This window comes from Colius striatus, chromosome 14 (assembly GCF_028858725.1).
Source record: "Colius striatus isolate bColStr4 chromosome 14, bColStr4.1.hap1, whole genome shotgun sequence".
Lineage (NCBI taxonomy): Eukaryota > Metazoa > Chordata > Aves > Coliiformes > Coliidae > Colius > Colius striatus.
This window is the reverse complement of record NC_084772.1, coordinates 21364918-22426444: the sequence shown is the minus strand read 5'-3', so window position 1 is coordinate 22426444 and position 1061527 is coordinate 21364918. Positions and strand designations below refer to the sequence as shown.

At 51.7% G+C, this 1061527-nt stretch overlaps 40 protein-coding genes, 4 long non-coding RNA genes and 1 other non-coding gene across 99 annotated transcripts; 17 read left to right on the top strand and 28 right to left on the bottom strand.

The window, feature by feature from the left end:
• Positions 1–222734: 222734 nt before the first annotated feature.
• LOC133626718 (uncharacterized) lies at positions 222735–432082 on the bottom strand. The gene is made up of 5 exons (XR_009819741.1): positions 431953–432082; positions 413266–413361; positions 328165–328361; positions 309947–310096; positions 222735–222816 (listed from the first exon to the last, which is right to left on the bottom strand). It is a non-coding gene; the product is annotated as an uncharacterized LOC133626718 (long non-coding RNA).
• A 79-nt stretch (positions 432083–432161) lies between these two features.
• On the top strand, positions 432162–437960 carry PSMD7 (proteasome 26S subunit, non-ATPase 7). Its single transcript, XM_062007543.1, has 7 exons — positions 432162–432289; positions 433109–433200; positions 434330–434422; positions 435132–435229; positions 435529–435609; positions 436871–436962; positions 437478–437960. The coding sequence occupies exons 1-7, from the start codon at positions 432216–432218 to the stop codon at positions 437914–437916; spliced, it is 969 nt and encodes a 322-aa protein (XP_061863527.1). The 5' UTR covers positions 432162–432215; the 3' UTR covers positions 437917–437960.
• Positions 437961–438753: 793 nt separating this feature from the next.
• Positions 438754–475445, bottom strand: WWP2 (WW domain containing E3 ubiquitin protein ligase 2). Of its 7 annotated transcripts, none has more exons than XM_062007883.1 (24): positions 475407–475445; positions 473601–473684; positions 472874–473021; positions 472464–472582; positions 466038–466175; positions 465431–465527; positions 460142–460353; positions 457700–457889; positions 453105–453194; positions 451302–451476; positions 448287–448341; positions 446089–446170; positions 445415–445543; positions 445092–445170; positions 444905–444976; positions 444745–444833; positions 443621–443780; positions 442632–442765; positions 442383–442523; positions 441694–441814; positions 441410–441514; positions 440821–440917; positions 439935–440007; positions 438754–439698 (listed from the first exon to the last, which is right to left on the bottom strand). In XM_062007883.1, exons 2-24 carry the CDS (start codon positions 473668–473670, stop codon positions 439599–439601), a joined length of 2676 nt encoding a protein of 891 aa, XP_061863867.1. In that variant the 5' UTR covers positions 473671–473684; positions 475407–475445; the 3' UTR covers positions 438754–439598. The 7 variants fall into 7 exon arrangements, with proteins under 7 accessions (XP_061863867.1, XP_061863868.1, XP_061863866.1 ...); XM_062007884.1 differs by lacking the exon at positions 475407–475445 and adding an exon at positions 475015–475031; XM_062007882.1 differs by lacking the exon at positions 475407–475445 and adding an exon at positions 474851–474977.
• NOB1 (NIN1 (RPN12) binding protein 1 homolog) lies at positions 475386–479134 on the top strand. The gene is made up of 9 exons (XM_062007890.1): positions 475386–475563; positions 475638–475770; positions 476131–476264; positions 476335–476406; positions 476486–476623; positions 476697–476909; positions 477218–477315; positions 478236–478380; positions 478538–479134. The coding sequence occupies exons 1-9, from the start codon at positions 475501–475503 to the stop codon at positions 478805–478807; spliced, it is 1266 nt and encodes a 421-aa protein (XP_061863874.1). The 5' UTR covers positions 475386–475500; the 3' UTR covers positions 478808–479134.
• Positions 479135–479901: 767 nt separating this feature from the next.
• On the bottom strand, positions 479902–541837 carry NFAT5 (nuclear factor of activated T cells 5). Of its 6 annotated transcripts, XM_062007111.1 has the most exons (15): positions 513546–513606; positions 512798–512885; positions 508707–508768; positions 507704–508262; positions 502868–503060; positions 499517–499707; positions 498855–499027; positions 494990–495124; positions 494765–494817; positions 493629–493761; positions 493035–493112; positions 491307–491455; positions 488393–490823; positions 487559–487805; positions 479902–486713 (listed from the first exon to the last, which is right to left on the bottom strand). In XM_062007111.1, the coding sequence occupies exons 4-14, from the start codon at positions 508231–508233 to the stop codon at positions 487567–487569; spliced, it is 4305 nt and encodes a 1434-aa protein (XP_061863095.1). In that variant the 5' UTR covers positions 508234–508262; positions 508707–508768; positions 512798–512885; positions 513546–513606; the 3' UTR covers positions 479902–486713; positions 487559–487566. The 6 variants fall into 6 exon arrangements, with proteins under 6 accessions (XP_061863095.1, XP_061863092.1, XP_061863089.1 ...); XM_062007108.1 differs by lacking the exons at positions 508707–508768; positions 512798–512885; positions 513546–513606 and adding exons at positions 520331–520456; positions 541469–541837 and having other exon boundaries at positions 491307–491452; XM_062007105.1 differs by lacking the exons at positions 508707–508768; positions 512798–512885; positions 513546–513606 and adding exons at positions 520331–520456; positions 541469–541836.
• A 175-nt stretch (positions 541838–542012) lies between these two features.
• Positions 542013–549635, top strand: LOC133626758 (uncharacterized). Its single transcript, XM_062007807.1, has 2 exons — positions 542013–542292; positions 548355–549635. The coding sequence occupies exons 1-2, from the start codon at positions 542172–542174 to the stop codon at positions 548972–548974; spliced, it is 741 nt and encodes a 246-aa protein (XP_061863791.1). The 5' UTR covers positions 542013–542171; the 3' UTR covers positions 548975–549635.
• Positions 549636–549644: 9 nt separating this feature from the next.
• On the top strand, positions 549645–555503 carry LOC133626760 (uncharacterized). Of its 2 annotated transcripts, none has more exons than XR_009819758.1 (3): positions 549645–552166; positions 553741–553909; positions 555220–555503. It is a non-coding gene; the product is annotated as an uncharacterized LOC133626760 (long non-coding RNA). The 2 variants fall into 2 exon arrangements; XR_009819757.1 differs by lacking the exon at positions 555220–555503 and adding an exon at positions 554618–555122.
• On the bottom strand, positions 552233–563990 carry LOC104549985 (cytochrome b5). Its single transcript, XM_062007810.1, has 5 exons — positions 563759–563990; positions 556163–556291; positions 555614–555640; positions 553753–553784; positions 552233–552865 (listed from the first exon to the last, which is right to left on the bottom strand). The coding sequence occupies exons 1-5, from the start codon at positions 563909–563911 to the stop codon at positions 552775–552777; spliced, it is 432 nt and encodes a 143-aa protein (XP_061863794.1). The 5' UTR covers positions 563912–563990; the 3' UTR covers positions 552233–552774.
• A 1429-nt stretch (positions 563991–565419) lies between these two features.
• On the bottom strand, positions 565420–569860 carry LOC133626759 (uncharacterized). The gene is made up of 2 exons (XR_009819756.1): positions 569660–569860; positions 565420–565627 (listed from the first exon to the last, which is right to left on the bottom strand). It is a non-coding gene; the product is annotated as an uncharacterized LOC133626759 (long non-coding RNA).
• Positions 569339–577584, top strand: TERF2 (telomeric repeat binding factor 2). Of its 4 annotated transcripts, none has more exons than XM_062007806.1 (10): positions 569339–569631; positions 570402–570497; positions 571024–571154; positions 571407–571493; positions 572029–572175; positions 572565–572944; positions 573257–573640; positions 575467–575555; positions 576208–576260; positions 576699–577584. In XM_062007806.1, exons 2-10 carry the CDS (start codon positions 570446–570448, stop codon positions 576855–576857), a joined length of 1482 nt encoding a protein of 493 aa, XP_061863790.1. In that variant the 5' UTR covers positions 569339–569631; positions 570402–570445; the 3' UTR covers positions 576858–577584. The 4 variants fall into 4 exon arrangements, with proteins under 4 accessions (XP_061863790.1, XP_061863789.1, XP_061863787.1 ...); XM_062007805.1 differs by lacking the exon at positions 569339–569631 and adding an exon at positions 570122–570303 and having other exon boundaries at positions 573413–573640; XM_062007803.1 differs by lacking the exon at positions 569339–569631 and adding an exon at positions 570122–570303.
• An 84-nt stretch (positions 577585–577668) lies between these two features.
• On the top strand, positions 577669–580757 carry TMED6 (transmembrane p24 trafficking protein 6). Its single transcript, XM_062007808.1, has 4 exons — positions 577669–578607; positions 579615–579741; positions 579909–580054; positions 580214–580757. Exons 1-4 carry the CDS (start codon positions 578410–578412, stop codon positions 580436–580438), a joined length of 696 nt encoding a protein of 231 aa, XP_061863792.1. The 5' UTR covers positions 577669–578409; the 3' UTR covers positions 580439–580757.
• Positions 580758–580914: 157 nt separating this feature from the next.
• On the bottom strand, positions 580915–582025 carry NIP7 (nucleolar pre-rRNA processing protein NIP7). The gene is made up of 5 exons (XM_062007594.1): positions 581931–582025; positions 581766–581852; positions 581521–581659; positions 581301–581441; positions 580915–581209 (listed from the first exon to the last, which is right to left on the bottom strand). Exons 1-5 carry the CDS (start codon positions 581984–581986, stop codon positions 581090–581092), a joined length of 543 nt encoding a protein of 180 aa, XP_061863578.1. The 5' UTR covers positions 581987–582025; the 3' UTR covers positions 580915–581089.
• A 48-nt stretch (positions 582026–582073) lies between these two features.
• On the top strand, positions 582074–585910 carry COG8 (component of oligomeric golgi complex 8). 2 transcript variants are annotated; one of them, XM_062007156.1, is made up of 6 exons: positions 582074–582393; positions 582587–582794; positions 582900–583718; positions 584254–584422; positions 584581–584788; positions 585652–585910. In XM_062007156.1, exons 1-6 carry the CDS (start codon positions 582074–582076, stop codon positions 585779–585781), a joined length of 1854 nt encoding a protein of 617 aa, XP_061863140.1. In that variant the 3' UTR covers positions 585782–585910. The 2 variants fall into 2 exon arrangements, with proteins under 2 accessions (XP_061863140.1, XP_061863138.1); XM_062007154.1 differs by lacking the exon at positions 585652–585910 and having other exon boundaries at positions 584581–584956.
• A 369-nt stretch (positions 585911–586279) lies between these two features.
• On the bottom strand, positions 586280–589484 carry VPS4A (vacuolar protein sorting 4 homolog A). Its single transcript, XM_062007158.1, has 11 exons — positions 589405–589484; positions 589015–589126; positions 588791–588938; positions 588648–588709; positions 588221–588340; positions 587932–588088; positions 587477–587625; positions 587316–587397; positions 587018–587237; positions 586777–586917; positions 586280–586667 (listed from the first exon to the last, which is right to left on the bottom strand). Exons 1-11 carry the CDS (start codon positions 589423–589425, stop codon positions 586566–586568), a joined length of 1314 nt encoding a protein of 437 aa, XP_061863142.1. The 5' UTR covers positions 589426–589484; the 3' UTR covers positions 586280–586565.
• A 939-nt stretch (positions 589485–590423) lies between these two features.
• Positions 590424–597890, bottom strand: SNTB2 (syntrophin beta 2). The gene is made up of 7 exons (XM_062007157.1): positions 597442–597890; positions 593432–593642; positions 593134–593344; positions 592322–592464; positions 591908–592104; positions 591627–591808; positions 590424–591477 (listed from the first exon to the last, which is right to left on the bottom strand). Exons 1-7 carry the CDS (start codon positions 597866–597868, stop codon positions 591385–591387), a joined length of 1464 nt encoding a protein of 487 aa, XP_061863141.1. The 5' UTR covers positions 597869–597890; the 3' UTR covers positions 590424–591384.
• A 492-nt stretch (positions 597891–598382) lies between these two features.
• Positions 598383–604684, bottom strand: UTP4 (UTP4 small subunit processome component). Its single transcript, XM_062007478.1, has 16 exons — positions 604499–604684; positions 603518–603709; positions 603347–603431; positions 603010–603099; positions 602690–602898; positions 602407–602578; positions 602218–602309; positions 601823–601919; positions 600987–601051; positions 600753–600875; positions 600459–600618; positions 600099–600205; positions 599865–599960; positions 599471–599656; positions 599236–599346; positions 598383–598570 (listed from the first exon to the last, which is right to left on the bottom strand). The coding sequence occupies exons 1-16, from the start codon at positions 604655–604657 to the stop codon at positions 598454–598456; spliced, it is 2061 nt and encodes a 686-aa protein (XP_061863462.1). The 5' UTR covers positions 604658–604684; the 3' UTR covers positions 598383–598453.
• A 115-nt stretch (positions 604685–604799) lies between these two features.
• On the top strand, positions 604800–606142 carry CHTF8 (chromosome transmission fidelity factor 8). Of its 2 annotated transcripts, none has more exons than XM_062007614.1 (4): positions 604800–604883; positions 605209–605240; positions 605363–605434; positions 605520–606142. In XM_062007614.1, exons 1-4 carry the CDS (start codon positions 604823–604825, stop codon positions 605730–605732), a joined length of 378 nt encoding a protein of 125 aa, XP_061863598.1. In that variant the 5' UTR covers positions 604800–604822; the 3' UTR covers positions 605733–606142. The 2 variants fall into 2 exon arrangements, with proteins under 2 accessions (XP_061863598.1, XP_061863599.1); XM_062007615.1 differs by having other exon boundaries at positions 605317–605434.
• An 830-nt stretch (positions 606143–606972) lies between these two features.
• HAS3 (hyaluronan synthase 3) lies at positions 606973–609223 on the bottom strand. Its single transcript, XM_062007226.1, has 3 exons — positions 608595–609223; positions 607988–608089; positions 606973–607896 (listed from the first exon to the last, which is right to left on the bottom strand). The coding sequence occupies exons 1-3, from the start codon at positions 609213–609215 to the stop codon at positions 606973–606975; spliced, it is 1647 nt and encodes a 548-aa protein (XP_061863210.1). The 5' UTR covers positions 609216–609223.
• A 3031-nt stretch (positions 609224–612254) lies between these two features.
• Positions 612255–637097, bottom strand: TANGO6 (transport and golgi organization 6 homolog). 6 transcript variants are annotated; one of them, XM_062007221.1, is made up of 16 exons: positions 636337–637097; positions 635972–636088; positions 634271–634421; positions 633449–633573; positions 632183–632345; positions 631583–631665; positions 628080–628192; positions 626561–626737; positions 625371–625497; positions 624728–624907; positions 621553–621687; positions 620196–620681; positions 619934–619991; positions 614674–614825; positions 613225–613338; positions 612255–612629 (listed from the first exon to the last, which is right to left on the bottom strand). In XM_062007221.1, the coding sequence occupies exons 1-16, from the start codon at positions 637063–637065 to the stop codon at positions 612453–612455; spliced, it is 3087 nt and encodes a 1028-aa protein (XP_061863205.1). In that variant the 5' UTR covers positions 637066–637097; the 3' UTR covers positions 612255–612452. The 6 variants fall into 6 exon arrangements, 4 of the variants coding, with proteins under 4 accessions (XP_061863205.1, XP_061863206.1, XP_061863208.1 ...); XM_062007222.1 differs by lacking the exon at positions 626561–626737 and adding an exon at positions 617001–617144; XR_009819719.1 differs by lacking the exon at positions 614674–614825 and adding an exon at positions 617001–617144 and having other exon boundaries at positions 612539–612629.
• Positions 637098–638135: 1038 nt separating this feature from the next.
• LOC133626664 (cadherin-1-like) lies at positions 638136–646441 on the bottom strand. Its single transcript, XM_062007103.1, has 16 exons — positions 646318–646441; positions 646066–646180; positions 643156–643382; positions 642927–643058; positions 642697–642852; positions 642483–642627; positions 642182–642354; positions 641736–641864; positions 641435–641620; positions 641120–641364; positions 640892–641034; positions 640555–640779; positions 640203–640424; positions 639986–640116; positions 639241–639384; positions 638136–639113 (listed from the first exon to the last, which is right to left on the bottom strand). Exons 1-16 carry the CDS (start codon positions 646372–646374, stop codon positions 638901–638903), a joined length of 2643 nt encoding a protein of 880 aa, XP_061863087.1. The 5' UTR covers positions 646375–646441; the 3' UTR covers positions 638136–638900.
• A 328-nt stretch (positions 646442–646769) lies between these two features.
• On the bottom strand, positions 646770–653305 carry LOC104560539 (B-cadherin). The gene is made up of 15 exons (XM_062007104.1): positions 653109–653305; positions 651161–651339; positions 650982–651092; positions 650693–650848; positions 649877–650021; positions 649581–649756; positions 649349–649477; positions 649082–649267; positions 648763–649007; positions 648539–648681; positions 648118–648342; positions 647807–648025; positions 647586–647716; positions 647355–647498; positions 646770–647227 (listed from the first exon to the last, which is right to left on the bottom strand). The coding sequence occupies exons 1-15, from the start codon at positions 653251–653253 to the stop codon at positions 647015–647017; spliced, it is 2547 nt and encodes an 848-aa protein (XP_061863088.1). The 5' UTR covers positions 653254–653305; the 3' UTR covers positions 646770–647014.
• Positions 653306–654132: 827 nt separating this feature from the next.
• On the top strand, positions 654133–656948 carry LOC133626699 (cadherin-1-like). Its single transcript, XM_062007362.1, has 9 exons — positions 654133–654183; positions 654279–654410; positions 654486–654641; positions 654709–654853; positions 654938–655113; positions 655190–655279; positions 656248–656390; positions 656520–656655; positions 656814–656948. The coding sequence occupies exons 1-9, from the start codon at positions 654142–654144 to the stop codon at positions 656901–656903; spliced, it is 1110 nt and encodes a 369-aa protein (XP_061863346.1). The 5' UTR covers positions 654133–654141; the 3' UTR covers positions 656904–656948.
• Positions 656949–657174: 226 nt separating this feature from the next.
• On the bottom strand, positions 657175–667590 carry GAS8 (growth arrest specific 8). Of its 4 annotated transcripts, none has more exons than XM_062007361.1 (11): positions 667578–667590; positions 663368–663460; positions 662181–662378; positions 661831–662037; positions 661429–661483; positions 660462–660667; positions 660033–660200; positions 659630–659716; positions 658646–658855; positions 657660–657725; positions 657175–657406 (listed from the first exon to the last, which is right to left on the bottom strand). In XM_062007361.1, the coding sequence occupies exons 2-11, from the start codon at positions 663380–663382 to the stop codon at positions 657257–657259; spliced, it is 1362 nt and encodes a 453-aa protein (XP_061863345.1). In that variant the 5' UTR covers positions 663383–663460; positions 667578–667590; the 3' UTR covers positions 657175–657256. The 4 variants fall into 4 exon arrangements, with proteins under 4 accessions (XP_061863345.1, XP_061863342.1, XP_061863343.1 ...); XM_062007358.1 differs by lacking the exon at positions 667578–667590 and adding an exon at positions 663660–663714; XM_062007359.1 differs by lacking the exons at positions 658646–658855; positions 667578–667590 and adding an exon at positions 663660–663714.
• Positions 664114–667569, top strand: DBNDD1 (dysbindin domain containing 1). 5 transcript variants are annotated; one of them, XM_062007364.1, is made up of 5 exons: positions 664128–664196; positions 665151–665263; positions 666190–666351; positions 666899–667039; positions 667112–667569. In XM_062007364.1, exons 2-5 carry the CDS (start codon positions 665215–665217, stop codon positions 667270–667272), a joined length of 513 nt encoding a protein of 170 aa, XP_061863348.1. In that variant the 5' UTR covers positions 664128–664196; positions 665151–665214; the 3' UTR covers positions 667273–667569. The 5 variants fall into 5 exon arrangements, with proteins under 5 accessions (XP_061863352.1, XP_061863351.1, XP_061863348.1 ...); XM_062007365.1 differs by having other exon boundaries at positions 664134–664196; positions 665147–665263; positions 666205–666351; XM_062007363.1 differs by having other exon boundaries at positions 664134–664196; positions 665147–665263.
• Positions 667591–668291: 701 nt separating the features above from the next.
• Positions 668292–671432, bottom strand: DEF8 (differentially expressed in FDCP 8 homolog). Its single transcript, XM_062007159.1, has 11 exons — positions 671248–671432; positions 671055–671137; positions 670759–670908; positions 670535–670676; positions 670284–670448; positions 669610–669737; positions 669239–669352; positions 669004–669084; positions 668775–668915; positions 668574–668683; positions 668292–668484 (listed from the first exon to the last, which is right to left on the bottom strand). Exons 1-11 carry the CDS (start codon positions 671351–671353, stop codon positions 668382–668384), a joined length of 1323 nt encoding a protein of 440 aa, XP_061863143.1. The 5' UTR covers positions 671354–671432; the 3' UTR covers positions 668292–668381.
• A 1033-nt stretch (positions 671433–672465) lies between these two features.
• Positions 672466–677062, bottom strand: TUBB3 (tubulin beta 3 class III). Its single transcript, XM_062007247.1, has 5 exons — positions 676049–677062; positions 675026–675248; positions 674609–674717; positions 674021–674131; positions 672466–673746 (listed from the first exon to the last, which is right to left on the bottom strand). Exons 1-5 carry the CDS (start codon positions 676987–676989, stop codon positions 672671–672673), a joined length of 2460 nt encoding a protein of 819 aa, XP_061863231.1. The 5' UTR covers positions 676990–677062; the 3' UTR covers positions 672466–672670.
• A 2038-nt stretch (positions 677063–679100) lies between these two features.
• On the bottom strand, positions 679101–694792 carry TCF25 (transcription factor 25). Of its 4 annotated transcripts, XM_062007600.1 has the most exons (18): positions 694571–694792; positions 693303–693449; positions 692597–692671; positions 690416–690540; positions 688940–689005; positions 687918–688000; positions 687467–687597; positions 685299–685398; positions 684835–684928; positions 683950–684042; positions 683247–683352; positions 682762–682921; positions 681913–682000; positions 681194–681352; positions 680531–680621; positions 680160–680239; positions 679614–679686; positions 679101–679413 (listed from the first exon to the last, which is right to left on the bottom strand). In XM_062007600.1, exons 1-18 carry the CDS (start codon positions 694757–694759, stop codon positions 679252–679254), a joined length of 2022 nt encoding a protein of 673 aa, XP_061863584.1. In that variant the 5' UTR covers positions 694760–694792; the 3' UTR covers positions 679101–679251. The 4 variants fall into 4 exon arrangements, with proteins under 4 accessions (XP_061863584.1, XP_061863583.1, XP_061863581.1 ...); XM_062007599.1 differs by having other exon boundaries at positions 680160–680621; XM_062007597.1 differs by having other exon boundaries at positions 679278–679686; positions 680160–680621.
• A 545-nt stretch (positions 694793–695337) lies between these two features.
• SPIRE2 (spire type actin nucleation factor 2) lies at positions 695338–702145 on the bottom strand. 2 transcript variants are annotated; one of them, XM_062007383.1, is made up of 15 exons: positions 701914–702145; positions 699348–699385; positions 698719–699078; positions 698343–698423; positions 698103–698267; positions 697926–698012; positions 697666–697789; positions 697407–697576; positions 697150–697300; positions 696902–697035; positions 696518–696652; positions 696380–696447; positions 696261–696288; positions 695983–696098; positions 695338–695905 (listed from the first exon to the last, which is right to left on the bottom strand). In XM_062007383.1, exons 1-15 carry the CDS (start codon positions 702131–702133, stop codon positions 695698–695700), a joined length of 2085 nt encoding a protein of 694 aa, XP_061863367.1. In that variant the 5' UTR covers positions 702134–702145; the 3' UTR covers positions 695338–695697. The 2 variants fall into 2 exon arrangements, with proteins under 2 accessions (XP_061863367.1, XP_061863368.1); XM_062007384.1 differs by having other exon boundaries at positions 696380–696652; positions 697407–697492; positions 701914–701980.
• A 4411-nt stretch (positions 702146–706556) lies between these two features.
• Positions 706557–741251, top strand: FANCA (FA complementation group A). Of its 2 annotated transcripts, none has more exons than XM_062007588.1 (43): positions 706557–706603; positions 707382–707491; positions 708127–708199; positions 708640–708782; positions 709300–709395; positions 711408–711481; positions 712518–712630; positions 713237–713319; positions 713746–713779; positions 716154–716220; positions 716813–716925; positions 717842–717918; positions 718378–718519; positions 719073–719206; positions 720162–720272; positions 721197–721292; positions 721389–721448; positions 722851–722939; positions 723345–723405; positions 723503–723552; positions 724655–724731; positions 726466–726570; positions 727133–727275; positions 727750–727820; positions 729218–729317; positions 730097–730296; positions 730451–730547; positions 730763–730939; positions 731910–731983; positions 732407–732535; positions 733013–733079; positions 733301–733467; positions 734051–734156; positions 734448–734507; positions 734904–735008; positions 735452–735564; positions 736323–736464; positions 738269–738331; positions 739376–739505; positions 739836–739902; positions 740279–740414; positions 740695–740787; positions 741144–741251. In XM_062007588.1, the coding sequence occupies exons 1-43, from the start codon at positions 706564–706566 to the stop codon at positions 741249–741251; spliced, it is 4296 nt and encodes a 1431-aa protein (XP_061863572.1). In that variant the 5' UTR covers positions 706557–706563. The 2 variants fall into 2 exon arrangements, with proteins under 2 accessions (XP_061863572.1, XP_061863573.1); XM_062007589.1 differs by having other exon boundaries at positions 706564–706603; positions 707385–707491.
• Positions 741252–741304: 53 nt separating this feature from the next.
• On the bottom strand, positions 741305–748218 carry ZNF276 (zinc finger protein 276). The gene is made up of 11 exons (XM_062007699.1): positions 748029–748218; positions 747264–747573; positions 747124–747176; positions 746212–746700; positions 745034–745112; positions 743939–744019; positions 743593–743703; positions 743445–743520; positions 742940–743057; positions 742547–742646; positions 741305–742105 (listed from the first exon to the last, which is right to left on the bottom strand). The coding sequence occupies exons 1-11, from the start codon at positions 748216–748218 to the stop codon at positions 741820–741822; spliced, it is 1893 nt and encodes a 630-aa protein (XP_061863683.1). The 3' UTR covers positions 741305–741819.
• A 121-nt stretch (positions 748219–748339) lies between these two features.
• VPS9D1 (VPS9 domain containing 1) lies at positions 748340–753591 on the top strand. 10 transcript variants are annotated; one of them, XM_062007685.1, is made up of 16 exons: positions 748340–748462; positions 748572–748644; positions 749095–749187; positions 749271–749433; positions 749528–749639; positions 749759–749821; positions 750078–750130; positions 750206–750293; positions 750725–750810; positions 750894–751366; positions 751475–751604; positions 751672–751865; positions 751954–752035; positions 752138–752242; positions 752738–752855; positions 753512–753591. In XM_062007685.1, exons 1-15 carry the CDS (start codon positions 748349–748351, stop codon positions 752811–752813), a joined length of 1905 nt encoding a protein of 634 aa, XP_061863669.1. In that variant the 5' UTR covers positions 748340–748348; the 3' UTR covers positions 752814–752855; positions 753512–753591. The 10 variants fall into 10 exon arrangements, with proteins under 10 accessions (XP_061863669.1, XP_061863667.1, XP_061863666.1 ...); XM_062007683.1 differs by having other exon boundaries at positions 752135–752242; XM_062007682.1 differs by having other exon boundaries at positions 750063–750130.
• On the top strand, positions 753092–754249 carry SPATA2L (spermatogenesis associated 2 like). Its single transcript, XM_062007246.1, has one exon. It carries the CDS (start codon positions 753092–753094, stop codon positions 754247–754249), a length of 1158 nt encoding a protein of 385 aa, XP_061863230.1.
• A 417-nt stretch (positions 754250–754666) lies between these two features.
• Positions 754667–758457, bottom strand: CDK10 (cyclin dependent kinase 10). 2 transcript variants are annotated; one of them, XM_062007696.1, is made up of 13 exons: positions 758323–758457; positions 757552–757624; positions 757279–757350; positions 757058–757160; positions 756864–756945; positions 756453–756520; positions 756124–756176; positions 755949–756018; positions 755792–755851; positions 755569–755692; positions 755353–755492; positions 755196–755248; positions 754667–755119 (listed from the first exon to the last, which is right to left on the bottom strand). In XM_062007696.1, exons 1-13 carry the CDS (start codon positions 758419–758421, stop codon positions 755022–755024), a joined length of 1095 nt encoding a protein of 364 aa, XP_061863680.1. In that variant the 5' UTR covers positions 758422–758457; the 3' UTR covers positions 754667–755021. The 2 variants fall into 2 exon arrangements, with proteins under 2 accessions (XP_061863680.1, XP_061863681.1); XM_062007697.1 differs by lacking the exon at positions 757552–757624 and having other exon boundaries at positions 758323–758412.
• Positions 758458–758672: 215 nt separating this feature from the next.
• On the top strand, positions 758673–763876 carry CHMP1A (charged multivesicular body protein 1A). The gene is made up of 7 exons (XM_062007328.1): positions 758673–758717; positions 758931–758950; positions 759811–759888; positions 760694–760840; positions 760966–761094; positions 761493–761680; positions 762309–763876. Exons 1-7 carry the CDS (start codon positions 758711–758713, stop codon positions 762328–762330), a joined length of 591 nt encoding a protein of 196 aa, XP_061863312.1. The 5' UTR covers positions 758673–758710; the 3' UTR covers positions 762331–763876.
• A 604-nt stretch (positions 763877–764480) lies between these two features.
• DPEP1 (dipeptidase 1) lies at positions 764481–768329 on the bottom strand. The gene is made up of 11 exons (XM_062007489.1): positions 768284–768329; positions 767705–767878; positions 766452–766584; positions 766201–766333; positions 765934–766084; positions 765785–765854; positions 765428–765604; positions 765269–765353; positions 765112–765187; positions 764851–764986; positions 764481–764731 (listed from the first exon to the last, which is right to left on the bottom strand). The coding sequence occupies exons 2-11, from the start codon at positions 767815–767817 to the stop codon at positions 764558–764560; spliced, it is 1248 nt and encodes a 415-aa protein (XP_061863473.1). The 5' UTR covers positions 767818–767878; positions 768284–768329; the 3' UTR covers positions 764481–764557.
• Positions 768330–769138: 809 nt separating this feature from the next.
• Positions 769139–772032, top strand: LOC133626717 (sulfotransferase 2B1-like). Its single transcript, XM_062007542.1, is given in 7 exon segments — positions 769139–769320; positions 770251–770459; positions 770595–770721; positions 770799–770893; positions 770973–771000; positions 771003–771152; positions 771244–772032. Coding segments are annotated over 7 exon segments (864 nt in total). The 5' UTR covers positions 769139–769181; the 3' UTR covers positions 771360–772032.
• A 1444-nt stretch (positions 772033–773476) lies between these two features.
• Positions 773477–780037, bottom strand: CPNE7 (copine 7). 2 transcript variants are annotated; one of them, XM_062007181.1, is made up of 15 exons: positions 779816–780037; positions 777876–778058; positions 777730–777804; positions 776849–776923; positions 776691–776774; positions 776517–776606; positions 776252–776350; positions 775771–775857; positions 775615–775674; positions 775357–775490; positions 775171–775225; positions 775001–775052; positions 774800–774933; positions 774459–774695; positions 773477–773911 (listed from the first exon to the last, which is right to left on the bottom strand). In XM_062007181.1, exons 1-15 carry the CDS (start codon positions 780035–780037, stop codon positions 773774–773776), a joined length of 1725 nt encoding a protein of 574 aa, XP_061863165.1. In that variant the 3' UTR covers positions 773477–773773. The 2 variants fall into 2 exon arrangements, with proteins under 2 accessions (XP_061863165.1, XP_061863166.1); XM_062007182.1 differs by having other exon boundaries at positions 774459–774554; positions 779816–779919.
• A 2722-nt stretch (positions 780038–782759) lies between these two features.
• On the bottom strand, positions 782760–787855 carry RPL13 (ribosomal protein L13). Its single transcript, XM_062007700.1, has 6 exons — positions 787770–787855; positions 787319–787434; positions 786827–786968; positions 784887–785060; positions 783922–783978; positions 782760–782959 (listed from the first exon to the last, which is right to left on the bottom strand). The coding sequence occupies exons 2-6, from the start codon at positions 787420–787422 to the stop codon at positions 782801–782803; spliced, it is 636 nt and encodes a 211-aa protein (XP_061863684.1). The 5' UTR covers positions 787423–787434; positions 787770–787855; the 3' UTR covers positions 782760–782800.
• On the bottom strand, positions 787105–787185 carry LOC133626790 (small nucleolar RNA MBII-202). Its single transcript, XR_009819767.1, has one exon. It is a non-coding gene; the product is annotated as a small nucleolar RNA MBII-202 (small nucleolar RNA).
• A 1111-nt stretch (positions 787856–788966) lies between the features above and the next one.
• Positions 788967–821414, bottom strand: SPG7 (SPG7 matrix AAA peptidase subunit, paraplegin). Of its 2 annotated transcripts, none has more exons than XM_062007900.1 (17): positions 821085–821414; positions 819045–819147; positions 817668–817757; positions 813000–813250; positions 811493–811632; positions 808870–808972; positions 807301–807426; positions 806832–806994; positions 805935–806108; positions 800084–800208; positions 798798–798900; positions 797678–797788; positions 794269–794384; positions 793055–793211; positions 792371–792534; positions 791351–791428; positions 788967–789705 (listed from the first exon to the last, which is right to left on the bottom strand). In XM_062007900.1, exons 1-17 carry the CDS (start codon positions 821220–821222, stop codon positions 789496–789498), a joined length of 2352 nt encoding a protein of 783 aa, XP_061863884.1. In that variant the 5' UTR covers positions 821223–821414; the 3' UTR covers positions 788967–789495. The 2 variants fall into 2 exon arrangements, with proteins under 2 accessions (XP_061863884.1, XP_061863885.1); XM_062007901.1 differs by lacking the exon at positions 821085–821414 and adding an exon at positions 820393–821034.
• A 4967-nt stretch (positions 821415–826381) lies between these two features.
• Positions 826382–829144, bottom strand: LOC133626786 (uncharacterized). Its single transcript, XR_009819763.1, has 2 exons — positions 829097–829144; positions 826382–828738 (listed from the first exon to the last, which is right to left on the bottom strand). It is a non-coding gene; the product is annotated as an uncharacterized LOC133626786 (long non-coding RNA).
• Positions 829145–829454: 310 nt separating this feature from the next.
• ANKRD11 (ankyrin repeat domain containing 11) lies at positions 829455–974053 on the top strand. Of its 4 annotated transcripts, none has more exons than XM_062007811.1 (13): positions 829455–829679; positions 854767–854846; positions 938601–938745; positions 946984–947122; positions 959451–959621; positions 960522–960725; positions 962426–962568; positions 963012–963159; positions 963697–970424; positions 971433–971531; positions 971634–971777; positions 972579–972671; positions 973367–974053. In XM_062007811.1, the coding sequence occupies exons 3-13, from the start codon at positions 938659–938661 to the stop codon at positions 973550–973552; spliced, it is 8142 nt and encodes a 2713-aa protein (XP_061863795.1). In that variant the 5' UTR covers positions 829455–829679; positions 854767–854846; positions 938601–938658; the 3' UTR covers positions 973553–974053. The 4 variants fall into 4 exon arrangements, with proteins under 4 accessions (XP_061863795.1, XP_061863796.1, XP_061863798.1 ...); XM_062007812.1 differs by lacking the exon at positions 829455–829679 and adding an exon at positions 836731–836891; XM_062007814.1 differs by lacking the exon at positions 829455–829679 and adding an exon at positions 845742–845764.
• Positions 974054–978263: 4210 nt separating this feature from the next.
• Positions 978264–980279, top strand: SLC22A31 (solute carrier family 22 member 31). The gene is made up of 7 exons (XM_062007443.1): positions 978264–978418; positions 978544–978712; positions 978990–979129; positions 979222–979330; positions 979413–979627; positions 979741–979852; positions 979948–980279. The coding sequence occupies exons 1-7, from the start codon at positions 978349–978351 to the stop codon at positions 980186–980188; spliced, it is 1056 nt and encodes a 351-aa protein (XP_061863427.1). The 5' UTR covers positions 978264–978348; the 3' UTR covers positions 980189–980279.
• A 758-nt stretch (positions 980280–981037) lies between these two features.
• CDH15 (cadherin 15) lies at positions 981038–986538 on the bottom strand. The gene is made up of 14 exons (XM_062007604.1): positions 986488–986538; positions 984863–985015; positions 984553–984708; positions 984327–984471; positions 984079–984239; positions 983774–983902; positions 983481–983666; positions 983157–983410; positions 982876–983018; positions 982560–982796; positions 982233–982472; positions 981707–981843; positions 981474–981629; positions 981038–981378 (listed from the first exon to the last, which is right to left on the bottom strand). The coding sequence occupies exons 1-14, from the start codon at positions 986536–986538 to the stop codon at positions 981181–981183; spliced, it is 2346 nt and encodes a 781-aa protein (XP_061863588.1). The 3' UTR covers positions 981038–981180.
• A 3935-nt stretch (positions 986539–990473) lies between these two features.
• Positions 990474–1050908, bottom strand: ACSF3 (acyl-CoA synthetase family member 3). 6 transcript variants are annotated; one of them, XM_062007605.1, is made up of 10 exons: positions 1050880–1050908; positions 1045806–1046537; positions 1043841–1043996; positions 1034296–1034450; positions 1033692–1033837; positions 1027887–1027999; positions 1015293–1015419; positions 993519–993653; positions 992603–992714; positions 990474–990752 (listed from the first exon to the last, which is right to left on the bottom strand). In XM_062007605.1, the coding sequence occupies exons 2-10, from the start codon at positions 1046505–1046507 to the stop codon at positions 990635–990637; spliced, it is 1764 nt and encodes a 587-aa protein (XP_061863589.1). In that variant the 5' UTR covers positions 1046508–1046537; positions 1050880–1050908; the 3' UTR covers positions 990474–990634. The 6 variants fall into 6 exon arrangements, with proteins under 6 accessions (XP_061863589.1, XP_061863590.1, XP_061863592.1 ...); XM_062007606.1 differs by lacking the exon at positions 1050880–1050908 and adding an exon at positions 1050409–1050451; XM_062007608.1 differs by lacking the exon at positions 1050880–1050908 and adding an exon at positions 1048224–1048444.
• Positions 1050909–1061527: the final 10619 nt, after the last annotated feature.

Sequence of the window (1061527 nt, the reverse complement as noted above, 5' to 3'; positions counted from 1 at the left end):
ATTTTTGGAAATACCTCAACAGTCCTGCAAAGCAATGAGTCTACCTCCAAACACCTGGAATGTCACTACAGACTCAGGAGACCCTTACATGGACTTTTGGGGTGCTGCTGGCCGATCACATAATTTTTTGTATCCCAAACTGCACTGAATTTTCTTTTCCAGTGAAAAGAGAATCAGAGCTGGTGGGTCACCAGACACCTGTACCACAAAGCTTGCCTATTGAGACACTAATGTTAAACACCTTTCACAAAGCTCCATCAGTTCCTACTCTTGCTAGTATGGTCAAGGAGTAGGAATTGCTGAGATAAACTTATTACAGATTCATTATCTGCACCCTGTACAGCAAAAGCATTTAGGCATTTTGGACTCACAGGCTCTCATCAGTTCTCAGGGTTCATCACACACTGGCACATAAGCAATCACACGCTAACAGAAAACACTACAAAGCTAAAACAAATTAAAAGCCAAAGCAAATGAGAGCAATGTCCTGAACTCTGTATTTCAGGTGCAGATTGACCACAAACTGGGATGAAAAAGAGTGCAAAGGAGATCAACTCATCTTTAGAGAGTGATGCACCTGAGGAGGCCCCAGATGCACTGCCTGTTGCAGACACCATCGCTGGACAGACCTGCTGGAAACAACTCCAGCTTAGTTTATGCAGCCAACTTCATCACAGCACCCAGACATGGCAGAGGGAAGATGGGACACAGCGCAACCGCTGAGTGCATACACAGATTACACACCCTTCCCTCCCCCACTACCTCTGGGAAAGTATAGTTTACCTCCTGAAGCAACCTGAAATCTAAAACTCACAACAGCATTCGCCTGCCCTCAGATATCAAATGTAGTACTGAATTCACAGAGAAAAAAACAACTTCCCTTCATTCTTCATAACCTCAACTGGATGAGTGAGTGTGCTGCACTTTTTGAGACTTCCTGAAAATACCCAGGCTGGGGAAAACCCTCTTCCAGGAGACGCTTCACCAGCCTTCTGGGTTTTTTTAGCTAGTTTTGTTAGTTGGTTCATTTTTCCCTAGCTAAAATTCATCTCATTTGCAGTGCCGTGTAGCCACCACCACCCCTGTAACAACCTGCATTCTGCCTGCCAGGAACATTCACACGGCAGGTTCAAGTCAGAGTCTTCTGACACAGTCAAACTGGAACTTCCTGCTGAAAGTGACAGCAAGTGACACCTCCTCACTGGCTAAAATGAAGAGAGCTCCCTCTCTGCCCTTGGACTCCTTTCATTGTTCATATTCCCCCCTTTTCCATGCCCACCCACTCACAGTCAGTGACCGCCTGTGCTTCTGCGGGTGCAGCAGGCAGCACCTGTGCTGCCAAATCCACAACACGAGTCCTGGGGCAAAGACCACAGGCCTTTTGAAAAGCCATGGCTGGGGAAGTTGCAACTTATTGTATTACTGTTCAGAAATTTCAGCTTGAGTGCAGCTACAGATAGAACCTTGATTGCATCAGCAGTGCATAAATTGATGTTTGCTGGAGTCTGCAGAGGCCCTGGAAGAGTAACTCTAAAGTGAGTGTGTTGTGCCTCTCAAGAGGCCAAGTCCCACAGTGGTCTCCAACTGTTAAAGCTGGCATTTTCCTGCCAGTCCTTGTTCAGAAGTAGCTAGGAGGAGGCTCACACATTGTAAACGGTTTAATAAAGATCCCTTCCTGTATTTTCTAATCAAATGGTTAACAAAGACGGCCAGCACTCAATCAGAAGAGGAAATTGTGTTTCTGTCTTTGGAGACACATTAAAGATGAGTCTGAAAAAAAGAGTCCTGAGTGGATGCTGAAGAACGAATCCAAAATGGCAAAACAGCCATTTTTGAAGAAGTTAACTACAGAATCAGCAAGAAGCTCTCTGTAAGCATGTCTGTCCACATTTAGTGCTCAAGATAATGCCAAGACCTAGACATTTAGGAGGCATAATAGAATAAGGGAGCATCATCAGCATGCTAAGTTTTAGGCTTCTCGGTATTTTACATGGACACTCACAGGACCACATGAACAGTTTTTTATTTAAAAAAAAGTCCTATAAGTCTGCAACCATTTTTGAAACACACCAAGTTCCACAGAACACGGCTATTGACAGTCTGTGGGTGCATGGGAGTGTTGCCATGGCTCTGTGCAAAGGCCTGCAAAGGTTAAGTGCTTCCTCCCTACTCTGAGGCAGGCAGTAAGGAATATTAGCCCTCTTGGGCAATACTTGCTGATGCAGCCGTGCTCTGCAGACGTATTCTTATGCAATTCTTTGCTTTCCAGTAGCCATGTGACTGACTATGGCAAGAATTACTCAACGTGCAGTTCCTGTCTGAAATGTCCTATCCAGAGTATTCAAAACAAGTTTCAAACAAACCACCCATCTGGAGCTTCTGCATTTAGGTAGATACTATTTTTATTTTCCAAGTGGCAAAGCTGAGGTAGGGGTTTTTTTAAGAACAGAAGGGAAGATGCTGCAAAGATGGAGGCACTGAATGTCCTCAGGGGCTGTCTGAAGCTAGGAAGAACCGTTAAAATAATTGTACACAACAGAGGCTGTACATTGGGTATCACCCCCCCAAACCATTAGTGCTTTTTGCCAGGCACACATTCACTTTGCCATAGAAACTATTCTGCTGCCTCATTATTCAAGTTCAAACACTGCTCTGCAGTTATTTCAGATTTCCTCACTAACACACCAGGCTCCGTACCCCAAACCAAAGCAGAAGTTCCTTTCTATACTGTGGTTACAAGGGAGTTAAAGTTCAGGTTTCTAATTGCTCTCTTGAGGCCTTATTACTTGTTGATTAGGTCCTTTTGGGAACAGCATCAAACCTATAATAATAAACACTCATTTCACTGGAAAGTTTGTAGCTGCTGTAGCAGCCCCCCGGCCCTTCCGCCTCTGGGACCAGCACAGGTATAAACCAAGCAGAAAAGGTGTTTGTAACTTCTCCAAGAGGCTTTCTGGGCCAGATGTGCCTGATCTACGGGCTGTGTAGCAGTTGGGGTAAGAGCTTTGTCTCCACCTTTGGCAAAGGCACTCGCTTCTGCATGTGCTCCTCTCCTCCCTCCAAGCCTATGCAGCAGAGCTGCTCAGTGGGGTCTGGCTCGGGAGCACGTGCGGGGCCTGGGCCTGTCTGTGCAAAGGCATCTGTCAGGATTCCTTCAGAATGGTTGCTATTTTCCTAAACGCTGGCAGTTTTGGGAGCAGCAGCCAGTCAGAAGTTAGATGGCCAGCAGCAGATGGGCAGCACACTGCTGTTAGTTTTGCTGAGGTTGCTCCTACTGACACCCGCAGCGCTTGATCTCCATGTTACGTTATGACATCTAAGCAGCATGGGTGGCCTGAAGATGCTGCCTGGCACCTGTGTGCTTCATGCTTCTGCAGAACAACCTGAAGTATTGGGATGCTGAATGTTTGCAGGTATTGCTGTAGTTTCCAGGCTCTCACCCCCCGTGCAGCAGCCTCCTCCCACAGGCACCCATGGCTCCCGCCAGCCCCACGGGAGCTGTGGTGGGTGCCTGGGGCTGGCTCTGCCCCAGGGATGCCGTGTCCCACGGGAGCACATGGAGCTCATGAGACGCAGCCCTCAGGGACCAAACTGCCACAGAAGAGGGCATGCTGGCAAGCAGCAGTGACAGGATAACCACGAGATGCCTATTGCCCAGCTGATCATCCCAGCCCCAGTCCTAATCAGTACTCAACATTCTTAATTACCAAACCCATCCAGTTGTCCTAACAAGAACAGTCTGAGGTGTAATTTTCAGTCTAGGTCCTTTCATGGTATTTGGGGCAGCATCGTTTTCACAGGCTAGATTTCAGAAGGGATGAGGATGGGAAAACAGCATGGTCTTGTGCTGAGTCTCTGATCTTTGCGAGTCTCTGAAGGAGGGCACCAGGTCTCCTTGAAGCCCCTCTGTAATGAATTAGCCTGACGTAAAAGTAGGTGTTTATCTCAAGTTGTTGCCTCAAATAGCCAGCTACCTGTTGGAAGAAAGGCCTGATCGATGCAAACTGAGGCAGCCATGCATGAGCTGTTACACAGTGGTTAGTATTGATCAGAGCTAACGGCTGCCGATAGGAATGTGGAGCGGACTGACAGGCGGAGAAGAGGGAAGGAGGAAACGGCCTTCGCTGGTGGCAGATGGACGGAGGAAAGCCGATAAAAAGTCAATTCCACTTAACTGAATGGCTGCTAACTAAATATTTTGGGGCCAGAGCTTTCCCAGATAGCAGGTGGAGCATCTCTGCTCCGGAACTGAGACATCAAGTGAGCGTGGCATCAGTGGCTGAGATAAGAGACGCTTGTGACAGCTGACAGAGAAGGAGAGCCTGATGAGCCCACGTGCCAGCCCTTCATGCCATCTCTGCACATCAGCCCTGCACACTGTCCCTGCATGTCCAGCCCTGCACACCCAGCTCTGCCATGGTGTCTGCCACTGCCACCAGCAGCTCTTCCTGATGGGAAATGGGAATGGCTGGTGAGGACTAGAAAACTCCTGAAGCAAACATTGCCAGTATTTAAATTTCTACTTTCCAGAGAGAAAGCAATGATTTGATTTCAGCCCCTCTCACCTGAGAGGGGCATGGCATGAGAAGTCATCCTCTCACCAGGATGAGATATCTCCTGGCAGACTGCAAGAAGAAAGGCAGACACACAATGCTGCCAATCATCCTGGAGTAAAAGGGTTGCATCCATTTCGGATGTAGCAAATGAATCCATTCCTGTCCTCTGAGCACCAGCAGTGCTGAATCAGGCTCACCACGTGGATCCTTAGTGAGCTCAGTATCAGCCTGATGGAATGCAGCTCTGATGGCATCATGGGAGACTACAGCTCAGAGAAAGAAAAGCCGAGTCATGTATGTCTGGCACACACTTCACAGAGAAGAAAGCTGAAGCTTTGCAGTTCGGTTTGTGGAAAATTATATAGATGATACAGCTGGTAGAAAGTATGGAGATGTTTTTATGAGATTAAATGAATTAGAGAAATGTGTAGAGGTTCAGCCTGTGATGAAGCTGATGGAGAGACTACAGGAACCTGAACTTTAACAGGAAAGGAAAAGACCAGAGGTGGTGAACTGGAAGCTTGACTTTTTAGGAAGGATGGATGGAGAAAGTACAAGGGACCCAAAGGGTTAAAATGGACAAATCAGAACACTGAGAAGGACTGTTATTTTATGTGAGCCACATTTTATATGGACTGAAACCTGTAGGACAACAAAAAAAGTGGCTGTGGTAATTATGGCAAGAGATGATGGTGCCTTTGAGAAGAGACAGTACTATTTAAACAGAAAATGACCAACTAATTCAGGAACTGTGAAGGGTAAGCAGAAAACAGGAATTCTGATTTGGTCACTAAAAAACTTAATGGAAAAGTAAAAAAAATCTAAGGAATGCACCTTGCTTCTCATATCGACTGGTTTGTTACGAGCAATGCGAAGTCAGGGACAGCACACAAAGATGCAACTAAATTCACGGGTAATACAGCGAGAACAAGCCAGACTAATGTTTGGCGTTTTTGCACTGTATTCATAGCTTGCTGCTTATATTTCAGAGCAAAGAGGGTTTTATATAGAACAAACATTACACTGTTTCCCATCTTACTTTCACAGGATTTAATTTTGCTTTTCAATGTCAATGGGTTCCATGAGGGGCCCTGGCAGTCACAGGCATCACCAGTTACCAATTATTTGTCACTGTAACTTAAAAAAGAGGCCTAACCAGGGACCTGATTATCAAAATACTGTCAGCAGCTGGACACTTCATAGGAGTGCTTTTGTATTTGCATATGTTGATGTTTTAGGTATTTATAAACCAAAGCTCTTGTCCTCATTTCTGCTCCTGGCTGACTTACGTGACTGGAGGTATTTGGTTTTGATTCGGCTTTTACCAGCTGAACTGCCTGGGCCACAAACATGAACGGTGCACAAGTACAGTCAGCAATCCTACAGTTTCTGTGTGCATGCTTTTGAAAGATAATGCTTTGAAACCTTACACTTAGTTGTACACGAATTTACATAGAAGTTGAATTTGAGATTTAGGCTACTTTCTGACAGCGAACCTTTGATTACACAGCGAAGGCATCAGCACAGCTAGAAAGCTGTCTGCTGTACACACGTGCTACTTGCCGGACAATCAGTACGGTGATTTAGTGAAGAAAGCAGTTCTATATTTCAATGTATTTTTCTGCTAAATGCTATGCAATTCAAAACTGGATTGAAATCCACATGTTAAGGCTCAGCCTATTTAATTCTGCTTTCTTACCAGGCTGCATCCCTACACTGTGTTATATTGTTATGTTTTAAAGCTGGCACAGTACAGGAAAAACTAATGAAATCTATTAGACTTACAGTACAAAAGAGGAGAGATTTCTAAGAAATACTGCACAAAAAAGCACAGATTAAAAAAATGGACGCAGCAGAGAACAGCAACTATGTGCCACAAAAAGATAAATACAAAAAGCTCAGCTCTCTCTTATAAGACACCCACAGCCTCCATCTGTCATCTCAACCCTTCCTCTCCCAACTGTTCTTAAATTAAATGAATGCTTCTAATGGGAGATTTTCTCATGAAAGCTTATGAGAATTCATCCAAAGACAAATTAAAACAATGCAGTGTAATCATGCAATTCACCTCTCTAACAGGTTGCCTGGCTTCGCTGTTCACATTTACAAAAGGAAAAAAAGCAACAATAAGACACTCAAAGAAAAAACAACTAAAGAGCAAACCTTGCGCTGACTGAAGCCGACATAGATGCAGGTCACTCTCTACACCCATTCTTACAGTTGTATAGCTCACAATAAAGGTTATTTCAGTCTATGTAAGAAACTACCATATGCGTCTGATCTAATGATTTTGTTCTTTGCAGGCCTTGCAGTTTGAACGTGTCCAAAGGCATCGACAATGCTAAAGCAGTATATTCTCTTTTCCTTCATGTAAATAACACTAGTTTGGGATAAAGTCTAAAGTGGTTTAAAAATATTTTTTCCTACTTATCATTTTATTTGCTTGAATAATATGTCCAGACTTTCCATTTTCACTGTTGATTCTGGTCAGCTTAGTTTTGAGGTTCAGTGACATAATTGTTTGGGTCAAATGCATTTAATTCCTATAACCCGTAGCCTAGATAGATGTATCAGAAAAATCATAATGAAACATTCTATTAAAACCAGGTCTAAAGTAGGACACTGAAAAGGAAACAGATCTTAAATTCGGTCACAATCACCTGCCAGTGCCTTCATAATAACGGGCCTTTGTTTCCTCTATATTTCACTGTTTTGCCCGATGAATTCACAGCAGGTAGTCTGATAGGAAATGGGTTGTTTCCTTAGCTAATAGTCCCACTGAATTTAGATCTAGCAGAACAAAGGAACTTACAAGGAGACAAGCCACCCCAGAGAAGTTGCCAGCGCCAGGGACAGACGAAGGCTGATGGACGCACGGCTGAGGTGTTGCTCCTCGGTGGCCATCAGGCCCATGGCTGAGGCTATGAGCCAGTCCATGGCCGTGGCTGTGCGCTGGTCCTCTGTCAGGGCAGAGCTCGGGAGCAGCCTCAACTGCTGAGGAGAGCCGGAGGGCTGGGATGGCCGCAGCAGCTGGGCCGTACCATTGGTTCTGTCTCCAGTCACCTCTGGTTTAGGCCTTGCTGCTGCAGCTGCTTTGTTCCCTCTTCTTTCTCTGGGTCTCGGCACCTGACTGCAGTACTTGCCAACACTACCCGTCCCATTAGTTGCCTCTCTGTTCTCTTTCATCTATCTGTTGTGCTCCCTCCTTGTTCTCCCACTCTGCATGATTTCTGCACTCACGCTCTTCATTACCAAAGTCCCTCAAACTGTTTGAGTTCACAGTGGAAGGTAACCGATATCCTCCCCAGATCCCCTGGTCTCTGTTATTTCCTCATGTGCTCTTTCACAGTTTCTTTTACTGGAGTCCCTCACTGTTGTACTTAACCACCGTGAGTGACAGAAATCCAATGCTGACCACTTCATTATCTGCCGACCTTGTCCCCCTGGCCTCCTGCCCCTCCATCTCTCTTGGGCAGTTCGCCCTGCGTCGCAAGTCCTTGTTAAAGGTCAGGACCCCAAACCATCAGAATTGGTCATGTTGTTTTACTGTATCACCAGAGAAATCAGGCCTGTCGGATCTCATTAAAGCCCTATTTATGGGTGGAATGCCACTCCTGGAGCAGGATGAGCTGCTACCTTTGAAACGCAATCTTCACCAGATCCGATCAGCATCGCACAGGGATTATAGCCCACCAGTCAATCTCTCATAATCGCTCCCACCCTTATTGGCATGGCTGCTACTGTCCCTGCATGAGAAAGGAAATCCTCTTAAACAAATACTCTGGGCAGGAGCAGGACTCCACTTCCCCGTGAAGAGGCCCAAGGCCCAGTCGCTCAGAGGGCAGGTGGCCACCCCGGCTCGGGCCAGGGCGCTGGGAGCTCTGCAGCGCTCCTCACGGGGATGCTGACCACAGAGACGCCACACACTTAGTACTGGGCAAATGATGGAAGAGCGTTAACTGCTCCTCTCAACACGCCTCTGAAACGCCCAGGGAACTGTCACCGCCGCGCTGGAGCGGGAAGTGACGCGGCTTCCTGAGTACAGCCTCGCAGACACGCCGCACCGCTGCACGCACAGTACACGAACCTCTAAATCCCGACTCTGTCTGGCCTCTTCTCTGCTGTGACTATTAGAATGGAGTGAACCTTTGCCTTTAGGCTTATACCACAGTTTTAAGACACAGTCCCGATAATGCTGGCATCACACTAAGGAATTTCCAGAGAATGGTGCCAGGTGAGTCAGATGGTAAATAACATTGTACTTTACACATCTAAATAACATCGTACTTCACACCTCTACTGAGCATTTGAAGGAGAGCTTCGGTGTGGCTGTGTGTTGAACTGGTAATTTCCCCAGTGCACAATGCAGAAAACGATGCAAACCCATTATGTGGATTCTCAAGACAAAGAGAAATCTCAGCTGCCTAAATGAGAATAAGTCAAAAAGTAAACACAGAACCACAGGAATAACACTGAGAACCAAATCAGATCCAGAAAGAAGCAAAGGGATCTCTGTACAACATGAGAGAGTATGGGGAAGGCAGCATATTAAATTCACAAATCGTAGATGTTTCACCTAAATGAGGGATTTGTAATGATTGCTGTTCTGCCATGTGAGCTCCAAACTCTGCACTGTAGGCTCACGTCATGGTTTTTCTGTAACACACTTATAATATTTTAGCATTCTTTGCCTGAAACATTACACCTTGTCAGCTGATGTTCCTCCTGCCCAGAAACAGTTGAGAGGTTCAGCTCATGTGCAAAGGAAGATGCTGTTTCTCTTAAGGCCAACAGAACACAGACGGAAAGGGAGTGTCATTTGAGGAAAGTGGGGCTAAATCTCACTGGACTGAGGAACCAAGCCTGGAGGCAAGGTTTGGATGAGTTTTTATACTACGTTCTTGGGGGTTTTGTTATTAAATGTAATGCCTAGAAAGAGGATAAACGTAGATGTTGTATGGTATAGTAGGCTGGGAAAGGCACAGCTCTGTGCTGTCCATGGAACTACTGAAAAATCTTCCTTAAAAAAAAAAAAAAAAACGAGAAATCCTCAACTAGATGGAAAAAAGAGAAAGTCTTCAGATTTTCAGCCCTAAAACCAAAGCATGTGGACTCAATACAATTTATCAGGGTGGCAAGAGAAGGCAATAACTGCAGAGGAACAGGAGTTATTCACAAGCAGATTTACCAGGAGCCCGAAAACCTGACAATGTCCAGGTTACAAGGGAATACCATGCCTGCTTCACCCAATTCTGAACCAGAGAGGTGCTTTTACACTGAAGCGAGTGTAAAAGAGGGACATGACATATATGAGAGATGCAATAGCAAACAGCCTTATCTAAACCAAGCATACATCTTACTCCAGACTCTCAGGCAGGTTCTGGGAACTGAGAGAACAAGTTTAGCACATCTGTGAAAAAGCCAGAAGATCTGCTTTTTGGATAGGTCACTAATTCTGATATTTTTGCATCCATTTGGGTCAGCAGGGTCATAAAATACGACCTTTCCATTTTGCAAAGTTTCTTCTAAGTCATTCTCCTAAGAGCTTCTTTAATCTGTTCTTAACCAGGAACAGTGGGACTGTCTCAGTTGGCCTCCTTTTAAATTTTCATGCACGTTTACAGGCACTTACTGAAAAGGGGTAAGATTTCCTATAGCAAAAGGAGAGCTAAATTAGGCTAAAGCATATTTTAATTTAATTTAATAACATTTTTGCTAATACTGAAAATATATTATACCTTGTATTGTTTAACATTTCAGTATTTGCTTAGTTAGCAAAGCCTCAGGAGAACAAGTTACTCCTAATGATGGTGAGGACGTTTCCTTTGGAGGCTGCAGAAGAGGTAACTCTAGCCTAGGAGAAGCACAGCACGGGCTGTTCACTGCAGCTCCCTTTCTCCCCGTGGCTGCAGTGAATTTGCTGCTCGACTGCAACACTGAAACTATCTGTCAAGTCCAAAGCAGAAAGAGAGTTTGAAAGGCAAACATGATCTGTGATCAATATCCTAACAAATCCAAAGGAAGCCTCAGCTCCCGAAGGGTTAATCCGGAGAAGAAAAGGCATCCGCCTGTTTAGTGGGCTAATGTGTTTATTGACAGGGAGGTCTTTAAGTCCTCAACAGGGAAAAGCTTAGATAAGTGACTGGAAGTTCAAGTCAGACAGCGTGGTTTGGGTGGAAAGAGGGTATGTTATCCAGCTGGTTTACTTCTCAGACTGCTGGGGGGTCGTCCTTGGGGTGTCCTCCTGCAGGGTCTGCGCCTGCCTGGAGCACAATGGAGCCCACCCTGGATGGAGCAGGGATGTTCCCAGGACAGGGAGCACTGGGACTGTGCAGCACCGACACACCACAGGCACCTGGTCCCAGTGAAAGGATGGTGGTCTAGAACCCATCCAGCGTGTACCAGCGCCTCTCAGCACGTTCTGATGGAGCCTGACACTACAGGGTGCTGTACCCGTCCATCAGCCTGCTGCCCTGAAACCCCGACGCTTGTGCTGACTGGAGTAGGGGTGTTCTGTAACGTGCAGCCGAGTCACTGCTGAGAGCACATCTCGGGCCTGTGCCTCGGCTTCACAGCCTGGAGCTCACTCTCTACCAGCACGTCCACAGGCACTGGGCCAGCTGCTGAGAGCCCAGTAGCCACTCCTGCCCAGGACTGTGCTGAGGAACTGCATCAGCCCACCTTAACCCCCCCCACATCCACCCACTGCGGCCACGGTCAATGCCAGGGTCAGGGGTCGGGTGTCCCCCTGCTAATAGAGTGTAAGCCAACATTGTCCTCAAATTGCTGGGGTAAAGAGACAATGCCCACCTCCTGCTGATGGCCATACCCCGGGGGAGGGGGTATCGGCTTTATTGGAAAGCTGCCGGTCTGGGAGGTGATGGAAGCGGCTGATAGCAGCGACTGGGGGTTTGATTGCTGCTGGAGAGCTGCCCAGAAGCCCTCTGAAAGGCAGCGAATCGACCGGCCTCACCCAGCTGCCCATCCACAGCAGGCCTCCTCCTCCCTTGATGGCTCTCCCCAGCTCTGGGTGGCTCAGCCCTGGGGGCCAGCGGGAGCCCGTGGGCTCGTGGCCAGCTCTGGGCTGCCTTCCCAGCCTCATCAGAACCTGCCAGCCTCCCACCACGGCGGCTACACCCTCCACACCAGCATGAGCATCCCCCAGGCACACCATGCCAGAGGTGCTGTCTGCCACGGCACCACTGCAACTACTTAAAAACCAAGAGAAGTTATAAAACCAGGAGGTGAGAGACGTTGCCAGAGCTTGGGGTAACAGCAACATCAGAGCTTTGCTACATGTGCAGGTTTTGATGTATTCCAGGCTATAGCATGCACCTAATTTAGGACATGACTGAAAGGAAGAGGCAGTAGATGTCTCTGCTCTGTTAATCACGAACTCCCGTGATTGCAGGTACTGTAGCTGCTACTACAAAGATGTAATGATGGTATATTCCTAACAGATTTCTAAGACCTGGTGTCTTCAGAAAGTATTGCAACTGAACTAGATATATCGCATTGCTACACCAGTTAGGAGATTATAAGAAGATAAATTAAATTAATGGTCCATCTAGCCAATATCCTGTCATCAGCAGCGACCAGGAACAGAGCCCCGTAGGCAAGAGCATGAAATCAGCGAGTGGACAGTGATGCTTCCCCAGAAGCCACCAACAACTTGTGATTAAAGGAGTTTCTGAACTACAGTCGTGTTCCTCATTTTAGTAGTGTCCTCAATGGATTTTTCTCCCACAGAGCTGTTCAGATGCTTTTTGAACCCACAGACTGCCAGCCTTGCTAAAGAGGAGCTGCGCAACAGAATTCCATCTTGTGTGAAGAAATTACTTCATTTCTGCTGGTTTTTAACTTTCTGACTACAGTTTTCATTTGGTGACCCCTCATTCTTGCACTGCGACAGGCAGCCGCCAACACTCCTTCTGTACTTTGTCCACGAAATCACAATTTCATGACAGACACTGCATCTCGTGCCAGTCGTCTCTCCAGACTGGTGGCTCCCAGCCTTGCCCTGTCCAGAAGCTGTTCCCCACTTTTGTCACCTTTCTTGCACTTTTCAGACCTTTTTCCTATTGTTTTACACCTTTTCTTTTGAGACAGGACCAGAACTGCACAGATCATGGGATTCCACAGCTTTAGGTTTGGTCACTGGAAATCAGCAATGATTCCAGGGAAAATACAGAAACCACATCAACATACAACATCTGTAAACAGCTCTTCCACAAACCGAGGCTGAGCTGGCAGCGGGAAGCTTTGAGCTGGGACCCAGCCACAGGCTGAGCAATGCCTGTGTCATCTTGGGGAGAGAGAGGGCAGCAGGAGAGGATCGGCACAAGGACACCCAGATGTACTATGGCCACTGGTAAACCAGTTTCTCAGCACGACAATGTTTCCAACAGTCAGAGCTCGGCCTGCTACAGTTTTCCAATGGCTGTGCTGGGCACAAGAAACCTGTAACCAGTTCAGTCTGTGAACAGGGCTCTAAGGGCACCTGCCAGAGCAGGGGCTGGGGGCTGTGGTGCTGTGCTGCCAAAGTGCATGACATGGAGCCTGCAGGAGTGTTTCCCATGTGCAAAACCCAGGCTGGGGGGAGGTGTGGTCTGAGCAGTGAGAACTGCAGACAGGCCTCCTGAGCAGTAGGAGTGAGTTTAGTTTGGAGACTTAGTTGCTCAAGATCCAGATTCTTCATCCTGTTCGGGGGTTGAGATGTTTGATTGATCGGGCTATCGGAGGAGATGCTGCGATGGGTTCCTGCTGCTCAGGCTTCTCCTCGCCTCCATTTGCATATTCAAGGATGCCTGGCTGTCAGAGATGGTGACAGTTGTGGGGGTTTTTTAGCTTTATCAAGGGGGATTATTTTTAACCCAAATTATTTTGCATTGTAAATGTTTAAATCCACATCAAATCCAGATTAATGCATAAAATAGTCCAAGAGGGTATTTACTGGAGAAAAAAAATAACAATAAATCAAATTACTATGGCTAGCTCCCATCTGAAGTGTTTTAAAAAGGGAAAAGTCTGAGATTTTGGCTAAAATACCACTTGAAGGAGAAGATTCAAATAAACCTCCCTGCAAAACGGCTGAAGTTTACATACAAACTGGAACCCTCAGTACTTTTTCACAACATGACTGGAATTAATAATGCAGATAAATCCTAAATAAATCAGGATTAGTGTTAACTACGTCTTGAGGTTTAATACGCTCTACGAAAATGAAAGGGGGCCGTCGGGGGAGGAAGGAGCTTTGCCTTAAACCTCGCCGGCGAGCGAGCAGAGCGGTGCCCGGGAGGAGGGCAGGAGCCCCAAGGACCAGCCGAGCAGGGCAATCAAAGCGCCTCTAATCACGGCCGCTCCGGGGATGTGTTCAAAGCATCTCGTCTGGCCACAGGCTGCCTGAGGTCACAAGCGAAGCGCAGTCGCGGGGCAGGGGGAGGGGTGTTTCGGATTTTTGGACAGCCTGGCTGTTTGGATCTGTTTTCAGGAGGTCAGCTGGATTGCAGTATTTTACCATCTTATCAGCAAAAAGATTAAATTTCCCTTCGTGGTTAAAGAGCTCGGCCCCACTCTGAAGGAAAATATAAATAAAGCTGCCAGCACAGTCGCCCTCAGTAAAACCTGCCGCAGCGTGCCGGCGCTGCACAGCCCAGAGGCCCCAGCACCCGCCTCGCCCACAGCCTCCTGCACGGCGTTCAACCCTCCACTCCAGCCCTGGAGAAGGGTTAGAGCTGAGAGTGACCAAGGCAGGGACCGCTGGGTTTGTCGCCTGCCAAGGCACATGTCGCTGCCACCAGTGTCCCTGCGGCTCTTGGGGCTTTTGTGAGCGAGGACGGCCCCTGCCCTCTCCTCCTGCCTGTGCTGGATGAAGCCAGGGCTGATGGAACAACTCTCCCTCTCAGATACCAAAGTGGATTTAATTTTTTTTAAAAGAGGATTAGAGAGATGCTTCTTGTGTTCAGTTCATCCCCTGGACATTCACTCTGCCCCTCTCCATTCCTGCTCTCTCCTCATGTCTGCGTAAGGACACTGCCTGCTCCGTGCTGCTCCGTGCTACTCCGTGCTGCTCTGTGCTGCTCTGTGCTGCTCTGCCTTTCTCAGGTGTGAGATTGGGCTGAAAAGTCTCAGAAATTTGTGGCATTTTAAGAAATCACATCTCCCATCTGTTTCCTGTTCCTTTTTCAGCACTTCCCCAGCACTCACCCCAGCTCCAAGGCTCATGGAGATGAGGGCTGGATTCTCATCTGCCTTGAGCTGTGGTAACGACTGACATAATGGCGATAAATGCATCTGAATAATCACACATCCCACACAGCCTCTGACACCCTGGTCACTGCACAGGCCTGTGTGGCCAGAGCACCAAACACTGGGGTCCTAAGAGAGCCACAGCCGAGCTTCCAGGGTGCCCACTCACAAAGAAACTTGCAAATGTGAAGTTTGTGTGTGGTGTTTTTGATTTCTGAGTGAACCTTTGCAGGTGATGAGGCGAGGCTGGGTTTAAGTGCTGCGTCCTCCCTGCTGCCAGCAGACAGTGCGCCAAGTGCGTGAGGTCGTGGTGAGGTTTCTGAGCAGGTATGGAGCTACCTGTCTCCCTATGGCAAGGATCTACACAAAGAAAGACGACTGTGCCAGCAAAAATCCTGTGCCCAACAATGCTCCCAAGTCTGGGAAATATCCCAGCTCTCTCCATAAAGCAGCCAGTTTGCTAACTTTGAGGATAACTTCTTGTTTTGGATTTTAAGTGGAATATTTACATGTGATTAAACATTGACCAGTAAGCAAACAGAGAAGGTTCTCAGAAAATTTTAAATACTTAAAAGCTGGAAAGAAACCTCTTTGATATTGCACCTAGCAGAGCACCAGTGGCCAGTTGTCCTGTTGTTAATGTTAGTAGTTAGGGTTCTTCAACACAAGATCTACTGTGAGATCGAATATGTGTCTCCAGCCTCTTCAAGAACAAGCCTGCAGACCTGAAATGGTCCTGCTGGGCTGGTGACACCTCCTGGCACGTCCCTGTGGGACAGTCAGCACATTTTCCTCAGTGGCATTGCAAACTTCTTAAAAAGTTAAAGGAAATAAAAACCAAGTTAGTCTTTTTCTGGAGGGGAAACTTCAGCACAGGTCTAGGAAGGTGAGGCGCACAAGGGTAAGAAATCCTAGGATATCTTTGATTGCTCTTTGTCCTGGTTTAACCCCTGCTGACATTTTACAAGAAATAAGAACATTGCCTTCACCCACAGGTGAACAGCCACCCACAGTGAGCATGAGGCCACCCACAAGCTTCACATGACCTTCAGATTGGTTCAAATGGAACAAACCTAAAGGATGCTCCAGCAGCTGGAGAGCCTGTTGTGGCCTCAAGGGAGGATGAGCCGTTTTCAGGGCTCTCAACAGCTCCAGATGATCCTTCCTGCAGGTACACAGAACCATTATGTAGTGTGGAGAACCTCTGGTTCCACACCTTACCGAGCCACTATGCATCCCTCCATTCAGCTGATATCGACATTCAAGCAAATTCATGGAGGCACCACACTGTGTCAGATCAAACCAGCCACTTTACTCATTGCTCACTTCCAAGAAAACAAGTACGAGAGCTGTGGGACCTGGGGCAGGACTGCAGCAGCACTGACTGCTCACCAAGAAGGGCTGGTCCTGCCCACAGCCTCTGCCCTTTCCTATGGCACAGCAGAGCTGAGCTGCCCCGTGCAGCCTGGGCAGCTGATGCCAGGTCTAGCTGCAGTTCCAGGGCCCTGTTCTAGGCTGGCTTTGCTAGTTGCAGAAAAATGCTTCTGGAGGTTTTCCCAGGATTCTCACTGTAAATGTTCAGAAACCGTGGGATATTAATAGAGAATAGAGGCTATTTTATTTACACTGTGATGTTTAAGTGTTTAGGGTTTTGCTTTCAGCCATTTCCAGTACCAGAAGGAGGAAAACAAAAAGAAAAGGGTGAGTGGGAGGTCACGGAGAAATGGGTGTAACGTGTGCTACATCTACTGCCCTGACCTGGCAACATGGTGTTAGACCCTCATCCTAGTGGGCAAAACTAAATTAAATGCACCAGGTGCCTAAGCACAAACAGCCAAGCCTGGGGGAAAAACTTCCGTATAGCACCACCTGTGTGTGTCTGAAAGGGGCACGTTTCCCAGTCCTAAAGACACCGGCGTGGAAAGGGGCTGGAACCCAGCACCTGGCAACTCTCTGTGGAACGTGGCCAACATTTCAGAACAACACTTGGTGCCCTAAAAGATGCAATTTTTTATTCATGAGGAAGTTTGTCCATCTTTGCTAAAAGAGGATATGAAAGCAGCTGCAAAAAAAAGGAATCAAAGTATAACAAATTAAATAAGGAAACATCTGTGACAATTAGTATAAGGCAACGCTCACATGTCTGAACAACTTGCAAGAGAAGTCAGATGCATAGAGCACCACCAGCAAAACGCTCACAAGCAAAACAGGTTTCTGAAGTTCACCTTTGATACAATAATTTCTAATAATTGATTATTATGTACAATAATTAACCGTTACTAAACAGAGAGGGTAAAAATGTCAATAACTGTGGAATTAAACATTCCCGGTGCACATTTGTAATCAATCTGGTTGATGTAAATACATAACCACGGTCACAGAACAGTAAAGGTGTATTTAGCATCTGTTAAATACAAAGATTTTAATATTAACAAGTCTGAACACTTGTATTTAAGAATTTTAAAGGTTTCACCTGGAAAATCTTCACAGGCTTCTGGCTAATCCTTCAAGGAACGGGAAAGTCCTCCAGAAGACTTGGGAGGAAGTTTGGTTGTTGGTTTTTAAAAAGTACACGGGATTGACCCACACATGGAATAAAAGGACAACACTTGACATGTGTCAGCAAAGAGATGAAGGATGGAAATATGCTTCACACTAATGTCACTGCACTGGAAGTGACGACTTTCTTTCCATTTTCTGAGCAATGGTCACTGTGAAGACTCTTAGATTGTCAAATCTAACTTAGAACAATGTTGTAAACTTGTGTCAAGCCTCACTTTCCCAAAGGACACGTCTCAGAAGAGCTTCCAGCCCTCCACTGAGAAACAGAGAAGCCAACACTTTGTCTGACACGCGAGGAAGTAAGTGGAGGTCTGACCAAAAAAATGCCAAGGAGGACAAGACAAAAAGCAATGGCTTACTTGGGTATTAAAGCAACTGCAGATGAAGAGCTGTGTGCATCACCTCAGGGCTCAGAAGGTTAGGAAATGACAGTACTCTTAAAAATACTTTGATTTGCAGGGAATCATAATGCTCATTCAAACAAACAAGTAACGTCATTGGTACTGAACACTGCAAGGTGGAGGAGGTAAACCCGTGCAGAACCTGCAGGAAGAAGCCAAAGAGCTTGTGAAAAGGGGAGATTTGCTGGCAGCTGAACTGAAAGCCACTGGAGGAATCACTGAATGCAGCTCAAAAACGAGACAACCCAAACTTGCTGACAGAGTCAACTAGGACTTGCTGACATTATGAGCTAATTTAATGAGAAGCTAACTGCTCTGAGAAAGGACTGTGGGAAGAAGGAAAATAGTGTGCCCATGTATTGTGCCAGTTAAAACTCACAATAAAATTAGTGACAGTGACTCAGCCCGTCCATTGCACATGTGAGACAAGTCTCTGTACTGCAGAGCAACTCCTGATAAGTATCTCAAGAAATGTACATTCTGGGAACCAGGAATGGTGAGGGCTGTGAGGGACACTGACATGCACAGAGATGTGTAAAGCTGTGAGTCAGGGAGGCTTGAGGATCTGATACTGGAAAATGCTTTTAGGCCATCTCCAAAGAATGTTGGGGTTTTTTTTAGGTACAAATGATAATGGAGGCCTAATTGTAGTTAAGGGGAAGCCAGGCAACAAGGATCATAATTCAGTTAGATTTTTAAATAGCACAAAATGAACCCTAACAAATGAACAGTAATTGTGCTCGATTTCAGCCAGGCAAATCGGGAATGAGACAAACATTGGCCAATGAAGCAATAAAAGTTTTCAAAGCAAAATGACAATACACCTTGCTCAGCAACATGATTAATTTTGATGTTCGTGGGGTTTATGTCTATGCTTAACATCTTTCCTGAATGGATATGGAGTTTTAATGCAGGTGTCTGTGCTTCAATGAATTGGGGCATCTGCCTTAGACTGGATAACCACGAGATTCAACAGAAAAACAAATGGAGAAGGAAAGAGAAGCTGATTTGTCCACAGTCAGAAAACAGGCTATGGGAACAGTAACATTTGAACATTACAATTTTACACATAACATATTAAGATGTCATGCACAGGTTGTCTGACTGGCCAAAGAACAAGTATCAGCAGGACAGGATCTCCCTTGCGCAGCCGCCGTTGCCCCTCTCAGCCCCTCTGTGCAGGTTAACAGCGCAGACACTGCGGGGACACCCTCTGCCCCTCTGTGCTGCATCTCCCCTGCCTCCAGCCATCAGTGCTGCTGCTGGCCTTCCCAAAGAAGGTGTCTCAAATCATCCTTCCTGACGGCCACCAATGAACCTGCCATGTATGAACTGAGTTTTACCCAGGTGCAGGACTAGAGCTTGTCAAATTTTTTGCGACAGGTTCCATGTGCAGATACAGGATCGACTTCAAGCACCCACTTACCCATGCAACTGCCAGAAACTGATCTTATTTCTTCTTCAAATCACTACTGCAGTTTTGGTGAGAGTACTTCTCTCTACCTCAAAGAACACCACCAAATCACACAGCATTATGACCCGCCTGCTATGCTCTGTTAGCAAACCCAAGAACATGTTTTCTGTGACACAAAGGTACTGAGCTCATGAAGCCACTGTCTCCTGAACCAGCAGACAACGCTGGTTCTGGTGGCAGGACCAGGCTCAGCACCCTGTGGGCAGCAGGACATGCCTGTGCCTGTGCACTGGCACTCAGCACCAGGCTGCAGTTTGGGAAGTTGGCTTTTGTGAGTCATATGAGCAATTTGTTCTTTTGTTGCACAGCATGTCAAAACATTCAACATTTTAAAAAACCCTGTCCTAACTCTGTAGATGGATGTCATGGTGCTTTTCAGAGAAAGGGAAAGAATATGGTTTGCATAGCTGTCTCTGCAAACGACAGGAGATTTATTATACCTGGTCTGACTAAACTAGTGACTGCTCTTCACCTGTCGAGCTGGCTTCCCGAAATCTCTCTCAGGACATGAACACTGTTTTGTGACAGTCTATGAGCTTTCCTAGGTGTCACACCTTATGGGAGAGTGGGTGTAATAAAAAAGAAGAGCCCATTTCCTGGGAGCACTTAGTAAAGTCTCTGGTAATGTAATCTCGAGTCTGAAGACCATGCAGGAGACATGCTTGGATAGGAATTGGTCTCAGTTCTCTTCCAAGTACTTGGAAAAAAAATGACTCATTGGAAAAGGGTATCGTGTCTAGAAAAAGTAAAATTAATTACATTTCAATAACATTTTGGGTTTCTGCATGTCTGTATTGAACTCCATCTTCCTTAGTTGTTCCCCGAGGATTGTGCAGCTTAGCATTGCTGTTTGTATGCAGTCTCTAAAAAGCAACTCTGTTTATACCAATCAATTTGTGGTCAAAAAAACTGCAGAAAACTGAGTGAGCTCATTTTCCCAATCTGATATAATTAAAACTTTTTGCATGTAGCAGAAGCAGCTATATTTGAGGTTGCTGCTTAATTTGACTGAGCAGCCACTGCTGAATGTTTCAGAAGCACACGCCAGAGGAACTGACAGCAGTCATAGAATAACTCATAGAATAACATAACTCATAGAATAACATTATGTTCTTTGCCACCAGAAGTAGTTCAAACAGTAAGTTGCTCTGAACACCTGCATTTCCAGATTTGTTCCAGTTTTTCCCCTGTAGCAGTGATGTTTAATTGTGTGTCCACAGAACAAGCAGCTTTGTACAATGCAGAAGATGCATTAATCCTGCAATGGCTTAAACTTTTAGTCAGACTTCCAGCTTTGCCATCTCTTATTTGTCTATTTTCTAGTCAGTACATACATCAGACTATGTTTTTAAGTTAAAAAGCCTCCAAAGACAACCAACCAAAGTTCAGCCATACATGTAGCAGTGCATCAGGTTATGTGTTATTGTGTTACGAAGATCAGTACAATCTGCCTCACCTTTGACTTTATATCTAGTCTATTTGAAAGACACTGACAGAAGCAAGTTCTTGCAAAGCACGTGGTCAAAATCAGTGTAATAGAGTCTTCCCCACACCTTCTCTTATGGGTTTTTCAGCTCTCAACCAAATAATGATTCATCTTTCTTCTCTTTCTCCTCTGTAAAGAATTGCTGCTCTTACTTCCATGTTGTTATACACACACCTCACCACCGCTCCTGCCCCCAGGTCTGTACTAGGGTAATAGAGTTCCTCATCAGAAGAGAGGACTGAAAATTTAAGCACAGTTTCTCATGGTTTCCCAAGGTAGATCATGAGGATGAAATCTTCATCTTCCTCACATCCTTTTTTTCCTATTGTCACTTTTATTTGGCCATACACTAGACAGTAATGTCTATGGAATAAGTGTCATGCTTTCTCATGAGCTTGGTGGCAAGCACTGTGACACCCATATCCTGAGTCAGATGCCATAAAAGTAGGATGTAGTAAATAATAACAACAATAATAATGATAATACAATAAAGCTCCTCAACTGAGGTCTCTATCATTGCAAAACATAACTTACAAGTGAATGACAAAGTGCACAATGAGGTTACGAGTAACAGTGAGAGGCACAGTATTCTCACTTAGGTTTGACAAGCAAAAATAACCCAGAGGTCAGTTTCAGGGAAAACCCCACTGATAATTCAGTAATAATCTACTATTACCCAATATATGCTATCTCTAAGGCTTCTGCCCTAAAAATCACACCCATACGTGTGTATGTATCCACGTGTCTCACAGGAAGCACACACGGAAAGCCAAGGCAATGCTTGATGTTGGCTTTGTTTTGGAGCAGTGAAATGAATGCCAGTGTTCTTGGCACCTGATTAACCTGTGCAACTTCAGTAAAAGAGACAACACTGAACAACAAAACAAGGAGTTATCTCCCCCTGCCCCACATCATCTGGCTGCATTCTCCATATGGCCAGAAGGAAAAGCCATCTCCCATTTGCCCACCAAACCACATATTTAATCCATGTGCTTATGTCAAACTTAATTACAGCACATTTGGCATAAAATAACAATCCACATCCTTGGAGAGGGGAACTTAAGTAGTTAATATGTGTGATTGAATGAAAGTGCTTTGCTGAATGTTTATGAGAAACCCAAGAGGAGTGAAATGTGGTGACATTTTAACTGTTTAAGGACCAGCTCTCCTGTCCTGCACTGAAGTCCCACATTCTTCACGGCACCTGCACGCTGCTGGCTGCTCTGACAGAGCCTTGCACCACGAGAAGGGCTCTGGTACGCAAGCCTGGCCAAGCCTTGCTCTGCCATGGGTCGGGGTTGAGTCCAAGTGGTTTTCTGACTGGGAGATTGATGACACACAGCCCAAGACCTCCACCAAAAAGCTGCCATCCCAGAGCAGGGAAAGGCTGTCCCACCATCAGCCACACGACTTCTCCAGGTTGCTTTGCAGCTCCAAAAGGCAGCAATCTGTGCTCTGGGGTTCAGACCAGCGGGGACACTGCAGGCTCATGTCCCATCAGGCAAACGTGAATTTCACAGATGCTCCTGCACTGAGCTTCAAAGCTGTGTTAAAGCTGAGCTGTTCTACTTACAGGGGATCAAAGCCTGATTTAATGTTTTTGTTGTCTTTTTTCCCCACTCCAATGTCCAGTGAGTGGTTTTCCTTCACAACAGGCATTGGTCAACTGTTGTTTCCTGTGACTATAGATGGAAATGCAGACGGTGTTACTGGAGAGGGGCTCCTGGTGCCTTTAGGCCCTGCGACTCTGTGCTTCCCTGGAGAGTTCTGTCAGACTGTCCTGCAATAACCCACTTAGGAATGCTGCTCTGAGAGATGAGTCTTCCTGCCCTTTTCTCTCATTCCATGCCTTAAAAATACCTGGGCACCTCTCTCCTCATGCCAGTTTGTATTAACCACAGATCTCCAACATGGACATTTCTTCTCTCTATTCCACACCCAGAGTCTCTCAAGAAGCACACTTAGAACCTGACAAATGGGTCGGGATCAGGCACAGATTTACTAGGGGAAGACAAGGACAGAGTAAAGAAGATGTAGAGATGTTTCAAGTCCCACATGGGAATCAGTTGCATTGGCAGAAAGGCAAGCTTTAGGATGAAAAGCCTGGCATCAAAATGCAAAGATGGAGCTATGATCTCTGGCTCACAACAACCCCACACCACCGACCACAGCCTGGGAACACTGAGGCAGCACCACTGTCCCCAGGAGCCCCCAGCGTGGGTGCCACCGGGAGCAGAGCCTGGGCTGGGCTGTCCTCTTGGCCAGCCCTGCTCAGTGTTTGTGTTCTCCACCTTTACATTTACACAGACATGTCTGCTGCCACTGGATATTAAACTGGCATCTGTACTCCTGATAGGAGCGTGTTTTATTTATTTACAGAACTCCTTAGGTGTGCACAGGGAAAATTCTGATACTCTGAAAAATACTTCATGAAAGTAGTAAAAAGTGGAACGGGTGTCCAAAGAGGCTGCAGAGATTTGTAATGCCTGACTGGAGAAGGCCCTCAGCAACTTGATTTCTGTCGGCCTTGCTTTCAGCGGGGGTTTGGACAAGGTGACCTCCAAAGGTCCCTTCTCACCTAAATTACACCACGATAACCAGGAAGGCTCGAGATGCAGAGGTCACTGCAGTCAGCACCAGAGATCACAGAACGTGGAGTAAAGTTTCTGTGTAAGAAATGGTTTCTGTAGATAGTGCAGGGAAAGAATAAAAAGTGTTCAGCAATGACCTTGATACGAGGAGCAGGAACAAAGAGGAAATAGCTGAATGTGGCAAGGAGGTTATGAGCCCTGGTAATGGCCTGCTCCTGCTCTCATACAATGGGAATGGAAAATCTCCTATTAACTTCAGTGACACTAGACCAGGCTCTAAAAGAGCAGACACTAAAGTGGATGACAGTGTCAGAAAAGAGAGGAGGAAAGAAGGAAAAATTTAAGTTTCCCTTTCATCATGCTGAGTGTGAGTTAACTGCTGAAATTCTATTGTTACCTGTTTCAAAAATGAAAATAAATAGTTTGCAACAAATACGGGGAGTGACTGCTGCTGGAGCTAATTGGCTCTGTATCTTTAAAACGATGGCATGACTTTCTTGATGCCAGAGATTAATTCCTGACGATTTATCGGAGTTAGTGTGAGTCCTTCACCCTGCCCTGGATATAATAAAGGTGACAATAGCCTAAGAACCATCAGATCAGGTGCAAAATCCTAAGGAACGCACGCCACACAACTATTTACCCCGGGCACCACGTGGTGGGTTTTACATCACCATCACTACGCTTCCTCTGCTAGTAAAGTATTAGTTTGCACACAATATATAGAGATATATACATATACACACACACATAAATATGGAGGACAGACGGGTCACGGAGCCTTTGATAGGCAAATCTATATGAAACAACCTTATCTTTCAGCACATGCTGTTGAAGAGATTGCAGAGTTTCTAAAAAGCCATGACTCTAGCTAGAGTGGCTGAAACACTGCCCAGACTAAAACATAAGACTGTATTTTTTGGTAGGGGGAAGGTTAGAAGAAGAAAATACCAAGATTCATGCAGCAAAGACATTTTGTAGCCTGGGGTTATTGCTTGCTGCTATCACTTGTTCTGCTTGGGGTGGTGTTTTGGGTTATTTATGCCTCATGAAGAAGCAGTGGCCTTTTCTTTTTGATCCACGGGACATGGTCCCTCATGCCAATACAAGGCTGAAAGGCAAATATCCTTGTGTCAAGATGTAATAGTGCCTGAGCACTACAAAGCTGAGAGCAGCTATTATCCTCCATCACTGGCCTATCACCAGTACCAGCAAGACTATAATGAGGAGGGTACTCAGACACAGCCTCAGCTCCCGCCCAGGTTTGGTCCTGGCCCTGCAGTCTGCTGTGGCTGCCCCGGGATAGGGGCTGCTGGGCCAGTGCTGGGGCTGTGGAGCGTGCCCCCTGCTCATACCCAGAGCTATGACGGGTTGCAGACAGAAAATGGACTGTCCTGGTATCTGGCGGCCCCGCGCAGTGACGTCCGGGCGCCTGCCAAGTGTGTGCCCTCTTCCCCTCGGGGCTGGAGCAAGTTCCCCTTCCCACGTCTGCTGCAGAGCCCTGTCTGCTCGGAGGAACCCAGGATTCCAGGCAGAGCTTTCCCATGCCATCGTCCCTCAGAATAGCTCTGCTCTCCGTATTTTTAGCACGGCTGTAATGGGCCAATATGTTTGATTTTCCACTGTTTCCACCCTAGCTCAGGTCCCACTCGGCCGTCTCCCCGCGTTTCTGCTGGTGGTGGCAGGGACAGGGGATGCGGGTGGAGGAGCCTTGGAGATGGTAGCTCTGGCAGCAAGAGCTGCTTTGCATACTTGGAGTTGTACAAAGCTGATTTTCTGAGGGAGAGAAAGACGGAGAAAGGGGTTTCTGTAAGTAGCGGAGACAATGAGAACAAGGCAGGCACTATGCCAAGCACGGGATGGCTGCCAAAACACATATCATTAGCTTGGACCAGCTATAAGCAAGGAAATGAGAAACATATGTTGGAGAGCAAGGTTAGGAGCGAGGGACTATGGGTCAGTGACAGTCGTCCGAAAACTTTTCCCTTGTTCTTCAGCTGTGGCCCGGTGGTGTCAGATGTCATTCTGACAGCCTTCATTTCTCATGACGGCCGCGCTTATTTTGGCCTGCTTATTTTTTGTTGTGGGCTTTTTTTTCCCTCTCTCCTAATGGGAGCTATTGCGAGGAAGAAGAGAACAGACAAGAAAGCCTTTGCCATTTCTTTTTCCACAGTTATGGGAAAATAACCTTGTTTTCTGTGATGTTCTCTGAAATCCTCACCCTTCATGAAATAACGGTGTCTCGGGACTGGGATTCTGCCTGGCCCAGCTGAAAACAAAAGGGTGGGTAGCTTATTCCTAAGTAGTTCTTGCTGTTCTTTCTTAAATATAATTAGATGCACCTCATTACCTCAAACTAAAGGCCTTTTGTGTTTCTTCAGGGCTGTGTTTCCTGAAACCCACGGCATGCCATGGCTTGCAGCATCCACTCTCATTTTATCACACTAACAGTGTATTTTTAACATTTTTACCCTGTATCCAATGTGCTTGCAGATTATTTAATGTTTCTCCAAAGGCTACACCCAGATGACACGTTACTCACTGACGTTTAATGAAGTGTTTAAAGTTCCTGCTCCCTTTCCCAGTACCATTATGCCTCTCCTTCCTTTGATGGAGCTTTCACCAGATAGCACCTCAAAGATATTGCTACTTCCCTCCCAAGGCTGATATACTCCCTGACAGAGAAGAGTCTAATAGGGATCTTAGGCAGCATCCCAAGAGACACTTGTTTGACTACTGTTCTGCAGCAGGCTACCTCTGAACATGGTAAGTCCCTCCACTTCATCAGTGCAGTGCTGAGGGATGAGCACCTTGTAAAATCTCAGATAGCCTCAGGTCTGAAATGCAGAAAAGGTTCATTTTGCTTTTGGGCTGGGAAATGACTGCGGAGCAGAAAGAAATGTGAGCATGCAAGGACAAAGATCAGATATGAAAAGCCAAGCACCATTCCTCATGGAAGACCCTTGCACCCATGGAGGATGCAAGACAAAAGGTGGAAGCAGTGGCTCCTGAGTCTGGAGGCCTTGTGTGCGCCCCTGCACGCCTGGCAAGGGTGTGTGACGGGTGCCAGAGAGGGCAACAGCGTGTGAAAACTCCTGATGGTTGGCTGGGTCACAGGGCATAGAGTCTGGAGCTGCTGAGACCTCAGAGGTGGTTTTTGTAGGCTTTCTCTCACCAGCTGGTTGGGTTTTGGTTCGGTTTATTTTGGTTTGCTTTTTTTTTAGAGCCCAAAGACTGGTGGATGGCACAAACCCTCAGGTGTAAGAGCTTCATCAGGCTGCCTCAGGGACAGACAGTGACACACTGCTCTCTGGACACCGCTGCACAGAAAAGTCTGGAGAAAAGCACAATCTAATATATCACACTTAAAAAGAAATTATTTCCTTCTAATGCCTTTTAACCACTTTCCTGCCCTGAAGGCTGCTCCAAGAGCCCTCCCAGGCTGCAGAGAGCCTGCCCGCAGCCTGGTCGCCCCAGCCAGGCTCTTGGGCCAAACCTCAGTATCAAGTTTTGAGGGAAATGTGTGAGGCCCAAGATCAGGTTTGAAACAAAAAGAGAGATGAAGCAAAGGTTGTACATGGATTGACTGCAGGTAGAGACCAAGGTCAGATGAGAAATGATAAGGACAGGGAGGAAGAGAGGCTCAGGCCATTACAGCACTGGACTCATCACCTGTGCAGGCTCCTGCCAGGGAAGAGGGATTTCAGACAAGTCATTTCTAAGCACTTTAACTGACCAAAACATTGAGGAAGGGACTGGCACAGCATTACAGGTGTTGACACTCATTTGGTCTCAGGCAGCAAGTTAAAATGCTTGGAAACCCTATTTCTCTGTCCCCATTTCTGGAGCCTGGGCTGAGCAGAGGCAGCCACAGCCCCTACAAACCCTGCAGTCTTCCCTCAGAAATCTCTCTCTGGAAGACACCTGCAACGTAATTTTTGATGAGTCTGGTGTTTCAGCATACTCTCAGTAAATCTGGTATCTCTGATTCTTAAAATACCATTAGATAAATTTGCTGGCAATTCCTTTTTCAACCCAAAAGGGAAGGAGACACGTGGACCGTCCATTGCTGACACCACCTGCCTTTCACACAGCCCTGACTTGCAACACAAGGCGAGCTAAGATGAAACACAACGTTTAACTAGAAACCTGTAACCCACTGTACTTCAGCTCAGTGCCCAACCAAATTCACCACACAGACCCCAGTATCTAGATGGACCTGTTTTAGCAGAGGGGTTGGAATAGGTGATCTTCAGAGGTCCCTTCCAACCCCTACCATTCTGTGATTCTGTGATCTTCCAGTCGCCACAGCCCCAGTGACAGCGAGTGCTCGCTCATGGTTACACACAACGCTCCTGGTTGCTTGGGGTTTTGATTTTTTGGCTGAGATAAAATATATAAATGAGTTGCCCCATATAAATGAGACATAAAGAAGAGAATACAACTGATATAGAGGCCTCAAAGCAATATATGCCATAAAACCTGAAGTGATACTCAAGACTATTGAGAAGATGTGTACCCTTGGTTTCGGTAGCTACGTTCAGCCAAGAGAGAAGCTGGTGTAAGAGCCCAGGTTCTTCACAAAAGAAAGTAACTCTAGCACATTTTCAGGAGTCCTTGGGAAAAGAAGATATTAACCTCCATGATAATGTCAAGTTAATTTCAAAGTTGATAATACATGTTAGTTCAAACTGCTCAGTTTTGGAGGACTGTTCAGTGTGGAGCACGTTTCACCTCCTATTTTATCCCCTCCAGGAATGCACTTTGTGGCAAGCATTGGGCATTTAAAGATTTTCTTCTCTAAACTTAAAATCACATTAATATGTTTAATGCAGATTTACAAAGCAGTTGGGCACACAGATCCAATAATAAGGGTCTGCCAACAATTTTGAGCAGGAAATTAGGAGGTTCTAGATAACCATTAATTACATTTAAAGGCAATGACTTCAGTCTAACTTCTTCCCAAACCCGTAACTGCTATTAAGATGTAATTCCATTCCCTCTGCTGCTAAGGCTCCAGCTGTTTCCACCACCCCTTTATTTTTGGAGATGCAAGGGAAGGCTTTGTTTGGCTGTGGTTTTTTCAAACCTTGGTCATCCCACTTGTGGTTTACAGTGTGGCTGCAGAAACAGTCGTATCAGCACAACTGCAGAGAGGGCAAAGCACAGGCTGGGAGTGGGAACTGCAAGTCTGGGCAGGGTGGAAGTGGTCATGCCAAACTTCAGCCTCGATATGTGAGGCTGTTCCACAGGGAAGGGATGAGCCATACAGGCTCGTGTGGCTACCAGTATCCAGACATGACTCGAGGGTCATTGTCTTCTATAAAGAGAGCTTCCTCAGAGATTCACCAGTCTCTGGTTACCTGCTCCCCAGTAGAAGGTTGGTGAGATCTTTTCTCCTGGTGCTTTTAGAGCCTCTGTCCCTTGTGTGTGGGGTCTGCTGACCTCTCATCCCGCTTGTAGAGAGCCACAAAGGGCCAGCAAGTGAACAAGGCTGAGTAAATCAAGTGGAAACCAGTCAGTGATGGGAGGCACAAAATCCACAGAGCTCTCACCTTCCTTTCCCTGTCTGAATTACAGTGATGTTAATGCAAGACAATATCTCAAAACAGATACTGCTTGATTAAAATTATAGACTCCAGGTAGAAAACATCTGAGCAGAACTGAGAATGTGGACTAAGGAGACTAAGTGAAACTGTGCAGCATTAATTACAGTCTCAATCGCATATTTCCATTTTTCACTCTGCTCTAAGAGTTACAAAGAACTCAAGCAGCTTCAGCAAGGCAAGTCCTTGAGCAACTTGATCTATTTGTAATTGCTTTGAGCAGGGGCTTGGCCCAGGTGGTCTCCAGAGGTCTCTTCCAGCATAAATTATGCTATGATGCCCTGATATTATTTTCTGACTTTACACCACATGCCCCCTTAGCAAAACAAATCAACTGATCCAAAAAGCCTGTGTTGTAGTGTGTGATCAGGTGACATCATTTAACACAAACCTATGGGATACAAACCACTGCGAAGCTGCACTGGGTACACGTGTGTCTGTGCATGCACTTGTACAATGCTTTGGTACCTAGCCATAGTGAGATCATATAAAGATACACTCCCTGTGTGTTCAGGGGTATTTATCAGGTTATAAAGGGCTACACACACTAAGAAAAAAAGGAAATGTCAGATTGAAAACCAAGCTGATTGGATATTAAAGAAGATTTCTGATGTAGGTCCTGTAGCCACTTAAAGACTGCAAGAACAGGGAGGTATAAACAGACCAAGAAATACAGCTATTGAAAGACAGAATATTTGCATTCAGCTTAAAGCAGAAGCAGTCAAGGTGCCGTCTAATTTTTCTACATCCCTGTAAAGTCTCTCTGAAAAACTTCAGGTCTATGTCAGCATTCCTTTTAATTTCACCTTTTTTGAAGGATTTAGCAGGTATTTTCTGTCCTGCACTTGGCTACTGCCCTGGCTGTGCCAGAGGACCTGCCTGCTTCCCTCTGCCCCTGGGGCTGCCTGTGTTTCTGGTCACAGGCCATACACCAACTCCAGTTATAAAACACCATACAGGCTTTTAAAAAGGAAGTTATGCTCCAGCCTGTAGAAATGACTATTCCTGCACCCATTGGAGCTTCCTCTGAACTGTTTCCAGTGCATGCATTTGCCTTTGGATAAAAATGCGGTTCTGAAGCAGATACACTCATTACAATTTCCTAAGAGGAGACATAAACGAAAGGGCGGCCTGATCATTTCCTCCTGACTGGGGATCCAGCTCCACTCTGCAGCACCACAGCCTAAAGCTTTGTGAAATTTTATTCTTGTTGAGCACAAAGAAGACTAAAGAGGTGTCAGGGAAGAGGTGCCCTGCAACAACAGGCATCTCACACAGAAGACTACAACAGGGCAGCATTAACAGGGCGCAGGATGGCGTCTCTCAGTCCTTCCCTGACCCTGACAGTGGGAGATCAGGATACCAGATGGAGAAATCTGATTATGATCACAATTAAATCCAATTTGAGATTTAAAAAATTAAGTAATTAACAGATTTACAAACTCGTCACAAAACAGTTACAAGCAGTAGGATCTTCCTTGTTCTTTTTTCCCTATTCAGTAGTTTTACAGAAAGTTTTGCAGTGCAGCATCAGGCCCTAGAGGAAAAACCACCTCAGTGGTTTAATTCTCCTCGCAGGCGAGCTCCAGCAGAAGCTGTTATTGTGAAAAATAACTATCACTACCTTGAAAAATTGATAACTTTGAGATTTCTGACAACTTAGTTTCTCCAAGGAAAACTGTGTCTTGATATTTATACAAAAGGGTTATTAAATAAGAGAGGGGACAAGAGAAGAACACGCTGTGTTATTTCAGGACTGGGCAGAGAGAACAGATGCAGCTGTAGCAGACGCAATGCTCAAACTCAGGCTGGTTTCTGATCGGTGCACCAGGCTCTGGAAACCCCTGGCTGGATACCTGGGCAGTGGCTGAGTGGGCTCCAACTGAATGAGGTGACAACCTGAATTCCAGTGACACTTCATGCCAGCAGACACAAACACAGGTTTAAAATGTGCAATGTATAGTTTTGGGGGGGCTTTACTTGAAATAGCAGCACTGCTGTGGGCACTCAGACGCTGCACACAGACCCCTCTGCCTCCACTGTTATGGTGCTTTTCTGCAATACCAGGAAAAGCTCAGCCAGTGGTTACGAGGAAAACTAACTCTGGGAAGCAACAAACATTTCCAGTTCCCTTTATTGGGATTTAATTGATAAAGGGAAAAGCTGAACCCAAGTAAAACATAACCTTGCTGTATAACCACCAAAGAAACTGCCACAGCCCGGAGACCACAATTCGATGTCGTTTGGCACTTCACTAGGTTATACAAAGAAATGAAATTAAGATAATTTATTTTGTCTCTCCTTCAGGCTGTCCCACGAGTAACTACAAAACGGTGCAGAAAGGTGCATTAAAAATTAAGCTATAAAGACTGGTTTAGAGAAACTCATGTTCCTTCTTGCCTAACAGCATAAGCCACTCTCCGATTTAAAAACAAAGATGTCTCCCATGACTTTGAAAACAATCATGTCCTTCATAAACAAAACAGCTACAAAGCTGAGAAATCTTAAAGGAGTCTCTTCATGAAGAGAACATATTAATAAAAGCCATACCTGATATAGAAGGAGTACCTTTGTGGGTAGATGAGAATATTGAGCCCAACACGAGCAATAAATGCGGTAAGTTCTCTCTCAAAATTCATCAAGTTTCTAATAAAGGCATTGAAACTTAAAAAAAAACCCTAAATCATTATTAGCACAGTAATTTTTTTCATAAAGCAGCTACTTAATTTGTGTTCAGAGGTATTTAATTTATCTGTCGCCACACTTCAAAAATACTGTCATCTGAACGCTTTGTTTCTGTCCTGTTCGATTAAGTGAGAGTTCAGAGTGAGCTGGTAACTCCAGAGAATGTATAGATACTCTCGAAAGTGGAAACTATTTTCATGCTTGTAAGTAATTCTGTGGGAGTGAATGCATTTGCAGCTTCCAGGCCAGGCAGGATGACCTTTCCAGAACTTGTAAAATCAAATCAAATAAAAATAGATTCAGACTTTCTTAAAATGAAAGTGCTTGAAAAAGCAGCCTACGAACTGAAACACTGGAAGGAAACAGAACATGCACCAGCAAATACACTTACAAATGAAATTTTAAGCTAAGAATGTCAGCATTTATGTTTCTGTCTCTCTCTCACTCTCTGCCATTTCTATATGATTCTTATCTGAGCTCTGTCAGCCCCTAAACTGACATTTTCCCATCCTGATCATTCCCAGGATAGCGAAGAAGGCTGACGCAAACAGCAGATGATCCTACAGAGAAACGTCAAGGACAGTTTGGAGTCCTAATCCCTGACCTGCCTGCCCTTTCCTAACTAGCTATTGACATTGAACTTAAAAGCTGCAATGCTGAGACGAGATAATGAATTCTGTTTGCTTTTAGTGTGCAAGAGGAAGAGGGTGAGATAGGGGAGGAGGAAGGGCTCTAGATGTAAAGGCTCTGTTATGGTGCCATTCTAACTTCAATCTCCTAATATCTGAAACTTGTTTAAGTAAAGTAACTGGAGCAATAACTGCTGTTTCTGCCCTGGAGTGCAGAGGGTGGGGAAGGACAATATGGGCTAAAAGAGCATCAGCAACTATTGACAGCTGGAAGGTACCTGCCAGGAGAGCTCAGCCTGGCCTGCTCCCAAGAGCAGAAGTGTGTGCAGACTCCTTGTGCCAAGTCCAGACTTCTTCCTTGGCGTTCTTCTGGCGCTGCTTCTTGCTGTATCTCACTGCATGGAAACATCCAGCTACGCTCCCTTTAACCAAACAGGCTGCGTTAGCCCGGATCGGCGAGTTCCTGAGCTGCAGTGTGTGAGCTGTGACTGCTCACTGACAGGCATCTGCAGCCCCAGGTCATGCCTGCATCTCACAGACAGACAGTATCCTGGCATTTTGCTCCAGGCCACTACTGACCTCCCACTCGGGCACAGAAGCGTCCCCAGAGCTCGGGTCTGAGCACCCGCGTACACGCCAGCACAGAGACGGGTCCTGCCTCGCTCAGCTACTGCTCTGCTGACACTCCAGTGGAGGGGAAGAGGTGAACTACTCATCTGGCCTTCAACTAAGACTCCAAAGTCTCTTTTTACTCTGTTTCTATGACCAAGTGCTGTGTCCTGTAGCTCTGAACGATGTTGTTTATGTCTTTGTATTTTTAAGCAATTTTTTAAAGCGAATTTGGTTTGGGAAAACTTCGGGGAGGGTACTCACTGTGCTTAAAATTCACAGACACTTCTGACCCAACATCACTCCCAAAAAACTCCATTACATTCTGAAGTGGAAAATGATTAAGTTTTACTATCACGATCCCAGGAACATTCAACTTTGAACGCCTGCCATCCACATTTTTAGAACGTTGAGTCAGAGAACCTGTAAATCCTAATGTAACTCACAAGACTTATTACTTCTAAATAGCATTTGCTGGTTGCTCTTCTATTGTATATTGATATTTTTACTGAGTTTTAAATTAAGAGCTCATTAGTCACATCCTGAGGATAAGGGCTCCTGCTTCTGGAAGGTCAGCTGTTTTGTTATTTTGTCCTTTTTAGCACTGAATATTTGCAATTATGTGTACTAATCCGAGTACACAAAGATGCTGAGTGACAACACCACTATTACCGCTCCTGTTATCACAAATATGAGCAAAAATACCTTTCTAAAGCAGTGTTAAAATGCTGAGAATGCCATGAAGATGGAGCTCTTTGGATATTGCTAGGGTTAAGCACAGAAAACAGTCATACCAGTTCTGGGATGATTCAGTAAGAGTGAAAAGCTGCACCAAATTGTGTAGCCTTGTGTGAATTTCTTTACTTCCTTTTAAGGCACACAGGAAATGCAGTAGAAAAAACATACTAAACACTATTTCTTCCTGCATATTTGAGACATTTTGGTAAGTAAATATCACCAGAATGGAAAAGGAAATCAGAACAAAAGATGAGAGCTGGAGAAATCAACGTATTTTTGGCTGTAATTCTTGCAGGATTAGTTTGCCAGTTTAAAACAATTATTATCACTGTTAACTATCAATACTGAAGTTTTTCAGCTACTTCTACTAATCACTACTATGGGAAAGGCTGATTTTCATCTCACCTTACTCTGAGACTGTCTCACACTGTCATACAATGTCAGCAACTGTGTATGAAAAGCCAGCTCTTGCAATAGGACCTGACTGCAGGATAAGATGAATATTAAGTTAAAAACTCTTGCATTCTACTAATGGTATCTGTGTAGGAATAGACTGGCTATGCGTTAGCTTCCACGTAGCAGAGGGATTAACTATAAAGGGTTATCTCCTCATCTACAAAGGCATAACCTATACGAAAACTTGACACAAATTCTGAGATGCAGCATTTTATCAGCTCTGCAACTGACCCTCCTGGATGAGGAAAACTCAAAGTCAAGCTGACAAGTGGGTCTGAAATGGTTATTTGTCAATTTCCTTCACTCATTGATGTGTCTACCCATTCTTTGCAAAACAGAGCAAAACAAAACAAAAAACAATCCAGCTGCTGAAACAGAGCTTTTTCTCTCATCTCTTCCCAGACATGCTAATCAGCATAATTCATGGGAAGAAGGGAGGAAAATGAACATACTCGCATGGATATTTCATCAAGATTCTGGAGAGCCTCATAAAGCAGCCTCTTTTAGAAACCATAAAATGAAACAAGACATATTTCTGGGGTTGTCAGCAGGTAGATCCACTGGTTTTGTGGTAAGTAATCTCTTTGGGAGGAAGTCTTTGCTCTGATGTCTGTGTTGGATGTTCTGTGGCTCCCCCCAGCCGCACCAGCTCAGGTCTGTTCACTGGAAGAGGAGGCGGTGATGATATTGCTTCTAACAACCAGACTGAAGTATAGCCTGAGGCTATCTTCCAAAGCCCCCTCCAAACAGCCTCTAATTAATTTTAATCCTGCCACTCCAATGAGTCCCAAGAGTGCAGCAACCAAAACAAAAAAAACCCTTCATCAAGTCATTCAGAAAAGCTTTGACGGCGTTGCTTCAAGATTTTAGGGCTCCAAGCAGAAAGTACTACAGAAAGCTTTTAAATGTGGTTTTCCTTCAGTTTCTTTTCTGTCCTCCAAACTGTAAAAAGCCTATTTCTGATGAACAGCAGAGTTCCTATTCCTCTCCAGGCCCCACAAGTTCACTCTACAAGGTGGGTGGCAGGTCTCAGAGAACCCCACCACAGCCTGGGCTGAGCGTGGCAGACCTGTCCCTGCTGGTGTTCTCCTGCAGCCCTCCTGCAGCAGCCAGAGCACAGCATTGCAAGGTGGGAAACAAGCAAAGTACAACCAAACACCTTTCTGACACTGCACATCCCAAATCACCACCCAACTCTGCAGTGCCACCGCTGGCTTTAACACCAGTGACCCATCTGCACGTGGCAGGAAGAGCTGCTCTCTGAGCTCAGAACCACTCTGCTGACACTGCCATATTCTTTTGTATGACAGCAGGAACACTCCTGCTGGTTTTGTGTAGCAGGAGCGCTGATATAATCGCTCACGTGGCCAGGCGAATATGAACTGTTGGGAAAGCTCTCAGATTGAGCAGTGAGAACACCCTGTGTGGTGTGCTCCTCTGCATTCACCTGCCCACCAAACTTCACGCAATTTGATTCTGCCAGAAGAAACTCACAGAAGTAAAATCTCTAAATTGCTAGAGAAGATCTCCCAACCTGACTTTGAGATTTGCATGTGCATAAGGATATTAGTGATGGAAAATGTTTACAGACAGATGGAGGTGTTCATGAGCAGGGAAGCTCAGCAAGACAAGTGCCAGCAATTACACTGTGATTTGAGTAGGTGGCAGGTATTTCCTTGTGAATCACCTTCACAAAAAATGGATTCCTCCGTTGGCCCATTCCGTTTCAGGTGCCTCAGGGAAGGATTTAAGCTTTGGAGGTTTATTGGGAAAAGGACTTTGGCTGGAGATGTTTGTGTGAGGAGATACAGACACTTAAACTGGTCCATTCATGATGTATTAGAGAAAAGAAGATGAAAGTGGACTGGATTAGTGATGCAGGCACGCTCACCCACTCCCATCCCGTCATAAAGGTTAGGAAGTAAGGGCCACACAGGGTCTTTTCCCCACACTTCCAGTGTTTTCATTCGGCATACAGGACAGACATACATATTTTTTCCTCACTGCTCAATGCATGGCCCCCTGTATTTACTTTATACAATTCAAATACTGCCCTGACACCCAAGTTACTAAATTCTTTGTAAGCTTTTCTCCGAAACCCCTGTGATACAAGGTGCTATTATTACCTCTATTTTACTGACTGCAGAGCTGAGATCTATAGTGATTAAAGGAAATGTATCTTCTAACTGTGGATGCCTAATTAAGGGAGGTCTACAAACTGTTCTCTGAGAACTCTCCTTATGTGTCCAAAATGGTATTCGGTAGCAGTTGTGAGTACAAATTCAGACCCCTGCATCTCAAATGAACCATGAAGAAATTGAAGAATACCCAATTAGTAACAGTCTGTGAAAAGTTAGGTTGAAGTGAATTAACTAGCATCACAAAGGAAAAAAGGTGGCAATGGAAGGGAAAACAATCCGTTTTCCAAGGCAGCATTCAACCATCTTAACCATCAAATAATCCTTTCTTCTCCTTTTCTTAGGCTGATTCGCTACTTCCAACTTCTGGAGCAGACAAAAGAAGGGTCCTGCAGCCAGAAACGTCCTCCACCACAGCCCCTGGGCCTCCCTCCTCCCCTCTTGCTGGCCCCAGCAGGGGTCACTCGGAGCCCAGGAACGACAGACTGCCCTGCACCGCTGAGACGGGGCAACCCCTGGATCCCGCCAGCATCACCATCCAGTGGCACCACACAATGCCCATAGCACCTGGCATGTCTATTATCCTGTACTTCAGATACTGCCTTTGTCCCCAGCATGTGCCACACAGTGCTGCTGGCCTGGTTTTGGTCAGCACCATCTACCTCCATCTACACGCCGAGACAGATGGTGCTCACTCAAGCCTCCTCCTGCTTCCATCAGCCTCTGTTCCTGGAAGAAGGTGGTGCTGTGCACATCATCTCATTGTTTCCATACAGAGATAGTAAGAGTCTAAATACAGATGATCTTACCTTATCTCCTCTTAGCTAGTGAGGATCCTCCCTCTCCCTTACAAAGTGTCAGTCAGGGACAGACCCCATATGCTGTCCGGATCCCGTGTTCTATTGGAACAGGAGGCTCCTCCTCACTAGGACAGGATAAGAAGTGCCAAACACTGTAGCTTCCACCATGGAGCAAAGATGTCAAACAGGAAACACCAAAACCATGGAAGTTCTCACACATCACACATCTCTAGGGCAAATGCCTAAGTGGTACAGTGTGCAACAGCTCAGAGCAGAAACTGAGGGACAAGCTCAGTATCTGGTTGAAGTGTGCCCATGGCAAATGAAGCCTCGTGGGCAGCTGTTCAGACCTAAGCCCATCCTCCTGAACACGAGAGAAATGCAGGATTTGGAACGTTCTTTAAAGCTTACAATGTGGGTAAATGTCCACAGAAACTGCAACAGATAAACACCTACTGCAAAATCCACCCTCTGCCAAATGTAAATGTAAAATGGAATCTGGGATGGAGATTTCTGGAGGAAGGTTGGTAGGATTCCTCAATATAAACAAAGGAACACAACCCTAACTACTGTTTTTTTAAAAAGAACCAACAGCTTGATTGGTGAGGAAAAAAAGAAAGCCTGTAGCAGACATGAAGAACTGCCAGTCCAAGTGGCTTATGCCTGACGAAGGCAGAAGCACCTGAAAATGGGTTTTTATAATGGGAAGTGTAACTACCAAGGGTTTGTGCTGTGAAAGACTAGCACAGAATGTGTCAGAGTATGTCCACAGGACAGGAATACTGGGCAGACCTCAGTGGCAGCAGATGACTTGTCAGGTGATGCTAAAAGGCTGAGAAGCTCTGTGTCCTGACCTGGAGTCCCCAGCCCTGAGGGCAGCAAAGACTCTTCAGAGTCTCCTGGAAACGAGCAGGTACACACCACAAGCTGTTTCTGACAGCAGGGCAAGGCTAAAAAGCTCTACTATGTCACTGGCTTATAAATGTTTCCTTCAAGTTTTTCTAACGAATGCACTATGGAATATTCTAGATTTATACCAACAGGATTCTGCTGTTTAAAGAAATCCTCTCTGCTTCCAAGATCTACATATTCCATTCCACTAAATCCCTTGAGGTCTTTTTAGTATTTGCATGCTACCTCCTTGCAAACAATCCTGTAGTATCTGGAACTCTCCAAAGTGCCCGTGCCAGATGCAGTGATTCATTGCCCGGCTTTAATAATGGGCAAGAAAAGAGGCTTTCGAGTTCTGTAACCCATAACAACTTTGAAAAGAACAAAGGACCCTCTCCAAAGTCACTGAAGTTAATAGAGCTCTTTTCACTAAAGCCTAACCTGAGTCTGTTGAACGACTAAATATAAGCTCCCTGCCATCTCACTTGAGATATTCTCTAGCTGTGGCGACAGCGGCTGTTCTTTTTCTGCATACCACCGTAATGAAACAAAATCGTGGAAGGTTAAACAAAGACACTGATGGTCTATAGAGGTGATTGGAACCAATGAAATGGAACTAGTATCCTCTGAACTGCCTGCTCTCCCCAACACAGCCAGCAGCATACCCAGTCTACCAGAATGATTTTTCAGTCCTGCTCCTGCTTGAACGGCAAGCATTAATCTGTATCAAACAGATCATTCACACACATTAAGGAGACCCTTTTCTCTCCTTTTCTGAAGAACGCATTTCTCTGCCTCTGAGAGCCATCTCCTCCAGAAGACCACACAGAACCCACCTTCCCAGGCAGCACGCTGAAAGGCACAGACAAAAGCATCAAGAGAAAACCAGCGAAGGACTGTCATTTGAACCTGGCATTTGGGTCTCTTGGGATCAAACAGCAGCTCACTGTCTTTTAAACCCTACTCTTTTTAAAGGCAGATGTATAGAGAGGGTAATAGGCTGATTAGCCATAAAGGGCTGAAGGAGGGAACTCCCTTAACACAAGAATGCAGACTGGTTTATCTTTCACGAGACACATTTAATTTAGTGGCATTTCAGTCATTCATTTTGTTTAAATACATTTTAACTATCTTATATATCCACATGGAAAAAAACTCATCAACTCTAAGAACTCATTCCAGAAAGTCTCATAGTTTATGGATTTAAACAAAAGACTCTCATGGCAACACCCAGCTTGTGACAATTTGTTTCAGGCTTTTCCTCTCCTTGTAGAGCCCACTGCTCTTTGTGAACCTGATTTTCCAAGGATCTAATTGGGAAATGAGATTGCCTGCCTGGCAGTTCCCACCTCACTCCAAGTTTGGCCAATTTCAGACAGAATGAAAGGACAGAACAATTCTCAAAGACATTTTGTGTTACTGCATATGGTGAGCACTTGCTTGCTAACTTGGAGGAACTGGTGTTCCCCAGACAGAAGGCCCAGCTGCTGCCCAGCCCGTGCAGCCGCGCTGGCAGAGCCGTGAGGACAGGCCTCAGCTGCATCAACCCCAACACATCGTCCCTCGCACAGCAAAATGCCAGAGAGATGGAAAGAGCTGGAGGTACTGCCATGAGACAGACAGAGGGAGGCACGGCCTCCATGGAAAACTAAGCCTTGTAGGTTTGCTTGCCACAGAGCAATTCGCTGCACTGCAGAATATTGCATTTCAGAAACGTGCAGTCTTGGGTTAGAAGAATCTTCTAATGGAAACACCAAAGAGAAACATCAAGTGTGCAATAAAACCTGTGATCAGTTTCCTCAGCATACTGTGGAAGCGTTACGAGGTGCTGGGTTTCTGTGGCAAACGTTCTGCTGGTGCTTCCCTGCTTGTCAGTGTGAGATCACCAACTCAGGATGGGAGCACGTAAGGATTACTGGGAATTAGAAAGAGGCTTAAATGACTCTTGACATGAGCTGACATCAGCCCGCGGCATGCAACGGCAGAAAAGCCAAGCCCACTGCTTCCTTAGGAAAGGGAACGACTGCCCAGACCCCAGCGCAGCATCCCCTGCACGCCAATGGCAGGGGAGGGGGCTCGGGATTCAGGAGGAAGCACACCTGCACCTCTACACTGCTCTTTTGTATTTCAATTTTCTTTGGCCAGTGGGGATGATTTTATAGCATCACAGCAGAACATTATCTTTTATACTTTGACAAAATGAAACTGAGTCCTTGGGATTTTTTCACCCATTGCTCTCTTGGCTACTTCACTGCAGTACTATTTCATTACTTATTGATTTTTCAACATGCTGTCTGCATCACTGTAATTTACACAAGTTCTGATAGCCCTCAGCGATTCTTAACACCTCAGGGTGAGATCATGGAGTTCACTTGAGATACCAAAGGTAGGCAACAAGTTCTTCAGAAAAGACGACAAACTTGATAGTCAAGGAGGAAATCTGAGCAGCTGGAGGCATATCGTTCCCAAAAGTATCTGGATGCTTTTCTTAGCCAAATTGAATTAGAGCAAATTTGTACCCCAGAAATTACTCTCACGTACAGCTAAATAAGGGACCACAAAGCGTATGGCTAAAGCCCAAGAAATTAATAATGCATGTCCCCTACATGGCAGTTGAACTAATGCTATTTCTGTTGTAACTGGAGATAACCACTGGTCTACAGATGGGCTTGTTATTAGAGAATGCAGCTCCGTCATGAACAAGGGCAGTGAGCTACAAAGAGCTTCTCTTACACTGAGGTAAGCAACCGTTTGTTCTTCAAGCACTCCTCCCCATTTCTGTCATGTTCCATAACTCCGAGGCAGTCATCACCTGTGGCAAGGCTGGTGTTTGCCTTAACCTGGAAGGACGGACAGAGCTGATGGCTCTGATGTGATGCGGTGTTGTATGTGTCCACCTCTCAGGGCTATGTATGCCTGACCAATGCCTTTCAGTCCCAGCATTTTTATGTGCAGGTGGATTTCCCAGTAATTTCACTGATTTTCAGTTTGGAGACGCTGTAAGGGAGCTCTTTACAGAAGTTCAGCAGTATCTGAAACAGCAGATAAAAACCCACATAACCCTGCACACCTTTAACAGACCTTCTGCGGGCTTAAAGATAAAAGGATTTCTTCCACAATCAGAGGCTGTCATAAAAATCTGAGGCTCTTACTGCAGTGTGCATATGAGGGTTTGGCTGCTTCATGACACGGTTGTATCTCTTTGGGGAGGAGGCTGCAGTGCTATTCTGTGTTTGTGCTTTCTCTTGGTGTTCTTGAGTTTTAAACAAAAACTCCTCTATTTACATAATAGTAATGCTTTTTTGGCTGCCACCCTGAGCTGGGCTCTTTTAAATGGGCCTTTACATGAGATCCACGTGGGTCAGGCTGGGATCGGCCTCCCACCTCGGGGCCACAGACCAGGTCCATGATGTCCATCAGGCCCTACTGGGGTAGGAGGAGGTTTTCTGCTTTGGGAAAATCCCAGTGATTAAGAAGTACTTCAGTTTGCTGCAAATCCAATGACTAAATTATGCTTCGAGCCAATTTAGATTTTTCAAAATATTGAAATTCTGAGCAGAAATGCCCCATTTGTAGGAGCTACAGTCATCACAACTATTTACAGTGATTTATTGAATAGCTCAGGAAATCATTACACAAATCCCACTTTTATATCGAGAATATCAGCGTTTCGTAAAGCTCAGCTCCTGTCTCCAGAAGAGATTTAATTTTGATGGAAATATTTTTAAGTTATAAATAATCTGTTTCTCTGTGATTTGTCCTAGTGCTTAATTAGCCATCTCGTTACAAAACTCCACTGTCTTTGGCAAAGTACTTTACAAACTTCAGCCTTCATCTGTTGGAAGTTTGATGCATCCTTCCCTGCTTGGTTAAAAGTTCTCTGATATCCTAACTGTAAAACTTATTAATACTCTCAATTTTTGACTTTGAACATTCCTGCATTTCTCCTCAGAACCCAAAACTAAAAGAAATTGGAAAAAAAGGCCAAAGTAGGAAAAAAGAAAAAACAATCAGTGGTGGTCTCTCTTTTGTGTCAAGGAGAATGATTAAAAACACCCAAACAGAATCACAGAATCTTAAGGGTTTGGAGTATAAACCTGAATATCAACTACTTGATTCTTCAGTGACTGAAATAGATCTCAAGGGTCTCTCTGACACCCTTGCACAGGTGAGATGGGGAGGACTGGTCTGCTGCCTGACGGCTTTCTCTGAAGCTCCGATGTGCTTCTTGGAAGCCCTTTACAGATGCCTCTTAACTAAGGGGCTCAAGGATGATCACAATACAAAGCAATTCAGGGTCAGGAAACCAGACCATTAAATTAAAGGTGGAAAACCCTTTTCCAAGTAATGTCAAAGCGTTAATGGAGGTAAATACAAACTTTAGAAACTCTGGAGCAGAAAGCTCTCCAGTTCCTCCTGTGGCCAAAGTGGCCTTGTTTTGCACATGCATTTCTGGTTTTATTTGCTATTTTAAATCAAACTAGTACCTTAAGCCATTGCTTATTTACACAATGCTGGACCTGCAAATGAGGCCAAGTTAGTGATATTAATATTTACTGGCCCACAACAATATGTTTTATCCTGTAACTTTAAAGGAAAACACAAATGACCTTATCAGACCTGTAACTGCATCACTTCCTGACTTTGCTCACACACTACATTAAAAGCTTCTTCGGTGTCACAGACATGCACTTGTGCACACACGTGTGCATGCACACTCAGACTTATTTACAGGTCTGGTTGCATGAAACTGTTCATCAACGTTGTGTGAATAATGCCAGGAAAAGATACTCTTCAAAAAATCAATACGTTGAAAGTGCTGTTTTAGGGTTGCAGTAGTCGCTGGTTGTGTTTCTGAGTTATTCCTATTGACCTGAGTTCAAAAACAAGGTATTGATTTATAAAGTACCTTCAGTAAATAAATGCACATTCTTTCTGCTCACCCTAATAACCTGTAGCATGCAGAGAGGGCTTCCAGCTTGGCTCGGGCACGTGCTGCTCACCGTGCCAGGAGCCTTCCAACAGCTGCAGACTTCGGTCAGAAAGGGTAACGGAGGTAACACTATGAAAGCAACGGGACTGACTGGGCTGTGAGCAGACATTAGAACAGGGGGCAGGAAATGAGAGGGTGATGACTCTTTTTTAAAGGAAGTCCTGCAAATTACTAGGTTTGCTGTGTACTTGCCAGTGACATACAGGAAAACCAGGGCTAGCTTTATCTGATGGTGTGCACAGAGATTTGTCCCCACTTAAGAACAGTTAAGATGTACTTCTAACTTTCATGACAAAAGCATCCTTCTCTGCTTGAAGGATAAAGTCCATACTAATTTGTAGAGATGTGTTTTAAAAACCCAATACATCCAGCAGGTTTAAAGTAATGCTGCTACATCTAAACTGGCATGAGTTTACAGGCAGGATGAGCTGAGGGAGCGGGCAGCACCGTGCAGCTGGAGCACACCACGGCCACAGCCTGACCACCTCCCACCAGCGACTGCTGCTGCCACGCGGCCCCTCAACGCTGAGCCCCTGCTCCTGCAGCCTCACATCAGGCTTCTAAAGTCTGCTACAGCTGCTCTCTCTATTCTAGGACTGCCATCACAAGCATGGCTGTCACCAACACTGCTATTTCATCAGGTACCAAGATTCAGAGAGAAAACTATCCCGATTTCACTTTAACTCCCAGTGTCACATGAAACCAGCCCTATGGGAAGTGAGACAAATAGAAATGTTAACCAAAAAAAATCCAAAGAAAAAGCCTGTGTGAAAACCACTCATGCAAGGTGGCCATGCCTGTCTCTGTAGTCCAGGCTTTAAGTCTCTCATGGTATTTACTGTCCACAGAGTCAAAATAAACATCTCACTTGCTCGGGATGAGAATCTGGCTACATTGTGATTGTAAATTACTATTACCCTCGTACTTGAGTGATGAAATGCCTTTCCTCCGTAGGAGTTTTCAGGTTGGGTACCATCTCACTCAAGCATCCCAGGGGATGGCCAACAGCAGGCTGCAGGGAAAACAGACCAGAACTGGCAACTCTGAGAGGAGACCTGGAAAGGGAGTTTATATCAAAGGTAGGTCTTTTGAGTTAAAAGAAAATATTTCTGCTGTTGCTGTTTTCCAAATCCTGCATTTATCCTGAGAGGGTCTTTTCTTCTGATGGTAAGATCAAGAATAAGGTGGGATGCCTCCACAAGACCAAGTTTCCATTGTCAGCAAACTAACAATGTGACAACCATAAAGAAGATGGTTGTTAGAATATGAGAAACAGAATTACCAACAAAACTTGAGCTGGATGCTTTGCTCTGCCTTGCTGTTATTGAGAGAGCAAGTTCTTTAGCAAGTACAAAAATTCATCTGGATTTTCATACATTCAGAAAGATTATGAACGATGAAAGGAGATGGCTGCGTTAGTAAGCACAGCTTGGCAAGATGTCCCGCACTCTGTATGAAAAATAAACGTCCCAGGTATTGCTATTGTTTATGAGAATCTATCAATTCAGCCCACCTATCAAATTAGTCAGGGAAAGACAAATGCTCCCAAGATTAATAAAATTTTTCAGACAATAACATTTTTAGATGTCCTGCACATTCATTTGAATGACTATGAATGTGAAGTGGCTGATCTATCCCTATTTTTACTGTTGTAAACCATCTGGACAACAAACATTACATGTATTTCCATGATACTGCTATAACTTAAGTTCATTTCATAGTTTGATTTCATACTACTTTGTTTTGCTACAAAGGTCATATACGAGCAAGGATAAGTCCTCTAAGATCTGTTATTCAGAAACACTAAGCTGATGTTAGTTTAATTGATTCTGTGGAAGCAGCGATGCTTGTACCTCCTGAGAATTCAGGCTTTCCACAAACTGGCAAACTTTCCAGTGGCTAAAGTAAATATTCTCATCTCCTTACATAAGAGGATACAGGAACATCACACAGTTATATCAGTACACCTCTTTAATGATGCAGTTTAGTTTATACTGCATCCTCAAGATCCAAATGGTCACACTTTGCAAAGCACAAGCCACAAACAGAAATCAAAAACATGGCCCCAACTGTTTCCTTTCTTGGGTGCAAGAAACCAACAGACCCCAGTGTCCATCAACACCCAACACAGTGCCCACAGGGGCTCTGCTCCAATGCAGCACAGTGGTGCTGGACCTTGGGACCGAGACGTCCCCTGCCCATGGGAGGCAGAGAACAGAGTGCTGGTTTCCCTAGTAGGTTTGCTGTGAGTTTTGCTGATAATAACTTTATGGTTTTGCCTGTGCTGGCAGTCAGATGAGAAGAGTCTGTAGCCTTTGGAGGGATCGATCCGATCGATCCCAGAGGCTCCATGTCATTTCCAGGGCATTTGCTAAAGAAGCTACTTATGTCCCTTTTTCATTTTCACCAGCTCATTACCAGCTGCTGCTGCTCCCTGCATTTCAGCAGCACCTGCAGGAATGAAGCCACCCACTCCTGTCCTTCTGATCCTGGTTTAGGTACCTCTTCCACAATTAAACACCGCTGAGCAGAGCTGCAGGCTAACGTGGAACGCTAGAGTCAGTGCCCACCTCTCCCCTCCATGGGCACAGACAGCACACACACCCCACACACAGACAGCACACACACACACAGCACACAGACTCCACACACAGACAGCACACACACACACAGCACACAGACTCCACACACAGACAGCACACACACACACAGCACACAGACTCCATACACAGACAGCACACACACTCCACACACACACTCCACACACAGACAGCACACACAGACACTCCTTTTTCTTTTTCTATTTTTCGTTAAAGGGCAGCCCAGCACCAGCCTAAGCAACTGATCCCCTGGCTTAACTTTTAAATTAAGACCATTGTAAATTTGGGAACTTGAGAAGAGACGGAGAGGACACCCATAATCCTTTGCAAATGTCAAGTGGCTCTCGATATTGGTTACTTTTCAAAGGTAGCTAGGCTACAGCGTGCTGCAGTAATGAAAAAGCCCTGCCAGGCCCACTCCATAGGGCTTCAGTCAATATACATAATATTATTGGGCTTTGAAAGGATTAAAGATTGTTTCTTTTGCGTCCTTGTAATATGGTGATCTATGGCGCTTAAAACTCTGGCTGTGGCTTCTCCTCCAGGGAGGATGCTGGGACCGTGGGATGCCCCGTCCCCGCTCCCCCGCGCCTGTCCCCTCGGCACGCCGCCCAGAGCCTGGGCCCTTCCTGACCAAGGCATTTCGCCCTTCTCCACACCTAGAGATGGAAGGGAAATTGAGCATTTTAAAAAGGAAAAGCTTACACAACACTGAAGGTCTCCAGTTACCAACAGGACCTGAGGGCAGACTGAAAAGTACTGAAATACCTGGAAAGCCACCATTTTTCTCAACATACTACTCAAAAAAGTGCATAGACGTGTGTTTTGACTGCAAGAATTCAATTCCTCACAAACACCCATTAAATATGGGAAATCTTAACAATTAGCAGTTATTTGAACCTCCCGGGGCTTGTCTGAGCCGTGACGGCAGCTCTGCCAGAGGAGGCCAGGCAGGAGGAGAGCCCAACGCCGTCGCACTCCTCTTTGAGTCTGGTGCTTCTGAAGGGATCTCCTGAAAAAGGCACATGCAACCCTTGAGCTAAGGGGTCTCAGACAGAGGACCTCACAGCTGAACTACAGGCAAACACTTGTTTTTTAATCTTTTCACATTTGTATTTTCTTGTTCTGAAATGTAATTACTATGATTTCATTGAACTTGGTGAACTTTCCTTCTCAACAACCTTGTACATATTATGGCAAGATTCCTCCTGACTCTCCTTTTGATGACGCCAGATGTGAAAAGCATTGGCAAGCCTCTGCTCTGCTCAGTTATATTCAAGAGAATCAGAGAACTTGAGACTCCCACCTAGGAGACAGCAGGGTTTGGCACCCTGGATGTTGGCAGAGACCAGCACTCCCTGCACTCCCTCGGGTCTGCAGTGAAGCTCCCATGACTTAATGGCAAAGAATGGGGCTTCTGACACCTGAGCTCATCCACTTTATTAGATGTGGATGGATCCCTCACCACTGAATCTTTACTGAACTAATCAATTCTGAAACAAAGTAGTTAAAAAAAAGTAGTGGTTTTCCCTTACTGTTCTTAGTAACTATGATCTTCAACAAATGAAGTGGAGAATCTTCACCAAGCAGACGAGTAAGCAGCATCTTAAGCTCACACCAGTGAAACACGGCTGGGAAAAAGTCTGATTTACTTTGGAAGCAGAAATGAGAATATGTGCAGTATCATGGCACTATAACACAAGGCAACACAGATGTCCTGGGCCTGTAAAATGCCCAGCAAGGTCTTCCACTTGCTGTCTCTGACTGTGCTTATCCCAGTGGGACTCCACGGGCAGTTTCACACTGAAAATTACCCAGATGAGTAACTTTCCATTTCAGTACAAGACAGAAAAACGGGGAAGAGGAACCAAAGGAAATGTTGGAAGCTTTTTAATACAGTACCTTAAAAACCTAAATCTCAGGAAAAAAATTAACTGAAACCATAACGAAAGTGCTGCTGCAGATTTCAGACCATCAACCCTAACTACAGCTAGGGAAAAACCACTTTAAGGGCTGATCCAATGTCCTTTGAATTAAAAGGAAAACCATGCAGCCACGTCAGTGAATGAAGCCTTTGATTTCAGATTTATTTCAAAAAGAAAAATGTTCTGTATTAAAACAGCAATAAATAATACAGAGCCTTTACAGACTGGACTACACGTTATTTCAGGTGCTGAAAACAGCTTTCCAGAGGCCAGGTGGGATAACCATGTGAGTGACTTCCCACCAGCGTCCTGCTGTCACTGAGGCCAAGCTCCAGCACAGCCCATTTAGCTGTTTTGGCAGGTTGTGAGTTGAGTTGCAGTCCTGAGTTCGCTGACACTCTGGCCCTTGTTTATGGGAATGTAATGACCATAAATGTCCAGTTTAAGAAGTATTTTGGTAATTCTGCCATGTCAATGGAATTAAAGTAGTGCTCACAGAAAAATGCAGTTTTGCTTTATTATAAAGCAAATTCCTTTCAGAAGTTCTGGATAAAAGAATTAGTAAGACATGAGGATCCAAAACCTGAGACAGCCTGAGTTCTTAAGCATTCACTTTAATTTTCCAGGACATCATGTGGAATAACCAAAGAGTTCCAAATGTCTCTGGTTTGTCTGACGCTTCTGGGGATGGGCAAAAAGACAGCGATGACAGAACAGCTTAGCAGCTGATTTCCTTTATGAGACACCCAGAGATACCACAAACTTTCCTAACATCCTGGAAGTATTTTATAAATGTCACAAAAATCCTGGTCAGGCTTCAAAGGGTCTGTAAAACTCAACTGTATAGCTGTACTGCAGAAACCTGCAGGGGAGGAATCACACACAAAATGTGGGGAAAAAGAAGAAAGACAACCAAGAGAGCAGAACGAGACCAGTCCAGAGAGTGGAGACATGGACATTGCAGTGAGATAATGGGAGAAAAAAAGGGAATAAGGACGGAAAAGCTTTGTATGTAATGACCAGGAGATCCTTTCTCAGATAAACTCTTTATGGATTCCTCACTGTTGTTTTCTTCATCTGTGATCACAGAAGTCTCAGACTTGCATGGTGCTGCTTGTCTGGCACCGTATAGAAACAAGACCTAACCCTGCACTTGCCTGCAGGTATTACACCTACCTCTACGGGTAAAAGGTTCTTAAACACATTTTTTAAAGACTGCAACACAAATAGCCCAAATCCATCAAAGCAAGTGAATAAAAACAATAAAAAAATCAAAAGATTCCAGACTGGCAGGGTGATAAATTAGAGGTTAAACACCCAACAGTTGTTCACATATCACTTTGGGGATTTGGCTTTCCTTTCAATGGTAATCTTAATTTGAATTTTCAGGCCAACAGTTGTATTTCTTGAGAAATCTATACCATTCTCCTAGCAGCTTCCTTTAAATAACTGATGGATCTTCACAATCTAAATTCCAATTTAAAAGATTTGTCTGTAAGAAAATCCCAATCTCAATAAGAGGTAATGCAGCTGAAGCTCTTCAAGCCAAGCTGATGGCAATAAAGAAGCAGTGAGTTTCTATTAGGTAGAATAAGTTAACAGATTCCTAGTAATCCTTCCTATTACCACTAAGCACCTGAATACAGATGCCACATTGTAAGTGAAGATGGATTGCTAATTTCTGGAAAAGGAAGATCCCCTGCCCACCTCGCGCTGAAGGAGGGAGCGTGGAGGGGAGTTAGACCTTTGCCAAGAAAAGGTTTCACACTGCAGAAGTGCACGGGATGCTGCGGAATGGAAAAGTGATCCATCACATGTATTTAAAGTTGAATTTGCTGATATTTTATGGTATTGGATTTTATTTCTATTAACATTTTATGCTGAAATTACAGAATGATTCGTGAGTACTGAATTTTTGATTGCTTTTATACTTACTGGGACACTATTAATGTTGATTTACGTTAATAGCACTGTAAGAAGATATTAACAATGAAATTTCCAAAAGCACTTAGCATCCCATAATTGGAGTTAAATGACAAAAAAAATGAGGGGATAATAAAGTATAGAGAGAGACAGAATTTTTGACAATACTCCCTCTAAACTGTATTTTTCAGGAAGAATCCATGCTGGACAATTTTATAAAATAATAAAGTCACCCATCAAGAAAGAGAACACCTTCTGGACTAAGCCATGCGCTGGCAAACTGAGATGTAGGGCAAGCACCACCTCCCTCAGGCGCTGCACACAAACCCAGGACCTCAGAGGAAAGACAGGGGTTTTACATCTTCACACCAGATGGGTGCTGACCAAGTCTCCAGAGCAGACTGAAAAATCTCTGGACTGAAATCCAGGAAGGACCAGTGGGAGCCTGACAGAGGAATGACATGAAACAGGACAGAAATTACCAAGGTTTCACCTTTGTGGCTGACAGAATGAACTTTCTCAAGAGAAGGATATAAAAGGAGCTGTGGGACAGGGAGCATCAGAACTGAGGTGTGCTTCTCTCTGATCCAACACTTCCCTTTGCCTGTTCCTGTGCAGCAGCCGTGCCACAAACTGTACCTGTCACAGGGTGAGAGCTCTGCACATGGACAGAGCTGCAGAGATCTATACCAAGCTACACCACTACCAGCTCTAGCCAAGAAAAATTACTGGACAGCAACTTAAAAGAGCTGTTCCTGAGGGAGAAGAAATGAAAAAGTAAAAAAGCTCTGTAAGTTCTCTCCCACTTGATACTCCTGCATTACGGAGCAACAAAACCTCACAGCACCTGTCTGCCTTCAACACCTTGTCCCCTTCTGACATCACCTCTTGTTAGTCACTGGGCAGCATCGTGCTCCAGCTGACCAAGGCACTCCACAGAGTACAATCAGGATGGACGCCTTCAATTTTGCTACACAAAATCCCTCTTAAAACTGAGTAGTTTCTGTACTTGGTTTCAATCACGTGCACGTCTCAGGACATTCAGTAAACTCATTCTGAAAAATAATGGTGTGGTGAAAGCTGCCAATCTGCCTCAAGGAACCCCAGGAAGGGGTTGTTTGTACACTCATGTTGGGGCTGTGCAAAGGGCTGTGTCCTTGGCAACACCAAGGAGGTGCTGTGGAAAGTGTCTCACTCCATGGAAGATGCCAGAGGTCCCAAACACAGGATTCTCCTCTCACAGAACATTTGCCATTTTCCTTGATCTCAAATCAGGCTAAAGCAAATTTTATTTTTTTCAAAGAGAATTTCCTACAAATTCTACTTTGACATCCCTCACATATTGTTTTTAAACCTTCCCATTAAAAAAGCATCAAAGTGCTTTTTCTTAAAAAGTATTGCAACGTACTTCACTGTTCCCAACACATGCAGTTAAAGTGCTCATTTAGTCACTCAAAGAACACACAGGGCAGTATGACAAATTCTGCAAAAACCTGGAATGAAAAAGTAAACTGGAAACAAAAAATCTTAACATAAACAACATAAAGGACACACACTTTGCTTCGAGTGCATCTGGGGGAAAGATGCAAAGAAGCGTTTGTATGGATGTGTTTATCAGGTTTGTTTGAATGACGCTTTTGTGGGGATGAGAAGAAAGAAGATATGCCAAAACATTTTAAGCCAGTTTTAATCAAGATGATAACTGAAAATCTTACTCTGGAGGAAAGTCATTTTTGCCATGTTACTCTGACCAGGAAGGAAAACTGTCAGAATTCTGTTAAAAAGCGTAATGTTGTGGTTCACTAAAATGTGGAAAAGTCGTATCAGAAGCCAATGTACGCAGTAAGGAATGAAAAGTCTTGGCTGTACTTAGGAAAACAAACATCTAGCAACAGCCATCTCACCAAAGGGATGACACTCCCTGCCTGTGATTCAGAAAGGACAAAGGCCAAGGAAAGCTGAAATATGACCAAATCCAGCTCTGAGAGCGACAGACTTACTGATTTTAAGGTCAGAGGGAATGCTCTGACCTCACAGTTGATGATTTAATCCCCAAATTTAGATATGAAGCTGCTGTTACAGTTTTTTAACATCCTATGTATAATGAAAAGTATAAATATTAATGTAAAAACCTCAGCTGAACAGGAATAGGCGAGATAGTTGGTGAGTTGGCCGATTACCACATCTCCCACCAACACACAGCTTGTCTCCAGCCTGAATGTGCCTAGCTGTAGGTTACAGCCATCAGCACGAGGAGGTATCAGCTGGGGAACAAGTGCTTTTGTCTGACTGCAAACAATAAACGTACTGGTCACTAAATGCAAGATTTGTTATTACACAAAAGCCAAGAGAATTTTTCTTTTGAAAGATTAGACACTATTTCCTTTCACTGCAAGAACAAGTTTCACAGAGCTGTATTTTGGCTACAGCTACCTTCACCTAGTTAAAAACAAACAAACAAACCCCCAAACCAAAAGCCTTTTATCAGCAGGAACCACATTTGCTTACACAGAAGATCTGTCAGCAGACCAGGGTAAATAGATCAAATGGAGCTGACATGCTACTAAATTTAATATGCATCCTCATGTCTTTAAAATTCCTATCTACCCATGCATTTAAAAGGGAGGTTTTTGGACTTCTTAAGTAATTACATTTCAATAACAAGCAGGAGTATAAACGCATGGAAACTCAACAACAAAAACTCTGACTGATACATAAATTAAACGCTGGCTGATGGACAGATAACTGAGATGAATTGTTAAATTGGCATATGACTGGGAGAAAACAACAGATCAAACACGTGTGTAGTGTCCCAGCTGAGCGGGCTGCAGACACACACCTGAATTCCCAGCTTAGCAGATGCAGCACACGGTGAGCTATGGACCAGAGCGGTATGCAAAACTGTCCCTCATCCCATTCCTCTCCGGGGTGTTCTCCCACAGCCTGTTTCCAACCTGCTCCTGCAGCGCTGCAGAAAATACCACCTGCAGCCTGAGGGGCCAACACCAAGCACACTGTCCCAGGAGAGCAGAGCAGAGCTGCTCCCGGGGCACCACAAAACTACTATTTCTGGAGCAGAAGCCTCAGAAAAAGGTGGATTGTATGTGGAGGAGCTTCTGGGAACAGCAGAGAGGAGGCAGCCATGCCCCTGAGAGCAAACACTGATCTCTGTGACACTGAATCCCCCAATGGGTCCAGTACCTCACTCACCTCTAAACACTGCAGCACTGGGTAGCACCTGCAACATCTCAAGTGGAAAAATGTAATTTTATTAAGGCTCTTCTAGCTTCACTTTCAGCATCTGCACTGCAGCAGAGCATACAAAGGAAGGTTATGAAGAATTTCTCATTATGGCCATGGGCACAGGATTCATAACCTCCCTCAGCCAACCTCCGTTTGCTTCCCTCTATTAATAAAGCATGTGCTTGTTCCACCTGCCTCCTCGACCCCTTGCCACGCTGCCCACAGGTGCCCCAGCCCTGGGCTGCCCACCACATCACCCCCCTCATGCTTCATGGACAGGAAACTCCTTCTGCTTTGCCTTCTCTAAATTCTTATTTCATGAGCACCTTCGTTTGCAAACCTGCTCTTGGAGGCCCAGAGCTGTAATTAATCCATGTCACAGGAAAGATGTAGTGTCGGTAGAATTTATGACTGGCTCTGAGCTGCTGTGATGAGCAGGGGCACCCCAGCCCCTTGTGATATAAATGGCTCTGCTAATTGGATTGCAGGAGCTAATCAGAAGCCAGAGAGAGAATGAAGGCGCTCAGCCTCCCGCTGCTGGTGTGGGCTGATAAAGCCGGCAGCTGTGCTCAGAAGCAGCGCGGGCATGGCCGCCCGGCACAGAGCCTCGCCCCGATGGCCATCGCAGGGCCCGCAGCCCCTCACCCCGATGGCCATTGCAGGGTCCATGGCCCCTCACCCCGATGCTTATCAACAGGGCCTGCAGCCCCTCACCACGATGGCTACCGCAGGGCCTGTGGCTGCAGCACAGGCTGGCCACACAGGCAGAGGAAGGCAGGACTGCAGTCAGCCCTGGAGGGTTTCCCCACCGACCATGGGCAGAGGCACGTGGTGGGGCAGAGCGGGTATCCATCGGTGCTGGGGGAAGCCCACAGGGCCCTGGCAAGCTGTACCTGGCCGTAAGCTGCCAGAGAAGCATCCTGAGCGGTTGCTCTGTCCCACGGGCAGCCTCGGGCCGGGTACAGCGATGGCGCCGCTGCAGCCGCCTGGCTTGTCCAGTGGAGCAGACACTCCCAGCCCCTCAGCAGCCGTTAAGGTCTCCATTGCTGACCTCAAGCATTAGAAACGGGGCTGAATACTCAGTGATCCCAATGCCATGTCTCTCAATACCTTTGTATGTGCCTTTCTTCAGAAGGATGGAAAACCAGAGAGGTGGAAGAAATGCAACAAGGACACTCCTTCCATAGGCGTGGGGTTGGCTACACCAGGAGCAAACTGGGCGAGTGTCACCTGCCATGTGCTCCACACACACCACATGAGCTCTCAGACAGTGCACAGGCTGGTGGGAGATGGCTCCTGGTGATGGGGTCAGGACGTTCTTGAGATGGCTCCGACACCAACCTTTACAGAAGCTCCAAGCTCTGTGATCAACCCCACGCTCTGGCCAGGGTGGACCTGCTCACGGGGAGATGGGAAAATCCCTGGCAGAAGTCTAGCCTGAGTGTGCACCCACGCGTGCACACCCTGGGCCAGGGCAGGTCCCTGCTGGACCATGGGGATTGCTTTGCAATTCAAGACTCTTCCACATTCAAATAGCATTTCTGCCTTCTCCAAGTCCTTCTTATTGCCCTTTATTTTCCCCCCTGCCTCTCTTTTCTTGCAAATACACGAATTTGAGAGTAAATCCTGAAAATGATGACTAAAACCAGTAATCCCTCCTTACAGAAATACTTTTCCACCTTCTTAAATCTTTTTGGAGACGCAAGGGAAAATAACCCTTGTATTTATGCAAATTTCCAAGTGGCGTGTGATGATGGAAACAAAACAGTGCTGGACTGCAGCCAAGGCATGGCACCGACGGGGCCTCTCAGCTGCTCGCCTCCCGATTCTTCGGGGGAAGCAGCTGTAGAGAAATGAAAATACAGAAGCCCTGGCGCACACCACCCGCCGCCGCCCGCGCACGCATTCCAGCACCCGTCACCTCGGAGGCGGCAGGACGCGGGCTCTGGCCAGGCGCTGCCTGCAGACGCTGCCCGAAGCACCCTGTCGTCCCCCACAAGCCTCCCTTGTCCCGCTCTTCCCGATTCCCCTTTCAGGAATTTACAAACATTTTCCACGGATCAATATCTGTATTGATTATTCATTGTGAGCGAGTCGTGTGTCTTTGGTGATCCAACCTGGCAGAGTGAGCAGCCAAAGGCTGCTGCAGTTACGGGGGGGGAAAAAAGGAAAAGAAAAATCCACAGAAGGCGAGAGGGACCCAGATCTTGCTGGGTTTGTCACTGCCAGCAACGGAGATGGATGGAGAGGAAGGAAGGAAGGGAGGAAGGAAGGAAGGAAGAAAATGGGCACAACGTGGAAAGGAACGAAGAGACGAGGGAGCTGAGGAGAGAAAGCAAGAGCAGGAAAAACAAAGTCACCGCTGGAGAACTGGTGCTGGGGCACGCCAGCAGCCTGGAGAGATTCCCAGCCTTGCGCTCGCCGTTCTGCACACAGATGCGGTGGACTTATTGCTTCGGGAGCAAAAACTGACTCACGGTTTTGGTATCTGCTACGTAAGAGCTTTGGGGGGATTCCTTGGCTGGCTGACAGAAAGGGAAGAAAGCAGCAGCAGTGAGGTTAAACGCGATCCCTTCCTCCTGCCTTCCTGGGAATACGCGTCGCCCGGGCTGGCTGGAGCAGCTCGCTGCTCACTTATGATATGCAAAAGGAGAATAATTAAAAGCGCCAGCATCACTTGCAAAGTGAGTAAACACAAAGCCTTTCAAAACATGCTCTTCAGCTAATGAGAAGCTGTAATTTCTTATACTTAAAGGCAAAAAAGACACTGATGAGACTCAGTGGAGTGTGTGTGCATGCGCGCCTGCGTGTGTGTGCATGTGTTTGTAGATATGAGAGAATCAGTTAATTGTTGATGATGTTTAGAAAAGGGATTATGAGAAAAGACACTGAAATGATGACAGGGAACATCTTGGATCAGAGCCAAAGAAATAAAATAATCAAGGACAATCAAGCCTGCAGCTCCGGAGAAAGCGCCGACTGTTCCGCCGGGGACTTGGAAGGAATTTCCCCGTGCTGCTGAGCTGCAGCTGGAATACGTGCTTGGCACCAGGAGGGAGAACTGCAAGGAGCAGTTTGCTTGGAGCATGTAACAACAGAAGAGAGAACTATGGAGCTGTGCTATAATTCAGAGGTTAAACAGCTTTGTCTGCTTATGCGTCAGATGGAGACTTGTTTTTGCCCATATCTGACCTGCTTTCTGAAAACGCAACTTCTGAAATCCCCTGAATGGAAGCAGAAGCTGAGGATTCTCCACACGCCTCTCCAGAACTGCTGTGACATTACGAAAACAAAGAAAAGGGACCCTGAGGGATTAAGTTCTCCTGTGGCTGCAGGACCTGATGGACCTGACCATGGGAACTGGCTCTGCAATCGACTCCTTCCCTAATTCTGGAAATTGGAACCCCCTTACTCGGGGTGGGAGGTTTGCAGCTCACTGCCTCCAAGCACGTAGGAAAGGTGACAGTCCCCGGGAATGCCAGGAGCCAGCTTTCCTTCCCACCTGGGCATCCGACTGCTGTCCTGAACCAACGGATTTGAATAAATGTTGGCTTTCTCTTGGGCTGAGGTTGGGTGGGGAGAGAGGATAGAGGGAAATTTAAACCACCTCGTGACCGCTCTGTTGTAAGTGAGCTACAAAAATGCCATCTCTTTGTTTTGGATGTTAAACTCCGTTGTTACTTCATTGTTGCTGAATTTTGGCACGTTAGACTCTGGGCTTCTCCAGCAGCAGAAACACATGGTCTATTAAAGTGGGAATCTTTGGGGATGCGGAGGCAGAGAGACGAGCCAATCATACATGGCTTTTCCCCATTTCATGTTTTTTTTCAGCACTTGCAGAAAGCTTTTCGGATGGTATGTATGTGTGTGTGCTCCAGGGAGGGCGGGAGGCAGAGAGGGGGTGCGCACGAGGGGGAGCGAGCGCATGGCAGGAGCAGGCACGGTGTTGGGGTATGTCTGCCATGGACGCGGCGCGGTCCCTGCTCCAGGCAGACACCCCTTCCCCGGCGCGGGGGCTCTGCCGAGCCTGCTCAGACCTGAGCTGAATGTTAAATGCAGAGGACTAGATTAGCATACTAACCAAGTCGTGTCAACCCCCGGCAATCAGCAAATGGCCCTCTCCTTGCTGCAGCAGGCGCGGCAGAGCCTGCCAGACGCTTAGCCTTGTCCTTTGTCAGATCGCTTTTTATGTTTGTATTTAGCTTTTGTTTTCCAATCAGACCCTAGAAATTCATTAACAAGAATGAAAGGCAGAGATGCAAAAACCTATAATGAAAATAAATGATCTATTGAAACGGTGCTCAGGCTGAAAGGAGGGGTCTCATGTCACTGGGACCAGAAGAGAAGAAAACCCTGCAGCCTGGAAAATGCCTGGACACATGCGTGTCCTCTCCCGTGCCAGGGCTCCAAGGAGACAGTTACTACAAAGCTGGTGATCTGTGTAAGCAGGTTGTAGCATTGTCTTTACAGAGTCTCAAAGAAATGCCAGCAACTGGCTAAAAAAGAGAAGCCTTCATTGTTCCTGCTCTAGCTGCTGCTAGTATCGTAATCACTGCTACTGCTGACAGAAGGGCTTTAGGTAGGAAAAAGTTTCTGTGCCTGTAAACATCAACTTTTGAATCACTGGAGTCCATTCACACCCTTGCTCCTGCCATGAAGCAGCAGCAGTGGTCCTGCAGGTGCAGGGCGAGAGCAGCCCCTGAAGGGAGGGCATGTGGCAGCGTGTGCCACGGGTGCAGCACGGCTGCCCCGGGGATGCCAGCCCTGGCACAGAGGGCTCTTCCCACAGCTTTGGCTCCTCTGCCATTTCCTAAACAAATTATTTCACAAATGTTCATGTCCTCTAAACTGTCATATGGTTGTGGAGAATAAAAAGATTCAATCCAAGCATGGCCTTGCTATCAGGATCTATCAAATAAGGGAAAATTGGAAGTAATCTCTGCTGTGTGATTTTTAAATGGTGCATTTGAGCTTTAAATATCACAGAGGCACAGCTTACATGTTTGCCAACAGGATTTTTAGGCAAATATAAATGTGGAGAGAAGGAATATGTGAATAGTCCACAGCTCCTTATGCAGCCTGCGTGTGCAAGTCCGTGGGGTCTGACCCAGGGACACAGCCTGCCTCCGCAGCCAAGGCTGCTTGCTCTGCCTGCTCCTCACTTCCAAGGGCAAGGGCCCAAATACACCATCCCTGAAAGCGCATCAATGTCACAGGAACTTTCTGAGCTCTGTGTAATTTATACTTTTGGGAAGCAGAGATGTGAGCAGGGAAAAAGGAAGATTTGTTTCAGTACCCTTTGTCATTTTGTCCTTTGCTCTCACCGTCTGGGTGACATGGGCTCTCAGGCTCTGTGTATCTAGTGAGGTTCTCCACTAATTACAGCTGATTCACACCAGCTAGGAATCTGCAGCTTGGATGTTTTAAAGACAGACAATTTAAAGATTTTATCTGTTGAAGACACTGGAAGAAAATCCTTGTGCATTTCAAAACCTGCCATGTGTCCATGTCTTCCACTAAGGAAACCAACAAGGGAATCAGCTACTGTTTAAGGAAACCTCTCTAATTTGTCCACAGTAAGGACAAACTGGAGTACACAGTGTAGTTTCATCCACTCTCACAAGCAGATAAACAAACTGAAACCCTGAAGAAACTTCAAAATTTATCCTAGATCATAACCAGTCCCCGTCCTGAAACTTTTAACTGTGAACACTGCAAACAATGGTGAAATGTTCGCTGCTCGCTGGGGATTCCTGCTGACCACAGCTGGGCTATTTGTTATGTGGGACCAGAGAGTTTTGGAGCCACTGAAATAAAAACATATTTTCACAGTAGCTTCTGAAAGTGCCTTGTACCAGTTAAAAAAAGAGAATAATGTTGGGGAATCACACAAAACTCTCTATCATGTATGCCAGCATGTCACCCAAGTGATGAGCTACAAACACAGTGTCACGCTTTTTCAGTATTGAAATAAAAATAGAAGAAAGTTACTAAGAATACATTACAATATACCAGGAGATCAAGACACACTGAAACTGAAGAATAAACCTGGGAAATCTTAGCGAACAGAAAGGCTGTACTTTGGGGAGGAATCTCTTGAGATGTTCATCAGTAGGTAAGGATATTTCTCACCCGCTCAATGAACAGAACAAACTTTAGACAGTACCTGTCAGCCCAGGAAATGAACCAAGATTTTCCAGCCTTTCCTTGCTGTCAGCACAACCTGCAATCCAGATCATGTACTCCACTGCCTGATTGCAAAATAAACCCGTCTCCCTTCAGGTGAAAGGTGCAGAGCAAATGTTGTTTGCCCTCTGACATGGAAGCAGGAATTTATCTGGGCCCCAAAAGGAACCAGCGCGGCTCCTGCATACCCTCTGTGTGCCCTGGGAGCTCCTCATCTGCAGCCACAGCCAGTGTCTGAGCGCAGTTGGGCTGGTGCCATGGCAGCAATGCCGAGGGTTTGGAGTGCAGAATCATCAGGCACTTCAGTGGGCAGATGTAGTGCCCTGGAAAACAACAATATTCCAACCAAGCTTTTCCTCTGATCTTTGAAGTTGGGCCCCGTTAATCCCTGCTTGTTCCAGTAGAAAGTGTTAAAAAGAAATCCCAGTGATACGAAAGGATGTGACTCACCAGCTTCAGAAAATGAGAGTGCTGGGTGTTATTAACAAATGCCCCCTTATACTCTGAAATACAGCATTGGTCCTACTTCCCCCATTTTCTTCACACTTACTGAAGAACAGTTAGCCAATAAACAGGTAATTACAGTAATATCCTATCATAAAATCTGTGACAACTATAGCAGCAATATGAACAACGGCATTTTCCTCACTGCACGGGGCTGAAATCACGGCCTTGAGTTTAACAACCAAGTCTAGATGCAAAGGGAAAACTGACACATGGAGAAGAAAGTTCCTTTTTACAAGGGGAGGTGACGGAGCCGTATTCTACTGACACTGCTTGGTCCTCACAGAACTGAAATTGTTGACTTTCCTTCCTGCAGCTGGTGAAGGATTTGGGTCTCTCCTGGGGGCAAGTGAACCTCACAGTATGTTGCCCTTTGGTAAAATAAAATTCTGCCTGCTTGTACCAGCTATACAACTTTTAAAAGTTACAATTCTGCTAAACAAAAGGCAGTTCTCACATGGACATTTAAAAGTGTTATTCTCCTCTTAGGGCTTTCTGTTTGCCAAACTTTAGTCTCACTGTTCAGTGCTTATATAGCTCAGAAATATTTCTTAGTAGCAGCAATTTCTACTGCATTGTTATCCTGAAATATGGCACAGTTTTGCTTAAACTGAACACTTGGAAAGAAAACCACAGATTGAAAAATGAAAGTTTCTACCAAGAGAGCTAAAAACCAGTGCATAGAGTGAATATGGACACGCACCCTGGATTCTTGCAGCTACACAATTTCCACACATTTGTCTTATGAATAAAATAAACATAATAATATTGTGATTATCAGTAAAAATACAGGCACAGCTACCTGCTTGCTTAGTGTGGTTTGTGCATACCTATGCCTGAGAACTAAACAGCTTCTCGCTATGTGTACTCTCTCTTCAATAGAATTAAACCAGCAGTTTAAATTAACTGAGATGCTCAAGCCAATCATCCACAAAGTTATCCCCCTGTATTCTGTTTCACTCATATACCAGCTTGAGTTGGTTCCATTTTCTCATGGTCCCATCTTCCCACTCCATGGCCAATCTGATGAGTTTGTGAGGTTGGGGCATTCCCTCAGTGTGTTGCTACTTTTTCTGGCACAATCATTAACAAAAACAGTAAACTGACTGGTCCCAACATGGATTCCATTTGTAGATGCTGGTTGTTTTTAAAGACTACTTAGAATTAACAATACAGAAAAATCAGTCAAGACAAAATAGTGGGGAAAAGTCACAACCAAGGGCATGTATCAGCTCTCCAAAACATTGCAAAATTTCTCCATTTTAGTCTCCTTTTCCTTCCCTTCTCTTCCACCTGTCTCACTTTCTGCTTGCTTTTCTGTTCTTTCTGTGTTCAATGCATCTTTCCTTCTCACTCTCAGATCAAAGTCAAGAATGGTGACCTCAGGGAAGGTGGGATTTCAGTGTTCATACTCTTCACCCTGAATCCATTCCTTGGATTCAGCTACCAATATCAGAAAAACATTATGTCCCCCCCAAGAATACCATGGCCTGAACACCAAGAATACAAAGTTTCCTGATCAAGTGGGAAAAGTAGATGTTTTACTCAGGATTCTCTGAGATATTAAGAGAGAAAAAACAAAAAAAAAGATTGTCTTTGCAATCACAGAATTTCCCGAGGTTTCCATTTAATTTATAAGTCTGATGATTCTCAAGAAGTTGAAGTGTGCTCTCATGTTGTAAACAAAATACTTCAGATAAAAACGTATGAAGAAAGCAAAAGGAAAAGCTTCCTTAAAGGATAAGAAACCCTCAAAAGCAAATACAGGAAAAGATCCAACTCCAAACTTACACTTCTCAGTTTTCCACCTAGACAGAGCATGCTGATGAGTATTTTCTGAAGGCTACCACTAATCCTTCTATTCCCACTGGTACTACACAGAGTTAGTTTGATATTATGGAATATCCTACATACTATGAATGACTTTATAATAACTCAATATACAGATATATTAAAACTCGGTACTTCACAGTGACTCCGTGAATTCCAGTTGCACAAAAGTACTTCTGAATGAAATTACTGCATTTGGACAACAGGTCCTTCCTCAGCACCAGATCTAATGGTGGAGAGATTAGTAGGCAGAGAAGGGGTATTTTGTTCCTGTGTTCAAGATGTTTATCCTGCCAACACATCTTTTACTATAGTTTTGGGAAACTAAATATCTAAGAATTGAAACAGACCATCCAAATATTATTTACTTTCAACAATTCATGTGCAAAATGAAACAGATCAGGGTCTCTCTACTTTCTCATCTTTCCTCATGCCTGTTCTATGACAGAAATTCAAGGGACAGTTTTCTTGCTAAGAAGATTATGCCAAGGGCACTAATCATTTGGCCTGTTCTTTAATGACAGAAACTAACAGTTAAGGTCAACATAAATAATTAAATAAGAGTCTTGATGGTTTCTCACCAGCCCACATGGAACCATAGTCTGACAAGGTATCAGCCTGAAAACATCCATTAAAATAATAATAATCTTGTATGTTCAGAAAACACTTCTTCGTTACCTTACAGCATTGAAAATAAGACGAGCCAACTTTACCGACCAGCAACTCAGGTGCTAAGGCTTCATGCAGATGGCACATAAAAAACCTCCAGAGCCATTAAAAAAAAAAGAGCAAACACACACTGCTGCTCACCAGAATGGCAGAGGATAAACGACACAAAGAACTGTAAAATCTTTGCCTGAAAACAGCATGGTTATACTACATGTAATCACATCTCTTTTAATCCATGTTATTTACATTAGAAATCCCAGGAGGGCTACCAACACAGAAATCACTTCTACAAGGCTTAAGGAAATTAGGTCATAGAAGTTCTCCCTACCTCAGTGTGGAAGTGTGGAGATGTCACACGATTCAGGGCCAACGAGGGGAGGAGGGGAGATGGTTCCTATCCGGACTGGAAGGAGTTGGTACAAACTCTCCAGGTGAATGCCTGCAAATGAAAGAACAGGAAATATAAAAAGAATCCAGAAGTATTTGGAATAAAGCAGTAAAAGAACAAAAAGTTTGTTTACAGCATGGAGTTGTTAATATTTTTTATCTGTGTTCAGCTCCAATTCAGTCAACATTTCTAACCATTCCACCTCTCCTGCGACTGCACGCTGACCCGTAGCATCTTATTGTGACAGGTACATTTTGTGTTGCTCATGGCAGGCAGCTGCACTTCTCAGTGCACCTTCCAGCTTCCTGCCTTAATATAGGAAAGACTCTATCGGTTACATTGAGGAGGCCTTGCCAATGGAAAGCCTGCTAGTTTATCTGTCCCATGGACTCTGACTCATCCATCAGCAAAGACAGAAGTTCTGTGATCTTATTTTTCTGTTTTAACCACTGCTGCTCAGTACCGTTTCTCACATGACAAGTAGATGCCAAAGAAAGGAACACAAACATAGTGGAGAGTTAGGAGAAACAGCTGGATTGATGGGAAGCACCCTGCTTTGCAAAGGAAAGCACCACTGCTTGGCACACACACAGATGTCTGAACAGGAGGTGTGGTACAGCCAGTGTCAGGAGGCCTCCAGGATGGGAACTCTTCCATCCTGACGGTGGTTCTGGCTGCAGTCACACCTCTGCAGCTATCAGGAGCTCATGAATAGCAATTACAGAAGCCTAGTGCAATACTGTTTGCCTCTTCCCAGTGTGTTACTCTTCTATCTACCTTCTACCATTTTAATACATTTTACTATTTGCCTTCTTGGTAAGAGTTTTGTTTGACGATTCGAGTATCAGCCTTGGTCTCGGATGGCATCTGACGGACAGAGCACACAGCACACTAGTGTGGGCTTGGGAGAGAAACCCTGGGCAGCTGAGGATCACTGCAGCTGAGCCTGCAACCTGCCAGTCTGCAGGCCTGGGTCACGGCAGAGCTGTGATGATAACGATTCCTCCTCCTCACCCTGACTTTGGCAGTGAGTGGTGCACAAGGACACAACTGTGGGACACAAACGTGTGCGAGACGCAACAGATGAGAAGCTAAAATAGCACAGGCTTAAAGCCTGGTTCAAACACAAAGAGCAGAAAAAGGAAGCTATCTGAAAGCAAAAAGGCACCTTCTGAGAATGGAAGTTGTTTTCAAACAACGCAAATAGAAAAGGACATAAATCTAGCACACTAAATGCAAATCTATGACAAGGCAAGCCAAAACAGGTCCTGAAGAACAATTGTAAGCATTATGAGAGCTAATAAAAACTTTTCACACACAAAAGCAGGAAGCCTGTCAGTCACCTAGTGCTGCTGATGGATGATCACGGCGTAAAGGGAGGAATTAAGAAAGATAAGGACACAGCAGAAAATGAAATTAATTCTTTGCACTGCAGTTCACTATGGGGGAGGTCAGGGAGGTTCATACACCAGAGCAACAATTCACCAGGGGCAGGCAACGCTCCCTCAAGAGTTTTAAAAGAGCTCAAATATGAAACTGCTGAACTTTCTTTCTTCCTTTTTATCAGAGGATTGGAAAGTGACAAATCTTTACAACAGGCTTTAGGAGTTATAGACCAGAAAGTCAGATTTCCAGAACAGGCCAAATGGTAGAAAACTGTCAGACCAATCTGAATTAGCCGAGATGAGTAAACATGGTGTCTTGGGGAGGAGTCTCAAAGCCAAGAGAAGAGTTTATACGTATAGATCCGAGTAATCTGATGAAGGAAACAGCCCCACTAATACGGGAGATTTCGGCTGATACAGTGGAATCAGATTTTCTAAAAGCTTCTCTGGAACATCCCTCACTAAAGGTTCTTAAGGAAACTAAACTGTCATGGAGTAAGGAGGATTAATCTTCCTGTGAATTCTCGATAAAAAGATAGGGAAAAAAGGGTACAAACACAACGTTAGCAAGAGAGGGAAGCAGCTGCTTCAGCATACTCATAAATAACCTGGAAAGAGCAGATAGTGAAGTGACACACAGATAATGAAGTTAACACACAGAGTTTTTCAGAAAAGTCAAGCTCAAAACTAACTGAGGAGAGTTCCTGAAAAACCTCATGGAGTTCAGTGACTGGGAGACAAAAGGCAAGTGTGTGTGCCTAGTTGAAGAGGATCCTGGTTTTAACCACACTTTTAAAATCCATCTTGTTTCAAGGTAGATGTTTGTTTCCCTTATAAACAAGTTGGCTTGGGGAACACCTTCACACCAGTGCCATTTGGAGTAGTGGGAGAGGAAAGGTGCAGACCTAAGTCTGTTTTTTGTTTTGTTTTCCATTACAGAACAGCATCCCTCATCCTTGGGGAATCCTTAGAGAAAGAGCAAAGCAACACAAAGCTACAGATTCTCATTTTGGCCATAGAACAGGATTAATTAGTTAGACTTCAGCAGATATTGTCAAAGAATCAGAACCATAGAATGGTTTAGGTTGGAAAAGGTCTTTAAGATTTTGAGGACAGATTTCCCCAGTCTCTGCAGTGGCCTGCTGCTGCCACCGGGTCAGTTGCAGCAGAATAGGTAACTCCATCCTCTGACAGGCGAAGTGAAGGAAGAAAGCTCTGCCATGGATGGGAGAAATCCTCCTGGTTTGGGGGGAGAAATCCCCCTGGTTTTGGGGGAATGGGGAGGAAACACCTTCCACCTTGAGGAATGAGCCTCCAAATTGCAAACTACAAGAAATCCCTTTCATCACTCTGGGCTGGTCTCAAGTGGGAAAGGGTGGCCAAAGTTGCTCTCCTCCTGCCTAGGAGGGTGCTGGAGAAAGGCCCAGTGTGTGGAGGTTGAAGTGGCTTGCTGCACTGTTCCCAGTGCTCCCCTGGCAGGCAGAGGCCATGTGCTGTGGCTCTGCAGTGCAAGGCAAGGGGAGGGAGAGGCTGCACCCTGTCCAGCACCAAGACCCAGGAGCTGTGCTCATGGCTGAAACTGTGGGGCAATGGGCTGTGGCACTGTCCTGCACCCCGTGAGCAGTCCCCACGGGGGGTGGGGGGCAGGAAGAGAGAATTTGCTCTGACCCACAAAACTATCTTCTTCCAGAAAGACAGCTCTGGTGGAACGGAGGCTTGTCCCTCAGCCTGGCCTTGTCTGTTCCTCTCTGGTGCTCAGGACTGACACGGGAATCCCTTTTGCCTGGCTGCGACTGATATGGAGCTTTCTCCCTCAGCAGCTGACTTTATTTTACAGCAGCTGAGTTACTGTATGGCAAAGAAAGAGCATCTGACAATGCCTGCACTAAATTAAACCGGAGAGCCTCTGTCCAGCACGGGAACAAAGCGCGTGTGGGAGCGCGGGGAGCCGGTGCGGTTGCCCAGACGCCCGCGTGTGCGGGGCAGCAATGCGGGCAGCTCCCTGCCGCTGCTGCGGCTGCGGGATACGGCTCGGAAGGGCCCCCATGCCCGTTTTGTCCTGCTGCATGCCCACATACCGAGGCTGCTTGTTTGCGTCTGATCACAATTAGCACCGTGCTTAATTCCTCGTGCCCCGCACTAATTCAGGAGGATGGGCATTTCACACCCTGCCAAGAATTACAGCCGGCTGGTGCCGAGGCGGGGGCATGCCTACCCTTTCATTAAGCTTCTGTTTCAAAAGAGAGGGCACAAAGAGTTTCCTTTTTTTGTCAGAAATACTCATGGAGGTGCTGAAGGGTGCAGAGGCCGCAGAGTTTGGCCTAGAGGACGCCTGTGTGTGTGCATGAGCGGCGAGGCAAGGAAACAGTGCCACATTCCCTGATCTGTCACAGCACATTCAGAAAAACCTGCTGCAAATGCAGAGCCGCATCAGTGCTTCAAAGTGGGTGCAGGGCATTGTGCAGGCCCTGCAGGAACGGAGCAGGGGGCACATCCCCTCCCACCCCACCCCGCAAACAAGGCGCAGAGGTACAAGCCAGAACAAAGCACACGGCTGATCCCACCATCCCACCCTGCTTTACGTCTCTGGACAGCTACAACTAAAGCAGGTATTCTCAGGGCAGGGTTTGCCCAGATTGTACTTGTCAGAGCACATGTAACATCATCCTGAAAACCTGAGATGAAATTAAGAAAAAACAACGGGTTCTGTTAATACTCTGTATGGGATGGCCTCTGCCATCCAGCAGTCGCTCCTGCCCCTGGGCTGCTCCCCACGCAGAGGAGCAGCAGCTGGGAGGAGAGAGGGTCCTCCAGTGACCTGCTTGGCCCTCTGTGCCCAGGGGGGGCTGTGGATACCCCTGCAGATCCAGCCATGCTGGGTGAGGAAATCTTGCCCCTCACTATCTTCCTGCCTCCAGTTGTCATTGGAACTTTGCTCCTTGTGTGAGCTGGGGATGCTGTGATGGAGGCCCAAACGCCATCCACAAATTCTGTCCGTCATGCCAGTGACATTCCAAATGTTCTTGGGTGGTGATTCCCAAGTACATCTGACAGGCTCAGCAGCTTGGCTTTGGAAAGACACTGAGGTCTCCTAAAACTGACCTGTCTCAGGATCCATTGCCACTGTAACCTGCATGTACAGCCTACTGTAAAACCTGAGTAATTCATCATGATGACATGGAGGATGTTGTGAATTACTGGATTTGGCAGGTTAGCAGTGTGAGAGCAAACCCTTCAAAAGACAGAATAATGCATCACAGAATACAATTTAACTTATTTTCTTAGTTGAAGGTTGATTTCTATCTGTGCTAATTCACGACAAATTATGAACTATATTACATAACTGGCAAAACACCAAGAATCCTACAGTAATCCTAGAGGGGGGTTGTTTTGTTCTGTTTTTTTTACACTCCAATGCTTAGGTAAGGAGGCACAGACATGGCTGGATCTGTGTCCCCACATAACCACCACACAGACACAGACATGCCATCGGTTTCTGGGCACAGCCTCATTCCATGCAGCAAACGAAGGCATTTTATTGAGTGCTGGGGTTGCTTTGTGAGGAACTGTGCAAGGGGCACAGGTCCTGTGTGTGATGGCCGGGCACCTTCAGTTACCATCACACTGGAGTCATCAAATGGCTGTCTCTGATCAGGGGGGATTCCTCCAGGTTGCATCCTGCTCTGCTTCCTGACAGTACTCTGATGGCTTGGAAGGAGGTCAGACTGATAGCAACTGACGGCTGAAGAGAGAGGGACGTGGTCAGCACTTCAGGGAGAGAAGCCACCAGCACAGCGATGCAGCAGGACATCTAATTAGTAAGTTTTAAATCCTGGTTTTTATCCCACAGCTAATGGGGCTTGAGCTAAAGAGAGCAGGCTGGTTGTGCATTGGTCCTCCAGAACTGGACATTTGATCTGTAATGGTTTGTCAATGATTACATCTGTTCCTGTGTTATTGCTTAACATGGCTACGTTTGTACAATATTGAAAATCAATCAAAATGCACAAAAACTCCCTGTTTTCCCACCCCCCTTAAAAGTGAAATAATCTTGTCAGGATTCTGGCACTGCTGTTTTACATCACCTGGCCTGCATTCTCCTGCTGTGCTCCAGGACAGTGTGGGTCATCTGCCCGAGCGCCGGCCGGGCCGCCCGCTTCAGCCACTGCTGCTTTGAGCGGGTCCTAGGTGCTGTCACCTCTAGTTCCACAGGTGCTTTGGCTGACAAGCAGCAAAGCAAATCAAGGAGGGAAAGCAACTTTCCCTCAGTTACATGGGAAGCCAGTGGCAGGAGGAGCCAGTGCTCCTGGCCAGGATGACGCATCCCACAGTGCCCCTACGTCCTTCTGCGCAGCTTGGCACCACCAAAGCAAGCACACACGCTCACACTTACAAAGCAGCACCAACACCACTGCTTTCTTCTGGTTCCTGGTGTATACAACAAACCGAACAGCATAACAACCACCTATTTACTCTCAACTCCAGATTAGGATTGGGATATAGATGCTACATGAGGTAATGAGCACTATGAGATGAGAACAGGGGAGCTACTTAAAGAGATTAAGGGATTCACTGCAGTGTAATTGAAACGACCAACAGCCTCATCGTGGCCATTAATAGCTGACGGAAAAGGAGCCCAACCTGCTGCAGCATTGAGCAGTGAAGCCAGCCAGAGGTGACAGTGTCGAGAGGATGGTACAAGGGGATGAAAGGCAGGACACTCAGTTACAGGCAGTTCCGCAGCACTGGCTCTCACTGACCCTAGGGAGCCCACCCTCGCCAGGTTTTGGGTATGGAGATACAAAATGACTGCTTAGTTCTGGTTTGATGATTGACCATAAGAGGTGGAGCCTGAGAAAAGCGATTAATACTACATGGAAACATTTATATTGCCAAAACAAAATACATTTTTGGTTTGATAAGAACATGTTGTTTGACACCAGTAAAACATCAGCCTCTGATGGATCTTTAAGTCTCCTTTTCCAAGGAAACCTTTCTAAACACAACAGAGACAACGCTTTCATTTTTCTAATGTTTCTAAACTATCTCCACCTTTTTTTTTTAGCCTGCTCTCAGTTTAATGCTGCTTTGCAAACCTTTAAAACCCGTGTTTCTGGCAGTCAGTCACTTCCATGTCTGTCCGAGGTGACTGTGAGACACGGCCAGGCAGGGAGAGCCAACCTGCTTCCCACACACGTGTTGAGGAGAACCCTCTCCTCCCGTGAAGTTCTGCTAACAGCAGTACAACCTGCCATAGGCACTTTGTCTACAAACACCATGCACAGGGAGGTTTCCCGAGGTGCACGTGAGGAAATGCCATCCGTCCCTGGGGACAGAGGACGTGGCCGTGCCGCAGCCCGGGGACAGGGAGCACCAACGCACGCACGACTCGGAGCTCACAGCATTCTGCCACGTTACCCCGCTGATAGAGCTGGCTCCACGGTTTGGAACTCTTCAGGAATTAAAGCCTCACATAAACATATCATTTAACTTTATTGCAGCATAATAATGATTTTTAAATAACTTTGTAATATGTTCTATAATCTTTTTTTAAAGTGCTTATTATGGTTCTGTCAGAGTTTCATTCACTCTGGAACAGGCCAGTCAAAGCAACAGATATGAAGGTAAACACAACTGAGAAGGTACAGAGTGCTAAGTGGCCCCTTTCCCAGGTTTATAACTTGCTTTTCCAAACTGCCAGCTGCTCTGTAGACAAGTCATACTAATTGTGGGACAATTTGTGTATTCTTAAACGTAAATATTTTTCAGTTAAAGCAATGCATAAATTATTTATTCATTTGTATTTGCATTTAAATAGTTGAAAAGTGTCCAAATTAACTGCTTTGAAAACTGTTCCAAAATTTCCCCCTAGGCTGTGACCTTGTGGCCAAGTTTAATCTCAAAGCAAATTGAAAGAAGGGTTTATAACTAAAACATCAAATGGCTCTGAGTGTGCTTTGCTTCAGAGAATCAACTTATTCTTCTGCAAACCAAATCTAGTGTTGACAACTCCACATTTTGTTGGAGAGGTTTTGTCTCATGCTGCTCAGTTGCTTCCTGCTTGCAGACCCACCAAATAACATCAGGAGCTCAGCTTTCAGTTTAAAGAACTTTTCTAACACTGCTGTGGTGAAGAGCACCGAGTCTGGGAAACCAGAAGACCAGTGAAAACAGGATCTATGTTAGCTTTAACAGTCTATCTGTAATTGTGCCAATCTGAGATTTAGGCAGCTCAACTCATGACCATGACAGCATTTTTCTTTCACATCACCTCTAACCTTGCACATACCTACAACCATTTCTGCACCCAAAGCCAGAGCCTGGCACAAGGCTCCACATCGATGCCTGGCCTGGCCACTGAACTCAAAAGCCAAAGAGCATTTTGTTATGGTTCCTGAGGTAAGTTCAGCTGCATGGAAATGGCTCTTCCTTCTTCCTTTGTAATAAATCTGGTTTCTGCAGACGTACAGAAGATTAATTCATTATGCTTTCCCTTGCATGGAAAACTGCTGAGAGGGAAGGGAGGAAGCACAAGCACCACTCAAAGATCTCAGCTGGCAGTAAAATGTCAGGAACCAGCAAGGAAGGTGGTTTCCTGACAACGTGTGTCCTGATACCAGTCTTCCCAACATGCCCCCAGGATGAGGGGGAGCGCCTGTGCTCATGACTATACTCCTTTCAGGAAAAGAGGAAAACAGAAAGGAAAGTGAACTGTTAACTGTACAGAAAAGGACAAAAGTCAGGAGACTTCAGCTGGCGAACCTTTGCTGGAATAGATGCATAACTAAAGGGGCAGCCAAGAGGTTTGTTTTATTTAGTATTTACTTAAAAATAATAGAGAAATTCAGTTTGAGCAAGTCAAGAGAGCAGGATGTACTTGAGTTTGGGGTCCCTAATACAGCAACCAACTCAACACCTTACCTATGAGCATCTGCTCTTTGAGGGGCTCTTGAAGCCTGCAGACCTTCAGGATGTCAAATGTCCCAGGGTTTTGGCTCTACACTAGTTTGAATTCTAAAACTGGCATGCTATAAAAAAACCTCACATGTTCTTGCTAGACCTCTGGGCAGAGGTGTCAGCCCACCAAGCCCTGGGTGTGTATCTGGCTGCGCAGACTGCTCGTGCCCGCCCGTGCCGCACCGTTGAAGGTGGTGGGTTTGGCACAGGAGGAGCTGCTGCTGCGGGGGGCTGTGCCGTCGCTGCGCTGCAATACATGAACCACCTCGCTTTGCACATTATAATAGATCAGTAAATGTGCTGCTGAAAGAGGGGTGAAAAGGAGCTGTCATGCTGTGCACAGTATAATTGCTATTTCTTTTATATGATTATAAGAGTGTGTGATTCTTCAATAAAACCTTAGACAAAACATCTTAGGTCCTTCCCCTCCCCAAATACTCACACACCAATTCATATAAAACAAAACCAATTTACTAACAAATGCAAAAACATTAAAACAGAGATCTAAAAAGCACATTAGGCATTTCAGCTACCTGTAAATACCAGTTTAAAAACTGAGGATAGAAAAAAATATTAAATGCCAATCAAGAATACATGGACTGACTGGTAATTCCTGAAGGCTGGCAGGAAGCAAGCAGGCAGAAGTACCCGGCAATCCCAATGGACAGCACTTGGGGACAGCATTAAAAGACTATCAAAGCCTCTCTTGCTCCTACGGCTGCTTCTCATTGCAAGGTCTCAGGGTTAGAGCCATCCGCAAGCTGGAATCTCTGCTCCCATCTCTGCTCCCGGCTTAGGGGAAGCATGTACTTGAAGCATGGAAAATAAAGAGATTTTCTCAGGGAACGGCTCAGAGATAGGGCAGAGGGGAGCAGCACTCTGCAATAAAGAGACCTTAAACTCCTCCCGGAGGAGTCTGCAGTGCATGCACATCTTCAGAGGTTACCTCACCTTCCCTGCACTCCTCCCCAAGGGCCCTGCTAAACTGACTGACGCTGCCTACCTGTTTTTCTCCCCTTCCCTTTGAAGTCATTTATTGCTCTCATTTTAATACTCCCCGGTTCTTGTGTTTTTCCCACCCCTGACTTCAGCTCCCTGCACAGCCGCGTGCCGGCCGACACTGCCCGTGTCCTTCCAGCAGCAGCAGCAGCGAGGGCATCGCAGCACAAACGCAGGCACCAGTGGCCCAGCCTATGCCGTCAGTCCCTCTCTGCCTGATGCAGGGCGTATATATCTTCTGTAAATAACCCTCCGTTTTCACATGGATTATTTAGACTTTCTGATGAAACTGCAGAAATGTCAATGCGGCGCCGGAGCGCCCAATCAGGCGGCGGCTGCCTGACCCCTGCCCTCCGCCTCTCCAGCACGACTGCTATTATCTTCAAGGGGAAAAACCCTCCTTGTCTCTCGTTATACCTTTTTTTATGATCTAGGATTCTGTTAATAATGACTCCATGTTACATAAAACAGATACATTAATGTCACCAAGTCCCAAAAGTACTGAATCAAGCTGACTCCTTCAGAAAGGAAGAAAGTAATAGATACAAGCAAGGGACAGCCTTAACAAGAGTGCAGATCCTAAGGATGGGGAGAGCTCCACCAGACCACTTTCTCCCTCCTATTTGAAAGGGGGTATTTAAAGGGCCGCGCAGCTAGAGAAGATCAGAGTGGTGGCAAGACGACTGTGAACACACCATCAAAGTGAGCAAATCAAACCTGTGATTTTAGGCATGCGCAGCCCGTCATGCTCGCGGGCTTGGCTCCCGGTTGCTAATGGGGAAAGGAGATGGAGAGGCTCGGCAGCCCAGCAGCCCGGCCTCACCTTGCATCTCCAGAACAAAAGTGCTGTCTGGGACCAACAGCTTTGGAGAAATACACGGCCTGGACTCAGTTTGGAGGAAAAAGTACTCAACCCTTTGACACACGCATACAGACGAGGTTATTTTTATTCCTCCACAGCTGGAGCAGATGTTACAGTTAAAAGCAACACCCAGTGACTGTTAGTGCTAGATAAATACTGAAATGGAATAAAACCTCTAATCAGAGGTATGAAGATATATAGTGGCAAAGCTACTAATATCTGAAAGCTTCAGAAAAGCAAACCCACAATAGTCTGGCCAAGCCATCTGCTACGAAATACAATGCAGAAGAGAGTGCTGTGGTCAGAAACACTAGTGGTACTCACGAAGATACACAGTACACATCTGGGCATGGAAAAACTGAGGATTATGTCCAAGGAACATGAAAATGGGTTGATAAATTTGTAAGTAGTCCCAAAGAACACAATGAAAGAAAAATTACATTAAACACTAAGTCATTTTTCCTGAATCTTGTGGGTTTGGTTTTTTTTCAACAGCTACAGACATCTCACCTTGATGAAGCTGGGAAAGGATAAAATCTTAAGGCCAAGAAGAGGCATATAAATAGATGCAGCATCTTTTATACACCGGCGCACACTGGCACGTAAGGCTGAAGTTATCCCGGCAAAAACCCAAGGAGAAAATGAGGGGCCCTATGGAGCAACGACTTGGTGCTTCAGAAAAGTGAAATCAGGGCAGGAAAACCATCATGAGCCACGAGGAATGCAGCTTCCAGAAAAACCTTAATTAATGGTAAAGGTCTGAGCAACAGACTTTTGTCTCTTCCTTTCACCTGGCACAGTGAGTCTGGGGACCCAGCGTGCTGCTCCTGTTGGAAGGAGTTCCCAGGGTGAGCTGATAACCCAGTGACACCAGTAACATGCAAAGCATGAGACTGTTGAGTAAGGGAGAGGAAAAAAGGAGGAACTAGAAGGTTACTCCTTAGGAAACCTCAAGACATCAACTGTTACTGGTCTGTATTGTAACAGAAAATACCTCTCACAACAGACAAGAGCTTGTGCAACAGCCTTGTACCACTGCTCAAGTGCCATTTAGACTCATCTGTACAAACAAATCCAAATTCAACTCCCCTGACAGAGATCCTCCAGAGAATTATATCTATTAAAATTTGTATTTTGCAATTACTTCCGTTTACTTTGCTTCTTTTCTAGGTTTTATGCTAAATTACACGGATGGAGGATCAAGCTTCACTTTAAAAAGCTATTTTTTCTGGGTTGTGCCACTATTAGAACAAATTTTAAATCATGTGATACAATCATCATCATTTTGATTGATAGGTTCACTTTAGACCAGCCTGTGCGTGTTTAATAGAGCAAAATCTGACTTAATCTACTAATTTCTAATTTAACATAAATAAAGTACATGACACATTAGCCATTTTTCTTAATTCACTGCTGTAAGATGCTCAAACAGGGACGAGGTTTGCGTTTACACAGTATACAGTAATGCAGCAGCTACCACCAATTCCTTCCCTTTGTTTGGGTGAAGAAGTTAATGTCTCTGTGTCTCTGTTCCTGATTCCTAAAATGGACATGCCAATTTTGATCTCAGAAGTGGCAGGAGGATTAATTTGTGAACAACCAAAAGTACAGTGTAAGTGCTAGGTGCAATTATTTTAAGTGCTAAATATCTCGCGACGATGGCGGACAGGAGAAAGGCAGCAATGAGACTGCAACTCGAGGGGGTTTCATTATTGTATAGACAATGCGAGCCCTCAAAGCATGCCAGGCATTTTCCAGATCAGAAGCAAATGTGATCCCTACTCTGAGAGCTCCTAATCTAAAAAGTCAAAGATGAAAAGAGGGAAAGGAACTCGGGATACAAAGGAATCCATGTAGTGACAGGTCCCAGCTTGTTATTTTAATTAAAAATATGCTAAATCCTTCTTTTTGCCTCTTTCAGCCCTCTCATCCAAGCTCTAAGCTTCAATTCCAATGTCCGCATAACCTTCCCTAATCATTCAAGGCTCCCCACCACATAAAGAGCTCTTTGGAGCCAGGGTCAGTATGGGAACGGGGAATGCAGCGGAGTGCAACAGTGGAAGGACAACAGATCCTGAAGACTGAAAATCCAATGGGTTCAGCCCAGATGCCTTTCCAGAGAGCCATGTATGTCCTACAAACAGAAGCTTTTGAGTTCGGATGCTTCTCACAACTTACAGGGGGTAAATTGAAGAAAAAGCCACAATACTGGATCGCCCTCCACCTGCACCCGCAGGTGGGTACGGCTTGGGAGTGCATCTGCTGCACTGAACAGTCTTCCCTCTCAGGGCAGCCTGGCACGTCCTCAGAGGCACCATCAAATCCTCTGAGTCAAATACATAAAAATGCTACTTCATCAACGATTAGAGAGCAAGCCAGCAGTGTTGGCTTCCGAGAGGGGGCAGAGATGCCACCTGTCCCTGTCCTGCTACCCTGCGGTCCTTCCTGCTGGCTTGTCCCCACACCTGAGGCAAACGTCTCCCGACACAGGTGACTGTGCTCTGCTCCCCGCCTGCCCCCGCAGCCCGGGGGATATTCCTTCAGATGTCTAACACGCGCTGAACACAACTGAGGTTTAGAGAGAGACAGAAATCAATAGCGCAGCTTCCCCCAGTCACGCTGAGGGATTAGCTGTCCCAAGGAAAAGCACAGACGGCTGAATAGGGGAATCATGACTCCGAATAACGCTGGAGGTTTATGAAGCTGAAAAGCAGCCTCTGGCCTTGATAACCTCCAGCTGGCCTGGCAGGAAAGCAGGCTGTGGAAACACGCACTCGTAGCATCCTCAGCTTCTGCATCAGTGGGGGCAGGAGCTGGGCTCGAGGCACGGCTGGGGCATGCTGGGGAGCACAGCCAGGCAGCAGGCTGGGACCTGCTGGGACCACGCTGTCACGCTCAGCACTGCACAGACAGTGGGGCTTCCAGGCCTCTGTTGCAGCTGGGTAACATATTTTAGCTCTGGAGCTTGAAAGGGAGCAAATAGCCAGGAAAGGCAAGCAGCATGGGTGAGATGCAGAGGCAAGGAGCTGAGTTCTTCAAGTGTGAATCAGGTTCGTCACAGTGTGAAAGGAGAGGGAGAAGACATGGAAAACTGCTGAGCTCTTACCATTGCCAAAGGAGGTTCCACAAACCTCTAATAATGAGTGATAGGGGATCCTGTGTCACTGTTAATAAGTACCTCTGTGTTAAGAAATCCAAATCCTCGTTGATCTGGGAGCCCTGCAGGAAGCATCTATTTTTGATGGGTAGAGACAAGGTTAAGACAAGAACTCGAATGGCAAAGTCGTTTTAGCTTAGCTAACATCACATAATTTTCTGTGGTTTTATGAGTTGAGGACTTGCTGCTTCCTACTGGTCTTGATTTTGTTGTTTTTGTGGCTGTGCTAGGACTCCAAAAGCTGTAGGCATGAGTTCGTCTTTAAACTGTCACAGGTGAGAAAATAGGGACTGCATTGGAGAGTAAGGGGGAAGCGATGTTCAGAAAGCCTTCAGGGTTTAGTGAGGTGTCAATAACGCGTTTGCATAGTTTGAGAGACGTCTTTAATGACTTCTGAAGATTCCAACATTTCTGAAACATATAGCCCAGCATAAGGCTTCTGGGAACACTGAGTGAATAAATGTTCTCAAACTCCCTCCTAGAGCCCACACAATCACGGAGTCACAGTTTGCTTCACTGCCCAGGAAGCGGCATTGATTGTCCGTGGGACCTGCGATGTCATTCTGTGAAAGCAGATGAGTTCTTTACAGCCTGAATTTCACCCACAGTGAGAGATGAGCAATGATAAAACAGAGGTGTAGTAGAAGAGACAAGGTCCAAGTAATATGCAGAAAAATGCCTCAAGGTAATTTTTGGTCACGAGACTCTACAAAGGACCACTTTCTATGTAGCTTTTTTCTCAAGTGAATCAACATGGGGGGGAAAGGTGTCAATACTTCTCAATGCAGCAGCTGAACAGTTACAGCACAACAGATTAGCAAGATGCCCTTGTATACATATCTTCCTCAAAATCAGCCCCATTTATGACCTGAACACCTCTATTACTTAATTTTCCCCAACTAGTCGTATTCATCTCTCCTGATGTCCAACAACTAAAACTAAAGACACTCACACAAATTCCCTCTGTATTTCAGGATGGTCTCTGGTCCACTAGATACTACAATTTATTTAACATAACTGAAGTTTAAACCCATGACCTAGAACAGACCTGTACCCTGCTGCCTGGTCACGCAGGACTGTCACAGAATGACCCCTGAACTTCAGCTCAAAGCTTCAGAGCTGCTTCAGACTTGCTTCATTTTCGGAAAATCTGGTAATTCTGAATGTGCCAATCAATTATTTGCAGAAAAGGATGTAAAGGTAGACATGCTGGAAGTGGATCAGGAACATGTCTGCCCTGTGACTAGGAAGGTGATCCATGCTGGGGCAGTGGTCAGATCTGTACAGTTGAACACACGTGACCATTGTGTGTAAGGCGGATGGCTGATCCACAGCACCCTGCTCTTTTGCCCCAGAATCTGTGGCAGAAGCTGTGTTATCTGCCCATCCTCATCCTGCAGGCCTTTGGCTCTTGCAGTGGCTAGTGGGGTGGCACAATAGGAAAATGGTGCTCTAACCTGGCTGCTGCTGAGCCCTGAGCCGCCTGCCCAGGGCTGCGAGAGGGACGGCCTCTCCCTCCAGTGTCTCGGCCAGAGGTGAGAGCGGCCACGGCGTGCTGCTGGGGGCTGAGCTCAGTCTCTGGCGCAGGGAGCACGTCCCTCCCTCCTGAGACCATCAATCTGCCCCCTCCCCACCCCCACCGCTCCTTCTCCCTCATCAACCTAAAATAGGAGCGCATGTGCTCGCCCCCAGTGCTTCTGCTCCCAGAAACCACCCCGTCCCCTCCCTGCAGCGCTGCTTATCTAAGGCAGCATGTCACTGCAATTTTATGGTCAACATTACAGGCTCAAGCCCTCCGTTGAGCCGATGGCCCCGCGCCGCATCCGTTAGGAGAGCAGCCAGGCTTCCCGCGAGGAGCTGCTCCTGCGCCGCGCTGCCTGACCCCCTCCGCCGGCAGCTGCCATAAATCTGCCGTACCTGATGGGAGATGGGCTTTTTAGGATCTCTCAGGGTGCTTTGAGGTAGCACTTCTATGAACTCCGTGCCACAATAAATAATGCTACCTGCAATATGTCTTTGGGAACGTGTCAGCAGCGGCTGTCCTGCCATGAATTTTTATTCTTTCGCCGTCTGGAAGATAGATTCCAGATACAGCATTTCCCCGCACTTAGTGTCAAATCTCTTTACCCCTTTGCCCCGGCAGAATGACAGGGACCACAAATAAAATAAAATAATAAAAAAGAAGCATAGGAAAAATGGCCTGAGAGCAGAGGGAAAGCACTAAACTCACCTCCCTGCAGCTGAGCAGCTTCAGAGATGACAACAGTGACTACAGGCAGGGGCGATTTGGAATAGGAGGAAGGTAATTTTTGTACACTGCCACCAAGACTTCTGCAGGAGGATTTCACAGAAAGGAGCATAAAAATTGTTATGAAAAGCATAATGCACGTAGATCTGGAAGCCAAGGGAATGTGGGTATGTGTGCCATCCCAAACTGCTGTGCCACAAATGGGGAAACAAAGCACTGACCCCAACAAAGGAAGGGTTTTTAATGAAAGCACCTTTCTCTCTATGGAGAAAAAGGTCATGCAGAAAGACTAATGAAATGGTCTAAATATTTGCAAATCTTGTACTGCAGATCTGATATCAAGGTTAGAGTGCAAAAGGATGAATGCTGTAACAATTGCCAACAGGAATCCCATGAAAAAAGAAATTGCAATTGGCATGAGAACCGTGTCAGGTTCATTTGGATTCCTGATAAACAGCAGGCAGGGCAGCCAGGGGTCAGCAGCGGGGCCAGGGGTGTCAGAGAGCTCGGTCAAGGAGCCGGACACACACAGGCAGAGCACACCTTCAGCAGCTCTCTGCAGAGGACACAAAATGGGAGGAGCAGCTGTCACACCAGAGGGTTGTGCTGCCACTGGGAGGGACCTCAAAGGGGCTAACAGGAATCTCAGAATGCAACAAAGAGAAGAGCCCAGTCCTGCATCTGTCTGGGTAAGAGCAACCACGGGCACCAGTACACGCCAGGGGCTGACCTGCAGAGAAGGACCTGGACTTCCTGGGGTCACCAGGCTGACCACGAGCCGGCAATGTGCCCTCATGGCAAAGGCAGCCAGCAGCCTGGGCTGCACTGGGAGGATCGTGGCCAGCAGGCAGAGGGAGGTGATCCCTGCTGAGGCCACATCTGGAGTACTGGGCCCAATTCTGGGCTCCCAGTGCAAGTCAGACATGCACTTTCTGGCAGGATGAGGCAATCTCCAGAGGCGCCTTCCAGCCTCAGTCACTCTGTGACCTTAATGAGGAATCAAGGCTTTCTTTCTGGTTACCTTATATAAGCAATTGAGTAAACTACCCCTAGGTCTCCAAAACAGTTTTAAAACCCCAGGCAGGTAAAATATCATTAGTTGTACAGTTCAACTGAGAGTATGAGGAATAGCTGCTCAAACAACACTGTAACAACTGGAAAAACTCTATAAAAGAGAGAAACTGTTCCAACTAGTCAGGAGTTCACAGTGCACCATTCTTTTCCACCCTGTTTTGCTCTTCTAGCTCTGTGCCTTGCACAAAAACAAACTGATGACTCTTTTCCACTTCTGAATCTGGGCTGCAGTGCAATCTTAATTTGAAAACATTGTTTTACATTCTCTGATGAAATCACCAAGTTTCTCATCCCTTAGGTCTGACAAGCACCCCAATACTGTCACATTAATGTGCACATGGCAGTGGCAATGTACAGTATGTCAAAGCCCTTTGTGATCTACCATTCAGCCACCATGGTCCAGTCTTCCACTGAAGTCAGGATACATCGATGCCACATGAAACAGCCCCTTCAGCACAACTGCCTCCCCAGTAACAGTAAGAATGATGACACTGCAGGTAGAATACAGCTACCCAGGTGCTTCAACATCTGTCCTCTTCTTATCTCCACCTTTGAAATGGAACTTCAAACACTGGAATTGGGACTTTGGTACTGAGCAACAGTTGTACAAAACAAGCCACCTAAGATGTTCAGCAACTGTTTTTGCCACACAGGAAAGTTAAAGTGGAGGAGATTTACAAGGTCATTGACAAATGCAGATATTGATCGAGTATTAAAGTGTCTTGTGATTAATACAGCCTTCGAAGCAATTAGTGCAGAAGATCTCTTATATCTCACCATGTTTAAATAATGTATCTGTGAACACACAGGCCTTCTGTCAATCACTCTGGCTGAGGCCAAACATCATATCACCTGATAACTCATTTGGAAAGTGGGCTTCCTGCCTGCTGAATACCTTTCAAAAACAACAACCCTTCCCTAATTGCCTCGGGTGACCTATATTTAGAGCCTTGCAGTTCACTGGGTGGGTGGAGAGGAAGAAGACAGCTAGAAAAAAATGCTAAAGCATACTATCCATACAATGGAAATAAAACCCCAGGAGAAAATCAGAGGCACTGAACAGAACTGGCCGAGGGACACAGAGAAGGGTGCTTGCTCAGCCCAGACACACAATTCCCATGCCTGGTCCAGCCACACAAGCTCTCTCCCATTCAAGGCTGGGGAAGAGTCCAGACGTTTTTCAATAGAGTAGTCGATGTAAAAAACTGTGAGTTATGGAACTGCAATTTGTTTTTTAATTCAAAGAAACACGTAAGCCAGGATGGACGCAATTTCTCCCAGGTCTCCCAGGTTTTTATTAGGGAAAGAGCTGTTCCACCAATGGTTTTCAAGCTGTATCTGCATCCCAGATCCCTGAAATCTATGACTAGAATTTCTATGATTAGAATAATAGAAAATAGGGCTGGAAAGGAGCTCAGAAAGTCACTAAATTGATCTTCCTACCCACAGGCAGAATCAATTACACCTAAGCATCCAAGTATCCTGCCATCCTGGATTGAAAGGATGGGTCATGTTAATCTAATAGCAAACTGGTCGTAAGCTCTTGATCAATTTGCAGTCATCTGCATCCTCACTAATTTTCCCACTCCCTGGGACTCATGACCAAGAGGCTCATAACAAAGTCTAATTGCTTTTGAGGTACAGGAGTGCAGGAGTAAGAACAACTTAAATCCTAAAAGAAAAAAAATAGGCACCAAAATGAGAAAATGTTCAAGAGAAAGTAGCTAATGGAAAAAAAACAGAAGGTTGAAAAAGTATCTGCACTGCGTAGGAGGTACAGAACCATCAAGGGAAGGAGGGCAGAGACAAGGAATATGCACAATCAAACTCAAAAAAGCTTATATTTTGGAAACATTATTGCCCATTTATTTCCCTTTTTTGCAGCTATTTAAGGAATACTTTTTTCCTCGTTATTACAGAGTGGAGCATATTACCTAGATAAAAAATACACACGAGAGCCTGCTGAGAGAAAGATGATAAAAAGACCTAAAAAAGTCACTCTGCTCTTCCATATGTGCTCAGTGCCATTACAAACCCACAGCATAAGGAAGCTCATATTCCTCATGTCAAAGGCTCGGGCTCTGTGTGGGGCTCTACATTCTCTATTTAGATAAACTCTTGGTGCCCCTCTCTGTTAGACCTTGAAGTGACTTCTGCAGAGGGAGAAACCTCAGCTAACGCTGACGACTCCCAGGCTAAGGCTGGCAGTCTCAGTATCCCTGTCTCAGCTCTTGGTCACCAACAGAATGGCCTAAATCTAGCCAGAAAAGAGGTCACTGTCAGCTATGGGAAGATGGGGCTGTCAGCAGATCCTGGAATCATATGGGAGGCTTTCTGGAGCACAACAGCCTTTGTCAGGCACCAAGATCTGGGAGGGAAATGTTCTGCAGCAAGTGCACTTCAGCCAAATAAGCAGCTTTGCACCTTCTGGGTGCTTTCTGGGAGTCGTGACGCACCAGATACTCATCTAATGTCATCTTAATCTCTTACCTACTATTTTCTTTAAACAATTGTAATCACAGGGTCTCTCTGAAGCACACTTGGAGATCGTTACACATTTACTGCTTATTGGGTAAATAAGGCTCTGGGAAATGGTTTCCTTCAAACTCATTCATTTCTGAACTGCTATTTGATTCCAGTTTAGAAAAAGAGCTGAACTGCAACCCCACCATCCATCTCAATCTCTCTTACACTTTCCTCTAAGAGAGACTAAGGACTGGTGCAAACCTGAGACATATTCAGGTATTCTGCAGCCATGGCACGCTCTTGCTTACTGGCCAGCAGAGCTGCCAGCAGAGCTGCTGGCCAGAATGTTACTGGTTTAGAGGAGAGGTGGGACCGCAACCCCAATGTACCTCTGGAGGAGACACAGCCCTCGCCTTCCACTGACCAGTTTGACTTTTAGGCTTTAAAATATGCAACATACGGAAGTTGATCATTTGATACATAATAAAATCAGAGCAATTCCTAAACTAATTTAGAGGAGGTAAAAAGAAGGGAAAATCCTTCTTCCTGGATGACAGTGGAAGAGATCTAAACGTGGGGCTTGCAGCTTTTTCTTTAGACAAAGCACTAGAAATATTCTCCTGCCTTCAGTGTTAATCTCACTTTCTTTTTTTCTTGCACCTGCTAATGTTCCATAACTCTTAAGTCCCTCTTCCTGTCCCTCTTACAAGTTTATTTATTATGACTATTTTACCAGCTATTGGCTCAACATACTCCACTCAAATATCCATCATTTAGTTCTCTGGGTAAATCGTATTTAATCAGCACAGGAGAGAAAATAGCATAATTATAGATGCCGGATGCCATTACACTCAGAAGAAATTAAACCCTGTCTTAAGCTGTCCAGTGGTGCCTCTGATGAAAACAAGCAGGCTGCACTGCAAGGGAGGTTACTGAGAGGTTAGTGGCCAAATAGGGCCCAGTGTACTTTCTGGGACCTCTAAACCCAAGGAACAGCAAGTGGTGGAGAGGCAGAGGGAGAGAAGGAGAGCAGTGACCACCAATACACAGAGACCCCCAGAATTTCTCAGGGTGAAGCAGTAAATGCTCCTTTTTTCTGATAATACGACGAGTCAAACTCCTACACTCACCATAGTGCAGAAATACAAGGTTGCTACACAGAGATGTGGTGGTTGTAAACAAATCCTGTCCACAAAAATCCCTCTCTGAAGAGTAAGGACAAAGATGATGTATGTTTCATCTCTGACCTCAGGATGAGGCTTGTGTTAGCAGATGGAGAACTCTTCAGAGGAGGAGCTAGGGTTGCTTGGGTACTCCCTCTTAGCACTGCAGCACTGAGCTTTATTTCAGACTGCAAATAAATGGTTGAACACCAAACTGGAGGGAGGAGAGGACGCTCCCACAAATCACCACCCAGAGGTAGTGTCTGTTCCACTTTGTGACCGGTATAGTACTTCTGTGCAGTGGGGGTTGTTTTAAGGTAAATGCTATTTTAGTAATACCAACGGACAAATTCTTTACTGATTGAAGTCCAAAAAGTTATTACAGTAACAGACATGCAAACAGATTCCTAAAGCTGCCTGGAAGAAGGAGTGGGGCAGTCTTATCCATCTAGCACTGAGCCACTTCAAACCTGACATTACCCTCATATAAAGGAAGAATCCTGACTTACCCAGGTTACAGCATAGAAGGCTATAGGAGACATTTCACCCCAAACACCTCTTATTCATCACTTGACATCCGTGCTCAGAAACGACTACCCGGGCTCTGACAGAACAATGGCCAGAAAGGCTGAGTGTTGTATTTTATTTATTATTTATTTTTTGCTAATAATACATCTGAGGTTTAGATAAGTAACTAAGAGGAAGGAGAGCTCCTTCCAGTCCATCCTGCTGCCGACAATTAAGAAACCTCAAAGTAATTTTTGAAAATGTCAGCGTCTCATTTAGCAAACGGATAAATAATGAATGAAGCATAATCACTGTCCTGTGCTGGTGGTACAGCTTCGCGGTGTCATTAGTAAACTAACGGTATAATATCTTCGTGTCACAGTTTAATTATATCTTGTAATTAGTTTCAGCAATGGATTGCACCGAGTCAGGCCCCCTGAGCTAAACAAAAGGTAATAGAACTTTCAGAGTCTTCGCATAAATCAATTATGAAAGTGTCCTGTGTTATTTGAGGCTTGTTTGCTGTAATTTTATGCACAAAGAAGAAATGATCCCTGCTGCCTATGGAGGGCGATTCACCTTACCAATTGCCTGCCTAAATGAGTCTGAGTGCTGCCGGAGCAGGAGCCCACCCTGCGCCGTCCATCCATCCATCCATCCGTTCATCCGTCCATCACACAGGCTCCTCAAGAGGGTAGGGAGCACGGCTGCTGGGTGAGCAAGCCGTGTGGGACATGGACAAAGCCTTCCTTTGCCTGGCTCTGACCACCACGAATCCAGGAACGCTGCCTGCAGACACTGCAAGGCCGTACTAGGATTCTTCTGTTGTTGATGATGTGTTACAGGCAACATGAAGTTTGGCATTTTACAGATTGTTCATGAAATCCTCTGTGCCAAAGCTGCATGTTGGTGCGTTTCTGTTTGCAGTCCCCAGAGGACCACCCTACCATCCAAACAACACCTACACCTTCCTTCTCCCTCTTCTTCATCCACAGAGTGAAAAAAATCAGCATCAGCGCATCAAAACAAGTCACCAGCACTGGCTCCTCGCCCAGTGACTACCCTCATACAAACACACTTGGGTTAGCTCTCTCTCCTGCTTCAATTTTTATATTACTCATCTGCTGCCACAGGAATGATTCAAGCAGAAGAGGGCCATGTCAGAAACAGACCTGTGCAGGCTGCAGGGTCCACTGAGGTTATGCAATTGTAATTGCAGCAGATCAAAATCTCTGCTGCCATCCTGCAGGCTGCTACTAAGCTCCGGATATTCTACAGAAGACACTCTAAGAGCTCTTTATCCCATACCAGCAGCGTGGGCATATATAAACTACAGATATAAACCCCCCTGTACCTGTTAAGTGGCTGTGAATGATCTCCACTGTCCCAGCCTATAACTTCTCACATAGTTTCAGGGAAAAAAAGAGTTGCATTACTGGAATTAAGTGCATAAAGTAATGTTTCACAGTTCAGGCTTCATAGCTGTATTTTATTCACATATTTTTTCCACAGTGTCCTGAAGACTACTCCATATTCTGTTACCATTCCCCTGCGTCCGGAGCCACACGCGTGGCTCGCACTGCCCTGGCGTCCAAGCGCCTTTTCGTGTTCCTCCTCTGCCCCCACTGCTTGGTGTTGGAAGCTGCCTATGTTATGTGGGATGGAGGAGGGAAAAAAAAAAAGTATCAAAATCAAACCTCTCAGTGTGTCTAATTTTGGCCTACCGAGATCTCCAAAGGCAAAAAAGGCTCAAAGCAGAAGCTAAGGGCTGTCCGCAGGTCACCCAATCTGAGTCTGAGTGTCTGGGATCCCTACTGCGGGCAGCAGAGGAAAAGTGTGGAGAAGAGTCTGAAAGGTGCCAAGACATGTAATCGTCTCAGTTCTGATCAAGCTGCAAAACACACTGGGGTCCTGGTTCAAAGCCCTCATCAAGTCTGCCTTGAAAGTGAATCTAGTGGCATGCTGGCCTTTCTGTTTATACAACAACTTACAGGTTTAAATGAAAAGCTGCTTGATAAAGCAGCCTGAATCCTCCTATTGTGAGCCCTTCAGCAAATTTAACAAAAGAAAAAGCACTGACTAGAAAAAAAGGGAAAAAAAAGTCCACTCCTCGAGCGGTGCTGCAATCCGGCTGGTTGCCATGGCGACATGATGACTTGTTCACATGGCAACATACCTTAGGTCCACTATTAAAATGATGAGAGTAAACTGGGTTGCACTAAGTATAGTATCCTGTCTGCTGCACCAGCCTTTCTCTGCAACAGGAGCTGGGACAGACACCAGCCTACAGGAGAAAGGGAGAGGAGAACAAGCTGCAGGCAGCCGTTTTGGTGGGCAGTGGAAAAATAAGGGGGATGAACAGAGTTCTGGGTATCTGAGATGAATGACAGCTACAGAGACGATAAACTGAATATCGCTTTGATATAAAATCTGCCTTTCTAAGCTAAAGGCTGCTCCATACATCAGTAACATGCTCCAGAAGGCACTGAACTTCTTTAGGAAGTGACCTCTAGTGAGCACTGGCAAAAAGTAAGTGGGGAAAGGGGGGGTAAATCACTGGGAACCCTATCAACACGAAGCTAATTGTGCTAAAAAGAAAACTTCAGAAATAGCTGCTACAGCAGCGAAATGCAGTCATGTATTTTGTCATTTACATTAAAATCCTAAACAAATAGCAAGTGGTAAATTGTTCAACATCTATTTAGTCAGAATGAACAAAAGATTGCAAAAAATACACCCTCATTGCAATGTTATTGGTGTGTTTTCTGCAATTCCTTTAATTTTAACAGATCTAAACACCTCCCTCTGATAGCACAGAGAATTGTGATACTGCCGGGGAACTCATCATCCACTTGCCCCTCATTTAGATGAAGGACGGGATGAATCTCCTTGGTTTATGAAGCATGTACATTATACAACAGACACAAAAAAGTCTCTAAAAATATAAAACGTGAGAAAAAACACCTTTAATACAGATTCTATTTTAACTGTGCCAGTTTCCTTCCATCACTTTCCATGGAAGGCAGCAGCATAGTATCTTTCTTGCTCACTGACTTTAGTACAGATTTGTAGCTTACAATCTTACTTTGATAATGTAATGATTTGGAGTACCAAACTTGAACCTGAAGGCACCAAGTCCAATCTGCTACTGCTTACATCTATCACTGAATGGTTAAACAGACCCCGTGATGGCATGGAGCCCATAACACACAAAAACAGTCATTTTTCCTCTTTGGTCATAGCTATAGTCTCAACATGTTACCCTGCATTTGTTTGCAACTCTTTCCTACCTTCTCGAGATCTCTAAGATTTGCAGATGGCTTCTGGGCAGCTCCTGCATCCCTCACTCTCAAGCACTGCCTGCAGCAGCTATGTGCTGCCAGGCTGAACGAGGACGGCAGTAAGGCTGAGCACAGCCTTGCTGCTGTGCTGCTCTGTGCTTGATAGATGGCTTTGGAGGCCATGCTGCAAGCTCCTAGCACAGAGGGCGTGAAGGCCCCACAATTTTAGCCAATGCCACAGCAGAGGAGGATTCCTTTCATCTCTATTACTGATGAAACAATGGCTTTGTCCCACTCCCCAGAGCGCAAAGTACGGTAAACTATACGTGGGAAAAACAGAAAAGAAACCTTCTGGTGTCTATCAAGCTATCATGACAGCTGCACTCATGTATCCTCCCGAGGACCAAAATAACTACAAAGTGCATGAAATCATTAAGCACATGAAAATCCCAAAGGTAGGTTTGGGCTAAACCTCATGATTTCCCAACCAAAAGGCATCAAAGAATAAACCCTCATAGTTCATTTGCTGTTTCCCTTTGCTCTGCTCATACCTGTACCAGTGAAGTTTCCCTGAGCTCAGTAAGCACAAACCATGAACTCTGAGAAGGCCCTTTCTGCACAGAGAGCAGCTCCCTGCCCATCCTGTACTGCAAGGCAGTGGTGAGCGGTCACGGGGTGGACAGGCAGGAGGGAGGATGGCAGCAGCTGGAAAGCCCCAGCTGGAACAAAAAGCCTCTCAGATATATCTGTGGGTCCACACAGCCACATCTGCACATTCACAGTCAAATAGCTTTTCCAAACAACAAAGGGAAACTGTCATTTTGAGGCAAAGTAAACATCCTATTTTGCATGCATCCATACGCCAGTCCTTGCAGGAACACAGGTGCTGGTTTGGCAGGAATCTGGGAATTTAGCCTCACGTGGTGGAGATGAGGTCCCATTTTCACTCATAATACTATCGAGTTAGTAAACTGACACTTCATGTGACCTTAGAATTTTTTGGTGTGATGCAATGCTTTAATCAGACCTGCAGTCTGACATCTGGTACAGAAAGCTGTAAAGCAGAAACTAGGGCTACATCTGACCAGCAAAATCTAAAAGCAAAGAATAGGCTCCATATTTCTATTTGTAAAGGCTGATACTTAACTGCAGAAAAGACATCTAAAGTATTTTTGCAATTGGTAGAGTTCATAGGCTTTCAAAGTGGGCACCGAAAGGCTCTTCCAAAGATTCTTCTCCTCTGGCCTTCTCCTGCTCCATCCCTGGCATATTCAGAAATGTTTTCCTGCTTTCCACTTTCAGCACACACCTCCCTGATCCCTCCTTTAAAACAGTTGCTTCTACAAATTGCAATACTTGTACTATTTAAAAAAGATAATCAATCTCTTTAAAGAGCACAGAAACAGAATCAAGTTCACTGAGACCTAAACTTTTAATGATAAATCTAATTTTAGAAATAAGATTTATCTGAAGGGTAAATCAGGAAGAAATTTCAGCCACTTGTAAGAACTTCATTAATGGAAAAAGAACCGGAAGGTTCACCAGTGAGACAACAGGTGTTTAAACAATTCCTTCTACCTACGCTCTCACGTCGACTTTATTTTCAAGTTTCACTCAATGATGGAGTTGTTTCTTAGCTCCTTGTGTGCTTAGCCATTTAATTAAAGCAATCCATATTGAATTCATGTCCAGATGCCTTGACCAGCAGAGCCAGATCCTCATTGGCATGCCAGCTGCTCAAAGAAGAGCACAGCCCCTTGCATACTAATCAGAGGAGAAGGCAGTGATTCATCAGCCTACGATACTGCTTCAGCATCTACAAGCACTTATGACATGTAATTGCTGGTGCATAAGCAAGCCAGGCCACATTAAAAAGCCTACAGATAGTCAGAGATAAAAATTAATGACTTTTGCTTTGTGTAATCCTGCGTGCATTGGGGGGGGCAGCAGGGGGGCAGGGAGAGACTGGGATTAATGGACAAATGTAAGTAGGCACAAAGGAACAAAGAGTTTCTTGGCCCTGTTTACATATTGAACAATAATAATAAAAGAAAAGTGACAACTTATGGGAAAGGCAAGTGTGAATTTTCGGCACGAGTGAGTTGGAAGACTGCTTGCAGTTCATTACGGATGCAGAATTTCCATACTCATTATTCTGAAACAAACCTCCTTAGAAGGCCCTTCTGGGACCAATGGCAGCAGTTTTTATTATTCATCTTTTGCTAGTGTTGAGGATGTCATTAGAAGAGCTGCACAGAGCTCTTGCTGCATGGCATACAGGAAGAGAGGACTATAACTATCTTGGGAGGAATAGCTTATATTTCATGAGGCCAGAGCAACCAAAGAGCTGGGGTCATAGTGGGCCACAGTTGTAAAATCAAGAAAGAAGAGGGAGGTAAATCAAGGACAGCAGACAAAGACATTATGTTATGCACCCACGACAGCAGCTTCTGTAGATCAAGTTCCCATCAAAATATTCGCACATCAACATTGTCGTTTGAACCTGCCTCTTCCTGCCAGAAATCTCCTTTCCTCCCCAGAGAGGAATTCACCCTCCTTGGAACTATTTGGAAGAAAAATGCAACTTTTCTATTTTTATTTTTTCTTTTACATTTGCTTTCTCTTCTGCTTTCTGAAGTCTTGGTGAGATGCATTTATCAAGGAGAAGAGCGAGCTGTCTTTCTACTCAGAGGTAACAAAAGGAAGGAACAGAAATGATGCATGCGTGATAGTATACATAATCGGAAACTTGGTCTCACCTAACGCCTACCTCCAGCACACCAGGCACAATAACCTACTTCAGCAGCTTCCAGGGGTAGAGGTCTATTGATTTCAGTAGAAATCTGCCCACGTACAATAGCAGAGATCTGGTAGCAGACTTTCCTTCTGTCGTGAAAATTGCCAATTACGCGTACAGCTGCGTGCTCTCCAGCACGGAGGCCGGTACCTCTGGTTTCATTTCTAAAGGCAAACGCTAGCTCCAGTTTGGACTCTGATTTCAGTCCACTTCAGCCACTACACTCATCCAAGAAAGGCAATTTATTACTTGTTGAATGGAAGTTTCTACTTTGTAGATGGGAAGAGTTATTTTAGTAACTATTGATTTATCCTAATTGTATCTATCTTAGTACTAAGGAAAACTGCCATTGCCATGACAATAGTGATTAAAAAATAAACAAAATGTCTTAAAATGAACAATATGCTTGACTAAAGAATACTCTTTTTCCTTAGACAGTAGGCAACAAACCTTTCCTACAGAGGTCAAATATGATCACTGCACGGCTCAGAGGTAACAGGACAAAGCTGGAACCTGGAGCGACATCTAACCAAGACATGGCACAACTGCCTCTTGGCACTTTCAGGTTCTGGAAACAGCACTTTCCACGATGCCCTTTCAGCAGAATGACATGAGAAGTACCTGGTTGTGCCAGCAAAAGCACCTGGCACTGATGCCAAGAGCAACTGCGACACCACGCAGGAGGGGCAGAATCTAACAGCAGTCTTTCAGACAGTCTTTTCCCCTGCTGTCAAATAGTTCTCTGCCTCAGAGAAAACAGGACACACAAGTTTCTGAGTCTCACACAAACCAGGGAGTAGAGCAAAGATCTCAGCTCTCCTTTTTCCAGGTGCCTGCCCATCACATGACTGACACAGCTATACCAACACACCACAGACACGTGCCAGAATCTGCAGGTGAATGCCAGGCTGGGCACTATACAGACACTGTCCTTTATGCAGCACAATTCAGCCCACATTCAATTTGATCCCATCTCCTAACTGGCAACATTTATAAAGATAGTCTGGAGGACTACTTAGCCTTCCCATCCTTTCACAGCCCTGAGGAGTAGAGGGTAAAGCGCCAGGACTCACGAAAACAGAAAATCATTGATATCGGCAGGCAGCTGAGCAGAAGCTCAGAGCTATCAGTTGTGTTTAAGGTCTACTGCTGTGTTACAACCTTTCGTTCTGCAAACCTTGCTCTTTATTTATCGGTTACACCAGTTAATTTCATCTGTTTTGCAGAAGTATTTACTGAGGGTAGGTGAGGAAGCAGAAGCTGCATCTGCAGTCACCATACGATTTATTTACAACTGGGGCTTTGTGGTGCAGCCAGATAAAAGAGGATTAAATTACACTTTGTAGATTAAGAGTCTGAACACTATAAAACTCATAAGCCTTTGTATGCTAAGCAAGAACTTTGACTCCCATAGGAGCTTGCAACAGAGGTTCTGCATACACACAGAAGATGATTTTTCTGATATTTCAGTGTATCTTTCACAAACAGATATTATCAAACTGTTTTGGAAACATTTTATCAGCACAAAAAAGTTAAACTGAATCATGATGTCCAGTACATTTTCATCTCAGTTTCTCCACACAAACATTCACATAGACTTTCCTACTGTAACAGTACCATCACCATATACATTATCTGTACATCCATTCCACTGCTCCCTTCCCACTGGAAGAATACCGTCACAGATCTTTGCTTACTGGGAACACACAGAAACACAACACACAAATCCCCTTTTCCCGCCCCACCTCTTCTCCTTCCCTTGTCTTCTCATCCATAATTTACAAAATGCACCCCAAAAAAAAGTCCTTTCAAGAGAATTTTTTCTTATGTTCAGCTAGTATTCTGCTTAAAACAAGGACCAACAGCACTGGAGTTAAAGAAAGCAAAAGAAGCTTTGAGTCTTTACAAGACCATAACAAAAAATCTACATATGGACCAGCTACAGAGTGGAATGAGAAAATGTTTCAGTTTAATGTACACATACAACCATCCTCTGCAACAGAAGACAGAATGAGCTGGTAACCAGTTTCATGCAGAGATCATAGAATCATTTCAGCTGGAAGAGAACTTTAAGATCATCGAGTCCAGCCTTTGTCCTAGCTGTTTGAGCCTAGCCACTGTAATTGTTCAGTAATATCTGTTCCTTGAATTAAAATTACAAAATGAATGTTTCCCAAGTAAAACTGCTCAAGAAAGCTGGAATTTTATGTTATGGCTCAGACATTTTAAGACAGCTTCCATTATTGTTATTGATGGGGAAGGCAAAATGAGTTCAGAGCAGGTGTTTACAACCTCTGACACGATAATGGTGAAGGAACTAGTTCAGGTGTATCTAAATTCACTTGCAAGGCTGGCTGCTGACGTGGCTGCCCTGCATGCAGTCGTAGGTCAAGCCCCAGTGTCTGTGCCCAGTTCTGCTGGGAAAGGAGCACATAGCCCCTCCAAGGCCCAGCTCAAACCTACCAGTGAACTGGCCTTACCTTTCCTCCTCAGCACCAGCAGCCCCTCATGGCCAGTCCATGCCTGGCAGCCAGCCCTGCGGGTGTTGTGGCACTACAGGCCTGCCAGCAGCACGGTGTCCTGTGTGCTCCGGGCCCTCCCCTCTGCCGTGGCATAAACGCAGCCGCCATCACTGGGGCCTCTCCCTCACCCCAGCCCAGCACTAGGGCTGAATCAGCCACCCACCTGCTCATGCTGAAATATGACAGGTTTCGTATATTTCGCTGCATAATCCACTAGAAAGCAACCGTTGCCAGAGAAGTGCTGGGAGAAATGTCTCCCCGACACAAGCCAGCTCCAACTAAGGAAGGAAGCTTGAGGGGCAATATTAAACGCTAAGTGTCCAGGAATAGCTAAGAAGGGCATGTTAAACAGTAATCGCTGGGTAACTGTCTCAGACAGACAAAAAGAGAGGGGTGAAAAAACCTGAAGTAGCTATCTTTAAAGAGAACAAGCAGATCTGAGTAATCCAATTTAGGGGAGATAAGAGTCTGCTGGTAGTACTGTCCTTTAACTGGACAAACGCCTTCGTTCAAGTGTCAACCCCAATCCCGGGGAGGTCAGCGCACGGGGCCTGCAGCCTAATGTACTCCTGAATTGGCTGAGTGGATTTCCGAACAAACACGCTGGTCCAACAGAATTGATTTTCAGCAGGCCGTATGGGTCCCTAACGTAATTATCCTGCAGTGAGTCAGTTCACAGCAGCCCCTGCATTTAAAAGCTGCTGGTCAGCCGAGAGGAGAGGTTACCGCCGCTGCCTCAGCCTCTCCGCCAAGTACAGCTTCGCTTTTAATTGTTTAAACAGCGGTGGAATTTCTTTTGCTCTTTCTCAACAGAGAATCATTATATCCCCGTTTAAAGAGGTCTGGAGGGACCTCAGAAGAAACTTCCCCTTCAAGCTTTGTGTGCTAATGAAAAAAATCAAGTCGTAGCTGTCTAATAGGCGAATTCAATTTATAACAAGCAAATACAATCATCTCGACACCAGCGCAACACCACAGTAAAACTTGCCTGGCTTCTGCTGTACAAAGGCTCCTGTGAAACGCAGCTGGCACCAGGCCGCTGTCCCCGTCACCCGCCGGCAGCCACAGCCCGGGTGGGCACAGCCAGCTCAGGTGCTGGCCTCACCCACTTGTCTCCAGAACCTCTTCTCCAGCCCAAGCAGCTCCCCGGAAACGCGGGGCGGGGAGGAAGAGCCAGGCAGGCTGCTGCGCTCGACCACACAGGCCTCAGGAGCGGCTGGGCCCAGCACACCGCTGGGCGAGGCAGAGAGCACGCCGCGCTTCCTACACAACACACAACTCACTTCCAGGCACTTGAATCCACAGGTTAATTCCTTAATTAAATTCCTATCGTGCCTTTCTTGGAACCAAATCATATCTACCATTTGATACAGAAGAGCCATGGTTCTCCATGACAAAGTAACAGAGATTCGTATGCCAACCAGACACAGCAAGATCACTTTTACAGTGTTTCCTCCAATTTGCATGTTTCTGTTTTTCAGTGAAGTTTTGCGCTAACTCTGAAAGCCAGGAGGCAACCCCAGAAGGTCTGTAGCTCCGAGATATGCACCAAAAAACCCCTGTCCATGCCCTAATACTGGGCCTTGCCAATAAGAATGATGTTAAGTAGCACTGCATACTCTTAGGAAATTTGCCCGTTCCCTGTTTCGTCACAGTAGCTTTGGTTATTTATAGAAGTGGATGTGTCACCATCAGACAAAAAGCATAATGGTTGCTATGCTTGTTTTGTCATGGCATCTCTTGCAGCATCACCCAGCTCAGTTTTGTCCCAGCAACCTAAAATTTCCCACTCTGGGGAAACCACGAGCACCACAGGCCAAATCACAGCCACAGTGACTGAGGATGCCTTTGCATTTAGGCGCAGATGAGAAAATTCTGTACTTGCTTTATAACCACCACTAAACAGACTTTCTGGAGTTGCTGACAACCTGCCCTGGCATCCCTGTGCTGGATGAGGACTGCAGAACCGCCACGCTGGGCCACCTGAAAGCCAGGCTCCGAAAACCAGTTGTGGACAGAAAGCTCAGGAACAGAGGCGCCTGCATGGAGACTTCCACAGCTAGGTATTTCATTTGGCCACTGTGTTCAATACCTTCCAGCGAATCTCTTCTCTATGTATTTGTGTAATCTATTTTGAACTCATTTATTCTTTTGTCCTCCACAATATGCTGTGCCATAACTTCTGTGTGTTATTTATGTGCTTTGAGAAAAGGTAACGACTTTTCTTTGTTTCAAACTTTCCTCATTTGGTGAATACTCCTTACTTCTTGTAATTATCCCCTAATATTTTTACCCATGCCCCTCACAATTTACAAGCTGCTACAGCATTTCTCCATCACATTTGTTATCACAGATGACGAATTCTAGCCTTTTTAGTCCCTCTGCTTGAGGAAGATACCCCGTACCTGTAAACAGTTGTACTAGCTGATCAACACAGTTCCTTATTTTGACATTTTCAAGTAAGGCCGGGCATCCCGATTACCCTTCCCAGGCTGCAATGCTTAGAACCTGCTCCTCATATCTCCACTGAAGGGTGACAAAAAATGTTACACAACCCCAGCTTTTCACAAAGCCCCTATTTCATCTGTGGTGCCAAAAACGTCTTGGCAAACTAAAGCTCCACCCAGTCAAAGCTGCCTGATTGATTTCGTATTGAGAGAATTAGCACAGATGCAAGCTGTTTTGGAGCTCACCAGCCCAAAGCTGCAGCTGAGCAGACAGCAACCGTTCCTAGACAGAGCATCCACCTGAATAATGGACTCACTGCAATACAGTTTTGTGCTGGTTACATCTATGTTTCCTCCAGTCAGTCAGATGCTGCTTTAACTGTACTCTGCTTTCCCTGCTGCAGTTGCAGAAAGCCATCTGTCAGATTCTCAGCCTTATTTCCCTTTTCCTGTCTTTCTCCAAAGTAGGAGCAAATGGGGCCAGATTCCAGCTGTATTTTTCATCCTCCAATTAGCAGGCTCCAATTCATCACTCTGAGTATCTCCTGGCATCAGTGCTGAGATTCCCTCCTCACGCCTGGTAAATCGGTCTTCATTTAAAACCCTCTCTCTTAGCCCTAAATGGAAATCAATTCTGCAAGTTTAGCAAATAGTTAATTACTCCACAAAGAGGATTGATTGGCCTTTGATCACCAGAAAGCTCTGTAGTGCTATTAGTCTCTTTCATCTGTGATTAAACCACAGAGAAAAAGAAACAAAAACTAAATTAGGCTTCTCCTGTTATCCTACAAATATTTAATGACGGGATAATCTCCTAAAGGTGCGATCAGGGGATATACATTCCACCAGGAAACATCTCCAGCTCAACCTTGAACCCAAATTCTCTCCCTGCAAAGAGCCTGGCAACGAACTTTAGAGAGGAACGGAGCTGAGCTCAAAGGGATGCTTTGTAGTACACACTTCTTCTTGGCCTTTTCTTCTTTCCTCTTCTTATGTACGTTTTAATGCAGATAAAGATTTTCCCAACGGAGTCCTGACATGAATAATAATAATAATAAAGGCTTTCTTTAAATTCGGTTTTGGCTCTGCTGCCTTTCTCAGCAGGACAAGACTGTGTCCCGTTGATTTGCAGCATTGTACAGAGCTGTTTCCCCAAATGATGGGATCCTCCCACTTCAGACAAATTTCAAATATCGTAGTCCCCCACTGCTAACACACTCTAAAATTCAGCCCCAAAGTAAAGCATAAAGCTTTGTACACAGCCACCTATCCACGGTGCAGCAGAAGCCACGACAGGAAGGTCAGAGGATGCAGAGCAAGGATCGAATTGCATTTCTCACGTTCCAGGCAAATTTCAGGTCTAGGAATCTTCCCTTTGTGACATTAAGGCAAACCTCATTAGAGCGTGGCCGCAGATCCCACGTGGCCAGCACAGCCCGCCTGTGCTCCTCGCCATTACTCACTGGAGCAGCAGCCACAGTTATGGTTATCAGATGCATTACAAACCTCTCCAGAGGGCTGGGCTGCCAGGGCTAGGGCCCATGTTGTTAGGTGCTTTATCAACACATAGGCAGGAGTTGCTCCTTCCCCAACACCCCAGAATTTCAGAAGTGCAGAAACACATCTGCCCTTCTCTAGCAAATTTTCATCAGCTCCAAATGGTGCTGTTCCCAGAGGCAGTGAGGAAGCTGGAACCTGGCAGCGGGCAAAGAGAGCTGCCTGAATTTCTGCAGCCTTTGCCTCTGTGGCTGGAGAGGGCAACGACCACAGCACCTGGCACCTGCCAGCGGGGATGCAAGTCCTGCCAAAGTCAGAGCACGGTGCCAGATCAGCGATGGCTGTGAAGAGTCCATGGCAAACCAACCCTTTCTGCCACCAAGCATGGCCTGCAGAGACCCAGTTCTGCAGGCCCACAGGAAAGAAATGTATACGGACACATATCCAGGAGCGGGTTAGACCTCAGGAGGTGTATCTTGGCAGGTTAAAGGTGACCTGATTGGATCCAAGGCTGGGAAGCAGGGAGTGGTGCTGGCAAGGCTGAACTTCAGGAAGTTTCACAACTTGCTTCAAAAACTGAGAAAGTTGTCGTTAACTTTTTTTAGCACTAAAATGTCATAATATTCCTCATGCAAGAGAAAAGAGGAGCCTCCTGACATGTTTTCAACTCTCGAATGGCAAAGAGTCCTTGAGGGGCCATGCCACGCATCAGGCAACAGCAGGCGTTAATTAGCCGAGATTTTCTATTGAATTGTTGTGTGTGTGTGTGTGTGTGTTTTTCTTTCCCTGGGTGTCTCATTTGCAGAATGTTCAATCATCCCCTCTCTCTTTCTGATTCTGCAGTCGTGTGTACTTCTGTGCGACTGTCGAGTCCTGACACCTGTCAAACAGTGCCACAGTAAATTGGACGTGTCAGCCCCAGTGTGCTGGTGCCAAGGTGTGAATTAGATAGAGTCTCTCACCGCTGTTCTTCTGACCTCCTTACTCCATTACTAGGACATCCCGAGACACACCAAGCCTCAGGGTATCAAAAAACCAAGCACAACGAAAAGAACCCCACGAACCCACTGCAACCATCGCTGGGTGCTTAAGGATTTAAAGCAACACTATATGAAGGGCCGAGTTTAAATAAACAGAATTTGTAAACATGCTGATTGCAGCTGCAAAACTGCTAGAAAACGAGCTTCACGTGTCTGTTCCCTGCCATACCAGGAGGCTTGGGGAAGCCAGGAAGGAAAGGGAAAGAGAGTAGTTAGTGGTGCTTTCAGATGAAAAGACGCATAAGTCATTCTGCACAAAGTATTTGTTTACATCGTGCCCATCACTGCGGATGTGATTACCAGGAAACTCTGCAAACAAAAAAACCCCAAACAATGCCGGTGCCTGCAATCACCCCGACGCCAGTTCCCTACCTTGCACCGAGCTGGGGGGGGGGGGTGTTTTGTTTTTTTTTAAAACAACAGCTCCCAGAACAAAAGGCTGATTTGTGCAGCAGGCAGTTCTGGGGACCACCTATTGCACAGGGCTGTAGACACATATGGTGCAGCACAATAACAAATAAGAACAACAATAAAGAAAGCTGCACCCACTTTGCTCAGTACGGTGTTCTCAAAGTTACACAGTAAGGAGCAATTATCCCAAAGTGGCAATTTTATTTGAAAATAACATTTAAATTAAAATGGGCATTTCAGGGCCTCCTGCTGAAGAGTGACATGGGCTGTTCAGGGGCCCACTGTCACTTTGTCAGCTGTCACACGCTGCCTTCTGCTAAATGGGCGCAGTTTGCCTTTACCCTTTATCCTGACTTTAAAATGCCGCATGCATTTTATGAAGACCAACTAAGTGGGATTGCATCTCTGACAGCTGTTCTAGCTTGGATTCTGTGAAAGTGCTTTGCATACATCTATCTTTTTTGCTAACAATTTGGATAGATGACAAAAGCTGCGGGGAGAGGGCCAGGGATGGAACAAAGAGCTTTCAGGCTCCCCAGTCACCTGTTAGCATCCAGCTCTGGGTAACACCCACTAGAGCCGGTGTTTCATGAGAAGTCAGCTCAGTGGCTTTGGTTACATGAATTTTAGGTCTTACACAGTAGGTAGGTGTACCTCCTGCAAAACCTCACCTTGGTCAAGTGTCCTTGTAGAGCTGGGAGAAGGAGAGATGGTATTCTTGTCTTGGGCACCAAGAACTACTGACCATCACACGACTGGGATGCAGGACTCCACTGGATTCCTTTACATTTGGTAAATCCTGAGTGCTCCTTAGACTCTGGTGTTTTCCTCATTTCCCCCTCTTTTTAACCAACACATTTGATTAAAAATTGCCATCTAACAAAACCTTTCCTTCAATCAATACGTAGCCATGCTGAACCTTTAATGCTGTAAGTTACCAGGTTAACAGCTCTCACAGCAACCCTCTCAAGTTCAGTGTTCCACATAACCTAAAATGCTTTTAACGTTTCAGATAGTCACCAATGCTCCTACGTACACAAACGGAGCTTCAGCATACACTGACACACTCAACAGCAGACCTGTGTTTCCTCTAGTCTCCCTTTCACTGCTGCTACAGTAGGAACCCTTTTGTTTGTCCTTCCCATCCCTTACCAGGTTCACCTCCAGGTGGGCTTTGGCTCTTCTAACCCTACACTTTCATGCTTGGATGGCATCTCTGTAGTCCTCCTGGGTCTCCCTGATCTCTGAAACTAACACAGCTCTCCTGAACTCCTCTTCTCTGTAGGATCATATCCCATGGGATTAGAAAAAAAAATGTTGTGATGAAACTGACAGTTCCTACTGGTAAGGCATAAATTCTACATCATGGCAATACTGTCTGAATTGATTCACTAGAATCACTAGATCCATAGACCGAGGACTTTGTAATTAAAATCACTAAATATCTGAATACAGAAGTACTTTTAAAATAAAACCTTGTTTATAAAAAATAATCCCACCAGTTCAAATAGCTGACTGCTTTGACAAGAGCACCACAATATGACGTACACAGTTACTATCACTTAGTATTTGATTACAACAGTGCTGGCAAACAAGAGAATCCAGGTCCCTATGTGCCATCATCTGCCAAAAAGTCACAACAAACAGCAGAACAAAGTGAAAGTCCAAGTGCATATGAGAGAAGAACTGCTTTTCTACAGGGCTTAGCAGAAGCCTTGGAGTAGCTGCCTGTCCCTGTCCCTTTCCAAGTGGCAGTGGTCTGTTTTCTGCAGCTCCAGCAAATGGTGGTCACCAAAACCTTTCTGTTTATTTCTGGAGATTCAAGAAGAAGGTGGTTTCCCACTAAGAAGGGCAGGATCTTGGGTCAAAAGTTTTCCTGCTCTGTTAGTCTCTCTGTGCCTTGATTCTCTTTAGCATGGATGTATCTTCATGCTACATTATGCTACAAAGATTTTCAGAGCGGTGAGATTTTCACATCAATGGTAACGAGGAACACTTCGATACTTAGAGGACATGGAACATGTGCAGGAGATCTACTGATGGGAAGTAAATTCTAATTTCTTCCTGCTTTTATTGCTGATTAAAGTCAAGAAATGTCTGTAGTTTGCTCCATTCTGTGTGGTGAGGTCTCTCATAATCACTGACAATAGTTTAAGGTATTATCTGATCTATGAAAGCAGATGTATTTAAAAGGAGGTAAAAGTCTTAAACCCAACATATTAAACATGAAAGGGGTGTCTGGGTTTACTTGTTCAAAGTAAGGGATTTGCTCCCAGGAGTGACACATCTATTACTAATTAAACAATTAATTTATTATGCAGCACTTGCAGAAAACAACATATTTGAAGTCTGAAAATGTCTGCTAAAGAATGGAAAATAATTTGGATACAAATAATTATCTTCAGGATTTTTCTTTACCCTGGAATATGCCTAACACAAAACGTTTTCCCAGAGCTAAGCAACAGCCACTGTGTCACTGGTAATGCACAGGCAGAGCAGAGCAAGAACAAGGAGTCATTTTCCTAACCATGCCCATTTCTGAGCCATGTTAGAGCTCAAGTAGAAGGAGAGACAGGCAGACATTTATCTACAGCTCTAGATCGTTAGTGTGCAGGACCAGCCTTAACGTAAGAGATTCTCTCTCAGAAAGTCGTGAAACAAACTGCCACTTGGCTCCCCAAGTTCTCTGAACTGGGCAGGAAGGAGAGCTCCTCCATCCTTTCCCAGTGACCAGACACCGAGACAGAAATCTTTGGCACATGAACGTTAGAGGAGGAACTGTCCAGATTTTAACCAAATGCTGCAGAGCTCATTGTAATGAACACAATGGGCAAGTTTATTTCGTATACAATCAACAGCTGTGCTAAGAGCTAGAAGTCCAATTATTTCCTCAAAATAACGCGTGTAGCATTGTTGAATCTAATCTTCTGAGGCAGGTTATGCAACTGGCATATGCCCCAGGCACAGCAGTCCTTAGCACCTCCCCACAGCTCCCCGTCCAGCTTCAGGGCCGATGAGAGCTTGTCTGTTGAGGTTTCCTCTGCCAAATCCCCCAAATGCTGGAATTTGGTCAGTTTTGCTTTTCTCCAAGATCCAAAATTCCTTGCAAGAAAACCCAGTGAACTTTATATGTATACCTATATGTTACTGAACAGGAGAAAATGGGTATTCTCAACTTTGTTACTTTTGTGCAAAGGTCTATCACTCTATATAAAGATATCATCCAAAATGGCATGCAATATCTTGTATATCACATCAAGAACTCCACTTAGCTAGAGCAGAGGCCTTAATCTGCCCTAAAAAGTCTCTTTTGCAACTAGCTTTCTCAAATATTCTAACACTGAAGTCCTTATCTCAGACATCACCTTTTACTCAAGCTTTCCTCTGTCACAGTCAGATTTTTGTCTGTGTTTGTCTCGCTTTCTCCTCTAAAGAGGAGGGCACCTCTAAAAATCTTCTATTAAATATCTTCATTGTTAAAATACTTGTCTAGACACTCTTTGTTTGTCACATACAAAATGGAAACATCCTTTCTCCAGTCTTAACATCCTCATAGTCCTCTGAGAGCTGAGACAAAGATAATCTTCCAAGTTTATCACTGTGACATTGCAACTGTCTACAGGTGCTTCTGTTTTTAGTGCATACATAATGTATTTATTTCCCTCCTTTATAGCTCCTTATGATCTGTTCTCTATTACTTGTCTTTCCTTATCTAGAGGCTAGTTCTGCCTTTGGACTTTTCCATCACCCTCTGCTACATTTTGTTAAGTGTCCAGGATTTACCCTGTGCAGCATTTATAACTGGGTCTTCTCTAATAGTGCATAAAAGAACACATTATTTGGACGTGTATGAAAGCTCTCCTTTTCCACGTTGGCTGCCGTTATGCTGGTTGTGCATGGAGACCACTGCTGACCATGCTGTCGGGTATCACCTCTCAATTTGTGTGTGTATCACCTCTCAATTTCTGGAAGATTTATCACTTATCTCAGACTCTACAAGAAAACCCCTCAGGCAAAGACTGGTTTTATCTTATTTGCATGGCACCAAGTGCAAAGAAGAGCCCTACTCAGGGGCAGGGATCTAACTGCTAGAGTAGGAAGGAACAAATTATTAATGAGAGCAGTCCTACAGCTCCCTTCCTTATGGACCCCTGTGCTCAGCTGCCCTGGCACATCTGCCTCTGAGAAACCGATACACAAGTGTAGGTACAGCTGGTGGTCCCTTGGCACGTGAGACAGGATCGTGCAGCTTCCCCAGCTCAAGCCAACGCTTCGGGCTGCCCGGTCTCCAAGAGCTCCCCTCAGCTGCGGGCACTGGGAACAACGTGTCTGGATAGCACGAGTCTACAACGGCAGAGACGTTTCACCCAGTTTGTAAAGATTTGGTGTATGTTTTATGAGAAATCAAACTCAGGGTATGACGATGGCCAAAGGCAGCAGCCCCCGGGAGGGGACGGGCTGTTTCACACAGAGGCAAAGCCCTCGGTGCGGCTGTGTCACAGGAGGCAGCTTCGCACTCCTGGATGGGCTTAGATAAAAGATCGGGAACTGGGATCATTGTGTTCATTATGAGAAAAGTACTGCTTGAAATAAAGTCCCAAATATGTTTTGTAGCTGCCTTAGATATCACCATTATTAGCAGCCTTAAGAGGTGCAAGAAATTTCTATAACTGCAGATGTAACAAAGGCCCCGAGTACTTGGGGAGAACAGTAGAAAAATCAAGCCCCTTTTTTTTAAGACACGTTTTAAAGGTATACATTTCTCGTGATTTAAATTTACCACCAAACCTCCCAGCTTCTCCCCCAGTGTACCAATTCAGAGCTACTTAGAAGGAAAAAAAAAAAAAAGAGAGAAAAAGGAAAATCATTAAACAACCCCCCAAAAAGAGGGCTCAATGAGGTCTCATTTCGTCGTAATGAGCTCCAATTTAACATGATCATTATTTCTGACATTAAAGGCCTGTGAATAGTGTCACATGCCCAGAAGCTATTTTTTTTTACCCTCTAATGCCAGAAATAACAAGCTGCAGTTAAGGGACAGTGAATCAGGGTCTGTAAAATTACATTAAAATAGGAATTTCACTACTGATAGAATGACTCTTATCTAGGCAGCCTGTTCTGAAGGAGGTTTCTGAAGCATATGGTTATTGCACATGGGGCTGGTACCTGCCATACTTTGCACAGCAACAGACTGTTTCTGCAAAAAAAAGAAGAACTCCAGCTGAAGTTGTCCCTCCTGCCTTGCTGTGCCACACTGTATGTGCAGAACAACCATCTCAGGTGAGCCCAATGGCCCATCCAGCTTACAACCTCTCTGAGGGCAGGCAGTCACGGATGCTTGGGAGAATAATTGTAAGAAAAAAAGCAGCACCAGGTGATCCCTTTTTTGCTAATAAGCACCTACTTTCCTGCAACCCGAAAGTGATGGATTCCCAATATGCAGTGAACACTTTATCAAGCTGTGAATTTATCAGGACCACACAATTCAAATCCAAAAGCCTGAAAGAGCTCCCAAACTCCTGATTTTGTTGACCTCTACTGCATCTGTTAAATTTTACCACATAATTGTTGAAACAAGTGACAAGAACTTGAAGAAGCAACAGAGAAGTGGCCATCCTGTGACTATACACAATGGTGTGAAAATATTCCTGTACTGGGCTGTCTGTCTTCCGCAATAGTTTCTCATATTTCCAGCAACTCGTCTCTCAGACCTTCTATTTGCTTATTTTATCATGAGTTTATGCTAAATTGAAAAAAAGAAAATGTGCTTTTCCGTTCTCTTTAAATATGATTCTCATATTCTATTTTTTCCTCCCAAAACTGGTTTTGGAGACTCTAATGCATCCTGTCATTGGATCCCCTCACACTCACAAGCTTATCCATGTCTTTAAAGTACTGCAATAGGCTTGTGATGATTAACTACCATTTACAACAGCTGTGCTGATCCTTCTCCATCACGTCAAACTATTTCTGTGTCGATGAATTCCATTTGTGAGATCCCTGTTTTTCCGCAACAGAAATCGAGTTTACTGCTCTCAAATTCCTTACGTCACCCGAGAGCCTTCCTGAGGAACTGCAACCACGATCAATTCCTCCAGTGCTGGGCCAATTTAAACTACAGGTTACACAATACAGTAATTTGGCTATTTTGAATTTGAGTTCATTAACTCTTGGCATCTTGTCCTGACAATTTGCTGCAGTTGTTTTTATTGATTTGTTTTAAAACCTTCTCCTGACATTTTAATTTGAGACAGTTTTTCATACCTATTCCTACTAAAAATAACAGTTTCTGATGTGGTAATGTCTGCAAGCTCTTCCACAGCACACTGCACCGCAGAGATCACAGTTAGCTCCTCTGCTATCACTTTATTTTTGATAACTGCTCATTTTATAGCTCAGTCTTCAGTCATCTAGCACTCCTTCAGACTTCCTGGCAACCTCTGTAATGCTGATGCATTTGTGTGAGTCTTTAGTGTTACCTTCAATGTTTTCAGCAATTTGTTCCTCTAACATGTTGTTTTGGGTAGGACACGAAGATACTCGGGTTGTTATGATTTTATGTTTAATTGTCAAAGCTTTTTTCCCCTATTCTTCAACTACATCTCTCACTTTTCTAACCATTTCCTTTACTCTGATTTGCTGTGTTTCAATCTCCACCATCCCACTTAAAGCATTTTAACCTTCTGCATGCTTTCTTTTTTAAACAAAAGATAAAAGAAACCGGCTCATCTTCATGTTTTCAAAGTTAGACTTCACTGCAGTCAGTTTGTCACGGCTCTTTCCTAACAAAAATGCTGTGCAATAGTTACCACCCATGCTTGCAGGGCAAGAAAATGAAAATCATCAGAAATGGTCTCCCCTCTCTGGGGTTCTCTCTGAGATGTTGTGTCAAATGAAAGACATTTAGAGCCTCTAAAAAACGTAGCCTCAGTGATCGCCTGTTTCACAGCTTTTACGTATGCAGTCACCTCCTTCACATCACAGGTCTAGAACTCAACTGCAGCTACTTTGGCACGAATTGCCACCCACAGGGACTCTCCTTAACTGTGCTTACTGAGAGCTACACTTTTCAGTTAATTAATTCTACTATTTCATCCATGTACAGCTTTACTCTTTATCAGCATGCCTCACTCCATCATTCCTACTTAATTTATACCCTTGGAAAAAACCCATGTGTTTACTGATTATCTTCCTCCTATGCAGATTCTGCGATGTGTTCAGACAATGGTTTGAAGGCAGTCCTGCAGAACACTCGCCTCTGTGTTCAGGTGTCCAGCAGGCGTGGAATTACTTTATGACTTCCTTTAAAAGGAGTTGGGAAAGATTCTGCAGACTACATCTCATCTCCTTGGAGCCCTTTTAAATCTGGGTTATATGGGGTGAGAAACGACAGCACTTTTGGCTGTTGGTCTTGTTGGGGGTAACAATGCCACCTGCCAAGAGTCACTTCCAGCAGCACAAGCTTAACCTTCACCTGCTGGTGCCAGGAGCTCCTGGGTGAATCGATAAGGTCCTCACGGAGAAGCCCTGTGGTCAGCGGTGAAGTGAGGGATGAACCAGTGTGGCAGTCCAAAGGAATCTGTTCTCCAAGGAACAGACATGGCCTCAGAAAACATGGGTTGCCTAAGTGTAGGAATTATTTCCTTCTAAAGGGGGTGAGAGGCCTCAGGCTGGAGCACAGCCCCAGGGACTGAGGGGATGAGAGATGCCAGTGCCAGAGGAGCACTTCAAGCACATGCTACGAGGTCAGGGTTGGAAGAACGTTTCTCTCAGACATTCACTACCTTGACAAAACACTGCAAATTTTAAAGCCCTTTTAGCTTTTTGTTTTAAGAAGGTTATTGGTTTGCTACAGGTAACCTCCCACTTTTTGCCATCTAATGCTCTGCAAGCTGATTTCATAGACTCTGAAACACATCTTGCTAAAGGTGCCAAGGGGCTGGTAGTTTAGGTAGGTGTCTGGATAAGCTGTATTGCACTGAAGCAGTCAGTATGATTTAAAGGGAAGCACAAGTACAGATGCAGTTTGGGAAGATTTGATCAATTTTACTTCCTTACATCAAACATACACAATGCTAAATTTTCACACACAAAAGTATAGATCCAAACATTAAGGCATGGTTCCAGAGCTGGACAAAGACTCCAGCAGATCACAGCTGTCATCTCACTCTCTGTGTGAAATATTTAGTGTTACAAGAAGACACAGGGGTTTTTTAGAAGACAGACATATGCATCCTCAGAAAACACACCTGCTCACATGCACCACACAGAAACCAGCTGTGTTCAGTCGTATTAAGTTCACTGCATGATCTCTAGTACATTAAGGCCTTGCTTATGTAAACTGGAGATGAACAGATTATTTCAGGGGGTATTTTTGTCTGACACACATGCAGGTAAGGTGACCTCTAACCAAAACAAAGCCATTCTCAAATGAATGACTGACCCCAGCTCTCTTTCACGTGCTTTTGCATGAGCACATGCACCCAAGCACACGTATGTGGACAGTGACTCTTTTTGTGCGAGTCAGCGTCAGGTCTGGACGTGAAGGTGCTTAATTTTGAACGGGTATTTCAGCATGTACAAGTCAGACACAGAGTGAGAAGAGGCAGAAGGAAATGCAGGTTGATGTGTACCTGAAACTTGGGCTAAGTGTAAGGCTGAAGGAGCTTTCAAGGAAAAAGGACCCAATTTGTATCTTCATCGATAATTGGTTTGTTTGTGTGGAGTGAGCAGGCGGCTCAGGCGGAAAAGGCAGTGGGAGAAGTGATGGAGTGAAACAGCAAGGGCTGCGATTCCCTGCCTGATGAGTCGGAGAGAAATTGTTAGTAACTGAGGTAGGTCCCAGAGGGGTTCATTAAGTGACTGGCCCTTCACAGTACCCTGCCACATCTGACCTGGAAACATTAACATGAGGCCAGTGCTACAAGACACAAGCATGAGTGTGTGGGGAAAGCAAGGAGCACATTCCGGTGAGGAGCGCGCTGCCAGCACCCACCTGCACGCAGGGAGTGTGTGTGAGAGCTCCTGTGACACTCTGCCTGTACCTGTCCTGCCTCTCCAAATACCCCCTTTCCAAGCGGTTGTTGGCAAACCTGTCCCTGCTGCTCTGGGAGGAACCTGGCCCTTAGAATGGCACCACACAGCTGAGACCCCGGAACTCAGACAGGACATAAACCATGGAAGAACAACAGCAGAGCACCAAGGTAAGGCACAACAACGATGGAAAAAGGCACAGGCATCAGAAAATTATCTTCTGCAAGAGAGAACACATATTTACCAGCAAACTAGGTGACTGCTGGGACCAAGATGGGTAGGTAAAACCAAAATAAAGAATCAAGGGAGGCTTAGTGAAATGCCCCTTTTGTTGTCACTTAAAATCTGAGTATTTAAAAAACATCTCCGGCAGGTTTCATGGAGGAATCTGGAGGTTTGAAAGAGAGCCAAAAAGGGTCACATCAGCCATCTAACAGTTACCCAGAAAAAAATGGTTCAAGTCTGTGTCGGTGATCTCAGTTTGTGATGAGCAGCATTTGCACTGTTTGGTGGGAGAAGTGGCAGTGAGAAGAGCATCAGGAGGATCCAACATACCTGCCTCAATCACAGGTCATGTCACACATGAGGAGGGAACAAAGAGACATCCCCAGAGCACTCAGTTTAACCTACATTAATGAAATGATTCCTGCAAGTAAGACTGAGTCACCTTTCCAAAATTATGTTCACATCCTCCTTATGCATGTGACTATCTCAATCCCTCTAAAATCTGAGTCTTTTCACATCCTTTATGTGCCTCCACTGGAATATAATGACAGGATTTTATGCATTACCATTCAATCAAAAAACATTTTAAAAGGCTTAGCAGAAACTTAACAGACAAAAGTTAAAAAACCCCAACCAAACCAAACCCAGATAAAGATACTCAAAGCCTGAGTGGCTAAAGAAAAGTATACTGGCAATATAGTACAGTTAGGAGCAAACTATTCCAGGGAAGAGATGAAGCAAAAAGATATGGAATATAGTTTAAAAGCTGCAGAGGAGAATTCTCTCATGCGAAAAATTACAAGACTGTGCAGGAGGGACAGCACTGGCACCCAGATACTCAGCAGACCTCTGAAAGCTAAAGGGCTGAGAATATAGGAGCTAACCAAATGATGTAAGAGGGAAGGGAAGCAGTGACTTATGTCAGGAGACTGTAGAACGGAGTCAGCAACATTAAAAAGTGAACAGAAATAAGGCACAGAAATTGCATGAAGGAAACAAAGCTGAGTATGCAGTCCCAAAGTTTTGGGAACTTGTGAACAAATATTAAACCATTGACCTTTGTCTTGCTGTAGCTTTTTCAAATTTTCTCTTCAGAGCTACTTCTGCATTTGCACAAAACCTGAACAACAGAGACTTCTGCATCCAGCAAGAGGAGTCCAGGGCCAGCGAGACTGCCAGTCCCAAAAACATCACTGGAGAACGACTGAGCTGGAGAACTCTGCACTGCTTTATTGTTTACTTACTGGTTCATATCATCACCTTCATATGGGAAGATTTTTACTTCAGTGGGGTGTTTCAAGTGTGTTTTGGGTTTTTTTTCAGGAATAAGAAAAAACCCCAGTAGCCCTACATTAGATTTTTCCACGAGTCCATGGATAAATGGCCCCAACCTGCACAAACTGAAATCAATACGAGTAACATTCGCCCTTGTCTGTAAACACAGAGGTCCTGGCAACAACACACCTTGTAACTCTTGTTTTGTCAATAGGCAGAACCACCTATTCTGGTCTCAGACCAATAATCCTCTACTTTGAGCAAGTGTCAGGTCTAATAATATTTTCTGGAATTAACTTGCTTTTACATTGCAAAAATCAGACAGCAGTAACCTCTGCTTCAGGAGAATGCTCCTCACAAGCAGCTCTTGTACTGGGTGTATGGCCCCCATCTGCTCCGAGCTGCTCTACACCAGCAGACGATTTGCTAAGAGATACAGATCAGGAGGAGCAGGACTTGGTAATCATGTATTAGTGTTTTTTAAAATAAAAACTGACTCCAAGTTTTTTAGTCAATTAAACGCATCCGGCACATCATGTATGTGATGTAATGACAGCTCGAGACTAGAAATGCTTTTGATGCATTATTAACCATAAAAAAGGCATTAAATACCAAGCCTGAATGCCATAGGGATGCATATTTCAATAGAAATTATTTTTCAATATATGCTTAAAGTTTATTTTGGTAAACAGATGACTGTGGGCTGTCACAGATGGAGACAGATTTATGTTTAGTTGGAGTCTTTGTAAAACCAAGGGAAATAGCTGGACTTGTTGAACATACAGAAGGAACATAATTCTTTCTCTCAGCTAAGAGAAGTTTGAGTGGTAGCTTGGAAGCTACCCCAGTTTGGAATATTAATTTCAAGGTGACAGGTGGGAATATCACCAAGTAAATAAAATACATTACAAAAAGAAAGAAAGAAGAAAGAAATCTCCAAGCAGGAAACAACATGAAATTTCACCACCTGATCCAAAAGTGTTCCAACCACGCGTTCATGTTCTGAATCTGAAAACAGAAGCCAGGCCAAAGTTCAAAGTACAGTAAGTGAAACTAATCCTGTTGCTCGAACATCCAATAATCCCTGGCAGAAACTTGCAGTTTTTCTTCCAGCATTGTATTACCAACATTAGAGTCACCTATCACTGCTTTAAAAAACTCCAACAAACCCAATCCAACACCCTTCCATCCCTCACGTCCCCAAAGAGACAATCCACAGCAGATGCCTGGCAGTAAACTTCTGCTCGTGGTTCATGTGGATTCTTGACTGATTTGCAGACCCTAAGCAGCTAAAGAAACAACCTGATGGAGGAACCCCACGCTGTCCCTCTGCTGTCGTGCATCACCCTTTCCTGACTGTCCAACGTGCATTTCAGATGAAACGTCCAGGCTGAAGCCTCTGATATCGTCCATTTTAGGAGAATGTGAAACTTTCACCATATCACTATTAGAACTTTCTTGCTAATATTCAAATTACCTCCTCTGCTTCCCTATATATACACGTATATAAAAATGCTTATGTATTATCATAACCAATTTAGTTTGCTGTTGGGGTTCAGTCCTCACAAACTTTAGTCTATTGATTCTGCAGGAACATTATGAAAGTGAGGTCTACAGGATCAACTCCTTTATGTTTAGATCTTCAAACATTTGTAGGCTGTTATCAAGCGTTCTTGCAGTCATCTCTTTGCCAAGCTACACATATTTAGCTCTTTTAATCTTTTCTCATAAATCAATCCACTCAGCCTCTTAATCCTTTTTGTTGCTCTTCTCTAATCTCCTCCTAGTTTGTCAATACCTTTCAGTACTGCTGTGTCCAGAACAGAACTTGATACCTCAAGGTGCCACAGCACCACATGAGTGCAAGGAGCCTGATGCTCCAAGCTCTTGGGTGGGAGGATGCTCCAAAACCGTTTGGTTTTGCTGGTGTCTCACATGGCAAGCTTCTAGCGTGGGATTCCCACGCTGCAATCTGCTGCCTGGCTCCAAGGGACATTTTGCCCTGAGCGATTCCCTATTCCAGACAGCAGTTTCCACATCTGTGTACTCTGCACTTCTCGAGCTGTGCTACTGCATGAGGACGCACCATTGTGTCTGGTATAGCAACCAGTAGCTGGCAAGGCTGCCTGCCTGCTCCTTTGATACTGTTCTACTGCACCCAGCATCCAATTCACACCAAACAAGCCTCAATGGGCTAAATCATCTAAGTGACTTTCACCCTACCTTTTCACACTTTCTCTTGTCTAAATTCAAAAGAAACAAAAGTAATATTTCATCATTTCAGTACCCACCCTACTGTCACTGGAAAGGTATGGGAGAGACTTCCAGAACAAATTCTTCTACTGTGAAGCAGTTTTCTCCTTAACAATAAGCTGACTTCATTGCTTTGTAGCCATAGTAGAAATGGGGCTATTTCTCACCACACTCAAACAAGGGTGCCTCCACTTTCATTTCTCACCTGTGGAAGTGGCAGCCACTCCCAAACACTGATTTTTTTCAATGCGAACCCTGACTGTGTATTTAGATGTGAAGTGCTCCTGACCTGCCCCACGACAGTCGAGGCTGCCCTGTTCTGCAGGACACATCCACGGTGCAGTGTGTGCTCTGAGGGACACATCTCCCCACATGCAAACCACTGAGAAACACAATCTGTGTTGGATCCATGAGGAGAGCCCCTTCTAAATGCTAATGATTATTTTAGGCCTGCAAGGCCTTTACCTGTTGTACAGACATGGTGAGAAGGCAGCTCTGATCTGGGAGTGTGTAAACTGCTGGGTGTTTTCCCTATGCACTCACCACTTCCCCCCCCTTTTTTTTTTGATCAGAAATGCCTCTTCACCATTTCACTACCAAAGAACGTTGCAAAAAAAGAAAAAAAAAAGAAAAATACAGGTTAAGTTGCCTTTAATCTTTAATTCATATATGAGAACATATTGCACATGGTAAAGTATAAAGGAAGATCCGAAGTCAGCGGGTTATGCAGACTCTGCCAGACCTTCACTTTCAAAGAGACACAGCCTGGGGAATTACACAAATGGCCTTCCATTGCCCTCTTAGTTTCTTTTTATGGCAAAATGCTTTGCTTTTATCAATTCCTCCCCTTTCTATGAGTCCCAGAGGCTTAGGCAAAACAAAAGGCAGATGCACAAAATGCACCCTTCTCCTCTGAATGGAGTGGGAGACTCACTCCGCAGGAAAGCAAGGGGCGGATGGAAAATGCTCTCGTGGAAAGTAAAAGCCCGTAAGCACGGACAATCTTTCTGCCTGGGTGAAAGAATCTGGCCTCACCAAAAAAAAAAAGGGAAAAAAAGGGGTTGCTCTTTTCAAGCTGCCGTAGGCACTGCTGCATTAAACTGTGTCAGGCTGGAACAGGGGAGGAACAGGAGTCTATTGTTGGAGATAGCCATCAAAATCAGAAGAAAACGTCAAAAAAAAGGAGAGCAAACGAATCTGCAGCCAGATCCTTACAGGAAACTGCGTTTACAGCAGGGTTCAAACCAGGCCCAGCACAGGATGGGGAGTCACCTCAGCAGCAGCCACTGAACGATGGCAGGAGGAGCGAGGAGCCCGAGTGCATTGCCTGTCAGCGAGGGCAAGGAGCCCCAGCCCCACAGCAGCCTTGGCCTGGCAGAACACAGGCCAGCACTGAGCACCCGGGAACACCAACCACCACACACAGCGTCCAGGCAGCGGGAAGGGGGCTGTGGGGCAAACCCACACTGACTCCGTTCCCTCTGCTGAAGTAACCACTGGCCAGCACACAGCTGTCGTGATGGAGTGTGCAGTGCAGCAGGATGCTGCGAGGAGATTCAAGAGCTTTGGCCAAAATACTTCCTGTCTGAAAACAGAATCTTTCCATTTGACAGATCTTATAAAAATTACCACTTGAGGGGGAAAAAAAGCACAAAAATAAAAAAGGAAGTCTTAACACATAAACAAAACTTTGAATGCTTTCTAGAGAAAGAATTTCATGTTTAAGTTCCAAAAGTATTTTTTTGCTTTCCCTCCTTTCAGTAGAAAACATTACAGTCTAAATTAAACATGTTAACTGGTTTTCCAACTAAGGACGATTTCATTTATAGTGAAATAACATTTGCTTTGTGTCAACCTGAAACAAAGACAATTTTTAACAGCTATGTTCACCTCAGAAACTCTAATGCTGAATATCCTCCTTGCAATTCAACTTCAAGATTCTTAGACTGATTTTAAAAATTGAGACCAAGCGGAACGTTGAGGGAAGGGCAGAAATCCTTTGGCTATATTTCTGGTACATTAATAGTTTGGCTTGGTTGGGGGATTTTATTTGGATTTGAAGAAATCACTGACTGCTTTTAGACTGAGAACCGAAGGAAAGAAAATAGGCAGGATTTTTCATACCTAAAATATATATTTAAAAATAAAATGGTTCTGTTTTGCTAGTCTGGATTAGCAGAGGTGAGCCACTCGGCTTTCTTCAAAGTTACGTTGGGTTACTTCTCAGAACAGCAGCAACCGAGGACACAGAAAGCACACAACTGACGTTAGCCAGCAGCTCAGTCTGGAAACTCTATTTTTGTTCACTCTGCCACGTTTTAAATAGCACACTAAGTCAGATTTTCTTTGTACTGAAAAAAAGCCAACCAACCAAACCTAGAAATTACTGAATTACCAAACAGCAGCACCAAACAAAATCACAGCAGTGACAAAGCTCACACGAGCGGCGAATCCAGCGCCGGGGGCACATGCCGTGCGGCCCCTGGCCCTACACCCTGGTTTTCCACAGACTGTGATGATTCTGGTGAAAACTTCAGCAGTATCATTAACTCCAGGGTATTTCTGTGGAAGCCTCAAAATAGACTATCAAGAAGGCCCTGTGTCACACTCTACATTAGGAGTGTTTTTCTCCACGAGGGAAATAGCAACAGCAAATGGTCTCTCGTGGGTCGGAGCAGAGGCCAGCAGAGCCCGTGTCTTGTCAGCTAACAAATAAGTTGTCATTTCTCCCCATGAGTTTCCCTATCTTTGTTACACAGCTTTCACAAACACCCCTCTGTTCCAGAGCATCGGGAAAATGTTGCTGTGAGAATGTCCTGGCCCCGTTTGCTCGGCACCCGTGGACGCAGCCCATGGCGCTGGGGCCTTGTGGAGCTGAGGCCGGCCGAGCTGCTCACGCCCCTCTGCAGAGACGATGGCACAGGGCTGGCCGGGGATGAGGACACCTCTGAGGGGTGACACGGCCCCGGTGCCCACACTGAGTGGGAGCATCAGCATCAGCAGCCCCTTACCAGAGGGCACAATTAAACCCTTTATGAGCATCTCCTGCCCCCACTGCAGTGCCCGATGTCAGCAAGTGGGAAGAGAGGCCGCTATCGTTATACCAATTTCATGGGAAGTTCCTTTAGAATCAAACAAAATGCAACTGTTGCAAAATGAAATCAAGTAAGGTTTTAGGAATGCCCATTTTTTTTATTGCTAGATGCTCTTACTCATATAATTTTTGACAGCAGAGAATGAAAAATCTGTAATTGGCAGAGAAAGACATACAAACTGATTAAGAAACAACCAAAATTCTCTTGCCTGCCACCTTTCAATCTTAACATGTCACTGACTCACACACAAAGACCTGAATAAAGATTAAATCTATAATAATTTACTCAAAATCAGATGCTTACACAGTATGACTGAAGTGCTACCTACATGCTAATTCAGCTTCAAACAACTAAAACCACAGCGTTAGCTCTTGGTAACAACTAACATGTTGAGTTTTCTGCAAGGAAGAATGTTTAAACACTGGATTAAATTTGCACACAAAACCTGCAAGCCTTGTTGGTAGAAGTTCATATACAACACATCAATCTATTGTGTAGACTCAGTCTAAATTGGAAATGTTCTCAGCTGACATTAACTGTCATGTTAGACTGTCACTCCTTGAAAGCCTTTTTTACCAATACGTAGTGCTTGCCATCCTGGAGTAGCAAGCCTGGTTACCATCTACAAGGAGGATGCCTGAAGCAAAGAGACACACTTGGCATCCTCCCTGCAAGTCAGGTTTACATTTTGGTTTCTGCTTTTCACAAACATAACCCATGGCTGTAGGTCAACACAGAATCTTCCCTTTAAAATCTATACTCTGGACTTGGTCTGTTTGCAAGTTACACAGGTGAGAAATATAATGGAGCAATTCATCACACTTCTGGTCTAACACTTATCATTCAGGGCCTGGTACGGGAGAGCAGTTGAACAAACGTTTAAGCACGTGCTGAACTTTGTACACATACCTAAAGTCTTCTCGGTCAGTCCAAAGGCAAGCACATACTTAAGTTCCTTCTTGAACATGAACAGGGCCCTAAGTCAAAAGTACCTGAGAATTAGTGGGAACTCAGGACAAGTACCACTTTTTGCATTTTCAGAGCCCTGGCATGACTGTTTGGCTGCACTCCTACCATTTCCTTCAAATAACTCAGAAACACAAGCAAATACAAAAGTGAGCTTTCTAACAAGCCATGTCTAGAAGACAAAGCTGGAAAAAACTCCCACCAAACCAACACACCAGAGCCCAAATCCTGTCCCCACCTTTAAGTGGTAAACATTCCAGGATAAGGAACAGGCAGCAAATGCCATGGTCCCCAGCAGCTCTCCTCAGCATCACCAGGACACTGAGCATATTCAGCCCTGGGCAGTATCTGCCTGTGCTCACTCTCTCAGTACTTTATTTCTGTTTGTTTGGGACAACAGAATGTAACTTAAGCCACAAAGAAAAGGCCAGGCCAGATTCATCACAGTAACATTTCTACGTTGCCATTTTGCTTAGAAGCATCTTTCTGACACAAACTCAGCCCAGCAAACTGTTAAGAACCAGCCAGCACATATACATATCACTAATTTATCAAATAAAACAGTGATGTAAACAATTTTCATTTGAAAAAGTATTTGTGGTAACCAGGTAAGATTGAACAGAGCAGAGAACAGCTTCTCCCCAGAACGTAAGGGCAGAGCACCAATGAAATTGGAAAGCATCACTCACACCGTGGCCTGTTCCTGAAGCCAGCTTTGTGTTTTGACATGCTTTATTTTACAAAAGATTTTAATCTACTGCTTGTGTTTACAAACATAAGATATTGTCAGTTTTCACAGTGTAAGATGCTGCCTCTATCTTTAAACGTTCCCATTTCCAAAAGCCTGGAGGACTGATAGTTTAAACAATGTGTGTATTCTAGACAACATTTCTTTACAAGTGTTCCCTCTTCCACTGTGCTCCCATTAAAAAGTGTAAAATGTTCCATGCTAATAAGAATCAACAGGGAAAACAAAATCCAAGCACAAGTGCTTAAATAAATTATCATCTTTGTAACTCTGCCATAAATCCCCCAGTTGAGATACAGTGATTTAGCATTTGCTGCACTGGCACAAATCCAAATGCCTTGGGTTTCTTAATGGATAAAATATTGCCTTTTCACCTTTCTGACCTTACTTCAGCTTCGGTCTGAGGTGACATGAATCTCCTGGTCTCTGCACAGCCCCTGATGGACAGTAGCAGTCAAAATGCAGGAGCGTTTCTGACGTTCTGCAGCCCCTGAGTGCAGGGGCTGGCTGGGCACAGGAGTGAGCTGCCTCCTGCCAGCATCTGCTCCCTGCTGAAGAACACTTGCACGCATTTTCTCACCCAGTGAGCAAAGCTGCAGCTCCCAGAACAGGAAAATACAAAAGATGCAAGCAAATCCCCTGCAGTCTCTAAGGAGAACACCCTAAATCCAGAATGAAGAAAACCAAAACATTCCTCCCCTAAAAAAACAACCAAAATACAGTGTTTGTTTTCTCTTGTTGGAAGAAGCACCTGCTACTCATTTGCAAGAGAAAGGTGCATCCACTGGAAGGAACACTTACAGAGGTATTCCTATTCAAAATGTCAACTTTTGCCTTATTCAGAGTTAATGCCATGAGGGAAGAGATAGAGGGGTGAAGGAGCAAGGGAGGAGAAGCTCCCAGGAGAAAGTCTGCATTGCTTCAGCTAACAAACCAGATCAGCATCACCTCTTCAGTCTTGCTTCTGTGGCAGAATCCTAAAAATCACATAAGGGTCTGGACTTTGTTTTATTGCATATTATCCTACAGTCATTAAATACTGAAAAGTGCCTTGTCCAGGATAACACTTCCCTGCAAGAGTTTACTGAGTTGCTTTTCAAGAATACTGCTCCAGATACACAAAACCTTTGTCCACTCCACTCGCCGCTCTGCCTCCAACATTTTAAATACCACCTGGCTTTTCAAAAGGTGATTCCAAGGCCATTTAATTGAAGAAGTCAATTCCTCAGCTAAACCATTTTTATTAGAACATTTAAGGAGTAAATCCTGTAGTGCTTACATTTATCTGGTTTATCTAGCTTCCACGGGCTCAGGGAAATTTCATTTTAGGGGCTGGGGTGACTTCTCTCCCAGCTAAAATGGCAAGCCTCAATGTCTTTACAAACCATACAACTGACTCGAGACCCCACATGCCAGGCATTCTTCAGTTTCTATTTTCCAAGAGCATCTGGAACTCCAAATTAACTAAACCTACATTTGTCCTGAGCATAACATTAGGTATGTGCTGCATGGCTTCTGAATGCACAAGTACCAGTTGGCTGTCGCTGCAGTGCCCATCAATCCTGGGCAACCTGTTTTGGGGGTACAAGCGAGCATGTGACAAATCATACACCCTTCCTGCAAGCTGCCTGCTTCAGTTCATCACACTTCAGCCTCTGCTCTGCATATGTGTGTCGGGGGAGGCCACTGCTAACCTCTACACATGACTAATGCACAGCAGCTTGCCTTGAACACTTGTGTTCTGGGTATACGTTAGAAGCCTGTGGGTACATCACACACTAAAAATACTTTTAAGGAATAAACATTCTGAACAAAATGTGTTATTACACCAAGATGGAGAATTAGCACAGAACCTTTCAGGCTCAGCACTGTGGGGCTGAACAGACAGAATCCCCACGGAAGCCAAAGCGCAGGACCACCGAAGCAGTCGCGAAGGGAACACAAATGCAACTATTAAAGACGTTCTTTTGTGTTGTCTCCTCTCCATCATAACCTCATCCACAAATAACACACCCTTTCTCACATCTCCCTTACTCTCCTATTTCTGGTTATATGCTGAGCAACATGGTGCTGGAACAACATACAAGGACACACGTGCTTGGGGCACTGCTCAATGTGACCACACCGGTTTTGCTTGCCCTTGCTCTACCCATGGCACTTTCTGCATGGTGCCCCACGGAGACATTGCACTTCCCCATGGGAAGATGGGAGCTCCATTCTCCTCTGTGCTTAGCTTTGCCAACACGACCCGATGGGCACCAGCAGCAGCCGACACGTGCTGAGGGCGAAGCGAGCCCGGGGCTGCGGTGAGAGGCGTGATGAACGCTGTTGGCTAGAAGCACCTAATTTGAGGGTGTGAAAGGCTGGTTGTGCAGAGGCAGGGAAGGGTGGCTGCAGCTGGAGGTGCAGAGCTGGGCAGGGAGGCTGAGGGACACCCATGGGCCAGTGGCCATCCCGCAGGGACGGGCTTTGTCCCCCGCGGCCGACGGACACCCGCTGCCTCTGCCCGCCGCCCCCCCGCCGCTGACCCAGGGTCGGAGGCACACATGCTGGCCTTGAACTCTCCGTCTGTCTCTCTGCTGTCTCCCTGCCATATTAATTACCATTCCCCTCTGCCAGGGCCAGAAAACAACCTTCAGTGCATTAGTGCTAATTAAGAAGAGTGAGCTTCCTATTCTGGCTGCTTAAATCACACTCCTCTACTCATTCAGAGCAGAAAGGAGTGCTGACAATCTTATTAAAAGCAGAAGGAAACACCTCGGTCATGCTTTGAGCTGGCAAACGAGGCCAGCCAGCTCCTGTCCTTCTGCAGGGAGAGCAAAGCTGCAAGTGTCAGCGGAGGGACAGAAGGAGAGGGTGAGAAAAATGACACATTTCCTGGGACTTGGAGATCTGTAACTCGGGGAGAGATGGGAAGTGCATCCCATTTATGAACATTTATATTGGAAAGAACAACCAACATTGCTGTACTGAAAACACAGCCCTGTTTCACAGTGACAGTGTCACCCTGCATTAAAATGTGTACCCAGGGCGGCCTCGGACCATGGCTTTCCTCTCTTTGGAAAATATTGCTGCTGATTCTCTGATTCAGTGTCAGAGCAAGATTTTTATTTGCTTGAGCCATGTAAACAGATAACAAAAGCCCTTAACAAGGTACCATCGCTCCCCACTGAGCTGCAGCCTGCAAAGGAAAGTCTTCCACTGGGACATTGTGCCAGTTACCCCCCTCATGCCCTTCAACTGATACAAACTCACTTGTGCATTTTTCAGTCCAACACACAAAGACTGTTTCCTCTCTTTAAAAGTGATCTTCTTGGTTAATGTGCTCGACAGTTTCAATTAGAGTGTAATAACAGACAGGATTAAATTGTAATGGGGCGGGGGGAAATCATGAAGATAAGAGTACAATACTGCAGAAAAAATGATTTTTAATATATTAAATATCACCCTTCAGAATACTACTAGCTATCCATTTGGATGTACAAGATCCAACGGAACACAGAAATTCTTTTAAACCATCCAGGCTTGAAGACTAGAAACTATCATGGCTTCATGCAGCCAGAATGAGAGAAGCCTGATCGAGTCCTCCTGGAAGAGCTACAGTCCTGTGCTGTCTCTTTCAAAAAACATTCTTGATCAACCAAAATTCCCATGATTTTGTCTTCCTTTACTGTCAGAAAACACAGAGAGATCCAGCAGAATGCTGTGTCTTACTCTTCTCTAGTGGCTAGTCTGTAAAGTGGCTGCTCATCAGCTACTTCTATGATGCATGCAGCTAGTGCAGCAGCAGCAGCCTGGGCTGTGAAGCAAAAGGTTCCTGGTCTGGTAGAACATGTATTACAGAATTCCTGCATTTGTTTATGTTTATAAAAAGCTATCCTTGTTGCATATGCATTAAGATACCATCTCGTACTATCTCATGACATTGCTTTCCCATAGGACCCAAATCCTCCTTGTTGCACAGGACCGACTGTAAGAGAGGTGTTGCAGTGGCTGCCTTCCCTTTCCACGCAAGGATACGATTAGCACTAGGGCTGTGCCTACAGCCTCTGTAGTTCTAGCCCATATTGTCAGCAGCCCTGAACAGCAGGTCTGGAGAGCAGTCAGTGACATCCACACTATTACTTTTCAAGGAACAACGGTTTCTGTGAGATATGTGATTACCCCTACTTCGAGTACATATTATACTAGGCTGGAAGAGACCTTGAGAGTGATCAGGAGCTTCAGTGACTTCAGCAATATCTGAGCCTTCAGGATTTGGTTTATAGGCCTCTGGGAATGGTAGATGTGTGTTAATCACATGCTATTATTTTAATTCTTCTTGCTGAATAACTTTCAGAACCGGCAGAAGGTAACGTCCTGCCTGAAACGGGTGCAGGTTAAGGAGCAAGTGATGACACTCCCAGTCAGACTCGTTCTGCCCAGAGCACGCGTGGGAGCCAGCACCCAGTGCGAGGCTGACTTCTCCTTGCACCAGAGGCCTAAATCACATTAAATCATCCACAGAAGCATTAAATAGTTTCCTGACATTACATTTCTATGTAAGCAGTTAAAGCTGTTGCCATAGGAACATTAACAAATATAGTCATGTGTATAATGGACTGGGGGAAAAAGGAAAGAAGATGCCCTACGCTACAGACCAGGTTCAGCCTCTCTAGGGCACCATGCTCGTCTGAGCACCGAGGCAGAGTGTGCCCAAGGCCCAGGGTGGGCTCCAGACCCAGGCCCCGAGCAGAGCAGGCTCCAGGAGCACCTGTGCAGACCATCACCCAGTTCCTGCAGCAGCCATCTGCGAGGCAATGCCGGACCCAGAGTGATGGCCCATGGCCCGAGCTGCCCTGCTGCTGCTGACAGACTCTGCAGACGGAGGACGAGCTCGGGAAAGAGGCTGTGTTTGAACCCCGATAGCCCGGGCCCTCCTTCCCCTTATTGCTCCAGCTTTACAAAAATAGAAAGAACACATGTTCCCATTAGTCAGTTGCTAGAGGGAAGCTGTGGGGTATGTGCTGACAGTCTGAATGCTGAGATCTCATTTGAATACTATTTGCATATTCCAGGTAGACAAAGTGCAACTGTATTGAAAAGGCATGTGCACAAGGATGTACAAAGTGAGACAGCAGTCTGATGACACTTACCAGAAATCAAGCCTTTTTCCCAGCATGTTTCCTAACACGCTTGCTAGGGCCCCTCACGGCTACTAATGCCCAGCCTGGCTAGTTTCAGGGAGGCTCTTAATTAAACTTCCGCTTGCCAAGAACGGTTTGTATTTGCAGGAGTGAGGACACAGCTGTCCTCATGGGAACATTAGACAGAGGGCTTTTCCCTCTGGATAATACCATTTGCTAGCCCCAGCAAGCAGGAGACATTTCAAGGTAATCCGAATGCAATAAACGTTTTTCACTGCTGTTGACTAAGCTGAAATTCTGCACGTTATTTTCAGGCATTCAGTTAGGACTAATGAGTGTCTCAAGCTTATCGTAGGTCTGAATGTGAGCCATCCCTCCTCACTGACATCCTCTTGATCTTTAAAAGCTCAGTGATCTTTGGCTTGAGCATAACCCCTGGGAGTCCAGAGGTTAAGTTTTGGGGATGCAGTCAGTGTCTGAGCGAGGCAGGACAGAGCCGCACTGGGGTTACGTCAAGGCACTGCTGGGGAGCAATAAAGCCCTGCTCAGACAGGTGCCTGTGTTGTTTATGAACCAATTCACACGACAGGGAAGGTGTTGCATCAGGAAGAGGATCTCTCACCAGTGCTTCACCAAACCTTTGCAACTCTATCAATACCAACGGTCAACAGACATCGACTATCTACATGCTGGAAAATACCATGTATTGCATTTCTGTCAACCTGTTGGTCCACTACGAATTTGGAACACAAGACAACAAGAAATTTATCCTATAATCAGCATATGAACAGTGTTGCATACATGAGGGCAAAAATGAGGTCAGGTGGCTGCGCATCTCACAGCATGTTAAAAACATTTGCAACCCTCCTAGAGATGTTTTAGATACTATTACTGAAATTATACCCTGAACTATACAGCGTAAGTACACCACAGTACAGAAGGATACATCCAACTGAATGGAAATGCTCATGACCTGGCAATTTCTATTTAGAATTAACTTTCAAAGGGGGTTTTTTATCAGAATTTGTCACAAGTTGTGTTTCTACAAGTCACAGTAACTAACACGTGATGGCCCTGGCTTTAAGTCTGGGTTTTTAATAAGTGGTTTGCCAACTACAACAAAGCCAGGAAAGGATGCACACACTGGCACACAAAAATCAACCGGCACACAGGAAGCAAAACAGTTGGGAAGATTCTTCAAGCAAAGAGAAAAGTAAACCTTTGTAATTTTGTAAGAGACCTTAGGGCTCTGAGATGAAGCTTATGAATGTCTGGTTTGGAATTACAGCATTGTCAGCCAGAGATCAATTTACCCCCAAGGAACAGGGGTGGGGATATTTGCACTGGAAAAACAGCTGATTAATTGCAGCACAAGTAAGAATGTTGGATACTGCCACGTTATTAGGGAAGTGCAATGGGCTAGGTGGACGTTTGACCCTATAGGGTTTGCGCTGCCTATCCTCCCAGTAAGGAGGAGCTTCCTCCCTCTGTGGCTTTGTTCTACATCCATTCTCAAAGACAATATTTGACATTTCTCTCAGTCTAAAGATTCTCTCCCGTGTGAGTTTCAGTGAACACCATCCTTCCTCTGCTGTTCCATGACCCAGTGGGAGCTCTGAGGAGAGCCGGTGCAGAAGTTGGGGCAGGCTGTGCTTTCAGTACACTGATTACAATAGATATAGGATAATATTTTGAACAAGTTCACAGGGAATAATTAAACATTGCTCTGGGCTCTTGGAGTGACTTTTACAACATCGTGTAATGAGTTATCACATTGTGACCTTTACATCTAACTCACCTTCTGCAATTTGCTGAAAAAACTTTGAACACCATATAAGCAAAAATCACCCGATGAGCAGTAGGAGGGAAGCCTGGGTTACCCTGCCAGGCACTGCAGACGAATGCAAACATCAGGTATCTGAACAGGAAGCAACTGAACTACTTCCTAGTGTTGGATTTAATAGCAAATTACCAAAGAGACACTACACATTACTACAATCTGCACATCAAACCAGGCAGAAAGCAACCTGCAATTATACAATTAGATTGATACACAAGCTTCCCGCTAGTGTTTATTTCTGCTGCCAATCATGCTGCTTACTGGAAAACAAGGGCTCTTAGCAGTGTCGTGCCTCACACTTGCTCCCGCACGCTCTTCTATTTTCGGGGCTTTTCCGGCTCACATTTCGTTCTTTTAACATCCTGATTAATCTGTCTTTAAGATGACACCTTGCCCAGGTACTTTTTGGCTGTGCTCAAATCCATCTTTATGCGTGGTGCATAGTCTGTCCCAGCAGCAGCTAGCTGCATGGAACACGAGAACAAGGAAGAGACAAATAGATGTTTATTATTAACTGATGGAGGCAGCTGATTGAAACCTAACAAAACCCTTGATCTCAAATGAAAATTGCTAAATGAAAATCGCTTAACTATGCTGTGGCCTGACAAAACTATGAAAGGTGAAGGCAACCAGAAGTCTTTGTATTTGAGCTTGGTCTCCCCATAACATAGTGCCTCTAAGTGACTAAATGTTGAGCACATCTCAAATACTTCAGATAAGTGTACCAGCTCAGGTTCCATGCATGTGTGACCTGTCAGGTCCCCGTGATAATTTATTTCCCCCCCCCATCTTTCCCCACACCCGTTCAAACGGTTCCACTTTCTGTGTCTCTTGAGCACCGTCCACTTACACATCCCTATTACAGTCTAAATGCTGGGAGCTGTACGCCTTTCCGTGAAGTACACCTGGGCATCAAATTGATAAAATAAGTCTGTACAGCAGATGCTATTTATCCAGGACAGCTAGTCAGCAGAGCTCACATACACAACATGCATTGATCTGCCCATGTACAGAGTAATCTTGAAGAGCTGTTGTATCACATTGCATCTGTATGAGAAAGAAGTCTCTCATACCCATCCAGTCCCTCGGAACAGAGGCAGGAAACAAGGGTGTAAACCCAGTCATAAGAACAGCATCTGAAATGGGGAAGGCAGAGCTGCAGCACCTGAGGACAGACCTGGCTGGGTGCAGCCCCGCTCGGGCCGGTGGCGCAGCCGAGGGCTAACGGAGATGGTGGCTGTGGGCTGCCTCAGCCAGACACACACCCCCCAGAGCCATCCTGCACACAGCTCGTACACACACCCCAACCAAATTCTCCTGTCTTAAATGATTTTTAGATGTCTGGATTTCATTTAGCTTTTCTATTAAATCTTAGGACAGAGTCCTCCCTTTCCCAAGGAAAGCTGAGAGATGTCTCTCAAAAATATTCGCAGCATTTAGCAGCTCAAATCTCAGTGACTCACGCACACATTTTCTGGAGCCCACGTTTCATGCTGGTGGTAAATGATTCAGATATGTGGAGGCACAACAGCTTCGACACAGAGTGGTGTCTGTGAGAAGTCATGTGGCATCGCCCTGGCAGCCCAGGCTGTGAGCACACGAGGGACGAAGCAAAGCCTGAGGTACAAAATCTGTAACTCATCTACTTGCTTGGGCAGCTGATGCCATGGCTGTGAGATTCAGTTTGCCCTGATTTACTCCTTCCCTTCTCATGGGGTCAAGCTTCCTAACTCTTCCTTCTTGCACACTTTAAGCCTGAAGGTTATCTCACTGTGCTGTGGGATCACTGGCTACTGCATCTGCTCACGTCTTAACAGACCTACTATTAGCAAACTGGAAGGTTCTTCTGCTCCCTTTCCCCCAAGGAACTTTTACAGAGGAACTGATCTTTTTTTCATACATGTGGCAGGATTCCCATTTTTGACCATTTTTTATGATGAATAAAACATTTTGAATTGTCACACAGCACTGGCTTTTGGAAAGCACATTCATGGATTTCATTGAAACAGTCAAAAAGAGAATACGAGTGCCCAGTTTCCCTTACTTGGAAGGGCTAATCCACCTAAGAAAAGCCAAGTATCTGCCCACAGCGATGCACACACGTGGCGTTCTACCCATGGCAGGACCAGAGTTCCAATGACACAACTGCAGCTCGATTCAGTATTTTTGGGTTGTGTCACACAAGGCACTTCGGAATTTTTCTCTGTGTTTGAGTTTGAGAGCTTTTCTCCAAAATAAAGAGAACTGTTGGAATGCACCATGTCACCATTTCAGCACCAAAAATATTGTCTGGTTGTCATTGTACAAGGGTTTAAGAAACAAGCAAATTCAGACCCAACCCTACAGGCAATGCTTTGCAACACTTTATAGTAGAGATGCTAATTTGCAACAACACCTAACTTACTGACTCAGGAAACACTTCAATAAACAAACTGGATTAGAGCAATATCCAGAGTCCCTCAGCTTGGAGCACCTGCACAATTAACGTTCACTTTTCATTCTTGCTTTCCCAGAAACGTCACAAAGCTGGAGGTGAAACACAAAACACGTCTCTCACCCTGTGAAACACCACCAATGAAACCATCCAAACAACATCCTTCTCTTTTTTGGTATCACTGGTGAGACTGAGAGTCCAAACGGTCCCTCAGGACTATTACCACAATGATCCCTAGAGAGCACATTAAGCATTTCTTGCGCTCTGCATCTTGGCAGTTCTTTCACAATGCAACACACCGTTTGGATTTACAAAGGAAGCTGCATTATCTACCAGTTGGTAGTAAAACAAACCCTTTTTCCTCAGGGGTCGGGAGGTCAGCACGACCTCCATCTAAATTTTCCAAGTATTCAGGGATTCAGCTGTGCCTTTTGCTTGTCAAAATAAATGCAGGATTAAAGCTGAGTGCAGCGTGCTGGATGTGCGTAACGCCGTGCTCAGCCCAACGCCGGCGGCCCGCGCGCGGGGAGCCACCAGCACGGCCGCAGCCGCCTGCCCAGAGCCCTGCCCAGCCCGGCACAGCCGCGCGCTTCCAGTCACAGCTCCTGCAGCTCCAAATGGCATTGCATGCTCTCACCGGGCACAGAAACAGTTCTGTATTTAAGCGACGTTTAGTAGGCTGCAAACGAATGGATCAAATTGTCCTCTTCCATTTTTAGCATAATCTAAGTAGAAAGCACTTACCATCAGTGCACAAAGAGCTCAGCCATGCTGGAGAAGAACAGCACAGCAATAAGAGCAAAGGTAGAAAATGGAGGATACAGATTATAAAATTCAGTCACATTTTAAAATTTTCTGCTACAATAATTCACTTTATGTAGAATTAATGTGGCTGATTGAACGTTTGTGCTGTAATTTACTTATAATTAACATTTTATGGTGAACAGATTTCACCATCTCCTTCATGCTGTGAACTCCAAGCCATAGGTCAAAAATAGAGATGAAACAGATAAGCACAAAATATTCTCACTGAAATATTAATGAGATTTTAATTTACTACTTTAAAAATACATCTTTCATCAATGCCTGTATATCAAATCATTATTTTCATTTTTTTACATTGTATTAAAAATATAATGAACTTTCCTAACTGGTTGAAAGACCCTGAAATGTCTATTGTGGAGAGACAGCTCAGGGGAACAAAAAGGCCCAAACAGGCACAGCTATCAAAAATCTCACGCAGTGCCTGGATGAGACTCAGCTGAGACTGAACAGAACACCGTCACCCTTAACGGGCGAGGACTGTGGCTCTGCAGCCTCGCAGACGCCGTGGCCCAGCATAGAAGCCGTCCTTCCCGGGAGATGCTGGTTGGAAGCCTGAGGTCACAGTGTAAAGAACCTGAACTGCCACAAACTCCTCAATGCGTTTCACCAGAAGCTGTTGCATTCACTGTTGAGTTAGAGTGTATGCAAGGTGTTGCTTTGATCAGGAATCCTTGTCTTTTAAGCTAGTTCTGGCCAAATTTGAAACCCAGGGCTTTGCCATTAAGAAAGACAGCATGAGTCAGAGGAAAAATACATTTATTCATGGTCTAGGAAGAAAGTCAGAAGAAACCTTGTATAAGATCTCAAATCCACTCACAACATGTATTTAAAACTGTCTTCCCTATTACCTAAAGATGACAGACCACATCTGAATAAATTATCGAGTCATCTGCAATTCATGCAGTTTCCTATATTCCAACGCGCTATCAAACAGGCAACCGAGGACATTCCCGGAACGGGCTGGTGACAGAGAATGAAGATATGGGATGACAATGAAAAAGTCAGCAGAAAATCATAAGTCAATGGAACTATTTTATGCTCTTTACTTCCTAGCCTGCACCAGTCCATTCAAAAGGCTCATTAGAATTTCAAATGAAAAGCTGAATAATATAAGCATTATAAATCTGTTACAAACAAACCCAAAACGCATCAAGAAAAATACACATGGAATTTTCCTTCTTAAATTGCACTGGCTTTTCCTACAGGTTTGTTTGCTGGGAATCAGTAACTCTTTCTTTTAAGGGAAGGCAGTCCTTCCTTTTCCTTTTTAATCTACTTTGCTTACTTAAATTGAAGCCCGGTGCCTGCCTGTCTCCTCAGTCCCTCTACAGCTTGAAGAACGGAACCCAGACACCTTTCAGGTTTCTCTAGACAGCCACAGGCGCTTGGCTTGGCTTTTTTTTTTCTTCTTTAGCGATATTACAAGTGAAAAAAAAAAAAGTTATTTACCAGTGGGAGAACTCTCCAGAGAAGCCTGAGCTTACTGTGGCACCCCAGCACAGGATGACTCCCAATAGGAAGCTAAATTCTTATCTGCAGAAATTGAGATCTCCTGGTTAGAAAGGCAATGGGAAGGTGATTGCTGATGGGTCTCAGTATCTCCACCCTCCCAGGACATGATGGCAGCACGTGGGTCTCTTGCCACAGCTGTTCTGTAAGACCAGGGGACTTGTTCATACAAATCTCTCTGCTGATGATCAGAACTACTCATTAGAAGTCCTTTAAAAAGAGAAGAAACCCTTAATGTTTCCTTTGAAGTGAAGTAACTCTGGCCATTTTTAGTAGTAACAGAAGAAAAAAAACGTAACATACAAACTGCCACCAGAGTCTGAGTGGGGTGAATGTATTTTACTGAGAAGCAAGAGAAAAACCCAAAGCTACGAGGAAATACATCAGACTATATCATCTGGTAAGACTGACATAGCATTTTCATTGGGTTTTGGTTTTTAACGTTTTTCTTTGTCAGAATGAAGAACCAAAAACCAAAACAACCCCCAAACATGTCAGGAAAAAACCCCAAAACACAGTAACAGAATGCTGAACCAAGGATTTCACAACAAAACGTTGCAGCATTCCACCCCAGAAATCCCAGGCAAAGTTCTGGGCTTCTCAGGTAGTGCCAGACAACGGGACTGTGCACGCTGAGCCAGAACACCACATTCTGCTTCGGGAAGCCACAGGGGTGGTGGCAGCAAGAGGAACAGACAGCTGTGGGTTGAGATGTCCACCTGAGCCCACAGAGCACGGAGCTGCTCTACAAGGAGGCCAAGGGGTGTCAGTGATGAAGCAGGACAGCACAGCAGCCTTAAGGCTGGAGAAAGAGCTGCTGAAGCAAAGTCAATCAGTTGCTTAAATAATATAAAGATTTCAGTGTGGTCTTCACCCCCTCAGTCTCTTCCCTAGTGCTGAAGTGCCACTGAGGCTATACGAACTCATCTTTAAATGAAGTATTAATGACAGGCAGCTGTTCTGACAGATGTTATCTCTGTACTTTCTCATTCTCAGGACCTCTGTTACCATTTTCTAACACATAAGATTTTTTTCCCAGAACACCAGCTAGGCTTCCACTCAAACACTGGGCTAAACCTTGAGAGACTGACTTCCACAGGCATCGGCTTGACGAAAACCTTTATGCAAAATCTGAATGGGAACCTTACATTTTAACCACCAAATCCCAGAAACGTTATTTCCTAAGCACCAAGCTCACCTAGAAGAGATGTTAATTATGGGTGAAACCCCGGGGATCCCCAGTCAAAAGGGCCAGTCAAACCCTTCACTGAGAGACTCAGACATGACACAGCACATCTCCTGCCCAGCCAGCGGGTCCCATCCTCAGACGGGCTGTACGGGACTCCTGCTCTCGGCTCAGCTGGGGAAGGCAGCCTATATATGTACTAAAATAGCTTTCTGCATCCTAAGGAAACAGAAATGAAATAGACAAATAAACAAACACTTCAAAGATAACAATGAAATCTCACCAGTTGCAGCACGTGTCCACTCAGTCTTTTTTTTCCCCTAAGTATCTTTCCTCAGTAAAACCCATCAAATATCAGAGTGAATTAGTAACAATTTTTTTTAGCAGCATCGAGGAATTAAAGCAAGACAGAAAGGAAAAGCACACCAGAGAGAAAAGGAGGGAGAGAAAGAGAGAGGTTAAGCTCAAAGGCAGAGGGAGCGAAATGGACCAGATTATACAAAATTAAAAAGCAAATACGCGCAGACAATTTGTGCCGAGTGATTGCAAGCAATTACAGTCCGGCTTTTCTGGAGGGAAAATTGGGGGGGGGGGGTATTTCAGCTTAAAAGGAGACTTTATTCATTCCTGATCAGCTTCTCCTACTATTCTCTCTTTTATTCTTGTATATCAATTTAAAAAAAAAGAAAAAATCCCGGTTCAGATGTTCCATGTGTAGCCCTGGGAATCCCACCCCTGGGCAGACAGGCAGCGCCGCAGCTCCCCATCCGCTCCCTCTGCAGCCCTGAAAAGCAATTTGCTCATAAAGGATAAAAAAAAGAGGGGGGGAAGGAAGGAAAGAAAGAAAAGGAGGGCAAAAAAGGAAAACCACAACAAGGGCACACATTTCTCTTAGAGGAGAGCTTCAATTTTACTGTAATTCTCTGAAGAAGAGCTGCTTTGATCTGCAGAATTATTATTATGCTTCAAATGCCTGGCTGCTCGTGTCACAGCTGTGCGTTGGCACGAGCACACCAACAGGGACCAGAGGCCAACCTGGGCCTTGCCCCGGCCCTGGGCTCCTCTCCCTTGGGTCTCTGAACTTTATTTCAGAGTCCTTGAAGCAACCACCCAGTATCGGGCTCTGCTGGGGCTGGGCTCCTCGCTTGTGGAGCGGCTGCACAGCTCTTGCTCAAACCCCTTGGCTGGGGAGAGAGCAGGAGATTAAAACACAGACATTGTCTCCCTGGAAGGATCAGGAGAGAGGGTTTAGAGCAATATATTTCCTTGCATTTTGGCCTTGCTCAATCATCAGCTGAAGCAACGGGCAGAAGGCTTTAAGGCCTGTAATATGTCTTGTCTTACATCACAACCTGGTATTGTTGTGTTGCTTTTTAAAAAAAACATTACAACTAAATCATCTCCAGTCTTTGAAGAGCATCTCCCTGCCCCTGCACCCGAGGCTGGACACAGTTTGCTGACAGCAGACAGAAAGAACCGGCCCCAGAGCACCCATCAGGCAGGAGGCCAGCGAAACGCACACTGGGACCTTCTGTTCCGCTGCCCCACGTTAGAAGGAATTCCAGCTCCTTCACCTGTGTTGTGGAAGTTCAGGGAGCTCCAGTTCTTCCAACAAAATGTTAATGTGGTTCCATGAAAATGAAACAAGCCCCACTAATCCAGTAGAAATTATTATTATTGTTTAAAAATCCATATTTAATGATGAAGTCTTTCAAATTCCTCACTATAAAGGTCTGTATTTGGTGAGGAGGAAGGGGCTTTGACGACCCTGAGACTGACCTGGAGAAGCCTGTAACTCTGTGAGCCCTCAGGAGGACAGGGCTGACAGACCAACCCAGCACAGCCTGGACAATGAGAAGTGAAACTAAGGCAGATGCAGCTTTCAAACTTCAGTGGCACCCACTCAGCTGCACAAAGTTCTTGAAGGACACAAAAGCAAGTTAAACAAAAAATACCTTCTCATGCATCCGCGTGTCAGCTATTTAAATTCAGCTCTAAGGACAATGCAGCCTCAAAGCAAGGGCAGTATCCCAGAAATTTAGTATTTTCTCTTGACAACTAATGTATAAGAACCTTTAGCCAAAACCTCTGACACCTAACAGGATGTTTTCTATGCCAGCGAGCAAGTCCTGAGTATCACTGTCATCAGAGAGACTGGGTGTGCAGGCAGTCGCACTGGAGAAAGTGCACCCTCATCCTTCTCCATCCAGTTAACTCCAAAGGCCTCAAACTTCTGCTCTGTGATGAGTTGGCATTTGTGTTTGAAGAAGGAAGACATTTTTTTTCTTCAAATGTAACATTTCTCATCCATGGAGCACAAGTTGGAGGTGTGGGACAGACCAGTGTTCAGCCACTGCCCATCAAGCATTGTTGCAGGTCACTAAAGTCAGAATGAGGACCTTGAGATTTTACAGCTTTCCAGTGTATAAAGCAAGCTACACCTAGGAAGTTTTCAAGAGATATATGATCTTACAATCTTCCTATTTTTATACAAAAAAAATAATACTTTGGGTAAGTAAAGGTTTCTAAAATCGTATTTGTACAATTCTTCCCTGTCTGCACAGGGTGAGAGCCCCGTACGTACCTGGCAGTCTGCCTCAGCGTGGAGAACTCTGAAAAATGGTACCAATAATTCCTTAAAAAGTCTCTAACATCTTCCTGAAGATAGTTTGCCTGTAAAATATGTAGGACTCACAAAATACACCGAGGCGTGCTGTAACAAACAATTTACTGGCGTTAGACTGGGATGAGCCACATAAGTCACACGGGGCTTCGCTACTCGTATCGCCGTCACCTCAAACTCATCCATAACTCCTTTACTCTATTGCATCCTGGCATGAACTGTGCATTCATCTCAGCTATAAACATACACAATTTTTCAGTCAAAAGAGTAAACGGCAAATAGCTGGATTTCACTCATTTTGTGTTCTCCAGGTAGTAAAACAGACGCATATTTAATGTACACACCAAAAAGTGCAGCGCCAGGAAGCAGAGACTCATATTTCCCACTTAGTTTACAGTCAGCTGTATTTTATGGCTGTGTTGGTAAAACCATATATGCATACATATAAATATAGATAAATATCTGTAAAGTCAGAATCTGCACACACGAAAGAGAGGACTGGAAAAACGCAAGACAAAGCACATGATAAAAATAATCCCAATTTCTCTCTCCAATTATGAACTCTTGACTGAAATTACTACTTAGAAATGAGATCTTGAGGTTATACAGTGTCCTCTCATACTGATCCTAGAGGTTGCTATCGGAGCTGTTGCTCTTTTGCTTTATAATTTCGCTAATTGGTCATTAAGAAGTCTGTAATTCTAATTCTGCCTTTGCTGGCAACACACCGTGGGTCAGCACGTAAATTAATCTACCTCTACACCTCAGTTTCTCCAACTGCAATACAGGGAAATGCATATCCATCACTAGGTCCTGTAGGAGTTAATCTGTTAATGTTTGTATCAATCAAGTTGTCAAGTGCTATTTAAGTGCTTATTAATACTCATACAATAATTCTCTCCTTCAGGGCTCCGTAGGTTTGCAAATGCCACTTTCCTCACACACGTGAGGTTCTTCTGGGGCAAGCGAGATGTCCTGGATGATGAGCTGAACACACACACCTCTTTGGAAGTGGCTTCAGAACACCAAGTGCCCTGAAGTGGGGCAGCCCAAGCGTTCCCCATGTTCTGCTCCTGTGCTGCAGAACACTTTGCCCTTTTTCTTTCACCCCAACACCCGGCAGCTGCACTGTGCACTGGATCAGGGAACTGACGTAGCTTAAACATGTATTTGTATCTTATGCCCAAATATCACGACACACATAACCTCACATGAGCATCTTTGCCATGAGTCAAGCATTAGGCAAGAGTCTTTGCCTCCCTTCAGTCTGTTCTTCCTGCGTATGCCCTCTGTTTTTTGCCTGAAAATCATTCAGCATAAACTCTGAGGTCTGTCTGTACAGAGCATCATTTGCTCTGACCATTCCAGAGCAAAACGTTGTTTATTCAGAAAGCCTGGCTGTGAAATCTCTTGGGAGAGAGGTCCCACTCTGTGGCACATATGGTCTACTGAGCTTCTGCATGTGGGCAGGAGGAGGGACCAACCCTTAATACACATCTATGAGACCCTCAGGAGCCCAGTGGTTGCCCTCATAGTCACACTGCAACACCAGAACTCATAACACCATCAAACATTTACTGGAAACCTCAGACCCAGAGCCTGCACAGTCACACTGTGCACATGCCATCAGCCTGAAGCTTGCAGAGTCCTGCAGTTATTGCACACAAGTTGTACTGCTGCCCAACACAGATGCAAGAGCTTTTACATTAAAGTTATGCTTTTAGGTTAAACTCCTCAACTTGTGTCCACAACACGTTGCTGTCATAAAAGCACAGTGTATCAGCTCTTACCTAAGGAGGTCGTGCTCTTTATGTATACAACTCTTGTCTATACAGGAGGCGTGCAGCATGCAAGGCACGTGTCAGCTGGGATTCCTGGAGCCTGCATGCACTGGGAGCTTCTTCAGAAAATATAGTAGCTACTCGTCTAGTCCTCTCACAAAATGAATTCTCTCTACTGGCACCAGTGAAGCTAAATACAACTTATAAAATATTGAGCAGATCTTCATATGGAATGCAACTAAAAAAGTGACACTTTAATTATCATCTTTATGGTCCAGAAATATCCCATGAATATGAGCAGCAGATAATTCACGATACTGTTTCAAACACTGCAGAATCGGGAGATGCTGGTGCATCATCTATTCCAGGAGTGCAAATATTAGTGCTATGTAACTATGTATGCAGTCTGTAGTTATTTATCAGTTGTTTATGCATGCACTTATTTATTACTTTATTTAATTTATAAATGTTTATCTTGCAGAGCGTGAGATGATCAATTCAGAAGGAAAAATAGGGAGGCAGAGCCTGACCCTCCTGCCTCACTCAGCTGAGCGCTCCCTCCCTCGCGCAGGGCGCCAGCCTGGGCCTCCCCCCGCAGTCGCCTGGGAGCTGCTGTCCAGAGAGTCAAGACCTTGCAAAGAGAGGAGTTTTAGCAAACCAGTTCTTCCATGTGATTTCCTCCACACTGGTCTTGAGCAAACCAGTTCTTCCAACCTCTAGAGATCAGTTTAACAAGCCTTTCCCGCAGCTGATCCTTGGGAAGTCAGTGAGATGCTATGTCAGCAGGTTATGTAACTTCCAAATTATTTTTGTCTTTTAAGCGAGCTGTGCTATGTGCAAACCTGCAAAGCTCTCTGTAAATCACATCATAAATAAATAAATGGCTCTGCATAATTACTTGTTAAATTGCTCATTTTCCCACTGTTCCAGCACCGAGTGTCAGCCACCTAAACTCAAAGTCCATCAGTTTCGAAGCAAGACATTTAGCAGGATTTTTTTAGCCCAGATATCTTTGCCTTCTTACTCTTTTAAGTAAAACTGTTTTTCTTTACATGTATATATTTTAATGTTTTCTCAATGCACCAAGCATGACAGAGGCAAATGGTGTTAATTAAACACATGGCTGGATGTGCTGACAATATTTATTACTGACATTTCACTCTCTTGCTATCTATCCTTCAAGTACCTCTTGCCATGTGCTACGGAGGTAAAATAGCAGAAGAAACGACACAAAATATTCTGCTGGATCCAAACATATGTCTGAGCAACTAGATATGGAAAGTAGCATGGTAAGCTGCTCTAGAATATGGGTGATGTGCTGAGAGGCACCTGTTAAGGCAGCAGAGAGGCTGTTTCATCCCTTGTGTTATACTTCATTTTCCAAAGACTCCTACCATTTGTAGGATGGTTTGTGTGTCAAAAGACACAACTTCAGGGCAAAACCACAGAGAGGTTGGCCCTGGCTGGCCACAGAAGGGCACACGTGCAAGTCCTCCTCTGAGCCTGGCAGCACAGATCGAGCCACGGCTCAGAAACCTTCTCCATCATTTGCTTTCCTTTTCTAAAGACTAAGTACACATTTTAAATAGCGTCCTGACTACATGTGAAATCGACATTTGTAATAATTTTGATCTCCTTTTCATCCTTTTGAAGGGTCTCGACCTGAACCAGCCCTTGGTTTGAGTCTGAGATTTCTGCCTCCAGCTTTCTAAAATTATTTGAGTTATTGCTCCTGTGCTAGAAGCTCTGCCAGCTCAGTGTTTGTTCCTCACTTTCAAGGGTATTTTATTTATTTTCTTCACTTTTAGCTACTGAAATTGGCAAGAACAAATTTATATAATGAGCCTTAATAACAGTTTCTCCCATAAAGTTACCTATTTATCTCCTATTGTAGCACTTTAGAAAGCACGAAAATGATGGAAAAATATAGGTGTAGTGAAAAATCTCTGTGACTGATAGTGAATAATTTAAAGTAGTCTTTATCCATAGAGGTGATGCTTGGAACCCACCCATTCAGCACAAACCTTTCCCAGTCACTCAGACTCCTCCTTTCATAACACTCACAGTAGTATCCTCTCCTTGCAGACAAATAAACCCTTGTTTATCTAAACCTTTTAATCCAAATCTGTTCTATCTCTCGGTTTGTATTGCTTACCCAATAGCTACCACCTTTATCTGAATGTTTTCTGGATCATTCTGGATAAGCCAGGCTGCTGCAGGAGCCCACGCACAACACGCTGCCAGCCACGCTTCAGAAAAGCTCTTACCCACAGGAAAAAAAGGGTTTAAAGTTACTAGCAGCAAAGATCTTTCTGTCGGTGTTTCCCTCATAGACATTATTTAGGCAAATTAGCGAGAGCAGAAGAGCAGACTCGGGTCGGGAGGTTTCTTCTAACCAGCAGGAATGACACTGTATTGAGACCTACCCTTAATTCAGCACCCTGTGCTATCAGCATCAGTACTCGCCCCTTCCCCTCCTGTGCAAGCACAAAATGGGATACAACACTTCAAGCACAGCCAGACCCACCCTCAAATCAGGCTCCTTGGGAAACAGCTAGAGATTGATTTTGTGCTATGTGCAGCACCAGGTACACTCTCAACACCAACAAACGTGATGTCAGCATTTTGTTCTTAATTATTTATCCATTTTTAATGGCGGCAAGAACAGAAATCACAGGTGCTTTCTTTGCTCAGAAGACCTTGATGCAGAGAAGGATGAAAACCACCCTTTATTTCCCCCCGGTTCATTATTTACAGAACCATCTGCATGCAGTTGCAGAGTCCAGTTGAGTCCTGTCTATATCCCCGTTTCCCTCCAGCACTAATTAGTAATGCAATCCCACAAAGAGTGAAGTTGCCCGAAACCTCCCCTCACTCACAATGATTTATGTTCAATTTGTACAAATGGAGAAAATGGGATTTCAAATTTCAATGCCATTTCTGCAATGAGGTGATTAAAAGAGAGAGAGGTATTGCGTTCTACTGTATAGAATATTGATCCCAGTGCTATTTTCCTTAGCAATAACCATTAGCTCAGTATTATTTGCAAACCTCTAATGTGAACTTGGAGATGTAATTTACATTTGTGCTTTACTTATTTGCTTTAACAAAACAACACAAAAGCTTTGGGTCTTTCAATCTATCCTTATTGTCAATAAAATTAGCAGTTCATAAAAAAATTAATGTATATGCAAAACCATCACTTCCTTGTAAACTACACAGAGACTGTAAATGTTGCTCAGAACAAAAGGGAGATAAACTATTAAAAGGCTCTGGCCATTTAACAAATTGAATACCAGACGAATTAAGATAGTTCCCTTTTGTCCCCTCCTTTAATTTCTGGGCCCCTGGGAGCTCGCAAAACTTTCCAAAGTACGGGTGGTTTCCCCCAAGGAGCGCGGCGTTGACAGGGGGTGCCTGACGGGGACGTTATGGGCACGGGAAGCGTTTGCTGCTGCTCCCAGCCGTGCCCTGGCCGCTGCCAGCGCGGGGACTCGCCCACTGCGGGCAGCACAGAGGGCACACAGGGGCTGGAGCACGCAGCCCTGCCCTCACACGCGTCTGGGCAGCGAGAGCAGCGCAATGGCGGGATAAAGGAGGCCGGCGCCCCGCTCGGGAGGCCGATTGCCAGCCCCCGGCCCTGCCATAAGCCAGGGCAGTTCCTCCCGCTGCTCCCCGCTAAAACCTCAGCTGCCTCTGCTGCCTGGCAAGGTTTAGAAGATGAGAACAAGGAAAGAAGAGGGAGAAAAGGGGGGAAAAAAGAAAAAGCTAATGACCCATAATTGCCATGATAGTGGAATAGGGCCCAGGCAGCTGTTTTACATTCCCGGTATGTATAGTATGCAAATATCTACAAAGGGCCGACACAGTTTCTCTATTGTGGATCCTGAGGGTAACCAAATTAGCCTTTGGCAACCATGGTAATTGGGAGGTGCTGTTCCCATTAGGAGTCCTGCAAATTATGAAGAAAAATGGACCAAAGGCTTTGTCACAAATAATAACACCGAGAAGAAAAGAGCAGGCGGCCGTCTTTGCTTTGCTTTGCTTTCTTTTTTTATTTCTACATTGTGTTGTTAATATCTCTCTGTTTAGTAATAAGAAAACAGTCCTCGGTGCCCCGCTGGACCCTCCTGGGCTTTCCGGAGCGATATTAAGTTCTGGGGAATACTAAACATGGGACAGCAACATCAGTTGCTAATTCACCAAGCAGAAGCCTCACAACCAGACACCATATTCATCTAGACAATGCTGCCTCTCCTCTACGCTGGTTTTAGTTGCATGAATCAGAACTAGGAAGAAAAAAACCCGCTTAGCTAGTCCTCCTGTTTGCATAGGACAAAACAGGACAAAGCGCCAGCGAAGTTTTTTCTCCTGGACTTTGATTCACGCAGCTAAACACAGATTTGTTCTGTGAATCACCCAACTTTGCTACACAAGAGGCTACATTTTCCACTAACGATTTGAATTTGTCTTTCCCTCTTCCCATCTTCTTTGATCATCCCATACTTCTCAATTCCATCATGCAAGATCCTGTTTGATTGTTACAATCTGCTAAAAAATTCACAACTGCCAACTTTTTTGAGGGGAGCTTTCAGTTGTGACGCCACAAGTCAATGCCAAAAACATTAAAGGCTTTTGTCTTTAACTCCCCCTAAGTGCAGAGCTCACTCTCTCCATGAACTCTCCTGGCTGAGATCACGGGTGAGCCTGCGACACCTTGTGATATGGAGGTGAGCTCAGACCCACATGTAGTGTCAGTCAGGGTCAGGTAACTCCCCAGCCACCGTCCTTGGAACATCACTGCAAAACCCAAGGTTTTTTGAAAAACAACAAAAAAACCACCCCAAACAAACAGACAAAAACCCCACCCTCATACTGAGACTGAAAATTAGGAAACAGTTTCATTTGCTTTTGTATTTCCTCCTGTAACCTTTACAATGATATACCAAGAGAAAGAGGGAAAGAGAGAGAGAATCTTTTTCGGCATCTGTGATCAGGACAAAACTTAAACATGCCATCACAAGGGCTTAACGGTGCAGCCCACAAACAGCTTATGACCACTGCTTCCCAAGTGGTAATTTCAGGTGAGACTCTTGCTTTATCTCACTTTAACATCATGTTTTAGGAAAGGACAGCAACTACAGAGCGAAAGAGTGACATAAATTTCTGATTTACAACCCAAGGGTTCAGAATAAACAGAAGCAGAGATGGGAAGAAAAATCTAATTGTTTGACTACAATGGAAAAAAATATAGAAGTAAAAATAGCTGAAGTAGGATTGGTGGTAAAGGAAGCCCTCCATGGTACAGTAGGTCTTTTATAGACTGACCAAAGCAACGCATTCCTCTCCTTCCTAGATACTGAGTCAAAGGACAAAGCTAAACAAAGCACAAAGGTAAGCAAGCAGCATTATTTTCAGATTTATTTGAATTTTAGACAATAGCATTTATCAGTGGAGAAGTTGACACTGTATAGTGCATACAGGCACGATGACCACAAAGGCAGGCAACCGAATCCCAATCGGGCCTTAAGTATCTGACCTGAGGCTGTGAAGGGCCTTTGTCTGCCACAAAAGTGAACATTTCCCAGAACTAAACTTGTCATTTTTTCAAAACATAAACCTGAGTCAAGGCATGCATCTCTTAAAGGGATGAGCTGTGAATACCCTCCTCTTCAATAACAGTCTAATTGTGATATACACAAAGGAGACTGACAGGGGGCATCTCCCCCAACACCCCATTCCCACGTCTGGATACGAGGTGATCTCTGACTGCTCTGGGTGACCCTGCAGCATGGCACATCTGTGCTGTGGACCCTGACCTGGCTTTTTATGAAACAGATACTGACTTACTTGACACTAGCAAAATTAATACACTTTTAATACCAAAAACAATACTTTGGACACCTGAAGAATTTGTGAGGGAGGAAATTAAGTGCCTATGAGATTAACAGATGATTTTAAAGACATAGTTTAGACTGAATTAACAATTTCTGCCTAAGTCTCACTTTAAGAATCCTGAATGTCTTTATGTGCATGGAAACTGCCCCGATGAGGGCTGCAGCATCCTCATCTCCACACTGTCCATTGTGGGCAGCTGTTCAGAGGTGTGCTCCCACTATGGCCCATCCACACACATTTCCTTCCTGTGGAAACTGGGATGTGAAGAGAGGGCTGGTGTGGGCTGAGCTGGCTCTGCCGCTGCAGTGGAGAACATGACACACACATTGAACCAGGGAACTGGAAGTCCTGATTCAGTAAGGTGGAAGAAAGCTTTATGGTCCCAACCTTGTTTCTAATGAACGGCAATATTAAAGGACTTAGTATGTGTACATAAAGCACTCTAATGCCATGCCAACATGACAAAGTTCCCAAATCACCGGAAAATATCTCCTAGTATGGGAAGTTCAGAAATCTACCACAGGAAAAGTTCTTCTTGCATTGGTACTAGTTAACGTAAAAGATTTTTCTGATGGCGAGGGATGCCTTGTTCTCTGCAACAGACCTAGTCCGATTGGTTTTGCTCAGCTGCTCCAGGCTGGCAGTGTAAAACAGTGACTTCACAGTGACTGCAAGTGTCAGGAGAGCATCCAAGCCTTTCAGTATGCATAAGATTTAGACAAAAACGACGTCAGGAACCCACAGTCATTGTGACGGCTGTAACACCTGAACTGGTGAGCTTTATGAAAAAAACTTACAGATTATAAACCAAGTCTCACAACGAACAGTCATGCTTTAGTTTTTCCTGCTCAGACTAACTCTTCATCTTAAAACCACTCTAGCAAAAGCCTTAACCCCAGATCTTTATTTTTTCATGCTTTCCCCTCAGGGCCTCTTTAAATAGCCGGCAGAAGAGTCACTTCCCCCTCGGTGCAGTTGGCACGCCTGCAAGTGTACTTAAAGTTTGCGTCTGATCAAGTTATGTGTATTGGATCTGAAACCAGTTAGTCAATTCTTTCAGGTCCCTAAGTGGCGATTTGTGGTAATGTCTACATCAATACTAACAGAGCGGTTTGCTAGCTGGTTTACGTAAAGCAAATGTCTGAAGGATGGAGGGGCTGCCTCCAAGGGTTCTCTCAGTTAATGGAGATGTGGCTAGAAAAAGAAACACACAGATACAGAAGTGGTGCTGCTGTTAAAAGGATCATCCTTCCCAAAGCACAGTGCCCAGAGGAGCCATCGGGCAGGCTTTGCCCAGGCACATGCACCCGCTGTCTGCTGCACAGGCTTCTGCCACCTAGTCCTACCCGCTCTGCCTGCCAGCCTGACTTGGCTCCCTCAGCCTTATCACCAAGAACTTACAACTCTAAGGGGTTTACACTCATGGTCTCAATCCACACACTAACCAGAAAATAAAAGCAACATCCCTCTAGATGTTTCCCCTTGTTGCTGCCCTTATTCCCAGGTGTAGCTGGATACTTGTGGCTGCCCACAGAGGAGATTGCAGCATGAACTTGCAGTCACAGAATAGTAGGGGTTGGAAGGGACATCTAAAGATCATCTAGTCCAGCCTCCCTGCTAAAGCAGGTCTGCCTAGATCAATAACCCAGAGCCCTCCAAGGGCCTCTGTGAGCTGCCTTGGGGCAGAAAGTACTCATGTAAGGGAAGACACCCCTCAGATTCCACCACAGCTCGAAGACCTGAACGTAACTGATACGACTCAGTAACTCCTGGTACCAAAATCATGGTGAGAAATGAATAAAGTTCCTATGTGGTTTGTGAACACACATATATGTGTACACTATGCCCACAGGAAAGCGAGTAACACCAAAACCTGTCCATGGCTGGGAAATGGATACCAATGGAATAAAGGATGTACAGGCAGAGGGAAGCTGGGGGAAGGGAGACCATGCCTGGTTTGTCCTCATCAGCCCCACAGATGGCACACGTGTGCAGGGATGAAGTTGTACCCCACAGAACACACAGAGCAGGAGAGTGGGTGGGACAGGAGCAATCCATATGGGCGAGAGGCATGTGAAGGCGCAAGCAAACAGGAGAGGAATCACAAGCTGAAGACACACACGTGGGCAATGCACATGAGCACGTGCTACAGCATGTAGGTCTGTTGCTTTGATTTAGGACAACAGTCCTCCCCTGTAAAAATACATCAAAGAACTAGAATGACAACCCTTGAAGAAGTGGAGGTGCCACTACTGCATCATTTGCCTCCAGCATAGCCAAGAATCTCAGAGATTTTGGGGATTAGTCTGTTATTTGGGCTTATCATCCCACATTTTCTAGAGTCATAGACAGGGATTATCCCCTGGCACAGCCTTTCCTGGGGAAGATCAGTTGCATCCTGACCTTATCGACAATGGAAAGGTGTCCACAAAGGGTGACTCAGGCTCTGCCCCCGATGCTGCACAGGAAAAAGATGGACTCTGGGGACTTGCTCCCCTTGGGCACGTCGTTGCTTTTGCTCATGCTTCAAACAGAGTTTAAAAATCCACTCCTCACACACCAGCTATGTGCTGATTTACACTTGAAGGCATTTAAATATACTGCCTGAAGTGTAAAATCTGTGAACTGTCAGCAAACTTCAACTTTGCAAAATTTGTTGCTATTTATATTATACTAAAGTGCTATATGTACACCAAGAGATGGCTTTGACAGAACAGATTCCCTCTCAGACAAAAAAATGGAATAAATGATTTCTCAAGGTCTCCTTCAGCCCTGTTTTCCATGACTATACAGAGAAAAAGAGCAGAGCACAAACCCTATGGGCAGGTTCTTCCCCAGACAGGTACTCCCAGCACTGCTGTTCCAGGGCAGCCTCCCCTTGGGAAGCTGGTGTGTGCAGACAGCTGGAGCACACACACCCCTCCTCTGCTTGAGCACTGCAACGAGCTCATGGACTGCAAGTTTTCAAGCTGCTGCCAGTAATGATGCTTTTTCAGACCCTTATTCATTCCATCTATGACTAAATGATTTCAAATGAACAATAAAAAGCAGCAGCAGCAAAAAAAAATAAACCAAACCCAAAACAACAACCCCAAACTTGAGTTGCCAAACTGCAGCAGGGAAAACATTTCCAAATCTGTCGGATCTCTGCAGCCTCAGTCCTTCCACAGGAAGCAAAGGGGGGTTTGCAGCATCTTTCAAGGGATTTTTCAACCTACAAGTTCATTTTCTCTCACTAACAGAGAGATTCTGCCCAACAACTGCAGGCAGGAGGATGAGTTATTTTATGGGGGAAAGAAGGTTAGAACAAATATTTATTTATTAGAATAATTCTCCTTCAACAAGGCAGATTTTTTGTTTGTTTATAATTTGATTCTTCATTTTAAATCTTCAGTATATCTATTGTAAGAACATTGATAATGTCCCTTTCCAACAGACTGCTGCTGTTGCTTTCAGCTTTCCTGCAGCCTCGCACTGAGGGGTGCTCTGTGGGGCGAGCCCGGGGGGCTGGGGGTGGGTCTCACACCTCACACGCGCCAGGGAGGAAAAGCCTCTTCCACCAACACTTCACTGACCTCGTTTCTTTTGAAACTCCCATTGATTTCAGTGGGAGAGCAAGTCAGATCTAATAAGAGAAGACTATGAGGAAGGATCATAGAAGAAAAAGGGGAGAGAAGGAAAGCAATGTTTATTCAAGAGAAGGCAGTGAGAGTATTTGTTTATGGTAAATACATTCTAAAACCATCAGTAGTTTTTTGCAGGCATTGGAACATGTAGTATGCATTATGTTTGTTATTGCTTTTGGGGTTTGCTTTTATTTTTATATTCATTTTTGTTGTTCTTTTTAGATCAGATAGCAAATGATTGGCAGGAATCCTGTAAATCTGAAAGAATGCTCATTTATTTTCCACATTTTTCTCTTATATTTTCGGAGATTAGTGCATGTAATATTTTAATGCTCTTGCATAAATATGCATGAGAGTGAGAGCTCTTATATTTATACACTTGCAGCGTGTATGATAGTGATATCCACGTGATTAGATACGAGGACATGTGGTAAAATGCATTTAACATGCAAGCTTGTTCGGGTGCAAGGCTGCAGAGTGAGCTTCATAGCAGCCAGATTTCACAGCCAAGTCTCAGACAGCACAGCCAGGAAAGAGAGAAGGTCTGTACCTTCTCTCAGCTATTAATGTCTTTGAGAAATAACATTAAGATTTAAGACTTTTTAGAATCAAAAAATATTATTTTAAAATGTCTCAAACCCAAAACACTTTCAACTCAAATTTCACGTTTTTATCTGAGTTGGATTGCTGGCAGGTAGTACATAAACGTACACTATGGGACAAAAGCCTACTTTATACAACACTAAATATATGTTAAAAGAAGAGAAACCATTGAACTATAATATTGAAAATATGTGCAGTCAAATCTAAAGACCCATCTCACTCGTCATCCCCAGGAAGGCTCTGCAGACTCTATTTCTGCTGATGACACACACACACAGCTTAAGTGAGACAGAAGATGGAAGCGAAAGTGGGGGACATGGGATATTCTGAAACAACACAGAGAGATGTAGTTACTACAGAAAATAATATCTATTTATTTAGTCAAGCCCAGAGTCCATCATTACGAAACACTGATATAACTTAAGGACTCGATGGGTCCAGGAAACATCCATCTGCCTGTCCCTGGCCAAAGGGGTGAGCTGTGCAGTGGATCCTCACTGGCATCAAACAGACCTGCAGGACACAGCCACACAACGAAAAGCTCTTTCATTCCCGATCCAAGAGAAGCACCCACAAGTATTGCACTGCAAGTGCAGGCTCTGAATGCTTCCTAAGCTTTCTGGCTTGAATCCTTGAAAACGTGTGTGGTCTCAGGCAGAGACAAAGGCAATTTTTCCCATTTGCTCATGACTGCAGTTCAAGTGTAAGCGTTTGTGAGCCAAGGGGCCAAGCCCACAGCAGCGTGCCTTGCCACTCCAGCTGCCCCCAGAGGCGTCCCAGAGCCAGATTTCCCCCCAGCCCTGGGGACATCAGCCTTACGGGTGCCACACACCATCCTACCTCCTCATCCCTTCTTGCAGAAGGATATATTAGCTTTCCTAATTCAGGCCTTCTCTCCACTCAAAAGCATGGGCAGGATTTATTTCAAGAGATGAAATGAACGATGATTATCCTGAAGAGGAACAACAAAGCATGCTACACACAAAAGCTAAAGGAAACATGCTACCCAACAGAACAGATTAGTACTTGAGATAAACACGAGAGTGGACTCGTCAAGTTTTGGAGGGTTTTTTTGGTTGTTTTTTTTCTTTTTATGGGTATAGGCAGCTGTACATGGGCCATTTCTCAGTGAAATCCTTGGGGTTTGCTACCGACACGTTTACATCTCTTTACAACAGTGAGCTTTTACCAGGGTCATGATGCTATGCTTAAAGAAAAGTGATGGGCATGCTTCAGAAATGGGAAGGAATGTCATGTCCTCATGGTAATTACTGCCTGGGACCAAATATTTTAACAAATCAGCAGCTCAGATCCAGGCTGATGGGTGAACTTCAGTCCCTTCCAGCCACTACTCAATACCTGGGCAAGAATCGAGTCAAAACAGCACATCTGACATGCTTTGACAAACAGCAGTGTGCAGGATCAAAGTAAAAACTGTGCTGAGAGGGCCTCGAGGGCCTCTCTCTGTCCTTCTGCCTGAAGAAACGGCGTTGGAGGCAATGAACAAACACACAAGTTCATTCCCACGGATTGGGGAAGGGAAAAGCTCGCTCGTTTACCCACTCTGTGGTTACAATCACTTCTGTCTCCCAAATATCCCATTAGAAAAGAGAGGGGAAAAGGCAAAAGCGCTCTTCAGGTAAATCTGGGGATGGGTTGAAACGTAACCCGACAAAAAACAAAAAGGAATAATTTTGGCTATGGAGATTTTAAGGGCTCTTCTTCATGACGTCCTTCCCATCTCTGGAATGAGGACTCTCCAATCCCCGATAACATTGCTCTCTTTTCACTACAGACGTGGACACTGGGGCAGCTGGGAAGAGGAGAGCACCCGCCTCACCTGCACCAGGTCAGACCCGTAAGTCTCAGCACAATTCAAAACAGTCTTTGAGCAAGAAAAACACGCTTTTGGTTTTTTTCATAGTGTGATTAAGTCTGTCTGGGAGCAAGTACACAGGCCGTGTCCTTCCCCAGAAGCAGCCCCACAGCGAAGGCGTTCATTGTGAAAAAAGGCAGCCATGATATGAAAAATAAATAAATGAAATCAAGATGGAAATGCACCATTAAACAGCAGAACAGGGGACCTGGGCCAAACGAAGACAAAGCAATGCACTTAACCCACCTGGAGAGCACAACAAGCTGTCCAGCCCCGCTGGCCACACACCTGGGGACTGCAGCGGGAGGAGAATCCGCGCGGGCGCGTGGCTGGGAGCGGCTGCACCAAGGCTCCGAGGCTTCCCACGCCCGTCACGCCGTGCAGAGCGGCTGCCGGAGCGCGCTGGGGAGGGGGATGAAATGGGAGGTGGTGGGGGGAAAAAAATCTGCCTGGCTGTGGTGGGTGGCTCTGAAATGTATTTGTTTATTTTTTAGCTATATACATCGAATGAAAAACCCTCCGTTTATTCCTTTTGGGTCATATGAGGGAGCCACTGGCAAAGATAATATATGAAGCAAAGAATGAGAGGGAGAAAGAGGGAGGGAGGGGAGGGAAGGAGGGAGGAAGGGAGAGAGAAGCAAAAGGCTTTCTATTATTCGGGACACTGGTGATGCACACTGAGGCAGTTGGAAGATTAAATTAAGTATTATATCTGCTGACCCCATTGCCATGGTTACCGGACAGCGGAAAATATTAATCAAGCCAAGTCTTTTCAGCTGAACATACCAGAAAAAAATGCTAAATATAAATATATATGTACATATTCGTTGCACTGCCATGCTAATGTGGAATGCCAGCAACCAAACCACCTGATATCATCAAGATAAACAAATTTAAAATACCCTTGGTGCACGAGAGGGCTGACGTCAGTGTGGCGAGCGCGGCGCGGGAGCCAGGGCTGCAGTGCTCCCCCTGCCTCTAAAAACGGGACTGGAATGAGCAACAGGGACATCTTGCTGGGTGCATGAGCTCAGGGGTATTTAGGGCTCTCTTCCCATAAGGGACTGAGGCACCATCTCCCAGGCAGGGACGGCAGAAGGCTCAGAAGCCCTGAAGGGTGATGCAGATGAGGTGCCAGTCTGTGAGGCAGCTCTCCTGCACGACCCCGCTGCAGACCTGCGACGCCACGTCCACACCACACACCTCCCATGGGAAATTAAAACAATCCCCACCAACTTCATCTTCACCTTCAAACGAGAATTAGTGCTCCGAGGAAGCCCAGCTGAAGCCTTGAGCTGTACCTCAGGAAGCATTCTTTGTCTGTACGTTCTGTATACGTGACCTGCAGGTCTCTGCCTTCCTGTACGTGTGCTGTAACCCTGTTTGCTGGGTTTGTACACAACACACTCACACTGAAAGACAATATTCAAGTATCTAAGGCAATAGAAAACAAACATTGGTAAGCTGGAAAGAGAACATGACCGTGTTATTACAGAGTGCATCCTTGTGCCTACTAAACATCCGAGCCAGTCTGCATCTGCAGCCCTCACCCACCACCAGAGCCCAGGTCTTGCCTGGGATGGGGCTGAGCCAGGAGATTTGCAAAGGACTTTGTAAGCTTTCAGAAAGGGAAAACGCAACCAACACAAACCTGTGTCAGTAATAATTACAATGCTGACATTAAACTTATATCGCTTTCTTAAACTCAAACCCAGAAATGGGAATAATGACACAAATTAATCTGTCCTTTTCCATGCAGGAAACCAGTGGCTCCCTAAAAAGGAAACCTAACCCCTCATTCTCTGCTTTAACCACATATTAAAATAGACGTCCATACGAAGAGTGTTTCCTCCCAGTCAGCATGCCCACTTTTCCTTTGTTGCCTGTCTTTCTTTTATAGGCAAGTTTCACACATCTGCTGCTGACTTGTGTTATTTCCCTCCAGTATTCAAAATATGCAGAATACTAAGGAGACAAATGGCACATCCTTTGCTGTGACCTATCCATATATTGAGGTGCTAGAGACATCAGAACAAACAATTAACGGAGTAAGTCACCAGACTCAATGAAAAAGCCAAGCATTTTGAAGGAATCTGAGATGGAAGCAATTAATAAACATCCTTTATAACAGCTTATGGAGCAGTATATAGGGTAGATCAAACAATGCAACATTGGGGTGTCTGATGCAGCAGTGCAAGTCTGCTGCTTACAACAGCAAAACTGTGCGTCTTGAATCTACCAACGCTTTTGGGTATGCCAACAATTCAAAACACCTCCCAAGAGTGGTCTGACAAGCAACTGCTGGAGCCTTGTTTGTCCCTCTTGGTATCATACCTTGGTATCACACCCTGGCGCGGGCAGGGCCACACGGGACAGGAACACAAACACCCACTGCCACGGCCACAGGCCTCACCCAGAAACGCCGAATGTCCAGGGTGAGCCCGAGCCCTCCCGGCCAGCCCCACATCGTCTCCTGCGAGCGGTCCCAAAACGCAGCAGATTGAGATCACCAATACAAATATGCACATGAAATATTTTATAGATTACACAAAACAAATGTTCTGGTTCATTTACAGTTCTGCAAAAACAGAGCCAAATTCACTGAAGGCATAAACATCTATTTCATTTTTAAAATGTTAATGAAGAATGAGACTGTTATTTGTTCTTGGTCTATTTTGTGATTTTAGCCAATAGTTCCAGTGATAATTATCAACTGTTTATATTTAGATAAAAGCAGTCCATATGGCAATAGCAGAACAATCTGATGTTTAGATCCTCAGCTACATGTTTTCTATAAATAATATGATTGAATAACTGTAACAAATTATTTCATCAGTCTAAAAGCAGATACCAATATATAACAACTAAGAAAGCCATTTACTCGTTATCTGCAAATAATAAATACCTTCCCAGGCACATTTAACACTTAGGAAAAGATAAAAATATAAAAATTGAGAGATTAACCCATAAATGTTACATGAACACATCTTAAAATTTACTTCTTAATTTGCCATCAGTGCACACCAAGTATCAGATGGGCTCTCGGGATAATTCAGGTCTGGATTAATTTTGCACACAGAAATGTTCACTCTTATTTGATACATTTGCACCTGCATCTTACCCAAAGATCACCCCTGTTCCAACCGTCCTACCAATCTCACAGACTCCAAAACTTACACAGGCTCCTCCCTGAAAGAGACCTCAGAGCTCAATCTGGGGACCCTCCTCAGCTTTGGAAGCGTTTACAACGCTCGAGCTAACGCCATTCCCAACACTACGGCGATGTCGCACGCACGAGAGAGAAAGGCTCTCAGCAAAGCCTGCCCAGGATTTTCGGTGTCGGTGCCCTTGATCAGGATTTCCAGGTTGCACGGCCCTGTTCCTGACACAAAGGAGGAAGCCCCAGGCAGCATGGGCAGCACTGTGCCTGCCTGGCCACCCTTCCCCGCGGGGAAAATGATTGCGGCACAATGGCCGGCACGGACAGCTTAGGGCAGCTGTGTCATATAAATTGTCAGCAATGACCATAAGCACTCAGAGAAACAATTTAATTCCTCACTCCCGCCATCATGGGCTGATATATTCTTTCAAGGTCATTACCCAAGGCTAGGAGGGTCGCATGATTAACGAGTGACATGTCCAATGAGGGCGGCTGTGCCTGAGCAGGCCTTATATTAATTAGACAGAAGCGCTGAAAAATAAACGGTGCCTGGCAAGGAGGGGCCAAACTCAAACCTCTGTGGCTGCTGCACCTCCCCAAACCCCCAAATCACCATCCTCCTTCCCCTCGATGGCAAACCACCGCCGCATTACAGGAATTCTCAAGTCAGAGACACAAAGGATGCTTTTTTCCTGGTTTAAGTGACTTGGGCTCTTGCCCCAAGTTTCCCTTGAGTCTTTGTTTTATGCTTTTCTTCTTCCTTGCCATAATTCATTGACTTATACCGCATGGAAGCGCAAGAGACTACTATTCACAATTAATTGTGCATCTCAAGAGCAAATTAAAACAAAAAAAAAGGCTTACAGGTTTGTGCCAGGCACTTGGACAGACCCAGAGCAAACACGAGGACAGAACGCTGGCTCATCACCAAAACCTTTAGTAATCTCATCCCATCTTTCCCCTCTCCTCGAAAAGAAACATCCTTCATATTCAACTTGCAGAACTGTTGTTTTTCTGGAAGCTAAAAGCCAGTCTTTGCCCCAGGAGCCAGGCAGGCAGTCCTGGCCACGTCTCTTGCTTCTCCACAAAGCAAAATAAATATAATCTCATTGATGACACTTGGTTGATTTTCAGGTACTGTAATCAGAGAGGAGATTCCCTGTGACCAGCCAGCAGAACAGGCTGTCGCCTTTAAATAGCAAAGACAACCAAAAAAAGCCCCAGTGCCTGAAACTAGGACTGCTGCTGCTGCTAACAATGCTAGTGAGATGATTCAGGTATCACAAAGCACTTTTTCAGGCCATCAGCAGACAATACCCAGCCATCTCTCTGCCACTGCCTCTCTAAAGGGATAGAGAGGGAATAACTGGGCATGGCTGTTTTAGCAGATGCTGGAAGTGGCACTGTGCAGCTTTAGAGTGTTCTGAGCACTGAGCCTGTGCAAGTGTGGGTCTGAGGCACCATTTCATAATTTTGTTCAGTTACTTTTCCTGCACCTATGATGTTCAGCATTAACAGTGACTTTCAGGTGGATGCACCTTGGTGTAGCTCTCACCATTGCAGCTGGAGCAACCCAAGAGCTTTCTCCTATCCCATGTCTTCACATCTGTGGCACAAAGCCCACGAGATGCTCTGCGTCTGTCTGCTGTTGAGGTTGGGTTGGTTTTGGTTGGTTGGGGTTTTGGCTTTGGGTTTTTTTTTTCCAAATAAAAAAACCAGCTGGGCATGGAGAGAGCCCAGATCAGCCCCATCTGCCTGTGCTACCGTGTTCTTTTGGAATGTCATCTCGTCCTCCACTCTGTGGTCAGATGCTGGTGCCTCCTTCCAGTCACAAGTACCCAAGTGCGGCTGAGCCCCCACCCCATGGGGCTCTGGTGAAGCAGCATGCCATCCAGAGTCCAAGAAGAGTGCACTACAGTACTATGCCACCTCACTTATTGGCACTTAACAGGTTTTCTAACAAAGGGGAAAAACCCCAATTTGAACATTCATCACACTTCTCTGGGGTTTTTAGACATTCCATAAAGACAGATAAATATTATGCCCTATTATAGAAGTAGAAATAGCCAACTGAAGATTAACTGACTTGCAAGGATAAGCAAATAACAATCAATGCTAGCCACAATAAATTAAGGCCACACAGCTAAGCAGCTACATAAACTTTATATTTAAGAAATAAAGGCCCCTGTGACGGCTGCAGCTGTGACCTAACCACTCTTCCATGATGCCCCTCCAAGGAAGCACTGTAAATAGTACAGCTGCCCACACAGCCTGCAATCCTCCCAATGCCATTTCTTCAGTTCCCTGCCACATTTTATAATCCTGCTTATTCTCACAGCAAACCAGATGAATTTCTGCCATTTTGCTTCCCTGGTGGTGTGTCTGCCAGCTCCTTTCCCATCTACCATTTCACAGGGTTTCATTGCTCCCCAACCATGTGCTTGTACTTTTGCATGTTTACAGTGCTGCTGCCTCTGCCTCTCTTGTTTGCGAGCAATAACTGGGCTCCCGAGGACCCGCGAGAAGGTCAGACTTTCTAAAGCAGTAATCCACCCTCTGATTAATGCACCCACGACACACAGCACTGTACACACTAGTCTCGATTGATCTGGGGATATCAAGCCTGCTGTGCCATACTGAACTGATTTGATGCTATTAAACCAAGAGAGATGCACTGTCAGCAAAGATGTGGCTCAGGACTATCTATACTTATTATTTGCAGAATATGTCTTTGGGCACTACCTCAGCCTCAGATTTCCCCACAAAAAAAGAAAGGAAATCAGTGTACTCACTTGAGACTACAGCACATTAAACTGTGCTTGGTTTATTTGTTCAAACAGGGAGAAGGATAACTGATTAATTTTCGCTCTGTTCAGGTGCTGCTAACAGGTCTCTGATGTTTATGAGTTAGTATAAGAGTACTTTAAATGAAGACAATGTACTCAGGATCTGCCTGAACAAGAAAGACCTAATTTTCCAAGGTTCTCAGCACTCACAGCTTCAAATGACCTAAACAAAGTCACCTCAACTTTTTTGCAAAATTATATTCAAGTGTTCTTGATATTCAACTGTTTGTCAGCCCACAATACTGCGATGCCTTCCAGCTGCTCGGGTAAAGCACTACAAACCACAGCATCCTGCACTTTACCTCACTACATTTACAAGACAGCATCTTCTTCTCACTCACAGACAAATTTCTGATGGTGCAAGCCCCTCATCTGCCTCACAGCACAGCTCTGGCCCACAGACAGCACGTGGCTGAAGTGGCTGCCCATGCTGGAAGAGGTTTGAGTCCCTCTGCCACCCTCTTATCCCATACTGGAGCTGCTGCCCCACACATGCCTGTGGTGAGATCTTCACCCAGCAGCCTACTCATCCTGACCCTGAAGCAGAAGCCTCTTGTTGGCTCCCCTCATCTTGCTGGCAGGTTCTTGTAGCTGAGCTGGAAGCTTGCCTGGGGTGGGAGAGCAGCCAGCATCATGCTACAGACACAGGTGAAGGTGCTCTGAACTAATCACTGGGAGTTAACAATCCACATTAACCCTCTGTTATCTGACTTGCTATTTTTTTCAGAACCCCCATTTTTTGCTTTCAATTCACTATGACAAAACCTAATCATACAGAAGAGCAAAAGTTAAACCTGAGCAGCAGCTTTTCTAAGCTGTCCCTGGCATAATTACACTCATTACCTTCCCTTTTTTCTCACTACACAGGAAGGACAGCAGAAAAAGAACCCAAAGCTTTTTGCCCTAACGGCAAACTTTTCGTCCATGACCTGCTGCTTATAATCTACCACAAACACTTCCAAGGTGATTTTTAAACTCCCATGGAATGTCTGTTGGACACTGACACAGAAAAGTACCGAAACGTGGAGCATGGAATTGGACCAAACAGCTGAACAGTAGTGGCTGGGGTGTTAGACAGACTTGCACGTCATTTAGCTTTGAATCCAAAGTTTAAACTTATTTTCTAACAACATAATTAAGGCTCATTTTCTTCCTTCTGGAAAAAAGAAACAGCAACAGGAAATGTAGAAATTTATCCCAAAGGAAGGTTTGTGGAAGCGAGGAGCAGGTTACAGCGGCTCCAGTAATCTGTTCTCACCAACAAAGAAGCCTGTGCTGTCGCTGTGCTTATATTCAGCCATGCTGGGTCTCTACACTGACATCAGCCCGGGCTGTCTGCAGGCCAGAGGGAGTATTTTCCAGGTTGCTTCCTCGCAATGCTCATGCTGTCAATCCATACACAACACAGCTAAGTGAGAGTCTCTCTAGCTTCCCAGACTACCCGGAAACATCGTTTACCCTTGGCCCAGAGCAGTTGCCCCATCTAGGGCATGATCATACAGCCCAGCCCTAGCATCTGCAAACGGGCTACACATCCAAAAGCAGGCAGATGAACAGCTCTATCATTTTAGGAAGACACATGACATTAGAAGATGTGGGAGAGTAAAGAGCAGCTTAGTTCTTTGGGCACCTCTGAAACAAGAGGAGGAACAAAGCTGAAAAGCAGCTGGTATTATTGTAAGCAAATATCATTGAGACAGTGTAATACCAGGAGAGATCAACATATGTACATAAGCATGTACACAGGGACTGGAGGGAGGTGGGAAGGAGGGAGATATATCCAGAGAGCTAAATATGAGTACTTCGAGCAAGCCTGTGTGAAAGCAAAGCAGTACCTCCATCTCCAGAACCGTGCGTGCTGTCCCTGTGTGTACCAGGCTATGCACAGACAGATCTCGGGAAAAGGTCTGTTTGAACTGCAAAAAACTACTACTGTGTTGTGATAAATAACTAGCTATACAACCTGTCATGCATAACAATTATACAGGATATCTATCAGGAACAAATCATAACCCAATAAACACATTCTATTGCAGAAACAGAAACTGTGACTGTTTCCCACTCTCCCCCTTCCTTCACTGCTGCGGCCTCTGGCTCCACACTGCTGTTCATCACCTAAGGCAAAGGCTCTCTCTCCCTTTCCCTCTCTGTTTCTTTCAAACTCCAAACCACAAGGCAGCACACGAGCAACGCCACAGGTCACGATATCAAAAGCAGGAGCTGTTACAGGTGTCCTCGATAACATGGGCAATAAAAGGCAGCGGCAGCAGAATCGCTGACCTTGTTTGATGCCACACAGGAAAGGAGACGCAGGCACTGCCACAAGGAGCCAGATGCCTCACGCCCACAGGATGGGCTTTTCTGCTTCTGACGCTGCAAAAGGCACTTCAGCCCCTCACACGTGGAAAGAAATGACGTGGCTGCTAATGACACGAAACTTGGCTCAGTGAGACACTTCTTGCAATGCTGACGGCCACCAAACCCCACTCATGACCCACCCTCCCCCGTGAAAGCAGAGCAGGTGCTGCAGGACGGCCGCCTGGACACCAGCCCTGCCGCAGGGCAGCAGCTCCAGCCCGGGGTACACGTCCCAAGGGGTGCACACACCCAGCAGTACGCACACACACCTACGCTCCACGTGGCAACCAAGATCCCTCTGCACACATCAACAGCAGTGAAAATCCACATTGCTGCCTGGGCACGGCAGCTGCCCCTGCTTCAGCAGGTAACCACCACAGGAAGGCACACTCCAGCCCTTCACTATGGTAGTTTTCTCTTCCCCGAGAGTGACCACTAGGAATTTTCTTTAAAACATACTTAGATTTTCCTTGAAGTCATTTTGGTTTGCCCAGAAACATCAAAACTTTTCCATCAGCTCATTTTGCAGCCCCTTATCTCTGTGGTTACTGTCCCTGTGCAAGTATGTATCCTGAAGGAACGCGACATTAGCCCTAAACCTTTGCTGATGATACGGGGGTTTATGACTTGGAGCTGGTAATACTGTTGATGCTTTTTCTATTCTGAAGTTACTGCATTTTTGGCCCTTCCTAGGATGATTGTTCTTCATGTCCATTAATTGCACAGCTTTGGAAAACTAGTGGGATGAATTGGGGTTAAATCCCCCTCGTTTTAGGTAGGAGTGTGTGTGAATAATGAGGGGGTAAAAAAGAGACTCCTGTCAAAGGGATCAGTTTCAGACAGTTGGACAAACCTCTGGTGACCATCACACAGGACTTTTACTTATGGCAGGCTGTTAGGGGAAGTCTTGGTGACACTTCTTACCTCTTGCCTTTCTCCTAATTAAAGACTTCCATCATTGCTTTATTTTCTGGACAATTTCTACCATCCTCAGGGAGGCCGCATTTCCAAGGATACTTCATTTTTCCCTCTCTGCCACCCAACCCTTAGGCAAGGCTGCAATGCAAGGTCTTCTGCGTTAGCACTGCTTCTGTCCTGCTGAAAATCGCTGTCAGATCCAGCCCTGTTCCTTCAGAATTTCTCTCCTCAAGCACTGAGATCAGAGTTATGGTGAAGGCAGAGCAGTTGGCACTACCCGCATTTCTCCATCCCCCAAGCACCATGTGCCCTGCGTGAGGGTGCACAGACGTGACCCACGGCCGCGATGCAGAGCCTGTAGCTGCTGTGCAGCCGCAGCCCACGCTGCAGGCAGGCAGAGCTCACCCACGCACGGAGCACTTCCACGCACACACACCATATTTCTCTATCTGAATGCATCAGAATCAGTTTGGATTAATTTATGAGGTGCGTTCTCTGCAAAGCTTTGCCAGAAAAGGTGGGATCGCCCTTTGAATCGGTGGCTTTGCAGCACCATCGTTATCACCACCAGCAATATTCTGCGGTGTGACACGAAGCAAAGGCCAACGTGAATTAGCGATGCCAGAAAAGAAAGATTCCTCCCATCTCGTTCCAGTCCTTCCCTCCCTGTAACATCCAGTTCCTGTACATTTAGGAAGGGTGGAAATATCACAGGGCACTGCCAGGTAGGCAGTTCACGTGAAAAGCTGACTCTCATGCTATTTTTAACGTCTCCCCCATGTATTAGAGGACTATTTACATTATATCTATTTAAGTGCGTGTGAATTTATGTGTTAATGCCTGGCTCACATACAGAATAAAAAATACACAGCACAGTTAGTCAAATACATGTAAATACAGACAGAACCCTATTTATTTGGCAGACCACATAAAGGCTAAGAAATGAAAAATGCACTCACGCCCTCTGACACCCTGGCCGAGTGTACGCACGAGAACTCTCGTGGTAGGGAATGAAGACTGGCTTCTGGCTCCCTCTCTCCCTCTCCCTTTTCTGTTAAGAAGATACTTTGAGCGCAGGGATTGCTCACAATCTGGCTGTGTGATCCACATGCAGGACTTGTAATATGCCTGCTATTTCCCTCTCTCTCCCTCTCCCCCCCGCTCCAAACCTCCCCCCACCCGATCTCTCTTGTTCTCATGTTCAGTGGTTATTTTAGCTTAATGTGGTGACATCACAGCTCTCTTAGTGAGATAAAGCCCTCGCCGTGAATACAGAATACAGCTCCACTGATCACTTCCAAATGATGGGATTTAGCAAGGTCTGATATTTAGTGCTCATTCCTGCAGCAGAAGATGCTGTGTGGTGGTGCAGCTCAGGGCAGGGTTCAGCGTGGGCTCGCTCAGCCCTGCTGCAGTGCGTGGGTGACGGCGCAGTGGCTTCCTCTGTAAACTGGGAGTGAGACTGGGGAGAGACACTTCTAGTAAGTCCACTCATTTTTGAATAGCAGAGGAGAATGGCTAGACACCTGTCTGCTGCAACCACTTGAATTTGGTGGGGTTTGTATGCAAAGACAGGAAGGAGACAGTCCTTAGCTGAGGAGAGAGATGGAGCGATGGAGGACATCTCATTTTTCAGCATCAGAGAGGAGCCAAAACCCCGCTTTGTATTAAAATGAGAATACCCTGTGAATTTCTGAGGCTGCCCAAGAACGTCTCTGCGGCTTTTCATTTATCTGTATTTCCTCTGCTCTTTCGTATCAGATTTACAATAGCCTGAACAGTTTTCATGATGTTTGTTTGTTTGTTTTCTTCTAAAATGGGAAACAAAGAAATAGCACATGATATTATAAAACTTAACAGCGGACCAGATAAGAAATGCAGGAGGAGAATAATGCAGTCAAATAAGCTTTCCATTATTAACTACTGTGCCCTGAGGTCTACGGGCATAGTCCCAAAACCTAAATTACCTTAAATCATGAGCTTACCAATAAAGACAGCTTGGGACAGCAGAAGGGGTCTGTGATTTCAAGGGGTCTGTAGACCACATATATATGATTAACATTTCTGTGCTAAGGTTTATTGCTTCATTATAATATTTTCCATCATAAATGAATAGGTAAAACACCTGGCTATTAAATATAAACCTATCCCTCAGGATGATCAGATTATCACTTGAATTTAAAATCTTTCTGAATTTTTAATAATGCATAACAAATAAGACTATTTATGCACTTCCTTCGCTCTGCTCGCAGGGCCCACGATTACCTACAGCCTCCTCTCCTGAAACGCACGGTCTGCAGGAGGGTAGGCTGGCTGCTTCCCTCCTCTGCTCTTTCTCCTCCTGGCCCTGCCCAAGATCCCTGTGTTTTTGTGCGCTGGGGATGAGGGAGCCCGGCCCCACGCCAGGGACCACCAGGCCCCATCCACTCCGTTTCGGAGTGAGGGGTAATTAGCACAGCACGGGAGTCGTCAGCCACGGCGGCGCGGAGGAAGCAGCTGAGGAATCAGGGGCAGGCTGATGGGAAAGTCAAGTGGAGGCCTGGCTGTCTGAAACCTCTTCAATAGATCTGTAGTCTGGACTTGAACCCTGCCCTCTCACCTCGGGGTCCCGTATTTCTTCTCCTTGCCCCCTCCCTTGCGCCTCCCTCCCGCATCTCCGCCGGCCGTGAGGCGTGGGCTGGCGGCAAAGGGCCCCGAGTGACCCCCGGCCCCTCGCCAGCCGGGGGAGCAGAGCCGTAAGGGAGAGGCGAGGAGGGGGGAAAGGGTCCTCGACTTCCTCACAGGTAATTAAAGGGACTGTTTTCAAGGTTGCATGGGCAAAAGACAATTCGGCCTAATGAAGCATCGATCGGCCAGCACGAGGGTAGACAGGAGCTGACATTCACTCCAAGGTACCTCCAGCCGATGGAAAACACCGCGCCAGGAATCATCCTCCCTGCTCGTCACTGCTGGTGACCTGCCTGGGGAAGGGTCGTCGGCTTCCCGCAGCCACTCCTTCCGTACCTATGCAAACTTGTATGCTGAGCACTAGCCAACTATTCATTAGAGAGGCAAATTATTTTTGTGGTGGGGATTTTTGTTTGTTTGTTTTTCCTTTTTGGGATAAATGTTCTTCGTCGATCACATTATACCCCCGCCAATCAGCACTGACGGTGCTGAGTGCATGAGGTCAGTTATGGAGATGCAGGAAATTACTGGGGATTGGCAGAGACGTTTTTGTCAATTTGTAAGCAAAACCCTCCGTTATTGCCAGGTTTTCATCTTTTCATCACTGTCAGCCTGTGCCAGCACAAGGTATCTAAAAGCAAAACCGTCTGAGAGGCTGCTGCAAAATTAACAGTGGAAGATTAAAAATATTTTCACGTAAAATAGAAACAGGAAACAGGTACTTACATCCAAAAAAATTAAGCCAGTTAAGCTCCCTGGAAGTGCCGGCATATAAAGCTCACCGCTTACCCTAACCAGGCATCTGCTCTCCCGCTCGGAAGCCGAGCAGCTCGACAGCATCACGCTCCCTGGGCTCTCCAACCTGCCCTCGCCTCACCCAGCCCCTTTCTTCTGTCCCAAATGTTTGCATTTGTAGGACGTCTGAATGGTAATAAAAGGGCCAGGAAATGATAGTTGTGCCAAGTAAATTGGGGTGAATGCTGGGGGAGGGGAGGCCGGATCGATTGTGAAACAACTTGCGCATTATCTAGGAAGGATTTGCTCCCAGTCTTGCGCTGCTCCGTCTTACAAGAGGCCCCGCGCTCAACAATAGCGTGTCCCCTCGGAGCAGGAAACACAAAGGGAATTTGCTCTGATTCAATCCACACAGTGAGGCCCCTCTGGGGCTAAAGAGGGTCACTTTTACCCTGGCTAAAAATAAAGAAAAAGGATTTTTCCCCCTCACACACACGTACGCATGCACGCGCACACGATCCCGCTGCAGAAAGCAACCCGCCTCCACTCGACGAGATGCTCAAAAATCACGAGCCTCCTCTCTCATTTTTTTTTCCATTCAGGCTTTAGAATTTATCAGAATTTACTTGGAAAAAAAAAAAATCTAAATAAGTAGAATGTGATCAAAGAACAGCGAAACGGCCTCTTCCTCTTGTTCCATTACCCGGTATAACAAGTGCCTTTGCTAGGGGACTGCTGCAACGGTGGCCCCTAACAACAAAGGAGGTGACACCGTTAGGGCACAGAACTGTAAACTGTATTTTAAAAGACACATGAGGGCCTAGATATCAGGGTTGTGCTGTACTCAGATTTGTTTCCTAATACTTTGCCTTTTTTGTTCAAAAGAGCAGTTAGTGTTCTGCTTCTAATCCTAAATTCTTTCATGGAGAACAGGTCAGCAAAGAAAGGCAGTGATTGTGTGCAACACCTGCTGAAAGGGAAAAAACACCAAAGTTCTTCCTAAAAATTGCTAAAATGTAGCTCAGCAGATTCTATCTGCATTAATTTGGCTGAACAACAAGATACTGCTGGGGACAAACTCTGAATAAAGTGGTCCCGGGTTCCCCGAATTGGTGCAGCTCAGCCTAAACAATGGCTGCTTCCTATTCACCTTAACCCAGGCTTTTCAAAAGAACATCCCCAGAAACACAAAGCATCAGCGGGAAATGGCAATTTTATGAATCCTAATCAATCAAAGGGCTTATTAACTCAATGTGAAGCCAGATTAAAATCTTTAATTATAAATCGTGCTAAAAGGAAAAACAAAATGTACTTATGGTACATTGAAAATTCCGGATATTAACATAGTTGCCATTATCTCTCTCAATATTAAATTTCCCCTCCCTGCCCTGCAACATGCTCACCTTTTTCTGTTCCGAAAGAACAGAACGGTAAAGCAAAGTCATTTTTCTCCTTCCCAGGCTTATGAAAATGTATTCTTTCTGCCCAGAGCCCGGGGTTTGCCGGGGAGCGGCGTGGGGGTGCAGGGAGCCCCCTTCTCGCCGTGCAGGCGGAGGCGGGGGGGAGCGGTTGTTTATTAAGTGGGCCGAGTTACAGATTATTTTTTTGGGGCCACAATCAAATGTGAAGCATTTCTGCTAATGAAAACGGCATGCGTGTCTGTGCAAGCGTGGGTGATTGGCAGGGCTGCAGATTGCTAGCCACGGGAAGGGCCCTCGCCGCACGCGCCGGCGTGAGAGGGGTAGGGGTGCTTTTTTATAAGGCAGACATTTGGGAAATGACCACGGCAAATGTAATCACAGTTGGATGGGAGGGTGGGGGCGGGGGTGAGGGAGAGCAGAGAATGAGATTCACATGTTTTATTTATTTGTTCAAAGTCACGGTCATCCCATTGTGTGTCCCTCTCCGTGCCTGTCATCTCCGGCCCCCCCTCCGGCCCACCTCCTGCCCCAGCCCCATTGTCAGCACCCCAGGCAGAATGCAGCTTGCGCTTGTCAGCAAACACACCTAACTTCTCCGAAGCACAGCAGCTGGCCAGGAAAAGGGCTTATTTTCTTTTTGGAATATTAGCATTGTCAAAACCGGCTCTAACTATGTTGTTAAGAGACTCATTTCCCGCGCAGTCGCCGCGCTGCCTCTGCAGCAGGTTCTGCCCCACGTCCCTGGCCTCACACACTTTGCCTGCCAAGGTACACTGCCTTGCATTTGCAATTAAAGATTTTGCTGCTGATGTTCACAAAATTACATTTTCTAAGGAGAGCAAAATTTCCTTTGGAAAAGATACCACAAAACACGCTCAAGTTGTGACTCTAGGTTACTTCATTTTCTACACAGAATTCCTCTTCTTTCTACTCCTTTTCTCTCAATGCAGCTTTTCCCTGGGATTAATTTCTTCAGCACTCCTAAAACGAAGAGCACCCTTACTGAACTGGGATTTTTCGGATTTGCTATGAGTTTTGTGACTACCATTAAAAGCCTGAAATGTGTTTCCCTTCTGTAGAACTTCAGGAAAACACGGCTGGCCAATTTGGAACAGAATTTTAACTTTTAAAAAGGGAAGCTTAATTTTGTATTTCACAAACAACTGGTTGGCTCCCAAATGCTCACAAAAGTGAATTTCACATCTGAGAGAAGGGAATCACCTTCTCTGCTCTCTGACTGCCGCCTGACAGTTCTGTGCTGTTCTGAATTTGCAGGGCTGCCCACGGGCACCAGAGATTCCCTCTGCAGAGCCGCCCTGGCGTGGGCAGGGGCTGGCTGGCCTGGGCTCAGCACGGCCCTCGGCTGCGGGCAGGGGCAGGAATTCCTAACACTGCTCTGCAAAACAGGAACAATATCTGTCTGTAAATCGTGCCCAGCAACAGAGAAATGCAAGACCTTGTGAACATGGAAAAGAGAATTTAAAGAATATAATCGGTCTGGTTGTGAATCCTTCTGTGCTGATTGTGTGTGTGTCAGATTCGGGGGTGAGGGGTATCCCACAGATACACCCCTGCACATACACTTCACCTATCTGTCCTTGAACTGAATATTTATGCAATGTACTGTATAGACAGAATATAGAGTGCCAGCTTTTATTCTGCAGATAAACACTACATCTGCCCCTTGGTTGAAAACAGCAACGTACCAACGTTTATAGAACTCCTTAAAAACCTTAACTGCCGTGTCACTGCGATATTCCTTTGAAGATGATCATTAGACCTAATAAACAGGACACTGGCGGCACAGATCTCGTCCCCTTCAGCTCTTACAACTGCCTTTCAGTAAATTCAGAAAAGATCCTTTGTGCCTGACTCGGTTTTCATTTCATTGCTTTTAAATTTGTTCAGCTTGACTTTTGACACTTTAGAGGCTTAGCCCTTTTTAAGTACGATAATATAATAAATATTTGTGTTGCCAAAGAAAAAGTGAATCTGTTGTTAGTGTTATATAAAGCAGGATCTCTTTTTCATTCGTTTGTTATAAATAATTCACACAACTATGTGCATTCTATAAACAAAATCTTTAGGAAACTGATACTATCAAACATTTTTGAGACAACACTCAGAAACATATACATATGCACAAAGTATTTACTACAGTGGGTTTGAAACCGTAAACAAAAAAATTGTTAATGAAAGCAGAAAAATAAAGAGATTTTATGTAAATAGTTACGTTAATACAAAGTGTTTTCAGACTTATTTTAAACAAATTAGTCATCTGAATGACAAAAAGCCTTGACAAACTACAAACACCTATCAAAAATCATATTATTTGGCTCATTTTCCCTTGCAATTTCCATCTTTAGCTTGCCTTAGAAAAAGAAGATAGATCCAGAAACTCCCCTGCAAGGCCAGTCAAATGAATTTTCCTTTACTCAGATGTGAGAAGGTGTTTTCACGTTTTTCTTCTATAAAACATTTTAAGAAATTTGTTTTAAAAACATTTAAAAATGAAACAAGATAAATGTATTTTAATCCCAAACTCTTTTTTCTAAAACATTTGTGTGCAGCAAGTTTGATTCGATTAGGAATAAAATTGTATTTTCAAGTAACAATTTACCATGCATAAAATATCTTCTTGTTTTCCACCAGAAAACACCTTGAAACGGTTCAGCAATGAAACGATATGTTTCAGATGAATATGAAAAGCACTGTGCAGGCACTACCTAAAGCTGCACATCTGTGTTTCTTGTACTTTTCACTATCAATCTAATTTTAGGATGTGAAGTATTCCTATTTTGTTGCTGCTAATGAAATGAGATTTTCCTGCATTATTACAAATTACAGGTTGGGGGAAAAAACAAACCTTTATGAATCAACTCAAACCACAACGCTTCAAACAAACTAGTTTTGCTATTTTAAACGCTCCTTTCAACGTTTTGGGCTTCCTTGCTGTTCGGCTTTGCAGTCTCGCAGTGACCGCACGAATTCCATTATTCCCAACAACAACAAAACCCCATTTCCACTAACAGATGCTCCTACACGCAGTGGTGGGGTCGGAGATAAAAAGGCGCCGCAGCGTAAATAGTTCCAAATCATTTAATCTGGATTAATCTCGCTCTGCGTTTGCCCCATAAACCTGCCTTTTCGGGAGGGCGGTAGGCAAGAGGCGGCAGCCTCGGGCTCTCCAGATGCCCAATTAGACTCGGCTCCGGGCCCCGGTTCAGCCTCGGTCTCTCCGTTGGGACAAAACCATTTATCTTTCTCATTCCCTGGGCGGGTGGCGGGAGGGGCGGGGGGAGGCCTCGTGTCGCCTGTTGTCAGCGGGCATTGATCAGCCCTTCCTGGCTGGTGGCGGGGTGAGGGCAGCTCCCCCAGGAGCCCTTCGGGGCTGGGCCATGTCGGGGAAGCCGTATTGAGTCATGATCCGAGCAACTGCTCATTGAGGGAAACGGGTATTGGCGTCCCCATCAGCCGGAGACACCCTGGGTAACGCTTAAACAAGTCCACTCTGTTAATGGCAGGCCACCGGGGACGCGTTTAGCTTCTCTGCTGACCATTAGACCCTTTGATGGAGTGGACAATGAACTTGAGGGGACAGGCTGGCCAGCGCTCCCTGTGCCGAGGCGCCTGGGCCTGCCCGCAGCTCTGCGCCAGGCCGGCAGCAAAGCGCCGCAGCCGCAGCCAAGGAAGGGCAACGGGAGCATCTTCCTGAGAGCAGCTCAGCCCACGAGCCCAGCTCAGGACCAGCAAGGGAAATTCTGTAACTTTCAGCTTTTGCTTTGCTTGCTCCCTCCCGACTGCCTTTTCTGCCACCTGGGCGTTGTGGAACCTATTTCTTAACCACCTTCTATGAGGAAAAAGAAATTGGTGTTCCTCCAGAAAGATGGGGATTTACGTAATGAACTATGCCTTGGTTACAACACTTTGAAGGCAGTTTCTAAGATCAGTTTATTTCATGCCACTTTCTTAAAAACAAAAATAATCAAAATGAGGAAAGAGTAAAATCAACTGCCCTTCTCCAACCAGAGAACAATTCTTAGAGGGGGATAAATCAAGTATCGATCCTGTGCTCATCAATCAAAAATAAAAAATTCATAGGAAATTCAACCTCAGCTGTTTCCAGAGAAAATGTTGATAATTGCATTTTTATTATTTAAAGAAATTATGTTTAGATTTGGTTACATATGAGCTTACTAGTATTTCTTAAGTTTCTGCCAGTAAAAAGGGCCCTGGGTTTGACAGAGCAAATTTACCAGCATTTGGAAGCTTTTATCCCAATTTTAACACCTTATCTCTTTTCCTCTAGAGAATTAACCCATATTGCATTAACACAGAAAATGATATAGAATTTTAAACAGTCCACACAACTGGAAAACTGACAGGTCATTAAAAAGCTCTACTGGAAAGAAACTTCATCCTAAAAATCATGGGGTTAATATAGAATATACGAGCACGTATATACATTTATTTATTTACATACATACATGTGCTCCTAGACACAGCAATTTTGCTAAAGCTAAATTTGTCTAAAATTCATATGAAAATATAGGGTTTATTCTAAATGAAATGCTTCATAAATAAGAAACACTAAAACCATCGATATTTTCTTTTACCCTAACAGTCATAAAGCAACACAGCTGAAGAACACGCAAGTATAATCCAGATTATTCAGATATGATTTGTATTTTCAGTCAAATCTTAAAAGCTTTTAACAAAAGAAACATTGTTTTTGTCACTAATGCATTTCCTAATCTCTACAACTTGCTCAAATTTAAAGATGTTTTTTTTTAAAGCCATTTCAAAAGACAACAGTCTTGTGTCACATTTCTGACTAACTTAGTTATTGCTGCATTCACACGAATCCAAAAACAAAAGCATTTTTTCCTGCCCCCCGTGGGACGGTGTTTGCTAAATGATTTCCGTGTTGATTCAGACTGAGCCCGTCTCACCCCTGCAATCTGAGAGCTGCCCTCTCAGAAACACGGGTGACAGTATTTCTGGATTATTTTATTTTACCAAATCCCTCATTGTGATTAAGATGATACATAAAATCCAGCAGAATGCCGGCGATTCTTTTTCCCTGCAGGATCTGTTACTTTAAGGTAATACGAATAGTCCGGTATTCTCCACGAGTGCATGCTCTCAGGGCACGAGGGCACGCAGACTCTAGATGAGTAATAATTTAGTGTATCAGAAGGTGAAAAGAAAAAGCAGAGGGAAGGAAAAATAGAAGAGAGTCCTATTTTTGCAGCCAGCCTTCCCTACCAATCCAACGTGAGGACTCCTGTTCCTGGCGGCTCAACGCCGCGTTCTTCCCTGGGCCTGCGGCTGCAGAAACCCAGAGTCAAAGGGGAGCCGGCACCATTGCTGGGAGCCTCACCTATGGCTCCTCTTTGTGCGCCGCTTCTCTCACATCTTCTCTCCCTGCATTTCCATTTCAAGCAACTGCACAGGGATAGCAGCATGGATCAATTTCAACATCGAATATTTAGTAATACAATCTATGTATATTTTATATAAATATGTTCATTTAGTTGGAGCTGAACACAGCCTCTCTAAATGAGAAACACAAGCTCTCCGTGTCTGCCTCAAAGACAGTCCCCTCGCCCCTCGGTTCACAAAGTTACCCCAAAGCTCTTGTGAGAATTTCTGACTATGCATTATTCACACAGCTCATTCCTGCCTTCACAAAGTACTTCTTGACCTGACACTGAAAGGTGTTTCAATGCATGAAATCATTGCTTTTGGACAGCTGGTAACAGGGAGCAGTGTCCTGCTCCTCCGCCTGGTCCAACACTGTGCAGAGTCTCCCTGAGCTCACGGAGCACTCGTTAGCAGAGATGTCTGGAAAAATTGCAGAAGAAAGTCTGAACCCAGCACTCATTGCCAATCATGAGTTTTGTAAGCAGATTTTGTGTAATTATGGAAATGTCTGGGGCCGAATCATCCCCTTTGGGGGCACACACACATCATGCCTTTGGAAAAGCACCTGTGTTCCTGCTGCCTGCCCGGCACTCAGCACAACAGGGCCCCGGGCTCAGAGCAGAGTTCGAACCTGCTGGGTAACACTAACTGCAATATTCACACGCTTTCAGAGCTTAGTGACCATGGATATCGGCCTCAAAGGGTCTGAAACACTGCAGAGGCAAAATCATATTGTGCATCTGAATATACATCAGCCCTAAACGATCTCCATTAGACCTACCACAAAACGATGAAGATAAAATTCACAAATTTAACCTGACATAACTGAACTTTCACCTTTGAATCTACACAGAAATTGTATTACAACAATCATTTAGGTCTCCCCGTGACAGTCATTTTATATATTATACAATATCTACAACCTTGGCAAAGGAGATATTATGAAAAAAAGCAGGAATTTAAAAAAAATCTGCAACCACTCCATTTAGAAAGAGTACAGAGGAAAAATGGTTTAAAATACATAATAAACCCCTAAAAGCTGCATCAGTGTGATCACCATCTTTATGTCCACCTGACTATTATGCATCTGCCAGAGGAAACCCCTTCCTCGCACACTGCAAAGCTACTCGGCATGTCCAGAGGCAGGACTCACAAGAAAGGAGCCTGAAAGGATAAAACCTGTGATGATGGCAAAGGGTCAAAACTTCCCGAGCTGCCACCCAGCAGGCAGATCCCAAGAGGAGCTCGCAGCACGCACGGTTCAGCACTCAGCAATCACTCTCCGGCCAGTTCTGCTCTGTGCACCAGTCCCACAGACATTATCACCTGTATATTGCATCTGATGTGAATCTCACTGTGATTCTGTATCAAATCTGGACTTTCCACAATTGCTAATGCCTCAAAAGCATTCTTTCCCCTCCCCCTTCCCTATTTTTTCACGTGGTCTCTAAAATCACATTTAACCAGCTCCTTTGCTTTTCATTGCAATTTTCCTTAAAGACACTAAACTTGTGTGTTCCTTTCTCATTTAAACTTTTGTAAATCTTCTGCATGGTCCCCTATTACCATTTTTGCCAGACCCTTTCATGTTGGCCAGCACAGTCACTGCAAGACCTCTACTGATTCCCTCCCAGACAGCCAACTGGACACAGCCATGTTTGACCAATGGTCCTGAAGTTGTCCCCAAGAGCTACTGTAAACAGACACAAACACACACACACAGAGCTTCGAAAGCTTTGGGAACATGGAGTCAGAAATGGAGTTCTGCAGATTCCCCTTGGGAAAAACATGAATAGTTAACCCTTTATCTGCTCAGTGAGGAAGTAATGAACTGGGCACCATGCACACTCGTACTGGGGGTGACAGACTGGCCACCCAGGAGAGTGATCACCGCAGCCCAAGCAGCAGTGTGACATTTATCTTACAAGCATGTTCAAATACAGTATGTTTTGCTTGGTTGATTGATTTTAGCATTCAAACACACCTTCCACTATTTCAACCCAGAGATATTCAATATCCCCACTTCAAAATACATCAGATGTAAAACTTCCAAACTTATCATCCAAAACTAGAATCTTTTTGCAATCAAGATAAATATCTGTAATCTCCCCTCCATTGACAGGGAGCCCGGTGGGGCTCATTGTCCTGAATAATCTCTCCTATATTCACCACGGATGCTGGGCCTGGAGCTCACCAGAGCGCCCTGCTAGGTCAAGATTTCATGTTGTTCAATTATTGTGGGTTGTTCCCCCCCAAGAACGACAGAGTCCCTTTTGCAGCTGAGTAAGGACCAGCTCTCTCCCTGCAACTACGAGCAACAGAGATTCTCAGATTCTCAACCATATTTTCTGTTTTCCTTAGCTTGGTCACCATCTAGGTACTGAAACATTTAAATCACTGCTACAAGAAAAGCAAACAGCCAAGCAAACAAACAGTGTGGATGGCTAGAAAAAGTGATTCCGTGTGGGACTGTGCTTTGGATATACATTTATAAGAAACCAACTTCGAATCGTTGCAGCAGACGCAGTCCCAGGGAAAGCTCTATGCAGGCAACAGGGAGTTAAGTAAATAAATTTTTTCTTTTCTTTGTCGATGTGTTTAGTTCTCTTCCTGCCAAGACTCATTTCACTCTGCTATCTTGTGAGAGACACATATGGTGCAGTGAAATTGCCATCCAAGAAAGCATGTCCCAGCCTGTTGAGACATCATCAAATAAGATTAAAGCAAAGTAAAAATAAAAAGATAGAACGATTTTTTTCCTTTTTCTGTACAGAGAACATCTGATGAAAGTCACTGAGGTACTTGAATGCTTCTAAAGGCTTTGCAACCATTTCTTTACCTTGCCTGGTTAAGAAAAAGGCAGAAATAACAAGCTAATACCTCCTTTCTCTTCTTCAAGTTAGTTGAAAAATGTATTTCGTAATAAATCTGATGTCTATGAATAAAATACAACGTTGCCTTCTGTGCTTCTGTCGAAAGCAGCACTTAAATGCACAGAAATACCACTGTTTCCCTGTGCTGGTTGCCTCTCCCGCCAGCTTCTCTGACTTTTGCATGCACAAAACCTTTTGGGGCCAGGACAAAATAATGTGTACTAATCTAGTCCACAAAAAGGTCCAAGTTACCTCCCCAACAGCAACTTCAGGTGTCTCTGGCTCCCGACTGCTACACCAAAAATTAGAATTCATCGCCTGAGAAAGTCCAGGCTGCAGTTCTGAAATCAGTGTCACACTGCTGCCTGTTCTCCTTACCCACGCAAAGGCCTCGGGGCACTGGGTAGGATGAGGATGACTTCACAGGTCCTTTCCTTGTGAGGTCTCTTCAGCCTTTTCCACATTTGAAAAAAGCATACTGCATAAAGAAATCCCAGCTGATGGCCACTTGCTCCTGCACGAGGCACTTGTGACAAGATGTAGGACCAGAGTGGAACTGCTGGGATGCTTTATGCTGTTGTATCAACAGGAATCACTGAGAAGCAACTTGCCAGCTACTATTTACTGCTCTGAAAGCAGACTCTAGAAGTATTTCAGAATTATTGTACCCCTACCACCAGGAAAGCACCAGCGAACACAACACATACAGTATGTGCTATACTTAAATAAACAGAAGTCTGCTCAAGGCCAAAAAGAAATCACAAGGGATAGGAGGAAGCAAAAAATCAAATTAGTGTTGTTGATCATGAGGGGGAGCTTCTTAACCACACAAAATCATCTGCAAAATGGGGTTCAACTTCAGAGACAGCAATACATCTCGTGTATTTCTTTGCTAACATCTGCAGTTAGAGACTGCATTTCCAGAGCTTGTTTCCAATGCAGAGCCTTAACTGGACTGCAGGAAAGCAACAATGCATCAGTAGCAGAGATTATCCCTGGCCTTAATAAGCTGTTGTTGGCTTTCATAACAACTGCAGCCTAGGACGAGTCACACCGAGCTCAAAGACAATCCTACCAATAGCCTGGAGCAAGGATTATAGAAACAAGAATCCAAGGAGGGGGGTGGGAGGGAGCAAAAATCCCAAGAAACAGGGGCTAATGTAAAATCGTTTACATATTAACCTTCTTCCCTTCTGACAGTGGTCAAGTTCTGATTCAAAATACAAATTATCTCCAATTACTTCAAAAGAGGCAGTCACAGAGCTGTCACTTAACCTTCACCATCTGTTTGGCTCAAAAGAAAGCTGTACAGCCTGCCACTTTGACCTCATCTTTCTCTTTCCACACTGGACAGGCACCAAAAGAAGAGAAGATGGCTTATTGTTCTCCAGAGAAAACCTGGGTCCTTGGGGAGCTGGGGGTGAGGGTGCTGGGAGAGGAGGGCAGAGCTTCAGGAGGTGACTTAATTTAACTCTTCGAGAGGAGGGGGAGGATTTGTTTAGGGAGGATGAGTCTGCAAACCTTTCTCAATCCCTCTGCCAGCCATCTCAGAAAGGAGGTTCATTTAAAAGTGGAGCCTCTGCAAAGAGCAGTCACTGGCTAAACAACAAGAGCGAGTGAAAAAAAGCAGAAGCTGATTCACAAAGGAAAATTTTTGTAAATCTAGTAGCCAGATGTACATAGAAAAACATCAGCTATTTGAGATATTTGAGATATCAAAGGGAAAAGAAATCCTGGAAATGAAACAGCTTTCTAGGAAAGACATTGGCACAAAATGATTGGGGGGGGGGAGAAACCAACCAAACAACAAACCTGACAAAAACTCCCTAACAAGCCAAGCAACTGAAAACTCAAACACCAGAACACAAGAAGGTGCACACTGTGGGAAAGCACAACCTAAAGTTATAAATACAACCTCAGTGTCAGATAAATTAGACTTCACCACTACTTTCAGCTGCACAGGTTAGTGTGAGGCTTCTCCCAAACTGCCCCTTAGCCACTGCATATTCCAGCCCGTCTCCACGTCAAGACCGGGACTTTATGGCTCAGCCTCACCCTGGAGAAGTGGCAGCAGTGAAGGAGAAGCACCAATCACCCTGGCCACCAGTGGAGAACAAGCAGGGTGTCAGGGGATCAGGGTGCAAAATCACAATCTGCAAGTGCAGAGCATTGGGAATTAAAAAGTGTTTGAGAAAAGAGATTGCAGAGGGGCTGGAGGGCACAGTAATAGGGTGCAAATTTCTGAATGGCTCACGGTTTATGGGCAGTTTCTAATGCTTCTGCCGAGAAACATTACAGCATTTCCATTGGCTCTGATCTTTACTTTTAGTTTTATTACTCACTGCATAACAGGTTTCTTCAAGAGAGAAAGAAAGAAAGCAGATCCCTCTGTAAACAGGAGCAACTCCAACTCTTGAACATTCCACATAGCTGTGGTTTAGCATGAGGATAATTTCATACGTGAAAGCAACTCCAAGACATCTCTGCAGTCATGCACACTACATGACACTTTTGGCATCATTTGTCAGGTTAAGGCAAACCCCTGTCCTTGTCACACAGTATTTAACCCAATAAATGCACACCACAATACAGAGCAGGATGACAAGACCTACAAACTTTCCATTTCCATAGCAGAGGGGAACAAGTCAGTTACATAGAGCTACAGCACTAATAGCAGCATCTAGAACTGAGCCTTTTGGTCAGTGGGAGAAAGGAAAGCCTGCTGCAAAAGGTGCTGAATCAAATCACAATCTCAAGCAAACATCCCTTTACTGCCCAGAACCGAAATTCCTTTGCTACCTTTTTAAAAATTGCAAACAGATTATTGAACTCAATTTGCAGTTTAGAGGGGGCAAAAAGCCTCCCTGTGCCCCTGCACTGGAATAGCCTGACAGCAGCTGCAGCCACACTGAAATGTTTAATTTTACTTAAAACATTCTCTCAGGCCTGTGTATTATTTGAAGTATAATGTACAGAATTATCTAATGAATTCCCAAATCAAATACTCTCATTTTGCTGCAGGCCATTTCCCGAGAACAAACTAAAAGCACACAGGCTTCTTTCTGTGCCTGACTGTTGAATTTAAACAGATGTCCAGTGGACATCAGCTTCTTCCAGATTAGCTCTTCCATGCACTCCTCTGTTTCTCTGGCCAGTGCAAACCCCCTTAAATTAAAACCAAACAGAGAATCAAGATAACAAAAAAAAAATGGCAAGACTACCATGCACAAAAAGCTCTGGGTGAATTCTGGCTGTCCCCTTGCTGTGGTAAGGGACATGGTGACAGTGAGAAAGGCGTCTACAACAGCATCTGGCTCTGATTAGGTAACAAGCTGTAGCATCTGCAAACTTGTCAGTTCTCAGCCCACAACAAAGTCCAGCCAGCAGATCTGTGTTTAAAATGGGAACTAGCTGTTACATTTTATAAGACTAACATTATCTGTTTCCATTGCAGGGTGCCTTTTTATTAAACACTGCCTATAAGAAGAGAAATTAAATGTGCTTCTTACATTTTACTTTTCATCTCAAGGAAAAAAACCTATTTAGTTTTGAGTTTGTCAGAAACCTTTTTATGTGTCTTTCCTCTGTGAAAGGATTGTAAGAGAACAGTAGAGACTTCACAGCCCATGGTCAGCAGTCCCTGGGAACCTTGGGTGCTCTCGTAACATTTCTCTGCTTTTCATTCTAAACAAGGAAAATGAAATCCAACTTCCATGCAGCGAATCCATGAGTGGTGAGACATCCAACCTGCAGCTACACTCCCCTGGGGTGCACAGCAGGGACACAGGCCCTGCTCAGGGCTGGGCTGATGGCTGAGCAGTGAGTGCAGCAGCAAGTCAGCTGCTCAGCACCTCAGGGAAAACTCACTCATCTCCCAAGTTTTTCCTTCAGTAAGGAAAAGAAAGCTTCACTATCTTTTCTTCCTTTTTCTCCTTTGGTAAGTTGGAATTGGTCTTTTCCTCTTCTCCGTATTACCAAATGGCAGCTAGAGTCCTCCATGCCTCTTCCATTACCTCAAATGTATTTATACTTCTCTTTTGAAAAATGAAAAGAGAACACTCTGTGTGCCCTGTATAAGACCAAAGTACAACATAACTGAGGAAGAACTGAAGAATTATTAAACTTGAAAAGTTAAATTTCTGTCCAACCTCACAGTTGTTTTTTGAACCTCTAAGAGAAACCACCTCCAAGCACCTCCATAAAATAAGCTCCTCTGAAAGTAAGCATTAGTCAAATGGGTAGTAGAGCCAGAGATGGCACAGATCCACCAATGCAGCTTTGGGAAACTGTCAGAAATTCCCATCATTTACAAATTTCTCAGTCTGAGCAGTTTGCTTCTGACAATACTAAGCCTGGTGCCCTACTCTGCCAGGGGAGTAAGACCATAAACTTCAAACATGGCTTCAAGGTGGGTGGTACTTAACACAGCACGCACAAAAATACATGAATGGACAGAAAAAAACCCCATCAGAGTCCCTTTGCAAGGGCTGGGCAGATTTTGCCATTCTTCCCAATTCCGGGATACTGTTGAACTCCAAAACAAGGACTTTAGCCTAAAAATGTGTGTGTGTGTGTGTGTGTGTGTGTGTGTTACAAGAACTTGGGGGGGGTAGTGTTGGCTTTCTTTTTTAAACCTTGTTAAAAAAATGTGGCCTATTTATTAGTTGTGAAATACAAACCGTGTTATCAACAATCTTAAGGAAATGGATTGATGTTAAGTGATACTTCAGAATCTGCCCCGTAGCAAAGCTACTGCACCATTACAGGAAGATAAGCAGAAAATCCTTCCTGCAAATAAAGGAGACCTCCCTGATATTCTGTAAACCACACAGCTGATTTTTAAAAGCCACTGACATAACTTATGGGTCTGGAACGTTTCTGCTACACAGCAGCACGCAGTACCTCCCATAAAATGAGACTTATTTAAAAAGAACAATTCCTAATTAAGATAATTATCCTGAAATGTTGTTACATAAGCTGCAACTCGTACTGTTTTTATTAATAATACAAATGAATCTCCCGATTGCAGGAGCCTGAATGGATGCCATGCTCTGCCATGGGAAAAGCTGTTTGTCTGTTTTTGAAGATAAGCCTTTTCTAAACTTAATAAATCAAAGCAGAGAAGAGACTCGCTTGTGACCGTAAGGGACAGAGATCTGTTTCCATTTGGGAAGTATAAACTGCATGGAAAATATTTCCTCATGGAAATACCAGGCTTTTGGGCAACTGGGAAGCAGAATGGCAAGTCTCTGCCCCACCAGGCCCTGTGTCCCCAGCCCTGCAGCTGCAAACAGCACCTCGGCTCATGAGGCAAGCAGCCTGGGGAAAAAACAACCCTCCAAACTTAAACCCCACTTTGCAACAGTCAATACAATCCCTCACTTGCAAAAGTAGCAATTTTTTCCTGCTTCTGAAAAATTATGTGATATAGAAAGTGATTCTGGGTTTCTTTGAGCAGCGTTTGCTGCTCAGCAATCACTGAAGTGACGGCGTGATGGGAACTGGGGCGTGCTGGGGAAGTAGCACCGGGAAACGTATCTGTGAGAGCGTCGAGGCCACACTCCACAGCACCGCTGCTTCGGGACACCACCCCGCATCGTGTCCCCCCACATCATGGCACCTCCGTGCCACAAAGAGGCCTTTTCGCTCTTCAGAAGTTGTAAGGAATCTTACAGTTTGTGTTTTTTGTCATCTTTCTGTTTTCAGAGCTTTGAAACCACGGCCAGCCCTTCGGCCAGCCCTTGCCATGCCACCCCGAGCTGCAGCCTGTCACAGGCCATCTCCTTCCGACACTTCTCGTGGCCCCTTCTGTGACCATACAGGAGGCCAACAGGTAAATCTGAGTCATTTAATGTTGTTACCCACACGGTTTCTGCTGTCGTGCTTCTCTAATCAAAACAGATCAGGGGCTCTCAAAGGCTTAAGCTCTCTCAATGTTACAGCTTTTTCACAAACTGCTGCTATTGCCATTATACAACTGATAGCGCCAGCGTTCCCCTAAAACCGTTCCAGGTCCTCAGCAAACGGCTGTGCACTTTAAAAGCAACGTGGTTTCTCCATTATTGTGATTTACTGTCATTTGCATTGCAGTAGTGCCCAGAGGCCCCTGCCAGGGTCCCTTCACGCTGGGTGCTGCACGGCATGCAGACACACACTGATCTAAAAAACTGAGATTCAGCCTGAAAGGCTCCAGACCCATTCTCTCGAGCTATTTGCTCACTCAATGCGTTCGTAATTTTTATTATTCTAAGGAGTGTTTCCTAATCTGCAATAATCTTCTTCCCCAGTGATACAGATTTAGAAGTTTCCAGCACCTCAACTTCCACTTCAGGTGCAACCCTACAATTAACACAGCAACAGGCTCTGAGGTCATCCAGCAAGAAGAACTGTGGCCAGGTTCTACCCAGTCCTCTGGATCAAGGACATGCAAGGGAACTAAAAGTCTCAAGATGATATCAACTGGAATGCACCAAACAAATTAATCAGGCAGTGAAGACCTGATTTTATGTGATCCTCTCTCCTTTAGCTGAAAAAGAAAGCCCAAAGCAGCTTCTCTGAGAAAAAAATCCATCAGAAATACAGTAAACAAAACAGCAGTCTGGCTGTGGATGCACACTGTCAGTATGGAAACAAAGGGAAGGTGCAGAGATTGCATGTATCGCCCTCGAAGGCGCGAGTGGAAATAGCCTCTCCTATCTCTAAAAGCAGCTGGGGATGATTCGCAGTAGATTTTTCTCCAATAAAATTCCCCCACGTTTCTTTGCTTGGAAAATTCAGTTTATAGGTCAGTTAACAAGTATTAAAACTGCAAGAGAACATGAAAAGCACCACCTTTCCCTTTTGATCCTTTTCCCTTTTGGATGAAAGTTTTGAAGTTGGGAATATAAAACCCCCTGAATTTTTGTTATGCTTTATGCCTCCACGAAGGTATTAAACCAGAAGTTTGAGGGCTGCAGAAATACCCCTTAACTAGCCGGGAATGAAAGCAAGCTGGCCTGCGCCGGGGCACCTGCTCGCCAGGCGCGCTGCGCCCTGCTCCCCAAATGGAACACCTCATTTACAAACCAAAGCTGTCCAGAACATTACCTGCCCCTCTCCATGGCTGCAAATGGTTTCCATCAACCTGCGCTGAACTGCACTCTGGTCCCTCCAGATTTACAGCATCGGCTATAAGAGTCGTTGCAGGAGGAAAGGGAATAGCAGCAATGTTTAAAAGCCATTAAGGAAACAGAGGGTCCCCACTGAGCATGGTCAGTGCCTTGGGTGTCCATTCGTTAAGGCAGCTTCCCGCCGCGCACGCGACATAACCCACCACCACGCACTGAATTGGCTTGGCTTAAAGGTTTTAAAGGCCCCGTTCTCTGGCAGGATGCATCGGTTTTGAAATCTATCAAAGGAATCTCAAAACAAATTACATGGTAAATTATTATCTGTGTTCTGGCCTCCTCTCTACACCCCACTGTTCAGCATGAATGACGATGGGCAAGCCGCCTGTGAAAGCCTGCAAGATAAGCAGATTACAGAATGTCAGGTGCCTCGGGCGACTAAATTTCACAGCCAAACTTCGCTGGCCGAATCCGTTCATCTCACTAATATGGGTCACAGGCTATTTCAATTAATGCACCTCTAATGACTAACATTTGTTCCTTAATGTGAAAGGAATAAATACAGAGATCCGCAAAGCAACAATATCAAGCAAAATGCTCTCCCCCTCGCTTCTCATCAGTATGACTGCATTTACTTTCTCCAACCAACTAGCAGAGGTTGGAAAATAGGCTTGCAAGGAATATAGAATTTCTTTCAAAAAGCAACCTTTTATGTAGCTTTCCTATCATTACCAATGCATTTCTGGCAGCTTTCACTGTCCTCTAGATTCCAGTGTACTGAATAACAAGACCTGATATGAAAACAGAACGTGGAAAACAAATTAGCATTTTGAAAATAAAAAGCACGGCTTTTAATCCTATTAAGATCGTGGCTCTTTTTTTTGCCCCTAAGTTCTCTGAAAGATATACTGATGTTTCCATTAACATAAATGCTGAAATCAGCATTTCCTTTGAAAGAAGTTGTTAATATTTGGAAATGGTAGGATTTCCAATCCTCGATTTGATTGTTATTCTGTGCTACCCTGCAAGTGCCAAGGTCATGGGGAGATTCACCTGCACACTGAGCTAAATGAATGCACTCGGCCACAATACATGTATAATTTAACATTCTCCTCTCAAGTACCACCATGCATTCCTAAAAATATTTTATTACAATAACAAATTGGTTTCAAAATCATGCATTATGTATTCTGAAATTAGGTCTGCCAATGAAACCTGTATATACAAACACACAAGCAACCATGCAGGACAGCGTGAACCCAGGAATTATAGGTTCTAGAAGGGCTGAAAGGAACAATTAATTCTTCCTGTAACTCCAAAAAGTCCTTTGTTATTACTTTAATCTGCATAGTTAAAAAGAACAAAACAATCAATTGCTGTGAAATGTATTTAGAAATCAAATAGCATGTCTTTTTCTAGATGTCTTTATAGAAAGAAAATGTTTAGCTGCAGAGTGCACAGTATATTAAAACATACATGTGGGAGTTCATTTCCCAAGGGTAGGCTTGGGAAAAAGAATACAAAGCTGCTCAAATATTTAAAAGAGTATTAGTTACATTTCAAAACTTTACCATTAAAACATTTTTAATGCTTTTTTCTGCAGATCAAGCTCCTCCAAATATTTAAGGTGAATTTATCAAAAAAATCCTGCTAAATTTGTGCTAACTAAACCTCGTCCTTTGCCATTTCTTTTCCAGTCAGTTGGCCAAAGAGTTAAAAATTTCATAATATTGCTGAATTTTCAGTAGCAAATGCTGCACTGTTAATGCACTTTCATGATAGATGACTGTTTCTGATTTGCAAGTTTCATTTTAAGTTAAATATACATTGATAAAGCACCCTTTTACAACTCAGATATTCCTTTTTTCTCATGCAAAATAAGCATGTTTCTTGGTCAACTGACATTTTGTTAAAATGGACTTGAGGTAGCTATTTATGAATAATTAAGATTAAAATGTTTCTGTGATTCCCTCAATGCTTTTTTATTTTAAAACATTTATATCATGTCAAAATGGACTTATTCTTCCAAAGGTAACTTTCCATTAAAATAATGGAGAAAATGACATTTCTAATTTTGATAATAGCCCTGAGTTTTTAACTACAGTCAAAGCCTTCTCCCGCAGCAGCTCGGCATTTTTTAGGATTGATACCATTATGGGAATTCTTCGTAATGCTGTTAAAATGCCTGATTTAAAGTATTTAAAACATGACAAATAAGATCAACTAAATGTCCATTTTAAAACAGCAGTCTTGGCTAAAGCTTTATTTTGGGCTTTGTCTTTCAGGCTGTTAAAACTATTTGCTTTTTTGTTATTTGTGGCAAGAAAAAGAGGCCGGCAGGTATTCCTGTTCATCAGACTTCGTTCAGTTCTAAACTTTAGGAAATGCTCTCATGAATGGCTTGCAAATGTATGTTCAATCTGGACATTTGTTCTTTCCATTTTATCCCCAAAAGCAAAAATGCAAAATATTCCAAAAGACTGTTTAGCAACAGGAAAGTCAGATTAGACTGAAGATTGCGTTTCTAACATATTTGAATGTAGTAGATATTGCATAAAACTAGAACGTTTGCTCTCTCCTTCCTGAGCACGAGTGCAAATGTTGCACTCAGAAACTGTTTCTCTGTAATTTCGTTTAGATGTTCTGATATGACTAGACATACAGCTCCTTCAGTAGCAAAATTATGAGAAATAATTATCTCTAATCTAATCAGTGGTATCTGAAAATGGTAAACGTTAGCAGCTTAAATTGTGATTTCTTAAAAAGCCTTTTGTATCACTGTTTAGACTGACACATTGAGGCTTTGCATTTAAAGCAATAATTAAGAAATTGTTGACAGAAATTAACTGTCACTGACAATTTTAAACAATTGTAAATGTTCTTCCCCCTTTCTTTCCCGAGGCTGAGACTGACAAAAAGGGAAAGCTAAACTACCATTAGAGAGGGGAGCACGAGTTTCTGGAATGGTTTTTTTTGCAGTAAAGAGATGTGATTCATATGAGTAATAAGCAAACCCCATGCTATGGATTTTTAAATGCCCTGGCTTGTAATCCAGAGGTTAAATGATTAAACCCATTCCTGCACTTTTCGGTTTAGCTGCAGATATGTTTCCTTGAATTTAGCTGTGGGCGATTTTAAGCTGCATGGGAACGGCTCTTTTATTTGTTATTAAAGTCTGTTGCTATCTTTCAGAACTGTTTGTTACACACATCTGAACACACACACGTATTATAAAAATATACCGAAGTAAATACAAGACCATAAAAACTAGACAAAAATCACTCAGTGTTCATTTCCACGTGGCAATCTACATAACGAAAATCATAAACGGGAACACATCCAATCATTAAATACAGCCATTAATGCTCTTGTACAAATTTCAACTCTCTTGTACAATTCAAGCAAAATATTTTTCCCAAATATTTCAGGTAATCCTTAAAGAAAAGGCTCCTGAGGAGCAGAGGCTGCAGAGCAGAGCTGGGGGTGCCAGGATGGCCCCAGTGCATGCCTTCTGAGGGAGTGCAGGCGGGGAGGGACGGGGCAGGCGTCTCAGCAGCCACAGAGCTCTGCTTTGGAGACACTTTGGTAAGAATATATCTACACACAAAAATATATATACACGTGAGGAGGCTGAAAAACACGTAGGACATCACAGGTATTGCAAAGCTTTCCTTCTGGATCACTGATTATTCCTCATGAAAACAGCAGTGGTGTCTGGACAGGAATGTCGTAACACCATTGCGCCGGTCACTGCAACTATCTTGCTGGTTTGAATTCAGTAATTTAGGTTAAAAGACTACAGCTACTGTAGCAGCTTGCAGACCCTCTGTACAGGTTTCTGGCTGGGAAGAAAAAGATTTGAAAGCCAAAATGGAAGAAGGTTTCTACATATTTTCACCATTCAGGATCCTGCAACTGGCTGGTGAGCTGCACGGCACTGAAAAACACGCGGGCTCCTAACAGGATTAAAGGCAGAAAATACAAATCAAAAGCACACTGGTGTTTTTCAGAACAGTTTTGTTCTGTTCACGAAATAACTCCACCCAGGGTGATTTAATGCTGTACACACAAAGAGTGTGTCCGGGCAGCTGCTGGCGGGGGAGGCAAGGCATGGAGACTGGGCAGGAGCGTCCCCCTGCTCTGTGTCCTGGAGTGACACAGGGTCCGACAGGCGTGGGAATCGGTTGTGAGTGTGGACATTACTTTCAGGGTTGGATACATTTCCTGCTTTCTGTAAAATGCAGATATATTAATTAATTATTCCTTTGGGGTGTTGGAATTAAACTGACCGATAGTCACAGTTTTAATGGGAAAGTTACAAACCCTGAGGACTTTGTGTTACCGTCATTATTGCAAACTCAGTCCCACGGAAGTTTATTCTGGGCAGAGACTCTCCATGTTGCCTTATTTCACAACACCAGTTTACATAACACAGTGTTTCCTAACTACCCTAAAACCTATGACTATTTTTCTGCTACATAATGTCACCGGGCAGAGAGTGAGACCTGTCCTTACTGCATCTAGGAAGACAAATCCATTTCTCCTGAAACAAACCTACAATAATACATCTACAAATAAGCTGCTGAATCATTTCAGGATGGAATCTTGCAGAAAACACCACACAGCCAACAGCACGAGCACAGGCGTCCTACACACTCCAACAAGAGTCTTCAACACCTCCGTGTAACCCACATGGAATTAGATGAAGATGCCCGCCAAGGAAGAATGCCCAACAGAACCCTGAATCAGCCTCTGTCATAGCTCAGCTGTGCCCTGGACCATGCCCAGGAGCCAGGACCACACCATGTCTGCAGCCACGGGCAGGGTCTGGGCATCACGGCCCGGAGGGAAGCCCAGGGAAAGGCTGCACAGGTCAGCATGCTTAGGATGGAAGCTTCTCTGGAAGTTTTCCTTCAGCTTCTCTTGGTAGCAGTTATCTCCCAAGCTGAGTCCAGAACAGTTTAGGTTTGGGGATGTTAAGAGTAGTAGGCAGGCACAATTGTACCCACAGGGTTAAATAGCCAAGTACCTCACCAGAAATAACATGAATAGTACTTCATTGGCAGAGCTCTAAAATAAAATGAAAAAAAGCAAATCCCTTCATTTGATCCCAATCCTTCTGTAGCAGTATGTAAAAGTCAATAAATAAGAAAAAATCTAAAGCATGTTCTCAAGAAATAAGAAAGATAAGTGTGACAACTTGCTGCCTGAAGAAGCTGGAGGAAGATGCTGTCCATAAGACGACTCATCCTACCTTCAAAGCACCGTTTTTAACTTCCCTGAAAAGTAAATAATGCATTTTTCCTCTCCCTCTCATTTCTGCCTTAGCTTCCCCCTGCCCTGCCACTGGAAAACAATCTTTTGTTTGAATCTTCATAGATCATCTGTAATTTTTATTCACAGCTATATGATTTCTGTAAGATTTCTTCCCACAAATGTTATTCCTCCAGCAAACAAAACAGGAGAGTGAGATTTATTGTTTGTTTACTAACAGTAATGAGCAAGCAGAAAGGTTTCTTGCTATACAACATTTTTACACAAAGTTTACACAATGACATTTGGGAAAAACTAAACCTAGAAGCAGATGGAGTCCCTTCCAGTCAAACTGAAGGAGATGCAGAAATTATCTGCCACTTGACTTGGGTTTATCTCCAGATCACGTCTGGAAACTTCTTTCACAGGATGTGAGGAAAGTTTGCTCCCCTCTTTCCATTTCAGCATCACTAGCTCTCGTGTTTGATGTGTCCTGGGTGAAATGTCAGGCAATTATGGTGCTGTACTTGATTACCCTCTTGCTTCCCTCAATGGGTTTTAAAAACAGATGTATCCCCTCTTCTCCTGCCCTGCCCCTGGGTGAGCAGATCGCCTTGGGCCCAGGGGAGGGAGGGCAGCCCCAGCTGCGTCCTTGCTCCCCAGGAGCCTCTGTGGCTACCCTGAAGTACAGCCCCTCTGAACACCACTGCATGTGCTTTGGATGGCAATTTAGCATGATTCTGCTACACATCCTCAATAGGGCCCACACCAAATTACTTTCCCTTTACCGTTTCTACATTTATTGTGGCTGATTCATTACATGGCAGAGAGTCTATAGGAACGAGACATTTTTCAGCATAACAGGTTTACAGTAAAATTAGATTCTAGTTTTATAAATCCCTAGGATAAAACCCCCATACATCCCATATTTGTAGAAAGAGGCACATTGCCCACAGCGTTCTGCTTTATAAGGAATAGCTACTCCTTGGGTTTCCCTTTTCTTAAGCTGCACCATTAAAGAGCTCTTTTTCTGTCAAACTATTGGCATGGGATTGCCAGTACACCTTTCGTTATCCTCTTCAGTGTATTTATTTAGCCCCTTGAGGTCCTTTCCTCTTCTGAAAAGGAGGGGTTAGGGTTTAAGAGACTTGATAGATGTTATTGCTACCGTCCAGGAGAAACTATGGGCTAGCAGACAGATGGTCCTACAAGTTGTGATTTCCATCATCTCTGAGCCTGGAACCCAGATATCCCCTTTCCTGTAGACAAGACATAGGACAGTATAGCTGGAGAAGGAGGAAAGCACAAATCTAGCCTGAACAGAGTATTTTTAGATTGAATGAAATACACCACCCACAAAGTCAGAGAGAGTAAGACCTTGGGAAACCATGAGACTTCTTTCTTCCTTTCCCAGTTTTAAAGAAAAACACTGTTTTCTCCCGGCCTTGTTAAAAAACAGTTCCCATTTAAGCACTGACAGGCAGGACTCTGTAATCTGTACATACAATTTAATCCTTTACAGAATCGGCAGAACCCACATCAATCAAGCCTTCATCAACTTGTAAAAACAATATTTTGATTCAATCAGATTCAAAGCCCCAAAATTTCCAGCTAATTAATGCAGGGTCACTCAGAGGCTGCGAAGCAATGGCTAGCTGAGTGGTCAAATATTTACCCCTCAACACAGTAGACATTAGGACAACCAAAGGACCTGAAGAATGGGCAGGAATAGATAATGTGACTCTCTCTGCAGCAGGTTTCATTCACTGGAAGTATTTGGATAAAGAATTATTACAAAAGGGAGGAAAAAAATACAGCAACTGAAGCCCCTGCCGTACGCAGCATTCTCACATCCTGCTCAAGGGCTGTTAAATGGTCAGTGACCCAGGCAACATCCTTCTCATTTCTTGTTTTTTAACATGCATGTCTCCAGACAGTTGAGTTGTTTTGGTTATTGTCCTCCCTTATAACATTCACAATAAATTACATTATAAGAATGTAGACAGCAAAAAAATTACTGAAGAGTCCAAACCACTAAGATCTCCTGGCCTGCTTTGTGTTCCTAGAAATGAGTGTTAAATCCAGCTTTTTCCTTGAAATATTCTTAACATATAAGCCCAGCATTCAGCATATTCTATGCACGGAGGAAATTTTCACAGCGTGGAGTGGGAGCCTTTGTGTACTGCAGACACGCGTCTGCCGAGCCCAGCGTCTCGAGGTGATGCTCTGGAGCTCATTTGATGCAGCTTTAAACTCTGCCTTCTGATAAAATATTTTTGGTTTCTGTATGTTCCACTCCAAAAATCTCACTGATTCTTTTAAAATGCAACCATAACTTGCTAATGTAACACACACGATCATACATGTATGTGTGCACATGGAGCCTGTATGCAGCCGAGTGCATTCTTTGACCTTGTGTGTATGTGTAAAGACAAACAATATACACTGACTGTGAGCATGTGTGTGTGTGACAGAAGGGGAAAGACTGAATGTCAGAGAAAAATAGGAATGCATTTGGAGTGCTGGTCTCCATGACATCTGGTCACTAAAAAGCCAGAGATATTTTCACGTTTCTTGGCAGAGGGGGATTCTGGAAGCGCAGCACCCACTCACGCCCATTTATCCTTTGCTAATGGCAGCTTCATCGAAAATACTTTCTGTCCTAGACCATATCATATCTCTCTAGGACACAACTACTACAACAGATATTGCACAAACATACAAGGAAATGACTTGCTGCAAAAAAAACAACCCAAAAACCCCAATGAAGCAGTTTTCTCTTTTCCTCTTGTGTTACTGTGCTTTTTTCAGACCTATACATTTCTGCATTTGCACTGCAGAGCTACACAAGGGACAGAAATGGAGCATGCTTTGCTTTATGTTGCTATGACTTTTGTTTCTGTGTTCAAATTCATCATACTGCAAGATGTACTCTGGATAGGTAGACTTTAGATTAATGATTACACTGTTAAGATTTGCTCTTCCTTACACAAGTAGGTCTTCAAGAAGTTTAAGAGAAACCATTGAATAATTCACTCATTTTACATTGCATGTGTTGTGACACAGCTTGAGAAGGAATCATATGCTCAGAGGAATTTTTTAAAAACCATATTGTAGAACCCATGGTGCTGATGATATTTGCTGGAACAACCATCAGTGCCTCCTTACACCAAAATGGGTTTTTAGACGGATGCCCTCTCCCAGACTACTGTAACAGTAGCAATAATGTATTAATAATGAAGAAAGTAGTAGTAGTAATGATGTAGTAGTAATAATGAAGAAATGCCACCTGAAAAAAACATACTTCAAGAAAACATCACTAATTTTTTCCTAACCTTACTCTTGTTTGTATGGGACAGACCAGACAAGCCAGGGCTGAAGGGGTTGTTACCTGTTTTCAGCTGTATGTCTTCCAACGAAGAGACAAAAATTTTCACATCTACTTAAGGTCAGGTATAAAAACCTGGATTAAAGCATCTCCTCTTTAACTCACATCATAAACAATACATTGCTTTCCCAGACTGCTGTGGTTTCCTTGTCTTTTGCACTTCACCACATGCAGCAAAGGTGGTTCAGCTGATTTTGAGACAGTTTCCCATTCTGACTCCAGGCACTAGTACAGCCCTGAAGTGTGTGGGCTCCTAAAATTATTCAGACCTTAAGAATCGCACTCACATATGTCATTTTTGCACTGGGTTGGCCTTTTCATCAGAGAGGTCATTCTGACACATACAAAGAACAAGAAATAGAGCCACCTGCTCCATCCGAGGGACGGGGGCTGCGTGTGTGCTGGGGGAATTATAAAAGAACATGGAACTGAACTCACAGCTGCAAAACTGCTCTACCCCCAGTTCCCCTCCGCATTCCGGTTACTACAGGCTGAACTTTTCGGATTGAAGCAACATCCTTTTTTCTCAAGAAAGAACAAACACCCTGTGGAATATCTCCCCTGCCCAGCACCTGCACTGACTGATCCTGGCAGGCTGCAGGGTCACTCGCAAGCCCTGAGGCTTCTGGCTCTCCTCTCTGCTTTACAAGGTACATGGCAGACAGGAATTTTCAGAGGAGATGCCACAACTCCACATACAGCTGTTGACAGAAGAGAAGAACCTTCTTTTCATATGGCCATCTTTATAATTTACATGGTACAGGTTTCCACTGAGTCAGGCACATGAACAGGAAAACTACAAACTATTTTCCAAATCTCTGTTTGCCACCAAGGACAGGTAAGAAACTAGCCAAAACCCTCTAAAGAAACTCCACACAACAGTAGAGACATCAGAGACAGAAACGGTAACTATTTTATCTGCTGCTATCCACAACACACACCCACTCCCAAAGCTGTCCAGGTCACCAGAGAAGCCCTGGACACGATGCATTACCATGCACAGGACAACTTTGAAACAGCTTATAGAATGTCTGGAATATTGTATATATTTTTCTTTTATCGCTCTCCTCTTTGGATTTCACTTACTTGCCTTTTTGCTATCAGACCGAGGGTGATAAATTGAAGATGAAAAAGTGTGTATTTCTCCGTGTCTTTTAAAAAGCACTTCAATAAATATTAGCCATGCAGCCAGGTGTGTCCTGCATTTGAATAGGTGCAAAGCAGCAGGGATGCCACTGCAAAGGAACATCTGCCCTGCAGCTTAGTGCCAGCACAGTCAATATACTAAACAATGATTTATATTAGCAAATTTTCATGTTGAAATTAATAGCTTCTTTTGAAAGTGTTACTGTTTCAGTTTCCCCTTAATCTGGCATCTAATCCATAATTGTTTGTAAATATGCACATTTGAGGAGTTATTCTCAGATGCATCCAAAGACTGATCTTTCCCTTGGTAGCGCTCCTTCAGTGATTCTGCAAAACCACCTGAACTGCTCCATGGGGCAGTGCATTGGGATGAGGCTGTTTTTAAGCTTTAAACTAAAACAGAAAGGCAAACTCTAACAATAAATCACAGATAAGTGTACTGAGTGTACTGGATATTAACAGAATTATTACTTCACAAACAGAAGCTTTCTCTTCTAACATTTTGCCAGTAGTATTTCAATGCAGCAGGGTAACAAAAATTAAGGAAGCCTGAAACTGCTGATGGTGAAGTATCTTCCCAGGAGGAAAAGCTTCTTACATCGTATTTCAATGCAGAGTGTGGCCCTAATATCAAACTCTCCCTACATTTTCTTTGCCACAGCTTCTCCAGAAGAGCACAGCAACTGAATAATCTCTCATTGTGGTGTCTCTGATCTGTATTGGCTCCTGATATTCCCTGCCACACTGTACAACAGCCTATGTCCCAGCTCAGCCACCAGAACTGTCCCTCAGCTCTGCATCTCTCCACTTGCTCCGTTTTCTTCCCCACAGTCCTGTAGGTCATCCTGCCTTGCATTTGGACACAAAGACATTACATTGACATTACTGAAGGCTCACACTGAAAACATCACACTGACACACTGCCCTACTTCCCCTAGTCACAAGATGTGTCACCTTACACTTTTAGCTGTGGTCAATACTTCTATCGCCTTGCCTTGCGCCACTGCTACCAGAGCTGCCACCTCGCCCTCTAAGCTTGTCCTTGTACATCCCCACACAGCTTATGTCTCCACTCATTGCATCTCTCGCATCATCCTGCCTCCACAATCAGCATTTCACTTCATCTTTACTCCCAGTGACATCCATCATAGGTTTAGCATCAGAAATTCTTCTGGAAATTAATTTTTGTCTCCCTGTCTAAAAGAACTGGGGTTTTTTTTCTTCCTCCCACCAGAACTAAAGAGCTTAAGCAGAATGGCAAGACAGGCACATGCCAAGACCAAGTAACTGTCAGTGCTGTGTCGGCTAGCTCGTTTTTCTTTTTATGACCCTCGCTATATATCTAAAACCAGACTGTAAGCTCTCTGAAGTAGGGCTTGGCTTTTCTATATGCTCCAGTGAAACAAATTACATAATAAAAATAACTGATGTTTGAAATGTAATTGGTCACTAGGATTTGCAAATCAGTAAGATAAAACTAGAACAGCTCTGTAAATCAGTAGGTGATGAATTGGCCCAGAGTAAAATAAGGCGAGCAGTGCCCGTCAGTCTGTCACACCGAGCGTGTATTTACAGTTCACAGGCACTCTGCCGCCTCACTAGAATTTGCAGATTTCTGATTCTAATCTCCACGAGCAAGAGACTCTGCGTGGAACAACAGACGGATGAGCAGCACAGGGTGTCTAGGAAGTGATCACAGCCCTGCCTGTAGATTAACATTTGATTTCTCTATTGTATGGTCATCTGTGACTGAAAGAATCGATATGTAAAATTAATTCCCAGTTCTCAATGTCACATCTTCGGTTGCAGCTACAAAAATTAATTTGTTGTTCAAAGCAAATAAGAAACAAGCAAAATGCTACCAGTGCCATGACTAACATTTGAAAATGACTCAAGTAACTGCAGTAAAATAACTCGCCGAAAATAGCAAAAGCACCCAATAAACTCTTCATTAAATGCAAAGTTTAAAGATTTCGTGGTTTAACAGGGGGCTCTTTCACCTTTGGTCACAGGCTGCTGCTCACTCCGTAAGGTAAAGCGACTGGACCCAAAGGGCCCCCTTGGCTTTGGGGATGCAGGGCAGTCAGCAAGGATACACCAGCCCTGCCTTTTGTCCCTTCCATCCACAGCGGTCAGGTCTGACACCCTGAGTGCAGCACTGAACGCAGAAGTGGCCCATCTATAACTTGGCTCCTTCAGGCTGCTCAGTTACCTCTTCAGCAGCCTCTGAACCCGGTCTCTCAATCGCTGCTAGTCCGTGTGGCCACAAAATGTTTCGCTATTGAGAAATATGACGTTTTTCATTAAATGCATGGTGATACTGCTTATAGTGGTCTAGGAAAAACTCTCTCATGGTCAGAGAGTCCAAAACTCCTGTCCCATAACACGTGGGGCAATAGCACAAGCTGAGAACAAAGCCTCTACCAGGTCAGACAAGCACACCATTAGCCAGAGGGACCATCTGGCAGACCCCCCCTCCACCACAACAGCTATTGAGGAGGCCTGTGCTCATCAAACTGAGAAATCAGAATATTCTGGTTGTTTCTGCCTATATTTTGGAGGCTCACTAAGACAACACGAATTCCGTTTGATTTTGGGAATGGGAGCAGAGAGAAAGCACCTGAAATGCTGCTCATCTCTCTGGCCACAGCTGCATCCACCCACAGTGACAGACAGACTTCTTGCCGTGCCTTGATTCTCCAGTAAACAAGCTTTGGTTTCATAATAGTTAACTCCCACTGCAAAGCACTCTAAGATCTAGAGAAGATTATTGTGAAGAATTGCATTAGACAGTAGTTGAGAGCAGTTTAAAATCTTGCTTCCAAGTGTTCCCTTTCCTCATTTTTTTCCTGTGGTATTGGGCAAATTACTTCACATATTTCTCGCTGTCTTCTGCATCTCTTCTTAGTAATGATGATAAGAGTCTGTATCTAAATTTAAACATCTATGAAGAATTTTCACAACCTCCTTGCAAATGCTCTAAAAGAGGGCAGAGGGTCACTACTTTCAGTGATGATTTGGAGTGGCTTTTTAATTTCCAAAACATTTGATTGTTACTCTTGTCCTACTGAAATGATTTTTTGCTGTGTCTGCCCAGAGCTCGTTCAGCAGAATCTCGTGGCATTGCCTGAGAGTGGTTTTGTAGGACAGTAAATGGTGGTGTCACAGGTCAGGGCTCTTGAACATGCTGATGACGCTTAAATTCAGAGCTGGTTATTTATCGGACAGTTACCTTAAGCTTTAAGTAACAGAGGGGCAGTTTTACCATGGAATCCAACTTTGCTGTCTTGGACAGAGCAGTATTGCTGTTGCACTCAAACAGAGGCTTCAAACTGTTTGGTTGACATTTGTCTGACTGAACTCTCCTTCAGCTTTTCAATACAGGCCTTGAACAAACATACACAGAACTCTTCTCAGGTCAGTTTTCAGAGAGAGCAGCAAAACCCTTTACACTAATTATTCTAACACAACTTAAAGCTAACCAACAAATGCAACCAAACCATTCTTTGTCCTCATTCAACAACAAGAGGCCCCCTGCTCCTCTTTGCTCTTTATGAATAGAAATGAATAGAAAGTGTTTTATTTTCCTCTAGAAATCCATCAATCTATGCTGAGGAAGGCAGAGAGACAGATCTCTAATACCATCTGCTATCAAACTCAAGGCCATCAGAACCTTGAAAGCAGCACGAGAGTGAGACACAGACTTGCTCTGACTCGCAGCCTGCAGACACCCAGCGGGCATGTGGCACAGCCCAGCTTGCAGGTTCTTCCAGAACTTGCAGGATGTAGGTTGCTGTGTGCTGGAACTGCTCACAAAGGCAATGTAGTGATGAAATCAACACTCCACAGTGCTTTCAGCAGTACTAGTGTACAGCCCATGGTCCTCCATGAAGCTCAAAAGAAACTGTTCTCTCTTTGCGTCACATCTACTGGTACAAAGTGAGCCACAAACCCATACAGGTTAAGACACAATGTGTTAACCAAAACCTCATCCTCAACCATCAAGGTTCCTATCTCATCATCTTGAAATGGGCTTAGGAAGTACAGATTTGTATAGTGGGGAGGAGAAGAAACAGTGAGGGTACAACACGGAGATGGCTTTAGCCCCTGAGCGCAGCGCTGCGAGTGGCGCAGTGGGGCTGCTGTCACAGGGCAGTGCTGCCTCTGCCTCTCCTGCTCAGCCCCACTCCCAACCATACTCATCTATATCAGAAACAACTTTGGTTCTATTACTCATTTCATGTTCTTCTGTCTATACCTGAGGCTTGGAAAAAGAAGTATTTTCTCCAGCAAGCTGTCGACCCAACTGCCAGAGACCCCAAACTCTAATCCTATCTACATTACTGCCTACTGTGCAAAGAAAAGCAAGCCCGTTCCCGAGATGCTTATTTACCTAATAGACTATAAAAGGTATCGAGGGACTTATTCCATTCAATTGGGTCAATCTTACGTATGTAAATATGTATTTAAATTTGGGTAAATATGTACAGTATTTAGAGCACGTGGAGGATGATTCTTCTGTGGAATGGGGGACCTCTTTCAAAGGTTTACAGTACTCCAGGTAAATTAAACTCCTTTACACACCAATAATGAAAGCTGAAATCTGCTGGAAAAGAGATGCCCTCTTTTGTTAACTGATGTGAGTAAACATTGCTGAGCTTTGCAGCATTCTAATTGCAGCTATTAATTACGTGTATTTCAATAAGGTTAACTTAGTGGATTTGATATAATATTGAATTTTAAGGGTAGAAATAAACATTCTGTTTCACACGGGAAAGGAGAATATATATATGTATGTTTGCCTACCTGCCAACTACAGAAAAAAGCATCACACACACGTGCATGTGTTTATCTTCCCTGCCCTTAAAATGCAAATATTCCCTAAAAACAAAATTGTTGGTAACATTTTTCTGTTCATCCACTGGAAAAAAATAAAAGCTTGGTACCTTCAGCCTTCTAGCTAGAACACTTCAGAGGAGAGTAAGTCTGTTGATACCGAATTACTATTCCCACTGCTCTACACCCCTGAATTTGCTGTGCAACTAGGCTACACAGACCTCTGTTAAAGAAATAGTTTTGTTAAAGAGTTCTCCAAGTAACAACATCAGACTGCTTGATACATACTTGTTAGAACTCTTAGCACAACGGTTCTGAAATAAATATATCTTTGAGGTACTTATGTCAGTACTCATTTTTGTAGGAGAAGCTCTTCCACCATCCAATGGCTTATTAAGGAATAATGGAGGGTGGGAAGGGGACCTATCAGAAATCAGTATATTTCAAGGCTTAGAGTGAAGAGGTTTTCATCCATGGCAAAAGCTCTGGAGGTTTCATTTAACAGAAAATTCCTCTCTCTAGTCTGAGTTCACACCTCGCATAGTCAGTATCAAAGTGCTACGCAATCAGAAACACATTAGACTACGCTTATTTATATTACACTCTAAACAGCAAGTCTAAATAATTTAGGATTTCTACAGCTTGAAGGGAAAAAACCCCAGTTCCAATTTTTCAAGTCTGAAAGCGTGTGCTGCTGGGCCTCTTAGGGACGTCAGCCTCCCCCGGATGAATGACACCGCCTGCATAAGAAAACACAAGCCCTTCGATCGCCTGATACTCAAACTTACTCTGGGAGCACGCAAGCAAGAGAGGAAGGGGAAACAGTTTGTCTCCTGGCTCAGCTTTCCTGAGTGAAAGGACAAAAAGTGCAGGGGAGGGCAGGAGCCGTGTGCGTGGGCAGAGCTGGCGGCAGCCGGGCCAAGCGCTGCTCGGAGCTCTGCAGGCTGCTCTCGCCAGCCCTTCGTGGCAGTGCATTGATGAACACGGGAGTGCCACTTCCTAATCCTCTGCTCTAAGCAGAGAGCGCGATGTGCCCGCAACGTCCACTCCTCAGAGCTTCTGGGTGCGCAGTATGTCGGGTACGCTATAATGTGTATGTTAATGTTTACATACAGTGTGCCATTCAGTGAGGAAAGGAGGCAGTTAACAGCATGCAAAAATCAAGTGGCATGTTTATATTTTATTAAACGTAAACAGTGCTGATATAGTTCTAAATATAATAATTAGGAAACAGAATAGACTGTTTCAGTTGAGGCAAAATATATCAATTTCTGTCTTCAAATAGGCTTGTGAAAAGTAACACTTGAACCTGGGTTTCCAAATGCCCAAATCAAACAACTACACGCAGCCTCCCCGTTAGTGTTCAACTGGCAGTTGATGTGAGGCAACACAGGGAAGGAGAGATTGTCTGTATGAATCACAGAATTGACCTAACAACTGAAAACGTCCAAAAGTATGAATAACTCTATCATCATTACCTTTTTTCCCCTTAACATAACAATGCTGAGCATACTGATCACAGCAAATCCTGGTAAGGCTTGCAACTTTTTCCTAGGTTCTCATGCAAATTCTGGCTTACTCCAAAGCAAACTGAGAAACACTCCAGGAGAAACCCACTGTCTATCTGGCATCTACTGTTGAAGATTTCGGAGGTTCAGATGATACCTGGAGGAGCAGCTGAAGTTTCCTATAACACATATTGGTTCCTTTCCCTCTGAGGTGATTATTCTTGACAAGTTTCTGCAAGAGCCAGTATACTGGAGTATGTTTGGGTCTAGGTCCAGCTCTCGTAACGGGACCCCATGTTTACTCAGCTCATGTAAGCAATACTGTGAATTCCTTTCATAGGGTTGTGCTGTGTCCATGTGGAGGGAATGTGGGCTGCCTAATATTAGTATCATAAAAAAATTCAGCTTTTGCAGTCAGTCCCAACACCTTCAGCTGACTGCTGTTTTCCATTAAAACCTTCCCTTAGATCAAGTTATACAGTGAAATTCAGCTTTCTGCTGCCTCCATTTTCAACAGATTATAATGAACAACATCTCACGTTTGCATAATACCTTTAGTAGTGTGTCAGAAAAGAATAAAGTACTCTAACAAAAGCCTGGTTAGAGTAGAAGACAGAAATCAAGCAAAAAAAAAAACCCTCATGAACTAGTATTGAATTTCAACATTCTGCTTGCTTATCATATGGTATAAATAATTCACACTCGAAAATCTTATTTTCAGAAATGTTTACTGACACAGCAAAAACCCATGTGAGAGGTTACTGACATGGCATGCCAATTCACCACCTAAAAAGACTGGAGTGATCACCAAAAACCACGAGAAAAGAAATAATCTAAGGCAAGCATCAGCTAAGAAAATACATTGCCCAGAATAAATTAGCTGGAAATTAACAGCTCGGGTACCAGAGCCTCCTCCATTCAGATCTGTCCAATGGCACACTTCTGTACTGCAGACGACTTCTACTGCTACTTCCAGTCTTTGATCTAGCTTATATTTTGATTTCAAAGATATGAAGAAGAAATTACTAAGAAGAATCTACCAGGATACAAAACCAATTTTTTTCCAGGTCTTTTTACTTATTCTATTGCAATGAGCTTTGTGGTTTGAAAGCCTCAAACAATCCAACACACGGGAGGAGCACTGAGCGAAGGCAGGGCGCTGAGGATGGGTGTTAAGTTGTGGTAGCACAACACAGGCAGCCACAACATCCAGAAGACTGTACGTACAGTGCTGCACAGGCACAGAGAGACAACCGAGACACGGCCGACCCGGAGCCCGGCAGCACCGGGCAGGCACCCCCGGGCTCTCCTGCTGCATCCCCCCTCACCGACACACTTTAGGAACCATTCCGCCTTTTAAAGTGAAAATAGCATCAAGTGAAAAGGTTTGTTACTCAAGACAAAAAGCGGTTCAGAGAGGGGCATAAAAGCTACGCCAAATTTTAAATGCAATTATCTTAGATTAGAATATTTGGCTTGAAAGATCTGGAGGGTATTGTTTTTGATAAGACAGAGCCCCTTGACAAGGCCTGTCACCACTCCAGGTCTCTCTGTTGTCAGAGATGAAAGGACATCACAAAGAATTAACTTCAGCTTTTAAACATTTTGAAAATGTCAAAGAGGTCATAGCTGATCTGTTTCCTTATACAGCATATTCACTTGATGAAATTTATGGTAACAATGTGTTTTTACTTTTCATTCAAATTGGTCTAAAATCCTGGTAATTGATCACAGACTAATGAGAGCTGACACAGGACCGGCGCGATTGGCCGAGCTTTGTATCAATCACAGCTGCTGCCGGGCCACGCTGTGCATATTAGACTTTCTAATGGCACTAATTGGTAACTACAGCAAAAACCTGCTAAATCTCCTAGTGTAGTTTCCAGAACCATTTATTTGGTTTCCAGTTACACTAAAGCCAATTTAAGCCCTTTTATACCTAACACCTTCCTACATATAGGACCTATTGTTCATGCCTTCTCACAAGCCGTCTAAACAGTTCCTAAAATATTCGGTGAGATGACTCTAAATTAAAAATGGGTCCAATCTGTGAAATAGCAGAAGTAAAAGCAGAAGCTAAATATTTGTATTGACCTTTTAGGAGCACTAGCCAAGTCAGTAAAATGTCTTAAAGGCACCTTATGATGCCTATAGAGGTTACATTTTTTAATCTCATTTAAAATAAAATGTGACCACGTTTGCTAGAAAGTGATTTTCTATTTCCAGAACATATTAGCACCTCTAAATATGAAAGTTACCAGTTTAAACAAGTTGAAATGCTGTTGTATCATTGTAATGCTTCCCCCATCCCTTCCATATGATTTGGAGAGAAAGGTCAAGCCTGCTGTCACTTCCCTCTAACTGATGCTCAGAGGCCGTGTGCACCAAGCATGATACATTTAAAAGAAACCAAGCAATCGGCCATTTTCTGCATCAACTGTATTAATCATAAACCCTCCATCTTGAGCTAAAACAAGAGACTAGGTGCAGAGGAATAAAGACAGAAAGTTTTCTCTCTGCTCAAAACTGACAAATTCTTTTCCATTTTGGACGTGTTCCTTACACTGTACAGAAGGGTAATAATGTTAACTGTAATTTGTAAGATAAACTGTCAAGGATTCAGGCATTTAGCTACAGATTAAACCATACAACCGAAACCTGCGTTCATGATAAACAACGGGATGACATCTGTAGGAAAAGCAGATGCAGGGAACACCAATGCAGAGATATGGACTGGGAATGCTGCTGCACACCTCATGTTTTCCTACACCCTTACACGTCTTTATTTTACACAAACGTACAAACACATTTTACATCAACTTCTTAACCACAACAAGACACATATACACGTTACACACACACGTGTTTATATACAGCGAGAGAAAGAATACCTGAGACGAGACCGTAAGGGAGAGACACTGGCACTAAGCAATCTCAACTATTTTGTATTTCAAGCCATAATAATAAAAAGAACACGACAGAAAGACAGAGGTAAAGTTTAGAACAAGCAAATGATAAGGTTTAGAACAAACAGACCTAATTATGCTGTTTGTTCTCCAACCTGAGATAAAAATAATCCTTAGCATATTAACAAGACTGCTCAGCAATACTTCATATATTCCACTAAGCAATTTGTATTTGCTTAATGGAACTAGCTAAGGAGAAACAACTATCACCCATGTTTCTCTCTCATTTAAAATGGAGGGTACATGAGGGAAAACCTACTTTAATAAAGCTACAGTCTGCATTCACAATTATGTGCTAGAAAAAGAAATAATTTACCGTACAATTACTTAAATATATTTCTTTAAAATATTTGGCAAGCTGAATAAGGTCACATCATCTGCACAGGCATGGCTCGCTAAATCTTTATTAAGCTACTTATCGTCAGAAGGAACGACAACTGCAGTGCTGGCTTGGGCTTTCTGAGCCAGAAAAGGAACAATTCCCAGCCAGATCCAAAGCTGCCACCCAAGGTGATTGCTCTCAAGTCTTTCCCTTCCAACCATCTCACTTGTATTTTAAAATGTTGCACTTATGTGAGCCACTGTTATGTCACAGGTAAATTTGTTCCCAATTCAATTAGTCCTTGGCATCAGTAACACTTAAGCTTACAATTACACACAAGTAGCATCTCAATGCTTTGCCAAACACAGACATTTTATCACTTTGGTCACCCTGTTAACCAACAAGTTCCCCACACAAATTACAAAGTAATCTCCACATTTCCCATTCTCACCTTTAACTGATACGCGAATGCAGACCTGAGCAGCAACACAACCCAGCAGCATGGCAAAGATGTGTTATAAGGTTTTCAATGAACCCAAATCAGATTGTGCCAACACACTGGCCCTCTTCAACAACAGCCTGTCCAAAATGAGAGGAAAATGCAGAAATGAAATTTATCTTAAAGATGCTGATATGTCTTTAATTGAAAGTTAACATAGAAAAGCCTTAATTTGCCAATTTACATGTACCGAGACCTTAGAGGCAACACAACAATCCCCCCCATCCCCAAATGCATTAGTGATGGATCAGTAGAAGGTACAGAGGCTGCCCAACCTTTTGCACTCAACTCTCTAGGCAGGTTTTGTACTAAGCAAAAGATAAATAAACCTTCCTTTGCTTTACTGGTCATTGCCTACTCAGAGCTTACTTGGACTGTGAAGTTACCCTGAAAGTCCATGTCCATGAAAGAAGAGAAACGAGGAGCCATTTTCCAAGGCAGTCTCATAGAGTGAGGAACTCATCACAAATCTTAACAGACATCTTTTTAAGCAATCCTTCCAAAATTTCTACCAGACTCTCAAGAGCAAAGAGCAAAACTCAATGCATATTGAAAAAGCCAAGCCCTCTGCAAGAAGCAGCAAGGTCTCCTTAGCTTGCTCACTTTTTTCTCAGGCTAAAACACATTGCACTGACATTGCAAGCATTTTGACACAGCAGCTTCTAGGAAAGGAAGGGGGAAGCCCTTGAAGAACATAATTTTCTTATCCAGTGATATTTAAATTGCAATAATACACCTTTTCTGTTTTCCCTCTTAGGATAAAAAGTCAGGCAAATAATGTAAAGGCATTTCACATACTGCAGGTGAACACTCAAGTCCCTGTTTCCTAATTTAGAGGGTTTGAGGTCAAATGGTTTTATATTATATTTATATAATCATTTTGATTCAGTGAGGGAATAAATTAAAACAAACTGTGAGGTACATCTTGACTATATGTCTCATTTTGCTCCTTGTTCAAAATTTGGATACAATGCAAGGAAACATAACACTCATCCAGTGGAATTCTCATGGATCTAAGGCAGTCTCAGTGTCAAACATGCAAAGCAGAGTCTCTGAAATAACACTTTAAGCAAGGCAAAACAGGAAAGAAAAAATCTAGTTCATCAACAATTAATGAAAGGAACTGAAAACTATCCGGAGTTTCTATCATTCGTGTCAGTATGTTGCTTAATCTTGTTGTAGTCAGGGTTGGAACAGATTTGGCATTAAAGCCAGAAAGAATGAGATTGCTCCCTAAAGGAAACATGGCACTGGTCCTTCTCCTTGGCTCTTCTTACATTTGCTCCTCTGTATTTGATATCAAAAGAGAAAGGGGGATCCAGGTCCCTTTTGCAGTTGTACACAAAAGCACACATGCAAAAACGTCTAGTTAAATGACAAACTCCTTTGGATAGAGACTGTGTGCTTTTGGAATGCAAATGCATGCAAATACTGTGCAGGAAGGACAGCAAGGGGCCAGTCCCTGTTGGTAACCCTTGGTTTAGGAGCTATCGATACAATCAAAAACCAGCAGCAAAATACCAGAGGGACAGCCAACCATTTAAACATAGAGAGTCTGCTTCTAATTACGTTTCTATCATCGCCTTTTCCCTCACAAACAGAGATCCTCCCTTTCTCTTCTTAGAACATAAGTTATGTCCAGGTAACTGAAGTCTCATTTAAAAGATGATTTTAATCAACTGCTGTGCTATATTGAGAGGAATTTGATTAAAGCATTCTAACCTACTCTACATCAGCAACCTTCATAATCGATTTTCACCTCTTCAAGTTTTCCGGATGTTCCAACTCCCAGAAATTTGATGCTCCAGCACTAGAAATCTCAACTGCTCTAAGCCTGACATGGAATTTATTACTATCAACACCATCCTTCCTTGTTTACAGCATGTAACACCCAAAGGGCTATAACGGAATCTGGTCCACAAGGCAGCGAACGTTACACAAAGCCACAGGGCAGGTTATCTGCTACTATACAGCACTATTGCTTCACTGGCATCAATGGAGTTGTTTGTACCAGTTTAGTAGCAAAGAGTCTCTCCCAGAACAATAATATGATAATGATTGTGCTCATAGAGCTCTGTCCATGTGAATTCTTACATATGTTTCAACACATCAGAGCTTCTGAAACTTCCGAGTTAGTAACATGGAGTGGTGACATCCCCTCGTGTCCAATAACATGCAGACACCTCCAAGACCAACGATCAATATTTTAGGGAACACAATAGTGTACTGTTGTACAGTCAATATCATTTGCTGAAGCACCGAAGTATTCCCCAGAAATCTCTGACCAGCACTGAACTAGCAGAATCTTGCTTCTTTTCAAGATCTGAGCAGATTACAACATAAGGTGGTACACTGCTGCTAGTACATCAATCATGCCAGAAGATTAAAGCACCGAGAGTCTCTTCCTTAAAATGAAACCCTGCATTCCCTTACTCAACGGGAGCAACTCGGACAGCAAAGGCTTTGCTTTCAAAAAGCAGAATATGTTTTGTAGACTTAAATAAATATTACCACAGCACAGTGAATCCAGAAACACTCAGTTATTCGGAATTAGTGCTAATTGCCTTTGGAGACAAAGACTTTAAAGATTAAAAAGAGGCAGGCAAGTGGATGTCGCTCCCAGACATGCTGTGAGTGCTCTAAAGCCCGTATTATTTTCCATATGCCTTGTAGTTGTATTTCCTTCCGCAGCTGTAACCGAGATTCAAAGTTGACTTTAGCTCTCTGACTTTTTTCTTTTCCACATACTTTATTTTGGCATCAGACTGGAATGGATTCTTGGAGAGACACAAACACAAATAAAATCTCGTAATTCCCCAAAACCAAAATGTACAAGATGTTTAAGTCCCTCTTCTTGGGTGTCAGCTCCCAGAGAACATCTTCCTGTGAACAGACCAGTATCCCCTTTGAGCATACTGCACTTGTAACTGGGTTTGCTCTCTCAAAAAAGAGACATTAGACATTAAAATGACTTGTCAGAAAAGCATATTGTGTTTTTAAAGTGCAACATATTTTTTTCCTAATTCAAAACAGCAAATGTTAAACTTAAAGACTCTTCCTAGTGCATGTTAGTGACAGGCAAAGCTCCCAGAGGGGTGACTGCCTTCAAAGACAGGTAAATGAGGGCCCATATAAAACAGCCAAGTATTGATGTTGTAGTAAAATTCAAGAAAAACACATTGGCAGACAAGTAAATTTGTCACTAATAATTTAATGTAATTTCCCTAAAATGGAGGTAATAGGTACTCAGGGAATACACCTCCAGGGTTTACATCAAATGTGCATGTGGAAAATTGTGAAATAATATTTTTTTTAAATGTAGATGCTTTGGCTGACATGTTAGTTTATGATGAAAATCGCTCTGCTGAAATGATAAAGGGGAGGGGAAAAGATAAGCTTCCAAACATACACAACTTGTACCTTCTAAAACCATCCCCAAACTGACAACTCTGATACCAAGAGTGCTGAATGCTGGGATCGTTTCTTTGTGCTTTAGTTTCCCCTTTAAAATGATGGACGGCAATTACCAAATAGTAATGAACCAATCATGTTGCAAACGCTATTCCCTGTGTCATTTTGAGTTATAGAATCTAATATCAAGCTCATTTAAAATATTCCAAACTTGCATATTTTTTTCTGCAGTGAAGTGACAGCTCAAATTGTGTTTAGTTGCAATCACATGACCATGAGCAAACCAAGTATAAAAATTTCATTTTCTCTAAGCGTTAATGCAATATTTTTAGCTCAACTCTTACAATGGTTCACTTTGCACCACACAGGATGGTGCTGGATGCTGCTCAAGTACCATTATCAATTATAATGTGCTTTCTATAAATTTTAACTAGTTGTACATGACTCATGTAGTTAAGATTCAGAGAAAGAAAAAACCAGAAAGAAACCCCTCTACTTCTTCAAACAGATAGGGCTACTTTCAGCTGTAAAATGAAATTTCACTGTTCAGGCTCTAATGTGATAAAGGCCTGCATTTTTTTCCAGGGCAGTAAGAAAATAGGGAAGAAAAAGAAAGATAACATATAAAAGGAGAAATGCAGCCACAAGCTCAGATACTTGAACCAAGGAAGAAAAGGAATGCAGAAGAAGAAGTATGAATTGGTATGAAAACCAAAAGTATAGAATCTCTACCATATCAAATAAGATAAACAGTCCACAGTAAAGAATGTGTTCTCTGCAAATACTGCGGTCTGATACTCCACTTGGGTGCGTGCACATACATTTCCCCACTGCTGGGGAAAAGCCTGATCCATTGCTGCAGCCAGGCATAAAAGACATCTCTGGCTATAAATGTCTCTCAGGTTTTCTTCCCAGCTTGCTGTTTCTTAGCAGCAACGTGTTGTACATTCATGCTCACCGCTCTAAGTTCATATCTTTGTTGCACATGTGTACACAATCCAAGATGTTACTCTGGATATACACTCATGGCAGAGAGAATTCTTCATGAAACCTCCCCTGTACTGGTCTATCTGTATCTAGAACATTATGCAAAGAGAAGACTGCAAAAGACTATGCTGTTAATTGCCAACCCACAGCATCAACGGACACCCAATCCTATACGCTGGGACACAGGCATCTCCCACTGAATCCAGTACTTGGATGCTCACTAGAGAAATTCAACAACTCGTCGCAAGAGGACTCACGATGTACTGCACACCTGGCAGTGTAGCACAGTACACTCTGAACCTCAAAGGAGTACAAAAACAATGGGCTTAGAGTTACAAAGTCACCTCTCACTTTGTACTGAAGTTTCTCTGCAGTGTTTCCAAAGGTATTAAAGCAAGGCTGACTTTGAAAAGCCACCTATGTTTCTCCCCATTGCATGGTGAGGCCTGAGCAGCTTGTCACATTGATAAGGGATTTCACATTGCACAGGCTGTTTTGGGGAAAGCATGCTGCCAGTAATCAAAAATAATCAATACATCTGGTATCAACTCAGTGGTTTATCACTGTATATATAATGGGCATGATCCACAGTCATTGCAAATACAAGGGATTTCCAAAGTCCACCTTCTACGGGCTTTGATAGAAAATGAAAGAACATCACTTATATCTGCAGCTACTTGGTAATGTTTGGGTCTTATTTGCTGCCTTCTGAAACACTGATTAATTAGAAACCTCCTAACTAAACAGAGTGGTATTTGCCTACAGATATGTTTCTTACCTGTGTTTTAACAGACAGCATCACAAGTAAAATCAGTGTCATGAAAAATCAACGTTTATTTAGATCTTTCTATCCCATTTGCTAATGGCTCTGATGTTAGTTGCATTCATATGTGCATGTGTTTCCTAGTACACAAGGCACTAACCAGGGCACCTATTCAAACACAGAACACCCACAAATAACCAAACATCCAGAAAAAGATCTGCAGAGTTTTCTCCATTCCTATCTACCTTTGTAGCATCAGACCAACGAACAGGACATAGAAAGGTATTACCAGCACCTTTGCCAAGGCAGGTAAGCTAGATACCCAGATTCAGGGATTTTTCTTCTTATATGAGAAAACGTCTCTTTAAAATTGCATTACTGGCATTTATGATTCATTCTGCAAATAGTGAGACTTCCACATATAAATCTGAAATTCATTTAAGATATTTTGAGTTTAATAAGAATAAAGGCACCCCATTTTTCAAAGCAATAAAGAAAGATGCACCTGCCACATGCCTGACCACTGAACAGCCTGGGAAGATACTAACCCAGTAAAGGTAAAACCCAGAGAAAAATACAAATTGATATAAAAAAAGAGATAGCTCATCTATCACTTCTTACTGAAAGATGAACATAATAAGATGACTTTAAAACAATAAAAAAACCTGTCATTTTTTTCTCCTCCATATTGGGAGAATCTCTGAAACAGTAATAGAGGAGAGATTTTGTGGACTATAATAGGCATCAAGGTGTGCAGCTGAAGGTAAATTAGCCCTACCAAGGCTATGTTAGCCAACAACCTTTGTCTAGCCAGAAAGGGAAATTTAACTGTTTTGTAAGCTTTCACAAAATAGTTTAATTCCATTTTTCCAGGCACACTTTAAGTAGTCTTAAATCTGACCTGTACTCTTGCACCTTTCACCTGCCAATCTGCACTGCTGCTCCAGCCTCTCTTTTAAGAAAACACCTTGAGCACATGTCTCACACTGACACCCTTCCCAGGGCACAGAATCTCTCTTCTGCCATTCCCCCTATACTGTTAGGGCCAGACAAGCACTGTAAAAGCCAGAGTAAGTCAGTTCCCTTCCTCAGGGAGACTAAACAAGGTACACACACCGTGATGCTGCAACTCCTTAACTACTAAAAGGCAAAGCTATCAAGAAATTATAAGATATAATTTTAAGTAATCCATTTGCAAATGATGAGCGTTTTACTAACCATACTTTAGAATCTAAATTTCATCACTTAGTCAGCAAAGCATTGAGGTAATTTAGGTTAATATGAACCTTGCAGAATATTGCATTTCTGTCTCTGGCTATTCCCTAGCTTTCTATAATTTACTGTGTATAAATCATTCCCAGAAATGAAACTTGTATAACGGTGGCATTGTGATACCAACTGACAACAGTCAGGAAATTGGAAGCTCAGGCTGAGGCTCCATCCTTCGTTTACACCACTGTTTACATGGGGAAAGCACAGACACCAAGTTAAGGACAGTAAAAGGCTCAACTTTTAATTTCCTGGACGTTATCATATTAAATAGGAGCATTGCTGTTATTTAAAATTGCTCTGTGGGCTGCAAAGGAGAGTTAAGAAAAAGCAAATAATACTATTTTTCTTGAGTAACAGGAGCTGAATAGTGCAAGTCATTTGTCCCAAGAGAAAAACAGGAAAAAACCCAACACAACAAACCTCAAAGGAAGCAAAGCAACTGGGGGTACGCTGGTTTTCTGGAACTGCACTGGATGATATCAGATAACGTCAAACAGTAACTGCAACCAGTCAGAAACAAAGCTATGCACCAGGTTACTTGTGCACAGACATTCACAGACTTTAATACTCAGACCCTGCTCTTCCTGTAGTCAGGAGTCTGCTAAAACCAGAGTGAAGCAGCAGCAGTTTTCTGCAGATCCAGATGAAGTTCCCTGAGGACAAGTACAAATCCAGCTTTCTGGTAACCTGGTATACATTCTCATGCCAGCTCTGTCAGCAGACACGTGTTACTGGTGTCCCAGTTGAGGTAGTTGTGATCCAAGTTGCACCTGAGTAGTACCAGACTGCAACATAAAAATCCCACAAGTGGATTTTGTCATTAAATGTAAACAGCAACTCATTTGGCAGATGTTTTGCAAATTGATGTGGAAAAAGTTCACAACTACTACTGCATTTTATTTATCATGTACTTTTGAAGCTGAAGGATAACGACCTGGGTGAGCAGGACAGGTTCCGAAGCTTGTGTAAGCACTGCTGCTACTCCATCACTGTGCATCCATCGATCCTGTACCAAGTGGCTGAGGACCCAGAGAACAGACCAAACCCTCTGAGCCCTAATCACACAGCCACCAGTCACAACCATCCACAGCAACTCCACAGCTTTTAGTCAGTGTGCCAGCATTTGCAAAACCTTCTACACCATCAGTCTGTACTTAAAGATCATTCTTGGTGGTGGCTGGCATATCAAACAATTCCCAGAAATCATCCCCTGAACCTAAAGCTCCTGTGTGTATCCTTCGGATTGCCGTAACGTTGTAGCTATAATATCTATACCACACGGAGTCCAGCATCTGCATTTGGAACACTGTTCAGACAAGTGATGGCCTATGATTGTGGGAACAGCACATTGAACAGCTCCATTTCAACTTGTTTTTTAAAATACAGCAGCTAAAAACTGTGAAAATGTTACAGACAGTGATTGGATCTTCCTGACACTACAGACTTGCCATGACCCAGTAGGCTCCCATGCTCTCATAAGTCAAAAAAAACCCCAGAAATATTGCTGTCTGCTTGGTATTTCATCCCCAGCTGACACTCTGTGTGTCTCGTAAGAGTATACACAAAAAAAGTCATTGATGCCCAGCAACTTATAGTGTTGTGATCTGGAACAGAGCTAAAAGCACTCACAAGAAAATGCAATTAATAGAAGTTCTATTTTGAAACTTTGAACAGTTATTATTCACTATTTCAATACCCAAGTCTTACAGGAGAGTGAATGACACTCATTTTCACACAAAAATGCTACAAAAATTGATTCTGGGAAAGGAATAAAAGATTTTAAAGGGAAAATTTTGCATTTGATTACTTCATTTAAGAAGTTAAATAAAAAAAGTAGAAAAAAAAGAAGAAAGCCCTAACAAAAGGAGAAGAAAGCCCTAACAGTTTTTCATAGACCTCATAGCAACTGCAGCAGATGAAATGGGAGTTCAGAAGTGCCAGCACAGGGAGAACAGTTCAGGCATGCCCCGATTTATTTCCCTCTTCTGCACAGAAGTGCTGACATACATCTCGAAGCACATTTTGACGTATGAATGTATACTACACCATTTACTCCATAGGTAATTGAACAGTTTCCACTGGAAGACACTTCTCAGGTCCTGTTGAAAGAATACTTTTAGTAACGGATGACACCTGAATAATTAGTTATTCCTCACCACTGTGCCAGTCTTTGATTCAGGAGTTAGTGTCTGTTCTTCCTCCAAACACTAGCTGGTATTTTTCAGAGCTCATCTTTGTTATAAAGTTGGATTTCTGGATCCTAAAGCTTAAATTTCATCTTTCAAAGGCCAAGAACATTTCACGTCCTAAATCACAGCCTGTAGTTTCTACATTGAATCAACTTTTAGAAATGCCACTGCTTTGTGGTCTGAATGCTGAGGGACTCGAGATTCATTGAGGCTGAAGGCTGCTGTTATAAATCTGTCAATAAGGCCCCAATTCCTAAATAATTTCTAATATCCTAGTCAATAATAAAAATCAATGCAATAATAAAGTATTTCATCAATAATATAATCAACACCTAAGCGTTTAGCTAGATGTCCAAGGATCCTAAATAGGCATTGCCTATGAAGAAGTCCCAGAAATTAATAGGTTTACATATGTCATTGCAAATTTAGCAGGACCAACTGGTTCATCAGTTAAAACATCATCATTGTGGGCCACTTAATGAAGATACCTTATTCAGGTCTCTGCCCACTGCTCCAATTTCAAGGTGTGAAATCTGATCTTTTCCTCACACTGGTGACCTAAGATGCAGTTACTTAGTGAAGCAGCGTTAAAGCCTCTAAAATAATGCACAAAGGTGTATCTTAATGAAGACAGTTACCAAACTCTCAAAAAACTGACTGGTAAAAGCAAGAGAACCCTATTGAATGGTCTCATGGAAATACAGGACTCTGTAACTTCACAGCAAAGACACTCCAACTTCATCCAGTGCACAACCTTGCACTCCCTACACTGAGATCTCTCCCACTATTTACACTTGCCAGCAGCTGAGAAAACTGTGGTGCAGACAAATCTAAGTGTCAGGTAGGCACAGGCTAGTACATGCTCATTAAACAGACAGTGAGGATGCCATAATCCTGTGGCAATACAAGCTCTTCAGTGTGGCTCTAACCTTGCCACACTACCTTAGCTAAATGAGGAGCTGATCAGGAAGTTTTGTATCAAGAAACTTTAGCAAAAAACTGCCATCCCAGTTTGCCATGTGGTCCTGGATACTGTATTTTATTCTTTATCATCAGCAAGGGGCTTACTTAAAGATTCACCGTGGAAAGAAATAGAGTGTTACACTGGGTGGAGGGGGGAAGTAGTTACTCTGGTTACACTATCATCTTGTCATCATCACTGAAAAAAAATCACAGGCAGATATAGGAGAAATATACGTCATTCCTTGCCTTGCACGTCCAGAGAAGAGACAGGGGCAGCAAGGATGAGAAAAGATAACAGGCAAACGTGCAGGAGTACTTGACATAATATATGCTGAGAGCACTGATCACTTCAGGACTACAGAGAGTTAAAATCTAACAGCATCCACACTGTAAAACAAAGCTGGGCACAGTTATAATGCCACACAGCACACTTACAGAAAGTCCTTTCATCAGTCTCTGCAAGAGCTCACTAGCAATCTCCTGAAACACGAATTGCTGGAGACTGTATTCCAGCCTTCCTCCAACAATTGATTGCAGGTGAGATATTGAAAATTTCCCTCTGGAGTTAGAACAACAACTCATTGGAACACATGAGGCCATTTACCTCTAACTCTGGTGATTCAGACATTTCCCTACTGATACGTTTCAATCTCTTCCGGGTGAGGACACATTGAGAAAACAACTGAGTAATACTCACCCCCCACCCCACGAGAAAGAAACAACCAACGAAACCGGGTCTGCAGCCCTCTGGGAAAATTAACTCTAGGCCACCTTTACAAGTTTGGCACTGATGTTTTGAAACAGCAAGCCAAGCCCCCACGTACAGGGATGTGAGCAGTGTGGCATGTTAGGTACTGTCACTTAGCCTGTAAGCCCAGCTAAATACCTATGGCCAGGATTTCAGACGTACCCTTTACTTCACAGCCTGCTGCAGATGGTTAAGTCACATAAGACACTCATCTCTCCTTCCAGCTGTACTGGGAACAGAAACACTCTGCTTAGGTATATGGAATGGAATCTGGCTGCTTGGCACATGGCATAACTATGTCTGAGCTATTCTGTAGATCACTGTAACATCCCATGCCACCACTCCCTTCCTTAACATAGGGAACAAAAGTTTCCTTTTCATTCACAAGGAGGAAGGTGCCATCAAAACCTTCAAGGCCCACTTTCCAAACTCCCCTGCTCTTTAGCTGAGAGTTGGTAATTGCCTAAAAAAAAAAAAGCAGCCAGAAGCGTCACTTGTGGAAAGTGCCACCTGTGAGGACAATGTGGGAAGGAAAGAGAGACCAAGGCAGAAGCCGATAACGGGGTGATGGAAGAGTCACTGAGAATGGACCAGCTTATTCTAATCCTTGCATTGCACCACCTAATGAGCAGAAGACTCACAAGACAGATATTTATATATATGTATATAATGACCCTTAAAGTTGTATTTGCACAGATGTGTGAGATTTGATCTAACTGCTGATCTGGATGATTGCCCTTTCACTGGCTACTTCCATATGGGATAAGGCTAAAGGGACATTAGGTCTCCACGATGCATTTCTCTCCCTCTCAATGCACATGACCAATGCTACCATTACTCATGCAGAGTTTGTTCAACACAAAGCGCTCCCTTGTTTTTAACTGGACCTGACACAGCTTCCCGTTGCCCTCAGTACACACGCTGGGTTCTGACATGAAACCATGGCACCTTTCCTGGTGACATTCTCCAGGTAGCTGCTGTACAAGCAGAGACTGCTTGTGCTTTTTTACCTACACCCAACTCTTAATCAATGCTCTACACGCTTCCAGGAAGCTGACATTAAGTAACAGTTTCATCAATGTGCTACTATGACCCAAATCAATTAGAAACAGAAGTATAATTTCTGACTGACCAAGATGAAAAATATGGGGACAAGGATGCAGGAGCTTATTTCAAATGAAGAATGTATATTAGTCCACTAACACAGTCAATCCCCCCATGCACACTCCCAACACATTACTGTTTCTACCAAGGTAATTATAAATGGCATTTCAAGTAGCATAGTTGTATTTAGTTTCTGGCTTTGCACTAAGCAGCATGCTGTAAAAAGTAATTGGCTTCTATATTCAGCAAGAGAGCAAAGATAAACCATAGAGTAGGACTGGAAAACCTCAACATCTGGTCACAGCAATAACTTAACAAAGAGAGAATTTTAATTGACTGATTTCCTACTGTCATTCCAAATATCAACAGAAGAGAGATGTCATCAAACCTCTTTCAGTCCTTTGACATCCAAGCATTAACTTAGCAGATCAATTTACCATGAGGTTGTTAAAGAGAGAAGGTCTGTCCTAGGATGTTCAGTAAAAACGGGAGGAAGAGCATGGGAAAAGGGCTTTGTGAGCCTCCATTAATGATTTCTGAAGCTTGGAAATGACAACTCTGTCGGGACAATCTGCAACATTTTGAGGCAAATGTTGTAAACAAAGGGGCTGCAGGATTCAGCACCAGCTTGAAAATTACATGTAAATACAGCAGAAAAGCAAAGCCAACCCCATATCAGCTACACAGTGCAAAACCAGTGACAAGTGTCTTTCAAATGACAAATCTGAAAAGCACTGGGCTACACCAGGATGCCTGGAGCTCGTACATCAAACATTCATCTACGGAGTTCCTTTTTCTGAAATACCATATAAAATTATTTTTAAACACCCTGAACCACAGAAATTACAGCAACAAAATAACCTCTGCGATTTTTGCTTTCAATTCACTAATCATTTCTTCAAGAAACTTTGGCTACTTTTCCCAGTTAGGGAGCAGCTTAACTCTGAAAGGAATAATTGTTTTCTGACATAACAGAAAAGCAGCTAACTGCCAGTATTTTCCTCCTGAACTTCCCAGAAGTTTCTATCCACAGAAGTTCTATAAACACAGATAAGATCTTCAAAAATATTTATTGGTAGAATGAGACACACTACATGTAGGTAGACAAAAAGAAGCAACATCATGAGAAAGGCTGAGCAAGTAACAGCTTCTGACGTTCCTTTGTCCTGCAGCACTGGGACAAGGATACGTGAACAGTTTCCATCATTGCTAGATGTTGTATCTACACAGGTGTGCTCACCTTTGGTGCATCCAAGCAGAAATATGGATCACTTCTAGTAAGAGTATGAAAAGCAGCTTAGAAAACAAGTAAGCGTCCTGCTAGCCGTCTGAGATTTGCAATGCTGAGATTGCTGAGTTTCCAACAAGAGCAGAGCAGTTTGTCTAACTCTTGCCATTAGTTCCTATGTTGTAGTTTTAGCAGCCTTTCAGCATTTTAATGATAAAATACCCAAGTAAAATAGCACTACATTTGGTATAAGAGGCTATTGACTCTAGAGTCTGAATGAGATCCTAGAAGGACCCTCAAGCACATGGGCATGGAGAAGGTTTCTCCTCTCAGGCTCAGAACTATCAAATCAGCGATGTATCATCCTGTATATCTTTCAGTGCCTGTTTTACAATAAGCAGCCGTCTGTGATTTGCTAAGAGATGTAGCTGCCCATTTTAGGAAGCACAACTGCCACTCTGTTGTTAACATTTCTAGAAACTTCCCCCTTTGCAATTTATTTCAGGGCTATCTGCTCTATCCCAATATTTCAGAGTTTTCTGTATTTATGGCTCGTTTTAAAAGACATGAGAAATTAAGGAAGAACTAACTGTGCCAACTGTTACGATATTGTCATCCACCTAATATTTGACAAAGTAACTCATGTAATATTCTCTGCATCAAGCCTGTATTTCTACTTTAGCTATTACAGTTACAAAGGAAAAGCCTTTAAAACATCCAGACTTGAAATTCAAGGCATTCAGTGAGAGGGAATTCACGAGATCTAAAGCTACAGTGTTTTCACATGTGACTACACACATTGCTAAGAAAGTACATTTTGTGTTTATGTACACTGCACACAGAAAGTTCCCCATTTTCCTAGATGTCAGCCTTTTTACATTATATAACTATGGATTTCATTCACTCCCTTGGCTAAAACATAAGACTAGATTGTCCTGTTCTATTATTAATTTACCCTAATATTTTTGGGCCTTTTTTTAAGGCTCCTCTGGCTGTAGCTCTGCATTTTGTCACCAAAACTTACAGTTCTCCTTTTATTTATTTATCTCAAGGCATAACTTCACATTATCCAACATTAAAATGTACATTAATGATAAAAGATGACCTTAATGAGTTTGTCATTAAAATGGACCTGCACCCATCATTACCTACACAATATGAATTTTCTTATTATCTGCAAATTTGCACAAGTGTTTCATACCTTTATGATTAATGTGTTAACCCTTATGTGATTCAAACTAGACCATGAATGAGTTCTTTTTCTTTCTAGCTAGATGTGCTTTCTACACCTTCCGTCAATTTTAGAGACAAAGAATTCGTTCCAAAATTAAGATTTGAGAGTTTATTAAGGAAAGTAATCCTAACTGAGGAATGATGAAATAAAGACAAGATCAAAAACCGTGATCCTATCAAAATCAATGGCAAAATTTCTATCCACTGCATTAAGGTCACAGAACCACTCCAGAACTCATTCACTTCATTTCTTTCAATTCTTGTCAATGTCACTGGCAAAGCCTAAAGGACAGTGCTTCTGACCCTGCGGATGCACTGCCCATCCTGCTCGGGACCAGCCAGGGGATGGCAGGCAGGCCAGTCACTCGCAGGCAGTGCTAAAATCTGCTCAGATGGCACCCTGAGTGTTAATGGGATTTCCAATTCTTTAAGTATTTTCTTTTTTTCACCCCGTCAATAACAACAACAACAAATCCCTTCTCACTCAGGACTCTGTACAAGCCACATCCAAGTGTGAAAGTGCAGCTCCTTCTGCCTGCATTCGTCCTTCAAATCGATTTCTGCATTTTAATGAAAAAAAAATCCCTCCCCATGTCCCTTTTTGGATGAAAGTTTTGCTCTGTTATGAAAGGAGAGTTCTGGTCTGCCCAATAAGGGTACATTTCAGAGCAAAATGCTAGGACAATGAGCATAAGATGTTTCTGATGTACTATGAATCTGTGAAAACAAGATCACAAAGGAAACTCTTCTGCAACTGTAAATTAACAGACACCACCTTTTTACTCCACACAAGAGAAACGTTAATTTTCTCCTATTGTCTATGGGAAAAATAACCATTTTTAATGAAATAATATAAATGTTGAGGATTATTCTTGTACACTTGTACAGTGCAGAGACTGTAAGAATATGCACACTCTGGGTACTGCTCACTGACACCAAACCACGCTTTCCAGAAATTATTTATATAATGTAGGTTCTTTTTATAGGGCTCTATATGTACGTATATCAAAGAGCACATCCACCTACAAGTGCTCTCCTTATGTATAAAAGGACTGCTAAAAAAAAAAAAAAGCTGTTTTTTCTTTCTGACAAACGGGCATGAAATAACAGGCTGACATCTGCCTCTGCAGGTCATTCCAGTCAGGCTGCTGCATGTCAGAATTCAAACTGCTCCATCCATCAATGGCAGACCAAAAATTAACGTAGCTTGGAAACTCTGCAGCAAGACAGTAACAGCCCAATTTAAAGTCTGACCTTTGGAGAACGATGGGGTAAGATGGAAAAATTATTTCATGCCTGTACCAAAGCCAACACCACAGTTCAGAGGGATTTTCAGTTAATTTTTTTATATATAAAGTTTACTAGCATACAGCGGTTTAACTGTTATGTCAGATAAGAGAACTGTTACAAAGGCTTTTAACTCATAAGGCATTATCAGTCACTTTCAGAGGTGCACTTTCATGGCATTTAGAGTTTTGATTTGTATGAATTACTGATTAATGTTATTTAAAAGAATAACGTATCAAGGTTGTAAGTAGCACTTTTTCCTTAGTAATTGACTCATTGAGAGAAAACCCGCGTTCCTCACCCGGAAAGATCTGACTGGAATAGGCTGCAGTTTTTGTCAAACGTTGCATTTCTAGTCCAATTAAACAAACAGGATAATCTATTGAAAATGCTATCTCAAAATTCAAATACTAAACTATTCTGCAAAGGAGCTGATCCCAGAAGTGATTTAATGATCAGACACACACACATTAGCAATGTACACCAGCGCAAATCATAGAGGTGCCTTTAGCCTTCTAGACTCTATACCCGCAGATAACAGTGATTAGTCCACTTGTTAAACCATCTACCTACACACTGGTTAATTGCTCCATAAGCTAATTTAAGTGGAAGCTTAATAATACATAATTTAAACTTTCATCTCCTGTTGTAAACAGCAGAAATAACATAGTTTAAAACCTCAAGTAGTTCAATTGAACTGATTAAAACTCAAATCTGACTAAATCACTAAGACTGCCAGATCAGATTTTAAATGAAGGCCCAAAACTTCAGAAAGTAATTTATTTTCCACAAGCCTTTCTCTGGAGGTCATCTAAAAAGCTCACTTAGTATTTTCTTCCCTTACAAAGTATTTTTTTCTGATGCTCCGAAACATTTTCCTTTATTAAACAGCTCATAATCTCCACAATAAAAACAGACACTAAGTAATCTGGAAGATGTTATTCAATAATGAGAATAGATGGCTTCAGCGTAAGAGTTGCCAGAACAATAACACATGGATATTTACTATTTCATTTTTATTTTACAAGGACAGCAAACATGCTCCTGGTGCACTGGGCACCTTTTCAAATACACAGGTCTGCTTTCCCTGGCATGCATGTGAACATTCAATATAATCAGCCGATTTCACAACAGGCCACTAATTTGTAGTGTTTCTGAAAAGTCTATAGAATTAGATGCTTTGGGCAACAAAAACATTCCCTTCATACTTTTTTTGTTATCACAGAATTGAATCATAGAATCATTTTGGCTGGAAGAGACCTTTAAGATCATCGAGTCCAGCCTTTGTCCCAGCCCTATCAACCACTAGACATTTCCCCGAGTAAAACATCCACCTCCATGCTGGCTCCACCACCTCCCTGCGCAGCCTGACACTTTATACTTTTTATTGCATGACTTCTGAGCCACTGCAACAGCAAGGTGGTCTCACACAACTGATGTCACTGCTTTCTGAAAATCAGACAACTGACAAAAAGGAAAACAGAAAAACTAATTTAGAGCTAAATATTCTGCAATGGTAAAATCGAAGCAGTGATGGAGAAAGCTCCTTTTGTCACAGTACAGTGATACAGAGAGGATCAGCAAAATTCAGAGTTCTTGGGAGACAACCACAACCCAGATTCTATTGTTTACAAAGGAATGAGTGTGGTTGGGAGCGATGGGAAAGACAGAACTTTCATCTTGTTTATCAGGACTGTGAAAATGCAAATTTTGAAATCTGCACAGTAATCTACCAATAAACCATGGGCAGAATCTATCCAGAACCGGCTGTCAGACTGACAAGGTCAAAACTTATTGGTCTGAGTAATCTCCACATGGGTATTTTTGGTTGGGAGCCAGTAAGGATCAGCTTCCCAGTGTTTGCGAAGGACTGCTGATAAAACTGGTGGATGACTGGGAAGCTGGGGAATGGTCAGAGCTGTGAGGAAACAACCATCTTACTCAGCCTGTTTTGAACTCCTGCTATCCTCTAAATAGGAAAAAGGCAAATATTACAGCTTTTTAAATATTCTAATACAAAACAACAGGAATAAAGAGAGTAGTATTTCAGAACCACAGAGGCAAGACAACTGAGAAAAGGATCTCCATGTAATGCACTGGAAAACTGTATAGGAAAGATTTCATGTCCATATCTGGTGTTGATATAGGAATACTGCTCAGAGTTTTGGTGCCTTGTATGAAAAAACTATTGGAAAACCACTGAAAGAAGAGCCAAACCACATTCAATGTATCCAAAAAATAAAAAGGTAAAAGTGTACTTCCGTGTGCAGCAAAGTGGCCACTAAAAATCTCTCCTCAAAAAATCTAGAACATGAGCCAACACCCAGAAGTTGAAGTTGAAGTTGAAACAATTGAAACAAAAAGGTACATGTTTTAACATGGGACTAAGTAGTAAGGAAATGATAGATTCTTCCTGCCTTGAAATACCAAGAGAAGTTGAAGCAGTCCCCTATACAGTCTATTTAAACACAAGTTTATAGGCTTAATACAGAATTAACTAGACTAATTTTAATGGCATATGTTATACAGGATGTCAGATTGGATGATTTAACACTCCCTTCTGGCCTTAAAATCTATAATCAATGAAACAATCCATTAGTTGCACTTTATAGAGTTTCTTACACATTCTTGTGAAGTATCTGGGGTAGCCCAGTGCCAAAGACAAGCTAGCAGGCTGCTGATTCTCAGCTTGACGTAGTAGGGAACTGCAATACTTGCACTCTAATTATCACTGAGGGAATATATTAAGTTGCAGAGTTGACTCATATGACCAAATATGCACATTGGTGCATTCTACTAAGAAATCTTAAGAGTTGAGGTTATCCTAGAGCACCTGGACCAGGATAAGCAATTATTTTCCACAGTTTATCTTCAGCTGCAAATTTCTGGTTTAAGCTAAAAAAAAAAAAATCAGAGTGCAAGAGTTTTAACAATTAGCAGTGACTGTTTAGGTCTAAAAAAACCCTTTTATTTTAATGAACATGATTTTTTTCACTAGTAGTAACCATATGTAGTTCTTTACAGTGCCCTAGTATTTTACTCTTCAAATAAAACATTTAATTATTACACACCAGAGAAACTGTGCCATTATCTCATTATTTCCATTAAACTAATGGAAATTATTTACTCTTTGTTTTCCATGGAATTAATGCACTTGGTACACACAATGAATTATTTTTAACTAGTCCCAAGACTTAACAGTTCACAATCAGCTCACAGCTTTCTTGCCAATGAGTTAAAACTTAATAAATTGCAGTTATTTTAAGGGGGGGGGGGGGGAAGTCTTCCTCCATTAACATTAATCATTACACTAAAGGACATTATGTGGAATTTCCTCCAGTTATTTTCAAGTAATCAAAGCCACAGTCACTGTTGTTTTACAAGAAACTCTCAAAACTGACTAATCTGTACTAAGTAGAACTACTCTGAAAAAAATAAGCTTTTACTTTTGCCTGCTGCACTCTGTTGCAATGGGGTCATGCATGAGAAGAGTGTTTAACTGGGAGAGTCAGAAGAACACATCACTTGCAAGACTTACTTCATTTTGCTTATAGAGCTGCTTGGATGGTGACAAAGAGGCCACTGGCAAATCAGAACTGCAAGTTTTATTCTTCTTCTCTTCCGTGTTTCCAAAGGACAGATGACAGCTGCTGAACAGCTTCTCCACTGCTGCCCAAGCTGTAGCAGCTCTTAACACTGTCGTGCTCGCGGCTGCTGGGAGCATTTCTAGAGACACTACAGGATAACCTGCAGTACCATGATTTGTGCTTTTGGAAAGTCCCATCTAAATTAACTAAGAGAAGCAACACTGGTTCCTGAACAAGCGAAAATCAGAAACTCACTCTAACATCAACGTTTCTTTGTTTCAGGGCAAAGCAGAACGTTAACCTATTACACCAATATGGTACATGGAACTAAGTGCAACCTTCAGAAAATGTTATTTCCAGACACCAAAACCAACTCATTTATTTTAAAGGAGAGCATCACAGCCACTACCCACAGCCTTTCCCTAGCTTTCATCTGACCCTTGCATTGCACTGCAGGAATGGCACAGGTCGATAGCTCACTGTTGGTGTTTCAGCTGAGAGACAGTACTAGTACCTTTTCCAATTTTCTTTAAATTTGGGAATATTCAGAACAGTTTTGTTGAGCATTTTGCCAAATGTTAGAGTTTCAAACATCCTCCTTTACTTCAAAGGGTTACTTTGGGCTTTTCACTGGCCTTTAGCTTTCTCTTCATGGGACACATTCTGAAATACTGCTGCTCTGTGTTCCTGCTCCTCACCAGGTTCTTTTCACTCTTCATATATGTCTCTTGTTTCAAGTTTGTTTCTCTCTGTGAAATACTTGTACTATGCAACAAATCTTTGTGAAGGCAAATGGAACCATCTTACATTGTTTGCTTATCAGTGGCCATTTTATTATGTGTTCTTTTTGAGAAGTTAGCTATTAACAGTATTTGCTACCATACAAAGAAGACCAGGGGGTATTTGAATAACTGGTGATTTAGGAGTTGCTGCCTTTAGGAGGCCAAACTGATGTTGCACAAGTATTACATGGCATTAACACTTGCCAGGATGCAATCTTGAACAGTCAGAACATTTATTTACTTTCCCTCTTTCAGTATTCCTTCTGTGTGTGTGTGCTACAAATATAATAAAGGATGTATTTTTGCTGTTTCCAAAGTTAATATGCTCATGAACTCTGGAAAGGAGATACCAAAGATAAAGGAATGGCTGTGAAGAGACTTTTTGAGATAACCTCCCCCTTCCCCAGCAGCAATCCATACCTACCCACCACTGTTCCCATCTGCCTTATCACGGGCAATTTGCAACTGTAAGCGTCTCTGACAGGCATTTACAAACACATTGCATTTATTTACAAAAGAACATTTCCTAATGCAATTAACAAATTAACATGTTATAAATATTATGACTGCAGATATTAGAAGTGATCCTAAATTCACAGATATGTAAAACACAAAAGGCCTGGAAGCAACCTCCAGAGCTGCATGACTCCAGTGTGCCTCAACACCTCTGGGTACTCTGTCCCTAAAGGGACTCCCATTTTCAAACAGATGTTGTTTGCCCTATCTGAATTATTTCAACTCTCACCCATTAACTGATGTCTGTAATATCAATGCTCTGTATAAGAGAAAGTCCATTCTGAAGCAACAAATGGAAAATTAGCTATGGCATACAACAATAAGGAAATAAAACCATATATGAAGTAACCTAAATTTATATTCATCTTTAATAATGCTGATGCTGAGAGTCAGCAGTACTGGCACCACAGATGTGATTCCTTTTTTTTTTTAAATTGGAAGCTTGGAAATTGGGTGGGGAAAATGAAGATTAGGGAAGAGAAGCTATTTTCCACTACATAGCAAACAAGAGATTTCCAACACTGCATTATGGCAAAAAACAGTGACATCACAAAGCAACTCCAGAGGTGGAAAGGACAGAAAACGTGCAAAGATATACAAGAACAGAAGGAGAAAGAGGTGATAGTCATCTCTACACAGTTACTTCATTTCTGGGATACTAATTAAGATCACAAGAGTGTCTTGCTTTGGATCAGTGGGAGCAGTTTCGTGTCAGAAGTGAAGAGGTGAGCAGAGTGATCAGATCTTGTTTTGAGTACAATTGTCAGGCTGGTAACATCCTGAGTGGAGGTGGGGAAGCTGCATTAACGGGTGGAAAGGCACAAAACTCCATTTCTGACACCAAAACTTAGGCATGCCTCTAACTCTTCCCAGTTCTCCTAGTCTCACACTCCATTTCAGTTTGTAAAAGAGCGACTGGCCTGCTCTGGTGAATCTGCAAATTCTTTTACTAACACCCAGTAGCCAATACAATTACACTAAAATGACTCAGAACACAATTGCATTGCTGTTTGGAAAATAACATTAGAACAAGGGTACATGCTCAGGTTAAGAGAGCCAAGAGTGTGCCAAGAGGCAGCCTGGCTTCCCTGAGAACAGACCTTTCGGCATCTACAACCAGCTCCCACCAGCAACAGTTCAGAATCTGCTCTACTGTACCAGACCCTTCCACTGCACTGCAGATGGCATTAGAGAACTGTTGCAGTTCCAATCACGTGTGCATGCAGAGACAACCACAGAGAATGGGACGTTACACATATTGCCCATGTAGAGGGAACATTTTTTTCAGCTGCTACATTTAATACCTGTGTGCAATGGCCATGTTTGTGCATGGCTGCATGTCTGTTCAGAATGTGTGGAGCAGCCATGCACGATGCACACAACGTGCAAACTGGATTTATGCACGTTGAAATATTTCAGTATTTGATTCTTCTTCTTGACACAGAGCAGGGCTTCCACTGAAAGCTCATTTAATAAAAATAATGCAATGCAAATGAACCTGAATCAGAAAAATTAGATTGATGGAAGTAGCTTGGTCGCTGTAATTACACAAGGTGTATTATTTCCTAAATTCTCTTTGCATTAAATATATACCATACATTTATCAAACATAATTAGCAGTTTAGGTGACAAGGATTTGATTTTTCTCCCGCAATAAAAATCCCCCTTACGCTACATGTAAAATGTAGTATGAACATTTTCTTACTATCACTGTTTACTCCAAGAAACACTTCATGAGATCAAAGAATCAGAGAGGCAATGCCATTTGGGACTCACAGCGCAGAGGATGAGCAAGATGGCTAGGTCAGCCTTCTGTGGATTTCATGTGCATAAAACAAAATCAAATCAGTCAAAGCTTTTAAGGTTGTTAGTCAAATAAATCGTATTTGAAAGCAAAATAATTGATGATACCCCAGCACAGCTTTATTTCTCTTATAATCAGCATTTCATTTTTATCAAAACAAATTGATGAACAAACAGCAGTAGAAGCACAAGTTACACACGAAGCTGAGGAGAAGTTTCATGTGGTCAGTAGGCATTGTACTGAACGAAATGGGTTTTCATAAAAGACAAAGTCCATTCCAACAAAATGTAGCACTGCCTTTCTTTGCTTGTCTTTGCCTTTTGCTAGTTTCTGTCTGTCTAAACCAAATCTAAAGAACAGCCTGGAGAATCTATTTTATACAAAAAAACCCCATCAGGTGAGACTACACGGAGCTGGAGCAGAAGACTAAAATTAGTGCACTGTGCTCAGATCTCTGCTGATACTCTTCAGACTCTCTTTCTGATTGACAGTCTTGAACTTGAGTTTTCCCTCTTCCATGTCCAGTAAATATTATTGCAAGTGATTTTAAGTCACCCTTGTGTTTTATCATAGAGGTTGCTCCCTTTTTTGCCCAAGACTGTAACACCCAATATTTTGACGTACACAGTCAAAATTATTCCGAAGACGAGTTAAACATTTGAGGCGTAAAACCAAACACAGCCTGTTTAGAAAACGTAGTGAACACAACCAAAGTTGTGATGACTGACTGAAAATGTCCTGTTTATTGTATAATGTGCAAAAGCAGCAGCTTAGGATCATCCTTCAGAAAAGAGGCAAAATGTTTGAGATGGGATGTATGCTTATGCATTTGTACAAATATTTACAAAAGTATTAACTTACTGAACAAACTACATCTCTCAGGACTGATTAAAGCATGTAATAATTGCAGTGTACCTCACACCTTCTGTGGAACCCCTATGGCACCCAGCAGCAAAAACAACACTCCAGTGTTTGCAGTGCACACAGTTGTTCTTGCTGTAAAGCTGTCTATTCCTTTCTGCCTCTTCCCCCACTGTCCGTTTACAGACTCAAGCTGCAAGTGCACTGCTGCAAAAACAACTGTTTTACCTTTAAATAAAAAAAAACCCAACAAACCCTACCCATCTCTCTATTAGTCCTTTGATTTCATTTAATCTCTGCAATATGCTACAGGGCACCTTCAGTGTCTCTGTCATACATATTCAAGCCTGGATGTTCAAACTTGTTTCACTTACTGAAAATAAACTCAGCTAGAAATGTATTTGCTTGTTTTTAAAGACATTTCAAAAAGCACCTTAATGGAAGGTTAGCCAGTTGTAAGGAGCTTGAGATTTTATCAAGTCATTTACTCCAGGGTGGTTTATATCATGTTGCATTAATTGAGAAGGGACAAGAAAAAACATTGCTTGCTAATTAACATCTAATATATATATATATATATATATTTTTACACACACACACACACACTACAAATGCCTCACATCATTCCTAACAAAATGCAATTTGCTTCCAACAGATGCCATCAACCAACAGGACAGGAGACAGTTTCGTTTATGCTGAATTTTCATCTATGTTTCATGAACACACAAGTGCTATTTTTCACAAGGTTTTAGAGCAAAATACTGCACACATGAGCTACAAAAGCTGCCTGCTTCCACGGGAACGTAACTGCCCACATCCTCTGCCTTCAGGAAGATTTAAGGGCTAGCCCCAGATAGCTAATATTTACAGGTCGTGATGCAAGGTACTAAACACAAGGACATTAAAAGCTATTAGACATGTTTAAGAAATTTCATTAGTACACACAATTATGAAACTGAAATTCTCATTGAAATTAAATGCAATGACATCAGCCACCCTGACCTTCTCACAACGAAATGAGAACATTTCCAACTCAGCTAAGATAATGAAGGGTTTTCGTCCCTCAATAGCTGAATGTCTCTTTGGGAGTTTAGACACATGGGGGTTTTGTTTTGGTTTTGGGTGGTGTGGGGTTTTTTTTGGCTTTTTTTAAATAGTTTGACAGAAAATAACTATCAAAATAATGGCAGAAAGCACTTTCAGGTTTTCTCTTAAAATCCCCACGGGATTATACGGGGACCTCAAGTCAAAAACCTTCACTTTAGAACAATAAATAAATAAACCCGCTAAAGCCTTCCCAAGGCTGGCCAACTGTAGCATAAGTAATGCAAGAGGCTGAGAGATGCCAGATAAATTTGATTACTATAAAAGATGGGAATATGTTTCTTTCCTCAGAGAATTCACAAAAAGGGGTCAAAAACAAAGCAGCACTGGAAGTGAACAACTTCATTTCGCCAGCAACTCAAGGCGAAAATACAATACAATTTCACGGGAACATTTTATCACATTGGTGCAGACACCTCCTAATCTTCTATTTCTGAAAAGGGAAAATAGGAGAGATAGAGTCCAAGCAAAATGGTACTCTTCTTTCTCTTCTGGAAAAGTCATTCTGATTAGTATATCAATTTAGTAAAGAGTTCAAGAACTGTTTTCTTCTTCCACCTGCTACCAGTGTCATCATATCTCTCACGCATTTCATTAGGAAAAAAAGAGTAATCTTACACTTGATGTTATTCTTCCAGATTACCAGATCACTTATATCAAACTCATTCAGAGAGCATCATTAGGAGAAATGACCTACCATGCTTTCCTTGTTAAAGAAAAGTTAAATCTTGACTCAATGTTAATTGTTACAGCCCTGAGTAATGTTTAGACATAGAGATCCCCTGTGCACTGTTCACCAGCTAAAACATAGTCCTGATTTCACATTGCCACATTTTCCTCTGTAAATAGACGAGCTCTCGCCAGCTGCTATTACAACAGCACTAGTATTTTGCTAACCTCTCTGGAATTACTTTTTCCTTCACGTGTCCCAGGGTTGCACTTGGCTTTTTCACTAACACATCATGTTGGTGGCACAGTCAGCTAACACACCCTCACCCCTAGCAAACGCGATGCTTTCAGCTAACACCAAAAGCTATTCCTTTTGGAATTTATTAGATTTCAACTCATTTTCATTATTGCTTCAAAGTCATCCAGCTCTTCCTATTTAACATCCCAAACTTTCACTCAATTAACAACAATTGTGTCTTCAGCCCAATTTCAGCAATCCCTGGGTGATTTTTTTATAGGAAGAGTCCCAAATAAGTATTGAAAAGGTTGTTCTTTGAGAAACAAGTCTGATAAATTCCTTTTTCTGCACAGAAAAACTTTTAGTTGCACTTCTTACAAACAATCTTCTGCTTTTGAAAATAATCTTTTCCATGGTGTCACTGTGTCAGTGGCTCTACAGGGCTCAAGAGAGGACAGGCTTGCAGCACTTTCACTAATATTTTTTAGTATTAAAGGAAGAACTGAAACGTTTCTGAGACAAGTCAATCTTTGGCAAGTTCATTTTTAACCTTTTCCCATTAAGTTCCCTGTCTTTAATTCTTCCCTTCACGTTGCCACAGTATTCTTCTCTTATACTAAGGAAAATCAGCCTGTACAGAACACACAGCCCTCGGTGACAGTCCTTGCAAAAATTTTGGGGGGACACTACTAACTTAAAGCCCATTAACCCTTTCAGTACTGAAGAAGTTCTGACCAAGCCTGCGCTGTCCTTAGGCCCACCCTGACACTCAGCCAGTTCTTCTCTTTTCACTAAGGAATCTTTGACTATTTACTTTTTTTTCCTGTAATGACAACTTTTAATTTGAAAATCAATGTAAGGATTTCGGGTTTGTCATAAGCAGCTCTGAAGCTCTAAATGACAGCGAGATAAAGCAATCTGTTGTCTATCACAGAAGATCAAAAATTTTCCCTTTAAGTAGAATTTTTCCATGCTAGAAATTTAAGTCACAATTCCTAGTGCTTTTCTATTAGGTTTTAAGAGATGAATATTCACACAAATTTGGTCACTACCAGTTCAGGAGCATTAAATGCTTTGCAATAACCAAGCAGAACCTTGCTTAGTGTCAAAAACGTTAAGTTAAAAAAAAAGGTTAATGATCTGTTTGGTTCATGCTGTTGCTCCTTATTTTATCACAGTCTACTGTATAATTGCCCTACAACTATCATTTTACCCCTTCTTTGTTATTTCCACTGTATTTTCCAAAATAATCCACTCCAAGTAAAGCAAAGTCTAATTAAGTATCTGTAATAACACATAAAAAAGTTATCTACACTAAATCAACATAAAGGTAACACCTTCATTTTCATTGTTCAAGGCCGAAAGACAATTCTAATCTGGACTGAAGAAGGGTTTCTTTGTAAGAACAAAACATGGATTAGTATGCTAACAAATATGTGAAACAATCAATACTTCTTAAAAGAGTAATTGCCCTCTACAGATTTCAAAACATTTTAAAACAAAGAGTAAGACCAAGACACAAAGTGACTTGACCCAAGGAAAACAAATGTGTCTGATGCTGTTTTTTCCTCACTGCATAAGCAGAGACAGCTTCACTGAGAGGCTGAAAGCTGACTACAGCAGGCAACTGCCCACCCTGGCCATCACGCCATGGGCTATGCACAGGGGCTCTGGGTACAAGAACTCATTGTCAGGTGATGACTGAAGGAGTTTGAGAAGAGGCAGGTCCAAGGAGAAGCACGTTATAAGAACAAAAAGGTCCTAAACTGCTCCAAGGGAGGAAGGAGGGGAAAGAGCTGTAGAGACTGAAGATACCAGGGACGGGAAGCACATCAGCTTTTACTCCCCTCATTGCTAAGCTATGTGCAGTGGCCACTTCACCGTGACTGCTTACTCTGAGCTGAGCAGACACTACAATGAAGCACTTGCAGAGAAGCAGCAGTCAGAAGGTGAGGGCAGGTACCAGACCACAACCAAACCTACAGCAACTAAAAATATTTAAAACGAATTATGAAGCAAGATTTAGGAAGGTGCACTCAAAGTTCTCCAGACACTATTTTCTCTTAAGAATCCTGATGCACAACATACAAATTACTCTTTCCAGTATTGTTTTCAATATTCATGTAAAAAATCCTGACCACTAGCCATTTAAAAACACAACAAACTGGTAAGAGTCTTGGAGACACATATGCAAAAACTCTATGCAAAAAGGGTGCAGTAACTTGCTTCCTGCACTTGACAGATCACTTCTGATACATCTGTAAAACCAAGATGCAAAAATCTTTGTGCTGCAGTGACATAATTAGTTGATTTTTGTTTTTTACACCAAGGGGTTATTGAAAAAACAGTTGAAACCTGCAGAAGGATGCTCCTGCATAGAACAGGAACTGATGGGCAGCTCTTTGGCTGACTGAACGAACAAAAGGCTCCTGTGGATTTTAATTACACTGATCCACTTACGAATCATAAACGATACAGAAACCCTTTTGCATCTTTGAGATTTTCAAGATTTCAGGAAGGTGGGGAGTGTTTTCATCCAACAAAATGTTATTCATCATGATTTTAAGAACACAGCTACATTTGATACCTGTTTGACATGGATGTCCTATTAGAGCCATTTTTTTAGATTGTCTCTCCTAGGCAAGCTTTGTGAAAGAGGTGTAGCAGGTTTTTCACACCCTTTCATAATTATCTGAAATTTTGCATAGGAAAGATGACAACAAACAAGGGCAAGCAGTAGGGCAGTAAAGCCACTACAGAAAGGACCCTGAAACTGACACATCTAGGTTATACTTTCTCATTGTTTTAAAGAATTCTATTGTAGTCTTAAAATTTAGACAAAATTAGTCAATTAATGTAGTTTCTACTGTACCATAAATCGTAACAAAGCATATACAGATGTACTTGGGAGGTAAGATTAACATAGGTCTAAAAAACAAAGCAGCTAATGTTTGCAGAAGAAAAAGCCCAGGCAGCATTTGTTCCTCTGACTCTAGGAAGTCAAGAGAAAACATTTCTTCAGGCTAAGAAACTCCAAGCTTTCTCTTTCTGAATATACAAATACCTTTATCAGCCACAACGCTCTCCTATCTAGACACATTTCTTACTGTGTCCTGACATGACACACACACAATTCTGTATGTATCACGTGGGTGTAGTTACCTGTGCACACATTCCTTGAACAAACGTCCAAAACTACGCTTTCGGAACGATACAGACATATCAAACTCAAACGCTAGGAAACACAACCATTTAACTAACCAGCTTAATGTTACTTTGAACCCTTGTATGTATGCTTCAATGGAAACAATCTCATTTTTCCCCACAGGCACTATATGTCATTAAGTCCAGGAAAAAAAAAAGAGGCTGAGATGGGTAACTGGAGAAGGCTCTGTCACTATCACTGCCCAAGAGCTCCTACTCTGTTATCAACCACGCAAATATGTGGCAGAGAACTTGAACTCCTGATTCCTTGATGGATATCACTCTTACCTCCAACTCTAGTTCTTAAACCCACTATACCTCTCAAACAAAGTGCCTGACTAAACTCCTAGTCTTGGAGCTGGTCATTCAGCTTTTAAAATTCCCCCTTTAGGAAATTTCAGTGCAGCCTCAGCACCATCATCATATCCACACGTCCTACTGGGAACTAACGCTGCACAGGCTCCAACAAAAAACCCTACAAAACTTCCTCGGGATATTTATTGATGCAGCATCTTAAAAGACTTTTTGAACAGTTTTTTTCCTGTGAAAGTGTTGTGTCTTTCACAGAAAAGGATGAGTTTAAAAAATTGAAAGCTGGCATATCTGAAATAGTTGGCATATAGTTGGCATATCTGAAATGGCCCCTTGGAGCAGTGATTCCAGACTGCGCTGGTCATCTGTGCAGGAGACAGGAGTTTCTAGCTTCACACATCATTTAAAACTTGCTACAGAGATTCCACAAACCTGTCTATATTAGCACAAAGCAAAGAGGAGCCTTCTTTCCCACCTCAAATCCAATTCGTGTGACTTTGGCCAAAATTCAACAGTACAAGGAGACAACCATAGCACTACTGACAGAGAAGCAAAGCAAACTTGGTGTTGAATACTGAAGAAAAAATTCTCATATTCACATAAATAACACTGCACATTGCATCTGAATACATCAAAACAAAATCACACCATCTACATCACCAGCAAACTTACTGCAGAAGTAATACACCATACCGAGCAACCAGCTAATGCACACAGTTGTTTCAATACTTTTAAACAGATTTGCATTTATATCATATTTGCTGAAATTACTCTCCCAGGACAGTGTAAGAGCCTGGAACAAAGCTTCTCCTTGAGAACACACAGAGTCACGCAGAGATCACCTACATATTCTGTGGCCATTAACACAGGCAACACTGCTGCAACTGTCCCAGAAAAAATTATGAAGATTATGATTATTGCTGAAGTTATTATTGTTGGCGTGGTCCTTAAATGCTCAGATATAGAGCTGTGTTCTGAAAATATGTAATTCACCAACCTAAACTCACACTGTGGCCACAATTCACACATCTTCAGACTGCACTAGACAAAGCTGAAAACCAGACAGCTTTCACAAAAAACCCTCCTCATTAGAATAACTAAACACTTGCACTTGAAACTCAGCTTGGAAATGCAAAAGGAAGAGGTTTTCCTACCATGTATGAAGGACGTCTGGACTGCAGGATGTCACACACGATGCTCGCTTCCTGGCCGTTAATTCAGTAATTCCACTTCTCATTCAGCATAAATCCAGAGAGTAGCTAGCAAAAATAAATGAAAACACACATTTAGTTGGGCTTGGATGTGAACCAAGCAGAAATTTTTCTTGTCCATTCAACTGACAAAAAAAAAGTCTCCTGTGATCTTCCTTTCTAATGTAAAAGTAAAGGTATGGGAAAGGTTATGGGAGAGGTTCCAACACCTGGTTCCACGCTAGCATGCACTGTGTCATGCTGATACTGGCATCTCAAATGCACACAGTATCAGAATTTTGGGGCAGCAATAATGTTGGCTGTCCAGTGTGATCCCATTGTCACCTGCTGTGCGGGGAAGGTGACCTTGTTACAAAGCAATCTGACACACAGGACAGCAGATCTGGCTGGAGAAGCAGCACCATAGTCATAGCAGGCAGGCTGAAGGAACATGAGGGGCTGACTTCAGCCTTGCAGACTCAAGTTTCCTCGCCCTTCATGTGACCAGCCAAAATCAGCTCAGACTGTGGGCACAAAATGGGTTTGTGCTGACTGTATTTCTTGAGTTGACACTCAAAAGTCACTGGGGGCATGGCCATACAAGGTGCTGGTCTTCCAACACTTATAAAAGCCAAACCAGCCCAAGCTACCTCCAGAATCTATGTTTCTGCATGGAAAAAAACAATGGAAAGCTACCAAATAGACCCCTTCTTTCTACTCTGTAAGACATTGATACAGAGCTTGAAAAACTCCAACCAGATTGTAACGAAAGCTGCAGATGGAAGAACACTTTTGAGGAAAGCACCAGTTAATGTTGTCAGAAAAAGGCCCAAGAGTCAATCATTAAAATCCATATGAAAAAGAAGCTAAATATAGATTATATGACTCTCCTCCTTTCTTGTGTCAAAACAATATTTTAATTTTATTTTTAAATCTGACAATCAGGGCAAAACTAATCACTGAAAAAAGTGTTTTACCTTTCAAATACCTGTCATATGTTATAATTGCCCATGTCAAACAGACAGAATAAGGGTACATGGGCATTTTTCACATTCCCCAGATTTCTGGGCTCATAAATTAAATTACACAGGTATTAATAAGAATTGAAACATCCAGTCAGTAAATTTCTTTTCCCTGGAAAGGACTTTGCAGAGGAAAAGAAGCTTCACACAGCAAGCAGATAGTTTAGATTTCATTTTAAAAAGTTAAGAACAGATTGCAGGGTTTGCAAGATAAGATGGTCTAAAACAGCTACTGCAATTTTAAACAGTCCAAACATTGCCTGTCACCTCCAAGCATTCAACTACATTAGATAACAATCTCAATTAATATCTGACATTATTTCTAACAGTGAAAAGGGACATCATTTGCAACTGACACAATAGCATGCTGTGCCAGTGAGGAGCTCCCTGTGCTGCAACTAGACGACTAGAACTTCCCTGCTCCTCTGTCCTTAGCTGTAAAAAACATTCTTATTCTCTGATGCTTCCTGTACTGGAAGAGAGAAAAATACAGCAGGAGAGGGAGAACAGTTAGAGAGAAGCATTTCTGCTGGGCAGGTACCAACACAGGAACCTGCACACAACAAACCAAAACCCAACAGGATAAAGCATCGGTCTGAACAGATCAGGCACAGAGAGTGGAAGTGAAAATCTGATCCCCTAAAGGGGCAGAGGGAAAAGGAGACAGGAAAAAACCATGGAAGGCAAGACTAGAGGGTCAAGGAGTAGTCTCTGTGGAGCAAAATGCAGGATCCAGGAAGCAATGGGAAATGCATCAAGAGGTAAGTAGAAAATATAGGCCAATGATTTTGAGAAAGATACACCTGGATTAGAAAACCAAGTGAATGTGATGGAGGGTAAGCACGCTCTAGTTCCATGTAGTGGGAACACCTGACTTCAGCACAGCTTAGCAGCACCTACAGCCATACCCAGTGCAACCAGCAGTGCCCCAGGCAATGTCACCCTCCAGCTGCGTGCCTGGAGAGGAGGATACTTTCAGGAATGCAAACTGCTGTTCAATTCTCCACTCATTAATGACTATTAAAATGAATATTGATCAAGAGCTTTTCTCTGCATCGACAGCCACATCACTGTAATAACACAGAAAATACCTTAAAAAATAACTTCTTAGCTACAATGAGGAAAACCACTAGATAATGCTCCATGCTATTAACACTCATAGTTAAACAAAGAAATATACAACACTGCCCCAAGTTCATTATCTATTTGCTGGCTCTACAGCAAAAAGAGTGTTACTGCTACGGAACTGCTCTTCAAAAGTGTTCAGTAACTGCTCAGATGAGAGTGATATACCCTTCTCAGTCAACACCAAAATGTTTCTGTAAGCATCATAACCCTGACAAAATTTAAGTAAATTAAAGGACAAGGTGCAACCATAACTTGAATATTCCTATTATTTTTAACAAGCCAGAACACATGTAAGTTATCAAAATGTGGTGTGTCAGACGAATCAAATGGAAAGGTTATAAAACCTAAGACCATGAGTGACAGCTGGTGCAGAGCTTCCCAAATGACTTGTTCGGGTGCAATGAAACAACCAGCCACACGATGAAAGATTTTACTAAACAGGAAACAAAGGCTAATGGTTATCTAGCTACAGTCATGCAGCAAGTGTGTAAATCTGCTTGTCTGCATTCACAGTGGTTTCTTGAAAAGACCAGTCGCTGACATTACAGTATCACTAGCTGGAAACTTAAAGGGAACTTCCCTATACTGACCAATACTGCATCATTAAAAGAGGTAAGAGTCAGAAATACGTAAGACAACCATTTCTTTAGACTTCTCTGTCAGAGACCCCGCAGGTTCTCCTACATCAAAAAGGTAAAGGCTCCAGTACCATCGCCACTCTGCCTCACGAAAGCACCTCCCCAAAACCACTACAGTATTGGCAATCCACAGAGAGGTCTGTGACCCCAGGCTTCCAGGACCCCTGCTTTGCCCTTCTCCCTCCACCACTGCTTCACTGATGGTATTCACATGCAGACAGCACAGACAGGATTTGGTGTTAACAGATAAACACTAAGAAACCAGTGGACATCCACTACAATGGCACGGCTGTGACAAGAATTCTGCAGCTCCCTGTGTTATTTCTGCCACAGTATTTCCCTCGTAACCTTGAGTTGCAAATGCTTACCTCAACCTAGCAAGCAAGCATGTCAACAAGACCATGCAGGAAAGATCTATAGCTCTAAACTGTTCCACCTTCATTGTGAACTTCAAGTCACAAATCAATAAAATATTGAGTCATAAACAATGAGCCAAAAATATTCTTTAACTAAGCCACTCTCATTCAGAATTGTGAATCATGGAGCCTCCACATTTTCCAACGTAAGTTCAGGAAATAAAAATCTCATTAAAGCTTTAGCCAAAATTTCTAATTCATCAAAGGACCATGTTCTGAATACCAATGACTATCATGAAAAAGAAGCAGTTTTTTCTTGTCTGCATGTCTGTAAAATATCTCTTAGGTTACAAAACTATATCTGATGACACTGAAAAGTCTTTCAGGAACAAAGACAGACAACTAAAACAACCACCAGATCTCTTTAATTCCATGCAAAAGTGTCAACAGCAAAATCACTGCATCTCCTCCATGGCAGAATATTAAATGGTTCATTAATACCCATTTTCCCTTCTTCTCTTTTCAGAGGCTACTAAAATTGTTTCTGTTTGATTTTACATGAGTGAAACTCCTCCCAAATGAAACAGGTACAAGTATCTTGAAAGAACATTCAAGTGTACATCATTCAAGACCTTGGCAGTCCCTATCTCTGTGAAACAACAATAGCATCCCACTAATAACAATGACTTGCTTAACTATTCATTTTTGTAAATAATGGAACTGAAAATTATCTAGTGATGGATTTACACTTTTACAATGCATCTCAGGGATGGAAATGAATAGGGACGAAGAAATTATGTATATTACAATGGGTGACACACAGAACTTAAGATTCTAGCTAGCTCCACAGAAGAACACAAGCTGGAAAATGTGGCACTACAATTTTAGCATTTTACCTTTGTCTAATACTACTGTGAGACATCCTATATGTGTTATTTGTATTATAGCAGCACTTAGAAACTCCAATTAAAATCCAAACACCATTATATTAGGCAGAAATAGTATGAAAATTACAATAGGTGTCATACCCATTTTAATTCCAAACAACCACAATAAATTACCTATTTCTCAGATATGCCTTCTTTCATATTGTAGTTAACCACAGAATTTAACATTTCAGTTCCTATATTCAGAGGGAGCATTAAAAGGATTGCCTAGGCAGTCTTTTCAGCCTTTTTGTATTTGAAAACCACATTAACATTTCCAGTGGAGTGAAAGCCTACTGACAGGAGGTTTGCTTTCCTTCACCACCTTTCCTGAGAAGCTGGCCCCTGGCACCACAAGACCTTGTGGACAATGAGCCAAAAAAAGCCTGCTGCCCTGAGGTGTAAGACTGCACTTTTACAGAAAATCCATGCATTTGGATTTGCCTCTTATTGCTCCTCCTTTTTAGCAAATTCCTGCTTTAAATTTAGCCTGAGAACTGGCATACTGAACGTACCAACTTACTCTAGCAAAGGCTATCATTCTACTCTTAATATATTTACACACAGAACAACTTTAGCCAGAGAACTAGTTAGAAAGTTAATCTGACATAGAGATGCACGTCCAGCCAGTTGGATAATCCAGTAACAACTTGTTTTGACTTCAAGAAAGGAACACCACAAATCAGTAGATAGTAGATAATATCAGGATAGTATAATACTAGTATTACTGAAAAGAAAGAATACTTGGAGGCAGGAAACTGAGAAAGGTGGCAGCTTTTGTGGTAACAACAGAAACACTACGTTTCTATACAAAAAAAGTTAATAGAGATTACTTTATGTTTAACAAATGGCAAGTGTTTACAACTGTGACTATTAGTTAGTTCTCTAGTAGGGACTTTATTATAAACAGTATTTCAAACCCAAGACTTTAGGAGACAATGTATAAATATTTTAAGTGGTAAAACATAGGTGTTGGCTTTTTTTGTACTGTGTCCAGAAAATTTGCACAAACACATCAAATTCTCCACCTAGGGACTTGACTTTATTGTTAAGTTTGCATTTAAAACAAATGTACATGACCTATTTTGGGGCTAATATAACTAAAAGGAACCTATTTGTTGTTTATTATTTATAGAAGATTCACTTCAGATTAGGCCTTTTGCAGACGTGTGTATTTGTGTGGCATCATAAAGCACGTCCAGATATCCCCCAGCACTAAAACAGACGAGGAAATGACAAGTTAGGATGTATCACAGTACACACAGTATTTTCTAAAAGCTAAGATTAAAAGCTGTTTTTTCCCTCTTCAGAAAGGCCACATGAAAGAGCTAGCACCATGGCTAATGCATTGACCTTCTGAGTCTGATAATGACAAGTTCAAGTTCCTAGAGTTGGATAAGATGTGGGACTAAAGTAAGTGCACTCAAGCAATGAGTTCTCCTGCTCACAAAACTAGCCCTACAGAAAGAAGAAAACAGTTTAATTTTATACATAAAAAAACCCAAAGAGATTTTCTAGACCATCAGGAAGCCTCAAAAGGATTTTCTTCAGAAAAAGGCACTGGTGGTTTCTTTCACTTTTTAATAGCAAACTTGACATTACTTCATGTGAGTAAATGATGTCAAATTTACGAAAAACAGGTATGTAAAATTGCTGCTTGTGTCTAAAATTTCACATTTTCAGCTTTTTTCATGTAAACAGAGGAGGAGTAAAATGTATTCAAATTGTATTTGCCATACAAGAGATACAACACCTCTTTAAAAACCCTGCCTTCCAAACTTCCAGGAAATCAGAAATGCATTTTTATGTAACAAGCAGACGAAGTCAACTCCTCTGGAAATCTAGCATCTGCCTTTTGTTTTCAAACAAAGACAACAAAGTCCCTCTTTCCTATCATCAGCCAAGAAAAAACACGGCTGACCTAAAGCTTTATTCCTGCCAGTCATTAGTTCTGTACAGTTCTGCAGGTTTCAGTGTCTGGAGCTCTTCAGAGGCAGAATAAAGCTGGCATGAGTGAGGCAAAGAGAAGCAAGCTGCTGCCACCAAACCAGGCAGCCACGGCAATCGGTCAGACAGATAAGGCAAATAGAGTTTGGTGAGGGAAAAAACTAATAAGCTGTTTTTTTCCTAAATTCCCAGTACCAATAATACATACTAAAATGTACAACTAGTAAACACATGGAGTTTTAGCATGCTGCATATTTTTAAATCTTTACATTTCAAACTACACAGAGATATTCCATCCTTTACATGTTTAAGCTATATCAGACAAATAATAAAGGCTAAGAAACACCAGGACTCAAGCTGGTGTAAACTAACACGTGCATCATCAGTTTTTAATCACCAGATCAGTGAAAGACTCCTGACAAGACAGACTATGATCACAAAGGGAACAATACCGGTTTCAAAAAAAGACAGTCTTTTAACTTTGACTTTTGACAATATTTCTAATTTCCTCCCTCTCACCCCCATTCAAGCTCATCTCACAAACAATAATTTATTTAGAAAGAGAAATTAATCTTAAGCCTTTCCAAAGTCTTGAGTTATTCCACTCCAGTAAATTTTCAGACAGAAATTTTTGCTTTTCCTAAGAACACACAGTGATATTAAATACAAAAACCCACACGTTAAAGAACAGTAACATTTCTAAAACAAAAGCTCAAGTTGAAGTTAAGAAATTGCCATAATTAAACTTGCCCAGAAAGACAGATTAAGGTCAAATACATCTATTAATTTTGGGTAGCCACTCTAAACTACCTTAGATTCGATTTTTTTTTCTTTAAGTACAGCATTTCAGAGCATTTAATACATTCCTAGAATGGTTTTTACTAGTTCCCATTGCGGCTGTAATTTTTCATCACCTCTGCAAACTGAACACCACACATCAAAGCTGAGCACCCAGACTGCGGAGTGGGCAGTTATCGGTGTCCGTGCAAGGGCTGAGTTAAGTGACTTGACCAGCACCACATCAGCAGTTTCTTACAGCAGCAGGAAAAAAAATCCTGTTTTTTAAAGAGGTGTTTATCTGCTTTGCTCATGGAGCCCACACTTCTTCCCGTGTGCTATAATAATTCCAGCTTCTCCTGCTCACCTAGCAGCAGCTCTCCCCTACTGTACACTCCATCACAGAACTGAACCACCCCTAGGACTTTTTCTGTGAACAAGTTGGGTGTAAATGCTTTAGACTGACATTAATCAAGTTCTCCCTGAGGTTAGGGAGGGCAGGACTGAGTGGGCCCTACAAGCAGCAGCCCCCAGCTCTCCCACAGCTTCCAGTCAGCCTCAGGGTGTGCTCTTCTGTGGCCCTATGACCTATGTCTCGTCTCACCTTCCTCCTGAGGGCTCTCAAGAATCTAGGCTGAGCCTCAGTCAGAAGAGCCAAAGCCCACAGTGGCGCAGAGTAAAGCTCTGCTTGTACGTGTGCCTTCCGCGGAGGCCACGGCGGGGCCACGGGAAAACGGAGGGAGAAAACTGGCCTCGCTTAGGGAGGTCTCACTGAACTTATGTTAAGGGACCTGAAATAAACAATGAATGGCACCAGTTCCTGGCAGAGGTGCTGAGCAAAGGGCCCTTTCGTAGCCCACGGCTTGCCACGAGGCCACAGCCACTGCCCACAGCCCTGGCGAGGGGAGATGGGGCAGAGGCTGGTGCGGCCACGGCCTCGCCTGCGGATTTCAGCGTGTGGGAAATGGCACTCTGCTGAAAGAAAAGATGCCTTCACACTTTGTAACACGTTTTCTTGGGGTTTTGTTACATCCCTCACTACTTCTAATTATCAAAGAGACTTTCTTTCTAAACAAAGGCTGCTGCTTCTTCATCCAAGAGCGATGTTAAGATGCTAAATGAGGTATACGATCACAGCGCCTTGCCAAACAAAAGGATAAGTCAAACACAGGCACTTGTGATTTCTCTGCTGGATCAAGGAGAGAAAAAGGAGTTAGAGAAGAAAGCGTAGATTTCAAACAAATGTTTCCATAATCAACAGTTACTGCAAGCAAGGTTCAGAAAATTACAGGGAAAAAAAATCTTTTCCTGTAAATATCCCTTATTGTTTTCTTTATTGTTTAAGGTGAAATATCCCTTTTTTGGTTATCAGTCTCAACATTTTCTTAGCTTAGAAAAAGGAAAAGAAACAGCTAACCTCAATTTTGGTTTTTTTCTTTTAATTTGACACAAACTATTAGTAGTTCCTCTGAATATGCTAGAGCCTGTGATGGGAATTCTGTATTTAGGCAAGTTCTAGACTGTGATTTACACAGAGGCCAGAGAATCATTTGTGCTAATAAGAAAAAAAAATTCCAAGGCAATATGTTATCTTTTAACATTCCTAATTATTCATTAGGGGACACAGAGTCCTTGAAAAGCTTATTGTTTTCTCATCAAATTTTGATAATTTGGGAAGAATTTGTGCATAACATTAAATAAACAGACACTTAGATCCTATGCGACCTGCTCTACGTGAATCTGCTTCTGCAGGGGAGCTGGACAAATGATCTCTACAGGTCCCTCCCAACCCTGCCATTCATTGATTCGATGTTTAAAATACACATAGTACCAATTTTTAGAAAAGCAGTTCCTTCCCATATCCAGCACTGCCTTCTTCTCAGCTTTTGTTTCCACCGAACTAACACACCTTTCCCAGCACACAGTCCATTCTGAGTTTCTGAATCCTCAGCAACCCTGACAGAGGGAAGATGAGAGAATTTTGCTAATTCAGTATCTTCCTGTTCTTCCCTGTAATTTCCAAGGCGATGTTTGCCACATATCATAACATTTTTCTTTCTGCCCTTCTTTATTTATATGCCCCGCTCATTGTGACATAGCACTTCTTTGGAAGATATTTACTGTTGGAGTACAAAAAGCCTCTGATGTTTAGTGATTACAACTTCAGTTTACAAATTAGCATCTGCAGTACAGGAAATTTAAGCCATGCTAGTTGAACATGGTTAAAGTTGAATGATTTCAGCTGGATAACAGGGAAAAGATGCAAATATATTATGCATCCTTTTTATTTATTATGTTCCCTTCCGATGGAATAAGGTTACACTTATGAATTCCTCTTATCCTTTTATATAGTGATGTCAGACCAAGTCACTGTATCATAGTAAGTTCCGTGCAGTTGCACAATATGGAAATGTCATGTTTTGCTTAGACACGATTTCCACAGTCTGTTTAAGAGGATGCTGAAGTACATTTATTTTAATCAGGTTCTCATTTGCAGTTACAACAAAAATCCTAAGTATCAGAAGGCTTGAGAGAGTGTCTTAATTTAAGTGTAGTAAAATCCAGGTGGTGATCTCCAAATACCACACTAAACTTGCATGTTGACTTTCCACAACCACACAAAAGTCAAATAATTGCAGAGGGGTAAAAAAAAAAGGTAGTTTTTTAAACACTCGTCCAGAGAATAAGCAATTTTTAGGAACAGCTGCTGAATTGCACAAGTGAATCACGTTTAAAAGGCAATGTCTGAACCTACATCGCTTTCTTAAAGTAACTTTTAATGAAAATTATTTCTTCCTACCCTGAAAGGCGGCTTTAACCCCTCTATGAGCTGCTATCCTTCTGTACAAACTAGTTCAGCAGAGTTTTACTGCCAGGGGATATCAGGTCAGAGATGGCTCTGTTGTCAGATTAGTCACCGAGTACCTCAATTGCCTTTGGCACATCAGTTAACCTTTCTGTATTAATGCTTTCCAGACGGTACAACAGTAGCTCTTCATGGGAGGGAGGAGCTTAGCGTATCAATTAATGAAAATAACTATTCAAATGCTCCTCTTTAATTCCAAGGTCTGTCTGCTCTACAGGATAATACTGAGAAACTCAAAACCACTCTGCACATTAAATACAAATTAACTATTTCTATGTAAGCAGGTGCTATTTCAGAGCAGACTTCTAGCATACAAACTTTAATGACTTCACAAATTATGAAGACTGGGGCTTACAGTTTTCTTGCAACTCGTGAATAAGAACAAAAAGAGAAGCAGCAGTCTTTGTCTTCAACTGACAACCTGTATGTTTTAGAATACTTCTGTAAGTTTTAATGAGCTAAATGATTAAAAAATATAAGTATTGTGAAAATTCTCTTGATGTGAAACCGTACATACCTAAAACAAACTTTTACTGCCTAGATATAAAACGCTGGAAAACGGAGTTTCTGAGGGAAATACTGACAGAGCATGAGCTAGGCTGGAGCCTGCTAACGGGTGCTGCTATAATACACTCTATTCCAGAATAATTTTTCTTTTTATTATTTCATTAAGTTGTATCTCACTAAAGTTCCTCCTAGGATCTCTCTACAGCACCAAATTTTTCATTGAGAAAACTATAAATCATAGGCCTAAATTACAATTTAATTATAAACGCCTTCTCTTCTAATGCTGCCTGGGACCTTTTACCCTCCTACATAATTCTAAAAAATGACCCCTGTCATAATTTCCTTCACTAGAATAATATGCAGAGATCTAATCCTGAATCCTGCTGTCTTATAATTTAATATAAGAGGTAATTATTATTCAAAAGATAATGTTGCAGATATTGAAAATATTCTGAAGTTTAAGTCTAAAAAAACCCTCGGCTTGGTACGTAAAAGCCTCTTATTTGACTCTTGCATAAAAGGAAATAAATAAAAAGGTTTTAAGACTTAATGCAAAATGCCAGAAGTGCTATTGTAGCTGGAATTTGTCTACTGCATTTTCTATAACCTTTGAACTACAGAGAAAACACACTCACGCACGGAGCAAAACCAGGAAGACACCAGATCATTTATTATTGATTTCTGCTTTTTGCCATAGGTTAGACATTGCTAACCTACATTTCAGATTGCTATTGCCTACCTGAAAAACATGTTTTAGATGGCTCCACGTTCCTGAACGCGAGGAAGGATACATATAAACCAAAGCCAAAAAAAGAAGAAAAGCACAGAGCCAAAAAGACCCATCTCCATTACACCTTTCACATCCCAAGTTTGATCTTAAATTTATCACACAGACACTGCCATGTTTATCCAAAACATTCCTTTAAGGGAGAAGTTAAATAGAATTAAAACTTTACAGAATTAGTCCATTTTTTCTAAGTCAGGAAAGCAAGGAATAACACCATTACATCAATTCATCTTGCACAAGAGACAGTGAATTTAATCTCGTACCAAGAACACGGCTATTATTGCCTGTCTCTATTCACTTTACAAAGAAAGACTTTGACCTTAAATCCCTCTTTTTCTAAAACTGGGATTTCATCAATTAAAACTCGGCTTCTCTTAGTTAACTCTTACGATATGCAAGAATATCTCCAAAGAAACAAACTGGTAGCACGGATGGAGAAGCTTAGGATGAACATGAGGAGAGAGAATGACAGAATTCCTGACAGCCGGATAAAATTCGCTAAACAACTGGAATGTTTTTTCTGTTTCAGATTCAGGGAGCATGTCCCATTTTTTTTCAACTAAATGAGAGATCAAATGAGCTTCATTGCTTCTAACCATATACAGCTCCATCAGAAGGAACAAATAAAATACCATAACTGACAGATTCAACATCCTGAAGAGGTAGAGGCCAATGAGGTTATCAGAAAATGGGGTTCACGAGAGGTAATTATAGCCCATGCTCACCCTTCTTAGGCGAGGCAGAACATCACTATACAGCTCCATAAAAATCAAACTATATAGTGCAGAGGCACCAGTTTACTACCCTCTTTGTTTTTGCTTTGGGAGCAGTTCATTTAAGATGTAATAAATTGAAGTTTTTTTCCTGTCCTTCCATAAATCCGGGGACAGTGCAAATGAGGTGTTCCTCATTATGAACAGAAGAAAAGGGGCTCCCTAGATAGTGACATGAACTAGCAGCATTAAAGCTCTCATTAAAAGGAACCCTGTTCTTTTCTGTAATAAGGAATATTACTTAATAACACTTGAAGCATGGTTCACTTCATATTGCTGAAGTGAGCTTTTGTGGGGCAGTGAAGAGGAAAAAAGGGAAAGTCCATGGTACCACAAACATCATAAAAAAAAAGAGATAAAATTTTTCCTGTAACAAATTAATAGTAAGAAAGAAAGTGTCATTGGCTGCTTCTGTCTAACTCAACTGCTTCATGCTGCAGAGATTTAAGGATCTCAGGGGATGCGTGAAAGACTTCAGACTACACTTTCTAAATGAACAAACCAAACCAGACTAGATGGGCACAGGTGGACTGGGCAAGCTTCACAACTTTGAAGGAATTGTATTCTTAGCAAATCAGAAAGCGTTACTGCAACGGGAACACGCAGCACCAAAAAGGACGGTGCAGGGATAATCTTACATTTCCATCTCCCACCAAAAAACCCTCTCTCTGGGTTTGGACAGTCAATACAACCTGAAGTTCATCTCTTCTGACTAGTCCTCAGAGAGATAACGCAGTTACAGGGTATCCCCGAGTGTGACTGCCCTTTCCCATGCACAGCCACAAACTGCACACACCAACAAGCCTTGTACACATCAGACCTGGAGCACACCAGGGCAGAGGAACACTGTGCCGCGCTGGCATCCTGCCTCACATGACAGTCACACGCTTCTGAAGAGAAGGAATGTTTTGGTGGTCCTCTGCATCTTCATTCCACACCCTGCCAATTTGTTTCAGAACCTACAAGATGACTATACCTATACTGGGGCTCCTGGTTGGAGCCAGTGCTCAGCAGGAAGATTTTGTGGGGCTTTGGTCTGAACTGCTGCAGACCCTCCTGACTGACCTCAGGATTCGTTAAGGAAAAAACCTCTACAGAAGAGGTGAAGTTCAGAAAATAATGTGAATATGCAGAAGCAACAACTGGACATCTTAACCAGGCTTTTTAACTGCCTTTTACAGTGCTAGTGAAACCAGGCACTCATGCCCCTATTCATAAAAGCAGAACAAGGAGGATTAATTGAACAGGTATTAAAGCTGTTGAGAGTACTTTTGTTACCAGTCAATCACCTCGTCAAAGCCTTGATTAACCTGAATAAGAGCTTTGCCCGAGTCAGAAGTGAAAAGCCAAGTTTACATGAGTATTACATTTACATTACGTGTACATCATGTTTACTTTAGAAATTATATTTTTAAAGGGCCATGGAAATAAGTAGGAAAAACACACAGATGGTGTTTCTGACAAAACCGCTCCTCTGGCTGTCCCTGCTTGCCAGGGCTCTGCAGCGGCGTGCGGAGCGGCCAGGCTGCTGCACCACACCTGACTGCTTAGCAGTCACTTCTGAAACTCTGTTTCACTTTGCTTTTGTTGTTTGTCTCTACTGTACAGGCAAGACATGCTAATAAAACTCTGCAAAGTATCCAGACATGAGTTCTTTACAAGGCAAACTCGTTTCATGCAAATAAATTTCCTTATTTATGATGTTGGCTGCTTTTTTCCCCCTTTTTTCCACCAAATCCACTTTATTAATCTTTTGTAGTTTTAGACACTTTAGAGTCATTTCCGTTCTCAAAGCAGAAAGATGGCATAAGATTTGAAGCTATCACCAGGGCAGTTGGCCAAGAAGCTACTCATAGTTAATACATTACAGTTTTTGTGCAGATCACAAACTTTCCATAGGAACATCTTGTAGCTGTCCCTGCAGAATCCCATTTGGTTCCTCCCAAGCCATCATCACCCTTGCCAGATTATTTTGAGCTGTACTCTTATCCTTGACTGTACTCAACAGCTCAGCTTTCTGTTGTCTGCAAGCTCAGTAAGGATATTTCCCACTCTGCAATTGAGCTCTTTAATGAGCAAATGCTGCAGTGACCCAGCATCAGGGCAGACCTCTGCCAAACCTCATTTTATATCTCCTCCTATTTTGACATTCATAAGTATGCCCTAAATACGATTCTTCAGCCAGTTCTACACTTACACTCACCTAAACCCCATTTCTTTAGCCCACTTATGAAGAAATCACGTGCCAGAAACTCCCTAAATTCAAGATAGATGACATCTATTGCTTCTTCCCTGTCCACAGCTGTTACTCTGTTGTAGGAACTGTTGGGTTGATTACACAGTTCTCTTTCTGAAATCCATGTATGTTAATCTATGGTCATCCTCAAAGTGCTTGCCAATAGCTGTATTATAACATTTTCACAGAGACTGGAGTTTAGCTGACTAGTCTAACCCCTGACTAAACTCCTGTTTAAACCAGGACAATACACTGTCTTCCAGTATTTCACCTTTTCTGCTCAGCTTTTCAAAGGCAGCCGCTACTAGTTCTGAGTTTATTTTGGCTCTGCACGTTCTTTTACTGAGCCTTGAAGACCATGGTTCTGACAGCAGCTACCTTACACACTTTAACCTGTTTCTTCTTTGTTCAGGACTAAGATCTCCTCCATTTGGCAACAGCATCAATTCTGATACAGCTGCTGTCCTAGAGACAACCTTTAATACAGCAGGATATAAACACATTTGGCTGTCAGAATTACCATTTGCTCCCCACTGAACAGAGATACTACACTGTTCTTTACTTTCCTATTCCCGCTATTGTTCTTGGTATTGTTATTTTTGCTGCTTTGATGCACCTTGCTAGCTGCTTATTTTAAGATTTGGCCTCTCCAATTTTATCACAACATGCTTCTGCTGTATTTTTGTACTTGTTCTCTGCAAAGTGTTTTCCTATACCTTGCATCCATCCTCCGCACTAGGAATAGTTTGCACTTTATGCCAACATTCCATTTAGGCAACTACTTGGACTTCAGGTCTGCATAATTCCCAACAACTGCCACATTAGGTGTCTGAGATAGTCACTGTCACTGATTATTCATAGCTTTTAATTGCACACAACTCAAAAACCTACTACCCTCTTGCCTATGATGTCCCAAGTAATTACGTCTCAGCCTTCTGCGTTCCTTTGACGTACTCATTCTGCAAACACGGTAGCACACACTGCAGCAAGAATGTAGTCTGACACTGTTAGTGCATGGGGGACTAACAATATTGTCTCTTTTCTCCTGTCTGTAACTAGAGGCCACAACAAAAGAGAGGAGAGAAAAAGCAAGCAAAAGCTTGTATTCTTTGCTGATGGTAGTGTGCTCCTTTATTCATGGGTCCAAGAACATCCATCCTTCCAATTCTGCAAAAATACTTTTGCAGAGGGAACCCAGCCCCAGCACATTTTCTCTCACATTTAATAGGCCACTTTAAGAGCACGTTTACTTAGTCCTCATCAAACACGGATAATTGACAGTTTCCCACCCCTAGCATCCCCACTCTGAGAAGGCGGTTTCCCCAGGAGCCGCCTTGTACAACCTCAAACACTTTATTACTGGTCAATTTGGGTTTCCTGCCCACTGTAAGTGGCAGTGCTGAGGGTCTCTAACTCTCTCTTGTCTCGCTAATCAATATAAGCAGTCACTTCCACCACATTTCCCTGCTACTCAGCAAGAAGGACGATAGAGAGTGCCACTGGTTCTAAATAACTGTACGGCTTTAGCCTTCCATCAGAAAGTAAGTTACACTTCAGAAGAAGAAGGAGGAGGCTTTTTCTTTGGGAGTTCTGGGCTTCTTTTGAGATTTTCCCTATTTTCATGCTTTCCAGAGAGAGCAAAGGCACACAGCTGGTCTGATGCCATTGCTGAGAGCTGCCTCCTCAGCTGAGGCCAGCCCGTCCCCCCACACGTGCAACATCCCTGTCAGCAGCACACGTGGCACCGCGCTCGCTGGAGAGAGCAACAGAACAGTCCCATAAAGTGCCAACCACGGCTTTACGGTCACTGTATTATGGGTATGAGAAAGTCAGGATTAAACAATTATTGCCTCGAACTCACACAGTAAAATTTGTTTATGAGGTAAATTTTAACAAGAAACAAACAGTTAGTGTTGTTTATAAGCAAACTCAAGCTGTAAAAACCAGAGAATGCTTTGTAAATACCAGTCCATGGGCCAGATGAAGTCCTGGAGGGAAGCTCCCTGCTGTTTGCAGCTGGCTGTCACACACACAACGTGACCAGCTCCAGCGGCCAGGTGAAATCAAAGCCAGCACTTTTGCCCAAGGATGGCAGAGTGGCAAAATCTCCACTTGTTTGTAAAGATACTTCCTCTCACATGTCATCCACTGCATGGAACCTCCTTGTAGCACCCACACAAAAAATGGCCACGACTACTACAAATACAAATCTGTTACCTAACAGAAATGATGTCAAACAGACTAGGCTAAACACAATACTGGCGTACAGCAGGTCATCTTGATCTAAACAATCCCTAAATTCAATTCACAGTGGTTTCCCCCGCTGTCTTGGCAGGAAATACCCATACTCTTACTCAGTACTGAAACTTATCTTCTAATAAAATGAATTCCTTAGGTGGAGCTCCAGGAAGGTCTGAGACTTTGTGGTCTCTCTACGGTGCAGTACGATGGCACCATCAGGATGAACACTAGGGTGGAAACACGGAGCACGGACCCAAAGCTCGCTCCACTGGGAGCGTGGTGTGAGGCAGCATTTGCCCTTCCCAGTCCTCAGGGCTGAATAATCCCGGGATGCTGCAAGTGTTGATTGGGCTCTACTGGCTAAAGTATGCGGAGACTAAAGACCAGCTCCTGAAAAACCACTGTTAAGAGACTGATGTGTACTAGTGGGCCCAGGCTCGAAGACCAGGGATGTGGATGTAGGGTCAAATGAGCCCCCAGCCAGCACAGTACCTGCTGCTCCTGCAGCTGGGGCTGTGGGGACAGCCCTCCTTGTGCCTTTATGATCACTGAAGCATGCAAACTAGTTGAGAGCATCAATGAATGATATTATTGTCATTAAAACCCTACGTACCATCACTTGGCACACAGTGAGGAAGGAAAAACACCTCAGCTGATCCAGCTTTACTAATCCAGAACAACAAAGAAACAAAAAACCTGCAGCAAAAAACGTAACGTTGTGCTTTTTACTGCACATACACAGACAAAAAACCCAACCTTTAAAAGTGAATATATGCCTACTGCAAAGTATTGAGGTGAAAAGGGAGGTCTTATCATCCCTGCTCCCCCAGGATCTCTTAGAGTGTGTGTGTTTCTGTGGTGGTTGGCTTGTGGTTTCGTTGTTCACTACAGTTTCCCAGAGCCCTATATTTTACTGAAACATAAGTACAGGCCCACCAATTTGCTGACAAGCTGATCTATTGGCTCTAGGACACTGAGGGGAATTATGCTCCTGCCGCCCTGATGCTCTCCTTTGTTTAGAAAAAGAAGAGAGAAAGAGAGAGAGTGAAAAAAAAATCCTCAATCGTTTAGTACAAGTCATTTTACATGCTGGGATAATGAAGTATAAAAATGCCTTCAAAGGACTGATTTCCTACTTTTAACTCACTACCAGCCGAGCTCTTTGTGAGGCCCTCTGGAACATGCATTCCCAGCCCCACTCAAACAAAAGAGCTGCGAATTCATTAAACTATTTAATTATGCCTTTTTATTTTTCTCCATTAGCAAGCCCTGCCAGTACAAAGTAAATAAAGCCACCATGGTCTTTCCCCAGCAGACACACTGACTGTTTTTATTCTTTATTCAGTTTACAACATAAAGGGCTATTTTTCCCCCTCCTCCTATTCTTGGCTAGTTTCCTAATACAAGCCCTACAAACAGAAGCATCCAACTGTACATGCAACGCATGGAAGTGGAGAGCAGCAGCAGCACTCAGCATTGCAAGCACATACCCTAGACAGCTTTCAAAGTACCAGCAGCCAACGGCAGCCAAACAGCACTTTACAGCCAGGCGCGGAAAAGATATTAGCTTTTTTTTTTATACTCTAGTAAATTTGCTTTTTACATCTATTTCTTTTCAGAAGGGCTTGTTATTGAGCTTACTGTCCACAAATTCCATTGATCTCAGGCTGTGACTCAATCCATATGCTCACGCTTTGACACCAGCACAGCAAGCAAGCGATACAAATCCTGTTCAGGCTACAAACTTATTGATTTTATAGATTTCCCCCAAAGTTGTGATAATGATATATCATTGTTAAATTTGGTAGAACAAACTGCTTTCCCAATCTGTCAATGCGAGCATGAAAACCAATTCACAGCCTTGTTTAGAAGGCTTTCCCTTCAGAAGAATAACTACTGCTAGCGGAAGCAGATCACCAATACCCAGCCGCTGGCACGGGTTTGATGGATGTTACCTCTCCAGTTGCCCTTTCCTGACCTGTGGCGTGCTGGGTTCCCAGACTCGCCTCCTGGTTATAAGAACCACCCTTATTTTTCAGAAGTATTTTTCAAATTCATTATTTAAAACTTGCAGTATATGTAAACCATAATAATGGCTTTTAAACATATTTCCTTTAAATATTTCAGATGCATTAAGACAACATGAAAATTATTGATTTTAGCAGTAACATTTTTTGCTTGTTCCATTCCTGTGCTCACAGAAACAGCAGAGCTGCGCTTTTCCCTTCCATGAGAGGGAGACAGAATACTGCTTTGAAGAGGAGTGGCCTCACTTTCTGCCCCATCGGCTTCTCAACCCAACAACGGTGGGAACAAGAAGACAACCAGCTTCCACCCTGAAACACACTTGGGTGTTTTCCCCATGTCTTCCTACTGCCAAAGTAGAAACTTGATCCAACACTCCTCTCCCAATCAGTGAAGGAGGGTTCCATTCCAGAGGTATTAGGAAGAAGAAACTCAAGCTGTTTCTCAGGTTATGAGAAGGTGACATAAGAAGTTCATCAGTCCTTATCACAGGACAAAAAGGCAGCCGCCAAAAACACGCCTGCACGGTGCACAAGATGTACGAAAACTGTAAACAGCTGTTGTGTTTTTAACAAACCATGAAATAGCTCTAACAAAATGGTCTGCTGGAACGACAGTGTGTGTGCTTTCATTCACACATTCTCCTTAAACTCTCAAGCAATTATTAGGACTCCAAAAAGAGACTTAAAATCCATGAGCAAAAAGCTTTACAAAGGAGCTGAAACCAAACGAGAGGCAAGAATTAATGTCAGAAAACAAAATCAGGAAACCCATGGGAAAAAATAATCTCTCCTCAACACTTTCCCATCACAGTCTTTCTGTTATAATACCATCTTCACCCAACATACATCTCCTTAGCCCTGGAAAAGCAGCTTAACTCATCTGACATCATGCCACGAGGTCACCACACAGTAAGAGCTTTGCTACGTTCTACCCAGGTCTTGCTGTTGATGTCTCCCCATGTATGGCAATCCACCCCTAAGCATTTATCCATGTTCCTGGCACAACAGCTCAGAGAGACACAAACAGTGCCTTTCCTTTCACTTTTGATTTAATTCAAGGTGATAGATGATGAACTTTTTTACCTATTGTGGCTTTTTTCAGCTGGCTGAATGCCCCCTCCAAATATGTCTTTCTGAAAAGTCTTCCTGAACTTCAAGGCACTTCACATTTCAGTGCCTGTCTGCAGGATCCCTTGTCTATCTTCCAACTATGACAAGGAACAACAACTCTAATACACTTCTCATTCATCTAAGGTATTTTCATTGTTTTTCCTCACTGAAACAGAAATGTCAGGCTAAGGGAGAGGTGATGGAACATCCCAATGTCAATGTTTTATCATGGCACTGCTGAGGAGCTGTGCTTCGTGCTTCTCTTTCAGCACGTAGGCTGGAAGGAGTCTCACATCATGTCTTCACAAAAATAAACTGTTTGCTGGACAGAGGAAGCACTATTGATAACATACGAAGCATTCAACTATTTTTTGTCTGAATAAAGTCACTCACCTAACAAAGACAAGTGTTATAACTAATCTCCCTTCTGTGATGGGAGAGCTGAGACATGGTGAAAGCATGGGACCTGCTAAAGGCCTCACGTGGAGCCAGCGATAAGGTAGAGCCCAGCAATGAAGATCCTCATGCCCAATGTCTATTATATCCATATCCACTCTGGATAGCATCAGCTTCCATCTTCTTTAGGCAAAGGCATTCAAAAAGGGCACGTCCTTACCAAGTGCTGCAGGATGGACTGTTGGTCATTTGAGACACTTCAGAGGAAGTGCAAGCACTTTAATGCAAACTACTTTACTCGGTTATGCTCTCTTCCTCACCACCTTTCTGTTCAAGCTCTGCACCATCACTGTGACCCTCATCTTCCCTCTATTCCTTGTTTACTAAACAAATGACTTCAGCTCAGTCTGAGCAGTAGTAAAGGCATCACATGCTGCTCTGCTTGGTTTCTGATTACCTTTCATACCACTTGATATATAATTTATATCACTCCACAATAGGAAAAAATCTATTCTTGGTGTCCTATGGAATTCCTACTCAGGGTAATAGAGCACGTGTGAGGATTAACAGCCTCGTGGTTCTAGATGATTAGAGAAACGTTGTCATTAGGAAAAATAAATAGGCAAGTCTGGATGCATAATCAGAATGTAAAGACATCCAGAGTACAAGTACTTACAAAAATCATCTTCATTCTTTCCTTGCCATCCACCTTCCCCCCATATTGGACAGTTCACAGAATCTCAGCCTTCAATTAACATGTCCTGAAAAATAAGTCTTTTCTTTCTTGCGTCCCACTCTCTCACCTTCTTCCCCCTCCAAAAAGAGAGAGGGGAAAATAAAGGGGGGGGGAAAAAAAGCCCTTCCTGATAATTGCACTGGTCCAAATGTGCTGGGGCTTTCATACAGAATGATGGCTTCCCTTGTCTCCTGCATTTGTTCGTCTCCTTTGGGAGGAGCAATTTACAGAAAGCATTATCGATTTTTGCCATAATAGGTACAGAGATGCCTCACTGTCCCTGCTCAGCCAGCTCACTCTCTGCATCACAACTGTCAGGCCAGTTTGTGAAGCCCGTCATTATTTTTTTTCAAGTAAATCCATCACGGGAGTGGGGGAAAAGTGATGAAAATAAAATGATTTTCACCTTGCCATAGAAAGAACGGGCATGTTCCCTAAGAGCAACGAGCACAACCGCTGGCAGCCAAGGGAGCGGAAGGAAATTCAAAGCAAATAAAAGCTGGCTGGGGGGGGAAGGAACGGGAGGAGGGAGGGTGAGGGGGCATGGCAGTAGCTAATTTACTTTGAAGACATTCTGGAATGTTCCTGTTACAGTCGCTATTTACAACTCTTCCAGTTGTGCTCCGTGTTCTCAGTCGCCCGGAAGCGCCGAAAGCCGTGCTTTATGCAGGTATTTTCTTTGGCTTTCGGAGTGTTGAGGAGATTGTGGGGTTTGTGATGCAATTATTAAATATTATTGGTCTGTGGGATGAAATCTGCCTTTAAAGCTCCCTCTGAATGCAGACCACCCACCCGCCACCGCGGTACCGACCGCGCTCCGCTCCTTTGTGCGCAGAACCACTGGGGGGTTTCTCCCACTCCCTGTTCACCAGGGGCAGGCTGAGGCCACTAAACTCATTCTGTCACTCATCAGCATGTGAATGTTGAGGGATACTTACTTCAAATATTTCTGAAACTAAAAAAGCCTTTTAGAAATCAGATCTAAAAACAAACAGTTCCCCCCTGCCCCTCGGTTGTGTTACTGACTCCCCGACAAGTCCTTTGGTATTCATCCCTCCTCCTTGATTAGTTTTTGCTCTCCCCTTCATGTTGGTCACTTATCCCACACGCTGAAGGTCACAGTCTCTAGTACCCTATTCCAGCGGCCCTGGCTTGTTCTTTATTCCTGAAGACAGCCTTGTTTTGGGCTCAGAAGGTTTTATCCAAGACTTGGCTCTGGATCCAATTCCCAGATCCTCAGTTCATTAGCCATGAAAAGTGATAGCTGCTTAAGATTTTTATGAGACATTGTTCCAAAAGCGGTCCGCAGAAACTGCACAATTACCCAGCACGTTGTACAAAGCCCTGGCTGCCTTTGGCACTGACACAAGGAGCTTGATAGCAATCAAACAGCTTAATGAAAAGCAGCAAGTTTGCTCTTGGTAAGGAGCAAGGAATCTGTGAAGTTTGTTTCCAAGTGGTGCTTTCTGTAAATTTAAATCATCGTACCCCTACTTCAGGAGGGCTGGCACTAAAGGGTACACAGCTTGTCTTTCTGACCCTTTCACCCACGCACTTGCAAACATCCAGCATTTAAATCTCATCTGTCTTGCCCTCTGGACTTTCAAGCAGATCTGGATATTAATGGTGAAGCTGGCCATTCGTTGCCATTAGGCCAGGCAAACTGTGAGCAAGGCAGCTGTACAGAAACAGCAGAGGATTTCTTTCAGTCAGGGTGCACCGAAACCACAATAACCAGTCCCACGTCCAAGTAATTACAAGGACGTGATGCAGGCCAACAAAATGTAAGAGGTTTTGAAGTTAAGTGGATACTCTACTGAGCGGTGGATTAAGACTAAACGCAGCCAAATCCAGTCCAGCAAAAGTGCCTTTGACAACTCCGGGGCTCCTCCAGCTGCCACCCAGCCGACACAGACACCCCCTGCCCTCCCTGCCTGCTCCTGCCCAGCCTCTGCCCATTCCCTCACTCAACACCTGACCAGAATGAATCAGAGTCCCTCCAAGATCAGGTCCCAGGTCTTTAAATCCTGCCTTTATCCATCCTTCCAGCCACATCTCAGTCCATGCTGTGCCTAAGCACTGCAGCACATCCTGGAACAGAAGGATGACCATGCTCTTGGTGCAGCTGAGCACAGGGGCTCTGCTGCCCTGACTCCCCAGGGACATTCCCAGGGCCTCAGCAGATCTCACCACCCTGCCTGGGCTGCCTCAGAGGAAATCTCTCTGCCCTGAGAGACCGTGCACACAGAGAATGAGCACAGCACTAAAACTCTCACCACAGGAGTTATTGCGCAGCCCCAACGGCCCCGTGTCACCTGCTGGCTTGGGGGACGGACACCCACAGTCACTGCACCAACAGCATTCCCTGCTCTGCACATGTTTCTGATCTGTGCCTCATCAGATGCATTCACATACACAGCTCTAATATTAAAAGAAAACTACACATAAAGCAACTGGCCAGGTCTTTCCAGGGATGTGCATGTTAACATGAGATAGCATTGCTGCTGACAGCAACAGACAGCACAGGAACATTTTCAAAGGGGCAGCAGCAGGCGTGACACGGGCCCAGTGGCGTTGGGCTCGTAGCCCTCAGCCCCCCGCTGTCCCTCGGTCCCTGCCGCCGTCACCCACCCAGCACAGCTGGTGCAGGAGCTTCTCCTGTGCCTGAAGCAGCTACAGGAAATCAAAGACATCCTCGGTTTCTCACTAGAAAGCAAAAATTAAACTTCATAATATAGATCAAGCATACCAAGAAATTGTAGCTGGTTTATTAATGCAGAGAGCAGCTATTACTGATATTTATCGAATCCGCGCTGCTGTGCAAACAGGCCCAGTTTCAATAGCAGGGTAATTCTGTCAATGAATTACCATCCTAAGGGAAAAATTAGTTTAAATTAGTTTAGTTTGCTCTTTTGCTCTAACAAGTATGTTCCAGATTGTAATTGTTTTTAAATCTCTTCTTTGGTATGTATGCACTAAGCATTGTGTCAGAGCAGGTGGCTACCTTATGTCTCTCTCATTTAGCCAATATTGCGCTCCACTTAATTCATACATATGTTCAGACACATGCATACACACCCCAAACAGATGTATGCACAGAAACAGACACATACGTGGCTGCTGTTTAATAGAACAAGTACAGTGAAAACATTAGGACTGGGAAAATCTGGACAACAGCCTGCAGAAAAATAACTTTTGTGTAACACTTTAATTTTAAGCTATATTAAATTAATCATGATCACAAAAGGAGCATGTGCTGAAACCAGCCACGTCCCAGTGTCTGACACCCCGACACTTACATCTTGGAACAAAAGGGGTTTCCTGTGTGTACAGAGCATCTCCCTTCACGTTTGGAAAATGCTGATTACATCAAGAGTGGCTTCACTCTGAAAAATCACTACAGAAACGGCAACTTCTTACTCAAAGATCCTGTCCCCATGTGCAAACAGGGTCAAGTATGTTGACTTTAGTGACAAAACAGCTATTTACCGCTTCTTAGCGATTCCAGGTCAATATAGATAATAGTGAGTGTGACTGTTGTACTACTTCACACCAAATACTGCAGAGTTTACTGAGCTTTAAATCAGTTTTAACCAGTGTAAATGCAAAGGAAAACAAAGGGAAGAGTCCGATTCAAGGGACGCGTTTATGCACGAGAATTGCCACGGATCTCACCAAGGCCACCTGTCTGCACTGATGCAAACTTCTGATAGAGACACACTGAAACGGGTTTGAATCAGTCAAGTACAACATGCTGCACCCTGACAGTGCTCACAGGAACACTGGCTAAAGCACGCTTTCCTCAAAGCCTTGCAGTTGTCTGATGAGACCGACTCGCAGCCCTGAAGCACCACGCTACGCAGGCTCTCCAGCAAAGCCCCACACTTCTCCCCTTCATTTGCTAAGGGTTACTTTTGCTATGGCCAGACAGCATTTGTTGGGATCTCCCATCACTTTCTCATTTTCCTTTGCAAAATATAACAGAAGAGGCAGCAGAATTCGCTCCCTGCAAGTCCTTCTGCACTCCTGGGGTCTGTCAGAAACGGGAATGCAGTTGCTGGTCAGATCTCAATTTTAACAGCTTTGTTTATTTTCATGTTTGTTAAAGACTGACAACACCATGCTACAGTTCTCACCTACATCAAGCACAACGTTAAACAAACGTTATCTAATGAGAAATTAGGATAGCTGCTCATCTAAGAAGAGTGAAATAAACTGGGAATGTAATTTGAATGGCTGTGTACACGTGTACGTAAGGGGAGTGATGCATCCTCAGATAAAACCCATGGATGGAATTTCCTTGGCTTTGATGGTCCACAGAGTAAAAGTTGGAAGAACGAAGCATCTTTATATTTTGGGTGGAATTAAAATAGGAAGGGAGTATCTAAGAAAGTGGGTTATTTGTGGAAAAACATACCCTGGCTCAAACGCTAGAGTAGAAATGAAGTCTGCTGTTCTTTCTTTGTGTTCAGCCTCTGGCTGTCCAGCTGGTAACCAGATCATGTGGAACACAGGCCTCTGAAAGGTGGAAAAAGATCTGCAATATGAAGCACTGCTGTTTTACTGCTAATTCAATAGGAAAAAAACCCTATAAAATATTAAAGAAAGTATTTAAAAATATATTAAACACAATTTGTACCATAATAGCTTAACCTGACATCAAAATGCAGCTTACAGCTTGTTTGTCCCGAGTTTCATAGTGTGGATAACAGAATAACAGGCAGAATGTTCCATACAGCCCCCAGCGTTTGACAAAATAGGATTTGGGCTTCGTTAAAACAAATTCCAGGTGGAAAATTGGGCATGCTGATAAAAGCAGTGCAGGAAAGAGTGTTAGCTCTGATAGGGTAGGATGGGTATTGAATTCACTCTTAACATTACAAGATTTAATTAAAGAGGTTGACCTTAGGACCCCAAACAGTGACAAGCTAAGATAGCCATTCCTGCTACAATGTGGTGTTACAAAAGTTAATTCTTTTTAATATGACTCAAACTGGAATGAATATAGAATATCCTAATTCAGAGGAGAAGCACGGAGTACATTCTGCACCTCGCTGCCAAGGTAAAACAAAGAACATACATATAACACACAAACATTCGTGTATCTGAACACAGACCAGCCACCCAACGAGGATTATTTTTTATTTATGAGTCAGAAGGGTTTTGTGCAATTTCCTGTGGCCATAAATATCATCATCTCTTTGATGTCCCTTCTTAATCAGAAGAAGGAACCAAAAGGACAGCAGAGGGGCTTGGGAACACCCTTGGATCTGAGTGTGTGGTGGTCCGTAGTTGGGTGCTAACGCCTCCCAGCCAGCGGTTCCACTCGCAACCACTGCAGAAATATTATCCTTGAAACTCAATAAAGGCATAAATAGATATTTTGAAGTCAAGTTCTTCTCCAGTTAGTGTTTCGGCCTGAATTTGTTGTCCATATACTGATGGCTGTGTGCAAAGTCAGTACCTGTTGTCCATTACCTGCCCTGCACCCGACACTGCCTGCCACATTTGTCATGTAAACTAACAAGAAGCTGCACAAAGAAAGTCAACCCTAAATTAAAGATGAAACATTCCTTAAGTAAGATTTATGGAGAGGAAGTGACCTGTGTGGGGGGGGAAAGCCATGGATGACAGTAGGACATCACTGTCAGTGGCTGACCCTTATCAATAAGGTAAAAATATGCTGAAAACTCTGGAAATCGTTGAACTTAGAACATCTGCAAATGTTAATGTGTAAAAAACTGCATTATTTTCCCCCTTTGATAGCTTCCTCTTTCCCCAAAACAGACCCCAGTCAAAATCCACAAAAAGGATTTTTGAACAAAAACACAGCGAGCCTAAAAAACCATCTGGCCAATCAAATTTACAACAATAGAAACAGTGCAATAAACCTTCACTTCTGAAGAATAAAGATGTATTTTTAAAGGCTTTATATACAGCAATTAAATTAAGGTACAGTTCTAAAGTAAAACTCACTTCAGCTGCAAGACTGAATAAAGACAAGCAGCAAAGCAAAGTCAGCTCAACAGCACACTGCTGTCATCATTAAAAAACCCTCCACTAATCCTTGAAAAGATCCAAATGAACAACCCTATAGGTACATTCAGCACAATTTCTTGCTGTGGGATGGTCCACACTGCTGCACTGAAACTATCCTGAATTGCCAGCCTCACTCTGATGGGCCACCTTAAAACCTGTGGGCTTGAGGTTGAGCTCAGGAATAAAGCATCGTCATATAAGCTTAATAGTGTGACCAGATCTCTCCTGTGATCACTACAGTATAAGACAAATACTACCAAAGCTGTATTTCTCTGCTCTCTCTAAATTACTGTAGCAAATAAGAAGGAAACATACAAATGGCTGTGCTGGGTCTGACCAAATGTCCACTTAGTCCTGTGTTCAGCATCCAAGAGTCATCAAAAGCAGGTACCCAGGGAGGAGTGTGAGAGCAGAGCAGGCATATAGCGATACTTCCCTCAAACACTCTCCCAGGCTCTGACAGCTTGCTGCTCAGGGACCTCCCGAGCAGAAGGGATATGCCTGTGTTTAATATCTCTTAATGGATTTCTCATTCCATGCTCTTGTCCAGTCTCCCCTTCCACCTATGTAAACTTATAGTATCCATCATCCTTGAGGGGTGCAGAAAGGAAACTTTCATCATACTTTTACATTCCCCTTCATTTGCAGCACAGCTGAACAGCTTGTTGCTTTAAAAGAGCAGAGCATGTCTCCTGGATGATGACTAATCAATGCTACATCTCTAAATGCCAACAAATCCTACACCCAGACTCCCATTTTCATTTTGGTGAGGATCACTCATTTGCAGCACACTGTCGTTCCTGATGTGACTGTCTTTTGCAGTCTCACTTTCCAAGGGCTTCTTCTCTGTTTAGTGAATTTTGTGCATAGTTTAACACTTTATGACTTTTCCAGTGCCTTTCTTCAGGAAGCCTGTGTGATGTCAGCCAGAATTCCTGTTTAACTCTATGATTTCCCTCTTTTGCTGTCAGAGAAATACTGGAAACTTGGGGTTGTTTTTGAGAAGCTAGATAAATAACAACCAGGGAGGTGCTGACAGTGTCTTCATGTGATAAAGGGATTCCTACCAAAAAAAGGAAAACAAACCCAGTCTACCATCTGTCCCAATTGCAGCTGGGCCCTTGGATCCAGGTTGGACTCTCCCTCATAGCAGGACGTAGGTTTCTCTATTAGCATCACATCTGTGTGTGCAGCTCCTTTACAGATCCTAACAAATGCCTTAGCCTAGGTGCCTTATTTCACTTTCTATGTCCAAATCCTCTGTGCTTACACTTATTTACTTAATTTTAAAGTCGTGGTTTCTTGTTGTGTTTTTAGGGCTCTGTTTTAGCACAGCTCCTGCAGAGACCCCTTCCCTTCTGCACAGGTACCAGCTGAGACCCCCTGCTTCATTTGCTCCCGCTAAGCGAGATCCCACGACAGCCACTGCTGCATCATACTTGACAAATGAAGTGCTCTTCAGCACTATAGTTTTTTTGGCTAAAGAATCCATAGCAATTCCTGTTATTTTCCTTATCTAACAATGAACAGAACCAAAGATCTGACTATTCAAAGAATACAACTAAGAATAGTTTAAAAACCCCCAAATCTTGCAGTCCATAGAGGCTGAAGGTCCATCTTTCAGAACTAGAAAGCAACTCTTCTGCTCCATCTCCAGTACTTTCTACCCAAGCCCATCGTTTGCTATGGCATGTTTCTGTCTCATGTTTATATTGTGGCACCATCATCAAGTTCTCTACCAAAGGAAGAAATGACAGCAACTGCCTTAAAGAACTAGCAAGTTAAATGTCAAGCTGTAGAAGTGGATAAAATTAGTAAGTGGAGCTGGATAGGTGACAGGGGAGAGCATGAACTAACCATAACTGGATATGAACAACCCACAGCTCGCCGAGTGCTCTGTCATTACCAGGCTGCAGTCTTTAGCAGGCAGAGATTATTTTTTAAGGAGATGTGAAAGAAGGGAGGGCAGTGGCTGTGGGGACTTTGAGTGCTTTTCTCACTCTTCACTGACAGGATGAGAGAAAGTGCAAAAATCCTCATCAGGAAAGGGAGAGATGAGAATAAAGGACAAAGCCATGCCAGAGGAGCGAGCTTGGGCAAAACTGCAAGGGGACTGAAATAAAGTCAAGAGATTTTGTTGGACGCAGTGGAGCCAACAAATGGCCTTAAACAGGGGCGTGATGTAGCCAGAGCAGTGAAATCATCTCATTGCACATATCTGCAGTAGATCTAAGAGGAGTGAGGCTGCCGGAGTGAAGTCTGTGGGAGCAGGGCCAGGGTGATCATTGCCAAGGCAGAGGCAGGGCTCAGGGAGCAGACAGCAGATCCTGGGTGAGACAAAGTTTACAGCCTTGACACAGATCAGAGCAGGATGGCATATCCAAGTTCAGCTGGGCATTTGAAATGGAGCCTGTGGGTATCGTGAGAGCAGAAACAACAAAATAACACTGACAGTGCATGAAGCTCCATTTGGTATAAAATTACCACCTCTGCTTTGTCAGGCACACAGCACCTCCCCAGCCCTTGCACACCAATCACCTGCCACCTTCCATTTGTTCCCAAGTCTAAACATACAGACGTGTCCTGTCCATCCAGAGAGACCTCGATCACTCGGGTGTCTGCAGGCACATGGCTATCAACACTTAGCTGAGGTTCAGGCATACATTTTCTGTGTGGATTTGGGATGTCTTTCCTGGCTCAGACACACAAGTTTTGGCACCAAGATGACTCAGAAAAAAATCCTCCCTAGCAGCTGAATTCCGAGATGCAACTCCCACTAGAAATGATGTTAAATGATGTAACCTCACAGTTCCATTGGATTTGCAGGAGATTCGACACCATACATTTGGCCTTCTCTTTCTCCCATCACTCCTTTCTTCTGCTACTGTATGGCTGCCCACACAGGATTTTCTGAGCAATACAGACAATAGGTTTGAGAGGATTATCAGACTAAGTGAAAATGTCTACAAACCCCAAATTCCTCCGTGGAACCCAAATGACACAGCATATCAGTCCACTTTTTGTAAAAGCCTGATCTGTCTGCCTTAGGGCATTATAGATTCTCCTGGCCTCATCTGAGACAAGTACAAAATACACGTCTGACTTCTCCTGCTTTCAAATTAACCGACAGATGCAAAGAGAAGGATTCAGGGTTGCTCTAACCGACATAGCTGCTGTTTCATCTCCTGCTAGGTTTTACTCCTGCTCTTTGAACAGATGGGATGGGGTTAAGATCAGGCTGTTTCCTGTTGCCTATGTATCTGATGCTCAAACCCCTGATGTCAGAGGGTATAAACTTCTATTTAATGCTACTTCGAAACAGATTTTTTCCCCCAGAAACAACAGATATCTGCTGAGACCCTGCCTTGGGTAACAAAGATCACAAGTTTCCACTCTTGGCTCCCCCAGTGCTCCTCTTTCTCTTGGTCCTGGATGGGCTTCCAAACTCACAGCCTCCACCATGGCAGGACAGCTGCCATCACTGTGATATGGCCATCTCATTCAAAGGAACCTGACAAAGCACAAGCCACTGTCTTGAGCTGCTGTTCATTTATATTTAAATCATCTTTTCATCCAGTGACCCCACCAGCACGTGCCTCACTGCTATCCAGTGACCGCACCAGCACGTGCCTCACTGCTATCCAGTGACCGCACCAGCACGTGCCTCGCTGCCATCCAGTGACCCCACCAGCACGTGCCTCACTGCCATCCAGTGACCGCACCAGCACGTGCCTCACTGCTATCCAGTGACCGCACCAGCACGTGCCTCACTGCTATCCAGTGACCCCACCAGCACGTGCCTCACTGCTATCCAGTGACCGCACCAGCACGTGCCTCACTGCTATCCAGTGACCCCACCAGCACGTGCCTCACTGCCATCCAGTGACCGCACCAGCACGTGCCTCACTGCCATCCAGTGACCCCACCAGCACGTGCCTCACTGCCATCCCGTGACCCCACCAGCACGTGCCTCGCTGCCATCCAGTGACCCCACCAGCACGTGCCTCACTGCCATCCAGTGACCGCACCAGCACGTGCCTCACTGCCATCCAGTGACCCCACCAGCACGTGCCTCGCTGCCATCCAGTGACTGCACCAGCACGTGCCTCGCTGCTATCCACGGACAGCTGCTGCTGTTTTGTGCCACATAGACTTGCCTCTATGTGCTCTGCCACAGAAGAACTGAAAATATGCAGGAACTTCATGAAAATGCTCATGTTGGCCTTCCATCAAGATGATGGAGGAAGAGGAGTCTTCCACTACTATTCCATGTGATAAAGAGCAGTGGATGCTGCTGTTACCTCGGAATCATCCACCTTTGCAGCAGCAAAGCCCAGGCAACGGGCAGGCAAACACTTTGTGGTTACAGATACTTACACAACATCTTCAGAAAGTAACCAGGGGAAAAAAAAAGCAAGCAGCACTGTGGCCTTTTCAGCCTTTGGAGACTTTGGTACAAGAAGCCAGAAAGAACTTTGTGCTCTCAGAAGAGCCTTGCAGCAGGTCTGAGGGCCACAGGGATCGTGACCTGACCTCACACTGCAAACTGACCCAAGGAGAAGGCAAGCTTGCCATCAGCACCACCAGATCTTCCTTCTTCAAAAGGACAGAAAGCCAAACCAAGACACGATGCCCCAGATAAGGCCCCAGGGAAGAGGAGAAGCGTGGCTCACACCCAAGAGCCAACCTACCCCTCCACCACCTCCATCGAGCAAAATCCACCTCTCGCTATAGATGTCGCTGCGGCCCCATCCAGAGCACCTGCACACCCACGGCTGCCTGATGGGAGCAAGGAGAGCATGAAGACTTGAAAATTAATGATGTCAGCCTGTCTTCATATATCAAGCTAATTTGAAAGGGCTTTAATTTTCTTAAAGGATAAAAAAAGGTTTCTTTGCTAGATTAAACTTGCAATTGTCATTCATATATTGTTTATAAGGTACTCATCTCCTCACTCTGTATTTTTTTGTTTTTGATTTTGTATACTAGTTAGCAGTGAAGACTTGTCTGCGTGTATCAGAAGGAATAAAGAGAGAAATGTCCTTAACTGTCAGTTTTAATAAGAGGAGTCAACATGCCTCTATTCAGGTTAAATATTGCCCTGTCACATTTCAATAGAGTCAACAGATTTTTTAAAGAAAAGTCAAAAGCACTGTGTTTGCAAAAAATAATAATAAAAAACCCTACCCCCCACCTCCTTGTCACAGAGTGTCAAAGCCCCTTCTTTACTTGGGGGGGCGTGAAGGCAGGACAGAAAATTCTTTTGTAAAATGTGAAAAATTACTACTCATAATTGGCACTGACATGAAAAAGGTTGGGTTTTTTTGTTAGAAAAACAAAGAAAATCTCTAATTTAATAATCACCTGCAAAGTGTTATTGTGATGGGAACAAAAAACACACAATCAAAGTCATCTCTTTTAAGTAACTATAGTGTTTTTAAGCAATCACTGCACTTTACTGCAGCTCATACACATAAACCGATGATGTGCAAAGTATAACAAGATGCTCCAAATTCCTCAAGTAAAGTTTCTCAAATAACAAGTGACAAGCTACACAGGAGAGGAGCAAGAAAGAACCTGTCAGTTAAAAAGCAAACACCAAAGTGAAGCACAAGGAGGAGATTCCACGGCAACTGATACCATCAAAATCTGCTAAAGTTGACTTAATCTACTGGGCAGAGTCTGATCTTACAGCCTGGTAAGGGAGACCTTCCTGACCTTCACACAGGGCTCATCCTGCCTGCTCGAGTTCTACAGGGAAAGAGGAGACACAAAGCAGATGTCTCAGAATAAAACACAATTTAAGAGCTCTTAATTTACTTCTAGTGACAGCATTCAAAGACTAAGATCGTTACTTGGGATTACTTGTGCTTTGCTTTACTTTGCTGAGGAGAAACACTGTTCAGAAGTTAGTTCTTGGTCTGTGCTACCTCAGTTCACAACCACAGTAATAAAGAAGGGAACACAGACCTCAGGAACTCATTCAAAGCTCCAGAAGTGGACAAGAGGACGATGAAAACAGAGTCACTTCTCAAGAGAGTAGTGTGAACCAATTCATAACCCAACAACTGCTTCTGTCCTCGCAGCCATCCTCAGTCCCTGCAGAGGGATGGATGGATGGATAGCTGCCGTTCCAAGCAGCCTCTGGAGCCCCACTCCACGCTGTCCCTGGGAGCCCCTGCTGCCAAGGCTGGCCCGCAACAGACAGCTGCTTGGATGAACTATGGGAGTCTCATAAACCCTCAAGTGAGGTGTGAGCCTTTGTTTTCATGGGGTAATCACCAGGGGTGACATCGTGTCCTGCATTTGGGGAACATGCAGTATTACAGAAGCACCAACATCTGTAAAACTGGTTTCATGCAAAGTTCCCAAAGCCAAGCTCACACAGGTCAGCGATGCCAAAAAAAGCTCCTCAGTTCAGGTAAGCCAGATCCCCAAATCCAGGTGGTTCCCGAGATTCTGTTTTACAAGCCATCTGCCAGATGCTTACGTTTCATTTCAGACACTAATTTTCATGAAACAGCCCTAAGATTTATCCAGTGAAACCAAACCCTGCTGTGTGCAAAGCCAGGACAGCCTGAGCGGAAAAGCAGAGCGTCGGTGCTGCGTTCCCCCCGTCCCCTGCGAAGGCTCGCGGCGGCCAGCCCTGCTGGGGATGGCTTTTCCATCCTGCCCAGCGCCCGCTGCCTTTGGTGCCTGCCCAAAGCTCCCTGCTGATTGTGCCCCGTGCTGGCTGCCAAGGATGGTCCTGCAGGAACAGAGCCGCAGCCCTGGTCCTGCTGCTGGCCCACGAGCCTCAGCCCTGCACCCAGGCAGCCAGCCCCGGTATGCAGGAAGAGGATTACCTGACGTTACATTTTCTTGCTTTACAACAAGCAATTTATGAAGAAATCAAAACCAGAGTGACTTTGTCTTGAAACAGGGAGTTCTTTGCTCCTGTTTCTTCGTATTTATCTTTCAGATAGCTTGTGGGCTTTAACAGCTATAACAAGTGCTTTCACTCTGCGCTGGCTGCAACACTGTGCACTGAAATAGGAAAGGAAGCAAACCTTTGCATGGGAAGACTGATACTAAACCACACCACGACGTGCTGGAGGTCTGGATTGGAATTCAAGAAGTGATATTGTCTCATATCATTAATTTTTTCCCGTCTTTTTTCCTTTTGCACAGGTCTCCAACACAACCCCCTGTGCACACAGCCGAGGCCTCGGCAACGTCCTTCTCTGGGGCAGAGTAAACGCTCATCAGGTCAACAGTATGCTCAAACACTCCCTGTTTATTTCTCCTCTCCATCAAGCTCTTAGTATAAGAAGCTTTCAGCTTTGTGTTTAGTGTAAGTGAAGTAAATTCGGAGGGAATGGCAGTGGCCTCATCGCTCCCCCCCACGCTCTAACGTCTCACGGCGCTTCCCATTCCTGCAGGATGCACTGTCACCACTGAAACCACAACCTGATGTCACACGAAGGTAATTTCCCTTGGCATTTCACTTGTAACTGCAGCCTTCCATATGCATACTTTTCTGAGGCAGACGTCGCTAGTGTGACCTCATACAAACAGACAACAAATTTCATAAATGAATCTTGGTAAGACAGGGTTCATTAATCTGTAAGAGACTCCCGTTGGATGCCAACCCAAAGGGCATACCACTGACATTCTGTGATGCATTCCGACGTACAAAAGTAGTTCCAAATTTGCAGTCATTATCCAAATAAGCCTCTTGATAAGTCAAAACCCCTAATTATATACTTAGCTTGTGGAAAAAAAATGCAAAGGAATTTCACCAAATCCTCACCTTCCCAGGTAATGCACATTTAATTGCACAGCTCCGTGTAAAGTGGTGTTTAATCAGAGTTTCCACTCTCTTTGCTCAGTATACACAGGCATTACAACCAATCTAGCAAAGCCCACAATGACAACGGCAGGATCCAACAAATATTTCACACTTTGTTCAGATAAATCTTGCAAAACTCCTTCTTTGCCAATTAAAAGACGACATCACGCTTACCACACAGAGAGGGTCCCCCAAGTCCTTCCACGTCTCACCACGCTTGTTCGGGGATCTTTTGTTGGGTTAGTTTGTCTGGTTTGGGTTTTGGGGGGTTTGTTACACTTTGTTTGTTGTTGGCTTTTTGACTTGAGCAATTTGTATCTTTCTCACCCTGACACATAGAGGGAGCTTTGTGGAATTCACATAGAGATGAGCTCTCCACATTTGGGGGTATTTTTTTCAGCCCTACAATTTTTTTAAACACACAGAAAGCTGTCCCAAATCAATCTTAATATTTATTAGAACTCCTGTTGAGAGATGCATATCTGAGCATGCCCACACACTGTGTTTACAAGCAAAGGCATATGCATAAGCAACTTCCTAATTTGCACCTGCAGCCATAACCTTTTGGCATGCAGGTGAATACTTCCATTCTTTCCCTTGGGGCACTTACCACAGTCCCAGGAAAATCTGGACCTGTATATCTAAGAAGCTCCACTGTCTAGCCAAGCTCGAAACCCTTTTTCTGCCCGTGGCAGCACTCTTCTCATTAAGTATGGCCATTTTTCCTTTCTTCTCCCTACGTATACAGTGTTTTCAACTTTGGAACGCTGTCTTTGACTGTAGCAGAACTCCAACACACTTCAGCAGGTACAGAACTCTTTGGAGATTACTGCCCAGCACACCCTGGATTAAATCTCACAATTAGGAACTCAATTTGCATTCTCAAAGTGAAATTCATTGTTGTAACTGCAACAGCAGTTGACATAGTAGAATAAGCTATTGTTGAAGTATTTCCAGCAAAAGGTCATTTACTTAAAGCCTTCAATTTTTCTTGACAACCTCTCAGGAACGAATAGCACAGTTGCTCTGTGCCCAAATAAGTCTTACTGACCACCCTGCTTACTTCCATCTGGGCTATTATCACCCATCACAGACCTCCCTGGCTGTAAAATGCACTTTGGGGTATTTGACACTTCAACATGCACAAGCCTGAGAAGATTTCAGTGTCACCAGCTGAGGATCAGGGCAGAGCAGTCCTGCTGGGGCTCCTGTGTGATGCTGACTACCAGCCCACACATGCAGCACGGCTCCCATCAGTGCCAGAGCATCATCGTGCTTGACTCAATGGTCCTGAAGGTCCTTTCCAACCTATGTGGTGGAAAACCGAAACGTTGCTTCCCAAAAGCAGGGATTCTGCCAGGCTGAGGAGTTATTGTGAATGACACCTTTTCAACATGACTCATCTCTGCTTAAATTTATGCTGTAACCCCTGTTTGAGGAATTCTCCCTGCACACATCCCTGTATCCCATCTCTGGCTGGAAGAGATTCCCAACAATGTCTCATAGCAGACTCATCCTAAGACATCCTGCCTTCAGAGTGTGTGTGTGCCATTTCATTATACCAGCCCTGCTGCTGTTGTTACACAGTCTAATAAACTTTAGGAGTGTAGAGTTACTCGAGTGAACATTATGTTAGTCTTAACATTATCCAGGGGTAGGATTGTCATATTCATAAATTATTCTCTCATTGAACAGAGAAAGAGAGGGGAACCTCCTAGTTATGATTTTACTATAAATACCTCTAGTGGAGAAGATGCAGGCTCAACAGAATTCAGCTCTTCAATTGCTCCCACGAATCACCTATCATTCTTCCCCCTGCCCTCTTTAATCACACAGTATGGCCACGGAGCAGAGGGGAAAGCGTGGCTCCCACCCAGCACACGCAGTAACTCCTGTCTGTTCTGTGGGGCTTTGTCATGCAAAAACCATAATGTCTTATTGATGAGCTGATATTAAGCTATTTTTGGTATCAGAACACAGGAACTCCTTTTCAGAGGCTCTTCTATGCAATGTTGTCCAAGAAAAATCTGAGAGAAGAAACAAGGTGTGTAACGTGAGGCTGCTGCAAGTACACTGGCTAACTGCACAGAGCGCTCAGACTGTTTAAACTCCTGCAAAAGCAAGAGAACACATGCAGGGTACTTGTCTTCAGTCCCAGCCAAAACTTCTATCTCAGCAAGAGGGTTTTTTAACATTTGTGAAGTGATATAAACTGCATTTTACACACATTTTAAGCCTCCCATTTAAAGGTTGCTTGTTTGGTTTTTGGTGGCAAACAGGTGATGTGTTTGTGGATACTGTTGTGATTCACACAACTCATGTTTGTATTTACTGTAGCTGCTGAGTATCTTTAGTGCTGTTACTAGGTGAGCAAGTAATCAGCTCAATGTCTTTTGGCCCTGGAACATAAAGTGTTAGTGTAATGAGTATTCTCACCCACCCCTTCCCCCCACACACAAGAAAACCTGGCTGTTTGCTGAAGATATATTCAGTTGTTTGTTCTTTGCAGGTAAGAAGATTTCCTCCAGAAGCCTTGATGCTTTGCACATCACAAAACGACAGGGAACAACTCAGCACCTGCCCCGCTGCAGGGTCAGGAGCATCCCCTGCTTTGGGGCACACTCCTCCCATGGCAGGTAAAAGGGGGCATCAAAGACCAACACATTGCAGGTCTAAGAGAGGTCACCTGCTCTAGCCAGACCTTCTGTTCAAGCTGGACTTTTCACTACGATCCCATTGGTTTAAAATCATGGCCCAGTAACTCCCTGGGGCACGTTCAGGTGAATTTGGTTGCAACCTACAGACTGTTCTGAACCTCTCTGTCAGCCCACCCAGAAGCCCAAGAAAACCCCCAGAGCACACAACAGCACATGCTGGTGTTACTCCTGCAGTGCACTAAGCCACACTTGTCTATCTGACAGCCTCCTGTTGCACCTTGGGGTGGCTCTACACCTGAATTAGAATTGGAGAGATTTATACTCACACATCTAATAAGATCCAACAACCATCACACACGTGTGCAAGTCAGAAACTAGAGAAAAGGCTTAACAACAAAACACAGCCAGACCTCGCTGGTAGGAGCCACTTCCTCATATAAAATTCGGGGATGGGGTGGTCGCAGGAGACAGAAAACTCCCCGATGACTCCAGGAAACTCCATAATCCACCCAACTAATCCAGTTTTAATTATATCAATAAGCAGACAGGGGACCAGACTATTTTTTCAGGATAGAATGTAATGTATGAATAATTTTTCATGCTATTTCTATTCTGCTTTTAAAGAACACCTAGAAGTTATCAGTGTGAGCAAATCTACGAGGAAAAAAAAATGTAATAATGTAGCATCACCATATAATAAGGTTTTGATGTTTGTGTCCCCCGTGAGAACAGCGAGAACAGCGCCCAGGCCGTGCTGTGGCTCCGCGCAGCAGCACCGAATCGCTCAGCGCACGGGAAGAGGCGAAAAAAAGGTGTTTGTTCCTTAGTTCCTTGCTTGAAAGTAAAAGTGTATCCTGAATTGCAAAGCATTTCCCACCAGAGAGCATGAAAATGGTAAAGGAGGGAAAGAAGTGCTGCTCACAGGTATAAGCACATCTAAGAGATAAGAAAGGATTTTCAGCAGAGCAGAGCACGAGCAGCCTTGCCACACGAGGGAACCCATCAGGCTGAGACAGCCTGTGCTGCACAGTCATATAAACAAAGAAGCCTACTTTATGTGAAATTCAAGGCAAGACAGCAGCATCACAGTTCTTAAAAATTCCTGTTAAGGCCAAATTTTCCTTTTAACAAAATATTAAGGGGATGGGGAAGATTCAAATCAAACCCAGCGACGTCAGCAAGCCCTCCGCTGACTTTATCAACCGTTTTACATCTTGTTGCATCCTATTCATCATTCCTCACACCTATATATAATCTTCAAGTCTCAACTATCTGATACAGAGAAATTGCTTTCACACAGACCCATGAAGCAGTCATTTCTCTTCTGCAATTACATAATAAATGTGACTGGTGCAAAGGCTGGAAAAGAATTTCTTGAGACAAAAGCAGGGTGCTCTGCAATGGCAGCTCTGGGTCCCTGACACTCCACGAGGCGACATGAAACACGGCTCATTTAGTTCTCAGCATCTCTGAGAGAAGTCCAAACGTTTTCACACACGCTGGCTCCTTGCAGAACAATGCTGGTCAAACACTCACACAGCAGTGCAGGAGATGCCACCAACCAGCAGAAACCAAACCTTGGCTGCTTCCTGTACCACTCAAGCTACGTGGTGTAGAAGCTTCTTTCAGGTGTATGGTTTTGACAGCAAGACAGACACAGTAGTCACTCTGTGTGGTGTCACCCAGGGACCAGCTCAGCCCTCAGCCCCAGCAACCTGCCCCAGTCAGACTGGCAGCATCACAACCCCAAACTTGAGTTGTTTGATTTTCCCCCAAGAACCTTCTTCTGACTTTAGCTCTTGGAAATTGTTGTCTCTTCCAAATCATTTTTAAGCCCATTTTTGTAGCCTGAAATAACAGCTTTCCTAGAGAAGGCTGTGGCCTGATGGCAAACAAAGTGTTTAGCAGATTCTGATTTGCAAAGACTCTTAAGATTCCTTTCTAAAGCAAAGCTTGGAAAAACTGTTATAGCAACACTGAACTACCTTATTACTCCTTATTTGTTGTCATTTCTGGAACAAAATATTTCTAGTCTTTACTTTAAATACACAGTAGCTCTAGACAAAAATAACACTGAACTTCAAGACGTGAAAATCTCAACACAACTGGAGGGATACATAGCTGTTCAATGCATATTCTCCTCTTTCAGGGCTTTGTTACAATTTGGAAAGACAAAAACTCCATAGGAGCTCTGTTTACACAGTCCCTCGTAGAACTTTGGTTTTCCATGTGCAAATGGTAAAGATGAAAAGAGCTACAGAGAGAGATGGTGAGCTGGAAACAAATTCCTACATTCACTTTCCTTTTTCAGGACTATCTCTTAGTTTCTATCCCAGGGCTGGTCTGTATGTAAAGCACAGAGTGCTGGCTGCTTCAGAAGTCACAAAAGCATAACCCCATTTGGGTCTAACTTGTGTTTCCAGGGATGGACATGGCAGGATGTTTAAGTTAAATGCTATCTTATTTTTAGAAGTCTGAAGAAATTCACAAAACTAAAGCAGTTTAACAACAGTGTAACTGATGTGTCCGAGGGAGGTGTGTCATTGCAAATAAATGCTAATTCATTTCCTACCACATCTTGGTTATTAACCCTGTTTCACAAAACCCATTTGTGTTCATTTGCAAATAAGGAAGGTAAAATAGATGGTGCTCTATAAAATGTCTTTTGTTTATTGTCTCACTGTCCCCTCTCACCAGGCTGTTGCTCCACCTGCAATATCTCTGCCACGAAGACTTAAAGCAACTCAAACCCTACTGAACCCTCAGCTATGATACACCCTAAGTAGTAACACCAGCTTTGCTGCTTCTCCCCAGAGAAGAGGCAGATGCACGGTTCCTCTGCAGCCTGCCCTGACTGAGGTGGTGGCACCAGCTGAGGTCCAACACCTCCACTGGAGTCAATTCTTTACACTCTTGAGACAAGCACAGATGCAAATCCTCCCACTCATGATCTGCCAAGAGGAAATCAGCAGCAGAATCACTAACTTATTACAGCAGAGCATCCCAAAGGCAGAGCACAAGCTTTCCTTCTGCCTTTCAGCATGTGGCATTGTTATTTTTGTCTTGCTCCCATGGCCTTTTAAAACCAGATCTGGCTGTGGTGATGAAAAGTGCTGCCAAAATTGGTCTTCCCATTGCAGACCAAAACCTGAGCCAGCTACTGCACAATCTGTGAACTCATTTCTTTTCACCCCTGATACTCCAAATAGGAAAACAAATAAAGATCAGGACTGAACAGTTTGTCTGGGACAGTAACAAAGGGCAGTGTGTCAGCTATTTACATTTTATCTTATTCCATTTCCACACCAAACACAATATTTCCAAACCATGCTCGGTCCTGCTGTACCTCCAGTGTCTCTGCTGCTGCTCTGGAGGGGTTGTACTGGGTGATCTTTCAAGGTCCCTTCTAACTCTTAAGATTCTGTGATTCCTTTCCCTTGGAGCAGGACAGATTTACCTCTGGATTTACAAACTGATCCCCTTGCTCAGCTCAGGAAAATCAGACCTTCTGCAGTGCAATTATTTGTCTGGAGGCAAGCAGCACTCCCATTCCTGCACAGCCACGAGTTCAACAGAACTCAGCCTACCAAAAAAGAAGAGGAAAGAAATAAGCATTCCTACCAAGGACATCCTTACCCAGCTCTGGATCTTCAAGAGAAAAAGTAGAAATCTACGAGTACAACTGAGGCTTCTTTATTGCTGTCAAGAGTCAGGAAGGAGGCTTTTTGGGCTGGAATATCATCAATCTAAAGAGCACATTAGAACAAAAGCTTTCTGCAGCAAAGGGCAGTGTTTACTTTTCCAATTTGAGAGCATGTTTGAGACAATCTCCCCTTTCAAGTTAACACTTGTTTGCACCACAGAAAGGTGTTTTTAAGGACACTGAAACCAGGCTGCCTTTTTCTCCACTCTATTAGACACTGGGGCATCGCTGGGGCAGGTGCCTAACCAACATCCCAGCTACAGGCAGGAGGAGCTGAGGCACACAACAAACCATAGAATCACAGAAGTGTTGAGATTGGAAAAGTCCTTTAAGATCCTCAATTCTAACCATAAAGTATAAAAGCAACTCTTTAGTGCAAAGCTCCTGCAGCCCGGTGCTGCCCGCACCCTACACCCACCTGGTTCACACCAAGTTCACCCTTTGTCTTTTTTGACCAAGATAAGAGACACTCCAGTGTCCCCAGTTCCACCCACCCCCAGGACCAGCTGCGGCCAGGCAATTCCCACCCTGCCAGGGACTCTCCTTAGAGACACTTGAATCTGAACTCACTGGAGATGGGGCCACTGCTTTAGCTACCTGGGCTGACTCCGTGCTAAGCCCCTATTGTGTTCAGGCAGCAGAGGAGAAAAATAGGGATATTAACCTCTAACACTGATGAAAATAATAGCCACAATAAAACAGGGATGAAAACCACAGTGGCAGTAATTATTCTGCTCTCATTTACCCAGGAGGAAGCAGAGCCTGCAGGAATCTCTGACGTCCCTTTGGCCGGTGTGGTGCCGTGCCGCAGGTGCCAGGGCGCAGCGAGACGGGGCCAGTGGCTCCTGGCCATGAGAGGGACCCTGCTGCTCGAGGACACTGCCTCTGGCACGGGCACAGCACCCTCTGATCCCTCTGGCAGGAGCCTACTGTGGAAAACAGAGCGGGCAGTATGTCAAACCACCCAAACCAACCGGCCAAGCGCACTAAATTCTTGCTTTTGTGTCTGGCTCTTAAATTCCTACAGACCTGACTTAACAGACAGGAGAGGGCCATAAAAGCAAACCTGTGAAACAAAACCAGACCTTCAGGGATCTCTCTTACACACACAGCAGGGATGCCAAAACCACTTTCATTTGCTCAGGTTGCATTGCTGGGTGTGTGTATGTGGGCACACAGAGAGTACTCACATCTGGCTGATGTGCAAGGGTATCAAACACCCGGGCTAAACCCTGCAAGTGCAAGGATGGCTGTTGGTAAATGGGCTTTGTGTGGCAGGGCAACAATCAATGCTATTCAAAAAGCAACTGTTTCTTCCCCTCCTCTATTTTTTTTTTGAGATACTCCATGTCTGTAATTAATTTGACACATATAGCATAATTCCCTTCCACGAGTTATCTTAGTTCTTCTCTGGTTTAAATGTCACTCTCCTTTGAAATCTTCTCATTCAAAAATCAAGTTGGATCTAATAAAAAATTCAAAGGTGCATCTAATAATAATGAAATCACAGCAGCAAAAAAACATGCACCTGCATTTATGCCAAAGAACAAGGGATATAAGAGACAAAAATGTAGGGAAAAAAGAAATTAGAGGGAAAATCATGATATTGCTGAAGTGCTGCTCTCACACTAAGACCAGGGGGATTGGGATAAGGCTAAAGTTAATTGCATTTCCAGATGACAAACCTCTCACCTCTGAACTGAATGGCTCTTTATAAAAGCTATCAGTAATAAACTGTAAATCTCAGCTATGATTGCAAATAAAGGTCATCCCTTTCATGCTGCCACTTTCCTGGGCCTTATTATATTCCTGTCTGAACCTTTCTTACTTCTTAAGGTGTGCTGGCTGCCCATAGAAGCAATCAGTAAGGCTTTTTTATTTTGAAGGATCCAGGCGATCAGATTTACATTCTGGCACCGCACTGATCCAGAATGGAAAAATCACTGAATTCTGACAAGAAGACAGAACCCTGCTAGCAGAATTAATCTTCATCTTATATTAATGCAAAGAAAGGCAATCCCTTCCCTCCACTCCTGAAATTTCTATTTTCTTCCTCACCAGTACAAACAGGCATCTCCAGCTTTCTTTCAGCCAAATGCCAAGACTATTGTGCTATTCCTCGGGGGCTGCAGGGGATGAAGTGACCAGGCACCCTGTCCCCACTTCAGATCACACAGCCTCCCCGTGACAAGGCTCCACGACAGCAGGCACTGCTCTGGTGTCCTGGGCAGGTACAGGTCCTCAAAGCCTTTGCCCAAATGGCCAATAGCCAGTGTCCCCCAGTACCACCAGCCTGGACTGACACAGAGCTGCCCCAGGCAGTGTGCAGGACTCTGTACAAACTGGGAGTTGAACACAGCAGGAGAACAAAAGCCTGAACCCACCACCCCATCCGGCCTCCTAAAGGCAGTTCAGCACTTGGGGATGCAGACTACAAGACCCCGACAAGCTGCCAGTGCAGCTTCTCAACTGCTAACAAAGGACCCCGTCAAGACCCCACAAGCCAGAGGTGTGGGTCTGACAGGAAGCAGCAGCCAGCATTAGGATGGGTGGTCAGTCCCCTGCCTCCCACCTTTACCTCTCATTGACTCACAGACCTGCTGTAATTCAGATGAGCAGGATGCTCTCTGGGTTATCTTACCAGGCTCTGCAGGGGGAGTGTGAGATGCTGGGATCTGACTGTCTATTCAGAAAGAAAATTCTCTATGAGAGAAAAGATTTGCATCAGCTGAAATGCTTCTGATTGATTTTTGTTTCTCTGCAGAATATTTCATATTTGTGAGTACCAAGATTTGACACAAAGAAGCCGCCCCTCTAACCTGATGCTGTGAGAAAACAGACTGCTCACTGCAAAGGCTTTAACCCAAGTAAACAAAACATTCCATGAAAAGCCTAATGAATCTGGGGGAAGTCCACGTTCACTGCTGGATCCTCAGTTTACCATGCAACACTTGCTCTTCAGGAAGGCCTTTGCAATGGGTTGGTGCTGCCAGGTCCAAACACGAGGTAATGGCAGAGGGGAGGGAAGGCAGCGTGTGGAATGGTGAGAGCTATCTTCAGTGCCATGAAGCACAGTGGGTCTGGGATTTTAGTTGCCCCAGACTGATGCTGTGGGTGTGAAGGTGCTGTGGGTCCTGCAGGACACAGGGTAAAATCTCCACCAAAACCACGAGGACAGCCCAGTAGCCCCAAGAAACATATTGAAGCCCACATTGTTCTCATCATACCTGTCCTTCTCAGCACAAGCTAAAACAGAACCAAAACTCAACAGCATCTGTCCAGTAAAGTATCTGAGGTACTACCAGCCTTAAAGACACATTTGCCAGGTCTGTTGAGCGAGAGCAGAGCCTGGAGATGGCTGTGTCACAGCCCTGTGCAGCAGGTTACGGCTGCCCACGGGCTCACAGGGACTCGAGAGCCTCTGAACTGCCCCGTTTCTGGTGCAGGGCTGAGGGATGCCCACACTCACTCTGGCTGCCAGGGCCAGGCCTACAGCATCTCCAAGAGGGGCAGAAGATCTGGCTTCACCAGATGGGGTGAGTTCTCCTTAAAGGCTGAGACTGGCAGATTTGTTAACTGAAGAGGCATAGTGAAACACAAACCCTGCAGATTTATAAGGTGATCTGGGACTAGGGGAATCGAGACAAATTTAACTTCACAAAATGTTTGTGTTTGCAGCATAGGCAAACGGGAAGTTTAAGGAGAGCAGCAGCCTGATAAGTCTGTTGTACCCTTTAAGTGAGGAGAAAAAGATCCAGATAGGCTCCAACTGCATAGCCACAGAAGTGACTGGTGTAAGGAACAAATAGACTTGTCTATGGGACGGGATAATTGTCTTCCACATCTTTAGACTCTTGGAAAATGTGACAATGGCATATCTGAATGAGGCTTCTGACAAGTCCCAGATGCAGCCAGGTTTCTTTTAGTGTAGCTTTTAATTTAAACTGCTCGTTTTGAAAGTGATACACTGATAGCTCTAGTTAGAGGCAGGAAGTAAGCACTTTCCTACAGCCCTTCAACAATGTCCCTCACTCACAAATTACATTAGTCCCAAATACATCATTCCTCCAGCCCTGCCAACATACCACACTCTTCATCCACTCCATTCCTCAAGTACAGCCTTGGGAAGACTGTAAAGAGAGACTTGTGGCCGAAGGAGTGCTGCAGGGTACACTGATTTGCCGCATGCTTTGCTTCCTCAGCCACTGCACTTAACACGTAAACTTAGCAAATACTTCTAATAGTCTCTGAACAGCTGTGGAAAGGAGTTTTACAGAGCTGAGTAAACATCATCATTCTGCCTTAGAGGAGTAACCAATTGGCTGATGATGAAATTGAAGTGCCATGTTCAAAATAGCTGTTTTCAGACACACTACTCAAAACCAAGACACTGCAAATCTGAAAAGTATCTGAGTATTTCTCAGGTACTTTGCCTGGAGAAGCACACTCAAGTATTCATCCTGGCTCATGCTCCCTCTGAGCCCACAGAGCCAAGGCTGTGTGGAGATCTGCAAGCAAATTGCCCCAAGACACAGCCATATCCTGGCACCAGTGCCATGCCTGCTCAGTGGGTTGTGGTCCAACCCCTTGCTGGTCTTCCCCTTATCTCTGCAGGCCCAGAGCACAATCAACCACATTTCACCTCCTATGTCTTCTCACAGCTAGGACGTCACGTCTTGTTCCACACTTCCTTCCCCCTCGACCTTCTGTTTAGATGCCCAGAACAATCAAGCAAACCTTGTGACAATAATTCTAGGCATTAATTGTAGCACATGATGATTAACAGCCTTCCTTGTGTCAGAGCATCCCTACTTCAGGCGTGCTCAGCAGATACAACCCTCGCAAACGTCACCTGTGTTGCATGGGATGCATTTGTTAGTGTCTGTATCTGTGACATTTAGCAATCACACAGGTACTTGTTCATCCCTGAGCAACAAGAGATACATTTTAGGTATTGCCATATTGATACATGTGAAGGATTACAGTTTAATGGGAGTTTTTAAGAGTAAGTGGACTGATAAAGGAGAGAACTACTCCCCACGCATCCTCTGGACCAGTCTTTGCACATGCCAATTGACTCTGCCGTGTACTCCCGCTTCCTTTCCCACTTTACAAGGGCGTGCACTCCGTGCCAAGGGTTGCCTGCTGGAAGCATCCATGGGCAGAGGGTCAGGCAGCAGTGGGCTGAGATCAGGCCTCCAGGCTCAGGGGAGTGTTCAGCACAAGCATGCGAGGGTTTGTTTCTGTTTTGCACTGTACAGAGTTGCCTGAGGTTCTTCTACCGAGGACAACTGAACAAGCACCTGGGCAAATAGGCTTTCAAACCTGACTTTGCAATGAAATGTGACTGTCTCTGTTATGTCTAAGGCCAAATGCTTTTGACATGGAGGAGAATTAATTTGAGGTCTTACTGTACGAGCCACAGCCTGAGAGGCTTCTCCTGCCAATCTCTGTCTTTCTGCAAGTTTTCATTTCAGGGATTAGCATGGCTCCCAGTTAACACATCAGCTGCAGGATCGAGAACCAAGTCTTTTTGGTGACAGGCTGGTATAGCTCAGTGATCATCACATGGTGCAAAGAGTCTGGGTATAATACAGTTTAGCTGTGAGAGTCATGTCCAAGAGTCCCTTAATGAGAAGAACACAATGTTTTATCCTAGGCTGTATCAAAGGTTGCAGTAATGTGCCAAAGAATAAAGAGCCTGCATATGGCAAGATGGGGTTTGACTCCAGCAGCAGTCTCAGAGAAGGGTCCTGCCTGCCTATCCATCTCGCTCCCTCTCCTCAGGAGAGCCTCACCTGGATGAGGACCAGAGGCAGGAGGAGGAGGTCCAGCGAGAGCAGCACGCCCGGCTCTGCTCTTCCCATGGCACTGACACACAAACCGCCACTCCTACTGCTAAAAATGCCATGCTGGACTGAAGGGATCGGTGGGACGAGCAGCTCAGCACAGCGGGAGCCCCTGAGGACACTGGCCAAGTGGGAGCAGGGCAGATGTCCCTGCCCCAGGGTCTGCAGGGGCCGTCCTGGAGGAGCACCAGGAGCTGGGGAGGCACAGGCTGTCACCTCCCGTCAGTCAGCCACAGGCAAAGGGCAGCTCTGACACAGCGTGCTGGCTGGACACACATCACACACGCCTGCAACCCCATTTCCATGGGAGTGAACAGATTCACCTTTAAAAATGACTGCAGCCCACACACACAGAGCCTGTAAAGTCACAATAATTGCTCCAAATAGAATAAAAGTTATATTGTATGTATAACATACAGGAGTTACTGAACCTGCTTGATTCATAGGATCACAAAGAATTATTTTTAAATCTTGGCTGTAATAAGTGTATTTCAAGGCAGCAGCATCCAACTAAAATGCTGAAATGTAATCAGTCACCAGAATATTTTTTTTAAAGCTTAAAAATACTTCCTTTCTTGAAAATGGGCACTAAAGCCCCAGGCAACGTAACCACCGAGGTTTTATTATAAAATACATTTCAAAATAATGGCTGAAAGTCTTAGGAGCACAGAAGATGAAAAAGAAGAAGTAAACAAGCCTTTTTCTGCCACTAAATGATAAATTAAAAGCAGTATTTTGCTGTTCTGCTTCATTTTTTAATCACGCTGCATTCACACTGCTGTGGCCACGGCTGTGCAGGTATTCCCATTAAACAGCACCTATGACTGGAGGCTCACAGCCCCGAGGCAGCTCTCACCTGTGCCAGCCAAAACACAGCCACGGCAAAACCTCCCCCCAGATCAAAATTTTGATTCCATTTGAGGGACAAGCACTGCCTGCTCGGCACCAGAGGCTGGGCTGCACACACACCCCGCACACGGCCCTCGCGGAACCGGAGGGATTCCACAACGTCGTCTTTCGGGATTTTAAAAATCATAGTGAAGATGCTGTGGGTGCTGCTGTTGCCATCAGATAAAAGGCTGTCTTAATCCTGCTACTCTGTCTTGCCTGGGTGCAGATTCCACCTCAACATATCTGTGGAGAAACGCTAGAACAAATAAACAGGTGCTGGCCTGTGAAAAGGGAGATTTGCAGATGGGAAAGGGAAACAGTACCAGCTTTGTGGTCTTTGGCTCAGTGTTTTTTCCTAATTAATATGCAATTTACTGTCACATCTATAATACAGAGATATCAATAAAAACACCTGCAGTTGTTAATCCCCTTTTTAAGACAAAATTTCCAGTTTGCATTTCCTGTGTTTGCCTCCTAAAAGAGTCAGAAAACGTGGTTCAGATAATACATGCAGCATGATTCAAAGCCTGCAGAGCTTTGATACCCCTGCTGTATTACAGAAGACATTTAAAGAGAAAAACCATCCTATTTCCCACCCTCCAAAGGGCTGTGCTCTGAAAGCCCACAGTGAGTGTTGCTGGGCAGTGAGACGGGGCAGGCTGGTACCTGAGCTCACGCCTCGCTCTCTCACCATGAGGCTCACTGGCACCAATATCACAAACAGGACCAGAGCAGCACTGGTGAGAGCCAACAGCACTTCCACCCTCCAGCAGTCAGGGAGATGAGAAGACCCCGTTTTCTTGCCTATCCCAACCCATCACATGGCTCCCAGTGAAACCAGTTTCCTATGGCCCATCCCGCTTCCTTCTGGGAACAGTCCAGCAGCAGCCACGAGCTACGCTGGCAGTGCCACGGCTCAGGTGTAACTGAATTGGATGCATTCCTGTTACTAACGTGTGCTAAGGTGCAGTAAAACACACTTGGATCATCGCAGGTCTGTCTGCACCGACGTGTCTAAATCCTGTTTGTCACCAACCAACCATAAGGAAGTAGCTGATGCATTAACTGGTGTTCTAAAACATCTCTGTTTCATGTAATTGATGCATAAAGAGTTTGTTCTTTTTCATGATACTTGTTCACATAAGAAATCGTATCTTTAACCAGCAGCCAAATTCAGCCCAACCTTACCACAATCACAAAGTGCCCTTTCACCCTGACCTCCCCCAGAAGAAATCAGCAATATTAAATCAACAGAATAATGTGAGGTGGAAAAGCAAAAGACAACCGTGGACAAAACAAAAGGGAAAGTTTTATTAATGCTAAATACACTTTCCCTTTTGGGTTTACACTACTGTTCCCATAACTGTTTCCAGATGGTTCAGTTACCATCCAGCAGAGAATGAAACAGCAGCTTGCTGCCTCTTTTAGACTAAGGGGGCAAAATCCTGGGCATAAACCTGATTTATGGGTTTGATAAGCGAAAAATAAAGGCAAAGGCACACTGAGAAGAGCAGGCAGAAATTACTGGGGTTTTTTGAAAAGAAAAGCTGGCAGATGAAGAGTTAAGCACAACCTTCTTCCTTTTAACACAGCCTTCTGTAGTAGCTAATGAAGGTAATGAAATATGACATGTAGTTTGGCCCTTGACCACAGAGTGCACCTCCCTCCCCTCTGCCTGGCGAACAAAGCCAAAACAGATGTAGCTGCTGGGGTCGGGTTTGGGGTTGAGGGCTGTGAGGCAGCGCAGGGCAGCAGGCGTGTTCCCAGGGCACGGGCCCTGGCACCCAGCCGGGCAGTGCCAGCGGCACCCAGAGCCACGCAGGCCCCAGACCCAAGTCCTTAAAACCCTGTTCCTTCCATTTAGGTAAAGATGAATATATGTTTCACGTGCCCGAGTAGTTCATCTGCTGTTAACCTACGTGGACTTTAACAAGAAGGAAGAGTCCTGCTGGGGCGGGGCAGAGGTCCCGCATGAGCATTACTGCCCTTACAGGCCAGGGAAGGAGCCACTGCAAGCACGGCACTCAGCACTTCATTAGCAACAAGCCCAAGATGGAAAAAGCTTTCTTAAACTCTTACATGAAAAAAAAAAGTTTTCAGATTCACAACACAGTACAGAATTTATTAACCTTCAAGTTATTTCCAAAGCTCCTCACACAGCCCTTGCTATCAGGGCAAAGGACTCCACCACACTCTGGTCTGATATAGCTGCCAGACTGACAACCTTGAGCAGGGATCATGTGAAAGCGTGCCATGAGATCCCACACAGATACTTCATAACACTTGATTCGCCAACACAGAAAGCTCCATCCCAGCTGCTGGTTAACACTGAACAGGCAGATAACGACCCAATGGCAGCAGCTCCATCCCTCCCTTGGTTGAGCAGCAGCAGCATCGGGGGTGTCTCATTTCTCAGGGCAGAGGTCACCCATCCATCTCCCCCAAAGAGTTGGGTTTGTGGGGACAGAGGGGTGCAGGCAGCCCTGGGAAGAGGAGCTCCAGGGTGGGATTCCTTTCCCCCGTCGGGACCTCAACTCATTGGTAAGTCTGATCTAATCAGCTCATGGTCCCGTTGCTGGTGCTGGAGAGAGAACAGCATGGCGCAGGGCAGCTAAGGCAGGCCAGACAAACAGCTCTCCAGAGGCAAGCAGGCAGCTCCCCAACCTGTCCTAGCTGGTCTCTGAAAGGGGTCATTGTCAACCCTGGCTCTACAGAGAGCCCTGATGGCTCGCTCCAACATCTGCATCTACCTCTGAGGGCACCCAGGTGCCACCCCAAGTGACATCTCCATCCTGCCATGATGGCCCTCTGCTGCAGGAAGGACCACTGACTCCCCCCACTCACTCATACCACCAAAGATTCCAGAAAAATCTCAAAATCTGGAGTAAGCCTGGAAACAAAGAGGGTCTCTCGACTCTGTTAAGCCTATAGATGCAGCAAATGAGCAAAAAGTGTCCCCAAGCTGCTGGAAGCCATTTGGCCAAGCTGTCAACTGCACCACCCTCCTGGGGTCCACACGTGCTCCACAGGACCCTCTGGCTCTTGGGGCTGTCTTCCAAGCACCATGGATGCTTTTTGTAAGACTACTGCCTGTAAAATGCTACTTTATCTGGTATCTCACAAGCAAACTTTGAAGGTGTCTTCACAATTGCTCACTGAGGACCAACACATCTCAAAGGGCACACGGTGAGTTGAGGAGGAAAAGATGGGCTGTGCATTCAGCGCCTTGGTCAGGAGCTAACAGACAGAGCTGGGAATGGGGAGGGGGGACATGGGGTGTCACCTCCACCTCTAGCACCTGACCTCTGCACTTGCATCAGCCACGAGGCTTCTAAACCAAGAGCTGTGACCAGATGAGGGAGAGCGAGCTGGGGCTGCACATGCCAGTTCCAGTACTTCCAGAAGCATTCGGTGTGTTGCTTCAATTTACACTCTTAACGACCAAGGTGTGTATAAAGCTTTAGACCCTTAAATGCGTGAGCTGTGCTGCCCGTGCCGCTGTGGCCAGACCCGCCGCACGGCCACGGTGCGATATCGGCCCCTCTCCCCCGGACCAGACCTTCGGCAAAGTTCAGCACAACAGAAAAGGGGGGCAGGGCCCTTGGAAATTGATAGCCTGTTTCAAGCGTTATTTATCATTCCCAGCACAGACACTGACATGTGCCTTTTGAAAGGGGATACTGTACCTTTAACCTTGACTCTGAGCGCGCTGGTAATTTGGGATGCGAGCCCGGGTTCAAGCGGGGTGACCTTTCGGGGGGAGGGGCGGCACGGCGTTTATTTATGAGGCAGCTGGAAATTTTTGACATCACATGCTAGTGCCATTATTCACATGTTACATGACACGAGATCGGCCCTTTCTAATGCAACAACATCACATCAAAAAATCTGATTTTCTGCTCTGCCAGCAGGCTCGTCCTCTGTAGCTCCCCAAAAGGTAACCTGGTCGGTTAACGGCGGCAGGAAAACCACCGAAAAAGCACACGGCTTTCACGGAACATGGGAAAACAGGTCCTGGACCCGGAGCAAAAGCAGGGATGCTTCAGGGCTGGAAAGACACGGCCTTTCAAGTGCAAAAGCACAGTCAGCGAGGGGAATCGCCCTGCCTGCCCCCGCGGGATGCAGTGCTGGGGGTACCCACCACTCGTCCCCAGCCCCCTGGCTGCGCTATAGCAGGGCATATGCCCACATTCAGTCTGAAAAAGGGAGCTTTCCATGCAAAAAAAAACCCCACACCACAACAAAGTCTAGGTTTACTCTGACTCTTCTATCTGGAAATAATATTTTTCTGTGCACAAACTTAAAAACTTGAGTGCCAGGGCTGTGCTGTAGATTCACACCAGAGGCACACGTGCAGCCCCAGCCGCAGCTCTGCACGTGCCCACACGATGCACAGGGCTGGTTCATACACTCAGCATCTCTCATTTCCATAGAATTTAAAATATCAGCTAATGCACTTAAAGATAATGAAATGTATTTCACAATAAGGCACCACAAAGCAGATACATTAAATTACTCATCAGCTAATTCCACAGAGATAAAATAGTTTATATGTTTAACTTCTCTATACAGCCTCAGTTGAGGGTAGGCAAGAGAGGAACCTCACGGTGGTTGATTTATGTCTGGAAAAGCATTTCTAAGATTGCTACAGTTTCTTTGCAGAAATGCAGCAGGGTGATGAGGCTGATACCAAAATAACACTACAAGCAAATAAAATGGGCTAATTCTATCAATATTTTTATCAATTTAAGCAATGTTTTCTAAATATGTTGCCAAAACCACAGGTAAAGAAACAAACAAAACCAATGTTTTAGGAATGAGTAGCTTTCTCTTAGGGGTCCAAAGGATGTTTCTTCTATTCTTACGGCAGAATTTCAGGTGTATTATTTACTTCAAGGCAGTCAAACCCATCAAAGCACTTCTATATTCAGGCTTTCACTCTGGTAGCCAACACAGGACCAAGCCCCTGGGCTGGCTGCAGGTGATGCTGAAGACTGGCAAGTTGTAATTGCCAGTGGCCTCCAAGTCACATCACCAGATCACCAGGGGAGCCCACGCAGACTGGGGAAGCCCAGCCAGGAAGACACAGGCAGCCAAACCCCAGGCTGGGCTTCCCCAGCCCACACAGGCTTTTTGGAGTGGGACACAAATACAAAGAGCAAAGTTGCTGTTGTGGCAGGAGAAGGACAAGGGGAATCACATCATCTCCAATTGTAATGCCCATGTTTCATGTCCCACTCCAGATCTCCTTCCCTTCATGTCAGCTGCCTGAAACTCCTTCCTGCTGCCCCTCACCACAGCAATGGTCACAGCACACCAACACTCCTGAGCACCACGTCATCCCCACTGACACACTCCACTCCCTCAGCATTATTTCTGTTTCAGGATCATTATAATCACATCAGAAAGACACCAACATCTGCACCTCACCCTTCACTGGCTAAGGAGCTCACCCTGCCTTTTTGCAAAGCCATCCCTCCCTGGCACCGCAGGCAGGATGACAGGTAATCGCCAACCAAATCACCAGCCTTCGCAGGTTACAGCAGCCAGGTTTATAAGCCAAAGCTCAGAGAGAAACACATTCAGGAAAACTCTCCTCCAGGAGCAGGAAGATCCTAAGGCTGTGTTACATTTACAGATTTACATAGGGTTTGAAGCAAGTCCCAAGACTTGCAGAGCACAGAGGGGGAATTATTCCCTGCTTATTAGAAGAATGAAAAGACCCAACATTGATTCTGTCCTTCATCACCACACAAAAAACCCCTCAACTACTGAGAGGATGACGGTATGGATTATCACAGCACCGTAAATCAAAGTGAATGTATTTATTAGGGTGACTCTCTTTGTTGTACATCTGTGCTGGTTGTTGGCCCATACCGTTATTATTTTAATTTATGGCTTGCTTTTTCAACTCTTTCCTCCCCCTCACAAGACTGGAGCCTGTCCACAAGTTTTACTCACGCCAGTTAAAATCAGCATAATGAAATGTCAGGGCTGGATCCCATCGCTGGGCAAGGCCATCAGGGCGGCCGTGGGACACGGCTGCAGGGTCCTGCCAAGCCTGGCACCGCAGGGCAGGGATTGACACACGGGGCCCTGAGCCACCTACAAATCCAGCAGCACACAGGCAGGGAGCCTTCCTTAGCTGTTTAACAGGTCTAGCTATAATTAAGTGCAATGATTATAAGCAATTTGCAATCCCACCTCATGCCTCACTGTTACAATCACAGCCTCACTATCAGTATGGCATATCTGGGGAAGTGGCGTCACATGAGGCTGCTGTGATATGAGAAGAGGGGAGTGCATAGAAGAGTTCAGCTCAACCCTCCATCTGCCCCAGTTTAATTTAAACCAGACTTGACAGTCTTATTTGTGGCAGCTAATGACAGCACCCACTCCCAGGAATTGCCAGGCACAGAGACACAGCTCTAGGTGTGCAGAGTCATGACTCAGGTGCTTGGAAAGCAATGACACTTTCTTCCCCTAAAAACACCCAATTTGGGCTTTTCTGGTTTCTGAACTTTTGGGGTTATTTGTTTTAACCCTCTCTGAAACCATGAAGCTTTTGGTGTGGGTGTTTTTCTTCTTTAAAGGTTTACTGGAGAATCCCAGGACAGACTGAGCCAGTGTCCAGCTGTGCAAGCCATGGCAGCACAGCAAGAATGACCCTACAACTGTCACATACCAGGCAGATCTGCATACGAGTCTTATTTAATAACCCAGCTGTGCAGCACATTGTATTAAGCACAGACACAAAATGTTTGCCACAACACCTGTATTTTAGTGCAGTACTACCCTAAACAAGGAGATGATCTCTTTGGAGCTGAGGCCATGACCATTCACAACTCTGCTGAGAAATACCAGCCATGAGCACAGCTCTGGGAACAGCCTGGTCTCTCACCCCAGAGGCAGCAACTGGCACTCCAAGATCACTTATGTTCCCCCTATGATACTAAGGTCAGCAGCTGGACTTGATGATCTTAAAGCTCTTTCCAACTGAAATCATTCTATGATTCTAATGTCAGGGGAGCAAACAACGATGCCTCTGCATCACAACCATGCGACGGCTGCTCACCTGTGAAATCACAGCTGGCTTCCAGATAGTGAGCGTTCACTCTGTGATGAGCATCCTTCTCCAACACTGGACAGGACAGCACTTGCATTTGCTCCTTCCTCCACAGCATTTTTCAGCCCTCATTTCTCTATCTCCTCTCCCAGCAAAGTCCTGGCACATCCAATCTTCACACCCTCCAGCTCCAGCTCTGCCTCTTCTGCCCTTACCAGCTCCTCCTTGCCTCCTCTGCTATCACTGTCCAGCTTCACTCCTGCCTCCTCCTGCCCATTTACTGTTTTCTTTCCCTTCTCCCTGACTCTGCTTTATCAGGAACAGTAAGATCAGAGGAAAGTGTCCCAGCTCTATGCTGAAGCTCAGACAAAGGGCTGCTCTGCAGCAGTGACAGGGCAGCTCTGCTTGGCCACTGCCCTTTGGAGGTGGAGGCTAGACTCGGACAGGCTTTAAAATCCAGCTGAGCTAGAGACAGTTTTCTACGAGATGGCAGGAGAGATGACCTGATATCAGACAGGAGTGCCCAGCTACAGGACAGAGCACAACCAGGGGGAGTCTGAGGAACGGCAAGATGTGACACATGGGAAGATGCAACTTCTATCAGCTTTAGACTGGCAAGATGCAAGAGCAGCACTACTGTTCAGGAAATGAGCTAAGGAATCTGGAGCGAGACAGTGCAATGAGAAACATCTGCTCAGCTCCCAGTCCTGCTTAAAGAGTCAACAAAAATAGTTGATTCTGCCAAGGCTATTACTAAATGTGTTGGGAATATCCTTACAGAAATCAGTATAACAGGCTTTTCAAAAATAACAATGGGATCACGCCTACACCATCACCCATCCTGAGCCACTTAAGATCCCACTTCCATGACATCACCTCTGATCAGGCCTCCTTGTCTCCTCAGTCCTTCCCTGGGGAGCAATAACCCCTTTCCATCACACCAGTGTTGCCACCACATTTCCATAACACTCCACAGGTACCTGTTCAGTCTATTAATGAGAATTCACAGTCCTCCTGGTCTGTATTCACCTTCTAACACTCAAGGGCAATTAAAGAGTCCCTTTCTTTTTGGCTGCCTGGTGCCTCTTATTTAGCATAACACCAAAATGTTGAGGCCAGAGTTAAGTACCCATCCATTTTCCCTCTTCATCAAACATATATGAAGCAGGTCAGTGTTATTAGGAGAGGCCAGCTGAGGCACATGCTAAGATTAAGCATGTTCTATACAAGCAGACAGGGACACACAGGCAGTTGTGAGAGCAGAGCTCACAAGCTCCTGGCTCTGCCCAGGCTTCAGTCTAACATCTCCAAGTTATAAACTGGAGATTGTTCCAATGTGAGCTGGAAGATTTCCCCATCCCTGTGCTCAACAGGTACATCAGGCACAGACTGAGTAACAACAGGCCTGTGTGTGAACACAGAAAGAGCATCTTGGAGGGCGGGAGGATTTTCTCAACACAGCAGATCCAAAAGTGAAAGAGCCTTGCAGAGAAGGAAGTTCCACTTCTAGTACTGGGTTTATTTTGTGTCTTTGGTTATTTTCCTGGGTTTTTCTCTGGAATCAAGAGGAGAGAGGCGAGGTTTGCGTGTGATTTGCTCCTGTGGCCGCCGGCAGCAGCCGTGCCTGCACCGCACTGCTCTCCTCGGGCTGCTAATCCACTCGGGTGCTCCACGGCAGAGCCTTGAGTTTTCACGGATTTATGCCCTACACTGCACACAGCTCCGTCTGTTTCACGGTTATTGTTCTCACCAAGGCTAGTTCATCATTTAAATTATTAACAGCAAAATTACACCGAGATCTCCTACAATAGGTGGCTTTAAAATACAAAGGCTTGTGCTGTAGTGTATTGATGCACGTTGTCTGGAACGGGTGAAACCGGGAGAAATTCAGATTTAAGGGTCATTGCTTCATTTCAGTGCTGGCTGGAGGCTTTTTGGTATAACAGAAGGAAAAGCTGCTTTAGATGGTGACCTGCAGATGGTCACTCATGTCCAAGTACCTCCACATAACCCATAGCCTGAAGCTGCCCAACTGATGTGCCACACACCAGAGCAGGCAGCATCTCCAATGCTTCTTGGACTGGCCCCAGCATCAGCCCCATGCTCCAAGTCAGAGCAAGTGTCCAAGAGACCCTGGAGCAGCAGAAATCTGCCATGAACCTCAGTGGGACAGAGCCTCTACACCCAAGACACCGATTCTTCCACCAAACAGAAGGATATCTACAGGGTACAGACCTGGTATCTACACACTGGTCTTAAGTCAAACCCCTGCTGAGAAAAAACACAGTGACCCCAGTGGGTGGAGGAGGAAAAGCAGGACAGAAGCATCAGGAAACTTCTGGGTTCTAGCTCATTGATTTCTTCTCTGGCATCTTCTCACCAGCAAGACAAAACAGCATCCCACCAGCCTGTTAAACCTCTACTGCTGCCTTTATCCAGGAAACGAGAATCAAGTGCACAATTGCATGAAATCTCAGTAAACCACCAAATCCCAAGCAAGTTCATCTCTCTCCTTTGACTATGTTTTTTAAATGTGGCACATGAGAAAGGGTGATTGTGACAATTCCATTCCAAAACCCAACAAACCCCATCTGCTGCCTGCCACGCTGACCTCCAGCAGTTTGGCCTGGCCAACAGCTACTGCAGTCTGAGGCGACTCCAAACCCATCTCAGACTTAACAACATTCATTCATAACAGACTAGACAGTGCCCATGTTCAGACCAGGCATATGGTTTGAATACAGGGAATTTGTTTTTCCCATACAGGACATTACATATTTATCCTGAAACAAAAGCTTGGTTTTATTCCCCCCTCCCCACTTGGAGGGTAATTGACAGATGGATCCGATTCAGAAAGTAATCAATGCATTCAAATAGTTTCTACCCAGGCTGCTTTGCTGGTCTGCAACTATTTCATAACACAAAGTTCTCTGGACATTTTTTTTACATTAAAGTTCATGCAGCTTTTCACAGGAGATCTTATTTTTAAAAGCTCCAGCCTTCTGAAGCAACAGTTTCTCTACAATCAAGTAAAAATCCAACATAGCTTTCACTGTACTAGTAATGAAAGTCTTATGTGCAAAGGCAAGTTCCTTTCAAGTAAAAATAAAGTGTATTTTCCTTACATCATATATCCAAAACTCTAATACTCTGTTGGTCAGTGTGCTGGTTAGAGGCAGGTTTTCATAGCCACCAGGTGCGAGTGATAGCCGAGCACACAAGCTTCATTCTTGAGAGTAACAATGAAAAGAGTACTAGGAATAAAAAATAAGCTTCCTACTTGCACAGTGGGGAGGAAGAGACAACATAGTAGTTTTGGGGTGACTTGGCATTGGTAGTTGCCAAGGTATGCTCTTTCACTATTACAAGGATCAAGAAACCTCAAGTCACAGCTGCCATCGACTCCAGCAGACAAATGTACGAAAGCCTCCTGAAGACATAAACTGCTTGTAAAGCAGCACTTCCAACACTGCAGACTGGGAGGCCCACAGACAGCCTGGCTAAGAGCAGAAGGCTTTAGCAAAACCTTTACTGCTGAAATCACTTACATGACACAAGATCATTTCCTTACAGACACATGGAATTAAAGTCTCTTTTTGATTCCTATAGCTTCAGAGAAGCTTAACCAGATAAGCACAATTGAAACCACAAACATACCTTGCTCCTGTTCGAGCAGCTCCTTCTCTCGGCCAGACCACTGCCATTTGTACTAAGCAGCCCCACCTTCCCTACCCTATCCCATACACCACCTTTGTTAAATTGCCTGATGCACTCCTCCTGTGTAGTATCTAGCAATTACCCAGCAACTAGTTATGCATCATATCATCACCTGGCAGAGGAGCTTGGGCTGGGCTCCTATCCTCACCCCAGGAGGTGAGATGCTATGAGGCCTCCTAGAAGCAGCAGCAATAAGATTAGAGGGGTCCCTGCACCCCAGGGGTGCAAAATCCCCCATGGGCTCCTTCATGCATTGGGCTCAAACTCAGAAGTGCATCAAAGAAGCTTAAAGCACGATTCTTCTTTGCTTCCTGAAAAACAGTTAGCTATTCTTGTCTTTGCAGCTTCTCTCTTTCCTCATAGTTCATAATTAGATATCTTACATCACTGGCCAACCCTCAGCTCTCAGAACATCTAGCAGAGAGTGGGCTGCTGACTGTGTCACTAAGCTGCAGCTGAGTAAAACGCTCTTCCTCCTCGAGTCTGTGAAAGTCCTAATGATGCTTCCAGTTGGAAATAGATAGGTTTTCTCCTCATAATGAATCATCTCACAGAAAACTTGCAGCAAAGGATTGATCACTGCACTGAGCTTGGAAGGCATGTTTGCAGATCACCTAGTCCAACCCCCCTGTTCAAGCAAGGTCACCTAAAGCAGGGGGTTCACAGCCACGTCCAGCTGTAAATCTCTAAGGATGGAGGCTCCACAATCTCTCTGGGCAGCCTATGCCAGTGTCAGACCACACTCGCAGAGAAAGGGGGTTTTTCTTGTGTTACAGCGGGGATTTCAGGTTGTGGCCACTGCTGCTCATTCAAGGGCTCACCAAGAAGATCTGTGTAAGCAGATCTCACAGGTGTGCTCCCCAGTCTGGTCATGTTTAGTGTTAATTGTGAGCAGCTGAATTTGAACAAATCATTGTTAATGCTACAGGGGTGCAGAGCCTGTTTTTCACACACATCTTCTTTCCCAAACGTGTGGTTATTGTATGGAAAAGGTTCTGGAGACGTTGGTAAGCTGTCACACCGATGCTGACTGGGCATGGCCAGGAGGGCTACGAGGAGCAACAGGAACTCACCATGAAAACCATGTTGAAGTTTATCTGTATTTGTTCTCAGCACATCAATTATTTGTTCCTGTAATCACAGGGGTGACAGTTAGTGATAACTAGTTCATCCAGTTTGATCTAGTTAATGTCCCCCATACTCCCCACGACTCTAAGCTGCCAACAAAAGCCGTGCAGGCGGTGCGGAGGGGAAGGCGCTGGAACGGGCTGCCACATCCCCCTCCCTGCTGCCTGGCGGGGCTCTGGCAGCGGCAGCGCGCACAGGATCACAACAGAAAGCATTAGACGTGCTCTGGAAACCCTTTGCCCAGCTGCTCATTACGACTGCATTAGTCTGTAAACTCAAGCGCAAAACGCCTAGTTCAAGTTGCTCTTTCTTGATGTACTTGAAAGGTCCTGTGAATTTATGGCAGGATAATGCGGAGCACAGCACCTATTTATGAGTTGATCATTTGTACAAAACCCCCCTCAAAGCACCGAAGGTTACCATTCGACCAAGAGCTGCACTTAGCTGCTCAGAGGGCAAGAAAGCCAAGTATATGAAAGTTAAAAGCATTAATAAAAGTGTGACTTATAAATTACTTCATCTTTGTCACCCTTTTTGAAATGGGGTGAGAGAGGCCAGGGTAAATTTATTTTTTAAGTGCTTTCTGAGACCTGCAAGGGTCAGCCCTGAAATGCTGTACTCTATAAATCATTCCATGCGTATCTGATAGATGCAAGTGCATCATAACATTAACAAATATTGATTTGTTTATCATTTGCAACTGTTTACAGCAGAACAGCTGATTTTATAACATTTGCAGGGAGAGGAAACTTTAATCTGTGAGTGTGCAGAAGAGATGCTGCCTCGGCTGCAGGAGAAAGGAGCAACCACGGTTGTTCTGTCACCCAGACGCTGGCTTGGTGTGCATGTTACAGTCCTGTTATGAAACCAGTTACTTCACAAAACGACTAAAATGTCCAGGCACTCACGAAACAACGTGTATGGCTGCGAAGCACCACGTGCACACCCTGCCTCCGGGCACTCGGCTGAACCATGGCCAGGGAGCCACAGGCAGAGCCTGCAGCAGGAGAATCAAGGATGGGTGATCATCCCCGTCTCAGGGCAGCCTCCCTGGCCCAGCACAGCTCTAGTTTCCTGTGCCACGTGGAGCCCAGCGTCGGGGACAGGTCTAGAGCCCCTCCCCGCAGCCCTCCCCACCACCACAGGCGTGTCTGCACCTCAAGTGCCAAGGCCCTGTGGCCATCACACGGTCTGGAATCAAACAGGAGACGGCTTGGAGCTGTACACACACACCTACGCCCACAGCTCCCTGGGTACGTGACTCTCAGTCAGGAGTGCCCAAGGGCCATCTCTAGGCACTTGGCATAACGCTGCCCTGTGCTTCCCACACGTCTGATGAAGCTACTGAAATCGGTCATTTCGCAGAATGACTGAAGGCAGAACTCAAGCCGTGGGGCGTTTGATTTAAAAGCCCCTGAAGATGTAACAAGTACATGCATTTTGCAGTACCTCTGGCCTGCTAACACTGATCAGGGCCACCAACAGGTTCCTGGCCACAATCAGTGACACGGGAGTAAGAATCAGCCCCTGGAGCATCATCACAGCCACCAGCCCACCACCAATCACCCAAGCCCAGGAACCGCCCTCACGTCCCTGCACTCTGCAGGGTTACAGACCTGCCAAAACACAGCAACATCAACTGTCCCATGTCCCCCTCAGTTTAACGTTATACAGCAGGTTGTAAACGCAGGGAAGACACCTGGAGCAACAGGAGCAGGTTTGACTAGAACTACAATAAAAATCTCATTAACCTAATGAGGGAGACAAACTATCTGGCAAATCTCTTCCTGATGCTTTAAATCATTAGATATTAGGGTAAAAAACAAACTCTTCATTAAGCAACTACAGTAAAAACTGGGTTGTTTTCTTCCCCACCTTCTTTTTTTAAACAGCATAACTCCTTGCTTTTATTTATTTTTGGAACTTGACAGGCTTGATAACCAATTTCTATGCAGAACCACCCACCATTCACATCTCAGAAAGCTAATGAAGGATAATAAAATTGCCCCAGGAGACACGTATATGGAGACACGCAGAAACTTTCCAGGAGAATACTAACTGTGATTTCTTCAGGTGAGAAAGTAAAATTACAGAAGATAAATGAAAACAAAATCAAATAAACACCACCCATCAGTAGCGAAACAGTTTGCAAAGGACAGGCACCTGCTCTGCTGTGCTGCAGTCAGCATCAGCTTCTACCATGGGCTACAAAGCACTTCTCAGCTTTCCACGTCAGAAAAAAGATGGGGAGTGATAATACCAGATTAAATGGTACCGTACCAAACCGCCTGTGACATGCAGGGAAGTAGCAATAACCATTCAGACAAAGGGCACGAATGCAGCAGCTCTCCTCTCGAGGGCTCCCCAAGTGCTTTCTGGGGGCTGCATTCCCACTGATACAGATATCTTTTTGTCTGGCCGAGTATCACACCCTGGTATTTTCCATCACAAAATGCTGGAGAGTGGGACTCTCAAACAGAAGGGTTTGAGAACAATGTTGTCCTCTCAGAAGGACTCCCGGAGGCATGCACACAGCCACATTCAGCAAAGCCTTAGGTACCTCCACATCAAGTATGTGGTTATTTCCCTGAGAGAAGGTTGTGCTGTCTTTGCAGTGGTACCTATTTGCAAAATCCAGGTGTTTTAGGCATCTGTTCTTCAAGCTTAGTGGAACTGAGCCCTCAAAGAGGAAACTATTCTTAGAGCATAACCAGCTAAATCAAGACCTTCTGAAACCCAAAGCAAAATCTGCCAATGCAGAAACAGCAACAACTCCCCTGCCCAGCTCTCGGCCCCAGTGAGAGCATCCATTGGCATCGAGCAGCAGAACCTAATCCTGGTTTACATCTGAGCAGCAAAGTTAGACCATGTTGCACCTGGGAGTGAAGTCCCACACCTCTCACGCAGTGCCCTGTCTGCCTGTGAGAAGCCTCGATTCTTCTCAAGGACAACGGCAGCACAAGCCCCAAGACAACCCATCCCATTTCAGGCAGGAGATTTCGGCTGCGCTGCCTTGCAACTGGCCATGGGCACCCTCGGGATTTGCACAGGGTGATTTACAGGCAGCACACTCAAAACCACGGGGTTCCAGGCTGGAAAGTGATAATGCCAGAATTGGCTTAATATCCCGGAATTACGGCACCATCGCTTGGCGTGTGTTTGAGCAGAAAAGCTGCTCCTCACTTAAACCCTTTGCTTCCCAGGAACCATCTGTACCTGCTGTAAGCTCAAGGCAGTTCCTGCTCGTTTTAAAGCTTCTCCTTCCCAACCCACACGAGACACGGTCACCATAAAAACACGTTTACCAAATGGCCACACGTGGAGCAGGCAGCAGGAAGCGACAGCTCTGCATCCCAGCTGAACCCCAGGCAAGGCTGAGCTTCGCTTTTCCATCAGAGGCAAAGGAATTACCAACAGCCCAGCAGGTGCTGGTCAAGGGGTCTGGAGCTGGCACCAGCTCCAGCCTGAGCCAGACCTGGGCTGATGGAGCTGTGCTTGGCCGGGCAGGGCTCAGCCCACAGCCACAGCACCGCCGCCATGCTTAGAGCATCGCTCCAACACAGGAGAGAGAACTCAGCAAGACCCTCTCTTACCAATTACAGGTCGTCAATATTGACTATCTGAGGGATTTCCATGCTCAGGAAGCAAATTAGAAACTCAATACCTGAACTATTCCTAAATGCAGTTATCAACTTCAGAGTTTTATCTCATAAAACCAATTCAGCTTAGAGTTTAATTCTATTAAATTAGGGCTTAGAAATAAGATTTGCTCTGAGAATGAATGCATCATTAGTTTTAAAATGCAATATAGTGAAACCCAAAATGTGCAGCATTACAGTTTGAAGAATAAATGAGTAGAGATGGCACCCAAATGTACTTCTCCCTAAATATATTTACCAGCCTTGGAAAAATCCATCAGCTCATTAGGACGGCAAGTCTTTCGGTGTGCGGGACGTCCCCCTTCTTTAGGGAACGATAATCCTCTTGTGTCTCTCCTTGGCACAAGTTTTTCCTTTGTTCTTAAAACCTTCTTATTTCAGCAGCTGACAGAGAAAAAAGAACCAGCATCCTCTTTCTTAATAAAAATGCCACAATGAGATCCTGTCGGGCTTGTGCCAGGCATGTCAAAGGAGCAGGGACTAATACTGGAAACCTCAAGAACTCCCCGTTTTGTGCAAGTTACAGTATATGGAAGAGTCATGTAGGGCTGTTTTTTTCAATCAGGCTTCCAATACATGAAAAGCACCCTTCCATGGGGTGCACGTAATCTCTGAATAGGGCCCTTAGTTTCCTGTGGTATTGTATTAAAACTGATCTTTGATACAATAATGCAGGGATAGAACATGCTCAGAAGAGGACAAGGTAGCCCAACGGTGTCTGTCCCCTTGCATTACGAACCGCTGCGTGCTCTTTCATGCTGTACTGGCCGAGCCGACGCGAGTCCAAGGCACACCTGCACTATCAGGATTATGTGATTCAAAGTTAGGGGAAAAATAGCAGGGAAAAGGCAAACGCCACACCAGAGTCCCTGGAAATCTTAAGCAGAAGGAAGATATTCTGGTGGCATGTGTTTCACCGTTGTTTTTCACTGCAGATGTGGGGTTTCAGAGTGGTCTGGTGAAAGCAGCACGCTGCCCTTCAGGCCTGGCCACGTATTTTGCATTTAAAAAGCTCCTTTTTCAAACGCACACGACACTGCCTGTCTCCAAACAGCACTGCAGAGTAAGTTGGCAAACTGCATGCTGCTGCTATACCAAGATAAAATAATTGGTAGCCCATTGTCTCTCGCACCAAAAGACTAGGTTAAAGCTGTTAAAGATGCATTATAATTGTGTTCATTTACTGGTTTTTACTCAAGTAGACTGTAAGAGTTTTGTTCCTGGTAGAAGCACAAAAATAAACCCAATTCAAATGATCTAATTAGAATTTTTGGTAGCAGAAGAGTCATATGGAACAACACACTCGACTCCATAGAGCTTAAAATACTTACCAGTGAGTGTTTTAATGTAACAATTTGTTTGAAAATGCATGCAAAGCTGTGCAAGTAAAGAGAAAAGGATGAAATTGTATCTGTCCATCTCATTAGTTCCGCAGCAGCTCTGTGGGGTGTTCCCACACCACGGCCCCCCCTCAATCAGCGTCTGATTTTACAGTGCTGAGCCAAGTCTCACGTTCAAAAACTAGTCAGAGAAGTACAACGTGGTCAGATGTTTGTGTTTTGCCACATGGTTTTCCTCTTCCTTAATTTTTAAGTTATATTTAGATCAAACTAGTCCTTGTGTTTTACATGAACAAAAGTCTCAACCTTTCCCTTTCACATTGCACCTTCAAAAGCAGCAGCAAGGCGTCCTGTGTGCCAGGCAATGCACTACAAACATTTTACAGCTTTGCTCCAGTTCATGTCTGCTTTTACTTGGTTTTCATTGAGTAGAACGACTTTATCTGTTTGGAACAGCGAAAAGGAGCAGCTCAGCCGAGATGCTGCAGGGCTGCTGACACTTGGAACACTATTTCCAGTCCTATTTTACATACACTTTCAGAATTTATCCTATGAAAAATAAAAATCAGTTACAAGATGGGCTTATTGGTGTCTCTGGCAATGCACATGACCTACTTTCAGTCATAAGGCACAGGAAAACTGCACTGCTACTGGCAGCAAAGTTAAAGGAAGAGTCACCACCGATACCTGTGCAAACGCCCGGGGAGGAAAACCCAACCTGGAGCAGCGTGTTGGGGAGAGAGAGACTGTGTGAGCCCTGCTCAACGTGCTGTGCCAGGCTGCACGGGGCACTGGGCAGCTGCACCCAGCTCCCCCAGCCAGCACACTCCCAGGAAAAGTCCTGCCATCATCCTTACTCCTGACTACTGCTAACGTGCAGAAGAATAGCTGGGAAGCAAAAGGGTTTAATAGTTGTAGCCAAAGAGTGACTATTACCTGACACATCTCTCAGTGATGCACGTCACAAAAACCCAGGATGAGGGAAACGCAAACTGGGGGGGGACACAATCCCAACATTTTCCACAACTGATTCTTTGAAAACTGATGCCAATGAATCAAGGCACTACCTAAGAACACAGATTAAAAGAAAACTAACAAAAGGAGCTGTTAAGGTTATGATAAACAAGCACATTGGTGGCTAAAGCAACCTCATCGATACTTTGTGTTTCGCGTGGCTCCTTCTGCCTATAAACAAATTGTAAAAGATGGCAACAGCTAATTTAAAAAATAAAAGGCAAAGTGTTGCAGCAGAGTCTAAATTGAGTCTGACAGTCAAGGTCACATAACTTTTCACTTGTATTTAAAGACATTGCCTTGATTACTGAAAAATATTGGAAGATGTCTACGCAGAGCCGTGGCGCCGGGACAGGCAGCCTGTGAGGCTGCACCGACGGCTCCTTGTCCTGGCTCTAAAGGGAAAAACCACAACCATTTCTTTAATTGCCAAAGGTTGTGTGATTATCAAATCACAGGAAACCATCAGAAATCATGGAGATAATTTTTTGAATGATGCTTTCAGTGTAAGCAGCATGTCCCAACCAGTCCTGTTACGCTGAAATAAAGTCAAATGAGTTCTGGAAACGTGAAAGAGACTCGTGCTTTAGCTCACATCGATGTGAGAGCTTTCATCGCCCCTTTGATTTATTTTAATCGTGTTTATATTGTTCTAGTCCTTTTGCTGCAAACTTTGAGAAAAAAAGAAAGTCTTAAATCTAGTTGTAAAATTCATTATCTGTAAGGAAAATGAGTCGAGCCTGCAATATGTTTCTAGCACGGAAGGATCAGACGAAGTGTACAAGATCTCACATCTAATGCAACCGTCCTCGTGGGCCCATTAGAGTCTTTATAGGTGGATCTCACTTAGAGCTTTGTTTAAAAGAAAAAAATACAGATTCTGAAGAGAACTGGAGCTTATTTGATGTTCAGCCTCTATTGTGTCCCAGGCAGACCTGAATGAAAGCTTAGAATTAAACAGCCTTTGAATATAGTTTTCATGGTGATCGTTGCAAGTGATATGAAATAACACAAGTGGGCTCACACTTCCAGGCTCTCTGAGCCAGCTGCCACACCTGCCCTCATTCACACACCTTCAAAGTTCACGAAATTATGATATAATTTTGTCACAGAATTTTTATAAATTAAAGGCAATATTCAGGCATTTTCTTTTATCTGCAAAAAATCCTTTCTGGGACCTGCAGCTTTCCTTGTTTCCCCCTTACTGCAGCAGACAAGCACCTTCAAATATCCACACCTGCCCTGGGCTTTGAGAAATCACTTCCACGCTCATTAATACATACTTAATTAGGAAACAAATATAAAGTCACCAATGTTTTAATTGTACACAGGCAACACCAGCACAGGAAGAGCTGCTGAAAGCCACGGCCAGCCCGGCAACCCCCAGGAGCGAGGGGGAGGCTGCAGGGACACCCGCCTGAGGCAGGAGGGGGAAAGGCTGGTTTCCCCCAACCACAAATGAGAAACCAAAGTATAAAGAGACAAAAAAAGGTTGTTCAAGCACAGAGGTAACCTGAAGTGGACTTAGGAGTTGATAGTAGTTGGTACAGGGCTGTGGGTTGGATTCAGTGTGAAGGAAGGACTTCACGGTTTCCCATGCTCTGCCAGCCAGGAGGGGCACAAGAAGCTGGAAGGGAGCGTGGCCAAAGGGATATTCCACACCATGAAACACTGTGCCCAGTATATAAACTGGGGGTGGTTTGCTGCTGGGACATTGCTCAGCAGGTGGGGAGCAACTGCACTGGGCAGCATTTGCCTTTCTTGGGATTTATTTCTCTTTGTTATTGTTATTTTCCTCTTCATTACAATCACTACTAGTACATTTTATTTAATTTCAATTATTAAACTGTTCTTTTCTCAACTCACAAGTTCTACCTTTAACTTGTATTCTCCTCCCATCCCACTGTGAGGGGAACACGCAAGCGCCTGTGCGGGGCTCAGCTGCTGGCTGGGTTAAACCATCACCTGTCTTCGGAACCCACGTTACCCTTTCCTGGGGTTTCTGCAATCCCTTAGATACAACTTTCTCCAGATAAAATTTGTACCTTATATAAATTATCAACGTGGTCTTACTTTTAAAAGTCACCCTGATGTTAAGCCACAACAGTAGTATGATACTGGTGATACTGTTACCCTTGCTCCTAGTCTGGGAGGCTCGGGACGCAAACATCCCGCACACACCGTAGCTGCACGTTTTCCTCCATCAAGCTGCCGCCTCATCATTTTTCTTGTCACTTGAGTGGCATCCTTTGAGGAGGTGCATTTAGCGGGGTTTGTAGCTGTATTTAGGCAGCGCTTTTTGGCATTTGAAAAGATTATTTTAAATCGGGATCACGAAGAAACCACTCAGGTGGAATAACGTGTCGTGCCGGGCTCATTATCCCAAACACACTGCACAGCCTTGCTATTTTAACTCTGTAGTTTTTTACCAAGGTACGTCGACTCATTCTCACTTGGTGGCATTTCCACATTAAAGTAAAGCTAATTGCAACCAGTTTCAGAAGATAAATCCACTGCAGACAGGGTAAGCAGCTTTGGAGCAGACTGAGGCACAGGCAATGAAGATGTGGAAGTGTGGAAGGGGAGGGAAGGCGAGTCATCCCGACCCACTGCCCCAGCCTGTCCCACTGTGCAGAGGGACCCCAGGAGGCAGAAGGGTTCTGGGTAGGAGCCGTGGCTTGCTCAGGGGTCTCTGGCCCTCCAGCCAGGCCCTGGCTCCCCAGGCTTTGGGCAGGGCCATGCTAGGACTGTGCCTGGTCCCTCCTGGACAGTGTTGCCATTGCCCTGCATCCTCTGTGAGCTCTGCGCTGGCTGCAGGCTGTCGCCTTGCATGCTCACCTACTCCCCCTCAGAGGGAAGGGCTACAGTCCTCCCTGCTGCTGCAGCTCCCCTTCATTCATTCCCCGTTAGGTCAGGGAATGCCTGAAATCCCACAGAACTATTGCAGCAGGTGAGGTGAAGCCACTTCGCCTGCTATGGCGGCTGATGCGTTCTTAAATGGCCACTGTCACACCTGTGTGTACGCTCTGACACTCGTCACAGGAGGCCACATCCCCACGGAAGGCAGCAAAACCGAGCACAGGAGCAGCCTGAAACGCAGGAGCAGTGGGCAGGGGGCTCGGTGGGCTTGGGGAGCCGCCTGCAGCCAGCCCGCGTGGCCACCAGAGCCGGCTGCTCGCTGCCTCCTTCCCAGGGAGGCAAGATGCATAAAGAGGAGGGAAAGAGGGAGGGAGCAGGGTTAGAAAAAGGAGAAATCATAAATTAAAACAAAAACACAAAAAGCTCTGCCAAAATGGGGTTTTTTCCCTATGCAAAGCAGTGGTGGGAAAAGCATCCAGCCTTACTCTGTTTCTCCATCTAATGACACAGAAAAAAAGTCTTTTTCTGCAAATAATTCAAGTAAACAATCTCCAGAAAGCATGAACAACAATACCAAATTTCTTGAAATTAGCCAAGCTCACAGAATCAGCAGGCTATTACTGCTGCTTGGAGGCTGCATCTCCAAAACCATAGATGAGGCAATTTGGGGCTGGGGGGCGGGGGGAGGGTTAGAGAGAGAAAAGGGCAGAAAAAACAGCAGCTCCTTTCTCCATTATCATTTACCTGGAATTCAGTTGACTCTAAATTTCATTTCGAAGGGAAAAAACCCTATGGCAAACTCACCTTGGCTAAATATCCTTTAACTGTGCTCTAAAAAAGATCTGATCCACTTTAACTTGCTAAACACTTTGTCACTGTTTTATATGCACCACTTCCAAAGAAGGGAAAAATAAAGGAGAGATTTTTAGGTCAAATGATTAAGGAGAAAAGGGATTTAAACCAACAATTTTTTTTAAGTTCTAATTGTTTGCTTATTGACACCAATTTACATGGAGCCACTTAGTGAATAAAGGTTTTCACAGTACATGGCACTTCTTTATGTCAGTTTTTAGCCATCATGTCACAGCCTGGCTTGAAAAGAAGAAATGCTGAAAACTCGTAGGCCAGAAATGAACAGCCTATTAAGATCTGAAAAGCTGTCATCCCCACTGAAAAGACTTGCGTCAGCCACTGAGGATATATTTTAAACCGCCTGTCCGCAAGAAAACTTTAATAATGCAGCCTTGCTCTAATGTCTTGTGAGAGGAGAGGCAATTTTACTTCTTCTATTAACCCAACGTGATTACAATGGCTTATTTCATGGAATATTAAGTTCAAATTCTGCTCCCTGGGAGGACAATAAAAAAAAGAGTGTGCTTATGACATTGCCCGAAATAGCCACAAGGACCGCAACTCCTTGGTGCCTTTAATGCATCCAAGCAGTAATCCACCTTAATTTGCTAATGGTTAAGTAAATTAGCAACAAAATAATAAACCACAAAAAGGTATCAACACAGGAGTGAAATGCTGTCCTCTAAAAAATATTAAACCCACAAAACGATGTTCTCACGGGGATTGCAGTGGCCTCTCAGCCCGTCCCTCCCCCAGCCACCCCCCCGACCGTGCAGGCGCAGAATAAACTCCTTGTGTCGGACGGGCTTTGGCCATGAGGCAATCATGAGCAAAGCGGTTTGTGCTGAGACCACAGCTGGGACGGCTTTGTGCAAATGGAACCGTTAATAACTGCCTGGGAGCGACAAACACTTTCCAAACTACCTGAACTGTCCCTCTGCAGACACCGGGAAAATGGTTTCCTCAAAGAGGCGGCACCCGGCCGGGGTCACCGGCGCCTGGCCCTGCGCCCGCAGCCGCACCAAAACGTGCCACCGACGTGTCCCCCAGCCCTGGGACCCCGCACACCTGCCCAGCACACTCCAGGCAGAGGGGGCTGTGAAAGTGTTGGGCTTAAACACCTTTTGCAAGTCAAGTCAGGTGTGTCCCTTCTGCAGGAAACCCCTGGAAAACCCAGCGCTGGGGCAGGAACACGCGTCCCCGGGCGGCTGCTCTGCCAGGAGCTCCTGTCCTCCAGCTGCCCCAGGGGGAACCAGGAGGGATGCTCCTTTCCAGACCTGGCGGGCATAAACCTGCCCTCTTCTTCAACATGCATGTGTAGGCTTGATCCTGTGCTTAAAAACCAGAATGGGGTCACTGGCACTAGCAACTTCAGCCTTGATGGAGCACAAGAACGAAAGCCAGCACAGAGGCTGCCTGGGCATCTGCTCTGCCCTCCCGGCCAGGGGCAGACACGCATTAACCACATCTCACTTCGCTGCTCCGCTTGGCACAAGGCTGCAGCCGAGCTGCTCGTCCTGCCGGGCAAGGAGGGGAAGGTGCTGGATGGCCAACGGCCGCCCGAGACCCCGGCACTGCGCGTGGGCAGAAGAGACCCAGCACAAACCACACGTTCTGCTTCAAACTGGTGCAGGATGCAGAGGAAAACTCCATCGCCTGCTCCCGCTCCCTGGCACTGCCCTTCTACTGCTTTTTTCTTGTCATTTTTTCTAACATGGAAACAGAAATAATTTTTTTCATTAAAAAAACAAGTATGCAAATAGCCAGTGAGATCCTCCACAGCCACCACGCAGCCCTTCCACCTAGTTCAGCAACTCCAAAGCAAAAAGACGAACTTAAATAAATACATTTAAAATCGCCTGCTGTGTAATAGTAAAGAGACTCCATAAAACTAGAACAATATTTATTTCTCCTTTTCGCAACAGCTCCCTGTTTTATTAGGCCCGTGTTCCACAGCGATCTGATAAGAAGGAGCGAGGCTAAATGGCAAATGGCAAACATCCCAAATCGCAACCTGATGTATTTCCACAGCCCTGACCTTCAGATAAAAATCGTGCAGAAATCTGCAAACCTACCAAATATGCAGCACCACATGCTCCCGGCATTTTCAGACGCAACAGTCGGGGGCAAAAAAAAGCAGAAAAGAAATAAGGGCGTCGTTATTTACAGCCCTTGGCCTTCCCCGCCCGGAGAATTTAAGGATTATGCTCCTACACAGCACGTCCGAGGGTGCTTATAGCCGGACACGGAGCCTTCTCACATCCGCAGAGGGCACGGTGGGCTTGCAGCTGCCTGTCTGTGGCTATCAGGGAAGCACATTATATATAAAGGATATATCCCACTGCCATATTATATGTGTATTTAGGAAAATACTTCAAACGGCAAAAAACCCACATTTTGCACTGTGAAATTAGCTAAAATTATGACAACTGTAAGAAAAAAATTATACGGGCAAAATTTGGGTCTGGTGGAAGAACTCTTTGATGTCTGGATTCCAATTTAACCCCGACTGAGTTCTAAGAATCAAATGAACAAAGTATATCATACACCCCAAGTCTGCTTGTCAGTGCCAGTCGTCATTTGTATTTTATTCTTTCCAGCCACACGTACTCACGAGAGCCTGCTCTGACATTTCCTCCCTCCTCGCTGGCTACGGCTACTTGCCAAACACATTTGCAGCACAGTCCAACTCGGTATTTATTTATTCATTAAAACACACGCATTAGTATCAATAAATATGTATAACAACATTTTCCTCCCGTTGCCGTGCAGCTCCCTGCCACGGCCCTGTCTCTGGGTGGGTGCTGCGTGGTGAACGTACAGAAATATGGGCACATCTAACGCCTGAAAAATATTTGCAGTCGGAAGCCTGTGCCATAAACACTGCACTGCACCCACATCAAAACGCACCGCGCAGGGCACGGCCCTGCATTTGCTAAATAAGGCCGCAGGTGAATAATAAGCCCCTGCTTAAATGCAGATGACTGTTCCCAGCATTAGTGCGGCGAGGTGCTGGCCATCGATGGCAGCCAAAGGGAACATCGCCTTTATTTTATACCGAGGCGTCAGCATGAAGTCTCCATGAACTGTACGTACCGCAGCCTGAATAAACAGCATCATCCCTGGGTTCTACAGATAACAATCACTTTTTCTCCAGGTTCTGAAGCACTTTATCCCATAAACCTGAACCGAGCGCCGGGATTTTTGAAGCAGTTGTAAAACATTAATAATATATCTCGGTTGTTTAAAGAATATTTCCAAATAACATGAAATATTTAGTCCGTTCCCCCCGTCCCCACCCTCAACACTACCACCACCATAAAAAGATAAGATTTATCATGAAATGTTTGAGGGGTAATCAGCCATTTTTGGCCAATATATTTTAATATTTATATACCTGACATAGCTGAATATAAATGATACATCACGATTTTCCATAGTGCATGGAATTTATACAATTAACTGAGGGATCCAATGGCTTGAGGGCACACAAGGTGCAAACCACGTTACAGTGGTTTGCTGATGATTGTTATAAATCTTATAAACCATAAAGACATTAAGGTGCATTTTGTTTACACCAGTTATTTTCAAATATTATAGACAACAATATTATTTGTCATTAAAAGAGTTACACTTTCCCAGTGCATTTGTGTCCTGAGCTACATTTATATAACTACTTAAAAAATACAGCTTGCCAAATACATGCCTGAGACAGGCAGTAAAACGTGGCCATTTCCAAGTTACTTCTGAAGATTAGGGTTTTTCATTCTAAAATCAAGCAAACATTTAAACACTGGAATGCCTCATTTATTAAAGAAAAAAACAAAAGCCCCAGTTGGGCTGAGAAATCCCCTTTGTGCAGCCCTCCCTGCGCCCCAGAGCCAGCCGTGTGAGCTCTCCCAGCACAGCGCATCCCTCCCTGGCTCCCCGGCCGCGCAGGAGGTGCAGCCCCGCTCCCCCGAGGACGCTGCCCCCGCACCGCCTCTGACACCCAGCCTGCAGATACCACACCACGGACGTGGAAAACCTTAAGCCACAATTTCAAGAGAGAAAAAAGCATTTACAAACGCGCAGCCCTGGATTTTACACCACCAATATGTCTTTTTTTCCTGGAAAGAGCTGCATCCCTCGTCTCCCTGTTCCTATTCTGCACAGATGGATAGATGCAGGAGTGCGAGCGTATATACTTACAAATAAAAAGTCCCCCAAATGTTCCCAAATGGTTATAATGTCCTAGTATTGTTTCAATTATTTTCATTTGGGTTTGCATGGTTTCTGAAGGGCCGCAGCCCCAGCACGTGAAATCTGACCCGCACGCGGTCCTGAGCGCGCTGGCAGCGCGGGGCTGTCCAGCCCTTCGCAGAGGGACCCGAGCGCTGCAGCTGCTTATCAAATCAGTTTTATGTTTCTGAAATGAGTTCCTGCTGCTGAGCCTGAATTCATAGACAGGCAGGGGGAAAAAAAATAGATGGCTATAGCCCAAAACAAAACCTCTGCAAACCCAGGCAGGGCACCGTCCCTTTGTGCACGTACAGAGACAGATGGGTGTGTTTGTTTTACACCTCTGGAACACGACACGCCTGTTACACGTATGTGTGTGCACCGTACAGCGATTCCCTGCAAAAGCAGCCCAGGTCGCACCGCCATGGACCCCGCTGTAGTTTTGTTTGCTTTACCAGAAGTGAGCGAGTACTTTCCCTTTTTGCTGTCCTTCCTGCAGCACTGGCAGTCGGGTTTCTGGCCGAATGGAAGAGGCACACGCCGCTTGCCAAATGCAATCCCGGTTTTCCTCGCATTCACATTTTTTTCCCTCCAGCTAACTCACTGGAGAACTAAAAAAGAGCCAGCATGATTTTCCTGTTTACTGCCCTTCTCCAACGTGAACGCAGCACCAGCCCCGTGGGTTACCCAGGGTTTGCCTTTCCCGGTAGGACCCACTGGCCTGCTCCGTGGTTTGTTCCTAACACCCGTCCGACACAGACGCAGGGAACAGGAACGTGGAAATGCACCGAACTGTCTGTTGACTTCAGGCATCGCAAGTGTTTTGTTGCAAATTCAAAGGTGCTAAAATCTCATCAATGAGTGGGAAACACTGCTAAACACAAGCTCTGCTAACTTTATTTTTAATGATGACTTTAAAAAACAAACCCGGGGATCAGCGAGGTGAATGTAAAAACTGTTAATCTTAAATTTCTACAAACCCGAGTGTCAGGGCGAGCGTGTATGGTGCATCAAGCATAACAAGATGAAAACGAGGAGGTGTGGGTGGGGAGGGGGTCCGAGACACTTGCTTTTCTTGAATCCCTCTGAATACATTTCACAATTCATCAGTTTTTGTCTTTCCTGCCACGAGTGAGGACAATCAGACCAGACACCCATTAGATTTTTCAGGCAATTTTTTTTCTCTCTTGTTCATGACATGTTGGCAGGGAGGATGGCAATTCTGAAATCTTACCAAATGAGAAAAATGTCAGAAACTGAACTGACAGCCAGTGGTTACTATGGTGATAGGTGATATTGGAAAAAAATAAAATAAGACTCGGTTAATTCAAAAGGAATCAAGTTCAGTATTTTTAAGCCAGTTGATATAGATGAAAACTTAATCCCGACACTGGGGTGTTATCTTGTTTTAGCTAACAGCCAAAGAAACCATTTGCTCGATTAGATAATTAACGAGATATAACCAAACACACAACGAAAACTGTGGTTAAACCAAAACTTAAAAAGAAAATACGAATGGTGTGTTTATAACAAAGAAACAGCTCTGTTAGGGAAAACGGGTCAGGAGAAACCTCTGCCTGCCGAAGCGACCCAGAATTTCCTCTCCATAATCACAATTACCTACACGGGTCCAGTTTTCTCCCATCAGTTTTGAGAGAGAAAGAGTAGTTTCATTCAGTGACAAAGACAAATCAGCTGGAAGGGAAGGAAAGCTGCTGACTGATGGCTTCAATGGAGAGACGGCGGCGCATGCAAGTTCCACAGGAACCTGAATATCTCCGTATTTGTGTTTATGTATTTTATGGGCTTCTTAAAAATTCCCAGGGGAGCTATTTATGGGGCCGGAATAACGCGAGATCTGGAGTTCTCATGCTATTTCCATCGAGGAATTGAAACACTGAAATACCATGAGAACATCGGATCTCCTGTTATTTCGGCTGCACTAATGGTTCCCTCAGGTATTAACAAAGCCCGTGAAAAACAAACACAAATATTTGAGGCAGAAATAGAAATGCTGGGATACCCACCGCCCCAAAACACACCCGGTACACCGTGCTCACACGCACCCTGCCTCGCCTGACCGCACATCTGAGAGGAAAATGACACGGATAACCAGACACGTCCACAATTAACCGTCTATGGAAATCATCTGGTAGCCACCTCTTTGAGTTTGTTTCCCAACAACCCTCGAGGATTCTCCCAACACGAACGCGCGTCGGGCTTTTCGGGATGCTGCACGAAACGTCACTTTCGAATGCAAGGGGGAAAAAACAGTCCCGTGTCCGGCAGGGCCTGCGCTCGCGGGGTGCAACGGGGGGCGGCGGCGGCCGGGCCCATGGCGCTAGGGCCGCGGCGCCACGGCGCGGGGCGGGCCCGGCCCCGCCCGACACAAGCGGCGGGTGCGGACCGGGGCGGGCCCGCGCCGCGCTGCGGCGGCCGGCACCGCCCCCTGGCGGGCATGGCGGGCATGGCGGGCATCGCGGGGCCGCACGGCGGGGAAAGGGCCCGATCCCGCGCGCGCCGCTCCGGCGGGGGAAGCGAGCAAAAGCGAAACCGGCCCTGAGAGCGATCGCCCGAAGCACCGCACGCCGTGTGCGGCCCCACGCGCCGCCCTCGTGCCCGGCCGCAACCTCCCCGTGCGGCCGCCGGAGCCAGCGACGGGCCCCGGGGCAGTGCCCCGAGCCGGGGCAGCACCGAGCCGGGGCAGCACCGAGCCGCCGGCACAGGCGGTGCCGTGGGGCCTGCGAGGCGCCCCTCCCGGTGCCCCGCGTGCTGCGGCAGGAGCTGCCCCGTGTCAGCGGGTCCAGTGGCCACAAGAGGCTTAACGGCGTGGAAGGCAGCGAGCCAGGGACGGAACAGAAACCGGCTTCTGTAATTATCCCTCAGGACATTTAGTGTGTATCTCACGGCCCCGGCACACCCAGCACACCCCGTACTCAGTGATCAGGATTCGTGTGCACCGAATCTGCTTTCTCCTCAAAAACAGACCAAAAAAGTGGTGGCCTATAAACAAAAATTGCCTCTGAAATAGTTTAAACCTAGATCCACGATGCCAAACTTTGGCTGCTCGTCACAAGGAACACAGACGCTGCCTCCTGTTGCCATCCCCAGCACCGGCACAGAAGTGTGCGACGCACTCCCAGGACGGCCGAAGCCAAACGCTCTCGGGTCAGGCAGCACTGAGGATGCGTTTCTGTCCCTATGGGTAAGTTTGCTGGAGTGAGGATTTTAATGAGACTCCTGCTTTTCCAGCGCAAGCAGGACTGCTACTGGGATGCCTTTTCATCCCAGGTAGACAAAACATCTCCCCTAGGATCAGTGATGGCCCCTACGTTCGACTGCATATTAAACTGCTTCAGGAAGAACATCCAAACAAGTTCCTTATATGCTTGCATGAAAAAACTCTTGTCTAAACAACAGAATTATACCAAAAGTTTAAAATTGCCATTTAAAAATAATTGTAATTGTGAAAAAAGGCTCTTGGTGATAAGGGAATGAGAAGGTAAATAAACCGAACCCAAAAGATACAGCAAACCTCATTTCAAGATAAAAAACAGTATAAATAACTGGTTTGGACTGTTTAATGCTGTAATTATAAATGATACTTTCATGAAAAATGGAGACTGTTTAAAATTGAAGCCTACAGGAAAAAAAAATGAGGTAAGTATGGCAGCCCTGTAAAACTCTTCAGGAATCTCTCTTCTGTCTAACTTAGAATATTGTAAATTCAGTGAAATCCTGAATCCTAGCAAGGAGGTTTTTCTTCCAAGCATCACACCAGGAAATCTGTAAGATGGCCACATGCAAATACACACTGAAATGGAATCTATTTTTTTCAGTAACAACCCAAAGTGCCCTTTTTTTCACTGTGGTCTCCAGGATCCTTTTATTGGACACGGAGGCGGAGATCACAGCAGATAGCTGCTGTTAACTGATAACACAAGACAATTAAGAATAACACACTTCACTCTTGGCCCCTTTTTGCTCTTAAAATGTTGATAATGAATTAAATTGTGATAACATTTCCACTGGTATATGGCATTATTGTTTCTTCCTTAGTATTTTTAAGCGAAAGCCAGATGGTGCCTTTTTGACACAGAACAAAATGCAACTGTGAATTCTGGAGCGAGCGGAGTCCCCACAATCTGTTACTTTCGTGTGTACACACAGATCTGTCCTGGTGCAAAGCGACGCTGTCGTCTGCTCAGGCAAAGAGAAAGTCATCCTGCCCCAAGGAGCTGACACAGGGACTTCACCCGAGACGGAACGAAAGGTCAGAGGAAAAGTGGGAGATAATAAGGAAAGAATAAAAACATCATTAGAAACATGTAATCACATAAACCAACTGCCCACACAAAGTAATGGCTCCAAATTGTTTTCATATATGCTTGAAGCAAAAATGCAAACCTCGACTGACCCATCACAGCCTGCCTGACACCTCAGCCCTGCTATCACGCCATGCTATGTAATTCAAGAACCTTTATTTCACCACACACACCTTCAAATACAGGGCTTTTCTGTAATTGTGTCAGACCACACATATTCACTCATTCAGAATAAATCTGTATGAACTACCTCCAGCATTTTTAAGGCAACGCCGCCTGTGAGGTCTGCTGATAGCTCAGAGAAACACAAGACTGCTTTCCCATCTCATTCCCATAATGGACGAGCTGCGGAGCAAAGGAACACTCTGGACACTGTTCTGTTTGTCACACAGGAATGGAAACTCTTTGATACTTCCACATTAGCCTTTCCAAACAGAGCTGTTTTCCTGGTCTGCTTGTGTGCATCAGGGACTCTGATGGTCACAGAAGGCTTTTTTTTTGTTTTAATGGAAAAAAGCACATGTAAATAACCCCTAATGATTGGGTCAATGGTCTAGAGGTTAAAGCAGGGCTTCCCATTGCTTTTTCATAACCCTCTGCTTTGGAATTCCACACGAGCATTTCAAACAGAGCAACCCAGACGCTAGCAGGAGCCCAAGGAGCCCTGTGGCACTTGGTGTCCATCCCCACCAGAGCTGAGCCAACAGACAGCGAGGACCTTCCATCAAGATCCATCTGGTTCCTTCTGTGTTATCTACAGGTGTTGTTAAATGCTATCTCCAGAAATGCCACACTTTGGGGTCCAGTTCTTATCCCATTTCAATGCATATGACTTCAATGCAGTGAATCCTGATTTACAGCAGTAAATGAGAAAAAACAGGGTTCTCAGTGGAGGAACCTTTCACCACCCCCCTGGTGCTACCAGCTGTTAACTCGATCAGTTCTCCTCTTTTCATTTTTGTTCAGGCACACTCTAGTGCCCAACACTGAGTTCAGTGGGATTCCTGCGTGAGGAGCCGGGCTCGGCCGCAGGCGCAGCGACTGATGTGCAGAGGTTCAGCAGAGGCCTGGCCGCAGCCGCCCTTCCCGGGGAGCGGGTCCCTGTGCCAAGGTCGCCCATAACCATTGCAAGCTGTCCCGAGTTCGGGGTGCTGCCGAGGTTCTCTCTGCTCTGCCCCCGTTCCGAGGGCCCTGGGCACAGAGGTACGGCAGGGATGTGTCAGTGAAGGACAAGGTACTATTTTCACTGTCAAGGATGTTTTGAAAAGTTGTTTAAACAAAGTAAAACACCAAACTATGAAGGTTATACAGAAACACGATCACTGAACTTTACATTTAGGAAGAATTAAGCTTTTAAAGAGTTTTTTTCCCCTGAAAAAGCCTTTAATGGTAGTTATCCAGGTGGCCCCTGGATTTATTGTTGGATTTCGCTTTGACTGCTACGGAGTTCCCAAGGGGACTATCACGTCAATAATTTCTAAGGCAACATTTTATTCCAGGTAACTGAAATTCCTTAGAAGATGAGAGCTCCGGCTTGGAGATCTCAGATCCCATTTGAAATCACTCATCCTGACTAGGGAAGAGTGTAAAAAATAAAGCATTGTAGAGGCTCCTGCTTCCATCTCTCTCTGTATCATCTACCCATAGATATTTATAAACATTCTTTATGTAACAGTTCAGAACTTCATTCCCCTCAAAGCTATTAAAACTATATACTTAATTACATTCATAAAGGAGTTTCCCGGGACAGAGTCAAAACCTACCACTAATTCCACACGTATTATATACTGACACACTTCACAGGTCTGAGGATTTAGTAATACGGGCCATGCACTGTGTTCACTCTGTGCATGGAACTCCCATCACAGTCAATCAACAGCCTTTATTTATAAAGTCTGGGGTTTTATGAAGAAGACTGTAATGACTATTTTTGGTCAAGATTAAAAGAAAAAGAAAAGACACAAAGGTCTGCTGGTCTCCAGCATGTGCAGCATATATGGCTAGCAGGAAAAGTAGAGTGGGACTTCTATCTAGACTAAACAAATTTCAGCATAAAGTGATAAATGAATCGAGGAACTTGCACTCTCTGATCCTAAATTATATTAAGTCCCTGATTTTATGAAGCCAGAAAAAGGTCATTGCGTGATACTTATAAACTATAGTAAATAACCGAAATTTATGCAGTAGGATGATTTTAATCGTTAGTGTTCTTAAAACCCTGGAAATCGATGCAACTTGTAACAAATCAGCAAAGTTAAATGGAAAATATAATTGTTCCTTTTAAGACCTATTATGTTTAATATCTGTTGGCCATATTTGTTCCACAGGTCACGTATAAAAATAAATTTACTATATTTCTTGCATTTGATTAACAGAAAGAGCCTAATGATACGTGTCCGAATTCCCAGAGTGGCTGTCTCTGCCCCGGTGTCTATCTGGGCTTTCTTGCACAAACTGAAAACCATCTGTCAGAAATACATAATCGCTCTTAAACCCACCCCACCCATCCCTCCTGCTCCCCAAAAAGGACGCATGTCAAGCACGGCCTGCTCCTCAAGTATTCCTTGCAAGTCGCTAAGTGGATATAAAAGAACACAGACCTAAAACAATCTGCAAATAACTGTAACACAAGCCCTGAAAAATGCCTTTGGAGAACCGCGTCCAGCGCCCGAGCCACCGCCAGCGCCGCGCCTGGGCACGGCCGCGCGGGAGGACACTGCTCCTCACTGGTTTATTTTGCCAATGTGAAAGATTCCTACAAATCTTATTTAAATCAAGTTTCCTTTTGAATATTCTCTTATAATTGGACAAGTGTTGAGCTGCACCGGGCTGTCACAGCTGTTACAATACATGAACCACACTTACAGTAACAGCTTTCGTTCCACATTTTTGTGGAGTAGTTTCCATAGCACTGTGATCAGGGTTTGCATATTTTTATACCACTTGCATATTGAAAACAAACTCTGATGTTTAGATTGCTTTCTCCAAGTGCATCTGGTACTTAAATTTCCTGAAAAAAAACAGGAAATAGGCAACTCTGATTTCAGACCAAACAGTCAGGGCGTAACACCTTGGGTTACTCTTCATAAAGTTATTTTTGGCCTTCCTTTCCCTTAAAAGTGTAACCTAATAGTTACACTGGGATGAGAGAGCTTGGAAATAGGCATTTATCTTATTGTCATCCTCCTAATTAAAGATGAGGGCAAACTTTTCCGTGCACAACAACATCCAAGAGTCGGGTGTTCCGCACGCAATGGCGCTGCTTTGCCCCAGTGCCTGCGCCCTACTCAATGCCCTGCCCAGACAAAAGCAGCGTCTGTGCGGTGTGTCCAGCGCCGGGCACCTGCGTCCCGGGGGGCTGCGAGGGGCCTGGGGAGCAGCCCCAGCCCGGCCCCTCGGCTCTGGGCATCCCGAGCCCTGGCCGGGCAGAGGACAGGCCCTGTTGTGCATCCTAGATGAAAGAGTCGCTTTTTCTGAGAAAAAGAACCGCAATTTGATACATTAGTGACCGCAGCCGGCCGATGAGCGCAGGCGCCCCTCGGCACGGGGGCCAAGCCGTGCTGCCCCCCACCCCCAGCTGCAGGGGAGCCGCCCGCCGGGCGTCGAGGCTGCCCAGCCCCTGCCCACGCAGCGCTGCTCCCTCACACACCTCCCGCCACAGCAGCGGAATTAGCAAAATACAGCACTGCTTTTCACTTTAAATTTTAATCAGAAACAGAGACATCTTCTCTCTCTTTCTTCTGCTGTTCCTCCCTCTCCTCTAAGAACAGAAGGCTGCTGGTGAAAGGAATGAAAATCTGGAAAGAATTTGGGGTGGACTGGCCAACCCCCTTTCATTTCCTTCAGATGTTTACAATCCAGCACCTTTCTGAAGACAAAGATGGGAAAAAAGCTATTTTTTCTTTTGACTGAAGGGTGAGACAGGGGGGTATTAAAAACTGATCAATGTAATTTTTTTCACAGAAGTATTTGCACATCTGTGAAATAATGTAATTTATGAAAAAAATCTTTTTCTGTGACATTCATGATTATAGCCTGATCTGGAGAATTATTCAAATATAAAATTAAATACTCAAAAACTAGCTGTGCTGTGGATGACTGAGCTTTTACCAGCTGTGCATCACACTTCTGTAATTCTATTAAAAGTATCTAAGTGAGGCTTTCCAAGTATGTCTGAGTCTCTTTTAAAAGGAATGTTACATTTCTAAATGGCTTCATGAGCAGTTGCTTTTTGGCTTTTTTCTTGATTATCATCCCAGTTGTTGGATATGTTTTATCTGACTGTACAACAACAAAAAGAAGAGGAATGCATACCCATGGCAAGCGCTCTATAAATTATATTGTGTTTTATTATCACAGGGCTTAAGGAAAAAAATTGGCTCTTAGGAAAGGTTAAAAACCTTTAAAGTGAATTCTTCTGTTTGGTTAAAAGTACTTTTGATTTAATATGATCCATCTGCAATCTGTACCTGGGCTCACCCCCCAGGACGGGCAGTGCTCCAGGGGACCGGGGCTTTTGCTGCCCAAAGAGAAGAAGTTTGGGTCTCCCGTAAGGCAGCCTCGGTGCTAATCTCCCTCTCAGCAAGAAGTCAGCGCTGCTCTCTACCCAGGCAGCAATTCTCAGGTTTTTAAACAATGAAGGGGGGGACGTGTGTGCTCCCAGGTGCTGGTTCCCACCCCAGCGCTGCACCCGCAGGACTGGGCCCGGGCTCTGCTCCCTGGGGCGAGGGCAGCCTGCTCTGCACGGCCCCGCTGGCAGGGCTGCACTGCCACACAGCTCCTTCTCACAGGCTCAGCCTCCAAAGAAAAGTTCAATCCTATTTTCTAAGCTTAAACATCACGTTTGGTGCGGATCCTCTGCAGCTCTGTTTATATCTCCAGGTTACAGATAGCGTAATCTTGAAATTAGGTGTTCCTCCCCATGCCACAAGCCAGTATTTTGACTAAAAGGGAAATACGATCCTAAAACGCACCCAAATGCCATGGTATAAACTAGCCATTAATAGGAGAGCACCAGCAAAAGGCCACATTAGTAAAAGACAGGGGCTGCAGTTGTAGTTTAGCAAAGAGAGAGGCAAAATAAGGGATAAGATATTGTTTCTGCTGCCTAAGACAGACGGACTTTAATAACACTTAACAGAATGATGCACATTAACGATCTCAGAAAGCACTTCTTATGCCTCATCCATCATGCGGAGGAGAAAATGAAGCCTTCGACAGCATTAGGAATTATTCTAGATCTTGTCAGTAATTCGCAGCTTCTCGGTAGTATCGTAACACAAATTTGTGTGTATGAGACACTGACCATTAATCTAAGGGCTTTTTTTCCCTCGCCGCAGCGTGCTGAGAATGTATCAATTGTTTCATGGAGAAATTTCACAGATGAAACCTTACTAAATAAAACAGGGCAGAGGAAAGAGATATAGACAGAAACATAAACAACTGGAACTCGGAGACAAATTATTATCTTTAAAACAAGAAAACCACAGTAAAATCTCCATATGTGTGTTTTCTGAATGGGCAGCAGCAAGCCTGCTTCTCTGGAAACGGTCAGAAGCCCTGCCTGTAAAGTTGTGCTGTGCTTACAAACACAGATTTCATTTTCTGGGAGGCTTTTTCCTCTCCTTTTTTTTTTTTCCTTTTTCCAGAGTATAGGGGGAAAAAAAAAAAAAAGATAAGGCTCCCGATTTCTGCTCCCCAGAGAGTGGTGTGTTTTTACAAAGAGTAGCAAAACAAATTTCAACACAAAATGCCACCCGACTAAATAAACAATAGCTTTTGGCAACCTCGTCCTCAGCGCAGTGTGCCGTTCATCGCGTGGTAGCTGTTTCCACTGGAATCTGTACTACAAAGGAAAAGGTCCATAAATATTTGTACAGCAAACTCCCCAGAAAAAAAAAGCCTCTCTGAGAACACTCCAGATTCGTTTCTATACATGCAATGTAAAGATGAAAGCTAATGAGTTATATGAAGTTTATGATGAATTAAAAGTGCTCGGCTCCCAAGGCCGCGCGCCAGCAGCCGCGTGTTGACACGGACCCCAGCGACTGCTCTGCCACAAAACCCTTGTCAGACAGAATGAGGCGAATTCGCCTCTGGATGTGGAGGAGCTGAATTGTCTCAGGGACAAAAAAATAAAAGGGAGAGAATTTGATCAAATACTAATCAGGCAGCAATAATCAGCCTGGCAGTATCCTAAAACATACCCTACTTTATCTCCATTGAAATAGTGACACACATCCAAAAAGTCCTCAAAGAAACTTGAGCTCAGGTAATATATTGTGATTGCAGCAGATATGCAGGATTAAAATCAGTCTTGATCTTCAAACAGAATAAGAATGCATAGTTCTGTTTACTGCACATATATTTGTATATAAAAGATATGACAAATACTGTAGGTTATTTAGGAACCCACATTCCTTGATTTTGAATTTTCATGGCCCAAGTACTGGGAAAATGACTCGACAGTCACAGGTAACACACGCAAATTACAGATTAAACCCATTAAAATTATAAACACTCATAGAGACTGTTAAACCCCCTGACAAAACCTGAAAATCAGAAATCCAATACCCAAGCATCAATAGGGCCTTTATCGGCTGGACAGATGTTTAAACTGCATGACGCTCGTGTCGGGAGTGAGACGGAACAGTTGAAAATCAAGGTTTGCATTAAATAACGAGGCACTGATGTCAGATCAGATCATCCCTATGAACTGTTTTAATCTGTCTTTTGTCAGTAATTTACTTTCTCCTGCTACGGTGTAATTTTGTTGTTTGTTCGTTTTTGATAGTATTTAAAACACCAAATAAGAACGTATGCAGATGAGAGCGAGTGCTCCCAGTCCCGCAGCGTGCTGGCAAACAGCTCGGAGCCCGGCTGCGGCCAGGGGGGCTGCAGGGAGCCGGGGCCACCGCTTCCCACCAAAAAGGTAAATAATGCTTGCAAAGAAAATACTGTCTGCAAGCTCTAATTTTTGTCTTGTTTGATTAAATTGCAGAGGGAAACACTGGGGGAATGGACACCTCACCCATAGCAACTAAATAAATCCCCACAAAGGGGCACTTGGGTAGCAAAGGGAAAAATTGTTTGCGTTCCTGATGTTGGGTCTGACCTGGAAAGGATAACAAAAGAATCTGACATGAATATGTATTTTGATGGGGAGTGGTAAACATACCAAATAAAAGAGAGGGGATTATTTTAAAATAGTTTCTCCTTAACTCTCAATATGTTTAATGTGACGATATGAAAAACCATATATAAAGCAGAAACATATTCAGCCCCTACAAAATTCTTTACAGAGCAGTAAAAAGGCAGACGGATTTCAGCAAAAGAAAACAAACAAACAGCAGAAATCCTGTAAAGCTCCAGCATCTCCCCCTGAGCCCGCCTGCTCTCCAGCGCCGAGATAAAGACCCAATCTGCTCATCAAACACCTCCGGGCTCGGCCATCTAATAGGAACAAATTGGCAATGACTGCCCAAGCAAGTAACACAGGCCCACTGATTTGTAGATTGATACTGATGCCTAATGATCCCCTTGGGCAGATCAATAGCAACAATCCTCATCCCTGCCTTTCTTCTTTATTGGCACGGCGGCGCGGGGAAGCCGCGCACAGGCGTCGTGCTGCAGGTGCAGGGGCACCCGGCGCAGGTGCTGGCAGGCGACGCCGGGGCGCGATGCACCCACAGTGCCTCCGAAACAGCGGCCGACACGTCACTTTGTCCTAAGAGGTATGATGCTGCCAGAGCTTTCCCTCCACCTGAATACTGACAGTAGCTCTGGGTGTGTATGATCCTTGTGCACAGGGCCCGAGCTGGGAGCAGGAGCTGCTCCCGCGGCGCCCTGGTCTGCATTGCACATGGCCAGCGTGCACCCCAGGCTGGCCCATGGCTCTGCCTTGGGCGAGGGAAAGCTCAGAAACGCAGCGAGTGAGATGAAAAAACAACATTTACAAATCAGGATGTCTGAGAACTGAAGGCAAGTGTGGCGTTTAGGTGGCAGAGAAACGAGGGAGGTGGTGACACCGGGCATTGTTTCGAGAGCAGGGCACACAGACGGGTGGGTTTATCCTGCCTGCGGCTGTAATAGGGCTACACTGCACTCCTCTTGATGCTCCTGCCATTCCCCTCCTCTCCTCTCAGTTGTCTTGTTGTCTCTTAGAGCACTACTGTATGATCAATCAGGCCGATTCAGTGCAGGATTTTTATTCAGTTAACCGCGAGTCACTTTCATCCGCTTCCTCCAGCCCCACCCCTTGCAAGAATTAGGGATTTTTGGTTTATTTATTAATCTAGTGAACGGAGCTATCCCATTAGTATATCCTTTTAAAGTCCCTGGTCATACCTAAGAAAAACTGAGAGGGCCACTTTGCATTTATTTGTCTTTTCTCCAGTGAATTGACATTAGTGACGCTCTGCAGACAGGCAAGAGGTCACTTCCACATCGGGGTGCTGGCAGGCATCAGCGGCAGTGCCCAACCCCTGTGGCAATTGCTCTCCCTAGAATAACCACAGATAAACGTGACATTTTATCAGATACACCCAAACGAGCAGGTAGGGGTAAAAAATGATCAGAAAGTTTGTGTCTGCTGCACATAAGATAAGAAGCTTGCCATTGATTTGCATGTGGCATCCCCTGCGCTGCCTCCCCGGGCAGCCCCTCCGTGCCCACGCCGAGGGGCTGCTGAAGGCACAGCGAGGAGCCGTGAGCACAGGCACAGTTCTTACATCCCATTCAGACCCACAGCTGCCTGCCCGACATCTGCTTTGTTCAGCATCCACTGTGGCACTTTTATTCTTTCTGGCTGTTTGATGAAGATGTGGATAAAGCAATAGGCAAAGGGTAAAAGTAAATTTCATTGAGTGTAAATTTCTAAACCATCCCTCTGACAAAAGGGGTTCCTCTAATAACAAAAACTGCCTTTCCCATCTTTTCACCCACCTCATCGGGTGCTCGCAATAAAAATGGGACTGTGTGAAAAGTCTTTGTAACTCGACCCCTGCCCTTCCCAAATGAACCATTCTCCGGGCCCCGCACGCAGCCGGCGATTTTAAGCACAGAAAGTTCTGGGGGTGCGGGGGGTGCGCGGCCCTCCGGCGGCCGGCTCGCCATTGAAATTCCGCGCTAATGAGAAGTATAATCACCGCAATCATCATCATCGCCATCATCTCCGCCGCGAAGGGGAGACGCGTTCGGTACCCTCTGACATCAATCAGCGGCGCGGGGGAAAACCCCCCGCCCCCCGCGCCACACACCCCCTTCCCGCCCCAGGCCGCCGCCGTTAATTCCCCGCGTGATGCTGCCGGCCGCGCGCTCATCCCGGCCCTCGCACCTCCGCCGGCAAACCAGCGGGGCCGGCGCGGGGCCGGCGCGGGGCCGGGTCCCGCTGCGCAGAGCCCCGCGCGTGCGGGCTGCGGGGCGGGGGCGCGGCTGCACGTGCCGGCGCGGCCCGGCCGCTCATTTGCATATTCACATGGGCGCGCGCCCCGCCTCCCCGCCCCGCGCGCGCCGCCCCGCGCCTCGCCCCGCGCAGCCCCGCGCAGCCCGGCACGACCCCGCGCAGCCCGCCTCACCTCCGCGGACGGCTCCCGCGCTCCGACCGAGTCCCCCAGGTTCCGACAGAAATTTTTGAGAACCATCCTTCAGGGGGGTTTAGTTCTCCCGGTCTCGCTCGCTCGCTCTCTCTTCCTCCTCCTCCTCCTCCTCCTCTTTCCGTGTTGTGACTGGGTTTATAAAAAAAATAAAAAAGACAACTCCATGTTAGGCTCGCAGTCAGGGCATGGTGAAGTCTAGGGCTACAGGGGGAGGGAGGAGAGGAGGGGAGGGTCACAGCTTCATGCCTTACAAAAGGCAACCAAAAGCCTGCATATTTTTTAATACCTTACACAAATGCTGGTGCACACCCGTGGAACACACAGCCCGGTACAACACACACCCGTGGAACACACACCCCAGTACAACACACACCCGTGGAACACACACGCACACCCCGGTACAACACACACCGGCATACAACACACACCCGTGGAACGCACACCCCGGTACAACACACACCCGTGGAACACACACCCCAGTACAACACACACCCGTGGAACACACACGCACACCCCGGTACAACACACACCGGCATACAACACACACCCGTGGAACGCACACCCCGGTACAACACACACCCGTGGAACACACACCCCAGTACAACACACACCCGTGGAACACACGCACACCCCGGTACAACACACACCGGCATACAACACACACCCGTGGAACGCACACCCCGGTACAACACACACCCGTGGAACACACAGCCCAGTACAACACACACCCGTGGAACACACACGGACACCCCGGTACAACACACACCGGCATACAACACACACCCGTGGAACGCACACCCCGGTACAACACACACCCGTGGAACACACACGCACACCCCGGTACAACACACACCCGTGGAACGCACACCCCAGTACAACGCACCCCCATGCAATGTACAGGGACACCCATGGAGCACACAGGGCCCCAGACCTGGCCCTCATTACATCTTCACCAAAACTGGCAAGGTTCAGCCAATGGCACAAAGAAACACAACGACATCCTGAGTTTAACGCGTGACCTCAGCCCCAAGGGCCCGTGGGTCCCGGCAGGCGTGGGGCCCAGGGCTCACAGAGCGAGCAGCTGGACTTGCCAGAGTCGCTGTCACAGCGGAGGTTCAGGTCCAGGCTCAGCCTTAACCACAGTTACTGACTTAAGCTGTTTTTGTCACAACTTGAGTTGTGTTTGAGGTGCATTTTTGCTCAAATTAATCACACAATTTCATAGCTCTGGGGACAGTAGGGAAAAGGGGAAAAAAGAAACAGTTGGAATGGTGTTGCAAACGTCCCAGAAGTGGCATCACCAGGTTTGGGGACCAAGTCCCCAGGAGCACAGGCCCACTGTTCTGAAAAGTCCCAGCTCTTGTGAGCAGGCGCAGCGCAGCCAAGCAGCCAACGGCTGGCACGGGCTGCCCGAGCAGGGGGAGCTGCCGGAGCAGGGGAGCAGCCCTCGCCCCGAACACGCCCTCGGCCTCCGCATCTCATCCACTTTTTAACAGCCTCCCATTAAATGTTTGCACAAATACATGGTGTGTGCACGTGGCCCTTCTTTACAAACGTGTCATTACCGCGTGTGATTAAGGGCTTCATTGCTTCCCGGTACAAGGTCTCAGATCAGCTTGCTGACTGATGGCTGAATTCCACCGTACACCTCACAACATGATTTTAGTGAGAGGATCGGGAGGGAAAAAAAATGCGTTCTATGAAACATTTCTTTGCATGTGGAATATTGAGGAAGGCTCGGATTTATTTTTGCAATTGGCAAAAGCAAATTTGCCTCTAAGCTGAACTGCCGCGAGTCGTGTTTCATCCCAGAGCACATTTTTATGGGGAAGTTATAAAGCCCTGAAATACGCGTTGTCTGTCAGAAACGCTGGGATGCTCCATCACCCGTTAGAGCAGCGCGGGCTGCGCTGCTGGGGCCACGCGAGAGCAGGCGCGGGGCTGTACAGTAAAGACGCGCGCGTTTGGTCGCGGAGGGGCTGCGGCACTGGCGAGGCAGACAATGGAGCTGGAGGCGAGGAAGGAGGTAAAGGGGGGTCTGCCCGTGCCCCCCCGGCCAGGTTGCGCGGGGAGCGGGCGAAAGCAGGTCACTCCTTATCAAGTGGTTAAGCAAACGCCAAAACAAAGAGTGGCTCTTTATTTTGACGAGCTCTTGGCAGACACGCTTTCCTATAAAAAATAATTCCCCTGCCTTTGTTTCTCCCCTTGTCCTCCAAAGGCAGCAGGAAGAGCAGCCTTTTGTGCTCCCACCTGCTCTCCAAAGGGAGAAAGGTGATTTTTAAGACTCTGACCACTGAGCGCCAGTGACTCGTCCTCCCCACAAAACAGGGTAAAAACAAAGGCGGAAGAAAATCTTTGACAAGACTCAAAGGGTCCCTGAAATAAAGAAGAAAGAAAAAACCATCCGAAACATTAGGCAGAGCAACGTTATATTTCAGTATTATCATATGAATTAAATGTGCTCCGTGAAGCGGCCGCTCCCACGGGTCACATATTAGCCCATTTTTTTCCTTTTTTTTTTTTATTTAATAGAGGTCATCCAGGCTGAAAAGCAGAACCCAAATGAAAAGCATCTTCAATGTGGTTATAACATGAGCTGGACGAGGTCAGGCAGTGTCTTGTATGGCCTCATAAAAAATACATAACCAGACAGCCTAATAGTATTTCTTTGCATTCATTTTTGGATGGGAGCTGGCGGGTGGGGGAGGGGGCTGACGGAGACAGGGACATATAAAACCCCACATGTACATTTCCATAATGTGCAGCTTTTCATACATTTCAGTTCAGAAAAAAAAATGAACGCTCGTTTTAAAATATCCTTCAGCGAGCTGGCTGTAAAGGAACGAGCCTGAACACAATGGCTGGGCCCCGAAAATAGAGGTAGGGTTTGAGCATCGCCCGTCTCGCACAGGCACGCGCACGTGAGCGTTTCATTTTGGACGCTCGAGCTACAGTCATGCTTAATTGGGAGTGCAACCATGTTGGGCTTGCTTTCATTAAAAATTTCTAATGCACTTTGTTACTTGTCCATACACAAACACAGCCTGATTAATTTGAATTATTTCTCTTCTGAAAAGAAATAGAGATGAAACCCCCAGTACCAAGGTTTCTGCTTTAATTTGCTCTCGCAGGGGAGGGGTTTACCCGCCACGCGGGATTTATGCAGGTTGCAAAGATGCACTGGGTGGGAGAGAGGGCAAGAGAAAGGCAAGGCATAAAAGGGGGCGGAGGGGTGGTAAATAAAAATAAACAGTGCTAAAAATGCCAGGCGCTAAGAGAATGTCTAAATATCACCTCCCTTCCCCCTCTCCCCAAATATAGCCTGGAGACGGGTGACCCTGCTGGGGAGCGGAGCCGCAGAGGTGACCCGATGCTAACCAGCCTGTTAGAACTAATAAGGTGTGCTCCTAAGCCAGGGGCTGACACTGGGGCATTGTGGAAATAACTCTCCTTGTTATTGCCCATCCTCAGCTTGAAATTTACTGCTCCTTTGCATTATTAAAGAGACAGCTTGCGTGCACTATGGGGGAGAGGCGCTGGGCAGGAGAAATAACTGCGCACGCTTCTTTTAATGTTATGTTTGTGCTCTCCGTAGTCTTTATATTAAGATCCCAAGCATTAAAGCATGCTGGGTTAATAGGTTGTTATTTATTATTTGAACTGTTTTCAAAAATAAAATCTGGTTTCCAATATTTTTTTCTTTCCCCTATGGCAAATGGTCAGGAAACAGGGAACCTGTGAAGCATCAGGGAGATGCCCAGGAAACAGGGAACCTGTGAAGCATCAGGGAGATGCCCAGGAAACAGGGAACCTGTGAAGCATCAGGGAGATGCCCAGGAAACAGGGAACCTGTGAAGCATCAGGGAGATGCCCAGGAAACAGGGAACCTGTGAGGCATCGGGGAGATGCCCAGGAAACAGGGAACCTGTGAGGCATCGGGGAGATGGTCAGGCTGCAGCCAGTGTTGAGCCTGTGCCCCAGGGTGGATAACAGGGATGACAAAACAGACACAAAAAGGACCCACTGCCATGAGGGTCCATTCTCACAAAGGCAACATGAACGGGTGTCAAAACGTAGAGTTGTTCTGCAGCCCCAGGCTCTTGTTAGCTTTTAGAGCAGTTGTGGAGAAAGGCAGAACCCAGAGAGATGTGGGTGGAAAAAAAAATGGTGCTTGTGTCTCTCTCTGCTCCCACAAACTCATGTTCCTGTTCCTCCAACATGCCCCTTCCCACAGGAGCACAACACAACAAAAAATGCAAGTAGCACACAACAAAAAGCAAGTAACTGGGAGCAGGCTGGGCCAGCACAGCAGCACCAACACGGACATTTGCACATGACAGAACAGATTTTATAGAAGCTGAGCCGCTCTTTAAGATGATTTTGCCATCCCTGAGTCAGTTTCTATGGGCAGGCATTTTAAACCTAGTCTTTGTAGGGCTGGAGAGTCTGTACCCCACACGCTCCCGGGGCAGAGCCCTGCAGCCGCTGCTTCCAGGGCAGTACCTACAGCTATCAGGACTCAAGTATTAGTAATTTTCTGCAGCAAAGTCAATGACTGCACATTGGAGACATCATTGGGAATGGTGATCAATGATGAATAAAACCCTTAAGGGTTTATGATAAATTTACCCTCAAGTAAATCCATTACACAGGCTATGGTGGACTGGCAGAACCTAGGGCAGCTTTGCATGGGACTGAGCCAAGAGGGCTGGTTGGTTCCTTGGTGGTTCATTGTCAGGGATTCCATGAAATCAGCTACCAGAGGGATCTGAGAGAATTCTTTAGAGAAACATGAGAGCCACAGCAATACTTCAGCTGTCCAAGCCAACTGTTTTTTCCTGTGTGTTCAGAGACAACCCATTCTTCTAAAAGGTTAATGTGGTCAGCTGCTGGGAAGACCCGAGATGACAGCAGGAATCAATGCATAGTAATGTGATGAAATACGTGTAACTGCCATCATATACTGAAAGAGTATATCACATCAGTCCCGCACCTTTGGGCACCAAAGAGCAGCTCCAGAGGCAGATGTAATGTTAAATGAGAACAGAACACCTCGATGGACCAAACGGTCCCTGGACGTGTGCTGGAGATGAGTCAGAGGGTGTCTTTGGCAGGGGTACATTGAGTGCTGCTTGTCACAAGAGGTATCACTAACCATCCAGGCACTGAAAGTGCTTCATGTGTGCATAGGACAGTCAGGCTGGAATCACAGTCTAAACAACATCTGAACATGTTTGAAACTTCTGTTTCACACCACTCTATCCTGGCCACAAAACTAGCACGAGGGAATGTTGAGCATCAGTGTACAAAGTGGGTTTAAACAGCGTGTCACCATACATTTGTGATAACAAATTACACAGAAAAAGCATTGCATCAGAGCCAAGGGATAGCTGCCAGTTTAGACAAGGCAGGGAAATCCAGATTTTTTATAGTACCAAATATAAACAAAGAATTAAAGTTGATAATGGGACAAAGAAGCAAACCAGAAGCCTCACTGAGCCCTCCCCGGTATTCCCTTTCTGGCAACGTGATTCTGTGAATCATCTAAAGCAGCCAAACTAGTCCTTATTGGCATCTGAACTTTACAGGTATTTGTAACTCCTCTGTGCCCACAGTATAAAGTTACTTCTATCAAAACACTCAGATATATGGTTGGATGTATTTGACCACTTTTGCATATACAGATTTTAACTCATATCCCTTCTGTGGGTAATAACAGCAGCAGCAGGAGCGATGCTTTGTCATTCCATTGAAGGACCTGAACGGTTCAGGGTGAACTAAGGGTGTGGCGACTCAGAGGACGGTGCTTAAGCAGCTCTGTGCTCAGCCTTCAGGTGGTAAAGCTTAAGTAAGGAGAATATTAGAACCGTGACAACACTCTACTGGATTTAAAAACGCAATTTTCAAAACTGATTGCCAAACTCTGATCTCAGTGGCATGCCCAGGTTGTCTTCAGCTTTACCAGCTGATCCCGTAAAAAGTATTATTCCTCCTTATAAAGCCCAGCAAAGTTAGGCATCCAGAGACGAGCAGTTTGATTGGAGGGTTTCTAATCCCCCACAGCTCTCACGGTAACACTCAACCTGCTCCAGAAATGACAGCAAAACCATTACAAAAACAACAGCCACAATTCTTCCTTAGGGAACTGGACTGGATCGGGTCCATATCTCCCCACATAAAGCACAGCAGTGTTTACCTGCCTCACATTTCGTTCTGTACCTCTTTAAACTGTTTAAAGGATTCTCTTGCCATTTTGTCTTTTCTAGATATCACATTTCATTGATCTATACCCTGTTTCTCTGCCTTTCTGATACCTTAACACGCCTCCGAACTGTTGGCTGTGTCCGTGTTGCCCGTGTAGCTTTTGTACCAGAGGCAGAAGGGGCTGGTTGTCACCCATGATTGAATTCTGCTCAGGTTATGAGCACATTCAGAATAAGCACGTTCTCATCTCTCAATACATAATTCCATGGATGTGCCCATCTGCAGATCACCTTCAAGCAAATCACTACTCTGAAACATGAAGCAGTGAGCCCATAACAGACCCCTCTGATGCTCATCTGCAGCTGGCAGCTGCTGATGGATGAGTCAGCAGCATAGAGCCACGGTGAAGACCAGGAAGGCTTAGGGAACTCCCAAGCTTACTCATTCACTCACAGGTGGAAAGTGGCCCAAACAGGAGATGCCACCTCTGTAAGGATGGAGGAGGGTGAAGGTAAGAAGCCATATTCCACCACTCCCATCGAAGTGAGGCTGCTGGCTCAGAGACAAGACATCAACACAGGGTGTTCAGATTAAATGAATAAAAGACTGAAGATCTATCAAGGCTGAGAAAGGCAATGGCTGGAGATGAGCACCTCTCACCCAGGAAAGAAGGGAAGGAAGAGAAGACAAGAGCGGCATGAAGCAGCTGTGGTGGTATAACAGCCTCAGCAGTTTGCATCGCTCAGAGCTGCCACACACAGAGCACGAGGAGCAAACACGCCTGTAGCTACTCTGCACCTCTGCAGTAACACTGGCACTGCCCTCCTCCTGTTCTCCAGGCAAAAAAGCAACTGACAAAGAGCTAAAACTTCTTAAAAAGTGTCCTGTAACTAACACTTCCATGCCAAATGCACAGGTCCATTTTAAGGCATTCATTTGGGAATCAGACCATCAGATCGCTTTGTGCAGAACAGGTCTTGGCTGCCACATTTCCTAAGCAGCATCAGTCTCACATATTAAAAAAACAGCTCACAAAGCTTTTAGCATCCAAAATCCAATAACTAAATACATGAAGCCTCTGCATGTGTCCTATTAAAAGTTACAAAGTGAACTTGGCACTGTTAGAGAAGCCCACGGTGAAGATGCTGGGCTTGCTCCAGCCTCTGGGCACTCCCCCAGCTGCCTCCTGAGCTGGGGATGGGTTGCTTAATATTTGTGTAGAATGAGGATGGTCATTCACCTCTCCCATGACTCATCTGTTATAGCCATTTAAATTGAAATTCCACAAGACAAGGAGACAAATTTTAGCTCTTCTCAACCCAGGGAGTTTTGGCACACTTTCCAATAAGTTAAAATCGCAGGTTAAACAAGTTCAGGTGTCTGTACAGCAAACCACTGATCTTGCCTGTGCTCTCTCAATGCTTTTAGACTGCTAAGAATGAGAATGTGGCATATCAAGACTACACTGCAGCCACAGAAATGTAAAGTTTTCAATCATCTAGATGCTGCCAAAGCCATCTATGCAGAAAAATACACACCAGCAGCAGTTCAGATCTGGCAATCATGGAAATGTCACCTCCTCTTCACTTGCAACCAGAGGTACTCTGGTACATTATTGTAGAAAATGAAGAGGAGGAAAGTAGAGACCACAACTGGGATTTCAGCTCCACAGAAAACTGAACTGAAAGTGAGAGCTGCAGAGGAGTCCAAACGTAGCTATGCCAGAGAGACACTATGGCACATGAGTCTGGGAGCTGAAAGCCAGGAAGCCTCAGGCTACTGAAGCATCTGCAGAGCATGGTTAGGGAGAATCATCTTGCTTACAAGAGACTCCTACACGAGCAACTGGCTCTCTGTGTAGAACAGAGAATGTCCTGGAGAAGCAGCCAGGTTTCAGCCAAAGGACACATGAAGAAGCCTACGGATCGTTGAACAAACAGCCGAATCGCCAGTGGTTACAAGCCAGAGTGAGATGGAGGAAGACGTTTCATTTATCGCAGTGATGAGCCCTGCTCCTTTTTAGGCCTTTTCAGGGAAGATTATTTCACAGTCTGAAAGACTTTGTTGTTAGGGACAAATGAACAATATTCAGATTTTCGCTGAGGACCATGCTGTAACCCCGAGCTGCCGTAAGCAGGAAAATCTGGCTTCTGAACATTAAAGGAAGCAAAAAATCTCAGTCCCCAGAAGTGGTCAGCTCTGTGCACAACAGGGGCATCACTTTATTGTGGTTGTTGCTTAAAAACCTTAGGATCATAGTATTGCAATTTAAGAACTAAGACATGGAGTAAGTGTGCTCATCTTTCAAAGTCGCTTTAAGAGTAAAATATTTTACATCATTTAGATACTTGTGTTGTTATTCTGTTTTCATAAAGGATTTAGATGTAGCTCTGGCCTGTAAAGGCTGCAGAGTAATTCTGACTGGATTTCCTTAGCGAGTTGGGGGCTATGTTAATAAAAACAAAGGCAGGGGCTTAAAACACACAGGGTTGTAACTCCCCAGATGACCTTAATGTGGAATAAGGACGTTTTTATTTTTATTTACTTTAGTGGGTCCTAAAGTTAGGACCAAGAGACCGCTCCCAGTAGTGGAAATTCTTGGAGGCACCTTGTGTTGCCACACAGAACCGACTCATTCATAAATTTTACTGCTTAATGTAATTCTATAGACTACAGTTAAGGAGCCAGTGGTTTAGTTTACAGTATTTTGGAGAAGTTAAACTAACCCAAAAAAGCCAATTATTCCAGACAGAGTGATCCATCAGCAGAACTGTACTGCAGGAGGAGGTGTAACTTTCCTGTGTAAACAAGTCTCGAACAGCTCAAGTCCTCCTGAAACTCAATGGCACTTGTGTTCATAAGTCACTTGGATGCTTTTGAAAACACATGGATCCATTTTGTTATTTCAAGTTCTGACGCCGTTGAAAGATACAGAGAAATAAAAAATGGCAAAAAAATCTGATGACTACTTGTGCATCCTGTGCTTTGAACCACCCTGCAGCTGGTTCCCTTCTGCTCTGTTTCTACTGCTGAGCCTGGTGCTGCCACCCAGAAGCACCAGGCAAAGCAGGATGGAACTGCTCAGCAGGAGGTGGCTTACTTTCGAGCATCTTGTGGTGTTAGGTCCCAACTCAAATTACATCACAATAAGGGTCAACCAAAACCCCATCACTTCCAACTGAAACCCCAATGGGGAGGGTAATGCCACCAGACACAACTGCTCCCATGTCTGTCCTCGTGCCAGTCAGTGACCAGTGAGAGCTGGACTGTTCAGTACGTGAAGTGCAGAGCCACGCAATTCAACTTCCTTCATTTTGCCTACAGCTCCCCCGCCTCCCACTGCTTGCCCACTGACTTGATCTACAGCAAGCAGGGAATAAACATAAAATCTCTCAAAGGGGAATAAAGAAGGGCATTTTAAGAACAGATAGTTAATTAAGCATTATCTGCAAGTCCTGTGCTTACATCTTTAAACACAAAGCAAAAAAACCATTCCCTTTAAACAGCAGCTTACTTGTACAGCTGCTAGTTGACAAGTCTCATGCACTCCTAAACAGATGTTCTTACAAACTAGATGATTATTCCTGGAACTGTAAATACAGAAGGGTGTTGGCACCATGACTTTAAAGAAAAATACAAAACATGCACACAGCACATACATTCTACTGCACAGTTTATGTTTAAGCTTGAAAGTCGGGGCACATGGTGAAGTCAGTTTTTATACAAAGACATGGAAATGTACACAAAGAGAAATATTCTCAAAAATAACGACAAGCTAAATCTAGTAAAACTCCAGTGTGTCTCAAAAAGCTTTCTGTACAATTGCATGAAGCAGTAATAATCTTGCAGGCCATTTGAAACTCAGCTACCCTTTCTAGATGTAATAGCATAGCTTCCATCACAGAGCCCAACCTTAGCAAGCTTCTTCTGCCTGCTGGATGGACTGAAGGAACAAACAGAAGATGACCTTATAATAAAAGACATTCTGTTTAAAAATTGTGTAAATAATTAATAAACAGATGTATGTAGTTCTTTACACTTCATCTCAAATAGGACAGCGCTTGCTTTCCATGGGTTTCATTTCTTAAACGCCCAGGGAGACGAGCAGGCTGCTGGCTCAGGGTTCCCTATCAATGGCAAATGGTTTATGTTCATTAAATTGAAGTAGAATTAACACAGCTCAGCTGCACTTTGGTGAACTCCTGCTTCCATAAAACTGAGAGTGTAAGGAGCTCAAACGAGTGCCCAGCAATGCCCAGCAATGCCCAGCAACGCATCCCCCTTCATGCTGTCGGCACTATCTAAATACCGCATCCGTGACTTCGATTTGGAAGTTGGCGATCTGCTGGCTCTGGCTAATTAGAACTGAGAGCTTAAGAGATGCTTTTCCTTCAGAAGCACTAAAAACCTCAGTTGCTGTTGAGCAAAACTAAGTATTTTGCCAGGCGAGCTGAACTCCTCTCTCACTCATAACCCGTCTGCAGTTCTGGCTCCACCATGACCACCACTGTATTTACTCCCTGCAACGCCCCAGGAAGGAGTTATTCCAAACGTTCCCATTGCTGTACTTGATCTCGTCAGCTGGAGTGCCTCTGCAGCAGCCAGAGATGGCTGCACTCTCACAGAATCTCAGAAACTTAATTACTCAAATTGAAATTATTCTCTTCACATTTTTCTAGTTCTGCATGTCACTGTTCAACTCAGATTTAATGATTCTGTCTCTGAGATAATTCATCTGAATTGGTGCGAGACACAATTTCCATTTTAAAATATTAGATACCTGTTACTCAAGATTCCAAATGCTCCCCTCTGTCCAGACTGTCCAAGATAGTTCTCATACAAATGTTTTAGGGGACCAGGGAATACAAACGTTGCAGCTCCCACTGCATCTGAACAGAAACAATCCCGAGACTGTAACTCAGTTAATTCACACACTATCAGGATAAGGAACGGGTGCACCTCTGGCAAACTAGCAAACACACAGAGCAACCACAGGTATTATTCTGGAAGCAGCTAAAGACCAATTTGCTTTATTATTTCTCTCAATTCATGGTTAAACCATTAGCTAAAATAAGCTAAAATGGTAAACCAAATATGAGCTTTATTATCTTTGACAAACGTTGTCTGTAATTAATTTGTTATGGAAAGCAGAAAAGATTATCAAGGGCCAAACTTCATTTTACCCATTAAAGAACAGCTCACCATGGTGTCAGCAACAGCAATACTGAAGGTTCTCACCAGCATTTACTTTTTCCATTTTGACAACCTACAGAAAAGAAACAAACTCCTGGGTGTGCACTGCTGATCTTTTCCTAAAGGTAATACCAGGCTGTAAGAGTCATTCGTGCTGAGACCAGCTAGTTATCACCTCTCATTTTATTAAACACACCCCGTGATTCAGCAGAAGGCTATTCCCACCAGCCAAAATACCCAAAAACTAATTAATAGCTTCCTTTGCTGGTTTTATATCCTCCCTTTCTGCTCTGCATTTGTGATAGGCCGTTTGGAAAGGAGAATGGGTTCTTACTGAAGGCACTGAAAGGAAAGGATATATGGTTTTAGCACCAAATAATTGACATCTGGAAATCTGAAGCCAGGGCTTGAGGAACTTTCACCTTGTATTTAACCTGCTTATGCAGATCACAGTTCCAAAGTACATGTAGGTGGTATTTCCTAAAGCTACAAAAAGCATTGAAAACTGATCATAAGACAGGATTTCTGAGAAAAGCAAACAAAAGCACAGAAGAAACAGATTAAATAGTAAAAAGACAATTGGACAATGAAGAAAGGTCATTGTTGAATAAAGGAAGTTCACTTCAGCTAAAAGGTGCCTTGGTTTATTAGCAATATAAAATCAGCAATTACAACAGAAAACCAAGACGACAAACGGAAACAAGGGCAATAGGAAACAAAAATTAGAAGCTGTGGGCAGCAGAAGATGGGTGAGGGAAACTAAAGACAGCAGAAAAATGTTTACAGAGCGAGGGATAGAGAGTTTTAAAGTGTAATAGAAAACATAAATCTCGGCAGTCCTGTGAGACTACAGTGAGATGAAGATGGCGAAGCACAAAACATGAAGTAGAACATGCAGAAGCCTTCACAGTTCTTATTGCAAAAGAAGGAGTTTGACAAAATTACCAAGGAGGAATTACAAAGCAGTGAACTGAGTGATGTTAAGGAACAGCTTGGAGCAGGCATGTTCTCCGAAGCCAGCAGCCTCCTGGGACACCAGCACTGCTGATGTCCATCCTCAGCAGGTCTCTGGGCACAGCCAGAATCGAGACCTCATCTCAGTTCCTGCCAGCATTCCAAAGCAGATGCACGTAACAGGACAGCAAGGTGAGGGGGTTCATAACATTCAGGTTAGACTAGGAAAGATAACACTGGATTTGGCTCATTTTAGAAACTGGGAGAGTATGTGCATACTGGTGAGGATTGGTTGGTTTTGTGCAAAACAGAGGCTGCAGAAGGGGAACCCTGGTGTGGAAACTGGGGAAGATGCAAAGGCAAGTGGAGAGAGAACCAGTCCCACAGGGGAAGAGCACAGACCCTGTGTCTGCAGGACTGAGACTGGGCCCTGCCCTGGGCAACAGCTTAGGAACCCTGAGGCTAATAATAATTATTGAAGAAACATCACTGCTGATAAAGATGACACAGAAACGCATCCTTTACCTTGGGAAAACAAAGATCTGGTGTCAGATAGCTCAAATGAGAGTCCAAGGACACGTTTCTTAGCACGAGGGTGATTAATCTCTATGAAATCTTAGAGAAGAAGAGGCTGATTCTCCATGTGACATTCTTAATCCCACATTCAGCACCTTTCTTGAGCAGAAGTCTCAGTCAAACCCTGGGGTTTTTACTAGACAAATCATTAGCTAAAAACCCCTCAATTGATAGAGAGGAAGAACAGCCCGAGAGCCCCCTGGCCTTCGGTTCTATGGGGCAAAAAAAAGGATGATGCCAAAAATACCCTCAGAGCAGCCTCAACAACTGCTACACTGATAACAGACTCTCTTGCACTTGAGGTATTTCTTTTCCTTGCACTTGCCCAACAGTGAAGTACCACTGGGAAAGCTGCAGGCTCTGGGGTGTTTACCTGCTGGGGGCAGAGGGACAGTGTCTTGGCCAGGCCAGTGCTTGGCACAGGGCAGTTTTTGCACCTACTGCACCTTAAAACACTGAGACCGAGAGCACAGAGATATGGATTAATTTTCATCCTTATCAGCTCTGTAAGAAACAGAAAGAGAGACTTGCTAAGGAGCTCCTTGCTCACAGACATCTCATGGGTTGAGTGAGGACAGACTATTAATGTACGCTGAAATATCTCTTTTTAAATGAGGGAAAAAAAGGTGGGGGGCTTTAAAAACAGATTTTAGTGTCCCAATGAAAGCATGACAGCACCAATTTATAATTTTCTGCTGTCCAGTCCCCTCACTGTTTCTCCCTGGCTGTGCCTCTCTCCTCTCCCCCCACTGCCAGCCTCCATTTCCAGATAACTTCTCCTCACGCTGGCTCCAGCCTCATGTGAAATGGTGGCAGCGGAGGGAAGAGAGGAAGAAAGGGAGGAAGAAAGGCGCTGTGATTGGGAGGGCAGGGGAAAGAGAAAGATTGAGAGAGACAGAGAGAATGTCAAAGCTCAAGTCTGGCATTTGCCTATTTAAATTCAATCATGCAGCCCTCGCAGAGCTGGAAATGGATGGCCTGCGTTATGAATTTCTGATCAGACGGCTGATAGGTTATGAGCGGGGACGTAATCCCATTGAGAAAGCCTTTTTTCCCCAGCAAGGGCAAGCAATAACTGCCCTTCAGAGATGGCTCTTTGCTTTGCCCTTTTTATAATTTTTTCCTTTTCTTAAAAAAAAAGAACAAGCAGCCCAACAAGCGTTTTTGCTGCTGCCTGGGATGTGCCTCAGCACAGCACACATGTGCTCAAAATACACTGCCATCTTTTTTCTTTTTTAAACCTAATTAGAATTCTCTCCTTCTCTCAGCTCATTTTGTACCAACACTAGTGATCTAAAAGGAAAGTGAAAGGAACGAACACACGCATGGAGACTGGTGTTTTTAATGTCCTTCAGGGTTTCTAACGTTTTGGAGTTTGCCTTTTTAACACCATGTGTTTACATAAAAGCATACAGAAAAGTGTTTTCCTTCCAATGGAAAGAACCACTGGCATACAGCAGGGGCAAGCCAGAAATTATTTTAAAAGCTGATGTTTTCTTGCTTCTGCCCACATGATATCATTCAGTGTTGCTTCGTGTTACAGTGACTTGATCAAAACAGCTGAGGACACTGAAAATTTGCAGTAACCAAATTCACCAGTGAGGGAAAGCACATACACATAGAGCAGCATCTTGGCAGTGTATGCCAGCACCAGGGTCTTGAAGAGCCCTCCTAACTTTTGCAGTCTTACACAGTAGAAAACAAGGAGTTTGCCGTTTAAAGTTCAGGACATACGTGTTGCAACAGCACCCATCCCAGTGTGCAAGCACTGCGAACAGTCACAGGGGACAAGGACGTCATCCCAGAACTGTTCTAACAGGGAGGATGCCTGATGTGAATGGAGCTTCTGTAAATGAAAGGGGAAAAACTAGCTGTAGGTGTGGGACAGAGAGAGCAGCACACAGAAGCATCTCAGTGTTGGTGGTAAGCAGGAACTTGCTCTTGGAGCTGCATCTCCAACATATTTGAAACAGCAAGGAATGTCAGTGAAATACTTTGCACATGTGAGTGCTATCAGAGACCATGGCTGTCCTCACCAGCAGGTATCGCTCATGGCACAGGAACCTTACAGGTGTGGATATTGTTTAATTGCAACGGGAGCACAGGAAAGGTTTAAAACATAAAGCTAAGTCCTCTTCCAGCCATGAAGAGCTCACAGACACTACATCATACACTATCATAGAACGATAGAAGGGTAGGGGTCGGAAGGGACCTTTAGAGATCATCCAGTCCAACCTCTCTGCAGAAGCAGGTCAGAACAGTGGAATTTGGATTATTCAATTCAAATCATATGTATCAGCATGGATGTTCTTGTTAGCCACAAAATAAAACATCTAACATTTCCAATCGCATTGCACCAACACCTCGTGGTGATGAGTTCCGAGGGCCGAAAGCACGTGATGTGAAAACAGCATTGTTTAAATTTGCCACCTTTCAGTGCCTCTGCCTACATTCTTGCATTGGGAAAAACAAAAAGGAAGGGGTGGGAACAAATAACTTATTTGCCTTCTTCATCTCTTTTTATGTCATATATGGAGTAAAATATTTGCTTTAACCGAGGCAGTAGAGTTTTGCCAATTATCCAGCATATCATGCAATTTCTTCAATTAAAGTTTCTTAAAAACTCTTATCTTGCATCACCAGATCTTAAACCCAAGTGCTGATATTCTCCTGCAGTGCACAGGTTGATCCATTCCCAATGTTCCAGAAAGACTTTTTTTTCCCCATGATCTGTGTTCTAATCAAACATGGGAGTTCCTAAGCTGGTGTCTACAACTGCTCTCACCTGGATGTGCAACACCTGCTTTACATATTTAATTGGTAAATCAAAAAGAGAGGCTGGCTAAAGCAGCAAAGCTGCAATAAGAAAGTGTCTTTGTGCAAAAAGCTTGTAGCAATTTCTTTAACTTATCATTAGATTTAAACTCATTTTTCCTAGTTTTCAGTTCTACAGTTAATAACTTTTATATAGCAATCCCATAATTACATTAACAAAGAAGTAAGTTTCCCCCATTCCTCACAGCGTTGCCAGTGTCAGAGCATTAGTGGTACTTTACCCAGTGAAACCGCAAATGAAGCCAACTCATCTTCCACTGATAGGGCGTGAATTTGTAATTCAGGCGGGTTTGAAGTTTTCAGTGGTTTTTTAACTATTATCAAGCTTCTGCTTTTCCCAGTGTAACAGTAAAACCCACACAGGAGTCATTTTCACATTCTAATCACCACACAGCCCTTTTTATTTGTTTCCTGAAATACGGCAAAGACGGGAAGTCAGTTCCAGCGAGGGACAACCGAGACATTCGGCTCCAGACACCGGCGGCGTCAGTGACACCCCGAGCACCAGCCAAAGGCCACAGCCAGGGATGCACATGGGCTTCTCCAGAGGAGCATTTTTTTCTCTAAGCATGTCCTTCTTAGCCAGTACATTCCCTCAATGCTCAGTCACATCCATCACACGTTATCCTCAAACTCACATGCTACGGAACATGTCAGTGGAAGCATCACCTCCACCAGCACATTCAGTCCCAGCCAACCAAGTGAAAGCCATTAGTGCAGAAGAGCTCGTAGGACACCAACTTCAGTCCTGTCTATGCACACACCTCAACACACCCATGCCAACACCTTCAGTCACACACACAGCTACAAAAATGGGTCAATAAACTAGGGAACAAAGAGGCAAAGGAAGCGTTTGTGAGTATCCACCCTGGCTCCAGTGCCCTGGACTCAGCATCCACCAGAGGAGAGGGACAACAGACTCAGGATAAAATGAACAGGATCTCAATAATAACTTTAACAGTCAAAAACATATCTTTGGAATATTAGATTTATGCAGTGGTAAGGAACCATCAAAAATGTTCAATTTCAGAAACATAAAGGCTTAGTGAGCTAGTGAAGCACAACAGAAACACTCAGTGATAAAGGACATCACAGCCCTTTATAAACTGAACCGGTGGTTTCCCAAATTTAATATGCATGAACAGTGCATGTGAGTCCTCTTAAATCCAAGTACCAAACCCTGCCTGTTTAATAAATCTCACCAGTACTCCACTATTAGACAGGGGATTAAAACTAATCTATCAATCCCAAAACCAAGCACAGAGTGGATTAAAATGCAAAACACATGAGAGTATGAAGATGCTTAATGCTAAATAACAAACATTTCAATCACAGAAATCATTTTTATCTTCTTGTTTATGCTAAGTAGATACTATTAGGCTTAATATCTGTATTAACACAAGTGGAGGAAGAAACAGTTTTAAGGAGACCTAAATACTTGAATGCTACTGTATTGCTGCAAGCAGAAGCTCTCACGTGGAAAGTGAGTACACTGTGGCGTTTAAAATCATTGTTTGCTCTCTGAGCCCAGCTCAATGGTGCTTGACCTTTTTCTCTTTTTTTAAACCCAAAGCAAGGCACCCATAAGGTCTTGAGAAAGACAGAACTTAAGCCTGTGTTTTGCATCATAATATCTGAATATCACATTACCCCAACTCTGGTGTTGTCACAAATGTTCCTCTCGCACCCTGCTGTTCAGTGCAGCTTGTCAGTGAACTGCTGTTAGGGGTGGGTTTTTTGAAGAGTAAATGAGAGAGAACTCATCCTGCACAGAGATGTGGAGAGAAGACTGGAACTGCATTTGGCAATACAAAATGGGAATCACTAAACATGACTCACCACAGCTCCCAGTTCACCCAGTAATTCACTCTATCACTGTCACTCCAAATTCACAGCAGTGGGATGATCTCCCTTTCTGGCACTGCACACTAGCAGCATGAAGTTATACATCTATGTCTGCATTTGTGGCGATAAGGATTTGGGAGTGCTGCACCCAGTTGTGGTAGGAGGAGGCAGTCTGTGTGCTCCTCCTGACTTTCTGAGTGGGAAGTGCTCAGGGTTTGCCTGAATTCACCCGAGAGCACCCAAACCCCTCAGAACTGGACCTTACCGCTCAGTATCTGAGCACAAACAACCCACTGAATCAACGAGCAACCATTTGATTTGATATTAAATAATATCTACCAGGGATCTGTTTGAGGTCACCATCACCCTCATTCCACTCATAGGCATATCAGGTTGGGAACTGATGTCTGCAGATGTGAAAGCTGGAGCATTAACCCAGTGGTATTATCACCAGCAGAATGTATAATGAGGTGTGTGAGGGTGGATAATGTCACAGGAGTTCTCCAGCTGGAGAGGGAGATTTGGTGACAGGAAAAAAAAATGAAGAAGAAAAGCCACCCCCCACCCTCACCTCCACAACACTGACTTACAGTGATGGTTATTTGTCCGTGGGGTCTGTCTCGCTGCTGGCTCGGCAAGAGGCGATGGTGCTATTGCAGCTGAAAAAGGCAGCAAAGTTGCACTATTCTTGTCTCTCTTTGCCTTGGCAGCTAAACATGTTGTCTGAACTGTCGGCATTCACTAGTTCCTGAGTCCTTCCACAGCTCTCTACATCCTTAATGGGAAGCTGGAAATAAAGAGAGAAACATACTATGTTTGCTGAGGGTTAAGACAGTTAAGTAACAGATTTACACTGTCCTAATCTCTTAATTTTAGCAGAAGTCACAAATCCAAGACAAGAAAAAGGGAAAGGAGCAGCAATTTGATTCAAATTTCTACATGAACTGGAAGCCTCAGTATTTTACTGCACAATAAAGTACCAAACACCAAAGAGCAAGCACACCCTCTCAGCTCATCTGTTTGACAGTTACATTGCATGTCTGACTACAGCTCAATCTTTGCCTGTCGTTACCCTCCATACTGCCCGTGTCTGCATCACCATAACACACAGCATAAGCAGGCCAGCTGGGAGTGTTGACAAGCTCACAGAACACAGCGTGACTCTAATTTCACAAATGAAGGCAGGCACCCAAGCAGCTCTCAGCTGCCTCCCTCTTCCCTCAGGAAAGTGCTGCACCTCACACCTCGTGAGCAAGGCTGCGCTGTGTCCTCCCTGTGCCCCACCAGATACACTCCAAGCCTTTACTCTGCCCCTTTTTCCCTGGTTGTGGTGAGCATCACTCCCCAGCTGTGGTCACTGGGTATCACACAATGCCCAAAGTGGTTCCATTCTGTTATTTAGAGGAATTTTCATTTTCCCCACTTAATATAACACTCAATGCCAAAGGTGGCAAGAAGGAAGTAGGAACACAGGATCATTACAAGTAAACAGCTCACAGTCGTTAGCAAAAGCAGAACGGAATAAATTAATGGCGCTCTCATCAGTAATGGTGGAAGCACTCATTAAAGTGCCATTCAGAGAGAGGAAACACCTTTGGCAGTGGTAAAATACCTGAAAAGTCTGTGGCAGTGCAGGGATCAAAGGAGAAACTTGTGGGCAGAAGGGGGGAAAAAAAAAAAAACAACTGTAAAAGGCTTCAAGTTGCAGAAACTATTTGAACCTGCACAGCAGCTCTGTATCAGCTGGAATTACCTAAAGCTCCATTCAGCTTCTCTCAGTCATTTCCCCGTGGTAAACAAGCAGTAGCTGCTGTTGTTACTTGCCCTTTCAATGCCTTTCCTCAGAAGAAAACCCTTGTGACTGGTGAGCTGAACAGAACAGTTGGAAGGGACCTACAACCATCATCTAGTCCAAGCTACCTGGCACAACTCGAATGATGAGAGCAACGTGCCTGTGTGCAAGCCAGGTCCAGCACTGAGACTTCAGCTTACTCTGAGGGAGAAAAATATCCGTGGCCTAAGTACTCGTGTCTTCTACACAGCCATACACCTCTCAGTCTCCAGCTTTACTCCCCATGCTTGTGGTGTCACAGGAGGCCAGGCAGGCACGGCCCAGCCTTTGCCACCACCTCATGTAGGGACCAGCTGCATCATCTGTGTCACTTGGGTACCAGCGGCACTAAGACATCTCTGGGTGGAAAGCGTCTGTCCCTCTCCCCAGCCAGGCTGCCCCAGAACAAAGGGGCTAACGGGACCCTGCGCAGTCGTTGGGCAGATCAGAGCGGCTGGAAGTGTGGAGAGGTTTTATAAGATTAATTCTTATCTCTCTGGGCAGTGGGTCAAGTCAGAACCGTCATTCAACGAACTCTATGGATAATCTCCCTTTATTACTTTCAATCAAACTAAGTGTCTGCAATCTGCAGTGTGGTTACTAATTTGTTGAAAGAAATTACTTGTAGAGCTTGATTATATAATAGACAAAATATAAAATAGTCTGGGGAAGCATCCATTAAGTTTTTCCATCTCGCATTGCACAGCAAAGCTTCCTCAGCCTCGCTGCCTTAGCAGCTGTTCAGTGGGTGACAAGTCACAGAAAGCAGTGGACATTATGCTTGTCCACTTCCTAATTAAAATAAGAGAAAAAATAAATGGGATTAGGGTTGTATTTGGTATCAAATGTAAAAATGTGCTGTTTGTGAATATTTAACAAACGCATTTGGTGAGAAATCAAATTTCCAGCGTGTTCTGGTTAATGGAATTCTGCTGCAGCCCCTGGACAAAACAATGTAAAGCTGCCTGGATCGTGGAAATCATTCTCCTCCAGTGATGGATAATATAGCATGAGGTTTTGCTTGGTTTGATTAATTTCAGAATATTGCAGAGAAGCTGCATAATCCCTCAGATAGCACAGAAAAGAGGGAAGACATGATGAAGGAGGATAAAGGCGCGCAGTAATGAAGCGCAGGCTGCTGCGGGTCTTATCGAAGAGCTCACGAACTCGTGGCTTTTTGGCAAGTGGCAACCACAATAAGGAGCAGCACCAGAACACACTTTTGCTTATGGAATGATGTTATGAGCTGAGATGGGGTATTTTGAAAGCAAAAACCTGCTAAACAATTCCCCAGCTATGAGCAGAGACAGAAGAGGAATAAAAAATGCACGTTTCCTTTTCTCTGTGCGCAACAGCCATTATTTATACAAGCACTGAATATGGAAAAGGCTCTGACAAATTTACAGTGGTGTTTGGATGGATGAGGATGACGAATGATGGATGAGGGAGGCAGAGGATTCCCTTATTAAAGCATCAAATCTTTCCCTAAATATCAAACAGACATCTTAGCCTCAATTGCTTAACTCACACTGAAAATTACACAAACCAGTGGAGTCAGATCTCGTTTCTGTATGAAAACTGGACATTTCTCTTCCGTCACACACACTGAATGCCCACTCCATGGCTGAGCACTGGGCTCATCTGGGCTTTGGAGATATTTGAAATAAAGAGAGAGAGAGAAATGCTGACAACACACACACACACAAACACACACAGAGAACTTGAGAACAAACTAGGCAATCAGTGTAATTACAAGTGTGCCGTGTGGGGCAGCGCTGGGAAGCACCACAGCCCCTGACCTGGAGGGAGTGAGAAATACACCTGAGCATTGCACCACACTTTCCCCAGCAAAACCCCAAAATGCTCAGTAGATAATGTACCTGCTGCTTTCTCTCCAAAGCCCTGTTTGCTCTCGATTAGGTTTCACACATGCACTGACTTTACCTTCAGACCACCAAGCTGTTTGTAGGTTACACTCCTCAAGCTGCTCCTGTGTTTTCTTCTTAGCTACAGAGCTACACATGCAAACCCTCTAGATGAAAAGCCCACAGACAGCACAGGTTCTGCACTTCTGGGTTCAGCATCCCAGGAAATGGAATCCACATGACAAAACATCCCCTTAACTGCCTTTTTATTAAAGCTTGTCAGAAAGCATTTTCTTTCCTTTTCTGTGTTGGGAAAACCCCCCAGCCTAGTCCATTGACAAAGATAATGGTCTGGCCCAGCTTAATCAAAGGGAAAAAATCTGCTTTCAAAAATTAAATTGTTGTTTTTCATGTTAAAGGTCAAAGATTTTCAATCATGACAGATACTTGGGTGGAAAACTCCATTTCCTCACACCACCACTTTTAGCTGGGAACGAGTGAAACTTTTTTTCCCCAAACATCTCTCACACCCTCAGCTCCATGGGATGCTGCCAGCCTCCCCCACGGCCCTTACAGGCAACGCCACTGTCAGCACACCAACACACACAGCAGGAAGAAGAACAGGCATCAATGGCAATGTGAAACTTTTAGATAGGTCTTCACATTAGAAATCACTCATCAGTCTCCTGGGAAATGTGTGCTCTTACAATCATCTCCCTTTCTGAGACTGGGGTACTTCCAGGCTGGTACAGTTACATGGTGCTTCTGTCTACCTGCCCAGACATTCTACGTGCTCCTGTACACCTGCCACACACCCAGAAAGGTAAAGGACTGAGAGCAAATATACACAGCAGCAGGAAGATGGATGGCACGTGACTACACAGAAGGATGATGGACCCTTATCTAAAAAGCAGCTTAGAGAGGTCAGGAGAATCACCTGTAAGAAGATCTCAATTTGGCTTTGCTTTTGTTGCAAGTGCTCCCTGCCCACAAGATGAACCTCACAAAATAAACCCCTGCACCACATCATCTCCCACGCACACTCACACAGCACAAACCCCACCTTGGATTTTACCTCCTCCTTGTGTTACAGACTGAGGGAAAACAGATGTCTGGGCCACGCCAGTGACCAGAAGGGCTGTTGTGCCCCAGCAGCCCTGAATGGCACTTGCATGCCTTTGCAGAGATGTTCCCCCAAGATGGCACATGCCCCCTTAAATAAAGGCACCATCCCAAGACCCTATCACCTTTTCTTGAGCAAGGTTTGGCAGAATTGACACACAGCCTCCACTGAAGCTTACAAGTGCAGCTCCTGCCTGAATGCAGAGAAATGCATTCTTGTCCTCCCGGATAACAACGTTTGGTAAATAAGAGGTTGCATGTATCTAAAGAATCAAAGATGAGCCTGCTGCTTTACCTGTGAGCAGTGCTGTAACCAGCAAGCAGCCTATCATCTTTTACCATAAGGAGCTGCAAAACCAGCAATCAAGGCACAGCTGTCCTTTTGGTGGTATCTGCCCAAAGACTCCATGTACAGAGATTTCTCCTCATGACAGGGAAAATGGACCTGACTGTGGCTGGCCAGGTTAGCACTGATGCACCCAGCAAACCACAACACACACAGTAAAGCACTGAAGCAAGAGGAAAGGAAACACTGAGCAACAATGCAAAAGGCTGGAGAAGCCCTGAAGCAGCAAGCAGAAGGGAGCAATTTTAGTTCTATTCCTAGGATGTACAGTAATTTTCTTGTCTGCTAATAAACGTGCTAAACTACATGAAAGCCACAGAAAGATCACTTCAGGACCACGTGTGGGATCCCTGTGTCTGCAGGAAGGCACAACAGATCAAGCACTGGCTGTTTTGCTAAGGAGATGCAGGGGGAGGAAGATTGGATGGGACAGACAAGGATCAAGAGATCCAAATGATGGCAAAAGCAGCACAGCCTGCCCAGACCTTCAGCGCACGGCTGAGGGAGGAGCTGGCCGGGGGTACCAGCACAGACCCAGCAGCAGCTGACACGGGATAACAGGGGTCTCCAGACTCCTGTCCAGTAAATTCAACTTTATTTATTTATTTTACTTTTTAGAAGTGGTGAGATCAGTTGCTGTGATCTGCTAAAGCTGAGGAGTTTAGTCTTCATTCAAACAGAAAGTCTGCAAGGCCAGAGAGTGAAAATCACAGGCTGATGTCACCTTTAAGGGCTGAGGGAAAAAAACCCTCTTGGGCTTATTGAGCTGCCCTAAAGAAAGGAGCAAGCTTCAACAAGAGCTTTTCAAGACAGCAAAACTCTCGAGTGCAGTTCCATGTTTTGTTCTGCATATGCTCCAAGAACACTGAGGAGTAATCCAGCCCAAGCGTCACCGCTCCGCCACAGACGCGCATCCGAAGGGGTTTCCAAATGTAGGAAAACAAGTCTATAATTACATAATTAAGCAGATGCACTGCAATTTTTCTTTTATGTTACTCTTTATATTTTTAAAAGGCAACAGGACAGAGCTGTGCTAAAAAGCAATAAAGCATGGGTAATTTAATACTAAATTACATCCATATTGAAAAGTTTACATGAAGTTGAGAGCAGACAGAGGTCAGGTTTTCAACAGGACTGTCTTTAATTGTGGCCATCAGTTTTAGCAATCCAGATCTCTGGATCAAAGACAACTATAATGCATTTCCTCAACACTGAGCAGTGAAAGCAGACAGTAAGCATGGCACTATCTTGCACCAATAGGTCATAAAAATTATTATCAGAGGGGGAATAGGTTTTGCTGCTTAACACACCCCTCCCTGCACGGACACACTGGGCATTTCCCATGGTCACCTCATCCAGCAACAAGGAACATTAATTAAAAATGTTACTGTTAGTTTTCCAATGCAAAGGGGTTTTCTTGTCCCCTAATAAATGTGCCATCTTTGTGTAGGTCTTTCATTTTTTCACTTGCTTTCAATCATACTCTTAGCCCAGTGAAACAATTCCTCCCTCCTTAGGGAAGGGGGGGAGTTCAGACACTGTTTTTTCCTTCTAATGTTGGGGGGGGAATAAAAGAGAAGGGGGGGGAAAAAAAAAAATCAAATGAGGAGTAAATTATCAGCAAATCAGATAAAAACAAGTTTCCTGGATCTGCAGATCCATTGTACAAATGAAGCAATTTCATCTCTGCTTGCTCTGGGGGGTGGGATTTTAAGTGGCCAAGGGGGACTGGAAAGGGATGCTAGCAGACGAAGCATCACAACATTTGCATGCATAGACCACTCAAATCTGCACCAGGAGACTACTTGTGAGAATCCATCTTTTTTCACTTAACAAGATACCAAATATAAAACACATTTGCCTCTTATTAAGCCTCTCATGTAAGTGGTTCCAGGTCCACCATTTTTAGAGGGGGGGAGAGGGGAGCCTGGATGCTCTCTCGGGAATTCCTCGGGAGTGACTGGAGATGAGGTACAGGCTGGGAGCCTTTATTACTTTTTTACCTTTTTTTTTCCCCTCCTTCTCTCTAAAAGCACAGAAGGAATAACATTTTAAATCATTAGCATTTACTTTAAGTAGCGCTTTCTTCAACTAAGCTTCCCTTGCCGGCCCTCACCCTGTCAGCCCTGCACCCCGTGCTCAGGCACAGCAGCTGCCCTCATGGAATCGCATTCTGCTCTTCTGAATGCAGAAGGTGCTTTTTTAAAATCTCTGGCCTCCAAACCGAGGCAGCTGTGAAAGAAACTGTAATCTTGTTTTAATTTAAAGTGCACTGAGAACAGGGTTCTTGTGCTTATTAGCACACAGACCTGCAAAGCATATAGCCTCTTAAAGTTCCTTTAGTGCCATTGGAGTGGTTTCTGCTTTGGTTTAAAACCCAAACAACACAACATCACCAGTCTCTGTTAAAAACAAGGATTCTTAGCAACCTAAATTCAGTTTGCAGTCCTGTGTCACAAATTCAGTAGCGTTTTCATCACTTCTGTGCTTGTTAAATATTAGATGCAATATTAAAATATTGAAGAGAGAAAAGGAAACTGGTGGCAACCGCTTGAATTTACAACAGACAAAGAGAGAGGTGGAGGGGAGTCATGAAAGAAGTCAGGGAACCTGCTGGTTCAAGCACGTTAAAGAAAATACTTGTGAAACACCCTTCATTTGGTGTTCCAAAAGGAAGGAAAAACAAGTTGCTCCTTTACCTGGAAATTAGGTGTTAATGAGACCTCTTCAGAAATAAAAGTCATGTGATTTTTCCCTGCTAAGCAGAACATCTGCTTTGCCTTTCAGTGTGCCCAAAAACTGCTTTGTCTTGGATATCTAGTATTTCTAGGAAAATGCACCACTTTTCTGGAACAGAGCAAGCATCATCTTTCATTCCCACATAAAGAGAGAGGCACCAGAAATTCTTTAGAAAACAGAGAAAGGGATGGAAAATAGAGCATCTGTCAGAGGAGAAGAAAAAAAATCACCTCTGCTACACTTGGCACTAAAAACTTCTGGGCATTTCCAAAGCATCTTTCACAAGTCAGACAGTTGCCACATTTCCCCTCAATCTCCTAGAGACCCTGATTTGCCAGCTATAGCACATGTCCAACAACTCCTTTTGTGGTGTAATAAGTTCAACAAGAAAGTTCACTTCCTTGGAGCAGCTGTGCAGAAAGGTTAAACACCGGGCCCAGCAGTGGTTTGTCACAGCTCAGGAGGTGAGAGGTGTCTCTAATCGGATGCACACAGCTCAGAGCTGGAGGCACATCATCACTCGAAGGTCTCCTTTGGGGTGAGAGACCTCGCAGGGTTCCGTGGTGGCACCAGCCAGCTCCAGCCACAGGGCAGCTGCTGCACAGCCACAGGCTCATACCCCAGCAGAGACACACAACATCTATTGGCCATTACTTGCAGCAGCAGACCCAGGCTAGGCAGGGATCTTATCTCTCCCCCACCTCAGAAAATCATTCACCACCCAACACTTGAGTGCCTTGAGCACCCTGCAGCCAGAGACACCCACTTCTGGACTCACCTCTCAAGGACACTCTCTACCATCTCCTTACACTACCAGTCGCCCTTCAACAGTTGTTCCTGGGCAGCCACCGAGAGAGAAGAGGGGACAAAGACATCTTCAACCTTCCCAGCAGCAGAGAGCTACTCCAGCCCCAGCTGAAGAGGTTGCTGCTGCAACGTGGCAGAGGCACCTGACCTCCCCGGAGCTCCCAACAAAGCGCCGGGTCCCTCCCTTGAGTGCACCAGGTCACATCAATTAAGACACGTGAAGACAATCAGTAATCACAGTGGAACACTTCACACCTGCTTCTTGTATTAACAGCATCTTGTATCTCTCCCACCAGCCTGAAGGCGGAGTTGGGCGTGGATTCATTTGTTAGAAGGGGTTTTTTGTGAAGGTCCTGGGCTGCAAGCTTTGGAGAAGCTGCCAGTAAAGCACCATTTCCCTGGAGCACTCCCCCCACACACACACTAACTGAGGAAGCCATGCTGCTAGTGTTGACTCCTAACCAAGTCTTCAGCTGCATTGTTCTTTTCTGGAGGAGTAACTCTTTTCATCTCTTCAGTGGGTCTCAGCATTGCAGCAAAGGTTCCCAAACACCGTATTTCACCTCCAACTTTCTCCTTTCAGTATCACAGTAATATCATTACATTTGTAAATATGACACCAACACTGGGATTGGCTGCAGCCAATAGAGGTATTAACTAACAGATGAAAACGCAGACTCCAAACAGCCAGGTTTCCTTCCAGCTCTCTCCCAGTGCCATCTTAGTGCTTTAGAAGCTGTTTTGGTGACTTATGTGCTTGTAAGAGGGTTTGGGGCAGGAGGAGCATTGACCTGTGTGGAAGGTACAGTGCTGAGAACTTAATCCTTCGTACCTCAGTCACCTAATCCATAAAACAGGGATAATAATGCTCACTAATCTCAGAAGGCTTTAATTGATTATTTGTTAAGATCATCAAGAACTTACCAGGAGAGCTTTAAAGACCTGCAGAGATATTAATTATTTTATCATTATCGTGACTGAAAAATTCTGTGCCTTTCCTCCTCCTCCTTTGTGCTGCTCAGACCCAGAAGGTTTCAAGAACTTTCTGTGTTCTTGCTTCATCACACAGCACGTGACACCCCGAGGCCACATCTCAGCTGAAGCCTTGTGGTGTTGTTATAATAAATAAGGATAATTTTAGTAGTGAATTCCTCAGACCAAGGATTTTGTCCTTCTGATTATCTCATTGTTATACAGAAAAAAAATGAACACAATATGGCAAAATCCAGTGCTGTGGCTAATGAGGACGAGTGAGGAAGTTCCATACTAAAATGAATTTGGCAAGGGGAAGGCAAAAACATTCCTAATGGGGGAACTTTACGTGTAGCTTTGCATTGTCAGATCTCAGAGCACTGCAGTGGAGCACCAGCCCCTTTCCCACACAGGGAAATAGCAATCCTGCAAAGTCAAGTGGCAGAGATCCAACCAAGTCCCCAAGTCAATCTTAATGAGGCATTACTATAAAAAACTAAGGCTGTTTATCACTGCTAACACAATGATAATTGCATGTTTATTAATGTAATATATATAATCATATTAAAACCATATGTTTGTCTGCACATGGATTCATAGATTTTTTTCCTTACATCACTTGACCCAAACTTCAGTGTAACCACACCACAGTAATTTTCATCCTTTAAGCTCAAAGGCTTGTTAAAGCACCGACCAGGAAAGTTGCCTGACCAAGTTACAGACAGCCTGAGACACAGAGTTCACCAGCTCCTTTGGTTTACTGCTCTTGCTAACCTGTCTGTGCCCTATTCCCCATCTCAATATTGGTGATTAAAAGCTGAGCCTACTGCCATTTGCAACAGCTTTCTCCATGCAGACAGACACACACACACACACAGAGGGAAGAGTTTCATGTCAACTTACACAAAAGAAGAAAGGGCTGAGTTCTCTGTAGTGCTTTAGGCAGCTACTTGTGCTCCAAATTTTCTGCGTTTTTAGACCCAAAGATTAAGCAAAGCCACCAAAGCCCACCTAGAGTGAGACTCTTCTGATGCTCTGGGGTGAAGACCTTTGCATGGCTCTGGCAATATTTGGTCACACCTGAAAGCTTAGCTTGTCTCATACCAGTAAGGAAAGGTATTTCATAGCTGATGTATTACCATGTCCTAAATGACTTCAACTCACATTTAATCTTTTCACCTCAGAGATCCAAACTGCTAAGAGCAATGGGCAGTGTGAGCTGAGGCGGGCAGGAGCAGCCGTGCCCATTACCGCCGCTCGCACGGACACCCAGCCCCGGCTCGGTTTATTATGGCCTCAGGACACCGAGCCAGAATTGGTCTAACAGGAAGGGGAAAGTTATTGAGCCACAAGCTTTCTCTCAGATGGTTTTCTCTTCAGAAGTTTACTTTACCTCCCAAATTAAATTTTTTAGTAATATTCAATATAGTTTAAGAAAGCCCTAAACTGGAGCTGGAGCAGCGTGTCCCCAGTTATTTATTACCTGCGTCGGGGTCTGAACAAATCTGATTTTGTTGTCAATAGAAAAAGCACATATGGTTTTGGTTGTCAAAATTATGATAAAATTCACTGTATCCTAAAAAATGATTGAAAAGTTTGCAGATGGTTTCTGGGCAAACCAGGGAGGGGGAGGATTGAATTTCAACAAAAGACGTGCCAAATTTTTTTCTCTTCTTACTGTTCACCCTGGTTCCACATCCACCTTCTTTCTTATTAGATACTAGAGTAAAGCAGGTATTCAGCCCAGAACTCATATGTTTCTCTTTAGCTCTTGGCATTCCATCACACTTTGTCGTGTTCACATTATGTTATACCCAGGTTCATTCACAGATAAACATGAAGTGACATCATGAGCCTCAAGTCACAAACAGCAAAAAAACAATTAAGAGAAACCTAAAGACTGTCACATTTGCACCCCAAAAATGTCCTGTCTGAGGAACGTTGGGCTTCCTCGTATTCTGGAGCTTTGCAGTCAATTTAAACTTTGCCTTTTTTCTTTCTCCTGAAACCCACATTCTGTTCTTCTCAGTTCTTTTATTTCCCATGGGCAAAAAAGTGGGGAGAGGGCCAGGAACTGCCAGCCCAGATCAGAGATTATCTTATTTCTTGTTTGAGTTGATAACCCCCTTCTCCTCAGCACTGTTCATAGTCACAGTAATCACTTCTGTGGGCTTTGCTGTAGCTGTTGGCTGTGCTTTTGTAAATTCTGTAAAACAAAAGCCCTGTGCGAGCTCTGCTTCCTGCGTTTCATCTCCGAACGTCCTTACAAAGAGTTTCACCTGTCACTTGGTGAAACACATTCTCCTTTAACTTTGTCTTTCTGGAGAAAAATATTTATTTAAGTTTCTGCCAGTATGTGAGCTCTGCAGCAACAGTGCCCTGCTGCAGTGACAGTGCCCTGGAAGCAGCAACAGTGCCCTGGAAGCAGCAACAGTGCCTCAGTACAGCAGCAGCCGGGTGGGCTGCCAGCTGGGACAGATCCCCAGACATTGATGAGAGCGGGGGCCTGGAAGCTGCAGGCTGGAGCCTCGCAGCCCACCAAGACCCCAGGGAGTTTGAATTAACCACTGCACACAGAGACCGACATACTTTGCTGAAATAACTTGTAGGAAGCACCTCTCACCTTCTCCTGCTTTCCATTAATTTGGTAACAGACTTCAACCTGTCAGAGAGGTTTTCCTCTCCGTGACACTCGGGGTAGTTGATGATCTGCTACATCACCACCTCTAACAGTTGCTCATACTTTGGCGTCCACATGTGCGTGTAGGTCCACGCTCCATGTGAGATCAGCATGGGCTGGAAGAACAGGAACCTGGGCAGGAGGTTCTGCTTCCCCAGGAGGGGGTGGAGGGACAACATCCTCTCTGCATTTGAACAAGAGGCAAGCTCTGAACTCTGTCCCTACTCTTTCATTGTAGCCATGCTAATGACAGATAACACAAAATACTGAGAACTTATTCAACCTGCCAGAATATCCCCACTTCTGCCAAAGCTGTCAGTGGCTTTTGGCAGCTGTCGTCCTGCCTGCCCAGGGATTTCCACGGAGCAACCAGCCAGCCTGGAGCAGGCAGATCACTGCTGAGGGGAGAACATCTGGAAGGTGTCATTGGAGTGTTAGTAGCTCGCCCTGTCTGTGAGCTATGCCCAAACATGTCGATAAGTTCCCCAACGTGGAATTCATTTTTTATAACAGGATACATGTGGAAGTTCACGTTTCAGCAGTGGCCAGAAGTGGCTCTTTTCTTCTTCAAAAAGATTTGTGACCTCTTCTCCAGGCTACTGTAATATGATTTATTTGGGTCTCCTTTCACAGAGCACTCACAGGCCACAGTATTGCAGAATGCAAGAGCACAGGCTTTCGGTTCTGAGTTAATGAGAGTTATGCTCCGTGACCTGCACCATCTGCCCGTGAGCCAGCGAGCACAGCGTGTGCCTGCCGTGGCACAGAGCTGCTCTGCACCAGGGCTCTCCGTCCTGCACCCACGGCAGCGTGGGCTGGGCTGGGCAAGGACAGCAAAACTCCAGGCTGCAGAGCCAGTGTCGGAGCAGGACACAATGGAGGGATGTTTCCCACCCCATGGCTACAGCAGCCGTCTCTGGGTGTTTTCTGTGCTCCGTACACGTGCTGGCAGCAAAGGAAAATGGGATGTGGCCTGGTACGGGCGAGAAAGCACAGAAAGGCAAGAGCAGAACAGTGGCTGTGCCTCCTCCCTACAGCTGCTTCCATCCTAGAGGAGACAGAAGAGTGCCTGGGACATGGAGGTTTGCAGCCCAACTCAAACACGTCTGGAAGACTTTAGATGCCTCTCGGGAACAGCTGTCCTGCAGCAGTGATACACCTTCTGTAGGCAATTACTTGATAGTGCAAAGGAAAAACATTGCCAGGTTTTTGCAGTGCAAAACCCCGAACTGACCGAGGAGCAAGATGCTCTCCATAGCTATGCCTGTTTCCAGTAGAGAAATGTAACCTCGTTGTATTTTATCTAAAGCTACATTCTTATGCAGGGTCTCCTCAAGCACCTGTTTAAAGAATCAGTTTCTCTACCGGGATAACCCTAGAGAAACTCAGCAGCCAGCTCTTCAGCAGCAACTCAATAAACATCCTTGCAGAATACCACACATCACACACATCTCAAAATACCATCCCTACAAAGAGGTACCCTTTACTGAGGCTCTCAGAGGCACCTGTTCAAAAGGAACCACGAGCACACTACCTCCATCTCGGACAGACTGCAACGTGCTTTTCCGCCTTGCCTGAACTGCCACCCTCTGTCTGAGGCACTGAGAGGCAGGATCAGCACTCTGCGGTAGTACAAATCCTTGATACGATACTTAAACCTCTAACCCACCAGTTCAGAGGGAAGAATTCCACCCAATAAACCTTCCTGACATGCAATAAAATAACACATTTATTTACTTGCTTGAACCCACCAATGTGCTGTTCATTCCAGTGATTGATAGAATTGGGTTATAATAAGCATACTTTATTATTGAAAAATTTAATTTAAGGTTTAAACATAAAACAAATGGTATTTTCAAATCTATTTTAATGAAGACTATCAAAACCATTCCATTGCCATAAGGGAAAAATTCTGTCTCCATATCTGTTATGTATATATGCATAAAATCTTCAACCTACAAGTATAAGTCGCCTGTCCTTCTATCAATCCATCATTCTGAAAATAGAATACAGAAAGCCTTATTTTTTCACTTAATTTTCATTAGATTCTTGAGGGAATTAAAGTAACACAATAATGGGCAAATTCTGCCACTACAAATCCAAATGACAGCAATGAATCTGCTCACGAGTGGAATTTGGCCAAAACTCCAGCTAGGAGTGCCAGATACAGAGCAGATACCCACACAAGTATCCTTAGAGCTCAAGTTTGCCGGGTGGATAAGTAGTGTCTTTTGAATTCACAGAGGAACCCGAATGCCTTCCCTGTGCCACAGCGGGTAAGGGGCTGGCGGCTTGTGCAGCGGCACCGAGCACAAACAAGGCCCTTTGCCTCTTGGGGCACATCCCACGCCTGGCACTGTCCATCGCACCTGCACTCCCACCCACGTTGCTAAGGAGGTTTTCCTTGTGCAGGGCAATGCAGGACTCGCAGTGTGCCTCCAAGAAGGCTGTGGGACACCCAGCCTTGAGACATGCGGTGCTGTACTGCTTGGTGCTCACAGGGATGGACTCGGCACAGCTATTGTCACCTGGGGCTTCCCTGCATAGATGTGGGCTGGGTGTCCCTGCAAGCACCCTGCTGGAAAGCACAATCCAGCAGTGTGCTGGACCGCCTCTGGTTCCAGCAGGACTGGGGAGAGTCACCAGGCTGGGGGCATTTTCTGTGCATGTTGTGCCCACCTATACACTTGGAAAAATTATTTTGGAGGATATACTGAAAAAAAGAACTTGAGGAAGCTTTTCCCTGGCAGTTGTCAGTGACCTCCCCACAGTCATCTTTAAAATAAAACATTCCCTTTCCCTCTCTTCTCTTTCCCCAAGGCTGGCAGGAGCAGAAGGCTGCAGGCAGCTGCTGTGGGACAGAGGCTTTAGGAAACAGGCTCCCAACTCCATCCCCTCTGTTGAGTGGCTGGAAAATGCCTCTACTGTGATGGTGACAGTGGCATCACCACCCGAGCTGAAAGACTCCCCTGCAGATCCCCAGCCACTGCCACATCTGCTGTTAAGTCCTTGCTGAGAAGAAACAGAGTGCTCAGCAAAGCAGACCCTGGACAGCCAAACCCCACCTGCCCATCAGCTGACAGGGCTGGCCCCACCCTCCTCAAACCCCTTCTGTATTCTTGTCCCATGCTGTTTGGTTGTGGACATAGGAGAAGCATTTTTTAAAACCTGAATGCATTTAAAAATGCAAGTTGGGGGTTCCTGCTTGTTCTGATGGCGTGTGGAAGGGAAGCTCTGGCCATGTGCCGCAGCTCAGAGGGGAGGCACAACAGAACCCCAGTAAGGGCACTGGGAATGGTCTCAGTCACACTTTCCTTCCATTTTTTTTAACTCACCTCAAACCACAGCAGTACATTGACAGTGCAAAGTGTTGGCTGGATTCCTGTTTGATAATTTCTAAGCGATCATCCATATTGTAATTTGGTTTGCACACTGCCCTGAGAAGTCAACAGATTTGTTTCTCCAGCAGGTCAGACCCTTCCTACATCCTGCCTCTTTGCAGAGAAGAAATTTATCTTTTGAAATGACTTATTCTTTCCCTGGATGTTCCTTTGATCCAGGTCTATTGTTTCAGAGTAAAGAAAATGTATTCCTTTAACAGGTTTATGCCTTCAATGGAATTTGTGTAAGTAGGTTCCACTGCACAAACACAAAAAGCCCTAATACATGCAGGCTGGGTCTACATCACGCCGTCAGATGTCAAGTTTGATGACTGATGGTACTTACACAGATTTACACAACAAAAAGTACATTAAAAGGACGTTAAGATTGTGAGTCAATGTCACAAAAGCATGGAAATTCACATTTCAGGATTTAAACACCCAATATTGACATGGAATGCTGAATACTAAAATGGTTTCCCATTAGAGTTAAGGCGCTGAATAATTTTTAATCTAGACTATTAATTTCCTGGAATTTGTTGTTCTCTCTGCCTCTTATGGCTTTCACAATTTTAATTAAGTTTTTGTTGTGTATGTGTCCTTGTCTTGTAATTTCTAAGTTGCTCCTTCTGTGTCTGGTATAATTACATAATATATGCAGCATGTATGATAGCTTAATTGGAAATGTTAACCACCATATGTACAGAAATCATAAAAAGCTTCATGAAACTTTGAGGGTAAATGTTTCTACAGATTTACTGAGGTTTATAAATGGTTGTTTCCAGTATTATTCTCTAATAAAAACAATTATGCCTTACGCCAGCCCAACTTGGAGTAGAATTATGAATAACAATACGAAGAATTAGTACTTACAGAATCCTTATCACCATGGCGTTATTGGTTTCAGATGGAAAAACAGATTTAGGGGTTAAGGGACTTGCCAAAGGGCTGACTTTGAGTCAGTGTAGAGGGAAAAAGCCTAAAAAAGCCATGCTTAGCAAACATGCATCTCGAACCAGGCTCAGGCAACAATATTAAACTCCCTCTCTTTGATCATTTGACCCCCTCCCCCACGTGTCTGGCATTATTCTCACAAAACCCTTTTGGATCCAAACCTTTCAGACATTGAATTGCTCTTAGGTGGTGAGCACTAAAATAACTGGGAATTGAAGGTGCTTAGAGACGTGCAGAGCCAGAACGAGGGGAAGGTAAAAATAGTGCACTCAATTGTGTCTTGACAATTTTTTTGTAATGCTAAAAAAAAAATGATTGCCAAGTTTACACCTCTCGTGGCAGGCCCTGCCCTGGGGTGAGTCCTCCCAGGACATTTGATAAGCCTTCTGAGCTGAAGTGTGCAGCAAAACCCAGAGCATGCTGTAACTTTAACTAGCAGCCTCACAGCCTTGCTGCAAGAGAAGCAGAAATGTGCAAGTTAAACCAGTGGATAAAAAAAACCTCCACTGAAATGAGTATTTGCTACGCTCTCAGAAGGGGCTGGGACAGCTGATGAGGAAAGGAGAGGAACCCAGGAGGAAGGCAAAGTGCAATGAGATAAAGCAGGAGCCGCTATTTTGAATGCCATTTACGTCTGCTAATTCCATTTCTATCTCTACAGAAGTGAGGCTCCATCTTACAGCACAGTGCAGCCATTTTAAATTCACCAAGGACAAACCAAACAGAAAATAATACTGTTCCTCAAATAAGCCACAGCACTTGCTGGAGCGCTGACGGGAGCTGAGCAACGGCTAACGGACCAGTGCGGCCAGTGTAAATGTAACAAGTCACATTTGCTTCCCATCCCAAGTCTACTCTGTAATTCCAGCACCAAAGGAATCACCTTTCTCCAGATGTGCTCCCACACTGCCATTTTGGTGTTCAATGGGTACTAAAACACACCAGCTCTGTACAGACACACTATCTGCAAAACACGACTACTTCCTGGCTTCCATTTTTGCTGAGTTTGCTTTCCTGCCTGTAGTGGCTTCACTTGGGATGAGCAAGAGCAATCCCTCCCATTCCCCTCTGTGAGCCAGCACCTGGGATGCTGCCACCCCATCAGCAACAGCAACCCCAGGCTGTGGCATCAGAGAGGGAATGGGACAGCAGCAGGCAAAAGAGAACAAACCACAGAGGAAATGCTGTAGTGGTTGACAGTGGAGCACCAAAGACAGAGACAATGTGCAGAAGCACTAAATACACCTTGGTGAGAAACATTCCTGGAATGGAGCAGACAGCAGAGGCTCTGCTGGGACACACAGAAGGGAACCTGCACACGGCCACCACCCCCTGCTACGGCAACAGCAGGAGGCGCCCGGCAAAGGGCATCGCTGGCACCGGGCCCCTCCGGATGGTGGGTCAGGAATGGCTGGGGGATTTTTCCCTGGCTGAGGAAAAGTGTGTGTGCTTATTTATCTGCTCCCTGTGTAGATATAACCAATGGACAGGTCTGATGTGCTCTGGTAAGAGTGTCAGGTTCTGAGAGTGGCAGGGAGTGCATCAGAGATAAGGTCTGTTCCTGAAACAATGGGCTTTTGTGACAATATTTCATGTCCCCAGATCAAAGTCTGCTGTTCCTCTTCAGTCACTTCTAAAATAGGGTTCTGAGAAACAAGAGGAAGACAATTTCTACTGAGGGGGGGGGTTGTCTAAGGGGTGTTTCAGGTGGTTTAGCCTTTTTCTCCCCACCAGAAAGCAAAGAGAACATAAGTTACTAAAAGAGGAGTTTTCTCACTATGGCCAAAATCCCACACATTTGAAATCTGGACACAAGATAATCTGAAACATGAAGGAAAAAAGAGCTGAACAGTCCACAGAGTCACCCCACCACACAACACTGCTGATCTGCAGGTTCTCAGGAGCCCTCTGCCCCGAGCGGCTCCTGCAGCTGAGCCCTTTCCTGCTGGTTGAAGAGGCTGAGATTTGGGTTTATATTGAGAAACAGGTTTCAGCCTCTGTTCTGAATAAAGACAACACTACTGAACAGTGGCAAGCACTCTCAGCAAAACACTAATATCGATAGCTTCAAAAAAGCTGTGTTTCAGCAGATAAATTGTTATGAAAGAACACAATTGCAAGCATCTCCTCGCTAGTCCAGCCCTGAGCCAGGGCTCCTTCTCCCACACCACCTCCTTGCACCAGTCAGGCCAACACTGATTCCTCCTCCCCAGCAAGGTTGAGCAGGGCACTTTATTCTTTCCAGGTGTCCTGCACTGGTTTATTTATGGTCTCTCTTTTTTAGTGCAAGAAATCCTAGCTTTTAGCCAGCTGTAAAGGATTGGCAAGATGCATTTGTAAGGGGAAAAATATTAGTGATGCTTTTTTCTTCACAACCTTTGCCCACCTTATTAGATGGGGAATTTTCCAGTGGACTTAAATAAACTCCACAGCAGCCTCAGCATCTACCCCGTGAGTAGTGATGTACACAGGCAGAAACCAGCTGAAACAAGGCCACACCTGATAAACCTGGGCTCTGGCCTTAGGAAAAACTTCCTGTGAGGAAGGAAAGGAAGACAGACCAGTATTTCTGTTCTCAAGGGCTTTGGCAAAATCTCAGCAACTCCCCCTAAAAAGCCCAGCAGCCACCATTCCTCTCACAGCCACCTTCTCCCATTGCAAAGCTGGTGTGGCGGTGGCAGGAGCGGAGAGGAGGGGTCCCCAGCAGTGCCCATCATGCAGCATCAGATCAACACAAAATGACATTGACCAGCTACTGCTTCTGCACTGGAGCCCCTTAACCCTCGACTGGGATGCATCTCCCTTGTTTGAAAACGTCAATGGCACATTCAGAAAGGAATAGTTGTGCGTCACTGTCAGTCTTCTACCTGTAAATTCACACACACAAGCAGGGTGTCATTTTTTTTCCTGGAAAAACAAACTCAGGGCACAGGGAATGTGTTGCAGCAGCTTTGTAAAGCCCAGAACCCCTGTGGGATAAAACCTGATGAAGTTCACCATCATCAGATGCAGCCCATGGGGTCTGTCCTCATGGCAGAGCTCCTGCCCGGAGCCTGTCCTGCAGCATACTGGGCTCTCTGTCATCAGAAAAGTGACGTGGGAAATGTACCAAGAGCTCAGCTTTGAGACAGAAAAGCATGAAGGCCCCAGAAAAGTTGTTACCTGAAAGAAAATTAATCCTGGGTTTATCAAAATGAAGTGTCATGTACCTTTATGCATATGCGAGAGAGACCCTACCCTGCCTGGTTAATGGCAGGTTATTCCTTTTCTTGTGCTGTCAGCGATTGTTACTGATTGTTAATAGCATTAATATTTCTATCACTTAATTTATTTTATTAATCCCATTCAGGTTTACCATTACCAGCATATGAACTGTAAATAGCAATAATAATGCCATCAAGGTTAATATCAGTGATGCTGAAGGGTATTATGTAAAACACGGCGTGTGAGTGGCAGCGAGACAGGCGCCTATAAAGCCTCGGCTGCGATAGCGGGGGGTGGGTTAAACAAAGGTCTCGCACAGATTTACAGAATTGCGTTATCTTCTGGAAGAGGTGAAGATTTAATACCAAAAGCCTCCTTTAAATTTCCTGTAATGTTCCTTTCTATCCCCCGACTGTAAAAATATAGCCAGAGAACACGCTTAAGAAACAGCATTTTTATCTTAAATTATTAAAAGTCTAATAGTGGCTTCAGTTTTCTTCTAAAAGCAAAGGCAATGGAAACAGACAATTTGTCAACTTCTAGATCACAATATGTAGGTGTTAGGGTGACTGCAAGCAGTGCAAGGAAAAAGTCTGTGTAAGAGACCACGGCGCAAACAAAATTATGGATGTCCCCCTGAAAGCCCGATGCCAGGGTGGGAAGGGAGAGGTGGCCAAACAGGGGGATTCACACCCCCAGTCCCATGCAGCCAGCACAGACTCCCCTTGCTCAGTTCTGCAGATATTCCAGCTGTTGGGACACAGCTGCCATCAGTACCCTGTGGGGCCATGGAGCTCTGGGGCAGGGACAGCCCGCAGCCCCGTCCGGGCAGGGACAGCGGGACACGGTCATCAGGCTGCTTTCATATATTGGTGCTGGCTCTGGGAGCCTCATGGGGCAGCATCACCACATGGCAAGCCTTGCCAGCAGGTACTGGGCACCCCTGGCACTGCACATCACAACCCCAGGGGAGCCCTGTGCCACTGGGTGTTGGTGGATGCACTGTGGCTGGCTGAGAAAAGCAGGGATTCCACCATCAGAAAGCACGCTGTGTTACTTGTTCCTTCAGAAATGAAAAGAAATCAGCTAGCTAAAAGGTTTACCAGCAAATAAAAGGCCAAAACACCTTTATGCAAACTCTTGTTCTCTCAACTGGAAGCCTCTGGGCACAGTGGGGAGATGCAGGTCCTACGTGGTCATCACGGTCACAGACGGGTAACCCCAGTAACAGAGCGACAGGGCAGGGACAGCCAGAGGGGAAGCACCCAGGGACAGCCCTGCCACACACCCTGCAACCTCAGGAAATATTTGCCAACACTGCTTTGGAAATAAGGGGGTGGAAAAGCTTCAAGAACAAGAATTGAAATCCCATAGGAATTCCAGGAGAATACAGAAGCTCCTAGCAAGGAGGCCACTGAATACGGTAGTTGGAAATCTGGAGAAAGGGCTGTGTTTGCACCTCTGGGATGGATTTCTGAAGGTAAAGAACATGTTGGCCTCCTGCGCCCAGACAGGCTGATTTACTATTCACACCACTTTATTTGGGAGGAATTTGTAAAAGAGTTTGAGCTATACACCACCTTCCATTTTTCATGGATGCTGCTGCAGAGGTTGCAGAAGTCTGCCAGGGCAGGGAATGGAAAAGGACATTTGCCATGGAGGAAGGCTTCATCCTGCAGTAGGAAGTGGCCCATCGACACAGACCCTCCTTTCTTTGTTACATCTGCCTTGCCTCGAAGAATTAAATTAGATATACAAGGGGGAAAGAGAGAGGGAGAGGGGGAGAGGAAGAGAGGGAGGGCAAGGGAGGGAGGGAGAGAGAGACGAGAAAAAAGGCTCAGGCAGGAATATATTTCCTATGTCTGGATAAGGGGAAGGATTCGAGGTAATTGCTTGCTTTTCTCATTGTTCTCAGCTGCCAAGCAGAGATTCATAGAGCGTCTGCAAAGATCTCTCTCTTTTTTCTTTTCCTTCTAATTCTTCACAGCCCCCCCGAACCCCCATCTGCCCCGATCCCCATCCCTCCCCTTCCTCCTGCTTATTCCACCCTAGGAAAAAAAAGTAATTTGTCTGGTTTATTTATGATGCAATGAAGGTATGCTGAACGCATCGGGATAACCTGACACTGGTCAAACTATCTGTCAGCAAAGAAGAACTGCCTTCATACTCCAACGAGTGCATAATTTAACCATTTCTCTACCAGAGGGCAACGCGAGACCATCCATTCAAAACAGGAGGGTTTGTCACTGCTTCCTTCACAATAAAACCCACTTTTGTTGCACCCCGGCAAAAACTAGCATTTGACGTGTTTTCAATCAACCCTTTATCTTCTCATTTTCTCTAGTCACACACAGATTGTCTGCATGTAATAAAACTTCTAGTTGGAAAAATAGAAAATGATTTGAGATATTCATATGAAAGCCAGGTCCCAAAACAAGATGGAACACACAAATCTGCCAGCGAGGAAACCAATTCAGGATGGATTTAGGACCCAGATAGATCCAGACAATTGGATGCTGAGTATGGGGAAGAAATAGTAATGCCTCAGGTCTGAAAGAAGTACAGATAATCCCATCCTTCTGATGCACAGGGAGGCAATGGCTCCAGCTTGGAAAGAAAATGCAACCCGTCCAGCGAGCAGGGTAAAAGGGAAATGTGAGTTAAAGGGGGAGAGGGAAGGCAAGAGGGGAAAGAATAAAATATTGGCAAATAATATTCCAAAATATGTGAAACGTGAACCAAGAATAAAATAATCAGCATCAAAAACGTGCTCCTATGCAATAGGAGCTTTTTTCTTTCATTTATAAAAACCAAAACAGATAAAGAATCTCTGTAAGCCCAGTTGGAACAGGATGGAGCAAACAGGGGAAAGGAATTACTAGTTGCATTCCACCATTTTCAATTAGTCACAATATTTTCTGCTCAGCCCTGCTGGGATGCAGCAGGCAGCAGGCACGGCAGTGTGCTGGCAAAGCGGGGCCAGAGCAGCCACCTGCCTGGGCAGCCCGTGCCGGCAATGCCCGCTGCGCCGTGCCCCAGTGCGGCCGAGGGCTGGGATCCAGCCACGGCAGGCAGCTCCCTGCAGCCCCCCCAGCTCTGCCGGGAGCCCGCACAGCGCTTCATACAGACAGAAAAGGACACGTTGAGTTTGAACAGGTTTTTGATATCATCATAAAAAACAATCCCGAGGATTCGGCCCAGAGCAGCGAGTTCCCGCAGCGTGAAGCCCCGCGGGCAGACAGCCTGGACACGGGGGTTGGAACTCACTGGAAATATTCTGGTGTTTAATAAATGACAGAAGAGAGCGTAAAATAAATAAAAAGAGATTTTGCAATATAATGCAACACATGCAACAGAGATCAGGGAAGGAACTCCAGGAAATAAGGGGTTTGACGAATAGCTTCTGCTCATGATCTTATTTATTTCTGATACACACCAGCACTTGCCTTCCCACTGTAAGCAAACAGGAAAAGACTTTATGAATGGGAATATCTGTAGCAAGAGGGAATGTAAAATGGAGGGGAGATAATAGGAAGGGTCGGGTCAAAGCCAAGAGGCGGTCCCCGGGCCAGGCGAGTGACAGCCGCCACCACAGGCCACCCTCGCCAGTCCGTCACCCTGGGCTGGGGCCTGTCCAGGGGCCACTGGCCTCCTCACTCCCTCCTCCTGCTGCTGGATTCCTCAGTTTTGGAAGGAGAGATTGCTGAATTAAAATCAGATTTTACTGTGCATTACCAAGGAAGCAGCCTTTGGCATTGACAGATATTTCCCTTTGTGAGATTATTTAGGAGTCGATCATTCTGGCTGTATTGTGTATTTACCTGTAACTGGACAGGGATGAAACACACATCACGAGAAAAACAAGGCTAACTGGCAAAACATAAAAATAAACACTTCTTTTGGATATGGGGAAATCAATTAGTAAAAGAAGAGATTCTGTAGCAGATATATAAAAAAGAGACACATCAGTTGTTTGTCCTGCCAGTCGGGAAATCCCGTGTCGGCACCAAAATGATCAACAGTCATGTTCTCCACACAGAAATTGCTCCTTAATAATTAGTATCATTGGGAACAGCTCGTTTTACTTTCCTTTTCACCTTTATATTTTTCACCAGCAAAAGAAGAAATATCATGAAATCACAACAGCCAGCCAAGGACATTTTAATTCACAGTCATTTTAAAAGGAGCCCCCCAGTCCGGATGCACCCAGGGAGCTGTGGGCTTGCTAAATTTCAACTAAAATTAAAATTAGTTAAAACAATTTACATTTGTTAAGAAAAAGCTACGATGAGACTGGAATATTCTCTGTCTGTTTTTAACTTGAACCAATTTTTTTAAGGCTGAGTGACAAACCTGAAAACAGGATGTTAATACCTGAAACAGTTGCATTAATTTAAAGGTAGGAGCCCAAATAACATCATTATAATTCTGAACAGGTTGTTTTATCTCCTCAAATCCAGAGTTAAAACCTGCTAAAATAAAATTACAAGAGCCTTTTCAACAGACAAGCCCCTTCAAAAGAAACTGTACAGTTCTCAAACCTGATTTCTGTTATGGATTTTGAAGTGTTTGTAATTTGTATTTGTGGAACACGCTGGATTATTACGGCGGGGGAGATCGGATCAGTTTCCCGTCTGCCTGAGTTTCCTACAGAAATCTGACAACCCTCCTCCATGAGCCCCTCTTTAAGTAATTGTTCTGCCATTTTGTTGTTGCTTCTTTTCCACCTGCCTCGGCCCCGAGAGCCCAAGCCACATGTTTAAAAAGAGATGAGAAGGTCCCAAACTAAAATTTGCCATTAACACCATTTCTCCCGTCCGTCCTCACCACCGAGCCGAGCTGGGGATGTGCTGATGGGAGGGCACCGAATGCAAAGCAGCAAGGTTTTATTTTAATCAGAGATTGGAGCAGATGAAAATCATACTTTGTAAAATTGAACAATTTCCATTGCATTTCAAAATGGTCATTTGTTGTGGTTTTTGTTTTGTTCTGTTTTTTAGAAAGGTAGCAAACCTTGTCAGGGAAAAACAAAGCCCAGGAAGGGAAAAGGCAAGAGAGGATAAACAGGGAGCCACAAGCGACTTGAACAATAATTTCTCAATTCACATTAACAATGTAAAAATTCTTTGGCTTGCAGATTTCTGCACTATCCAGCCTCACATTTCTCAGGGCTGGCTTTGCAGGCAAGGGATATTTTTGTTTACGTGCTCCTTTGCTGGAATAAAACCAAATAATAAAATGCAAGTCCTATTAAATCTGAAACGCATCTGCAAGGGCTTTTTCCACCTTGGGTGAGTTATGGGCATAGGAAAGTGCATGAATGACCATTTTCTACACTGTTTTAAAAGAACCATAAACAATTTCTGTAATGTATTTTCAATAGGAGCTTGTTAGTAATACGAGATTTTATTTCTTTTTTTCCCCAAACTCCACAGTACTTAATGCCTATATTGTTTTATCATTTGGCTGCTGAGTATTTATTTATCACGGACATGTACTTTAGAGCCTCACACAGAGAGATCCCGATATTTCTCTGGGCTCAGCTCTTTGTAAGTCTTTTCCTTTCTCATATATAAACATGAAAGGAATACAGTTGAAATAAATATTGCTTTTCAAATGCAGTGATCATTAATACTTTGATGGCTGCAGACTAACAATACTTCGGTGTATTTGCCCCACTCCGTTGTAGGCTTTTCCCTGGTTTTGGATGCTGGTTTAATTAAGGCATTACATTTTAAGGCAGCCAGGGAGCCTCTCCCCGTGCCCGTGCCGCGCGTTCCCCGCGCCCGCACAGCCCGCACAGCGCGCCGGCCCCGCTCCCCGCGGCCCTCCGGCCGGGCCCTCTCGCTACACACCCCGCTTCTGTTGCTCTTCCCTTTCTCCTGAAATCTCAGCTGCTGTTTCAGCTGGCCTCACGCGCTACAAGGGAATCATTTGCTTCCATAATGTAAGGTTTTCCTCTCGAGCCGTGCGCTGGTTTGTCGGGGGCCGGCCGCTGCTGGGGCTGCGGGCAGCGGCGCTGCCGGGCGGCCGTTCGTGGGTGGCGAGTGCCCTCTGCAGGAAGCCAGCCCAGCCCCGCAGCGCCCGGCCCGGCCCGGCCCGGCCCGGCGCGGCCCTGCCAGCCGCCGCGGCAGCCCAGCACCACGGCCACGCAACAAATCAGCTCCCGACGCCTGGGGTTTTTCCCTCATTTAATTATTGCACAAGTCAGCGGTGCTGACGGATGCGGGGAGCGCCGCTGGACCCCTCGGCTGCATTCCCGACACAGCCCACGGCTGCCTCGGCCCCGGCCCGACCCGCGGGTCGTCCCGTGTCAAATACAGAAGCAGAATGAGTAGTTTCATTTGCAAGGCGATGTTTTTATGGCAGGCTCTAAAATCCCTGCCACGTATTTCAGCACACAGACAGGCAGCATTCCTGCTTCTCCCGCAACGGAGCTGCACGGGATGGGATTTTTACTGGGTTTGCCCAAAAATCAGCTCTTTAGGAAATCCCCAATCAATCCTGTTCAGACACCTGCACGGTGACGGCCCTCGCAGGATGCACAATGCACTGCCCACTCTCCTTTTGAAACAGCTAACTCTGATTTTGCCTGTGTGTAGATTTTGGTAAATTCGGTGCAAAACGGTGGCCAGGACAAAGCTACAACAGCAGATTTCAGTCAAAAGAAAACCCAACGAACAAACCAAACCCCAAAACCCAATCCAAAGAGGAGACATCTAAGGCAGGTCTCTAACCAGGAGCCTGCGAGACCTGTGACAGCCAGTGCAATATGAGGCATCCTGAATGCCTTCTAATGAAAGGGCCAGCCCCATGCAGGGACCCAGCTGCCATGTACATCACCAGCCATGATCCCTCTCGCCAGCGCAGACGTGGGTATTGCGGAAGAGGGTGGGATTAGGGAAAAAACCCTTCTCTAAAGGGAAAGCGTTTCAAAAGACGTCATGAAATGAGAATTTACTTGTCTTTTCCAAGAGGTAATAATGCCTGTGCAGCACAATAGGCATCGCTCACTGTGCCACAGACAGGACTTGCAGACTCCTTTCTGTCCCCCCTCCCTTTTTTAAAGAATATAGCTTATGCAAACCTCACCACAGACTTTTCCTTGAGACTGTATATCAGAGCAGCAGGGGGGCTGATGAAGTGCCCATTTTTTTACATCAGTCTTATAAATTGCTCTCCCCATTAATTGTTTCCATGGAAACAATGCATTTGGTTTGTATGGGGCTCCTGAACATTTTTTAATGGGATTCTTAAAAATGTGCAGGAGGTGGGGGGCAGGAGGGTGGGTGCCCTGAAACACCCTCAAAAAAATCCAGCATAAGTTCTAACAAAACGTGCAGTTAATTGCTTGTTTCCAAATGTTGCTAGGCTGAACCCAGATTAAATCCAGGCTCTGGAAACATTATTCAAATGACCAGGGGAAAAAAAAAAAAAGAAACAAAAGGGCAAGTACAGATTACATGACAGCAGAGACGAGGATTTTCAAACACCTCCTAGCAAAACACAGCCATGAGACCATGACCAAATAACAATTCTTTAATGTCACAGCCTTAACTAATAATTTAAGCATGAGCAGTCCTTGATAACCCATCAGATCTTCCAACAAATATTGTGTTCCTCGCAGAATGTGCCCGCGCGGCTCTGACACAGACAGCGGTAGCTGCACACAGGCTGCAGCAGCGCAGCCAGACGTGCACACAGCAGCTTCTCTTCTCCCTCTTCCTACGCCTGAGAGAATTTTTCTTTTACTTTTTTTTTTTCCCAGCGGGGAAAGTATTTGTATTACAGGGTATGAAACTAGTCCAACATGCAAGCATATTTAATTTGGAAAATGTGTGGCTAAATGCCACTTGTTATGGGATTAGTTAACAGCTGCAAGGCTGCTACTGTGGAAAGAATGTTAAAAAAAAAAGGAAGAAAGCAAGCAAAGGGTTGAACTGCGACCCAGGATGTGCCATCTCCCAACTGCCTCTGTGGATTTTCAAGTTACATCCAGTTTCTCAGCACTCTGTGGGGCTGTCCTCACTTAACTGTCAGCTCAAGCTATCTACACTTAAATTAACTCCTCTCAAGTTAGTCTGCTCGAGTGAGAACAGTTAGAGCTGTAAAGCAGCCCCTGAGCTGCGCCGTGAGGCGGGTTTGGAGCCGCTCAGCCCGCGGCAGCCTCGGCCCTGCTATGGGCAGCCTTTGGCTCCAGCCACAGACGTGCGCAAGCGTCGGGTTACTGGCGGCTCTCAAGTGATACCTCAAGCTAATCACGCAGTGAAGACAGGCTCTAAATTACTTGTTAAAAATACTGTCCTCGTCCTGAGTGTCCTATAGTGTCCTCCAACGCTAAGTGCTGTTAATGAAGGAGAATATCATCTTTAACACATCAGTCACATAAGACAAACCCACCAGTCACTTTATTTTCCCTGTCCATATGGCCGTGACCTCCCTGCGTGACCGATAACAGATATTTTCATAAAGATGCCAAGAAGGATGTTTCTAGACCATAATTCCACCCCCCCACCCCCCCCCGCTGTCCCAAAGTGTTTCTCATTAGTATCATGTTGCTGTCCTCTTTGCTGCTCAGGAGCAGCTTATCTTCTCATGAGCCTAAGCCCTTCGTTGACCTAAACTGCTGTGTATTAACGGTACCAGGCTCAAGGAAGGACCCAGAGTCAGCCGGGGACCTCCCAGGGAAGGAACCACTGCAAATCCTTGTCTGGAGAGGCACAAGGATGAGAAGGGCTGAAGGAAGAGGAAACATGCTGATGAGCACAGATGGACTCCCCAAAACTGCCTGTACCTCTAGCTGTCCCAAAGCACCTGTCTCTGAGCGGAAGGCAACGTTTGCCTCCTTCCCCCAAGGCTTTGGAGGGCTCTTCCCAGCCCTAAGACATCTGGAAGTTCATCTATCCACCTTAGAGGCTCTAAAAGAAACTGTGAGTGGTATACCAAAGAAAAGCTTTAAGGAAATGCTTTACAGCCTGCCCTTTAAAGCAGAGGAGAGCCTGCACGAGGCCTGAGACAAGAGAATCCAATACCCTGTGCTCCTTATAGGCAAAGAAGCACTTCTTCAGCTGGTGTGGTGTGATCACAGGGCTCAGGTCGCTCCTTCTCACCACTGCCACTCTGTTCTTCCCACACCGTCTCTGGTCACCTCCAGGAGAGGCAGTTCTGCTCCCCTAGCTGCTGCCCTGGGCACAGATGGCACCATCACCATGGGCATGGCCTGGAGGGAGGATCAGCACAGAGAGGAGCTCAGGAGGCTCCGTTTCCTTTGCAGATGTAACCATCATGGTTCATCATTTATCTAGGGGGGAGAAATGACTAATAAGTAGGAAAGTGGCAACACAGTGATGCATTTATCTGCTGCAGCCAGTCTCTCCAGCATTGGTCCTAACTATATTCTATGTGATATTTTGGTTTATTGCTCAACAGCCCCTGATGAACTGGTGATGCTGGCATTCGGTGCGTGGGTTGTGCCAAGGCAACATACCAGCAGAGTGGCCGGGAAACACTGTTAAAGGATCTTTAAATGGTGCTGAGGGTAAAATGTGTATTTGTAGCTTTTGAGGGTATCAATAAGTCAGCGATGAGTGGCAAACCAGCACAGTAGCTCCTAGGACCTTACAGGCCTCTGTAAGCCAAAATTTGCCCTTTCAGTGAACAAACATAACCCTCTCTCCCCACCTCCAGTAAAAATAAAGGTAGAGTGTTATAAGTCCTTAGAGCAAGCAAGCCTCAAAAAGCTGCATGGGAGCTTGCTCAGGTGAGCACTCCCATCCCTGTGCACCTGTGTATGTCTCAGCCAGACAGAGACGTGGAAAAGAATGGTCCTAGTCCTGCAAAGAGCATCAATACATCTTAACTTCCTGCACATCAGCAGCTCCACTAGAGCCTGCACATTGCACACACATGCCAAAGGGGAGAGCAGTATGAGGAAGAAAGCTCTAATTTCCTTAATGTTAACTTTAAAAGTTTCGGGCTGAGTAAGTTTTGTTCTTCACAATGGTACAGCAAAAGGTTCCTTTTCTGATATTACCTTTTAAAATTGACAAAACTAAAATCATTGTTTCCAAAGTTGGAGGTTTGCAACCTCACCCCCCTGGGGAGGCTGCTGAAGCTTTTCTCTGTTTGTCTGCATTTAGAATGGGTTCCCCTTTAAGCAAAACACGTGAGAAATAGGTTTCACCATTTCAGAAATGAAAGGCATTTACCCTCAAGACAGTAAAACAGATTCTTTTAAACCTTTCTGATGTAAGAGAGGAAATGGGAAGTTTACAAAAGTAAAGCTCCAGTCCTGCACACACAGACCTGCTCTTCCTCGTGTGTATAGTTCACTGAAATCAATACGATTTCTCACGAGCGAAGCCGCAGACGCACAGAAATGTTTCCATGGTTGAATCTCACATCAATACTTCGGCTGCATTAAGGAAAAAGCCATTCTGCACAGTATATTCAAAAGTTTGTCCCGTTTAAAAACTATTTATGGCTGACATATGTACTGAAGTGTTTCAGCAAATCATGTCATTGGTGCATTTATTTAATGACAGTACCCAGCTCTGGTGTCCCCAGAAGCAGCTCAGCCAGCACCTCCCTGCACACAGGCAGCATTTACAGGGCTGGCGGTGGCAGAAGCAGATCCCTGGCACCATGTGCACCCAGCCCAGCCGCTGGGAGAGCATGTTTGCTCGGTGCACCTCAAGGCAGAGAGCTGGGGAATGGATGGAGAGGGCAGCCCTGCTCCAGAGAAGTGCCCACTGCCCCACCAGCTGCCAGGACCCTTGGGTTGGTGGTGAAGCCGATCCCTTTTTAACCATCTTGTGATGCCAAGCATACAGTACCCAGACACTTCTTTACTCCACATAGTGCTGCAATGGTCCCTCAATATGGAAAAGCAACAAGTATTCTACTGAAAGGACAGCAAACAGTAAAGATCAGCAGGAATTACCAAGACATAACAGAGCAATCGCTTCCCCAAGGCCTTCACAGCATAATCATTTCTCCCACTTTAAGAAGCCACACAAAGCAAATCCCAGCTGCTAACCATAAAAAATGAGAGCTATTTGCTAGAGACCTGATAATGTTTAAAAATATATAGTCAAACATCTCGCTAAGTGAAGGCATGATAAAGTCAAGTCCATCTCTTACACTAACCTTCAAGGTAAAATTAATAATTAATTAGTAAAGCCAGGACATGGAATGATTGCTATCAATATTTTAATACTCTTACTGCTAATTTCATTCTCCCTCCATAATCTACTTTCTGAAAAGGCAGGAGAGCTACGTGTGCATTTTCAGTGTGGCACCCTGCCTCAGCTGGGGTCAACATTGGAGAAGAAATAGCCCCCAGAAGTGTGCCACAAAAGTAATTTCTGCAAGAGCCAAACCCCACCCTCCATCGCTTGGATGTTGTTCTGTGCATTTGGCAAGTGCACACTGCAGCCTGTCACAGCCTCTGCTCCAAAGCAGGGGCTGCTCTCCTAAAGCCAGCAAGCGAAACCAGGGGCTGCTTCTAATGCAGATCAACATAATGCACCTGAAAGCTTTCCTATTAGAAACATCTATTTCCCTGTCCTGCAACCAAGCAAGGAAAACTTTGTCCCAGGAGGCAAACTGCTGGGAAAGTTGTGAGGGGACAAACCCAGGTGGGTGCAGAGGCCAGGCAGGAGCTCAGGGCAGAGGCAGGAGCAGAAGCCATTGCTGCCCCAAGAGCAGGCGGGTGGGCCAAGGGAAGGGAGGCAAGTGCTGCCCTCCAGTACTGAAAAGAAAAGTGTGTCCTTGCCTGCTTTATTTACTCTTTATTAGTCTAATGAGGCTGTTTCCTGGGAGTTTAATTACCATAATAGAGACAATTCCTTTCTTAACCCTCTTTACAGCCTGGAAGAGAAAGAGCCTCTGAAAGGGCAAAGCTGAAGACACGAGCCGCCAGCAGCAACGGGCTGTTGCAAATCTCTCTGAGAAGCGGCACGAAACCTGCGGCACGTGGCCGCGGAGCCGCCCGTGGGCTGGGGATGGCTGCATCGTGCTGCTGGGGGTCCCGGCCCTGCCTCCCACCCTGTGAGTCCCCGAGGGAGAAGGCAACACTGCAGAAAAGCTGAGAGCACGTGATCAGTGCTACATAAAATGTGTGGGTTACCAGCCCTTTGAAATCTTACCTCTTCATCGTTTTACATTTACAGTTTACTAATGAAATTAGATATGGTAAAGGGTTTCTTTCTTTCTTTCTTACTTCCCCCCCCCCTTACATCGGCTGTGCATTTTTTTAGAGTTAAATCAGCATTTTCCATTCTACATTCAGCAAGAAATCAGCAAATTAAATGTTGGGGCTTTACTGATGCTGCTAAGAAATATTTCCACCGTGTTGCCATAATACCCACAGCGATTTACATGTTAGTCTTGCACCTCTGTGCACAACGAGGAAACCAGATTGGATTAAACCAACGCTTTTTAGCTGGGCTACTCCGTGCTGACATAAACCTGAAATGAGCACAAACCAGATGAGCTTTCCCTCCTCCCAAGAAGGCAAACTTGTGTTACATGGCAGACAATAATGTCTGCTCCTTACCCTATATATAGTTTAAAAAAGTAACAATCCAGCCTTCAAAACATTAGTGGTTGGTGGTTTAAAAGGAGAGCAGCCAAAACCAAGCTCCTGCACTGATAGCTGGGTAGCCCCGTGCTCCTGGCTTCGGACGGCTGCAAGGCTGGACCTGGCAAGCTGCTTCCACAGTGTTTTGCAGCAACAGATATTCTAGAAAGGTGAAGGCAAAGACGCAGTGAGGATGAAAAGAACCAGATCTAAAAGAAGAAAAGGTACAGCCTATGAAAAAACCAACACAGAACTGTGCACCGAACTCAACCAGAAGTCTCTCCTAGCCCACCTTCTTCATTCCTATGGGATACAGACAACATACTGTTAGAGCAATTGATAAAACAAGGATCTGCAGCAGAACTGAGAATAAACTTCTGCTGGAGTCCACAGTCCAAATCAACACACAGAATCCTTTGCTAATTTTCTTCTAATCAAGCTTCAGGGCCACCTCAATGGGGGAGTTTCCCTGGGCTGGTGCATGAACCACCACAGTTGTCACCTGCACACTCCCTCCAACCTGGAGGGATTCACCCCCATGAATTTCCTGCTCCTTGGGCATGGAGCAACTTGCCAAGAGCCAGTGAGATGGGCTCAAGCAGAGGCACCTCTGGAGCCAGGGCTGGGAAGGAGCCGAACAGGGGAAAGGAGATGATGGCAGATGGCTACACTATCCAGAGACTAATGGAGGGAAATATGCATGATGCAATCAACTACCACTGCTTCTTACTTTGTTTAAAGTTGCAACACCGCTGATTTTCCTGACCTTCTCCTTTGTGACATCCCAGCGTGGTCTGGCACTGTCCCCTGCCAGGGCCAGCAGTGCTTGGTGAGCTGACAGTGGGGCTGCTGGCAAGCAGCGCTTTGCTTTGGAACAGCAATGACCATGTCATTCAAACAATGGGGTGAAACATCACGTTATTCTGAAGCCCTGTTTCTGGGGCAGCACAGTATTGATGAAATAAAGCAGTTAAAACATCACTGCTGAGTTCACAACTCCAATGAGGCCAGGAGACAAGGTTCCCACTGGTGTTACACAGTGTGTGCCCACCACTGCCACAGCTCGCTCCCTTCCAGGTCAGCTCTCCAGCACCACCTGCCTCCAGCGCCGCTGGCATCCTGGGGCTGGCAGCAGGGAATTCTCTACTTCAGGTCATACTAACAAACACAATTCCTTCTGTTTACTTAGCTGTTACCATAACTTGACTCTGGTAAATTGAATGTGAAATGAAATAATTAAAGACATTTCCCCCAAGGTTCTGATCACAGAGTTGCCACAAGAGCGAAGGGATTAGTGAGCCTCAGGCTTCACGAATCCGATGCCATGGATTTAGATGAATGCTGTCTTTTTCTGTGTTGCAGTTTGAAGGTTAGGACTTGGCAGCAAGAAACTGCACTCTCACTAAAATTCATATCTGGATATCCCCTTTGAATGCTTCTTGACTGGTTATTTGAAATAACATTGTGTTTATTAGCAGAACAGAGGAAGGGCTGTAAAGCAGGAGAAGCAAAGAGTTTGATTTCCAGTCAGTGATGAATGGCGGCGGAGGCCAGGTCACCCGGCTCCGACATCAAAGGGGCGACTGAGCCCGCCAGCACACTTGAAGTTAGTTAAAATGCCATAACAATTTTCTGAGTTTTTCTTTTTTCTTACATTTAAAGAAATTATATTTCATAGGGCTGACTTCAGCCGTTATTTCCAGGTCTCTTGTGACACCCAGGACTACAAAAAGGCACCACACGTCAGCCAGCCAAGGAGCATTTGCCACACATTTCAACTGTGATAGGATGTGCTCCTATCCTCAGCAAGAGCAATGTCTTTTAAAGAGCCAGAACAAAGCACCCAGCCCCAACAATGTGCTATGATGCATCCTCCCATCAATCCATGTCTCTCCTAACATATCAGTATTAAATTGCCAAGTAATTTGCATGCTCTTGTTCCTTTTGGGCTAAAACCGGCCAGGCTCTTTCAGAGCTTTGCAGCTCCAGCCTTGCCCTTGCCCCTCTTATCTGCCAACAGAATAAGGAATGAGACAGTTTTGGGGTATCCCTTGGCAAGAGAGAAGAGTGATAAAGCTTGGCAGTAGAGCAGGACCAAATAGAGGCTGAAAAAATAAAGTCACATACTAAGTATACCAAGTCATTTACTAAGTGTAAAGAGTTAGCAAAAGTAAATGCAGCCTTAAACCTACTGATAGGAGCAAGTTATATGTATTGAACGAACGTGTAGATACAGAACTTCAGATCCTCCATCAAGCTGTAGCAAATACTGAGAGAAACCAGCCAAAACCTCTGGTCATGGCAGTGCTCTGGTGCATGCCTCACTGCTCCTTCCCCAGTCAGCAACTGCTCCAAAGCATTTTTCCAACACAGATTTTCCTTTCTGGAGAAAAGAGACCATAGATAACGTGCTCAGCACCTATTTATTTTAAACAACCGCATCACACCAGGGCATCTCCCAGCTGCCTGTTGCCGCACTCAAGCCTCGTTCCAACCCACCCGGTTACAGCAGATGCCCCATGCCCGAGCGGCCCCCGGAGCTTTGTTTCCAGACCGCTTTATCTTTCATGGCAGGAGAGCAGCAGGGGGCAACCTCGCCCCGGGAACGCGCCGGCAGCCGGGATCCGCCTGGCGCTGCGCTGCACCGGCACCGGCAGCGGGACCCGCCGCGGCGGGCGCCTCGGGAGCCGCAGACGGGCTGCCCGGTCCCCGCGGAGGGGCTGCTCCGGGATAAATCGCCATGAACCAAACCGAGCTAAATAATAAAATAAAGCCCCGCAGCCCGTCACCCCTGATGCCGGCAGGAGGAGGCTGTGAAGGCAGGCACACTTACCGGCGGGTTTGTTTTAACTTTGCCTGCAGGCACTTTTGAGCCCGAGAAACGGCGGATCGGGGAATAACAGGTGTTTATTGATTTCCGTGGGGTAGTTCGGGTTGTTTCAGCCGCAGAGCTGCAGCAGTAAGACATATGTAATCCATATGTAGCACTTCAGAAAATGAAAGGCAGCAGAAACACCGAACAGGTGGGCAGAATGGGGGGGAGCTTGGACTCTCCCCCCAGTAAATTTTCCCTACTTTTCCCACATCATCAATATTAAGAAGAAAGAAAAAAGAATCTTTTAAAAACCCGACCTCCCCTAAAATGGCTTTTGGTGTTGATGCAGCACCCACCCGAATGGGGAACCAGGCTGGGTTCCCTCCTGGCTGTCCCATGTGCAGGCAACTTTGAAAGTATGGCAGGTAGAGCATGGCACAGCTGACCCACCAACCACCTGAAATCGAGGGGGAGACGCTGCTTTGCTGCCAAGGGAACAAAGCCCCAGATCACAAGGATAAAGCACAAAGTCTAGAAGACGCAACCAGGCCGTGATATAAGGCTGAGCAGAAACACATTCCTGCATGTTCTGCTTTCCCAAATTATCTCCTAGGTAAATAATCCCAAACTGGCCTCTCTGCTCTGACATACATCAACTTGCCTCCATGGGCGTTTTGCCTGGGCAAAGAACCCAGGCCCTGCGCCCAGGTTTTTATCCACTGAATTACAGATATCCAGGCTCGTCCAGCCTGACTTGGAGCACGTTGACGAGAGACAGGGCTGCCAGCACATGGCCCTGCCTGAACCCAGCCCTGCCCGTGCCTCCCAATTGCACAGCACCCTTTGCCAGGTGTGGAGTATCTTTACCCTGTCTCCTCCCTCTCTGCAGTGACAACAAATCCATCTCCACCACATTAGTCCAGCATTATCTTATCAAAGCGGGAGGGGGAATAATATTGATCATTTTGCTCCGATTTTAAAAAGAGGGTGAGGGGGGAAAAGAAAGAAACCAAGAAGGCAAAGCAGACAAAGAAAGGCTAAATCAAACCACAGTGCAACAAAGGAGGAAAAACAGGTGGAAGATGGGAATTGTTTTCTGAACCCCAGCTAAGTGGGGAATTGAAACGAGGAAGGCACTGCGAGAGGACCAGGGGATGAAAGGGAGAGATGGTAAGAAACAGAAGGGCTATATAAGTCTGAAAATGGCTAGAAAGAACAAGGGAGAGAGGAGGCAAGAATGGAAACCTCTGATGTTGGCAGGAAATGTTGTGATTCTAAAGATGAAACAACTTGTGGGGAACGAAATTGGGAAAAAATACCCCTGTGTATTTCCGAGGGTGAACTCGAGCAGTAAATGAAGTGCAGAGGAGACAGCTGCCGGACAGCGGCGGGCAGGAATGAAATGGCACAGCGTCCTCTGAAGGAGAATTCATTGTTAGAAAATGACATCCTTTCATAATACCCATCTTTTTCAAAGCCTGCCCCAGCTGCAGCTGCAGATGTGGCTTAAAAACCCGAGCAGGAGGCCCTTTCCCCTACGGCAAGACTATATATTCTATGACCGTAATATTATTGCCATAAAGGGAATGGGAGAGATGGGGCAGGAGAGATACTTAAAACTTCCAAACTCATTCAAGACAAGTAATAAGGCACATGCAAGGAGTTTAGGAGAGGCAACATGATGGCTTTCTTACTTATCTATGAAATTATTACAGAAATGTTTATCATGTATATTTTCACTGTCCCCTAGAATGTGAGGGGCTCTAATTCCCTTGGATGGATGCCAGAATGTTGGGGGAAAAAATGCCGAGGAGAGGGAAGGAATACATTTGCTAGAAAAAAACCTGCATTCCTTCCAACCTTTCTGCAGCTTCTTAAAAAAATACAAAAAGCCTCCTTCAAACTGCTCAGTGCCATACCAATTTCCTGTGTAGACCTGAATATTAGTATATGTTTTTCTGTGTCTCCTAAGTTTTCCAAGTTACCTAATGCATGCTCAGCATGAAGTATTTTTAAATGAGTTAGTCTTTATTGAATTATGATTTCCAGCAGTCACTAATAACAAAATTCAAATTGCTCCAGCAGATGAGGATTTTAAGAATGCTGAGAAGAAACTGAGTTTTTAAGAGACTCTACAAGAGCCACCCACTGCTTGTGTATAGTAACCATGAGCCTCTTGACGAAATACTTCAAATAGTTAATTAGATTTGCTAAAAAAAAGGGGAAAAAAAGGGAAAGAAAAAGAAAGAGTCATTAGGAGTTGCCCCTGTGGGAGCCCCTGGCTAAGGCTGCTCCTGGCTAAGGCTGCTCCTGGCTAACGGCAGCGCCTGGCACCCAGGGCTTCAGCAAAAGGAACGCTACAAAACCTCGGTTTTTAACTAAAGTTTTAGGTTTTCCTCACACTGTCCCTGCAGTCGACACAATGCAATTAGCAACACATCTAAAGGGGAAAGAGGAACTTTCATTCCATTAGGACTTCTTTTTTGCCTCGGGAATTTCTTCAGGCTGCTAAAAGGCGTTTTTTCAAGCGAGGAATAATAGGGATGCTCGGAGCCTACCCACAGCCCACGAGGCTGAGAACTGCAGATCACCTGCAAACTGAATTTGTTCTATTTTGTTAACCATTTATTTTGTCTTTACTGGCTGTTCAAAGGGAAGTGTGATAATCCCACTGTTCCTCACTTGCTCAGTGGGGAGTTTAATCTAATAAAGCTATTACAGCAGAATGGATTAAAGCAACGTGAAGCATTAGTAATTTGAGGAGCAGTTAAAGAATGTTAACGCTGAGACTCTGCGCGTATTCTCCTAAAAACATGATCACAGAGATGAAAGCAGAGCTCCTACTCAATAATGTCATTTTTCAGGCACAAAATTTAATTCTTTCCGTGTCCTCATCCAGATGTTTATAGTGAGGAGCAAGAGGCTGGCCATTATTTTACAACTGCTGAAACCAGAAGGCATGGGGACCGGAACGGGCATGCTTTAGCTTACCCCAATTTTGATTAATCCCTCTGTTATAACAATATCTCTTTTTTAGAAAGAGAGATATGTGACTGAAGTCATCTGATACGACATATTAGGATGAGATGCAGTATTAAAAGCTGAGGGACTTAATACCATTGCCTGTTCTTCCCCCCTTGGTGCAGCAGCTGTGGAGCATTGCTGCCAAGAGGACTGAAGCCCCGCAGCTTGCAGCCGGCAGGTACGAGATGGAGGGAAGCTGCACATGCAGTGGGAAGGGTTTGGCTCCTACATCGTGCCTCACACCAAATGCAGTCAGACCACTGAGGTTTGGGCAAAGAGCCGTCCCGAGAGCCTCCCACATGTGCCTGAGCTAAACCTGCCCATTACAGCCCCAAAGTAAGGATGTTAATTCATAACCAACGATTACGAACAGGACTTGAGCTGCACCTCATGAGGAGACAGGAGAGCTGACGGCTGCCAGGTGCCCGTGAGTGAGCCAGGCCTGCCGACAGCAGCTGCCAGCTGCCCACATCCCAGCAAACTCCTTTTGCAGAGAGGTCCCCAGTGTGACAGGCCATAGCTGTGCCCATGGTAAAACAGAGCAGGGCAGAGGGGAAGGCTTGTGGGCAGAGCAGCCTCCAGCAGAGAGGTGCGCTCCACGCAACCATGTGCACTCACCAGAGGAAGGCTGTGCCAGAGAGCTTCCACCTAGCAAATCTCTCTCTTTGCTGACATAAATACTTTTCTAAATACAGGAAATGTTTTGAAACCCTTCTATTTGATAGTCCATAAGTGCAACAGTCTTCTACAGAAAATTAACAGCTAAAATAGAGCAGACAGCAATTCTTTTAAAAGCTAGGAAGCAAGAGAGTGACTGAACAAGCCAAAGTCCCATCCAGCACAATCAGTGCATCAGGCTCGGGAGATGCTCCCAGAACCATCCACAAAGACCTGGACAGAAGCTCACAAACCCAAGTCACCAATACTGTCCTGAGGAGCCAGGCTGACTCAGTAGATTTGCAAACGCAGATTAATGCATTAAAAATTCCTCTTCTGATCTTCCTTACTACATTTCCTATGAAAAAACCCAAGCTACATGCTGACATATGCATCAGTACATGGCAGCAGGATTATTGCTAGGAAATTTGTGGGGAAACCTGGAAACTGGACTTGAAGCATGAAAATAGCTGGCAGCTCAACTACGAAAAAACTAGTGCCTCTACATGATGCAAGTTCCTCCACTTAATTCAGTCACTGGTTAATGTGTTTCTTTGTTTAATATGATAGAAACCCCAGGGATCAAATCATTCATAATAAAATTATATTAGTACTTTATTTTTGTCACTTGTGATTGCTCTGAGCAAGCGTTATTGGATAGTTTGATCATGGGATACAGAAAGTTTCCATTTAATTAATGTGAAAGGTGCCTAAATTTTGAATAACATTGACGAAAGAAGCCTTAGGACGTGGCAGGAGATTGGGATGTATTATTAACTCCTATTGTTTCCTGCGCTGCAGTGGCTTTCGGCTTTTGGGTGCACTTCAGGACGTGAGAGTTAATCTATAAAGACTGGAGTTGCTCAGAATGTTCTGGTCAGAAGTGTCCATTTTTCACCAGTTGTGCTGACAGGATGGTGAAGCTGATCTGTGTCACAAAGGGGCAACCACAGGCGGGGGGTGCGGCTGGGTGCCGGCTGCTGCCCCTCTTGGCTCTTGCTTTTAGAGGTCATCATCAACGACAACCAACTAATAACTCAAATTCTCTCAGGAAACCATGAAATTATTATTGATAGATTGAGTAGAACCACCAACCCTGTAGCCACATGTTCACATTAAAAAGTGCCAAATCTTAGACAATATGTGGATAAATGTTTTTCCCAGTGAAAAGAGCCTGGGTGACACTGCAAAATTGTCCTGGATCCATGGAATCCATTGAAAAGGTGTGTGCTCTGGTCATCCTCTGCTTTGCCTATACACCCCATTGTTGTCTCCAAGGGCTATTGTCAACATCCTTCATTGCTGCCCACTGGGGAAACCCCGTTGCATGCAATGATTTTCTGTCAGGCACATTGATACAGTTCCTGATGTTGTCACCTCATCCAGAAGATGTGAAGTTTGTTGAAGAAGGCTGTTTGCCACTGGTGTGCAGTGTGTTGAGGGAGCCTCCCAGACACCCACTCCCCACTGCTGTGCCACACTCCTCCCCTCCTTTCCCAGCTCTCAGCTGGATTGCAACAACTACCAAGTTCCATTTCATTTCCCTCCAACACAAACCACTGCTCAATACACTTTGCTCGTCTGTATCAACCAGCCGGGCAATCCCCAGTCACCTCTGGAGGGACACAGGAGACAGCATCAGGCATCAGCAATGGCCCAGTTTTATCAGGCTCTGTGGGGTCAGTTTGCCAGTGCACAGAAAGCAAACGGTTGCATTAGTAATCCAATACTTTCAAGGTACCTAGCCTGAGATCCCCAGGTCATAAACAGCAAAAGTTGAAATGACCAGGAGATAAACACTGAATCAGAGGATGAAAACTAACACGATGGTGGTGAATCCAGCCACCAGCTGTAAGCTGTACCTACAGTGCTGGCTCACCTCTTCATTCAAATGGTGGCACATAGTCCAAGTTCAAAAAACCGCAAAGATATAAGGCTGAAAATATGTGATTTAACTGCTGGTTTAAAAATTCATTGCTGCTAAATGCAGCCCCTGCACCTCCAGGGACAGACCTGAGGGCAAACCTGCCTTTCACCGACCACCCATTAACCTTTCAGAGGGTACTCCTCCGTGTTTCCCAGTCTGTGAGTCAGACACACCTCCTGCCTCATCTGCAGCAGCAATAGATAGCAATCATCATCATGGACTACCTGAGGCAGAAAAGAGAATAATAGAACAATATCTTGGAGATGTTTAGGGGGTTTGTTTGGTACTAATTGAATTTCACAGGTCTTTAATGCAAGCTTGTTATTGTATAAGTTTTGTAAAAGACTAAGAAATCAGGGATCTCCCTGTGAGGTGTGTGAGGGGTAACAGGGATCTCCATATGAGCTGTCTGCTGCATAACAGGCTCTATACTGCATGTCTAGTACAAAACTAAGCATCTTCTACAAAAGGCAACAGCAAGCCAAAAGATTTGAGACCATTACATTAGAATATTCCTTAATGCTGGTGAGAACTTTGATTTAGTCAAAGAACATCTCTCAGAAAGCCATCCAAAACACAGACCACAAAAATGCTGGGCAAGAGGGAGAGCAGAGCAGCAAAGGCTGGAAGGAGGTTGGTAGGAAAGCAAGAAGAAAATCAAGCACAAATTTACAAAGCTGTAGGGTATCAAAACAAGTCAGGTGCTCCCTCTTGTCCACTGTCAGACACGTGCCACTCATCTTCACTTGCATGGCCCACCACAGCCCACTCCTTGGTGCTGCTCCCCAGTGTGTCTCAGCACAACACCACGCTGGGGACATCAGCGATGGAGCCTTCCCTGCATCATCCTACCTGTCTTTGAGCCACTGTGCCCAAAATTTCAGACATTAAAAGGGCTCTGGGAGCTTGCTGGGCAAACCCCATGGTATTAAAGCAAGACCAACTGCAACCTGGTCTAAAAAAGCCTTAAACCGGGTTAAGGGTTTCAAAGCATTCCTAAATCCGTGCCCATCTTTTAGCACTCCAATAGTTACAAAGCTGTGTGTTACACCCTGGCCAAGTCATCCTGTCACAAGGTAACTCTATGCTGTTTAATGTGTTTGGTAGAAAAGATAAAAGTTTGAAGATAATTAGCACAGGAGAGGATAGTGAGGAAAGCAAGGGAATTGGAAACATGATTGGAAATGAAAATCAATGTTAATAAGTAGAAGAAATTGTATACTAGAGGCAAAAGAATAAAGTATGTATAGACTTGACAGCATTCTGGATGAACAGGGTCAAAACAAAACACGTTTTCATAAAGCGTGCAATTGGACTGTCCCAAAGGAAGTCACTGCAGGCACAAGCACAAAGAGATTAAAACCAATGAGTTTTCATAATTAATTTTAATAAGTTTAGAAAGGATATTAAACTTTGTACCCTAGGGTTTATGTCAATCTTTAACTACTATAGAGCAAAATAAGATATATATTCTGGGAAGAGATTACACAGCACCAGTGTCTTCTAAGGGGCTTGGGTCTCCCCCTAGAAGATGCAGAACGGAGATGAGTGTGAACCAGCAAGGGAATCCCCAGCTGGCAGTGCACAGCACTTGTTCTCTGCAGCACCAGCTCTCCAGCCATTCACTTCTGCCCACACAGATTCACACTGGACTACACTTAACAGCATCATAAAGACAAGCAATTAAATTGTTGAGTACTGGGCACAACTTGCACTAAAGAACAAGAAAAGGCCTGATATAAAAGACAGAGCACATACAGTTTAACAGCAAATGAGCAAACCCACATCCCATCCTGCTCCCTGGGAAATCATGTCCTCTTGTTGCACCCTACCTGTGTAGGGCAGGTGGAAGTCTAACGAGCATTTGGGGAGTATTTGGGCACAAGACCACCCACTAATGATGAATCTGTCCCTTCCTTGTGGCGAGGATAGGTGCTCCCAACACTTTATGTATTTGTTGCTTTTGGCTGAAATCATTGCTTGAAAATTATAACCAGGACTAGCCCAGGCTGAACAAAAGAGTCTGCTTTATCCCAGCAGAAAGGTACATTATTTTTAAATCCCAGAGTCTCTGATTCAATTTGGGTGCTGGAGTGGCGTCCTCAGCAATGCAGCTCGTTCATCTTACACTGCTATGCTGCTGAGCCTCTTCATGGCTTATGAGCCATCCAGCTCCAGCTTTGCAGGTTTCCTGTTGTTATGCAGACTGTCCAAGATTACACAGTGCACCAGATTAATTTGTAAGGAAGCTATGCCTTTCTAGTTGTACATCTTTAAAAATGAGACCTTATACCTACGTGTGGAGAAATTCAGAGTTGACATTCCCATAGTGAACTCAATTTGCTCCCCATAAGAACAGGCCATGGCCACTGAACATATTTATGAAGGCATTAGAGCTGGCTATGCTGGCTTCTGCACAGATTGCACATATGCCTGTTTAATATAACAATTTTAAATGCCAACTATTCATTCTTTGTTGGTATGGCTGAAGAGGGTAAGCTGGGATGGGGAGCAGAAACTTGCACAAGTTTCTCACTGTCATCAACAGCTTTTATTGCTTCCAACATGCAAAGGCAATATTTACTTTTTAATTGTTGGGAGTAGTTTAATAAATGTGAAGGTTATGTCACCTCATTTCAGGTCTTCAGCAGTTCTCTCTCTTAAAAACGTTGTAATTTGTTACCAATCAGCTCCCTAAAGAGTCATGGGTTATAAGTTAAATAGTTTGCATTTCCATATCCAGCTGAAGCATTTTGGAAAAGCCACCAGTGCTCATTATCCTTCACTACACAGACACAGGTGTCTGCTCTTGCCAGACCCTTACTAACCTTGATCTGCATACGGAAGGTACTGGAATAGCACCGTGATAAAATGCAGGACAAGTTGGCCCATTTCATATTTTACCTGGGAACAGTTCATCCAGTACTAGTGATCAGATAGGCACAATACCAACAGATGTTTCTGCTGGTTGCAGGACACTGGGGTCATTTGCAGACTCAGGGATTCCCGCAGAGGACAGAAGCAAGGCTCCACACAGCACCCTCATGCCTTCAGCATCAGCACCTCCAGAAAAAGCCTCAAGAGAGCTGATGCCAACCCAGCACTGGGTAACTTAACAAAGCAAATTTTCTCTCCTCTTTCAAGCAGCTGATAGCTTAGTTATGTTCTGAAGCATGATATTTTGTACATCTTGGCATGTTTCATGTTTTGGGGAGCATTTCAGTTAGTCCTCCCAACAGCTATGCTGTCTTGTTTTGCTGAAATATTTGTCTACAAAGCACCTCAGAGCACTCTTGCCCTCAGCAAAAAAAAAAGGGAAGGTTAGAAAACAGCCAGGACTATTACCCTTCTCCTGATCTACCCAGCACTGCTGTCCCCCAAGACCTCTAGCATCATCCTTAAGAGAGTGGACTCAGCCATGTGTTAATCCTGCACTTACAGCTTGCTCATTTAATCACTCCATTTCCAGCTTCATAACCTAGAAGAAAGCGTTTCTCTCCGCTAGAATAACCTTCAGCCTTGGACAGGGTTCAGCGTGACCTCCAGTGAGATTTGCACACTGGGGGCCCAGAAGAAATGCATCTTTATAAAGCACAGCACAACAGTTTGTAACAAAGCCTCACCAAGCAAGCAGGAACCCAAAAGGAATCTGCAAAGTGGTTTGTCCTGCCAGGGTACAAGGGGCAGACACAAGGCCCTAGAGCAGCGGGTTTTTGGCACAGAGCAGGAGTCAGGAGAGGCTTACCACAGCAGCAAATGTCCCTCAGTTGACACACAGCAAAGGAAAACCTTTTCTAGCATTGCCATCATCCCAGTACTGATACTCCTCTGGCTCCCGTTGGGTCTGGAGCTGGCAAACAGCTTGACCTTCTGCTCCAGTAGGAAAGTAGGAAATTCTAGTAGGAAATTTGCCTTTGTGTGATCTGTAGGGGTGATTATCCTTAATGCACTACCATGGAAAAGGACCCATTTCACCTGAGAAAATTAGGCATTGAGAATAAATCTGCAAAGTACTTTACCCTAACCCAGACACCTTTGCACTTCATCCTGCTCCAGTGTTATCTTATAATCCTCCACAGTTAGCAAATGCCTTGAAGTGATCTAAATATTTCTTTTAACCACTTTCATAATGTATTGCAGATTACAAGTATTACTTATAGGCAGGTCCCCTCTGCAGTTCAAACAAGTGCAAAACCAAGTAGGACCCATTCAGGCAATGAACAGAAATTGATTCTATTTATAAAACTTTTTTGTTTTGTAAGACACTCACAAATTGTGACATAATCAGCCTCCTTGTAGGTCCAGTATGAGTAGTTCTCTTCATTAAAGTTAAAATAATTAATGTTTTTAAAGTCTGTCAAGGCTTTGGAAGTTCAAGATGCTATAGGCTACAAAGGACAAAAAATAAAGCTACAGTTAAAAACATATATTATAAATGGTCCCTTAAACCCTAGTGTGGTATCCTTTTATCATTCCTTCATTCTGAGGTTAGTAGGTTATTAACCTGTGTCCCCAGGGAGAAAGGATGCACATCAATTATATCAATTGAATAGACAAATGAAAATCGAATTAAAAATTGAACACGCAGAGCCGTAATTACAGTGCAGTGCTTCTGAGAGGATGCCAGCCAGGCGGGCACAAACGCTCCCGCGATTCTAACCCTAATTTACAGTAGCAGGGAAAAGTAGCCAGAGATAGGCAACGTAATGAAACGGAAATCTGCATGGGAGGGGTCAATGAAGTCCTGAAACACTGTTGTGACCAGTCCATTGTAATGTAATCGGCCAGTCCAGTATTTAACCGTGGAAAGCTTTAAAAAGAGAGATTTATGTGTGTTACTTCTAGCCAAAGTCTAACATAGGCACCATCAAAGCTGAAGACCAACCAGAAGCTCCGTGGCTTTGCCAGCACGGCTGTGAGGCTGTGCCCAGGTCCCCGTCTCCAGCCTGGCACTGCCACCCCCAGTTCTCTGCTCCGTGGTGTCAGTGTGCCAAAGGCAATTACTATTGTACCCACTCATCACACACTATTGGTGCCTACAGCTTCCAGAAGGAGAGCAGGGCACTCATTCATTGCAACTGCTAGACAGCTAGTTTCAAGACAATTATTAAAACCCGAGTGAGCCAGAGAAACCATTTTTTTGCACACATTTAAAGTTGTGCTGTTGTGGTCCTCTGCATTTTGTGCCCCATGGCACCTCCACTCCTAACAGTAAATATTTAGAGGCATCCCTCAGAGAAAAAATTACTTTTCTAAATCTGCCACCCACTGAGAACTTCTGATTGCAATTTTAGTCTAAGATGCGAAAATATTTATCTCATTTAAGTAATTAAATGTGTTTATACTGTGTAATTATATGCATTAACATTGGCATATTTAAACAATTAAATAAACAATCACAACGCTTCTGCCTTTCATGGTATTTACACATCATAACAAGCTCCAGCTCCGTGAACCCTCCAGCTGCCAAAGTCCTGCTGGAAACACCGGGATGCAGGAGGGGTCTCTGGCCATTGAGCAACCACCCGATTGGGCTGTCACCTTCCATTACTGCACTTGGACGCAGACGTGAAAGACGGAACGGCACAGTTAACGCGTGTCAGTATCTCCAAGGGATGGCAAAGAAGAGAGAGGAGGCTGGGCAAAACAGAATACCTGGCAGAGGACAGGCTTTTAAGATAGCTGCAGTGATGCAAAAAACTGTATGTATCAGCATATATAAAACAATATAAAAGCAGGTGTTTACCCAAATTATCCACGTTCTAAGACTAACAACTGGCAACTAGACCCAGCTTCACAGCTGTTTGAAAACTGTAAAAGAGCCATCTTGAGGCTGTAGAAAAACTCTCCAGAAGCTGCACCAATAAACCTCTCCTGGCTTCCCATGGAGGCTCAGAAGTACCACACAACAGCAAAACTCACATTGTTCCTGCAAACACTGCCCAAGACTTCACCTGAGAAGCTACAAAACAAGTGCAACCAACGTGCAAACACAGGACCTCAGGCTCCTCATTGTTCCTGCAAAACATCGAGGAGAGCCGTGGAGAAACAGCTGTAAACAAAGGAGATAACAAAAGTCTCAAGAAGCACTTGGAGTATCGGAACAAAAAGAGACTTTGAGGAATGCTTCCCATTCCCAACATCAGGTCCTAGGTATGGTATGCTCTCGTTACGTGCTTGTTTGACTTGCCTCCAAAGACCACCACGAGCAGTGCAGATGCTGCCAGTGAAGACAGAAAATTCTAATACAGCTGACAGGAAATACAGGAATTCCTGGCATAAGGAAATTTGGAAAGACTAAAATTAGGGCAGCCAAACCCTTCCCTTTTACCATATAGGCTTGGCCAAGCATTCCCCCAAGCCATTGCTGGTCCAGGCCCTCTCTGGCAGGCACAGGGGATGCGTGTCTCTTCCTTCCCTGCACTGCCTGCATTTCTTAAGCCAGAACCAACTTTCTAGCAATGACTCACAATTATCTTAACACTAAAGTGGGGGAAGAAGCAAGAGGCTCTGCTTCCCTCTGCAGATTTGCCTGTAACTTCAACACTTCATCACTTGTAAGCTGAGGACAATTACTCAGAAGCAAATAGAGAACAAAGGCAGCACTGTAACAGAGCTATGCCATTTTAATGCTATTTCTGTCTATATAAAATCTTCTGTAATTTGTTTATGACTACCAGATTCAACAATAGTGTGCAAATGCAAACCCATTTATGTTAATGTCCCCTCTCTCCCTTTCTCAGCTCAGATTCTGAATAGAAATTAGGTAAATACTCTGTTTGAAAATATATAAGATGAGAACTAGTTGGGGAGGGAGCAAGAAAACCTCCAAATGCACGAGCCTATCAACCACATTATTTTTTTTTACTTAATAACTTAAGTGTACTGTTAGTGAAATTACAACCTGCTTGTGACACAATAAATTTACAACAAAATTCATCCCATAAATTATTCAATTCGCTGACTGCAACAACTGAGAAATATCACCATGAGCAGATGATTAGCATGTGAAAGGAAAGCCATCTCCAGCCTGAAACAATCACTGTCACACCTCCGTTTGAAGATGCCTAGTGGAGTTTTGTAAAATTACCATTAAGAATACACGTTTAAGGCTTTGTAGTTTCTATAAAAGCGTTAAGTATTTGATTTACATTAGATTCATTTGTTCTTTCTTCAACTGTCTCTTTTTCCTACAAACCATAACCGTTTCAATAAATGCTGGCTCAATCAAGTGTGCATTAAAACAAAAGAATTTAAGTCCAATAAAAGTGATGAATCAGAACTAGAAGCTAACCTTCCCTCTTCCTCCCCTTGCCTTGCCACATGATTGCTACAGCAGGAGAAACAGGATGATTTGGTAGCCTAGAGGCACAGAACAGTCTTTGTGCAGATGGACATACACACCTGGAGAGATAATCCAGGGCCTGGACCACTGCTCTGGAGTTGTTGAATCCGACACAAAGTCCTTCTCACTATCAGTAAGGAGAGAAGGCTGGTAATGAAGAAATGTTTCTATGTAGCACCTTCTGTTCCTTTAGATAAACGGTGGAGCTCTCCATGGACAAAACTTGTGTCTCACAGTCTAACCTGAGCAAAATTAAACTTTTAGCAAAAGTTCAGGTTGGCAGTCTCCCCAGCCACAAGAGAATGAAACTATTAAATGCAACCAATGTCCAAGCATCATCAGCATCTACCACAGGCATGAGCAAAATCAATGGCAATGCTTTACTAGGCTGCTGGGATGGTTTCTGCACCTTCCTCGGCTACTTCCTGCCCCAAACAGCTACACAGCAGCTACAGAGCAGTATAACTGACTACAGTTGTATATCCCAAACACCATTGCAACACCATTCTAGCTGCAATTCTTTATAGCAGTCCCTTAAAAATACTGTGATAGGGCAAGGAAAAGATTAAAATGTTCCACTGCACTCTCCTTTTACACTAATTGTTTGAAGAATCCTTTCTATTTCAGGATGCAGGAGCAGCTGCTCTGAAGACATGCGTTACCTCTCTGATAGTGACCCACATCCAACTACTGCAATGTCCCACCCAGAGAAAACAAGCTGATGGATGAACGACCTAGGTGGGTTTATCAAACACCTCCATACAACAGCCTCTTCTGATCCAGGCCCATGAAAGCTAAGTGTTTTACCTATTAGAAGTTTAAATGGCTTCCAGCATCTTTACCTCCTGCTAGATTTTCCAGCTAGAGAAATCTGAGGAATGTATGTAAAGAATTGATTTCCCTGGCAAGGAGGAGCAGGGATTCTTCTTGTTCTCAGGATCAAAATAGTGAATTTTTACAAAATACTTAAAAAAAAATTCCAACAGCAGTGTCCCAGTGATTCAAGAGTCACTGCCATGGCAAAACCCAATTGCACAGGCATGAGTGTTCCAACGTAATAGCTTATGCTTCTAAGCCCCATAATGACATGAATTGGGCTCTTTCCTCACCAAGTGAACAACTTACATTTAAGAACCCAAGATTGTTCCAGAAACAGTGACCGCAAGAAAAAGAAACCTTTTTGCTCCCTTACCCAGAAATTGTATTGGCTCAACATAAGACTGTGCTTCTCCATCCACTGATAAATTGCTTCATCTTATTCTGAGTTGATTAACAGCACTTAGAGATGTTCCCTAACTCCTTCTCAAAGCCTCTCCCATCTGAAAGCAGTAGCTTACATTATTCATAAGGATAATCACAAATATGCAGAGCCTTAGACAAGTAATGGAGAGGCTGGCTTGTATCTGATCCAAATTCCATGTGCTTCATGGAGCTTACGACTCTCCCATAAATTTTTGCAGCATGGACATACCTCCATTCCCAGCCACTCCAACCATCCCAAAGCAGAGGTGACTTTGGAAGAAGTTTTCTTGCTACCCCATAAAGTTTTATTTCTTTTGAAGGCTGGAAATCAAGTAGCTCCACTATGCCACCTTTTCCTGGGCTGTCTGGTTGGATGTGTCTGTTTACACGTGCCACCTCCTGACTGTGTGTGTGTAAGGCACAAATGGTGCTCATGCTCTTACACAATACTCTGGAAACGAAGTAAAATCACATGTTTTCAAGACCCCAAGAACAGCAAAATCCAGTTACTGTTGTTTCCAATGACTCCACAAAAAAGCCATGAAAAGTAAGTGCCCTAGTTACCATCCACTGCTGGCAGCTAACACTTAGGTGTTCTTAAAGGCAGCTTCTTTACCTTTGGTGATGTACAGAGACTTCTTTCTCATGTACCTTGCAAGAAGCACCCTGAGCCAGCCGGAGTCCTGTTGCAATTCCTTTACAAGACAGAAGGTAGGGTTAAAAGCCAAGTCAGCATAGAAGAGGAAATAAATTAAAGATATCTATAACTAGAGGTGTTGAACTGATGATTGCATGGCAGATCTTTAGACAAGGACAGATAGAGAGGGTGAGGGATCCTTATGGCAGGGGCTTGCCACTCCTGCATTACCAGAAATATCCCAACCCCTTGTGGACAAGATTATTAAATAACAGTAATAAAGTAATGATTTCAGAAAATGAAATAATTACTAAATCTGTCAGGTTTGAGACCAACAAAAGATTCTTTCCATTAAGCTTCAAATCTCTCCTGTGCAGATTTGTGTCATCAGATGCAGTCTAATAAGGAAGAGACGATGCATTCACAGCCACATTAACTAGTAATAACTGTGTAACTTCAGCAGAAGACAGAATCATGGAGACATTAATAAGTGATGAGATCACAAAACATCTGGAGAAATGTGAGCTGATACAAAAAGTAGCCAGCAGAATCTTATAAAGGGTAGATCTTGTTTGACAAATCTGCTGGAATTCTTTAAAGAGGTAACACAGACTCCAGTCAGGAAGAAAACACGGGATATAATCTGTTTGGATTTAAAAGGTTATTTGACACATCACAGCCCACAGGCTGGTGTGTTCAAGCACAGCAAGTCAAAAAATGCACCAATTTCGAGTGGACAAATAAAATCAAGGAAGTGAACAGCCTGGCAGTGGTATTAGCAAAACAGAGGGAGCAAAGTGGGGCATGCTTTGTTCTGTGCATGTAAGTTAAAGAGGAAGACATCATAGCACACACATCCAACCAGCTGGATCACATTGAACCATTACATGGAGAATATTGAGTAATACACTGTATAATGGCCATGATATTCATTTTAACTGTAAAATGAGAAGCCTTATGCATAAGAAGCCTTTGGTATAATGATGCCTTTGCAAGATGCACAACAGAAGAAAGTGAGAGAGACTCTAGGAATCTAAACTGCAGAAGATTTCATGATGGGCAGGAGGCTGACAAGGCAGATGGAGCTGTGCATGACAGGAGAAACTGGCTGTGTGCTCCATGAACTGTGTGCTGGCCAGCTGGGGAACCCACACCTGGATTGCTCAAGAATGGAGCAGCGTGCCTCAAGCCTTTTGTCTTAAGGACAAAGTAATAAAGGCTAATGGTTTTACTATTTCTTTTCTCAAAACCCTTTAAAATCTCTGTGGTTATATCTCTCAGAATAAAGAGAGAACAACCTGCCCAAAATCAGGTTGACAGTTGTGGGCAGCAATTTTGTCTCGGCCAAAGTTTTAGGGTTTTCCATTCTTTGGCAAAAGACCATGTAGTGAGATCATCCTTGAAGCTCTGATCCCTCCTACTGCCTGGCAGGGATAAAAGCCAGCATTCCCACATGGAAAGTCCATATGCAGATGGACAAGCATCTGAGAGATGTCCCAAGAAACAGTTCAAATTTGGTCCTTCTGAAGTAAATCCCTGGCAGGAAGGGAGGAGTTCTCCACACTCTCCAGAAGCTGCAAGTCAACAGTGAGCTAAGCAATGACTTGCCAGCAGTAAGCTGATGAGCTCTTCAGCAACAAGCTCCACATTTATCCTGGGAAACCTGTCAGGAAATTTCTCTCCCTTGAAACAGTAAACAAAGCCTTGGATTGGAGGGGCCACCGACAATAAGGGCTCCAGATTATCACTAGACTGAAAATCTAGAAAGCAAAAGGACCACTCCAGGGTTCCTCTGGTTGTATATAAAAGGATGAAGGCAGCAAAAGAAGCACAGAAACAGAAATTAAGTCCAGAAAATAGTTTGGTTCCAAGGGGATGCTGTTGTATCTCTGGCTTGAGTAAGTGTGACGGTACAAATACAGACAAGGTATACACAGGGCATCTGCTCAAAGGAAAATGCACATCAGTGCCTTCTCTTTCACTGGTCCTTGTTTTTTCTTGATAAACCATCAACGACTGAGATATTTGTTCAGTTCTGTTGCCTCCCCACTTCTTTGTTTGCAGCACAATTCTTTTTTATGCTGTCAAAGTGGACTCACAGGGAGCTCCTGCAGCCCTTCCCCTGGTTACTGTTCCTTTGCACAAAACCAGTTGTCTTGTTTTGGTTCAAACACCCCTGGCCTTTTTTTCCCCTCTGGCAGGCAGTAACAAGTAAAAAATAATGTAGAATTCATCTTCTGACATAATACATAAAACTTGATCACATTTTCTGCTTCTCAGCTGAAACATATTGATCTGATTACTCTCTGGGATGAAACAAGGAAGAAGACAAGTTCCTTATATATAAAAATAAATTATTTAATGTAGATGTCCAAACACATATACAGTTCTGTTACACGTGTAGATCAATACCTTATTTTTGCAAAGCATTTGTCCATCTCTGGAGATACAGAACATATATGAAATTAAGCCCCAATTTACCACATTATGCCAGTTTAATATATCCATTAATAGTATTGATCTTAGTGGAGTCTGACTTTCAGGGAACTAGAGGGGAATAAGGATAACCCGGAGAGGAGAGAACCTAAGAAAAAGTGGGGGGAAAGGCAGCACAAGAGGAGATGTCTCAGGGACATAAAAGGAACCTGGCAGCTTCTGTGGGGTTTCTGGTCCTGCCCAGGGTGCCTGTGCTGAGCATCACCTCAGGAGACACTGCCAGGGGAGTTTTTTGAGGTTTTTTTTCAGTTTTTGCTTATAAAACTGAAGCCTCGACACAGGGTGAGATGCAGCCACCCAAGCTGGGAATGTCCAGCTGAGTGTGAGGCAGAAGAGCCACAGATCATTAACAAAAGCAGAAGGATCAGCAAGCACAGGGCAGGGCAACAGGCAGAAGAAATTATGCACGACACTTAGAGATCCTGTTTGGTCAGGGGCTGCAGTCAGCACTGCCTGCTTCATACCAGTGACGAGGCATCCAGCTCCGGGACACGTGGGATCTGCGCGTGGGGATGTGCAGGGGCACAGCCCCCCCAGCCCAGCGCTCCACAGTGAGAGCCCGCGGCACCACACACACCCTGGGAGGCCAGAGGAAGCCTTCAAAGAAAACCTGCTTCAGCATTTTCCAACTTCTGGAATTTGAAACTTAAATAATCTTCTTTTCACCTTTTCTTTAGAAAAGTAAAGAAATACATCTATATATGCAGCAGGCTTGTTTTGCGGCGCAGGCTGCAGAGAGCAGGCTGCTGAGGCAGCAGCACATGCCTCAATTACAATTCTTATTTATTATTTTGGTGTGCTCCCTATATTTTTCTTACAGCACAGAGAAGGAAAAAGGCAATTTTCAAAAGTTTATAACTCAAGCCTACTGCAATGAAAAGTCATTTGGGAGACAGAAAAGTGGGGAAAGAAGGACATTTATGGCAAATCTCCACTGCCGGTGCTTTTTCTTGTCTCTTTACAAATGTCTGCAGAAAACACCAACAGAATTAAGGCTAACAGGGGCAAAAAAATCACAAGCATGCTACAGTGGAATCTTTTAGTACATCCCAATATTATCTATCCCCATTTTTAACTGTTGGTACAGAAATCCACTTGTGGCTGTGTAAATGTCTGTTCCCCGAGGGCAGGATGGTGCACTGCAATGGGTTTACAGTGGGGAGCAGCGGGGCCGGGGAAGGCATTCCCACTTGTGATCCTGCCAGTACAGCCACATGCCACAACATGCCTTTGTCACCATTTTACTGGGATTTACTTTGGAAATATTCTAGCAAGCACTTATCCATATGTTTAAGGAGAGTTACTGCATTTTTCCACCTGTAAAATTTTAACTGCGTTGTGCTTAATTGCCTAAAACCTCAGAAGGAAGGGGGAAAAGTATGAAAACAAAGGCCTTGGATTTCTCCTCAGTTGCAAGAGCTCAGGAGATTCCCTTCAGCTTGGGTAACACTAACCAGCATAAAACCAATTACTAGAATGAATTCAAGTAAATCTCTTCTCCCAAAACTCATAACTTGAAAGCCAATTCTTGTGAGCCTCCCTGAGCAAAAGGAAAGGGCTGAGCCTACTGAAATCATGGGGTATCTCCCTCTTATCAGGTCAGCAGGGCGGGCTATGGTGCCCCAAATGAAGCACTTGTGGGGTGAAAACAGGAAGAAAAGGAGACATTGTGATGAGCAGGTATTTTGAACTAACAGCTGTGAATAAAGTTGATTAAATCTTTGTGCTGTTGAAACAAGCTCTGAACTGTGAGCAGAGGGCAGGGAAGAAGGGCAAGAATGCACACACAAGTCACCATTTGAAGATATTATAATGAGTTTGCTTGCAGATAGATAAGCAGAGAAGCAATATGTGCACCCACAGCTCATCACAGATGGCTAGCAACTCAAATCTCAAACTCAGGAAGACTGTGCTCCAGGAACAGGGAGCAGCTTTACCTAAGAATGTTTCATTGCTGTTCCTGGAACTAAACGCAGACTGTCACCCAACACTGAGAAACAAACCCCGAGAAGCTGGAAGTGGTCACCGGCAGGGCCCCAGCCCTCACCCAGCATCCCCTGTCCTGGTGCCCAGCAGGGTGACACTGGCGGAGCAAGGAAAGACACAACCACCCCTGCCAAATGCTCTCAGATTCCCACATCTGAAACTAGCAACATTTACAATTAAATCTTACTGGGGTTTTTTCCTGGTGCTCCCTCCCAGACTGCAAAACTAACGTGAGGAAGGAGTCTGAAGAGCTGACAACAAATTCAGCGTTCTGCCGTGTACGTTTGAAATCTATCTAAAGTCATGTCTGTGTCATCCATGCCCAAAGGAAGCTGATGGCCGTCTCACCAGCCTGGTCCAGAAGCATCACTAAGCACGGTGTAAAGTAGGAGGAAAACATGACAAGAGGAACATATACACTGGCATGTCAGGCAGGGAGCTTATTGTCAAGTATGACTTGTTTTTTAACTGCAATACATAATCTTAAATTCTACACAGACTTTCTGTGTAAAAAGCACAGTCAGGGAAAAGTTACACTAATTTAAACAAAATTAATAAAGAAATGTTCTGCTTTTTATCATCTTTCTACCTCTCATCATTTATCATGCAAATTAAATTGCAGTAATAGAAAATGTAAAGAAAACAAACTCTGCAGTACACCGAAACCCCTATCCAGCAAGAGATAAGGTTGAATATTAAAAAGAAAGGTGCAGAAAATTAGCTGTCCATACAATAACTGGGAGGGAAACTGTTTTATTTAGCCTGGAGGGATTTTTTGTTGCAAACTGACTAAATTAAAATCCAGACTATTATACCCAGTATCGCACCAGAAAACGTCTTTTCTTTGCACTTTTAGATAAATTTTCATTGATCTCATTTTATGCATGATTACATTTTTAATGAGATGTACAATATTTCAAAGTTAATTTTAAATGCATTCTCTCTCTTCTTCCTCTATTCCCCTTTACCTCCTCCCACCACATCCACACTCACTGCTTGTTGGATTAACATTTCTGATAAATTGCTAGACCAGAAAGGAGTTCTACCAAGAGGAAATAAATTACCCCCATCTTTTGCAGCTCCAGTGTAGTAAAATGACCTTAAGAATGCCCACTGTCTAATTATGGCACCTTCAGTTCTTTCCAAAAGAAAGAATTACATTTCATGTAATAATTTTATTTGTTGTGGGTAACCCTGAAAAACACACAGCTATGGTAAGAAGTCACTTCCCTCTGCCAGCAGTACTGGCCAGAAGAATCAGCACTCCCTTGAAACTCAAAACTCCTCTAGAAATAAAAAGTTTATTTGCAAGAACTTTGACTCTTGTGAGTAAAGTACAAAGCAGGTGAAGGTGGGTGAACTGGCCTATTGCCAGCGTGTGGCCATCTTGACTTGAAAATATTAGGCAATAATTGATTTTCAGCATGGAAAACCTGGCTCATTCCCAGAAGTTTTAAACTTTATTTTCTTCCTTTGACTATTTTTGGTAAAGTCATACCCTGTAAAACAAAGGGGGAAATTGCAGGGACAAAGCATGAAATAAAAGTTTTGCCTCCAGCCCATCATTAAGTACCCAGCACTTTATTTTCCTCTTTGATTTGAGGGCTGCTTTTTCGTGCCTAAGGATCGGGTTTGTTCGTGTGACAGACAGAGGTTTGAAGGAGCACATTGCAAAGCCCGAGTCAGCAAGCATAACAGCAGAAAGAGGCCTCAGAGATGTCAATAAGTGAGAGCAACAGTCAGAAAATGAGAGTAACAAAAGAAGGAGGTTTTGCACATCATATCACCTTCATACACTGGACATCCTGTTTTAATGTGTCAAACAGCTTCACTCTTTCCAAGTCCTTTCCCTGGGCCACCCCCACCCTGATGAGCTCTCCAGCTCTGCCATCCCCCAGACAAACAGGGCTGCCTTCTCTGCTCCTCCTCTTCTCCCCCAATTATTTCATGTCTTTTTCAAAGTGTGATGCTCCAGCCTGACCCATGCAAGGTAATATCTACACCTTAACAGATAAGGTAACACATCCCAGAAGGCTCTACCACCGAGACACTAATATATACCCCAGCCCACTGTCAACTCACCATCAGTTTGGGGCTACCTCTGTAAATTCTTTGTACTTCTGCTACCTAGCCAGTTGCTCTTCACTGAACAGCTCCTGTCCAAGGCAAACCCTCTCAGGTCTCCACATGATTTGCCTTCTCAGTTTAAGAACAAGCTATTGATAACTACACTTTTGATAAATTTCAATCTCTTAGCAAGTGTGCACCCATCTCACAGGGTGTCAGTGCAGACAACTGTGAGCAAGGCTGCACGGGACCGTGTCAGGGCAACACTGAACTTCAAATGCGTTACAGCTCCAGACTCCTGTGGGTGAGTGCTGTGATTGCTCCTGGGAATGGCAATGACTGTGTGTACCAAGCCCTTTTGCATTTCTCTTGTGGCTGTTTGGCCCTGTGGCAGTTGTGTCAGGAGCCACGAGCACCTTTGCCACTGGGTCTGCAATGGCAGCTGGTCTGGTGACGAGCAGAGACAAGTCAAGAGGAAGGAAATCGGGAAGTACGAGATGGGATAGCTCTGAAGCAAAGCAAAGGTAGAGAGTGAGAGAAAACTGGTGTGGATGCCAGGGGAAGGGAGTTGGGATGAGATGAGACTGGGCTCTCAAAACCACAGAAATGAAAGAGCAATGGAGGAGTATCAGCTCAAGCTGAAGCATCATAAGAGGGGATTAGGAGTTTAGACTCAGGACAGTGGAAATGAAGCTGAGTAAAACTTCCTGCAGACAATGGGAGCAGGAAAGAATCTTAACTGCAAATCCACATTTCACAAAGGATTTATCGTTATCCACCCCTGCTTTGAGAATTAAGTGTTTCCATCAGAAGTCCTGTCCCAGTGCACTAACAGAACAGACAGCGTGAGCCTTTCCAGATGTGGGAGTGTGGATGGGCTTATGGACCTGCAAAGCAAAATACCTTCCTGCTCTCCCCAAACCACTGAATGGGACCTTTACACAACATGCAAAAAATGATCCCTACCGAGAAGGCATTGTTACAGCAACAGACAATGGGGTCCTGATCAGAACCAGGGTGTGACAACACCAGAAAAATTTCTAGCAAGGTAAACAGTTGAAGAGAGGGAATATAGATCACAGAGCAAAACCTGGCCCTCGGGATGCACCCATTTGTATCCAGTCGTGGCTGTGGAGGACGAGCAATGTCACGGGCTTTCGTGAATAACTGACAGGTCTTTGTGGGGAAATGAAAACATTTAAAACTTCCACAGCTAAACAATCCCAAGGAACCATTGTCACAGATCACATGAGCACAGCTGCTACTAAACAGAAACCTGGGGGGAAAATGATGATTTCCACAGATACACTTTGAGACGTCCTGCAAAGGATACTGGCAGCGGGGAAGAAAAGAAAGGAGGGGCTGGGTAGAGGCAAAAACATCCCAGGCAAACTAGCCTAGGAATTCACAAGAAGAGCAGCTAGAAATCAGGACGTCCATGGCTGCAAACCCATAGCAAGAAAAATGGCCTCTCAAAGGTAAAGCAAACTAATTGCAAAGCAGTTAGAGTGATCAATATAGTTACAGTTAACATCTTAAATGCAAAAATCTGCACGTTCATGTGGCTTCCACATGTACCAAATACATCCATGTTTCTCCAAATACATGGTGTGCAAGCCACAGACTACTTATGTTTGCTCTGGTTGCCAGCATTTCATACATGTCTTCTTAAGCCAACCATTGTACAAGCTAAACACCATTTCCCTGCCTTACCTGACACACAAACTTGTAAGGAATTTAAACCAAGGATGTCTCCCAGTATTTGCTTCTGATAGGGGCCATTGGTGGGTGTCTGGGGTGAGCACAAACCATTCTGCACACACAATAAGCATTTTAGCATCTACTGCACCAAAATCTTTTTCTCTGGGCCCAGTTGCATTCAACAGACACATGAGTTTTACCCTAATTCTGCAGGTCCATCTCAGTTGGGACTGTTTTCAATAGAGTATGTTTTCAAAATAATCCCAGACATTTGGCAGGGAAATTGCAAAAGCTGCTTGTAGGCTGTATGTAACTTTTAACACACAAAAGCAATTATTGCCTCCATTTAAATGGCTCTCCAAATGGATCCCGTTTGTGTGCTGGAAACTCAGAGAGTCTGAACTGAGTCTACACTCAGGAATGAGAATTCTGGACAGTGCTGGATTGCAGGCTCTTACCTGAACTCCCAATCCCAGCTATGGGGCAAATAAACAGCCCAAGCTGAGTAGCGGGCAGCCCGAGGCTGGGGAAGGCTGAAGGCAGGGACAGGGGCAGTCGTGCAGAGATCAACCCTTTCTTTAGGCACAGGCGTAACCAACTCCCACACCTTGTTATTGCTGCTACTGCTTTATTAAAATGCATAAAGCAGCCAGAAGCAAAGACACCAATAAATTCTTCTGTAAAAGCAGAAATGTTTTTTTCAAACGGCTCCCTTAACACTAATAATCACAGCTCTCTTATGTGTACTTGACTCTGGTTAACCTTTTTCTGGCACTTTTTAACTTCTCCAAGTCAGGTACTAATATGGAACTAATGTGGGGTTTATTTTCCCTATAGGAATAGCAGAAAGAGCACTGCACATTATCGTAATCACGCAAGCTCCTTCCAGAAACTGCAGGACTTTAGATCAAAGCATCCGCATTATGGCACAGGAAAAGAATTTAATAACAATTGTGGGACTAAGCATTTTTTTAATGTTAAGGGGTTTTTATTGAATATTAATCCTATAAAATGCTCCTGAAAGTTGGCAGAAGGAAAACTGATGTCCCAAATAGTTACCGCAGCCTTCCACATCGTAGGGATGCAATTGCAGAGTAATCAGAATTCATCATGCCATTAGCAGGAGGACAACAGGAAAGGAGACAATTTCTCCTGCACCATGCTGCTTGAAACAATAAGAACTGTGAGAACAGAGCTCTGACTTGTTCACCTTAGCCAAGCATTTAAAGTTTGCCTGTTTTTTTGGTTCATAACTTGCAATTTCTTTCAACACCACTCATACTCAATATCTGCAGTTTCAATTTTACCTTCGATTAAAGATTTGCATTATATTTCATCTCTCAGGGGAACAGAGATGCTGGGAATATGTCTGCTGTGAAAATGAACATGAGGTACCCTGAGATTCCCCCTGCCCTCCTTCTAACTGCTGGATAGTTTCTTTTTTCTTGGAGGAGGTCACTCCAGCTGCCTGACACGGCTGCAGTCGTGCTCCAGCTGCATTAATCCCTGCCCTGCTGAGCTGCAGGAGAAACAAGAATTCATCCAACACCAGTGGGGGAAAGGCAGAGGGAAAAATTAAGGGGGAAAAAAAGAATGAATAAATAATTCAGACAAAGGATGAATACTTGAACAAAGCAGCCCCAGTGCACAAGGGAATGTCAGGCTGTACGAGAACTGATGAGAGCACCAACCGACAAAGGCACATGTTATAAAAGCAAAGCCAGTTTACCTGTCTGAGGTTCAGAGACAAGAGCTATTCCCAAGCATCACCTGGACACACACACTCTGTGCTACAAGCAAGACTGCTGCTGCCTGAACATGGCATGGCTAAAGCACCACAAAGCCAAGAAGCATCGAGCGCTGGGCATGTGCCTGGGCAAGCCTGGCGTGCTGCCTGTGTTGGTGCCAGACAACTTAGTTGTGACTGGATAGAGAGACGCTCAGAATAACTTCGCCTTTTGCTGTCTAAGGGTCTAGTGGTCTTAGTCATATGCTTTAGAATTTGCTAGGTAACTTATGAAATCCAGCCCTAAGGCCTGGGTGAAGGACCCACACCATAGAAAAAGCCTCATGCTTTAACCTCCATTTCAAATACTCTTTTCTCCTTCACAAGCTAACCACTGAGCAGGCAGTTTCAGCATGCTGCAAGTGCCAAATCAAGGTTAGGACTGTAGAAACCCACTCCTGAAGTACCTGATGCTGAAAAGCAGGGCATCACAGAGCCTCCACATCCCACAAGTACTCTGTACATTGGCACAGTGACTGAGTTAAGATAAGCTTGGTGTTAGTTTCTTATACAGAGATGTTTCCAGCTTCTCCTTTACTGGAAAAGGAAACTCATTACATATCACAATACCAGGTTATTTAGTTAACAGTCTAAAATGAAGCAAGGACAGAAACTACTTTCCTCACTACTCTCATCAGTTTGGAGTTTGCTGGCACTCAGTGAAGATGTTTTCCCACCTGTTTATCAGATACCTTAAAAAAATAAACAAGAGAATGACCAACCAAGTGCAATGCAAAAGATGAGTTGTTCCCCCATGGCCCCATACCAGGATCTGCACCATGAACATTATTGTCACCTGTGAGCTGCTGCAGCAATGCCTCTGAGCAGCCCAGTCCCCACTGCACTGCCACCCAAAAGGGATCTAGCTGCCACGAGCATCAAGGCTGGGGCTGAACAAAGACCACATTAACACACTTTGATATCTTAGTGTTTTGTCAATGCAATCTTACAAGTTTATGAGCATTTGGCTTTCTTTACACCAAGCAACTCAATGCTGCCCCAGAGCAGACTGCCAGCTGTGCAGTATTTACTTCTGCAGTCTCATCACTTGTGATGGGACAAGTCAAACCAGGAGTGCTCTCCCAGATGCTCCCCACACACTCCTCTGGGGACCACTCTTCAAACAGGTTCACCACATTTGTGACCTGCCTGGAAGCTATTTCAGAGATGAGACAGCGGTGTCACTCAACATCTGGGCCTGGGATGCAAAATTTTAGTCTAAACATCTTAAAGAACAACAAGGTAGGTGCTGGAGTAGAGATTCAAGGCATGGATTAGGTATGTGGGGGATTCCAATAGCTGGGAAGTTAGTTTTGATTCATATCCACATACAGATTTCTCGAGATAAAAATGTTAAGCTTGCACTTATGTAATAACAAAGAACATATGTGGTATCATGTGCCCTCAGGAATCTGCATGTTTGGCATTTGTGAATGGTCAGAACACCAAACTGGACATTTCAGCCACATACAGCATTTTCCTGTGCCACTCTGCCATGACCTAACCTTGCTTTAAAACTCCTTAGTAACTGAGTTTTCTCCCATCTTTGAGAGACTTTTGCTTAAAGATTTCATTATTGGTTGGTTTTTTCCTACTATTGTGTAAACACCTGTTTTGTTAAACTCAGCCCTTCACCTTTGGTGTGTGAGACAGGCATCCTGCTGCAGAGCAGCTCTTCCCATCGCCACTCACAGCTGTGCCCATCTTTGTTAGGCTGATGTGGCCTCTTAGTCACTGCTTAGCCAAGCTAATTTACCTCTCAATCTCTTCTCTTAAGTCAATTCTTCCAGGTCTCCCGTTCTCTTTGTTGCTTTTCCGTGAACTCATTCCAGTTTGTTAACAGAAAGCCACGGACATGGTGCCAGAACAGAGCACGATTTCCCAGCTCCAGCCACAGGTCACTATGAGGGTCCCTATTATTTTCCTGCTCTTTACCACGATGGTTTAGTGCAGGCAGTCCAAATCTACACCGATTATTTTTCCTACATGACACCACAAACTCATTTCTAACTCCCTGGCTGCTGTTACCCTGAGATGTCTCTCAGCATCGCTACTGCTCTGGTTTTTCCCTATTGAGTATACCTGTGATGGATTAGTACTTCTGTACACAGGCAGCTATATCATCTGTATTTTTCAAGGCTGAATTTCATTTTTCCCCTTCCTGCTTCTAATTGCTACAAATAACCTGGTATTATACCCATATAAAACCCCTCACTACTCATCAGTCTCCAAAGTTAGTCTGATGATGTTTATTTCATCTCTCAAGTTATTAGAGGTTATTAAAGGAAACGCATAGTATTAATTCAGGACCAGCCACATGGCTGTAAATAACCCCCCATCACAACATCAAAGGTTTTGCCTTTACTGCTGTTCTTAGTCTTGAATCATTTGGTGAGTTTTCCACGTGGTGGACAGAGCTGCCACCTGTGCCACCACAATTAACTTTTTGAACACAAGTCTGTGAGAAGACAAGAGCTGTTTGACTCAAATCTGCCACAGGGATTCTACTGCCTTCCTCACACCCACTCCCCTTTGTGAGCCAAAGTCTGGGAGCAACTTTTGAAGAATCCCAGTAGCTGTATTGCTAATGAATCTGCAATTTTCAGCCACAGGCACAGTTATGATTATTAGCTCCTGGGCCATCCATTGAAGACTGAGGCAGTACTTTTGGTGCTGTGGTGTTGGGAATTGTTTGAAGACTGGGAAGGCACACAGAGGAAACGTTACTTTTCCTGCCATATCTACTGCAATCACTTGATTCTGTATCAGCTCCATCAAAAAATCTGGGGTAGAACTTAGATTAGGTCAAAGCCCTTTAATACAAACCCCACATCTATGGGGCTACTTTGAACCCTCTTCTAAGTTCTATCATGCTGGCAAATTTTTCCCACTAAAGAGCACTCAGAGAACTTTGAGATGCTGGTGGAAAGCTGATGGCATAAGAGTCCTCTATTTGCAGCTAAGCCTAGCAATCTTCAGGAAATGACAGTGTTCAGGAGATGCACACAGCCTCATCTGAGCCATGCCTGTGGGTTTTGTCCAGAGCAGAAGGAAACCAACACATTTAACCCTCCAATTTCAAGCTGTGATAGTCTTTATTTTCTTATCCATAAATTGTCTGAGCACTTCTCTTTTAAACATTCAAAGAGAAAACTTCAGAGCAGCCTAAAGGTAGGCATTTTATTGTAGTGAAAGAAAAAACAATCCTAAAGGAGATTGCCATCTTGACAATCCATTAAAACAAAAATCAAACCCAAAAAATGCAAGGGAGAAATCTTGCCTGCATACCTGCTTTAATGTACCATGCAGGCCATCTGAGTCACATAAACAACAAAACCTCAAAAGCTGTCGACATCTGAGTATTTTGAAGTTGCTGCAAGGCAATTTTTTGGCCAGTGGTCATACAATTATTTGTTCTGAATACTCTGCATCAGCTGCAGAAGTAGTGAACACAAGACTGCAGAAGTTTTGTCTGAACATGGAGCAGAAGAAGTGAATGATCTGTGTTCCCTAGCAGTGCGTCCCAATGCTGGCTCAGCCACAAGAAAAAAAACCCAAACCTCTATTTTTCAGAAACAAATTTTAGTCTTACAACAGCTGGCTAAAGGAAAATGCCCTTTTGGGCATTTGGAAAATGGCTAAAGGACTATTGCCCTTTTCATAGGACTCTTGGAGATGACCGATCCCAGGCTACAGAACACTTTGAGAAGAGGATGGGGCTCTAGGATTGGAAAGTCCTGTGTGCAGATCCTGCAGATGGGCAGGGGCAAAGCCACCACAGCTAGTTGTCACCATGGACTGTCAGCACCTTCAAACTGCCTTTTCCAGTGATAGCTCCAGACCAGCTTTATGTCATAGGAGAGAAAAGAAGCAGGAATCAATACTAGTTTAGATGTTTTGAGGTGTAGATCGCTGTCAGAAGGCAGCAGATATTAAACCTGGGCTGCTCAGGCTAAGGACACAGCAAGGAGGAATGTGTTAAGCATGTCAGGACAACAAGAAATTCCAAGAATTAGGTCATTATTCAATGGAGATTATATTAATAAGGATACAGACAGGGTAAAACTGGTCAATGAATATTTTGTTAGGAAAGACACAAACAGCATACTTAAATCAGATGAAGGCAATGAACTAGTCTGAGTCTATTTCTAGCCATGGGGAGTATTAAACAATCTAAAATCTGACAGCCTCTGGATGCCTTGTGCTACTAAATCTTAAAAGAGCTGCTGAGAGAGATCACTAATCTGTCAATATGAACTGAAAAAAGTTAACATACCAGGGAAGTGCCGGAAGAGCATGAAGATGATATCCATTCTCACACAGAGCAAGCAAGACTTGGAACTATCGGTTACTTAACCTGACATCAATCCTCAGCAGAAAGTAATGGAAGTTAATATAGAATTTGATCAATAAAATATTAGAGGATGGGACTAAATTTAACTAAAGTCACAAATGTTTTGTAGAGAGTCTTGTTGAGCAAACATTGATTTTTTTTTTTTAGGTTTCATAGAGTTGTTTGAATTGACTGATTCTGAGTCAGAGCCTTTGGGCAAACAGGGCTGCACCACGCAGCAAACGCCTCACAGGGCTTTCCCTGCCCCAGCTCCACAGCAGGCAACTGTGCCCAATGGAGAGGCAGAGAGACGGGGCACCAGGCAGCATACAGGGATTATCACGTCTCAACTAGACCCTCCCTACCACAGAAAGGTATTTGATGTAGGTTTGAGAGCAACAAACCCCATCTTTCACTTCAGTTCACCTTCTCAGTAGACATTGGGGTACTGGGCCACACCACAGAGAAACACATGGCAAAACATAAGAAAATCTGAGTATTATCACATACTGTTGGAATTTGAGGCTATTGTATTCTATCTGTTCTCACAGCTCAAGAAAGATGGCTAAAGGTAACAGGAAAACCATCTCCACAGGTAGCATACAACAGCAGAGACACTTCTCACAGCCCCCACTATTGCATCTGCTGCCTCTTGGACCAGAAACACCTCCCAGGCCACCATGTCCAACTCTGCAGAGAAAACAAGCAAGCGAAACGGAAGTTTGGCCTCAATCCCCTGCAAGCAGGAGATCATCTGTAAGTGTTACAAGGTGTTCCCATCCTGCATTATGGCCAGACTCCAAATTGTGCAGAAGCTGAAATAATGGCTTTTATTAAAGGAGCTTGAGGCTGGCCCTTGGCTAGCTGCTGCGTGGGCTTGCTGAGGAACAGAGGCTTTCCCCTCGCTCCTAGGTGAGTTGAGCTGATGTATCCATGGTTTAGTTTCCAGTTGCTCAGGTAAACACAATTCCAGGCTAATTTTTATTAGTTAAACAAGTTCTCCATGTGCAGATTTAGAACACATGTGACTAACTCAAAATTTTAATTACAAGCAGAGAATGATTAAGCTTCTTATTTAAAAGGAAAGACAGAGCTAGTCTGGTGGCCTTCTAGTAGCACTCCATAACATGACGGAAAGGCCTGGGCTGGCACTCAGCTCTCCAGCAGCCTTGCTTATGGGGCCAGCAGATGAAGTATAATCATCTGCTGGAAGGGCTCCAATACTTGTCTGGGCCTCTAAAGTCATTATTGCCTGGAAAACAGTGAAAGCTGGGAAGAGGCCAGGGTCCCTGCACACACAAAGCACTGGGTACCACCACTCTTCTTGCCCTTCCCAGAGAGGAGAGAATTGTTGGCAACGGTTGAATTTTGGGGGTAGGTTTTAGGTGTTTTCCTTTTAAGAGGCAGGGCATTTTTTGATGCTGCAAGGTCTTAAAGTGATTTAAACCATGGCACTTTCTGTGCATCTGCTCACACATCAGTGGTGTATTTGTGAATTGCGTCACATACAGCCTGCTTTAGGGAAATGATGTGAGTGGCAATGTAGGAAGCAGGCTGGGATGGGTTTTCTATGAAATTAGCTGCAAACACTGCTGCAAACTGGCCAAGTACAGTTACAGTGCTACTGCACACACAGGCATGGAACACAATTCATGAAAACTGCTGAAGTGCAACAGAGTACTGGGTACTCCTCTTACGAGTCTGATGCTTTTGAAAGATCCAGTATCAGCTCCTCAAATGAGGTGGTAACCTTTCTGCACCTCCAGCACATCCCTGACAAGTCCCTTGCTCCGTGGACACCCCTGCAAACTTCCCTGCTTCACCCATCCCCTCCACCCCCAGCCCAGTGCAGGACACTCGCCCCCAACATGCGCAAAAACCCCAAGATTACAGGACCCAGCAAATACAAGATTCGACTTCAAAGACATTAGACAAAATGTCATTTGCCTTCTGCTTTTCAGATTTGGGGTCCATTCAGCTCACGCTTTCAAAATTTTAATTAGAAATAAAAGCCAGGCTGCTTTGCAGTCATTTCTCTTTGAAGTTGGACATTTAAGTACAGAATCTGTTACCTGAAGACTATGCTAGAGCTATGGATTTAGAAAAATTCTGCCCAAAACACATGTCTCAGCAGATCTGGATCCTTATTTTGGTTTTATTTTGCCTAAAACTCTTCACATACATTCCTTTAGAAATTTAACTTTGAATTCCATGCAGTTTTTTCTTTTTGCACTTTAATGCATGTTTTTCATATCATCGAGACAAACTGCCTTTGTTTCAACCCAGTAATAACCACCTCCTTGCTCAGCACCTCTGTCATTGCCACAGTTAACAGCAGTGCAGATACACTGCTTAAGAGAGAGTTTCATTAACACCTGGAAGAAGAGCAGGGCCACATCTCTGCTTTCCTAAGGCCTTGGCTGCCAGGTGGGGAGCGGTGCAGGGCACAGGCACGCTCTGCACACCTTGGCAAAGCCCCCGTGCTTCACACAGTGCCTCATCTGGGCGAGGCAGCACATGCAGCCAGCCTCGCATGGCTGTGAAGGCAAGCACAAGCCTCCAGTCTTTATGTTTCCTCTTAACCACAAAAGCATACTTAAATCCTCCATGACTCGGTGTAATGGGATCCATCAGCAAAATACTCTTTCTACTGGAGGACTGTTATGTTTCATTGCTGAAAGAACTGAAACTTTTGAAGCCTCTCCTTAATTTTCAATGAAAAGCATTTGGTTCCAGGGTGACAGACGAGGCTCTTAAGAGCTGTTACCACCTCAGGTAATTATAAAATGACGGAAGGGGGGAAAAAATGAAAGCAAGAGTGCCAGATTAACACCCAGTGTGTTTGTGCAGGGCTACAAAGGCACTTCCACGGGTGCCTGCGCTGAGAGCTCACCTGTAACAGCTTCCATTTGGAAAGAAAATTGAAGGAGGATGGAAGGGAGGAAAGAAGAAATTGCAATTAAAAACTGAAATGCATTCCAGAATAACACATGAACTGGAATGCTACAAAACACTTTCAGGGAAAAGAGGGAATTTGTTGCTAGCTGAAAATAGTTCAGATTTGAGAGAAGAGTCTAAAAACTCTTGTGCAAGCTTGGGGCTGGCTCACACCCTAGGAACTGGAGGAGGTTTGTCTTTACCCTGGGAAGCAGGTAAATCTCAGCAAATCATAATTTCATTTTGACACTTAACTTACTGAACTTTACATTTAGTATAACTGGGGAAAAAAAAGATGAAGCACGACAAAACCAAGGAAAATAGGCTGAGCAAAGCCCTATGAAATGAAACTGTTGTAGCAGCAATAATTAGCTTTTTAATATGGTGAAACTGAGTAATGTAACAAATGCAGATAGACCATGCAAGAAATGTACAGACTAGAAGCACAAAAAAGCACTTGGCCTTGGTAAGAGATAAATTGAAACAGGTCTTCATGATGACAGCTGAACAGTGAGGTGGGAATCACACAACGCATGACTAACCAGGGCAAAGGCAGGAGGCAAGGAGCATCACCGAGGTACAACAGCCTTTAACCTTTGATACCCCGGCCCCTAAATCTAAATTAAAACAGAATAAAATGCAAGATTACTGGCCTATACATCCATAAAATAAATTCCTCCTAAGTTTTGGCCACTGCCAGCAAAGCATTTCTAGTGCTCTGTGGGGAAAACCTAGGCAAACATCTACTCCGAGTGGCCATGCTCACCGCCAGCAGCCCAGACCACGAGCAGCACTTGCACATTTTGGAACAGACAAGTGAGCAAAGGTGCTGCTCAACCAGGGGGGAATAATGGGAAGTGAGGGGGGCTTTAATAAACCAGCCCCATCATACGAGACTCTGTCCTCTTCATGTTTTAAATCGAAGCCTTTCCCGATATGGAACTAATTATCGCCATCTGCCGTCCCCATACTTATATTTCCTCTCTCACAGCTCATTCTTCAAAAACTCAGTAGCTTCCTCCCTTTACATTTGTAAATGCTGTTGACTATGGATAAAATCCATGTTTACTTTGTATTCGAGGCCCATAGGAAAGCTTGTTTTAATCATCAACAGATGTTACATTCAGCTCTGCTGTGCTTGGCACACAACTTCAGAGGGAAATAAAAGAAAAATCTTTATTTTAAATTTAAATTGTAGATTGTTACAGACTAAATAAAATGCCAAATTGTTATTGGAAACAACATGGCCACTGTAATAACTATAACTGACATTTACTTCTTACAATTATAAGTTTTTTTCTGGGGCTGTTTAACACAAGATGGTTTCCACATTTCGCAAAGGATTTTTTTCCCTTTTCTCTGAAATGATTTGCAATCAGGCCACAGACATTTGTAATTTATTTTTATTTAATACTTTCCTATGAGTTTATGAAATACTGGGATTATTATGCTATATACAGTAGATAGTTTTTGAATACGTACTCTCCCTCCGGACTCATATTTCAATACACATTATCCCCTTGAACTCATTTATAAACACCCATTATTCCCACAGACCCCGCTATAAACATGTGATATTGCTGTGGACTGTTTCAGCCTTATGGTCCTTTTTATCTCTGGCTTCTTTCCTATTTATATTCATCTTTGATGTCTGCACACACACTCCCCCCCATTTCCGCATCCCCAGGGGCTGCGGTGCCCTCCCGCGGCCATGGTTCAGTGCCCTGCAGGTACAACCCTGCAGGTACAGCTGGTACAGCCAAAGGTACAGCTCTGCAGGTACAGCTGGTACAGCCCTGCAGGTACAGCCGGTAGAGCCCCAAAGGTACAGCCTTGCAGGTACAGCCCCGCAGCCTCACTCCCACACATTTTCCAGGTGCCAGGAAAAGTGGGCTGAGGCTGGGGCTGGCCAGGGCACCTGCTGCACGTGTGCAGATTGCAGCATGCTCACACTCCCTGCTGATGTTATGGACTGATACTTTTTTAGCCGCTGGTGTGAGCAATAACAATATGATTGCCAAGCATTCATCCCACACCCACTTTGATCAGCTACAGCTTGGCCCTACGTATAGATACCAAACCAGAGCTTTAAGTGATAATTTCTCATTTCAGTTTTATTGCTGGAGTACTGAAGAGCCTACTTTGTGAGATTATTTAGCTGTTTAGTATTGTGCAGAAGTAAAATGGAATAAAATGTTTCAGCAGGAGAAAAAAATAAGAGAGAAAAATTATGCATGAGAGCTCTTTGCTGTACCTGACTGCCAAGAACAACTGAGGGGGCTCATTCTTCTGACATATTTTGCCAGACTTTGGAAGATGTTGAATATTAACCACAGCAAATAGTATTTGTCCACTTGATTCCTGCGTTAACAAAATACACAAGCCCAGAAATCACCACGTGAGACTCCAGAAGACTACAATATTGCAGCCTGCATGCAGCAGAGGGATGTCTTAGAAGCAAACAAAAGGTCTGTAAGGAACATATACTGCCATTTATAATTAAACTTCATACATTTTTAAGGGACAAAACCAGAGTACTTTGAAAGTAAGGGGCATCCCACACAGCCAGAGTGAATTTCAAGGGGAGTGCTGCCTTAAATTCCGATTCTTCAGAAGAGAGACATTTCTCAATTACTGCAGCATCCTCTTCTCTGTCCTTGACAAATGTACTCTTGCTCTGCTCACAGCCTGTCTGGAGTGTTACTGCAAAGATAATTCCCCCATCCATCACCTGGAGCATATCACACATCTCTGCAGCCCTCCATTAGCCACCTCTTCTCCCCTCCTCAGACACAAGCTCCTTCTTTTCGCTTTCATAGCTCTTCACAACTTCTCTCCATTTTACTGAACATCCTGCAGGCAGTGTGATGGGACTGCCCCCACCTCTGGCCCATACAGGCTGGCCACTTCTGCTCCCTACCTGCCAGCTTGCCAAACACTTTGGTGCTTCCTCCTATCCTGCTGTTCCAAACTGAGAGTCTACTATTATCACTGGCTGCAAAGGCAACACAGGTGTCTGCCAAAGCCCAAACTCAGACTCAGAACTGAGCACAGCTGCAGGTACCTGTGCACTTCAGCTCTTGCACAGGCTGTTTACCCTACGCATAATCCTGCTTATGCCCAGGTTGTAGATGCTGAATTAGCTGTGATGCAAAAGCCAACTATCAAGCTTGCTTTAAAGCCACAAGTCATTTTTGTCTAAAATCAGTTATGTCTACAACTCAGACAAATCAACTGGGACTTGTCCTCGGCACTCTGGATAACTGTCAGCTCAAACTCTGTGCACTCACACAGAAGAGCTATCACAAGGGCAGCAGTGACATCCCTCCACTGAACTTCCTCTGGTTTCTAAAGTCCTCCAAAGCCCACCATATTGTACTCAAAGCTTCATTAAGTTAACAAGAGAGGGAAAGCCTTGCTTTCTGTGCAGTCTCTGAACTTGTCAAGCCATGCAAAGATTATCCTCATTCTGCCTCAAACCCACACGTGCATCAGAAAGCTCATGAGTGCCTACAGTAAAGGGCTGTGTGCTCCCACCAGCAGCTCCCTCTCCCATCTGAGATCACATGGACATAAGCATGCAAATACATAACAATATTGACGGGATGATACTATAACTGCAAGTAGTTGCGGGATTTCACACCAAAAGGTGGTTTAGACACAAGCTTCCTGCATCTGTGAGTTTATGCATCAGGGTGTCCTGGAGTTTTTAGAGTAAGCCAAGACAGGAGCAGAAGGAAACTGTGCTGTACCTAGACTGATAGGGTGAATGCCACTGTAGGCTTTGGAAGGATGTGAGGGTTTCTATCTAAGATAATACAGCTATAGAAATGCAACAGTGCACATGCAGTTCCTTGGATGTTGCACACGTTTGTGCAAACATTCACCACCAAAAAAAAAAAATCAAATTCTGAGGAAATGTTGAGATCTAAACCAAAAAATCCCAGGAGGAAATAAATCATTTTCTTTTAAAAACTGCAAACTCTAGCCCAATGCAAACCAGCCTGGAAAGCAGCAGACTTATTTTACATCACTAGTAAATACTGGTATGAATTAACAGCTCATTAAGGAAAAAAAAACCTTTGCAAACCATGAATCTCAAAGGAAAGTCAGCAAAACTATCATCTGCAATTTCCAGTGTGTGAATAAATCTAAAGAGACGTCAGCATACAGAGTTCTTACCAAAAGCCAAACAAGCAGCTGTCCCCTGGCCTCCTGACCCTGACATCAGCAGTGCAATAAAACTCTTCCCATTTTGGGACAAAACCATTTGGTACCAGTACATGGAATAATACCTGCTGCTTAAAATACGGAAACATGGATAACAAATGCCTCCTGAAGATCCAGAAGAAACAGAGACTCGCACTGTGAAATATCCCCCAGGAATCCTGTAAATCATACTGAAATTTTACTTGTCCTGGAACAGGTTTGAAAATCTGTTTGTGGTTTCTCATACATTTTTAAAGGGTATCTGGTCAGTTCACAAATGAAAGTCCTTCAAATTCCAACATCACGATCTCTGTGCACATTACTTCAAATAGCCTGAAATTGCAGACAAATTTGCTCTAAAAACTCAATTATTTCTATAGTTTAAAAAAATTTTTACTCTCTATTCATATTATATCCCATTTGAGAGATCTGTGTCACTGCTTCATCCCTTTGTTCCTTCCCATCAGATCTGGCCGAGCTGTTAGGGCAAAGCCTTTACCTTCTGCTCCATGAACTGCAGTATTTCTAGTGTGAAATCCTGGGGCAGCTGAAATTACCCCGAGCTTCTCCCATTTACTTCAGTGAGCCTGGTTTCACCTCAGCACCAGTGAGGACCAGGCTGGGGCTAAAAACAGGAGCTGAAGAGAAATGCTGGAGGTGGGCTTTAAAAGGGGAGACAAAGGGACAAGGAGAACGGGATGCGTTCAGCACAGCAGTAGCGAGAAGGGGTTAATATTGCATTTAACATACACAAACAAGCAGTCTGCATTAGGCTTTAATTCCACTATTTAAATAAATGTGTTCATGTAGGAGGACCTGTGCAGGTTAAACATGGAAAGCACATCAGCAGGCTGTGAACAAGCAGAACCCAGGCTCTGATCCACATGGGGTCATCGTTTGGGCAGAGGAAAATAAATAGAATATGAAAAGACAAACATCTGAACAAAACAGAAATATTCAGATTCTCTGTCACAAAAAGCATACACTTAGTTACACGGGTTTGTTTGTGTGCTTAAAAATGTAATCATGTACAAAGGGAAAGGGACTGGAAAGTAAATAGGAAAAATCTGAAAGACATGAGAAGAAAAATGTAAGCAAGGGGAGAGAAAATAAATACAAGCAGGCAAAGGGAAGAGAGTATCTGAAGGGTTTTCAGAAGAGAAAATGCCAATGTGTACAATAAACCCTAGTGCAATTTTTTTGTGGGTATTAAGGAGAATTAAGCTCCTCTGTTGCTTTTCAGACATAATGGAGAAACACTTTCATGACATTTGTATATGTGAGGAGAGATCAGTGTGGTGTGAAGGTGAGAGTGTGCTGTAGTGAGTCCACAAACGTGCAGTGATGACTGCCTCACCACAGCAGCCATGCACAAAGTCAGTCACTGCAACATCCTCCTGCAGTCACCCATTGCATCTCCTCTAACCTCGGGACCTGCACAGCTGGATTACATCCAGCAACACACAGGGGGTAAGCTGAGTCTTGCACGTCTGACAACTCCGAGAACCATGAGGAGGGACACAATGGTGACCCCTTTGCTGATCCTGTGGAAACAGATCTCCCATTTCACCCAAAATGAACCATCCCATCAGCATGTTGGCCAAACTATTTCACTGTGAGGATGATGGAGCAGTGGAACAGGTGGCTCAGAGGGGTTGTGGAGTCTCCTTCCTTGGAGGTCTTCAAGACCCGCCTGGACATGTTCCTGTGTGACCTGATCTAGGTGAACCTGCTTCTGCAGGGGGGTTGGACTAGATGATCTCTAAAGGTGCCTTCAAACCCTGCCATTCTATGATTCTAAGATGGTTCTTTCCATGGAGGTCACAAATGGAAGCCTCTCCTAAAGCAAACGTATTTTGGCAAGACCTTTGAGGAAAATAAGAATGCTGAAAACAAGAAGACGTAACCCATTTCCCCTCATGATTAACAGAAATCAGGCTGACTAGCACCACCACCCCAATGGAGATTTGCATCCTGCTTTCTGAGCACCTGTGAAAATATATCTGATGTAGTAATTTCTCGGCAGGTGAATCTTGTTTACAGGCCCAACTGATGGCGATTTTGTTTGGAAGAGGCAAAGCTCTACAGTGTTTATCATCATTACAGAGCTCTGGGCACAATATGTAATCACTTTATGATAAAAATAAATAGGTCAGGTGCTACCCCGCATAAAAATCTCTGCTCATGCAGATGGTCACCTACATTTAATTTCCTTGACTACCTCTGCATCCATCCATCAACTCCTCTGAACTTGAAATTTAAAGTCAATTTGGAAAGCTATTCCAAGATAACCTTCAAAGTCATTTCCAAAAGTTATGCCTCTGATTGAGGATGACAGTCCAGCCACTCTTTGCTGTTATATCTTTGTGATCATAATTCATTGTGTTCACTCTGCATTGCATCATATTTCAGTGAGAGGAGTATTTTTTTAACAGCACATGTTAGCATACAGTTTATTAAAATGAAAACCCTCTGTCTCCTTTGTCACTTCTCTCAGTTCCTTGCAGTTCATCCCATCATTGCTCTCCATCATTAAACTAACACATCATACATAGATACGGTAAACACCAAATAATAATAAAGCAGACTTCTAATGTTGTGACATTCACAAAAGGTACAAAAATTAAAGCTGGGATCGTCTCTGCAGCCTGGTGTAACGCAGCTTTGACACAGGGTGCTCAGTCACACAGCATGGGAGATTTAAGAGAAGAATGAACAGGGATACACAAAAAGGCAGAAATGGCAAGGATTTTTTTTAAACTATAGTTTTATGACAGCTCATTATCATTTATTTTCTATAGTTTGTATCATCACTGAAGAAATCTCATGTTCAGACAACTCGTGGTGATGGAATAAAATGTCATACCACAACTACTGGATGGTAAGCTGCTGAATTATTCAAGAAACAGGAAATTATTAGAGGTTGTGTTTATGCAGAAACAAAAGTGCCCTGGTAATTCATAATACTCGAGATAGTGTAATGATTTGATCTGACACTTTGCATAACATAGACCACTGGAATTTTCTGTATTACTTCCAGTTTAAAGCTCAATAGTTGCACTTTAACGGCAGCTTTTGGAAAATCAGCCAATCTCAATTTTAAAATACCCACCCTAATAGCCATTAAGCTATTCCAGTGATTAATCACCTTGCCTGATTAGCATGTACATTATTTCCAGTCAAATTTTTGTCTACCTGTAATTCAATTCACTAACTCTCATTACACTTTTTTCTGCTGCCTTTAAGAGCTCTCTATTCTCAAGTTTCTTTTGCCCATGTAGGCATTTATTGACCGTGTTCAAGTCACCTCTTCAGAGCCTTTTGGATAACACAAGTGGCTTCATTTTTTTTTTTTTTTGCTCTGTCACCATAAAATAAATTTTCCACTTATTTAATAGCCCTCATGGATGTTCACTGCATTCATTTCAGCACCCTTTTCCAAGTGTTACCCAAGAAAGAGACAATATTCCAGAGCTGTTCACTGTGGCACAGAGAGATCATACAACCACTAATGCTACACAATATCCTCCAGGCCCTACATGAAAGGGCTGCACCAGCAGATTTCTCTGTAGTCACGCTAAAAGGAACGTAGGGTTCTGTCCAAGAGAAAACACACCACACACACCTCAGTGTCTCAAAAGAACGATCACACAGTTATTTTTAATTTGCACTTCTATTAATTCACAGATCACTAAGATGACACGTGATAACAGCTTTCCAAACAAGTGCTATTCCTCAAACCAGAAAGAGGGAACGTTTGCATGCACATCAAATGAAAAGCTGAGTAATGGCTTATCTAGAATTTCTCTTATCTTCTCTTCACATTTGCAGAGAGCAAAGTCTCTTAGGAAAATAGAAAACATTGCAGAATGGGAACGCTAGACATCCTTTACACAATCAAGTGCAGCTACTCCTTGCACAACACAGAAATGCCACAAATTGCAGAGACAATCCAACTCCCATCTCACCCCAAGAAGCCCTTCACAGAGAGCAGACAGGCATGCCTGGCCTGACAGCTTGCCAGACATCTACAAGTATCCCCAAACATGGCATTTCTCAGCACCGCCCTGCCACATCACATCCTGCAGGTTACCACGCAGCGAGCCTTGCTGGCAGCTGCCCCTGCACTGTCCGTGGCCACGACAGACTCAGGATGCAGAAAAGCATAAGATGACACCTACTGCAGATGTTACATGAAGGTATCCACGAGTGAGGAGAAATACAACCAAGAGCTCTTGAAAGAAAATAATTTATTCTTATCCAGGGCTGTCCACCTTCTTGCTAAACAGCACTTAGATTATACTACCAGAGTTTACCAAAGGGCCAGATAGCAAGTAAGCATTTATATGATGGTGGTGACACAAAGCTGGTGACCACTCATGCTCTGCAACCCTGCCCCAAAGCTGTCACTTCAACTCATTTGACATTTCAGTACATGAACATTAAAAGCACCGAGGACAAAACCAATCCAAGTTACATTCTACATTTTAAATATTCGAGCTGCTTCTATTGGGTTCAAGCAAATTAGAGCTGTAATTAGTGTGCATAACCCTACGCCTTGATGAGACCTTTATGTTTCATGATTGAAGTCATAACCAAAAGAAGGAAACTGGTGAACACCTCAAGAACTTTTACTGCAGAAAAAGCAACCTTTGCCTGCTACTGGAGGTACATATTTCACCACATCAGACTTCAATTACTTTTTAAATAAAGAAAAATGGCTTCCTTTAAAAGACATCTAATCAAAAGAAGCAAGGTACCAGTTTCATTTTGAATGCTGGACGCTTTTCTGCATTTGCATGGGACAGGCCAGTGTGACCAGATCCAACCCTGACTCTTGGATATTTCTCTTAGCTGTGCTAACAAGCTGTTCTGAAGCTGCAAGGACTCCTCACAGGCTGTCGGTGCACAGAAGCACACTGCAAACCCACATAGGCCCTTCCTTGCACAGAAATAGAAAGACAGGACCACTCTGAGCATTTAAAGTCCTCCAATGCTGAGGACTCTTCTCCTTCAAACACACCCATTAAAACAGCACAAGGGACTCCATGAAAATGGGCACCTCTGGATATACACACAGACATCTTATGAAGCCACGGTCACCAAAGAGCTGAGTTTTTTTGCTCCCAAGGGCAGCCCCTGTGTGTGCAGCTGCTCAGCACCCGAGGCTGCAGGCAGTGTCCCATAAGCCCAGCTGCCCACAGACCAAACACGGTCAAAGGCTTGTTCCTGTAAGTTCCCAAGAGTAGTCTCACCAGCACGTGCAGGCACCAGAGTTGCTGCAGGGACTCCCAAGAGTAACTACAGAGGAAGCCGACAGAATACAAACACTTTTCAGCTATTGTTTTTAATTTTTCAGGAGAGCTGTGTGCTTTTCAAGTGCATTTCAACAAAAGGCAGTACCTTTTATTTTTATAAATAGACAATTTTGAAACGTAACCTCTTTAAAAATTATACAATTTCTTACAGCTTAATTAATGCCAAAACTTGATTTTCTTTCTCAGGAGTGTATTAGAAAACTGCTATTAATGTAATTTAATTTTTGTTAGGACGGCATTTGTTTTTTATTTAAAAAAAAAATAGGTGGTTCTGAAATCCTGGCCTGTCAACATTGCTTAAAACATTCCTATTCCATGCCTCTATGTAATAAATTAAATCAGTGTTTTAATTGTGCCCATGCTTTGTGGTTCCTGGCAGTACAAAAAGATCTTCTGTGAATGCACGTCCCAAAAAATCCTACCGAGTGATTAATTACTAGCCTGGAAGATATAAATATGCTTTTCAGTAAAGACAGTATGGACTGCTGGAAGCTTTGGCCTTATATATCTCTGTAGATCTCCTCCACCCGGCAGACATCATCTTAATTCAAACAAGATCCCGGCTTCAATATTTACCGGCAGTACAAAATCCATCCTCTGCCCTATTTAATTATTACAAGGTATATATGTTTGAAACTGAGGAATACAAAGTATGTTTCTTAGTATTTTAGATTTCTCCAAGATTTCCTGATCCTTAAATAAGCTATCCAACATGGTATCTGAAGTCCTGCATGTTCTGGACAACATAGATGCTAATAAAAGCATTATTCTGGAGGGGCTGAGTAAAGACCAGCCAAGTTGTTGGTCCCAGCCCTGTGTATTATTTTCCTCCCTGTGATTCTGTGCTGTCGCAGCTGGTGGCTTTGCTCTCTCCTTAAACCCTTATTCTGCTCCAAATCAGCTGTGGGAGAAGTTAGTGATATTTGCAGCCTGTTCCCAGCTTGTCATATCATAAACATACAAAGGGAGGAATTTTTATTTTCCTTCCCACTGGAACACCATCAAAATTCAAACTGAAGCTATTCCACCTGCACGTCTGGAGCAAGTCAGTGCCACCCTAGCTGACCAGAGGGGTCCAGCTGGAGCCCTAGCAGGAGCTTCCATCACCTCAGGGGGAACATCTCTCAGCAGGGTGATGAGCAACAAGCAGGAGATAATTCAGCAGAAGGAAAACTAATAAAAAACATCAGCGAGGTGAAAGGACCTGGAACCAACACACCCAGGCCACCAACACAAGCCAAAGCAACCTAAGTGGAGACTACAGCTTAATGGCCTGAAAGAGGGGACTGATGGATAATAATCTAGCTCCTTATAATAAAGAACACAATTTATTTCAGTACAAGCAAGAACATGACAAACGAAGACTAACTCTATCCTTACTCTTTGAAAAGGTCTGTCCATAGTCAAGGAACGGATTGAAATATGAAAGAGAAATGTGTGCCTCTTCTGAAGATAGAAGACTAGAGTTTTGCAATTCTCTGAGCACCAAAATTCACTGAAATCACTGGTGCCATTGTGATTGCTCATTAACAACACACATCTTCCAGCCAACGTTTTTCATTTGGATCCTGTGAGAACCACAAATCAAACACACATAAGAAGACAGCCAACTTCAACTGAGGAAGGGTCTTTAAAAAACAAGAAAGAAAATAAACCTTTGATAAAATAATTGCTTCTACTGTTATTTTTTTTGCTATTGCTTCAAAAACAATTTCTCTTTCTTTCTTGTTCATCTATCTGATGTCCTGCTGTTGAGCAGATGAAAGGTCCAGTCTCTTTAAAATTTCATGCAGGGCTCTTTAGAACATCGCAGTTTTAAATGCCCATGGCAAAGACAACAAACTGTAGCAATAAATGGAAAGCAGATGAAAAGCCCTGTTTATATACTTCATAAAGGTAGTGTGTGCAACAGAAGGTACATTTTCACACCCAGGCATGGTGGCAATAACCATTCTGAAAACCACTGAACCAGAAAACTTCTATTCACCAAAGTATTGACCACAACTCAGCATCTCAAAAGCTGTCTGCCACTTAGCAAACCTAGGTGCTGTACAATTATATTACCCAGTAAGAAAAGTTTTCTTCTCCTTCTGCCCTAAAACACCAAGCTTCTTCTGCCACTGTACTAGCCTGACCTTAATGACAGAGGACGCGTACTTGTGGCTGCTTTAAGCTGTGCAAAGTAACAACCTTGGTGGGATAAAAGCATGAGTTGTGCAAGATGGATATTCCAGTACAGTCACAGGCAACAGCATGGACCACAGACACATCCTACCACTATCAGGTTCTTTTTGCTCTGGGCACCACCCTGTACATTGGGAGAGGAGTCTGTAGAGATGCACACACACTGACACAAGTGGCCTGGATTCAAACACAAACCACTAAGAAGCAGCTGTTCCCAAACTTTTCTAAAGGCTCTCATTTCCTTTTTCTGGAAATGCAGCACATTTAGGAATTAGGATGCAGCACTATTAGGACAATGAGGAGATTTTACTGACATTGCCTTCTGATAATTTTGCTACTCACCAGTAGCATGTTTTTACCAAACTCAGGACAACAGGGTCTCACAACCTATTTCAAGTTCCTACAGCTCGTGACCCAGCGTGGTAAGCACCACCTGAGGCAGCAACATTCACATCTGACAGGTTTCTGTGGTTTTGTTCTAGCATCTTTTTGCTCATACTAAAATCTAAGGTATTTTACCAAAATGGTCACTGAACTTAAAATCGAAAGCCACAACATCTGTTTCCTGTATCTCTGATATTGCTGCTCTTATTTACAGCATACACCACTCATGGCACTCTTGACAACATATTTTTGTAGCTCACTGTAGCTTAGAAGCATAGGCATCACATCTGTGGTGCCAAAGAACCTAGAGAGGAACCAGTGGACTGGGATGTGCGTAAAATCTGGAGGTATTTGTGCAGGTTCAATAGGCTAAGATTTCTGATTATAAAAAGTGCCCAGTCACCAAGCCTCAGGTTTGGTTTCTACTTGCTTCCTTCTTCAACAATGATTACATTAGATACTGAATTTGAAATTCCAGCTGCAATGGTTTGGGGATTTTTGGCTATGCACAAAGGAGCAATTTAAAAGGGACATTATTTTCACACTATGATCCAAAAATCTGACAGACTCTGAATTATTGAAAGAAATATTTTAACAGATACCATGCAAGAAAAATTTCAGCTTTAAAGAACTACAGCAAGCTATCAGTTACTGAAACAGTGAAAGACATTAAACCAATAATGGTTTTGTATCAACTCTTGAAAGATTATTCATGTATTAAAACAAGAAAATAGACTTTTCTTGGAAAGTCACATCACTGTAACACACACATAGGCTTCAGAAATGTAAAAGAGCTATTGAGGCATGTTTTTGTAGAAGGGATTAACTATAGATCAGTTTCAAGTTTAAATCTTTATTTTGTTTGTGTAACACTGAGCCTTCCGCACAGTCACATCCAAACAATTCCTGTGCTTTACTCTGAACCAAAACCTGGCACTGAGGAGGGAAAAGGGGGGGTCAGCCTCAGCCCCTTCCCCCCACTGCTATGGTCACTCTGCCATTCCTCCAGCACTGGAAAAATCCAACGCCCAGGTGAGTGCCAGCAGGAGGTGCTTGCTTCACAGGATTTAATACACACTAGGCTGCAGAATGTCTGTTGCTGCCTCTGGAAAGGGCCACACTACAGTTAATAAATATTAAAACACCATGGATCTCCATCCTGAAACCTAGGGCTTTGTTCAGCAGTTGGGTGGTTCCTTGCCAGACTGCAGCCTTGAAGACCAGGCAGATGAAGCTTTCAGCTTTGCAGGGAAAAAAGCTATAAAAATAATATATAATCATATATAAAACATGTGATGACATGCTGCAGAGGGAAGCTTTTATTGACAAAATCAGTTGAAGAGGCAAGGCAATGGCTGGCTGCATCCCACTCTGAAGTCCTGCCCCTAATCCCTGCTAGTGTCTGCCAGCCAGTACATCGCATCACCCCCTGCACTGCACGGGGCAGCACGGCCAGCCCAGCCCCAGCACAGGGCTGCCAGCAGCACAGCAAGGCAGCAACCAGCCCACCTGAGCACAAAAGTGGAAGCATCCTCCTTAGTCACTCTGTGCCATTAGCTTTAGTCAGTTGAAAGCCCATTTGTGCTCAGCCTTTCTACATCTGTGATTTCCCCAAAGTCTGGACTTCCTGGTTTACTGCTCAAGCACTAAAACTCAGCTCTCCTTCCAGAAAGTATTTTAATCTAAAAATAATTTGAACCATGTTTATTTTTAAGAACTTTTACCCTCTCAGAAACAATGTTTAAAAGAAAGCAACTTTAAATGTTAATACAGAGTAAATAATTGCTGTTGCTTTCCTTGCAGATAAATCACTTTTAATCTCTTTTTTTTTTTCAAAAAGAAAGATCAAAAGTAATATTAATGGTGCTGGCCAGGGAGCAAAAGGACATTCCCAGACATTCACTGCTTTCCAAATATGAAAAACATATTAAATATCTCTCTTAAAACAAGATGTTTTCCTCATGTTTCCTTTGGGGGAAATCTGCTGGGCGCATTCCTCCCCAGGCAAGGCTCAGGCATCACCAGCTGGGCTTGGTCAGGGGAGCTCCCACTGTGTGCCAGTGCTGCCTGGCACGCCAAACCTACCCACATCCAGCCCTCACCACCTGCCTGGGTGCCCAGCAGGCCCCAGCACCAGGACATCCTCATCCAGACACAGATGGATGATAATACTCCAGTGGCACAGCCACAGGAGATGCCTGCACCATCTCACCTCCCCTGCCCATGACCAGCCCTGTGCCAGTTGCCCACAGCAGCAGGCCTGATTTACACGTGTTCTGCATCAGGAGTCATCCTGAGATTTTTTCCAAACTTTTCTATGAATGCACACACATGGAAACCCCCAGCCCATCCAGCTGTCACCACGGCAGTCGTCGATCAAACACCACAGGCAGATTTTGCTTTTATTGAATCACGACCTGTGATTTCTGCTGCAGCAGGATCAGAAGGGAGAGAAGCGCACTGGGCAGCATAAGGAAATACAATTAGGGTTAGTCCCACATAACATCTAGTAAAATTGGTTTTCCTTCAGCCAGTTCCACCCAGGCTGGCACAGAAGCCCAGCGCACCCTTAGACTTCTTCACTCCCCCATCAAGAGTGGAAAAACATGAGTCAGTGGAAATGTGCTGCCTCAGGCACACAACTTACAGTAGCAAAGTGACACTAAATCCACAATTTTAGGCTTTATTAGGACAAAAAGAAGTGGGGGGAAGTGATGTTCAGTGTATTAGCCACAAAGAAAAGGCCACCAAAACCATCGTTACTCCCAGAGGTTTTGTTCCCCTTTCCCCCCACATAAAGACTTTTTAATGATTTTAAAGACACATCAAGAAAACACAGACTCTTTCTTCCCATATGAGAACTGGGGAATTGCACCACCAGCCCGGCTCCTCCACCCCACGGCAGGACAACACCCAGTGTCCTACTACTGGTGATGCCACCACCAGCAGCTGGTCAGGCACACAGCCACCTGCTGTAATGCCCCATTTCCGTAGTGCTCCCTTGTCCTGTTCCAGACATGTTAAACCACACAGGGCTACAGCCTGATGCCTACTGACCAACCTCCCCCCAGCATGGCTACAGGGCACAGCACCTCTGTGGACAGTCTGCTTGCACCCCCAGCTCCTGAAAGACTGGCTCCTAGCTAAAAGGAAAGGGATGATTTTGTTTTCCCAGCAATAAATGCTTCTTCTCACCCCCTCATCAGTAATTCTTTCTCCCCTTACATTTACGCTGCTCCCTGCCAGCAGCAGGACAGATCCACAGTCAGGGGAAGGCTGCCGAGCAAAAGTCAAGTCTACTGTTGGATTTGGTTTATGCATTTATTTTTAACTCTAGACAGTCACCCTAATTACTTTTAAAGCATGTGAATTCTGCTCACATGAATTAGAGTTTTCTGTCCAAGTAATTTTCCTGAAAGAGTTCTTTCTCTAGAATAAGCTTCTCATCTGCTAATCCACCAGAGCCACACCACCGACCTTCCCAAAAGAAAAGAATGTTTTTCTCTCAGATGTATGATATATGTACATGTATGATTAAAACAACAGAAAAAATAGCTTGTGAGAAAACTGACATGCAAACAATACTCAGATCCTCAGAAGACAGGATAGATGCCTTTTAGCAAGGAAGATTTCTAAAAAGCCAAATAATAATAAAAACCGTCTAGGTCCCTCACTTTTTCAGCCTTGCTTCTGTCTGCCTCACCGGGATCTTTTTAACGGAACAGCAGTAGTAGTTGAACTTTTATCAACTCCTAATGAATTAGGATTTTACACATTTATCATCCCTTATAGGAAAAATTTCCCACATACCCCAGAGACCAACAGCACGAAGCACAATGCAAAGTGATAAAACTTGTTGGAATGTTCGTAAATACAGATCTTCAAAATGTTTTAAGGTGAATTGTATGATAACGCTCTATTTCCCTGCCCTTGGTGAAAGCAAATCAAGTGTGAGCATCACCAGACTTGTAAAATAAAGCTATTCAATATCTCGCATCAGTACAGAAGCATACTGCATGGGCCAGATGTTACAAATCCTATCAGAACAGGAATTAGCTGTCTCTAACTTACCTGCCAGCTCCCAAGTGCAAAGCTCTACGCTCCAGTGGCCGCTGATGGCACCTACGTCACCCACAGAAAAGGAGGACACAGAAGATGCTTCAGCTGAGGGGTCTGACAGAGTCAGAGGTGGCAGCAAGAGTCCCTCTGCACCTGTCAAATGTCCCATCTGGGTACTGACAGGACTGATAAAATTTGTGAGATGTCTGGGAACACAGCAATAAAACTCAACAACGCCTGTCCTGGCCTGCGGTGAGAGAGCAGAGTCTTGAGGGTATCAGCCAGCTGTGCCCGGTCTGGTGGAATGCTATGCCCTTTTTTGAATTATAGCACCAAAAACCAGCCTACTGAAATTGTTTTCTGATTCACTGTTAGATTATTACTCAAACAGAAGATATACAGTCTCAAGTTATATTGAAAACACTGGGAGAAGAAAATCCCGAGTTTTTAATATATTGATTTAAACTTCTGTTAGACAAAATCACTGTAGGCCATACCCTCAGCTTACTGTTTGAAGGTGCCTCTGTGCCACTGCCAATACTGACGACAGACCTGTCACACTCAAGATGCCACACATAATTGATACAGTAAAAAACAAACAGAGAAAATATAAATAAGTGAGGCTTCTTCCTAACCTTTCTGCCTTTCCTAGGAAAGAAACACTTATCCCTGCTCCAGCAGTACTTAGATAAGCACACACAGAAAGCCTACAGGCTACAGTTTTTCATTTTCCTCTTGGCCGATCTACAACTAAGCTGCCAAAACAAACAAACTTTGCCTTCCAGTCAAGCTCAAAATGAACCAGCACAGTGAATTTTTATGTCAAAAAAGGAAGCAGGAACAGTTAAAATGCTTAAAATATCAACACTTTTTTTCCAGAAGAAGAGAAAATAAATTTACAAAGACAAGCTATTAAGCAATGATTTCAGCTGCTAGTTACACAGTCCTCAAAGCATCCAATACAGTATCACAATCATGGTCATCTTTCTAAAGTCAAGGAAGAGAGAAAGTTTGGCCCTATGACATCAGGGAATAAAAAATAGACTTTTTAGGTCAGAAGAAGAACAAACACATATTTTAAAAGCTTTCTCATCTAACTTATTCCTTGCAGAGCAACAACTTCATTAAACTACAAGTTTTTTGAGTGACATTTCTCCTGCCCAGTAGAAGCTTCAGAAACAACTTGGAGAGGAATCTGACGTCTCCTTGCTGACTCAGAGCTTCAGGGATGCCCCAAGGTCACCTGGGCAGCCAAGAGCCAGCTCAGCTCTAAGGAGCTGGTATTGATAACGTCTGGAGACACTGAGTTTTCTCCATAGGATCCAAACTACTTTCATTTCTAGACTGAATTTGAACTTTAAATGATTAAATATTTCATTGTGCATTGGAGACCTGAAGGATGAACTTTTCAAAAATGCTGAAAACACAATAAGTAAAATTAAGATAACATAGACCCAGAGACTGGAACTACCACCTCCTGCAATGCCAGTCAGCACATTTTAGTGTTGTTTTGGCACAGTTCTGCCTCTGACAGGCCAGTAACCACAAATAGTGCTAAACCCCAAGATGCAGCAGAGTGGTTGCAGGCTGCCCCAGCTAGCACCAGCACAGCAGCTCACCATGTCCTGCATGCACAAAGCCACTCAACATGTTTCACTGAACCAATGTATTGTGTACCGCCTCATGCAAAATATTTGTGACCTCTTGGTTCATTAAAAACAACATTCCTTTTCATTCCATCCTGCAAGCTACTTGCTTTTCAGAATGGGCAAGGTGCTATCACCATTAGATAATGCTCATGCTGACCACTCCAGCAGGAACGTGTAGCCCATGGAGTGCTCCCATGGGCCATATGACAAGGGGAGCACTTAAGATTGCTCCAGCATCCCTCACACCAGCCCAAAATCCCACACTTGATGAGAAACAGCTTTCCATTTTTCTTTACAGCTCTTGGCAAACAGAAGATGCAAACCTCACAATGTAAATATCCATAGGGGAACACCACAAAAGAAGCCACTCAAAGTGCTCTGTTCTTTTCAGCAGTTTTAACAAATTCCCAAAGACCAGCAAAGTAAGACAAAGTTGTGCAAGTAACGGGTACCTGTGTATGGGGCAGCAGACCTGGAGACCCAATTATTGTAGCTTCACTCCAGTGCAAGAAGTTACACCTGTGCACGGCTCCCAGTTCCAGCCTCCTCTGGAAAAAAACACAAGAGAATGAATGTATTTCCAGGTTTGTGACCAACCTTGCAGTGCACAGGAAAATAAAAGACAAGCAAAAAAATGAGCACAACTTGCTTTTTTCTGCTTATAAGACTAAGCTCTTTAAAACAATTCTCTTTAAGATTAAAAACATACAGAAGGTTTCTTACAGAACTGTAGCTGTGTCCCCATCCTCAGCATGTACATTTGAGCTATAACCAAGCACAAATGTGCTGCTTCATTTATCTCCACTCTTCTCATTAAACTAATTACTCTGTAAAGCACTTCAAGTACTTCAGAATACCAGCATACATTTCCAGCTTTGCTCAGTTCAACCTAGACATGAGGAATGTCCGTGGATCCTGTATCTTGGAATAAGATGCAAGTCCCAAATAGGTCTTGGAGCAGTCCAGCACTATTTTAAGTTACCAACACCTAAAGCACCAGGGAAGTTCTATACAGTCAAGGAAAATCTCTGGCAGCAGAAGGCACTGAGCATTTTGAATCAGGAAACCAAGGAAAAAGATTCTGTTCAGCAGTTAAGGTCTCAGACAGTCCTTCAGAGGGCTTCCAACTACCCTGATCCTGTTCTTTCCAATGCAACTGGAGTACATGATCTTTTTTCCCCGAGGCAGGTTTTGTCATGCTACATGCTTACAAACATGGCCCTACCGTATTTTTTTAATTCTCTTTATGAACAGGGAAGTACCACGATGAAAACAGTCTTTGTTTCTTATCTGCACATCATTTTTGCTTGCAGTAATTAAAAGAAGTTTCTATTCTTTTTATTTCTGCAGTGGCAACACAGAGAAGAATAAACTGGAGCCTGCCTGCCTCACACACCATAAACAGAAGCATTCACTAAGCTCTGACTGTAGAGCCCTTATTACTGATGATAATGTATGAGACAGAAAGAAAACAGATGGGTTTTTAGAGGCCAGAGCCTGCAGTTAAAGGAAGAAGGGGGGAAGAAAAAAATTATCAGATTTTAGCTTGTAAATGGCAATTTTTCTGGAACCATTGAAAAAGAATGAGGATTCCATGATGTCACTTTTACAGCCAATGTTCTGACTATAACCACGCTTTACTGACCTGCTACTTTGAAGTACTAGTACAGCAATTCACCACTTTGCTGCATAAAACATTGTCGAATGACTGATTTTAAATAAAAAGCCCATTTTGTGATTCACATACACGAAAGTACAAATCTCAAGTACCTGCTGTGTCAAGTAAAACACATAAAGCATTATCAGGAAAACACACTGGAAAAATGTGAGTGCCACATAAGGAGTCTGGAAGAGTAACTTAAAGTGACTGATGTGATGCTTGTCTTCTTTTATGTGCTTTTGCCTTTCTTCCACTTACTGCACTCATTTCCCTTTAAAAAAATTAAAAATTCCCCTGTATACACTGCCTCTCCTCAGCCCTGTCAGAGGATAACACAGCATTAATAAAATAAGTAGGTAACTATACAGACTGAAACAGAGCACAACATATTATACATGGCTCCTCCTGAAGGACAAGCTTTGACCAGGAATTTGTGTGGATAGAAAGACCAAATTAATTAGAATTTTGTATGTTCTTTTCCTTGGTATTCGCATAGAATAAAGAGAAATTATTTCTACAACATATATCTTGAGACAACTGCAGATCCAGCACAGAACCAGGACAGAGTAGGTCCTTGGAACACACATTTCCAATATTTCACTATTATTTATTCCATAAAGGCTTAAGATAGCTATTAATTTGGACACAAATAAAATGAAGTATTGTCTGCAGAGATTTTGGAATCTAAGCCTTGAATGAACTTAGCACATAAACTAATGTAGCACTATGTGTATTGTACTCCAGTCAGCTTTGATAGGCCCTGCACAAACCCAGTGCCAGCCCCTGCCCTCGACACCCTTAACACCAGCACAGGCTGAGAACACACCGGAGGGATGGGGAGCTGTGCCTGAGGCTCCAGGAGAGGCAGCAGCAAGTCTGCAACCTACCCCAGGATCACCACAAGACTAGTGTCCTTTTTTAAAATAAAATAATCCAGCTGAAAACTATTGGGAAGACACGTAAAGCAGGCAGCTTCGTGCACCTGAAAAGCCTGATGGCAGCATGAGCTTGGGTCATGCAGAGCAGCCTGTACCAATGCATGAGTTCTTCTTGCCCTACTCCAGCTGCAACACAGCCACTATATTCATGTAGCCCAAGACAAGTCACTGTTTTTTACTGAAAACAAGCTAATACGAACTGAACAGTCAGCTCAAGTCTTCAGTGATGACAAACAAATTGCTGAGAAGTTACTCCCCAAATACAGATGAAGATTTGAGTCCCTTTCTGAAAACAGGCATTGATCAAAGACACATTATTGAGCTGTGGTGGTACCACAGTCACAGCTAATGGTTTCTGAAACACGGGTCAGGCCAGTCAGGGAGAGCAGCAAGAGGAAGAAAACTCTGATTGCTACGGACAAGTAAGTGCTTCTCTAGAGAATTGAACTTCATCCTGCCCCTTCTACAAATTTCAGCCACTCGGTGAAATCAGACTTGCCAGAGGTAGTCACTAATTGTATGTTCCACAGATACTGACCTCCAGCCTGCTAATAGGGGTATCGTTTGCAACGTGCTGTGTATTTTCAGATACTAAGTTAATGGGATTTGTTTTCACACATAGAATGCTCAACAGTGCTAGATGCTTTGAGACACGCAGTCTAGACAATTTTCAATTTGATCTCATGGAGATTCTGAGTGAACCCTGCCTCTGACATTTCCATAATTAGAAGTGTTTGACATTACATTTTAACAGCATCATTTTTATTTAGCATTTTTGTGTGCAATTAATAACCTAGACTAAAAATAACATTTATGTATATATACATAAATGTATGAAAACCAAGATATTTTTTATATAGCATTTCATTTGAATACTTTATTGAGGTCATGTGGAGCATGTATTCTTTATATGGATAACTAGAAGCAGAGAGGAATCCGTTGTGATAACATGCAAATAAGTATAGTGCATTCGTACAAGACCGAACACTGAAGTAATAAAAAGGAAGGAAAACTACACAGCAGGACAGATATTTCCAGCATTAATGTAGCATTTTCACCTGCTGTGCAGACGCAAATTCTGTGTACATGAATTAACACTTGTTCTTATTTGTTTTCTCACCTTTATAGAGCAGAAGCCCTATGTGAATCTTTACTTTCAACTAATATTAAGAAGCATCCATAGCGGCAAAGATTATTTCCATTTCTACCCTCGTGTGGTAAACGTGGTTGTTACATATAGATCCTGGGGGGAAATTTTACAAAGTTATGCCAAAAAATAAGATGAAATGTCTGTTTGACACTCTGCTTTTTATCACTAAAGTACCTTTAAAAAACCAACTTACATCCTCTGAATGCTCATCCAAATGCTAATAATAAGGTCCAAATCCACTTAATAACATAACTTCTATACTTGCTGCTTAAGAAAAGCTCAGCAGGAGGCTCCTGGACTTTACGTAGGTGGAGACTGGTCTCCGATTTCTTATCTTTTGTATTAACATTCTTATGAGGTTCATACTAGCTTGAAAACCATCCTGCATGTGCAATTGGGTCATACATTTATTTTCATCACCATTTTTCTCCCAAGGTTTAACTAGTTTCTTCTAGATAAGATTTCTAAAACATATTTATATTTTCATGGTAGCCAGATATGTTTTAATGTCAAAGCAAACACCACGAAATGAGATGGTTCTAAAAATCACTATCTAAACATAACAATGAGAGGCAGAGAATTGCCAAACTCAGTTGTCACAGCAAACCTCGAACAGATGACTGAACAACAGATCAGTCTACAAGGATGATTCATTGCCATATTCCACGTAATGGATGCCACTGAAGCAACAGAAAGCAGGCAGACCCCATTCTGTTTTCTCCACCATGAAGGTCACCTTGGGAAAGACATGACAGAAAACTCAGATGGCAGTAGGCAGTTCGAGCTCAGTCAGCTGCACCCTGCACCAGGACAATCCTACACAGAGGATCAGAGAGCTTCAGCTACATCTGGCATTTCTTGTTGCACTGGAAGTATGGATCTTGGACACAGTGGAGAACCTGCCAACATTCAAGCAAGCTGTAATGGTTCAGCAATGTACCTTGCCCTTCAGCAAATTCATTCAAGCATGACTTTAACTGTTATGTTTGGACCAACATCTCTCTTCCAGATCATTCCACCTGCTTTGACTTCCCAGTCCAAACTAAAGTCATGGGCTCTTTCTTTCATGTCTATGTCCAACCACAAGACTCAATCAAGACAGTTTTACCAACGCATACCTTTCCATTTTTGCCTTCAGGCATTCCTTGCTTCTCCTGACCCATCTTCACAGCAATCACCATGTTTAGACTTAGAACTCGCTCATTACTCAAGTCTCATCTATTTCTTCTATCAAATCTAACTTTATGCTCTTCCTGCCCATCATCACTAGGACACGATTTTTCCTTTTCATCCAACTAAATGCCTTAGTCCAGCCTTTATCACATAACATCATAACTCTTACAACTTTCTTCTCTACAGCCCTGATAAATCTTGCTCAAATTCTACCCATTTAATAAGTCCCCCGACAATATTTTTCTTGACATTTTTGTTCAATATGACAAATGCATCTTTGCATTTCCACCCATTGCTTATCCTCTTTACAAAAATTCAAAGTTATACACATTTATTTTTGAGGTACTGCATCATGTTCAGAGTTGAGAGTTCATAAGCAACCTTGCCTTCATTTTTTGTTCACCGTTGAAATCTATATCTTCATTCTAAAGATGTTTGTCAATTCATTCTGAAGTACTATATTTTTCCCCTCTATAATACAGCTGTTATACAGAAGCATCACAAATATCAGATGTACCTCATTGTGCTTCTTCAGACCAAACCCTTCTTTGGTACCCACAGTGGAGAGGTGAGGTGTGTGCCACAGCCCTGTTAGCACCACCTCCCTTCTGTTCCTTGTCTCTGGCCATTGTGGAATACAAGTTGTTCAGGCCAATGACTTTGTTTTATACCGCAACAACAGCAAAGTCTTGATTGCTCAGTAGGGTGTTTGCATATCAATGTGATACAGATGGTGAAGAGTAACAAACCACCTACATACTGTACTTTGAGATACGCTTACAGTCAACACGTCATATGGAAGTTAGATCCAACCTCCAACACACAAAAGGCCCAATCTGGCATATCATTCTTACAGGTAATTTTTACTGAATTCATAAGAGGCTGCAAGACATTGAATTCAATCAGTTAGGCTGTATCATTTTATATTACGACATACATGCATCATACTTAACACAGCTCAGTGAGTAAAATCACAGTGTTTTCAAATCTCTAGTATTCTAGTGTTGTCTGTATCCCAATATACCAGTTCTCTGGCATATGTAATGACAGAACAGTCCTGATTGTCCCTGCTCTGCTAATAAGGAAGAAAAACCCCTTGGAATAAGTTTTTGCCCAAGAATGCATTAGTGAACACACACTACAGTAACATAGTACCACAAGAAACTTCTGTAACAGATAATTGCATCTTTCTGCTTTCTTAAGTCTGCCACAAAGCTGGAATAATTAGGATGATAAAGCCTAAGCAGTCCTAGTAAATTCAGCTAAATCTGGTATCAACACAGTTGGGATACTTATTTGCATGTTTAAATTACTCAAGTGACTAATTTTATCGTTTCCTTTTCAATTGCTGAATGTCTTACTTTTAAAATTGGTCCCCTGAGAAGCAGAGGCACAGTGCACGGTGGTGTTAAAGTTAAAAACTTGTTATACTTTACAAGATTACCATAATATTGCATACATTATTTTTTATTTAATAAAAATTTAATTGTGCATATAATTTGCTAATTTAATGACAATCATTTGTTGTACAGATCTAGAATGCATTCATTTTTTTTTTCTTGGAAAAAGTTACATTCAAGCCTTCTGTGAATAAACATTCTTACAATTATAACTCCCAATTTTGCCATACTTTGCCTGCAGTCTTCCTAAACAGGACAAAACTTATGCCCAGTGAAATCACACCTTTCCATTGTTACCAAATGTCCTTAAATGCAACCTCCTGTTCTTGTCGTGGAAGATGCAGAACACTTTAGACAGGCTACCTGGCTTTGTTAATGAAGTTCTGATGATGTTCCTTGGGCAGATTTTCAACACAAAGACAACGAACAACCTCAAAAAGCCATGACAAGAATGAACTGCAATTTTTTTGCCATTGGAGGCAAGATTCTTCCCTACTTCTTTCTCCAAGAAACTGCACATCAATGGGAAAGCCAGATCTCTGGAAACCATTACAAACACTGATCACAGTAAAACAGGATTTGTTTTCTGCAGGAGCTGACTCATTATGACCTTCTAAAATGTCAGATTCCATACACTATGCCAAAAAGCCATGCTCAACATTCTCTGTTTATTTCCTCACAGAGGGACAAAAATTCAGGGATAGCAAGCACTCAAACCATATGGGCAATGGCAGTTTGCTTGGTTTACAAAAGAGGTAGAGAAGAAAATCCCACTGGTAAGGACACTGCAACTATAATCCTCATTTCTCTGAGATTTTTACAAGACATAGAAAAAAGACATCTAGCAGGGTTTACTAATAACCTGGATCAATCCTTGCATGACTGTGGGTTTCCTACATCCGCCTCTTCGCATCAATAGCAGGTTTGCAACACTGACCTTGTCAGTTCAGTGCACCCTTCAACATACCCATATACCATGTGTAGATTTTAATAACAGACTACAAACAGCCACTGAAAACATCTTTTAAAGCATTTGGAACGTCCCATTTGGTTACATCACTACCAATTATTGTCTCTGGCAAATTAGCCTCTCAACTGCTTTGCTGATGTGCAATCTGGTTTTCCACATCCTGGGGGGAAACAGTGATCTTGGGAACCTCCTGATCAAAGCAGGATTCACTCAACAGGATCACAGGAATGACAAATTAGTTACCTTCTGTAGAAATTATAAGAAAGTATTTTTCTAACGTTTTCTATTGACACATTTCTTCCCTCTTTTCTAATGTGGCTCTCTGTGGACCTCATCAAAACCTCCAAAGGCAACAAGGACCACTACTGACAATTTTAGACCCTCCTTCTCATATCCCTCACAGCAGCCCTTGGGATTTAACAGCTGGCTACCTTCCACCAGTGGTACTGCTGCTCCATCTGCATGACACATCCAGCCTGAAATCATTGTTTCTCTGCACCAGAAGCAGTTGTGTGGTTCAGATAAATTCTGCTCTAGATAAAGCAGCCAAATGTCAATAGGCTGTGTGCAAACCAAATGTTAGAATTAGTCTCCCATGGTTTTGAAACTTCTAGTTTCCCTGTCCAACTATAACAGCAAGGATTTTAAAAAGCCTGTTTCTGGTAAATTCATTTCTACCCTATTCTCCTAGAGCTCAGGAAGCTATTATCTGAACACAACAGTGACATAAAAGTTCAAAGGCCCAGGTACTGTACAGTGATGATATTCTTTGCTTCAAAAATAAGAGTATCATTTGCTTCTTCCTAAAACCAAGCAACACAATTCCTGCAGCCATGTGCCAGACAGATCCTATGAATGTATTTTATGAAAAAGTTTAACCACAAGTAATTACTTCTCTAAAAGAATAGCAGAGAATGCATTTTTCCATTACAAATTTTAAATGCTAATAAAATTCCACCTTCATACAAGTATTAAAACCGTTAAAACTCATACACCTCTAACATCAGCTTCCTGTATGCAGAGAGTAAAGGGTTATTTTTCTAACACGAAAACAAACTTTTCACAGGAGGAAGTTTTCACAGAACTATACTAACTTCCTCATGCAAAGGTCAACAAAGTACACACAGCAATCTTCTAAAGCTTGCTGCTAAGAAAACGGACTTTAAATCTGGTAATCCTGTATGCAATCTCAATATAACATACAGGTGACCTTCCTAAGCTTCTCTACCTTCAATAAATTTAAATTAATTGTATCATTTTATTTAAGTTCCCAACTTGCTGTGGTGTATTAGCATATTAAAATTAACTCTGCGGGCTGTAATCACTGTACCTTAATAGAACAACTTACCAAGGCAAATTTGATAAAATTATAGTACCCCCTCGTGGTGTTACCTTCATACCCCAGTAGAACATTTCTTAACATTATATTCTAAAAAAATTCTTCTTCTGCCAAGCTCAGTGAATAACTAATTAACCTTTTCCAGAATCCAATACGAGCAAAGGGAAATTAAAAAGACTGTCACCAGAATCTGAAAACGGACGAGCTAGAACGATGTTTTTCCATAAGCTGAGAAAGTAATCTTTAGTAAAACCTGTCGTATTTTTACATCAAACAAACATAGCATATAATGCTGTAACATGAAAGCAGCTTTTGGGTGATTGTCTCCACCATGCAACACCAGTGAAGAACGTTTTCCATTTAAAAACAAAACTAAAACCCCACAACACCCCAAACACAACCAGCTTACCAGGTATGCTGACAGCGTAGGAGTTCCCCACTCTGATTCTGTGTCACCTTGTACAATGTTTTCCCTCACTAAATGTAGATAACTCTGCCAGCTCTCTGATTCCAGAGACTCTCTCAGAACGCTCAGTCTTCCACTCTCCAGTACTGATACATATATACCGAAACCCCACTCTCCGCTTATCTCAACAACCTAATTGTTCCCAACACCCACTCAGCAGCATTAACAACAGCAGGGTAATGCCAAAAACATTAAGCATAAAGAGATTCTTTAGATGCCATGTTTTGATTTTTCTTGGTGTATCTGTACAAACAAGATGACTTTTAATAAATGTTATCATGACAATTAAGGCTTCAAAAATATAACAGTATGTTTTCCTCACTTTCTTCATTATTATGCAGCAATGGTTTCAACCAGTATTTGGCTGGACTGAAGTGAAAGGGACAATTTTTATTTACGTGAACTTACTGGCTTACTAATATATCTATATATGTATATTGATGTTTAATCTACACATGAGAAACATTGCAAAGCATATCAGACCACACAGTTATTTGCAGCCTGACCAGATAAGACAGCACAAAGGTTCTTAAATATCTGAAAAAAATGTATTGTTTGCATCCACTATGAATAGCTGCTGTTCCAGGGAATGGGAGTATTTGTGACCTACAGAAGGGTAGAGGCACATTGCCAACAATAACACATGTGCAGTTCAATAACCTGTTCAACCAAACCAAGCCAGTGATGTCTATGGTGAGAGGCAAGCTTTCCTGAAACAGTAACGGCACAGAAAAGAAAGGGATGAGCAAGTGAAAGGGAGAAGGATCTCCCTCCCAAAACCTGGATGAGGTTGGTCCCCCCCACTGGTCAAGTCGGGCATACATGTTCAAATTTGGGCTGAGGTGTAGCTGACATGCAGATGAGGGAATACTGGAGTGAGTATCCAGGGGCAGATGTCAGCAGACAACAGCAGACTGGCCAGGGAGTGAGAGCAGGTGCCAGACATGTACCTGCTGTGGGTCGCAGAGCCTCTCTGCAGTACCTAAACACCAGCCTGCTTGCAGCTACAGGAGAATATCATCTTTCTAGAGAAGGTACAGAAAATGAACGTGACATCCCTATTCTAGATGTTTTGTTACAACATAATTAACACAGCACAGCATTGAGAACAGTAGATTTGGGCTCTAAAATGCAGACCTAGGCTGCACAGGATTTGGAACTGCCTAATAATAAAACCTTGACAGAAATACATTTTAAGTGCCTGTTATGATAGTTCAAGTTATGACAAATAGGGTATTGGGACCAGCAGAGGTGGTAAAGTATCCTGTTAAAAACACCGGTGTGTGTGTAAAAAGAGGGACTACCCCTGTCAGTGGCAAAGCATAAACCTGAATTTGTCTCAGCCCCAGCATTTTTCACAGAGACCACTGTTCCCACAAAAGGAGAGCATTTAGAGCAAATTTGTGCTTCCTCAGGCCACTGGCATAATTTCAACACACTTAAAACAAGAATAAACTACACCACTACTGCTAATATTTCTAAAACATGTCCACTACAAGACTTTAAACACTCAACGCCTGTGTAACTACCTTTGCATTTTCTAAATGAGACAGCTCTAACACAATGAAAAAGTGATTTTATCTAAACCATACCATGAAGCAGCAGCAGAACAAAAGAGAAGCATCAGCTACATCGACCTTGCCATGTCATAGCCTCTTCAAGGCTACTTTGCTGAATCATTCATGTCTCTCTGGCCTAGGTATCACAAGAATTCAGAGAAATCCAGGCGGGTTACATTCCTTTCCTCTTTAAACATTTGCATTCAAGGGCCTTGGGGACAAGCAAACAGAGTTGCTCCCTGCAACCAGCACAGACTGGGGTGTGAGAGACCACTTGTGCTGTTGAACTAGGACAGGGCTTCAACTTCTCCACAAGTCCTGTCTTATGGCAGACAAGGTGCTTGGAGATGACCACATCAGCTGGACCATGGAGGCTGATGGCACCTTAGGGATGGCTTGGCTTCCCTAAGATTTTCCTTGTAGTGAAGGCTTCCACTGAGATCAGCTGTCCAAGTGCCTTGGCAGATGGGCCTTAAACTGGACTTATCGCAATAGCAGCAAGCAAAACAATGAACCTCTTCAAGCTTTCCATAGACCAAATTACAAGTGTTCCTGAGGTGTGACTGCCACTGGAGAATGGAAAAACAGAGAAAGTGTAAAAGAAATAAGGAGATTTTATTCGGGAAGAGAGGACATCCTGCCTAACATACATAAGCCATGAAGAATTTTTCAACTGAATCATACAGACCTACGTCTACAGTAACGTGTTAGTTCTTCCTTCTTCCTTACAGAAGAAATTATGAAAGTATCCCGGCTTCAAGATGGACTTGTTTAATTCTGCTTCAGCACTCAATTCTGCCTTTCATTTTCCTACTGACTTTCTGAAATTCCACGGAAAGCCATTGTTGTTAAACAGCAGTGACTGTTATTCTCACAGCAGTGTACACTAATAATAATTCAGTGTGGTGTCACGGAAGGCTGTGAGCTCTTAGCTGAATTTATTTGAAAAATAAAGTTTGGCTTTTTTTCTCAGAGATCTTTACTTAAGTCAGCATGGAACTCTTGTAAAAGATAACTACCAATAAGTCACAACTACCCAAGCAACAGCCTTTTTATTTTATTTTTTTATTCCTTGCTCACCATGACAACATAATAAATGAGCCCTGAGAGACCAGAAGTGCATAACTATTTAAGATTTTGTATTTTATCTTTCATTGTATGCTTCCAGACATAACATTCATGATCTATTTTTTAAAACCTTCTTCAGTATCTCCTAGTGAAATACTCCAATTTTCAACTGCAATATACAACAATCAGAAATACATCTCTAGCTGTGATTCTAGGTAACAGTTTACAAAACTAGTCTTATAGTATTTTTGTGGGCTATTAATAATTGTTTGCTCCTGTGAAAGAAAAGCAACAAGCCAACAGTTTCAACATCTGCTTTGTCAATTTTTGTTTTCAGTTCTGTTGGGTGTCTCTGTATTCTTTCATACATGACTAATAGGAAAGATACAAGACTAATAGGAAACATAACTGCAACTTCACTTACGGTTGGTTTCACTTAACAGATGGTCTTTAAACTATCCAACATAAAAGCATTCATTTTAGAAAAACTGACCCCAAAACTCCTTCATAAAATAAAGTTGGGGTTTTTTTTCCCCCTCCTCAAAGGTTTGGGATCTTTCAAGACACTCGTAAGAGGCTCTCAGGTTAAAAAAACCAAACCAAAACAACACAACAAAAACACAACAGAAAAATTCTGACCTTAAATATCAGAGACTATAAAGTTTGTGCAATATAAATATCAAAACTAACACACACAGCTACAGAAAACAGTGGGCTTGCTAGACTACATCTTTTTTTGCTAAGTTTCAGGTGCAAACATGAAGTTGCAGTGAAGATCTGCAGAATGCCTGTGCTCTAGGTGACTGCCACGAGAGGTCAACCGAAGCATCCCCTTCCCCTAAGCTGGTGCAGCAGGTATGGTGAGGTCTTTGGCTGTTGTAGTAACTTACCCAGAAGGAAACAGCTAACTACCGTGAGTCAGACGACAAGAAACATTTCTCAGTAATATGCTTTCACAGGCATAAGAACTAGGGTGATAAATAGTTTGGAAGTAGGACTCATACTGTTAATGTAAAATACAGTGAATTAAAAACTGTTTGTCACACACCTACCTTGTACAGTTGAAGAGTGTTTACCTGAGATCAATTAAAAAGTTTGGCAAGACCCATACTGTTCCACATTTCTTATTCTGACGATACCACTGTATGTCTGTCCTGTTCTAACACTTCTCCACAAACCTGCTGCTGGAGCACAGTCCAGGTGCAGCAGACCAGCTATACCTTTGGTCCTTTTCTTCAGTGTTTTGGTTCATAAAGCACCCCATTCCAGAGCTATGCAATAACTTTGCTACAAGTGCCATCTGCTTACAGGATGGCTTTTCTAAAAGGTCTCTCTATAAAAGGAACCAAGAATAAACCCAAAGAAACAGCTATTGTCCAAAATGCCTTCTAAGCCATCCATCACAGTTTGCATAACAGGTACTGCACAGCACTGCTGCAGTTACATGGCCACCATAGCATGGGGCTGACTTCAACATGAACGAGGTTTGAATGCCTCTGACCTTTTTCAGCCTCACTCTTCCACACGTTTTCACAGCAGCCCAACTTCCCATAGTTTTACATTTACAATTAAAAGATTATTCTATTCCAAACTCCAATGGAAAGCACTTTCTGTAAATCTGTTCTCCTACTTCTATTTTAAAGGTGCCTGTGCAACACACTGGCCAGCTCAGCATAACACGACTTCCCAGAACTTGCAGCAGGCAACTGGTGCCAGCAGCAATGGGTTTCTTTCCCAGGGAGAGGCTGCAGGGGGACAGCATTTTTATATGGAAAAAACAGGAGTCGCTTTTTAAAATACTCAATTTAGTCAGATCCTGAGCCCCTTGCTCACAAAGATATTTACTCCCACAATCGGTTTCTCCATCACAGCTACATCTGTTAATGAGGAGCCTGCATGAGCCCTCAATATTTTGGTCTAGGCAAGAAGCCCAATTCTGCTATCTGCTAACATTCAAAAAGTCACTCAAACACAAGTTTATAAATGGATGAATGAACTGAAGCTTGCAAAATGGCACTATGGCGTAGGAACATGGCTCTTTGTATTAAGTGGTGTCTTTCTAGTACTTCCCAACCAGAATTTTTTCACCTTTGCAGAGCAGTATATGATCATTTGAAAAAAAAAAAAAAACAACAAAACCACACACACACAAACAAACAAACAAAATAAAGCCACTCACACAACTTCTAGTTCAAAAAGTTGTATGAAAAAAATCATAGCAGAATTAGGACTGGAGAAAAGTTAGTGAATAAACCTCAGCTGAAACTAAGTTTCTCTTTCAGACAGTCTGTTTTTTCCAGATGCATCATCACCATCTGCATGATAGCCATTTTTCATTATTTATAAATGTATTACAGGAACACAGCCAAACTACAAGCCAAGAAGTCCAGCACACACATTTTTAAAAACGGGGAATGTGTCTTGGTTATAGAACAAAAGAACTCATTTTATCACTTGGCTTTACCGCTTGAGAAAATGGCTCCTGGTGTGCTGAACTCCATGATAAATGTGCCCCCTCTAGATCTTTATTGCCCTTGTAAATCACAGGACTGACAGCAGTTAATAAGAAAGCTTTTGAGTGGTTTTGAAGTTTTGCTTTGTACAAATAAAATCTCATATTAAAGAATTTGCTAGTCCTCAAGGTGTGGAAAAATGAGTATGACTAGAACCTGTTGTGCTTTCTTTTTTTAACTGTTTGTTTCCACTACTCTCAAATAACCCTTTAGTGGCAAGGGCACCAGAATAAAATACACAAACCACTCTGTACTGAAACAGAAAAAATAGAATCAGTGACTTGATTAAAAAAATTTAAATCTTCCTGGTATTTTTATACCCTGCAATCTCTGGACAGAACAACAAACTCAGGAGGGTGCAATGTAAACCTGAAAGATTTTCCTGTAAGTTTACATGAGATGTTGACAATACTTCTAGAAAGCATTTTTAACTAAAGAAAGCAATGATTCCACATCCAAAAATGGCCAGTTGAAATTCCAGTGTGATTCTATGATACTGGGTAGCGAGGATAAGGTCATTTGAGTCTCCAGCTAACCCACAGACACGGACAAAAGTTTTTACATCCATTGGCAGAATCATTGGCAATATTCCCAGATGGGTAAAGCATGGCAAGTGGCACAAGTTCTGCTTAGGTATGCATCTTTGTGTTGAGCAACAGCACCTTATAGGGAAACAAAGAAATAAATGACAACACAAATGTTGAAAGATCATATAATAAAGGCAACAGACCAACTGAGAATTACACATTTAAAAGTTTGCTTTAAAGATTGTATTCTACACAGACATTTGGGGGGGGGGGAAATGGTTATTTGAAGGTCCTCGGAAGCAAACTGCTGTTTGGATAAGGACATTCTTTACGGCATCATGCACTGAGCATACAGCCTCAGCACTTCACCACATTACAGTTTAACCAAAACAAATCAGAATTAATGTTGTGGTGGCTTTCTGCTTTGCTTCCATGGCTTGCATTATCCCTGTTCGATTCCAGGCAGCATCATTCCTTCTAAAACAGTTCATGGCACACCCTGGCCAAGAAAATCTTAACAGGAAACTACAGTTATTTGGACAAAGCTAAACATATTTATAGGGAAATAAATGTATTTCCTGTTCAGACTGGTAGCACAAAGGTACTACGTGACAAACTATCAACAGCTCTAAAGAAAGTCTAGCTTCACTTGACTGGATTTTAAAAGTGTTTCAGAAGGCACCTCAATGAAAATACATGTCAGTGGACATTGTCTCTATCTGTTCAGTTCCCTCTGCCTCAATCCAGGAAAAACAGTGGTTTTGTTTAAAACCCAAGACAACCAAAGGAGCACGTTAATAAGTGTCATTTATGATTAGAATCTAAAGTATCAGGCATCAGTATTTCCCACTTGCATGGATTTTTTTGTAGGCAAAGTCACAAGGTTGTCACTTACCAACAGCAGACACTGGAAGGCTACATGGAAAAGGCAAAGGGGACTGAGGTGTTACTGCCTTCCCAATGATTTACTCTCCTCCCTACACCCACAGCCTCCTCTGCCCACAGCCCACCATCTGCTTCCTTCATGCAGCCTGCCTTTTAGGTAGGGAGAGAGCTCTTATCTGGGAGAAGCTCAGTGATATGGATAATCAAACCTCACTTCCCAAGGAGAGGCTGCTGACCAACACCCTCCCCTCCAACGACTGATAGACTTGAAAGGAGAGAACACAAGAAATAAGGCCTCTAAAAGTGTGCCTCAGCTGGTTACTGTGGTTTTGTAGGGCAGCATTAGTTATGCTACAAAACAGCTGGCAGGCAGAGACTCCATCATAAAGCCACACTTCATGGCTGCCCAGAGAACCTGTCACCAGTCCAGTACAGATCTAGGCCCAAACACAACATGAGACATTTCACACAAATAAAAGTCAGGTTTCTGAAGCATCTAATTAAGTCACAGTTTAAAGACAAATACTAATTCCCATTGAAAAGTCCAACATTCCTTAAGCAGAAGTGTGATCCTCAGGGCTGGAAAAGAGGTCAGAACAGGACAGAAGATGTAGAAACTACTCAGACTCCAGGTGCCAACAGTTTTCTTCCTGCTGCTTCACAGCAGCTGACAGTGGCAGATCTTCTGTGCCACCAGTAAGTATAACCTTGTACTTGAGGAGAGTTTACAACCCCTAACAAAGCAAAAGGAAGAGAATAATGGCAAAAAGTGATTTCAGGGTGAAGTTACAAGTGGCACCATTCAAGACAGTGTTCACTTTGTGCAAACAAACTGTCTTTTCAAGCTCAGTCCTAACTGAGTCCTAACTAATGAAGGGGACAGCTAGCTCAAACATGGCAGATGTCTGCTTCCCAGACCACAGCCCACTGCTTTGCTGCTGACTCCCACCTTCACATCATCAAGGTCATTATTAAAGGAAGACCAGAGGTTGGTTTAACATTTATAATAATTAATTTTTTAACTTATTTATGATGATTTACTCCTTTTTTTCAAACCAGGAATTCTTCTTCAACCTCTGGAAACAGTTATGTGTAAGTCTGGGGGGTTGAGAGGGATTTCTTGGTTGGGTGGGGTTTGGAGGGGGTTTGGTTTGGTTTTTAAAACAGTATAAAACCCCAACAATTAATGATGGAACCCCATGTCCCATTTAAAGAACAAAACACCAGTTCTCCCTCCCCATTCCAGGTCAGGTGCTCGCATGCTGCAAAACCTCTCGAAACTTTGAGCTTCGGCTCAGCAACCATGAGCCAAATCATATATAAGTATTGATGCTTGCCACTCTGCAGTTAAATTACATCAAGCATCAATACAATCAACTCATTAGCTGTTTTTTATTGAGCACCAACATTCATTACTTATTTTTCAATTCTTTGATTAAGCAACATATTGCCTGTATTCCCAGTGCACGTCTACCAGCTGATTAGCTCAATAACACTGATAATCTTCTCAAGTCGAAAGAGCTGGGAAGGGAAGTAACTGAAATCCCTATGAGCAGACTCAATTTACTCCTTTTGTGTACAACATCAATACTCTAAACTACTAGCAATACAATCCAGCAAATGAAACTTCAAGTGTGCTAAGTTAGAGAGTAATTTTAACAAAAAGTCACAGCAGGTCATTAAAATGCCCCCTAATTGTCTCTGGATCATACTCCCTTATCCTTCCACAACCTTCCTGGCATGCTGAGATTTTAAATCTCTTCTGACTGATGTAAGAACCAAGAGCAGAATTGAAGCGTGATTGTCACATACAGAGTCTGAATGCCAAAGGTCAAAGCAGCTCACTGGTATGCTGGCCCAGCGCTCCGAATTTTATATCTTCTCTGTCCCTCGGTTATTGCCTGACATGATTTAACAACTGTAATTCCTTATTTAACGATGTCAAAGGTTTTTAGGAAATTGACTGTATTTCACCAACGATATATTTCTTCTTGATTACAGAGTGGTTAAAATGATTTTTAAACCAAGACAGCAAAATAAAGCAGTAATAAAATCAATAAAAGGTGCTTAAAACATTCCTTCTATTAGGTAATGGCATTTAAAATATCCGTAGCTTGTAATGGCACTTAGGATATGCCCAAAAATCAATGGGCTAAATTACTTATTGAACTAGTTAATTTGAACAGTGAGTTTTATATGTATATTGATAAAACAAGCCACAGGCATGCCGGCTTTAATTGAATTTCACGGTCAGTTGTCTCCCTCTGCTGGAGAGGAACAGAACAACGCCTCTAAACACGAGCAGGAATGCTTTTAAACGCCTGACCACGACGGGATGCAGTGCCCGGAAAGCACCACGAGAGGACTCTGATCCCCGTGGAGTTCGTAGGTGAGTGCCGCTTTCCCTGGAGTCTGCGGGGTGTTGAAGACGCCAACAGCAACACAAAACCTGAGATCTCAGCCCAAAACACCATTTGCCCAGACCCCAGAAACACGCAAAAAACACCCGGGCGTGGGGAAAGCGAAGGAAATGAGGGATATGGTAGGAAATAAGGGATATTGTAATGCTTTAAAAACAGTGAGACTACCCTCAAGAGTTCTGCTAATACTTTTCACATTAACAGTAGATCCGGGAGTAACAGCCTCAGGTTCTTTTTCTCGCTAGAACTGAAGTACAAGAGACAAACTCTGCACTACCAGTCCTAACTCCCGAGGTGCAGAAACCCTCCTACAAAGACCAGCCTCGGCACTCTGCTTAGTTCACAGCCTGTTTCTCCTTTATGTCAAGGAAAGATGTATTTCAGAGAGGAAAAACACTTGAGAAATACAAGAGGGAGGCTGTTGGGGGAAGTTGGCTTTGCCTACAAGAGAAAAGAGCCAAAGCACCCTCAGGAGTAAGCAAACACTACAGTAATAAAGATTTCTGGCCGTTTATGGAGGCTTTTATCACAGTTACCTGAAGCTCTGGAATGAGAGACAGGTGAGTGAGCTTTTCCAGGCTGCAACAGCTCACAAAGTTGCAGACACGGACTTTACGGCAGACCACACAGCTAGAAGGTCAGGATAACACCCTGCACACACTACTAGCGCTATCCCTCTGTGTCAAGACGAGAAGACAGCACCTCTGTGTTTTAAACCTACAGTCCAGTGGCAATGGTAAGGTTACATCGCTCTGAGACCGCTCTCTCCTTTTCTGAAAGGTCACGGTGATTAGGGAACGTTCTCGACAACTGGAGAGGGGCAAACGCCACACTCATCCTCCCCAGAAGCAGCAGCGAGAGCTGGGGAAGGCTGACCGGCCCCTGCAAACGCTCTTGAAGGGGCCCGGCGGCTGAGGCGGGCTCAGGGCGGGGCGTCCCGCCGCCCCCGCGCCCTCGGGCCCCGCCGACAGAGACCGGCCTCAGGCGGAGGGCACCGAGGCGAAGCGGCGAGCAAAGGAAGCCCGGCACCCACGAATCCCCCCGACCGAGAGCCTCCGTCCCGCCCCTCACCTCTGGGCGGAGCCAGCGCGACTTCCCCAAGATGGTGCCGCGCCGCCGACAGCCGGGCTGCACCCTCTCAAGATGGCGGCGGCGCGTCCCTCAGCCGCGACCTCTCCGACATGGCGTCGCGCTGCCGCCGACCTCTTGAAGATGGCGGCGGCGGCCCCGCCCCGGCGCGGGGCAGGCTGGGAGCGGGGCTGCGCGGCGGGGCGAGCGGGCCTGGTGCGGGCGGGCGGGCCGGGCTGGCGGCGGAGCGGGGCCGCGCGGGCGCCATGCCGGAGCTGGCGGTGGACCGGGTGGTCGTGCACCCGCTGGTGCTGCTCAGCGTCGTCGATCACTTCAACAGGTAGGGCCGGCCGGCTGCGGCGCGCCGCGGCGCTGAGTCACGGGCCGGGCCGTGCGGGCCGCGGCGGAGAGGACCCCGCGCCGTGCGGGGAGCCCGGGCCCGGGCCGCTCGCTGGGCGCCGGGGGCCGCGATCGCCGGGCGGGCGGCGGCGGGAGCGCTCCTGTGGCGGCCCGGCGCTGTGCTCGCCGTCAGGGGGGAGCAGGGACTGCGCTTGGGGCCGGGGGCTGTCAGCGCCCCTGCTCGAGGCCGCCGAGCAGCGTCCTGCTCGTTACAACGCGAGGCGGGGACAAGCGGGGGCTCGTTCCTCGGGCTGCAGCGGGCTGAGCGGGGATGGATCGCATGGCTGAACACCGGCTGTGGTTTGTGCCTAGTTTATACTGAATCGCGTCAATTCACAAGCAGCTTTAGTGTCAAAAAAGGCGAAAATCTTGTCAGGCGGCCGAGCCTGCCGTTGTGCGAGCAAATTGCGCGGTACCGGGCAGTTTGGGAGCTTACTCACAGTTTTATAGCCTATTGTCCTGTGGTGAGGCTGCAGCGGGGCTTATTTTGGGTCACGTTTACCCTCCTTGGCTGCCTCAGGCCACGCAGTCCCCATCCCGCATCTCTGGGCTGCAGCGTTTGGTTCCGAGGGCACCAAAGCGCCTTTTTCTGGATGGAAATTAACCATCAGCAATAAAACCAGCATCGTGCCTCTCCCTCCGTCCCAACAGACACGGCGTTTACCCCGCAGGGACCGGGCGCAGCGAGCCGTGCGCTGGCACCTCGGTGCCCGACTCCTGGGCCTGTGTGTCGTAGGAACTGACAGTCTTTTCCCTTTAGGATAGGAAAGGTTGGAAACCAGAAGCGAGTCGTCGGTGTGCTGCTGGGCTCCTGGCAGAAGAAAATACTAGACGTGTCCAACAGTTTTGCAGGTGAATTTGGGTGCCCTGCCCTTGTTCAGACCTCGGGAAGTTAAAGCCACCGTGTGGCAGCGCAGGTTGCTGCTCCAGTGCGATGGGCCTGCGTGGGCCAGGAGAGGCTGGCCCGTGTTGTGGGAGCAGGGGGCAGCCTCGTGTGCAGTGCTGCTGCACGTTCTGCTGCAGTGGCCTGGCCGGGCTCCGAGCCGTGGCTGTCCTGGCGGTGTCACCAGCAGCTGCAGCGCTCGCTGCTGCTGGCGCTGGGACCCGCTCCTCTAAAGGCTGAACAGACATGTGAGCTTTACTCACCTTTTCCCCAATTCAATACCAGTTCTTTCCTCTAGCATGCTATTAACAGCGTGGGGATTGTTTCCTCTGGAGACCTTGTCTGTGTCACTGAAACACACCTTGTCTGTGTCATTCACTTCTCAAGTGCCTGGTGGTGGCTGACCCGTTTGTGTCTGTTGCGTCCTTTCCCTCCCAATGGGGCTACGCTGTGACCAGGCAAAATCCTCTCTGTTTATAGATAGAGCTTCACAGTTTATGTGGAGTTCTTCTCCCAAGTGTGGATTTTTTTTGCCCCGTTGTTGGAAGAACTTCCCTTTGATTAAAAGAGGAGTTTTTATGTTGTTTTGACAGCCATTCAGCTACGAAGCATTCACCTGTAAGTTGAAATACTGAGAGCAGTCTTTGTTCTGAGAGCTGAGCCTGCTACTGATAAAGTAGTTGTAAATGGTGCTTACCTCAGTTGTCTCGTGGTGTCTCTAAAAGTGCTGATGACACATGTTTGACACTGACAGCTAGTTTTTGTCTGCAGTAGCCTGCCGTTGCTCAAGAAGCCATAACTCGTGCCAGGATACTGAGTTTGTCGTGTGAAACGTCCGTGCACACAAGGGAGTCGCTTGTCTGCAGGAGAGCTTCTCTCTCGTGCTTGCTGTTGGCCCCCGAGTTTCCCCTCAGCACGTTTTGCACTTCATTCCCGGGTTCAGAACTGAGCTGTGAGGCAGGCTGTGCCCCAGGGAAGGGACTGGCACCGCAGCTGAGCTTGTGCAGCACAGGGCTGTGGGGCGGGTGGCACTCCCGGCCCGCGACGCGCCCGTGCTGGGAGCTGGGTGCTCAAATACGTGTTTTGCTTTACCGCCAGTACCTTTTGACGAGGATGACAAGGATGATACCGTGTGGTTTCTGGACCACGACTATCTGGAGAACATGTACGGGATGTTTAAGAAGGTCAACGGTAAGTTGAGGTCTTGCAGTCAGGAACTTCCAAGACTCCGTGTGGGGAGGTGAATTCACAGGGAGCCGCAGAGTGAGTTGCCTGCTGTGCCGACACCCTGCACGGCTTCACGCCCACTGATGGGTTTCCATGGGGTCACTGGTGCAGGTCGTTTTTGTTCCCAGCACGTTCCTTTATACCTCTCTGGTTTTGCCGGGGCTCCTGACAGCTTTGTGCCCTGGGGATCCTTCAGCTCTCAGAAATGCCCTTACTGCTGAAGAGAGCTTTCTCCTCCCAACCCCCCTCTATACAGATGTGCCCTGAAAACAGGTTTTGATGAGTGTAAGCATTACAAACTCACATTCTGTAAGGAATGGTTCAGCCACAACTTCAGCTCCTGTGAATTTCTGCAGCCCTGGCACCAATTGCCACTCTCACAATACAGTTTCTGTCACTAGGCTTTCTGCATCTCTAGCTTCAAGCTGTCACATCCTGAGACCATAATGAGTGCTACAAAATAGTCCAGTTTAGTTAAGAACTCAGGAGTAAAGTTACAAACCTTGTTAGCAAGCTGCAAGTAATCACCTACTGTAATTCACTGCCCTCTGCACTTGTCTCCTACACACATTAGACTGCCACCTTTGATTTGCTCCTTCAGTCTCTGCCTCACTCTTCCTGCCCTTGCCTGACCCCACGGGTCTGATTTAGAATCCTTTCTGGTTTTGCTCAGCTAGAGAAAGGATAGTCGGCTGGTACCACACGGGCCCTAAACTGCACAAGAACGACATCGCCATCAACGAGCTGATGAAGAGATACTGCCCTAACTCTGTAAGTGCAGCACTTCCTTGGAGGTGGGGGTTTTTTCCTCCTCTCTTCCTAAATGGGGCTCTGGGAACCCTGGGCCCTCACCTGCTGCTGGTGATACAGCGTGTTACATGCCTGGCAGCCACAAAGTCATGGAGGAACTCGGATCAGAGTCTTTTGAAGCAGCTCTAGGTGTTCTCGGTGCTGAAGCTACCAGCTCTGAGCAGCAGCGTTCCACTGCTGTGGGGTGAAGTGCTGCCTGGAGTGTTTCTCTCTAGTCTTTGCACTAAAGCCAGCTTTCTGAAGTTTGCTTTCTCCACAAGGTTTTGGTGATTATTGATGTGAAGCCAAAGGACCTGGGGCTGCCCACAGAAGCTTATATTTCGGTTGAAGAAGTTCACGATGTGAGTACTTCACATGTCTCTGCCTTTCCTTTGGAGAAGGTGGCTGTTGAGATTACCTTGTTTTCTGAAGGATGCACATCCCACAGCACATAGGTGCCTTTTACACGTGGGATGTTGCACTCACTAGTGGGGGCCTGTGACTTGCAGCCAAAATCTGCTGAAACCAGAGGTTAAATCCCAATTGCAACATGAGCTATTGGAACTGAAGTTGTCATCCACCTTGGAGAAAGCTCTCATGCCCCTGGAGAAAAGCAGGGCATTTCTGCTGGCCCTAAGGAACTCCACAGCTTCAGCTCCCTGTGTGATTCAGGTGCTTCTTACCTGTTCTGTCACATCCACGGCCAGGAAGAGTCCCAGCTCAGAGCATTGTTCAGATGTCACAGCAGCTTCTCTGAGCAGTGGTTTGCTCACTCACTTGTGCCAGTGCTGAGCAGGGAGGTCAGGCTTGAGCAACACTAATCAGTTGCAGCACCATCCAGACAAACAACAGCAGTAAGTCAGATTTGGCTTCTCAATTGCAATTGTTTAATTTAAATTACCTTCTGGAGGGATATAAAAAAGCTGGATCCTGTTGCCTGTGAGTCTCTCGCTGTGGAGAAGCTGCTGCCTGTGTTGCAGGCCTCAGAGCTGCAGGATTTGTTCTTAGTGTTGGGAGTTCCCTGTGGTCCTGGTGGTAAGGAAATCTCTGCACAGCTGGATCCTGGGCCAGGTCATGGTTTTGGAAACACTTGGCTAAAACTCACTGTCAGAAGTTCAGCCCGTGTATCTCTCAGACATCTTCCTTCCCGTCCAGTGCATGCCTTGTAATGATATTGGGGTTTTCTTCTGGAACTGCAAAGGTGCTTCTCACTGGCTGAAAGCAAGTACCAGGGTGACAAAAGGTATCCCAAGTGTAAGAAGGTTGTATCAGGAAAGAAGGAAAGCTGCTGTGTAGCGAGACATGCCTGGCACAGTGGAGAGATAGCCAAACGTTAATGGGAAATTAGAGCACGAGGCAGAAGAAACTGCCAACAGCACTGGCCTGTGACACTGGGTAACACTAATGAAGGCAAAGCCAAGTGGAGCCTTCTCTGTCCAGCCTCTGTGGGTTTCAGGGTTCTGGACTGCTCCCCTCAGCTGCCTGCCCAGGCCCCTCTGGCCGTGCCCTGCCCCTGGCAGCAACCAGGCGGCACTTCCCCTCGGGCTGTGAGGCCGTGTGCGGTGCCTGTGCTGGCTGGGGGCAGCTCTGTGCCCACTCTGAGCTCTCCTCTCCCCCTGGCAGGATGGTACACCCACCTCCAAGACATTTGAGCACGTGACCAGCGAAATCGGAGCCGAGGAGGCCGAGGAAGTCGGCGTGGAGCACTTGCTGCGGTGAGTGTCCGGCCGTGCCTGCGCTCAGGCAGCCCCAGCGCCCCTTCCCGCGGCTCCTGGGGACCAGCACGGACGCTCTGAGGCTGCTGCCTGCCACGGAGGGCAATGGTGGCACTGCCCTGAGGGGCCCTGCCACAGCTGCAGCCACCTGATGGGGCAGGGAGCGTTGCTGGGGCAGCTCTGCAGGCACAGGGCACAGCCACCCCCTACAAACCACATCTTCCTGCCAGTCAGAAACCCCCTTTGCTTATCTCTCGCTCTCTCCCTCTACTGCTGTTACAAACATCACTCCCAAGAGAACAGACATGTGCCCCAGGATACCACAGGGATCCCTTTTAGATACACTCTGTGCTCTGCCTCCCTTTGTCCACACTCTTTGACCTGGAGCATTCCTTACGATGTCCCTCAGCTGTGCTTCAGGGGGCTTTTCCTTTTCAGCTGCACAGATCTCTCTGCCTGGCTCTGGGGATGCAAAGTGGCGTTCTAACGCAGGTTCTCTGTCGTGGGTGTTTCAGAGACATCAAGGACACAACAGTGGGCACTCTGTCCCAGCGCATCACCAACCAGGTCCATGGCTTGAAGGGACTCAACTCCAAGCTTCTGGACATCAGGAGCTACCTGGAGAAAGTCGCCGTGGGCAAGCTCCCCATCAATCACCAGATCATCTACCACCTGCAGGACGTCTTCAACCTCCTGCCAGACGTCAACCTGCAGGAGTTTGTCAAGGCCTTTTACCTGAAGACCAATGACCAGATGGTGGTGGTTTACCTGGCCTCCCTTATCCGTTCTGTGGTTGCCCTGCACAACCTCATCAATAACAAGATTGCCAACAGGGATGCAGAGAAGAAAGAAGGACAGGAGAAAGAAGAAAGTAAAAAGGAGAGAAAAGATGAGAAGGAGAAAGACAAGGAGAAGGGTGATGTCAAGAAAGAGGAGAAAAAGGAGAAAAAGTAAAATGTAGGTTTTTTATTTGTAAATTAAAAATCTTGTAAACTAAATCCCTCTGGTGCTGGTTTGTCCAAAGAGGCCATGCTCTGCTCCCCTCTGCTCTCCTGCTGCTCTTTGTGCTCACCCCAGCGTGGCTGGATTGAGGTTCAAGCTGAAATCATTTCCCTCTTCCTTTCCCCAGTGCACCTTCAGGGACGTTTAGGCCAAGAGCAGAGGGTTTTCCCCTGTCCTGTGTTAGCCTCCCTTCTAGGGCCCTGGTGTAGCTGACACCGAGTTTCACTGGTGTGGGACCCCCACTTGTTACCATGGGCTCATGTCTGAGCTGAGGAGGAGGTGCTGAGCTCCAGAGGGACTAGCACAGAGCCTGTTGCTCCTGCTGGCTCTTCTCCTCAGCTCTGCTTTCGGCAGGGTTAGGTTTGTGTTGGGATTTTTTGCTATCCTTCCTGCCCAAGCCACAAAAAGACCAACCAGACAAAGCAGCTGCCAAAAGGCCAAGTCACGGCAACACCCGGGGCACAGGCCGTCCCTGGCACCAGGAACAGGGGCTTTGATCAGTTCTGCTTGTGGTGGGCTTTTACTCAACACCCCCAGCCTCTGTCCACGGGCCTCACGCACCTGATGGGAGGGAGCACGGGGAGGCAGCGCCGGCCCCGCCACAGCGGCCTGGAGATGTTTTTAGCTGAGTGTGATTATGGGTTGTGCAAAGGCTGGCAGGAGCAGGGCACCCAGCCCGACCCTCCCACCCGCCGTGGGCGTGGAATTAACCCCTCTTGTTTATGAGCCCTTCAGCCAGGCCCCGGCACGGCCCGTCCCCCCGCCACACACCGACCAGCGACGCGCCTGGGCAGCTGCTTATCCTTTATTGCACAAGAAGGCGTCGCTGAGGCAGGAGGGTGCAGTACAAACACACCCTCTTGCCAGTTAAAAGCTATCGCAGACTTCCTTTATGTACAGCCGTGGCTGCGGGGGCAGCGGGGGAGCGGGCAGCCAGGCCAGGGCCCTCAGCCGGCCCTCACCTGCAGCCCCAGGGGCTGCTGCCACCAGCCCGGCCGGCGGCACGGGAAACGGGGAGCTGGAGCCGAACCCACGAACCGAGCAAAGGGCAGACGCGGCCCGAGGCTGCTGCAGAGCACCAGCTCTGAGCAACACACCACTAACGATAAATACAACTGCACGGGGGCCACGCGCTCCAAACCCAAACACACAACCGCACGGGCAGGGGCTGTCCTGGTGCTCCTGCACCACACCAGCGGCAGCACCGGGGCTCCCCTGTACAGCCGACAGACAGGGCCCAAACGCGACCCGAGAGTTGGTTCGAGAGCCATTTCATTTCCCCTCACCTGCACGTATTAGAATGCCAGGAAAAGGCAGAAAACACGAGGAGGGGAAACAGTCTGTGCCGAAACCAGATCTCGTTGAACTGCGTCTGCGAGGGGCAGCGAGGAGCCCCGGCGCCCGCGCTGCTGTGCCCAGGCCCAGCCCTTCCCCGGCCCCTCCGCGCCGCCACACGAGCCCCGAGCCCGGCTGTCGCGGCAGGGAGCGAGAGGACAGCCCGAGCCCGGGCGGCAGGAGCGCGGGTCACACAGGAACAAGAGCAACGGCGTCCGCAGCGTCCTGCGGGAGGGCCCGGCGCCGGCTCCACGGGCTCGGCGGGGCGCTCCCCGCCCCAGCACAGCACCAACGCTCCGTCACTCCTGTCCAAAGCCTTCCGTCTCCTCAATGGCGTACAGCAGCTTCTCCTTCAGCTGTTCGTAGCTCTTGTAGGGAGGGAGATCCAGACGGTTAAAGCTGGGGAGGCAGCAGAGGCTGAGAATGGCGCCGTCAGCACCATTCTCCCCAGGGGCCAGAACGGCCAGGAACGGCCAGGAGGGGCCAGGAGGGGTCAGGAGGGGCCAGGAGGGGCCAGGAGGGGCAGCTGCACCCCAGGGGCTGGGGTAGAGGGGACAGAGGGTGCACAGGGCCCTGTGCAGCCCCACCGAGGCTGCTCACGGCTGTCCCCTGAGGGCCATGGAGGAATGACTTACCATGTATGGCTCCGAGGCAGCCATGTCTCTTTGCCAACTTTATCGATGCAGAATTTCTGGGGCCCGTTGCTGCCTGTTAATTACAAGCACAGCCAATCTCATCACACAAGCAAGAGCTGAAAAAGAAACCCCTGTGACACGCTGCCAGCCCCCAGATCGCACCCTCACACGCCCTTATGATCCCACAGGCGTCGGGGCAGGAGCCCGGAGCTGCACTCACTGCTGCTTCTGCCCCCTTCACACACGGGATGTTCAAAAGCAAGAAAGGCAGAGCTGCAAAGCACGTTGGCAGCACAGAGCTGACAGTGGCTCTGGCCAGGACGCTTACACAGCAAACGCTGAGATGTGTTTATCCGTGGGCCCGCAGGACCGAGCGGGTCCATCCCAGAGCTTTAAAGGAGTTGGCTCAGGAAGTCTGAGTCACTGAGGTCTCTTTAACAGATTGTGAATGCTGGCGAGGTCCCAGGGGCTGGAAAGAAGCTCATTTGCCAGTGAGGAGAAACGAATGGGCTAAGTTAGCTGGTGAGTGTGACGCTGGTTCCAGGAAAGGCTGGTACAGGCTCCAAAAAGTGGCAAATTAAGGGATGGGAGCAGTGACACCACAGGGGCTTTCTGGACAAAGGCTTTCATCACACAGAAGTCAAAACTACATCAAAAATCAAATCTCATTCAAAATGAGACTCCAAACTGGCCCAGCATTGCACTGGCAGCCCAGGTCCCAGCTCAGGAGGCTGCCTGGGTACTGCACGTCAGCGGGTGACATCGCCATGCTCAGACATCGCAGCTGCTGCCTCACACTCTGCAGCAGCCACGTGGGCAGTGGGCTCCCGCCTGCTCCCCCCAGGGACCCCCAGCACGCCCTGAGCTGAGTGCCAGGGACACGCACCGATGAGCTCTGCGAAGCCCCCGACGGGCAGGCGACACGTCCCGGTCACGAACTGCAGCAGACGGATCCTCTTCTCGTTGTCCATCTCTTTAACCACCTACAGCAGGAACGTGCCAGTGGGACCCTGAGCCCGGCCGGCCTGGGGGCACCGTCCTGCAGCCCAGCTCCTGCCACCAACACCCCCTCTCCAGCCCGGGGGGCTGTGACACAGCCCAGGGCAGTGCAGCCCTCTCCTCCAGACCCACACCCCAGGGCACATATGCATCCCTTCAGAGTCATTCCTGACCCCCTTCTCTGCGAGCAGCACCACCTGAATGGGCACAGCTCTAGTCCATATCTGCCATCCTGCCCCAGAGCAGCAGCTGTCACTAGATGCACATTGACTGCTGCCTGCTGCCCTCAGCCCAGTGCTGGGGCCTCTACCACCCACCACCAAGTGCTGCTTGTGGAACACACACTCGTGGTTGTACCGTGCCCTCCTGTCAGTCCTGCCTGCCCCAGCCAGCCCTGTCTGCCCTGCTCAGCCCTGCCTGCCCCAGGCCACGGGCAGAGGCCGCTGGACAGAGGTGCTGCTGGAGCTGGAGCTCACCTGCCAGAACCACTGGATCTGTTTGCTGTTCTTGGTGTAGTGCCGGTAGATGGTATTCTTCTGCCAGTCGTTCATGTCGATCTCCTGCATGCCGCACAGCATCAGCTGCGGACAGGGCACACTCAGCAAGGGGACACAGACAGGACCCTGGAACGCTGCCCCAGGCTCCAGCACTGGGCAGGCAGCAGAGGTTCCTGGCAGGAATTCACCTCTAACGAGATGTTTTCTTGCTGATGGACCCCAGGAGCCCCCCGCAGCCCTGTCCCAGCATGGCGCCAGCTCACCTCCAGCTCCTTCTCGTCGAAGTACCGCAGCCACTCCAGCGGCACCACCTCGTTGAAGCCGTCCAGGAAAGCCTTGGTCTGCTCCTCCACGCCCCGCGTGAACCTCCAGTCCGTCAGCAGCCTGGGAAGGCAGAGGGTGCTCAGCAGGCAGCCAGCACAGGGGCCCAGCCCAGGGAACTGCCCCCCATCCCTCCTGCCGGTGGGAAAGGCCCTGGGAGCCACAGGGCTGTGTGAGGAGGCCGAGAGAGGCTCTTGCAAACCACCAGGGCTCCCCTCAGTTCCCACTGGTGGGTTTCTCTCTGCCTCTGAACCCATGAACAGCAGACAGCCTTGAGTACTGACCAGCAACCTTCAGGAGGCTGAGGGCTGCAAACCACATCCCCTGGCCAGAGCCTGCCATCAGGAGGTGGCCCTGGCAGCCCCTTGCCAGCCGAGCAGCAGGCAGGCAGGGTGAGCAGCCATGGGACAGGGAGAAAAGGCTCACCCTCTCTCCCCTCTCCTCTTTCCTGAAAGTACTGGCAGCTGCCCAGCCAGCAGCAAGCCAGACCGCAGCACAGCTCAGCCGCCCGCGCCAGCCCATACTTGTCACAGGCCACGTAGCCCAGGGAAGCGGCCACGTCCCGAGCCCCACGTTCCCACCCCAGAGCTGGCCCGTCCCCGAGGGGCAGGCGCCCGGCGCGGCCGCTCACATGATGTACTCCTCCTTGTTCTCCTCCGTCACCCGGATGCTCTCGCCGCCCTCCTTCAGCTCATGGGTGGTCACCTTGCCCAGGATCTCCATGTCCTGGATGAAGTACAGCTCCAGGCCACACTCCTCCAGGCTGTTCTCCCTGTGACAGGACCCTGGGATGGCGTTTCTGACGGAGGCAGCCGGCGGGGCTGGGGGCAGCAGGGGGGACGGGGGGCTGGGCTGGGCCAGGGGGACTGCGGGCACTTACTTGGTCCAGACAATGGAGTTGTAAAACTCAGGGTCGATGGACTCCAGGTCCTTCAGCGTGGGCCGCTTGTTGAGCATCCGCTTGTAGAAGGGCAGCGTGAAGCCGGTGTCGATGAACTTGCCGTGGTACAGAGCCTGCGGGGAGCGGCGCCGCGTCACGGGGCCGGGGCGGCTGCTCCGGGGGTCCCGCGGCTGCGGCTGTGCGAGCGCCCCTCTCCCCTCCCCACCGCGAATTCCACCGCGTCTCCCTCTCCTCTCGCAGCTCTATTAAGAGCACTTGTTTAAACAGAGCTGTGCTGCAGCTTCCCTGAATCCCTGGCTTCCAGGAGCCCCAAGGCAAAGGCGGCCAAAAATAATGCAGACGCTTGTCTAGAACGGCCCAGCGGTGAGTAATAGTCTGGGGTTTTATTGGTATCCTGCGAGGCGCAGGGCAGGGACTGCAGCAGCCGTCTCCGCACACACCTCGCGGGGCCACGCGCCAGGGACCCCTCCCCAAGCTGGGGCAGCCCCTGCCAGCCCGGGACTGGGCACCCCGCAGCACGTTGGCCTTGGGGAATGCGAGACAAACGGGAGGAGCCGCTCTAGGGCTCGGGCAGCTGGAAAATCTCACACTGCTGGGGCTAAAAATAGCCCCCGACAGCACCTGGGGTGGCAGCCAAAGACCTGGAGCCATCCCCACCCCACAGCCCCTGGGAAACCAGATCCCCTCCAGCCCCACAGCCCTTCCCTGCATGCGAAATGCATCACCCTGCGGCCTCTCCTGCAGCATCCCCTCCGTGGCCCATCTCCCACGGACCCACACCTGAGTGAGACACGGCCCAACGAGGCCGACAGTGCCGCGCAGAGCAGAGCCGGGGCACGAGGAGCCGCCCCTCGCCCCACCGCCCACCCCCGGCCCGGCCAGGCCCCGGCTCTGCGGGCACACAGGAAACAGGGGCCTCGTCTCCCGCGGCCTGCCTGAGCCCTCTGGCCGTCACCCCGGGCTCTCACCATGGCGATGAAGCGGCCAATGAAGCGGAAGTACGTGAGGTGGTCGGGGTTGATGGAGGAGGCAGGGTTGATCTGAAGGCAGTAGTTGTTCTTGCCAGCGTACTCAAAGAGGCAGTACATGGGGTTGAGCACCTCGTGGGACAGGAGGAAGAACCACTCCCTGGGGCAAGAGGAAGGGGAGCGGTGTGACGAGGGGCTCAGGGAGCCAGGGTGCCCGGGCAGGCTGTGCCCTGTGCAGGGACACCCCACACACCAGCTGCCCGTCTCCTCGGGGCGCCGGTGCCAGCGTGGGGCCCTGGTGTGTCTCAGCAAGTGTGTCCCTGCCCCACGGGTGCTGTGCATGGTGTGTGAAGGGCCTCTAGAGACACCAGCAACAAACACCCTGCTCAGAGCATCGGGGACCCAGGCAGGCACCCATGGCTCTGATCCACCCGGGCTGTCACACACGTACACACACACACGCAGCCGTGCACACTCGTGTGCTGTGCACACACTCCCTGAGCCTCCCCAGAGCTGCACCCCAGCTCCAAGCAGCACGGGCCGGGCGCTGTCCTGGCTCTGCTCCCCGGCCGTGCAGGGAGACGGGAGTCCTCGGACGCTGAGGCAGCCCCGGCATCCCGTCCGTGGTTCTACCCTGTGGTAGAACAGCATGACGTAACCTACCATAGGGTAAAACCACTGGCAGGACACAGAGAGAGGCGGCGAGCGGGAGTCCCTGCACCAGAGCCAGGCGAGAGCGCGGCAGCGGGAAGCGACAGCCCGGCCCCACGGCACAGCCCGGCGTGAGCCAGGGGGCTCCCGGGGGCACAAGATCCCCTCCAGCCCAGGGGCAGCCCGTGCTCCACGGTAGCACCATCCTCGAGGCAGCAGAAGCTGCAGCAACTGCACCACCCCACCTCTACCCCAGCTCACACTGACCGCCCCAGGAAACACCGGGGCCGTGAAGGTGGCTGCGGGGAGAAGAGGCCGCTGGGCCCCTCGCCCTGGGGGAGGCAGGGTGGTCCCAGCCAGGTCCCCAGCCCTGCGCCAGGGACCGCTGTGCCGCTGCCCACCCCTGAAACTCCCGCTGGAACCGGCGCCGCCGAAAGGCTGAGCCCCCGGCACAGCGTGGCGCCGGCGCTCACCTGGCGATGCCGCCGTAGTCCAGGCCCTCCTCCCCTCGCATGATGATGTAGAGGCGGCGGCGCAGGTCGTACGGCTTCATGTTCATGATCTGCGGAGACGCGAGCGGCGGCGTCAGCGCGGGCCACGGGCGACGGCCCCGCGGCCCCGCCATCCCCTCACCTGCTGGAACGAGTCCTCGAAGAGCGTCTGGCGGGACACGCTGATCTTCACGTGGCTGGGCAAGGCGTTGGACTGCGAGCAAGGCACAGACACGAGGCTTGGCGCGGGAGGCCACGGCAGCTCCCTCGCCCGCGCGCGCCGCCGGGCCGTCCCGCGGGCTGCCGGGGCCCTGGGCTGCTCTACTCACGTGGCAGAGGAAGCGGAACTGGTGGTACTTCCAGCGAAAGCTGCGGTCGTACGCCCCCGGGGAGCCGCCTTGCTTGCTCCTGCAAGAGCAGCGAGGGCCCGGGCTCAGCACCCCCCTGCCCGGGGCCAGGAGCCCACCCCGCGGCCCCAGCCCCAGCCAGGCGGGAGCAAGATCTCAGGGCACAGCTCGCCTCCGCTGGAGCCAAACGTGAGGCCCCAAACCCGCTGCTCCGCGTCTTCGCAAGAGCTGACCCCCCTCCCCCTGCGCACCGGGACGCGGGAACAGGCGGCTCAGGCCCCGCTGCCCGCCAGGGCTCTGCTCACCCCGACTCGAAGCCCGGGCGCGGGTCCTTGAAGGTGGTGGTGCGGGTGTTGTGGTCCACGAAGTAGCGCACACCCTCGTTGGTGTATTTCATCTCCCAGCCGGGCGGCAGCGGCGGCTCCTGGATCATCCTGCGGAGGGAGCGAGGGGTCGCGGTGCTGGCTCCCCTCGGGAAGCGCCTCCCGGCAGCTCCGCGCCGGGCAGAGGGAAGGGTTTACGGCAGGGGATGAGCCAGCACCAGCCTGTGCCCTACGACAGGAGCCCTGCCCAGGCCGCTCGCTTGGACACCGCCAGGCCCAGCCACGGCTGGGCAGGGCACAGGGAGACCTGGGCCAGGTCTCTGGAGAGCTGCGACCCAGAGCTCCCAGGAGCCCAGGCAGAGCCCCACAGGAAGGTGTGGGAAGCGAGCACCTCTCTCTGCCCAGACAGCCCTGCAGCCTCCCCCATCACCCACTCCTTGGTGCCAGGGATCTCCTCGTCTCCACCCTCAGCTCCCACAAGCCGGAGAGCTGCCCGCCAGCGCCAGGGGCCATGGAGCCCGGCCCTCCCGGGCTGCAGCTCTGTGCTCTCAGCCCACCTGGGGGCTCAGCCCTGCGGCACAGCCAGCTCTCAGCAGCCCATCACATGGACCTTCTGAAACCAGGGGCATCCTCCCCGCTGCCCCCAGGCTGCCTACCCCTGCGTCCGAGGGTCCTCCCACTGCGTGGTCCGTGTGTTGTGGTTCACGTAATACACTCGCCCATTGTCCTGTCTCTTCTCTAAGAGGAAAGGGAGAGGAAGCATTAGCTGGAGCAGCCTGGCCACTGGTGAGGTGTCCCATGGTCCCGAACAGCCCTCCCCCATCCCAGCTCACGAGAAGTTGTCGCTCCCCTGTCCTGCCTTGTCACTGGCACTGCCCTGGCTCCCTTCAATTAGGCAGGACACAAAACCCTGCACTGCTTCCCCAGGCACAAGCTGCCACAGCTCCAGGGAAGGACTCCGTGATCTTAAAGGTGTTTTCCAACCTAAAGGATTCCACACATACACACACACACATCCCCAAACACACACCTCCCTTTTCCTCCTGCTGTGCACAGGCATAAAACAGTGTCCCCACTGCCTGCAGCACCACTGCTGCTCTGTGCCCACAGCCTCACACCCGCCGTGTGCAGGAGCCTCCCAGCACACGCTGCCCACGTGTGCCCCACACACTGCCCTGGGCATCCCCTTCCCAACAACCCCTGACACACACAGAAAAGTGCCTCCTAGCCCTGGCTGGGCACCACACACCCTGGCCTGGGGGGGATCCTGCACCCACTCTCCTCTTTGCGAGGCCTGGGCATCTGCACCCCCCCCACACATCCTGCGTGTCCCACCAGCCACCTCCCCACACAAGCCCCTGCACACTTGCTGCCTCCCCACCACCGTGTGCCCCTCACACAACACGTGTGCCCCGCACACAACACGCCTCCTCCCCCACGTGCCCGGCCCCCCCGCACGCCCAGCCCTGCTCCATGGCGGCAGGGACACCCTGCACGCACGCTCCCCGCCGTCCCCGGCCCCCTCTCCCCCTCTGGGCTGCAGGATGAAGCCCCCACACCATAGCAGACCCTGCATATGATGACCAGGATTGTGTCCATCCCAGGGACCTCATCCATTCTACAGATCCCCACCCAAGGGTGCTCAGCCCTACACAGAGCTATGCCTCCCCCCAACCTGCCCAGTTGGCACTGGGGACAGGGCCCCTCTCCTCACCAATACCAGGAGGTGGTACCCACGTGGCTGCAAAGGCTCCAGGACTCTCTCCATCGAAATCCTGCCTTTGGGGACTCCCTTGGCAGCCTAGCCCCAACAGCACAGCCCAGCTGTGCCTGGCTGCACCCACCAGCATCCCAGCCTGCCCTCTCCGGGGATGCTCTTGCCTTGGAGAGGCCTCTCTGCCCTGGGGATGGCACAGGGACTGTTCAAATTGTCCCAGCACATAATGCTCAGCCCACGGAGACAGCACAGCCAGCCCTGCTCCTGCCAGCTCCCAGCCCCACTGCAGCCCGGCCAGAGCATCCCGGGAGGCACCGGAGGGGTCTGCGGACGAGCAAAGAGCTGGATCCCTATCGTCTCCTCCATTCAAAGAACAACCACAAGCACTTCTGCATTCAGCAGCTGAGAGAGACTGGGAACTCCTCCAGGAAAAGGGAAAAAAGGGAAAAAAGGGAAAAAAGCTGGATTTCAAATCAGAGATGGTGCTAATCACAGGCAGACTCAGCCCCACGAGCAGCGGAGCATGGGAACGCTGCCTTCCCAGCAACGCCAGGCACGGCAGCGAAGGAGCTGCTGACAGCACCGGCCGTGCAGCAGGGTGGGCAGGGTCCTGCTCCAGAGATGGGGTGTCTCTGGGAGCATCCCCTGGAGTGTCCTGTCCCCGGGAGCATCCCCTGCAGTGTCCCATCCCCAGGAGCGTCCCCGCAGTGTCCCATCCCCGGGAGCATCCCTGCAGTGTCCCATCCTGAGGAGCATCCCTGCAGTGTCCCATCCCCAGGAGCGTCCCCGCAGTGTCCCATCCCCGGGAGCATCCCTGCAGTGTCCCATCCTGAGGAGCATCCCTGCGGTGTCCCATCCCCAGGAGCGTCCCCGCAGTGTCCCATCCCCGGGAGCATCCCTGCAGTGTCCCATCCTGAGGAGCATCCCTGCAGTGTCCCATCCTGAGGAGCATCCCTGCGGTGTCCCATCCCCAGGAGCGTCCCTGCAGTGTCCCATCCTGAGGAGCATCCCTGCAGTGTCCCATCCCCAGGAGCGTCCCCACAGTGTCCCATCCTGAGGAGCATCCCTGCGGTGTCCCATCCCCAGGAGCGTCTCCCCGGGGCTGCCTGGCAGCAGGTGAGGCAGCTCAGTACTTACCCCAGCCGGGAGGAAGGGGCCCGAGAGGATCATTGTCAGACGGGGTGCCGGACGACTAGAGACAACAGAGAGGGCAAAAACAGGTCCTGAAGGCAGGGCAGGGCCGGCAGGGCAGAGCGGGCTGGGGCTGTGAGTGAGCCGTGCAGCCCTCGCTGCCGCTCGCTCCCCCCGGCTCACGGCGACTGGAAAAAACTCGTGCACTCGAGGGGGTAAAAAAAAAGGCACAAAAAAAATAAGGCACAAACTACAGAGGGTGTGAGGGGCAGCCAAGGGGCGGCGGGGCAGGCGCAGGGGCAGGCGCAGGGGCAGGGGCCGTGCCGAGCCGCGGCAGCGGGACGGCCAGATGTGCGCGGCTGCTCGGCTCCCGCGCCTGTCCCCACCAGATACACCTCCAGCCTCCTCCAAGAACCACACACAAGAGGGGAAAAAATATCGCAGGCTTTTCCAATGAAATCATTCCCACAAGCCGTGTCCACGCCCCGCGCTTCCTGGCGGGCCAGCGGCCCCCTCCTCCCGGGCAGGCCGGGGTGCCCTGGCCACTGAGGCCGCATTCATCCCGCGCAGACGGGCGGCTCCGCGCCACCGCCCCCCTCCCAGGTTGGGGGCCACGGCACAAAGCACCTTTCTTCTTCCCCGGGGCGGGCAGGGGCGGGCGGCTGTCACCCATCCCGAGCCGGGGGTGCCCGGGGAGCGCCACGGCCCCGGCTCCGGCGGAGGCCCCCGGGGGTGGAGGTGCAGCCCCAGCGCCGGGGTCGGGGGAGGAGCAGCCCCGGCAGTGCTCGGAACGGTTAAATAAGAAACGCATTGTTACCCCAGAGGCGTTTTCATTGCACCTCCTGAAACCCGGCTGCTGGCCAGGGGCCGCGGCACAGCCCTCGGCGCGAGCGCCGGCAGCCTGGGCTCAGGAAATGGCACCCACGGCCAGGCCCGGCCGTCCCGCCCGGGAGCAGGAGGCAGCCCCAGCCCCTGGACGGCTGCTACTCGGGGTGCTGGGGCCCCCCGCGGCAGCTCAGCGCCCCGCCACGTCCCAGGGCACGCCGGGGCCGGGGCTGGCACTGCCCGTGTCTCTCCCCGCGTCGTCTGCTGTGCCCGACGCCATGTGCCGGGGCTGGGCATGGCAGGCACGGTGTGCCTCGGGCTTGGGGCAGCCTCCGTGCCCTCCCTGCCCAGACTGGGCACCCGAGCCACGTCCAGAGGTATCACCTCACTGTGGCCTACAAATCACTAATTAAAACCAACAGAGCCCAGGGCAGAACTCCAGGGAGCCATCGCTCCCACAGCTCTCCACAGACCCTGGCAACAACCTGACCTGCCATGCCAGCAGAGCCCTGGGTGCTGGGGACGCTGCAGAGCACGGGCAGCCCTGTGGCACCCAGGTGTCTGCTGCCAGAGTGGGCCCTGGCTGCACCCCGGCCCTCCGAGGCTCCCCCAGGGGCTCTGCAGCACTGCTCATCACCAGCGTGATCTAGGTGGGTCTGCTTTATAGCTGGAGGGTTGGACTGGATGATCTTTAGAGGCTTCTTCCAAGTCCTATCATTCTGTGATTCTGTGACCCTGCCTTCCTCTCCTGGCAAGGAGGGCAGGTGGATGCTGGAGACAGAAAGCTCCTGCAGGGAAGCAGGCAAGCAGGAGCCATCGCTGCTGGCAGCTGAGAGCTTGAAACAAAAAGTACAATAATTTCATCAGGCTAAATTTGGAGCACGAGTCCCTCCCTGTGCAGAGCGCGGGCAGGGCGAGTCACACAGCGCTGGAGCAGCTCCAAGGCTGGTGCTGGCAGAGATGGAGCAAGCAATGGGCCCCAAGCGCGCTGAGCCTGCAGTGAAACCCCCTCCCTCCTGCCCAGCCCCGTGCAGTGCTCCGGCCAGCACAGGCTGCGGAGCGGGCAGGCAGCAGAGCTGCGGCAGCACAGCTCCTGCTGAGAGGCTTGGACGGGCTGGTAAGCTGTCCAGGGAGAGGCAGGCAGGGGGAGGAAAGGGGCAGAGCAGCTTCTCAGCCAGAGGACAGACTCTGTACCCCGTCCCAGCCAGGGCCCACGCTCCTTGCTGCGGCACAGAGTCTGCAGCAGCGCTGGCTGTGCTGCCAGGACACCTCAGCCTCCCTCCTGCCTTCCTCCGAGGGCAGATAAACATGGATGAGAGGCTGGTCGCTCTGCTCTGCCCACCTTCACTCCACCCCTGCCCCACCAGACCTCCCTGCCTCCTGCCAAGAGCCCCTGTCACCACGGCGCGGGGCTGGCTGAGGGCAGAGCCCACGGGGACGTCACCGCTGCGGGAGTGGACACACCGCTGCCTGGCTCTGTCCAACGGCCACCAACAGCCACCAGCCCCATCCTGGCTCTTGGCAGGGGTCCAGAGTGAGACTCTGCGTCCCCAGCTCCAGCAGCGAGGGCAAGGCGAGGACAAGAGCGGCCTCTGGTCAGGAGCTGCTGCTCTGAGGGACTGTTGAGAGAGCATTTGCAGGGCAAGGAAACACAGCTACTGAGCCCAAACCAGGAATGAGGGGAAGAAGCAGAGAGGGCAGGTGAGAGCTGGCTGAGCCCAGCAGCACCCGCCGTCTGTGCTCTCACAGCCCCTGACTCTCACAGCCCTCACCGTGTCAGCACGTGTACCTGGGGCCTGCAGCTACTGCTGCTGGGACCCAACCTCACTGTGCTCGGCCCAACAGGGACTTGGGGAGCAATGAGCTCAGCACACATCAAGTTCTGCAGGCTTCACAGGTCAGCAGCAAAGGTGGGCTGCTGGAAGCCACAGAAGAAAGTGTGTGCCCAGCCAGACAGGCTGCTGAGGACACCTCCCACCACCCTTGGAGCCATACAGGTTGTTTTATAAAAAGAAAGTCACTCCCAGGTGGTTCTGTGCACAGAGCAGAGGGGCACAGGGGCTCTCCCATCTGAGTGCTGCTCTGCCAAGCTCGCTGAGGCAACGACTCCACACAGCCCTGCAAGCTCCTCCCCACACACCGTGTCCCCCGGGCCAGCCTGGGCCAGCCCCCATCGCCAGCAGCTCCTGCTCTCACCTGGTACAGGAATCTTTGGCTGAACTGCTGCATGGCTCCTTGGAGCTGGTTTCGCTGGGACTGCCACTGCTCATAGTTCCTGACGTACTCGGCCGTGGGTCGCTGCCACGTGGTGGTGCGGGTGTTGTGGTCCACGTAGTAATACCTGCCTCGAGGATCCACTCGTTTCTCCCACCTGGAAACACCAGAGGAAGATGTCACTGTCTGTCCTCCGCTCGGTGGGTCCTGCAGGCAGGTGCCAGGACACAGCAGAAGGCACGGTCCAGGCTGGTACACAGGAACCTCCCACTGCCCTGGCCTAAGGGCTGCCCCGGGGGCCCTGGATGCACAGCAGCAGCTTGACCATATCCAGCTGCTGCCCCAGAACGTGCTGAAAGCACAGCTGAGAGGAGCACGGGGTTGTGAGCCACCTCCCCAGCTGCCAGGCTCCCCTCACTCTCCCCACGCAGCGGCTCCGTGCGGGATCGTGGTCGAGTTCTCCCATGGGAGGGAGGCTCAAGAGCTGCCTGGGCCCAGGGGTCCAGCTATGGAGCCTGTGATTCCTCATTTCCCTCTGACACTCCAGGCTGGCTTCAGACACTTGCTCTCTGGCTCCTCTCCCAACAGCTCAATGGCCTTTAACACGAGGGCTCCCTTCCCAGCTCCAGCATAACCACCACGGTCACAGCTGAAGGGGCTCTTTTGCACAAAGATCCAAGACTGGTAAGACTCAAGGCAGCTCCCTGCAAGGGCATGTGAAGCCTAGATGGGATGCCTGGACACTGGCTGAGCTCACACCAAAAGGCCATCAAGCATTTCTCCAGGAGAGCTGACCCCGGGCAGAGGCACCGGGCTGGAGACCTGCACAGTGGGGAGGGACACACCTGAGGTTCCCCCAAACCCATCTTCCCAGGTTCCAGCCTCCCTCTCTCAAGCAGACAGAATCCAAGCTGCTGTAGGATGAGAGTGTGGCTGCAGAGATCACAGCTTGAGGGAAGGCAGTGTGTGCCCACAGGAACCTGGAGGCTCCCGCGGAGGAAAACAGGACGGGGTTGTATTTCACATTCACACATTACCTCGGTGGTTAAAGCACACTTCAGCCATTCAGTCACTGAACAAACTCAGTCTGGAGAACAACAGTTTGGCTGTGTCGAGTTCTCAGCTTTTAGGAGCACAAAGAAGTGAGAATTCAACAGGCTTCTGGAAAGCACGTGGCTCCCAGGGCTGTGTGCAGCCTTTATGACCTGAAGACCATTTACCCCTCCAAATGGAAGCACAGCCCTCCTGGAGCTGAGCAGCACCATCTTCTCCAGCACAAGCAAACCCCAACGTGGCTGAGAACACAAGAGGCCCCTCAGAGAGTCCAGGGGCCAGCTCCAGCTCTGGGGCACGCTGAGCAAGCCTGTTTCTGCTCAGCAGAAGCTCAGCCCTCACTTGGAAGCATCTGTTTTTCAGGAGACATGAGGCCCACCCTCTCTCTTGGCTTTCAGGGGAGCTTTGGTACCCTGTCCCGAAGGCCCATCCCTCTGCTCTGCTCACAAGTGCTTGTGCTGCTGCTCAATGATTTCCATGGACTGTTTAAAAAACAAATCCCCTAACAGAGGCCAAACCACCGCAGCTTGGGGGCCTCTCCCCTTCTGCACACGCTGAAAAGGCCCTTCTGGGGACACAGTTCAGGCCAGTGAACACTCAGTCATCTCATCCCATTTCTTTTTAGGAAGGAAAAACCTTCCTGCCTCCTTCCCCACTTCTGTGGGGACTGTTGTGTGTCTGCTCTAAGTTAGTTCAGTGTCTGGGCTGAGAGCTGCCCGCAGAGTCCCTTACCCTGGAGGAAGGGGTCTCTCCCACGTAGTGGTCTTGTTGTTATGGTCTACATAGTAGACTCTACCATTAGGCAGCTCTCTCTGCTCCCACCTGAAAGGAAGAGGAAAAAACAGTCAATCCTGAGAAAGCTGATGTTTGCTGGCAGAGATAAACCCTGGCTGAGATCAAACCCTAGCTGAGAGGGAGGCACCAGAACAAAGTGCCCTCTGCACTGGCAGACAGCACAGCTCCTGTTAGCACAGCTCCCCTGCACCAGGGCCACTGGCAGCGAGGGCAGCACCTCCAGGAGAGGCCAGGCAGGAGGCTCGAGGCAGCCAGGGCTGTGCCCATCCTGTCCTCCATCAGAGGGGAAGCCAAGGGCTCAGTGGGAGCAAGCAACATGGTCCCAGCAGCCTCAGCCCCTGCATCTGCAGGGCAGCGACTGCCAGAGCCTTGCAACACGTGGACCAAGAGACTTCACAGGAACCTTTGTCTACCTCAGCTCATGCTCAAACAGCCTCCCAAAGAGAGCTGCCCACAGGCACAGGAGGAAACGGGGAATTTGTGCTCCAAATGATGCCTGTTTTCAGAAGCAGAGTGCTGCAGCACCTCTCTGATAGCCCCAGCACCTCACTGACAGCCAAACCACCCCCCGCCGTCATTGCTCTGCTCCAGAAAGCAGGAGTGTCGGTGTAAGGTTTCACACGGGGACACTTTTATGTCCTGGGAGTTTTTGATATAGTTTTTGTTTGGTTTCCCTTAATACATCTTTACAGGGGAACCTCTGAGTTTGGGCTGGGGCTGAATTTGGCCCTGGGCACCCCCTGCTCCCTGCTGACAGACACGGCTGCCAGACCCTGCCAGGCCCGTGGCTGGGAGGTGGCCCCTGGGCCAGTCGGTGTGACAGGGGCATGGCTTTACCCAGGACACTGCAAGCCATTCTTTGCCTTCATTCATTCATGAAAGAACATGCCCTGGCACGAGGAAAAGCTCTGTGGAGCACCACACTCTCCTGTCAGCTTTTCCTCTGCAACAGAGAGGGGTGAACCGGCAGTTGCTGACAGATGAAGCGTTCTCCTGCCACACTTGTGCTCCCACAGGGCTCCCTCCCCACTCAGTCTTCAGTCTCTATTAATCACTGCAACAAGCCCTAGGAAAGCAATACATCAGCTTCTGTTGTGACAGCAAGGGAACAAATCCAGGCTCGCAGAAAGCAAGCAGCCCTGCTGAAGGAGATGCTCTAACGCCCCATGGCCCAGGCTCACACTGTCCCTGCTCACCCTCAACCCCCCCAGGACAACGGGATGCTCAGAGGTGCAGAGCACCTCAGCCTGTGCACACAGAGGCAGCAGTGCCAGCAGTAATTACTGGAGGGGGCAGGTCCTCCAAACTCACTAGCAACAGGTTCTCTGATCAATATGGAACTGAGGACTTGGAAGTCCTTTGACAAGAGGCTCTCGAACCCCTAGACACCGTTTCCGTGGCTGTAGAGGCTAGAAATGCCACGATGAGGACTCCTCCAGAGCAGAGGGTTTCTGGATCCCTCTGGGTGCCCTCGTGACTGCAGAGCCGTGCAAGACTGTGGAGAGCTGCTGCTGGTGGCAGCTACTGACTTCTGTCCCCCATCCCCTGTCACACCCAGGACAAACAGGTGACAAGCTCAGCTCACATGCTGCTCAGAGCAGCAGCTCCCCAGAGATCTGCAAAGTAAACTTGCTGCGGGCTGCCCTGCCCTATGAACAGTGAATCACCATCGACAAACAGCAAGCTGGGACAAACTTAGGTCCTGCTGACACACAGCAGCAGCCTCAGAAAGAAGGGTCCTGGGGTCATCCTTGCTCAGAGCACCTTGCCAAGCTCTTTGCAGGCTCCCCTGTGTGCCATCCTGCAAGGGACACTGCTCAGGGGGGTGTGTGGCAACAGGCTGTGGGGACCCTAAGTGCAGCCAGCGTTCCTGCCCTGTGCCTGCTGCCACACCACAGAGGGGAGCAGCTTGGCCAGCACGAGACCTGGGAGCCCTGGCCGGGTCCGAGGAGCAGGGAGGGAGCAGCGCCGAGGCAGCCCTGCAGGCCAAACCAAATGCCCTCCTTATGTAAGAAACCACGGCCCCACGCCTCTGCCAGGCAGCATAATGTGCCTCTTTGTGCGGGCAGGATGGTGCCGAGGGCCGCCCGCCCCGCACCGCGTGCGCTGCCCCGAAACCCCGCCACGGGAGCCGGGACCCCGCGCCAACGGCCTCGAGCCCGGCGGCTCCTGCGCCACACACGCTCCCCGGCTGCACCGCGACACGCGCTGCCTGAGCCAGGACGGGAGCGAGGCTCTGAGCGTTGTCGGGGCTGGAATGATCCAGGACACCTTCCAGCCCCTAGAACAGACTCCTGGTTGTGTGAGAGATGCCTTTGCGCCCGCCACATCTGGTGCAGATGTTCAGAAACAGCTACCTGAGCAGAATCAACAGCTCTGAGTCCCCACACGAACCCAGCCGCCCCCAGCCCTCACACACACAGCCCCACACGGGCAGGGAGGCCAGGGCTCGGCACAGCCACCGGCACACAGCCCCGAGAGCCCAGGCAGGCCAAGGGCAGCTGCTCTCCACCCTGCCACGGCAGGAAGGGGAATGAGGCAGCGCTCACACAGAAGGCAGCAGGGACACAGTGGCTGCCCAGCCCTGCAGCACCCAGCAGCTCTGCCAGCGACACTGCTGCTGCTGCAAGAGGCAAAGCGACAGCGGTGCTCCTGTGCCCTGCTGAGAGCTGCACTCGCCTGGGTCTGTCCCATCCCTCCTGCCTGAGACAGCGGTGCCTCCAGCAGCCCAGCCAGCTGCATCCCCATCTCCCGGGCTGCGCCCCAAACCACGAGTCAAACCAATACCCTGGGGTGGTGAGCCAGCCAGAAGTCTGCTGCCCTACATCTGGTCTCAAGAGATCCCCAGAAGCTCATTTCTGCCACCCAGGGTCACGGTGTTTTGTGCAACCCCTCTTTTTGCAAATCTGTTAGCCCAGAACATGGTCTGGCAGCTCTCAGGGCAGGGCTTGCACTGTGGCAACCTCAACAGACTCAGCTCTCCTTCACCTGGGACGCAGCTCAGCTGCTACGCAAGCCAGCCCAGCACAAGCCCGTAGCTTGGACAGCCCCTGCAAGACGGCTGCTGCCCTATTTCCCCCTCAGATCCTATGGTCAGGACAGGGACAGACACACAAGGTGCTAATTAAAGGTGTCTCCAGAGACCCAAATCCTGCCAACTGAGCCTGGAGAACAGCTCACTGCCCCTTCACTGCTCCTCTTCTCTCCAGCCACCTCCCAAAGCACTGCAGCTTTGGCTTCCTCCTCGCTCCAACATGTGCAACTTGTGTGTAAGCACCACAGGGAGAGGGGCACAGGGAGGACATGGGCCATGCTTCCAGCCAGCAGGACCAGGCAAATGCAGGCCTGGTGTGTTTAGGACACAGTGCTTGCAACTTCCCCAAGCCTCTGGAAACCCCAATCGTGAGACACCACAGGCTCCTCTCTGCCCAACAGCCTGTCTCCACCTCAGGCTGGGCAGAGGTGGGGAAAAGGAGACCTTCAGTCTACCTGGTAGGAGCAGAAAGGGGCACAAGCTCTGGCTGGAATAAAGACCTTTTTGAGAGCACTGGACTTTTCCAGCTGCCTGGAAACAGGAAGCGCCCAGACTGGAGAACAGAAACCCTCACACACCCGGCATAAAGGCACACTGAGCCGTTAACCCTAATTACCTGTGACTGACACACAGTGAGGCCCTGACCTTCCAGGCATTGCCTCAGCCAAAGGAAAATAAACAGCTCCCTTCATACGAAACACAAGACATTTTCAGCCCCCCTCCCCTCACCACTTGGAGTTTTCAGTCAGAGCTAAAGGTGTGTGAAACACAAGGGCGGGAGGACTGGGCTGCAGCACAGCCTGGGGCTGAGCCCAGAGCCTGCCCTCCCCCCAGAGCCAGTGCCCCCAGCACTGCTGGGCCAGCCCCAGCTCTGCTCCCAGCCCCTTCCCCTCATCACACCCAGGAGGAGGATGTGGAGCATCCTTGTCAGCCAGCAGGGCAGGAGCAAGGGTCCTGCCCACCTCACCCCAGCAGCAGCCAATGCCTCCATGGTGCCTCTGGCAGGCACAACCATGCCCTCCTGCCTCAGTGGGACCTCCCTGCAAAGCCACGCTCACTCTCCCGGGCATTTTTCTCTGACTGATCCCTTCAGCAGCCCCAGGAGAGCCGGGGACTCTGTGCTCCCCTGGGCACGGACACTGAGAGGCTGCTCGCTGCAGAGATGAGGTTCCCTGTCCATTACCCCAGAGACCCCGAGCAGACACAGACCGGCCCCTGGCCCAGAGGAGCAATCCACAGCAGTCAAGCCCGGGCAGGGCGGCTCAGACGAGGCAGGACAGGCTGTGCCAGGCGAGGGGGGGCACAGGGATCCCCGACGCACACCCCCAGGCCCTCCTGGCTCTACTGACCACCACCACTTCCACCGGCTCCTGGCACAGCACGGCCCCATCCGCCAAACGTCCTCCTGTCACAGCCCAGAGCAGCGTCCCGCTCTGCCCGTGGCCTCCAGCCCCCCTCCCGCCAGGGGACACGGTGTGAGGCAGAAGGCAGCGCTTACCCGGGGGGCAGGGCATCCAGCGCCAGCCCCGCTGCCCGGGCCGGGCCCGCGGCCGCCTCGTCTGTGGCCCCGGCGCTGGGAAGGGCGGCAGCGGCGGGGCCCTCGGAGCCCGGCGCTGGGCTGGGCGCGCCGGCTCCTGCTGCCGGCCTCTCCTCTTCCCTGTCTGCGGCGCCCACTGCATCCCCGCTCCCTGCAAAGGCAGAGGGCAGAGTTAGCACCCACACGGGCTGACGGAGCACACCCTGCCACCACCCCTCCTGGCAAAGGCATCTCCTCCAGCAGCGGCCACATCCCTCTGGGAACCACTGCCACTGCCTCTGCCCCAGACAAAGCCAGAAGGGGCTTTGCACTTGTGCCAGGGTCCGTTCTGCCGCTCACACCTCCGTGTGCCTGGCGGGAACGTGTGACGGGCAGCAGCTCAGAACCTGCTGAGGCAGCATCCCCCGGGGCAGAGGGAAGCCCAGGCTCAGCGAGGCAGCTGCCCTGGTAAAGCTAAACCTTGCTGGGTTCCATTTTTGGAAACGGGAAGGGGAGAGACAGAGCAAAGGAAAATTACAAAGAAAACTGACGAGGAGGAAAACACAGACCCAAGAAATGAAAGGGAAATTGTCTGACAAATATTCACCAGATAGCCAAAAACCCTGAGACTTGGCAGCCCGGCACGGGAGAACTTCTGCTACAAGGCATCCTGGCAAAGAACAAACCAGCAACAAGTACCAAAGAGGTGAGGGGTGCAGGGTGTAGAGCTCCACACCTTAGAGCACAGAAAGGCAGAAAGCTACAAGGGACGTGTCTGTCCTGAAAGCCCCAGTGTTTGGATGTATCCTAGGGAAATAACCTCAGCAGTGTAACCCTCCTCCCAGAAGAGAGGGAGACTGAAGATCTACAGGCACTCAGCAGAGGAGGCAGAGGGCTCTGGACACTTTTGCTTTGCAGCTGGAGGGAGCAGGACAGCACCCCTCACAGCAGGGGAATCACAGCACCAGCAGCTGAGTCCCTCAGGAGCCCAGCAAGGCTCAGCAGGGGAGGTCTCACTGCCACCAGATTCCAGCCTTAGGGGCTTCAGTCTTCCAAGGGAACCTGCAGAATGACCTGGGTAACTGCACTGTGACTGGTCTGATAGCAGTCCTGGACAAAGCAGAGGAAAAGCTGATCCAAAGTTCGCCTGATAAGGAAAGGCTCCAGGGGAAACATAGGTGAGGCTGAGCAGAGTGGCTGTGGAGAGAACATGAAACATCCCCTTCTGCTGCCAGGTGAAGCTACAGCTGTGAGGGGCAAATGTAACAGGGATGTTCTTGCCTCAGCCTGCTCAAAAGTAGGGTCATGTCACCAGAACGTGCCAAGCTGAGGAGGAAGAGCATGGCTTCTAGAGGCACTCCACAGAGTGCAAGACAGCCCTAATGCCAGCCAGCCAAAACCCTCACGTCCCCATCCTCAGTGTAAAGCAGGGCCTGCAGGAGCCAGTCAGGCTGGCGAGTGGTAAACAGCAGCGAGGACAGATCCCTCGTAAAGCCACAGGAGAGGCTGGGGCCCGGCCAATAAAACAGGTTTCAAACAAGCCAAAGTCAAGGACCCACGTTGCACTGGGGAACAAAACCTCTGTCCTCAGCCCGAGGGAGTGTGTGGCACCAGGGCACGGGGAAGGGCAGGGTGGGCACACACCAGCCTCCCACCTCACTTCTCACCCAAAAGGGCTTCTGGCAACACTGCAATCACATTGCTCCAGGTTTTTCCAGTGAAACAGGGAAAGAAAAGAAAAGGAGACAATTTTCCTTTTGGGCTGCACAAAACATCTCCCTCTGCCCAAAGCAAACCTCTGGTGCTCCTCGCAGGGACAGGCAGGGAGCGGTGCCTGGGAGAGCAGCGGGATGCAGCGCTCAGCCAGCTCCTCAGACCGGGAAACACAGCAACCTCGGGGCTTCAGCAGGGCCCAGGCCCCGCTCCACCAGGGATTTATGGCTTTGTGGAAAAACCCAAAGCGAGACAAGAGAAACCTCTCCAAAAATAGCCTCTGGTGCAGGAGCCAGCCTCCCTTTGAGAGGTGGATGCTGGTGCGCGACAGACAGCTGCTCCTTCCCGCTCCAGGGGGAAAACAGCTCCAGACACTTTCACTGATGGGCAGATTCAGGTGAATGCTCCCACCCAGCTGTGCTGTGACACTGCTGTCCCAGGACCCTTTTAAAGGCCTGCAGCTGGATGCAGCGCTTTCTGTCAAGCAGACTCCAGAGAGGAGCCACAGCAACTACAACAGGCAGGGCTGATCCTGCGCCTGTGCTCTGTGGAGCTGCCCAGCTTAACAAAAGCCAAATGGACAACGATGGATCGACTCACCGGGACGACACTCCCGGGCACCACGAGACCTGTGATCTCAGCAGAAATTCCTTTTCTCCCACAAGATGCAGCTGCAAGTCCTGCAACCCCCAGCCCTGAGCGCGGGCTCACCTGCGCCGCTGGCTGTGCCGTTGGCCACGCCGTTGGCCATGCCGTTGGCCACGCTGCTGCCTGTGCTGCTGGCTGTGCCACTGCCCGTGCTGCTGCCCGTGCCAGCCTGCTGCGTGCTCTTGGGCTGCTGCCGGTGCCGGCTCCTGGCGCTGGGACTTTGCTCCCCACTCCCCGTGCCCTGCCGGGCTGCTCCGGCCGCGTGTCGGTGCGTCCTGCCAAGGGAAGGAACACGGAAGGTGAGACACACGCTGCCCTCACGAAGGAAACACCATTCCTGCCATTCTGCATCGGCCTCGTGCTGCTCCTTCCCCAGCACAGCTGCTATCCCCCCCAACAACAAGGGCTGGGATGCAGCCAGGTGCCTCCATCCCTCCGGCACTGCCCTAAACCTTGCGCTGCTTCCTCAGAGCTGCCAGCCTGCCCAGCGCCCTGGCACCTGCCTGTGCCTCGGAGGAGTCCCCTGCGTCACAATGACCTCGCTTTTGTTAGTGGGTGCTCACCCCTGCTGAGCCATGGCCCCAGGCACTCGTGCCCAAAACCCTGCTGCAGCACCAGGCTGTCACTTGCTCTGGCCACCTCTGCAGTAAAGCTCCCAGGAGAGACCCAGCACCAGCTCCTGCACCATGGTGGGAACCCTCACCGGCGCCTCCCACCGAGCTATCAGCCTGCTGGGACAGCCGAGGCCTCTGGCAAAGGAGGGAACACGCAGCCTGGAAAGATGAGAGCTTAAAGCACAGCACTGGTTGTGATCAGCTCTTATGCAGCAGCTCCATCTCTCACAGGCGTCTCTTTGTACCAGGCTGGAGCTCCATTGCTACCATCCCCACAGCCTGGCCAGCCTGACCTCCACGGGCAGAGTGCCTGCAGCCCCCCAAGCAAATTCTGCCCCTCCAACTGCCCCAAGCCCCCAGGGCAGCACAAAGGCTGAGATTTCACTTGAGGAAGGTGCAGCGGGGAGGGGGCTGGTGCCTCTGAGCTCCGGGCCAGGGGAGCAGAGGCAGAGCCCTGCCATGCCCAGGCAGGACACAGCCCACTGAGGCTGAGGACCGCAGGGATTAGTGAGGCAGTTTGCCCCAGCCAACTTCTCCCCTTAAAAGGGCAAAACCCACAAACTGTCCCCATGTCTCAGGGCTGGAGCTGGGAGGGGACAGCAGCTTGGCAGTGACAGGGCACAGCAGCAGTCATGCCACCTTGCTTCCTCCCACTCACTCCAAAGCCCATCTCCTCGGGGAGCGGCTCAGGACAGCGGGCAGGGGAAGGGCTGGGAGCGGAGGAGACATGGGAAAGCAGGAGATAGCTGTTGAAAATACATCAGATAAGAGCCACGGGCAGAGCAGCGCACGAGCAGGAGCTGCAGAGGCTGCTGTGACCAGCCACTGACCTCCCCAGGAGCGCAGCCCCGCACCAGGCTCCTCGGGGGGCTCAGAGGGTGAACTCATCCCCCCCACACAGCTCCATGCTGGGGGTTTGGCTCAGCCACCAGCACCAGGGGACCCAGGGCAGCTGCAGGCACTAACAGGCTCCTCTTCCCCCAGCTGTGAGGGGAGGGCTGCCCTTGCTGCCCATCCCTGGGGCTCACTGGCACCACACACTCCCGAAAGCCACCCGGGACCCATCCCCATGGCCCAGCCCCGAGCCTGGCCGTGGGGAGCGGGCAGGATCCGGCCCCCAGGGAGCAGCCCCCGCAGCAGGGATCTGCTCCCTGCCCTGCTCAGCACCGATGAGCTCAGAGCTGCCCACAGTGTTTTTAGAAACCAAAACAGGATGTTTCCAGGCTGCCAGCCGGCCGCACAGGCTCACCAGGCCCGAATTAGCCAGCCCGCCGCCCGGCCCGGCCCAGCCCAGCCCTCCTACGAGCGCTCCCATCTGGGCATTGTCTTTTAATAGACACATGGAAACAAACCCAGAGCGGCCACGTGAGAGCGGCGGGGCTGGGAACGCGCTCTTAAAATAGGAGTGGGGAGAAGAGCAGGCAGAGCACGGATGGGAACGGGCTCTGCAGCCCTGGCAGCGGGCAGGAGGCGGGCAGGAGGCTGGCAGGGCTGCCCTGAGCCCCATCCATGGGGCAGGAGGCTGGCGGAGCTTCCCCTGCACCACATCCATGGGGCAGGAGGCTGGCAGGGCTGCCCTGAGCCCCATCCATGGGGCAGGGGGCTGGCAGGGCTGCCCTGAGCCCCATCCATGGGGCAGGAGGCTGGCGGAGCTTCCCCTGCACCACATCCATGGGGCAGGAGGCTGGCAGGGCTGCCCTGAGCCCCATCCATGGGGCAGGGGGCTGGCAGGGCTGCCCTGAGCCCCATCCATGGGGCAGGAGGCTGGCGGAGCTTCCCCTGCACCACATCCATGGGGCAGGAGGCTGGCAGGGCTGCCCTGAGCCCCATCCATGGAGCAGGAGGCTGGCAGGGCTGCCCCTGAGCCCCATCCATGGGGCAGGAGGCTGGCAGAGCTTCCCCTGCACCACATCCATCGCCTGCCCTGCCCCATCACCCCTCCTGGGCCAGAGGCAGCGGGAGCAGACGATGCCAAAGAGGCATCAGCCAGGGTGACATCAACCTTTCAGCTCCCGCCCCTCTGCCCAGGCAGAGCCCTCACGCCACAGAGCCTCCTCCTGCTGTGGCGGCTGCAAAGTCCTGGCAGGAGACACCAGCAGAGGTGGCAGCACCGGTCTCGGTCTCACGTGGCACAGCAGCCCACAGACTGTGGCCCAGGAGCAGGGAGGGCAGGGGGGCAGAGCACGGGGCCAGCTGCAGGGGGTCAGGCACCGGCAAACCCAACTGGGAGAGCCCCAGTGCCACGTGGGCAGCGGGGCCTCAGCTCACACACAGAGCTGAGAAACTCCCCTGCTCCTGCAAGGAGGTTTGCCCCTCCAACAGCAGCCATGTCCCCAGCACTCAGCCCTCACGCCTGCAGTGCCGCGAGCAGAGATGGCACCCACGTGCCACCCCCCAGAGCTGGGGCAGCAGGAACGGCTCCTCGCTCCACGGCAGCCAAAGAAGTGCCTGGCTCTGAAACCCCAGCCTGGCTTATTCCTCTTACCCTCCCCTTACAGCTGGGTCCCTTACAGCTTGGCTTCTTCAAGGCCCTGAGCAGCCCCCCGGCCTCTCTGCAGCAGCAGGCAGCAGCCGGGCCCCTCACTGCTGTGTCACACCCGGAGCCACGTGCCTGGGGACATCCCAGAGCCACATGTGGGGCTTGGCAGAGCGAAGGGGCTCACAGAGAGAAGGCCTTTGTCTGAGTGACCCAGAGGAGTGTTTCCCACCACCCTCAGGGATGCTCACGCCTGTCTCTGGCCATCAACGACATGAGCAGAGAAGGCCCATGGTGCTGCACCGATGGAACCGCTCAGGGGCTGCCTGGGCAGCTTCTCATCACCCCAGTGGCAGTCGGGGCAGGAGCCTCCCAGCAGCAGGAGCAGCAAACCAGGCTGCTCTACCTACCCCTGCCATCAGCAGAGGCCCCTCTGGCCCCCACCAAGCAAACAGGGGTGGTGGTGGCTGTCTCAGCACCCAGGGAGCTCGCAGCAGGGGGCCCCTGGGCTCCTTTTCCCTGGGCACAGAGGGCTGTGGAATTTCACACCCCGTCACCAAGATTAGCAGCAAATCCCAAGATGACATTTGTTCAGGAGAAGAATGAGAAGCCCTGACCAAGCAGTTTCCCTCGAGGGGACAGTGTAGAAATAGCCCAGGAGCAAAGAATGACCCTTTTCTTTCCGCCCTGCCTGCAAGGCTCTGCCAGCATCCATCACCAAGCCCAGGAAAATAAACACAGCTCCATGTACAAACACAGAAACATCAAACAGCATTCCCTTGGGCCAAGGGCCCGTCCTCCACCCAGACACAGCAGCTGCCTCCACGCTGGGGACGCACAGCAGCGCTCTGTCCCGTGTGGCACCCGGACAGACCGTGGAGCTGTGACCACAACGACCCTAAATTCACACGAGTGTAGAGTGAACCCAGAACTGGGTGGGACACATCCCACACCAGAGCAGGAGTGAGGGGTTTAACCACCACAAGCACACCCAGAGGGTCTCTGAGGGTCCTGCACAGGTTCTGGGCCAGACCTCACCACGTTCGTCTCACCCACTCGCGGGCTGAGGCAACCCCAAAGGCAGAAGCTCCTCTGAGGGAATCAGGTGAGCAGCCACCAGGCCCAGCCTCCCAAACCAGGGCTTGTCTGGCAGCTCTCGAGCACCAACTGACTGCTGCTGTGGCTGCAAGGTCCAGCTCCCACCAGGACACCCAGCCCTCTCTCACCCTGAGAAGGCTTTAACAGCCAGGCAGCTGGAATCAGCAGCAGCCACAACAAAAAGGCACAAACAGCAACCTGCTCCCACTCCCTCCTCGGGTGAGAGACAGACACACAATATGGATGCACCAGGGCCAGTTTTTAGAGCCAAAACCACTTCTCCCCTTCCCTCATCTCTCGCACATGCCCAGCAGATGAAGGAGCAGCAGAGAAGCTCAGGCTGAGGAGCTTGTTGCTGAGTGCTGCTGAGCCCAGGGGCACGCAGCACCTTTTATCAGGCAGGCTGCAGGCGCCCTCTCTACAGACACACTTCTCACCAGAACATCTGTATGGGCTGCTGGGCCGCTGCCATGCTCTGGAAATATAAATAGGTGTTAAATTCAACTCCATGTTGACAGTGTGACACGTCTCTCAATGACCACAGCTCCAAAAGGAGCAGCACCGAGCCACTCCAGCCCAGCGAGAAGGCAGGGAAGGGCAGCATGCCAGGCACAGCGTGGCCTGCTGCCCAAGCAGCTCATTTCCTTTGGAGGCAGCTGTTATTTCCCTGCAGCTCTGATTCTCCTTCTTTCCCTGGACCTGTGGAAGTGTCCCTCTGTGACCATTGCCTGGGGGGACATCATGTATCCCAGCCTGGTCCAGTGCCTGGCCTGGGCTGCAGGAGAGAGCTGGGTCCCCATGGTCCCCATCTGAAGGGACCCCCACAGAGCAGCCCTGTGCTGGTTTGCCTGGACACAGTCTGTCCCACACCTCCCTGACAGACCATTCCCCCAGCTGCCAGGAGGGCAAAGGGTGGAAACCATGTGAGTCATCACAGACCTCGTATTCCTTGAGAGGCTCAGGTTGGCCTGGGCTGGACGGCCCCCTCTCAGCTCTGCTGTCCCCCAGCTCAGCCAGCCCAGCCCTGCCCCACACCACCTCTGTGCTGCCTTGCTGGGGGCTCACTGGGGTGGCCTCCACTGCACAAGGATGACCCACACACTTCTCAGTTGCAGCAACCACGCAGAGATGGATTGATAGCTGCTGCCAGCACGGGACCCTTACCTTGGTCTGCTCCCAAAGCAGTTCGTACTGGGAGGCTGGTGTCTGCCCTCCGTGGCTGCAGCCATGCTGCTGGAGTCCCGCCCAGGCAGCTGGGACCCTGAATGGGGGAAGACAAAGTGGGGGAAGAAAATGACTGAGGCACTTCCTAGTTCTTCCCTCCTCTCAGAAAGGAGACCCAAAAGCACAACAGCCCCACGCGTTAAGGACAGACCCACCAGCACACGAGGACCCCCGGCCTTGACAGCACGGTGCTGTGCTCTGGCACTGCTGTGGGATGGCACAGCCTGTCCCACACCACCCTGAGCTCCCAGAGCAGCAGTGGGGAAGGGAACCGCTGGGCTGGAAGCGGCAGCACCGGCAGAGCGGCCGCGCTCAGCGCTCCCAGACGCCGCAGGTTTCGCTGCCCCACGAGGGAAAGCGATGCAGCAGGCGCCGTCCCGCCGGCTGCCCAGGCACCAGCGCGGGCCTGAGCACACCCCGTGCTGCAGGGAGCTGCCTGCGCGGCACACGGGCAGCTGCTCCCACTGCTGCCCCTGGCACGCCCGCCGCGGGGCCGCCCCTCTGTGCCCGCCGCTGTCCCCTCGCGCTCGGGGCCGGCCGCGCTCACCCTCTGCCGCGGCGCTGCCGTTGGGCAGCCGGCCCACGTCAACAGCCGGCCCGTCCAGGAAAATCGTCAGCTCTCCACCGGAGACAACGCTGCCTTTGTTCTCCGTCTGCAGGTCCAGGGTCAGCTGCCTGTTCTCCACTGCGGAGACACACCGAGCAGTCACCACGCGGACGCTGTCGAGGCCGCCTCCTCCCCAGCACCTCCGCGGGATGGGCCCCTTCCAGACCTCTCCACGCCCCCAGAGGACAATGTGCTCACTCCCTCAGCGAAGCACTGACAGCACTGGCCCCACACCCGGCCAGCCCCACCACCAGCTCCCGAGGAAGACCCTCCCTCGTCAGCCACTGCTCACAAAGCAGGACCCTCCATGGGGGTAGAGCTGCCCTGGGTCCCCTGGCTGCACCACAGCCAAGACCACCATCCTCCCACAGATCCAGTGGTGGGGCTGCAAGGGAGATGGTGGAAGGAAAGCTGAGGGATTCAACAGGTTTGCCACAACAAATGAGGGGAGAAGGATCCTGCACGAGGGTGACCACTGGCTGCCCGGGACACAGACACACTCCCTGCGGCACCAGGCCACCCTCACAGACCCTCCTGCAGCAGGGGCAGGGGCTGGGTGCTGCTGGAGGTGGCCACCACCTCCCCTCCCTCAGGAGCCAGCCTGGCTGCAGCACTCAGCCAGACACTGCCAGTCCCAGCTCCAGGCACAGCCGGGCACTGCGGCTCTGCTCAGGGCTGAGGGCTCTGGGGATGTGCTCCCTGCTCTGCCCTGAGCGTGGGGCTGTGCTGGGGGCACGGGGGGCTGTGCTGGGGGCTGTGCTGGGGGCACGGGGGCTGCAGGGCCACACACTGCCATGCACCCAGCAGCAGCTTTCAGACCCAGCGCCTGCCCTGCTAGCCCACAGCTTCACCCACACTGAGCCCTCTGCCTCCCTGTGTTCAGGACAGACACTCACCCCCCTGCCAGCCCCCACAAAGCCTCCTGACCGCTCCCCACTGCTGCCCCACAGCAGCAAGGGGTAGCACAGGGCGGGGAGGCTGGCAGGCAGGGACGGACGCCGTGTGCCCGGAGGCAGGCAGGGCTCTTGCCCCACGGCAGCACCAAACACCCGGCTCTGCCACAGCGGGCCGGAGCAACGTGGCTGCGCCAGGCTGGGACACCAGCCCAGACACTTCCTGACTCATTTGCTCAAATAATATTTGTATTATGCACAGATTGCTCATGACACAACAGCACCATTTTTCAGCAACCTGCTTTGTCCCAGATCGCCGTGGGGCCGCAGCGCGGGGCCGGGCAGCGGCAGGAGGGTGGGAACGTGCTCCCCACAGACCCCTCACCCCACCTCTAGCTCCAGGGTGAGAAAGGCTGCTGGGGCCCCAGGTGTGCAACAGCCACCCAGACAGCACCTACAGCTCCCAGCACAGCCCCGGGGTGAGGAGCAGAGGCCGCGGTGCCGCTGCGCACGGGCCTGGCCATTGCCCCGACCAGAAACCATCACACGCCTCATGCTGGCCCAGAGAGCAGGTCCTGCCCTCCTGCCCGGCCCAGAGCTGCTCCTCGGGGGAGGGAGACGAAAGGGACAGACAAGGGGTCTGGCAGGAGGTTGGTCACAGCACTCACACCACACACACCAGCCCTGGCCTGGTAGCCATCCACCCTGTGAGCCGACTGGCAGCGCCAGGGGGAGCCCAGCCGTGGGGCAGGCAGCCCCGAGCTGGCACTCGCCTCCCCTCTGATGGCTCTCGCTCAACAGGCACCCCAAAGCCCAGCGCCACGGGGTCTGCAGCGAAGACAGGGCTGTGGGCCCGGCTGTGCTCATGGATCTTGTCCCAGGGTTCAGTGCCAGCTGTGCCTCGGTGCCCAGGGCAGGGCCACACGCTCACGGGGGCTGGAGCACAGCTCTGTCGCTCCAACCTGCCCATCACCAAAGGATTCTGCTCAGCCTGCTCTCACCCACCTGCCCCAGGGGGCCGCTCTCAGTTTGCTTCCAGGGGGAACCGACCCCACAGGCCGTTTTAAGAGCCCGAGACAGATGATGCTGCCAGACACCAGAACAAGTCCAGCCCCCGTCTGTGCCCGTGGCTGCTCCCACACCACGGGAGCCTCGCACGGCTGGGCCGTGCCCGCAGCCCCAGGCTCTGCACAAGCCCCCATTGTGCGGGGCCCGGCCGGGGGCTGGCGGCGCAGCAGCAAGGACGAGGTGTCTCCGAGTGAGGGATGTGAACACGAACCTCCCAGCCCGCTTCCTTCTCCCCCTCTCCGCCCCCTTCGGCTTTCTTAAAGAAAATAAACAGCAGCAGAACCTTCCATTCAGTGTCCCCGTCCGGCAGGCGGGACGCACAAAGGGACATTGCTGCTGCACCAACAGAGGGTCCCCTGAAGGGCCGAGCACAAAGGCCGCCTGTGTCCCGGCAGCCAGAGTGGCACAGGGATTGTTATTGCTTTGGGAGGGGGCCGGGGGCTGATCCGCTCCTGAATGAGGGCTCAGTTCAGCTCCTCGCAGCGCCCCGCACGCGGCATCAGAGCTGCCATTTAGCAGAGCCGGGCTGCAATTCCCACCCGGCCCATTAAGCGCATTTACGGTTCCTGAATCGGGGCCGGTAGCAGCCGGTGTAACGGCCCCGGGGCCGCAACCACCCCCCAGGGCCTGCAGCCGCCCTGCTGGGACGTCCAGAGGCACAGCCCCGGTGTAACAGCCCCGGTGTAACAGCCCCAGGCCCTGCAGCTGCCCTGCGGGATGCCCAGAGGCACAGCCCCGGTGTAACGGCCCCAGGCCCCGCAGCCGCCCTGCTGGGATGCCCAGAGGCACAGCTCCAGGGCCAGCCCCAGGCCAGGTTGGGCCAGGGGAAGGGGGGCTCTGGCCGGGTGCCTCCAGGCAGGAACGTTGCCAGAGCAGCAGCGGGACGGCGCTTCCCAGGCTGGGCCCCCCAGACCCTGCTGGCACAGGCACAGGCTGCCGGGCAGACGGCTCCAGCTATCACCCACCACCACCCCTCGAGAGCAGCTGGCACTGCTGCTCCAGCACACGCAGGACAGGCAGATCCTCTGGGATACCCCAAAAGCCGCATGCTCCAGCCAGCAACTTGCTTGCCCCTCATCAACCCACGGAAGAATCAAATCCCAGAGCCAGAACCCTGCCCTGAAAGCACCCTGGCAAACGTCTCCCCAGGCAGTGGGAAGCTTTGTCCCTGCTGATGGCCCAGCCTCAGCAGCTTAGAGATAACTGTCCCCACCTGCCAGGTGTAACTGGAAGCACCTCAGACTTCTGCTTCTTCCCTCTGAACCATCACAGCCCTGGGAGATAAGACAAGATTGGAGGAGAAAGCCAAAAAGCTCATTGTGATCAGGGACAGCTGCCTGTCTGCAAACCAGCCCGGCCAGGGCAGGCCAGAGGGGAGCCAGAGAACCCCGCTCCTCGCTGGCTGGGGCACAGGAGGCCTCCCATGCACAGAGCCTGGGGGTGGCCAGCCCAGGGGAGCAGTGCTGGTGGCCACGGTCCCAGCCGAACCACACTCGGGATGCAGCAGCAGAACGGTGACACTGGGAAGCCACAGTCTGACCCCTGCTGTGACTTGACTGACTTGGACAACTAGTTTCACAGGGCTGTTGCCCAGCTGCTACTGAGCCAGCCCGAGGAACAGGCACCTCAGCCAGCCTGGGCCTGTGCCCTCACCACTGCTGGCTGCGGGGCCATCAGCACAGCCCTCCGACAGCGTGTCGACGACAGAGGGGCAGCTGCAGCTCTCAGAGGTTTGGGGGTTTGCTGCTGCCTTCCTGGCAGGTCCCACCAGCTCCAGCAGCTCTGCCTGGGGCTCAGCAGCAGGGGAAGCAAAGGCTCTGTAAAACCCTGGCGTGTGGGGCCACTCAGAAACAGGAGCCTGTGGCTCTGTAACTTGCAACCCGAGTAGTGAGCAGCAGAAGGAAATGCTTTGCTGCAGGAGCTGCAGCCCGGCTCAGCCTGGTGCCCACATGCAGCAGGGCCAGCAACAGCAGCAGGGCACAGCACCAGCCTCCCCACAGGCCTCGGGACCAGCACGGTGCCTCTGTGGCAGCGCGGGGCTGGGCTGGGGCACACGAGCTGTTCTATAGCAGCCCTGGGAGCAGCTCAGCTCTGGGGAAGGCTCCAGCTCCTGTTCTGTGATTGAGCCCATTCTTACCCACCTCTCTGGCCTTACAGTCCTCTCTAGAAGCAGGAGTGTGATGGCTGCCAGAGAGGCCCCAGGGCACCTGCCAGGAAGAGCTGGGAGCCTGAAAGCAGGGACAGAGCTGCCCAGGGCAGCAGCTCCTGTCCCACAGCTCAGCCCATCAGCTCCAGCAGACTCCCAGCCTGACTGGGCTCAGCACTAAGCTAGTTTTCCAGGCCCCAGGCCTCAGAGCTGAGACTCTTCCCCCTGAAGTGAGATGAGCTTGGCAGCAGGGCCAACAGAAAGGACAGGGGGAGCTCCAGCATCTCCCAGGCAGGCAGGAGCCTGCATGTGCTGCCACAGACACCAGCAGCAACACCACCCTGCACGAGAGCTCAGCAGCCACAGCCATTCTGCACCAAGCACAGCAGCCACAGGAGCACAAACTAACAGCCATGGCTGTGCTCACGGATCAGTAACTACAGAAAACCTCCCCAAAACCAGAACAAACAGCTGAAGTAGAAAGTGGGTCTGGTGCCCCGCAGGAGCAGCCCTGGGGACGGCACACGCCTGCTGGGTGCTTCCCAGGGTGTGGGGAGGATGGCCAGGCCCTGCCAGGGGCACAGGGCACACACACCTCACTGCCTTCCCTGGGCAGAGGCTGCATTAGGACATTACCCATCCGACTCGGGATGGCTTGAAATCCCAAATGCCCTTTGCACACCCCTGCAGGGCCAGGCTGGCAGGCAGAGGCTCCTTTCCTCTCTGCAGGTGAGGAGCCCTCTCTGAGAGGAGGTCTCCCAGGTGCCCAGGGACCTCCAAGGGTCTGGCAGCCTCTGCTGCAGCAAAGCCCAAAGGCCAAGCAGCAGCCTGCAGAGAAGAGGAGGGAGCAGCCACCAGCCCAGCCCAGAGTGGCAGATGAGAGCAGTGCCGGCTGCCCCCAGCAACACCTTCCCATCAGGGCAGGGCAGGCTCTGCAGCTTTAAGAGTCCTCCCTCCCAGCCCACAGCATCAAGGAAAAGTCTGACACATTTTTTCTGGTGGATGTTAAGGACAGCTAGAACAGCCAGTTGCCTTTTCCATTCATTCTCCACACAGCCCCCTGGGACGGCTGCGAATGAAAGGGCCCATTGTGCCTGCAGAGCTGCGGGCAGGTAGGGAGGGAGCAGCGGCTGCCAGAGCCCAGCAAGGCAGTTCCACACCTCACAGAGCCCAGCACGGCAGTTCCACACCTCACAGAGCCCAGCACGGCAGTTCCACACCTCACAGAGCCCAGCACGGCAGTTCCACACCTCACAGAGCCCAGCACGGCAGTTCCACACCTCACAGAGCCCAGCACACCAGTTCCAAATCTCACAGAGCCCAGCAAGGCAGTTCCACACCTCACAGAGCCCAGCACACCAGTTCCACACCTCACAGAGCCCAGCACGGCAGTTCCACACCTCACAGAGCCCAGCACGGCAGTTCCACACCTCACAGAGCCCAGCAAGGCAGTTCCACACCTCACAGAGCCCAGCACGGCAGTTCCACACCTCACAGAGCCCAGCACGGCAGTTCCACACCTCACAGAGCCCAGCACGGCAGTTCCACACCTCACAGAGCCCAGCACACCACACCTCACAGAGCCCAGCAAGGCAGTTCCACACCTCACAGAGCCCAGCACACCAGTTCCACACCTCACAGAGCCCAGCAGGGCAGTTCCACACCTCACAGAGCCCAGCAAGGCAGTTCCACACCTCACAGAGCCCAGCAAGGCAGTTCCACACCTCAGGGAGCAAAAGCTGCAGGGGAGTGTGCCCTGGGGCAGAGCCCCCCAGCACTGCAGGCTGCCTGACAACAGCCCAAGCACCAGCCTGGCCCTGCAGCTCCTCAGGGTGGATGTTCAGGTCTCCACGGGCACCTCACACCAGCCCCTGGCACAGGAGACTCTGAGCCAGCCCCGTATCACACCGGGGCACCAGAGACCCCTCTGCTCCCTCAGCACCAGCTCTGTCTCTCTCAGGCAGCACAGCTCTGCTTGGAAAACACAGAGTGAGGCCTCTGCAGCCGCGGGCAGCCTGAGGCCTTCACACAGAGCTGCTGTCACGAGCCACGCTGGCGACCACAAACGGCAGCGAATAGCCGAGGGTGCCGCGACTCCACACAGACGGCGGCACTCTGGCTAGCGGGAGGGTGGGCATGGCTGGCTGAGGAGGGGGGCAATGGCTTCCACCCTGCCCTGGCCTCCCAGCCCCGCCAGGCAGCCCAGGACACGCCACGGTGCCCCGTCCCCTCCCGCTGTGCCCGCTGGCCCGTACGTACGCTTCCCGCCGCCCTTCAGCAGGCTGCCCAGGCTGACGGAGGCTGTGCCCAGCAGCTCGTTCCTCAGGGTATGGCAGCTCCACACCTTCAGGTCCAAGTGGCTCTGAGCTGTGACATTCCTGTAGAGACCAGAGAAAGGGGCCATCGCTGTGGCCTCGTCCCTGCTCCACCCTCAGGGCAGAGCCAGGCCTGCCAAAGCCAGGGAGCAGAGGGAGGTGGGCAAGGCCATGGGGCAATGGGAGACCCCACCCTCTCCCCTTCTCCCAGCCTGGCTGTGTCTGGCAGCATCCTCACAGGGGCAAAGATCTCTGTCATCCGAGTGGCCCCAGACAACGGCACAGGGGGTTACACCAGGGAGCACGGGGCCACCCCCAGGAGCAGCCCCACAATGAGAGGTTGTGGAGACTTACAGGATGAGGATCTCGTTCCACAGCAGCTCAGAGCTCCCCATCTGCTTCCCCGTCTTCTTGGTCTCACTGGGCAGCCCATCGCCCGCCACCTCCACGTAGCAGTTGATCCGCGACGGGCGGCTCTGCACCTTGGGCTTCACGGACACCACTGGGCAGGGGGTCAGACAGCCAATGGGACACCTCATCCCTGCCCCCCACACCCCCCACCCCTGCCAGCTCGGGGTGCCATGGCTCCCTGCAGAGCCAAACTGCTTTGAGAGAGAGGCAGCAGGAAGCGACTCTCCTGATGGCAGCAGTGACACCAGCCCCTGCTCGCTGCCTGTCCCCAGCCTCACCCACACAGCTCTCAGTCCCCCCAGGCACCCTCCTGCCCCAGAGCTCGTGGGCAAGGGGATGGGAAGAGGCATTGCCCAGGAGAGGTTGAGCCAGCCCACAGCCCATTGGTGCCCTGGGTGGGGGGGGCTTCAGGACACAAACCAATGTGGGGGGCCACAGCCTGGGGGTCAGGAGCCATCCTGTGGCCACAGGAGCAGCCCCAGCAGTGCCACAGAGCCACATCCCAGTGGCAGAGCCCACCCACTTGCCTGGGTGCCCTGGGATGCAGAGCAGTGCTGCCCAGCCACAGCCTCTGCCCTGCTCCCCTTCAGAGGGTCTGTCAGCCCGGCTGTGGGCACAGCAGACACCTGGAGGAGAGGCACCTCAAGCCCACCCAGCCCATGGGACCCACCTTTGACAGAGAGCTGGGACTTCTCGCAGGGCGGCGTGGCCCTGGCCCTGCTGGAGCTGGCAGCGGCCATGGCATCACCCCGGGCTGGAAGCAGAGAGAGAGGAGACGCCTCAGCACTGCTCCCACTGCACCCAGGCAGCTGGGGCTGCGCTGGGGTCTCTGCTCAGCCCCTGGGGCTGTTCCTGTGTGACCCACACAGCAAGGACAGGAACGTGCCTGGTTGACCAGGGCTCCTTCTCACTCCAATAAACCAGCCCTGCAGCACAGCACAGGCCGCTGCTCCCTGAGCCCTCACCACTCCCTTGCTCTCTGGTGCCACATCACTGTCACCACAGGCATCGTGCTTCCTGCTGCCCCTTCTGCTGCAGCTCTGCCCTGGAGCCCCCCGGGAGGAGGGATGGGGCAGGAGGGCCGGGGGCTGCCGCTGGGGATGTGGCAGGGCACAGCCGGGCACTGCTGCTGAAGCGACTGAGCACGAGGCAGCAGGACGAGGCCACGTGTCACACAGGGGCACGTGGTGCTTGGTCAGGGACCACAGAGTCAGTGGCAGGCTCAGACCATCCCCTGAGCCCATGGGCAGAAGCTCCCCCTCAGAGGACATGGCGAGTGTGGGTGCTGTGGGGGTGTCACAGCGTCGCTGCCTGCACCAGCCTGACACAGCTGGGCAATGGGGGCATCTGCCACCCACCTCTAGGCAGGAGCAAAGAGGAGTCTCACTCCTGTCACCCTGCCAAGGGAGAAATGTCACCAGACTAATGGCACTTGCTGTTACTGCAGGGACTCGCAATGCCCCAGCCCAGCTCAGCCTTCCCCAGGATGCTGCTGCTCCCTGTTTGTCACAGCCCCACATCATCCTTGCCCCAGAGCCACCACGGCCCCACAGAACGTGTGTCCCTCCAGGGCTGGGCCTCCTGTGCCAGCTCTGGCCACCGCTGGGCAGGGGCAGCCCCGAGCCTGTCCCTCAGGGTCCTTCTCACACCGCGTCCCCACAGTAGAGCTGTCACCAGCCCCCCGGGGAGGCTGCCTGGGGCTGCTCAGCCCCCTGTTCCGTGTTACTGAGGCACTGTCCCCCACCAGCCCCCCATGCACACCCCTGCCACCCCCCTTCCTGCTGCTCAAGCCCAGGGCCCCGAGGTCCCCCAGCCCCCCTTCCTCCTGCCTCACACGACGGCAGAGGACCGGCCCGGGCTGCCTCGGGCCTTTTGCTTTAAACCTTCCTTCTTTCCCCCTTTCCTCTCCTGTTTCCTCACCATCTCACCCTGCCTTGCGTGAGCGCGCCTGGCCACGGCGGAGCCCACGGCCGTCCCTGTGCGCGCTCCGGCATCGGCACTGGCCGAGGCGCTGCCCCCGCCCCGGGCAGCCTTCCCCGGCGGCTCCCCCTGCCCGGGGCCAGCCCTGCCGCCTCCCTGCTCACCCGCGGCCGGGCCGGGGCCGCTCCTCCCCACAGCCCCGGGCCAGGTCCCGCCCCGCCGCCGCCGCCGGTTCGCGCCGGGGCTCACGGGGGTCAGAGTGTCCCCAGCACGGCCGGGCCCCGCGGGACGCGACTGCCGCCGCAGGGGTGCCGCGGAGGAGGGGCAGCGGCCGGGACAGCCCTCCGTGCGGGCCGCGTGAGCCTCGGCGGGCCGGAACCGCCCCGGGGCGCGCACAGCCGCGGCCGAGCCGCTCCCGGGGCCCCGCGCCAGGCCCTGCGCGCCGGACGCCAGCGCCTGCGGAGGCCGTGCCAGCCGTGCCGTGCCCGCGTGGCCTGGCCGGGTCCGGTGTGGCCCTGCCCGGCCGTGCCCCGTCCCGTCCCGCCGCCCGAGTTACCGGCGCCCGCTCCGCTGTCGCTTCCGGCTCCAGCAGCCGCCGTCATGTGACCGCGGCGCGTCACGTGAGCGCCAGGCCCCGGAAGCGCTCCGCCATGGCGCGCGTGCCGCACGTGGTGGCCGACAGCGGCGCGTTCCTGAGCGCGGCCCCGCTGCAGGTACCGGCGGCCCCGGGGCAGCGGGCGGGGGGAGCGGCGCGGGGACCCGCCCGGCCTGACCGCGCCGTCCGCAGGACCTGGCGCTGAACCTGTACACCGTGCCCGAGGTGCTGGCCGAGATCCGCGACCGCGCGGCGCGCCGCCGCCTGTCCGCGCTGCCCTGCGAGCTGCGGCTCCGCCGCCCGCGCCCCGAGCTGCTGCGTCTCGGTGAGTACCGGAGCGCCCGCGCTGCTGCGCCCCGGTGAGTACCGGAGCGCCCGCGGCCCGTGCTGCTGCGCCTCGGTGAGTACCGGAGCGCCCGCGGCCCGTGCTGCTGCGCCTCGGTGAGTACCGGAGCGCCCGCGCTGCTGCGCCCCGGTGAGTACCGGAGCGCCCGCGGCCCGGGCTGCTGCGCCTCGGTGAGTACCGGAGCGCCCGCGCTGCTGCGCCCCGGTGAGTACCGGAGCGCCCGCGGCCCGTGCTGCTGCGCCTCGGTGAGTACCGGAGCGCCCGCGCTGCTGCGCCTCGGTGAGTACCGGAGAGAGCGGCCGCGCCCGGCTCAGCGCCGCCCCTTCCCCCGCCCCGCAGTCACCGACTTCTCCAAGAAGACCGGGGACTACCCGAGCCTCTCGGCCGCAGACCTGCAGGTGCTTGCCCTCACATGCCAGCTGCAGGCCGAGACCGACGGCACCGGCAGCCTCCGCTGGGAGCCGCAGGACAAGGTAGGGCCCGCGCCAGGGATGGGGCCCCGTCCCCGGGGAGCCCTGGCGACCCCCCGCGCTGCCTCCCCAGGTGCGGCTCAGCTCCACCCCTCAGCACCCCGAGGCCCCCGTGCACCTCGCTGGCTTCCACCTGCCCGCCAAGGTAAGGGACAGGGACGCAGCCCCGCAGAGCCCGCGGGCAGCGGCAGGCAGGGGCTCCCCTGTCCCGTGTCACCCCACAGCACAAGCGCCCAGGGAAGGGCCAGCACCAGCCCAGCCCTGAGAGCAGCACCGGCCCCTCAGAGAGTGACGAGTTCAGCTCCTTCCTGTACTGGCGAGCTCCCCTGCCCAGCATCGAGGAGGAGCTGCAGGAGCTGCTGGTGAGACCCAAACCCTCCTCTCTCCTCGCTGTCCTGGTTTCTGGTGTGTGCCAGAGCTGTCTCCTCCCCTCAGAAAGCTGAAGCCATCTCCGTCAGCCAAGAGACGTCCGAGGAGCAGCAGAGCTCTGAGGATGGAGGCAGTGCCGAGGAGGATGAGGAGGAGAGTGATGACGAGGGCTGGATCACACCCAGCAACCTCAAGCAGGTGCAGCAGGACTTGGGGCACTGTGACACTGTTCCCGTTGGGGTCCAGGTCGGCTGCGTCACCACAGACTTTGCCATGCAGGTGAGTGCTGGACGCTGCTGCCCTGCACGGCCCAGCCTGAGGAGCAGGGGGTAATGGGGAACCATGGGCAGATCCACACATTACTCCAGCCTCTGGGCTGCTTAAACAGCACACTGAGACAGAGGAGCACACCTCTGAGTCCCTGGGCAGCACGAGAGCAGCCTTGTAACAGCTCCTTTACCTTCAAAGCAGCCCCTTTTCTCCCTTCTGCAAAGCCGTTGGCATCGCTTCCCTCGGCTGGCAAACGCCAGGCAAAGCTCCTGGCGGCCCCAGCTCAGGGTGTCTGGGTTCCTCCCTCCCCTTGGCAGAACGTGCTGCTGCAGATGGGCCTCCACGTGCTGGCAGTGAACGGGCGGCTGATCCGCCAGGCCCGGAGCTACATCCTGCGCTGCCACGGCTGCTTCAGGTGAGTGTGTGTGTGCTGAGCAGTGCTGGGCTGCTTCAGGTGAGTGTGTGTGTGCTGAGCAGTGCTGAGCAGTGCTGGGCTGCTTCAGGTGAGTGTGTGTGTGCTGAGCAGTGCTGAGGCTGCTTCAGGTGAGTGTGTGTGTGCTGAGCAGTGCTGAGCAGTGCTGGGCTGCTTCAGGTGAGTGTGTGTGTGCTGAGCAGTGCTGAGGCTGCTTCAGGTGAGTGTGTGTGTGCTGAGCAGTGCTGGGCTGCTTCAGGTGAGTGTGCGTGTGCTGAGCAGTGCTGGGCTGCTTCAGGTGAGTGTGCGTGTGCTGAGCAGTGCTGGGCTGCTTCAGGTGAGTGCGTGTGTGCTGAGCAGTGCTGAGGCTGCTTCACGTGAGTGTGTGTGTGCTGAGCAGTGCTGGGCTGCTTCAGGTGAGTGCGTGTGTGCTGAGCAGTGCTGAGGCTGCTTCACGTGAGTGTGCATGTGCTGAGCAGTGCTGAGGCTGCTTCAGGTGAGTGTGTGTGTGCTGAGCAGTGCTGGGCTGCTTCAGGTGAGTGTGTGTGTGCTGAGCAGTGCTGAGCAGTGCTGAGGCTGCTTCAGGTGAGTGTGTGTGTGCTGAGCAGTGCTGGGCTGCTTCAGGTGAGTGTGTGTGTGCTGAGCAGTGCTGGGCTGCTTCAGGTGAGTGCGTGTGTGCTGAGCAGTGCTGAGCAGTGCTGAGCAGTGCTGGGCTGCTTCAGGTGAGTGTGTGTGTGCTGAGCAGTGCTGGGCTGCTTCAGGTGAGTGCGTGTGTGCTGAGCAGTGCTGAGCAGTGCTGAGCAGTGCTGGGCTGCTTCAGGTGAGTGTGTGTGTGCTGAGCAGTGCTGGGCTGCTGCTCCTGGCCAGAGCCCACATTCCACAGCCCAGGGAGCAGGAACAACCCCCTTGTCCCCATCTTGCAGGACCACCTCGGACATGAGCAAGGTTTTCTGTCCTCACTGCGGTAACAAGACGCTGAAGAAGGTGGCGGTGAGCGTGAGCGAGGACGGGAGCCTGCACATGCACTTCTCCCGCAACCCCAAGGTGCTGAACCCCCGCGGGCTGCGGGTGAGTGTCTGCTGGGGCGTCCCCCGGGGCTGGCGCTGCTGGGGCCGAGGCAGGGCTCCGGTTCTGCCGCCATTGCGCCTGGCCGCGGGGCGTCGGGGTCAGCCCGCTCGGCTCCGTCGGCGAGAGGCGCCATGTAACGGGCGCTTTCCCTCGGCAGTACCCGCTGCCGGCGCCGCAGGGAGGGAAACACGCCAACAACCCGCAGCTGGTGGCCGACCAGCGCTTCCCGCAGCAGCGCCTGTCCCGCAAGGCCCGGCAGAAAACCAACGTGTTCGACCCCGACTACGCGGCGGGGCCGTCGCCCTTCGCCGAGAACGACGTGTACAGCCGCGCGGCGCAGCTGCAGATCCGCGACGCGGCGCTGGGCGCCGGCCGCCGCCGCCTCAACCCCAACGCCGTCACCGGCAAGTTCGTGAAGAGGAGGTGAAGGGACCGTGAGGGAAGGAGCAGCCGCAGCGGCTGCTGCCTGGTGCTGGCCCGGGACTGCGAGGCCTCGCCGCCCAGGGCAGCTGCAGGGCCTTTCCTTCCTCCGCTGCTGCCTGCGATGCCATCCCTGCCCGGAGCAGCTTCCCCCTGCTCGGCCCCAGGCCGCGGCTGCATCACTAATAAACACCAAACCCTGCAGCACCAGGGCTCGGTCTGGTTTCTGGGGATGCCTGTGCCCAGTTCCCGGGCCAAGGTGTGCCGTGCCCTGAGCCTCAGGAACAAGAGGCAGCTGGGGAGGGTTGCTGAGGGTCTCATGTCTCTGTCTCGTGGCAGTAACGAGGGGACTGGCAGCTCCGGAAGGGGAAAAGCCAAGAGCAGGGCTGAGCCTGGCAGCAGACGCTGCCCAGGGCCATGGGCACAAGTGCTCAGCAGCAATATGGGCTAAGCCTTCTGGATAAATGTGCTTAAATCAACAACAAAGCATCCTGCCCAGCTCCTGACAGCACTGCAGTTTCCTCTTGCCCCTGTCAATGACAGAACTGCTGCTGGCTGCCAGCCCCAGGGCCCTGCCACAGGCTCCTGACCCTGCAGGAGGGGGGACAAGCACCTGAGTCTTGGCCACCCTGGGTCACCCTTAGCGTGTTCAATATTGAGTACACCAAAGTTGCAGCTAAAGGGGGACTGTGCTAGAACACAGATAAACCACTAGTGCAGCAGCAGCTCCCACATCACCTCACGGGCCAAAGAGCCCCCAGCCCACCCTGGGGGGTTCTGTGCATCACCCCAGCCCCCACAGCCAGAACCCTGCAAGAACAATTTCCCTGCACACCTCCAGCTGCAGGCTGGGCTGGGAGCAGGACACCACAGCTGTCACTGCAGACATGATGCCACTCAGCCAACAAGAACCACTGCAGTGTGTTCTGAAAGCAGAAGATGACACGGTACCTCTTGTCACGGCAGAGGCACAGCCCAGGCATGGCTCAGGCTGCTCCCACATGGCTCCCAGGGGGCTCATCCTGTGCACAGCAGCAGCACTCGGTCCCAGCAGAGAGGCAGCCTTTGAAAGAAACCACCACAAGACTTTACACTGCAAAATGAAAACTTTCATTGTTTTATTCTGACTGCAGCTGTTTACAGAAATATAGTTGCGAGTACAAATGTCCCAAGAGAAGCAAAATATCTGTATTTTTTAATATTCAACAAGTTATCACAGGATAGCTAAAAACATAGATGCAAATAAAATATCCCCTCGTAGGACAAACTGAAAACACCGGGTCTCAGGGCTTTGAAAATCCCAACTCAAGTCCATCCAACACCAACACACGAAGGAATATCTGCGGCTACGTCACGCTGCAGGGCAGGGCAAGAGGCAGCTCAGCGGCCGAGCAGCGCTCCGGGGCACATGGCAGACAGCTCAGCCACTGCGAGATGCAGCCAGGGACAGAGGTAGAACGCTCTGCTCTGAAGGGTTTTGGAGCTTACTCGTTGTTAATGAGCTCAAATGGAAAGATTTCAAACCATCTAGTGTCCAGAATGGGAAAAAAAGAAAAGCTTCAGGAATGCTGTGGTGTGAGTGAGACACTGGAATGTGTTCCCAGTTCTGCAACACTCTCCTTGCACCAGGGAGCTTCCCCCACCTCGGGGTCAGCTGCGCTCCCCCCTGCCCCGGGGCCCCTGCCCCAGACCCTCCCAGCTCAGGGACAAAAGAGAAGCGAAGGCCACTCGTGTGATCTGCACATGGATCACGAGCTGCTCGGCTGAGGCCTGGAGCACACACACAACTGGGCTGCTCTGCAGTGGGTGTTTTGCACAGGGGAGCCTGAACCAAACGGCCCACAGCAAGCAGGGAACCCTCGGCCTCTTCACTCTTGTCCCCGTGCTGTTGAATGTTAGGAGGCGAGTCTGTGACCTGCACCTGCAGAATGGCAGCTCTCTGGCTGCAGTGGAGCTCAGACCTGCAAACTGGTGGCTCAAACAAGAAATAAGGACATTTGCTCTCAGTTTGGCAGAGAAGCTTTGACCAAGGCTGTCCCAGGACAGTGATGTCTGTCCATCAGCCTCGGTCAAAGTGCAGCAGAACACACCCGATCAGGCCTGCAGGGTCACTGGGGACAAAGACCTGCTGTTGATTTTACAGTCTGGATTTCTCTGAGAGTCCAATTTCTCACACCATCTGAAAGGAATTGGTGCAAGTCAGGGCAGGGCTCCTCAGGGCTAGAAACCAGGGAGAGCTTGCACCAGCTTTCAAGGAGAGGGTTTTCTAGACATTGGCTGTTGCAGTATGTCAGTTAAAAAGCAAGCAAAAGAAAAGCTCCCGAGATGCCTTTCCGAGAACAAGGACAAGAGGAATGACTGATTACACTTCCTGATCCAAACCAACCCAGCGAGCAGCAGCCAGGCTCCTTTGCTATGCAACGACAACTAACAACCCTCCGTGGGAGAGGGCTGCTGGGCTCAGCCCAGCTCCCCTGGAGCCACACAGCCACCACCACCACTCCCTACCAGCACGAGCTGCTGGGGGACTGGCACTGGGAAAGGTCCCCAAGTCGGGAGTCCCTTGAGGAAAGCTGGCAGGGGGCAGAGGGGTGCAGAAAGCTGAGCCTGACAGTCCAACTGCTTTGCCAACACACCTGCAATTAGCAATAAAAAAATATATAAAAGGATACAAAAGTGTAGAGCTGCTTCCAAGCTGGGGCTGTGACGTTCACACACCGAGCAACTTCCCCAAGCAACACTACCGACAGCGCCACGTGTACAGTACTGAAAGGGCCTCATACACCTACCCAGGAGTTACTACAAAAACCTCAGTAAATAACCTCGTTCTAAGGAAAAGGAATATTATTTCATGTTTATAAAAATGTAAATATAACAGTGTTCTATGCATCTGTTCACTAATTATTTATATATCATAGATGACATACGACTCCTCTATATACATATATATAACCCTGGAATATACAGGCATTGCGTATGTACATAGCTACACAGCTCGTGACAAACAACAGCCTCTCCTCCTGAGTGACCCCTGGGAGCTCCCTCTGAACGAGAGGCTTTTGCAGGTAACACTTGTACAGGAGCTTATCTGCTGCTGCATCTTCCCTTGTCTCCAAACAGCATCCATCCTCCTGTGCCCGGTTCCCAGCCTGCAGCCCTCACTGCTGTCACATCCCACTGGCACCACTGGTCTGAACACCAAGTGCTCACACACAATCTACCCCAAGACAAAGCAGAAACCCCAAACACACGAAGCAGCTCAGCACTAGTTTCATCTTCTAAAATACTGGAGCTGCTGCCAGCCCTCTGGAACATAAACCACATCTGCTCCCAGAAAGGAAATGCTGCACTAATGAGGAGTCACCAGTGACCAACATCCTCCCTCTCACCTTCCACCTACAACTCATGGCTCAGACATGCAGAGCAATTCCTTCTCCTTGTTCTGCTCCTGTGAGTCGGTTAAATGCCTGTAACCCCTCGTCATCCTCCCCTGTGCTTACCCTCAAAACAGAACCAGCACTTTGCCACCGAGGCAGGAGATTCAAAAGCTGAGTGAAACTCCTTTCTGTCTTACTGAAGGTGCACGTGCAAACACACACACGTTCCCAGGGGGGAAGCTCTGTGCAGCTTTTGTAGTCCAGTAACAACAACTCTGGTTTTGCTTTTTAATAAACCAACTTTCCTGCTACTCAAATAGTGCTTCAAACTACAAGAGACCAACGCACGCGTCGGGCTTGTTTGGTGTTCCTTCTGGAGACTCTGCAAAGGTACCTGGAGTAGAAGATCTGTTCAGGCAAGTTTTCTTTTCAGAAACTAAATCCTAATTCATAGAAGCTTTTTACAAAACCAAAACAAAACCGCTTTCAGCTTCTGCAAATGCAGGGAATGTCCACGGATCCAGCTGCCCAGAGCACTGCCAGTAACAAACCTGCCAGCTCAACTGCTCGTGCTTGTCCCATCCTGGAACTACAGAGGAAGTACCCACCCTGTCAGCAATTAAAAGTAATTCTAATAAAATGATTGGTGATTAGACACCCACTGGGAAGGAGTAAAGCTGAAACTGCTGCTTCAACTACCTCTATGTCAAAATAACAGCAAAGCGTTTGCCGTGAGGCTGCTGACGGATCAGCCAGCGCAGAGGCAGTTCACAACACAACGTGGCCTCCCCCATGAAGCACAAAGCACCAGGAACTTCCTGACAGAGGAGATGTCGAGCTCCTAACCCTGGGTTGTGTGTTTCTGACTCACACACACACGGTGTACAAGACAAGGGAGAGCAGAGCGAAGGCACGGCCGGTGCCCAGCAGGTCCGTCTCCCGAGCCCGTGACCATCCCGTGCCTCGGGTGCTCTAGAGGCACACACAGCTGAAGAGCACGTCCCACCTCTCCCAAGGAGGCTTAGATTTAACAATTCTTTTCAGAGCATGAAGCAGCAGAAAAAACATCATACAGAGACCCCATCCCAGCAACGCAGCTCTGAAATCCTCCATTCTTCACCTAGTAACATCATCTGTACCTCCCTGCTGCTTTGTGCATAACAACAGTCCCTTAACAACAAACACCAAGATCTTCACATTCACAGAGACTAACATTGCAGTACCTTGGAACTTCCCCAACCAAAATGCGCTGGACACGTGCCTCACCTCTGCCTGCTCACAGCCAACAGGCCGAGGAGGGAACCCCGGGATGGAAACACAGCAGAACGCAGAGTAAGCTCCAATTATCAACATCAGCTGCTTGGCGTGCAGAGGTCAGCGCTGCGGGCTCCGACCAGCCCGTGGCTGCCCGTGCCACGGGGCCCTGCAGGCTGCGCCTGGCCTCGGCTGCTCCGCCGCTGAGCCAGCTCGCCCTCCTCAGCACAGGTACTTTCTGTAACCAAACTACACGTTCCAGGTGTTGCACATTTAAACGTTGACCTAACACGAGCAAGATGAGTTTAACACGAGAAAGGTGTCACCCAGAGTGAGGAATGGCACAGCACAGCCCTTTGGAAATTGATGTTGTTTGTTAAAACCCTTTTTTTCCCCTCTTTCCTCTCTTCAGCAGCGGCCGAAAATACACCCACAATTCAGACAGACCCTTCCCTGGGGCTGCAGCAGCCTTGGTGTGAAGTTCTCTATTGGACACCCATCTTGTTACGTGGAGAACTGGTCCCTGGTGACTTGGCACTGAACAGCAGCATCTGACGTGCAGATACACCCCTCTGGGACACAAGCAGCACACGTGGGGATTTATCACTCCTATTGTTTCTTCTGTGTATGAAGGCCCCAGGTGACACCCATCAGCTCGTCCTGGGACTTCGATCCTGCGAACGCCACCAGCTGGTGTTTGAGTAACCGGCTCCGGGCTCCCGCGGTAACTCGCAGGCGGCGGCGGGTGAGTGCGCGGCGCTGCTGTCCTCACGGCACCCGCCAACAAGGGCTTGTTAGTATTTTGTCTTAACAGGCAAAATAAAGGTAATCACAGAAAGAAAAAGGAAGCATGATTGAGGGTTAAAGCAGCTCTGGACATTGTGAAGAGGGGAATTCTTTTCACCATGATTAAAACTTTAAACACTTCGGCGTAATCATAAATTAAAACACAGAGGAGCTAAGGGTAAAATATTAAATAGAGGCTGACAGTGGCTAAAAGCTGAATGGCTCATCCTGAACGAAACCCCCAGGTTTTACACACGCCTAAATGCCTACGGGCTTCCTCACTAGATCCTACTGCTGAGCGCAGACACAGCGAAACACACGGCGAAGCTTCTCACAGCCAGTTGGAACAAGAAACTGCCCGATGGAATGGCGAGAGATGAACAAGTTATTTATGTCGCAAAAAGTACTTAAATACTCAGTAAAGACATAACAAACCCCACCCCACCCCACTGTTATATCAGACGCCACGTTGTGGTAGAACATCAGACAAACTCACAAATTTACCACCAAAATGTGTGGCAAAAAGAATATTTTATATATATGTATATATATAAATTTTTATATTTATGCCAATGTACTCACTCAGTACAAATAGCAAAATAGTTATACCATTTCCTAAATACAAAATATAGCTTTCCAAAAAAATGAAACACACATTAGATATAAACCATCCAAAACTTGAACGATTGAAAACTGTATTCAAAATTAAATGACCCAGAGCAGGTCTCTTTCTGAAAAGTTCCCTTCATATCGGCAAGAAGCCTTACTACTGAAAACGTAATTCAATGCCTCTCAATGAGAGAGAGAAAGAGAGAGACAGCAAGAGGACGTCAGGACAGACCGACAAACAGGAAAATCCGTTAAACAAAAAACTCTACACGGCTCAACTAAGCACACGAGTCAAGGGGGAAACACACGGTAAACAGACCAGAGGAACTCAAAAAACCATTTACAGACTGTTCTTTGTTATTTAAAATAACAGAAATGAAAACTGCCGTGATACCAACCACACGCTGCCGAGGCCAAAGCAGCCCCGCGGGAGAGCTGCCGGGCTCGGCCGCTGCAGCTCCCTGCCTGCAGGAGGAGAGGACACGACCCTGCAGGAGGCTGTAGTGAGATATCACAGAACTGTCCGACAGTTGGAGCACCCGAAAGATTCACATGCCTCACGATACAACTGCGTGGTCTGGAGTGGGCTGGGTTTACATTCCGTAACACCGGTCGCTGCGTCCCTCGAGACGCGACAACCTAGAAACTAGACCTGGAGACACTGTTGGTATTGAAAACCACATCACTTCACAACCGCCACGAGCTCGATCCGCTACCAAGATGCAACAGCTCAGGATGAAGTGAGACTCTCAAGAATGCTTAAAAATGATGTAACTTGCCCCCTGTCTGGAGTAAAGTCGAGCTGGAGGTTTACATCAGTAACAGCTGATGGAGGGGGATTCCTGCTTTAGGTGGTGGAGAAATTGCTTCTTCTTCCCGTAATCCTCGATTATTTGTCAAAGCTTCTACTGACTAAGCAATTTAATGCCAGAGATTCCTAAAAGCTGCTTCTGGTCTCTAAAGCCAGCAGGATATTTATCTCTTTTCTCTTTTTTAAATGCAGCATGGAACTGAGGGGGAGAGAAGGAAAACCATGGAAAGAACAAAAGGGCACAGGGCAGTCTGAGAATGGCTAATGCAGCTTTACGGGGGTCAAGCCCACAGTCAGAGACACACGGGGGAGTTCCTTCCCCAGCCAGGAAGAATGTTGTTTTCAGGTTGAAGGTGTTTCAGAGGGTAACATTTTTAAGAGCAAAATCTAATGGAAAGCTGCCCTTTGTTTCTTCCTTTTGCCAGAGCCACCAAACCCTTGCTCTAGGCACGGTTAACACCCAAGAGCCGAGGGAAACCGTTACATTCTCTGCTGGAAGCACCCACCTCTGGCTGGCTGCAGCAGTGAGCAATTCTCTGCTTGTTTATTCATCAGTGCTGGGCATTGCTGCCTACTGCAATTAGCAAATGGCAGCACTGGCTCCCCCTCGACTGCACGTGATCCCTTCTCTTGCTGACAGCTCTGAGTCACAGCTCGCGTCACGGGCATTTCATGTTTCTGCTCCACAAGCTCTTCTAGTCGAGAGAGGGGACGTCAAGAAGGAAGAGGAAGAGAAAAAAAGTAAACGTGGTAACATGTATGACCTTCTAACAACAATAACAACTGACCAGATATGCTTTAAATTCAGAGAGCACCCCACTGCTCATGAGGTTTAGGAACCTGGTACCAGTCCGATCCCGTGCCCCAGTAAAACAAAGCATAGCCTTTCAGCATTATTGGCACTGAATCCAGACACTGTGGGCACGGCCTCAGCTGCGACTGGCCACGTGTGTGCTCTTTAGAGAAGAGGGTCACTTTTTGACAGAAGCAATCAGTTCCACACAGCCTAATCCCGAGTTGGAAGGTCTGAGAGGATCTGGGAAATCATCACTCTTTTTTTCTTCACAGAATTTCTGCTGGACAAAACAAGCAAGCAAAGAAGTTAGGCATAACTCACACAAGTCATCCTCTTACTTCTACGTGGGTTCCTTCACCTTGGAGGTCTTCTTCCCAAGTATCAGAATGCAGCACCCTTCCACAGAGCACAATTACTCTCCTTCCACTCTCCCTTTTTTTTAAAGTTCATAACTCCACACACAACATAGTTTAGACTAGAAAATGACGTGTATCACTTAAGTGAAATTTCTGGGGGAGTAAGGACAGCAACAGAGTTAACTAGAGCCAAGTTACACAGTGTGGACAGCACTAGATTGCAGGCTCCTCCTGGCTCTTGGTCCTCATTTGTAGTCAGTGTCTGTTTCACCCTCTGAAGAAAAAACACCTTCTAAAAGCAGAATGTTTCCTAGTAACAGCTGATCCTGCCAGCTCACTTCACACAGACTCAGCGTGTGGCACACGCTCAATAGCTGCCACGTTCTCACGTTAGTGTTCCTGTAACCCAGGGGGCAACTCCAGAATAGCTCAGACTTGAGGTGTTATTTACTCAATACGCCTCAAGTTTTTAACTCCAGTCATATTCCACAGCACTTTGCTCAGCCAAGCTGTCAGTGATCCACTCTCCCTCCTCACAAAGTACTCGACTGTAACAGCAGATGGACAAAATATACAGTGGCTGAACAACAAGACCCAGTCTCAGCCGTTTGTTTCACACAAATTCCGACCTCTTCAACAACCCTTCATTCAAGCCTCTGCTGTTACACTCCTAACTCAGCACTACTGGTACTTTAGCCGACCTCTTAAAGCACGGCAACACATTCCAGCGTGGCCAGAAAGACCCCAGAAACCCAACCACCTTACTTACTTGGCTAATTAAAATGAGCCAGCCATATTGTTCCCTTGGTTTTGCAGTGACACCAGCAGATCATCTATTTTCTCCATGTTCTGATTGGTCGCCATGGCTGAAGGTAGTGGAGGGGTCTCAGATATCTGCTGGGAGAGAAGCGCCGGCACCGCCGCTTGCCCTTCGCCCTGCGGCTGCCCCGGCTGACCGATCGCCATCAGCTCATCCGGCAGCGGGGCTGGTCCCGAGGTCAGCAGCTGGCCACAGTCTGTTAAGCAGTAAGGGAAGAGCAAAGGAACATTTACATCACTAAGACATGTAGTGAATTGGTCAGTTTTTTAACATGTATCCACACTGACTGTAAACTGTGTGGTTTTATCACACACAAAACCACCGACAGGTATTGCAGAGTTGGCATGCAACATCAGCAACGTTCAGAGCAGCATGGTGTGTTCAAGGGCAGGCTGGATGGGGCTTGGAGCAACCTGGTGTGTTCAAGGGCAGGCTGGATGGGGCTTGGAGCAACCTGGTGTGTTCAAGGGCAGGCTGGATGGGGCTTGGAGCCACCTGGTGTGTTCAAGGGCAGGCTGGATGGGGCTTGGAGCAACCTGGTCTGGTGGAAGGCGTCCCTGCCGTGGCAGGGGGTTTGGAATGAGATGGTCTTTAAGGTCCCTTCCAACCCAAACCAGGCTGTGACTCTGTGCTGTGTGTGTTCTCAATTCAGTGCTACATCACTTATTCCAGAACTATGGGTAGGGTTAAAAAACATCTCAGAATCGAACAGTCATTTTCTTGTGGACCCCAATGAGCAGCTCTTCTCATTTGTGAGCTCAGAATCGGGCACCTATCACTTACTGTTTTGAATGCCAAACAGGAATATTCCTGATGTTTGCTGAGATGAAGCAGGAGAATTCTGCAGCTGGTTGATAGCACCTCCTGCTGTGTTGTGAAATAAAGAGGCTTGTTGCTGCGGAGGAGAGGCAGTTCCCTGCATCCCTGCCATGCTGTTCTGAGAGGAGTACATAGGCGACTGCTGCAGCTCTTGCTGGCTCATGCTGTTCTGCAAGGCAGACATGGAAGCTGAGGAGATGAAGAGGGTGACTTGTTGCTCTTGAGAACTTGGTGACCCTTGGACCAGTTGAATCTGGGGCGAGTTATGGAAGATGGCTGGCTGCTGTGCTTCAGCCTGGTTGGATCCAGGATTCTGAAGAGAAGACACTGTAGTCTGACTCTGGAATTGCATGGGCTGCTGCTCCTGGTTCATCGGTGCCATGTTAGACTGTGGACGAAAAATGGACTGGCCTTGTTGCTCCTGATTGGCAACTGGGTTTTGATTTGGGTTGAAAATCATGTTCTGCTTTTGAGAACCAATTGTATTCATTGCATTCTGATTACTGAACATCATGTTCTGCTGTTGCTGCTGCTGCTCTTGAGACGGGGGGCTGCTCTGAATAGCAACCATCGAATGCTGAGGCTGGAAGATGGCTCCTTGTTGGTTCTGGGGAATCGAACTGGACTGGATGGAGCCCAATGACACTTGAGACTGAAACAAACCTTGCTGGGCAGGCTGAGTCTGGGGCTGCTCTTGGGGAAGCATAGAACTCTGCATATGAGACATCTGCGTCTGCTGCTGGAAAGAAGTCTGCTGCTCAGTGTTTGTTGCCGTCTGAAGAGGAGAAATGGAATTGGGGCTTGTAAAGAATGACATCTGCTCTTCCTGACTTGCAGGGTTGCTCATTGAACTCTGGGAAAGGAATATGTTGGCAGACTGCTGGTCTTGAGGAACTGAAGAGCTCTGCAACACCCCCATGGCGTTCTGTGAGTGGAACATGGGAGGCTGCAGTTGGTCTGAGGAGCTGGAACTGGTCTGGTTGTGGACAATGGAGTTTGGACTGTGAAAAATAGAGCCTTGAGTTTCCTGTGATATATTCTGAGCATCACCAATGGGATTCTGAGAGTGAAAGAGCTGTGCCTGTGAGTGTGGGGACTGCTGCATAAAGCTGCCTGACTGGATGGACATCATTTCTCCGCCTTGCTGGAACAGACCACCGCCCTGTTGCTGAGTTCCACTCGCCTGAACAGTCATCATGTTTTTGGTAGATGAAAAGAGATTGACTTGAGATTGACTTTCTCCACTATGCTGCATTTGAACCATGGTCTGAAAGACAGTACTCTGCATCTGTTTACTCTGTCCTGAAGCTTCCTCCCCATCTGCAGAGTTCGATGCCTGAAACATGGCCGGTGCGTTGTTGGAGACCTGCTGCTGAGCAGGAGGAGCCGTCTCACTCCCAGAAACCCCAGGAGATGAAGAGAATAATTCACACTGCATTTGCATGTCTTCACTTGTTGACAACCCACCCATGATGTGAGAAGCCTGCTGGTAAACAGGTGACTGCTGGAGGGCTCCATTCCCCGAAGCTGTGGAAGAGAACAGATCGGACTGCATCTGTGTTGCAGCCTGGCACATGTTCTGTTGGATCCCTATCACCATTGCTGCAGAGGTCTCCATCGCCGCCTGCTGCTGCTGCTGCTGTTGCTGCTGGTTGGACAACGTATTTTCAGGCTGAGAGTGAACATTTTCAGCTCGTCCAGGCAAAAGGTTCTCTGGTCTGGAATGGACAGCTGTGTCTGACGAGGAAAACATGCCAGGATTTACACTGTTCTGCATCTGGCTAACCTGCTGAAAGATGTCTGCATTGAGCTGATCTTGAACATCCTCGTTGCTCTCTGAACCAGAAAATAAAACAGAAGACAACTGCTGTTGAGCTTCCAGTACCTGTTGCACCAAGTCAACGTTTCTATTGCTGCCTGTGGCAGTGTTTGTTGGAAAGTTCCCAGCTTGCAGTTGCTGTATAGTGTTCTGTAACTGACTCACACCGCTTGCTGACGAGAAAATGCTCGATGAAATCTGCTGCTGCAGTGCCTGTGCTGGTTCTGAAAGCGTAGACTGCTGCTGCTGGGATGCATCTGTCAGCTGGGACAAAGTGACCACTGTGCCATCTGACTGCAAGACTTCCCTGGTTTGGGAATCTCTTGTTTGGAACTGTGTAGCTTGCTGCAATAAAGCGTCACTGTTCTGCAGCTGACCTGGAGTAGACACTGCTGAAAAGCCCCCAGGCTGGGAGATGTCCTGTGTTTGGATAGTAGTTAGTGTCTCTGGGTTATACACCTTCGGCTGTATTGGCTGCTGGTTTTCATTTTCAGAAGGTAGATGGGAAGCAGATGTTGATATGCCAGACATACTGTTTTCCAATGTTTGTTGAGTTGGTCCAACCACATTTGAAGCCTGAAAAGAGCAACACATGAAGCAATTGATAAGCTTTCTCTGTCTACACTGACACAATTTCCACCAATCCACCAAGCTGGGGCAAGAGCAGACACAAGGTTTGATGGCTGTGGATCTCCATCCATAACCAAGGAAGTAAGCAAGCGACTACAGTGGGAATGGTACTTCAAGGAAAGAATCAAGGTACAATTTAATGCAAGCAATGCTAGGAAGTGATCAAAACAACATTCTGATGGTAATTTACCAGTTCTGCATCACAGGCCAGAAAAAAAAATCATCAGGGTATCAGTAACCACCAAATCTGTGTGAATGTGGGATCAGGGAAGGACACGTCTGTCATTTTAGTCATGACCTTTTGCCCAGTCTGACCTCAGACATGGCACCTTCCCTGTGTGTTACTTTCCCACTACTAGAGCATGGACTGAGGGCTAAATGTAACTCAGACTATTCAAGCTATTGCCATCAGATCACAATCAAACTTACCTTGAAGACTGAGGGAGATCTTTTTTCTGCACTTACTTCCATTGGAGCCACATCTTCGTTCTTAATCATACTGCTTGGCATGAGTGGAGTTATCAAGGCACTAGGAAGAATGTTTACCTTCTCCAGGTTACAACCAGTGGCCTTCACTGCTGCAGCCACAAACGAGACAGAAGAAGGACAATAGAATGTTAACATCCACTATGCACAGAGCGGGTTTCTTGCTCCCTGTTACACTTTTCAGCCCTCAACACATAACTGTGTGTGTCCCTGGCAGTAACAGCTCACTCCATTGGCCAGGGCTACTGGAAATGATGCCACATAAGAAGTTATGGATTCTAGGACTTTGTTCCCAGTGAAAGGAAAGAGGAAGGAAGTGGCATCCCACTGGATCCCCACATGGTCTTTATCACTTCAGAACAGTTGAGGAAGCACGAGCTGGGACATATGCACAAAGTGGACAAAGTTATCAGGCTGCTGGCTCCTGATCAACCTAGAGCAGAACAGGTACAGGAATGAACCACCATGGCTAGCACTCAAACCCACAGAAGAAAGGAAATTCAGATTTATCACAAATGAAAAGGAGGACATGAAGCAACAGACAATATCGTGCCCTGAACAGCAGATGTTGCGAGCAGCTGGCATCTTCCCTTGGTACCACATCCAACTGCTGTCAGTCTTGCTCTGATCCATTAGCTAATATTTTCCTCATCTTTTGACTCTTGCTACTAGAAGTCTCAGCAGCCCTTTTATCAGCTTGTTTCATTGCCTTAAATATTTCTTGTGTACTTCTCCCCTAAATATTCTCTACAGGTTTAAACTCATCATATCTCGCAACATCCTCCCTAAGAAGTCATAAAGTCAACTTGTAAATATATCCCCTGCCAAGACCAAGCTATTAACTTCAAACATGAGCTTCATGATTTTAACCTGAAGCTATGGATTCCTATCAAAGCTGTGATCACACTGCTCATTTGCTTGCCTTTCAACCCGCCTTCACCAGCACGGCCGTGGAAATTTCCACTGAAACTCGGGTGCTGTACGGAGAGGCTGAGAGGCCACTGACAAACGTTTCCTTCCTCTGTTTGACTTCAATATGGGAAGGATCAATTCACTTTACACTTGGAATCCCAGCACACCTAAAACCTGCTCCCTTGGAACAAAAGGACACACTTTGCATGGACAGAATGGTTGGGGAAAACCCTCCCTGAAGGGAGTAAGTAAATCAGCGTCGACAGCAGCAGCATTCTGAACAAGGTCCACTGACAGCAGCCTTGTAAATCCACTGAGAGCTTCCAAAAAATACCAAGGTGCCATGTTTGTATCTTTCAGTGCTCATTTCTTCTTGTGGCTTTGCTTAAATTAACTCTACACAGCTTCCCAGTTCTTTGTCTTAACTCCCATCTCAGGCCTCTTGCTTTTTGCTGCTTCACTAACGAGCACGTTCAATGAGGATTGGACTGCAGGGCCTGAGGCATGACAAGGGAAATTATAGGGTTTTCTGAATTATTCTGCAATGTTGTTCCATCCCAGCTCGTGGTAAAACAGACTTAAAGGAACAGAGCTGTGAAGGAAAAGATCCACAGCCAGAGAACAAACCTCGCCGTAAGAACGAGGCCGGATTTTATAGGCACGGAGTTATCTTCACGGGACATCTGATTCATTCCTCCAAATTTGGGCAGGAATTTATAGTTAAATTATTAACAACAATGATAAGAATCAATTTAGTACCTTTTATAGCCTCTTCAAAAGAACAATGTTGGGTTGGGCTGGAGATTTCCTTCTTCACATTAACATTCAGAGTACCAGCTGTTGAGACAAAACACATTGAGAACTTCCTTCTGTTAAAACAAGCAAAAAAAAGCCCCAAAGCAACTCAAAACAGTTACTGATATCTTAAAGAAATTAAAGTTCTTTGAAACCCACACAAGGTTTTGCACTGTGTATTGTAATACAGATAAATAAACAAAATTAAATGATTTGGTCAAATTCCAGCTCTCCTCAGGATAAAGCTCGGTGCTGTTCCTCAGCTGCATGTGCTGCCCTGTGTGTAGTGTGCCTGTCTGCTTGTTTCCTGCTCAGCTTCATTTTGAGCCTTGTACTAGAATTGGATGCTACTGAACAAGAAAGCTGTCTCCATGCAGCTGACACTTGAGCTACTTGTCACATAAATGAGAAGAGCACGGCCTTTAGATTGTATTGTTTAACAGAGCAAACCTCGCCAGCAAGAGGAGCTTAAAAGGATCCATGTTACTTCACATGTCTGTTACATGGACTAAATCAGAAACAAGATGCCCCTTCGTTCCCCAGTGCTGTTTTACATACATGTATCTGGAGTGTAGGTAAATGGTTGCACATCATGTGATCTTCCAGCATTGGTCACCACATAAATTCCCACAGAAACAGCTGAGGTTATTTGCTGGTCATGATATGGTGGCACCTTCACAATAAGGTGATTCTGCAGTGCAAAGAGAGTTATTTCTTTAAAAAATCACCACATTAGAAACTTCATTTTGTTACAACTGACCTTCATTGCATTTACATCCAGCAACACAGAAACAGATGGGTAACCCCATAAAAAACAGAGACATTTGGGCAAACGTGATCAAGTTACACTGTCACTGGAGTAAATGGATAACTAGTGCTAGAAGAGAGATTTGAATAATCTGCCTATGTAATTCTCACTGGCAACTTATGGCTCAAGTGGAAGGCACAGAACAGAAGGAGAGATCAATCCAGCACTTTAAACATAAGCTCATGCCCGACACGCTGTGCTGAACTGCACTCAGCCTGTCATACATGGACTCTGGACACTTCACTGCTCTGCTGAATCAGGCCTTTGGATTCAGTGTGAACAGATGGAAGATGCAGCTTCAAGTTACAGTTAAGCGGCTTTAACACTGAGCAGACACCAAAAAATAGGCCTGAAATCAGTCCTGGATGGTAATGGTGATGAGTGGTCTGCCTGTCCCCAGCCTCCCATCCCACCAGAAGTGAGAAATCAGCCCCACCAGCACAGGCAGGGAACAGCCTGCAGAGGTGGAAGCAAGATGACATTGGTTAGATGCCATTTATGTCTAACAAGTTCTCTGTTTGGAATCCAACAGTCCATGAAGACACTTGGTTATGCCAGAAAGAATCAATTAATGTTTGGTAAAGCATTTCAGAGTGGAACAGAAATCCAGGCAGGTATCACATCCAGGCTCACATCCCACCCTCTCACTGAGGTATCAGAATCCTCAGTTAGAAACCGAACAACTAGATTTGTGTAAACCCAAACCAATGATGTTCTACCAGACTCACTAAAGAACTCATTTGAGGAAAAGGAATATTATTTCTAGAAATGTACAGGATGAAGGAAATGCTCATCTGAGCTCTCTTTGGAAACAGAGTTGGGGTCTTTAGTAACGATGATGATGACAATACTACTAACACTACTAGTAATAATAATACAGAAGTACCTGATGAAACAATTCCATGTCTATTTCAGCTTCTGCTTTCCAAGAATTCTCATCTAAATGAAAGTTAAAAAGCATCATTTATTGCACATCTATATAGAGCAATTTACTTTAGTGCCTTTGATTCTGCTTCTCAGTTTGCTCTCTACAACTAAACTCAGCAACCAACGTAAACCCACACATCATGCTCTCTCCAGCATCCCAAGCTGTTATTGCTTTCACACTGACCAGAAACATTCTCTTGGAAAATCACTTTTGTTCCCTTTAGAAAGTTCTTGCCAATCAGGAAAACCTCCTCTTCACCCTTCACAGAACAACTGTGCAGACTCTTCTTCAGGATCTCAGGGACTCCTGCTGGTTGAGCTGCAATTGAAAAAAACCCACATCGTTTGAAATGAATATCAACACTCAAAGCAAACAGCTTTTACTACAAGATGATAAGGGGAGGGACAAAACAATGCCTGAGCTGCTCCCTGGACTGTATCATTCATGACAAAACTTTTCAGAAGACAATTGTTCAGTATTTCCTCGCTAAATGTAATGACCTCAGAAAAATTACACTTGGATGAATGACCCACTGACAACCTTTTCCCTTTTCTCCTGCATTTATTACATCTTCAAAATGAAACCTTCACTGTTAGAGCTCGAGAAATGCTCAGGAGAGAAGAAAACCTGGCTCTAATTTCCTGGCATAGAGAGCAATGCTCAAGTGCATCAGCCCTCAGAAAAAGCCTCAGCCCTCAGAAAAAGCTTCAGTTTGTCCTTAAGCTCACAATTGGGGCTTTTTATGCTTGTGTTGTTCTGCCATGCAAAAGGGTAGAAGTAGTAGCTCCTGTATTACCTGGGTTTTTCAGCTGTTTTTCATGGCTGGTGCAAGAGCTAATGCAGGGCTTTGGGCAGCCTGGTCTGGTGGGAGATGTGCCTGACCAGGTCAAGGGGCTGGAACTGTATGATCTTTAAAGTCCCTTCCAACTCAAATCATGTGGTTCTGTGACTTTCTAGACCTCTATACTGTACAAATCCCTGCAGGAGCTGAGGATTAGAGCAATTTACATCCTGTAAACTAGCAAGGAGAATGTGGCTTACAGATACCCATCCCTGGAAACCTCTGCCCCTCAGCCAGTGATCCAGAGGATGACTTACATAACACACATTACACATTGTCTTTGCTGCAAACTATTTCCACGCTTCTTAAAGCATAAATCAAGTAAGACCTTGAGTGTTAAATGAAAACGAGCATCAAAGACAATTTAAACACAGACATGCATTTTGAAATCGTGTCTTTTGAGTCTGTCACATTTATGATGTTATAAAACAACTCTAGTTTCTAGCAATGGTGTCTCAACCACCTCTTCTACTCACCACAATATCCCAGAGGCATAAGCTAGTACTTGTGCTTTGCACTTCCATGGCCCACTTTTAGTGTTTACCAACAGTATTCTCTGGGCTTACTACAGAGAGCATACATACTGTAGCACTCCCAATTATTTACTGACCTTTCAGAAAGGATGCAGCAGGTTCCCAGGCAACCATTATGCAACTACTAAATATGCTCAAGGCACATGAACTTCCGAAGAGTAACTGGACTTAGGTTTGCTAGCAAGTTAACAAAGCCTATTTAAAACCAAGACCTCTACATGAGGAGCCTGCATCTGCTTCATGTCTTTCCTATGGATTCAAGAACATTACTTCAAGTCTGACAGAAATATTAGTTATAAACCACACCTTGAACAGGCTCTTAGGAGTGAAAACGTAAACCTCTTATGAGAAAGTACATTACACATCTGTACTAAGATGTAGCAAACAAAGCAGATGCAACATGCTCAAGGAGATGATTTATATAAGCAGGTAACTTAATAAATACCAAAATGTCATGCTATGCTGACAGCCAGAACACACATTCCTGCACCCCTTGGTTGGCTAAGGTCTGCTGCAAGGCACTGTAACTTCAGAGTAACTTAAGGCAGCACAAGCATAGAATCCTGCAAAGCAAGCCTGGCAAGGGCCTCCTGAACTCCCCTCTGAACCTTCACATCACGGTCAGTTTTACCCACATCATTCCTGACAGACATCAGTCTAAGCAAAGCATTCTGTTGCTTTGTTTTAGACTTACAGTAATGGAGATGTTATAAAGTTCCTGAGCAATCTCTTAGCTACTTACACGATTAGGAAGATTTTCTCATCAGCTGACCAAAACCCAGCTTGCCAAGAACTAAACCAATTTACTCCTTACTGTATTTTTTTTAGGACTTTATTTATGGAAGATTAACTTTTACTTCCCTCTTTCCTTTTCTTCTGACACCCCTTAGCACAGCAGCATCATCACGTGTTCTGCTCTGTACCCCCTGCCCATAACTCCAGACATAGCTACTGATGTTAAGGGCATAAACAGATGTGTTCAACAGAGAATGAAGACTACAAGGAACCCTCATAAACCAGTACTGGGATGGCCTTCCCAGCAAGCTGAGCAACAAATGCATCAAATACAGCTTTTTTAACTTAACGGCCTACTTTTAAAACAGGTCTCAACCATCTCAGACTCACAGCTTCTACTCGCAGAGCTCAGGGTCGTTACGTGTGTGAGAAAACACCAGCTGCTTCCCATTCCCATTTCTGCTGTGATTCAAATCACTTCAAGTTTAACCAGTAAGTTATTAATACAAACAAAATATACAGCAATAGCTTCTGGAGGTTTTATAGAAAATGGGGGTTTTTTTCTTAAACCTGCCCACAGCAGCAGCTCTTGCAGCGCCGCCCAGACCCGGCTGCAGAGACACACATTCCTACCAAATGTACTTGTGTGTTTTCCAACAAACCACACACAGACATCTGAGAACTTCTCCAGTTCAAAACACACTGGGAAAAGAAAGATGTAGCAAAAATAAAATGGCAGGAGAAGGAAAAAGAGGGACAGGTACACCTCAGGCTGACCTTTATGGAAGAACACCCCGAATGTCAAACTGCTGCCTAACGCTCAGAACGTGGCTGAAGGGAGGAGCACCAGCAGCAACATGTCTCTGGTGATCAGCTTTTTCAGGCTTCCACTTGGCTGCTGCTCTCTCCAGCTCCTGCAAAGGGCCTGTCAGTGAGGCTGGAAGGAGAGCTGGGCTGCACACACATCTGCCCAAGCGCCGCAGCCTGCGGCACCGCAGCCCTGTGGTGGGGGCTGATGGGGGAGCTCACATGTTTCTAATTATCTCCTCTTCCAATCTGTTCTTTTGCTGGCACCAAGGCTGCAGTTTCTGGTGAGTTGAACAGGAGCCCTGATGCTATAGGTACTGACAGTGGACAGGAAAAAACCCCAACCACCAAAACCCAGTAACATTTTACACAATGGAAGGAGCACCACTCAAGCAGCCAAAGCTTCTTGTGTAACCACGCCACGCTCCACAGAGAAAAAGCTCTCCTGTCTTCTTGTTCATCAAGATATCAGCAATCCTATCAACAGCTGTATTTGACACATTTCCTATCTTTTCTGTTTGACAGATGAGCAGAATTCCCCATGCCTGGAAGTCACTACAGGCTCTAGAGGCAGAGGCAGCCCCCGAAGTACTGCAACCTCCTCCGATTTCCTTTTCCCTGTTGCCCAGGATAACCTAACCAGTCACTGCAGCCATCTGAGCTCAGTGCTAAACAGAGCATTTTAATAAACAGCTATAAAAAGTTTCATTCTTGCACTGACCCAGAAGAGATTCAGCCTCTGGCCCAATGAGCTACCACAACTGTAAAGAGCCAGGCTGACTAACTTAGCAGTCCTTCCTATTGCTCAAAGCTGACAGATGTATGTGACAATACAGAAAGATTAAAACCTTCATCAAATAATAAGGTCAGTTCAAAGCAGTCATGACAAAAATTCTGACCCTTTATAAGGCAAAAAAATCATTTAATGAAAGGTTTAAGTACCTTTATACTGGTCAGTCATTTAACTACCACCCTGCCCAAAACAGAAAGCTCAATCCACAGGACTTTAGCCCTGGCAATTCAGAACTAGTCCCAGACAACTGTTGCTTTGGGCTTTTAGTCCAATGTATTTTACGGTAATCTCACTAAAATCCAGAGTCCTCCACAAACAAGTATTTCTTTTCATACTTACTGCACAAAATTGGGGAAGAAGGTGTCTGAAGAGTCAAAGTTGAGCCATCTTTGCGAGTGATGTTAACGCGGAACACCAGCCTGGCACGTGTGCTTTTCTTCTTGGAGCCAGCAATCCCTATCCGAGCTTCAACATCAGCGTTCCTCAGCTTCAGTATTCCCACACAATCAACCCTGACAACATCAAAGAGTTTAAGACATTCTGTACCTTTAATATTCTTTCAACAAGCCAGAAAGTCAAAACCTTAAAGTAATTACTGAAATATTATCACATCTTTAACTGCATGTGATATCTCTATATGACCTTTCTTAGTACCCAGCCTAGCTTTCAATTGATCCCTACACAATCTGGATGATGAGTCATGGGAGGAAGGAATGTGAAAATAGTATGAATAAACCAGAAAATGCAAAGTAACAGAGTAATTCTGGTAAGCATTCCATTTATCACCACAGATCTTCACCCTTCCACTCCTGGGGCTAGATCTGGGCTTGTAGGAAAAGAACATAAACTGAGAAAGGTTTTGGGACATGTAGCTTCACTAAGTGCGTGGTGTGTGCCAAGATGGGCAGATTTTAACTGCTAAGCAATCCAGCTGACAAAGGAAAATTGGCTTCTGAAAACGAGGTGAAGATGAAAAGGCGTCAAAACAAAAAGCTACTCACGCCAGTGTCATATTGTTGCTCGGGTCCAGTCCGACCTCAATGACAGTGGTCCCCTCGATGTCCACCTCTTTACAAGGTGTAGTGTTTCTCCCAGTAACTCTGCAGGCCTGGTAGAACCCGTGTGGCTTCACTCGCCCAGAGTCGTTACCCACAAACACCTGCAGCACCACCGGCTCGTTGTGACCTTCCAGCTGCAACGGGGCAGAACACACAGAATGCTTTCAACTGGCCAGCAATGCCTCCTAACTCAAACAGAAAACGCTTTACACATCTCAATTTGAAGTGACTTTGCTCCCAGTGTTGTTGGAAACAATCCTAAGGGAAGCAGGAATGAAAAGTCTTCACCTAGTTTGGATGAGACACTGAGGATACTTTTGATGCTTTGTTCTGCCATTGCCAGGCCAGTCAGTCATTGAACACACAGGTGAAAGCATTTCTTTTCATACTAGTAAATTTCATTTTTAAAGCTGCTTGAATTCTATCTGTCTTCACACAGAATTACCTCAACTCCAACCTTCAGGTCTCATAAGACCTTTATTCTCACCGCAGCCGTGGCTATTTCCCCATCTCTTCCCAGGACGCCCCTTCCTCACCAGCAGCTATCAGTGCCACCAGCCAGCTGAGAGAGAATGTTTGCTGTGCCTGGCTCCACAGTTGATGAGAATGTGTTGCTCAGTACATGCATCATGCAGCTCAATCCATTTGCATGTTTTGTGTCTGGGATCTCACCTTCCAGTCTTTGGGAGATGAGGCTGTCTAACGTTTGCAAAAGCCCTGGATAAACCAGAACTGATGAGGGGGTATGCTGGGGGAGCAATGGGATGAATGGTTGTAGGGTCCAACCATGCAAAATGAGCTTTCCTTCAGACATCAACATCAAAAACAAAAGTGGCAACTTGTCATCTCAAAGTTTATGATCACTGTTAGGATTCACTGAAGCACCTAGTAAATAATAGCAGGTCAGACATACACTTCACATCGTGATTTAGCAACACAGAGGGAAAGCCAGAACCATTGCAGAACATGTTAGTGACAAACATGTTTGTTTTTGTAACACTGATACTCTGGCATTACAGAGTGTGTGGCCTGTTAATGCTTTTTTATTGGCAAAACCCCCCTGTGGTACTACATACTGAACACACCTGGAAGGAATAAAAGCCTTGAAGCAAACCTGGACATTGTATTTCTAATCAACCTCTCATTCCTTTTAGGTAACAGAAGAAAAAGTCCAAGTGAAAAGAAATACTAGATTACCACGAAATTCCCAGGCCAGAGACAGAGATGCTCTGTCACAGCATTCTGGAGGACACAAAGCAAGTGTATTTAGTGTTGTCATTAATCCACAGTTGTTGCTGGAGGATTTCTGGGTGGCAATGTGTTTCATCCTAGGCCTGAAGCCCAGCTGAAAGCAGCTCCATCTTTATTAGTAAGGACATGTAAGTGAGAGCAGAATCCTCCAGAGGATCTCCTGGGGATTCAGTCCTTGACTCATTTCTGTGGCTCTTTGCAAGTTTGAAAAAAGGCAGAAGTAAGAATCAGCAAATACTGATAAAATCATAGTATGCTCATATCTGAAGGGAGCAATTGGCTCCCAGGTCTGGTGTCAGGTGCAGGCCAAGCCACTCCCACGTCTGAAGCACAGGCTAACTAACACAGCTCATACCAAACAGCTCAAAAGCCAGGACAGCATAAGTAAGCAAGAGACTGTGCAAACAGGCAACAGAAGGACTTCTCTTCACCAGGGGGTCAAATAGAAGTGGGGAATCAAGAGTTCTCTAATATTCTACCATTGAATCTCTTTCACATGGAAAGGCTGCATCAACGGTTTTGTATCACGTCAGCACAGCCTCCTTGGCTAGAACAGCATCACCACAGCTAACCACTGCTGCTTTTCTGCCCTGGTGCTCTTGTTATAAGAAGATACATCAGCTGGACACTACCTGCTCCAGCTTTGCAATACTGCTGGCAAGAAAATCTGCAAATCTGCTGCTGATGGCTGGAATCTCTCCACTGATGCTGCATCCAGGGAAACCACTCTTCCTCCAGACAAGTCACTTGATTAAGGGCTGTTTATACAATTCTAACATTGCATATTGATTGCAGACTAACAAGGTTTTCTGAAGGGACACAGATTCTGGTCCTCCTCCTCAGACCCGCCACAGGTGCTGCCAAGGAGCAAGCACCAGATCTCTACTGAACCAGACACATTTTTGCACTATTCTTCCCCATCTTTAAAACATAAAAACCCCACCTCAAACAAAACAAAAAAACCTCTTCTCCCTTACAGATTTTTCCCCAGTGGCTCACATTTCCTGACGATCCCCTGACTCATGTTGTCTGTCCAAGCCTGGCAGACTTTAACTTGCAGGGTATGAACTTGTTTGCCTACTGGTAAAGCAGGCTTGAGCTTCCAGGAATTCACTAATATGAGACTCTTCCACACAGTATTTTCAGTGGTGGGTGCTAAAGGGTGACTGGGAAAAGAATTAAAATGAAATTCAGATGAACAAAGGCCCATTAAGAAAATTCACATCAATGAGCACTAAATCACCATGGCAACAGGACTAGATGAATGATTCCCTTCTTAGCAAACTTCACTGGATTTTGACATTACTCAGAAGGACTGAGTGAAGTGTTGGACATGTTTGTAACACTGTTGAACAGGGTTTTAAAGATAAGTGTGTTTAGATACTCTGTCAGCAGGAGTCAGCACAAATTTTAAGGGCTATGTCACAAACAAACGTTTCTGTGTGGCCCTGGTAGATGAGTTTGGATCAGCTTTGCTGCTTTCTCAAAGTGCTGTAACCATGAAAGAATACAAAAGGAAATGTCTTTTATCTTTCTTATTTGTGTGGTAACAAACAGTTGTCTACTCGCTCGACCTGTGAGCCACACTCCTCCCAGTACAACCAGCATGCCATTGGCCCTGGTTCCAACGAGTGTGCAGCGCTGGCTTTGTCTTCAGTTTGTGTCTGCTCTCACATTCACACTGTGGTTGCTGCAAGTTCTGTGATGACATTTGACATCAGTTTTTCTGTTTGCCTCTGTGTCAGTCAAGCACAACATTGCTCCTTGTGAGACACTCCACCATCTGCATTAGGAAACCTTCACAAGCATAGTCCTGAAGTTCTGAAATCGCTTCCAGCTGGCTTTGCAGCCATCCCTGCAGATGGAGAGCTGCCTGAGACCTTTCACCAGGACAGAAGTGATTCTGTGAACTATGACTGCAAAGCACCTCCACATCCCTCTAAAAACAGGTATTCTAGGCCTACTGGAACTGAAGCAGTTCCCATTCTACCAAAGCACCCCTTGGAGAGGCATGCCCATGTCACCCAACACTAACCAGCCTACCTTCACAGTTGGAAAGCCTTGCTGGGTCCGGTCCTTCACTGAGCCTCGGCTGCCCTCAGTCAGATAACGAGCCCTGTGCTGGGTTTCTGGCTGTACCACTATCTTCAGCTCCTTCCCCTCGCTCTTAGTCGGATACTGACCACACAACATTGGGGTCTTCTTCCCTCCAGCTCCTTTCTGGTTCTCTGATGCTCTGGGAAGTCCAAGCAGACCATTAAGAAGATGTTATAAGCAATTCCCCAACACAATCAAACTCAAATCACAGAAAAGCTAAAAAGATAAAGAGTGTATATTAATGGAGAGAAGACTGATAGTTAAAAGAAAACTTTGGGATTCTCTTTGTGACAGGGCAGGGAACCTGCAGGATGAAAGGAACGGTGCTTCCCTGCCTCCTCCATCCAGCACAAACAGGAGCCGCTTTTCAGAGAGCAAACATAGAGGAAGGAAAATACAATTAGTATTAAAATATGTTCACAAACAGAAGGCTCATAACCTGCTTTTTCATAGTATATGGTACAGCATGACACTATCTGAATAAGCTGCTTCACTTCTGTAACAGATTCATGTATGTACACACACACACACACTGAATGGATTTAAGGTTAAATGATACTTCTTGAAATAGGAAAACAGCCTTATGTCTGTCTCCATCTGAACCTGCATAGCCCTGCAAACTCAAAGACTATCTGCTGTCAGAACAGACTGATAAAGTCATGCTAAAACCAAATTAGTTGTAAAAAGCCCCTACATAATTGCACCCATGTTAAACCTGCTGTGCATGCAAAAAGACTGTTTCCCTCCAGGTGCAAACCTCATGATGTACTGTGTCTGGTGTTCAGTTCCGTCATTAAAACCTGAATGAAGAAGCCCTCCAAAGTATCACATCACGTGATGGAACTTGTGTTCACTTTAAAGCACAATGGAAAATGATTCTTGATCTTGTACAGAGCAGGTTTGTATCATGAACTGCAGTCTAATATAAAGTCATTTAACACTAGCAAATGTAAACATGCCATGGCAAACCATGCAGGCAGAAAATGGGCTCCATGAATTTAGGTAAATGCAATGTTCTTTTTTACTACCAAACATTAGTTTTTTAACAGTTAATGACTCTGAAGAAGATGTGAACTGCTTAAAAAGCAAACCCTGTTTCACAGTGCAACATACACAAGTAGTTTATCCAGGATTTCTCTCCTCCCTGGGAGGAGGGTGGAAGAAGGGCTTTTTCTTCCAAACCATTTACTGAGAGCTCTGCCACTGCACACTGACCCGAAGGCTGGGGTCACCCATAGCGCTCTCCTCCCCATTACCAGATGATTTATACTAACACTACCAGCACCTATCGTACAACTCCCTCTGTGCAGTGAACAGCACGAGGCCACCCAGTACACAATCGCCTCTGAGTCATTGCCCAAGCCCAGCACAGCCCTTCTCCTGCCCCACTGAGGGTCAGGCACTTTGGTCTCCTGATTGCCCATGTCATATCCCTGAGAGTTCCACTTGTCATGCTCCTACTTCTACTAAACCTTCCAAAACCTTTTAATACATGTTTAGAAAGTGTTAAGACAGACACTGCTGTCTGTGCCTCGTATGGATTAATTTCTGCTTTCTGTTGGTGAGGGTTGCACCATGGCCTGCCCAAGCCAGGCTCCTGCTCACCAGCCAGTCTCTGGCTCACCAGCCAGGCTCCAGCTCAGCCAGTCTCGGCTCCTGCTCACCAGCCAGGCTCCTGCTCACCAGCCAAACCTGGACGGTCGCTAAAATGTAAGAAAGCTATGTAAAAAACATGCCTTCTTTAGGAAAATAAAAGGGACACAATTCTTCTTCAATGTAGCATACACAGCACCTGCCATACACTAAATAAACTGCCATCAACACCACTATGCTCTTTGCTTCTGTACAAGTTAAGCCACAACGCTGATCAAGCTCAGGCTTGTTAGATAATCACTTTCTCTGCTCTTCCTGTCAGGACATTACTGCAATTGACTAGTAATTAAAAGGAATACATTTACAAACTTCCAGGGAGTATCTTCCTCTCCTCATACACAATTTTGAACCTTTTTCAAGAAGCACCACTGGGCAGCCTCAAGTGCTGCAAACACCCCACAGCAGGCAGCACGCCGTGCAGCCGGCAGCGTGCTGGGCCCCAGCACACGCCACACATCACCCAGGCTGACCTCGGCACACCTGCAACTGCCATGATCGATTTTTGTAGGGAAGCAGCAGAGAGGCAGCCATCAAAATGAAATTCACAGTAAAATGAGAAGTCCCAGCAGTGTGATGTGAACACTTGGGCCTCTCCAACACCAGCCTGTTCTCCTCACAGTACTCTACTCTTAAAGCCCAAGGTAATGATCAGCATACCAATATTTTTAAACATGATCATACTTATATGACAAGATGTTGCCTAAAAATTCTTTTCAAAGCCCTCCTTCTAGAAACACAATAATTTCCTTCAATCAGATTAGCTGAACTGGAAAGCAACTGTGAATCCTTCACCAGAACTTCATTGGTCTTCCTTCTCAAACTACGAGGATCTCATTTACACAGCCGTGGCAACTTAGATATTAATGCACACACAAACAGTAAAATACTTCATGCACACACATTTATTAGCTGAACTGTTACCAGACAAAGTCTCCCCAAAGCCAGCACTTCTTTTCTAAAGAATAAAAAGGAATGTGAGTGGGAAACCCCACAACTGTTATTAAAACAGATTCGGTGCTGTTTGTGTTAAGGTTTGCCCAGTCCTGCCCTGGCATCAGGGCTCTTCCCAGCGAAGGCCTGAAAGTGACAGTGAGGCCGAGTCTGTCCGAAATCTGAGACCCTTTGCCCTAAATCACCATATCAGTTCATCCCCTTTCTGAAAAGGCTTTCACAGATTCCAACAGTTTCCACAGGAATATATTCTTTTTTCTTCCTAGCCTGTAAAGACAACAGACTCAAAGTCTCTGAGGCAAATGCCTCCACAAATCAGCAAGGCTGCTTTCCTTGCTCTTTTCTTCAAGCCAAAAGTAAATTAACTCCCTTGGCTGAACTCCATCAGGCTGGAGAGTTAAAGAAAAAAAAGTCAGTGCTGTGACCTAGATTTGTAATGCTCAATCTCTGTATTCCATATGCAAAATTAAGGCAAATTCTAATACCTTGGCCATTTCTTATCCTGGAGCTTTTACTTAAAAGGACAGATCTGTTACAGAAGAGTTTTCCTGCAGTTCAGTCCAGCCTGTGTATGACACAAAGTCCTGCTCATCTGCCCCTGTGTTCCCAGAGCACTGCTGACAGCCCCAGGGAATGTTCACTGCTCAGCCCGGGTATTTTAAGAAACGCTACAGTCTTGTACCGTTGTAGATTGAGATCACACATTCTGTTCTAGAGCTTACTACATTTCCCCTTTCTGTGCAGAGGCCACATGTGCAGCCCCAGTTCCCACCTTCTGGCAAAGCCCCTTCCCGTGGCAGGGGGTGGCCTGAAGCCTCTGGGCTCAGCGGAGGCAGTTTCCCAGCTCCAAGCAACTTCCCACATGCTGATTTGCTGCTTCATCTCCACAGTGTACTAACTTCTCACTTGATTATCAATTTCAGATGGTGAAAATCAGATGCTGACCAACTGCAGCCAAGCTTAGAAGAACTGTTTTAAGCAGACACCAAAGACCCAGAGGTCTGAGGAGATGGGAGCGGGTGGCAGAGCCAGCGGTGCTGCAGCAGCCGGCTCTGCCCTCCGGCTGTGCTCCCAGGCCAGCACACTCTGCAGAGCTTCTCAGAATCACTTTCCAACAGTGCCATTTTAAGTATGGAACTGCAATGACCAAGGGAATACAGACTCCAGGCTCTTTCCCTTTGGAACACGAGAAGTTCAGAAGTTTTCCCATCAGTCAGATTTTAATATTCACCATTATGTGATGAACATTAGAACTGCAAGCACAAACATACAGCAAGAACCAAACAAAATAACCTCCCCCACACAAAGAAACAAAATGAAACAGCTGAATCTATCCACTTGGTTGTCTTAAAAGTACTAAAGAAGCCACAAGGTAAAAAATAAGAAGAAAAAACAAGTATCAACACACTATTGTAAACTGATGGACTCTTTCCTCTGCAAGCAACTCCTGGAATGCATTTAGTGAACAGTGCGAAGTGGGAGAGATGAGAGACCACCATCCAGGCGTGCCCACGCACAGACACACGCATGCACACAACCCGGAAGCACAGAGAGAAACAGGATCAGAGATTTATTTCTGAAAAAATCAAATACAGACGTGAATTCACAAGAAAAAAACCAAAATCTGGTTCACTGTCTTAACATTTGATAAAAAAGTAAAGCACGTGTTAATTTAAATGATGAGAGATCCCAATAAGCCATCAGGTTCCACTCCCATCACTCTATTTGGTAAATAGAGACCAACCAAAGCAGGTGAAGTGTACAGACTGAAATCCTCACATAAAATCCTGCAAAAGACATTCAGATTTCAGGTGCATCCAGCCCACTTCTGCCTTTCTCACTTAAACAGAGGAATGCTTGCAGTGCCATCTGATACACGGAACCGTGCGGTCTGTCAGGAGTTTCACTTAAACAGGAACCCAGCTGAGCTCAGCAGTGCTGCACCCAATGGGTTCAGGGAAGTTTGGCTTCACCTTCGACATAAAGACTAACAAGCCTAATGAGAAGTTACCTCGGGCTTGGACACGCAAGGGAGCAGCAGAGAAGGGAGGGGGTTTATGTGAGAACCTGAGCAGGACGCTTGCTGGGGCGTGGGGCACTGTCAGGAGTTTGGGTTTAGATACGGTGAGAAAACTATTTTTTGGTTAAAAAAAAAAAAAAAAAAAAGCAGATACCAACCCATTTCCTGCTTTTGAGTTGCTTTTGCTGTCCGTGCTGAGCTGAGAAAGGACATAGTGAGGCGCTTTGGCACTGTCGGCATCAAATATATCCATGTTGGACTCTTCACAATCTCGGCGTTTGATCCCTGGCCTCTGCTTTGGATTTCGTTTGCGTGATTTACGTGGCACCTCAGTGTTATCATTGTAGGAACTGGTACTCATGTTACTGAAGTTGGAGGGTGAATCCTCCATCCACATACTGCAGCTCTGCTCTGACTCCAATCCACACCCCTCATCCTGGCAGGACATCCGACTGTTGTCCAGCAAGTCCTCAGGTGGTGGCGAGATGTACAGGACTGTGTGTCTCTTCGGCGTTGACTGCTGCTGCTGGACTGTGTTACTGGTTAACTGCTGTTCACTTACCCCTCGGGTACTTACCCCCACGGCTGAGGAGCAGCTCTCCACTTGCATAGCCTTGCTGTCGGTGACTGAGGTAGAGTAAATGGTAGGACTGGAAGAGGTGGTAAAGGAGCTGCAAGCACCGCCCATGGAGGAAGAGGAAGGAGCTGAAGAAGCATCTGCGGTGTATAATTCACAAGTAAATACAAGATACAGGGTTCTGTGTGTGCTGGCTATAGCAGTCCCATTGAAATAAAGCCATTTAGGAACCGATTGCTTTCCCCCGACAAATGTTTGGAATTTGGTACGTTTTGGAGCGTAAATGCTTAAAGCGACACAGCCTGGCCAGGACAGTGCTTTGGAACGTCCACGTGAGACAGGACCAGCCACTGTAAAGACTTAACGTTAATTCACAGAGAATGGCTGCAGGTAAACAGAGCTTTCATTGCTTCAGCTGGACTAATTATGGTGTAGGAGCCATCTCATCTGACGTCATGGAAGCCCCAATGCAAAGTGCTTACGATCCACATTCAATGCCAATTCAGCCGTTTAGCCTTGGGAAGTTTATGTTTGAAAGAGTCGGGACTGTGCTTAGCCACAAAATATTAAAATAAGTTTCTAACCTATGAAGCAGAGAACTACAGGTCATTTTTAATGCAGACACTCCCTGCTTCAGAGGCAAATCCTGGAATAAAAATATGAGAAAATAAATGAGAAAAAGAGCTGCTGATTATTCCATCATAAATGAGAAATAAAATATAAAATCAACTGAGTTGGCAGGAAAACCAGAACTGGTATCAGTCACTGTGACACAGCTGGGTGTCTTTAGGGTTCAAAACAGGGAGGAAACATTGGTGACACACTGAGATAAGATGACATGAAATCTCTGGCATTTTACTCTCTCAGTCACTGAGAGCCAGTGAGTTCTCTCAGACTTTATTAGTCTCTTATGCACACAGAGGCAGCTTGGGACAGACCTCTGAAATATTAAGCAGGACATTTTAAACAGTGTGAGTGCAACTCCTCCAGAGGTCACAGATCAATCTGCCTTGGAAACACCAGAGGACAGCTAGATGATTAAAACAAACCCCTGAAGATTCCTGGAGAACACCACCATCATTTCCACTGACAAATTTTAAAGGACAAGTCAGCTGAAAAGGTGGGCTGAAAACACTTCAGAGGGAGAACTACAGTCTTTACCTATTTATTTCTTTGGGTCAGCTGCAGCTCACTGAGGAATTACCAACAGAATTCTACATTCAGCTTTCAGCTTCCTGGGCAGAGATACTATTTTCTGTAGGTCTGCACTGCTGACACCACCTTACACAAGAAACCAGAATCCCAGAAATGATCTCTGTTTGGAAAGCAGTTGCACACACCATCCACACATCACCTCGCAGCGCGCTTGCTTGGTGAGTGACTGGTGTCCCAGAGGTCACACCTAGTATTAAGAGGAACATGATGTTTCCTTCTTGTTTTCTGAGGGGGGAATTTGAAACCCAAAATATCTTATCAATCTCTCAGCTCTAAAAGGTTTAAAGATAGTTGAACTATTTTACCCAGTTTAAGCTATTTTCAGGTGACAGAATAAAATACATTCAGTCATGATATGTACATTTAACCAAGAGCAAACCTGAGCAAAACCCTTCCTGTAACTCAGCCACGTGTGGTGACCGGGGTTATTAATGACTCTTGATAAAGAATTCTTAAGCTGCTGCTGTTTCTTACAGCTCTCTTGTGCTAAGCAACATTGGAAGTCAACCTCTACTACTTTAGTTTGCGAAATTGAGTGGTCACGAGAGTTTATCAACAAGCTGCTGTGCCTTCATTTTCATGGGCTGTCCCTTCCTCGAACCTCTCCCTGAACCAGAAGCAGACGAGTGATACCAGTTCCATTTTCCATTTTGTTCTTTGGCAAATACAGTGGCTGAAATAGGAGAATTCAGCCACTTTGAACTGCATTCCAATTTAAAGGCAAATTTATCCTTTCTGTATCATGCATTAATGCAATGCTTTTTCCAAAAACATTTACAGGATTGGCAAGAACTATTAAATCTAGATATTCATTTCAGTGACAATCTTTAGGAGCTGATTTGCAGCCACTTTGAGTTGAGATAGGTCGTTGCTGTTTGGGATGTTTACTTGGGATGTTTTGTTCAACTAGAATTAGTTTGTGTTCATCATTGCTACACCCAGACAGAAAGAAATGGAAACGTGCCGGATGCAGACAGCATCTGTGCTGCATGCAAGGGTTTGCAGACAGAACACATGGAGCACGCAGCAGACACGCTGCAGAATTGGATTGCTGAACAGCAAGAGTTCTCCCATTTAAAAGCAGTTCTTTTAACAGATGGAACAGAGTACCATGCACAGTCCAGCAAAGTGTATGCACATCCTGTGTTTGCCTGTGCATGACAAAGACTTGGAGAAGTAACTCCACATTGAACCAGGTGGCAGGGCTCTAGAACTGGCAGATTTTTCCTCCACTATATTAATACCAAAGATGGTATTTTAGAATATTTTAGAAAGGTCTTTTAAGACCTTTGAGAAAAACTTAGTGACAATCATGCCCAGGTCTGCACTGGAGCAGGTATGCCAAGCACTGATCACACCCTGCTTATCAAGTGGTTCAATGCACATCCTGTCCAGAAATGCAGCAATTGTCCTGTTCCCTCACTTTCCTAGGAAAACAAAATAAATACATCACTAAACAAAGTACCTTTCAGTGCAAAGCTAAGGGAGCTGCCAATGCTGCTCTTATTTTAGGGTGCAGCATTTTGCAATGTTTAAATCATTATTATTGCTATCCAAACCAATTTCTCCACATTTTTCCCCCTAGAAGTTAAAAGGCATGTACATGTATCAATATGTGTGTGTTTTGTTTATACATTCAAAAGGAAATAAAGGCTATGCATTTTAAGCTGGTGACACTCTCCTGCATTTACCAGAGACACTCCACAAAAAGACCAGGTTATTGAAGCAATATCAAGTTAAATAGTAATGGCAAGAAAACCTCTCTTACATTCTCAAATGAATGCCATCACCATCCACAAACATGCAAGTGGTTTAAAGCATGTTCAGGCCAGTGTCTTCCCTGTTATAACAACTAAAACTATGTCAGGCAAATGTTACAGCCAAGGAAATAATCTGGCTGTATTCAAATACACACATTTGAAATCAGTCTCGGTGGATAAATTAGAGCAATTGCTTTAGTAACATTTTAAATTATGCAAATACTAAGAAACAGAGTAAAAGATTATGGTTTCTCACAGGGTCTGAAGGCCTTTAGCCAATTCATCTTCCATTGAACTAGTGAACAAATAAATGGGGTCAACTAAACAAGAATTCACAGTTTCTGTAACAAATAAACCACCCTATGTTTCACACAGCTCCCATTTCCTTCTATCAGTTTATTCTGAAGCCAGTGGCAACACATGCACATGTGATACCCAAAGCAGAGCTCCTGGTTGAATATGCTGCATTTTGAGGGGGGAAGAAGGTTTATTGTAGAGTCTCCAGCAACTGGACCGTGACTGGCATTGCCTGAAAAGGGGAGAGCATTTTGCATTCCCTGGTTCTGAGGAATGATGCTCTTCCCATCGGGCAGATAAAAAACTGAACACAAGTGGTGGATGCCCAGCCTGAGGAGTGAGGAGTGGCTGGGCTGCCAACTCGGAGCAGAAACACACAAGCCTTTCCCAGTTTAAGCATTTCTTTTATTTGACTTTTATTACTTTCTTTAGACACATATGAATGGGACTTGGTACAGGTGGCTCTTTCATTTGCAATTGAACAGTGCTTGCAATGACAAACATAATAGCTTAAACGAGTAGGTTTGGAAATATAGGACTGGATATATTTTAACACAGCCTCAAAATAAAAATTGCTTTCAGAGCAACACCACTCAATAGTAGCCAAGTGCATCTTAGGGCAAGTATGCAGCCACAGTATTAGAAATGCAACGTGCACCAGCATCACAAGGTGGGTTTTCCCCTTTTTCTTAATTAAAAAAATGAGAGAGAAAAGAAAACTTCTTCCACATTAGAGCAACTTTGATCACTGTTGAAACTAAACCTCCTGAATCTATTCATTGCCATCACTGTAACATGTAAGGTAGCTGAAACAAGTAATTCGGAATTTGGTGCCTAACCTACAAGCTTTTTTTCCTCCAAGGGAGGCAGAATAGGATTAAACAGTTCGGCATAAGGAAGTCCTGGTTCTGTTTTGGACATTATACTTTACAATAACAGGCAGTTCTGAAATGTGTAAGTGAAAAACACAAAATAACCAATAACAGTAAGGGGTTAGTGCTGGAGTTCATACTGCAAGCAGAGATAACCAGTCACTCCACACTAGTCCTGGGGAGACGAAGTTCCAAAGACATTCCAGTTGTTCATGACAGCAGCCATCTGTACATTTGCTTCCCACAAAGTCCAAAAGGTGCCTACAGCTCCCAAACATTCACCTTCCTTTCAGGCAGTGAACAGAATTACATTCACAGCTGAGAGACTGAATAATTCTAGTTCTTTCTGAAAACAAAAAGCAGGCAGTAGAAGGGATGCAACACTCGTGGCACAAATGCACGCTGCCAGAATTCACAGCCTAGTGTAATATCTGAGATTAAGGCAACACAGAGCAAACAGCATCCCCATGAGCACATCAGTGCAGTCTTTCTTTTCAATACTTAAAGCATCATACAAAGAAAATGTATTACCTTCCGAGTTAGCAACTAAGGTAATGACATGTGCTTCTATATCCTATTACCTTGAAGTCAAACAAGGCACTCAGCCTCTAAAAAACATCTGAAAGGCAAGAGAACGAAAAAAATCACTACTTGGCACTGAGGGAGACTTGTCTTTAGGTAAGACTTACATGGAGCCAATCCTGAAATCCTTGTTCATTCTTGCTAAAGAGATTCTTAAATACAACAAGGATTATCAAGTCCTCAGAAGAAAGGAGTATCATCCCAATGACTTATTTTTTTAACTGGAGTGCTAAACAAATCATTTCCCAGGCTGGAAAGCTTAAGATTGCAAACGCAAATGAATTAGAGATAGTTTTGTTTTGACAAGCTTTTCAGGCACCTGTGCATGGAGAGCCAAGACTAGCAGAAGCCACTAAAGAACTCTCCCTTTGCTCAGAACTCAGCCTGTATCCCATGCGACCCCCTGGCCTATGTTTAGAAAACAATTCAGTGTCAAAAACAAAACCTCACCACAGAGAGTGAGGTTTAGGTGGTGTGTAAGCTTTATATGTGAAGTATACTCACTCATTTATTACATGTGTCAACTTAGCTAACATGTCATGTCCTTGGTGAAGGCTTTTATGTGTGAATTGGTTTATTTGAACTGCTGGACACAGAACAACAATTTCAGAACAAAACCAGAAGGACACTGGGTGCAAAACTTCCAACATCAACCCTTGTGTTGCCAAAGGTTTTAAAGGTAAAAACCAGAACTTACAAAGTGGCTGCAAATCTGCTTTCAACACCTCACATGCCAAACTTGGGTTTCTACTTTTCTTCTTCTTGTATTATTGAGATAATGTCAAAAACTTTTCCAAAAAGTTTAGTTTCAAATCAGTATCAATCCACTATTCAGAAATAAAACAAAAAAAAAAGGAAAAAGAAAGAAAGAAAGAAAAGAGACTTATGAAGAAGTCTGAAAACAAGACCGACCTATACCCTGGGTGAGATTGGATGGGTTAAGTGTCTCTGGCACTATTTGTCTTCACTATTGACAGACACTGTCACACAACCCACCACTCGATGCCTGTCTCTGAATGGCGAAGCTAGAATGCAAGTTAAGTGTATTAATAGAGAAAAAAACTAGCATCCCAGCAAATATAATAAAGCAATCCAATTCACCAGTTATTAAAAACACTCAGATTCAAGATAGGTAGGTTAATTTAATTTACATTAAGCCCAACAGAGTAAATTCCCCTTACATTCACATGCTGAATGAAGCAGTGCATTATACTTTGGGTAATTGCATCAATCAATCTGGTTTTATTACAAATGACATCTGTTATTCAATTAACACTCAAGTTTAGGTATCTCAGTAGAACTGTTGTTAGTGGCTCACACACACCAATTCCATGTATCCGAGATCCTCCCCACTCAGAGCGATAACCCGCTGCAGACAGGCAAGTCAGAACTCTAGGACCCTCAGCTGCTCTCTCCAAGCTCTACCTGTCATCATCTCCTCAGCCCCCTCTGCAGCCCACTACCCCAAAAGGAGAGCTGTATGATGATCTGACAAAAAGCACTTCAATTGGAGAAACAGATTTGTTTGTTCTTTAGATTTACAGTTGCTGTTTCTAAGAAATGAAGAACTCCTGTAGACCTTCGTGAAGTCTCTGATGCCGCTGCTACGAGGCGATGCCACGACAACAGCACAAAAGCCAGGGCACTGTCCTACTGAGAACAAGCATCATCCTGGTGCTGTGAAGAGCACTAGGATCTGGTTTAAATTAGTTCAGTAAGAAAGAAGTATGTAACACATGACCAAGACCAGCACACTGCAGACAGAAATCCCTGGAAGACATCCTCCAAGGAAATTACAGGAAGGCATTTCCAACTGGGAGGGTGGTGGGAAGAGGAAGGGAAAAGCCTACAAAGAAATGGAAGTTTTTACAGGCACTGGAGACCAACTACAAAGAAGGATCTTTTTTTTCTGAATAATTTGTTTACAACATGTAATTATAAGCCCAGGATAATATAATTAGTAGCAGCACTGATATCCCTTTTAAAATCTCTGGTAATTATTGTCTGTATCAACAGGAAAAACTGAGTAATGACACCAGGAAGGATGATAAATGGACAAAATATTTTCATTAAAGATAAAAAATTAAGAAGCCTGACTGTAGCTACCCAGAAAAACAAAAGAAAACCCCTCCCCATCTCCATTGTGAGACTTTACTATAGACTCTTTAGCTTGAGAATGGTGAAGAAAGCCTTATATTGGCAGTGGAAAACATGACCCTTAGCATCCAGTCTCTACACCACACACTATGAAAGTATTTTTAATCCATTTCTCTGGAGTAGTAGATGAGAGGCAAAGCCTTATTTTAATAATTAAAGTGGGGAAAAAATGCTTAAGGCAAGTATTTCATTCACAACTCTGATCAAAAAGATACAATATTGCCTGTTTGGAACAAGTAGTTTGTCCTTCTAATTAAAACAGAGAGCAAAAGGGACATGACCACAAAAAGGTGAAGCTTCATTGTTCACCAAGTGTTTTCCCAGGATACAATCACAGATGCTTGGGAGCCAGAAAAATTCAGTACAGCACAGATTAATTGTATCCCAATATGAAGAATGCAAAAAGAGATCAATAAATACATTTCAGTGGCATAAAATCCGTTCCCCTTTTGTTACAGCAAGAACTCCACTCTGCAGAGAATTCGGTTTAAGAACTGGAAATTGTCAGAATGGAAACGAGGCAGGAAATATCATCTCAGGGAACAATACAAAAAAACAGGGGAAGATATATGTTTGCCTCTGGAACATGGAGAGCAGCGTAGGAGATCATCAAGCTGAAGCAGCTCATTCCAAGATCTGCTACAGAAAGAACGAATGGATGAGAAGCAGAGAAATACGTTTCTGTAACACTTTTCTTCACTGGGGTTCAGAAGGTTTGAACATTCCCGTTGTTGGAGATAAAAGATGAAAATGCAATACTTGTTTAAAGTATGTGGTCAAAAACACAACTTAATCATCCCCAAAAGAATCAGGTGTTGAGATAGCAACTAGAAAAGATGCCTCTGAGAAAGGACTTAAATTACCAGTGTGAATTTCAGGCATTTGAAGCACTTGTTCAACGTGTCTTGAGCAACACAAAAGAATTGTTCAACATTTAAGAATCAACTGAAAAGAATCCAGCATCCCTCCTTGCAACTGGAGCTAAAAAATACTGCGTAGAAGCATTATTAAAGCTTCAGGCCCATTTATTTCATCTAAGAGATCTCCAGGCACAGCTTACAATGACATTTCTCAGCATGACACCCTCACACATTTCAGAAGTCTGGAAGATGATTCATATTTAATGTGTTTCTGGTACCACACCAGGCAAAATCCTCCTTTTCCTGTCCCCTGAACAAAGACACTTGTAATTCAAATAACAAGCACAGAGAGCAGTTGCTAGCAGTAAAACCAGATCCTTTCCCTCCCTTCTGCTTTCCAGAAGAACAACAGAATTAGAAGCTTGAGACAGCAGCTCAGGTCATGAATTGCAGCTCAGAATCCTAGAGTTCTATTAAACTGTACTTGCCTGTTTGACATTCAGAGAGTGGGTAATACCTCTTTTGTCTGGATTAATGAGATACACGTTTAACAAATTAATGAACACCCAACCAGGAACATTCCATTGTAATACTCCTTAAAAACGCTCTGTAAATCACAAAATAAACTTCCAAATGGAAGAACTAGAAGTCTGCTCCTGCAAGGTGATCTCTGCTAAAAACAGTCCATCCTGGTCCTCCAAAAAAACCAGACAAGTTAACTGCAGCAATATATCTATTTGTCACCTATAATGTGACTTAAATGGAACAAAACCCCACAGGTAAGTGACTGACAGAGGAGTCTCAGGTAAGCTGAGTTTCAGCCAGATATTACCTCACTTTGTGTTTTGGGAAGCACAGAACAAACTGTCTTAACTATTGCAGCAGTAGTAAAAAGCTCTCAACACTTCAGATTGTTCCCTGCAATGTAATCCTCTCATTACAGAGAGTAATCATATCTGCAATTGACTTCTACACACCGTGTGCGAGCAGCAGCTCAAATTAGCCCTTCCTTTAAAAACAAGGGTCAATGAGATTACCTGCAGCACTATGGAGATTGAACTATCCTTACCCTGTAATTTCCCAGGGAGGTGAGGTGTTAGAGCTGACATAGAAAAAAATGAGACACACTGAGCCTTACACAAAACAAGGGGAAAATTTCAGATAAAGGAAACCAAGGTTGAGAGAGTCATTTTTCCTCCTCATCCTGTCATGTGTATAGTGTCAGCTCCTCAAAAATGCACCTACAGTCTACTGTTAAGGACTTGATACAGGCAAATGAAGAGTCAATCTGTCTTTTAAAATATAAATGTAAAACACATCTTAGTGTTTTCCTGTATAAGCATGCAGATATGCACAAAGGCCAGGCTCATTTTCCTCTTATCTTCCTGTTAAGAAACCATAGCCCAGCCAGATTTCTCATTACCACAGGAGGCTGGGTGACAGGAGTTTGAAAATGTGGCAGCAACCTTTCTAAGACACTGTAGCAATCCTAAAGCAATTAAAGAGAACAGTAAAACATGATGCATCCTTTTATCTAGAAACATGGGACATCTACAGTCTAATGCAACCAAAACACGTCTCTAATCCTCTTGAGCAAATAGAGAGCTTTGGGTGCAGAAGAGACACACAGCTACCCTCAATGAAAAGCAAACACACTTCTGGGAATCTGGAAGTCAACTGAGAACACCAGAGCATGCTGCTGCTCCAAGGTAGCTGCTGAGGCCCCAGCATCACTTCAGAACACTGAGTTCACGATGGCTTAAAGAAGCAATCCTCCTCAGCCACTACACAGCATGAATTTGTGAGAGAGAGGATTATAAAACAATCTGCTGAGACCCACTGCAAAGAGTAAATTCATTTCTCCTACCTCCACCTAAAACTTTCATAGACATTGATGTTCCTCCCTCTGTTCCTAAGAGTTTGTCACCAGCTTTAAAGAGAAAACAGCTCTGGTAGTTATTAACAGAAATACCCAACCATCTGTCCACCCTTGGGGTGTAACATTTGGGGTACAACATATTTACAAGTTCTCCAACACCAGAGGAAGGAGCAGGGACTGTTCTTTTCAGCTTTCTGCTCTGTCTCTATAGTTTGGGAATATGGCCTATGGATCTCTTTTCAGGTAAACTTTTATGTAGATACATGTATTTTCTTTAAGGATGCAGTACTGGAGCAGAAAACAAACTCGGGAAAAATCCACTAAGATGTTCCACTGCAACTACATGATACCATTCACTGGCCAGAACACTGAGGCTGAGCCTTCCCCGAAGCCTCTGGGAGCTGGGCAGCCACTGCATGGCCCTGGGCTGGTCACCGCTCCTCACACGTGTACCCAGCACAACGCGCTGCTGAAGGATCCTGGTCATCACACAGGCTTTGTAAGAGACCACAGCATGACTCTTCTTGCCCTCACTGTAGTGGACAGTGATGTGAGCAGTGAAAACAAAAATAGTCTTTACTCTGAGGGGTTTTGTCTGGTTGGTTGGGTATTTAAACGTGACTTTTAACAACTTGGACAAATGTGGTTGATCCTAACAGCACCCAGAACCTGAACTGCATCGTCACAACACTGATGGGAGGTCTCCAAAGCTACAGTTCAGTAAATAATTTAACCCTGTGCAAACTAACAGCCACTGAGACAAGTTGTCTCCTCCTGTCCTTCCTCCCTCAGTGCTCCTTTCCCTGTGCAACCAAAGGCATTTGTGCAGACCTGCAGTGAACCCATCCAGGATAACTCCAGCCTGAAGCAGGGTCCTCCATCCAACACACACACGAAAAGCTCTTCTTTTGGCACTGCTATCAGCTCATGGCCTTTGTGCAGCTACTCTCTCTGACACTGAAAAGTGTTCTCCGTAGAACCAGTAGGTCTCCTTTCAGGGTTAACAAAAAAAATCTCAACACTGTCTTTTGAAGTTTTTCACGCAAGAAGATTGTGCTGCAGCTTCACCCAAACACAGCTAACACGTCCTTAGTTTTTTATAAAAGGAACTGGACTGGCTGTTAGCAGGCACTAAATACCTAGAGGTAACAGACATTTAGTTCCATTCAAGTTTTTAAGTCTTTTCTGTTAGATATAGAATTAATTAGCAGTTCATGTCTATCTGTGGATTTAGAGTGTAACAGGGCTTGTGGGATTTTTTGGTTCTCAAGATACATGCTTCTGCAGGATTTGGTTGCTTCTATGTCTTTGAACCAAACCAATCAATAAGTGTTTTGATTTTAGAAATATATGTCCAAATTGTTTTTTTAGTAAGTGATATAAAAATACCAAATCCTTTCAATATAAGTAAAACCATCAAGTTCTTTTTCAGTGACTGAAGTTCCACTGTGCACAGTTAAATCCACAGGTTCTCTCAGAAGAGGTCTGGCAAAACATGAATGGTGAGCAGTGCTGTAAAGTTTCTCTGACAAGTCTGCTTCAGTTTCTGATCAGGATTCCTGAACCATGCAAATCTGGGAGACATTCTCACACAAACATTTAATGCATATGAGCTCACAGGGAGAAAAAAAGAATAATGCAGCTATCTGAATCCTCACCTTAAACAGAATTTTCTCACGCAACAATTTAAGGCCAATTAAGTAATTATGACCTTGTAAGAAATATGGGGATCAAATTATGCAAAAAACACCTTTATCCAATGAAGATGTGTTCATCACAAGCATAATGATCGTTTTTTCCTCGCTGCACAAATGTTTAGTAATATACACAAGTTATTGACAAGAATTCCAGGTGTAAACCTGCACTGAGGCTAACCTCACGAATCAGGACTTTGTCCTTAAATCCTGACTTCATGTTTCATGAAGATCAATGCCAGAGTCTTTAGACTAAAGTCTAAGACATGACTGGGAGTAAGATAAAGACAAAGATTAAAAGGTCATGCCTCATTTTTATATGCAGCCAATTGGAAAAATAACTAATTTAAATGGATCAGTTTATAAAAGTAGCATCATGACATACATTATAGCCTCAGGTACGAGACCCTTGTGATACATTACACTACAGAGCTAGGTGTGAATAAAGCTTCAACACTGTGCTTCCTCTGGTCTCAAAGGAAAACATGACTTTTCTTCCTCCTTACAGTTTGGTAAAAGCTTCATGGCCCAGAATGCAATCTCCCCTTCCATTTCTTTATCCTGGCTAGAATCTGCTGCTTTAGTTCAAACTAGTATTTATTACCTCCAGTAACAGAGTGGATTCTAGGAGGAAACAGGCCAGTACTGCGTAACAGAAGAGCAAAACTCATTTCTTGAAGATAAATATGAAATACAGAAACCATTAACATAGAATACTTGATAATTTAGATCATCCAGTTTAGTTCCATTTATATTACCTAAATTCTCCCAGAATGAACTCTGTTACTTCTCCACAAGCTTTGTTTTACAGTCAAAACTTTGCCAGCACTGTTCATGTTGGCCAGAACATTACAAACCTTAACAAAGCAACCGAATAAATCAGAATGCTTACCAGCAGCAACTACAGCTGGAGGCGGCGAACCTGCCTCGCCACCACTTGTTTGGCTCATGGATGCTACAGATGTTTCTCTGGAAGGTGGTAACTGCAGCTCCTTTGGGAGAAGGTCATAGACAGATTCTGTTGAACAAAAAAAACACATTTAATCAAAAATGTATTCATGTTCTGCAGAGAAGAGAAACAATGAGACGTGAACTACAATCCAACCTTTTCAGAGGGTTTTGAAAAGGTTACATTAAGCACTTGGAGATCTTAACATCACGAACACAGCTATTCCAGACGACAAACCAACCACAGAACTAAGATACACACATTCTCAGGACTGAAACAAAAGGACACAAACTTGTTCAAACAAAGAAATAATTCATGGACTTCCACAGAAAGTGTACTCATTTAGAATCAAGGGCAGAACCACATGAGAATCAAAGACAAACCTGTTCTCAGAACTCAAACTGTGAAACTGACTTCCAAAGAGATTAATTTAGCACCATCACCCGTGGAATTTCCTATAGAGTCTTCCCCAGAGTGCCAGTTCTTATGTAAGATCCCTTGTTTACATTTATCTGCAACTTCTCTTTTGCCTCAGACTCTCCTGTAAACTAATGCAGATGCCCCAGAGGCAGCAGTCTCCACTAACAAAACAGCCAGTGCCAGTTTGTGTTACACAGAAAGCTCTTTGATACAACTGTGCAGATCTCCTCAGCAGTACAACCTCCCAGGACTTGGAGTTTTTTGTGACTTCTGTTGTGAACCAGCTACAGCCATCACACAGCTCACCTGGAAGCTTCAGCAGCCAAGACACAGGAAGTGAGGGCAACAGCCTCACGTTCCACCCGCTCCTCCAGGCTCAGGGACAGTTCCAAGTCACTGCCTACTGTCAGGCATCTAGCCACAGTTCAGGGAGTGACAGCCCTCACTGCACCCAACACCTGAGAATGTACCAGGAGCTACTCTGAGACCGCAGCTCCACACAGGCACGAGCACACAGCTGTGAGTTCTCTTCAAGGGGATACACCAGTGACATGTCCTTTCAAACACGCAACTCAGAGATGCAAATAACCTAGATGAGCAGCTGTAAACTGCATCAACAATTCTACACCAGACCTTTATGAAATTCCTTTACATGTGCTAATTAGATGCCCGAGATAGATATGGAAAACTCAATGTGCATTTGTAGGGTTTTTTTCCCTATGAAGCAACAACTATACTCCATTGATCCTGAATTAAAACGTACAACTTACCAACAGGTGTCATTGCAAAGTCAAACCTGGTTCCACACACGGAGGCATCAGTGAGAGCCCTATTACTGTACCTACTCTAGCTGCTATCAGGGACTTTCAGGCTCAGTTCTCTATCTTTCACAAGCTGTGAAGCAAGTCTTCACATCAAAAGCCCAGGGACGTTACAGGAAAGAAGGAAATGTGTGTTTGCACCTTTCTAAAAACAAGCCAGTCTAACACATGTTCCCCAGGCACCTCACACTTCACAAGCACAGAAACGCAGCCAGTGCCGCGTGTTTTGCGGGCGTACGTTAGTTGTCATGCTGCATTCTGAGAAACTTCCCTGAACCACACAGTCCCAAGCAGATTTCAGAGAAAATGATTACTTATTTCCATGTTGAATGACTCCTATAAGCCTGGCCAATGGCAGAGCTACCAACACGTCCAAAGATCCTCCAAGTGAAATGTGGCGTTTGGAAATCACAAGATGCGGGAGGGTCTGTTTCCTACTGAACTACAGAGTTCCTTCAAGATGGTTATTCAAGAGACTGAAGAATGAAAGGTTCAGTTTTTGTCACAAAGAAAAGCACAAATATCAGCTGAATTAAGATATAGTTATGATGTGAGGGGGTACTTCTCTACTTGACAGCCCTGTGCCTCTAAGTATCATCACCCCTGCAGCAGTTGGCAGTTTATTCAGGCTGGCACAGGTATCACTGCCTACAAGAGGTGACCAAAATCCAGACTTGCTTCTATTGAAAAACCAGACACAGGCAGATAGATGTTCAGTGCTGCAGCAGCTACTGCACTGTAATTATAACCCAAGGTATGGAAACTCTTGTATGGAAAAATTATGCCCATTCATCTTAGTTGATAAAAAGTGATTTCTGTTCAAAGTACACCCTGCAACAACTTCTTCCTAAAAGCCACCTAAGAATCTCACGCACATCATGCCAGAGCTGGGACTGCTGCTGCCTCTAGAGGAGTAGTGGCAATACTGAAAACTGCTGCATTCACTTGGTGGGCATCTCTGTTTATGCTGAGTATTCCTTCACACCTATGACACTGGAAACAATTCACCAGGCACTGCTGTCACACAGAACGTTTAGAGATGGACCCCAAACTGGGGGATCATAACACAGTGTGTGTATGTGCACATAGGTGGAGAAATCTTTGTATTGTTATGTATGTGTTGCATTGAGTACACACATTTTTATTCCTTTCTGTTGTCTCTCACTAAGTCCTCTTTGAGGAGAGATCACCCTGATCACCATAGCACTACCATGACTCATACTAGGTAAGAGTGAGCTTTTTCCTTTGGGTTGGTTGTTGTCTTTTTTGTTTAAGACATTTATTTTTACTCTCCGATATGACGAAGGTTCTGACAAGTTTGCTGATTTCAAGGGAAGCTCAGATCCAGAACTCCCCCAGCATATTTCTTCTCAGGAAACACGTTTTAGCAGTAATCCACAGCAAGCACAACCATAACCTTTGTGAATAGTTCTAACAATATGATAAAGAGAAGGAGGGGAAAGCCAGCATTAGAACTGAGGAGCATTACCAAAGATCACAAGACCATTAAGAGCAAATCTTTAAATTTCACGCTTCACTGATAAAAGACCAAACTACTTGAAACATGGTCTAAAATACAACACCTAGTTTTGATCCTGATACACTTGGATACCACACCTAAAACTGAAGATGCACCTTATACTCAGAAGAGAAGCTGGCAGTAGCCTTGACAGCTGTAAATATGAGAGTATGAAGCAAGCTACTAGGAAGGAAGGGAACACTCCTTAGGAAGTCATTGCAGCCAAGAGAATACAGACCTAGTGCAACAGGTGAACAAATAGAACCATGAAGGTTCAAAACAGACAGCACAGCCCTGGTCACCATCAATGTCTCCTCTACCTCCCCAATTCTTCCAGGTCTATATTTCCCTCTGCTCTTATGGCTCCCTGTAACTTCCCTCCCCTCCCAGCAGCGTGAGAAATACTGTGCAAGAATATCCCAAAAAGGAGGGAAAACGTGGGAGTAACAGGTAACACACAAGGAGAAAGAGATCAAAACCATGGCATTAACACAGCACAGGAAAGACAACACAGAGCTGCTGTGAGTGGGTCCAGAGGAGGCCACAAAAATAAAGGATGGAGCTGCCTCCTCCTATGAAGACAGGCTGAGAGAGTTGGGGTTGTTCAGTCTGGAGAAGGTTCCAGGGAGACCTTGCAGTAGCCTTCCAAGCCAACAAAAAAGCTAGAGAGGGACTTTTTACAAGAGCATGTAGTGATACGAGTGACGGCTTCAAACTGCAAGAGGAGAGACTGAGATTAAATGTAGGGAATAAATTCTTCACTCTGAGGGTGGTGAGGCCCTGGTACAGGCTGCCCTGAGAGGCTGTGACTGCCTCATCCCTGGAAGGTGTCCCTGCCCATGGCACGGGGATGGAACAAGATGAGTTTTAAGGTCTCTTCTAACTAAAACAAGTCTATGATCCTATGAAGATGTCCTGGCTCATTTCACAGGGGTTGGGCTTGATGACCTTTAAAAGTCTCTTCCAACACAAACCCTTCATGATTCACAAAGATATGGCAGAAGTTTAAATTCATACTTAAAAAAAAAAATGCCAAAAAACCCACCAACTTCTGTTTCTTTTTTTCTGAAGAACAAGTGTAAATTCACAGTCTAGAACACATCTTCAGTGAACTGGATTGTGAGGAGCTATCAACACTTTTCTGAGGGATCTGAAATTGTCTGGGCACCTTTAAGTCAGCTTGCTGCAACAAACCTGCTCTACAGAAATCAGACTTCAAATGAAACTTTGTGTTTTCACCTAAACACAAGCCAATGTTTATATATGCTGCACTATAAATAGCATTAAAGCAATAGCTGACAAATTCCAGAAAGATTAGAGTTGTTGCAAGGAAACTCATTCTTCTCCAGAGGACACAGCTTCCCTCCACATCTGATATACTTAAATAGCTAAAGCTCTATCACTCTGTTTTACACACACATATGCATATAGACTTACATGAAATGTTCTGCTGTGATTTTATGTTCACTCATGTGGAAATCACCCACAAAAAAGCTGTTACATAAATGCAGTGTTACATTTGAAGGCAAAAATAAAAACTCAGCAGTATTATGTAATTCTACCTAATCAGTAAGAAAAACCACATAGATAGAATTCCTGTTCTCAGTAGCCACTGTGTTGACTCAATGAGTCAGTTTCAGCTGGTTGATAAAATCAAGTGTCTTATAACTTATTGCTGATTTCAAATCCCCTTGAAGAATATATGTTGATCTCAAGTTTCTGGAGTTTTTGCTAGAAGCGGCTCCATTTATACCCAACATCTCCCCTAAACTCATTTTCTTTCTGTGTACAGGAAGAGAGGAACATGCATTTCAGGATTATTGTTAATATGAAGCATAAGCAAGACCAACACACAAATAACAAAATACTGATGAGCAGTCATGAGTGACCCTCATTTCCACATATAAACCTTCACTTGTCACAATCAGTTATCAGACAGTCTATTAACAACAAACTTCACGTTTCCCATCTTCACTCAACCCAACTAGGCTAACTGGAGGAGCCCAGGCTCCACCAACTCTGCTACTGCAATCAAGGACATATAAGGACAAGCAGATTTACAAAAAGTATTTTAAGTGTCATATTTCTCCAACAGCCCCTTATCCGATTATCCTGCCCCTATAATCTCTCATCAGAGATCAGCTGCTTGTAACTTTGATCTTCCTGCCAGTTACACTGACAGTTCACAAAACTATTTCATGCAGCATCAAACATTAGGTCAATGTTTGTTAGCACACTGCTTGAAACAGAGTAAAACATTCAGAAACGAAATAGTGACAAAAAATAATCAAGTAATATGATGCTGGATGTGCTTGTTATTGTAGCACATGAAAACAGTGCACCCGAGCCAAACAACCAGCATTCCAGCACCCTGGGCTCCCGGCAGGAACAGAGCCAGCCTCCAGTCTCAGGTGAAAGGTGCCCACCACCACTGTCCCTAAGAGCAGCAACAGACCCCAAGGATGCACAAAAGGCTATAAATCACTGCTAGGAGGGATGCTCACCTAGTATAAACTGCTCCAACACAATTACATCAGATCACTTTAAATTCAAAGAACTGAACAAAAGCTCTCTGTCCAAGGGCTGGGTGCATTACTGTCAGTCTGCACAAGTGTATCCTTGAGTCAACATGCATCTGGATCTGTCCCAGCAGCTGGGGACAGGAACTCTGTCAGAGAAAGAGGCAAGGCCTCAAAGATTTAGGCAAAATAAACTCTGAGAAGGTGGGAAACAGTGGGTGAAGCTGATCTGATACTACAGTGGAAGTGCAAAAGGCTGGTGGCCCATCTTTAGTGAATCTTGAATTACTTTTTGGCTGTAGCCACACTGCAGTTTCAGCTCCACAGATTAAGAACTGCAATTTCTAGCAATACAGTGCCTCATTAACTCCAGTTGTGCTAGGAAGGGTTCCCAACATTACAAAAGAACTTGCCTGTCCTCAAACTTTTATCACACTTTGTAAGTCTACCTGTGAATTTCAGTGAGATCCTTTTGGTTAACTGACTAAAGACCTGCTTCTTCTAACTCAGCACTTGCTGAGGCTTGGAGCACAGAAGATATGGAAAGCAGACAACACCCATTTCCAAGGCTTAAAGCAACAGCGGGCTCACCTGTGATGAATGCTGGCAGGATTTTGCCACTATTACCAAATACCTGAAGTGTCATGTAATGCTCTTTTAGACACACCAGTTATCTCCCTACACATTGCTATTCTGTACCAGAAGCAAATTCATGCCACACAATTTCCACACACAGAAGCCAAGTCATGAACTTGATAGAGAACTTTGCCCTGACCTACTAGCAAATGAGGCCATAAGTAATGCAGAGGCAGGCTGCTATCACCACCTGATAAAGGTCATGTACTCCAGACTGCTACAGCACCACAGAATCCTCCTCCAGAACTGAGAGTATAATATGCAGTAAAATAGCCATTCCTGCTTTCTAAGCATGTGTTCTCTCTTTTTTTTCTAAGTAATCAGTGTAAATTCAACACAATAACCAGTCAACCTGCCACCATTTCCCCAACAGTTCAAGTTTATTTTGGACATCACATAGTTAAGAACACATTAAAAAAAGAAACAAGAATGGAGTATTGCTCCTGCCTTTAGCTGAAGCCATCCTTCCACTGCATGTAATAGCTTCTAAATCCATTTCTGATGATAATCTGGAACATCCCTCTTTTTTTGCTACAGTTTTCTTCTTAACAACAAAGATGTCTGACATCACTTCACCTGGCTGCAGCTCCAACTCCTGCACCAATGCCAGTTCTCCAGGATGTTCCTCAGGCCCAGCCTTGAGGAAGCTGTTGAAATAGAGCCCTGGCTCTCCACCAGCCCTCTTTGTTCCATCATGGTGACCTGCCCCTGTGACTTCACATCCTCTAACGCTGGGGGCTTCTTCATCAGCATCTCCTCTATCACGACCCCGAGACTAAAAAGCAATGGCAGCCTTCCCACTCAAAAGGCAAACATGTAAGAGCATGATCAGTAAATGGGTGATGATGAGAACGAGCCCAACTGTTTGCAGTGGAGGCACAGACAGGGCATTTTCCACTTGCAGCAGATATTTTTTGCTTTTAAAGGTAGGTACATCCTGGAAATCCCTCACCACTTCTGTGACCTTATGAACAACAGCAAAGTTAATCCTTGTCTTTTAATAAGCTCCCTGCACTGAATAGCTGCCCATTTGATCCCCACTGATGCTAGTCTCCTCAACATGTTTTAATACCCGTACAGATTTGGCTGCTTCTTCCAAAGCCATTTCCTTGCTGCAGCACATGACAGTCACACCAGAGATTAGACAAAACCTTGGTGTACTCTTCTAATCAGCTGGCAGCATCCAAGCAGAAATCTCTTCTAATGATGTACTCTAAGCTGATCAAAAAAACAAACCAAGCAAGCAAACAGGCAAAGAGAGATGTTTATATGGAACAAAGATTAAAAAACAATTAGAAATAGGTGAAGCTGCAGGTAGCCTTTGCAACATGGGAAGCAGGCGAGAAGTGGAGCACACATGCTCAGCACGCTGGAGAAACTCCATAAAGGAACAAGTGTCTTTATTCTACCACATCCCCAGCTAAATATACAAATTCAGATTCAGAGCACCCATACTCACCTGTATAAAGATTCTTCGAGGCTGATCAGTCCATACTAAGTCTCTGGCTTGGGCTAAATGTGTATTACAAGCATTCCAAATGTCAACTAAGGATCTGACTTACTCCTTGCTCCAAAGGTAGCTGCATTTGAATAAAACTGTAGATACAACTGAATAACTTCCAGCAACCTTGGTGGGTAAGAGATGCCAAAATCAAGATCTGTACTACACAAGAAAACTCTGGGCCTCTGAACCTGCCAGGAACCCTTGTGGTTGCTTTGTTTGTTTCACTTGAAGTTGTGTTGCACTCACAAGTTCAGCATCAGTGATAAACAATACAGTTTACTGGTTGAGTTTATTGTATGCCACCACTTCCACCACATTAGCTTAGTTCACAAACAGCTTTTAAAGAAGGATGACAGGGAACAGGAGGAATGTTACGTCAGCTCTAAATATTCACCATCTAATGAAAGCCTTGCTTTGTTGCAAATGTCGGTGTCGTGTGACCCTCGCGGATTTGGCTGGATGCAAAACCTTGAGAGTGGGAACACTTTGAAGCAAACTACTTCTGCTGTCAGGAAGAACCTGTGAGAGCCAGTTGAAGGGCCTTCCAGTTCTCAGCCCTCCACACATCCACCAAAGACAAAACAGCTTCTCCTGCAGATCCCAGGAAAAGCATTTACTGAACAAGTCTGGTTATTGCACACAGGATGCAGAGGATATGTTTCAGAAGCCTTTGCCCACTCTCAAGCATAACAAGCGTTAGAACCAATACAGAAACTCCCTGTTACACAGCACAGTCACTGCTCTCACTTCAGCTCAGCTAAACTGGGAGAAGTAACAGCAGGACCCAGTGGAGTAAACTCTGCAGTGAAAACTTAGTCTATTGCTTTTCTGTCTCCTTGTTAGCAAGACAAAACATTACTACAGCTACAGAGCACACATAGCTATACCTGTGCAAATGAGACAGGATTTGTCCATAGGCAGTGGAATATTTTAGGCACAGCAGTCCCATGGGATGGCACAGTGATCCGGGGCTGGCGCCGCGCACGGAACGGGGACCACGCCGGCGGGAAGCCAAGGCAGCGTAACAAGGGCTCGCTAAGGAGCTCAACAGAGGAAGCTTTGAGAGTCTGAGAAAGGCAACTAGGAGAAAGACAGAGCACCCAGTGCATAAAAACAGAACAGAAACAGACTGAGATCGGCATTGGCCAGATGAATCTGTAACCACTAAAATACTTTCTAGTCCAGTGGTGGTTTTGTTGTCCTTTGAGGTTTGGGGTTTTTCTCCCTTTTGTTGTTATTTGGTTGGTTGGTTGTTTTGAGTACTCCACAGAAGATCCAAACACTCACTTGCAGTGGTGAGAATCATCCACAATCAGACAACAACAGCTCTGCTTAAGGTACAGCAGAGATTTTATACGATATAGTTACAAAAAGGTTTGGAAGATGGAAAGAAAAAGCCAACATAAAGAGTAAATCAGCTTTTGTTCTCTATCTGCCAAAAGAGGATTTATGATATATTAAAGATGATCACAGCTTGTGTATTTTCTAACATCTTTACAACTTCAATAGACCTAACACAGGTTTGCTTAGCAGTAGTGAAAACGAGGCAAACAGCCCTGAAGACAGGATTGAGTTTCACACAGAGCAAGAAGACCCTACTTGAGCATACATAAGAATACATACAATGCAGTAACTGTTCAAAGAATCACAGAATCCTTTAGGTTGGAAAACACCTTTAAGAATGAGTCCAACTGTAAACCTAACACTGCCAGGTCCCACTAAACCATAGATAGTTGTTGCACAACTGCATACAAAAGCCAAAGAGCAAGAGAAAGCCTACACTTTGTGAGGCTGGGCAAAAGAACACCATGCACTACTTGACAGTCTTGATGCAGACACCTTAAAGCATTTTGTGAAGCTGATGCTGTCAGTCTGATACCTCCTATTTTTACAAATGCAGAAACCGGGTTGTAGGAAGAAGGTGGCTCCCCTAAAACAATGTTTGTGTTATGTGTCTTTCTTTATGTCTCAGATTAATGTGGTTAAACATAGGACTAGATTCAAATTGAGAGTGTAACTTAAAATACGTGAAGACTACTTCCTTCTGTTCCTGTAGACATTAACCTGTTCTGAGCAAGTTCCTCAGCACTACCTTGTCTCCTGTTCCTCAGCCTCAAATGAAGGTGTGTCAGCAAGGCACTTGGTCAGCTTCCTGACATCATACTGCTGCCTTCATTTCAGTAGCACCTCTAAAGAGGGCAGTGGAAACACACTATTGAGTACTATTCCCTCCCTCTTTATCTGCCACACTATACTCAGAGTACCTGTAGATGGTAAAGTAGTACAAGACCGGAGCAAGTCTTCCCACCAGTGGTCCCGTTACTGTCAATACTGGCAGAACTACATTGCTGCTACAGCAACAGTGGAAGGTTTTCAAAGAAACTGCAGTGTATACAAGGACGTTTTACATGGCCAAACAGCAAATCTTCCTTCCAGTTCCCTCTGGCTTCAGACAAAAGCAGCAGACCCTAAATCAACACAATTCATGAGCACAGAGGGAAAGGCAGATGCCATGGTTCTGTCTACGCTAGAAAACTTCATGATTCAAAGGTTGATGTTGGTGCAGAGCCACTCTGAAGAACCAAGCAGAGGATCTCAGCACTCTGTGTTGATGGCATAATACTGGTCACTGCAATATTCAAATCTTGCCTACAAATGCTGCTACTCCAACGCTGGAATGCACATTAAAGTACAGACACGTATACTTTAAAGATAATCAGTAACATTATTAGCTATCTCAGTCATAGAAATCATAACTGTAGTATCATTATTTCTTGTACCCAAACATTGAAATGAAAGCTAACATTTTACTCCTGTATTTTTTAAAGCACAAGCACTGGTACCAAAAATGCTAATATTAAAAAGGAAATTCTGCAAGCAATCTGTAATCAAACAGACATCAGTTACTGGAGTATTTTGCTAACCTTCAGAAGAGCTGTTAATTGCAATATTGGGGATTCTGCACGGCAGGGTAGGGCTGAGAAAGTAATCCTTTTAAAGTTGAATTTCAACAACTGACAAAGGCATGTGTTAGCTGAATTCTATTTATGGCATTCATCCAGATATCAAATAAAGCCTTCCTGGCTATGTTTCAGTTATCCCCATTCACAGCTCAAAGAGTACTTTTATAAATGTAGACAGGCAGCATAAATCCTGTGTCTTGTCTGCATCCAAGTTTACACATCTCAGAGAGAACAACATTCTTTAGTAATTGTTACTGTAAGAAACGGGCTGGTAATGACTTACTGAGAAGTCTATCCTATGCCGTTTTAAACTCAGACAAAAACAGAATCTCAAAGGACACTACTAAAATACCACAGCAGAGGATGCAGAGCAGCTGAGGGCTGAGAGGACTGTAGCTACACCAGTGCAACAGGGTACTGCTCAGCTAAACACTCAGACCCTTTGGCTTTATCACACATGAGAAGCAGGATTTAAAGATGCACATTTATTTTTCCATTTTGGATTGAGAGAAAGGCATTGTTTTGAAAAAACCCATTCACAATGCCCTAACAAACCAAAACGAAATCAATCCAATGTTGCCATGGTTTAACCTTCCATCTCACCAGAAAGTAAACTAAGCTTATGTTTGGAAACAATCCAAATACAGGAGGTATGAAGAATCAATTAAGGAATTCAAACAACCTCATTTTGCCATATAACACTGTCATACACAGCTGTTCTAACAATGGCATTCTTTAGTTGCAGTTCTATGCTAAATTGAATGTTAATTGTTTTTCTCCCCATCTTCGCATTCTGTCACAACAAAGACTCATTTCTCAAATGCTCAAAGGACCCCACGTACAGTATGACCAAAGAGTATCAATAATGCTATTTATTAACCCTTTGAAAACTTTGTTTCTCTGGAAGAAGAGTCATGTCAGTTGTGTGGGTGCAGTGCACCATCTGAACTCTGGCCCAGGAGTCCTCCTGACCCTCTACTCCTGTCTCAGGAAAATGCTTCTCAGCCTCTTCAGGTTTGCACAATTTTTCCTAATTGAGTTATTTTTGCCATCTCTTACATTTGCTGTAGAACAAGAAATGCAACACCAGCAATGACAAATACATGCACATAGCTCTTTTGAGGCTACGGTACGATACTTGACATGAAGAATAAAACAGTACAGGTATCCAGGCAGATTGTCAATACACTGCAGCTGTCTCTTGGATTCAGTATTTTACTATAAACCTGGGTGTAGAGGCTATGTTATAAGACTTGACACGTCCCAGTAACTCCTACCACGATGACTAGTACCTCAAGCCCACAAACCACCTTCACATCTCCCTCCCTTTACTCACTTTAGTAAGATATTAAAAGGTATTTTCTTTCATGATCCCAAAACTGAGAAATATTTATGCTTCCTACCATCACTTTGGTTTCTAGTTATAACCAAATCACTGTGTTTGATGATAAACAAAGTCATGTTTAACAAACAATCCTCAGCACAGCTAAAAGAAGGCTCTGCTGAAAGCCTGGCATCTCTACCACCACTGCTCATGAACTGACTGAGCAGGTAAATGCAATACATGTGTTGTCTGACTGTGATGGAGTCCAAGACTCTTCTATCTCAGCAGCTTCTGCCTCTAGTATTGCAAGATCCCAGACTAAGAGGTAAAATTGTATCACTTAAAAAACACTGAGAGTAATGTGAGGCCACCCGAGTGCTTCACACACATTTCATCCAGTCACAGGCACCTTGGAGCATGGCACACAAGCCCCATGTTGCCTGCTCAGCTTTGTCACGTTTAGCACCAACAGCAGCTACTCTGAACACACTCATGGCAGAAACTGGAGGGGAAAAAAAGGAAAGAAAAAAGAAGATTATAAATAAAATCCCTTCTAGTGAGCCTGAAAGATGCAGCAGCATGTGTTAGGGACAGCATTTGTTCAAAGGAAGCTTTCATCAAGCACAAGGTGCTACAGCTACATCCCAGGCTCTCCATCTACAAATCCTTTGTTCTTTTTAAGAAGTAACGCTGCTGATACACACCAAGCCTCCCTTAGACTGCAGATAGCAATAGATCCCACTAATGAGGTGCATACTCGACCACAGGCAAAACTGCTCGATAGACACGGCACCTGGAAGGAAGTCCTCAAGGAAATAAAGATGCGAGTTGTTTGTAAAAACAGGTTTTGAATCTATTAAGCAAGTTCTGCAAATATGTTCACACATGACTCTCATGAGACAAGTGGGAACCTAAGCCAACCATTTAACAGCAAAATGTGGACAAAAGATTCCTTTCTGTACCACAGAGCTAAACCTCACTGGAATGAGAGGGAGACAGCAATGAAAGAAATCAGTGGTGGAATTGCTCTGGAACTGGCAAGTTATAGAAAACTTAAGGATGGTCACAATAAATGAAATTGAAGATTGGTTAGCCCACAGCTTTTCTCTGATAGCAACAAACTACAGGGAAAGGTTTACAAGAGCCAGTAACTTTAGAAGAGTATTTCTATTTTAATGTCTTCCAAATTCTGACAGCTAGCTACAGATCAAGTCCCTAAACACATCTGTCTTCTACAAACCTAACAGTTTCTTGAACCCTTTATCCTTTTATCACCCAAAACATCTGTCAATTGTTTCCACAATTAAATGGCATACAGAAAAAAGGGGAAAAAACCACTGTCTTTTGTTTTAAACTGCTGCCTGGTCTAGCATTGGGTGTCTCTTACCCCTGAAATCATGAAAAGTAAGACATAAGTGTGGCCTATTTGTGCTATGCCATTCATGACTTTGGTACTCCACTCAAATTCCTCAGTTCTGTATCCTCAGTTAAACCATGCAACTCCTTGTATATGCTAAAGCTTGACACTAACTCAAAGATAGACGATATTACCAGAAGCTAAGTCCAGGCAGGGTCAGAGTTCACGTGGATAACTGGCAAGCACACAGATAAGGATCATATCTGGATAGATACAGCTTACCTGTCAAAATATTTTGCCCACTCCAGCATCGCTTGTCCAAAACTCTCCCACTCCACTCCCCAGTGGAGGCAGATCATCACAACACGCACCTGCCTGCCCCGCTTTACAAAGCAGATGGCATGACCACCATCAGTTAACAGTCACATTAGTAGGTCACAGTGCCCTGTGCCCAAGAGAACAGAAACCGTCACAGTTAACAGAAGCTGAACTCTGCAGTTCATTCTTTTCCAAGCCCTGTAGTGCTGCTATCAAAACTTACAGATTCTTCTGCTGAGTGATTCCATACAAAAATAAATCAATCAATCAAGCCCCTAGACAATGGGAGACTGCAACTGCTGGCCTCTGGCATCAGTTTTGCTCAACAGGAGTGGAACATATGAAAACCTTCTATTCCTGTCTTTAAGTCTCTCCTTTATGCTTCACCTTGTCTGGGCGTAACAGGAACTGCTCTCCATCTTCCTGCTGTTTCCCAAGCAGCCAGAGCTTCACCACAACTCATATCTGCTTTTAGTATCAAAACCTTGCACTCCTTTGGCATACTGCATTAGTTTTATAAACCTCGTAAGGTGACCTGAAATTCTCTCTTGTTGTTTATATGGCAACTGTAAAACCTTTCCAGCTGCTGGAGGAACAAGTAACCAAGGGGAATTGCAGAACACTTCTTCATGGTCTATTGATGTAAATAATGAAAACACGATTCAGTCTGGTGCAGGGATATTCACCATACACATCACTGGCCAGTTAACAACATAACTGACGGTGGGCATTGACATTTCAAGTGCTGCTAAAGCATAACACGCTCTTGGATGAGATAGCAGTTAACTTGAGATTTGGCACTATGTGCCCATTAGAATCCGCTGTTACAACACAGTTCAAAGTGAGATCTGAAAGTTCATTTCAATCAGTTCCTAAAAGTAATTGCTGTACTTGCAGATGAGAAAGCCAAAACTCGTCTGGATATGCAACCTCACCAATTTACTCTTCACATAAATACAGAGAAGATAACAAATGTGATAAAGGCAGAGACACGACCACATGCCTTACTTCTCCTGCACTATGGCCACTTGTCAATGCCTACTAAGGTTTGCCAGCACTTCTAAACTTCAAAAGGCCATTGCCTTTTTGTATAAAAGAGAGCATTACTTCTCATTCATTTTCTCCAACTCAACAGAAGTGCATTTCCACATAAAACCAAGTAATCTATGGACCGGTACAAAGTCAGAGCAAGGCTCCAGGCTGACAATCACTTTTAGTCAACAGATCCCAAAAGATAACTGTGCTGATGGAAACTTACAAACAGCTATCAGATGCTTTACAAAAACTGAAAAATCTTGACCTCTAATCTGGGAAACATGTAATAAAAAAATTGTACCTCTTAACTGTACTAAACAGCAGCATCCTACAGATTGCTCTGATGAGGAGCTGTAATGGATTTCTAACACACAGATTCTGAACTACCCGAGGCACGAGTCAAAGATTGCCAAGTCTCTAGCTGAGCAAGTGTCAGAACTGCACAAAGAACACCCTGTAACAAGCAAAACACAAGGGATGCTGAGTGTCACGACCTCGCATCAAAGAATGCGAAGAGAGGAAAAAAGGACTAAGGTAGGCAGAAGGAAAGTATTGGGGAAGAGCGTCTTCCTCTGAAGCACATCTGCCATCAGGAACATCTGCACAGTAACTCAAAACAGGTTTCCAACCTCTGGGTCCCTGAGTCAAAAACACAAGGTAATAAACCCAACCCATTTGGCTCTGCAAGTGGAAGAAGACTGAACTCAACACACCTGATTGTCAGGAACCCCCTCCCCGTGCACAGCCTGCAGGCTTCAGCAGCAGCCTCCTCTGGGACAGCCTGGGACGGGCCTGAGCCCACTGCCCTGCGAAACAGATTCCAGCGACCCCTGCCATGCTCAGGCCCAGATCTCACTAAACCAAGTCCAATTCAAGCTCCTCATTCCAAGACTCAGACCCTTCCATGGGACTGAAGTATACTCTCTCCAGTTATGGTTCCTTTGAACGTAGACATTTAACTGGGACATGAGAATTCAACAGTATATGGAGATTCTTTAACATAAAACTCCACAACTGCCATAAAACTATGTAAAGTATCCAAAATTAGTAAAACTGACAATGAAAAAAAAAATCCAGCTAGTCTTAGAACTAAATAGAAACCCCAAAAGTTACTTAATTGCTCTTAATTTCCCCTGCTCCTTGATCCATGCATTTACACTCAAGATACCAGCAGGCAAGCATTGCAGAGACTACGGCAGCAATGCTCTCATCCTCTTCCATCCACACCTGCAGCTCCAGAGCTCAAGGAATGGATTCCCTCCCCAGTTCCCAAGAAAGCAGCCCAAGGAGGAAGCCTGGCTCTCCTGATCTTGGCAAAAAAGCACAGGCAGAGTAAATGCAACAGAAGGCACAATGTGAGGAGCATTTATTTCTGTGGCAGAGCCAGTTTGGCAGTTCTATCTCACCCTATCTCTGCCACCATTTAATACCAGCCCTTCATACTCCCTTTCGTGTCTTGACACCACAACTCATGCAGCTGCACAGTAAGCTAGACCAGGAAGCAGCACAACGTCGGAAAATCCTATCTAAAGTACAATATACTCCTTCTAGATCAGTTTCCTAATCCCATTCATCTTGCAAGCACAATAAAAACAATTGTGTTGGCACCATTCAGAGAACAGTACATGGGTGAGAACAGATAGCAGGGAAAAGAGTGTGTTTAAACAGCTCAGTCATTAGGATAGTCACAGCACCAAAACCTGCATGTTCAAAATCCTCCCCCATCCTCCCAAGCACCACACCAGCATCCTGCAGCAACGTGTCCCACTGGTTTGGTTTTAAAGCAAAAATAACCCTAGAAAGATTCAAAGCAGGAATGGACATTCACAAGGCTGACAGAATTTGAGGAACTTTGATAGGCTCCTTTTCAGTTGGCTGCAGTCAGAATGTGCCGGGGCAGCTGGAAAGGCTGCAACAGGCAGGTGCAGGCAGACCGTCAGCGCTGCTCATCCACCACGGCACCTTCTACAAAAAGCAGCTGAGTGCTCTTACAAAAAGAAGCTAAGTATTATTTCTGTTGCCAAAATCTGCTAATATTAGTTCTGAAGTCCAAAGCTAAAAGCAGGCTGTTTTGTAAAGCATGTTCCACCCCTCTTAATTCAGTCACCATCTCGCTAGAGACTTACATTGACAAAAGAAAAAAGCTCACGTTGTAACAACAGCTCTCAGTAAACACAAGTAGATTCCCATCATCTCATGTTTAAGCACAGAGTAAAATTGAGTTTTGACCATATGACATTTTTAGGGCAAGAACTATTCAGGAGACTACTAACATTTTGCTTCGTGCTTCCAAGTTCCAGAAAGCCTCAGTGGCTCACAGCTACTCAGCTGCATCACGCAAAACTGGGAGGAAGACAAATAAAAAGTTCTGATCTTACTTGCTGCAGTGCAAAAATGCAACTTTATTAGTTCACACCATACTTTGCAACTGTTCCAAGTGTATGTATTAGCTAAATTAATCACACATTCAATCAGTGCAGTTTTAGTACCTGACAGTCAATGAACTGCCGTAATCACAGGCTTTCACCTCTGCCTGTTCACAAGAGTCAGCTTTGCTATCCTTGGATGTTGAATATGATATTCAGCCACTGAACAACTAGCCTCAAGGTTTTAGGTTTTATGCTCCAGTGGTTTTTCTACTACATTACTAATTTGTATGCACATTTGGGTTGTTTTCTTTGAAAAGGGACAGTACGTTACGTAAAGATGAGGATTAAACCTATTACATTCTAAACATCTTCAGCACGCAAAAATGCCTACATTTTATATCTGTTATGCTCTCATTAGGAGAGAACATCCTTCTGCACCAGGTACAAAGCATACACCTTTGTAAAACAGCAATTACATGTAAAAAGATGGGGTTTGGTGCTTAGCACAGGTCAGTTCCTCAGGAGCTGCAGGGATGAGCTTCAGCAACAGGCCTTGGAATCAACCCTTTGCACTTAACAGCTATAACTAGCCAGGTTCCGGAGGCCTGCAACTTCAGTAGAGTTTCACTATCATTTTAAGCCAATATAAGCTGGCAGTGCTGCTGAAAGAAATAGTCCCACCCTTCCCCACTGCTAGTTCTCACATGTCCTTCCCTTGAGTCAGCACAAGCCATTAATGGAGACCCACAGCAAACATGACCAGGATGCTCACCCTAAAAATCAACATTTCTCTTGCACTACTCCTTTTTGTTGTTGGGGTGGGAAAAGATGAATTAATTTAAACATGATCCAATTCCCAGTCCAGTTCACTGCACGACCACCTAAGTGTTGGCTTGAGCAGAGAAGCAAGGAAAAGATAAGGGTCCAGACTAACTCAGCAAGAGGGAATTCACACTGGCAGAAGCTGCTCATGAAACCACACCTACAAGAGTAAACCTGGAAGATAAAGTATTTAGATACTCAAAAAAAAATATTCTCTTTCCCAAGCTATGTGTAAAGGAAAAGAAATAACTCACGTGAATTATCAGATCAGGTTTTAAATGAAGAGCTCTCCCTTTGTTTGCGTTGCCATCTCACCTCAGGTTTGTGCACAAGTTTTGCTTCACATTTTTAAAGGGATATGAAAACAAAAACTTTCACTGGAATGGCCACACAAGCCCAACCTTTAATACACAGCATGAGGATGGGATGATGACATAACCTGGCATGTGCAGAGAAGGGGACAGATGACCCCATACAAACCTGCCCTAGCACGAGCTACATCTTGATTCCCGGGGTTTGCAACAGAACTTCACTTTTGAGAGGAGACAGGCGTATTTTCATCAGCACATCAAGACTCTTCCACTTCCATTTCAGTAAACTAAAGTCTGTATGTCCATCAACCTCAGCTACTCCTGAGATCGCCCCAAGCTTAGGGCTCCTCTCACTTTCAGGATCCTGGTACTTTCAAAACACCAGAGCAAGGTCCACTGAAGAGCTCACAGCAGCAGCACCACCAAACCACAGCCATTCCCATCCCCAACCAGCTCACAGCAGCAGCACCACCAAACCACAGCCATCCCCATCACCAACCAGCTCACAGCAGCAGCACCACCGAACCACAGCCATCCCCATCACCAACCAGCTCACAGCAGCAGCACCACCGAACCACAGCCATCCCCATCACCAACCAGCTCACAGCAGCAGCACCACCAAACCACAGCCATCCCCATCACCAACCAGCTCACAGCAGCAGCACCACCAAACCACAGCCATCCCCATCACCAACCAGCTCACAGCAGCAGCACCACCAAACCACAGCCATCCCCATCACCAACCAGCTCACAGCAGCAGCACCACCAAACCACAGCCATCCCCATCACCAAACCGCAGCCATCCCCACACACACATTCAAATGCAACTCAGAGGAAAAGTTCCTGGCCTCAATTCAACCTGGGAGCTGGATTCAGAAGGGTGGCTGCCCTTCTGAAAGGAGAGCAGTTATCAGAAACTACAGGCTCCCAACACATCCTCATCACAAATGCATAGTTGTGGCTTTCTCTCTGTGTTGAGGCCTTCCCCCTTATCTCATCAGTTGTACTCTTGCTCTGATCCAGAGCATTTCTCCACAGGATAAGTTTATCTGTGTCTATCTAGGAAAAGAAAAAGGCACACTGAATGGTGTTGTGATTAATCAGATAACCACCAGTACCCTTCCCTAAATCCAGCTCAAAAAATCACACCAACAGCTCTCACAGCAAGAGTATGGCTTCAGACTCATTCTAGAAAAGTACATTCAGCTGTTCTACATTTTAATTGATGTTTAATTGCGTTTTAACAGCACCTTGGTCTTTTCATTATGAGGAATTTCAAAAGCAAATCTTGCTCTGGCCTCATTATAGTCATCTACCTCTCCACACAACCCTGTCCTATGCCACCTCACTTGGCTCAAGCAGCTCATTATGGCCATCCTCAAGCCCAAAACATCTTTCCCCAGACCCTCTGTAGCTCTGGGCACACACCAACACCACTGGAAGGGAAGATACACTGCTCGCTGCTCACCATTAATAGGTGTGAGACCCTTTTCCTATCTGAAACAGACACCCAACCTTCCAGCAAACAGCACAGGAAAATTGACGAGTTTCCAGTAAGGCTGGGGAGTCCATGAGCTCTGCACTGCGAAGAGCGAGTCCTCAAAGGAATTTCACAAGTTAGAATGTTTCTCTGTGCTATGTTTGACAGGTGACCTGAGCAGCACAGACTGCTCAGACTTCCAGGACAAGAAATCATCACTTTGATGGGGTCTGACCACCTGTATTTTTAAGATATTTTCATCTCTTTCCCTTCCCCTTAGCAGGACTGGAACCAGTTGGAGTCCTCCGTGTCAGGTGGCAGGAGGGCTTTAAACTCACTGAAGAACATCTTGAAAGACATGTACACTAGTTATAACTTCAGGGTCTCCAAACAGGAGGCAATCACTTAGAGCAGTTTGAGAACCTTAAAGATGCACTTTGACTAGTTAAAAGTCTGTGAATTCCTTTGAGGTTCAGCACTAATGACACATAACTCAGAGTTAATGGACGTGTTGCAGTTAGCTCCAAAAATTCTTTAGAAGTTTCATCTTGCCTGCCACGATGTTAAACTCTGATTAGCTACCTTCACTTTGGGGCAATAAAAGACTTTCCAGCTCTTTCATCCTACCCCCTCCCGCAGAACTGCTCCCCATCAGCAGTGCTGGGGCAGATGCATCCCCAGCCTGCTCCCAGTGACTGGTAAAGAAAGGAGAAGAAAACACAGGAAAAGAAAATGAGTTAAACTGCACCTGTGTGGCACCCACCACTCACCCTGACACACATCCCCCCGTGTTACCCTCTTGTCAACACTGAAACACAAGTGTTACCGAGGGCAGGCGGTTTGCTTTCAGCGTTCCCTGCATCAACGCTGCTGCTCCCGACTCCGATGTACGGGGGGTTATTGCCCGGACACGGTCTGAGCTCCCCTGTAGTGGAACCCGCCGTGATGAAAACCAGCCCTCCACTTTCCGGGCTATTTGCCAGTTTCCAACCCAAATCCGAACGCTCCCATCCTCCCCTGGGCCGCCTGGTCCCCAAAAACCCTTCTCCGACACACCTTAACGAGCAGCTTTCGGGGAGCCCCGAGCCGCCCACGCTCCCCCCGCCCCGTTACTTCGCGCTCCCGACACCAGGCCGGAGTCCCGTCCCCAGGGCCCCGGGCAGCGCCGGGCTCCGGCCCGCATCCCTGCGGATGCGCCGGCAAACGGCGCGGGGAACAGGGCGCTGAGCGGGGCCGCGGCGGCGCTCCCGGCCCGGCACCGGCACGGATGAGGGATGAGGGCAGGAACGGAGCCTCACCGCGCAGCCCCCCGCCGCGGCGCCGCTCCCGCGGGGGCCGCCGCCGGGCCCCGGGCGCAGGAACCTGTCGGGACACATTCTTGAGGCCGCGGCGGCCGGGCCAGGAATGCGGCCGGGGGAGAGCCGGGCTCAGCCCCAGCGCGGACCGCGGGGCCCCTCGCGGCGGGGCGCCGGCGGCCAAGCATCCCGGCGCGGCCCACAGCCCGGCGCAGCGGGGGGCCCCGCGGGGCGCCCGGAGCTCCCCGCCGGCCTCAGGAGGAGACGGGCGGGAGACGGAGGCGGCCCGGGGCAGCGGGGCCGGCCGTTAGCGACAGTTAACGGCGCGGCCGGGAGTACGGCAGCAACCCCCCCCGCGGCCCCGCCTCCCCGGCCCGGTGCCACTCACCCTTGGAGTAGAGGGACTTGGGGGACTCGAGGTCGAGGTCGGCGCTGAGCAGAGAGATGAAGTCCGAGGGCATCGCAGCTCCGCGGCCCGGCAGGGGCGAGGGGGGCGGCGGGAGCGGGGGGCCGGGCCGGGAGGGGGGCGCTGCTGCCTCCGCCGCCCCGCGCTGGGGAGGGGACGCACCGGCAGGCGCGAGCACGTCGGGGCCGCGAATCGGGCCGGGTCGGGCCAGGCCGGGGGGGGGGCTCCGCTCGCCGTCGGGACCGGGCACCGCCACCCGCCGCCGCTGACAGGAACCGGCCGCTGCCAACGGAACGCGCCCGACCGCCCCCTCCGTTACCGCTGTGCGCCTGCGCGGCCGCGGCCGAGGGGGCGCGAGCAAGGAACCCCGGCGCCGCCGGCCCGCGCATGCGCTGCGGCGGGCGGGGAGACGCGGCAGCGGAACAGCCGGCCGGGCGGGGCCCGCGCGCGTGCGCTCCCCCGGCCGCCGCCGCCAGAGCCGCAACGCGCATGCGCACGGGGGCGGGCGGAAGAGCCGGCGGGGCCGCGGAAGCGTCTGGAACGCGGCGGGTCCGGCCCCGCGTGGCGCGGCCCAGGGGCGGCCGCGGGCCCGGGGCAGCCTCAGCCGGCCAGGCCTGGCCGCGCTCCGTGCTCAGCCGGCGGTCCGAACACACGCGGCTTGGTGTGGCCCCAAATAAAGGTGCAGATGTTGCTGATCAGACAGCGTGAAACGCAGAGTGTGAGCGACGTGCTCGAGCTGAGCGCAGCAGAGGTGGCACACACCTCCAGAACACGGCCCAGGCCTGGGCAACACGAGTGCGACACAGGTCAGGAGGTGAGGCAGTTCCCTGGCCAGGGAGGGTGCAAGGGGTTACTTGCACAGATCTGAAATCACCTTGTACCCTGATAAAAACTGGCAGCGGGGAAGGGCGGGGCAAGCGAGAGCGTGTGAGTGAATGGAGGTGCCAGGCAAATGCTTAAGCTGTGAAAAATGGAGGAGGAAGGAGCTGTGAACAGCTGACACATACCTCCAGCTCCACAGAGGGTCCGGTTTCGCTGCAGGGACCGTGTCACTGAGGAGCTGGCTCCTGTCCCTCTTGCAGACAGCTCCCGTGGCAGCCTGCTCTGGGATCCCTCCAAAATCCCTCTCCACAAACTCCACAGCTTCCAGAAACTCGGGGCACCCAGCAGCCAGGCCCAGTAGGCACAGGAGGGTTTCCTTGACCCCTACCCCCTGCCAGCTGCCTGCCGGGTGGGCACTCACCGTGGGGTGGCCTCGGGACGGGGTCTGCTCCAGCCGGCCGGCCGCACGCCTGTGCTCACGGCACTGGTGAGTCAGTGCTTCAGGGCTTGGTTCCGCTGTGTTACCCACACAAGCAGAGCAGCGAGGTGGTGCCCGTGGGGTTGGTGTGGCATGGAATGTGCACGGCCTCCTGCCCGACAGCCAGGCAGAGGAATGATGGCAACTGCACCACACGCACTGGGTTTCATTTGAAGTTGGGTATCTCTTTCATGCTGGGAGTACTGCCTTAATCCCTGGAGCTCTGCTGGCTTTTCCTCTCCTCTGCCTGACTTCATTGTCATCTGTGGCGTTTCACAGCCATGCTCAAGGAGCTCCTTTGTACCTAGACTCAAACATCCTCGTCTGTCACCATCTGCCCCACTGTATCTCCTGTTTGTGCCCCCTCATGTACTCGCCCATTAGTTTTGCACCAGCCCGTGCTGGGGTGTGTAAGGATTTGCCCAGCAATGCTCTCTGCCTTTTCCTTAGAGTCACGCTGTTGCCTGCCTGGGGAGGGGGGGAACACGTCCTGCTGTGCAGAGGCCGCAGTGCAGGTGCCCAAGGTGTTTCCCCCTGGAGCTCAGGCCTGCAGACCCCTTCCCTGGGCCGGGATGCAGCCGCCCCGCTGAAAGGAGCACCCAGAGAGCAGTCCTTCAGAGATGATTCTGGAAGCGTTACCACAGCAAAAAAATGCTCTTTAGTGGAGCAAAGGGCAGCAAGGGGAGGCAACCTGGAGCACCAGCTGAAGGCATTGCATGGATAGCTTAGTGGTCTGTTGGCAGTTGAGGAGCTGTGTGTGAGCTGGAAGAGATAGTACGTGTGCCCTCCTAAAGTAGCTGGCACCCTGAGAGCAAGCACAGCTCCCTCTGGACAGCTGCAGTAGGCAGCACCCGCTTCAGGATGGGGAAGGGATGGCTGGGGAAGGGATTTTGGGGGTCCTCAGTGGAAGATCACAGGCACAGAAAGTTTCATCAGTCACCCAGGGCCCTCAGACACCGTGTTTAACTGCTGCCAGTTGCTGCCACTTGTTTATTGTCCTGAAAAGACACCTAGTCATTTGAGCCATCATCCTGTGCCCCATCACTACAGCCCCTTGTACAAAGTCCCTCTCCAGCTTTCTTGTAGGCCTCTTTAGGGACTGGAGGCTGCTCTAAGGTCCCCTCAGAGCCTTCTCCAGGCTCAACAACCCCAACTCTCTCAGCCTGTCTCCATAGGAGGGACCATCTTCATGGACTCTCTCCAACAGCTCTATGTCCCTTTTTTGGCCAAATCTAACACCAAGGGACTAAAACAGGGTAAAATACCAGCTACAAATCCAAGAAAGAAGGAATTCCAGAGCGTGAATCTAAAGGCATCCTTCAGCTGAGCTGCACAGGAGCCTTGTGCAGCTGCCAGGGCATGCAGGAGGAGAGCTGAATATACACAGCACTGTGCAAATTGGCTGGCTCAGATGATACCACCGTGGAATTAAAAGGATTAGCTGATAAATTTACTGAACAACTGGCAATTATTTTTATGGTGGGAGGTGGGGGGGAGGGAGGAAAGCTGTGGAGCTTGTATTCAGAAGAGCTGAAGGGGAAGATCCCCCCTTTGGTACCCAGCAGCACTGGGAGTGAAGGAGAATTCATGTGTGAAGGTTGCCCTGCCCTGCCATTCCTCTGAGAAGGGAGAGAGCTACTCCTATACCAGCACCCCAGACCTGAACCATTTGGAAAGCACCCAAGGAAAATGTGTAAGGCTGTTTCAGTGACCTTCTGTCTAGGTAAGGAGGGAAACAAAGGCTTTCTGAGAAGGTGCTACTGACAGATGGTCTGTGGCAGAGAAGAAAATAGATCTTACTCCTGGAAGGCGAGTGAGGAGAGCTGGAGCAATCAGAGATGGAGAAAGTAACTCCCAGCCCCTGGGGGCAAAGGAATTCACCATGGGCCAGCAAGACCAGACAGTGCTGGCCACGGCCTGACGCTGCCCCAGGGACAGGACACCCACAGCCCACCCCTGCTCCACCTGCCCTTAGCCACGGCTGGCACAGGAACATTCTCTGCCCACCCCAGCCAAGCTGTGTCCATGTCCAGAGCCACCAAAGCATTGTCCTGGGCTTCCAGAGCAGGGCTCAGGGCGCTGGGAATGCTGCTGGCAGGCAGAGTTGCCTGTTCAGCCTCCCACAGCTTACCCAGCCTGGGGTGAAAGCAGGGTCACAAGAGCAGCTGGGAAGGGAGAGGCCGGGTATGACTCCGAGAGCCACGGACTGTCACCAGAGAGGGGGAGGCGATGGGCAAAGGCCAAATTTGAAGAAAGGCCAGATAATGTGCTCTCTGGGAGGCAGGGGCAGGCCTGTCTTGTTAATGGCTTGAATCCAGGTATCCCAGGATGGAGCAGTGCCTAGCAGCAGGACTCAGGGAGAGAACTGCACTGAGACACCTCAGCAAAACACAAGTACAAGGTGCAGAGGAATCCAGTCAGAGCCATATAACCCCTGTGTAGCACAGCATGAGAAAGAGCCGTGTGGAGCTGCCACAGGGGTGCTGCCAGGGCAGGGGGACTGTGCCTCCTTATCCCACAGGTCTGAAATCCTGCTGGAGTTACAAGACACGTTGCAAAGGCAGATGAGTAAAAAGATGAGGCGTGGGCGGGCAAAGGGAAGGACTTCCCAAGCCAGAGCAGAGGATATTGAGGACAGTGAGTGCACATACCCAACACTGATACACTGCCCTGAGACACAGGGTTACAGGGAGGCAATGAAAGCTGTTGCATTAAGCAGAGCTGTGCAGCAGGGAATGGGTGACAAACCAAACTGCAGCTGCTCCTGCCCCAGGGCAGCAGTGCAGGGCCCTGCAGCTGCAGCAGGCAGTGGCTGCAGTGCGTGGCTGAGGACCCTGGTACACAGAGCCAGGGGATGCTGTGGCTTCTCATGGACATGCCCGTTCACTGAATCACAGGGACACTCCAGGCTGGCTGGAGAAACCCAGCACCAAACAGTGATGACAGGTCTGGTACCTGCTCCCCAGGCAAAGGAAAGCTGCTTACACTTCCCACAAGAGGAAACTTGTACATGGCCAGGATGAAGCAGATGAAGCAAGGCAAGAGGGAGATCTACCTTTACCAGAGGATCTCAGTCGTGACCTTAGCCTCCAGCTTCCCTTGACTTGCCCGAGACCTCAGCGAGGTTAAGACAGATTTTCCTGGTCAGGAAAATCAGGGGAGGGTGGAGGAGGGATTGATGGCAGCCATGTGTGAGGGTGGCTGCAGGTCCCCAGAGCCTGGCACAGCCCAGCTGGGTGGTACCAAACCCCAGCAGCACACACGGGACCGAGCTCTACAGCCTCACGGTTGGTGCTGGGTTTGAGGTCTTGACCACAAATAGAACTGGAATCTGCAGATGAGAGGAGGCAGGAGATGAGTGAACACTCAGCCTGTCAGGCATTTTTCTTTACAGTCGGATTTTTGGACATCATGTGCCTTTTGCCTTCACTGCCAGGTCGGGGCAGGTCTGTGGGGGATCCTTTACAGCAGCTCTGCAGATCCCTTTTGGCCAGGCAAAACCTTTCCTGTCCTGAAAGAGCAAACTCCAACCAATGCCTGTGGTGGAAATAGTGAGCAAGATCCAAACTGTGGAAGTTACACAAACAGTGGAAGTGGAAATAACAGGGTAAAGGAAATCTGCACCCCATTTGGGAGCAGGAGGGACTGCAGGCAGGGGGCCACACAGCTGACAAGGGGTTGCCCAGAGCTGAGATGGGGAAGAAGATGGGCTCTGCTTGGGATTCTGCCTTTTCTGTGTAATTAAGGTGTTGCATCTTTTTATAATGAAGTTCCTCTCCCTGCGTGAGCAGTTGGAGAGCAGCAGGTGTGAGGGGGAAGGAGCCTAAACCAGGAGTGTGGGGATAAATGAGCAGGTTCGTGCATGAGACTACAAACCCCACTTGCAGGCTCCGAGCCTATGGAGGTGTTTTGTTTTCTAACCCTGTCAGAAAGGCTGTCAGAAAGTAATTAGGCTCTGTCAACAGTTCCCCTATTCCCAGATTACTGCTTCCTGACTCATTAGAGCTGCTGGGGTTGGCAGGAAACTTGTTTTATAGTAACTTGTGTTAGTGGTGTCCCTAGAGAAGAGACACTGCTGAGCGCGTGACACCGGCCTGCGCCTCATCCTCGTGATGGAGCCACGGGGTGGCCAGGGCTGGGGGTAGCTGCTGCCACGAATGAGACACCAGCACCTCAACAGCCCTGAGCTGGGGCTGGGGCCAGAGCTGGCTGCTGCCACAGATGAGACACCAGCACCTCGACAGCCCTGAGCTGGGGCCGGGGGATGCCGGACTGTGCAGCTGCCGGCTGGGCACGGCTCGGCTCTAAGGACCGGGAGCTGCTGGGCAGGATTTGCTCGTTTCCTCAATGTTTGGCAAGGGGGTTAGAAAAAACAAAGAGGGGATTTAAAATGCATCCCAGGAACCAGTCACAGGTACGCTGGGGCTGCTGCCACAGCTGCCAGGATGGGCATTGGGAGGGCAGAGACAGACAAGGACTTTCTTCTCCAGCTGACGCTTCTTTCAAGGAGACATCAAAAATACTCTGTAGTGTAAAAACAGTCTTTGGAGGAGGAAAGAAATAAAACACGAGTTGGAGATTTAGGGATTGGGAGCTATTTGACTGTAACCAACAGCTGTATCTGCGTTAGCAAGGCAGCAAGAGGGGAGAGGCAGGCAGAACACGCTGATCATCACATCACCTCCTCCTTTGTCACAGCACTGGGGTGACTTTCCTCCCTCTCCCTGAGGCACCTTAGTGTTCCCTTCACCAGCAAAGGGCAACATACAGCTGCACACAGGGCTGAAGCCAGGATGTGGGACTAACGAGGCGCTGGAGCACTTGGACTCTCCTCATTTTTTACCATCTCTGTCTCAGACAGCCTGCAAATCCCCCTCGATGCTTGGAGAAGCCAGACTGTGCTCAGTACTGACCCCACAGTATTTGGAAGTAGATTTTAAAGCAGTTCAGAAGTCTTCTCTTTATTTCTGTGGATTTTGGCTCCGATTCCTCTTGATCAAAGATAAATGAAGCTTTCAGTGAAATTGTGCTGGCCAAGAAATTAACTGCAAACCCTCCTTCACACTGCAAATCAGTTTTTCCCTTCCTTCAAGCACACCAAGGACGTCCTGCCCTGTGTCTGCAGTATCTGCTCCCCAGCCCCCAGGACAATTCTGATCCCCAGGCCCTTGTGAGGGATGCTCAGAGGGTTTCATGTATTACCCAGCACCATGTGTTCCTTCCCCCTCGAAGCCTCCACTTTCAACACAGTTCACAGCCTTTTTTCCCGACATTGTTTCAGCTACAACCCAGGATCAAACCCAACAGTTCCCGCTGCTTTTTCCTTGCCCTTTTATCAGGTCAGTGGCCACAGGTTAGCTGCCCTGCTGCTCTCTTCCTCCCTCCCAGGACAGTCTGACCAGGTTCTGCTTCCCCAAGGCTGCTGCAGCCACCACGGGAGCCCAAATCAGGCCGGTTTTTCAGAGCCAGGTGCTGCTGCCAGCTGTGGGCGTGGGAGGTTTTACTCTTTCCTAAGTATTCATGTGAAGAAGAGACATGTTTCACGGTCTCCCTTTCATCTTTCCATAGAAAACAGCCCTCACACAGGCGAGGAGCCCGTGCTGCCGGCACAGAGCTGGGCACCAGCGGCCGAAGGCAACGCTCTGCCTCTGCCAACACTTACACAGGCGGCAAGAGCCGGCACCGCTGCCACTGCCACACAGCTCCCGAGCGCGCTCCCACGGCTGCTGGAACGGGCAGGGATCACGCAGGGAGCCCTCCCAGCTCCTCTGCTGCCACCGTCCCATTGTAGCACTGGGGTGGAACGCCGTACAGCAGCAGCAGCTCACCTTCTCCAGCCCGACAAGCAGGAGAGCACTGAGCAATGGCAACGCCTGGGCTGGGCACAGAGGCCTGCACTTGTCCCACGGAAGGACTGCACACTGCTCAAGAGCAGCGGGCCCGGAACCACCCACGTTCACCCCCCTGTGGGCCGAACGCTACGGAAAACCCCATTGACCCCAAAACCCCGAGTGCCATCGCTTGTGCTCATCCCAAACTGCTGCCCATGGCAGGAACAGTCCCAGGGCCTGGTCACAACGCTCCACAGATCAGCTCTGGCACTGGCTGATGCCAACCGACAGGTTTTTCCTGCGCTGACAGGAGACAACCCCCGTGCCTGCCCCAGCTCACCATTTGCTTGGCTTTAACCAACAATTCTTTTGAAGCACAACTGTAGACCAACATTTTCCTGCTGAAACTGCACCACATCTAGAGCCTGTCAGTACCAAGCACTCCCAGCACTGCTTCCCTTCCGTCACGCCAACGCAGCGCTCGCAGTGCCGGCTCTGCCCCGCAACAGTCAGCACAGGGGGAGGATTGATCCGGGAAGCAGCCGAATACTCCCCCAGCACCAAGGCTTTTCGCCTGATTATCGTTCCCACGGAGGTGCAGTGCCAATGCTGTGCCTCACACAGGGGTGATGGGAGCTCAATGGGTTTGTAAACTCAAACAGACGCGTTGCCCCCCAAAGCTGGCGGCGCCTTTGGGGACAGAGGAACTCAGCACCCTGCCTGGTGGAACACAGCCCTACACTTGTTGCTCATACACCTTAGTTGAACATGGCAAACACACGACCCAGCACACCCTGCTGAGCAGACAGGCTCTGGGGCACAAGAAACAGCATTCCATGGGTACCCTCATCCCATAACTGGGCACTGCCTGACGACCCCCCTGGGCAGCAGCCAAGCCTCCCAGCTCTGACCTTTGAGCTCTGCAGCAACTTCTCTCACCCCTTCCTTGCCTTTATCAGCTAACTTCAGCAAAGCCAGGCACACGCTCACACCTCCTGCCCACCTTCCACAAACCATCGACCCAGTGAACAGCTACAGTCTGTTGTCAAGGAATGTGGGTTTGAAGAGCCCAGCACAGTTCTGCTGGCATTCCCCAGGCAGCCTTAATAACTGTGGAAGCCTCAATGCTCCTGCTCACCCTTTTTCACTCGGCACCTTCTCTGAAGCACCTGAAGGAAGCAAAGCACACACCCAGCTTGGGTTTCACTGAGAGTTTTCTGCAGGGTGAAAGCTGAGAGGTGCCTGCATTGTGTGGGGACCTGGCAATGAACACCCTGAGGACAAAGGGCTGCAATTGTCTTTTTTAATCCTTAAAATGGGTAAACATGCTCTGTTAATGGCTCCTTTGTTGACTGAGCAGTTTCACACCTGTGGGACCCCTCATTCCATGAGCCCCAAGAAAAGAAGAAAGGAATGAGGTGGGCTGCTTCCCCCCTGCCCTTCCTACCAGAGGAAGCCCTGGGCAGGGGAGTTCAGTGCCAGGAGACCACCAAGCTCAGGCCAGCCTGCCCCTGTCACATATGCACCCTCCTTGCAGCCACCCCTGGAGACAGGGGCGGGGGACACAGAGCCACGGGAAGGATCCAGGGCAGTTAAACTGATATCTGTGCTGGGCATATAGACACCGCCCTAAGCTTGTAATTCACTGGGAGGCAGGAGAGATTCCACGTGGCTTCTGTAAATGCATCTCAAGCACCTCGAGATCTTTGAGGAAAGGGGCAGAGGCTTCATGGGCTTCCACAAGGTATGGGACAAGGCTCTTAGCTCTCAGAAGCCTTTCAACAAGACTGAAGGTCTCCCCCAGGCAGTCAGTTGGTTCAAAGGAAAAGGCAGCAACGGCAAAAAGGCCACATAACAAATGGGAATCGATGGGCAGTTTTCCCAATAGCAAATAGCAAAGGGACAAGAACCCATGATGGCAAAAAGTTAGTTAAAGCAGCCAAAACACAACTGAATGTAAAGAGCACCAGGAAAAATGTGCTAAACAAAAAGTAAAGCATGTCAAAGTCCCCAAAAAAGCAATGCCTATGGAGAAAACACACACTGTGCACCACACCAGGCATCCACACCAGCCCCTTTCCTCGGGCTAACCTGACCCTCCTAGAGGGAAACCAGCTGACATTTATCAAGGGCCCTACTCTCCCTGAACTAACCTGACTGGGTAAGATGATGCCTTAGCCATCATGTGCCTTCCAGCTTTAAATCTTTCCACAGAGAGAGAACCCACTATGAACCTCACTGAACTGTTGACTCAGTTCAGGACTTTGTGATAAATGTGAATGAGTACTGATCTCCACTTTGAACTGCTCTGGCTTTAACGAGTGGCCTGTTGTAGCCCACTGTCCTCTGGATCAGAAAGCTCTCCCGCTCCAGCCTTGCACTGACATCACAGCAGCCCTGGCAGAGGCAGCCACCTCCACCCTGGCTGGCTGGGGATCAGCCATCTCCTTCCAGTCAAGAATCTGAATCACATTCACCAACTGCTGCCATTTAAGGGTTGACAAATCAAGTCCTTTGGTTTTCAATCTGTCCCCGTGGATTTCTGTACTGGTTTTGTTAAATCAGGTGACATACCTTGCAGTATCAACTCAAATGCCTTGCAGAAGCTAAGCAGCACAGCAGCATGTTATCAGCTCATCTGCAACAGAAAAATATCACGTTGGGCTGATAACATCTATTTTCCACAAGCTTACATCCCCTGACCCACTGCAGAGTTTAAGATCTATGTTAATGTACAGCTATGTGACCTGTCACCTTTATCCTTTAAAGTGGAGCTCAACAGAATTTCCCAGGTCTTTCCCACGGGACTTGCCTTGGCTCAGATTTACCATCTCCTGCTTGGCTCTTGTTAGGACACAATCAATAGGAACTAGACCACTGAGCAGTCAGGGTGGGATGAGGGGCAGTCAACGGGGCATCCAAGAGCCCCTTCAGCAGTGGGGAACTCTGGGTTTCCCTGGACAGATAATGCATCAGCAGAGGAAAAATAACCAATCAATGGCAGTGAAGAGAGTCCTGCAGGAAGACAAACTTGCATGGTGATGATCTGCATTGCTGTAACATCTGCATGAGGGGCCAGTGTCAGGGCAGTGCTGTGTAGCACCCGCTGAAGGAGCTGAGCTGATGACAGGAGTTGCCTTTATTTAGCAGATCCCAAAGCCACAGACCAATGTGCCAGGAGAGTCAGAAAGATCCATGGCTCAGTGGAGCACACCTTAGGCTGGCTCTGCACTGCAGGAGGCCGACTGCACTGAACACAGCAATAGGAGAGAGCAATATCCTCCTGTCTTCCAAGAAAAACAAACCATTATGCACAAATTCCAAAGGGATTTCTTTCTCCTTTGCATTTAAAGAGAAGAGACTGGATTTATTTGGGTTTTCTCCCCATCTGGTGCACATTCACAGTAAGAATGAGTTTTGTTTCCAATACACATGTTGGACCAAGACCTCAGGCAGAAAGAAAACTGCATTTGGAGAAGCCCAGAGCCAGTTCCCGCTTCTGGCACTGCCACAGACAGCACAAAGCAGCCAAACAAACCGGGATTCAAGGTACAAATTGTTTCACAGAATATCCATTTCAAAGGGACAAGTACAAATGTTACAAAGTGAACAGAATCCTTTTAAAACCCTTGTATTTGTCTAACCGTTACAAACAGACACGTGCAGGAAGAGGCAGCAAAGCTACAGCCTCCTGCTGCCCCAGCGAGCGCTGGGAGAGGGACCAGGGAGCCCAGGCTCCGGCCAGGGCTGCACACAACCCGCAGTTTACTTCTGACAGTGCTACGTGAAGGGCTGAGGCAAAGCCACGGGCTCACGAGCAGCTGTTTCACGTTGTCTGGCTCCACAAAAAGGCATCGAAAGAAAAGGATTGCCCGTGGTTTAGAGCAGAGAGAGCGCGCGGGAGCACGCACACGCCAGGGAGACACACACCCCCCAAAGGGAATCCCAGGGGAAAGCACAACAGGGCCAGGGGTCCCAGAGGTAGGACAGAGAGAGCCTGGTAGTAGTTTGGTCCCATGGGTATCAACAGCACAGATAGACTCAACGCTAAAAGCAAGGCAGGAAAGGTTAAGGGAAGCTGAACCCCGCGTGTTGCATGCACACACTCGCTCTCACACCCTCTCTTTCGGGCTTCCTGAGGTCCCAGCAAGGGCAGTTCAAGATGTTCTCCCATCCAACATGTAATAGCGATACATTAAGCCTAGGACCAGTGCTCCAAAGATGGGGATTAGCCACGTTGACCAGAAACTATGGGGAGAAAAGAAAAAACACAAAAATAAATCCACACCACACGGAACAGGGGAAAGTCTTGAGGAACAATTCATCCAAGATGCTCAGCAGTTACTACTTGTCTTTTTCACCCAAGAAGCTCTCAGGCCCTGTCTCCCATCAGCTCACAGGCAGTCCCCATGCTCAGTGCTCTGCCCAGCCCCTGCCAGAGGCCTCTGTGCCTGCAAGCGTGGCTTGGTGGCTTATAAAATAGCAGCTGAAGTTTCCAGGCTGGCACATACAGAAACCAATTTGGGGTTTTGTGTTGCTGGGTTTTTTTTTTCCTTAAATAAGTCAGACGGTAATTTGTGCTCTACAAACAGCTGAGTTGAGTCAAGGGTGGAAACTGCTGCAGCTATGCCACAATAAATCTCCCTCACTCATAAACCAGAGGCCACAGGCTCACCTTCAGCAGCCTCCTTAGCAAAAAAAAAAGTGCTGCATCAACCATGAAAGTGCTGGCTGTAAGGATTTTCAGCTAAAAAGGGGCAGCTCACAAGAAAGATCCTCCAAAAACCCCCACACCTCATTGTGTTGCATCACGCCCCGGCCTGCAGCAACCACCCAAAGGATCCCTGCAGTGCAAAGGGGCCACAGCCACTGTCAGGCAACATGAACACACAGGCCAGAGAGTTCAAGCTGCAAACCACCTGGATGCCAGTTCTGCCCAGTGTGGACAGGAGACTTGGTGCCACTGGCTGTGTCCTCACATCCAGTGAGGGCTTATTTTGGAGCATCTCCTTGCTGGAAGGACAGTGCAGTAACATCCCTGGGCATTCTTCCTGCCCAGCAGTGTTAATATGCAGGTCTACAGACAGAGCCCTAACCCCACCCTTTCTTACTCTTATTTTAAGAGGATAGCATACCTTGCTTGGCCTGAGGATGTCGTACTCGGATTCTGAAGGAGGAAAGATGGAGTTAGCAGAGGGAAAAAGAAACATGAAACATGCTGAGAAGACTACACGACCCAACACCTGATCACAAACGCGTGGGAAAAATAACCCTCCCCTCCACATCCTCTGTGTGAGTATGGGTGTTCCAGGGGATGTCAGGCTCCATCCTCACCTCTGCATTTTTTCCATCAGCCCTGTCCCTCACCCTGGAACTTGTACCTCTCTCAAAACAAGCTCTCACTCACCACCTTGCAAGCCATTCTGTCTCTGTTACGTGCCATGGTGGCTGCCCAGCAGCCCGACACAGTCCTGGGCCTGTCCAAGCCCCTGCCCGTGTCCCTGGTCACTATCCTGTTTCCTGGCTGCTGAGGCACACAACCACAATGCTCTCTTCAACTCCTCCCTTCCACACAATCTGCTCCCAAACATTTCTACTTCTCCTTTCATAAAACTCTGAGAGTTTTGATATTTCTCCCAGTCAGATGAAATTCTCATTCAGGCTTTTATCAACTTCCACAGCCTCTTCCTCCCTGGCTGCTGCTGCTGCTCACTAGTTTAGCCAATGCTTCCCAACCAAAAACCACCTTTCCCACCCACCCTAACCAGAACTAGCTCCATTTCTCAAGAGCCACAGTGCTCATTTCTGCCATAATGCATCCAGTGGATGCTAAACACCAGCACTTAGCTGTGGGGAGCCACCTCTGAGCTGCATCACAAGAGCACATGCTGCAACTGTTATCTTTTTGCACGTGTGCTTCACCCCTCTTTCCTTTACTTTGCTGACTTCTCCCTCTTCCTGCTATTTTTAAACTCTACTTGGGCCTGGCTTTTCCAACAGCTGTATGCTGAAGGAAGACCTTTAGCTGCGTGTAACTCACTGGACTTTGTCCTCAGAAGATAAAAATATTTGAAAAGGAATATTTAACTCCTATCCAAGGGAGCTCCTCAGTGCCTCCTGACTGCCATGCACACTGCAGCCGTGTCTCGCTGGTTAGGAAACGGAGATGATCCAAGCGTTACATTTCAAGGTGAATACGTGCGTAACCACGCAGTCCCGTGTCACAACCAAGCACAGGCTTTAGCCAGCCCAAGTTATTCTTTCTATGGCTGACTCCAGCCAGCAAACAGCCCCAAGGGCTTCAGTGGCCGCCCTCTCTGTTGAGTTTCCCTCTGGATTCCTGCTCTCAGCGTGCAGCTCTGCGTTGGGCAACCGCTACTGAGGCAGAGCCGAGCCTGCTCCGAGCCAAGCCAGGGCAGAAGTGGGCTGCAAGGCACATGTTTACCTCTCAGAAGGGATTCTATTTATTACCAGTTCCCTCTCCCCATCCCATTTCAAAGGCAGTTTTGGAACACTGTGCCCTGTTCTAATCCAGGAGTACCTGCGTTTTAAGCAACACCTGTGATTACTAGGGCAGTTAACAGAGAATTCTTGTTTTACAGCCAACCCCACAGTGGCTGTGCCTGTCTCCTGGCTTGAGAGGAACACTGACAGTCCAGTGGTCAGGACGTGGCAACTAAGGCAAAAAAACACCCTGTGGCTCAAGGTGTGGAAATAACATTGCTGATGTCAGGGGAGAGAGGGCACAAAAACCACTTCCAGTTTCACACTGAGGTGACTGCTGAGCTTCAGAACAAAGCCAAAGGTGTAATTTGCTTGGAAGATTTATTCATCACTGTAGGTTGTGTAAATGTAAAGCCACAAACGCCACAGGAAAAAAAAATAAATGGGGGAAAAAAAACAAAGTGTGTGACAAGTTCTTTGTTCATTTTGTGAGCAGAATGTCACTTCCACAGCATTAAATTCAAACAGAACAGTGAGGCACTAACAGCTTACCTGAGAACCTTCCGTTCTACGGTCATGCTGTCAAGGGAGAAAAAGAAGAAAAAAGATAAGCACCAACTTCAAGAGAAACCTGCAGCCTTCAGGGGGGAATTGTTCTGTCTACACAGTCCTCATCACAGAGGTAATTGCCTGGACTCAGTTTTCAAAGGAGTCCTTCCCTCAGCACCCAAAGGCACCTCTTTGCAGCAGGCAGGAGGCTGGTGTTTGTGTCTGCCCCTGCAATCTCACCCTCCTGAACTCTACAAGGCAAGGGCAAGTTGTGGTACCACAAGCTAAGGAGGGAATTTAAGTGCCCCTGATTTAACTTTAGGGAGAAGTCTGTTCTGAATGGTAGAAAGAGAAGACTAATTTAGTTCTGTTTCCTCAACAGAGATCCTCTCTCCTCAACAGAAACCCTGTATGCCTAAACCCCTTAGCTATTTACACATTTTGCAAGACATCCTGGTGTGTGTGTTTAATGAGTTACACAAAGGAGAGTCACACTTTTACACAGTCCCATCCCATGTCTGAAGGAGGCTGTCACAGCCAGGTGGTCCTTACCGGGTGGATCTCCCCTATGTAGTACTGCTTGAGCATTTCCCTGGCATCTGTGGAATGCCCAACATCTTCAAAGCTCTCTGTGGCATCTCTACCAGCTTGTTCCAGCAAAACCTCTTCTCCACCAGGATGCTGAAAGAGAAGACTTCAGGTGAGAAGGTACTAAGAGCATCAGCAGCCTTCCTTCCAACCTCTTCCCTTCATCATGGATGCCTCAAGCCAAAATCATCAACAAAATCTTCCAAAGATTCAACTGTCCAACCTCTCTTTCAGGAATTCACAGGCAACACTGTGTGCTGCACAGCCTGGCAAATGGGTGAATCCCCACTACAGCCAGGGAAGCACAGCTTTGTCCCCACAGCCAAGCTGGCCCTCCTCTGATTCCATAATGGACTTGGGCAAGAAAATAATACAGAACAAAGGATAGTCTCATGTAGCTTTCCATGGGCTTCACTGCACAAATCAGCCTCCCTTGCTTGCAGGGGAGCCTTTCCTGCATCACTTCCTCAAGGACTTTCCCAAAGCAACTCAACTGCTAGCAAAGCACAACACTGCCTTTACAGACACTAGCAGAGGAAAGGATATTCCTCTTCTTCAGATCCCAGGAAAAAGAGTATTTGGCTGACAACTTCTCTTTGCACATAGCTGTGCAGTGAGGAATGGAGGAGAACAAAGGAGAAATGCATCATGTCTCTCATTGGCATGAGAAGATGCAACTCTAATGTAACCCAAACAACACTGAACTTGATCCAGTGTACAGCCACACAACAAACAGTGGAGAGGAGAAAAAGCATCACAAACCAATTCCACTGTCTGACACAATATCCTGATTTCAGAGTCAGAAGTTACAGCAACTAAAGTACCAAATCCACAGGATGCTCTGCCATGACACTGGCATTTCTGTTGGCAGCAGCCAGAGCAAGCAATTGAAGAGACAAAACACCCTGGTGCAATTCTGTTTCCCTTGATGGGTTGGGCTCCTCTCTAGCACTGTCAATACCATAATTGCAGGAACAGCCTGGCAATGGAAAGTGCTAACCCCAAAGCCAGCAGAGTACAACCTCTTTACAGTGTGAATGTGAACAAACAGTTTGGTTTAAACTATCAGCTGATCCAGTTAAGCCAATAAAGAGGTCAGGCCTTGGGGTGCACAGATAGGGACTAACCCAGGTTTCTAGAGCATCAAGCAACAAGCACTGAATGTGCTGGTTGAGAAGATGAGATTTGTTCTTTGCTGCCTGCAATGCCTCTGACAGCTACAAGCTGGAGCAGAGGTGTTGGGCTAAACTTCAGATCAAAGGACCAACAAATGTGATTTTCGCTGCAATATCCTTTTCCTTCCCACAGACACAGAAGAGCTGCCACTGCCCCTCTTCCTTCAGCTTGGCCGGTTTGGCTGCCTTAAGTCCAGATATCCCCACTGAGCTATCACACCTCATACCAAACATACTCAGCATGGACACCAAACAGTCCAGCTGTTTACCCCAGTGCCAGTTTTGCAATCCTCATATCAGACCTCTTTATTCCGAAGAAATCCCTTTATTGTCCAGGTATGTGGAGTTTTCTCAGCAGCCATGAAGGGCAAAGTCTGCAGGCTCAGGACACAGTTTGGTTAGCAGTCAGTTATTAGATTGCCTTAGCTGTAAAACCAAGCAACGCTCTGCTTATTCCCTCCATGCCTGGTTACAGGTCTTGCTGCCATTTCTCCCACACCATCCCTCAGGTTCATTCAGTCTCAGAGGGAGTCAGGTCAGGGACCAGCCTAGCAGAGAACCCATCCTACAAAAAAGAGAAAAGGTGTATCTGCTGGGGCAGCTGCAGAGGAGCTCACTACAGAGCTGGATGCACATCTCTATGCACAGCAGTTAACAGTCACGGGGAGGACAGGATGCAGCAAGGCCAGCCTTGAAATCCTTTCTGTGCCCCTTAGGCCATGCTCTCAGACTTGGCTGCAGTAGCAGGAGGCTCTATATTGTCTATGCACATTACTCAGAACAATCGTCCCATTTTCAGCTGTTTTACAAGTATGCCTGCAAAGATCCACAGAAACTAGAGGATGAAACACTGGCCATTTACTTCAAGCCTGACAGAAGAACTCTTAAGAGATGTGTCACCAGAAATCTCATTTCAGGTGGGAAAATATCCAAACTGAACTTTAAAGAGACAACTTGGCCTTCCTCATCATCCAACCTAAGAAGGCAAACAAACACCTGCAGCAACAGGGAACATGCAAAGGATATTGGCTTTCAGCAGCATCCAATCTTCACTTACACAAGAAGAGCACTAAAGTTTACTGCTCTCTGTATCTTTGGGTCTGAAGCCTCTCTATGCACTTGCTAAATCCATGAGAATTATTATCCACGCACATCTGCCCTTCACCACAACATCCAAGCCAAAAGAAAAGACTTCAGAACATTTTGGCATATCATATTTCTGGAAGAACTCCCTCGTCTAGACAGCCCCCAGTGCAGCCAGACAGCTCTTACCTTGTCAAACCCCAGCTAACGTAAAACCAGAATATTTATACAGGAAGTCATTTGCTCTGCCACAAAACTTCCCAAGATACAGCTCCTGCAGCAAAACATGAAAACTGAAAGTGTTGCAAACTGTGGGGAGGGGAAAAAAAAAAAAAGAGCACTTCCAGAGAAAACAATGGCTGAAATGTCCCTTTCTGCAAAGAGCCAGACAAGAGCAAAGAGCCAGAGAGGTGGGCCCAAGTGCCCACCCTCATAAGTTTCCCCCAACTACAGCAACAGAACTGTTATCTCCTTGTCACTGGAGCCTTTAGCACACACAATAAATAAAGTACATCTTGACAGCCACATTAATAGTCTTGAAGCACCAGTTTGGGAAGGATATGACCAACACCCCAAGCAGAGAAAACAGTTTTACAGGGAGAACCCTGTCATTTGAAAGTCAAATAGCAGCCAGCACCAGCACCAGGCACCTCCAGAGCCCTGGGCCCAGGCAGTGCAGAAGGGAGGCCAGCCTGCTCTGGCCTTAGGCAGGAGACTGAAGAAGGTAGAAAACCCCAGCCCTCCTCATGCTCTGCAGTGCTCACAGCTACAGTGAGCACTCTCAGAAGCATCATTTCTATGTGATCTTTGAATCCAATTCTCCAAACTGGGTCCAGAGAAGAGCAGCAGTAGGAAGGAGTTGCACAACTACATATTCACTCCAAGCTCACTTCAAATGTCTCTGATGCTCTAAAGTGGCAAGCAAAAGAAAGTTTGACTCACTCCCTGTCAGCTCCTATAGTGCATCTTCTGTGTTCTGTCAGCCAGGTGGTATCTGCCTGGCCTTTAGAAGGGATATGGAGTGAGTAGAAAGCAGCAGCAAGTCAGAACCAGAGGCACACAACAAAGGCTGTGAGAGCACAATGGAGACGCATGGCAGGAGGGGAGAGCCTGGGTCACCCATCCCCAGACCCAGCACCAGCTACAAACCAGCTCAGAAGCAACACCAAGCTCTATGACTAATTAGACTGCTGGATTGGGCAAGACACAAGATCCTCACATTGAGAAGGGAGGCAAAAGCTTTCATTCCTAAAGCCCAGCATTAGAGAAATACACCAGGAAAAGGAAGAGTATTCCTGTGCAACAACCGAGTGCCAGTACCACACAAGCCAGAAACAGGGACAAGCAGCCACCTAGAGAAATGGTGTTCATCAGCCATACGTCCCTTAGAGCTTGCTGTCAGGGTTCCTTGAAAACACCTCTACAAAGCTGGAGGGAGCTGTCAGAGCAGACCTCTGACATTGCTCCTTCTCCCTCAGACTTCTGGTTTCAGAAACATCACAGTGTGTAGGAACTGAATGCAGAAAGAGAGAAGAGTACAGAGGCAACAAACAGCTGTGATGGCTGCTCTGAAGAATACTGAATATGGAATTCTTCTGGATACTAAAGAATCACTTATCTCCAGCTCTTCTAATTGTGTAAAAATGGAGGTAAATCCTGTTCCTCTATCATAAGAATGTTTATGAAGATAAGTCTGTTACAGGTTGTGCACAAGTTAAGATTTTAACACCGGTGTGGGGAGGACACAAGTGTGAGCAGTACCAGACGTCAGAGAGCCTGGCAGGGAGGTACATCTGCCTTCCTGCACTTCCTCACTCAGCACTCACACCTGCCTGTGCAGCCAGCCCTTCCTGCTCTAGCCATAGCCTACACTTGCTTTTCCAGTCTGCTGCAAGCAGGAGTAATAAAGTATTCTGCTGCTCCAGTGACCTCGATGTGGGAGAAAATTACACCACTGGCATAAGGCACTCTCAGATTCCAAATAACTGCCCTTCATTCCAGGCACTTGGGGGCTCCCTGGAGCACAAGAGATGGCAGCCTCTCAAACACGTATTCAATCCTGTCTTTGTACCTCTCCTGCACTGTGTTGGTGCATCTACAGCTCAGCAGAACCTGCGTGATGAATGTCTTAAGCAAAGCTGAAACTGATCTACACCTCAAGCAACACACAGCTCTTGAGCTGACCTGCTGCACCTAGCCTGCAGGAATCACAAAGCAGAACTGGGCGACCTTTTAGCAGTGAGGCTTCTTTGAGATTACACAATCACCCCAAGGCAGCGATCAGCTCTGTGGAATTCAGCAATCCTGTTCAAATAATCTGTGACCAAAGGCCAGAGAAGGTAACAATTAGACACTGCTTCAGTGACTCTGCAGGATGAAGGGGGACGTACAACCTTCTGAAACCCCGACAGCTGCAGTTACAGCAACTCAGAGCTCTAAATTACAACAGTTCATCAGACAGCTCTAACTTTTCAACAAGACAAACAGTCCTGGTTCCAATCAGCTACACGTTGTGACTGATTACAGTGGGGTAACACAAAAAGAGTGTAGCTTTGCCAATAAATTAGGCCTTGATCTACATTTACAAGTCCCACTATGTCAGCAAGGGGTGCACATGGCAGGGTGTTGTGTCGGCCATGTTGCCTTACTCATCTCCCTTCCTTAGCCCAAGTTGATCTTTCTCATGTCAGAAAAACACAAATGAGATAAAGGGCTTGGAAGGGGCAATATGAAATACCCTTTCAAGGTAACACCCGTGGCAACCTGGCTTGCTGGTGTTTTCCTGAGGTCGCTTTCAACACCAGAAGCATCCCATGGAGCACATCCCAGACACCATCTCACACAGCAGGCTGAGGAGGTGACTGTGACCACCACACAGAGCCTGTGCTCTGGAGCACGCTGCCACTGACACCACGCTAAATACCTTGGACACTTTTTTTCTGACTCTTCAGCCTGAACAGCAATAAGCAGCAACCACAACTGGAACAGGAGGCGAGATGAGGCACACAGTTTCTGCAAGCATTGGCCCAACTTTCAGCTGCTTTTGGGTCCTCCTGAACCCATTGTGTTTTGTTAGTTAGAAACCAGCAGCAAATTGCTTTTCCATGTTTTTGCCTGGTCTTCCTCTGAATGTATTTAACCTTCTTGCACCCACAGCGACCTTTGGCAAGGAGTTCTCCTGCTCTGCCCCCCGTGGTGTGACGAAACGCTGTTTGTCCCTTTTGCATCTGTCTCTAGGAGCTTTTGATGTCCCCTGGTTCTTATACTACACTGTCAGACACAGGCAAGCATGAAAGATTTGAGGAATTCTGCTTTTAGAGAGCTTAAGAGCCCCCTAAGTTAACAGTCACTCTCAATACTTCTGTCTTCTCCTTCAACCCCAGCAACAAGCTCGCCACACTAAATGTGTGGCCTTTCCCTCACCTCAGCCAGACCTAGGGGCTCTCCTGTGAAACAAGCAGCTGAGCATCAGCTGACAACTCTTCATGCCATTGCTACCATAGCACCAAACTGCCGTGCTTCCACTAGGCATCATCCCCTGTACTTTTCCTGCCAGCATACTGAGTGTCCAGAGTCTCTCTCAGGGATCAAAGCCTCAAGAACAGAAGCTGCTCATCAGGCAGCTTTACAGATCCTGCACCTGACACAGAGGCATTTGCTGGAGTTGCAACACTAGCGACTGGTGAGCAAAGGAGTGAGCAGCCAGGATCTGTGGTCCTGTGAAAGTAAGGTTCTTCACTATAAAAGCTACAGGCAGTGTAGCTACAGCTACACTACTGGCTACAGCAAAGGCCAGCTCATGCCACCATAGCAAAAGACACCCCATAACTTGTTCACTGAAATACCTCAGAGGCTCTCTTAAAATAAACAAGGGGAGGGGGAGGAATTCTAAGCACAGTCAGATTCTGAATGAAACGTTATGATGCTGGATCCAATGAGCAAAACAGACTGTGGACAACTTTATAAATACATACTGAAAGCCATACAGAGAGCTCCTGTGGGCAGCTGTGCCCAGCTGTCAGCCCACTGCAGAAAACCTGCCAGGTTATCATTCCCTCCTCCTGATAAGCCTCTACACCCCACCAAGGCAGCTTGGTCACTGGATGTTGTAACCACATAGCAGACATACTTTAATCATATGTGCCTGGAGGAAAATCATAGTTTAATTTAGACAAGCAAACCGAACAAGCAGCAACATGTGGTTTTTCAATGAAGTGCTCTTCGTCTAGTGCAAGGTGTCCAGGCCCATGCCAAGGAGGTTGGAACTAGATGATCTTTAAAGTCCCTCCCAACCCAAACCACTCTCTGATTCTGTGAGTCTTTTAAAGCTGGCTCAGACCAACTTTTGTACCTTACCCTGTAGATGCTACAAAGGGATTTGTGTTATCTCAAACTGAGATAAAGCCCTTTGAAGTTTTGTTACCACTTCTTCCCACTGTTTTCAGCTACACACATTAATGAGATCACTATCAACCTTCTCAAAGACAGAAGTCCAAGTATTGAGTCGAGAAACAATTTTTGTCTCCACATGCAAGAGAACTGGAGACTGCACAACAGAGTCTGCCTCACTTCCAGAGCACCCATGCACAGTCACCTCTGGGAAGGCAGGAGCGTGGCAGATGCTCATCTCCTGAATCACCACTACTTTCTTCTTTAAGTCCTGGGGTGTCCCTGGAGATGTGAAATCTAAACCACTGTTTGAGCCTGATACTGTTTACCCTACAAGACCAGAAGTGCAGTAACATGGCTTAAGGAGCACTGCACCTCCCACGTAAGGCATGCTCGGGCAGATTTGCTAAGAAAACATAAGTTGACGCAAACGAGTAGAAGCACAGCCCCTGCGGCCTTTGCCCACACGACCTGCCATCGCCCTCACGTTCCTTGCAGCAGGTACCGTCCTGAGCTTAGCGCACACACAGGCAGCCGACAGACCAGCGGCTCTCCTGGGGCCCCTCCTAAACACTTGGGTTCCTCCTTCGGGCAGCGCTGGACCGCTGAGGGTCACAGCCAGGGCACAGAGGTGCTACCCGAGGACGTATTCGCCCCCTCTTCCCTCGGCAGACACACACACTCCTCCGGCCCACGGTCTCTGCTCCGCCATGGCAGCCCCTGCCCGTCCCCTCCCCCCAGCCCCGGCTCTCCCCTTCCCTCTCAGCCCGAGACGCCCTTCCCGGGCCCTCCACGCTGCCCCGAGCCCCCGGCGCTCTCGTCCCTCCCTCAGCACCCCTCAGCCCTGTCCTTCCCCCCCGCCGCCTGCCCCTGAGGGGACGGACCCGGCCGCCGCCGCCCCGTCCGGCCTCACCTCCTCCAGGAAGCGAGTGACATCGTAGACGCGCCCGTGGATAACCAGCCAGGCCTCGCGGCTAGAGTTCCGCTTCGCCACCTCCTCCAGCGTGAAAACCGGCCCGGCCTCGGCCGCGCAGCCCTCGCTCTCCGCGCGCTCCCCGGGCTCCATACCGGCCGCAGGCAGCTTCGCGGAAAGGCACGTTTGGCCCAGGGCGGCCGCCGTAGCGATGGCGGACGTCACCCGGCCCTGCCCCGTCTCGCCAGCGGCTCTCGGCCGAGCTCGCCGGCCAATGGAGAGCGAGCTGGCCTGACGGTGGGGCGACCGCTTGGAGGCGGCTGCAGCCAATGGGAGGGCGCGGCACGGAGCGTGGGCCAATAGCGAGTGGCCCGAGCGACCTGGCGGGAAACCGCTGCGCTGGGCCTCGCGGCGCCTCAGGCGATGTGCTGCGGCCCGGCCTGCCGGCTCGGCTCGGCTCGGCTCGGCTCGGCTCGGCTCGGCTCGGCTCGGCTCGGCTCGGCTCGGCCCGGACCCCGGGAGGCCGCGGGCGGGCAGCCGGGGCATCGGCCGCTTTTGCCGCGTCCCGCGCCGCCGGAGAGCGCGATGCCTTCAGTAGCCTGCGCGCGGCAGTGCCCAGGGGCCGTCCGCGGCCGCCGCTGCTCAGGACAGCTCCGGTGAGGCCTGTGGGGCGGCTGAAGGGAAAGCGGGATGTGCTGGGAAGTGCCTGTAGCTGCCAGCGACCGTCCGAGCTCGCCAAAGCCCAGCCCCCGGAGCCGCAGCCACCCGTGACGGGCCGCCGCACGGCTGCCTCCGGTAGCAAAGGCCGGCGCGATGCCGCGGGACGAGCAGAGCAAGCCACCCGCAGTGCGGGGACAGGGGCCGCGGGCAGCGGCTCGGCCAGGAAGGCCTGCAGGATGTATGCTGGCAGGAATCGTTTCGCAGGCTCCCTTGGCTGAGCTGTGGCTCTCCTTCAGTGGGCTTTTGATTCCAGCGTCAACGGGAACGGCTTTTACCCTGCTCCATTTGCTTTGATTCTTTCTGTGTGAATATACAGCCCGTGGCCGTTATTGAGCCAGTGCTGGTACAGCACACCTCCAAGCACCATGGCTTCTATCAGCTTCTAAAGGAAAGTGTCCACATGGAGAGCTGATGCGAGGCACTTGGTGAGTCCTCTCTTTCCTGGCAGACACACTGGACAGGTTTAGGGACAGCTGGGAAGCTCAGGAACCCAAGTAACTTGTAATCCTGATGGGTTTAATTTATGAACTAGCATTTGTGGCCGTGGGATTTATTTCCTTACACTTGCTGCAGGTGTTACACTGGCCAGTGCGCTGTTTGTTTTCCAGTAACTGCTGAGGAGGTAGAAATGCTCTGTGTTGTAAGAAGTGCTAATGCAATTACAAACACTGGCTACAGATTAAAGGTCTGTGCAAAGAGAATTTGAGCTGGCTAACATCTGTGGTGTTTGCCACAGTTGGGATTTTAAAGGAGCCCAAATGAGGTCAGTGCCTGTACGTGGCTCACAGCTGAGCTGGGATCTCTGGCAGTGAGACATACCCAGTGGTGCACTCTGGGAGACTGATCAGCTCAGCAGTGGTATCCCAACTTAAATACAAAGACAAGTCAGCTCACTGAATGCCCAAGGTTCTATGTCAAACAAATTCTCCACGTCACTCTGGTAGGAAAGAAGGGTATCTTTTATTACCAGAGAGAAAGTCAGTGCGGTGGTGCTGCCAAGCCTGGTCTCCAATCCAGGCGCTGGTGTAATGCACAACCTTTGGAAAGGGCTGAAACCCAGGGCCATGCCCAGGCATAGCAGCTATCTCTCACAGGGTGCCTTGTCCTGGCCTTGTTCTGCTGGGTTGGCACAAGTAAGTGTGGATTGAGCTGCAATCAAAGGAACAGTAAGGGGAAGAACAAAGTGCCGCGAGAAAAGGCATGGAGTCAGATCAGTCTAATTTGTGCAGGGCTCAAATCCTATCTCCTGCTGTCGGTATGTTCTTTGTCTTGGGCAATCGGCCATAAACCTGGATCTGCCACAGCAGCTGTTGACCTTAACTGAACGTTTCATGTCCTCTGGTACCTGGTGTGCTGCTGGTGACATTTCCTCGTGTTGTTCCTCAAGACACTCAGTTCTTGTAGCTGATGCAAAGGACGTTTGTAAGTGCTTCCTGCCTCGTGCTTCCCAGGCAGCTGGTGGCCTTTCATTGGAGTCCTCACCAGCACTCTGCTGGCACAGCAGCCTGGGCTTCCAGCTTCTCCAGCAGCCTGCTGGGCAGTGCAGTGTGTGGCTGCACACGCCGCCTTTGCTGTACTGCCCCAGTGACCTGCAGGGTTTCGTGTGGCCACCCTCTAAATGAAACCCGGTCACTGTGTGACGTTTTATTGAGATGGCCATAAAGCTGGAATGTTTCTCTTGTGCTTTCATCTACGCTGCCCTTTGTCTGGTGTCTTTGCTGAGGCAATGCACGCACACTAGAAGTCCTCTGTCAGATGTACCTCCGCTCCCCACTGAAGCCTGCAGCGGCTCCCTGCAAGCACCAGAGCTGGTGCTCTCTGCCTGCCTGGGCTCTGCACAGCAGCTGCTGAAGTCACACTGCTCTCAAAACTCCTTGCCCTCCATTTGCTCTCTAGCATTGCTCCAGACTGGAGGGCACAGACCTCACAGCTTCCTCTTCGGACGTTTTGCAGCAGCACAGACACTTCATCTGTAGGTGCAGCCCCAGGGACCTGCTCTGTCTGCACAAGCCCACACACTCTTACCCAGGTATTTGTATATGATTAAGTCGTGGTGTGCTGTTCTGGCACCTCCTCAGGGCTACCTGACAGCTCAGTCTCAGCACAGCTTCAATACTGAGCTTATTCTTCTTCGTTTGATCCTTTCTCTGTAGCTTTTGCCCATCATTAGGGACATTTCCCTGGCTCTGTGGGTAACCCCAGAGTCCTCTCAGACATAGAAGCATTTCAAGCTCCCTGTGCTGCCGTGACCTTGCAGTTCCCACGCCATGTGGCATTGCTACACAGGCAGCTCCCCCCACCCCACTCCGTGGGATGTTGTCAGTGTGTGCCTCTGCTGCCACAGCCTCCTCCTGCCTGGCCTTGGCAGGTGCAGTCATGTACCACTCAGACAAAGAGCCCCTGCAAAGATCCCTCTGCCCTCTCACTGAGACCAGGCTCCCCATCTCTTGGAACATCACTGGTCCCATTCCTCAGCTGCATCGAAACCTGTCTCATATTCTAGACCCTTCCCAGCAGGTTCCTGCCTGTCTGTGTTCAATGTGAAGCACTTGCCTTTGCCTCAAATCACTTCACAGCATCAGCTTCTATAACCCCCTTGGTCACTGTTTCAATAAGTGCCTTTGTGCCTCCCCTGCAGCCCTCGTGCTTGGAGCATTTCTCTGACATTTTGCAAAGCAAACTCATTATCCTCCTCAGCATTTCCCTCTCCCACTGGTTCATGGCTTCTTGTTTCCCCAGAGCTGTCCTCTGCCTAAGACCATACCTGTTTTGCACTTGCACATAACAGGGTAGCATCCTGCTCCACAACCAGCCTTTTGAGGCACCTTAGCAATACAAATAATGAGCCCTGTCTTTATTTACTGGGCAACAGAAGGGAACCACTGCTCTCTCTCACCATACTGAGCCCAAACAGAAGTGAGAAAGCTGTCCCCTGCCTGTCCAGAGAGCAAACACCTCGTGGCAGGTGCTGCTGCCTTCCTGGGGCAGCACAGCACATGCAGCCAGTGCTGTGCCAGAGAAGCACGTGGTGACCAGGAGCCCCTGGTGATCTTCCTGTTTTGTTTTCCACGGTAGCTCATACGGAAGGCCACGGCACGGCAGCAATGTGCACATCTCCTTCCCTGCAATGTGTTCTTTCATCCCTAATCACTTCATCAAAATCCATAAATCAGATAGTTAAGACTAAAAAGCACAAACATGACTGCAATTTGTGCCTTCCTGGCCAGTGTTTCTTTTGGCACACAAAACACCAGACCTTTTCCTGAAACAACTGATGATGACACCGGGCAAGGATTCGGTGAAACGGACAGTGAGGCCACTGGTACTCCAGCTCCACTGCCTGCTTCCACAACCCTGCTTCCCTGCCATCGGTGGGAGAAGGTTCAGAGAGCAAACCAGGGCTTTGTATTCTGTATCCATCCCCATTTCAGGCTCATTTTCCAGTGCTGGGTGCTGTGAACATGCACTTGGCCCAGGCTGGCCATGAAACCCTGTGGGAAGGGAGCCTGGGGTGAGAGGCCAAGGCTGCAGCTCCCATTGCCTGCCCTCCCCGGGCTCCTTCAGCACCTTCCCACTGCCCTAAGGCTCTGCTGTGGTGGTTTCTGCTCTCTGACATCCCTCAGCATCAGATCACAGCTCCTGCAGGTGCCACATCCCAACCGCCCCCAGACCTGCAGCAGCCGCCTGGCTCTCATGCCAGCAGCACACCTCACAGAGCGGGATGAGACCTTCCCTGGGGGCTGGGGATGTGGCTGTGGTGAGGAACAGCTCTGCTGCTCTTCCTGAGTGAAGCCTGGCTTGGAGAGGGCAGCTGCCCCCCAAACAGTGTGTCCAGGCGCCGCAGAGGGAAAGCTGCTTTGCTCCCCCTGGGAGGGGAATGCAGGGATTCTGATCTTTGAGCAAAATGAAACGGCTCAGACTCCTATAAACTTGTAGGATCTGCCATCCCAGCAATGGCTGGTGCTGATCAGCCTCTCCCAGCAGCCAGGGCAGAGCGGGAAAGTTCAGCCCTGTTGCCTCTTGCATCTTGTGACCAAAAAAGAACTAAACCATTCTACTCACAGAATCATTGTGGTTGGCAAAGCCCTTGAAGCTGCTGCAGTCCCAGCTCTCCCCTCACCCTGCCACCACTACCTCATGGCCCTCACCACCTCGGCTTTGGTGTCCCTCCAGGGCTGGGCACTCCCCCAGCTCCCTGGGCAGCCTGGCACAGGGGCTGACACCTCCCCTGGGGCAACCTGAGCCCATTTCCTCTTGTCCTGACATTCATCAAAGGGGAGCAGCTCCTGTCAGGGAGTGTCAGAGAGTGCTCCTCTCTCCCCTCAGTCTCCTCTTCTCCAGCCTGAACACCTCCATTCCCTCAGCTGCTCCTCATAACTGCTCCTTATTCTCCAGACCCTTCACAACTGCATTTCTCATGACCAGCTCATAAGCAGAAGCCTGTTAACCAAAGCACACGGCTCCCTCACAGCCTCAGCCCAGGAAGCAGCCGCCAGGATCTGTCCCTGCCCCTTCCCACCAGCTGCCCACGCTGCTCCCTTTCCGCCCTGGCTCTGCCCGGGGGCGCTCATGCTGCTCGTCTCTCTTGCACAGATTATTTTTATCTCCTTTTGTTTCACAATAACAATTCCCTCCCAGTTTTACTGTTTTCCACCCAACACGAGGATTTTTTCTCACGTGTGTTTCCTTCTCAACCCTGCCAGAGTGGGGGAGGGTGGGAGGATCCTGGATAACCTAATGCCAGAGGAATTTTCACGTGCTTTTCCACCTCAGGTGAGCCCGTTGTCTGCAGAGCAGTGTCGGTGGCGGTCCCTGGGCTGAGGCCACACTGCCTCCAAGCGAGAGGGGTTCTGGAGTAGCCAGCTGCACAGCCTGCCTGGCCTCTGTCCAAACCAACCTCCGCCCTCCGGGCACCGCTGCCTGGTGCTCCTCGCTCACTGGCATCGCTGGGAGCCCAGAGCCGCAGGTTTGCTACTCAAGAGTCTGAGGCACGGTGGGGAAACCCCTGCCCCAAAACGCCAACCTGGGGCCCCGGTGTTGTTCCAGCTGAGGGGAAGGGGGCTGCAGTTGGCTGGAGCAACAGGAACGGGGGCACAGGGCGTGCAAAAGCGCCCTGGCTCCTCAGCAGTGGCAGGACGTGTGAAACCCCCAGAGTAAGTACCAACAGCTCCTGGCTCCTACCTGAAGGCTGCGCGCGGTCCGCACGCAGGCCCTGCCCGAGACGCCGGCGCTCCCGCACGGGGCTCGGCCTGGGGCCTGCTGACGCGTCTGCCCCGAGGCTCCAGGGGCCGGCTCACACGCGGGGCTCCGCTGGCGCCGACGCTGCGGCTGAGGCCCGGGGCCGACAGCAGCGCCCCCGGGGCAGCGCGGCCTCCGCCATCCCCGCTACGGCCCGGCCGCCAGAGGGCGCCAGCGCGGCGGGGCCGGCGCGCTGCACGCCGGGAGCTGTAGGCGCGGCGCACGCCGGGAGCTGTAGGCGCGGCGCACGCCGGGAGCTGTAGGCGCGGCGCACGCCGGGAGCTGTAGGCGCGGCGCACGCCGGGAGCTGTAGGCGCGGCGCACGCCGGGAGCTGTAGGCGCCCGCTTCCCTGCCGCCGCGCGGGGCCCCGGCGGGCGCTGTCGTCACTTCCGGCGCGCCGCTGCGATGGCCGCCAGGCGGGGGCGCGCGGTGCGGCGGGACGCGATGGCGGCGGCGGCGGCGCGGGGCGGCGTCCCCGAGGAGACGGTGAACGGATGGGTGCTGCAGTTCTACTTCCACCAGGCCATGGTGGCGTACCGCTCCGGCCGGAACCGGGACTTCCGGCAGCTCCGCGACGTCATGCAGGGTGGGCCCGGGGCGGGAGCGGCGGCGGGCCCGGGGAGGCCGCGCGGCGGGTCGGGTCGGGTCGGGTCTCACCTGGGTAACCGCCTGCTTCTCCCACAGCGCTGCTGCTGCGGCCCCTGGAGAGGGAGCCCCTGCTGGCCCGGATGCTGCGCGTGATGCAACTGCTGTCGCGGATCGAGGAAGGCGAGAACCTCGGTGAGTCCCTGACGCCCCCCGACAGGCCCTGGGAAGCCCCAGAGTTGTCTCCCAGCCGTCTCCCCCAGCCGGAGTATGCCCTGGCCTGCGGCTGTGTCCCTGTGCTTCTATCTCTGTCCTGAGCAGAGCCCTGAGCCAGAGCTGTGTGGCTGTAGGAGCTCTCCCTAGAGAGTGAGGGGCCTGAGAGAGCAGCCAGTGTGTCTCTGTCATGCTGCTGTAGATAAGAGCAGTGTGCTGGAAGCCAAGCTCCAGGGCTGTCCTGAATGTACCAGCCTGCCCTGTGACTCCTGCTCTGCCTCCAGCTCCAGCCCCCAGGCAGTTAGTTGTGGTCAAGTGATGCTCCTGCAGCTTTCCATGCCCACGGGAGGGTGTTGCAGTTTAGACATGCAGCTGGCAGCCTGCTATTCCCTCTCATCTTGGCCTTCAGTGGCTGTAGAACTGGCAGCCAAAGTGTGCAGGGAGGGAGGAGCTGGCTGTAGGGTGTCACTGCAAAGGCCCCACAAACCAACACTGTCAACTCTTGCAGACTGCACCTTCGATAAGGAGTCAGAGCTCACCCCCCTGGAATCGGCCATTGCTGTGCTGGAGCTCATCCAGAGGGAGTTCTCTGTGCCTGAAAAGACAATGGAAACTGTTCAGAAAATGGTGAAGGAAGCTGTAAGACCCTTTTCTTTCTCAATAAGCACTCCTCTGCTTGTCTTCCTCTCAGAAGGGTGAATGAGAGTGGGTGCAGGATACCACTGTCAGCACTGACTCAGGTCCTGTCTGTCTGCTGTGTCAATCAATGTTGGTGCTGAGCCATTCCCCATCAGCTGTGCTGCCCTGTGAGATGTGTTTCACCAAAGCTGGTTTGGAGAGTGTGGTCTGCTCTGTGCCCACAGAGAAACCCATGTTTGTGTTCCCCCACAGGCTGTGATTGTCTGCATCAAAAACAAGGAGTTTGATAAAGCAGCAAAGATTGTCAAGAGGCACCTGGGGAAGGAGCCCAGAACCCTGGTGAGTCTGCAGTGGGGATGTCTGGACGTGCCCTGATGTGTCTGATGGAGTGTTGGTGGGTCAGGGGCACCTGTGACCCGGATCACAGGCAGCAAAGGTTTCCCTGAGAGGCACATCTCTTGGGGAAAGCTGCCCAGGGAGAAGGGGGATGGAGAGGAAAGAGCTCACCTTGAAAGACGTGCCCTCAAAGCGTGTCTGTCATTGCTTCGGAGCTCCCTCGTGTGTCTCCAAGGGCTCCCAGGCAGCAGCCCCCAGTCTTTGGCTCCAGGCAAACTGCAGCTCTTGTGTAGAGCAGGAGTTGGTACAAAGGGCTGGTTCTGCAGGCAGAGGCTCCCCCTTCCCCTCTCTGTAGGCAGCACCATGTGTTGGGCACTGGAAACAAAGGTCAGCGTTGTGGAAGGAGCCAGCTCTGCTCCTGCCTGGCCTCTCCCAGGCTGGGGTGGGCTGTGCCTGGAGAGTGTCCACCAGGAGAGGCCACAAACCCCCCCAGATCCCACCCTGGCACCTCCTCAGAGCACCCTTACCTCTTCTCTAGAAAAAGAGGAATGAGCTGCTGGCTGTCATCAAGGAGAAGGATTTCACCCATCCTCTGGTCAAAAACTTCTCCTACAAGAGCTTCCAGCAGAGTGTGTTTCAGTTCCTGAAGCCCTACATGGATGATTCGGAGCCTCTGCTGCTGTCGGTACGTGTGTGCCCTGGCCCTGCCCAGCTGAGGGGCAGCAGGAGCGTGGCCCTGGGGGGCAGCTTTGGCCCTGGGGGGCAGCTTTGGCCCTTCCCCTGCCACGAGGCACTGACTACAGTAACCTGGCTTCTAGGTGCCTCCTTCTGCCAGTAGGGAGTTGAGGCACCTAATTAACAGTGGGTTGGATCCAAAATGCTTTGAGTCCCTTCCTAAAAGGTTTCTAGTGCTGAGAACACTTTTCAGTCTCTGTAAGGAGTTTGAACTGACAGATAGGAACTCTGTGTGTGGTGCCAACTGAACTGCAGGCAGCAGCTCAGGGAGGGGCTAACAGCCAGGGGCAGCCTGAGGAATCCCCCTCACAGTAGCTGTGTGTTGCTTCTCTCCCCAAGGTGATGAAAAACACTTTGAACTCAGAACACACCAAAGACCCAAAGTGCTCCTCAGCGACTCCCGAGTCCCGGGATGGGCCAGAGGAGCAGGCAGCAGCCCCAGAGCCCCCAGGGAGGGCAGAGGGCCCAGCAGCAGCTCCAGAGCCCACAGCCACGGCAGAAGCCCCCGAGGGAGCTCCCAGCCCTGCAGAAAGGGCAGATAATGACCCTGCAGCAGCCCCTGAGCCTATGGAGGAAGCTACTGACCCAGCAGCAACTCCTGAGCACTTACCAGCAGTGGTTAATACCTTGGAAGATGCTTCAGAGCCTATGGAAATATCTAAAGAACCAGCAGCAGCAGCTCCAGAGCTTCCAGGAGCATCCTGCAAGGACTCAGGAAGGTGGGCAGGGGAACGTGGCCCCGTGGTGGCAGTCAGGCTGCCGTCACCGCCGGAGCCTGGAGGTGGTTTGGGGCATCTTCCTGGAGATCTGTAGTTGTTCTGTAACGGAGGGAGGGAGGGCAGAGGCTGCTAGGTTTGCTCTCTGGACACCAGCTGCCCTGGCACACCGTGGCATGGAGGAGGAGGAGGGTGGCCCGCAGGGGGGGAGCAGGTGGTGTTTGCAGGCAGCTGCCGAGGGTCACAGCGAGGGCAGAGGCTGCTTCCTGCGCCGGAGCCGCCTGGGCGACCCGCTGGGTTGTGTTTGTCTTGCAGGCAGCCGGCTGGCACCGTAACCACGTACGGCATCTCTGACCTGAGGGAGGCTTTCAAGATCCTGTCGGGCTCCCCGGACTCTGACGTGCTCTTCACCAAGCTGGACCAAACAGACTTTTCCTTCCCCAAGCAACTGTCTCCTTCTGTATCCCACAGAACCAAGAGACGGAAAGAAGAGGAGAATCGAGGCTCTGAGACCTCAGACCCTGCTGAAATGCCCCATAAGAGCAAACGCTCGTTGAGCATAAGCAGGCTGGTGATGGAGCGAGACAGCCAGCACGAGGCCAGCGAGAGCCCCGACTCTTCCCAGGAGCCAGTTGTATCTTCTGCTTCCAGACCTGGTCAGAAATTGCACGACCAGCCCGTGTCTACAAAGATCCCCAAGTACGAAGCCCGAGTCTCGTGTGCTACGTCCTAACCCTGACATCAGCACGAGCAGCAGCCCCTCTGGCTCAGGATGAGTACAGGGCCTGTCCCTGTCCGCTGGCACGGGTGGCACCGGCCCCAGCAAACACTGGGCTCTCCCTCACGTGCTCCTGTTGGGTTGATGGAGAGGGGAAACCACCCGGCTGCTGCTGCGGCTCAGAGGTGCTGTGGTTGGTGCTGGGGGCGAGTCCCGTGTGTGCCACTGGGGCTGCAGGCAGCCCATGGGTGTGTCTGGTGGAATAGACCACACTCTCCTTTCTCCTCTTCAGAAATCCAACACTGACCTCACTTCAGCTCTTTCTTTTTCCCCCAGACCTGTGTTGGTTTAGAAGCTCCTGGTTGCAGCTGTTTCTCCCGTGCAGGTTATCGCTTTCCTTGAGGCTGAGTGACTGCAGTCAGAAGCAAGGCTGTGTTGGGGGGGTCCTTTTTGTAAGGATTCCCCACAGAAAACAGCAAGGTCAGCTCACTGGCCCAAGTCCAAAATTAACACCAGTATCAGACTCTTGGGCCAAGAGTCTCAGGAGTACCAGCTGTGGGCTGTAACGAGGGCGCAGCAGAGAGCTCTACCTGGATGTCTGAGTTGCTCTCCTTTTGCTTGGTGAAGTCGTGTTAGCAGCCAATAATCCTGATGTCCTCGATCCCCAGGAGTGAAACTGGGAGGACTGAGGAGAGAGCTTGATGCCTTTGGAAAGACGACTAGAACACAGTTGCCTTTGGTGTCCTGGCTCAGGAACGCCAGGCTTTGGCTTGGAAGGGCTGGGTGGCGGCTCCAGGGATGGATTCACTGTCCCTTGGAGGGGAGAGGAGATGTGGGGCAGCTGGCACTGACCCAGGCAGTGGTGAGGTCTCTCAGATGCCTTGCTCAGGGTTCATCAGAGGTGACACTGAAAGGGATTTCCACCCCTCCTCATGCTGTCCACTTCCTGGGAGCGTCACTCCATAAATTACTCCTTCAAGGACTCTTGAGCAGTGACACTTGATCCCTTCTGCTTCTTTCCAGTAGGACGTTGCAGCTGGTTCCTGTCCCTGGGAGGTGTCTGGAGTTGCTGGGGAAGGTTGTGGGTGGAGGGGGAGCTCTGAGAGCTCTCCCAGCCTGCTGTGATCTGTCTGTGTGCCCTGGGAAGGGGCTGGGCACAGGGACTTGGTGTGATGGTTTGCTGCCACTGCCTTGAGAGGTTTTCCAGTTTCAGCCCTGCTGCTGTGCATGTTGGTTTCCAGTTCACCTGGAAAGAGATTTGTTGTCTGTGTGATTCTTGCCTTTCCATGGCAGGACTCGTGGCAGCCGTGGTGCCAGTGCCCAGACACCCAGTCATGTGTGTGTCTGCCAGCAGCAGGGCCTCAAAGGCTTATGGGCAAGAAAAAGGCAACTTCAGGAACACAGAGCAGTTACTTTCCCCTAATCATGACCTGGAGGTGACAGACAGGGGGGAGCCTTTTGCAGTGGCTCCTTTGAGTTTCATCTCACAAGTTTGTGCTTGAGGGCTGGAGGCAGGTGACAGCTCTGAGGCACCTGATCTCACCATGAGGCTTCTCAAGCTCAGCTGACTTTGGTAGCATTAGTAATGGGACAATAAGAAAAAAATACTTTGTGGGAAGAGCAAAGGCTTTACCTGTGCCTTCAGAGAGGGGCTCCCCAGGACTTGTTCCCCTCAGAGAGCAGCAGAGGAGGCAGCGGGATGTTCATACGTGGCTTTACAGGCACATCTCTACCCTGCCTGCTGAGCTCCTGTGCCTCCCCCACCCCAGCCATTTTCCCCAGGCACTAATTGCTTTCCTGTCTGCAGGTCCTTCCAGGGAAGGTGGAACAGCAGTGCCTATGGTGAAGAGGAGAAGGACAGCTGGAGCGATGAGGATGAGCTCTTCTCCGATGCAGGTAAGAGGAGAGGCCCTGGGGCTCAGGCACGGGTGTCTGGCTGCCTTCTGTGGGACTGACTCCTGAAACCAGAAATCCTAAAAGCCCAAGAGAACAGGCAGCTGTCCAGCCCTGAGAGAGTTAGTTTGTTGTACCTCTGACCTGAAGCACACACCAAAAACTCCTCTGTGGGTTCCAGACTAACGGTGCCCAGCTTGCAGGATGGAAATGCTGGAAGTGCAGCTCTTTCCCTGTTCCTGCTTTAGTGCTGTGAAATAAAGGTGAAGATTACCTTTTCAACCAGATAATGTTCCAGTCCAGTCTCCTTTGCAGCTGGATATGCAGCCTGGCTGGTGACAAGGAGCAGACAGTGGGTGCCTCTGCGTACAGCGTAGCGCATCCTGCGTGGGTGCCCCTGCTCTTGCTGTACTGACCAGTTTAAAACAACACAGGCCTTGTTGGAAAGCTCTCATGTAAAGCAATTGGGGCCTGAAAGAGAAAGGCTGTGCATGCTGTAGCTGCAGAAAAGGGAGGGATGGAGGAAACTGGCTCTGTTGGGGTGCTCCTGTGCTCAGCTGCCTGCGTGCTTCAGCAGTTAATCCCGAGGCTGGCTCTGGAGGAGGCCTGTGCCTCTGCGCCGTGCTGAAGTGGAATCCTCTTGCCTCTTTTCCAGTGTCATTTGGGTCAAACAGCAACAGATCTTCAGTCTTTGGTTCCAAGAAACAGGTAACATGGAGCCCTTGAGTCCCCTCACTGAGGCCTGGGTCTGTGGGAGAGCAATGGGGGCTGAAGGGTGCCGGCGGGGCGGCCGCTCCGAGCCCTTCCCCGGCCATTCGCTGCCCTGTGCCTCCAGCACACAAACCTGCAGAGATGATCAGGGCTGAGTTCTTCTAGCAGGCCCTTGGGCAGACAGTGCTCTGCACCCCTGCACCTTTACCTGATCAGAGCTGTGCTTTGGGAAGCAGAAGGACCCCTGAGCTTCTCCCAGGTGTAACGGCCACCAGAGCACGTGTGCAGTGCCTGGGGCCAGGGGGTGCTGCTGGCAGGAGGCCTCTGCCCTGCCCCACGCTGCAGGCACAGAGCTTGGCAGGGGTAACACACCGGGGGGGGGCATCTCAGCCACGTGCAGCTGCTCCCTGAGGCTGCTCCTGTGCTCTTCCCTAGAAATGGACGATACAGGAGAGCGAGTGGATCAAGGAGGGGGTGAAGAAGTTCGGAGAAGGGCGGTGGAAGGCCATCTGCCAGAAGTACCCCTTCCAGAACCGCACGGCCGTGATGATCAAGGATCGCTGGCGCACCATGAAGAAGCTGGGCATCCTCTGAGGCTGGCAGCCACGGCACCTTCAGTGCCAAAACCACCTTGCTTTTCCTTCTGGAAGCTGGACCGGAGCAGGAGCAGTGAGGAGGCTGCTGTGCCCATCCCCAGGGCGAAGCACACGTCTGACAGGAACCACGTGCCCAGAGTTTCAGCCACAAGGTTTGGGTCTTGGGCAGAGCTGCCTGGCCTAATTGTGTGTGCTCAGCCTTGGCTGGGACTCCCTTCACCTGCCCCCTTTGTAGAGGGAATCCCAGCCTCTTTTCCCTGCCTGGATGCTGTCGGGTGGCAGAGTAACCCCGTCAGCAGCTTTTTTTTATGTGTTTTAAGTGTCCATACTGTGAATTGCTTGTTTTGTCTGTTTGCACTCGGTCCCCTGGGAGGGACAGAGGCAGCACAAGCCCCAGAGCTGCTGGGGAGATGAAGAAATTCAGGCGTCTGCTTCAGGGTTTTTTTGTTTTCGTAGTTCTTTGTAGAGGGCCAGAGTGTCTCTGGGAACTTCTCCCTCCCACCTGTGAGGCTTTAAGCTTGTTTTGTTTCGGTACTTACATATCAGTTGATAAAAGTTCCCCTGCTCACTGGCTCTGGCAGTTCTCCTTTCTGGCACCGTCCTCCTCCTGTGCAGTCCCTCGAGGGGGCGAGCTCCCAGGGCACTGATGCCTCCTGCCACAGCTCAGTCCACGTCCCAGTGCTCTTCTGTAAAATAAAGCTTCTTTCTTGTTGGATATCAGAGGAGTTGCAGTAGTGTGGACTGGTGCCTTACAGAGGGGGATGGGGCAGTTTGGGGTGCCCTGCTCACCCCTTCCCAGCAGCGTGGGGCTGGGGGTGTTGTGTTGGTAGCTCTTGGGGTGGCACAGCAGGTCTTGGGGTGCAGCCACAGTGGTATGGGCACCAAGCACCAGCTTCTGGCCTGGATTGCTGTTGCAATCACAGGGCAGGGGAGGGTTGGGGGCATTTGTTAAAGCCAACCTCTCTTGGCTGTGGCCCCGTGGCTGGGGCTGGGGAGAAGGCAGCCTGCAAACACCTGCTTTGCCCTCCGGCCTTCACCAGCCGCTGCTGGCACCAGCTTCCCTCAGCACCTGCTCAGGCTCTGCATTTCCCTCTGCCTGGAAAACCATTCCCCTGGATCACCAGGAGCACCCAGCACTTAGAGCCCTGTCAGGAGCCAGGAAAGCCCCTGCTTGGCAGTGCCTGTGGGGAGATGTGTCTGTGCTGCGTGGGCCTGAGCCCTGCTCTTGCCCTTCCCTGGCCAAGCTCCTGCCCGGGCTGTGCAGGAGGGATGGTGCAGGCCAAGGCTTGGAGAAGCTGCAGGTTTCTTGAAGTAAAACACTTGTCCTGCTGAATTTGCTTGTTCAGGAGACAGAGCAGAGGCAGCTGGGAGGGGCTGATGGTCGGCCTCCCCTCAGCTGGGTGAGCTCCAAGGTGGACGAGCCGGCCCTGCTCCTGCTCTGCCCCAGATCACCTTGAGGAGCGGCGCCTGTGCCGCGCTGCCACGGGGCAGTTAATGATTACCTCTGCTGCACAGGTCCCCTCCTGCCAGGGCAGGGGCTGTGGACAGGGATGATGCTGCTGCTGGTGCTGCTGCTGCTGCTGGGCCCCGCCGGCTGCCCCAGGACCGAGCCCCTGAGCGGGGCCAGCGACGAGCCGCTGTTCCGCGGGGCCGACCGCTACGACTTCGCCATCATCGTCCCCGCGGGCGCCCTGGAGTGCTTCTGGCAGTTTGCACACCAGAACGGCAGCTTCTTCTTCAGCTACGAGGTCAGGGCTGTGGGCTGGGGCACGGGCAGCTGCCCGACGGCGGCGGCCTCGGAGGGTGCAGCAGGTCTCACATCCATCGCCTTCCCCTACAGCGAGGCAGCAGACCCTGTGGGATCGATGCCAGGAGCCAACTGAGCTCCAGACCCGCAGCCTCTGGGCTGAGGCGCTTGGACTTGCGTAGGGAAGGTCCTCAGTTGAGACAGGGAAAGGCTGCAGTCACCTGGATCCCTCCTCACCTCGGGGCCTGGGCCTCTTCAGGCACCTTCCATCATCAATCCCATGGATAGTTTTTTTAATCGCTTTCTAAAACCACCACGTGGTGCTGAGAGCTCTGGACATGGTGCCCGAGCACCCCGAGTTCCCCTTGTGCTGGAGCTCACCTGTGCTGGCTGGAGGCTGCTGGGCAGCCCTTGGCTCTCCTCCGAGCTGCAGCTGGAAGGCTCCGAAGGTCTCGGGCACAGCCCCATCTGCTTGTCCCCGTGCTCTGTTTCCCTGCAGGGAAACTGCAGCCCTTTTATCTCCTGTTTACACTGGGCTGCTTGAAGGAGAGCTGGGGCACAAACATGCCTGGCGCTGGCAGCTTCTCTCCAGCTCTGTGCTCAGTAGTGGCTCCATGGGAACATGGCGTGGCCTCAAGGCTCTGCACAGCCCCAGCTCCCAAGGGCCAGGCAGCAGCCAATCCAGCCAGCACGGAGCCAGGGTGGGAGATGTGGGGTCTGTGTGAGCACCTGCAGCCGTGAGTGGGTGTTGGGAGCTGTAGGGTTCATTATCCAGGGCTGCAGGTTGGGTTTTTTTTCCTTTTACAGGCAGCTGGCAGCTCGCTGGAGGCTGTTCCTGGCCTCAGTAACAGAGGGGGCAGCTCCTCACAGACCCTAAACCAGCCCTCAGGAGAGGCAGGTCCCTGCTGAGCGCCTGCCCTGCACACGAGGGCTGCTGGGGGCTCCTGTCCGACTCCTGGGCGCAGACTCAGGCTGATGGGTGTCCTTTGGCTGTTTCCCCGTTTCCAGGTCCAGCGGGCGACGGGGATTGGCAACAGCAGGAGCATCCTGGTCACAGCGAGAGACCCCAACGGCATCCAGCTTGGAGCTTCCGAGCACGGGCGGGGACAGATCAACTTCCTCACCAGGGAGACAGGTCCCTGCTGCCCCAGCCCAGCCACAGGCAGGAGCAGCAGCTCCGTGCCGCTCGCTGCAACCACGCTTCCCTCCCTCCCCAGCTGGGAGGGTGGGGGTCCAGCACTGGGGATGCATCTGCATGGCAGCAGCTCCTCAGGGAACAACCGTCACCGCTTTTCTCTGCAGGTTTCTACGAGCTGTGCCTGGACAACCAGAAAAACCACCTCGGCTTCATGCAGGTGTATCTTAACTTCGGCGTCTACTACGAGGACTTCAAGGAGGACAAGCAGACAGAGAAGAAAGAGCTGAACAACACTCTGGAGGCAATTGGGGTGAGTGTCAGGGTCACCTCAGGGCGCTCCAACACAGCAGGGACGGGCTCAACCTCCCCAGGGGAGCTGAGGAGGGCGTTAGTCCTGGGCTGAGCTGTGGCTCCAGCTGCTCTGCCAGCCCCAGGCCCTGCTGCCAGCCCCCGCCTGCCTGTCCCCCAGGGCAGCATCCACAAGCTGCAGATCCGCGTCTTCCACATGTGGCGGTTCTACAACTTCGCCCGGATGCGGGCGGCGGCCGACTCCATCCTCCTGGACTCCAACCACAGCTACGTCAGCTGGTGGTCCATGGCCCAGAGCTGCGTCATCGTCCTCTCCGGGGTGCTGCAGCTCCACTGCCTCAAGCGCCTCTTCCACGTGCAACCCCCCCCTGGGCAGAACTGCTGACGGGGCCCAGAGCTGCCCCTGTGCCCGGGCATCCAGCTGCTGCTCCGCCCCTGCACACAGCAGGAGGAGAGGACGGGTCCTGCAGTGAGGAGGAAGGCGAGTTCCCTCTGCTCCAGCCTCTAGCGCCGGCCCTGCCTCGGCTCACACCCTCCCAAAGGAACAAAAGCACCAGGCAGTTGCCCAAGCTGCATGTGCTGGGTCGGTGTGTCACGTCCCTGTCCCTCCTTCGGGTCCCCACGCGCCTCTTCTAACAGACAGCCAATAAAAGGAGCCCTGGCCCCGCTCTGGGCAGCGATCACAGCTCCATCCACCCCGCACAAGCAGCCCATCCTCCCTGAGGCTCAGCCTGGGCTCTGAGCCTCCCCCAGCCATGCCTGAGCACCCCTCTGCCCACTGGACATGGAGCTTTCCCCTCCTCGTGCCCCAGCCCCGCAGCAGGGGCGAGGGATGTTCCCCCACACTGCACCACAGCACTCTGAGAGGAGGAACAGCCTTTATGTAAGGGCAGGAGAGGTCTGGCACAGGGACAGAGCCTCACTCCCTGGGAGTGAGGCTGCACAGCAGCAGCTCCCAGCCCCCTGCCCGCCCTCAGCACGGGCTCCCCCCGCCCCAGCGAGGTCCATCCAGCCCAGCACGCAGGGCCGGAGCCCCTCAGGTCAGCGTGTCCTCGCTGCGCACGTACTCCCCGACGTCAGCCTGGTGGAACACCACGATGGCCATGGGGTCCACCTTGCGGCACTCCTGCGTGGACTTGGCGGCCACCCCAAAGCCCTGGGGGCGAGGAAGGAAAGGTCAGAGAGGGTTTTCCCCGCCCCCCACCTTGGCCCAGCGACACGCAGAGGCCGCAGCGGCCGCCACTCACCAGCGGGACGTCGGCCATGGAGTACACCACCACCCCCTGGTACTGCGCCGTGTTCTCCGTGATGCGGCCCAGGCCCGACTTCAGCACGTGGTTGCCATAGAGGAAGGACTGCTCCGAGCCCGGCTTCACCCACACCTTGAACTGCAGGAGGAGCCAGGGCGGTGAGGGGCCGAGGGCTGTGCCAGGGCAGGGGGCTGGAGAGGCGGGGGCTGTGTCTCACCTTGGCGTAGGGTGCCAGGAAGTCCAGGGCCATGATGCTGAGCCGGAACTTCTGTGTCTTGGTGAACTTGCCGAAGCAGGTGCCCAGCGACACCAGGCTGTCCCGGGGCACGCTGGCGGCCACCTTCAGCAGCTTCTCACTGCGCGGAGCAGGGCGGGGATGGAGCTGCAGCAGCGCCCGGGCCGGGGGCTCCAGGCAGTCCGGCCCCACACCCCCCTAGCCCGTCCCGAGCCGCCCCCGCTCACCTCAGGTAGTAGACGCGGTCGCGGTGCAGGCGGAAGCAGTAGGTGCCATCGGGCCGGTCCACCAGCAGCTGGATGTTCTCGCCGATGCTGTGGGGACAGACGCCGTCAGCGCGGCCCGGCCCGGCCCCGGCCCGCCCCGGCTCCCCCGGCCCCGCAGCCGCTCACTAGCGCCCCAGCTTCTCGAACACCGCCCGGGTCTCGGCCTCGGTCAGCGGCCGCATCGCTCCCGCGTGGCCGCGCCCGGAACCGGCGGCGGAAGAGGAAGCGGAAGCGCCGGGGGCCGGAAGTGCCGCGGTGGCGGCGGCGCGATGGCGGCGGCGGCGGAGGAGGCGCGGCTGCTGGCCTGGCTGCGCGGCCCCGCGGCCCCGGGCGCCGCCGGCCCCGAGCTCGCCGCTTATGTGTCGGAGCTGGCGGCGCTGGGCCTGGCGGAGCTGAGCCGGGAGCCGGCGCGGCTGGCGGCGGAGCGGGCTCGGGTCGGGGCGGAGACGCGCCGCTTGGCCTTCGAGCACTACCGGGCGTTCATCCGCTCCGCCGAGTGCACCGGCCGCGCCGGCCGCGGCTTCGGCGGCATCGAGAGCCGCCTCGAGAGCCTGCTGGGCCGCCTGCCAGCCCTCCAGGACGCCTGCCGGTGCGGGGACCGGGGCGGGTAGCGGGGGTATAGCGGGGTCTGAGGGGCGGGAGCAGCCCCGGGGCAAGGGAGGGGCTGGTGGGGCGAGAGGGGGCCCGGCTGGGACTGGGGGTGGCACGGGGAGGGTGGGGGACGGCAAAGTACCGGGGCTCACCCGCTGCAGCAGGGTGCTGATCCCGCCCCGATCCGGCAGCACCTTCATGCGCGACGCCGAGGAGATCGCGCTGAGCCGGCGCATGAACAGCCTGACGCTGAACCGGCACACGGAGATCCTGGAGATCCTGGAGATCCCGCAGCTCATGGACACCTGCGTGCGCAACGGCTACTACGAGGAGGCGCTGGAGCTGGCGGCCTACGTGCGGCGGCTGGAGCGCAAGCACAGCACCGTGCCCGTCCTCCAGGTGGGCCCCGCACTGCCGCCACTGAGCCCTGTCCCCGCCACTGCCCCCCGCCACTGAGCCCTGTCCCCGCCACCGCCCCGCCGCTGAGCCCTGTCCCCACTGCAGGGCATCGTGCGGGAGGTGCGGCAGTCGGCGCAGCTGATGCTGAACCAGCTCATCCAGCAGCTCCGCAGCAACATCCAGCTGCCGGCGTGCCTGCGCGTCATCGGCTTCCTGCGGCGCATGGACGTGCTGAGCGAGGCCGAGCTGCGCGTCAAGTTCCTGCAGGCGCGGGACGCGTGGCTGCGCTCCATCCTGGCCGCCATCCCCGACCGCGACCCCTACTTCCACGTCACCAAGACCATCGAGGCGTGCCGCGTGCACCTCTTTGACATCGTCACTCAGTACCGCGCCATCTTCTCCGACGAGGAGCCGCCCGCGCGGGCCGGGGGCCGGGCGTTGGGCGAGGGAGCCATCTTCCACGGCTGGGTGCTGCAGAAGGTGTCGGAGTTCCTGCGGGTGCTGGAGCAGGACCTGCGGCGCGGGGCGGGCGGCCGCCTGGACTCGCTGCTGGGGCAGTGCATGTACTTTGGGCTGTCCTTCAGCAGGGTGGGCACGGATTTCCGCGGGCAGCTGGGGCCGCTGTTCCAGCGTGTGGCCGCCGCCGCCTTCCGCGCCGCGCTGGGGGAGGCGGTGCAGAGGTTCCGGGACGAGATGAATTCCTACACGCTCATCTCGGCGCCGGTCGCGCTGGGGGGCGCTGCGGCGGTGCCGGTGCCTGCGGCGCAGCCGGGCACGCTGCAGCCCCCCATGGTGCTGCTGGACTTCCCGCCCCTCGCCGGCTTCCTCAATGGCCTCCTTGTTGCCTTCAACGACCTGCGGCTGTGCTGCCCCATCGCCCTAGCCCAGGACGTCACTGCCGGCCTGGAGGATGCGCTGGGCGAGGTGAGGTGCCGGGGGATGCAGCTCTGCCCGGGCCCGGGGACGGGCTCACTCCACGGAGCACAGTCCTAGTAGAATCATGTGGGCTGGAAAAGGCCTTCATCAAATCCAGCTGTTCCCCCAGCACTGCCACAGCCACCATTGAGCCCTGGCCCTCAGCACCTCAGCTCCAGGCCTTTGGGGTCCCTCCAGGGCTGGGCACTCCCCCAGCTCCCTGGGCAGCCTGGCACAGGGGCTGACACCCCTCTCAGGGACACAGTTCTGCCTCAGCTCCAGCCTCAGCCTCTCCTGGGGCAACTCCAGCCCATTTCCTCTTGTTACTGGGGAGCAGAGCCTGACCCCCAGCTCCCTGCAGCCTCCTGTCAGGGAGTGTCAGAGAGTGCTGCTGTCTCCCCTCACGCTCCTCACCCCCAGGCTCAACACCCCCATTCCCTCAGCCCCTCCCCAGCACCCTTGTGCTCCAGCCCCTCAGTGTCCCTTTTGCCGTGCGTCACCTGAACTCCAAGGCATTACTGCCTCTGCTTCTCCCCCTCTCCAGGTGACCAGAGCCATCCTGGCCTTCCACCGTGCGGAGGAGGCGGCTTTCAGCGGGCGGGAGCAGGAGCTCTTTGCCCAGTTCTGCACAGCCTTCGTGGAGGACCTGCTGCCCTACCTGAACCGCTGCCTCCAGGTCCTGTTCCCGCCGGCACAGATCGCGCAGGCGCTGGGTGAGGCTCTGGGGCTCGTGTCTCGTGCTGGGGCAGAGCTGCCGCGCCGGCTGTGCCCTGACCCGTGGCTCCCCGCTCCCTGAGCCCTGTCCCACCGCGGCCCCGCCGTGGGGGGCTCCCCGTGGGCACCCCCCCAGCCCCCTCTCCCTGTCTGGCAGGCGTCCCCCCGACACAGCTGCAGCGCTTGGGCCACCTGGGCCGCATCGACGTGGCTGCCCTCAGGGAGCCGCTGGCCTTCCTCCTGCCGGCGCCGGGCGAGGAGCCGGCCCCCGAGAGCACCCCACAGCCCCAGGGGGAAGAGGAGCCCGCGCCCGGCGCCGTGCCGCCTGCACAGGGGCCAGAGACACCCTCCGGGGACACTCTGCTGCCGGACCCCCTGCCGGCCACGGGCTAGCGGGGCCAGGGCCGGGCCGGGCAGTGTCACCCCGCAGCCCTGCCGTCCCCCCCAACCCCCGGAGCGGCCGCTGTGAGTCCTCCCGGCCGCCCGGGGGCGCGCGGCGGCGGCGCGCGGGGCTCGATGGCGGCGGCGCTGGTGCGGTGCGGGGCGCGGGGCGCGGGGCCGGCCGCGTGCGGGGCGCGGGGCTCGATGGCGGCGGCGCTGGTGCGGGGCGCGGGGCGGGGCGCGGGGCCGGCCGCGTGCGGGGCCCGGGGCTGCGGGGCCGCGCCGCGCTGGGCCGAGCGGCCGCGCTCGTACTGGCGGGCGCTGCGGCGGCGGGTGCTGGGCCCGCCCACGCCGCCGTTCGCCGCCCCGTGCCAGGCCGGGGCCCCGGTGCTGCGCGCTGCCGCCGCCGCCGTGGCCCCGGAGCACTTGGGCGGCGCCGAGCTGCGGGAGCTGGCGGCGGCGCTGGCGGCCGAGATGCGGCGGGGGCCGTGGCTGGGGCTCAGCGCCCCGCAGCTCGGCGTCCCGCTGCGGGTGTTCGCGGCCGAGCTGCCGCCGGAGCTGTGCCGCCAGTACCCGCCGGCGCTGCGCCGGGCGCACCGCATCGAGCCCTTCCCGTTCCGCCTCGTCGTCAACCCGCGGCTCCGCGTCCTGGACTCCCGCCTCGTCACCGCCGCCGAGGGCTGCGCCAGCCTCCGTGGCTTCTCTGCCCACGTCCCGCGCCACTGGGCCGTGCACGTCTCCGGTAGGGACCCCCCCCGGCACGCCGCTCCCCCGCCCCCCCCGCCCCTCCCCCCAGCCCACCGCTGTCCCGCGCCGCAGGGCTGGATGAGCGCGGCGCGGCGCTGAGCTGGGAGGCCACGGGCTGGGCCGCCCGCATCATCCAGCACGAGATGGACCATCTGGACGGGATCCTCTACATCGACCGCATGGACACCCGCACCTTCGCCAGCCTCACCTGGGCTGAGGAGATGGACTGAGCCCGCGCCCCGGCACCTCTCTGTGTGGAGCGGAGCAGCAGCAGAGCCCGAGCCTGCAGCTCCCCCAGCCCTGGCCAAAGCAGCAGCACCAGCCTTCTGCTCAGCTTTAATACACACTGTGAGGCCTCACTGGCTCCCGCCCCTTCCTGCCCGCCGGCCCCAGCCCCAGCTGCTCCCCGGGCAGCCCTCACAGCCCCTGACACCTGCAAGTGTTTGATGGGCCTTGGAACCAGACCCACTGCCTTGGGGGATTGTTTCCCCGTGTTTGGGGCTCAGGGTGACTGTTGGGCAGCCCTGATGCAGCCCTGGTGCTGAGGGCTCACTGAGCATCACCTGCTCCAGGCAGGCAACGCTCACAGCAGCCCCACGGCACAAATCCCTGCCTGGGATGGCTGGAGAAGGGGGACCCCTGGGGCTGGGCAGCAGCAGCAGCCTTGGCCCCAGGTGGGGTGGTAGTGGGACGGGGGGTCAGACCTCAGGGAGGGGCCAGGCAGCAGCTGAAGCTTTTCGATTGTTTTTATTTTCATATAAACAAGACAGAACCCGAAGCAGCATTAATTTAAAAAATAAAAAAGAGCAGGAAGAAGGGTGTGGCAGGGCCAGGAGGAGCACCCAGTGCCCAGCCCATGCTCAGACCCCCTGACCCCCCCAGAAACATCAGCCCCCCCCGGGCCCTGCTCCCTGCCGGGCCCTGCAGTGCAATGGGTGAGGGGGAGTGAGCAGAAGATGAACCTGTTTGGCACAGGGGGCGCGGCCATCCCAACTCCATACCCGGTGTCCCCCCTTAACCTTCCTGTCCAAAGTCCTCCGTGAACTTCTTCACCCTCAGCAGATCCTCGGTGTTGACGGTGGGGCGGGTGGTGGCGAGTGAGCGCAGCATGTCCGACTGCAACGGGGGGGGGGGGCTGCTGAGCGCCGGCGCTGCCCCGAGGGGCTCACTGCACCCTCCCTGCCCCAGCAGGATGGGTGCCCCACAGCACCGCAGCCACACTCACCATGCAGACGATGGGCTCCATCAGCTTGTCCCCAGGCACCTCCATCCAGGTCATCTCGGTGGCGCCGGGGTCGCCGGGCGAGCAGGGTGTCAGGAGATCATCCACAAAGGCGCCGGGGGTGGTTCGGGACGGGCCGCGGACCTGCAGGGAGCCGAGGGGCAGCGACACAGCCACCGTGGCCCCCCCGCCAGCCAGGGGACCCCCCCTCACCCACGGAGAGCCAGGGACAGCCCCCACTCACCTTCTTGAAGTGCGTGGCCGACTGCACTTTGCGGACGGGCTGCATCAGGGCGTCCCGCACGATGATGCTGATGTCAGCCCCCGAGTAGCCATCGGTCTTGCGGGCCAGCTCCTGGATGTTGGCGTCGCTCAGGCTGTGCGGGGTGTTGCCCAGGTGCAGCCTGAACATCTGTGCCCGGGCGGCCTCCTCGGGCAGCGGGATGTAGATGCGCTTCTCGAACCTGGGCAGGGCAGGGGGTGAGCTGCACGCTGCCCGGCGCTGCCGCGGCACGGCCCCGCGCGCAGCCCCAGCCGCTCACCTCCTCCTGATGGCCGAGTCCAGCACCCAGGGGATGTTGGTGGCACCCAGCACCAGGATCCCGTCGCTGCTGTTGCCCACACCTGCGGGGCCGGGGCGGGCTCAGCGTGGGCTCGGCGCCGGGGCCCGGCCGTGCCCTCCCGCCCAGCCCGCCCCCCGCACCCTGCATCTGCACCAGGAACTCCGTCTTGATGCGCCGCGCCGCCTCGCTCTCGTTCTCATTGCGGGACCCGCACAGCGAATCCACCTCGTCGATGAAGATGATGGAGGGTTTGTGCTGCCTCGCCAGCTCAAACAGGTTCTTCACCAGCCTGGGAACGAAGCAGGGCAGTGGAGGTGGGGGGGGGTCCCTGCTCAGGGATCCTCACAGCAGAGCTGCACACGCCACCGGCTCCCCCTGCCTGTGCCCACCCCAGCAGCCATGCACTGGCACCCAGGAGGCAAGCACCATGCCGGGAGAGGAGCCATCCCTGGGCTGTGGAGCCTCAGGAGAGCTCGTGCTCTCCCCTGGGGCCCGTTATCTATGGGCTCATGGGTGCTGGCAGCCTGTGGCACTGCCTGCCTGGCCAGAGGGGAGGCTGGCAGCCAGCAGCCACGTGGCCCTGTGGCCACCTTACTTCTCACTCTCTCCCAGCCACTTGGACATCAGGTCAGAGGATGACACAGAGAAGAAGGTGGAGTTGTTGGCCTCAGTGGCCACAGCCTTGGCCAAGTAGGACTTGCCGGTGCCAGGGGGCCCGAAGAGCAGGATCCCGCGCCAGGGCGTGCGCTTCCCTGCGACAGACGCCAGTGTCACAGCTCTGGTGCCATGTGTGCCCATGGGGACACGTGTCCCCAACACTCAGGCTGCCTCATGGCACCATGTCCTTGGGGAGCAGCGGCCATGGCACTGCCAGGGACACTCACCGGTAAACAAGTGTGGGAACTTGATGGGCAGGATCACGGCTTCCTTCAGGGCTTCCTTGGCTCCCTCCAGGCCAGCCACATCACTCCACCGCACGTTGGGCTTCTCCATCATGATGGCACCTGCGAGGGGCTGGCTCTGCTCTCACTGCCCCACAGACCAGCACCGTGCTCCCCGTGTGCCGAGAGCCAGGAGAGACAGAGACCCCTGTCCTGCCCCACCAGACTGCCCCCTCCCACCAACCCCACTGCCCGTGGGCACACAGACTGCTTTGGGGGCCACAAGACCCCAGCAATACACCCCTGAGCCCCAGCCCCACAGCCTGTGCTCGTCCCTGTAGGCCCCCTCACTGGTTGTTGGGGATTCCCTCCACTGAGCCCACAGCCAGACGCCCCCAACGTGCCCCTTGCAGCCCCCACAGCCCCTCACCCATCAGCTGCTCCTGCAGCTTCTTCTTCTCCGGGTTCTCGCCCTCGCTGTCACTGTCACTCCTGGGGAGACGGGACACGGGTCAGGAGCGGGCAGGGCCAGCTCTGCCGCCAGGCAGGGGCGGCCCCGGCCCCTCTACGCACCCCTTGTTGTCATTCTGGGCCTCCTTAACCGGCTTCTTGCCCTGCCTGTCCTTGCCGCGCAGGTACTCCTTCAGCTTCTCCGCCCGGTCCAGGTACTGCGTGCACTTGGCTCGGATGCTCTCCTTTGCCTTGTCGCTGTGAGCCTCATCTGCAGAGACGCCCCCGGTGTCACCCGCGGCCCCGCGCCGCCGCCGGCCCCCCGCGGCCCCGCCGGTGCGTCTCACATTTGATGGCGTGCAGGAAATACTCCACGGCGTGCTGGTACAGCCGCAGCGCCTCCTCGTAGTTCTTGGCCTTGTCCTCCTCGGTGGCTTTGGTGACCAGGTCGATGGCTTTCTGGCGGGGGAGGACGCGGCGCCGTCAGCCGGGCAGCGGCAGCGGGCCCGGAGCAGCGACGGGCCGCTTCCCCCGCCGCGAGGGCCGGGCGCCGGGTCCTGCTCCCAGCGGGGCGGCCCGGTCCGCAGCGCCCGGCGGGACGAGGCCCTTGCGGCAGCCGGCGGGGCTCGCGGCAGGGCCCGGCGCCGGGGCCGCCCGAGGCCTGTTCCCGACCGGCACCGCAGCGGGGCCGGGTGCGGCCTCCCGGGCCGGCGTCCCGGCCGCGCGGGGCGCGGTACCTGCAGGATAGACGTTGTCATCTCATCGCCCGGTGCGGCCGCTCCTGGCGCGGCGGCGGCGGCGGCGGCGGCGGCGGCGGCGGCGGCGGCGGCGGCGGCGGCGGGGCGAGGGACGCCGGGCCCGCAACTGCGGCGCTGCGCAACGCCGCCCCCTGCCGGCGCCCGCCGGTACCCGCGCCGCGGACACGCCCCCTGCCCCGGGACACGCCCCTCCCTTGTTAGCCCCGCCCCCTGTTCAGGACACGCCTCCTGAGGCCCCGCCCCCGCGGGCACAGGCTGGGGGGGGCACAAGGGCAGAGCCGAGCGCGGACCCGTATGTGTGTTTCTATATTCGTGTGTGTGTATCCGTGTGTGTGACTCTGTGTGCACGCCCACGGGCACCTCTGTGTGTGTCTCTGTATCTGTGTGTGTGAACCCCCACCCGCGTGTGCCTGCACACACCCCCTACACAGCGTGAGTGTTGTGTGTGCACACCTAAACCCGTGTGTGTGTGCATGTACAGCCCTACAAACCTCTGTGTGTGCGTGTGCACACACCTGCAGCTCCCTTTGTGTGCATATACACACCTGCAAACGTGTGTATGTACACCTACAAACCCCCGTGTGTGTACACCTACAGCCCCCTTTGTGTGCATATACACACCTGTAAACGTGTGCGTGTATACACCTAGAAACCCCTGTGTGTGTGTGTGTGCAGCTACAGCCCCACACCACATCTGTGTGTAAACACCGACAAACTGGGAGGCAGCCACTAGCTCCCATGGAAGTGGCTGAGACCCGCTGCCTGCAGCCAGCCTGGCACCAACCCCCAGCACCCCGACCCACACCCCTGTGCCCCCACCCAGCCCCAGGCTGCCCTGCTGCCCACCCCACAGAGCTGCCCCAGCACACCCATGCCAGGCTCTGCCCAGTGCATCCCAGTCTCCCTCCTCATAGGCATCAACTGCTGTTCCCACTCCAGCAGACGCACCCTCCGCCCCGCAGCCCCCCGCAGTGAGAGGCAGAGACCCCTGCAAAGGCTGTCTGATATAAATAGCGATTTACAAAGAATACAAAAATAGAGGGGCTGGGGGGCCAGGACCTGTAGTGCTTGTGTGCAAGCTGCAGCCCCGGGCTGGGGGCTGGCACCTGCTGGGACCCCCCAGGACCCCCTCCCGAAACACTCTGTGGCCTCTGGCCAGCGCAGCCCCCAGGAAGCAGAAACAGGAGCAGAGAGGTTTGGCTGAGGGGGGTAATGGAGTGTCAGAGGGAGCCCTGGGGGTCCCCCTCCCGCTGTGCCCAGGGCTCTCCCAGTGCCCCAGGGTGCGGGAGCTGCTCCCCCCGCAAGGGAAAGTACAAAAAGCGAAAGTGCATCAATCTACACGTCCTGCCCCAAACCCACGGGGCCTGAGCACCCCCTGGGCAGCCCCCTGGGCAGCAGAGACATGGGGTTTGTTTTCTGGCTTTGGGAAGTTCGGGGGCTCTCTCGGGGCAGCCCCTTTTGTACCTGCAAGTGCCCCGAGACAAACAAGCGTGTGTGTGGGTCTGTGTCCCTGAGCAGGACAAGGGGGCCCTGTGCTGCAGCAAGGATGGGGGGCGCTCACAGCTTAAGCCCCATCCTATGCAGGGACAAAGTGACCCCTTCTGGGGTCCCCCCAAGGCAGGGAGGGTGCTGGTGCCCCCCACAGCAGGTGAGGGGAGCAGGGAGGGTCCCCCCAGCATGGGGGTCCAGCTCGCCCTGCTCCAAGGCACAAGTGGTGAGATCAGCAATGGCTTCAGGCCTCAGGGGGGGTAAAGCTGGTGTCTGTGCCCCAGTCCCGCCGTGTGCTGGGGGCCAGGGCTGTCGGCACGCAGCAGGAGGGGCTCACCCCTCCCCCGGGCTGGCAGCTCGCAGGGCGGCAACTCTGACCCCAGCAAGGCACTGGGGGGCAGGAGGGGCAGGGGGGTCCCTCCGCTCGCCCCGGCTGGTGTGTGGTGGGGGGAGGCGGGCAGGGGCCGGAGCCTACGCCAGCAGCCCCATGCGGGTGACTTTGGCCGAGAGGAAGGTGTGCAGGATGAAGACGATGGGCTTGGGGCAGGAGTGCAGGTCCAGGGCCTGAGGGGAGAGCGAGAACGGCGTCAGCCCCCTGCCAGCCCCACGCCAAGGACCCCCCAGCGACGCTGTGGGGATAGGGGACAGGAAAGCAGGAGGAAGGCACCCCCCCTCCCCAGATGAAGGGCTGAGTCCAGCTGCCCCCTCCTCACCAGTTCCCCCTCGGGGCCCCTGAAGTCCAGGTAGAGGGTCCTGATGCCGTCGTCCGCTGACATCTTGAGCCGCTCGTAGGGGTAGCGGAACAGGACGCTGCCGCCGGGCTCCTCCCGGCTGATGCTGAAGCCGCTCTCGTAGTCGATGGAGAGCTGCACCTCCTGCCCGGCCAGCGTGCAGCCTGCGGGCCCAGCACGGCTCAGCCCCCTGCCCACCCCGCCAGACCCCCCACAGCCCTGCGAGCCAAGCGGGGAGCTCCGGGGTTCCCCCCAGCACTCACCCACGGACACCTCCTTGAGCAGCTCGGCGGCAGCGTGGCAGCCCTGCACGAGCACGCGCGTCCAGCAGGAGAGGTCGCGGTGCGTCTCCACGCGGAACACGTGCATCTCCACGCCCTGCCGAGAGCCCGTCCGCGTGGCGAAGGTGAGCTCCGAGCCCAGGGCGGGCGAGCGCCGGCCCGAGCCCGAGTGCACCAGCCTGCAGGGGCAAGGACGGACGGGACGGGGTCAGGGGGGCAACGGCAGCGCCAGCACCACGCCGCCCCGTGCCCACCGGTGCTTCGGGGTCCCTTCCCCTGCTCTGCGGAGGGGCAGAGCCACGGCAGGAGCGGAGGCGCTGGGTGCGGCTGAGGGGAGGCGGTTCCAGAGGATACAGGAGGATCCTGGATGGATGTGGCCCCCCACCCCCAGCCCACCTGGTAGCCACCAGCGGGTAGCTGTGGCAGGGGGAGGCCCAGGCGTCCCTGGTCCAGGGCATGCCGTCGTACAGCAGCAGGTCCTTCTCCGTCACCGCCATGAGCACCGGCCGCCACTGCTGCCGCCCGCCGTCCAGCCGCGTCTGCACCACACACGGGGGCACGGTGAGGGGCACGGGGGGCTGCTGGCACCCTGCTCCTGGCACCCCTGGCCAGGCTGACCCCACACCAGCAGCTCCATGCCAGGCTCTTGGCAGTGCCTGTAGAGCTGAGCCAGGAGCAGCCCCTGAGGGACCCCACTGCTGGAGCCGAGCCCAGCGCAGTGCCTGGGCACCGACTTCATGTGGCACAGAAGCATTTGGGTTGGAAAAGCCCTTGAAGCTGCTGCAATCCCAGCCCTCCCTCACCCTGCCCAGCCCACCACTAACCCACAGCCCTCAGCACCTCAGCCCCAGGGCTTTGGGATCCCTCCAGGGCTGGGCACTGCCCCAGCTCCCTGGGCAGCCTGGCACAGGGGCTGACACCCCTCTCAGGGAAACAGCTCTGCCTCAGCTCCAGCCTCAGCCTCCCCTGGGGCAGCTTGAGGCCATTTCCCTTTCCATGGTAAAGCAAGAGGGTGAGGAGCAGCTCCAGCTGGGAAATCCCAGCGAGAGGGGCCCAAGGGAAGCGCCGCCTTTGCCGGGCATAGCAGTGGCCAGCTGGGGACCAGCAGAGCCCGGTGCCCAGGCTGCCCCAGGGCTCTCCAGCGCGTGATGTGGCTTCAACCGCAGCCCCCAGAGCAGCATCTTGGTCCAAGCCCCGGCAGCACGTACCTGCTCTGCCAGCCAGGCGATGTGCTTCACCTCCCTGCCGCCGGCCGCGGCGCCGCCGGTGCCCAGCATGGCGTTGAGCTCGGCCAGCACCTGGGGCAGCAGGGCGGTGATGTTGGCGTGCAGGGTGGTGAACCAGGAGTGGGCTGTGGCTGTGTCCTTGCAGCGCAGGATCAGGGTGTTCCTGCTGTCCGGCGAGTGCAGCTCGATCAGCCTGGAGGGGACACGGCGCCGGGTGGGACGGGAGCGGCGCGGTGGGGTCTGTGGGGAGGGGGGGGTCACGAGCAGCTCCCACCCTCACCTGTTCTCCAGGTCGGGCATGCTGAGGTTCCTGGCAGCGAAGCACATCTTCAGGGGGATGACCTTGCGGTCGCGGGGGCCCTGGTGCTGGGGGGACCCCGAGTCCTCGCTGCCGCTCAGGCTGGGCGACTGCGGGGCCGCCCCCTCCCATGGCAGGTCCGACACCAGCGACGGCTTCTTGATGTAGGGGGTCGCCTCCCGCATGAACTTCACTGCAGGGGGAGCGGGGGCAACGGGTTAAAGCTGGTCAGGGGTCCTGCAGCCGCCTGCCGCAGCCCTGAACCCTGGGCCGTGCTCGCAGTGTTCCCTCGAGCACATTTGGGGTCTTGGCCAGCCGTGGGGGGCTGTGGGACCCCTGCATAGCGCAGCCTGTGCCCCAGGGAGCTGAATTTGCCCCCCAGCCTCGTGCTAGGAAAGAGGGCACCTGAGGAAGTGGCAGCCCCAGGAGCCCCAGGGATGGGGGCACAGGCCAGAGGGTCCCACCCTGCGCCGGGACGGGGATGTGCGGAGCCAAGGACAGGCGCTGGTGGCTCATCCCTGTCCCCGGCAGAGTAGGAAGGGGAAGGCAGCGCAGCACAATGGGCTGGGCAGGAGGTCACACTGCAGCCATCCTGCTCACCCAGCCGCCCCGCTGCCACCGGCCAAGTTTCCAGCGCCGCGGGCGCCGGCGGCCGCCTGACCCCCAGCTGCCGCCCGCCCCTGCATGCGGCCTCCGCTCCCAGCGGGACGAGCAGAGGAGGAGGGATGGCAGCCAGCACATCCCGGCCCCACGCTCCTCTCCAGGCCAGGCAGGAAGGAAGGAGACACTGGCTCTTATTCCCTCTGCACCGTCCCTCCCCAAACATCACCTAGTGCAACTGCAGCCAAGTACCAGAGCCCATCCTGACTCTGGGCAACCCAGCTCACAGCCACGGGCTCACCAGCACCAACAGCACAGCCCAGCTCACAGCCACGGGCTCACCAGCACCAACAGCATCAGCACCAACAGCACAGCCCAGCTCACAGCCATGGGCTCACCAGCACAGCCCAGCTCACAGCCACGGGAAAGCTGAGCCACAGCCCCTGAACTGGCCCCAGCCCCTCTGCGCCCCTTAGAACGGCTCCCAGTACGGTGCCAGGAGAGGAGGTGGCTGGTGCCTGCACCAGCCCCACAGCCCCCCCCCCGGAGGGAACATGCTGAGAAGAGCAATATCCACACCCTGCAGGGCAGTGGGGACTTAAACCCAACCCAAACAACGCAGCAAACGAGCTGTAATGCACCGTGAGGCAAAGCTCCCGGCTCAGGGCCAGCGTCAGCAGAGCCCAAAGCACCGTGCGGCACGGCCATGGCACGGGGGGCACAGATCCTGGCGGACCCCACGGGCACAGGGATTGATCACCAGCTGCCAATTCCGCTGGTTGCCGGCGGTGTGGGATGGGGGTGCTGGCGGGATGGGCAGCAGGCAGGGGGGTGCTGGCAGGATGAGGAGCTGGCAGGGGGTGCTGGCTGTCCTCCAGCAGCACGGCAGGGTGTGGACGTGCTGCCACGAGGCGCTTGTCCTTGCGCCGGGCGGCTGGGTTAATATTAGCCTCTCGCCGCGCTGATCCCGGGATTAGCACCGGCCCCACGCACCCCTAATCCCGCTGCCGGGCCGGGCAGCACAGAGCAGGGCTGGGGGGCACAGGCAGAGGCAGCAGCTCCTGCCGTGGGGCCACTCGGCAGCTGTTTGCCAGACAGCCAGGGCCTGGTACCCTCCTGCCAACCCCTGTGCCGGTGCTGTGACCTCACGGTGCCAGTGCTGACCTCTGCCAAGGCTCAGCCACCACCTCCCCAAAGGCCTGTCGTGCCAGGAGCCGGGAGGGTGAGGCTGAGCCTGGCAGCCTGTGGTGCAGGAGCCTGAGTGCTGCTGGAGGATGGTGGGCTTGGTGCACGCCGGTGGCTCTCAGCTCTCTGTGGGATGCAGCTACAGCACACGCAGGACCACAGACCCTCCGGTGCTGGTGGGCACAAAACCGGCACCGGGGCGACAGTGGCTGCAACCATCTCTCCTGCTCCTGGTGAGCTGCTGGCTGGTGCAGGGCCGGCCCAGCACAGCCACCCCGGCACAGCCGCTGCCGTGCTGCCTACGCGCTCACCACAAAGGAAACCCGGCGGCCGCTGCACCCCTGGGCCTGACCTGCTGCAGGAAGGCGGCTGCTCCGGTGGCACGGCCACGCCGGCTGAGCACCGGCATCACCAGGGCCAAGCCCCTGTGCACCACCCTGACGGCATCCGTCCGTCCCCGCGGCCGGAGCCGCCTCCTGACACCAACACCCAAAGAGGAAACATCTTTGGTGTTTCCTCAGTGCTGCACACGAGTCAGACTGCGCAGCCAGCCTTCCCCTTGGCCTGGCTGGCCCGTGTGCCGCTGGCCGGCAGCCCTGCCCGCAGCAAGCCCGCAGAGGCGGAAGGGCTCCCTTGCCCCGGCGTGCTGGAGCGTGCCGGAACACACCGTGTGCCCGCAGGCACCCCAGGGGAAAGGCGCCCAGCACGGCTCCACACAGCCAAACCCAGTGCCCAGGGTGGGGACTGGCGCAGGGCTAATGCTCCCATGGCCCACTGCCTGCCAGGGTGGTCACACCTCCAGGGGCTGGTGAGGAGAACCAGGGTGGGATGGTGCAGCCAAAGGCTTCCCCAGGTGTGTCTGGGACCCACAGCACCAGGCAGCCAGGCACCAGGCTACTGCTCCAACAGCCCCAGTGGGAAGGGAAGGGAAGGGAAGGGAAGGGAAGGGAAGGGAAGGGAAGGGAAGGGAAGGGAAGGGAAGGGAAGGGAAGGGAAGGGAAGGGAAGGGAAGGGAAGGCTGCTGCGGTGCCTGTGCCTGCGGCGGAAGTGCAGGACAAACACACTGCAGGACAGGATCAAACAGTTGGAGCAGGAGCAGGACATGTGTAGAGCTGGTGAATCCGGCACAGTGCTCTGAGGACTCTCCAGCTCCGATGGTGGCCCTGACCTGACCATGTTTAAATACCGAGCCCAATGCTGCAGCTCCCCCTCAGTTCACACCACACCTCAGCCGTGCCCAAGCCACGTAAAGCCACCTTATGCCAGTTTCAGCCATGCCAGGGAACCTGCCTGTCCTGTGCCAGGAGCAGGCAGGGGAGTGGGAGTGGGTGTCACCAGGATCAGCCCAGCCAGGCACAGGCAACTGAGCCCAGAGCCCACCAGGCACTACATCTACAGACCACACACCAGAGGACAGACACGGCCAGAGTGGCATGTGTAGCACCACAGACCTGCAGGGCCACCCTGACCCACAGCACCGGGAGCTCACGTCCTCCCAGCTGCCTGGGACACGGTGCCCCACGGCACGAGCCCTGTGCCACACGCCGCCACGCCAGGTGAGTCCTGCCTGAGCTTGTTGGGCTGCTTGGAACAGGTCGGGCAGGAGCTGGTGGCTCCGGCGGGACAGCCCTGAGCCAGCTGCACCACGGGCACAGAGCCCACGGGGACACGGAGCCCATGGGGACACGAGCAGAGGCTAAACCCACTCCCCAGGGAGCCACAGCCCTCCCTGGGCACCCACCCCAAGGGCTCCATCACTGAGGTCACGGGACGTCTTGACCTGGGTGATACTGCAGCCCGGGTACCCCAGCCCTGTCCCGGGCATCCCAGCCCTGTCCCGGGGGATCACAGGCAGCAGGGTGGCCCGTCCTTGTCCCCATCTGGGAGCGGTCCCCATCCTGCTGCAAGCAGGAGCATCCCAGTGACAGAGCCAGCCCAGCTCCTGTCCCCCAACCAGGCAGCAGCCCAGCGGGACTCAGCACCGGGCTGGGAGATTTGGGTAGGGGACAGAGATAGAAGTACCGCGACTAGGGTGGGGGGAATGGGAGGGGAAAAGGGGCCCAAGGGGGTGTCCGTGAGCCCGGTGCCAGCGGCTGAGGCATGTTGTGGGTGTAACGGGGTGGGGGGAGCAGCGGGGGCCGGTACGGGGGGGACTCGGGACGTGGTGTGTGTGTGTGTGTGTGGGAGGGGATGTAGTTAGCGGATACCTTCGAGGATAACCTCCCTGCCGGCTCGCTTCAGCGCCTGGACGGCTTGATCGTGGGTCGCATCCCGGAGATCGACGCCGTTAACGGCGAGGATGGCATCGCCCAACCGGAGAGCTCCGCTCCGTTCCGCCGCCAACCCGGGGAAGATCCGTGAGATAAGCACGGGCATACGATTCTCCCGCCCTCCTTTGATACTGATCCCGAGTCCTCCCGCCTCCGCTTTCACCACCCGCACCCTCCGCACGCAACCGGCCGCCGCCTCCGCGTTGCCGTTCACCACGCCGTTAAGCGCCGCCGTTTCCCCGCCTCCCGGTTCCGCCGTTAAGCTCAACGCTTCCCCGTTCAGCTCCGCCGCTACCCGCACCCAACGTTCCCGTAGCAGAAGCTCCAGCAGCCCCGCTTTGCAAGCGCGGGTCCACACGGCCATGCCGCTCGCCCGCCGCCGCCGGTTACCGGGAGAAGGGGCGTGGCTTAGAGGGGGTGTGGTCAAGTAGCCACGCCCCCGCCGGCATGGCGCGCTGCGATAGGCTGTGACCTGCGAGAGGGGCGGGGTTAGGACGCTCCGCCCCTCCCTCCGGAGCGACCAATCACAGCAGCGGCGGCGGACGCCGCCGCTGCTGTGATTGGTCGCTCCGGAGGGAGGGCGGTGAAGCCACGCCCCCGCGCTGTTTCCCGCCCCCGCGCTTTATTTCCCGCCCCCGCGCTCCATTTCCCGGGCTCTGCCTCCAGCCCCATCCCTCTCCTCTACTTCAAAGCAGCCCGAGTTTTTCCCCCCCTCCTCGCGTTGTCCTGGGGGAGAGGAAAGTATGGGGAGCCCCATAAATCACCCGACTAGCGCCAAGCAGCTGCTGCCTCATCCCCACCCCGTTTGTGCCCTACGAGGTGGTCATGTCAGATGTGACAGGGGAGAGTCGCAAGGAGGAGGCTGTGGCTGATGGAGAACAGTGGGGTTTATTCCATAGGAAAGTGTTGCACACGGTTTGCTGTGGCTGGAGCGATGTGGTTTTTGCTCTCAAGTGCCAAATTTCTTCTGTTGGATGGGCAGGGGCAGCTGGGTCTTGATGTCCATGATGGGCCGCTCCACCATCACCAGGCAGTTGTTGTCCAGCAGGTCGGCAAAGAGGAGGGGCTGTGGGGAAGGGAGGGGGCAGGAGGTGTGAAGGTGCCAGCCCAAACTCTGCTGCAGTTTGCCAGGCTTGGCAGTGCAGAGCTGCCTCGGAGCTGGCACTGGCTCAGCTGTAACCAGGGATGTTTCTTGGGGCCACCTGCTGCAGGAGCTGCTGGCAATGGGAGCCCACGCCACTGCAACAAGTGGCTGCACTGTGATCATCCAACTCAAATGACTGTAAAAGTGCTTGAAGCTGCTGCAGTCCCAGCCCTCCCCTCACGCTGCCCAGCCCACCAATGACCCCTGGCCCTCAGCACTTCAGCTCCACGCCTTTGGGATCCCTCCAGGGCTGGGCACTCCCCCTGCTCCCTGGGCAGCCTGGCACAGGGGCTGACACCCTCTTAGGGAAACAGTTCTGCCCCAGCTCCAATCTCAACCTCCCCTGGGGCAACTTGAGCCCCTTTCCTCTTGTCCTTTCACTTACTTATCACTTAGGAACACAGACCAACTCTCATCTCACTACAACCTCCTGCTGCAGAGAATGATCATGTCTCTCCTCAGTGATGGGGACCCAACACTATTCTGACACTTGGGCACCTGGCCCTGGTACAGCACCGGGAGGGGCAACAGGAGCAGGGGGGGCTGCAGGGACCCCACAACATGTGCCCAGTAACACCATCACCTACCTGGAACTTCTTGCAGATCTTGAAGGCGTGGAGCTGCCGCTGCCTGGCAGTCTCTGGGAGCTGCTTCAGGGTGCTCTGGTTCATCAGCAGGGCACTGTTGTCTGGCAGGGGCTGTGAGGAGAGCGTGTGGCATGTGTCAGTACTGCCCAGCCCACCAGCATGGCCTTGGCACCACTCCCAGCCAGGCTGGGCAGAGGGAAAGGCCCTGGGCAAAAAGCAGGGCCCACAGGCTCACCAGGGACTTGTCGAGAATGCAGAACATGTAGATGTCGTGCAGCAGGATGTGTGAGGGGCTCTTGGGGTTGAAGGTGATGTGGGTGATAGGTGAGTCCCTCTCCAGCCACACCTTGTGCAGCCCGCAGTTCTGCACCATGCGGCTCCAGGCCGTGTACTGCTTCTTGGGGATGCTGAACTCGAACAGCTGGAGGTGGGAGGGGAAGGAAGGGTGGCATGTGAGCTCCAGTGGCCCCAGCATCACCCCCACACCGGCCAACAGGCAGTGCCCGCTGCGGCTGGGTCCCGTCTGCACAGAGCCGTGGCTCTCCCGAGGCCACAGAGCCCCAGGGGCAGGGAGGGAGCCGTGGGGAAGGGGTCAGGGCTGCAGGGGCTGTGCCCAGGAGAGCTCTTACCTGCTGGTCGGAGTAGGCGATGACGAGGTTGTTGGTGAGGGGGTGGATGGCGAGAGCCGTCACGGCGCAGCTGTACGTGGGCACCGCGCAGTGATGCTGCGAGACGGGGGCAAGAGGGGCTGCCTCTGACTCCCTTCCCCCACCCCACCCCCAGCCCTGCTCCAGGGACGCAGCCCACATGCTGAGACCCCGTCACCAGCACCCCAGGGCAGGTCCTGCAGCACTTGCCCTTACCTTGAAGCCTTTCAGGTTGTAGATGTGGATTGCCCAGTCCCCACCGACTGCAGCCAACCACTGCCCGTCTGCACTCGGTGCCAGCAGGTAAACGGCCTCGGGGGACCCTGTGGAAACACCCTCACCAGCTCTAAGGGGTGCTTGTGCCCGCAAGGACCCCCAGACCCACCCCAAGGGACACCCAGACTCACGCTGCCCTTGTGCCAGGACACAAGGGAGGCACAAAGGGCTGAGGCTGCCAAGGACAGGGGGAAGGACCCCACACACCCCTCTGCACTGATGTCAGGTCGGGATGCAGAGCCCAGAGACCCCCAGCACGCCCCCAAAACCCCCAGCACCCCCTGAAACCCCATCTCCAACCTGAGGGTGGTCGTAACGTGTGCAGGTGTTTGCAGCCCCCTGGCTCCAGGAGCTGGAGGACGTGGACAGAGCCTTGAGCGGAGGCAACGAAGAGGCTGTCGGAGTCAGAGGAGAACTGGAGCTGATAGGCTGGGGGCAGCACCTTGGGCACTTTGGGCACCTTGAAGTGGGGGAGAAAGCAGCTCTGGTGGCTACCTACTGCTGCCAAACCTGCCCAGCGCTGGCCACGCTGGTCACACCAGCCCCAGGACCCCAGAGCCACTGCTGTCCCTGGCAGCCCCTCGCCCTCCTCACCTTCCTGACGCTGACGCTGTCGCCCTCGTGCTGTACCCGGTAGAGGTGGAAGCGGGAGGCTGTGGAGTAGGCGACCCAGCTGCCACAGGGAGAGACACAGCTGCAGTAGATGTGCTCTGGGCCCTGGAAAGGCAGAGCAGGGCTGAGCAGGGCCTGGGAGATCCCCCAGCAAACCCAGCTCAGTTGGCAGAGGGCAGGACCCGGGGCAGACCCCCAGCCCCAGCTCAGCCTCACCTTGCTCTTGAGCTGCACGAGGTGCTCGGGCATCCGGCACAGGGGAAGGACCTCGCCATCCTTTCCTGTGACAAGAAACAACGTGGCACAGGGAATCACAGAATCACTTTGGCTGGCAAAGCCCTTGAAGCTGTTGCAGTCCCAGCCCTCCCCTCACCCTGCCCAGCCCAGCACTGACCCACAGCCCTCAGCACCTCAGCTCCACGCCTTTGGGATCCCTCCAGGGCTGGGCACTGCCCCAGCTCCCTGGGCAGCCTGGCACAGGGGCTGACACCCCTCTCAGGGAAACAGTTCTGCCTCAGCTCCAACCTCAACCTCCCCTGGGGCAACTGGAGCCTGTTTCCTCTTGTCCTGTCACTTGTTACTGGGGAGCAGAGCCTGACCCCCAGCTCCCTGCAGCCTCCTGTCAGGGAGTGTCAGAGAGTGCTCCTGTCTCCCCTCAGCCTCCTCTTCTCCAGGCTCAACACCCCCATTCCCTCAGCTGCTCCTCATAAGATGTGAAGTTTTGCTGCCCATCTCTGGATATACTCTGGCCCCTGAGTGTCCTTCTTGCAGTTAGGCTGGAAAAACCACCCAAGGTGCCATTGGGCAGCTGGGAAACTCCATCAGAGCAGCACCCAAGACACAGCCCAGACCCTTCCCCAGCCTCTCCTGAGGCTGCACTGCCCTGGCCCGGCTCTGCTGGAGACACAAGTGCAGCCTTGCATCAGCCACACAGCCCATGCCCGGGCACACACAGCACTGGGAAACACAGTCCTGACCGTGGCCACCGTGCCCAAACCTCTCTGGCAGCACGGGCTGTGCCACGAGGCTCACACCAGAGAGCTGGAACTCACCGGTCTCATTGGTGGAGCCAAGCCTCCAGAGCTCCAGGTGCTGGGAGAACTGGAAGAGGAGCAGCCGGGCTTTCCTGGCACAGGAGACGAGGCGCCGCTGCGTGCAGAAACGGGCAGGCTGCCATGAACCCGCAGCCTGGCGCAAAGGCTGGGCCACAGCCCCAACGCCCCACGGCGCTGCAGCACCGGGGCAGGGCAGAGGAGAGACCCGGGTCCCGTGGGATGGGAACCCACAGGCGGGACACCCAGCAGGACCAGCAAGACGAGCTCCCCAACCTCTCCCAGGGCCCTCCCCAGCAGGAGCCTCCGGCCACGCCAGGGCCAGGGAGGAGCCTCGTCAGGGCAGGGAGGGCTGTGCCAGCCCTGCCAGGGGCACCGGGCGCCGCGGCACTCACGTGGGGGAAGGTGAACTTGCGGAGCGCCGCGTCGTAGCCCTTCCTCTGCACCTTCTCCATCAGCGGGCGGATCACCAGCTGCGCATCCAGCCCTGCAACCCAGCCCACGTCAGCCGGGGCCGCCCCGGGGGCGGGGGGACGGCCCCGGGCCCCTCAGCCCACGGCCCGGCCCGGCGAGCGCGGCCGTACCGCCGGAGATGAGCGCGGTCGGGCTGTGTGCCACGGCGCGCACGTCGTGCGTGTGGTGCTGGAACGGCTTCGTGCGCACCCAGCGCGTCTCCTGGCTGCCCATCTTCACCGGCAGCAGCTGCAGCTGGTACGTGGCCCCGGTGGAGGTGCCCACGATGATGCTGTTCTCCTCCTGGGACAGGGAAGCAGGGACGGCGTTGGTGGGCGCAGGCTGGGCGGTGCCGAGCACAGGGGAGCCACCACGGCCTGGGCTGCCCAGCAGGACACGGCAGGACTCTCCTACCTCCGAGACAGCCAGCGAGAGCGCAGCCGAGGTGCTGATGGTGTGGGACTCGGACAGGGTCCCTCGCTGCCAGTCCCAGAACTGCACCCTGCCGAAGGAGTCGGCGGTGACGACGGTGCCTCTGGAGAGGAAGGCGATGCCCCACACCACACACTCCCGCTTCACCTTCTGCACGTGGTAGTTCACCATGATCCTCTGCACCGTTTGGCCTGAGGTGAGAAGGAAGGTTGGGAGTGGGACAGGGAAACCCCAAGCAGAGGGCCGGGGCTGATAGTCAGGGAGGAACACAGGCTGAGCTCAGCCCCTGGGGCAGGGGTTACCTGACGAGACATCCAGCACACGGAGGGCGTCGATGGAGCCGGCTGCGATGTGAGTGTCCGATGGGTGCCAGGACAGGCACAGGATGCGGCCTGTGCAGGGGGAAGCTCCAGCCATCACCTCCTGGACTTGCAGCCACTGGGCCACCGGGATCAGGGCAGCCGGGACAGGCAGGGGCACGCTGCAACCCTGAGGTCACCGGGACCAGGGCAGCCGGGACGGGCAGGGGCACGCTGCAACCCCGAGGTCACCGGGACCAGGGCAGCCGGGACGGGCAGGGGCACGCTGCAACCCCGAGGTCACTGGGACCAGGGCAGCCCCGAGCCCACCCAGACTCACCTTTCCGCCTGTCCAGGTTCCGCTCAAACTGGATCCCCCCCGGCACGACTTGGAAGAGCTTCACCGAGCCGTCCTCGCAGCCAATCTGTGGGAGGACCGGGGTCAGCCCTGCCGGGCCCCTCTCCCTGCAGCCCCGCCCTGGGGGTGGGAGGGATGTGCCGTGGCACTCACCGCCAGCTGCGTGCCGCTGCTGTTGGCCGCCATGCTCCAGATGGGCCCCCCGCAGCCGTCGACGGGGCGCTCGGCGCGCAGCCCCAACAGGTCGTACTCAGTGATGTCCCCGCTGAGCCCGGCCCCGAACAGACGCTCCCCCGCGGCCCAGCACAGCGACTCCACCGACCGCACCTCGTGCCCGGGGATCACCTGCACGGACACCCATCACCCCCTGCCCGGCACCAACCGGTACTGCCCAGTGCATCCCAGTGACTGCCCAGTACAGCTCTGTACCACTCGGTACTGCCCAATACAGCTCAGTACTGCCCAGTATATCCCAGTACAGCTTAGTGCATCCTGGTACTGCCCAGTACAGCTTGGTACTGCCCAGTACTACCTGGTAAAGCTCGGTATGTCCCAGTACTACTCAGGACAGCTTGATATGTCCCAGCACTGGCCAGTACATCCCAGTAAGGCTTGGTACATCCTGGTACTACCCAGTGCATCTCAGTACTGCCCAGTACATCTCAGTACTGCCCAGTACATCTCAGTACATCCCAGTACTGCCCAGTACATCTCAGTACTGCCCAGTACAGCCCAGTACATCTCAGTACTGCCCGGTACAGCTCAGTACATCCCAGTACTGCTCAGTACATCTCAGTACTGCCTGGTACAGCTCAGTACTGCCTGGTACTGCCCAGTACAGCTCAGTACATGCCAGTACTACCCAGTAAAGCTCGGTACATCCCAGTACTGCCCAGTAGCACCCAGTACAGCTTGGTATGTCCCATTACTGCTTAGTACGCCCAGGTATTGCATGGTACGTCCCAGAACAGCTCGGTGCACCTCGGTACACCCAGGTGCTGCCTAGTACACCCCGGTACAGCTCGGTAAGTCCCGGTACATCCCGGTTCCTCCAGGCACCGCGCAGTGCATCCCGATACAGCTCGGTACGTCCCGCAGCACCCGGTACAACCCGGCCCAGCCCGGTCAGCCCACCTTCTCCTGGAAATAGTTGGCGGCGAAGTTGTAGATCTCGACGGTGCCGTCGGTGCGGGCCAGGGCGAGGCGGCCGCCGCGGGGCGTGCAGGCGAGGCAGCGCACGCCCGCGGGCACCAGCCCGAAGAACCGCACCCGGTGCACCTCGAACTCCCCCATCCCGACCAGGACACGGACCCCAACACCGACCCGGCGCCGGCGCCGCCGCCGCTCCGCCCCGCGCAACCCCCACGTGCGCGCGGCGCGCCCGGAAGCGGAAGCGGCGGGACCGGGGCGGGGGGCGGTTGTGGGGCGGGAACGGGGCCGGCGCGCGCGCGGAAGCGGATGCGGGAGCGCGAGCGCGGCGCGCGCGGGAGATTCGGGAGCTGCGGCGCGTGCGGCTCCGGTGCGGGATGGGAGCGGAGCGGGGCGGGGGAGCCGCGGCTGGGGGCGAGCGGCGGCACGCACCGGCTGCTCCCGACCCGCTCGGCTCCCACACGCTCACCCCGGGGCCGCTGGGGGGCACCCGCGGGCCGGGCAGGGGGGCTGCGGGGAGCGGGACAGCCGGGCAGGGGGTCTGCGGGGAGCGGGGCAGCCGGGCAGGGGGTCTGCGGGGAGCGGGGCAGCCGGGCAGGGGGTCTGCGGGGCAGCCGGGCACGGCGGGGCCGGGGGGTCCCAGGGCGGGCCCCGGGGGGCTCCGCGCTGAGCGCGTGTCTGTCCGTGCTTTGCAGGGCTCAAGGATGGTGCAGATCGTGGTCTCCAGGTGAGGACACCCGGGGGGTCCCGGCCCGGCCCCGCGCAGGGCTGGGGCCGCCGGTGAAGGTTCCATGTCCCCACAGCGCTGGGAGCGGCAGCACGGGGCGGTGGGTGCTGCTGGAGCTGCAGGGCGAGGTGGAGCCGCGGCAGAGCCGGGTGCTGGCCGGGAGCCTCCTGGGAGACCTGCACTACACCCGGGAGGTGAGGAGCCGGTGCTGGGGGACGGCCCGGGCAGCCCGTGCTCAGCCCACTCTCACACGGCCCTGCCTCCTGCTGCTCTCTCCAGGGAGTCCCCGTCCTCATCGTGGGGCACCACATCCTCTACGGGAAGGTGGTGCAGCTGGACAAGCCCTTTGCTGTCCTGGTGAAGCAAGGAGCCACGGAACCTGGCCCCACGGGGCTCCCAACCCGCTACACCGTCACTGCCCTTATCAAAACCAAGCTGCTCTTCAAAACCCGCCCCAAGCCCATCATCACCAACGTCCCCAGGAAGCTGTGAGGGGCTCTGCTGCTGGCCTGGAGCTCCATGCTGCTGCCAGGCAGCCCCAAGGCTTGGGAAGAGCCCAGCTCCAGCCTCATTTCTGTCCTGGATGGAGGACTCATGGGATGACCTCTGGGCACTGGGTCCTGCCTCTGGGCAACCACAGCTCTTCCCAGGTCACTTTTTGGGCCCTGTAATGACTGATGCTGAGAGCTGCAGAGCTCTGGGGCACAAACCCAGGTCTTGTGAGGTCTGGGGCACCAACCCAAGTCCTGTCCCTCTCCTCAGACACTGCCCTTGCTCTGTGCAAGTCTTTATTTGGACAAATCCATCAGGATATAAAAAACAGACTTATTTTTTTCTTCCAAAATATGAAACAAACCAACCCCTGCAGGTTAAAAAATAAATAGATCTTACAAACAATTAGCAAATCAGTGTGAGTACCAAAGAGCTACAAAAGTCTCCTTAAAAAACCTCCTCTTGTTAAATTAAAACAAACCGATCTAAAAGCTCCGTTGTAGAAAGGTGACAGCCCAGGGGAGAGGGCTGGGTGAGCTTCCCCAGGAAGGGAGGGGGGAAAAGGCTGGAAATCAGCTCTTCCCCACCCCCTCTGCCTGCCCCAGCCCAAAATGCAGCGATGGGGCTGGGAAGATGGGGCCATGGGGATGCTCCAGCCAAGCCACAGCCCCAGTTTTCTGCGTGCCAGGGTCCCCCCGCCTTGTCTCTTTGGCAAAGCTGAAGGGAGGTGCTGCCCTCCTGGGGCAGCCAGACCCCCTGAAAGGGGCTGCAGAGAGCCGTGGTGGGCTGCTGGGTACGTGCCCGCACATACACCTGCCCCGGGGCAGAGGCAGCACCAGCATGGAGGGGGCCCTCAGGGGCCGTTTTTGCCATAGCACCGTGATGGGGAGGGGGACACAAACTCCCCCTGTAAAGCACCGAAGGGTGGAGGGCACATGGTGGTGGGGGTGAGCGCAGCCAGCAGCGCTCCGCACAGCAGCCCGGGATGCTGGGGATGGCACGAGGAGGGGGCTGCAGCCGGGACCCCTGCAGCAGCAGCGAGCCTGAGCCTGGCTCAGCCTCGCCCGAGCCCCCCGTGGGCAGAGACATGAAAACAGGAAACCACAACGAAACAACAACAACAACAGAAGTGAGACAGGATGAGAGAGGCCGCGGCGGGCGCGCTCAGCGCTGCCCAGCGCCCGTGGCCAGCGAGAGGGGACCGTGGTGGTCACCTGGGGTCGCTGCGGCGCTTCCCGGCTCAGACCTCGGCAAAGGCCAACCCGCACTGCTCCTGCCGCTTGCCGCAGCGCCGCGCCACGATGGCCAGGTACAGGGTGAGGAGGGCCACCCAGTAGCAGGCGTAGAGGATGGCCCCCGAGACGAGGAAGGCCACCTCGGTCTCGCTGAAGAGGTCCTGGCTGTAGGCGGTGTAGGCCAAGCCGCCCAGCAGCACCGCCACCCACACCGACACCGGCAGCAGCCCCACGAAGTTCACCACGATGGTCCGGCGCCCCGAGGTGCCCCAGCCCGACTTGTTGATGGTGGCAATGGCGAATATCTTGGCAGGCAGCAGGCTGGACATGTAGAGGAGCGCATAGAGGGACATGAAGATCATCTCGGCGTTGCCCCGCAGGAAGCAGGCGTAGGTGGCCTTGATGATGCCCACCAGCTGCACTGTCAGCAGGAAGAGGAGGATGTTCCAGATGCGGCCGCGGTAAAAGAGCTGGATGACCGTGGCGATGAGGAAGAAGGGGAAGAAGCCGGTGACCACCGACTCGTAGGTCATCCAGAGGTGGTGCTTGTGGAACCACAGGGCGTTGTAGAGCCACTCGCGGAAGTAGGACTTGCTCCAGCGGGTCTGCTGGTTGAGCCAGCGCAGGTAGCGGGTCGGGGTCTCCGTCAGGCACTTGGAGCGAGCCGTGTACTTGGTCTGGTAGCCCAGGCTGAGCACGCGGTTGGTGAGATGCCGGTCATCCCCGAAGCTGCACTTGCTGCCCAGGAAGGTCTGGTGGTACCAGTCCTCGAGGAACTGCTGCAGCAGGGCGTTGCGGTACATGCCCAGGGGCCCGCTGATGCACTGCACGCAGCCGAAGTAGCTCTGGCAGGCACGCTCCACGTTGAAGGCCATCCAGTACCGCACGCTGCTCAGGAAGGAGATCCACGAGTCGTACTTGTTCAGGATCTGGAGAGGGGACAGACATGAGCCTCAGCGCCATCCCCTCTCCCCAGCGCCCTCACCGCCCCGGGCCGCCTCCCCTCGCAAAGGGGGGTACCTGGACGTCGCCGCCGACGCCGCCGACGCGGGGGTCGGCCTCCAGGATGCGGAGCATCTCGGCGGTGCAGGCGGGGTCCAGCACCGTGTCTGAGTCACACACCTGGGGGCAGAAGGAACGTTGAGCCCCACTCCCGTCTCCCACGCACGCCCGGCAGACAGCCCAGCCCGCAGCCGGGCAAGCCCGAGCCGCGGCCGGCGAGATGAGGCAGAGCCCTGGAGACCGGCAGGCGATGGCAGGGAGCGGAGCACCCCGTGGTGCCCGGCCACCGCGGCCCCGGGCCACCCAGCCCCCCGGTGAGACCTGCCCCGGCCACGTGTGGGGCCAGGCACCCTGCCCCATGCCACGCTGTCCCGCGGGGTGACACGAGCTTGGGCTGGGGGATGCAAAACCCTCACGGGCAGCAGTGCAGGGAGGGCTCGACCCCCTCAGGCCACACTGGTGGCACTTCACCCCCAATCCTGGCACCAGTGGCTTGCAGCTGGCGCAGGGGGCCAGACACAGACGGGACCTCCCAGGGCCGCTCCCTCTGCTCCTCTGCCCGGCCGCACACCCAGGGCAGCCCCTGCCCGCGTCCCCCTGCCGCCCGCCCAGCCCCTGCACCCACCTGGATGTAGTCCACGGAGTCTCCGAGCGCCCGGAAGGCCGTGTACATCACCTCCCGCTTCCCGCCCCACTTCTGGAGGATGCAGGAGTAGGTGTTGCCACGCACCAGCGCCTGGACACGCGCCAGCCCCTCCTGCAGCCCGGCCTCCGTCTCCCCCTCGCCCTGCGCGTGGAAGTTGCTCCTCCAGACGTAGCTGCCCGAGTGCTCGGAGCCCATCACTTCATGGAAGATGTCCAGCATGTAGGTGTCGTCGGGGCCGTTCCCATCCACCACCATCACCACTTTGAGGTCGGGGAAGGCGATGCGCTTGACAGAGCGCAGGCACTTCTTCAGGTAGTCGGGATCCTCCTGGTAGGCGGCGATGCAGAGGGCCACCGAGCGCCCGAGCCGCACCGGCCGCCCCTCGCCCCGCATGCGCCGGTGCTCCAGGAAGGCGAAGAGGCTCTGGATGAAGAGGTGCAGCCCCAGGATGGCCCCGTAGAGCCCGAAGGAGAGGTAGTGCTTCTCCGTATGGATGAACTGGTAGCCCGTGACGTAGGCGGCGAGGATGCCCCCCAGCACCGCCAAGGCAAAGAGGCTGGTCCCGACCACACGCAGGGCTGTGGAGAGGCTCCGTGGCATCTGTGGGGAAGGAGCGGCGTCAGGACCTGCTGCCCGGCTCCCCGGGAGGACCTTGTTCATCTGCTGCCCTGTCCCCCGCTGGGCACCGGCTCGGGAGCGAGACTTTCCCGGTGCCCCCGTGGGGCCGGGCGGGCTGGGGGGGGACGGACCGGAGCGTCCCGCTGCCAGTGGAGCCCGCGCCCCCCGCCCACCTTGTCCCGCCGAGCGGGGAGCGGCCGCTCCCGGGCGACCGCCGGGCTGGAGGACAGGGAAGGGCACGGGGACGTCGGGGACCCGTCCCCAGGGTGTTCCCGGAGGGAGGCCCTGCCCGTGCCCGGCCACCTCCAGCCCCCGGTCACCTCCACCGCCCGCGGCGCGACCCCCGGCAGCGGGGGCGGCAGCGCCCGGACCCCCGCCCGGCTGCGGGATGAGGACCCGGGGACGGGCGGCGCGGGCAGCGCGGCCACTGCGGAGCCGCTCGGCGGGCACGGCCGGGGGGCGGGCGGTGCGGGAAGGGCTGTGCGGGTGGATGCGGGCGGGGAGCAGAGCCAGCCCCAGGGGCTCCCGTGCCCACGGCAGCGCCCTTGGGCAGCCGCCGCCTCCCCCTCCCGCCGCTCCCGGCTCCCCCCGGCCCCGCAGCCCCCGGCGCCGGCTCCGCGCTCCCGGGGCCGCCGCGGACGGGTCCTGCGGCGCAGGCTCCCGGAGCCGGTACGAGCAGCGGCGGGGCCGGGAGCGAAGAAAGAGGGACCGCGTCCAGGACTCACCGTGGAGGTGCCGGTGCCGCCACTCGCCCCGGCCGCCGCCGCTGTGCGCCCGGCCCGGCCCGCGCGGCCCCTTTATACCGCGGCGGGGCCGGCACCGCCCGCAGCCCGCGGGGGCCCCGCCCGGCACCGGCACCGGCACCGGCGGCACCGGCACCACCCCCAGCACCGGCACCGGCCCCGCCCGCAGCCCGTGGAGACCCGCCCGGCACCGGCAGCACCTGGCACCGGCCCCAGCCCCGCACTGCGGGAGCCGGCACCGGCATCCTCCGGCACCGGCATCCTCCGGCGCGGCGGCGGGTGCCACGGGCACCGGCACGGCACAGCACCAGGCACCGGGCGCAGGGCATCATCCGGAGCGGGGCTGGGTCTCCTCCTGGGGCCACTCTGCCTCCCCCCGGCCCCCGAACCCTCTCTTGGGGCTCCTGTCGCGATGCCCGTGTGCCACGTCCCCGTGCCACCCCATGGCTATGAGCCACCTGGGGATGTCCCGTCGCTTCCCGCTGTCACCGTGGCCGGGGGCTCCCAGGGCAGGAGCGGGGCCACCCCCGCGCCGGTCACACAGTGTCGCTGCACCTGGCTGATGGTGGGGGAAAACCAGCCCCAGCTGGGACTTGAGGAGCTGCAGCCTTTGGGCTCAAACCCAGCACGTTTGGGTTCTTTGCTGTGCCAGAGGCCGTTGTGTCCCGCTCGGCTGGGAGCTGGGTGTGAGCTGGTGCAGGGATGAGTCCCAGACTGTCCTGGCCACGGGGAAGGGGATCCCAGCGGCAGGAGCACCCCGGGCAGGCAGCTCCCCCTCGGCTAAAACCTCGATGCCACAGTGATGCTGGATGGAAACTCCCCACTGTAGGAGCCAGCACAGCACCCAGAGTGTGTGGCAAGGAACCGGTGAGCCTGGGCAGGGCAGGGATGCACCCTTGGCATCGCTGGTGGGGCTCCCACGTGCCTGGTTGAGCCTGGCAGCAGAGGGGCACGAGGTGTGAAATGTGGCACGGTGTGGTCAGACCTGGCATGGTTGTGCCTGCGCCGCCACTGCAGCACTGCTGGGTGTGTGTGGGGTCTGGTGGCTGCTGGGAGGTGGGCAGGGGCAGATGGGCAGCATGTTCCCTCCCTAAAGCCCTCCCCGTGCCCCTCGGCAGGGTCCCAGCCCCTCGGTTGCCCAGTGGCCCCTCTCTGCTCTCTGCTGCTGGCCAGTGGTAGCTGCAGGAGCTCTGCCCAAGGTGGAACCCAAACTGCCTCCTCCTCTGGCACAGCCCCTTGTTCCCTGCCACAGGATGGCCCAAAAGGGACTTTTCACTCAAAACCCATCCTGTGCTGCTCACTGCAGGTCCCCGGGGCTCTGCACAGCGGGACTGGGGCTGCCCAGCAAGGGGGGGCTCCAGGCTGGGTCCCCAAGGGCTCAGTGTGACCCTGCAGCTCTCTGTGCCCTGCTCTGCTCCCCCTGCCTGCTGCGTACGGGGCAGCTCCTGGTGCAGGCGCAGGGCCTGTGGCGCTGCCCAGGCTGAGGGAGAGGGGTGACCCCAGTGTGAGGATGTCCCTGAGCACACGGTGCTGAGCGCTGGTCCTGGACAGGCAGTGTGCTGCGGTGTCCCACAGCCCCAGCCCTGCTCCCAGCACACACAGCAGCACTGGCACGGAACAGGCTCCTGGTGCCAGGGTGGAATGGAGACCCCAGGAACAGGGTGGGCAGTGCCAGAGGCACCGCGGATGGGGCTGGGTGCCCAGCACAGCTCCGTGGCACTGCCAGAGCCTCGGCAACACCAGCTCCATTTCCCAAACAAAACTACTTGGTTTTGGCTAAAATCACGTTTAGAAGCTCAGTTGTTGCCTCCAGGGATCGTCCCCGTCGCTCACCCAGGGCTGGCACCCAGAGAGGCTCCCTCTGTGACCCTGGGCACCTGTCTGCAAGCGTGTGAGAGCCGCTGGCAGCCACAGGATCCCCCAGCATCCCCCCGGCGTGGGCACAGGGCCGAGGGAGAGCTGTGCCTGCCAGCGCCAGGCTGCAGGGCTGCCCATGCTGGGGGTCACACAGCAGAGCTCCCCCTCCTCGGCTCCTCTGGGTAGCTGCATGCCCAGTGCTGGTTGGACACACGGCAGCCTGAGGCACCAGCTCCCCCAGCCCAGGCCCAGCCCTGGGGGCTCATGCCCACCTTCCCACAGGACCCGTGGGCTCGCCAGGGCCCAGGCTGCCACAGAGGAGGGAGAGCACGGCCCATCCACGGGCTGGGGCACGGCCACGGCAGCATCTGGGAGCTTTACACGGCAGCCAGAGACGAGTGAGTGCAGGGTTGAGCACGTCTGTCTTTAATCCCTCACCCCGGCCCAGTGAGCCCCCCCTGCCCCTGCCCTGGCCACAGGAGCTCGGGGGCAGCTGCCCACCCTCCCCAGGCTGTGGGTTGCTCCCTGGCTGACACCCAGGGGACACAGCGGACCCGTCCCCTCGGGGAGCCGCTCGGCCTGGGCAGGAACAGTCTCTCAGTCTCTTTCTGTGGCCCTGCTACGGCAGCACCACGATCTTCTTCTGCAGCACCTGCGGCGGGAACAGGACCCTCCTCATGACGGCATCCAGCTCCTCCAGCGCCAGCCGGGCGTGCAGCACCGTCACCCCGTCGCGCTCGGCCGCCACCACGTGCTTCAGCAGCCGGTACAGATCCCGCAGCACGTCCCGCAGCACCTGCACCGGGGAACCCTCAGCACGCGCCGGGCCTCGGCGTGCCCTGGCAGGCGCTGCCCCCGCACCAGCCCCAGCACAGCCCTCCGTGACTCGGCTTCCCCGGCGCCGGCACAGCGGGTGTTTGAGGGGCAGCCGAGATCCCGGCTGTGCCTTGGGGACTCCTGTGGGGAAGTGGCTGTTTCTGCCCTGGGAGTTGGGCCCCAACACGCTGGTTGCTGGGGACGGGGGAGGGAGGTTACGGCCACCACGGAAACTCTCGGTATTTCCAAGTCAAATCAGTGACGAACTCCCACACTTCCTGAGAGCTGGCATTGCCCTGCGGCACAGCACAGCCCCATGGCACAGCCCCATGGCACAGCCAAGCAGCTCAGAGGGACACCCCCACGAAGTTCCCTCCACCCCAGGAAGGCTCTGGCACTGGGAGGCCCTTTGGAGGGGGAGGCACAGCCGGTGGTCCTGATCCCGCGGGACTTTCCCTGGAAGCTGCCTGGGAACGAGCCCTGCAGCCACCACAGGGCATGGTGTCGGGGCAGGGGATGTCAAGGGGCCTGGCAGAGGCTACCCCTGGCCCAGGGACATGCTGGGGGTGACCCACCTCGGTGGCCTTCTCGCTGAGCCCCCGCAGCAGCAGCACCACCACGTGCACCGCGGCTCGCCGCACCTCAGGCTCGGGATCTGTCTTGGCTGTGGCCGTCAGGCAGGAGGTGACCTGCGGGGACAGGGACATCAGCGAGGGCAGGGGGACATGGGGGACACAGGGGGACATGGGGGGACCCAGCAGAGTGGCCAAAAACAGCAGTGAATCACAAAATTGTTTGGGTTGGAAAAGCCCTTGAAGCTGCTGCAGGCCCAGCCCTCCCCTCACCCTGCCCAGCCCACCACTGACCCACAGCCCTCAGCACCTCAGTTCCATGGCTTTGGGATCCCTCCAGGGCTGGGCACTGCCCCAGCTCCCTGGGCAACCTGGCACAGGGGCTCACACCCCTCTCAGGGAAACAGTTCTGCCTCAGCTCCAACCTCAACCTCCCCTGGGGCAACTCCAGCCCCTTTCCTCTTGTCCTCTTACTTGTTGCTGGGGAGCAGAGCCTGACCCCCAGCTCCCTGCAGCCTCCTGTCAGGGAGTGTCAGAGAGTGCTGCTGTCTCCCCTCAGCCTCCACTCTGCAGGACGTCCCTGGGCTGGGGATGGGACCCCTGCACCCACCCTGGGGCAACCGCACATTCCCTGGCAGCACCCAGCCGGGGGCACTGGCTGTTTGCAGGGTACAGGGCAGGGAGCAGCCATCCCTGTCTCAGGGGCTGCATGCAGACGCCATGGAAAGCTTTATATAAAGCAGGCAGAGTCGAAGGGAACTAATTAAACCCTGGCAGTGGCAGCGGGAGAATGAGCAGAGCAGCGCCTTCCCGAAATAGCAGCGTGTGGTGCGTTGGCAGCTCAGCCAGTGCTGCCGGTACCACCGACGCCAAGCGGCTGCGTGGGGACGGCCCCACAGCCCCAGAGCCTCCTGCCCCACAGCCCCAGAGCATCCTGCCCCACAGCCTGAGCCTCCTGCCCCACAGCCCCAGCAGGAGCCACAGCCCCAACACCTCCTGCCCCAGAGCCTCCTGCCACGCAAGGCGCCGGGGGACACAGACACACCAGCCCAAAGGCTGCCAGGCTGTGATGCCAGCAGCTTCCAGCAAAACCCCTCCAAGCCTGGGGGAGAAGCCCCTCAAGATGTGTGTCCAGCAGCCCCATCTCATTGGGATCCTGCAGCAGCCTCCCTGCACCAGCACCCTGGGGACAGCGAGGCCTGTCCTTGGGCTGTCGCTTCCCTGCACCAGCCACATCTTGAGCTGATTACAAAGCTTTTAGCCCTAAAAATGGGGGCTGGAATGCCCAAGTGTCTGCTTCAGATCCAGTGATTTTACACTCTCTGGTATCAGCCAGTATCCCTCCTGTCCTTATGGAAACCCCAGGCTGTCGTGCTCCCAGCCCTCTGCTAACGGGCCGCCCTCCTAACGAGCCACGGCCCCGGGCCAGCAGTGCCGGGATGGCGCCGGTACCTCGTGGATGATGGAGCCCAGCTGGAAGCCGAGGCGCTGGCAGAGCTCGCCCAGGTTGCAGAGGCTGCTGGCCCGCAGCGTGCCGTCGGGGTCCTGGGCACCCCGCAGGAAGGCCTGGACCAGCGGCTCCCGGTGCTTCAACACCATGTCCCCTGCGAGACAGAGCGGAGCGGCGCGTCACGGCCAGGCAGCACCCAGGGCCAAAGCCCCGGCTCCACCGCAGCACCACAGCTGCTGCCTGCAACGCCCGGCGAGTGGCTGGTGCCCAGCACAGAGCCCTGGGCTGGGCACGGGCAGAGCCTCGGTTGGGACCCGCCGTGGTGCCCCCGGCGCCCTGGCAAACCACCGGCACAGGCCTCGTGGCAAAGACCTTTGTGTGGGGCCGTGTGGTGCATCCCACACCCCCCCAGCTCCCGTGGGGCCGCTCAGGGGTGGCTGCAGAGCCGGCACACGGCGAGTGCTGAGCCCCAACCCTCCCACCATTCACAGCCCCCACCCCAATTAGCAGCCCAGGCCCGGAGGTGTCAGCCGCCTAATTAGAGGCGGGTGTGTGCAGCCCGTGACTGGCGTGTACAATGAGCCTGGGCCCCTGGGCCCCCTGTGCCAGCTGCGGGGCCAGTGGCCACACGGCCCACGGCATGGGCACAGCTCTCAGAGGGCAGGGGCTGCTCCGGCCGAGGGGCACAGGGCAGCACTCGCCCGGGACTGACAGAGGAAAGGAGGCTCTGGCAGGTGCATCTGCCCGACAGGGACACAGGTTCTTGGCTCTGCCGAGCTCTGCAGCCTCCTCAGACACCAGTGTCCTGCAGCCAAGGGAGTAGTGGGATGGTCTGGGATGCTCTGGGGTGATCTGGGATGTGGGGACAGAGGGCAGCAGAAGGACCCCATTGCCCTGCACGTGGGGGCTCAGGGCTGCTATGGTGAGGGGCTGGGGACTGGGCAGCCCCTGGGCTGCTGGCACAGCAACAGTCTGGCAGCACCAGGGGAGGGGGAACCCTGCACAAAATGTCCAAGAGACATGAAGGGACCTTCAATAGGAGTGGGTAGCACTGCTTGGGCAGTGCTGTGATGTCAAGGCCAGCCACATCCGCTGGGGAATGCAGCCTGCTGCAGCCCTGCACCCCAGGAGCTCATATCCCGGTGATCTCAGCAGCACTGGCTGACCCGAGTGTGATGCATTGCCTGTGCTGGACAGCCACAGAAAGGGCACAAAGCGCTTCCCTCTGTGCAGCAGCCAAGGCACACGCTCCTCATGGAGAAGGGAAAAGGTTTGAGCGGCTCCCGTGGGTCTGCAGCAAGAGCTCGTTGGGTCGGTGCAGCCTCCATGAAGCCTCACGCAGCTCCCAGCCCCACGCTGCAGAGGAGCAGAGGAATGGCACTGGGGGCTTCCCCCAGCGCTGCCCACGCCGGCTGCTTTCTGGGCAACAGGCACCAGCTGCAAAACCCCCCCAGATGACAAAAAGCTGCTGCAGTGGGCTGGTGGCAGCGCCGGGGCTGTGCCGGGGCAGGAGGGCAGCGGGGAGCTCTGCAGGCAGCAGCAGCATGGCTCGCAGGGCAGCAACGCTGCTGCCCAGAGCAGTGTCTCTGGTAACTCCTCGCTCCTCAGTCCCGAAGCTTTGCAACAGAAACAACTTCACACAATTTGTTCTATAAATACGCCGGCGAGCCGGGGCGTGCTGGAGCTGCTGCCCGCGGCACGGGCACCGCCAGCAGGGCACCGCCAGCCGGGCACAGCGCGGCAGCCGCACGCACGGACGTGGCCAGGAGCCTTCAGAGAGGCTCTAGTGATGCCTCGGGGAGCTGATGGGAATCCTGTCCTGGAGGATGCCCCAGCTGTACCCAGCCCAGGGGCTGGCACAGCTCAGAGATGCCTCCAGGCAGCCAGGCACTGACCCCAGGGGACACCCAGCCCTGGGTGGTCCGGGCTCTGCCCAGGGAACAACTGCTTGGTGTGTGAGCAGGGCCTGTGCCCGGCTGCTGCTCTCCCTGGCTGTGGGGAGCTCCGGCTGCGCTCCCTGGGCTCTGCACGGAGCAAACAGAGACGTCTGAGGACGTGTCCCAACAGCAGCTGCCGGAAAGGCCTCATCCAGCCTCTGCCCCTCAGCCCTGCGTGTCCGGGCGCTTCCCGGCAGCCTCTGAGCCAGCGCTGCCCGCCGAGGGGCCGGTGGGCTGCTGGCAGCATCCCCCAGCGCACGCTGCCCACCCTGCCAGCCACCCTCCAGCTGCCAGATCTGCCATGGGAGCTGGTTCTCAGCTTTGGACACCGAAAAGCCCCTGTGGCCTTTACCCCTCAGCCCTGGCAGCAAGGGGCCAGCGCCAGGACTCACCCAGCGCCCGCGTGACGCGCATCAGCACCTCGCCCAGCTTCATCCTGGTGACAGCAGCCTCCGTGCCCTGCACTGGGCGCCCGTACTGTGCCAGCAGCACGGGCAGGATCCGCTCGGGGTACTCGCTGGAAAGCAGGGCAACGCCTGGGGGAGAGCAGGAGGAAAGCGCCGTCACAGCCAGGCACTGGGAGGGCACATGGCACCCTCGGCACAGGAGCTGCTGGCGGCTGTGCCACCGTCACCCTTGGGAGCCCCTGAGCTGCCCCAGCACTGCAGCACATCCCCCAGCCCTGGGTCTGGTTGGGTGCCAAGCTGAGAAGTAAGTCATTTAGCAGTTGGCAGCAGGTGCCCACTAATTGCTGCTGGTTGATGCTCACGGGCAGAGTGCTGATGCCCTGGCGGGCGGGCGGATGCAGCAGGGCTCACACCAGGCCTGGCACTGAGGCAGTCAGGTACGGCTGCTGATGCTCAGGTACAGGCTCTGGTTGCTTCTCTGAGCCCCTGGGCATGAGCCACATACTGCTGTTGTGTCCTTGTCCCTGCTGGGGCCCCAAGGAGCCCCTGGGTTTGCCCATAGCCAGAGCCCCGGTGTGCCATGTGCCGCTGTGTCTGCCCAGGGATGGAGAGGGGCCAGAGAAATTACTTTAGAAACTCAAGTAAGAGCATGGACAGAACAACCATCGGGCTGCAGCCCAAAGGCAAACTGCACACACAACTCCTGGGTGGCCCATGCAGTCCCTTGGCTCCTGCCCTGCTACGTGGGCACTTGCTGAAAGAAGAGTTGTCAGGAAGACCCCGGGAAGCTGTGACACTCTCACCTCCCAGGTGCTGCTGGACAGAAGATAAACCCAGCTGGTCATTAGCACAGTGTCACGTCTGTGTGGGATCAGATGCAAGCTGGCTACTGGAAACACACACATAGATAGCCCTGGACTGCACCTGGCTGTACAGACACACTTAGAGATGAACTGCCTTCCCTCATCTGCCACACAAAACGCTTGTGTGAGTGACTGTGCAAGTCAAACGTGCTCAGTAGTGAAATTCCCAATCTCAGAGCTGCTGCTGAGCACCAGTCAGTGAGCAGCCAGACACGGCTCAGTCAGATCCCTGATGTGGGAAACTCGGTTAGACCACAGTGACAGGGTGCTGGGGATAACTTCTTGGGCTGGCACAAGTGTAGCCAAAAAAGTGCCACGTGGATGGGTCCAGGGAGGTTCCTGAGCCCCCTGAGAAAAGGGAACATGCTTCAGCAGGGCCTTGGGCTGGAGGAGCTCTGCAGGGCCCTGCCCACCCCCAGCATTCTGGGGCTGTAGGATGTGTGCTGGGCTGTGCCACGGGGCTGCACTGGCTTCACCATCCCCGAGAGCCACGGGCTGGGGGCAAGCGCCGGGCAGGCTCCGGCAGTGCCACGCTCCCCGGGCAGCGGGTGCCTGTGATGGGAAAGGCAGCTGCTCTCCAGGGAAAGGGCGAGCGGCACAGGCTCGGTGCCAAGCGCTGACTCACGGTGAGCCCCGGCTCCCCAGCTCTCCAGGAGCAACCGCCTTCACCTCCAACCCCATTCCCCGCTTACCGGAGGGTGCCCGCTGCGGGTTACCCTCTGCAAGCCCAGGCACATCTCACAGGGCACAGATCTTCCCTCTGCCATCACCTCACCGGAGCCCAGCTCGGCGACCACCAGCAGCGCCGTGCCAGGGAGGTCTGGTGCAGCCCTGGCACGGGGGGCCGGCGGGGAGCCCCAGTGGGGCAGCGGGCAGGGCTGGCACGGTGCAGGGCACGCTGCAGGTGCCGTGGCAGGGGCTGGGTGAGTCACCGCCGCAAGGAGCCGTGTCAGGGTTAATCACAGCCCCCAAGACAGAGGGAGGCAGCTGCAAGGGGAGGATTAATCACCCTTTGTGCTTCACCTGCGGGGCAGGGACAGGCCCGTCCCACTCAAGACCGTACAGGCAGAGGGAAGGAGAGCGATAAGCTGCTTCCCCAGCTGCCGCTGCAGCTCTGGGCCATGGGAAGGGCATCTCATGTCCCTTCCGTGGAAGCTGGAGCCCTGGGACCCGTGTCACGGCCCGAGGGCAGCGAGGGGCCACGCCGGCGGAAACACGGCCACGCCGGCTTCCCGGGAAGCAGCATGAGCAGGCGGCAGCACTCGGTGGCCCCAGCAGCAGCCCGGCACAGGAAGGGCAGCCAGGGCACACCAACCTCCTGCCCAGCCCGCTGCCTGTGCCCTGCTGCCCTCCACCTCCTGCCTGCACGGGCAGGATCAGCGCTGGGGCTGGGTGTGTGACCACTGCTGCTCTCCCCCTAAGCAGGGGCAATGATTCGTGAGGCCATGAGATGCAATGGATTGGGGAATCGACCCAGAGATGCTTCTGTGGCTCCACATCCACATGGCTGGCTGGCACTGGCTGGCAGATACAGCCTTTGGCCACGGGGATGGACGTGGCAGAGCTCTGAGGGAACACCAGTGGGTCCCTCAGACCCTCTGGCAGCTGCAGCTGAGCACATCAGCGAGCCAAACTGTCAGCCAGGTGTGGGGCTGGGGTGCCGGGGCTGTGCCCACACCATGCTGAAACTGCAGCCCCAGGCTGGTGGCATGGACCTGGCACCAGGATGGTGACTGGCAGTGGGTGACACTGCTCAGGATGTTCTCACCTCAGGCTCCAGTTGTGGCCTGGGCAGACCAGCAGCTCTGTCATGAGTATGTGAACTAATTACCCACTGCATAAGCACAACTGGGAGACAAAGCCCAGTAGGTTCTGGGATATGGCACAGAGCTTGTACATGGCTCCAGGCTCAACTGAACAGCACGAAGAAGTGGTCCAGGAAGGCAGGAGATGCTGAGCCCTCAACCCAGCCACAGCTCTGCTGCTCTTCACTCTCATAGCCCAAAGGTCCCTTCAGCACAAACCTTCTCCTGGCCCCGGCCGGGCATCACTCACCTTGGATGGCTGAGAGGTAGACAAAGGCATCCTCATGCTGCAGGTTCTCCAGGAACACCTGTGAGGAGAGAGCAAAGCCGTGAGCAGCAGCCCCGTGCCGGGCTGGCAGCGTCCAGCAGCAGCCTGGGTCCCTCTCCCCTGGTGCTTCCAGCCAACAGCACTGGCATGGTCAGGGGCTGCAGCTCCCCATGCCATGCCATGCCATGCCATGCCATGCCATGCCATCCCTCCCAGCCACAGCCATACCGCAGCCACCCGGTACCTGCAGCAGCTCGTCCTGGCGCCGAAGCGCCTCGGGCTCCCGCTGTGTGATGAGGCCGGTGAGGCTGCGCAGGGCGGCTGCCCGTGCCGGGGGCTGTGGCTCGAAGGCTGACACCAGCAGCTCCTGCAGCGCCCCCGGGGCCGGGCTGTCGGCAGCTGGAGTCTCGTGGCACGTGCCCCGCTCGTCGCTCCCGTCCCTGGCAGCCGAGGGGCTGCTGCGGCCGTGCCGCGGCGCTGGCCGGACACCTCCTGGGCTCGTGGCTGCGCTGGCGGCACTGTCGGGGCTCGGTGCTCCTGGCCCTGGCTTCCTGCCCAGCACACTGGCGGCAGTGCTGCCCACGGTCCCGGGGCAGAAGGCCCCGTGGGTGCAGATGGCGATGCGCAGGTCGGTGGCCAGCTCCTGCGTGAGGGGCTCGGGGTAGGTGTGGGAGAGCTCCTCCAGCAACGGCACCAGCCGCTTCAGCGCCGAGAAGTCGCTGGGTTGCAGCTGTGGGGAACAGAGGCAGCTCTGGCACTGCCACGGCACAGATCCACCCCGTGCTGGGGAGGGAAGCTGGCTGTGCCTGAGCCCATGGGCACGTGGGGATTCAGAAGCTGCAGGGCTGCCATCCAGAGGTCCTGAACACGAGGCTGTCAGAGCCTTCTTGGAGGCAGGTTTTGGGTTATAAATTAATTAACTGGGCTCTCAGGGTGCTCTACTGGAGCTGTACTCATGAGAGGCCTCATCTGGATCCTGTGTCCAACTCTGGGCTCCCCAGCTGCAGAGAGACAGGGAACTGCTGGAGAGAGGCCACTGCAGGGACACCAAGATTATCAGGGGCTGGAACATGCGTGTGAGGAGGAAAGGCTGCAGCCCTGGGGCTGTTCAGCCTGGGGAAGAGAAGCCTGAGCTCAGGGGCACCTCAGCTACACTGATCAATCCCTAAAGGGCAGGTGGTGAGAGGGTGAGGTGACACTTTGTTGTGTGGTGACCAGTAACAGGACAAGCTGGAAAACAAGAAGTTCCACTGAAGCACAAGGAGAAGCTCCTTTGGTGCTGAGGTGAGGGAGCCCTGGCCCAGGCTGCCCAGGGAGGGTGTGGAGGCTCCTTCCATGAGGTTTCCAACCCCACTTGGACACATTCCTGTGCCCCCTGAGCCAGGGGAAGCTGCTTGAGAAGGGGCTGGGGCTGGAGCAGCTCTGCAGGGCCGTTCCCATCCCCACCATTCCAGGATTCTACTGGAATCAAACCGTCAGCCCCATCCCACTCCCAGGTAGAATAATACCAATACTCACATGCACATGCAGGGACACCCCTCAGCTGGGGTGTAGGACAGTGCCCCATCTGCCCCCAAGGGCCCTGAGCTGTGCCCACTCACCTGGACGGCTCCGCCGAGCATGGCAGCCACCAGCCCCATGGCCATAGCGAGGGTCTGTGTCTCGACTGCGGCACCAGGGCCGTGTGCCGGGCTGGCACAGGCCCGCTGCAGCACGGCTGCCACGAACTCCACCACCTGCCAGGGGAGGGCACAGGGAGGAGCAGTTAGCAGGGGGCATGCCCAGGGTGCTCCCGGGGGCTGCTGCTGCCCGTGCCTCAGGGTGCCCTCCTGGTCCCAGAGCTCTGCAGCTCTCGCCCCAGCTCTGCATCCGTTGGTATTTTCCAAACCTGAGCTTTACACAGCATTTCATACCAGCCCTTTGTGCTTCCCAGTCCTTGCCACCACCCCAACCTTCCCTTCAGATCCATTCCAGTTGCCTTCTCAGCTCCATTTTGACCTGCCCAGGTGAGGGGGCTCAGCAGTGCCAGGGAGCCCCGGGGGGCTGGAGCAGCCTATCTGGGCAAGCACTGGGGCTGCAACAGGAGAGTTGTCGGGGTGCACAGTTCAGAGACATGTCACAACAAAAACCAGGGTCCCCACAAGCTCTGGGGGAAGAGCAAAGCCCCTTCTCTGCCCAGGGCAGCTCCTCGCCACCTACCCTTCCCCGGGGCAGCCCCAGCCACAGGCCTCCCCGTTACCAGACCCCTGGCACCCACTCTGTCATTTTCCCACAATCCTTTTTTATTCTCCTCAAGCCCACAATGCTCCTGCCTGGCTGGCACTGGCCTTCTCCCCACTTGGCACAGGCAGCTTTGATCCCACAGGCTTCCTGCCTTTCTAACAGAGCTTCGAATTAGTCAGCTGCTTCTGTCACCTCCTTCGCCTGCAGCACAGGGCTCGGGGCCGCTCGCCCATGGCACCTGGCTGTGCTGGGAAGGGGCTGGATTCAGGTGTTGCAATAGAAGAGGAACTATTTTGCTCCTGTTTTGGAAAACAAAGCACAAGGGCAACAAGGTACTATTACACCAAAGCCCACGTTTCCAGCCTCCGGGGCACAGGCACCAGCGTTTCCTCATGGGCAGGAGAGCTGCTTGCTGACAGCTTTGTTAAGCACATCCTGCAGAGAGGAGAGAGGCTGTGAGGGGCTGCCAAGGAGGCTGAGGGAGCTTCTGGGCTGAGCAGCCCAGCAATGAAATGCCATCAAACACCAAGAAAGTAAAAACAACTGTCAGGACATCTGCTCTCACAAAACAGGAACACCACAAGCTGAATGGGCTGGAATGATAAAGGAGGGACATCGTGGATAAATGATGCATCAGCAGAGAGCTCCTGAGAAAAACAAAAGGGGTTTTAAAAATCATTTAGAAGGGGGGGAAAAATCCCACTTCAATGTGGAAGGGGAAAAAAAACCCATTGAAGAATAAAGCATGGGGGCAGGTTTGAGAACATCCTGCCAAGGAAACCCGACCAATCTCACCAAACCTGGCTGCAAGGTGGAGGAAACGTCAGTGAAATAGTGCACCTGAGGGGCCCCACAGCTGCTGCACTCCCAGGTCTGGCTCAGGGCCCCTGCTCCCCCTGGCCTCACAAAGCACAAACCCAGGCACCAAGTGCCCACCCTGGGAACAAACACCCCGAGGACACCGTGCTGCAGAACCTGCCTCAGAGCCCCAGGGAACCCTCCCTGAAAGGCAGCCCCAGGTGGAAGCACAATGGCTTTGTCTGAGGCTCTTTAGTGGTTGTTTCTTTCTATATTGGTCAAGGTTGGCCACAGAAAGTGGGCAAAACCCTTCCCCATTTCCCAGCCTGACTTTCTGACACAGAGGCAGAGCAGGAGGGTGTGATGGGGAGGCAGGTGAGCACACAGCCAGCGCCCGGGGTCCCCGCTGCCACTCTGAGCACACAAAAAAGCTCCTTTGTCCTGAGGAGAAGAGTGAGGAAACCTGTGTGGGCAGCGACCGCCCCTGCTCAGGCCAGTCACAGTTCACTGGCACCAACAGCTCACCCAGTTATACCAAAAACCCCAAACCAGGACGAGGAAGTCAGAGAGCGCCGGGGAATGCGGCACTGCCATGCTGCCCCTTGGCTCGGGGGGGGGACATGTGCCATGTTTTAACAACCCTTTCTGGTACCAGGCTCAAGCAGCTCCAGCTGGACTTTGGAATTACAGCATTTAAGGAATTTTGTGGCTGCCCACTCATGAAGCCACAGACAAGTGCTGAGTGTGTGGGCAGAGATACGCCAGCCCCGATGGCCAGTGTCCAGAGCCAGGCAGGGAGCTGGGGAAGGGGCTGGAGCACAAGGGTGCTGGGGAGGGGCTGAGGGATGGGGGTGTTGAGCCTGGAGAAGAGGAGACTGAGGGCAGACAGCAGCACTCTCTGACACTCCCTGACAGGAGGCTGCAGGGAGCTGGGGGTTGTTCTCTGCTCCTCAATAATGAATCACAGGACAAGAGGAAATGGGCTCCAGCTGCCCCAGGGGAGGTTGAGGCTGTAGCTGAGGCAGAACTGTTTCCCTGAGAGGGGTGTCAGCCCCTGTGCCAGGCTGCCCAGGGAGCAGCTGGGAGCTGGAATCCCTGCAGGGATTCCAAAGCCGTGGAGCTGAGGTGCTGAGGGCCACGGGTCAGTGGTGGGCTGGGCAGGGTGAGGGCAGGGCTGGGACTGCAGCAGTTCAGAAGTGTTTTTCATAATCAGACTGATTCTATGAGCAGATACAGCACCTGGAGTGAGCAGAGCACAGGGCAAAGCCACAAGAGCCCACCTGGGGGCAGGGGGAGCAGGACTGGTGATGCCAAGCTGTGCCAATCCCGTGTGCAGGCCCGTGGCTCCAGCTCCCAAGACATGCCAGGAAAACCAGGCATCACCACAATGGCAGGCACCAGGTGCTGGCTTCACAGCTCTGTTGGGAACAGGTGTCTTTAAGCTTTGCTCAACTTGGGAATGTCTTTTGCTCACAGCAGAGATGAGGAGCTGGCAGGTCAGGGTTCTGACTGGTCTCCTGGCTTTTAACACACTAACATGGGCACCAACAGGAAGGTGTCTGTAGCTGACTGTCCTTCCTGCTGGCACTGCCTGGGACACTGGCTTGTTGAGACACTCAAACTGCTTTTTCCTGGGGCTGTCTCTGGCTTTCTTCAGCTGCTTCTCAGCCAGTGTCTCCTCAGAGCCCCAGAGCCCACAGCTCAGGCTGCCTCGTGCTCCAGCTGCCAACACCACAGGGCTTTGCCACGACCAACCTGAGCAATGTCTGTGAACACAGTGTCTGAGACACTCTCACACAGCGTGGCCACGAGCTGCAGGACCAGCAGCTTCCTGCTCTGCTCAGCATGGTCCTGCTCCAGCTCCAGGAGACTCCCCCCAGGCAGCGCAGCCGAGGCCGGAGCCGCCTCGTCCTCCGCAGCCACACGAGTCAGCGCCTGCCGGGAAGGAAGCACAGGGCAGGGAGAGGCCACGGTTAAACCCCGGCACGGCACTGCCAGGAACACCACAGCCACCACACCAGCAGTCCTGGGCACTGCAGGCCCACAGCAGACAGACCTCCACCCTGCTGCAAAGGGCGAGACCTCTCCTCTTCCACACACACACGCTTGTCACCAGCCCAAACCCTCACACGCCCCGTCCCTGTGGACACCACACAGAGCACCCCGAGCTCTCCCAGAGCCCAGCACCCCAGGAGCTGGGGGCCTTGCTGGGTCCCTGCTTGCAGCTTTGCTTTTGGCAGTGGCTGTTCACAAAGGCTGTCTCCTTGCCCAGCACCCAGCAGGACCACTCCTGGGGACATCTCGGTGCCTTCTGCCATCTGCTTGGTGCCCTTTGCCATTTCACACAGGGAAACTTTCCCTGCAGATGTGCCCCGGCCTGAGACTTGCCTGCCCTTACCTTCAGGCAGTGGATAAAGAAATCTCCAGCTAGGCCACTCTTCTGGCAGTGAGACAAGAGCTCCACCAAGTTCTCCACATGGCACTGCTCCGAGGAGATCTTCTGGTAGAGTGCCTCATCTTCATCACTGAAACAAGTCACTGTCACCACCACAAAGCTGCCCAGCTCCCCCCAGGCTGCTCTGAACTGCTCTAGGCTAAGCTGAAACCTCACTCCTGCCTTCTCCTGGAAGCCTTCCTCTGCAGTGCAGCCAGAAAGACGCCTGGAGGCAGCTGAGCCAGGCTACTGCTCAGTTCATTTGGTCTATGTGATCATGCACTCAATTTATTAATTAACCTGCATTCATTAATGTAACAGCATTAACCATGAGCACAAAAGCAACAGGACTAGTGCTGGCTCATGCACAAGTCGTGGCCATAAGAGCAGGACAGGCACAGGACAGACACGGACAGGGCCACAGCCATTGAGGAGTCATTTCAAAGCACACCTCAGGCTGCCCTTCTTCTAATTCAGGTCAGGAATAGACTGAAATGAAACCAAAACAAGCCTATTTGCATTGGGGTTTGTTAGGGGTGTGCACAGCTCCAGGCACAGCCCTGGGCTCACAGTGGCCAAGGAACAGCTAGTCCTCTTTAAACTCAACGCCACGCTGCTCAGCAGTCCCAGTTGGCCTGGCTGGAGTTTAATGGCTGCAGTTTATTCCCCACATGGCCATGCTCTGCCTCTACATGTACAGACCATCTGCAGGAGCAGAAGGGGAGCTCAGTCACTGGCTCCACGATGCTGGCATCACTAGAGTCCTTGCTGCCACAGTGCCACCTGTGCCAGGGATTCCACTTGTGCCACACAGCCACTATCTGCCACGAAGCAGGCTGGGGCAGGGGGGGATGTTGAATATGGGGAGTATTGGGACTGAAGAAGCACAGCCCATTCCCTGACAGCCCCCAGGCTGGACTCAGGGAAAGCAGAGAGGGCACACTGAGGTGCTTTTCAGGGCTGGAGTCAGAGCTCCGTGCCCCGTACAGGGAACCCAGAGGCTGTGTGGAAGCAGCACCTGCCCCAGCCCAGCACAGACACACGTCTCCTGGGACACCAGCCCACGGGGCTCATTCACCTGGGTGCCCCCTCTGGCAGACTGTGAAAAGCCCTGCGTGCTGGAGGATGCCTGGCACGGCCCTGGCTGCGCTCACCTGACGGTGTCCTGCACCACGACGGCAGCACCGCCCTCGCTGCCCAGGCGGAAGCGGCACCGCGGGTGGAGGGAGCCCAGGCGGCTGCTCAGCCCCGCGAGCGCCTCCAGCACAGCCAGCGCTGCCTCCCGCGCCGACTGCTCCAGGAACCACAGCAGGATGTCCTGGCACGGGGAGCTGCCCAGGAGACAGAAAGCAGCGGTGACTTTGCTCTGCCCGCTGCAGCCCTCCCTGCGTGCCAGCACTGCCGCCAGACGCAGCGCCTCGGGGCGAGGGACTGACACGGCTGCTCTGGACCGGCCACGGGATGCTCTGGACAACTGCTCCGCCAGCTGAAGGCATCTGTGCTGGCTTCCAAAGGCACCAGCAGCACAGCCTGTCCTCCTGGCACTCCCAAAGGGAGGACTGGGATCCTCCATGAGTCCAGTCCAGTGAGGACAGGAGTGCTGTGTGCGCGTGTGTGTGTGAGGACAGCCACCTCCACACAGGCTCAGCCTCCTGCCCAGTGCCCCACGTCAACATGACGAAGCACAGGGCTGCCAGCCCTGCCAGGGACGGGGGGCAGGAGCTGGGGAGCACTGCAAGGTGGCGTGGGAAGCCCTGCCAAGGCGAGATGCAGGTTAAGGGAGCAGCAGTGCTGTGCCAGGGCTCTGGAAACCTGAACGCTTGCAGGCAGCTGCGGTTTCACACAGCCCTGCCAAATTCCTTTGCAAAGAGAGGAGCGAGCAGGGGCTCTGCTCACCCAGCAGCACTGTTAACTTGGCTGCTTCTACTAACTTGCCACAGCACTCACTGCTCTTTGAAGTGATTAACAGCGTCTTTAATAACAGCAGGGGCCGTGTCTACACAGCCCTTTTAGGGGAAGTCTCCAGTACCTACACGCCAGGATTGACACAGCAAAGCGTAAACCCACCACGAGCGGATTTACTCGGCTGGCCCCAGCTCAGGGAATGCCTGGGAGGAGGAAGGAGGGAGGACAGCCAGCACCTGGTCACCACTGCCCCTGCCACCATGGCTGGCACAGCGGCAGCTCCCGCATGTGTTGGAAGAGAGAGACCCCAGAGAGGAGGAGAATGATCCTGTGCTTCCAGGAGCCAGAGCTCAAAGTGTTCTACTCAGTTTTAACCCTCCTTCAAGATCCTGGCAGAGAGCTCGCTCTGACACCCTGCCAGGTCGCAGTGTCACTGCCTCCATCCACAATCATCCCTGCTCCTTGGCGGGCGCTGAGAGCGAGCCCGTGCTCCCAGGGCTCCCATGGGGCACACTGGCCCCCACACCAAAGGGTCTGGCTTCAGGGAAGGCAAAAATCTCCTGGGAGAGCTGCCTCCCCAGGCACAGACCTGCCAGCAAGGCCGTGCCCCTGCCCTGCCTGTGGCTGCTGCCTGCTTTGAAGCAGAGCTCTCGGGGCCGAGGCACGGCTGGCGGCTCCGGTCCGTGCCCGTGTGGGGCATGGCCTCTGGAGCCAGGCAGCACAGGCAGGATGGAACCCCAGAAGAAGCTGTGCACCATCCTTCCTTACCTTAAGTATGACACATTATGCCTGGAGAAGGAATAGAGCGAAAAAACCACTCCCAGGACTGGCTGTAAGGATCCCAGCAGCAGGCTTGAGCTGTCATTCCCAACCACATACACCTACAGAGAGAAGGGCACAGGGAGGAGAGTCCAACACCTGCATGGAGCAGGGGCAAGGCAAAGGCAAGGACAGAAAGCACTTGTGTGCTGCCAAAGGAGGATGGCAGAGGGTTTGCAGCCTCTCCTCCTTGCAGTCTGTTTTCCCCAGTTATGCGTTAAGTTATGATTTAAAGCAGCCATCAGCACCATCTTTCTCCTGGCATTTCCTTAACCACAGCAGGGCTCCAAGCTACAGGAACACTGCAACCAGCCACTCGAAGCCTGCTGCTCGGGGGCAAGGTCTCGTGTTACACAGAGAGGCAACAGGCACCTCTGAATTAGCAAATCTTTATGGCAACACTGCACCCAGGGCCAGAGCTCAAACACAGAGATCACTCCCTGGCAGGGTAGCTGGGCTGGTGTGTGCTGAGCTGAGCAAACGGGCTGCAGGGGCTTGGAGGAGGCTGCAGGGGCACTTTCCCCTCCTCCAGGCCAAGCAGCACCTTCCTGAATCACTGTCAACACCCTCCTCCATGAACCAGCACCCTCTTCCCAGGAAAGGCACTAGCACCAGCTCATCACACACATCCCAGAGAGCAAAGGAGACACTCACAGAGTTCTCATGACATCACCTTTCCTTTTGAATCCTTTCAAGGGACTTGTCCAAAACTAACAGCCAGGCAGGGTACTTACAGACACAGCCCCAAAGCTGGGCAAACCCTAGAGAGCAGCTCAATGCCAAGCCTTGCCCAGCCAGACGCAGGGTGTACGCAGGGTGGTTGTGTCTAGGTGCTCATTTGAGCAAGCCCTATCTCCCTCTCCAGAGCTCTCAGCTTTAAAAAAGGGAGAGGGAATAAAGCCTTTTCTCCATGGGACTTCCAGCTGTGTCAGCTGCTGACCCACCTGCTCAGAAATTGCTGTCCCTTTGCAGCAGAGCACTCCCCACACCTCCCACCTCCACAGCTGGAGAGCAGTGACCTGCTCCAGGGGACAGACCAAGACGCTTCTGCCCGCTCCTGTGACAACCCAGGTAAGAGGGTGAGGAGAGAGATTGTCCTGATAGCGTTCTGCCCTGCTGCACTGATGCAAACACATCCTGTGTGTGTGTGTGTGCTAATCCCCTTGGAGCCATTCTTCCTAACCAGAACCTTTTTGCACACAAAGCCTCCCTGATGAAGCCTCAAGGACCGAACCCACCCCCCAGCCCCCCGGCAGCCCCCGGGCTGGAGGCTCCTCGCTAATCCGGCCGCTGCGGGGCCTCCAGCGCCGGGTCCCGCCCCCTCGCCCCCCTCCCCCGGGCCCTCCCACCGCGAGCGGCCGCAGAGCAGCGGAGCAGCCCTCCAGACCAGTCTCTGCCTGCCGCAGAGTTACAACAGATCATTGCTACGCAAAATACAACAATCCCGGCATTTAAGGGCTTAGGCTGCCTCGGGGCATGCCAGTAAGCAAGTCACCAGCTTCCCAAAACTGAATTCCCGGGCTGGAGATGTCCTTCTGGGTTGGGAGGCGCGGCAGAAAGCTGGGCTGCTGCTGGGGCAGGAGCTGGGGAGGCTGGTGGGAATGGGTCGAGGGTTCAGAGACAGGGAGCACCAGAGTGGACCCCACCTCTTTCCCAAACGCCAGAGCCAAGACCTGCACCTGCTTGTCGCTCCAAGGGACCCCTTGCAGGGAGGAGCTCCACAGAAGGTGCTAAACCTGCACCATCCTGCCCTCAAGACACATCCCGTCATGGATGGTGGTCTCTTACTGGCAAAGCCTGAGTGTTTCTCTGATGAGACTCGAGTTTCCTTCCACTTTCCTGAACTCTCCCACCCCTCAGCATCCCATCAGGGCTGGGAGAGCTGCTGAGCCTCAGCAATCCCTCCTGCTTCAGCAGCTCGACAGCCCCACCACTGCCTGAGGCCTCATCCTGCAGGCAGATGCAGCCAGGAGAGGCAGATGGAAACCCAGCAACTGCTGAAAGATCACACACCCTGTCCTAAATTAACTTCAGGAGGCACAGGGAAACCCCTGTGTCCTGGGGTTTGGCTCAGAACAGTCCCTGCAGAACAGGACACTCATTCTTCCTTGCTCACCACTTTACCTTACCTGCCCAACGGGACAGACTGTAACGCCTTCAGCCCCCCACAGGGATCAGCAAAGGAAGATGAGCCCATGGAACACCCCATGGAGACCAGCAGCAGTGTGTCCCCCCGCCTTTCTGGGACACCTGAGGTGAGGATACAGCCACTAATAACATCTCCCCACGGCTGAGCTGCTGCCCACCCTCCTTTCCCACAGGCACATGCCCTCTGCAGCCCCAGGGTGCTGCCCACCTCCCCCCGTGGCTCGGAGTTCTCCCACCTCACCTTCACTCTCTTCTTCACCCGGGTGACAACTCGACAGCCTCGGAGCTGCACCAAATCTGCTGCCCTCATAGTGCCCACTGCAAATGCCTTGCTGCCAACTGGCTGCACAACCACCAGACTGAGCTGGGGCCCTGCCAGGCTGCCCTGGCTGCAGGGCTGAGCAGCCCAGCATGGCCAGCTGCTTCCCAGACCTCCAGTGCCCTCTTTTCCAGGTCACTCATTCGGAAGTACTTTGGCCCAACATTAAGAGCTGGCTGCTGCCCATTGCTCTGTGAGAGGTTAGGGCTGCAGGAGCTGTATGCAGAAAGGCTTCCAGCTCGGTGCAGGCTGCCCTCTGCAGACCTCACCTCCCAGCAGGCTCTCCCTCCTGTTATCCATGCTCTACAGGAAGGAAACTGAGGCACGGAGGCATTAAGAAGAGGGGAACAGCAAGAGCCTGAGAGGAGAGCTCAGGCATCCTCTGCAGATTGAGCCCTGTCAGGATTCCCTGTGACCCATCCCTCCCTCTGAGCTGCTGTACAGCCCTGAGGCTGGAGGTGAGGGCACCATCTCAAAGTGGGACTGACAGCCTGAGGCTCCACGTGCCTGAGCTTCCTGCTCTACCCTGACCTGCTCCTGAGCCCCGAGGCTGCTCTGGCAGCACACCCAGACACAACTGTCCTGTAGAAGCTGTACAATTTAGCAATGCTGAGTTAGTCTTGCTGCAGGGGAGGAAGAGGATCTGAGAGCATCACAGAGACTCCTGGCTGCTAGCCTACTTGGACTCTTCTTGCTCTGACACAGAAACACATCAGGGAACAAAAACAACCAGCCAGAGCTGTCTACACCTCGCAGAGTGTTTTGGGGTGAGAATGTTTGGGTCCAGGCAGCATAAAGCTGCAGTCTCCCCAGGGCAGTGCTGCATACCAGCTCAGCCTGTGCAGTGCCTCAGCATCACAACTGCAGGAGATGCTGGCTTTGGTCATGGTCTAACACACCCTGAGCTGCTCAGACAGCCTCACACCAGCTCTGGCTCTTAGAGGAGTTTTCTCACCTACCCTCAGGCCCAAATTGTACACAGTACCTTGAACACATCTTCCACACAGCTGCTGAGCTCTGCCTCTGTCACCAGCACAGTCCCTGCTGGTAAATCTTCCACTGCTAGCTCTGAAAACGAAGGACAGAAGTCTCAGCACCCAGAGCAGCAGCCCCACCGTGCCCAGCACTGGAAGGAACCTGCACAGCTCTCTGGCCTTCCCACTGAGGCAGCCCTGGGACCCACGAGCCCTCGGTGCCTGTGCTGAACACCACTGCAGGGCTGTCAACTCCACAAGCAAATGGAAGCACACCACAACTTTTTGATGGCATGTTCCCCAGAGAGCTGCTTGGTCAGTGTGGGGAACCAGTGACTTCCGTTCAGCAGCCCAAAACAAGACTGTCAGCCTGGGAGAGTGTCCCAAAACCAGCCCCGTGACTTGGCTCATACACTGTGTCAATTTGACTCGAGGGCTGGTAAATATGGTGCACTCAGCCACACAGACACGTTCACAACTGACAGAGCTGTGCTTGTGCACTCAGCAGCCCAGCCACCAGCCTGAGAGGGTTCTGAGGGACAAAGGGCAGTGAGGAGGGGAAGCCGAGGTGGGGAAGCAGTCTCCTCTGGGGCTCGGGGAGCTGCTGGTACCTGGTGCCTCGGTGCAGCGCCGGAGCGGAGTCAGGAGAGGCTGGAGCAGATGCTGCTGTGCCAGCTGTGGCTGCTCCCTGGCCACGGCCAGCAGTGTGCTGGTGGCCACACGCTGGAACTGCCGCGCTGTCACTTTGTCCTGGATGTGCAGCAAGTCCAGAATCTGGAAGGAAAATCCACAATGGAAGAGCCAAGCTCAGCCCCTCAGGAGCAGCACAGGCCAAGGCCTCACAGCCAACAGCAGAGGCTGAGGAGCCTCCCGTGCGCTGTGGGCACATTCACAGAATCACACAACCACTTCTGCTGGAAAAGCCCTTGAAGCTGCTGCAGTCCCAGCCCTGCCCTCACCCTGCCCTGCCCACCACTCACCCCTGGCCCTCAGCTCCACGGCTGGGCACTCCCCCAGCTACCTGGGCAGCCTGGCACAGGGGCTGACACCCCTCTCAGGGAAACAGTTCTGCCTCAGCTCCAACCTCAACCTCCCCTGGGGCAATTGGAGCCCCTTTCCTCTTGTCCTGTCACTTGGGAGCAGAGCCCAACTCCCAGCTCCCTGCAGCCTCCTGTCAGGGAGTGTTAAGAGAGGGCTCCTGTTTCCCCTCAGCCTCCTCTTCTCCAGGCTCAGCACCCCCATTCCCTCAGCCCCTCCCCAGCCCCTTGTGCTCCAGCCCCTTCCCCAGCTCTGTGCCCGGCTCTGGCCACGCTGCAGCCCCTCAGTGTCCCTGTGGCAGTGAGTGAGGGGCCCAGCACTGAACACAGCCCTGGAGCTGCAGCCTCCCCAGGGCCCAGCACAGGGGACATCCTGGCCCTGCTGCCACAGTGCTGCCACTGGCTTCTTGGCCACCTGGGCAGGCTGCTGGCTCCTGTCCAGCCCCTGTCTATTGACACCCCCAGGTCCCTTTCTGCTGGACATTCTGCCTTTTCAGCACAACATTCCACACAGGGCAGAGCCTCTCTCCTTCCCATGTTAACAATGTGGGATGCATTTCTGGGCTCAACCCAAGAGCCTGCACCACTCCCACAGCCAAGGGCTGGAAGCAAGAGCTCCACAGCAGCGAGCTCCTTGTAGCACAGCACTGAACAGCTCGTGCCATCAGGCACAACGTTACCCAGCACTTCAATCACGCAGGAACATTCAAGAGCAGGGTGGAAACACGTCCCACTGCCAAAGCAGCAAAATGACATCCCCAGGCTGTCCTGGCTCCAGGCAGGAGCTCCAGCAGGAACAACAGCCCTGAGCATGCTACAGGCAGGGAAGGAGGGACCCACCTGTGGGCACACCAGCCCATAGTAGTCCTGGGGGGAGAGGCTCTGCTGTGGGCAGGAAGCCAAGATCTTCGCAACTGCATCACATTTCCTCCAGTCCACGGCTGCTGCCTCAGCACCAGCACCACCTGCCAGCCAGCACAAAGCCCTGATCAGCTCCACCAGCACATGGCAGTGCCAGGTCTGGCCAAAACCAGATGTCCAGCTGTTGTTTAAAACAAGGCTCGTTCAGGTGACAACTGAATTTAATGACAGAAGGGGAAAAGTCGCTGCCCAAGCTCTTTGATACTGGAAAATGAGTTCTACAAGTAGGTGTATGAGCCAAAAGGCAGCGAGGCCGTGCCTGGACAGTGTCAGTGGTATTGGCTGGAGGAGGCTTTGGCACTAAAAGCTGCAGGATTCAGCTTTCAGAGAGCAACAGTTCTCATCCCTGGCAGGAAACAGAGAGCAGGGGAGCAATGCTGCTGAGCCAAGGAGCAGGATGGGCCTCATCCCACCGCAGCTGCTCACAGCCCCACACCCAGCACAGCTCCCAGCAAAACAGCTCAGCACGGGGCAGCTCCTCAGAGGGAACTGCGCAGGGTACGACCCCAGGGAGCCACAGATGGACTAAACCAGCTCAGAGGCCTTGTGCCTGGAGCTCAGACACCACCTGGGAGTTCAGCACGAGCTGCGCCGGGAGCCAGAGGCACGATCTGTGTGAGCGCCTGAGCCAGGCCAGCCGCGCGCCGTCTCCCATCCCAGCGCTGTGCCGGGGCTGCCGCGGGGCGAGACGCCTCACACACATCCTCACAGCCACGAGCTGCGGCACTGCACCCTACTCACCGCCCGCTCCCTCCAGGATGCCCCGAACCACAGCCTGCACCCCGCCGGGTCTCATCAGCCTCTCGGACAGCAGCTGGCCGCAAAGGCGCCGCAGCCACGCCGGGGCCCGCGCCAGGGACGCCTTTGTTTCTTCCCCAGGAGATGGAGAACTCTGGAAGCAAACAAAGGAGCAGTCTGGGGAGAAATTGCAGAGCCCTGCGCAGAGCCTGGCTGCCAGCCTGCAGCCTGTCCCACAGGACTTGGGATGGGAGAGGGAAACAGTCCAAGTAAATCACTTCTCCGTCCAGTGGCACAGAGCAAATTAGGGCTTAATGAGAGGGGCCAGCCTTCCCAGGAGCATCCCCTCCTGCAGAGCCTCCCTCCTTTAATTATAGCCTCACAAGGTCAGGCAGCAGCTCTGACTGCCTCATTACCAAAACAGCACAGAGGGGGCTCGGGGGACAAGTCGGGTTTGATGCAGGAAGGGGGTCTGCAGCGGTGAGTCCTGCCAGGAGCCGCCCCAGCACCCAGATCCCTGGTTGAGCAAAGCCTCAGGGCAGAGCCCTGTGGAGGCTGTGACCACACAAAGCAGGTGGTTGGAAGGGAGGTGACTGCTCAGACACCCTGAGGAGCGAGGCAGGCCATGCTGCTGCATCAGCTGGCAGGGACCTGCAGTGCTCACCCAGCCCAACAGCCTCATCACTTCAGGGCTGACCAAAACTCGAAGCATCACCAAGTGCACTGTCCAAATACCAGCTCGGGATGTCAGCTTGGCTGTTGTTATAGCAGACCCCAGCTCGTGTGGAACAAGCCCAGCACACACCAGCAGCAGCTGCCCCACACAAGCGCCTTGTACCGACCCTGGGCAGGGGGAATACGAGCTGCTGCCCACTTGGGAACAGTCTGATCCCAGCTGGAGGGTCAGAGCGTGGCACAGAGCTGTGCCCAAGCCTCACACAGCCCAGCAGCTCCTCACATCCTAACCCCAAACTCTGACATGGCAGCTAAGCACAAACCCACTCACAGCCCGTCCTCAGAGCCAGGGCACAGCCCCTTCCCTGTGGCCTCCCGAAACGCAGCGCTGATGTTTCATAGATCCCAGAGTGCTGGGGCTGGAAAGGCCCTGCAGAGCTGCTGCAGCCCCAGCCCCTGCTCAAGCTCAGGGGGCACAGGAACGTGTCCAGGTGGGGTTGGAAACCTCCTGAGAAGGAGCCTCCACACCCTCCCTGGGCAGCCTGGGCCAGGGCTCCCTCACCTCAGCACCAAAGGAGCTTCTCCTTGTGTTTAAGGGGAACTGTTTGTGTCCCAGCCTGTGCCTGTCACCCCTTGTCCTGGCACTGGGCACCACAAAGTGTCACCTCTAAGTGCTGCTCTCCCTTCTCCCCCTGGGGCAGGTCCTGGAAGGGACGGCGCTTGGCTCTGCTTGGCCCAGGCGGCACGTGCAGCGATGAGAGCTCAGGCTCACCCTCACCACACCTCACCCACACCCTCACCACACCTCGGCACGCCAGAGCCGCTGCTGCACGGGCCACACACCCCCAGCAGCTGCACCCCGTGTTCACGCGGCGCCTGGGGCCCCACGTGCTGCACCAAACTGGTTTCTAAGGCGTAAAGAACGTTTCCAGGAGAGCAGCAAAGGTGTCCTGGGAGTGTGGGAACAGGCAGTGCCGGCACTCCCGGCGCATCACACCCCGCACCGCGACGGCCGCGCTGCGCCGCTACCTGCTTGGGCCGGCCCTGCAGGACGAGCAGCTCCCGCACCACCAGCGGCTGGTACACACGGTCCAGGACGTGCCGCAGGGTCTCCCGGCACCGCGCCCGCTCTGCTTCCGAAATACCCTGGAAAACACAAACCCCGAGGCGGTGAGGGCAGCTCGGCTGCCCATGCCAAACCCGCCGGTCCCTGCTGCCCCTCCAGCCCCTGGCCGGCTCCCATCGCTTCTCTTGTGTGGGAATTGGCGTGCGGGACACAGGGAGAGCCCAGCGTGGCGCAGCCGGGGAGCTGAGGCGAGGCTGGTGACCCCCACACTGCTGCCCACACCAACACCGGCCGCGCAGGGGGAGCGAGAGGAGAGGGGCGCACGGACCTCGCTGAGGGCGGCGGGGCCGTGGCCCAGCAGGCACAGGCTGGCGAGGAGGAGGCCGAGGTGGCGCGTAAGGAGCGGGGTCGCCAGCGCCGGGTGCTGGGCCAGCTCGGCCAGGGCGGCGGCGGCCGCATAGAGCCGGGCCCCGCGGGTGGATGGCGAGGCCAGGGCCGGCGCTGGCGGCCCCAGGCGCTGCCCCACGCCCGGCGGCAGGTACGGCACCAGGCCCAGCCCCACGGCGGCCCGCAGCGCCCGCCCCACCGCCCGGCCCTGCGCTACGCTGAGCGTGTCGGCGCCGGGCGGCGGCGCGGCCCCGGGCGCGGGCGCGGGGGCCGCGGGGGCAGCGGCGAGCGCGGACAAACGCTCCTTCAGGCACAGCAGCAACGCCAGCAGCCCGCAGGCCGCGGCCCAGCCCGGCTCAGCCTCGGCCGCCGCCCCGGCGGCCAGCGCGGGGGCCCGGGCCAGCACGGCGCGGCGCAGGCCGCTCAGCGCTGCCCAGCCCGGCTCCCGCAGCCGCTCCTCCAGCGCCGCCGCGTTGCTGCGCAGCGTCTCCGGCCGCAGGGCGCTCTCGGGGCCGGCCTCGCCATCCCGCTCACGGGCCCCGGCGGGCGGCCGCAGCAGCAGCTCCAGCGCCTCCACCACCCGCTCCGGCTCCGGGCCCAGCTGCGGCTCCGCGCCGCCTGCCATCTTGGGGCCGGCGGGAAGGGGAGGGGCGCGGCGCGGCGCCGCCATCTTGGGAAGGTTGCGGGCGCTGCCCGCCCCCGCCATCTTGGGAAGGGCGGGAGAGGGGGAGGAGCGATGTCGCCGCCATGCTGGGGAGGTCGGGCGCGGGGAGGAGCGGCGCCGCCGCTGCCGCCATCTCGGGGGAGTCGCCCGCCCGCCGCCATCTTGGGCGGGACGTGGCGGGAGTCGCTGAGGGGCGGCGCCATGTTTGCGCCGCTGAGGCGGGTCCCGGGAGCAGCGGATGGCGGCGAGTCGGACCTGCCCCTGAGGGCAGCTCGGGGCTCAGCTTCGTCCCTGAACAGGGCTGTTCGCTGTCTGAGCCCGGCGCCAGGGCCGGAGGCTGGCAGCGTAGCCCCCTGTCTGTGCTCCCCTCAGCCGCCAGCAGCACCCACCCCTGGAGCAGGGCAGAGATTGTCCCAGAGCTCCTGCACCCAGGGCAGGGCTGGTTGCAGCCAGGACACAACGGCAGCTTCCAAGGACAACCCGGCCATACCACCTCGAAGGGAGAGCAGGGACACAGCTCTGTGAGGATGGCGGCCCCGCGGCTCAGCAACAGTGGGATCCCACAACGCACCTGTGGGATAAGCAGCTCATGAGGGCACAGCCGAGCACAGGAGCTGGCCGTGTGTCTGTCCAAGGCTGCGGAGCTGCTGGCAGCCTCCGGGGCTGGGGCGAGGCTGAAGGCCGGCAGGCGGCGTGGCGTGGGGTGTCTGCTGCATCCTCCCTCGGCAGCGCCTCAGAAAGGAGGCCAGAGCCCCCCAGGGCTGGACACACAGCAGCGGCGGCTCCGGCTTCCAAACAGCCTCACCCCCGCTGCGGGGCAGGGCACGGACTGGGCTCGGCGCACGAGGGAGGCACGGGCTGGTTTCATGCCATGTCCTGCTGCTCCTTTCCCCGCGGCCCATCCGGGCGGCCCCGGCACCTGTGACCGACGTGAGCCGCCCGCTCTGGCTCCTCACGGCCCCAGTCCTGCTGGGGATCCATCTCTGTGACTGCTGCTGCCTCCAAGGAACGTGTCTGTGCGAGCCGGGGCTGCCTCTGACACAGCCACAGTGACACCAGCGCGAAAAGGCTTTTTTGTTTTCTCAGAACAATTTATTATTATTTCCATTTAATATAAAAACCAAACAATCAATCACTAACCAGCCCGGTGCTGGGTTCCCAGCCCACATCGCACCCTTTCCTCCCCCCCCCCCGATAAAAAAACAACAACAAACCCCCACAACAGCAAAACACAGAGTTCAGGATTTCAGTCAAAGCCCTTTGATTTCCAGAAGCGCCTTTCATTGCCTGCACCAACAATTACACCTGGCACAAGACAGAGGGAAATCACATCAGAACCTGGGGATGCAGAGAAGCAGGAATCTGCCTGCACGAGCTCGTTGGCGGCACAGCTTTGGGCTGTGGTTTATCCATCGCCTCTCCCCGCCCGCCCTGACGCCAGCAGCACGGTGGGCCCGGAGCACGAGGTATTTCAGGGGGCCACGGAAACCTTTTTCCTCCCCAGAAAAGGGAGGGAGGTGGTGGAGCCCATCCCTGCCGGGGAGGAGAAGCAGGTCCTGGCCCACGCAGCCCAGAGCAGGGGAAGGACAGAAGGGTTCCGTGTCCTGGCGGGAGCTGAGGAGGGCCAGGAAACAACGGCTCCCCAAAACCCCCCCTCAGCCCCGGTGACCCTCAGCTTCCCCTGCACTGGCTCAGGGGGAAACTGACACCAGGTTGAGAGGTGTTGGGGGAGTGTTCAGCCACCTCCCCAGGCAAAGATCGATGTGGGCCCAGGGGGGTGAAGTGAGCTGAGCTGCCGAGCAGGCAGCGGCCGGCCAGGCCAGCCCTGGCGCTGGGGGCTCCTAGTCCTCCTCCTCCCCGCCGCCGTAGAGCTCCGCCAGCTTCTTGAAGCGGCTGCCCCAGTCGTTGAGGTAGTCGTAGTCCTGGTCACCGTCCGAGGCGGAGGAGTTGAGGGAGCTGAGCGAAGTGGCCTCCGAGCCGCTGCCCTCGTAGTCAAACACCAGCAGGGAGTCGTATGGTGGGGCCGTGGGGTCTGTGTCGGCCGCCTTCAGGTTCTGCGGGGTGTGGGGAGAGGGGTCAGCACCTGCTGCCCTGGGCTGGGGGCAGCCCTGGTGCCTGCACAGATGGCAGGACAGTGCCAAACCCCTTCACACTCTCTGTCTCCCCTGGGCCTGGGCTCACCTCGTCAATGAAGTTGCCGATCTCATCGGGGTTGGCAGGCCGGGGCCGGTACTGGGGGGCCGGCATCAGCGTGGGGGCCACGTCGTTGCGGATCACCTCTGGGCGTGCATCCAGGCCCCGGTGCAGCTGGCTCAGGTCATAGTCCTGTGTGGAGATGGAGAGGGGGAATATGAGGAGGTGACTCTTGAGGGACAGCCATAGACTCACAGTATCCCAGACTGATGGAGGCTGGAGGGGCCCCCTGCAGAACTCCTCCAGCCCCTGCTAAAGCAGGTTCCCCTGGCTCAGGGGGCACAGCAACATGTCCAGGTGGGTTTGGAAGCCTCCCAAGAAGGAACTTGCACACCCTTCCTGGGCAGCCTGGGCCAGGGCTCCCTCACCTCAAAGGACTTTCTCCTTGTGTTTAAGGGCAACTTTCTATGTGCCAGCCTGTGTCCATTACCCCTTGTCCTGTCACTGGCCACCACATAACTGTGTCACCTCATCCTCCTGACACTCATCCTTTAGGGACTGAGCAGCAAAGCTGAGGTGCCCCTGAGCCTAGCCTTCTCTTCTTCAGGCTGAACAGCCCCAGACCCCGCAGCCTTTCCCCACAACGAATCATCTTTGTAGCCCTGCTCTGGACTCTCTCTAGAAATTCTTCTCCAGAAGTCTAGAAGACTCTCTCTCAGGGGCACCCACTGTGCTGGGACCCAGGGCGGGAAGGAAAGGTGCTGGGGAGGTGCCACAGGGTCCCGCAGCCCACCTGGTCCTCCTCACCACCACCCTCCTCGTCGTAGTGGTAGACGTTGTCCCGCATGTCGTCCTCGGGCGGGAGCAGCGGCTCCTTCACCACCTTCCTGCCTCTGGCGAAGAGCAGCAGGAGCAGCAGCAGGACTGCAAGCAGAGGGCAGCGTGTGAAGGGATGGCGTGGCGAGGGGCCCTGGGTGAGGGTATGGCCCGGCCCGGCCCACGTTACTCACTCAGCAGTGCCAGGATGCCCCCCAGGATGCCCAGGATGGCCGGCACGCCCAGGCCTCCCACCACGTACGCCCGGCGCTCGCAGTTCTTGGCTGGCCCTTCGCAGTCGCACACTATGGCTTTGACCGGTGTCATCTGCGCCTTGCCCTGCCCGTCCGTCAGCTTCAGGAACACGTTGTACTCCCCTGGCTCCAGCTCCTTGGTCAGCCTCAGCGCCAGCAGGTCTGGTGGCACACGCCAGGGCCGTGCTCAGGGCGAGCAGGGGGAACCCCGGGGGGGGCTGGGACCCAGCCCTGCTTGGCCTCTCCCCACCGCCCCACGCCGAGAGCGGGGCCCAGGCGGGGCAGCACCTACCTCGATCCTTCACTCTGACCGTCCAGTTGCTCCCAGAGCCATACTCCAGCGCGGCTTGGAAGGGGTAGGTGTTGGGGGGCAGGTCCTTGTCCACAATGTTCAGCACCTGCTCCTCAGGCTGCCGGTTGCAGATGTCAAAGTTGCGGGGCTCCGGCGTGGGCCCGTTGTCGTTCACGTCATGGAGGAAGAGGAGCAGCGTCCCCGTGCCGGTGGCATCCGGCACCCCTGTGGGGCCAGGGCTTAGCGAGGCGCCTGGGGAGGGGGCCCCAGCCCCTGCCCCGGGAGCCCCGGAGGGACACGGCTGGATGGCATCAGGGCAGCACAGGGCGCTCCTCACCGTTGTCCACGGCCAGGACAATGGCCTTGTAGGTGCTGTTGATGGCGTGCGGTGACTCCCGGTCCAGCGGCTGTGCCACCGTGACGATGCCGTTCTCGGGGTCGATGGCCAGCCAGCCCGCGGGGTCACTGCCCATGCGGTACCTGCGGCCAGCGAGGGGTTGGCAGGGAAGGGGCAGCCCCTGGAGCACCCGGCTCAGCCCCCCCGCTGCAGACACGCCCCACTCACGTGATTTTCTGCCTCTGGTCCCTGTCGGGGTCCTGGGCCGTGTAGGAGGTGACCTCGTGCCCCAGCGGCAGGTCCTCGCTCGCCTCCACCCTCTTGACCGGGGGCACGAAGACGGGCGCCTCATTCACATCTTCCACCACCACCAGGACGTTGGCGGTCGAGAGCGGCAGGGGCACGGTGAGGGGCACGGCGTTCTCCACTGTCACCACCAGGTTGTACTGGCTCTTGCTCTCGTAGTCCAGGCCCTGGGAGAGAGGCGCCGGGGTAGTGGCGGTGCCGGTGGGAGGCAGCCGGCGCCGCGGCAGCGGGACCCACCTTGGCTGTTTTCAGGATGCCATCGTTGGTTTTGGGGTCGGTGGTGATGGTGAAGTCGCCGTCCTGGTCGCCGCTCCTGATGCGGTACACGGCCTGCCAGGCAGGGGAGCCCTGCAGGTCCTGGTCCGTGGCGTGCAGCCGGGCCACCACCAGCCCCACCTCATTCTCCTTCACTATCCCTTTGTACTGCGAGAGAGGGGATGGGCCGGTCACCCGCGGGGTCCCGGGCACCCCAAGGTCAGGGGGCTCGTGCCACGACGGCACAGGGAGGGCAGCGGCTGGCAGGAGCCGCCTCGGGTACCGTGGTGGGGTCGAAGATGGGCGGGTTGTCGTTGGCGTCGGTGACTTCCACAATGGCCGTGGCGGTGTTGGTGAGGCCGCTGCCCTCCTGGTCCGCAGCCTGGATGATCAGTGTGTAGTTGGGAGTGGTCTGCAAGGCAAAATCACAGCACTCAGGGCAGGGCTGGGGTCTGACACAGACTCTGCTCCAGGTGCATCACCCGCCTGCTCTTCCGGCCTTCTCCAGCCACGGCGCACGGCACACACCACCGGCACTCGCCAACAGCCCTGCTGCCAGGACAGCAGCCCACCGTCCCCAGGGCTCAGCGGGGCTGGGGCCCCACAACGTCCCAGCACAGCTCCCCGACGGGCTGCGGGTGCAGCCTCCCCAGAGCAGGAGATGGCGAGTCCCCAGAGCAGCCGGACCTTGGGGTTCTGCCCCGCGAGTCCCACCGCCAGGGCACCCACCTCCCGGTCCAGCCCGGTGCCAATGACGCTGATGATGCCCTTCTCGGGGTCGATGGTGAACATCTGCTGCGCGCTCCTGGGCTCCTCGCTGAGGATGGAGTAGCCGATGATGCCGTTGTTCACGTTGATGGCGTCGTCCGCGTCCGTGGCGTTCACCGTCATCACCGACGTGCCTGGGCGCAGGGACAAGCAAAGGAGCTTTCACTCGTGGGACAAACCCTGCTGCACACCCCGGCACGGCTCTGGCTCGAGGCTCTGTGTGGTCCCAGCCACAGAGCCCCATCCCGCGGTGCTCACGCACCCGGCTTCGCGTTCTCCTCGATGTAGCCGACAAAGACTTGCTGGGTGAAGACAGGCCGGTTGTCGTTCTGGTCCGTCACGGTGATGATGATCTCCATGGGGTCCTCCACGGGCTGCCCGTTGGCCGACACCGCGTGGGAGAAGAGCTGCGAGGGGCACCGTCAGCGCCCCGGCCCCGGGCACACCCGCCCCTCCCCGCCCCGGCCCCCACCCACCGTGTATTTATCCATCTCCTCCCGGTCCAGCGGCTTCGTCACCTCCAGCCACCCCGTCTCCCGCTCGATGGTGAAGACGCCCACGGGGGGGGTGTCGGCCCCCTGCCCCGTGATGCTGTAGAAAACCTTCGTCTCCTTGTCCTTGTTGGATTTGATCTGCCGGAGAGGGGGGGTCAGAGGGGTCCCGGGGCCCCCCCGCCCCGCGCCCCGTCCCCGTGGGGCCGCGGTACCTGCACCAGCTTCTTGGGGAAGGGCCCGCGCTCGTTCTCGGGGCAGTTGATGGGGGGGATGACCCAGTCCCTCTTCTGCCGCCGGAGGCCACGGCCGGGCTGGGGGAAGCTCAGCACGTCGGGTGCCGCATCCTGCGGGTCAGACAGCAGCTCGGTACCAGCACCCTGCCAAGCCCCCTGCCCCAGAGAGAGGGGTTGCAGGGGCCCTGGGTGAGGAGCTGCCCTTTACCTGCTGCTGGTGGTGATGGTGCCGCCGGTGCCGCCTGCGCACGGTCACCCTGGCCGAGTGCTTCTTGCCCGCGGCGTCGCGGGTGTGGACGGTGAAGCTGAGGCGCTGGTGCTGCCGCAGCTGCAGGGGCCGGGCGGTGACGACGCGGCCATCGCTGCTCACCTTGAAGCGCGGGTCGTCCACGAGGAACACGGCACGGCGCTGCCCGTCACAGCCCACAAAGCTCACTGGGGACAGGGGTGGCACGTGGGCACAGGGGCCTGGCACTGCCACGGTGTGCCGGCGAGGGCAGGGCAGCACCCCGGTGCCGCGGCATGGGCAGGCGTGTGCCCGTGCCTGGCACATCCCTGTCTACAGCAACTTTTCAGCCCCGGTGCAGAGTGGCACATGAGGCACCAGCCAACCCGGGAATCCCTGGGGACCCTCAGGGCCAACAGGCACCCACCCTGCTCCAGGCCAGTCGGCATCCGGCGTCACCAGCGTGGCACCGTGCTGGGCCGCGGCAGGAGCCTGGAGAGGCGCGGCGGCCGTCAGCAGAGGCATCACATGCGCCAGGGCCGTGCCGCCGCCGCTCCCACACAAACAAACCCCCTTTGTGCGGCACAGGGTTTGTGCGAGCCAGCGGCACCCGGGCTGCAGCCCCTGCCAGGCGGGTGCTGCGGCTGTGCCATGGCAAGACGCCGTGCCCAGGGTGCGAGGCAGCGCGGCACGAGGCTGCTGCCGGTGCCGCCGGGTTACGTCAGCCCACACGCAGCCCAGGAATTTGGATACGGAGGCGGGCGGGGGGCGAGGGCCGAGTCCTGCGCTGGGAACTGCCTCCGTGCCCCCCGCTGCCCCCACAGCACCTGCCGGCACGGCACGGCCCAGCCCCGCGGCGGGACCCCCGGCACAGCCCGTGGCCGGGGGAGCCGGTGGGGCCGGCCGGGCAGGAGCGTGCCGGGGCAGGCCGGGCACCGCCGCGCCGGGGAGAGGTTCCTGGCACCCGGAGCGCAGGCGCAGCGCTCGGCACCCGCAGCTGGCACCGTGCAGGATGGGTGCAGCGGGCGGGCAGCGCTCAGCCCCAGCGGGGGGGTGCTCAGCGCCCACCGCCCCCCTGCCCGCCCCTTCCCGCCGCGCACAACCTGTTTTTCCAGCTCCTGAGTTGCAGCAAAGCCATCCCCAGCCCTCCCCTCCCCGCGGCCGGGGGCCCCTCTGCTCTGCTCTCCTGAGCACTGGGGCAGGGGTGAGGAGAGCTGGGGGGCGTCTCGGGAGGATCCCCCCCTCCAGGGCGCAGACAACCAGACCCACAGCTGACCAGGGCGGGCGGAGGAGACCCCATAGCGGGATGTGAACCAGGGCAACCCCCCCACCACGGCCCGTCCCGCAGCGTCTGGGCACGGGCTGAGTCACCGGCGGGCGGGTGCCAGCGCCCCGGTGCCCGCGCCGCGGGGGTTGGGCAAGCGGGGCCGTGCCAGGGCTGGGGGGGGCTCACGGCAGCCGGGCTCAGACGCACGTCCCGCCAGCGCCCGCTGACTCACTGGTTTCACCCTGACCTCAGACTCCCGAGGTTCCCGCACCCGGGGCTGACGGCAGCGCCCGGCCCCGCCACGTCCCGGCGGCTCTGCGCCCCCCTCCCGGAGACCCCCCTTCCAGCCGAGCATCGCCCCCGGCCCCGGCCCCCTGACGCCGCGGCCCCCGCGCAGGTGTTTGCTCTCCCAGCCCGGGGCCTGTCCAGACCTGTCGGAGGGAAAACACCGCGCTCCACTCATCAACCTAATTGCAGGTTGGCTCGTCAGCCCGGCCCGACCTTCGCTGTGCCGTGCGGGGGGGCATCGCCGAGCACCCCCCGTGTGCGCCCACCACGCTCAGCCACCGGCACAGCCGGGCACCGCCAGGCTGGCACCACAGCCCCTGCGGGCAAGCGGCCCCTTCCTTCCTCCCACGCTGTGTCTCCACCCAGGACCCGAAACGAGAAGTGCTGGTGCTGGGATGGGGGTTTTCCAGCAGGTCCTGGCACTGGCACCCAGCCCTGCACGGCACTGATGGCGAGGGCACAGCCCTAACTGCCGCCAGCCGCTGCAGCCTGGCAGCCGCGTTAATAATCAACTCCAAAGCAAACCAACGCGCAATTCCTGAGGTGTGGGGCAAGGGCCAGCTCCCAGCTCCACTCCCACAGCCAGGGCAAAGCCCTTCCAGGGACAGGGGGGTTTGGGAGGCCCAGTGCTCAGCACCCCGCAGCCCCAGACCCACCCTGGCTGTCCCTGGCACACCGTGGTGCGAGAACCACTGTCAACCATCAGCAATGGCCCAGGCACTGCCCCGGAGCCTGCACTCAGCACCACGCAGCCCCCTGGCACCCATGAGTCCAAGCTGGGCATGTCCAGGGCACCTCAAACAGCAGCATGTCCCCAGCACCACTGTGGCTTCCCTGGGCACACCACTCCCTGGAGCCTTCCCTACGCCGCGGCCGGAGCTTGGTGCGTGGCACAGGGAGGCTGTTGGCAGCCCTGGCACAGCCACACAGGCAGCGCTCACACCAGTGCCCGCTGCACAAACCTGGGGGATTTGTGCTGGCACAGGGACACCCCACATCAAAAGCCACCCCAGGAGGCCACGCTGGGGGTTCAGCTCCATCCCGTGAAGGTGGGTTCAGCCTGGCGAGCCCCGTGTGCCAGGACGCCGCGTGCCAGGTGCGGTGCGGGGCAGGACGCGGTGCGGAGCGGGGCAGGACGCGGCCCCACGCCCCGGTACCGGCCCCGACAGGTCTGTGGCGCCTGAGTCAGCGCCGCCCGCGCCGCCGCTCCCCGGGGAGAGGCACCTGCGGCCCCCGCGCTGCCCCGGGGCTGCGACCACCGACCCCGCGCTGCCCCCGCCCCACGGCCCCGGCCCCAGTGCCAGACCCCGGCCCGTCCCCGCGGCTCCCGGCCTCACCTCGTCCCAGCGCTCGTCCCGCCGCCACGCTGCCCCCCGGCACCGCGAGGGTGAAGGTCTCTGCGGTAAAGCCGGGCTGGCACGGTGCTGCCCGCTCGCACAGCCGCTCGCCAGCCTGCCCGGAGAGAGCCGTCAGCCCCAGGCAGGGTCCCACGGCCCCGGGGAGGGTCCCGAGCTCCTGGGGAGGATCCCAGTGTCGTCGACCCCGGGGAGGGTCCCTCAGTATCGGGGTCCCGCAGCCCCGTCCCTCACCTGGAGCAGGAGCAGAAGGAGGCAGAGCGGGGCCAGGTAGCCCCCGCGACGCCCCATCGCTGTGGCTGCGAGGATCGGCTCGGGCGCTGCCGCCGCGGAGCCGCAGGTGCGTCCGGTCCCGGTCCCGGTCCCGCCCCGCAGGTGCCGCCTCCCCCCGCCCCGCCCCGCCGGGAGGCGGCACCGTCCCGCCCGCGCCCGGGACCCCCGGACCCGCAGCCCCCAGGCACGGCGGTCGTTGAAAAAGACCTTGTCCCGATGGATTCCTTCGGGGGTGCCGGTGGAACACGGTGCTGCTTCCATGGGGCACACGAGGGGACACTCCCGTACCCCCTGCACACGGACACCCACGGGCACAGCCCCCACACCCACCCGTGGGTCTCCCCACGCTGAGGCGGGGGGCAGTAGCAGCTCTGGGACCCTCTCCCTGGGCACAAAGCCACGCAGAGGCTGGAGCATCTTAAACAAAACCCCACTCACTTTATTAAAACTCACACCAGCAGCTGCTCACCTTGGCTGGAGCATCACACGGCCTTTATTCCATCCTTACAAAACAAATCAGCAAGACCAAAGGAAACCGAAGAGAGGAAGGGGGTGGGGGGCTGGCGCCGAGGCGGGGGCACGGCGGGAGGGGGCAGCCCCAAGGCACGGGCAGCGATAAGGCGTGGGGCAGGGGGCTGGGGGCTGGGGCTGGGGGCTCCTAGTCCTCCTCCTCCCCGCCGCCGTAGAGCTCCGCCAGCTTCTTGAAGCGGCTGCCCCAGTCGTTGAGGTAGTCGTAGTCCTGGTCACCGTCCGAGGCAGAGGAGTTGAGGGAGCTGAGAGAAGTGGCCTCCGAGCCGCTGCCCTCATAGTCAAACACCAGCAGGGAGTCGTACGGGGGGGCCGTGGGGTCTGTGTCGGCCGCCTTCAGGTTCTGCGGGGTGTGGGGAGAGGGGTCAGCACCCGCTGCCCTGGGCTGGGGGCAGCCCTGGTGCCTGCACGGATGGCAGGACAGTGCCAAACCCCTTCACACTCTCTGTCTCCCCTGGGCCTGGGCTCACCTCGTCGATGAAGGTGCCAATGTCGTCGGGGTTGGCAGGCCGGGGTCGGTACTGGGGGGCCGGCATCAGCGTGGGGGCCACGTCGTTGCGGATCACCTCCGGGCGCGCGTCCAGGCCCCGGTGCAGCTGCCGCAGGTCATAGTCCTGCGTGGGGCGGGCACACGGGACGGAGGGGCAGAGTCAGGCCACCTGCAGAGGCACCGGCCCTTCCCAGCCCCTCAGGACACCCACCTGATCCTCCTCCCCACCGCCTTCCTCCCCGTAGTAAAAGATGTTGTCCCGTGTGTCGTCTTCAGGCAGCAGCAGCGGCTCCTTCGTCACCTTCCTCCTCCTCACGAAGAGGAGCAGCAGCAGCAGGATGACTGAGGGGGGAGCAGCAGTGTCAGACGTGTCCCCCCAGCCCTGCCTCACTTGGGGGGTGCAGCCCCACAGCCTCGGGACCCCTCACTCACGCAGCAAGGCCAGGAGGGCTCCGAGGGCAGCGAGGACAAAGGGCAGGCCGGTGGCGGACTGGCGGCTCTGGGGGCAGCTCTGCGCCGGCCCCTCGCAGTCGCAGACGCGCGCAGTGATGACAGTGAGTTGGGCTTTGCCCGGCCGGTCCAGGAGCCGCAGGTAGACGCTGTACAGCTCCGGCTCCAGCGGCGCCACCAAATGCAGGGTGACGGTGTCGTCTGCACGAGACCAGCACCATGGGTGACCCATGGCAGCCGGTGACACCACGGCGGCACAGCCTGCCTTGCGCCCAGCAGCCCAACGGCAGTACCTTGGTCGCTGACCTCCACGGCCCAGCTGTCCCCCGAGCCATGGGTGAGCTCGGCACGGAAGGGGCCGGTGTTAGGGGGCAGGTCCCTGTCGGTGATGCTGAGGACCTGGGGCTGGGGGCTGCGGTTGCAGACGGTGATGTCCCGGGGCTCGGCCTCAGGGCCGTGGTCGTTCACGTCCAGCAGCGTGAGGAGCAGCATGCCGGTGCCCGTGGCAGGTGGTGAGCCTGTGGGGAGGAGCGATGCTGGAAGGGGGATCCCCAAAACCAGGCCCCTCTTAGGGACAGGGAGAACTCGAGCAGGGACGAGGACCGGCAGCCCCTGTCCCTGCTCCGTGCCAGAGCCGGGATGTGGTTCCTTGTGACAGCAGCACATGTCCCTCACGAGCACAGAGGGAACAAAAGCCCCTTTCAGGGCCCTCACCATCATCCACGGCCAACAGCACGGCAGTGTAGGTGCTGTTCTTGGTGAAGGGGGACTCGCGATCCAGGTGGTCCCGCGCCGTCACGAGCCCGTTCTCGGGGTGCACGGCCAGCCAGCCCGCCGGGTCATGCCCCATCATGTACCTGAGCGGCAGAGGGGAGCTGGGCCCATGCTCTGGGGAGGGCAGCAGGGAGCCCCCAGACCCCAGCCCCAATCCCACTCACTTGATCTTCTGCCCCTGGGCCTTGTCGGGGTCCTGGGCGGTGCAGGAGGTGAGGGTCTGCCCCGGCGGCACATCCTCGGGCACCTGGGCGAGCCGCACCGCGGGGTCAAAGACGGGTGCCTCATTGACATCCTCCACGTTGACCGTCACCGTGGCAGTGGCCGTCGGCAGCTTCACGGCAAAGGGCGCCTCGTTGGCCACGGCCACGTGGAGCACAAACTGCTTCTTGGCCTCGTAGTCCAGACCCTGGGAGAGAGAAAGGGCCGGGCAGCACCCGCTGTGGGCAGCATGGGCGAGCTGCGGGGGACACACACACACACCTTGGCAGTGCGGAGGACGCCCTCGTTGCTGGCCGGGTCGGTGGCGATGGTGAAAGCTCCCCCCTCGTTGCCACGCAGGATGGAGTAGACGGTTCGCCAGGCCGGCGTGTTCGGCTCGTCCAGGTCGGTGGCGGTCAGACGGGCCACCTCCCGCCCGGCCTCGTTCTCCGGCACCGCCGCCTCGTACTGCGGGTGCAGGGGCACCGTCAGTGCCGCAGCCCCGGGCTGGGGGGAGGGGATCCTGAGGGGAGGGGGGTCCCACTTCACCGTTTTGGGGTCGAACTCGGGGGCGTTGTCATTGATGTCCGCGATCTCGATCACGGCCAGCGCCGTGGTGGTCAGCCCCTCGCCATCCAGGTCGGCCGCCTGCACGGTCAGTGTGTACTCCCGCACGCGCTGGCAGACAGACAGACACACACAGACAGACACACACACACAGACACCCATCAGACCCTGCTCACAGCCGGGGCCGCCCGTCCCGCCGGGCTGCAGAGCTCACCTCCCGGTCCAGGCCGCTGGCGATGACGCTGAGGGTGCCGGTGGCCCTGTTGACGGTGAACATGTGGGGATGTGGCTCCCGCGGCTCCTGGCTGAGGATGGAGTAGGCGATGACGCCGTTGTATGTCTCCACCGCGTCATCTGCGTCCGTGGCCGTCACCTGCATCACGGAGGTGCCTGGGGACGGGGTGTCCTGGTGAGTGCGGGGGAAATGGGGCACCCACATCCTCCCCAGGGATGGTCCCAGGGCTCTCCTCAAGGTGGGAGACAGAGCTTCCCCCGGGCTCAGGGTCCTACCTGGCAAAGCACCCTCGGGCACGGAGCCCCTGAAGATCTCCTGCGTGAACTGGGGCTTGTTGTCGTTCTGGTCCGTCACCGTCACTATGATCTCCATCGGCTCCTCCACCGGTTTGCCGTTCTCAGACACGGCGTGGGAGAAGAGCTGTGAGGGGAGGGGCGAGCTGGGGGCCATGGTGCAGCACAGCAGCGTGGCACACACCGGCACGGCACAGCACACTGGCACAGCAGCGTGGCACACACCAGCACGGCACAGCACACTGGCACAGCAGCGTGGCACACACCGGCACGGCACAGCACACTGGCACAGCAGCGTGGCACACACAGGCACAGCACACTGGCACAGCAGCGTGGCACACACCAACATGGCACAGCACACTGGCACAGCAGCGTGGCACACACAGGCACAGCACACTGGCACAGCAGCGTGGCACACACCGACATGGCACAGCACACTGGCACAGCAGCGTGGCACACACCGGCACAGCACAGCACACTGGCACAGCAGCGTGGCACACACAGGCACAGCACACTGGCACAGCAGAGTGGCACATACCGGTATGGCACAGCACACTGGCACAGCAGCGTGGCACACACAGGCACAGCACACTGGCACAGCAGAGTGGCACATACCGGCATGGCACAGCACACTGGCACAGCAGCGTGGCACACACCGGCATGGCACAGCACACTGGCACAGCAGCGTGGCACACACAGGCACAGCACACTGGCACAGCAGCGTGGCACACACCGGCATGGCACAGCACACTGGCACAGCAGCGTGGCACACCGTGGCTCTGCCTGGCAGGGACCTACGTGGTACTTGTCGATGTGCTCCCGGTCCAGTGGCTGCGTCACCTTCATCCAGCCCGACTCCTTCTCGATGGTGAAGATGCCCTCGGGGGGGGCGTCTGCCCCCTGCCCCGTGATGCTGTAGAAGATCTTGGTCTCTCTGTCCCGGTTGGATTTGATCTGGGAGGAGATGCAGGGATGGGGGTCAGTGCCCCCCACCTCCTGAGCCTGCCCCGCTGCTGGGGGGATGGACCCCTCCCCAGCACCTGCACCCGTGCCCAGACCCCCACCCAGATCCACCCGTCCCCCGTACCTGAACCAGCTTTTTGGGGAAGGGGCCCCTCTCATTCTCAGGAACCTTGATGGGGGGGATCACCCAGTCCCTCTTGCGCCTCCTGGGAGCGGCGCCGGCCCCGGGCAGCTCCTGCGGGATGGGGGCGGGTGAGCGGGCAGCCGGCTGCGCTCAGGGGATGGGGACGGGCCGCGGGTTACCTGGGGGGAGCGTCTGCTCCGCACGGGAGCCGCGGCGGGCTCCGGCGGTCCGGCGGCATCGCGGGGGGGCACAGCGGGTGCTCTGCCAGCCCCCGGCAGCCGCGCAGAGCCCCCGGTCTCCTGCGCCCCGACGTCGGGCTCCGCGGTCCCGGACGGCCCCGCGCGGGCTCCGGAGCGCGCTGCGGGAGGGCAGAGGCTCAGGGGGGCCGCGGGGCACCCGTCCCCCAGCCCCGGGTCCCCGCAGCCCCCCCGCGCCGGCCTCCCGAGGCGGATCAGCCAGGGGATGCCGGGAGCGCGGGGAAGGTTTCGGCGGAGGTTTCGGCTTTGTTTCACAGATGACGAGAAATTCCTGGGCAGGCAGAGCCCTGCCCCAGCCCACCCCTGCGGTGTGTCACCCCCCTCGAGGCTCCCAGCCCCCCATGGCCAGCACATGGGGCACGGCACGGCCCCCTCCTCCCAGGACCACGCTACGTGCCCTGTGCTGAATGCGGCCCGGGGCCCCGCACCCCTGGCCGGGAGGCAGGATTAGGGGATTAGTGGAGCTAAACCAGCTCCAGAGGCAGAGGCTGAGCGGCGGCGAGAGCCGGGAGGGGACGGGCAGCGGGACGGGGGGTGCTGCGGGAGAGGGGGCGGGGGAGACGGAGAGCAGGGCAAGGTGAACTGTGCCCCATGGCTGCCCCACACCTGGGCCAGGAGCAACGGCAGCAAGCCTGGGGGCGACGGCGAGGCCCCTCACCCCCACAGCCAGCAGCCGTGCCCGGAGGGCAGCGCCGGGCCCTCCCAGCCGCGATGGCGAGATAAAGGGCATCCGTGGGGCCGGAAGGGCCGTGGCCACCCGGGCGAGCGGCGCCGAGGCAGAAGCAGCCTGGAGGATCCCCAAACACGCGGTGGGGAGCCCGCAGTCCCGCTCCCCAGCCGCGCCACGGCTGCTGCTCCGCACGGCGGGGGCCGGGGCCGCAGCCTCCCTCCAGCCGCGACTTCGGGGCCGGCCCCCGCCGTGCCCTCGGGGCCCGTCCACGCGGAGCTCACACGGCGCTCGGCGCGGCGGAGCAGCCACGTGCTGCCCACGGCGAGACCCCCAGCCCCTGCCCTGGCACTGCCCGGCTCCGGCCCCGGCAGCGCTGCCCGGAAGGCTCGGCCCGAGTCAGCGCGATGCGGCGTCCGAGGCAGGCGGAGGTCAGGGCCCCTCCTGGCACAGCCGCGGCACTTACTGCCAACAAGAGCTTTTAGCGCTCCGCGGCCATTAGGCGAGCGCTGGCTCCGGCCGCAGCTCCCGAGCTGACCCTGTCCCCCGGGACACCGCTGCGACAACCGGGCAAACAGGCCCTGGCGACGTGCGCTGCCCTGCTCCGGGGGCACCGCGGGCCGGGAGCCAGCCCCTGCCCAGCCTGGGCGCACCCAGCCCCATGGCCAGCCCGGTGCCAGGCAGCCCCCCGCGGGCGCCCAGCCCCGCGCCCGCAGCACCCGGCGCTGCCCCGCGGCGGGACCAGAGGCACCGGCATCAGCCGCCACCAGCCCCGGTGGGGCCGGACGGGCAGGACCCCAACGCCACGGCACAGCTCTGCTGCTGGGGGGCACCGCCAGCCCCACGGCTCGGGACTGCTGCCAGCCCCACGGCCCAGCCCGGCACCCAGGGACCCCGGACAGCCCCACCCCCTGGGCAGTACTGGCTCCCCCCGAAAAGCGCCAGTCCCGGGGGGGGGGCACGGCCGGCCCCAGAAGCCGAGGAGCAGAGCGGGGCTGAGCACGGAGGCGTGATGGAGCCCCGCCGCCCCCATCTCAGCCCGCATCCGGGGGCACGGCGCGGCCCGCCCGCCCCACCGGCGCCCGAAGCCCCGATCCCATTCCCCGGCCCCGTACGGCCGGTGCCCCCCCGCCCCCCTCCCCGCCGCGCATCCCGCGGGGTCCCGAGGGGCGGGTGGAGCCGCGCCCCGACGGCGCCGGTTACCTGGTACCGCGAGCGGCCCGCGGCGCAGCGCCGGGGGGACGCACGGGCGGGCGGAGACGGCGGCGAGCGCGGCAGCCGCCGGCAGGAGCGGGAGCAGGAGGAGGATGAAGAGGAGCGGGCAGAGCCCGGAGCGTGGGCCCCGCATGGCCCGTCCGCTGCCGCCGCCGCCGCTCCGGCCGCCGCCCGCGCGCTCCGCCCCGCGCGCTCCAGGTGAGGCGGCGGCCGCGCAGGTACCGCCCCGCCCCGCCCCCGGCCCCGCGACGCCCCTGGCCCCGGCCCCGGCATCCCCCGGCACCGGCCCCCCGACGCCCCTGGCCCCGGCCCCGGCATCCCCCGGCCCCCGCCGCTCCCCGGAGCCCCGGCACCCCCTGGCACCGCTCGGCGTCCCCCTGAGCCCCGGCACCCTCCGGAGCCCTCCGGCATCCTCCGGCATCCCCCAGGGCCCCGGCACACACCGGAATCCCTGGCACATCCCCCCAAGTCCCCGACACCCCCCGGTTCCTGCGTGCGGCCCCTCCCCGTGCCTTCATCCCCCCGCCGCTGTTCCCTTGGTCCTCTCAATGAGCCTCTGGTACCTCTGAGCGCCCTCGGGACCTCCCCAATCCCCCCCGATGCTCCCCCGACGCCGGTGGCGGCCCCGCGGCGAGGCTGAGCCCCTCCCGGTGGCACTCATCCCCCTGCCTGGGCTGTGGCTTTGAGGGTCTCCGGCGAATCACCCTGTCCCGGTGCCCTGTGGTGGGGGGTCTCCCACGGGGAGTCGGGGTGCCCGGCTGTGCCAGGCATCGCCGGGGAGGGCACAGCCCAGCGGGTGCAGGGGTGCAACGGGCCCCTCAGCGCTCTGGGAGGGCAGATGTCAGTGCCCCGGGGGCTCTCAGCACCTCACAGTGCATCGGGCAGCTGGGGGGCCCCTGGAGCCCCCTTCTCCGTGGGATGCACAGGGCCCCAGGGCAGGGCTGACACAGGACTCTCCCGGCAGCGCGGGGCTGAGGTCAAAGCCGGTCATGAGGAAGTGTCCTCGGGAGCAGACGGAGCCATGTTGCCCAGCACCTTCGCACTCCTCCTCCTCCTCGTGCCGGTAGGACCGTCCCGGTGGGGCCCGGGGCTACTGCGCAGCCCCCTCCTCCCCCCGGGCAGAGCTGAGACACCCCTTGAGTCCCCTCTGACCCGCAGGATGCGGCACCCGACGTGCTGAGCTTCCCCCAGCCCGGCCGTGGCCTCCGGCGGCAGAAGAGGGACTGGGTCATCCCCCCCATCAACTGCCCCGAGAACGAGCGCGGGCCCTTCCCCAAGAAGCTGGTGCAGGTACCGCGGCCCCACGGGGACGGGGCGCGGGGCGGGGGGGGCCCCGGGACCCCTCTGACCCCCCCTCTCCGGCAGATCAAATCCAACAAGGACAAGGAGACGAAGGTTTTCTACAGCATCACGGGGCAGGGGGCCGACACCCCCCCCGTGGGCGTCTTCACCATCGAGCGGGAGACGGGGTGGCTGGAGGTGACGAAGCCGCTGGACCGGGAGGAGATGGATAAATACACGGTGGGTGGGGGCCGGGGCGGGGAGGGGCGGGTGCCCGGGGCCGGGGCGCTGACGGTGCCCCTCGCAGCTCTTCTCCCACGCGGTGTCGGCCAACGGGCAGCCCGTGGAGGACCCCATGGAGATCATCATCACCGTGACGGACCAGAACGACAACCGGCCCGTCTTCACCCAGGCGGTTTACCACGGAGCCGTGCCGGAGGGGGCCGCGCCAGGTGAGACCGGTGCCCCTGTGCAGGGGGCAGCGCCCGGGCGGTGACGGGACACGGGGGGATGGCAGCGGTACTGCCCGCTCCCAGGCACCCCCGTGCTGCGGGTGCTGGCCACGGATGCAGACGACGCGGTGAGCTCCAGCAATGGCGCCGTGCGCTACTCGCTCCTGCGCCAGACACCGAGCTGGCCCCAGCCACACATGTTCACCATCGACGGCAGCACCGGCGTCATCTCTGTGGCCGCTGTGGGGCTGGTGGCACAGGTCAGCCCCGTTGTCCCCGCAGCCCCCAGCCCTGCTCTCCTCTCCCATGTGGGGGTGACACAGCCTCTCGCCGCAGGCAGTCCCTGAATACACGGTGCAGATCCAGGCAGCTGACCAGGATGGGTACGGGCTGCAGGCCCGTGCCGTCGCCCTCATCAAGGTGCAGGTGAGGCACCAGGCACCCCCGGGCAGGATGAGGCCGGGGGGAAGCCGCCCCCTGCCCCGGCAGCCCCGGGCCGTGCCCAGCAGCCGCAGCTGTGGGTGTTTCCAGGCGGGAGGCGAGGCCGGGCCGGCGGCTGCACCATGGCTCCTCCTGGCCCAGCGCCCCGACACTCTGCCAGGCTCCGCTCCCCCAGCCCCGGGGGGCTCTCAGGTGCAGCTCCCAGGGGGAAGGCACCTGCGCCAGCTCAGCCCAGATGGGGAGGAGCAGCCGGTCCTGCCACAGCCCCATGCTGGGAGAGCAGCGGCCAGGGCAGGGGATGGCACTTTGCACAGTGTCCCAGGCCAGAGGCTCCTGGCTGAGCAGGATGGAGGAGAGTCAGGTAAGCAGCCGGCCGCCCTCGCTCCCCGGATCCCTCTGCAGCGTCCCCGGTTCTGCCAGCGGCCAGAGCCCAGAGCCGGGGCTGGGGTTGGGCTGGCAGCGAGAGCAGGTCCCGCCGCAGGCAGGCAGCAGCCCCGGAGCACAACCCAAGGGGAAGGGGCCCGGCTGCCATCCCCCAGCGCTGCGTCTGTCCCAGGCAGCTGCAGCACGCTCGCTGGGTTAATGTTTGCCTGCACGTTGCTCTGTGGGCTGCGAGGGCAGCAGGGACGGCTCGGGGCCAGGGCAGCCATTGCTGCTGTGCCTCAGCCCAAAACAAGGGGTGGGTGAGTGGGGAGCAGCGGCACACAGCCCTGGAGCCAGGCGCAGACCCAGCACAGAGGCCTGGAGACGGGCATAGACCCGGCACACAGCCCTGGGGCTGGCAGAGCTGAGCCCCGCAGCGCGGGCAGGACGTGGGAGCCTGTGTCCCGGTGAGGTGCTGCGTCAGGGGCTGCAGGGAGGGGGCACAGAGGCAGCCTGGCCCCGGGGGGCTGGGCTGTGGCACTGCCAGGCAGCCAGGACACATCCCAGCCCCACTTCCCTCTCTGCTTCAGGCCAGAGGAATGTCTGAGATGGCCAATGGCTCCCTGACCACCCACGTGCTGAACACAGTCACGGGGCTGCCGGCTGCCAGGCTGGGCCTGCGCCTGGCGCAGCTGCAGGAGCCAGGGCAGCAGTGGATGGAGCTGGAGCAGAGGTAGGAGAGGAGCAGCAGCAGCACATCCCCCCCCTGCTCAGCCCTGCCAGGACAGGCTGCCCAGCCTCCCCCTGGGCACGGGGCCGGGGCCAGCCCCTGCTGAAGGGTTTGTTGCTGCTGCTGCTGCAGGTGGACGGATGGGGACGGGCGCTGTGGGCCGCTGCTGGCCCCGGGGCAGGCCCAGCCTGGCACCTACCGCCTGCACTTCGACACGGCAGCGTACTGGCACGGGCTGGGGCACAGCAGCTTCTACCCCTTCGTGGAGGTACCGTGGGCAGAGGGGGATGGGGCAGCAGGAGCTGCAGGGGAGCGGTGCAGGGGGGTGGGAGCAGGGGCTGGGGGGTGTGTGTGGGGGGTGAGCTCTGCTCTGAGCAGCCCCCAGGGCCAAGCTCCACCCCCCTGAGCCCCCCGTGCTCTCCCCAGGTCGTGTTCACCATCAGTGAGCCAGGCCAGAAGCTGCACGTCCCGCTGCTCCTCAGCCCCTGCTCCTACACCACGTACCGGGGCAGTTAGGGGCACCCGGCCCCGGGGGGCTGCACCACTCCTCCAGTAAAGGCTTCCAACAGCATCATCCCTCTCCCAAAATGTCACCTTCCTGGGGACAGTGTGGATGTGGCTCCTGGATTGGGAGAGGAGGGGACCACAGCGGGAGGCCGCGGGGTTGTGCCGCGGTGCCACGCCGGCATCACTTGCTCAGAGCCGGCGCAGCTGCGTGGGCTGGTGGGGAGGGGCTGCTCTGGGGAAATGCCCCCCCTGAGGGGACAGAGAGGGACCCCAGGCCCTGCAGAGCTGATGGAGGTGTGTTTAATGGCTGGGAGCAGCCCCAGAGCACAGCCCTTCCCGCGGGTCCCTCGGCGGTGGCTGCGTCAGGTGGGTGCCGAGACGAGGCCAGCGGGGCCCTGCCCCAGCAGCTGTCCTGGCACGGGGCTGCCCAGGGGCTTGAAGCCCAGGTTGTCCAGGGGGATGCCAAAGGCCGTCAGCTTTGCCTCCAAGGTCTGCAGCATGTCCTGGTGTGCCTGGAGGAGAAGTGCTGCAGCTCCAGCCCAGCCCCTGTGCGCTTGGGCAAGGGTCCCTGCACCCGCCTGTGCGGGGGAACACCCCCCAAAGCTGCCTTTGTGCATGGCCAAGGAGCAAACTGCAGCCTGGGCTGGGCGTGAAGCAGCTCAGCTGGGCTGCTGCGAGTTCCCCTCCACTCCACACCCAGCCTGGCACCAACGGGCCGGTTCCCACCCCCCGAGGCCACAGCCGCCCCCCAGCCCCTTCCCTCACCTTGCAGGCCCGGCCCAGCTGCAGCTGCAGGTTCTCGATGGTGGCATTCTTGGACTGGAGCACGCCCTGCACAGGGAGGGGCCCGTCAGGCCACAGCTGCCCCCTGCACGGCACCGTGCCCAGCGCTGGCGGCACGGCCTGGCAGAGCACAGGGGGCTGCAGACGGGCTGGCACCAGGGCCCAGCTCCAGCCGAGCAGCTCACGGCACGGCACAGCCAGGAGAGCAGCCACCAGCCTGCTCCCCCCAGCCAGCCCTGCCAGGCACAGCCAGCCCCGGGCAGGGGCGAGGGCAGCCAGCTCCGGGGCCGACAGCACGGCCCTGGTGGCAGCGTCTGCGGCACCTGCCCCGGCAGCAGCGGTTGAAGGACGGGAGGTGAGGGGGAGGGACAAGGATGGGCTGTGAGGCTCCCGGGGACGCCGCCGCAGGCAGCTGAGCAGAGGAATTCGGGGCCTCAGCAGCTGCGGCAGAGCTCGGCGCCCAGACGCCTTCCCAGGAATGTGTTTTCCCTCCTGCTGCTGCTGCGGCACCTGCTTGGAGGTGCCACATCCACCCGCTGCCCCACAGCCTCGGCAGCCGATGTTTCGGCGCCCCTGGGAACGCCCCAGGCTGGGGCTGGGGCTGGGGAGGGCAGGTGAGGCTCACCAGCTTTGCCTCCCACCCTGCAGAGCCCCATGCCAGCACCAGACCCCAGCGCAGGGGGCTGCTGGGGGGGTACAAGAGGCTGCTGGGGGGCACAGGGGGCTGCTGGGGGGCACAGGGGGCTGTGAGCACTACACAACTTGGGGCCCTTCTCCTCCAAACAGACCCCAGGGGAGGGAGAGGCCCCTGCCAAACTCTGGCACCCACACACTGCTTTTGGGGTGCCCTGGCAGTGCCAGGGGAGGGATGTGGCAGCTGCAGAGGATGGGGTCTCGTGGGCCCTGAGGTCTGTGTGCAGCCCCCGCAGGCTCTGCCCCTGTGTGCAGCGGCCCCTGGCCCGCGGTACCTCCAGCTTCTGCGAGACCAAGGAGAGGGCGTCCGGGTGGAGGTTGGAGGCTGCCAGGACCTGGCTCAGCTCCACCTCCTTCTTCTCCAGCACGCTGAGGAGCCCTTTGAGCTTGCGCTCCAGCAGCAGGTTCTTGAAGCCTGTTTTCTGCTGCACCTCGTTAATGGCTGTGGTGAACCTGTGGTACAGCTCGTCCCGCTCCTTCTGCACCTGCGCCGACAGCCAGCACAGCCCCTGGGCACCAGCTCTGCCCAGAGCCCCCATGCCCCTAGGGGAGGCAGATGCTGGGAGCAGCTTCCCTCCCTCTCTCCCTCCAGGGCTGGCACCCCCAGCTCCTGCTTTCTCCTCCCCTCTGGGACACTTGGCCAGCGGAACAGGCCGATGGGCTCACTGTGGCTGCATCCCAGACCCCTGAGAGGGCCCATGGCACACAGGGGTGTCTCCTCTCTCCTTTCTCTCCTCACTCCCCAGCTGGCAGGAGGCCCTGGCTCACAGCTAGTTAATCAGTGTCCTAATTAGGACTCGCTCTCTCCTCCACAGCCTATTTCTGAATGCAGGGACTCCGCTGCTGCCTTAATGACGGATCGTTAACGAGGCCTCAGATCAACGTTCATATTCCTGGGGATTTCTATGAATTGCAGATGAGCTCTGCTGCTGTATCTGGGTTAGCTGAGAGGGGGATGGGGCTGGGGGGGAGCAGGGGGCTCACCTGGCACGGTGAGGGGGAGCAGAGGGAGGGAGTGAGCCCTGTAAGGGGGTCGTGTCCCACACAGCCATCTGTCCCCACAGCCTGGCCCCTCTCAGCCCTGGCAGGGACTGCTGGAGCGTGCATGATGGCTGGGCAAAGGCCAAGGCCAGGCCTGGCTGCTGCCCCTGGCAGAGGCTTTGCTGGGAGCAGCAGTTCTCACACAGCCCTGCTCCTCTGCGGAGGGAATGGGGCTTGGAGAGGCAAGTGGGAATCCCAGACTCAAATGCAGCTCTTACCTTGCTGAACCTCTGCTGCAGCACTTCATGTTCCCACTGCAGATCCTTCAGTTCCTTCTGGGTGACTTTCAGACGAGTTTTTGTGTTCTGGGAGTGGGAAGGGCCAGTTAAAGAGCATGATTCTCTCTCTCCTGGGCGTGGGGGATGTGTTTGGCAGGGGAGGACAATGACCAGAGATACGAGTGATAAAAAGGAGGCAGCACCCACACTGACCCCTTCCCTCTCCTCTCACTGTGGTTTGTCACTGCCAAAGCCCCTCAAGTCCCATCTGAGATCTTTCAGCTCACTAAAAAGGCCTCCAAGGCTTCAGGGACTTGGCCCAGCCAGCAGCAGAGGCCACTGCTGAGCAGCCCCCCTGGCAAAGGGCCGGGCTACCAGGGAAGGGATGGGGCTGGCCACTCACCAGCAGAGCCTCCTTATCCTTGTCATAGTGGGTCAGCTTCTTCTGCAGCTCAGACACCTCCTCCTGGGCCTGCTGCAGGGGCTCCTTCAGCTGCTTGTTCTGGAGCAGCACATCTGCCTTCTCCTTTTCCAACTGATTCTCTCTCTTCTTCATCTCCTGAATCTGCTCCTGTTCTTGGGAACACGAGTGCCAGCTCCTGGGGGCTGCCTGGCTCCGCGGGGCTTCCCAGACCATCAGGACACCCTCCTGCTACTGGCCCAGCAAGGCACATGGTCCTGTGCTCATGGGACAATTTGGAACCCTCAGGAGAGCAGCACTCCCCACCCCACCACCTGGGAACTGGCCAGGTTTGGGTCACATCCCCCCAGGACCAGTCCCTCGGTGGAAGGGGCTGCAGCCCATCTGGCTGCAGGGGGGAGCAAGCAGTACCTTCAGCAAGCTGATGAGTTCCAGGTTTTTGAGGGTGATATCATTGTAGTAGTTCTTGATGTCATTGAAGGCCTTCTCGTGGTTCCTCATCAGCTCACTGATCTGGTTGTTCTTCCTCTCCTCCACCTCGTGGATCTCAGTCTTCCTCCGCAGGTCGAGCTGGTCCCGCACTGCCTGTGTCTTCTGGGTGTACTTGGCCTCCATCTCTGGGGGAGCAGAGGGGCCTGGGTGAGGATCCCCTGCAGACCCTGTGTGATGCTGCCCAGCTCCATCAGCCAGCCTGGCCCGTGCCACTGCAGCACTGCCCCAGGGCTCTCCCTCATCTGGATCCTGTGCCCAGCTCTGGGCTCCCCAGCTGCAGAGAGACAGGGAACTGCTGGAGAGAGGCCAGTGCAGGGGCACCAAGATGCTGAGGGGCTGGAACATGTGTGTGAGGAGGAAAGGCTGCAGCCTTGGGGCTGTTCAGCCTGGAGAGGAGAAGCCTGAGCTCAGGGGCACCTCAGCCATGCTGCTCAGTCCCTAAAGAGTGGGTGTCAGGAGGATGGGACCAGTATGTGTTCAGAAGTGCCCAGTGCCAGGACAAGGGGTAATGGGCTCAGACAATACAAAAAGTTCCACTTAAACAGAAGGAGTGTTTGGTGCTGAGGTGAGGGAGCCCTGGCCCAGGCTGCCCAGGGAGGGTGTGGAGGCTCCTTCTCAAGATGTTTCCAACCCCACCTGGACACGTTCCTGTGCCCCCTGAGCCAGGGGAACCTGCTTGAGCAGGGGCTGGGGCTGGAGCAGCTCTGCAGGGCCCTTCCAGCCCCCACCATCCCATGATTCTCTGATTCTATGAAAATGGGACAGGACTGGGGGAAAACTATCCCCCTTCCTGCTGGAGGAAGCCCAGCAGTGCTGCAGCACTCAGAGGATCCTTCCCTAGCAGTGACACAGGGAGCTGACATGGGCCCTACACACACATCCCAACCTTTCAGCTGTCTCTCAAAGTCATTGCAGAGCCGGCTGATCTCCTCCTCTTGTTTCTGTTAGGAACAAGCCATGTGTTACAGGCAGACAATGAAATCCTGAGCTAGCCACATCCCTGGGGGATTCCCTCCTGCCCCCTGAGAAGGGCTCCTGCCATGGCACCATGTGCCTTCCCAGCTCCCCAGTGCAGGAGGAGACTCCACAGGCTTCCCTCTCCCTGTTCCTGGGCTGATTTGCTAGATGCCTGAGTGACCAGTGCTGCAGTGATCCCCAGCCCAGCCGAGTGCCAGGGAGGGAGGCTCCCACTCACCCACCGGGGCTGTGGGGCTCAGCTGGTGGTCCCAGCAGCTCCCTGGCCCGCAGAGGCCCCTCACAGGCAGCTCCAGCCCAGCCAGGGACGTACCAGGCGCATGTTTTTCACTGCCACCTCGTTGGCCACCTCCTGCTCCTTCAGCTCCACCTTCAAGGAGCGCAGGTCCTTCTGCAGCTCCATCTCCTGGGCCCAGTGATCCCTCTGGGCCCGTGCCACGGACAGCGTGCCCTCTGCCTTCAGCTCCGTCACGTTCTCCTGGTGCTCGTACAGCAGGTGCTTCACCTTCTGCTTGTACACCTAAAGGCAAGGCCCAGGCAAGGCCAGGGGCTCAGTGACAGACACACACCCACCCTGCCCAGCTCCTCCCCTTCCCTCTCCTCCTCAGAGCTGGCCCAGAGCTTGGGGCGCTCACCCCACCTCCCAGCCCTCTCCCCCCGCACCTTGATCTCTACTTGGTGCCGCTCCTCCGCCTCCTCCATCTCCCTGTCCTTGCAGCGCAGCTCCGCTCGCTTCTCCTCCAGCAGCCGCCGCGTCACCTCCCAGAAGCCGTGTATCTTGTCACGCTCCAGCTGGAAGTAGTTGCGCTCTTCCCGCTCCCGGTCCAGCTCCTGCCGGAGCCGTGCCACGTGCTGCTCCAGCTGCAAAGCGCCGAGCGAGAGCTGGCTGGGGGAGAGGGGCCTGGGACGGGCACTGCGCTGCCAGGCTGGCAGGACACAGTGGCTGTTTCTGGGACAGAGGAGCGCAGGAGAGGAGGGGAAGGGGCTGACGGAACCCACCAGCCTCCAGGAAAGGCATAACAAAACCTTGTCCTACTGTAGGCAGCTGGGGCACAGATATTGTGTCTCACAGTAACACTGTTCTCAGGTGCCTGAAAACTACTGAATTATAGTAGGTTGGGAAAAGACCTTTAAGGTCCTCAAGCCCAGCTGTTCCCTCAGCACTGCCATGGCCACCGCTAACCCCACGCCTTTGGGATCCCTCCAGGGCTGGGCACTCCCCCAGCTCCCTGGGCAGCCTGGCACGGGGGCTGACACCCCTCTCAGGGAAACAGTTCTGCCTCAGCTCCAAACCAAACGTCCTCTGGGGCAACTTGAGTCCATTTCTTTTGTCCTTGTAGCTTGGGAGAAGAGACTGATATCCTCTCAAGCTCCCTGCAGCCTCCTGTGAGGGAGTGTCAGAGAGTGCTCCTGTCTCCCCTCAGCCCCTTCTCCAGGCTCAACACCCCCATTCCCTCAGCCCCTTCCCAGCACCTTGTGCTCCAGCCCCTTCCCTGGCTCTGGCCACGCTGCAGCCCCTCAGTGTCCCTCTGGCAACGAGCGAGGGGCCCAACACTGAGCACAGCCCTCGAGGCACGGCCTCACCAGAGCCCAGCACAGGGGACAGGGACCACTGCCCTGCTCCTGCTGCTGCTGCCAGGACGCCATTGGCCTTCTTAGCCACCTGGGCACGCTGCCGGCAGCGAGACGTGCAAGTCCCTGCCTCGGGAGTGGGGTCCCCAGGCCACGGCCACCTCCCGCCCCGTTTGCGGGACACTGAGCACAACAAGCGGGACTCGGAGCAGCCGTGCGGCAGGCGCAGCCCCTTCCCCGCCCCCGTCCAGTGCCCGGGGGGTCGGGGGGGGTCTCACCTGCTGCTTGCTCATCTCCCCCGGCGCCACCGTGTCCGCCGCCGCGCCGGCCCGGCCGCCCTGCGCCTTCCTCACGGCTTTCTTCTTGGGGCCCTGAGGACACAGCGAGGGGCGGGAGGCAGCGGAGCGGGAGGCAGCCGCGCCGCCCGGAGCCCCCGCCCCGGCCCCACACACGGAGCAGAGCGGAGCCTCCGGGACGCCTCCGCGACTCTGTGAAACAGCTCCCGCCCGCCCTAGCCCCGGGGGACCGGCACCGGGACCCGAACCGGGCCGGCCGCGGCCCCGCTCTCACCATGGCGGCTGCCGCCGGCGCCGCGGTCTCCGAGCAACGGGCGCCCGGGTCTCGCGAGAGGCGCGCGCCGCGCGGCCACGCCCCTCAGCAACGCGCGGCCGCGCCCTGGCAACGGGACCGATCCATGCGCGGGATGGGGGGGGGACGGGGGGGGGACGTGTCCCGCCGCGCCCGGACCCGCAGCCCCCCGCGCCCCCGCGCTCAGCCCCGCGCCTGGGCACGCGCGAGCCCCGCCGCCGCGGTCCCCTCACCGCCCCGGGTCCGCTCCCCGCCGCTCCCCCAGCGGGCGTCCCCCCGGGGCTGCCCCTCCCGCCCGCCCGCGTCCCCGGCGCCCGCACGGGTCCTCCTGCGCGCCCCGCGGCGTCCGCGGTCCCCCGGGGCCGGGCCCCCGCAGCCCCCGCCCGCTCCCCGCCCACAGCCCCGCCCCCGCCGCGGCGGGCAGGAGCGTGCGGGCTGCGGGCTGGCACCGGGCCCGCCCCGCCCAGCACCGGCACCGGCACCGGCCCATGGAGGCTCCGGGAACGGCCGGCACCGCAGGTGAGGCGGGAGGGGGGCGCGGGGCACGCGGATCGGCGCGGCCATCACCGTGGCCCCGAACCGGGCGGGACCCCGCAGCGGGCGGAACCGGGCCGGGCCCCCCGGGGAAGGGGGAGGGCACGGGGGGGTGCAGGCGGAGATGTGGGGCGGGGGGTGTGTGCGAGGGGTGTGCGCAGCGATGCGGGGGGTGCCGAGGCCGCGCATGGCGGGAGCGGTGCGGGGTGCATGGGGGGCTCCGGGCCGGGCTGCGGGGGGTGTGTATGCGGTGGGGGGTGCAGATGTGGCCAGGTGGAGCGTGTGCGCGCCCCGGTGCTCGTGTGGCTATGACAGGGGGCGGCGGGCTCGGGAGGAGGGGTCGCAGGATGGAGGGGGGCCGGGACGGAGGGAACAGCGCGGGTCGGGGGACACGGGGTGTGTGCAGGGAGAGGCTGTGCCGGGGGCTGGGGGTGCAGTGGGGCGCAATGGGGATGGGGGTGCAGCGGGGTGCCAGGCTGGGGGACAGGGTTCTGGGTCAGACTGAGGTGCGGGGGGGACACTGGGGCAGACACCCCTGTGCCAGGGCCGGTGGCAGAGGGCAGAGGGCTGGGGCGCAGGGGCAGGGGGCGCTGGCTGTGACAGTGGAGCTGTGGGGGGCTGGGATTAGTGAGGGGGGCTGCAGTAGGGTCTGGCACGGTGACACACGCGGTGCCGGGGCTCCTGTGCACCCGTCCCTCCCGCATGTGCCCCGCACAGGGCCGTGCCATGGCCCCGCCGGCGGTGACAGTCCCGGCCATGCCCTCCGGTGGCACCGGGCCCTCGGGAGGCACGTGAGGGGCAGTGCCAGTGGCCCGTGCAGTGGCCGGTGCCGGTGGGGTGGCTGGAGCTGCCGGCTGCTGGGCTCTGCGGTTCGACGTGAGTCAGCAGAGCAGCGTGCGGGGAGGGAGCCCTGATGGCACCCCGCTCCCTGCCAGGCAGCCGGTGAGCCCGGGCTGGAGCGGGGCGGCGTGGCCGGCGGCGTGGCCGGCGGCACGGTGTGACCATGCAGGCGGAGGCCAGAGGGGATTTCTGCAGCAGGGACCAGCGGCCCGGTGGGTGGGGGCTCAAGGGGGAGAGGGGGGGAGCAGGGCTGGGAAGGACACGCTCTGTACAGTGACACCACCGTGTCACCCACTGGAGCCAGGCACCGTGGCAGCATGTGGGTGGGATGATGGGAGCAGGGAGAAGCAGACAGACCCGTGTACCCCCTGGGGGGCTTTTCCCAGTGTTGGAGACAAGGGGGGACCCCATTTCCTGTCCAGAGGGAAGATGCTGGCAGCGGTGGGGTGCCCAGTCCCACCTTGCAGGGTCAGGATGAAATGGAGGTAGAGTTAGGACAGGAGTGACCAGTGTCCTGTAACTCCATGGACCAGAAACAGGAACCAAACGTCCCCATAACGTCCCTTTCCCTTTGGCTCCTTTGGGTTGGGAGGATTTCTGTCCCCTGCCCTCTGTCACCTCCTTGGGGGGAAGGAAGGAGAGGATGCCCATCCCCACGTCCTCTTGCCTGGCAGCAGGGCAATGGTGAAGCCCAGTGGCACACAGTGCTGGGGCACTGATGGCTTCATCCTGTCCCAGCGCCGGCCCTGGCAGGGCTGGGGGCCAGGCACGGTGCTGCCGTGGGCACACAGAGCTCTGCCCACCTTCAGTGCCCGCTCAGCCCCGGAGGGGTGCCCAGGGGCCCTGCCACAACCGCGGCCGCCTCGACCCCGCCGGCTCTTGCCGGGAGACAAACCGCCCCTTGTCTGGGCTCCGGCACAGGCTGCGCTTTTGTCTCACCGACACAAAGGGGCTGTGCGGGGCGGGGGGTGTGGGGCTGCCAGCTGCCGGCACCGGCGACACCGGGCCCTGGGCAGCTCTGCCCATCCCCCAGGCCCTCCCGGGGGTCCCGCTGCCCCCGTCCCCCTCGGCTGGGACCCCCCAATGGGGCCGGCAGGGCCCCAGGAGGGAGCTGCCGTCACCATCCCCGACGTGGCAGGTGCTGGCGTTGCAGAGCTCGGCAAGGAGACGCTGGCCTCCGAGCGCCCGGCTGGGACCCCCACCCACGGCCCGGCCCAGGAAGCCCCTGGAGCCCCCGCAGAGGAGCAGGGGGGGATCCCCATCCCCAGCGCCGGCCTGCTGCAGGTCACCGAGCGCAGACGTGAGTGTGGCTCTGCATGGGCAGCCCTGCCCGGCCCCAGGCTCCCCTGTCATACCCTGCCATCCCCTGGCTCCCCTGCCATCCCCTGCCTGGCCCCACGCTCCCCTGTCATAGCCTGCCATCCCCTGCCCAGCCCCAGGCTCTTCTGCCATTCCCTGCCATGCCCAGGCTCTCCTGCCATCCCCAGGGTCTTCTGCCATCCCCTGCCTGCCCCTAGGCTCTCCTGCCATCCCCAGGCTCCCCTGCCATCCCCTGCCCAGCCTCAGTGTCCCTGCCAGCCCACAGCATCTCCAGCCTGCCCCTGGGGTCCCTGCCAGCTCCTGGCATCCTCAGCCAGCCCCAAGCATCCCCAGGGTCTCCGCCACCCCCGGCTTGGTCATTGCCCCTCGTCCCAAACAGCTCCCCAGGTCCTTGAGCACCAGACACCCCCCCCCGGGTGCCCCCCCCGGCTGTGCCCAGCTCCCCGAGCCTGGCCGGCTGCCCGTGGCCCACCGCTGGGCTGTCCCGGCGGGCAGCGGCCGGGTCCCCGAGCGCCGGCCGCCCGCAGAGCCCCTGAGCAGCGTGTCCTCGCTGGAGGTGCACTTCGACCTGATGGACCTGACCGAGCTGACCGACATGTCGGACCAGGAGCTGGCCGAAGTGTTCGCCGACTCCGACGAGGAGACCGCGGCCGGAGAGTCGCCCAGCGGTGAGCTCCCCGCTCCGCCCGGCCCTCCTCCCGTCCCGTCCCGTCCCGTCCCGAGCCCGTCTGTCCCCGCAGGCCTGCAGCCGCAGGCGGTGCCGCGGGCCGGTTACCTGCGCTCACCCTCCTGGACCCGGGCGCGGGAGCAAGCGAGGGACAAGAAGCATCTCAGCGACCCGGAGCTGCCGCCGGGACCACCGGACGCCTTCCTGCCCGCCGAGCGGCCGCGGGAGCCCTAGGGCTGGCCCCGGCCCCGGGGGACGGTGGCTGACACGCACCGGGGCACGGACGCGCCGGTGCCCACCACTTCCTTCGGTCCCCGCCGCGGGGGCCGGGCCGCTGGACTGATGCCGCGGCGGGGGCCAGCGCTCGCCCGAAGGCACCGCGGACCGGCCGCGGGCAGAGGCGGCGCCCGGGAAACCGGACACAGTCCCGCGGGGAGCCGCGAGCGGCGGCGCGGGGAGGGAGGACGCGGCGCAGCCCCTGCCCGCACGGTCCTCATGTAGCAGCGCCGTGTCCCGGTAAAACCGAGCGACCCACGCACCCGCGCCTCTGCCCGTGTCCGTCGCCGCGGGGGAAAGGGCGGGGGGACGCGGGGCTGCCGGGGGCGGCGGCGGCGGGGGGCAGCGCGGAGCCCCGCGCTGGGCAGAGCCCGGCCGGTACCGGGCAGGGCCGCCCCGCAGCCGGAGCAGCGGCGCGCAGGCGCGGAGACAGCCCCGGGGCGGAGCGACCCGGATGGCGGGGACGGGGGTCCCGGCTGCGGGCTGGGACCGCGGGGATGGGAGGGGACGGGACAGGACGGGACGGGACGGGATGGTTACCAGCGGGGAGGGGGGAGGAGTCCCAATGCTCGCCTTGCAACTACAGCCCCATCCCGCCGGCCGAGCGCCCGCCCCGGTGCCCCAAAGGAGGGACGCGAGTGCTGAGTTGCACAAAGAGGCCACGTTAATGCTACAGAAAACCCGGGGGGGGGCCTGACCCCCGCACCCCCCACCCGGGGGGGCTATGCCCCAGGAACCGTGTGTGTGGGGCACACCGATGTTCACCACCCCCCCTGCCGGTGCAGCGGCGTTATCGCGGTAGTGTGCGGGGGGTGGTCGGGGGTCACGGCTCCCACCTCCCCAGGCCTGGGGGTAGCTGCTGGGACAGCGCTGAGCTGTGCCAGACCCCTTACCCTGGCCCTGGGCAGCAGCTGGGTTCTGCCTGTGATCCCCCCTTCCCTGCCGTGTCCAGCCCTGCTGTCCCCGGGCACCTTGGCTGCCCCACAGAGCCGGGGGGTGGGTGCCCGTGTTCGTTCCGTGGCCCTGTGGTGGGTTGGGGGGTGGCCATGGGGCCAGACCCGCCCCCATTAGGCTTCTGCCTCGGTGCTGGAGTCCTGGAAGAGGGACTGCTTGCGCAGGCTGAGCCGGGCGCACCTGGGGCAGGTGGTGGAGTTGTCGTAGTAGCAGTCCCTGCGCGGGGGGGGACAGCACCGGGTCATCCACCACACCGGCCCCGGCGCTGCCCGCGCCTGCCCCCGCTCCCGGTGCCGGGCCGGTACCTGTGGAACACGGCGGAGCAGTCGGTGCAGACGGAGGTGTGGCTGTCGAAGGGGAAGAGCACGTCGCCCTCCTTGCAGAGCTCGCACACGAAGCCTTTCGCCTGGCAGCGCTGGGGTGGGAGCGGGTGGGCAGAGGGTCCCAATGGTGCCCACTGGGGACCCCCCTCTCACCCCACGGTCTGCCCCACGGCGCCGGCTCACCTCGCAGTCCAGCTTGATGTGCTTGGCGAAGAGCGTGTGGATCTCGGTCAGGGAGCAGCTCAGGCGCCCAGCCTCGATGTCTATCAGGTCCTGCAGCGAGTACATCTCGTCGTTCTCCACAAAGTGCTGCCGGTCCTGCAGCTGCCATAGACAGACCATCACTGCCATCACTGCCCAGCACCGGCACTGGCACCGGCACCGGCGGCCCCGGGCTCCCCGGGGAGCTGACCTGCAGCAGCAGCCGCGCCTCCATCGCCTCCTTGCAGGTGATGAAGTAGGGCTTCATGAGCAGGATGTCCTGGCGCAGCTTCTACAGGGACAGGGGTGAGGCAGAGAGAGGGCAACGGGCGGTGGCAGGGGCAGGAGGGGGACAGGGATGGGATGGGATGGGATGGGATGGGATGGGATGGGATGGGGTGGGGTGGGGTGGGGTGGGATGGGTGGGTGTCTCTCGCTGTACTCACCCGAATCTCCACCAGCTCCTCCACGTAGTTGAAGAGCAGAGGGTTGATCTCCCGCAGCTTCAGCACAGGCCGTGACACCATCAGCGCCAGGTACCGCATGCTGCAGCGGGACACCTGCCCAGCCGCCCCCGTCACCTCCCCAGCCTCAGGGACGCCCAGCACCACTGCCCGGGGACCCCATGGCCAGGGACACAGCCCTGGGGACACAGCCCACCCCCCACCTGACTGTTACCCAGGGGTGCAGCCCCTAGGGACCCCCCATGACCAGGGACAAAGTCCCCCCAGGTGACCTCTGCCAAGGGCCATGGTCCCCAGGGACCCCCCAGACTTCCCTGGGCGCCCCCAAGCCCCCCACGCCATGCCCCGGGCACCTTGCGGGGCTCGAAGTCCCAGTTGTGGATGGCGCGGGCGGGCACCACGGCCAGGTCGTTCCAGTGGCAGCTGCTGCAGTAGTAGAGGCCGGTGTAGTCGCACTGCCGGGCCTCACTGGGCACCCCCCCTGCGGCACCACACGTGTTGGCACGCGCGCCGGCACCGGCACCACGCCACCGGCACCACGCCACAGCCCCACAGCCCACTCACCCCCTGCCACACCCCCCACAAGGGACACAGCACAGCCCCAGTGTCACCTCCCCACGAGCTGTGGACCCCCCACAGCCCCACAGAGTTCCAACCTTCAGCTTCCACCAGCCCCAAACATCCCCCAGCTCCAGGCAGCCTCTAAATGAACGCAGCCCCCAGCCCCCCAAAAGGAGCCCAGATCCACACTCCCAGCCCTCTTCTAGCCCCTCACAGCTCTTAGCTCCCCACATCCCCAGCCCCACATCACTCTACAGCTCCAGCTCCATGCCATCCCCCAGCACCAGCCCCATGCCGCCCCATACCACCAGCCCCACAGCACCCCACACCCCCAGCCCCACACCAGCCCGCAGCCCCACACCAGCCCGCAGCCCCAGCCCCACACCACCCCCAGCCCCAGCCCCACTCACCCCACACTCCCAGCCCCACACCACCCCACACCCCCAGCCCCACGCTGCAGCCTCACGCAGGGAGACGGGGGCCCGGCACTCGGCGCAGCGGTAGTCCTGGCTGTCCAGCCCGCTCTCGGGGCAGATGCTGAGCTGGTACTCAGCCTGGTGACTGACCTTGGCCCGCACGCAGGGCTTGCTCACCAGCGGCAGACACTTGCTGTGGCACCGGTAGTAGCAGCCTGGGGGAGGGTGGGCGGCTGTCAGCATGAGGATGGAGGGGGTGGGAACGTGGGGCAAGTTGGGGAAGGGAGGGTCCTGGACCAACCTGTGCAGGTGTACCAGGTCTGGATGAGGCCCCAGATGATGGTGCTGCACTTGTCACACATCTGCTTCACGCTCTTGCTCTTCTCCTTGTAGAAGCGATGCTCCAGGACCACCCGGATGTTGGGCTCATCCTCACCGGGGTCCTGAGGAGATGCGACAGGGCTGGGGCATCAGGCTGAGCCCCCCTCATCCCTGGACACCCCTCAGCCCCGATCCCGGCCCCACCTTCAGCTCCTGCAACTTGAGGCGGAGGTGGATGAGCCGCACCACGGCGTCCTTCTGCCGCTCCGAGTGCTCGGGCAGCGCCAGGATCACCCGCTTGCACTCCTCGATGGCCTGGCGCAGCTGCTGCACGTCCGACGCCAGGATCAGGCCCTGCGGCAGCGCCGGGGCGGGGGGGAGGAGGGTGAGCTGGCGGCCCCCAGCCCCGCACAACCCCCGCAGCCCCGCACAACCCCCGCAGCCCCACACATACATCCCCCGCAGCCCCACACACACACTCTCTCCCCAGCCCCGCTCACCACCGGGCGGGAGAAGTGGTCCTCGGCCATGCCCAGGTCCAGGGCACCCTCGGGGTCCCCGGAGGACGGGTCCGGCTGCTGGGCTGCAAGGCGGCGAGTGCGGTGGGGGCGGCTGCGCCCGCGTGCCTCCCAAGCCCCGCGCCGTGGGGCAGGAGGCGGCTGCGGCGGGGGGAGGAGAAGGGGCAGCACCCACCTGGGGCGGGGGTCTCGCCGTCGGGGCGGTCCTGCCGCTCGGGGCCCTTGTCGAAGGGGTTGAGGTGCGCCTGGCGGAAGCGGGCCAGCCGCTCGTCGTACGCCATCACCGCCGGTTCTGCGGGACGCCGGACGCCGCCTCAGCGCCCCCCGCACCGGCCCCGGCGCCGGCTCCCGTCGCGTCCCGGCGCCGCCCCCGCCCGCCCGCGGCTCCCGCCCCGCCCCGCCGCCGCCCCATCGCGGCCCCGTGCGGCCGCCGCCCCCCGCCCGGCCCGGCCTCGCGCCCCGCGCCCCGCCGCCGCCCCCCGCCCCGGTACCGGCTCCCGCCGCCCGCCAGGGGGCAGCGCCCCCCCCCCCCCGCTCACCGCAGCGCCCCCGCCCCGCCCCCCCAGCCGCCCCCCCTCCCCGCGCCGCCACGGCGCCCCCTGCCGGCCGGAGGACCGAAGCGCGCCCGGGCGGGGCCGCGCCGCGGGCGGGGCGGGGGACACGCGCACGGACGGCGGGGACGGGGCGTCCGGACCCCCGGGCTCGGTCCCCGCAGCCTGGACACACCCGCACGGCCACGTAACCTCCCTCCGCTCCGCCCCCTGAACCGCGCCCCGCGGCCCTGTGACCCACGGCCGCCAGCTCCAGAGTCCCCAGATCCACGATCCCTTGTCTGCACAGCCCCCAGACCCACAGCTGCCGCTCCCGGAAGCCCCCAGACCTACAGCTGCCACTCCCCATAGCCCCAAGCAGCACGGCTCCCGCTGCCCTGAGCCCCCAGCCTCACAGTCCCTTGTCCCTACAGCCCCCATCCCCATTGTCTCCATGTCTAGAGCCCCTTCCCCTGCCCTTGCCCCGGGGAGGTTGCAGCCCCAGCTCAGCCTGGCCCCCCCACCCTGGGGTCAGCCCAGCACCCGGTCTGGAGTCTGGGGGGCTGTTTGGGCTGGGAGTGCCCTGCACCTCCCCACACCCAGCACATACCCAGTGCTGGGGAAGGACCCTGGGGTCTGTGCCCCCACCTCGGCTGGGCGCGGCGGGCGGGAAACGGGGCTCACGCTGTCCTAGGCTGAGAAAAGGGCAGCCACTCCCCTCCCTGACACTGCAGCCGGAGCCTCGGGGGCTGGACCTGTGCGGGCACAACGCGGATGGGCATTGTCTGGGAGGGGACCGAGCTGCCCCTCAGCAGAGGACCCGCCCCCCCCCCCAGGAGCCACAGACGGGCAGGACTTGGACAGCAATAAATTTATTAAGTATTCAAAAAAAATAATAGACACGAACCAGTAAAAAAACGAAAAGGGGGGGAGCTGGGGAGGGGGGCACGGGGCCGAGTCGGCTCAGGGGGGAACGGGGTCAGAAGACACCAAAGGGGCTTTGAGGGGAGAGCCCGGCTGGGGGGCAGCAGCGCGAAGCCGGGGGGAGCTGCGGGCGGCGTCGGGGCATCACTTGGCGCCCTGCGCCTCCGACTCCTCCTCGTCGTCCTCGTACATCTCGCCCTCCTCCTCGGCCGTGGCGTCCTGGTACTGCTGGTACTCGGAGACCAGGTCGTTCATGTTGCTCTCGGCCTCGGTGAACTCCATCTCATCCATGCCCTCTCCCGTGTACCAGTGCAGGAAGGCCTTGCGGCGGAACATGGCCGTGAACTGCTCGGAGATGCGCTTGAAGAGCTCCTGGATGGCCGTGCTGTTGCCGATGAAGGTGGAGGACATCTTCAGCCCCCGCGGGGGGATGTCGCACACGGCCACCTTGACGTTGTTGGGGATCCACTCTACGAAGTAGGAGCTGTTCTTGCTCTGGATGGCCAACATCTGCTCGTCCACCTCCTTCATGGACATGCGGCCGCGGAAGACGGTGGCCACGGTGAGGTAGCGGCCGTGGCGGGGGTCGCAGGCCGCCATCATGTTCTTGGCGTCAAACATCTGCTGGGTGAGCTCAGGGACGGTGAGGGCACGGTACTGCTGGCTGCCGCGTGCCGTCAGCGGGGCGAAGCCTGGCATGAAGAAGTGGAGGCGCGGGAAGGGCACCATGTTGACCGCCAGCTTGCGCAGGTCGGCGTTGAGCTGGCCGGGGAAGCGCAGGGAGGTGGTGACGCCGCTCATGGTGGCCGAGACGAGGTGGTTGAGGTCGCCGTAGGTGGGGGTGGCCAGCTTGAGGGTGCGGAAGCAGATGTCGTACAGAGCCTCGTTGTCGATGCAGTAGGTCTCGTCCGTGTTCTCCACCAGCTGGTGGATGGACAGCGTGGCGTTGTAGGGCTCCACCACCGTGTCCGACACCTTGGGGGACGGCACCACGCTGAAAGTGTTCATGATGCGGTCGGGGTACTCCTCCCGCACCTTGCTGATGAGCAGCGTGCCCATGCCCGAGCCCGTGCCGCCGCCCAGCGAGTGCGTCAGCTGGAAGCCCTGCAGGCAGTCGCAGTTCTCGCACTCCTTCCGCACCACGTCCAGCACCGAGTCCACCAGCTCAGCCCCCTCCGTGTAGTGACCCTTGGCCCAGTTGTTGCCGGCCCCGCTCTGCCCTGCCGGGGGAGGGGGGGAAAAGAGGCACCCGATGGCTGCCGGCACTCGCACGCCCACGCCGGGGAGGGGACGGGGCGGCGGCGCCGGCGGCACCGGCGAGATCTGAGGCCGGGGCGGGGTGGGAAGCAGCGACTGCAAAGGTTTGGCGGCGTGCCGGCGGTGCCGGGCCGCGGGCGCGGGCGGGGAGGCACCCGCCGAGCGCCCTGGGGATGGCGACAGCCGGGGAGGGGCGTGGGGAGGCGGGTGGCGGCGTCCCCCTCCCCGGGCACCTACCGAAGATGAAGTTGTCAGGGCGGAAAAGGTGGCCGAAGGCTCCCGAGCGCACGCTGTCCATCGTCCCCGGCTCCAGGTCCACCAGGATGGCGCGCGGCACGTACTTGTGAGCTGCAAGAGACCCCGTGCCGGGAGGGGTCCTGCTGCTTCCCCTGCGCCCGGGGCTGCCCCTCCATCCCACAGGGTCCCACGTCGTGTCCCCTCCAAACCATGGTGTCCCCACAGGGCTGGGTGCACGTCATTCCCCATCCCCAGCAGGGTCCCGTGGGGCTGGGTGCACGTGTTGTGCTCTCCCCCACCCAAGCACCTCAAGGCCCCATGGAGATGTGGACACACATTCCTCCCCCAAAATCGTGGAGTCCAACGAGCCGGGTGTGTGAGTGTCCCCTCAAACCACAGAGGTCTCATGGGGCCAAGGGCACATTCCGCCTCCCCCCCCCCCCCAAAAACCACAGGGTCCCAAGGGATGGGCGCATCACTCTGCCCCCTCTCTACCCCACCCCGTCAGACCCAGGACCTGCCCTACAAGAGGGGAAACGGACAGAGGGTCCCCCCCCAGGCCCGGGGTGTGCCAAGGGGGTCGCTTACAAGAGGCCTCATTGTAGTAGACGCTGATGCGCTCCAGCTGCAGGTCGGAGTCGCCCACGTAGTTGCCGCTGGGGTCGATGCCGTGCTCGTCGCTGATCACCTCCCAGAACTGGGGGCACAGCGGTCAGCGGGGGGGTCCCGGGGGAGGTGGGCAGAGGGGACCCCCCCATCTCTCCCCCCCGGGCGGGGCGGGGGGCGCCCCCTGGCGCCGGGGCGAGGGGCGGGGCGGGCGCTGTCCGCGGTGCTGAAGGGCGGCGGCGGACAAAGGCGCGGGGGGGGGGGGCGAGGCGGGGCCCTTTGTCCGCCCGGTGCGGCGGGACGGGGGGGGCCGGCGGGGGTTTGGCGGGGGAGGGGACGGGGTGTCTTTGTCCGCCGCACCGGGTCCGCAGCGGCGGGGCGGGGCGCGGCCGCCTTTACCTTTGCGCCGATCTGGTTGCCGCATTGCCCCGCCTGGATGTGGACGATCTCCCTCATGGTGCTGCCGGGGCCGGAGCGGAGCGGGACGGGACGGGAGAGCGGGACCGGGAGCAGGAGCAGGAGCGGGAGCGGCACCGGGAGAGCGCGGGGGGCGGCCCCGCTGCCGCCGCCTCTTTTATAGGCGCCTCGCGCCGCACCGGGCCGGGCGCTGACGTCACCGGCGCTCCGCGGCCAATCGGGAGCGGCCGCAGCAGCGCTGCCACAGCCCCTGCGGCACCGGCGCCGCCGCCGCCCCGCCCCGGGACCCCGCGCCCCGCGCCCGGGACCCCGCACCCCGCTCCCGCACCCGCGGCGGGGGCTGCGCACGGGGGGACCCGCCGCGCGGGGGAACCCCGGTACCCGCCGAGGGGGCGCGGGCGGCGGGCACAGACTACCCCGGTGCGGCAGGAGCGTCCCGGGGCGGCGGGCGGCGAGGAGAAGGACACCCCAAGCCGCGTCCCGTCATGGGGGGGGGGAGGGAGCGAAGGCCGGGGCGCGGGGGGGGCCGCCTGGGAAGGGTCTCGGGCACCAGAAGTCCCCGCGGTGCCGGGGCGGGCGGCGGCGGGCGCGGCCCGAGAACAAAGGCAGCAGCGAGGGGACCCTTTGTCCAGGGGCGGCCCCGGCGGCGACTCCCCCCCGGGACCCGCCTTCCGCGCCCGGGGCTGCTCCAACACCCCGGCGGGCCCTCTCGAGCCCCTCTGGTTCCCACCGGTTCCCCCCACCCCGGGCCCGGCCCGACAGCGGCAACCGGGAGGGATGGAGCTTCGAAGAAACGGTGGGGCTGGGAAGGGCCGCCCCCGCCCCGGGGCTGCCCGGCGGTGCCAGCCACAGCATCACTGCAAAGAGCCTTTATTGGGGACCACGAGACCGGGGCGCCCGCGGGGGGTCGCCCCGCAGCGTGTCCTGTCCCGTCCGTCCCGTCTGTCCGTCTGTCTGTCCCGCAGCAGGGCCGGCTGTGCTGTCACCCACCATCCCGCTGCCTACCAGGAGCACAGCACCACCTCCCGCAGCGTCTGCCGCAGCTCCTGGCTCCGGAAGGCGTAGATGAGGGGGTCAATCACTGAGTTACAGATGATGAGGATGAGGAAGAGGTTGAAGTAGCTGAAGAAGCAGGTGCAGAAGGGGTTGGTGGGGCAGGTGATGATGAGGATGAGGTGGAAGAAGAAGGGTCCCCAGCAGACAAGAAAGACTCCCAGGAGGATGGTGAGCGTGACGGCTCCCTTCAGGCTGCTGCTGCGGTGGATGCTGGGCTGCTTCTGCTGGCTGGAGATGCTGTGGAGGTGGTGGCGGGCCATGGCAAACATGTGGATGTAGAGCACCAGCATGAGGACCAGCATGAAGAGGAAGAAGCTGATGAGGAAGAGGATGATGGTGTTGTTTTGGTAGCAGGTGATGAACATGACACTGGAGATGGTGCTGGCCAGCCAGACGCTGACCATGGCCACCACAGCCCGCTGCAGTGTCATGATGCTGTGGTAGCGCAGGGCGTAGAAGATGGTAATGTAACGATCCACGGCGATGATGCCCAGGAAGGACAGCGAGGACACGACGGAGCTGCAGATGAGCACGTCGATGGCGGCGTCCATGTGGTGGATGGTGCTGGCGCGGAACACCAGCAGCCCATGCTCCATCAGCAGCATGACCAGCATCTCCGCCAGGTTGCTGATGCTCACCAGCATGTCAGAGACGGCCAGGCAGCAGATGAAGTAGTAGGTGGGCGAGTGCAGGTTCCTGTTCTTCAAGATGGCAGCCACCACCAGCAGGTTCTCCACCAGGCTCACCAGCCCCAGCGTCAGGAAGAGCTCGTTGGGGATGTCAAGGCCCTGGCACCAGGCGCTGCCGGCGCCGGCCATGGCGTTGCTCTGGTTGCCCTCGCTGGCGTTCCAGGGCTCACGCAGCAGGCGCAGAGGGGCCAGTGTCAGCATGGCCCCCCACCACAGCCCCAGGGCCCCCCCCGGCCAGGGGTAAAGCTCCCGGGGCTCTGCACCACAGGCGCGGGCACCCAGCCCACCCCTCCAGCGCTCCCGCAGCAGCTGGCGGCGAGGCCGAGGGGACGTGGAGGAATCGGGGATGGGGCGTCCCAGCTCCTGGGCACGTGCCAGGGACGCCGCGTGCCCGCCGGGACCCCCGGTGTGGTGGCCGCCCTCCTCCCCGGCCCTGCACGGCCCCGCCGCCGTGTGCACGCTGGCTGGGGGTGATGGGGAAGAAAGGGCCCTTTCTCTGCCCCACTTTAAAGCCGACTCCCGCGGCTCCTCCCCCCGAAGAGGGTGGGCACCCGCATGACGGTGGCACCCGGGCAGTGAGGGGAGCTGCCGCGGAGGCCGGGGTTGCCTCCCTGAACACTTGGGGTCACACACGTGCCCTGGGGGAGGGGGTCCACACACTCCTGTGGCTGTGTGCTTTAGGGGGTGCCGTGTGCCACTGAGACCCCCTGCGGTCTGGGGGACATCCACCTTTGGGTCCCCATGTTTCCCGGGGTCCCACGTGTCCTGGGGGGTCCCTGCAGCCTAAGAGGGGACTGGGTGTGTTGGGGGTTCCTCTGTGTCCCGCAGGCCTGTATGCCCCAGGGCCCGTGTGTCCTGAGGGGTCTATGCAGCCTGGGGTCCTGAGTGCCCAGGGTGGAACACGGGGTGTCTGCACACCCTGTGACCCCAGTAGGACCCTCCCCACTGCAGGAGCCAAGCTGCTCCCTCCCAGTCTCTGTAGGCGGTGTCAGGAACCCCTACATCACCAGCCCCCCTGGCCCAGTCCCATAGAAGGTGCTTTTCCACGGGGCAAGTGATGGACACGGGAGCATCAAAGGTGTGATAAACCGCAATGCCATGCTCGGGCCCTGGCAAAGCCAGGCCCTGGAGGCAGCCTGGGGAGGCTGGAGGACGTGGGACCCATCTGACCATCATGTGCCTTGAGCTGGTGTTGATGTCTGGAGCCGCCGGGCTGCCAAAGCCACTGGGTTGCCAAAGGGCCATTCAGGGCTGTATGAAAGGGCCGATCCTGTGGTCACGGCCAGAGCCGCTTCCGCTCCCCCCACGTGGCACCAGCCCCCTGCGGCTCTGCTCTGATGAAAGAGCCTCAGCTGAGGCGCTGGGAACACGGTCCCGAGCTGCCTTCTTCCCTCCCTCACCCCCAGCACAGCCTCCTTCCCTCCCTCACCCCCAGCACAGCCTCCTTCCCTCCCTCACACCCAGCACAGCCACCTTCCCTCCCTCACACCCAGCACAGCCTCCATCCCTCCCTCACCCCCAGCACAGAGCGAGGGCCCCATGTGCCCAGCCATCGCCACGGCACCACCAACCCCAACCACCTCCCAAGGAGTTTTGGCCCCTTTCTCCTGGCTGCTGTTTGGTTACAGAGCATCGGGCTGGGACGTGCCAAGAATTTGTAGCTTTATCACCAGAGGTTTTGAGAGGGAGAGGTAGGAAAACGCTGAGTCTGCAACACAGCCGTGTGCTGGGGGACTGGGATACGCTGCCAGCACGGAGGGGCTGGGGCAGCAGCCAGCGCTCAGGCCACGCTGCCCCAGCCCCAGGGATGCAGGTGCTGCAGAGGAGGGGGAAGGATTGATTCCGGGCAGCCCAGCTCAGCACTGAGAGCTGAGCACATCGTTACGCAGCAGAAAGAGGGAAAAAAACCCAACCCAAACCACTTTATGGGCAGTTAAGGGTTTGAGTGCTGCTGACCTCATTCCTGGCTCAGCAAGGTGAAGAAACAAGGGAGGGAGGGAGAAAACAAAGAGGGGGGGATGCTTTCTGCTCTCAGCATGATCAAACGGCTGCGGCACAAGGAAGAGCCGCTCCCCAGGCAGCTCCAGGATCACAGGGAGAGCTGCTGCAGCTCTCTGCCCGAGGACACCCCCAGCCCTTCCTCGGGAAGCTGAAGGGATCAAGGAGGGAAGGAGGCTTCAGGCTCCTGGGGAAGCCCAGGAAAAAAAGCCTCCAGCCATTAAAGACAAGAGCAGGCAGGGAACAGGAGGGCAAATGTGCTGGAGGGGGCCAGAAGGGGCCTAAGCTGCCTTGGGGCCGAGGGACAGCTGCTGTAGATTAGCTCTGCCACCATCAGCCAGCCCTCGCCCCCTGCCGAGCGCTGCAGGGCCGCAGAGAGCGGGGCTGGGGCTGTGTGTGACTTTATTGGAGTGCCACGGGGGCCGGTGACAGAGGGGCGGGGGGTGGGGGACGTGCACATCGGGGTCAGTCCCAGTCCCCGTCGCCTTCGGGATTGTCGTCGCGGGGGGGCTCCTGGAACTGGATGTTGGCCAGCATGTCCCGCATGGCCGCCATCAGCCTGTTCACCCCCTGGTTCAGGTCCTGCACCGCTCCAGCCTCCTCGTCCCCCTCGTGCCTGATGTCCCCCTGCGACAGAGCAGAGCTGGCAGGGCTGGGCAGGCAGCTGCCGGCCCGGCTGCGGCTCTTGCCACAGGGCAGGGGGCCGCTCTGCGCACCGGCACATGCTCGGCACAGCACGAGCCCCGTGTGGCTGAACCCCCTGTGCCCCAGCAGCAGACACACACACACACACACCCTGCTCTGCCCACGGCAGCCACTGAACCTACCTGCAAGTTGAAGTTTGGCAGCAGCGAGCGGAAGAAGAGAGACAAACTGCTCTCGTGGGGGGGGTGACTCGTGCTGCAAGACACAAGTGGCCCCACGGCTAAGGGGACAGCTCGGTACGCTGCCTCTGGCTGAGGCTGAGATGCAGAGCCCCTCCCCAGCCAGCCCTGAAACAGGGGGATGGGGGGAGCACTTATCCCCATAGCCCGTGGGCAAGGTGGCTATTGGAAGCACCACTGGGCTTGCCCTGAGACAACCTGGTGCCAAGACACAGACGGGTCTCACCCCCCACGGCCATCTGTGCTTAAACTCAATTTGTCCTCACGCCACCTCAGGAAAGAAACAGCCCAAGTTTTCCCACTGGCCTTGGCCTTACTGGCTGCCAAGAGCCACCTCTCAGGGGTGACCAGCAAGGGAAGCGGCAGGACCGGTCCTGCCGGGCGGTTGTGCCTGCGGCAGCACCACGGGCCGGGCGGCTGGGCAGGAGGCTGCCAGCTTCCAGCCCCGGGCTGCGGCCACCGCCAACGCGCTGCCGGCCGAGGACGTACCGCTCCGGTCTGGTGTAGGAAACGATGGAGTCCAGGGGAGGTAAGGGGTCAAACCCCATCACGGGCTGTGAGGTCACCTCCTGCGGGAGGGAAGGAGAAAGAAGGGGTGAAGGCTGCGTCACCCACAGAGGCACGGAGGGGGTCGGACCAGCCCGACAGCCCTTCGCCTCAGGGAGCACCACAGAGCCGCGCACCAGCTGCAGCCAGGCTGCCCACGCACGCCCTGGCTGCTGCCCCGGAGGCTGTGTGTACATGGAGGATACTCTGAGGTCAGGCAGATGCTTCTCACTGGCAACTGTTGTTTCAGAGGTGCCCAGTGCCCGCAGCGGGGGTGGCAGCGGCACTGCCCGTGCCCTGTCGGGGCCTCTCACCAGAGGCAGCGCTGCCGTGGCCTCCTTCATCTCCGAGAGGATGACGTGCCGGTAGATGTTCCTGGGTGCACCCTGGTACTGTGTCTTCCTCCTAAAGCAGGGAGGGGCCAGGGGCTCACTGGGAGGGGACAGAGGCTGGCACAGAGTGTGCCCTGGCACTGCCGGCTTCCCACTGCAGCTTCCCAGGGTGCACCATCAGCCTGAGCTGGCCCATGGCAAAGCCAACGTCACTTGGCAGTAGGGGAGAGCAGAAGAGCTCAGGGACGGCAGGCAGAACCCCCTCACCAGGTCAGCACGCTAACCTTGGTTTAGGGTGATACCCAGCACCTCTCCCTCCTGTTTCTCAGAGCTGGGAAGCACTTGACACACTCGCCTGCCCCGTGCAGCCACCGCTGCCCTCCCAGTGATCTCCAGGCACGGGGCCACCGGTGCAGCACATGCTCCCCACAGCTCCTGCTCCACACTGGCACAAAGTGGGCCAGAGCCTCTGCTGGCCTGGCCCACGCTGCAGCCCCCAGCTTCCCCAGCCTCACAGCCCCCTCCAGCTCACAGACCCCCCCCAGCCAGACAGCAGTGTGGCCCTGAGGCAGCCCAGGACAGCTCCCCCCACCTCCCAGTGCTGCACCCGCCGTGCAGCCGCTCACCTCTGCCCACCACACTCACTTGTGCTCACACTCCTCTACCAGCGGGTCCCGGGCATCCACCCTGCACAGCACCTCGTGGACGTTGGTCTCCAGCCACGCCATGACGGCTGGGTCCTTCCACAGCGAGTGGGTCCTTGCCACGTAGAGGGAGGTCAGCTGGTTCAAGGCAGGAGGCTGGCTGTGGGACACACTGGTTACTCAGGGCGCTCTCCTGCCCTCAGAGTAGCCTCAGCCAGGGCTCGTCTCCACATCGTGCTTCAGCGTGAGAACGTGGAGAGAGGAATCACAGGCTCCCTGCTTTGCTATTTCCATCTACCTTCACCAGTTTTTCTGCCCTCGTCTATTTTTGGGATAAGCATAACCATGAGATGAAAGTTAAAGCTGCCTTGACCTGAGGGGGAAACCACTGGCATGTCAAGGAGCACCACGTGTCAGGGCAATCCAGACTGGCAGGAGACAGTCTGCCCCGAGAGCACGTACGCACGCTCCCCTCTCCCTGCTGCCCCCCACGCTCCCCTCTGAACTTCTGACCCGTCACAGCAAGGTGCGGTGGCTCTGCCAGCCCTGCCTGCTGCCCTTTACAGGAATCCATTACCAAAGCATCCAAACAGCCTACTCAGGAAAAACAAATGTTCTCCTCTGCAGCTTTGGAGCTCCATCAGCTGCCTGAGCCAGCAAAAGCCTTGCTATCGGCAAAATCGATCCCCTGCCTCTACTGAGAGCATCTCCTGGGCTTACCTGAGCTGAGCATTCAGCCCAAAAAAGGAATGGGAGGCGACCCTGGCGTCGGGCTGCACGCTGCAGTGATCCAGCAACGGCATGAGAACTGCAGGGGAAGGGCAGACAGGTCATTCACCAGGGCTGCAGAGACAGCCCCAGCCCGGGGCCCCTGCACCGAAACCCTGCCAAGAGGGAGCCAGGATGCTGCTGGGGGCTGTGCTGTGCTTCCATCTCTGCAGGGAGGATGGAGTTTGGTTTACCCAGAGTAACAACCACACTTTTTATTCCCCAGTGAAACAAGGTGTGATTTCTTCCCCTCCACCCTGAACAAGGGGTTGATTCCAGTCTCTATGACATGCAGCAAAAAACAGATCGTTTCAGCCAAACCAAACTGTTCAAGAGCTGGTTACTGCAGCCTGTTCCACCCTCCTGGGGCCAGAGGGGCTGTGTATGGCCCAGCACAGACAGCAGCACCCATGGGGTGAAAGCACAAGCAGTGGGTGCCCACAGAGACAGGGCCTCAGGGACAAAGTCAGATGGACCCACTAGCTCTGGTCTGGGCAACTTGGGCTGAAACACTCTCCTGCTGCTTGACCGCAGATGTCACCCTGCCCCACAGCACATGGGGAGGGCTCAGAGTCACAGGGCCTCTCCTGGCTCTGCCATGGGATGGGCTGCGAGGGCAGAGCTCACTGGCCCCTCTGAGCCACGGCTCCTGTCTCCCACAGACATCTCCCAGCACCGTTTGCAACCCCCAGGCAAGCGCCTGCCTCTGTGTCTGCCTGGCTGTGCCCCAGCCTTGGCTCTCCCAGATGAAGAGAGTGACAAAGCCTGCAGGGACGGACGTACCGGTGGGGACAGACTCACCGCCTGGGAACATGACGAGGGCGAGCTGGAGGAGCCGGGCAGCTCTCTCCCGGGCCTGGCTCAGCTCCAGCTCTGAGCGCTCCTCCTGTTGGCTCAGGAAGAAATAGGCCAGTGGCACTGAGAAGGCGAAATTGGGCAGCTGGGACAGGTTCCGGTGACTCTGCAGGATTGGGGAGAGAGATTTGCTGGGAAATGATGCTGTGCAGAACCATCTGGATGTGGCTGGGCTCTCGTTTGCTGGATGAAGTTACTTTGCAGCTGCTGGCGTGGTGCCCCAGGGGCTGAGTAGGCAATTCTGAGTGGGTACAACTGTTTGCAGGACACTGGGATCACAGGAGGAGCCACCCCGGCCTTTAGGGCCCGTCGCCACGCTGCTGGGACGGCAGCCTGGCCACAGCAGAGCCCTCAATGTGCCACAGTGTGGGTGGAAACCTCCCCCTCTGCAGTACAGCCCCATGGGATGCAAATCTCTGCTGCCAACTCACCTCCCACTCCTGGAACATGCGGGTCAGGAAGGTGTATTCTCTGGCTCGGAGGGAGAGGAAATCGATCAGCAGCAGCACGCAGAGAGGGTCGTTCTCGGGATCGAGGCTTCGCAGGGAGGCGAGAGGGGAGGAAACACAAATCAGTGTCACAAAAGCTGAAGCAGCTGTCCTCGTTTCCAAGCCAAAGACGACTTTCCCCTGGCATCCAGAGAGTTCCTGGGGGAACACCATTGTTCCTCCATGGCCAGGATGACAGTGCAACACCCAGCTTGGTCTGTGGCCTCACAGAGAGGTGACGGTCCCCTGGCACCACTCAGGAGGAGGAATGATGGCCACAAACCCAGCAGGCCAAAACCACTGTTGTACATCAGCTCTGCAGAGACTCTGTGGACCAGCCAGACCCACAGCTCAGTAGTCAAGAGGAAGGGCCACCCTGGTCCCATCTGTTTAAGCCTCCATCTCAACAATCACCTTACCAAAGCAGCATCCCAGATGTGAGCATGTGCCCAAAACCAACCTGCAACACTGCACCCACAAGGAGGGGAAACAAGCCCTTGTAAGGGCTGGGAGCAGGAGGACACCTCTCAGGTTTTTCTCCCACCCAGGCTGGGTTGGGTGTGTTGTTCAAAGTACATTCTCCAAGCCCAAGACATCCTGCCCCATCCCATGGGCAAGGGGTGCAGCTCCCAGCGGGGACACTCACCTCAGAATCAGCTTGCAGAACTCCAGGGCTGTCCGGGGACAACCTCTCTTCTCCAGGAACATCAGGTGTTTGAAGAGAGCCAGGAAGAAAGCCCTGTGTGGGGAACAGCAATGGGCTTCAGAAGCCAGATTTGGAGAGAAGCACCTCGTATCAGTCAACAACAGGGACACGCTGACAGCTCCAGCTTCCTCAGTGTGAACTGACAGCAAACCTGTGGCCTGCTCCAGTCCTGCAGCCCTGTGCTTTTGCAGAGCAGCCAACAACTCAGGACAAGAGAAACAAGAAAATCCCCAAAGTGTGGTCCTGTCCTGTCCCACCCCACCCAGCAGCATGGGGGCAGGACCCCAACACCCAAGGTGGTGCCACAGACCACACAGAGCCCAGCAGCGAGCGGGCACTGGGAGCCTGAGCGAGCTCCAGGTACAGCAGCTGGGGAGAGATGACTTGGGTCAGCTGACTGGAAAATTCCCAAAATAAAGTCACCTTTCCCGCAGCTGCAGAACTGTTGTTACATAAAGAGCTGGGCCAGGAGCTGTGCAAGTGCTGGGGATGGAGGCCGGGCCGGCAGCAAAGCAACCAGGCACAGCCATAAACAGCCAGTGACAAAAACAAGTGCCACTTGGGGCTAAGGGGTACGAATTGCACGAGGATGTGACAGGGAGGAACAGTTGATGCTCCAGTAACAAATCCCTCGAGAAGAGGATGTTCTCCTGAGACCCCTCAGTGTCAGAGCCGCTGGTACCGTGGCACCCGCTCTGGAGCCCCGCTGCTGCCCTGCCGAGGGGCACCCGCCCAGCCCCTGCCCACAGAAAGGATGTGACACACATAGTGAATGTGGGTGTCTGTGTCCCCAGCAGGCTGGGCCAGGCCTGCCCTGCTGCCTACCTGTTCTCTGGCCGGCGGTAGTCCAGGCGGCAGGTCCCGCTGGTGAGGCTGAAGACGGGGTGGAAGGCGCACTCCAGGCTGTACAGCGCCCGCTCTGCACACAGGGAGCACGGCCTCAGCCCACGGCCTCAGTCCACACACACAACTTAGCCCAGGGAGCAGCCCTGACACCCATGAAATAAGCTTGTTCCCAGACCAGTGAGGCACAAAGCTGGAGGACTGCAGCAGACACCCAGGCAGGTGATGTGCTCGGCCCCAGACAAGCACGTCCAGCTCCAAAAGCCTCCAGCAAAAGCTGCTGGTCTGTGGGATCACATAAAGCTGAGCACCCATGGCCTCAGAGCTCCAGACACGGAGCCAAACCAACCCTTCTGGTTTGCTGCTTTCACCCAAAGATGACCCAAAAGCTTGAGTTTGATTACAAACTCACAGCGAAGCCACGCAGTCCTCACCTCAGCCCTTACCTACGAGATCACGGGCCATCTCCTGGTCCTCCTGCATCCGGCACACATCGCTGAGCTGCAGCAGGGAGTCCACGTGGTAGGGGTTCATCTGCAGCAGCAGCTACAGGAGAGCACGAGCCTTATTACACAAGGGCACAAACCACTGCCTTCACCTACGAGGCAAACTGCGACCCTGCACACCAGGGCAAGGAGCCAGTCACAGCCCTGGGGCCGAGGGTTAAGAAATCCCGTCCCAGCTCATCAGAGAGATGATGCCCAGACCCTCACACCAAAGGCTGGGACTGGGGATGTGAAGGGCCCCAGAGCAACCCATCAGGTCAGAGCAGAGGTTTGTATTGCCCTGTCTGAAAAAGTAGATGCCTGGGAAAGCTCTGAGAGCATGGAGCTGGGCCCACGTGCTGGCTCCCAATGTGCTTCAAAGCCACCAGTCTTCAGGGGTTCCCTGTCAAACATCTCATTCCTGTTACTGCTGTCTCTGCTTGTGCCTCTCCTCCCTGGCAGACCCTGGCACCCTCCAGCACCCCAGCCCTGAGACACACAAAGCCAGCGCTCCCTGTCATCCAGCTGCCAGCTCCAGCCCTGCACAGCAAGGGACAGCAGGATCCCAGGCAGGATCTGAGCCCTGGATCGCAGCTCCCCTCAGGCAGCTCCCTGCCAGCAGACCCAGCTTTTCCAGTGCTGAGGCCATGGCAGGCCTTTGATCATCTCTACTGTCCTCCTCTGCCTCTCTCCCAGCTCCTCCACCGCCTTTTAAAGGCGAGGGCCCAGAACTGCACTCAAGATGCAGGCAATGGGCATAATCACATCTCTGTCCCTCACCCCCCTGAGCATTTGAGCAGGCTTTTGCTTCCTCTGGGTACTGATGGGACACATTAAATATTTTGCTGGTCAGGCTTCAGAAGTGGAACTACACCTGAGAAGCCTCTGCATGCTCTCCCTGGGTTGCTTTTGCCAAGTGCCACTTGGCTGATGTTTTATCCCTTCCCTGCTTGCCCCCAAGTTCCTTTGCAGTCCTCCTTTTGGGAGGAGCTGAAGAATCTAGGGTCAGGGTGATGGGAGAAAGTGCTCTTCCTGCACTTAGAGCCCCACCAGCAAGGCTGTTGTAACCCACTACCAAGAGCTGAAAAAAACCCACTCACTGAGCAGGATCCACCCCCTATTCCCAAAAATGTTTTGCAGGCTGAAACCAGAGCAGCCAGGCAGCTCTGGGCTCCAGCTACACTGAGACTGTGGTCATCACAGATGTGGTTGGGGGGTTGAAGTAGCTGTGCCAGCAGTGAAGCCACCCATAAGAGAAAAGCAAAAGACTAAAGCTGTAGGAATCTCCTCAAACGTAGCCAGACCCGCTGAGGAGGGACAGAGCACAAGAGCCCCGGCTCCATGGGAACTGTCCTGCAGGTGGCCTGGGAGCCATGCCCAGGCTGATCCCTGCTGCACAGCAGTTCCACCCTTCCCTGCACAGCAGGGCTGAGGAGCTGGAGGGAGCACTGCCCATGAGCAGAGGGTGGGAAAGCAGAAAGAAGCAAACTTTATTTAGCAGACAATGGGCCTCTTTAAGAAACTTCTCCAGGGCATGTGTCCGAGCTCATGTGGCCAGGGATTCCAGCTCAAAAATACCTCAGTTATGGTTCAGTAGGGTGCAGAGCAATTTCACTGCTGCTTATCACTACAAAGCATAAATGTTACCACGCTGTTTAATGAGCTTGGACACACATGAAGAGTTTTCAACACAAAGGCTGTTTTGCTGAAATACCAGAAAAGGCATTTTTCATCCATGCCAGAGTTTATAAATACAACAGCTCTTAGTTTAGATTCCCATTAAAAGAACTTCTTATACAATATTTCTCCTTTCCCAGCTAAGGAGCTGAGACAAGGGAGCTTTATTCCCCCCTTTCAGCCTAACAGTCACTTCCTGCAGCCTCCCCTGCCAGATGGCTACCTGGCATGCCCATGGCAGAGCTACCAAGCCTTGCCCACCAGCCACGGGACCTCATTTGCACCAAGCTGGTCACTTAGAAGGAGAAATCAGGGCCCAGCAAGCCCAGCTTTGCTTTGCTCCACTGCTCAAAAACGAGACTGGCAAAACCTTCTGCCCTGGGACACATCAGCCCTTCCCCACTGGCAGGAGAAGGGGCTGTGGGAACACAGTGGGTAAGAGCAGCACCTACCACGATGTTGTTGGGGTCCATGGACTCCACGGCATCCAGGAACTTGAACTGCACTTGCTGGTACTCACGGTGGTGCTCGAAGGTGAAGTGTTGCACCCCTCTCCTGCTGTCCAACAGCTGCATGGCAATGCCTGCAGGGTACATGTGGGTGCCACTGCTGCCTGCCCGTGAGCACGGCCACGAGAGCAGCCCTCCTGCTGTCCTACCATGCAGAAAGCTCATGCCCATCGTTCGGTGCAAAGCCAGATGTGTTTGCACAAGCTCTCCCCTTTTTCACAAGCTTTCTCTTCCTCTGCTTTCCCCCCTCCCGCAGCCCAGGCAGCCCGCTCTCCCCACAGACACCTCTCACAGTGCTGTTCTTAAGAACAGAAGTGCTCATCACCTGCTGCCTCCAATATGAGAAGGGGAAAACCCCAAAGCTCAGCGCAGGAGGTGGCACAGAAGGCCTCACCTGTTTTGCTGTAGCGTGGCCAAGTGTTCTTGGGAGCTGTGAGCCACGTGCTGCGGACGTACTGCCGCTGCCGCTGCCTTGGCCTGGGGGGAAACGACAGGGCACAATGTCTCTGGACTAAGAGAACGAGGAGAGCTGAAACCAGCCAGAAAATTATGACAAAGAAAAGATGATTCAGGGAAAAACAAGAGATCCAACTTCTTCCTCAGCTGGAACTGTGCCATCCAGAGCAGAGCCCAGAGCTCTAGCAGGTTTACCTTCCAGACACAACACGCCTTCCTCAGGCTCTGCCGTACTCAAACTGCCCAGGCCAGGCAGTGCCTCCAGCATTTCCACTTCAACAGCTTCTCTATTTTTATGCCTGCCAAGTTCTCAGCGGCCTCTTTGCTTCAAACAGCTTCCCAGATGCAATTAAGAGAGTCCCATACCCCTCTGAGTCACCCCTCTTCCCAACAGAGCCTTCAAAAGTCAACTGATTTACTTTAAGCCGTGCTCACAAATGCAACTAATTTACTGGTTCAGGGCAGGAGGAATACAGAAGTCACAGCTACTCTAAAAAACTCAGGGACTGTTGCTTCTTCCTCCAGCATTAAACACCCTTCCACGAAGGTTTCTGCTTCCACCATCTCTGCTCTGAGCTTGTACCCATCTTAAAGGCACATTTTTCAACCAGCCAATGGAAGGGAGGATTTTCTGGGTAAGACTGACCATGGTGCAATGGATAATGGCACCGAGGCCTCACGCCCAAGGAGCAGCAGGTTTCCTGGGCCCCTGAAAACAAGTGCATGAGACCCCCCAGGAAGTATTCAGGGTCCACTCTGTAAGACATCACAGACTTTGGAATAGCTACAAGAGATAAATGCCAGAGAAAGAAAAAACACCCCAAGAGTTTACACTCTGTAAGTGCCAAACAAGCAAAACTCCCTGAAGCCTGGATTCCCTGCCCAGGTGTGGCACTGGGGGCCAAGGGAAGGACAGACACCCCGACTTTGCAAGGGTTCAGTACTCAATTCTGGACTAACCTCTGGTCACCGAGAACAGCGCGAGCCCCAAAGTATCTCTTCAACTCGTTCTCTGGATTCAAGTTTCTGACAAGGTTGAAACAAGAAAGAAAAAGCAACAGTTAGATAAATATATCCAGAAGTTTCTCACTCGAGTCCTCTCCATCAACACCCACCCACTGCCCCTGCTCTACACCTCAATCTGGCCAAGCCCCGACCTGACAGGAGGCACGGGAAGCCCTGTTCCATCAGCCGCATGCTTCCTGTGTGCTCCAGAGGCAGCAGGGAGCTGGGGAACACTTCTGCTGCCCTCTCCAGGGCAAGTCCGGGATGCTCCCGGGACACCTTCCCTTCAGGAGTGCTCACCCGGGGGGCATGTGCCTGAAATACCACGAGCACCCGTGTGTGAGCCCCACAGCCTGCCACCCGGGCCAAGCACCCCAACCACTGTGTGGAGGCTGCCAAGGAGGAAGAGGCCTTCTTTTTAATATAGAGATACTGTACCAAAGCATGGGAACATCTACAGTGCTCTTGATTTAACGTTTGTCACAGAGAAGGGAGGTGGAATGGGGCAGGGGGAGTGTGTCTCTGCAGCCTAGTGAGCAGGGCTTGGCGAGAGGGAAAGCTGAGACCTAGCACTGCCAACCCTCACCTCCCTGGAGATTATCCAGCTCCCAAAGGATTCTGAGTAATGTTTACTTGCCCAGAGAAGTTGCTGAAGTTTACAACCACCTCTGGGTAAACAAACATCCCTGCATGTCCCTGAACAGGCTGCGCTGGCGCTGGGTGCCCACCAGCCCCAGCTTGGTTCTGATGCAGTGTGACTGGAGCAGGACTGGTGAGCTGTCCCAGCAACAAGTTTAAATGTTCTCTCCAACAACAGAAAGAGCTCCAGTGTCTGCACCAGTCCAGAGCTCTGAAAGGTGCTGGACACACCAGTGTCCCATTCCCAGCAGGTTTCCCAGACATCCCTGATCTCGAGCCAGAGGCAGATTTGCTCTGCAGCTCTCAAACACACTTGGTGCTTAATCCACTGTGTTGATGGTGACATGCAGGAAAGGTCAGACAAGCCTAACTGGCTTTCCTGGCCCTGCTCAGCTCTCAGGGCACAGTGCTTGCTGAACTGTGGCTCCCACAGCCCAGCCTGAACACAGCGTCACCCGGCTGGGTGGATTTGATGTCCAAACTTTCTGCACTGGGGCTCTCAGCAGCTCTGCAGACATTCTCCTGCAGAGGCACAGAGTGTTTTAGGCTAGGAGGCACCTCAGGAGCCTAATCTGGTCCTGTCACCCACTCCAAGCAGGCTCGAGAGCAGAGAATGCCAGTTATCACCCAAAACCCAACAGGGCTTTAGGGATGGGGCTGTGCACAGCCATTACCACAAGCTCTTTCAACTAAGGGCCTGAATGCACTGGCAGGCTCCCAGCTCCCTTCCTCGGGGGAACAGATATCCCCCATCACTTCCAAGGCCACAGTCAGGGAGGAAGCACACACTACCTGTGCTCTACATAGAGCAGAGGCCTGCTGTCAGTGAGGATTCCATCCTGGGTTTGCTGAGACAGACCATTGGTCTCCTCAATCTTCTCCAGCAGGCTGTCGATGTCTTCCAGGTCATTGTCTTCCTTAAGACAGGCACAGGCAGAGACAAAGGCAGTCATTACAGAATGAGTCACTGCATCTCTCTCTCTGCTCTGCTCTGCCCTGTCCCACCCAGCCCTTGCTGTGCTTTATTTATGCTGCAGTCCCTGGAACATCACAGCATGATTATGGCTGGAAGAGACCTTTAAGGTCAAGTCCAGCCCCTCACCTCACACTGCCAGGCCTGACTAAACTAATCCATATCCCTGAGTACTTCATCTACACATCCTGGGAATATCTCTAGGGATGGGGACTGCACCACCTCCCTGTGCAGCCTGTTCCAATGCTGAGGTGCTGATTTGAACCATAAAGGATGAAACACTCAGCCTTTCCCATCTGTTCTCCAGGACAACACTGAGGCACTGCTGTGACCCTTCAGATACCAGCCCCTGACATGACTGATACCACAGATCACGCTTCTGCTTTCCCCACCTTCTACCAACCCAAAGGAGACACCCAGCAGTGCACATTTAACAGTTGCATAACCCTTTTATCCCCATTTTTCTCTCTTTTTCCCCTTCCCAAGTAGCAAGTGACGTGTTTCTTGGGCCATTTCCCATCCTCCTCACGATGTCCATGGGTGGAACGTGGAATCTCATTCATGCCACCCAAATATCACAGTGAGCTTGTCTCTTCCAGCTAAATATAGACACTCCACGTGGAGGGATAACATGGAAAGCGTGTAACGTGCTCTGTATTGAAGTGCTTGAACAAAGGCTGTATTATCTCTGGTTGGCAAATCAAACCGCCTGGCTCTGGGTACGATGTCTCCCTGGAGCCCTCAGCTGGCACATATCACCCTATTGCTCGTTATCCTCAGACTGGGAGAGGAAATGAGCACTTTGGTCAGGTTCCGTGCCTCAGCAACCTACTCTGAGCTCACCCAGCTGAACTCCCAGCGAGGGGGCAGTCAGTTGGCAGCTCACTGGCATCACAGCTGACCCTTCAGCACCTCGGCATGCTACAGCTGAGGATGTTCAGCAGAGGATCTCCCGAGTGGAAAGTCAGGGCTCTTAAACCTTGGCAGAAGACTAGTCACAGAACCCCATAATGGTGGGGGTGGAAAGGGCCCTGCAGAGCTGCTCCAGCCCAAGCCCCTGCTAAAGCAGGTGCCCCTGGCTCAGGGGGCACAGGAACGTGTCCAGGTGGGGTCAGAAACCTCCTGAGCAGGAGCCTCCACACCCTCCCTGGGCAGCCTGGGAGCCTGGCACCTCAGCACCAAAGGACTTTCTCCTGTGCCAGTGGAATTTCCTGCATTCCAGTGTGCTTGTTACTCCTTGTCCAGTCACTGGCCACCATAGATAAAAGACTGGCCTCATCCTCCTGACACCCACCCCTTAGGTACGTGTGGGTGTTGCTGAGGTGCCCCTGAGCTCAGGCTTTTCTTCCCCAGGCTGAACAGCCCCAGGTCCTGCAGCCTTTCCTCCTCACACACGCTCCATCCCCTCAGCATCTTCGTAGCCCTAAGTCCCCACTTAAACTTTATTTCCACTGAATTTAAGCCCTCACTCCAAGCACACCTCCTGAGGGCAAACAGCTTAGTCAGGGAGCAGCTCTGTGCCCTTGCTCCTCTCCCAGCGAGGGGCAGCGGCTGGGAGGAGCAGCACTTGGCAGCCACTCGGCCATTGACACTCACTTCAGATGGGGAAGGGGAGGCTGGGAGGAAGAGAAGGGAAGGTTGCCAGTGAAGCTGTGTGTGGCTCTGCTCAGCTGGGACATCTACAGCCCAGCAGGGCAAGGAAAAGACACTGGAAATGCAAAATGTCTCACACAGAGCCCCCCCAGACACAAGGTCCTGCAGCAGAAGATGCTGCTGTGAGGATTCCACCCCTAAGCACCCGCAGCAGCACCAGTCCCATCTGCTCAGAGCACCACAGCCAAAAGCTGCTCTTGCTGCTTTGTGATTTTAAAGGAGTACAATGCAGAAAGGAGCATTTTTGCCTTAAAAATCCTTTCAGTAGCTACCTCGGAGTTGCTGCTTTGTTAACCCTCAACAGAGAAGTGAGCAGAGTCACTAACTCAGAGCCAGCACAGACATACCACAGTGTCCCCTGCTGGAGTTTTCTTGGTTTTCCTTTTCTTTTTCTTCTTTCGTGGCTTGTTACTCAGCACAGGCTGCAAAGAGATGGGGGGCAGCTGTCACACTGCGGGGCTGAACGCCCCAGGGGAGGACAGCACTTCCCCTGGGGCCTGGCATGCCAGGAGGGCCCATAGAGGAAACCAGTCTTGATCCTTGTAAGTCTGTCTGTGAGTGGGAATTGAGACACAAGCAGAAAATGGAGTGAAGCACCAAAAGTTTACAAATGCAAGCATTAACCCCCAGCTGACTTTCACATCAAAGCCCAGGACCACAAAAGAAGCAGTTTAGATACACCAGGTGTGGAAGAAACATTCGAGCCCCTCTCTCAGCACTGATGAAGTCTCCTCTCAGCCTTGTCTTCTCCAGACTAAACAGTGCCAGGTCCCTCAGCCTTTCCTTGTCACAGAGATGTTCCAGTCCGCTCTTGGTAGCCCTCTTATGGACTCTCACCAGCAGCTTCCTCAGATCCCAGGCACAGCCCCAACACTCAGCACACTCCCTGCCTGTGTCCCTGCCCCGAGGCTCATCCCCTCAGCTTGACACAACTCAGGGCCAAGGGAGAAGAAACACACGTGTCTGTCACCACATAGTTTTCAGCACATGCCAACACAGGGAGGTCAGAATCCTTCTCTCTGCACCTCGTGTGGCAATTTGTGGTTTAGTTACCATTTGGTCCAGCTGCTCTGTCTCCTCCCCATCCTTCTGCCCATGGCCTTCAGCCTCTTCAGCCACAGCCCCTTCGTTCGCCTCCTGCTCCCTGAGCCGGGCATCTGCTTGGGACAGCAGCTCATCCTCTGACTCCTCTGCTGTGATCTGTGCAAACAGAGGCACCAGCTGCAGGAATGGCTGGCACGGGACAGTGCCCAGCCCCATCCTGCACCCACGGCACAGAATCCCCCAGGGATCTGATCTGGCTTGGCTGCCTGACTGGCTACTCCAGCAGACAGTGAAAGACAACTCCTCACTTCAAGCATGTCACTCCACAAGCACTTGAGTAGCCCTGCACCTACCGACTCACTGGAGGGGAGCACAGGGCCACAATGTGTCCACTGAACAGCACGATCCCATCTGGGCTCTGATTTCCTTGGAAAGAGACTCCCAAACCTGCCTTGCCTACATCTGAGCAGCCAAGCCTCAGGGGAGGAATCACTGGGGCTGGCTGATGTGCCCAGAGAAGACAAACCAGGCTTTGTCACCCCAAGGACCCATCTGGGCCCAGCTGAATCCCAAGCTCCAGCACTCAGATCCCGAGGGGCTGAGAAAGTGGCAAGAGCCAGTTTCACAGCTGACCATCCCTGACAACATCCAGGCTCAGAGCTCCCAGCCCCTCCCAGGCCTCCCTCCAACTCCCTCCCACTTCAGCCCCAGCTGCTGCCCTCTTCAAGCCCTCCTGCGCCCCCATCTCACCCCAGCTCTCTCCTTTTGCTACCCCCCAGAGGAGTCTCCACAGGCCCCCGCAGTCACCCACTATCCCCAACCCCTCAGTCCCTCCCCGGCTGCTGACCCCACATCACTTCCTCCCACAAACTGTCACCTCAGCCACTCCCACTCAGCCACTGCCCCCCAGGCCACTGTCACCTCTCTCAGTCACGGCCTCCTCTGTTCCTTCCAGTCACCCCTGAACCCCTCTCAGGACCACCTCCAAGGCCCTCAGACAGCTCGCAGATAACTGCCTCAGCCGCTGCCCGCTCCCACAACCGCTGCCACCCCAACTGCTCGCTCCCACAGCCGCTGCCACACCAGCTGCCGCTCCTACAGCCGCTGCCACAGCCGCTGCCACCCCATCTGTCTCTCCCACAGCCGCTGCGACACCAGCTGCTGCTGCCACCCCAACTGCTCGCTCCCACAGCCGCTGCCACCCCATCTGTCTCTCCCACAGCCGCTGCCCGCTCTCACAAGGCCGCAGTCGTTCCTGGCCCAGTGTCACCCCTCACCAGCTCAAACCGGTTGCTGACACCGCTGCGGCCCGTCCCGCGGCGTCCCCTCCCAGCAGCGCCTGGCAGCGCCGGTGCCAGTCCGTCTCGGCCAGCCTCGGGGTCGGGTTCTAGGCCCAGCTCGCCCAAGCCGGGCTGCTCCTGGCCCCTCTGCTCGCCCCGCAGCCGCCGCAGGGCCCGGCGCGACATGGAGCCTGTCACACAGCGCGCCTGCGCGCGCACCGCCCCTCACGGCCGCGCGCCTGCGCCCTCGCCGCACTGCGCCTGCGCGGCCCCGCCCCGCCGCGTCCCCGCCCCGCGCTCAGGCCCCGCCCGTCGCGCCGATGTGGCCCCGCCCCCGGAGCTCGGGAGGGGGCGCGCGTTGCGCATGCGCGGTGCACGGGGAGCTGTCGGGGGTCGTGATCCCCACCGTGGCTTTTCCCGCCGGTCCCGTGACACGGCTCAGCCCGGTGACACGGCTGGGAGCTGGAGGGGGGGACAGAGCGGGGAGAACGCAGAGGGATAGCCCGAGGTGAGCCCGGGGACACACGTCAGGGCAGCGAGCAGTTTTGGGGGCATGGGGATGGTGTGTTCCCACCGGCTCTGTGAGGGGTCAGGCGTGGGGCACAGCCGGGGGGTGCAGCGAGGATGCCCAGGGCGTGCACACAACCAAAGAGACCACAGCGAAGCGCAGGGACCAGGGGGACACAGCCGCAACCCAGGCTGCTGCTCATACCCCTCGGCACCCTCCCCCCCAACCCACCCAGGAACAGCCGCACGGCCCCAAGGGCAGCCCAGCGGGTTTATTAGGCGAGGCGGGGGATGTACAGAGCGGCTGTGCCAGCCCGCGGCGCTGGGCACCCCGGCACGGCCAGCACCTGCCCGGCGCAGCCAGGGCTTGGCACAGAAGTGGAGGTGGCAACGGCCGGTGATGGCGGCTGCGGGCGTCCCACGGCAGGATCCGTTCCCCCAGGAACCGTGCCAGCGTCCCGCCGGCGGTGGGGTGCGGAGGGGACGGCAGGCACCCTGCCCTGCCGCCGGGCCTCGCCTCCCCCTGGTCCGTACAGTATATAAATATAGAGGCTGTATGTATACATCCTATGTATATATGTACATCCGAGCGGCCGGCAGCGCCTGCGCCAGGCGCCTCACTTGTGCCAGGAGTCACCGTAGAGGGAGCGGGCCTTGGCGTGACGCGGCGCGGCGTTGAGCACGGCCACGCTGCGGCGGCTGGAGCAGATGACGTCGGTGACGAAGCCAGCGCAGTCGCTGCAGACGTCGCGCAGGACGGAGCCCTGGGCGTACATGTGCGGGAACTCCTCTTCCACCCGGTGCCAGCACGTGCCCTGGAGCGAGCTGGGGCACAGGGCAGCCCATCAGCCCCGGCCCGAGGAAGAGGGAGAGGGAGGAAGGCTCGGGACCGTGGGACTCACTGGAAGGTCTCTCTCCTCCGCAGCGGCAGAGCTTTGGCCAGCAGTGAGCCCGGGAGGCTCTCGAAGCCCAGCGCGTAGACGGGGATGTGAGCCAGCTTCTTGGATGGCATCTTCATCTGCCGGGTGTGTGGGCATCAGGGCAGGAGGAGGATGAGGCGGGAACACGGACAGGGATGGGGCAGGGACAGGGATGGGGCAGAGACAGGGACGGGGCACGGACGAGGCATGGACAGGACAGGACAGGGATATGGTGGCACTGGCCAGAGGCAGTCACTTACCTTCAGGCTGCAGGAGCTGCAGACAGACCTGAGGACACAGAGAGAGAGGCCAGTGAGCGGGGCCACTGTGGGCACCCTCCTGTCACCCTCCCAGCCTCACGGCACGGCACGGCGCTCACCGCTTGCAGAACAGACACGCCGCAGGCCAGGAGAAGAGGGGGAACTTGGCCCTGCAGCAGCAGCAGATCTGTGGGCAGAGAGGGATGAGAGCCAGGGGCCGGGTGGGAGGCACTCGGCTCCTCCGGCCCAGCTCCCACCTTGCCCTTCCGCAGGCTGCTGTACAGCTCCTTGCTCTGCAGAAACTTCTCCATCTCGGCCTTGACCAGCACCCTGCGCACGTTCATCATCTCCTCCACAGTGAGGGCCAGGCTCTCCACGGGGTGGCTGAACTCCTGCAGGTGAGGGCAGATGCCAGAGCAGCCCTGTGTCACCTCCAGCATGGGCAGAACATCCCTGGCACAGGCAGAGCATCTCCAGCATGGGCAGAGCCTCCCAGCATGGGCACAGGTCATATAGCATGGCGTGTCTCAGACCCACCTTGTGCCCTGGCGTTGGGCTGCTGTGTGCCTATGGTGATGCTTCGCATGGTGCCCCAAGCCCTGGTGTCCCCAGCTCAACCCAGCCCCACCACCAGCACTCACCAGCCAGACGTGCTTGGAGCTGGTGCCAGGGCCAGCACCAGATCCATCCTCTGGCCTCTCCTCCACGGCGCTGAGGGCAGCCTGGGGCCGAGCTGAGCTGTCTGGCAGCGGGTGGCAGCTGGCAGGGACAGAGCCTGTAGGAAAGGACGAGGAGGCTGTGGCAAGGCCACGCTACCTGGGGCCACCCTACCACAGGGCACGGCACTGCCACCCTGGGTGGTGTGGGGCTGGGGACCTGCAGCGGGTACCTGAGCGGGGCCGGGGCTCAGGCTGCAGCGGCTCTGGCTCCTGGGGCACAGCCTGGCCACCCCCCAGCTGGCTCTGCAGCTGAGCCAGGTCCTGCTCCGAGAAGGAGCGGTCCCGCTTCAGTGACACCTCTGTGCCTGGAGAGTCCTCCTCCTGCAAGGCCACAAGCACTGAGTCACCCCAGAGACGCCTTTGTTTCCCCCAGCACCACCTGTGTCCCCCTGACCTCCACCCTCCCACCCCACAGGTCCCCTCTCACCTCGGAGACGTTCATCTCCTCCATCTCGGCCAGCGTGGGGGCCTTGAGCAGGACGCGGGGCCGTGGGTGAGCTGGCGTGGTGCTGGCTGTGGGCAGCGAGAGCTCCAGGCAGGAGCTGGAGGCCAGGCGGCCCGAGCAGGCGTGGGGGATGCAGGGCAGGGAGCTGTAACCTGTGCATGGGGACGGGCATGGCAGGGGCCTGCCCTGGTGCCAGGCACATCCCCATCAGCGTGCCGTGGCAGGGACGGGGTGCCGGTACCTTTCTGGCCGCGGTACGGCATCTCCACGGGCCGAAGCTTCCTCTCCTGCCTGATCTCCTCCAGGATCTTTTCATGGAGCGTCCTCTGCTTCTGGGGCAGGGGCCGCAGCCGCCGCTCCGACGCCTGTGGGGTGCACGGGTGGGACCTCAGGCAGCGGCTGTGTCTTGGGTGCCCGGCCAAGGGGGCAACATCCAGGGGACCCGCCAAGCCCAGGGCAGGCAGTGCCGTGCTGTGGGGGTGTCCCAGTGCCGGCACTCACCTGCTTCAGCGGGGGCCGGGAGCGGATGAAGTCGAGGATGAGCTCATGGGCATCCTTCTTCACCCGGGGGGGGATGTCTCCATCCACCTGGGAGAGGGCAGATGGGTGGCATCAGCACCAGCGGGCAGCCGGGCACCGCAGCCGGGGTTTGGCGTGGGGCGGCCCAGCCACGCTCACCATGACCTTCCGGAGTTTGTAGTTGCGGGCGCGGATGTCCTGCATGAGCATCTCGAAGGGGGTGAGCTGGTACTCGGTGGGCAGAGGGTTGAACTGCTTCTCCTGCACCTTCTTCAGCTTCACGCCGTGCCGCAGCTCCCGCATCAGCTGCACCCACAGCCGAGCCTGGCAGGGGGGCAGATGCGGCGTCAGCCCCAGCACGGCCCCGGCACGGCCCCCACGCCCCCTGCACTGCCGTACCCAGTCGGTGTTGCGCAGGCTGCCCAGCTCTGCCGCCGGCCGCTCCTCTGCCTCCTCATCCTCCTTCAGCTTCTGCAGCATCTGCCGTGGCACAAGACACCGTCACCCTGCCCCGGTGCCCACTGTAGGTCCAGCCAGGACCACGCTGCAGGGCCACAGCACCACCATGCACCCCCAAAGCAGCCCCATCCCCACTGTGAGCCATCCCTGCTGGCACCAGCCTGGGGCAGGTGGGAGATGGTGATGCTGTGACATAGTGTCCCATGTGTGTGACCCAATGCCAGTGCTGGCATCCCCGGTGGGCGCGTGCAGAGGGAAGCACTGCGCTCCCCCCAGTGCTTTGGTGCCAGCTGTGCCGGCGGGCACCCACACTCACCTCCTTGGCATCACGGATCTTGGCGAGGAAGGCTTTCAGCTCCACGGTCTCGGCAAACAGCGCCCGGCAGACGGCCTGGTAGTGAGCCTGCGCCTCGGCGGGGTCGGCCAGGCGCGCGGCGCAGCACCGCATGGCCTGCCCGAAGGTGCGCACGGCGCGTGGTGGCCCCTCACCCCCCTCCTCCTCCTCCTCCTGCCCGCCGTAGCCCTCGTCCGCCGTGGCACAGCTGCTGTCCTCCGAGTCGCTGTTGGTCATCAGGTCGATGAGCTGCTCCAGCCGTGGGCTCAGCTCCCGCTCCTCGTTCTCATCCAGCCCCCAGTCCAGCGCCCGGTAGATGGCAAAGCCCAACGACTGCACCATCTGCGGGGAGGTGGCACTGGCTGGGCCCCGGCTGCACCCCGACACCAGGTGTGCCAGAGGAGCCCCTCGGCACACACAGCTGGCACCAGTTGCCCCCTGCCCCACAGCCCTAGGTGCTGGGTCTCATCCCCCTGCTGTGCCCCAGGACTCCATCACCATCACTGCAGGACAAGTGGGGCAGGCGGTGGTGCCCAACCGAGGGACCCATGCACTGGGGTGCAATGGCAGACGAGTCAGATCACCAGCAGCCTGCAGCAGCCCCCACGTACCTGCGCTTCGATGGAGGGCGTCAGCAGCGGTGGCATCTCTGGGGGAGGAGAAGGGCAGAGTCACTGCTGGAACCTACGGCCCCACTCTGGGCATCCCCCTTGGTGTCACCTCCTGTCCCACACCCTGGGGTTGGAGGGAGCTGAGAGCTCTGCACTCACAGGGAAGTGCCCCCTGCATCCCTCTGGGCCCAGTCAGTGTGGACAGTGGCAGGCAGGGGTGCAGTGACCAGCAGATCACCCACAGGACATGGCCTGCATGCCTGGTGTGGGCTGTGGTGATGGTCTGTGCCAAACAGACGATGCCGCTTTCCACTGCAGAGCCAGCGCAGCTGGAGCGTGACACACACAGACAACACTGTGCCCACACACACACATGAGCCCAGGACACGCTCACAGGCAGCTCAGACCTTCCCAGCAGCCAGATGGCCACAGGATGAGGAACAGGAGTGGCTTATGCAGTGTCTCCAAGGGCAGTGCCCCAGGGCCCGGGGCTTTGCTTTCTGGACAGCAGTTGCAGAGCCACTTCACCAGCCCAGGGGAGCTCTGGCCATTAGCTCCCCATTTAGCTGATCGATGCAGCAGTGAGCAGCAGCCGTGAGGATGTGGTGGCTGTGTACCGGCTGTGTGCCAGCCAGGCCAGGCACTGCACTGGAAGGGTAGCATGAGTGGTGGAGATGTGGGGTCTGGCTGAGGTATCACACACAAACCCAACATCACCCTAGCACCCCCAGGCCATGCCCAGCTCCCACTGCAGTGCAGCTCTGGGATGCTCTGCCTGGGAGACACGGCAGCACATCCTCTGGGATGCCACCACTGACACCAAAGCTCCCTCCCACTAACCACGGCTCAGCAAACAACAGGAGTTGGGCTGCTGGGCTGAGCCTGGCTAGTCTCAGCAGCTCCCTCCAGCATGGTTGGCAATGGAGCTCCCAGGGGATAGGGAATTGGAGCAGCTCAGGCACTTGCTGCCAGCTCACCCAGCACAGATCCAGCCCCCATGCCCAGGTGGAGCTGCTGAGCCACGTGCCAGGCTGGTGCCACTGCCTGCAGAGGTGCTGGCGGGCACCCAGAACCCTTCCAGCTTTGTGCTTTGCAACAAAGGGCCCAGAGTTGCCCCTGGGTGATGGCTCAGGCTGGCACAGGAGGGACTCAGAAGCACAGTGGCACCATCTCTGGCATGACGACATGGCCCTGGCAGCTCAGGGAAGGGTGTGGGGCCATTCCCATGCGTGACTGGCAGACCTGGTGTGACCACGCCATGCCCAGCTGCCACGGACACGTGCCGTGCCTGTGCATGGAGCTGCCCCACGCACCCCTCCGAGCTGCCTGCTCCCCATCTCCCATCTCTGCTCTGGACCCAAGCCCTTGCCCCCGGGAGCATCTCCTGCCCAGTGCCTGGCAGCAAGGTCACACACTGACACTGCCGTGTCCCTGCCCAGCCCGGCCGGGAGCCCACAGGCAGCACCGAGCACTGTGTGCCGTGCCGGGGCACGCTGGCCTCCCCCCGGGGCCAGGCGGGTGAAGCCGTTTGCCGTGCTCTGTCATTAGGCACACAGGTGCTTCTCACCGCGTCAGGCCACCCGGCATGGCTGCTGGCGACCGGCCAGGGCTAATTACAGTCCGGAACCACCACGGCCCTGCCCAGCAGCGCCAACCGCCCGCAGAGAGGGCACGGCCGGGAGTCCGAAGGTCAGGAACGGTGCTGCCCCAAACCACCGCTCCTGGGAGGCTGGGGAGGGTGAGGGGCACACCTGGGGGCACACCGGGCTGGGGACCCTGCAGGTGCCGAGCGTGTGGCAGGAGTGCCCGAGCATGTACCATGTGTGTGGTGTGTGCCTGTGTCTGTCTGTCCTGCCCACCCCAAGGGGCCCCACGGTGGGTCCCGATCCCTCGAGCTGTGCAGCCACGGGCATTCTGCACAGCCGCACACCTCAGGTCCAGCCTCACCGGACCACCCGGCCAGGTCCTGCCGGTGTTGGTGCCACACCGGCCCTGGACCTCGAGTCGCTATACCTCCAGTACCAGCAGTGCCAGCCATGGGCCCGCCTGTGCCAGTGCCAGTGCCTGTGCCAGTGCCAGTGCCGGTCCCCCTTGCCAGTGCTGGGGCTTGGCTTCCCCTATTCCCATCGGTGCCAACGCCGCCTTCCTATCCCCCAGTGCCAGTTGCCAATCCTCTCCCTTCCTCCCAGCCTCTCCGGTGCTGCACCCCCAATGCAGCCGGTTCCCCCAATGCCGCACCAGTCCCCCGCCGCCAGTGCTGACGACACCAGTCCCCCCGTTCCCCTTGCCGGTGCCGCTTCGCCGCCCCGGTGCGGGTCCCTCTCCACCGGCGCCGGTGCCCGCCGGCAGGCGCCAGCCCTGCCCCCGTTGCCGATATCCCCCCGCGGCCCCGGGGCGAGCGGCGCGGCGCAGCGCCCCCTGCCGGGGCCGGTAAATCCCCGTGCCGGTGCATCCCACCGTCGGTCGGTCGGTCGGTCAGTGCCGGGGCCGGCGAGCGCTGCCCGCTGCCGGCTCCCCTCCCGTCCCCACCGTGCCCCCGCGCTGCGGCGCTGCGGCGCTGACTTACCGGCGGGCGGTGCGGGCAGCACGACGCTGCCGTCGCCGCGGAGGCGGATGTCGGCGGTGCGGAGCGGCGCGGCGGGCGCGGCGGGGGCGGCGGCGGCGGCGGCGCGGCAGCTCTGGAAGCACAGCGCCCAGGCCTGCTCCTCGTTCAGCGGCTGCTCGTAGCACTTCAGCACCTCCTCCAGGGACAGCTCCCGCGGGGTCCCGCCGCCCGCCCGCGCCATCGCCCCATCCCCGCGCGACGCCGCCGCCGCCGCCGCCGCCGCCGCCGCCGCCGCCGCCGCCGCACGGGCGGGCGGGGCCCCGGGAGGGGCGGGACGGGGCGACGGGACGCGGCAGGGGCGCAGCGGAGGAGCGGAGCGGCGGATCGACCCGCCCCTGCGCCCGCGGCTCGGCCCCGCCTGCGACACCGCCCGGGGGCGGACACCGGCAGGCGACGCGGCGGGCACAGGGGCACGGCACGGCTCGGTACGGAGCGGTGCGGAGCGGTATGGCACTGCATGACTCGGTACAGAGCGATATGGCGCTGCGTGGCTCGGTACGGAACGGTACAGCTCTGCATAGCTCGGTACGGCTCGGTACAGCATGGTATGGCACAGCTCAGTACAGCACAGCACGGCTCGGTACAGCACAGTATGCCATGGCTCAGTACAGCACAGCAACGGCTCAGTACAGCGCAGTAGGGCATGGTTCAGTATGGCTCAGTACAACTTGGCATGGCTCAGGACAGCATGGCTCAGTACGGTACTGTATGACACAGGTATGGTATGGCACAGTAGGGCCCAGCCTGGGCAGACTGGCAGGATGCTGGGTGAGGGTACGGGACTAAGGGTGCGTGACACTGGGTTTGAGTGTCCCCAGAGTGCAGGGTGCTGGGCATTGCTGGGAGACCCCAGTTCCCTGGAGAATCCCTCAGAGGATGTGGTTATGGCTTCTGCTCCCTGAGAGGTCCTGGCCCCATGTGTGACGTGTGGGGTAGCCAGGTGTGGGCCTCAGAGCCAGGAGGTCATCTGTGGAAAGATGGCCACAGCCTCCCACCAGGCAGAGCTTCTTCCTCATTAGCAGCCTCAGGAACGCCTGCAGCGAGGCTCTGAGCCTGTGAAGGCTGCAGGGTGGTGGGAAAGGGAGGGGAGCCCTGGGGAGCTGGGCTCAGCTGCTCTGGGAAGCTGGCAGAAGGACAGGGACAACATAACTTCCATCTGGGGAACAGCTCTGGATGCTGCGGGGTGGTTTGGGCATGGCCAGGAGCAACAGAAGCCAGCTGAGGTGGGGCTGGTGTCACCAGGGAGATGATGTCCCATGGGAACGTGGTGTGGGGAGGACGACATCCCACAGCCACCAGGAAAGGCTCGGTGTGGCATGGTGCTGACAGTGGGCTCACACCCAGGCACCAGCAGGTCCCTCTGGATCCATGGGGCAGGCAGGATGGTTCTGGCAGAGCAAGAAAGGACAGCCAGCCCATCGTGAAAGGTCAGCTAGAGCAAATTAAAGCTCTTTTTATGATGAGCTTCCCATTTCCATGATGGAAGGTGCATGAACACCCGTCTCAGCTCCATTAACCCATGACCATAAACTGGGGCCAACCCTAGAGCCATGCTGGGAGAGGAACAGAGCTGGTACGTGGGCACTCATCTATCCCACACAGCCAAAGAGCTGCCTCGAGGATGGAGACCTCCAGCAAAGAGTTTGGGCCAGTGCCTGCAGTGCCATAGGAGAGAAATGCCCTCCAATGCTCACCCTGGAGACCCTGAGCAGTGTCGGCTCTGTCTCTGGGGAAGGAAATGGGAGAAGAGAGTTGCACAGCTGGGAAATGCAGCCCTGCACGATCCCCCGGGGTTTGGGAAGGGCGAGGATGGGTACAGGTGGTCCAAAGTGTTTCAGCATCTCTGGCATTGCTCAAATGCATCAGTGCCGGGCTGGGAGCATGTTGCAGGGTGCTGGGAGCTTCAGTCCTGGCCAGATCCAGCGCAGAGCTGCCTGGCTCCATCCCCCGGAGCTGCCTGGCTGCAGCGCTGACGTCCGGGTCTGCACCAAGCGACATTTGAATGCGACACTCGCCTCCACCCGGCTTTGCAGCTTGCTCGGGAAGCCGCTTTAGAAGGGGGAAAGGTGAGCGTGCTGCCTGCTGCAGCAGGGCCGTGCCGTGCCGTGCCGTGCCGTGCCGTGCCGTGCCGTGCCGGCCGTCGGCTTCCTGCGCCCCGCAACACCTTCCAGCGCCTGCAGGCACAGCCAGGACGGCACCGACGGCGACGCAGCGGGGACAACGCGCCCGGAACCCAGCCTGATCCGGATGCATTTGAATTATAAAGCACAAAGCCCTTTGCTCTGGGTAAAACTGTGATTAATATGAAATCGAGATGTAATTAAAAGCTACTGCCTTGGAAAAAATCAACCGAAAGCCAAGTGTGTGTGTGTGTGTGTGTGTGCACAGGGGAAAGAGAATTAACAGTGAAAGAAATGGGGGGAGGAAGGAAAAGGAACAGGCTGGGAAATGGTGGCAGAGCACTAGGGGAGGGTTAGGTGTCGCAGCCCCCTGCCACGGAGCCGGGATGGAGGGGCAGAGCCCTTCCTCACAGCCTGTGGCAGGGCTGCGTGCTGCACGCCTCGTCTGCTGGTGGGTAACACATGCACATGGCTTTCATCTGTCCTATGCAAAAAAACTTCCTTGAAATGCTCCAGGAGCCCGGGAGGAGTGCACAGAGCACCCGTGGGGTTGGATGCACCTGCCTCAACTTCCTGCAGTAAACTGGGGGCTGTGGAAGGAGCGTGTTCTCCATGGCAGCCCATTCCTGTGGTGTGCCCTCCAAGGGGGCCACAGCTGGAGGAGCTGCCTGAACACTGCAGCTCTGGGTAGCAATGCCAAGCTCTCAGCTGCATCTCCCCACAACCCCTTGGAGGGTTTCTGGTTGATCTGGCCATCGATTTGCCCCTGGTTTTTCTTCTTTGGTAAAATCAGAGGTGAGTCTTTGGCTGTGCCCAGGGTATCAGAGAATCATATTCACTGCTTCCTCACCTTCTGGTTCCCTCTAACACCCTGACCAGCCCCAAGCAGTCAGGCCCCTGCCCCAGCACTTGCACTTTGGTCTCCCCACAGGGGACATGGAGCCTCATCCTGCTGTATTTACCACTGCTGCCCTACACCCTGGCCTGGGGCAAGAACAGATCTGCAGCATCGCATCTGTTAGAAGGCACCAGGCTCCTGGGGCTTGGACAATGTAAGAGCTCCTCAGTCCCAAAGGTCTCTGGGGTTTGGCCCTCCCCCTGCCCAGCTGCTAACAGCCAGGCCAAGCCTTTCTCTGCACAAAAGGAGTGAGCCCACAGGCTTTCCTGCCCTCCTGCAGAGCTGCCAGTCCCATGTTACTGCCTTTGGGCCAGGTGCTGCTCTCACCACAGCTGTACCTGGCTCCACACAGATCTGCCAGAGACTGTGGCAGATCATTCTATGGCAGATGATCCTTCTGACTTCTTAATCATGTTAATTACTGTCTTAACCTCATCTGACTCCCCCCAGTTCCTCTAGTACCAATCCCCAGCCTGGCTGTGCTTCCACTCCCAACAGAGCCTGTTCTCACGCACACTGAGATGTCACATCCCACAGCCCCACTCCCACCCGTGTCCCTGCTCTCTCAGCTGTCCCTGTGTCCTCTGTTCCCCTGTGCAGTCCACCCCCCCCCCCCCACCTCGCAGCTCCCCCCACACAGGGCTGCTGTGGGAGAGGTTTGGATTTGCTTTGTGTCCTGGGGCTGCCTCAGCTCCCCAGCCGTGGGGCACAGAGGGCAAATGCTGCCTCTTGCTGTGCCCTTCCAAAACCTCTCACTGCCACCAACTTGACGATGGCATCAGGGGTTTAAAGCCATTCAGAAGTGTGGTTCTGGGAGCCCTGGTTGATAACAAACTAAACACAAGCAGCAGTGTGCCCTCATGGGCAAGAAGCCAACGGCTTCCTGGGGGCATTAAGAAGAGTGTGAGCAGCAGGTGGAGAGAGGGCTCTCCTCTCTGCTCTGCCCTGCTGAGCCCTCATCTGGATCCTGTGCCCAGCTCTGGGCTCCCCAGCTGCAGAGAGGCCAGTGCAGGGACACCAAGATGCTGAGGGGCTGGAACATGTGTGTGAGGAGGAAAGGCTGCAGCCCTGGGGCTGCTGAGACTGGGGAGGAGAAGCCTGAGCTCAGGGGCACCTCAGCAACACCTACACGTACCTAAAGGGTGGGTGTCAGGAGGATGAGGATGGGCTTTGCTCTGTGTTGGCTAGTGCCAGGCCAAGGGGTAACCGGGTACAGGCTGGAGCACAGGCAGTGCCCCTGGCACAGGAGGAGCAAGTCCTTTGGTGCTGAGGTGAGGGAGCCCTGGCCCAGGCTGCCCAGGGAGGGTGTGGAGGCTCCTTCTCGGGAGGTTTCCAACCCCAGCTAGACACGTTCCTGTGCCCCTGAGCCAGGGGCAGCTGCTGGAGCAGGGGCTGGGGCTGGAGCAGCTCTGCAGGGCCCTTCCAGCCCCAGCTCTGGCAGCCTGGGCTCCAGCACCGCCCGCCCTCCCTCGGCGCCAGCCAATGAGCGGCCGCAGCGTCCCTCGGCGCCAGCCAATGAGCGGCCGCAGCGTCCCTCGGCTCCAGCCAATGGCGGCGCAGCGCGGGCGGGTTTGTGTGGCGCGAGCTGCCGTCATGGCGGGTCCGGGCGGGAGGACGTGGCGGGACCTGCTGGGTACGTCTGGGCTGGGGCCCAGCCGCGGCTCTTCTCTGTGAGCTCCTGGCCTGGCGCTTCCCGCAGGGATGGGCAAGAGGAAGGGAGGGGTGAATGTCTCCTCTCTGCCCTCATGCATCCCCCCTCCTCCGGCCTGTGTGGTGCTCTGGGCTCTTTGCAGCCCCTCGCCAGAGCCCCTCACCTCAGCTCCTGCTCAGCCCCTCGCCTCAGCCCCTCACCTCAGCCCCTCACCTCAGCTCCTGCTCAGCCCCTCGCCTCAGCCCCTCACCTCAGCTCCTGCTCAGCCCCTCGCCTCAGCCCCTCACCTCAGCTCCTGCTCAGCCCCTCGCCACAGCCCCTCGCCTCAGCCCCTCGCCACAGCCCCTCGCCTCAGCCCCTCGCCTCAGCCCCTCGCCTCAGCCCCTCGCCTCACCCCTCGCCTCAGCCCCTCGCCACAGCCCCTCGCCTCAGCTTCTCCCAGAAACCCTCTACTAAAGGCTGGTGGCCTTCCTGTTGTGGCTCCTGGCCTGGGGTGGGGATGTCAGGGCAGCACTCTGGGCCAATGGCTCAGAGTATCTGGCAGGGCTTTGGCTGCACTGGGCTGCTCATGCTGCTGCACCGCTGCCTGGAGCAAACCATACAGGAACACCCTGTGCTACTCCTGTCATGCTGCTGGCTAACATGGGGCTGGCAGCAGCTGCCATCATCCTGTCAGTGTGCTGTAGCAGCAGAGAGGGGGAGGTGCCCTTGGGGGGCTGTTGGAGCAAGCTGTGCTTATTAAAAAAATCCCAATTCTCAGCAGGAAGAGCCAGGAAACGAAAAAGCACCTTTGGGAGTGGAGCAGAGCTCCAGGAAGCAGCTCTGCGCCTTCTGGATCACCATCAGAACCTGACTGACCTCCTCCTGGAGGTAGGGGCGGGTGGTTCGGGGCGTGGTGGTCAGGCTGGGCATCACAGCAGATCCCTGGAGGCGGTGGGTTCCATCAGGACCCTTCCTACAGCAACTGGACAATGAATGTCTCAGAAACACTGTTCTCATGATAAGTGAAAAGAGAAACCAGTGCTGCAGGAGTAAGCTGAAGCTGAGAGGTCTGTGGTGCAGAAATAAGATATTTTTTCCCTTTTATTCCCTTGTGTTTCATTGTTGCAGACTAAAAATGGTCAAGTATGGTTTGGATTTGGGACAATCCCAAAAAAAAGGGATTTAGTTAGAAAAGGCTCCAACATTTTGACATGTCCTCGAGTATTTCCAGCAGTGAGGCTCCACAGAAGGGACGGGACAGACAGAAATTCTGCCCCTGGTGCTACTGCTGATCTCTGGGGCGACTGGGGAACAAGGAGCTTTGATCTCAGCATGAAATGAAGATAACTGTACTTAGGTTTCCTGTAAGGTGCCCTAAAATCTCTGATTTACCACAACCATGTGGGAGCTTGGTGTCAATTTCCCTTCAGTTGCTTCAGTCTGCAGGGCTGCTTTGCAGGAAGTGGGTTTGTAAAGGCGTGCAATAGACATCTAAGACTGTTATGTTTTTGTTTGGCTTCTAGGTGGGAGATTCAGTCAAGCCAGCTGGACAGGGTGGTGCAGAGCACCAGGCAGCATCCTCAGAATCGTTTGTAGGTAAGTGAAAGAGTATCTGTTGGAGACAGACATGGGAAAGAGCTTTTTTTCATGTACTGATTTTCTGCCTGTTAAATGCAATCCCAGCTTTAGTTTCTTTCCACTGCTATGGTCTCCCATTCAACTACTTGTTTCCTTCTTGCCTGGTAATGACACCCCCCTCAAGGTCTGATCCTTGAGTACTTTGGTTATTTGAAAGTGTTACTGTGAGCCTCACAAGACTCAAATACAAAGATCTTCCCAGCAAGGATATTCCACTCTGCCCCTGTTTCATGTACAGTGAGAGGATGATACATGGAAACACAAATGGTTTGCAACAGATGCCATCTGTGCTGGATGGAGTTGAAGACTTGGGACTTCATTCTTCACAGTCACATGTCCAAACTCTTTTTCCCTCTCTCCCATGCTGACAGCTTTCTGCTTTGTGGGGTTTTTTTCAGTCTCTGTTCTGCAGGAACAGGCCTCGAGGCTGGGTGTGCCCACAGCAATCCTGGCAGCCAAAACCACTGTTACCAACATGGAGCGGATCTGCCAGGCTGCAGCCAGCCCCTCCCGAGCCCCTCTGCTGAGCTTGGACCAGAGAGTAAGGCAAAAGGCTTATGTGTAGTTTATCAAGAAAACAGTCACATGAGGTTTGACTTTACACTCAGTTTTACCTGCCCTGATAAAGCCCCCAGAGGTGTTGGTGCTGAGCAGACGGTGATCTGTGTGTGTCTGATGTGTGCACAGAAGGGCAGCATTCCTTTCTCCAGGAGAGCAGCGGCCTTTGACAGCTTGGAAATGAAGTTTTATGTCTGCTGCTCAAGTGCAACATCACACAGGTCTCTGAGCAGCTCCTGTGTTGTCACTTCTGGTGTACCTTAGGCTCGGTCTCTTTAATCCATGTCTCCATGTTCAGTGACCCTCTCAGTCTGAGGGGCAGCCAGGGGTGGTGAGGGCTGGTGTACAAAGTTCAGCCTTAAGGTGAAAAGTTTGGGCCTTTCCCATGAATCCTCTCACCATTGCAAAGCAGTAAACACAGAAAAGCAACAAATTGTTTTTCTAAGGATGTGCTGTTTACAAAGGAGATGATTTGTGCTTCCTTTCTGGGGTGGCTGCAGGAGAGGCTGCTGTGCTTGCTTCAAACAGTCAAGGATTTGCTGGCAAACAACATCTTCTGTCGCTCCCTCTTCTGCCAAGAAATGTGGAAAATGAAGGTAAGACCTCACAGAGCAATGTTGTCATCTTACAGACCCTTTAGACTCATCTGTGTGGTCCAGGAGTGTGTTTTCAACCCTCCCCTCCCATGCAGGCCAGGGATAGCTGTTAAATGGATCAATGCAGTGCTGTGGTTGCTGCTCAGTTTGTTTCTTTGGTGACCTACAGCAGTATTGCCACTGCTCATCCCTGCTCATGGTCAGCTGCAGCCATGCCCTGCTGAGAATGCCTATGGGCTTTCTGATCTGTCAAAAGCACAAACTGAATTACAAATGGTGGGTTTTTTGGTTTGTGGTGGGTTTTTTCTTTATTTTAAAGTCATTTTTTAAGGTTTAAAGGAGTTTCTTTAAAGCAGTGAGAACTTCCTTGGCTCTTCAGTGGGATTGGCTTGTTTGAAGAGGGCTCAGTAGAGGTTTGGGGGTAGGTAAATTGCATGGCAGCTTCTGAGAAACTGCCCCAAAGGAGAGCTGGCAGCATCCTGGTGACCAGCCATTGGTCTCTGGGGAGCTGGGCAAGCAACACTTGCCTCTCTGGAGGAGATGTTTAACTCTTTCCATTTGTACTGGGAAGGGCTGCCTCTTCACTGGGAAGCAGCTGGGAAGGGCACAGCAGTACAGTGTCTGGGGTCACACCTTAAACCCATCTGAGGTGCCACTGCTGCTAACACAGCCTCTGGGGTGTTGTTTCTTTCCCATTAGCTCTGCTGCCTTCCTGTTCTCAGTGCAGCACACTAACAGCTCCCCAGCACTTGGCACATAGGTTTGCTGTCTGGGCTAAGCAATGCAGATGGCTTAACTAGGCAGTGGCAAAAGTCCTCGATGTGCTTCAGCAGCAACATTCTGCATTCTGCTTCTCCCCCGTGGTGATCTGGGAGTGGCAATAAGCCCGAGGCAGAAAATGGGCTGAGAGAAATCCCTGAGCAGATAGCAGGCTGCATTGTTTCACAGGTTGTTATCTGGATTTCATTGGGGTAGTTTGTTTTCTTTAGGTAAGTGATGCTCTAAGTGGAGTTAGGGATTATTGTGAAGGGGACAGTTGTGATTGCCTGCTGCTGTGGTGGGAAAGAAGGAAGAGGCTGATCTGGCAGGGAAAAAGAGGCATGTTGTAGTCTCAAATATCTCACCCTGGGCTGAAAATAGAATCCTGTGTGTTTTGTCAGCTGATAAAGATCTGTCTCTCAGGTAGACATGGAGATCAAGTGCTGCTGTGTAATTGAGATTGTTCTTGGCTGTCCAAGACAAAGTATGTGGGTGAGGTCATGCTAGGAGCTGGTCACTGTGGAGAGCTTATGGGGTTTTGATCCTGAATGGCTCATGTGCTCCAGGCTGCCAAGCACCTCTGAAGTTGCTGCTGCACCTTTTTCCCTGCCAGGTACACCCTGCAGTCCCATTTTGCTGGCACAGGGTTATCTCCAGGACATGCTGTTCTGGGCAGGAGCTGTAGAAGAGATGTTGCAGGGCAGGTACAAAGCTCCTGGCATTTAGGAGCTGTCTGGGTGCTCTTGAGTTTTCCTGCCCATCCATCAGCCTCTCTGCCCATGTGTCTCTTTTTGTCATCTCCTATTGGGAAATGGATTTGAGAGCAGCAAAGTATCCCCACAGTGGCTAACAAACAGTCCATGGGCCAAGCAGTAGTTCTTGAATCTGTTTCTGGATCTGAATTACCAAGACTTGAACCTTTGCAGTGTTACCTGTGTTCTGGGGCATCCCCTGCTCCTTAGAATGTGCACAGTCAGCATTATTCAAGGGGGAGAGACCATGAAAATTGAAAGTGATGATGCATCTACTAACTCTAAACCATTCAAGACTTGCAGGAAGAGAAACTCAAACACTGTATTTCCCCATGTGGTGTTTCCTATGTTGCTGGTTTTAAAACTTAGAGTTCTGGATCCTGTGACCAAATGGAACTTGCTTTTATTTTTCAGATAGTGTTTACATTAGTCAAATATTAATGTTAACTGCAAAACCTATGAGCTAGTTAACCCTATGAGCTAATTCTGGCCTCTTGTTAGGACCCTCCAGTGCTGGAAGCTGTGTGGCACCTGCACAGAGGTGACGTCGTTGGGCTGGGGGAGCTGCTGGAGAGGTGAGCAGAGGTTTATGGGTTTGCAGATGTATTTAATCTCTTAAAGCCTATTGAAATGTAATCTGGGATTAGTCATGAGTATTCTGGACTAAGAATATAGTCAGATGCTGGCAGGTGATCAGATTAGCAGGGTTTAAGGAGTTACCCTGGGTTTGTGAGGTTACCCTGGGTTGATTAGCAGGGTGTAAGGTGGGGGGGGGCTGCTGCTGGATGGGCTGCAGGATGGGCTGAGGGAGAAGCACCACTGCAGACCCTACAGGGTGACACTTCCCCTTGGGCTTTGTTCCCCAGGTTGCCACTGTGCCTGGGAGAGGAGGGGGTGACCCAGCCCTGCTCTGCAAACCCCCCTTTAGCCCGTGACATTGGTGCTGGGCTGAGTGAGCAGCTGTGCTTCCATCTTCACAAAGCCTTACGTTTCAGGGAGGTTTGGCAGAGTTCATCTCCAGACAATAGTTATTCTAAGAATTGATTTCTTTTTCACCTTTTTTTGTCCCCCCAGCACAGAGCTCACAGCTCAACCTGGTTATCCTGGGGGCAGTTCAGGTTGCTTTCCCACAGTGTCAAAGGAACAGTGCAGTGATCATTTTGGCTTTTGATATCAGTTTACTTGTCTGTTAATGGGGTAGAGAATAAGCCTTCAGTGCCCACTGTACTTTACATTTAAGGAAACCAAAGGGATAGATTAAGATCTCTTTATGTTTAAACATTTTTACCCCAGGACCTTAGAAATGGTAACTAAAGCCTTCCTTCTGGCAGAACCTTCTAAATGGAAGTATTTCAATTTCAGAGACAAGGAACTACTTGAACCCTCAGTTTCACAGGTGGTTTTTTCCCCCTCTGGATTTATTTGTTGTGGAGTCTTTTTATAAAGCAAAAAAAAAGCTCTTGCTGGTCCAAATGCCATAAATGAAGTGTCCCATTAGGGCAGGGCCCTGCACAGATGGGCCTTTCCCGAGTCCATGAGGATGGTGGTTGCAAAAAAAAAACAACCCAAAACCCAAGGGACTGGACTGAATGTGCTTCTGTTTGTTCTCAGCACCCCAGGTGCCCCTGCTGTGGTGGAGTGGCTGTGCAGGAGCCTCTGTGGCCTCTGTAAGCAGGCAGAGGAGTCCCCCGTGGCGGCGGAGCTGGCTGGGCACGTTCTCTCAGGCAAGGCACTCTGAGTGGGCACTGGCAGTGGGCAGCATTCAGGGCAGCTGTAAGAACAGAGGCCTTGCTTTGCATGTCCTGGCTTCATCTGGGTCAGGGCAGTATTGAATTTCTCTCTCCTTTTGAGGCAGGGTATCAGTGTAGTTGCAAGGCGTACGGGGCCAATGTGGCAGATATTTTGGGTCAGAGATACTGAGCAGTTCCATTTTCCCCCTGTCATTTTCTAGGATTTATGTTGTGGCTTTGTACAGAAAAAAAAATCCCCACACAATCTGATGAAGAGCTGTAGTCAGACCTTTAGACCAGTGCAGTTGGTCAGGGGCAAACCAAAGGAGTTCTGCAGCAGTAATGGAGCATAAGACCCCCACATTCTTTAGTCTTTATAATCCTTTCAGCTTCTGTGCTCCTAGCCATCCATTGTTGTAGCTCCTTTGGCCTGGGAGTCATTTGACTCTAAGGAAATGAATGATTCCTGCTGCCTGCTGTGCAGTGAATGAGGCTTTTCATACATCAGTGCTATGGGAAGACTGAGACGGGGAGGTGAGAGAATGAGTGATCTCTACTGAAAGGGGCATCCTGAAACACTAATTCCTCCTTGATTTGCAGACTTTGCCATCATGTTTATTCAGAATGGCTTTCAGCAAACCTCTGAGCTGGGAAGGAAGCTGGAATTCAAGAAGGTTCCCTGTGTAAGGACAAAATGAACCCACTGATTGAAAAAGGAGTTGCATTGTGTACCTCTGTGCCTTGCAGGGTAGAAATAAATGTGAGCTAAGAGCTACAGAGAAAGGGGGTGGGTCTGAGTGCTGGAGTGGATGAGGAGATGGTAAAACCAGAACAGACTTTTTAGTGGAGACTTTCTCCAAGGTGAGGTATCAAGGGCTTTTTAAGGTTCCTTGGTGACACCTCGGGGTTCTCCCGTGGGAGTGTGAGGCATGGGACGCTGGTAGGCACAGGCAGTGCTGCCCTTCTGCCCATTGCATCTCTTCTGGAGCCTGAGGTGAAACTTCAGCTTTAAGAGGGACAAAACTCTTTCTTGGACTTAATTTACTTTTTCTTCATAACTGTAGCTCTTGTACACTCTAAATGGTCTTAATTTGTTTAATTTTGAACAGATCTGTCGTGCAGCCTTACAAAGAATGCTGACATGTAAGTGTTGCTGTGAATCCTGGCTCTGTGCAGTCCCTGGGGTTTGCTACACTTACCCTCCCTCTTCATTGTTAAATCTCTAAGAGGAAATCCTTTGCCTGGGATGCTTTTCCTCTGTTGTTCATGATATTCATGCCACTGATTTGCTATGCCTCTGCTTTCCTCTTGGCTCTTGTAAAGTGAGTGTCTTCGAGCACTGCAGGTAATTTCCTGCCTTTTATGGTAGCTCATTTTGATGCTTCCAGCTGCAGCATCAGATGGATACCTGAGATGATTTCTAACAGGTTTGATTGGAAGCAATTGTAGTGCAGAGGTTAGGCTGGGATGTTTCTTCTTTCTGCTCAGTAAATTAAACTTTGAATGCACAAAGCTGGGTGCAAGCAGGCTGTTCTGCTGGCTCACGGATTTGCAGACTGATGTTTTGTGAAGTCTGTTGGGGTGTTGTTTTTTTGCTGAGCAAAGACATATAATGTACATGTACAGACTTTAAATGGCCAGGCCTTGAACTGCCCTGTGGACAATGTGTGGTCAAGGCCTGGGCAATCCTGAGGCCACTGCTGAGAGCTCAAGCCTAGCAGCTTGTGATTTGCATTGCAAATTCTGATGCAGGATGACTAAACACACATGAGGGTTGTTTTTTTGTCACTGATGATCTTCATGGTGAGTTGCTGTATGTGCTGTACAGCAGAGAAGTGTTCCCTTGCACCTCCTCACCTGCACTTACACCTTCTCACATTCACCTGCAGCTCCTCTTGTGCACCAGTGTATTAGAACCTGACTGTGTGGCTGCTGCCACTTTACTGTCTCCTTAGTGACAGCACCTTCACTGCTTTTCTTGCTGGCACATTTCAGCAATGTGCTCAGTGCTGCTGCAGAGCTTTCCCTCTGCTATAAGACAACAGAAACCCAGGATACAGCACCAGGACTGCTCCCTCCCATCTGTGTCCCTCCCCATGGGCACTGCCAGCCCCATCCCTCACCCTGGATCTTGCAGGGAGCACTGTCTGCAGACAGATGCCTTCACCGACCTTACCCAGTGCTTCTAAAAAGGGAAAGCTGCCAGACAAGTGCTTCATTATTGAATATGTATGAATCCTGTCTCAGGTGGCCTTTAACAGTCATGGTACTCAAAAAAATAACCACAGGACTAGGGGGATTTTGGAGGAAGAGAAGCAGGCTGCTGGCAGTCAGACAGGAGGCTGCTAACCTGCTCTTGGTTTGACCTTCACAAGGCAGCCTGTGCTGCCACTGCCTGACAGGCAGTTTGTGTGCCTGGAAACTACATGAAACGAGTTCTGTATGTGGTATTTTCGCTACTGTTTGCTTTTGGGTGACATTTGAGGGGATTCACTTGACAAAGCAGCAGCTTTGAAGCACGTTAGGATGGTTTATGTGACATAATTCAGTATTAAAGAAGAGCTGCAGAGGAGGAGAAGGACAGGCTGAGAGTAGCACAGGACTGTGCCTCAGAGTACTGGTGGTGCTATATTGAACTCCTGTGTCCCAGGATAAGTAGGTTTATCTCCTTTCCTCTGTTCCCCCCCTACTTAACCTTAAAGCATTCCTCAGCAGGGGAGGGAGAGTATTACACACTAACACTGTGGCCTGCCTTACTAAAGGCTGGAGGGATGACACTGTTGTGCTGCCCCATCTCAGCACTCACTGTTAAGAGGAGGCTTTTAAATGTAGGCTGGGACAAGAAACAGAAAACCTGCTGCTGCAGCTGGCTGTAAAGCAAAGGGTCCCCCAGCATGTGGGCTTGGAGCAGGGCAGGCTGGCACTCCAGGGGATGGGCTGTGCAAGCTGCCAACCTGTTTGACCTCTGCCAGTTATTTTGGGGCAGATGTAGCTTTTGAAGGAATTTCTGCTGAGCAAACATAACAGGGAGTCTCACTGCTGCCACAAACGTGTGGCACTCACAGGGTGCTCTGTTTGGGGAGGGCACCTGGCACCCTTGTTTCCAGGGGAGGTTAATTCCAAGCTTGCTTGTGCAAATCCCTGCCTCCAGCCAGGCTTTTCTCCCCAGCAGCTTTGCAGTGTTCACAGTTGCAGGTACACCACACAGTTAGGATTGGGTTTGGAAATTAAACTCATTTATGTGCATTTTTAGGTGGGTTAATTATTAGCACATTCTTGGGAATGCTTTTAAATTGGTTCAAGGTCAGTGTGAGTTTCTGAGTCTCTGTGTCACTTTGGGAAAAAAACAAATGGTAAGAATTGAATGCTGCTGGATGGCTTCTGCCCATTTCCCTCACAGGGTCACCTTTTTAAAGTGCACACTTTGCTTGTTCCTCTTCCTTTCTGCATGTTGTTTAGCATCACAGTTCCATCCACATCTCTCACTGTGTTTTGGTGCCTTTGCTTTGGGGTACAGGGGTGCTTGATGCTGTTGGGAAGGAGAAGCAGGAAGATGCTTCCACATTGCAAGCTGTGAGGTTCTGGTAAGAAATTCTGTTCCTCCAGATAATGTCAGGAGGAGGGTTTCTATCCACTGTTACACTTGTTACTCAAGTAAGAGGAATGTTGTGGGGTTTAAGAAATGAATGTACATGCACCTTCCTGTCCCCCCCAGTGCTACTTATGTTTAGTGTTCTCGCTAATAAAATACATGCAAATGCTTGTAAAACATAGATGTCAGGTGGGAAAAGGTGTTCTGGCAAGGCTGGAACCAGCCTTGGAGCACCCTCTTGGCATGTGGTGAGTTTCCTCCATCAAGCTTTCTCACTGCTGCTGCACAGAAGCACCTGGAAGGTGCCCTCATCTCCTCCAGTTCCTCCTTCCAAACCTGTTTTGTTTAACTGCTGCGTACACAGAACCAACCTTCAATCCCATCCTGTGCAGGGGCATACATTAGACTGAAGGCTGGAAATCTGGTAGCTACAGAATGTTGATTAACTGATAGACTGTATTCAAACAACAAAAAAACCTGCCCCAATTTGATAAGAGGAGAAAAATGAGTCATTCACCCTGAGCAGCACCTGGTTGGTGATAGTTCCTGTGCATTGTTCCTGAGTGTTCCCCTGTCCTCTGCAGGCTGAATGTGTTCAGTGTGTCACTTTATAAAAGTGCAGTTCATCCGGATTCCTTGCAGCAGTTTTTTAGACACACCCTGACCGAGGTTCTTACCTACAACCCGTCCTGGAAAGGTAGGAGGAGGTGGGGAGAAGTGGGTGTCTGCAGGGTGTGTTACCATGTGGCCTGAGCTCCATCCTAACCCAGCCTTGCTGAATGGAGCCCAGCACACAGGGAGAAGCTGCCTGACTCCCCAGCTCTTTCCTGGGTTAAGCAGGATGGAGGATCAGGCAAAACAAAAGGAAGTAAATAATCTGGGCTTCAGAGGGAGGAAACTTTAGTTGGAAAATCAGTGCCTTCAAATAGAGCTTCAGCCAAAGGCTCATGAACAGATACTTGGGGCAACATCTGATAGCAGCCTTCAGGGAGCAGAGGTGGCCCAGCTCTGGCTGCTGGGAGCAGTCCTGGCCAAAGGAGAAACCGAGTGGGAAAGGTGACACTGCACAGAGCTTGGAGCTAAGATACCCTGGGCCCTGCCTGTGTTTGGGTTTACACACAAGGCATGGCCTTGCTGTGCTGGCTGGATGCTTCTTTTGGTAGATTAGAGATAAAGGCAGGAAGGCTTCTGATCCCTGGCTGGTATTTGTCAGCCTTGATGTTTTTAGGGAGAAATATGTTTGAGCTACAAAATCTCTGGTAAAATCACTCTGAGCTGTGATCTGGAGCTGCTCACTTGTTGTGTGGGAGAGCTGTGTCCTTGCTGGCTTCCAGTCAAAAGGGATTATTAAGGAAAGAGATGATTCCTTGCTGAGTCTCTGGGCATGTGCTACATTAGCCAACAAATGTATGATGGCAAAACCATCTTTGAGGTGACAGTGCCCTACTGAAATGACACGGTCCAAAGGCAAATGGGAGGGGGAGGGTTTCCCTGGGCAGTTTGGAATGGATTTGGCTGCCAAAGCCAACAGGAAGTCTTGTGCAGTTGGGGCATTTTGGGTGTATTTTAACTTTCTTTTTGTGAAGAGTACATGTCTGTTTTTCTGGGCACAGTGTCTGATGCCATCCACCTGCAGAAGGAGTGGAGCTTCACGAGGACTTGTTCGCTGCTGACCACCTTGTATCGCAAAGTACGTCGTCTTGGTTCCACAAAGAGCAGTTTACAAGCTTGGGCTTCTATTCATTGACATATCTGAAATGAGATGATTTAAAACTAGTGTGTTCCTGTTGCAGAACCTGAGCTGCCTGCCAGGAACGGTAGGCAGGAGGAAGCACGAAGAAAAAGTACTACAGGGACTTTAGTGCAAAGGTCTTAATGAGAACAAAGAGAGTAATTGAAGACGTTTGTTTTCACTGTTACAGAACATGACATCACTTCTGAAAGACTTGGAATGTTAGTTTATTTTAGCCAATTCTGGTTCCAAGCCAGGGCAGTATCTGGCCCTGGAAAGCTGGTGCAAAAAGTGCACACAGGACAGCTTTCCCAAGAGTCATGCAAAAAGACATCTGTGTGTTAGTCCTGACAGGGTATTTCACTCTCACAGGTGGCCATATGCCACAGCTCAAATGAATTGCTATTGCTCTTCCAGCTGTTTGTGGCATTCAGTGCAAAGGAGTCCATCTGCCAGCTGCAGCAAGTCCTGGAGACCCGTGAAGTAAACTGGCAGCACGTCCTCTCCTGCGTATCCACGCTGGCAGTCTGTCAGGCTGAGGCTGAGCAGCTATTCAAAGGTCAGTGGGTGCTGCAAGCCCGCAAGCTAGCATGGAACCATGCTGACTGGTCAGTCATACTTGCTGGTTTGAGATTCCTGGATGGGAAAGGACAGCAGAAGATCTGCTTTCCTGTTCAGAGGTTCCACAGTCAGTAGGGATGTGAATGCCTGGCCCTGTGCTTGACAGCCCTCAAACTGAGCATACAGCTCAGGGTGGTCACTTGATAATTGCCTTCGCTATTAATTGGAGTTGTGATTACTGAAGCTTAGTTCTTCTGCCTCACCTTTGCTAGCAGACCTTTAACAAACAAGGTCTTAAACAAGTAAGACACTTTAGTCTTACTGATGATCCCATTGCTGGACTCCCTGCAGTTCCTGCAGGTTGAAATCCTTGAGTGTTTGAGGAGGATGCATGAAAAAGCAGAAGCGAGTCCCAGGGGTTCCCCGGGCTGCAGTCCACATCCTCCTTCATGTGCAGGGCCTTTGTCACAGGTGTTTGTCTTCGTTTACTGTAGAAAATTACAGCTCAGTCATCAAGAGCAAAGTTTGAGGTGGTTGTTTTATGTTTCTAGATCTACTGAGCCATCTCCTGATCAAGGCCTTTGAGAATTATGACATGGAAAATATGATCACAGCGTTCCTGATAGCCCGTCAGGCTGCGCTGGAGGGCCCTGCCGTGTTCATGCCCTACGCTGAGTGGTTTAAGGTGAGGCTAAACGGGGCCTGACTGGTAATCTTTGGTTTAAGGAGCTGAAAAATGTGTGTATAAGGAATGTTCTGCTGCCAGCCAAAGCCTTGTTTCAGACAGGACAGCCAGGAGTTGGCTGGGGAGAAAGAGTAACAAGCAATACTATTGGTACTGGGAATGATTTCAGAATATACTCTGTTTATCTGGCTTTCTCTAGTCTTTTCAGTCTTCTTCTTTCATCTTTTAAGTCCATCTTGCCTTCTCTAGTTATTTGTCAGGAATGCAGACATGTAATTCCTGTTATAATCATCATCTTGGATGTATTTCAGTATCTTGATAACCAGGACTGTTGTTGCACAAGCTGTGGGTTAGTGCAGATGAAGCATTCCTATTTCCTGGATGTTTGCATGCAGCTTAATTGCTGTGTTTGACCTTGCAGATAATTGCTTGTTAGGTTTTAATTGTAAACATGGAGGTATTTTAGGTATGCAAATCTCCACCTAATTTAAACCTGTAAATTCCTTTGTAGGGGTTTGCAAATGTAAGCTCAGCCTTTGCTGATAGGGCACTCAGGATATATCAAAGGGAAACTAGTTTGGTACTGTACTTCTCAGACTGGCTGTTTTTCCTTACAGTGTCCAGATAAAGCTGTGTAGAAACTGGCAGTTGTGTGGTTCCCTCAGGAATTCCAATCCTTTGGTGCATTTGGGTAGTGCCTTGTTGAGCTCCTCTAAGTGTTCTTATAGTAGCTCCTCAGAATGAACTTTGAGCATGACATGCCAGGCTTTCTGGGAACTGTGCAAGGAAACTCAGAGGCAAATTCTGTGAAGACTCTCTCTGGAGACTTTTCTCTCCCTTGAGAGGAAGCAGGTGTCTAATGGGTGTCAGGGATTTGTGTGCTGAGCTCTGACATTGCTGGGATGGAGGTTCTCTCCTTGCTGAAAGGCTGCGTTGCCGTTTTCCCCCTTTTCAGGCTTCCTTTGGGAATGCTGGTGGTCACCATGGGAGCAGTAAGAAGTCTCTGGTCTTCCTCTTTGAGTTCTTGTCAGAGCTAGTGCCCTTTGAAGCAGCACCCTACCTGAAGGTGAGAGGATGCTAACAGGGGTAGTTTTCTATGACGAGATACAGAGCTGCCCTGCAGTGACCATAGCTCTGCCTCTGACGAGCTTCAGCTCATCATTGCTGTTGTTCATTGTATGGTCTGTCTCTGACCAGGTTCAGCATATCATTAACATTGTTACGGTAATTGCATTACTTCTGATACCTTCTGCAAAACCTTCTCTCCCTGAAATAAGGAAGTAGGAGGTATTTTATGTGCTGGACAAGCAGGAGAATCCCTCTCATGGAGTTGGGATTTAAGCACTTCGGTGATGTTGTTTGTTGTTTGGTTTTGGTGAAAATTTCATGTGAGTTGCCATGAAAATGGCTTATCTGAAACCAAGCAACAGCACCTTCTCTGGGGAATGTTGGAGGGAAAGGACTGGAAACCTCCACCAGAATTTTACACTCATTTCCTGCCATGGTTGAACCCCAGCCAGCAGCAAAGCACCACACAGCTGCTCACTCACCCAGCCACCACCCCTGTGGGATGGGGAGAAGTGGGGGGAACACAGCAAAACTCATCACTTAAGAACAGATTAATAGCTAAAATGAAATAAAATAGAAGAATAAGATATGTTAATAATGGTAATGAAAGTGAATGTAACAAGGAGAGAAAGGGAACTAAAAGATACCAGAGCCCACGGGCTGGCTGATGCGGTTGCTCACAACCTGCTGAGCAGTGCCCCAGCAGCCTGATCCCCCCACTTGCCAGCAGAGCCTGGGAAACTGAAAAACCCTTAACTGGAGATACACACTAATTGGCAACAACTAAAACATCAGTGTGTTATCAACACTTTCTCACACTAAATCCAAAACACAGCACTGTGCCTGGTACTAGGGAGAAAAGGGAGAAACCGGGATTCCTCCTGCCAAAATGGCAAATCTCGTTGGGGGTTTCACGTTTCAGGTCCATATAATGTACCCACCTTTTGTGCCAACAAAACACCGCTCTGTCCTCTTGGAGTACATCACTCTGGCTAAAACCAGACTGGCTGACCTCAAGGTGAGTAAAAAACTATCACTTTTAAAAGTGTTCTTTCTGGATCTTTCAAAACAGTTATCTGTGTTGTGACTGTGTAATCTCTGTTACCTCGCACAGGTTGCTATAGAAGACATGGGGCTCTATGAAGACTTATCTTCCACAGATGAATCTGTACAGGTACCACTGGTCTGTCTAAGTTTCCTCACCAGTCATGTCCCTTTTCCTGTGAAAAGAGATTCAGTTACCAACCTCTCTGCCATTCCTACCCTGTTTGAGCATGCAGACAAACCTTCTCCAGCTTGACGACAGAGGGGTGAGTGGCCATAAGCATACAGACTCTCCCCAGATTCCATGATCATTAGACTTACACAGAGGACAAACAAGCTGATGAGTGTGCTGTGATGGGGCTGCAGAGGAACTCTGCAATTAGCCAGCCACTGGCCAAGCAGCACCTACGTTTGCCATCCGGTCAGCACCAGCTGTCTGAAGCCAGGAAGGTGCTGGCTACTTCTGGCCCATTCTCTGCTGTGGGGTATAGAAAATAAGCAGAAGATTCTGCAGGGACAAAGGGAAATGTAATGGTGAGGTTTGTCATGGGGATACAGAGTCCAGGTGTGCAGGAGCTGGGGCTGCCTTAGCTCTGTGGATTGACCAGCTTGTCACAATGGTGACACTTCCCTCCCTGGATCTGCCAGTGGTTTGGCCATGTAGGGAGAGCATTTGATGTGCACCTTGATTCTTTTCAGTAGACTGTGTCTCCTCTTTGGTGTTGTATCCAAAGTGTTCACGTTTAAAGGAGATTTGGTGAGGGAATCTACAGCCTGCAGTTCCACACTGTGGTTCGTGACAAGTTTTGGGTGACATCTGATCAGGAGCATTTGGTTCTATTGCTCCTTCCTATGTGTTGATCACAGTAAGGCAGCCAGGCAGCTGGAGCACATGAAATACCAGCTGGTGACTGGGTGTTGAAGGTACTGCAAGGAAATCTAGTCCTGTGAGGAAATGCAAGTCTGAAGTGAAGATTTCATTTGATTTCTTCCAAGTCTGATCTGTTTGCCCATTGAGAAACTGGCCCAGGTTGTTGCAGTCTTAAGATGTCTTATCGCTCAAACAAGAGAAACGTGGGGTGGCAGCTCCTGTGCCTGGAGTGCAGTAGCCCAGGCTGAGAGCAAAAGTTATGGGCCTTAATTACAAGAGTCTGAAGTAAAATAGGATAACAATGAACCCCATTCAGAACAGAAAAGATACTGTCTTCGTGGGGGATGACTGAATGGACTGTGTGATGTCAAACAGGAGGATGAGCTGTGGTTGCTGTGGTTGTGTACAGAGCCACATGGGCCTTTGTGCTGACTCAGAAGAGCTGTTACAAAGAACAGCCTTATGGAGCCAGGCTGATAGTTCAGGTCTGGTTTCCCCATCCCACTACTACCTACTGCTGTCAGGTAGCTCTTGTTATTCAGCCACTTCCCTTCACAGCACAGGCAACCGCTACTAACCCTAAAACAACAGGCAGGGAAGATTATTGCTATCCTTGGTTTCTCACAGCATCTTTCTCTCCTGGCTGCTTGTGTTGAGCCAGCCCCAGGGCCAGGCACTTCGGGACGTGGAAAAGGCCCTTCAGATATTTGAAAGCACAAGGAAGATCCCAACATCTGTGATAGAAGCCAGGTACTGTGTGCTCAACTCTCTCAACTCTTCTTGCTCTCAGCTACAGTAATAACAACAGCCAAGTCCACGTTGAAATAGCTGAAGCAGAGACATGGAGGACTTGAGCCAAGGAGGTTTAGGGATGGTATTCCCACGTTATCCACTTCTTCAGTAGCCATGTAAACAAAGGCTCGTTGTGCAGAGTGGGAAGGCACAGGCACACCTGCAAGAGCAGCCCAGTTGTCATAACAAATAAAAGGCAACATGACAGAAATGAGTAACTGTCTGAACCTGACTTGTCTGCAGTCATTCATGTTACCATGAGTATTTCTCACCCACAGGAGCCCAGGGAACCCTCTGGGGTAGTGGGATGGCACTGGGCAGCTTTGGCATTGCTCATGTGTTGCTGTTTCCTTTCTGTCTCAGCATTTTCAGGCGGCCGTATTACACCTCCCGGTTCCTTCCTGCTCTGCTCAGGCCACGTGTGGTTTGTATTTGCTTTTGGCTTTTTTTTGATCCTCCCATTTCCATCTGTGTTTGTAGATGGGTAATTTGTGCCTGACCTGCCTGTTTTTCTTTTGCAGCTCCCTAAAGCCCCTGATGTGTGCATGACTTTCATAGATTCCTTAAAGAGGTACTGTGACTTCCCACTGTTATTTACTGGGCTTCTGGGCTTTCTCTTGAGAACATTTGTCTCAACATCAGGTTATTGGAGGCTTCAATGACTTCTTTATAGAAGGCTGAGCATTGGCTAACCCTTGGCAGGTCTTTGTGGCTTGCAGGTTGTGCATGGGGTGGCTTATCTGTAGAGGTGAAAGCCTTCAGTTCTGTAATTACTCCTCTAGCCACCATGAAACCATTATCTAGAAGGAGTCCTGTGCAGCCCTCTGACTGCAGGGCAGATGTATTTTTAATGCAAACTTTGGAGGATTCTGCTGAATGTAAAAAATCAGCAGGAAGATGAGCCCTCTGTGAGAGATGTCTCCTGTCTTTGGGAGAGGCTATGGGAGAAGAGGAAGATGAAACTGAAATGTCTGTTAATGCTTTACGAGCTGCTCTTAAGGGACACCAGGGGAATGCAGCCCCTCTTAGAACTCAAGCTTGTCCTACCTGCGTGTTTAAAAGTGCTCTTCTGCATTGCAGAAACAGCTTTATTTTAAATCCAGTAATTCCTCTGTAACCTGTCATGAAGAGAAAATGTTTGCAGCGCTGCCTACAAATTAGGCATTTTGGTCCTGCCTTGTCCTTCCAGTCTCACTCTAAAAGAGACTGGATCAGCTTTGAAAAGTGAAGTTGTAAGGGAAGCAGCTGAGCTCTGGGGAGCCTCATCCTGTAGGTTTTTAGTACTGAGTACTGCCCAGCAAGGGCTGGAAGCCAAACTTTGGCCTCCATCACATCAGAGTTTTAGATGTGTGAATAGGAACTTACACCTTCATGTCATCTTAGACATGTACTAGATACAAAAAGCATATTAACACATGCATTAATAATGTCTGTAGTATTTGGTTAGTGTAGTATGTGTGACAGATGTGTAATTCTTGCCATGAAAGCCTTGGATATTAATTTCTGGCCTTCGTGTCAGATGATGATTAAAAAAAATTGCTTTAGATGCTCTGTGCTTTGGAGCCTTTAATTACATTTCATAGCATGGCTGTTGTTGATGCTTCTCTTTATTAAAGCTGCAGTTTGAATGTGGTTACACTGTATAATCAATGGAATTCTCTTTATTGTCACAGAGCTGATAAAATACCCTCCAACTTGTACTCCACATACGTGCAGGCCTGCCGTGCTCTGACAGAGCAAACGTCACACGGTGAGAAATGCAGCATTTGCTGATGGATCTCTTGGAAGGAAATTCTCCCTGAACTGACAATGTCCAGAAAGCTGTGGCTGATTCTTTAATCTGGACCTGGATATGTGTATGATCTTGGTGTGTCCTTGAGGTGTTAAATAGCCATGACCACAAGGACCTTCGCTGCCTGCCCCGCTTGGGTGGGAGCCGGGTGCTGTGCTGAGGCTGCAGATGATGCCTGAGCTGGCTGATTTACATCTAGCTCAGGTACATCTCCATGAAGCAGCGTTCACAGCCTGGCTGTGCTGATCCCTGGCTGGCCTGGGCTGATCCCTGGCTGGCCTGGGCTGCAGGCTCCTGCGCTCATCCCTTGTGGAATGGCACTTGTGCTGTCTGAACTCACCAGCATCCTCTCTCAAGGAGGGATTACTATGCCCAACTGGAGTCTGGGGAAGCAGGAGGGGTGAGGAATGGAGCCAGTGGTTGCAGTGAAGAGTTTACATCTGTTTGGGTGAGAAAGCCCCACTAACTTCAGGTCCCATCACTGCAGGCACATTACTAGTGCAGTGTGTGTCACTGTAAGGTATTTATGGGCAACACCCTCACCACAGGTTTATAGGAAATGAAAAGGCTGGGCTGGTGAGCAGGGGTTGTTCCCAGAGGGTGGTGGAGATAAGTGTTCTCCGTGTACAGCAACAGATCTGTCATTGACTCCTCCTCAGGGTGCTTTGGGCGTTGGGAGCTTTCTGGAGATGCTGCAGTGACAAAGCAGTGCTGGGGAGCCGCAGCTGTGCAGCCGCCTGGCTGCGGAGGTTGTCCTGGCAACCGGCTGGGATGGAGGATGCCTGTGTCGGCATCGCCGGTCCCCGCGGGCTGCCTGGGCTCTGCACGACTCCCTGAATTGCCAGGGACCTCTAGTGGCAAAGCCTCGGCCGTGTCCCCTCCGTCCTGACCGGCCTCATCCTGTCCCCTGCATCCTGATCCATCCCTGGGCTCGTGCCCACACTGGGCGCAGGGCAGGGGCTGAGCATTGGTCAGCTCCACGCCTGCCCTGGCACGGGAAGGTGATGCAGCAGTCTCCTAAGAGCCAGTTGCTTTACAGCCTGTTTATGACAAGTATGAATTTCAACCTTTTGTTATTCACTGCTCTTGTTCATGGTTGAGTTATTTCTGGCCCGTGCACAAGGCCCCGTTCCTGTGTGACAAACTGCGGGGGTGGTTTCTGGGGCTGTGTGGGACAGCTTGCTGCTGCTGCTGGCACTCTCTGGTGGTAGAAGGAATGTCCTTTTATACCTTCTTTTAAACAAAAACCAGAAGAGAGTTACATGTACCTGGAGATGCTGTGTGGTGTTGAGCTTGAAGAGGAGCACATGATGTAGCATTAACACCATGGGTCTGTATTTTCAGACTGGTTCCAGTCTTTTGAGGACAGCAAATGTTGGGTGGGGAGGGGAGCAGAGAGGTAAAGCCCATAGGAAGGCAGCTCTGGAAGGAGAAGTCTTTTGCCTCTTGTCTTTAAAAACTAAGTTCCTCTCTGAAACTAGGAGTCAACTCATAAATGATTGCTCAAATAGCACACTTTGAGTGTAAACCCAGAGCTGTGCATGTGGCAGCCTGACAGTTTGGTTCTGGATTATAGAAAAGTAAATAGTGCTGTTACAGAAAATGTCTGTGGAGATTGCTGAGTGCTTTGTATTAACTGTTGTCATGCACAAAGGTGAGGATAACATGTTGCTGCTTCTTTTGCTTGTCTAGATGAATCAAAAGTAGAGAGCAGCCACTCCAAAGAGCCTGCTGAGCAGCTGAAGGCTGAGCTGGCTGAACTAAGGACACTGATTGTGGATGAGGCTAAACATGAAGGTATGCAGGAAGGCAAGTTCTCACCACCATCACTGACTCTTACAAAAGCTGTCTTAATAAGATGTGGCTAATTGTAGCCAAAGCAGCAGGAGTAGTTACTTGCCAGGGGTACCTGAGGTGGTAATCTTTCAGATCTGTGTGATCCTTCCAGCTATGAATATATGTATTTCTATAGTTTAGTGTCTGTGTTTGGAACTTCAGGTGTGCCTCTTTGTGATGACCACTTGGTCCCACACCAGCCCTTGCCAGGATGGGCAGCCCCAGTGCTGGGCTTGGCTGGTGGCTTGGGGCCCCTTCTGCAGGCTCTTTCCTTTCTGGTGGGAAAAAACTGTTCCTGATGGGTGTTGGTGATAGTACTGGGGAGAAAATAAAGCTGTCTTCTAGAATGAAGATGGTGCTCACTGTGTTCCAGCTAATGCTTTGTACTCCTTAAAGCTTTTCATAGTATAATTTGAGCCTTATCAATCAGAGCTATGTTTCACTTGTTCTTCCTCCTGCTATGGTGGAGTTGTGAACCTTTCATGCCTCCTGCCCTGGTTCTCCTCCTATTCCCTTCCTGCAGATGTGCCAGCACAGCTTGCAGTGATTTCTGACAGGCTCAGCACCATCTTGGGTCACAGCAGTGACGAGAAGGAAGCTGTTGGTTTGAATTCTCCAATCCCAGTTGATGTTTCTGCCCCCAGGCTGGAGCCCAGCCATCAGAGTGTGAGTACCATCTGGCTTGGGGTGAGAAACAGTGGGGCTGGGTGGGTAAAAATGCATCTGGATAGTACATGTGAGAGGTTGCTTTGTCTGTGGGGAATGGGAAACACACTTCTGCTTTTGTCTGCCTTGTCCTGTCCTGCACAGACTATTCACGTGTTCCATCCTCCTGGAAGCTGTTGGATGGCTGGTGTCCAGATCTGGAGATGTATTATATTAGAGCAGTCCTGTGATGAGCTAGGCTTGCTTCCCCAGGCTTGTCCACGTCTTTGTTGTGTGCTGGGATCATTCCTGGGCTGTTAGGGGCTCAGTTTTCCACCTCTTCTTAGTGCCAGTGGATCTGTACAACTTGCAGTGAACATCATTAACAAATTTGTCTACTTTTAATGTTGGGAAACATCCTATATATGCAGCAGGAAAGCAGATCTAGACATCCAGCCTGCCAAGTATGAGTTAGCAGTGTGTTTCTTATTCCAGGTGGTTGATCTTCTGCTGACGTCATTCTGCCAAAACCTAATAGCTGCTTCCTACTTTAACCCTCCTGACAGGTAAGGTGCAAGTTAAAGAGCAGAGAAATCAAGCCTGGGTAACACACCAGAACCCCAGCACTTGTCCAGGGGTGAAGAGAGACTTGTTTGTTCATACCCAGGCTGGCAGCTGCAGGCTGCTTTAGTCTGAGTTTCTGTAATCTTAAGAACTGATGCACTTTGATGTGTTATGTGTAAATAAAACATGCTTCTCCTCTGTTGTTCCTGATCCCTTCAGAGACAGGTGGTGTTGAGCTCTGCTTTGTGCTCTGTGACAACAAAAACTGTGTGCTCAGCTGCTTTCAGCTCAGCAGTGGGGGGTGGGGAATGGAGCACATCCTGTTTGTCCAGGAATTCTGCACTGGCTGACCCCAGGGCCTGGGCAGCAGAATGCTTGTCTCTTACAGCAGGCACTGACGTGGTTTTGGGGTGTCTTTTTGGCATGTTCACTGCTTCTGGCACGTCCAGCCTTCATCCCCAGTGCCATATCTGATATGAAATGAGTGGGGCATAAAGTGTGACACTGCAGGCTCGGGAAGGGCAGCGTGGCACAGCTGCTGTCTGCCTCCCATCCCCTCTTGCCCCTGGACAGGACTCGGTTTGGCTCTTGCCTGTATGAGGAGGGAGAGTGCAGCTCTGCTGCTGGAAGGAGTCTGTGCATAGCCATCTCCTTCCTGATGTAACAGTCTGTAACCATTATGGTCAACATTTCAGTAGAAAATTGCTTTGTTGGAAAACAGCAAGGTGCTGACAAGCTGGCTGTGATCCCAGCTGCTGATGGTGCTGTACGAGGTGCTGCCTCTCGGGAGTGCAGCATGCTTTGGCAACCCTTCATCTTCCCCTCTCTTCTGCACTGTTTTGCCCTGCAGCAGATGAATCTGTATTTCAAAACCTGTGCTGAAAAGTGGTTGTGATAAACAAGAACATGCCAGGAAATTGTTTCTAACCCAAACTCTCCAACCCATCTCCTCTGAGGATGGCTTTTTCTCTGTTGCCTGGGTGTGAAAGTCCCTCCCTCCCTTCCTCTGTTTTGCAACAGGACCTTGGGATTAATGTGATGTTTTTGCTCCCATTTATTGCTCTGCCTCTGTTTACCCTGTGCTCTGTCTGATAAAAAGGGGCCATCTCTGCCCCAGGCAGCTGCTTCCTCCTCTTGCTGTCACCTCAGGACGCTTCTTTGACTGTGTATAATCAAATGTTTGAGGCACAGGTGGAGTTCTTGCCTTTGTTGGGATCCTCTGTCCAGGTACTCCAAAAATAACACTTCCTGTGAGCCTGTAAGTGGAATGATAATGGTCCAGTATTTACAGACAGATCCTGGCTGGGCTCCTGTGGCTTTAGGCATTTTTAAGTAGCTCTTCCTGTGTTGGGGGATGAGGGAAGCAATAAAATGAGCTTGTGGGTTTTACCTTCTGCAGGCAGGGACCATGTCTCTCCTTGTTTGTGAAGATGATGTGTGGACACAGGAATCTCTTGCCTGCTCTTCTGGGCAGGCTCTGCCAGCTTATTTATCATCAGGTTAGTTTTCCAAGTACAAATCATGTGGTTATAGTGTGCTGAAGGCTATCCTGCCTCTGCTTTCTGAGCTGTGGGGCATGTGTCCACCTGGACTGTACTGTGGAGGGACTTCATTAGCCCTCAGGCTTCCCAAAACAGCAAAAACAACACCTTGTTTTGGACCAATAATGTGGGCCTGCTCTCAGGAATGTCTGCTGAACCTTTCCCTGCAGAACTACCACAGCAGAAGCTTAATGCATTTGAGGTGCTGTAATGGAAGCTAAAATAAGTGAGTTTATGAACAAAGCCAAAAGAAAATCAGTGGAATGCTTAATTCCCAAGCTTACAAAGTGACAGCTGCACACCCCTTGTAACACTCCCAAGTCTGGAGGGCAGGAGCAGATGGATTTATTTCAAAGAACTGTTGGGTTTATTTTCTTTACCCCGTGAAAGGGTGAAACCAAAAGGCTGATGGACTGGACTAGCTGTCAGAGAAGCTGAGAAGCCTTGAGTGTCAAATGCTGCTGGGCTGAGTTTGCAGCTAGGTGCTGGAAGTCATTGCTTTACAGAAGTGTTACAAATTCTGCTGCATGAGCTGCACAGTGGCCAAACATGTTTAATGTAACTGATGCCTCTCATCTGCTAAACTGATATCCCTGCTCTCGTTAGTCCATGGGCAGCAGCAACATTGTTCTGAGGCAGCAGCAGCAATGTTCTGAGGGGTTTTGCTGAGAGAGATTGTTTTGTTACAAATGAAATGTCTTTCTCTCCTGAGTCCTTTACTTATGTGTGGCTTGCAGGGTCCTTCCCTGAATGAGGCTCATGTTTTAGGACTAGCAGCTTTTGCCATCCACCTAAATGAATCCAGAGCTTTAATCCCTGAAGTGGAAGCCAGCTTTGGGATTTCTCAGCCTGTTCCTGCAAAGATCCTTTCCATTTCTGAGTTCTGGAACTGCTTGCTAGTGTGCAGGACAGAAGAGTCATTTTCCTTCTGCATGAGGTGAGATTCCCATGTCCTTGCTGCCCCAGGCAATGGAGTTGGGTTTGTCACCAAAGGGATGCTGGTAAAGCTCCCGTGTTCCTGTGCCGGATTTCCAGAGCATGTGCAGGTGTTTGTGCTGCCCATAATCGAGTTCTTTATTTTTCTCTACCAGGTTTTGCACTGCAGCAGCATCTTACCTTATGTGCAAGTTTTGGCCCTGCTCTCATGAAGAGCTGTGTGCCTTGCTTCCTCCCAGCCTTGTTAAAAAGGTAAAAGGACAAAAGTCTTGCCCTTACTTCAGTCTCAGTTCAGTTTCCCACTGCCCACTCCCTGTGCAACTGTAACTACATGAAAATGCCTCCTTGTGCCCTCCCATTGTACCATGTTGGGTATTTGGTTGGTTGGGTTGCAAAGGGCCTTTTTGTGATGGGAGTGTGCAGGGTTGTGCCTGTGTTTCAGCTGCAGGGTTGTGCCTTTGTTTCAGCTGCAGTACCTCGTACCGCGCCTGAGCCTGGAAGCTCGGGGAATCCTACGTGAGGAGCCTAAAACTGACCTAACCTGGAGTTCCCTGTCCTGCCCCTCTCTGAACTACAAAAAGGCCAGCCTGTGCTTGTGGAAGCAAGCACGCTTTCAGGAGTTGCTGAAGGAAAAGCCATTCCAGGTAGAAATGGTTCCTGTGGCTTAAGTCCACAGTGTCATTGAATTTTTCAGGTCTGCCCTTTGCAATTTCCTTATTGGCAATAAAAAGCTTCTTGTAAAATCCTAATGCCTGAGGAGCTGGTCTGGCAGCTGAAGGCATCACGTGCCCTGGGTGAGCACTTGCTTTCAGTGGTGGTGATAAGGCAGGAGCAGGAAGCTAAAGGTAAAGCTTTTGTCCTGCTTATCTCAACAGCAAAAGGCTTGCCACAATTTACCACAGCAATGAGAGTATGATGGGGAGCTGTAGAGAAATGTCCTGTCCATAACCTCAGCTTCCTGCTGGGTGCTGTCTCTGAAAGCACTCAGTTGCCTTTTTTGGTGCGTTGTCTAAATGCCAGTGTCCTCCCAAAGCACCCCTGTGCCCTGGCCTGCTGGGCTCTGCCTTGCTGTGGAGCAGGTTCACACCTTGGCTGCTCTCACTGTGCCACCCTTGCAGTATGATTTGACAGGCTTTCTTTTTCCACCTAGTTCATATAAAACCAGTTTGTGCAGAGGAGTTTGCTATGTTACTAGAAGGACTCCTCGTGCTTGGCTGGCTTGGCATACAAGGCTAACACACCTCTGTGTTGGAACCTTTCTTTGATGCTCACACCAGCCTGTCTGACTGTGGGCCTTTGTTCATTGTAGCATTTGTTTCTAACAGCATACATTCATTCTGGTATCTAGGCTTTAAGAAGATGAGCATGTTAGGAAATGTCAAAGGGGTGGGTGTGTGTGAGAGGCTTTGTAGGATTGCTCTCAGTATGTCCTTGGATGCCAGAGAGGCTTTTGTTTAGACTTCTCCAAAGGGAAACAGTACTTAGGTTGATGTGTGCTGGGATTGTGTCTTGGTGTGGGTGAAGGGGGGTTTCCATTGGGAAGAAGGTGGTTGTGCTGCACAAGTTACTTGTCATGCTGATCTATCCTCTGCCCTAAACTGTTGCTTTTCCCAGTTGTCTTTCAGGGAGTGGCTGCTGTTGGAGCTGGAAGTTTACCCTGAGAGGGATGTTCTCTCTGCCTCAGAAAGGTAAGTGCAGAGGGTCTCTGTTGAGAAGGGGATAGTTCCAGAGTGTTTCCCATCCAAATGATGACAAAGCATTGAAGATCAGGAAATAAATAAACAAGCTGCCCATCAGCTGGTACAGTTGGTCCAGAGTTCAAGCAATGCTCGAATGAGATGTGTGTGTGTGTTAGCTTGAGGAAGTTCACCAAGACAACCTCTGGCCTGCATGTGCAGTCCTTCCAAACAAAACCTCCCCGTTTCCAGAAGCAAGAGGTGGCTGACATCAGGGCATCTGCTGTCTGGTGGATGGCTCCTTTTATATCTGTACTTGCATGGGTGCTTTAATCTGTCATTCCACTTGGTGTGTGAACTTCCTTTTACATCAAGGGAAGGGCACCATTAAAATGCTGTGAAAGATTTCTTGTCTCCTCCTTTTGCATCTTACAGGCAGGATTTCCATTACTGGGCCATCTACCAGTGGTACCTTCCTGCACCTTCTGCTTCTGGTGGCTGCGATGGAGACCTGGAGAAGGCCTGTGCCATCCTTATCAACACCATGCTGGATTCCTCACAAAGGTATTCTGCACCTTGACTTGCATTTCTGCAGAAGCAGAGGTTCTGCTAACCACCTTGCAAGCTGGGAGCTGGGAGCCTGTGCGTGACATGGGGCTGGGGAAGCCATTCCCTTCTCACGGTGGCCATGAGAGCTGGGAGGTGGCCCTGTGTGACTCGCCAGTCTTTGCATAAGAATCTTGCTTTGGGTGGCAGAGGTCTGGGGCTGCAGTCACAGATAGTCCATAGTCTGTCTGTCTGTTTTAAGTTGACCTTGTATTCAGATTTGTTTGGCCAGACAAGCATCAATGCCCTTGAGCAAGTGGCTGAAGCAGGGAAAGGAGGAGGGAGTGTTAGAGGAGAGTTGCTGTCTCACCTACAGCTTATTAAAGGAACATTGATGTTGGAGCTTTATGTTCATCTGAGGCCATTTGGCTTTATTTGAATTGTGTTATCCTCCCAGACTAACAGAGTTAGTTACCTGGTGTGTCTCCATTTCAGGTTGAACCTGGGTAGCTGTGGCCAGTCGAAGATGACAGTCAATCCTGATATTCTCTGCAAGCTGCAGGTGATTGCAGGCTTTGATGCATGTCTGTGTGTTCAGCTCTTGAATGTGAGCAGAGTCTTTTCTATAGCTCAGTGTATGTAAAGCTGCTGGTTGGTTCTCAGATGTGAGCCTGGAAATAGAGCTTTTTCTTACTGTGTTACTTCAGAGAAGCACAGAGAGTTTGAATGTAAACTAGTGTGTAGCCTTGACAAAGGCTGTTTTTCCCCCACCTCCCTGTTTAGGAGATGGTGCTGGAGCTGGGCTGTAGGCAAAAGTTACCTTCTGGCTCCTTGGATGCCCAGAGACACTTCATCTTTGAGATTCTCCAGGAAAGACTGAAAGCCAGAAAGCAGGGCCCTGCTCTGGCTGAGCAGCTGTGGTGGCAGCAGGAGCTGCAGCTGCACAGAAGGTGAGTGCAGCTCTGGGAATGGCTCCAGCAGAACTGCTGCTGCAAGCAGTCACAGTGTGTACCTGCACAGCTGGGCAGCCTCTTCTCACCCCACAGCAAGTGCTGAGGACACGATATGTTGTGGTAACAGCTGTGCAAGAGATGCTGATTCCCTGGTACCTGTGGGAATTAGCAGTGTTTCAGTGTGCCATCTCAGGCCAGGAGCTGCCCCTGCCAGTGGACTGGATTTCAAAGACCTCACATCTTCATGGACTCTGTTTACCCCCAGCAATGCTCTTAATGCCACCACTGGCACTAACCATCGCTAAACTACTCCACTTGCTGCTGCAGTCTGGGTGTGTTTCCATTCTTGAGCTACTGGTGGGATCTTTGACAGTGCCATGTATATCTCCTGGAAACACAGGTTCTTTTCTGGGCAACTGGAAGAATTCCTCATGTGGTTTCTGTCAATGTGTTTGAGATCTCTGACGTTTGACGTGCTCTGAGGCTCCCCTGGACGTCAGAGCCGTGTGCCCTGAGAGCCTGGAGTCTCATTCTCTTCTCGGTGGGAACCTCAGTTTTGGTTTTATTCTCCTTTCCCAAGGATCCTGGTTGGGCTCCCTGCATCTGCTCTCATCATGACATGTCAAAGAGGAAAGAAAACAGTGTTGGACTGTGAAGCCTTTTTTGGATATGTAAACTCAGAGCTGGTAGGTGTCGTTAGCAGCACCATCGATTCCTGGTGGCAAATGCTCTAGGGAAAGATCTCAAACTTGGGCTTAGGATGGGAGTTTGATTCATTTTCTGGTGCCAGGACTCAAGCAGCATCCAGTGAGTGATGTTGCCTTCTCTAGAACCAGGGTTTCTGCAATGTGGTCTGATCCTCAGGGTCTCACAGGGTGGTTTTGTCCCGTTGTGCCAGGCCCCCAGAATGTTCAAAGAAAAACATCCTTCCAAAGGGGAGGAGTGATTTTGTTTTCCTCTCTTTGTCTTTCCCACAGAAGAACGTCTGTTCCAGAGGGTATGCTCTCTCCTACGACATCACTGCTCACTTCTTCAGGGTAACTGCCCCCTTTGTCACCCTGCTCCTCCCATCACTCAGCCCTGCTGCCTGTGCTAGCCAGAGCAGCTGGTTCTTTACAGGATACCTGGCTATATGCTATGCTTAGCAGTGAGATGGGCCATTTGTACCCTTGTTTTGAGAATTGTGGGTGTAAATTCCTAACAGAAGAGCAGAAGTCCAGAAGAATTAAGAGAAGTAGCAGGAGGATGCAGCGGGACCAGCACAATAGAGGGATGCTGGCGGGGAGGGAGAAGCTGCTGCACACACGTTTCTTTTGCTGCGCCACGCTGACCCCTACAGTTACCTCCGAGTAGTTTACACATGGGCTTGGTGAGGCACCTCAGAGCAACGACGACACGGGTGTGCAGTCATCTTGTCATTTATCCTCTTGCAGGGCCTGCTTAATGCCAGCTTGGGCTGTGAGGAATCAGCAGAAGTGGTCAACGGTGTTCTAAGAGCGTGTCGGACCAAGTGTCCCATCCTGCTTCTCTCCGCAGCGGTAACTGCTCTTGTTTCACCTGCAGAGTGCTAGCCCAGTCCTGAGCACTTGCTTTAAACTTGGGAAGTGCAGGGGTAGTGGTTCTGAAACCAAAAAGGCCATAAAGCACAGATTTCTCCCTCTCTCCATGCGGTGTTTTGTGGGGATACAGGTGTTTGCTGCCTGTGGTGAGCACGTACAGCACCTTTGCAGAAGATGTCTCTTACTATGACTGCTCCTGCCAGAGGAGTTTCAGGGCCCTGTGGTGTGAACATGGTCACAAAGGGCTCTCTTTGCACTTCCAGGATGTGAAACTTGTCACATTTCCTCTGTCTGTGTGTATGTACAGCTGGGGCATGGTCACTGTGGGGGGAAACCCCTTTCTCAGAGTATCCAGCTGAGCCAATGTGCACACCTGAGTGCAACCAACCACTCATGCTGCTGGTTTCTGTCTGTCTTCCTAGGTGTGGTGGCCAAGGCTGGAGCCAGGACTTTGCTCTCAATGGAAGAGGCTCTTTGGAGCTCCACTTGCAGGAGAACTGGAGAGACTGGGGGAATGGCAATCCTCAGCTGCCAGGTGTGTGAGGGACCCAGCCTGGGTCTGCAGGCAGGAGAACCTGCTCTCTGAGCCAGCCTGGCTTGCAGCAGGCAATATGAAATGCTAATGTGGACTGAGGCTTGGAGGACAACTACAATCAGATTCCTTTGTGGAGTTTAAACTCAATATGGGTCATGGTAATTATTTAGTCTGGCCTTCTGTGTAATATGGGTCAGAGTGTTTCAGCATAAGGAAAAGAGAATCTTTTTATAGGAGACTGGAAGCCAGAGCCCTGGTTAGACAAACACTGGAAATAGCCTTTAGCACAGTGTTGAGTCATTGGCTCAAGCCACTACATGTTTTTCTCCCTGCATGGAGTGAATCTCTGGTCTCCTGAAGCCACTGGCTGCTGCTCTGCTCTGCCCTTCCCTCTGTACCTGTTCAGCATCCTGCAGCTTTGCTCCAGAAGCTGGGGATTTAGGATAGGAACCTCCCTGCAGTTACTGCAGATAATAATCACATGCTTCTGTAGCAGAGTATAGAGTTAATTACCTGCCTAACCAGTGATAAAAGAGACTTGGAATGCTGCTGTCTGTTCCTAGACTGTTTCTTTTCACTGTCTCTATCCAGCATCTAACTGTGGGGGAAAAAATGCAGAGGAGAATTTATCATCTTTAGTGCCAAGCACGAGCTCGGGCCCAAGCCCCTGATTCTTCCCCCTCACTCACAGCTGTGATTGCTCCTTTTCTTTCCATTTTTTTCCTCCAAACCCATGACATGCTGGTTTTCTTTCCCAGGTTCCTTTCTTCAGGAGTGGCTTTCCCTCCCCCTGGCCCTGCGTGGGTTTCGGCCGCCTTCCTCCACTGTGCTGTCCAACAGCGGTCGCTGCGTGGACAGGGCAGAGATGCCCTGAAGAGGCTGGGGACTGACACAGAGCAGGCAAGGCTGGCTGCATGCTAAATGTCTGCTCTTCCCTACACTGGAAAATCAGAAATAGGATGTCTTTAACTACAAAATGTTTGGCCTGAGACGCTGCTGTACCTCTGATAAACTCTGCTGTGAGGTCTTGCTGGTGGCTAATTGATAAAGATTAGCTGTAAATTACTGGCTGCTAAATGCTTACCCTAGAGGCAGAGTGGTTCCAAACTTAACCTTTGAACTGGAATACTGACTCCTCTGAAGTCAGGCAAGACTAGTAAACAGTGGCTTTAAAAACTGAAGCTGGAGGGAGAGCTGTAGAGACAGAGAGCTCAGTCCTGGGCACGCAGGGTGAAGGATCACCTCTAAGGAGGGACCAGACCCCGTGGATCTTAGCTCAGGCAACCTGAATGCTGAAGGTTTGAGAGACCACAGTGCAGGTGTTTTAAGGGTGCTGGGAGCATGTGCTGGGCACCCCAGGGGCAGATTCCCTGTGGGTTTTCCCAAGTCTCACAGGAAATACCCCTCCTTTTCACCGTGCTCAGTGCCCTCCGTGCACAGGGACTCGCTGAGGAGGGAGCTGGGCTGCTGCCTGCCACTTCTGTCAGTCTTCCAGAGGACAGCTGAGGTCAGAGCTCAGTGTGGGGAGTGTTCCTGTGCTGAGACATTCCCAGGTCAATGCTCTGGAAGTGGAACCTGGGCCTCACTCTTTACTGTGCAGTTTTATTGCTCCAGGCAGCACTTACAGTAGCAGCTCCTCTCGCTTCTGGGATTGGCTCCTCCACTGTTGACAGTGGTCTAGAGCCAAAAGCTGCCAGTCAGAGGCTCCTGTCATTGAGGTGATCTGAGCATTTAGTGTACCTGGGGAATAACAGCAGCTCTTGCCTCCAGAGTCTGCCTCAGCAGGAGGAGGATGCCAGGAAGAGTGAGAGCAGGGGGAGGGCTGAGTGCAGCTGGGTGCCAGCGGGTGCCTGGTGCTCAGGCCTCAGCTGCCCTTGGTCACTGCTCCAGTATCAGGGGGATTGCATAGATCTGCCTGTGCTGGGGACTCAGTCCCATGCATGGGGCTGCTGTGGGGTCAGGTGCTGAGTCTGACAGTGTGAAAGGGTAGGTTTGTCTGTCAGAAGGGGGATGAGACACTGTAGTTAAAGCCAGGGAACCCAGATATGCCACTGCTCGTTTGGTTCATCCACGTGCATCAGTCTGTGCCTCTGCACAACTCTCAGCTGAAGTGAAAGGTCTCTCATTGCCATGTTCCCTGCCCTGACTGCTGTGTCTCTGTTCTCTCTCAAACAGACAGGAAAAGAGGGAGGCTTAGCTTTACAAAAGGAGGCTTAGCACAAATAAATAGGTTACTTCAACTTCCCAAGATCACACAGCCCCAGCATCCTTTGATTTGTGTAGCTCCAGCAAAGCAATAAGCAGCATCTGCCAGGGCAGGATTACGCTGCTGGCAAACAATGTTAGCTCCCCTCCACCTTCACCCCTGTGTAGCTGGCTGGGTTGTCCCTGTGTTTGGGAGAATCACAGAATCAGTTTGGTTGGCAAAGACCTTTTAGATCGAGTCCAACCACTGACCTCAGACAGAAGCTGTCTCCTGTTGCCCGACTCGCTTCCAGAGCCGTGAGTTTGGTGGCACATTTGCCCTTAGAAGCGATGGGTGATGTCAGGCTGTGCCCTGTCTCCTCCAAACACACCTGCCTTCACCTGGAAGCAGCTCACAGTTCACCCAGGGCCGCCCTGGGGACGTGCTGGGTGATTTCCTGGTTGGAAAGCACAAGCTGTGAGTCAGATGTAGCTAACAGGCACTCTCCTTTCCTTGCAGCTTCTTGTTTCTCTGCTGTTCCTCTCACTCATGGATCTCATCTCGGCCAAAATAGCACCAAAGGTAAATCCAGCCCTGAGGGAGTTCTCATGACACTGAGTGTGTCTGATCATCTTGGTTTGCTGCCTAAAAATGCTTTGTACCAGGGAAGGGAGGGCTGGTAGCTTGTTCTGCCAGAAGGAAGGGATCAGCCACGTCCCAGACTGAGCCTGCTGAAGGCCCTTCTGTTCCCATCAGATTAAACCTGTCTTTAGCTGAAGTTATCTCCCTTTCACTACAGCAGCTTTTATTCCTCTTCCTGAATGCCTATTTTCAGTTCCCTGCTGGGACTCCACACGTCCCAGGTAGCACAGGAACCTCCTCTCTCTTTGCTTTTGCGTAGCGTTTCACGTGTGTTAGGTGCAGTTTCTCCTCAGGCTGGAAGCATGCTGGTGTTTACAGGAGCAGAGGTCCCCAGCAAAGGGGAACCTCAGTTCCCAAATGATGGAGTGCTATTAAATGAAGGAGCAAAGGTGACAGCCTTCCTCCTTCCAGCAGCTGCCTGTCCTAAGCCTCCTCTGCTGTGAACACTTGCTCCTTTTCCTTTGCTGTCTTCTTTGGCATGCAGCCATTTGTGTAGTCACCTAACAGATTGGAGCAGGTTCAAGTTAAAACTCATCCCTTGGTCCCATAGTCTGCCTCTGGGAGAGTCTGGAGGAAGAGTCATTGAGGGAAGGATCAGCTTGGGCAAACAGATCACGGAGGTTCTTCCAAGCAATGCAAAAAGCAGCCCAACAATCCCAAGATGTGCTGTTAGACGGGAAAAAAAACCTGCTGGGGGAGCAGGCTGGGCTGGGTGCTGAGCACCCTGGAAAGGTGCTGGTGCCTCATTGATGCTGCTCCCTCCTCTCTCACAAGTCATTTCGCCCTCTGATCCCTGTGGTAGCCTGGTTTGGTGAGGGGGGCTCTGCCGGGGGGGGTGGCCCAGGGCATCCCAGCTGCCACAGGGAAAGATGGGCTGGATTCAGCAAGGTCCTTCATGTTCTCGGCCTCTTGTGAGGGGTTTCCATCCTGCTGGGATGCAGTTACAGCCTAAGACAAACTCGACCTGTCCCTTCTGACACCCAGGAAGAAGTGGAGTTTCAGACATCTCTGGAATGGTCCCTGGAGATCTTGCAGTGCCTGGAGGAGAGGGGCATGTCCTGGCCACTTCTCTTCCACTCAGCAGAGAAAGGTGAGCGAGCCCTGTCTCCACGGGGTGGGAAGGTGAAGTGCAGAGCCATGTCTCTGAGGAATGATGGTTCCTGGAAGGAGGGACTGATGGGCATTTCTAAGCAGCAGGAAAAGTAGCTGAGTAAAAGCTGCTGACGTGACAGTGCAAGGCAGAAGCAGGGTGACCCAGCTGGTGATGAGGAACCACTGCTGCTGTTCCCTTTGGTTCACAAAGCCTCAGAGAACAGCCTCCTCCTCTCAGTGGTCACCAGGCCCAGGCACTCGTGGGCTGGATGGAACTGGCAGCCCCCACGCAGGGGGATGTGGGGACCACTGAAGGGGCTCAGTGCTGCTTTGTGCCCTGCAGAGCCGGGAGGATACTGTGTCCTGCGCAGCGCAGCCTCGGAGCGTCACATCCGCCTCCTGCCCGTTGCCTTCTACAGGTGAGGTCCTGCCCAGCTCCCTGGGAGCTTCCTGAGGGAGGCTGGCGCTGGGGCTTTGCCTGGAGGTGGCTGTGCCGCTGGCCTGGAGGGGAGCTCAGCTCGTGCCTGGGCTCTGGGGGACAGAACACTTGGCCAGGGCAGGGTTCCCTGTTTAAGGAGCTCCCTGTCTTTCCCTACAAGCTTCCCTTCAGGGTTGTGCTCCAAGCAGGAGTGTCCCTGCTGCCTTCCTGCTCCTGGCAGGGGCTGGCTCTCCCATTGAGGGACTTGTGAAAATGGATGGTGGCACCAGCACTGGCTGCCTTTGCCTCTTGTCCTTCTGTGTTTGAGCCTGCCCTGGGACCAGTGCTAGCCAGACATGCTGTGTCACCCCCTCTAGCCTCACCCCTTGCTTTCACCACGAGCTGCTCACCAGAGAGCAGACCTTCCTCTACGTGGCCCTGGATTTGTACATCCAGCTGCTTCGGCTCTTTGTGGAAGGGAAGGACCTGCCCCAGCCTGACCCCACAGAGCACGTGAGTGAAACTCGGGCTCTTTTTTCCTCTTGGTGGTTGTGACTCCTCTTTATCCCTTCCCCTGGCAGCCTCCTCTTGTCCCCACCTTCCTGTGCAAAGCCGAGGCAGGGGCTTCACCTCTGCAGGGAGGGCTGGCTCCTTGGGGCTGGGAGGAGCTGGGGGCGGGTGAGGCAGTGCCCTGCTTCACCCTCTGGGCCCCGCAGTGTTCCCGTCTCACTGCTGGAGGCAGAGCCGTTGTGCGTGGCCGTGACAAGCCGTGTCCCCTCTCTGTGTGTCCCAGGGGGACCCCATGGAGCTGCTGCCCGCGGCGCGGCGCTTCCTGCTCACTGCCGCCCCCTGCTGCCCGGCCCGGAGCCTCGCAGCCACACAGCCGGTACGGTAACCCTTCCCTCTGCTCCCCGTGTGTGTCCTGCTGCTGCCGCCCCTCAACCTGTGCTGTTCTGCTGCTGGAACACACCTCCCTGCTGCAGCCACGTCCTTTTCTCAGCACCGTGAGCTGCTGCCCTCACACAGTCTCCCTCCAGCACTTGCTTACCCCTCTGCTTCGGGGAAAACACCTCCCTCATCACTGGCAGCCAGGAGATGGGGTTGTTACTGTGCCAGTCAGCAACAGCTTCCCTCTCCTCTCCTTGTGCTTTGCTGAGAGGCAGCAGAAGGCTCCGGTGCTGCTGCCACTCGCTCTGAGGAAGCACGAGCAGGTCTAATCCTGGCTACTTGCCCTCTCCTCAGTTACTGGCCACGTGTGAAGAACTTGACCCCGAGCTGGGAGCCACGCTCCTGCACTGCTTAGGGCCTGGCCCGGCCATGGAGCTGGAGGAAGAGCTGGTCCTGTTCTGAGGGAGGGGCAGGGCCCAGGCACCACCTTTCTCACCACTGCTGTTTCTTTCAAATTCCTTTGTAAATAATTTATTACAAGCATAACCATGAAGCTCTTGTTACAATAAAAAGTAGGTTACAAATGTCAATTTAGACTTAACTTTGGGAATAATTTGTTGTTGTTTTCCAAAATGAAACGTCTAAGTGCTTACAGTTGCTCCAGTGGCTGCTGTAGCCTCAGAGGCACCTGAGGGCCCTGCTGGACGAGGCTGCAGCTCCTGCAGGAAGGAAGGAAGAGTCATGGCCAGCTCCCTGTCCACAGCTGCGTGCGTGGGGAGAAGGGGACCACGACGAGATGCTGCCCACCCACCCTCCCTGCCCGGGCACGTGACAGTCTCTTAGTACAACACTGCTGAGTCAGACGTGAGCATGGAGAATCACAGCATGGAAACAAGCTTTTTCTGAGCAAGCTGAAGCTAATTCCACCGAGTGAGTCCTGGGGGAGACTAAAACGTAGATTAAGAAGATCTCCACGGTGCTGTCAGGTTCCTCCAGGGCTGGGCTGGGCTGGATGAGCTGCCCCTGCCCCTCAGGTGGGCTCCTGCTGCGCAGTCACTTCTGGCTTTACCGCCTGGCTCTCTGAAGTCCCTGAAGTACTGAGGAGGAGAAGGGGCTCTGGCTCCAGTGGCTTGGCTTTGTCCTGAGTCTGGGTCAGAGGGTGCACCATGGACATGTGGACGTTCAGGTTATGGGCCTTCTCGAAGCGCTTCCCGCACTGGTCGCAGGCGAACTCCAGCTCCGTCTCCGCTTTGTGTTTGGTCATGTGGTACTTGAGCGAGGCGCGCTGGCGGCACTGGAAGCCACACACCTCACACCTGCAGGGGCAAGGCAGGGGCTGAGCCACCTCTGCTCCTCCCAGCCAGCCCCCTGGGAGCCCTGTGCTCACAGCATCTCCCACAGCCACCCTGGCGCACGGCACCGTCCTGCTCCCAAGGCCTCACACGGCACCATCCTGCTCCTGAGGCCTCACACGGCACCATCCTGCTCCTGAGGCCTCACACGGCACCATCCTGCTCCTCAGGCCTGCAGCTTGGCCCCAGCAGCCAGGGGCAGAGGAGGGGCTGGAAGAGCTGCTCAGCCTCAGTTAGCTCTGGAGCTGGAGCGTATGCTGTGACTCACAGGCAAAGGGACTGATCCAGACTGTTGCAGCAGCAAACAAGGGTTGGGGCACAAAACTGCTCTGCAGGAGGGCCTCAACAGCACTGCCCTGGCTCTCCCTGCCCTTGGCTACGTGGGGAGGACTGGGGGGCACTTACTGGAGGGGCTTCGCTCCCGAGTGCCGCATCTGATGGACCGAGAGGTGTTTGCGTTGCTTGAAGGTCTGTCCACATTCATCACAGATGTAGTTCCGTACCTCTGCAACGGACAAAGGGACAGGCAGCGATCCTGCTCAGTTCTGAGGACATAAAACCTGCTTTAGGGGAAGCTGCTCTAGCAGGGGGTTGGGCTGGATGAGCTCTGCAGGGCCCTTCCCATCCCCACCATTGTGTGAAAGGCACCCAGGCAGCTGCCCACGCTCAGTGCTGGAGCCTGCATCCCTCCCCCTGCCTTGTGCCCCCTGTGAAGGCCTGGCACAGGGCGAGGGGCACAGCCCAGCCTCCCCCTGCACAGGGCAGCACTGGGGGCTGCAGCTGCCTGCAGGGACTCACCGGTGTGGATGAGCTTCACGTGGCGCTGCAGGTACCGGTCGATCATGAACACCTTGTTGCAGCCGGGGTGAGGGCAGGGCCTCTCCCGCACCTCTTCGTGATGCTCCTTGATGTGTTTCTGCCAGGAAAGGACAGAGCTGCTCACCCACAGGCTGCATTTTCCCCAGGAAAAGCTTGGATTCCCTCCTAAAAGAGGACACCCCCCCCCCCATCTTGGCAGGTTTGCCCATCAGCGCAGCTTCAATGTGAAGAAACACTGACCAGCACCCAAATCTGCCCCCAGCTGCAAGGGCTTGTCCCCAGTGTCCCAGCCAGGAGTGGGCAGAGGCAGAGCAGCTCCTGCTGCGGGTGGGAGCACAGAGGAGGCCTCAGGCTGTGGGCAGATTGCTTTGTTCAGTAGCTTGCCACCTTGGAGGCAGCAAGTCCCATCCCTCAAGGCTCCTCACGCTCCTCAGAACGGGCTTCAGCGCCACAGGCCTGGGACAGGAGCCAGCCCCGAGCTCACCTTCATGCCGTCCGCGCCGCGGTACACGGCCGTGCACCCCTGGTAAGGACACTTGTAAATGGTGGGCAGCTCCTCCCTGCAAAGCACAGCCCCGTCAGGCAGGGTGTGGGGCACAGGCTGCTCCCCAGCCCTGACACCTCCTCTTTACCTTTCACATTTGATCTTTTTTTTCCAGCCTGGCTTAGGCCCCGGCTTCTTCCTTATTTTGGGCTCTTCTGCCTTCTTTGCTTCTTTGCTGTCGCTCTTCTTGCTAGAAACCCTCCAAGAAGGAAGAAGGACAGTGGTTTAAGATTGATGTCGGTTTCAGGCCTCCCACCTCCCGGTCCCCCAGCACGACGCCTCGTCCCAGGGCTCAGCCCCACGTCTGCCCCAGCACTGCAGGAGCACAGAGCCCATCAGGGGCTGAGAGACGGGGCCCAGCTTCAGCCCGAGGGGAGCCCAGGGCACACACACAGGGGTGGGCACTGCCTCTGCCCATGCCCTCAGCCCCTTACTTCTTCTCGGGGTAAGGCTCGAAGGAGTCGTCTGATGATTGCACGTTTCTCTTCTCATTTTCATCATCGCTCAGGAAGTCCCTGAGAGACAGACAGAAGATGTCCTTTAGCCACAGTGCCCGGGGCTGCCACGGCAGCACCACCACGGGCCCCCATCTGCCCCGGGGCCCGGCAGCCCAGGCGCCGTGTGGTTGCCTCCCCGGGCACCTCCCCCAGCGCCGCTGGACACAGCAGAGAGCAACGCCAGGGCCTCTGAGGATTACAGCTCTGCAAGGACTGAACCACTGGCAGGAGAACAGAAAAGGGCTGTTACTCAAAGATCTGTGTGTTGCTGAGGGGTGTTGAAGAATGCAACCTCGCTGTCAGGCACCGGTGAGCTGAGCTGCGGGGCCTCCTGCGTGTCCTACAACACGGCAGCCACGGAGGGCTGGGGTTTGCTCTTTCCTCCTTTTAACTCCCAAGCTGTTCAGAAGCAGTTATTGCTGATGCCAGCAGCTGGGCACTAAACTGTTGTGACACTTATACTGTGGCAGCTGTCAGACTGAAAGAAGCCTCTGGCAACAGCATCAAGGCTCTTTGGTGCTTTAGACCCAGAATGAGTGGGTTTAGCAGCATCTTTGCCTGTAAAGACCCCTGAGCTGCCAGTGTCCCTCCCACTGCCCCCATCACCGCTGTCCCCAGGAGCAGATGGGCTCATTTCTCCGAGTGCCACCCCTCTCCTGCACTCCAGGAGCCACTGGGAAGGGGAACTGCTGCTCCCAGGTGAGGCAGGAGCAGCGGCTCCGACATCCCCCCAGGACCCAGGGAGCCCCTGCCACCCCCTTCCCCAGAGCAGAGAGGGCACAAAGCAGGAGTGGGTTTGCTGGGAGCAGCCAGCACACCCAGAGAGCTCACTCACACATGTGTGCAAGCACCCACCCCCAACTGTGCACACTCCCTGCCCCAAGGCCAGGAGGGGATCGGGCTCCGCTCTGGGCCTCGGGTGCCAGAGGCCTCGTGGGCCAGGGCACTCCTGGAGAAGGGGCCCTCTGGGGCTGCTCGTTTCACACTCGCAAAGAAGACATTTAGGCTGTGTTAAACCCACTCTTCTCTCACCCCTCAGAAAGGTCACTGAACTCGTCTTTTACCCGCTCATCCGACGTTGCAGACAGAACCTGCTCCCCACTCAACTGTCCTAGGGAAGGAAAGAACACGCAGCGTTACGAGGGACGGCAGCGACCACCAGCAGCTGCCCCGAGGGAACCGACTGCTCCCCGGCAAGGTGATGGGCATCAAACCCCAACTCCAGGGCTCGTGTGCTCAGAGACAGCTCTGCGGGGCTCCTGGGGACAGGAGAGCCTTTACCCTGCAGTTCCCACCAGCACTGTTTGGTTTCTGCCCGTGACACCCCCCCCAGAACCAGGCACGTGCCTGGTGCCGTTGCCCTTCCCAGCAGCAGACAGCTCCTGTGGCCGCTGGGCACAGCCCGACTCTGCAGCTCAAAGTTGCTGTTATCAGCCCTGTTCTGGAAGGGGGGTTTTGGGGCGTGTTCAGCAGTGAACCCACAGTAAAGTGGCCCAGGAGTGCTCCTGCCCAGCAGCTCTGCTCCTGCTGTTCCCACCCTGCAGCTGTGGCAGGGCCACAGAAACCCCTCCTCAGTGGGGTATGGATGGGCTGGGATGGAGCAGGAGGATCTGGCAAAGGTGGTGCTGGAGAACGAGACTGTTCTGCACTACTCAACAGGCACATGTCCCCCAGCAAGAGGGGCCTCAAGCTGCCTCAGGAGAGGTTGAGGTTGGAGCTGAGGCAGAACTGTTTCCCTGAGAGGGGTGTCAGCCCCTGTGCCAGGCTGCCCAGGGAGCTGGGGGAGTGCCCAGCCCTGGAGGGATCCCAAAGGCGTGGAGCTGAGGTGCTGAGGGCTGTGGCTCAGTGCTGGGCTGGGCAGGGTGAGGGGAGGGCTGGGACTGCAGCAGCTTCAGGGGCTTTTCCGACCCAAGCGACTCTGTGATTAAGAGCCAGGCAGCAGGGGCTGGCCAGCCAGGCACAGCCTGCTCAGGAACGGCCGAGTCTCACCCCTCCATGTGAGGGGGAGAGGACACATGGGGCAGGGAGACAGGCAGGGTGATGTGGTTGGCCCAGAGCCCTGTGTTCCCCTTTCCCTCCAGGGAGGCCCAGAGGCGATTCTCTGGGCAGCTGGCACTCCCCACACCCCCCACCATGGCTTCTTGGGCCCGCTCTCTGGCTCTTTACCCCTCCCTGAGGCCTGAGAGGGGGCGAGAAGGCCGATCCCTTACCTGTGGCAGTGCTCAGTGGGGACACGGGCTGTGGCTGCGGCGGTGCCTTCTCCTGCGAGGAGGCCGTGCTGTCCAGTTCCGAGTGAGATGAGTCCCTGTTCTGTGCCGCCTCCTTCTCCTCCAGCGCCGTGGTCCCTCTGTTCGCGGGCTGCTGGCAAGGAGCCGTCCCGCCCGGAGCGTGCTGGGCCGTGGGCGCAGGAGCAGCCTGGGCGCCCTCCGCGCCGTTGTCAGTCAGGCGCTGTGCCGCGCCCTTGTTCCACTCCCGTTTGACAGTCAGAGCGTTGTCGACCAGCAGCGTGCTGCAGTCCGAGCCCGTGTCCATGACGTGGTCGTGGCCGCCGCCGCAGCCCCACACGGCGCTGATGACGCCGCAGTACTCGGAGGAGAGGACGCTGCGCAGGCTGGGCACGGCGGGGCAGGCGCCGGCGTGCGTGTGCGCCCACCGCACCAGCCCCTGCAGGCACTGCGGGCTGCACGTCACCAGGTCCACTGCCGGCGGCACAGGCGGCGCCGTCAGGCCCTGGGCAAGGACGGGCTGCGGCCCCGCGGCGAGGGACGAGGGGCACCCGGGGAGGGGGCTGCCGACCCACGCTGTGTGCCAGGAGGTGGGCAGCAGACCCCCAGCAGCTGGGCTGGGTGATCCCCAGAGGGCCCTTCCAACCCCCACCATCCCAGTGTCCTGGAAAACCGCCCCCCAGAGGGGCTCAGCTCCATGGCAGAGGCCAGAGCCAGCCAAGGCTCCTCACAGGAGCCAGCGGAACCGTCACCGGCCTCACCGCGGCACAGAGCCCACGCCAAGGGACGCAAGGGCTGCCCTGCGGGGCGCCCGCTCCTCAACGCTCCCCGGTCCCAGCCCTTTGCTGACGCTAGCACGGGAAGGAAAGGAGAAGAGCTGTGGCAGCAGACACTCACCCAGGCAGGAGGCAGCTCCCTCAGCGCCCGGCTGCGCCTGGGCCGCGCCGCTCCTGCAAAAGCCAGAAGAGCACGGTGTGGCCTCGGGGGTCCCACGGTGCCACCCGCAGCCGCTCCCGGCAAGACCGAGCGCCACGTACTTTCCTTTGGGCTTGAGGTGGCCCGTGGGAGACACGTTCACCCTCTGGATGAAGGTCCTGAGGACGCTGCGGCATTTGTAGAACTGGGCATGGCATTTCTTGCAGACGAACTGGGGCAGGGCCGGGTCCTGCCGCACGGCCACGCCGACCAGGCGCTGGAAGTCGCTGAAGAACACCTGATCCACGCGGCGCTGCTTCTCCGAGTTCTCCCCCATCACCGGCACCTTCCCGAAGGCATTGCGCAGGCTCCGCGACGAGAACTTCCCGTGGCACAGCCGGCAGTACCCGCTGCTCAGGGCTCTGCCGATCCCTGACACAGAACAGCCGAGGGCTGGGTGCCGGCTCACGTTTCCCATCCCCTTCCCCGCTCCCCTCGGGCTGCTGCACGAGCCCAGAGAACACGGGTGGGCAGAGCGAGACCTTCCGCGGGCGGGTCGGGACGCCAAACCCAGCCGTTCCGGCTCCCGCAGCCCCGGCTGCGGCGCTCGCTCCCGCACCGGCGCTTCGCCCAGCGCTGCCCTCCCGCCCCAAGCGGCTTCAGCCCCGTCCGCGGCACTCCCGGGCCTCCGCAGCACGGGGCCGAGCTCCCAGGCGCCGCCGCATCCCGGGGAGAGCCGCCCTCCCCCGCCCCGGGGCGGCCGCTGCCCGGCCCCGCCGCCGCCGCTTCGCTCCGCCCGGGGTCGGGGGGCGGCAGGAGCCCACCCGCAGCCCCCGAGGCGGCCCCGCGGCCCCCGCCCGCAGCCGCGGCCCCCGCCCGGGCCTCACCTGCCTCCGGGGCCGGGCCGAGGGCGCCGGACCGCGTCCAGGCGGCCGTGGCCCACTCGGCGGGGGGCTCCGGCCGCGCCGCCGCCTCAGCCCCGCGGGCCGCCGTGCCCGGGCGCCGCCGGGGTTGCGGGGACGCGGCGCCGGGGCCGCCCGCGGCCGCCAGGAACCGGCCGCGCCGATCGCGCTTCATCCCCCGCAGCCGCCGCCGCCGCCGCCGCCGCGGGCCCGGCGCGCCCCGCCCCGCCCCGCGCAGCGCCCCCTGCGGCCCGGAGGACCCGCCGCGCTCCGCTCCCGCCGCGCTTCCCCGGGCGGCGGCCGCCATGGCCGCGGCGGGCAGCGACGGGCCCGGGGGGGCCGCGGCGGGACGGGCCCTGCAGAGCGCCATGAGGGCGGCCAGCGGTGCGCTGGAGATGGACGGCGCCGGGCGGCCGCGGGTGAGCGGCGGGGCGGGACCCGCGGGGCCGCTTGGCGTCCCTCCGAGGCCAAGGGGCGTCCCGGGGCCCCCGGCGACGGGCCCGCGGCTCACGCTCCGCTCTCCGGCAGGAGGCCTATGCGGAGTACCTGAAGAGCATCGCCCTCATCGCGCAGAGCCTGCAGGAGGAGGCGGCGGGGGCGGGTAAGGCAGGACCGTCGGCGCCCCCTCCCCGCTCTGCCCGTGCGCGATGTCCTGCTGCAGCCCCTGCTGTGCCCTGAGCCCTGCTGCAGCCCCTGCTGTGCCCTGAGCCCTGCTGTGCCCTGAGCCCTGCTGCAGCCCTCGCTGTGCCCTGAGCTGTGCTGCAGCCCCTGCTGTGCCCCGAGCCCTGCTGCAGCCCTCGCTGTGCCCTGAGCCCTGCTGTGCCCTGAGCTGTGCTGCAGCCCCTGCTGTGCCCTGAGCTGTGCTGCAGCCCTCGCTGTGCCCTGAGCTGTGCTGCAGCCCCTGCTGTGCCCTGAGCTGTGCTGCAGCCCCTGCTGTGCCCTAAGCCCTGCTGCAGCCCCTGCTGTGCCCTGAGCCCCTGCTGCAGCCCCTGCTGTGCCCTGAGCCCGGGGCCGTGCTGCAGCGCTGTCCCTGAGTCCCTGCCTCTCTCAGAGGGGAGTGAGGGGGTCACCGCCGACACCCCGAAGATGCTGAAGCTGGCGGAGCAGTGCCTGGAGAGAGTCAAGTCCATCGCGGCGGCGCTGGGTGAGTGAGGGGCTGCGGGGTCCTGCTGCGGGGCTGGGCCGGTGGCAGGGGGCAGCTGACCTGCCCCGTTCCCCGCCTCCCAGGGAAAGCCCAGGCAAAACCGGCTGTGCAGGAGCGGAGTGGGAGCCCTGGGCCCCTCCCCAGGCACCGCCGCGTCTGCTCGGACGAGGGAGGGAAGCTCTCTCCCTTCCTGCCCCCGGAGATCTTCCAGAAGCTGCAGATCGCCGAGGTGCAGAGCGCACGGAAGTACGTGGGCTCGGACGGGGGGGACACGGTGGGGAGGGGGCCCGGGGTTGTGTCCCCGTGCCCACGGCGGGCGCTGAGGGCTGGTGCCCGGCAGGGAGCTGACGCCGCTGGAGGAGGCGTCTCTGCAGAACCAGAAGCTGAAGGCTGCCTACGAGGCGCGGGTGGCACGGCTGACCCCCAGCCAGGCCCTGCAGAAGACCTCGCTGGCAAGTGGGGACCCCCTGAGTGGGAGGCTGTGCCGGGGGGGGATCCCTGTGGTGCTCCCGCCACGCCGGTGGCCGTGGGCTGCGGCCCGGAGTCCCCAACGCGCCGCTTTGCTTTGCAGACGCTGTCCCTGCAGCGGCAGATGATGGAGAACCTGGTGATCGCAAAGGCCCGTGAGGAGACCGTATCCTTCCTGGCACAGGAGAGCCCTGGGCACCAGCCCCACGGCCAGCCTGGGCTCTGGCACGGCCCGACGGGCCCTGGCCCTGCCTGCACCGCGTCCTGGTGCCGTCCTGCTGGTGGTGGGAGAAGGGCCGACCCCGGCGCAGGGCTGCCGCGGCAGTGCCGGGGCAGTGGGTTGTGCTGGGGTGGTGGGTGAGTGGTGCCAGATGGATGCTCTGGTGCAGGGGTTCTGTAGCCTTAAGTCTGGTGTGACCCAGCTGCAGCGGAAGATGGAGGAGCGGCGGCTGCGGCTTCAGGAGGCTGCCAACAGGTGAGTGAGGTGTCCCGGCAGGGACCTGGCAGCCGCCCTGGCATATGGCCTCACCCGCTGCCGTGCCATTGCCAGGAGGTTCTCCAGCAGCGTGGCCCTCACCCCCGAGGAGCAGGAGCAGAGAGCCCTCTATGCCGCCATCCTGGAGTACGAGCAGGACCACGTGAGTGCACACCCAGGCTGCTGCCCAGGGAGCAGAGGGTCATGGAGTGGGGCAGGACATCATGCCATGGGGCAGGGTGCTGTGCCATGGGGTTGTGTGCCATGTTATGGGACTGGATGCTGTGCCACAGGTTTGGGTGCTGTACCACGGGGCTGGGTGCTCTCCCATGGGACCAAGTGCCATGCCATGGGGCTGGCTGCCATGCCATGGGGCTGGGTGCTCTACCATGGAGCCAGGTGCCATGGGGCTGGGTGCCGTGCCATGGGGCTGGCTGCAATGCCATGGGGCTGTGTGCTCTGCCATGGGGCCAGGTGCTGTGCTATGGGGCTGGCTGCCATACCATGGAGCCAGGTGCCATGCCATAGGGCTGGGTGCTGTGCCATGGGGCCGGGCACCGTGCCATCCCCACTGACCACCCACTGACTCCCCAGGACTGGCCCAGGCAGTGGAAGGCCAAGCTGAAGCGGAACCCCGCGGATCTCTCCCTGGTGTCAGGACTCTTCTCCTGCCTCTTCAGGTATCCCTGGGCTGGGGAAGGGTCTCTGGGAGCGAGGGGGCCGCAGCCGGTGCCCCGCTGCCCACCGCCTCCCTCCGCTCCAGCTTCCCCGAGCACCCGGTGCCACAGCTCCTGCGGCAGCTGCAGTGCGCGGTGTACTCGCGCCTCTACCCGGCCGTCAGCCGCGGCTCGGCCGACGCCAGCCCCTGCTCCCCGGCCGGCCTGGCCTTCCCGTCGCTGGACGTGGGGGGCTCGCTGCCCGCCGAGCCGGGCGGCCGCCGGCTCCGCACCTCCCGCAGCCTGCACTGCATGCTGTCGGTGCCCGAGCACGGCGCGGCCGGGCTGCGGCACAGCCTCTCCAGCACGCCCCTGGCTGGCGGCAGCCCCGGCACACCGCGGGTGGAGGGCGGCCGGCTGGAGCCTGCGGAGGCCCCCCAGACCCCCCGGGAGAGCTCCTTTGAGGACTTGGAGCGGTTCCTGGCATCGCCCGAGGGCTGGGCCCCCACGGAGCCGCCGCGGGACGCGACGCTGCCGGAGCAGCTGAAGGGCGTCGTGCGGGACATCCACAACGCTGTCGGTGAGCGCTGGCGCCGCTGCGGCTGCCCCGGCCCCGGGCTCTGTGCGGGAGGACGGGGAGGGTCCCACATCCCGTCGCTGTAGCGCTGCAGAACCCGGCCCTCCCCAGACAGGCTGCTGGCCCTGACGCTGCTGGCCTTCGAGGGGCTCAACACCGCGGCCGGCAAGGACCAGTGCCTGGCGTGCCTGGAGGAAGCCTTCTTCCCCCCGCTCTGGGCCCCGCTCATGGCCCTCTACAGGTACCGTGGCCCCGCTGTCCCTCCCCGCAGCCCCCTCCCCAGCAGCCCCTCACCCCTGCGCCCACAGGAGCGTGCACCGGCCCCGCGAGGCAGCCCTGGCCCGGAGCATGGAGCGGCACCGGCACGCCGGCCCCGCCGACTTGGGGCTGTCCTCGCGCCTCTTCCCCGCCGCCCCCGGCTGCCCCGCGTACGGCTCCGCCGTGGAGGACCTGCGCCTCATCCCGCTGGAGACCTGTCCCCGCAGGAAGCTGGAGTGCATCGGTGCGGGGCTGGGGGAGCCGGGCTGGGGGTACCCGGGCTGGGGAGGGGGGTTGGTGGAGTGACCCTCAGCACCCGCCCTGTGCCGCAGTGCGAGCCCTGCGGGGCATCTGCGAGTGTGCCGAGGAGTACTGCGGCGCGCGGGACGGCCGGAGCCCCCCCTCCGCTGCCATGTGAGTACAGGGGCACGGGGGGGCACCAGGGGGGCACCGGGGGTGGCTGGCGGGGCCGATGGCTGCCAGTGCCGGCGGGCTGACGGTTCCTGTTGCCAGCAGTGGGGCGGACGACCTGCTGCCCATCCTGTCGTACGTGGTGCTGCAGACGGGGCTGCCGCAGCTGCTGTCCGAGTGCGCGGCGCTGGAGGAGTTCATCCATGAGGGGTAAGTGCTGCGGGCACCCTCGAGCTGGGGGCAGCGTCCTCCCTCCCGGGACTGGAGGTGTGAGGAGGGGAATGGGATGGGAGCTGTGGCTCTGGTGAGTGCAGGGCTGTGGGGTGGCGGTTGTGGTGTCCCGGCCTTGGCAGTGCAGTGGCTGTGGCACAGTGGCGGCCGTGGCGATGTCCTGGTCATGGTAGTGCAGTGGCTGTGGTGCTGTCGTGGCCGTGGTAGTGTCCTGCCCATGGTGGCTGTAGCAGTGCCCCCTCATGGTGATGTGGTGGCTGTGGCAGTGCAGTGGCTGTGGTGATGTGGTGGCCATGGCAGTGTCCCTTCCATGGCAGTGTCCCATTTGCGACAGTATGGTGACCATGGCAGTGTTCCTTCCATGGCACTGTGGTGACCGTGGCTCCATGGGGCTGTGGTGACCACGGCGGTGCCCCGTCCGTGGTGCCGTGGCAGTGCCTGGTGCATGCCGGCAGCGTGTGGTGTGCGGTGCAGGTGCCTGATCGGGGAGGAAGGGTACTGCCTGACGTCGCTGCAGGGCGCCCTGGCCTATGTGGAGTCGCTGCAGTGAGGAGGCGGCCCCGCGGGGTCCCGCTGCCGCCACCCTCCGCAGGTACCGACGCGCCGCGGGGGCCGGGCCGGGGGGTCCGCGCTGCTCCCTCCGCGCCGCTGGGGGGCGCGGCAGCCACGCGCGTGGGGGCGTGGTCTCGTGGTGGCCACGCCCCTCCCGGGACGTGTCGGGCGGCGGAAGCGGAGCGCGGGGCCGGGGCTGCGGGACGGGTGCGGGGCGGCTGCGGGGCGGCTGCGGGGCGGCTGCGGGGCCGGGGCTGACGCTGCCGCGCCGGCAGGATGTGCGCGGGCTCGGCGCCGTGGCAGCAGCGCGGGCAGGAGCCGGAGGAGGAGTGCCGCCGGGAGTACCGGCGCTGCCTGGAGCGCGAGTGGTGCCGGGGCCGCTCCGAGCCTTGCTCCGACCCGTCGTTCGGGGCGCGGCTGCGGCAGCGGCTGCGGCGGGAGCCGGCGCTGCTGGCGGCCCTGCAGCCCGACGGCCCCGCGCTGCTGTCCCGAGGGCTGCGGGGCCACCCGGACCCGGGCCCGGCGCTGCGGGGCCTCGCCGCCGCCTTCCGGCTGCTGGAGCGGGCGGCCGCCAACCTCTACCTGTTCCCGTGGCGCAGGGAGTTCGGCACCGTGCGGGTGAGCAGCGGGCCGCGGCGGGGATGGCTCCCGGGCCGCGGTGGGGAGGGCTCAGCCGCGTCCCGTCTCTCCTCGCAGACCTTCTCCGGCGCCTACGTGCACTCGCTGCGCCCTGCGTTCCCCGAGCCCGACCTGGAGCGGAGCTTCGGCCGCCTGGGCTACGAACGGCGCGACCCGCAGTGCTGGACCGTGTCCCGGCTGCCCCCTGCACCGGAGCTGGCGGCCGCCGCCTGCGGCTTCTTCGCCTGCCGCCTGGAGTGCGAGCTGCTGGCCGAGGTGGTGCGGCGGCTGCAGCCGCGCCGGCTGCGTGCACAGGAGCTGCTGGAGGCGCGGCGGCTGGCCGCGGACCTGGAGGCCTGCGTGGAGATGCTGCGGCAGCGCGCGGCTGCCGGCGCCTGCCGGGACAGCCAGGAGCTCTACCGGGAGACACTGGACAGCCTCCAGGACGCAGGAGGAGAGGATGCGGCCCCTCACCTTTCACTGGAGCAAGCCCTGGGCCAGGCTGGGAGCCCCATCTCCACCCTGGCTGCGGAGAGCAGAAGCCCCCAGCTGCCAGAGGAGCCCCAGGCTTCGTCCCCCCTGGCAGCCCCCGAGCTGCCCTGCTACCAGCTGCACTCCTGCCTGCGCCCGGGCGCGCTGCCCTCCTACTGCTGCACCACGTGCCAGCGGCTGCACGCCAGCGCCTGCAGCGCCGGGCAGCTGTGCCGCAGCCAGCACCACGGGCAGGAGCTGCGTGGGGAGAGGCAGCGACGGCTCTGGCTGCAGCGGACTGAGGTGGACATGCTGCTGGCTGATGGCTCTGGGCCCTGCTCCTAGTACCCACAGGGTGCTGGTGCTGCCCATGCCCGGCTCCCCGTGCCTGCAGAGAGACGGGAACAGCCACTGCTCAGCCCCAGGGACTCCACTGGACGTAATGACCCCGTGCTCTGCTCAGACCTCCGCACGCTGGGAGACTGGGAGTACGGGCCTGCCTTCAGCCCTGGCCGTCCTGCTGTAAACAGCTCTGTGCATCTCAGTAAAGTGTGGCTGCCTCACAGTGTGGGGGTCTCCTGACAGGCTGGGGGTGTGTGGGGGAGCAGCAGCCCCCCTGTGCCCACTGCTGGGGAAGGGGCAGGGCCTGTGCTACCACCCACTGCCCCATCTCTCACCTCACAGGGGGTGTCCTGGGCCCCAGGGCTGGACACACGGCCCAGCTGGGGCCAAGGGACAATTCAATTCACTCACCTCCACTGCTCCTGGCACATGCTTTTATTGACAGCACAGCTGGGGTTACCTCACACAGCCAGCACCCAGGGACCCCCGGGACACAGCCCTGCCAGCACCCCAGGCCCCCATCCTCAATCCTGCCCCCAGTGCCACAGCACAGCCTGTGCAGGTCTGGGGCAGGGGACATGGATGAGGTGTTGGGTCACAGCTCTCCCTGCCACAGCCAGGCTGTCTCTGCCCCACTGCAGGGGAGACTGTTCAGGAGCTGTCCCGGGAAGGGCTTTGCTGTTGTGGACAGCAGAGGTGGCGTGGCCAGAGCTGTACCTCTTCCCCTGGGACACAGCTCAGGGCTGGGGCTGTGCCTCCTGGCATGGGGCACAGCTCAGGGCTTGCTGCGCTTGGCCTGGCTCTCGGGCCCCGTGGCGGCCGGCCGCTTGTTGCGGTGGTGGGGGAAGGTGGGCATGAGCTCTGGCTCACAGGCTGCAGGGCAGGGGGCGGGGGTCAGCAGGGCCTGGGCTGCCCCAGCCCTGCCCTGCCTGGGAGGGGCTTTACTCACGGAGGGGCTTCTCCTTGAAGTAGGAGCTCTCCAGACAGTCTTTAGCTGTGGCCCTGTGGGGATGAGGGGACGTGGCACATGGGGGGAGGGTGCTGCCCTGCCCCAGCCCTGGGCACAGCCCCTGCCCAGGACAGCAGCCCCTGCCCAGGGCTCTTACCGCTTCTTGGGATCGTACATGAAGAGGAAGTGGAGCAGCCGCAGCCCAGCCTCCGACAGCCAGGGGAACTTGTGCTTGAGGTTGTTGTAGGGCTGCTTCCGCAGGGTGTACTGACTCACCAGGGGCAGCTTGGAGAAACCCTGAGCGGGACGGAGCGTGAGGCAGGGAGGGAGGCAGGGAGGGAGGGAGGGCAGGCAGGCAAGGGACTGCTCTCACCGGCCAAATGTTTTCGTTGGGCGTCCCCAGGAGCTGCACAATGAGGTCAATCTGGTGGATCTCAGAGGTGCCCGGCAGCAGCGGCTTGTGGGCCAGCAGCTCGGCCAGGATGCAGCCCAGGGCCCTGCGCAGCAGGGAATGTGCAAGTCAGAGCAGCCCCCTCCATCCACCCCTCCCCTGTGTGTGGGTTTGCAGCTCCAGCCCCCTCCTGCCCTCCCCTCACCACATGTCGATGCTGGTGGTCTGGGTCGTCATCCCCAGCAGCAGCTCGGGCGCCCGGTACCTGCGCAGGGACGGCGGTGTGGGGGCAGCACTGGCACACAGGAGCCTCCTCCACGGCGCCGGGATGCGCCCTGGCTGCCCCAGCACCAACCACTCACCACAGCGTCACCACCTTGGGGGTCATGGGCTTGGGTGGCAGCCCGTAGGTGCGTGCCAGTCCAAAATCGGCTGCAACAGAGACCTGAGGTCAGGAGGGGCTCTGAGTCGAGCAGCAGAGGGAGGGCTGCAGGGGCGTGCAGGGCAGGAGCTGGACCAGCAGCTGTCAGGGCTCACCTATCTTCACACAGCCTTTGTCAGTCATGAGCAGGTTGGACACTTTCAGATCCCTGTGGGGGAACAGAGAACAGCCAGGCAGCACCGTCCTTCAGCCCCAGCTCCTCCCGTACCTGCGCAGGCAGCCACAAGAAGGGAATCTCCTCATTCTGTGGGCTCCCTGCCCCACCAGTGCTCTGCCACAGAGCCACCGAGCCGCCCACAGTTGCTCCACACCACGCTCTGTGCTCCCAGGCCGTGGGAGGTGCAGAATCCCACCATCAGGCTCGAGGACCACCAGGCTCCCTCCCGTCAGCCCCATCCCACCACCTCCGTCTGGCTGCTCCCACCTGTGGATGATGTAGTTCTCGTGAAGGTACTGCAGGCCCTTGAGGACTTGCAGGATGATGCACTTCACCTGGAGACAGAGGACAGGAGCAGCGGCCAGGCAAACCCCCGGAGCTTAACCCCAGACGGGAGCCCCGTGTCTGTCGCTGCTCTGCAGGGCGTCAGTCCCCGTGTCCTCCCAGGCTGGCTGGGGGCACGTTTCCTCCCAGTTCCATTTCCCTGACGGTTTGCTCCAGCCAAAACCCAGCCTGGAAAGTCCCTGGAGCGTTCTGTGAGAGCCAGCTAAGGCCAGGCTCTCCAGGTGGCCCAGGGATGCAGGCGCTCCCCAGCCCGGCTCGGTGGCCGGTGTGCTTTGGCTGCAGTGCCAGCACCCTCTCAGGGGTGATGAACTTAAAGCCTGGCCCAACCTTTACCTGAGCCTCTGAAAAAGGTGTCTGCATGTTCTCAAGAAGGCTGGCAAGGTCCTGCTCGCAGTAGCCCATCACCAGGAAAATGCTGGGGTAGAAAAGACACGGTCAGGAGCCTCTCCGGGACAGCACTGCGGTGTCCCAGTTCTGCTGCCAGAGGCGGCTCAGGGGACAGGGAAGGGTGAAGAGGGGCCCTTCACCTCTCCAAATGGTTCCCTACAACCACCTCCTTCAGCTCCACGATGTTGGGGTGCCGAAGCTGCAGGAGCAGGGTGATCTCCCGCAGGCTGCTGATGGGCATTCCTGTGGGGAGCAACAGCGGTGCTGCAGGGCTGGGGCTGCAGGGCTGGGGCTGCAGGGCTGCCTCAGGTCAGGGGGAACCCCACGCCCACCACTGGGCCTGCCCCTGCTCCTCTGTTACCATCTTTCTCGTTGTCCATCCGCACCTTCTTCAATGCCACGGTCTCGTCTGTCAGGGTGTCCCGGGCCCGGTCTGGAGGAACAGCACAGGGCCCGTGCTCAGCACCAGGAGACAAATGCTGCTGCAGTGGTGAGCCAGCGGGACCCCTCTCGCTGGTGAGCCTCTTCTCAGCCTCAATCCCCCCGCCCCAGCACCCCCTGGCTGCCAGGGTGTGGGCAGATGGGCTGCAGCCCACTCAGGAGCTGGCTCTGCCCCAGCCGGCACCACACTTACACACTATGCCGTAGGTGCCCTCCCCGATCCGGTTCAGCTTCTCAAACTCCTTCACACTCCGGCATCTTCCCAGCTGGAACCAAACAGCCAGGTCACAGGCCAGCACCAGCCCGGGGGCAGCTCTCAGGGCTTTCTCACCAGCCCTGACCTTGGTGATAAACTCACACCCCAAGCTGCATCCCTCGCTCCGGGGAACAGCCACGTGCTCTGGTGCTCATGGAGCAAACCGGTGTTTCCAGAGCACCGGGGCTCAGCGGCTCAGGCAGGGCAGGGACAGGGAACCACAGGATCCTTTGGGTTGGAGAAGCTGCTGCAGCCCCAGCCCTGCCCTCACCCTGCCCAGCCCAGCACTGACCCACAGCCCTCAGCACCTCACCCCACGCCTTTGGGGTCCCTCCAGGGCTGGGCACTCCCCCAGCTCCCTGGGCAGCCTGGCACAGGGGCTGACACCCCTCTCAGGGAAACAGTTCTGCCTCAGCTACAGCCTCAACCTCCCCTGGGGCAAATGGAGCCCCTTTCCTCCTGTCTTATCACTTATTTGGGAGCAGAGCCCGACCCCCAGCTCCCTGCAGCCTCCTGTCAGGGAGTGTCCGAGAGTGCTGCTCTCTGCCCTCAGCCTCCCTTCTGCAGACCAAGCCCAAGCCACCGCCGGCCCCTCAGAGCCCCGCACGCCGCTCCCGGCCCCCAGCGCCTGGCGGGGAGTGGGGGAAACCCTCTGCCATCGCTCCAAGACACGTCCGCAAGCGCAAGAAGCCCTCGGCTGCCCCTCACCCGATCAGCCGCCGGCACCTCGAAGAACCCTTCGCCCCGCAACCGCCGCAGCCGCAGCGGCGGCTCCAAGTCCCCGTCGGCCGAGCCGCCCTCCGCCATGGCGGCCCGACGCCTGCGCGCTCCCGCACCATCCCCCCCAAAACACACACACACCGGGGCACGCGCCTGCGCGCTCACGCACCGCCCCCCCGACACCCGCACACGTTAACCCCGCCCCCAGTAACGGCCGCCAAGCCCCGCCCCAGTAACAGTCGCCAAGCCCCGCCCCTCGGCCCGGCGCGCGGGTTCCCTGCCACCTCCCGGCCGCCAGGCGGCGCTCCCGGCCGCGCTCGGCGCGCGCACCCCCGAGGGCGAGAACCCGGAAGCGCGGCGGCGGCGGCGGGGCAGGATGGACGGTAAGGGCGGGCGGTGCTCGGGGCTCCGCGGCACCGGACTGCGGAGGGGAAGAGGGGCTGTGGCTTGTTCTTATGGCTGGGGCACCCCTGGGGGCCGGTGACCGGAGGCTGGGCTCGGGCTTTGCCCCGGCGTCGGTCCGCAGCCTGCCGGCGCCGGCGCTGTCCCCCGGCCTCAGTGCCTCGTGTTAACTCCTGGCTCTCCTTCCCTTCCAGACACGCTGTTTCAGCTGAAGGTGAGGGCGGCAGCGGGTTCCTCCGCACCCTCTCCATCACATCTCCCGTCCCGGGGTGCCGGTGATGGCGTCGTTGGCTCCGGGAGGGACCCGGGGCTCGTCCCGCCCCGCTGAGTCACGGCTGCTCGGGGTTTTCTCCCGGGGAGATCCAGAAGGCGTGGAAGGGCCCGTGGCTGTGGGAGGAGAGAGAGTCCTTTATCCGGGTTGGGACTCTCAAGCCTCATCGCGGGCTTCCCGGTTTGGTGGCCAGAGCTGGGGCTGGAAGGGCCCTGCAGAGCTGCTCCAGCCCCAGCCCCTGCTCCAGCAGCTTCCCCTGGCTCAGGGGGCACAGGAACGTGTCCAGCTGGGGTTGGAAACCTCCTGAGAAGGAGCCTCCACACTCTCCCTGGGCAGCCTGGGCCAGGGCTCCCTCACCTCAGCACCAAAGGACTTGCTCCTTGTGTTTATGTGCAAATGTTTGTGTTCCAGCTTGTGCCTGTCACCCCTTGTCCTGGCACTGGGCATCACAAAGTGTCACCTCATCCTCTCACCACCTGCACTTCAGGGATTGATCAGTGTAGCTGAGGTGCCCCTGAGCTCAGGCTTCTCCTCTCCAGGCTGAACAGCCCCAGGGCTGCAGCCTTTCCTCCTCACACACATGTTCCAGCCCCTCAGCATCTTGCTGTCCCTGCACTCGCCTCTCTCCAGCAGTTCCCTGTCTCTCTCGAGCTGGGGAGCCCAGAACTGAACACAGGATCCAGATGAGGCCTCAGCAGGGCAGAAGGGTCATGACTGGTGCTGCTTGGGATGGGGGCTCATCTCCCTGGGGTCTGTGTTCTGTGCTGCTGTCTCCTGCCACTGACCCGCTGCTTTCCCTACAGTTCACAGCAAAGCAGCTGGAGAAACTTGCCAAAAAGGCTGAGAAAGACTCCAAGGCCGAGCAAGCCAAAGTCAAAAAGGTGGGTGAGTGCCTGGGCTGGCAGGTGGCACCAGCCCTCAGTGCTCTGTGTGTGTGGCTGGAGATGCCCAGAGAGTGTGGGGAGAGGGATGGGGCTCCCTGGGCCTCCAGTGTCCTGAGTCTTGCCGCTCAGCTCCTGGCTTTAATTCTCCTTTCACAAGAAGAGTCCCAGAATGGTGAGGGTTGGAAGGGCCCTGCAGAGCTGCTGCAGCCCCAGCCCCTGCTCCAGCAGCTTCCCCTTGCTCAGGGGGCACGGCAATGTGTCCAAGTGGGGTTGGAAACCTCCCGAGAAGGAGCCTCCACACCCTCCCTGGGCAGCCTGGGCCAGGGCTCCCTCACCTCAGCACCAAAGGGGTTTCTCCTTGTGTTTAAGTGGAACTTCTTGTGTTCCAGCCTGTGCCCATCACCCCTTGTCCTGTCACTGGGCACCACACAACAAAGTGTCACCCCATCCTCCAGACACCCATCCTTTAGGGACTTGTCAGCGTAGCTGAGGTCCCCCTGAGCTCAGGCTTCTCTTCCCCAGGCTGAACAGCCCCAGGGCTGCAGCCTTTCCTCCTCACACACATGTTCCAGCCCCTCAGCATCTTGCTGTCCCTGCACTGGCCTCTCTGCAGCAGTTTCCTGTCTCTCTCGAGCTGGGGAGCCCAGCACTGGACACAGGATCCAGATGAGGCCTCAGCAGGGCAGAGCAGAGGGGCAGAAAGCTCCTTCCTGCTGGGAGCCTGTCAGGCAGAGCTGGATCTCACTTGGTTACCAGCCTGCAGTGGGTTCCCTGTGTGAGCAGCTGCCCTTGGCCCCTCCAGGCCCTTCAGCAGAAGAATGTGGAGTGCGCCCGTGTCTACGCCGAGAACGCCATCCGCAAGAAGAACGAGGGGCTCAACTGGCTGCGCATGTCGTCTCGCGTGGACGCCGTGGCCTCCAAGGTCCAGACAGCTGTCACCATGAAGGGGGTAAGAGCCTCTGGGTGGCACAGAGGGCGAGGCTGGTGCCCAGGGCGCTGCAGATGCCATCCTCTTTCTCTTGGCTTTTTGCTCTTTGCGCCTTGCTTTGGTGCCAAGCAAATCTCCTCGTGCAGGTGACCAAAAACATGGCCCAGGTGACCAAGGCTTTGGACAAGGCTCTGAGCTCCATGGACCTGCAGAAGGTGTCTGCAGTGATGGATAAATTCGAGCAGCAGGTTCAGAACTTGGATGTGCACACGTCGGTGAGTGCCGGAGGGCTCCGGGAGGCTGGCCTGGGGGCAGCGTGGCCTTGGCTCCCTGCTGCCTGTCTGGAGAGCTGGGGCCGGCTGTAGCTCGGGTTTCTGTGGCAACCACAACCCTGTTCCCCTTGGGGACTCCAGGTCCCGTTGTGGGGAACCCCCCGAGAGCTGCCCCGGTTCTGTTGTACGTGTGGGAGGGATGTGAGAGTCCTTGGGGCTTGCCGTGCAGAGGGGAGGCACGAGAGGGAGGGTGGCTGTCACCCAGAGGCAGGGCTGTGGCAGGACCTTGTGCCCCTCTGCTCTAGTGCTGCTGTGGGGCCTGAGGCCGCCGTGGCCGCGTGGGATGTGCAGGGCAGGGGCCGGGCGGGCAGCTCCGTGCTGACGGGCCGCGTCTCTCGCAGGTGATGGAGGACTCCATGAGCTCGGCCACCACGCTGAGCACGCCTCAGGAGCAGGTGGACAGCCTCATCGTGCAGATCGCCGAGGAGAACGGGCTGGAGATCATGGACCAGCTGAGCCAGCTCCCCGAGGGCGCCTCGGCCGTGGGGGACAGCTCCGTCCGCACCCAGGAGGATCAGCTGTCCCGGAGGTCGGTTCCCTCCCGCCCTGCCCCTTGTGTCCAGGCGCCTCGAGTCCTTCCCGGGGCCTGGAGCGAAGGAGTTGCCCCAGCTCCGCAAGCTGAGAGGGTGCTGAGCCCCCTCCTGAGGCAGCCTCTGTGCTGGGCTGGGGCCGGGGGTGGCTCTGCAGGTGGCAGCTCTGGGTGCTGAGGTGCAGAACGGTTCCCCCCTGCTCTGTGCTCGCCCTCACGCAGCTGCTGCCGCTCCGGGAACGCTCGGGCTGACCTTCAAACAGCTCTGGGAACAGCCTGTCTCCCTGGAACTGCCCCAGCACAGGCTGATGAGCTTCCTCTCCCCGCTCCCTCCCGCTGCTCGCCGCGCCTGCCGCTTGGGTCCCTCTGGGGACGGGTCCCTGGCAGCCCCAGCGGAGTGACAGGGTGGGCTTTGGTGGTTGAAGCACCCAGGAGGGACCTCCTTGTCTGCAGCATCTCTGGCAGACACCCCCCAGCAGGCACAGCCGCTGCTCCAGGGAGGGATTTCTCGCACTCCCCAGGCAGAAGGGGGTGTTTCTGGGCAGACACGTCAGCCAAAGGGTCCTTCGGGGTCGCGACTGTTTCCTGCTGCTCTGACGTCGGTTTCCTCCCGTGCTGTCCCCTCCAGGTTGGCTGCTCTGCGGAATTGAAGCCTCCTGCTGCCGGCCTGTGGGGTGGAGGGGCCTGGGAGCCCTGGCAGCACGACCCCTGCACTCTGCCTCCTCTCCTGGGGTGCCTCGGTGCCGACCTTTCCCAGAGCAGGCAGGTGCCGGTGGGGACTCTGAGCAGAACCAGCCTCTCCCTGGGACGCTTCGCTGGGTGTGATTTTGGGGTGTTTTCCACGTGATGGTCGCTGCTGGTCTCGCCTCTGACTGAACACTGAAGGAATTGGGGTGGTGGCGTGTCCTGGGGTGCTCACCGCTCCGGGTGCAGCTCCCTGCCCTCGGCATCTGCTCTGGACAGGCTCTCTGGGACGTGTTTTCCTCGTGGCCCATGGCCTGGAGCTGTGTATGGGGAGCTGGGTGCCCCCCGGGGGCTGACCCCGCTCCTCACAGGCTCTGGGAAGGGTTGTTTCCCCGGCTGTGGCCTTCCCGGAAGGTTGGTGCCTTGCAGGAAGAGGAGATGACGCCGTGGCATCTCTTCCTTTGCAGTGACCTTCCTCAGCCTCCCCTTTCCCAGCCCGTTTGCCAATTGCCAGCCCCCTGTCCTGCTGAGCCCAGCCTCCCTGGAGCTCGGCATCACAAAGTGCCCTTTGACACGCTGGTCCTGTCCCACCACGGGGGCAACACCCCCCACACACACCTCCCCCGGCACTCTGGCAATGATTATCCAGGCCTTGGCCTCCCCTGGGGGCTGGGCCAGCCCTGGGCTGGCAGCTGTGGAAGCCTCAGCCCCATCCCCAGACGGGTGGGTGCGACAGCAAAGGCTGAACCAGCCCCAGAGCGTGTCTGGCCGTGGCTGGTCCCCCGGAGAGCTGCTGCCATTTCCCCTCCCCTGGCCCCAGCTCGCTGCATCAACCCTGGCTGCAGGAGGGGGCTGCTCCCTGGGGCCCCTCTCGCTGCTCACAGGGAAACGTGGCTGCTCATCCCTTGGAGCTTGTCCCCTTCTCTGTGCCCCTTCCCTCCTGCAGCTCCTGGGCTCTGCTGAGGTGCTGGATGGCTGGGGATGAAACACAGCTTCCCTGGGCTGGCAGGAGGAGGGAGGGAAGCTATCCTGCCCCTGCTGGGGAGGATGGGGGGTTCCTGGGGTCGCCTCACCAGTGCTTGTGACACAAACACTTTTCTAGTGGTTAGATTATTTCTCCAGAGTTCAGTGGCCTTGGAGTGTGTGGCTGGTGCCTGACAGAGCCTTCTGCCTTGATGGGGGGGGCTGAGGAAGAGGAGGAGGCTTTGGGCTCCAAAGTCACTTGGCTTCCCCCCCCCCCCCCCCCCAACAAAGGGATGGGTAGAAAGCAGGAACCCCTCCAGAGCCTTGTGCCTGTGCTTTGGGGTCGGTGGCCTGGCCCTGCAGGGGCGCCACCAGCAGGGCTGGGGGCTGGCATGTGCCCCAGGGAGCCCTGGCAATGCTCCTCCTTTCTGTGTGGTGTCTGTGGTTTCATTTGTCTGGGTTTTAAAGCTTATCTTGTCTTTGCCTTCTTGTTCCCCAGCCCCGTGATGACCTCCTGCTCTTTTAAATAAACAGCCCCTGGCCATCCTTCGTGCTGGGTCTGGGGAGGGGGCTCTGGCAGGGGTCACGGGGTCAAGGGAGGGCTGGGCTCTGCTTTGGGGGCTGCTCGGCTCCCCACACCTTTCCCCAGCCCTGTGGGGGAAGAGGCTGAGGTCCCCATCTCATCATCCCAGCGAGGGAGCCCTGGGGCTTTCCTGCAGCTTCACCCAGGGATGGGGCTGTGGTCCCCTGTGCCCACTCTCCTGCCAGGGACCCGGTGTGTCCCATCCCTGTCCCTTCCTGGGCTGTGCTGGCAGCCAGAGCTCTGCCTCAGCCAATTTGCAAATGCCACAGGAAGATGTCTGTCCTTCCCCTGCCTGTTCTCCCGGTGCCCAAAGCCGCCTCCGCTCCCAAGACAACCTGTTCCCAAATGTGAGAGGAAATTGCTGGGAAGCTAATTGAGTAGACAATTAATTAGCTGATGATGGATGTAAACATCCTGTGGAGGCAGCTCTGCAGCCCCTTCCCCCGCAGCCGGGGTGGCCACTGACGCGTGGGCACGGCCAGGGACGTGCCAGGGTGGCTGGAGCTGGGGCTGGTGGTCCCCACAGGGTCCCGGCACAGCTCGAGGCACAGCTTTATTGTTGTGGGACACGGGGGAAGGGGGGGTCAGGGGGTGTTCAGCCCGGTGGCCACCAGGCCAGCCCCCAGCTCCTGCCGGGCAGGGCAGTGCTAGGAGAGCAGGGAGGGGAGCAGGGCCAGCGCCAGGGCTGCGGGCGCGAGCCGGGCTGTGCCGGCGCCGTTGCTGCCGTCGCTGTAGCCGTAGCGGGTCCTGCAGGTGTCCCCCAGCTCCTCGAAGGCGATGGGGGTCTCTCGGGCAGCGGTGCCTTGCAGGGACGTCTTCACCTGCCGTGGGGCACGGGCTGAGCTCCCGCAGCCAGGGGCACGTCCCTGTGCCACCCCGTGTCCCCACACAGCCCCGACTGCCACAGCCTGTGCCCCCCCCGCCCGGGGTCCCCACTCACCGCCTCCACCTGCTTGAAGACACGGAGCAGGTTTCCAGCCAGGGCCGCCTTCACCTCTGCCTCTGTCCAGTTCCTCGCCAGCAGCTCGGCCACCAGCGCGGGGTACTTGGACACGTCCTCCAGGCCGGTGGGCATCCTGTGCCACGCCGCAGGTCACAGCTCAGCCCGGGGCTGACCCCCAGCCTGACACCCCCCACACACACAGAGCGAGTCCCCAGGGCTTGGGGGGGACGTGCTGCGCCAGCCCATCACCCGCCTCACCCCGTGACGCCGTCGTAGTCCCCGCCGAAGCCGACGGAGTCGATACCGGCCACGTTCTTCACGTGGTCCATGTGGTCTGTGGAGGGGCTGGGCTGAGCAGGGCAGGGGGGGATGCTGCCGCTTCCCCCCCCACCTCACCCCCAGGCTCCTGCCTCACCTGCCACATCAGCCACCGTGGCTGTGTTACTGCACGTCACGTAGCTGTTGTAGAAGTTGACCATCACCAGGCTGCCCGTGGAGGCCTGGGGGAGAGGCAGCCCTGAGCCCCGCGGCCTCCCCCTCCCGCCAGCCCCCTCCCCTCCTGCCCCACGCTCACCACCCTCCGCAGCACGTCGTCGGGCACGTTGCGGTAGTGCGGGCAGAGGCTGAAGGCAGACGAGTGGCTGAAGATGACGGGGGCTTTGGAGAGGTTCAGCACGACGTTCATCGTGTCCAGCGAGACGTGGGCCAGGTCCACGATCATGCCCAGGCGGTTCATCTCCTCCAGCACTGTCTGCAGGGGTGGGGACAGGAGGGGTGCACAAGGGGCTGTGGCAGCCCCACGGCTGGGGACACACACACACACATGCTGTGTGCTCAGGGCACCCTCTGCTTGGTTAATAACCCATCATGGGGCTGGTGAGTGCCAGTGCCGTGCCCCTTCCCCAGCTGCTGCTCCCAGGCACCCTCTCACCTTCCCAAAGGATGAGAGGCCGTGGTGCTCGACCGGATCCTCCTTGGTGTCCACCAGCCAGTTGTCAGCCCTGTGGCATGGGGAGCCCATCAGCGTGGCCCCCTGGCTGCTGCCCCTGCTCATCCCCCAGCCCCCTCGGTGGCTCTTACCAAGGGGTGTTGCAGCTGTGGGTCAGAGTCATGTAGCGGACGCCCAGGCGGTAGAAGGTGCGCAGGACGCCCAGGCTGCTGTCGATGGAGTGGCCGCCCTCCACCCCGATGAGACTGGCCACCTTATTGCTCTGCATGGCCTCCTGGATGCCTGTGGGACAGCGAGCAGGGGGCATCAGCTGGGCTGGGCACCCGCAGCCCCCTGAGCACCCACAGACCCCCAGAGCACCCACAGACCCCCGGGCACCCGGCCCCCTGCCCACTCACCGGCGCTGTCGACGACGCAGGCGAAGGTGTCGGGGTAGAGCTCACACATGCGATGCACCACGTCGATCTGCTCCAGCGTGCGCCTCACCGCGTCCTTGTTCTGCGTCTCGCAGGGCACGTACGCCGACCAGAACTGCCCGCCACGGCCCACAGTGAGCATCAGCAGCCTGGCCCCGTGCCCCTGCCGCCCCTCACCCTGCTGCCAGCCTGGCCTTGTGGCCCCTGTCACCCCAGCCCCGCCGCCAGCCCACCTGCCCACCCACGTGCCCGCTGCGCAGTTTGGGGATGTTGGTGTGGGTGCCGTTCAGCTGCGTCAGGTTGGCCTCTGGCAGCTCCAGCTGGTTGTTGAACCTCTTGAGGAGCTGCCAGGGCAGGTCGTTGTGCCTGGGCAGGGGAGAGAGTAGGAGTGAGGGGTTGTCTGTCCGCCTGCCAGTCATCCAACGGGTCCCCTGGCTGCCCTACTCCCCGTCTCAGTGCCCACACGTTCCCTGCTGAGTTGCCCACCTCTCCATCCATCCCTCCCTCCGTCCCTCCTGGAGCTGGGATCAGGTCACTGCCAGGGCACTTTGCCTATGTCACTGCCAGGACTCCCTTTGCTGGCCAGTGGGAGGCTGAGGGGGAGGCTGAGGACCTTTTCTTTCCATTCCCCCATCCCCAATCCTCCCTGGCACCCGGAGCAGCCAGCCTGGCATCCCTCTGGCAGGGCTGTCCCTGTCCCAGCTGCAGGGATGTCACCAGCACAGGGACGCCACGGCCACGCCGCATCCTGCACGCCACAGCATTGCTGGGGAGGTGCAGGGGGACAGTTTCCTCCTCTCCCTTCCCACAACACAGTCCCCACATCCTGCAGCTGCCCTGCCCCCACAGCCACTGCCCGTGGCCACGCTGGGCTGGCACGGCACACGGCTGCTGCTCGCGGGCTCCCTGCGCAGGACCTGGCTCTCCCGAGGGTCCCGATGTGAGCCTGGGGATGTTCCTGAGGCCAGAGCCCCGTCTCCCTGAGCGAGGACTTCCCCAGGGGCAGCCTGGCCTCTGGCTTCCCAGTATCCAGTCAGGGCTGTACAGCCCGGGGATCCCCATGGCTGCGTGAGCCCAAGTGTGCCCAGCACGGGGATCCCCCGGCAGAGCCAGCCCCCCATGGCCCCGGTGTGCCCAGCACAGGGATCCCCCGGCAGAGCCGGCTCCCCATGGCCCCGGTGCGCCCAGCACAGGAATCCCCTGGCAGAGTCAGCCCCCCATGGCCCCGGTGTGCCCAGCACAGGGATCCCTGGCAGAGCCGGCTCCCCATGGCCCCGGTGTGCCCAGCACGGGGATCCCCCGGCAGAGCCAGCCCCCCATGGCCCCGGTGTGCCCAGCACAGGAATCCCCTGGCAGAGTCAGCCCCCCATGGCCCCGGTGTGCCCAGCACAGGGATCCCTGGCAGAGCCGGCCCTGCTGGGTGTTTTTCCAGCCGGGGTTTTTGTCAGGCTGCCGAGTGCCGCAGGGCCACGCAACCTTTGCTCACCCATCGATGACCGGCGTGGTCGTCATGATGCGCTCGGCCTCCTCCTGGTACTGCTGCCCGGCGCAGGACAGGAACAGGCACAGCGCCAGCACCAGCACGGTCCCATCCGGCATCTTCGGCCGCTCGCTGCTGCCGGGGGATGAGCTGAGGCGCCTGTCCGCTGCTGCCGTGAGGCTGCTGAGCACAGCACCGGGTCAGCTGCCCCGACTCACGCTCTGGCCCCTCTCGCCGTAAATAAATAACCAGGAGCCCCATCCGTAACCGCACCCCGCGCGCCCTGCGCCCCAGCCCTGGCAGCGCCCAGGCGCCGTGGGCACCGGGGCGGCACAGCGGCGGTTCCCCCAGCCCGGCCCCGGTGGCAGCGCCGTGCCGGGGCCTCTCTGCATAGCTGTGGTGACGCTCCCGGCACCTCTAATGCAGCCCAGATTTTTTTTCTCTGGGAAAGTGCCGGTCCCATCCCCGCCTTGCTAACTGCAGCTGCCACACACCGGCACCTCAGCCCAGCTCTGGCAGCCCCGGCCAGGCGCTGGCACCCCAGCTACCGACGGGCAGGGCCCAGCGCCCCTGTCCCTCGCTCACCCTGTCCCCGGAACGCTCGGGCAGCTGCTGTCTGTAACGGCTGTGAAATATGTTTTCCGGCTTGCATGCCGGTGGCGGGGCTGGGATGGGCTCCAGCCACCCCAGAGCCACCCCCTGACATGGCGTCGAGCGCCGGGGAGCGGCCGGGTGCCAGTGTGCCCCGCGGCACGGGGCGAGGCCGTCCCGCCGTGGAGGGGCCGGCGAGCGGCCCGGCACGGCTGTGGGGCTGCCCACGGTGCCCTGTGCCCGCCGGGCCGCCCCTGTCCCGCTGCAGCAGCGTGGATGGGGAAACTGAGGCAGGTGTGGGTTGTGTGGCCCAGCAGCGGGGCTGCCCACGGGGCCGTGCGGTGTGTGGCAAGAGGTGCCGCGAGGCCGCCGGGAATGGCACGGGGCCACGAGAAGCCGGGCAGCCCTGCTCTTTGTCCCGGGGTGCGCCAGGATGAGACTCCCCACCCGCGACCTTGGGCGGGCTGGCCGACAGGCACGGCGCGGGGCTGGCACCGGGGCCACCGCGGGCTGCCAAGGCTCGCTGGCATCCCTCCCGGCACCAGGTGAGTGCGGGGCCGGCTCCCCCGGCTCCCCGGGCTGTGCCGGTGCGTCTGGCGGCGCAGGATCCCCGTCCCGTCCCGTCCCGTCCCGGGGCTGCCCCCGTCCCGTCCCGTCCCGTCCCGTCCCGGGGCTGCCCCCGTCCCGTCCCGTCCCGTCCCGTCCCGCAGACCCCCGGCCCCTCCGGCATCGCTCTCCCGGCGCCGGCCCCAGCGCGGCCGGATCCGCTCCCCCCGGCCAGGAATGTGCCGGGAGGGGAGGGAACGGCCCGGGCTCGCCCGCAGGGACGTTTCCTCTTTTGCAGCTATTTAAGAGCGGGCGGGCGGCGCCGCGGCCCCGCGGCGGCCGGGCCATGGAGCGCATGGAGGTGACCGAGACCTTCGCCGGCATCCCCCTGCCCGGCCACCTCCACACGCAGGACTCGCTGCGCTTCGCCGCCGCCTTCCCCTTCCGCCCCTCCGACGTGCTCATCGCCACCTACCCCAAATCGGGTGAGGGCCGGCGGGGCGGGGGGCGCCGGGGGCCGTGGGGTGAGGAGGGGCAGGGATGGGGCTGGGGGTGAGCGGGGCACAGCCGGGGACCCGGCGGGGGCGGCGCGGGCGGGCTCTGCTCGGCGCCCGGCTCTCCGGCGGGACCCGGCGCTGCCTGCGTGGCCGTGGCCGGGAGCTGCCAGGCTCGGCGCCAGCCCCTCCCGGGCAGGGACCCCTGGCACTCTCTGGGCACAGCACAGCGGGGAGCGGCTGCCCCCACACCCTCCCCGGTCCTGAGCCCAGCCCCGGACTGGTGTGGCTGCTGGGGGCTCTGCGGGTCCCACACAGCACTGCCAGCCCCGCTGCTGCCCTGGGCCGCCTGGTGTTGTGCTGAGCTGTGCCATGCCAGGCCACGCCATGCCAGTCTGCACCGTGGCACGTGGTGCCGTGTGGTGGCATGCCATGCTGCTCTGTGCTGTGCCATGCCCTGGCATGCCATGGGGTTCTGTGTCACACTGTGGTGTGCCATGCCGTGGCATGCCATGCTGTTCTGTGCTGTGCCATGCCATGGCATGCCATGAGGTCCTGTGCCATGTTGTGCTGAGCCATGCCATGCTGTGGCAATGGTGTGCTGTGCTGTGCCATGCTCTGCTGTGCCTCGCTGTGCCATGGAGCACTGTGCCATGCTGTGCCATGTTGTGCTGTGCCATACTGTGTCATGCCCCGCTGTCCTGAGCTGTGCTCAATGGCATGCCATGCTGTGCCATGCTGTGTCATGCTGTGTGGTGCCACACTGTGCCATGGGGCACTGTGACATGCTGTGCTGAGCTGTGCCATTCCAGACAATGGCATGCCATGCCGTGCCATGCCCTCTTGTGCCATGGAGCACTGTGCCATGGTGTTACACGCCGTGCCCCGTGGTGCCTGATGCCCTGGTGCCCACCTCCCCAGGCACCACCTGGATGCAGGAGATCCTGACGCTGCTGTTCAGCCATGGGGACGCCCAACCGGCCAAGACCATCCCCAACTGGGAGCGGGCGCCGTGGCTGGAGCAGATCTACGCCAGGGAGGCGCTGCAGGACGCGGCCCCTCGCCGCCTCCTCACCACACACCTGCCCGCCCGCGTGCTGGCACCGGCCCTGCAGCAGAGCAAGGCCAAGGTGGGTGAGGGGGCGGCTGGGACGGTCTGGGGGGTCCCCACGGGGTTATCCCCTGCCCTCGGGGCTTCCCGCAGCCCGGGTGGTTGCCGGGGGCTTTCTGAGGGGATCCCCCCGGCTGACTCTGGCCCTCCCCAGGTGATCTACGTGGCCAGGAACCCCAAGGACGTCGTCGTCTCCTTCTACCACTTCCACCGCCTGGCCAAGTTCCTGCCCGACCCCGGCTCCTTCGATACCTTCCTCACACAGTTCCTCGAGGGCACGGGTAAGGGTTGAGGGGGGGTCCTCGGGGTCCCGGGACTCATCCACAGGGGCCCCCCATCACCCCCCACCTCCCCCCAGTGCACTATGGCTCCTGGTTTGACCACGTCAAGGGCTGGCTGAGCCAGAAGCAGCTCCTGGACATCTTCTACGTCACCTACGAGGAGCTGCACCAGGTGAGCCCCAGCGTGTCCCTGTCCCATCCCCGTCCCGTCCTGCCCGGGCTGCCCGGGCTGCCCGTGCTCTGTGCCACAGGACCTGGGCGGCACGGCTCAGCGCCTCAGCACCTCCTGGGCTGCCCCCTGGCACCGGGGACGCTGGCAGCCCTGGAGCAGCACTGCAGCTTCGCCGCCATGCGCGACAACGCCATGGCCAACTACACCCTCATCCCCACCGAGATCATGGACCACAGCCAGGGGCGCTTCATGAGGAAAGGTGAGGGGGGGCTGGGGCAGGGGGCTGCGGGGGCTGCGGGGGGCCCTGGCTGCAGCCTCCCCTGGCCCCGGCCCCTCTGTCCCTCCCGCAGGTGTGGTGGGGGACTGGCGCAGCCACTTCTCCCCGCAGCAGAACACCCTCTTCAACCGGCGCTACCAGGAGGAGATGGGTGATGCCGAGCTGCCGGCGCCGTGGCCCATGGCCTGAGGCCCCGCGGTGGGGGACAGTGGCTGTGTGGCCCCCCTCCCTGTGGCTTCCTTCCTTCCTTCCCTTGCCCTGGCCTGGGGCCTGGCCCTGACCCCCTTTTCCTCCCCACGGAAATACATATTTATTGCTGTTTGCAGCCCAGGCCTGGGGAAGCAGCTGCTGTTATCAGGAGCCACATCGGGGTGTGGACCCAGCCCCAGGGACCTTATTGGTGCTTTATTGGGCAATGACCCTGTGGGCAGCCTTGGCAGCCACCCTTTAGGGACTTGTCAGTGTTGCTGAGGTGCCCCTGAGCTCAGGATTCTCTTCTCCAGGCTGAACAGCCCCAGGGCCTGCAGCCTTTCCTCCTCACACACATGTTGCATCCCCTCAGCATCTTGGGAGCCCTGCACTGGTCTCTAGATGAGTCTCCTTGCCCCAGTTCATCCTTTGCAACCTCTTCAACATCTTGTGCCCCTCACTCTGCCCCAGTGCGCCCTGTGATGGCCCCTGCACCCCATGTCCCCCAGCTAGTGCGCTCCTCATGATGCTCTTTGGGGGGGGGCTGCTGTGACCTGACCCCAATCACTGCACCCCCACCCCCATCACTCCTCCTGGGGGCTTGCAGCCAGGGCTGTGTGCCCCTCACCCAGGCAGGCAGCACCCTGAGCAGCCCTGCAGCCCTTGTCCTGCTGTGCCTTAAGGAATTGCTGAATCACTTGGGAAGCTCAGGTGCCGTCAATAATTAACCCCTACCTTAATTAACCTAAGCTGGGTCAGTGTGGTATAGTGCTGGGGCTCAGCCCCAGTGCCAGCAGGATCCTTTGGCAGGGCTCAGCTGAGTGGCGAGCAGGTGGTGAGACCCTCTCTGGAGACAGTGGCATGGTGGCACTGGCAGTCACCCCTCTCAGTCACTTGTGTCACCCTTACTCTCCCCATCACTCTGCCCCTCCATCTCCCTGCCCTCCTGTCACCTTGACCCCCATCACCCTGCCCCCCATCTCCCTGCCCCCCGTCCCACTCCCAGCCCCGTCCCCTCCCAGCCATGCCCACTCCCCCCAGCCCAGCTCAGGCCCGTTGAGTGCAGCCCAGCTGGATGACACCAGGCACCCCCAGCTCTGTGAGTGCCCCCTGCAGCCATCCAGCCCCCCGCATGGGGGTGCCAAGGCAGACCCCTGCCCACGCCGAGGGCCGGTCCGGCTGTGCCGCAGCCTCCTCAGCCGATGGGTTTCTATGGCGACGTCTATTATCTGCTTTATAGCGATGAATCAGCAGCTATAAATACTTGGGGGGCACGAGGCAGTGCGGGCAGCACTCTGCCCGTGTGGGGGACAGCGGGGCAGGACGGGGCAGCGGCTGCTCTGATGGGCACAGCCTGGCACCGCCTTGCCGGCAGCATCCTCGGTGCCAGGGCTCTGGAGTCGCCTCGGGTCACACCACACCCTGGTCGGTGCCACCACCCCAGGAGAGTGCCACACAGGGCACAGTGTCACACAGCACGTGGATGGCACAGGGCGGGAGGCAGCTGGCACTCGGCACACACGGCACACCAAACAGATGCTCGTGGCAGCAGCTTGGCACAGTGGCACGTGGCACACAGCACTCAGCCCATGATCCAGAACATGGCTCAGGGCACATGGCATGCAACAACACATGGAACATGGCACATGGCAAACACCACATGGCACATGGTGAGACATGGAGCGTGTGCCACGGAGGGTGCAGCACATCGCAAGTGGCATGTGGCGCACGGCGCATGGCAGAGTGCACGCATGGCACACGGATGGCACATGGCACCGTAGGGCACACAGCACGTGGTGCAGCTATGGCACACGGCGTGGGGCACACGGCACGTGGCAGATGGCACATGGCAGCAGCCGGGGCAGGGGGAAGGTGCCGTGCCCTGGCTGCAGGGGCCGCGGCACGGCGGGGCTGGCAGCAGCTCCGGCACGGCTCGGCACGGCTCGGCAGCGCCGGCACTGCCCGCACGGTGCCAGCCGCGGGTCGTGGCAGCGGTGAGGGGCGCGGGGGGCGCCGGGCAGCGCCCCGTCGGGTCTGTTCGGGGTCGGCACGCAGAGAGCACGGGCACGGGCACACGGCTGGTTGCTTTATTGGGGGGGGACCCTCCCCAACGCCGGGGCGGGGGGTTTGTCATGCAGCCTCCAAACGACGTCACAGCGACAGACAAGCGGGGACAGAGGGGATGGAGCAGGAAGGGGCTGTCGGTTAGGGACCACCGAGGTGGGGAAATGCCCGCTGGGGACCCCCAGGGCAGCGCGGGGCGGGGGGACACCGGGACCGTCCCCATGTCCCCGGCCAGGGGCCGGTGGGGCGCGCTGCCGGCTCCCGGTGCCCCGTGCCCTGCGAGGAGGGGTCTGCGCCTGGCCGGGGACCCCCGTCCGTCCCCGTGCCACGCTGGGGGGAGTGGGGGGGGCTCACTGCGGTGAGCTGAGGTTGGAGTCGGGGGTGTCGGGCTGGGGGCAGCGGGGCGGGAAGGCTTTGTAGCTGTAGTACTCCACCACCTGCTTGGGCACCTCCGCCAGCACGCACTTCGCCAGAGCCGTCGGTGACGCCTGTGGGACGGGGGGGACACGGGGGGGGGGGGGGGACACGAGTGGGCTGGGGGCGTCGTGGCACCTGCACAGCCCCGGCGTGCAGAGCAGCACCCGCAGGGCACCGGCCCGGGCTGCCACGGCGCTCGGTCCTCTGTGGGGACGGGACGGGACAGGACGGGACGGGACGGGAGGGGAGGGGAGAGGATGGGGCGGGAGGGGACGGGATGGAGCGGACAGGAGGGGATGAGCAGGGACGGAGTGACAGAGGAGATGGGAGGGGATAAGGGAGATGGGAGGGGACAGGAGGGGATGAGAGGGACGGGAGGGGATGGGAGAAGGTAAAATGGGACAGAAGGATATGAGGGAAGGGTTTGAGGGGGGACAGGAAGGCACAGGAGGCGACGGGAGGGGATGAGTAAGGACGAGGTGACAGAGGAGATGGGAGGGGATGAGGGAGATGGGAGGAGACAAGAGGGAATGGGAGGGGAAGAAGGGGACGGGAGCCATCAGAAGGGGGACAGGAGGGGACGGGAGGGGACGGGAGGACCACCAGTGCCCCACTCACGTTCTTGAACTCCCGGAAGGGCACGAACTGGACGATGTCGCGCAGGACGGGCTCGCCCTTGGGGGAGCGCAGGACGCCGTCGTCCCCGTCCAGGATCTGCATGTCGGTGAAGTCGGCGTTGCCCACGCCCACGATGATGATGGACATGGGCAGGTAGGACGCGCGGACGATGGCCTCCCGCGTGTCCGCCATGTCAGTCACCACGCCGTCCGTCAGGATCAGCAGGATGAAGTATTGCTGTGGTGGGGAGGGGGGATGCTCTGGGGGCGCTGCCCGGCCCCTCTGCCGGGGCAGCCGGGCCGGGGCTCGGCTGTGCCGTGGGAGCAGCCACGGGGACGTACCGAAGCCTCCTTCGTCCGCTCCTCGTCGGCTGCCACACGAGCCACCCGGGAGATGATGGGAGCCACGTTGGTGGGGCCGTACAGCTGGATCTTGGGCAGGCAGCTCTGGTAGGACTCCACGACGCCCTGGATGCCTGCGGGGGGATGTGAGGGGTGAGGGGGCAGCATCGGCCTCCCTGGTCCGGCTGGAGCTGGACTCACCCTCGCACTCATCGTTGTCAGGGTTGAAGTTGATGGCGAAATCATGGGAGACCTGGAGGGTGAGAGGGGAGGGGGCAGCCGGTGCCCACCCACCCACCATAGCCCCTGGCACCTGCTGAGCAATGGCCAAGGGTGCCCAAGGGTCTACGGGGGCCCAAATGCCCCCTTACCTCGTACTTGGGGGGGATCCTTGCACCAAAGCCCAGAGCTGAGAATTTCTTATCACTGCAAAGGAAGAGTGAGGACCCTCAGTCCCAGCAGTGCCAGCACCTGGGTGGCCATCACCAGGGCGTCCTGGTTCCAGGGTGGCCATCACCAGGGCATCCTGGCCACGAGGGACCTGCTGAGCAACCAACCTGTCATAGTCCTGGCAGATCTCGCCCACCGCGACCAGCGCCTTGAGGTACTCGTTGGGCTGGTAGGGGTTGATGTAGTGCAGGGAGCAGCTGTTTCGGGGGTCCCCGTTGGAGGCTGTGAAGTCGATGGCCACCTGGCAAGGGGGGTGTCAGTGAGGGTCCCCCAGGGTGAGCAGGGCCCCGGGGCACAGCTGCAGCTCCAAGGAGGCAGGATGGGCCTCCAGCAGCCCCCAGCCCCAGCTGAGGGTCGGTGCTCACCGTGAAGTGGATCTGGCAGCCGCCCATGATGTAGTCCAGGAAGGAGTAAACCCTGTGGATCTTCCAGAGAGACTCACATCAGCTGGTCCTACCCCCTGGCAGCCGGGCATGGCATGGCATGGCACGGCATGGCACAGTGCAGTGACCAGCACTCACCTTCAAGTCCAGCAGCACCACCACCCCTGAGTTCTTGTAGTTTCGCTTCTTGACCTTGTACTTGGGGTTCATGCAGTCCCACTGCACCTGCGGCACGTGGCACCCGCGCTGCCGGCAGCCCCCAGCCCCGGGGACGCAGCCCTGTGTGCCAGCACCCCCCTGCGACCCCACACCCCCCACCCCATGGCTCTGCAGCACTGGGACCCCACAGACCCATCACCCTGCAGCCCCACAACCCTGCAGGCCCACATCTCCAGGCTGCAGCAGCCTTTCCCTGCCCCTGACCAGCCCATGGGCTCCAGCCAGCTGGGCTGGGGCCAATTTCCCCAGAGGAGCTCAGAGCCACCATCCCTTCTCCAGAGAGGAGAGAGAGAGGGGAACAGCCCCAAAAAGCAAAGGAGGAGCTGGGAGGTGCCTCTTGGAATGGGATCTGCTGGCAGCAGCCAGGAGTGACCCCACGTCTCCCCATCCCAGCACCCACCTTGTTCTCCCCCATCGCCTTCTGCATCTCCTCAAAGGTGGTGAAGAACTCCCCGATGAAGTCGTGTTTGCCCCGCGAGTCGTAGTCCCACACCACGCCCTGGGGAGGGGGACAGCTCAGCCCTGGCCAGGGAGGGGGCTGCACACCCACACCCCCAAACTGCACCCGGGGGGAGCTGGGGGGCACAGGGGAGCTGGGGGGCACAGGGGAGCAGGGGCCACACATCCCCAGGGTAGGAATGGGAGTCCCCATCGCCCTTCCTCACCCTCAGCTTCCTCTTCTCCTCACAGCTGCAGAGGGAGTTGAGGGACACCTTGAAGGGCTCCCAGATGGGGCTCAGGTTGTTCTTCACCACCTGCAGGGTGAGGAGCTGAGTGGGGCCGGGCAGGCGCTGGGGCAGCCGTGGGGCAGCCGTGGGGCAGCCGTGGGGCGACCTCACCTCGGTGCGGTACACCAGCTGCTCGCTGCCGTCATCGTCGATGCGGTAGATCTCCAGGAAAGGGTCTGACTTGCTGAAGAGATCCTGGGGGAGGGAGGATGGGGCAGAGCTGCCTGTGCTGCCCTCCCCAGCGCCGCTGCCCGCGGGCCCCGGCTCACCTTGTCGTCCAGCTTCTTGGCACGGAAGGCGAGCTCCACGTAGCCGTTGTTCCCCGAGATCTCCTCTGAGATGACCTGTGAGGAGAGGCAGCCACAGGGTGCTCAGCACCCAGCACAGCTCCATCCCTCTGCCCTCCCCGCCTGCATGGGCAGGATGGTGCCCTGGGAGGACACAGGGTGCCACATGCCTCCCCTGGCATGGCAGGGACCTCCCAGGGTGGCTGGTAGTTAGGCGAGACCCTGAGCCCTTCCCACCCCCAACAGCTGGATGAGAGCCAGCACAGGAGGAGGAGGATCATTGTGGACCCTCCATGTGCCACAGTTTAATGCCCCCTGGTGTGGTGCCACCCACATGTCCCAACTTGATGCCATCCCACTGCCCCAGTCCAGTGCCATCCCCACTCCCCACTCCATGTCACCTGAGCTGGATGCCACCCATGTGCCCCAGCCCAGTGCCACCCCAGGGTCCCAGCCCAGTGCCACCCTGGGTTCCCAGCCCAGTGCCACCCTCCAGCCCAGCCCGGTGCCACCCCAGGTTCCCAGCCCGGTGCCATCCCAGGTTCCCAGCCCAGTGCCACCCTCCAGCCCAGCCCGGTGCCAACCCAGGCTCCCAGCCCGGTGCCACCCTCCAGCCCAGCTCAGTGCCACCCCAGGCTCTCAGCCCAGTGCCACCCCAGGGTCCCAGCTCGGTGCCACCCCAGGCTCGCAGCCCAGTGCCACCCCAGGGTCCCAGCCCAGTGCCACCCCAGGCTCCCAGCCCGGTGCCACCCTCCAGCCCAGCTCGGTGCCACCCCAGGCTCTCAGCCCAGTGCCACCCCAGGCTCCCAGCCCGGTGCCACCCTCCAGCCCAGCCTGGTGCCAGTGTGGCTCTGGCTGCTCACCGTGATGGTGGATTTGCCAGCGAACTTCCCGTACTTGAGGAACAGCGGCTTCGTCACCCTCTTCTGTGCCACGATCTGCAAGCGCCGAGGGGTTGGGTTGGGGTTGGCAGCAGCGAGTGTCCCCGGAGGAGGGGGCCCGGGCTCACCTGCCCCACGGTGCACTCCATGCCCCCCAGGAAGTCGTCGTCGTGCGTGCCCACCCCGGCGTGCCCGTGGCTGTCGTACACCTCGAAACGCAGCTTCTGCACTTCCTCGAAGTAATAATCCACTGTGAAGATCTTGGCGAAGACGGGGTTGAGGTTGCTCTTGATGACCTCGCTGCGATCCACCTGTGGGGCGGCAGCAGGGGCAGGGCCCAGCTCGGGCTGCCCGGGACCTTGGGCTGCCACAGCTCACCCTGAGCTGGGCACGAGGGTGCAAGGGCCCAGGGACGTGGGGTGTGGGAATGGAGGGGGGATGCCAGGCAGCAGCTGGGAAGGATCAGCCCTGCACAAGCATTTACCTGCCTGTGGGGGTTCCCAGACAAACAGTACCTGGAGCAGTGGTGGCACTGGCAGGGGCAGGGAGGGCATCCCTGGGGGCTCCAGCCCTGCCAGCCCCCGGCTCCCACAGAGACTGCTCCCCCCAGGGCTTGGGATGAGTCCCATGGTCACTTTGAGGGGATGCTCTGGCTCTGGCCTGTGTTTGCCAAAGCTCCACTCAAGCAGCAGCAATGACCTGGTGCCCAGGAGCAGCCCCTCAACTCCCCCCCTGGGCTGGCCAAGGGCAGGGGCCATCAGGCACAGCATCTCCTGGCCACACTGGCAGTGGGTGCTGAGTGGCTTCCAGGAGCCTCCTCCACACCATTGACTCAACAGGACACATCCTGGCCAGGGCACGCTGCCAGCCCACCAGCCCCTGCCCCACGCAGCCCTGTGCCTCCTGCATGGGCACTGCCAGCCCCACGGCCCTGGCACGGGGCTCGGTCACGGTCACCTCAGCCCTTCCAGTGCCAGCACATCTGGGGCTGCTTCAGCTCCCAGACCCGGTGAGTAGCATCTGAGACGCCTTCAGCCACCATCCTGCTGGGCTGGGGAACGTGCTGAGGGTGACAGCTCACAGAAAGGGGACACAAGAGGGGCCCTCTCACCTCTTTGATCTGGCCCTTGCATGGCACGGCATGGCACGGTACAGCACACTGAGGGTGGCACAGCAGACCATGGCAAGGGAGGGCACAGCAGGCTCGGCACAGCCCAGCCTGGGCAGCTGCAGCTGGCACAGGCTCCTCGCTGCCCGCTCTGGCTCTGGCTCGCGGAGTCACTGACACTCAGAGGGATTTAGAGCTAAATCTGCGCCTGAGCAGCGGCGATTAGCGAGTGTGGAGCTGCCGGCACCAGCCCAGGGCTGAGCCAGGCAGGAGCGAGGAGAGGGAACGGTGCCAGCCCTGGTGCCAGCTCCAGCACCAGCCATGGCTCCTCTGGGCACCACAGCCCCCCACTCAGCACAGTGAGGGGCACATGGCCTTGACCTCGCTCTGGCTGCTGCTCCCCAGCAGGGTGAAGCCAAGCCATGAGCCCTGATCCACCCAGGGGCAGCGGAGCCGTGAGGGACCCACACAGTGTGAGCAGTTCATTCCCCAGAGCCCTGGAGAACTCTGAGCAGTGTGCACTGTCCCTGTGTCCCACAGCACCCTGCTCTGTGCCCTGCACCCTGCACTGAGCTCTGCACCTTGCACCGAGCATCTGCCTGCACCCTGCTCTGCACTGTTTGCTGCACCCTGCTCCCTGCCATCTCCTGCACCCCATCCTCTGTCACCTCCTGTACCTCACTCTGCTGTGTCCTACACCTTGCACCCTGCTCCCTGCCATCTGCACCCCATTATCTGCCATCTCTTGCAAACTACACCCCACTCTCTGCCATCTCCTGTACTCCACGCAGCAGCTACTGCCCCATCTCCAGCCTTGTGAGCATCACAGACACCCTGGGGCTGCCTCTGCTCCTGTCCCCATCACAGAGACACAATCCCTGCCCCCTGTCCCCAGCCCCCAGCCCCGCCAGATCCCAGATGACGATGTCCCTCTGCGGTGGGTGCCCCCCACCCTCCTACCTCCATCCACTGGCCCTGGGACTGCATCAGCAGCAGGACGCAGGGGTCCGACTTGTTGAGGGTGTCGCGGTCCAGGAGGTGTTTACAGCTCACCCGCAGCTCCACCTTGGACAGCACGGCCAGCGGGGCCTGCGGGGCCGGCTCGGGCGCCTCGCCCATGGCAGCGGTGCGGCGGGCGGCCGGGCGAGCCGGGGGGCAGGCGGCCCCGTGGGCGAAGGGCATGTGGGGGGAGCGGGGCGGGCGCTGCCCTGGCTGCCGTCAGCGGGCCGGGCAGCTGCCCGTCATGCCCGGGGCGCGTCGCCCCGCGGTGCCAGGCGTGGGGCTGGAGCCCGGGGCAGGGGGCTGGGCAGGGGCCCGGTGGCAGTGGGGTGCTGCGGCGGGTCGGCAGCACCCTGGGGATCTCCTGAGCCGGGGGTGGTCGGTTCCAGTCCCAATGGCTGTGCCGGGGCCCTGCGAGGCGTCAAAGCAGGTGGGGTAGGTTGGAGCTGGGTCACCCCTCGTGACCCCAAGCCCCAGCCGGCCCCAGGGGTGCTGCTGACTCACCCACCACCCCCATGGGCTGGTCAGGGGTCCCGTGAGGCTGTGCCCGGCTCTGCCCCAGCCCCAGGCAGGATGGGTCCTGCAGGAGCAGGGTCTGCTCAGGCACCCATGGACCCGCCCAGCCCCTGTGCCCCGACTGGTGCTGGGGAGCAGAAACCCCCGTGGTCGTGGGCAGCAGAGCCCCAGCCCGGGCAGAGCTCAAGGGCAGCAGTGCCACCGGGTGCTTGTGCACGGCACTGGCAGCGCCGGCCACATCCCACCGCCCTGGGCAGGGCTGCGGCACCCCGGGGCGACAGAGGGATTTCCCTCGGCTGGGGACAGGGAGCTCCCGCAGCCGGGGCTGGTGACACTCAGCCAGGCGACGCTGCAGGGTCACCGAGGGGCTCTGACAGCTCCAGCCCGTCCCCCCGGCTGCAGCCCGGGATGGCTGGCTCGGGGAGGGGCAGGGGCAGAGCAGCCCCCTCCCCGTGCCCCGGCATGCCCAAACCGGCCAAAGTTTCCCGGTGAAGCCACGCAGGGCCCCGGCCGTGCCCGGCACCTGGCTGTGGCGCCCCAGCGCCGTCGGGCATCGTCTCGATCCCCGGGACGGGGCGGACCCCGCGGCATCCCCCAGCCGAGGGGCACCGGCTCCCACCCTGCCCGGCCGCCCCCTCTCACCCGTGTGCCGGTCGCCTGGTGTCCGTGCCTCGGTGTGGCAGTCGGTGTGCCAGCCGTGCCGGTGTGGCAGTCGGTGTGCCAGCCGTGCCGGTGTGCCAGCCGTGCCGGTGGTGTGCCAGCCGTGCCGGTGGTGTGCCAGCCGTGCCAGCCGTGCCGGTGTGGCAGTCGGTGTGCCAGCCGTGCCGGTGGTGTGCCAGCCGTGCCAGCCGTGCCGGTGGTGTGCCAGCCCGAGCTGCCGCCGCTGCCACCTCCACACAACTGACTCAAGCTGCAGTTCGGGAGCGGAGCTCTAAGCGGGAGACGACAAGCCCCGTTAACTGCCTCGCTGCCGGCGCCGCAGCAGAGCCCCCCCGCGGGAGCCGGGGCTGAGCGGGGTCCGCGGGGGTCCCCGACCCGCTGCCCGTGCCAAGGGCAGGACATTCTGCTCCAGGCCCGTTCCCCCGGGCACGGCCCTGGCTCCCCGCACCCCACAGCTCCCCGCCCTCCCCACGGGGTGCCCGAAGCCCATCCTGGTACCAGCCCCCCCCCCCAGGACGGGGTGCTGCACCCCTCCCATGCCGGGACCCCCAGAGCAGCGCCCCACAGACACGGGGCGCCGGGTCTCCATGGCGGGGCTGCCCCGGCACCCCCGTGGCACCCAGCTGTGTGGTGCTGCCAGCTCGGCTGGATGGCAGCTGATGGCATTAGCCGCTGTTGGGAGGGATTAAGGAGCAGGAGGGCAGCGCAGGGCCCTGGCAGCTAATCCCCAGCCTGCCTGGCAGAAATAGGCCGCTCTCCTCCCTGCTCCTGCCGCAGCCCCTGGGCACGGCACAGCCCGTGGCAGGGCTGCAGGAGCCAGGGGTGGGCTGCTGAGCAAGGGGCTGGCCAGGAGAAGGCAGCCCCACGCCAGGCAGCTCTTGCTTGGGGGTGTGAGCAGCCCAGAGGGCAGCCAGCCGTGCCTTGTGCTCCCCCAGCCGTCACCCCCTGCTAACGAATACAAACGACCCCATTATCCTCCTGGCAGGGGAGCCGGCTGCAGCACGGCCCCGGGAGTGATGAGGCAGCACAGGGGCCGGCTGAGTGCTCCCGGGAGGTGGCCAAACCTGTCAGCACGGCCCAGTCAGCCCCCAGCCCCTTCCCGTGGGCTGCCAGGCTCCTTGCTGCTGCCTTTTAGCACTTTTCACTCAAGAAACGGGCTGAAGGGCAGGGAACAGGAGCAGGGCTGAGGCTGGGGAGTGCAGGCAAGCAGCAGTGGGCAGAGCTGGTGCTGAGCACCCAACCTCATTGCCCCTGCACCCCTCCAAAATCAGGGAGCAGGACCCCAAGGGGAGGGTCAGGAACTGCCGACATCACAGTGAGCACCCAGGCGTGACATCCCCTCCAACACCCCTCTTCCTGCAGCGGGGACAACTGCTCTGACACAGCAGCAGATGCAGAAGCCATTAAATGTGTAACACTGGCCTAGAAGAGGTGAGGAGGAAGCACAGTGTGACTCGGAGAAGGGATCCCAACAACCCCACAAGGAGCAGCCCCACACCCAGCAGCGAGGCAGGCTCCAGCACGAGGGAGCCCAGGCTGTGCTGCTGGAGACAGGGCAGAGCCTGGCTGAAGGAGCTGAGGCTCGAGCTGTTCCCTTCCCGGGCTTCCAGGGAAACGCGGTGTCTCTCCCCCCAGCACCAGGCCCCGTCCCTCTGCCGCAGCAGCGCCTGCGGCTGGCAGGGCTGAGCCACCCCACAGCCTTGCCCTAAAAATCACAGCGCACACTCGCTCCTCTCCCTCCACTTTATTGGCAGCTCTAGGCAGAGCAGCTCATTTCTTCTTCTCCACGTCCTGCTCGGCCGCCTCCTTGGCGCGCTTGGCGCGGATGCCGAAGAGCCGCGCGTTGGCCCTGGCCATGCGCAGGCTGGCGAAGGCTTTGAAGTTCTTCTCGTCCTCCGAGATGACACGAGCCTTCTCGCGTTTGAAGACCTAACGGGAGAGAGAGCGGCGCAGAGTCAGGCTGCGCAGCACAGCCTGGCGCAACGGCCCCACTGGAAGGCTTTAAGGCAATTAACGCGGTTGTGTTGGAGGCCGGGCCGCGGGAGGCCGGAGCAGAGCCTTTGTGCCTGCCGCAGATCCGGCCCCGCACCCGGCTCCTCACACGTCAGCCCTGGTGAAAACAGCAGCTCAACGTGAGCTGTGACTCAGGCTGTGGTGTGGGAACAAGTGCCCAGGGAAGCAGCGAGGGCTCGAGGTACGCAGTGACCACACACAGCCAGCCCAGGCCGTTGTGCTGCTGTGGCCCCGCTGCCTCAGCCCCCACCGACACACTGACCCAGACCCTTCACCCTGGAGCTCTCCTCTGGACCCCAAAACATGGCTGGAGGAGGCTGAGGGGAGACATGCGCACTCCCCACAGCCACCTGAACTGGGGCTGCAGCAAGGTGAGGGGTTGGTCTCTGCTCTCCAGTAATGAATGACAGGGAAGGGAGGAAATGGGCTCAAGTTGCTCCAGGAGAGGTTGAGGTTGGAGCTGAGGCAGAACTGTTTCCCTGAGAGGGGTGTCAGCGCCTGTGCCAGGCTGCCCAGGGAGCTGGGGGAGTGCCCAGCCCTGGAGGGATCCCAGAGGTGTGGAGCTGAGGGCCATGGTGGGCTGGGCAGGATGAGGGGAGGGCTGGGACTGCAGCAGCTTCAGGGGCTTCTCCAGCCCAAACGATTCAGTGATTGTCTGAGAACACAGCCCATGACATAAGGGCTTCCCAGCTGGTAACAAGTGCAGTGGAGCCCCAAGTAATTAGTTCTTTCCAGACTGAACTAAACAGATCACGACCTGGCTCCTGGGTGGGAAGTGTATGGAGACAGCAACCCCAGGCTGCAGACAGCGAGGAGAGAGCCCGCTGCGGAGCTCAAGCCCCGTTACGTGGGACAGAGCACGAGGCAGTGACACTCACATTCTTGATCGGCATCACTGGGCCCGTCAGCTGCGTTGCCATCTTGAGTTCCTCAGCCTGTGTGACAAGAGGACAAAGCACATCACTGAAAGCACCTGAGAACAGGCCCTGGGTGCCAGGGCCCAGCTGGAACACGCTCTGACGGGAGGCTGAACATCCAGCAGGACCAGCAGCCTCTGGGAGCTGTGCCCCCCACAGCAAAGCTGACACCCATGCTGCTGCTCACACTCTGATACCCACTGCACTCCCCAGCAATCCCTTCTACACTAACCTCAACCTCTTGCAGGAGCATGGCATTGCACAAAGATGGTTCAGTTCATCTCAGAGATCTGATTTCATGTAAACAGCATTCCAGACACAAGCATCTGCACCTACTGAGCCTTCCTTCCCTTTCCCTCCCAGCTGGGAGAAGCAGCTGAGCAGGGTTTGCTCCGTGGGCTGCAGAGGGACAGAGTGTCCAAAGGACCAGTGACAGCCCAAGCACAGCCCCTCACTTCAGGGCTCCAAGTGTTTACCACAGCAACAGCCAAGGACACACAACTGTGCTCTAGGGGGGTCTCAGATTGTCCTCAGAAGCATTTCATGCCAACAGCAGTGCCCTCCTCCAGGCTGCCCCACACACAGCTTTCACTGAACCTCTCCTGTTCTGACAATTTGACTGGTCAGGCAAGGACCACGGCTCCAGCAGAAGCCCAGCCCCACGGGTGAGCTGCAGCCCCGGGGCAGGGGCCTGGCTGTGCTGGGGAGCACTCCCCATGAAGGTGACTCCCCCAGACCTGGCCTTGCATGCTGTGTGTCCCAGCAGGGGAAGCACACTGCCCTGGGAGGGCTGCTGCCCCCAGGGCTCAGGGGCACTGCTCCAGGGCACAGCCCAGCCCTGCGAGCGAGGGGCTGACCACCACGACCTCTGAAAACGCTGCTGCCAACAACCCCCACGCTGACAGTCCCAGCAGCCAGGTACTCACAGAGCTGTCTCCCTTCTTGGGCATGGCTGGCTTCCTGGGGAAGAGGATGAGTTTGGAGCGGTACTCCTTCAGCCTCTGCACGTTGGCCTGCAGGGACTCTGTGGACTTGTTGCGCCTCCGGGGATCCACAGCGATGCCAATGGTCCGGGCAAACCTCTTGTTGATGCCAGCGAGCTGCAGAGAGAGCACGAGGCATCAGCACCCAGCAGCACCAGCCACTGCGCCCAGGGAGAGGCTCAGCACCCGACACAGCACTCCCCAGCAGAAGGGACCCACCACCCCCAGGCCAGGGGCATCTCTGGCCTGGCACAGAGGGATCTCACGAGATTCAGCCAAGGGCAGAGTCCTGCAGCTGGGGAGGAACAAACCCATCACCAGCACAGGCTAGGGGTGACCTGCTGGAGAACAGCTCTGGGAGAGGGACCTGGGAATGCTGGTTGACAAAGAAACTAAACATGAGCAGCGACGTGCCCTCGTGGGCAAGGATCCAACGGCAGCCTGGGGGTGAGGAAGGTTCTCCTCCCTCTCTGCCCTGGTGAGGCCTCATCTGGAGTCCTGTGTCCAGTTCTGGGCTCCCTAGCTTCATTTAAACACAAGGAAAAACTATCTCACTGTTGCAGTCCATTTTTGCAGCTGGATTTCCTCGGGAGAGGAAAGAGCAGCCCCTGAGCAATGCTGGGTGGCACACACCTCTCACACCTGAGGCAGACATTTAGGAACCCAGCACAGGGACTGACTCGGGGTCACCGAGCACTACAGCTCATTACAGTAATTTCTTTGTTGTTACCACCTGAAGGAATAAGCTCATTTTGTGTTTGCAGACAAACATCTGGGTACTAGTTCACATCCCACCATTATGCAAACATTAAAGAAAAATAAGGTAATGAAGCATTTGGCATTCAGCAGAACAGTGACTGCTCCAATGCACCCATTTCACTGTTATAAATGTTTTAATTACACACTAAACAACACACCAGAGAATGCCAGCTGCCAGCAAGCCCCAACACTTACTGCTGCCTGCAGCGTGGGGGTCCCTGCAGAGCACCACCCCCAGATCCTAACAGAGCCTGGCACACCTGGGCAGGTCACAGGGTGTGGTGTCTGCAAGCGCCCCCCAAATCCCCTGCAGCTATTGCATGAGACAGCTGCAGCCACACTGTGAGGCCCCTCTGAGCTGTTCCCTCTCCTGGCACTACGTCACAAGGGTTGGAAGGGACCTGGAAAGCTCATCCAGTGCAACCCCCCTGCCAGAGCAGGACCACCTAGAGTAGAGCACACAGGAACTCACCCAGGTGGGTATGACTGTCTCCAGAGAAGGAGACTCCACAGCCCATCTGGGCAGCCCCTGCCAGTGCTCCCTCCCCTGCTCCTCTGGGAAATGAGCTGAGCAGGATCCACCTGAGCCACAACACCAACAGGTTCACATTGGCTAAAACCTTTAAGATCAGCACAACTGTGTTTCACAAGCCAACTTGGACTTGATACCCTTAAAGGCCTTTTCCAGACAAAACGATTCCAGAGATTGAATGAAGGAGCTATTAGTCTTGTTCCCATCCCATCAAAGACACTGAGGAGACTCAGGACTCTTCCACAATTCAGTTTTAATGGAGCTTTATGTGATCACAGGATCTCAAGGGCTGGAAGGGACCTGGAAAGCTCATCCAGCCCAACCTCCTGCCAGAGCAGGTCACACAGGAACTCACCCAGGGGGGTTTGAATGTCTCCAGAGAAGGAGACTCCCCAGCTCAGATGAACAGACAAACCAACACATGCTTTTCAAAGCCACTTCTCCCTAACACCACCACTGCATCCCCACCCCAGGGGTCAAAGCAGAGGCACAGGCAGCAGCACCAGCCACCTCCCTGGCTAGGCTGGCACGGAACAGGAACATGAGCCCAGGCTGGGAGCTGAGGGCACTGGGATCAGGGCTCTGTACTTACTTTAAGCTCCTCCAGGCTGAAACCTCTGCCAGCACGAACTTTTTTGTGGTATCTGATAGTCGGGCACCTCACTATGGGGCGGATGGGCCCAGCCACGGGCCGGGGGGCGATGCGGCGAGCCTTGGCCTGGCGGGCCTTCCTCCTGAGGGATGACACGGGACAGCCATGAACAAGCAGCCCTGCCAGGTGCTGCCCCCACAGGGACATGTGCCACACAGAGAGCCCAGACACAGGCACACCCCTGGCCTGGCAGCTCACACAGGCCCATGCTGCTCCTCTACAACAGCTGCAGCCATCAGCCACGAAAGGGTTCAAGGGAATCATCACAGCGGTGCAGCGATTCCGGAGATGTCTCATCACCTGACTGCAGCTGTGCCGGCCCGGCCCCGAGCGTCTGCCGGAGCACAGCCCTAAGCAGCGGCAGCGCCTCGGCTAAAGACGCAACACCTCAGCTTCTGAACTGGCCGCCACGCGACGGGACGCGGCACTCACCTGCGGTTCTTGCGGGCGGGCTGGTTGAACCATGTGGCGACCCGTCGCTGCCAGTCCTTGTGGAAGTGCGGCTTCAAGATCATGCCATTGCGGCTGGGCGCCATGGCTGCAGGGGCCTGCGGACACGGGCAGGGCTAAGAGCGGGGCACCGGGGCCGCGAGGCCTCCCCGCTGCGGACACGGGCAGGGCTAAGAGCGGGGCACCGGGGCCGTGAGGCCTCCCCGCGGCGACCCGGGCAGGGCCCTTCCACGGCCCTCGCGCCCCCGGGACACCCCCGACTCGCCCCACCTCCGGCCCGCTTCAGGCCGGGTCCCCGCCAGCGGCCCCTCCGCGCATCCTGCAGCCCCGGGCTCCCGGCGGCCCCAGGACACGGCGCCGCCCGCGGTACGGCCCCGGGGCGGGCGGATGGCGGCGGATGGCGCCCGCCGGCCGCGGCAGCGTCCGCACTCACCTGTCGCCAGGAAAATGGCCGACCGGAAAAGGAAGCGGCGCCGCCGCGCACGCCGGAAGTTTGGGCGCGGCGACCAATGGGCAAGCGTCGCCGCGACCGGCCAATGAGGACGCGGCGCCGGAAGCGCCGGCGGCGGCTTCACCCCACCCGTAGTAGAGATGGCGGCGGTTTAAAGGGCCGCGCACGGCCGGGCAGCGGCGCGGGCAGCGGCAGCCCCGGCACGGCGGGAGCGAGGTCAAGCGCCCACCACTCGCCGGGGCAGGGCCCGGGCCCTGCAGGCCCCAGCACCCCACCGCCGAGCTGCTGCAGGCCCGGCCCTCTGCTCGTGGGGCTGCAGCCTCCTGCAGCGGGTTCATGCAGGAAGCCCGGCCACAGCCCCGGCTTTGTAAGAAACTGTCAAACACCGGAGCTTGAGCTGGGAAAGGGAGTGCAAGGAAACAAACAGGCGTGAAGGAGTTATAAATACAGGCAGCAGCATCCCAGCAGTACAAACCCGCTTCTGCACCAGACAGCAGGGGAAACCACCCCCAGCAGCAGCGAGAGACCCCTGGGAGGGCTCAAGGGCCCCTCGGTCTCTGCTGGGGCAGAACATCCTCCCCCATCACTGGGGGAAAGGAGAAGCTCTGATCCAGGAACAGCAGCCTGGGGGCTGTGAGCTGAAAGCTGTCAGAGCCTGGGCTTGGGCCCTTCAGGTTCTCAGGCAATCCTCATGGAGTAACTCAAGACAATAATCCTTCCTAAAGGATTAACCAGGCAGAGCACAGCAGGTGCCAGCCATCACGTTAATGCTTTCCCTGACGAATGGCAGACAACCATGTCACCACAGTTTGTTTTGCAAGAGCCATGAGAATGGAGACAGAGCAACCAGCACCTTGCTCCTGCAGTTTCCCAGCAGACACATCTGCTTTTGCTCAGTTCCTGAGAGCACCTCTCCAGCTCTCAGCCAAGCCGTGCTTCCAACGTGTAAATCAGAGCTGCAACACTACTTTCCAACACCTCACTGTGGGCTTACACAGGGTTCTGCACACAGGTTTTCCTCCAGTTCTACTTGCAAGCCACTTGCTGTAACAGCGGAATCTAAGCCAGTGGCCAGGGAGAACAATGCCCTTGTCTTGCCCAACTCCAAAGCTTCCATCAGCTTCCCACGTGCCAACACACCCCCCCCCCCCCACCTCGACACACTCTCCAAACACAGAGCACAGTTAGGGACAGTTTATTCCAGCAGAGCCTGGATTTCACTTTGCAGTTTGTATCCAGCAGCAGGGATGACCAAAGGTTGCATTGGAGTCACAGAACAGGAACGACAGGACCAGAGAGCCTTGCAGGTGTTTCAGTGCACTGCCCAGGCTGATGCTGAAGGGAACAGCCCTGCACTCCTGCCACGGCACAGGCACAGCCTGGGAGGGCTCACAGGGACTCCAGGGGCTCTGTCATCCTCCAGAACACATGCACTGCTCCTCTGTACAGGGAATCCTTCCAGTGGATCAGACTTACCCGACTCTAATCACCACTACCCTGCTGAGCATCCATTTCAAAATCCTGAGGAGTTCTCCTTCCTGCAGGAAAAGGCTCATTAAAGGAGCCAATGCAGCCAGCCCTTAACTGTTGGGTAATAGCAGCACAGAGATGCCCTGCTCAATGTCTTTGGTTCTGGAGCTGACAAAGGAAAGGCTCTGTGTCCAAAAGAAGCTTCTAGAGTCCTCCCATTCCTCATCAGGAGAGGGCTTCACACAGGTCTCAGGCGTGGTTCTTCCTCCTCCTCGTGGTTTGGTGGCTGCTGGGGCATTTCTTCATCTCTGGTGTCCTGCTTGTCTCTCTCTGCTTGAAGCCAGCTCTGAGGAGCTATCATTTTCTTTGGCCCATAGGGTGGAGGCCCAATCAAAGCTTCAATGTCATCGTAATTTATCACTTCTTTCTCCAGGAGGGCATTAGACAGCTAGAAAGAGTCAATAAGGCATTAATGAGGGGCAGGGGTTTAAAAACAGCTTCTGTGAATTGATCTGAGCTCTCCCTGCCAGCTCAGATCTCCACATCTGGACACAGTACGTGCAGCAGCCCCCAAGGAGCAGAGGCCTGGCCAGCACACCACGGGCAGGGTGACCCCAGGGAGCCAGAACAGAGCTCTGCAGGCTGCTGGCGCCCTTCACAGGGGTGGGCTTGGCCAGGAATACACACTGCAACTGGAGGCAATGAAAAACTCTGGGGGGATGATTTGGTGAGTCACATCTCCAGCAACAGTTAGAGAAGTGCCCTTCCTGCCACTGCACTTGTGGCCCTGCCTGAGATGCCAGAGCAGCAACAAACGAGTCCTGACAGACCTGTCCCCCTCCCCTGTGCACAGAGGATAACAAAGAGCTGTCTGTTCCTGCAGGCAGGGGCTGAAGGTCATCTACAGAAAAGCTGAATCCTCTGCCTGCACAAGGCCCACACGAGCAGCAGGTTGCTGTCAAAGCAGGGACTGCTCAGCTCTGCTGACTAGATGGGACACACTGGCCTGGCAACTGACACACTGGCTCTGCAGATACTTTGGCTTAACTTGAAAAGTCTTTCAGTGATGAGCCTGTAGCAAACATCTGACTGCTGTTAAATGAAAGCATCGGAACACAGGCCCCCTACCAAGGCCTGCCTTCAGAGCACTCCCAGGGCACTGTCCTGGGGCCAGGGCTGACCCAGCCAGCAGCAGGGTGTCTGTGCAAGCACGCCCTGGCTACCTCACTGCACACAGGAGGCCAGTGGTGTGTAGCTGAAGGGGTTGTTGCTGTTGTTGTTGTCAGTTTATAAAGAAGATTTAAGGAAAAGGATTGTTTTATTTCCAAAACATGCAACACTAAGTTGACTTGTGGTCAGTTTGGATGTAGGCTGGACTTCTGAAGGAAAGATCAAGTAGATAACACAGGGTGCTGCAACCCAAACATTGCTCAGCCCAGAGCGATGGGTACAGAGCTCCTGGCAGAGAGGTGGGGATACACCAGGCATGGGGACTGTCAGGACACAAAGCCCTACCTCTGAAACAAGGACTCTTTGGTATATCAGGTGGCAAGGTGCTGTCAAGGTGAAAACTGCTTGGAGTCACCAGAAAGCCTGAGACAGCATCAAGTTAAGCCCAGGTGACAGGTCCCATGTTCTTCTGCCAAAGCCAGAAACTGTCCACAGATTGCTGCACATCTAACAGGAGCTGGATCAATGGGCTGCTCCTGCCTTGGCAGGCTCCACAACAGCAGCCACTGTCCAGGAAATTGCACTGCCCAGAAGCTAGCAGAGAAGCGCTGGTGAGGGAGACACAAATCTAGCTTTCATCACTTCCTCAGAGCACTCCTAGTCCTCTGACCCTGCAAATACCAAGCTGGTCTCAGGAGGAGGACTACTCAACTGCTGGAAAAGGCACACATTCCTCCCTGTGCCTGTCCCTGACCTTGGGGACAACGTGAGCCCCAGCACTCCCACTACAAGACTTTCCAGGGCCACAGAGCTGCTGCAATGCCTGAGCTACAGAGCACAGAAAGCAGCAAGACAAAACACACCAGTTAAAAACCAATCTACAACCAAAACCAAGAAACAACCCCCCCAAAGGCCCAACTCACTGCCTGCAGCTTGTCCCGGTTCTCCAGCAAGAGCTTTTCCGTGCGCCTGTAAGCCTGGGCCACCAGCGCCTTGGCTTCCTGCAAGACAGCACCAAGGAGAGAGATTTGGAGTGCAGGTGGCAATACACACAAGATGGGTCAACAAGGAGAGCACTGAGGGATGGAATCTGCAAGCTGAGCCAAGTCAAAGTGGATCCCAACAACAGAAGATCAACAGTGTGCAAGAAGTCCCACAGAGCACAACCGTGCTGGAGTGCAGCTGGTGGGAAATGCAGGCTCATTAAGGAGGCTCTGCAGCTGCAAAAGCTGCAGCTCAGCACAAATCCCAGGGAAGCACCACCACAGTGCTTCTGAACCATTTTTCATTTCCAGCTATTTGACTTCTAAAGCAATGGGGTTTTTTTTGTCTCAGTAATGAAGCCCAGTCTCCTGTGAAACGGGCCAACGCTTCCCAGCCAGTCTGCGCCATCCTTTGGTTAGGCAGTCTCTCTGATCTAGAAGTGGAGACATTGAAATTGTGCAACTCAGACTTTTAAGACATAGGTTTCTTGTCATCAAAGCATTGCATAGCCCTGCCTAGACAGACATGGGACTCCTGAGGCTCTGGAGAGACTTCACACAATAGGATCCTTCCCATGCCAGGTATTTGCCCACAGTTCCACAACCCCCCTTCCCCCAGGTTATTCCTTCTAGCCCTGCAAAGCCTTTCTCCCTCTCTCCAAACATCACATTTGCACTCAGTAGGCTCTTGTCCATACTGGAAGCAGGGCTGCAGCTTTCCCTGTCAGTTTTCTGCCTGCTGCAGCTTCAGGCAGTGCAGTGCTGCTGGGCTGAACTTGCAGCTACATGTCCCTTTGCCTGCTGTTAATGCCTCACTGCACAGCTCTGACACGCTGCAGCAGCACAGGGAAGTGCTCAGCTGCTGACAGTTACTATGGGTTGGTGAACAGAAAAATGCAAATGATTTAGGTGGATCTGCAGAAGGAACAAACAAGGAAGTGTAGCAGAGGGTGGCCTTACATGGTCCATCATCTGCTGAAGTCCCTGGCTGAAAGGGCGACGACCAATCCCAGCTGCACTCTCCGGGTCGGGGAAGGAGAGCTGCCCGATGCTGGGCACCATCCCATACTGCTTCACCATGGAGTAGGCTATCTTGGTCACCTTCTTCAGGTCATCCTGTGCTCCTGGCCAGGAGAGAGAGATGCAATGCTTGCCAGCTCTGGGCTGAGTGCAAGAGAAGCACATCCTGCACAAACATGCATTCTGCTAGCCAAGAGACCAGAGGACTGACAGGAGCCCACCAAGGTGAACCCTCCACCTGCTGATAGACCTTTCTACACATACTTCATGCCACTGAGTGACTTCACTGTCAGCAAGCTCACATGGGCTGCCTAGCTGCTTATCCCATTTGGATGTACCTACTTGGAGACAAGGCACAGGACGCTCTAAGGCCCTGCCATAAGCCAAGAGTCTCACTCACCAGGCATCTGTGGCTTTGGGACAAGCCTAAAACAACACAGTGGCAACCAACAGGAGAGCCCTCCATGGTCACAAGTGCAAGCCAAAGACCCAAACACACAACTTGACTTTTCTTCTTCACAGAATAGCAAACTTCCATTTCTTGCTCAGATCACTCACAGAGCCAGTGCAGAGGCTCTGGCTCAGCACAAACTCCACCTGCCCATGTTGGGACTGGCTCCTTACCTGTAGTGACTTTGTTAAAGGTGAGGGCCTCAGACACTCTCCCCCCTAGTGCCATGCACATCCTCTCCAGCAGCTGCTCCTTGGTGAAGAGGTACTGCTCTCTTGGAAGGATCTGAGCGAAGCCCAGCGCTGCGTTGGTCCGAGGGGCTATGGAAACCTGCAACACAGAGCAGCTCCCTCAGGTCAGACAACAAAAGAGCTTCCAACTAGGGCAGCAGATGGAGAAGAGGAAGAGGCCTGCATTCCCAGTAGAATTAGTCAAAAGCTACAGGGCAGGCTGACCCTGAGAGGCACAGCCAAGAACTGCAGAACATTCCTGTGCTGCAGGCTCTGCCTTCACAGCCACAAGCAAAGGCTTTCTGCCACTTGCTGCTTGAAAAATGAAAGGACATCGTCCTTAAGAGCAAGCCAGTGGAATCCTGAGATTTAAGAGTTGCTTTGGAGGGTATAAGAAAAATAGAGTTCACTTCACTGTGATCCAGAATCACTGAGACTACCTGGAGAAAGACAGGTTGTCTTCAGAAAAGCGAGAGCCATTTCCCCCCACCGTTAAATGGGAGTTACTAGCAATGGTTCAGCTTGTACAGCAAGTAATTGGGAGTGAGTGTGCTGCTGGTGGCATGCCAAGGAGCCATTGCCCTTGTTTCCACTCCCCACCTCCCTGCAGTGTCAAGGCTTTTGGAGGAGATGTGTATGTGAGAGAACACACCCTGGGGTGCCAGAGACCTTTCCCTACAGAGACAGGCTTCAGGCAAACTCCCAAGCGTGCCAGTCTGAAAAACCCATCTCTTCCCATTAGTGTCAGAGCAGTTCCTGCAATGGCAGCTCCACTGGCTGAGCCATGGCAGGGAGAGGGATCACGCACGCACGCTCCAGCAGGGCTTTGTGCCTGGAGGAGGTGCACAGACTGAGCAGCAGCATCAGAAGGCTCAGTTGCTCCAAACAGCTCCACAGCTGGCTTTTAACTGTAAGGGCTTCTCTTACAACTGGCTCATCAGCTTTGCACCATCACTATCAGCAATGCAGACCAACAACAGATTTCTCCACAGCATATTTTAGGGACATAGTTTAGTGGTGGACGTGACAGTGCTCAGTTAACAGCTGGACTCAATGATCTTAAAGGTACTTTCCAACCTAAATGATTCTGTATTTGCCATTTATTTCTTCCCACCCAGTGACAAGCTCCATGCTGCAACAGCTGGCAGTGCTGTTACCTTCATCACAGCCTCGGTGTGCTCCAGCAGCCAGCCAACCAAGGCGTGACCCGACTCATGGAACGCCACAACCTTCCTCTCTTCTGGTGACAAGATCTTACTTCTTTTGGCAGTGCCTACAGGAACAAAGACAAGGATTCGCTAAGAGAGCTGGCAATAGGTGTACCCAGTCATGCACAAGCTTGCACAGCCAGGTACACAAGCTAGTACAGTGACTGAAGAGCCAGCGAGCTTCATGTTGCCATCTAGAGAGAGGCAGCAAACAGCCCTCCAATGACATGCTGTGCAAGGTGCTCCCTGGCCCTGCAGGAGAAAACAATCCATGCTTGGGTTGCTTGCAAACCCTTGCAGAAGCTTTCCCCCTCCTTCCTCCTTACAACAGACTTAATCATTAGAAGAGCAATTTAACGTTTGATTAGGTCCCAGCTCTGGAACACAAAGCTCTGCTCTGTTCCCAGCTCTGCCAGCAGCACGTTGTGCTGTATCTCTGCCCAGAGACAGATATGCAACAAGTCCATCTACCATCTGGAAATAACCCAACAAAATAAACAAAAAACCCCTCCAAAGCAGAGATTAGCTGGAACATCACACACTGGTATTACTGCATGGCCTCTCAGTCCCTTCAGCAGAACACGAGAGATGTGAGATGAGAGGTCCCAGCTGAGGTTCTTGTGCAGTGAGAGTGTTCAAATCAGCAAAAGACCAAGAGTATATACAAAAATCTTGCTGCAGACCCTGGAAATGTTCTCTGATTACACATGGCATCCTTTGTAGGAGCACACTCCCAGGAATAAGCAAATTAAGCCATAACTCATACTTAATACTTGCTCCACAAGATGGTTTTTGGCAGTGTCAGTTTCCCAGCCCAGTGCCCTGTAATGCAGAACGAGTCCAATTAAGATCTTAGAAAGATTTTTAAGCTGCTGAATGGAAGTAAAACTTGCAGCATGTGTTAAGTACAGAACACACTGCCTGTCAAGCACTCAGAGCTCTGCATGTTGAGTGCAGCAAGGTACCAAGAAGTTAAAACTGCCTGTTTCCACAGTACCAGGAGCAGCAGGGGTGGAGCAGGCAGAGTCAGGAGCAGCTTCACACCACTGGCTTCGTGGCTTGGGAAACAACATTCTATTCACATGAATTTTTAAACAAAGTCAAGAGCTTTATTAAACATGGAAACAGCAAAATCAGTGTAGCAGACCTCGTACAATTCCTGCTCAGGGACCCTGGAAGGTGCTGGGCCCTGCACAGCACCATGGTGATGGGACAGCAGATTCATGGCAACAGCCTCTGTTTCCATCAATCAGTCCCTAGGTTGCCCTCAGCAGCGTGTGTGCATGTGCCTGGATGGCTCCTTCTGTACAGAGATGTGTAACATACACACACCATGTCTGGAAGCATTCATCTGCCAGCCCACCAAGGAGGGAGGGAGGGAGGGACAGCATTCCCACAACAGCACACAGTGTTGTCTACAAAGATGATTTCTTTCCCTGCATAATCTCCAGGCAGGAAAATGCTCTGAAGGCCTGTACTTATCACATTTATGAGACAAACCACCCAGGAGACAACTCGGGTGCATTGCTGCTGGCCTTACACTGTGTACACAAACCCCACCAAGAAAACAGGCTCCACTACATCTTCTAAAGACAATCCCTAAAAGCCTCTGTGCACTCAGAAGTTTTCCTCCCTCCCTCCCTCCCTCCCAGGAGATCTGACTTACTGGCTGCTCTCTGTTCCCAAGCACAATGGGGACTACCACAGAGAGAAGTTCTTACTCCTCCCTCACAGCAACACAAAGCTTTAAGGCTGACAAGGCCTCTGGACTTGCAAAGTTCTCTTTTGATTCCACACCACTCTTATTAAAACCAGAAGCTTGTAATGGAAAGCACAGTAACATTTTCTTTCTTTCAAGAAAAGCTTTTGTAGCAACTGCAATGCCCTCTGGATTGTGAAACCCAGAAGTGTTCCTATTACATGGCAAGAGTACACTTCACATATGGGCCTGGAAGGTTGTCTGGGGTCTTTTAGACTTAGTCTACAAAAAACAGCCAGGTCCTGCTAATATAAAAGAATCTGATTAAAAAATAACCAAGTCCTCCTAATCGAAAAAAATCTGATTAAGCAACCAAAAGACTTTCTGGCCTCCTGCACGCCACAGAGCCTCAGTGAAGCAGGGCAGCTCGTCAGCAGTGACATGTCCTGCAGTGCCCCACCACATTAATCACAGATACCCCTTTGCTACACATCCCCTGGAGCTTTACTTGCTTTTTGCCTTATCTTCCAAATCTGGAGAACTAAGGCAAGGGTGGAAGTCACAAGAGCCCAGTGAATCCCTACAAGTCTGATGCTTTCTCCCCTGCAGATGGGAAGAGTGAAGCACATCTTTGCTCTGGCTAATGAGGACTTCTGCATTACAGCTACAGTCACTCTGCTGTCCACTCCTGCACTCCTGGGAGCTGCTGAGGGCTTTGTGCAAGCCTGGCCAGTTACCAAACCAAACCCCTTGGAGTGCTTTCAAGAGGCAGGTGAAACTGTCAGGAATTTTCTCAAAAGTCTTCTGTTAAATGAGGAATTGTTCAGGCACTTTCTGATGAAGCAAACACTCAAGTCTAAATTCCAGGATCAGGAAACAAGTGACCCAGTACAAACATCCTGTTCCACACACTCTAAGGAAAGTGCAGAAAGCCCTTCTGTTTGCCCAGGCTCACCCTGAGAATGGCATTGCAGCCTGGAAGCAGGTTAAGTGTCTGATTATGCAAACCACAGCTTGGCTACAAGGCACTTCAGACCAAAGCCCACCAGATTCAAACCTCTCAGGTGAAGTCAAGAGTTCTGGGAACTCTTTTTTCCCCTTCCTATTATATACTGCTGCTGGGTAATCTCCAGAGGCTCCTCTGCTGGCAATCACACAAGCAACGGGGAAAGGCCGACAGGATGTTCTCAGAGGGAGAACAGTACTCTGCTGTCTTCCAGTTTGTTCTGCCAACTCATCAAAGCCTGGGCTTTGAGGCCAAAAAGAAAAATCTTTAATTTCTTGCAGTTGAGGATGAGTAGCCTGTTTCCTATTCATGTAGCAGGTGTCCAGAGCAGCTAGAAAAACCCAGAGATACTTCCACTATTTTTCTCTTTGAAAACAACCAAAACCTTTCTAAGCTAGAAAAGCCACATAGATTTTAATTCCCCTCTTCACTGTTGTGCTGAGCATCTCCCCTGAGCTATGGGTTCAGGCTGCCTGCAGATTCAGGAAGAAAGATCCATTTGGGCTCTTGTCTGGAGAACTCTGTGCTCCAGGAGCTTCAGGACAGAGCACGGGACCCATCTGTCTTCCTCAGATGTAATCCCCTCACTTGAGCCTCCTCTCAAGAAGTGTGGCACAGACTAGTAAGACAACAGAAATGGCTGGGTCACTCACCTGCAATGACTCTTTCCACAGCATACTCGAAGTTGGAAGTATCGATGGATTTGTGACCTTCTCTCGCAGCGTGGAGAGCAGCTTCGTTACATATATTTGCTATGTCAGCTCCTGCAGACAAGAGTTCACAAGGATTACATTGGATTTTGTTATGTGACAGAGATTTCAAGAGACAGAGGAGGCAAAAGCAAATCTGGAGAGGGCCCTAAGGGAGTCAGACAGCCTGCACTTTTTCTGCTCCTTGGGAACAGGGAGCAAACCCGGTCTGTGCTGTTCGTATCTGAACAACAAACTGCCTTGGCACGAACGTTGCGGTGCCACACACAGGCCAGGGTTCAAAAATCAATGCAGAGGCTGAAGCCAAGGCCGGTTCTCAGCAAGAGGGGAGTGCTGTGGGCAGCCTGGGTTGGCATGGGCTGCTGTGCTGCTTGTACAGCAACCCTGTGACCTCTCTGCAGCACAGCAACATCTGCTCCCAGTTTGTGTGTGAGGGGGCGATGGTGGCAGGGGGCTGCTGAAGGAAGTCAGGAAGAGGAGTGTGCTGGGGCCTGTTAGAGGGGAAGCCCAGAAAGGATATTCCAGGAACTCCACATTAACAGGAACTTTGGAGCCCCTTGCTCAGCACTGTTTCAAACTCCCAGGGACCTCCCCTGGGAACAGGCTCAGTGCAGGAGCCAGGCAGCACTGTCCAACTTCTGCTCTAACAAAGCAGTTGCTCTTCGTTCCTCCTATCGATTTCCTGGTAACAGGTATCAACAGAGGAGTCTTTCCCCTGAGGTGCAACATCTCATCCTCAACAGCCTGGAGGAGAGTGTGAGCAGTGGCTCCTCCCCTGAGTAATCAGGAACCCAGGCATTGCAGAAGTGTGTTTTCCCTCCCCCCACATTCCACTGGCCCCCGATGCTTCAGAAGATTGAAAACAGCCATAAACAATTGCTCATCAGAGCTCACCAGGGACTTGGGTCAGGTTCTCATTATTTCCACAGAGATGGAGGCTTGAAAAAAAATGAAGCCCTTTAGACTAAAATGCCCTGTTAAAACTAAGCAAGCAGGGAGCTGCAGGCTGAGGTGCTGAGCTGGCAGCAGGCAGAGCAGCCCCCGAGGACACGGCGCGTCGTACCGCTGAAGCCCGGGGTCAGCTCAGCGAGGCGCTGCGAGTAGAAGCTGGCGTCCTGGATCAGTTTGAGACCCTTCAGGTGCTGCTCGAAGATCTCTCTTCTCTCCTGTAAAGTAGAAGAGAGAGAGGGTGCCTGAGCCCAGCCGGCCGTGCCAGGGGAGGAGGAGGGAGCAGGGGTCGGTGACACTGCCAGCAGAGGGCAGGGCTGTCCGTACTGCGCGGTGGCAGCCCCATCACAGCCAGCCCTGCGCCTCGGAACAGATGGAGAGAGGCTCACCCTGAGTCACTGCTTTCTCTCTCAGGGCCGCTCTCCCCTCCTAACTTTCACTCTGATCGGTTTTAACTTTTCTCTTACCACAAAGGCACTCGCAGGAAGGAGCAGCTTCGACTGCCTCGACCTGCTCCCTCACCCACTGCAGACTGAACCCCCCAACCCTCAGCTACTTCCCCAGCCACCATTTCCCAGACCAAGGTGGTGGTGGTGGGGGGGTAAGATGAAGGCTGACAATTAGCCAAGGAGTGACTCATTCAGCTGGTCCAGGAGATCCTGATTAAAACAATGAGCTCAGTTGCCAGGGTTTTTTCCCTTCCTCCTTCAGGGCAGCTGCACAGTTCATGCTTCCGTGCCAGATTCTATCAGGCATTTAAGGTATTTTAACTGAAAACTCTGAGGAGGACAGTAAAGCACAGATGGGAGAAGAAGAGCCTGTGCTGGCAGAGCAGACAGATCTTCACTGCAGCTGAGCCTATTCCCAAAATTCTGCTACAAATGTCAACACAGCAGACATGTAAGACTCCTAGTAAATAGATTCAAAAAGCCTTCAGAAGGAGAAAGTTACTTAACAGGCTGCCTAAAGGAAAATGAGGAGCCTTAGAACAGTGAAGACAATGAACCTACAGAACAAATGGTGCTCAAGGCACATGACAATTTGAGCTCCCACATGAGCCAACTTGACAATTAGGTGGTTCCCAGTTTCCTGGAGAGAACACACAAACAAGAGTTCTGCATCTGCACGGCAAAGAGAATTCACAGGAGAATTCCCTGCCAAAGCTCCTACCAGAGCAGAGACACTTAAAGCCAGGGAGTTGTCATTTCAGAGAAACCAACAACTGCATTAGAATGCCAAATCCTTGATTCAAGGCACATAAATAAGAACAAAGGCAAGCAGAACCTTACCATCTACATCCTTTCCAAGCTCGGCCTTTGGCAGGCCAGTGAGCCACCGGCAAGGACAGGGACACCTTAGTCACTGGGGTTTGGTAAGGACAGGGCAGCAGGTGGGGTGTACCTGGAGTGTTGGAAGGTCAATAAAGATGTGCCTGTCGAGCCTCCCAGGTCGCATCAAAGCGTTATCCAAGACATCAGCACGGTTGGTGGAAGCCAGCACTATGACGTGATCCATGGTCCCCATTCCTGCAGAAAACCAAGCAAACACCAAGGTGAAGGTTTTCACTGTCACAGATGTTGTGTTGCAAGCACACAAAGGGACAGGGCAAGGCAGGATGCAGGCAACATCTTGCACAGCTTTATCACAAAGCCAGAGGGTGTTCACAGCATCCTCTGGGGCAGCCGAGGCTGAGAAAATGCAGCCAGGAGCACAAGGCAGGAAGGAAGCTCCCGAGTCACCCCAGCCAGCCTCTGGTCATCACTGATACTCTGAAATTCCCTTCTCATTTACTTAAAAGCCTTGGCTTAAAACTTTGTTTTCCCCTCTTCCCATTGCCACATTTGGAAATTGCTCCAACTAGAAGCCAGAACAGAATCTCTCTATTCTGAGGAGTTGGCAGATGCTTCCTCACCCCCGGGCTTAAGGCAATTCCTGCTCCTTCAGCTCCAGGTTGTACAGACAATGTTTGTCAGCTGAAACAGCCTTTCCCTCCCAAATATTTCTGTGGAAAGCCTTTGCAGCTTTCATTTTTAGCCCTCAGTCACACATAGGCTACCAGGATCACCAGGGAAAGGACAGGCTTCTTCTGACCAGCTCTGGTTAATGCAGAAAGAGAGGATGCAGCCCTACCACCCAGCAAGGAGCATGTTCCACCATCATTTGATCTTTGTCCTCTCACCCAGCCATACTGCAGCCCAGAACAGAGACCAACCCCACAGAACCCGTATCACGGACGTGTAGGCAGACACAAACCACCAAACAGCTTTGCACTGATGATTAGCACACACAGGCTCAAGCCACAATCAGAAGGGTTTTGTCTCCAGGTCTTAAAAGATGAAGGGAGCATCAGGATTTACAGGCTGTCTGAGAGCAGCCTGCAGCATGGAGCCATCAAAGGCACACGGGGCTTCCTCGGGAAGCTGGAGCACTGGCAGCTGGCAGAGGGCAGGAAGGGGCAGGCGGTTGTGCTGCTTGGGTGGGGAGCCAGAGATCATGTTGAATCACTGAACCACACTGCTTATTTATTACATTCCACCAGGTGCCCACAGGCCCCTGGGTATGAGTCACCTGCTTAGAGCAGATTCAACAGCCCTGGCAAGCAACAGCCTTCCCAGGGAAAGGACGCCTTCGTCCCATGTGCTTCCTCCGCTGCCAAGTCACACGCTGCGCAGAGGCAGCTTTGTGCACGTAAGCTGGGTGAGTTTCAGCTCTCTCCAGCTCCACCAGAAGAGCTGCCAAATGTGTCAGCGTATGAGAGCTCAGCAGAGGGATTAAGGTTACAGGTAAGTCAGAGGACTGGTTCTGTCAGCTTATGCTACTGCAAACCTGAGTTCCTCCTCTCTGCAGGATGCTGTCTAAATAAGCTCCTGGAGAGGATGAAGCCAGCCGTGCTTCAGGCATCTATTACACTGCACTTTGGAGTGTGATAAATAAGCAGAGAGACTGGCAGGCACTTGGGGGATAGCAAGCTGCACTCACACGGCCGGATTAGATGGCACAGTACATGATCTGCTTTGCAGTTGGGAAGATTCTCTTAAAATAGGCCTGACTATTAGGACAAATATAAAAAAAAAAACCCCAGAACCACCAAGAGCATCGTCCTCACATCAGCTTCTGCCTCACTTGCTGTCCAGCCTGTACCCCAGCAGCGTGAACACTGCTCCAACACATCTATGGCCGTGTTACCCTTCCTGATGCAACATCACCTGGTATGTCACAGGCTTCAGCTTCCCCAGGCAAAGGGCCAGCCAAAGGAAGAGTGTACAGAAACAACACCTCAGTCACAACAACAAATGGAAAACAGCTCTGAAAATTTAGCCTAAGGAGAGCCTTCACAGCTCCAGTGCTTACAATGCAGCCACTTCGGAAGGAAAGGAAAAAAGGGGTCTGCTTGAACTGGCGAGTGCTCTGCGCCCCACCAACACAGCATGTTACTCTGATGGTCATCTCAGCTGCACTACTGCACCGGGCAATTCTCTGCCCTTTAGTTCAAAAGCCTTTTGGACATCATCTGAAACAGAGACACCTCCATGAGCAAAGCCTCGGGATCAGAAACCCCAGTCCAGATGAGGGCAGGGGTCTTGCCTGAGGATTCAGGTGAAGAGCTGCTACCACAGGATGTCCTGCATTTGCATTCCCCAAACTCTGGTCAGCCCAGGGCTGGCGAGCTCCTCAGACACATTCAGAACACAGCAGATATTTGGGTTACATTCCTCTTCCGCTTGTTTGCGGTTTGGGAGGGAAGATTCGCTATTCAAAGCAAGCACCTGTTTTGACAAAGACTGGAGTGTGTGTGTCACTGGTTTTAAAAACAGCTTTTCTACATCCAGGCTCCCTCCAGCCCCTCCCCTTCTCCCACCAGACTCCCAGTGCTTCCAGAACACGAAGCAAGCTGTCAGTGAGGAAACCAAGGTCACCTGTAGGAAGAGCACTACAATTACCCTCAAATCTGCGTACAGCATCACCGCCTATCAATCTGCACATTCATCCCATACAGCCTCACATAATGGCTTTTTTCTTGGTGTCCTCATCCTTCCTCCAGCCTGCAGAGATGGTTCCATATAGTTCTGACCCTCCTTTTCTTCCTCTCTCTTACCTCTGAGTAATCTCATTGGAACACACAAAATCAACAGCCGCTGCTGATGACTCACAGAGCTACTTTTCTGCAACGACTCGGTTTGACGGCGTTGCCTTGCACAACTCCAACCATCCATTTAAGCCAAAGACAGCTAAAACATTGCTCTCAACCTTTCATTTCAAGGCCTCCTCATCACAAACACACACTACACCTCTGCTTCTGCTTGAGTAGAACTGTTAGCCTCCTCAAAAACCTTATTCACTACCATCCCGAAAACTGTTTAGCCACGATGCAAACAGCTCAGTGTTTGTTTAGGTAACACGATCCCTTAGGTAACATTTCAGCTCCACGGGCCAAGATCACTGCTGACGAGCACAAGCCAAGAGTAAGTGCATGTTTCTTGTACCAGCCTGACAGCCCTGGCCAGCTGTTTCCCATTTGACACTGTAAACTCCTGGGGCTGTTTTTCAGTGTGTGTTTGATAAAGCACGTAGCAAAACGAGGGACCTGGTACATGAACTGTAGGAAGCACAAATAAATGACGAGGCAGTATGAACTGAAAAACAAAAGTAGGCACCATCCAGCAAACCAGGGGCCACTTAAACACACATTGGGGGTAAATCTTGTCTTCTGAACTTGCTTTCTAGTCAATTTGTACCCTAATTTCTGAATTGAGGCTCACTGCTCTAGAAACTGTCCCCAACTTCTACAGACCAGAACAAATCAGACAGTTTCATTTTTAGTAGAGGAATGTAGATTGTGCCATATTCCTGAACAGACACATGGGCCTCCATTTCACTGAGTGTAAACCTGGGGCCAGCTCATCCTGCAACTGTCAGGAGAAACAAAACCCAACCAAGCCAGGATCATTGTTGTGTGTGTCACTATTGGCCTCTTCTGCTGACACCCCTCTGCTGTACACACAGACACAGCTGAAACCCATTACAGCCACTCCAAATCTATTTACCTGCTTGGCCAAGTTGCCCAAGTTAATGTCTGTGCAAGGTCCCAGGGAACTGCATACGTGTATTTAAGGGGATTCTGGTATCCATGAGGCATTGTGTGTTCCAAGCATGTTCCTCTGATAAACAGATTTCTGTGTGGTTATTTAGGACCTCCTTTAAGCTCATTCCTCTCCTTCAAAAACCTCACAGCCCCTGTGCTGAAGCCGAGAGAAGCCTGGAGGGACCACTCTACCCTGGCTGTACCATGCTGTGCTCCTGCTTACAATTTCTCTTCCTTCTGCAGCAAGGGCAGAGATCCAGAATCATAGATCATGTTGCATGCAGTACAGAGGAGCACCTACCCTTTGCTGAAAGCAGTTTTACAAGTCCCACCTTCTCTCCTTGAAAGGGGAAGGCTGACTCCAGAGCACTCTCCAGAAGGCAGGCTTCCTGCTGAACTGTAGGACATGCTCTACTGCAGCAGGGCTGCATCCCCATTTCAGGGCAGACATACTGTAAACAACTAAGTAGTTTCAACCCCTTTAATAGGGTCTGGAGAAAGAGCAAGCTTTTAGTGCAGGACAGCTTTTCCTTTCTGTTATCAAGAGCATGATGAGACAACATGCCACAGTTCCAGTTAAGGGAGGAGACAGTTCTGTCCCATCAAACAGCAGGCTGATCCAAACACTCCCTGATGGGCAGGTAGGCAGTTGTTCCTTACCCTGCTCTGCAATAACAAGATTTAGCAACAGAAACATTGCAAGTTGGATCAGTGCTCTGACAGAGCTCTGATACAGAATAGCCAAAGGATCCTTCTTTTTGGCACTCGTGTCAAAGTGTCTGAGAAAAGGGCTGATTCCAGGTGCAGTACAGCCAGAAACCATCCAGGAGCGTGCCATCAAAGCAGGACTTGTTTGCAAAGCTCCTCTCTCTCAGTTCAGGCAGGGGTGCGGTAGTCAGGCAGACAATGTGAGAATAGGCCAAAGGATGGGAGAATCGATATATTACATTGCTCATGTCCCTTTGGGACAGCTGAACTTTAAACCTCAATAGGCTCTAAAACCACTACTTGTCTTTAACTGAATACAGCAAGTATCTGACAACATTTAAAGGCCAGCTAGACCTAAAAGTTACCCTCTACAGGCAGCAGTGCCCTTGCTGCCAATTCATTTGCTTTTGGTTCCCCAGTACTGTAAATAATTCTCCAATTGCCAATGGGAAAACATACTCTCATAGCCATTTACTCCAGGAAGAGTGTTTGAGGTTGCTGCCCTCTGCCAGCCATGGTCTCTAATGCACATTTTCTGATGATTTTAGTAGCAGGTAGATGCTCAACATGGCTGTTGGTGCAAATGCCCTTGGGATGTGATGCTACACTCTCTTCTGACTCAGTGTCTTCAGCAGAGACACAAAACCAGTTGGCTTCAGGGCTTTCAGATGTAGTAGATTTAGCCTCAAACCCTTGAAAGCCTATATAAATGTCTAGATTTCAAGAGGGTTATTGCCACAACTTGTACTGAGAGATCTGAGAGCCATCACTTCCCTAGGCACCACCATCTCTGGAGTAGTCCTGCCTAACTAAGGGACAAATGAAGAAAGATGGTGCAGTGTCTTCAGAAACCAGGAGTAATGATGGGGTACATGGGCTCAGACTGGTGCTTAAGAGGATTCTTAAGTGTTCTGCAGGAAAGCCTGGGTCAGGGTGAAGCAAGTACTGAGCACACAACTTCCACAAACCCTGTGCTGAACAGCAGCTACTGCTGCTTCTGCTCTATGCTCAGTGCAGCAGCTGGTGAAGGGGGAAAAGAATAGAGGAGGGATCCACTTCAAGTGAGTGATATGACAACCTCTGAAACTGGAGGAAGGCCAGCCAAAGGCACACTGGTGTTCACATGGGGAAAAAACATCTTGACTTTCAGGGACAAGGCCCCTTCCCTAAGCAGCTGTCTGAAACACAGTCATCACTTGTTCACACACCTCCTGTACAACAAGGACATGAACCAAGCTGCAGTTCTGAGCTCACTCCTGAAGAGGCTGCAAAGTGCAAGCTATCCCTGTCCCAGGGAAGAGGGGAATGAGATTCGTTTCAATACAATGGCAATTGCTCCAGCACAAAGAGAAACCTCAGGAGGCATGGCAAGCTCAAGCAGGAAAAAGATGTACAAGTCAACAGCTTAGATCTCTAAGGTGATAAGGGTCCAACTGCTGAAAAGGAGAGAGAAGTACTGACCATCCATTTCCACCAGCAGCTGGTTTAAGGTCTGCTCCTCCTCAGCATTGGCAAAGCCAGAGATGTTGGTTGAGCGCTTCTTGCCCACGGCGTCGATCTCGTCGATGTACACGATGCAGGGCGCGCGGGCCTGGGCCTCTCTGAAGAGGCTCCGCACCCTGGCAGCTCCCAGACCTGGAGAGGAAGGGAGGGAGAAATAAGCCTCGCAGCTAACATTGTTAGCAAAGCTGGAGGGCAGCAGTACTGGCCCTCAATGAGACACCTAACACCAGGCAGACTCCCAGCACAAAGAAATAGCCACAGGACTCTCATGTTCGGTCCTAGGCCCTGCTCCTCCTGGGGAATGCTGGCTCCCAAAGCTGCAGGGACTCCTACAGTTGCTGCAAGAGGAGCTCTGCTCCCCATTCCTAACATGAACTCCTCCTTCCTTCCACAGGTCAGAAGCAGAAATGCTTAGCATTTTCCAGCACACTGGCCATTGCTGGGTCTTGAGATCTAGGAGGAAGGAACAAAAGGAGAAAGATGGAAAGCCCAAGGCAAAGAGGCCATACTTTCCCCATCAGCAGGGAGCAGCAGAAAATCCATCAGCATTCTCATACCAGGAAGGATGCTTCAGTCAGTGACTTTAATAATAGGTACAGGGAGGCCAGAGATAATGCTTTCAGGTCTGCACACTGTCAGAAAGGAGCAACTAGCAATTCAGAGGGCATGCACTTTAGATACTACATAATTAAGTACTCTGTTGCTGAAAACCTTTTATCTCCTCAGCAGAAGTATCCAACTCGTCCTCCCCATGCAAAGACAGGCTAAAATTGTCCTTTGCAAGAGGCCCAGGCAGCACCCTGAACTCTGGAACAGACCAAGTAACCTCAACAGCCCTCCTTCCCAGAAGCTCACCTCCTATCACCTCCACAAACTCAGAGCCTGCCATGGCCAGGAACGGCACCTGTGCTTCTGTAGCCACGGCCTTTGCCAGCAATGTCTTCCCACAGCCTGGAGGTCCAAGTAACAGGGCACCCTTGGGCACTTTAGCCCCAAGCTGAAGATAGCGATCGGGACTCTGCAAGAACAACACAGCCACAGCTCTCACAGAGCCTCTGCACAGGAACATGCCCTCCCACAGCTTCCTGACACTGTTCCCAGCCCCAGCAGCTCTGAGCTGCTAATGGGAGCAGATACATCTGCATTCTTGCCACAGCATTGGAAACAGGGACTGAGTCACACTCATCACGGCATTAGAAGCTGGCAGCTTATTTAAACAGAGGTTACTCAGCATCATGAAGGATGAAGATACCCTCCTCCCCAGGTCAGCCATCTACCCCAGAAGACAGGTGGCAGGCACTGGTTTTGTTCTGCCTTTCTGTACCTTTAAGTAGTCCACAAACTCTTTGACTTCCAGTTTCGCCTCGTGCATTCCCGCCACGTCCTTGAAGCCAATCCCTTTGCCCGATTTCCCATCCACAATGGTGAAACGAGCCATCTTCAGCTGGTTCTGTGGGAGGCAGCACAAGTACTGAAGACACACTCTGACTTTGGACAAGGCAACAGTCTGGAAAGGCTGTTTGTAGTGTGGGAGACAGCATAGCACAGCACAAGCTGCCCCTAACAGGCCACACTCAAATGCCCACCAATGCCTTGGTGTTTTACTGACTTGCTTTGGAAACATCAGAGGCAGATTGTGGACTCAAACTTTATCTAACCACGTGTTTTCCCAAAGAGACAGAATAAAGCTGCAGTAACAGTCCCAACACAATGCAGCTCAAACTGCAGCTAGACCAGGCAGGGATAATTACTACAAACATACAAGGGTCTTCCCTTCCATTTCTAAATGCTCTGATCCTTAATACTCAGGTCTTGTTTTGAGGAGTATGTAGTGATGGTAAATAATTACCAATAGTGTCTTGTGAATGCATACAGACAGACACTTGTGCACCATTGTCTCATGCTGCCACTGCTTTCTACAGCCCAGGGCAGAACTATAGGTTCTCGAATTTAACAGCTACCACATTTCAGCCTCTGGGTATGTGTTAAGCCACAGTGACAGTCACAACAAGGCTGGAGTTAAATGCCCTGCTTATAACTGCTCATTAGTGTTCTACTGAAACAGCTACTTGGGATGCTTTTTTTCTTCTTTGAGAATAAAGTTTCCAGCTTCTGAGACTTCAGAATCATCAGCTGATCCAAACAAAGAGTTAACCATGCAGGGCCTGGCTGTCTGCACTCATGCAAGGATGGAATCTGGTCCTCAAAACTACTTTAAAATATTCCTCTCCTCTGAGCAGCTGCATCCCTTTGCATAAAGCAAAACCCAACACCAGAAAGGAACCGCAGAGGAGACTGAGTGGGAAATGTAACAAGGGACTGGATTCACCGTGTTCTCATCCCCGAATCCCGGCGGCCAGTGGCTGTGCACCCTGGGGCTGATGGCTACACAGCTTCATCAGCTGATCCAGGCAGGATGGAAGAAGAGGAGATGTGCCTGATGTTGCAAGTCAGGCATGTGGCATGAGCAGAACAGGCCAACACGTAATGAAATCCAGAATCTGAACATGTTTTATAGCTTGAGAACTCGTTTTGCAGAAAGCAGCAATTCCTACTTCTGGCTGTATGGGAGGCATATTGGCAGGGCCCAGTGAAAAACACCATCTGCAGCTGCAACTCATTAACAAGCTTTGAAAACAGCAGAGCAAACCGGACTGCAAATTCACTGAGCTCAGCCCTTCCTGCCACCGGGGAAAGAAAGGGGCTCAGCTACGGCCAGTCACTGTACAACCCCGTCGGGGGGGTGAGGTGGGAGAAGATGCAAGATGTGTCAAGACTGGAGAGTCCTTGGCACAGGTTAATTCTCATTGTGCACTGACTTTGCTGGGGAAAGGGGAGCAGATGATAAGACTACTGACAGGCTGCAAAACAACATCAGATGCAGGGTACTCACGAAGGCGTTGAATCCTCCTGCCCGGCTTGCAACCCTAATGAGGCGGAAGATGCTCCACAGCATGGACACAGCCATGAGCGTCACTATCAGCGAAATGACATCACTGAAAGGACAAAAGCAAGACAGGGACAAGCTGAAGTGCTTGGCCACACCTTTAACTTGTACTCAACATAACCATTTCCAGTATTTTCAAGGCCCCAGCACTGAGGCTACGAGTGCAACAGTGAGCAGACATGACTAAGAAAGTGGAACCTTTAGAGGTTTTGGTATATAAACCACAAAAATCCAACAATTACATAACCTGAAAAGTTAAACAGAGGACACTGGCAAATACTGCTCACAGCTGTGGAAGAAATCCAACCTCACCATCCCCTTCAGAGGCATTTCCACTTATAAACCAAACAGGACCTTCAGGCAGTCAACTCACACCCAGAGCAGAATCCGGTGGGGCTGGCAGCCCATCCAAAGGCAGCTCACCACAGCAGACCTGCATCTGGCAACATGGGAGATTCCAACCCCCCTAATCCTGGCAGAAATCCCAGTGCATGTCTCCCATTAAAAGGCTGCCCTGCCTAGTCTGGTTGGCTCTCCCTGGTCAAGTCTCTCAGAAGTCCTGTATGTCAGGAGGAAGTGCTACAGCCATCAACATCATCAATTTTCTGGATCCTTTGCCAATTGCATTAAGAGGGAGACGAGGAGCAGAGATGATACTCTAATACAGTTACAAGACAAACATGCTGAGGACAAATATCCTGTGAGCTCCAAACAAAGGATGCTTTCAAGAGGAGGAAAAATGATCAGATGTCAGATGACAGGTTAAGATTTGTGGGACCCTGTTCTGCTTCACATGCCTGTGAAATCATCCGGTCTCACCACACTTGTGTCTTATCTGTGAACCAGGAACGTGTGTTCTGTCTCTCACAGAGGGATGATTTACTGAAGCAAGGAGACCAGCACGCACTCTATACTCAGAAGCATTAGTTTCTTCTGGGTGAGAGATCCCAAGCAACACTGGAAACTGAAAGTCACCTTCAGTTTGTCAACTATGCAAATAGGATTAATTCTGAAACACACCCAAGTGCCCACATGTCAGAGGAAACCAAATCCAAGCTGCAAGCTCTGCACCTCACAGGTTCAAACTCCAGATGGAGGCTCTGAATTCTCCAGACATTCCCCAAGTCTCCTGAGAGACTTCAGACCTTAGAATATCTCTTTAAAAAAATACTTCAAACAAAACCTCTTTTCAGGGGCAGGGGAAGCAGCTTGTGTTGGTGGCTGACTAACTGTTCAAGTCTCCTCTTCCTGTTACACACAGGGTTGAAAAAAAACGGCAATTTCTGCATTTCAGTGGAAGGTCTCATACTGCATGAGCCAGTTAAAGAGCTTTATCTGCAGATAAAACACATATTAAAAACGTGCAAGCTGTTCAGAGGACAAGTAGCAAGATAAAACCCAGTCCAGGGCCATCCCCACTGCCAGAGGGCAAGCCCTGTGCTCCCAATCCTCCGATTGCCAAGCTCTGCACAGCACTCAAGTAGGTGCCCAGGCCACCTCAGCAGGTGACTGTAGCAGCACGATGGTATTTGTTGTCAGGAACTGGAATTTCTTTATTTAGCAGACTTCTGTTCTATCTCTCTGTAAAATACATCTCTTGCTTTAGAATAAGCAATTAGTTGAGAGCTCTCCACACGCTGGAGCCTCTCCCCACACTTACAGAAAGCAGTGATGGAGGTGGACTTCTTTAACAGCCAGTGAGTGAGACTCACAAATCTGCTTTGTATTCTGAGCCCCACAGATTCTGTTCTGCAGAAACAAGCTGCCCATCTCAACAGAAGGGCAAATAACCACAAAACACCAGCGTGTCACATGAAAGCCAGTGCTACAGTCTTTTGAAAGATCTTCCCTCTTCTTGCTCATTAGAGCTTATTTCAGTCTTAAAAGCTTTGAGCACTATTTTTAAGCAAAGACTCTTGGTTTGAAGTAAAGGAAAAGGGCTGTAGGTTTAACAGAAGTACTTCTCTCATTGAGATTTTGTATGCCAGCATCAAAGCTGCTCTGCTCAGTATGTGGCTCACAGCTGGAGCCAGCACCAGCGAAGGCTGTCCTCTGATCCACAGCTGTTGGAGAAGCAGGCCAAAACTAGGTGTTTATTTTTACAGACTGAACCACCACCCCTGGCCTTCCTTGAAGCATTTTGATGGGGGAAGGCTTGCTGCACCATCAGCATTCTCCACAGACCAGGGCATAACATTTGCTTGTTGAGTCAGAATTTCTGTTACACTCTGCACTTCAATAATTGATTATAAGGCGAAAAAGTGCTCAGCTGTGCAGGAACGCACAGCAACAGACACAGGCTCTCCTCAGACTGGCCAACACTGACCCAAAACACTTTGCTCTGCTGCAGCTCCAGACACCTCCTTGGGTGAAGGTGTCACCCTCACTTTTGAAACGTTCAAGTCCACCCAGAGCACGCCCGTTTCTGAAAGACAGGGTGAGTGCTCTAAACCTGAACCACCACTGTTCTGTATTTATAGCAACACTTAGCTGAAAGTGACTTTTTCTTCCAAGTGAGGGATGTTGCCACCAATAAAAGATCAACAGCAAGCACAAATTTGTATCATACTTTCCATAAAAGCCAGGATGCTTGTAGGAAACGGGGATTCTCTCTCTCTCATCAATATTCAGCTCATCCTCCGCAGCTCTCAGCTTCTCTTCAAATTTGTCAATGTTTGCCACCCGCATTATGTACAGCAGGGTAACGTTCTGGGGACAAGCAACCAAAAGCAGTGTGTAAGTATCAGAGGATTATGAGACAGCAACGAGCAGGAGCAGCGTACAACACGGACAAGGCAGATGAAAGTTAGCCTTATGCTACACCCTTCAATACTGCACCAGTGAACTCGGGAGCAGATCACAGAACCCCAGCATGGTGGGGGTGGGCAGAGCCCTGCAGAGCTGCTCCAGCCTCAGTCCCTGCTCAAGCAGGTTCCCCTGGCTCAGGGGGCACAGGAACGTGTCCAGCTGGGGTTGGAAACCTCCTGAGAAGGAGCCTCCACACCCTCCCTGGGCAACCTGGGCCAGGGCTCCCTCACCTCAGCACCGAAGGACTTTCTCCTGTGCCAGTGGAATTTCCTGTGTTCCAGCCTGTGCCTGTTACCCCTTTGTCCTGGCACTGGGCACTACAGAAAAAAGACTGGCCCCATCCTCTCCACATCTGCCCTTTTATTTATCAGCATTGTTAAGGGCCCCTCTCAGTCTTCTCCAGGCTAAACAGCCCCAGGTCTCTCAGGTAAGTGACATCAGGACTCCAAACAAACTTTGAACACCTCTAGTCTTTTCAGCACCTTATGGAAGTCTAAAAGAACTCTCAGCTCTCCAGAAAGAAGGAGATGCACAGTCTTGTAGGTAAGCCCAAGGATGGCTCATTGTAAACCCAGTTACACTGACACCTTGGGCTCAGGCAAAACTTTGTACTATACACGTACTGTACAGCACAGGAAAGGAGGTGCTCTGGGATTTGCTTGGACTTCTCAGATCTTGTTTCTGCATCTATCAGAAATTACTTTCATCCAGCCCTTTGAAAATGGCCTGTAAGTCACTGAAAAAACTGGATGCATCCAAGAACAATGATTTAATCCCTCAAGCCAGTTTATGATGATTCCTAGTGACAACTCCTGGAAGTGAGCACATGATCAAACTGGGCTTTGTTTCCATTTTGGAAGATTTAGGAAGTTTGATGGAGTTTGACAGAACTCTTGAAACTGAAATCCAAAGGGGTGAAATGTTTTGAAATGAGATCTACTAGTAAGTGTTTACAATCTTCCTGACACTTTCTCACACACCAAGACTCAGACAGTAGGAAAATAATCACTGAATTTTTCCAGCCTTTCAGACATCTGGAAGAGTTTCCTCACCGCCATTATTAATTATATTTACAATTTAAACTAAAAGTCTCAGTTTCAAGGTTGGTGTGAGTCAGGGATGTCCCCTGACCCTCAAATACAAGAGAGAAAATTTACCACAGAGCAACTTCACCACTAGAATGTCACTGAGCACACACATCCATTAACTCAGTTCCCTTCAACAGCCTAAGCTACGCTCGTTCCCTGTAAGAGCAGGAAGCCACTCACAACTTGGCCACGCGGAGATCCTCCCGGGTGCAGGTAAATCTCCACAAAGTCACTCTCGGGCACCACCTCGATTCTCTGGACCTCTCCCTTTGCCAGCATCTCATTCACAAAGTAGTTCCAGGAGATGTTGGTGGCTTCTCTGTTCTCGCTGACGGTGAAGCGGAACATCAGCACTATGAAGGTGATGATGAGCAGCACCCGCAGGCGCTCAAGGTGCATCTGATTTTCCCTTTTCCTCCGTTTCTCTTCCTCTTTAGGAAAAAAAAGATACCAGAGAAAGAAACATATGAGCTTGTATTTGCAGAGCTTTGTAGCCCAAAGAAGGGACAGCTAAACAGCAGAGATTAACACACCGGTACCTTCAGGGGTTTATTTTGGTTCCTCCCAAAGGACTAGACCCAGAACCCAACTGGTATTGCACAGGCAATTTTCTGCTTTGGCTCAGAGGAGGTTGTGTGACTTGCCCAAGCTTAAACAAGTGAGTTAGTTGTTTTGGACTACATGTCATTTCCAGACCTTTCTGGCTTCTAGGCTGTCAGACCACAGGGCCTCAGCTGTACACGTGACGCAGCAGCAGCTCAAAAGCCTGGTTGTGAAAGGCCAAGCACTGAAGATATAAACTTAACAGGTGCCTGGAAAGGGGCAAATTTTGTATCCTGCTAGCCAGAAAAACCGAATCTGCTGCCATCACATTGTGTCATCATTCAGTGGTTCCCCAACACCCCAAAAGCCGTGCAGGGAGGCACTGGGCACGCAGGGAAGATGATGGAAGATCACCTCTGCCACTTTAGTCGTTGCTCCAGTAAAAGGAGGAATTGAAGCATCAGCAAGCCAAAGAAAGTCCCTCTCTCCTAGAAGTTATTGATTGTACTAAAACAGACAGCAATCTCAGACATATTTTTAAGAGCTCTGATCAGCGTTTCCTCTTTTAAGGCAGCCCAATTCCGGTCCAGGAGACTTCAAGATGGTCACAGTCCACTAGAGCCATTACAATCCCATCAAACAGCATTTTATTCTACAATGAGAGACTTTCACTTGTTGGCCTAACAGAGTGTAGGCTAAACAGCACCATCAGACCCCTGCTGCTCACAATCAAACTCACAAACAACTACAGCTCACTTTTATAAAACATCCCTGTGCACTGCCCAGCCCTCAGGCTGGTGCTAACACCAGATATTAGGAGCGAGTCAAACCAGTCATACTGTCACCAGTAAATCACAGAGCACTGTATCAGAAGAGAATTGCTTCCTGCTGAGCTCCTGATCTGCTGCCACCTTCTATCATGAGACCAACGATGTTTCTACTACCTGACACAGCATCTGCACTTGCAGTAAATCTGAAGAAGCACCGAGACACACAATATGCTGCTTACCTGTGCACACAAACACACTGCAAAGTAGTCTCATTGTCTTAAACTTGCATGGGTTTTCTCTCCCTTTTAATAATGTGCCCACACTAAGGATCTGGATCAAAGATCATTCCCATGCTCGGTGAGCTTTCCCCTGCCCTTGCTGTACCACTGATGACAGGACAAAAAGGGATGATTTCCTTTTACTTGCCACCAAACCTTTCTTTTTTTCAGACTCCTAACACTTTTTGCACTGCTTAGGCAAAATTACAGCCCTGTGGTGTGCAGAGGACTGCCACAGCACAGCTGACATTGAGCTGCTCACCAGCGTTTAAGACAACGCAGACCACCTTCTCTTTCCAGTCACACGTAGCACTTGGTATACAACTGAACACCACCAGCAACACAGCATACAGAAACACTGCTCTGCACCCAGCAAGACATTAATCCTGTGCCACTGGACTGCTACTGCCTCTGCTTGCTGCAGCCCAGACCCCATTTATTTGCAAATTCCTCACAGATGTTGTGACACCAGCATTTATCACCAGCCACCAATTAGACCCTACACACACTGCAACAAAACCAAGGGACAAACACACGACCCAGTCAGATGCTAAAAAAAGTACTCTGTCCTTCAGATCCACACCATCATTTTTCACTTGCTTCCCAGCTCTGCTCCACACTGAACAGGAAAGGCTTGTTCCTAAATAGAAACAATGCAGCTTCACAGATAAGGTCATCATTTCAGAAGCCTGTGACAAGCTCAGACACTGTGTCCAGCCCATCCACTTTGTTCTTCGATGCCATCTCCTCATTTCTGCGTTATCTGCTAGATCCAGCTTTATTAGAGCAAAGCCATTTATCACAAAGCTGCAGGATGACATCCACTAGACTCTTATTACAGAAAATTAAAATAGAGTATGATAGAGGCCTTAGTCTGGGTGATATCTTGAAACACTGAAAAGATTCTACAGAGAGAAACTGCTCTGGAAAGGTGAATACTGACAGAAACAAAGTGCATCTATCGCTCTGCAAGGCCTTGGAGAAGTCAGTGTCAACTGCTGCTAAAGCACTGTTCTGTGTTCAGTTGCAGATGAAGGGAGGAGGCAAACAGCACGTTCTGAGGCACATACAACTGAGGAGATGATCACAAAATGATCACCACAGGGTAAAAGCTGACCATTAGATACCCTGACACAAACAACTGCTCCGGTTTCTAGGAATTAGGCTTGTCTAGGACCTTTAACCTACAGCTGAATCACCAGAGGACAAAACACCATTTCTAGAAAGCCAGAAGACAACACAAAGCTTCTGTCTACCCTGAATTTAATTGAGGGCCAAATCAGACTATTTGTAGGCTTATGTAAAGCATGACTACCCTTAGAGCACAACATCCACGCTGCACCATAAGCTGCTTCACAGTATTCAGTAAGAGAGACACAGTAACTGGATGTGACACTTGGAAGCAACAGCTGCGGGAACGCTTCCAGCCCTTCAGTCCCAAAAAGCCTCCATGAAACAATGATTTGCCATTAACCCCAAATCTGAACTCACCAATTAAAATCTTGCAAGGGCTGCAGTGACAGTTTGAAGTGTTCCTTTTAATAATTACTGCAGAGACAAGTATTCCCCTGGAGACGTGGGGCAGCATTCCACCTCCCAAAGCCAAGCCTGCCATTAATCACAGGAGAAGAGGCCACGAACACAGCGTGTTCCTGTTTACTAATTTGAACAGCTACAACACTTCAAGGCACTGTGCTTGCAAACACAGAGGGAGGGCCCTGACCTCTAAGCTCTGACTTCCTTCACAAGCAATACCTGTGCCTGCATCCCACTGCAGACCCTGACCCAGTCAAATGGATCAACCAGGCAAAGCCGCTGCTCTGGTAATGACAGGAGTCATCAGAAGCTGACTGCTTTTACTTCAGAAGTTAGTTAGTCCAAAATGATTTGACCATTATGTTTAAGTCCAACCAAGGAAAAGCCAAACTATTACTCGATGATACTTAGCTAAGAGTTTATAATTTATAAAATGGTATCACAATCTGTGACTTCAGCATGATGTTACATGGCCTCCAAGTCACACAACAAAGGAGCCAGCCCTCCACCTACAGATCTGTCACAGAACCTCAAGGGCTGGAAGGGACCTGGAAAGCTCATCCAGTGCAACCCCCCTGCCAGAGCAGGACCACCTAGAGCACACAGGAACTCACCCAGGTGGGTTTGGAATGTCTCCAGAGAAGGAGACTCCACAGCCCATCTGGGCAGCCCCTGCCAGTGCTCCCTCCCCCTCACGCTGAAGAAGTTTTCCCTTGTGTGTTCCTCAAGCAGCTCAGCAGACATTCACAAACTCACTCAGGACATCATCAGTCCCTGCATCCATCAACTAATGTCATAAAGCAAAGGAAATGCTCAGGTGTGTTATGCTTCTGCAAGCAATACTGACCAGACAGAGGAATGAGACTTTCTCCTTGGCCACTCCTAACATGTTTCTTAAAGTGCCTGACCAGGTCAGCAGACACAGGACATGTTGTCAGCTGTGGGTCTTGACAGCTAAAAACCCACACCACAGAGTCTGAAAACGTGCCTTATCCAGAGCCTAGAACATCTTCACAACCACTTCAGTTTTTGGGAGGCACATCCTCACAAACAAGCAAAGAATCTTTTTCACAGAAGTGGAAGAGTCAAATTACACTTTTAAATGGAATGCAGCTGTTGTCCATCCACAAATAGCAGGAAGTTGACCAGAATATCAAGGCTTAAGGGATACCCACAAATACCATTGCACTTGGAAAACATCACCCCTTTAAGCTTAAGGTACAGAGAGAACATGCCTCTACTTCTCAACATAATCTGCCACAGCACACAGATCCCCAAGTTCCAGAACACATTTAGTGAGATAAAACTGATGTTCAGAGTGCTGCACAGCAGGATGCCTGGGGCTCAGTCTGTAAAACACGAGCAAAAAACAGGATCTAGGAAAACTGATTGTAAAAAGAAGAGAAAGAAAAAATCTGAGCAGGTGCCATGGGAAACACAGCTAAGAACTCTGGAAGGAAACTATTTTTAACTTTGAGCTCTGCAAATCACTACAGACACATCCACAGTGAAGTGAAACACGGGAAAAGTGACACAGAATCCACCTTCAAGAACTGAATTTAGCTAATACAAGTTGAAGTGAAAATGCTCTACAAGAAAACCTCCAACCCAAACTCAGTTAATACCACTGCTCCCCTTTGTAAAGTGGCAAAGCAAACATCTGTGACGTTATTTGCAGAGGATGCATGGTTTGATTCTTTCATATCTTTTTTGGCACACACCTTCCTCTTCCTGTGGAGTCTTCTTTTTGGATCCTCCATTCCTCTGGGTGCTCCCTCGACAGCTTGAAGTCGTAAAATAGTAAGTGCTACCTGCAAACAAGCAGAGTGAAGTAGTTACTGTAACCAGAAGACCTTAGTGAGAGAGGGGGGCTGAGGATGGCAGAAATGGATGTGAGCTCCACACTGAAGGAGCCAAGGGAACAGGGCAGCCCGGGCAGGGGGAGGCAGGGCAGGGCCACACTCCTTCAGTCTCCTTGGAGAATACATATTTTTTGACAATCTAATGAAAATACAGCTTTGTCCAGAGATTATTTTAACAAAGAAAGTCATTTGGGGAAATTCACTGTGCTTCAGTGCTTGAATACAGACACATCTGCCAAGGCACAGCCAGAGTTAACCCTGGGAGGGTCACGTCAGAACAGACTCACTCGAGGACCTCTTAATGCTTATTAAAGGAAATACGTGGACTGGAGTGAAATGCAGGTCTCTCAATAAATGCTATTGGGGTACTCTAATAAAACACAAGAAAATATGGCTACAAACTCTAAGTCTCACAGCTGCTGCTACAAAACTATAAGCAAAGGCTTTTTCCACCAGGAAAACACAGAAGGTGGTCCAGGAGCAAGGCCTGATGCCAGCAGCTCCCATTCCCCACGCGCTCTTTCATGAAGGCTCCAGAAACAGAAGTAAGCCCAGAAACTGGACTGCCTGCCCACAGCCAGCTCTGCCAGAGGATTCACTGCCACTTCAAAGATCATGCATGTTTTTGATTTAAAAACCCCACCATCCTCTCAAAGGAGAAGCAGCCCTGGCTCCCCAGGCCCACACTGCCCACAACAGCTGTAATTGGTTTTGTTCAGATCTCAAAGGCAGCAGCAAATTTGTCTTTCTGGTTTGAAGAGGGGAGACAGCATAATAATTGCCTTTGTTTTACCGTTCTGTGCCTCTGCTCTAAGAATTCAGTTAACATTTTCTAACATACACTTCTAACTTGTTCCAACACGAGGCTTTCAGCGAGGTCACACCATGTGATTTCTGACAAGGGTGAACAACATTTTTGTCTTAGGCTTTGCTAAGAAGGCACAGAAAGATGCTCTCCTTCAGAGTCTGCAGTTTCTAAATTAGCTTTTAGGTCTAAGTAAGCACTTGAGTCATTAATCACACTGAGCATCTCGTGGAGAGGTGCCATTATTCATCCCTGTCATCAAACAGAAACCTAGAACCCCTGGAAAACACGCCCAGCTCCCAAAGCCAAGACTAGAACAGCCTTAGTTCAGTCTCAGGAACACAGGTAGCAAAGGTAAGGAAAAGTCAATACTCTTACTAAGACAGACCCTTGCCCCATCTCTGTCTTTACAGTTGCTTGTCTGGACTCACCTAAGAGGTTCCAAAGTCTGATTGGCCCTGGAATCACGTGTTGTTTCAGCAGGACTCCATGGAGACCTCGATGTGGCAGGAAAAGCCTTTGTGATAGGAGGCTCTGAGGAAGGAATACAGGAAAATATTGGGAGAAAAATGTCTTCCAAGACACTGGAAAGCTTCTGTGACTGCCCAACCTTCCTGTATGCCACCACAATACAATTCCTCAGCACAGGAATATTGTGGGTAAGATGCAGGACCAGCACCTGGGAGACCTGAATGTTCCTCCTGGTTGTGCTGTGGCCCTTGAAGATGTTTTTTATAACCCAGTTTAAAGAAAACAGAAAATGTACCCAGAGCACTTGAAAATTGTATCTTTATCCTCCCTGTATCTCTGTTCTTCATTTTAAAGATGTGTTCAAGTCTTTTTTTAAAAGATACAGACACCCTCCCCCAACAGGAAACCTTGAGGACTACACTCTGTAACCCTGCTGCACAGCAGCAGGAACAACACAGCGACTTCCCCACAGCAATTCAGTGCTAATCTTGCAGTTGAGATCCACTTAAAGGCAGCTTCACAACATTTGATCTAACATTTGCTAGTACTCGCACTTATCACAAGCCTTGCTCCTTCTCCCATGTGTTATGCCCTATCTCACCACCCCTCTCCTGCACAGGCACAAATTTCTCTGCAGCAAACCAGACAGGGACACTGATGAGGCTGAAATTCCTCACTCTTTTTCTGGGTTTGCTGGGCAGCAACACAACTGTTTGTGCTGATCTGAGAGGGTAACCTCTTGGGATTGACACATTCTAGAACAGAACAGCTTAGACTAGTTTAAAATGATCACAGAAAAAGCCTGGCACGAATCACAAAGCAGTCCTACAAACGTTCTTCCTCCATCACCTGTCTGGACAGCCACTTAACAAACTTCACTGCACATAAGAAACACAAAAAAGGAGATTTGAATCATGTTGGAGACCTCATTTAAATGAGAACCTTTCCTTGTAAAGTATGGGCCATGTTGGAGAGCCATTCAGTACATAGAAATCACAGAAATCATAGAAAACATATAGAATCACAGCATGGTGGGGGTTGGAAGGGACCTTTAGAGATCATCCAGTCCAACCCCCTGCCAAAGCACGTCTCACCTAGATCAGGTCCCACAGGAACGTGTCCAAGTGGGTTTTGAAGACCTCCGGAGAAGGAGCCTCCACACCCTCCCTGGGCAGCCTGGGCCAGGGCTCCCTCACTGAAACAGTTTTTCCTCATGTTTAAGTGGAACTTTTTGCGTTCTTTCCATCACCCTTTGTCCTGGCACTTGATACAACAAAGAAAAGTGCTGCCCAACCTCCTGACACCCACCATCTAGGAATCTGTAAACATGAACGAGGTCCTCCCCCAGTCTCAGGCTGAACAGCCCCAGGTCCTGCAGCCTTTCCTCCTAAAGAAGATGCTCCAGTCCCCTCAGTGGCCTTGTGCTGGACAATCTGCAGCAGTTCCCTGTCCCTCTTGATCTGAGGAGCCCAGAACCAGACACATGTGTGGCACACACCAGTGTGGTGGGTGTTTCTATCACAAGAGCTGTAAAGAGCCAGCACAAATGCACTCGGAGAAGAACAAATATTTAACTACCACTGTCTTGCTTATGGCAGCCAAGATGTTCTCTGCAGGGGGTATTTCCCTCACGTTACTGCTAGGCCAGACCGATTCACGCACAGCGAAACGACGGGCCTCTGGGACGGTCTAACCTCAGAGCCCTCCAAGCTTCAACACGAAGCTGTGAGGGCTGACGCAGCTCTGCCCCCGCCCGTCCACCTTCTCCGGCGCTCCCGGCCCCTCAGGCAGGACACCCTGGGGGGACGGGCGCTCTCCGCGCCCGGCGCAGCTCGGGAACGCCGCTGAGGGGGTTCGGGGCCGTGGCCCGGCCGGGCGGGGCCTGCACACGGCGGGGTGTCCGCGGCCCGTGGGCCCCGCGCAGGTGCAGAGCGCTGCCGTCCCCCGGAGGCGAGGCCCCGCCCCAGCCCTGTCCGCGGGCCCCGCCGCCACCCCGGTACCTGCGGGCCGCGTCCCGCGCCGAGGGCTCCGCCGCCGGGCAGCGGGCGAGCCCAGGCCCAGGCCGGGGCGGGCGGCGGGACGGGCCGGCGCCAGCAGCTGCGGGGCCCCCGGAGCGGCAGCAGCCGCAGCAGCATCATGCGGGGCGGCGTCAGCTAACGGGCGCCGAGCGGCCGCCGCGGGGAGGGCCGAGCCGGCGAGCCGCTGCGCTCGGCGCCGCGCCGGGAAGCGGAGGCCTCAGCGGGAACGGAAGCGCTCCGTGAAGGGCGAGCAGCCATCTTGGAGTGGGGCCGGCGGCGGCGACACCGCCATGCCTCAAGATGGCGGCCGCAGGCGGCGGCGGGGCGGGGCTGAAGGGCGCCCGTTGGCTCCGCCCCCGGCCGCTGCCGCGCGGGGGATCACGGGAGGCCTGAGCCGTTACCGCGGCAACGGGCAGCCCCGGCCCTGGGCGGCCGCCGGCCGCTCTCCTGAGGCCCGGCAGAGCCCTGGCCCGACCCCCGGGCCCCACAGCTCGGCCTTGAACGGGCCCGGGGCCCGCCCCGGCGAGATCCGCGCGCCCCGGCTTCAGCCAGGCACGTCCCTCGGCTCTGCCTTGGCCTCGGCCCAGCGCAGCTCAGCCCGGACAGGCCTCGGCCGGGCCCCCCGCGGCCCTGCCCGCTGCTTTCCCAGGGCAGGAGGCCTTCTGCAGACGAGCCGCAGGCCAAGCTGTGCCTGGGCGAGTACCCTGAGGCAGACGACTTCCACAGCCCAGTCAGGCCCCCACAGCTAGGCCTTGTCCAGGGCAGGCCGATCTCCCAGGCCAGGCCCCCCCAAAAGATTGAGGCAGAACAAACACATGGGAGGAGCAAGTAAGTTCCTGCTGGCAGAGGAGAGAGGCTGCAGCTTCGCTGGAGGCCTGGCACTAGGGAAGCAGGCAGTGCAGCTGGGTGCTGTCAGGGCACAACAGGCCCCACTCCAGCATTTTTATTGTTCTTCGTGTGCCACACAATTTTAATGGCTGGGAAAAGAAGAAAGAAACAGCCTCTGCAGTCTTAGATTCAACAGAAAGAGACCACCTCCCTCTCTCTGCAGCTATTGCTGAGGAAGACTCCTGATAGCTCAAGGTATGAGTTAGCTCTGAGAGAAAACAGCACTTGGGATCAGCAGCTGAGCACGATGGGTTAACAATTAATGCTCAGAAGTAAAATGAGTGAACAAATATGTACACTTTTACATGTTTATATATGTTGTCAGGAAAGCTGGCTGGCTCCTGTGATGTACTCTGAAAAGCCATCACAATGTGTTTGTCAACTCACAGCAGCCAAGCTACAACCACAACCACCAGTTTGCATTTAAAACTGTTCTGTTGGTGCACATGTGTGGTTCTGAGAGTGGTGGAACCTCCTCAGGAATTACACCACAGCATGGCAAGGTTATGAGTGGTATTAAGTTCCTTATGTACAGATAGCACAGAGGTCATTGTATTTTAAGTCTCTGATCCTAAATCTTGTGTAATCTCTTCCTATTTTGCACTAGTGCACAGCAGTGGGTGGGCTCGGTGTCCTCTGCTGAATATTGCTTTGGTGTGGGAAGGTATTGCAGGGCCAACACTTCCTGCCAGTTAAACTCTTCTTGATGTACTGAAATGAATATTCCATCTACCAGGCCTGCAGGTCTGAGATCTGCCCACTTCCTTTGATGTGTCTTCAGCAAGTCACCTTTTACTCTCCTCTCCTGTCTTGTCGATCAGGATGGTTCCTGCTGCTTTACCCCACTCCTGTCCATGTTTCTCCCCCTGGGTGGCTCCAGGACAACTTTTAGGTATCATCACTGTTGCTGTTTCTCCTAACTTACCTGTCCTAGAGTATCTCAGGCATTTTTGAATGGGAGGTTGCAGGGCTACATAAAATAACAATAAATAATTATCTCCCTCCCAGCAGGTCTGAATTAGCATCCTCTTTCTAGAAGAGTCTCTTAGGATGCTAATTGTCATCTGCCCCCTGGGATGTGTCTAAGTAAACCTTCTATCAGTAAGGTCTATTAGCATGTTAATGTCCTCCTCACTCCTGGAAGTCTCTTTGTGTCACTGGCTTAATCGTCAAACAGCTTAATTTACAGACACAAAATTAAACTGGTTGCAATGAATCCCTCTTGGCCGGTCATGGCAGCAGTGTGGCAGCAGGGATGTGACTCCTGTGACTCCTGCACCCCACAGATCCCCCCTGGCACGGCTGGACAGGCCAAGCTGCCCAGGGAGGTGCTGTGTGGCTGCCCACCTCTGCTGCACGCTGCAGGGGCTCTGCTCCTGGCATGCTGGCTGCCTCTGAAGTGAGGGTCACCTGCACCAGCTCTGCCTGGGGAAGAATCTCTGGCCAGGACTGGAGGTGGTGAAACCCAAGGCTGCCAGGAGCCCTGGTGTGATGTGGGCACACATGAAGGTGGAGGAGAGACAGTGCTGCAGAGTGAGATGTCCCTCAGGGACTGGGCTGAGTAAGGACAGCAGAAAAAGCTCCATCTCAGCACAAACACAGGCAGAGCGTGAGCTCTCTGTCCTGCACCAGCACACTCACAGCACCCTGCTGAATGGATCCCAACCCCAGCACAGACAACACCCTGCTGGGCCTGGCTGAGCTCAGAGTGAAACAAGCAGGGTTTCAGGTCTGTAGGGCAGCTGTGCTCTTGCTGTGATGCTCCCAGACAGAAGATGCAAGCCCCAACACGATGAACCCACGCTCAGCTGCGAGGGCTGGCTATTTACAGCACCACATAGCTGGAGCTGACGTGATTCCTGTTCCTCCTTTCACGCTGTGCCTCAAAGGCAACCAGATGATGAAGCACCAGGAAGGAAGGCTTGGGGGTCGCTGCCTCACTGGTGCCAACACAAAATGATGCCAGAAAGGACAGTCAAGAGGCGCTGCCCTCTGTGCAGCCAGCACCCGCCATGGCAGCGCTGTGGCTGAGCGTGGGTGGCTCAGGCTGTGCGAGAGGTGACCTTGGGAAAGGTGGCTTCAGTCCCTGCTCTTGGACTGGCAATATGCTCCTCTGGGAGTAAGCCAATACTCTGAGAAGACAGATATAACCTGATCCAGGCTTGGCCTCGCTGGGATGTGCTCCAGCCATGACATCACTCAGTAATGCCATGTGTATTTACTACTGGGGAAAGGTGCTGGATTGGAGTCTGAAATCCCTGCTTTATCTCCTGAGCAGGTTAGGAACAGGAAGCAGCATTAGCAGCCCCATCTTGTATTTTTCAGGCCAAGAGAAATCAGTTACCATAGCCAACACAGCTCTCAGCTCTGCTACACCTGAGAACTTGCACCTCCTATTTCCATGCTCCCTGTCAGATGGTCTTGCTACCCCTTGCTCTTCCCCCACCGAGGCTCAGGAAGCTCCCTGCAGGATGCCATCACCCTCCAGGCATAGTTCAAACTCATTTCAACACACCACTTTGCAAAGCAAGGGAATAGATACCAGGAATCAGACGGCCACTGTGCCATCCACAGGCTTCACATCAATAATGAATCAAAGGATTAAATGCAGAGCTGAAGCTGCTGGGAATTAAACCCAGAATTGTATTCAAAAGATGAAAAATGGCTCTGATAGCCCCCAGAAGCATAAGGCAGGACTGGAATGCCCAGCCTGGTGCTGGCTGGGAGGCCGTGGAGCGTTCCAGCACTGCTCAGCAGTGTTATCTCTGCCACATACCACATGGGGGTTCGTTTTCAGGTGACTTCTTTGCTGATGACAAGTCAAGGTCAAGGGATTGATGCTCCCCTTCAGCATAGCAAGGCCAAGTATCCAGGAAAGCCTCAGGCTCAGGAACAGAGGACATGCTGAAAAGGCCACACGCCTGTCCCTCAAGCACAGTGAAACTCCTCACCAGGGAAAGACCTGTTCAGCAGATAGCTTTTTCTACCAGCTGGTCCAAATCCATCCTACCTATTCCTCCATGCTTCCTGCTGCCCTTGCCAGACCCACTTCCTGACCTGCTCCTCTCCATACACAGAGGACAGGACGGTGCTTAAACCTCCCCTGCCTGAGGGCACCTCAGCCCCATGGCAAGGCAGCCAATGGGCTTACAGAGAACTAGGACAGTGCTGGGGTACAAACTTTTCCCTTTGAGTCGCCTCTAAAAACCAGAGAGTTGAAGATAGGTGGGTGACAGATGGCTCTAGGCATGGGCTCACAGGGAATCAGCCACACAGCAGCAGCCACTGAACCCTCTGCCAGTCAGAGCTTAGGAAAGCAGAGCAAATGTAATGCTCTGACAGTGACATGGGGACCTCTCAGCTGAGCTTGGGGGGGTAGAGCAGGAGGAGGGAAATAGCTTGTTTGTGACTCAAAGGCCACGAATGAGCAGATTGCTCCCTGGGACTGCTCCCTGGAGAGCTGCTGAAGCGTGCAGAGCTTGGGAGAAGCCCAGGCATCCATCTGTGTGCGGGAGGTGGCTGAAGTCATCTCCAAACCCCGCAGCCTGGAGGAGGTCAGTAAGCTCCAAGTGAGCAACTGTCACTCCACACCCCTGGAATCCCTAAGCTGACTAGAAACCTAAAGCCTGTCATTAGGAATCATAAAAACAGTAATTAGAACAGGGCTGTCACGAGTTCACGCCTAGAACATCAATACAAGGCATTTACCCAGCAGCAGGGGACCTCTACCCTTGGAAAGCATCCTCCTCCAGGGACACAGGAGGCCTAGAGCTCTGTGGACTTGCTATTTGCATGGGCAGAAGGTTCTGCAGGGAACCATATAAACAGACTTATACCCAAGAGCTGCTCAAAGCTTTGAGGGGTCTGCTGCCGAGGGCACTGGCTCTGCCTAAACTCAGCTCTGCTTGACTCAAACCCAGTGTGTGGTCCTGGTGCTTCGCTGGGACTCAGCTGACTATGCCATGGGCTGCTGCATCAAGGAGTTAAACCTCCAGAGGAATGCTGATTTTGGTACAAGTGAGCTGTTGCCTTAGCTTAGCATTATTAATCACATCTCACAGAGCTGTGAGCAACCAGCTCAGTAAAAAGCAGGTGAAAACCCCATCTTTTGTTTCTTAATAGCATCACAGGGAGAAGGGCTCGTTTTAAGCTGGAGTTGTCCTTTAACAACAACAGAAAACCCAAAAGGATAGCTTAGAAGTAGTTTTATTTAAGACAAATGAGATTGCATGCAGTTAGTGAGGTTGCTGCTGCAGTACCAAGAGCATCAGCTGCACTCCTTGCTGGCTGCCTTGATAAATGGCTGCTCTGCCAAAACCATCCCTCTTCAAAATGTTAATAGATGATATTAATTAAAACAGGAGCCAAGCTTAAAGTAAAGGTGCTTCTAATCACACTTCTTCTAAAGTTTTATTCTCTTGGCCTCTCTGATGTTGGCACTGGACAGGTCACACAGGATTTGCCCTGATATGTGACTGTAGTAGTGATAAATCACACATTGCCTCATCTATTAAAAATAGATTCCCATCTTTCCATCCTGATGGGAGCTGAATCAGCAGAGAGCTGCACCCACAGTAACACAGACCAGGTATTTTTGCCCTTATGGCTGACATCATGGTTCCTGCCATCATGAGACAGTTGCTATAGAGCTGAAGTAGTGAGATGAACATGGTTCCCCACAGGCTGCAGAAGCATATGAGCTGTTCACACACATCTCCTGACTTAGATGGGGAAGGAGTAACAGAGCAAGGACCAAAGGGCCAAAAGAGCTCTTTCCCCAAAGTTGGTGTCCTTTTAGCTTGCTGTGACAGAAATAGGCCTGAAAGCATATTCCCCAAGTGGCCCAGTTTCTCTGCCCTCATGCAATGTTCTCCTTCCTTCAGCACCAGTGTTTGTTTTATTTTAGGATTTGAGAGCTCACAGCCTTTAGTGAAGGAAAAAGGTCCTCAACAATTAAACACAGGTAGTTTTAGGTTGGATTTTTCCCTCTTAATTACTGCAATTAAGTTGCAAGGAGCAAAAGCCATCTCAGGGTAACAAAAGCAAGCCAGTGAAACATCCACATGGCAGAAGTCTCAGCTAGAAAACAGCAGAACACCACCCAGCTGAAATCCCCCCTCTGCTCCTCCTGCTGTGAGCTTGCTTTCACCCAGAACTTTTCATGTCCCTCCCTGAAACAGACTGATGTGCCATGCTGTTGTGTTCAAACAGAAAAAGGTCAGGATGACACAGAAAGGATTTAACTTCCTCTCCAGCGCTGGATCTTTGACCTGGATGACATTCAAGGCTGTCAAGGCAGCAGTTACAGGCAGCTATATTTAGGAAATGAAAAAAACCATGTTTCTCCTCTCATCCCCTCACTGGGAGGCACCGAAGAGGCACACACTTCCTTGCAGCATTTTCAGTGAAGTATGACAAGAAGCTTAATGGAAGAGAGGACAAAAAAACCCACCTCCTTTTATTGTGACTAGTTTAGTAGGTCTTATGGAAGAGGAAGATGGGCAGAGATAAAAAGACTAAGCCTAAGCAGAACACAGGACCAGCTTAACAGGCTCAGGATAAATCTCCCTCATGCTGTTATTTAACAGTGAAGCTGGACACGTGCTCCTGAGCCACTCCTTCATCACTGCTGAGCCCAGCAACGAGATCTTCCTTCCTGGGGGACCTCTGGCATCCTCAGCCCATGCAGACAATCCTTAGGCTGCCAGAGATGTGACTCAAATTGCAAATGCCAAGGAAGCAATCACAGTTATGGGCCATACTCCTGGGAGAGCAGGGTTAAAAGCCAGAGCAATTACTGCTGAGGTCACCATAGAGCTGCTGCCTCAAGGGTTCCCCATCCTCAGCAAACACAGAGGCCTGCAGTGATGCAGCGGCTGCCACCCACACCAGGGCACCTTGGCACCTGCTCTGGGCAGGGAGCCACGCACGTGTCCCCAGCTGGTACGTGCTGTGAGGACCTGCTCCAGGAATAGGATCTTTCCCCAGGGGACACTGCAGTGTTTGGTGTCCCTGGATGACATGGAAGAGGCTGTGGCACTGCATCTGTGATGCTCCTGATACCCACCCTTTAGGTATTGATCAGCATTGCTAAGGTCCCTTCTCAGCCTTCTCCAGGCTGAACAGTCCCAGGTCTCTCAGCTTTTCCTCATAAAACAGATGTTCCAGTCCCCTCATCACAGAGGCCTGAGGTGCTGCTGCAGCTGGACAGGAGGACAGGCACCAGTGGCCTTGCCTCAGGCACAGGAGCTGAGCCTCGTGTGGCTGTTTGCCTGCACAGTACAGCCAAGCACACTGCACTTACCTCTACTGCTTCCACAAGCACAGCAGGACAAAGGCAGGAGGTTCAGCCATCCTTTGGAGAACCAAACATCTGGTTGCTTAGAAGAGACCCTGTAAACAGAACCAGCACAAGATCTTCTGGGTATTAAACAACCAGCACTTGAGAGGATCAGAGGGAAAAAACCCACCAAACCAGGCAGAACAAACGTGGCCTGTGGGGAGGAAGCGACCTGTCCCAGGGCTGAGGGCTCTCAGGTGCCTTCAGTGTACGGCAGAGGAGCCCCGTGGGGCAGCTTCCTCTGGGGACAGCGCAGGAGCTGCACAACCTTGCACTGCAGCGAGTCCTCCACGCCCTCCACCCCAACCGGGCCTGGCTACAGCTTCAGCTCCAGCTCCACCACCCCTTCCCCGCCCCCTGCATTCCGCGAGTGACTCCCGGGAGCAGCGTCTCGTCAACACCGCGCCTCTGGAAAACGAATGCAAACATGTGGCATCAGAAGCCTCCTCCTGAGGACGTCAGGAAGGAACTGAGCCCCGATCACCGGGTGATTCGCAGCACAGCGTCTGCTGAACCCGAGCCTGCCGACACGGCTGCGCTCTCCCTGCGCCCACCGGCGGGCCCAGCAGCCGGCCCGCACCGAGCTGCCACCGGCCGCCTTTCCCAGCGCGTCCGAGGCACCGGCCGCCGGCCGCGGCGAGCCGAGGAGTCCCCGCTCGCGGCGCCTCGCACAATCACGCGGCGGCAGGTGGAACGGAGCGCTCGGGGCCGGCAGAGGGGGGGCTTGAAGGGCCGGTGGCGGCGCGGCCTGAGCCCCGTCACGTACCTCCGGGCCCGAGCCGCCCCGCGGCCGACGCCTCACGCACAGGCCCCGCCCCGGAAGCGCCGCCCCGGATGTTCCGCCCCCGCCGTGACCTCTGCAGAGGCGGCCAATGGGCTGCCGCGCAGCCGCGACACGTCTGCCAATGGCGGCCGTTCCTCCCCTTGGTCCCGCCCCCCGCTCCCGTCAGCCCTCGCGCGCGGCGAGGAGGCCGCCGCCGTGCCGCGTTTCGCTTCCCCCCCCCCTCCGCCATGTCTGCGCCCTGACGTCACGGCGGCGCTGGCCGCGCTCCGCCAATGGGGCGCGCCGACGCGGCGGGCCAATCGGCGGCGGCGTCTCAGCGGCGGCCGATCGGGCGGGCGGCAGCTCTGGGAGCCGAGGCCGAGGCCGAGCGCGGCGGGGCCATGGAGCGCGCGGCCGGGAGCCGCCGCCGCCACTGCCCGCGCCCCCTCCGCTAGTCCCGCGCCGCCGCCGCAGCACGCCCGCAGCCCTCCCTCCCCCGCCGCCTCCTCTATGCGGCGGGGCTGGCGGAGCGTCAGGCCTCGCTCCCCCGCGAGCCTGCCCTCGGCCCGTTGAGCCCGGAGCGCCGGTAAGGGGCGGCGGGGGCGGGGGTGGGAGAGGGGGCTGCCGCGGCCTGCTGCGGGAGGAAAGGGGCCTAACGCGGACTGCGGGGGGCGAGGGTGTGGGAGAGGAGCCGGGGGATGAGAGCAGAGTGGCTGAGAGAGGGGGCACCAGGAATAGGGAGGAGGGCGGTGGGGTGGGAGGAGAGGGCGGTGCGGGGTTGGGTCGAAGGGAGAAAGGGACGGACTGAGGGTGAGAAGATGCGCGGATTTGAGGGTGATGGTGAAGGAGATCAGGGGCTGTTTGAAGCGAGAAAGGGCTATTGAGGGGCCGCGAGGTGAGGAGGGAGTCACTGGAAGAGGAGAGAACCTACTGAGGTAGTGAGGGGGCTAGCTGGGGTAAGGAGGGTTGGAGAGGTGGTGTGGGGGAATTTACGGGGGAGCTGCAGAGAGAGCTCGGGAGCTGGTAGATATTTAGGGGTTTGGGAGGCTTGTAGGGTGTGTTATGGGGTGGGAGGGACACAGGGCTCTGGGTCGAGGCCACAGCGTGTGTTCCCCCGTCCACCTCTTTTTTTGAGTGATGTGCCAGAGGCGTGCTGGGGGTGGTAGGAGGGGAGCACGCATTTTGGGGAGAGCGTTGTGCTGAGAGGAACAATACCAAAAGTTGTCTGAAATGGTAATTTCCGTTTCCCATTTCATCATCCCCGGGTAGGCGTTAGCCCTGCGTGTGTGCGTAGAGGATGGAGCTGAACCCAGCTGCCGCCAGCCAGCCTGCCTCGGCCACGTTTATTTATTTATTTTCGAGTTTAATCTTTAAATTGCCTGGTATTTTTCTCCTTGGAGAAGCCTTTGTGTGTCGGGGAGGAGCTGCTTGACACCTTTGCCCCTTAGCAAAGAGAAGGGAAGAAAAAAAAAAAAGAAGAAAGAATCTCAACCCAAAACAGCTGCACTTCTGCAGCCCAGAATGAACCTCCCCCAGCCCAGCAGATTGATTGCGTGTTTAGAAAGGCAAATCGCCTCTAAAGGAGCCGGGATGAGCGGGGCCCGTGGTGCCCTCTGCCCTTTCCCAGCCAGAGCAGCTGTCCTGCGAGGGGCTGTGCCTGCGGGTTCAACATTGGCCCCTTCATTGAGGTGCAAGTCTCGGTGTGTTTATAGATTGGCTTCTACTCAAAGCTTGGAGATCTGTTTTGATATCCAGTTGCAGGAAAGGGTTCCTCCCCCCTCTTGGTTTTGTACACAAAGTGCTCTCTACCACAGGAGACGTGGCCCTATAGGCAGAGAACGCATTCCAGACAGCTCTTGAAGCAAAATTCCCTCCTGAGATGGCCTCTGGGATCGGGTAGAGACCATTTCTACTTCTGCTTTTTCCAGCGCAGGCAAAGGTCGTTATCTGTGAACATCTGAAATGCTTTGTAGTGGCCCTGGGCTCTCCTGAAGTGTTGATGTTTGTGTAAATTTAAGGAAACTGGACTTAAATGTGGTTTTTCCCTTTTTTCTGATTTTCTCACAAAATGGGACATTTTTATATAATCACTCCAGTCGCTTCATTATTTTTTTCTCCTGGGGAAAGGGAAAGCCCCGACCCAGCCCTCTGTGGACAGGGAGATTAACTCCGGCATGTTTTCAGACGGCAGGGACACGTTCTTTGGTGACTGCTCTACCAGGAACGAAATACTTCACTCGATTAACTTCAAGAGTTGGCGTTGTTACAGAATGGCTTTGCTGGCAGATGAAGGGTGTGTGTTGGAGCACTTACACGGCTGTGCTGGTGTGAGGTTAGTAGGGCTTCAAGTGCTACATGGAGCGAGACCTACAGTGACTTCCTTGTCTCTGCAGGGAGACTGTAGGGCATCGTGTTTCCTTGTGCCTGTGAAATGATGTTGCTCCGAAGCTGTGGGACCTGTTTCCTTCCCGTGGGAAGCACTCTGTCAGGGGAAAGGCCTCGTTCTGGGGAGTGTGCTGTGTTGGTGTGTGTGGCTCTGGTTGAGCTGCTCCTAAAGCCCAGTTACCTTCTTGGCCTTTCTGTCCCTAAACTGGAGCCTTGCCTGCACCACCGTGTCTGCTCTGGCTTAGGAGTGTCTGGAGTTGGTAGAGCTGAGCTGGTTTTATGCAGAGATGCTCCCTGGCGTCTCTCTCTGTAGAGAACTCCTCAGCCCTAAAGGAGGTAGTGCAGGAAGGTATGAAACTTGCCAGGGCACATCTTGTCTGTGTCCTGCCTGGCAAAGGGAGTTTGCTGCGAACCTGTGTAGTCAGGCTAGCTGGGACCTGCAGCACCTCCAGACGTGTCTGAGTAAGCGAGAAGGATTTGGTTTGCGAAATTCCCAGCAGGATGAGTTGCCAGTCTAGGGAACAACATGTTGGCAGTTTGGAGCCCATATGAGCCCTTTGATTTCTGCCCTGGATCAGTTTCCAGCTGGGTTTTGTTTTTTCGCTTATTTCTATCCTAAAGACTCTGGGAGCCCCGGTCACATCCCTTGGCTCTGACAGACTGCAAACTGGAGATGTTCCGTTCAGTGTTTCACAGCTGGGTTTGCCCTTCACAACTACTTTTAAAAGTGAACTCTTTGTCTGTATCTCTGTTGCATAAACGTGGCTCAGGATGTTTTTTTTTTTTTCCCCCCAAATGTGCTGTTTTAATTTTTTCTGATGCTCTAACAGCATTTTCTCAGATTGTCCCAAACAAATGTTGGGTTTGGACAGGGAGGGAAACTCAAAAAAACACCAAACCAAAAAGCCCTCCAGCAAAGCACTTGGGCTTCACTTCTTCGGGTGTGGGAGACAGCCTGTTCAGGCTCTTTTTATTTTCTACTTATGTTTTAATGGGCTGTAAGTCCCCCAGAATGCTTCCAAACAAAGCGAAGCCCATGTGTCCTGGTGCGTCCTGTGCTGTTCGGTAGAGCACACAAATGTGTTTCTGTAGGGTCAGTGAGGACTGGTGGTGTTAATCGATACTCCACCAGCAGTGTTCCCTTTGCAGGAAACCAGATGGACTACTTACAACTGGGGGTGATTATTTTCACCGTCTAATTGTAACATGGCTGCGTGATGACAGCGTTTCCTGCAGGTACTTCAAAGCGAGGTTCCTGACAAGTATATCTTTACAGCGTTTAATCTCTACTCTTTGTCTTTATGTTGTGGCTTTTGGACATGTGTTTGAAGTAGTAAGAGGGGATTTTTTTTACCTCCTGTTTTCTATACATTAAAAGAAGGTGATATTCTGTCGTAATGGATGGGAATAAAGCCTGGATTTTGAGACTCCCACAGCATTGTGTTGGTTCCAGTGGTTTTAGATCCGTGCAGTGACTGAGGCAAACATCACGATGAGTTTTCATTTGCTTTGAGGAAACAGCAGTATTTTTTTGGAAATAAGTGCATGAGTCTTCTCTGTAGCATGCATGTGGCTTTGCTTTGGGGAAAATACATTCTGTGGTGACTTGAATCTGAACTGGGACAGTCTAATTACTTGGTGAAGAAATTCTTCTCCAAGGGAAGGAAATGCACAAGCCCGGAGCTGGTTAATTACATTTTGTCAAATAACAGAGTGGCAGATGCCTTGCGAGGTCTCCCTCCCTCCCTCCCTCCTTCCCTCCCTGCACAGTACCTGAATTTCAGGCCTGACAGTCTGCCTTATGGATTGAAATTCTTCCTTGGTATTAAGATTTAATGGTGGTAGCTGCATAGCAAGTAGTGACAGGTACTACTGCTTTTCAGTACAGCAAAGCAAATAATACTTGGGAATATTTCCATGGTGGTTGTTATTCTGATGGTGTTTCCTTGATGAGGCTCCAGTAAAGCTGCCTTGTCTGTTACCTCCCTTGCCAGTGAGAATTGCCTGTATTGCAGTTGAAAGAGGCTGGGGAGAGAACACAGTGCCTCCATAGCAGAGGTTGGAGTGTTTCGTGATAAACTGGTGTTTATTTTTACCCCATCTGAGTGAGAGCAGCCTGCACGACGCTTTGCAGGAGGGATCTGGATGCGGCTCTTCCATATTTCCCTTTTCCTGCGAGAGAGAGGAGCAGCACCGAGCTGCATTTTCTGAGGACGCAGAGCACTGGGATTCTCAGCCAAGGATTATGCAATTTGTGTGCCACCGATGCACCACGGTGAAAAATACTCACAGAAATGTTAAAGGGAAGTTTGCATAGTCAACTGTTTGAAATCACCAGCATCCTCTACAGTACAGGTTTGTGCAGCTAGAGCCTTTATAAAGTATGCTTGAGCAAAACAGTGTCTTTGGTGCCCTGCTGTGAAGGAGGGCAGGGAGCTGTCAGCCAGGTTTGGAGGCTGGTTTTGAGTGTGTTCGGCTGTGCCTGGCATTTTCAAGCTTTCTGTATGGGAACTGGTGTTTTCTGGTGTATTTTCTCACGCAGCTGTTGGATATTTAACAGTCTTAATTTGTCTGAGTCTGGGTGGTGGTGCTGGCTTCATCTGTGGCTAGTTATAGGTGATACCAATTTGTAATCCTTTACAAGTGTATTAAAAAAATGTAAAGAAGCTTAAATGCTAACAGCAGGGGCAAAATCTGTGGAGCGTGTGGTGTGTGTGAAGGAAGCAGGCACACACCTTGGTCCGTGTAGTCTCCCTCAGCTGAACTGAGGCTTTTAAAAATCTGGTCTAATTTTTGTGCTGTATGTGGAGTGGCTAATCCCATAAAAGCCTTGCACCTTTTGACAGATGAAATGCTGCTGTTCTTAACTTATTTGAGCAAAATATTTTTATAGATGGTATTAGCTGTGTGGCTCCAAGGGTAATGCAGTCCTTACGTGAGAAAGATCTTGCTTTGATCTGACAGCTTTCAAGATCCATTTCCAATCACTGAGTTCCATTAACTCTGTTTATAATGGTGCCCTCGGACTTTTTTCTGTTTATGTGACTCTTTAGGGTGTTAACATTTCTGTGTATATGAGTTCTTTTTAATAAACTGAAGGAGTAATTGGGGTCGGGAAAGGAAATAATCCTGTTAGAAGGTGCAGTTAATTATATCGGGTATTTTGGGCTCCAAAAATCTTCCTCTTGATTCTTTCATGTTTTCCCCAAACTGTGGGACGTAGAGAAACTGTGAGATCACTGCTAAAGTAGGACAATGGGGCAGAGTGGTGTCAGCACAGCTAACTTTGGGCGTGTGAAAGGAGTGCAACTGCAGGCTTGCTGGCTGTGAGGGTTGTGGAGGAGAGGAGCCTTCCCCAGCGAGCAGCCTCTTCCCTCTCCCATGTTGTCACTGCCTTCAACATGTTCCATGTGGTCCTATGTCCACTGAGTGCCCTGTAGCTTGGCAGCACCCTACGTGGATGGTGGATGCCGACTGTCTGTGGGAACAGCCTTCTTTCTACCCCTGCTCCTTTTGAGGCACTGCCAGAGTCTTGCCAGGCCTTGTGGCTGACAAACTGTTGTGGGCCTTCCCTCCTCTTTCACTGTTGGTAGCGAGAAGGTGTGAGTGAACTCCTGAAGAGGACTTGTGAACCCTGCATCTCTTCTGGTTAATGTTGGTTTTCTTAAATCCCCGTGGGTAAGTTGTGCTCATTGCAGGTAGTTGTGAGCAGAGGCTGAAATGGCAGCCTGTGGTGGCCGAGGGGTTGGGAGACAGAACCCCGAAGTAACCCAGAAGCATGTGGTAGTCCTCAGTGTTGTGGGGTAGCAACGGTGGAGAGTGAATTAGCTGTTGTAGCCAGAACAAAGTGATGTATTTTTCTAGGTCAGGGTTGAAGGCACTGTCAGGGTGGTGATGTGAAGCATATATTACTGTCTGCATTGTCCCTGCCATATGGATGTGTGCAGCACTGCCCTTGGCATTCATGCGCTGAATTATTTATCCTCTAAAAATCTGTAGGCAGCCTTTCTTCCCCTGTCTGTAAGAAAACCAAACTTAGCTGATGAGTAGTTTTAAAATATATCTTCTACTGTAAGTTATTGCAGTGGCAGGAGCCAAGCTATTGATTGTGTACTGCGTTTGTGTTAGTAAACCAAAGGCTATCACATCCCATCTTTTGTGGAAACATTGAAGTATTAATTCTGCTGGTAGGTGCAAGAGTGTTCATGGGTTCCCGTGGCCCTGAAGCACGTGGCTGTTCTGTAACAACAGCATTTACCAACGGGAAATGGAAAGGATAGAAAGCTTGTTGGGAATTGCAAAGATTTGTCTCAGCTGTGTGCTGAGGGAACTGTTGTTGTTCTCGGGTGAGCAGTGAGAAAGCGTCTTCTTTCCTCTTGCGTTGAGTTGGGCCTTTTTGGAGTGGTGAACTTCAAGTCCTCTGCTGAGGACGTCAGTGTTGGCAGGGTGTCACGGCAGGGGGGTTCCGTGGCTGTGGGCAGTCGGGGCAGGGAGGCTGGGGAAGCAGACTCTGAAGGAAGCTGACTCTGTAGGTTGGTGTTTTTTTTAAGGTACTTGACAGCCTTGCAGTCTGAAAAAGGTCTAAAATAATTTACCTTTAGAGCAGCACAAAGCTGCTAAAATTGTGTCACAGGCATGGCAAAGAAGGGAGATGTTACCCTTTGAAAAATTCACCAGAATCCAGAGGCAGCCTGTCCCTGAAGGCTTGGCAGCCTGTGCAGCACAGGACTGAAGAGCTGGGTTTGAAGGTACTGTGCTGCTCTGAATATCTTGATATGACATGAAAGTATGTGTAATTAAGGACTCCTAAAAAACCCAAGCAAGCCAACATTAAATAGCTTTAAAGGAAAATGAGTGAATGGAAACAGTATGATTATGTATAAAATGTTTAACTGGAGTTCCTGGTGCATCTTTGTTTTAAATAAAGCTGACATGAAAGTGCTCCCCTCCCCCTCGAGCACAGAGCATTATCGGCTTATCTGGGCAGGAGTTCAGAGCCATAAAAACTATATCCTGCTTACACCTTCCAGCCTTATCCTATGACCTGCTCTGTGTAAACAAGTTGTACCAGGAGCTCCAAATGACTAGTAAGTAGCTGGGTTTCTGTGGGCCGGTTTGGTCCAGGAGGAGCCCAGATAAAGTTCCAAGAAGTTCTCCGTTGGGAATGGTCTGATAGCTACCGTCTGCAGGGGGGAGCTGACAGATGTGATCCCTGCTGCCTCTGGTCGTGACCGTAGCCTATGCAAAGCAGTAATCTTTCGGGTAGACTTTACACCTTTGCTCTGGTGTTGCCCACGTTCTTCGGGGTGATGGCTGTTGCAGATTGTGAAACGTCAGTGTTGTAAAAACACAGGCCGCTTGCAGTGCCGACTGTCGCTCTGTGGTTGCAGCAGGGCCTGGATGGACTGAAGACGTAAGTCTATTTATAAAGTACTGCTGTAGTTTTATCTTTAGATAGATGGATGGATGAGATTAGCCATGCTGATGCTGGGAAGAGACAGAGGTAGATGCAGGGAAGGGGGTGGGGGAAACAAACATCCTGCCCATGGCTGTGCTGTGGTTGTTTAAATACCACTGGATGAGCTGGTGCTCTAGTTACAGTGTTTGGCTGCCTCCCATAGCTGTCTCCTTGGTTTCATCTTGCAGCTAGGCACAGGCAGATAGATTTATCTGAACTAGATCGTGGGTCTGTAATGAGCAAGCCTGGGTATTTTTGTGTGTAAAACTTCACCTTTCTGAGCAGTCCAGGCTTGAATGCACTGGCCACGTTTGAAGACAAAAGCCTGTTCTCCTTGGACATTGACTTTCAGCTCTTGTGGTTTCTTGTCCTGTCAGCTCAGAAGGGACATGTGAGAGAATGCTGGTTTTGAAAATTGGATAGCTGATAACTGCTGTGTCTTCTCCAGTTTACTTCCTTGCTGCTGCCTGTCTCTCAGGGTGCTGCACGATGACTGTCCTGGTCTCTCATCTGTTTGACACTCTGTTTTGCCAGCAGCCCAGAAGGCTCCTGCCTTTCCAACCAGCATCTGAGCTGTCCTGCATTACTCAGAGCTGCTCTCAGTTGTGGGCGATGGTGGCAAATTAAGTTGCCTTCCCCTGTGTGAGCAGCACTGGTTCTGGGGTGTTAAACTTGTTCTGTGGTGAGAGCTAAATTGCCTTTGAGTTAGCCCTCATCCAGGGGAGAGGAGATCAGACAAGTCAACCTTGTGGCTTTTTCCTGGTGTGCTGAGTAGTGCTCCTTCATTAGAAAGCTACAGGTTATAGCATTTTAAGAAATGCTGAATTGACTTTTGCAGTCTGCTCTGTCTGCTAGCTTCCCCTGCTTCACCCATCATAATTACATTTCTTCTCCCTTCTGGCTGTCCCTCCCCCTTCCTGGGAGCCTCATCTGATGGAGGTTCTGCTCAGCTCTACTCTTGCCTTGGTCCTCCTCATCCGGGATTCTTGTCTCTAATTTTAGCTGTCTGCCTCTTGATGTTCCCTCCTGTCTGTTCCTGCCTTTCTCCACTTCTCTGAGATCATCCTGCATCTTCATCTTCCTCTTGAGATTTGAGCCATGTTTTGCGTGGTGGGAGGAAAGGGCTTGAAAATGAAGGTGTGGCAGCATTGAGAGGTGAAGGATCTGATGGTGTGGAGGCTTCTGCCAGGGAGGAGAGTTTGGGGTGCTGGCAGCTTGGGTCTGCTGTTGTATGCCTGTTGTGCTCACCACTAATGGCTCATTTCCTCTTCTGCATCCTCTGTTGTGTGTGCTTAGTTCAGCTCTTTGAGTTTTTGTCTTGAGGATCAGTCCTGTATTGGCAGGACAGGGTCCTGTTCCATGGTATTATAAGCAGTAGTCATAGGTAGAATTTACTCTTATGGAGCAATGCAAGTAATTGAAATCTGATAGAATCCTTCTGATGGTCTCTTCAGAGTTATCTCATCTGTCTGGTGCTAATTCACTTGATGCAGCTTGCAACAGAGAAGGGTGCATGGGAGGTCTGCTGGCAGAGGTGCATGCTTAGCACTGCCTGGCAGCTTGGCTTTCCCCTGGACCTCCTGCTGCTTCCCAAAGCATGAAACCTGTGTGGTTTTCTCTAGGGTTTTACATTTACAGAGAAAATGACTTTTCCAGTGCAGATGCATTTTGACACAATAAGCTGCTTCTCTGCAAAAGGCTGCAGTGCACATCAGCAGAAAGCGAGGTACCCGACCTGAGAGCTGTGGCGCCCAGGAAGGTGGCTGGGCCTGGTGGGATTCAGCTGCTTGAAGACTGGTTGTGTGTATGCATCACCCGATCTGTGCACAGAATAGAAACTCCTGCTGTGGCAGCTGTGCAGCCTGTGGTTTTAGAAGTTCTTTTGTAAGAGCAACATTCAGCCCCTCTGCTGCTGCAGCAAGGAGCTTCAGTAGAAACCCCATCCTGGCAGTTAGCGAAGGTTCTGAGAGGAGCCGAGCAGCTATTGCTGCAGGTCGGGTTTGCATGTTTATTAATGGGTTTTTTTTTTAGTCTAAGGTTTGTAGCTGTTTCCTTGGCGTTGTGTGGAGATACTCTGCATATCACTGTAGGGAGAAGGGCGGAGGGAGTCGTGGATCAGTGACTCAATCAGTTGAAATGATAATGGTAATGCTCATGTGGGCTCTGCAGCAAGCGATCCGCGGGGAAAGTGGAGCATGACTGGAATATATTTGGTGGTATGCGAACTTGTTGTTTGTGGGTAACCTGAGCTCACCTGTAAAGGGTTTTGTTACCCAGATACTTTCTGACCTGACTCACTTTTGTCAACAGTCACAGGGAATGATTAAGGAGTGATGCTTTCCGGGAGCGTGCTTATGCAAAATGTTACTGCGCCGCCTGTTTTCAGATCAGCTTTATAACGCAGGCAGGGCTCTAAGGCAGACTTCAAAGAGGGTGCTTTGCTTTATGGTTGAACCTATGAGCAGTTTTATGTGCAGGGTGGAGTGAACTTGTGGAGAATATTGCAGTTTTCCCACTGTCATAAAAAGTTACGATCCTCATGATTCAAATATTGTTCTGTAGGTGGAGGCAAGAGACAGATGCAGGGGTCAGTGGGAGCGTGTGGGGAGTAAGCTCGGATGTGCCAGTGGAGTGAATGCCGTCCTCTGTGCTCCCAGCTTGCTGAAGCGGCTTCAAAAAGCGCCTTGTGCTCTTTCTGGGTCTTCCTAAGAAACCTGCACCTGTGTTGCTCACGCAACAGGCAGACCATTTCCATGGGAGAGGAACTTGGCAGGGGGAGCCATGAAAGGCAGCTGAGAGGGGTGCTTTTATTCCAGTGCTGTATTTTAAACCGTTCTTAAAACGTGGCGCTTCGGCGTGGAAAAGAGACTGTAAGTCAGTTTATAACCTACTTTCTTTCTTTGGGCTTTTCTTTGGGGTATGAGCCAAGTCAGTTAAAGAAAACAAATAAGTGGCTGCCTCTTGAAGGAGCCTCATTCCAATTAACTTCACTCATGCCTCAGAAGAGACTTAAAAACTGAGATTTATTCCTTAAAAAAAGGACTGTTTAGGCAAAGTGGTTGTGGTGGGGGAGTAAGATAACCTTCTGAAGCCTTAATTCTGGGCTTTTCTCAAAGTGTCTGGCAAGGGGCTCTCATTGACCTGGGCTGCTTTGAAACCCTGTTGAGATGTAAGACTCTCCTCGCTGTAGAGTCAGTACTGCGAATTCTGAGGTATAAAACGCTTTTCAGTAAGTCACAACTGATTGAAATAAGTCAGTATTCCAGTTTCAGTTGGATCTCTATAAATATTCGGAGTGACTTGGCCTCTCATTTAAACCATTTTCTCCTGGGATTAGGAGGCATAAATGTGCTCTTTGTTTGCAGCCAGAGAAATTAAGGGATCACAACATTCAAAAACATGCGTGTTAGATCTTGGAGAAGATGTTTGTTAAGGATGTATCCTGTAGCTAAATGGACAAATACCTTTGTTAGGGTGGTTTGTTTTCCATTCTATTAGCTTGAAGAATTTTACTCTGAATACATTAAAACTTAAAAAAAAGCCTGGGCTGGGTGTCTCTGGATGATCCATTAGCTGTTACAGCCTGCCTTTTATTTATTTTTGTAAACACATGTGTGAATGTAAACATTTTATCCAGAATGGCCTTGCAAATGTTCCTGCATTAACATATATTGTCATGGAGAATAATTTTCATTTAACTGTAATTTGCTTTATATTTTCCTGCCTGGTTGCCATAGAAACACAGTCCGATGTGGCAGCGACTACTCACAGGAGCTAGGTTATGCATTGCCTTTATAATGGACCTCTGTTAATCATGCAGCAGCTCTGGCTGAAGGAACCATGATTATTTGCAGGAGGCACGTTATTAATGTAAACTGTAAGATGGCAGTGGTACCTCAGCTTAAAATTCAGAGTTATCAAAGGTGCTTTTCTGTTCTGCAGAAGTTTTGTCGTAATAACAGTCTGTGTCTAACTGATGATGTAGGATTGATGTATATTTACTTAAATGCAATATCAGTTAGACTTCAATTTTCATTTCATTTGCTGTAATAACCTAACCAGGAACACTCTTTCCTGTGATTCCTCCTAAGATTTTACAGGTTGGAAACAGCAATGAGACTTATCTATGTGTAGAAGGTTGACTTACTTTCCATAATAATGTGTGTGTGTCTTGGTGGTGGTGGTTGCAGCCACACAAACACCATCTTTTCCACCCTAAGCCTGGCACCTAAGGACAGCGAGCTTTGTCTAACAGTGATACCAAAGCACTTATTCAGGCTTGTGATTAAGTGCTTTTTTTTATGGAAAGAAAAGTGTTGCCTTTTGATTAAGAGTAAATAGAGAATGAAGATAGATTTCAGTCACATCTGTTGACTGTGGGGTTTAGGTCTCTCTTGTACCTCTTGTTTTTGGCTGCCTTGGCCATGGCTGCCTTACACCACAGCTGTTGTTCTGGGCTGTGCCCACATTTCCCTTTCCTTACTTCCACTCGGAAGCTCTAAGGAAATGCAGATATGATGCTTCTGTACAGTGGGCCATCCCAAGGCAGTGGTGGTTTCGGGCTGCAGATGCTCCCTGTGAATTACAGTGGTTCTGTAGTGTGGTGGTGGGCTTTGCTCCCATCTGAAGGGGACTGAGGACTGTAGTGGATCCTGTGAGTGTGTAAGAGCGAGTGCTTTCTTGTCTTTACTGTCACTCAAAGGGTAAAGTACAACGTGATCTCTGGGAGTGTCTGTGCTCAGATGCATGACATTTTAGGATGCACTGAGAAAACAGAAGGATGTTGATCTCTGCCTTTGTCCATGGCTTATTGAAACCTTGGAAGGACTTGCCTTCCAGCTACTGAGATGGAACCACGGTGGCAGGGTTCAAACTGAGCTCCTTGGTTAGCAAATGATTCCTTTTTGCTTAATGGGACAAGCTAAAAGAGAGAAAATTAACCACATGGGATTCTCTTTTGTCTGTGTCTTTCTGAGACATGGATTTCGCTTGCCTCCTGAATCAGACTCCTCAAAAACAATGTTTAGTTCAGTTTTAAGCTTTAAAGGGAATTTATATATTGGCCTTGTCTGTTAGACGGCCACTGTCGGTTACGTAAGGCTGGATTACTCCAGCACGTGGATGCGTTCAGATGCATATGGTCTCACAGTTATTTCTCGGTACTGTGCAGAAGGAATTGGGTAACATTTTGTTCTGTAATGCAGTCTTACGAAATTGAGCAGTTTTTCTGTAATGGTGTATAAACAAGTAGTGGTAACATCCTATTTAAAGCCCTTGGAGGAGGTAGGGCTAAGGAGGGGAGGCAGGGCTGAATCAAGCTTTATTTTTCTTATACCTACACACCATATTTTCATGCAGTTTTTCATGCCTTCGTGAAAGCTGTGAGCTCTCACAAATGAACTATTTTTGAGGTGTACGAGCACAGTGCAGGTTGTGGAGTAGCCTTGTTAATAGACATTACTCACCTCTGTTCTCTTTGCGTACCTCTGTGTCTTCACGCTGTGATGTTGGTGCTCTGCTGTTTGCAGGAGGCAGATGGGATTCGCAGTCAAAGGCCAGTCTAATAAAAGTCTGAGGAATGGCTTGGTTGTTGCCAGGACTTTGGGTCTCTTGACTTGTGATATTGTCACACAAATGCCCAGCATTGACCCATAGTTTGTGTTCTTCAGTAGCACATTTGGGCACTGGGATGCACCTGTGCTAAGGGAGCAGCTAATGTATTCTGACACAGTCAGCCTCTCTGAGCCATCAGATGGGACACTCAGAAATTGCTGGCAATTTAGGAAGTAACAAAGATTTACTCTCTGTAATTCAAAGGTTTATCCAAATTTTATTCCATTTTTGCTTGTTTTCAGCTACCCGAAAATGAAGTGTTCCACACCAAATGCTTTGTGACTGTGAAGTATTTTATTTGACAGCTAAGTATTAAAAAATGTAACTGTGTAAGAAAATACTGGGAAGCAATATCTTGAGCTGGTGTTGAGTGGCTATTCCCATTACCATAGGAACAGCCTCACATGGCAATGAAGGTAGAGGTATGTGGTGGCTGTTTAGCCTGTGGTTCAAGTCCAGGGGATGCTGGGCAGTCTGCTTAACTTGCCTAAAACAAGCAAATAACCAAAAAACCCCCCTGACCCTATAGTCCATATATGAATGTATGTGTGTGATGGCTGGTTTGGGGGCAGCTGATGTTTCTCCTTCCCAGCTCTGAGGCAGCTATCTCAGTAAACCTTGGAGGGTTCTTTTCTTGCAGAGGTGTGGTTCAGAAGGGCTGCTTGATGGATTGCCATGTGAGCACAGTTGTAGGTGTGAACTAATGCCTGTGGTGACTAAGCTGCCTTTTGTGAACTCACTGAATAGCCTCCTTTACCTGGTAATTGGGTTAAACAGTCATTCCTTAGCACAAGCAGCCTGGCAGTTGGTGGCAGAGAGAGTGTTTGACTTTCTGAAACTTCACTTGGGGATTATTTCAAGGTTCACTTGTTTGTGCTTGGGCTTGGACTGACAGCTAATCCCTTATCAGAAGTTGTGAAAAATTGTTAATTGCAGATAAAACATTATAAAAGCCAAAGTGACGTTCTGCTGCCTCCTTCCCTTGCATGCTTGGGTTTTCGGGCCACTGTGCATCCCGTGTCGTACCTTGAGCTAAAGGCTGAATTTCAGGAGAGCTCTGTGTTCTGACACAGCCTGCACACCAGGCTGTTCCCAAGGCAGCTGTGCATGTCAGGGGGAGATGTGAGGCGTGGAGCGTTCAGAGGAGCTACCTTCAGTGCAGTTGTGGGAAGAGGGATTTCTTCAGGGAGTGGGTGAATTGTTTCCTTCTGCTCTGAACAGCCTCTTAATGAACTGCCCTCTCCAGGGTGTACAGAGATTAACCTCCCCCAGCTAACTTCAACCTAGGAGACTTTACCATATTGCTGCCTTCAAGTGTTTGTGTCTAAAAATATGTTTGTGCTAATGCACAGCAGACTAAAGGTATGTTCATCTCTCTTCTTTAAGAAGACTTGTGTTACTGGAGGAACTACTGTGTAAACAGCGTTTTTGCTGGGCAGTGTTACCATTTTTCTTCTTCCAGCAGAAAAATGTGGTGGAAATAATTGTTCTGGTTGGAATTCCCTCTCTGCAAACAATAGCAGAAATGGGGTGGGGTTGTTTGAAAGTGTTTAATGATGAAAAGTGTTGGAGGAACAAGCTCTCCCAAGCTGCACAGGCTTCACCATGTGATTCCTCTTCTGTGTTTAGTCTTCTGCAGAAACGGCAGCATTCTTGTGACTGCCTGTGGGAATAGTTTTGACCACTTCTGCCTTTTCTGAGCATAACAACTGTTTTAAGAAGGTTTTGTATCGGGTCTTGCTTACTCTACTACTTTGTCTCATTCAGCTGCTTTCCTTTGGTTGTAAATTAGCACTTCTTTTTCTTCATCTGAGGAGGAATGAAAGCCTACCAGGCTCACACCTATAAGCAGTACTTGGAGTTATTGCTACCTCTGTGTGTCGTGATTCATCTGGGATGCAGGCAGCTTGCTGCCCTCAATACCTCGTTATAGTTCCAGACCAATTCAGATGTTGTGCCGGAGCGTCGGTGGCGCAGGAAGTCTCCGCGGTGATGCGGTGTTTATTGTAGGGCTTTGTTTCTAGGTAACTTCGGAGCGTGTTTGATGGTAGCGGTAGCACAAGGACTAGTTTAGACACGGCACGGATAGCTGTAGGTGAGTTTACTGCCTTGTGTTGAACAACTCGGTAGCTGATATTCTCGCGGCGAGTTACAACTTGAATCCTTGCTGTTTGTGCCACTGGGGAAGCTGCAGTGGGGCGTTTGAGGTCTGGGACATAAAATGACTTGCAGCCAACATTGTGTAAGTTTGTGTAGCTTTGGTCTCAGCACTTATTGTTGTCTGTGTGTTCCTGAGACAGAGGTTTTACCCATTAAAGATTCCGAGTGTATTTTCCTGCTGTCCTCTTTGGCTCACCTTGGCTCATTTTGATACAGGAGCTGATCTGTGGCACCTCCCAGCCTTTCACCTGCTGCGCCTGCCCGTGTTTTCCTGAGGCCTTGCGTTGATGTTAACCAGCAACAGGGCTCAGTCCCAAGCTACTTAAGACAACCTAAGCCATTTGTAAGGAAACTTTCTTTAAAATAGGAATGGCATTAGAGGGATTTGGGCTTAAAATTAGAAACTGTTTATGATGCACAGTTGTAGTTGTTTACCTTGAACCATAATTATCTTATTTCCTGAGTTAAAAACGTCACGTCAGCTTGCCCAAGCAAGATTTGATGACAAAGGAATTGTTTTTAGCCACTAGCAGAGCAAAGAACGCTTCAAATGTGTGTATAAATATGATTTTATAACCTAAAGTATAGCAGACTCAGGATTTTAAATTGGCTCTGGAAGTTGTGTGGGCTTATGGGTAGACCATTTGGCCGGGGATCAAGGGACTGGGTTTAATCCTAACGGTGTCCTTTTGTCCTCTGAGCGTTTTCCTTGCCACCCCCTGTGCTGTTTATTTGGATGGCGATGTGTTTGAAGGAAGGGATATGCCCTTTCACTAGGTGTTTGTAGATTTTCTCTGGGTGTGGTTTTGTGGCACGGCCGGAGCCTGTTCCCAGTTGCTGCGGGGGGTGAAGCGCTCTCACCCTCCCTGGCGAGTGCTGCCTCTTCCTCGGGCACACCAGCCAGTTCAGCCCAACCTGCAAAGGGAGCCTGCTTGGCAGAGGAAGATGAGTAGGTTTTGTGCTGGGCTGGCAGATTGACGGACAAGTTCCCAGAAGTGGCCTGAGGGAGAAGCAGGGAATCCAGCAGCAGAGATCTCTCTGCTTGACTGTAACTGGTAACTTCACCCACAGTCCTCGAGCCCCTCCCGAGGAGCTGGGATACCATTAACGTACACAGACATTTGACTTCCTTATTCTATTATTTAGCAATGCTCTCTGGTGGGGCTTTATGTCTGAGGTGGCCTGTGCCCTCCTCTTGCCTTTTCCCAGACCTGCTGTCTGTAGTGATCTGAGTGAGCCTGCAGCAGCATCCCAGTTACCTGGTGCTGCCAGGATGTTCATTTTTCAGGAGAATGGAAAATGGGAGGGGAGTCGCTTCTTTAATGATGGCAACTACTACTTAAACCTGTTCAGGGCTTATAATAGGAGAGGAAAAACATAATCAGTGGAAGCTGTAGGTGCTTTCAATTTATGTGGTATTTTTAAAGATTCTTTTTATCGTGACCTTAACTCGCCAGGACCGAGACAATGGGGGAGAGATGCTGTGTGTAAATCAAGGAGGCGCTTCCTTTGCGGTTTGTCTGCGCTGTGTAATTTGAGGTGATTGTAAGGTACTTGTAGCTCTGCAAACTGAAGACTTGAGCACATTTTAACAATTGCTTTTTTTCACATTGCTTTCTGGGCACCTCCTGGGTCATCAAGCCGGGTCTGCTGCGATGACAGGTAACGGTGACACCTAGTACTTGTAATGGCTGCGGGCCTTTGAGTGTGAGCCTTTGAGTGAGTCCTGCTTGTTCTGAAGAAAAGAAACGTGTGTCTGAGTTGTTGACGTGTCTGGCTGTAATGTGGATGAGGCTACACAGAATTTTCTTGACTAAGAAGGTTGTATACTGCTGCTTGGAGTGGGTGGTCGAGCATTCCTTGGATGAGTTTGCTCTGTTTTTTTCCTCTTTGAGAGAGACTCTGTGTGTGTTCTTGAAGGCTGAACGGTGACTTCCTTGAGTCCTCCTTGGCTAATTACTATTTTAAAATAGGATGCTTGTATCCTTTTCACAAATCAGCTTTTAGAAAGGAAAGGAAATAGTTCAGTTATTAATAGCAACCTGGATCCAATTTGCCACTGAATTGCATGGTTGCAAATACCTGAGACTGTAAAGGTGACAAGTGTGTCTGCCACTTCTCTTCCATCAGGTGGTCTGTATTCTCTCAATGTGTTAAAATTGAGTGTGGAGTAAGAAATTGCAGATTCATGTTTTAAATAAGATGCTGCTCTTCCTAGCCTGGTATCGTCGTTCACCCTCCTGCCTTGGCTTAGGAGAGGTTACAAAGGAAGTTTGCATGGAATAGATGAGTAAAGGGCTTTGAGTAAAGTTATAGGGAAGGTGTTCAATCTGATGACTGTGTCCCACTTCAGACTCATGTTTGGGAGGAATGAAAAGAGGGTGCCTGAAACATGACAGCAGCTGTGAGCTAATGTTAAATTACTGGTTTAATTCCAGAGAGCATCCTGTGCATTGTCACTGGGTTGTTGAAAGCCACTGCCATGGAGCTTAATTGGGACAAGTTGGAGCTTTGGCATTTTTTAGCTTGGCTTCATTCTCTCCAGCATGGGGGGGTGTTTTGAGCTCTCAGAGGTGGGCAGCACTTTTGGTGGTCTTTGAAATTCACCTTTGAGGGTCTGTTTGAATGGCAGATCAGTATATTCCTTTGTATCTCAAAGAGTAGGAATTCCTTGGGTTGCTGCGGGTTATTGCTGGTTTTAAGTGTGGCTGGCAGGTTTCTAGAATGGCTGTGGCAAATGGTGGCTGCAAAGCTGACAGCTCAGTTGGTTTCCCTGGATGAATCTGTGGTGATTCTTTTACAGGTACCTGTGGACAAGAACTGAGTAATTTGGGTTTTTTTGTTAAAAGCTTAAGTTCTGTAGCTTTTGAATATCCATGAAGTTTCCTAGTACTTGATTAGTTACTTTGAGGTTTTCCCATAAACCTTTCTAATTGTCTGCATCTGGGAATGTTACTGCTCGTGCTGTTGATTTCAGGGTGCTGGTTTTCCTTTCTCCCTTCTTGTTGGTACACCCAAGAAGAGCCTTTCTTGTCCTTGTTTCCTCCTGTCGGTTTGAACTTAATCTGCATTGGTTTCTGTGTTGACCTGAAAGTCTTTTCTTTGAATGCTTTCTAAAATGTTTTGTTTTCCAACTGTATTATGCCCTTCACTTATGCCTTACGGGTATGCTGCTGTACTGAAGCTTTAGAAATGCTACTTGAACCGTCTTCATATTATTTGACTGTAGGATAATTGGCTTGGAAAGTTACAACTTCTCAGATGGGGCTCAGCAAATGTTTAGGATGAGGAGGTTACAGTTTCTTCTCATTTTCATGTGAACTAAAAATAATCATGGAACAGTTCTGCCTTGAAAATCCACACCATTGTGCATCCTGTCTTTCTTCCAAATGGCTTAGGAATTAACAGCTTTCTATACACTAAAATAAACAGCTTGAGGGTTCTGTACATTGTGTTGTTGAGTTTTATGGCTGGGTAGCTCACCAGTTCAGGTTGTTTGAAGCAGATACGATGCTGCTGTTCTGTGCCCGTGGTTTTCTCGGAAACATTCTCACGTGCCTAACGTGTGTGTTCATTTTTGCTGTGTAATAATGACATGTTTTTCCAAAGCAAGGCAGTGGATCTTTGCTTTGCATGTGCAGATCATTTAATAAAGGAGCGAGCCTGATTATGCATCTTTTTGGAAGAGATTCAGCCAGGCTGGAAAGACCCAGCAGTCTTAAGTAATTACATTTGATATTGCAGCTCTGAAAAATAAAAATGGAGGGTTATTCATAAGCATTGGGGCTGACAAACAAGGATGCCTGGAGCCCCCTGGGCCCCCGAGGTGACAGTGGATAACTGGTTTTGGGTGCCTAACCATTGGCTTACTTCCGTCCTTGCCAGGGACGGCCACTTGATGTAAGTCAACATTTCTGGTGTGGTTAAAGCTTCTTTCTCCATTTGCTGATGAAAGTGCATCATCTTGAAGGTATTTAGCTTTTTTTTTTTTTTTAAAGAGCTAGGAGAGTTGTTTTTTAGATCCTGCAGACTAAATGACAGCATGGCAAACAGTGTGTCCTCAGCACTGGCAGAATCAGTCTTGTCTCTGCTTGCCTTGTACAGAAGGGCAAGCTGTAGCCTTGAGCTTCAGTCCAAGGCTGGTTAAGGAAACTGCAGAAGCTGTATTTTGACTTAATACTTTCCACTCATCAGAGAAGCCACAGAAGGGCGGTAAGGGTGAAGGAGGAGCCATGAGGGAACATGCTTGTGTATTTCTAGAGCTCTTAATTGTGTGCACAGAATTGAAAAATCTGGTTCAGTGGAAAGTGTTCAGGCTTGCTTTACTCTCCTGCCACATCATGCCAAGAAAAAATGAGTTCCTTCAGTGGTTTGAGCTTTCAGCTTGTGCTGGGAGCTGAGTCTCTTCTGATAGCCCCGTTTTTTACCCTGTGAAGTACCTTTCAGGCTGCTTTCATGGATCTTCCTGAGAGAAACAATAGATAATTTTAGAGGTTATCAATTTTGAGATGTTATTGAGGGTAGTGAACCTAAAATGTCTGATGTGAAGAAACCAGATGACTAATAATAGACTTGACATGTCCAGTCATTTCAGAGTTTATTGCTCAGCTGCCTATTGTGTGTTTGCAAGAGTTAAACTCATCAAAATGTCAGGCTTCTGCTGATAATTAGGTTTTTTAATTTAATGCAATTCAAACATAGAAGGAGTTAAACACCTTTCTGCTGTCTGGCGACCCACTGACACCAACTGCAGAATCGTATTGGAGTTTCTCACCTCTTGTTTCTGTAAAAGGAGACCCAGAAACCTGCCATACCCAAGCAGCATTTCCCATTCTTCTTGCTAGTGTGATGGTTGGAGTATTTATGGAGTAGACAACAGTGACATGTAATAAATCCTCAGGGTCAGCCATGACTGGTGATGGAAGCTGAGTCCGATGGCTGTAGCAGTGTGTTGGTTAATTAATTGAAATAAGCCCAAATCTTTTGAAATGCCTGAAACTCACTAGAACTAGTTATTTGATGTCACAAGACATGGATTCTTTTCTTTCACTGGAGGTCTCTAATCAGCTTAGCTGCTCCTGAATTTAGGCTACCATCAACCTCCAGTTTCTTGTGGACTGTGATGTCCATGGCAGACTTTCAATTAAAACACTTAAAGGACAATTTGATTCCAAAGGAATTGCATCTTTCCCTTCCTTGATGCTTATTTTGGTGGGATGAATTGAGCCTTAGGCTCTTCAGCCCATACCTGAACATCTTGATGTGTGTTTCTGAGGACAGTATCAGGTTATTTTGTGTTTTTATCAAGTGGCAAAGATGACAGGAGCTTCGAAAAAGGTAGATCTCAGCATACGTTTTGTCTGCAGGGCAAAATAAAGGAACTTTGAGATGAAGAATGTATTACCTACTTTGTTTCTGAAAGTTATCAAAGTAGATTTTACTTGATAATACAGTTTTGTCACAGTCAAAACCATGGAAAGGTTCTGTTTGGTGTTTCCATAAGCACTAGTGGCATTCTCTCTGCACTTGGGTTTTCCTCTTTGGTAATTGGTACCGTATGAGCGTAGCTGGCTATCACCACTGCTGCAGAAGTACTTGCTGCTTTGTCAGTTCTAGTGACTGGCAGTTTCTGTAGCTCACAACGCTACTGGAAATTTCTTCTTAAAGTGCAGGAGCAGCTGCACGTGTGGGTGAGTGTGCCTGGACCCACTGCTCATCGCTCAGCACGCGTGGCTTTGGAGGTGGTTTGTCTGTAAGCTACTGATAGGCCATAGGGCATTTCAGTTAAAGGCATGCTATTTATCTCCAGTTTCTGGGAAACAGCTCCTTTCTCCAGTGCAACACCTCTCCTTTCTCCTCCTCTTTCTAAATACTCCTTAGCTGTGTAGAGTGCTGTGTGTGTGTGCTGTTCCAGGCTCTTGAGTGAAATTGCCACAAATCTGAGTGTCTTCATTAGCTGTCCGTCCCCTCGAGGGACCAGGGGAAAGCATTCCCTGCTGTGGTGGGCAGGGCTGTTCCTGGCTCTCGAGGGGATATGAGCCAAACCTACAGAAGGGAGCAGAGGCAGTCATTTCTGCACTGTTTCTGTATGTGTGGCACTTCAGTTTCTTCCCCCAACTTCCACAGTTGTTGTTTGGATTCTTAACTGATCTGAGTGCTGTAACCAGGCAGGGATAGAGTCCCTATTGCAGAACATACCTATAAATATTCCCGGAAGGCATGTAGTTGGTGATAATAATGTGGGGTTTGCAGTGCTGTCCGCTGATGGACTCTTCCCTCCAACCTCCATTCTCTCAGGCTCTTGAGCTGTCTGTGGTTTTACAGTTTCAGAGAAGTATTTTGCCTCCTTTCATCAGGGTCAGTGTTTGTGTACAGGGTGCTGTGTGAAGCTGCGCAGGCAGCCTTGCTGAGCTGTTCTGAGCGTGCCTGTGGAGTGCGTTGGAAAACATTTCTAGATTCCCCCTCCCTCCCAAGTTTCTTGTGCTCATTGCATTCTCCTCCTTGAATTCTGCATCTGAGGTAATGGAGCTTATCTGAAAGCATAAGCTCATTGGTGTTGTGTGTGTTCCCCAGTGTATATTTTTACTGAAGCCCTCAGAGAAATGCCTCATTGAAATTCTGTCACTTCCTGAAATGATTTTGGGGGAAGCAGACGAGTGCTGTGGAAAAAGGCCATCCTACTCCCTGGAGATTTTTTTCCATTCAGAACTTGGTCTAAACCAGAATCTAAATCTCATGCTGGTACCCTGTTAGACTTGGATCTAGATCACCAGAAATTCTGAATTAATGCCACTCAAGTCCAAATACAACTTTTTTCTTCAAAGCAGCACTAATAAGGAAAAATGTACTTGCTTGTGGAGAGGTTGGCCTCTTGATTACTTGTAATGGTGCTTTAGCAGGCAAATTCTTTCTTACTCTCTGTAAAATGGAGGTATATAAGCAGAGCCTTTTCTGCATTTAGTTGAATTTAGAATTATCTGTATATATAAAGCTGTTGGATCTTGAACATGTTTTTGCTTGGCTCACGTGTGGTCACTATATCAGTGTTACAATACTTAATGTATATTCAATATGCCAGCTAAGTAATGAATAAAATGACAGTATGTAGGCCAGGATGCAGATCACAGCATCAGATGTAAATAGATCTTCAGAATGGTGTTATCTGTATGTCATGGGACAAGATTTCTGTAGGCTTTTATGGTGATTTTGTTTGCAGTTGATCAGTCACCACTGGCAGCAAGCAGCACTGCTGATTTTCCAAAGAATGTAGCTGGATGTTCAGCTTTCCCCTCTCCCAGTTTATCTTTTATGTCTGTTTAAGTGGATAGCTGTGATGATAGTCATGACACTCACTGTGGAGAAGAGTATAAAATGGGTAAAGGAGTCATGCTGGAAAAGATGCTGAGCACGTATTGTCATCATACTCCGTGGGACTGCAGTTCCTCACTGGGATCCTTTGGTGCTGCAGGACTCCCATGCCTTGGAAATAACCCGTGTGGTAACTCTATCCCTTCAGCTCCTTTGCTCTTTAGAAAGACAAATGGCAGAAAACTTCCATTGGTTTCTCTTTTGCTCACCTGGGAGTTTACCTGCTGCAGGATTTCTTCTTTTTGAGTCGGGACTGTACATCCTTATGTGTTCCTTTGGATTTTTTGGTTCTTTTTTGGGCTGCTCCTTTTCACTATGGTTCCTAAGCCTTCACTTAGCTTAGTTGGCAGCATCTGTAGCCTGGATGCAGCTGTGTTTCTCACTAGACATCTTCCCTTTAACTTTTCATTGGGGAGCGAAAGTTTCTCAAAACAAACAAAGCTGTCCCAGGATTCCCAGTCTCCTCCCCCGTGTGTCCATCCCAGTTAGCCTCATGGTCTCTCTTGGGTTGTTCTTTAAAGACCATCCTGTTGGAAGGCGGATGTCCAGATTCAGAGAATGTGATCATAGAATGGATTGGGTTGGGAAGGACCTTAAAGATCATCTCGTTCTGTCCTCCTGCCATGGGCAGGGACACTTCCACCAGACCAGGTTGCTCCAGCCCCATCCAACCTGCCCTTGAGCCACTTCCAGGGATGGGGCAGTCACAGCCTCTCGGCAGCCTGTACCAAGGCTTCACTGCTTGCACAGTGAAGAACTTCTTAATGTCATAAATCTTTCTTCTTCAGTTTAAAGCCATCACGCCTTACCATTCTGTGATCCCATAAGTACATTCTCGTGTACAAAGTCCCTTTCCAGCTTTCTCATAGGCCCTTTTAGGTACCAGAAGGCTGCTGTAAAGTGTCCCAGAGCTTTATCTTCTCCAGGCTGAACAACCCCAGCTGTCTCAGCCTGTTTTCATAGGAGAGGGACCCCAGCCCTTGGATCATCTTGGTGGCAGCGGTAAAGCATAAAGTTGAACTGCATGTCGTGAGCTCTGCCTAGGCCAGTCCTGTGTAAAATTTGTGTTTAGAACTCCTCCTTTTAGCAGGAAAGGTAATTTGGAAGAAGTACAAATTTTGTGTTGTCACCTGGAGCAGAATTTGGTCATTGTGGCCCTCAGTGTGGTTTACAGAGTCAGAGATCAGATGGGACACAGGACTGAACTGGCTGCGAACAGTATATGGAGTTGGCAGTTAACCTGTTACTGTGTTTGTGCAGACCAGGGTACCTCTGGGTGGCTGTGGGTTACTGCTGCTCGCCTGGCACAGCTCAGCTGTACCAGTTTTAGTCAGCAGCAGGTCAACAGCCTATTTCTTTTAATAAAGTTGCTTCATTGAGCCCCTCCTCTGTGGAAGCATAACAGAAGTTCAGGTTTTGCTGTTACACATCTAACCAGGTTTTGCAGAGGTCCTGCATGTTTTTTGCTTAGAGCATACGTTGACTCTTTCCATATTTACAGGTAGAAGTAAGAAACTGCTGATGCTGTGCAGATATCAGGTGTTTTGGTTCATCACGGACATAAAATCTGGGATGAGACAGTGTTTTAGATGTGGCTCTGCCCAAGCTCACTGTTCTTCCACACTGCAAGCCCTCAAACATGCTTATTTGTAGTTCAGGCTTGCCCTTGCTCATCAGGACTTGTACTGACTCCCGCTGGGCTGTGCTGTCCGAAACCGCTCCCCTCTGCAGTTGGAGAGCAGGCCAGATCGCTTCAGAAACGATCATGACTTCTGTGGAGATCTCATCTGGAACAGACTAGTTTGCTCTGGCTGGGAAAGAAATTTATTTGTGAGCAAACGTGCTGGTCAGGCGTGGAGGCAGCGCTGGGTGAGTCAGGAGATGGGCTGGCTCTGATGCCTGTCAGGCAGCTCAGGTTTCTGCCTGTGCCAACGTGACAGTCGCCCCAGACTGCTCAGCACCACACAGCCCAGCGTGCCTCTGTCGGGAGAAGTTCTGGAGAGTTCAGGGTCTGGGTTTTGGACTTGGAATCGTTTGCCAACCCTTTTGTATGCCAATTCAGTCACCCAGTTAATGAGTGTAATTCCCCTTTGCCCTACCTGCTGAGAACTCCTGCTGGTTCCTGCTCAGAATTTGTACCTGGAAAAATATCCTTGAAAAGTGCAGCAAGAGGTGTTTAAGAAAGAAAGAAAAAATTAGAGGTTTATAGTAGTTTGTCTCCTATTTGGAGTAGGGATCCAAGGCTATGCTTGGGAGGAAAGCACTTGTGTCACAGGTAATTCCACCTGAATTGTCCAAGGGAATTGCCGGCATGGCACGTTCTGGGCAGTTCACTATTGTCTGCACAGTCTGTTGGTTCATGAGTTGCTCACAGCTTTGGGGGTGACATACCTTTTCTTTTGGTAAATAAAATACATGTGAAACCACGCAGATGGCTGCAGAAACCTTGAGACAAATAAACTGATGGGTTTGTAATCTGTTACTGGGAAGTTGTGGAACTGGGTTGATGCTCAGTGGAGCTTTCCACAACTCCTTATTCTTCTGTTTGTGCAGACTCCTTATCAGAAAGTTATTTCTGGATTAGGCAAGAAGTTGTATTTAGTAGCCATCGTGTACTTAAATATAACATGCTTGGGAATAAAATTCAATGGTGTTTTCATTTTCTGATGAACCAATTTCTGTGTTTCAGGTTACACAGCGTTTTTGGGACACACCTCTGTTGGATTTTAATCTATGTCCTGCTAAGAACAGCTTTCAGCTATGGAATCGGTAAATATTTACCTTACTTATATTCAGATTTCCTGTTTATTACCCAGCAGGTGCTTGTGTCCATGTTGATGCGTTTGTGGTTTGGCTTTGTTTCGTTTTCCTTTATTTTCTGAAATCTGAAGGAAAAAAAATGCACATTTCCATGGAATAACTTAAAGATGCTAACTGAGAATGTCTTAGGAAGTGTCTTTATTTTGAAGCGTCCCTTTCGTGTTATTTCAAAGGCAACTTCAGTGAAAGCAAAAGTTCTCTGCCCTGGGAGGAGGGCAGCTCCAGCCCTGGTCTGTGGAGCATAACGTGCAGCTTGTTGGTGCTGTTCTCTGCTGAGTATTAAATATCCTCTTGTAGTGCATGCTACTCCTCTCTTTCTTTTCACTTTCAAAATGTCTTTTAGGAAGAAAAAAGTCCATTATAAAGTGCCAGTTTCACAATGTTATCTCTCCTTGTGGTTAGTGTAATTGAAACAGATGGCACCTATGTTTCATTTTCGGCAGAGAAACCTCCCATTTTGCTGAGACTACAGTTTGATTCAGCGTTAGGATGCAACTTTTTGGTAGCACTAGCAGATGTAGAAATAATGGGCTGCCTTAGAGTAGAATTTAGAGAGGAAAAGATTTGTTGCTTGAGCATTTTGTGAGAGGATGAAGGAGGTCGGTGCTGTCCTCTGGAAAGCAAAATGCTAGAGATGTAGCTGGTAGGAAGGAGTTTGCTCTTGCTGTGTGTTCCTGCAGTCCCAGCAGTTTGGTGTGTTGCAAGCTCAGGAAGAGCTGTTGGCTGCTCTCTGTGAGCTGAGCATTACAGTGTGTGTCCTGGCTGGGTTATGGAGGGGGAACCAGCAGCAGAGTTCAAGGTCATCCTCAGGCATGCCCAGCAGTGCTGTGGAGAGGGCTCTCCGTGGAGAACCTGCAGCGCGTTGCTTCTGCTGTGAGCCTTTGGGTACGTGGCTGGCCTCTGGGTTTATGCTGCAGTGGGATTATTTGTGTTGAAGTTGTCATTCTGACAAAAGCTGTTACTGGATGAGAGTTACTCTATGTAGAAATACAAGTCTGCTCTGTCAGGTGGGTTTGCAAGCTGGTAGGTTTCTCTTGGCTGTTGAGGAGAGAAGAACCCATACATTTGTATTTAGCTTGCCATAATAATTCCAGAGTATTCAGATGGAGACAAGACGCTATTCCAGTTTCCCTTGGTGAATATTAATAGCAGTAGAAGCCTTTCACTGTGAAACAAAGCAGACTAGGCTTCAGTAACTCTCCCCTGCTGCAGCTAAGTAATTAAAGTGTATCAAGTGCGAGACCTTTTGCTGTAGTGTGCAGTAACTCTTTCCTTAATGGGTGCTCTGCACTCCCCTGAAAAACTGAGCTGAATCCTCACATCAATTATAAACCAGCTTGTTTACTACCTATTACATTTCATAGTTGAGTCCAAAGACTTTCCATTCTGAGCTGTGAAGTAAATGGTGTTTTGCTGTTTTTGAATGTGATCTATGCTTTTTAAAGCAGGGCAGTATTAATTGCAGTACTTTTCACTTAAACGAATACCAAACATTCAACTGTATTTGCACAGTACTTGCCCACTGGGCAAAACAACTTGCTTCCTGACAGATTATAGAGCATTATGGCAGAATGCATCTCTCCAGGGCTGTCTCCAACACTTGCCTTTTGGCCATGAATATCTTTTAGGATTATTGCTGAGAGCTTAAATTTTTCACTACATGGCTGTGGTAGCTGCCCTGTGCCAGTGCCCCTGTTTGTGATGGTGAGCTGTTAACCTGATCACTGGCGTAGTCTGTGTTCAAATAAAATACAAATGCCTAGAGGTTTATGTGGATTGTTTGTGGCATGATCTGCTGACCCAGGAGTTGCGTAGACACGGATGGAGGACCAGAAATGCTGCACTACGTTGTGGGGAGGGAGCAGAGGGCCTGTTGCACTGAAGGAAGCGTTATGAAAGGCTGAGATGTCTCCATTTGAGCAGATAGCTCTTTCATTGCGAAATGCGGGAGTTGCTACAAACATTGCTACTCTCAGTTCCCTCAAACAGGCTTGGATTTTTTTGTTTTGTTGTTTTTCATCCCCCCCAGCTTCCTGTGGTAGTAACAGCAGAGACCCTATTGAAATGGGTGGAGAAACAGTGAGTTGAGTGGCCTGCCTGAGACACCGGCTTTCCCCAGCTCCAACGTGGCAGCTCTCACACTGCAATGAGGACAGGCATTTTCTCGCTAAGCTGCTTGCAAGGGTCTGATCACAAGCAGCCAGGTTCATCCTAGTAGCCTCTTCATACTTGTTGACAGCAAGAAATGTCTGCATCACACCAGGCTAGCTCCGGGCTTTGGTTACTCGGTGGGTTTGCGGTGCCGGGGCCAGCAGCTGGTGCAGTTCACATGTTGCCGATGTCTTCATTAGGGAAGCAGAGGGTCAAGGCTTTCTCTGAGCAGCAGAGAGATTGCAGTGGCTTTCGATGGTGGTTTTGGCACTGGTGTTTTATGGAGTTCATAATGAATATGTAGGTGTAAGATTAAAAGAATGAATAACGTAGAGCTGCTGAACAGAATTGCTTTTCAGAGCTGCAGCCGTGCCTTGTTCTGACCTCCTGAGAAGGATACAATTGTGAAGCTGAGGCCCGTAGTGGAAAAGCAATTACAAGACGTGCTTCCAGGATTGAATTGTCCTCTGCAAGTCAGGTGCTGCGGTAATGGTAGCGTTGTTTAGGTGGAACGTGACTTAACTGCTTGGTGTTTTTCTATTGATACTGTTAAATGTGTTCACGTACAGGTCTCAGTTTTTACTGCTTTGGGGGAAACAGACCTCAGTACTGCACAGAGAAGATATTTCTTTGCATGGAAGTGTTGTTCTAAGCTTTCTGGCTCTTTTTTTTTCCCCCCCTCACATGTTTCAGTTCTTATCCTTTCCAAATTAGAGGGCTTGGAAGATAACACCATAGAAGGGGAATGTACATTTTTTTGCTTATCGTGGTGGGTCACAGCTGAGCTGGGTGCTGAGACTCTCTGTGGGGTACTGGGATATGGTTGAGAAGTGTGGCTTGTTGGGCTGAGAAGCTGATGTGTCATGATGTGGGGCCTGGAGAGGGGAGGAGAAGCCACATGCCAGTGGAATTGTCTCATGTAACATTAAAGTTATGGACCTTGTAGGTTCAACTGTTGTGGTCCTCACCCCACCTCTGAGATAGCAGAGTCCTTTCTCTTAGAAAAAGTTCAGACTTTGCAAGTGCAGTAATGCAGTGAGTGACTCTTCATGTGCAGGTTTGCCCAGAGCGTTTCAAACAAGGCAGTTTGGGCTCACACTGATGTGAGGCTGGGCCTGGGAAAGGCTGTGGCTGGGCTGGGCGGGAGGTGGGTGGATGGAGAGCGTTTCCTGCCTGTTGCTCTCCTCTGGCACTGTGCTCATTGCTGTCGTACCTGCATCCACGTGTGATGGGTTTCTCTGACCCTTGGGAGCGGTGAATTTGTGCTCTGTAATGGGCAGCATTGAAGTTAGAACCTAAATTGCATTTTAAAACCCTCTTTTCACCGTAAGCAGGGGTGGCTTTATTGTGAGCCTGGATTTCTTTGCTGGTCAAACAGGGCTGGAGATTTTTGGACACAAAACACTGCTGAGACCTACAGAAAAGAGCTTTCAAGTCCTTCTCCCCGTCCCAATGAAGCAGCTGGATTCTCAGATGTAATCTCAGCCTAAGCATTTGATTTGAGTGTTTGAATTGCTGCTTTTACAGTTCTCTGTATTTTATCGGAATTTGTTAAATTGCCAATGTTATTCACATGCCACTTTTGGCAGATGCCACCTACAAGCCCTCAATTTGAGTGTACCTTTTAGGAGAAGTGTAGGTAGGGAGGCTCCTTTCTTGCATGTCAAATGTTAAGAGTGAAGCACTTCCATTAATTCCCCTTCACTCACCTTTCCTGTGCTTAATAAGCTAACCTGGCCCACGTGCACAGCACCTTTGATCAAAGCTAAGCAGAAACTTCTTTGAAATATGTCTTGCCTTGTTCTTTGGGTGTTCTGCAGCTCTGGGTGTTCACCATGGCTCTGCTACATCTACAAAACCCCTCATTTTGAAAACCTTTGAGTGAATATTTTATAGATTTGTATCAGCTGATGTACACTACACCTAAAAAGCACAGCTGCCTTTGGGAACAAGATCCTTCAGCCACACTTGTGGCTGGGGGACAGGATCGTCATTGCTGGAGCTGGCAAAGTCAGTTATTTCACAGGGAAGCCTCCTAGGAGATACATAGCTCTGGGACCTGGTGCCATGTGGAGGCACAGCTCTGGGAAGGGAATCTGTAGGTTATTTGATACTTACCGCTTCCACCGTTGTGCAACAGCATTCCTGGGTGCGACCTCTTCTGAAAGTAAAAGCACTCTGAGGCAGGTTCTGGTGTGGGGAGAGAGGTTTCATGTTGTTTGTGTTGTGCAGTACCAAGTGTATTCTTAAAAGGGGCTGAAGTTACGGTCTCTGCCCTGCAGAAGTGAGTCTCAGGGTGTGAGGCGACTGGCTTTGGAGTGGAGCGGCAGGGTGACACCGAAGATGGCTGAAATCGCTTGTTTTCAGAAGATATCCATCATACCATGATTAAGTGCAGATGATGCATTTGGCAGCAAGAGGTGTGCAATCTGTTCCTACCCTGAGGAGCTTGCAGACCAAAGGCCTGCTGATAAGATCAGACTCACTGTTGTACTTCTTGAGGCAATAATGGTTTAGGACACTGTCGTTCCCCTGTCTGTTGCTTTTTTGAATGGTGCAGGTAATTGTGAGCCAGGTAATTGTGAGCCTGGTCATTTTGACATTCAAACCTCTGAGTTCTTTAGAGGTGGGGGAAGTGTTTTTTTGTGTTATGACACTTCCACAATGCTCTGTGTTATTCCTGTTTTATAGTAGTTGCTGGACTTCTCTGGAAATTCAAAGATAACTTCATTGAACTGTATGAAACCAGTTTATGTTTTAATTAGTATGTTGGTCTTGGGTTGGGACTGCATGTGCTAATTGCTTCCAGATGCTGGAGATGTGAAAGAGGTGGGAGAAGGGATTTCTTGGGTGTTTTGCAGAAACTTGCATCTCCTTGTGGACTTTGAAGGGAGCAAGGATGCAGACTGTGGCTCATGCCTACCATGGCAGAGGCTCTGAGGGCTTGAATTGCTGGAGCCTCTCTCAGTGCCCTGGCACTTTGGGAAGCTGGCATGACAGGTGCTTCACTCTTGAGAAGTGGCTTTGGTTTGGTAGCCAAATACCTAAAGCTCTGCTTTTACTCAGAACTGTTTAATCCATATTGCCTGCCTTCACCACTGCTCAGGCTCATCCCAGGTGCGGGCAGATGGCCATGGGCAGCCGTGTCAAGGTGTTTTGGGAGGTCACAGCTCTTTGATGAGGGCTGTGGCAGAACACAGCGGTGAGTAGAGCAGACTGCTGAAGCACCATAGGACTTCCTGAAGCTCTCTGCTTCCCCCAAGAGCGGTGGTCTCAGCTGTAATGTTTTTAACTCTGAATTTGGAACAGACTTGGTAGCTCACCTTTGGGGGTGGAAGCTTGTTAAGTTGTCAATACTATTGCCTGTAACCATCTGCTCCTACCACTAAGTAGCTGTGAAAATCAGTAATTCATTCTTTATTTCAAGTTTGGGTTTGTTTTTTGAGGAGCTTGAGTATAAATCTTCTCCCTTGTTATGTTTCTGGGCTCCCTCATTACAAAAGACAAACATCTCCCCAGTGCTGGAAAGGCAGAACCACATTCTTTCTTTAATCTTTCTTCTACATTTATTTGAAATTTAAATTGGAGTAGTTATCAATAGTAGAGGTTACTTTGGAGCACCCTAGCTATTTCTGGTGAAGTCACTGCATGGGGCTCCCTTATCAAACAGGAATGTGCTTGTGTAACTCCAGCTTTCTGGGTTCAAAGGAGAAGGTAGGCATGTGCACGGTTCATTTTAGGAAGTTGCCACTGTAAATGATGTTGTGTTTGCTTTTGCAAGTAGAACTTGCCATGGGTACTTATTCTTTATTTCTTTATTTTCACCCTAGTGAATCAATAACCCAGTGGGCTGGCTTTGGGGGTTCTGAGGGCAAGTTGCTGGTGATGATAGCTGGGGTCACAGTGGGAGAGGGGATCTGGGGGCAGCTCTGGTCCTTGTTGTGGGGAGGCAAGGGAACATCAAACAACATTGATTGTCAGACAGACAGACTACTGTGTGTTGTACCCTGAGTTACTGGGGCTGGGCTTTCACTCCTAAACTGCAGAATCAAAGTGCATTGACATCAAATAATGATGTTAGAGCTCTGGGACATGAGATCCCAGTTACTGGGGTTGTCTTCAGTGCTGTCATGTGGCGGGTGGTGATGACACTTGTGTAATACCGAAGGACTCTGCAGCCTGAGGCCAGCTGCTCTTCAGAGTTTTTATTCTCTCCCTTACCGTGGCACTGGAGTTCATTTTTCTGAATGTTTGTTTTGGTGGTTATCTGAACTAAGAGTGTATGCCTGAGGGCTCTGTCGAGGTGCTGTCCGGCTTTCCCAGCTTTATACCCTCTGTGCCCTTGCCACCGTTGTCCAGAGTTGGGTTTTGTCTGATCTAAAGAACAACTGTTGGATTTTGATGGAGTTTGAGATGTGCATGTCTGGACTCTGGACTATGATACAATGCAATATTGCAATATCACACGAGCTGCAGAGACCTGACCAGCCCTGTCTTGGCTCAGACACACACTGCTGCGTCTTGTGTCTCTGTGGGCTCTCCTGGAAAGGCTCGAGCAGTGTGTGTGGGGGAAGACTGGGAGCAGCACTCAGCTGGGGGTGGGTCCTGTGCCTGCCACTGCAGCCTTGATACAATGAAGAAACAGGAGATGCTCTTGAAGGGTTTAGTCCTGAATGTGATTAATGATCTGGAGGATTTGTAGGACAGGAATGGTCTCCAAGGGTTGACAAGGAAGCCCAGAACAGTGTGTCTGTTGTTCTAGTGGCTGTAGCTGCCATAAACAAAGGACCTGGCATGGCACTGTCAATTCCTTGTGTACCCTTGGAAGATCTTAATGCTTCCATACTTCAGAGGTTTTTAGGAAGAGTCATTAGTGAAAAGTTGTCGTGCATCTCACAGCAGGGTTTGGGCTCCATGGGGCAGAGCTCAGGGGTTTTTAAGAGGACGTTACCTGTGCTTTTTCTTGGCTTCAGGTGGTTCAGCTGACATTTAACCCGAGTTCTGACTTCCCTCAAGTCCTGCCACTTGCTGTGTTTCCCAGTTGAGTGGAAGGCAGGATGGCAGTGTGAGGTGTGTTTATGTGCACTTGGGCTCCTGGAGCTTCTCCCCAAGGCTGACTTGCAGCCTGGTGCAGCTGAACTTGAACAGTCGGCCAGATGCCAACAACACACAACATGGGTGGGAACTTGGAGGAGCTGCAAAGCTGAGAGGGGCTGGTCAGTTTGGGTGTGTGCAGGTATGGCAGGAGCAGTTCTTTGATTTTGGTATTTTCTATCCTTTTATATTTTTTTTTCTGCCATTTAAAGTAATGTCACAAGGATTCCAAGGTCCATGCTGAAGAGCTCTGGTTATTTTCTGCTGGACCTGGACGTATTGCTGGTGTCGTGTAAGAAATGTGCTTCCGTTTTATGTTACACAGTCACAAGAAAATGATTTTGTTGTCTTCAGTAGTTTTTACCTCATTCTTGTAGTCTTGCCAATATCCTGTATTTGTTTTTTTGCAGGAAGCCTTTCAACATTTTCTTAATTGGAATTAAGTGTTGTAATAGGAATACACATTTGGGTTGGAGATAATGTAGGAAATAAATATTCACAGAAATGTATTTTAAGTTAGTGGAAAAAACATTTGTTGGAGAGCTTTGCTTTGGGACTTTAACTTCTGAGAGTTTTAATGAAAGCAAGCTTTGCTATTGGGTAATAAAGGAATAAACCAACTTCACTGCTTCTGAATTATCTTGAGCAACTACTGTCAGAGCCTGACAGTAAGTCTATTTGTTATTTTACTGTAGATGTTAGTTAGCAGCAAGACACAGATTTAAATGCTATATAAAAACTGTATGAAGTAAGAATCAAATGACAACAGGTAGTAAATAATGTGACAAAACAAAATAATGAAAACAAATCTGTTACAAAAACCATCATGTATTCTCTTCCTGTCAGCAGTTAGGACTGCATCTGGCCATAGCAGCTGGCCAGTCCTGAAGGCTTTTTTTCCTCTGTTTTTTAACGGTGCTTTTCCAACAGTCTAAAAGGAAATCTCTGTCAGAACGAGCTGGCAGAGGGATGTAGCAGTTCCTCTGGGCTTTGCATTCAGTGAGGTATTGCAAAGCTGAATTCTCCTTTCTTTCTTTCTGCAGTGTCTTGGTTATTTAGTGCTTTAATGTAAGGAGAGCCTGAATATATGAATTAGGTACTCGAAGGTTGGGTTAAAGATAGAGAAACTGTCCTCCTTTACTTAACCTCAGTCTTGCTGAAGGTAGGAAAATGTTTAAGGTCCCTACATAGCTCTGGCTGTCCAGATGCAGCTGTGTGTGTGTGTGTACATGCAGATGGATTTTTAACTGTCCCCTATTTCAAGGTTGTCCACAGTTGAAATGCAGACTGGGCTTCCTGTACCAAGAGACCTGTTATTGGGGCTAATTCCCATGGTCTGAAAGGAGTGTGAGATGGGAACCAAGGGGAGATTTTCATTAGTCCCAGTGATGCTTTGTACCTGCTTTGCTGACAGGAACGCGGGCTGTGACAGTGTCTCTTCCCCCAGCACTCTGCAGAGCTGCCTAATCTATTTTCTTTCATACTTGCGAAAGGACACCAAGCTTTGAGACACTCCTGTGTAAGCTGAGGCAATGATGAGCAAGGGGATTAATGGGATCTTCCAAACAGATAGCTAGAGCAATGAGTTGTGCATAGCAGTAGCCTGGAATCCCAGTGACGTGCTTGCAGGGCGCTGTGCACCACGCATGTCTTGGCTGAAGCATCATTGTTTCTCAGCGCTGGATGCCCAAATGCCTCTGGGCACTGAAGCAAAATTTAGCAAGCAAATTATGTGAACAGAAAAGCTCAACTTTGACGGTTCTGCACACACCAAAATAGCTGTCAGTGAAGCGATTATCTGCTGGGTTGGTCAGTTATTGGTGGTCCTTCCTGGTGCCTCAAGCTGAGAGTTTGAAATCTTGCTTCCTCCAAGGTGCTGCTGTTGTTGTAGACTTAGACCTAGTGAGTTGTAGTGCTAAATTAAGGTGGTGAAGGGGGGGAGTTCAAATCAGTTTGCAAGTTATAAGGGTTTTTTGTAGCATTACCATCCAGATGGTCCACTTTGACCAGGGTCACCAGCAAGCCTAGCTGCCCTCTGAATACTGTGCTGTGGCTACCCCTGCTGCCCCAGGGAGAGTGGGCTTTAAGGTTAGGTGTCACTGAAGTGAATGCTTTTGTTAGTGAAACTTCAGTTCACAAAAAATAAGAAACCTCTTCCCCATGCAGAGGCTTCCTCCGCTCACTGAAGCAGTTTCTGTGTTCATATTTGATTTACAGTAGCTCAGAGGAATGAAGAAAGCACTAGACTTCTTTTTTTTCTCTCTCTTTTTTTTGGTAGAGTCCTTATTAAATTTCTCTGGAACAGCTCTGGGATATAAACAAGGAGGACAGAGTGTACTGGGCACAGTAGTGAGACATTTTTTGTTAAAACCGTAAGTGTTCATGGCTTTAGCTTTTGAAGGTGAAAACCGGTGAAACATGTCCAATACCTCAGAGCAGCGCAGCGGCTGCCTGCACGCCTCTGTTCCGTGCCTGCTGGGGCTCTTCCGAGTTTTCCCTCCATGCAGATGCAGGTTTGGTTTTCATGACTGAAAACCTTGCACTTCCAAGGGTGACAGTAGCGAGCTGTGCTCTGTAGCTTGGGAGGAGGTTTGGTCAGCATTCAAGACGTGGTCCTGGAGACACTTCAATTAAAAGCTGTTGAAAGAGGGATGTATTTTGCAGTTTTGCAAAGCTGGAATTTTTTTCCCTGTTAAGACCTTGGGGATCCCTGGGAAAGAAGGTTGATCCTGGCTTTTTCTGCTGTGTGAGTAGGAATTTAAAACTTCCCCCCACCCTCCCCTGGCTTTGACCTAGTTATGAAACCCTTGCCTGTACAAGCATTAGTTTGTGGCCTCTCGGCCATGGCAGAGCAGTGCGTGCTTTCTGTAGAGCCACCTCGAGTTTACACACTGAAGGATAGTGATAAATCTGATAAACTTAGTAGGACATAGATTCCAGCATGCTATAAACTTCTCCATTACTCTGGAATTAATCAATGACTTGTCGTCTTTTTTCCCCTGCTCAGCCATACTTTCAGAAGGTATCATTAAAAAACCCCAAAACCCAAACCCCTGAAACCCAAGCTATAGTTTTCCTTTTTGTTCAACTCTGCTGTTGTTGAACTATGTGTGGTTTGGACTTCAGCCCTCCAGAATGTTGGCAGAAATCCTTGTCTGGAAAGAAATGGTAATTCTTTTGGGGTTGAAAAATGGGGAAGGAAAGATTGCTGTAGCAGAGATGATTTAAGGCAGAACAAGTCGATATGTGTGTTTATATATCTTAATGTACACTAAGGTTTGTGTAATTTTTATACAGTGTTCCTCCTTTTTGTTTGGTTTGTTTCTTTTCAGTTTATTGTAGCTAATCCTATATAAAAACTTTTTATATTTAGCTGCTTATGCTGGCCAGAACTGCAGCAATTGAAATCACTGCAATTTAAATATTACATTGGAATTCAGCTAAAATGGTACAAAAGTGACCTTAAACTGTCTTTTATATGAGCTGCTTTGCTTTTGCCTTCTGAGTACGTAGCAGAAGACTACACCCATCCCTCCCAAGCTGCTTGTGTCCTCTCTTGAGGTCATGTTCTTAAGCCAGTGATCTGTGTGCCAGGCTGTTCTCAGGCTGTTCTCATTTGCTGTGGAAACATCGATGAGAGGAGGAGGAGAGGACACAGCCAGGCCTGGCTGCCTCGGCCATGTCACATGTGGGTGTCAGGGAGCAGCTCTTATCCAGTACAGAAACCTTCTTGGGTTGATATGTTGGAGCTCTGAGCAGTTGTCGTCTTGCTGTGTCTCTGGTCCTGGGGCATTAACTCATGCTTAACTCTGTGTTGGTGGTGGGGAATGATTGAGCAGCTGGGCACACAGCAATGCTCAGCCTGTGGAGCTGACAGCCCCATACCTGCCGGTGCAGGCCAGGCTGAGCTCGGGGGGATGTTGTGCTTGCAGGCTGGTGACCATGTTGGTGATCTGTTAGTGCCAGCCTGAAACATGCTGTGAGGGTGCAAACAGCACTGTGCAGCAACACAAGATGGTCTGTGACTCTGCTGGAGGTGATGAGGCGAGTGCTTCTGCTTTTGCTTCAAAACCAGGCCAACTTTTGAAAATACATCTATGAGTATTTACGGACTGAAAGGGGAAACGTCTGCTTCTTTCAGCTGAGAGTGTTGTCATCTTCTTGTTTTCCTGGACACAGTAAGAATAGTTCTCTATCAGCAGTGCTGAAGCTTTTGTACTGGTAAGGTTATTGCCCTGGTGATACTGGAGGTCGGAACAAATTCATAAACCTTTCAGGTTGGGCTTCCCCATCATTCCCGGCAGAAGAAACACAGGCAGCAGCTTTCCAGCTACTCATCTCAAAAGAATGAAGTTCTTGTGGCAATCTCTATTCAAATACAGGATCGAGCTTAGAGTTACTCTTAGTCTAACAATGTTAACTCTTGCATAGTTTATTTTTGTTCTTTAAATCAGCTTTGTGTTGCTGTGTGAGTGATGTAAGTGCTCTGGCTGGAGGGATGGCCGTGTCGCTGTGTGCGGGTGGTGCTTGCGGCCAAGGCAGCGTGCCCAGCTGCTCCCTGCTCCCAGCAGAGCTGGAGGCAAGGCCACAGCGCCCACGTCCAGGGGCTTTCTCGAGGTCCCTGTGTGAAGCTAGGCTTGGATTTTCAGCAGAGTCTTATCAGGGATTTATTTTCTGATGGTGTGTTGTGAGGACTTGCACCCTTTGAAGAAAGCCGACGTGGAACCAATGTGAAGCATGAGACGAGTGGGCTTCTGCATCAGGCTCACCGTTCAAACCTGGGGAGACTCAGGACTTGATTTTGCTGTAGGGCCATAATACAAATAACTCTGGTTTAGAGCTGTTGCAGCTATTTGTCTGACAAGTCGGAGATGCAGATGTCATGGTGGGTTTATGTTCAGTAGCTCCCTTTGTACCTTTAATTTTAGGCTGCTGCTGTAGTATGGAAGTCCTTGAACAAAGACTGTATCTGGAAGTGGCCAGTGGTCATTGTGGCAGATAGTTAAGACCAAAGCTGCTATTGTTTTTCTCTTAGTTAAACAACAGTCAAGCTCATGCTGTGGCTTTTTTCTTTTCAATTGCAGTATAATGTTAGCTTTTATATATCCCCCGGGCCCACACCCGGGCGTGTGGTGGGCCAGCACACAGATGCATTGTTCGGGGTCCTGCATTCCAGGGAGATCAAATGCTCTGTGCACCACATCAGCTGCACATCTGCAACTGCTAAAGCCTCCACAGTCCTTCCGGATCCAGGTGCCATGCAATTACTAGGTTAAAGGCATCGAGAGCTGCTGCTTCTAGGTCCTTTCTGTTTAATTCTGCCTGCTTTGATTCACTACAGCTGGTGAAACAGTTAGACTTGGTTCAGGCATGTGTGGAAGGGAGCTCATTTCATGCTTGGAATTGTAATTATGTTCTTTTCTTTCAAGCTGCCAGCAGTAAAACATGTCTTCCAGTGTGTATTATCTAAATAAGCTGTAGTGTTTAAATGTTTTCTTATTTCATTTTAAGAATGTGGCAAAATAAATTGTGCTTACTCTTGTAGTTTTCGTTCTGGAGCGATTAATTCCCCATGGCTGTGTCCCGTGATTCGGGCACGCTCGGTCACTGGGAGGCTGCTTTTAAATAGCTGTGTGAGGGAGAGAATTGTGCAAGTGTAATGTCACGGCCCGGACTTGCCCAGTTGTCTCTGACGTCTCCTGTTGTATCTGGTGTCGGTGATCCATTCCATCCCAGCCATCTTTTATGCTTATGGTAGTAGCTGCTTAGTTTTAGTGGATTTTAATCAGTTGTACGTGAGCAGGATGAGACAAGAGTGCAGCAGAAACATTAGTTCTCTCTCTGAAACAAGCCTTTTCTGCATCTGAGTTTTCCACAAGGAAGGGCTCCATCCCAGTGTGCCTGTTAACAGCAGGCACTGCAGGGATGCTCCAGGTTTACTTCTGGAGGCTGTAGGTGTGAGATGTCAGGCATGCAGGTTTCCTTGTTGCACTCTTGGGACTGTCTGCTGGGTTTGGGGAGGAAAGAGCCTGACAAGATTGCAGTTGGTTTTAACTCATACTCGTGGGTGTATCTGCAGCTTGGATCTGAGAACCCGTGTAGTTAGCACATATTATCTCTTTTCTCTCTTCTCAACTTGATTTTTCGTGTAGAGCCAGATGTACAGGTCAGACCTTTCCCTTCCCTTGGAGGATAAATACTGTTCCTTGAGTGTCCATCTTCAGTGGCCTGGTTTTTGGGAGGAGTTTGACCTCTCAAAGCCTGTACACAGAAGACAGCTCGCTTTTTTGTCCTGATGGGTGAGAGTGCTGTTGCCTTGGGACAGTGGCTGACATTTAGCATGCAGGGTAGTTCTCCAGTGGGGAATTTGAAGGCAGCTGTGGGGCACTGCCTTGGCCTCCTGCCTTAGGCAGGGAACGTTCTTCTCTGTGGATCATGCCAGCAAATGGTTTGTCCCTGGATGTACTTGGTTTTCTGGATGTGCCATGGCCCAGGTGAATTTCTTTAGAGCTCAGATTGTGCTGTGGACCTGGGTTTTTTATTTTCTCCCACAGACAAACACGGGTGGGGTTTGAGTATGAGGCTGTTGCAGCTTTCCTCTGATTTTTGGGTGTCTGGAGTCAGCTCTCTGATCTGCTTTCTCTCGTCTCTGGAGTCTGTCTGCTTGTCTTGTGGTCTCGAGATGAGAGCGCCTGATAGCCATTTCAGTGTCTCTGTGATTGACTGGAAGTCCCACTGGATAAATCTTTCATGATTGGAAACCACTTAAGCCATGAGGTGGCTGATGATCGCTGGTTATTAGTGGAGAGATTCTACCAAACAATCGGAGAAAATTGAGTGGCAGGGCATATAATTTATGACTTCATCCCAGCACTGTGGGGGCAAGTCAGTGAGAATCGAAACAGTGAAAGAATTATGTGAGACAGATATTTTAAAGAATGACTTCAGTTAGTGTCATTTATTGCTGGAATGTGTGGACAGATCCCGAGTCAGAGCCCGCTGCGGGCACTGCCAAACCCAGATCTGAAAGAGTGTGCAGGAAAATGAAAATGAGGGATGTGGCCAAGGGCTTGAATTTTCTGACAATGGGCAAAAAGAATGTTCTAAGAGGGTTTTTTTTTCTTTCAGGCATTTTCCTTTGATAATAAAGTTTAGGGATCCTACTTAGTGTTTGTTGAAACCGCTGCCTTAGAGGGATTTGTTGGAGCTTGTAAATTCAGCAGTACCTGTGTTGTATTACAGCCATTAGCATGGTACAGAGAAGAGCACTTACAGAAACGTCCAGAACATTCTGGAAGACGGGGGTTTTTTTGTATTTAATTAGTGCTTGCCAGAAATGCCTGTGAAATTATCTCTAGGATATCTTAATTTTTGCAATGATATATGGCACAGGAGAAGTGTGTTGCTCTTTGCTGGAATGGGTATTAAAAATACCTGGGCACAGTCTCCCTGCTGCTCAGCACAGTTGTACCTTGCTCTGCCTGCATGCGACAGTAAGCACATGAACTCCAAGGCAGGAAGAATTCAAGAGTAACATTCTTCCTTCAGATGTTTTGTAGTGGTAATGCCTCTGAAAGTATTAATCTCTTGTCACAATTTGGCACTCACTCTAGTTCCCAGCAGGGGTTTCTCGGCTAATCCCTGTCTGGCAGATTTTGCCTTACCTTGTGTTAATTTCTGAGCCCCACCACGGCCTGATGTCGTTTGAGGGTTTGAATTCAGCTTCACATACATCCCAGGGTTTCCTATTGGACATGAGGCTAAAGCATCTGTACAGTTTAGGTACCTGTAAGTGTTCCCAGAGAGCTCCTGTGTGCCACTCACCTCTCCAGACCTCCCTCAAACCTTTGAGCTGTGTCAGTGTTACTCCCACAGGGCTTCAGAGAAGTTCTTTGAGAAATGTGGTTTCAGATGCAGGATTTTCTGACCGTGAGCAGCTCACTTGGAGAGGAAAGTGGCAGATGTTCTCACTTTAGCCCATGAATGACAGCTACTGAATCAAACATCTGCCTTTCTCCTGGAGTTGTCCCCAAATGCTACCATGCTGAAAGCCCATCAAAAACTTGTTGGAGCCAGATATGCCCGAGTTTGGTGTGCTGTTGGAAACAGAGGTAGCTGCCATCAGCATCACTGTTCAGCAGAGGCAGCTGGAGACCCAGGGAGGAGCAAAGCTGTGGGCAGCACAACTCCATGTGCCTCAAGCACTCAAATGGCATCGGGCGAGGACATCTCTACTTTCCACACAGACTGGCTCGTTCCTGGCATCACAGCCAAGCTGTGTGGGTACCTTGGTGTTAGGTCTAAGTCAGCAGTGCAATGACTCTCCACTCCAGAGATGCATTTTGGAGTTGGTAGATTGGTCTCAATGTACATGAAAAATTGGTGCCATTATGTGTTGGTGAGGATTGTCTCAAAGTAGTGTCCCACTTCTCTCTGTGTAAGTGGCCAAAAACGTTGAGGAAAAGAAGGAACCCCAGATTTTAACCTTTTAAATTGTAGTATTTCTCCTGTGGCTGTTTCAGTCCCTTCTGTGCCTAGAAGGGTGTGAAGCTGTGGGCCTGGATTAGGGTTGTGTGCTCCAGGGGCATCCCCATGTGAGCTCAGTGAGTCTTGGGGAACCAGTTGCTGTTTTTATTCTCAGATTTTGTAAGTCTGTAATTCTCAGGGGCTCAAGTTTCTGCCAAGTCTCTGCTATAGACCCAAGTGGAGGGGAGAAAGCCTTCGGCTAATAAAACAGCTTTGATTACCTTTTTGGGGTTTAGACTTGTAAAAACATCTCAAAACAAAGCTTTGGAAATCTTTGTTTTAAGCTTTCCAGGCTTGGCCTGCAAAGAGACCCAACTTTGCATGACTTGTGCTTGGTTTTCTTCCATCGTGATGGAAGTGAAGCTACCGGCCATGCAGCTCGAGAGGCTTGAGCTCCCGTGCAGGCTCGCTGGCTCTGGCACTGCCTCCTTGGCTCTGATCTCAGCCCTGAGGCAAAAATCCTGACCCTCAGGCTTGAGTTCAGACCTAGTCTGCCCTTGTCTTAGCAAAAGTAATCCCGAAACTGTCTGCCTGAGGTGAAGATTCTGCCTGGGCTTTGGAGAATGTCTGCGGCGTCTAAAGAGAAGCCTTGAGAACGGGAGCTGGCAGTCACATGCTGTGGAGGGGGGAGTGTGTAAACTCAGTCTAAAGATAATTTATGGTTTCTAAAGCTGCTGCTGAGTAAAACTTTCCAAGGCTGGCTTCTGACCTAGCTATCATCAGTGCTAAAACTGAGAACACTCAAAGTAGCATTTTTAGTTGTGCTAAGGGGAAGGGGGAAAACAAGCTACCTTACTTCTGCAGCCTTGCATCTGCTCCAGTTCCGTAGCGCATGTGCAGCTTTGCCTTTCAGACTCCAGTCCCGGGGTAGCTTTTCCATTACCTGAGCCTAGTCTGGTTTCAACTTGGCCTGTCACTTAGCGTACCATGGGTTTAGCTGGGTTCATTTGAACAGCAAATGTGATGTCAGGATTATAGCAGCAGCCTCCTCAGCCGTCTCCACGTGGCCGCGCAGCGTGTCTCGCTCCCCCCACCCCGCCTCGCCGCGGTAGCGTGCCGGCACCGCGAGGGAGAACTTCGGGTCACGCCGGGTTGAGCTGTTGGCAGCGGCACCCGTGTGTTGGCAAGAGCTTTCCCAACAAGATGCTGGAGAGCAGAGGAAGATTTCTCCTTGTTTTTGCAAATTAGCGAACGAAACCCTAAATAAGTTGCTAAACTCAGTTCCCTTCTGTTGGGTTAAGAGGAGTGGTGTGCTTGGAAACCTTCGAAATCTTAATTGGCCCGAGCGTGCGAAAAACACCTTCCTTCCACCCCAGGCGCCGCTCGGATCTTTCCAATACATTTGGCTCACTTGCTGGCGAATCATTTCCCTACCGCTCTGTGTAGCTTCAGAGGAACACGATGTGTGCCCTGCTCTGTGTTTTGGATTCGCTTTCCAAGTATTTGTCAGGGCTGCTAAAACAAAAAGCCCAACCCTGTGTTTGGGGAGTGCGTTGGGGCTCTGCCCCGCCAGCCCAGCACTGGCAGGACAGATAGTGGCACTTGGGTGCCTGTTCCTTGAAGGACTGATATATTGGCTTAACGAAAGTGTGGTTTTATTTGAATGTAGATACCGAGGCAGCCTCACCAGCCCTTCCCTCTTTCTGGTTAACTGAATTTTGTTTAGCAAAAGCCAAATGTCTATCAGCTCCCAAGCAGGAGTACTCGCCGAGGTCATGTTCAGATACTGTCCCCCTTCCCCTCCCAAGCTGGGGACAACGAGTTTCTCATCTCCCTGGACTGCTAACAGTGGTTCCTCCTTTCCACGGGAGGATCTGGATGTTTTTAAGTACAGTACTGATGTTAACTTGTCCAACGTTTCCCTATTAGATGGTTGGTGTCTGTTCTTCATGGTTTGCCCATTTAATCTTGCATCTGAGCTGGCATTTTCAAAAGTCTTCCACTCCCTACCCCTGCCCCTTTTTTGTGTGTTTGTTTTTTTCACATTGCAGTTCCTGGTGAGTCGGGCTGCAGAGGCAGGAGAACCACAGTTGTGGTGAAGTCCCATGTGGGCAAGAAGCAGGGGTTACATACAAGCTCTGGCAGTGCACAGAGATGGCACATACAGGGGTTCCTTGGGCTTGGAGAAGGATGGCAGGAGAGGGAGATGGAAAGTTTCACTCCGAGCAGTCAGTTTGTGATGGGACCAGCCAGTCAGAGCTGGAAATGCAAAGTCATTTCTCTGGTTATTAGAATAGGTGTTTGCAAGTAATTTTCAGAGTGCTGAGCCAAAGTTTGGGTACCTTTGAAGGCCGTGAGGTGGTTGTTCTGAACCAGCAGCCACATTGCCCCAAAAGGAGCCAACAGGCACCTGGGCTACCACGGGTTCTTGCAGCATGTTTCCTTCCTGGCAGTAACTGAACACACATCTGCTTATTGAATTCATGTAGTCAGCACAGTACTTCTGTGAGTCTAGGGGTAAGAAAAGCTGTTCAGACTTGGCTTTTCCGGTATGATCAGAAGAATTTTTACTACTGTTTTCTTCAGTTAATTCTGGCTGAGCAATGGGTGGAGGAGGCGCTTGCTGGGCGGTGGGTACTCCCGTCCCTCCCTGCCTGCACACCCTGCCAGGGATGGCAGGAGAAGCCACTGCCTTTCCAAAAGCAACCTCCAGTCTCGGCTTAGGTTTTCTTCCTAGTCTGTGTTTTATTGTTTCTAAGCACCGTTCCACTGCATAACCACGTTATGAATGTTTTAATAGCATGTCTGAGCTCTGCGGAAAGTGCGAGCAGCAGCAAGGTTTGTGGCTCAGGGACTCTCCTGCTCCTTTTCCTGGTCTATTTCTTGTCTTGAATTTTTCTGACTTTCTCCTGTTCACTCTCTTATAGCACAAGGAGTGACAGGTTATTCCAGATCTTGCTGTGTGTTGTGATTTCTTGCTTTTAGGGTTTTGTGTGGAGAGCACTTCAGTTTTTACAGTTCCCCAAGGAAGTGATGTGCCGTTATTAAAAAGAAACCATTGACTTATCACATTTTAGACCTGGCCTACTGGCTTTTGATTGCAATATGCTCTGAAGTGGCAGTAAATTACTTGTTACCATCTCCAGCTGTGGTGTCCCAGGGTATGATGGTCACAGTGCAGTTCATGGGAGTTACACGGAAGAGCCTGGTAAGTCCTGGCCCAGGTGCTCACAGCCTGCTGCCCACAGCTTATGCAGACCTTGGTAACACCATGTCTGAGGAAATGTTGTCTTGGTTTGGATGTGTTGTCACCATGAGCCTGTACAGATGTCTGCAGGTTGTGAGTACAAAGAGGCTTCTGGATGGGGAAGAGGAACACACTGGAAAAATGGTGTTGCCATAGGGAGTGTGCATCTGGTCAGGTACTTCTGACAGTTTAGCCCAAGGTGATTGTGTAGCTTGGCTTGAGTGCAAATGCAATCCTCCTTCTGTACAATTGAGTCCCCATTGCAGTACTTCTCACTTCCCAAAAGCCTCCTGTGTTTGGCAGGACGTGCTGCAGCACCCGGGGCTGGGCTCTCACCTTCCTGCAGGGGTGAGTCTCTCCTGAGCCCCTCACTTCCTTCAGGCTGTGCAGCCTATGGGGAGAGGTGGGCACACTGCAGCTGTGGGCCTCATTTCCTCAGGAAACCGGTCTAAAAATACACGAGAAGTGCAATGGGAAATGTTGCACATGGTCCTCTGAAGCCTCTGTTCAGCAAGTCCCTGTGCTACGTACATCCCTGAGGGCTTGTGTTAAACGGAGGCACTGGCTGCCTGTTCCTTCTGCTCTGTGTTCCTTTCACTGTAGGAGTACAGTCCACAAGCCTGTCTCTTGCCACAACCCCCCTCCACATCCTTACTCCAGTTTTTAGTTTTCTTTTTGGTGATAGGAGAACATCCAAATCAACAGGAGCTTTCTGTGGAGAAAATAAAGCTGCAGTTGGAGTCAGAGGAGTGGACACGGAGGCCGTGAAGAGCTTTATCTTTTAATGAAAACGATGCACTTTCTCTCATGGCTTGCTGACAGTAGAATATTCTTTGATTTGAACATCACAGAGAATGACTTGTGGCTGTGGATGACTGGACTGCAGCTGGGCTCTGCCACACGTTCCCCGTGTGTGTGGGTGCAGGGAGGTTAATATTCACCTGTCCATTCTGTAGAAAAAAAGCTGCACGTGGGTGTTATGTGTGTTATTGCTGGCACAGAGAGCATTTCACCTCTGGTAATGTGAGAAGGTCCAGCCCTGCTCTGCTGACGAAGACGAGCTCTGGAAGGAGGAGGAGGACATGAAGCATCCTTGTGGGAACATCTCGTGCTGCTCCTCCCTGCTGCTCTGCTCCGGTGCCTGCAGCTGCTCGGCGTGAAATAAAGGATTTCAAGTCTGTCTAGTGTCTGGCAATCACATTTACATGCACTTAAATTCCTAAAATAGTCTGTTTGAGTCAAACTGGGCTCTGTAGCCCTTGGGCTCCTGGCGTGTGCTGTGCTGTCCCTGGGCTGGGCAGGAGTTCTGTGAGCAGCGACTGCGCCCGGCTGGGACGCCGGGAGCCCTTCACCTGGGGACAATCAGAGCCTGTCTGGCTAAACTTTTGTTCTAGTGCTTTACTTTGTCTTTTCCAGTTGTTGAACAGAACCTGGCCACAGTCCAGCTCTTTAGGGGATTTTTTAATTTGTCTTTAAAAAAAAAATAGAACAAAACCATTTGCCTCAGTCAATAGGCAGGAGTCTGAAACGGGGACATGGCCTTGGGTGCCACTGTCTGCTGATCCCTGCCCTTGTCCTTCTTCACTTTGGGGCACTGGTGCTGGGAGAGGAAATGCTTCTGTGCCCTAGGGCTGCAACACCCTGACAGTGAAACCTCGACTGGGAGCATGGAAAGGTGTGAAAGGAAACGTGGCAATTGAAGCTGATCTGGCAGGAGATTGGCATGAAGAAAGTTGACTTCCTTGGAGGCTACAAAAGTTCCCATTTTAAAACATCGATTTCTTTCAAATAGTAATTGAAAAATGACTTGAAATGTGGGTGTGTTTTCCTTAAGAGCTTTAAAACATCACACTTAAATAATGGACAAATTGAAGCTGAAAGGTTAGGTTTTTTCCACAAATGTGGACAGGCTCCAGGACCGTAAAGGGCCTTTGGAAAAGCTGTAAAACACATGTGAAAATTTTTTTTTACTTGAGGCACCTCTAGAAATAGTTGTTTTCAAATCAGTTAGATATTTAACTTGAAAAATCATCCTTTTTTAAGGTGACTTTGGTAATTAGAAACAGCTTGTTTCTTCCTTAGAAGATGGAGAGCAAGCAAGGATACAGCTGAATAGTAAAATAAAATTGTCTAAAGCTGTGGTTGTACTTCTGGCTGTTGCTTTCAACAGCAAATGTTTGACTTCACTGCCATAAGCAACTCATGTGGGTTGTTTTTGGACTATTGACTATGATGTATATCCTAAACCAGAATTAGAATGTTAGTGAGCTTTAAAATCTGTGTAGAATTAGGCACCATCCAGGCTGTGTTGCTTTAGCTCCTCATCTGATCAAAGCAGCAGCATATTTGATGCTGACATTCGTTTGTGGCAGAAGCACCGTTGTGTTTTTGGGCTGGAATTAAAGCTGGCATTGCTGCACAGATGAGCTCCTTTTAATTATGTAAAATGATTAAAAAGTGTATTCATCTTAGCATGATTTGAAGAGGAACATAGCCTTTAGACCTCAGCATAGAACATACCACTACAACTCAAATGTAAAAGCAATGGGCACTTCTCAGATTTTTGAGTCTAGATGCAGCTTTGCAGAGGGTTTCGAGGAGAGTTCCTCCTAACTGGAGACAGAGTCAGACTGCATAAATGCCAGTGCTATGTCATGTGTTAAGTATGCATTATTTGCAGTTTCTACAGAGGGAATAAATCTTGCTATTTAAACTTTTCCAATGTCAACTGTTTCTGCACAAAACAATCTTTTGCCTTCAGCCCTCGTGGTAGCAGCCTCACCAGCGGGTGTGTACAGCTGCTGCACCAGTGACAGCCATCCCTTCCACACCGGGAATCACTGGGGGTGATTATGGCCCTGAAGTAGTCACTGGTGAGGCCACACCTTGAAGACTGTGTTCACATTTGGCCCCCTCACTACAAGACAGACATTGAGGGGCTGGAGTGGTGTGGCTGGAGACAGACAACAGATCTGGAGAGGGTCTGCAGCTCCAGTCTGGTGGGGAGCAGCTGAGGGAATGGGGATGTTGAGCCTGGAGAAGAGGAGGCTGAGGGGAGACAGGAGCACTCTCTGACACTCCCTGACAGGAGGCTGCAGGGAGCTGGGGGTCGAGCTCTGCTCCCAAATAAGTGATAAGACAGGAGGAAAGGGGCTCCAGTTGCCCCAGGGGAGGTTGAGGTTGGAGCTGAGGCAGAACTGTGTCCCTGAGAGGGGTGTCAGCCCCTGTGCCAGGCTGCCCAGGGAGCTGGGGGAGTGCCCGGCCCTGGAGGGATCCCAAAGCCATGGAGCTGAGGTGCTGAGGGCCAGAGGTGAGTGGTGAGCTGGGCAGGGTGAGGGGAGGACTTGAACTCCAGGAGCCTGAAAAGCATTGAAAAGCAAGTGAGGCTTTCCTCCTGCCTGTTTCAAAACTAGGTCCTGCAGGAGAGGATGCAGTTAAGGTCTGTGAAGATGAGCTCTCAAGGTTGGATGTGTGTACCAGTCATCCTCTTGGTATGGAGGGGATTGGTACATGGTGAGTGCAGCCCAGGCACAAGGCACTGCCCTGGACTCCAGTGCTCCTCCGAGGTGTCTCTGAGTGCTTGTGGTGATCCCCCGTGGCCTGGTGTTCAGTGCTTCAACCTCACTGGAGCATTAACTTATCTTCAACAACATCCAGTTTCCATCTGAAACAGGGGAGTGAGTACTGTGTTAAATGCTTCCCCTCAGCTTTCTAGTGCCTGGTATGGTCTGAGTAAGTGTCAGCCTATGTAGGTGTTGAAATGTACCAAAATGGGTCAAATTCAGCGCTAGATCAGTCACCTCAGTATGTGCTGGTTTCAGAGGTGGTCAGTGCACTAAACATTCTCATGGAAGCAAATACAAGGCTCAGTTGATTCAGCAAGCCAATTCAAAAGGGTTTTGCCATCATTAAGTGTCTCTGAAGAAGAGGTGACTCTTGTTAGAGCAGCAGTTGCCTTCAGAGCTGCTCCATGGGCCGTGTGCTAGGGAGGGAACACAGCGTGAATCTGTTTCCATAGCTCGACTTGCAAACTTGACCATTTTTTCCCTCGGATGCTTTATTGAATGGAAACATAGTTGGTGTGTTGGACTTAAAAAACAGCCAAACAGGAGAATGGTTCAAGCATTTGAAGAGGGGAAGGTCTCTTATTGGCCTCCCAAATGCGTGCATAGCTGTGGAAGCATGTGCTGCTGCTTCTGTTCATCACCAGGAACAACTTCAAAGCCTCTGTGAAAACACTTACTGGCGTTTTGCAAATGAGACTTCAAAAATTCCCCAGGAATAATGGCTGAATGAAGGTGCTGCTGGCTGTGAAGCCCATCCCTGCAGCTGGGCCTGCTTGCAGGGCAGGAATGGGAGCGCTGATCTCATCTCGGCACCTCTGCAGCAGAGAAATCCTCCGTCCTGAGGCTGTGTGGGAGACTCTGCTCACTGTTCTCTTCCTCTCTCCTTATTTCCAGTCCCCAGCTGCTAAAGAATCACCTTTTTTTTTTAAAAAAAAGTTTTCTCCAGCTGTTAGGAGCAGGGGATTGTTGGCTGCCGTGTGCCTTTGCAGTAAAGCCACCCCAGGTTACTTGGGCTCATACCCTGACAAGCACAGAAACAGCTTTCAGAAGTTCAGCTGCATTATTTAAAATACAACTTCTCAGGAAATCACAATTTCCAAGAAAAATCCAGGAATCATCTGTGTCTCTTGGTGGAATGAGCACTTACCTCTCTGGTGAGGGGTCTGTGCTACCAGCAAGGCCAATATGCTCTGAGCCTTGGTGTAAAACCATGGCTCCAGCCTTTCCCTGCTCTCCCCAGACCTGTTGCTGACGTGGCATTTACACACAGCTGCCGACCTTGGAGCTGAGCTTTTGGGATAATTCACCAGTCTGACCTGTCCCTCAGCAGATGAAGCTTGTGTCTGGTTGATGTTGAGCTCTAGGCAGGGGGAGGAGTTGCCTTGGAAGATGCTGCTTGGCCCTTTGCAAAGATCCTGCCCACAGGCCCAAGGTGGCTGGTGAAGCATCTTTGTGTTCCCTGTGCCGGGTGCCTCTAGTGTTGTGTCCCGTGGGAATCCTTGTGGGACTGGGAATTTCTGTGCTTATTAGTCCCATGCTAGAAAAAATACTCAGTTCCTACTGTCAGACTGAGTAACCATCAGGGCTGGTGACTTTCAGTGTTTTTCCTAAGCCTCAGCAGAACTTAGCTGACTTAATCTTTAATGAAAATGTAGAAAACAGCATACTTGAGACTTTATATATAACCAGACCAACCAGTTCAGTCCTCCCACCTCCCTGGGAGGAATTGCTCAGGAGCTTGTTGGTCTAGATGCTTTTAAGTACGGTATTTAAGGTGTAAATGTGGTTAACCTTTTACACATGAAAGCTTGCTTTTTGGCCAAAAATACCTTTCACACACCCAACCAGGAGAGCAGCTTCAGAACTCTTCAGAGAATTGGTCACAAACCGACTGTTTCTTTGAGAAACAGAGTTAATTTTCCTGACTGGTTTGTTTCTGGACCGTCTAGTCTTTGGGAGTAATGCCAGGGGGAGAAGCCACCATGCATTTTCTTATTGATGAGGAGTGTTATGTGTCTGCAGTTTAACAGCAAGTGCTTTATTCTGAGAAACAGGGTCTCTGTCTTAAAGGAGAGATTTGAAGGACTTTACAACCTAAAAGCAGGGTGATGGATTCCAGGACTGTGCACTTGCTGTGGTCCACAGGCAGAGGTGGCTGATAAAATGAGGCTGCTGAGAGATGGGGAGAGCTTTGTGAAAACAGGTTTCAAGAAAACCAAGAAGACTTGGTTTTCTTCATTTGAGTGATGAAACTTGTCTTTGGTAGAGAGCCTTCTGTTTGCTTCCCAAGCGTGTGGATCCAGGGAGTGACCTGGTCGTGGATGTGAGTGTGAGGAGCCCTGTCTGTGTCAGCTGAAGGGCTCTGTGTGATGGATCGTGTCGGACAGGGCAGCCCTGGGAAGAGGCAGCTAGGTCCTGGCTCTGTGGCCATGGGGAGCAGGGCTGTCTTGCTTGGACCCCTGCAGGTAAAACTCCTGAGCTCCCACCTTCTGCTCTCCTTGCAGAATAGATTTGGTTAAAAAGCCCAAACCCTTGATAAAAAGCTTTGGTTCAGAGTTGCAGTTGAAAAGGCACTGAATTAGTGTATGGGTTTTGCTTCTGTGTGTTTGTTAAAACTCTGCTTTCTGCCCTTGATGTGGTGCATCTCCAAACCCTCAGTGCCGCCAGCTTCTTTGCTGAAGCTGGACTTGGTTTGCTCTGCTGTGGCTCCGTATGGCCTTGGCTTTCCATAGCTGTGGGCAGACTTAGGAGCTGGTAAAGAAACGTCCCCAAAGCAAATGGTTTCTCAGACTGTGTTGAAACCATCTGACTGTGGAAGGGCAAGGTACCAGTGGCTTGAAAGGAGACAACTTGGAAAGCAAACTTTTGTGAGGAGTTATGTGGAAGTGTCGGATCACTGTGATGGGGAAAACTGTAGAAATCCAAAACGTTCCCCAGACACTGCAGAGGCATTGCAGAATGGCTACTTGGGGAATACAGTCATGGGTTTTAGAAAAGCTACTTGGGGAATATCATCATGTATTGTAAAAATATGTCTTGGGGAGCACAGTGGTGTGTGTGCAGCTTTGGAGTGACGAAACACAGCAGAGCAGTTCTGTGTTTGATACAGCTTCTGCAGGGTGTGATTCTCTGTGCAGCTTAAGGAGGATGTGATTTGAGTCAGCTTTTTAATTCCATGTGAAGCACCTTTCCCACACCACTACCCTTTAGGTACTGGGAGGTGGTTACTGGCAGCAACTCCCCAACACAGGGCTGCTCCGTAAGCAGGCTGCTGTGTGAGGTGGCAGCGGGTGTTGCTCTCTGGAGCCTCTCCTCACGGGAAGGCATGGTCCCAGCAGGCTCCCTTGAGGAGGAGCTGGAAGAGGCTCCAAGAAAGGCACATGAGCAGGGCAGCCAGCCAGCTCGCCTCTGCTCTGTGCTGGAGCACGTCGGCTGAGCTGGGCACAGCGGGAACCGCTCAGCTCCAGGGGCAGGAGCGCCTGGCTCTTCCCATAACGCCGTGCCGTGCCGGTTAACATCACGGTTTGGGTGCACCTCAGCTGCCCCGGCCTGGCTGCAGGACACCCTGGAGAGGTGTGTTCCCTGGGGACAAGTTCATGTTTGAGCTGAAGCCTGTCTCGCCTTCTTGTGTGGAGCAGGACTGACCCAGGCATGCATGGGCTGAGGTGGTCACGGCCTCCCTTCCTGCTCTCTCCAGGAAGCCAGACCAGAGGAATTTTTCACATCTGGCAGCAGCGATGCATTTTTGATTAATTTTTATTTATAGGCAGAAGAGCTTTTCAGTGATGTTCATTCAGGAGGAGCCAGCCCAGAGGTACCTACGGCAGCGCTGCGTGCGTGCTGAGGGCCTGGCTGGCAGCGCTGGGTGCTCGCAGTCCCTCCCGCCGCACGCAGCAGCACGGCCGGGGCTGTGCGTGTCTCTGCTCCGTGACTCATCGCATCTGCTCCAACAAGTTTCTGGTCCTGGGCAGCAGCAGAGCACGGTGCTCTTCTCTGGGGTTGCTGCAGAGGTTGTGCAGAGGCCTTGCCTTACGATCTTCATGAAAGAATGCGTCCATTTAATCGGCTTTTTGATTGGCTCCTGCTTAGAAGTTGAGTGTAGAAACACATTTATTGGGGTGGAGGAAATGACCTTTTCTGCATATTGTAATTTCTATCACTGGACTTAGTTTTCTTTAAACTTATGAAAAGTTATACTTGATGTGGGCTCTTTCTGCTTCAGTGCAGACTTACTTTGCATTACTTCTCATAGGTTATGGGCTTGTCAGAATTGGATCAGAGAGAGAAAATCCATTTATCTATCCATCCATCTATCTTAAAACAGGAACTTTCCCTGTCTGTGTTTGTTTCCAGCTGAATTAGTTCCTGGATCTGATGTGCAAGCATGGCAGGTTGGTAAAGAGGGTGGAATAATTTGCCATGGTGATGCTTTTGAGCGAAACCTTGGCTGTGCTGGTGCACGCTGCACTGTGTGATGAGGAGTGAGAAGTTGATTAAAAGGGGTCTTTAAAGATGCGGCACTCATGAAATGCCAGCTGTGGTTTGCCAAGGTCTTGGCTACCTCCCTTCTGTTGAATGATCCACTTGGTGTATATTTAAAAACAAAGCTACAAACCTTAAGGGAGTTGAATAACTGGGTGCATGTGAAGGCAGCAGAGCTGACCCATGTGTCATGGTGTTGGCTGTGCTGCTGGGGTAACCTGGCTGAAGCTCGCTGCCGCGGCGGGCTGCTGTGGCTGTGTGCTTGCCAGCTGTGTAATGCTTTCTGCATGCATGGCTGCTGCCGTGCAGTCTGCAGGGACACGTTCTGGCAATTAGCTGGTCTTTTTCTGCTATACTTAAAAATACCTTATAGGGGAAAATGAATCAAATTGAGTCTGAGCTTCTGGAGATGCAGTGACAGAAATAGCAAACGTTTTTATTGTGAGCTTGCTGGCAAGCGAAAGACATCTCTGCCTTCAGCTCAAAGGGAGGGTTTTTTCCTCCCTCTCTCTACAAATACTTTTCAAATTCTGTTATCCTGGTTGGGAAATGATCTTTCTTTCTTGAGATGAGTTTTGGCTTTCGAAGGCGTGCCCATGTTTTACAGTTCCTCAGACAAGCAGGGCAGTGTTGCAGCTCAGGAAAGCTGGGTCTGCTGGGAGCAGTGATGTGTCCCGATGGAGCCTCTGTGTGTGTGGTGGGAGGGCTGGGAAAGAGGAGCCGTGGGCAAAGGGGCTGAGCATGGAGCCCCCCTGTCTGCCCCAGCCCTCTCGCTGCCTCTCAAACTAGTTATTGTTGGCGTTTCATGTATCTGCTGCCTAGGAATTAACTTGTCCCCGAATGGCGGAGCCGTGTACACACCAATTTGGTAAGCTTCCTTGCACCTGTCTGATGCACTTTACAGCCTCAGCCTCACAAAGCTGTTTGTCATTCAGGAGGGACAATGTCCTCTTGTGTGCGGGCTCCTGGCGGGGAGGGGATGGGCGGCGGGGGCACGGCCCCGCTGGCGGATGGGCTTCCCATGTGAAATGAGATGGGAAAGCAAATTGCTTCCAGAGCGTCGCTTCACACAGTGGGGAGCAGCGATCCCGCTCGGGCTGCGTCACCAGCCCGCTTGTCATCCACCTTCACCTTATCTAGGTTAAATAGAAAAGGCTGTAGATGTGGGTGAAGAAAACACGGGTAAAGAAAAGAGCTTTTCGAGAGCTCCCAAGGGTTGGTTGGTGTGTGGCTGATGGTACTTTAAGTGGGCCTTGAGCAGGTCCAAGGGAGAGGATGCTCAAGGATCCCTGCTAGGGCTGAGGAACTTTCTGGTCACGTTTTCAGAAATAACTTGGTTCTTTTTCAAGGTTTCTTTTCTGAAGAAACTTTCAGTGTAGTGTTCTCCTCACAAGGACCTCTTCTGCCTGGAAACGTGAAACCTCACGTGGCACCTGCCTTTTGAGAACAGCTTTGTGTTGTGTGTGTGCCTGGAAAGTGTTTGATGGTAGGAGAATCCAGTGTTTTTTCCGCATTGTGTAGATATATCTTAAAGAAGACAACAGTGACTTTCTTCTTCTGATCATTAACTAGAAATACAGAAGGTATTGTCCTTGTCTGTACCTTTGTAAAGCACAGATAGTCTCATCAGCTGTTCCAAAGCTCGTCAATAAAAACCTTCATGTTATGTAGCATGAGCTTGCGAGTTAATGGGATCAATGATGATATTGCTACTACATGCACGTGGTTTGTGAAGCTGTTCTCAGTTCATTGTGCTCAGAGAGCGAGAAGCCAGCCTGCAGTTTCTGTCACACACCTTTGCAAACACTCTAGGCCTAATAGTTAAAAACTTCACTAACATTTAAATACTTCCCATGGGCTGGGAGATGCTGCCATTTCTAACTTCTTATAGGGAAGGGAAGAAAGAGGATTCAGTTGGCCACCCCACTAGGGAAGAGGTGAAAGAAAAGTATTTCTGGTTTCTTGGTGGTGCTTTGTGGGTTAATTCCCAGCTTTACCATGTGCTCAACGTGGTGTCACTTTAAGGGCTGCATTATAATATTTCATTAGTGGCAACTGCAGCATCAGCACAGCAGCTGATCCCATTTACTGCCGGCAAGCCCTGGCAGTGCAGCGTGGGAGCAGCATGCTGGGACTCCCCATTCACCCCCCGCCGCCCTGCCTGGGCCCTGGCAGGAGGTGAGTGAGGGGACATGAGCCTCTGAAACCACAGCTGTGCTCAGGAGAGGTGAGAGTCGAGCTGCCAGCAGAGCAAAGGATGAGTAGCAAAGGGAGAAATGGTGAGGGAAGGTTGCAGGGCTGTAAGGAAGGAGCTGCTGCAATGAATTTCCAAATGTCAAGCCAACACCCCATTTCTCCCCAGCCCCCAGAGTGACACTGGCATTGGCAGCACAAACCATTGAGGGCAATGTAGTTAGCAAAGGGTTATTTTCTTATTATGTGTGTTTACTTTAAGCCTCCTTTATCAGTAAGATGGGTAAGGGAAGAGTGCCCTGTTGGGTTCCTGCTGAGGAGAGTCCATGTTTTGGTCTGCTGCTGCCCATGGTCGGCTTTGCTGAGCTCAGGGTTGGGCTCCTGACATTGAGTTGGAGACTGATGCATCTGAAGCAGTTTTGCCACTGTTAGGAGACAGAGAAGCAGAACCATGAGGGTTTCTGACAAGGGCTCTGTGATAATAGCTGTGCTGTTAAGTCCTTTTCGTAGGTTGTTGCTGAGGACAGGGATTTGTGGTCGCCGACCTGCTGCCGACACCATGCTCCGAGCTGCCGTCCCGTGACGGAAAACCAAACACCCATGGAAGTCCTTGGTGTGCTCAGGACCCCCTGTAAGGGAGTGAGCGGTACTTTGAGTGGCTTTGTGCTGCTTTGCAAGAAGCCTTGGATGAAAATCTCCTGCTTCAGGTGCAGTGGCTGCTTGGCACCGAGGGTCATTGTGCTCTGCTGCCGCCTTCGCTGGGCCTGGCTCTCCAGAAGGACCCAGGAAAGACAATGCAGCCTCATTGCTTCATCTGCCTTTACCTTCCCCTGTTCCCATGTGCCCTGCCCCAGGTTGAATGCACTCTTGTTTGCATGTTTAAATGGTAGAAAGAAATGACAGCCTTCGTTGTGGATGTGACTGTGTGAGGGCTGGGGGAGCCCCTGTTCCCCGCAGTTCCTCCTTCTCACTGTCTCTTCTCCCCTGATGCTGTTGGCTGTGGTGCAGTTCCAAACTGTTTGGTTAAAACACAGTGTTTTGGCCATAAGTATTCAGGCAGGTAAACTGACTAAAAAATTAACTATTTGATTGAACCAACATCTCTTCTGAGAAGCAGTGTGGGTGACAGAGGGGTCACAAGCAATACTCTCTCCAGGGCAGATATCCTGAACATCTCCCTGGTTTTTTGTTGGCCAGTCTGTTCCTCTAGTGAAGGGAGTTGAGCAAAAGCCTTGTGTAGTGGTGTCCACAGCGAGGTGATGATGATGAGGTCATGCAGATGTCTGCCACCACTGTAAGTGGCTGGTCTGGAGGTGCTCTCAGCACAGCTGGCAGCCAGAGCACTGCTGTCTCTGCAGCTCCAGTGTGGGAAGGAGGCCCTGGGGCTCGTGCAGATGGTGGGTGTCAGGTGCCCTGCGCTGGCTCACGGGCTCCCTGCTCTAGTGTCTTGTAAGTGGGTTGACAACACATAGCAGGGCCAGGCACATCAAACACTGAATGAAGGGTCTGTGGAGCAAGAAGTTCTGTGTAAGGTACTGTAAGCTTTGGGTTGAGCACCAAAAGCTGTACCAAAGGACATCAGAGGTGGCCCAGTGTACAAGATTTTAAAGGAAATCTCTGATTCTCCTCACAGCTCTGTCTTTTTTATTAGAAGAAGTGGAAGTGCTTTTAAATGTAAGCAAAGTTTTTGTTTGCAGCATGTAGAAGCAGCTCACCATCCACTGTAGTGCCATGTCAAACCTTCACAGTGGTTGTGTTTTGTAAGCAGTGTCTCTTGGAAACAGGCCATTCTCTGGAAGTCAAGTTGGTATTAAGCAGAGTGTTGACCTGAGGAAGGGTCTGTAAATACCGGTGCTGGGGGCTGGCACAGGCTCTGCTTGCACTGCGGGAGCACAGGGACTTCCTGCAGTGCTTTCCAGTCCCGAATCTCTCTGCTAGATACATCTTCAGTTGTTTTCATAGGCACTGGCTTTCTTTTCCTGCCAGAGGTTGTAAACTTCCAGTGTCCATCAGCTCAAGCCGGCTGTGTGCCTGGCCCCCTCCTGACCACGCTGCCCCGGGGCACCTTCCCGTTGCACACTTGTTTCTCCTTCCTGCACCTTGCTCACGCTTCCCTTCTGCCCCCATGCTCATCCTGTGCCTGCCGCTCAAACCGCCCGAGGGCTTTACAACTTTGGTACGTTCAGCTAAGTTTTACAGTCTCAGCACAGCTTTCCTGCTTAGGTGCCTTCTCGCCTGTCTTTAATGTGTGCTCGAGGCTTTAGTCAAAACATTGGTCAGCAGATTCCACCCAAGTGCTAAGATGAATCAACAGTCTTTGTAAATCTGGGTGAAGGAAAGTGGGTGTAGGTGGTTTACGGGAACACCTGGGTGAGGCACTGCTTTTCACCCAGGAGAAAGTCTGTGCAGATGGCTGACCACAAACGAGTCAGGAGTTCTAGTAGAGTGGCTGAAAAATGTGTGTTGCTCAAGCTGCTTTGAGATCTGCTCTTTGTGAGTGTTGGTAACTGGGGAATAAAGCTTTAGCTGCAATTGGGTGTCTGTGCCAGCAGCCGTGCCCAGAGGAGCAGTGCCCCTCTCTCAGAGCCAAGGGCAAGTGCTGGGACACTGCTATGAGGGACTCCAGGAAGATGTGGTTCTTCTTGTGCCCATCTCTTGATCTGGGCTAGAGGAAGGGAAGGAGGAAAAGGCTCAGCTTACTGCTTGTTTTGCTCTTCTCAGCAAACTTCATTCCCTGGGCATCCAGACAGAGGTGGGTCTGTAAGGGACTGGAGGTTGTATCAGGGAGTTTCTCAAAACACCGAGATGCTCGAGGCAGAAACCACGTGTCCTTGTGCTCAGTGACAGGAAAAAGCTCCTGACCTGGGTCTGCTGGATGCTGGCGTGGGCAAGCAGGTCTTGTAGCTCGGCTGTGATGGGAGCAGGGCTGAGCACAGTCAGTGCCTGGGGGGGGTTGCTGGGCAGCACGGGAGGAGGGAGCTGCAGAGAGGGAGGAGGTAGCAAATACAGCATTGGGAAAGATGAAAAAATGAGTGGGTGTCAATGAGAAGGAAGAGGAGGAGACAACCCAGACGATGAAGGAAAACAGGATCTTCTGTGAGAGAGATGGGAATGCTGGCAGGAAGCCAGGAAGGAAGCCTGAGAAAATGGAGAGGGCACGAGGAAGGCCAGTGTTGGCTCTGATAATTTCAGCAGATATTCCTGGCATTCACCTTCAAGAAGCTGTGAAATGTTTGAAAGCTTGGTCAAAACTAGAGTTGAGCACTGAATAATCTGAATGTGTTTGTTTGAGGTAAACTTTTGTTGTCTTGCCCTTTTTTTCCTGAGCAGGATTCCGTGTGTGCTGTTGTGTAGGGAGGAGGGAGCTGACCTTGGGCTCTGGGCGCCTGTGGATGTCATTGTGACTAGGAGAAATGATCTGTGTGCTAGGCACTGTAATGGCTTTTTCTGTGGATTCTGATGGAGAAGCCTCCCAGCCCCCACCAAGTATTTTTCTTAAGAGCTGACTTTTGGAGTTGGTGCTTGTCTGTTTGGGCAGAGAGCCCTGACCTCTGCAGACAGTGCTTGAATTCCCTCCTGATGGCAGCAGCGGGTGCTGGGCTCCCACCTGGGCCCTGAGGACCACCCGGATCCCTGTAGCCGTGCTCAGCCGGGCTCAGAGAGGAGCAGCAGCTCCTGCTCCAGCACCACAACCCATTGGTTAGTAAAAATAGCTCAGCTGCTGGCGTCAGTGCCGGGCCTCGCATCTGGCTTCCCCGAGCGGCTCCAGCGCACCCTCCCTCCAGACAGGGTCTGCTGGAGGACACATGGTGCCTTACGGCCTCAGCCCCGTCCTCTCCCCTCCTTCCCCCAGCCCTGTGCTGTCGTGACAGCGCTGCTGACTTCAGCCGGGGGCTTTGGGAGGGGCCTTTGTGCTGGTGGCTTTCTGCAGAGCGCTGGGAATGAAAGGACAGCACAGCGCTGCTGCTCGGGAGCCCCATCTTGATAAAAGGGCAAACGGCCTTTGAGTGAAGCCAAAGGCATCTCTGCAAAGGCCAAACCCTGCAGCTGGAGGTTTTGTTGGAGCTTTTTGGGCGTTCAGGGAACAGGCAAACACCTGAAGGAGTGTGCAAAGCATGTCTTGCTCCCTTATTGCGCAGTTTTGGCTGAGTAGGTGTTTCAAAACAGTTTTTATGAAGACGACTGTTTCCAGTGTCGTGATTTCTTTTTTTAGTGTTGCTTTTTTCAGCATTTAAGCTACTGAAAGCAGGGAGATACCTAATGAAGGCAGGAATGTTCTCTTTGTAGACACAGACAGAAAACGAAGCAGCCTTGCAAAATTGCTTGAAAATGTAGTGGCACGCTTGCATCTGCTCCCTTGCCTGACTGAGAGTGGACACGGAATGCTTTACATCCATTCCTAAAGCATGAAGTTACTGGGGCTCCAAAGGGTGTTGCAAAGTGTTGAAGGAGACAGGCTGGGAGGAGTGCTGGTGGTGTGGCACGGACTGAGCTCCGTTCCTGGCCGGGGCTGCTGCCACTGCTACCAGCACCAGTCATACTAACTGCTTTTGCCATCTGATCAGGGATTCAGACGGTGTCTCACACGTGCCAGGAAGGACGATTTTCACACTAAAATGTGGTGGATGTTTAGTGCTTTGATGTTGGTCTGTCTCACTGATGGGAGCTCTCTCTGTGCACCGTTCAAAGGCTGCAGAGGATTTCTCTTCCCGTGCCACCGGTGAGCCCGGATGGCCGCCTGCTCCACAGCAGATGTTTCTTCCGTTTGCAACCCCTGATTCCTAATACTTCTTGTGAGATATCTCAAATGGAGCTTTAGGGTCTGGTGAGCCCAGGTGAGCTCATCCTCACACTGTCCTTCCAGAGGCACCCATCCCCTCGGCACAGCGAGGGCAGGAGAGCCGTGCCAAGCCCCACTGCTGCTCCACAGCCATGCAGTGCCCGGAGATTAGTTTCAGAAACTATGAACTGGCTCAGTAGATGAGTGAGTTCTTGCAAATTTAGTAGTATTAGTGCTGCTTGTATGTTGAAGCTGTTTGTGGAAGGCAGAGGGTGACACAAACCCACCCTGTTTCCAAAATCAAGCCTGAGGAGGTTTGCCACGTGCGTAAGGAGGAGGAGAACAAAACCATCCCATGTGTTTTGGGCCAGCACAAGCTGCGGAAGGGGGCCGCCAGCAGACCTTGAAAGCTGGCAGCAGACCTCCCTGCTGTCATCTGGGAATTTTCCTCACTCCTGTGTAAAGCAGAAGATACGTTTTTGTTGTAGTAACTGGAACAATATTTTTAAGTGATAAACAGTTTTGTTTTCAGACGACTTGCTGTGCAGTGCTGTGCAGTGCTGTGGAGTGCTGTGCAGTGCTGTGGAGTGCTGTGCAGTGCTGTGGAGTGCTGTGCAGTGAGTAGTTTTCCTTTCCATGGAATTCCAAACAATTAGCAGCAGGCCTCACATAATCACTGCTCCACTGGAGATGCCGTGGCTCGAACATCCCCGCGTGGCGCACGTTGGGCTGCTGGCATTCGGGAATGCCAGCCCATTGTTTCTGAAATGTGGTTGTTCAAATGCCATCGTATTTTTGTCACACAGGGCTGTTCAATGTGTTAACTCAGGAGAGGACAAAGACTGCCCACTGAACATGGAACTCAGGAGTGTTCAGAGACGTCGGAGTGTTGGAGGAGGAGGAAGGAGGACACAGCTTTTGGGGCAGATTTTGGGTTTCATCCTTTTATACTTCATTCAGTGGAAGGCTCCCCATTACCCAGCAGTACTGGGACCCTGTGAGGCAGAGCTGGCTTTGGGATGCTGGTGTGTCCAGGAGCACAGATAGCGGCGAGTGGCGTTGACTGAGGGTGGGTTTCTGTGACTGTGCTCAGCACCTGCTGAAACTCATGTTGGAAGAGGGACAGGACTACTTCCCACCTTAAGAATTGACATCAAGTACTGCAGTCACATGAGCAAAGTCCAAACTGGTCATTCCTCTGATGTGAGTTCACCCCTGGATCCTCAGCTCCTGGCGACAGGGGCTGCTGTCTGCTGCTGGCCTCTCAGTGGGTGCTGTCCAGGTTTTTGAGACTGCTTTTCCTTAACTGAGAGAATTTAGCAAATACCTGCTCTACAGAACTGTTTCATGGTAGGTTCTGAGATATTTTTTTTAAGCAGTTAAATAACATGGGTTTTAGTTTAATTTCTCCTTGCCCCTTAACTGAATGAGGCCTCAAAGTAGCCAAGCCTGAGCCAGGCAGTCGGGGCTCCTGCCCACAGAGCTCCCAGAACACGTCCCCATGAGCACGTTCTGTAGAGCAGCTGTCTGCAGCTGCACTGCTTGCAGGCAGGTTTGACTTATTTTTTTAAATGAGATTTTGTTCCATAAAAATAAAAACTCTTTGCTTAAAATTGTGCTGTTGCTGGTTTAGTGTTGCCTTAAATTATTGAAGGGTTAGTAAGGAAATACACTCGTATGGTCGAGGGCTGTGATCTACAGAGAGTTAATTTCTCTTCCCTCCGAGGAAGCTCTGTGCATCATGTAAAGCATTATCTTTCATTTCAGTCATTGATTAACGGCTCCCAAACCTACTCTAGAGCCTGCAAATCTTGAATTTTGAATAAGGGAGATTACAGCTTGTAGTCAGAGTGGCATAATTCAGCCTCAACTATTTTATGCTTTCTTTGTTTGGTCAGTCAGCTTGAAAATTTACCTGTCTGCGATGAAAAAAATAATTGTACACTTTGCATGAGCTGAGGCTTTAATTTATTGTAATTCAGAGTGAAGCATGCAGAAGTCTGTCCCTGCAGTTGCCTGGCTCTCTCGGCTGCCAGTTTGCAGCCGCTGGCTTCCTGGGGTACTCCTGGGCCCTAATGTGCTTCTCTTGGAAACTAGTCTTCTTTATTCCTTGCTGAACTGAGGTGGTTATGAGTGCTCTTTGATGCACACCTTAAGAGTTGTCTGGCCTTTTCCCTGCCGTGTGTGTTCTGCTGCCCAGGTAGTGGTGGGTGTCCCCAACGGGGGTGGCTGCTGCTGGCTGACACAGCTCATGAATCTGGTGGTTTTGGTGTGTTTGGCTTCTTCCTTCTGCAGCTCAGCTCAGTGCTTCACTCCAGGCAAGTGCCAGGCTCTCAGCCCTGCCACTTCTCGCCCATAGCAAGAGGCACCCGGTGAGTCCCAGGACTCATTCAGCCCCTGGGAGCTGCTGGTGCTGCTGCTGTGGGCTGTAATTCTGGGTGGGAATGAAACACTGTGCTGAGCAGGCCAGAGAATTAAATCTTATATCCACAGCTCACTTGGCTTTTCATCTCCCATCCTGCCTCTTTGTTTATCGACAGCATTCCCCAGCCCAGGGATTGTCTTTGGGAGTTGCTGCTCCTGGGGAGTCTGGTGACAAGGGTCTGGCTTTGAGCTGAGGTGCAAGTGGTGCCGTGGGGCCAGGGGCTGGCTGTGTGCTTGTACTTTGTCACTTGCTCTAAGTTGCCCAGCTTGAAGAGTTTCAATCTTTAAACTTGAAAGAGGAGGCATTAATTGAAGTAATGCTTTGGAGTCACAGGAGCTGAGATGGGAAAGCAGCCCTTTGGAACACATCCCTGTTGCTGTATAGAAAACACAAACTGATGTGCTGGCTCACAGGCGCTCTTAGGAGCTGGTTGAAGCTTTAACCTGCCCTTGCACCAGCAACAGCTTTACAGTTGGACTCCAGATAATTTCTCCTGGAAACTGTTGGGAGCTTGTCTGGTCTTTTACTAAGGGATTGGTTTTCTTTTGGGCTTTTTTTTGGTGTCTTTTTTTAAATGATCATTCTTCTGTGCTCTAGATTCTGGTTTTTGTGCATTTAATGTGCCATCAGCTTTTTATAATTGTTTCCAACTGGAAATAAACAGCCAGGGCTTTGGTGGAGGTAAAATGCTATTTCATTTCAGTAGGAGGTTGGGGAATCTATCGGTAAACAACACAATTCAGCTTCAAAGCCTTTTCAGCTAAAATGCATTGTTCATCCTTTTGAGCCGTTCTGCCTCACACCCTAATAAAAGTGGAAATCAGGCGTTGGGGGATGGGGACTCAGCAGAAAACACAAGCTGAGAAGTGGAGATCAAAAGGACAAACAGAAGCAGAAGGCAGCGAAAGGGAGGCACAAAGAGTCACAGCTGAGCGTGCGGAGCCTGAGAGTGATGGAGGAGAGAAAACAGCTATTAGAAAAGGCGAGGGAACAATGAGGGGAACGTAGCACGTTTTTAGCTTTCATTTTGGTCAAACAAAGCCGCCTTCCACCAGTGTAGCTCCACTGAAGCAGTGGCCTTAATTCATCTTGAAAGTTGTTGGCTTGTTGCTCACCCGGGCGCTGGCTGGAAACACAGTTTGGCACAGAAACTGCCCCACACGGGGTTTGTGACTCTGCAGTGGACGGACCCGTTGGAGGGCTCCGGTGGTGACTGTTTCCTCCCAGCTCACACCGTGGTAGTTGGAGTTGTTTTGGGTTGGTGAGAGTTGGAGTCGAGGGGACTGTGGGAAAGAAGAGCCACCGCCAGCAGCATCTCTTTGCGGAATTTGAGCCTGGCCATGCTCCCTAAGCACACCAACAGCTTCTCCAGCTGATTAAACCAGTTCTCCCAACCTGGCAGCCTGCGTGCAACCCCAGCTTTGTTAGCAAAGCCTCAAGGCTTTCGGTGCGAGCGTTTATTGTAACAAATAATTTATACTGGATTAAGAGCGAGGAATATTATTTTTGTAGAGCCAGCAGGACATGTTGCTGCTCAGGCCAGCGCCAGGCGAGCAGGACGGCCTGTGGCGTGGCTGCTGGCCGGCTGTGCCCCGGCACCGCGTGCCCCCAGCACCGTGTGCCCCCGGCGTGTGCGGCGCCCAGCCCGGCGCTCGCCTTCCCGGCTTAGCCATGGAAGCTGCTTATTCCCTCTCCCCATCTGCCTCGCCTTGCTGCAGGCTGTGTGTTTGCGGGGGTTGATCCGTGGCAGCCTCTGTTCCTGGGGTGCCCTCGGGGCCAGGGAGGTCCTCAGGGAAGGAGAGGGGTTTATCTGGCAGATGGGGAGGTGATGGCTACCAGTTACCAGCAGCAACTGCTGCTGCTCTGGGCTTTGAGGGGTTTTCATTCTCCATCGGCACACGGGGTGCTGCCAGGGAGGCTGCTGTGAGGCATTCTCAGGCAGGTGAAGCCTTCTTTTTGGCTGCAGGAGTTTCTAGACCTCGATTTGATTGCGAAAATAATAGCTGGGCAGGTCAATGCAGTTATATCCTGCTCCTCCCTTACAGCCCGTGTTTGCTTTCCTTTGTTTGGGTCTCATCTTGCTCCGACTTGCCTCTGTCAGCCTTGCTGGATGCAGCTTTGCAGGGGAAGGCTTCAGTGTGAGCTGCTCTCTACCTGGGCGCTTAATTACAAGGAGGAAAGATGTATTCCAAAAATACTTGGCTTTCTCGTCTGACATCTAGTGTGTTGCCAGGCTTGCTGAGCTGGTGTTTGAGAGAGGAAGCAAACGCAGCATTCAGCTGACATAGCAGCTGAATAGCCGTTTGGGGCCCAGGGAGCCATGGTTCAGGAGGGGGAAGGGAAAGTGAAATGGATGCTGAAATCCTGAATCTGCTTCTTCAATTTCTCCTCTCCCAGGAGAGGGAGGGAGCGAAGTTCAGCATTGTGTGTTTGGCTTGGCTCCCTGTTACCTGCTGCCTCCTCCTTAGCTGTGCTCCTGTGGCAGAGATAAAGGATGGAGGGTTTTTTTATGGTGTGAGAAAGTACTTTTTCCTTCAGTGACATTTGCTTGTTTGTGGTTGGATCACATTAAGAAAAATAATCCAGCATTATTGAAGAATGAGTGGGCGAGTAGCTGCATCAACTGCCATGGTAACTTTGAAAGGGCTTCACCCCTAACTGTCAGAGCTAGATTTTTAGTGCTAGAGTGACTTTTCATGTAGAATAGTTTCCAGACCATTTAATTATTTTGTCTCCTCGTTTAAACCCAAAGCAACACACAAAACCCCACCAAGCCAAGCCTTCTCTTCTCTGACCAGCCTTTGTGCTGATGTTCTTCTTTCTGACCTGAGTACCTCTGCGTGGTGGCATCCCGTGTCAAGCACCCTACCAATGCTCGTGTCTAAGGAGTGTACATGCTGCAAACTGCTGCTGGCCACGTGCTGCGTGTCACAGAGGGTCCTGCCTGCATAGTCCTCAAGGAAGGAAGCTCGGTGGTGGGTCTCATGTCCAGTGAGTGGTTGGGGGGCCTGTCTGGGGACCTATCCCACTGCAGCAGGGCAGCAGGATGGCTCGTGGCCTCTGCAGTGCTGCTTTCTTTTTGCAGGGTGGCCCAGTCCTTCCAGTGGCATAGAGGGGTGTTGGTTCTAGGGCATCTCCACAGCCTTGGGCCTGTGTTTCCCTGATGGGAGCTATCTCCTCTTACCTAACTGTGGCAGCAGCCCACAGCATTGGCATCCTGGGTGTGCCAGAAGGGATTTGGCAATGGTCAGGCTCCACTTGACATCCCTGTTTTCATCTCCCATAGCACAGCTGCAACAATGGACCTGTGGGAGCATCCATGAAGCACATCTGGACATGTGATGGCTGTGAGGCCACCGTGTTGCTCACCAGGCTGCCCTGGCACGTGAAGGTCTCCCTGCAAACCATACTCTACCCAGTTGTCCTTAGTTCTGCTGCTTTGCACCATGCCAGCAGGAAGTAAACAGAGGAGTAAGGGCATTTAGTGCTCAGACATCGCTGGTAGGGCAGTTTTGTGAGAGCCTCCTGTGAATGGCCTTGTTGTGTCAGGTCCCCAGGCCTTGCATCTGAGTTGCTGTTGAGTCTCTGGGTGTGACAGGCTACTCTTGGAGCTCCGTGTTCAGTTATTTCAGTGGTTGGTGGCACTGGGTTTGAGGTGGGATCGTCTGTAATTGCACTCGTAACCCTCAGTGTGAGGAAGACGTGGTTTCTGGTCGCGTTCCTGACAGCTTCCTCTGCAGCACCACCCATCTTAGCTTTGCTCAGCATCCCAACAGAGTTTAAAATGGTTTCATTCTGAATAATTTATCTCCCAGGGAGAGAGAGACGGTGGAGAGAAGCGAGAGGAGCGCAGCAGCCCAGGCAGGAGCGGGCAGCGCGGGGCGGGGGCCGGGGTCAGCCGTGCCACGCATCGCAGCCCCATGGCCTTTGTTGCTCCCGGCATTTTCCACCGAACAAAAGCCCCGGCCGGGGCAGAGGCTCCCATGGGAGCCCTCCCGCCCCCTGACCCGCCGCCCTGCCCTCCCGCCGGCTCCGCCACCCCTTTGTTTCCCCGCAGGCCTCCCCAGCGTGTCCCCCTCGCCCGGGCAGCGGCCGCGGTGGTCCGTGGTGCGGGCAGGTGGCCGACTCACCGGGGCAGGACGTGGCTTTATTGCTGCTTGTGAGCTTTAGGAAAGAGTTTCAAAATGGAGACGGCTCCGGCCGCCTCCCCACCGTACAGCACGGGTGTGCGCTGCCCTACTTCTCGCCGGGATCAGACAGCCCTTTCTGAGCCCATACAAAGAGGTTTGAATGCATTAGTTTACATGGAATTAATCTCCAGATTCCAAACATGCTTTCAAGCTGGTTTGGCCTTATTTTCCTGCGAAAGGAGGCCAGCTCGGCGTGGTAGGCAGCGACTGTTGTAAGTGAGAGTTGAGCCGGAGCAGGGAGAGACTAGCACAGGCACCATATTCAGTCCATTACGAGGAATTTTTGGCTCACGGACAAAACAAATTGAAAAATCTCATTCTTTGTGTCCCACATCAGCAGTGATGGAGAAGCAGAGCGAGGTCGTGGGGCGATCCTCCTGCTAGCCACCGTGTCTTTTGTAAGGGATTTGAGGCCCAGTTTTTTACGGGAAGATACTAAAGAATTCAAACGTGCCCCACACATGTCCAGAAAATGTGGGGTGAGGAGAGCGCTGGCAGAATGGGGATATCAGAGGTGGGGGGAAATTGATGACACTGAGGGGAGGTGAGGTGATCCCTGCAACAGGTTGGTCCGTAATGCCCTGTGCTCCTTTGTGTGCCGCCGGAGCCATGCTGTCCAGCGAGGAAACCAAGAGCTCAGTGCTCCCGCAGTCTTTTTGGATAGCCTGTCATCCCTCAGCGAGGAACAGTTGTGTGGGGGTGGGGAGCGGCGTATTCAAAAGTGGGTGAAATGGAAATGAGCCAAAATGCTGCACATTTATAAGGAACAGCAAACACTGATTTCTTTGAGCAAAGGTTGGTGCGTTTACTTGTAAGCACAGCCCTGGTAGGAGTGTGCGAGGAAATGGAAACTGTGCTCCACTATGCAGGGCTTTTTCATCATTTAGCCAGGCAAAGATACACAAAGATGCTTATTTTGGGAGATGGTGGAATGTTTCTGTAACAATTTCAGCAGATTTTGGTTCACATGGAGCATCTGTAAGAGTAGCACACCCACAGCTTCGTGTAATATGTTCTGTTTGTTTGGGGGGGAGGGGGGAATCGCTTTCCCTTGAATCTCAAAGTGGTTTAACCCAGAAGAATCTCTGCTGCATCGCTTTTCCCTCACCATTTAGTATCCTAAATGTGCCAGGTCAGTGTGTGTCCCGGCTGCTGGTTTTTGGGGGCTGTGCAGACTGTGCAGGAGCACACTGATCTCAGCTAGAGAGAAGGAATTAGAAAGGGAACCGAGAGTGCTCTCAAAAGGAAAGGCTTGAAACGAATGCGGGCATATCCCTGCGGGGTCTTTGCAGTGCACCTGGCAGCCTGCTGTACAGCTAATAACTCTTATTAGGAAGACTTCATTTTGGCCCGACAGTTTTTTTCCCCTTGTTGACATTGAACATGTAGAAGCACGTAGTGTTTGAAACACAATATGCAAAGCACTGTGTTAGTAACCGACTACACAACATTCCCGTGTTGCAGCTAGGCTGCCTACCGTGTGCTGATTTTATAAGCTCCTCGTGTGAGCTGGCAGAGGGCGGACATGGAAGTGGTGAGCTGGAGTCACAGGAGAGCACAAGCCATCGCCTTTAACCATTTACCCAGCACTCAGGCTTCCAGCGGCCGCTGGAGCCCAGAGGGGTGTTTGCTCTTCGCAAAGGAAGGACCGTGTCGGCCTCCTGCAGCTCCAGCCGGCGTCGGGCACTGGAAGCAGGACGGGGAGCTTTGGTGTGGCGCCGGCGGCCGGGGCGGCTGCACGTCTCGGAGGCGGGCGGCCGGTAGAGCAGGAGGCTTCCAGCACGTGAAGTGCCACGAGGTAGAGCGAGGTATCGGCTGGGGAGCGTTTGGCTGGTTGCCTGTGGGCAAGCAGAAACCAGATTTATCTTCAGCAGATAAGGTGTAGCAAGGAAACACGGTGGTGTGCTTTGCTGCATACAGGAGTCTGTTTCTTCTGTAAACAAGTGTTTTTCTTGCAAAAATGTCTGCTTTCAGACAACTGGGGAGGAAACTGAGAAGCCAGGTAGCGTGAACACGTTTGGCTAGACAGCAGGGTTCTTAGTTGGCCATCTTGGTGTGAAAAGGAGGTGCTGCAACAAGCTGCTCTGCCGCTTTAAAATGAATAAACTCCCTAAATTGAGATCAGCAGCGCTGCTGGACCAGAGCACAGCTCACTTGCTACAAATGTATGAAGAAAAAGCCACCAAAATAGAAAATATCATCATTGCTCACGGGGCGGTGAGAGCCGAGCGCAGCACGTTGCTGAGAGCGATTGCGAGAGTGGGAGAGGAAGTCTCCTCCCCCTCCCCGGGCTCCGTGCAGAGCACTGATCAAAAGGATGTAGGGCTTGTTTACAAGATGTATGCAAAATCTATTTGGGAAGATGTATAAGGGCTTTGTGCGCTGAGAAGACGTGATGTTGTGTTAATATAGGTGTAGTCTGAGGCTGCAGAGCCTGTGACCCAAAGTCATCTTGAGGAGCAAAGCGAGACCTTTGTCCCTGGGATTGCATCCGGTGAGCTGCTCGAAATACACGCCGAGAAAGCTTCCTGTGCACCTGCTGATGAGAGCTGGCTGGCAGGAAATGTGAGCAGTGCTCCTAGAGAAGCCCTGTGTCTGCAGCTTCAGGCCCCAGCCGTGCACCCATCCTTTGAGTAGCACTTCCAGTGTTGAAGGTGGCAAAGCGAGGGTTTGGTGCTGGAACGGTGTGTGGTGGCTTTGAAACCACTTCAGAGTCTGGAGCAAACTGGCAGAGGTGTTGGTAGGTCGGTGATGGATCGGCAACAGGCTCACCTGTGTGACTAGAAACAGGTCACTTCTGCAGTGGTAACAGTCACACTGTACAGCCTTCAGCCTCACTCCCCTCCGTTGCTTCTGAGAGAGAGGCTCTTTCTTACCTCACAGGGAGTCTTAAGGCTTAATCCATTGTTTGTAAAGCTCTTTAAGATCCTTGTTTGGGAGCACTAGAATCTGGAGGATTAAAAACAATTTATTTTTGTGTGTCTTGTATAATGTGCATCTCAAAGACCTTCTGAAGAAGGACGAGATGTGAGCGGGAGGGAGACGCAGGTCTGTGAGGGAAACACGAGGGACGAAGCAGCTTGGGCGAACAAAGAGGGGAGAAGCAAAAAGCTGGTTCCCCGTGGTGGAGACTTGGCTGTATGGAGGGCGAGTTTGCAGCCCTGGAGGAAAAGGATTGGATGGAGCAGAGCTGTCTTCCTCTTAATCCTATTTAAAGGCCCATCTGGTTGGTGCTGCTGCCTCGTGAAGGGCAGCAGGCAGATTGGCCCTCTGCTGCCTTGCTGCCCTTTGATGGGAAGCAGGAAGCTCACGTGGTCTCACCCTCTCTGTTTCGTCAGCTCTAAAGCACCAAATAAGCTCACAGGAATTAATGTCAGTGATCTGGACAAAGATGCTTGTTTCAAACCAGCTCTAGAGTGATCAGTGAATGGCCTCACTTCCCCTCTTGCACTGTCTGCAGGTCCCTGCAGTACCTGCCCTGGTTTCTGTTGGCACATCCCTGCCCTGCCCAAGGACCTGATGGGGACATCAGTGAAGGTGTTTCCTCCTGAGGGACCACGTGTGACCCTCCTGAGGGCACACCTTCGCCATCAGGCTCCTCACACCTACTAGAAAACTGTTGCTGGAAGTGTGGCCCTGTCAGGACATCGCTCCTGGCTGTTGTGGACCTCCCCAATGCTGTGGCCTCTCTTCTGAAGAGGCTGTGTGCTTGCAGACATCATCACTCCAGCCTTTGGAGAAGGATTTACCACCTTCCTCATCGTCAACCCCCTCATCCCCGTGTGCCTCATGCAGTACTGTCCTCCAGGGCAGCTTCTCTTCATCTCCAGAGCCTCACGTGCGGGGTCTGAAGCAGTAGAGAAGAGGTGACCCAGTGCTTTGGACACAGGCAGTGCCTTGGCACACATGAAGCAGAAACCAGTGGTTAAATTCTTTCCCTGGGTGCAGGCCTGAGCATTTTGTGTAGGTGTGTTGCCATCCTGTGACTCTCAACATTTTAAACACAATATTTTGCCAGGTGAACTCGTTTGAGGTGACAGAACGTGAATGTTTCTGTTCTTGGTCATAGCTCAAAGTAAGATGGAGCTGAACTCAAGACTGCGCTGTGTGGGGTTTCTGGTTGGAGTTATCACCAAAAGGTGTCCAAAATACTGGTGATGTTACAACCAAGCATCCAGGCAGTGATTCCCAAGTGATGCCCAAGCGTGCTCCAGACCCTCACTGTTCTGTTACTTGAGCCCTACAACTGTACAGAAACGGGAGAGCTCAGCAGAACTGTTACTTGCTGTAGCTCGTGTGCAGGGGAAACTTGTGTGAAGCTGGAGATGGCTGAGGCTCTGGTGTGTGTTGGCAAGGAGTGGTGGTGCAGGGAAATTCTGGAGGTTTGGGTGTGCTGCAGCCAGGAAGGATGAGTGAGTGACTGGTGCCACAGGCTGGGTAAAGCCAGTGACAGGTATTGCTCACCTGGAAACGGTGCTTGGTGGGGTTGGGATGTGATGGAAGAGATGCTCTGGCTCCCTGGGCCACCGCTGTTTTCATTGGCCTGGCACTGTAAGGTTGTGTTTATTCTAAACCCTGTAATATTTCATGTCCCCCAGTCCCCCTGGGGCTGGAGTGCTCCCTGTGCTAGGGAAGCCACCGAGCATTATTTGGGTAGTAGGTGGGACCAACTCACAGACTGGCTTTGCAATAGCATAGCTAATGAGATTAACATAGTATTCACTTAGAAAAGAAGAGGCTGGTTGGTTGAATGGGACTCAGCAGACTCATTTCAGGCGTTAGGAGTTGGAAACACAGGGCTTAGCAAGGAGAAAGTTGAGAGCATCTGGTGGGTTGGAAGCCTGTCCGTTGTCGGCTGCCAGAGCCTGGGCAGGGAGCGGATTCACCTTCTGAACATCTGCTGCCCGGCCGGCCTGCTCTGTGAAACACAGGAGAAGTCCCCATCCCTGGAAGCTGCAGCTAAATACACTGGAAAATAAGGCACCAGACTTGTTGGGAAGGTTGCTGGTATGAGAGCAGCTTAGCTTGTGGCAGTTGCAGATCTCACATCCTTGAAATATGAGGGTGTGAGGCTTTCTTTTAAGCACTGCCTTGGTTTTAAAGTGCCTGCTGTAGCTGGTGGCTGTGTGTAGGGAAAGCAAGGAGAGTTAACTTGGGTCTCTGCATATGTTGGGCTGTTTGCTGAGGTGGCTGCAGCAAGTCCTTCTGGCTTTGAAAACAATTCATTGTATTAATATGAATTGTTTTCCTGTTTTTGCTCATTCCTCACTCCTCTCCCTGGTGTCTGTGACTCGCCCCCTTCACTCATTACTCCTTAAAGCCCAGTTGCTTGAGGAGGACACTGCAGGTTATCCGTCACTGATGCTGCTGGGCTAAATACCTGCACTTGAGGGGTCTTTGTGTTCCTCCCCTCCCAGTGACCTGCTCACCCGTGCTGCTTTCCCCGCTTCCTCCTGGCCCCTTGCAGCCTCAGCTGGGAGTTGCTTGATGGGCACTTCATGTGCTGTTTGAGCTCTAGAGGTAACTTATCCCTCAGAGCACATTTTTCCTTTTGTTCTGCTTGATCTTGTGACTATTAAGTAGTTGTAAATAAGGATTCTTGCTAGTCCCTTGCACCCTCTGCAACGAAGCACAGTTGAGGCATCCAAATGTTCTCTAACATGGTAGAGAAAGAATTCCAAAGGACAGAAACTTTCTCTTCCCAGTGACCTCGTTTGTGTCCACGGAGCTGACATCCATCCCTCACCCCCAAACCATTGCGCCGGGTTGTCGTGAAGCAACGGGCACATTGTGGATGTTCCGGTAGGGCAGAGGAGAGGAGGGAGAGTCTCCTCAGATACCCAGGGCAGTGGGAGCTGAGCATTTCAGGAGGATTCTTCCTTCCTTGGGGTTAATCAGTGGCACACAAGAGCCATGCAGGAGCTCTGCCTTCAGAGCTTTCCTGAAGCTCCACTGGTGACACTGGGAGCTGCTGGCAGTTAAGTTTTTCCTGAAGTGTGATTTAACCTCAGTGGATGTAAAGCTCTGATGCAAAGCTGCTCTGCACGTATGACAGTGGGAAGATTCGCTGGGGTTGCTATAGCGAAAGGCTGGAGATGACTTCAGGAGTTTAAATTAGGCCTGTGCTGGTAAACAAGGGCTCTGCCTGAGTACAAGCTGCTGCGGCGGTGGAAGATGTTTGTGTCGGATGGGGAGGAGGTGGTGTGTGTTTGCTGGCAGGGAGCGTGCCGGGGCTTGCACGAGCCTGTCAGGCCGAGTGTGCCCGGGGAGGAGCGGGCAGGTGCCAGGGGCTCGCTGTCAGACTGGCTGTGTTTAGGAGAAGCTGGAGGTGCTGGATGCATTCAGAAGTCTGCTGCTGATTTTCCATGAGTGAGCAACAGCCGGCTGGTTGTTGCTGGTGCCTGAGCCACCTCCTCTGCTGGGCTGCGTGGGGTCTGTGCCTCGCTGCTTACCTCCCTGCAGTCCAAACCTACCGGCTGCAGATACCCCTGCCTGTGACATCCCAGCCATGCTTTGATTGTCCTCTCCTTCCTGACTTCATTACGTCTTGATCTGTCACCTCTTCAATATGTGTAAATAGTGAAATGAGATTATCCTTAAAGACGCCTTTATTAAAAATGTGCTGACCTTCCTAATCAGAAGAAATGTTCCCCTGGCTGCTTTTCCCCTTCCCTGCATTTGACAAGTAGTGAGGGCAGAATGGTGAATCATCTCACCAGGACGACAGCAGGCAGGTTTCAGAGCCTGCGCTGGTGTGATGCTCCCTGCATGGCCCCATCCCTGTGCTCAAGGCTGACTGCTCTGCAGCACAGGGACGTGGGCAGGGGCCCAGGGACATGCACCTCTGGTTGGGTTTGCAGTTTAAAGCAACTCTAAACCATGTTAGCCCTGTGTGGTGAGCACGGTGCTGAGGACCTGCTCTGCTTCTCTGACTTGTGACCAAGGTTTTTGGGCAAGCAGTTGCTGCGAGCTGTGCCCTAGCAACTGCTGAGGGGTTTGTGTGTGGTGGGCATGGCTGGCTGCTCTCTGGTACATCAGAAGACCCTCTTATGGACATTCCAAACCAGCCTTGACTTCCAGCTGTTCTGGGACCTGCACCCTGGTATTGTGCCAGCAGACCCCTGGTCGGTGAGGCCAGCCAGCCAGCCCTGCTCCAGGGCTTTATCCCTGCAGGCCTCTTGCTGGGAGGGGGGACGTACCTGAGTATGGCTCTTAGGGCCCTGCACAGGGGACTTTGGGTTCCTGGCAGAGAGAGAAAAGACCTACCATAAAAGACTGTCACGTGAGGGGCTCAATTGCAAATAGTTCGAAGCCTTCCTTGAGTGCCTGCTTTTAATGAGAGCTGTACAGTAGTGAGGCAGGGCAGGAACGCAGGCGGCTTCCCAGGCCAGGCAGCAGAGGCCCCGGCACTGCCTGGGGGAGGCTGTGCCTCCGCAGCCACCGTGCTGCCCAGCCCCTGGTTCTCCTCCTGCCCAGGGTAGCAGACCCCTGTTTCCTTAAGGGATCGCTAGAAACTCTCCACATCCATGTGCTGTTCATCACTGGATGAGCAGGGTGGTCTCACTGCTTCGGCATTGGGAGTTATTGGCAGAGCTGATGAGCCTTTGCTGTGCAGTTCTGGTGGAGCCTTGGGCGTGCAGGGATGATCACAGAGGGCTGGGTTTTCTTTTTTTCCCTCTTGTAAAATATATTCCAGCTCCAGTTTGTAACGTGGTGAGAGGGGGAGCGAGAGAAGGGAACAACAGCATTAGCGGATGTAGAAGTAGCTGGAATGAGAAGCTTTTGTGCCATTAATAACAGTTCTGGCTGGCAGCCAAGGCTGGGAGTGTGGGATTAGCCTGAACAATCAAGACTGCAGGATCAAAACAAGGAGGCAGGAACAGCGAGGTCACACTGCTGCCATCTGCGCTGCCGCAGTGGTGGGAGGGAGCGGAAGAGGGGCTGCGCTGGAGGAGCGCTGCCGATAGCGCAGGCGACCGGGCGCCCGCTGCCTCCCCGCACCCGGCCCCGCGCCGGGGTCAGGGCTTGGGGCTTCACCTCCCGGCTCTCACAGGCACCTTCCCGCCGGCGCTGGCCAGGCCCTGGAGGGGAGGGGGGGCTGGAGCTTGTCATATTTAGGAAATGGCTTCTGTAAAACACAAGTGGCTCGTTGGGGCTCGGTCCCGCACTTCTGCGCTCCGGGATGAAGCTCCGAACGGCGTTTGCGGCTGTGGGTTTGGGATGGGTGTCTTCGTGCCACAGCGCCGATAGCCCACCCTGGCGTCGGCGTGGCTGCCGTGCCGTGTGCTGTTTGAGTCCATCTGGTGAGCAGGGGGTGGGGAGAGGTCAGCGGCCGTGTTGGGCTGCAGCTTCGGTGTGGGCGAAGGCAGCCTGGCTGAGGCGGGGGCGTGCGGCCCTTCCCAGGGGCTGCCTGCGCTGCTTTACATCACCCTTTAAAAGCAGCGACTTGAGATTTCTACTGAAAGAGACTTTTTGAAGCAGATGGAGGCAAATGTTCTGTTTCACTCCGGTCTCCATCAGCTTTTTGCTGAAATACCTTCCAAGAGCATCGGAAAGCAAAACGACTCGCATCGTTGGTGTTGCTTCTCGTCCCTTTTTCCCTCTGACCTAGTAAATCCTGCTGTCCTGCGAATGTAAATACAAAAGCTGAAATGCAGTGGAAGCAAAGCAGTGTCCCACAAACAGCCTCCCAGCTCCGGCTAAAAATATCTCTGTGCGGTGCAGTAACTCCCAGGCATTCTTTTGTCTGACTGCTTTTGAATTCCCTAATTGAAGTTGGTTGGAGGGCAGTGCACCAGTTTCCTGAATAGCTCAGATGTTGATTCTGATTGTGAGTTAAAAAACAAGAGCAAAATTGTTTTCCCTTTGTGCAGCCACGCTTTTATAGAAAACCCCCACCCCGTGTTTCATCTCTGTATTCTTCCTTGCAGTTTAGTTTTGTAAGACAGCTGCATTAAATATCTCGGGGGAGAAGGGGCCCGGGAGGCAGGGACAGGACGCGGATCTTTGGGTGCGTGGTGCCGCGTGTTGGAGTGCCGCTCCGTCGGAAGCATCCGGGCTGGCGCAGAGACGTGCTGCAAATGGAGCTTAACGTAGTAGGAAGTGTTAATAATGGTTCCTAATTGCCTACTAATAACTAAATCTGTGGATTTTGGCAGCAGTTGGAATATAGTTTTCTGCTGCAATCTGTCTGTTCCCTCCAGAAAGAACAAAGTTGCTTCGTTGACACGCAGCGAAACCTGAAATTCACTGAGGGGAGTGAGGGAAAGTTTTCCAGATCCCACGTGGCCTCTGTCCCTCCACAGAGCCTGCAAGGGGCTTCCCTGGGAGAACACTCCACGCCTCGGGCCACCATGACAAGATTTATCAGAGGAAGAAGAGTAAAATCAGACTGTGTTCTTCCTTTCTGTTTTATTTTTCAACTTGGGGAAAGCCAGGCTCGTGTCAGGCACCCGGCAAGGCTGAGCAGGAGGCACACACGGGTCCCTGGGCTCTCGTGGGGACAGGGAGGAAAAGCTTGTGACTAGTAATTTGTGATAAGTCATGGCCAGTCCAAGAAGCTCCTTAGCGTGGATCTGTCGGGTAAATGTGACAAACGCGAGTGCTCCGAGCTCCTCTGTGGCCAGTAAACGCACACAAACGTTGCCTTCACTCCAGCCTCAGTAAATTAAAGGTTTGGAACTGTGGTGGAGACTGGAGAGAAGCTGATTGCAGATGCTGCTTCAGGAGCTGGGATTTATTCAGGCTCTCAGTGGTAGGAGACATTTCGTAGCTGCTCAGCAGCAGCAGAAAAACAAGCACAGTTTTTTCTGTCTTGAGGGATAACTGCAGTGAAGCATGCAGGGGGAGGGCTGTGCTGCTGGCTGCTACCAAAATACCTCCCCTTCCCCCGTGCATGTCAACAGGCCCCAAAGCCACCCCGGCACGTGGGGCTGAGTGCTGGGTGTTGCACTCGCCTGTGGGGCAGGAGCAAGTGTAGGGCCCAATACCTGGCCTGAGGGGCCGCAGGGATCTGGGCTTCTCCAGAGCATTACTTGGAAATGGAGCTTCTTCCTAGTTCAGCACACAAGAAGAAGCCACCAAAGGGGTGCAAGCTGACAGCCTGCTCACTGGGTTTGCTGCCTCCTGCTCTGCCAGAGCACAGAGCCGGGAGAGTGTGTCTGGAGGAGCCTGGGCACGTGCAGCGGCGCAGGGAGAGCGGCATCCTGCCGCGGGCATCTCGCTTTCGGGCACAGTGATGGGGGCGCAGGTGCCAGCTTCCACCTCCCTTTCCTTGCCCCCCTTCCCACGGACACATGGACTCTCTAGGTGAGAATTTTGCCCGAAGACTCTGTTCCCTTTCAAGAACATGGCCTGGCGGGTGCCAGCACCTCCTGGAGCAGGAGCAGTGGTGGCACGGCCGTGGAGGGAGGCAGGGGCCGGGTTCTCGGTGCTGGGGCCGGCTCACACCGCTGCGGTCACACACCCTCCTCTGAGCTCTGGGGTTAACGTTTAACCTGGTTGTGTTTCAGTACCTCAGGTTGTTTGATGTTACAGGGCACTTTGTGGGGCTCTGGCAGCCGGATGGAGGGGTGCAGCTTATCTGCTGAGCAGGAATGTAAAGAATTTAATCGAGGAGGATGAGATTTTGCCTTTCCCAGTGGAGGGAACCCAAGTCTGGGCGGGTGACGCTGTAATGTTTTATATACACGGGCAACTCCCTGCTTGGGGAGCCTGTGTGTTAAGTTTCCACCTGGCCAAAACATTTTCTTTCTGACTGTAAACTTTAGAGGGGAGAGTGCTCAAATGGAAAAGCTGACGCAGCCTTATCAGCAGAGCAGCCTCAGTGCGAGAGCGGAATCTGAGCCCTGGCTCATGTCAGACTTGAAGCTTTCCCCTTTCCTTCCAGCCGATTGCATACCGTTGCCTTGGAGCCCCCTTCCTTCATCAGGGCCACATCCTTCAAGGAGCCGAGTTTGGTCAAGAATACAGGTGTATTGAAATGTATCTCGGGGTCCTCAGCAGCTGTCCCTGCTGCCTCCTTGCAGCAGCCCGATGTCGTTTGAATGGGCCTCCCAGCAAACAGCAGCATCCCTCCTCCAGAAACTTTAGCCCTTGCCTTGGCTGTGCAGTTACTCTCTGCAGGAGACATTCAGGTCGTCCGTTCCCCTCGCTCAATAAGCGACACTTGGGCGAGTGACTGATGCTGAACATAGTCAAGGGTCACCTTACGCAGCTCTGGGTGCCGAAGGCTTTCACTGTGCTGTGTGTGAGCAGGCTTCCAAACTCCCCAGCTCTGCTGCCGGCACTTCCTCAGCAGGGAAAAAACCCCGGAACGGGATTTGCCAGCAGCAGCCAGGCCCCATCGCTGGCTGTTGAGATGGGAACCACCTCCAGAGCTCACCGCTGCCCTCGCACCGTAACCCCGATAACTGACCCGAAACGGCGGCTGCGGGGTCGGGCTGACATCTGGCACGCCGCTGCCAGGGGGAGGGAGCTGGAAACGCTGGCTGGAGGGGAAGGAGCTGCAGGAGGATGGGAAGTTGGGGGAAGGACAGAGCCGGGAGCTTCCGAAGCTGCGGGGTAAGACATTAAACTGGAGAGGGGACAGAGTGTAATGCTCAGTGATTTTTGCAAGCGGCTGGCTGCTTCCACAGGATGTCTCAGGGCTCAGGGCAGGGCTTGTTTTCTAGCAAGACACTACAGTGTTCCAAATAGCAGTGGCAGTTAATTGCCACGTATCCATCACGCCTCGGTCTCCACTTGTCTTAAGGCAGGATGTGTTTGCAGATGAATTTTGAAAACAGCTGAGGATCCGATGTTGGTTTTTGTTCTTTGGCACCGACTGTTTCGCTCACTGTTCGTGTTCGCTGATGCAGATCTGCCTGTGCATTCAAAGGCTGTAGCTTATGTTACAATTTCCTTCCTGCTCTGAGCTTCTGTTTGTGATGTGCACACCTTTCTGGAAGCCTCCTTTGGGGCTCTGATGTTCCCTACTTGGTTTTATGTTAAAGGAATCTTCTTTTCTGAAAGGGCTGAAAAAAATCTTTCCCTTTTAGCTTTAGATGCATAAAGACATAAATACTCTTCTCACCTGCTGAAGAACCAGGCCACCCTTTCAGAAGGCTGAGCCTGCTACAGAGAGCTGTGTGGAGGAAAAAGCATTACCCTAAGTGGAGAAGCTTTTGCTGATGAAGCAGAGGTTAAGGGTTGATGGTGTGCTGGGGTCAAAACCCCACTCCCCAGCTCTCGGGGGACGAAGACTCCCCTGCTCCCCTTCCATCCCACACCATCCAGTGCCTGGTTTTAGAGGGTGAGGTCAGTTCATGGCGTTGAGGTGCTGAGATGGGGGCTGTCCTGCTCTGCAGGGCTTGGTGCTCAGATCGTGGCCTGATGCAACATGCCGCTGGTCCCCCTGCACGGGATGAGCTGGGAGGGCAGGCTGCAGTGCCCGGCTGGTTCCGAGGTGGCCCATTTCTGCGCTGAGGTTGCCACACACTGAGGTTCTCTTAGGCACTCTGAGTGCCTCTGCAGAGGGGGACTGGTACTCATGCACCCCCAGAAAGGTCTGAATTTGTTCAGATGGGAATTGACTGTTTGAAAGGGGCTTTGATTATCCCAGGGAAGGATTGTTTACTGGCTGCCCATGTGCCTCGCAGGCTGCATCCCGGGCTTGGCTAAGAATAGCAGGCAGCGGCTCTGTGCGTCTCACAGCTGCGCCCGCTGCACAACTGACTCGCCCAGCGCTCTGTACGTTTGTGGCTGAGGAGGCAACGGAGCTGAGGTTCAAAACGGCCACTTCTCTGCTCAAACCACTAATCAGCCTTGCTTCTGGAAGGACTATAGATAGTGTGTGCAAGCTGATAGTACAGAAATACTTCTCCTAACCTCCCTTTGCTTCCTGTGTATCCCCAGCCTTGCAGGTCTGCACCATTATCTGTAGGCACTCACCAGACCGTCCTCACCACGGTGTTCTCACCACTCAGTTGAATTGCAAAGGAGCTTTCTGGAGTAGCCTTTAAAAATCTCTATCACCCCCACGCTGTCTTCATTAAATGAATGGGGCTGTTGTACATCTGACAGCTGCCATTTTAATGTTGTGGTATTGTATTTCCTCGCAGGAGGCTCAACCTCACGAGGGAGATTAGGACTGAGAAAAATCCAGGTTCCATTAGAAACCATTGGGAACGAGTTCCCAGGTTGTTCTAAGGCAAATCAATGATGCATATCAGCTCCCTGGCTGGACTTTGAGACCAAGCTATCAGCTCCTTTAACTGCTTATTTTTTTTAAAAGCACTTTCAAAATCATTCCTGTTGAGACTCACTTCTCACTCTGGGTTGCTGTTATGAAATTCTCAGGCAGCATTTGAGTGCTGCCAAAACTTTGGTAATTTACTCGTGGCTGTGCTTAGGAGGAGCCATAGTCAGTGCTGCAGTGCTGGGCCTCGTGTCAGCACCAGCACAGCCGCTCAGTCCCCGCGTGGTTGGGAGGGGAGGATGCTGCTGGGCTTCACACATCTGCTCCCAGACGGGCTGCTCAGACCCTGTGACTTGGTCCTGAGACCTCACGTGGTGCTGTGTGAGCCTGATGCTTGGTGTGTCCCTGGGCCCTCTTGCCGTCTGCCAGTCGGTGTGTGTAGCTGGGAGCCTGCTCCTTGCTGGAGGTACAGACATGTTGCTTTGATTTTCTGTGGTGACCAGTGAGAGGATGAGGGGTAACGGGCCCGAAGTGGAACACAGAAAGTTCCACTGGCACAGGAGGAGCAAGTCCTTTGGTGCTGAGGTGAGGGAGCCCTGGCCCAGGCTGCCCGGGGAGGGTGTGGAGGCTCCTTTTTGGGAGGTTTCCAACCCCACCTGGACACGTTCCTGTACCCCTGAGCCAGGGGAAGCTGCTTTAGAAGGGGCTGGACTGGAGCAGCTCTGCAGGGCTCTGCCTATCCACACCAGTGTGGTATCTGTGACCATTCCCGAGCACTCTTTTGTGCCTCCCCAGCTGTTTTGCAGGCTGATCCTGGAATTCAGTTACAGAATAATCAAATTGAGAGAGTTGAAGCCTTTTCAGTGTTGCAATAATGGGTTTTGCTAATTTTTAGTTGATTTGAAATGAGCTTTCATAAGTGCATTGTCCTTTCTCAGAGCAAATGTGCCCAACTCGGGAATCTTTCTGGGTAAATATCATAAAGGACCACTGATTTTTTTTCCCTCTTCTGATTAAACTAATGCTTGAGTGAAGTGAGGAAGATGATTAGCTTGTAAACAAGCGCCAGAATGCAGCCAGCTCCAGTGGCTTTCCAGGCTGGCTGTGCTGGGATGCGTGTGCCTGTCGCATCAGCATGTGTGGGACACAAGCCCTGCCTTGGGCTGGCGTGGGCAGATGAGCCATACCCGGTACCACACAAACAGCCTGGCAAGGGACGCTTTGTTTTGGTACAAATTCGAGGTAATTCATTGGGTAGTTGTACTGGGTAACTGCACTGTGTGGTGTGACAGCCATCCTGCTGATTGTGTAGTGGGTGCCTTGCAGTCAAGTTTATCATTGCTTGGAAACTCAGCCTTAGTCAACACTCCTTGGGCTGTCAGATACTGAAATAACATCTCTTGGACCACTTCAATGGGATAAGGCTAAGGCCTGTGGTTTTAGGGAACCTGTAATTCCTCCTCCTCCCCCCCACATTGATTTTACTATCAGATCTTTCTTTTCAGCTGTGGCAAAGAGAAGATTGAGTTGCTAGAACATGATCTATTTTGACTACTGAAAGTCTTGGTGCTGCTAATTTAGTCAGCTGGTACGTTACCAACGTCGGTTCTGTGTGTTCAAACTGTTCCTGGTGGGTTTTTGCTTAATAAGTTCGCCAGATAGTTGCCATGGAAATAATCCTGGATTGGGAGAGGATGTGGAGGCCTTGCAGACGCCGGTGTGGTGGCAGCAGTGCATGGGCTGCACGCTGTGGGCTCCGCTCCAGGCTCAGCTACTGCTCAAAGCCCAGTTTTCTGCAGGAGGCTGAGCTGTAGGGCAGGAACCAGCCTGTACCTCCCACAGCTGTCCCATTCACCCCCTGTGGAGCTCAGGGTCAGATTCCCCTGATCTTCATCCTAACAGAAAAGCTGAAGAAAATGCTCACTGCTGGTTTTCACTGCTTGAAGGTTAATGACAGTTTTCTGTCCTTTGTTGGCCTGAGTCATGCTCATGTGGAAGGGTTTGGCTGTGAGCTTTGCCTGACACCAGGCTCTGTGCCTGTGCTGGGGGTCTGCGCCAAATCTAGGGAGATTTCCCCCACTCAGCTTCCAGAGTGCTGGGTGCTGATGGAGGAGCTGAACCTACCATGGCAGAGAGTGCCAGCCAGCCCCAGCAGTGCCACAGCAGGAGCCTCTCCAGGCCTCTTTCTGTGCTGCAGAGGAACAAACCTGCTTCCTCTGGGCCTGTGCTTTCTTCTTCAGCAACTTCCTTTTTGTGCAATGCTGTGTTTGCCATCACGTTGTTGTGTGTTGTTTTCAGGCGTGATCATCAGAATTGTTTTGCACATCTAAACCAAAACCTGCCTGCTTCTTGTTGTTTGAAGCAAGACAGCCAGTCTTAGTCATGGGAAAGTCCCAAGTTCTTCTCCTGGCTTCTCAAGACTTGAAGAATGCCTTGCTGCTTAAGCTGGAACTGACTTCAGTTAGAGGCACAGCTCAGATACTTGATGCAGCACGTGAGATCTGGGAGTTGCACTCGGCAGCAGGGTAGGACCAAGCGTGGGAGCTGCAAAAGCAGCTGCTCAACTTCCTGACCCTGATTTTTGATGGAGCTATTTCCTAGGGCAGTGATGGAGACCTTGAAGTAGCTAAAGTTAAAATGGAATTGCCTTATTACAGATTTTGGGCCAAGCAAAGAGTGTGTTTAACAGTATTTCAGAGCTCTGACAAGCAGCCATGGTAGATCTAAGTTTTGGGAGCAGGCCGGAGAGCCGCTTTCCTGCCTGGGGGCCAGTCCAGCAGGACACCGTCCCTTGGGGACAGAGTACAGGGAATCTGACCTTGGCTGTGTACTTTCAGTGTGCAGATGAAACAAAAACCCGTTTGAGGTTTTTTTTCTCCTTTTTTTGTTTTCATTTTTAATCTTTGTTCCTGGGGAGCTGAAGTCCCTTCCTCCTGCCCCCTCGTGTTCCCTTACACTACTGAATAGCTCCTGCTGCCATACATAGGAGGACGTGCAAGGCAGCCTGCCCTTTGTGTGGCATGGTGACAGAGATGGAGAACCCCTTCACACTGCTGCCATCCCACCTGTCACACAATCCGAGATCAGTAGGGGTTGCAGGGGGCCTCTAGAGATCATCTAATCCAACTCCCCTGCTAAAGCAGATCCGTCTAGACCTTTCACCCCCCTGGAGCACACCAACACTGAAACACTCCGTGTTTTGGTCATCCTGGAGTCTCATCCTGGAGAAATGCAGCTTCCAAACAGCCAACACGTTAACAAAACTTATTGAGTTACTCCCCTGCAGCTTGGAGTAAGAGCCCACCTTCCTGTGCCAGGTCGGGGAGGGAAGAACCCAACCACCGTCCTCTTCCCCCGCTCTGTGTGTTTTCAGTGGGGAGCAGAGTGACAGCTGGGCAGGAGGCTGGGAACAATGCAGATAAAGTTAGCTTTCAGCGACGTGACCCTCTCCAGGCTGCACGCCAGAAGACTATAAATAATTGATGGGAGCAGCCACCCTGGGCAGCACGTTAATGTGCGGCGCGGCTGGTCCGGCCGGCGGGGCCGCGTTACCCGTGACATCACCGCGCACAGCCCGGGCTCTCCGATCACTGGCGGCATTTTACTGCTTTTAAATAATACATGGCACTGGGAGGTGAAATACTCCTGCTCCCCATTCAAGCCCACGAGGGTGTGCAAGTGCACAGATGAATTTTGCATAGGCTGAGGGAGAGTTTCTCTCAGGAGGAGTTTGGCCCCGTGGCCTCGCCCAGTGTCGGTAGCAGAGGTTTAGGGTATCAAAGGCAGGCGGTTCCAGAGAGTGACTTCTGATCTGGCTCACGATCCGGAATGATTTTGAAGCTTGGCTTGGGGTCACTGGCCCGAGTTCATGGGTAGTTTCAGGGGGTAAAGTTCTCTGGTGTTTCAAGTCAGAAAAATCCCCTTGGCCGCGGCCGTTTCTGTGAGCGGAAGCGTGAGAGCAGCGTGCACGAGCTCTCGGGGCCCGAAGCACGGGAGCTTTCACTTTCAGTGGCTGTAGTTTTAAAGCAGTGAAAAAAACCTTGATGGTAATGCAAAACTTGTTTCCCCTGAGTCTTTAGATAAGTTCTGGAACCTTTGCTCCTGTGTATATTTGGGTAGAAAAGCTAAAATGCACTTTGAGTGTTGCAGACTCTGGGGATGGGGAGGGACGGGAGGGTCTCTCTGCGTGTGGGGAGGCTTCCTTGATGGACCCTCGCCTCATCCATCTGTGTGGATGTCTGAGGATATTGAAAATACCATTAAAAACCAACCATGTCACTCCTGCCCCAGAATCTGCACAGCAGGAAAATGCACCCAGAAATCAAGCAGGCTGTAGCGCCCCAAAGATAGTGAGGAGTGAATGGAGAAACAAAACGGGGAGCTGTCAGCTGTTAGTGTGGAAGAAATGAGAGATTACGGGAGAGGATGGGCCCGTGGTGTGTGAGCAAGGCAGCGGGACGCGGCGCTGAGGGATGCTGGGGGTGGGATGTGGCCCAGGCTGCTGTGTGCGCTGGGAGCTGCTCCGGCACTGTGAGGTGGGTGCTGGTCCAGTCACAACGTGCAAAGGTGGTCGGTGCTGTGCAGTGAAACAAGAGCTGGGCAAGGAGAAGAGATGTTTGTCCGGTGCTCTGGGGGCTGTGCTGGCAGGCAGGCTCTCAGGCATGGCCACCTCAGGCCAACCAGCCTTGTTTATAGGAGAAGTAAACTACAGGAATGGTATCAGAGGAGATGGCTTGATTTGTGGAGAGAAGATAAGGAGCAGATTTTAGCTAAGGACATGATTCAAGGTAAGATTAGAAACACTTTTTGACATAATAGAGGACTGGCACCAAGGGATTCCATCTGGATGTGGAATTTCTTCTATGATCCCTCTCAAAAAAGCCTCCTCTGCTTTGCTCAGCACTGAGTATGAAGGAAATGTTTGGGGCCTTCTTCCAGGAGACGTGTCCTATGCGTGAGCACCTTACGAGTCTCAAAGTCTGAGCAGGGTTCCTGTGAAAACAGTGGTTTTCACACCTCCTAGAGCAAGACTGAAAGAATTGTTGTTTCCAAATCAGGAAGCAAGCCGTGTGGCAGAGCTCTGTCAGAAAGTGTAAGCTGCTTACAGTGGATTAAAATGAGTGACCATTTAGCTGTGCAATTAGATGGGGAGATGGTGTGATAAATCAGGAGCAACCAGCTCACCTGTCCCGTGATGTTGTTTATCTCCAGGCACGTGAGCACCACTTTCCATACGGGATTTGAGTGTTTGCTTTTAATGGCATAGGTCCCTGAAAGAGGGTGAATGTATGTGCATTTGGTACACTTCTCTTAGCTGTCCTTGAATGTCACATTTGCTGTACAGCTAAACCATAGCTCTTTCCAGAATCACCCAGCCTTTTTGTGTCCTTCTTGAAGTGACACTGCCAGTCTCGTGTCCCACCGATAGCATGAGAGCGAGTGCAGCGCCCACAAGCTGCCTTGCAGCACTTCCTAGCGAGGGGGCAGGGCCTTTCCTAGCTATAGGAAATGAAGGTGTTTCCCAGAGGTGCTGAGCTGCATCAGCATCCCAGCATTGCATGTGCTTATCAAGGAGGTGACAAGGGGATGTTTGTTCTCCCAGCTGTGGAGCATGGACATCCCTGCAGAGGTCTGAAGTGTTTGTAAGTGCTCTGGGCATAGGACAGCTTTTATGGGGCAATGTGTAGAATAGCTGAAGCTGTGTGTTGGTGCTGCCAGACAGGCTGCAGGGTGGTCTGGCTGCCTGGCAGCGCTGTGGTCGGTCCAGCCCTGCCGAGGCAGCCGTCCCTCTGGTGCGTCGCTGCTGGGAGGCCCCGGGACCGCGATTCAGCGATGCCAGGTTTGCTTTTTCCCATCCTCAGGGCTCGGAGTTGCCTTCCCCTGGCTCACCAGTGACTTCTTTGCCTCTTGCAGATGTACAGCCTAGCAAAAGCATTCAAAATGCTTGAAGGTTTTGGCCAGCTCCAGCGTGGAGAGCTGGCTGATCACAGACGTGTACGGGAAAGCAGCCCGTGGGAGATACTGTTCAGTGAGGCTCTTTCGTAACAGTGCGGCTGTTGGAATCAGTCGTTCTCTTGGGTCATGGTGGTGACAGGTCACTTGGTGGCCAGACAGGAGTCCAGCCCTGTGAATGTGCTGGTTGTACCTGAGGGACAGCTGTCCTCATGCTGAAATAGTGATCCAGAATTTGAAGGTCTCTCTGAAGATGTGACCATGAAAGCTCTGAGGGTACTCAGACTGTGGTACAAGATCTGAGGGTACACAGACTGTAGTACAAGCTCTGAGGGTACACAGACTGTGGTACAAGGTCTGGAGAGGGACTTCAGAACAATTACATAGATGATGCCAAACAGACACCCTAGAGCTCTGCTGGGACCCCTTCTGTGGGATGTCCCTCGGTCACATCCTGTGCTGACCCATCCCTTGCACCATCCCCTTGGTTCTCAGGAACTCCATCCTTCCCGTGTCTCACCTCCCCAGCGCTTGGCAGAAGGGCTTTGCTCTTCTTAGCACCTCAGCAGAAGTGCTGCTGCTCCAGTGAGGTGCACACAGGAGCCTTTGATGAAGGGAGCAGGGGAGTAACCATGGCAGTCTCGCTGAGACTGGTAACCATGGATTACAGAAATTAAAGGCATAAAGCAAATAGCAGGATTATCTTTGGAGTGGTGGTTTTCTAGTGAACAGAAGGCACTACCCGACTTCCACATTTAGGTGAGACATGGTAAATTACCTGTAGTTAAAAAATAATGCTAATTAAATTCAAATGCAATAACGATTAACACTGCTGATCTCAATTCACTGCATTTCCTTGCAGCTCTAATTGACAGAGAAAAAACCTCAACCCTCTACAGAAGGAGGGAGGGGGAATTTCTTGCTGCTGGCTCCGTGCTGCATCCTTCTGATGCAGCTGTCAAGTTTGCTGTTTTCCATTTCCCCAGCCCTGTTATTTGTTGGTTTTGAGGCAGGGTGCTGGATTCCATGAGCTTGATTTGCCTTCGCAGGTCAGCGTGCAGCGGGCAGGACACCCGCCGGGCCGGGCCTTCAGGGCAGGTCTCCAGGGACCCCGTCGGCCTCGCAGGGCAGTTTGTGGGGAGCACCCATGCCAGGCCCCCCAGCACCTCCCTCACCCTGCTGGAGAGGACACTCTGCTCTTCCCCAGGAGGTGAGGGCGGAGGAGCCGGTGGCGGTGGGCGGCAGGAGCAGCATTCCCTGAGCCCGCTCAGCACACGCGTCCTTTGCCCAGCAAGTCTTGCTTTCGAGTTGAGCGAGTGCTAAGACTGTGTAAATGGGCCTGCTAAAGATATTTTCTGACATTTGGAAATCCTATTAAACCAGTTTCTCCCCTCTCCTCCATCTCCTTCCCAGCGTGCCAGCTTAACGTGGAGGCACTGCAGAGGTTGCTTTGGGCGGCCGGGTCACGTCCTACACAACAGGCCTCAGAAATATGGGTCACAACGAACCCTGGAAGACAAAAAGTATATTGTCCTCATGTCTTGCACTGATGGCTGATTGAGGGACTCCCTAAACAGACAGTTTAAGGTTTTAATGAGGTACCAAACATGAGGTAATTCAGAATATGCCCCTTTCAGGCTGTCGTGGCCTGCAGGAATGAGTTCCTCCTGCCTCGTCGTGCCTGGTGCTGCTGCAGCTCTGCTTTACCGCGGGCACGGGCCCCACAGCGCGTCCTCAGAGCAGAGTTTGTGCGGTTCCTGTTCCCAGTTCCTGCGTGAGTCAGTGACACAGCCCATGAGCACGTTGTTTATCCTCTCCTTTACAGATACTTCTCCTAAGCTGAGGTTGTTACTCCTTGGCTTCACGCAGCAGGTTGCTGGTTGGAGCGTTCCCCTTCAGCCTCACTCGCTGCTGCATCAGCTTATCTGGAGGTTTTTCTCCAGGCTTTTTAAAGTGCAATTTGAAGAAGGATTTCTGTGAAATCCTTGTTTCTGGGGAGTTTCTGAACCTCAGAGTAGGCTGCAGTGGGACAATCACCGGTTGTGCTGGTAGGTGTGTAATTACACAGGTTTTGGGGAGCAGGGATGCAAACAAGTTTGCATACACTGAATTACAGGCAGTGTTTTAATAGTATGTTTTTTAGGCCTTGGCTTTATTCCAGAATTCTTTCGTGCTATTATCCTCTATTTACAGCTTTCAGAAATCAGCTGATGTCACTGCACATATGTTTAGAGCCGTTGCTAAGGTGATTAGCTCCAGAATTCAACGCCTACGCAGTCCTGATGAAAGGCTGAGAAACTGCTCGGCAGCGTCTGTTCAGAGCAGCGCCTTGTCGGTTGCAACTATTAAGAACCATAAAACAATATTACCCAATTTCAAGGCAAAGACGTTGGCCTCGACTGATAAATCCTGCACCAGGTTTTACAGGAACAGAGGCTTTATCTGGCGTGGTTGAGTCTGGGAGCGTTTTTCACCGAGGAAGGGTTTACAACTGCCTGGTTCCTAATGTCTGTGGGCCTGTGTGATGGGAGAGCTTTGGGGTTTCCTCCACCTGCCGCCTTGGGAGGCAGGAGATGGCAGTCAGGGGCAGGGCTGCTGTCTTGTAGAACTCTTAACATCTGTCCCATTGCTCGGTAGAACTTGCTGAGCACACACAGTGTGGTTGCTTTGCAGAGGAACGATTGCCCAGTCTCTCATTCAGCGACCAGCTGCTCATGTTGTACTGGGGCCAGTCGTGACACCCATCACTGTGACTGGGACACACAGGACAGGGTGAGCTGCTGCTTTCTTCTCAGGTGAAGAGAAATCCCTCCTGAGAGGAGCTGCCCACTGCCTCACCCTCCATGTTTCCCATTTGGGTGCCCAGCAAGGTGCAAAATGTCACAAAAGAGAGAGTTTGTCTCTAGTGGAAGCCCGTTCTGTCTAACAGAAAGGAAAGCCATTTACCTTCCTCTTCCCCTGTAGAGAACGATATCAAGTTGCCTTTACTGGCAGGACTGGGATCCTGTTACCTGCTGGGCTCCTGCTTTCAATGCAGCAGCAGAACAGCTTTTATTCATGGTGGAGAAGCCATGAAATACAATAAAGTTGCCCACGGCCAGCACCAAGAACAAGCTCCCAGGTTACGTGTTACGAGCGTTGCAGATGAAAACTCCTTTTTGGCTGAAGTTGGTGCAGGAAATGTGTGTGAAACATCTTCATTCCAGTCCAGGGTACTTTGGTGTCCTTTAAAAAAGCAAAGAACAACATACCATTTGAGCTGTGAGAAGAGGTGGATGTGGATGTGTATTTTTTCCTCAGTGCACAGCGAGTATCTCAGATGACAGCAAACATTTCCTTCCCTGGGAGCTTGCTCTTCTCACACTGATTGGTTTTTTTCTTTCCCTTGTTTTAAAGGAAACTGGCAAAGGCTTGACCTAGTTTGACTGTCTTCACACCGTGAAGGAGTGCAAACGTTCACCTAACATAGCTACCTGCATTTCTGTTCTGTAGGCTGTGCAGAAATAGCCAGGCAGGACACACAGCTGTGTGTGAGTAGCAGTGCTGCCTGTGGTTTTGCAAGGACCAGGGCTGCAAAGATGGTTTTGCTGCTTCCCTTCCCTGATCTCTGTGTTGGGGCCTCTCTGTGGCTGCAGGCAGAGGTTGGACTTGGGCAGAGGGAGGGGAGGTGTTTGTCTACAGAAGTCAAACCTCGTTTATAGCTCCTGTCCCCCAAACGAGGAGGTTTGGCTGATGGGGTGGCTTTGCCAGCGCTGCTGTGGGAAGCACATCCATGGCTGGCTAATTTTAGTTTCAAATATGAATCATGTTAATTACTGACTGTGGGAGAAACACTTGGGCCAGGGGTGTGCAAAGGCACTTGCATCATCCGGAGTGCATTTGGCCGTCTGCAGGGTGAAGCTGGGCTCCGTACGGCCGCTGCCCCTTGCTGCTGCCCTTCCCTGGCAGGGGTCCCCGTGGCCTGCCCAAGCTGCTCCCAGCACTGCTGCACGTTCCCCCTCCTTTCCTGTGACACCTACCATGGCCTTTTCTTTCCAAAGTGGCCTGTGGGGGGTGAATGGGCTGGGGATGGCTGCCATCTCCCCACCTGCGGGGTCTGTACCCATCCCCTCGGAGGTTTCAAATGAAGAAGGAAAGCAAATAGGTTGATGCATCATCCTTCCACTGAACCTGGCTTCCCAGCTGGCTTCAGGCCCCTTCCCTCCTCCTCCCAGCTTCCCTGTCCTGGGCTACAAAGATGTTCCCAGGGCTCTGGAGGGTGAATGGGGGTTGCATAACCCAGCTCCCTCTCCATGGGGCCAAGAGGCCACGAACAAAACCCAGATTACAGCCTTTCTCTGCAGAGTTGAAGGGGCTGAGGGGACATTGATATGCAGATGCTGTGTGTTGGGGCACTGTGGTTGCATTGTTTTGCAGTGTCCACAGGGAGAGTCAGAGGAGATACAGAAAAGCAACCTAGTGCAACGTTGTGTGCTGGAGCATGTTACGTGAAACGCTGCCGTGATGGGGCAATTTTCAGATACAGCCATGTTTCCAGGAGCCTTGACTACTAAATTGCACTGTTTATATAAAATCTTCACACTTCCCCAACCTTGTAATTTTCCAGGGTTCACCTCAGGCGGGTTTGTTCTGGTTTTGCCAGGCTCTCCTTTTCCAAGAACATTAAAGATGTGACGGTGCAGTTTGGGTGACTTTCGTTGTGCTGTCCCAGGGCCACACTAACGTGCACCAGAGCAAGGGCGAGCATTGAAACAAGATGTTTGTGCTTTGCCCTCTCTCTGGAGCAGCCCAGCCCCGTTGGAGTGTGCCTGGCTCCTGTGTGCCTGTGAGCTCCTGCCAGAGCAAGCGGGGAACCAGGGGCTGCCCATATGGAGCAGCTCAGATCAGTACCTGCGTGAGACCTACTGGTCCTGTAATGCTGTACAACACAGAGGTGAGCCCTTTACCTCGCTGTGACGTGGGAAGGGCAGCGTGGGTATGGTGTGTGCCAGGAAGCTGAAGCCCATCCCGTAACTCTTGAGAGGAATAAATGCTCTAAAGCAGAGGGAAAGTTGTCAGGCTGGGTCGGGCTGGTCCATCGGCTGTCAGCGAGTTCCTCCTTTGGAGTTTGCTGCTTTGATGTTCTGGCCTTGTGTGTTGTGCTGTAGTGGAGAAATCTGTGGTGTCTGCCCTGCTGGGGAGGAGCACAGGCATTCCTTGAAGGGCGAGCTCTGCCCTTGCCAGCGCTGCCGTGCCAGTCGTGTTCCTGACGGCTGCAGTAAGAGGGAAGCGTTGCATTTGTCTCACCAGCTCTAGAGAAATGCTCTGCCCGAGCCTGGCTCCTCTGCAGAGCACTGGGCTCTCCCCTGGCATCGCCCCACCCCTGCTGCTGTGCTGGGACATTCAGAGCTCCCGTGGCTGTGGGTGCAAGGGGAGAATCGGCGTGTGCCTGGCGTGAGGAGCCACACACACCGTCCTGAAGGTTTGAGCTTATATTCTGGGAATCCAAATATAGTTCCATGTGATCAAGTGCTCATGAAGAAATCAAGTAATCCATACTTGGGACAAGTCCAGGGCTTAACATTCATAACAGCCTTGCTGCCAGCATGTGCTCAGCTGAATGCCTTTGGAGAGTCAAGGTCTCTGCTTCTAATGGTTTAATTTGGACAATGAGTATCACTTAATAGTAGCGTTTTATTACATCGGTTTCACTCTTACTTTTCAAGGAATTCTCCTGATACATACAAGTTCCTGCCCTTTGGATGCTAATGCACTTCTGCTGAGATTTTGTTTTTGTTATTAGGTAGCACCAGGGCTCCCATTTGCAGAGGCTTGGTATGAGGAATGCTCTGCCCTGAGACAATGCTGCCATTCAGGGCCCGAGACAATGGGGTGGAACAGTTCTAATGTAAATCAGTATGCAGAGCCCCATCCCAGCAGCTCCTGCTCTGCAAAGGGCTGAGCTGTTCCTTCTGCACAGCCAGACCCTCCTGCACGTTTCAGTACTGAAATAATCGTGTTCCTGAACCAGTTTTTAGAAAGCAGGTGAAAATTCCCAGTTTGCGTGTTAGTCAGAGTGGAGCATCTGCAAAACCCCTGCTAGACGGAGCTGGGCTCTTTGTGATGCCCACAGGGAGGTGACTCCTGCATCTGTGTGGGCTGCTGGAGCAGAGGTGCTGGGCATGGCCTGAGTGTCAGTGCCGTGCTGCTCATCTCCCTGGGAGATGCAGGGAAGCAGTAACTTGCAGCAGGTTGTTTTTGCGACATTCCATGTATTCTTTCCGCCTGTGCACGTTGTCTGTTGTTACTGACCATCACAAACATCTGAGCAGCTCCACCACAGAGGTGTTCTTTGATGGAGTGATAGCTGTTTGGTCCCAGCCCGAAGTCAAGGCTGTGCTTCTGCACATTTAAAATGTAAGAAAACGAGAGGTTTTTTGGAATGACCTGAACAAATCCAGCAGGCTGAGACTGTCACTGTCCTACTCTGTAACCAACGGAGGAATTGAGCCTGAGCAGGGGAAGCCTGGAGGAGGATCTGAGGAGGGGTGAGGACAGGGAATCATTGTGGGCCCCAGGCTGAGGAGGAAGGTCAGGGAGGAGCAGAAAGATCAGGATCCGTATCTATGCTCCCTTTGCAGAGCATTGTGATGCTCTCATTTCCACAAGCCAGCTCACAAACCTGCCCATGGAACAAACCCTCGCTGTTTGACAATAGCCAGGCCTTGAGAGAGTTGTGGCTGATCGTTCTGCATTGCTGTAGCAGGACAACATTGCACGGTAGAGGAATTTGCAGAAGTTGTACCAGAGGAGCTGTAAGCAGAGGCTGTGCCTGAAGTAAGCATAAAACAGCAGAATTTATAGCAACCTTTGCCGAGTGTCATCACAGAGCCTGGAACAAAGCTCTGATGCGCTGGGAAATATCTGTATCTTTTATGAAAGCAGTGTATGGTTCTCTATTTGTTCCTTTGATAACACCTTTTGATCTAATGCCAGAGTAAATTAATCCATCACAAAGTGGGGAACAGAGACTCAGATAAACCCTTGCAGGAATAGGAAAGAAAGGCTAACAGGGGAGCATCTCCTATGTGGCCCTGGCCAGACCAGATTGGTTTGTTGCATCCAAAGGTTCAGCCTGTGCTCCAGAGGAGGATGCTGGATTCCTGTCATTTGCTGTCTTTCATCTGTCAGAGGGCCAATGGAGCCATGATCTGCTGGAATCCAAGGCAAAACTATCCCAAATATCCCAATGTGGGAGCCTGTGGCATTAGGGAACCTCTGGGCCCAGAAAAGCGAGGAGGTTGTGGGGATGACCCAGTGGTGCCAGAGCATCTACTGGAGAGGGCTGGGAGTGAGCAAGGGGTGCTGGGGGTGGCTGAGCTGTACCACTGCCTGCAAAAACATACCAAGATTGGGAAACACACAGCTTGTCCTTCTAGCTTCTGGTTGATGCCTAGAAGAAACAATGGTGCTTTGTGTTGCAAAAGCTGGTTTTAATCTCTCAGCCTCAACCGTGAGGCTCTGAGGTGAAAGGCTTCATAGAGACTGAAATGAATTGGGCCGGTCCCCTTCAGCACAGAGAAGCAGCCACTGAGTGATGGAGGCCTGGAACAACCTGAGTGTGTGACCTGAGGCTGGGGAGGCTGCTCTGCTGCCCAGGCTGGCCTCTGCAATGGTCTGAGACACGGCAAGGCCCACGGCTGGGAGAGGAGGCTGCAGAGGTCCAGCTCCGGCAGCTCCTGGTCCAGCGCAGCAGCAGAGCGGTGCCACTGGACGGGTTCGTTAGCCAGTGGCATTTAAGGCAGTTACAGCTGATGTGTGGCCTTCAGGAGTCTTGCCACTCAAGCTGTTTTCTGTGAAGGCTTGTTTGACCTCTGTCAAGTGACAAATTGGCTGGGCAGTGTGATCTGGAGACCTGGCCCTCGAGTCCCACCACACTGAGCTGACTTTGAGCCGCAGCTCTTGTGAGCGTCAGTACTTTGATGATGTCCATGTGCTAAGCCTGGGAGCGTGAGGCTCTCAGAGCCGTGTCGAGGAGGTGCTGGTGTGTGCCAGCATCCTGCCTCGCCAGCCACAAGTCCAGGAGCTGACACAGATCAGAGGAACTCTGCTGCAGAGGCATTTTCAGCCCAGGCGGGCTCCACGGCTCGGCTCAGAGCATGGCCCTGAAAGCGATTGCGCTCGATGGAACGGGACGGCAAGTGGTGGGGGAAGCAGAGAGCCTCAGCCAGCAGCCGAGCACAGAGTGAGGGCACAGGGCTGAGCAGCTCTGGGGCAGGCAGAGCTCAGCCACCCAAATGCCCACTGATCCGCTGCTAATTCAGGCCCTGGCTTGGGAACTGCTGCTGGATGTCAGCAGTGGCTCTGCTCTGGCTGCTGCACACCCCTCACTGCTGCTCGCCCTGCTGTGTGCGCACGGCAGAGGGAAACTGCGCACACGGGATGGCAAAGATGTGATGAAGCTGAGTAAATTGCTTGGTGTGCCTGGCAGTGAGCAGTTACACTGAGCAGCTGGGGGAAAGCAGGGAGAAGCAGTAGTGATGTTCCACAGCATAAACCACTGTTTGACTGGAAAACAGGGAATTGCTGAGAAGACAGACGGGAAGCCATTGGAAAGGCTGAAAGGGGTGTTGAAAACTTGAAGCCTCGTTGATGTAGGAATTGAATACCCCAGTGGGAGATGCCCAGGCAGGGACTGTGGTAGAAGCACAGAGCAGGGGACAGAGGTTTAAAGGAGATGAATGGGAGCTGGGTCGTGCCCTCACCTCAAATGAATAAATAAGTGGCGTGGTCCAACCTTTCCCAGGTGTCAGGGTGCCGTTTGCAGCAGATGCTCCCTCTAACCATGACCACCAAACATAGCTGCAGTCAGATGAACTGTAAGTCTCTCAGTGGGCATGTGTTTGCAGGGCAGCCATCAGAGGGGAGCAGGAGAGAGCTGGACAGCATGTTGGGGGAGAATTTGTCCTGTAGCAGAATGTAGTGCTGAAATGAATGTGAAGCCTATGGAAGTGAGAACCTGGACGTTTCAGAGAAGTGATGAGGTTTAGGCTTTGCTAAAATGAGTAATTAATGCTGCTTTCTATAAACCATTGCCAGGTGTAATTTCCACCCAGGGGCTACATACAGCTGTGCCCCCAACCCTGGGCCTGGCCTCACTGCTTGGGAAGGAGTAATGGCCCAGAGAGCTTTCCTTGGGCCTCATGGAAACGTTCCCCTTGCTGTCATTGTGTAGAAGATGGCTTTAGGGGGACACCAGCCAGTGGACCCTCCACCTCTGTGAGCAGCAGGCTGGGCTGTGGGAGCTGCTGGAGATGTTTCCCAGCTCAGCAGTTGGGTCTCTGATGGCTGGAGCAGCTCTAGCCCAGCTGAGGAGCTGCTGCAGGAGAGCAGAGCCAGACTTTCCCCACACAGCACTGAGGTGTTAACATTTTCTCTTGGATTTTAAAGGAATTGCTTCACATGCAGGCTTGGTTGTGACTCACACCCTTAGCTGATGGCAGCAGCAGCAGCAGCTTGTTTAACTTGCATTAAATGAGGACAAAACTCAAGTCTTGAGTCACGTGCCGAAGACGCCAAAGAGCGAGGGTGGGAGGAACAGCAGCCGACCCAGTGGCTCCCATCTGGGCAGTGTGGCTGTGGCTGGGAAGCCGGGGAGTGCAGCTCTGGGCCTGCAGCGTTCCCTGGGTGCACACACATGGGTGATACACCATGGCCCATCAGAGCTGGAAACAGACACTCTGTGGCGTTAGATAATCAGACAATTGCTCTCTTCATGGTGTCTTGTCTCTGCCCTCTGTGACATGTTTAGTGTGCCTTTAAAGTGGAAGAGAGTGGGAATGGTGGTGTGGGTAAGCTTTGATCCCAACGTTGGCTTAGGCTCTGGAGACTGTGCTGCTGCCTGTAACCAAAGAAAGAGAAAAGGGTTAACTGGCTTAAATGTTAAAGCCCTTCTTGTCAAATGGTGTGGCCACTTAGGGGTCCAGCAGGGTGGGGAGGTGCAGACAAAGCAGTAATGGGGAGTCTGTTGTGGGAGGTCTGAGGGGAGGGAGAGAAAAGAGGAAGTAAAACACGAGTCCAGGAGGCTAAAGGAATGGGTGAGTTGATGTCAAATCCCTGCACACAGTGAGAATTGACTGTGATGGTGTATAGGTCATACAGAAACAGCTTGGAAATAGAGGGGGACATGAAGATACCTTTGAGTTTGTCAGTGGAGAGCTGCCTGTCCAGAGGAGCAGGGAGGTACAGTGACCTGGAGCACAGAGGGCCCATGTTGAGCCACTGCTTCTCCTCCCTCGGTGGTGGTCTCTGGTGGGCTGGGAGAAGGAGGACAGGGGAAGCCCCTGAAGGTCACCCTGCTCCTGTGCTGTTGTGGGTGATGTGACTGGCAGAGCAGCACCCCGAGCCCGTTAGAGGAACATGAAAAAATGTCCCAGCAGATCTGTTGATGTTGCTGTTCTCGAAAACACAGCGTGTAAAAAGCTTCTGGAGACGCTGGGGAGTTTGTTCCAAGCATTGCAGCTGAGCAGCCTGTACCTTCCTTCCAAAGGGAAGATGGGGGAGCAGAGGCTGCTTGTGCTTTGGTAAGGAGCCTGTGCTCACGCTTCCCACCGCGGCCTGTCCCTGCGCTCCTGCTCAGTCCCGAGGCCGTGTCTGCAGGGAGCTGAGGGCTCTTGCAGAAGTAGATTTGTACAGGATCCCTGTCCAAAGCAGGCTCTGACTAATTCAGTTTGAACCCCGCTGTGTGCAGGCACCTCGTGCTGAGGCTGGGCAGGGCTGCAGAATGCAGCTGTGTCAGCTGCCGTGGAAAACATCTCGGCTTGTTACCCAGAGTGAGATCCCTTCTAAAACAATGCTCACACAACAGTCGTTTTAGAGTGAAAACTGAGCTGCTGCAGCAACCAGAGCATCCTGAAATCCCTGACAACTGCCTTGTAAAGTAATCTGAAAGCATATCCGTCTTGACAGTGCCTCTTAATGGCTCACTAAGAATGCTTTAAGATTTGCTGGAGCTCTGCCACAGCCCTGCTGTAGGTTTGTAGTGATCTACTGTGCTCTCCGTAGAGCTGAGACCCCTTCAGTTTCCCACGATGAAGCTAAATGCCCCCCAAACCAGGCACCTGGGAAGATATTTACCAAGTGCCTTGCTGAGAGTCAGCTGGAGCGAGCTGGGAGGAATCCCCTGGGCTCTGGGCAAAGGAGCTGTGCGTGGTGCAGTGTCCAGGACTTTGTGGATTCATTATCTGCTGCCGCTTTGGCATGGGTGATGTAGGAGCTACTACAATTCCTAAGAGTTAAGGTAATTGCATGAATTCCACAAGCAAAAATTCCATCTCCATAAGCAACTCTTTTGTGCCTGCGGGTGTGGGGAAGGGGTCATGTAATCCAGACGTGCAGCGCTGGATTAAATGACTGTGTGCTGCAGGGTATTAAACCTGGTTTTGCTCTCCTGGCTGTGGGGGGGAGGGGGATGACTGGCACAGACCAGCATCGCTGCTAAGCTGAAGGATGTTTTTAATCTACAGCAAAACAGAACGCTCAGTGCATACCTGGGCTTTAGTCATCGCCAAAGAAGGTTTTGTGTACAATCCTGACAGCTCTGCCGAAGGGGTGGGTGACTCCAGAGCCTTCGAGGGGGAGGAGAGATGTAAAAGCAAAAGCAAATGCTAGTGAAGAGCTTTGCTGGTGGAATACTTGAGTGGCCAGTTGTACTCGGTAGGTGTTTGGGAGAATGTGTAGGTTGGGCCAAGCAAATGAAGAATCCCTGAGCTGGACAGGGAATAAAATGCAACATAAAGCAGGATTTTGTCTTTCAAAAGCAGTGCCGTGCTGCATGGCCCAGCAAACAGATGAGTGCCAGGCGCTCCTCTCCGGCCGGGCTTTCCTCCCTGTCCCCTGGGGTTAGCTTAGCACCGTGTTAATAATTACTAGGATGTACTTTCAGGCAGGTTATTTGTTTTCCCTCCTCATGATGTGCAAGAGCAGATAATGAAATTAATTTGCACACTTTGTGAGTTTGCAAAGCTGGCTCCAGCCACGTTGCCACGATACTGCGCGGGTGCCGGCGGCTCCCGGGGCCGCTGTTTGCACAGCCGGGGCAGCGGGCAAACAGAGCTCGGAGGGGAGATGGGATGTACCCAGCCACGAGAAATGCTCTCTCCAAAGCCAGCACGGAGCGTGCACGCTGTAAAACCCCTTTCCCAGGGTGTTTTAAGTCTGCTGATGCCAATCAGTTAAGCAGGTAAACAGGCAAATGAAGGCCTGGAATTGCAGCGTCGCTGCAGGTTGTGGAGCTCAGGGCGGCGGCGCTGGGGCAGCCCTGGCAGCTTCCCCCGCTGCTCACTTCAATGTCCACTCGTACCCTTGTCTTTAAGTAAGGAGTCCCGTGTCCTCCAGCTCAAGGTGTGTGGCACATAAAGCACGGTGTCCTCTGGGAGTGCTGGGTACTGACCCTCAGAGCTGCTCGGGCTCTGCAGGAGTGTTTTCAGTCAGGAGCTTGCTGGTAAGGCTGGGTGCTCCAGGGGAGGCTCTGGGGAGGAGGCAGGGCAAGTGCAGAGGGTGGGAACCGCAGCTCTGGGTGTTTCCATCTCCCCTGCCACGGCGTTTGGCTGGGGGGCTACAAGCAGCTCCATGGTTGAGCCACTTTCTGCTCCGTCGTTCACTGCACAGGGACGTGCAGCAAGGGCTGGAGCTGGGAGCATAGAGCAGAGACTCAAAGCCTGGTGCTCTGGGCCTGCTCTCGAGGCCCCTGTCCACGCCAGGCTGGATCCCACTGTGCAGCCTGGGGTTGTGTCCTGGCTTGGCAGAGGTTTGGTGCTCAGATCACAGAGACAGGCTGTCCTTCGCAGGCGATGTGGTGCTTGGTGCAGCGTCACCAGGAGGGCTGAAAACGGCTCCTTTGCCTGCTGGGATCCTGCTGAGAGCACGTGTGTGCTCTGCCAGGTGCCAGCCCCATCAGCCTGGCGCAGCCCTGGGGGACCAGGTATAAATAGCACCACTCCGGTTGTGCTGTTCCTACCTGTACCCTGATGCAAGGCTCAGCTCTACGGGCCCCTTAACCTGTTACTGTGATCTGTCTGCAGACTGGCTTTGGGCTGCTCTTGAGCAGAGGCTGCCTTTCACTTGTGGCTCGTTTCTCATCCCCCAGGCTGAGAAGCTTGACTTTCATCCCTCCCTTCTCCAAATTTGGTTACTGAGCACCCTGTTGTCACGTTGGGCTCCTTGGGCTGGGGGAGGCAGGCAAATCCAGCACGCAGCTGGGAGACAGACCTTTCTTTTTTAAGGAAGACAAGGAGGCGGCAGAGAATCTGGGTTTCTTTTTTCCCCTCCAACTTGCCACACATACGTTTTGTCTGAATGTTGCCTTTTCGAAGCTGCTGAGGCTCTGGGTGAGCCGTGGTGGGGACGTGCCATGGGACAGGGACACCTCAGAGCCTCGCTCACGCTTTCCCACACAGCACGTGGCCGGTCAGCTGCTGAAGTGCAGCTCCAGATATTCTTCACTTGGCTTGGTTTTTGAGAGTTTAAGCAGCAGCTTTGTAACAAGTTGCCGTACAAGAGGCCACGTGGGTGTTAATTAGGCCCAAAGTCAGGAGGGGCTCTGAATTTGCTTTGAAGAGTGGGAGCCCATGTCCTTCCAGAAATGATCTATTAAAGCAGGTTCATTTTTACAGCTGCCCATCACTCCTGCTCTGATGGCACCTTCAGCAGTAGCTTTGTAGAGAAAATGGCATTTCCCCTGTACAAGAATCTACCTGTTTTGGCAAATGCGTTCCTGTGCCTTTGTATACACTAAATGGCCTTGGAAAGCGTCGGGATTGGAGAGATGGAGCTGGAGGAAGCAGAGAGGATGAACCTGGTGTGAGGCTTTGCAAACCAGCAGCAGGGTGCCGTTGTGCCCAAACCTCTCCTGCCATCCCCTGGAAGAGGATGACCACCTTGTGCTTACGTGCTTTCGGCCGGGGTCCTTGGCAGCGTGCTGAGCCAGGCGGGAGCCTCCTGGCACCGGCAGAGCCGCGGGCAGGACCCCGGCGGCAGCCGCGGCAGCGCTCGCTGGAGCAGAAACGGGCAAAGCAGACGGGGAATTTGGCTTCTGAAACACGAGGAGCAGAAGTGACAAAGGTTCCAGGCAAGGTGCTTCTCCCCGTACGCCTGGCAGCCGGCAGCCGAGGGCGTGTGGTTTGCTTGGAGAAGCTCTCACTCGACTCTCGCCAGCGCGGAGCCCCACGGAAGCCGTGGCAAGCTTCTGTTCCTGTCACACAGCGGCGTGGCGGTGGTCTGTCGTCAGCAGACGCACAGCTCCAGACGGAGCTCAGCTCCCAGCCTGGGCTGACACAATCTGGGAAATCCAACGTTCTTATCAGCCATCAGGGCCAGACCTTCCCGTGCCCGTGTCGCCGCCGGCGCCCGCAGCACGAGCCTCGCCAACCGCCGAAGCCTTTCCCACCGCTTGCTGCCCGGTGGCGGCTCCGTGCCGTGCTTGCTCCGTGCTGCGTGCTGTGCTCATGAGACAGGCTTCCTTGCCTGAGTGCAGCCCTGGCAGCAACTGGGAGTGCAGTGGGTTGGGGGCTTTGATGCATGGTCCTGCTCCGGGTTTGGGTGGCAGCGGTGGCTTTGGTGGCTGCACCTCGAGGTGGGCAGCGCTGCTTGCGGGTGCTGAAGGTGGAAGGTCTGGCTGCTTGCAGCCCTGTTTGCACTGGAGGAGGAGACTCCTTCAGAGCAGAAGCTAGCTTAGGTGCTTTGGATATTCTCAAGATGGGGACCTCCTGCTGCAGTGTCTGGGGATTTAGGAGGCCACTATTCCAAAGGCCAGTGTCAGAAGTGGTGGGTGTGAGGGCTGTGCAGTGTCCTGGCATTGTGAGCCAAGGCCTTCTGGTTGCCTGCTCCCCCTCTCCACTCCACAGCAAGTTCTTGCCAACATTAGGTTTGCCATTCTATGCTATGATGCTTCTACAACTTCTTTAATACATCATTACCATCCTTGCTGTGTGCTTCCAGTGGTGGGGGGTGAATGAAACTTTTAGCAATCTGCTACTAGAAGGTTTGGGAGCCTAATGTGGCACTTCCAATGTGAACCTCGTGTAACTGAAGTCTTCTGGTTAGTCTGGAGAATCAGAGCATCCCAGTTCTTGCCGTCAGTCCTTCTCTACTGGGATGATGCTTAAAAGTTCTGGGGTTTTCTGGTTCCGTGTATGTGGGGTTTTAATGTCCATTTCTATTCAGTTCTTGCCCTGTCATTTAAAAGCTGTATAGCAAGCAAATAGTGGGTGTGTTGCAAAGTGTTTTGTTTTATAGATAAAACATCAAGTGACCTCAGTTGAAAAGGAGAAGGAGGCAGATGGCCAAAGCAAAACACGTGGCTTTGCAGACCCCAAACGAGAGTAAATCGGTGAAGTTCTGTGTTTGCTTTTTCCCCAAAGCCTGATCCCTTCAGAACCTCTGCCTGGGAAGTGCTGACGTGTGAGACTTCTTCTGTTGCCTGGTCTTTGCTCCTAAATTCACCAAAGGATTCCTGAGGTTCCCACGCTCGGAGGAGAGGAAGCTTTGTGTGTTCTCAGTGGGCATGAGGATGCCGAAATGGGGAGAGGGAACCTGGGAAAAATTGCACAAGAGTGGGGAGGAAGGGAAATGTTTTGCTGAGATTACCCGTGGCCTTTCATGCTCACAGCTGGGAGATGATGTTGCTTGGCTGTTGCGACATTGTGGGCAGAACATGAGTTTAAACACAGACATCCCGAAGCATTTGTTCAAATCCACCAAGGCTGGAGCAGGGCTGTCGTTGGAGCATAGGGAGTGTGTGCAGAGCCTGCTGAGGCTGGTCCCAGCTGACCTCTGAGCTGAGGGTCTCTTCAGCTCAAAGGATCCAGGTTCAGTGGCTCTGGCAACTTCTGCAAAATATTTTTGATTTCTTTATTTGTTGGTCATTGTCTCCTCTCAGGTTTAAGGGCTTAAGTCCTTAAGTAGGTATCTTTGTAGTAAAAGCTGATCTTTGTCTTCCACTTTTACAGACTGGAGCGTGTGGTGTGGAAGATTTGAAAGAGCTGGAGCAAAAGGCTCATTTGGGGTTTTACTGCCGTGTAACTAATATGTTTGTGTGTCTTTGTGCATGTGTATGTATAGAGACTAGGAGTATGTCCTGTGTAGTTACTTACAGCAGCCCAGGCTGACAGGACCAGGTCTGAGTTCAGTGGTACAATCTGGCTGTGGTGCCTCAGCCCAGCTGCGTTCACTCAGCACAGACACCCAGTTCCCAGAGGTGAATAAGGCACAAAGTTATTGGTGATGTAGCCACCTAAGAGAGAGTCCCACGCTGATGCAGGCGGCTTCACATAAGCACAAATGCATTCTGCATGTTGTTACCTTCCTGAGCCTTCCCTTTGTGCAGCCAAGCAGCAGATGGGGCTTGCAGGAGCCCACACGAGCTTTCGGTAGGAATGGTGTTCACCCCGCAGCCTCCCCTTGGGACACGTCACTAGTGCCAGGAACGGGGCGATGGCAAAGGCACAGGTGGGCAGCGTGGAGAAGCCTCAGCTCGGCCGAGGACGAGGCAGAGTGTGCCAGCAGCCCCTGCCAGCCCCTCGCACCAGGTCCCCAGGCTGCCACTGGGACGGTGGGGTTGGTGACGCAGCTCGCTGCCAGGGCACCGTCACTCGCTGCTGCTTCATCTGTTGCCCTTTCCTTGGTGCCATTTAGTCAGCATCAAATCAAGGACAGCAGCGGTCAGGAATTGTCTGTGTTAACATGTTTCTCCATCTTGAAAATCAGGCCCAGCTTGTTTTTGGAGCTTGGCTGATGTTCATGAACCCCTTGAGCAAACCGCAGCGAGCTGCAGCCGTAGCTCCCTGCTGGGCACGGGGTGGGAGGGCACAGCCCAGCTCCCAGAACCATCCTGGGAACAGAGCAGATCGTGCAGATTTGTGGTGGTTGTTAAATTCTGCCAGAATAAAGCAGCCCCAGGGAATCCGTGTCTCTCCCCACTGGTGGGACCTCCAGGACAGGCTCTCAGCAGGTTGTGTGACCCTGTGTGCCGCGGAGCCTTGCCCTGCTCATGGTGAGTGGAGGGTGAAGGCTTTGCACTCCTCCCACCTCTCAGCTCATCAGAGTTGCATTTCTTTCCTCTTTTCTGTTTGCAGGATAGTTTGGCCTGATTTTTTTCTTCTTAAATGCATATGACACATAATACACTGTGCTGCAGTCTGCCTGAAGTGAGTGTTGCCAGTCAGTTACTCTGTGGGTGCACGGTGTTGCTGTGGATCAGTCCTTGGGCTGTACTCAGAGAAATATTCCCCCTCCCCCCATGCAGCAGCAGTGGGAATCTCCGAGCAGAGGTCACCACTGCTTTAAGGAGGTCGATGTTCAAGAGGTCTGGTAGATGACTGTGTGGGCAGATGTGGTTACAGCTCCTCCCTGCCTGAAGCCTGACAGCTTTCTGTAGGGAGCAGAGAGCTGGGAGAAGTGGGAGTCCCAGCCCAAGCCAGGGCCATGAGTGTCAGCTCTTCCCCTCTGATTAGCAGTGGTGTGGCAGGGCCATGTGCTGCTCCAGCCATCCTGTAACACACCAACCACTCCAAAGCTTTCCCCATCGCAGCTGATCCCGCTCCCAGACCACAGCTCAGAAAAACGACTGAAACGACAGTTTTGTAACCTTGGCTAGAGCCCAGATGATCAGCAGCATCCAGAAATGTAGCAATATCAAGAGGCAGCTGCAGATAGATAATTGAGGGAAGGGTTTGTGGGAAAAACTGCTCCTGGGAAAACCACACAGGCAGAGGGGTTGCTTGTGGTTGCAGGGCGCTGTCAGGGCTCGCTTTGATTTCGGACTTCACGCATCCCAAGCACGGTCCCAGCTGGAGTGTTCTGAATCTGGAGTGTTCTGAATCATGGGGTAGCTGGGCAGAAACTTCCAAATATAACCTTGTTAAATAGTAACACTTAATAGGAGAACTGAAGGGTTGTGGCTGGTCTTCTGAGGCTGGGTCAGGAAGTGAGGCTCAGAGGGTCGGAGTGGAGGGGTTGTGGTGTGAGCGTAACCCGGTAGCAGGGATGGTTTCCTGTAGCGAGTCATTGCCAGAGGACGGTTGAGGAGTTGGGCTTTCACAGTGCCCAGTGAGGTCAGGAGCATCACCTCAGCCACCATCCTTGGAGAGGTGGCTGCGTGTCCACAGGCCCCTCGTCAGGCTGAGCTGCTCTGCTGCCGTGTTTTCTGCAGGTCCCAACAAACACCGGGAAGCAGCATCTGCCGTTTCACAAGTGATGGAAGTACCTATAGCTGCTGAGCCTATGTGGCTGGTGTGTTCTTGAAGCCAGCTTTGCAAATACCTGCAGATGTGAGTGGCTACAGGTGTGTCAGGAGGTCGGGAAGCACCGTGGGTTAAGGTGAAATCAACATTTGAGAAAGGCAGAAGAAAAGACGGTTATTGTGGGGTCCAGGTTCTCATCTTGAGAGGAGAAGCCATACAAAGAGGTGGAGAAAGATGTTTCATCTGTGAGAGCTCCTGATTAAGGAGTGACATCCCCCTTCAAAAGCCAGAAACAAAAAGATGGTGAGTTCCCCAGGGGAAAGAGAGAAGATACTGAGTTGGAGGTGAGGATGTGATGGAGCTGTGCAACTAGATGACCCCAGGTGTGACAGGCCAGCGTGCTTCCCTGCTGCCCTCAGAGGGGGAAATACAGAGCTCTCCGTTTCCCTCTGTTTGGGTAATGGCTGTGAGAATTAGCACCTCGTGCTGCACTATGTCGTTAATAGCTAATCTTTGTGATTACCTGGAAGGCTGCTGAGTGAAACACACCTGTGTTTGCTCTGCTGGCGCAGGCCTCCTCCTGCTCTTGGCCTTACCCCTGGACAAAGATGGACTTTACTCTTCCGGAGCCGAGCTGGAGCACAAAGAGTGATTGTTCCTTGTTTTGCAAAGTGCAGGTCCCTGCACGGGCAGTTCTGGGTGCAAATCACCTGTGTGGGCCTGCCAGGTGAAGGAGAAGCTGGTGAACAGCAGGTGTCTGCTGGTGGCAGGGCGCAGGGTGCACACGGGCAGCGCTGGGTGAAGCTGTTAGTGACGTACAGCACAGCTTCAGCGTGGGCTCGGGAGGTAGCAGGGCACTGCACAGCTCAGACAGGCTTCACTGGGTTGACGGGCTTCTCAGTGGAGGTAGCAGCAGGGTGATGCAGAAGGGAACAGTTCAGCATGTTGAAAGACCTCAGCTTCTGTTTTTCTCCCCATGCTTTCCTGTGGAAGAGGTGAGGGGTCCCATTCTGGATGTGACCTATGTGAATTGTTATTTTAAGGCAGCTTTCAAAGATTGGAGGACACCTGTTTCTCTGGGGCAGAGTCTCCAAAAGGAGCCTGAGATGTTCAGATTCCGTGTTTCCATGAGGCTCGTTCATCTTCCACCTTTTTCAGACCAAACAAAATGTGTTGGATTTGTGCAAATGTCTGTGCCTCTAATTGCCATCCTTGCATCAGAGTTGTTTGTACGGGTAAGAGCCTCCAGCCAACTTTCTTCTTATTGTCTGGCATTTAAAGAACTCTGCACAATCCTTTTTACTCCAAGCTGGCGGGATATGGGCAGGCCCCAATGCACAGATCTCGGGCATGAGCTAATTTGTTGTGGCTTCAGATAGAGATGGCAGGAGCCTGGCTGGTCTGCTTGCAGCAGGAGGAGAGAGGCTGAGCAGGCACTGCAGGAGGGCAGGGCTGGAGGGATGGGATGGGACTCGAGCAGAGCTGGGGGAAGCTGCTGCTCCGCCTTGGGTGTGCATCTGCAGGCATTTGAGGATTTCAGCCTTGTTTGTGTTGTCTCTTGTCACAGATCTGGATGTTGCTCCCTGTGCCCCTGAGGGCGGGAAGAGGAGGGACAGGGGGGTTTGTGTACACCGGTGGGTTTTAAAGGAGGGATGTCCTCTCCTGTCAGGCAGGGTGTTGGTGTGGCTGGGGCTGAGAGCAGGCTGTGCCTGTGTGTACACCCGTGCCTGTCCCGATTTGCCCGTCGCCACTGCCGGGAGCCCTGTCTGGCCAGGCTGGCCTGGCGGGGCCAAGCGTGCAGCCAGCACTCCCCTCCTGCAGCTCAGAGGGACAGATCATCCCCTCCCTTCCCTCCCTGTCTGCTTTGGGACCGTTGCCTTTGGAGGTCCTCCACAGAAACGTTTGGTCTTAGTGTGTGGCTCTGTCTTGGCACACCCTGGGCAAAACAAAAACCATTTTCCACTGGTTCCTCGCCCCAGCAAGGGGAGAGGAGAGGACGGGGTGGGGGTGTGTGTGTGTGGCTGGGGCTGGCTCCACAGAGCCCTGCTGTTCCCAGCCGGCCTCGCCAGGCACAGCTCCTGCTCCCACCAGACCCGTCTGCCCACCTCTGCCAGGGTGCTCAGGGGGGACACGGTTCTGCAAAGGGGCCAGACTGGCTGGTGTATTTGCTTCTCCAGCTTCCTCCCTGCAGGCAAGTCATGTGTGTGACACTTGGGAGGCTGGGGCCGCCGTGGCCTTCCCCAGCAGCACCACCATGACCCTCCCCACCGATACCACCACAGTCTTCCCCACCAGCACCACCACGACCTTCCCTGCCGAGGCACCACCAGCTGCTGGCCAGAGCCGGCCGTGCCAAACCCCCGGGAGCTGCCACATCCAGGCTGGCCAAGTCCCAGGGCAGACCCCTCCTGTCCATAGCTGCATTCCCAGGGGACAGCGTGGGGTCTGCGCCTGGCCAGCAGTGAGGGGCTGCTGCTGGCCAGGCCAGGGGCTGGCTCTGGCGTGCAGGGGCTGGCGCAGCCGGTGCTGGCCGCCGGCCAGAGGTAAACAGCTCCTTTGTTTTCCCAGAGAAGTGCGAGGGATTATATTCTGTTGAGCTCAGTCGGTCTCCCACTTCTTATTGTGCAGCAGACATGTAATCATCTAGTTCAAGGAGCTTAGTTAATTGTTTACAAAAGAAGAAGGGTGATGATTGTCTCCTGGTAGGGAGGTGAGGTTGAGAGGGGTGTCGTGGAAAGAGGGTGGCTTGTCCAGCTCCTGTATTAGGAGGGACTGAAGCCAAATTGTAACTCTGCAGCCCTAGATTAGGGACTTTGAAATGCTCAGCCATGGCTCCTGCGAGCTGGGAATAGCTCTTCCAAAGTGGGAATCTGTAACTCCCTTCTGACTCCTACTAAACGTGCTTAAAAATGAAACGAAGACTTGGAGAGTTGTTTGTAATTGTTGTGCAAATGTAATACTCCCTCCAAGCTGTTAAACAGGCCAGTGCTCTGTTTACACGGCGAGGCAGCCAGCTTTCCAAGTGTAATGAGTCAGCTAGATGAACAGAAGGGGTGCAGAATTAATCTGGCATCCGTCTGGCCTTTTCTCAGTTAAACAGGTTTTGGAAGCTCCACGTGAATAGGTACCTACCCCGGTTACCAACAGCCACAAAGACCTCGGGAGTGGGCAGGGCTTTGTTCAGAATAAATGGACAGCGTGCAGGCCATGAGGCAGTTTTAGCAAGGCACTGGAAACGATGGGGGGTTTGGTTTTGACGGGGAGCAGAGCGTGCTCTGGCCCCAGCCGTGCCGGTCCCCGTGCTCAGGAGAGGCAGAAGCAAAGCTCCTTGGTTTTAAGATCCTTTGCAAGAAGTACAAACACATTTGCACTGGCACATCATCTGAATCTCCACTTCTCAGCTTTGCAGTGAACGTTGAAGTGAATCTGTTCAGGTGTCCTCCACACCGCCCCGGTGCTCCTGCCGCCTCCTCCTAGGCTCGTGCTCAGACACTTGCTCCTTCCTCCTTCATCTGCACCTTAATGAGAACCAGTAGGTGAAACGGAGGGGAAACTCATCAGCTGTACAAATGGGTTAATGGTAGCTGACAGAGCCAGGTTCTCGGGGCTGTAAATGGCTGAAGCTGCTTCTAGAGGAAACAATTGAAGCACCTGGGACTCCATCGATGTGCAGCAGCACGGGGACACCTCAGGCTCCGGAGCAGTGCCTGAGGGGAGCATCTCCAGGAGAGCCACACTGCTGGGAGAGGTGACATCTTGGTGGCTGGTGAAGCCCTGGCAGGGTGTGTGGGAGCAGAGGCCAGAGCCACGCGCTCTGGCTTCAGCTTTGGCGAGCTCCTGCCGCTCTGCAGCGCTGAGCGCTCCCGGGGAGGGCTGAGCTGCCTTTTTAAGGTGCTGTTTTCACTCAGCCCTTGTGGTGCTTGAACTCTGGCACTTGTGCTGGGCTGCAGGCCCTCGAAATGATGAAGAGCAGAAATTTGGAGGCACGGATCTCTGCAGTCATTCCCTCGCTCTAACAGCACATTTTCCACTTTCTCTTTATGGACATGCTGGGCTGCTGTGCTGAATTTTCTGCACTTTACCCCCTGTTCTTGCTTCCCAGCTGCACCATGAGGAGGGCTGATCAGCCTGTTGTGTCTCTACCAGTTCAGGTCCTTTCCAGCTCTCATCCAAACAGAAAGGAGTGGGGGCTCCTGCCTGGGCCTCCCACAACTCAGCACTGCAGCTGAGTCCCTGAAGCCTTCATTCATGAAAAAGGGGTTTTCCCGTAGCACCAGCAAAGGAGCTAGGGCAGAGGATTAGCTGCCCTGGAAAGTGCAGTCTCCTGCTGCAAATGCCAGCGCCGGGCCGTATTAGCACTGTCTGTGGCCAGAGCTTTGGTCTGGGAATTTGTGCTGCTGTAGGGCTGGGATGGGGCCTCCGAATCACTTGTGCAAAGGAAACAACCCACAGACCAACCCAGAGGGCCCTGAAGCCTCTGAAGCGTAAATGAAACATTTAAATTAGGAAGGGATTTCCAGGGAACTTCTGCAGACCAAGGCTGCTGACAGCACCAGCCTGCTGCCTTGCCCCGGCTGCCCCAGGTGTGGGCACCCAGCACCCTGTCCTGGCACTGCCCAGCCCGCAGCTCAAGGTCCACACTGCTTCAGCCCCAGCAGCCTGGAGGGTTTGGCTGCTGCCCTCTTGTTTTCTTTCCCTCTCCCCGCCCACAGAATTCCCATCTTGTGATGGAGCACTGCATGACTTTGTTCCTGGACAATTTCCTGCAATTGTAGCTCTGCAGAAACCCGGCAGCTATTATAAGAAGTTAATGGGTGCAATGGGCAGTGTCTCAGGTGGCAATTAGCTGGGGAAAGAGTTTGCCAGTGGTGCCTGTTTGTGCTGTTTCAGTGTAAGTACGAGGAGCCCTTTGCTGCAGGGCTTGGTGTGGGTCACTTCTCACAGACATACTGTTGCACGGATGCTTTTTAGCTTCTGCTCTCGGGAGAGGAGGTATTTTTGTTCACCTAAAAAAGCCTCTGCTGCCTTGGCTTCTGCCAGGGTTTGTGATGGCTGTTGCAGCTCGTGCTTCGCTGTATTTCAGATGTCAGTTGTCTTTTCAGCCCTGTAACCAGGCAACACATGGCAGGAGCAGGGAGCGCTTTGTTATTCTCCAAATTGCCTTCCCTAGGCCCAGGCAGCGCTGGGGCCAGGGGCCGTGGCAAACAGCTCCAGGAGCACCGGGAGCCCTCGGTGCTTTCTGCTCTTGTGATGGTGACACGGTCAAAAAATGCCTTTCTAAGCAGATTTGGTAGTTTTGCGTGCGAGTCCCACGAGGGGCTGGAACTCGGCGTGACAGTGGGGCACTGGGGCTGGCCCTGCCCCACACTCATACCAGGGGTCCCATCCCTGCACCCCTGCACTCTGGACAGAACTGCAGCATGAGAAGCTTTGTGTAGGCTTGTGGTGATGGTGCAGGTGAAGAACAGGAGGGATGGTGCTGGCTGTTTGGGCACAATCCCTTTTAGGCCATCCCTTGCCTAGGAAACGAGTCGTGGCTGCAGCTGCAGGTCCCAGCTCGCTTCCCGTGTGGAAGAGGGCAGAGGCAGCAGCGGCTTTGCCTGCCCTGGCCTGTGGTGTTTGGAGGTGCTCTGCCCTGCTGGGGTTGCCCTTGAAGAGTTCAGTGGGGGTTTATCCCCATGGGAAGAGTCTGTGCCTTTTCTTCCCCAGGCAGAACGATCCTTTTGAGATGTCTAACTCTTGTTTTCCTTCTTTCTAAACAGACTGTTGATGATGAGGCGATGGCAGCATAAATGAAGATCAAGTAAGGAAGGCAGAACGATGCCCAAGGGTGGGTGTTCTAAAACACCACAGCCAGAAGATTTCTCTCTCAGCAACGACATGGTGGAGAAACAAACGGGGAAAAAGGTAGTGTGCTTGGTTCTCTTGTCTTCCTTTAGGGATGCTGCCCCTTGTGCCCAGTCTCTTCGAGCCTGGTGGTGCTTTGTGGAGCAAGAGGTTGCCGTGGGCTGTCGTCACTGGAATCCAACCTGTGTGTTGGCACTGCCAGCTGGTGGGGTCTGCTCTGTTTCTCACTGGTTGCAAAATGGCTCCACAGACCTGCCCTGGCCCAGGGGATTCTCTCCTGGGAGTACTGTGTGTTTTTGTGGCTTTGTGCAGTGAGCTGTGGAAGGGCCGAGCAATCCAGAACTCTCACAACTGTGTGCTGTGGGAGGAACAGGTTTCTCCTCCTCCTCCTCTGACTGTAAATGCCATGTCTGTGTCAGGCTGAGCTGGTCAGTTTCACCCTGCAGTCTGGGCTGTGTGTGGCCTGCCCAGGACTCAGCATGTGAGCTGCTCTGCTGCTGGGGTGTTTTAGAGGCATTTAGGTTCTGAGTTTGAGGTGAGGTTACCGAGATGAAATCCGAGTGTAAGGATAAATAAGTCCTTGCTTCTCTCCTTCATTCCCAGGTTCTCTTTTTGCCCCAGACTTAACCTCTCCTCTCATTCAGCATTTCTCCTCCCTTCTCAGTATCAGTAGTTTCCAATAAACAGTTGTGCAGAAAGCTGTGTTACCTTTAAATACAAATGAAAAGCTACATCTGCTGTATTCTTCTATGGAAATTGATCTCATTTGTTTTCCTTTGCCCTCCTTGCTCCAGTTTCTCAGCATTCCCCCAGGAGCTGCTGCTGGGGCCTGGGAGCTGGAGCTGAGTTTTGCAAGCACCAGTGTTGCCGTGTCACTTGCTCTGTCACTTCCCCTGCACTCCCACCCCTGCTGATGACAGCAACTCCTCTTATGACTGAGGTCGTATTATTGACAAAACGAGGAAAATGACAAATAACCAAGGGGAAAGTCCCAGGCAGAAATGTGGTCATGGAGCACCCTGGTGGGATCTGCCCCGTTCCCCGTCCCGTGTCACTGTGCCCGCACAGGGCAGCGTGGGAGTTGTACCCAGAGCAGGAGCATCGCCTCTGCCCGGGCACTTGGCTGGGCACGGTGTGGGGCTTCAGGAGGGGGACAAGAGCTGGGAGTAGGGCTGTTGGAGGTGAATCAGCTGCCCGGTTGCATTGGGAAGACACCGGCATTGCCCTGGCAAACGAGGCCGAGCCCGGCAGCACAGGATATGTAAATAGAGGGTTTTGTCTGCGCTGGGTAAGAAGCTTATTGTTGGCACAGGTGCTTCAGGAGAGAGGGGATGGCTTCTAATATGAATCAGCTCCCATTTGATTTCATCCACTCCCGGCAGCTCAAAGGCTGTGTGTTATTTACAGAGCAGGTTTGTTGAGCGGCGCTGGGGACGCCGGGAGCCCGACTTATCTCCCGCTGGCTACATAACTAGGACACAAATAATTGTGTGCTTCCCATTCAGAGGCATCAGCTCAGACCTGTGCAGAGTGGCATTGAGTAAGGATGAGCAAGAGCCTCTTTGCTCGCTGAATGCTGGTCTTCTCAATAGAGAAGAAACTTGCAGGCTCTTGTCCTCCGGGGACTGAGCGGAGATCCACCCCAAGTGGCCATGCAAACGGCCCTGCCTCTCCCTAACTCTGGGGCACGGGCTGGAGCAGTGACTCAGAGTAAAAGCACTCGGTCATTACACCTCCTCCTTCCAGACACTGTTGTACCTGCCTGTCAAACAAGCTGCTGCTTTTCATTTATCTTGCCTTTGTCGACGCTTTCAAAGGCCGGAGCCTGCGACTTGGCTGGCGCTGGCTGGCAGAGGCTGCGAGGGAAGGCTGAGAGCAGCGCCCACGCCACACCGAGGCACCCACAGTTGTTTTTACATTACACAGGCTTGACAGGATCAGGCTCTGAAGGTCCAGCACCAAAGTAACGGTGCAGGATGCTGGGTGGCCCCGGTGTCGCGGTGGGCTGTGTGCGAGCTCTGCACTGGCACGTGTTGCAGCCTGGCTCTCAGGGAGGCTGCCCTTTCTGCACAGGGCTCCTGCTTGGTGGCAGAAGATGTGAGCTGCTGCCTTTAAGTTGTAGAGCTGATTCTAAGAGGGAACTGCTCCTAGCTCTCCACTCCCTGCCCCTCCATGGGAGGGACCTGTTAAGTAGTGCGGTGTTGCTCGTGAGAGTGAGCGGTTTGAAGGCCGTGGCTGTTGCCCCATGGCTGACAGCGTTGGGTATGTGTCTGCTGTGGAGTGAGGAGCTGTGTCTCCCGGGGTTAACAGAGGCAGCAGGGCTGGCTGGGCCCTCACAGCCTTATATGGCTGCACTCAGCCTGCCCAGGGCCCGGAGGCTGCTTCTGCTTGAGTTCAGTCTGAGAGGGTTTGTACAAATATGCATGCCATATATGAATAATTCTCCTTCCTGGTGTAGATCCACAGATCCCCATACCAGCAGCAGATTACTCATGACTTAGCCTGAGCACAGCACAGCACCAAGCATCGTATCAGCTGTGGGAACCATCTCCTGCTGTGCCCTGGAGCTGTGTGCTTACACCGTGCGCTCAGAGGCTGCGGCACAGCGCTTGTCCCTTTGTGGGGAGATGCTCCCCCATGCATAGCCTGAATTGCATTTCTGCTGCAGTGGTTGAGCTGAACCCCGAGCAGAACAGCACTGGACTCCCTGTGTTTGTCTGTAGGAGCTAGCAGAGGTTTAGAAAAGCCTGTAGCTTTCTCTCATTCCTCTTCCAGTTTCAGAAAAGGGAACATAGTCTTAATTTCATGATTCTTCTTGAAACCATTGGACTGTTAGGCCTTTGCTGTGTGCAGGAGCCAGTGCTGGGCTGTGTGCAGAAGCCCTGGGTGACTTGGGCACTGAAGACCTGATGTTTTGGTGAAGATCAGCAGCCCACAGTCATTTTAGGGTTGTATTCTTCCAGAGCTCGATGCCTGAGGCACACAGGACCAGGGCTCCAGTTCCAGTTGTCTCCATACTTCAAATGTTTGATTACAGCGTTGATAATGACACAAATTCAGACTCTCTGAAAGTTTGTGTGCATGTGTCCTGCTCCTGGTTTGTTTCCTCCCACATCCAGGATGCTCTCTGGGTGAAACTGTGTCCAGTGCAGGGTGAGAACCCTTCTCCTGCCCCTTCTATCCCCCCTGGCAGGGACTTGTTCAGGAAATGACGCGCTGCTGTCTGTACTAGTGTAGGGAAACTCCTGCTCTCACAGCATTTGCTTTGTACAGCGTGGGCTGTTTTGCTGGCAGCAGGAGTTTGGTGTGCCAGCCTGGCATGGAGCATCGCCCCAGGGCACGGGTGTCGGAGCCCTTGGGCCTCCCATGCTCCCAGTGCTGCTGCTGTTCATTGCTGCTTGCTTTTTACCAGCATTGCAACCATGAAGTACTTTCACCAACTTGTGGAGAACAGAGAGATTTGGGTATTTCCAGGGCTGGTATTGCAAGTCTTTGCATAAGTGGCTGGGAGGTGAGTCAGGGTTTGTCAGCAGAGCCCTGGCACCGCGCTGGGCGGGCGAGCAGAGGCAGCGGGTCCGAGGTGGCGTGTGGGCACGGACTGCACAGCTCCCACGGGCAGAGGGGAGGAGGAGCCTGCAGATGCATGGCCCATCTGTAAAGCAAGCCAGAGGGCCACCCAGCTTCTCTGCTGGAAGTACAGATTCCGTTGCATGAGTTTGTAAGTGACTCTAAAGCAACTACGTGTTGGGTTTTGCTCTGGATGGTGAGATGAAGCTCTGTGTGAGAGTGATTTGTGGCTTTTATTTGTGGATGTCACAAATGACCTGAGCAGATTGCTATCAGGGTCTCTCTCGCTGATTAGAAACCTTTGTTGTAAAGGGAAGTCAGCCCAGAGGCAGTTAAGCACTTCCAGCCCATGCCCAGTGCACATGGCTTCTGTCAACGAAGCATCTCACATGGGGCAGCTGCTGGGGGCCGGGTCCTGACGGTTTTCTGCTCCAAACCATGACAGCCCACAGCAACTTCTGAGTCATCTTTTCACTATAACAAGTGTAACTCAAGGTGGATTCAGTTATTCATACAGCAAACCTTACTAAGAGCAGGACGTGACAGTAGGGGGTTTTTCCTGAAGTCCCGGTCTGCCGGCAGCCCTTGCCCAAGCACCTTTTATCAACACCTACAAAGGGAAACTTGTTTCTGTTGCTGCACTCCTGACAGTCTCACCATTCCCCAAACTCCTCCTCTTACCCTCAGCAAGGGCTGTCCCAGCCTTTGAGAGCCCCAGGCCTGTCTTGCACGTAGGCATTAGTACAAGTTTCCCTGCAATGTCATTTAATTGGTGTTTGTTCCTTCTATGAAACCTGATTCGGGTGAGTCTGAACTTACTTTAAACATGAGAAGACCTAAACATGAGAGTAGCTTTTGCTTGAGGAAAGGACAATGTTCTTCATTACAAAACTGGAAATCATTAGGGAGGTAAAGCTTGAAATAAGAAGATGAAAACACAGGTTACTTCCAGGACTGTGACTCCATGAGCTGCTCTGTGGTGGTTTCCCCGCCAGCTGCTGCGGGTCGCAGCGTTCCAGGGGGGAGCAGACTTTGGATCTCCCTTGCTGCAATTAGTAGAAAAGGTTATCACTGTGGTGCTGTACAAATTAATCTTCAGAGCAGTGCTGGGACTGCCACCACCTCTTCCATTCCTTGCTGTTTAGTTTTGCTGAGCTGACTGGACAAGCAGCTCAGAGTGTTGGGGCAGATGTGAGCGAAGTGTTGCCCGAGCGAACCCATGGCCGTGCCCACGCTGTGCTCAGCAGCCTGCCTGCAGAGGTCTTCTGCCCAGCTCCCCTGCCCTGTCTCCAGCACAGAGCTTTAACAACATCGCAATCACTTCCTAGAATAAGCTGCATTTTCACCTGTCCTGCACTTTCTCTCATTCCTGAGCATGCAGAAGCCCCGGATGGCATTAGCACAGCGGGCCGCTGCCCTGGGTTGTGGGCACCTCAGCCCTCCTGTGCCTGCAGGTTCAGGCTTTGGCTCTGCAGCAGCCAAGTCCAAAGATTAAGGGAGTTTTAGAGAAGGTGTGTTTCAAACAAGCTGTCAACGCCAGATTTAAGTGGGGTGCAAGAGCAGCGGCGCTGCCAGCTGCTGCCAGCGCTGGGTTGCCAGCTCAGCAGAGTGCTCTTTGGGCAGCAGAGGGGATGATGTGATGGGTGTACCCCAGCTGAGATCTGGTTTAACGTTACAAACAATGGGTAATTGGTTGGGGTTTTTTTGCATTCAGCACAATTGATCTCTTGTTGGAGCTCTCAACATGAAAACTGGTGTCTGGAAGAAGTGCTGGGATGTAGGAAATCCCACTGTGGGGTGCTGGGGCCTCGGCCACATCCTGCCCTGCTGCTGCCACAGCGGGTGAGAAGTGTCCTGGCGCTGCAGCACCGGGTGGAACAGCCTGTTTGGAGGGGCTGGGTGAGGGGGTTGCAGTCCAGACAGCGAGCACAGCGGCTGGGGCAGGGAAGTGTCACTTCCAAAGTGTCACTGTGACTGATGCACCTCAGGGTCATGCAGAAGCGTGTCTCTTACCCAGGACTGCTGCCACTAGCACTGGCCAAGCATGGGGCAGGAGGAGGTACCAGCTTTCAGCCTGGTCCTGTGGCTCTGAGTGCTGCTGTGCCCCAAGTCCTGGGCAGCAGAGATCTCTGGTTTGATGCTCTTTTCCCAGGCCCTGACTTTTTAAGGGTAAAACTTGTCAGGCTGAGTCTTGTCTGGAAACACAGTTGAAGCTTTTGAGGGGAACGCTGGGGCCACGTCTCTGCTGTCATTGTGCCCAGGGAAGATGGGGCTTTACCTCCCATTGCCCCAGCCTCTCCGATGTGGGGTTAGGGAGGGTTTGAGTGTGATGTCGCTGTCTGAGCTTGAGCTGGGGAGAAAAGGGACAGACCAACGTACCTGTGTGAAACAAGACAGTTTTGGGAGGTGATCAGGGTCCCTGACCTTCCTACACCTCAGAGCTGGTCAGAGCAGCAGCTGGCAATAAAAGTGGCATCGTTTGTTGTTGCAAGCTGGTTTTGTTCACATCAGAAAAATAAGACAAAAGCATTTAAATCCAGAGTGTTTAAATGAAATGCTGGAGTGTTTATTTTGGCTGCTGTGACTTGGTTCCATCGCTCCGTGACTCCTGTGCCGAGGAAGGGCTGTGGGCAGCTGCTCTCGAGCAGGGCTGCCCTTCTTGGGGCTCTGAACGTGCCTTGGCTCCCTCCAGCCACAACAGCCACCGTCACACAAGTTTGTTTAGTTTGCTTTACCAAAAAAGGGATTCCCCAACCCATTTTTTCAGCCCTGGCTGAAGCGTGGGGGAGAGGGGCCGAGCCTGGGGCTGTCAGGCCACCCCTCACCAAGGGGACGTGCAGACAGAACCCACTGGTCCCAGTAAACACTTTCCCTTTAATGTGGGGGTGAAGCCTGGTTGCCAGACAGAAACTGGGAAAGAGGAAAGAGCAGCGTCCAGGGTGACGCCGCAGTCTTGTGACTGCTGGCACAGGAGCCACCTGCCCGGGTGCTGAGTCTGATGCAGACAGCATGACTGGCCTTCTCTAAACAAGGGACTTTCTGTTAGATCTGCTTGTCTGAGTTTCCAGCCATGGTCTTGCATGATTTAATGTGTTGAGATTCTTTGATTTTATCTAACTTCATAGCTAAAGCTCCTGGTCTGGGCTTTGCTAGGTTACTGAAATCAGATCTACTGCAAAGCTGCTCGTTCTGGCCTTGTTTTCAGAGCACTGGCACAGTGGCTCAGTCCTGAAAGCACTTGCTTGAAATAATATACAGAAACCACCAGTGCATGACTTCAGTCTGTATATTCTCAGCATACTGAGCTCCTGAAGTTTGAGTTATGTACCAGCTCTCACTGCTCATGTGAAAAAGTCTTGCTCACCTTAATACCTGGTGCCTGTCTCAGGGTGTTTCTTCAAAATTTCTTGCTGCTGCTTGTACTGAGCAGTCCCCAGCATCACCTGCTTCACCTCACACAGCCCCTGAGTGCTGGGGCTGGAAGGGCCCTGCAGAGCTGCTCCAGCCCCAGCCCCTGCTCCAGCAGCTTCCCCTGACTCAGGGGGCACAGGAACGTGTCCAGCTGGGGTTGGAAACCTCCTGAGAAGGAGCCTCCACACCCTCCCTGGGCAGCCTGGGCCAGGGCTCCCTCACCTCAGCACCAAAGGAGTTTAAGTGGAATCTTTTGTGTCCCAGCCTGTGCCTGTTACCCCTTGTCCTGGCACTAGACACAACAGAAAAAAGAGTCACCCCATCCTTCTGCCACCCACCCTTTAGGTACTTCTGATTGTTGCTGAGGTGCCCCTGAGCTCAGGACACAGGACTCCAGATGAGGCCAGGGCAGAGTAGAGGGGTAAGAGAACCTTCCTCAACCTGCAGCCCACACTCTTAATGCTCCCAGGATCCCATTGACTTCTTGCCCATGAAGGCACACCGCTGCTCATTAAAATCCAAACCAACCCCAACAAATGAGACTGGTACAAAGCAGGCCTGGGTCTGCCTCTCTGAGGGAGCAGCACACGTGTGCTCAGGCAGCATCTGCTCTGCTTTCCATGTTTTTGTGCAGTTTCCCTGGGCTGGCTCTCAAGGTAGCTTCTCCTCTTAAAGTCCCAGTGGAAACCTGCCTGGGAGAGAGACAGCTTGAACGTGAACCCCCGGGAACGCCTCGGCTGGTGTTTGCTGAGCCTGTGACCAGGCAGGAGTTTGAGCAGCCTTACAGCCTGACAGGCTGTTCCCCAAAATAGAATTGCCATGTGAGCTGAAGTCCTTGTGCTGGAACTGCCTCAGGCCCCAAGGAGAAGCCCACAGCTCTCCACACCGAACCAAGGGCTTCAGTGCTGTGCTCTGTGCACTCCTCTGCATCCCACTTGGGCTCCAGGTCAGGAAACCCTTCCCAAGTGCCGGGGGTGGTTGTGTTAGGAAGTCCCACACCAGCCTGCCTTCCCCCTGTGCTCACAGCCAGGGGCATCCCCAGCCCCAGCTGGGCCTCAGCTCTGGTTTACACATGAGTTGGTTGCAGGTTTGGCACCACAGAGCAGCTTTTCTTGACCTCACTCTTCTCTGATGGTGTTTTAGCGTTTTGGCTTGGTGGAGGCAGCTTTGTGCAAGGGGTTAAATGAAACCCCGGTGCTGGAAACCCAGGGCAGAGAGGAGCAGGCACGTGCTGCGTGAGGCTGCTGCAGGACTTTGTGGGCTGAAGGTGGACACAGCCTGGGGAAGGCTCTTGTTTAATCTTCTCTCTTCTCTTTCTAGGATAAAGATAAAGTTTCTCTAACCAAGACTCCGAAGTTGGACCGGAGCGATGGCGGCAAAGAGGTGAAAGAGCGAGCGACCAAGCGGAAGCTGCCTTTCACTGTCGGAACAAATGGAGATCAAAAAGACTCGGATACAGGTACAGAGATGGCACATTCCACCCTCAGAGCCAAGGGTGGGGGCTGGCGGGGCACACACAGGCTCTGCTGAAGCATCCCTTCTCCTGCACGTGTCAGTTGAAGGAAGAGGCACGTGGACAGCAGGATCAGGACTGTGCTGTGCACGTGCACGTCAGGAGCTGCCTGGATTAAGGCCTTGATGGTGTTTGTGGTGATACATCTCACTGGACCAGGAGATGGCTCTGGGAGGAGGCATCTCTTCCTTTGCCAACTGGTCCCTTCTTCTCCATTTCTAACTAGCCCAGTTCATGAACTGGAGCTTAGAGAAGCTGAGAGGCAGTGCTGGGACTGGGGGCTGTTGGCAGGTGAGGACGTGGTGCTGTGGGTGTCTGTGTGCCAAATGGTCAGTTTTGCAGTTGCCACACTCCCTGTCCAGAGAGCAAGTTGCTAAACATGAACTCACTTGGTGCAGCACTGCCTCTCCCTGGGTCATGCTGACTGCTGTGGCATGGATCCTGTCTCTGCTTGGATATGTTAAGGGACGTCACCTTTGGAGGGAGGATGGCTGGGGCGAGGTAAAGCTGATGAGCTGGAAATAGAGCTTCTGCTTTTTGTCGAGGGTGTTTCTGCCACGTTCAATGCTTGGCTGAGAATTTAAACTCAAACTTGCTTCAGGGCTCTCTGACCCTCGTGACAGCCAAAATGTCATGGTAGAGCTCCACCAGTTCACTTTCCATGGCCCCCAGCAGAAGTTAGCTGCTTTTCAGAGGGCTCTCTCTGGCTGTAGAGATGATGGAAATGATCCTGCTGGTGGCAGTGAGAAGGAAACCAAATTAAAAAGAGAGCAGCAGGGCAGGGAGAGCAGAGTGCTGCTGGGGGACAGGCTGTGGCTGCTGCAGGGTGCAGAGGAGCACCAGTGCAGCCTCTGAGGCACCTCTGCCCATCAGCTCCCAGGCTATCCCTCTGCTTTTGGCACCATGTAACTCTCTCTTTGTATGTCTTCCTCTTCTGGGTTCATCCTTGTTGAGGGAGTGAGTGTGCAAGCGACAGGGCTGAGCTGAAGGGCAGCAGCCCAGCTCCCAGCCTGCATGTAGGACAGCCAGAGACTTGGAGGTGGTCACAGCACTCAGAAAGGCATTTAAAAACAACCTGGCTCGAGGAAGGCTGGGAAGGTGTAGGCGAATCTCTAGCAACCGATTTGGTGGGGACTGAAGAGAGGAAGTGACTCAGCTGCTGGGGAGGAGATAGCAGCAGGGAGCTACAGATAAATGCACACACAGAGGCAGGCTGGCACTTAGCAGGAGCCTGTTTCTCTTCTCTGAGATCTTCTGCTCCACAAGTCAGATGCTTGAGATGGGAGAAGACTTAATGGCACCTTCCTCTCCTCTTGCACCACCCTGTTGCAACCACGGGGCGTTTCAAGCCTTTCTGTTCTCGGCCTGGCTCAAGGCTGGCTCTCATTTAGCAGGTAGAGGCGTGTTTGTAGGTGCAACACAAGTTGCCCACGTCATACAGAGGAGGAGGGATGCCTCAGAGCCCATGCACATGCCATCAGTGGCACTCAGCTAACGTGTGTGTGTGTGGCTACCCAAGGGGCTGCAGTGCAACCCCCCACAGCCCCTGCTGCCTCGGCAGAAACTGCCCCCATCCCCACAGCAGGAGAAGCTGCCTTTTCTTCTTCTGATCCTAAACTTTGATTCCAGCTCTTGTTAGAAGTGGGATTGCGACATCGACGTGCCCATGCCAGTGCAACTTGACCTTAGATGGTTTCTGTAAGACAGCCGTGTGCCCTGGGCTGCTGCACACAGGCTGTGGTAGGTGTCTGAGGGTAGTTTTGCTGGGGTATTCCACAGCCACCTGGAATTTAGCTGTGAGGGTGTGGGAGCTGGTAGAGCTCTCTTTTGCCAGTAGCAGGATATTTTCCCTTCCCCCCTCCTTCAGTGTTTACACAATAGCGTGAGTCCTCGTCCTCATTTGTTGCAGTGACTCACTTTCCTCAGTACACTGGATCTGTTTTCCCAAATAGCTCTGGCTCAGCCTTGATGTGTGTGCAGTGTATAACTCAGCCTTGATATGTGTGCACTGTGTAACCCAGCCTTGATGTGTATGCACTGTGGATGGTGCAGGAAAGCACACAGGATGGGTTTGCCATGCTGCTGAGGGGCAGCAGAGCCCATCCTGGCTGGGTGCTGGGCAGCAGCTGGGTGCTGCAGCGTGGTTGCCTGTGGGCCCCTTCCTGTGCTGGGGCTGTGGGCTGCTGGTGTGACAGCCTCTGTGGTGTGACAGCCTCTGTGGTGTGACAGCCTCTGAGTTACTGCTCCTTTTCCCTGCATGGTGCAGGTGCCACCATCCCCGTGCCGGCAGGTTGCAAACATTGACCTGCAGCTGGTGAGTGCTCCCAGCACTGACCCAGAGCTCCTGGCTGGCTTTTCCACTTTTAGGGGGGCTGGGTGCCTCGTTGCCTCTCTGAGTGCAGAAGATCTGTCTCTGAGGATTAATTTGGGAGAGGTGAGGATTTACGTTGCCTTTGCAGGGTTGCTGCTGGCTTTTTGTGCCTCCAGCCCCTCGACTTCCAGTGCTGCTCCTTGGGCTTGTGAATCTCAAGGGCTGGTTTTGTGTGGCAAATCAGTACATGTAAGGGAGAGAAGCTGAGTCTTGTCCAGATCATGTCCAGGTGCGTGTTTGGGGGCAGAGGTCTGCCCCTCTCCTTTGCTTGTGCTGCAGCAGGGCAGCTCCCCTGCCCTCCCTTTAACCCTGCTCTCCAGCTCACTCCTTGAGTTGGCTTGGGAGCCTGCTCTGCTTGCAGAGTGCTGATGTGTTCAGGAAGCGATTTCCTTCTTGATCTGTTGTTCTTTGCAGCACCCGCCCGCAGCTCAAAGCGTGTTCAGTGCGCCTGGCCCTGGCCCCACACGGGCCTTGTGCTGCTGCAGGGACGGGCTCAGCCTGGGCTCCGGGGCGGCTTCTAAAGCCTCTGCTTTGGGCACAGTAGGTGCAGTGCTAAACCTTTCCAAATTACCTCCTGCAAAAGGGTTTCTAGAGCAACAATTGTGGCTCTGGGGTTCCTCAGAGTTAAGTAAACAAACTGTCTTTAGGGATAGAAAAGAACCTGGCATGAAGCTGTGAGGCTGCAGGCTGGGGACGTTCCAGACCCAGCGCTGTGGGAGCAGCAGCTCTGCCCAACACTTCTCCTTCCTTCTCCTTCCACTCGCGCGGCGTCTCCCCGTTGCCCAGAGCCTACGTGCCGCCAGGCAGCCGCGGGACGAGCGCAGGCAGCTTCCTTCCCCGCAGCCGGCGAGCGTGGGGAACAGCAGGGAGCGGGTCTGTGAGGCAGCGGCACGGGAGCATCTCGCAGAGGCAGCGAGGAGAAGGGGCCAAGGGGCCGGTCCCGCTGGGCAGCCACCCGCGGGGAGGTGTGGGGAGCGCCGGGCACGGCTGAGTCACGGCTGACTCAACGGCAGCGGCACCGGGCCCGGCGCTCCCCGCCTCGGCAGCGCTTCGCACCAGAGGCCGTTCCGGAGCTGTGCCTCGTGTGCCGCGGCGGGTGCGCAGGGCCCACGGTGTCCCCGCGTGCCGCAGGCGCTCTCCGCAGCTGCATGTCAGGCTCTCGCTCCAGTCCCTCGGCCCGAGGCGGGGCTGTGGCTCCCAGGCATCGAGTCGTCATGGGAGAGGGTTGGGGCTTAGTACAGATCTCCAAGCCCTGTGAGGCCCTGTGGCCTCTGAGAGCTCTCCCTGGGAGCAGGAAAGGCCCAAGGAAAGCTGGCTCAAACCTGCGGGTCTGCAGCAGGGCTGGGTGCCCCGTCACCTCCCTGGGTGCAGAAGATCTGTTTCCTCTGAGGATTCACTCATGAGAAGTGAGGAATTGCTTTGCCTTTGCAGGGTAGCTGCAGGCTTTTTGTGCCTCAGCTTTTGAGCCCCTTGAGTTCCACTGCTGCTCCTGGGGCTTGTGCAGAGTCTCAAGGGCTGGTTTTGTGTGTGGTTGGTAAGAGAGAAGCTCAGTTTTGTCCAGATCATGTCCAAACCCTGCCATTGCTAAATAATACTCAGGCTTAAATAAATCTACTCTGAAAAGCAGAGGCATGGGAGCCTGAGGGGTGGCCTCATTCGTGCTTCAAATCCATACAGGGTGGGTGTCAGGAGGATGGAGACAGGCTGTTCTCAGTGATGGCCAGTGATAGGACAAGGGGCAATGGGTGCAAGGTTCCAAAGAAGCACAAGGAGAAACCTCTTCAGTGTGAGGGACTCCAGCAGCCTCAGGGGCTTTAACAACCTAAACAACTGTGTGATTCTATGATTTAGGGTATCCAGCAGCTTCCTCACCCTGAGGTCATTTCCCAAGCAGACAGCAGGTTGCTGAGGTTTCATGTTGCAGCCCCCATGATTTCTCTGGACCTCACAATGCATTTGTTTAACAAGCAGCCAAACCCCTGGAGCAGCCACAGCTGAGAGTGCTGTGGGTGCCCCAACCCCTCTGCAGAGCACCTGAGCCCTCGCCCCAAGGCTCCACCTGGGCACAGGAGGGTTTTGCTTTTTGGAGCAGAACAGAGAACCCCAGGCAACCTTCTGAGCTGATCCTTGTGCCCCAGAGCACTGTCTGGGAGCCCAGGGGCTCGAGGGCAGCTGAGGAGTTGCTGCCAGTGGCCCAGGTTTAGTGTGAGTACAGTCAGCAGGAGCTGCCCTCAGAGCTTAAAACTGCTGCTGCTTCAGAGCCTCCTTCACACTAATCCCACAAGTATGTTAGGTGACGCTAATTCCTGGGTCAGAAAACACTCATGGATCAGGTGACGTTCACCACAGTCCCCTCCTGGAGCTGGCCCTCGGGTTGCCTAATGCCTGCGAGGGTTTGGAGCGACACTGCATGGGAACAGGCTCCTTGGTCACAAGTTGTGAGGCTGGCAAAGGAACCCGTGAGAAGCAAATTGCTGGCTTAGTCAGAGCTGCATCTGGGGCCGGAGCTGTTATTTGTGTGTGTGTTCCGTGGCTGGCTGCGCTCTGCTGCCTGCAGCTGGGGGACTCGGGGGCTCTGCTGCAGTGGCTCTTTCTTTGCTGCTATAATTTCAGTCCTTTTACTAAAATAGTCGAGAAACTGTTCTCACCTAGCAACCAGGCAGAGAGTGAATGTGGGAGCTTCTCCCTTTCTAGCTGGGCTCCATAATGCCGGTACAGTGCGGAGGGACTGGCAAACACCAGCCTTCAGATCACCCTTAGAAACTCCCCGTGTGCATCAGCCATCTGGGAAGTGCTGTGAGGAAAAGCAGGTCGTTTTATGATGGGAGCTGCCATAAATCTCCCTCCTTCCCCCCCTGCATCACCTCCTTAACATGCAGCGTGAGAGGTTGCAGTGTGCTGGGTCTCTGTGAACCAAAAAATCTATCAATGATGGCTTTTTGCTTAATACAACAGCTTTTATCAGCGCTGTCTGCAGAGCGTCCTGCCCCCATCTCCCGGGAGGGAGGGCTGGCTCAGTGGCTGTGCAGAGCCTTCCTCCCCGTCCCCCCTCCTCCAGCTCTTTCTGGTTTGTGGGAAATGGAAGGTTTGCTCCTGAAAATTGGTCTCTTTCAGAGTTCTTTGCATTGAACGTGGAGATGGTTGTTGCTGATGGAAGCCTCTGGCTTCCTTCCTCACAGCACTCCGGTAGCCAGTGGCCACCCTGGTGAGAAGATGCATTCACACATCTCTGCACAAGTGTGTTGTCTGTCCTGTAAGTGGAGGGAAGATGCCTGTGTTGGGATCACAGGCTGTCACACTGCACTGAGCCTCTCTAGCTGAATGATGCTTTTAAAAGTATTGCAGCTCCTGGGGTCAGGGCCTGTGGCTCCTCTGTCCCCAGGGAGCCAGGGTCAGGGGTGAGGACAGCGGGCTCAGCTCTGTGCACAGTGACCTGAAGTGGTTATAAATGGGCTTCTTCCTCCCACCAGCACCTCCCCTGTGCCCCTGCCTGTCGAAGCCCACGTCTTCACCATCCTTTCCACTTATCTGTGCAGGATGAGGCTCTGGCCCCTCTCCATCCTTTGTGTTCAGAAACAGCTCAGCACCACACAGGAGCGGCTCAGGGCTCCCTCCTCATGGCTCTGCCAAAGCAGACCCTGCTACAGCATTTCCTCTCCCTTTCCTCCTGGGTTTCCTTTTTCAGCACCTGCTTTCCTTTGGCTGCTTAGCCAGATGATCTCCCATCTCTGCCCCCCAGTCCGTGTGCACTGCTGGCTCTGCAGCGCCAGTGAATCCTGGTGCTCCTCCTCCCTGCAGCGCCCCACAGGTGCAGCTCTGCTTTGTGGTGGTCTCCACGCAGTGATGCCAGAGCCCTGCCTGCCCTCCTCTCTGCACTCGTTGCAGCTTTGCCTTCTGGCTTCCATCCTGCTGCCCCACTGCCCTCTCTTGTTTATCAGCCCGTGACCTTGCGCTGCTTTGCGTTCGGCGCCGCTGCCGCACTCAGCCCGCTGCCCCTCCCGCGCCGCCGCCTCCACACCTTCCCTCCCACGCTGTGCTCTGCCCTCACATCCTGGGGTGCCCACGAAGCAAACCTTGCAACCCATCCTCGCTGTCCTTCAGCAGGCCCGCAGCCCCGGCTGCCCTGCGAGCACGTGTCGGCAGCCGCGCAGGTCGAACCTGCTTTTCCCCTGCTTGGAGCTGACACGCTCCGAAACGTTTTATGCCCTCCAACTTGTGCAGCGCAAATGAGTCACTCCTGGGCGTGCTAGGCTGTGGCTGGGGAAAGCAGAGGCTTGTGCAGTCTCTCGGGGGTGCAATGCAGTCTCTGCTGCTGTCTGTGCCGCTCTAATTTATTCTTATTGATCTTTTGTTTGTGTGCTTGCTCTGCAAATACACCTCTGAGAAGCCGGACTCGGGGGCCAGCCAGCAGCCGCGTGCTCTGCGCAGAGCCGAGGTCTCCAGCACGAGCTGCTTATTTGGAAATGGTATTTTTCCTCCGGGCAGCACCGTGTGAGCGTGTGTGGTCATGTCAGAGCGGCTGAAACACATGCTTTCTGCGTTACAGGGTACGACCTGCTCGTGGGGAGCTGTGTGCTGGTGTGGAGCTGTGTGCTGGTGAGGAGCTGTGTGCTGGTGAGGAGCTGTGTGCTGGTGAGATGTGTGCTGGTGTGGAGCTGTGTGCTGGTGAGATGTGTGCTGGTGTGGAGCTGTGTGCTGGTGAGATGTGTGCTGGTGTGGAGCTGTGTGCTGGTGAGGAGCTGTATGCTGGTGAGGAGCTGTGTGCTGGTGAGGAGCTGTGTGCTGGTGAGGAGCTGTGTGCTGGTGGGGAGCTGTGTGCTGGTGAGATGTGTGCTGGTGTGGAGCTGTGTGCTGGTGAGGAGCTGTGTGCTGGTGGGGAGCTGTGTGCTGGTGGGGAGCTGTGTGCTGGTGAGATGTGTGCTGGTGTGGAGCTGTGTGCTGGTGAGGAGCTGTGTGCTGGTGAGGAGCTGTGTGCTGGTGAGGAGCTGTATGCTGGTGAGGAGCTGTGTGCTGGTGAGGAGCTGTGTGCTGGTGGGGAGCTGTGTGCTGGTGAGATGTGTGCTGGTGTGGAGCTGTGTGCTGGTGAGATGTGTGCTGGTGTGGAGCTGTGTGCTGGTGAGGAGCTGTGTGCTGGTGAGGAGCTGTGTGCTGGTGGGGAGCTGTGTGCTGGTGAGATGTGTGCTGGTGTGGAGCTGTGTGCTGGTGAGGAGCTGTGTGCTGGTGGGGAGCTGTGTGCTGGTGAGATGTGTGCTGGTGTGGAGCTGTGTGCTCATGAGGAGCTGTGTGCTGGTGGGGAGCTGTGTGCTGGTGGGGAGCTGTGCTCCGCGCTGCCGTGTGTGATCACCCCGGGACCTCCACGGATTTGTGCTCCCCATTGCTGCAGCATGAACACCACATGACCCCAAGTCTAATCTGGGCACGATTAGCCTAATGCTCGACCCCCTTTGTACTGGGAAGCTGCCCCTTCCTGCGAGCCTCTGGGGCTCAGCACAGTCACAGGAGCAGCAGTGTCCCGGCTCTGCTCAGGTCCCGCTTTCCCCTTTAAGCTCGCGCACGCAGTTCCCGCTGGCGTCAGCGTGAGGGAAGAGCCAAGCAGGATCCCCAAATTAAACCACGGCAGCACCGGCTGAAGCTTTTGCTCTGGAGGTTTGCAGAAGGTTGAAGCTCATTTTAAAGCAAACGAGCTGCTTTAAAAATAGCTGAGTGGAGGTGTGGCCGGTGCCAGGCGGGTGCTCGGCGCTGCTGGGTCGCTGTGCCCAGCCTTCCCGCTGCCATCAGCCTCCAGCCACCATCTCTGGTGAGGTAGCAGGGGAGCCCTTGCCCTCACGCCCCCTTGTCTCTGGCGGGCGTGCAGCCTCGCTAAAGGGGTTATAGTGCAACATAACCTTTCCTCCTGTTTGCTGAGGTACTTGCCCACTGCGAGTGTTGCTCCTCGTTTGCTGGGGTTGCTGTGAGGTGTGAGAGCAGAGCAGTTCATTAGAGGAGGAGCAGCCAGAGCGAGCCAGTGGCGCTCGATGCTGTCGAGCAGAGATTGCCAAGCAGGTGCCCCCTTTAAACCTGCTGAAAACCAGATTCTCAGTGAAGTGTTTTGGATTGAACTACAACACAGGTGCAGCTCCATTAGCCTGGGAGCAGCCAGGGCTGGGGAAGCCAGCCCAGAGCCTTCCCCACGCTCGGGTGGCTGCTAGCCCCAGGGCACGCGTGGCCGGGAGGAGCTCCCGCTCCATCCTCCAGCTCCCAGTTCAGACCCATGGCCAGGCCCCACTGCTGCAGCCCCTCGTGCCACGGGGAGCCCTGGCTGCCGTGCACAGCCCAGCCCTGCCCTGCTCCTTATGCAACCGGCGCAGGAAGCGCAGCCGGCGACCTACTTCCCCCCGAACGCTCACAGCAGCCAGATTAACCCCTGCGCTGCGGCAGCCGAGGCTCTGACTGCAGAGGGGGTGCTGCTGCGTTTCTCTGCTGCCTTCCACCGGGGAGGCCTCAGGGCAGCACCAGAGGGAGAAATCCCTTGGCTGCGGGGCAGGGAAGTGAAGAGCAGGGCTGGGTGTGCTCCGGGCCCGGGCAGCCTCCGCCGGCCCTCAGCTGCCTCACCACAGCGGGCGAGAGCACACCAGGCACTTTCCCATTTATTTTTATCTTGTTGATCACATGCTTTTTAATGTTAAATGTTCTGTGGAGGAGGAAATTTCTGCAATTGCAGAATTAATAGGAGTTTAGGGGGTTTCTGTTGGACTCGGTAATCAATTTGTGCAAATCACGGGCTCCCGCTGACAACCTGCAGCAGGGTGATATTAATGACAGTGTTCCCGTGCTGACTGTGGCTCCATGCACATGGAGCAGCCCTCTGCCACCTACAGCCCTCCTGCATGGCTCAGGCCTCACAGACACTGCCCGAGGTGTGAGATCCCCTGAGCACCTTCCTGCACCTTCGTGCTCTGGGAGCTGCCTGTTGGGCTGAGGCGTGGGGGGAAGCTGGGTCTGGCTGGTGGCATTTGACAAACCTGCTTCCAATAGCAGCTCCAGAGCCTGAGGAAGAGCAGGAAGGTGCTGCCTGTGCAGATCAGGTGTCCCTGTGCTGGGGGGCTGGTGGGACGTGCTGCTCAGTGCTGTGGCTCCTGGAGCTGCCCCCACTGAGCTGGTTTCTTGCCTAAGCACATTGAGTTAGTTTTATTTTAAGCCGTGAAAAAACCTACCCGCTTTCTGTGATCTGATTTCATCTTTAGCTCTGTTACAGCTGCCAGGGTGACCGAAATGTGGCTTTGGAGGATTCTCCTTCAATGTGCAAATGTATTTCCAGGGCTTGTGTTTGAAGAGGGGTGGCCCATGCTGTCTGGCTGGAGAGGTTCCCGGGTATGGAGTTGTTATTTTTTCAGTGTAGGGTATCCCAGGTGCCAGGGGCTGATGGAAATCATCTGCTCTGGGTGAGGCCTTTGCAGCAGGAGAGCAGCAGAGGATGGTGCCTTTGTCTGTGGTGTGGGGAAAAGGTTTTTGGAGCTGCCTGAGCCGAGGGAGGCTGGGAGATGCAGGCAGCATGAATCGGGCTGGAGCAGCAGAGACATCCCTCACCCGCTGCTGCCCTCGTCTGCCAGAGACTTTCACTTCACTGGCAGTTTGGTGAATGAAGGAGGAAGCCTGTGCTGCAGCACAGAGTCTGATGGCTGAGCTAAACCCGTCCACCCTGCTGGGGACCAGGCAGATGCTGCAGGGTTACATGATGGGATTTCCCCTCCCTGGCTGCTGGCAGTTGGAGCCCTGTTTCTTGGAGACTGTGACCAGACATTTACTTGTTTGCACACCTCCTTGTCTCATCCCTCTAATGCTTTCTGGGATTCTCAGAATATCCCCTGCAAAATAAAAGGCATCTTTAGGGTCAGACATTGGAGCAGAAGAGAGCCCCTGCCTGTGCCCTTGCCCATGCCACCTCGCTGTGAGACCTGCCGTGCTGTACGGCAGCGTGGTCGGCCCGTGGAAGGGCTCCAGGTTCCTCTTTGAGGGAGCAGGTACCTGCTGTGAGGAATAAGCCCTCGGTTCCTCTGCAGCCTCTGGCAGCGTCCTGGTGAGGATGGCTCAGCGCCAGCAGGACCCAGGGGCTGGTGGCTGTGCAAGTCAAAACCACTTTTCATTGGGAAGCGTCTACTGTGTGCTCCAAAGCCTGGGGTGGGATTCTCTCTGTGGCAAAGCAAACACAAGCAGTTTGGGAATGGAGCTGCTGGTTGTGTGGAGGCTTTGAACAGCTCATCTGTGCAGAGTCTTTGCCTGATGTCAGGGATGCAGCGAGGGCTTTCCCTGCTCCTGTTCCTCCAGCAGCATCGAGCGGCCTTGGTTCAGACTGGTGCTGGAGTGTGTGGTGTGAGGCCGGGGCCCTGCTCACCTCTGTGTGATAACTCCCACAGCTCTGGCTGCTGAGGGCGTCACTGGCTCTCCCTCAGCATGCAGCAGGAGCCTGCAGTTACCCTGGAGAGAAACAAACTGTCAGTGCTTAGAAACAGGCGTGAGCAAAGTTGGATTCTCCTCTCGCACGCACTGTCTCTTCCTTCGACTTCCCTGTGGGTTTAGGACAGTTGCCTGGTAGGAGGGATGCAGCCTGGCTGCTGGCACGGAGCTGCCATGCTGCTCTGCAGATAGAGTCACAGAATCATTTCGGTTGGAAAAGACCTTTAAGTCCAAGCCCTCCCCTCACATAGCCAAGCCCAGCACTAACCCATGGCCCTCAGCACCTCAGTCGTGCCTCTGACGTGGATACTGTCTCTGTTGCTTCACTGGCTCCATGAAAGGAAACTTAGCTTTTGTTTCCTGAATTGGCATCTTGAGACTTTGTTCTGTGAGTGTGTCCCTGCACTGGGGCCGTGGCTGTGTGGCATCAGCCAGCAAGCGAAGCAGAAGGGCAGGGGAAGGGCTGCTGACTCTGCTCGCGTGGGAAAGGCATCGGTGCTTGCATAAAGAAAGCTGGCAAACGGCTCCAGAGAGGCTGCTGGAGCCAGGCTTCTCCAGGGCTGAGGCGTGCAGGGAGGGAGGCAGCCAGTTGCACAATGCTCAACGGGGTCCAGTTCTCACCAGCTCGCAGCAGGCTGCTGTGTGGGTGCTGGGAGCAAGGCTGGAGGTGCAGGGAGAGGCTGGGCTTTTGTCTCCTTCTTGAGGACACGACACGCCAGCAGCAAATACCAGCTTCAGAGGCGGTTGTGCTCGCTCAGCCCCTCAGCAGGAGCTGCCTTTGAGGCTGGGTGATTTAGGACACTTGAGTGTCAAGCTGGGATTTGGGGGATGACAAACTGGACACGAGGATTTCTTCCTCCCCTTCTGCCTGTTTGGGGTTTTTTGGGAGGGGTGCAGGAGTAGATGTGGTCAAGCAGCCACTGGCCCCAGTGCAGGTGTGTGCTCTGCAGAGGGCTGGAAGCAGCCACGGGGCCAGGCCAGTGCTCCCTGGGGCAATGAGTCCTTGCTGTCACGGTGGTGAGGGTGTGAGATGGCAACGTTTCTGAGCTGTCAGCCTGTATCTCATTAGCACTCTTTGTTGATTCTTTAGATGCCTCCAGTTCAATCCATGCTGTGGTGTGGTGTGAGGCTGCAAACACTCTTCTAAGCACCATGGCATGAAATGGAGGCTCCTAGGAGCAAGATGGCAGAAGGCACAGTACTGGCAGTGGCCCCATGAAGGACCCACTCCCTCCCTCTGGTGTTTGATGGTGGGGGAGAACTGGTAGAGACCTGTGCTGGGAGAGGCTGTCAGAGGAGCCGGTGGGCAGCAGGAGCAGCCTGGGCAGCTGCCCCAGGTAGAGGCTGCTCATCCTTCACCACGGGCTTCTCACGCTGTGAAAGAGCTGTTAGCACCTTGCTCAGACACAGTCAGGGGTTTCAGCTCCAGCAGCATTCCCAGCTCACGCTGCTGTGTCTCTTCCACCACAGAAAAGCAGGGTCCCGAGCGGAAGAGGATTAAAAAGGAGCCCGCCACCAGGAAGCCCGGTTTGCTCTTCGGGATGGGCCTGTCGGGGATCCGCGCCGGCTACCCGCTGTCCGAGCGCCAGCAGGTCGCTCTCCTCATGCAGATGACAGCAGAAGAGTCTGCAAACAGCCCAGGTGAGAGCCAGGGAGGGCTCAGGGGTGTGGGCAGGGGGCTGTGGGACACGGGGGCAGCGTAGCGGACGCGTGCTCCCGCGGGGTTCTGCAGGGGCCTCCGGGCAGTGGCTGCTTCCAGGGTTCATGGGCGCCTGTGGTTGCACATCCTTCTCCAGGAGATGCCCAGGGGCCAAATCCAGGCCAGGCTCACTCAGGAGCATTGTGAGTGCAGTTAAAATACCATCTTCTGTGAGGTTTTTAACATTTCTTCTTGTGGAGAGGGCTGAGACGTGTAACCACTGCAGCTGTAACTTGAGATGTGGAGCAGCTGGAACGTGTTTACCACGGATTTTGTGTTTCAGTAACGTTGCTGTGTTGCATACACGACCCCCCAGGGTTCGGAGGCGCTGTGCTATCTGCACACACACCTCTGCATCCTGCACACACGCTGCAGCTCTCAGCCACGCACTCGGCTGTTGTTCACACGAATCCAGCTGCTCGTGTTGCTGTTCACTTAGGGGAAAAAAATTAAAGGCAGAAAAGCTGTGTAGTGTTCAGAGCAATCAGATGTTCTCCCAGGAGCTGTGCAGCCTGAGATTGTCAAGCCTCATGTGTGCTTGATTAAAGGCCACTTCCCTTAGGAAACGGGGTTTTAGGGTAAGAAGCAGTATTGTGTGTTCCTGAGTCACAGAGTCGCCTGCAGTCTTTGCAAGGACTGCAGTTCTGGCTTTGGCAGCCTGCAGTTCGTATCTGTGTTGTACACACAGGCTTTCCTCTGTCTTCCCAGCGCTGGCTTTGCCTTTCAGTGCCTTCTGGTTCGGGTTTCAGGGAGAGGCGAGATGAAACGTGTTACACGAGCTCCCTCTAAGGGCTTGGGGCCTCCTTGGAATTGCTGTTGGTGACTCTCTTTCCTCCCTACAGTTGACACAACACCAAAGCATCCCTCTCAGTCTACAGTTTGTCAGAAGGGAACTCCTAACTCTGCCTCCAAAACCAAAGATAAAGTAAATAAGAGAAACGAGCGAGGAGAGACTCGGCTGCATCGAGCTGCCATCCGAGGAGATGCCCGGCGCATCAAGGAGCTCATCATCGAGGGTGCAGACGTCAATGTGAAAGACTTTGCAGGTACCCAGCCCTCTGGGGCAGCCCGGGGGCACCAACTTCTTCCCACCTGCCCTCACGTTCCACCTCTGGGAGTGGCTCCCACCAGAGAAAGCAGTTTCTTTGTACCATGCGTTTGCTCCTTGCAAAAAGAGGATGAACCAAGAAGAATGGTTTTGTCCACTGGGGAGAGAAAAAGTCTTGCTGTACTTGAAAAAAGATGTGTCAAAATAATAAACCCCTGAGAAACACCAGTTCCCTGGCTGGAGTTTGGGAACTGAATTCCCAGGCTGTCCTGTCTGCTCGTGTGCAGAGAGGAGACGCTGGGCTGGCCTTGCTCCCTGGGAATCCAGGGCTGCTGTGGCTCCACTGAAACTCTGACCCTCTGGTCCGTTTTCTTCTGCCCTTCCTCACAGGTGCCATCTTGGAAGCCTGGAGGGGGATTTGCAAAGGGAAGTGGACTGGTTTGGCTCTATTTTTTTAATGTACTTGAAATGTAAGAAATGACGTGCACAAAAGTCCTGAGGAGCGTGGGTTTGTGAAGTCATCGCTCCAGAGACGAGAGGCTGATGCCCATAGCGTGCTGGGGTTTGGGTTTAGGTGCTGAACCTAGGGGGTAAGGTCAGGCTCCCAGCTGGAAACACCAGCTGTCCTCAGCCTCAGCTGAGGAGCAGCTCCTCCTCATGCTCCTGCTCAGCCAAGCTCCTGCTTCTCGTGGCGGGGCTGGGGAGAGGAGCCTGGGATGGGATGAGCCCCGAGTGCTGTGGTGGGGCGATAACAGAGCCAGGGCTGCAGGAGGGTGAGGCAGCCTTCCTCCACCCAGCACGGCCCAGAGCTTCGCTTGGCTCTCGGCTCTTCTCTTCACACGATTTGGGGGCTATAAATAGAGACACATGTTCCTCTGCCTGTGAGATCAAATCAGTGCCAGACTGAGGTATCAGTTGTGATTAATTCTGGCCGCAGGTGCCCCTTTGGAAGGCTCCAAGTGAAGGTAACGGGATGAGCTCCCACGGCGCTATCAGCAAAGTGCTCCAGGAGCCACACACGTTGGCTGGGAAGCTTCAAAACAGCTCCTGCTTAACAATAGTCTGTTTGAACACGATAAACTATTTCATTCTGTGTTCTTCAGAGGGTTTGTTTGAGAACTAGAGCCACTGTTACTGTGGAGACCTGCTGTTTGGTTTGTCCCCGAGCCGGGGGCCTGTTTAGCAGCAGCATGGCTGGCTTACTTAGGAGAGCACACAGAAGATGTTTGTGAGGTCTGTGTGTGGGATGTTTCAGAGCCATATCTGCAGTTCAGAGCTCAGTCCTGGTCTGGGCAGCAGCGTTTCCCTTACAGAGCAGTTGGAAGGGGAAAGGATTTGACCTGTCTCTTACACAGCATCAGTAATTCTCTTCATTTCCTACATAAAAAACTCTGCCATTCCATTTCCTGGGGCTGTGTCCGTTCTGGCAGAGAGACTGCCTGCAGCACGTTACTGAGCAGAGGGAAAAGCAGCATTGATGTAGCTGCTGCCTGGTCAGAGTAGGAAGGCAGAGCTGCAGGGTTCCTTCTGCTCTGCCATGGGGAGCTGGGCAAACGAGACCATCTCCTCGGCCATGGGAGCCACAAAGCCCCTTCACACACCAACACCCCCATGCCCTGGGGACAGCAGCTGGTGCTCCCTGCCCCCAGCTGCTGGGTGGCGGCAGTGTGGGAGCTCTGGACGTGTGTTTGCCCGCAGGCTGGACGGCGCTGCACGAGGCATGCAACCGGGGTTACTACGACGTGGCAAAGCAGCTGCTGGCTGCGGGCGCCGAGGTCAACACGAAGGGCTTGGACGACGACACCCCCCTGCACGACGCAGCCAACAACGGCCACTTCAAGGTTGGTCTTTGCTGCATTTCCTGGCTGAGTTTTTAAATGACTTGTGGGGTTGTTTTTCTCCTTGTGCTCCAGGCAGCCAGCTGTGCAAAGACACAGGTTCTGGTTGATTCATTGTCATTTGCTGCCGGTAGTGAATTTCCCTGCCCCAGCGTTTTCCTTGGCATTCCCCCGTGCAGAGGGGTAGTTCATTCTTCAGCTGCTTCAGAGGGAGGGAGTGTGGATTCCTGCCTCCTTCTTCCCTCTTCTCTCCTGCCCAAGTTGGTCTGTGTTGCTGGGTTTTTGACTCCCTTCTCACCGGTGACTGTTGGTACCGTAAGGCGTGTGCCAAGGACAGGCTGCGCTCCAGCCTCAGGACATCTCCCTCCTAGTCAGAGGTCAAAGCTGTACAAGAAGCCTGGAATGAAACACCCCGAGCGCCTTCACGTCTCGATTTCTGCTTTCAGGTGGTGAAGTTGTTGTTACATTATGGAGGGAATCCTCATCAAAGCAACAGGAAGGGCGAGACGCCTCTGAAAGTAGCTAATTCTCCCACCATGGTGAATCTGCTCCTGGGGAAGACCACGTACCCCTCCAGCGAAGAGAGCTCAACAGGTGAGACTCACCTTTGTGTGAACGTGGGAGTGGTGGTTGTGGCCTGCAGCTGTCTATTAACGCAGAGGCCTTAAGAGCACAGTGGAGTTAGACTCTCGTCAGACTATCTGCATGCTGCTGCCACGCTCAGGAGTCCATCTGTAGCCATAACCCAACTTCAAACATAACTACCAGCCTTTACCCCTGGGGGCTGTTTGCCCTGGAAGCCCACATTGAGATCACTTGCAGGTTTGAGGTGCTGCTGGCCAGAGCTCCAGGGGCTTGTGAGGAGCGGTGGCCTTGGCTGGGTGCACTCTGGGTTCTTCTCTCGCCAACGCCCAGGATGTTGTTTTGGGGAAGGCCCTGAGCAAGTTTGGATAGCTGTTCCTTTCTAAAGGACCTCCCAACCTGGTCTTTTGAGCTTTCAGCACTTGGCAGAGGCTGAGTGAGGCGAGCAGGCAGCACAGCCCCTTGCAGGGGTTCCCTCTGCAGCAGACTGACGGTGTTCCTCCCCCTGAAGCCCCTCACAGCCCTTAACACACCCTTCTCTCTCTGCAGAGACCTCAGAAGAGGAGGACGCCCCTTCCTTCGCTCCCTCCAGCTCCGTTGATGGCAATAACACGGACTCAGAGTTTGAGAAGGGTTTGAAACACAAGCCCAAGGCCCAGGAGCCCCCCAAAACCATCACCCCAGTGAAGGACGAGTATGAATTTGATGAGGACGACGAGCAGGACCGGGTCCCGCCAGTCGACGACAAACATTTGCTGAAAAAGGATTACAGAAAAGAGACTAAAGCAAACAGTTTCATTTCCATACCCAAAATGGAAGTGAAAACTTATACTAAAAATAACACAATTACACCAAAGAAAGCTGCCCACCGCATCCTGTCGGACAGCTCGGACGAGGAGGAGACCGGCGTTGCTGTGGGCACGGGGGAGAAGCTGCGCCTGTCCAGCCACTCCATCCTGCCCAGCAGCAAGATCCGGGAGCCCGCCAGCACCAAGCCCCAGAAAGAGAAAAGCAAAGTAAAAAAGAAGCGGAAGAAGGAGGCGAAAAGCAAAGAGGTTCGGTTTGGCAAAAAAAATGACAAGTTTTGTTCCTCTGAATCAGAGAGTGAAAACGTGGAGAGTGAGGAGGATGATAGAGACTCTCTTCAGAGCTCTAGCTGTGTAAAGGACTCCAGGCTAGTGCTAAAGGAATCCTCCTTGTTTAACTCTCTGTCTGCCTCATCGACCTCTTCTCACGGGAGTTTAGCGTCCCAGAAACATAACCCCAGTCTCACAGAACAGCACTCCAAGCACTGGAGGACGGACAATTGGAAAACCATCTCCTCTCCGGCTTGGTCGGACGTCAGTTCCTTATCGGACTCCACCAGGACGAGGCTGACGAGCGAGTCAGACTATTCGTCCGAGGACTCGAGCTTAGAGTCGCTAAAGCCAGTCAGGAAGAAACCAGAGCACAAAAAGAAAAACACCTCACACAACGCTGTTTCTGAGAAAAAGAATTCATTCCATAGCAACGTGGATGGAGCGATTCCAAAGCTGGACAAGGAGGGGAAGGTCGTGAAAAAGCATAAAACGAAACACAAACATAAAAACAAGGAGAAGGGGCAGTGTCCCGTCAGCCAAGACATCAAAGTAATCAAAACGTTTCCCTTTGAGTTTGAGGACTCTAAACAAAAGCCTGAGAAAGGCTTGATAGTAGAGACAGAAAATCCAGTCGAAAACAAGTTGAAGGTGTTAAAGCACGAGCGAGAACACGGTAAGAAGGAGGAAAAGCTCCCCAAAGGCAAAGGGGAGGAGAAGGAGTGGTTGTTTAAAGATGAGACTGGGAAATCCTCGAAAGAGGAGAAATCTTTGAGAAAGGTCAAAGATGGCAGTAAAGACATGAGCAAATCCTTCAGAGAAGGATTGAGCAAATCAGAAAAAGAGAAACCCGCCAAGGAGAAGTCTCCCAAAGAGGAGAAGCCGAGAATACACAAGGAGGAGAGGAAGAAGAAGTCAAAGGACAAGCAGTCAAAGTCCGAGAAGAAGAACGAGCTGAAGGAGGAGAAGATCTCCAAACTGGAGAAGGAGAAATCCTTCAAGGAGGAGAAAGAGAAATGCAAAAAGGAAAAACTGTACCGGGACGAGTCTGGGTTTGATGAGTTCAATAACAAAACCCAGTTCCCCGAAAGCGAGGACACAAAGTTCAGCCTCTCGGATGATCAGCAAGAGAGGTGGTTTTCAGACCTGTCTTCTGACTCGTCCTTCGATTTCAAAGGTGAAGATAGCTGGGATTCTCCAGTGACTGACTTCAGGGAGATGAAGAACGACACCGTGGCCAAACTGATCATAGAACCCGTGAAAGAGGAAGTTAAAGACAAGAAAAAGGAAAATAAAGCGAAGGAGAAGAAGGAATACAACGAGAAACGGACCGAAAAGGACACTTTCTTAAAGAAGAAAGAGAGGGACTACGTGGAGAAAAGCTCCGAGAAGAAAAAGGACCAAACGGACAGGCACAAAGTGACTCCTGGTTATTTGCCTGAAAAGGATAAGAAAAGGAAGGACTCTGCAGAGAGCGTCAAGGAGAGGAAAGAAAAAGATACGGGCGAGAGCAACAAAGACAGAAAGGATTCCTCTGAGGGCTCCAAAGAGCGAAAAGATGCCAAGACGAAGCAGGAGGAGCCCTACCGAGACGACTTCAAAGAGTACGGCTGCGAAACGTTCTTCAAGGATAAGCCTGAGCCCGAGTTCAGTGGCAAAAGCCTGGAGAGCTGGGAGAGGCACCACTCCGGGAAGGAGAAGGAGAAGAAGGATGCTTCCGACAAAGAAAAAAAGGAAAAGGTGAAGCCGGAAAAGTACAAGGAAAAATCCAAAGAGGGTGACAAGGAGAAGAGCGAAAAGGCTGCTCCTGAGAAAATGCTGAAGGACAAAGATCTGGACAAGAGCTTCAAAGAGAAGAAGGAAGCTAAAGAGAAGTACAAAGAGCCGCACGGCAAAGACAAAGAGAGGAAGAGTTCCTTCGACCAGGTGAAAGAGAAGAAAGAGAAAAGCTTCTCCGTGGATCGAGAGGACTTCTCCGAGAAGAAGGAGGAGAAGAAGGGGAAGGAGAAGAGCTGGTACAGCATCGCTGACATCTTCACGGACGAGAGCGAGGACGAGAGGGACGACTACAGCCTGGCCGGGTTCAAAGTGGGCGACTCGGCGGGGAGCGAGATGCACCGTCTGGACAGTCTGCAGGAGAAGGACGACGGCGCGGCCGCTGAGAAGGAGCCGTACCCCGACAAGCACCGCAAGTACTCCTCCGACCGGCAGCACTCGGGGGAGAAGCAGAAGGAGAAGGATTCCAAGGAGAAGAAGAAGGACAAGGGAACATCGGACGGCGGGAAGGAGAAGAAGGACAAGAGCTCCTTTGAAAAACACAAAGAGAAGAAGGATAAAGACTCCAGCGAGAAGTACAAGGACAGGAAGGACAGGACGTCCATAGATTCCACTCAAGAGAAGAAAAACAAGCAAAAGCTCCCGGAAAAGGTCGAAAAGAAACACGCCAGTGACGACAAGGTGAAAAGCAAACATAAGGAGAAGCCAGATAAAGAGCATTCCAAAGAGAAGAAGTCGTCGAAAGGAGGGGAGTCGGAGAAGAGCCTGCTGGAGAAGTTGGAGGAGGAGGCTCTGAACGACTACAGAGACGACTCCAATGACAAAATCAGCGAGATCTCTTCCGACAGCTTCACAGACCGAGGGCAAGAGCCGGGACTCACCAGCCTCTTCGAGTCTTCTAACCTCTCCCTTGCCGACGCCGCCGAAGAGAAGTTTAAGGACTCTCTCCCTTTACCCTGCCTGCAGGACAAACTCAAGGAGAAGGAGAGACACAGACATTCCTCATCTTCGTCCAAGAAGAGTCACGAGAAGGAAAAAGCCAAGAAGGAGAAGACAGAGAAAAAGGACAAAACAGAAGAATTCAAAGACTCCAGCGGCAGAAAGGATTCCACTCACTATGAAAAGGATTTCTCCGTGGATGGGGAGGCTTTCGGCGCGTCCTTCGTGAAGGCAGAGCCTGACGAGGAGCCGGAGAAGAACATCGATTACTTGTTTTCTGAGAAGAAGGATAAAAACGACTCTGAAAGAGAACTGTCAAAGAAGGCAGAGAAGGAGAAGAGCTACAGCTCCAGCGCCGTCAACACAGCTAAAGAGAAGAAGAAGCGCGATAAACACAAGGAGAAGTGGAAGGAGGAAAAGGAAAAGCACAGAGACAAACACGCAGACGGTTTCTTCAAACATCACAAAGACGAGCCAAAGTCAATGCTTAAAGACAAGGACAGTCCTCAGGTCACCGCCTTTAAGGACAAATCAAAGGAGGACAACCTCAAGTTCGGCGAGAGCAAGCTGAAGGAGAAGCTCAAGGAGAACCAGGAGAAAGAGAAATCGGAGTCGATAAAAATAAGCAACGGGAATGAGAAAATCACCCTTTCCAAAGACAGCGGCAAGAAGGACGCCAGGCCGAGGGAGAAGCTGCTGGGAGATGGGGACTTGATGATGACCAGCTTCGAGAGGATGCTGAGCCAGAAGGACCTGGAGATCGAGGAGCGCCACAAAAGGCACAAAGAGAGAATGAAGCAGATGGAGAAAATGAGGCACCGGTCCGGAGATCCCAAGTTAAAGGACAAGCTTAAAAGCTCGGAGGACGTGCGCAAGAGGAGTCTGGATCTGGCGGCGAAGAAGCCGTTGGTGCTGGATACTCAGCTCAAGGACAAGAAGCTGAAAGAGCTGGGCCCGCTGACTCCCATCCTGTCGCCGGAGAACAAGGCCCAGCCTGCTGTCGGCACGGACTCCAAGGACTGGATAACGGGTCCCCAGCTGAAGGAGATCCTGCCGGCCTCCCCCAGGCCGGACCAGAACCGGCCCACAGGGGTCCCGACGCCGGCCTCCGTCGTCTCTTGCCCCAGCTACGAGGAGGTGATGCAGACGCCCAGGACTCCCTCGTGCAGCAACGAAGACTACACGGACCTGATGTTCGAGTGCGCGGACTCGCAGCACTCGCTGCCCATCTCCACCATGTCCATGAACGCCTGCTCCCCCTCCTTCTTCGACAGATACGCCAACGTCTCCGGCGGGCTCCCCGAGAACCCGAGCCAGACCCCCACTCGGACCATCCCCTCCACCAACCTCTACCGTTCCATCTCGGTGGATATCAGAAGGGCACCCGAAGAGGAATTCAGCGTCGGAGAGAAGTTTTTCAGGCAGCAAAGCGTCCCGGCCACGTCAAATTACGACTCCCCCGTGCAGCATTTAATGGAGGAGAAGGTTCCCATTCCTTCTGTTCCCACGGAGAAGTTCCAGTGCTTATCCCCTGGGTATTACTCGCCCGATTACGGGGTCTCGTCGCCCAAGGTGGAAGCTTTGCACTGCGCTCCAGGGGCCGTCAGCGGGGTCACGCAGTCGCCCGAAAGTGTCTTTTCTGGTTTACAAGCCAAATCCTCCCCGTCGCACAGAGACGAGTTGCTGGCTCCTTCGGTGGAAAGTGCTCTTCCCCCCGACCTTGGCATGCCCCTGGACACCACGGAAGAGCAGCAAGCCACCGCCTCCATCATGCCGCCGGAACCCACCTACTTAGCGCCCATTGAGGAAAACCATTTCGGTTCGGGCATGCCAGAGCAAGCCAGCGTGGACTGGGATAACCCTCCTCCCAGGAACCCCGAGGCCGCTGTGCCTGCCAGCCTGATGGGTAACCCAGCAGAGCACGCTGTCAGCTGGGCCGTGGGCTCAGAGCTTCTGATGAAGTCTCCCCAGAGGTTTTCCGAGTCCCCCAAACCTCCGCTCTGTTCCCTAGAGCCCATTCACCCTACACCAGTAGCCTTCATTCCCACAGATACTTCCTACCCCGTCTCTCCCATATCTTACCCTCTGACGGTGTCCGAACCGGGGCTGGACGAGGTCAAGGAGGATGCTGAGGAAGCGGTTCCAGGAGAAATGGCCAGTGCCGAAGAGCAGACTCCATACATGTCCCCTACTAGGTTAGACACCTTCTTCACTAACTGCAAACCTCTCCCAGAAGAAGCCCCTGAGATACCTCCAGAGCCCCCTTGTATGCCAGCAGAACCTCAGGCAGAAGTCGTCAGCGCCACAGAAAGCAGCTACTTGGAGAACAACGGCGCTGCGCCCGCGAGCACGGACGAGGCCGTGACGTGGCCCGATCCCTTCACCAACACGGAAGATGACCTGGACCTCGGCCCCTTCTCGCTGCCGGAGCTGCCGCTCCAACCCAAGGACGTGGCAGAGGCCGAGGTGACGGAGGCGGAGGCTCCGGAGGAAAGCGCGGCGGCGGCGGCTTCGGAGCCGAGCGCCGGGGTCCTGAAGGCGAGCGCAGCTGCCGTGGCAGCGGCAGAGGCGGAGGAGCCGCCGGGCAGCCAGGCAGCCGCTGCCCTGCCCGCGGAGACCGAGCCGCAGGCCGAGGAGCAGAAACCAGAAGCGGCCGCTCAAGAGGCCGCCTCGGAAGCGCCGAACGTGGCGGAGGAGAAGGGAGCGGAGGACGCGGAGGCGCAGCTTGTCCAGCAGGCCCCGTCCGAGCCCGCTCAGCCTGAGAGCAGAGAGGTGGAGGCCGTGCACGAAGAGCCGCCTGCTGCCGCGGCGGCCGAGAGCGGCCCCCAGAGCTGCCCACAGCCCGCGGCCGCCGAGGGCGGCGCTTCGCCAGACGGTGCCGCGGCGCGTGCCGGGACCCAGCCCGCGGCCTCCCAGGCCGACGCGCCCCCGGCCAACGCTCAGGCAGAAATCGTCGAACCGGTACAAAAGCCAGTAGCAGAAGCTCCCAAACCGCCCAAAATAGAAGAGATTCCTCAGCGGATTACCAGGAACCGGGCTCAGATGCTGGCCAACCAAAACAAGCAGAACGCTGCCGCCTCTGAGAAGGAGTTTCCCGCGGCGCCGGCGCCCGCCACGCGTGCCAAGGGCCGCATCACTGAGGAGGACGATTCCCAGGCTCAGCACCCGCGCAAGCGCCGCTTCCAGCGCTCCAACCAGCAGCTGCAGCAGCAGATCAACACGTCCACCCAGCAGACGAGGGAGATGATACAGCAAACCCTGGCAGCTATCGTAGACGCCATAAAACTGGACGACATCGAACCTTACCACAGCGACAGGTCCAACCCCTACTTTGAGTACCTCCAGATCAGGAAAAAGATCGAAGAGAAGCGGAAAATCCTCTGCTACATCACCCCCCAGGCTCCGCAGTGCTACGCCGAATACGTCACCTACACGGGCTCCTACCTGCTGGATGGCAAGCCTCTGAGCAAGCTCCATATCCCAGTGGTGAGTCACCTTCTGTCCCCTCCCTCGCTGCTCCAGGGGCGGCCAGGCTGTCCCCTGCACGCCTCACGGTGGTGGTGATGCCCCAGCCCTGGCTTTAGCCACCTTGGAGGACGTGCTTGTGACAGCAGAGTCCGGGTAAGTGGGGGGCTGCCTGATGGGTGCACCCTCAGGGACACTCGGGTTTTCCAGAGGAGACCTTGGGCTGTGCTCAGGAACCTGAGATTTGTTTAGGCTTTAGAGCAAGTCTGTGTGAATCCGCTGGGTTTAGAGACTCTCGGGCAAAACTGCTTTCACAAGCAGAATAGTGATTGGATAAAGAACCTGGAAGACTGGAGGAAAAAGATGGCTCTTAGCTCCTGCCTTCGTCTTCCTGAGCTCTGCTGTCTGGCCGACAGCCCTGGCTCCTGGGCAGCGGGGCCTGTGTTTCACTGCTGTGCTGCACAAATGGACTCGCCAATGCAAATGCATCAATGAACTTAATGCTGCAGGCAGGAAATCCAGGATCCAGCCCAGAGGCGGCAGGTCGATGTACCTGGCCATGTCAGGCTTGGTTCCCTGCTGCAGGCAGGGTGAGGGACTGACTGTGTCTCTGCTCACATCTGCTCCTGCCCTCCCAGGCCGAGCAGGAGCTACCTGCCTCTCTGCTCTGCAGCTCGGGCTCTGCCCCCCAGAACAGCACAGGGCAGGGCAGGCTGCAGGCACCTTCCTGAGGCTGCTGTTTCTGCAGCAGTGTTGCCAGAGGCCCCTTTACAAACGGCCCTTGCAGCCTGCGGGGCAATTTCAGCTCAGACTGAGCTCGACTCAGCACTGGGTGCCTCTTTCCTTCTTGTCCCACCCCTTGCTGTGCTCTGAGCACTGGCAGGACCTTGTCCCATGCCTGCTGGGGAAATGCCAAGGGGCATTTTGGCTACTGGCGGTACCCTGGGCAGGGCTGTGTGTGGTGGGGGTGAGGGGAGCAGGCAGCCCCAGGGCTGTGCTGGCTCTGACCCCGCTGCCGTGCACCCGCAGATCGCGCCGCCGCCGTCGCTCGCGGAGCCTCTGAAGGAGCTCTTCAAGCAGCAGGAAGCCGTCCGGGGGAAGCTGCGGCTCCAGCACAGCATCGAGCGGGTAAGGGAGCCCCCAGGGCAGCCCCTGCCGGGGCAGAGGGCCCCAGCCTGCTCCGTGGGGACATGGGCTGCCACGCTCACCGCTTCCTTTGCTCTTCCTCAGGAGAAGCTGATCGTCTCCTGCGAGCAGGAGATCCTGAGAGTTCACTGTCGGGCAGCAAGGACTATTGCCAACCAGGCTGTGCCCTTCAGTGCCTGCACCATGCTGCTGGACTCCGAGGTCTATAACATGCCTCTAGAAAATCAGGTCAGTGTCCATCTGGGTGGTGAAGAGATAGCTCAGGTGCTGTGCGAGACCCTGGGCCGGGGAGTTGTGCTGTTGTGGAGGGAGGGAAGGAGGTACCAGCGCTCCCCCTGCTCAGGGGCCTCTCGCCCACTGCAGCACACAGCTGCGGGACACACTGCAGGAGCCCTCCCCAGCACCTGCCCAGGTTGCCTGATCTGACTCTGGCTGGTGCTGTGGATTCTGGGATAACCCACGTGTGTGCTGGGGGAGGAAATGCATCCAGGAACGTGGGCAGGCAGGGAGCATTGGGTCTCTTAGGAGCAGAGGTGGCCCCGGTTTATTAGGGAGTCTCAGGACCCTCTGCCTTCCTTCTCCATCAGGCCCATCTGCACACTTGAAAGGTTTATTTTACTGCACTCTGGGGTGTCTTTTCCTGTTGAAGGAAGGGGAGAGAGCCATTGAATTGATTTGTGGCTGAATAGTGGCTTTGAAAGAGCCAGGCTGTCTCTGACAGCCCACAAGAAACAGCCGTTTCTTCCTTCCATTTCACCTCAGTCTATGCCAGAGAAGGGGGAACCGTGTCTGGTTTGAGCAGCCTGTGCAGTGCAGGAGGGCTCGTGCTCAGGGCCGGGGCTCATGACCGGCTGTTTGGATGCAGGAGCCCTGATGCTCTCCCCTGGCACTTCCCAGCCAAGGACGTGCACATCCCTGAGGCTGAAGCCCCTGGCAAAGGGCTGCTGGAGCAGCTGGCAGCAGTGAGCTCTCTCACATCGTGGGTGATGTGTTCCACTCTGTAATTCACTTTTGCTGTCTTTCGCTCAGGGAGATGAAAACAAATCGGTCAGGGACCGTTTCAACGCGCGACAGTTCATTTCCTGGCTGCAGGACGTGGATGACAAGTACGATCGGATGAAGGTGAGAGGTGGCACGTGGGCACTGCTGCTCTGTGTCCTGCTGGGGGGAGGTTCCTGAGAGGGGTCCCAGCCTGGAAGCTGCCTCTGTGGTTTCCAGAGCTGCCGGGAGCCACGTCCTGAGGTGGTCTGGGCACGGAGGCAGCTCGGGGTGCAGCACGGCAGAGCTGGGGGCTGCTGCCTCGGGTTCCAAATGTGGGATGGAAACACATTGGGGCTGCCTGGCTGGCTGGGACTCTGCTCCATGCCATATGGGCTGGAGTTCACCCAGGCAGTTCAGCCCTCGGGGCCCGCTCTTTGCCAGCAACACACTGCAGCAAGCTCCAAACCAGGGCAAGCTGCAAAGTAGTTGGAGGCCGTGCGGTGATCTGCAGAGTGCTCTGGGTGGCAAACGGGCATGGCAGGGAGCAGGGATGATGGCACCTTCAGCTGGTGGCACAGAGGGAGCAGGACCCTGTTCTTGAGCAGCCCAGGGCTGCTGGCAGGGGCTGAGTGCTTTTGAGCCTCAGAAAGCCGCCCACCAGACCTTCTGGGTTTGACCCCACTCCCTCTGGGACCGGGCTGCTGTGGGGATGCACGTGGCACCCTTTGCCCTGCCCATCACAACGGCTGCCGGTGCCTGGGTCCTGCCAGCGGGGCCCTTCCTGCCCCCTCCACGCTCCCCCCTCACCTCCGCCCGCTTTTCTCTCCCCGCTGCAGACGTGCCTGCTCATGCGACAGCAGCACGAAGCCGCCGCCTTGAACGCGGTGCAAAGGATGGAGTGGCAGCTGAAGGTGCAGGAGCTGGACCCCGCGGGGCACAAATCCCTCTGCGTGAACGAGGTGCCCTCGTTCTATGTGCCAATGGTCGACGTGAACGATGACTTTGTGCTCTTGCCGGCATGACAGTTCCAAACCAGGAGACATCACTGAAAACTGGCAAGGACGGGAGCCCTCCGAGGTCGGGCGGTCGAGCTCACATTCACCCTTACCGCTTGCTGATGAATCCCTGGTCAGAGGAGGAGGAAGCAGCTATCGGCAGAGAAACAAAACAATAAGAAAAATAAATACTTGCACTTTCTTCACGAGGCGTCCCTGGCTCCCGGCCCGACCGCAGCTCCCGGCCAGCGCGGCCGCCGCGCTTCCCCTGCCCAGGCGGGGAGGCAGCCAGCACCCGCCGGCCCAGAGACTGGCACAGGCGTGGAGGGAGGAGGCCAAGGACACCGAGTTGTGCGTGTTGCAGAAGCTGCTGAGCGGGGCCAGCAACCCACGTGATTCATGTACTTGTGAACACACCGTGATTTCCAGCTCTGTTTCCCACCGGTCGCGGATCTCCCCCGCCCCCACCCCCGGGGAGAAGCTGCAGTAGGAAAGCGTGGCGGGGTGGGCAGGGGAGGGCGGGAGGGGAGGGGGGTGGGGGTTTGAGTTTCTCGTTCCATCCCGGGTATGTCTAAATAAAAAAACCACAAAAACCCAAAAAAAAGAAAAAACAAAGGAAAAAAAAGACAAAAAAAGAAAACCCCACCAAGAGAAGAGAAAAGCAAAGAGAGAGGAGAGAGCAGAGAGCAGCGGCGGCTCCGCGGCGCGGGGGCTGGGGTGGCACGGGGCGGCACGGCCGGCGGGGACACGGCGGCGCAGAGGGAAAGGACTTTGCCAACTGTGTTTTTAAATGGAGTAAAATCCACGTGGTTTATATATTTTATTTTTGGTTTTTGTTTTGTTTTTTTTTTCCTCGTTTTGTTTTGTTTTTTGTTTCCTTTAATCTTGGGCATTTCGTTTCTCTTTCTGAGAACATAACTTGAAAACACTACAGAGCCAATACTCATATAAAGAAAAATTGTATCCCATAAATGCTGTACAGTTTTTATATACATTAACAATGTACTTTTGCTGCCTTCTAGATAATTTATTTTGCAACACATTACTGCACAGTTGTAAATAACTTATGTACTGTAACATCACTTTCAGTTATGTGTAAAGAAATAAATAAATTAATTAAAGTTAGCTTTGTATGGATGGATCAGCCAGAGCAGCACCTTCCCTGCAAGGGGGTCTCTGGCTCTTCGACTCGTTTTTAGCACCACATCGTTCTTTCTCCTCTTTCCTCGTCCCCGCGGGGTTGGTGGGAGCAGAAGCACAGTGGTGCCAAGCCTGCAGCTGGTTGTGGTGAGGTGGGATGGGGGAGAGGGGGAGCCCCCTGAGCTGTGTATCAGCCATATCACAGAGTGCTGGGGGCTGGAAGGGCCCTGCAGAGCTGCTGCAGCCCCAGCCCCTGCTCAAGCAGCTTCCCCTGGCTCAGGGGGCACAGGAACGTGTCCAGATGGGGTTGGAAACCTCCTGAGAAGGAGCCTCCACACCCTCCCTGGGCAGCCTGGGCCAGGCCTCCCTCCCCTCAGCACCAAAGGACTTTCTCCTTGTGTTTATGTGGAACTGTTTGTGTTCCAGCTGGGTGACTGGCTGCCCTGCAGACCCCTCCCCCTGCGTCTCCTCCTGCTTCTCTTTGGTTTTCCCACCTCAAAACCCTGAATGTCTTGTCAGCTGCTGCTTTGTGAAGCAGAGATGTCATCAGTACCATCTGCCTCCTCTTCCTCTGCTGGCATCACCTGGCTGGAGGCAGCAGAACCCACTGAGTTCCCTACCACTTGTCAGCCCCTTTTGCTGCTTCTTGCCTGTGGCACAGCCCAGGAGCCCCCAGCGACGCCGTGCAGCCCGGGTGGATGCCCACAGCAGGTCCCTGGCCGTGTGGGACGCCCCTGCAGCCGCCTCCCCTCGCTGCCGCCGCCTTTGCAGGCAGGTGAGGAATTCTCCACAGTCTTAGCACCGGTGACCTCGAGGGTTTGACTCCACTTCTGCAGAGCTGATGGAGTCCTGCCTTCCCCTGCCCAGCTCTGGCTGTGGCATTGCCAGATCATCAGCCAGGGCTCGGTGGTGGCAGAGCAGGACGGGCCGGTTCTTACCCCGCTGCTGCTTTCTCCCATCCTTGCCCTTTGCCACCGGGTCCTGGTGTGAGTGCTGGGACTGGAGGGCTGCTCCTTCTTCAGGGGCCCCGTTCAGCAAGCACAGGAGCAGCCTCAACTAACTCATTCCCAGTGCTGGGAATCCCACAGGGTAATCCTCCCGGGCCCCATGAATGGGCACAGACACCTCCGGGGCAGGAACCGGCTTCTCTCGCTGTGGGCTGAGCAGCAGCGGGGCTGCCTGGGCTGTGACACCCACAGAACACCCTGGTTTGCGTTGGGCACCTCTGGCCTCTCCACACAGCTGCCCATGCAGGGGGGAGTCAAAAGCAAACGGAGCCGGGATCCTGCAGTGGGGGGAGTGAACCGGGCTTGGGTGCTGTGAACCGAGCTGGGGGGACCCAAACTGGGTCTAGGGAGGAGCGAACCCGGGCTGAGGGAGAGATGAACAGAATTTAGGGGGCGTGAAGCAGTCATGGGAGGCAGGAGCTGGGGCTGGGGGGGACGAACTGGGGCTGGGACGGAGCGAAGCGGGGCTGGGAGGGTGCAAAGCGGGTTTAGGTGGCACAAACCGAGCTGGCGGAGTCAAACCGGAGCTAGAGGGGGGCGAACCGGGGATGGGGGGGGAAAACCGGGCTTAGAGGGGCATGAAGTGGGCCTGGGGTGGGGACCGGGCTTAGAGGGGGTGAACCGAGGCTGGGGAGGAGGAACTGAGCTTAGAGGGGACGAACTGGTGAGGGGGAACCGGGTTTAGACGGGGGCAACGGGGCTGGCGGGGTCAAACCACATCTAGAAATGGGCGAACCGAGACTGAGGGGGGCAGAGCCGTGCTCAGGGGGTGCAAACCGGGCTCGGGGGGTGCAAACCGTGCTCAGGGGGTGCGAACAGGGCTCAGGGGGTGCAAACTGGGCTCAGAGGGTGCGAACAGGGCTCAGGGGGTGCAAACTGGGCTCAGAGGGTGCGAACAGGGGTTAGAGGGGGCGAACAGGGCTCGGGGGGGCGAACAGGGCTTAGAAGGGGCGAACAGGGGTTAGAAGGGGCGAACAGGGCTCAGAGGGTGCGAACAGGGCTCAGAGGGGGCGAACAGGGCTCAGAGGGGGCGAACCGGGCTCAGGGGGTGCGAACCGGGGTTAGAAGGGGCGAACAGGGCTTAGAAGGGGCGAATCGGTCTTGGCACGGTCGACCCGGTGCTGGGGGGTTGTACAGCGGGCTTGGCGCCCGAGCCGCGCCGGGGCAGTCTCCGGCGGTGTGCGTGTGCGGGGGGCGGGGGCTGTGCCCGCGGGGGGCCGGGTCCGGCGCGGTGCCGCCCCGTCGTGCCGGGCTGCGGCGGCGCGTCCGCGCGGGCGATGGCGGGGTCGGGGCCGGGCGCGGGGCCGGGTGCGGGCGGCGCGGCGCGGCCGCGGGGCCGGCGCTGTGCGGGGCTGTCGCTGCCGTGCGCGGCTCTGGCGCTGTGCTGGGCCCTGCGGGGCGCTCTCAGCGCCGCCCCCCCGCACCGCTGCCGCCCCGACGCCGCGCTGCTGCCGCCGCCGCTGCGGCCGCTGGCGGGTAACGCGCTGCTCCGCGCCGCCGTGCCGCGGCTCCGCGGCCGATGGAGCCCGTGTCAGCTCTACCGGTACCGGCACGGCGGAGCCACGAGCCCCAACGGCACCGGGCCCTGCACCCGCGGCTGGCACTACGGGCTGCCCGCCGCCGGACTCACCTCCAACCTCGTCACGCAGGTTGGGGAAGGAGGGAGAGGGGGGAGCGCGGGGGGGGATCCCGGGATTAGGTTGGGGGCGTTGGGAGAGCTCCGAGGGTGGTTCATGGACACGTGGGGAACCTCTGGGGCTGGGGGTAGGGGTCTGGGGAGTTGGAGGGGGAGATGCCCTGGGAATAGGAAGGGTTAAGGGGGGATATGGGTGAAGGGCTTGGGGAGGAGGGGAGATGGGACCTGATGGGGAGGTCCTGGGGGGAACAAACCGGGGGTCCCAGTCCCTACAGCAAGCTGGGAGTCCCAGTCCTCTGAACAAACTGGGGGTCCCAGTCCCTGGAACAACCTGAGGGTTCCAATCCCTGGAACAAGCTGGGGGTCCCAGTCCCTACAACAAGCTGCAGACCCCAGCGAGGGTCCCACAGGAAAGCTGTGAAAAGCACTGTCCTGGGGTATGGGAGGAGAGGGGGTTTGAGTGCAGGGACCAAGGATCCCGGGGAGGGGAGGGAGATACTTGTGGGGTAGAAAGTGGGAGACCCTCGTGGAGGGGCTTTGGGAGTAGCTGAGGGGAGTCCTGGGGTGTTGAGGGGGACACACAGGGGACGGGGGCAATAAGGGCCATCAGCAATGTCCCTCCACATCCATTTCTGTTTGTGGGGTGGGGGCTGGCCAGAACCATCCCCGAGGCAGCTCCCGGGGATTGTGACCCCCTCTGTCCCACCTGAGTGATGGGCAGCAGTGGAGCCGATGGGGATCCCCATGCTGACATCTTCCCCTTACCCACAGTGGGACCTGGTGTGTGCCCAGCGCTGGAAGGTGCCCCTGGAGCAAACCACACACTTGCTGGGCTGGACTCTGGGCAGCATCGGCGCCGGCCTGGCCTGCGACAGGTAACGGGAGTCCCTGGGGCAGCTCCCCCCGGGCAGGGGGGCTCCGTGCCCAGCCCCACTCACAGCCCATCCGCGGGCAGGTTGGGCCGCCGGCCGTCCTTCGTGGGGTCCCTGGTGCTGGCGGTGCCGCTGGGGCTCAGCGTGGCACTGGCCGTGGATTTCGTCATGGTGCTGGTCACACGGCTGCTGTTCGGGGCCGCGCTGGCGGGCGCGTTCCTCTCCCTCTACGTGGCACGTGAGTGTGTTGGTGGGGGCACACGGTGCCGTGGGGATGCTCCGGGGCGCAGGGTGCTGTGAGGTGCGCCCTGGGATGCACCCCGTGAGCACCCACGCTGCAGCCCTGTGCCCTCCCACCGCCAGGGCTGGAGCTGTGTGACCCCCCACACCGGCTGGGCGTGACGATGGTGGCCGGGTTCTTCTGGATCGCCGGGGAGCTGCTGCTGCCGGGCCTGGCCGTGCTGTGCCGGGACTGGCGGGTGCTGCAGGGGGCCGTCACCATGATCCTGGCTCTGCTGGCTGCCTGCTGGTGGTAAGGATCCCCATCCTGGGGGGCTGCACGCCTGGGGAAGGGGAAGCTGAGCAGTGCCCCGAGGCTGGCATCGAGCCCAGCCTGGCACGCCGTGGCGGGGATCAAAGGCTGCCCAGGGCTCTTCAGGCAGCCCCCCGCCCCGGGTAAATGTTTGCTCAGTTTGAAGTTGAGGGCAGCGTGGCTTTGAGAGCGGGAAGGCAGGGGAGGAGGAGGAGGTCAGTGCTGGAGGGAGGCCAGGCCCTGGGGGAGCCCCGTGACACCTCCACTCGTGCCGCAGGTGCCCGGCGCTGCTGCTGGAGTCACCGCGCTGGCTGCTGGCGACGCGGCAGGTGGAGCGGGCCAGGAAGACCCTGCAGGCGCTGGCCCAAAGCAGCAGCTGTGACGAGGGCTCCTGCTGGCGCGGAAGCCTCGCGGCGGGTGCGTGCCGGGGGCTGCCCAGGGGCCCCCTCCCCAAAGCCGCGCTGCCGGGGCTGGTGCCGGCGCTCACCCGGCTGCCCCCGTCCCCGCAGAGCTGGAGGCCCTGGCTGAGGCGTCCCCGCAGCCCCGGTACCACACGGTCTGCGAGATCTTCGGCACCAGGGTCATCTGGAGGAACGGCGTCATCCTCGGCTTCACGGCGTGAGAAGTGGGGGAGGGCGATGGGGAAGGGGGGGAGCGGGGTGTCCCCCCCTCGCAGCCCCCTCACGCCACTCTCCCGCAGGTTCATCGGCTCGGGCATCCGCCACTGCTTCACCCGCAACCTGACCCCGCACCTGCCGCGCTTCTTCTCCTCCTACTTGGTGCTGGTGGGCACCGAGGCGGCCGCCTGCCTCTTCCTGTGCCTGACGGCCGAGCGCTTCGGGCGCCGCGCCGTCCTGCTGCTCTGCACCGTCCTCACCGGCATCTCCTCCCTCCTGCTGCTGGCCCTCACCCAGTGTAAGGGGCGTCCCTGCCCTTACTGCCATGGGTGGGAACAGGGTGCTGGGGAGCAGGGGAGGTGTGTATGTGCAGGAAGTGACCTTTGGTGGTGCTTTTCAACCCACCCCCAGACCTGCTGGAGCTCATTGTCCTGACACTGTCCGTGGTGGGCATCACCGCCTCCCACGCCGTCACCATGCTCAGCATCTTCTTTGCCAGCGAGGTTCTCCCCACCGTGGTCAGGTAAGGGGGCAGCTGCCACTCTCATGCTACCCGGGGCTGGGGGGGGCACCTGGGCAGGGTCTCCCGAGCCCCCTCTGACGTGTTTCCCCCTGCAGAGGAGCCGGGCTGGGTCTCATCATGGGGGCCAGTTTCGTGGGCAAGGCGGCCGCCCCCATCACGGCCATCCCCAACAGCCGCGGCTTCTTCCTGCACCACGTGGTCTTCGCCTCCTTCGCCATCCTGGCCGTGCTCAGCATCATGCTGCTGCCCGAGAGCCAGGGCCGGGGCCTGCCCCAGTCCCTGCAGGACGGCGAGACCCAGCACCGGCCCCCCCCTCTTCCACCGGCCCCCTCCTGAGGACCACCTGCCCCTCCTCGCCCCCCACGCCATCCCCCACGACTACTCCCACCTCACCCCCTCCACCAAGAGGGGGCTCAACTCCCCGGCTGCCCCCCATGAGACGTAGCTGTGCCCCCCCAAGCCCCACCCCCTGGAGTCTCTGCTGCTGGAGGGCTGAGCATGGTGCTGGGACCCCCCCCACACAGAGCACAGGTCTCCCACCCCTGGGCACTGGCAGGGATGGGGGGACACATGGGGACGGGGCGATGGCTGAGCGGGGGGAGCAGCTCACACACCCCACGGCGGGGCCGGATCCTGCCCCAGGAGGAGCGGTGCTGGGAGTCCTGGGCTGGGGGTGATGCCCCCCCTCGGGGTGTTTGCAATAAAAGTGCCTTATTTCTATTTGTGGCTGGTGTGGTGGGGGCACAGTGCCCCTGCCCCCAGCACCGGGCTCTTTATTATGGGGGCGACTGGGGAGGTGGGGGGGGTCTCCTCACACCCCCGGCTCTGTGGGGCTGCCCCTGCTCTCAGCTTTGCTGGGTGTGGGGTCTGTGGCGTGTGCAGGCGTGTGGGACCCCCCGAGGCTCCTCCCATCGCACACACACGTGCAAAGCCCCTGCAGCCCTGTATTTGTCACACACACGTGTGCAAAGCCCCTGCAGCCGTGTATTTGTCTCACACACGTGTGCAAAGCCCCTGCAGCCGTGTATTTGTCTCACACACGCGTGTGCAACGCCCCTGCAACCGTGTATTTGTCTCACACACGCGTGTGCAACGCCCCTGCAACCGTGTATTTGTCTCACACACGCGTGTGCAAAGCCCCTGCAGCCGTGTATTTGTCACACACATGTGTGCAAAGCCCCTGCAGCCGTGTATTTGTCACACACACGTGTGCAAAGCCCCCACAGCCGGGCACCTTGTGCGTGCCCACGGGCTGCGCCGCTGCCTGTGGGGGTCTCGCACGGGTGTGAGCGTGGGGGTCGCCGCCCGCCGCCCCCTCCCCATCCCCGCTAGTGCCCGTAGAGGTCGGCCAGGCGCCTGAAGCGCGGTCCCCACTCGCTCAGGTAGTCGTAGTCCTGGTCCTCGTCCGTCAGGCTGGAGACGATGGAGCTGAGGGGGCTGGCGACGGAGCCCGAGCCCTCGTAGTCGTAGATGAGGGCCGTGTCGTAGGGGGGCACGCTGGGGTCACTGTCAGCCGCCTCCAGCCCCTGCGGGGACGGGGATGGGGGGGAACCGTCAGCGGCGCTGGGGATGCGGAGGGAGGGGGGCGGGGACAAAGGGGGGGCTCAGCGCCCATCCCCACCTCGTTGATGAACTCCTCGATGTCGGAGGGGCTGCTGGGCAGCTTGCGGGGGGCCGGGGGGGTGGCGGAGCTGAGCGGAGCGTCCCTGCGCAGCGGCGGCTTGGCCCGCGGCGAGAACAGCTCGGGGTGCCGGAGCTGGTTGATGTCGTAGGCGTCCTGCGGGGATGGGGCGGGGGGGTGTGAGGGGCTGCGACGGAGCGCCCGCCCCCAGCCCGGCGTCATCCCACGCTCACCTGGTCCTCCTCGCCCCCTCCCTGCTCGTCGTAGTTGAGGATGTTGTCGCGCATGTCGTCCCGCGAGCGCTGCAGCAGCCCCTTGCGCAGGGCCCGACGGCGGCCGCGCGCCCGCGCAGCCCCCAGCCCCACCAGCGCTGCGGGACACGGCGGGTGGGCGCGGGCCGGGGGCGCGCGGGGCCGCGGGGGGCAGCTGGTGGGGCCGGGAGGGTGGGACGGGGATGCAGGTAGCGGTGGGGGGGATGATGGGGGTGGGATGGGCGATGAGGGGAATGATTGTGGGGGGGTCCCTGGGAGGGGTCAGAAGGGGTTCATGGGCAGGGAGCAGGATGGGGTGACGGGTGACGCGGGTAGGGAGGGGTCGGGGTGTTCTGGAGCAGGATGGGGTGACGGGTGACGCGGGTAGGGAGGGGTCGGGGTGTTCTGGAGCAGGATGGGGTGACGGGGTGTGCTGATGGGGCTGGGGGCGGGCGGACAGGAGCAGCGCGGGGCCGGAGGGGTGAGGTGGGTCGAGGGTCTCACTCACCGAGCAGGAGGATGCTGCTGCCGAGGATGATGAGGAGCGCCCCGAGAGTGACGCCGGCCCCGGCGGTGGCCGCGGCCAGGACACCGTCCTCGCAGGTGCCGTCGCGGCCGCAGTGACACACCGAGACGTTCAGCAGCTGCTGGCGCTCCCGCGGGGGGGTCCCCGAGTCCCGCAGCAGCAACGGCAGCGAGTAGGGCCCCTCGGGCACCTCGGCCAGCACGGCCAGCACCGCGTGTGTCACTGCGGGACGGCCACGGGCAGGGGGGTCAGCGGCATCCCCCCGCCCCCCTGCCACGCAGCAGCCGCCCCCTCCCCACCTGCGCTCACCGTTGTAGCGGGTGATGCTCCAGTTGCGGGCGAGCTGGGGGTGCTGGGGGCTGAGCTGGAAGTGGAAGGGGGCTCCGTGGGGGGCCCGGTCGTCATCCGTAGCCCCCAGCAGCAGGTTCCCCCCGCGGCCCGGCCGCCCGCAGAGCACCCCGGCCGGCGGCTGCAGCAGCGGTGCGTGGTCGTTCACCTCCAGGATCTCGATGGAGAGGGTGCCCGTGGCCGAGAGCGGGGGCTCGGCTGGGGGCACAGGGCGAGGGGTCAGGGGGCACGGCGGGGTGAGGGTGGGACGTGGCTAGGGGGGGTGGGAGCCGCTCACCATCGTCGCGGGCGAGGACCAGGGCGATGTACCAGCCCCCCTGCATGAAGGACGAGGGGTGCAGCAGCTCACGCTTGGTGCGGATGGTGCCAGTGTGGGAGTCGAGCTGCAGCCAGTTGGCTGGGTCATAGAGCAGCGCGTAGCTGTGGGTGCGGGGGGGGGTCACACACCGTCACCCCCCCCCGAAACAGCCACCCTGGGCTGCGAGTGAGCACCCCAAACACCGCGGGTGCCGGGAGGCGATGGAAGGGGGGACGAGGTGCCCCGGGGCTGGGACTCACGTGAGCGCCTGGAGCTGGCGAGTGTCGGGGTCGCTGGCGGTGTAGGTGGTGACGGGGGTGCCCGGGGGGGTCCCCTCCAGCACGCTGACCCGCCGCGGGTTCTCGCGGAACACGGGCGCCTCGTTCACGTCCCGCACACGCACCCGCACCGTGGCCAGGGCGCGGGGGCTGGCGGGGGCCGAGGGCTCCAGCGGCCGCTCGTTCTGCACCGACAGCGTCAGCTCGAAGCGATCCCGAACCTCGTGGTCCAGCGGCTGCCGGGAGAGGGCGCGGGTCAGACGAGCCCTGGGACCCCCCAGCCCTGCCGTCCCCCCGGCTGCCCACCTTGGCCACGGAGAGCACGCCGTCGTTGGTGTGAGGGTCGGTGCGGATGCTGAAGGAGCCCTCGGGGTCGCCCTCCAGGACGGTGAATTTGGCCAACCAGTTGGGCGAGCCGGCCAGGTCCTTGTCGTGCACGAAGACCCTGCCCACGTCCACGCCGGCCGCCTGCTCCTCCACCTCCATGGAGAACTGGGGGAGAGCGGTGTGGGGCTGCTGCGTGCCCCAGGGATGCTGCTGCTGTCCCCAGCGGGGCTGGCTCCCACCCCCACGTCCCCACACCCCACCCTGGCCGCTACCTCCTCCTTGGTGAACTCGGGAGGGTTGTCGTTGATGTCGTCCAGGTAGATGACGGCCATGGCCGTGGTGGTGAGCCCGTCCCCGGACATGTCGGCTGCCTGCACCGTCAGGTTGTACACCCCCGTGGTCTGTGGGGAAGGAGGGGGCCGGTGCTGAGTCCCTGTGGCAGCTCAGCGCTTCCCCAGAGCTGGCCACCCTCCTGGCTCTGCCCACGGCTGGAGCTGTGCGAGGGGCTCTGGCTGCCCCCCGTGCCCCCCGTGCCCCCCGTGCCCCTCGTGCCCCCCGTGCCCCCCGTGCCCGCTACCTCACGGTCAAGGCCAGGCCGTGCGGTGCAGATCTCGCCGGTGGTGCCGTTGATGCTGAACATGGCAGCAGCTCCCTGCTCCAGGATGGAGAAGCGCAGCAGTGCGTTGTCGGTGGCGGGGTCGTCGGCGTCCGTGGCATCCACTGTCATCACGCAGGTCCCTGCGGCCGCAGCGGTGCCACGGTGGGTGCCAGGGGTGGGGGTTGGCTCAGTGACCCCCTGCCCCGGGACCCCCTGGATGCACCCACCTGGCTCAGCCCCCTCCAGCACGTGCCCCGTGAAGACGTCCCTCCCGAAGAGCGGCCGGTTGTCGTTCTGGTCCACCACGATGATCTCCAGGTCCGTGGGGTCCTCCAGCGTCACGCCGCCCAGGTCCAGCGCGAAGGCCTTTAGCTGGGGATGGAGTGGGGGGGGTCAGGGCCTGGCTGAGGGGCCGGGGAGGGGGCTGTGGGGGGCACCTGGCAGCGCCCTTACCCGGAAGCGGTCGTTCTCCTCCCGGTCCAGCATGGCGTTGAGGAAAACCTTCCCGCTGAACTTGTCGATGGAGAAGATGCCCAGGGGCTCCTCGTCCACCCCAGGCCCCTTGATGCTGTAAACGACCCCCCCGGGCTGCTGCTTGTCCGACTTGATCTGCCCCGGGGAAAGCAGAGCTGGTGGTCCTGGGCTGGGGGGGGTCTGTCCCCCTCTGCCCTGAGCCTCCCCCGGACCATGTACCTCTCCTGGGCTGCCCCAGGGTTCCCCCACCCCACTGCCGGGAAGGGAGGAGCTGGGGGTCTCTGCCTACCTGCACCAGGAGGTGGGGGATGCGCTTGTGGTTCTCCGAGACGCTGATGGGGGGGATCACCCAGGCTCTCTTCACCCGCCGCAGCCCCTCATGCTGCCGCCAGCCCTGGGGGCTGCCCGCGGCTGGGGCACCTGCCTGGGCTGGGCTGGCACCCTGCGGGGGGACACGGTGCTGCTGCTGACCCAAGACCTCTGGAGCCAAAAACTCTGACCCCCCAAAAGCTCACCTGCCCCTGGGCTGGGTGAGTGGTGCTGGGGTGCACAGGGCTGGCATCTCCTCATGGGGTTGGGTCCAAGGGGCCACCCTGTTCCCCCTGGAGCTTCGTGTCAGTTGTCCCATCAGCCTGGTGTGATGGTGATGGGTGGTGACGGGTGGGTCACCGGGGTGGGTGCAGCAGAAGTGACCCCAGTAGTGCCCTGTGCTGTGCCACAGCTGAGCTGTGCCCCATGGGACCCCCAGTGATGGGGTTGCCCCAGGCTGGCAGTGCCTGGCCTGGCCCCAGCCCACGTCACTGTCACTACCAGAACATGGCAGTGAGGGCAGAAGGGCCAAGGGTCAGTTTAGGCTGTAGGAGTGGCCCAGATGGGGCACGGAGCTGGGTGCTGAAGGGTGGGGAGTAGGAAGAGGGATTGGGGGAGCTGGAGTTAGGGGGATGGGCTGCAATGGCGGACTGGACCTGGGGGGATTAGGATGGGTTTAGGGTCTGTGAGAGACTGGGCATGGGGGTCTAGAGCTGTGGGGACTGGGAGACGGGGACTGGAGGGGCAAGCAGGGAGCTGTGCATGCAGCCTACCCCCACCAGCTCTGTGCCAACCTCATCCCGGGCCCCGTGGTGCCCCAGGGCCCTGCGTGGGCACCGGGACTGGGGCAGGACAGCTCTGGGGGACCCTGGGGATGGTGTGGGGCTGTGCCAGGGGATGTGGGGTGGGCTGTGTGCCAGCCCCATGGGATGGGGAGCACAAGGGGCTTGTTTTGAGGCTGTGCCGGGAGCTGTGCTGCAGCTTCCAGCTGTCCCTCTGCCCTCCCAGAGAGACCCCCCCGCCGTGGGAGGCTGCTGGGGCTGGGGGGGTGGGAGGGTGGGGGTGGGTGATGGAGACCCTACTGCTGGGGAGGGGCTGCCCTATGGGTCTCCCTTCCTTCCCCTGAGCACCCAACCATGGAGTCTGGGCCAGAACGCCAACAGCCCCACACAGCTCAGGCCTGAGGCCATGGTGAGGGGCTCTGGGGGGACGTGTGTGGATGGGGGGGTGTTGGAGGGGGGCATAAGACAAGAGCTGGGGTGGGAAAAGGGGGAATAAAGTGTTTCTGAGTGGTGAAACCCTCCCCCAGATCCCATCTCGCGGCTCACAAAGGCGGGCAGCGTGCCGGAGCCGCAGGCCCCCCCTGCCGCCACCATCTGTGGGGTGGGAAGCGCCTCAAGAGGGGCACCAGCCCCCCACCCCCCCCATCCCCAGCCCCACTGACCCCACAGACGTGTCTCCGCGGGCTCTGGGGTGCGGCCACCCCCCAGCACCGCGTCCAGTCTCCCCATCCCCCCGGCCCCCCCGAGGCACGGAACGGGGGGATCCCCATCCCTTCCCCGTCCCCATCCCCAGCGCATCTCCGGGCCCCCCCGCGCCCCTTACCCGAGCGCAGAGGGGGGCGAGCAGGCAGGCGAGCAGGAGCGGGGGGCCCATGGCGGAGCGGGGCTCGGTCCGGCCGCCGGCCCCGAGCTAAAATAACCGCGGGACTGGCTGAGTGACAGCACATGTGCCGCCGAGCAGCGCGGGCCCCCCCGGCCGGGCAGCTGTCCCCGCCGCCCCCCCGGCCCGCAGCCCCTGCCCCTGCCCCTGCCCGGCGGGGGGGAAGCGGAGGGGGGACGCGGAGGCGGGCTGGGGGCGGGGGGGCCCGTGCTGCCCGGGGCGGGGGCCGGGGGTGCGCAGCCCCCGGGGCAGGGCGGGCGGAACGCGGCAGCTGTCGCCGGGCGCGCCCCCGGGGATGCCGCGACGGGGCGGGCGGGGGGAAGGAGAGACGGGGCCGGGCCCCCGCCGCAGCACCGGCACCCGCGCACGGAGCGGGACAGGGGCTGCCCGCGCCGTCGAGGAGACCCCGCCGGGGCGCCGGTACCGCGGTCGGGCTCGGGACGGCAGCGGCCGCGGCCTCACCGTCCCGGCGGGTTCTCGGCGGGCAGAACAGCCACGGAACGCTCCCGGAGCCCCGGCAAGCTCCCTGGAGCTCCGGGCCCGGTGCTTCCCTCGAACCCCGTTATCGCTCCCAGTGCTGCCCCGCACTCCCGGGGTCCGTCCCAGCGGTTGCCGTCCAACCCCCTCTGCCGCTCCCCACGGTGTTCCCCGGCCCCGGGGGCTGCTCCTGGTGCTGCCTCGACCCTCGGTGCCGCTCCCGGAGCTACCCCTGACCCCCAGGACCGGTCCCGGTGCTGCCATCCATCCCCCCCCAGCCCTCGGGGCCGTCCCGGTGCAGCCCCCGACCCCCGGGGCCGGTCCCGGTGCTGCCATCCATCCCCTCGAGCCCCTGGGACCGCTCTCAGTGTTGCTCTCGACCCCCGGGGCCGGTCCCGGCGGCAGCGCGAGGCCGCGGCAGCAGGTGGCAGCATCGCCCCGGCCACCGGCCCCAGCCCCGCCGCCACCTCGGCTGCTGCAGGGGGGATCCGCGACCCCCGCGCGGGGCGGAGGGGCCGGGGAAGCTCCTCGTCCTCCCGGGGAGCCACACTCCGGGCCTGGCAAGGGAATGCCGGGCACGTCCGTGGCACCGGTGGCATCAGCGGGTCCCGGCTCGGCCGGCAGCGCCAGTCGCTGGGAATCAATCCCACAAGGGAATGATTAGGGACAAGTGCCCTCGGTGCCCTCAAGGTGCGGGACGTGGCTCGGGGTGCGCTGCACGGTGTGGCAAAAGGTGGGGGAAAAGGGACACGGGAGGCAGGACACGGGATGCAGGACACGGGATGCAGGATATGGGATGCAGGACATGGGATGCAGGACACGGGATGCAGGACACGGGATGCAGGATATGGGATGCAGGACATGGGATGTAGGACAAGGGATGCAAGACACAGGATACAGGACAAGGGATGCAGGACACGAGAGGCAGGACAAGTGTCTCCTGTCCACCCCCAGAACTGAGCGAGGGTGGCAGAGCTGTCGGTGACCTCGGGGACAGCGGGAGGGGACACGGAGCCCTGCCATCAGCGGTGAGCCATGGCGTGGGCAGCCCATCCGTCTGTCCGTGCCCGTCCGTCTGTGCCGCTCGCAGGGTCCCGGCAGCCGCCGCTGCCCCTCACACGCGGTGGCAGGGGGCTGCTGCAGCAGGGCAGGGGCTGGTGGCCAATGGCACGTTAAAGATGCTCCTTGAGGTGGTTGTTGGTGGGTTTTTAATGGTTTGATTGTGGGCTGCTGGGCTGGGCCTGGCAGCTTTAATGAAGGAGACTGATGGCTTAATAGCCTGTAGCCATTCTGGGGTAATGGAATGGTTGTGTATGTAGGGTCAGTCAGCGAGGATGTGGATCACAAGCAAAGCACCTGCAGCCGTGGGGGGATGCACACAGCCCCCCTGAGCCCCTGATGGATGCCCACAGCCTTGGGGACTCCCCTCCATCCCTGAGGTCCAGGCTGTGCTGGTGTCCTGGGGCCACATCCAGGGGATGGAGCATTGCTCCAGGTCCATCCAGCAGCACTGGCTCACCAAACCCCACCTGCAGCCAGCTCAGCTCCCACCCCAAGCTCTGGGGCACCATAAGCAGGTGCTTTAATGAGGCTTTTAACCAACAGGTCGTGTCTCTAGGGGTGAAGAGCAGCGAGGGGCAGAGGTGTGGGCACGGATGGCAACCCCAGGGCTGCAGCACTGCCCACCCTCCCTGCAAAGGCCACCACTGAGGAGACAGCCCAGCCGAGCTGCAGCCGGGTCCCAGCAGCGAGCTGTGAGTCCAGCAGAGAGCTGTGAGTCCAGCACTGAGCTGTGAGTGAGTCCAGCAGCGAGCTGTGAGTCCAGCACTGAGCTGTGAGTGAGTCCAGCAGCGAGGTGTGAGTCCAGCTGCTCGTCCCAGTGTGTGACAAGCAGGTGTTTTACAGTATTTGCTACCTGTGCTCATCCATCACAGCGATCGATAGCGTTCCTGCAGAGCTTTATTAATGATCTTGTCACTGGGCTGCTGCTGGGTGCCTGGGATTGTCCAAAATGATAGATCATTAAGAGCTTTTGCTGCTATTTATTCTCCAGTGACCTTGTCTCTCTCCATTGTTGCTTGCTTAAGAGTTATGAATGTGAGACATGATAATTTGATATTGATCTATTTGGTAAGTTAAAAAATTTACTGCATGGTTGATGTTGTAACAAAGGATCTGCGCAGCCCCCCCCAAAACAGCCTAAGGGAACACACTGGCTGTCCCTGGGCACGGGCTGGGATGGGGAGGGGGTGCTGCCTGGCCTAGGGGTGTCCTGGGAGCCCGTCCCAACCCCTTCTGAGCCTGCAGGGCCCAAGGCAGGTGCTGGCATTGCAGGGCAGAGAGGGTGTGTAGCCAGACCTGTGTGTGCAGGCAGGATGGGATGGAGGGGCTGCAGTGGAGGAAGCCTGTCCCCAAGCCTGTTCCCTTCCCTGTTCCTGCCCCCTTCATCATTCCCATCCCCTTTCCCATCCCTGACCCCTCTCTGCTCCCCCAGCCATTCACTCCACGTCCTCTGTGTGTTCACCAACTGTCCCCCCAGACATCCAGGGATGTCTCCCCTCACCCTGATGCACTGTATTTACTTGTGCTCCCCATTCCTCTGGCTCTCCCTGCTGTTCCCAAGGTCCCACCAACTGACAGGGAAGCCTGTGCCCCCTCAGCACAGGAGCAGCATCCCCCTGCCGTGCTGCTGCCAAGTGCCCTGGCCCTGTTCATCCAGAGGCAGGCAAGGGAAAAGCCTTCCCACAGCCCTCCCACCCAGGCAGGATGGGTGCTGTGGGTGGCATCGGGCTGGGATTCACCCAGGGTCACTGGGGCTCATCTGCCCTGAGCAGCAGCTGCTGGGACCAGCTCAGGGTGGCTGTGGAGGAGTTTGGTGTCACCTTCTCACCTGCTTCCCATCACCACTAATGGTAAATGGAGCCACTTTGGCCAGCACCTTCCTGCTGCCAGCACTGGCCCAGGGAGCAGCCCTGGCCTGGGACCCCCAGTGGTCACAGAACCCCAGAGTGCTGGGGCTGGAAGGGCCCTGCAGAGCTGCTCCAGCCCCAGCCCCTGCTCAAGCAGCTTCCCCTGGCTCAGGGGGCACAGGAACGTGTCCAGGTGGGGTTGGAAACCTCCTGAGAAGGAGCCTCCACACCCTCCCTGGGCAGCCTGGGCCAGGCCTCCCTCACCTCAGCACCAAAGGAGCTTCTCCTTGTGCTTAAGGGGAACTGTTTGTGTCCCAGCCTGTGCCTGTCACCCCTTGTCCTGTAACTGGGCATCACAAAGTGTCACCTCATCCTCCTGACACCAGTCTTCAGGTCCTTGTGTTGCTGAGGCTCCCCTGAGCTCAGCCAGGTCACAGTTCATCCCACACCTCCTTTCCAGCCCCAGGACTGCCCCCAGCCTCCTCCTGCACCAGGAGGGTGGCCCTGCAGCTCCATCTCCCTTCAGGCAAGGAGGAGACCATGTGAGATGAATCCTGAGTTTATTGGGCTTTCCTCAGGCCCAGGCTGCAGTGAGCCCTGACCTGGCAGTGCCAATCACCACTGGCACCGCGTGGCAGAGGGAGAACAGCCAGGGGAGAGGCTCAGACACCCAGGGGGTGCCAGTCCCAGCCCCAGCACGTGCCCTACGAGGGGTAAAAGCGCTGCAGAAGCTCCTTCTTGTTGACTTTGCCCATCTGATTGCGTGGGATCTCCTCCACCACGATGAGCTCGGTGGGGATGGTGTAGGGTGCCATGGTGTCCCTGCAAGGGGGTGCACACTGTTAGGGCTGACCCAGCTTCCAGCTCATCCTGAGCCCCCAGGACCAGCCCCAGGGAGGATTCCAGGGCAGGGGTGGGGCTGAGTGGTTGCATCCTTCACTGCTCACACATTGCTGGGGTGCAAAGAGAGAGCAGCTGAGCTGGCCTGGAGGCACTCAAAGCCCTGACAGCCTCGAGCAGCCTCACCTGGGACACCCACCCACACCTCAGGAGCCTATTTAAGCTCAGCCCTGGGCCTTCCTTCTCTTCTGGGCTGTGCTGTGTGTGCCTGCTCCCAGCCTGTCTCTGCAGGGAGCTGTGCTGCTGGTGGCCCATCCCTGGGGGGACCCCTGGGAGGTGCAGAGCTCATCCCCAGCTCTGTCCCTGCCTCCTGGGAGAGCTGTGGCCCTGGGCCATGCCTCATCTCTGGCTCTGTTCTGCTCCTGCCTGTGCTCCCTGCTTGCACCCTGGACCTGGCTCCCTGCTTGCTGTGCTCTGGGCTGCCCGTGGGCTGTGTTACCAGCTCCCAGCCTGCCTGCTGCATCCAGCCCGGCCAGGGTTCACCCTCACTGCCAGCCCTGCCAGGCAGCCCCCGCTGAGCACAACACAGCCCACGGGGAGGGAGCAGGGACAGCCCTCGGGCACAGCCCGGGGTGAGGACTCGTCGCTCTCCCTGCTGGACACAGAGGGGAAAGCAGCAGAGCTGTGTGAAGGATGCTGGACCCCTGCGTGTCCTGCTGCCAGTCCCCGAGGACCCAAAGGGCACAGGTAGGTCACCTCTGTGGGCATGTGCCAGGGGGTGAGGGCTGAGCATCGTCCCTGTGCCCTTTGCAGAGCACAGAGGGGAGTCTCTGCCTTCTGCTGCCCGTGTGTCACCAACCTGGGGCTGTGCCCAGCTCTGGCAGTGTCCTGGCACTGACTCTGATGTGAGATGCCAAGTCTGCTGAGCCCTCCAGCCCTCCCCTGGCCACCAGCACCTCTGCCAGCTGGCTGCCTCTAACCCGGGCTGGTGCTGGGGAGCACGAGGGGAGCCCAAAGCCACCAACTGAACCACCCTGAGACGTGTGTCTCCTGGCAGGGAGTGGGAGAGAAAGGGACAAACAAAGGCAAGGGACAGCAAAAATAAAGGGGAGAGAGGCAGGGTGAGAGGGAGAGACATGGGGCAGCCTCAGTGGCTGGGCTGGGAGCAGCAGCCCAAGGAGCCCAGGGGCCTGGCCAACCCCTCTGAGCCTCGTGCTTCAAGGCTCCTGAGTTGCTCTGCACGGGCAGAATGGCCTCGAGTCTGCCCACAGAGCTGGGGACAAGGATGGGGAGATGTGTGGGGAGAGGGGGGCAGATGGGGGGCTGAGAGCAGGGACCCCCAGAGCTGAGGTCACCAGTGTCCCTGGTAGGAGGCTTGGGGCTGAGCAGCCACCACACAGCAGGGTGAGCATCTCCCTGCCCCTGCTGAGGCCACAAAGCGAGGGCCACGAGCTCTGGTGTCTCCCTGCTCTCCACATCCCCTTGGGAGGTCTCTGGGGTGGTGGGCACGGGGCAGGGCAGCGGAGGAGGGAGTGGAGTGGCTCTGGGGCAAAGCTGAGCCAATGTTCCTGCTGCTGAGAAGCCCCAAAGCTTCCCCTGAGCTGCTTGCAGTGTGGGGCTGCAGGGTAAGAGCCCCTTGGCCTCTGCATGCAGGGTGTTTATCTGAGGCACTTCTGGGGCAGGACCCACTGCCATTATCCTCCTGGCTTCTGCACCCCCGGAGCCTGAGGAACTGCTGCTGGCAGCTCATCCTCCTGCCATGCCCCTGCTGAGGATGCTGCAGGCTTCAGGCCAGCTTCCCCAGTGCCAGGCACTGCCCTGTGGCATCTCACCTGGCCCAGTCCTTCAGGTCCTTCACAGAGAGCATCTCCCCCCTGCGCAGCTGCACCACGGCGCTGACCCGCTGGCCCCACACCGCGTCCGGGGGCCCGATCACAGCCACGTCTGCAGGGAGGAGAGCACAGGCCTCACAGCCCCTGCCTGCCCTGGGGCTGGGCTGGCAGAGGGGAGGACACCAGGGTGTGATGGATGTTAGTACAGGCGAGCACCAGGGGCTCCTGTGCTGGCCCAGGTCCCGAACCCTGAGCTTGTCACCGAGGTTTGAGTGGATGGGGAGGAATGTGATGTACAGGAAAGTGTGGGGCCAGGGGCACTGCTTCCATCCCCCTGCCTCAGCTCCAACCTCAGCCTCCCCTGGGGCAACTCCAGCCCCTTTCCTCTTGGCCTGTTTCTCATAGCTGGGGAGCAGAGCTTGACCCCAGCTCCCTGCAGCCTCCTGTCAGGGAGTGTCAGAGAGTGCTGCTGGCTGCCCTCAGCCTCCTCTTCTCCAGGCTCAACATCCCCATTCCCTCAGCCCCTCCCCAGCCCCTTGTGCTCCAGCCCCTTCCCCAGCTCTGTGCCCGGCTCTGGCCACGCTGCAGCCCCTCAGTGTCCCTGTGGCAGTGAGTGAGGGGCCCAGCACTGAGCACAGCCCTGGAGCTGCAGCCCCTCAGTGTCCCTGTGGCAGTGAGTGAGGGGCCCAGCACTGACACAGCCCTGGAGCTGCAGCCCCTCAGTGTCCCTGTGGCAGTGAGTGAGGGGCCCAGCACTGAGCACTATTTGTGATGCAGCCTCAGCAGTGTCGAGGACGGGGGAAGGCTGTGGAAGAGGCTCTGGGCAGGAGCCCTTGGGCAGGCAGGGCTCAGCACCCCCCCTGGCACAGCCTGTACCCGTGGTGTGGCTCAGCAGCCCTCCTGGCCCAGCCTGTACCTGTGATGTGTGGGTGTGAGAGCAGATGTCTCTCCACCTCCAGGGCGCTGACTTTGAAGCCCCCGTTTTTGATGATGTCCACGGAGGTGCGGCCCTTGATCCAGTAAACCCCGTCCCTGTACACTGCTGTGTCTCCTGGAAAGCAAAGCAGGCTGGGTCAGAGGCTGTCCCCTTCCTCCCCTGCCCTCCCCACCCCTCAGGCCATGCCCCTGGCTCCCTGTGCCAGCAGAGAGCCTGGGGATGGGGGCTCAGGGATGTGCAGAGGGGCCACAGCCGCTGCTTTTCTGTGGAGAAAAGGGCCAGGCCATGCCCATACAGGTCCCTTCGTGAGTGGACAGTGAGGTGGGGCTGAAGGGGCCGAATGGCAGAGCCCAGAGGGTGGTGATGGATGGCACTGAGCTGGGGACCTGTGCCAGGGGCTGGCAGCTCTGTGATCCCGTGGCTGAGGAGGCTTCCCCCAGCTCCTGCCTGCCTGCTACTAACAAAACCAGTGAGGGATGACACTGGGAAGACAAGTGTGTCCCCAGCAGCACTCTGGAGCCTCCCTGGCCTGTTCCTGGGGGGAGGCTGTGGCAGGCGTGATCCCCTCATCAGCTGCTCCTGCTGGGCTGGGAAGATTGAGGAGAGAGGTCATGTCAGCTAAATGCTTAACAGGCTGCTGCACTGGGACAGCTCCTCGAGGTGATCACTCATCCTGCTACCAGAGGCTCTGCCAGCCTGTGGGTGAGGGGGTCAGCACCTCGTGTCCCCACGTCAGAGCCTCGCTGGCAGCTCCGGGGGCTCTCCCTTAATGACAGGCACTGCCCCGTGTCCACAAGCAGCTCACTCCTGCTCAGCCTTCGCCACAGCCCTCAGCTTGCTGCTGGGAAGCTCCAACTGGAGATGAGACAGACACTGGCAGTGAGGGAAAGCAGCTTCCAGCAGAGCAGGGGAGCTGGTGCTGCCCTGTGCTCGCCCTGTTCTGCCCCGGGAGGGGGGGCTGTGCCTGGGGAACTGAGCTGCCTCTCAGTGAGGTCTGGACAGGCTGAGAGTGGGGCTGAGTCCTTTACCTGGAGAGGAACAACCCCATGAACCAGCACAGGCTGGGGGTGACCTGCTGGAGAGCAGCTCTGGGAGAGGGACCTGGAAGTGCTGGGTGAGAATAAAACATGAGCAGCAACGTGGGCAAGAAGCCAACGGCAGCCTGGGGGCAGCAAGAGTGTGGGCAGCAGGGCCAGGGAGGTTCTGCTGCCCCTCTGCCCTGGTGGGGCCTCATCTGGATCCTGTGTCCATCTCTGGGCTCCCCAGCTGCAGAGAGACAGGGAACTGCTGGAGAGAGGCCAGTGCAGGGGCACCAAGATGCTGAGGGGCTGGAACATGTGTGTGAGGAGGAAAGGCTGCAGCCCTGGGGCTGTTCAGCCTGGGGAAGAGAAGCCTGAGCTCAGGGGCACCTCAGCTACACTGATCAATCCCTGAATGGTGGGTGTTGAGAGGATGGAGCCAGTGCTTGTTGTGTGGGGGCCAGTGGCAGGGCAAGGGGTAACAGGCACGAGCTGGAACACACAACCTTCCCTTAAACACAAGTTGAAACTCCCTTGGTCCTTCCCACCCCGACCAGTCTGGGCTTGTGTGACTCTGCCCTCCCCACGCTGCTCTGTGGTTCTAGGTGCAGGCTGCTGCCCAGAAGAGCTGTGTCTCCACTCAGCTGGCACATGCCAAAACCCTGAGCAGCTTCTGCTCAGCTCAGCCAGGGGATGATGAACTGTTGCTGGTTTGCCTGCCTGCCCCTTGGCACTCTCCTGGATGGTGATGGCTGGCTGCAACGTTTTAAAGTTGTGGGAGGGTTTTAAGCTCAAGCTCTCTGGGTGTTTGGCTGCTTGGGGTTGAAAGGAATCCATGACTGCTCTGATAAACTCTTCTGTGCTTCCCTCAGTGTGGCAAGTGTGAGTGACACAGGACCAGAGCCTGGATGGGAATTGCAACGGGGCTCTGAGGGACTGGCCAGCCAGAGCCTTGTTCAGGGAGGTCTGGAGCTGCTCATTCACACAGAGCACACAGGGAGAGGAGAGGCCATTCAGAGCTGGTTCAGTGACACAGCCCCCATGCTGCTCCCTGGGATTTAAGCAGGTGAAAGCTGCCACATTTGCACTTTGCTCTGGGGAGAATGATCCTGGGGATGGGTCCAAGGGATGGCTGTGTCCATGAGACAAAGCTGGGTGGGGGCAGGAGATTTCTCTGCACCAAGGTCTCCTGATAGGAAAGCTGAAGGTCTCTGTGGCTGCCTGGATGACTGGCTCCCCTTATCTCTCCTGACAATGAGCAAGGGCTGAATTCACATCCCTGTGTGTCCTTGAGTCTGTCAGGGAGGTGTCAGCCACAGCTGATTTCTCCAGAGCCTGTTTGCAGAGCAAAGTGCCAGGACAAAGCCTGTCACTGTGGTCTCATCCCTGCCCCACTCCCATCCCCCCAGCCGTGGGGCCTGGGCAGAGTGGGGGACACACAAGCCCCAGCACTGCCCTGCCTCCACCCCATGCCCAGTGAGGGAAGTCTCTGTGCTTTGCTTGTGGGATTTCAGGTCTGGCTGTGCCAAAACAACCCCCCTGAGTTCCCAGCACCATGTGCAGTATCTGTCCTGTCCCCACAAGCTGTGCTGAGGCAGGATCACTGTGCTGGGCACTGTGCCTGGCTGGCTCAGCTGGGTGGCAGCTGGAGACAGGCTGCCTGAGAGCTGGCCCATGGGAGCATCCCTGCAGGGCCAAGGTCACAATCCCTGTGGGGCCAGGGCCACCATCCCTGCACAGCCAAGGCCACCATCCCTGCAGGGCCAGGGTCACCATCCTTGCAGGGCCAAGGCCACCATCCCTGCAGGGCCAGGGCCACCATCCCTGCAGGGCCAGGGTCACCATCCCTGCACAGCCAAGGCCACCATCCCTGCAGGGCCAGGGTCACCATCCCTGCAGGGCCAGGGCCACCCTCCCTGCAGGACTGTCCCTGCCTCCCCAGCCCTGGCAGGAGCTCTGCTCACAGCTGCCCAAGGAGATGTGCTCTGCACTCAGAGAGGTGCTGCTGCCACCTGTAGAAGGTCCTTTCTGAAGGAGACACACTCCCTGAGCTTTCACTCTTCCAGATGTTCCCCATGCAGGTGAAGGGACAGGGGGAGAGTCGTTTCAGATGGGGCATGGGCAGGGAGGGGTGGATCCTTCCTCACCGCTCCCCTTCCATCCCTGTGTCCCCCACAAACGCTGCTTCCCCTCAATCAGGGGGCACAGGGACGTGTCCAGGTGGGTTTGGAAACCTCCCAGGAAGGAGCCTCCACACTCCCTGCAAAGCCTCTCCCTGCCCCTGCCAGGCACTGCCCCGGCAGCAGCGGGCTCAGCACAGCCCTGCCCGAGCTGGGATGCAGCACAGAGCCAGAAACCTCGCTGGCAGCTGTGCAGGGCTTTGGGCTGATGACAGTCTGTGGCACCAGGTCCCTCCCTCTGCCTGCCCAGGCCACCCCCACCCTGCTCTCTGCACACAAAGGCGCAGCAGCCCCTGTGGCAGCAGCCCAGCCGCGGTGCAGCTGATGCCCAGCCTGTGGGGTTATTGTTCCCTGACAGCAGCTCGCTGCTACCTCTGGATTGGATTCAAGATGCTCAGTGGGCATCTGTTCTGCAAAATGGCTCTGCTGAGCTGCAGCCTGAGCTGGCAGCTGCCCTGCTGCTGTATGGCTGGACACGACCCTGGAGGCACGGGATGGTTTGGGTTGGAAGGGACCCTAAAGCTCATCCCCTTACAACCCCTCTGCCATGGGCAGGGACACTTTCCTCCAGAGCAGGTTGCTCAGAGCCCCATCCAACCCAGACTGAGGTCTTCTGTGTGTATGTGTATTTATATGCCTGTCTCCCTCAACCTGCTCACTCAGCAGGTACCACACCAGGCTCTGCTCCCCAGCAATGAACAACAGGATAAGGGGAAACAGCCTCAAAGTTGCTCCAGAGGAGGTTGAGGCTGGAGCTGAGGCAGAACTGTTTCCCTGAGAGGGGTGTCAGCCCCTGTGCCAGGCTGCCCAGGGAGCTGGGGCAGTGCCCAGCCCTGGAGGGATCCCAAAGCCATGGAGCTGAGGTGCTGAGGGCCATGGTGGGCTGGGCAGGGTGAGGGGAGGGCTGGGACTGCAGCAGCTTCAGGGGCTTCTCCAGCCAAAACAATTCCATGATTCCATGATTTACTGAGCCATGGCTCAGCCTGTGCAGACCAGAGTCCACAGGCTGGCACCAACCACAGCACCAGGCACTGAGAGGCCTCCTGGAGAGGACTTTTTCCAGGCTTCTTTGTTTAAAAAATGCTGCTTTGGGTTAAGATCCACACACAGGGAAGGGTGGGCTGCAGGCAGGGGCTTGCTGATGGCTGCTGGACTGTAGCCACCTGCCTTGCACAAGGGAGCCCGAAATCCCAGGCAGGCTGCAGGGGAGCCCCTGTCCCACCTGCAAACACAAGAGGTTTTTGCAATGAGGCCCTTCAAGTCACCAAATACTTGTTCCAAAGATGGAAGGGCCCTTGTGACTCTGCCCATGGTTTGTCCCCCTCCTTCACAGAGCAGAGAGGCAAACAGTGCCTGACACTGTGCCCAAACTGCTGAACAAGAACCTCTTTGCTCCCAAGAGCTGAGCTCTGGGAGCAAACTCACCCTGCAGCTCCCACACCAAAACCCTCCCCCTGGGTCAGCCACAGCAACCTTCCAGCATCAAAGGTGTCATGAGCAAACATGGGCATCAACTACTGACCAAGAAAACACTCAGGCTGGAGAAATGAACTGCTGAGTGCCTTGGAGAAGCTCTGAGAGAGCAGAGAAAAATGAGACTTGTCAGGTAAATCACAAGGACAGTGGCTCCAGAGTGGCCCAGATGAAAAGCTGGGACTGTCCTACAGCTGGACTGAAGCTGGGCAGATCCAGCACTGGGAGTGCTTGGCACAGCACCCAGGAACTTCAGCAGCAGGGACGTGAACCCAGTGCCCTGGACTGGAAGAGCACAGCCCCTCCCCAGGTCCTGCTCAGACACGGGCAGCGTGGGGAGGGCAGCCTGGCCTCAGGCCTGATCCAACCTTCATTGGGGCACTTAGATGAAGGGACACCAAGATGCTGAGGGGCTGGAACATGTGTGAGGAGGAAAGGCTGCAGCCCTGGGGCTGTTCAGCCTGGGGAGGAGAAGCCTGAGCTCAGGGGCACCTCAGCAACACCTACATGTACCTAAAGGGTGGGTGTCAGGAGGATGGGGATGGGCTTTTATCTGTAGTGCCCAGTGCCAGGACAAGGGGTGATGGGCACACACTGGAACACAGGCAGTTCCCCTGGCACAGGAGGAGCAAGTCCTTTGGTGCTGAGGTGAGGGAGCCCTGGCCCAGGCTGCCCAGGGAGGGTGTGGAGGCTCCTTCTCGGGAGGTTTCCAACCCCCCCTGGACACGTTCCTGTGCCCCTGAGCCAGGGGAAGCTGCTGGAGCAGGGGCTGGGGCTGGAGCAGCTCTGCAGGGCCCTTCCAGCCCCCACTATTTGGGATTCTGTTTTAGGGAAAGGGGAGACAGGTGAGAGTTAATCCCAGGGAGGGATGCACAACCTCCTGCTCCCAGTGTGAGCAGCAAAGGAGGCCCCTTTGCATCCCACTCCCCATCACTGCTGCCCTGACAGCTGTTCCATTTCTGCCTAATTAGCCTCTGGATCAGTGAGCTTGGAGATCCTCAGCTGAAAGGCATCAGAGAAGGGCAAAGGCTGATGATTCTGAGTGCTTCCCCCTGAGCTTCCTGGGGCTCTGCCAGCTGGGATCCTGGTGCTGCTGCCGACAGGCCAGAGCAGCAGTTCTCCAGGTACAGGCAGTGCCTCCCTCCAGCCCTTCTCTCTGCAAAGGAGGGATCCTCATGCCAGGAGAGCAGCTGACAGCAGGGAGTGCTTCCTGGAGTCTGGGGAGAAAAGCAAAAGCTTAAAGGCTCCTGACAGCAGGTGTGGAGCCTGGCAGGATGGAGCATGGGCAGCAGCACGGACAGCCCGGGCTCTGCTTTGGCTGGGGAGCAGCACCTGGCTCCCCCCGACACCCCAACAGCCCATCAGGGTGAGTATGGGGCTGCTCTGGCCCCTACAGCAGCAGGGCTGGGCTGTGGGCACAGCCAAGGGCCAGGGTCTGTGCTGCAGGGGGACAGTGGGACCCATCACGATGCTTTCTCGGGGTCCATCCAGGCTGGGCTGCTGGTGCAGACCCTCCAGGGCACACTGTGGGCTCTGGGGAGGGGCTGCTGCTGCCCCCTGCCACGCTGCCCCCTGCCACGCTGCCCCCTGCCATGCTGCCCCCTGCCACGCTGCCCGGTCTGTGAGGAGCACTGTCCCCACAGGAGCAGCCACACGTGTGGCTCCGTGGGTCAGTGTCCTGTGCTGTGAGCCACCTCCTGTCCAGCCTGGCTCCCTGCACTGGGCTCTGCATGAAGCACGTGAAATCCAAGACTGAACTTGCACAATCCTCTTCTAACAGGACAGATTCCCCTCCAGAGGGACTTTTGCCACTCCTCAGTGTTTGCTGTGAGCAACCTGGTCTCCAAAAGCCCCCTGTAACTGGAGTGACACAGACCTTGCTTGGCAGCCTGAGCTGTGTGATTGGACTTGGTGATCTTAAAGGTCTTTTCCAAATGAAATGACTCTGTGACTTGTCTGTGTCTCTGTGTCTGTGTTTGTGTGTCTGTGTTTGTGTGTCTGTGTCTCTGTGTCTCTGTGTCTGTGTCTCTGTGTCTGTGTCTCTGTGTCTCTGTGTCTCTGTGTCTCTGTGTCTGTGTCTCTGTGTCTGTGTCTCTGTGTCTCTGTGTCTCTGTGTCTCTGTGTCTCTGTGTCTCTGTGTCTCTGTGTCTCTGTGTCTCTGTGTCTCTGTGTCTCTGTGTCTCTGTGTGTCTGTGTCTCTGTGTGTCTGTGTCTCTGTGTGTCTGTGTCTCTGTGTGTCTGTGTGTGTGTCTGTGTCTCTGTGTCTGTGTCTCTGTGTCTGTGTCTCTGTGTCTGTGTCTCTGTGTCTGTGTCTCTGTGTCTGTCTCTGTGTCTGTCTCTGTGTCTGTCTCTGTGTCTGTCTGTGTGTCTGTGTGTCTGTGTGTCTGTGTGTCTGTGTGTCTGTGTGTCTGTGTGTCTGTGTGTCTGTGTGTCTCTGTGTCTCTGTGTCTCTGTGTCTCTGTGTCTCTGTGTCTCTGTGTCTCTGTGTCTCTGTGTCTCTGTGTCTCTGTGTCTCTGTGTCTCTGTGTCTCTGTGTCTCTGTGTCTCTGTGTCTCTGTGTCTCTGTGTCTCTGTGTCTCTGTGTCTCTGTGTGTTTGTGTCTGTGTGTCTCTGTGTCTCTCTCTGTGACTCTGACTGTGTTCTTGTGTTTCTCTGCCCTACACAGACCCTTGTGCCACGTGCTGCCCTGCGGACACAGAGTCAGGAACATCCCAGCTCCAGGACGGAGACTCCAACACCTCTCTGGACAGCCTGGGACAAGCCTCCTCCCCTATCAGAGGCTCCTGCACTTGAGAAAAGCCACGTGAGGAGCTGTGTGGTGGACAAGTGAGGAGGTGAGTGCTGCAGGCTGTCCTGGGGCTGAGCCCAGCCGTGCTCCCTGCAGCGGGACGGGAGCTGTGCCACGCGTCTCCGTTACGGGCACGAACCTTCCCTCCCCCCACGCCACGAAACCCGCATCAATAGATCCCCCATCTGCTCACATACATCACACACTTCACTCCAGTTTATTAGCTGGAATAAATCATAAATATTTCATGGTGTGTCACGGAGGCCTGAGCTGGGAAGGCGCCATCCATCACCCCGGCACTCCCCGCGACCCGCCGCCGTGCAATGAGCTTTCCAGTCTATTAAACAAGATTGATACAGTGTGCTAGCATGGACCAGGGGAATTTATTTATGGGGCACTGGGAGAGGGAGGGAGGGAGGGCACCAAGCATGTGGTGCTGCAAGGGCAAATTGGAGCCGCTCCTGTTCCCTCCCAGCACCGGGGACACAAGCAGAGAGCGCTGGGGCAGGCTGAGGCTGCCTCCCGGAGTGCTGGGGCTGCTGCTGTGGCCAGGCAAGGGCTGGACCCCAAAGTGAGCAGGTCCAGCTGCAGGAGCCCAGGGTCTTGTGCAAGGAAGGGTGGATGGGTAGAGAGCTCCCACCTCTGCCCTGCTCAGCAGAGCTGAGCCTTCGTCCTTCCCCCGCAGAGCCAGCTCCTGCCATGTGTAGTTCCCACAGCTCAGCAGGAGCTGCTGCTGAGGAATGGGATGCCATAGGGTGATGGGCACAAGCTGGGGCACAAACAGTTCCCCTTAACACAAGGAGAAAGTCCTTTGGTGCTGAGGTGAGGGAGGCCTGGCCCAGGCTGCCCAGGGAGGGTGTGGAGGCTCCTTCTCAGGAGGTTTCCAACCCCACCTGGACACGTTCCTGTGCCCCCTGAGCCAGGGGAAGCTGCTGGAGCAGGGGCTGGGGCTGGAGCAGCTCTGCAAGGCCCTTCCAGCCCCAGCACTCTGGGGTTCTGTGATACTGAGCATGCCCCTGGCTGATGAGTTGCTGATGCCCAATGGATGCCAGCCTGGCACAGGGTACCCCGAGGCAGCAGTGCTGCAGCAGGCACTGACACAGCCCCAGTAACTGTGATGTATGTGCACATATCTATGGGATGAAAAGCTAAATGATAGGCTAAAGAACAGCAGCAACTTTAGCTTGATTTATGGCATGGAGATAAATAATGTTTGTTGCTGCTCTCAGCCATCTTGGCTAAGAACAGAACAGAGGCCACCAGCACAAATTACCCCTAATTAATGGCAATTAGCACCTCTCAAATTCTGGCTTTTGGCCCCTTCACAGAGGCCATTGTGCAGCAGCACATCCCAGCTCACACAGGCCTCCTGCCCAGGCTTGCTGAAGGCTCCTGACCTCTGCCCACTCAGCCTCACCCACCCCAGCACTTGGGCTGCACCTCTGAAGCTTCCCCAGGTTCGCCCCATTCCTGCCTCACACCCCCACAGCTGCTGCAGGAAAACCCAGCAGGGAAAGCCCAGGCTCCTCCAGCAGCCTCCCAGCATCAAAGGTGCTCAGGGCCAGCACCATTGCTCATCCCTTCTGCAGGGTCTTGGGTCCTCTTTGGAGTTACAAGGGGACCCTCAAAAGTTCCTGTTAATCCTGATCCAGGGTGTAAAGTTGAAGCCTTGAACTGCTTGAGCACACCTTCCCCACCCTGCACAACCTGTGATGCTGACACCTCTGAGCTCCTCAAGACTTGTTTGCTGCTGCATCCAGGACCTATCACAGCGCTGGAGCAGCTCTTCAGGGCTATTCAAGTCCATCTACCTTCACCTGGCCACTTGGACCAGCAAAGTAAGTATTTGCATCTCAAATAGTGTGTTCAGTTTGGGGCCTTTCACCACAAGAAAGACACTGAAGGGCTGCAGCATGGCCAGAGCCAGGCAGAGAGCTGGGGAAGGGGCTGGAGCACAAGGGTGCTGGGGAGGGGCTGAGGGTATGGGGGTGTGGAGCCTGGAGAAGAGGAGGGCTGGGACTGCAGCAGCTTCAAGGGCTTTGCCAGCCCCAATGATTGTGTGATTCCATGAGACTGTGAAATGCTCTCCCTGAGCTCAGCAAACACCTGACTCAAGGGGCAGGTTCTGCAGGGCAGGGGGCAGCTCCAAGGCCGAGCTCCTGCTGTGGGGATCCCAGGGGTTGCTGAGTGCTGCAGTCAAGAATAAAGCATCAAAGGCTCCTGAGGGGGAGAGATTGAAGCTTCTTCAAAAAACCCCTCCCCAAGCATATAACTGACTCAGTAATTACTCATGAGGAGCCATCTCCCCTCCCCTGCTGCCCACAGGCTCTGGGCTGCTGCCTGGGTGCTGTGCCAGTACCACACTTCCCAAACCAGCCCTGGCTGGCACCAGCCCGACCTCTCTGCTCCCCATCTTGCTGCCAAACCCCTCAGCACAGGCAGGGAGAAGAGAGGGGAGAGGCTCAGCGGCTGCAGCCCAGAGCTGTGCCTGTTGGGGGCCGCTGGCTCTCCCTGCAGACGGTGCCGTGGAGCCTGGGGAGCCCCGTGCTGATGCTCTGCCAGGGGGTGATGGGTTTCCTAGCAGACCCCAGCTCCTCAAGGTCCAGAGCAAGCTCTGCTTCAGCCCCTTCCAAGGTTGAAGGTCAGATGAGGAGGGGTCTGGATGAGGCCTCTCAGGGCTGAGCCTTCCCTTTGCTGCTGCCTTTGGTGCAATTGGCCCGGTGGGAGCCCTGGCGGGAGGTGCTGGCAGCCCAGGACAGCGATGCAGCGAGGGTGGTGCCTCCATGCCTCCCCCCACAACAACAGCTGGGACTGTGTGTGTCACTCTGTGTGCCCCCAGCCAGCCAGGCAGGGCCAGGTTTGGCTGCTGCTATAGATCTGTACCTGTGTGAAACCTGGAGGCAATTGAATGGCTCACGAGGAAGGGAATAAATCTATCAGAAGGGCCTGGCTGTTTGTTTACCTGCGGTGCCACGAGCAGCAGCAGCAGCAGGTGCATGTGCAAGCACCATTTATTTACATCAGACAATTGCCAAGCAGCTCTGGAGCTCGGGGGCAGGCGCTGGGCCGGGCACACGGGCAACACACCCTGCGGCTGCCCCCGCGCCTGGCACCGGCTGCTGCAGGGACACCGGCGGCCCCACGTGCTGCTTCCTCACCCTCCCTCGCCCAGGGGATGGGAACTGCAGCCCAGCCTCGACCTGCTTTGCAGTTGTCTCCATCCTCCCCATCTGAGAGAGCCGTGGGGTCTGCTGTGAGCTGCAGAGAGTGGAGTCAGCAGCTCCCCAAAGGTCTCTGGAGGCTTCAGGAGAATCCAGCATCAGGGAAAGAGAAAAGCAGAGGAAACACCCTGAGCCAGAACCCCAGGCTGGATGAACTCCTGCCCTGCTCTGCAAGGGGGGGTTTGTCTGTATTCCACAGGCAGCAGGGCTGAGGCTGCTGGCAGAGAGGGCAGAACCCCCCTGAGATGAAAGAACATGAAGCACTGGGACAGCCTCCCCTGGCACTCACACCTGCAAAAGCCCACTCAGGGGCATCTGGCAGAGCTGAGCTAACAAGACCCTGGTGCCCATGGCGAGGGCACGCAGCGGTGCCAGGAGCGCTGGCCGCAGCCCCGGCTGCACAGAGGTCATCTCAACCCAGCAATCCTGAGCTGTGCTCTCCCCAGCTCTGCCCCCAGCTAGGGCACAGGGGGGAATGGGGGACTTGCTGCTGGAGCACAGCTATGCCTTGCCTTGGCTCATAAATCAGCCCATACCTTCCCCTCCCAGACGTATCGTTCAAAGGCTCCTGGAGCTGCGGGTCCTGCGAGGCAGCAGCAGGCCAGGAGCCAGGGTGGTGCTCACCGAGCCCGTGCTGCACACAGCAGGTTGCTCACACATGGCATCTCCTTGGCCATCCCAACACCTGTTTGGTGCCAACTCCCCTCTCCTGCTCTGCTCTGCAGCCCTGACCCCACCACAGGCACCTCTGCTCCCAGGAGGGCTTTTCTGCCCGGGCACCAGAGCTCTGCTGAGCACAGGAGGGGTGGCAAGGCAAGGCAGCAGTGCTTAGGCAGGGGCAGATCAACCTCTCAATCACAGAACCAACCTCTCAATCCAGCCCAACCCCCTGCTAAAGCAGGATCCCCTCACTCAGGGGGCACAGGTCTGCAGCCTTTCCTCCTCAGACAGACGGTCCAGTCCCCTCAGCACCTTGGTAGCTCCAGCATGCCCAAAATGGCCAGCAGGTTTTGGCCAGCAGGTTTTGGCCAGCACACACAAAGGCCCTTCTCTATGCTATTGTTTCAGTGCCTCAGGGGTTGCTACATATGGTCCCTGCTTCAGCCTTGGCTTGGGCTGGCATCAGACCCCCTGACATGGCATATGCCAGCAGACAAAGGCACCATCTCCCAGCCAGGACCAAAGGGATCAGCACAAATCCAGACCTTGGCAGGGCCTGGCAGCATCCTGAGTCTTCCCTGTCCTTGGCAGAGGTACTGTATCTCACTTCTGGGTACTGCCCATGGAGCTCAGCACAACCAGGGGCCTCTCCAGCCTTTCAGCACCTTGCAGACCTGAAGGACAAACAGCAGGCAAAGCCTCTCCAGCTGCACCCCCTGCTCCAAGGGCACCACGCTCCTCTGATGGAAACAGCAGCTAAACCAGCCAAACCCCTGATCATTTCTGCAAGCCAGGCAGCCAAGACTTTGTAGGTTCACTCATCATTACCAGGAGCTCATGGGTGACTGATAGGGCACAAGTAGGTTGGGTCCCCCCCTTCCACCCCCAGCCAGAATGAGTGCAGCTGGGTTTGCCCAGAGCACACACCAGCCAGGAGAATGGGGGAGGAGAAATGGAAAAGCTCTTTCTCCCACATTGGCATTTAAATATTTACAGAAATCCCTGCAGGATGAAAAAGAAAACTCCAAGAGTAACAACAGAGGGTGAGCTCCAAGGTGTGGCAGCTCAGCCTCAGCAGCTCACAGCTCGGGCAGCCACCCCAGCAGCTCTGAGTAACCACGGCACTAACACACACATCAGACTGAACACTTCTGCTTGGGCTCCCAGCCTCTGAGGAACAGCTGAGGGACCAATTACACCTCAGCTAAAAGGAGAACTACCTCTTCTTCCCTGTGCCTGTCCCAGTTCCCGGTGAGGAGGGTTAGGAAAGGAGGCAGAGGTGACGGGGGAGGATGGTGACTGAGAGGCAGCGGCAGGACACGGGCAGACGAGCTGCCTTCAGTTGTTTGCTTCACTATATGGCAGCCCACACTGCTGCTTACAGCACAATACCATTAGTCCTGGGCAAATATGTTCTCAACTGTCTCCAGCAAAACCCAGAGGGATGGCTCTTGTTGAAAGTAAAGAGCCTCTCACAGCCAGAGCTGCCCAGCCCTTTGCCAACACACTCACCAACCCAACAAACACCCAACCAACGCCTCACTGCTGCTGGAAGGGATCCCTCACTGGCCTCTGGTGCAAGGGAGGGAGGGAGGGAGGAAGAAAGCCAGGCCATGGGCTTCCCAGCCCATCCTAGGAGCTGTAAGGAATTGGTGCAATGTCCTGCCCCTGCTCTGCTCACAGCTCAGTCTCAGCAAATGAGGGTGAAGGGAGAGATGAGGACACAAAGTAAGGCAGAAAATCCAGAGATGGGCAAAAGTAGAAGGAAGGTCTATTTTCAAGAGATTTCCTCCTGAGCTGGGCAGCTCTGATAACAGACAGGTGTCAGGGCTGAAGACAACCCCCATCACCAGCCAAGCTTGGAGAACAGGCATCCCCACGGCCACTGAAGCCTTTCTCATCCCTGTGCTGCTCCAGGAGAAGCTCCCAGTGTGAGATGCCCACCAGGACATGCAGAGTGCATGTGGCAGATGGGAAATGCACCCACAGCTCCATCAGACACAAACCCCACAGCACAACTCCTTGAGCATTCCTGCTACTGAGCCCCAGCTCTCTGCCCCAACCTCCTCCAGCCTCCACCACCAGAAGCTCCTACAAAAGCTCTGGGTGAGCAAACTAGAAGGTTTAACTTGTGCCAGAGTGAAACCTCCCTCCTGAGAGCTGGGCATGGTAGCTCGGTCAGGATGAGGCCAGGCAGCAGCAGACTTGGCTTGGCAAGGACCTGAAGGTAGAGCTGTACATAGATCACCAGGCTGGCCTCTGCAAAGCCACATGCTGTTTGGATTTCGGGTGATCACCATTCGGTCTTAACTGTCACCTTTCCTGCCCCAATGCTCTCTGCTGGGGTACAGTAACCCCCAGTCACTGCTGCAGACAGCTCTCTGCAGCCTTTATCCCTCTCGTTGAAGAGGCTTTCCAAAGCAGGGTCACAGGGCAGGCTGGGACAGTAAAGCCACAGCAAACATCAGTCTTCACAGCACCCAGACCGCGAGGGTGGTCCAGTGAACACCCCTGGGGCCCTGCTCCAGCCACAGAGCTCTGGCAGTGCCAATGGGCCTGTGCTCCCATCCTCTGCAGCGCTGCTGAGGGATCTCACCCAGCTCATGTAGGACTGACCTTTCCTGATGGGGTTTTCATTTTGCACTGCAGGAGATGGTCTTTATACAGCTGTAAGTAGCCACTTGAAAGGAAGCTTTGCCAATGATCCAATGGGCTCTGCCAAGTACCATGAGAAGGATGATTGTTCAGCCCATTTCTTTGCCACATCCTGAGCTCAATCCTCTATTTCCCCTCTTCAACCACTTGCCAGCTTGCTTTTCTCCTGCTAGATCTTCTGACAGGCTTGTAGAGCTCAGCTTGACATCCCTACAACACAACCCATCTGCAGCTGGGGCCAGGGCTCCCTGCATTAACCCCTGGGATGGGAAGAGGCAGCCCCACGGTCAGAGCCTGAGGAGCTCCTCTCCCTTCGGGCTGCAAGAGCAGTGCTGCTGCAGCATGGCCTGAAAGGCAAAAGCAGAGAGAGGGAACAGCCTGGATTTTGGAGCTGCAGGTGCCTGCTGTTCCCACCGACTCTCAGCTGGGCTGCAATCGCTCCACCCCTCTGACAATTGGACTCTGTGTAGCAGAGGTTCTCAAACGAGTAAAGGCTTGGCAGCCAAGATGTTGGGTACAATGAGAGCTGAGCTTTGTAAGTAAACAAGTTCTGTGCCAAAAGCTGCTCTCATTTACAGCTACAAAAATCCCAAGTCACTCCCTGAACTGCTGAAAACATCAGTGCCACGAGCAGCCAGGGGAACAGGAGGGCTTCATTCTGCTGTGTCCTGACAACCCTGAGACTTCCAGCCATCAGGCAAACCTGCCAATAGTGACTCCTCAAGCAGAAAGAACAAATAGGTAGGAAGCAGAAAAACCTGCTCTCTCTCTGCACAGCACATTTAGCACATTTAGGAGTGTATACAGGGAACACTCTGGGATGTAAGGAACCTTCGCACACAGCTGATGTACCAGCCACCACACCACCACTATTCCAGAAACACTTGGCAATGGGGCTGGGTGGAAACGTGAGCCTGGCTGCCTCTGTCCCCACCCAGTGGCACAGCCTGGGACAGAGCTCTGTTGGAGGTCTCCTTGCCATTTTTTGGGGTGTCCTTTCACATCCCTTCACTTGTGGGAACTTGGGTCCAAGCTGTAAGGTGCTGGCAAAGGGAGAGGGTGAGTGCTGCCATCCTGTCCCACTCATGAGCTTGGGCTACAACATACTCAAACCCAAATCCCTTCAGCCCAGGCTGAATGGGAGCCAACACTTCACCTGTGGGACTCACCACCCTGCTAAGTCCCTTCATCTGGGGCTCCTCACCCCCCTAAGTCCCTTCATCTGGGGCTCCTCACCCCGCCAAGCCCCATCATCTGCAGCACGCTGTAATTAAGGAATCGTGTCTTTAAACACCACATTTGCATTATCTGGGGTCTGTGCCTAGGCAAGGCACTGCAAACAAACAGCAAACCTGCAGCTGAGCATGCTAATTACAGGCATTTCTATTTATAATCTGCCTTGATCAGCCTAAAGTATTTTCTGCTTCAGGTGTCAGTGCTACATCCAGGGATGCAAGCAATTCCCCAGGCAGGGAAACACCTGCTTGTCTCCAGGGGCAGGCAAGTGCCAAGGGAAAGACCTGTGCCAGAGGGACAGGGTGTGTGCCTTGTGCTCCTTCTCCTGCCCCTTCTCCTTGGATACCAGCCTGAGAAGAGAGATGGGTTGTGTCTGGCCAAAGATGAGATTTCCTACAAACATCAGATTTCTCTGTGCTGGAAAACCACAGGCAGCTTTGCCTTCTCCATCCACAGTGCTGGGGTGGAGATCTCCAAAGAGCCATGGCTGGGAATGGCAAGGAGCTGGAGCTGGTGTCAGTGGAGCTGCTCAGCCACAGACCTCAGAGCTCTGTCTGAAGAGGACAGATGGACACCAGCAATCCCTGACAGCGGTCTGAGACAGTCACTGGGCTGCTTGCCTGGCACTGCACATCTGCTGCAAGAACAGGTCCTATTTCTGAAGCAAGCTGGGAAGTGCAGTGAGGAGCAGGATGCTCCCAGCCAAGCCAAGGCTCGTCCTTGGTGCCCCAGTTTGTAGATCCCAGCAGAAAGGGCTGAGCTGAGGGAACGGCACATTCAACACCCACAGACCCGAGCCTGGCAGCATCTCAGAGCCTGCCACAACTGATGGCTGCTCCCCACTTCTCCTCATCATGTCTTAGTCCAGATTAACTTCTCTCTTTTCTTTTTTCCCTGGGGAGCTCCCTCTTTCACTGCAGAACATCCAGAAGGAATGAACAGACAGCAGGTTCACCCCGCTCTCCTAAAGCCTTCCACAGCAGCACACGGGAAGGTTTTTTTGGGCCACAGGAGTTATTGTTAATGGGAGTCTGGGGGGTTGTGACCTGAGGAAAAGGAGCTAGCAAAAAAATTGCCAATAAACCAGGACTTGGCAGCATGAAAAACAGCCACAGGGTTGGGTTTGGAAACGCAGCTTAAAGGAAGAAAGTGCAAAGATACGAGTCGTCACTCTGAGATGTGCATCAAACAAGTTAAATAACTCTCACTTTCTTAATGACATATTAATCAAAGTGCATTGATTCCTGAATCAGATTCTACTCCCAACAAGCCTTCCATCTTCTCCATCCTGCTGCATGCATTAAGGGAGTTTTATTCTGACAGATACAATATAGAGATCAATAAAATCTTATTATATGGAGCTGAGATCCATGGGTTTGTTGCAGGATTTATGCACTGCTTTCAAACCTGCTGCTATTTCATGGCCCAGCCTTAACCTGTAATTGAAAATAAATCTCCCTGAATACACCAGATTCTAATTTTCTGGATGTATGGGCAAATGTGAATGGAAGCCATCCTGCCCTGAGGGAGAAGCCTGATCCCATCACTGCCCTGTGCACACCACTGTGCTGCCACGTTCCTCTGGAGAGAGCACCCTGCCCGCCTGGGAAACACGAGGGGCAAACAGGCAGCAGCAACAGCAGCACAGTCCCAAGCCCTCTGCCCCTTCCTCATGTGCCCCAAAGCTGCCCAGGGCCTGACAACCACAGCCCCACAGGCACAGAGAACACAGGCTGCCAGTGCCAGAGCTGGAGCAACACAAGCAGCAGGGGGCTGGCAGGGAGGGGTGAAGATCAGGGGGTGGGATGATGGTCTGGAGCACAGGCCTGATGGGGAACAGCTGGGGGACTGAGCCTGGAGAAGAGCAGGCTGAAGGGAGACAGGAGCACTCCCTGCCAGGAGGCTGCAGTGAGCTGGGGGTCAGGCTCTGCTCCCAAGTAGTAAATGACAGGACAAGAGCCTCAAGTTGCCCCAGAGGAGGTTGAGGTTGGAGCTGAGGCAGAACTGTTTCCCTGAGAGGGGTGTCAGCCCCTGTGCCAGGCTGCCCAGGGAGCTGGGGCAGTGCCCAGCCCTGGAGGGATCCCAAAGCTGAGGTGCTGAGGGCTGTGGGTCAGTGGTGGCTGTGCAGGGTGAGGGGAGCGCTGGGACTGCAGCAGCTTCAGGGGCTTCTCCAGCCAAAATGATTCTAAGATTCTATGAACAGAAACTGATGTTTCTTTGCTGCTTTCCTCCAGCTCCTGGGGTTTGCTCAGCAATTGCTCATAGAATAGTCTGGGCTGGAAGGTCATCTAGTCCACCCCCTGCCATGGGCAGGGACATCTTCAGCCAGATCAGATTGCTCAAAGCCCCATCCAACCTGGAACGTTTCCAGTGATGGAGGCAGGTACCACCTCTCTGGGCAGCCTGTGCCACTGTTTTACCACCCTCATTGGAAAAAACCCTCTTCCTTCCTCCTTTTTTCCTGCCCTCCCTCCTGCTGGGCAGCACAGGAGTGTGCTGGGTGATCTGCCCTCGCCTCACAGGGCCAGCTGTGAAGGCATCACAGCCGCAGGAGACAGAACAGACGGCCCCAGGCGTTTCTCCTTGGGCTCAGGGGGCTCGGTGCCACTCAGATGTAAGACAGCAGGTGGAGACCCAGCAGTCTCCCTGGAAATGGCTGGAGGGGACTTTGATCTCAGCAGCTCTGTCAACAGCATTAATACAATGAAAAGAATCCAATTCAGTCGGATGGAAATGAGAGAGCTGGAGAGCCAGGCAGCCAAGGGAGCAGAGAATCACCTGCACACCAGCTCAGGTGCTGCTCAAAAGAGCCACAGCCTTCAGCTCATCAAGAAGTCAGGGCAGCATCATGCCTTTTTGTCTGCTCTTTGCTCTCATCACATACACAGACATACATGTGCTATGCCCTCTCTAACTGGAGGCACACAACGGGCACGTTGGCAGAGGGACGTTGGCACATTGGTGCTTGCCTCTCGTCCCTGGGGGAGGAAACACAGGTCTGCAGTTGTTGCACTAAATGCCTGGACTTTCCCAGATGCCCTTGGAAGCTGAAGCAAGGAGCTGCAGGAATGGGCTGTGCAGAGAGTGCTGCTGCCTGTGGATGCTTTGTGTCCTGTCCTGCAGGGAACAACCATCCCCAACGCTCCACGTGAGGCTGTTTGCTTGGGGTGGCAGCTTCATGGGCAGGAGGGGATTCTCATACAGGGGATGTCAAGCACAAAGGAAAAAAGGATGATTTTTTTTTTTTGTTCCTGTACTTTCTGGAAGAAAAAAACCCCAAATAACTCAATTGACAAGAACAGCAACTGGCCTGAGGAAGGTTCTGGGGAAATAAATGAGCTGCAGCCAGAGAAAGACTTAATCCAAGTTCCTTTGTGAGCCTTGCATTGCAGGAATGAGCCCAGGGAAACACCTGATGAAAGACATCAACACCTGATGATGGCCAGGGCCCTCTGCAGAGCCTTCCTGCCCTCACACACATCTATTTACCCACTCAGCTTCGTGTCATCAGCAAGCTGAGGGTGCCCTTGGAGCCCCAGTGCCACCCACGGGCCATCCCTCCCCACGTGCCCCATCTCTGTGCAGTGCCAGCCCAGAGCTCTGCCCTTCCAGGCACGGCCCCAGCGAGGTGCAGCACCAGCAGCACATCCCCTGCACCGACCTCTCCTCATCTGCTGACCCACTGTTGTTTCACATCACCATTCACAGTGAGAGCTGAGCAGCTCCCTGCACTGTCTCTGAGTTTACCTTCTCCAAAGCTCGTTCCTGCCACAGCTGAGTGCATTTCCTCCTGTCCTCTGGGGACTCAGCCACCACCTGTAACCACACTGTCATCTGCTTGAGGTGGCCTGCAGGTCACTTGGAAGGGACTCACGTGAGGGTCTGGCAGCGAGAGGAACGTTAGCACCGAGTCAGAAATGCCTCTGCCTGGGTCTTGGGAGCAGTGTGTGTGTCACACTGAGCTGTGTGCCCTGCCAGGGGCACGTGCAGCAGATGACAGCCCAGCAGCAGTCAGCCAGGCTTTGCCTCTTTTGGATTCTACCAGTATGAGCTCCACTCCAAAACTACCCACTGCTGCTTTGTGGGGGTAATTCACCCTCCAGTTGTGTCTGCTATGATGGGACACAACCTCCCTGCTTCCCTGAAGTGCCTTTTTACCACCATTGGCCACCTCCAAGTGACCTCCAAAGGCTGTCACCACGGCAGGGGCAGGCAGGGTGGGCAAGAAGCAATGGGGCTTGCTCATAGCTAACTGAGCCTTGGGGAAAACACCAGCCCATCCACCCAACACGAGTGAGATGGAGCACACAGTCAGGAGAGGGAGGAAAGGCAAAGGCAAAGAGGGGTGAATGGGATGGGGGAGGGGGTTAAAAGCCCACTGTCCTCTCTTGGCAGCTGCAGGGTTCTGCTGCTGGGGGGGTCATCCAGGCACCCCCTGACCTGGCCTGAACCCTTCCTGCCTGTCTCCACTCCCAACCCCCACCACACACTGATTTCTAGCACCAAGCTTTGCTCAGCTAGGGAAAGGGTTAAGTTTAATTTATACTGATTTCTATTTAATATCATTCTCTCCCCGTAGGAGCCAGCAGCTGTGAGCTGATTGTAGTCTCTCATTATGCAGTCTGTATCACTAATGGCCTGTGACAAAGGCATGCCATCTTCCCGGCCTTACCCCCGAGAGCCAATTAAACACACACACTCCCTTCCTGTTTGCAGTGCATTACAATGAAATTAAACCGAATTTCGGAATCATTTTCTCCTAAAGACATCTCTTTGCAATAATTAATGCATGCTATTCCTTTGCATCTGAAATATTCATCAGCAGTGTTGACTACAAAAATGTTTCAAGCTGATTGCCCCCCGCACCCGGCATCTCCTGCTGCTGCAGCCCCTGCCACCCGCCCGCCTGCCGTGGGGCTCGGGCTGCCCCTGCTGCCAGGGCAGCCACGAGCATAAATCACAGCTTCTTCAGGAGCTGTGAGCAGGTAAGAGCACACAGAAGGCATCAGAAACCCAGCCTGGGTCCTGACTCGATGGCACTGCCGGAACGGGGAGGTCACAGAATCACAGAATGATCTCCAGGGCTGGAAGGGACCTGGGGAGCTCATCCAGTGCAACCCCCTGCCAGAGCAGGAGCAGCTAGAGCAGGGCACACAGGAGCTGCCCAGCTGGGTTTGGATGTCTCCAGAGGAGACTCCCCAGCCCACACAGGCAGCCTGTTCAGAGCTGTGTGTGTCACAAGGTGGAAATGAGCCCGCTGCACTGGTGAGGTTCACTGTGAGCACACAGAAGGGTCGTTTATCCCCCTGTCTGCATCTGCCCCATGTGCAGCAGGGCCAGAGCCTGCCAGCCCAGCCCCTTGGCAGAGCCTGCCAGCCCACCCTGCGAGCGAGGTGTCTGAGCACCAGGCACAGAGCAGGAGGCGTAACGTGAGACATGGAACTTATTCATGGCCTGTGACTTCTGTTTGGGAAAGGTATCCTGGTATCCTCTGGAATTTATCATCCCCCATGATGGGCAGGATGAGCTGTCAGGGTTCTCCTCTGAGAACGTGCAGCCCCAGCCACGGCAGCTTCAGGAGGGCAGCTCCTGATGCCATCAGCTGCTGCTGTGGGACGATGGGATCTTATCACCTGCTGGCAAGTATTTGATGAAACCTACCAATGCACACACAGGACCTGCCTGCAATAGGCAGTGTTACCATTAGGTGAAATTTGCTTTGGAAGAAGCAAATACCTGAGGTGTTCCCATCCCTGGAAGCATTTTCTGTTTCACTTCCCTGCCTCGAGAGCGAAAGGCAGCTCCTGAGACAACTCAGGACTCCCACCATGGAGCACGTGAAAGCAACACAAACAAAAGCTCTGCTGGACCCTGACTTCTCAATACAAAAACATCAAAACACAACATTCTGGCAACTTCCAAACCCCCTCCTGAACCACTCCCCCCCCCCCCCCGCTGAAGACACCTGCTGGGATCCTCCCCCAGAAATCTCAGTTTGCCATGAATATTAAGGGACAGTCCCTTGAAAAGCTCCCCCATGACCCCAGTGGCCAAGCTCACGAACCCAGGGACACCTGTGCCCAAGGTTTTGAGCCCACACACCTTGTCTTTGAACACTCAGCCCTGAGCATGACAGCAGACTCCCTGCAGACACCACCCTGGCACCAGAGCTTCGTGGGGCTTTCCCACTGACGTGGCTCCTGCAGAAGTTCAGTGAAATCCCACCCACCTGCAAAGTTTATGTCCCCAAAACACGAAGCACCTGTAGATGATCCTTAGAAGCACACACCCTTAACATACCCCATTACTTGGGTGACTGACTATGGCCAAGGCAAGTGAAGCCCCTTGCTGAGCCCAGCTTTGGGGGGCATGTCCAGCCTGCACCCCCAGCCAGGCTGTGCCCCCCCAACTCCAAACCAGCCCCCAGCAGCTGGGGCTGCCCAGGGGTCAGAGCAGAGCCGCTGCCTCCCCCCTCCCCTCACTGCCCTCTGCCAGATGCCGTGGGGCAGCCGTGCCAGTACCTGTTTTGAACCAGCCATCGGGTGTGAAGGCATCTGCTGTGTCTCTGGGTCTGTTCCAGTACTCACGGAAGACGGAGGTTCCCTTCACGAGCAGCTCCCCCTCCTGTCCCTCCAGCCCTGGGGTCACCTAGGACAAGCACACAGTGAACACTGTCATCCCTGCAGCTGCAGAGCCTCCACAGCCTGGCCCAGCACCACGGCTGCCACTGCACTGGGGCAAGCAGCACCCACACCACCTGCAGCAACTCCTTCCTCGAGTGGAACAGCTCCCCTGAGTGCCTTACACATTCAAACCACTGCAAATATACACCCATGTTATATGAAAACAAGTACTGTCACCCTAGAAGTTGAGAGTGTGGGCAGCAGGGTGAGGGACGTTCTGCTGTCCCTGTGCTCTGCCCTGCTGAGGCCTCATCTGGATCCTGTGGCCAGCTCTGGGCTCCCCAGCTTCAGAGAGACAGGGAACTGCTGCAGAGAGGCCAGTGCAGGGACAGCAAGATGCTGAGGGGTGGAACATGTGTGTGAGGAGGAAAGGCTGCAGCCCTGGGGCTGTTCAGCCTGGGGAAGAGAAGCCTGAGCTCAGGGGCACCTCAGCAAAGATGCTCAGTCCCTAAAGGGTGGGTGTCAGGAGAATGGGGCCAGTGTTTTTTGTGTGGTGGCCAGTGCCAGGACAAGGGGTGACAGGCACGGGCTGGGACACAGAAAGTTCCCCTTAAACACAAGGAGAAAGTCCTTTGGTGCTGAGGTGAGGGAGCCCTGGCCCAGGCTGCCCAGGGAGGGTGTGGAGGCTCCTTCTGCTGCTGATGTGTTCCCATATGGGGCTGTGCCATGCTGCTCCCTGCTCTGTTGACAGACAGATAACTTTGCTTTCCCAAACTGTCAATCTAACACTTTTCCTTCCCCCGGGAGGTGGCAGGAAACACCATCTGATCCGTTCCCAGCGCCACGCCGCTCCTCAGGCTCACGGCTGTCGTGACACCTCGGCACGGGCAGGTTTTCTATGGCAACAAACCAAACCTCCTGCTGTCACAGCACGTGGAGAACCACAGCAAGGTCAGGGACGTGCCTGCCACAGCTTGGTGCCTCATGTCCCCTCACAGACATGGATGACAAGGACACAGGCAGGCTGTGAGATGAGGCACTAGGACTCTGCTAACCTCAACTCCTCTGCAGGGAAGATGTGCAAAGGCACTGCTGGGATGGCAGCTCATCCCTCCACTGAGAGCATCGCGGTAATGGGAACTCTGAGCCACTTGGTACTTGAGCTGCTGCAGCAGAGATCCACCTGGGAGCCCGAAAGCAGCAGTGCCAGAAACGCAGCCACGAGGGAAAGCGGGAACAGCAGGGCTGGAGTGCCAGGCAGGATCCCAGGGCAGGGCAGCCTGTGATGCAAACGCAGCTCCTCTCATGGCAAATGCTTCAAAAGCTGCTTTTAAAGCACAATTTGGTTGCAAGTGATTTCATCCTGATGTGCTGTCTTAGAGGCTGGGGTGACGTGAGGATCTCTGTGTGCTACAGGCTGGGCTGAGCCCCCAGAGCCTGGCTGGGCAGTGTCTCCACCGCCTGGAACAAGCTGCAGGAGAAAAGGTCACTGAACAAAACTGGTTTACCCAAATGATAGCAAGGGTCTCCAAGAATGGTGCTGGGTGAGTGATCTGAAAGAGGGAGCCTGAAGACCAGACTATGCAGGACAACACAGAGAAAGCCAAGGCCAGGGAGAGCTCAGGACCAAACCTCCGTAACTGCAGCAGCAAAAGGGCAAGAGGCACAAAGCCTGGGTGGGCAAGTGTGGCAGGGACATGGTGGGTGATGCAGAGGGAGCAGCAAGGAAGAGTTTCAGTGCTGTTACAGAGGCTGCCTGTAGTTCCTGGATGCATCTCCCCTCACTCCTTTTCCATCTGCTCCAGCCACAGCATCACAAAACAAACAATTTCCTGAGCTGTGCCTCCAGTTCCAGCTTTGCCATTGGGTAACACAGCCATTGCAACACTGCCTGGGACACCCCCTTTCCTTCCAGGGCCAAGCCCACTCTGCTCATCTCCCTGCCAACGCCACCACGTCCCACAGCTGGAGACAGCAGGCTCCCAAAATCACCATCACAGTACAGGTGCTTCAGCTACTACTACCAGCCTCTGAGGGCAGTCCCTGCATCCCCTGCACGAGCTACAGCAGCTGCCCCTGGCTCAGGGGGCACAGGAACGTGTCCAGGCGGGGTTGGAAACCTCCCGAGAAGGAGCCTCCACACCCTCCCTGGGCAGCCTGGGCCAGGGCTCCCTCACCCCAGCACCAAAGGACTTTCTCCTCCTGTGCCAGTGGAACTGTTTGTGTTCCAGTTTATGTCTGTTATCCCTTGTCCTGTCACTGGCTACAACTGGAGATTGTTTTGTCAGTGCTAAATGCAAGAACAGGTGTCAATTTGGCTCCAGCAACTGCCTTCAGCCCCAGCCTGTCCCTCTGAGCCCTGCCCAGTGTGGGCACAGCCAGCAGTGCCTGCTCCTGCCCCACCTGCACATGCCATGCCGGGGTCAGAGCAGCAGAGCTGCCCCAGGGACCAATCCTGCCCGCTGTTTACCTGCAGGCTGCCGTGCCCGTGTGAATCAACCCTTGAACCGCCTCCAAATTTCTTGTCCTATCAACTCAAACTTTGGCAGCGGCCCAACCCGCGTCTTATCTGGAGCAGAGCTCCTTGGCAGCAGGCACCTCCCTGTTGTGTAATTTAATGATGTTCTGGCTGCCTTGCAAACACTAAACCAGAAAGGCCCTGACGTTATCTTAATAGGATTTTGCTTGCCGAAGCCCCAGTGTCAGCGGCACCGCTCCCAGCGCAGCACGGCCACCAACCGCCCCGACGCCAGCAGCTGCTGCAGACACTAAAACTCAAGCTTCAAGGCATTTATCTGCTACCACCCCTTGCCTCTGATCCCTGCTAAACCCCCCCAGCACCCTGAGCTGGCTGCTGCCCCGCAGGGCTGGGGCCGGTGTGTTTGTCTCCGAGTCTCTGCGGCACCCGCGGCGATGCGCAGGATGGAGGCTGCGAGCATCAGCTCCCCAGTGGCACAGGCACCCCCTCTCCCAGGGCCCTGTTTCCATGCACAATTCAACTGCTTTAATGCTTTTAAGCTGAAGGCCAGGGCACAGCATGGCCCCGAGCTTGCTGTTGGACAGCTCTGCCAGCACAGCACAGCAGATCACATTTGCCACGCATGAAAATAAAAGCTTGTAATAAATCCTTCCAAGGACTAAACCTGGGTGATTATAAAATGCATCTTTTCCCTGCTTCCACTTCACCTCTTTATTAGGAGGAGGCCAGGGAGGTTTGTAAAGGGCTGGGAATCCCCTCTTGGCAAGCAGCCCCGGGGCTGGTTCAGAGCGGCTGTTTGTTTTCTTGCGGTCGCTGACAGGCGCTGCCCTGAGCTCCTGCGGGAACAGGGCAGAGGAGCTTGTCAGAGAATCACAGCATGCTGGGGGCTGGAAGGGCCCTGCAGAGCTGCTCCAGCCTCAGCCCCTGCTCAAGCAGCTTCCCCTGGCTCAGGGGGCACAGGAACGTGTCCAGCTGGGGTTGGAAACCTCATGGAAGGAGCCTCCACACCCTCCCTGGGCAGCCTGGGCCAGGGCTCCCTCACCTCAGCACCAAAGGACTTGCTCCTCCTGTGCCAAGGGACCTTTTTGTCCTGTCATGGCTGCACAGAGCAAAGACTGGGCTCCCCAGGGCTGCTCTCAGCATGTAATATCCTGAACCTCTTTCCTGAGCGAGCACCAGAGGCTGCTGGTCAAAGCACCTCTCTCAGGTTGACCTCAAAGGGGACCCTGCAAGTCCTGCACACACAAGTGTGAGGCAGTGTGTTTGCAGAAGAGTGATTTGCTTGGATGGGGTGAGGGGGGACAGGGTTGAGGGCAGTGCAAGCGGGCTCTGATGGCCCTGTGGATCTCCTATCCTCCTTCTTCTACTTAGTCTACTTAAGACTTCTGTCCTTGGGTCCTCGTTGCCTGTTCCACCCTCCTACCCAGCTACAGCTCACTTTCCAACTCCTTTGCAGTCCCTCATAGAAGCACAGAATCACTTCAGCTGGCAGAGCCCTTTCAGCCCATGGGGTGCAGCCTCTGTCCCAGCCCCATCACCCACCAGCCCATTGCCCTCAGTGCAACACCCACCCGGCTCTGAAACCCCTCCAGGGATGGTGACTCCAGCACCTCCCTGGGCAGCTGTTCCAATGCCTGACAATCTTGCTCCATGAAAAACCAGTTTCCCACAGCCAAGACCATTCCTGCAGCTCCCATCACCCTGGGCTCAGCTTCCTTCAGCACCGCTGCTGCCCGAGCTGGGGGCACAGCCCAGGGTGTGCAGGGACTGGGCACCGACACAACCGACCAATGCCAAAGCATTCACCTCTGTGGGGAGCAAGGAGATGTTCCTGCAGCCCTGCTGCCTCTGCCACAGCCCAACTGCACTGCTCAGCTTGGAAGTGCTTGGCATTTTTCCCCACCTTGTAAATAAGTGATTACTGTGATCAAAATAATTAAGCAACTGAGCCTTTTAAGTGACTAATAGAAGACAATAATTGATACGTGTGAGGTTTATGGAAGTGACGGAGCCCTTTTAGCTGTTCTCACAGAGCAGCAACTTCTTTCTCAAGTGTTTAGGGCTTTTTTGAACATGCTAGATTTGGAAAAACCTGGAGAGGTGCCCCACCTGCCCCCAGGATGGAGCTGTGGATGCAGGATGCCCTGCCTCCCTGCCACACTCCCCACCATGCTGCTACATGAGCTGACCTGCCACCAGCACCAGACATGCTCCCTGGCTCTCAGGAAGCCACTCACTTGCCACTTCAAGACTCTGGTGGCACAGAGGGTGTTGCCATACACCTTGCCCCACCATGGCATCCAACAGCTCAGCCCTCACTGACCTGGAGCTCCAGGCTTTGCCCAGACTCTGCTTTTCCAGACTGGGGGATCACGAGCCATCCAGGACCAGTGCGGAGGGTGGGAGGGAGGTGAGGACATGCTCACCTGCCTCCTAAAAGGAAGCTGGAGACCAGTAATCCACTTCACAGTGCCTTTTAATCACTGTGTCCCTGGGCCACGTTGGAATGGATGTCCTAGAGGTGTGAGGCTGGCTGCAGCATCACCAAGTTCCCAGGCAATCTGAACTCACGCACCTTCGTAATGGAAAGTTCCCTGCTAGGCTGCGTGGCTCTGTAAAAGCATCCTCTGAGCTCCATGTCCTGCAGCATCCTGCAGAAGGCTACCAGGAGGTGATTTAGACACAGACCAATTTTCCTGCTGCATGAAGAAGGCAGATTTCTGCTCCTCAGAGACGCAGCACAGACAGAGGGAAACAAAAACCCCAACAACCCAACCGAGACAGCCCAAGCGCAGACTGTAACCCACCAGGCCACATCTCACGTCTGGTTTTGCAATGTTCACTTTTACAAAAGGGCTGGGAACAGCACAACCAATTTGCTTTTCATTTTGGAGGGTTATAAATGTCAAAGCCAGGCTGCTGCACAGCAGAGCTGCAGCACTGAAGCCTATGTTCAAAAAAAACCCAACCCTCCACTTACAGCCAGTGTTGCTCCACTCAAAACAAAAGTGCTTGTACATATTTTTAGGCCATACTGATTTTTTGGAACAGTTGCCAGACTGATGAGCTCCAGCTGAGCCCAAAAGAACCACAGAAAACGACCCAAGTTTGGGAAAGGTCACTCCTCCCCGCAGTTGTTCCACGGACCTAAAACCTCTTGATGTATATTAACACCATAAATTAGAGGTGTAACGCTATTCCAGGAATGCCAACAGCTCTCCAGGCTGCTGTTCTCATCCCTCTTGTTCAGAGGCTTCAGAAGATAACAAACGAGGCGAGATGTCAGCACAACATCTTCCCACTCCCTCAGCTCTCTTCATTAGCGAAAGGCTCCCGACGATGCTCGCTCCCATTCTGCGCTCATGGGCTGGCAGAGGAGCAGGAAAGGATTCAATTAGTGGCCCACCTTTGGTTGCTTTTTCATGAGCCTCACTGAAACGTGGAGGTCAGTGAGGTTGGGATGTGCTGTGGCTGCAGAGGATGTGCTGTGGCTGCAGAGGACCGCGCTGCCCCAGCACCGCTGATTGCTTCCTCGTGCTGAGCCATCCCACAGCAGCCAGAGCCTCCTGCCTTCAGCTGCAAGGACTCTGGGGCACAGACTGTCCCTTCTCCTGGTCTCTGCTTCTGCATCTTCCCCACCACATCCAGGGCTCTTTGGCAAACGTCTCAAAATGAACACTTACAAGTACTTAGAAGGTGTTTGTCAGGAGGATGAGGTGACACCTTGTTGTGTGGAGGCCAGTGCCAGGACAAGGGGTGACGGGCACAGGATGGAACACAAGCGGTTCCCCTGAAACACAAGGAGAAAGTCCTTTGGTGCTGAGGTGAGGGAGCCCTGGCCCAGGCTGCCAGGGAGGGTGTGGAGGCTCCTTCTGCTGGGGGGCACAGGGCATGGTACACTGGCACCGGCTGTTTCAGAACAGCTGCATGGATGAGATGAGCACACACCAAGCAAGAGGTGCATGAGCAACAGCACCTCTGTGCAGGATTTGGCCCAGAGAGGTGCCAAGTACCCAAAACCACGGCACATAGTCCACGGGCAGCAGCTACAAGGGTGCCCAGACCTTGGAGGAAGCCTCCAAGACAACCCTGGCAGGGGAGCGGTGACCGAGCAGCTCCCCACCGGTTCTCCCGAGGTTTGGGGGAAACGTGAGCGAACCAGAGCTGCTCCTGGTGCCCTCCACAGGGGCATCAACAGCCAGGACACAGGGTGACAGTGCCAGCTGCCCCCAGTGCCCGCAGCCCCACGGAGGTGCTGGCAACCAGCAGCAAGCTGCTGGCAGATGGCAGAGTGACGAGGGGCACGGGGAGGAGGGGTCAGAAGATGCTGGTGGGTTTCAAGAGGGCTGGCCGCAGCCGAGCCGTTCCTGGCCAGGACGACAGCTTGCATATGGATAAACAACGAGATAATTACAACCTTTGGAGGGGGGGAAGGGGGGGAGCAAAGCCCTTGGCTGCAGCATCCTCCTGCTGCCAGCTCCTGTGCCCCATACGTCCCGCTCGGCTCCCTCTGCAGCCTCATCATGAGCAGAATTACTCGCCATAAAAGCCCTGGCTCGAGCCCTGCATTAGATACAGCTGTGAAAGCATTTAGCTATTGATAGACCCCCATTGTCAGGGGCTGGGGTTTGGCTTTGCAGAGAGTGAGCAATTTGGGGAAAGAAAGGGGCGGGGGGGGGAAAAAGAGAATCCAACAAAAAAATTACAACCCGAAAAACCTACCAAGCAACAAACAAACAAATAAAGGAGGAGAGAGACAATACCCGACAGCTTGCAGGGTTTCCAGGCCTCTGCCAGCTGGGAAGCTAAGCATATGAAATATGCATTGCACTGAACAAAGCAAACCCAAACGTTCAGTGCTGGAGAGCTGTAACCCTTTCCTGTGCACCAGAGCCAGGCACGGGGAGAGTGAGAGCCCTGGGCTGCCAAGAATCAGGGGCAACAAAGAGCAGGAGGAAGGGCAGCCAGGGCTGGGGGTGAGGATTCCTGAGTCTGCCTGTAGGGTCAGAGGGGCTCAACAGGCAGCTGCTTAAGGCAGGTTGAGAGTTTGGGAACTGCTTTGGATGTGAGCAGCTACAGGAGCCATTGCTGGGATGGCTCAAAGCAGGGAAAGCTGCTGCTGTCTCCTCACACCCACTTCCCCATCTCTGCTCCCCAGGGATGGGTTGGAGGAGGAGTGCTGCTCCCAGCACTCCCAGGACAGCAGCAGCTCTCCAGGGGAACACACTCCTGCACACAGAGGGGAGGTGAGGGCCATCACACCAGGCACAGGCACTGGGACTCTGATGAGTGCCAAGCCCTGCCCACGCTGTCCCACTGCAAGTGGCCCTGTCCCACGGCAGGCTGCAGAGCGTCCCTGTGTGGGAAGGGACCGTGCAGCCAGGAGGTGTCAGCAGGCTGAAGCACCCTCTGAGGGTACTGGCAGCTTCAGACAAGCTGCTCCCAGGCAGCTGTGTGTCAGCTCAGAGCTCGCAGCCCCAAGGTGCAGCAACAATTAGCAAGGAAGTGGCGTGAGAAGCAGCCGGAAAACCTGAGCAGACTGGATGCAACGGAGCACAAGGCTCACGAGAGCTGCGGGAGCAGAGGGCTGGAGCATGGGCATGAAAGGGATCCAGCACTCTCATCAAGGGAAGGGAGAAAATGAAGGGAAGGACAGAGATCCAGCAAACTTTCAGCTAAGTAGATTATTGATCTTCGGGGTGTGCCAGAAACCAGCTTTGCAAATTGCAGCAGTCCCCAGCTGCAAGCTCAGGCACTTACGGGATGGCAAAGCAGAACCCGTCCCCGCTGGCCCCGCCGCCGCTCACACGCCCGCGTCTGCCCCCGCCACCACGCCGGGACAGCGGACGGCCAGAGGGAGAGGATGTGGAGGGAAACGCTGCTGTGCCCCGGTATCTAATGGCTCAGACAGAGCCAGTGGCGAGGAACCAGCTCAGAGAAACTCTGCTGGCTTCTGTTGTCCAGAGGGAGCAGAAGGCAGACAGCGCAGCCCAACGCGAGCAGCGCAGGCAGTGACCTCGTGAGGCTCCTTGGCACAGGCAGAGGCTCCTGCTGACAGGGAGCAGGGTTCTGCACAGCAGAGCTGAGGTGTGAACACCTCACAGGCTGCCCTGACAGTGTGCCCGACCCCTGGCACAAAGATCATCTGCTGTCAGGAGCTGAGAGGCTGGTGACAATCGCAGAACCTCAGAGTGCTGGGGCTGGAAGGGCCCTGCAGAGCTGCTCCAGCAGCTTCCCCTGGCTCAGGGGGCACAGGAACGTGTCCAGGTAGGGCTGGAAACCTCCTGAGAAGGAGCCTCCACACCCTCCCTGGGCAGCCTGGGCCAGGGCTCCCTCACCTCAGCACCAAAGGACTTGCTCCTTGTGTTTAAGAGGAACTGTTTGTGCTCAGCTTACATTCATTACCCCTTGGCCTGTCACTGGACACTACAGTAAAAAGTGTCGTCTCATCCTCTTGACGTCCACTCTTTGCATACTTAAAAGCATCTCCCCTCAGCCTTCTCTTCTCCAGGCTGAACAGTCCCAGCTCCCACAGCCTTTCCTCATAAGAAGGGATGCCTCGGGGCCCAGCTCCTGCTGAGGTGCTCAGCACCCCAATGGATCTGCCCCATCAAGTTCACCCTCAGCCCTCCGTGCTGCTGGGCACAGCTGCCCCACGGCACAGCCCCGTGGCCCTTCCTCAGCCAGGAGCAGCTCTGCTTTGGCAGGTTCAGCATTGCCTGTGCCATGGCACAGATGTGCACCGTGCTCTCCGTGTCCAGAGCCAGCTCCCTGCCCCGGCAGCGGCGCCGCAGAGCAGGCGGCTGCTGGCAGTGCCCTGCTGCTGGGAGCTGCTCGTTCCCAGCAATTCATCAAGGGACATTTGGTCATTTGCACACTACCAGTGCCAATCCAGGGAGCAAAGCCTGCAGCAGGGCTGGGGATGCTCGGGCCAAACCCACGCAGAGCAGTGCTGGGAGTGTTACCGACGTCAATGAGGAACCTCTGAAGCCTGGTACCAGGAGGGCTGTGTGCCTCCTGCCACTGGCCCCACCACCATCCTCCTTCCACAGGGACCTCTCTGCCTTTGCCAGATGCACAGCACAGACCTCCCAGCCCTCAGCCAACATGCTCTAAGCCCCAGAGCCCTCCTGTGAGCGAGGTGTGGGAGTGTGTGCATCGCGTCCCGTAAGAGGCAAAGGAAAGGCCACACCAGAGCTGTCTGGTGGCGCAGGCAGAGGGGGGTCACCCCCTCAACTGACATCTCTCCTCACCCTGGGGACAGCCCCTCCACCATGGAGGAGCTGCTCTCAAACAAAGCCAGGCCTTTCTTTGACTGCTGGGGCGTGATGAGCACTCGGCCCGTCAGCTCCTCCCTGGTCTGGATAAATCCCACTGACGTGCTCTGTTCTGCCATCGGTGATTAAACAAGCACTCATGCAGTGGCCTGAAGCACATGGGATCACCTCACAGAATCACTGAATCCTTTGGGTTGTTAAAGCCCCTGAACCTGCTGCAGTCCCAGCCCTCCCCTCACTCTGCCCAGCCCAGCACTGACCCACAGCCTCAGCACCTCAGCCCCACGCCTCTGGGATCCCTCCAGGGCTGGGCACTCCCCCAGCTCCCTGGGCAGCCTGGCACAGCATTTAAAAACCCTTTCAGTGAAGAAGTTTTTCCTAATCTAAACCTCCCCTGGTGCAACTTGAGGCCACTTTGTCTTGTCCTGAACCTTTAACTTGAAGAAGAGACCAAGAAGAGGCCACAACCTCCTGTCAGGGAGTTACAGGGAGTGACAACGTCTCTCCCTTCAGCCTGAAGAGACTCCCAGTTAAGCTGGGAGAAGAGGCAAAGCAGGTGAGAGGCAAAGGGACAGCCTTTCAGAGAGTGACCAACCCATCAACCAATGCCCAGAGGCAAACTCTACCCACTCCCTCCCCAGCTGATGTCTGGAGAATTCACCAGAACATTGAACAAAGCCCCCAGGGGAGAGCCTGAGGGAAAGGCAGCCATCAGCAAGGGGCACGAGGCCAGCACCAGTGGGAGCTCCTGGCAGCACTGTGAGATGCTGGTATGGACCTCAGTCACCCACTCTGGGGGCTGAAGGGTGTGTGTATGAAACGGCTGGGACAAAAGGGCAAAGCCCCTATCCCAAATATAAACTCAAACAGCCTGAGGTCACGGGAAGGAAAAGAGTTAAGTGAAACCCTGGGCTTCCAGCACCAGACACAGGTGATCTGGGCTCCCAACACAACCACAAGGAAGTATTGAGCAGAAAAAAACCCCATTACATGGTTTTTCCTCTCATAATTCAGAGGAGCAACGTTCACATTTCATCCTGAAAGCAGCTGCACCTTGGGGAATCTTGAGTCTGAGACCTAATTTGTAAAGAGCTTAGAGATCTCTTCGGGTGAAAAAAGCATGACAGCATTATTATTAAAATGGACACATTATATTTCATGTCTCAGTTCCATACAAGTGAGGAAAAAACCTCCCAAACAGCCCACGGTGTAACTCCAAGATGAGGGGATGTAACACTCATCCAGTGAGGTGATAAAGGACACGGCTCCCTCCGTGTTGAGTGCTGCACTGCAGCAGCCTCTCTGGGTCTCCTGCTTTGCCCACACCACAGCACCAACATAGTAAAGAGCAGCAGACCTTCTGCTTTGTACTAAAAGCCACAATCCCTGGCCACAGAAGTTCCTCTCAGCTCTCCCTTGGGCTCCTTTTGCATGTCCAGGGTGGGACCCAGCGCTGTGTTACAGCATCAGAACACAACCCGCTGCAGCCTGACCCCAACCCACACAGGGAGCCGGTCCCACTGGCTCCTCCAGCTGCCACACACACCATGCAAAGGCTTTCTCGAGCCTTTCAGCAGTCCTTACACCAGCAGTGACTCTGGTAGAACCTGCCACAGGGCAGGAAGCTCCTTTGGAACCTTTGGCATACACGTGGCTGGCTGAGAAGCTGTTTCCCCTGAGGAAGGAGTGGAGCCGTGTGTTTCAGGTTGAATCTCGTGCCTGTCTCCCACCCACATGGTGCACATGGCTGCTGTAATTTCTGTCTCACACACAACATCACACACAGCATCTCTCTCACACAGCATCTCATCTCTCTCCTCAGCGGAGCCCCTACATCATCTGGCTATTGATCTGCCAGAGGCGACAGCACTTGCACCCACAATGAGGATGCAAAGGAGATGTGGCAGGAATGCAGACCCTGCTCAGCCACTTCTGCGGGGACAGAGGGAAGCTGAGACAGCAGGGACAGCAGGACATCCCAGACCTTGGGCTGGGGGCTGCTTCTGCAGTGGGGAACACACAGCACCCCAACACAGGGGCAGCTCATGGGGAAAAGGACCCAACTGCTTCACCACTGAGGATATCTGACTTCTGAGCTCCCAGAACTGCTGGTGCAGGTGTCACTCAGCAGCTGGGGCTGGGCATGGAGCTGGTCTGGAAGCCTGAAGGGTTTCCCCCTGCAGTGCTATGAAAATGAAAGCAGTGTCCAAGGCCACCTGTCCTGCCCTTCCAGTTCTCACTGTTAACCCCCTGACCAAACCCAGTGAAATCAACACAGGCCCTATTTCTAGGGTGAAAGATCACTCTTATCTCCAGCCTGCAGGTGTTTAGTGCCTCTTTAGACAGGAGTAGGCTCCACTTCAGTTCCTTTCCATGCCTTGTTCTTACCTTCTGCAATAGACTTTGACTCTTGGCCCTGGCTTTCAAAGGTCAGGCACACCCCAACTCATCTCCTCTGGGGCATCAACAGCCTCAGCAGACAGACCACCAGCTCATGCAGCCTCCACCTCCCACTCCCATGCAGGGGGAGTTCCTGTCTGTCTCAAGGACAACACATGTGCAGTCTGTAACGTACCATGGCTACGGCAACCCACTAAAGGAACAAGAGAAAGGGGAAACTCCAAAGAGCATCACCGAGTCGCTGGGAATAACAGCAGCACAGGCCTGGCTCCTTCAGAGGGCTGGGGGGAGGAGAGAACTTTTCATGAAGCAGCAGAGGACATGGCTGAGCACTACCTGTGTGTGGTCTTCATCTCCCTGAGCGTGGACGATGTAGGAACGAACCCCATTCTTCATGGTCTCCGTGGCAATGCGCACTTGCACCCCCGGGAGCGGGGTGCCCACGGCCCCTGCAAAGGCAAAGAGGGCTGAAACAACAGAACCAAGGATGCAGAAGAGCTGCTGCTCGTCTACCAATGGCCTGTGCAGACTGTGCTGGCACTAAAGAGCTTCCTAGCAGGGGGTTACCCCACGCTGTCTGCCGGGGCATACGCCGCTGTGCCAGCTGCCTTGGCCATGCCCAGGGACACACACGTGTCTCCAGCCCTGGACAGGCTCTCTTGGGCAGTCTTTGAGGAGAGCAGCACAGCTTTGTAGCTCAGCAATGAAGCTGTATTTAACAAGATAATCATGAAAAAAGCACCATGAAACCTCAACAAGAGTGTGAGAAGAAAGAGCAGAACCATCACTGGAGTGGCTCACTGGGCCTGGCAGAGGAGGCAAGGGCTTCCCAGTGGGAGAACTGCAAGGGATTATCTCCCTTCTCTGAGACATCAATACACTGTATACAAAACATCCTGGGAGCAAAGCAGAGATCAAACCCACACCACTCTCCCACAAGCTTCCATTTTCAAAGGCAGGGTACGTGACACGGTGTCACAAACCATTGCTATTAAGCTCCAAGATGCTTCTGCAAGCCAGAGCTCCCCAAGCTGCAGCATCCCCACCCCTTGGTTTAGTGCATGCTCTTCTTGGGGAGCATCAGAAAGCACAGAAGCAAGGGCAGCTTTGTTCCTGTGCCCTGTCTGATGGGGGGGTCTCTGGTGCTCACGGAGTCGTGGGCATCTGCCGACTCGGCAGGTTTTGCTCAGCATCTCAACGGCACCAGACAGGTCTCACTACTTGACTTTCCATGACTTTCCTCCTCTGTGAGTGCTGAGAGGGGATGTCAGAACAGAGCAATCTGTGGCTCAGGAGGAATGGACAGGTCTGGCTTTAAATCACTAAGTGTACTCTTTCTTTGAAGAGACAACTGATTTTTCACCCAGAAAGTCTCTGGCTGGTGATGCCTTTCTGGCTCTGCTGGCATCAGCTCCACACTGGGAAGTCCTTAGAGCACGGTGGGCAGGACCTGGAGCTCAGCACTGTCTTCCCCTTGTCGTATTTCAGACCCTATCCTGGTCTCAGCCTCCTGCTCGAGCCCTGGAGATCTGATACCTGTGACACGATTTTATTTGCTCCACTGGTCAGTTGCCATGGAAATAGATATGTCATTGGAGCCCAGATTTATGGCATCCCTGCAGGATCAGCTCAGAGCAGATGGGCTATGAGGGAGTGAGATTTTATTGCAGCTAAACTACCCCAACAATTAGCAAATCTGGCAAGAAACAAACAGAAAGCAACGTGGCAGGTCTGTGGTTCCTGTCTGCTCAGCCTGAAATTGCCTTCAGCATCCAGCCCAAAGGCAGCCAGGTCCTTCTCTCACCACACACTGCTTGGGCTGCTCTTATCTCATCTCATGGCCAGACACTGCCAGGAGTCAGACACAGAGGACTGCAGCAGGGTAAGGAGGGAGCAGCGTGTGCCAGGAGCCACCACCAGTGCCCAGAGGTGCTGTGGGGAGGTATCTCTGTGTTTTAAACAGTCTGGGACCTGCCACAGTACACTCCAAGCAAGCAGCAAGTGATGGAAAGCACCCTTAATGTTTGCATGCCAAGCCTCCTGAAGCCACCTTCTAGACCCCTGTGGGAATATCTCCTCTGGTGTGAAGAACACTTTGAGGCAACAGCCTCCAGCCTGCCCGTGAGATGGGGCAAAGGCTGCAGGGCAGACACTGCAGTGTGAGCCTTGCAAAGCTCGTGCAGGGAGCAGTAACCAGTGCAATGAACTGCCACAGGCTCTCCCAGACTTGCCATCCCTGGAAGCTCTCAAATCAAGATCAGATGGATGCCTTCCTGGAAGATGCTTCTTCCCTGTCTGCAAGCCACTGATCTCAATGCAGGTGGGTAACAGACTGGCTCACAGCAGCAGGACACGATGACCTGAGCCCACTTCCAGCCTCTGCCTTTGAGAATGGAACACTAAAACCAGCACAGTGCTGCCACACAAATCTGAAGGCACAGAGAAGGCCAGGTGTTCTTCCTACAGTGTTTCAGATCACAGTTCCATCAGTTCATTTCCTCCTCAGCTAAAGTAAAACCAACATGTAAAACAAGTCCCTGTGGAGAGCTGTTTCCTTGCATTTGGTCTGAAAAAGGCTCTCTGTATTTGGGAAAAAGGACAAACTCGGAAACCCACATCTGGAAAGGCTGAAAATGTGCACAGGAGCTGCACAAACCTGACTGTTAATAAAATTGGTGCAAAAACAATAACTAGAGCCTCTCAGGCCCATCCACCATGCCAAGATACACAACCTGGGGCTCCAACAGAGCAGAAGGTTGAGACTGTTCCCAAAGGTCACTGAGGCCACAACTGAGGGTGATCAGAGAATCACAGAATCACTTTGGTTGGCAAAGCCCTTGAAGCTGCTGCAGTCCCAGCCCTGCCCTCACCCTGCCCAGCCCAGCACTGACCCACAGCCCTCAGCACCTCAGCTCCACGCCTTTGGGATCCCTCCAGGGCTGGGCACTCCCCCAGCTCCCTGGGCAGCCTGGCACAGGGGCTGACACCCCTCTCAGGGAAACAGTTTTGCCTCAGCTCCAACCTGAGCCCATTTCCCTTTGTCCTGTCACTCGTTACTGGGGAGCACAGCCCGATCCCCAGCTCCCTGCAGCCTCCTGTCAGGGAGTGTCAGAGAGTGCTGCTGTCTCCCTTCAGCCTCCTCTTCTCCAGGCTCAACACCCCCATTCCCTCAGCCCCTCCCCAGCACCCTGCCTGGCTCTGGCCACGCTGCAGCCCCTCAGTGTCCCTGTGGCAGTGAGTGAGGGGCCAAACACTGAACCCAGTATTCCAGGTGCTGCCTCACCAGCACCAACCAGAAGGGGGTCAACACTCAGCACTGCCTTCCTTTTGTCCCAAGCCATAATCCCAAAGGGAAACTAGGGAGAAATCCCTGCTCCTTCCTTCCCCTCCTGCTCCTTCCCAGCCTGCTGCAATTTGCAGGCTCCTGCCTGTTGGGAAGTGCTGGCAGGGTGCCCGTGGTGTCAGCTCAGGCGGCAGCAGCCAGGCTGCAGGCACCCAGGACTGACACCATTATTCTTTCACCGCTTCTCCTCTGTTTAAAAAAGTTGTCAGCTCTTCCCAGATAAATGTAATTGGCCCTGTGGTCTGTGTCCTCAGGTATCTGGGGACCTCGGTGCTGTGATGTGCCGAGCTGTCCTGGGAGAACTGAAACAGGCCCACGATAAGGCACTCAAGGATCTCACTGTCAACAATACACGGAGTCCCCGCTGTAGCAGCTATTAGCTGCCTCTGATCTAAACCTCCAATTAAAGTGGTGATTAGGCCCAGTGAGGCATCCTCTGGCCATGAATTATTCATCTCCCTTCACAGTAACAGCACCGGGGGGATTAGAAGGAGAGCTGCTGAAAACAGAGGCATTTTAAGCAGGGTTTTAACCATATACAGGCAAACATTTATCTTTCAAATCTTTCATCTTCTCTTCTTCTGGAAACTGAACCCTCAACCTTGCTGCCCCTGCCCCTTCACACCTGTGCTGTGGGTGAGGAGCAGTGCCATGCTGCCACAGGCACCGGCAGGATGGGCAGCACCACGGACTCGACCCTTCCCCAGAGACACTGGGGTGACACGGGCAGGATGGGCAGCACCACGGACCGGACTCGACCCTTCCCCAGAGACACTGGGGTGACACGGGCAGGATGGGCAGCACCACGGACTCGACCCTTCCCCAGAGACACTGGGGTGATACGGGCGGGATGGGCAGCACCACGGACCGGACTCGACCCTTCCCCAGCCACACTGAGCAGGCAGAAGCGGGCAAGGGAAGCCCAAGGACCACTCCTCAGAGGCTCATGATGCTGCAGAGAAGGACATGTGCTGCCTCCACTCCAGAAGGAGTCCCCTGGCAAGCGTGAGGGTCCCTGGATTTACCCACAGGGTGAAGTGCCACCCTTGCAGGGCTCCTTCTTCAAAAGAAAGCCAGTGATTGCCTTGGGCAGCGTGGGGGTCCGTGGTCACCACTGCCTGGCATCTGTCCTCATGACACCAGTGCCCTCTGAGGTCTTCTCTCTGGATACTTCCCTCCTCCTTCTGCCCAGGCTCCGTTCCCAGCCCATCACTCCATTTCTCTCTCAGCTCTCTCGCACTGGATGTGCTGTGGTACCTGGTTACATCCAAGCCTCTAATGGGGTACTATATCAAAAGTTTTTTCACAGCTCCAGTAAATTACAGCTCAGCTTCACCCATCTGCTTCCCAACTGACACTTCCTGAAACAGATTAATCAAGCCTATTCAATTATAAGCCTTCTTTCTGTCAGGTCTCGCTGCTCCACACCTTTACGAGATGCTTCTCTCCCCTCTCGAGGCTGCAGCCCCTGGACAGTGCCTGGAGTGATGGTCAGCCAGGCTTTACCCACAGCCCTTCTGCTTGTAGCTGCAGAGGAGGATTTGTCCCCAGCTGCCCTGCAGACCCTGGAACCCTCTGCCCCAGCTCTGTTCAGCACACCCACCCAGGAGCTGCCCTTCTCAGGGCCAACTGTCTGTCTTGTCCACATTGCTTTCAGTCTGATTTCCCTTCTGTCTCCTGGGAAATTTCTAGAGCCTTCACTCATTTCCCCTCCTGAACAGGAATGAAAGGCAAACATAAGGAGGCCACAGGGACATCCAAATGATCTCTGCACCGTCAGCCTGTGGCGCGGGGCTCACAGACAGCTCGAGCTCGTGCAGGTGGGAATCTCATTTCCCTGCCTGTGGGGATGAAGCTTTGGAGGAAGGGAGACTGGCTGAGCTGGAGAGGAGGAATGACAGTTAACTCTGCATAAGTAAACTAGAGTTTGTGTTTCATGCAGCCCCTGAGCTGTTTTCAGACTAGTGCAGGGGAGCTGTGGCTTCTCCCCTCCCTGTGTGAGCCCTGCAGGGACACAGCTGCTGCATCCCCTGGGACTGGGGTGCAGACCCAGGACAGAGCCCGAGATGATGCCTATGGTGCCATGCATGCACAGGCAGCATGCAGGGAGGAGAAGGTGGCAGAGGGGTGGGCTGGGCTGCTCAGCAGACAGATGGCCACGTTTTTAGCCACAGGGAGGGTGGCAGCATTTTGTATTTTTAATGTCTCAGATCGATTTCTTTCCAGGTTACATAAAGCACAGAAGTGAGGGAAGGACAGAACCAGTGTACAACGAGGTGTGACAATTTCTAATCCCTGGAGAGCCAAGAAACTTGCACTAAAATAAGAGAGAGTAGACATCCTATTTTAGGTGTTCAGTACTGATCAGTGGGACGTGAACTGCCATGTGGGGAATCCTGTGCCAACACCAAGCACACATCCAGTCTCACAGAGCAGGAGCTGGAGATGCAGTCTCATCCCAGTGTTTGAACTAAGGCTTTGGACATAATAAAGCCTCCTGGACAGAGCCAGCCTGGCTGGTCTGGTCAGTGTGCATCACTGTGAGCTCTGCACATGCAGCTTTGCCAATCCACCACAGGCACTGAGCCCAGGGAAACCCACCAGCCACTTCCCACACACTCCTGTCTGCTCCTGGCTCCCCAGTGCCAATTCCCCTACCAGCATCATCGTTCCTACTGTAGCCTGCTCCTCAATCACGACAAATGGTGATTAGATGTATATTCTCTGTGATGAGAAAAGCCAAGAACACTTCAGAGCCAAAGGCCTGTGAACAGTGTGCACCCTCTGGAGACTCCTACCTGGGACACGGACTCCATGCAAAGGGTTAGAAAGCGCCATCCCAATCTCAGTCATCCCATACCTCTCCAGCAACATGTGCCCAGTGATGCTCTTCCACTTCTCCAGGACAGGCACAGGCAGGGCTGCTGAGCCTGACACCATTAACCTGCACAAGGAATCACAGAATCTCCAATGCACCAGGGAATCTGCAGTCTAACACAGGGCTACACAAAGCCTGCTCCTACATAAAACCCTAAGCCAGAAGCCCCAAAAGCCTTTTAACCACTACCAAGGATGTTCCTCACATATAAAAGATCCTCTGTCTGATATAGGGTTTAAGTTAGAGGACACAGTCTCCTAAAAGAGATCCTGCAGGACAAACTGGGGTTGCAGGACAAAGTCCTCAGCCTTGTGTTCTGCAGGGTGATACATATAAAGAGCATCCAAACCCCTTCTGGCTTCACCATGCAAGGGTAGCTCACAGTTCAATAATGTCACCCTGGTTCCTGTCAAAGAGACACTAAAGCACAACAACCAGCACTGCAAAGAGGTGATGCAGCAAAGAAACCTCAGCAGATCCACCCTGGGGACAGATCCCTGCCCAGAGGGACGCTGGTCACCCACCTGATGTTCTCCTGGCAAAAGGCATGGATGAAATCCTGGACTTGAGGCTGGGAGAAATGCTTCTCATAATACTCAATCAGCTTGATATAGATAGTGGGAACTCCCATGAAGACGCTGATACGGGGAGCCTGGGAGCTTAGCAACTTCTGCCAAACCTAGAAAGGAAGGGGATGCACACAGATAAGAAAACACCTCAATATAAAGTGTAGAGGGAAGTGATTGTCAGTGCTGGCAGTGCTAACTCAGGAGCACCAACTCCTCAGCACCTCTGAGCAGGTTCACAAGCAAGGGCTCTGTCAATGCCTCATGGGGCAGTGAGCCCCACCACTGCTCCTTCAGGGGCAACTGAGGTGCAGGACTACAGTGGGACGGATCCAAAGCAAAGCCACCCTGGCTGGCCATAAACAGTCAAACCTCTGCTATCTGAAGCTGCTGGAAAGCACAAACAATTGGCAGGCTGCTGTGTGCACCTCATCCATGCCCACAAAAACAGCTCCCAACCCTCATCATGCTCATTATTGCCCAAAGCACAAAGACACTTAACATTATACAGGTGGGAGCCCACAGACTTGAATCTTTGGGGAAGAAATGCTTGTAAGGCAGATGGCAGAGCTGGGAAGAGAGAGATCATGCACTGGAGCTGGGAGTGAGTGGGAACAGTCATCTTCTGGTGAGTGAGCTCAGATCATCAGAAACCACAGGTAAAACAGCCAGGAGACAGTGGGCAGCCAGGAGGGCCACTACACCAGTCACCCACTTCCCAAGAGGAAGGGACAGGTACTCATGGAATAGAATCATATGAACCCCAGAGTGGTGGGGGTTGGAAGGGCCCTGCAGAGCTGCTCCAGCCCCAGCCCCTGCTAAAGCAGCTTCCCCTGGCTCAGGGGCACAGGAACGTGTCCAGCTGGGGTTGGAAACCTCCTGAGAAGGAGCCTCCACACCCTCCCTGGGCAGCCTGGGCCAGGGCTCCCTCACCTCAGCACTAAACAAGTTTCCTTCTCCTTGTGTTTAAGGGGAACTGTTTGTGTTCCAGCTTATGCCCATTACCCCTATAGAATCATATTCTTCAGCTGCAGCTCCTGCTGAGCTGTGGGAACTACAAATGGGGACAAACTCTAGGAGCTGGCTCTGCTGGGGAAGGATGAAGGCTCAGCCACCCCCTGCTGCTGCCCTGGCTGAGCAGCCCCACCTGGGAGCAGCTACCCACGGCCAGAAGCCATAAATATTGCAAGTGGACCCGTTCCTTCCACACCTCCCCACTCTCCCTGCTAGGTAAGCTCTTCCCAAGGCAGGAAGGATGCAAAGCCATCAATAACTAAAGGGCTCTGGTGACGGCTGCCTCTTTCCTTTCACTCCAGTCCCTGCCCCGTTGTTGACAAATGTATTTGCTAACAGCTCCTGACACCGTGTGCTGCCTCTCCCCTCCCTGCCTGTGCACGCTCAGCTGCACACAAGCACGTGCAAGGGCGAGAAGGAGCAGGAATTGATTGAAGGTGAACAAGTGATTCTCCTTCATGCTGTCACTCTGGCCCCTTCCCCTCCGTCCTGCTCCATCGGGCTCCATTTCATTCCTGGCGCCGGCGCCGCCTCCCATCGCCTCTCGCACTCCACTGCTTCAGAACAATCAGCTCCTAAAAACCACCCCCACCAGCACTATGTTGTTATTCTCAACAGAGCAGGGCACATCCAACAAAGGCACTGTCCCACTCAACAGAGGGGAGCTCCTGCTGCCTCCCAGCCCACAGATGCTCCTCAAAGAGCCCAGACAAACGCACAAGGTGGAAGCCCCCCAGGACACGAGCACTGCGAGATCCCCATGGCATCGGGGAAAGCACAGGGGGAACATGACTTGTCCAAATTGACAGGTGACACGCTCAGAGACAGAACTTGGCACTGCCTTGGAGAGACACATCAGCATGATCCCCTAAACCAGGCTGGAATAGGCAAGATTGCCTTCAGAAGGACTCAAATACTCCTCGCAGCCTCTGTCCCTAAACATCTTTTTCTCTTCAGCCCCCCAATATTTTTGCCATTTGAGGCAGGGTGGAGAGAAGCTCTCCAAAGCCAGGGGCTGAATGCACAGACCTCTCCTCAGCCTGGTGCTCCTGAGAGCCCTTGCCTCGAGCAGGGAGAGCCGTGTGATGGCAAGCAGAGATCGGGATTGTGCCCAAAGAACTGAGGGAGACAGGTGCCCGGGGCAGTTCCATCCTTGCTGTGTGGGGTGTTTTTGCCTTTCTAAGTCCAGAGCAGCTGTGGGGAGTGCAGGCATCCTTCTGGTCTGGCAGAGTTCTTTCTACATGAATTTGGCTTTGGAAAAAACACGAAAACCATCACTCCACACCACCACAGATGTCTCTTGCACCTCAGAGCCCCCTGTCCTTGCACCCCTGCTCAGCTCCTGCCCCAGATCAAATCCTTCCTACTGCCACTGGAGCCTCAGGAGCAGCTTTTCTGTGTCAGTCCGACTCGCCCCAGCAACAGCCCCTTCCTGAAGATAAGCAGCTGCCTTTGGATTTGTGCCACCAGCTGCTGGGGTGACCTGCTGACAGCCCAACATCCCCAGCTGCTCCGCTCCTCCCAGCCAGAGCTGGGCCGGATCCTGCCCTGCCTTGTAACGGTACCAGGCACTGAGCTGTGGCACAGAGCTGGCAGCCCTGAGCCCTCCCAGACCCCGGGCTGTCCAGAGGGCTCCTCACTGCCCAGCCAACTGTAACAGCTAATTCTGGTGTAGAACTGTAACTTCAGGGTTTGAGAGAAGGATCTGGCAGAGTCTCATGACCTGGGAGCCTGGGCCAGGGCTCCCTCACCTCAGCACCAAAGGACTTTCTCCTGTGCCAGTGGAATTTCCCGTGTTCCAGCCTGTGCCCACTGGCCACTACAGAACAAACACTGACCCCATCCTCTTGACATCTGCCCTTTAGGTATCAGCATTGCTGAGGTCCCCCTGAGCCCAGCCTTCTCTTCTCCGGGCTGAACAGCCCCAGGCCCTGCAGCCTTTCCTCCTCACAGAGATGTTGCAGCCCCAGATGCAGCAGAAATGCCCAGAAGCTGGAAAGGAAGCGAGTTCCAGCGTGGATTTTGCTGCGGGTGACAGGCAGCCCGTGCTGCCGCCTCTGCTCACAGACACAACAGCTCTCCTACACAATTATTGGATCATTTTCAGTGGCTATTGATTTTTTTCCAAACCTTTTCAAAAGGAACAATACCCCTAATGCAAGGTTCAATCATCCCTTTACTTCCCTTTGATGGGGGTGCTGGGTTTGTGTCTTGCATCGCTCGCTGCCCTGTGGGCTGCACCGCCGGTGAGGAAAGGGGCTGCCTGCAATTGCTGGAGTGTCTTCAAGAGCAACAGGCAGCAACACAGCTGCAGCCAAACCAGCCTCTTGTTTGGCAACACACTGAGGACAGAGACTCCTGTAACTCTGCAGAAGCCCCAAAGGGATGGCAGGACCAGGCAGCCACGTCCGATGGCGGCTCATCCCCGACGGAGGCAGACGGGTATGACAGGAGATGTGAGAGCATCAGGGGAGCTCTGCTCTCCCCTAAGCACGCCACAGACACCTCCTGAGCAAGATGCAGAGAGAGAAACATTCTTCTCTTCAAAGGGAAACCAGGCCCTCGGTGGCTTCGCCTCATGTTTGCTGTAACCCCAAACTGTTTGCGCTCCGCATGACTCTGGTTTTAATCATTTATTCATCAGTGCAGTCTGATGGCCCCTCTGCATTCCAGGCTGGAGCTTTTAAACCCTTCCTATGCTGTAGGCATACTGAAAAGAACAAGTGCTTTCCCTGGGACCTGGTAATGTAAGTAACTCTGACAGGCCCTGGTTCGGTTTTGCCTCTCTCCACACACACATCAAAAGCCATTACTCTGTAACAGATGCTGAGGACAGACGGCAGAGCCGGGGAGATGGGAAGAAAAACTCTACCTTTGAAAAGCCAGGTCTGCGAGAAGTGATCAAACATAATCCATTCACTGGTGACCTGCTCCTCCCTCCACAGACTCCTCTTTGAGTCTGAAATCAAATTACTCCTCTGAAGCCTCCCATTAACAGATGAAAAGACAATTGCCTTTCTCCAGCAGCAACCGGACGGGAGACACAATCCCCAGCACGCTGCCAGCAGTGCTGCTTGCTTATTGGAGATCAGGCTCCTCTGCCTGGATCTGCCTTTCTTTTACAAACAAGCTAAAAGAGCTGCCCAGAGTGATGTCTGCAGAAGTGACAGATCCAGGGGAGAGGCTCACTGTGCTTCTCCTTCCCAGAGGCGGCTGACTGCCGAGACACAGATCCCCCTGCAGGGCCCAGTGAAGGTGCAAAGCCTCAGTGCCCAGCCTGGTTCACCCAGCCACCAGCAGCAGCAAAGACAAACGCTTTGCTGGCAGCTGTAGCACAGGCTGCTGCTCCTCAGGACCAGGGCTGGAACCAGATGATGGAGCAATGGAGCAATGCCTCACACACCAAGTCCCAGCGAGCATCAGGTCTGCAGTGACCTCCCACCGTGGGGAAAAGCTGCCAGGGGTGACAGCACACTTTGGGAACCAGTCCCGAGTCACACAGTAGCTTTGGACACTCATTCCCACCAGCACAAAGCCTAGAAAGAAGGCTCCAAATAGCACTGAGGATTTTGATGGCTTTATGTGTGGCACTGTAAAACCAGGCAGGATTTTCAGAGGGCTTGATCCTTGGAGGCACCTCGAGTCAGAGATGTGGGAATGCTGCCACCAAAACAACAGTTCTTGTAGGAACCTGAGGGCAATAAATCTGCATCTCAGCACCTTTCTCACTGAAGCAGCTGCAGAGCACAGACAGCACTGTCGTTCTGTGGGCAACACAAAACAGCTCCAAAGTGCCAAGCAGGCAGGGCACACCACTACCAGCTCACAAGGAGCTGAGATTTTTCCTCCATCACTCATCAGAGCAAGCTTTTTCCTTTCATGTCTTTCCCTACGTTTATTTTCCCTCCTGCACTTAAGGCCAAAAGTTCTCCTGGGATCCAGTCTCACATTTATCAACGTGAGGAGCTGACAGGGAGCCTCTTGCCATTAGAACATCTTACCCTTAAGGTAAGATCAGAGGTGATCCAAGGCAAAAACAAGCAAGTCCCATCACTCAAACTCAGAGCAGGCCCACTTTGGCCAAATGCCTCAGCAGAGGACTCTGAAAATCAGTCACTGACCTCACGACTCACTCTGAAAGGCTCCTGTGCAGACCCTGGTGTGGAACAGGGACGCTCCCATGCAAGTGTCACAGCAAGAGGTGGATGCTGGTCTCTGTTCCCCGGTAATGAATGACAAGAGGAAATGGCCTCAAGTTGCTCCAGAGGGGAGGTTGAGATTGGAGCTGAGGCAGAGCTTTTTCCCTGACAGGGGTGTCAGCCCCTGTGCCAGGCTGCCCAGGGAGCTGGGGCAGTGCCCAGCCCTGGAGGGATCCCAAAGCCGTGGAGCTGAGGTGCTGAGGGCTGTGGGTCAGTGGTGGGCTGGGCAGGGTGAGGGGAGGGCTGGCACTGCAGCAGCTTCAAGGGCTTTTCCAATCCCAATGATCCTGTGATTCTGTAAGAGCACTGGCACAAAGAACACGCAGGTTCCCTCTGGCTTGTGTCTTGTCTCTCACTGGTGTTTGCATGGAGTAGCTGTCAGGGCACAGGGTGTGCTCAGCCTGAGCCATCACCCAGCTGGTATGGGGGAAGCGGGATAGAGCGAGTCACTAGGGAATGGACCTTTTAATGTCTTCTGCCCCATCCTCAGAAGCCTTTAAAAAGCACTTGGTCATGGGCTTTCTCTCATGCCCTGTAAGGAGAAGGCTCCCTTGCACTAATTCCTTAAGCAAAGGCATTAGCCTCTCTCCAGCCACCAACTGACACAAAACCTGCACAAATCCAGCATTTTACACTTTCTACTGCTGCATAAGAAAAAAAAGGGCAGAAAAAGGCAGGCATTTCAAACAGGTTAAAGAGCAGCTGAGAGAAACACTGGCTGTCTGCAAACAGGAGCATTTCACTGCTTACTGTGCAGCTGGAGAAGTGAACTCATCTTGGGAGCAAGTTAGGAAGGGAGGCGCGTACAGGGCCGCTCAGGCTGCAGCCTGCTGTGGCTCTGAGGGAGGTTTCTGCCCTCTCAGTTCTCACCCTTGAAAAAACCAACAACAACAACAACATCAGAGCCACCCTTGCCCCACACAGCTGCTAGGAGGAAAACACTTTCAGGGTCACTGCTGCTCTCCTGCCCGTGCCAAGCCCACGTGCCCAGGGCAGCGCTGGGTCCTGCTCCCACGGGCAGCAGCCCCAGAAGGGCTCCCCATGGCACATGGTGCACCCCAAGGACAACACACCCCAGAGGACTCAGCACATCATGTACAAGTGGACTGCAATGCTGGAAATTAAAGGTCCATTTATAAACCCTTTGATTAATAAATGATTAATAGAGGCAAGGGTATTTTTTAATAACTTACAATAAAAAGATGCTACAAAGAGCTTGAGAGAGACAGTCTTAACAGATGGTGCTATAAAGTGAGTTACAACATGTACAGTAGCTAGTGCAAAGTAATGGATGTCCTCATTTAACAGAAAGAATCTGATTTTCTGCAGCAACTTTCACGCTTGAGGCATCTCAGTACACTTTAATGAGCCCTTGTGGCCCCAGCGATGGCTCACAGGCAGCCACAGACATCACATGCTGCTTTAGTGAGAGAGAAGATGTTGGTCAGGACACTGGGGTTACTCCACAGCCTCCATTTCTAACCTTTCCTTGGACAGCTACCAAAAGCAGACAGGAGGGTCTGAAAGATGCCACCTCCTAGCAGGGAACAACAAGCAAGTCTCAGTCCGGGACTTGAAATGTCTTCTGACCAAGGGAAAAGCAGCCCCACATGATCAGCAGCACTGGAAGCAGCCTGGCATCTGCAGCCATGGCTATGAGGCACGCCACAAATTATGTAATTTAATAAACACTGCAATAATAAAGTATTTATTTTGTATAATGAAGTGTTAGTGATTAGAAACCAAACACACATCGGGCACGCTGCTGCGGTTTCTCTTGAACCCTTGCCAGTATCACTCAAGGCTAAATATGTCTGCAGCAGGTTGAGAGTAAGTTCCTAGCCTTGTTTTGATCAGCCTGTCAAGTGTTTTAGCTGCCATTCGAGTTTCTTTATATCACACTATAATTGGCTGCTTTCTCAAGGTGCAGCTGAGGGAAAAAACAAGCACCCGGCACAACTCGGGCTCCTCGTGCAAAACCCTCCACTGAAACTCCACTGCTTTGCTGAAAGCTGATTTCAGTAGCAAAGGGCATTTTGTAAACAGCTGGTGAAAATAAGACTGGAACTGAAAGGCAGCTTGCATTAAACTCCACAAGAAAGCCTTATTTACCCTCGTGTGCTTTCTTTGTAGTGTCGATCAAACCACTTCCAGCTCCCAGGGGAGGCGCTGGGAAAAACAAAGGGAATAAAAAAAAACCCAATAGAAAAGCAAATGCCATCCTTCAGAGGCCAAATGCACCTGGGAGCAGTGGCTGGGGCGGGCACACTTGCCACCTCCACTGACCTCCCTGCCCAAGTTCAACCTCCAGGGTCAAGCGGCTGCCTCCAGCGCTGTCCCCGCCTGCCCTTGGTTGTCAAGTCTGGGGCAGAGCTTTGATCAGAGAAGGCAGGCCGGGCGCCCCAGTCCCCCCCAGCACCTGAACCCATCCTTCAGCGTCAGCTCATTGATTTGCAGATGTCAGGAGAATAAAAACCACCCCCAGGGGGAGAAGGGACAAGCAGCGAGAGGCTGGGCTGCGGGGGAACGCGCTCCTGAGCTGACATCCCGAAGACAACGGGAGACAATTTAGCAGTGGGCAAGGAGAGAGAGCTGGCTGCAGCTGGCAGGGACCTCCCTGATGCACCCTGCCAGCATCCTACAGATTTACTTTGGATGCAAATGCAGAGCTGCCCCTTTGGGATTCTGGGGTTGTTCCCCTCCCTACCTGAAAGGGAGGTGTAGTGAGGTGAGGGTTGGTCTCATATGCCCAGTAATGAATGACAGGACAAGAGGAAACAGCCTCAAGTTGCCCCAAGGAGAGATTGGAGCTGAGGCAGAACTGTTTCCCCAAGAGTGCCACGCTGCCCAGGGAGCTGGGGGAGTGCCCAGCCCTGGAGATATTTAAAAGATGCAGAGCTGAGGTGCTGAGGGATATGGTTTACTTTAGTGATGGGCTTGGCAGTGTAAGGTTGGTGGTTGGACTCAAAGGCCTTTTCCAACCATAATGATTCTATGATACAGGATCAGTGCTCGGGCAGCAAGAGGGCATTCACGTGGCAGGGCCATCTTGAGGGAAGTGTGCCTTCTCTGGGGTTGCCCCTCCAAGAAGCAGAAATAAAGAATCACAAGGTCCTGCAGTCACTGGGATCAGAGCCCAGACTCACCTTCACCTGACAAAGGCTTCTGTGGGTGAGCCACACCTTTGCACTTTGCTTTGTCAGTGTGACACACCCATCCAGCATGTGAATAAATACGAGCTGGCAAAGCAGACAGTTTAATTGCAAAGCACAGGTCTGATGGGCTGCTGTCACTTTCCCAGGGAGTCCTGCAAGGACAACACATTTCCTTTCTGCTGCAAGGTGGCAGCAGCACCTGAAAACCCAAATGCTCCCTTAGCAGTGCCACTGCAGGCTCCAAAGTCTCTCGCACCACCCACGATGCTGGGGGACTCCAGGAAGGGTGCTGATCCCAGGGGCCTGTGACTGGAGAAGCTGTTCTGCCTTGCTGTTGGCTGTCCTGTTCCTGGTCTGTTTTCTTCCTGTCGTCAGGTGGTCTGTGTGCCACCCAAGCAAGGCACAAAAGAGCAGCAGAGCACTGGGACTGGCATTTCCTGCCTCAGCCAGACAACATGAGCATGTCTCTCCTGCCTCCAAGTGAGGTTCCCCTCCTGCCACCTTTCCTGCAAGAAGCTCTCATTTCATAGAGTCTCTCCTACCTCAATGAACAGACCTGTTAACACTCATGTCTCCACAGAGGGAGAGCAATGATTCCATGTGAGAGGTGAGGGCCGGGATTTCTCTTACCTGAGCTGCAAGAAACTCTGAAGCCTGTGTTCTGTCACGTAGTGTCACACACGACTCCAAGGGCACAAGATTGGAAGGGAAAATCCAAGCTACTAAAACTGCTGAGAGGCAGCAGAGCCTCAAGCAGCACACAGCTAACATGCAAGGGGAAAACCCAGCATTTCTGCCTTTGCTGCTACGGGAAAGGTAACAACCCTTCTTCTGGCTGCAGGTGCTCTTGGTGGGTACATAGAAGAGCCCCCCCTCCAGCCAGAGACCCTCAGCATCAGGAGGAGGCACAGTGTGGCATCACAGTTACATCTCTTTAGACCAGCTGTAGCCACCAGAAGAGCACATTTACCCCCAGCTGAAAGCGTGTTTTAAAAGACACTTTGTGACCCGCGTGCAGCCAGTGGCTAAAGAGGCTGGGAGCCTTTAAGGACTGATTCCAGAGTTGTTCTAATTACAATGCATGGGGGTCTTGCTGCTGAATCTCAAAGATAAGGCTCAACCCCTCCAGGCTTACCATCTGTGCACTGAATTCGGGTAACATGATGCATGTGGCTCCCACCCAGAGAGGACACAGGAGCTTATTGATCACCCCGTGGACGTGATGCAAAGGCAGCACGTGCAGAATAACATCCTCCTTCTTCCACTCCCATTTTTCAACCAGTCCTGTGGTCTGGAGAAGAAAACACACAACCCAGGGTTAGGGAAGGGAGAAAGACTCTCACTGCTTGAAAACCCTGAGGTACTCAGGCCCCAAATTCCCTGGGCACAGCTGCTGGTGGAATCCCGTCCCTCCTGGAATGATAATCTTGCCTTTAGGGGCAGCATGAGCAAAATTCCCACCACAGCAGTAGAATACCAGAGGAACACCTTCTGCATCTTGTTCAATGTCTTCATATATACCAAAGTTCTTCCTAGTCACTGAGAAATAGCCAGTGAGGATTTTGGAGTAGGACCTACAAAACGATGGCTCTGGTGCTGCACAGGTGGAGTTAACAGAAATAATAAAAGCCCTTGTTTGCCCAGAGCTCTGTTGATATAGTTGGAACCAACTGGGCTGTAAGGGTCAGCAGGAGCAGAAAACCACAGTCTGATAAACAAGAAAGCAGGCTTCATGAGTAAAACAGTGTATGGAGCTTCTAAAATGTGAACTATTGCATTAAATACTCTGCCCTGAAGGGATAATTACCCAAAGTGTTAGACCTCAGGCTTCTGGGTGAACAATGTCCTTCAGAGCCCAGTGGAAGCAACTGCAAAGCTTTCTTTCCAGCCAGCTAAAAACAGTTTCCAAAAAAGCCATGTGAAGAGTGGAATTTCATCCTGTCACTCACAACCCTCCTGCACAGGGCAGGGAGCAGGCTTTAGGCTCCCTGCAAGACAGCACAGGAGATGCTGAGAGCTCAGGCCACCTCCCAGATGAGCAGCATATTTGTAAGGGAACAGATTCTTTGCCCAATATAGCCAAGCCCTGGCTCTATCCATCAAGGCTCTGAGGCCACTCCTGACACTGCAGTAACTGAGCACCCACAAGAGCAGGAGCTGCAGGGAGGCGTCTGTAAGGCCCGATGGATTCCCTGCCCTTTTTCCCTCATGGTGTGAGTCTCTGGTGCAGGCAGTGATAACCAACTGGGGAGGCAGTCAGCAGGCTCACACAAACTTTTAATTCCTTTTTGGCTCAGAGAGCTAATGGATTTTTTTGCCTTGGGGATACACAGCTGAATAATGCACAGACTTCACACAGAGCTGGGCTGGGCTCAGTCACGCTGCAATTAGTGTGAAGGAAAGAGCAAACATCTTTTTACAACAGTTCTCATCCCTTCTGCTTTCCAGGAAAGCAGGGAGAAGAGCCCACCTGCCCCTAGCTGCAGCAACACCAAAAGGAGAAGGCTAAGGGCCTCATTCTTAGAATCCCACAGTGATGGGGGTGGGAAGGGCCCTGCAGAGCTGCTCCAGCCCCTGCTCAAGCAGGTTCCCCTCGCTCAGGGGGCACAGGAACGTGTCCAGGTGGATTTGGAAACCTCCCAGGAAGCCTCCACACCCTCCCTGGGCAGCCTGGGCCAGGGCTTCCTCACCTCAGCACCAAAGGAGTTTCCTTTTCCATGTGTTTAAGTGGAACTGTTTATGTTCCAACTTGTGTCCATTACACCTTGTCCTGGCACTGGCCACTACAGAAAAATGTGTCACCTCATCCTCCTGACACCCAGCCTTTAGGGACTGATCAGCATTGCTGAGGTGCCCCTGAGCTCAGGCTTCTCTTCTCCATGCTGAACAGCCCCAGGGCTGCAGCCTTTCCTCTTCACACACGTTCCAAGCCCCTCAGCTCTTTGCAGCGTTCTATGTGTTCACCTTACTGGGGAGCTTTGAGATACATCACCTGTGCAGGAATTCAGTTGGGGTAAGGTCTTTGCATCCCCAAACCACCTGTGAAGGCCAAGCCCTCTGCACTGTGACACAAGCTCTGCAGAGGGAAAGCAGCACTCACCACAGCCTGCACGTTCCCATGGGTGCTCAGGACACCTTTGGGCCTTCCCGTCGTCCCACTGGTGTAGATTATCATGGCTCCTCTGTCTTTCCACGAGGAGCAGGTTGCCAAGGGACCCTCCTCCACTGCTGCAGGACCTGCAGATCCATCACTGTGAGACTTTGGAAGTGGCAGGATCGGGACTCCCAGCTTCTTGGCACTGGGGGTGATCTTCCCCAGGTACTCCTCTGCCGCGACGAGCAGAGCGCTCTGCGAGTCCTGCATCACGTACTCCAGCTCCTGCACGGGGTGCTTCCTGTAAAGGGGCACGGCTATGGCCCCGCTCATCCACGCAGCCCACTGGGCCACCACGTAGGAGGCATCATTAGGGCACAAAAATGAGATCCTCTCTTCCTTCAAGTCCCTGCTGGAGCACCGCAGAGCTCTGCAGATGTCCTGGGACAAGCGCAGGCTCCGGCTGAGAAGGTGCCTGTAAGTGTGCTCACCATTTTGGTCAACGATGGCCACTTTATCACCAAAAGCCAAAGCTCTAGTGAAAACAGGGGCAGTGTCACTGCTGTAGGCTGCCACCAGGGTTGGCAGAGCTCTGTGTGGGCAGCCAGGCCTCCTCTGCCCACGCAACCCCCATCTGCACCGGTGCCCATCCTGGACGAGGCAGCGAAGGGGCCGGCTGGCTTGGAGGAAGAGCACAGAGACCAGCATCCTGCCAGCACTGCTGCTTCTGAAGTGATTCTGCAGAAAGCAATTATAGGAACAGATAAGTATGTGCAGCAATTACCACAGGGCTTATTCCCACAAAGGAAAAGTGGCAGCCTTCATTTGAATAATACCCACTGTATTATTAATGCTTATGCTTCAGGCTGCTGCATCCCCAGGGTGCTGGGCCCTGCCCGCATGGGAGACTGAGATCCTTCCCTCTGTAGCCTCTGTGTCCCTAAAACCCACTGTAACTTCCCTTACCAAGGAGTTTTCAGCCATCAGTAATACCAAGACATGAAGTAGCAAGTGGCACTGGTGAGGCCTCACCTCAAATACTGTGCTCAATTTTGGACCAATCACTACAAGAAAGACACTGAGGGGCTGGAGCATGGCCAGGGCTAGGCAGCAGAGCTGGAGAAGGGGCTGGAGCACAAGCATGATGGAGAGCAGATGAAGAGTCTTGGAGGTGTTCAGCCTGGAGAGGAGGAGGCTGAGGGGAAACAGGAGCACTCTCTGACACTCCCTGACGGGAGGCTGCAGGGAGCTGGGGGTCGGGCTCTGCTCCCCAGTATCAGAAAAAGAGGAAATGGCCTCAAGTTGTGCCAGCAGAGGTTGAGATTGGAGCTGAGGTAGAATTTATATGTTGTTAAACCATGTCCCAGGCTGCCCAGGGAGCTGGGGGAGTGCCCAGCCCTGGAGGGATCCCAAAGACATGGAGCTGAGGTGCTGAGGGCCAGGGATTAGTGGTGGGCAGGGTGAGGGGAGGGCTGGGACTGCAGCAGCTTCAAGGGCTTTGCCAATCACAATGATTCTGTGATTCTATTTGAGGTGCCATCTTAACTCAGTGGGACCATCACTTACAGAAATTACACAATTGCAACAGTAGTCAGCTCTCCACTTGCAGTTTCCATCACTTTGCTAAGCCATGGCCTTGCTCTGTGCTTCCACTTCAGCAGCACAGAGCTAGACACGAAACCCAAGGTGCCTAAGGCTTAGCCCAGCTGAGAACTGATCCCTGTGTAGCTTTCCTTTGAGCAAGAGCACATCTAAGCACAGAGGAGTGCCCAGAACCTCCTGCAGAAGCACAGCTTCAGCTCAAAAGCTTTCTTAAGTGGCAGATCAAGTGGCTCAGAGCTCCAGAGCAGCCATGGGCAGCAGGGGCCTTGCCCAGGCTGAGCAGATGGTTTTCCCAGCAAACAGCAGCAGTGAAGCAGCCACGTGTACACTGGGCAGTGGGTTTGGTATGGCACCTTGGAAAGTACCAAACTTGGCTAGGACAAGCTCAGCTGTGGCACCAGGCTCCTCCACCCAGAACCTGATTTGATGTTCCAGCGCCAAACTGCCGCCTTGGCCCAGCCCCTCCGCTGCAGTGGTGACATGATGCACAGGGGCATTTCAACAGAGACAACCTCCAAAACAGAACAAGGAGCAGAAGCAGCACCAGTAAAGGCTTTACAGGAAGGTCACAGGTTGATACAAACCTTGTGCACTCTGTCATTGTGCTGTCTAAGCACAAAGGCACCAACCTATCCGCTCACCATAGGGACAAGCAAAAGAGCTTGTGTGCTACCTGGTGGGAAGTACCAGAAGTTTGCTCTTTACCCCTCTTTTCCTCACTCCCATAGCTTCCAAATGGAAAATGCTAGTTGTCAGTATTGGCCCCTGCCTGGAGTATCTCACAAAAAGCTAACACACAGTGCAAACCCTCTACAGACGTACCAGGGAGACGGGAGCCTCAGGACTACAGGAACATGTTGGAGGGCAGACTGCTGGTGCAAAGAGGAGAGGAAGAGGTGATGAAGTGAGAGGACTGAAGAGATGCCCCAGAAGAATCCAACTCCCCCCCTCAACGGCTGTTATAATCCACCACAGCTGGAGCAGCCCCAGAGAGACCCTCTGACACGAGGAGCCAGCCCGAGGATGTCGGTTTCTCCGTCTGAGCGTCCGTGGCAGCAAGGACTCGGGTTCTTGTGGCTACATTTGTGATAAATACCTCTCAGTGGAACAGCTCAAGCCAAACAGCCTCCCAGCTCAGCTTCCCACCATGGGGAGGAGCTGGAACAAAATGGATCCAGAGAACTGGCAGAGAACTCAGGGACAGGCTGAACACGGCTTAGCCCAGCTCAGGCTGCACAGGCAGCAACAAGGGGTTATTTTTGCCCAAACGTTGCTGCGAGCCCCTGGTCCCTCCAGTCCACCTTCAGAGCATCGATCCAGCCAGCCAGCAGCTTTACTTTTGCATATCAACCTCAATTTCTGCTTCTGCAAGAGAAACTTGTGATTTAGTGCGGAAACATCTGGGGCAGAGAGGCTTCACACCCAGAGCGTGGCAAGCGTGTGCACTCGCTGCATACACCATCAGGATGGAAAAAACCCAGAGAGCTCGTGACAAGGCTCATGGGACATCTTTCCATTCCTCTGCAGAGACTAAAATATAAAGAGCTAACACCATCCATGACCTAAACCAAACCACCTGCTCCTAACCTGCTCCCAAGGCTGGCTCATGGCGAGATGTTAATGACCCAGATGTTGAGGGACATGAGTCAGAAATCATCTGCCAGGATCACACTGAGTTTCAGGCCACAGCAGATAAGTGCAGTTGGTGTACTCACTGTCCCTTGGACGGCCTGGGAGTAGGTGTTTGCTGCTGCTTTAGCATCTTCCAAAAGTGACATTGCCCCCTTCTCACCTCAGCACCAGCCCAGCTTTAACAGAACGATAAACAGCAGCCCTGTTAGCCTGGCCTGGGCATTCAGGGACTTCAGGGAACCAGTGTCAACTGTGTGCAGAGGCTTACAGATGGTCAGGACAGAGGGAGTAACATCAGGGGCTGTTTCCTTTATGGAACCTGTTGCTCAGGGATAATGGGAAACATGAATTCTGGCAGAGGCCACCGGAATGGAGTTTGTCACTTGGGGCCTTGGGCAGCAGATCACAGAAGAGTTTCTGTTTGAAAAGCCCTTGAAGCTGCTGCAGTCCCAGTCCTCCCCTCACCCTGCCCAGCACCGACCCACAGCCCTCAGCACCTCAGCTCCACGCCTCTGGGATCCCTCCAGGGCTGGGCACTCCCCCAGCTCCCTGGGCAGCCTGGCACAGGGGCTCACACCCCTCTCAGGGAAACAGTTCTGCCTCAGCTCCAGCCTCAACCTCCTCTGGGGCAACTTGAGGCTCTTGTCCTGTCATTTACTACTTGGGAGCAGAGCCTGACCCCCAGCTCACTGCAGCCTCCTGGCAGGGAGTGCTCCTGTCTCCCTTCAGCCTGCTCTTCTCCAGGCTCAGTCCCCCAGCTGTTCCCCATCAGACCTGTGCTCCAGACCATCATCCCACCCCTTGATCTTCACCCCTCCCTGCCAGCCCCCTGCTGCTTGTGTTGCTCCAGCTCTGGCAGCCTGTGTTCTCTGTGCCTGTGGGGCTGTGGTTGTCAGGCCCTGGGCAGCCTTGGGGCACATGAGGAAGGGGCAGAGGGCTTGGGACTGTGCTGCTGTTGCTGCTGCCTGTTTGCCCCTCGTGTTTCCCAGGCAGGCAGGATGCTCACTCCAGAGGAACATGGCAGCACAGTGGTGTACTTGAGTCCATTTCCTCTTGTCTTATCACTTATATTTGGGAGCAGAGTCCGACCCCCAGCTCCCTGCAGCCTCCTGTCAGGGAGTGTCAGAGAGTGCTGCTGTCTGCCCTCAGCCCCCTCTTCTCCAGGCTCAACACCCCCATTCCCTCAGCCCCTCCCCAGCCCCTTGTGCTCCAGCCCCTTCCCCAGCTCTGTGCCCAGCTCTGGCCGTGCTCCAGCCCCTCTGGCAGTGAGTGAGGGGCCCAGCACTGAACACAGCCCTCGAGGCACGGCCTCACTTTCACTGAGGAGAAAGTTCAGCCCGCACCCTCCTATGGCTAATGGAGGAAACCAGAGTACCTGTGGAAGCTCCCAGCACAACGCAGCCGCCGGGAAGAAGCGCGGGGCAGATGGAAGCCGTGAGGCCGAACGGCGGCCGGCCCCGCACCCCGAGGATGGGCTGCGCCTCTCCTTCACCCCAGACAGCGCTTCCCCCCTCCAGCTCTCTGCCCCCCACTCCGCTCACATCACACCTCGGAGCAGCGGCAGGAAACCCCCTCAACCGCTGATTTCCAAGGCAGGGCGGCCAGGGCCCTGCCTCGCCAAGCCGGTGGCACCGCCGAGGGGCTGCTGCGAGCCCTGGCGGGGCCGGAGCCGGGACGCGCTCCCCCCGAGCCCCGCCGCTCGCCCCAGGCGCGCACGGCTCCGGCGCGGCCCGACGAGGCAGGAGGCTCATTACACTTTAATTAAAGCCGCCGTTAATCGCGGCACCCGGCGACGGCGACACCGGCACACGGCGACACCGGCCGCCACCGGCACCCGGCCCCTCACCTGCGGACACCGCGCAGCCGCTCCGCCTGCCAAAGGGCTCCGGCGGAAACACAGCCCGCGCCTCCCGAGCACCAACGTTCCCTCCCGCACCCGTTTTATGGGGAATTGGCCCCAAACCGCCCTCTGGAGGCGGCGCTTGTCCAGCCGCGGGACCCCCGGCCCCGGCTGCCGGCGCGGGGAGCCTCGGACAGTACCGCAGCGTCCTCCCGTGTCACGGCGGGTGTGAGGGAGCTGCAGCCCTGCCCGGGGCTGCCGGGCCTGGACCCATGGGAGCTCCTGGGGACACACAGACATCAGCTGGGACACACAGACATCAGTTGGAACACACAGACATCAGCTGGGACACACAGACATCCCTGAGACACACAGACATCAGCTGGGACACACAGACATCCCTGAGATACACAGACATCCCTGGGACACACAGACATCCCTAGGATAGACAGACATCCCTGGGACACACAGATAACAGTTGGGATACACAGACATCAGTTGGGGGACACAGACCTCAGTTGGGATACACCGACATTAGTTGGGATACACAGACATCCTGGGGACACACAGACATTATTTGGGACACACAGACATCCCTGGGACACACAGACATCCCTCAGACACACAGACATCTCTTGGGGACACACAGACATCCCTGAGACACACAGACATCCCTGGGATACACAGACACCTCTGAGACACATGGACATCACTTGGGGACACACAGACATCCCTGAGATAGACAGACGTCTCTTGGGGACACACAGACATCCCTGGGACACACAGAGGGGGCTGTGGTGGCACATGGCAGCTGGGATGGAGCTCCCTGGCCATGGCAGCACCACGTTGGCCTCCTGCCCTGTCCCCATGGCCGTGCCCAGCAGCCTCAGCTGGGCTGGAGCAAAGCCCCACGCAGGGCTCGGGCAGGGGCTGAGCAGGCTCTGGGAAGGGGCTGCGCTGGCCTCAAGCCCTCCACAGCCCCACAGCACCCGGCAGAAACCCAACCCAGCTTCTTCCTTGTAGCCGGTGCCGCTGCAGATTTGCATTCGCTGCTGCAGTCATCAGGCTGCCTGGGACGCAGCTGGGGCACGGGGCAGCCGGCCCCTCTCCTGGCAGCTCGCTGGCACCCATGGGCGATGGGCACAGCAGCGTGGCTGCGGTGGCACAGGGCAGGACACCCTGCACAGCCCTGCCAGCCCCGGTGCCGGGCTGCCGCCGGGGCAGCCACAGTGCGGGGCAGCCCGTTGCACGGGGGCACAGGGCCCTTGTGCCACGCGAGCCGCCGTGTGCCACCACTGCTCCCACGCCGCGTGTCCCGGCGCCGTCCCCTCGCAGCCCCGCAGCCGCTCCTCTGCCGGAGCCTCGCTTTGCGGCCGTGCGCAGCGGTGCGCGAAGCGGGACGGCGGGGGGACCCCCACCCACCAACCTCAGGTGCGTTTCCACAGCCCAGCCAGGCGCAGCGGGGCTGGGAACGGAAGCAGGGCCAGGAGCCCAACCTCAGGCAGAGCCACGGGGAGAGGAGCCACCACACCTCTGCGTGCCACGGGGTCTGGCACACCCTCTCTCCCCTCTCTGCACACTTTCCCAACTCGCTGGTCCCCATTTCACACCTCCCTGTTGCACAGCTGACACGTGGCTCCCTCCTCATTGCACAGCTCGCTCTCTGTTGCACAGCTCCCTCCCCATTTCACAGCTCTCTCCCATTGCACAGCTCCCTCTCTGTTGCATGTCTCTCTCCCCATTTCACAGCTCTCTCCCCATTGCCCAGCTCCCTCTCTGTTGCACAGCTCCCCATTTCACATCTCCCTCCCCATTGCACAGCTCCTTCCCTGATGCATGTCTCTCTCCCCATTGCACGGGTCTCTCCCCATTGCTCAGCTCTCTCCCCATTGCACAGGTCTCTCCCCATTGCACAGCTCCCTCTCTGTTGCACAGCTCCCTCCCCGTTGCATGACTCCCTCCCTGTTGCACAGCTCTGTCCCCATTGCACAGGCCTCTCCCCATTGCACAGCTCCCTGTTGCACGGTTCCCTCCTCCTTGCACAGTCTTCCCATGGCACGTCTCCTCGTTGCATGGCTGTTGCATGGCTTCTCATTTCCATGACAAATTGCTGCAGGAGGGACCTCTCACCTCTAGCTGCTCTGGGACAGCCCCCATTGCCAGCAGGTCCCTCTGGAGGGTTCATGCCCCATGCCCATGTGCTGCCCTGCAGATGTGCCCAGCTCCCACCAACCACCGCCCCAGGCCGGTTGTCACCGCTTTCATTCTCCTTTTCATACTTGCCATCTGTCCCCAGCCTCTCAGGCTGCAGGGATTAACCCCCTCAGGGGGGAGCAGGGGTGCATGCCCACAGGGGGGTCTCTGCCGTGGCCCAGTGGGTACCCAGAGCTGTTGGGGACAGGGCTGTGACAGTCACAGCTGCCTGCACCAGACAGGATGCAGGGGCTACAGAGCCCTTCTGGTTTGTGCAGGGACCCCTACCCCAGGGAGGGGTGCCGGGGCCGTGCTCCCCCCAGCCGTGGCGGGCTGCCGGGCCAGCTGGCCGCCTGTGCAGCAGATGTCCACCCTGAGCCACTCTCTGCTGCTCTGTCCCCCGGCACCTGGTGCCCACCGACCATCTGGAGTCGGCCACCTCCCCCGAGACGATGCTGAGCCCTGGCCACGAGCAGCACTCGGCCACTGCCGTCCCTCCCGGGGCTGCACGGGGCAGGGAGGGAGGGAGCTGCTCCCCAGGGGTGGCCCCGGCATCACCAGCGCTGGGGGAGCAGGGTACGGTTTATTCAGCAGCAAGTTTGGCTGTGTGGGGAGGGACACGTGGTACCCAGCCTGTTCTCCATTCCAGGCTGGTGGGGACACCTCCTTGGGGACAGGGTCAGTCCAGATGCGCCGTCACAACTGGGAGCAAAACACCCATGAAGCAGACGGACACCCCAAAAGCCAAGCGCTGTGCGCACTGCAGCCCTGCCTGCCCCCAGCCCAGCCCTGGGACTGCTGCAGCTGTGCCCAGGCTGCCAGTGCAGGTTCTCCCCTCCCTGCCAGGCGGGTGTGAGCCCCGCAGCCCGCGCCAGCAGGAGGCTGTTCCGCTCCCCCCTGCCTTACCCAGCTCGCTGATTAATTACGGAGCCAGCAGAAGGCTTTTATTGCATTAGCGTTTACTTGTGGCAACATCCGTGTTTATTAAAGAGAAAGGGAAGTACTGGCTGCGCTGGTGTAAAACACCACAGACGCCGCTGGGCGATGGGGAGCCCCGTGCTCAGGGCTGCTGCTGTGCCTGCCAGGAACTGCAACCCCAGCACATCCCAGTGGGGTGGGATGAGAGCACTGGTGGATGCCGCCACGGCGCTGCTTGGGATGTGGATGGGGCACAGACAGAGGGGAGAGCTCGTCCATCGCCACTGCAACACCCCAAATCTGTGAGCACCACGTCCCCAGCCCCGTCCTGCCCCAGCCCCAGGGGAGCCAGAGCCAGGGCCCGTGCTGGGGTACCCAGTTGCTGCCGAGGAGGGAGCAATAAACAAGGTGGAGTGAAACGTTTGATCCCCATCCATCTGCTGGGGCCTGATCTCCCACTCAGTGTGGCTCTGGTGCCTCCCAGCCCCCTTAATCTGCTCCCCGCCGGCTGGCGGAGGGTCAGCGCTGGGGCTGCCAGCCGTGCCCCCCACCACACACCGCCTGGCTTTGGCACCGCCACGGGGCCAGATGGTGAGAGGAACCAGATTAACTGCCCCGCTTCGGGGTTTAACCCCTGTGCTGCTGCTGCTGCTGCAGTGGCAAGAAGCCAGGAGCCAGCATCCCACTGCTGTCCCCTGTGCCAGCCTCTGGCTCAGCACGAGCACCCGCTGCCAGCGCCGTTGCCCTCGGCGGGGTGGCAGGGGCCAGGGCTGTCCCCAGGGGCTCGGGGGACACGCCATTGCCGTCGGGACTCCCCGGAGACGGGAGCAGCTCGGAGGAGCTCGGCGTGAAGTGGAGCTGTAAGTGCCTCCTGCGTCACGTGGCGAGGATAAGTGCAAAATGGCCCTATTATGATAATTGCATGAAATTATGATTGATGGAGATTAGCTGCTTATTTGAGGAAATGGCAAGGTGCACGTGTGCCACGGGCAGGCCAGGGGACAGCCGCTGGGGCACAAGGGATGCGGGCACAGGGGCGCATCGGGTTGGCTTCAGGGGCCTTTCCCATGCCATGGACCGTCCCCACCATCCCAGGCTGGTGTCTTTCAGGCTGGAAGGTGCCAATGCATAGGGAGAGCAGATGCTGCATGGCAGGAGCCTGGCTTGGGGCTGGTGTGACCCCCACACAGCTCTGTCCTGCCCCACAGAAGGCTCCTGATGCCTCCTGCCACCACATTAAAGGCGTCTCCCATTAGGGAGTCAACCTGTTAAATGGTGATGGCAGGTGGGTCTGTGTGTGCCAGCGGCTTGGCTGGTGCTCCTGCTGCTCCATCCTGCTGGGCTGTGCCGTGGGGCTGTGCCATAGGGCTGGGGAGAAGGCAACGGGGGAGCTCTGGCCTCTCTCTGGCTTCCAATAGATCTGGCTCTCAATAAATGGCTGATTTGGGGTGAAGCCAAGCAGGGCACTGGGCTGGCAGCTCATCCCCTGTCTCCTGCCCAGCCGTCCTCAGCAGCATCCCTTGGCCTCAGGGACCTGGGCTGCCGTGGATGCTCAAGCCAGGGTTCTGGTCCTCCCTTCGAAACGACACCAAGACCAAGAATTTGAGGGAGAAAAGCTGGTGAGGCAGAGACAGCTGCAATGGCAATGGCTGGCCAGGATGGAGCCATGGCACAGACGCGCTGCCGGGGCCAGGGATTTGGCACGGGATGGCGAAGCCACGTTGCACATGGCTGAAGCAGCCGTGCAGAGCAACACATGGCTGGAGGGCACCCCAAAACCACCCACCCATCACCACAAGTCCCTCCTCCACTCTTCCCTTCCCAATTTCCCAGGCCCCCCTCCACGGCAGACGGATGCTGGGTAAGAGGTGTGTCTGTGGGAGCCGTGCTCACCACACAGCACCACCGAGCCGAGCCCAGCCGAGCCGAGCCGGTCTGCCTTGGCTCTCGCCACCCTCGTGCTGGGCTCTCCCGGCTGGGCTGGGGGCACAAGTGGTGACAGACGGGGCTGAGCCTCTCCACGCGACGCCAGCGCCGCGGCCACGCTCCCGCGCCCTCCGCCGAGGACATCGGCCAGCGGCTGTGGCGAAGGACCCCCGGGCAGGTGCCCTGGCAGCGGGCACGGTGCAGCCAGCTCCTCTCCCTACCATCTTCCCCTTCTCCTCTCCCCCCTCATTTGGCTTTTGGCAGCGGAGCCGTGGCGGCGGCTGGGGCGGCGGTGCCAGGGAAGGGCTGCCAAGCGTCGGCAGCCCCCCGTGGCCCCCCGGGCCCCCTGTGCCAAGGCTGGTGGCTGGCAGAAGGGCTGCCTGCGCCTGGCGGGGCTCCGTCAGCTGCGGGAGGATCCCTGCGCCGCGTTCGCTGCCAATTTTCCTGCGAGCTGGCACCGCAGGCGGCTCTGGAGGCACCGGTGGAAGAAGGCTGAGGAGGACGGATTGTGAAAGGGAGGAAAAAAAACCCACTCTAATGGACACATGCCATGGTTGGAGCTGCCAAAATGCCAGCAGGCAGCGCGGGGCCAAAACCCACCGTCGGCAGAGAGGAGGGTCTGGCAGCCCATCGCGATGCGGCACTCATGGAGGACGGGCAGCGCGGCGCAGGCACGGCGTGGCCGAGGCAGGACCCACAGCAGACAGAGGAGCTGGAGAGGAGAGGAGAGGAGAGAGGTATTTGCCTTCGTTTTAAAGGCTGTGCATGTGTGGTGGGGCTGGTGCAGGAGCTGCCGCCCGCGGCCTCCCCGGCCGTCCTGCCTGCGGCCTGCCCTGCGGCACTGCCAGCCCTTGGCACTGCAGCCGCCGCCTGGCACGGGCGAGGGAGGGCTCCGGGTGCTGGCCAGGTTGGGCTGGTGGCTGTGAATGGGGATTTGCCATCCCCTGGCTGTGCATGTGGGGGCCAGCGAGGGAGGTTGTGGCTTTGTCTGGTTGGGCTTTGTTTGCTGGCGGCGGCCGTGCCGGGAGCCGCGGCAGAGCGGGGAGAGCATGAGGCAAAGTCCCGCCGCTGGTCCCAAGCCGGGGCTGCTACAGAGCTCAGCCTGGGGATGAGGAAGAACGAGCTGGGGAGGAGGAAGAGGGAAGGGGAGGATTGTGGGGTGCTGGGGACAGGTGTCGGGGCTCCTGTGGTGCCGTGGCCGGGAGCCGCGTGGTGCAGAGGTCGTGGGCATCGTGTTCCAGCTGCAAGGGCTGTGGTGGCGGGTGGGTGTTTTGTGGGGTTGGGGGTGAGGGTGGGTGTTGGGAGCCCTGGGCAGGGCGCTGAGGGGTGCTGGCCAGAGCCCGTGTCTGGCAGCAGCAGGTCTGGGTCAGTGAGCGTGCTGCCTGTCCCGTGCTACAGGAGCAAAGTCGGAGCTAGCAGCAGACACCAGTGTGCCGGGAACATTGTGGCTGCACAGCTCCACCAGCACCCACCAAAGGCAAAGGGCTCCAGCCAGGCCCCCAAGCACCAAACCCGCCAGCACGGAGGGAAGGAGCTGGCGCTGAAGGGAAACAGGCATGCTGGCAATGCCAAGTCCTTGCACCACTCCAAGTCTGCTGCTCTGCCCCCCTGAAGGACCTGGGTTGTGACCAGCAGCACCCCTGTGCCCAGGGCTGTCCTCTCCGTACCAACACCACCAGGACAAACCTCCCTCTGGGATCCTGACCCCTGCATGGCTTGCGGGAGCCAGGGCACGGGTTTCAGCACACAGCTTCGAGGGCATCAGCATCTCCTGGGAGGCATGTGGAGCCAAGGCAAGAGCACCCATCCTGTCCCATCCCATCCCACCTCACCCTGTCCCATGCTCCAGCATCACTGGCTGCCCCAGTCTGTGCCTGGCCAGCCCACAGCCAGCCCGTGCATGGCAACTGCAAACTGGAGGAGCAGCTCTGCCCATTCCTGCATCGGACACTGGGATTAAGCACCCTGCTTGTGAGGGACAGACCCTGCTGCAACCAGGTCCCCGAAGCATCCCACGGAGAAGGATGAGAAAAGCAGCCTTCAGCTGCACCACCACAGCCCCTCCACCTCATGGAAACCTCCCAGGGCTGCCATTCACAGGAGGATGAAGGGCAGTGCCTGCCCTGTGCTGCCCATGGCGGGGCTGGGGTGGGCAGGAACGCTCCCCATGCCGTGGGACGCTCCCCCCGTCTCCCCCTCTCCCTCGTTTTCCTCCATATTTCACAGTTCCTGCTTCCTGCACAAGGCAGGGGTCTCCAGGGACTCCAGCCAGATGTTCTCTGCAGCACACCACATTGCTTTCCTAATGAAATATTCATGGAGCCTCTCTGCCTTTTGCCATGAAAGCCTTCTGCAGCTCCCAGCCATGGAAACGCCGTGCAGGCAGGCAGCATTCCTGCAAAGCCGCCCACCCGGGGCTCCCAGCCCCCTGCTTCCCACCCAGCACCTTCACACCGCTCCTCCTTCCTCCTCCTCCTCCCGGGGGCGATGCCAGGGCACAGCCTTCTGTCCCCCTTGCCTTGCAGGTTGGGCATCACCAAGGGCACGGCCAGGGCCAGGTGCCAGGGGCAGCGGTGTCCCCACGGGGCTGTCACCCACCCCGAGGCAGGGTCCAGCCATGGCTGGGAGGGTCAGTGGGTGCATCTGGGGCATGGGGAGTCTCAGGCACCCACTGCCAGAGCAGCCCTGGGGATGGCAGAGCCAGGATGTGCCGGCCCGGTGCCGGTGCTGCCGCCGGCTGCCAGCGCACCCACGGCATTAGCGATGCTGTGCACTAGGATCCAATTAGGCTGTTTATGCAAACAATCAGGTTTTATGTTTCAGTGAAAAGCTTAAATAACCTTAATCAAAGAGAAAGACCTGGCATTATCCCTGGCAGGGGCTGTGCTCTGTTGGGTGGCAGGTGGGACACCCTGTCTGGGTCAGGACACCCTGCCTGTCTTGGGACACCATGGGCCTGGCTCATGGTGCCCCGGGAGCTTCTAAAGGGCTCAGCACTGAGGGCTGTGTGGGAGATGCTTTGCTCCAGTCCAGCATGGCTGCCAGAAAGTCCAAGCTGTGCTACTATTGCTGCCAGCACAGGGGGTCTCAGTGACCTGCAAGCTCCAGCCAGCCTCTTCCTCCCCCTCACCCAAAGATGGAACACATATCTGCCACAGCCATCTCTGGGTCTCCCTGCTCCGGGTCCTGAATGCCTGAATTCAGTTCTGTCCTCCTGAGACCTCTTGTCACCACTGTCCTGCATGTGTCCCTAAAGGTGGGAGCATCCCTCTGCACCCAGATGTGCTGTGAGGCTGGGGGGATGCAGGAGATGGCAGCCAGCCACTGATCCAGCACACTGCTGCCATCCCAACCTCACGTCAGACACAAGGGTAAGAGATGGCACGGGAGACTGTGCCTCCCTGTCCCTGTGCCCCCCAGGGATGGGCAGGGCGAGGAGGGGAGCGGGGCTGGCTCTGGAGGGCCATGCCCAGCAGCACTGCCTCCTGCACAGCCCGGGTTTCTGGCAGGGTAATAAGCTATGCATGTAGTGTAGAAATAAAACATGTTCTGCAGAACAAATGATGTTAATTTGCTGAGAGGCTCTGAAGCTGAGTATTAGCGAAATGCCTTGAGGGAGAGAGCGGCAGCTGTGCTGGAATTAATGGCAACGTGCCGAATTAGCACCGCTATGCATCATAGTCAGAGGGAAAAATTACCAGAGAGAGAGGGAAAACAACCCCCTCCATGCACCAGCCCCGACCCTGGGGCACACTGCAGAGCGGGTCCTGCTGCCCCCGGGCTGCCCTCACCCCAGCCTTTGCCAGGGCACACAATGGGGGAGGCTGCTCACAGCCCCCTCAGTGAAGGTGTGTGTGTGTCCCCAGGAGTGCTCAGCATCCCTCTAGAGCAAACCACATCCCACCCTGCTCCAAGACACCGTCTCCTCCAGGCTCTGCATCCCTGCTGCTCCCCCGTTCCTGCTCTCCTTTTCTAGGGGTGCTATTTGTCTCCTTGCCTATTTATTTCTTCCATTTATTCCTGGTGGCTGAGTGCCTCAAGTCTGTAGCTCCTCATTGATTACTAACAGTGCATCTGGCTTATGGCTCTGCAGCCTCCTCCGGAGCATCCGTCTTCCTTCCCCGCCGCCTTCCGCCCCGGCCGCCCGCCACGGCGTGCCCTGGCTGCCCGCAGCACGCTGCACATCCTTCATTACCCCTTAATGCTCTGTTCCAGTAAAATCCACGCCTCTGATGAATATGTAACACCAGCACCCAGCTCTGCTGCCCAGCAGGGTGGGGAGATGGGCTCCACTGGTCCCACGGTGCTGCCGTGTCTCAGGAGAAGCGGCTTAGCCCTTGGGAGGCTGAGGGCAGCCAGCAGTGAGCAGTTAGCCTGGCACAGCTGGGGGCTGCTGACATCCCAAGCTGATTTCCCCATGAATCCCTCATCATTCTGTGTGTCCATAGCACCTCTAAGTCACTCAACTCCAGCCTGAAACATCTCCCAGTGTAAAACATGTTTGTCTTGTCACCCTCAGCCTTTTCTCCTGCTTTTGCCTCTGTAGATCCCCAGCCCATGGGTGCTGTTTTCCTCAGCAGCCCCTAGCATGGCCCCAAGTTCCACTGTGCCACCAATCCTGTTGTGGGATGGTCCTGGGGCAGGACTCACAGCTGGCTGGGGCCATGGGCTGTGTGGTGATGGATGGGGATGTGCCACCAACAGGGTCCTCACTATATTGCAACAATGGCTACTGGGCACTGAACCTGCTGGAACGTGGTGATGGGGACAGAACCCTCCTGTGACCCCCCCTGAAGCAGGTTTCAGCATCCCCAGAAGCAAGACCAGGAAAAAGAGGTTTATCCATCCAAACACCAGTACACACAGAGCTTTACCAAACACACTCAGGTCCTGACAACTACCTCAGAGGCCAGGACTCAGCCTGGGGAGGAGAAACATGCTCCCAGGCAGGCTCCAGACCATGGAAGGATGGAGGCTGGTAAGTGGCATTGCCCAGCAGAACCTGCATGGACCCATTGAGGGCTGAGCACCAGCCATCCTGACCCTAACCCCTCTGCCCTGTGTCCTGGGAATGCCTCGGGGTGGCTGCCCTGTCCCCACACCAAGGGGCCATCCCACTCCTGCATCCCCAGGCTGGGAAATCCTGTAAGCTGAAGTGGGGAGAGGATGCTGTGGGGTGCTGTGGGTTCTGTGGGTGCTGTGGGGTGCTGTGGGTGCTGTGGGTGCTGTGGGGTGCTGTGGGGTGCTGTGAAATGCTGTGAAATGCTGTGGGTGCTGTGGGCAGGGTGGTGGGGGTTGCCTGGTCACTGCCAGGTTACATCTGCCGGGGCATGCAAGAGTGACTCCAGATGCATTAGAAGTGCCGTGCTCCAATTTCAATTTCATCGTCTCACAATCATTTTCAGGCTCCTCTTAGTGCCACATTAACGAAGCCTGCTCGTTTGAATGCATAATTAGCCCGAGCATTCTACCTCGCTAATTTCAAAGCAAGAGCAAGGAGGGGTGGGGGTGGGGGAATTTGCATATTAATTTAGCAGAGGGAGAGAAAAACTGTTTACCACTTGCTTCTTGCTGTTGATCACAGCGGACTTAACTCTTTCCCGGGTGCCATCTGGAG

Bases quoted from the DNA above. Each gene is read 5' to 3' on its own strand.
- PSMD7 (XM_062007543.1), top strand. From the start codon at position 432,216: ATGCCGGAGCTGGCGGTGGACCGGGTGGTCGTGCACCCGCTGGTGCTG. The intron at 432,290-433,108 runs GTAGGGCCGGCC...TTTTCCCTTTAG, and splicing joins GTCGTCGATCACTTCAACAG to GATAGGAAAGGTTGGAAACC. The intron at 435,230-435,528 runs GTAAGTGCAGCA...TTTCTCCACAAG, and splicing joins AGAGATACTGCCCTAACTCT to GTTTTGGTGATTATTGATGT.
- WWP2 (XM_062007883.1), bottom strand. From the start codon at position 473,670: ATGGCCGCTGCCAGCTCCAGCAGGGCCAGGGCCACGCCGCCCTGCGAG. The intron at 451,477-453,104 runs GTAAGGGACTCT...TGGTGTTTCCAG, and splicing joins GAGAGACCCCTTCCTCCAGG to GTGGGAGAAACGAGTGGATC. The intron at 445,544-446,088 runs GTAGGCAGCCTG...CTCCCTCCGCAG, and splicing joins GAGGACCCTCGGACGCAGGG to GATGATCCAGGAGCCGCCGC.
- NOB1 (XM_062007890.1), top strand. From the start codon at position 475,501: ATGGCGCGCGTGCCGCACGTGGTGGCCGACAGCGGCGCGTTCCTGAGC. The intron at 476,624-476,696 runs GTGAGACCCAAA...TCCTCCCCTCAG, and splicing joins AGGAGCTGCAGGAGCTGCTG to AAAGCTGAAGCCATCTCCGT. The intron at 478,381-478,537 runs GTGAGTGTCTGC...TTCCCTCGGCAG, and splicing joins TGAACCCCCGCGGGCTGCGG to TACCCGCTGCCGGCGCCGCA.
- NFAT5 (XM_062007105.1), bottom strand. From the start codon at position 541,541: ATGCCCTCGGACTTCATCTCTCTGCTCAGCGCCGACCTCGACCTCGAG. The intron at 495,125-498,854 runs GTAAGTATGAAA...TTTCAATTGCAG, and splicing joins TTCTTCCCCAATTTTGTGCA to CTCAACCAGCAGGAGTCCCT. The intron at 494,818-494,989 runs GTCAGTGTGAAA...ACTTTCATTTAG, and splicing joins TTTCCAAGAGAATGTTTCTG to ATGAGAATTCTTGGAAAGCA.
- LOC133626758 (XM_062007807.1), top strand. From the start codon at position 542,172: ATGTTGCTGATCAGACAGCGTGAAACGCAGAGTGTGAGCGACGTGCTC. The intron at 542,293-548,354 runs GTCAGGAGGTGA...ATCTTTCCATAG, and splicing joins GCAACACGAGTGCGACACAG to AAAACAGCCCTCACACAGGC.
- LOC104549985 (XM_062007810.1), bottom strand. From the start codon at position 563,911: ATGGAGCCCGGGGAGCGCGCGGAGAGCGAGGGCTGCGCGGCCGAGGCC. The intron at 556,292-563,758 runs GTGAGGCCGGAC...CTTCTCTTTCAG, and splicing joins TCACTCGCTTCCTGGAGGAG to CATCCTGGTGGAGAAGAGGT. The intron at 552,866-553,752 runs GTATGCTATCCT...TTCTCCCCATAG, and splicing joins ACATCCTCAGGCCAAGCAAG to TTTCTGGTCAACGTGGCTAA.
- TERF2 (XM_062007803.1), top strand. From the start codon at position 570,123: ATGGCCGCCAGGCGGGGGCGCGCGGTGCGGCGGGACGCGATGGCGGCG. The intron at 570,304-570,401 runs GTGGGCCCGGGG...CTTCTCCCACAG, and splicing joins GCTCCGCGACGTCATGCAGG to CGCTGCTGCTGCGGCCCCTG. The intron at 576,261-576,698 runs GTAACATGGAGC...GCTCTTCCCTAG, and splicing joins TCTTTGGTTCCAAGAAACAG to AAATGGACGATACAGGAGAG.
- TMED6 (XM_062007808.1), top strand. From the start codon at position 578,410: ATGATGCTGCTGCTGGTGCTGCTGCTGCTGCTGGGCCCCGCCGGCTGC. The intron at 578,608-579,614 runs GTCAGGGCTGTG...CCCCGTTTCCAG, and splicing joins GCTTCTTCTTCAGCTACGAG to GTCCAGCGGGCGACGGGGAT. The intron at 579,742-579,908 runs GTCCCTGCTGCC...TTTTCTCTGCAG, and splicing joins CTTCCTCACCAGGGAGACAG to GTTTCTACGAGCTGTGCCTG.
- NIP7 (XM_062007594.1), bottom strand. From the start codon at position 581,986: ATGCGGCCGCTGACCGAGGCCGAGACCCGGGCGGTGTTCGAGAAGCTG. The intron at 581,660-581,765 runs GTGAGCGGGGGC...TGCTCCGCGCAG, and splicing joins GACCGCGTCTACTACCTGAG to TGAGAAGCTGCTGAAGGTGG. The intron at 581,442-581,520 runs GTGAGACACAGC...CTCCTCCTGCAG, and splicing joins TCCTGGCACCCTACGCCAAG to TTCAAGGTGTGGGTGAAGCC.
- COG8 (XM_062007156.1), top strand. From the start codon at position 582,074: ATGGCGGCGGCGGCGGAGGAGGCGCGGCTGCTGGCCTGGCTGCGCGGC. The intron at 582,394-582,586 runs GTGCGGGGACCG...CCGATCCGGCAG, and splicing joins GCCCTCCAGGACGCCTGCCG to CACCTTCATGCGCGACGCCG. The intron at 583,719-584,253 runs GTGAGGTGCCGG...CCCCCTCTCCAG, and splicing joins TGGAGGATGCGCTGGGCGAG to GTGACCAGAGCCATCCTGGC.
- VPS4A (XM_062007158.1), bottom strand. From the start codon at position 589,425: ATGACAACGTCTATCCTGCAG. The intron at 588,939-589,014 runs GTGAGACGCACC...GCGTCTCTGCAG, and splicing joins TTTCCTGCACGCCATCAAAT to ATGAGGCTCACAGCGACAAG. The intron at 587,238-587,315 runs GTGAGCGGCTGG...TGCCCTGCCCAG, and splicing joins GACTCGGCCATCAGGAGGAG to GTTCGAGAAGCGCATCTACA.
- SNTB2 (XM_062007157.1), bottom strand. From the start codon at position 597,868: ATGGCCGTGTGGACCCGCGCTTGCAAAGCGGGGCTGCTGGAGCTTCTG. The intron at 593,345-593,431 runs GTGAGGGTGGGA...TGTCCCCTCCAG, and splicing joins ATGCCCGACCTGGAGAACAG to GCTGATCGAGCTGCACTCGC. The intron at 592,465-593,133 runs GTACGTGCTGCC...TGTGTGGTGCAG, and splicing joins TCGCCTGGCTGGCAGAGCAG to ACGCGGCTGGACGGCGGGCG.
- UTP4 (XM_062007478.1), bottom strand. From the start codon at position 604,657: ATGGGGGAGTTCGAGGTGCACCGGGTGCGGTTCTTCGGGCTGGTGCCC. The intron at 602,899-603,009 runs GTAACCCCTGCC...TTCTCACCTCAG, and splicing joins TGTGCTGGATGTCTCGTCAG to GCCAAACGGTGCAGAGGATC. The intron at 600,619-600,752 runs GTGAGGAGGGCG...CCCCACTTCAAG, and splicing joins ACAGCGTCAGCGTCAGGAAG to GTGCCCAAAGTGCCCAAGGT.
- CHTF8 (XM_062007614.1), top strand. From the start codon at position 604,823: ATGCGGGAGCGCGAGCGCGGCGCGCGCGGGAGATTCGGGAGCTGCGGC. The intron at 604,884-605,208 runs GTGCGGGATGGG...CGTGCTTTGCAG, and splicing joins CTGCGGCGCGTGCGGCTCCG to GGCTCAAGGATGGTGCAGAT. The intron at 605,435-605,519 runs GTGAGGAGCCGG...TGCTCTCTCCAG, and splicing joins ACCTGCACTACACCCGGGAG to GGAGTCCCCGTCCTCATCGT.
- HAS3 (XM_062007226.1), bottom strand. From the start codon at position 609,215: ATGCCACGGAGCCTCTCCACAGCCCTGCGTGTGGTCGGGACCAGCCTC. The intron at 608,090-608,594 runs GTGGGTGCAGGG...TTCTGCCCCCAG, and splicing joins ACTCCGTGGACTACATCCAG to GTGTGTGACTCAGACACGGT. The intron at 607,897-607,987 runs GTACCCCCCTTT...TCCCCTCTCCAG, and splicing joins GCGTCGGCGGCGACGTCCAG to ATCCTGAACAAGTACGACTC.
- TANGO6 (XM_062007221.1), bottom strand. From the start codon at position 637,065: ATGGCGGCGCCGCGCCGCGCCCCTCCCCTTCCCGCCGGCCCCAAGATG. The intron at 631,666-632,182 runs GTACCAGCAGCT...CTTCGTTTTCAG, and splicing joins GCGCTGCACCGAGGCACCAG to AGCTAGCAGTGGAAGATTTA. The intron at 624,908-625,370 runs GTAAGGGCAGGC...CCTTCCCGGCAG, and splicing joins TCTTTATCCACTGCCTGAAG to GCGCTGACTCGTGTGGCTGC.
- LOC133626664 (XM_062007103.1), bottom strand. From the start codon at position 646,374: ATGGGGCGTCGCGGGGGCTACCTGGCCCCGCTCTGCCTCCTTCTGCTC. The intron at 643,383-646,065 runs GTGAGGCCGGGA...CCCTGTCCCCAG, and splicing joins GGGACGAGCGCTGGGACGAG to TGAGCTTTGTGGGCTGTGAC. The intron at 642,853-642,926 runs GTACCGCGGCCC...CCTCTCCGGCAG, and splicing joins TCCCCAAGAAGCTGGTGCAG to ATCAAATCCAACAAGGACAA.
- LOC104560539 (XM_062007104.1), bottom strand. From the start codon at position 653,253: ATGCGGGGCCCACGCTCCGGGCTCTGCCCGCTCCTCTTCATCCTCCTC. The intron at 650,022-650,692 runs GTAGGTCCCTGC...CTCCCCTCACAG, and splicing joins AGCACATCGACAAGTACCAC to CTCTTCTCCCACGCCGTGTC. The intron at 649,757-649,876 runs GTAGGACCCTGA...CCCCGTCCCCAG, and splicing joins GCCCGAGGGTGCTTTGCCAG to GCACCTCCGTGATGCAGGTG.
- LOC133626699 (XM_062007362.1), top strand. From the start codon at position 654,142: ATGTTGCCCAGCACCTTCGCACTCCTCCTCCTCCTCGTGCCG. The intron at 655,114-655,189 runs GTCAGCCCCGTT...CTCTCGCCGCAG, and splicing joins CTGTGGGGCTGGTGGCACAG to GCAGTCCCTGAATACACGGT. The intron at 656,391-656,519 runs GTAGGAGAGGAG...CTGCTGCTGCAG, and splicing joins TGGATGGAGCTGGAGCAGAG to GTGGACGGATGGGGACGGGC.
- GAS8 (XM_062007358.1), bottom strand. The intron at 662,038-662,180 runs GTGCGGGGGGAG...CCTTGCCTTTAG, and splicing joins GGCACCAAGTAGAGATCAAG to GTGTACAAGCAGAAGGTGAA. The intron at 657,726-658,645 runs GTACCGCGGGCC...CTCCCTGTGCAG, and splicing joins TGGTCTCGCAGAAGCTGGAG to GGCGTGCTCCAGTCCAAGAA.
- DBNDD1 (XM_062007364.1), top strand. From the start codon at position 665,215: ATGCAGGCGGAGGCCAGAGGGGATTTCTGCAGCAGGGACCAGCGGCCC. The intron at 666,352-666,898 runs GTGAGTGTGGCT...GGCCGCCCGCAG, and splicing joins GCAGGTCACCGAGCGCAGAC to AGCCCCTGAGCAGCGTGTCC. The intron at 667,040-667,111 runs GTGAGCTCCCCG...CTGTCCCCGCAG, and splicing joins GGCCGGAGAGTCGCCCAGCG to GCCTGCAGCCGCAGGCGGTG.
- DEF8 (XM_062007159.1), bottom strand. From the start codon at position 671,353: ATGGCGTACGACGAGCGGCTGGCCCGCTTCCGCCAGGCGCACCTCAAC. The intron at 669,738-670,283 runs GTGAGGCTGCAG...GTGGTGCCGCAG, and splicing joins CCGGGCCCCCGTCTCCCTGC to GGGGGGTGCCCAGTGAGGCC. The intron at 669,353-669,609 runs GTGCCCGGGGCA...GCGGCTGGGCAG, and splicing joins GGGACTTCGAGCCCCGCAAG to GTGTCCCGCTGCAGCATGCG.
- TUBB3 (XM_062007247.1), bottom strand. From the start codon at position 676,989: ATGCTGACACTGGCCCCTCTGCGCCTGCTGCGTGAGCCCTGGAACGCC. The intron at 674,132-674,608 runs GTAAGCGACCCC...GGTCTCTTGCAG, and splicing joins CTACTACAATGAGGCCTCTT to CTCACAAGTACGTGCCGCGC. The intron at 673,747-674,020 runs GTAGGTGCCCGG...CTCCCCCGGCAG, and splicing joins CCCTGACAACTTCATCTTCG to GGCAGAGCGGGGCCGGCAAC.
- TCF25 (XM_062007597.1), bottom strand. From the start codon at position 694,759: ATGTCGCGCCGGGCCCTGCGGCGGCTGCGGGGCGAGCAGAGGGGCCAG. The intron at 690,541-692,596 runs GTATGTCTGTGC...GCCTGTCTTAAG, and splicing joins CTCCAGCAGGGGACACTGTG to GAAGACAATGACCTGGAAGA. The intron at 679,687-680,159 runs GTACGTCCTCGG...TGTGTCTTGCAG, and splicing joins TCCTACACCAGACCGGAGCG to CACGAGTCACCCCCCCCACG.
- SPIRE2 (XM_062007383.1), bottom strand. From the start codon at position 702,133: ATGGCGCGGGCGGGCGGCGGGACCCCGCGGGAGCTGTCCCTGGAGGAG. The intron at 696,653-696,901 runs GTGAGTGCTGGT...CCTCACCTGCAG, and splicing joins GCTCCAAGCACGTCTGGCTG to GAGTTCAGCCACCCCGTGGA. The intron at 696,289-696,379 runs GTGAGCGCCGTG...CTGTGTCCTCAG, and splicing joins GCGTGTCTGTTCTGCAAGCG to GTCTGTCTGCAGCTCCTGCA.
- FANCA (XM_062007588.1), top strand. From the start codon at position 706,564: ATGGCGGGTCCGGGCGGGAGGACGTGGCGGGACCTGCTGG. The intron at 726,571-727,132 runs GTATGCAGGAAG...CCCTTCCTGCAG, and splicing joins GGATGAGGCTAAACATGAAG to ATGTGCCAGCACAGCTTGCA. The intron at 727,821-729,217 runs GTAAGGTGCAAG...TACCTTCTGCAG, and splicing joins TACTTTAACCCTCCTGACAG to GCAGGGACCATGTCTCTCCT.
- ZNF276 (XM_062007699.1), bottom strand. From the start codon at position 748,218: ATGAAGCGCGATCGGCGCGGCCGGTTCCTGGCGGCCGCGGGCGGCCCC. The intron at 746,701-747,123 runs GTGAGTGTCTGC...TGCCGCCGGCAG, and splicing joins GGGAGCTGCCTCCTGCCTGG to TGGACCTGGTGACGTGCAGC. The intron at 745,113-746,211 runs GTAAGGGATCGG...TTCCTTCCCTAG, and splicing joins CCCACTGAGCACTGCCACAG to GACAGTTGAGTGGGGAGCAG.
- VPS9D1 (XM_062007680.1), top strand. From the start codon at position 748,349: ATGGCCGCGGCGGGCAGCGACGGGCCCGGGGGGGCCGCGGCGGGACGG. The intron at 750,131-750,205 runs GTGAGTGAGGTG...TGCCATTGCCAG, and splicing joins CTTCAGGAGGCTGCCAACAG to GAGGTTCTCCAGCAGCGTGG. The intron at 751,605-751,671 runs GTACCGTGGCCC...CTGCGCCCACAG, and splicing joins CCGCTCATGGCCCTCTACAG to GAGCGTGCACCGGCCCCGCG.
- SPATA2L (XM_062007246.1), top strand. From the start codon at position 753,092: ATGTGCGCGGGCTCGGCGCCGTGGCAGCAGCGCGGGCAGGAGCCGGAG.
- CDK10 (XM_062007696.1), bottom strand. From the start codon at position 758,421: ATGGCGGAGGGCGGCTCGGCCGACGGGGACTTGGAGCCGCCGCTGCGG. The intron at 757,625-758,322 runs GTGAGGGGCAGC...GTTTGGTTCCAG, and splicing joins AGGTGCCGGCGGCTGATCGG to CTGGGAAGATGCCGGAGTGT. The intron at 755,249-755,352 runs GTAAGAGCCCTG...TCATCCCCACAG, and splicing joins ATGTACGATCCCAAGAAGCG to GGCCACAGCTAAAGACTGTC.
- CHMP1A (XM_062007328.1), top strand. The intron at 760,841-760,965 runs GTAAGAGCCTCT...CTCCTCGTGCAG, and splicing joins CAGCTGTCACCATGAAGGGG to GTGACCAAAAACATGGCCCA. The intron at 761,681-762,308 runs GTCGGTTCCCTC...TGTCCCCTCCAG, and splicing joins GAGGATCAGCTGTCCCGGAG to GTTGGCTGCTCTGCGGAATT.
- DPEP1 (XM_062007489.1), bottom strand. From the start codon at position 767,817: ATGCCGGATGGGACCGTGCTGGTGCTGGCGCTGTGCCTGTTCCTGTCC. The intron at 766,334-766,451 runs GTGGGCTGGCGG...CGTGGCGGGCAG, and splicing joins GCGGGCACGTGGGTGGGCAG to TTCTGGTCGGCGTACGTGCC. The intron at 765,605-765,784 runs GTGAGAGGGTGC...CCACCCCTGCAG, and splicing joins GCCTCTCATCCTTTGGGAAG to ACAGTGCTGGAGGAGATGAA.
- CPNE7 (XM_062007181.1), bottom strand. From the start codon at position 780,037: ATGCCCTTCGCCCACGGGGCCGCCTGCCCCCCGGCTCGCCCGGCCGCC. The intron at 774,696-774,799 runs GTACGTCCCCGT...TCCCCACCACAG, and splicing joins AGCGGACGAAGGAGGCTTCG to CAATACTTCATCCTGCTGAT. The intron at 773,912-774,458 runs GTGAGTGGGGCA...CCCGTCCCACAG, and splicing joins CCTTCCGGGAGTTCAAGAAC to GCGTCACCGACGGCTCTGGC.
- RPL13 (XM_062007700.1), bottom strand. From the start codon at position 787,422: ATGGCGCCCAGCCGCAATGGCATGATCTTGAAGCCGCACTTCCACAAG. The intron at 785,061-786,826 runs GTAAGTACAGAG...CTCTCTCTGCAG, and splicing joins TCAGCCTGGAGGAGCTTAAA to CTCGCTGGCATCAACAAGAG. The intron at 783,979-784,886 runs GTGAGTACCTGG...CTTGTCACACAG, and splicing joins CCAAGAAGGGAGACAGCTCT to GCTGAGGAACTCAAGATGGC.
- SPG7 (XM_062007900.1), bottom strand. From the start codon at position 821,222: ATGATGCTGCTGCGGCTGCTGCCGCTCCGGGGGCCCCGCAGCTGCTGG. The intron at 808,973-811,492 runs GTATGATACAAA...TTGTCCTTTCAG, and splicing joins CATCCTGGCTTTTATGGAAA to TGATGTCATTTCGCTGATAG. The intron at 791,429-792,370 runs GTAAGGCCACCC...GCTGTCTTGCAG, and splicing joins TTCAGCAGATGATGGACCAT to GAAGCCAAGGCGCTGGTGGC.
- ANKRD11 (XM_062007811.1), top strand. From the start codon at position 938,659: ATGCCCAAGGGTGGGTGTTCTAAAACACCACAGCCAGAAGATTTCTCT. The intron at 938,746-946,983 runs GTAGTGTGCTTG...TTCTCTTTCTAG, and splicing joins AGAAACAAACGGGGAAAAAG to GATAAAGATAAAGTTTCTCT. The intron at 959,622-960,521 runs GTGAGAGCCAGG...TCCTCCCTACAG, and splicing joins AGAGTCTGCAAACAGCCCAG to TTGACACAACACCAAAGCAT.
- SLC22A31 (XM_062007443.1), top strand. From the start codon at position 978,349: ATGGTGCTGGTCACACGGCTGCTGTTCGGGGCCGCGCTGGCGGGCGCG. The intron at 979,130-979,221 runs GTGCGTGCCGGG...CCGTCCCCGCAG, and splicing joins GCGCGGAAGCCTCGCGGCGG to AGCTGGAGGCCCTGGCTGAG. The intron at 979,628-979,740 runs GTAAGGGGCGTC...ACCCACCCCCAG, and splicing joins GCTGCTGGCCCTCACCCAGT to ACCTGCTGGAGCTCATTGTC.
- CDH15 (XM_062007604.1), bottom strand. From the start codon at position 986,538: ATGGGCCCCCCGCTCCTGCTCGCCTGCCTGCTCGCCCCCCTCTGCGCT. The intron at 983,903-984,078 runs GTAGCGGGCACG...CCTTCCCCACAG, and splicing joins GGCCTGGCCTTGACCGTGAG to ACCACGGGGGTGTACAACCT. The intron at 983,411-983,480 runs GTGGGCAGCCGG...CTCTCCCGGCAG, and splicing joins GCGTGCTCTCCGTGGCCAAG to CCGCTGGACCACGAGGTTCG.
- ACSF3 (XM_062007605.1), bottom strand. From the start codon at position 1,046,507: ATGCTGGTCTCTGTGCTCTTCCTCCAAGCCAGCCGGCCCCTTCGCTGC. The intron at 992,715-993,518 runs GTACAGGCTGGG...TCCTCCCTGCAG, and splicing joins CTCACACCCACACATCACAG to ACGTGGCTGTGATCGGGCCC. The intron at 990,753-992,602 runs GTGAGATGCCAC...ACCCCCTTGCAG, and splicing joins GACCTGAAGGACTGGGCCAG to GGACACCATGGCACCCTACA.